This window comes from Ambystoma mexicanum, unplaced genomic scaffold, assembly GCF_040938575.1.
Source record: "Ambystoma mexicanum isolate Mex_15411 unplaced genomic scaffold, UKY_AmexF1_1 Mex_scaf16, whole genome shotgun sequence".
In the NCBI taxonomy this organism is placed as follows: domain Eukaryota; kingdom Metazoa; phylum Chordata; class Amphibia; order Caudata; family Ambystomatidae; genus Ambystoma; species Ambystoma mexicanum.
The window spans coordinates 1390852-2422414 of record NW_027182391.1 but is presented as its reverse complement, the minus strand read 5'-3'; the positions used below and the strand labels follow the sequence as shown (position 1 = coordinate 2422414).

The window sequence follows — 1031563 nt, the reverse complement described above, 5'->3', positions numbered from 1 at the left end:
TAAATGAGATATGACATTAAAGAAAAAATGGAGGAAATTAAGATAAAAGTGTTCACAAATCAATGGATTGATACAAAACTGAGTAATCAATCCAGTGACGTAAACCCACACTCTACATTTCCTGTCTTTCTATAAACATTTGCTAGCATGACCTGCCACTTTTCTTACCACAAAAGCGATGGATGAACTTTCTTTTCCATAGGATTGTGATAACTGAGGAGGATCTGTCGGTATCAGAATGTCCAATCAAAGCCATCCTGTGTCCAAAGTACTATTCTGACCCTCACACTCTAAACAAATGAATTCTAAGGTGAAAAGGATGTGTTTGTCCTTGAGTGTTTTATAAATGTTAAAAAGAAAGGAAAAATGTATGACTCCCACAAAAAAGTAGTGTTTCAAGTATGGGCATTCTTGCTCCAGAGGGTTCTTCCCTTCCCCTGGATTCTTAATCACTTATTTTGGGTTACATATATAGCTTTCACCCCCCGCCGTGGCAGACATGGCGTTTAACTGCCCACCAGCCTGAGCTTTGTAGGCCCGAGCTGTGGGCCATTAAACCGGGGCATTGATAGCTTTTTTGTTTATGTTTTTGCCTGATGGGAGATGCACTTTGTGTGAGCGCATCTCCTGAAGGAGAAAAGAAATGACATACAAAATGTCAGCCGCCCTTAAAATGGAAGATGGACTAGGTCCCTTTTCTGATGACGGCGGCCATTGAAAATATGTCCGCCATCATCCGAAAGGGACATGGGCCCTTTTTTTAAAAAAAAAACAGCAAGCAGTGAAGGCAGAATCTCCACTGGCTTTTGGCGTTCTCGCTGTGTCATCTCTTTCTAGCAGCCTTCTCCCTATAGGTTCCTGGGCCAGAAGTCACTTTGCACGGAGACAAGCAACTTTCTCCTGCCAGCAGCCTGCTTGCGTTTCTTACTTCGGTGATTTAAATGTCCCGCTAGTCCCCGACTATCTGTCATCCAGGTCTCTCTAGGATGTATGTCATCGACTAGAGGTATGAGATTCACCCAGGAGTGGATTAAATCCTCCTGTCCCTTAGTCTAGGGGGGGCGAGTGTTAGGGAGAATTCTCTGTTTAGGCTGAATTTCCTAACCTAGTGAGTCCCCCAGCAGCTTTGGTGGATTTCTGGAGTTTGTTTTTTCCATCCTGCCAAGAGTGAGACTCTTTTCTCCCACTCTTGGACATGTGTGTGTGTAATTCCTTTGAAATGTCAATGTGTTCGATGGGCTATGGGGTCTTTTACTCCATAGGGTCTCATATGTTTTTCTATGTGTGTTACACCGCACCCTACGTGTCGTAGCACGGGGGCGCCCTAGCGGGTCCCCCACCATAGACTCCATACCGGGGACTGACTACTGTCTCCCCGGGCATGTAAAGTCACCATTGGCTTTACTAGACCTAAATTTACTAACAGAACTAGTCCCAACCATCTTATTGTGGACGTACTAGTAGGGGTAATTCGATTACTCCTGGATCTGTTACTCGAGGGGGCACTGTCCCGTCCCCCCTCGTCGAGTTTTGGCTGGTGGCAGTGGAAACTACTTGTTATGTTCGATCCCGAACATAACCCTATGGGATTCGTCCCATTGTTGGAGATTGATACTTTTTCTCATTAATCTCTGACGTACCACCGATCTACTTATCTTAAATAAGTTTATCGAGTGGTATTTTCTGCCAGAACTCGGTTTTAAAATGGCGTCTGTGTTCGTCTCTGTGACTCCTAAACCAAAGGTTGAGCCCTTTGTTCCACTTTTGGCGGGCCTCTGTACAGAGACCCTCCAAAGTGGTGCCATTCTGTCTGGGTTACCTCAGGGGTGTGGGAGGGGGTTTAGGCACCCTGGACCGAGTTGCCTTGCCAACTCAGGTCGCACTCTGGAGTGATTGGCCCAGGTGGTGAGCCTTCCCGCTCACCACTTAGCATGTGTTGATTGACAGCTAGGCTGAATGAATGGGGGTCTTCTGCATAAAAGCAGGGCTTTTGGGACTGGATCTTCAGAAGTCGCCACAGGACCTAAGAATCCGACGAGGGTAACGCTGAGCCGACCTGCACGACGACACCTCCGGTGGAGCCCTGCGGAACCGACTCACCACTTCCCGACGACAGAGGAGATCTCCCTACCGGAGAGTCTCTTCCCCTGACTGGTGGGAACAACCAGTCCCCTTTGCTTTTTATTCGCCTCAGGACGCAGTGGTCGAATTGCCCGTGCAGAGCACCTCGGCAACCGGATAGCAACTACCCCTGTACCGCGACCAAAAGTTGGTGCCTTGTGACGGAGCACTCCGCGGCTGGTCTCTTTCCTGGTGGTGCACCGGACTTCACTTTCCTTCGACGACGAGATCATCTCTACTCTTAGCCAAGACCCGACGTGCATCCACCACCAGGAACAACTGCCCCCGCCGGAGCTGCCCTCCACAACAAGGTACCGTGTCCCCCTGGCTTCCCTTTCGATCGGTTCGAGTGAGGTGTCTTAATCCTCTCCGTTCCGCTGGGTCGCCTCCAAGCTTTGCTCATTCTTTGTTCTGAACTGGTTCAATCTGCCGATAACATTTGCTACAAAGACTTGAATGCATCTCCACTAGAGACTTTTTGGGACATCGCGCCTTGCCTCTCTCCGAGAAGACCTGGCCTCTGAACTTTATGACCTATTGTGATTCTTGCCTTCCCGCCTTGCCTTTTATCTGCGTAGGATTTAACTGTGTTGATTTCATGACCTGCCTATCTTTTTTTCTCCCTTCCTAACCAATATTTGAGTGTCATCTAGGTTGAGGTATACACCTCTGTCTGAAAATAAGTGGTACCGGTAGAACCTAGAGTTGTCGATATTTTGCTAGGGGGATTGATCGTTTTCTACTTCGTAGATTGATTGTGTTTGATTTGTTTGCCGTGATTTGCTTTAGTGTTTTTCATAGATATTATGTTATAAATAAATACCTTACTATCTTTACACTAAGCCTCGTTACGTGTTTGCTTGTCTTGCTGTGAAGAATTGCCCTATTTTGTATACTCCACATACTGACCAACTTTTCTTGAGAGAGGTCTGACTGCTCAGCCACAGCTACCAAGTGAATCTGTGTGGTACAGACTGCTACCAAGTGGGTTCACCGCCAACGCCTGTAGTCCTAAATCTTTTGCAGTGGTCCCAGAGGGAACTGCACAGGTTTCCGCCTAACACTGGTGGCAGCGGTGGGATTAGTATCGAGTATACAGTTTAGAGTGCTTTTCGACACTGTAGGATAACTAACCACAAAACTTAGCATTAAAAAGCAACTTTCACAAACATGTCTACTATGGAAAATTACAGTCAAGAGTCCTTGTCAGGTGAAAATACTGAGAGTTTGCGAGCTCACTGTAGGCAAGAGAATCTTTCTGTAAGAGGCAAGAAGTTAGAACTAATAGAGAGATTGCTGGCGAACCAAAGTCTGGGTACTGGTTCAGAGGAACCAATCTCTCCAGCAACTGTAGATAACAGTAATGGTGTTGATCTGAATCGTAATTCTGATGATCGCGATGAAGAGGCTGACGAGGACGGAGAGGCTAGCGAAACTGTCTCCCCCGCTCCTCTACCTGCCTTACCAGCTGTGCCTACGGGGCCCATACAAGGTCCCACAAGTAACCCTGCTTATTTTGAACTTGAAAAAATGAAGCTCGAATTAGAATATAAACGGTTCTTGGCTCAATCTGAACGAAACCAAGAGCTCGAGTTCAGATGGATGAATGTCCAGGCTGAGCAGAAGCAAGCTGAGTTGAGACTCAGAGAAATAGAACTTAATCACGAGTTAGAAATAAAAATGTTGTCTATGGAAAATGCTTCTCTCTCCTCTGGTTCCTCTAGAAGCTCCAGTCCCAAAAGACCCCGGATGCCGAAGGAATTAGTGGGTATGTATGAACTGAGATTGGATGTGTTGGATTGGTTGAAACTGTTTGAATACAATCATGGGCTCCAGGACATCACCGGGAATGCGTTGCTTCCCTGGTTGTTCTCTAGGCTCCCTCCTGTTGCGACTGATGTGGTAATGGAGTTGGGGGAGGCAGATAAGATGGATTACGAAAGTGTGAAACTAGCTTTGATAGCTAGATTCGGGAAGACCCCCTCCCAGTATCTTAAGAGGTTTAGAACCCTCAAAAAGCATGATGGTACCCCTTGGGCTACCAGGGTGAGTGAAGGGTTGAAAAACTTAGAGGGATGGATTAAGGGTTACAAAGTGAACACTTATGAGGGTATGAGAAATCTTTTTATGTCGGAGTCTATTTATGATGCCTGTTCTCCTGAGCTCCGACAGCACTTGGCTGATTCGAAGGAATTGGATTCCAGGGCACTAGCTAAGGCTGCTGACTTGTGGGTTGCCAACAGGGCTACTCATAAGGATTCTGGGGCAACTCAGAAAAGGGATGAGGGAAAACAGCCTAAAAAAGACTCAAAAGAGAATTTGAATAACTCGCATTCCAAAGAGGGCCCCAAACAAAACCAGAAGGGTAAGCCACCGGGAAAACCACAGCAGAATAGTGTGTCTTCTGGTGCCAAACCGGAAGGAGGTCAGAACAAGCCACCATTCCAGAAAGCATTCGGTAAATGCTTTGTTTGTGGCTCGACTGACCACGTTAAAGGAGATCCCAGATGTAAGGGTAAACCTTCAGGGGTCCAGCTTGTCTCCTTAGCCTTCGCTCCAGAGGAGGAAGTCCAAATGGAAAGTGGAAACTTTCTACTGCTAGCTGACGAACCCATTGGAGTCTCAGCCAGCGTTTCTTTAGTATCTCTGGGGTTGTGGGAACAACAGAATTTAGATGTCTATAATTCTATCCCCGATAATACTAAAGAGTATTATAAGGACAGTGTCCAGGTGAATGGTCAGGAGACTCCTGCCATCAGGGACACTGGGGCCAGCATAACTGTGGTGGATAAATCGTTTTTTCAGGCTGAGGATGTTGCTAAGGCACCCAAACGCCTCACCAAGTTAGCTGGAGGGCCTGTGCAGATGCTTCCCCAATTACCAGTTCTCATCCAGTGTAACGACATGACTGTGAAGATACCTGTCAGCATACAGAGTGAGGTACCAGGACGCGTACTGTTGGGTAACGATTTGAAAACTCTCAGAGTTGTATCGCATACTCCCAGACCTCCTAGTAAACGGTTACAGGAGCTAACCAGACCCGCAAGAGAGAGGACCATGCGCGGTACTCTCGGGGAGATGATGAAGAAAGAAATCACTCCTGATCCACTGGAATTGTCGGCCGCTGTCTCCAAGAAATCAGAAGCGAAAGGGAAACCTAAGACTTCTATCCCGAAATCAGCAGCCCGCATTCCAGTGCAGCCGACACGGACTTCCCCGCAGTTGTCCAATGTCACACCCGTAACTCCACCTCCAGCCGAGACTGAGAGGGAGGTACAACCCTGCGTGGTAGAATTAGACTCTGAGGAAGAGCTAATGGAAGGCCAGGAACTCATTGGAGATCTGGATCCTGTTGACCATCCTGAGCTGCAGTCTTTACTGGCAGAAGGTGGACCCAGCAGGGCAGGCTTCAGTAAGGGACAGAGAGAATGTCCAACTCTGGAAGGTCTTCGCCATCAGGCAGAAGCTCAGGCTGAAGGGAAAGAGCCTGGGAAATACAGGTTGCACTGGGAAGATGGCCTCTTCTACAGTGAACCGACCGAGTCTGCACCTGGAGACTACAAACGACTTGTAGTACCCCAAGAGAACAGACCACAGTTCTTGCAGTTAACCCACGAGATTCCTTTGGCTGGTCACTTGAGTTTCAAGAAGACTAAGGAAAGGCTCTCGCTCTACTTCTATTCACCAAAGATGGGGGCCGAAGTAGAAAAACACTGCAGAAGCTGCCACACCTGCCAGATCTCTGGTAAGGTTGGATCCAAGAACGTGGCACCGTTAGTGCCTCTCCCAGTTGTGGGAGTCCCGTTTGAGAGAGTAGGGATTGACATCGTTGGTCCCCTTGATCCTCCAACCTCCTCAGGCAACAGGTTTATACTTGCTGTAGTAGACCATGCTACTAGGTATCCTGAGGCAATTCCTATCAGGACTGTTACAGCTCCGGCTGTGGCTAAGGCCCTCCTTGGTATTTTTACCAGGGTCGGGTTTCCTAAGGAAGTAATCTCTGACAGGGGGTCAAACTTTATGTCCCACTACATGAAAGCCGTGTGGAAAACCTGCGGAGTAACTTACAAGTTCTCAACGGCTTACCACCCGCAAACCAATGGGTTGGTAGAACGGTTCAACTGAACCATGAAGAGCATGATAGGTGCTCTAGAGGAACCCCTTAAGCGTAAGTGGGACCTTCTATTGCCATGCCTTCTTTTTGCATATAGAGAAGTCCCTCAGGAGGGAGTAGGTTACTCTCCCTTCAAACTACTCTATGGTCATCCCGTCAGAGGTCCATTGGCCCTGATTAAGGAGGGGTTGGAGAGTGCTCCTTCCCCCAAGCCAGTCAGAGTGACTGACTACGTGATAGGTCTCCGGAGGAGAATGTCGCACATGATGACGGAAGCAAGCAATAACTTGAAAGCTGGACAAGCATTGGTCAAGCACTGGCACGCTCAAAAGGCTAACATGGTTGAGTTCGCTCAAGTCCAGCTCGTTCTCGTTATGAATCTAACAAGGCAGAGGGCCTTGCAAGATAAATGGATGGGACCTTACCGAGTAGTGGGTAAACTCGGAGAGGTTAACTATCTGGTGGACTTGGGCAATCCCAAGGAGGCTCCGACAGTCTTTCACACCAACCGACTTAAAGCGTATGTCTCACGACCTGATGTAGGAGCATTGCTTCTAGCATCATCCGAGGGAGGAGAAGAGAGTGAAGCTCTTCCGGATCTCCTCAGAGGCTTACCTTTAGATGAAAAAATTGAAGGGGTGAATCTCTCCTCCAATCTGACACCCGAGCAACAAGCAGAGTGCAAATCTATGTTGAATCAGTTTGCCTCTCTGTTCTCGCTTTCACCAGGCTTGACCCCTTGGGGCCAGCACGACATACTGACTGGTGACTGTCTGCCAGTCAAAAGCAGAGGATACCGCATGTCAGAAAACGTACCAACCCACATCAAAGGTGAGGTCAGCAAGATGCTTGATCTCGGGGTAATAGAGCCCTCTACTAGTCCATGGTCTAGCCCAGTTGTGTTAGTGCCAAAGGCCGGATCTAAAGAAATTAGATTCTGCATGGATTATAGAGCTCTTAATGCAGTCACCAAGACTGATGCCCACCCTTTGCCAAGAACAGATGAGTTGGTGGATAAACTTGGCGCCGCCAAGTTCCTCAGCACATTTGACTTGACGTCAGGCTATTGGCAAATAGCCCTGACAGACCATGCCAGGGAGAAAACTGCATTTTCTACCCCCGTTGGCTTATACCAGTTTAAGGTAATGCCATTCGGATTGAAAAATGCACCTGCTACGTTTCAACGGATGGTAAACCAGGTTCTGAATGGGATGGAGGACTTCTGCATGGCATACTTGGATGACATCGCAGTGTTCAGCAATTCCTGGGAAGAACATGTAACCCACCTGAGAGATGTTTTGCAGGCTCTTGGACGAGCCAATCTGACCATAAAGGCGAGTAAATGCCAAATTGGACAGAGTAAGGTAGTCTATCTTGGGCATGAGGTAGGCGGTGGAGAAATAAGGCCTTTGCTCAGTAAGATTGAAGCTGTACAAAATTGGACAACACCAACTACTCAAACCCAGGTGAGAGCCTTCCTAGGCCTCACCGGGTATTACAGGAATTTCATAGAGAACTATGGGACCATAGCTTCTCCACTGAATGTCATCTCCTCGCCCAAATTCCCTAAAAAGGTTAAATGGAACGAGGAGTGCAATCAGGCTTTTGAAAACCTGAAAAAGGCTCTTTGCCAAGCCCCAGTACTCAGAGCTCCTGATAACCGCCAACACTTCATTGTGCAGACAGATGCTTCCAATGTAGGGATAGGTGCCGTACTCAGTCAACTGGATGGGAAAGGTAGGGAGCACCCCGTTTGCTTCATCAGCCGCAAGCTGAAGGATCCTGAAACAAGGTGGGCAACAATCGAAAGAGAGTGCTTTGCTATCGTGTGGGCTCTGAAGAAGTTTAGGCCGTACGTGTATGGTTCTACTTTCGTCATTCAGACTGACCACCAACCCTTGAGATGGTTAATGCAAATGAAAGGGGAAAACCCAAAACTATTGAGATGGTCGATCTGCCTGCAAGGGTTTGATTTCACCATTGAGCACAGGTCAGGGTGTCACCACCAAAATGCTGATGGTCTCTCTAGGATGTATGTCATCGACTAGAGGTATGAGATTCATCCAGGAGTGGATTAAATCCTCCTGTCCCTTAGTCTGGGGGGGGCGAGTGTTAGGGAGAATTCTCTGTTTAGGCTGAATTTCCTAACCTAGTGAGTCCCCCAGCAGCTTTGCTGGATTTCTGGAGTTTGTTTTTTCCATCCTGCCAAGAGTGAGACTCTTTTCTCCTACTCTTGGACATGTTTGTGTGTGTAATTCCTTTGAAGTGTCAATGTGTTCGATGGGCTATGGGGTCTTTTACTCCATAGGGTCTCATATGTTTTTCTATGTGTGTTACACCGCACCCTACGTGCCGTAACACTGGGGCGTCCTAGCGGGCCCCCACCATAGACTCCATACCCGGGGACTGACTACTGTCTCCCCGGGCATGTAAAGTCACCATTGGCTTTACTAGACCTAAATTTACTAACAGGACTAGTACAAACCATCTTATTGTGGACGTACTCGTAGGGGTAATTCGATTACTCCTAGACATGTTACTCGAGGGGGCACTATCCCGTCCCCCCTCATCGAGTTTTGGCTGGTGGCAGTGGAAACTACTTGTTATGTTCGACCCCGAGCATAACCCTATGGGATTCGTCCCATTGTTGGATATTAATACTTTTTCTCGTTAATCTCTAACGTACCACCGATCTACTTATCGTAAATAAGTTTAGCGGATGGTATTTTCTGCCAGAACTCGGTTTGTAAAATGGCGTCTGTGTTCATCTCTGTGACTCCTAAACCAAAAGTTGAGCCCTTTGTTCCACTTTTGGCGGGCCTCTGTACAGAGACGCTCCAAAGTGGTGCCATTCTGTCTGGGTTACCTCAGGGGTTTGGGAGGGGGTTTAGGCACCCTGGACCGAGTTGCCTTGTCAACTCAGGTCGCACTCTGGAGTTATTGGCCCAAGTGGTGAGCGTTCCCGCTCACCACTTAGCATGTGTTGATTGACAGCTAGGCTAAATGAATGGGGGTTTTCGGCATAAAAGCAGGGCTTTTGGGACTGGATCTTCAGAAGTCGCCACAGGACCTAAGAATCCGACGAGGGTAACGCTGAGCCGACCTGCACGACGACACCTCCGGTGGAGCCCTGCGGAACCGACTCACCACTTCCCGACGACAGAGGAGATCTCCCTGCCGGAGAGTCTCTTCCCCTGGCTGGTGGGAACAACCAGTCTCCTTTGCTTTTTATTCGCCTCAGGACGCAGTGGTCAAATTGCCCGTGCAGAGCACCCCAGCAACCGGATAGCCACTACCCCAGAACCACGACCAAAAGGTGGTGCCTTGTGACGGAGCACTCCGCGGCTGGTCTCTTCCCTGGTGGTGCACCGGACTTCATTTTCTTCGATGACGAGATCATCTCTACTCTTGGCAAAGACCCGCTGTGCATCCACCACCAGGAACAACTGCCCCCGCCGGAACTGCCCTCCACAACAAGCTACCGTGTCCGCCTGGCTTCCCTTTCGATCGGTTTGAGTGAGGTGTCTTAATCCTCTCCGTTCCGTTGGTTCGCCTCCAAGCTTTTCTCATCCTTTGTTCTGAACTGGTTCAACCTTCCAATAACAATTTGCTATACAGACTTAAATGCATCTCCACTAGAGACTTTTTGGGACATCGCGCCTTGCCTCTCTCCGAGTGGGCCTGGCCTCTGAACTTTACGATCTATTGTGATTCTTGCCTTCTTGCCTTGCATTTTATCCGCGTAGGATTGAACTGTGTTGATTTCATGACCTGCCGATCTTTTTCTCTCCCGTCCTAACTAATATTCGAGTGTCATCTGGGTTGAGGTATACACCTCTGTCTGAAAATAAGTGATACCGGTAGAACCTAGAGTTGTCGAAATATTGCTAGGGGGATTGATCGTTTTTGACTTCGTAGAGTAATTATGTTTGATTTGTTTGCCGTGATTTGCCTTAGTGTTTTTCATAGATGTTCTGTTATAAATAAATGCCTTAATATCTTTACACTAAGCCTCGTTGCGTGTTTGCTTGTCTTGCTGTGAAGAATTGTCCTATTTTGTATACTCCACATACTGCTCAACTTTTCTTGAGAGAAGTCTGACTGCTCAGCCACAGCTACCACGTGAATCTGTGTGGTGCAGACTGCTACCAAGTGGGTTCACCGCCAACGCCTGTAGTCCTAAATCTTTTGCAGTGGTCCCAGAGGGAACTGCACAGGTTTCCGCCTAACAGCCTGTCCCTGTCGGACGCCAACATGTCCTCCCTGAGTGACTGGCAGATGGAGTCTGTTGCCTGCTGTAGTCGCTCCATCAGCCTTTCGGGGGGGACAATGGAAGTGGCCACCCTATCCATGGCCTGAGCCATCATCTCTGATGATGCTGCCTGTTGGGTTGCCATACCGTATATGGATTGCTCCCATGCGGTATTGCCAGGTGGCGGACGGCCACCACGTCGGCAGGCACCACACCTGTCTGGGGCAAGGCAAACTGCGCCTTGCTCTGCCGGCACTGCCTGAGGCTGCAGGACTGCATTCTCCCTCTGATCTGCTGGCCCAGGACCAGGATCAGATGTCGCAGAGTGTGACCCTGCATCCGTAACCACCAAAGGCATACCTGCCAATACTGACATCCCCATTGAGGGTTCTAACCCTGGTGCAGGTGGGTCGGACAGAACAGAATCCCTCCCAGGAACACTCACCTGCGACGGCACATAGGTCTCATCATCCGAATCGAAACCTGAATACAGCTCAGGGGAGGTGCAGCCAGAGACACCCCTTGAGAGCACGACCTGCAGCAGTTGTGGGTTCTCACCCACCACCACACCACGTCCCTCACTGGTGGTCGGTCGGGCCTCAGACCCCTCCTGGGTCTGCACCATCTCCACAACCCCAGCAGTATCAAGTGCGTCATCCCCTGCAAAGACATAAAAGAAAACAAATGGAAACAGGCATTAGCACTATGGCACACAATTAGGGCTGAGAGGCTACAGAAACAGTACTTCATTGACACATGTCCCACATGACTAAAACCCTCCCATGCATGCACCGTCACTTCATGTGAAGGGTAGGCAGATGGCACACATTGATGACACCAAGATGGAAGATGAACACATTTGCTGCATGCTGCCTAGCAGTGGCATCACACATTGGCCAGTGATTGGCAGGTCAAATACACATGCCATCACACAGATGGCATGTACCCTAGCCATAAAGTGAAGAAGGAGAGGAGGGCACCAATTGTTCATTCAGTCCAGTTTGCTCATGAAATTGATTTTTTCATTGAAATGGTTCAAATGTTTAACCTGGAGCTGCCAGTCCAAAATGGTCCTATAGCACAGGGACATGTCCAAACAAATCATGTCCAGGAAACAAAGCCAGTCCACTGTACCATAGCCATGTCAGACATGTGACTATAGGGCTGAGAAATCCCGAGTAAAAGTGGTGGTATGCAAACAATCTGCCTGAATAAACAGAGGAAAATAAGCAACAATGTTGTGGCAAGATGACACTTCAAGGGCAACTGGCGTGGTGTTGGGCTGGATGTCTAATGTTGGCACAAGCGATGCTGCTATACCCAAATGCTGGTGCGCAGAATGTATTGGATGAGGCACATGGGTGACCCAAACCACTCAGGCACACACACCCTCACCTGGCACCCAAACAGAAGCCCTCCCACACACACCATGCACATGGATGACACACACATGCATGTGCACTCACCGGACAATGCCTCGTAATCTGCCAGTTCTCCCACGCCTTGGATCTGTTCCTCCGTGACGTAGGTCCCAGCAACCTGCTCCTGTGGAGTGAGTTCTATGTCCTCTGCTGGAGACCCACCTCCAGTCACTAGAGTTGCGGCATGACTTGAGGCCAGCTTATTCTTTGCCCTGCGCTTCAGGTCATTCCAGCGCTTGTAGCATTCAGTAGCTGTGCGCCTCACGATTCCAAGGGCACTTATGATGTCCGCAATGGTCTGCCAGTGTGCCTGACGTTGTGCAGGTGTGGTCTTGGATCCTGCAACAATCACCATTTTGCGGTCATGTGCGGACACATACTCTACAAGTACATTCAGTTCGGCCTCATTGAAGCTGGGCTTCCTTGACGGGCTGGACTGTGTAGCCGTGTCTGGGGCATCAGCCTCTACTGGACGAGCACTCTTCCTCTTCCGTTTGGAAGGTGGTGGGGATCCTGAGTGTCCTACGCCGCTCTGGACACTAGGGGCAGGAGCCCCGGTGGACTCTGTACTAGGAGTGTGGGATTGCACACTCAGCATGGGAGTTGGTGCAGGCATTAGCTCAAGTGTGATGGTGTCAGGGGGAATGTCAGCATGATGGACTTGGACCGACACTGTCCTGGCTGGGTGTGTGAGAGGTGGGGTGGATGGAGCCGCAGCTGCCCCTGCAGCCTCCCCAGCCTGCCTACGCAGGGCAGCAGATGACCTAGCTGCCCCTGATCCACGTGGCCTGATGACACCAACGTGCACCGGCGCACGTGGCCTAGACCTGCTGACCTGGAAGTCAGCCATGGAGTCACCCTGTGCCAGGTCTGTTTCCACAGTGGGCTGGTCCAACAAGGGCTGAGCATGGATGGTGTCAGCCACGTTAACCTCAACCGGGGGGGGGCATGGGTGTCCCTGACTGCTCCTCCACACATGGGGGGCTAGGGGCACCCTGCAAGTCATGGCCACGTCCCCTACCGGATCCACCACGGCCACCACTTGGGGCTCAGCCACCTTTGCTACCCTTACGGCTTGTTCGCCTCCCAGCCATGGCACTGATGTTATTGTGCGTATGGGAGTCGATGTGAACTATTGTCCTGGGCAATTGGGGGTCAAAGGGGTTGGGTACCAGATGGTAATCGTACCCTAGTGCTCTAGCAAGGCTGTATGTCACCCCTGGGGAAGGATGACGGGTCACGCAACGCACAGGCACCCCAAAAAAGGGAAGTAAGGTGCACGCAACCACTCCTAGACCACGTGCGTGGAAAAATAAACCTGCACTACGCTGTGGCACCCAGAAACACAAGCAGGAACGTATGCGTGTCACACACAGCCTAGAATGACCTCTGAAGGGGTACGTGACACACGGGGCAAGCACAGATGTTAAATACGTGCGCGACTCACCGTCTGCCAGGAACAAAAGCGTGAAAAATATGCACGTGTGCGCGTTGGCAACACCCCCGCCAAAAGAAGAATTGTACGTTGACTGAGGAGACAAGACAACAGTAGAAGGGAACGCTGTTTGAGGAAACAGGCCCAGGAAAAAGAGGAAAAGAGAAAAAGCTGTCAGATGTAACAGGGAGTATGAACTTTAAACGCCGTGAAGTAAATTGCGTGTGAACCGACAAGAAGTACAGATTTCACCCACTCTCCACGAAAAGCACGTACAAGGAAATGGCGTTCTACACGTACCTTTTATACACACGTCACAGACGCGCATACGCGATGAGGCCATTTCCACCAATTACACGCTTTGACACTCGGACGTGTATTTTTTACACCCGCCATTCTCTACGGCCATGCGCGTGATGTCATAGCTGCGCATGGGGGCCTTTGGGCCAATGAAATCGCGTATGCGTGCAGACGCGTTTACGCGCTAAGGGCCTTTCCTCGAATTACGCGCAGACGTGCAGGACTTTTCACGTGCCAAATCACTCCGTATCAAGCTGGCCACGCGTAAGCACACGGAAGACCACGCTCCTGCCCAGAAAGCCGATATACTGCCCCCCCAGAGCCCCAAGCACGCTCCCACCTGCCATCTGCTGCTGCCTGCTGCCCACGTGCCCTGCCATTTGCTGCCTGCACATCAGCCAGGGGTGCTGTTGCTGTGACCACCCCTGCTGGAACCGAAGACTCCCGACTGGGATTCCATCACTCCACAGCCCAGCCCCTTGGACCCAGTTGCCCACCCACTCCTGCCTCTGGGGTTGTCATGTTGGGCACTGCAACATCTGGCACCACTGACTACCCCCGGCCAGAGAGGCAGAGGGGCACCAGCTTCAGTGCCAGGGAAGTTGGTGTCCTGGTGGAGCAAGTCCTGGGGCAGTATGATGCCCTCTACGGAAGTGTGCGCGCCGACAAGGAAGGACGGACTCGGATCTGGACGGACATCGTGACTGCCATCAACGCGGATAGGGTGGCAGTCCGCGACTTCCAACATGTCAAGAAGCGCTGGGAGGACTTCAGGTCCAAGACCCTGAACAAGGCCCGGCGCCTCTTGAAGGCAGCGGATGCTAAGGGGCCACTTGTCGGAAGAGCAGATGAGGGTCCTGGAACTCATATCCCCAGCGCTCCACGTCCAGATCCTTGAGAGGCAGACCCGTCTGGAGTCGAGCGGTAAGTGTACATGCATCATGATTGTAAGCTGTGCGTGTGGTGATGTGCCAGTAGTGTGCCGGTTGCACATCTGTTTGTATGGGGCCGAGTATGGGTGGGGGTGTACAGGACCATGAGGCTAACACATGCGAGGGCTGTCATGTGTGAGACATGGATGGTGCTTGTGTGTGTAGGCTTGCATGCCAAATGCAGTTGTGTGGGCACACATGTTTGGATGAATGTGTATGTAAGTAGGCATGTTCATGATGTCACGCATGTATGTTGTTTTCAGCTGCATGTATCAGCACTGTGTACATGTTCATGTGTCTGTATTTGACAAGGGTGCAACAGTGATGCAACATGGATGCATGTGACAGCGGGATGTGGAAACCTGATTGGCAGATGTGACATGGATGCCGATCGGAACACTGCAACAGTTGGCTGAGGTGTACACATGCATGCAAGTGTGGTGGTGTGCGTGCATGTGTAGTGCACTCCCTGTGTTGCATGTGATGTCTGGCTCACCTTTGCCTGCTCATGCTGTTGTATGTGTATGGATGGTGCTGGCAGTTGGGATGTGGCTGTGGTATGACTCATGTGTGCAAGTTGAAATGACATGTGTGTTGCCAATTGTGATGCCATGTCTGAGGTTTGCCAATGGCACTCATGTGCAACTGTCATGTGTGTATGTGTCCATTGTACAGTGCCCTGATGCCTGTGTTTTATTTCTCCCTGTCTGCAGCGTCAACTGATGAAGAGGGCGGAGAAGGTGCTGTAGAGCACAGCGGCGGGGATCGCACCGCCAGCCAGAGATGCAAGGCCCGGCTCCCCTCCCAGGTTGTGATCTCGTCGGGGAGTGAGGAGTCCGGTGCCGTGTCCTAGGCCGCAGCTGCCGGGGGGAGGTCAAAGAGGCAGAGGTCAGAGTTGGACTCCTCGGCAGCAGAAGGGGCAGCTGGGACCCCACAGGGCCCAACGGGGGAAGATAGCACGGAATCATCAAGGTTGGTGGGGGTTTGGTGGAGGAGGAGGCCGTGCAAGTAACAGAGACGGGGTCTGGAGGTGGGGATTCCACTGGTGCTAGTGGTGCAGTGCAGGACCAGGGACAGGAGGCAGCACAGGTCGCCGCAGAGGTGCCTGTGTGCAATCCTGTCCCTGATCCTGTCACTGCATCATCTTGCACCAGCAGGGATGCCTACGTCCAGACCCGTTTTCAGGCAGGGGATGAGCTCACGACAACTGGCCTTCCTCTGCCTGCGGACGTGGCTATCCGAGTCCAGGTTGAGCCTGTCCTGACTGGTGTGGCATTGCGTCAACGGGCCATGCGAGGTGACCTGCAGTCTTTTCATGAGGAGACTGCACGTCATCTCGAATGGCTCGTTGACCACGTCGGCCTACTGGGACAGGTCACCCAGGCCGGATTCCTCCGTTTGATGGGGCTTGCTCAGACCCCCTCCTCAACTGAACCCCCTATGCGCCAGTCGTCCTCCGTGCCATCTTCCCACCCATCAGTCACCTGGGTGCCCTGTGGAGCTGCCTCTGACGGTGCGGCCAGGCTGGTGGAGGAGGCATCCCTGCCACAGTCGGGAGTCGGACGTCCAGCAGGGGCGGCCACATCAACGACTGCACCCCAGCCAGCGGAGGATGTGCAGGCAGCAGGAGGCAGTGCACGGGCAGAGGCGCAACAGCAGCAGCAACGTGGTGGGAGCCATGATGGCTCAGGGCCTTCGACATCGGAGGGGCAGGCATCAGCCGGAGGGCAGGAGGACCCAGGACAGAGAGTGTCTTCCGTGTGGCAGCTGTTGGGCCACGCCATAGATGCGGAGCGGCAGCGGGCGGAAAAGGCACGGCTCTCGATGGTCAGGGCGGAGAACTCCATGCAGAGGGCCCTGAGGCGGGCCGAGTGCCTCGAGGCAATTCGCAGGGAGTTTGGGGTGAACATGTGGACGGCCCTGCGGACCCTCTGGGCCATGGAGGAGGACCGCCTCTGAGGCATTGAGCAGGAGTTCGATGATGCACTGGCCCGGAACATCCCGAAGTGAGCCGTCGGACTAGCCCGCTGCCCTTGTAAATAGTTCTGTAGTTAGTGTTAGGTTTCCTTTGGTTTTGCATTTTTTTTGGACCTTTTGGACAATGGGCCACATTTTTGTATATATTTTCTTTTTTTTAGGTAGTGTTATTAGATAGGTTTCATTTCTGCGGTTGGGATCATGGACCCTGGATTGTTTATCTGTATATAGTTGACTTTTGGATTTTCATTTTTTTTTTTTTTTTAAACATATTTTTATTATTTTCAAATATTAACAACAACACATTACCCCAGTTCCTGTCAAATCCCCCCTCCCTCCCCGCCCATCCCTCCCACCCCTCTGGAAGTGAGTGTCCATTTCGGTTTCCGTTTCTGGGGGATACTTATGAACCACAAATGTCTGAGATTCTAATATTGTGTGGGCACCATTGTTCCATGTAGTCCGACTTTAGATACTCCAGCACCGGCCCCCACTCTTTCATGAAAAGGATCTTCTGATCCTGAAGCTGATGCGTTATTTTTTCCATGGTCATTTGCGACCAGACCTTGTGCAGCCAGGAGAATACTAGAGGCGTGTCTTGTTTTTTCCAGTTTTGGGCTATAGTCGCCCAAGCTGCGATGATAAGGCCCATGAGACTTCTCCATTGGTATTTGTGGAGTTTTGTGGATTGGGGGTCCATGAGGCCGCACAGCCACACCCGTTCGTCCATGTGGGTCGCCTCTGGGAAGATTTTGGCTACTTCCAACTGTACTTCGTTCCAGAAGGGCTTCACCCCTTTACAGTCCCACCAGATATGTCTCCAATTGCCAGGGTCCCGACACCCTCTCCAACATTTATCCGATTGTTGAGGGTACATGGCTTTGAGTCTCTCGGGGGTGTAGTGCCATTGCATGACTATTTTGAGCCACATTTCCCTTGTTTGGATCGCTCTGGTAGTTTTCGGGATTCTCCCCCACAGCTCCTCCCAGTGCTTTCTATTTATATTTTTCCCCAGTGTAGCTTCCCATCTCTTCATGTATGCCCATTTGATTTCTTCTTCTGTCGTGTTAATAAAGCGGTATAGAGAGGACACCAGTTTTTTGTCTCCTGGATTGGTTATTATATAGTTTTCGAAGGGTGTTAGGTCTCTCGTTGCCGCCTGGTGTACCTCTGTGGTGGACAGCCAATGTTTCAGTTGCTCATATTTATACCTGTCGACGTCCTTTAGGTTCCACATTCTTTTACATTCCGCGAAAGACCTTATTGTATTGTCCTGGAACATCTCCCCGATCTTCCTGCACCCTGCTGTTTCCCAGTTCTCATATGCCCCGGGCTCTGATGCGGGAGGGAACTGAGGGTTCTGACATATGGGCGTAAAAGGGGCTAGTGGGGTGGTCATGAGTCCTTTCTTAGTTTGGGCATCCCAGGCGCTAAGAGTTGTTCTCATGATTTCGCTGATTCTGAGATTGGGGTGTCTGTGTTGTTTGTGTTTCCACAGGAGGTCCTCCAGGGAGGTCCTGGCTACCGCCCTGTCTTGTCGTGCCCAAATTGTCTTCTGGTCGTCACCCAGCCATTCCTTCAGAACCCACAGCTGGGCCGCATAGTAGTATTTCTTAAAGTGTGGTAGTGCTAGACCCCCTTCTTTGATCGGGGCAGTGAGGATAGCTCTGGCTACTCTAGGGGGCTTTTTGTTCCACACAAATCTCAATATGGTTTTGGACAATACTTTGAAAAATGAGTCTGGAATTGTTACTGGGAGGGCGTGAAAGAGGTAGAGAACCTTGGGGAGTATGTTCATTTTAACTGACTGGATTCGTCCCCACCATGAGACCCTGAGGGGGCACCATCTGTCTAGGTCCTTCTTCACCTTTGCCAGTATGTGTGGGTAGTTGTTTTTATATAGGAGGTCAGTCTTATGTGTGAGGGTCACCCCTAGGTATTTAATTCCCTCCTCCGCTATTTTTAGCCCATGAGCGTCTGCCAATTCTGCGAGTGAACTCTTATCCCCTTCTAGGAGCAGGATCTCCGATTTCTCCCGGTTGATTTTTAGGCCTGAAATTACCCCGAATTCCTCCAATTCTCTTAGGGCGTGGGGAATCGAACTCCCGGGATCAGTCATGGCCACTAACATGTCATCTGCATAAGCAACTACTTTATGTTGGTTACCCGCCATCTCTATCCCCTTAACCCCTGCCGAGTCCCTGATCCTAGCTAGAAGTGGCTCTAGGAAAATGGCATACAGGAGTGGGGAGAGAGGGCAACCCTGTTTCGTGCCCCTTGAGATGTGTACCCTCTCCGTAACTTCCCCATTGAGTGCTATCCTCATCGAAGGGGAGTTATAGTTTGCCTTGACCATGTTTATGTATTGATCTCCGAACCCCATATGCTTCAGTGTCTTAAACAATATAGACCATTCTACTCGGTCGAAAGCCTTTTCGGCATCGAGGGAAAGTAGAACTGCTGGTGTGTGGGTTAATTCTGTTTTTTCGACCAGATGGATTATTCTTCTTAGGTTGTCGTGCGTTTGCCTACCGGGGATGAAGCCTGACTGATCTGGATTTATGAGGGTCGGAAGGAGGGGGGAGAGCCTGGCCGCCAGTATCCTGGTGTAGATCTTTGCATCTAAGTTAATCAAAGCAATGGGGCGGTACGAACCCGGGAGAGTGGGGTCTTTGCCTGCTTTATGGAATAGCAATACTTTGGCCTCATTCATTAATGGGGTTATGTTACCCTGGTCTTTAAAAGTGTTTAGTAACCTTGTCAGAAAGGGTGCGAGTGTATCCGCATATTTTTTGTAGAAGGGGGCCGTGAACCCATCCGGGCCCGGTGCCTTTGCGGACGGGAGGTCCGCTATTGCCTTGCGGACTTCTTGTTCCGTGATGCAAGAGTCCAGAGCTTGTTTGTCTACTTCGGTGATGGTTTGTAGATTTAGAGATTGTAGGAACTTGTCTTGTTGGTGCTCGTCTGGGTGTTCTGTCGCATACACATCTTGGTAGAAAGTCTTGAATACCTCCCCTATGTTTTTGTTGCAGGTTTGTGTGTTTCCGTGAGTGTCTTTGACGTTTAGGATAGTCCTTGATTTTTGGTTTTCTCTAAGCTGTCTTGCTAGGAATTTGTCTGCCTTGTTGGCCTTGATGTAGTATCGTTGTTTGAGATATAGCAGGGACCTTTCCGCCTTTTTGTTGCGCAGCATGTCTAGCTGGCCTTGTACATGTTTTAAAGCCTTTTTGAGGGTTCTCGTGGGTTGGGCTGCTAGCTCCTCATGGATGGCTGTGATTTCTTTTTCCAGCGTCCTTTCCATTTCATATTGCTGTCTATCCTTGGCTGCCTTTAGTGCTATACTGTGACCCCGTGTAACTGCTTTAAAGGCTTCCCACACTGTTCCTAGGGGAGTTTCACCATTGTCGTTTTGCTCAAAGTATTCTTTAATTTTATCCCCTAGCGCCTCTCCCATCAACTGGTCCTTTAATATGTCAGGTGGTAATTTCCATTTCCAGAGGCCTCTGCCCCTTCCAGGCAGCTGGATCTCCATCCGGAGCGGGGCATGATCAGAGAGTGCTATGGCTCCCTTATCTATTTCCAGGATCATCCCCACTAGACCTACCGACGCCCAGAAGTAATCTATTCTCGACATCGTGTTATGGACGTGCGAATAATACGTATAGCCTTTTGTTTCCCCTCTCTTCACCCTCCAGACATCTTGCAGTGCCATCTGCTCTATCTTTAGTTTAAGATGTTTGGAAGGGGGCCCCTGGCCGTGTGTGCCCCCAGCACTTCTATCTAAGTTCGGTTGCCAGGCCAGATTAAGATCTCCCCCCAGAACAATCTCTCCCCTCGCGAATCCCTCTAGTTTCCCCAGTGTGTCTCGGAGAAATCCGTCTTGCCCAGAATTTGGAGAGTATATTGTCGCCAGGGTGAGTTTGAGGCCCCCAATTACACAGTTAGCAAATGCATACCTCCCCTCCCTGTCAGCCAACGAGTCTAGGAGGGTCGCCTCCAACCCGCCCTTAACTGCAATCATCACCCCCGCTCTTTTATTACCTGCATTCGCTTGTGCCCATATCGAGTACTCTCTCAGGCGGACCTTTTGCCTGTCTTGGGCCTTAATATGAGTCTCCTGAAGGAGCAGAACATGCGCCTGTTCCCTTTTTACCAAGGTCTCTAACTTCTTCCTCTTCACGGGGGAGTTCAGACCCCTAACGTTTAATGAGAATATCGTGAGTTTTCCCATCGCACTAGTTTACTGTATTTGCTTGGGTTCCCTTGATTGCTGTGTTCCTTCCTCTCTTCCAGAGTTTCCCCTCCCTCCTCCCCCCCAACTTTCCCCAACATCCCCCAACATTTAACCGAATTACAACTTTGACCCCGAGGAGGGCCCAGGCACCTAAGGTTGCTAGGGCGTTGCGCCTATCGCTCCTTGCCCTCTCTGGACTCGGGGTAAACCTTTCGGGGAGTCCTAAACCCCGCATTAGTTCTCCGGGCTGGGATACTTTCCCGCCGGGCCGCCTGCTTCTTGCTATCCGACTGTCCAATATTTGCCTTTCTCCCGCCCGCTCATATCAGGTAGTGGTCCAGCTTTGAAGCGCGAACATTAAGTTCTATTTCTTCTGTGGGTGTCTCCCCTCCCCCCACCGATATGCTTTTTTCTTTTCTCGACAACCTCCCACCCCCTCGGTCTCTTGTTTGCTTCACCCCGTGGCTTGGCCCCATCGGCGTGCTCCTCGTCTGGTTGCAGGCCCATTATATGGAGGCCTTCCTCACTGGTGGTCACTCGCCTCTGTTTGCCTTCCCATTCGAACAGTAGTCCAAATGGGAACGTCCATTTGTATCTTATTTCTTTGGTCGCCAGTTCTTTCAGCAGGGGGGCCATCTGCCTTCTTTTTAATAATGTCACTGAGGCCAGGTCTTGATATAATTGGATTTCTACCCCGTTCATCCTTATATGTTCTAGTTGTCTCGCCTTTCTGAGGATCAACTCCTTTTGTGGATATGCCGAGAGGGCCGCCAGTACATCTCTCGGTCTTTTCCCCGGTGCTCCGGTCCTTTTCGGGCCCACCCGGTGGACTCGATCAATTCCGATGCTCTCCGCTTCTTGTTCCTCTAGTATGTCTCTAAAGACTTCCTGCACCGCTCTCCTTAGGTCTTTATCTGTCACCGATTCAGGCATGTGTTTAATGCGGATATTTGATCTACGGGAGCGATTTTCCAGGTCTTCACACTGGATTTCGAGGTTATGGGTTAGTCGAACCAGCTGCTCCTGTGTTTCGCTATTCTGGAGTTGTTCCTCTTCTGCGTTTTGCACTATTCTTTCGAGTGTATCTGTCCGTTCCTCGAGTTTTGCCACATCTATACGGAGTTCCTGTACGGCCTGCTTCATTTCGTTCCTCATTGTGTTAAATTGCTCCTGAACCGTGGACATAAACTTGTCTTGCAACTCCACGAACCACTCCTTCATGTCATCTTTGGTTAGTAGCGGGGCGGTCTGGGGTTGGGGGGTGTTGTGGTTTGCTTGATCATCTCCCACCCTGTCTTTCGCTGTTGTCGGCGTGTCTGCTGACCACATTTTGAGCAAGTTGGTGTCTTGGGAGGGAGGTTGCTGGATTGACTGTGTGGCACCCCCTTTTCCCTTCGCCCTCGACATTTTTCTTCTATATGGGGTCCTGTCTTGTTGTTGGGTGTCACCCGGAGGTTGGCGTAGTGGGGGGCCCAGGTCGAACCCCGCTGAATCCGGAGGGGCCCCACCGGTGGGTTCTTATCTTCTCTGGGTGTACCGTATGAGCGGGTAGGTCTGTCCCCCCCGGGAGCGGCGATGGATAGGGGGGGGACGCCGCTGGACAGCCCACACCTGGGACGGTGCCTTGCTCCCGGGGACTCCCACCACGGCGCGCGGCCGAGGGGTGACTCACATGCGCCCTCACCTCTTCTCCTGGTCTCCTCTCCTCTTCTCGGTGTCGAAGTTCTTAATTGCTGGGTACGCCGAACGTGGGAGCGGGTCTCAGCGTTGGTATCGTCGGGTATATCCGTCTCCTGTTGGAGGGAGATCTCTTCAGCTCGCCGGCTCGGGGGGAAGGGCCACACCCCCCACCGCACCCCGGCGTCGGGACACCCACCGCTCCGTCCGGGCGCCCACTGCTGGTCCTCGCCCCGGTGCGTCGTCGTCTGCTATGTGTGCTCGGAGGGAGCGGGCGGAGGCCCTATCCTCGTCCCGGCGCCCTCGGCCCTTGTTCCGCGGCCTGCCGCGTCGGAGCAGCGGAGTCCTCCTCGGTGGGGGGATGGGCAGACGCTCCCCTCCGCTCGCTCTCTTCCGTTGGGGATTTGACTGACCGGGGTCGGTTGCTAGGGCCCCCGCCCCCGCTTGTGTGTGGCGGGAGAGAATCTCGTTCAAATTCTGTCGGATTTCTGCATAAAATGGTGCTTTATGTTGGCGGGCCGGCGGGAGCGCTGCTCAGACGCGACTTCCCCTGCCGGCGGCCATCTTGGAATGCGATTTTCATTTTTTTTAATGATTTCCCCATGGAGAAATGGTTTTTGATTTAAATTTTCCATTGGATTTACTTTTGTGGACTGTGACTTTGGACACCTTTCCTTTGCATTATGATTTGTGGTTTTGCATTATTTCACGTACCTTCTGTTTTTTTTTTTTTTTTTTTAATTTCCATTATTGTTTGTTTATTTTTGATTCAATTTATATTGCTTTTAATACATATTTTTTCTTCAAACTTCAATGTGTAGTATCATCTCATTGGTTTCATGCATATCATGATATGGGTTTTGACATTCACTGACACCCATCGGGTGTATGTGAGGGACATCTGTTAATTTCCAAACCTGCAATTGGGGTTCTATCATGTTTTTGCCATTTCTAAGTGGGTGGATGCAATACTCAGGTGGGTGTTTGGCATTTGGAGGCTGACCATAAGGGCCAGGGATCTAGATTGTGGTGACATGTTGGCTGGGGGACATGAGTAGGGGCCTGGTGGAGGGTGCCCCTGGATGCTGGGGGGTGGGGGTGATGGTAGACATGAGTGGGGGCCTGGTGGAGGGTGCCCCTGGATGCTGGGGGGTGGGGGTGGTGGGAGACATGTGTGGGGGCCTTGTGGAGGGTGCCCCTGCACTGCTGGGGGGTGGGGGTGGTGGGAGACATGAGTGGGGGCCTGGTGGAGGGTGCCCCTGGTGGCTGGGGGGTGGGGGTGGTGGTAGACATGAGTGGGGGCCTGGTGGAGGCTGCTCCTGCACTGCTGGGGGGTGGGGGTGATGGGAGACATGAGTGGGGGCCTGGTGGAGGCTGCCCCTGCACTGCTGGGGGGTGGGGTGATGGTAGACATGAGTGGGGGCATGGTGGAGGGTGCCCCTGGATGCTGGGGGGTGGGGGTGGTGGGAGACATGAGTGGGGGCCTGGTGGAGGGTGCCCCTGGATGCTGGGGGGTGGGGGTGGTGGGAGACATGAGTGGGGGCCTGGTGGAGGCTGCCCCTGCACTGCTGGGGGGTGGGGGTGCAGGGGAACATTGTTAGGCGGAAACCTGAGCAGTTCCCTCTGGGACCACTGCAAAAGATTTAGGACTACAGGCGTTGGCGGTGAACCCACTTGGTAGCAGTCTGTACCACACAGATTCACTTGGTAGCTGTTGCTGAGCAGTCAGACCTCTCTCAAGAAAAGTTGGTCAGTATGTGGAGTATACAAAATAGGGCAATCCTTCACAGCAAGACAAGCAAACACGCAACGAGGCTTAGTGTAAAGATAGTAAGTTATTTAAATTTGTAAATTAGTAAATTTGGGCGAGGAGATGACATTCATTGGAGAAGCTATGGTCCCATAGTTCTCTATGAAATTCCTGTAATACCCAGTGAGGCCTAGGAAGGCTCTCACCTGGGTTTGAGTAGTCGGTGTTGTCCAATTTTGCCCAGCTTCAATCTTACTGAGCAAAGGCCTTATTTCTCCACCGCCTACCTCATGCCCAAGATAGACTACCTTACTCTGTCCAATTTGGCATTTACTCGCCTTTATGGTCAGATTGGCTCGTCCAAGAGCCTGCAAAACATCTCTCAGGTGGATTACATGTTCTTCCCAGGAATTGCTGAACACTGCGATGTCATCCAAGTATGCCATACAGAAGTCCTCCATCCCATTCAGAACCTGGTTTACCATCCGCTGAAACGTAGCAGGTGCATTCTTTAGTCCGAAAGGCATTACCTTAAACTGGTATAAGCCAACGGGGGTAGAAAATGCAGTTTTCTCTTTGGCATGGTTGGTCAGGGCTATTTGCCAATAGCCTGACGTCAAGTCAAATGTGCTGAGGAACTTGGCGGCGCCAAGTTTATCCACCAACTCATCTGTTCTTGGCAAAGGGTGGGCATCAGTCGTGGTGACTGCGTTAAGAGCTCTATAATCCATTCTTCAAATAAACCTTTTAATTTGCAAAACAAACCTACTTCTCGGCTCAGTGAGGTCGGGGAGATCCAAAGAGAGGGGCATTATATAAGGGTTCATCATCCAGATTTAAGAACGTTGACATAAAAATGTATAACTAAGGGCTTCCATTGGGCATCCCAGACTAGGCATGGACTTAGTTGGAGTTCTGGATTGAAGTCACATACAGGGAGCACAGCGCTCTAGCATATGTTGAAGAGACTGACATTCAATTATTAGGAATACTTCTCTATCTTGTCAAGTAAAGGAACTATCTACTTGAAAGCGCTTTCAGTTCGTAATTAAATTTAGGTGTTTAGTTAGGTATTTAGGTTTTTTTCGCTTACAACAATCCATCTTAGCATTTCCTCAGTTTTCAAGAATTCAAACCTATTCAAATTAAGACTGTGAGTTCAAATGGTTATTTAATGAGAAACTCTGAGCAGCGACTGTTTTTACCTGATAAAACTGTTCAAGTTGGGTTTTTATCTTAATGTGCGCTCCGTGGCAGCAAACAGAGCTCTTTTACTTTAACGCTACTCGCTCGCGCATGCTCAATGAAAAGATGTAGTTTGGAGTATGCGCGACGCAGTAGTGTTCAATTCGCATTAAATACGCATGTGGAGTTATTTAGTTTTCAAGCTATTCGTTTGCGCCTGCTCAGTGAAAGAATGTTATTTGATGTATGCGCGACGGAATAGTGTGTTGTACGCATAAAGAACACATGCAGTTCTTTTGTTTTCAAGATAATCCCTCATGCAAGCTCAGAGAAGGATCGTTATTCAGAGTATGTGCTGCGCTAAAGTGAAACAAACAATGTATATTGTGCTATTACAAAAGAAATAACTTAATCGGCGTCAAGTGATTACAGGTCACTCACCGTTAGTTAATGCAATTAGTCTCAAAATACTTTCACGCATGCGCAGTAACGTTGAAGAAAAAGAAACAGAGACTGTTTACACATGAGCATAAGTGTTTTAACTCTTTTCTTTCATTTATTAAAACAATGAACAGTTATTTTAAAATATGTGAATTCAATCCAAACTGGGACAGTGAACAATGAAGTAATTGGATTAATAATTATTTTAATACTTTCCTGGTTAAAGAAGTTCAGTCTTTTGTTGAAACATTTGAGAAAATCTCATCAGCCAAGAGACTTGCAACCTGAATTCAGTTCAAGTTAATTTAATGAACTTAATTACAAGAGTCTTGGATACTTACCTAACTAAAATATAATTGAATTCAGAAGTTTTCTTTATCAAGTTTGAAGTTTCTTCAATACTAGTCTTCCAGCTCACCAGGGAGACTAAACAGGTATTTTATTTTCTAGGGGAATTCAGTGGGAAAACGGTAATCAGTTAGAAAGGTACTAACATCATTTGTTTTTATCCTCTGCAGGTTTAAATCCACAAGAAGAGTAACCTGTGTCGTTTATTGTTTTATCCACTTTCCCCTTTCCCCTGGGGTTGTTAAGACTTCTGCTGTTAAATTCAGTAGTTGACTGCACAGCTCTGGAGGATTGTGGGGCTCAGCAGCTTCTGTGGACAAAGATGCAGGACCGGACTGTCACAGATTTCAGCCTTACCTGTGATGTCCAAGTCACTTCCCACTTCTGTCTCCTCCCCCTCCTCCTCACCTGATGAAATATACTTGGGAAGCTTCTTCCTTCTTTCTTTAATGGAGGATTTCTTTTTCAGAAGATACGGTCTACCGCGGAACGATGCCACAATGGTTACGGAAGTCTCCGGAAACCAGTGGCCCCGGATCCGTGATAGACGACGGGGAAAAAAGCCAAGCAGGCAAAAAAAACGGAACTTCTTGCCAAAGAGAGGAAATCCAGAAGTCACGGGAGATCGGTGAGTATTCGCGAAGCTCCAGTAAATAGGTAAGTGCCAGTGTCAATAGATGGAAATTGACTAAAGGAGAGCACTACGGAGCAAAGCTCAGTGGCACAGGAGAAGGATGCAAAGGTAGCGCCGTTGAGACGGAGAAGCCAAATGCAGACGGGGAGCTGAGGGAACCACGGCAGAAGGGAAGGAAAGCGGAACGAGGAGAGAGAGAGAGAGAGAGAGAGAGAGAGAGAGAGAGAGAGAGAGGGAGAGGGAGCAAGGCAGGGAGGACACACTGAGGGGGCGGCCGGAAAACCGAACAAGAGAAGAGAAAAAGAGAAGGAACAATAGCGGGGGGCGAAGCGTGCCCAGAACAGAAAAGGAGGGGCTCAGCAGAGCCAAGGGAAATGATAAGGAGTGCAACAACAGCAGGATAGTGACAACCCAGTTGCAACGTGGAGAGCCGGCTAAATCTGACGGCTAATATTGCTGGTGGCGGCCATCTTGAAAAAGACTAGACCACTGCCTGGAATGACGGTCCCAACATGGTGGGACTATCTATGGTGGCCGAGTTTCCATCGGTCCCAATGTTTGACAAAAAAGGGGTGCATGACAGTATACCCCCCACCAGAGCGGGAGAAACCCGGCTTGCCAGGGTGAGCCCGATAGAACTTCCTCACCAGTCGGGAGGCATGTACATTGGAGCTGGGCTCTCATGAATCCTCTGTCGATGGGTAGCCCTTCCAAGAAAGTAAAAATTCCAATCGTCCTCGGTGATAACGAGAATCCCTAATATCAGCCACCTCATATTCTTCTTTCTCAGGCCCCTGCTCCTCTGCCGGGTGACCCAGAGGTGTGGCAGGAATGCCAGTCAAGGCCGGACATAACTGGGATGCGTGGAACATAGGATGGATCCTCTTCATGCAATTTGGCAGCCGAAGTCGAAAAGCAACAGGATTTATTTGGGAAATCACAGTATAGGGACCCACGAACCTGGGTGACAACTTAGACGGGTGGATCCACCTGGGCAAATATTTGGTAGACAACCATACCCGCGAGCCCGTCTCAATGATGGGTGCATCAGTGCATTTTCGATCTGCCAGACGCTTGTATCGGTTGCAAGCTTGGGCCAGGGCTACCTTGGCAGTTCTGTGTGCCTCCGTAATCTGCTGCAGTCGGTCGTCGATAGTGAGACATACCGAGGCGGAGGCCGACACCGGTAAGATACTCCTCGGATGTCTACCAAAGGTACTGTAAAAAGGGCTGAGTCCTGTGGCAGAATGTATACAGTTATTATATGCAAACTCTACGGTGGGCAACAGATCATACCAGTTGTCTTGCATGTGATTAGTGTAACACCGAAGGTATTGCTCCAAGGTCCCATTCAATCTTTCTGTCTGCCTGTTAGTTTGTGGGTGGAACCCAGAGGACAACGCTCGTTCGATGCCCAGCTTCTGGACAAGAGCAGTCCAACATTTTGAAGTAAATTGGCTTCCCCGATCAGAAATTATCTTAGTGGGTAATCTGTGCAAGCGAAATACGTCCCGCATGAATACCTCTGCCATCTGTGAGGCAGATGGCAAACCCGGGAAGGGGGAAAAATGAGCCAACTTCGTAAGTGAATCCACGGTGACCATGATACACGTGTGGCCACGAGAAACTGGAAGATCCACCACAAAGTCAGTGGAAATTTGTTCCCATGGTGCTCTGGGCAAGGGAATCTGTTCCAGTAATCCAATGGGTTTTTTAAACAATGTTTACTTCGGGTACATTGAGCGCACAACTGGACGTATTTCTTAATGTCTGAGGACATTCCAGGCCAAAAGAAATTCTTCGAACTAGTTCTTCTGTGTTCTTCCTTCCCTGATGTCTTGCAGTGAGGTGATCATGACACCAAGGCCCTCATTACAAGTCAGGCGGTGGACCATGGTGCTATTAGTAGCATGGTCCATGCCGGATTCCGCCATGGTGGATGGCGGAATTACCGCCCCATTCCAAGGTGAGTGAGGCGGTAATTCCCCATTCACCATTTGCCCTTCCCCATTCCCATTTTTGCCCCATAGGGCATAATGGGGATGGGGAAGGCGCTAATTACGGCACCGTAAATTACGGTGCCGTAATTAGCACCAAGGTCGCTTAGCGCCTTGCACTTTAACGCCTGCAAAAAGCAGGCGTTAAAGTGTGAATCAGGCGTTAAGGGTTAACGGCGCTGACGGCGCCGTTAAACCCTTAACGCCTGACTTGTAATGAGGGCCCAAGACATAACCTTCGGCTGTAAATCAGACTGAGGCACAAACAATTTCTTGTCCACGAAGCACAAACCTCTCTCATTTCTACTTGGATACAGGGTGAAGAAGGAGCCGGAAATGGTACTCGAGCGGTGGCTGTCCTGACTTGAGAAAGAAAGGACGAGGCAGAGGCAATAAACACTCTGTTGGGAAAAAGTCTCTCCTTAAGGCACGGAGAAGGATCTTCTGAGATATACCGACGAGAGAGTGCATCAGCGATCACATTCTGGCTGCCTGGTATGTAAGTGATTTCAAAGTCGTACTGGGCAAAGAAGTGTGCCCATCTAGCCTGACGAGAGTTGGCACATTACATGTTCTGCAAGGTTTTAAGATTCTTGTGATCTGTTCTGATGAGAAAGGGATTTCCTCCTCCTTGTAAAAGATGCCTCTACTCCTCGCAGGCAAGCTTGATAGCCAACAGCTCTCGCTCAATTACGGAATAATTCCTTTGACTGATCGTGAGGGTCTTCGAGAGGTATGCAATGGGATGTTCCACTCCTTCCTCTTCTTGCAGGAGACTGCTCCCACTGCATTGGCAAAGGCGTCAGCTTCGACGATAAATCTTTTAGCTTGGTTGGGCTGGACCAGAATGGGAGCAGAGCTGAATCTTTGTTTCAGGGATAGGAACGCCGTCTGCGCTGCTGGAGACCAAACAAAGGGTTGGTTTTCTTTCTTTAAAAGAGAGGTGATGGGAGCTACCATAGCAGAAAAATTCTGAATGAACCTCCGGTAGAAGTTAGTGAAACCTTGGAATCTCTGCACCTCTTTTATGGTCTCTGGGGATGGCCATTCCAAAATGGCAGAGACCTTCTTCGGATCCATCTTTATTCCCTCTTGGGAGAGGATGAACCCTAGATAATGAACTGAAGAGGCCAGAAATTCGCACTTACTGGGTTTCACTAGGAGATGGTTTTCTTGCAGACGATGAAAAACTTCATGGAGATGAGTGGAGTGTTCTTGTGGGGTCTTAGAAAATACCAGGATGTCATCTAGGTAAATGATCACTGAACGGAACAGCAAATCAGAAAAAGTGCGGTCCATAAATCGTTGGAACATCGCTGGGGCATTCACCAGACCAAAAGACATTACCTTATACTCATACAGGCCATCGGGTGTTCTGAATGCTGTTTTCCATTCATCTCCCACCCTGATGCGCAGGAGATGATAAGCATTTCTTAAGTCTAGCTTAAAGAAAACCGTAGCACCTCTCACTGCTTCAAGACTGTCGGAAATCAGTGGTGTCCGGTATCGGTCCAGAATGGTAACCTTGTTGAGCCCTCAGTAGTCGATGCATGGTCGAAGTTCTGTGGAGTCCCTCTTGGCGATGAAAAACAGAGGGGTACCCGCTGGGGATTTCGATGGTTGAATCAGACCGTTCTTTAAGTCGGTGTCCAAATATCCTCAGAGTACCTCCTTCTCTCTTACAGATAGGGAGAACATCCTGCCGAAAGGGACCAAGGCGTCTGGTACTAGATCTATAGCACAGTCCTCGGGGCGGTGTGGGAGAAGATCATGTTCTGCCTTCTCCAAGAAGACCTGATGGTACATCACAATTTGAGGGGGAATCAAATGGATTTTCCGTGGTTGTGCTTCTACAGCCTGTAAGATTGCCGGCTGATAACCAGGTGACTGCAAGCAGAAGTGTTGACAATGGGATGAGAGGAAACTGAGTGTATTCTTAGACCAATCTATGGGAGGATTGTGTTGGCGGAGCCAGGCTATACCCAAGATGATGTGGAAATGGGCTGCTTGCATGATCTTGAAAGATATGTCCTCCTTGTGATGTTGTATGGTAACCCAGATTTGTTCCGTGGAATGGGTAATAGGACCTGAACAAAGAGGAGTTCCATCGACTCCTTCCACCTTCATGTTTTCCTGGTTCTGGACTCGACGGATACCCATCTTCTCCACCCATAAGGTGTCCACGAAGTTGCCAGCAGCTGTCATGATGCCTATGCCCGGGCATCCGGACCAAGCCCATCAGTCCGGGGAGCAGGCATCCAGGTACTTAGTAAAATCCCAGCAGCCCCGGCTAGGGGCTATCTGGGTACAGTCCTGGCGCCTTAGTCACCAGGCTCATAGAGGAGATCAGTCCTGGCGCCATAGGCGCAAGGCTTATATTCTTAAACTTACCTCATGCAGACCATGCTGCAAAGATTCCAAGCCAACGTGAGGCCTGAATGGGACTACTTTACTTCAGGGACTATTTTTTACTCGGGTGTGGTTTTGGGGGAACTTCTTACCTGGGACTACTTTGAAGGCTATTTAAACCACGCCCGAAGAGCAGCACACGCTTCGCGTTATTCTGCATCCTGCAGCGTAACGCTCACCGTGCTTGCAAGTCAGCATCCAGCCTTCTACCACGCCCACCTCGAATCCGGAGCTCCTAGAAAAATAGGAAATAGTAGGAAAGGTTAGAATACGAACATTACTTTAATTCCTCACCTGATTCCGGATCCAGCGCGTCTTCGAACTTGGAAAAGGACATTATTTCTATACGTGCCGAATCGCCAGCTGCAGCGCCGCGCTATACTCACCAGTCTTCACAGCATCTCTACGATCCGGCGCAGTCTCCATCACTTCTTCGCCGAACTACGGCACCTAGGGGACAAAGAAATAACACGGTGAGCTGAGAGAGCCGACAAAGACAATGGGCCTCATTACGAGTCTGGCGGTAACCAAGGCGGTAAAACCGCCTGGTTACCTCCGGACTCGTATTACCATTCTGCCTCCGTGATTCCCGGAAACACCAGGGCATTACAACCCCGGTGTCCCAGGAATTCCGGAGGCGGAATGGTGTAAATCCCCATTCCCATTAAGTCCGATGGGACTCAATGGTCCTATGGGACTCAATGGGAGTGGGGATCATGGAAACACCGGCAGCATCTCGTGATGCAGCCGGTGTTTCCTCGTCCGCCTGCAGGCGGGCGGTGTTAAACCCGCCAGGTCAGACCTGGCGGGAACATCACCTCCTACCTGCAGGAGTCGGGATCAGGCGGTCCGGAAAAAACGGTGTCAGTGGGTTTACCGCCACCATTATTTCCGGACCGCCTGATTTGTAATGAGGCCCAATCTCTTTTACCACCATCGACTTACCTGATTTTACCGACGGAGGCATCATTCTTTAACACGCCACATCTTCTTACGCCGCACCTGTAAGAAGAGAGAAAGCAACAGGTCAAACACATGCATCTTTTTACCGGACAGTGGGCCTCATTACGACCCAGGCGTTAAGGGTTAACGCCGTCGTTAACCCTTAACGCCTATTCTGATTTTAACGGCTGCTTTTAGCAGCCGTTAAAATCCATGGCGCTAACCTGCCATGATGCTAATTACGCCACCGTAATTTACGGTGGCGTAATTAGCGCCTTCCCCACTCCCATTTATGCCCTATGGGGCAAAAATGGGAATGGGGAAAGGAAAATGGGAAATGGGGATTTACCGCCCCACTCACCTTGGAATGGGGCGGTAAATCCGCCATCCACCATGGTGTAAACGTAGTTTACACCATGGTGGTAAAGTTGGCGCAATTAGCGCCTGGGTTGTAATGACCCCCAGTGTTGGGTAATACAGGCTCTTACCTGAAAGCTATCAGCTGCCACAAGACAATCTTCTCTTAGATCAAGCTGCAAGACAAGAAGGGAATTGGACAAGAGTGAATATCGGACATATTGAACTCTTTTGAACTTTATACTTACGGGTCCTTGTCAGGAACCTCAGAGTCAATATTCATCTGAAACTCTCCCAATTCCTTAGTACCAGTGAAGTAACTGGTATCTACGCGCCCCTGCATTCCACGCAGGATGGAGAGCTCATCATTTCAAACCATAAGGTGAGATCAATCAAAGGGAATATCGGAGGTGATTAGTGGGGAGAACAGTGAGGTGTTATCACTTAAATCCACTGGTGGCTAATTCCCTTTCTCCACTTTCAGGAGAATACTTCTACGGGTCAGGCAGACGAAATTAGGCGGGCCAGTCCAGTCTGTCATCTCTGCACTACGCGTCACATTGGTGGAGACCACAGCGGTCCGGTTCCGATCGACGCCCCTGTGGGAGCCAGGTGAGCGTAACAGCAGCTCCACAATCGATTAGGGCTAAAGTTTCCAACGATTGGTCCCTCCAGGACAATTCTAGGGTAACAACCATCAAGCGTGTGTCTTCCAACTGAGTTGAAGGTGCGATAGACAGAGATACATAGGGACTTTCAGTAACTCCTCAAACCGTGGTCCCCCCTAGGTTCGAGGTGATCTGTTTCCCGACCACCTTGGTGGGACCTCTGGGCAGTTCCGGAGCAGATGCGAAGACAATCCGCAGTACATGTAGAGACCCGATTCTCTGCGTCTCTTCCATTCTTCAGGAGTGAGTGGAGACCTCATGGATCCAATCTGCATTGGTTCTTCCTTGTTGAGGGTTGCTGACCAAGGTGAGGGAGGCGGTGAGGGGGCAGGAAAAACAATAGTTCCTCTTCCTCTCTTCTTCTCTTGCCTACGTTCATTGATCCGATGTTCAATCTGTAGGACGACTGACAACTCCGAGAAAGAGGACGCGTCGAGGAACTCTGGCCAATTCATCTTTAAGTTCCTCCCTGAGGCCTCTACGAAAAATAGTGACTTGTGCTTGTTCCGACCAGGTAGGTTCAGTGGCTAGTCGCTTAAACTTTGTAATATAAGACAAAAGGTCCATCTGACCTTGGTGAACCCCCACCAGTTCTTCACAAGCCATGAATGTAATTTCCGGCCTTTCAAAGGTCTGTCTTAGTTTAGCAAGGAAAGCTTCACAGTCTCCAAAACTGTATCATTAGAGGTGACTAAAGGGTTGGCCCAGGCCAATGTGCTTCCGGTCATTTTGGAAATTACAAAGCCTACCTTGCTCAGATCTGTGGAGTATGTAGTGGGCCGGAAAGCAAAATACACATTGCAAGCTTCAATGAATTCTTTGAGCAAAGTTGGCATGCCGTCAAATTTACCAACCGACAGAGGCATTGGAGGGAGATCTGAACTACGTGTTTCCTGGTTGGCCACCAATTGACAGAGTACATTGTTCTCCACCTTGAGATTCTGTACTTCTTGGTTTAAATTACGAACCTCCAAATTAAGAGATTGTACTGCTGTAACCAATTCCTGGACTTGTTCGGGGGTAGCCATTTCGGAATGTTTTGGGCGTTGCAAATTGTCACAGATTTCAGCCTTATCTGTGATGTCCAAGTCACTTCCCACTTCTGTCTCCTCCCCCTCCTCCTCACCTGATGAAATATCCTTGGGAAGCTTCTTCCTTCTTTCTTTAATGGAGGATTTCTTTTTCAGAAGATATGGCCTACCGCGGAACGATGCCACAATGGTTACGGAAGTCTCCGGAAACCAGTGGCCCCGGATCCGTGATAGCCAACGGGGAAAAAGCCAAGCAGGCAAAAAAATACAGAACGTCTTGCCGAAGAGAGGAAATCCAGAAGTCACGGGAGATCAGTGAGTATTCGTGAAGTTCCAGTAAACAGGTAAGTGCCAGTGTCAATAGATGGAAATGGACTGAAGGAGAGCGCTACAAAGCAAATCTCGGTGACACAGGAGAAGGATGCGAAGGTAGCGCCGTTGAGAGGGAGAAGCCAAATGCAGGCGGGGAGCCGAGGGAACCACGGCAGAAGGGAAGGAAAGCGAAACGAGGAGAGATAGAGAGAGGGAGAGAGAGTAAGGCAGGGAGGACACACCGAGCAAGCGCCCGGAAAACCAAACAAGAGAAGAGAAAAAGAGAAGGAACATTAGCGGGGGGCGAAGCGTGCCCAGAACAGAAAAGCAGGGGCTCAGCAGAGCCAAGGGAAATGATAAGGAGCGCAACAACAGCAGGATAACGAGAACCCAGTTGCAACGCGGAGAGCCGGCTGCATCTGAACGCTAATATTGCTGGTGGCCGCCATCTTGAAAAGACTAGACCGCTGCCTGGAATGACGGTCCCAACGTGGTGGGACTATCTATGGCGGCCGAGTCTCCATCGGTACCAATGTTTGACAAAAAAGGGGCGCATGACACGGACAGAATGAAAGGCCAAATAAATTGAGTCTGTCTGAGCTGCTGAGTCCACAGGGAATAATGCCTGAGATAGGAGATTTGATTAAGGAGTTGAGGGATGAACTTCACATCTCTCATCAGGAGAATGCTAAAATCAGTAAGAAAGTTGAAGAGTTGGGGGAGGTAGTATCTCAGATCCAAGGATCTCTCAGACAATTGAGGGCAGAGACAGAGGACCTTAGGGGTCAACCTCCGATTTTGATTAGAGAAGATTCTGGAAGTAATCAGAGTGTTACAGGTGGGATGGAGACCTTAGGGGTTTCTGTGCCTTTGGCTCCTCCAGAGCGTTTTGGCGGAGATCCTAAAAAATGTCAAACCTTTTCAACACAATGTGAACTCTATTTTCTCTGTAGGCCCGGTAGTTTTCCTACTGAAGAAGCAAGAGTCACTTTTGGGTTGTCTTATCTTACTGGGGAGGCAGCAGCGTGGTCTGTTTTGTTAGTTAGTCAGAGAAATCCTATTTTGAAAAGATTTGCTCAGTTTCATGAAGAGTTCAAAAAGATGTTTGGAAGAAGACAGCTTTCCATGGAGGTAGAAGGAGAGTTGTTGGAGTTAAGACAAGGGAATAAAGATTTAACTAGTTATATCACCCATTTCAAATCTGTGGTGTTGGAAAGTACATGGCCTGAAGAAAAGAGAGCTACACTTTTCTATCGAGGACTCAGGGATGATTTAAAGGATGCACTAGCCACTATAGTTGACAGACCTACCTCATGTGAGGCTCTAATTGATTTAGTCATGTAGGTGGATTTTAGATTAAGTGAAAGAAGGAGTGAGAGAAGGAAGGCAGTAGGAGATGTTAAGATAGTTCAACGGGTGGAAAAGGTTAATGAATTGACTTGTAGGGAGGAGAGAGAAAAGTCAGTTGTTTCAGGAGTTAGTAAGAGGGGTCCATTGACTAAAGAGGAAAAGGAAAGAAGGAGACAAAATAACTTATGTTTATATTGTGGAAGAAGTGTTTTAAGTAATTGTCCTTACACTCCCAAGAAATCTAGACCATCTGGTATTAGTTCTCAAGTTGCTGCCAATACTCTACAAGCTGCCGTGCCTCACATCACTATCAATGGGCCTCATTACACGGAATGCGGTAATGGTTAACGGCCACCGTTAATGGTAACGGTGGCCATTAACCATTACTGCCTTACTACGAGGTCCCTTAGCGGGTTGGTGTTTTAACGCCTGCTTTTTGCAGGCGTTAAAAACCAACCCGCTAAGGGATCTCGGAGCTAATTACGGCACCACAAAATTGCGGTGCCGTAATTAGCGCCTTCCCCATTCCCATAGAGCCCTATGGGGCAGAAATGGGAATGGGGAAGGGCAATGGCGGAAGGGGGATTTACCGCCCCACCAACCTTGGAATGGGGCGGTAAATCCCCTTTCCGCCAAGGCGGTGCCGGTAATTTACCGGCATGGTCCAGGGTGCTAATAGCACCCTGGACCACCGCCTTCCGTGTAATGAGGCCCAATGTATCCTTGTTTATTGAGGGGATTTTAAAGGGTACTGGTCCAGCCATGATAGATTCAGGGGCAACAGGTAACTTTATGGACAAGGGTTTGGTCATTAAAGATTCCTTTGGTGGGGAAAGAGATATTGGAACAGGTCAGGCGGTTGATGGTTCATATTTGACATCAGGTCCAATTACACATGATACTGTTCCCTTACATATGGTCATTATGGAAAATCATGGGGAGGAGATTATTTTTGAATTTATTGATGCCCCTCAATTAAAAATAATTTTAGGAATGCCATGGTTGACTTCACACAATCCATTAATTGATTGGGGTTGGAGAGTTGTAGTTTAGTTCTGTATTTTGTTAGGAGTATTGTCCAAAATTTGTAAGAACTGATTTTGAAGAAAGTGCAGATGGGTTGAAAACTTTGTATTTAGCTAATAGTGGTGGAGTGAGTCACTCAATTGGAGCAGTTATGGGTACACTATCTGAGTGTTATTCTGATTTTGAAGATGTTTTTGATGAGAAAGAAGCTGGTGAGCTGCCACCACACAGGTCTTATGACTGTAAGATTGAGTTGAAGATGGAGCATTGTTATCAAGCAGCAGAGTGTATGCTTTAACTGAGAAAGAAAATTAGTTTTTGAAAGAGTATTTGCAAGAAAATCTTGCTAAGGGTTTCATCAGGAATTCTCAATCTCCGGCTGCATCTCCTCTATTTTTTGTTCCCAAAAAAGATGGGAAGTTGAGAACATGTATAGATTATCGCTCCTTAAATCGAGTCACTGTTAAAAATAAATATCCCTTACCTCTAATTTTGGAAATGTTAGATCGTATTCAAGGAGCTAACGTTTTTTCTAAATTGGATCTTAGAGGAGCTTACCATCTAGTCAGAGTGAGACAGGCCTCATTACAAGGTGGGCGTTAAGGGATTACCGGTACCAGTAAGGGCACTGGTGCCGGGAATCCCTTACCGCTCTATTCCGAGGTCCCTTTGCGGGTTTTACCAGGCGTTAAGGACGGGATCCGCAAAATGACTTTGGAGGTAATAACGGTACTGCAATTTGTGGTACCATTATTACCACCTTCCCCATTCCCATTGAGCCCTATGGGGGCTCAAATGGGAATGGGTAAGGGCCCTGGTGAATGGGGAATTACCACCCCCACCAACCTTGGAATGGGGCGGTAATACCTCCATTCACCAGGGTGGAGTCGGTAAGGATTTGGAGGCAGCCATGGCGCTAATAGCGCCATGGTTACCTCCAAACTCCTAATGAGGCCCAGGGAGATGAATGGAAAACAGCCTTCAAGACACAATTTGGGTTATATGAGTACCTAGTCATGCATTTTGGGTTGTGTAACGCCCCTGCTGCTTTCCAATTTTTTATTAATGATATTCTCAAAGAATTTTTAGATATTTTTGTGATTGTTTGCATAGATGATATTTTGATATTTTCCCCCGACTTAGAACAACACCGAAGATATGTAAGATTGGTTTCAGACAAGCTGAGAGAGAATCATCTTTTTGCTAAACTAGAGAAAAGTCAATTTCATACTGAGGTGATAGAGTTTCTCGGGTTTATAATCTCTCCTTCAGGTCTAGAAATGGATGACAAAAAGGTGCAGGCAATTAAAAATTGGCCAAATCCAACTTGAGTGAAAGAGGTTCAAAGTTTTTTAGGTTTTGCCAATTTTTATAGAAGATTCATCGAGGGTTTCTCACAGATAATTCCGCCAATCACTAATCTTCTCAAGAAAGAAGTTCAATTTAATTGGAGCGATGAAGCTGAGAAGGCATTTCAGGAGTTGAAAAAACGTTTTATCTCAGGTCCTATATTGTTGCATCCGGACCCGTCCAAGCCATTCTTTGTGGAAGCAGACGCCTCTAATTTGTCCATGGGAGCAATTTTATCTCAGAGACATGAAAACACTGGGCAATTACATCCTGTGGCCTTCTTTTCAAGAACATTTTCTGAAGCAGAAAATAATTATACTATATTGGATCCAGAGTTATTGGGGGTCATTACGAGTTTGGGGGTAACCATGGCGCTATTAGCACCATGGCTGCCTCCAAATCCATACCAGCTCCTCCCTGGTGAATGGAGGTATTACCACCCCATTCCAAGGTTGGAGGGGGCGGTAATTCCCCATTCATCAGGGCCCTTCCCCATTCCAATTTGAGCCCCGATAGGGCTCAATGGGAATGGGGAAGGTGGTATTAACGGTACCGCAAATTGCGGTACCGTTATTACCTCCAAAGTCCCTTTGCGGGTCCCGTCCTTAACGCCTGGTAAAACCAGGCATTAAGGGAGGACCCACAAAGGGACCTCGGAATACAGAGGTAAGGGATTACCAGCATCAGCACCCTTACTGGTGCCAGTAATCCCTTACCTCCAACCTCGTAATAAGTCCCATTGTCTATTAAGGCTGCTTTTGTTGAGTGGAGACACTACTTAATGGGTGCTAGACATGCGGTTACAGTTCTTACTGATCATAGGAACCTTCTTTTCTTGAAGTCTGAAAAAACGTTGACACCAAAACAGTTGCGCTGGTCATTGTTTTTTGCGGATTTTGATTTTATTGTAACATTCAGAGCAGGAAAGTTGAATGGTAAGGCGGATCGCCTTGTCCAGGCAATTGCCTGGTAGTGAGCAAGAGGTGGAAAATACTGTTAGATCAGTAATTTCAGAGGATCATTTCATTTCTGCAAGTTTTTCTATTTGTAATGAATTTAAACAGGAAATTCTAAATGTTTTGGATGAGCAAAAGATGAGGAATTGGGCTCGTCAATACTTGGCAAGATCAATTCATGAAGGTTTGCCTTTTGTTGGTGATAGGTTGTATCTTCCAAGTGAAGAACTGGGAGAAAAGATTTTACATGAATGTCATGATCTAAATATGGTGGGACACCCGGGATTTCGAAAGACTTTAGATTTAGTCCAGAGACAATTCTGGTGGAAAACTATGAGAGTGGACACATAAAATTTTGTCAAAACATGTGAAGTCTGTGCTAAAGCAAAAGCATCCTGCAGTAAACCGGCTGGTTTGCTAGAACCTTTACCTATTCCTCCTCATCCCTGGCATACTGTTTCAGTAGATTTTATTGTTGATTTGCCAGTGGACCAAGGTTGTAAAGTTATTTTGGTTGTTGTTGATTGTTTGACTAAGGAACCTCATTTTATTCCTGTTAAGGGTCAAGCTATAGCACAAGTTCTTGCTCAGAAATTTCTTCAGGAGATTGTTCGCTTGCATGGTCTACCCAGTAGTGTCATTTCTGATTGAGGTGCACAGTTTGTTCCCAAGTTTTGGAGCACTTTTTGTAAAGAGTTAGGGATGAAAATTAATTTAACTTCAGGATATCATCCTGAATCCAATGGTCAGGTTGAGCGCGTGAATCAAGAATTGGAAAAGTACCTGAGATGTTACTGGCATGAAAATCAAAGTTGGGTGGATCTTCTTTGGATGGCAGAGTTTGCTTACAACAATACCACAAAAGATGCAACTTCAATGTCTCCTTTTTTCTGTAACAGAGGTTTCCATCCACGATTCTTATGAGAATTGACAAGAGTAGAGTCGTCTAATCCGGAGGTGGAGGAGAGATTGCAAACCATGCGAGAAGGATTGGAAAGAGCAACTAAATCTTTATTATCTAGTCACGAGAGTTACAAAAAGTTTGCTGATAGAAAGCGTAATCCTAGTCCTGACTATAAGGTTGGGGATTTGGTTTGGCTCTCTACAAGGAACTTGAGGTTGAAAGGACGAAATAAATTCAGTTAACGATTCGTAGGGCCTTTTGAAATTGAAAAAATCATTAACCAGTGACAGTTAAGTTACATTTATCTGCTAGTCTAAAGGTTCATCCAACATTTCACGTTAGTTTACTTAAACGAGTGGTGAAAGGAACTAGATTAAGGCCTTCCCCTCAAGGAATTGTTTTGGAGAGTGATTCTAAGGAGTTTGAAGTTAAAGCAATTTTGGACTCCAGGAGAAGTAGAGGGAGGTTGCAATATTTGATCGACTGGGAAGGTTTTGGTCCAAAGGAAAGGTCCTGGGAGATGGCAGAACATGTTCATGCACCTGATCTAGTTAAGAGGTTTCATTGTAAATTCCCAACTAAGGCAGGCCCTGGGGTCAGGGCTTGAGAAGGGGGCACTGTCAGGTTTTCCTAGGTTTCCTTTTCTTTGTCTTACCTGTTTTCCTTTTCTTTGTCTTACCTCTTTTAAGTTTTAATTTGTTATTTGATGTTTATGTTTACTCCTTAACTATCATTTTACCAGAGGGAGATTGTCCCAATCCAGCATGGAGGGAAGGAAGGAGGGAATCAAGCTGGGATCTGATTGGTTAACAAGATGTTGCAAGGTGATTGGAAGACAAGGTGACATGGGAGCAGTTTCAAGATTCTAAACTGCCTTTCATTGTTCAACCTTGAACAGGAAGTTCCTGTATAATTAAGTTCTGATTTTAGGTCTAAGTTTTCTCTAATTAAATTAATTTGGAGCTGATGATGAAGCAGGTCAGGTGTCAGATCTTCGTGGGACAAGACATGCAGAAGTTTGGTGGGAGCGCAGCACTCTAGCATATGTTGAAGAGACTGACATTCAATTATTAGGAATACTTCTCTATCTTGTCAGGGAAAGGAACTATCTACTTGAAATCGCTTTCAGTTCGTAATTAAATTTAGGTGTTTAGTTAGGTATTTAGGTTTTTTTGCTTACAACAATCCATCTTAGCATTTCCTCAGTTTTCAAGAATTCAAACCTATTCAAATTAAGACTGTGAGTTCAAATGGTTATTTAATAAGAAACTCTGAGCAGCGACTGATTTTACCTCATAAAACTGTTCAAGTTGGGTTTTATCTTGATGTGCGCTCTGCGGCGGCAAACAGAGCTCTTTTACTTTAACGCTACTCGCTCGCGCATGCTCAATGAAAAGATGTAGTTTGGGGTATGCGCGACGCAGTAGTGTTCAATACACATTAAATACGCATGTGGATTTATTTAGTTTTCAAGCTATTCGTTTGCGCCTGCTCAGTGAAGGAATGTTATTTGATGTATGCGCGATGCAATAGTGTGTTGTACGCATAAAGAACACATGCAGTTATTTTGTTTTCAAGATAATCCCTCATGCAAGCTCAGAGAAGGATCGTTATTCAGAGTATGTGCTGCGCTAAAGTAAAACGAACAATGTATATTGTGCTATTATAAAAGAAATAACTTAATCAGCGTCAAGTGATTCCAGGTCACTCACTGTTAGTTAATGCAATTAGTCAATATACTTTCACGCATGCGCAGTAACGTTGAAAAAAAAGAAACAGAGACTGTTTACACATGAACAGTAGTGTTTTAAAGACTCTTTTCTTTCATTTATTAACACAATGAACAGTTATTTTAAAATATGTGAATTCAATCCAAACTGGGATAGTGAACAATGAAGTAATTGGATTAATAATTATTTTAATACTTTCCTGGTTAAAGAAGTTCAGTCTTTTGTTGAAACATTTGAGAAAATCTCATCAGCCAAGAGACTTGCAACCTGAATTCAGTTCAAGTTAATTTGATGAACTTAATTACAAGAGTCTTGGATACTTACCTAACTAAAATATAATTGAATTCAGAAGTTTTCTTTATCAAGTTTGAAGTTTCTTCAATACTAGTCTTCCAGCTCACCAGGGAGACTAAACAGGTACTTTTATGTTCTTGGGGAATTTAGTGGGAAAACGGTAATCAGTTAGAAAGGTACTAACATCATTTGTTTTTTTCCTCTGCAGGTTTAAATCGACAAGAAGAGTAACCTGTGTCGTTTATTGTTTTATCCACTTTCCCCTTTCCCCTGGGGTTGTTAAGACTTCTGCTGTTAAATTCCGTAGTTGACTGCACAGCTCTGGAGGACTGTGGAGGACTGTGGGGCTTAGCAGCTTCTGCGGACAAAGATGCAGGACCGGCGGAAAGCTCTTGTCCCCTTCAGGGGAATGTATTTGGATGCTAACCACACTTTTTCTCCAATCAGGCGGGAGCTTCCTTCCGATGTCGATCAGCAAACAGTTTCTGTCTTTCCTTAGCCTTGGTCAGATGCTCTGTCGCCTCCTTAAGAACCTGAGTGATGGTTTTATGCAAAAAATGTTATGGCTGGTATTTCCAGAATATCGGGTGGATCAAATACTGATGTCCTCGGCTGTCTTCCATGCACAGTGTAGAATGGAGCTTGCCCTGTGCTTCTGTGAACTGAGTTGTTGTATGCATACTCAGCTATCCAGAGTACATTTTTCCAAGAATACTTTGACTGTTGCAACATACACCTGAGATATTGGATTAAAGTTTGGTTGGTTTGTTCAGTTTGCCCATCAGTTGGAGGGTGATGGCTTGTGGACAGCCAGAGATCGATTTTTGCAATCGTACAACACTTTCTCCAAAAGCAGAAACAAATTGCATTCCGCGATCAGACGCTAATACTGATGGAAATCCATGCAATTGAACAATTTGCACTAGGAACACAGAAGCGAGAGTTGACGCAGTTGGGAGTCCCTTCAGAGGGATGAAATGGGCCATTTTGGAGAATAAATCCACAACGACTAACATGGTGTTGTATCCATTGCAGGGTGGAAGATCTGTGATGAAGTCCATCGACAGGGTATGCCAAGGTGCTGGCAGTACTGTTAGGGGATGTAGTAAGCCAGCGGGGTTCTGTTTATGAGACTTGTGTTGTGCACAGACACTGCAGGTTTCAATAAATTGGGCGATGTCTTTTCGCCAGGTTGGCCACCAGTAGTTTTGTTTTACCTTAGCCTGAGTTTTGCCTATTCCTGGGTGTCCTTCCACTAATGAATCATGGTAATTTGTGAAGATTTGCTTTTGCAGTTCTTGGTCTTGGACATATAATCGGCCTTGGAAATATGGTAGATTGTCTTCAATGGTGTACTGGGCACCTTTTAACAGCCATTCCTGTTGTGTTTATTTGTCATGCCCCCATACACTTCCACATCCACAAGCCCTCCTGTTACACCTCGTAATTCCGTCAATATAAGGCAGAATCATAGAACACAACGAATCTCCACACGCACCATTGCTCATCATCACCTTCAGGTTAGCCGACAAGGGGCTGGCCGGACTCCGCGGCGCTGGTTTGTGCCTCGCTCTCCATTCCTGCATTGGCAGTTGCCGTGGAGACGCGCCCGGAGCATTCCGCGTCTCCACTGCCGGCGCCGGGACGTTCGTCCTCCACGCGTCCAATCGCGTGTGCGTCAATCACGTGTATGAGCCACGTGATCACTGGAACTAGCGTTCAAAAGCGACGCGCGAACTTCCATCCGCGCTTCACAGCTGATCTTGGTTGGACTACGGATGCTGCTATCCTTGATCTTGGAATTTTGCCTTTGGACTCCGACCCGCTTTTTCTCCTGTACCTCACCTGGATCTGTTTCTGGTTTTGACCTCGGCTACTCCCACGGACTGCTTCTTGGACTTCCCTTGTTTGGTACCTTGTCTTGAATCGCTCCTCCTGGACACGACCTTGGCTTTTCTCCTGGACTACATTTGGATTGCCCTTTGGTTTGAACTCTGCTCTCTACATCACATGCCACCCAGTTTGGCTCACAGTATCAAGTCTCGCATCAGGTGGTGATTCCTCCTTCAAGTGCTTTGCCAGGCTACTACCTTGTCGTCAACCCGGCTGGCCCTCAGACAGACACCCTACATCACATTTTAGACAACATTCAGGGTAAGCTCCTTATAGATATACATTTAGGATTGTATACAGGGTGTATTTGTTATCTAACCCGCGTATTTGCCTTACAGTGGCCAAGGGAAAAAACATCTACCGGCATTCCTGTTCCGGCTGACGACATTCACCACCTGTGGCCTCAAGGGCTGCTCGGGCAGTATATTGATTGTTTGCTCAAGTGGAACTTGGGGACAGAGGTATCATCGCCTACACGACCATCAAGTCTTGACAGACTGTGAAGCCCTTCTGGTCGTTCAGGCGATGGAACCCGCTGCCGGGGATCCCGTGGCCGCTCTAATGCAAGCGGTTGCATCCCTTAGAACGGAAGTGGCGGCTGCCACAACCGCGATTCATCACCGCTTAGATAGCATCCAGAGCAACCGCAACCCTTTACCACCAGATGCCGATTTTGGGGATCCGACACCACCAACACCGGGCCCCTCTGCACCCCTCACGCCACCTGCTCCCGTGGTATTACCCTCCCAGTTTCCTTTGGCACCCCCTGAGAAGTTCCAGGGGGACCCCAGAAAATACCGTACCTTTATCAATCAGTGTAAGCTTCATTTCCTGTGTCGGCCCTTAATCTTTCATGATTCCACCACAAAAGCCGCTTTTCTGCTTTCCCATCTGTCCGGGGTGGCTGCTACTTGGGCTAATCCTTTCCTTGAAAACGATCACCCGGCCCTTTATGACTTCGACCTCCTGGTGAGTGAGTTGGCCAAAATATTTGACACCAGATATAAAGCCCAGTCCTGGGACCTGGAGCTGCTAGAGCTATCCCAAGGCAGACAATCCTGATAGAATACATCACACATTTCAACCAGTTGTCAGCTGAAACCTCATGGCCAGAAAACAAGAAAGCCGTGGTGTTCTACAAAGGTTTATGTAACGCTATGAAGGATGCCCTTTCTGTTGTACCCTCCCTTCCTGACACCTATTCTGATCTGGTAGCCCTCGCCCTCCAGGTAGACGCTCGGAAGTCTGAACGTCGGATGGAGTCAGGCCTTTCTGTAAAAACCTTGCCCTCTACCCCAGATGGTGCTGGTGAACCCATGCAAATAGGAGGTCTACGAAGCCCTATTACCCAAATTGAAAGAGAGCGTCGAAGAACCACCAACGCTTGCTTCTATTGTGGCCTCAGTGGACATTTTGTCAAGGTGTGCCCTCGACGTCCAAAAAACAAGGCTCCGGGTTTTCAGAAAGCTCGCCCTTGAGTACGGGGGACAAGGCGAGCTCGGTTCATAACCCCGGGGTTCCTTCATTTGGTCCAATAAGGCTGTTAGTTGTTCAAGCGGTTCTTCAACCGTCCAGGGAGTGTTCACATGAAGTCCACATCGTCATTGATTCGGGAGCTACTGGTTGCTTTATCGACATATCACTGGCCAAGTCACTGAATCTTCCACTCATAACCAAGATACATCCTGAACCAGTTCAGACAGTGGATGGGTCCTCCCTCGTATCTGGTCCGATCAAGCAACAAACCGTCCAAATGGACGTGACCATCCAAGGCAACCATAAGGAACAATTGTCCTTTGATCTGATATCAACACCACAATTCGGGGTGATCTTGGGTCTTCCTTGGTTGAAAAAACATAACCCTCTCATCGATTGGGGTACTGGTCAGGTTTCATTTGAATCTGAGGTATGTCAGCATTTTTGCCTAATGGACGACGATGTTTTAGTCAGTCCCGCAAGGGCACTCGGGGGGTTACGCATAGTGGATGAGAGTCCTGAAAGGGCACACACAGTGGGAGCCATGGTGTCAGGGGTACCCCCGGAATACAGCGATTTCCATTCAGTTTTTGATAAAGCCTCTGCCGAAGTACTACCACCCCACAGACCGTATGATTGTCCTATTGATTTGATTGAAGGGGCAACGCTTCCTAAGGGGCGCATATATTCGCTATCACCATCAGAGGAAATGGCCCTGAAGGAATACATACATCATGCTCTTCAATTAGGTCACATCAGGCCTTCCTCTTCCCCTGTGGCTAGTCCCATATTTTTTGTTCCGAAGAAGGAAGGTGATCTACGCCCATGTGTAGATTACAGACGTCTGAATGCGGTCACCATAAAAAACCGCTACCCTCTTCCACTCATATCGACCTTACTAGACAAGCTGACCAATGCTTCTGTATATACCAAGTTGGATCTCCAGGGAGCATACAATCTGGTCCGTATGCGCTCTGGTGATGAGTGGAAAACGGCCTTCTGCTCCCGTCAGGGGTTGTATGAGTATTTGGTGATGCCTTTTGGCCTTTGCAATGCCCCCGCCACTTTCCAACGGTTTGTAAACGATATATTCAATGACATTCTGGACATTTATGTCGTAGTATATTTAGACGACATACTAGTCTTTTCCCAAACTATGGCCGAGCATGTCCTTCATGTTAGGGAAGTACTCACATGACTCAGAAAACATTCTTTATATGCCAAACCCGAAAAGTGCCTATTCCACACGGCCGAAGTAGAATTTCTGGGGTTTCATATCTCCCCTGGGGGATTGACTATGAATCAGTCCAAGGTCCAAGCTATCATAGACTGGCCGATCCCTGTCACTGTGAAACAACTACAATCTTTCTTGGGCTTCGCCAACTTTTATCGGAGATTCATTGCGAATTTCTCTTCCATTGTGGCACCTCTAACTGCATTGACCAGTCCCACGGTGTTGTTTGAATGGGCCACTACACATCAGACAGCTTTTGATACCCTCAAAACCTCGTTCACCACTGCTCCTGTCTTGCAACACCCGGATCCAGAACTCCCGTTTGTTGTGGAAGCAGATGCCTCTTCATTTGCTTTGGGGGCCATCTTGTCCCAACCATGTCCCTCCACCGGAGCACTACACCCAGTGGCCTACCATTCTAGGAAATTCACACCGGCCGAGACACACTATACGGTCACCGAAAAAGAGCTCCTAGCGATCAGGGATGCTTTCCTGGTCTGGAGACATCATCTCCTGGGAGCAAAGCACCAGACTACAGTCTATACTGACCACAAAAACCTGCAAGACCTAGCGTCATTGAAATGTGTCAACAGTAGACAAGTTCGTTGGCATCTCTTCTTTTCTGCCTATGACTTCATTGTCAAGCATAGATTTGGGGCGATCCATGGTAAAGCAGATGCATTGTCTCGCTCACCAGGGGGGATACCTCTTCCTTCGTATCCTGAAATGATTCTAGGCGATGGTCATATAGTTTGTGCTTGCACTCCACCCCCACCTATGTTGACTGCTATTCGACAATGGGTTGCACAACATCCCCAGATACTAGCTGACTGGGATCCTGACATACAAGATGGCTTGCCTTTTGTTCAAGGGAAGTTATTCCTACCCACCAATGATATACGTAATCAAGCTCTGGAATGGTCCCATAATGCTCTCATCAATGTTCACCCAGGTCAACGACGAACCCTGGAATTATTGAAACGTTGGTGCTGGTGGCCATCTATGCGACGAGATGTGGAGACTTATGTTAACACCTGTTCTATATGCGCACAGTGCAAAACACAGAGAGGCCGTCCATTGGGATTGCTACAGCCCCTGCCCATACCCCCAAAGCCTTGGCATACGGTGTCTATGGATTTGATAACAGATTTACCACGCATTCGGGGTTATGACACAATTTGGGTCGTAGTGGACTCGTACACAAAAATGGCCCGCTTTGTACCATGTAAAGGCATCCCCACCGCTCCTTCCTTGACCCAAATGTTCTTCAGGTCTGTTTTCTGTCTGTTCGGTCTGCCATGTGTCATTATGTCAGATCGTGGAACACAGTTCACGTCACGTTTCTGGGTGGCCCTTACCAAATTACTAGGTATTGACGCACGCTTCTTATCGGCATACAATCCCGAAAGCGATGGCCAGACCGAAAGAGTAAATCAGGCACTGGAACAGTACCTACGTTGTTTAGCCTTGCAATTCCAATACACCTGGATAGATTCATTACATTATGCAGAATTTGCCTACAACAACACCATGCATTCATCCACTGGTTTCTCTCCTTTTTACTCACTTTATGGCCAGCATCCCCGTACTCTCCCTTTTTCTGACTCTGACTTTTCCAATACCCCCACACTACGGACCAGGACTCCGGCGGCAAATGATTGCGCCCGGGATCTCGCGTCCATCCATGCCCAAACCCTTGTCCATCTCCGGGAAGCACAGGAGTCGATGCAGACATCCGCTAATAAAAGGAGAAAGGAGGCCCCTTCATATTCACTGGGCGATCGTGTGTGGTTGTCTACGCGTCACCTGCGCATACCAGGTTCACGTAAACTACTACCCCGTTTCGTCGGCCCATATAGGGTCTCTAAGGTCCTGAATCCGGTGGCTTACCGTCTTGCTGTCCCCACGTCATGGAGACTGCATCCTGTTTTTCACACGTCCCTTCTCAAACCCTGCCTCGATACCACTCGCTTAACGGCCACTCCCGGTCCTGTTCCACTGGCCTCCCAGGAGGATTACGAGGTTAGTGCTGTTTTGGGGTCCCGGTTTGTTAGAGGGCAGTTGCAGTATCTGGTGGACTGGTTGGGCTATGGTCCTGAGGAACGGTCCTGGGTTCCGTCTTCTGACGTCCATGCTCCGTTGCTGGTGGCTAGGTTCCACAGGGAGTACCCTTCAAGCCCACGAGGTCGTGGGCCTTTGAGGGGGGGCTCTGTCACGCCCCCATACACTTCCACATCCACAAGCCCTCCTGTTACACCTCGTAATTCCGTCAATATAAGGCAGAATCATAGAACACAACGAATCTCCACACGCACCATTGCTCATCATCACCTTCAGGTTAGCCGACAAGGGGCTGGCCGGACTCCGCGGCGCTGTTTTGTGCCTCGCTCTCCATTCCTGCATTGGCGGTTGCCGTGGAGATGCGCCCGGAGCATTCCACGTCTCCACTGCCGGCGCCGGGACATTCCTCCTCCACGCGTCCAATCGCGTGTGCGTCAATCACGTGTATGAGCCACGTGATCACTGGAACTAGCGTTCAAAAGCGACGCACGAACTTCCGTCCGCGCTTCACAGCTGATCTTGGTTGGACTACGGATGCTGCTATCCTTGATCTTGGAATTTTGCCTTTGGACTCCGACCGCTTTTTCTCCTGTACCTCACCTGGATCTGTTTCTGGTTTTGACCTCGGCTACTCCCACGGACTGCTTCTTGGACTTCCCTTGTTTGGTACCTTGTCTTGAATCGCTCCTCCTGGACACGACCTTGGCTTTCCTCCTGGACTACATTTGGATTGCCCTTTGGTTTGAACTCTGCTCTCTACATCACGTGCCACCCAGTTTGGCTCACAGTATCAAGTCTCGCATCAGGTGGTGATTCCTCCTTCAAGTGCTTTGCCAGGCTACTACCTTGTCGTCAACCCGGCTGGCCCTCAGACAGACACCCTACATCACATTTTAGACAACATTCAGGGTAAGCTCCTTATAGATATACATTTAGGATTGTATACAGGGTGTATTTGTTATCTAACCCACGTATTTGCCTTACAGTGGCCAAGGGAAAAAACATCTACCGGCATTCCTGGTTCCGGCTGACGACATTCACCACCTGTGGCCTCAAGGGCTGCTCGGCCAGTATATTGATTGTTTGCTCGAGTGGAACTTGGGGACAGAGGTATCATCGCCTACACGACCATCAAGTCTTGACATTATTGATCCATCAGGGATTGCAAACTGGTTCTTTGGTCATCCACACACGTGGTGGCAGCAATTCTGGTTTGAATTATGGCCACAAGGTCGGATGCTGTAAAAGCCTCTTTTTCTTCACTCATGCATGATAGAGCGTCTGCTTTCCCTTTACGTACTCCAGGTCCATAAGTGATAATAAAATCGTATTCTGCGAAAAAGAGAGCCCAACGAAGTTGACACGAGGATTGTGCTTTGGCGGTTTTCAAGTATTATAAGTTATGGTTGTCCGTGATGACAGTGACTGTATGTCTCACCCCAAGAAGGTAATGTCTCCATGCCTTGAATGCTGCTTTAATCGCCAGTAATTCCTTATCTGTGATTGCGTAGTTCAAATCGGGGGCTGCAAATTTGCAGGACCAGAATGCAACGGGGTGTAGTTGTCCTTTTTCAGGGTCTCGTTGTGACAATATTGCTCCATTGGCTATTTTTGAAACATCTGTCTCAACTATGTAAGGTAGGTCTGGTCGTGGGTGTCGAAGGACTGGTCCTGTAGTGAATGCTAGTTTCAACTTCTGAAAGGCTTCTTCAGCTTCTGTCGACCAAAGGAACTTTTGATTTTTCTTTAACAAGGAGGTAATTGGGTGTACAATTTGTGAAAACCCAGGAATAAACCGACGGTAAAAGTTGGCGAATCCGAGCACGCTTTGTACTCCTTTCGTGGATGTTGGTGAGGGCCATTGGAGGATTGCATGCACCTTTCGTGTATCCATATGTACACCTTGTGGTGTGTGCATGAAACCGAGAAACTCAACCTCGGTTACATGGAAAAAACTTTTTTCCAACTTGGCATACAATTGGTGTTGTCGAAGCTTCTCTAAGACTGCCCGGACATGGCCTACATGTTCTTCCATGGAATGTGAGTAGATAACAATGTCGTCAATGTAAACAAAAACGCAAACGTCCAGTAGTTCATGGATTACATCATTCATAAAGAATTGGAACGCCTCGGGGGCATTGCATAGGCCAAAGGGCATGACCTGGTATTCAAAGAGGGCGTACTTCGTGTGGAAGGTCGTTTTCCACTCATCTCCCTCTTTTACCCTTACAAGATGGTATGCTCCTCTTAAATCCAGTTTTGTGTAGATTTGAGCATGTTTCACTTGGTCCAGGAGCTCTGATATAAGTGGTAAAGGATATCAATTTTTTACTGTGATCTGATTGATGGCTCTATAGTCTATGCAAGTTCTTAAGTCCCCCTCCTTTTTAGGCATAAAGAATAAGGGCGAGGAGGCAGGTGACTTGGACGGGCAAGGGAAACCATTCGCCAGGTTCTGATCCAGGTAAGTTCTAAGATGCTGATTTTCCTGTTCTGTCAGACCATAAATTCGGCTGCAAGGGATCTGGGCTCCGGGTACAAGATCTATTTGACAATCGTAGGGTCTATGCGGGGGCAGAATGTTGGCTTGCTTTTTTTTGAAGACATCTTGGTATTCAAGTGGTAACGAGCTGATTAGGCTCAACACGATTCCTTTCTTCGGTTTCAGATTGGTGTCATCTTTTTTGTAACATGTGTCGGCACAATCATGAGGAAATGTCAGAACTCGTTTTGCCAGTCAATCCTAGGATTGTGGGTCTCCAGCTAGTGCATTCTCAATATCATCTGAAACTGAGGAGCACCAATGAGATTGAAAGTAATGTCCTCTTGATGCACGTCCTGACACAGAAGCTTGACTTTCTCTGTGTATTGTGTCACCGGGCCGGATGATAGCTGAGAACCATCCACAGCAGTGACGTTTTCCGATTTCTGCTTCTGTCGTAGAGGAAGGCCTATTCGGAGAGCCAAATCTTGGTCAATGTAGTTAGCCACAGCTCCACAATCAATATATGCCTCCAAGGCATGTATTTTTGATGGTTGCTTGTGATTCACCAAAAGAACTGGAAGGAATAGATGTGAGGTCTTTACGGATTCCTTTTTCATGCTCGACAAGTGGACCCCTACACTTGTCGGGCATTGGCGTTTCCCGAGTTCTGTTCTTCTTCTTCATCAGTTTTGTCTGTTGCCCCAACCGTTTTCTTGGGTGATTTTACCGGGCAGTCCCGGAGGAAGTGACCTGCTTGTCCACAATGTAAGCAAAGCTGTTGTTGTCTTCTATTATCCCTTTCTGCTGTGGTAAGGGGACTTCGTAATCCACCAATTTGCATTGACTCAGACTATTCATGTGGTTTAGTCTGATTCTCACAAGGTCATACGTAAACTGACCGTCCCTCTGATCTAGCTCGATACATTTTCCGATTGTGCCACCTATGATTGAGTTGCACTGTGAGGTCTATGTAGTCCACACACGTCTCAGGGGGATTCACCACTTGCGCCAACACATCCTTAAGTTCTCCATGTAACCCTCGGTAAAAGAGTGTAGTCCTCTTCTCTTCTGGCCAGTTGGTCTGGGCTATGAGACGACTGAAGGTTGCAATATAGGTTAATAGATCTTGACTCCCTTGTCTGAGTGACAACAACTCATTGTCCAGAGCTTGTCCTTGAGTATGATGGGCAAACAATTTCTCCATCTCATGTTGGAAATTCCCAAAGTTCCGGAGTAAAGGGGCATCTTGATTTAGCAAAGGTATAGACCAGTCCACCGCACTACCTCCTAAATACGAGAGTACAAACGCCACTTTGGCTTGGTCATTAGGAAAGGCTCCTGGTCTGCACAAGAAATGAAGGCGACATTGGTTCATAAATACAGCAAACTTGTTTGGGTCACCGATGAAGCATTCTGGAGGGGCTACAGGCACTGCTCCTGGAAGAACCACCTGAACTGGTGTTGTTTGTTGTGGTGTGGAAGAATGAGAAGAATGGGTCACTCCAGGCAGTGGAACCTGTCCTGCTTCTAGCATTTGTCTTGCCAATTCGTCAGTTCTTTCTCGAGTTACAATAAGATCCCTCTGTAATGCATTGGTTTCCTGTCTTGAAGCATGTACTTCAGCCCGTAATTCCCTTGGTAAGAAGGCTAACTGATCTGTTTCTGAGGTTTCCATAACGGCCAGGCAGAGAGTATTGGAGGCCTCGTGTTCTGTTACGCTCACCTGATCTCTGCGGAGGAGTTGGGGCATGGTTGCAGCCTTCCCTGAACTTGAATCACCCCCTTCAGGCCTCTCCCTCAGTAGAAAAGCTGTGAGCGATGGTACGTGGTGATACTGCTCCTCAATGGAGATAAGAGTGTGTGAGTGCGCCAATCTGTGATTGTTGTACCTCTCGAACCCTTCACCCCAAAGTACGGTTTCTGTGAGCATAAGCCGACCCATAAAGCTCACCTGGAATTATGGAGCTCTCCGTCCTGCTACTTCTGGCAGGGGCGCGTCGAATGGGATCTAGTTCCTTCACTGATCCCTGATAAGGATTAGTCCAGTCCAGCTGCGACTATGCTTCTCCATATGAATGGTAAGTCTTTCTTGAGCTCTTGTGATGTTGTTTGTTCTGTTTAATGTCTTTTTATGTTGGTCCTATTTATGCCCGCAATAATGTCTCTCTTCTGTTTTCTTCCCTTAGATGGAAATGCGGCCTCAATGCAGCTGTGAGACGCGGCCGGATGGAAGATGGATGCTACAGCAATGTTCGACAGCAGGTGAGTGATGGTTAAAGGAAAAGTGCAAAGTATGGCGGAGCGCAACCTTAAACTGACTTTTTTTTCGAAGTCTAACCTTGTCTTCTGTTTTTCCTTTTAGGCGCTGCTGTCGACGATGGAGCGTGTCGTGCTGCGGTGCCAAGACGAAGATTTCGGCATTCCATAAAGTGTAAAGATGAAGGGCCTCATTCCAAGTATGGCGGTAAGGGATACCGGTCACCGTTAACAAGACCAGTGCCGGTAATCCCTTACCGCCACATTCCGAGTTCCCTTTGCACCCTCGTCCTTAACGCCTGCGTTAGGGACGAGGGCGCAAAGGGGCTTTTTAGCCAATAACAGTGACCGTAAAGTATGGTCACCGTTATTTGCAATTTCCCCATTCCCATTGAGTCCTATGGGGGCTCATTTGGAAATGGGGAAGAGCCCTGGGGAATGGGAAATTACCGCCCTGGTCAACTCAGAATAGGGTGGTAATTTCCCATTCCACCAGGGCGGTGCCGGTACGGATCCGGTGCCGACCAAGGCGCTACTACCGCCATTGGTTAGCGCCGGACTCGGAATGAGGCCCGAATACTTGAATACTTGGTTCGCCGAAAAGATGTCCAGGTAAGAACACCTTCTTCCAGTTGGTAAGTATGCTGGCAGGAAGCAGGATGTCCAGGAAGCAGGATCTGCAAAGGTAAGTCTGACCTCAGGTGACGGTGAGCGTTACGCTGCTTGCAAGTGCAGAATAACGCAAAGAGTCTGTCTTGAGGATCGGGGCAGCTTATATAGCTGAGATCGTGGGCACGCCCATTAGGGCCGGCTTACCAGCCACACCCTGCCACTCCTAGAGAGTGAGCATGTGCAAAGGCAATCCATTAGCAGCCACACCCAAGAATACAATTGGGGCTGCTTAATGGATGGAATGTTTAAGTTTAATGCATCCTGCTTAATGGATGGAATGTTCAATGTTAATGCATCTGAATTGCTATGTCCATGATAAAAGCCTTTTGGTGTTTCATGGATGTTCTTGTTTACTTATGTTCACGAGCCTGGCGCCATAGGCGCCAGGACAGTGTCCACCCAGGTCTCCTGTGAATGCGAACCCTGCATGCCTGTGCCCCTGACTTCATGACCATGACACTTTTCCTGAACTCTCCTCTGGTCTCTCATTCATAATTGTCAACTGTCTCTCTGCCATTACAAATTGGATGGCTTTGCACTTTTTGATGTTAAACTCTACCAAAATAGAGGTGCTCTACCCTGATAAATCTCTCTCATATCTCTTCCTCTGTCCATCCAGTACCCACCTGACACTCTTTCCTACTCTTCTTCAGCTAGAAACATCGGCGTCATCTATGACCCTTCTCACAACTTCTCTTCTTTCATCTTCAAAACTGGAACAGCAGCACGCGTCAACTTACTAAAAATTAGGGGAATTGGGCACCTCCATCCTTTCAACACCGTCAAGCATCTCTTAACTGCTCTTGCCTTTTACTAAAGTGGACAACTGGGCTAGCATCCTCTTTTGTCTCCCTAACTATGCGTTTTGTCAATTTGACAAGATCATTAACTTTGCTACCAGGACTCTCTTTGAACTACTTCACACCTACTTCCTCATACCGCCACCAGGCTGTATGGCTGCTGATGAAAAATGGGACCAGATTTAAATTTCTTCTCCTGGTTCACAAATCTATCCAGAGTAAAGATACACTTTATCTATCCAACACTACAAGCATTCTTTCAATCTCTGTTCTGCATCCTTGACTACCCTTGTGGCTCCACGCCCACCCTTTGCTTCCCCTCTCCTTTCTTGCTGCACCTGCATGGAATTCTCTTCCCCAGGACATCTGAGAAATAGTCTACACGGATGTGTTCAAAACTACTACCTCCTCATGTGATGAACCCTGCAGAGTCCTCACAAAACCCTACCTTAAATATCCTCCCAGGAGGCCAGGTAAAAAAAGATGCTTCCTGACCCTGGGGGCGGTATTATCCCAGAGGATCATTGGGAGGAGAAGGGCCCCAGGGGAACAGGAGGATTTCACAGGATTAGTATTAGCCTGGAGGATCACTGGGAGGAGAAGGGCCCCAGGGGTATAGGAGGATTTCACGGGATTAGTATTAACCCGAAGAATCACTGCGAGGTGAAGGGCCCCAGGGGAACAGGAGGATTGCGCAGGATTAGTTTTCCTCACGGAAGAGAATATCCGTGACAGCAAAATATGTAATGTCTTGCTGTCAGAGAGAGCTTTAATTTTCTCAGACTGACTGTCAGAATGGAGGTGAAGACAATCATAATCCGTCATGTATTGGGAGGAAGAAAAACCATTTTAATGTTACTGACATTCATAGAACTGAAAAGCTGTATCAGTCCCAGAGAAATAAGGAAGGGGAGTCTTTAAATGTTGCCAATTTATACCCTGAGAAACCCCATTTTTCTGTAAAGCCAAATACTTAATGGGATCCTTATGGTACTTCTTCGGGGAGTATATATATCTAAAGAGAGTAATTCATAATAGGATCCTCATGGTACTTCTTTGGGGAGTATACATATATAAGAAGAGCAATGAGCCTGGTGATAAATTCATTGAAAAAGCTGAATTTGACGTTGTGGGCTTTAAGGCTTATAATCCCCAAAATACTGGGCCGAACAAGAGGACTGCAGAAGCATACGACTGCAAGTTGCAGTCAATTAGGAAAAATTACCCAGACCTGATGGAGACTGGGAGGCATAAAAGCCCCCTCAAGTGCAGACCATAAGGAAGAAGGTGGAGAAGAGCACTAGCAGAGGTGGGGTAGTTTTCCCACCTACATTAAGCAGCAGTTGTATGTGAGACGAGATGCCAGGACCACCATGATGTGTAATTTGAAAGCGGGTCTCCTATACTCGAGTTTTCAACTACAGAGATCGCGCAGATGAGCACTGTTGACAGACTGGGCCGGTAAGCAGTGGGAGCCAGGAGAGCTCTGAGTTTAGCAGAAGCGGGCCGCACAAAGCTGCAAAGGAGAGATTGCTGGGCCACACAGGGAAACCAAAGCAGAAGACCTAGAGTCAGCAAGGCGAACGGATGTGCACGCAAGACCCGGTGCGTTAACTGTTATATTGTAAACCCAGAGCACTATGTAACTGCACGCTGGCCAAGTGCAGCGATTTGAACCACAGAAACGAGATAAAAACTGTTTAGTTTCTTTAGAAAGTCTCTTGCCTTCTGGCTTGAAGTGTTCAAACAATAAAACAAAAGTTCCTTTACCCAAATGAAAGTTCTGCAGGGTGATATTGATTCACCATTCGGGTCCCCCTCCTCGGGGCTGAACCTTCTCAATGGTAATCCACAGTTCAGAGAGATTGATGACTTCACCCGTGGGGTCCAACTCTTCTGGGCTGACCCTTCACGTATCGTTTTGCTCTATTTTATATATTTCAGTTTCTTTCTCACGTGAAGTTTGGATGCTAGCTTCAACCCTCTTGGACCTTCCTCATTCGGGCTTGGACCCATCTTGACAGCTAATAGAGGACTATTACGACTTTGCGGGCACAAGCTTTACGCCATGCCGGTAAGGTCATTACCGCCATGCCGTTAAAGGCACCTTAAATGCCTGTAGCGGCATCAATCACAGAGCAGATAGCACTACTGACAATGTTCAATGGGGCATTAGCGGTGACCGTAATTAACGATGACCGTTAATAACGGTCACAACTAATAACGGTCACCGCTATTGAGCGGAACCAGAAGTAGCGTCATTGCACAGGAACGGGAAGGAGCACGGCGGCCATTTTTAAAAACACAATCCATTGCTATCCTCACTACACAGGACCCGTTCACTCTGCTGTTGTGAAAACATCCACCTATTACACCACAAGGCCCAAGGCCCTGAAGAAGGGAGCTGCCCGCCAGCGGAAAGAAAGATTTAATGAGGATGAGCTGCAGATGCTGGTTGACACACTGCAGGATCATGCTGGCATAGTATTCTCCAATAAAATGAAGAGGGATGCAGTACTGAAGAAAAAGGAGATCTGGGCACTTGTTGCTCAGAAGGTCAGTGCTGTTGGGAACACCCCACACACAATCAAAGACTGCTGCAAGCGCTGGGAAGACCTGAGACTGAGGTTTCGAAATATTCTGTCAGTGAACCGGAGACAGGCAATGGGAAGAGGAGGAGGTCTCAGCTCACCAATCAAGCTCACTCCATGGGAGGACATCTGCGCCAGCATGATAGGAATGGAGGGGATTGAAGGTGTTGGCGAGATGGAGTGTGGCGCCACAACATCGGGCGATGGAGGTGAGTGCCCTAAGAAAACATTGTAATGCCAAGTCTGATGAAAGTCAACCAATATGTCAGTCCAAATAGTCAAGCCATGGTCCAACACACACACACGCCCAGCAAAGTAGGCGGACACATCACAGACACATGCAGATGCCTGCTGCAAAACAATGCCGTACTGACACATACCACACAAAGATGTCAATGCCATGAGTCACACAGCGTGCATGCCCAAAATACTATGCATGTCAGAGAGCATTGCTCTTGGCCAATATTAGTGACGCTGACGTATGCCTACATAACCCACCCATGTTTCAAACAACAATACCCATTACCCCCAATTGTGTGGATGATCAATTGTCCAAATGTATGCATGATGCCTATCAATACATCACTCATGCCGTCCCTCTCTTCGCCCCTACAGGCTCCGACCATGACAGCGATGGGCAGGACGCAACCCCTGCACAGACCACACCCCAAAAGAGGTCCTGGGATGACACCAACCGCCCTTCGACCTCGAGGGGACAACCCAGGGGCCGCCGTGCACCAACAGGCAAGACACCCCAGGTAGCCATTACACCGGTGCCGCCAAGGCCCATAGAGGGCGAAGCACCACCACCACCACCCATTGACGTTCCTGAGGAATCAGGTGAGGCACCACAATCAGAGGACTCCAGTTTGGCTGGGGAGGTGGCAGCCACAGCACCCCTGGCTCTGGAGGACCCACAGGAAGAAATTGTGGGTGCCCGTTGAGGACGATGTATCGGAAGCGGTCCGTACACCAAGTGCACTGGCATCCCCATGAATATCGTCCCTCGATACAGAGCACGCTACCACCCCGGAGCACTCTAGGCAGGTCCATCACGGACAACACTGCCTCCATGGCCAAATCATTTGCAGACAAAACCAGCTGCCTCTGCGAGGAGGTCTCGGCCCTCTGCCAGGTCTTAGGCCGCATAGGGGATGCCATGGAGACAGGGCATCCCACTACCCAATCCCAGCAGGCAGCCATACCGTCATCCTCCAGTTCAACGCAGACGAGCCTGCTCTGCAGGTTGGCACATACCCTGCGCCGCCAAGACATGCTGCCACCTGGACCAGGGAGTACCAATTGATAGACAGGGCAGCCTCATGTAGGCATTGGACACCTGATGGGACATGTGTGGGGGAGTTGTGGGGGCAGGGGGAGGGAGGTGAGGGTGTGTGGGGGAGTTGTGGGGGAGTCGGAGGGGGGTGAGGTTGTGTGGGGGAGTCGTGGGGGGAGGGGGAAGGGGGTGAGGGTGTGTGGGGGAGTTGTGGGGGAAGGGGGTGAGGGTGGTGGAGGTGGAGGGCTTTTGCACTTTCGTTAACATTGTCATATTTAATACACCCGTTGTGTGAAAAGCAAGACCTGAGTGGACATTCATCATTGCGCATGTGTCATTTATTCATATACAGAGCATAGTGTACATGTACCCCCACACCCAGTGCCCTCTGTCCAACTATCATGTCACCCTCTGCTGCCATGTGTGTCAGAAATATTGTGCAATCACTGACTGGCGCACAGCACGTCCCTCCTGTGCATCGGCACTGCGATGATGTCCGTCCACATCTTGTTCATCCCCTTCATCATCACCAGGTGGTAGCAGCTCAATGTCAGAGGGCAGGGGCAGGTTCCGGCAGATACACATATTGTGCAGCATGACACATGCTATGATGATCTTGGCCACTTTCTCATGCCTGTAGAGGAGTGCCCCACCCGACAGGCTGAGGCAGCGAAATCGTGCTTTCAACAGGCCAAAGGTCTGCTCGATGACCACACGGGTACGGGCATGGGAACGAGTGTAGTCCTCCTCGTGCCTGTTCTGTGGTTTTCGGACAGGGGTGAGGAGCCACGGCTTCAAAGGATAGCCACTATCACCTGCATGAGAGGCAATAAAAGTTAAATGTTAGTCAATTCATGATGGACAGTTGTACTAGTCACACATGCCTGCAGATAATGGTTGCCCACATGCACATGTCCCTCGATGTATTTACACCATTTTCAGTCCCTCAATGTGTCCTGTGCCATGGACTAATGGTGTGGGTTGCATCTTCAAGATGATACATGGTGTGCACTGACGTCTTGTTGCACATGCATCGTGTACGCATACAGCTGTGTTAGTGTCAAATTTGTGAGGTGTTGTGTTCTGTGAGATTTACTCAGAGGGAGCGTTGGCAGTAGTCTGCAATATTGGACAATCAGCGCTGATCATTCCCATGGTGACATGCAGCACTCCTGTGGGTGTGGCGGTCCTGTGACAGATAGTGGATTCCCTAGTTGGTTCAGTTTGTTGCACTCCCAGAGATGCTTGTCCTGTGTGGTGATATGCTGGAGACAGCAACATAGTGCATATGCACTGCAAGGTGCTGGATGGCGTTACGGAGGGTGACAGCCGCTAATGAGTGGTGCACGTGTTGTGGGATGTGGGGTGGTTTCCTGTTAGTCATGTAGTGATAGGTGTCGACCTTACTTCATTCATATGGGATTTGGGTGTCATGTACCGTTTGTGATGCTTTGGGGCACAGTGTTCGGTGATGTGCACATCGTGCAGTCACATCAACATTGACAGCATGGTGGTGTGTGCAATTCTCCCCCCATTTCAATGCCATGTGCCAGTCCTGCAACTTACCAAGCAGCCAGGAACGTCGTCCAGCATGTCGCTCCATGAAGCGTGGTAGCGTGGAGTTCTGCAGGACCATAGAGTCATGAGTTGATCCGGGATATCGGGCACAACAATGTATGATGATCTTGCTGGAGTCGCATACCATCTGCACATTGATGGAGTGGTATTGCTTGCAGTTGCGGTACACCACCTCCATGGCATGCGGGACCAACAACTCCACGTGGGTGCAGTCGAGTCGAGGGCACCTACACAATTTGGCATGCCTGCCAGTGCATGGAAGCCAACTTTTGTATAAAATATCTCCTGCGGAGTCCGTGGTAGGGATATGTAGTCCCTTGTGTGCTTGAGGAGGGCATCCAGCACTTGGTTCAGAATCCGAGAAAATAAGGGTTGTGATATGTCATGCATGTGCCCCACTGTGTGCTGGTAGGTGCCTGTGGCAAGGAAGTGGAGCACAGACACTACCTTCAATAGAGGGGGGATGGTGGTGCGAATTTCAATGAGGCTCACTATGTCGTTGTGTATCAGGTCCACAATGGTGGTGATGGTGTCCCGGTCCAGACGGTACAGGGTGTGGATCTGCTCAGGGCTTAGGTTAAAAGGACTGGGTCTGATGCGAGGGTTTAGGGGCTGCCTGCGTGGTAACGGTGGCTGCACTGGTGGGGCATGCCCGGCCTGTCTCACCCTCCTTCTCCTCCTGCGTCTCCTCTGTGGTGGCGGCTGTTGTTGTTGTTGATGTTTTGGCAATGCAAGCATGTCCTCCAGCTCCAGTAATGCTACTACTATTGGAATCATCTTGGTGTGGGAGGGGGTGTGGTGTGTGGGTGTGCTCCTTTTGTACTGGGCCAGACTCCATTGCCTCCACCTGTGCTGATTGTGTGCACCTGTGGCAGTTGGGAACACTGCTCAAGGCATTTTACGGTTGCTTTGTGATGCTGGTATTTACGGTATGCTGATAACCACTTTTTCCACCTTCATGATGCGGTTATTTGCATGTCCGCTTCACTTGTGATCTACTCCCGTTTACGGCATGCCGCTATTGCCGGCATGATGGGTTGCGTGCCTGCGCCCAGACTGCTATTGACGGCACCGTACTTTACGATGCCGCCAATAGCGGTCAGACAGGTCAGAATAGCCCGTAGCGGTAATCGATGCCGGTATTCCTTTACCGGCGTCGTTGTTCCCTTTGCACCAACCTCGGAATGATCCCCTAAGATATTTTTGTTGAACATTTGTGAATTGTCGGCTGAATACAAGTTGGAACTTTGTTATCAAGTTGGAACCAAAAGGAGAACTTAAGTGGAACTTTGTTACGAGACAGGATTTTCTTTACCTTTTTTGGAACTGTTTGTCAAACTCCTGCTTGAATCTGGGGAAGGGGAATTCACCCAGATTAGGAGGAGAAACATGTGTTATGATGTGAATTTAACTGTTAAATTTGTTGCTGTTGAACTGCCATATATTGCCTGGTTATGTTACCTATGTTCAAGTGTGAGGGATAGAATCCTTTTGTTTCCATTAGTTTATTTTAGGCAGGGAAATCCTCATCAGGTTAGAGATAGTGAGGCGTTTATCAAACCATTTGAGTTAATAAAAGGGCATATTTTGAAAAACTTCACAAAGTTGTCCGCCTCACATTTCTGACCCCTCACACTCGCCTCAGAGTTATCTTCTGTCCCAGGAGGATAGCTCAGTGGCAGCGTGCTCGACTTGGAAACAAGATGACACGAAGCAACACAGGTTCGATCCCTGGGTCCGCGCTTAGAAACCTCTGGGTATTAAGCGTGTTATAAATAACCCATCATATATCATCACATAACCTACCTCTCACCTGCTTCAAGCTAACGTTTTAACCTCACCTCTAACCTGCCTCTGTCCCTCTTCTCTTCCTCCACTCTAGCACTTCACCCATCATGGTTGCATCCCGAGCACAGCTGGCCGTACCACCTACCTCCACTTCAATGGCTGAAAACTGCCCTTGGGTTGTAGCGGTGTGTGGTATAGATCAACATAACTTAAAAATGTCCAATGTTGGTTGACCTTAATCTATGTAAGTTTACACATGTTTTGTCCCCGTTGACTGATCCATTTACTCCCCTCCACAACCTGGTCAGAAAGCCCCTAAAACACACCCCATCTATTGTATGTTCTTTTGTGATCAAAAGAGCATTGATCCTCCTGTATATAAATACGTAAATGAAATGAATTAAAAAATCTGACCTCGACACCTCCCATCCCCCAACCCACAGAAGTGTCTATAATATCCCCACAGCATTGCTGCAAGCCAACACACCCAGAAAATATGAGGATTTTAGCTCTTTCTTTTTGATGTTAAAACAACAGACAATGGCCACATTAGCTACTGTATCCTTGTAACCCATGATTGGGGGCAGTAGTTGGCCTGAAACCAGTTCTGGTTGGCTAAGATATCCCAGTTTTTGAATGTATACTTGGTGTGTGATGGGTGCTGTGTTTTCTCATTGCTTCCCGAGGGAGGATAAAAGCTGTCCTCATTACCTAGCACCGTGTCTATAGCAGGAGCTATTCCTGCACTCTGGGAGTCCTACTGCTCGAAGAAGGATCAAAGCTCTGCACCTGCATTGTTTTGCAGCTCTACTTCGGAAGACCAGGAGACACCCACACCCAGCAGAGCTACTTTCCTTAGATCCATGGGTGGCATCCTGCTCAAAGCCGTTGCCTCATTATAAATGTGGCGGTCACGGTTTGAACGGTGCCAGGAGGGGGGAAGACAAACCTACTATGCCTTGTGAGTGTTCAGAACGTGCAAGTGCAGAGGGGAGAGGGGTATGGGATAGGTGCTGTGGTGCTCATGGAGAGCAGCAGGTGAAGTGCTATGAAGAAAGGCAAGTGCAACCTCCAGTGGTGGAGGGTTGAGCTGAGGCAAGTGCAGAGGGGAGAGGGGTATGGGATAGGTGCTGTGGTGCTGTTAGGGAGAATTCTCTGTTTAGGCTGAATTTCCTAACCTAGTGAGTCCCCCAGCAGCTTTGCTGGATTTCTGGAGTTTGTTTTTTTCCATCTTGGACATGTATGTGTGTAATTCCTTTGAAATGTCAATGTGTTCGATGGGCTATGGGGTCTTTTACTCCATAGGGTCTCATATGTTTTTCTATGTGTGTTACACCGGACCCTACGTGTCGTAACACGGGGGCGCCCTAGCGGGTCCCCCACCATAGACTCCATACCCGGGGACTGACTACTGTCTCCCCAGGCATGTAAAGTCACCTGGCTTTACTAGACCTAAATTTACTAACAGAACTAGTACCAACCATCTTATTGTGGACGTACTAGTAGGGGTAATTCGATTACTCCTGGATCTGTTGCTCGAGGGGGCACTGTCCCGTCCCCCCTCGTCGAGTTTTGGCTGGTGGCAGTGGAAACTACTTGTTATGTCCGACCCCGAACATAACCCTATGGGATTCGTCCCATTGTCGGAGGTTGATACTTTTTCTCATTAATCTCCGATGTACTACCGATCTACTTATCTTAAATAAGTTTATCGAGTAGTATTTTCTGCCAGAACTCGGTTTTAAAATGGCGTCTGTGTTCGTCTCTGTGACTCCTAAACCAAAGGTTGAGCCCTTTGTTCCACTTTTGGCGGGCCTCTGTACAGAGACCCTCCAAGGTGGTGCCATTCTGTCTGGGTTACCTCAGGGGTGTGGGAGGGAGTTTAGGCACCCTGGACCGAGTTGCCTTGCCAACTCAGGTAGCACTCTGGAGTGATTGGCCCAGGTGGTGAGCGTTCCCGCTCACCACTTAGCATGTGTTGATTGACAGCTAGGCTGAATGAATGGGGGTTTTCTGCATAAAAGCAGGGCTTTTGGGATTGGATCTTCAGAAGTCGCCACAGGACCTAAGAATCCGACAAGGGTAACACTGAGCCGACCTGCACGACGACACCTCTGGTGGAGCCCTGCGGAACCGACTCACCACTCCCGACGACAGAGGAGATCTCCCTGCCGGAGAGTCTCTTCCCCTGGCTGGTTGGAACAACCAGTCACCTTTGCTTTTTATTCGCCCAGGATGCAGTGGTCGAATTGCCGTGCAGAGCACATAGGCAACCGGATAGCCACTACCCCTGTACCGCGACCAAAAGGTGGTGCCTTGTGACGGAGCACTCCGCGGCTGGTTTCTTCCCTGGTGGTGCACCGGACTTCCTTTCCTTCGACGACAAGATCATCTCTACTCTTAGCCAAGACCCTTCGTGCATCCACCACCAGGAACAACTGCCCCCGCCGGAGCTGCCCTCCACAACAAGGTACTGTGTCCGCCTGGCTTCCCTTTCGATCGGTTCGAGTGAGGTGTCTTAATCCTCTCCGTCCCGTTGGGTCGCCTCCAAGCTTTGCTCATTCTTTGTTCTGAACTGGTTCAATCTGCCGATAACAATTTGCTACAAAGACTTGAATGCATCTCCACTAGAGACTTTTTGGGACATCGCGCCTTGCCTCTCTCCGAGTGGGCCTGGCCTCTGAACTTTATGACCTATTGTGAATCTTGCCTTCCTGCCTTACATTTTATCCGCAGAGGATTGAACTGTGTTGATTTCGTAACCTGCCTATCTTTTCTCTCCCGTCCTATCTAATATTCGAGTGTCATCCAGGTTGAGGTATACACCTCTGTCTGAAAATAAGTGGTACCGGTAGAACCTAGAGTTGTCGATAATTTGCTAGGGGGATTGATCGTTTTCTACTCCGTAGAGTAATTGTGTTTGATTTGTTTGCCGTGATTTGCTTTAGTGTTTTCCATAGACGTTCTGTTATAAATAAATAACTTACTATCTTTACACTAAGCCTCGTGGCGTGTTTGCTTGTCTTGCTGTGAAGGATTGCCCTATTTTGTATACTCCACATACTGACCAACTTTTCTTGAGAGAAGTCTGACTGCTCAGCCACAGCTACCAAGTGAATCTGTGTGGTACAGACTGCTACCAAGTGGGTTCACCGCCAACGCCTGTAGTCCTAAATCTTTTGCAGTGGTCCCAGAGGGAACTGCACAGGTTTCCGCCTAACACTGGTGTGCAGCGGTGGGATTTGTATCGAGTATACAGTTTAGAGTGCTTTTCGACACTGTAGGATAACTAACCACAAAACTTTGCACAAAAAGCAACTTTCAAAAAACATGTCTACGATGGAAACTTACAATCAAGAGTCTTTGTCAGGTGAAAATACTGAGAGTTTGTGAGCTCTCTGTAGGCAAGAGAATCTTTCTGTAAGAGGCAAGAAGTTAGAACTGATAGAGAGATTGCTGGCGAACCAAAGTCTGGGTACTGGTTCAGAGGAGCCAAACTCTCCAGCAACTGTAGATAACAGTAATGGTGTTGATCTGAATCGTAATTCTGATGATAGCGATGAAGAGGCTGACGAGGACGGAGAGGCTAACGAAACTGTCTCCCCCGCTCCTCTACCTGCCTTACCAGCTGTGCCTACGGGGCCCATACCAGGTCCCACAAGTAACCCTGCTTATTTTGAACTTGAAAAAATGAAGCTCGAATTAGAATATAAACGGTTCTTGGCTCAATCTGAACGAAACCAAGAGCTTGAGTTCAGACGGATGAATGCCCAGGCTGAGCAGAAGCAAGCTGAGTTGAGACTCAGAGAAATAGAACTTAATCACGAGTTAGAAATGAAAAAGTTGACTGTGGAAATGCTTCTCTCTCCTCTGGTTCCTTTAGGAGCTCCAGTCCCAAAAGACCCCGGATGCCGAAGGAATTAGTGGGTATGTATGAACCGAGATTGGATGTGTTGGATTGGTTGAAACTGTTTGAATACAATCATGGGCTCCAGGACATCACCGGGAATGCGTTGCTTCCCTGGTTGTTCTCTAGGCTCCCTCCTGTTGCGACTGATGTGGTAATGGAGTTGGGGGAGGCGGATAAGACGGATTACGAAAGTGTGAAACTAGCTTTGATAGCTAGTTTCGGGAAGACCCCTTCCCAGTATCTTAAGAGGCTTAGAACCCTCAAAAAGCATGATGGTACCCCTTGGGCTACCTGGGTGAGTGAAGGGTTGAAAAACTTAGAGGGATGGATTAAGGGTTACAAAGTGAACACTTATGAGGGAATGCGAAATCTTTTTATGTTGGAGTCTATTTATGATGCCTGTTCTCCTGAGCTCAGACAGCACTTGGCTGATTCGAAGGAATTGGATTCCAGGGCTCTAGCTAAGGCTGCTGACTTGTGGGTTGCCAACAGGGCTACTCACAAGGATTCTGGGGCAACTCAGAAAAAGGATGAGGTAAAACAGCCTAAAAAAGACTCAAAGGAGAATTCGAATAACTCACATTCCAAAGAGGGCCCCAAACAAAACCAGAAGGGTAAGCCACCGGGAAAACCACAGCAGAATAGTGTTTCTTCTGGTGCCAAACCGGAAGGAGGTCAGAACAAGCCTCCATTCCAGAAAGCATTCGGTAAATGCTTTGTTTGTGGCTCGACTGACCACGTGAAAGGAGATCCCAGATGTAAGGGTAAACCTTCAGGGGTCCAGCTTGTCTCCTTAGCCTTCGCTCCAGAGGAGGAAGTCCAAATGGCAAGTGGAAACTTTCTACTGCTAGCTGACGAACCCATTGGAGTCTCAGCCAGCGTTTCTTTAGTATCTCTGGGGTTGTGGGAACAACAGAATTTAGATGTCTATAATTCTATCCCCGATAATACTAAAGAGTATTATAAGGACAGTGTCCAGGTGAATGGTCAGGAGACTCCTGCCATTAGGGACACTGGGGCCAGCATAACTGTGGTGGATAAATCGTTTTTCAGGCTAAGGATGTTGCTAAGGCACCCAAACGCCTCACCAAGTTAGCTGGAGGGCCTGTGCAGATGCTTCCCCAATTACCAGTTCTCATCCAGTGTAACGACATGACTGTGAAGATACCTGTCAGCATACAGAGTGAGGTACCAGGACGCGTACTGTTGGGTAACGATTTGAAAACTCTCGGAGTTGTATCGCATACCCCCAGACCTCCTAGTAAACGGTTACAGGAGCTCACCAGACCTTCAAGAGAGAGGACCATGCGCTGTACTCTCGGGGAGATGATGAAGAAAGAAATCACTCCTGCTCCATTGGAATTGGCGGCCGCTGTCTCCAAGAAATCAGAAGCAAAGGGGAAACCTAAGACTTCTATCCCGAAACCGGCAGCCAGCATTCCAGTGCAGCCGACACGGACTTCCCCGCGGTTGTCCAACGTCACACCCGTAACTCCATCTCCAGCTGAGGCTGAGAGGGAGATACAACCCTGTGTGGTGGAATTAGACTCTGAGGAAGAGCTAATGGAAGGCCAAGAACTCATTGGAGATCTGGATCCTGTTGACCATCCTGAGCTGCAGTCTTTACTGGCAGAAGGTGGACCCAGCAGGGCAGGCTTCAGTAAGGGACAGAGAGAATGTCCAACTCTGGAAGGTCTTCGCCATCAGGCAGAAGCTCAGGCTGAAGGGCAAGAGCCTGGGAAATACAGGTTACACTGGGAAGATGGCCTCTTCTACAGTGAACCGACCGAGTCTGTACCTGGAGACTACAAACGCCTTGTAGTACCCCAAGAGAACAGACCACAGTTCTTGCAGTTAGCCCACGAGATTCCTTTGGCTGGTCACTTGAGTTTCAAGAAGACTAAGGAAAGGCTCTCACTTTACTTCTATTGGCCAAAGATGGGGGCCGAAGTAGAAAAACACTGTAGGAGCTGCCACACCTGCCAGATCTCTGGTAAGGTTGGATCCAAGAGCGTGGCACCGTTAGTGCCTCTCCCGGTTGTGGGAGTCCCATTTGAGAGAGTAGGGATTGACATCGTTGGTCCCCTTGATCCTCCAACCTCCTCAGGCAACAGGTTTATACTTGTTGTAGTAGACCATGCTACTAGGTATCCTGAGGCAATTCCTATGAGGACTGTTACAGCTCCGGCTGTGGCTAAGGCCCTCCTTGGTATTTTTACTAGGGTCGGGTTTCCTAAGGAAGTAATCTCTGACAGGGGGTCAAACTTTATGTCCCACTACATGAAAGCCATGTGGAAAACCTGCGGGGTAACTTACAAGTTCTCAAAGGCTTACCACCCACAAACCAATGGGTTGGTAGAACGGTTCAACCGAACCATGAAGAGCATGATAGGTGCTCTAGAGGAACCCCTTAAACGTAAGTGGGACCTTCTATTGCCATGCCTTCTCTTTGCTTATAGAGAAGTCCCTCAGGAGGGAGTAGGTTACTCTCCCTTCGAACTACTCTATGGTCATCCCGTCAGAGGTCCATTGGCCCTGATTAAGGAGGGGTTGGAGAGTGCTCCTTCCCCCAAGCCAGTCAGAGTGACTGACTACGTGATAGCTCTCCGAAGGAGAATGTCGCACATGATGACGGAAGCAAGCGATAACTTGAAAGCTGGACAAGCATTGGTCAAGCACTGGCACGATCAAAAGGCTAACATGGTTGAGTTCGCTCAAGACCAGCTCGTTCTCGTTATGATCCCAACAAGGCAGAGGGCCTTACAAGATAAATGGATGGGACCCTACCGAGTAGTGGGTAAACTCGGAGAGGTTAACTATCTGGTGGACTTGGGCAATCCCAAGGAGGCTCCGACAGTCTTTCACACCAAACGACTTAAAGCGTATGTCTCGCGACCAGATGTAGGAGCGTTGCTTCTAGCATCATCCGAGGAAGAAGAAGAGAGTGAAGCTCTTCCGGACCTCTTCAGAGGCTTACCTTTAGATGAAAAAATTGAAGGAGTGAATCTCTCCTCCAATCTGACACCCGAGCAACAAGAAGAGTGCAAATCTATGTTGAATCAGTTTGCCTCTCTGTTCTCGCTTTCACCAGGCTTGACCCTTTGGGGCCAGCACAACATACTCACTGGTGACTGTCTGCCGGTCAAAAGCAGAGGATACCGCATGTCAGAAAATGTACGAACCCACATCAAAGGTGAGGTCAGCAAGATGCTTGATCTCGGGGTAATAGAGCCCTCTACTAGTTCATGGTCTAGCCCAGTTGTGTTAGTACCAAAAGCCGGATCTAAATAGCTTAGATTCTGCGTGGATTATAGAGCTCTTAACGCAGTCACCACGACTGATGCCCACCCTTTGCCAAGAACAGATGAGTTGGTGGATAAACTTGGCGCCGCCAAGTTCCTCAGCACATTTGACTTGACGTCAGGCTATTGGCAAATAGCCCTGACCAACCATGCCAAAGAGAAAACTGCATTTTCTACCCCCGTTGGCTTATACCAGTTTAAGGTAATGCCCTTCGGATTAAAGAATGCACCTGCTACGTTTCAGCGGATGGTAAACCAGGTTCTGAATGGGATGGAGGACTTCTGTATGGCATACTTGGATGACATCGCAGTGTTCAGCAATTCCTGGGAAGAACATGTAATCCACCTGAGAGATGTTTTGCAGGCTCTTGGACGAGCCAATCTGACCATAAAGGCGAGTAAATGCCAAATTGGACAGAGTAAGGTAGTCTATCTTGGGCATGAGGTAGGCGGTGGAGAAATAAGGCCTTTGCTCAGTGAGATTGAAGCTGGGCAAAATTGGACAACACCGACTACTCAAACCCAGGTGAGAGCCTTCCTAGGCCTCACTGGGTATTACAGGAATTTCATAGAGAACTATGGGACCATAGCTTCTCCACTGAATGTCATCTCCTCGCCCAAATTTCCTAAAAAGGTCAAATGGAACGAGGAGTGCAATCAGGCTTTTGAAAACCTGAAACAGGCTCTTTGCCAAGCCCCAGTACTCGGAGCTCCTGATTACCGCCAACACTTCATTGTGCAGACAGACGCTTCCAATGTAGGGATAGGTGCCGTACTCAGTCAACTGGATGGGAAAGGTAGGGAGCACCCCATTTGCTTCATCAGCCGCAAGCTGAAAGATCCTGAAACAAGGTGGGCAACAATCGAAAGAGAGTGCTTTGCTATCGTGTGGGCTCTGAAGAAGTTTAGGCCGTACTTGTATGGTTCTCCTTTTGTTATTCAGACTGACCACCAACCCTTGAGATGGTTAATGCAAATAAAAGGGGAAAACCCAAAACTATTGAGATGGTCGATCTGCCTGCAAGGGTTTGATTTCACCATTGAGCACAGGTCAGGGTGTCACCACCAAAATGCTGATGGTCTCTCTAGGATGTATGTCATCGACTAGAGGTATGAGATTCATCCAGGAGTGGATTAAATCCTCCTGTCCCTTAGTCTGGGGGGGGAGAGTGTTAGGGAGAATTCTCTGTTTAGGCTGAATTTCCTAACCTAGTGAGTCCCCCAGCAGCTTTGCTGGATTTCTGGAGTTTGTTTTTTTCCATCCTGCCAAGAGTGAGACTCTTTTCTCCCACTCTTGGACATGTATGTGTGTAATTCCTTCGATATGTCAATGTGTTCGATGGGCTATGGGGTCTTTTACTCCATAGGGTCTCATATGTTTTTCTATGTGTGTTACACCGCACCCTACGTGTCGTAACACGGGGGCGCCCTAGCGGGTCCCCCACCATAGACTCCATACCCGGGGACTGACTACTGTCTCCCCAGGCATGTAAAGTCACCATTGGCTTTACTAGACCTAAATTTACTAACAGAACTAGTACCAACCATCTTATTGTGGACGTACTAGTAGGGGTAATTCGATTACTCCTGGATCTGTTACTCGAGGGGGCACTGTCCCGTCCCCCCTCGTCGAGTTTTGGCTGGTGGCAGTGGAAACTACTTGTTATGTCCGACCCCGAACATAACCCTATGGGATTCGTCCCATTGTCGGAGGTTGATACTTTTTCTCATTAATCTCCGACGTACTACCGATCTACTTATCTTAAATAAGTTTATCGAGTAGTATTTTCTGCCAGAACTCGGTTTTAAAATGGCGTCTGTGTTCGTCTCTGTGACTCCTAAACCAAAGGTTGAGCCCTTTGTTCCACTTTTGGCGGGCCTCTGTACAGAGACCCTCCAAGGTGGTGCCATTCTGTCTGGGTTACCTCAGGGGTGTCGGAGGGGGTTTAGGCACCTTGGACCGAGTTGCCTTGCCAACTCAGGTCGCACTCTGGAGTGATTTGCCCAGGTGGTGAGCGTTCCCGCTCACCACTTAGCATGTGTTGATTGACAGCTAGGCTGAATGAATGGGGGTTTTCTGCATAAAAGCAGGGCTTTTGGGATTGGATCTTCAGAAGTCGCCACAGGACCTAAGAATCCGACGAGGGTAACGCTGAGCCGACCTGCACGACACACCTCGGTGGAGCCCTGCGGAACCGACTCACCACTCCCGACGACAGAGGAGATCTCCCTGCCGGAGAGTCTCTTCCCCTGGCTGGTGGGAACAACCAGTCACCTTTGCTTTTTATTCGCCCAGGACGCAGTGGTCGAATTGCCGTGCAGAGCACATAGGCAACCGGATAGCCACTACCCCTGTACCGCGACCAAAAGGTGGTGCCTTGTGACGGAGCACTCCGCGGCTGGTTTCTTCCCTGGTGGTGCACCGGACTTCCTTTCCTTCGACCACGAGATCATCTCTACTCTTAGCCAAGACCATTCGTGCATCCACCACCAGGAACAACTGCCCCCGCCGGAGCTGCCCTCCACAACAAGGTACTGTGTCCGCCTGGCTTCCCTTTCGATCGGTTCGAGTGAGGTGTCTTAATCCTCTCCGTCCCGTTGGGTCGCCTCCAAGCTTTGCTCATTCTTTGTTCTGAACTGGTTCAATCTGCCGATAACAATTTGCTACAAAGACTTGAATGCATCTCCACTAGAGACTTTTTGGGACATCGCGCCTTGCCTCTCTCCGAGTGGGCCTGGCCTCTGAACTTTATGACCTATTGTGAATCTTGCCTTCCTGCCTTACATTTTATCCGCAGAGGATTGAACTGTGTTGATTTCGTAACCTGCCTATCTTTTCTCTCCCGTCCTATCTAATATTCGAGTGTCATCTAGGTTGAGGTATACACTTCTGTCTGAAAAAAAGTGCTACCGGTAGAACCTAGAGTTGTCGATAATTTGCTAGGGGGATTGATCGTTTTCTACTCCGTAGAGTAATTGTGTTTGATTTGTTTGCCGTGATTTGCTTTAGTGTTTTCCATAGATGTTCTGTTATAAATAAATAACTTACTATCTTTACACTAAGCCTCATTGCGTGTTTGCTTGTCTTGCTGTGAAGGATTGCCCTATTTTGTATACTCCACATACTGACCAACTTTTCTTGAGAGAAGTCTGACTGCTCAGCCACAGCTACCAAGTGAATCTGTGTGGTACAGACTGCTACCAAGTGGGTTCACCGCCAACGAATGTAGTCCTAAATCTTTTGCAGTGGTCCCAGAGGGAACTGCACAGGTTTCCGCCTAACAGGTGCTCATGGAGATCAGCAGGTGAAGTGCTATGAAGAAAGGCAAGTGCAACCTCCAGTGGTGGAGGGCTGAGGTGAGGCAAGTGCAGAGGAGAGAGGGGTATGGGATAGGTTATTTGGTGCTCATGGAGATCAGCAGGTAAAGTGCTATGAAGAAAGGCAAGTGCAACCTCCAGTGGTGGAGGGTTGAGCTGAAGCAAGTGCAGAGGAGAGAGGGGTATGGGATAGGTGATGTGGTGCTCATGGAGATCAGCAGGTGAAGTGCTATGAAGAAAGGCAAGTGCGTCCTCCAGTGGAGGAGGGTGAGCCGAGGCAAGTGCAGATGACAGACAGCAGCTCGGATAAGATGTGGGAGGTCAGGGCCCCGAGCATGCGTAAGGGTCCTGTACATTGATCAAACTACTGTCCGATTAGCAAGGGAGAGAGGGACGGAGGGAAGGAAGAGCTCAAAAGGAAGGTCTTGAGGCTTTTCTGGAACTTAAGGAGGACCTGCTCCAGACAAAGAGGGATGGTGAGGGGGGTGGGGAGGTGGAGGGGTAGGGGGAAGCTGTTCCAAAGAAGGGAGTCCACAGAAGAAAGGGACCGACCACCCACCCTCTGTTTAGTAAACTGCTTTACACACAAGGAGTTGGTGACAGGGGAACGCAGGTGTCTGGTGGGGGAATGTTTAGTCAGAAACAGTTGCAGGTAGAGTGATCCCCAATCCCCAAACAGCTTTGTGGATGATGCAGAGGGATTTGAATTTATTCTGTGCTGCGATTGGGAGCCAGTAAAGACTTTGAAGGGCAGGAGAGAGGCAGTCCCTGGGCTTGAGGCCAAGGATATGTCTCATTGCCCTATTCTGGATTAGTTGGAGGGGTTGCAGAATGGACAAAGGTAGATTAAGGAGGAGGCTATTGCAATAGTCAAGCCTAGAGAGAACGTTGAGCCCGGGTAACGTTTAGTTTCTGGGAGAAGGTGAGGAGAGGTAGAATTCCTTTCAGAAGGAAAAGCTGAAAGTGGGACTTCTTGTCAATGTCCTGAGTATGATGGAGGGAGGAAGGAGAGAGAGGAGTCAAAGATTACTCCAAGGTTTCTAGCTTCTGAAGAGGGAGCCGGGTGAGAGCCCAATGAAGAAGGCCAGAGTGAAGGGAAGAAGTCAGTTGCGGGGGTCACAATAGGGAGCATCTCTCTGTTGCTGGCATTGAGGCAAAAATCATTGGAGGTACACCAGGCCTAGATGGCTGAGAGGCAGTCGGTGATGATGGAGGGTGCATGGGCATCTGTAGGAAGTTTGAAAAAGAGTTGTGTGTAATCCGCATTGCACTGGACGTTGGGGGAGAAGGAGGAAATGAGGCGTGCTAACAGAGTGTCATGCCGGACGCTCGCTCGCGTGTGCCACTTACCTGTGAGGATCCGGGTTCTAGGATTCGGCAGTCTTCTCTTTCTTGGAGACTCTATCCGCGGTGGCGTCTTTTCCCACGCCGTTCCGCGGTCCGTGGGCGCAGCCATCTTGCGTGTTCTGCGCAGGTGCGGATCGTCAACGTTCGGCGTTCGCGCATGCGCAGTAGCGCTGACTTGCGTTTCAGACCTCGCTTTGGCCCCGGACTTTAAAAGGGCTTCGCTTACATGAAGACAGCACGTCTCAACGTGGTTGTTCCCGTGTACGCGCTGCTGGAGTTTGTTTTCCTTGCTTCAGTTTCTCCAGTTATTCTTGCCAGTTTAGTCCTGCTTAGTCCTGCTCTATACCTCTCCTTCGGCCTCTTGGTTTCTTCAGTTCCTGGTTTTCCTGTCTTGCCCTGTCCTTTCCTAATTTCTGGTTAGAGGTTGGAGGGGTATTCCTTGGGTTACCTGTACTGCCAGTTCTTTTCCTTGGTTCCTGTCCCGTGAGTTACTTGGTCAGTTCTTCCTGTCCTAACTGCCTTGCCTTTCCCTTCGGTTTCTTGTGCCCTGCCGGTACCCGCTGCCTTCCTAGAAGTTCCGAAGAACAGCTCATCTATCTACTGGTGATAAGGACTCAACTGCCTTCTCTGTCAGTGGAAACACTGTCCCGACGTCACGTTAATACAGAGAAGTGCCACCCGTGGCGTTGGGAGTTGGTTCAGCGCAATCCTGCCATTTATTGTCAGGAGGGTGTTGGGTTAACTTCCCGCATTACAGATTCATCGGCATCGTCGCTTCGACAGACTTGCTGCCTCGACTCCCCGAATCCCTGGAAGAAAAGGTAACCAGCGATCCCGTGAAATCACATTTAACAGATTGAGACGCCTTTCCTCCAGTCATGGATGAAATGCAGGAATTACGCGAAGAAATGCGTGCCATGCGCCTCGAGATGACTACACTTCGTCAGGAGAACGACACCCTTCGACAAGCAATGGGTCGGGGTGTGGGCGGACCATCACAACCAGTTCCACCGCCTGAGAACACCATGGCTTACACGAACCCCATGAAGTTTGATGGAGATCGGCGTCGAGTGGCAGAGTTCTGTACCCACTGTAGGATCCATTTTCAGTTTAGGTCCACTCATTTCGCTCAAGACAAGGCCAAGATCGGGTACATTCTCGGAAACCTGACCGGTAGTGCGCTTGCTTGGGCCGCACCTCTGGTCTCTACTAACAGCCCCTTGCTGGGTGATTTCACCGTATTTGAGAAGGCCTTTTTGGATGTCTTTCAACCACCTAACTTGGCAGCCATGGCCCAGAACCAACTAATGGAGATCAAACAGGGATCGGGTGATATCATCCAGTATATCAGTCGTTTTTGACAACTGGCAACTGATTCCCAATGGCCCGAAATCACTCAGAAGACTTTATTCTGTCGAGGTCTACGAGAAGAATACAAGGACGAATTGTTGCACATTCCGGAGCCGGAAACTTTGAATGCATTGGTGGAACAAGTCTTACGCATTGACCACAGGTTAGCGGAAAGACGGAGTGAACGTCGCAGAATCGATAAGTACCGACCAGTCCTTCCTGTACAATCTCCCGGGCCAGCTACCTCAACCGATGTGGGCCCAGAACCCATGCAATTGGGTGCCATCCGAGGTCCGTTATCTGAGGCCGAAAAGAAAAGAAGACGGCAGCAAAACTTGTGTTTGTATTGCGGTGGTTCTGGCCATTTTCTAGGCACTTGCCCCCTACGTCCTTTGAGGAAGCAGGAAAACTAATAGGCCCGTTGTGTGGTGTGAAGGCAACGACGGGCCGTCTTCCTGAATCAGACCTTCATCCCATGAACCCGGTACCTTTGTTAGTCTTGGAAGTAGGTTTGGCTTGGCTAGGAAAGTGTACCAAGACTAAGGCCCTTCTGGATTGCGGTGCGTCAGGAAATTACATCGATGCCTCGTTCGCAAATTCCAAGGGGATCCGTCTACACAACAAAGAACGGCTTACAGTGGTAGAAGTAATTGATGGCTCTCCATTGTCTTCGGGTCCGGTGTGCCAACAGTCCGATCCCTTGTGGCTCTCGGTGGAAGGACATCTCGAACAAATCTCGTTGGATGTCATCAAGTCTCCATCTTTTCTGGTAGTGTTGGGCTTGCCTTGGTTGCTTTATCATAATCCTCAGGTCAATTGGACTGCTCGATCCTTGGTTTTTACTTCGGCACGCTGTCCTCAGGAGTGTGGTCTTCACGATTCTTTTCCAGCGAAGTTGGAGCCTTTTAATCCTGTCAATGTATCTGATCGTCTATGTGCCACTCAGTCGGTACCTCAGGAGTATGCCGGATGCCTCAAGGTGTTTTCCAAGCCAGAGGACATTCCTTTACCACCTCATCGACACTTTGATTGCTCCATCGATATCCTGCCTGATGCTGTCATTCCCCACGGCAAGATCTACTCACTAACACAACATGAAAAGGGAGTTTTACAGGAGTACATCAAGGATTGCCTCAACAAGGGCTACATTGTGCCGTCCAAGTCTCCTGCAGGATTTCTGCTATTCTTTGTCAAGAAGAAAGAGGGCACTTTGCGCCCTTGTATCGACTATCGCCAACTAAACGAGATCACAAGGAAAGACAGATATCCACTGCCACTCATCCGGGACATCATCGAATCCTTGAAATCCGCGCAGGTCTTCACCAAGTTGGATCTTATAGGGGCTTATCACCTGGTGCGGATTAAGAAAGGGGATGAGTGGAAGACGGCCTTCAAGACACCTTTTGGCCACTATGAGTACAGAGTAATGCCGTTTGGGCTCTGCAATGCCCCGGCCGTCTTCCAGCGGTTCATGGATGATATCTTTTCCGATCTTATTGGTATATCAGTATGGGTATACCTGGATGACATCCTTGTCTTCTCTGAAACTCACACTGCGCACGTTGCGCACGTTCTGGAGGTACTTCGTAGGTTAACTGCCAATCACCTGTATGCCAAGGCTGAGAAGTGTCGATTTCATCAGGAGAGTATGGAATTCCTGGGCTATGTAGTCAGCAGCACAGGAGTGCGGATGGACCCCGGGAAACTGCAAGCAATACAGGAATGGAAACAGCCACACGGGGTTAAGTCCTTACAAAGGTTCTTGGGCTTCGTTAACTTTTATCGACGCTTCATACCACGTTTTTCTCACCTTGCCAACGAGTTAACCCGCCTGACCAGCACCAAAGTACCATTTCTCTGGAACTCTCAGGCTGAGATAGCATTCCGGGAATTGAAGAAGTCTTTCATGTCGGCTCCTGTTTTGGTACATCCAGATGATGAAAAGCCATTTGTAGTTGAAACCGACGCCTCGGACTATGCCATTGGTGCGGTGTTACTACAGCAAAATCTTGATACGAAAATTGAACACCCGGTGGCCTACTATTCTCGGAAATTGTCAGTGAGTGAAAGAAACTATGCTGTGATCGAAAAAGAATTACTGGCCATAAAAGCAGCATTCGAGGAATGGCGTCATCACTTGCTGGGTGGAAGGCATCCGGTGGAAGTACGCACGGATCACCGTAATCTTCAATTTTTACGGTCTTTGCAATGCAGAACATCCCGGCATGCTCGTTGGGCCTTCTTCTTTTCGCAATTTGACTTCACAATCACGTACATCCCGAGTTCCCAGAATGTGAAGGCTGACGCCCTGTCTCGGTCCCTGGAAAACAATGTCGATGGGATCAAGGACCCAGAACCTTTGATTACTTCAAAGCATTTCCTGTCGATGGTGACTCCCCAGCTTCAACAGTTGCTAGAAGCCACCAGGAAGGATCCATCCAGGTCACAGATACTACTACGCTCTGACATCAAGGAACGTGACGGCTTGTTGTTCTTAGGGGATCGTCTGTACGTTCCCACCTTAGAACTACAGAAGATCGTTTTGCCAAATTGTCACGATTCAGTTGTTTGTGGTCACCGAGGAGTTCGCACTACTCAAGAACTGGTCGCACGGCAATTCTGGTGGCCTGGATGGGCTACACTGGTGAAGCACTACGTGGATACCTGTCCAGTGTGTGCCCAGACCAAGACTCCTCGCAAGAAACCCATTGGTCTTCTGAAACCCACGCCTACGCCCCCGTACCCTTGGCATACCATTGCTACGGACTTCATCGTGGACTTGCCGCCTTCTGGTGGTTACACATGTATCATGATGGTAGTAGACTGCTTCACCAAAATGGCTCACTTCCTGCCTTTTCCTAAACTGCCCACCGCTTCCCAGATGGCTCGACGTTTCCTTCACGAGGTGTATCGTCTCCACGGTCTTCCTGAGAAGATTCTGTCGGATCGAGGGTCCCAATTCATCTCTTCCTTTTGGGACCAACTGTGTCGGCATTTGGACATTCAGCGTGCTTTGAGTTCTGGTTACCATCCTCAGACCAATGGGCAGACAGAACGTACCAACCAAACTCTTGAGCAGTATCTACGTTGTTACGCCAATGCCACTCAAGACAACTGGTCAGAGTGGTTGGACACTGCGGAGGTGGCTTACAACAATGCTGTTCATTCTTCTACTGGACTCAGTCCCTTTTTCTGTTCTGCCAGATTACATCCCAAGCTACTACCTGCTCATCCCATTTCTACCAGTACTGTTCCATCCGCAGATGCTTTGGTGACTCTGATTCGCGAGCAACATCGTCTGGCGGCCGGTACCTTGGCAGTGGCACAGGCACGAATGAAGGAACAGGCTGACAGGAAACGGAGTGTTGAGCCTATCCTACAAGTTGGTGACAGAGTATGGTTGTCCTCTAAGAATCTGCCGATACGCAATTTGCCTGTGAAACTAGCTCCCCGCTTTTTTGGTCCCTTCCGTATTATTGGGCGGGTTTCCTCTGTGGCCTTTCGGTTGTCCCTGCCCCGTTCTTGGAGGATCCATCCCGTTTTTCATGTTTCTCTTTTGAAGCCCTATGTACCTGATGTTTTGGGACGTTCCTGTTCCCGTCCTGCCCCGATCTTGGTTCAGGGGGTTCCTGAGTTTGAAGTACAGGAGATTTGCGATTCACGGATTAGGCATGGTGCGCTGCAGTTTTTGGTCAGTTGGAAGGGTTATCCGGCTTGTGACCGCACTTGGGAACCATGCTCCTTCGTGCATGCGGCGCGCCTGATTTGGGATTTCTATCTCCACTATCCCTGGAGGCCTGATGCCCCGGGTTGTCTGGGAGGGGGTATGGTGTCACGCCGCACGCTCGCTCACGTGTGCCACTTACCTGTGAGGATCCGGGTTCTAGGACTCGGCAGTCTTCTCTTTCTTGGAGACTCTATCCGCGGTGGCGTCTTTTCCGACTCCGTTCCATGGGCGCAGCCATCTTGCGTGTTCTGCGCAGGTGCAGATCGTCAACGTTCGGCGTTCGCGCATGCGCAGTAGCGCTGACTTGCGTTTCGGACCTCGCTTTGGCCCCGGACTTTAAAAGGGCTTTGCTCACACGAAGACAGCGCGTCTCAACGCGGTTGTTCCCGTGTACGCGCTGCTGGAGTTTGTTTTCCTTGCTTCAGTTTCTCCAGTTATTCTTGCCAGTTTAGTCCTGCTTAGTCCTGCTCTATACCTCTCCTTCGGCCTCTTGGTTTCTTCAGTTCCTGGTTTTCCTGTCTTGCCCTGTCCTTTCCTAATTTCTGGTTAGAGGTTGGAGGGGTATTCCTTGGGTTACCTGTACTGCCAGTTCTTTTCCTTCGTTCCTGTCCCGTGAGTTACTTGGTCAGTTCTTCCTGTCCTAACTGCCTTGCCTTTCCCTTCGTCTTCTTGTGCCCTGCCGGTACCCGCTGCCTTCCTAGAAGTTCCGAAGAACAGCTCATCTATCTACTGGTGATAAGGACTCAACTGCCTTCTCTGTCAGTGGAAACACTGTCCCGACGTCAGGTTAATACAGAGAAGTGCCATCCGTGGCGTTGGGAGTTGGTTCAGCGCAATCCTGCCATTTATTGTCAGGAGGGTGTTGGGTTAACTTCCGTGTTACAGATTCATCGGCATCGTCGCTTCGACAGACTGGCTGCCTCGACTCCCCGAATCCCTGGAAGAAAAGGTAACCAGCGATCCCGTGAAATCACATTTAACACAGAGTAAGATAAATGTTACAGTGCCATGGTGAAAGAATGGGGCCCTGGGTGACGCCACAGGTGGGGATGGCAGTACGGGAGGAGAAGGTTCCCAGTATGACTTTGGAAGAGCGGTCAGTTAGGAAGGAAGTCAGCCAGACCTGTGCCCGCAACGAGATACCAAGGCCATGGAGCCTTTTTATGAGTGGTTCACTGTGTCAAATGCAGAAGAGAGATCAAGGAGGATGAGTACAGCACGGGAGTTGGAATCGAAGGATGCAAGGAGTTCTTCATGCGTGTTCTGAAGAGCAGTTTCTGTGCCTCTGGCTGCTCGGAACCCAGATTGAAGGTTGTGGAGACCGCCAACAAATTCAGTGTGGAGGTTAAGTTGGGGCCAGGGCCATCTTCTCAAGCAGTTTCCCCAGGAAAGGGGTGATGGTGATGGAGATGGAGCGGTAGTTGGCTGGGCAGGAAGGGTCTGCTGACGTTTTTTTAAGGTGGGTGCTCACAAGGGAGTGGTTGAGGTGAAGGGGCCCCTAGGGGACCCTCGCGTATGGAAACAAGGCACAATCACCACACACGAACTGATACGACAGACACGAGGTTGTATTCCCAAAGCTAGGGTTTATTGCAAAGCAAATAGTCTCAGTTGGCTAACTGGGCCTCACGCCCCGCGACGTGTGTTTCCAGACCCTGGGGGACGCAAGAGAGTGAGAATCGTACAACATTTACATATATACAAAGCAAGCATCTTACAATCAGTGGTGACACATTCAATACCGCCCATAATATATTTCCTTTGAATTGGGTTTGATGATTGATAATTGTGACGAGTATGACACCTTCAGACATTTATTTAGCAACAGTTTGCAATTTCATGAGCCTGCAGACACAATTCTTTGTTTTAAGAACACACTGCTTCTGTTCTCTGCAAGCAAGCTGCGTGCAGGGGAGAGACACATTCCAGGCCTCGCTATCTCCTAGTTTCTATTTGTGTACTGGGGATTAACTCGCTCTCCAGGGCTCTACAGGGCTCAGGGAAGGGGGGCCATAAAGGAGAGCATAATTCAAGCCATTAAATGTTTGTTTCTAACATTTCTACTGTATTAGCGAGACTAGCTGGCACCTGTGTAATGATTAAATGCCTTCTTGCTTACTTCCAAGGATTTGTGAGGGAGGAGACAGGGCATTTCTGTCTGGGTCACTGCATTACATTTCAACAAGTCTCTCGCTGCCTTGCTCTATGCATGAACAATAATGTACTAGTGGAGCAGAATAGGTTTTCAGAAAAGCAGTTTTAACAGAAAGCAAGAGGCAAACGTTAGAAAACAAAATGCCGATTTCAATCACATCAAAATGGCTGCACTTTAGTCAAGCTTATGGCTATGTATTCCTAATACTAAACACATGAGGCGGTTGGTCTTCGGCCAACAGAATACATTGCCGCCATCATTGAGGGGTGTCTACTTTTTCTGGACTGACAGAGGGAGGATGGAAAGGAACCAGTAGCAGAGGAGTGGATGGCAAAAATCAGCGAGAGAGGACATTTTGTCCTTGATGGTTCTGGATGAGCAAGGGGCAACCTGATTGGAAGAGACCTTCATGGAATTGACAACTCTGGTGACTTCTTCCGGAGAGACAGAGAGGAAGGAGGAAAAGGAGGAGGGTGAGTGGTTGGGGAGACAGACGGGGAGGGATGGGTTAGAAGAGTGTGCGACAAGGCTGTTCAGTATGTCCCGGGTTTTGGAGGTTAGGTGAGTGGCGAGTACATTGCAGAGGTCCTGGGAAGGAGTAGGGCCAGAGGATACTGTGGACAGGTTGGCAAGTTCCCTTCAGATTTTAAAGACTTCATCTGTGTTGTTGGATGCTCCAGATACTCTTGCCAGAATGTGTCCCATTTTCTTGGCACTGTTAGAGAGTCTGTAATGCCTTTGGAGCAGGGGGTAGGCCAGTTTATCAGAAGGTGAACCCGAAGTGTGCCACTTCCGTTCTGCAGCCCTGCACTTACTTTTCATGTCTGCACGTTCGGAGTCATGCCAGGTGTTACGCTTGGCAGCAGGTTTCGAGCGGATCCTTATGACTGGGGCAAGGATGTCAAGAGTGTTGATGATGGAAAGATAGAGGTTGCTGAGAGAAGAGCAAGAGGTAGAGTCTGAGTTGGGTGGGCAAGTGGGAATGGAAGTGGAAGTGGAGGCAGCAGCTGACACTCATTTCATTGGACAGATTTCTGTGAACGAGGTTGGCAGTGCTTTTGGTGGAGTTTTCACAAGGCCATAGGGACCCAGGTGGGAGGAGAGAAGAGAGTGGTCAGACCAAGATAGAGGGGTGACCAGAGGAAATGAGAGAGGGAGGTCAGAATGGATGATGGTGTCCAATGTGTTTCCGGCAGAGTGGGTTGGACCAGAAGGAAGAATGGAGAGAGATAGGGGGGGGGGCAGGGGTCAATGAAGAGAGTGGATGCTGTGCAAGGGGAGTCTAATCGGATGTTAAAGTCACCCAGGAGTAGCAGGTTGGAGATGATTGACAGGAGGGAGGAACAGAAATCAGCCCACTCAGAGAGAAACAGAGAGGAAGCACCTGGAGGCCGGTAAATAGTGGCAATGGTCAGGGCGGATGAGGGAGAGATGATGAATTTGCATACAAGGCTCTCGAAGGACGAATAGGGCTGTGTGGGAAGGATTGAAGAAGGAATCCACTCAGGGAAGATTAAGGCAATCTCACTGCCAGCCCGCGAGGTCAAGGCTTAGAGGTGATCTTAAAGCCATTGGGTAAGAAAGAATCAAAGGAAGGGACAAAGCTGGCATTGAACCAAGTCTCAGTGAGTGCAAGAATGTCAATGTCAGTGTCCAAGTAGAAGGCAGTTGTCAGCAGAGTGTTTGATGGCTGAGCGTGTGTGGAGGGTTGCCAGGTGGAGACCATCGCTGCCTTTGAACGTTTTTTGAGGTGGAGTACAGGGGCGTGGTATTAAAGTAAGAGATGGCAGAGCTGGGGGGAGAAGCAGGAAAAGGAAGGAAGTTGATGAGGGACTGTGAAAAACAGTCAAAGAGAAGGCTGGCCTGGGGGCCTTGAACCAGGAAGGTGCCTGTGAAGTAGACATTATTGCAGCAGCGACATGAGAAGAAGCCCTCCAAGAGAACTTCCCACTTGGTGCCGACATTAATGCAAGAGGAAAAGTAAGGGGAGGGAGTAGAGATGAGATTGGAAGTCCATAGTTCTGGGGATGGGACAGAGAGAAGGATGTCAGTGAAGATTTCTCTGGAGGATGCACTGACATTGGTGTCTGCATTTGGGAGACCAGGATTTGCAGCAAGGATGTCTTCGTGCTTTTTCCGTCCAGATTTTGTGAGCGAGGGAGTATAGGTGATAGTGTAGCAGTTGGAGTATATTGGAGAGATGGAGAGTGCCTTCTCGGAGCAAGAGGAAGGAAGCGAGAGGCGGAGAAATAAAGAGGGAGGGCGGTGCCACAGTGTACAGTTCTGAAGTTAACACACAGGCGGCAAGTGGATGGTAAGAGTAACAGCCACTGAACGGTGCAGGATGTGAGCACACCTAAATTCGATTTTTAACTATCCAACAAAAAAACTATGTAGAATGTGAGCCACCTAAATTTGATTTTTAAACTATTAGACACAAACAATGAAGGATGTGAGCACACCTAAATTTAATTTTGCAGGTCAGCAGTGGGAGTGAGAGATCAGGAAGTAGGGGGTTTTCACCATGAAGTAAAGAGAAGTGCCAGCTGTGACAGACCAGTGATAAGAATGTCAGTGGTGGCACAGGAACAGAGTCAAGGGGGAAAAGGCAGGCAATGGAGCAAACAGTCAGTATTTGCATAATAGCAGAAGGGGGGTGCCATAGTCCAAGGGTGGGTGGATTTGGTATGCAGCATCATTGAGCATTCTTAGCCTGTAGTATGATACGGGGGCCCGCAGAGCCTATCCAGCCTCAGACAGGGGTCTTGGCAAGGGGGCTGGCGTTCACCTGCTGGCAATGCTGATTGGCCCTGATGGGTTAGGCCACGGCCAATCACAGGCCCTCAAGGAACAATACTCCAAAGCACTCCAGTGCTCAAGTAGTGGCAGCCATGTTGGTGCAATAACAACCAGCAAATGCGACTACTGATAAGGTTTCAACATGCCCAAAATGTAGAAATTGGCACTCAGTTTGCAGTTCTATTTAATTCACTCACATTGCTCATTAAAGTCAATTCAGCTGGTGTCAAATTTCGGCATGTGTGCTGCACAAAACAAATTACTGCCTCAGTGGCATCACTTGAACCAGAAGGCAGTGCTAGGTATCAGACTTGCTGAACCAACCTGAGAATGTTCATCGCAGGACGCAAGCACCCTGGTTCATTCTCACCTGTGTGGGATGCTGCAATGTCTTGTGCTGCCTTCGATCCTGCCCGACACCGGTGAGCACTCCGCCTGGTCTTTCTTCTGTGTCTGGTATATCTCTCCTGTGACTCTGCAAGCAATCTTTCTTCCCACGGTCTCCTCGCCACAACCCCAGCATTAGAAGCCCCCATCCTGTGCTTTTTTCTTAACTCTTGGCCTCTTATTTCTCATCAATGGGTTCCTAGGTGATAGGGAGAATTCTCTGTTTAGGCTGAATTTCCTAACCTAGTGAGTCCCCCAGCAGCTTTGCTGGATTTTTGGGGTTTATTTTTTTCTCCTGCCAAGAGTGAGACTCTTTTACCCTCACTCTTGGACATGATTTGAGAGTGTTTCTGTGACTTGCTATGTGCTTATGGGCTATGGGGTATTTTTTCCCCATAGGCTATCATTGGTTTTTGAATGTGTGTTACACAGCTCCCTCAGTGCAGTAACACAGGGGTGTCATAGAGACCCCCAAACATAGACTCCACACCCTGGGACTGACTACTGTCTCCCTGGGTCTGTAAAGTCACCATTGACTTTACTAGTCTTAACTTAGGAACTTAACCAGTACAAACCACCCTACTGTGGAAGTACTGGTAGGGGCAATTAGATTGCCCCTGGTTCCATTGTCGAGGGGGTACTGTCCCATCCCCCCTCGCCGAGTTTCTGGCTGGTGGCAGTGGATACCACGGAAATATTCCACCGGAATATTTCCCAATGAGATTTCCCATTGATTTTAATGCACCACTTTTTGGTGCAATGTTAAAGATACCGCCGGTTTATTTATTTAATATAAATTCACCGGTTGGGATTTTTTGCCAGAACTCGCTGCCAAAATGGCGTCTAGGTTCACTTCAGTAACCCTGAACCCGAGTCGAGCCTTTGTTCCACTTTTGGCGGGCTTCTGCACAGAAGCCCTCCAAAGTGGTGCCATTCTGTCTGGGTACCACAGGGGGTGTGGGAGGGGGTTTAGGCACCCTGGACTGAGTTGCCTTGCCAACTCATGTCGCACTCTGGTGTGATTGGCCCAAGTGGTGAGCCACCCGCTCACCACTTAGCATGTTTGAGTGACAGCTAGGCTGTATGAATGGGGGTTTGCTGCATAAAAGCAGGGTTTTTGGGACTGGTTCTTCAGAAGTCGCCACAGGACCTAAGAAGCCGAAGAGGGAGAAGCGAGCCGACCTGCCAAGACGACACCACCGGTGGAGCCCTGCGGAACCGTCTCACCACTTTCCCAACGACAGAGAAGATCTCCAGTCCGGAGAGTCTTCTTCCCTTAACTGGTGGGGACAACCAGTTGCTGCCTTCTTTTCGCCGTCCCGAAGTATCTCGTGGCCGCCTTGCCTGTGCCAAGCACCCCGGCAACCGGGATACCACTTTTTACCTCAACCGCGAAAGAGGGGTAACATCCTTTTAACCGGAAAACTCCACGGCTGGCCACTTCCCTGGTAGTGCAACGACCTTCAGCTTTCCTCCACTTCGAGATCATCTCTTCCCCTGGACGACGCCGCGACTTGCATCCACTACCAGGAACAACTGCCACCGCTGGAGGATCCTTTCCACTTTTAAAGGTACTGTGTTCCGCCCGGCTTCCCTTGCCACCGATTGTACGGGGTAGATTTAGCCCTCGGCTCTCGAACCTGGGTTAGCCTGGGACACCCTAACTAAACTTTTCTAAACTTAGTAGAACCTTTTCTACTTACCTGCAAAGACTTGTGACATTGTGTGATCTTGGGCATATTTTCGCCTGGTTCTCCCTAAAGTGGGCCTAGCAACCAAATCTCCTTGCTCCACAATAGACTGCCTTTCTAACCTTAATGTGAAAAGTGTTTTACCTTGCTGTTTTCATTCCTTCTGCCTTTTTCCCTCCCTTTTTAACTAACTTGTTGGAGTGCCATCTAACGTTAAGCGCTCACCTCTGTTTGGAAATAAGTGGTGTTAACTTAGACTTGTCCAACAACTAACTAGGGATGTACATATAAGTAATAGTGACTGTGTTTTTGACTTACTTACCTTTTTCTGTGCTAGTGTAATTTATGAGTGTGTCTTTAAAATAAATATTATATACTTTTACACCTAGCTCTGGTCAGTGTTTGCTTGTACTACTGTGTCTCTGTACCTATTGTGTATCCTCTATATACTGCCTAACTCTTCTTGAGGGAAGTCTGACTGCTCAGCCACAGCTACCAGGTAAATCTGGGTGGTACAGACTGCTACCAAGTGGGTTTACTGCCAAACACCTGTAGACTTAAATCTTTTGCAGTGGTCCCAGGGGGAACTGCACAGGTTTCTGCCTAACACTGGTGTACAGCGGTGGTATTTGTATTGAGTATACACTTTAGAGTACTTTTGAGATACCTTAGTGCAACTAACCACAAAGCTTAAGCACAAGAAGAAAAAGTCATTTTCTGACCTGTCTACTATGGAAGTTTATAGTCAAGAATCCCTTGCTACAAAAACTGCTGATTGTTTAAGAGTTCTCTGTAAGCATAAGAATCTCATGACTAAAGGCAAGAAAATGGTGCTAATAGAAAGGTTGTTAGAAAACCAAAGTCTGGATGATGGTTCAGAGGAACCTATCACTCCAGCAAATGTAGAGACCAGCAATGATATTGATATTGAACAAACGATTGATGATCTTGGGTCAGAACCAGAAGAGGAAGATGAAACTGTTGTAGATGTTCCCTCTAGACCTCTGTCTGCTCTACCAGCTGTACCTACTGGACCTTTGCCAGGTCCCACCTTTAGTCCTCAATACTATGAACTAGAGAAAATGAAACTGGAATTAGAGTACAAGAAACTTAATACTCAAACCGACAAGGAACTAAGGCTAAGAGAAATGGAGCTCAAGTATGAGCTAGAAATGAAGAAATTGTCTGTTGAGAATGCTTCTCTCTCTGGCTCCTCTAGAAGTTCCAGTCCTAAAAGACCCCGGATGCCTAAAGAATTGATTGGTATGTATGAGCCTAAGTTGGATGTGTTGGATTGGTTGTCTATGTTTGAGTATAATCATGGGCTCCAGAACATCACAGGTAATGAGTTACTCACATGGTTGTTCTCTAGGCTTCCCACTGTTGCAACTGATGCGGTAATGGTGTTGGGGGAGGAGGATAGGAAAGAGTATGAATGTGTGAAACTAGCTTTGATAGCTAGGTTTGGGAAGACCCCTTCCCAGTATTTTAGGAGGTTTAGAAGCCTCAAAAAGCATGATGGTACCCCTTGGGCTACCTGGGTGTGTGAAGGGTTGAAAAACTTAGAGGGATGGATTAAGGGTTACAAAGTGAACTCTTATGAAGGAATGAGAAATCTTGTAATGATGGAGTCAATTTATAATGCCTGCTCTCCTGAGCTCAGACAGCACTTGGCTGATTCACAGGAATTAGATCCTAGGAAGCTAGCTAAGGCTGCTGACTTGTGGGTTGCCAACAGGGCTACTCACAAGGATTCTGGGGTAACTCAGAAGAAGGATGAGGGGAGACAGCCTAAGACAGACTCCAAAGAGAATTCTAATAATTCCTATCCCAAGGAGGGCCCCAAACCACAAAATAACCAGGGTAAGTCACATGGGAAACCCAGTCAGGCTAATGTACCTTCTGGCCACAAACCAGAAGGAGGTCAGACCAAGCCACCCTTTCAGAGAGCATTTGGACAATGCTACATTTGTCAGGCTACTGACCATATCAAAGGGGATCCCAGATGCAAGCATAAACTTGCAGGGTTCAGCACAGTCTCCTTAGCCTTCACTCCTGAGGATGAAGTACAGATGTCTAGTGCTCACTTTGAACTCTTTGCTGAAGATCCCTTGGGACTGCAAGCAACTGTATCTATAGAGTCCATGGATCTGGTTAGCTCCCAGAATAGGGTAGTGTATAACTCCCTACCTGCAAACTCTAAAGTGTACTATGTGGACAGTGTTCTTGTCAATGGCCAGGATACCCCTGCCAGGAGAGACACTGGGGCAAGCAGAACAGTAGTGGATGAAAGCTTCTTTCGACCTGAGGATGTGGCCAAAGCACCCAAAGGTCCCACTAAGATGTCTGGAGGCCCTGTCCAAATGGTTCCTATTCTACCAGCCCTCATTCAGTGTAATAACATGACAGTGAGGATCCCTGTCAGTGTTCAGACTGAGGTACCTGGGAAAGTCCTGTTGGGGAATGACCTAAGAACTCTAGGAGTAGTGTCACATACCCCCAGGCCTCCCAGTATGGAGAAGCAGAACTTAACCAAATTGGCTAGAGAGGCTACCTTGAAGGACCCTTCTAAGCCTGTGGGACCCTCTACTGAGAACCCCACTACAAGCCCTGGTGTTAGTAAGTTGACCTCTAAACCAGGCACATTTCAGGATAGTGTGCTAGGAACATGAGAGCCCCATCCCACCTCCATCATTGTTCCCCTAGTTTCAGAGTCTCTGACTCCCCTGCTTCTGAGGAAGAGGTGGATAGACCAACTAGGCCCCTGTCTGAACCTGAGAGAACTGGTAATTCTCAGTGCTGGTGGAAAACCAGAAAAGAAAAGTCTAAGGCCAAAAACCTTCAGACTGTTGGACCTTCTATAGAAGACCCCAACCAAAATCCTGATGCTAGGAGGGAATCTCCTAAAGTAGGTAAGGTCAGATCTAAGAGGAAGGAGAAGCATGTACCTTGCTTATCTCCAACCCCTCCACCCAAGAGGCCTAAGACCCAACCTGCTCCCCACAGAGAGGTGGTGAGGAACCTTGGAGGGCCCTCTAGATCTAAGGGTATCCTTTATAAGGACCCCTTGAAAAAGCCTAAAGCAGGTTCAGAAGTTGTACCAACTTCTGAGGGACTGGTCAACCAGATCCCCTATAGTTTTAAAAGGACTGATGTTCCTCAAAGGGTTTGTAGGACTTATAGCTTACAAAGGAAAGCCTTTGGGTTACCCATTGAGCACAGGTCAGGGTGTCACCATCAAAATGCTGATGGACTCTCTAGGATGTATGTCATCGACTAGAGGTATGAGGTTCATCCAGGAGTGGATTAAATCCTCCTGTCCCTTAGTCTGGGGGGGCGAGTGTTAGGGAGAATTCTCTGTTTAGGCTGAATTTCCTAACCTAGTGAGTCCCCCAGCAGCTTTGCTGGATTTTTGGGGTTTATTTTTTTCTCCTGCCAAGAGTGAGACTCTTTTACCCTCACTCTTGGACATGATTTGAGAGTGTTTCTGTGACTTGCTATGTGCTTATGGGCTATGGGGTATTTTTTCCCCATAGGCTATCATTGGTTTTTGAATGTGTGTTACACAGCACCCTCAGTGCAGTAACACAGGGGTGTCATAGAGACCCCCAAACATAGACTCCACACCCTGGGACTGACTACTGTCTCCCTGGGTCTGTAAAGTCACCATTGACTTTACTAGTCTTAACTTAGGAACTTAACCAGTACTAACCACCCTACTGTGGAAGTACTGGTAGGGGCAATTAGATTGCCCCTGGTTCCGTTGTCGAGGGGGTACTGTCCCATCCCCCCTCGCCGAGTTTCTGGCTGGTGGCAGTGGATACCACGGAAAATTCCACCGGAATATTTCCCAATGGGATTTCCCATTGATTTTAATGCACCACTTTTTGGTGCAATGTTAAAGATACCACCGGTTTATTTATTTAATATAAATTCACCGGTTGGGATTTTTTGCCAGAACTCGCCGCCAAAATGGCGTCTAGGTTCACTTCAGTAACCCTGAACCCGAGTCGAGCCTTTGTTCCACTTTTGGCGGGCTTCTGCACAGAAGCCCTCCAAAGTGGTGCCATTCTGTCTGGGTACCACAGGGGGTGTGGGAGGGTGTTTAGGCACCCTGGACTGAGTTGCCGTGCCAACTCATGTCGCACTCTGGTGTGATTGGCCCAAGTGGTGAGCCACCCCGCTCACCACTTAGCATGTTTGAGTGACAGCTAGGCTGTATGAATGGGGGTTTGCTGCATAAAAGCAGGGTTTTTGGGACTGGTTCTTCAGAAGTCGCCACAGGACCTAAGAAGCCGAAGAGGGAGAAGCGAGCCGACCTGCCAAGATGACACCACCGGTGGAGCCCTGCGGAACCGTCTCACCACTTTCCCAACGACAGAGAAGATCTCCAGTCCGGAGAGTCTTCTTCCCTTAACTGGTGGGGACAACCAGTTGCTGCCTTCTTTTCGCCGTCCAGAAGCATCTCGTGGCTGCCTTGCCTGTGCCAAGCACCCCGGCAACCGGGATACCACTTTTTACCTCAACCACGAAAGAGGGGTAACATCCTTTTAACCGGAAAACTCCACGGCTGGCCTCTTCCCTGGTAGTGCAACGACCTTCAGCTTTCCTCCACGTCGAGATCATCTCTTCCCCTGGACGACGCCGCAACTTGCACCCACTACCAGGAACAACTGCCACCGCTGGAGGATCCTTTCCACTTTTAAAGGTACTGTGTTCCGCCCGGCTTCCCTTGCCACCGATTGTACGGGGTAGATTTAGCCCTCGGCCCTTGGAACTGGGTAAGCCTGGGACACCCTAACTAAACTTTTCGAAACTTAGTAGAACCTTTTCTACTTACCTGCAAAGACTTGTGACATTGTGTGATCTTGGGCATATTTTCGCCTGGTTCTCCCTAAAGTGGGCCTAGCAACCAAATCTCCTTGCTCCACAATAGACTGCCTTTCTAACCTTAATGTGAAAAGTGTTTTACCTTGCTGCTTTCATTCCTTCTGCCTTTTTCCCTCCCTTTTTAACTAACTTGTTGGAGTGCCATCTAACGTTAAGCGCTCACCTCTGTTTGGAAATAAGTGGTGTTAACTTAGACTTGTCCAACAACTAACTAGGGATGTACATATAAGTAATAGTGACTGTGTTTTTGACTTACTTACCTTTTTCTGTGCTAGTGTAATTTATGAGTGTGTCTTTAAAATAAATATTATATACTTTTACACCTAGCTCTGGTCAGTGTTTGCTTGTACTACTGCGCCTCTGTACCTATCCTGTATCCTCTATATACTGCCTAACTCTTCTTGAGGGAAGTCTGACTGCTCAGCCACAGCTACCAGGTAAATCTGGGTGGTACAGACTGCTACCAAGTGGGTTTACTGCCAAACACCTGTAGACTTAAATCTTTTGCAGTGGTCCCGGAGGGAACTGCACAGGTTTCTGCCTAACACTAGGTATTGACTGGTCAAAACATCTCCCCCACCACTGCTCACTGGCACTCCAGAAATGCTCTTTTGAAACACTTTTGCTAAACGTAGCCCTGTCCTGCAAAAGGATGTCCCTATTTGCACAAGTGACCTCCCTTGTCCTCCCTTAGAAATGCTGACATAGGAAGGCCCTTTGTTTTACATATTACCAAATTGTTCCTTTCACGAAAGAGACTTTTCTCAAACTGAATCGCTCTCCTTGAATGTATCTATGCGCCGGATACATGGTGGCACTTTCTTTTTCGAAGTTACCTGTAAATATGCAGGGTAATTCATAGAATTTCGCAGAAAAGTGTCGCAAGCGGCTGGCGCAGAGTGTCCGCGTGCGATTGACTGCGCCAGGCACGTGCGCTAAAACCGATTTCCGCGCACAGCGTATTCATGGATTTCATGCTCCCAAACCAGCCGTGGCGCAGAGTATCGCAGCGACCCTGCAGCAGCGCCAGTAACGCCCCCAAGAACGCCCTCGCGCAAGGAAAAGCCAGCAAAATCGCTAAATCATCGCAAAGGGCTGCGCTAACCCTGGACCAGTTTACAGGGCAGCCAAACAAGGAACGCAAAGCGGGTAACGTGCATATCAGGGGTACACGTGAAGTCATACACGCGATTAGCCAGGGTAAGTGTATTACAGGGGTACACGTGAAGTCATACACGCGATTAGCCAGGGTACGTGTATTACAGGGGTACGCGGGAAGTTTAACACGCGATTGGCCAGGGTACGTGTATTACAGGGGTACGCGGGAAGTTTAACACGCGATTGGCCAGGGTACGTGTATTACAGGGGTACGCGGGAAGTTTAACACGCGATTAGCCAGGGTAAGTGTATTACAGGGGTACACGTGAAGTAATACACGCGATTAGCCAGGGTACGTGTATTACAGGGGTACGCGGGAAGTTTAACACGCGATTGGCCAGGGTACGTGTATTACAGGGGTACGCGGGAAGTTTAACACGCGATTGGCCAGGGTACGTGTATCAAAGGGGTACGCGGGAAGTTTAACACGCGATTAGCCAGTGTAAGTGTATTACAGGGGTACACGTGAAGTCATACACGCGATTAGCCAGGGTACGTGTATTACAGGGGTACGCGGGAAGTTTAACACGCGATTGGCCAGGGTACGTGTATTACAGGGGTACGCGGGAAGTTTAACACGCGATTAGCCAGGGTAAGTGTATTACAGGGGTACGCGGGAAGTTTAACACGCGATTAGCCAGGGTACGTGTATTACAGGGGTACGCGGGAAGTTTAACACGCGATTGGCCAGGGTACGTGTATTACAGGGGTACGCAGGAAGTTTAACACGCGATTGGCCAGGGTACGTGTATTACAGGGGTACGCGTGAAGTTATACACGCGATTAGCCAGGGTACGTATATTACAGGGGTACGCGGGAAGTTTAACACGCGATTGGCCAGGGTACGTGTATTACAGGGGTACGCGGGAAGTTCAACACGCGATTGGCCAGGGTACGTGTATTACAGGGGTATGCGGGAAGTTTCACATGCGATTTGGCCAGGTACGTGTATTACAGGGGTGCGTGGGAATTATCACACGCGATTTGGCTTGGTACGTGTATTACAGGGGTGTGCGGGAATTATCACACGCAATTAGGCTGGGTGGGTCCTCACAGGTGTTCCCTGTACACCCTCCACAGCCCCTGCAGGCAGCCCACAAAACAGGGGACTACCCTGCACACCTGCTCATGTCCCCCTGCACCCCCACCCCCCAGCAGTGCAGGGGCACCCTCCACCAGGCCCCCACTCATGTCTCCCACCACCCCCACCCCCCAGCCACCAGGGGCACCCTCCACCAGGCCCCCACTCATGTCCCCTATCACCCCCACCCCCCTGCCACCAGGGGCACCCTCCACCAGGCCCCCACATATGTCTCCCACCACCCACACCCCCCAGCAGTGCAGGGGCACCCTCCACCAGGCCCCCACTCATGTCTCCCACCACCCCCACCCCCCAGCCACCAGGGGCACCCTCCACCAGGCCCCCACTCATGTCTCCCACCACCCCCACCCCCCAGCCACCAGGGGCACCCTCCACCAGGCCCCCACTCATGTCTCCCACCACCCCCACCCCCCAGCAGTGCTGGGGCACCCTCCACCAGGCCCCCACTCATGTCTCCCACCACCCCCACCCCCCAGCCACCAGGGGCACCCTCCACCAGGCCCCCACTCATGTCTCCCACCACCCCCACCCCCCAGCCACCAGGGTCACCCTCCACCAGGCCCCCACTCATGTCTCCCACCACCCCCACCCCCCAGCAGTGCAGGGGCACCCTCCACCAGGCCCCCACTCATGTCTCCCACCACCCCCACCCCCCAGCAGTGCAGGGTCACCCTCCACCAGGCCCCCACTCATGTCTCCCACCACCCCCACCCCCCAGCAGTGCAGGGTCACCCTCCACCAGGGCCCCACTCATGTCTCCCACCACCCCCACCCCCCAGCACTGTGGGGCACCTGCCAGCAGGCCCCCACCCATGTCCAACTCATGTCTCCCACCACCCCCACACCCCAGCACTGTGGGGCACCTGCCAGCAGGCCCCCACCCATGTCCAACTCATGTCTCCCACCACCCCCACCCCCCAGCCACCAGGGTCACCCTCCACCAGGGCCCCACTCATGTCTCCAACCACCCCCACCCCCCAGCACTGTGGGGCACCTGCCAGCAGGCCCCCACCCATGTCCAACTCATGTCTCCCACCACCCCCACCCCCCAGCACTGTGGGGCACCTGCCAGTAGGCCCCCACCCATGTCCAACTCATGTCTCCCACCACCCCCACCCCCCAGCCACCAGGGTCACCCTCCACCAGGCCCCCACTCATGTCTCCCACCACCCCCACCCCCCAGCAGTGCAGGGGCACCCTCCACCAGGCCCCCACTCATGTCTCCCACCACCCCCACCCCCCAGCAGTGCAGGGTCACCCTCCACCAGGCCCCCACTCATGTCTCCCACCACCCCCACCCCCCAGCAGTGCAGGGTCACCCTCCACCAGGGCCCCACTCATGTCTCCCACCACCCCCACCCCCCAGCACTGTGGGGCACCTGCCAGCAGGCCCCCACCCATGTCCAACTCATGTCTCCCACCACCCCCACACCCCAGCACTGTGGGGCACCTGCCAGCAGGCCCCCACCCATGTCCAACTCATGTCTCCCACCACCCCCACCCCCCAGCCACCAGGGTCACCCTCCACCAGGCCCCCACTCATGTCTCCCACCACCCCCACCCCCCAGCAGTGCAGGGGCACCCTCCACCAGGCGCCCACTCATGTCTCCCACCACCCCCACCCCCCTGCCACCATGTGCAGCCCCCACCAGGTCCTCACAATGTGCGTATTGGTCAGCCTCCACAGCCAAAAAGCCCTACCAAGTAACCCATTCACCCACATGGAAATGGAAATCACATGTTACACCCCCAATGTTCATGAAGCAAATGAACCCATGTCCGTCACACACATATTTTCCAATTGAATGGGAAAACACACAACATGACATGCATGAAACCAATGAGATGAAACCACACAGTGAACAATGTAAAAAAAAAATGTATTAGAAAAAAATACAAATGCTAAAGAAAGAAAACTAACTACAATGTAAATGTGAAAAAAGAAGCTGCATGTCCGCATAAAAACACAAAACTAGAAAATCTAATCCAAAAAATGTTGTCCAAAGTGAAATGTCAAAACTCTCCGTGCAACAAAGAACTATGTACAAAAATAACAAGGGTCCATCATCACAACAGAACTAAGGAAACCTCCTAAAAAACCTACCTAAATATCAACTATATACAAAAAGTGGAGCAGTGTCCGTCGACTCCAAATCATAAGAAAAAACAAAGGAAACCTAAAACTAAAGAACTATATACAAAGGCGGCGGGCAAGTCCAGCGGCTCACTCTGTGGTGTTCCGGGCCAGGGCATCATCGAACTCCTGTTCGATGTCCCGGAGGCGGTCCAGTTCCATGGCCCCGAGGGTCCGCAGGGACGACGCCGTGTCCTCCTCCAACCCCCTGCGGATTGCCTCGAGGCACTCGGCCCGCCTCAGGGCCCTCCGCATGGAGTTCTCCGCCCTGACCATTGTGAGCCGCGCCTCTTCCGCCCGCCGCCGCTCCGCACCTATGGCGTGGCCCAACCGCTGCCACACGGAAGACACTCTCTGTCCTGGGTCCTCCTGCCCTCCGGCCGATGCCTGCCCCTCCGATGTCGAAGGCCCCGAGCCTTCATGGCTCCCACCATCTTGCTGCTGCTGCTGCTCTGCCTCTGCCCGTGCACTGCCTCCTGCTGCCTGCACATCCTCCGCCGGCTGGGGTGCAGTTGTTGATGTGGACACCCCTGCTGGACGTCCGACTCCCGACTGTGGCAGAGATGCCTCCTCCACCAGCCTGGCCGCACTGTCAGAGGCAGCTCCACAGGGCACCCAGGTGACTGATGGGTGGGAAGATGGCACAGAGGACGACTGGCGCGTAGGGGGTCCAGTTGAGGAGGGGGTCGGAACAAGCCCCATCAGACGGAGGAATCCGGTCTGGGTGACCTGTCCCAGCAGGCTGACGTGGTCAACGAGCCATTCGAGATGACGTGCAGTCTCTCCATGAAAAGACTGCAGGTCACCTCGCATGGCCCGTTGACGCAACGCCACACCAGCCAGGACAGGCTCAACCCGGACCTGGATAGCCACGTCCGCAGGCAGAGGAAGGCCAGTTGACGTCAGCTCATCCCCTGCCTGAAAACGGGTCTGGACGTAGGCATCCCTGCTGGTGCAAGATGATGCAGGGACAGGATCGGGGACAGGATTGCACACAGGCACCTCCGCGGCCGCCTGTGCTGCCTCCTGTCCCTGGTCCTGGACTGCACCACTAGCACCAGTGGGATCCCCACCTCCAGACCCCGTCTCTGGTGCTTGCACGGCCTCCTCCTCCACCAGACCCCCCACCAACCTGGATGACTCTGTGCCATCTTCCCCTGTTGGGCCCTGTGGGGTCCCAGCTGCCCCTTCTGCTGCCGAGGAGTCCAACTGCAACCTCCGCCTCTTGGACCTCCCCCCGGCAGCTGCGGCCTGGGACGCGGCACCGGACTCCTCACTCCCCGACGAGATGACAACACGGGAGGGGAGCCGGGCCTTGCGTCTCCGGCTGGCGGTCGGATCCCCGCCGCTGTGCTCCACAGCACCTTCTCCGCCCTCTTCATCAGTTGACGCTGCAGACAGGGAGAAACAAAACACAGGCATCAGGGCACTGTACAATGGACACATACACGCATGACAGTTGCACATGAGTGGCATTGGCAAACCTCAGACATGTCATCACAATCCCCAACACACATGTCATTGCAACTGGCACACATGAGCCATACCACAGCCATATCGCAACTGCCACCACCATCCCCACACATACAACAGCATCAGCAGCCAAAGGGGAGCCATACATCACATGCAACACAGGAAGTGCACCACACATGTACACACACCACCACACTTGCATGCATGTCTACACCTCTGCCAAGTGTCGCACTGTTCAGACGGGCATCCATGTCACATCTGCCAATCAGGCTTCCACATACCGCTGTCACATGCATCCATGTAGCATCACTGTTGCACCTTTGACAAATACACACACATGCACATGTACACAGTGCTCATACATGCAGCCGAAAACAACATACATGCCTGACATCACGGACATGTCTACTTACATACACATTCATCCAAACATGTGTGCACGCACAACTGCATTTGCCATGCAAGCCCACACACACAAGCACCATCCATGTCTCACACATTACAGCCCTCGCATGTGTCAGCCCCACGGCCCTGTACACCCCCACCCATACTCCACCCCATACAAACAGATGTGCAACTGGCACAATGGGGAATGATCACCACACGCCCTGCTCACAACCAGGATGCATGTACACTCACCGCTCGACTCCAGACGGCTCTGCTTCTCTAGGACCTGGACGTGGAGCGCTGGGGATATGCGTTCCAGGACCCCCATCTGTTCTTCCGACAAGTGGCCCCGGCGCCCCTTGGCATCCGCTGCCTTCAAGAGGCGCCGGGCCTTGTTCAGGGTCCTGGACCTGAAGTCCTCCCAGCGCTTCCTAACATGTTGTAAGTCCCGGACTGCCACCCCCTCCGCGTTGATGGCAGTCACGATGTCTGTCCAGATCCGAGTCCGTCCTTCCTTGTCGGCGCGGGAACTTCCAAAGAGGGCATCATACTGCCCCAGGACTTGCTCCACCAGGACACCAACTTCGGTGGCACTGAAGCTGGTGCCCCTCTGCCTCTCTGGCTGGGGGTTGTCAGTGGTCACAGATGGTGTTAGCCCCGACATGACAACCCCAGAGGCAGGAGTGGGTGGGCAACTGGGTCCTGGGGCTGGGCTGTGGAGCGATGGAATTCCAGTCGGGAGTCTTCTGTTCCAGCAGGGGTGGTCACAGCAACAGCACCCCTGGCTGATGTGCAGGCAGCAAATGGCAGTGCACGTGGGCAGCAGGCAGTCAGGCAGCAGCAGATAGCAGGTGGGAGCGTGCTCGGGGCTCTGGGGGGCAGTAATTCGGCCTTCTGGGCAGGAGCGTGGTCTCCCGTGTGCTCACGCGTGGCCAGCTTGGTACGGAGTGAATTGGCACGTGAAAATCCTGCACGTCAGCGTGAAAACCGAGGAAAGGCCCTTAGCGCGTAAGCGCGTCAGCACGCATACGCGATTCCATTGGACCAAAGGCCCTCAGCGCGTAAGCGCGTCTGTGACGTGACCCGCACGGGTGTTTCCCACACAGCACGTGGTGACAGAGCACACGTGGAAAGACTGCACGTCAGAGTCTCATTGCGTGTGATTGGTGGAAATGGCCGTACACCGGGATACAGGTGCGCTGACGTACTTGCGTGTGTAAGTGTCCGCGCACACCTCATATACACGTACATAGGCCAATCGCGTGTACACGCACTTTTGTCCAATTACACGCGATGAGACTCTGACGTGCAGTCTTTCCACGTGTGCTCTGTCATCACGTGCTGTGTGGGAAACACCCGTGCGGGTCACGTCACAGACGCGCTTACGCGCTGAGGGCCTTTGGTCCAATGGAATCGCGTATGCGTGCTGACGCGCTTACGCGCTAAGGGCCTTTCCTCGGTTTTCACGCTGACGTGCAGGATTTTCACGTGCCAATTCACTCCGTACCAAGCTGGCCACGCGTGAGCACACGGGAGACCACGCTCCTGCCCAGAAGGCCGAATTACTGCCCCCCAGAGCCCCGAGCACGCTCCCACCTGCTATCTGCTGCTGCCTGACTGCCTGCTGCCCACGTGCACTGCCATTTGCTGCCTGCACATCAGCCAGGGGTGCTGTTGCTGTGACCACCCCTGCTGGAACAGAAGACTCCCGACTGGAATTCCATCGCTCCACAGCCCAGCCCCAGGACCCAGTTGCCCACCCACTCCTGCCTCTGGGGTTGTCATGTCGGGGCTAACACCATCTGTGACCACTGACAACCCCCGGCCAGAGAGGCAGAGGGGCACCAGCTTCAGTGCCACCGAAGTTGGTGTCCTGGTGGAGCAAGTCCTGGGGCAGTATGATGCCCTCTTTGGAAGTTCCCGCGCCGACAAGGAAGGACGGACTCGGATCTGGACAGACATCGTGACTGCCATCAACGCGGAGGGGGTGGCAGTCCGGGACTTACAACATGTCAGGAAGCGCTGGGAGGACTTCAGGTCCAGGACCCTGAACAAGGCCCGGCGCCTCTTGAAGGCAGCGGATGCCAAGGGGCGCCGGGGCCACTTGTCGGAAGAACAGATGGGGGTCCTGGAACGCATATCCCCAGCGCTCCACGTCCAGGTCCTAGAGAAGCAGAGCCGTCTGGAGTCGAGCGGTGAGTGTACATGCATCCTGGTTGTGAGCAGGGCGTGTGGTGATCATTCCCCATTGTGCCAGTTGCACATCTGTTTGTATGGGGTGGAGTATGGGTGGGGGTGTACAGGGCCGTGGGGCTGACACATGCGAGGGCTGTAATGTGTGAGACATGGATGGTGCTTGTGTGTGTGGGCTTGCATGGCAAATGCAGTTGTGCGTGCACACATGTTTGGATGAATGTGTATGTAAGTAGACATGTCCGTGATGTCAGGCATGTATGTTGTTTTCGGCTGCATGTATGAGCACTGTGTACATGTGCATGTGTGTGTATTTGTCAAAGGTGCAACAGTGATGCTACATGGATGCATGTGACAGCGGTATGTGGAAGCCTGATTGGCAGATGTGACATGGATGCCCGTCTGAACAGTGCGATACTTGGCAGAGGTGTAGACATGCATGCAAGTGTGGTGGTGTGTGTACATGTGTGGTGCACTTCCTGTGTTGCATGTGATGTATGGCTCCCCTTTGGCTGCTGATGCTGTTGTATGTGTGGGGATGGTGGTGGCAGTTGCGATATGGCTGTGGTATGGCTCATGTGTGCCAGTTGCAATGACATGTGTGTTGGGGATTGTGATGACATGTCTGAGGTTTGCCAATGCCACTCATGTGCAACTGTCATGCGTGTATGTGTCCATTGTACAGTGCCCTGATGCCTGTGTTTTGTTTCTCCCTGTCTGCAGCGTCAACTGATGAAGAGGGCGGAGAAGGTGCTGTGGAGCACAGCGGCGGGGATCCGACCGCCAGCCGGAGACGCAAGGCCCGGCTCCCCTCCCGTGTTGTCATCTCGTCGGGGAGTGAGGAGTCCGGTGCCGCGTCCCAGGCTGCAGCTGCCGGGGGGAGGTCCAAGAGGCGGAGGTTGCAGTTGGACTCCTCGGCAGCAGAAGGGGCAGCTGGGACCCCACAGGGCCCAACAGGGGAAGATGGCACAGAGTCATCCAGGTTGGTGGGGGGTTTGGTGGAGGAGGGGGCCGCGCAAGCACCAGAGACAGGGTCTGGAGGTGGGGATCCCACTGGTGCTAGTGGTGCAGTGCAGGACCAGGGACAGGAGGCAGCACAGGCGGCCGCGGAGGTGCCTGTGTGCAATCCTGTCCCCGATCCTGTCCCTGCATCATCTTGCACCAGCAGGGATGCCTACGTCCAGACCCGTTTTCAGGCAGGGGATGAGCTGACGTCAACTGGCCTTCCTCTGCCTGCGGACGTGGCCATCCAGGACCGGGTTGAGCCTGTCCTGGCTGGTGTGGCGTTGCGTCAACGGGCCATGCGAGGTGACCTGCAGTCTTTTCATGGAGAGACTGCACGTCATCTCGAATGGCTCGTTGACCACGTCAGCCTGCTGGGACAGGTCACCCAGGCCGGATTCCGCTGTCTGATGGGGCTTGCTCCGACCCCCTCCTCAACTGGACCCCCTACGCGCCAGTCGTCCTCTGTGCCATCTTCCCACCCATCAGTCACCTGGGTGCCCTGTGGAGCTGCCTCTGACAGTGCGGCCAGGCTGGTGGAGGAGGCATCCCTGCCACAGTCGGGAGTCGGACGTCCAGCAGGGGTGGCCACATCAACAGGTGCACCCCAGCCGGCGGAGGATGTGCAGGCAGCAGGAGGCAGTGCACGGGCAGAGGCAGAGCAGCAGCAGCAGCAAGATGGTGGGAGCCATGAAGGCTCGGGCCTTCGACATCGGAGGGGCAGGCATCGGCCGGAGGGCAGGAGGACCCAGGACAGAGAGTGTCTTCCGTGTGGCAGCGGTTGGGCCACGCCATAGGTGCGGAGCGGCGGCGGGCGGAAGAGGCGCGGCTCACAATGGTCAGGGCGGAGAACTCCATGCGGAGGGCCCTGAGGCGGGCCGAGTGCCTCGAGGCAATCCGCAGGGGGTTGGAGGAGGACACAGCGTCGTCCCTGCGGACCCTCGGGGCCATGGAACTGGACCGCCTCCGGGACATCGAACAGGAGTTCGATGATGCCCTGGCCCGGAACACCACAGAGTGAGCCGCTGGACTTGCCCGCCGCCTTTGTATATAGTTCTTTAGTTTTAGGTTTCCTTTCGTTCTTATTATTATTTGGAGTCGACGGACACTGCTCCACTTTTTGTATATAGTTGATATTTAGGTAGGTTTTTTAGGAGGTTTCCTTAGTTCAGTTGTGATGATGGACCCTTGTTATTTTTGTACATAGTTCTTTGTTGCATGGAGAGTTTTTACATTTCACTTTGGACATAATTTTTTTGATTTGATTTTCTAGTTTTGTGTTTTTATGCGGACATGCAGCTTATTTTTTCACATTTACATTGTAGTTAGTTTTCTTTCTTTGGCATTTGTATTTTTTTCAATACATTTTTTTTTACATTGTTCACTGTGTGGTTTCATGTCATTGGTTTCATGCATGTCATGTTGTGTGTTTTCCCATTCAATTTGAAAATATGTGTGTGACGGACATGGGTTCATTTGCTTCATGTACATTGGGGGTGTAACATGTGATTTCCATTTCCATGTGGGTGAATGGGTTACTTGGTAGGTCTTTTTGGCTGTGGAGGCTGACCATTACGCACATGATTGGGGATTGTGAGGACCTGGTGGGGGCTGCACATGGTGGCAGGGGGGTGGGGGTGCAGGGGGACATGAGTGGGGGCCTGGTGGAGGTTGAGCCTGCACTGCTGGGGGGTGGGGGTGGTGGGAGACATGAGTGGGGGCCTGGTGGAGGGTGACCCTGCACTGCTGGGGTGTGGGGGTGGTGGGAGACATGAGTGGGGCCCTGGTGGAGGGTGACCCTGCACTGCTGGGGGGTGGGGGTGGTGGGAGACATGAGTGGGGCCCTGGTGGAGGGTGACCCTGGTGGCTGGGGGGTGGGGGTGGTGGGAGACATGAGTTGACATGGGTGGGGGCCTGCTGGCAGGTGCCCCACAGTGCTGGGGGGTGGGGGTGGTGGGAGACATGAGTGGGGGCCTGGTGGAGGGTGCCCCTGCACTGCTGGGGGGTGGGGGTGGTGGGAGACATGAGTGGGGGCCTGGTGGAGGGTGACCCTGGTGGCTGGGGGGTGGGGGTGGTGGGAGACATGAGTTGGACATAGGTGGGGGCCTGCTGGCAGGTGCCCCACAGTGCTGGGGTGTGGGGGTGGTGGGAGACATGAGTTGGACATGGGTGGGGGCCTGCTGGCAGGTGCCCCACAGTGCTGGGGGGTGGGGGTGGTGGGAGACATGAGTGGGGCCCTGGTGGAGGGTGACCCTGCACTGCTGGGGGGTGGGGGTGGTGGGAGACATGAGTGGGGCCCTGGTGGAGGGTGACCCTGGTGGCTGGGGGGTGGGGGTGGTGGGAGACATGAGTTGGACATGGGTGGGGGCCTGCTGGCAGGTGCCCCACAGTGCTGGGGTGTGGGGGTGGTGGGAGACATGAGTTGGACATGGGTGGGGGACTGCTGGCAGGTGCCCTACAGTGCTGGGGGGTGGGGGTGGTCGGAGACATGAGTGGGGCCCTGGTGGAGGGTGACCCTGGTGGCTGGGGGGTGGGGGTGGTGGGAGACATGAGTTGGACATGGGTGGGGGCCTACTGGCAGGTGCCCCACAGTGCTGGGGGGTGGGGGTGGTGGGGGACATGAGTTGGACATGGGTGGGGGACTGCTGGCATGTGCCCCACAGTGCTGGGGGGTGGGGGTGCAAGGGGACATGTGTTGGTGTTCATTAGTTCAAGGAGACATGTGCCTTTGCTGGGGGGCATGCCCATGTTGGGTGGGCTGCCTGCGGGACATGACCAGGGATGCAGGGTAGTCCCCTGTGGTGTGGGCTGCCTGCAGGGGCCGTGGAGGGTGTACAGGGTACACCTGGGAGGACCCACACTGTCAAATCACATGTGGGACTCCCCGGCACCCCTGAAATACACGTACCGTGCATAAATCGCGTGTAAAACTTCCCGCGCACCCCTGAAATACACGCGCCCAGGCTATTCGCGTGTAAAACTTCCCGCGCACCCCTGAAATACACGCGCCCAGGCTATTCGCGTGTAAAACTTCCCGCGCACCCCTGAAATACACGCGCCCAGGCTATTCGCGTGTAAAACTTCCCGCGCACCCCTGATATACACGCGCCCAGGCTATTCGCGTGTGGAACTTCCCGCGCACCCCTGAAATACACGGGCCCAGGCTATTCGCGTGTGGAACTCCCCGCGCACCCCTGAAATACACGCGCCCAGGCTATTCGCGTGTGGAACTTCCCGCGCACCCCTCAAATTCACGCGCCCAGGCTATTCGCGTGTGGAACTTCCCGCGAACCCCTGAAATACACGCGCCCAGGCTATTCGCGTGTGGAACTTCCCGCGAACCCCTGTAATACACGTAGCCCGCTCCCCCAGGCCCGATCGCGTGAGGAACTTCCCGCGCACCCCTCAAATTCACGCGCCCAGGCTATTCGCGTGTGGAACTTCCCGCGCACCCCTGAAATACACGCGCCCAGCCTATTCGCGTGTGGAACTTCCCGCGCACCCCTGAAATACACGCGCCCAGGCTATTCGCGTGTGGAACTTCCCGCGAACCCCTGAAATACACGCGCCCAGGCTATTCGCGTGTGGAACTTCCCGCGAACCCCTGTAATACACGTAGCCCGCTCCCCCAGGCCCGATCGCGTGAGGAACTTCCCGCGCACCCCTCAAATTCACGCGCCCAGGCTATTCGCGTGTGGAACTTCCCGCGCACCCCTGAAATACACGCGCCCAGCCTATTCGCGTGTGGAACTTCCCGCGCACCCCTGAAATACACGCGCCCAGGCTATTCGCGTGTGGAACTTCCCGCGAACCCCTGAAATACACGCGCCCAGGCTATTCGCGTGTGGAACTTCCCGCGAACCCCTGTAATACACGTAGCCCGCTCCCCCAGGCCCGATCGCGTGAGGAACTTCCCGCGCACCCCTCAAATTCACGCGCCCAGGCTATTCGCGTGTGGAACTTCCCGCGCACCCCTGAAATACACGCGCCCAGCCTATTCGCGTGTGGAACTTCCCGCGCACCCCTGAAATACACGCGCCCAGGCTATTCGCGTGTGGAACTTCCCGCGAACCCCTGAAATACACGCGCCCAGGCTATTCGCGTGTGGAACTTCCCGCGAACCCCTGTAATACACGTAGCCCGCTCCCCCAGGCCCGATCGCGTGAGGAACTTCCCGCGCACCCCTCAAATTCACGCGCCCAGGCTATTCGCGTGTGAAACTTCACGCGAACCCCTGAAATACACGTACCGTGCAGAAATCGCGTGTAAAACTTCCCGCGCACCCCTGAAATACACGCGCCCAGTCTATTCGCGTGTGAAACTTCACGCGAACCCCTGAAATACACGTACCGTGCAGAAATCGCGTGTAAAACTTCCCGCGCACCCCTGAAATACACGCGCCCAGGCTATTCGTGTGTGAAACTTCACGCGAACCCCTGAAATACACGTAGCACGCTCCCCCGGGCCCGATCGCGTGAGGAACTTCACGCGAACCCCTGTAATACACGTAGCCCGCTCCCCCAGGCCCGATCGCGTGTGGAACTTCACGCGAACCCCTGTAATACACGTAGCCCGCTCCCACAGGCCCGATCGCGTGTGGAACTTCACGCGAACCCCTGAAATACACGTAGCCCGCTCCCCCAGGCCCGATCGCGTGAGGAACTTCACGCGAACCCCTGTAATACACGTAGCCCGCTCCCCCAGGCCCGATCGCGTGAGGAACTTCACGCGAACCCCTGTAATACACGTAGCCCGCTCCCCCAGGCCCGATCGCGTGAGGAACTTCACGCGAACCCCTGTAATACACGTAGCCCGCTCCCCCAGGCCCGATCGTGTGAATAACTTCACGCGAACCCCTGTGATGCACGTACCCTGCAAATCGCGTGTGACACTTCCCGCGCACCCCGGTATACATGCACACGTATTTTTTGTCAGCGGGTGTCCGTGTTTGTGGGTACCCCTTTGCACGTCATTTTTCCTGGAGGGCCACAGTATGGGACATTCATCATGGCAGTATATAGGTGCTATTTGTTGGCGCACCTTTTGGCGCACATTTCTTACAGCCGCAGAGACGCTACCGCCTCCTTTCTTGTGGCGGTCGTGTTTGTGCCTGTGCGCTGGTTTGAGCGTGCGCTTTTTTCCCCTATTCTATTCCATGAATACGTGTTGTAGGCGAGCGTGTGGGCGTTCCGCGCACTTGTGCCCTGTACTTCCCCCGTGACGCCCACGTTTTGGCAAGTTGTTCCCCATTCCGAGTGTTACGCCCGTGTTCCGCCTACTTTTATTGCGTGCGCCGCGCTATGTGCGAATTTCGCTGTGGCCTGTGCGATTTTCGCTGTGACCTGGCGCACGCTGTTAGATGGCCTGTGCGCCAACGTGCGCCAACGTGCGCCGCGCACTTTTTTTTCGCACATCCGCTGGTTTTCTCGCGCACGGCCTTCCATGAATCGACGTGCGCTGCTTTTCGTGCGATTTTCGCACGTTCACTGCGATTTTCGCTATTCCACTGCGATTCGCACGTTTTTGCCCACTTGCGCCGCGCTAATTATTCCATGAATCGGCCTCATGATGTGTTTTTAGATACAGGTCATATTTTTAATAATAGTGTGTGGACGCTCTCTCTCATGGTGGTAATTTTGAAGAGTGTGCACTGTGCTTGTGAACCACCCACTCCCCTCCTGAGACCAATCCTGGGCTTCTCTGTCGCCACTCCCACTTAGAGAGCTTGGTGAGCTTGAGGGAGTCGCCAGTAGGACCCAAGTCAGAAAGATGCCTCTAAACACCCTGCCCCCATGGGCTGCAAGGGAAATCTCTCGCACACAAGGTTCTTATGGATGGTTTTGATTGTGTCGATATTTTATAAGGAAATGCATGTTTTTGATCACCTCCAGAAAAGACTAAGGAAGGCTTTTTTCAGCATTAAGGATTATGGAGCAGCGTTTTTCCTAGCAGATTGGACCTATGTGCAAAATGTCAAGTTGCTGGTGGTGTGCACCTGATGAATGCTATTAGAGGTTTAAGGCAGTTCTCTCAACCGTGATAAAGCAGTAGGCTGACAATTTGTTTTCATTTTATTTTAAGAAAACAACAATCTTCCCTCAATATTAATTAAGATCAGCCTTAATTGATGATCTCACTTTCAGTACTATTGGTGCAAATTCTTTGGGACACTTTTTATAAAACTGAAGACAGCAGAAGCTTCCTTAATGGTCGCTGCCTTCCTGCCTCAGTGATTTCTTGAGTAGTGTCCAGGTGTGTGCTCCAAGAGGCCTTTAGATATTGGTTTACATTTCCAAGCAATGCTGTAATTATTATAAAACACAGGAGCATGTGACACACCTGTTGGACGCTCCATATCCCATTTATTTCACTGCTGAGCCTAGAATGGATGAGGGTTTCAGCAATTGGCATACTCGTGCCTCATCTATTACTAGACCAGCAGAGTGGAACACCAGTGATGCTGAGGGGAGAACTCTGGAGCAATCAGTACCTGGCCTTCCTGAGTCCTCCCACCAACCAGTTGCTCAGGCTCCCTGCCAGGTCCTACTTACCATGGTGGGTCGGTCTGGCGCTGTTGAGGGAAGCATCAAAGGTGACAGGCTGGCATTCATGTATGGAGAGATGGACAGTGGGGGGAGCGGGAAGGGTTGCAGGAAGGGCGTGTCCTGGTGAAACACACCCTAAAATACATGCCCTAGAATGTCTTCACATAATTTATCAACTTAACCATCCAATCTAAAGAGCAACTGTGTAGATCAAGTGCTCTTTAGAGATCTTACTGTTCTCACTGTTAATTTGGAAACTATGGCCCTCATTTCAACTTTCCTGCAATAATGCTGGTAATTCCGGCATTCTGGTATTACCGTTTCCGGCAGGATGACAGCTGGAATTACCTGTACATTATAGGCCCTTAGGTGTGTGCACACCCCCGTGACACAAACTGTAATACCGGCAACACAGAATTACTGGTGACGACAGCAACACGCAAGTGTTTACCACAGAAATGTGCCTGAAAAGGCAATACTGGCACCCAAACTACCGGAATCACTGGAGCTGGTATTTCCAGCACCGGAAATGGCATCACCACAGGAACAAAAAGCTCGCTGGTGGCCATTTTGAAAACTCAATCGGAATTACCAGCATTATTGCAGGAAAGTTGAAATGAGGGCCATAGTTTCCACTTTAAATACCCCACTTCCTGCTGCCATCCAACAGAACCGGAAGTGCAGATACGCTTGGGAGTGGCAAATCGCGGGTCGCTGAGGTCTGGCTAAGGAAGAAGTTCGCTGAGCCAGAGCTGGCTGAACTCACGGACAGATCCGTGATGCATGCCGAGGCCCTCTTTGGGGCTTGCAACTGGAGGATCAGCCAGAGGCGCAAGACTAACATCTGGCAGGCGCTGGCAGACAAGGTCACAGCTGTGGGAACTGTCCCACGCACACCACAGGACTGCCATAAGCAGTAAGACAATTTGTGGCAGAGGGTCCAAAACCTCCTGGCTACCCACAGGAGGAAAACTTCTGCAACAGGAGGAGGGCCGGTGGCACCCCTGACCCACATTCCCTGGGAAGAGACGTGCAGCTCAATCATGCACATGGAGGGCATGGAGGGAGTTGGGACGACTGAGGTAGGAGCTGGGACCCAAGGCGATGGTGGCAAGCACAACAAACACTGTGTAAATGCAAATTTTCCAAATACATGCATCTGCAAGCAGAGAAACACCAAATGGGCAAGGGAACAGGTCCAACATGTGTGAGTCACAGCAAATAGCCCATTCTCACACACACATGCATATATAGCCATGCACAAGCAACGTAGCCAAAATGTACAGCCTCACATTTGGACACATGACAAGCGCCCATATGTGTGCCAAGGGAGAACAGAACGGGAATCATAGGCCCACCGCACACGCAACAACAAGCTATCGTGGCAGACCGCCAATGTGCATTCCCGCCACCCACATGTAAAAGCACAAATCGGAGCAAACGGACCTAAGACACAGCATGACAAGAGCAGGACACGCACAATGTAGCGCAAGTGTAATGCAAGGCCACATATGTGACTAACAACACATTCCTCTCACCCCAACAGGCACATCCTCGGACAGCGGTGCGCCTGGCAGTCAAAGTTAGGCTCAGCATGAGCAGGCAGGCCTGGGACGGCCCCACTGCCAGCTGTGCCAGCACCACTGCCAGCTGCCACCAGCATACCACCCATGGTCAGTGGCTCCACTGTACCTCCTATGCCCTCCTAACCACCATGGGCACACCAGCCACCAGGCTATTGTGGCAGGTACAGCATGGGGGATGACCACCACACCGCCTACCCAACCCTGTCTTTCAGCCCGGCAACACTGCACAGCACCCTTCTCTACCCATGCCCAGCATCTAGTACATGGATACGCGACTAAGTGCAATGGATGACAGGCATGGGGCAATGACCACTCTCGCCCAGCAGCAGCTCACTGAGGTGATCGAGGCTGTTGCTAGAGTGAAACCAGGACATCAGCCGCAGGAGTGCACAGGCACAAGGCCGTAGCACCACTGCCTTAATCATCCTGCCCCAAAGGGTCCATGAGGGAAACAAGGGGATTTCAGCTATGTGTGAGTCCCTTGTGCACTCCCTGCAAGTTACTCATGCGCACTTGCAGGCCCCTTGATTTGATCCGCCATTGACCACCACTCCCCCCGGTAGCTTGTAGCAGGGCATCCCAAGGCGCCATTCCCACCTGCTTTCATTGATACCTGTGCCAGCCAAGAGCCACGTGCCGAAGAGGCAGCACAAATGACACTTGGCCGAACACTCAAAGTCACATTGTGCCTATGGGGTGTTTGGGGAGGGTATGTGGGTGGACCTCCGATCTCCTTCCTCAAAATATACCCACCTTGTAAGAAGCAAGTGCGCGTTTGTCCGTAAAGCACATTTATTGTACAAACGGCTGGGATTGGCTAGATGATGCTGTAGTCAAACTAACCCGATTCTCTCCGAACCACACAACGGTTGCACATTATATACATTATACAACATTTAACACGCTCCCACAAATTTTATCACGTCATTCCTCCAAACATGATTGTTCAAACCTATACAAAGAAATCTAATCCCCCCCAAGTTCCCATATCCTCATTTGATTCTTTCAACTCCTTTCAACACATACTGGCATGGACTCATATTAATGGCACACCCCTTTTTGAGATCTTTCCGTAGTCAGCAGGGACATCATTACATAGTTCATACATATTCACGCACAACAAACCTAATTTATTACAAGTTCCATCTGGTTGGGGACCTCTAACCCTGGTCATAATGCACATGGCTTGACAAGGATACTTCCTCAATATGAGGAGTGAAGAGACAAACAAGTTCCCTTTGAACTGATGGTAGACATCTTATCCGCTCAGTCTTGCTGGCGTCCCGGGGATCTCCTATTTCATGCTAATATATTATGACTACCATTTCAGCACGCATGGCCTCTGGCCACATGCTAGTCATTTCTGAGAACCTGATTAACACCCATAAATCATTGACTAACTCTGCCCTTAAGCACCCCTTGCACCGGGTTTATTACCTAGCATAAAGACGACCCTAGCAGGTGGCCAGACTTCCATGCTCACTGAATGAAAATCTCAGGACGATTACGTATCCTCTCCACAATAGCACCAAATCGTTAACCCTTGCCTGCCCACAATTGACCATTTGATGTTATCGCAAATGCCTGAATGCAGTTTGCTGCCTTCTCCCAGCCTTAGTACTCGATCAACCAGCATTGCAGGTCACACATAGTTTATCTCACTACTCCAGGTTTCTTTGGCCTACACCAAACCCAATTATGAGGTGGTATACCGATTCATGCATTCACTATATACCCCTTGTTCCCCAACTGTCCCAAACTGTTTGCATATGAAGCTCCTCACTTCCTATCTTCTAGGTTATGCGTTGCACGCCACACAATTACATTATGTTGACATTGTATCAGCAGACTTGTCAATATGTTGCTACGTGCATGTGAATCTAAAATGTATAAACGATACACAAGATAACAGTAATAGTAGCACTCCTTTCATTCCAATTAAATACACTAGATACATGCTGCGAACAATGGGCCTCATTACACGGTAGGCGGTAAGGGTTTACCGGTACCGGTATTTTACCGGTACCGGTAAAACCTTACTGCCTTACTACGAGGTCCAGTTTACAAAGGTAGCGGGCGCCCCTCTCTCGACAGAACAAGGCCTGATAACCTGTTCAGTGGTTATTAACCACTTGAGAGTTCGCAGCCACTGCTTTTACTCACTGTGCCTTTCACAGATGGGAAATATCCATTTGCATATCAGTCTTTGTCCTGCCCAGGGGCAGTCCAGCACCGAAATGCAATGGCAATTCCAACCTGACCAAGAGTACCACCAGCAACCCCATACACGTGTTTCACCCTTGTTGGGGATCATCAGTGAGGTGAAGCTGATGCCTCTCTAAGGCCAGTGAGAGGGAGACCACGTCTGGTTGCCCCCAGGAGACCTAGGGTTACCAATCCCAGGTTCCTTGAAATTTAGTTTACAAAGGTAGCGGGCGCCCCTCTCTCGACAGAACAAGGCCTGATACTACGAGGTCCCTTTGCGGGTTGGGGAATTTAACGCCTGCTTTTTGCAGGCGTTAAAAACCAACCCGCAAAGGGACCCAGGGAGCTAATTACGGTACCGCAATTTGCAGTTCCGTAATTAGCACCTTCCCCATTCCCATTATGCCCTATGGGGCAAAAATGGGAATGGGGAAGGGCAATGGTGGAAGGGGGAATTACCGCCCCGCCAACCTTGGAATGGGGCGGTAATTCCCCTTTCCACCAAGGCAGTGCCGGTATTTTACCGGCATGAACCATGGCGCTAATAGCGCAATGGTTCTCCGCCTACCGTGTAATGAGGCCCATTGTGTCTGCCCCAGTCACCTATATGGCATGTGCAATGCAAACCCTTCTTCCCTATTGAAACCTTTATTGACCACCCCAACATTTCCCCCTTTAGTTAATTCATTAACTAACACACCAATTGCTTGTTCTTGTAAAACATCTTGGGGAAACAAGACCCTACGAACATCTCTCATACTATTCCCCCTATGGACATACTCCTCCACTGAACAAACCCAGCTCACACACACACACCGCCAGTTCCGCAATCTACACACTGCTCATGCCAATTTGGTCGAGGACATAGGGCTGCACCTGGAGTCCCAACCATCCCTGGATCCATCTCTGACTCTGTGATATGAAATGGCAGTGGTCCTAGCCTTGCTCTTAGCCTTAGACAGTGGCCCTCATTACGACCCTGGCGGTAAGGGGTTTACGCCAGCGTTAGCTGCGCCGACCCCTTACCGCCAACTACGAGTTCCCAGAGCGCCATGGTCACTTTTCCGCCCGCTTTTTGCGGGCGTAAAAATCCATGGCGCTATGGGACCTCGGTGTTAATTACGCCACCGTAGTGTACGGTGGCGTAATTAACACCTTCCCCACTCCCATTGAGCCCTATGGGGCCGAAATGGGAATGGGGAAGGGTAAATGGGTCAATGGGGACTTACCGCCCCGCCGACCTCGGAATGGGGCGGTAAGTCCGCCATCCGCCATGGCGTAAAGGGACTTTGCGCCATGGCGGAAAAGTCCGCCGATGGCGGAAAAAATCCGCCAGGGTCGTAATGAGGGCCAGTGTTGCAGTCATCATGGCAGCTGTTGTTGGTATCTTAGCAGAACAGCATCGTAAGAGCTCCTGACAGGTACAAAAGAAGATCAATAAAAAGACAAATTGGCTTGAGGATCTTCACAGCTTTGCTTATCCACAATGCCACTGAACAGAAAAGAGAGTCCAACCAAGGGTCATTTGTGATGTATGCTTCCTTCTGCTTGACCGCCCTTAGATTATGTAATGCAACAACTGTCTATGTCAGAGTCCTATTTTCTGAATCGTTAGGAGGTTAGATGGTACAGCACATGCTCCCAAACTTTTGGCACACTCTCCCCTCCATAGCTGTGAGGAGGTCGAGGGTGTACCTGTTTCAAAGAGCCATGAGCCTCAGGGGCCGCAGTTCTTCTTTTATTGCACTGAAAGTTGACTCCGAAAAATGTACAAACACTAAAAGCTTGTAGCGGGTGACCTGAAGCCACTTTGTATTTGCAATTTCTTGTACCACCAGGGCCAAAAGAGAAGCAAAGAACATCTCAGTTCTACAGAATAATCGATGCTGCTCAAGAATGTTCATCAAAGCTCCTGTAGATACTAGGGATATGTAATTTGATCTCTTAGTTCTAGTCAACAATTTCACTCCTCCACGTTCAGGTAAAGTTAACAAGGTGTCCATGTCTGGTGACTCAAGGGGCACAGGGGACAAAACGGCACAAATGTAGCTTTAGGTGTCAGGCCAGTAAGTGTCAGATGTTTGGAGGGAACAATAAGGACAGGCATGTATAATGTAGTGAGACTGGACACCCCTCGCCAGGCTGGAGATAATTGTTGATATGCGAACTGTACACAAGACCAAAACACATCAAGGAGTGCTGATGTACCTCAAGCCAGATCAGCGATGCGAAGTGTGTGGCTGCTGTTCCCATTCGTGCCAGCGCCTTTAAAACACAGAGAAAAAACATGCAAGTAACTGGATCTTAACAGGTTTCTCTGGCTCCCTGAGCCACGTCAGACATTTTAGATATTTCTTCCAAACATTTCCACAATCTTTGTTGGTCTGTGCCACCCCTTGTTCCGAGAATCCCCTCATTCTCTTCAAGGTTTACGTGGGGCCAACTTGTCTCAGTCCTAGATCCACTTAAGTCTGGTATGTTCTTTTTCATCCCAGTACTTTCAAGATAAACAATGTCTTGAGTATTAGAATAGCACATCTCTTTACTAGATACTGAGTTCTCAGGATATAGAAAAGGAGAGTAAGGGTGTGTGGTTTTGGTGTGTTGCCCCAGGCCATACCCAAGATAGTCGGCTCAGTTCTAAGAGGGAGAGTCCATCCCCATGAGATCCTCCCGTTTTATCCCACCCCCAGTGGGGACTATCAGGTAGCGGCCTCACCACCCTGGCCTTGGGGAGAAGTGACATCCTCTAGGGATTCGTTGCATACCCTTACCCTGATGCTGCTGGCGTCCCTTGATATTCTTCCTTTCTATGTTCCACACTAAAGCAAAAGAGCTGCAGATCTAAAAAAACAGTGCTTTATCTGCGGTTTGGTGTCCTTTCTAAGACTGAGCCAAGTAAGGAGCCAATGGTCTGTGATTAATTTAAACATCCTACCAGTCAGATAGTACATCAAGTAATCTACTGCCCATTTTATCACTAGTGTCTCTAATTCGATGGTGGCATAATTCTGTTCCTGAGGGAATAGTTCCCAGCTGATCTATAGCATGGGATGTTCCACGTCCTTGTACTCTTGTGAGAGAACGGCCCATATCCCCACCTTGGAGGCCTCTGTCTGGAGTATGATGTCCTTATTAAAGTTGGAAACCTTCAACACGGGCACACTACAAAGGATTGAATTTAAAGTGTCAAAACTAGCTTGGTCTTCTCTTTTCCATTGTATTTTTTGTTGTTCTACGTTCTTTAACTTATCGGTCAAACAGGAGGTGATGGCTGAATATGTTGGAATTAACTTCCTCTAATATTCAGTAAGCCATAAGAAGTTCTCTCAGATCCTGCTTAGTCTTTGGTGTTTCTTGGACGGAACAGACCTTTTCTAGTTGGGGTTGGACTAATCCATTACCCACCCAAAAAAACAAATATTTCACTGCCGACAGTGCCAAGTGGCATTTCTTGGGGTTGGCGTTTAGGCCTGCTTGTAACAGGGCTCTGGTTATTTAATACAGGTGGAACATATGCTCTTCCCAGGATTGGCTATGAATGAATATATCATCCAGATATGCACTGCAAAAGCTGGAGTAGGGCCGCAAAATCTCTGGAAAGTAGCAGGAGCGCTAAAAAGCCCAAATGGAAGGACTTTAAAGTGGAATAGTTGGAGAATGCAGTCTTTTGTCTGCTGGATTTAAGGGACCTGCCAATAGCCTATGGTCAGATCAATAGTGGAGAGTTAGACAGGTGATTGCAGTTGATCAATAAGGTCTTCTATCCGAGGTATCGAGTAGTTATCAAACTGGGATATGGCATTGAGCTTCCCTAAAATCTATGCAAAACCTCCACGATTAATCGGGTTTGGCTACCAGGACTACTGGCGAGGAGCAGGGACTTTGTGATGTTTCTATAATATTGGTGGACATTTTCTCCATTTCTTGGAGGACTCATTCTTTTCGGATCTCTGGGATCCTGTATGGTTTCAAATGCATAAATTAACCAGAGGGTGTGTGAATATGGTGGAAGATTCCTTAGAATCTCCCGGGTTCACCATAGAAGACGTTGGGAAATAGTTCTAAGAGGTCTTGGATGTCTACTTGTTGGTGCAAGGGAAGGTCTGAGGGTACCAAGCTATTTCTGTCTTTCTCTTCTGACAACAAGCCAGCCATGACCACAGAGAAAGACTCAAGAGGGTCTTCTTTCCATTCCTTCAAGAGGTTAATGTGGTATATTGGGTCATAAGCCTTCTATCGAGTCGTGGAATCCGATAGTTGCACGGGCCACTTCTTTCTAATACCTCAAAGGGACTATGCCAGAGAGCCAGCATTTTATGTTCTGAAGTGGGTAGTAGTTGTGGAGGAGAAGACATATACATCATCAGGAGACCCCACCCACTCACCTCTGATGTACTGGAGACACAAGACTGTACTGTGCCCGACACCTGCTTCAATGCCATTACCGCAGAAAGCTTTTGGGAGGCAGTTCCCAATGAGACAACCATATTTAATGTATCCCCGAGTTGATGAAAGCCTGCAAGAACTAATGCCTGAAGGAATATAAGAAGGAACCAAGCAAAAGGCCCAGTGATGTCATGAGAGGATGTGATACAAGCAAGCACAGATGCCTCTGATGGTGAAGCAAGATGATACACTGAAGACGATGTATAAATATTGACGAATTGACAATGAAAACAATGAAACCAAGTAAATACAGATGTAAAGTGAAAGAAGTATATGCAAATAGAAGACACACGACAAGAAGAAGAATTGATGCACATACGCTGAAATGCAAGGTGGATAAAGTCATTTTAGAGGCTTGCTAAATTAGTAAATAGAACACAGGCGAAGCCACCATTATAAGGAAGATGGACGTCGGTATCGTGAAAATAGTAAGCAAGAAATCATGAAGTGAAAAGCTGAGGATGCAGCAGTGGAATAACAGATCCATGGAAAAGACCAGGGGAGGCGGTCTGGCTCAAAGTCAAGACGGGCGCACCAGGCATGCTACCTACGCACCAGAAGACATGTGCGTAAAACACATTGGGTCTCATTACGAATGTGGCGGTAAGGCAACAACGGCGCCGGTAGTGCTGCCGGCGCCGTTGTTACCATACCGCCACATTACGTGTTCTGCTTGGGGTGCCGCTCTGCGCGCCTGGTCAGACCAGGCGTGCAGAGCAGCACCCGCAAGCAGAACTTGTGATTGCACCAGCACTGTTATTAAATGTGCCGGTGCAACCATGCTCCCCACCCCCATTCTGCCTTATGGCAGAATGGGGATCGGGAGCCCGGCCATACCGGCACCTGCAAATGGCAAATTACCGGCCCATTCAACTCGTAATAGGCCGGTAATGGCCCATTTGCCGGTGCCGGTAGCGAGTTTGGCAGCAGCCGTGCCCTTATTAAGGGCATGGCTACTGCCAAACTCGTAATGAGGCACAATCTCTTGGATTAGGTGCAAGAATGAACTGTTAGTGCCAGGTCCTGAGCAATTAAAGACATGGAAAAGGCTTGCAAAATGGACAGAATCATGGTCTCTTACCATGCGACTAAAAGGCTGAAAATAGGATCTATTCCTAAACTCCAGAAAAGATAGCGAGTACCTTCACTCCCACTAAATTCTGAAGAAGGAAACATTCTAGAATGCCGAACTACAAAGAGAAACTCTTAGCTTAAGGCATGGGAAATGAGAGAGGTTGGGTTAATTGGGTGGCAAGACGTGTTCTGTCTACACCTGGTTCCTTGGTTTACGTGCTGCTGACTAACCAAATGTCCTAGGTTGGGTACAAGCGTGCCAAGCTAATTATAAGAGTCCATATAATGATGGACTATATAGTATTGAAGGGCCAATCAGCTACTGAATAACTGATATTCCTTGTGCTTTGCATGTTGAGAGGTAGTCTCAGGCTGCCCACGTGATAGGAGGCAGCCACTTGCAAGACTAAGGGCCTCATTACACGGAAGGCGGTAATGGTTAACGGTCACCGTTAATGGTAACGGTAACCGTTAACCATTACCGCCTTACTACGAGGTCCCTTAGCGGGTTCGTGCTTTAACGCCTGCTTTTTGCAGGCGTTAAAAACCAACCCGCTAAGGAACCTTGGTGCTAATTACGGCACCGCAAAATTGCGATGCCGTAATTAGCACCTTCCCCATTCCCATTATGCCCTATGGGGCGAAAATGGGAATGGGGAAGGGCAGTGGTGGAAGGGGGAATTACCGCCCTGCCAACCTTGGAATGGGGCGGTAATTCCCCTTTCCACCAAGGCGGTGCCGGTATTTTACCGGCATGGAGCAAGCTGCTAATGCCACTTTGGTCCTCCGCCTTCCGTGTAATGAGGCCCTAACACTTATATGATTGTATACCTAGATGTATCCCATAACCAATCCGAAAGAATGATAGGTTTTGGTATTTACAACCTAGGATGACATCACAATGATGGATAAAGGATGTTCCGTAAATAAAGATCATTGAGAATGAGCGAACATCCATCGTTGTCCGTTATATCTCCCTGTTTCAGATAATTGTTAATAAAATAGTATTTTGCCACCTTCTTGAGTCTGTCCGGTTATTTAGACTCAGAGTGATTCTATGGTAATCCACCCACCACAGAAGTGCGCTTCCGAGGGCTACTGATCGTTAAAAGATCCAAACCAGTTTAGCTTTAGAGTTTTGAACAATCGAGTATCCTTTACCATCCACAAGCAGACCGCAGGGTTTCCTGTGGAGAGCAGCTGATGCAGCACGTGCAAGAATTCGAGATGCTGGGCAGGTCCCTCTTTGAAGAAATCCCTGCCCGGTTTCCATGGGCGCTATAGTGCCAGGGAGAAATGTTAGAGTCCTCCGGCACACCGCAAGTGGAGATAGAGGTGAGGTGGAGAAAGAGCTCAGAATAACCTGGGTCAGACGGTCATTGAGGAGGGAGGTCAGCCAGTCCAGTGCCCGCTCCGAGATACCTAGGGTATCGTGGTGCCATTTTATGAGGGTGGGGTGGTTGTCCAAATCAAATGCAGAGGAGAGATCAAGTAGAATGTGAACAGCAGGAGAGTTGAATCAAGAGAGGCAAGCAGTTCCTTGATTCTAACAAATCTAAATACTGTGCCTTCTACTGTGTCTGACCCTAGGAATGCCAGGAAAAAAAGCAAGAGGCTTGTCTGCCCCCTTACGTATGCCGCTGGGAAATCCAACCTTTCAGAAATATGCCAAAAACATTTAAACACTCCAGAGTCAGCTGGCCTTGATAACCCTAGTAACCTTCCATCAGCATCGGGACTTCTGGGTCTGTCATGTGATGGTGTATGCAGACCCACCTTTACCGTCACTAACACTCTGGCTGACGGTACAACCCGCCAGGCTAATCTACGTAGCCCACTTGAAAGATAGCTGCAAGACAGCCAAAATAACAAGCAGTCCACTAATATCTACGCCTGTACTTCGCATCTAGCGAATCATCATTCCATACTGATTTCAAACTTTGAACCAACAACTGAGCAAGTCCCTTGTCTGACTTATCAGCAAGATTCTGAACCTGCCCTGGATATGATGCAAACCTGGTGCAGGCCTCCTTTATCAGCTGCTCATAGTGGCCTTTGTAGAGAAACATCCAATTTTGGTCCTGTTGGGTCCAATGTGGGTCCTGTTGGAAAGACTTGATAATGGGGAAGGGGATACAATTTGAGGAATGTCTACCTTTATCAACCAGTCCTTACTTGAATAGAACCCAATTGATGTATTTATTTTAACGCATTCCTGCACAAATATTTGTAGACATGACATCATAAGACTCATTCTGCTTGAGGCACACGGAGTGTCTAATTGGGTTATTGTTGAATTTGTCTCGCCAGCTATCACGTCTCTGTTGTGTTCTTATCAATCAGAGCTTAAGAAGATGGGTTTTTTTCTTTGACTGTTTGCATGAAGAATCCAAATCTTGTGGCACATTCTAACTCCGATATTTGCCGGAATACTATACATTTCCTTGCCTCATCGTCATCCGATGTGCTTGGCCTTGACACAGAAACATTCCCTTTCAGTACTGAGCATAGATCTCAAAATCGATGGGTACTGGATCCACCTATCTAGCTTAGATCACCTATATGAATCCCTAAAGCTCAATCACAAATCATCCGGGTCTCCTGGAATATGCAGGGTTTCAATTAATTCTTGAAGAACCTGTTATGTCAGCGTCCCTTGATGTGCTATGACATTTGTTTGTTACAGGAGTCCTGTCTGACTGAGGATTTCTTATTCGATGGATACAGGATCATCTGCTTCAGAGCTAAGCAGAATGGTAGAGGACGCCCTTCCGGTGTTCTTGCTATAGGATCCAGGACATACATCTCAATGACAAGTCTGTCAATTGGCCCTCCCTCTCTCTGCGTACTAGCAGTAATTTTGTAGGACAACACTTTTTTTCATCTCTCCTGTTCTGGTTATTAACATATATAATCCCCTGATGGGGAAATGTATTATTATGAGAATATTACTGTGGTATTAACTTACTGGTACAACTGATTGCCTTTGGGACAGCTGATAATTGGGGGGATTTCAATGATAACATCTTTTAGGAAATGAAGCATCACACACTTTTCATATGGACGTTCCTGTGGGCTCATTATACGATCTCACAGGCCCCATTTTGAGATATAACTGTTGGAGACATTGCGCCTCATCACGAGTCTGGCGGTAACCCTTAAATGCGGTGGTACCGCTTTAACCGCCACATTTAAGGGTCCGCCAGATCATGGTCTTGGCAGATTTGGGGAAATCTGCGGCAAATTTGCTGATTTTTGTCGCTATTACCGCCGGCGGGAAATCCGCCGGTGATAATAGCGCACATTTTCCCCATTGGACCCAATGGGGAATGAGGAATTCCCGAATGGGCCCAATGGGGAATGGGCACTAACAGTTCCGCCAAACCTGTGTACCGCCCAACTCGTGATGAGGCCCATTGTATGGAAACATACTATTTGGTTTGCCTCAATGCTAAGAGAAAAGGCTCTTCACCATGGGGGAAAACCTGGACTAATGGAAGGTATTCCTCCTGTATTGATTATGTTTTGTCAGATACGAACTTTGGTCCCACCTGAGCTTCATTTATCTTGTCCAACATAATCTTTGCGATCGTCTGTTATTGACTTGGACAATCGTGTTGGAGGACGGTGGGAACATTCTCTAGAGGAAACTTCATGTGAGGGTCTCAGTTAACCAGCAGGGAAACCGTATTTTTTGGTCGGGACTCAACATTGAAAAACTTAATTTATTTCTTTCCAAAAACCCTGTATGCTTTGAACATAAACTCATCCTTGGGGGTGGGGGCATTAATGTAGCGTTCACACAATTATTGGATAAATTAAAATTGCATAGAATGAAGGATGCATGACCTAGAACGATATGTAACCCCTTTGATGTTGCCATACAACAGAGAAAGAAAGCCTACTTAAGAGCTTGAGCGATCACTAGGAATCGTATTGACTTGTCGGCAACTTTGATTTCCTTAACTACCAAATATAAAAGCTGGGTGGTCAACATTGTCATTCACTGCCCAGTGCCAAGTGGATACATATTTTTGAATTACTGCATACAAATGACAATAGAAAATGTTGGTCCTTTTTCAGATCTTATTTGGCAGGTGTTTCTACTCATGAGCTGAACCCTACTTCCGAAGTAGCTTGATCCACTTATATAACGTCTCTGTATAATAATAATGATATAAGGTATACTCCAACACCCACTGGTATAAATGTGTCAAGAAGATTGGAGGGTTTCGAAGCTGACGATATAGAGATGGTAATAAGGAGACAAAGAATCTCAAGGGCCCCCAGACCTGACACTATACCCAACATAGTATACAAAGCCAATCCGGCTGTTTGGGAAAATATATTGGTGGATTGGTTTGATAGAATATTTACCACAGGTCTGATGCCGGATAGCTGGAGGGACTCTGTACTGGTCCCCATCTACAAAAAGGGTGGACCAGGGGATCCCTCCAACTATAGATTATTGGCCATGCAAGTCACCAGTGGTAAAATCATTGTGTCACTCCTTTTAAAAAAGCTTAATAAATGGGCCGAGGAAACTACACATCTAAACAAAAAATCCAAATTGGTTTTTCGCAGTGGACACAGTACTATCCATAACAACTGGGCACCACAGTACCTGTTTTCGGACACCATTTTGTGGAAAAGCAAACTGTACCTATGTCTGATTGACTATTCTAAGGCATTTGATTCAGTTTGCCAGCAGAATCTTTGGAATAAATTGGCAAATTGGGGTATCAACCCTGATTTACTATATTATATTAAGGCCCTTTATAGTGACACAACAGTGTCTATAAATCTGGCACAAGAGGGATCGCTGTCTAACTCAATCAAAACTAATGTGGGATTAAAGCAGTGATGCACACTCTTCGCTATACTATGGGAGCTCGAATCCCTAGCCCCATCTCCTGACCACTGTATCAAGGATCTACCCTGGTGTCTGAATATTCGAAATGCCCTCATCTGCAAAATCGCCCGACTCCAACAAAAAAATAAATACTAAAAAAAACTAAACTCATCCAGTCCCAAGACCCACCCCCTACGCCACCAAACGCCATTCCTAGATTCAAATTCACCCCTGTTACCATCACCGAAACCACCAAAATCATCAAGGGACTTAAGCCCTCAAGATGTCAATGAGATATCTGCCCAGCCTCACTCATTAAACACTGCACTGAAGAGCTTGCTCTGTTAATCACAGCCTTGATCAACAACTCATTCTCCTCCAGAAATGTTCCGGAAAACTTGAAAGAAGCCTGGGTACTCCCACTGATTAAAAAAAACACATTGGACACAAATGTTCCCACCAATTACCGACTCATCACAACGGTACCCTTCCTCCTGAAAATATTCGACAGAGCCGCATATGTACAAATTCAAAAGTATCTGGAAACCCACAACCTCCTAGGCCTCGGTCACGGAACGGAAACCGCCCTCTTGGACCTCAAAATCCAAAAGGACCAGATTAAAGACAAGGGGGATTTGGCCATTCTCCTCCTACTTGTCCTCTCTGCAGTCTTCGACTGAGTGAACCATAATATACTAAAATGGATTGAATCTTTCCTTTCCAAACACACCACAGTCTTCTCCACCTCTGCGCATAGCTCTCAACTCACCCGCTTTTGGCGGGTATCACCCGCCTTGCAAAGGGCTGACCCACCCGCCAAGCCTCCTGCACGCCCATTCATTCCAATGCGCGTCTCACCCGCCAGAAACAAAATCGGGTGATTTCACCCACCTTAGCAAGACAAATGGTTGAGAGCTATGCTCTGCGTCAGCCACCCCAGCCCACAGTCACCTGTGGAGTCCCCCAAGGCTCCTGTGTCTTGCCAACACTGTATAATGTGTTCACTAAGCCACTATTCGACCTCCTAGACAAACTGGGAGTCATGTATACCAATTATGCGAATGACAACCAAATACTTCTACCGATCATGGGAATCCACGACATTGGGCCTCATTACGAATTTGGCGGTAGCCGTGCCCTTAAAAAAGGACACGGCTACCGCCAAACTCGCTAGCGGCACCAGCGAATGGGCCATTACCGGCCCATTACGAGTTGATTGGGCCGGTAATTGCCCATTCACAGGTGCCGGTATGGCTGGGCTCCCGATCCCCATTCTGTCCCATAGGGCAGAATGGGGGTGGGGAGAATGGTTGCACCGGCACTGTTAATAACGGTGCCGGTGCAATCACGAGTTCTGCTCGTGGGTGCCGCTCTGAACGCCTGGTCTGACCAGCAGAACTCGTAATGTGGCGGTATGGAAATAACAGCGCCGGTAGCACTGCAGCCCACTGACTGACTCCAATTCACTGAACAAAATGTACCTTGCCATTCAAGCCTGGATGGCACACCATGAGCTCTGTCTTAATGACGAGAAAACTGAACTACTCATCATTGGCAGTCAATCTACGCTAAATAATCTACCTTAATCCTACAAATCCTTCACTTTTGACGGCAATATATTCACGGTAGTAAAAGAGGTAAAAACATTAGGAGTTTACTTGGACTCATCGCGCACCCTAACAAGGCAAGTCAACGCCATTGCCACAGCAGCAGCTTACACTGCCAAACTGATCATTGCCAGCAGACCTTTCCTGACCACTGACAACTGATTCACCCTCGCCAGAGCCCTCATTCTGTCAAGGATTGATTACTGAAACTCCCTCTTTGCAGAATCTAATGCCCAAAACTTCGACAAACTGCAAATAGTCCAGAACAATGCAGTAATAGCCACCCTCAACATCCCTAAAAAAAGAACATATCTCCTCAGCGAGCGGTAATATCCACTGGCTGCCGGTTCGGGACCACATCAAATTGAAAACCTTACCCTTAACCCACAAATGCCTGTCTAACAGAACCCCGATCCATCTAGCTAGACACATCTCCAAAGCCCAGTCCAACAGACGCACCCATTCTGCCTACTCCTGCCACCTTGCCATCCCTAGATTTAGACAGCAAAAAGCTGGAGGCTGCAGCTTCCCCGTGTTTGCGGCCAAACAATGGAATTCCATGCCCCTGGCCCTGAGATAAGACCCCTCCCTTTGGTCCTTCCGAAAGGCCTCAAAACCTGGCTCTTCTCCCAAGAACCCATTCCGCCCTATTACGAGGTTCCCTTGCGGGACCCGCTCTGAACGTCTGGCCAAGAGAATGGGATAATGGAGTGGTCTGACTAGGGGATAGGGTGTGCAGAGAAAACATTAACATCAGATTTAGAAGCAAATAAAAGATCTAGTGTGGTTCCCAATCGATGAGAAGGGCCGCTAACCAGCTATGAAAAGGCCAGTTCATTCATGGCAGAAATAAATCTGACAGACTTAATGTCAACAGGATCATTAAAGTTAAGATTAAAATCGCCAGCATACAAGAGGTGGGCATGCCAAAGTAGTAAATCACCGCTAATTCTCGAAAAGGTCACACAAAGTAAAGTCTGGCCCTGTAGGACGATAAAACAATACAATAAATGAATGGTCAGGGTGGAGAAAATAGTAAAGCGGGCAAACAGTGCCTCCATTTCAATATTATGATTAACAGTCAACAAAGTCCCAGTGAAATGAGAATGAAAAAGAATAGCTATTCTGCCACCAGGGCGGGGTGAACTACGGTCCACATAGAGAATGCTAACGTTGGTAGGCAAAAGCTGATCAATGGCAGGACCAGAAGACTCACAGAACCACGTTTCAGTGACACAAATAAAATCAGAACAATGGTCACTGTAAGGAAGGCATGGTATCAAGAATAGACAGACACAAGTGATCACAGTTCAAGGGTGTTTATTAAACTTTATAGGTTGGGTGGAAAAACGCCTAATCTAAACCTAAATCTAAGATAGGAGCAAGCATTGACCATCAAATGAAAATAAAGCAATCCTATTGGCGTCGAGTCAAAATAAAAGGGCCTATGCTACAAAACCCATTGCCAAACCTTACAACTAAATACGAAAAAACAGTGTGGAATAGGATTCACAAGAAAGAAAGAAGTGTTCATAAATAATATGTCAGGATGTGGTAGCCGGGGCTCCCTTCCCAACTTTTAGAGTGCGGGACACGGTGTGACTCCTGAGCATAGCACACACTCGAGCTTTCCCAGCACAAGATGACAGTTCCGATTCAGGTATCAGGGCTGTCGATGGTTAAGTCTCTTTTCTTCTAAAAGGCTCTTGCCTCTGAGGACCTGATAGGCTCCAAAATAATCAACAAAAAGTTAATTTCAAATGTACACTGGGTGATGCCTTGGGTCCCCCTCTTCCCGGGCGCAGACCTCCCTCGACTGTTTGCTTCCTTCTGTCGGGTTCACTCTGGCTTTTGCAAAGATATTTTCTCCTTGGCATGCACAAATCTTAATGGGCCTCATTACGACCCAGGCGTTAAGGGTTAACGCCGTCGTTAACCCTTAACGCCTGATTCTGATTTTAACGGCTGCTTTTAGCAGCCGTTAAAATCCATGGCGCTAACCTGCCATGATGCTAATTACACCACCGTAATTTACGGTGGCGTAATTAGCGCCTTCCCCACTCCCATTATGCCCTATGGGGCAAAAATGGGAATGGGGAAGGGAAAATGGGAAATGGGGATTTACCGCCCCACTCACCTTGGAATGGGCGGTAAATCCGCCATCCACCATGGTGTAAACATAGTTTACACCATGGTGGTAAAGTTGGCGCAATTAGCGCCTGGGTTGTAATGACCCCCAATTTCTTTTTAAACAGTTCTCCGTGGACATCCCTCTGCCGGGTTCACTTTTGTCAACACACTGGGCCTCATTACGAATGTGGCGGAAAGGCAACAATGGCGCTGGTAGTGCTCCCGGCGCCGTTGTTACCTCTCCGCCACATTTCAAGTTCTGCTTGCCGTTGCCGGACTACACGCGTGTTCTGACCAGGCTTACAGACCGGAACCCGCGAGCAGAACTCGTGATTGCACCGGCACCGTTATTAACAGTGCCGGTGCAACCATGCTCCCGACCTCCATTCTGCCCTATAGGGCAGAATGGGGACCGGGAGGCCGGCCATACTGGCACCCACGAATGGGCATTTACCGGCCCATTCATCTCGTAATGGCCCCTTCGCGGGTGCCGGGGCAGGTAGCGAGTATGGCGGTAGCTGTGCCCTTAATAAGGGCACGGCTACCGCCAAACTTATAATGAGGCCCACTGTTTCATGGGACTTTAGACTTCGCCCCTCTTTATTGGTATCCCTCCTTTGGGTTCACTCTTGCCACATCTCAATTCATTTTGCTTTCTCTTACTGTGGGATTCACTTCCCTTGCGTTTTCAATGGTTTTTCGGTCAAAGACTTTTGACTGTACAGGGATTTTGCTTGACCCCTGTATGACCACTTTGACCTGTCTTGGCGGCTCTCCTATGGCCTTCTGGTATTAGCCGTTTCAATCAACATGGGATCAACCAGAGTCTTTTGAGTGAGCACCCACGTGGTACCTAACCCCTCTGCAGCTGATCTTCCCTTAACAATGTACAGTTCTTTGAACTTTTCTCAATGTGCTACTTTGTGACTTTCATTCATCAGAGTTCGATTTCTTTATCGGTCCTCCCCTCGATTCACCGGCTGTGATGAACCGCTTTGCTTTCTGCGTATATGGAGTGAAGGCCAGTACCATGGGAGCAGAAGTCTCCCTCGGTCCTGCTTATCAGTGTAGGCATGCTTCGTGTACCGGTGACATCTGCTGCAACACACTGGAGCTATTGTTCGCAGTCTCACGATTCCTTCTGTGGAGGTCTCATGGCCCAGGCTCGGAAAGGACAAGGTCGCTTCTCTCCTTGTCACCCTCTCGGTTCCCTAACCATAGAAAATCAAGACTTTGTCTGGACTCCTGAATTTGAGGCCGCCATCGCAGAAATTCATACATGCATTGCCTCAACCACTGACATGGCGTACTTCAGCTCTACCAAAGACACAGAAGTGACAGTGGATGCAAGCCCATTGGGACTAGGCACGATACTCGCACAATATGACCCCAGGACCCCACACATCAAGAAAGTGGTGTTGTATGCAAGCCGCAGCCTGGCCATCAACGAGCAGTAATACTTGCAGGCTGAAAAGGAAAGCCTAGCGGACACCTGGGCTTGCAAACATTTCCACTGGTTCCTGTTTGTGAAAGCCTTTACAGTGGTCACTGACCACCAGGCCCTTTTCACCATTTATGGTAACCCACAAGCCCGGATGTCACTGTGAATTGAAAGATGGGGACTTCATCTTCAAGACTACAAATTTACCATCTGACATAGGCCGTGCAAGGACAAAAACCAACCGACTATCTCTTGCGCCACTCTACAGGACCCCCACAACTTGAGCACTCAATCGCAGATGCATATCTACAGTACATCATCCATCAAATGAAGCTGTTCCCCATAGCGTGGAAGATGCTTCAACAGAAATCAGCAGCTGACCCAGTACTGGCGATTGTCGCGCAATGCATCAGCCAAGGAAAAGTGAAACATTGTAATTGTTTATTTGAAAAGTGCTTATACAGTATGCAGTAATAAAATCGCAGAAAAATGTCACCTTTACAAAAAATTGCTGCAAAAATGCTGTGGTTTGACCCGGTAAAGGTGTACCCCATTATACCATTTAAAGGGAGCAGGGGTTGCGGGGGTGCCTCCCCGCTTCCCTTAAATGGTAAATGGGTCTGGGGGTTGCGGGGTATCCCCCGCATCCTTTACATGTATTGCGGCGGCAAAACCACTGCCTTTTAGCAGTAATTGTTTGTGTAAACGGCCATTTTTGCCGCAACTTTACCTCATGGAACCGCTTATACACAAGTGAAGTGCTTCAAAGCGCTTCAAGGCGGGAGGGGAAAAAGGGAATACACAGTCATTCTTAGGCCTTGAAGTTTCCAAATGATCTAACAAAAAATTACTAGCATACTGGCCTGACGGTATTACTACTAGTGAAGTACATGACAGGAAGGAAGGAGAAAGGGGGGAGGAGAGGGAGAGGACATACAATCCATAGGCTACCATACTATGCAAGTGACGTTTCAGATAGTGCAAGTTCATGACAAAGAGTGAGGTGATAGGGGAGGGGGAGAAGGAGAAGAATATACAGAAACAAAAACTACCGTATAGGCCAGGCGAACTAGGCAGAGTGCATTCTAGGTAATTTAAGTGCGCAGACATGACATGTAAGGGGGGAGCGGAACAAGTGCGCACAGTCAGGCAGTGACCTGGGTTTAGTGCAGAGAGGTTTCCCTTCTCATGGAGCGAGTTCCAGAAGTGCAATAGTGGTGAACAGAGTGCAGAGGCCCTGGAGCAAGTGCAAAGACTGGCGGGGAGGATGGGACCTGTGAGGTTCTGTAGGTGCACCAGTCATAGCCATGCAAAAGAAATGGCCAGGCATCGTGACGAGACGATGCAGGGTGACATTAAAGCTTTGTCACTAGTTAAGGACAAGCTCACCACCACTGAGGATCAAATAGTCATGAAAGGCTACAGAATTGTTGTGCCCATGTCACTACGCTAGCAAGTGATCGATCTGGCTCATGAGGGACACAGAGGGGTGTCCTCTGCGACAGTATATCTGGTTCCCAGGTTTGTGCAAACAGGTAGAGGACACTCTAAAAAAGTGTGCCATTTGCAGCATGATAGCCACGTCCCCTCGCCCAAGCCCGCTGATGATGTCTCCACTTCCATGTGGGGTATAGGCAGAACTGGGATTTACTTTTTTAGGCCCCTTCGGGGCAGCATCTATGCATTAGTTGTAATCAGTGAATATTCAAGATACCCGGAGATACAAATGGTGTCGTCCACAGCGGCAACGGCAGTCATCCCGATCCTGAACCAAATACTTATGGCCTATGGTGTCCCCCAAGTAATCAATTCCAACAACCGGCCGCCTTTCACCAGCGTGGACTTTGCAAACTTTGCCCAATACATGGAGTTCAAACATCGGCCCTAGGGGAACGGCATGGTTGAGCGCTTCATGGGAAACCTCAAGAGGGTGCTACAAGTGGCTCAGCTGGCCAACAAACCTTTCAAACAGCAACGTCGTCAGCTCCTACACGATTACCGCCACATTCCCCACAGCACTACTGGCAAGTGCCCTGCTGACCTCTTGTCCGGTCGCAAGTTGTGGACTTGACTTACCTGCTGCAGGGACACCCGGGAGAACACCATACCGGAGGACGGGGAGGTCCGAATCAGAGCTGCAGAAGAAAAGTGGAAAATGAAGATTACAGCGGACGAGCGGAGAGAGGGGCTTGAGTGGACAACTTTGAGGAAAATTACACAGTAATAGTATGCCTGAATCAGAGAAGGAAAGAGAATTCCTGATTTGCACCCGGTCCTCTCACCATCACGAGAGAAAAAGGCACAATGATCACTGCAGCAGATGGCAATGGTCGAGAAATCACAAGAAATGTGTTGCACTTCAAGGAATGCCTTGGTGATGTGACATCTTGGGAAATCGTGTGGGAAGACCCTGAGGACACCTGGGTCAGGGAAGATTCCGATGACTCATATTGGGGCAACGAGGAAGTCTTGAGAGAGGAAACCTCAGGTGACGACAACGGAGCAGCGTCAGACAGATCCCCTGACTGCAGTCCTGAGCCCACAAGGTAAGACGCCCAGTTAGAGCAAAGATTAAACCCAGAAGACTCATTGACGAGATGGACTAGCTTGTGACTAAGTATTTAAAAAGGGGGAAGGTTGTCATGTTTATGTTCAAGTTCAGTCCACATCGTTATGTGGAAGGCGGGGTTAGGGTGGGAGATGGGAGAAAGCGATGTGACATGAGACGGGGGAGTTAGTAAAGAATGAAGACAACGGGCCTCCCTTTATTCCAGAGCACACATCGCTCTGGGGCTACTGTGTCTGCATCACAGAGGAGTGCATTTACTCCATAACAGTATTGCAAATATGTGAAAGAAATAATTCCCTTCAAGTTTGCAAATACTTTCTTTAAGGTCATGCCACCAAAGCGTTGTATTATAAGTGTGCGAGAAACTTCCCTCGCGAGATCTCGGCCAGCGAAATCACAATGCAAAAAAGTTCCCTGCGACGGATGCTGAGGGCAGACCAGGAGCCAAGAGGACGCTCCCCTGCGATGCTCCTGTAGTTAGGCCTGTACGTCTGACTGGACTTGGGCTCTTGCAACAGACCCCTGCTGCAGGCATAAACCCGCAGCTGCCAACACCACAGCAGTGGTTGCCACCTTCCATGCAACATGTCACACCTAGGTACACATAAGTCCATAGCCATAGCTCTCAACCATTTGTGTCGCAAAGGCGGGTGAAAAAACACGATTTTATTTTTGGCGGGTGAGAGGCTCATTGAAATGAATGGGCGTGCAGGAGGCTTGGCGAGTTAGTCAGCTGTTTACAAGGTCGGGTGACACCCGCCAAAAGCATGTGAGTTGAGAGCTATGCCATAGCAGTGAAGTAACTGCCATGTTTGTCTCTGTGACTCTCTGTGCACTAGTGTACCGCCTGTAAATAAATCTTTAATCTATCAGCAAGTAAATCTGATACCTCTCCACCTGGCGTCCTGTGCTTCTTTAAAGCCACCACAGAGTGTCTCTTGTTGGAGCATGCTGTGCCCTTCGCGATTCGTATTCTATGCTGGTGATTTCCCAAAGCATGCCTCTCGTCGTTTGCTGCGCATGCTCTAGTGATTAGTGTCTTGATGCGTGTTTATTGCCTCTGTGTAAAACTTGAATACTGAGCATCCTTTTACTGCGTATTCTCTGGTAATACATATTACCTCTACGTCCACTCTTCCTCGTCCCAGTACTTACCTCATGAGGCCTCTGCCTCCGACACAGGACCTTCTTTTATTTCTTTTTATCCCTATAACTCCTCCCCCATAGCCATATCACTCAGTTCAATTTTTTCCTACTTCTGGCAGGTTGGGCTTTTTTTTCCCATCTCCCATCTCAGGGTGCTGCGGAGCGATGATTGCTGGCCCCCTGATGGGGCTGTGTGGTGGGGCCTTTGGCTTCCTCAGGTGTGGCGATACTCCCGGGTTGCCTGCAGGGCTTAGGACCTGGTGGAGTTGGATGCCTCGCCTGGCTTCAGCGGGGCTATGGCCAGCGCAGGGTTTTCCGGCCAGGGTCCTGGAGAAGCGGGCCCGTGTGCAGTTTAGTAGTTTTGGGGAGGGGACTCTGGCGGCTGAAGTGGGAGTCAGCCGGCTCCTCTCTTTGTTAGTGATGTTTTCCTCCTAAATGCAGCTCGTGTTGGTCTCTCTCTCCATGTTGCTCCAGAGGGGGTGGGCTCCGCCTCTAGTGCTATGAGTGGGGTTGCCATTGGGAGTGATGTGTTCCTATCGGTTGGCTGGCCTCTATTTAGGGGGTAGGCATCTCTAACGGCTGGTTGGCGATTAGTTTTGCATCATTATTGAGAGGCCTGGGCATCCGTTGGTCACCTGTTTCTGTGAATATACGATGGGTAACCATTGCACGAAGAGCAGGCATCTGGTCCTGTCCTCTTCCTTGTCATCTTCCTCTTCTCCTGTGGTCTGCAGATAGAGAAAGAAGAAGGCTAAGCGTTTTTCCCTATCCAGGCAGAAGATGAAGAGGCTGCTTAAACATCATGGGATGAGGCATGCACATGCACATGGACACAAGCGCTGGCACCTGTCTTCCTCTTCATCTTCTGGCAGTAGGTGTACGGCAGGCATTGGAGCCTTTTCCGGGACTGGTATGGGTGGTCTGGGATCCCTCCCCTATGTTCTGGCCTCCCAGCTATCCTTCAGTTCCTCCAGGAGGGGTTTGACAAGGGCCTGCCGGTTTCCACGCTTCGCTCTCAGTAGGCCTCCATTAAATTCCTTTTGGGGGACTCTGGTAGTCACTTGGATGGGGAGGTCTTGGTGAGGAAGTTGCTCCGGGGTTTTTTTCTTCTTCCCGTCCTTGTACTTATAAAGGGCTTTCCCCCTGGGTTCTCCCTCTTGTTTTATGGTTCCTTCAAGGGCCTCCCTTTGAGGTCATTTCCGAGATTGATATAAAACATTGGACACTAAAGACTGCCTTTCTTGTTGCTATCACTTCTGCCCGTAGTCTTGGGGGGATTGGGGCACTGTTATGTCTCCCCCCTTTCCTGAGGGTGCTGCCTGACTCGGTGGTGCTGAGTTGTGATCCGAGGTTTTCTCCCTATGGTTGTTTCTCGGTTTCACACCTCTCAGGATCTGGTTCTTCCTGCCTTTTTTCAGTATCCACAAACGCCAGAGGAGGTGACTTGGCATAACATTGATGTTCGGAGGGCGGTGTTGGAGTATTTGGCTAAGGTTGCCCCTGCCACTCCGATGGTCTTCTGATTACTTTGGCCAGACTGGTGCTGGGTGTGAGGCATCAGTTGTGTCCGTTAGCCGATGTATCCGTGTTGTGGTCTCCATGGCCTATGTGGCTTCTGGTCTGCCTGTGCCTGCGCACATTCAGGGGCGGTCCACCAGGGGGTTGGCAGCCTCCTGGGCCGATACACAGGGGGGTTTCTCTGCAAGAGATTTGTAGAGCTGCCACCTGGGCTGATCAAAACCTTTTCATGAACCACTATAGGTTGAATGTCTCCCACTCAGGGGTTGGTTCCTTCGGGGTTGGAGTTTTTGTCTGTGGGGATGTAAAATTGGAGTTCTTAAAGGGGTGTGGTTTTTCTGCACTGTTTTTGTCTCTGTGTTTGTTTATTTATTTCTAATGCGCACCAAACCCAGAGGTAAAAGTGCACAGCAGTAAGAAAATGCACTCATTGGGACCTTTTTCCCCGTTGCTGCTTTGGTATACCTCATGAGGTAAGTACTGGTACAAGGAAGAGTGGATGTGGAGGTAATACTCTGATTACTTACCGGTAATCTTCATTACTACTAGTCCTGACGACCCTCCTCACCCTCATTGCAGGAAAGGTCCCATGCTCCGGCTTGGTAATATGATACTGAGTGACATGGCTATCGGGGAGGAGTTATAGGGATAAAAAGAAATAAAAGAAGGTCCTGTGTCGGAGGCAGTTGCCTAATGAGGTAAGTACTGTGACGAGGAAGAGTAGGACTAGGAGTAATGAAGATTACCAGTAAGTAATCAGTGCATTACCTCCACGTCCACTCTTCCTCGTCCCAGTACTTACCTCATGAGACACCCGCCTCCGACACAGGAGCTTCTTCGATTCTTATTTCTATAACTCCTCCCCCACATCCACGTCACTTAGTTTAATTTTTCCTGCCTCCGGCAGGTTGGGCTTGTTTTCTTCCCGGCGCGGGGCGCTGGGGAGCTCCGAATGCTGGCCCCCTGGTGGGGCTGTGTGGCGGGGCCTTCGGCTCCCTCAGGTGTGGCAAGAACCTGGGTTCCCTGCGGGGCTTGGGACCCGGTCGAGTCAGACTGCCTTGCCTGGTTTCTGCTGGGCTTTGGCCAGTGCAGGGCATCGTGGCCCGGGTTCTTGGAGAACGGCTGTGCACGGATTGGCGGCTCCTTTTTCGTGTGATCCACGTGCTCCAAGGTGGGTGGGCTCCTCCTCTGGTGCTGCAAGCAGTGTTGCCATAGGAATTAATTGATGTTATTCCTATTGGTTGTTGTTCTTTCTGGCCTCTATTTGAATGTGGGAGAGGCACGTTGGCAATTGTTTGTATGTGGAGCCTTGGTTCAGTGTGCAGGGGTCTTTGGTGAAGCAGGCTTCCTTGGTCACTGTTTTTGGGCTTACTCAACATGGGAAAACATTCTGCAAAGAGCAGGCATCTGGTCCTGTCTTCTTCTTCTTCGTCTTCCTCTTCTCCTGAGTTACACAGAACGAGAAAGAAGAAGGCTAAGCGTATTTCGCTGACCAGAAAGGAGTTGAAGAAGCTGCTTAAGCATCGTAGAGGGAGTTGCACACATGCTCATGGACACAAGCGCAGGCGTCTTTCTTCCTCATCCTCCTCTTCTTCTGGCGCTGAGTCATCAGCCTCTTCTTGTTCCACTTCGGCTGATGTTGAAGGGAAGTATCTGGACAGAGAGGGAGTGGAGGAGGTGCTGGCTCAAGTTGGGGATTGCATGGGATTTTCAGAGCCCCTGGTGCCGGTGGAGGGGGCTGACCCTTCTATTCGCCAGTATAGGCATACACCTAGGAAGCGGTTGCCATTGGTTTCCGATATCCGGGATAAAATCCTACGGGAATGGCATGAACCGGAGAAGATTGGAATGCCCCGCTTCATGTCCAAACTTTACCCGTTGAAGGGCGAGACTTTGCTGTCTGATCCAGTTGAGGTTGACGATATCCTCGCCAGCCTGGTGGGTCGATCCTCTATGTCGGCCGAGGAGGCGGTCGTCCGGGATCCAGTGGACCACCGAGTTAATTCCGGCCTTAAGAAGGTTCATGCAGGGGCGCATCTGGCCCTTCGAGCAAATATCTATGGTTCCTACACAGCTGAAACGGTGTTGAATGGTTTCAGGAGTTGAAAAAGGCTGTCAATGAAGGCTCTGATTGTGCCCCTTTGCTTACAGACATGCAGAGACAGGTTGAGCTTTTGGCCGATCTGGATTTTGATGGGGTGCGTGGCTCAGCCATGGCCATGGGGGCTGGTGTATCTGCCCGGAGGCATTTGCACCTAAGGGACTGGAAGACTGATGGGTCTCGGAAGGCGGCTGCCCTGAAACTTCCTTTCACTGGGTCCAGGCTTTTTGGTGATTGCCTTGAGGATAAGGTGCACAAAGTTTTTAGGACGGACAAACATGCTGACAAACTTCGACGCAAGCCTCCTTCAATGGCCAAGAAGTCTTCCTCTGAGGCTGGTCCAGTGATCAGCAGGTCTTTTCCTGGCTCCTCATCACATTCTTTTCGGAGAGCTAGGGGGGGTCGGGGTCCTCCACGGTCTCGGCTCAAGAGGATGGCCATGGACGCCGCGCTCCCTCCGAATTAGTGTTGAAGGCGGCCATCATGCCCGTTCCTCTCCCTGTTCAGGGTCAGGGGTTCAACTCATGGGTGTTCCTGGGCCCCAAACCTTCGGGGAAGTACCGTCTAATTCTGGACATCAAAGCCCTGAACGGCTTCGTCCAAAAGGAACACTTCAAGATGGAGACTTTACAGAACATTCTTCCGATGTTATTAAAGGGGGATTGGATGACATCTCTGGATCTCCAGGACGCTTATTACCATGTGGCTCTCCATCCCTGGCACATGCAGTTCTTCCGCTTTGCAGTGGGATCCCGACATTTTCAGTTCAGGGTGCTCCCGTTCGGACTACGATCTGCCCCCAGAGTTTTCATCAAGCTGGTGGCTCCCCTGGTGTCGCACTTACATCTGCGGGGCATTCAGATATTTCCCTACCTGGACGATTGGTTGATCAAAGCGTCCTGCCGGCAGACTGTCATTTCTCATCTCTGATTGGTTGGCCAGGCATTGCAGGACTGGGGTTTGCTGGTGAAGTGGCAGAAGTCTCAACTGGAGGCTTCTCAGGATCTAGTTTTCATTGGTGCACAGGTTTGCACCAGGATGGGGAGGGTGTTCCTGTCCCTGAAGAGGGTCCGTCGCTTGCTGACTGTTCTTGGCAGGGTTCTCAGCAGCCAGTATGTCCCGGCCCACCTATTGCTTAAATTGAAGGGGCACATGGCTTCTTGCGTGTTTCTAGTTCCCTGGGCCCGTCTTCATCTACGCCCCCTGGTGTCCTACCTTCTCACCCACTGGCTCCCTTCATCTCAAGCTTTTGAGGCCTTGATTCCGGTGTCCCCAGCGCTGCGGGTCTTGCTGCAGTGGTGGTTGGGGGTTCCGAAACTACGGGCTGGGGTGTCCCTGATTATTCCTCCTGTGACCACACTTACTAACGACACCAGTGGAAGGGGCTGGGGAGCTACGTTGGGGGTCCTCTCTGCTCAGGGGTTGTGGGATCCGGAAGAGGGCCATCGAACATCCAATTGGCGAGAGTTGTGTGCCATTCTCCGGGCTCTGGTTTGCTTCAGGAGGTTGCTGGTGGGCCGGGCAGTTTTGGTCCGGACAGACAATACGACACCTTTGGCTTAAGTCAACCGCCAAGGGGGTTCCGGCCACTCCTTGAATGTCCTGGCAGCTCAGATAGGGGCATGGGGAGAATCACATCTGGTGTCCCTGGTGGCTTCGCATATCAGGGGGGTGGACAATGTTCGGGCGGATCTTCTCAGCTGCCGGTTTCCCTCCTCGGTGGAACTGGTCCTGTCGATGGTTTTTGCAGAGATCTGTGTCAGGTTCGGGACCCCTGTTCTGTACCTGTTTGCATCTCCAGCCTCAGCAAAAAGTTCCCCTCTTCTGCTCTCGTTTTCAGGCAGAGGGTGCGTGGGGGATGGACGCCCTCTCTGTGCAGTGGCCTCAGGGTCTCCTTTATGCCTTTCCACCTATTCCTCTTCTGCCCCGGGCGGTTCAGCGTATCAGAGTGTCCAGGGTGACTGTATTGTTGTTAGCTCCGTTCTGGCCCCGCCGGAGTTGGTTCACCTCTCTGTTGGAGGTTCGGTGCCGGGAGCCTTGGCTGGTTCCGAAGTGGCCTTGTCCCCTTCTGGGGGAGCTGCGATTGGGGGTCCGCCAGATACAATGGGCAGTGTGGCTATTGCGCGGGCTAGACTGATATCTCAGGGGTTTTCTGGTCCTGTGGTAGAGTCCATAATGAATGCTCTTAGACCCTCCACTCTGAAGGCTTACGGCAAACATTGGAGCCATTTCCGGGACTGGTGTGGGCGGTCTGGGATACCTCCCCTGCGTTCTGGCCTCCCTGCTATCCTTCAATTCCTCCGGGATGGGTTTGACAAGGGCCTGGCGGTTTCCACGCTTCGCTCTCAGAGGGCCTCCATAAAATTCCTTTTGGGGGACTCTGATGGGCACTTGGATGGGGAGGTGTTGGTTGGGAAGTTGCTCAGGGGTTTTTCTTCTTCCCGTCCTTGTACTTATAAGGGGCTTCCTCCTTGGGATCTCCCTCTTGTTTCTTCAAGGGCCTCCCTTTGAGCCCATTTCCGAGATTGATATGAAACATCTGACGCTGAAGACTGCCTTTCTGATTGCCATAACTTCTGCCCGTAGGCTTGGGGAGATTGGGGCTCTGTTATGTCACCCCCCTTTCCTGAGGGTTCTGCCGGACTCGGTGGTGCTGAGGTGTGATCCGAAGTTTCTCCCTAAAGTTGTTTCTCGTTTTCACACCTCTCAGGATCTGGTCCTCCCTGCCTTTTTTCAAAATCCGCAAACGCCAGAGGAAGTGGCTTGGCATAACATTGATGTGCGGTGGGCGGTGTTGGAGTACTTGGCTAGAACTGCCCCTTTCCGCCACTCTGACAGTCTTTTGATTACTTTCGGCCTGGCTGGGGCTGGGCGCAAGGCATCTGTAGTGTCCATTAGCCGATGGATCCGTGTTGTGGTCTCCATGGCCTATGTGGCTTCTGGCATGCCTGTGCCTGCGCACGTTCAGGCATAGCTCTCAACCATTTGTGTTGCAAAGGCGGGTGAAATCACCCGATTTTGTTTTTGGCGGGTGAGACGCCCATTGAAATGAATGGAAGTGCTGGAGGCTTGGCGGGTGCGTCAGCCTTTTACAAGGCGGGTGACACCCGCCAAAAGTGTGTGAGTTGAGAGCTATGCGTTCAGGGGCGGTCCACCAGAGGTTTGGCGGCCTCATGGGCCGATGCAAGGGGGTTTCTCTACAGGAGATATGTAGAGCTGCCACTTGGGCTGATCAGAGCACCACTATAGGTTGAATGTCTCCCACTCAGGGTTTGGTTCCTTCGGGTTTGGAGTTTTGTCTGTGGGGATGTAAATTTGGAGTTATTAAAGGTGTGTGTTTCTGCACTGTTTTGACTCTGTGTCTCATTGGGACCTTTTTCCCTGTTTGTTGCTTTGGTATACCTCATGAGGTAAGTACTGGGACGAGGAAGAGTGGACGTGGAGCTAATGTTCTGATTACTTACTGGTAATCTTCATTACTCCTGGTCCTACTCTTCCTCGTCACAGTACAGACGACCCTCCTCACCCTCCCTGCGGGGACGGTCCCATGCTACGGCTTGGTAATATGAAACTAAGTGACGTGGATGTGGGGGAGGAGTTATAGAAATAAGAAGAAATAGAAGAAGGTCCTGTGTCAGAGGCGGGTGCGGGAAGAAGAGTAGGACTAGGAGTAATGAAGATTACCGGTAAGTAATCAGAACATTTCTGTCTATACTGGGGCTATGCCGCTCGTCCTTTCCTGCACATGCTCTATTGATTGGTATACGGCGCTCTGTGTGTTTATCGCCTCTGTGTAAGACATGAATCCTGACATCCTTTTACTGCCATGTTCCGCTGATTCGTATTTTCGTCTTTAGTGGTTGTTCTACCGGAGCATGCCTCTCCTTTCCTATGCATGCTCTACTGACTAGTGTCTCGGAGCTCTGCGTGTTTATCACCTATGCTTAAGACATGAATACTTTACACAATTCTAATATGATTATTGACTTTGATTTAAATAACGCTTATTGACTCTCTGTTTTGCTCGGTTCTGACATATTCTTTGAATATTTTATGTACTTTTCTCAGTTCACCGATTTGTTGTACATTATTGGGATCTTATTTAAAATTAATAAAAAATTATAATAATAAAAAAAAGGCCATGAATACTGAGCATCCTTTTACTGCCCAGCACCTTGTGATATCCCTAAGAATGCCTCGCCTCCGTTCGTGCGCATGCTCTGCTGATTAGTGTCTCGTTGCTCTGCGTGCGTATCTCCTTTGCTTAAGACTTGAGTACCGAGTATCCTTTTACTGCGCATGTTCCAGTGATTGGTTTTCCGGTCTACGATTGTGCAATCCCTGAGACGGCCTCTCGTCCTTTACTGCGCATGCTTTACTGATAAGTGTCTCGGAGCCTTGCGTCTTTATCACCTCAGCGTAAGACCTGAATTCTGATCATTTTTTTACTGCGCATGCTCCAGCGAATCGTATTCCTGTCGACGCTGGTGAAAGCTCGGCGCATGCCTCACGACCTACTGCGCATGCTCTAGTGATAAGTGTCTCGGTGCTCTGCGATCACACTTCTGCGCAGGACGCCATCATGGACCATGCGGTTTGTTAAAGGAGGGGGAGGCTGGCTCTCCATGGCGCAGTGACCAGTGCCTGCCTCTCTGGTGCCAGCCCCTCGCGGTGAACTCTTGGCATTTTTGCTACTGATTGCCAAGGTGGTGTCGTTCAGAGGGCCTGCATATCAATGGGAACATAGAAAGTGCCAGAAGGAAGGAGACGTGCATCGCCACAGCTGGACACAGATTGCATCGCTGGTTTAGCAGTTGCAGACGTCTTGAGGATTTTATATTTGTGTTTTGTCTGTTCTAGTTTGCTTGCCAGGTGGATGCATCTGCGCGTGCGCAGTTTGTTGTGTGCTGCAGCGCTCTACTGGGTATTTTCTGATAAGCAGTGTCTCAGCTGCGCATTGTCAGGCAAGCGGTATCTCAGCTCTGCGCGTGCGCAATTTGTTGTGCGACAAACACTCGCTCGCTCTACCGTGCATTGTCTACTAAGCAGTGTCTTAGCTGTGCGCATGTCTGTTCTTTGGGTTTGCGACCCGGGCGCGGGCGGGCAATCCGGAGTCACTCGCTGAGGTCGCGAGCGGTGGGTGCTGCCTCTTAAGTACGTTACGCAGTGCACGTGCAGCCCGGGCGGGACCCCATTGTCTCGCGCTGCTGCGTGGGGGCAAAGGGCGCCTCCGAGTGCTGATCTTGATCTGACTTCAAGGCGTGGACAGAAGCACATAGCTCTCAACTCACACGCTTTGCAACACAAATGGTTGAGAGCTATGGAAGCAGGTAAGAACACCTGTCCACATTTGCAAATAAAAACCATCAATACTTGGATAGTGGAGCAACATATTATTCCCTACCAGAAAACTGGCTTTAGATCAGGACTAAATGATCTCATCTCTGACACCCAAGTGATCCAGAAAAGAATCTCTACCTATGCTTCATTGAGTGGAGCATTTATTACGTGAATAGGGGAAAACCTTGGTTGAAGTTGCAGCACCACCGGACAAATGCCCCATCTCTGCATTTCATCAGAGCACTGTATTCTGCAATTTTTGTTACAATTTGTGTTGATGGAAGTGAACTCTCACTCCCCCTGTCCACACAAATAGAGGGCTGTGTTATCGCCCCTGTATTGTATAATGTGTACGTTGCAGACATGAATACAAGTCTGTCCTTGGTTAATTTCCTCCCAAAATAGGTGAAGTGGGAATAAGGTTGTTATCCTATGCGGGTGACACCGTTGTCTTGGATAAGACCCCTATTGGCCTACACAAATTATTGGACACTGTGTATATGCCTCTAACAATGATCTTATTATTAACACCCAAAAGACTAGAGTCATGATGGTAGGTGTGCAATCCAGGAAAAAGAACATTTATGGAAGATAAATAATACATGTCTGGAACTTGTGGATACCTACCCATATTTGGGCATGCCTATCGTTAGCCATCCGTCTCTGTTAATGTACAACAAAATATCCAGTAGGATGGTTAACCATTGGAATGTTATCAGAAGATATCTACAGCAAGTTATTCCATTGAGGGCTTTATTGAAATATATAGATATAGTATTATTCCTGGAGTACTGTATACAGTGGAGGTTTTAAATGACATATGCAATGGCTCGATAAACTTGAAGGGGAAATTCTGTAAACCATAAACACCCTAGAGCTGCCCCGATAGAAGCAATTAGATGTGAACTAGGAATTGTTTCACTGTCCACATTGAGGAAAATACACAGTGTCAAAAACTTTATAACAGTGTTATGCGTCCATCTAAATAGGTGAGCCTTTTTGGCATTATAGCAAATGCTATTTGCACTGGTCACACAAATAACCATCTGAGCGCTTTGCAGAAGACAGAATTCCTTTTTATTCAATATTAACTTAAACAATATTGAGTTTAATAACGAGGTCTTTCGTTTTAATAATATAATGAAAAGGAAGGCTACCGAATGGGATATGATTAATTGCCTGGAGTACTTAAATACCCAAAAAATATATGCCTCCTATATTAAAGAAGGATTTGGGAATGGTGAGCCATGGGATTATCTGTTAAGACATGGACAAGCTTATTTTAAGAGATTTATGATGTTCTTACGTTTTAATATTCTTCCTTGTAAAGAGTACAAGAGTACACTGAGGGTTGGAGATCAGTTCCGTATGAATTGAGGAAATATCGATACCGAGGCTAGAAACGGTGAGACATCTGCTCAACGGGTGCTATAAACGTGGTGGGCTATCTATCCAGGGATATTCTCACCTGGTATGCAATTTGGAAATGGGAACTACGGATCAATTCTGGGCTATTATTTATGCTGCACATTCTCAGGTGTATATTGGTGTAGCATATTACATTTGGAAGAAGATTTTATGTCATTATATGTAATTCCTTTTATTTTATTTTGACATTAGTGAAATGCTCAGTCTCTTACAGCTCATAGAAAGTTTCAGGATAACCCGGGGGTCATCTGGGAGCTGGTTACATAGAAAGCTTAGTTGCAGATTGTTACAATCAGGAAATACAACATTAGTTAATAATAACCAGGCTACTCACCGTTGTGACCACCTTACTCCTAGTCCATAGTCCCCTTTCCTCCATACTTATGGGACATCTCTATGTGCTGTGGGACGGGACCAGAGCACTTTGTAAAAAGCATCCACATTTTTCCAAAAATGTGACCTTCCTCTCTTTCTTGCGCGGGGCCCGGCACGCGGCCGTAACCCCGCCCACCTTGGCTCCGCCCCGCGCATCTCCCATCAGTCCTTTTCTATCGCCAGGTCAGAGACCTATTAGCAATAACAGAGGAACCTTATTAGAGGGGACGGCGGGCGGGCGTATGGAGGAAAGGGGACTATGGACTAGGAGTAAGGTGGTCACTACGGTGAGTAACCTATACTCCTACGTCCATCCCCTTTCCTCCATATTTATGGGAGATTCCCAAGTATTCCTTATAGGAACTACAGGTGGATGGAAATACCCCTTACCGAAACAGGTTCTTCAGCACAGCCTGACCAAACTGAGCATCGGCTCTTGAGCTCATGTCGAGACAATAATGCTTACAAAAAACAGATGCGGAGGCCCAAGTAGCTGCCCTAGCGATGGACTCCCAGGGGACATATTTCTGAAAAGCAACCGCGGCTGCCTTGCCCCGCACCAGGTGTGCATGAATACCCTTAGGAGGTTTCAGCCCTTGGACGGTGAAAGACTCTGTGATGCAGGCGGCAATCCACCGAGAAATAGTCGCCTTAGACGCTTGCTTACCCTGAGGGTTACCGAAGGTCATAAAAGTTGAGAAGAACCCCTAAGCCCGGAAGTCCTGTCAAGGTAGAACTTAAGAGCTCTTCTGACATCAAGACAGTGCAGAACCCTTTCAGCCTCGGAGGCAGGGGTCGGAAAAAAGACCGGTAGGGAGATCGACTGATTCAGATGGAATTCAGTTACCACCTTCGGTAAAAAGGCTGGGTTTGTCCGTAGGACTACCCTGTCCTTGTGAAAGACCAAGAAAGGATGCTCCACTGACAAGGCCTTGAGCTCACTCACTCTCCTTGCTGACGTAACAGTACCCAGAAAGGACATTTTCCAGGATAAGTACTTGATGTCCACCGTAGCCATTGGTTCAAAAGGTTTATGGCACAGCGCCGTCAGGACTACATTTAGGTACCACGGCGGGTGCGGATTACGAACCGGAGGGTAGAGGCGTGTCAAGCCTGAAAATGCCTCTTAACCACTGGGTTACTCAGAGAATACGAACATTGTTCTGTAGAAAGATAAGCGGAAACCGCTGAAAAGTAAGTTCTGCATGACAGAACGTGAACACCCGACTCTGCTAGGGAGGACACAAAGGACAGCACCATGTCAATCGTAGCCACCCTTGGATCCAACTGCTTTTCCAAACTCCAATGACAGAACCTGAGCCATTTTACTCCTGTATTGGCATCTGGTCGAGGGTTTCCCGGCTGCCTGGATAATACGCATGTTATCCGTAGACAAGTTAAGATGCTCTAAAGACTTGAACTCGGCACCATGCTGCCAAGCTGAGCGATTGTGGGGAGGGGTGCCCCATCTGCTGTTCCCCTTGATGAAGAAGATCGGGAGTTACTGGTAACCTGATCGGCGGATACACCGACAGGTGTTGAAGTTCTGAGAACCACATCCTGGCCGGCCACCACAGGGCTATGAGTAGAAGGGAACAGTTCACATAGTTCTTCAGCTTCCAGATTGCCAATGGCAGAGGCGGGAAGACGTAAGCTATCATGTTGTGCCATGGAATCTCGAGCGTATCCCCCAGAGAGGAGGCTCCCAGCCCCCCTCTGGAGGCATACTGAGGAAGCTTCTTGTTTACCGCCGTAGCGAAGAGGTCCACCTCCGGTGTGCCCCAGCCCGAGAAAATCTATGAGAGGACCTCTGCCTTCAACTCCCACTCGTAGCTGACCACTGTCCGCCGGCTGAGGGCATCCGCTGTGACATTCAGCTGGCCTGGGATGTGCACTGCAAGCAGCCAGACACCATGAAGCACGGCCCACTCTCATATCTGGATGGACAGGTCCACGAGGGGGCGGAGACTTTGTTCCCCCTTGCTTGTTGATGTAATCCATTGACACCACATTGTCCGTGCGTATGCGGACCACCTTGTTGGCAATGAGCGGTCTGAACGCCCTGAGCGCTAGGAAGATCGCCAGAAGCTCCAAATGATTTATGTGCAGGAGCTTGTCTTGAGGCGACCAGAGGTCCGAGACCTGAAGAAGATCTAACATCGCACCCCACCCCAGAAGGTCCTGAAACCCTGCGCCCCCCGACAGGTTGCTGAGAGATGACCACCAATCCAGGTCCACTCTCATGGAATCTGGAATCATTATCCGCTTGGAATCCGGGTCCCCAGCCTGATGCCAGGAACTCCGAAGAGCCACCTGGGTCCGTCTCATCTTTAGACGAGTAAGAGGAAGAGCCAGCACACACGAGGCCATGAGGCCTAGAAGCCTCTGGAATCACCAGGCCGACATGCTCTCTGACTGCGCAAACATCTGACACGTGGCTAACAGATCCGCCATTCTGTCCCTGGTCAGGTACACTCTGCAGTCGATCGTGTTCCAACGAAAACCCAGGAAAATCACGTCCTGCAAGACCGTCATGGAAGATTTCTGCCAGTTCACCGACACCCCAAGATGGAACAGGAGCTGAAGGAGAGACTGGAGATTGCCCGCTGCTGCCAGCGGACAAGGGCTGCGTAAGAGCCAGTCGTCCAAATACAGATACACATGGATACCCTGGAAACGAAGATAGGCCGCAATCACCGACATCATCATCGTGAAGACACGCAGCGCCGAGCTGAGGCCAAAAGGAAGCACTCGAAACTGGAAGTGCTCCTCTCCCAAAGAGACGCAGAGGTATCTCCTGTGTGGGTTCCAAATCGGGATATTCATGTACGCATCCTGAAGATACACGATGCTGAGCCAATCGTCCATCTGCAATGAGGAGCGTATCTGGCTGGGCGTGATCATCTTGAATTTCTCTTGGGGTAGGAAATGATTGAACTGGGAAAGGTCTAGGATGGTGCGCAGGCCAGCCTGGTTTGGTTTGGGCACCGTAAACAGCCAGGAGTAGAAGCCCTCCCCTCGCTCCCCAAGGGGAACGGGTTCCACAGCTCTGAGGTCCAGAAGTTTCTGAACTTCGGCTTTGAGGGATGGCGAGCCTGACAGCTGAAAAGGACGGTTGAGGGGTGGGGTAGGGGGTAGAGGTAAGCGGAAGCCCGCTCGAGCGACTGACAAGACCCATCTGTCTTCTGTGATGGTCTGCCACGCGTCCCAATGGGACGCAATGCGTCCTCCCACTGGGGTCTCGTGCAAGTGCAGAAAACCCTCATTTAATAGGTTTATCGGTGGCGGTGCCACCTGAACCTGAGGAGGAGGCTCAAGTGCAGGAGAAAAACTGCATCCGTTGTTGCCTACGGCGGTTATTCCCCACAGGGGTATCCACTCTCTGCGAGATTTGCGGTCGAGGAAGCCCCTAAAGCCAGAGGAAGGTCGACCTTGCGACAACGGTCTCTGGGTTTTGAAAGGAGCCTTAACCAGGACAGACAATGACTTAGTTGTCTGAGTGCTATCCTTCGTCTTGGTGAGCTCTACATCTGTTGTAGAATGAAAGAGCTCCTTACCATAGAACGGAAGTCCAACACCTTGTCCTGCACTTCTTTAGAAAATTTAGTGGCATGCAGCCACGCCTGCCGTGAGGTATCAACCCCCAGCATAAGGCCCCGAGCCAAGGTGTCTACGTGATGAGCCGCAGCCTCCAGGAGATCCTGGGCCAAGACCCTGACGTCGGATAGGCCTCCTTTTGAAGTCTTCCAGCTTCTCGACCGGGATAAACTCCTCAAACTCCGACAGACCTTTCCATATCTGCATGTTAGCTCCCGCTAATATCAATTCAGCGTTGGCTTGCCTGAGCTGCAAGGCTGAAGATTTTCCAAGGGAGTCTAGGAGCTTGTCCTCCTTTCCCAGAACCCGAGTAGCCGTCATGGAAGAGGATGCTGCAGGCCTGGACTGCAAAGTGGCCGCAGCCACCACTGTGGAGGAGGCAGGCGAACAAGTCGACAGGGCCACCTCTTCCGAAGAATGCAGCCTGTATCTCGCGTCAATTTTCTTATTGACAAAAAGTCCAGAGTGTTGCTTTTCCCAGACTCTGCGGACCTCGGCCAGAACGTCCTTCTGCAAGAAAAGGCCGGTACGCTCCAAGGGAGACAGGGTGAATGCCCCAGAAAGCACGCCCTCCTGCGGAGCGTGTGCCACGGGCACCGGAACATCTAAGAAACTCATCATGTCCAGTACCCGGTCATGAAAAGCTCCGATAGAGCGGGGAAGATACTCGTTGTCCTGATTGCCTTGGGCGTCATCTGACAGGTCAGGATCCTGCTGAGCCATGTCAGGCGCTGCCTTGTCCACCGGGGACAATGGAGGCAAAGGCGGAAGAGTCAGGGGAGGCACAGTAGACAAGGGAGGCGCCGGTGGAACCACCGGAGGTACTGGTGGAGCCGGAGGCGCAGGTGGATATATCTCCCTGAAAAGCCCTTTGAAGTATTCCCTTGTGGGGTCGGTACGCATAAGTGGTTGAAATTTACTGAAAAAGGCGTCCTCCAGGGACTGTTTCGGAACCTGAGGCGGCCTCTCATGAGGTGGACAAATCCAGGGACGTAACGGGGAAGGGTGCCACACAGGCCCCTCCACCGACGTATCCACATAAATCAAAGGTGCCGACCCCACAGGCAACAAAACATTGTGCGGAAGAGGCATCCGGGCGTTCCAATCATAAACTGGCCGAAAAGGATGCGCACAAGGGACTCTATGTTCACCCAAGGGACCAAGCCCTATACCAGAGGCCGATGGCGTAGTTGTAGGGGTAGCACCTAAAATGGCCACCGCGGTCATGGCGGGAATGGGCGCCATTTTGTCCTCATCTGAGGGGAACTGCGACACGTGAGGAAGTGAGGCAGGGGTCCCTGTCGATGGATCAGGGGTCTTAACTTTAGCCTTAACATAAGGAACCTCGGCAGAGCCAGTACTGCGAGGCCTGGAATGTTTTTGTGACATACTAACTGCCAACTTAGCCTTCAAAGGAAGGACCTCGGCACTGCCGGTAAAAGAAGAACTTTGCTTCTTTGCCCACTCAACAGGTCTGGTGTCGCCGCAAGAGCGGGAACGGTGAGAAACAGCTTTCACCGACAAGGCCTTCTCAGGCCTCTCAGAACCGTTGGTAGCTTTAGCCTCTGAACGAGGGACCTCGGACCCAGGCCTGGTAACAGCCTTATCTGCGGGGGCCACGAACATCCGTTCGGTAACAGCAAGCCCATCCAAGGCCTCGGGGCGCACCCCGGTCTTATTTTTGAGGGAAGCCGACAGAGATACCTCAGAGCAAGCTCCGGTATCCCACGACTCAGTAGAACTGAGTCTACAAACAACCCCCACAGGAGGGGCCTCGGAGCATACTTCGCTATGCACAGGCCCCTTACGGAGACCCTCGGAGAAAACTCTGGTAGAATTATTAGGCCCAACGGGCACCTCAGAGCGATCAACGCCCCTCCCGGTCCGAGAGGAATTGGAAAGGTATCCCCCGGCCGGGGTGCTCTGAAAAGTAAAGAACTTACCAGGCGTTTCTTCTTCTCGTCGATGAACGCCTGAAAATGCGAAGGAGGAGTTCGTCGGAACACCTCCTCCCACCGCTCCAACCGACGTTGAAGTGCCCGGACCAAAAGAGAGTCGCAGTAAAAACAGGAGTCCCAACGGTGATCCGGACCCAAGCACTCTAAACAAAGAGGATGGGTATCCGCCCCCTCGCAAAACGACGGTGACACGATGAACAATCTGGAAAGTCTAGTTTGAAAGACATAGACAGACTAGTACATGATCGCTAGCGAGAGCCAGAGAGGAAAAAAGGGAAGAAAATCTTCTGAGGATGCAAGTGCCGAACGAGCAGAGAAAAGGACTGATGGGCGATGCGCGGGGCGGAGCCAAGGTGGGCGGGGTTACGGCCGCATGCCGTGCTCCGCGCAAGAAAGAGAGGAAGGACACATTTTTGGAAACATTTGGATGCTTTTTACAAAGTGCTCCAGTCCCGTCCCACAGGACGGAGAGATGTCCCATAAGTATGGAGGAAAGGGGATGGGACGTAGGAGTACATATTTTTTTATGCAACCTATGTAATGTTTTTATATGCTGTGTATCATTGATATGGTTTTAATAATGTTCTTAAACTGTGTGTATAAGGTTTTTAATTAACCAATTTGCAGAATAAAGATTTTTTTTTTTTAAACCGAGCTGCATAGTGAAGTAACTCAACAAAGTGCCACCCCTTGGCCAGAAAAGTGGCCCGTTAGAAATGAGAAAATGGGCCTACACTAGCATTTAGCATTTTTGCAAAGTTCTTGAATCACAATGTAATAAAATATGTAAAGCTGTGAATTATTGACATTGAGTAGGAGTTACTTAACCGTGGAGTGTAGTTTGGGAGTGGCACGCATGACTAGCACGGGGGGTGCATTGAGTGTGTTGCCCTAGGCACCAAATGGACTAGAAACTGCCCTGGGTGGATGGGCTCCTTTTTGTCTCCATGGGACCTCAAATGCTATCTTTTAAGGAATAATTGGGGAATCATTTGCTGTAGGTGAGTGACCAGTGACTATTCACTCCCACTGATCATCTGTTTTGGCCAAGTATTAGTTCTGTTGTCTCTGCTTGCTCTTCATAAACCTCCAGTTAATCCTGTCTTCTGTGTATAAGATGGAGGATGCATTACTGGGCGGGGAGAGGGGAAGGCAGCTCCACTTTGGATGCTTCGATTATGTATTGTTTTAGGATGTCTTGCATTTGTAGTATTTAATTAATAACATAAATATCTTCCATTTCCAGATCTAAACACAATATTGTGTCATCCTACTCTGCAAAACCTAAGAAGCCCAGGCACCAAAAGGTAGATAACCGCTGTAGTTTGTTTGTCTGCACCGGTTGTTCAATGCTTCTGAGATAGCCTGTCTCCCACCCTGCGTTCATGGACCCTTCATGTCCCCCTTTCTCCTGTCTTTTCTCCATTCCTCCCTCCTGCCTCTTCCTGAAAGTGGTGTCCAGATCCAGGTTTAGCATCCAGGTCTGTGGCTCAGTGGACTAGTGCATTCTCTAGAAGGATCCTTGTGTGTGTGTGTGTGACCTCAACGTCACTAGTTTGAATCCCTGCAAGTCCACCCAGACCTTCAACCATGCAAGATTAACAGGATGAGGCGCTGAGTTGTGTAACAATGAACATCTGTTACCTTCTGTCTATAACACAAAAATACACCAGTGCGTGTGGGGGAGAGGGTGCACTCTACATATAGAGACATTATGTTATGTTAATCCTCTCCTCAGCGCTGTCCTAGTAAACTTAATTGGTAATTCGCTAGTGGTCCTGTATGGTGGATCACAGCACTTTGCTACTTTGCTATGAGGGTGGAGGAGCAGAGTTTACAAGTGAATTAAATGGGCACATTGGTAATTACAAGTAGTGTTGGTTGTTCTCTTTCCAGATCACCTGGGGAAGCAAGGGATTGATGTAAAGCCTTCATCGAGAGCCGCTGAATAAAACAGAACACAAGATCTGCACTTTGGTGGGTGTTGTTTTGTGTCTAGGCACGAAAGAGTGAGCATTCTGGAGGGGAATTGAGAGCATGCGGTAGTCGATGGAAATGATGGTATAGTGTGCAGAAGTATAACAGAACCACACTCCCCTTGCCTGCCCACCCACTAGAGGGGTCACAACATGAGGTGATAGAAAAGGAAGCCCCCGCGCTTGTGAAGGAAGATGAGTCAAGGACAGTGACATGCCCACTTGCACCCGTTCATGAGCATTTAGCAAGTCAGGTGATCTAAGTATTGCAGCCTCCTGACATCATCTGCATCCCTTATTTATTAACTTATTGTCCCCAGTTATAGGAAATAATGACCCACTGGCATTGTTAGGTGCTGGGATCCCCTATTGGCTAGCATCATGTGTGCATTCCTGATGAAGACCCACTTTGAAGCACTCTCCCACACATTGCCCTGGGAGGGAAGCTCCAAGATGTGGCTCCATCAACTGGGTCTAGATCTTCATCAAGTCCTCACAGCTCACACCCTGCAGATATTGTTGCTAACAACAGCATGATTCAGTCATAAACGTAACGAACTCTGCATGACCTGCTATGTGTGGGATCTAAATTCCAGATCTTGGCCCATCCTGGCAGGAGGGGTGAGGGATGGACCATATCCATTAATGCCTCAATCACTGATGTGATGCAACCTTTATGTGAAATATAGCATTAAGAGTCTTGGTTTTAGGCCAGAGTAACCTGCCCTTGGTGTTATGGTACCACCTGCTGCGTAGGAACGTAGATATTTTAGAACCAATATATTTTGTTTTCAGGGATATCTCACTTGCTCATACCCACACTCACCTGACTGTAAAATCATGATGTCATCTATTGCATGTGAAAGTGGGCAGCAAAAATAGGTAAACCTACTTGTTCCAAGGAGGCGGAATCCAGATTTTTCTTTTGGAAAATGTGTTGCTATCTTGGGAGCTTTGCTTAAACTCGATGCTGGTTATTGTCCTCATTGTTCCTCAGCCGCCCTGTGCTTCTCGATGCCGTTCTTTTCCTCTTCTTGCACCTATACATTGGAACACTCTTCCACATCTCTCCGTGCAGCCTCTACCTAACTGAATTTTCTTTTCCAATTAAAAGCTCCTTCTTTCTCTTTCCTATAGTCAGCTTTGATCACTAATTTGGTTATTGTGCTTCATTTTTATTGTACCATTGCATTTTAAATGTTTGTAAAGCTCTTGGTGAACGCTCTCAATAAATGAATTACGAATACAAAATACAACTGCCTTAAAAACAGATATAAACAATTGTACCCTTCTTATGAAATAATTATTTATTAATGTGATGAGTTCATATTACACTTTGCACATTTAAACATGTATCACAAAACATATAACACAATTTATCGTAAAACTACAAATCAATAATATATACATTAATTTCCATTGAATCTAAATAGCAATTCATCACTAATAATGTAGCATAACTTTCTGCAATATTCATGACGGCTCCTACTTGAGCTCCTAAAATAACATTTGGACCTTAACATTTTTTGTTTTATTGATTCAGGCTCATTCTGAGCAAGACAATGTCATTCTGTTCTCTTACTAAATCATCATCTTCCATACACAGTGTAAAGCAATGTGCAGTGCCTTATTCTTGGTTTTCAAGCAGTGCTGCCAGAAACTGTCATCTCTTATCCTGTCCTAACGATTAACCAAGCCTCCCAGGACAGACCTGTATTCTGATCCCTTTTCCCTACATCCTCCCAGGACAGACCTATATAATCCCTTTTCCCTACATTCTGCCTGTACAGACCCGTATAATTATCCCTTTTTTCCTACATCCTCCCAGGACAGACCTGTATAATGATCCTTTTCCCTACATCCTCCCAGGACAGACCTGTATAATGATCACTTTTCCCTACATCCTCCCAGGACAGACCTGTATAATGATACCTTTTCCCTACATCCTCCCAGTACAGTCCTGTATAAGGATCCCTTTTCCTTACATTCTGCCAGTACATGCTAAGCTGTTTCCCCCATAATCGATAGTTTACACAATCCACATGTTCTTTTTGATTTTGGGCTACCTCTTTCAGGTCCTATTACTGTCAGCATTGATAAACTGTTTGTGCCAAGAAGCATAGAAGAATGTATGCAACGTGGGGGTGGGAGGGTCAGAGGGGGACACATGACTTTGGGCAAGGTGATGGTTGTAGCGTTGCCGTGTTCACTGTAGCACACCTAAGGAAGGATAATGAGGCTTGAACTGAAGGCTTTGCATAAGGTCGTTGATGATCTGATGAAGTGTTGAGTTTCTAAAGGGGTCAAGCACAGTTGCCCCGCATGCAGTCAGTCCACCAAATGTTCATGTGTGTGGGGGGGAGCCGCACTGAGGGGAAACATGCATGGTGTTGTTGATAGACTGGTGGACCACAGAGGTCGGAGGAGGTAATCCAGGGGCTGACCCACAGTGTCCTGACGATTGGGGGTTCTGATATGGCTAGCTGAAATGGTATGTCTATGACTTGAAACCATCTTGGAACTGCATTTTCCTGGTGAATGTGCCCAAGCTGCTGACAGTGACATGAACCTAAAGATGACCCAGTGAATAAAGTAATCCACTGGGTAAGGGCCAAAAGGGATGCCTTACCATAATTGGGAGCGACATAGTGGTATGCGAATGGTTGCCAGGCAGGGAGGGATTTGATGTCCAACTAGCTGACCCCAGGATGGTGCGAGACGTTTTATTGATGGAGCAGAGAGCCCTACAACCGCATGATCTTGAAATGTCAATTAAATTCTCACCGCCGAATGAGCAACTGGGTGAGGGAGACAGAAGGGTAGGAGTTCCATTGGGTGGGACACACTGTGATATGCCCATTGTGATATGTCCAATCTAGAGGTTCCACCCAACTTCAACGAGGTGAGGCCACAAGACTGACCCCGCTTTGACAGGTGCTCCTTGTTCCTTGCGAGCTGCTGGCATGCACCAGAGAGGGATGGAGGGATGGATGGTCGGTACACTGGGGCTCATAATGGAGGTACTATCGTTACCAGCTGAGGGACTCTCTGGTGACGTGGGGAAGGGTGTCTCCCAGGACCGTGCAGACTGAGGGGGCGGGCACCCCATCGTTGTGTTGTCAAATGCTGATGTTTTGGTTAAACAGGATATCCTGGGTCAGAAGGATGATGCAGTTGAGTCACCCATTGGGACCATTGTACAACACGGGCATCAGATGTGCACCACATCTTGGAATATTGCTGGTGTTAACAAATATTTGGTGGACAACAAATGGCTTGGTTTATTCACACCTTTTGAGGTGATTAGCTTACAAAACCTGTGGGCTGCTGAAGCCCCCACTTCCAGGGGTATGCCATGCATGGGATTCCCACCAACCAGGGCCAACATGACCGCCCTAGTGGTGGTTTGCTGACATGGTAAATGTGTCCATGTGCGAGTTAATTAGAGCTACGGATTCAGGCTCTATAGACCTTCTGGAACAACGTCTTAAATCCCTTGATGGGTCTAATATCCTTCTTCTAAACCTATATGTTAGGTAGTCGCAGGGACTAGGTATTGATCTTCTCCGCAGTGATATGGAGAGAATTGATGCCTGAAGGTCTAATCCAGCTAATTCCTTGCAAAGTATCTTAATGGGGATTTTCATCTGCAATACGAGCCTTTAGACAGTATGGTGGAGATAATGGAGGAGGAGGATCACCATTGGGTTATGAATGTTTTAAATTCAATCAAGTCCAAGATGCAGTATAGGCTGGTGGAGGAGGCTGCAATGTTGCTGATGGGGGGTTAAACCTAGGGCCTGTAATGGCCGTTTTCCTAGGGATGTGCTGGCCATTGACACATTCGATAATGTCCACTTGCGCAGTAAAATAGACCATCTTGGCAAATCTAGAGGCTTGGCAATCTGTAGCTAATTTCTCCATACACCAGAGAAGCGAGAGTGATCATCATCTGTTTTGGGCATTGAAAGTGACTGATTCTACTGAGTGTTCCGCTGGCTTTAGTGGGCCATGCCCAGCGCAATATCAAGTGGACTAATGTTCATCTACCAATGGTCCTGCCATTGGATTATGGGGACATGCTTCCTCTTTTACAACATTTCACCACTTTAGAGAGTACTGCACATCTAACGGGACAGAAGGTCACTGCAGACCTGCTGAGGAACCCTGACTCGTTTTTCTCTAAATCACAAAGCCGTTACTTTCCTTATGATTGCCTGAACCCCTTGGTATGGTGCCGACTGTAGAGCAGCAAAACTAGCTTTAATTCTACAAGCAAGGCTCCAACGTGCTGTGGGTATCTCGATTATCCAAGAGACCAGGAAAGCCTACCATTTGCTCCTGAAAGAGAAAGACCAAGCATGGACTGAAGATACTTGGAGCCAACTGCTGACAGCTATTAGCAGCGGTGGGGGGTTCACAGGGTTTCTGAGGAATCATGGGATTATGCCACGAGAATACCAGTAGTAATCAGCAAGGCTGTGTTCCTGAATCTGTGTGGGTCGTTCAGTTTTCAGAACTATACAAGGAGAATAGATCTTTTGTTCGGAATACACAAGGCCCCCTGACCGGCACTACATGTGTGATTGACCTCACTGATGCATCCTTTGTCATCTCTTGTGAGGAGGTTGGAGAATAGGTCTCTTGTGTGGGATACACAAGGCCCCCTGCCCGGCACTCCATGTGTGATTGACCTCACTGATGCATCCTTTGTCATCTACTGTGAGGAAGTTAGCAGACCTCTACAGAAGCAGAAATTGGGCATGTCCACAGGGCCGGATAGGGTCCCTATTCATTTTCACATGTCAGAACCTGGCATATGGGTTCCATATTTCACTAGGCTGTTTAACTCTGTTGTACAAACTAATTTTGTTTCTGTCTCTTGGACGCAGGCAGAGATTGTGCAGATTTTTTTTTATTTAAAAAAAAAAAGGCTTGAGGGATCTACTGAGGATCTGCCATCCTCGACTCGGGGGCAAAATATATGCCAAGTAGTATTGAGCCACCTGGAAGCCTGAATTAGTAATAATTGTATTGGTCACCGTCAGGCAGGTTTCTGCAGTGCCCTAAGCACTGTGGATCAAAACTTGAGGTTGCGCTTAATATGTGACAAGTACGCTGTATTAAGGACAATTAAAGTGCATGCCATCTTTGTAATCCTTCGTACGGCTTCTAATACTGTGCCAAGGAGCCGCCTGTGGGAAGGTTTACGTAGTTTAGACATCCCATCGCATTTGCTGCAGCCATTCAGATACTTTATCAGACAACACGGCTGAGGGGCGCTGGGGCACTGATGGGAGCACAACGCAACCCATTAGCATTGAGAAGGGAGTCCGCCAGGGTTGTCTGCTGGCTCCCAAACTCTTTTGTATTTTCCTCAATGGGATTATTGCTGATTGGGTGTCTGCGTGTACTGATGCCCCAAAACTGGCCGGTGATGAAATCCCAGTCTTAATGTTTGCAGATGATGCGGTCCTTCTTTCTTACACTGATAAGCACCAAGAAACAATTTCAGCTCTTCGAGGATTTCTGTGGTCGGAAATGGCCTAGCCATCAATGATGCAAAAACTAAGAGCGTGGTCTTCAGTGTGGGGGTAACGAAGAAACCGAAACCCCCAAGGTTGGAACTGGAAGACGGTTGCATAATCAGGTCGACCACTAGGATTATCTAGGCTTGAAGGTGGCGTCATCCTGCCATTGGGATCTGCACATGGCCAAGGAGCAGGTCTCATTGGCTACATACAGTGGGGCCCTCTAGAGGTTCTCGTGCGACTTTGGCAATGGTGCTGTCTGGGTATCTTTGGAAGCCTACAAAGCCCAAGCAAGGCAGGCTACTATCGACCGAGCAGAGCTGTGGGGATATGCAAACTGCTCACTACTATTGAAAATAAATATCCGAAAAACTTGCTTCGTCTCCCTTTGACTGTTATGTTATGTTATGTTATTGTGCTTGTAACGCGCCAAAGCCCATAGGCATCCAGGCGCCGAGAGAACAAAATACAGTGAGCAAAAGATTACCGCAGAAGTTTACACTAACACTAATTGAAAAGATACATTTTTAGTTGTTTTCGGAAGGCAAGAAGGTCTTTTGTCTTACGCAGGGATGCAGGCAGTGCATTCCATGCTTTGGCTCCCTGAGTGTGGAAAGCCCTTCCAGAACCTCGGGAGCGTTTCACCCGGTGCTGTACCAGTAAAAAGCCTTCAGCCGACCTAAGATTCCTTTTATGCTGGTAGATACCAATGACATCCTTTAGGTAAGCAGGAGCATTTCCAAAGATGCATTTATGACATATTATTATCAGTTTAAATTGAATTCTGCTTTCCGCAGGAAGCCAGTGCAATTTATTTCTGCCTGCAGTAGTGGGTTCAGAACGCTTCATTTGAAAAATGATGCGGATAGCCTTGTTTTGGTTTTTTTGTAGATCCTGAATTTGGGCTTTACCTGCACCGCCTAGAAGTGCATTACAGTACTCTACCCGTTGCAAGATGACACCTCTCACAAGTTTAATACGGTTTTCGACCGAGATTAGAGGTGCGACCTGCCTGAGCACTTTAAGATGATCGTTAGTGCTAGTGCCAATTGCTGCAACATGGCCTTCACAGTCTAAACTAGATTCCATGAAGGTGCCCAAGGTTTTAACTTTCTGCACGACGTTAATAAAACTACCATCAACTGCATCAAAGTGAAATCACTCTGGTTCAAAGCCAAACAATCCTGCGCAGAAGCTGGCATGGTAAGATACGACTGGACGCCCGGAGAGTGCCTACTAGGTATATATCCTAGACCGGGCAAATTTAAACATTTGGTGAAACTAATGGACATCTCATGCATTTTGGTCAAGAGAACAATAGCGATGGCCTGGAAGACTCCAGCGGGCCCCAGCCATGCTCGGTGGCTGAGCGAACTGGCGAGATGGACGACTGCTGAAACCAGGGCCTGGCAAGACGGGATCACAACCAGCGGAGAAGCCACAAGTGGAACCCTGGACTCCTGGAAAGCCCTCCTGAGCGACATGCGCTTCAAGGCAGACTATAAGCCTCCCTGAAGGACTGTAGCGTCCTACAACACCCGATTTTTCATACTGATACAGAGATGGAATTAACCAAATCTGTTCCCCTCGCTTCCTGTAACATCGGAACTATAATTTTTACTTGCCTCCAAACATCTCATAATTAACGCTACATGTAGACTGCTGTTGTTTTGGTTGTTCTCACGTTACTTTTTTTTGTTGTGTCGTTTCTTTATTACCACACTTGTAAGTTTGTAATGTTTCTCACTTTCTTGAAAAAACCAATAAAATACTTTACAAAAAAATAAAATAAAACTACCATCAATCCTGAAGCCGGTATACTCCTGGCCCAACTTGATTTGTGCCCGACGTGGGGCACAAACCATGAGCTCGGTCTTTGTGGCATTCAGGCACAGCCAATTGGTGGACATCCACTGTTTTATCAGTTGATATACTGTGATTTGATCCTTATCATAATCGCCGGTGATGTTGAGGACAAACTGGAAGTCGTCAGCATAGTTACAAAAGAAGGTCTGAAAAAGATCTAATTCGTAGCAGAGTGGATAAATGTAGATATTGAATAACAATGGGGAAAGGCATCCCTCCTGGGGCACTCCACACGTTATAATTTGTGACCCAGAGGCACTGTCCCCCCAATGCACCTGTGACCGACGGCCCTCCAAAAATGCTCTCAACCAGACTATAGCATGATCGAAGAGGCCCCCAACAGTCTGCATTCTTTCAAGTAGGATTTTATGATCTAGCAAGTCAAAGGCTGCTGATAAATCCAACAACATCAACAGCCCTGACTTGCTATCTTCCAGCCTAGAGAGCATATAAGTCTGTAGGTCCAGAAGAGCAATCTCTGAGCCATGATAACTTCTGAACCCTGACTGCTTGGCATGCAAAATGCCTGCCATCTGGACATGGACCTGAAGCTGGATAGTTGCTGTCTTATCTATGAGCTTGAGGAAGAACAAGGTGTTGGTGATTGGTCTAAGGTTTGCTGCATTAGTGGGATCAAGGCCCACTTTTTTTAGTAGCGGTGAAACTGCTACATTCTTTATTGATTGAGGAATGACACCTGTTCGAAAGGAAGCAGTGGCAAATCTACAAAGAAAAGGCGCAAAGAGTTCCTTATGTTCCAAAATAAGTTTGGAGGGAAGCAGTTCACCCGGACAATTGGTAGGATGCATAGACTTCAGAATTTTAAAAATGTCAGCAGTAGTAGATGCTCGTAAAGTAAAACCTGCTACAGAACCTGGAAGAGTATCACTACTTGATATGGAAGCTGGCTGGGTTTGTGACGTCCTTGTACAAGTATGATGTGTCTCAAAGGGTAATGGAGTAGGTGTTAGTATGGGCGACGGGGCTGCTAGTGCTTCTAATTTGATTTTATCTTGGGCTTTTGATAGTTCATCTGCAAAAGCCCTCTGTATCCGATCGCAATAATCATCTGTCGGTTTTATAGGAGGACAACAAGCGTTAGGTTTCTCCCAAGATCTAAAAAGGCAGAAAAGTTCCCTGGTCTTATCTCCAGCTGAACTAATTTGATTGTTGTAAAAGGTTTTCTTAGCCTCAACAATTTCTGCTTTATACTGTTTCTCTTTGCATTTCCAAACTGACAAATTAGCAATAGATCTATCCTTCTGCCAGGGATGTTCGGCCTGCCTTTTGCTAGCTCTAAGTTCTGCCAGGGAAGAGGAGAACCATTTGTGGCCATTTGGTAGATCTCTAACTAGTTTATCTTTCATGGGTGCACATTTATCGAGCATTTCAGTAGTCTCCTGATTATAATTATTTATGAGCATCTCCGGATCATCGGAGTCAGTTGTTTTAGTCATCAAGGTTTGCATATACTTAACCAGGATGGACGAGGTAACATTTTTAAAATTACAGGCTTTGACTGTGTGTTTGGGTACATGCACTATACGTGCTACAGCGGGAAGCTGCAAAGTACACGAAATAAAAAAGTGATCAGACCAAATACATGGTTGACTACACCGAATATACCGGTTTGGTTGGAAACGGGATCCAAAGTCTGGAATCTACATGCTGACTGGCCAATTTATTACTGGGTTTGCTTGTGGTTAAATGAACTTTTAGTTAAGAATAGGGAGGCCGTGAAAGATGTTATGGCGCAGGCTGGGGGTGCGTGCCGGCCGTGGTTCATATATATTGAGGTAGAAATGAGAGTACCTGGCTTGAGTGAGCTTTGGTGCATTCCCTCAGCTATGATTAGTGCAGTCGAGGTAGAGGTGAAATTGGTGGCGTTGATGAATTTTGAAAGCAACATTGTTGCTAAAGCCGAAGCTTTAGCTGCCTTTCTGCGTTACTGGAATATGAAGCAGAATATGGGTTATGAGGTGCATCTAGGTTTTGTAAACCCCAAATATGAAAGATCATTGTATGCTAAATTTCTAATAGGGACTCTACCAATCACTAGCCTCTGTAATAAGTTGAACCATTCTGTTTCTGAGACTTGCCCCCTGTATATCTGCATTTGTGAAACTTTGACTAATTTTATGTTAATTTGCCCAGCTACCGTACGGGCTAGGAAGCGTTATTTGAAGTTGTTGTTTCTGGCTAGTAGAATACAAACCGCCATTGGCATTGTTGCTCTGCTCCGATTCTAGCGATGTGCCATTGGTTTTCTCAACGTGTAAATATCTTGTGTGGGCATGGAGACTGAGAAGGAAAAGACCATGTTGATTATATCTGGGGACAATTTACTGTACTAATGTTCACCATTGCAGAGGTGTTATCCTTTGTGTGTGGTTTTTGATCTGCACTATTGGAGGTTTCATGACTTGGTATGAGTGCGTATGCATACATCTAAAGAGTACTTATTGAATTGTTGACATGATTCACTGTATATTCACTTTATGTCAGCCAACAAACACTCTACTGACATCTGCCTCCTTCTTGAAGACATTGGGCCTCATTACACGGATGGCGGAGAACCATGGCGCTATTAGTGCCATGGTTCATGCCGGTAAAATACCGGCACTGCCTTGGCGGAAAGGGGAATTACCTTCCCATTCCAAGATTGGCGGGGCGGTAATTCCCCCTTCCACCATTGCCCTTCCCCATTCCCATTTTTGCCTCATAGGGCATAATGGGAATGGGGAAGGCGCTAATTACGGTACCGCAGATTGCGGTACCGTAATTAGCTCCCTGGGTCCCTTTGCGGGTTGGTTTTTAACGCCTGCAAAAAGCAGGTGTTAAATTCCCCAACCCGCAAAGGGACCTCGTAGTAAGGCGGTAAGGATTTACCGGTACCGATATAATACTGGTACCGGTAAACCGTTACCGCCATCCGTGTAATGAGGCCCATTGACTTTGACATTCTCGCACTTACCGAAACATGGTTCAATGCCAGCTCAGTCAATGCTTTTGACTCTCTTCTCCCTGATGGCTACAAGAGCATTTCCAAGCCATGACCTAACCGGGCTGGCGGTGGGGATGCCTTAATGTTCCCTGAGTGGGTTCCTTCCTCCTTCCTACCCACTCAGCTCTACTCTTCCTTTGAGAGCCTGGTTTGCAAGTTGGTCATCTCTCCCTTCTCCTCCTCCCTGACCATTGCCCCGATCTACATGCCCCTGGCCCTACCACCCTCTTCCTCTCTGAATGGGCTGTTTTCTGCTCCTCTCTCCTCAATCTCCTCTATTCTACTTCTCTTGGGTGACTTCAACATCCACTTGGACACCGCTATCACAGCATTCACTCTCTTTCTTGACCTCTGCACCTCGCTCTCCCTCTCCATTCTCCCTTCTGGACCAACCCACAGTGCAGGACACTCTTGCCGCCCTCATCCACTTTGATCTCCCCCCCGCCCGACTCCCAACTTGCAGCCCTGAAACGTAAGTGCAGAGCTGCAGAACTGAAGTGTCAAATCTTAGGCTCACCCTCTGACAAAATGGCCTGGTGCATGCTCCATAGACAATACAGATTCTCCATCTGTGCCAAGAAAAGGGCCCACATCCAGGCACAGGTATCTGGTGCATCCAACAACATGGCTGAACTCTTTAAAATCTGCATGAAACTAACCAAGCCTTCAGCAGTCTCCTCCTTCCCTCTTCCGTCTCAGGCCCTCTGCAACACACTGGCCACACGCGTGACCACTACAACTCTGGACATCCTGAGCACCCTTGCAACCCTCTCCTCCAACCCCTCCCACCCTCCTCCTTCCTCTCTCCATCTCCCCTGTCACACCTGATGAAATCACCAGAGTGGTCCGCTCTAGGAAGGTCTAATCCAAACCGGTTTCTCCTTGCTCCTCCAGAACCATCAAGGACAACATTGGCTCCCTTGCCCGCACTCTCACAGATTTCTGCAACCACTCTTTTGCTACTGGTACTTTTCCCTCCACACTCAAGCACTCACTTGTGTGCCCTCTCCTGAAAAAATCTTCAGCAGACCCTACCTGTCCAGCCAAGTACTGCCCTATTTCTGTCACCCCATTCCTTGGGCAAACTCCTGGAGAAGCCGGCCTTCCCCTAACTTACCTCACACACTGAACTTGTTGGCGGTTTCCACAACATCAATCTGGATTCTAAGCATCCAGAGGCACGGAAACTGCTCTTCTGAACACCCTTGAAGAATTGCTCGCATCTCTTGACTCTAACTCTCGAGCTGTCCTCATTCTACTCAATCTCTCCTCTGCTTTCGACACAGTCATCCACTCCATCCTCCTAAAACTGCTCCATGATACTGGATATCTCTGAGCGGGCACTGGACTGGCTGATTTCTTTCATAACTGATCAGTCATCCACGGTTATTATGGGCACCTTCTCTTCACCTATCTTTCTCCACCGGTGGTGTCCCCCAGGGCTCCAACCTCTTCCCCTCTGGCTCTTTAACACTTACCTTGCTCAGCTGGCTCTCCTCATTTCCTCCTTCTCCAACTTCCAGTGATGCGCAGATGACGCACAACTCTTTTTCCAACGTCCTGCTGACCCTCTTTCATCTTCCCTCATCCGCCATCCAGTCCTGGAGCACTTCCAACGATCTCCGCCTCAATGCCAGCAAGACTGAGATCCTTCCTATTGGGACCCATGCTCACTCTTTCTTCCCCTCACTCTGGCCATCCTCTATGGGCTCTCCCCCTTCTACTTCATCTGAAGCCAGAAACCTTGGAGTTATCCTTGACTCCTCTTTCCTTCCTCCCTCACATTCAGGACATTGCCAAGAAGTCCAACTTCCAAGTTCCAAATCCCCAGTGAGCTGGAGCTCTTCGCAATACTGCTAGAGCAGTATCCGCTCTTGTCGGAGGAGAGCAGTGCTTCCAGGTAAGCCCGTAGACCCTGGGCACACTCAAAGGTGAAATCATTTCACCTCCGAAATTATGCAATGCTAAATTGCTTCTTTTAGAAACATTTGTCCATATTATCTTCCGACCCATTTGCCTGCCACAACAGCTCTAGAATAGGCTGATTTGCCTGATTACTGCAATCCTGGCACTTGCCGCCATTGAGAACCACGAGGATTTACACATTCGAAGATGGCCGCCCCTACAGTTGCCTGAGGCCTTCTGCACCTAATCTTGGCCTGCATCCCGCCCCCGACATCAGATTTGTGCCTTGCTTCTTTTGCACCAACCAGGACGCCGAGAGGCGAGCCAGCTCATCTCACGAAGGCGATGCACAAAGGCGCCTGTCGTGAGCCTGTCTGGAGTCAGTCTGGACCTAGATGGAAGTACAACAGTTCCACTCCATTGAAATAACATTCCAGGTTTCATGTAAACGCTAACTTTTAAACCTCTGCTCAGCCGAGCGTCACACTCGCCTGTATCATCATCTCAATTGAGCATCTCCTATCCGCTGAAACGCCACTTGTCTGTTACCGATACTACGCCAAATGAACATATTACCCTACGCCCTACCATGCGACGTGTATACTTACAACACTAGCCTGATCGCCTTAAACCTTTACATCCAGTCCACCCCTCCAGTACTCTTTGGCTAGCCCACTACTGACTTTACCTTTGCTAACCTGCAAACAGCCCATCGCTAATGTGCAATCACCCCACTGTTGCAGAATTAGCTTCCTTGTTTTAACTGCATCTTTGCTAATAGTGAGACTAGCCTATTTGTTTGATCCTACTTTGCAAATGTGTGACCAGTCTATCACTGATCTGTGCTACTGCCTCATTGCCACTGAACTAGCCTAATTGAATTGTTACTGCCCCACCATTATTGAACTAGCCTGCTTTGAACTGCCTTTGCCCCAATGCGATTGAGCTAGGCTATTTTGACTTGCTATTACCCCACTGAACTAGCCTATGTCTTGAATTGTTACTGCCCCACTGCTAGTGAACTAGCCTATTTTGAATTGTTACTGCCCCACTGCTATTGAATTAGCCTATTTTGATTTGCTATTGCCCCACTGCTATTGAACTAGCCTATTTTGAATTGTTACTGCCCCACTGCTATTGAACTAGCCTAATTCTGATTTGCTATTGCCCCACTGCTAGTGAACTAGCCTATTTCTTGAATTGTTACTGCCCCACTGCTAGTGAACCAGCCTATTTTGAATTGTTACTGCCTCACTGCTAATGAACTAGCCTATTATGAACTGTTACTGCCCCACTGCTATTGAACTAGCCTATTTTGAATTGTTACTGCCCCACTGCTATTGAATTAGCCTATTTTGATTTGCTATTGCCCCACTGCTATTGAACTAGCCTATTTTGAATTGTTACTGCCCCACTGCTATTGAATTAGCCTATTGTTTTTATTTTTTTTATTTATATAGTGCTAAAGCCCGCAGGCATCGAGCGCTTACAAAGAGACGGGACATATAGTGGCAGAGGACAGGACAAAGTGTAGTTACATGTAGTGAAAACTTCGCAGGTGCTGAAAATGTATTAAATCAAGGTCTATTTAAATAGTGTTTTTAGATTCTTTCTGAATTGGATATAGTTTGTTTCTAGCTTCAAAGATGGAGGTAGTTCATTCCATTTTTGGATGCTTCTGGTCGGGAAGTCTCTGCCAAGGCCGTTTGCCTTTTTTGTTGGAATGATTTGTAGAAGGCCTTTGTTAGATGATCTTAAGCATCTGGTGGGTGTGTGCCACTTAAACTGTTTCTTTAGGTATTCTGGGCCTTTCGATATAGGCATCGATGGACCATGGTGAGGGATTTAAATGTGATTCTCTCTTCCATGGCCAGCCAATGTAGCTCTTTTCTATCACCAGTGATATGGTCTCTTCTTGACCTGCCTGTGATTGTTCTAATAGCGTTATTTTGAATAACCTGGCATTGCTTCAGACATTTACTGCTTGCTCCAAGCAGCAGGGAATTGCCATAGTCAAGTATTGATAGTATAGTTGCCCTGGCTATAGTAGTGCTGTTCTTCTGGTTGAGCAGGGGTCTGATTTTTTTCAAGAGCCTCTGGTGGTACTGACCATTTCTTTTTAAATAGGCTGTGTGAGCCTCGGCACCTAATGAGGCTTGCAAGTAAACTCCTAGTGTCTTTACTTTCTCAGATTATTGAGATGGGAGTGTTTTTGATGTTGAATGAGGAGTAAGAGGAGTTTAGTTGTTTTCTGGCGTGTGGTGAACCAAAAATCATTAGCTCGGTCTTTGTGCCGTTGAGGCACATCCAATTGTCCTTCATCCAGCTTTTGATGAAGTTGTATATAGTTGATAATTTCTCGCTGTCTTGTTTGTAATCTCCGCAGAGCTCGAAGACCAGCTGGGTATCGTCAGCAAAGTTAGTAAAGAATATTCCCATTTGGGACAACATGGTGCAAAGGCATTGAATGTACAAGTTAAACAATAGTTTGATTTGCTATTTCCCACTGCTATTGAATTAGCCTATTTTGAATTGTTTTGCCTAATTTTGATTTGCTATTGCCCCACTGCTAGTGTACTAGCCTATTTTGAATTGTTACTGCCCCACTGCTATTGAATTAGCCTATATTGATTAGCTATTGCCCCTCTGCTATTGAATTAGCCTATGTGAAATTACCAATGCCACACTGCCATTGAACCTGCCCACTGTGAACTGCTACTGCCTTATTGCTGTCGAACTAGCATATATATCACTATGACTACTAAATCAGACTAACAAGCTCCATACTAGCACTTAACTCTACTTTGTCACTATATTGCACAAATATATCCACCTACATCCTGCCACACAGCATCATCAGCCACCTCCCCTCACCCACTTCGCCCGCTCACTTATCACTCTCGCCCTCTGGTCCATCTGCAGTATGCCCTCTTCGCTCACAGATTTAACTCTTCCACCACACCACAATCACTGCATTCTGCACCCACCACAGCATACCCAGCCCAGCTCGCACACTCTCAAGCTCCATTGCCAACCCCTCCTTACCCCTAGCCTTTGCAGACTTAAAGCCCGCACCAAGTTACATGTCACTCTCCGAAGGACACCACCCACTCTAGACATCAGAAACTACAGACTTAGCTCTCGCACCCCTACACAGTCCACACGAACATACACCCCATACCACCAGATGCCCAACACCCACTCCCAATGCTCTGAGCTTAACCCCAGCCCGTCTCATCCCGACAATCACCCACTCAATACACCCCCAGGCCCAAACCCCAGCACCTACTGCCTTAAGCCACCCACATCATATTACCCAGAACTGAAATGCGTGCTCATCAACGCCAGATTCCTCCCTGCACATGCATTGGAGATTAATGACCTCATCACCGCCCTTAATCTCGACCTACTAGCCATCTATGAAACCTGGCTACATGAAGCATCAGGCCTCTCCCTTTCCCTCGCCCTCCTCCAAGGTAACACTATCCTAAAACAGGACCGTAAAAACTCCTCTAAAGGCGGAGGCGTAGCCCTCTTTTTCAAAGATGCCTACTCCATTAGACTGCAACCAACAACGGGAAAACAATTCGGAATTCCTCTTTGCCAAACTATCTTTCTCCCCCAACTGCACCATAAGCATCCTAATCACCTACAGGCCACCTGGCTCACCATTAGACTACCAAAAACCCCTCCTCCAAATCATAGGGAACCACCTAAAAAGCTCGACCTATTAGGTGACCTCAACCTAGGCCTACACGATCCCAAGGACAAAGAAGCCGCATCCCTAGCTAAAGAACTCTCCAACATGGGTTTTGAACTTAAAATCAATGTTCCCACCCACTGCAAAGGCCGAAACATCGACTGGATCGCAGATCACAAATGCTCATCTTCCATCACTAACATCTCAGCCCTCCCGTGGACAGACCACCACCTCATCCAATTTGCTATTCCCACCCTGCCCACACGCAAGATACTCTGGCATGCCCCTCCCACCAAAGTCAGAAGCTCTAAAAAACAAACTAAAAGCAACCTAGCACCGCTCCTAGACCTCCCCGAATTAAAACCTCAGTTTACCAAAACCCCCATCTCACTGGCCAACACCTATACTCAGATGCTCACCCAAGCAAGCCATTGAGTCCATAGCTCCCCTAGAAGATAAAAAAGCAATAGAATCTATGCACTCTAATTCCTGGTTCATAGAAGAGCTATCTACTCTACGAACCAACAAGCGCCGAGTGCTAGCCAACTGACAATCCTCGCCCAACCAGTCTTCCCTCAATGAGATTAAAGAGATCTCATCCGTATCTAAAAAGGCCGTCTTCCTAGCCAAATCTGAATCATTCAACCATAGAATCACTAATGCTAAATCTTCACCAAGATATCACCACCCCCGTTACTGCCCCTTATGAAATAACCAAAGACAAAGATTGCTGCTCCAGCATCCAGGGCGCTCTCATCAACAACGTCAAAATGCTCCAAGACAAAATATTAACTCAGCGCAAAGGCTTTCCAACCAGGACATGCCACACCTGCCCTCTCCACCTAAACCTTTTCCTCAAATACCTCTTTTGTCTTTAGAGACGTCACAGAATTGGAAGTCACCAACCTCCTCAAAAATATCAAACCTTCCACTTGTAAGGGTGACATTTGTCCCCCGACTATCATCGAAGAATGTGCAGACTCACTCACCCCCATCATCACTGCATTTATCAATGCATCCTTCTCCACTGGCATCGTACCTCAAAGCCTAAAAGAAGCATGTGTTCGTCCACTCATAAAAAAAAAACCACCATAGACCCCACTTGCCCCAACAACTACTGCCCCATTACTACTGTTCCCTTCCTCCTCAAAATTCTGGATAAAGCCGCCCACAACCAAATCCAACAATATCTGGAATCCAATGCCATCCTTGGTAGAAGACAATCAGGTTTCCGCAAAGGCCATGGCACAGAAACCGCCCTCCTAGATCTGAAGAACCAAATCACCAAAATAATGGATAACGGTAAACCTGCTATCTTGCTTCTCCTCGATCTCTCCACTGCGTTTGATCTTGTAGACCACGATATCCTCCCCGCCCCCACTTTTCCAATGCAGCCCACTTGTACAGCTCCCACACACTACAACCTGATGACCAAACCATTCTTTGACTTGCTGGATGCGCTCGGCATGGCATAAGTCAGCTGAAGATACCCAAGTCCTCCTCCCTCTCACCAGAGATTACGACCATGACGCGGCAGCACTCCTCCAGATCTATGCCGCCATCCACACCTGGATGTCAATCAATGGTCTCTGCTTAAACCGGGATAAAACCAACATCATCATCCTTGGTCCCAAGGAAACTCTCTCTAAACTTAACACTAAATACTCTCAATTCACCATTGACCATACTAACATAACAGTCTCATCTTTGGTAAAGACCCTTGGTGTGGACCTAGACTCCACACTCTCAATGACATGACAAGTCAGCGCCTTCTCCTCCGCCACCGCTGACACCACCAAACTTATAACTGCCATAAAACCCTTTCTAACCACTCAAAACTGCCTATTCATAGCCAGAGTCACAATAGGAGCTAGACTCGACTACTGCAACGCCCTCCTGGCAGGCACTTCCACAAAAAACACAAACGGGCTCCAAATAATACCAAACAACGTGCTCCGCGTAGCCCTACACATTCCTAAAAGGGACCACACATACCAGATCAGAGGCGATGCCCACTGGCATCCAGAAAGGAAAGGGTCAACTTCGAAAATCCTCACCCTGACGCATAAATGCATTAACCTCTATGCCCCATCCTACCTATCGGAAACCATATCCAAAAACACCTCTGCCCACCCCACCAGAAGGCACCTTGCTAACCAACTCCGTGTACCACTCATAAAAAGAGCTAATGCCGGCTGCATAGGCTTCCCTCACATAGCACCTAAACTCTGGAATGCCCTCACAAATACACTCAGAGCAGAACACTCCCTGTTCGCCTATCACAAATCGCTCAAAACCACACTATTCATATAATCCTCACCTCCCCATCGCTATGACTATCCGATAACACTCTGTACCTCCCACAGTCCTGGCACTATGTCCCCCAAATAATCTGTAAAGTTAAACAAATGTAACCCTAAATTGAATCTGTTACTGTTTCATGTAACCACCATGTATTTTCTTGTATTCCTTGTAACCAGCAATGTATATCCTGTAACAGCGCCACAATGCCCTTGGGCTGATGTGCGCTTAAAAAATATGAATAAATTAATAAATACATTTTCAACTCTTCCTTCTCAAAGGAATTCTCCCTTTTCTCACTTTCCCACAGAAGCTCAATGTTACAAGAGCTCTGGTTCTCTGTAGGCTAGACTACTGCAACAGCCCTCTCTTGAATCTACCCTCTTCCTCTCTACGACCCCTCCAGCTAATCCAGAATAGGGCAGTGAGACTTATCTTGGGCCTCAAGCCCAGGAACTGCATCTCTCCTGCCCTAAAACTCTTCACGGACTGCTGGTTGCTGCAAGGATCAAGTTCAAATCACTGCATCACCTGGGGCTGGTGACCACGCTATCTGCAACTTGCTCTTAGTAAAATACTCACCCTCTAGACCTCTACATTCCTCAGGTACCAACCCTGTGTATCAAGTGTTTCGTTAAACAGAGGGCCAGAGGCCGATCTCTTTTCTCAGCTGGGTCCTGTTAAGGAGAATTTTCATTTCTGTGCCAATTCCCTTTAACCTTGGCGAACCCCAGCTCTTTTGCTAGACCCTGGGCTTTTTAACTTTAACTCCTGAGTGAGTGGGACCTTTTCCTCCCTCGCTCATGTATTTTTCTGACTAGGATTTTTGTGTTTCTTACTGTTTAATGGGGTTTGGTAAACTCTATAGGCATCTGCTTTTTGCATTGAGGCACAGCGCCTTTTGTGCAGTGGCACTGGGAAGTCCCTTGGACTTCTCTTAATGTGTAAATACATTTACGTGGGTGAACTACTGCTCCCAAGAATAGTAAAATGACTCCTCTCTTACTTACCTTTTCTCTTGTGGGTCCAGCACACACCACCCTATGTGGAGTGCTGGGGGTTTACATAGTAATTCCTTTATCCCACTTCTCATGTAACATTCTGTTACACTAACTAACTTGACTGTCTGGTGGCAGTGGTTTCCTTTTTTCCTACCTTGTTCCATGTATCTGCAGGCTGATTCCTCAGCTGCAGTACAGCACCCAAGGGTGACCATTTTCCCCAAATGGCCCATCTTATTTTTTTCTGTCATTTATTGTCAGTTAATTTCTTCCAGGCTTTTTACTCTGTTGCTTGAATCGCGTTTGAGTGATTTGTGCATTTTGCCTTTAGCGGGCTTCAGCCCTGAAGCCCGCCCAGTCTCCAGTCTGTCTGGAGAAGCAGTAAGTGAGGGAGGGTCCCAAAACGTCCCAGTCCTTTCGTCCTTTTGTCCTTTTATCTCTAGGCGTGCCTGAGTGAAACCAGTTCTGATTGGCCGGCTGGCTGTTCGGGAGGACGCCACCCTGCTGGGTGATTGACAGCCTAGGGCTGTGAATGAATGGGAACTTGCTTAAAAGGCAAGGTTTTTGGGACTAGAGGCAGAGCCGATCACTGGAGGACAACATCTGAAGACGTGAAGAGATGCCAGCAGCACCGTGTGGGATGTTTTTACCCACGCATCCAAGCCCTACAACAGAACTGTGCATTACTGGCATTGAGACAGAAGACAGGAGGTTCTCCGTGTTCGGCCCCAAGCTGTGGAATCAGCTGCCTTTTGGCATTCGTTCATGCACTACACTGGCAACGTTCAGAAAGGAATTAAACACAATCCTATTCAAATAAACTTAAGTAACCATGGTGACCCTAAGCCTCCACAGCTAAACATATAACATATAGTTAACATCTGCGCCCGAATGCAATTGCTTGCTTGGTGCGCGTAAGAAATGAATCAAAATCAAAAATCATTGAAAACACCAGAAAATGCACAGGGAAAACATGCAAAATAGGTTGCCATCCATTTTTGCCTCTGTCAATATTAATACAAGAGACCATTGCCAGGCCCTATCCTTTGGCTACACACAGAGCAAAACCAGTGCTAAGGAATATGGTGCTGTTCAAAATCCGTTTTAATTAATGTCAAAAATTGCTAAAATCATGGGCACAAAATTACTCTATTGCAGAATCCACATCAATACCATGTTAGCAAGGATCATATGCTATCAAGTGTAATCCTTTTTTTGAAATGTATTAATTCAAGACAACTCCCAAAAATGGTGCAGTACCGGCACTTGACACTAACCGGCACTAGTGATCTAAACTCTGTCAGGAAACCGGTATTTCAGGAGCTGAAAAGGAACCTAAGCCAGCTGGGACTTCAAAGCCTTGCTGGTTAATGAGAATTCTTAACACCTACTGTTCCCGGGCCCTATACTAGAAGGCAATCTGAGTTAATTAAAAGTTCAAGAGGCCTCTGTCTATGGGAAGCTGTCATACCTCAGAACTCCACACCAGAAGGCAGGAAATCACAAGATTCTGTTAATCAAATGGAGAGTGGCACCCTGGACTGATGCCCTGCTACCAGGAAAAAACAGACAAAGGATGCCTTCAGCTGAATGGGATATGCTGATTTGAGGTGTAATTGTCAACAGTTGCTCTGGGGAAGGCAAGACACATGATCTCTGAGTCAAGCCAAGTTCCCGGGGGCGGGGGCAAACAAAGGGGTGTACTGAATTGAGAGCAAATGTATGTTTTATTAAATTGCTTATAGAATATTGTATTAAGCTGACAGAAATGTACAGTTTGGGGATTCTTAATATGAGAAATGTCCCCACAATTTGAGACTAAGCTCAACTCTGTGTGATGTTCTGAGACCGAACCCCACGATTATAAATACTACAGACACTGTGCTTACACTAGATAATTGAAAACTTATTGTAATGTGCTCAGGTAAGGATTGCAGGTCTGCGTTATATTTGATGCCGAACCGACCATGGCAAAACCCACTAAAAGCGCAAAATGTTGTCGTTTCTGAACCCAAGCTCTTAGAAAGATCAGGCTTGAAATGAGACCTGTCTTAATTCATCTGTGATGTGTATCTGGGAAACCTGTTTGTTATGAAAAATTAATTGTCTAAGTAAAAGCAAAGGGGTGTTTCTTCAGTAGATTGTAAAAGGGTAGCATCACTCTGACTCACAACTCAGTTAAAGGACAGAAAATCCTCTAGCCTATCAGGATCCTTAGTGGGTTGGGCATAGAAAGTTAGCCTTCCCACCCATTTTCAAAAGACATAAAAAGAGCCACTGAGACCTAGGTGGGGACTGCTCTTTCCACTTTCTTGCGAAGCACTTTGACGGATGACTTCAAATTCAGGCAATATTCAGAGACCAGAACTTAGAAAACCAGACTCCAGATTCCAGAACTTTGAAGCAGAAGGCCTACTGCAAGCTAAAAGTATTCTCAGCTGGCCTTACAATTTTGCAAACTGATTTACCCCAGACTTCCAAGGGGCACATCAGAATAAAACAGCCGGGCTGTGCTGTTTGATTCTTTGGCCAAGAACTTTCGCCAGAACCAGACCCAGAGAGCAGTGCTGTATCCAGAACCGCAGACCAGACCAGACCGCTGTGCAGTGCCAAGAACTTTTGCCAGAACCAGAGTTCCAGACCAGCAGAGCAGAGAGAACCACAGCTAAACCTCTTGACCAGATCTGTGACGAGGCCCATTCCTTCCAAAATTAGGAGTGAGTATCCAGCCAGAGTTGTGAAAAATCAATCTCTTAGTTTAAAATAATCTAATTCAAACCATTTCCACCTATTTAGAACTGCATAGAAATCGTGTGTCCATTCTGTGATTTCAAACCTGTGAAAGTGTCATTTGTCATTTTAATCTTACTTTATTTCTGAGAATCTACCTCCACTAAATTGTCCGTATCTTTTGAACTGCATGTCCTAGGAGCGAGATTTAACTTTCATTTTAAAGCTAAGTACATAAGCTTTCCAACAAGCCCAGACTTTCTACTCCTTTATAGTTTTTCCGTAATCGCGATCAACGCACTCGGAAAAAGTGCTGTAAATTGCAATTTGACTCAATTTCTCCACCTGTCAAAAATAGCTGTCTTTTGCTTGCAACTGCTGAAATTCGTTTTCAATCTGATAATCATTCCTGAATAATTGATAGTGTTGACCTGAGCCAATCTTAAGTAGCTATCACCTACCCTGAATCTTCTATAGGGAATTAAAATCATGTTTAGCATAATTTTCACTTCATTGCAAATCACATTTAAAAGTATTTCTGCCTGTTTTAAAGCATACCGGTTGCTCTGAGCTTGCTAGGGGGGAACTGGAATTTGTATTGCATTTTGTTTGCATTCCTGAAAACTGTGTGCTCTCTTTTCCATCTCTTTATATTGCATAGGGGGGGAGTGAATTGTCACGTGGAAAAGTGATCATATTATCTCTTGTTGAAACCACATCAGTTTATTTCTGTGCTGCATTCTTTCCATCATTGCTTTTCCTTGAAACCATAAAAGTATTCTCTTCTCCCTTATCCTTTCTATACTAACTCCTCACTGATTAAAAAGAGTGTGCAATTGTAACATTACCCTTATATTCATAAGTGTGCTATCAAATATTGATTTATTCATAAAAGGTGTGATGTATATATATTGTTTAATTTTTCAAATAAATCTTTTAATTTGTAATGTAATGTAATTTGCAAAACAAACCTACTTCTTGGCTCAGTGAGGTCAGGGGGATTCAAAGAGAAGGGCGTTATACAAGGGTTTATCATCCAGATCTATGAACTTGTCATAAAAATATATAAATAAGGGCTTCCCTTGGGCATCCCAGACTAGGCATTGACTTAGTTGGAGTGCCAAATTGAAGTCACTTAACAGAGTGGGGGCTCGTCCGGGATGTCGGGATTAGATCTACGACTTGTGCAGCTTAATATACAGTGTGCTAACTGACAGGATACATAAATCCTGTTGGATCACCACGCTGTGTTACACTGTAAAAGCACCCCTCAAAAGAAGGACGCTCTAAGGAGACGGTCTGTTTTGCAAAAGAAAATACTAACTTCTGTAAGTCAGGAAGGAAATCAATTTCCAGAATGATGACCTTGGTAGATATCAAAATAGCCAGAGAGCACCTCTTACATAAGCTATTTGTGAGAGGCGAATGGACGGAACAGGACCAGACGGTGTGGTTGCAGGCAATCGCACCCCAGATCACTCCAACAGGGTCAGACATATGAAGAGATCATGGTCCATTACATGTGGCCCTGAGTGAACTATATATGGCCCCTAAAGCCAAAGATGAGCACAACAAGATTGTCAGGATAGCGGCATATTTATATTTATATATGGGAGCCATACAGGACAAATGTGATGAAGGCCAAGATCTGGCAAATAGGCAACAGATGGCATTAGAGAAGGCCCAATCTGACCTGGTCTCTTCTGAGCAGAGGCTGCACAGGAGCCAGGAGTCAGAAAATGAGAGTAGACAGTATCTCATTAAAATAAAAGAGGATATGGGGATACTGCAACAGGAAAAGACAGACCAGGATACCAGATTTCTGGCCTTGCAGAAGGAGTACCAAGAAGGTTTGGGCTCCCTACTGCCGAGCCAGAAAAAGCGGGAGCAACAACTGGACTTCAATAGGGCATGCACAGAGCAGGTAGTCACCCTACAAAGCCACCTAGATAGGGAGAAGGCAGAGAGCAACAAACTGATTCTGAAAGACCTTGATACCCAGACAGAATTTGAGGAAGAGCGCCAGAAAGCTGGTGCCCTTCAAAGGCAGAGGTACGACCTGGCGGCACAGAGGCAGGCTCTTAGTCAGGAAAGGGACACCTTAGGCCAGGAAGTCTGCCACTTAAAAAGAAAAATGGAAGTAAATCACCTGGCCCTCCAGGGACTGGGTGACCTCCAAAAAGAGCATTCAAACTTGTTGGAGCACACCAGGAGGGTGGAAGATGCTCTGGCAAGAAAGGAGCAGGCCAGTAGCGATGGCACTCAGGAGGCAACCCTCTTGCAGCAAAGACTGGCCCAGTATTCCAGGACAAACCAGGAAGCACAGAGAGAGAATGAGGCTCTCTGTCGGCACAATGATAGGCTTCAGCAACTGGTAGCCATGCAGGAGAGACTGATCGAGTCTAGTAAGGCCGTGGTTGAGGAACTGAAAGCACAGGCTCTTGCATCGCAACAGGGAGCAGGGACTGATAGGGGTGAGGTTCACTGGAAAGGGAAACACCTGAGCATAACCTCAGGAGCCCTAGTACCAGAGGCCTTCACCTCTCCCAGTCCCTGGACTCTGCCACCCCCATGTCCCCTGGCGCACATGAGCACAGGGATGGCAGATTACTATCCAGCCAAAAGTATGGGGCTCATTGGCCAGTACCACCCAGGAATGGATGGGCGGGCATCCGGGTATGGGCACCCAAGTACAGCGCAATTTTGTGGGGAACTCTGGGAAAGTAGGCCCTCTAAGGGCATTCTGTAAACCTCTGCCCAGTTAGGTCAGTGGGGGGTACCTATCAAATCCGGGCAGCAAGGAGGAATCTGAAGACTCCTCCGAGTGTCCCAGGACACAAGAGACTAGGTCCCCACATTCTGCCGGCCATTCCCAGGCTCGCAGAATTTGGGAAAACCTGGAAGATCAGACGGGCACCTCTGGGAGCAGTGCTTCTGAGTCAGAGGATGAATAGACCATGGTTACCCGAACCAAGAAGGCCAATAAGGCAAAAAAGGGCCTTGCTTAAGGACCCCTTAAAACAAATTAAGGCAATAAGGAGTGTCATCACGCCTTATCACAAGAACGCAAAGTATTCTGTGTGGGAACACTTGAAGCTCTTTGAGCAAATGATGGAGACTTTCCATTTGAAAGACAGCAGTAGCTGCATGCAGTACATCAAATGGACATTCTCCCCAGAATACTCCAGTTTCTTTGCGGGGCTGGAGGCCCAAAACCATTCAAGATGGTCCACATATAGGGCGGCCATCTTGAAACATTTTTCTGTTCACCAGAACCCCCAAGAGGCTCGCAAGGCAGCCTATAATTTGCAATGTGGGGAGGATCGGGCCCCACAAGAATTTGTGCAGGAGTTGAGGCATGCCTTTGCGCAGACTACCAGAAGGGTGCGCATGGATAGTAAAGAGTTTGTAAATATGTTTTCCCATGCCTTACCCAAATACATAATGACCCAGCTAGTGAGAGATTTTCACGGGAAAAGGTCACTAGACTGGTTCATTGAACAGGCTACCCAGATCTATGAGGTGCAGAAGCCCATAGAAAATAAAAATTACGCCCAGAAAAGCCCCAAATTAACCAGCACCCCTGCTGCTGCTAAGGTGGCAGAGGTAAAGGTTGCCCCATTTTAGATTTGGAGATAGGGGGGCCTAAAAACTTGCCTGCGCAGAATAACTAAGCCCAGGAGGCCCTCGGGCCAGTCACAAAAAGGGAGTCAAGGAGTTAGTCCCACAAATGGGATCCCTCATTCCCCTGATTCTGTAATTTCCTGTTACAAGGGAAACCGACCCATCCTGGGTTATGTGTGGACTCCTCCGGCCCAAGGGGGGGGATCCAGCCAAGCACCTAACCCAGGGAACTCCCCTTCTAACTTCCCATAGGAGGGCAGAAATTCCCCAAATACTGGGCAGAACTTTTTTCCCAGGTATCCACCCAATTTCCAACCCCAAAATCATCCATCCTTCTTTCCCCAATTCCCTGAGCCCAGACAACCGAATCCGGGAGAGGGGAGGCCAAGGGTGGAGGGGTATCCAAATCTTCCCAACCAGGGGTACTACCAAAGAAGGGATAGCTACCCTTCCCGGGATCAGCCCAGGGGAGGAAACAGGGCCCCGTATCAGCCTGAGCGGGTTTCCCAGTTAGAGCGCCAGGTTCAAAACATGGCGCGGGATCTGGGTCACATGCTGAGGGCTCAACAGAACCCTCAGATGAGCATGCCGGCGCAGAATGCCCCAAACACTGGGCCTGGTGCTCCAGAACAATAACGGGGGCAGCACCCTGATAACCCACCGGTTCCCAGGGAGGAGGCACAAGTGGAAGGGGGGTGTAAAGCCTTGGAGGAAGCTTCCTTCCCCACTTGTAAACAGCCCCTGGTAACCCAGGAACCGGAAGCAAAATCTCCTACCCCTGAAAGTCTGCCACCCAAGGAGCAGAGAGGAGGTAGGAGAAATAAAGGACCCAAACAGACCCAGTTTGTGGATGAGGTACGGATCTTCCAATTTGAGGGAGAGGGATCCTCAGAGGATCCTGAGAAAAGGATCTTCTCCTTCAGAGATGGGGGAACTCCTTCCAAAGAAAAATGGGTCCCAAGGGATCCAAATCCAGACTGGGTAGATGTGGGGCCTGAGCTAGAGCCGCCCATCATCTCACCCCAGAACCAACATCAAAATCCCCTGGTTCAAACCCATTCTGGTGACTGCCTCCAAAAGGGGGGGGGCCAGAACCGGAACCAGGGGAACCCACAACGGCTCTGATTTCAAGTTGCCAACTTTTTCTTGCAGATTCTCATGACTCTCCACAGAATTCTGCCCAGATCTCTTCTCTCGCAATGTCCAAAACGAAAAAAATTAGCCCACCAGTTGTCCAAAAAATGTCCATTATCTGTGCCCCCTTGAGGAGAAGGAGGGAAGATACTATGCCCCGGTACAAGTACAGGGGCAGGGTACAATTTTGGCACTGGTGGACACTGGATCCCAAGCTACCCTTTTGTCCAAAAGGGCATTTGATGAACTAAATGCAGGAAGGGGGAAGAATTACCGTACTCCTCTCACCTCTCTTCCTGGACAACTTCAGAACTTTGACAGGAAGGAAATTCCCGTCGAGGGCACTGCAGATCTGGACATTAAAATTGGGCGACAGAAGGTGAAACAACCGGTCATAGTAGTGACTCCAGAGGGCACCCCTTGTTTACTAGGGAATGACCTCCTGAGAAGGTTGTCACCCCTAATATATTGCGTAAACAAGGTCCTCTGGACCCAGACTAGCCGACCAATAAAATTAAAACAGAGTGTCAACCATGTTAGTTTAAACGGCACATATCACATGGTTGAACAAAAATCTGACTAGAATTTCACTTCGAGAACAACCAAATTCCAGACGTGACAGTAATAGGAGTAGGACAACAGACCGGTGATGGGGGGTCCTCTCTATTTCTGAAAATCAACCTTCCTTCCAGTTTAAGGTGGTATTCCACACTGGAAGGAAACACAATCAGACATTCCCACTCCAATAGTTCCTAAAGATGTGAAATCAGCTCCGAGCCTGGCTGATATTCAGCAAATTGGAGAGCAGTTGTTCATCCCTGTTCAGTTAAATGATGGGAAAGACTCTGTTCTCGCCCGAGTGTGTGTGAACAATGGTAAGAGCTTCATCAGTGAAGCCATGTTCCGCCAACTCCCAAAAGATCCAGCCATTCCCACATTTAAACTGATAGACAAATGGGAAATGGATCTGGAAACACCCAATTCCAAACATCTCCTGCCAAGCAGGTGTATGCTCAAAATCTCCATTGGCAACAAGAGCATAGTCCATAATTGTTGGGTCGTGCGAGACGTCACTGCCGCCTTTTACTTAGGCAGTGACATTCTCAATCGCTTTGCCATTAGTTTGGACCTAATAAACCTCAAAGCGTGGTCCCGATTAGCGGATAATCCCATGGGCTTTGATGATCAAGAAAAAGCATTTAGGTCAGCTCAATTGCTACCTTATGCAGTTGAAATTCAAATTAAAGAGGAAGTCACCATCCCAGAAAGGACCCGACAATTCTCCCTGGAAGTGAAAGTTAAAAGAGGACAAAAATTTAAAAACCCTGATACTTCTATTCATCTAAATGCTTCTCTCCAACAGCAAGGGTTGGGGGTAAACCCAACACCATTAGTCAACATAAACATGACACCATTCCAAAAGAGGTGGATAACAGCGACTTAAAGAGTATTACTCTAGCCGCAGGCACCATTATTGGAATTGCAGTTGATGACCGACATTTTTCCATTGATTTAGGAAATTAACTGTTAGGACCAATCCCCAAGGACTGTTTTGACAGTGACAGTGATGACGACACAACACCAGACAGGATTTTTAACTGGGATGGGGGGAACTTCATGGTGTACACTTCCTGCCCTTATGGAAAGGAAGACGTGACTTGTGACTTCAGAAGGGATGAGGTGATTTTCCAGGTCCAGGAGGGCTGCCTTTCCCACCGGAAGCCTCCAGTCCAAATCAGCACCCTGACCAGGGAATTCTCCACCCAGCTGGAGGAGGCCGCCGAGATAGCAAAACTAGAAGTCTTTCCAGGCTTCAGGCATATGGTGGAAGAGAGAGTCAACCTAGCTGATACCTGTGTGACTCTGGAACAGAAGCAAAAGTTGAAACAAGTTTTCTTGGATTTCCAAGATCTCTTTGCGGTAGACTCATATGACTGTGGTTACACCGACATCCACACAACAATTATTCCCACGGACCCTGGCATGACCCCAGTGTTTGTGAAGCAATATCGCTTGCCTCTCGCATCCATGGAGTCCCTTACTGAAATAATTAAGAACCTTGAGTCCTGGGAATAATCCGTCCAGTTCACAGCACCTTCGGTAATCCGGTGCTGGGAATATTGAAGCTAAACGGGCAGTGGAGAGACTGTGCCGACCTTAGGGAGCTCAACAAACGGGTCCATACTTCCCGATGGCCTCTTCCCTACATTGACCAAGGGCTGGCCCAGATCCAGGGGTCACAGGTATTCACTGCAATAGACCTGACCAATGGATACTGGACTGTGCCTGTCAGTAGGGAGGACCAATACAAGCTGGCTTTTACCTTTGGGGGGCCAGCAGTACACATGGACCCAGACTCCCTTCAGATACCTCAACTCCGGCAATGAATTTAACATTTTCCTACACAAGGCCATGCCCGACCTGGGTGCAAGGGGTAACCTGGCTTATGTAGATGATGTCCTCATCAAAAGTTCATCCGTGGAGGAACACATAGCGGAGATCCGTTATGTACTGACACAGTTGAGGGCCGTCGGAGCAAAACTTCCCTTTCAGAAAGCACAGTGGTGTAGAACCTGTGTTCATTTCTTGGGGAATGAGATTACTCCTTAGGGTCTCTGTCCCCAGGAAAAGAAAGTGGAAGCACTTCAGAAACTGAAAGACCCCACAACTCTGCGGGAACTAAGGAGCCTCCTTAGACTGACTAATTACAGCAGAAAGTTCATTGAGGGCTACGCAGAGATCACCAGACCCCTGATTCATCTCTTGAAGGGGGGGGGGTCAAGTGGGAATGGGGTCCAGAACAATCCGAGGCAGTAAGACTGCTCAAAAGAAGCCTCTCACAAGTACCCTGCTAGCTTACCCTGTCAGAAACAAGGAGTTTTTCTTGGAGACAGGGTTCTCTAATACATGCTTGACTACAGTATTATATCAAAAGCATGACAAGGTCAATAAAGTAATCTCCTATGCGAGCAAAACTTTATCCTCTGTGGAGGAAAAATTCAACGATTGTGAGAAGGCACTCCTGGCAACGGTGTGGGCATTGAAGAATTACCGCCCGTTTATCCAGGGGGAACACATCATAGTGGAGACTCCACACCAGCCTCTGCAATATCTCCAAAGTGACAGAATCCGGGCCGGAAATGGGAGTAATTCCCGAATTATTTCCTGGATTCTGTCAATGCAAGGCTTTCCTGTGGAGGTCAGATATGGCCAAAACAAGACGAGTCCCCTCGCGCAAGGGCTGGCTGACTTGCATGATTGTGCCAGAGAAAACTGTCTCGAGGACGAAAGTCTAAAGATCAAGGACAACATGGAGGCATACCTTAATTCCCCACACAAAGTCTTTGAAGAAGACAAGTGTGAGTGAATGCCCACTGTCTATGTGGATGGATGCTCTTACCATGTTGACAACAAAGGGGCGAAAGAACTGGTGGCCAGCTTAGGGAATGCATGGGTGAATGAGTCCCCAGAACCCTCCGCTGGATACAAGATTGGTCCCCGAAGTAGTCAGGTGGCAGAGTTGATGGCTGTGTATCAAGCCATCCTCACCGCTGTCCAACATCAACTCCACAAACTGGTCATAATCACAGATTCAGATTATGTCCGTAACGGGTCCGTGGAGCACCTGGTTAATTGGAAAACCAGAGGCGTGTTATGTGCTAATAACAAACCCTTGAAACATGGGAAGTTAATCCAAAACATTGATGATCTGGTCACCTCGAACAGGATGACCATCTACTTGAAAAAGATCAAGGGTCATTCCAAAGTAGAGGGACCAGACAAAACTGGACATTATTTCGCTGATCAGCTGGCCAAAACCGGGGCGATCCAAGGGAATCTAATAGAGATTGAGTCCCTGTTGGGGGAAATCCAGGTCACTGCTATCACTAGGTCCCAGACAAATGCTCACAATGATCTTTCAACTGCACAATGGAGTAAGGAGACCCCAGATGCTGATTTGATGACAGCTCAGAAGGGGGAATCCAATAATTGGTAAGTTTTACCAACATGTTGAGGACCCTGAGAACTTTCCCCTGACGGATACCGAATACATTGGGAAAGAGGACCTTAGAGTGTTGATGAAATGTCCAAAAATGTCCCGGATCCAAGACGGTTTGTTGGTAAGGAAATCCCAAGCTGGCCATTATCAGTGGGTGGTTCCTACCTCATTCCGTAGCCTGATGTCAAGTCACGCCCATGATGCGGCCACCACCGGTCATAGGGGGTTTCATACAACACTTGAGATCTTAAGAGAGGTTGCATACTGGCCACACATGGGGCAGGACCTCGACCAATACTTGAAGGGGTGTCTTGTGTGTGCACAATTTCAGCCAACATCCCTCACGCACTGTGCGCCTCTCTAAAAGAGGGGGATGACACTACCATGGTCAGATTTTCAAGTCGACTTTATAGGCCCCGTGATTCACACCTCTCTAGGGGAAATAAGTGCATGTTGACGGTGACATGCTTATTTACTAAATGGGTGGAATGTCTCCCGGCCCCAAACTGCAAGGCAGAAACAACAGCTGCCCTGTTGATCAACCACATCTTTTCGCGTTTTGGTCTACCCCAAAGGATTGAGTCAGACAGAGGTAGCCATTTTACCAGTGAAGTAATCACTAAGATGTGGGAGATACTGGTGGTTAAAAGGAAGCTACACATTGCTTACCGGCCAGCCTCTTCTGGTGCAGTAGAACGTTACAACCGAACCATTGTGAGCATCTTAAAAAAGTTTGTGGCAGATTCTGGGCCAAGTTGGGATATCCGATTACCTCTGGTCCTAATGGCCATCAGATCTACCCCTTCATCTGCAACTAAAATGTCACGGTTTGAGCTGATGACTGGATGCAGGATGGTGCTTCCCCCAGCATTTGCTTTACAGGACCCAAGAGCAAACATTGATCAATGCCTCCACAACTCATGAGTATGTTGAAAATTTAAGGAAACACCTTCAACATGCTTTTGCCTATGCTCAGCGAAACCTAGAAAGATCAGCCGATAGCATGAAGACTCATTATGATTTAAAGACTACTAGGAAAGAATACAATGTGGGAGACCGGGTCTATCTATACAATTTCCAAAGGAACCAGGCCAAACAGCGGAAATTTCTGCCTACATAGAAGGAACCTTTTAAAATTGTAGACAAGATCTCACCAGTCGCCTACAAGATCCGCATCCCCAAAGGCAGTTTGGCGGAAGGGGAAGACAAGTGGGTCCATATAAATCAGCTAAAGTGTTGCCATCCCAGGCACACACTGCAGCAACTGGAGGAGTCCTCTGCAATCCCAGAGGGGGCCGCTCCAGAGTAATACAAGTCCAACCCTAAAATATTCCATATATAGCCTATAAAATTCTATGATTCTTGAATGCAAATTTCTCCTGATTTAAAACATGTATATGTTCGCCCCACCATTAATAGTGGTGGGGAAATGTCTACGAATATGTTTCTGCCGCTTTGCTTTGTCATCCTAGGAGAAATAAACCATGGAGACTGACCAAGGAGGATGACCCGGGGACCGGGAGCAAAGATCCGAGGGGCCCGAGGTACCGCCCGAAACTTCCATCAGGACCGGCGAGGAGAACTGACCTATCCACCCTGAGGGAGGAAAAGATGCTGAACTTTGCCATCGGCGGAATCAGAAGAAGATGAGGCGAACATCCCAGATCTTGCGAGTTCCATCGGTGAAAGATCAGAATGGCCATCGCAAGAGGGGGTGGCTTGTGGGATGTTTTTACCCACGCATCCAAGCCCTACAACAGAACTGTGTATTACTGGCATTGAAAACATCATGATGGCTAGAAATCACCAGGAAATGCACAGGGAAAACATGAAAAATAGGTTGCCATCCATTTTTGCCTCTGTCAATGTTAATACAAGAGACCATTGTCAGGCCCTATCCTTTGGCTACACACAGAGCAAAACCAGCACTAAGGAATATGGTGCTGTTCAAAATCCGTTTTAATTAATGTCAAAAATTGCTAAAATTATGAGCACAAAATTACTCTACTGCAGAATCCACATCAATACCATGTTAGCAAGGATCATATGCTATCAAGTAAAATCCTTTTTTTGAAATGTATTAATTCAAGACAACTCCCAAAAATGGTGCAGTACCGGCGCTTGACACTAACCAGCGCTAGCGATCTAAACTCTGACAGGAGACCAGTATTTCAGGAGCTAAAAAGGAACCTAAGCTGGGACTTCAAAGCCTTGCTGGTAAATGAGAATTCTTAACACCTACTGTTCCCGGGCCCTATACTAGAAGGCAGTCTGAGTTAATTAAAATTTCAAGAGCCTCTGTCTATGGGAATCTGTCACACCTCGGAACTCCACACCAGAAGGCAGGAAATCACAAGTTTCTGTTAATCAAATGTAGAGTGGCACCCTGGACTGATGCCCTGCTAGCAGGGAAAACCAGACAAAGGTGCCTTCAGCTGAATGGGATATGCTGATTTGAGGTGTAATTGTCAACAGTTGCTCTGGGGAAGGCAAGACACATGATCCCTGAGTCAAGGCAAGTTCCCGGGGGCAGGGGCAAACAAAGAGGTGTACTGAATTGAGAGCAAATGTATGTTTTATTAAATTGCTTATAGAATATTGTATTAAGCTGACACAAATGTACAATTTGGGGATTCTTAATATGAGAAATGTACCCACAATTTGAGACTAAGCTCAACTCTGTGTGATGTTCTGAGACCGAACCCTGCGATTATAAATACTACAGACACTGTGCTTACACTAGAGAATTGAAAACATATTGTAATGTGCTCAGGGAGGGGTTGCAGGTCTGCGTTAAATTTGATGCTGAACCGACCATGGCAAAACCCACTAAAAGTGCAAAATGTTGTTGTTTCTGAACCCACGCTCTTAGAAAGACCAGGCTTGAACAGAGACCTGTCTTAATTCATCTGTGATGTGTATATGTATTATGAAACACGTGTGTATCTGGGAAACCTGTTTGTTATGAAAAATTCATTTTCTAAGTAAAAGCAAAGGGGTGTTTCTTCAATGGATTGTAAAAGGGTAGCATCACTCTGACTCACAACTCAGTTATCCAGTCAAAGGACAGAAAATCCTCTAGCCTATCAGGATCCTTAGCGGGTTGGGCATAGAAAGTTAGCCTTCCCATCCATTTTCAAAAGACATAAAAAGAACCACTGAGACCTAGGTGGGGACTGCTCTTTCCACTTTTTTGCAAAGCACTTTGACGGACGACTTCAAATTCAGGCAATATTCAGAGACCAGAACTTAGAAAACCAGACTCCAGATTCCAGAACTTTGAAGCAGAAGGCCTACTGCAAGCTAAAAGTATTCTCAGCTGGCCTTACGATTTTGCAAACTGATTTACCCCAGACTTCCAAGGGGCACATCAGAATAAAACAACCGGGCTGTGCTGTTTGATTCTTTGGCCAAGAACTTTTGCCAGAACCAGACCCAGAGAGCAGTGCTGTATCCAGAACCGCAGACCAGACCGCTGTGCAGTGCCAAGAACTTTTGCCAGAACCAGAGATCCAGACCAGCAGAGCAGAGAGAACCGCAGCTAATCCTGTTGACCAGATCTGTGACGAGGCCCATTCCTTCCAAAATTAGGAGTGAGTATCCAGCCAGAGCTGTGCAAAACCAATCTCTTAGTTTAAAATAATCTAATTCAAACCATTTCCACCTATTTAGAACTGCATAGAAATCGTGTGTCCATTATGTGATTTCAAACTTGTGAAAGTGTCATTTGTCATTTGAATCTTACTTCATTTCTGAGAATCTACCTCCACTAAATTGTCCGTATCATTTGAACCGCATGTCCTAGGAGCGAGATTTAACTTTCATTTTAAAGCTAAGAACCTACTCCTTATAGTTTTTCTGTAATCGTGATCGACGCACTCGGAAAAAATGCCACGAATTGCAATTTGACTCAATTTCTCCACCTGTCAAAAATAGCTGTCTTTTGTTGCAATTGCTGAAATTCGTTTTCAATCTGATAATCATTCCTGAATAATTGATAGTGTTGACCTGAACCAATCTTAAGTAGCTATCACCTACCCTGAATCTCCTATAGGGAATTAAAATCATTTTTAGCATAATTGTCACTTCATTGCAAATCACAGGGAGGGGGGAGGACTGGAATTTGTATTGCATTTTGTTTGAATTCATGAAAACTGTGTGCTCTCTTTTCCATCTCTTATATTGCAATGGGGGGGGGGGTGAATTTTCACAAGGAAAAGTGATCATATTATGTATTGTTGAAACCATATCAGTTTATTTCTGTGCTGCATTCTTTCCATCATTGCTTTTCCTTGAAACCATAAAAGTATTCTCTGCTCCCTTATCCTTTCTATACTAACTCCTCACTGATTGAAAAGAGTGTGCAATTGTAACATTACCCATTGTTGATCAACATTATATTCATAAGTGTGCTATCAAATATTAATTTATTCATAAAAGGTGTGAGATATATATATATATATATATATATATATATATATATATATATATATATATATATATATATATATATAGTTTAATTTTTCAAATAAATCTTTTAATTTGCAAAACAAACCTACTTCTTGGCTCAGTGAGGTCAGGGGGATTCAAAGAGAGGGGCGTTATACAAGGGTTTATCATCCAGATCTATGAACTTTTTCATAAAAATATATAAATAAGGGCTTACCTTGGGTATCCCAGACTAGGCATTGACTTAGTTGGAGTGCTGAATTGAAGTCACTTAACAACCGTCCTGGACCGCAAATTGCCTGGTGAAGCCCTGCAGCTGTGCTGACACCATTTTTGTTTCAATTTGGAAGACCCAAAATGGATGACTTCCTCCCTTGTGCTGGTGGGACCAACTATTTTCCAAACAAGCTTCATTTTGGCACAACGCCCAACTTGCTGTGACTTTTCAAAGCTGCAGAATCCCAATGCTCGGGACCCCTGACCATTATCGAATGCATTGTCTTCGGAAGTCCGAATCTGGCCAGATCTTTGTGGGCATCCAGAGGACCCTACAGAATCAGGAAATCTTCATCCAGAGTCTTCTCACCAGAATCCAGGACTGATGGATCAAGTACCTTCCAACCGGAGCTGTTCGTCGTTCTTCGGTGCAGAGAAAAAGGCAGCAAACCCCCAAAAGGCCGCTGAATCAAAGAGAATCCATTGCTGCCAGGCGTCCTCCCTTTCGCCATCATGACCAAGGACCAGGAACAGGGGTCTGCTGCACTGCAACAGGAAGGCACCCAGCTGGAGCAAATTCTTCAGTTCACAGGTACTGTGGGGTTTGGGTTACATCTACCTTTTGCCAATTATCATGCTTCCTAGCTTGGGGAGTGCCATCTTATACCTATTTTTGGGTTGACCACAACTCACCTGCGCTGGCCTCCCAGCATGTGCTTCTTCAAGGTGGCTCCTCTTGAGCTTCTGTGGTTTTCTACTGAACTACTGACTATTTCTAAAACATAGTTTACAAAGGTAGCGGGCGCCCCTCTCTCGACAGAACAAGGCCTGATAACCTGTTCAGTGGTTATTAACCACTTGAGAGTTCGCAGCCACTGCTTTTACTCACTGTGCCTTTCACAGATGGGAAATATCCATTTGCATATCAGTCTTTGTCCTGCCCAGGGGCAGTCCAGCACCGAAATGCAATGGCAATTCCAACCTGAACGAGAGTACCACCAGCAACCCCATACACGTGTTTCACCCTTGTTGGGGATCATCAGTGAGGTGAAGCTGATGCCTCTCTAAGCACAGTGAGAGGGAGACCACGTCTGGTTGCCCCCAGGAGACCTAGGGTTACCAATCCCAGGTTCCTTGAAATTTAGTTTACAATGGTAGCGGGCACCCCTCTCTCGACAGAACAAGGCCTGATAACCTGTTCAGTGGTTATTAACCACTTGAGAGTTCGCAGCCACTGCTTTTACTCACTGTGCCAGACGTGGACTCCCTGCTCACTGTGCTTAGAGAGGCTCAGCTTCACCTCACTGATGATGCCCAACAAGGCTGAAACACGTGTATGGGGTTGCTGATGGTTCTCTTGTTCGGAGAGGAATTGCCATAGCATTTCGGTGCTGGACTGCCCTTGTGGGCGGGACAAAGACTGACATGCAAATGGATATTTCCCATCTGTGAAGGTACAGTGAGCAAAAAGCAATGGCTGCGAACTCTCAATGTGGTTAATAACCACTGAACAGGTTATCATGCCTTGTTCTTTCGAGAGAGGGGCGCCTGCTACCTTTTTTTGTATTTTTGAAAGGAACTTGGGGTTGGTCACCCTAGGTTACCTGGGGGCAACCAGACGTGGACTCCCTGCTCACTGTGCTTAGAGAGGCTCAGCTTCACCTCACTGATGATGCCCAACAAGGCTGAAACACGTGTATGGGGTTGCTGATGGTACTCTTGTTCGGAGAGGAATTGCCATAGCATTTCGGTGCTGGACTGCCCTTGTGGGCGGGACAAAGACTGATATGCAAATGGATATTTCCCATCTGTGAAGGTACAGTGAGCAAAAAGCAATGGCTGCGAACTCTCAATGTGGTTAATAACCACTGAACAGGTTATCATGCCTTGTTCTTTCGAGAGAGGGGCGCCTGCTACCTTTTTTTGTATTTCTAAAACATGTTCTAAGAAGAGAGCATCAGAACTTTGAACTGGCCCATTGACTTTGGCTATACTGGCTCCCTACAGGCCCCTCTGAACATATTGGCTTTGGCAGTGCTTGTCCCTTACATCCCTCTGGGACAATCTATCTGTTTTACTATTTACAAAGTATGTTCTGACCTGACTTTAACTCCCCCCTCCCCCAGCTCCCTTTTTTAAAACTCAATATTGCAATGGTGATCACAAATAAGTGTTATTACTGACATCAAATGACCTCACTCAATGTGCTGGAATATGTATGACATAAGAAATGTTTACTCACCTACTTTATTGCGCTTGTTGAATTGAATCCTAACTTTGGGATTAATGTTATTATTGGTTGCTGCATTTTTAAGATTGTCTAATTACCTTGTGTATGTATACATAAATGGTATGGTAATGTTTATTTATAAAGCGCATATACACAGGCAAGTGTTTTAAAGCGCTCAAGGAAGGTGAGAACATGGGGGGGGGGGAACAATGGTCGCACAGAGCCCTTGAATTTCTGAGACGATAACGGTCTGCACAGGCAGCGTAAGTGAATATGATACGTTTAAAAGTTTAGATACAGCAAATTGGCCTTTTTTCTCAAGTGCACATTAAGGGGTGAAGACAAGGGAGAACAGACAGAACGATCTTCAGGTGAAGCTGTATACAGATCATGCAAGTGAAGGCCGGGCCAGGGAGGGGTAGGGGTCCAAGTGCAAATAAAGGTTTATACTGTAACTTTAAGTGTGTAAGTGTTTGCTTGCTTGGATATCTGTTTTTACTGATTTCATTGTACATTTCTCCAGTACAGCTCACATTACCCCTCTTAGTACCCAGCGAGAGTCAAGCAGAATACAACACGCATTCTGATTGGCTCTCTCTGGGTCGTTACCCAGCCGAGAATTGAGGGATTCTCGGCCAGGATTCCAGCCTCCTTGTCCATGGCCGGGGACGTGGCAGCCCCTCAGCCAATGAGTAAGCTCGAAGCGGGGCCATCTCCGCACCTCCACATGGCTGGAGGATTCCATCGTCCCCCGCCCGGGACGCAGGTAGTTTTTTAAAAACATTTTGTTAATTTTATTTTTTTTCCTCCCTCCCTTCCGCCGTCCCAACCCCACTTACCTTCTTCTTTTTTTTTTTTTTTAGGGAGCGGACGCGCTGGAACCACTTCTGTTCCCAGCACGTCCGCTCCCGATGGCTGCCATGGAAAGGGAAATCGGACTCCGTTTTCTCTTTCCCAGTGGCCATTTTCTTGGTGGTTTTATTTATTATTTCTTTTTTTTCTGTCCTGAAACGCTGCAGCAATTCGGGACAGAAAAAAATGCTTTTAGTGCCCCGGTCACCTAGATCTTGCAGGCCGGGATACTAAAAACAATATGACCCTCGTGGCGGGGGCATTACACGACTCGGGTAATGCCCCGGGGCCTTCGTATAACTATGGGCCCCGGGGCATTACCTGAGTCGGTAATGCTCCCGCTGCTTCGCTGCTTGGGTCATATTGCTTAATTAAGATAAGCCTGGCTTCTCGGTCACTCTAACAACTTGTGTAGTACAGGCCTATATTAAAAGGTGGGTTACCTTATATCAAGAGATAAGTCTTGTAAAGTCCCACACCAGTTGGACTCTACAAATTCTTACCTAACTGCACCCTCTTATCGAATAGCGTCCCCCTTCCTCTTCGTCTTGAGCTGGACCTCCTCAAATTCCGGAAGCTGCTCAAGACTTTCCTTTTCACCTCGTCCATCCCTTCTTCCCTCCTCTGCTAATCTCAGTCGCTGTGATTGGTGTTCGGGGCCCTGGCCTTCCACACCCATTCGCCTCCGCCACTGCCTGCACGCTGCACTTGCCTTGACACTTACCAGCCTTTGCCACTGTGGGCCTGCACTTTTACACCTGCAGCTCACTCACGAGCACTTCAGCACTTACCCCCACCCCACTCTTCCCCTCTCCTCTCTGCACTTGCACGCTCTGAATGCTCACAAGGCCTAGTAGGTTTGTCTTTATCCTCCAGTGTATTGTTTTCTATCCCATGTTCCCTCCCTGGTGCCGTGTGGGCGCTTTGAAACACAATTTACTTGTTGTACAAGTGCCTAACAAATGCTCAATAAATACAAAATAAACAAATCCTTTTTAATAGGGTGTAATATGTATGAATTTTAAGATTTATTGTATTTTGTTTTTATTCTTTTTACATTTTATATTGTTTGTATGTCAAAATAAAGCTTTTATGGTCATGATTGATTAAATCTCCTGTATTTGCTTTTATTCAACCTGATCACCTTGATCTCTGTGTACTTTATAGGAGTATTGCGCTTAAGTACTTTATAGGAGTATTGCGCTTAAGTACTTTATAAGAGTATTGCGCTTAAGTACTTTATAGGAGTATTGCGCTTAAGTACTTTATAGGAGTATTGCGCTTAAGTACTTTATAAGAGTATTGCGCTTAAGTACTTTATAGGAGTATTGCGCTTAAGTACTTTATAGGAGTATTGCGCTTAATGCCCCGATTGGCCTTTCGCATCTCCCTCTTCGCGTCTCTGACTTCCTTATGGAAGTAGTACTGAGTAGGGACTGTGGATGATATTATAAAGCTACCCTTCTGTATTGCTGCCACTGTTTCTCTTAACCGATCTTCCGTCACGTCCACCGATAGGCTGCCAAACTGATCCCCAGTCAGTGGTGCTAAGATTGCTGACAAGATTGTGTACTTTCTGCAAGTTTCTGTGCGACCGGCTAATCCTATTTCCACCACAATGTATGTCGAGGCCACTGTTAGGAGTGATTTTCTATACTCTGGCCTGGTGGGCGGATGTATAGAATGCCAACCTATATTGTGACAGACAACTCTGGGGAGCTCTAGCCAAACCAGTTCAGGTAGCATTGACAGGATAAGTTATTCCAAGGTGGTGAGCTTGTAAACGGTCCACAAGGAGTTCACACAATGGGAATCACAAATACACTTAGGCAGGATGTATAAAAATACAATTATTTATTGGCCAAAACACACTATAGAAAAATGACTACTAGCAAAATAGATGCATATATACATTGACTTATCAGAGGGCATAATATGCATAACCCCTGCAAAGGAAAGGTAAGGTTATATTTATGCACTCAAGGTCCACAGAGAATGTTCCTTAACTAAAAATGTCCAGCCCTAAATTGTCTGGGGTCTTTTGCCCAATAGTTCAGGTCAAGTTCCACAGCATCTTTGAGGCAGGAGAAAATGCAGATAGGGTCTCTGGGGTCCAGTGAAGGTTTCTAATTGTCAGAGTACAAGTTAAACTAGCTAACAGAAGTAGCCCCAACTTTCAGAAGTCTTGCGCAAGCAATGGCAACGCCAATAGTGTTAGAAAAAAGGTTTATTATTAGTTCATAGTCTTATAAAGGGAGTATAGGGGTAGGTAAGAAGCTCTGTAACTTACCCTCGTACTCCCGATTCTTCCCCAGACTTGGCAGGACAAAGGAAGAGGGCCTGAGGTTGCTTTTCCCACCGAAGTCGCAGTCCTCGATTCGCAGGGGTTGCAGGTTCTAGCTGATCTCTGGTTGGTGTCTTTCACTGTTGCAAGGACTCTTGAATGAAGAATGTATTTAAACACAATGTGGGACCCCTCTCAGGACTGTACTCGAGTCAGGTAAGTGATTTTGGACGGTGGTCAGCACAGCGACACAAAGGGACTCCCCTTGATGCTAGGACGCCAAGATTACGCAAAGGCGGTTTTTGTAGGGCCAGCTGATGATCCCCAAAGTTCCAAGTCGAAACACAGAACAGTGACAGCGGGAGCACAGTAGCCCAAACTCTGAGCTGGTCAGCTACATGATGGTTCAGGGGCACCTCCGGAGACTTTTCTTTGCAGGGCACTGAGCAGACATCATGAATGGATGTTCCCTCCACTCCCAGGATCGCAGCTCCTTCACAGGACTGCTGAAGATCTTCAGCATGACAGCGCTCCTCCGGGACAGCAGCATAAGTTGGTAGACAGGCCTCCTTCCGACGGGTCTCTGGTTTCTTCGCAGGTCTCAGTTGGATAGAAGTCTTGCCTCCTTCAGGTTTCTCCAGGATCTCTGTAGAGTTGATGCAGGAGTTTCATTCTTATCCTAAAAGCCAGGTAAGAGCAGCTGCCCTCACTAGCCAAAGACGGAAGTAGCCCACACACCCTTCCAGTGGTCCAATCAGGACCACTGGCTGCAACACTCATGCATATGACTCGGACACAGTGAAACCAGTTTGTGGATTGGGGCCATACAGTCATACAGTCCCAGCCCACGTCCTGCCAGCAAACCAGTAGCCCGCCAAAAGTTTCTGCTTCCCGGGCACTGGGAGTGCTTAGGATTTCCCTGGCCTCACAGACCAGGAAGAAGGCTAAAGAACTAGATGGCCGAAGGACAAGCGAAAAACCATGTGGCACGGCCATGTTTGTACACTAGCCACAGTTAGTAGCCAAACGTGGTAAGGCTAAAACGAAAAGTCCAACAAAGTGGGGAAAAAGTCACTGCTGCCACCATTCCTTTTAGCACACCTAGAGTAACCAAAAATCCTCTGAGTGTTAGTTTAGGGCAAAACCAAAAAGTGTACCCCATTGCACTGCAGTGTAATCTGAATTGTACAAAAGTTAACCACAAGTGATAAAGTAACCAAAAGTAGTAACACTGTAACACGACTATGGGAAACAATGGGCCTCAATACGAGGAAGGAGGTAACCACGCCGCTTTTTGCGGCATCGTCTACCTCCATTCCGGGTACCGGGTCCAGGTTCCCTGAATGGGGAAGTACTGGGCCATTCCACCCTTGGAGGGCCTGGTATTTCCCCAGTCAGGGAACTCGGACCTGGTACATTCCCCCCCCGCCCCCCCCCATTCCCAATTGAGCCCCCAAAGGGCTCAATGGGAATGGGGATCATGCTAACAACGGGGCCGTTAATGACAGGCCCATTGTTAGCATGCTGGGCGGCGTCCTTAGCGGGTTCCGTGAGCAGTCCTCGTAATAGGGCGGTAAGGGGTTAACGGCTCCGGCACCTACACCGGCGCCGCTAACCCCTTACCGCCCTCCTCCTAATGAGGCACAACGTTTTCCAGTACCAACAGCCTGAAGGACATGCCTGTTTCCCAATGACATATGAGCGAAAGCCAGTGCAGTAAAGCTTAAGGCTTCACTGCACTGCAAAAAGAGTAAGTGAGCATCAAAAATAAAGCAAAAGGTTTGGGGGTTCCATAAAGATGTAAGGAAAGGTACAGTACAGAGAAATATTTCCCAACAGTCTCCAACCATCTCCTGTCTGCTAACCTCTCCCCAATCCCTCAATAATTAGATTGAGGATACAGTGATCACTATGCTCGCTCTTGGTGATTGTTAAACCTTATACAAGAGGCAATACATTGTGGCTAACAAAGACCTAGTGGAGTGTCACAGTTTTTCCGGGCAGACTCTGTGGTCTCAGCCATTCATGGTAAACCCTCCAATCATACACATAAGCCCTCTAGCGTGGAGCCTTTCCCTGTTAAGGTACATAGACCAGTGGCCTTTAAACCCTCTAGCACGGAGCCTTTGCCTGTTAAGGTACGTAGACCAGTGGCCTTTAATTTGAAGAATATGTTTGTAGTGAGTCAAGAGTCTTTAAAGCCAACAGATGAGTATATTGTTCCAGTGAAGCGTGGGAGATTAAGCGTCCTTTCCCAATCTGATCACACTAGTGCAGTGGTCTTCAAACTTTTTCAGACTTACCCCCTTCCCACCCCCACTTTCAGTAAACCTATTGTTTCTGGCACCCCACCTACAAGTCCCCCCCCCTCCTTTGGTGGGGCCTAAAGGATGTCCAGGGGGGCCCATGCTCTTTACAATGTAAGCAGATGTTTTACTGCTTATATTTTCCATTAAAAGCAATCACCTTAATCCTTTAAAAAAAAAAGCATCTGGGGCCTTGGCTAGAACTACACCAATCATGATAGGGCAAGGAAGAGGTAGGGTGACTTCCTTCCGCCCCTGAATCCCTGTTATGGGTGTGTGCGCAGTATAATTAATATGCAAGCTTGTCCCCCTTATTCCAATTAAGCTAAGAACCACCACTAGGGTTTATAAATTCACTGGGATCCCTTAATTCGGTTGCAGAGGGTCCAGGTGTCGTGGATGCAGTGGTCACTTTCAGTCCCTGGATTGTGTCCCGCTAAGTGGCGGTTCCTAGGACTGATTAACAACACGAATGGGAGGGGATTGTCGGACAAGGGGATGGTACACGTCCGCTTTCTCTCTGCCTCACCTTTGCTGATGTCCCAACTGCTGCGCATACTGGCTACCTGGCCACCCACTGATATTACGGGTTCAGGCTCCTGCATGATCAGTGGCTCCTGCATGATCAGTTGCCTGTGCACTACCTCCGGGCTACCCAGCCACTTAAGGGACTGTATCTGCAACCCTACAGTCTCTTGACCACCTGCACATATGGGCCACTTTCTGGCAGCACTTACTAGTTACTTGCACTCTTCTTCCCTCGTCCCCCGCCCCCTTCGCACTTCTCCTGCTCCCTTCCCCCTGCACTTGCACGTTCTGAATGACACTAGGCCTAGTAAGATTGTTGTTTTGTCCTCTCTGCCTTGGCTTTTCGTGCCTAGAAACCCTTGTGTACAGGTGCGTTATAAATGACTTAGCATATTAGAAAAGGCTGCTCTGCTAATCAATTATTTAAAACTAATTTATACTTTGCTGTTAGGAAAGAGGGTTATTATCAGATGAGAGAATCTTGTCCCAGTCCTGAGGACAAAATAGTAAAAAGAAGCCAGTAAACAAGAGAAGTGAAAAGAATATATAAAAGGGCATTGCCCAAACCAGTTGGGGGAACACACAGAGAATGGAAGCGAGTCCCCCTAGGAGGAACAGGATGAAAGAGGAGGGAGTTTTAGACCGTCAATTCATAACTAGGAAAGCCTGATAAGGGGTCAAGATACCCCTCTTAGGCAGAAACCTGTGCAGTTCCCTTGGGGACCACTGCAAAAGATTTAAGACTACAGGTGGTTGGCAGTAAACCCAATTGGTAGCAGTCTGTACTACCCAGATTTACCTGGTAGCTGTGGCTGAGCAGCCAGACTTCTCTCAAGATGAGTTAGGCAGTATACACAGCATACACAATAGGGCGAATGAACACAATAGTACAAGCAAACACTGACCAGAGCTTGGTGTAAAAGAGAGATAATTATTTATTTAAGTCACATCTAGTAAAACACACTGGCACTAATATCAAGCAGTTCAAAAACAAAGTCACTAAAGAATATACACTCCCTTAAACGGGTATTAGACAAGTCTTAAGAAAAGCACCACTTATTTTCAGACAGCGGTGAGCGCTTAACGCAGATGGCACCCTAATACTTCAGTTTTAAAAGGGAGAGAAAGGCAAAGCATAGAATGAAACAAGTCCCAACACTTTCAAGCGAACACAGTACGAGGAAAAGGCAGGATTAAACCGTGAAGTTAAAGTTCAAAAGCAGGACCCACTTTAGGAGGGTCAGTGCGAAATGTGTCCAAGATCATACGGTTAATAAGTGCACAAAAGTCTCGAGAAAGGTTCAGAAAGGAGTTGGACCAAAGAAAAGGGACCAGTTAGATGGTCAAGCGGCCAGCACAGTCCAGAAGGTTAAGGATTTACTGACACCTTGTAGCAATCTATAGAAAGGGCGGCCTGGCTGACACGGTACCTTAAAATGGTGAGAATGCTCCAGCGGTGGCAGTTGTTCCTGGCAGTGGATGCAAGTCGGGGCTTCGTCCGGGGGGAGAGAGGATCTCGACGTGGAGGAGAGCCGGAGTCTGTTGCACTGCCAGTGAAGAAACCAGCCGCGGAGTTCCCAAGCAAAAAGGACCGGTCCTGCAATTTGCGGGTCAGAAGTAAGTGGCTATCCAGTTGCCGGGGTGCAGAGCACAGGCAATTCGACCACTCGACGTCCTGTGTTGCGAAAAAGGAGTGGAAACTGGTTGTGCCCACCAGTCAAGGGAAGAAGACTCTCCAGCAGGGAGATCTCCTCTGTCGTTGGGAAGTGGTGAGTCTGTTCAGCAGGGCTCCACCGGTGGTGTCGTCGTTGCAGGTCGGCTCAGCTTCTCCCTCTTCGGATTTTCAGGTCCCGTGGCGGCTTCTGAAGTTCCAGTCCCCAAAGCCCTGGTTTTATGCAGCATACCCCCATTCACGCAGCCTAGCTGTCAATCAAACATGCTAAGTGGTGAGCCGGGCGGCTCACCACTTGGGCCAATCACACAAGAGTGCGACTTGAGTTGCTGAGGCTACTCAGTCCAGGGTGCCTAAACCCCTTCCCACACCCCCTGTGGTACCCAGATAGAGTGGCACCACTTTGGAGGGCTTCTGTGGAGAAGCCCGCCAAAAGTGGAACACAGAGCTCAACCTTGGTTTCAGGATTACAGCGGCGAACACTATCGCCATTTTAGAATAGAGTTCTGGCAAAAAATACCAACCGGTGAATTAATATTAATTAAATAAACCAGCGGTATGTTCGAGGCTGTATTAATTATATATTAAAAAGTGGTAGCCTCGAACAATGGGAAAATCCCATAGGAATATATTTGCGGTCGAATATAAAAAGTAGTATCCACTGCCACCAGCCAAAACTCTCTCAGGGGGACGGGACAGTACCCCCTCGAACAACAGATGCAGGGGCAATCAAATTGCCCCTACCAGTACGTCCACTATAAGATGGTTTGTACTGGTTATGTTAATAATTTGGGTCTAGTAAAGCCAATGGTGACTTTACATGCCGGGAGACAGTAGTCAGTCCCAGGGTATGGAGTCTGTTTGGGGGTCGCTACGACACCCCTGTGTTACTGCACGGAAGGTGCTGTGTAACACATATCACAAAAACACATGAGACCCTATGGAGTAAAAGACCCCATAGCCCATAAAACACATACAAAGTCAAAGGAATACCTCAAATCATGTCCAAGAGTGGGAAGAAAAGAGTCTCACTCTTGGCAGGAGAAAAAAAAAACTCCAGAAATCCAGCAAAGCTGCTGGGGGACTTACTAGGTTAGGAAATTCAGCCTAAACAGAGAATTCTCCCTAACAACCTCAACTCGCAAAAGCCTGATATTAGAGACTGGGAAGTGTCTACAAGGGACGACAAGAATGTGAGGAACCACTGCCAGAGAAAACATTCTAAATATAGGACCACAGAAAGCACAAAAACTAAGAACTGATCTCAGAGACGATTCAAGGAGACTATGTCAAGAAATATCTGTACCACAGAGAAAAGGTATAAATAAAGAGACCATCTGAAGAGAAGACCAGGCAAATATAAGAAACTCTCCTGGCCTATTTAAATTCATTGGATATAGTGGTAGGGGCAGATAGTTTGGAAGGAGGACACGTTTACATTGGACTTCCTGACAACTGACTAGCACATTCCTTTAGATGAGTAGAGTGTTCCCTCTTGCAATAGGGAAAGATGGGCCTTTTATTTATAATTTCATTAAAGATATTGAATAATGTCCTCAGTGTGTCCGACTCCTTCCGACCCACCACACAACTCGGTAGTTCTGGTTATGCTGGGTACCATATTTCACTATGTAGTGCCAAGTAACCTTAAGTATAGCGCTGTAACATAACGAGTGTATTTATAAATCGCACGTTCACCCCCGAAGGGCCATCTTGGCGCTAATAGCAGTTGTTTATCCTTACCCAACTTAATGGTACTCCTATCGATCTCGGAAGGAAGAAGGGCTGAGGGAACCTGCCAGGATTCGAACCTGTGACCATGAGGTCAAACAAAGGCCCCTGTAGTGGATGCATTAGTCCACTGAGCCACAGGCCTGGCTGTTCTGGTTATGTCGGGGTATCATATTTCCCTGTGTAGTTTCATGTAACTGTAAGTATAGCGGCAGCAAATCAGTAGCTCTAGATATTGTTTATTTGTAATGCGCCTATACACAAGTGTCTCGAGGTGCAACAAGGCTGGGGGGTGGGGTGGAAACAGGGGAGACGAAAAGTGATCTTACTAGGCCATGTGACATTGAGATCATGCAAGTGCAGTAACCAGAAGTGCAGGAGGAGGGGCAAAGTGCTGGAACAGGGCAGTTGGGCCCGTGACGAGGACAGGGGAAGAGAAGGGGAACAAAGCTAAGTGCAAGGGAGAGGGAAGGAATGGCCATCCAGTCATGTGCAGATGCAGGCGGACGCGGGGGGGGACCAGGGAGGGAGGGTGTGGTGGGTCCGGGGAGAACAAGGGCATGGGTGGACTGGACAAGGGGAAGGGGGGTGCTAGTGCCCTGTAAGACTCTGAAGTAACCAGGGCAGAGGGGTAAAATTGGCTGGGGAGAGGAGAAATGGGAAGGACTTGAGTCACTGTGGTAGGGGAGTAGGAGAGGGAGGGAAGAAAAGGAGGGTCTTGAGAAGCTTCCGGAACTTAAGGAGATCCAGCTCATGAGGCCATTCCAGCCTAAGCCACCTGTGGAGGAGAGCTCTTTCCCCTTACTCTCTGCTTGGAGAAACATCTGATCTGCGGATAGTTGGAGCTCAGTCACCAAAGGGCTCTAGCAGGTAGGTATTTCGAGAGAGAGTGTTGGATGTAGTGGGGTCACAGGCCCCAGAAAGCCTCGTGGAACATGCAGGGTTCCATGTGATATTTTCGCGGCAAAAATATCGCAATGCTAAAATATCGCCGCATTTTTGCCGTGAAAATAACACATGGACCCTGCGGGGGGCACCCCCGGAACCCCCGCTGGCGATATTTTCGCCACCAAAAATATCGCCTATGGCCTTTCCCGACGACCATATGTACGGCAATATTTTTGGTGGCGAAAATGTTACCTGATACCACATGCAGAGGGTCTTGAATTTAATCCTTGCAGCAACTGGGAGCCAGTGGAAGTGCTTCGGTTCGCGCAAGAAAAAATGGCTTATTCCTGACCCCTCAAGGCCATCCCTTTTCTCGCATCGTCCCCCGCCTCTCAGCAATGGCGACCATGACTAGTTAAGGGTGAGAGGCGTCCAAACGTGGGAAGGAGTGTCAAGGCTCCAGCAAGGAAAACTCGTGCCAAATTGTGCAATACCTGATAATGATTTGAGTGCCTTCCATTTGAATTGACCGCCTGTTGTCTTTAACTTTCCATTGGATACCAATACCTGTAAACAGAATTGTACTACCCAAAAGCTGTTTGCTTTTCTGTACTTCTCCCGATGCGGTTGGAACACCAAGAAGGTCACCTTGCCCTTTTATAGCACGCCCTCCGTCTCGTCTCGTGCAACGATCATCTTTGACTATTCAATAGTTGTACAACTGAAGACAACCTTAAAGGTTTAGCACCTCATTAGCAAACTATGCATACCACTTTAATTATTGACTAGCTCTCTCCTCTAAGAAAAAAAACTTCTCTTTCTTTACCTATATTGAACAATCATTTTGTGAAAACCGACCATCTTATTTCCCTTTCATTACTAAAGGAGGGTGACAAGATGATTGCATGTTATCTGTACACCCCTTCTTAGTTTTGGGTATTAGCTGGTGCTAGAAGCCAAATGTTTTGCCTTAGAAGATCGATAAGAGGGAGATCAGATAGGAGTGAAGGACACACAGCTTGTCTGTGTTTGGCATTTTAATGACTCAATTGACTGCCTATTGCCAGGCCAATCTCTATGGCCATTCCCACTCACTACCCACCCTTCCCCACCCAAAACACATCCTTCTGAAACCTATTTGAATTAGCTCTGTCTAGCAGCAACATCAAACGTTATGCTGTGAATGTAGGGCCTGCCATTGTTATTTTGTATCTGAGAATGGTTCAATTGCAGCTGTAAAGGAACCTTTGGTGTAATAAAGATACCATCACTGTGTGTGCCTTCAGCTGCTCGATTTTATAAGCAGTATGTCTCCTCACATCTGTTCCTTGCATTGAAGTTTTATTAAAAAAGCACTGGCAAAGCCAACACTTTTGGCTTGTGTATAGGATAGACATTTGGCGCGCACACACTGACATCATATGGCCAGGTACTCGCGCCATTTTCTAGCCATTATCATCTTATTCCCAGCTACTGGTAAATGCTGAGCCCTTGTCCATACAAAAGCCATAACGAATGGTTTTGCCAATGCTTGTTTTTGTCCTGATGAAGGTCCCCTACTACAGTCCATTGATTTGCAGTGAAGTCTATTATTTGTATTTATAAGGTTTATATAGCGCTTTAATCCAAAGTGCTTTACATTATTACAACAGGATTACAAAAAAGAATGAAATAGAAGCATATTTACAAACGTGAAACAAACCAAGGAAACAATATGTAGAGCAATTTACCTAGGTAGTAGAAAGGTGAAGGGAGGGGTGAGGAGTAAGGGAAGAGAAGAGGGAGTCAACATGGGGAATATAGATGAAGTTTGAAGGGGGATAGGAGGAGACATAAGAGGGAAAGGAGAGGGTGGGAAAGGTGGGTAGGAGGGAGAATAGGGATCCAAGAGAGAAGTGAAGGAGGTCAGGGCGGGGGATGGAGAAGAGATTTCGGGCAGGCATGGATTTAATCGTGCCAAGAGATTTCCAACTGTTTATGCTAAACAGTTGGCACAATGATGCACACATGGGTTCCTGTGGTATTTGAATGATATGAAGTGTTGAGATTTTGTTAACATCGTTTTGTTGTAAAATAAAATATGTAATTTTGTAATAGAGGTTTGCTGACATATTGGGCATTATTTGATTAACCTTAAGTTTGTGTGTTTTTGAGAAAGTTAGGGTTGATCCAGCTCATCCTAGAATGATGGATTAAATGAGGCTTTCGGGCCCTCTCTGTTAAAGAAAGATCATTGAATCATTCAGGATAAATGCAGGTGTCTTGACTTTGTGTTTTACAAGTGGTTGGTGGACCTGTGGCGTCGAGGTACGTCGATCTTTGTTCTGAGTTTACCTTTTGTAGTGCGTATCAATTAAAATGGATGATTTTAACAAAAAACTGAGGTATTGTGGGGTTTTAGGTTATAGTAAATGTGTATTATCTTGCGTATTTCTAACATAAACACACAACAGTAATAGATTGTGTAATAACCAGACAATTTGGGCTTAGCTAACAATTGGCCAACGGAGTAAGATTTGCTTATAACAAATTTATGGAGTCCATTTGCATAGAATACATTAATTTGAGACCAACATTAATGTGATTTGCTTTACAGATGTCACCCCAGTTTGTTTTTTAGTTTTTCAAGTAACGTTGGTGCTCGCCACTTATTGTATACTATGATAGCTTTGCATATACACTGTCTTAGACTATATGCTTGCCAAAATGGCATCTCATGTGAGCCTACACAGACTCCTAAACCTTCCAACACTACCCGGCAGTGGAATGCCAGAAAGGCAAGTGGACCTGGATCAGCTGGTCTGGAGAGGAGTGTGCCTCGTTCCTCATGCATGCAGAGTAGAAGGGCTGTGGAAGGCAACAGCACAATACAACACCTGTGAGGCCAAGGAGAGAACAAATGAGCAATCCATATCTAGGCTTTCCAGAGATCTCCCACCAACCCGTTGCTCAGGCTTCCTGCAGGTTTCCCCCTACCATGGTGGGATGGTCCAATGGGCAGACGTCCTGGGAAAAGGAAGCATTGACGATCAGGCACTAGAGTACAGAGAGATGGGCATCGCTGAAGGCAGCAGCAAGGTGCTGTTTAATAGACCAAGCACAGGCGGGCAAAGTTATCCACGGTATCACAGCAGGCTGGTGCGATATTAATGATGCAGGGAGGCAGAGGACCTTTACTCCTGCTAGAATTACATTGCCAACTTGTGGTAGTGTTCAGCTGTAGGTTCCTGACAGCCCAGCTGAGAGCAGTTCACCAACTTGTGAAACAATGCAAGGATCTGGGAAAACCTGTGCATTACATTTCTGGTAGAGGAAGATGATAAAGATATGTCTCATGAATGGATCAATGGACTTTGCTATGTTGGGAGGGGGACTGGGTCAAGGGCAGGACTCTGGCTCATTCTGCTTCTTAGTAAAGAACCTGAATTATGGAGTTTTTTTTATTAGTTTCCACTAAGCGAGTTCAGAAGCATGCATGTAGAGACTAGGTTGGAGGTTGTTGAGGTACAGCAGGGCATTCTACTTTTTATTGCAATCGCTTATTATAGTACATTGTGGCCAGATAAATGGATCAACATTCGGGGAGCCCAGAAATTGGATTTTAAGGGTACTCAAGATTGATATGCGCCACACAAGGATATGGTTAGGCCAAGATTGTTAAATATTGTCGGCCTTGACAGCCTAAAAAAAGGGTGTTGCTTCTGGAGGGTGGGTAAACTCGCACAGCCTAAGGTGGTGGCTACACAGATGACGCACCTGAGAACAGATTAGGGAGAGCTTGTCGTCTAAGGATTATCCACTCAAAACATGGAGCATTTTAATCGTGTCATCTCAAACTGGTGTTTGTCTCCCATACTGGAACGCTCAAAGGTTCTCGCATATACTGTGGTGGTAGTGTTAATGACTCCAATCAAGCAGTCCCACTAAGTCAGTGCCTTGTCTGGGATTGCTCAAGGGAAGCCCTTAATTATATATTTTTATAGCAAGTTATACCCTGGATGATAAACCCTTGTATAACACCCCTCTCTTAGAATCCCCCTGACCCCACTGAGCCAAGAAGTAGGTTTGTTTTGCAGTTTAAAAGATTTATTGGAAAATTAAATATCTATATATCACACTTTTCGAAATTAATATTTGATAGCACACTTGTGAATATGATGTTGATCAACAATGGGTAATGTTACAATTAGACACTCTTTCCAATCAGTGAGGAGTCAGTATAGGAAGGATAAGATGGCGGAAAAATACTTTTATGGTTCCAAGGAAAACAATGAGGGAAAAATGCAGTACATAAATAAACTGATATGGTTTCCCAAGAGATAATATGTTCACTTTTCCCCTTGTGGCGATTCACTACCTACCCCCCTCCCCCCCCCCCTCCCCTATGCAAAGTAAGGAGATGGAAGTAACACACACAGTCTTCAGGAATACAATCACAGTACAATACGAATTCAGCCCCCCCCCTCCCTCCCCCCCCCTAGCAAGCTTTATAGCACCAGGGATGATTTTGAAACACAGGCAAAATACTTTCAGGTGATTTGCAAGGAAGTGAAATATGCTAAAAATGATTTTAATTCGCTGTAGAGGTTCAGGGTGAGTGAGAGATGCTTTGAAGGAGTTCAGGTCCACACTACAATGATTAATGAGGGATTATCAGGTTGGAAACGGATTTCAGGGAAGGAAGCAAAAAGACGGCTGTTTTGACAGGAGCTAATTTTTCAATTCGCAGCAAAATGTCAAATCGCGGCAAATTTAGTTGCGTGCGTCAAGCGTAATTACGGAGAAAGTATAAGGAGTAGAAAGAGGTTCTAGGCTCGTTGGAAAGCTTAGAATCTTAGCTTTACGATGAAAGTTTAATCACGCTCCTACGATGAACGGATCAAAAGTTATAGAGATTTTTGTGGAGGTAGTTTCTCGAAATGAAAGTAAGATTCAAATGACAAATGACACTTTTGCAGGTTTGAGATCACAGAAGGGAACACAAGATTTCTATGCAGTTTGGACAGGTTAAAATAGTTTGAATTAGATTATTTTAACTAAGAGATGGGTTCTACACAGTTCTGGCTGAGTACTCGCACTATAATTTAAAATAGGAATGGGCCTCGTCACGGATCTGGTCAACAGGTTTTTTCACTCGCCACGGACGGTCTCTGCCTGGTTTTGCTCACAGCTCTCTGGGTCAGCTCTGCTCTGCACTCTGGTCTGGGTCTCTGGTTCTGATCAGGTCTGTGGGTCCGGATACAGCTCTGCTTCCAGGTTCAGATATGATTCTGGCCCAGGGTTCTGGCCAGAATCAAACAGCTCGCCCGGCTGCTTGAATAATTTGCAAAAGATTTTGAGGCCTGCTGAAAATGGATTCAACTGATGGTTGAGGCCTCAATGCTACAAGTTCTGAAGTCTGGATTCTAAGTTCTAGATATGGTCCTTTTGGATATTGTCTGGTCCGGCAGAGCGCTTCATAAGGAAGTTGAGAGTGAGTCCCTTGCCTGTCCAAAGCAGTCTCTTTTTATGTGTTTTGAAAATGGGTGTGTGCGTGGCATAACTAAGCCGGCCCTTTGCAACTTATCATTGGCCAGTTCTCCTCTCTCCCTTGATTGGGGGAACTGAGTTGTGAGTCATAGTGATGAGGTAGGTTTATGGTCAGAGGATCCTCCCCTTGTCAAATTGCACACAAATCTATTTTTGATCCAAATACACATTTATCTATGTACCATTTTTCTAATATTATATGTCCAGTTAACATATTTTCTGTAGCACCAAACCATCCAATCCCTGTCTTTGTAAGATGTTGTGTCCACTTTTGACAGAATTCTGCCCTTTTCATCCAGATAACGACCTCTAAACTTTTCCAGATTTTACACAAATGTGCACAAGGGATATGGGTTTCAGATGCTAAAGTGTCAGATTTTTAACATTCATACATTTGGAGTAACAACCTTATTTCTGCTACTACTCGCTAGAACATACCACAGGGTCCCAACACCTTTTAAAATGTGCACAGAAAAATCACAAGAATAATGGTATTAATTATATAATTTTGACAAGTCCGTAATATGAATTATCCATCTTTTTAAAATTATGCCCTGGCCCAGAGGGGTGTGGTTTGGTTCTCAAAGCACATGGGAAGCTTCTGTCTGTCCCCGCCTCCAGCTCAGGTGGCTCCCAGAGGCACTGCCCCTCCCATTTCCTTCCAGGAGGAAGCCGTTTACGACCCCCCTAATATAACATTTGCCTGAGCCCAGGACAGTGCATTGTTTAGTTTCCTGCAGTCCCCAAGTGCCACTTCCCTAATTCAATCAGAGAGGTGTCATCTCCTTTTGGCAGGGGCAGCAGAAAGCAGCCAGGCCTGGGAACACAGCTGCTGATCAAGTTTCGGGGGTAGTTGTCAGGCAGAATTCAATCTCTTTGAACTTTAAGACTCTTTTTAATCAAGGCACAGTTCTGCAAGACAGCTCTCCTGTCGTAGTTTAGACCACTAGCGCTGGCTTGTGGAAATTGTCGGTACTGCAACTATTTTTTTAGGAGTTGTCTTGAATTTGACAGGAGAATTTTGCTATTGTTTTGATGGGCATCCTGACAGTAGAATGGTGACGTGGAACACCCCACAAGAGGTTGAATCTTGAGAGTGGTCTTGTGCCCATGATTTTAGCAACTTTTTGACATCAATAAAAACGGATTTTTGAACAAAAGTCTCCTGTATTAGCTATCTTGCAATGTTCGAAATGGACATTTTGAGCTTGCACTTCAGAAAAACAGAGGTGATTTCAAGGCGCTTTTGATCTAACAGGCCCTGCTAGTCTTTTGATTTAGTTTTGTTTTGGGATAGAATGATGGGCGGCGACAGCTCATCCCCACATCTATCCAGTCCAATAATTCGACATTGGTCAAAACCCTTGACAATAGCTACCTACACATGACACACACTACCTGCACCAGACACACACTACCTGCAGGTCTGACAAACGGGTGGACAGTTGGGGTGACTATGCATACTATTCACACGTACATACATCTTATTCCAGGGTTGCTGCCACATGGGTTGCAAGAGATGCAGGCTTTGGAATTATCATCCTTTTTAGGTCATGGATCTGTGGAATTATGTTGAGCAGATTCCCCTGGAGTAGGTAGAGTAGAATTTCCACAGTAGATCAACGGGAATAATGTGTGTAATCCCTAAATGGTGGCATCAATTTGTGGATATCAATGGTGATGGGGCAACATCCCCATTAGTTACCAGGGATGTGATGGAAGCAGTTTTTGGTCACAGCACAGAGGGTACAAGGGCATGCTGAGATTGGACCTAAGGTGACAAAAAGGGGTCTGGGTCAGGTTAGGGGAGCCTGGTAAGTAACGGACCGATTTACACCCACTCCTTAACAGTAAAACAGAGTGTGTACGACCTCCTGAAAATGGCACTGTTGTATTTTGAACAGGGAAACGGAAGTGGGATCCCTCTGGCCAATTAAATTTAGTACTTGGCAAGGGGGCATTTATATTAAATAAATTAGGAAGGCAAATGGGGTGATATTGTGGAGTTCAGAGTCTTTTTCATACACTTTTTATTCTTTTGGTCTCGGACACAAACTCCAAATCCATCCCTCATCTCCAGTTTATCTAGGTTTCAAGTCAATGTTTTGAATGTAGTTGCAGCATGGCCTGTGCCATTCTCACCATGGGAAGAGATTGGCGCTTTCCCTTTTAAATGACGATTCTGTCATTGTTTCCTCGATTGTGCTGTTGGGTTATATTATTCATGTTTGGGCCAATACACAAGTCATCAGTGATTACGTAATGGACTGGTCAAGCAGACGTCCGATTGGTGGCAAACGCCTGCTTTTTATCATTTGTGTATGGAAAATGGGAGCTTCCATGTATTAATTTAGTCATTTCTGAATAAATATATAAAATATGCATTTAAAATGTTTGTTCACCAAGCCTGTTTTTCCCTAGTGTTTTGGATGCAACACATTTCTAAATAAAAATGAATTTTATTTTCCTGCTGCATGTTACCTCTGTTCCACTAAATGTTCCCATTGGAGCACCACTTCTCTGCCACCTATTAGGGTGCCTTTCCCCAATAGATTGCACTTGAAAGTCCAATAAGTTACTACGTGAGGTGTTCACATGACTACTACTGAGTAGAGTCTTATTAAATATGCTCCCTGCGATTGTGAAAGTATTGAAACTAATAATGTGCTTCTCCTTTTATGTTAATAGGTGACTGCCCCAGAAAAGCAAAAACAGTGATTGTTCGATTCTCTGGACTATCGCAGTGAAAAGCCTCATTCTTGGAATATGCAATTTCCAAGCATCTTTAGAAGTGCGCAAATTTGGGGTCCAGTTGCCTTTTCAGAGTATTTAGGAACTGGGCTGCGAAGCCTGTTGATACATGATGGCTTCCATCCATGCAACCCCTTCGTGGTAACATCCAGTGACCAAGCGTGTTCATTCTGTAAATCCTGGGGAGAGGGATATCTAGCATGAAACCGACTGTGTGATGTGCAGTAAGAAAAGTATTTTTCATTTGAGCTCTGAATTTGGAAAAGGTTAATTGAAAAGGCTTCTCTTAAGGAGAAGGCACCTGACAAAATAAACTGGCAAGACATGTTACACGTGCACAAAATGTGGGAACAATTGCCATCTCAAGAGCATACTTTCTGCCCACATGAGGACATAGGTATAAAACCTTATCAGTGCACTGAATTTGATAACTGTATCATGCAAATGGACGTCATTATCAGCCACCAGAAAATGAATAAAGGTGAGAAACCTTATGAGTGCATTCAATGTCAGAAAGGGTTTGCTACAAAGGGGGAGCTTACTATCCACCAGAGAACACATACAGGTGAGAAACCTTATGAGTGCATTGAATGTGGGAAAGGGTTTGCTACAAAGGGAGAGCTTACTATCCACCAGAGAACACATACAGGTGAGAAGCCTTATGAGTGCACTGAATGTGGAAAAGGGTTTGCTACAAAGGGAGAGCTTACTGTCCACCAGAGAACACATACAGGTGAGAAGCCTTATGGGTGCACTGAATGTGGAAAAGGGTTTGCTCAGAAAGGAAAACTTATTTGCCACCAGAGAACACATACAGGTGAGAAGCCTTATGGGTGCACTGAATGTGGAAAAGGGTTTGCTCAGAAAGGAAAACTTATTTGCCACCAGAGAACACATACAGGTGAGAAGCCTTATGAGTGCACTGAATGTGGAAAAAGGTTTGCTACAAAGGGAGAGCTTACTGTCCACCAGAGAACACATACAGGTGAGAAGCCTTATGAGTGCACTGAATGTGGAAAAGGGTTTGCTCAGAAAGGAAAACTTATTTGCCACCAGAGAACACATACAGGTGAGAAGCCTTATGAGTGCATTGAATGTGGGAAAGGGTTTGCTTGGAAGGCATATCTTATTAGCCACCAGAGAACACATACAGGTGAGAATCCTTATGAGTGCACTGAATGTGGACATGGGTTTGCTCGGAAAGAAAATCTTATTAATCACCAGATAAAACATACAGGTGAGAATCCTTATGAGTGCACTGAATGTGGAAAAGGGTTTGCTGAGAAACGACATCTTATTGGGCACCAGAGAACACATACAGGTGAGAAGCCTTATGAGTGCACTGAATGTGGGAAAGGGTTTGCTACAAAGGGATATCTTACTCGCCACCAGAGAACACATACAGGTGAGAAGCCTTATGGGTGCACTGAATGTGGGAAAGGGTTTGTTACAAAGCAAGACTTTACTGTCCACCAGAGAACGCATACAGGTGAGAAGCCTTATGGGTGCACTGAATGTGGAAAAGGGTTTGCTAAGAAAGGAAAACTTATTAGGCACCATAGAACACATACAGGTGAGAAACCTTATGAGTGCATTGAATGTGGGAAAGGGTTTGCTACAAAGGGAGAGCTTACTATCCACCAGAGAACACATACAGGTGAGAAGCCTTATGAGTGCACTGAATGTGGAAAAGGGTTTGCTACAAAGGGAGAGCTTACTGTCCACCAGAGAACACATACAGGTGAGAAGCCTTATGAGTGCACTGAATGTGGAAAAGGGTTTGCTCAGAAAGGAAAACTTATTTGCCACCAGAGAACACATACAGGTGAGAAGCCTTATGAGTGCATTGAATGTGGGAAAGGGTTTGCTTGGAAGGCACATCTTATTAGCCACCAGAGAACACATACAGGTGAGAATCCTTATGAGTGCACTGAATGTGGACATGGGTTTGCTCGGAAAGAAAATCTTATTAATCACCAGATAAAACATACAGGTGAGAATCCTTATGAGTGCACTGAATGTGGAAAAGGGTTTGCTGAGAAACGACATCTTATTGGGCACCAGAGAACACATACAGGTGAGAAGCCTTATGAGTGCACTGAATGTGGGAAAGGGTTTGCTACAAAGGGATATCTTACTCGCCACCAGAGAACACATACAGGTGAGAAGCCTTATGGGTGCACTGAATGTGGGAAAGGGTTTGCTACAAAGCAAGATTTTACTGTCCACCAGAGAACACATACAGGTGAGAAGCCTTATGGGTGCACTGAATGTGGAAAAGGGTTTGCTCAGAAAGGAAAACTTATTTGCCACCAGAGAACACATACAGGTGAGAAGCCTTATGGGTGCACTGAATGTGGAAAAGGGTTTGCTCAGAAAGGAAAACTTATTTGCCACCAGAGAACACATACAGGTGAGAAGCCTTATGAGTGCATTGAATGTGGGAAAGGGTTTGCTTGGAAGGCACATCTTATTAGCCACCAGAGAACACATGCAGGTAAAAAAAATGCATAACTGCGTTGAGTGTGGGAACTGGTTTAGTCCTAAGGTACGTCTTATTTACCAGCACTGAATCAAAAATTGTCAAATTTGTATACTCTCTTTTTGCAGCGATTTCTTAATGGCCCCTCTTCAACTTTTCTCTTTCATGCAAATGCTTGGTAACTCTGCTGTGTAGTAGAATAGGGCCTCATTACGAGGTTGGTGGTAGCCGTGCCTGTATGGCAGCCGGCACCGCCACCCGCGAATAGGCTATTACCGGCCCATTACGAGTTGAATGGGCCGGTAATTGCCATTCGTGGGTGGCAGTGTTACTGCACTCCCCATTCCCATTCTGCCCCAAAGGGCAGAATGGAGATGGAGATGGGGATCATGGATGCACCGGCACCGTTAATAACAGGGCCGGTGCAGCTGCAGGTTTTGCTCGTGGGTGCCGCACAGGCCGCCAGGTCAGACCTGGTGGGGTGTCGGGCACCCGCGAGTAAAACTCATACTTTGGTGGTACGGTGTGAACGGTGCCGGTGCCATACCGGCACTGTTCACACTGTACCGCCAAAGTTATAATGAGGCCCATAGTCTTGGGTGTGTCTCTAATTTATAACATTGTTCTTGTGCTTACCAATACATACTAATGACTATGAATGGAGCTGGATATCTGGTCTCTGGTGTGCTCACGTTTAATCATGAATGAGGAAAAAGGAACAGAGGTCATGGGGGTGTGGTGTGGCTCCACTACTTACACTGGCCTCAATGTATTTTCTGGTGCAAAATGCATAGAGGCACAGAGCCGTGCCAAGCTCCCTGATGGCAGAAATGTTTCTAGAGAACAGCTGCACTGGGATATGGATATCATAAATGAGTAAACTGTGGCAGGAAGGAATCCATTAGAAATGCCTCTACTGGGAATTTACTGGGAATTACATATGTACACCCCCATAAAGTAATTTTACTAGCAACATCAACACATAGGGATTAAAATACTGCAAATTTCAATTATTTGGAGCCCTCCTGACTAATAAAAATGGAGAAGGCTATATTCTCACATGGCAATTAGACTAAGCTTGGCACAACACATGTGCGCAAAGACTGTTTTGCAAAGGGAAAACATGGATAATGGCATTCATAAAACTGGACTCTACAATATTACTCAAACCCATTTCCAAGAAATGCATGCTTCACCAGGAGTGCCATCCTTGCTGAATGCTGCAGTGTTTCCACTGTTTGTAGCATGGTCTACAGTTTTCTATTCTCCTCAGGATCCCCTGTACTGTATTACACTTTTGCCTATCTCTGTTGGAGCATTTAGGATTAGTAGATGATTCCCTGGCCTGGGATCGACATGTGGGGGTGTGATTGCACAAGGGAGGGTGCATGCCCACTATTAAAGCACTAACTTAAAATAAATTGGTTTGATGAGCAGGGCACAGAGAAGATGTCAAATTATGTGGACATGTATTTTAGAAAAGTGTCATTTTGTGAATAGAGTAGAAAGGGCAAATGTAATAGAAATATGCACTGTGTTGTGAGACAATAAAAGTCATGCAAATTTGGAAATGAAATGGTGCCTTTCTGTCTGAAATGAGAGTTTTGGGTTTAATGATATCACAGCTGTTCTCTAAATTCCAAGCAGAAATAGTGTTTATAAAATAAAGCTGGTCTTGGATAAACTGACATGTCTAATGTAAAAGTCTCCCTCCCAGTCTCACGGAGTGAAATGCTGATGAAATGAATATTGAGCTTCAGCCAATATGTCACTGTGTTCATATTAAAAATAAATTGTTAGGAACTCAATTGGTGTTAAATCTTTTTCCCTGACTTTTTGTGTAAACTGCCTCCTGAAACAGAGGCGATTCATTTGTTTTAATTAGTGGGACCACCTCTATTCCAGATTTATGCTGAAATGTATTTTTTATTTTTGGATTTGTAGAGCGTGCTACATCCCACAGGCAGTGAGGCGCTATAAGGACATGTAAGAGAGCTTGCTTGAGGCTTACAGGAGTGCAGCCCATGGAGAAATGAGTAATACATTTTGCTTGGCTACAGGCTAATACTTTACAGAACAAACCGTAAATGAGCGACAGGAAGAACACAGATAAAAGAATGCATAGCATGATGGGATGGGCCATTCAGGCAAATAGCCTGGTTTTGAAGCTGCATGAAAATCAATCATCCTGATTGGGGCTGGGAGGGTGTTCCAAAATGTTGCGGCCATGGTTGGGAAACTGGATCCCCCAGCACATGCTCTACGTGTGGGAGGTGCAGTGATACGATTGGCATAGGCAGAACTAGATGCTCTGGAGGAGGTCTGTTTGGTGATCCTGTGTGCTAAGTACGGGGGCGCCAGGCCATGAAGTCATTTATGTGTGAGGGCCAGTGTTTTGAAGACCATCCTTTCCTTGACAGGTAGCCAGTGTACCTGCCTCCTGACCTCAGAAATGTGATCCCTGCTTGAGATGCCTGTTGCGGCCCTTAAGGCATTGTTCTGAGCTATTTGGAGTTTAGCCAGATTCTTCTGGGATGTCCCAACAAAGAGGGCATTGCAATAGTCCAGCCTTGAACCAATGATGGCCCTTGCGATGGTCATGCAGTTCTGTTGGGAGAAGAAGGGCCTAATTGCATTGATCAGTTTAGAGTGCTAGGCTGCGGAGGATGCAATGGCATTGACCTGCCTATCCATGGGCAGGCTAGGTTCGAGATACATGCCCAGAGTCTTGATTACTTGAGACACTGTGATGGGAATGTTTGTCTTAAACTTTCTTGTTATTACCATGGAGGGAGTGGGTAGTGACAGATGAGGTGGGGTAAGGGGGTGGGAAAGAGGTGATCAAGTAGGGAGCTGCTCGTGACTGAGGGGGTGGGGTAACATGAAGGAGGTGGTAATGGTTTCAGTGGATGGGTGGGAAAGAGGTGAACGTGGTGGGAGGTGGTAGTGATGGAGGATGTGGGGTAGGGAGGAGGTGGTGCTTGTGTTCAAATCTGCAGGGTGTGCCCTTCCACACCTTACCCTTTATCGGCATTAAAGAAAACATGGAGGAAATTAAGATAAGTGTTTACAAATCAATGGATTGATACAAAATTGTGAATTAAACCCACATTCAACATTTGCTGTTTTTGTATAAACATTTGCTAGCATGACCTGCCACTTTTCTTACAACAAATGCGATGGATGAACTTTCTTTTGCATAGAATTGTGATAACTGCGGAGTATACTGCGACACAAGTTAGCATAGCTCTCAACCATTTGTGTTGCAAAGGCGGGTGAACATCACCCGATTTTGTTTTTTGGTGGGTGAGACGCCCATTGGAATTAATGGGCGTACAAGAGGCTTGGCGGGTGAGTCAGCCCTTTTCAAGGCGGGTGACACCTGCCAAAAGTGTGAGAGTTGAGAGCTGAGTTGGACAGGATTTTGGCTGAAGACTTTTTGTGTTGGGGAAAGGCCTCGCTGTCCCTGCACTAGTAGAGTTTCCCTACCTAAACTCAAAAATAAGGATCTGTCGGTGCCAGAAGTCCAAAACAAAACCATCCTGTGTGGAAGTACTATTCTGACCCTCGCACTCTAAACAAATGAATTCTAAGGTGAAAAGGATGAATTCTGAGGTGAAAAAGATAATGTGCCTCAATATGACTCTGGCGGTAGCCGGCTGGCGCCGAATTTTTTTCTGCCCGGAAAAAAAATATTCCCCATTACCATCGGGTCCCATAGGACTCAATGGGAATGGGGAGGACGGTAGCACCAGCACCATTAATAACGGAGGGACAGCCAGGGCTGTAATGCCCCAGTGATTCCCCATTGCCAGGTGCCGGAAAAAAAATATGGCCTAGGGGAGGCCAACGTGAAGTTTCAAAGTGGTCATACGAGGGTCAAGCTAAATCCCTTGTACAGTCGAAAGTCTTTGACACGTTGTGAAAGCTAAGTGAACAGTGATAATTGGCAAACGTGAACCTGACTGAGGGATGCCTGCGCATTGGGGTAAATAGTAATATACCCGAGAACATTGTGATGACAAGTATGATCCCGACTGAGGGATGCCCACAGTGAGTTAATGGTCTGAGCCTGATCGAGGGGGTGGCTAATGTTGATTAAAGGATCAGAGCCCGGCTGAGGGGGATCCAAGGTGAAGAATAGTCACACGATGTGAACATTAACAGAAGGAACTTTTGTTTTGTGTCTATAACTATCAGGCCCTCTAAAGCAAGAGACTTTGCATGAACGAGACTTTGGTACAGAAGGCCCTTATATTGTGGAAAGGAATTGTAAGCTTGTGCCGGAGAACCCCTAAAGTGTGCTGTGCTCAAGGGTCCCGCCTTGTCCCATGCTAAAAACGTGGGGAAGGGAGACCCCAGCTTTAGCATCCTGACTTATAATTTTGTGAACACTTTTTTTTCTTGTGAACATTATCCAACACTATTTTGTAGCATAGCGGTAAGGATGGGCAATATTTTAATTTAGTATAGGCCCTTTTTATGTGACTAGGCTCCACTAGGACTGTATTGTTAATGTTTGATGGTTGTAGTTTGCTCCCAACTTAGATTTAGGTTTAGTTTAGGGGTTTATTTCACCCATTTTTGCAGTTTAATAAACACCCTTGAACTGTGATCACTTGTGTCTGTCTTACTTTGAACCCATTCCTTCCTTACAGGACACAGGTGTGCGCTTGCTGCCACTAGAGCGCTGCCTGTGCTCATGGATACCTGTGCTCCGCATTACTCCTCTCCTCTTCGTCATCCCAGTGTTATGGGAATAGTGGTGCTTTCCTGAATGCACTGTATGAATGTTTGCAATGGGTTTTAAAGGAAACTAGGTTTGGAAGAAGAGTAGGTGGAGTTGGAAAAAGTGTTTTGTAATTTTACAAGGCCATTTAGAGTTGGCCTTCTGGGTGTGACAAGATTTGTACTACTCTCCATGGCGCAAAGAGGGAAGGTGTTACAATAGGCTATGGGGAATTGGAGATGTATCTTCAGAAAGGAAATGGGGATACCATGTCTCACCCGATGACACCATAACCATCTCCTGGAGGCTATCTCCGCCATGTGTTCCTCCCTCATATAACCGCCCCCAGGGTCAGGTTCAGGTAGTGACAGCTGTCCCCTGGCCACATGGGAGGAGGTCACAGCCGGTAGAGGAGCTCATTTTCAGGCTACCCTCGGCCTCCTCTTCCCCTCCCCCATCTCTGTCTTTCTGCTATCCATGAATGGTGTGCCGCCAACGACATCTGCCTTAATGCCAGTAAGTCTGAGATTCTACTCATCAGCACACCCACTCACTCCTTCCCTGCAGCTCTCTGGCCGGCCTCTCTTGGCCCTCTTCCTGCTCCTACCTGCAAGGCAAAAAAAACTCTGGGTCATCTTCGACTCCACACTCTTTCTCTCCTCACATATCTGACGTCTCTAAGAAGTCACACTACCAGCTACACCTCCTCAGAGGTATCCTTCCTTTCCTCTCCTTCCCCCAGAAGCTCACTGTCTCTAGAGCCCTGGTTCTCGTGAAGCTGGACTACTGTAACAGCCTCTATCTAAATCTGCCTGCCTCTACTCTCCGCCCTCTGCAACTCATCCAGAACAGGACTGCGAGACTTGTCCTTGGCCTCAAGCCCAGGGACCGTATCTCTCCAGGACTGAAATCACTACACTGGCTCCCAGTGGCTGTGAGGATTAAGTTCAAAACCCTCTGCATTGTCCACAAGGCCTTCTGGGCATTGGGCCAAAATACCTCCAACTCTCTCTTCCTAAATATCTTTCTTCTCGAGCTCTTCGCTCATCCGCCTCCAACTCCCTCAGGGTCAGCCGCTTCTCCAAGCAACGAGTTGGGGGTAGATCTCTCTACAGCAGGGGCCTCCCTCTGGAACAGCCTTCCTGCCTCCCTGAAACTTGAGGAGAACCATCTCCGGTTCCGGAAGCACCTCAAAACCTTCCTCTTTGCCTCCACTTTCTCTCCCCTGCTAACATCACTAAATCTGCACCAAATCTGTGACTGGGCCACTCACCGATCTCGGTCCTTGGCCCAGCCACTCTTCCCTGCACTGCCTCCCTGGCAACCCCTGCACTGCGGGACTGTCTCTGTATCCCTTCAGCCCCTCCTCCTGGCACTTACCTTGCACTTGCCATCAGCTGACCCTTATTATTCATCTTGTATTCTACTAACCCTGTACTGCACTTTCCCCTCTCCCTTTCCCCTTGCACTTTTTCCCTTCCCCTCTACCCTTGCACGATCTGAATGACACCTGGCCTAGTAGGATTGTTGTCTGTCTCCCCTTGTTACCCCCACCCCCCTGCCTCGTCGCGCCTTGAAACACTTGTGTATAGGCCCGTTACAAATGCCATATCATATCATGATACCATCAGATAATCACAATCCCATGCTTTTTTGCATGGCATTGTGATTCCATTGCTTTTTTTGCACGGGATTGTGATTCCTCTGGTGTTTTTTGCACAGGAGTCTGCATTACCTCCATATAGACACCCACGAGCATGTACACCCCAGCACCTACTCCACTGCCCTCTTCCTTCCTGCACTTGCACGGTCTGAATATTCACAAGGCATCGTAGGTTCGACCATTCCTTCCCCACTATATTTATATTTGTGTTTATAATGTACTTCAATCCCATGTCCCCCACCCCTCTTGCCGCGTTTAATACACAGACTTAATTTTCTGTATAAGCGCCTAACAAGCAAACAATAAATAAAATGAAATAGCAGTTCCTTGTCCCAGTGCTTTCTTATGAAAGGTGCTCCACATGCTGACAGAACTCATACCAAGAAAATGTTTCAACCTCCTGCCTCATTCAGGGCATAGAAACATTGTGCCCAGCCAGAATCCACCTGTTTTCCTATTGGAGTCAGAAAGGTCATTATGGGTTCCTAGTCATGGGGAATGTGAACCTGTTATGGTGGAGGGAAAGAGGCGAGAATTTGAGGAAATGTGCTGGTGGTGATGACATGAGTTTTGGAGAAATTGAGTATCGGGTGGTAAATTGTCGCACACTTGGGAATTTTAGACAGATAATCAGTGCTGTGGGAAGAACGCTCTGGTTAAAGGAGGGAAAGAGAAAAGTATTTGGATAAGAGCTGCTAAGGGATCCCACAGCAGGAGATGTGCTTGCTTAGGAGCTGGATGTAAAGAGGAAATTGTAGAGGTCAAAGAACACACACAACTGAGGAACTCCTCTGATAGAGGGGGTCAAGAGGATGTTGTGGCATGCAAGGAGGAGAAAAACGGGCATTTCAGTAAGTAGGTAGCAATACAGGCTTGGACACTGCCCTGCAAGATGTGGTGCAACAGTCAAAAAGGACGAAGTTGGCAACAGTACAGAAGGCATCAGAAATCCGAGAGAGTGGTGAGGAGGTTTGAAGCATGGGCGAGTGCTGTTTCACTGTGGAATTCAAATGGGATTTGGGTGTTAATGTGTTAAGGTGAGGGTGCTGCTGAGTCCATGCATCCCAATTTATGACGATGCAGCTGAGCACCATGTGCTCATGAAATCTTAAATAGTTCAGAAGTGAGACATGACGTGTTAAGCAGGGTTTATGGCATCAACTGTTCTGTATTTACTCTTATCCCCTGCCGCCCCCCAACTAAACCCCCCATCAGAAGTAGTGACGGAGTAGAACAGCAGGCAACCTATTGTAGGTTAGGAAGATTGCAGTGAACCGGAAGATGTTGAACATGTGAGAGCAGTATGTGCAAGGCAGGGGTGTCAGCACCTTAACTGATCCTGGGTGACAATGGATAGAAAGAAGCACGGGAAGTGTCAGCAGACCAAAGGACGAGTGCTGTTCCTGCTACAGTAGTGGGGGTAAAAAAGAGACAGGCGAAAATTGGAAGGGTGTGTGTAAGTGTGATGGGAAGAGTGTCATGAGGGGATGGGAGTAAAGCACAGCCAATTGGGGTGGCAAGAATGGGCTGGGGGACCTTGATAACTTACAAGTCTGGGAGCAAAGGGAGTAATGTTACTTCATAATATGTGGCAGTACCTAACCACATACAAGCTGCATTTATCATACCGACTGTACCATGGCTCTTCATAGCTGTGAACAAATTACTCGTGATCTGCATGAGTACCGGCTAAACTGTCTAACCGGACCGACATTGCTACTAAACCAGCAGTGATCCAAATCCTAAAGGTGAAACGGGTAGAGCCTTATAGGTCCTGCACCTTCACCTCGTTTGCTGATGTGGCCTGAGAATGGGCTTTATCTACAGGAGTGGTGTGAGCTGATAAAGTTGCAACACAAACAATAGTACGATGGTGTCAAAATAAAAGAATGTCAATCAAGGCTCTGAAAATAGGAACTTTAGTAACAATGATCAATGGACACAACAAATTAAACCAGTTAGACCGGGGAGTGCTGCAAGTGTGTTTACTGTTACTGGAGCTCTACACTGACAGTCCAAACCAGAGTCTTTCTACAGTCTCCATCTGTGTGAAGGCGGAGCATCCACGCTAAAACCTGCAGCTACAGTGAAGCGGATTAGTGCAAGTGTGTTTACTGTGTTTCCTGCTGGTTGCTTGATGTTCCCAGCCCTGCTCTATGGAAAAGTTACATCACCCCAGGGGACATTTGAGCCAGTGTTTTCAAAGAGGCAATGGACGGAAGCCTGGGGAGGGGAGTGCTTGCTGGTGAGTAAAGTGAGTCACACAGGTATGCTGTGCCTGCTAAACGGTTCTTGTACTCTTAGCATAGCGAGCGCTCCTTGCATTGATATGAAGGTTGTAAACCAGAAGGGGCATCTACTTCTATTTTCTCCCTCTATACAGACTTGCTCAATCCGCCCAGCCTGTCACAAATGAGTATTTACTCCTTAAGGAGTGGTGCAAAGATCTTCCACACCGAAAACATGGCGGCACACATTGGGATAACCGATCAGGATATGATATGATAGTTTATTTATATAGCGCCTATACACCATGTGTTCCAAAGCGCTTCAAGGCAAGGGAGGGAACAAGGGAAAATACAATGACATTCTTACAGGCCATGAACAGTAAGGATGTGAAATTAACTATCGTACTCGGCCTGACGACATTTCAGATAGTGCAAGAGCTAAGACATAGATAAGGAAGGGAGAGGGAGAGTGGGAAGGAAATGGAAACAGACAGGCGACTACCGTACTAGGCCTGATGACATTTCCGGTAGAGCCGGAGAAAAACAAAAGGTGAGGGAGAGGGGTGCAGAAAGGGAGGGGAGGAACACAACAAGCGACTATCGTACTAGGCCTGACAACATTTCAGATAGTGCTGGAGGGGGGGGGTGGGGAGGAAAAAAACAGTAATGGGAGTGTGGAGGAAACAGACGAGGTTGCTATCATATTAGGTCCAGGGACAATTCTGATAGAGTAAGTGCATAGACGAAAGTAAGGGGAGGAGATAGGAAAAGGGAGAAGGGAAAGGAGGAGAGAACAGAGAGTAAGCAGTCAAAAAGAGTGGAGAAGCAAGAGTGGAGAGCGAATACAATTGCAGAAGTCAGTAGTAACACATAATGTTGCAAGCCAGGATACAAGATGAACAGCATGATTCAGGGCCACCATGAGTACAAGATGCAAAGGAAGTCCAGCATGAAAGTTGAGAAAGAGTGACGCACTGTGAATGAATGAAGGCCATAAAAGTCAAATCCAGCATTGGCCACAAGACGGTGATGGTGAAACCAGAATGTATCAGGACAGACTCCTGCAGAAGTAGGCTGGAGGAGGTTGAGGGGGAGCAGGGTAGAAGAATCAAGCAAAACAGGTAACACCTGTGTGCGAGAAGGGGGGGCACAAGGGAACATCACAGGGGGACCAGAGGGGGCGGGGAAGGCCTGTGGGGACAGAGGGGGTTACACATGTTGGTGCATGCTTACCTTCTGTCTGAGCAGGGGGTCGGGGCCCTGGGTCCTCCTAGTTCGACAGCTGCAAACAGGAATTGCCCTTTTCTTCGTCTGCCCTTCACTGCAGACGCCCGGGCCGAGACAGAAACAAAGCCCCCCCCTGCGTCTCCAGTGCTTCCACCTTGAACAGACACTGCGTTACTACAACTATCTTGTATTATTACGAACAAAACAATTATAGAGATCCCCGCCGAGCCAGTGCAAGAAGTGATCATCCGAATAAAAAATGCTTTGCCACAACAGATTGAGACAATCTTGGAAACACAGTATGTTTCTTTTTCTACACGGCCTCACATTGTGACATATGAAAACTTGTCCCAATCCCCACTGTTTTTTTGCCTAAGAGTCCTTGGACCCTAAGCAAATGCCTTCACCTCTGGACCTTCCACTGCAGGATTCCTCTCAAAATGAAGAGGGATCCATCCACATGCATACTACCATACACAACGTACCCAACAAATCGGGCTCTATCCTTCATGCTCTGATCTTTACCCTTTTCCGGATGGTGAATCCATACGACTCAATCTCTGAGGAATTTTGCAAACAGCACGCCCTCCTAACTACAATGTCCTCCCGATTGGCATTTCTGGAGGGTTTCATCCATGGAAGGGTTCAATGCTAAGATGAATGTTCCGGCAAAGTAGGGGTACCACAGTCAGGAGGGAGGGGGGGTCAAGAAGCCAGTACTAGTTCTGCCCTTGAGCCCCTCTCTCCAAAAAAGAAAGTAACCAAGCAGTGAAAACGGAGAACATTAAACACAGTGGGGAAGGAAACAAAATGGGTCAGTTTAAAATCAAAGAAACCCAAAAATCAGACTATTCTCCCAAAACGAGGGTGAAGAGGATCACAGAGTTTCATGAGGAGCCTATGGCGTAGTCAGTCCCCCCCCCCCCTACAATCGAGGAGGTTGCAACTACCAACAACCACCAAATCTAATCTAACCCCTGCAAAACACACAAGCAAAAAGCCAGCATGTGCCCCCTAGGAAGGCAAAGAAGTAGTCAAATAAGCAAACAAAGGGCTCCGCGGAAGGGCTGAAGGGCCTAATTGACAAGTTTGTAAAACCCACCGGAAAATCTGTAAAAAGTTCGGATCACAGCGTCCTGGAAATGTATTCGGACATAGAGAGTGTGGGTGAACCAGCTGACCTAAGCTTGGCTCATATGGAAGATTCACGCCAACCTCTGCATTGGTAAAGGCATTGACCACGGCGGAGCAGCAGCAATTGGAACACCCAGTGGAAAGCCAGAACAGACTACAGGAGAGGGCTCTGCAACTGGTGCCATTTTCCAAATACAGGCCCTGGGGCCCAAATATCCACTAGAACCAAGCCCTGGTAAGTTGAGACAGCCTACAAACGACTGTCAGTCTCCTAAACCCAAGTGCTCTGATGTGCAAAGAGCGGAATCGCGATGCCCAGGAAATCAATTGAGCACAGCAGCCTACTTGGGAAAGTGAAGTGAGGGATAGACCACGATCGCTAAGCATCCGCTTTGAACGACGACTAACCCATATCTGGGAGAGACAAGACCATATTCCTACCATATGAGGCACCTCCTGGGGCAACAACCCACACCCCCAATCTTTTTTCTTCAATTATTCTTGCCTTGATAAGGACCCCTTTGGGTCGAAACACATGTCAGCTGACCACCATTTAGACCAAGTGTCTACACCATAATAAATAAATAATCTCACTGAGAAATACTACATCCTAGCATGAGAATCAGTGTATGCATAAGATTCACTCAAACCAAAAACTGCAAGGTAACCACGACTGTCTATAATTTCCTTACTAGAGGCGTGGGTTCGCTTCTACCAACCTGGGACCTTGCATAGATATATCCGGAGCATTAGACTAAATGACAAGCTCAGCTCAGGAGTGTTCATATCTCTCAGGAGTGTTCATATCTAGAGCCCCGCCTTCTCTCTACCCTAGCATTGTACTACCTGGGCCCTTGCCTAGATATATCCGGAGCATTAGACTAAATGACTAGCTCAGCACAGGAGTGTTCATATCTAGAGCCAGCCTTCTCTCTACCCTAGCATTGTACTACCTGGGACCTTGCCTAGATATATCTGGAGCATTGGACTAAATGACTAGCTCAGCACAGGAGTGTTCATATCTAGAGCCCAGCCTTCTCTCTACCCTAGCATTGTACTACCTGGGACCTTACCTAGATATATCCGGAGCATTGGACTAAATGACTAGCTCAGCACAGGAGTGTTCATATCTAGAGCCCAGCCTTCTCTCTACCCTAGCATTGTACTACCTGGGACCTTACCTAGATATATCCGGAGCATTGGACTAAATGACTAGCTCAGCACAGGAGTGTTCATATCTAGAGCCCCGCCTTCTCTCTACCCTAGCATTGTACTACCTGGGACCTTGCATAGATATATCCGGAGCATTAGACTAAATGACTAGCTCAGCACAGGAGTGTTCATATCTAGAGCGCCGCCTTCTCTCTACCCTAGCATTGTACTACCTGGGACCTTGCATAGATACATCCGGAGCATTAGACTAAATGACTAGCTCAGCACAGGAGTGTTCATATCTAGAGCCCAGCCTTCTCTCTACCCTAGCATTGTACTACCTGGGACCTTGCCTAGATATATCCGGAGCATTAGACTAAATGACCAGCTCAGCACAGGAGTGTTCTTATCTAGAGCCCAGCCTTCTCTCTACCCTAGCATTGTACTACCTGGGACCTTGCATAGATATATCCGGAGCATTAGACTAAATGACTAGCTCAGCACAGGAGTGTTCATATCTAGAGCCCAGCCTTCTCTCTACCCTAGCATTGTACTACATGGGACCTTGCATAGATATATCCGGAGCATTAGACTAAATGACTAGCTCAGCACAGGAGTGTTCATATCTAGAGCCCCGCCTTCTCCCTGCCCTAGCATTTTACTACCTGGGACCTTGCCTAGATATATCCAGAGCATTAGACTAAATGACTAGCTCAGCACAGGAGTGTTCATATCTAGAGCCCCGCCTTCTCTCTGCCCTAGCATTGTACTACCTGGGACCTTGCCTAGATACATCCGGAGCATTAGACTAAATGACTAGCTCAGCACAGGAGTGTTCATATCTAGAGCCCCGCCTTCTCTCTGCCCTAGCATTGTACTACCTGGGACCTTGCATAGATATATCCGGAGCATTAGACTAAATGACTAGCTCAGCACAGGAGTGTTCATATCTAGAGCCCCGCCTTCTCTCTACCCTAGCATTGTACTACCTGTGACCTTGCCTAGATATATCCGGAGCATTAGACTAAATGACTAGCTCAGCACAGGAGTGTTCATATCTAGAGCCAGCCTTCTCTCTACCCTAGCATTGTACTACCTATGACCTTGCATAGATATATCCAGAGCATTAGACTAAATGACTAGCTCAGCACAGGAGTGTTCATATCTAGAGCCCAGCCTTCTCTCTACCCTAGCATTGTACTACCTGGGACCTTGCATAGATATATCCGGAGCATTAGACTAAATGACTAGCTCAGCACAGGAGTGTTCATATCTAGAGCCCCGCCTTCTCTCTACCCTAGCATTGTACTACCTGGGACCTTGCATAGATATATCCGGAGCATTAGACTAAATGACTAGCTCAGCACAGGAGTGTTCATATCTAGAGCCCCGCCTTCTCTCTGCCCTAGCATTGTACTACCTGGGACCTTGCCTAGATACATCCGGAGCATTAGACTAAATGACTAGCTCAGCACAGGAGTGTTCATATCTAGAGCCCCGCCTTCTCTCTGCCCTAGCATTGTACTACCTGGGACCTTGCATAGATATATCCGGAGCATTAGACTAAATGACTAGCTCAGCACAGGAGTGTTCATATCTAGAGCCCCGCCTTCTCTCTGCCCTAGCATTGTACTACCTGTGACCTTGCCTAGATATATCCGGAGCATTAGACTAAATGACTAGCTCAGCACAGGAGTGTTCATATCTAGAGCCCCGCCTTCTCTCTACCCTAGCATTGTACTACCTGTGACCTTGCCTAGATATATCCGGAGCATTACACTAAATGACTAGCTCAGCACAGGAGTGTTCATATCTAGAGCCAGCCTTCTCTCTACCCTAGCATTGTACTACCTATGACCTTGCATAGATATATCCAGAGCATTAGACTAAATGACTAGCTCAGCACAGGAGTGTTCATATCTAGAGCCCAGCCTTCTCTCTACCCTAGCATTGTACTACCTGGGACCTTGCATAGATATATCCGGAGCATTAGACAAAATGACTAGCTCAGCACAGGAGTGTTCATATCTAGAGCCCCGCCTTCTCTCTACCCTAGCATTGTACTACCTGGGACCTTGCCTAGATACATCCGGAGCATTAGACTAAATGACTAGCTCAGCACAGGAGTGTTCATATCTAGAGCCCAGCCTTCTCTCTACCCTAGCATTGTACTACCTGGGACCTTGCCTAGATACATCCGGAGCATTAGACTAAATTACTAGCTCAGCACAGGAGTGTTCATATCTAGAGCCCCGCCTTCTCTCTACCCTAGCATTGTACTACCTGGGACCTTGCCTAGATACATCCGGAGCATTAGACTAAATTACTAGCTCAGCACAGGAGTGTTCATATCTAGAGCCCCGCCTTCTCTCTACCCTAGCATTGTACTACCTGGGACCTTGCATAGATATATCCGGAGCATTAGACTAAATGACTAGCTCATCACAGAACTGTTCATATCTAGAGCCCAGCCTTCTCTCTACCCTAGCATTGTACTACCTGGGCCCTTGCCTAGATATAACCGGAGCATTAGACTAAATGACTAGCTCAGCACAGGAGTGTTCATATCTAGAGCCCCGCCTTCTCTCTACCCTAGCATTGTACTACCTGGGCCCTTGCCTAGATATAACCGGAGCATTAGACTAAATGACTAGCTCAGCACAGGAGTGTTCATATCTAGAGCCCCACCTTCTCTCTATCCTAGCATTGTACTACCTGTGACCTTGCATAGATATATCCGGAGCATTAGACTAAATGACTAGCTCAGCACAGGCGTGTTCATATCTAGAGCCCAGCCTTCTCTCTACCCTAGCATTGCACTACCTGGGACCTTGCATAGATATATCCGGAGCATTAGACTAAATGACTAGCTCAGCACAGGAGTGTTCATATCTAGAGCCCAGCCTTCTCTCTACCCTAGCATTGCACTACCTGGGACCTTGCATAGATATATCCGGAGCATTAGACTAAATGACTAGCTCAGCACAGGAGTGTTCATATCTAGAGCCCCGCCTTCTCTCTACCCTAGCATTGCACTACCTGGGACCTTGCATAGATATATCCGGAGCATTAGACTAAATGACTAGCTCAGCACAGGAGTGTTCATATCTAGAACCCCGCCTTCTCTCTACCCTAGCATTGTACTACCTGGGACCTTGCCTAGATATATCCGGAGCATTAGACTAAATGACTAGCTCAGCACAGGAGTGTTCATATCTAGAGCCCCGCCTTCTCTCTACCCTAGCATTGCACTACCTGGGACCTTGCATAGATATATCCGGAGCATTAGACTAAATGACTAGCTCAGCACAGGAGTGTTCATATCTAGAACCCCGCCTTCTCTCTACCCTAGCATTGTACTACCTGGGACCTTGCCTAGATATATCCGGAGCATTAGACTAAATGACTAGCTCAGCACAGGAGTGTTCATATCTAGAGCCCCGCCTTCTCTCTACCCTAGCATTGTACTACCTGGGACCTTGCCTAGATATATCCGGAGCATTAGACTAAATGACTAGCTCAGCACAGGAGTCTTCATATCTAGAGCCCCGCCTTCTCTCTACCCTAGCATTGTACTACCTGGGACCTTGCCTAGATATATCCGGAGCATTAGACTAAATGACTAGCTCAGCACAGGAGTCTTCATATCTAGAGCCCCGCCTTCTCTCTACCCTAGCATTGTACTACCTGGGACCTTGCATAGATATATCCGGAGCATTAGACTAAATGACTAGCTCAGCACAGGAGTGTTCATATCTAGAGCCCCGCCTTCTCTCTACCCTAGCATTGTACTACCTGGGACCTTGCCTAGATATATCCGGAGCATTAGACTAAATGACTAGCTCAGCACAGGAGTGTTCATATCTAGAGCCCCGCCTTCTCTCTACCCTAGCATTGTACTACCTGGGACCTTGCCTAGATATATCCGGAGCATTAGACTAAATGACTAGCTCAGCACAGGAGTGTTCATATCTAGAGCCCCGCCTTCTCTCTACCCTAGCATTGTACTACCTGGGACCTTGCCTAGATATATCCGGAGCATTAGACTAAATGACTAGCTCAGCACAGGAGTGTTCATATCTAGAGCCCCGCCTTCTCTCTACCCTAGCATTGTACTACCTGGGACCTTGCCTAGATATATCCGGAGCATTAGACTAAATGACTAGCTCAGCACAGGAGTGTTCATATCTAGAGCCCCGCCTTCTCTCTACCCTAGCATTGTACTACCTGGGACCTTGCCTAGATATATCCGGAGCATTAGACTAAATGACTAGCTCAGCACAGGAGTGTTCATATCTAGAGCCCCGCCTTCTCTCTACCCTAGCATTGTACTACCTGGGACCTTGCCTAGATACATCCGGAGCATTAGACTAAATGACTAGCTCAGCACAGGAGTGTTCATATCTAGAGCCCCGCCTTCTCTCTACCCTAGCATTGTACTACCTGGGACCTTGCATAGATATATCCGGAGCATTAGACTAAATGACTAGCTCATCACAGGACTGTTCATATCTAGAGCCCAGCCTTCTCTCTACCCTAGCATTGTACTACCTGGGACCTTGCATAGATATATCCGGAGCATTAGACTAAATGACTAGCTCAGCACAGGAGTGTTCATATCTAGAGCCCCGCCTTCTCTCTACCCTAGCATTGTACTACCTGGGCCCTTGCCTAGATATAACCGGAGCATTAGACTAAATGACTAGCTCAGCACAGGAGTGTTCATATCTAGAGCCCCGCCTTCTCTCTATCCTAGCATTGTACTACCTGTGACCTTGCATAGATATATCCGGAGCATTAGACTAAATGACTAGCTCAGCACAGGAGTGTTCATATCTAGAGCCCAGCCTTCTCTCTACCCTAGCATTGCACTACCTGGGACCCTGCCTAGATATATCCGGAGCATTAGACTAAATGACTAGCCCAGCACAGGAGTGTTCATATCTAGAGCCCAGCCTTCTCTCTACCCTAGCATTGCACTACCTGGGACCTTGCCTAGATATATCCGGAGCATTAGACTAAATGACTAGCTCAGCACAGAACTGTTCATATCTAGAGCCCAGCCTTCTCTCTGCCCTATCATTGTACTACCTGGGACCTTGCCTACATATATCCGGAGCATTAGACTAAATGACAAGCTCAGCACAGGAGTGTTCATATCTAGAGCCCCGCCTTCTCTCTACCCTAGCATTGTACTACCTGGGACCTTGCCTAGATATATCCGGAGCATTAGACTAAATGACTAGCTCAGCACAGGAGTGTTCATATCTAGAGCCCAGCCTTCTCTCTACCCTAGCATTGTACTACCTGGGACCTTGCCTAGATATATCCGGAGCATTAGACTAAATGACTAGCTCAGCACAGGAGTGTTCATATCTAGAGCCCCGCCTTCTCTCTACCCTAGCATTGTACTACCTGGGACCTTGCCTAGATACATCCGGAGCATTAGACTAAATGACTAGCTCAGCACAGGAGTGTTCATATCTAGAGCCCCGCCTTCTCTCTACCCTAGCATTGTACTACCTGGGACCTTGCATAGATATATCCGGAGCATTAGACTAAATGACTAGCTCATCACAGGACTGTTCATATCTAGAGCCCAGCCTTCTCTCTACCCTAGCATTGTACTACCTGGGACCTTGCATAGATATATCCGGAGCATTAGACTAAATGACTAGCTCAGCACAGGAGTGTTCATATCTAGAGCCCCGCCTTCTCTCTACCCTAGCATTGTACTACCTGGGCCCTTGCCTAGATATAACCGGAGCATTAGACTAAATGACTAGCTCAGCACAGGAGTGTTCATATCTAGAGCCCCGCCTTCTCTCTATCCTAGCATTGTACTACCTGTGACCTTGCATAGATATATCCGGAGCATTAGACTAAATGACTAGCTCAGCACAGGAGTGTTCATATCTAGAGCCCCGCCTTCTCTCTACCCTAGCATTGCACTACCTGGGACCCTGCCTAGATATATCCGGAGCATTAGACTAAATGACTAGCCCAGCACAGGAGTGTTCATATCTAGAGCCCAGCCTTCTCTCTACCCTAGCATTGCACTACCTGGGACCTTGCCTAGATATATCCGGAGCATTACACTAAATGACTTGCTCAGCACAGGAGTGTTCATATCTAGAGCCCAGCCTTCCCTCTGCCCTAGCATTGTACTACCTGGGACCTTGCCTAGATATATCCGGAGCATTAGACTAAATGACAAGCTCAGCACAGGAGTGTTCATATCTAGAGCCCAGCCTTCTCTCTGCCCTAGCATTGTACTACCTGGGACATTGCCTAGTTATATCCGGAGCATTAGACTAAATGACTAGCTCAGCACAGGAGTGTTCATATCTCGAACCCCGCCTTCTCTCTGCCCTAGCATTGTACTACCTGGGACCTTGCCTAGATATATCCGGAGCATTAGACTAAATGACTTGCTCAGCACAGGAGTGTTCATATCTAGAGCCCCGCCTTCTCTCTACCCTAGCATTGTACTACCTGGGACCTTGCCTAGATATATCCGGAGCATTAGACTAAATGACTAGCTCAGCACAGGAGTCTTCATATCTAGAGCCCCGCCTTCTCTCGACCCTAGCATTGTACTACCTGGGACCTTGCATAGATATATCCGGAGCATTAGACTAAATGACTAGCTCAGCACAGGAGTGTTCATATCTAGAGCCCCGCCTTCTCTCTACCCTAGCATTGTACTACCTGGGCCCTTGCCTAGATATAACAGGAGCATTAGACTAAATGACTAGCTCAGCACAGGAGTGTTCATATCTAGAGCCCCGCCTTCTCTCTGCCCTAGCATTGTACTACCTGTGACCTTGCCTAGATATATCCGGAGCATTAGCCTAAATGACTAGCTCAGCACAGCAGTGTTCATATCTAGAACCCCGCCTTCTCTCTGCCCTAGCATTGTACTACCTGGGACCTTGCCTAGATATATCCGGAGCATTAGCCTAAATGACTAGCTCAGCACAGGAGTGTTCATATCTAGAGCCCCGCCTTCTCTCTACCCTAGCATTGTACTACCTGGGACCTTGCATAGATATATCCGGAGCATTAGACTAAATGACTAGCTCAGCACAGGAGTGTTCATATCTAGAACCCCGCCTTCTCTCTACCCTAGCATTGTACTACCTGGGACCTTGCCTAGATATATCCGGAGCATTAGACTAAATGACTAGCTCAGCACAGGAGTGTTCATATCTAGAACCCAGCCTTCTCTCTACCCTAGCATTGTACTACCTGGGACCTTGCCTAGATATATCCGGAGCATTAGACTAAATGACTAGCTCAGCACAGGAGTGTTCATATCTAGAGCCCCGCCTTCTCTCTACCCTAGCATTGTACTACCTGGGACCTTGCATAGATATATCCGGAGCATTAGACTAAATGACTAGCTCAGCACAGGAGTGTTCATATCTAGAGCCCCGCCTTCTCTCTACCCTAGCATTGTACTACCTGGGACCTTGCCTAGATATATCCGGAGCATTAGACTAAATGACAAGCTCAGCACAGGAGTGTTCATATCTAGAGCCCCGCCTTCTCTCTACCCTAGCATTGTACTGCCTGGGACCTTGCCTAGATATATCCGGAGCATTAGACTAAATGACTAGCTCAGCACAGGAGTGTTCATATCTAGAGCCCCGCCTTCTCTCTACCCTAGCATTGTACTACCTGGGACCTTGCCTAGATATATCCGGAGCATTAGACTAAATGACTAGCTCAGCACAGGAGTGTTCATATCTAGAGCCCCGCCTTCTCTCTACCCTAGCATTGTACTACCTGGGACCTTGCCTAGATATATCCGGAGCATTAGACTAAATGACTAGCTCAGCACAGGAGTGTTCATATCTAGAGCCCCGCCTTCTCTCTACCCTAGCATTGTACTACCTGGGACCTTGCCTAGATATATCCGGAGCATTAGACTAAATGACTAGCTCAGCACAGGAGTGTTCATATCTAGAGCCCCGCCTTCTCTCTACCCTAGCATTGTACTACCTGGGACCTTGCCTAGATATATCCGGAGCATTAGACTAAATGACTAGCTCAGCACAGGAGTGTTCATATCTAGAGCCCCGCCTTCTCTCTACCCTAGCATTGTACTACCTGGGACCTTGCCTAGATATATCCGGAGCATTAGACTAAATGACTAGCTCAGCACAGGAGTGTTCATATCTAGAGCCCCGCCTTCTCTCTACCCTAGCATTGTACTACCTGGGACCTTGCCTAGATATATCCGGAGCATTAGACTAAATGACTAGCTCAGCACAGGAGTGTTCATATCTAGAGCCCCGCCTTCTCTCTACCCTAGCATTGTACTACCTGGGACCTTGCCTAGATATATCCGGAGCATTAGACTAAATGACTAGCTCAGCACAGGAGTGTTCATATCTAGAGCCCCGCCTTCTCTCTACCCTAGCATTGTACTACCTGGGACCTTGCCTAGATATATCCGGAGCATTAGACTAAATGACTAGCTCAGCACAGGAGTGTTCATATCTAGAGCCCCGCCTTCTCTCTACCCTAGCATTGTACTACCTGGGACCTTGCCTAGATATATCCGGAACATTAGACTAAATGACTAGCTCAGCACAGGAGTGTTCATATCTAGAGCCCCGCCTTCTCTCTACCCCAGCATTGTACTTCCTGGGACCTTGCCTAGATATATCCGGAACATTAGACTAAATGACTAGCTCAGCACAGGAGTGTTCATATCTAGAGCCCCGCCTTCTCTCTACCCCAGCATTGTACTTCCTGGGACCTTGCCTAGATATATCCGGAGCATTAGACTAAATGACTAGCTCAGCACAGGAGTGTTCATATCTAGAGCCCCGCCTTCTCTCTACCCTAGCATTGTACTACCTGGGACCTTGCCTAGATATATCCGGAGCATTAGACTAAATGACTAGCTCAGCACAGGAGTGTTCATATCTAGAGCCCCGCCTTCTCTCTACCCTAGCATTGTACTACCTGGGACCTTGCCTAGATATATCCGGAGCATTAGACTAAATGACTAGCTCAGCACAGGAGTGTTCATATCTAGAGCCCCGCCTTCTCTCTACCCTAGCATTGTACTACCTGGGACCTTGCCTAGATATATCCGGAGCATTAGACTAAATGACTAGCTCAGCACAGGAGTGTTCATATCTAGAGCCCCGCCTTCTCTCTACCCTAGAATTGTACTACCTGGGACCTTGCATAGATATATCCGGAGCATTAGACTAAATGACTAGCTCAGCACAGGAGTGTTCATATCTAGAGCCCAGCCTTCTCTCTACCCTAGCATTGCACTACCTGGGACCTTGCCTAGATATATCCGGAGCATTAGACTAAATGACTAGCTCTGCACAGGAGTGTTCATATCTAGAGCCCAGCCTTCTCTCTACCCTAGCATTGTACTACCTGGGACCTTGCATAGATATATCCGGAGCATTAGACTAAATGACTCGCTCAGCACAGGAGTGTTCATATCCAGAGCCCTGCCTTCTCTCTACCCTAGCATTGTACTACCTGGGACCTTGCCTAGATATATCCGGAGCATTAGACTAAATGACCAGCTCAGCACAGGAGTGTTCATATCTAGAACCCAGCCTTCTCTCTTCCCTAGCATTGTACTACCTGGGACCTTGCATAGATATATCCGGAGCATTAGACTAAATGACTAGCTCAGCACAGGAGTGTTCATATCTAGAGCCCCGCCTTCTCTCTACCCTAGCATTGTACTGCCTGGGACCTTGCCTAGATATATCCGGAGCATTAGACTAAATGACTAGCTCAGCACAGGAGTGTTCATATCTAGAGCCCCGCCTTCTCTCTACCCTAGCATTGTACTACCTGGGACCTTGCCTAGATATATCCGGAGCATTAGACTAAATGACTAGCTCAGCACAGGAGTGTTCATATCTAGAGCCCCGCCTTCTCTCTACCCTAGCATTGTACTACCTGGGACCTTGCCTAGATATATCCGGAGCATTAGACTAAATGACTAGCTCAGCACAGGAGTGTTCATATCTAGAGCCCCGCCTTCTCTCTACCCTAGCATTGTACTACCTGGGACCTTGCCTAGATATATCCGGAGCATTAGACTAAATGACTAGCTCAGCACAGGAGTCTTCATATCTAGAGCCCCGCCTTCTCTCTACCCTAGCATTGTACTACCTGGGACCTTGCATAGATATATCCGGAGCATTAGACTAAATGACTAGCTCAGCACAGGAGTGTTCATATCTAGAGCCCCGCCTTCTCTCTACCCTAGCATTGTACTACCTGGGACCTTGCCTAGATATATCCGGAGCATTAGACTAAATGACTAGCTCAGCACAGGAGTGTTCATATCTAGAGCCCCGCCTTCTCTCTACCCTAGCATTGTACTACCTGGGACCTTGCCTAGATATATCCGGAGCATTAGACTAAATGACTAGCTCAGCACAGGAGTGTTCATATCTAGAGCCCAGCCTTCTCTCTACCCTAGCATTGCACTACCTGGGACCCTGCCTAGATATATCCGGAGCATTAGACTAAATGACTAGCCCAGCACAGGAGTGTTCATATCTAGAGCCCAGCCTTCTCTCTAACCTAGCATTGCACTACCTGGGACCTTGCCTAGATATATCCGGAGCATTAGACTAAATGACTAGCTCAGCACAGGAGTGTTCATATCTCGAACCCCGCCTTCTCTCTGCCCTAGCATTGTACTACCTGGGACCTTGCCTAGATATATCCGGAGCATTAGACTAAATGACTTGCTCAGCACAGGAGTGTTCATATCTAGAGCCCCGCCTTCTCTCTACCCTAGCATTGTACTACCTGGGACCTTGCCTAGATATATCCGGAGCATTAGACTAAATGACTAGCTCAGCACAGGAGTCTTCATATCTAGAGCCCCGCCTTCTCTCGACCCTAGCATTGTACTACCTGGGACCTTGCATAGATATATCCGGAGCATTAGACTAAATGACTAGCTCAGCACAGGAGTGTTCATATCTAGAGCCCCGCCTTCTCTCTGCCCTAGCATTGTACTACCTGTGACCTTGCCTAGATATATCCGGAGCATTAGCCTAAATGACTAGCTCAGCACAGCAGTGTTCATATCTAGAACCCCGCCTTCTCTCTGCCCTAGCATTGTACTACCTGGGACCTTGCCTAGATATATCCGGAGCATTAGCCTAAATGACTAGCTCAGCACAGGAGTGTTCATATCTAGAGCCCCGCCTTCTCTCTACCCTAGCATTGTACTACCTGGGACCTTGCATAGATATATCCGGAGCATTAGACTAAATGACTAGCTCAGCACAGGAGTGTTCATATCTAGAACCCCGCCTTCTCTCTACCCTAGCATTGTACTACCTGGGACCTTGCCTAGATATATCCGGAGCATTAGACTAAATGACTAGCCCAGCACAGGAGTGTTCATATCTAGAGCCCAGCCTTCTCTCTACCCTAGCATTGCACTACCTGGGACCTTGCCTAGATATATCCGGAGCATTAGACTAAATGACTAGCTCAGCACAGGAGTGTTCATATCTAGAGCCCAGCCTTCTCTCTGCCCTAGCATTGTACTACCTGGGACCTTGCCTAGATATATCCGGAGCATTAGACTAAATGACAAGCTCAGCACAGGAGTATTCATATCTAGAGCCCAGCCTTCTCTCTGCCCTAGCATTGTACTACCTGGGACATTGCCTAGTTATATCCGGAGCATTAGACTAAATGACTAGCTCAGCACAGGAGTGTTCATATCTCGAACCCCGCCTTCTCTCTGCCCTAGCATTGTACTACCTGGGACCTTGCCTAGATATATCCGGAGCATTAGACTAAATGACTTGCTCAGCACAGGAGTGTTCATATCTAGAGCCCCGCCTTCTCTCTACCCTAGCATTGTACTACCTGGGACCTTGCCTAGATATATCCGGAGCATTAGACTAAATGACTAGCTCAGCACAGGAGTCTTCATATCTAGAGCCCCGCCTTCTCTCGACCCTAGCATTGTACTACCTGGGACCTTGCATAGATATATCCGGAGCATTAGACTAAATGACTAGCTCAGCACAGGAGTGTTCATATCTAGAGCCCCGCCTTCTCTCTACCCTAGCATTGTACTACCTGGGACCTTGCCTAGATATATCCGGAGCATTAGACTAAATGACTAGCTCAGCACAGGAGTGTTCATATCTAGAGCCCCGCCTTCTCTCTACCCCAGCATTGTACTTCCTGGGACCTTGCCTAGATATATCCGGAGCATTAGACTAAATGACTAGCTCAGCACAGGAGTCTTCATATCTAGAGCCCCGCCTTCTCTCTACCCTAGCATTGTACTACCTGGGACCTTGCCTAGATATATCCGGAGCATTAGACTAAATGACTAGCTCAGCACAGGAGTGTTCATATCTAGAGCCCCGCCTTCTCTCTACCCTAGCATTGTACTACCTGGGACCTTGCCTAGATATATCCGGAGCATTAGACTAAATGACTAGCTCTGCACAGGAGTGTTCATATCTAGAGCCCAGCCTTCTCTCTACCCTAGCATTGTACTACCTGGGACCTTGCATAGATATATCCGGAGCATTAGACTAAATGACTAGCTCAGCACAGGAGTGTTCATATCCAGAGCCCTGCCTTCTCTCTACCCTAGCATTGTACTACCTGGGACCTTGCATAGATATATCCGGAGCATTAGACTAAATGACTAGCTCAGAACAGGAGTGTTCATATCCAGAGCCCAGCCTTCTCTCTACCCTAGCATTGTACTACCTGGGACCTTGCATAGATATATCCGGAGCATTAGGCTAAATGACTAGCTCAGCACAGGAGTGTTCATATCCAGAGCCCAGCCTTCTCTCTACCCTAGCATTATACTACCTGGGACCTTGCCTATATCTATCCGGAGCATTAGACTAAATGACCAGCTCAGCACAGGAGTGTTCATATCTAGAGCCCAGCCTTCTCTCTACCCTAGCATTGTACTACCTGGGACCTTGCCTAGATATATCCGGAGCATTAGACTAAATGACCAGCTCAGCGCAGGAGTGTTCATATCTAGAGCCCCGCCTTCTCTCTACCCTAGCATTGTACTACATGGGACCTTGCCTAGATATATCCGGAGCATTAGACTAAATGACCAGCTCAGCGCAGGAGTGTTCATATCTAGAGCCAGCCTTCTCTGTACCCTAGCATTTTACTACCTGGGACCTTGCATAGATATATCCGGAGCATTAGACTAAATGACTAGCTCAGCGCAGGAGTGTTCATATCTAGAGCCCCGCCTTCTCTGTACCCTAGCATTGTACTACATGGGACCTTGCCTAGATATATCTGGAGCATTAGACTAAATGACTAGCTCAGCGCAGGAGTGTTCATATCTAGAGCCCCGCCTTCTCTCTACCCTAGCATTGTACTACCTGGGACCTTGCCTAGATATATCCGGAGCATTAGACTAAATGACTAGCTCAGCACAGGAGTGTTCATATCTAGAGCCCCGCCTTCTCTCTACCCTAGCATTGTACTACCTGGGACCTTGCCTTGATATATCCGGAGCATTAGACTAAATGACTAGCTCAGCACAGGAGTGTTCATATCTAGAGCCCCGCCTTCTCTCTACCCTAGCATTGTACTACCTGGGACCTTGCCTAGATATATCCGGAACATTAGACTAAATGACTAGCTCAGCACAGGAGTGTTCATATCTAGAGCCCCGCCTTCTCTCTACCCCAGCATTGTACTTCCTGGGACCTTGCCTAGATATATCCGGAGCATTAGACTAAATGACTAGCTCAGCACAGGAGTCTTCATATCTAGAGCCCCGCCTTCTCTCTACCCTAGCATTGTACTACCTGGGACCTTGCCTAGATATATCCGGAGCATTAGACTAAATGACTAGCTCAGCACAGGAGTGTTCATATCTAGAGCCCCGCCTTCTCTCTACCCTAGCATTGTACTACCTGGGACCTTGCCTAGATATATCCGGAGCATTAGACTAAATGACTAGCTCTGCACAGGAGTGTTCATATCTAGAGCCCAGCCTTCTCTCTACCCTAGCATTGTACTACCTGGGACCTTGCATAGATATATCCGGAGCATTAGACTAAATGACTAGCTCAGCACAGGAGTGTTCATATCCAGAGCCCTGCCTTCTCTCTACCCTAGCATTGTACTACCTGGGACCTTGCATAGATATATCCGGAGCATTAGACTAAATGACTAGCTCAGAACAGGAGTGTTCATATCCAGAGCCCAGCCTTCTCTCTACCCTAGCATTGTACTACCTGGGACCTTGCATAGATATATCCGGAGCATTAGACTAAATGACTAGCTCAGCACAGGAGTGTTCATATCTAGAGCCCAGCCTTCTCTCTACCCTAGCATTGTACTACCTGGGACCTTGCCTATATCTATCCGGAGCATTAGACTAAATGACCAGCTCAGCACAGGAGTGTTCATATCTAGAGCCCAGCCTTCTCTCTACCCTAGCATTGTACTACCTGGGACCTTGCCTAGATATATCCGGAGCATTAGACTAAATGACCAGCTCAGCACAGGAGTGTTCATATCTAGAGCCCCGCCTTCTCTCTACCCTAGCATTGTACTACATGGGACCTTGCCTAGATATATCCGGAGCATTAGACTAAATGACTAGCTCAGCGCAGGAGTGTTCATATCTAGAGCCAGCCTTCTCTATACCCTAGCATTTTACTACCTGGGACCTTGCATAGATATATCCGGAGCATTAGACTAAATGACTAGCTCAGCGCAGGAGTGTTCATATCTAGAGCCCCGCCTTCTCTGTACCCTAGCATTGTACTACCTGGGACCTTGCATAGATATATCCGGAGCATTAGACTAAATGACTAGCTCAGCGCAGGAGTGTTCATATCTAGAGCCCCGCCTTCTCTCTGCCCTAGCATTGTACTACCTGGGACCTTGCCTAGATATATCCGGAGCATTAGATTAAATGACCAGCTCAGCACATGAGTGTTCATATCTAGAGCCCCGCCTTCTCTCTGCCCTAGCATTGTACTACCTGGGACCTTGCCTAGATATATCCGGAGCATTAGACTAAATGACCAGCTCAGCACAGGAGTGTTCATATCTAGAACCCAGCCTTCTCTCTGCCCTAGCATTGTACTACCTGGGACCTTGCATAGATATATCCGGAGCATTAGACTAAATGACTAGCTCAGCACAGGAGTGTTCATATCTAGAGCCCCGCCTTCTCTCTACCCTAGCATTGTACTACCTGGGACCTTGCCTAGATATATCCGGAGCATTAGACTAAATGACTAGCTCAGCACAGGAGTGTTCATATCTAGAGCCCCGCCTTCTCTCTACCCTAGCATTGTACTACCTGGGACCTTGCCTAGATATATCCGGAGCATTAGACTAAATGACTAGCTCAGCACAGGAGTGTTCATATCTAGAGCCCCGCCTTCTCTCTACCCTAGCATTGTACTACCTGGGACCTTGCCTAGATATATCCGGAGCATTAGACTAAATGACTAGCTCAGCACAGGAGTGTTCATATCTAGAGCCCCGCCTTCTCTCTACCCTAGCATTGTACTACCTGGGACCTTGCCTAGATATATCCGGAGCATTAGACTAAATGACTAGCTCAGCACAGGAGTGTTCATATCTAGAGCCCCGCCTTCTCTCTACCCTAGCATTGTACTACCTGGGACCTTGCCTAGATATATCCGGAGCATTAGACTAAATGACTAGCTCAGCACAGGAGTGTTCATATCTAGAGCCCCGCCTTCTCTCTACCCTAGCATTGTACTACCTGGGACCTTGCCTAGATATATCCGGAGCATTAGACTAAATGACTAGCTCAGCACAGGAGTGTTCATATCTAGAGCCCCGCCTTCTCTCTACCCTAGCATTGTACTACCTGGGACCTTGCCTAGATATATCCGGAGCATTAGACTAAATGACTAGCTCAGCACAGGAGTGTTCATATCTAGAGCCCCGCCTTCTCTCTACCCTAGCATTGTACTACCTGGGACCTTGCCTAGATATATCCGGAGCATTAGACTAAATGACTAGCTCAGCACAGGAGTGTTCATATCTAGAGCCCCGCCTTCTCTCTACCCTAGCATTGTACTACCTGGGACCTTGCCTAGATATATCCGGAACATTAGACTAAATGACTAGCTCAGCACAGGAGTGTTCATGTCTAGAGCCCCGCCTTCTCTCTACCCCAGCATTGTACTTCCTGGGACCTTGCCTAGATATATCCGGAACATTAGACTAAATGACTAGCTCAGCACAGGAGTGTTCATGTCTAGAGCCCCGCCTTCTCTCTACCCTAGCATTGTACTAACTGTGACCTTGCATAGATATATCCGGAGCATTACACTAAATGACTAGCTCAGCACAGGACTGTTCATGTCTAGAGCCCTGCCTTCTCTCTACCCTAGCATTGTACTACCTGGGACCTTGCATAGATATATCCGGAGCATTAGACTAAATGACTAGCTCAGAACAGGAGTGTTCAAATCCAGAGCCCTGCCTTCTCTCTACCCTAGCATTGTACTACCTGGGACCTTGCATAGATATATCCGGAGCATTAGACTAAATGACTAGCTCAGAACAGGAGTGTTCATATCCAGAGCCCAGCCTTCTCTCTACCCTAGCATTGTACTACCTGGGACCTTGCATAGATATATCCGGAGCATTAGACTAAATGACTAGCTCAGCACAGGAGTGTTCATATCTAGAGCCCAGCCTTCTCTCTACCCTAGCATTGTACTACCTGGGACTTTGCCTATATATATCCGGAGCATTAGACTAAATGACCAGCTCAGCACAGGAGTGTTCATATCTAGAGCCCAGCCTTCTCTCTACCCTAGCATTGTACTACCTGGGACCTTGCCTAGATATATCCGGAGCATTAGACTAAATGACCAGCTCAGCGCAGGAGTGTTCATATCTAGAGCCCCGCCTTCTCTCTACCCTAGCATTGTACTACCTGGGACCTTGCCTAGATATATCCGGAGCATTAGACTAAATGACTAGCTCAGCGCAGGAGTGTTCATATCTAGAGCCAGCCTTCTCTGTACCCTAGCATTTTACTACCTGGGACCTTGCATAGATATATCCGGAGCATTAGACTAAATGACTAGCTCAGCGCAGGAGTGTTCATATCTAGAGCCCCGCCTTCTCTGTACCCTAGCATTGTACTACCTGGGACCTTGCATAGATATATCCGGAGCATTAGACTAAATGACTAGCTCAGCGCAGGAGTGTTCATATCTAGAGCCCCGCCTTCTCTCTGCCCTAGCATTGTACTACCTGGGACCTTGCCTAGATATATCCGGAGCATTAGATTAAATGACCAGCTCAGCACATGAGTGTTCATATCTAGAGCCCCGCCTTCTCTCTGCCCTAGCATTGTACTACCTGGGACCTTGCCTAGATATATCCGGAGCATTAGACTAAATGACCAGCTCAGCACAGGAGTGTTCATATCTAGAACCCAGCCTTCTCTCTGCCCTAGCATTGTACTACCTGGGACCTTGCATAGATATATCCGGAGCATTAGACTAAATGACTAGCTCAGCACAGGAGTGTTCATATCTAGAGCCCCGCCTTCTCTCTACCCTAGCATTGTACTACCTGGGACCTTGCATAGATATATCCGGAGCATTAGACTAAATGACTAGCTCAGCACAGGAGTGTTCATGTCTAGAGCCCCGCCTTCTCTCTACTCTAGCATTGTACTACCTGGGACCTTGCCTAGATATAACCGGAGCATTAGACTAAATGACTAGCTCAGCACAGGAGTGTTCATGTCTAGAGCCCCGCCTTCTCTCTACCCTAGCATTGTACTAACTGTGACCTTGCATAGATATATCCGGAGCATTACACTAAATGACTAGCTCAGCACAGGACTGTTCATGTCTAGAGCCCAGCTTTCTCTCTGCCCTAGCATTGTACTACCTGGGACCTTGCATAGATATATCCGGAGCATTAGACTAAATGACTAGCTCAGCACAGGAGTGTTCATATCTAGAACCCAGCCTTCTCTCTGCCCTAGCATTGTACTACCTGGGACCTTGCATAGATATATCCGGAGCATTAGACTGACAGGCCGATTCATGGAATAATTAGCGCGGCGCAAGTGGGCAAAAACGTGCGAATCGCAGTGGAATAGCGAAAATCGCAGTGCAAGTGCGAAAATCACACGAAAAGCAGCACACATCGATTCATGGAAGGCCGTGCACGAGAAAACCAGCGGATGTGCGATAAAAAAGTGCGCGGCGCACATTGGCGCACAGGCCATCTAACAGCGTGCGCCAGGTCACAGCGAAAATCGCACAGGCCACAGCGAAAATCGCACATAGCGCGGCGCACGCAACAAAAGTAGGCGGAACACGGGCGTAACACTCGGAATGGGGAACAACTTGCCAAAATGTGGGCGTCACGGGGGAAGTACAGGGCACAAGTGCGCGGAACGCCCACACGCTCGCCTACAACACGTATTCATGGAATAGAATAGGGCAAAAAAGCGCACCGTCAAACCAGCGCACAGGCACAAACACGACCGCTACAAGAAAGCAGGCGGTAGCATCTCTGCAGCTGTAAGAAATGTGCGCCAAAAGGTGCGCCAACAAATAGCACCTATATACTGCCATGATGAATGTCCTATACTGTGGCCCTCCAGGACAAATGACATGCAAAGGGGTACCCACAAACACGGACACCCGCTGACAAAAAATACGTGTGCGTGTATACCGGGGTGCGCGGGAAGTCTCACATGCGATTTGGCCGGGTACGTGTATTTCAGGGGTGCGCGGGAAGTTCCACACGCGATTTCATCAGGGTACGTGTATTTCAGGGGTGCGCGGGAAGTTCCACACGCAATTTCATCAGGGTATGTGTATTTCAGGGGTGTGCGGGAAGTTCCACACGCGATTGGCCCAGTGCGAGCAGGGTACGTGTATTTCAGGGGTGCACGGGAATTTCCACACGCGATTTCAGCAAGGTATGTGTATTTCAGGGGTGCGCGGGAAGTTCCACACACGATTACAGCAGGGTATGTGTATTTCAGGGGTTCTAGGGAGTACCACACGTGAATTGGCCATGTGGGCCCTCCCAGGTGTACGCTCCACAACCTCCACGGACCCTGCAGGCAGCCAACACCACGGGGGACTATCCTGCACCCATGCTCATGTCCCGCAGGCAGCCCATCCACCATGGGCATGCCCCCCAACCAACCCACATGTCACCTTGCACTACTGATCAACAATGCATGTCTCCCACCACCCCCACCCCCCAGCCACCAGGGGCAGCCCCCACCAGGCCCCCACCCATGTCTCCCACCACCCCCATCCCCCTGCCACCATGGGCAGCCTCCACCAGGCCCCCACTCATGTCTCCCACCACCCCCACCCCCCTGCCACCAGGGGCAGCCCCCACCAGGCCCGCACCCATGTCTCCCACCACCCCCACCCCCCTGCCACCATGGGCAGCCTCCACCAGGCCCCCACTCATGTCTCCCACCACCCCCAACCCCCAGCCACCAGGGGCAGCCTCCACCAGGCCCCCACTCATGTCTCCCACCACCCCCACCCCCCTGCCACCATGGGCAGCCCCCACCAGGCCCCCACCCATGTCTCCCACCACCCCCACCCCCCTGCCACCATGGGCAGCCTCCACCAGGCCCCCACTCATGTCTCCCACCACCCCCACCCCCCTGCCACCATGGGCAGCCCCCACCAGGCCCCCACTCATGTCCCCCTGCACCCCCACCCCCCAGCATCCAGGGTCACCCTCCACCAGGCCCCCACTCATGTCTCCCACCACCCCCACCCCCCTGCCACCATGGGCAGCCTCCACCAGGCCCCCACTCATGTCTCCCACCACCCCCACCCCCCTGCCACCATGGGCAGCCCCCACCAGGCCCCCACCCATATCTCCCACCACCCCCACCCCCCTGCCACCATGGGCAGCCTCCACCAGGCCCCCACTCATGTCTCCCACCACCCCCACCCCCCTGCCACCATGGGCAGTCCCACCATACCCCCACCCATGTCGACCACCACCCCCACCCCCCAGCCACCAGGGGCAGCCTCCACCAGGTTCCCACTCATGTCTCCCACCACCCCCACCCCCTGCCACCATGGGCAGCCCCCACCAGGCCCCCACCCATGTCTCCCACCACCCCCACCCCCCTGCCACCATGGGCAGCCTCCACCAGGCCCCCACTCATGTCTCCCACCACCCCCACCCCCCAGCCACCAGGGGCAGCCTCCACCAGGCCCCCACTCATGTCTCTCACCACCCCCACCCCCCTGCCACCATGGGCAGCCCCCACCAGGCCCCCACCCATGTCTCCCACCACCCTCACCCCCCTGCCACCATGGGCAGCCTCCACCAGGCCCCCACTCATGTCTCCCACCACCCCCACCCCCCAGCCACCAGGGTCACCCTCCACCAGGCCCCCACTCATGTCTCCCACCACCCCCACCCCCCTGCCACCATGGGCAGCCCCCACCAGGCCCCCACCCATGTCTCCCACCACCCCCACCCCCCAGCAGTGCAGGGGCAGCCTCCACCAGGCCCCCACTCATGTCTCCCACCACCCCCACCCCCCAGCAGTGCAGGGGCAGCCTCCACCAGGCCCCCACTCATGTCTCCCACCACCCCCACCCCCCAGCAGTGCAGGGGCAGCCACCACCAGGCCCCCACTCATGTCTACCACCACCCCCACCCCCCTGCCACCATGGCCACCCTCCACCATGCCCCCACTCATGTCCCCCTGCACCCCCACCCCCCCTGCCACCATGGGCAGCCACCACCAGGCCCCCACTCATGTCCCCCTGCACCCCCACCCCCCAGCCACCAGGGGCAGCCTCCACCAGGCCCCCACTCATGTCTCCCTCCACCCCCAACCCCCTGCCACCATGGGCAGCCCCCACCAGGTCCCCACCCATGTCTCCCACCACCCCCACCACCCTGATACCATGGGCAGCCTCCACCAGGCCCCCACTCATGTCTACCACCACCCCCACCCCCCTGCCACCATGGCCACCCTCCACCAGGCCCACACTCATGTCCCCCTGCACCCCCACCCCCCTGCCACCATGGGCAGCCACCACCAGGCCCCCACTCATGTCCCCCTGCACCCCCACCCCCCAGCCACCAGGGGCAGCCTCCACCAGGCCCCCACTCATGTCTCCCACCACCCCCAACCCCCTGCCACCATGGGCAGCCCCCACCAGGTCCCCACCCATGTCTCCCACCACCCCCACCCCCCTGCCACCATGGGCAGCCCCCACCAGGCCCCCACCCATGTCTCCCACCACCCCCACCCCCCTGCCACCATGGGCAGCCCCCACCAGGCCCCCACCCATGTCTCCCACCACCCCCACCCCCCTGCCACCATGGGCAGCCCCCACCAGGCCCACACTCATGTCCCCCTGCACCCCCACCCCCCAGCATCCAGGGTCACCCTCCACCAGGCCCCCACTCATGTCTCCCACCACTCCCACCCCCCTGCCACCATGGGCAGCCTCCACCAGGCCCCCACTCATGTCTACCACCACCCCCACCCCCAGCCACCAGGGGCAGCCTCCACCAGGCCCCCACTCATGTCTCCGACCACCCCCACCCCCCTGCCACCATGGGCAGCCCCCACCAGGCCCCCACTCATGTCTCCCACCACCCCCACCCCCCAGCCACCAGGGGCAGCCTCCACCAGGCCCCCACTCATGTCTCCCACCACCCCCACCCCCCTGCCACCATGGGCAGCCTCCACCAGGCCCCCACTCATGTCTACCACCACCCCCACCCCCCTGCCACCATGGCCACCCTCCACCAGGCCCCCACTCATGTCCCCCTGCACCCCCACCCCCCTGCCACCATGGGCAGCCCCCACCAGGCCCCCACTCATGTCCCCCTGCACCCCCACCCCCCAGCCACCAGGGGCAGCCTCCACCAGGCCCCCACTCATGTCTTCCACCACCACCAACCCCCAGCAGTGCAGGGGCAGCCTCCACCAGGCCCCCACTCATGTCTCCCACCACCCCCAACCCCCAGCAGTGCAGGGGCAGCCTCCACCAGGCCCCCACTCGTGTCTCCCACCACCCCCAACCCCCTGCCACCATGGGCAGCCTCCACCAGGCCCCCACTCATGTCTCCCACCACCCCCACCCCCACCCCCCTGCCACCATGGGCAGCCCCCACCAGGCCCCCACTCATGTCCCCCTGCACTCCCACCCCCCAGCATCCAGGGTCACCCTCCACCAGGCCCCCACTCATGTCTCCCACCACCCCCATCCCCCTGCCACCATGGGCAGCCCCCACCAGGCCCCCACCCATGTCTCCCACCACCCCACCCCCCAGCCACCAGGGACAGCCTCCACCAGGCCCCCACTCATGTCTCCCACCACTCCCACCCCCCTGCCACCATGGGCAGCCTCCACCAGGCCCCCACTCATGTGTACCACCACCCCCACCCCCCAGCAGTGCAGGGGCAGCCTCCACCAGGGCCCCACTCATGTCTCCCACCACCCCCACCCCCCTGCCACCATGGGCAGCCCCCACCAGGCCCCCACTCATGTCTCCCACCACCCCCACCCCCCAGCCACCAGGGGAAGCCTCCACCAGGCCCTCACTCATGTCTCCCACAACCCCCACCACCCTGCCACCATGGGCAGCCTCCACCAGGCCCCCACTCATGTCTACCACCACCCCCACCCCCCTGCCACCATGGCCACCCTCCACCAGGCCCCCACTCATGTCCCCCTGCACCCCCACCCCCCTGCCACCATGGGCAGCCCCCACCAGGCCCCCACTCATGTCCCCCTGTACCCCCAGCCACCAGGAGCAGCCTCCAACAGGCCCCCACTCATGTCTCCCACCACCCCCACCCCCCAGCAGTGCAGGTGCAGCCTCCACCAGGCCCCCACTCATGTCTCCCTCCACCCCACCCCCCAGCAGTGCAGTGGCAGCCTCCACCAGGCCCCCACTCATGTCTCCCACCACCCCCACCCCCCTGCCACCATGGGCAGCCTCCACCAGACCCCCACTCATGTCTCCCACCACCCCCACCCCCCTGCCACCATGGGCAGCCCCCACCAGGCCCCCACCCATGTCCCCCTGCACACCCACCCCCCAGCATCCAGGGTCACCCTCCACCAGGCCCCCACTCATGTCTCCCACCACCCCCACCCCCCTGCCACCATGGGCAGCCCCCACCAGGCCCCCACCCATGTCTCCCACCACCCCCACATCCCAGCCACCAGGGGCAGCCTCCACCAGGCCCCCACTCATGTCTCCCACCACCCCCACCCCCCTGCCACGATGGGCATCCCCCACCAGGCCCCCACCCATGTCTCCCACCACCCCCACCCCCCTGCCACCATGGGCAGCCTCCACCAGGCCCCCACTCATGTCTCCCACCACCCCCACCCCCCTGCCACCATGGGCAGCCCCAACCAGGCCCCCACTCATGTCCCCCTGCACCCCCACCCCCCAGCATCCACGGTCACCCTCCACCAGGCCCCCACTCATGTCCCCCTGCACCCCCACCCTCCTGCCACCATGGGCAGCCCCCACCAGGCCCCCACTCATGTCCCGCTGCACCCCCACCCCCCAGCCACCAGGGGCAGCCTCCACCAGGCCCGCACTCATGTCTCCCACCACCCCAACCCCCTGCCACCATGGGCAGCCCCCACCAGGTCCCCACCCATGTCTCCCACCACCCCCACCCCCCTGCCACCATGGGCAGCCCCCACCAGGCCCCCACCCATGTCTCCCACCACCCCCACCCCCCTGCCACCATGGGCAGCCCCCACCAGGCCCCCACCCATGTCTCCCACCACCCCCACCCCCCTGCCACCATGGACAGCCCCCACCAGGCCCCCACTCATGTCTCCCACCACCCCCACCCCCCTGCCACGATGGGCATCCCCCACCAGGCCCCCACCCATGTCTCCCACCACCCCCACCCCCCTGCCACCATGGGCAGCCTCCACCAGGCCCCCACTCATGTCTCCCACCACCCCCACCCCCCTGCCACCATGGGCAGCCCCCACCAGGCCCCCACTCATGTCCCCCTGCACCCCCACCCCCCAGCATCCACGGTCACCCTCCACCAGGCCCCCACTCATGTCCCCCTGCACCCCCACCCCCCTGCCACCATGGGCAGCCCCCACCAGGCCCCCACTCATGTCTCCCACCACCCCCACCTCCCTGCCACCATGGGCAGCCCCCACCAGGCCCCCACTCATGTCCCCCTGCACCCCCACCCCCCAGCCACCAGGGGCAGCCTCCACCAGGCCCCCACTCATGTCTCCCACCACCCCAACCCCCTGCCACCATGGGCAGCCCCCACCAGGTCCCCACCCATGTCTCCCACCACCCCCACCCCCCTGCCATCATGGGCAGCCCCCACCAGGCCCCCACCCATGTCTCCCACCACCCCCACCCCCCTGCCACCATGGGCAGCCCCCACCAGGCCCCCACCCATGTCTCCCACCACCCCCACCCCCCTGCCACCATGGGCAGCCCCCACCAGGCCCCCACTCATGTCCCCCTGCACCCCCACCCCCCAGCATCCAGGGTCACCCTCCACCAGGCCCCCACTTATGTCTCCCACCACCCCCACCCCCCTGCCACCATGGGCAGCCCCCACCAGGCCCCCACCCATGTCTCCCACCACCCCCACCCCCCTGCCACCATGGGCAGCCTCCACCAGGCCCCCACTCATGTCTCCCACCACCCCCACCCCCAAGCCACCAGGGGCAGCCTCCACCAGGCCCCCACTCATGTCTCCCACCACCCCCACCCCCCTGCCACCATGGGCAGCCCCCACCAGGCCCCCACCCATGTCTCCCACCACCCCCGCCCACCTGCCACCATGGGCAGCCTCCACCAGGCCCCCACTCATGTCTCCCACCACCCCCACCCCCCTGCCACCATGGGCAGCCCCCACCAGGCCCCCACTCATGTCCCCCTGCACCCCCACCCCACAGCATCCAGGGTCACCCTCCACCAGGCCCCCACTCATGTCGACCACCACCCCCACCCCCCTGCCACCATGGGCAGCCCCCATCAGGCCCCCACCCATGTCTCCCACCAACCCCACCCCCCAGCCACCAGGGGCAGCCTCCACCAGGCCCCCACTCATGTCTCCCACCACCCCCACCCCCCTGCCACCATGGGCAGCCCCCACCAGGCCCACACCCATGTCTCCCACCACCCCCACCCCCCTGCCACCATGGGCAGCCTCCACCAGGCCCCCAATCATGTCTCCCACCACCCCCACCCCCCTGCCACCATGGGCAGCCCTCACCAGGCCCCCACTCATGTCCCCCTGCACCCCCACCCCCAAGCATCCAGGGTCACCCTCCACCAGGCCATCACTCATGTCTCCCACCACCCCCCTGCCACCATGGGCAACCCCCACCAGGCCCCCACCCATGTCTCCCACCACCCCCACCCCCCAGCCACCAGGGGCAGCCTCCACCAGGCCCCCACTCATGTCTCCCACCACCCCCACCCCCCTGCCACCATGGGTAGCCCCCACCAGGCCCCCACCCATGTCTCCCACCACCCCCACCCCCCTGCCACCATGGGCAGCCTCCACCAGGCCCCCACTCATGTCTCCCACCACCCCCACCCCCCAGCATCCAGGGTCACCCTCCACCAGGCCCCCACTCATGTCTCCCACCACCCCCACCCCCCTGCCACCATGGGCATCCTCCACCAGGCCCCCACTCATGTCTCCCACCACCCCCACCCCCCAGCCACCAGGGGCAGCCTCCACCAGGCCCCCACTCATGTCTCTCACCACCCCCACACCCCAGCAGTGCAGGGGCAGCCTCCACCAGGCCCCCACTCATGTCTACCACCACCCCCACCCCCCTGCCACCATGGCCACCCTCCACCAGGCCCCCACTCATGTCCCCTTGCACCCCACCCCCCTGCCACCATGGGCAGCCCCCACCAGGCCCCCACTCATGTCCCCCTGCACCCCCACCCCCCAGCCACCAGAGGCAGCCTCCACCAGTCCCCCACTCATGTCTCCCACCACCCCAACCCCCTGCCACCATGGGCAGCCCCCACCAGGTCCCCACCCATGTCTCCCACCACCCCCACCCCCCTGCCACCATGGGCAGCCCCCACCAGGCCCCCACCCATGTCTCCCACCACCCCCACCCCCCTGCCACCATGGGCAGCCCCCACCAGGCCCCCACTCATGTCTCCCACCACCCCACCCCCTTGCCACCATGGGCAGCCCCCACCAGGCCCCCACTCATGTCCGACTGCACCCCCACCCCCCAGCATCCAGGGTCACCCTCCACCAGGCCCCCACTCATGTCTCCCACCACCCCCACCCCCCTGCCACCATGGGCAGCCCCCACCAGGCCCCCACCCATGTCTCCCACCACCCCCACCCCCCTGCCACCATGGGCAGCCTCCACCAGTCCCCCACTCATGTCTCCCACCACCCCCACCCCCAAACCACCAGGGGCAGCCTCCACCAGGCCCCCACTCATGTCTCCCACCACCCCCACCCCCCTGCCACCATGGGCAGCCCCCACCAGGCCCCCACCCATCTCTCCCACCACCCCCACCCCCCTGCCACCATGGGCAGCCTCCACCAGGCCCCCACTCATGTCTCCCACCACCCCCACCCCCCTGCCACCATGGGCAGCCCCCACCAGGCCCCCACTCATGTCCCCCTGCACCCCCACGCCACAGCATCCAGGGTCACCCTCCACCAGGCCCCCACTCATGTCTCCCACCACCCCCACCCCCCTGCCACCATGGGCAGCCCCCACCAGGCCCCCACCCATGTCTCCCACCACCCCACCCCCCAGCCACCAGGGGCAGCCTCCACCAGGCCCCCACTCATGTCTCCCACCACCCCCACCCCCCTGCCACCATGGGCAGCCCCCACCAGGCCCACACCCATGTCTCCCACCACCCCCAACGCCCTGCCACCATGGGCAGCCTCCACCAGGCCCCCAATCATGTCTCCCACCACCCCCACCCCCCTGCCACCATGGGCAGCCCTCACCAGGCCCCCACTCATGTCCCCCTGCACCCCCACCCCCAAGCATCCAGGGTCACCCTCCACCAGGCCATCACTCATGTCTCCCACCACCCCCCTGCCACCATGGGCAGCCCCCACCAGGCCCCCACCCATGTCTCCCACCACCCCCACCCCCCAGCCACCAGGGGCAGCCTCCACCAGGCCCCCACTCATGTCTCCCACCACCCCCACCCCCCTGTCACCATGGGTAGCCCCCACCATGCCCCCACCCATGTCTCCCACCACCCCCACCCCCCTGCCACAATGGGCAGCCTCCACCAGGCCCCCACTCATGTCTCCCACCACCCCCACCCCCCTGCCACCATGGGCAGCCCCCACCAGGCCCCCACTCATGTCTCCCACCACCCCCACCCCCCAGCCAACAGGGGCAGCCTCCACCAGGCCCCCACTCATGTCTCCCACCACCCCCACCCCCCTGCCACCATGGGCAGCCCCCACCAGGCCCCCACCCATGTCTCCCACCACCCCCACCCCCCTGCCACCATGGGCAGCCTCCACCAGGCCCCCACTCATGTCTCCCACCACCCCCACCTCCCTGCCACCATGGGCAGCCCCCACCAGGCCCCCACTCATGTCCCCCTGCACCCCCACCCCCCAGCATCCAGGGTCACCCTCCACCAGGCCCCCACTCATGTATCCTACCACCCCCACCCCCTGCCACCATGGGCAGCCCCCACCAGGCCCCCACCCATGTCTCCCACCACCCCCACCCCCCAGCCACCAGGGGCAGCCTCCACCAGGCCTCCACTCATGTCTCCCACCACCCCCACCCCCCTGCCACCATGGGCAGCCCCCACCAGGCCCCCACCCATGTCTCCCACCACCCCCACCCCCCTGCCACCATGGGCAGCCTCCACCAGGCCCCCAATCATGTCACCCACCACCCCCACCCCCCTGCCACCATGGGCAGCCCTCACCAGGCCCCCACTCATGTCCCCCTGCACCCCCACCCCCAAGCATCCAGGGTCACCCTCCACCAGGCCCCCACTCATGTCTCCCACCACCCCCCTGCCACCATGGGCAGCCCCCACCAGGCCCCCACCCATGTCTCCCACCACCCCCACCCCCCAGCCACCAGGGGCAGCCTCCACCAGGCCCCCACTCAGGTCTCCCACCACCCCCACCCCCCTGCCACCATGGGTAGCCCCCACCAGGCCCCCACCCATGTCTCCCACCACCCCCACCCCCCTGCCACCATGGGCAGCCTCCACCAGGCCCCCACTTATGTCTCCCACCACCCCCACCCCCCTGCCACCATGGGCAGCCCCCACCAGGCCCCCACTCATGTCCCCCTGCACCCCCACCCCCCAGCATCCAGGGTCACCCTCCACCAGGCCCCCACTCATGTCTCCCACCACCCCCACCCCCCTGCCACCATGGGCATCCTCCACCAGGCCCCCACTCATGTCTCCCACCACCCCCACCCCCAGCCACCAGGGGCAGCCTCCACCAGGCCCCCACTCATGTCTCTCACCACCCCCACCCCCCTGCCACCATGGGCAGCCCCCACCAGGCCCCCACCCATGTCTCCCACCACCCCCACCCCCCTGCCACCATGGGCAGCCTCCAGCAGGCCCCCACTCATGTCTCCCACCACCCCCACACCCCAGCCACCAGGGTCACCCTCCACCAGGCCCCCACTCATGTCTCCCACCACCCCCACCCCCCTGCCTCCATGGGCAGCCCCCACCAGGCCCCCACCCATGTCTCCAACCACCCCCACCCCCCAGCAGTGCAGGCGTAGCCTCCACCAGGCCCCCGCTCATGTCTCCCACCACCCCCACCTCCCAGCAGTGAAGGGGCAGCCTCCACCAGGCCCCCACTCATGTCTCCCACCACCCCCACCCCCCAGCAGTGCAGGGGCAGCCTCCACCAGGCCCCCACTCATGTCTACCACCACCCCCACCCCCCTGCCACCATGGCCACCCTCCACCAGGCCCCCACTCATGTCCCCCTGCACCCCCACCCCCCAGCCACCAGGGGCAGCCTCCACCAGGCCCCCACTCATGTCTCCCACCACCCCAACCCCCTGCCACCATGGGCAGCCCCCACCAGGTCCCCACCCATGTCTCCCACCACCCCCACCCCCTGCCACCATGGGCAGCCCCCACCAGGCCCCCACCCATGTCTCCCACCACCCCCACCTCCCTGCCACCATGGGCAGCCCCCACCAGGCCCCCACCCATGTCTCCCACCACCCCCACCCCCCTGCCACCATGGGCAGCCCCCACCAGGCCCCCACTCATGTCCCCCTGCACCCCCACCCCCCAGCATCCAGGGTCACCCTCCACCAGGCCACCACTCATGTCTCCCACCACTCCCACCCCCCTGCCACCATGGGCAGCCTCCACCAGGCCCCCACTCATGTCTACCACCACCCCACCCCCCAGCCACCAGGGGCAGCCTCCACCAGGCCCCCACTCAAGTCTCCCACCACCCCCACCCCCCTGCCACCATGGGCAGCCCCCACCAGGCCCCCACTCATGTCTCCCACCACCCCCACCACCCAGCCACCAGGGCAGCCTCCACCAGCCCCCCACTCATGTCTCCCACCACCCCCACCCCCCTGCCACCATGGGCAGCCTCTACCAGGCCCCCACTCATGTCTACCAACACCCCCACACCCCTGCCACTATGGCCACCCTCCACCAGGCCCCCACTCATGTCCCCCTGCACCCCCACCCCCTGCCACCATGGGCAGCCCCCACCAGGCCCCCACTCATGTCCCCCTGCACCCCCACCCCCCAGCCACCAGGGGCAGCCTCCACCAGGCCCCCACTCATGTCTCCCACCACCCCCACCCCCCAGCAGTGCAGGGGCAGCCTCCACCAGGCCCCCACTCATGTCTCCCACCACCCCCACCCCCCAGCAGTGCAGGGGCAGACTCCACCAGGCCCCCACTCATGTCTCCCACCACCCCCACCCCCCTGCCACCATGGGCAGCCTCCACCAGGCCCCCACTCATGTCTCCCACCACCCCCACCCCCCAGCAGTGCAGGGGCAGCCTCCACCAGGCCCCAACTCATGTCTACCACCACCCCCACCCCCCTGCCACCATGGCCACCCTCCACCAGGCCCCCACTCATGTCCCCCTGCACCCCCACCCCCCTTCCACCATGGGCAGCCCCCACCAGGCCCCCACTCATGTCCCCCTGCACCCCCACCCCCCAGCCACCAGGGGCAGCCCCCACCAGGCACCCACCCCTGTCTCCCACCACCCCCACCCCCCTGCCACCATGGGCAGCCCCCACCAGGCCCCCACCCATGTCTGCCAGCACCCCTACCCCCCTGCCACCATGGGCAGCCCCCACCAGGTCCCCACCCATGTCTCCCACCACCCCCACCCCCCTGCCACCATGGGCAGCCCCCACCAGGGCCCCACTCATGTCCCCCTGCACCCCCACCCCCCAGCATCCAGCGTCACCCTCCACCAGGCCCCCACTCATGTCTCCCACCACCCCCACACCCCTGCCACCATGGGCAGCCTCCACCAGGCCCCCACTCATGTCTACCACCACCCCCACCCCCCAGCCACCAGGGGCAGCCTCCACCAGGCCCCCACTCATGTCTCCCACCACCCCCACCCCCCTGCCACCATGGGCAGCCCCCACCAGGCCCCCACTCATTTCTCCCACCACCCCCACCCCCCAGCCACCAGGGGCAGCCTCCACCAGGCCCCCACTCATGTCTCCCAACACCCCCACCCCCCTGCCACCATGGGCAGCCTCCACCAGGCCCCGACTCATGTCTACCACCACCCCCACCCCCCTGCCACCATGGCCACCCTCCACCAGGCCCCCACTCATGTCCCCCTGCACCCCCACCCCCCTGCCACCATGGGCAGCCCCCACCAGGACCCCACTCATGTCTCCCACCACCCCCACCCCCCAGCAGTGCAGGGGCAGCCTCCACCAGGCCCCCACTCATATCTCCCACCACCCCCACCCCCCAGCCACCAGGAGCAGCCTCCACCAGGCCCCCACTCATGTCTCCCACCACCCCCACCCCCCAGCAGTGCAGGGGCAGCCTCCACCAGGCCCCCACTCATATCTCCCACCACCCCCACCCCCCTGCCACCATGGGCAGCCCCCACCAGGCCCTCACCCATGTCTCCCACCACCCCCACCGCCCAGCAGTGCAGGGGCAGCCTCCACCAGGCCCCCACTCATGTCTCCCACCCCCCCCACCCCCCAGCAGTGCAGGGGCAGCCTCCACAAGGCCCCCACTCATGTCTACCACCACCCCCACCCCCCTGCCACCATGGCCACCCTCCACCAGGCCCCCACTCATGTCCCCCTGCACCCCCACCCCCCTGCCACCATGGGCAGCCCCCACCAGGCCCCCACTCATGTCCCCCTGCACCCCCACCCCCCAGCCACCAGGGGCAGCTTCCACCAGGCCCCCACTCATGTCTCCCACCACCCCCACCCCCCTGCCACCATGGGCAGCCCCCACCAGGCCCCCACCCATGTCTCCCACCACACCCACCCCCCTGCCACCATGGGCAGCCCCCACCAGGCCCCCACCCATGTCTCCCACCACCCCCACCCCCCTGCCACCATGGGCAGCCCCCACCAGGCCCCCACCCATGTCTCCCACCACCCCCACCCCCCTGCCACCATGGGCAGCCCCCACCAGGCCCCCACTCATGTCTCCCGCCACCCCCACCCCCCTGCCACCATGGGCAGCCTCCACCAGGCCCCCACTCATGTCTACCACCACCCCCACCCCCCAGCCACCAGGGGCAGCCTCCACCAGGCCCCCACTCATGTCTCCCACCACCCCCACCCCCTGCCACCATAAGCAGCCCCCACCAGGCCCCCACTCATTTCTCCCACCACCCCCACCCCCCAGCCACCAGGGGCAGCCTCCACCATGCCCCCACTCATGTCTCCCACCACCCCCACCCGCCTGCCACCATGGGCAGCCTCCACCAGGCCCCCACTCATGTCTACCACCACCCCCACCCCCCAGCCACCAGGGGCAGCCTCCACCAGGCCCCCACTCATGTCTCCCACCACCCCCACCCACCTGCCACCATGGGCAGCCCCCACCAGGCCCCCACCCATGTCTCCCACCACCCCCACCCCCCTGCCACCATGGGCAGCCTCCAGCAGGCCCCCACTCATGTCTCCCACCACCCCCACACCCCAGCCACCAGGGTCACCCTTCACCAGGCCCCCACTCATGTCTCCCACCACCCCCACCCCCCTGCCTCCATGGGCAGCCCCCACCAGGCCCCCACCCATGTCTCCCACCACCCCCACCCCCCAGCAGTGCAGGCGCAGCCTCCACCAGGCCCCCACTCATGTCTCCCACGACCCCCACCCCCCAGCAGTGAAGGGGCAGCCTCCACCAGGCCCCCACTCATGTCTCCCACCACCCCCACCCCCCAGCAGTGCAGGGGCAGCCTCCACCAGGCCCCCACTCATGTCTACCACCACCCCCACCCCCCTGCCACAATGGCCACCCTCCACCAGGCCCCCACTCATGTCCCCCTGCACCCCCACCCCCCAGCCACCAGGGGCAGCCTCCACCAGGCCCCCACTCATGTCTCCCACCACCCCAACCCCCTGCCACCATGGGCAGCCCCCACCAGGTCCCCACCCATGTCTCCCACCACCCCCACCCCCCTGCCACCATGGGCAGCCCCCACCAGGCCCCCACCCATGTCTCCCACCACCCCCACCTCCCTGCCACCATGGGCAGCCCCCACCAGGCCCCCACCCATGTCTCCCACCACCCCCACCCCCCTGCCACCATGGGCAGCCCCCACCAGGCCCCCACTTATGTCCCCCTGCACCCCCACCCCCCAGCATCCAGGGTCACCCTCCACCAGGCCCCCACTCATGTCTCCCACCACTCCCACCCCCCTGCCACCATGGGCAGCCTCCACCAGGCCCCCACTCATGTCTACCACCACCCCCACCCCCCAGCCACCAGGGGCAGCCTCCACCAGGCCCCCACTCATGTCTCCCACCACCCCCACCCCCCTGCCACCATGGGCAGCCCCCACCAGGCCCCCACTCATGTCTCCCACCACCCCCACCCCCCAGCCACCAGGGCAGCCTCCACCAGCCCCCCACTCATGTCTCCCACCACCCCCACCCCCCTGCCACCATGGGCAGCCTCCACCAGGCCCCCACTCATGTCTACCACCACCCCCACACCCCTGCCACCATGGCCACCCTCCACCAGGCCCCCACTCATGTCCCCCTGCACCCCCACCCCCTGCCACCATGGGCAGCCCCCACCAGGCCCCCACTCATGTCCCCCTGCACCCCCACCCCCCAGCCACCAGGGGCAGCCTCCACCAGGCCCCCACTCATGTCTCCCACCACCCCCACCCCCCAGCAGTGCAGGGGCAGCCTCCACCAGGCCCCCACTCATGTCTCCCACCACCCCCACCCCCCCGCAGTGCAGGGGCAGACTCCACCAGGCCCCCACTCATGTCTCCCACCACCCCCACCCCCCTGCCACCATGGGCAGCCTCCACCAGGCCCCCACTCATGTCTCCCAACACCCCCACCCCCCTGCCACCATGGGCAGCCCCCACCAGGCCCCCACTCATTTCTCCCACCACCCCCACTCCTCAGCAGTGCAGGGGCAGCCTCCACCAGGCCCCCACTCATGTCTCCCACCACCCCCACTCCTCAGCAGTGCAGGGGCAGCCTCCACCAGGCCCCCACTCATGTCTCCCACCACCCCCACCCCCCAGCAGTGCAGGGGCAGCCTCCACCAGGCCCCAACTCATGTCTACCACCACCCCCACCCCCCTGCCACCATGGCCACCCTCCACCAGGCCCCCACTCATGTCCCCCTGCACCCCCACCCCCCTTCCACCATGGGCAGCCCCCACCAGGCCCCCACTCATGTCCCCCTGCACCCCCACCCCCCAGCCACCAGGGGCAGCCCCCACCAGGCACCCACCCCTGTCTCCCACCACCCCCACCCCCCTGCCACCATGGGCAGCCCCCACCAGGCCCCCACCCATGTCTCCCAGCACCCCTACCCCCCTGCCACCATGGGCAGCCCCCACCAGGGCCCCACTCATGTCTACCACCACCCCCACCCCCCAGCCACCAGGGGCAGCCTCCACCAGGCCCCCACTCATGTCTCCCACCACCCCCACCCCCCTGCCACCATGGGCAGCCCCCACCAGGCCCCCACTCATGTCTCCCACCACCCCCACCCCCCAGACACCAGGGCAGCCTCCACCAGCCCCCCCACTCATGTCTCCCACCACCCCCACCCCCCTGCCACCATGGGCAGCCTCCACCAGGCCCCCACTCATGTCTACCACCACCCCCACACCCCTGCCACCATGGCCACCCTCCACCAGGCCCCCACTCATGTCCCCCTGCACCCCCACCCCCTGCCACCATGGGCAGCCCCCACCAGGCCCCCACTCATGTCCCCCTGCACCCCCACCCCCCAGCCACCAGGGGCAGCCTCCACCAGGCCCCCACTCATGTCTCCCACCACCCCCACCCCCCAGCAGTGCAGGGGCAGCCTCCACCAGGCCCCCACTCATGTCTCCCACCACCCCCACCCCCCAGCAGTGCAGGGGCAGACTCCACCAGGCCCCCACTCATGTCTCCCACCACCCCACCCCCCTGCCACCATGGGCAGCCTCCACCAGGCCCCCACTCATGTCTCCCACCACCCCCACCCCCCTGCCACCATGGGCAGCCCCCACCAGGCCCCCACTCATTTCTCCCACCACCCCCACTCCTCAGCAGTGCAGGGGCAGCCTCCACCAGGCCCCCACTCATGTCTCCCACCACCCCACTCCTCAGCAGTGCAGGGGCAGCCTCCACCAGGCCCCCACTCATGTCTCCCACCACCCCCACCCCCCAGCAGTGCAGGGGCAGCCTCCACCAGGCCCCAACTCATGTCTACTACCACCCCCACCCCCCTGCCACCATGGCCACCCTCCACCAGGCCCCCACTCATGTCCCCCTGCACCCCCACCCCCCTTCCACCATGGGCAGCCCCCACCAGGCCCCCACTCATGTCCCCCTGCACCCCCACCCCCCAGCCACCAGGGGCAGCCCCCACCAGGCACCCACCCCTGTCTCCCACCACCCCCACCCCCCTGCCACCATGGACAGCCCCCACCAGGCCCCCACCCATGTCTCCCAGCACCCCTACCCCCCTGCCACCATGGGCAGCCCCCACCAGCTCCCCACCCATGTCTCCCACCACCCCCACCCCCCTGCCATCATGGGCAGCCCCCACCAGGGCCCCACTCATGTCCCCCTGCACCCCCACCCCCCAGCATCCAGGGTCACCCTCCACCAGGCCCCCACTCATGTCTCCCACCACCCCCACACCCCTGCCACCATGGGCAGCCTCCACCAGGCCCCCACTCATGTCTACCACCACCCCCACCCCCCAGCCACCAGGGGCAGCCTCCACCAGGCCCCCACTCATGTCTCCCACCAGGCCCCCACTCATGTCTCCCACCACCCCCACCCCCCTGCCACCATGGGCAGCCCCCACCAGGCCCCCACTCATTTCTCCCACCACCCCCACCCCCCAGCCACCAGGGGCAGCCTCCACCAGGCCCCCACTCATGTCTCCCAACACCCCCACCCCCCTGCCACCATGGGCAGCCTCCACCAGGCCCCGACTCATGTCTACCACCACCCCCACCCCCCTGCCACCATGGCCACCCTCCACCAGGCCCCCACTCATGTCCCCCTGCACCCCCACCCCCCTGCCACCATGGGCAGCCCCCACCAGGACCCCACTCATGTCCCCCTGCACCCCCACCCCCCAGCCACCAGGAGCAGCCTCCACCAGGCCCCCACTCATGTCTCCCACCACCCCCACCCTCCAGCAGTGCAGGGGCAGCCTCCACCAGGCCCCCACTCATATCTGCCACCACCCCCACCCCCCTGCCACCATGGGCAGCCCCCACCAGGCCCTCACCCATGTCTCCCACCACCCCCACCGCCCAGCAGTGCAGGGGCAGCCTCCACCAGGCCCCCACTCATGTCTCCCACCACCCCCACCCCCCAGCAGTGCAGGGGCAGCCTCCACCAGGCCCCCACTCATGTCTACCACCACCCCCACCCCCCTGCCACCATGGCCACCCTCCACCAGGCCCCCACTCATGTCCCCCTGCACCCCCACCCCCCTGCCACCATGGGCAGCCCCCACCAGGCCCCCACTCATGTCCCCCAGCACCCCCACCCCCCAGCCACCAGGGGCAGCTTCCACCAGGCCCCCACTCATGTCTCCCACCACCCCCACCCCCCTGCCACCACGGGCAGCCCCCACCATGCCCCCACCCATGTCTCCCACCACACCCACCCCCCTGCCACCATGGGCAGCCCCCACCAGGCCCCCACCCATGTCTCCCAACACCCCCACCCTCCTGCCACCATGGGCAGCCTCCACCAGGCCCCGACTCATGTCTACCACCACCCCCACCCCCCTGCCACCATGGCCACCCTCCACCAGGCCCCCACTCATGTCCCCCTGCACCCCCACCCCCCTGCCACCATGGGCAGCCCCCACCAGGACCCCACTCATGTCCCCCTGCACCCCCACCCCCCAGCCACCAGGAACAGCCTCCACCAGGACCCCACTCATGTCTCCCACCACCCCCACCCCCCTGCCACCATGGGCAGCCCCCACCAGGCCCCCACCCATGTCTCCCACCACCCCCACCCCCCTGCCACCATGGGCAGCCCCCACCAGGCCCCCACTCATGTCTCCCGCCACCCCCACCCCCCTGCCACCATGGGCAGCCTCCACCAGGCCCCCACTCATGTCTACCACCACCCCCACACCCCAGCCACCAGGGGCAGCCTCCACCAGGCCCCCACTCATGTCTCCCACCACCCCCACCCCCCTGCCACCATGGGCAGCCTCCACCAGGCCCCCACTCATGTCTACCACCACCCCCACCCCCCAGCCACCAGGGGCAGCCTCCACCAGGCCCCCACTCATGTCTCCCACCACCCCCACCCCCCTGCCACCATGGGCAGCCCCCACCAGGTCCTCACAATCCCCAATCATGTGCATAATGGTCAGCCTCCACAGTCAAAAAGCCCTACCAAGTAACCCATTCACCCACATGGAAAAGGAAATCACATGTTACACCCCCAATGTTAATGAAGCTAATGAACCCATGTCCGTCACACACAATGGTTGCAATTGAATGGGAAAACACCCAACATGACATGCATGAAACCAATGAGATGATACCACACAGTGAAGTATGGAAACCAAAATTGTATTTAAACAAATAAAGAATGCTAAAGAAAGGAAACAAACTACAATTGGGATGAGAAAAAAAAAGCTGCATGTCCGTATAAAAAAAAAAAAGAATGCAAATCAGAATCCAAAAAAATGTCGTCCAAAGTCAAATGTAAAAAAATCTCCATGCAACAAAGAACTATGTAAGAAACTACCAAGTGTCCATGAGCCCAACTGAACAAAGGAAACCTACTAAAAAACCTACCTAAAAATCAACTATATACAAAAAGTGGAGCAGTGTCCGTCGACTCCAAATCATAATAAGAAAGAAAGGAAACCTAAAACTAAAGAACTATATACAAAGGCGGCGGGCAAGTCCAGCGGCTCACTCCGTGGCGTCCCGGGCCAGGGCATCATCGAACTCCTGTTCGATGTCCCGGAGGCGGTCCAGTTCCATGGCCCCGAGTGTCCGCAGGGACGACGCCGTGTCTTCCTCCAACCACCTGCGGATTGCCTCGAGGCACTCGGCCCGCCTCAGGGCCCTCCGCATGGAGTTCTCCGCCCTGACCATTGTGAGCCGCGCCTCTTCCGCCCGCCGCCGCTCCGCACCTATGGCGTGGCCCAACCGCTGCCACACGGAAGACACTCTCTGTCCTGGGTCCCCCTGCCCTCCGGCCGATGCCTGCCCCTCCGATGTCGAAAGCCCTGAGCTTTCATGTCTCCCACCATGTTGCTGCTGCTGCTGCTCTGCCTCTGCCCATGCACTGCCTCCTGCTGCCTGCACATCCTCTGCCGGCTGGGGTGCAGTTGTTGATGTGGCCACCCCTGCTGGACGTCCGACTCCCGACTGTGGCAGGGATGCCTCCTCCACCAGCCTGGCCGCACCGTCAGAGGCAGCTCCACAGGGCACCCAGGTGACTGATGGGTGGGAAGATGGCACAGAGGACGACTGGCGCGTAGGGGGTCCAGTTGAGGAGGGGGTCGGAGCAAGCCCCATCAGACGGAGGAATCCAGCCTGGGTGACCTGTCCCAGCAGGCTGACGTGGTCAACAAGCCATTCGAGATGACGTGCAGTCTCTCCATGAAAAGACTGCAGGTCACCTCGCATGGCCCGTTGACGCAACGCCACACCAGCCAGGACAGGCTCAACCCGGACCTGGATGGCCACGTCCGCAGGCAGAGGAAGGCCAGTTGACGTCAGCTCATCCCCTGCCTGAAAACGGGTCTGGACGTAGGCATCCCTGCTGGTGCAAGATGATGCAGGGACAGGATCGGGGACAGGATTGCACACAGGCACCTCCGCGGTGGCCTGTGCTGCCTCCTGTCCCTGGTCCTGCACTGCACCACTAGCACCAGTGGGACCCCCACCTCCAGACCCCGTCTCTGGTGCTTGCACGGCCTCCTCCTCCACCAAACCCCCCACCAACCTGGATGACTCCGTGCCATCTTCCCCTGTTGGGCCCTGTGGGGTCCCAGCTGCCCCTTCTGCTGCCGAGGAGTCCAACTGCAACCTTCGCCTCTTGGACCTCCTCCCGGCAGCTGCGGCCTGGGACGCGGCACCGGACTCCTCACTCCCCGACGAGATGACAACACGGGAGGGGAGCCGGGCCTTGCGTCTCCGGCTGGCAGTCGGATCCCCACCGCTGTGCGCCACAGCACCTTCTCCGCCCTCTTCATCAGTTGACGCTGCAGACAGGGAGAAACAAAACACAGGCATCAGGGCACTGTACAATGGACACATACACACATGACAGTTGCACATGAGTGGCATTGGCAAACCTCAGACATGGCATCACAATCCCCAACACACATGTCATTGCAACTCGCACACATGAGCCATACCACAGCCATATCGCAACTGCCACCACCATCCCTACACATACAACAGCATCAGCAGCCAAAGGGGAGCCAGACATCACATGCAACACAGGAAGTGCACCACACATGTACACACACCACCACACTTGCATGCATGTCTACACCTCTGCCAAGTGTCGCACTGTTCAGACGGGCATCCATGTCACATCTGCCAATCAGGCTTCCACATACCGCTGTCACATGCATCCATGTTGCATCACTGTTGCACCCTTGTCAAATACAAACACATGCACATGTACACAGTGCTCATACATGCAGCCGAAAAAAACATACATGCCTGACATCACGGACATGTCTACTTACATACACATTCATCCAAACATGTGTGCACGCACAACTGCATTTGCCATGCAAGCCCACACACACAAGCACCATCCATGTCTCACACATTACAGCCCTCGCATGTGTCGGCCCCACGGCCCTGTACACCCCCACCCATACTCGACCCCATACAAACAGATCTGCAACCTGCACAATACCGAATAATCACCACACGCACTGCTCACAATCAGGATGCATGTACACTCACCGCTCGACTCCAGACGGGTCTGCTTCTCTAGGACCTGGACGTGGAGCACTGGGGATATGCGTTCCAGGACCCCCATCTGTTCTTCCGACAAGTGGCCCCGGCGCCCCTTGGCGTCCGCTGCCTTCAAGAGGCGCCGGGCCTTGTTCAGGGTCCTGGACCTGAAGTCCTCCCAGCGCTTCCTGACATGTTGTAAGTCTCAGACTGCCACCCCCTCCGCGTTGATGGCAGTCACGATGTCAGTCCAGATCCGAGTCCGTCCTTCCTTGTCAGCGCGGGAACTTCCGAAGAGGGCAGCATACTGTCCCAGGACTTGCTCCACCAGGACACCAACTTCGGTGGCACTGAAGCTGGTGCCCCTCTGCCTCTCTGGCCGGGGGTTGTCAGTGGTCACAGATGGTGTTTGCCCCGACATGACAACCCCAGAGGCAGGAGTGGGTGGGCAACTGGGTCGTGGGGCTGGGCTGTGGAGCGATGGAATTCCAGTCGGGAGTCTTCGGTTCCAGCAGGGGTGGTCACAGCAACAGCACCCCTGGCTGATGTGCAGGCAGCAAATGGCAGTGCACGTGGGCAGCAGGCAGTCAGGCAGCAGCAGATGGCAGGTGGGAGCGTGCTCGGGGCTCTGGGGGGCAGTAGTTCGGCCTTCTGGGCAGGAGCGTGGTCTTCCGTGTGCTTACGCGTGGCCAGCTTGGTACGGAGTGATTTGGCACGTGAAAATCCTGCACGTCAGCGTGAAAATCGAGGAAAGGCCCTTAGCGCGTAAGCGCGTCAGCACGCATACGCAAATCTATTTGACCAAAGGCCCTCAGTGCGTAAGCGCGTCTGTGACGTGACCCTCACGGGTGTTTCCCACACAGCACGTGATGACAGAGCACACGTGGAAAGACTGCACGTCAGAGTGTCATCGCGTGTAATTGGACAGCACGTCAGAGTCTAATCGCGTGTAATTGGACAGTACGTCAGAGTCTCATCGCGTGTCATTGGACAGCACGTCAGAGTCTAATCGCGTGTAATTGGACAGCACGTCAGAGTCTCATCGCGTGTCATTGGACAGCACGTCAGGGTGTCATCGCGTGTAATAGGACAAAAGTGTGCGTACACGCGATTGGCCTATGTACGTGTATATCAGGGGTGCGCGGACACTTACACACGCAAGTACGTCAGCGCACCTGTATCCCGGGGTGCGCGGAAATTTCCACACGCTATTGGACTGGGTACTGGATTTCAGGGGTGCGCAGGTCACACGCTCGCCTACAACACGCGCAACGCATTAATTTGCGCGCTAACAAAAGAACAAGCTCAGACCCAGGATGAACATACCGTTCCTAGCAGCAGTGGACGTGGCCTACCAAAGGAGGAGGAGGAGGATAGTCAGGGCCAGAATATTCACACCCAGAACCAGCCTTTTCGGGATGCCTGATGACCAGGTGCATGGGAGGTACAGGTTTCCACCACACATCATACTGGACCTGGTGAGTGAGTGGGAGGATGACCTCACATCACCCACCCTGTGCTCCCAAGCACTCAGCCCCCTGGAGAAGGTCCTCAATGTACTGCACTTCTTAGCCACTGGATCATTTCAGCGGACAAGTGCCATTGTGGGTGGTGTATCACAGGCCACCCAGTCACGCTGCCTACACCAGGTCTTGAACATCATCACTGCACGCCCATCAGTCCGCAGGCACATATACCTGCCCAGAACCCCTGCAGAAAGGCATGCTGCCGCCCTGGATTTTTACGCTGTGGCACGATTCCCCAAAGTGCTAGGTGCCATCGACTGCACCCATGTGGCTCTACGTCCCCCCAGGGCATCTGAGCACATCTATAGGAACCGCAAGCACTGGCATTCCATCAACGTGCAGGTAGTATGTAATGCCAAGGGAATCATCACCTCAGTATATGCCAACTATCCCGGGTCAACCCACGACAGCTTCATTTACTGAATGTCCACCCTAAGCCGGGACCTAGAAGCTGGGCGGCATGGCGATACATGCCTGCTTGGTGAGTATGAATGCCACTGCACATGCATGCATGTCAGATACTGAGCAAGGTCACAACCCCACCAATGATACCAATCACCACCTCCACAGGGGACAGTGCCTACCCTCTCAGCCCCCACATGATGACGCCAATTCGGAACCCCACCACGCCACCCCAGGTAAGATATAACGCAGCCCACATTACAACCCGGGGCATAGTGGAGCGCACATTCGGAGTGCTGAAGTCACGCTTTCGCTCCCTTGACCGTTCTGGCGGGCAGCTGTTGTACGCTCCCCCAGTAGTGTGCAGGATCATAGTGGCAGCATGTGTCCTGCACAACGTTGCAACACGCCGGGGCCTGGCCGTGGACATGGTGGTGGCACCACATCCCCAACCACATGCACAGCCGCTGCGCATGGGAGGGGAAAGGGCACGGGGGGAGGCAGCCCGTACACAGCTAGTGGCTAATTACTTCACATAGAAATCACACCCCTGTGGAGTGCACACTGCCCTGGCACATTCCATATGACAATCAATGATGACTCAACCTGACACTGATCCTGAATGTCTGGAGAATGAACCGTCAAAACCATATCAGCCTGAGATTGTTCACCTGGAAGTGTCACAATGTGTGCATCCCTACCCACACAGACACCACCAATGCAGTTTTGTGAAGTTACACATTCAAGCAGCTAAAATGAATACCCACTTGCAAAATGCAACAAGACGACAGTGCCATGTCAGCCAACCCAACCCCAGCACCGCCACATGACACACCGTGCCATGTCATGCTATTTGCAGGTAAACAAAGTAATCCCCACAACATGACACTAGTGTCACAATGTACAGTGTCCCTATTAGAATCTTGCAACACCTGAAATGCTCACAGTAATGCTGGACCAACAACAAACTTGAGCACGTACTACCATTAACATGACATCACAAATGTTAAATATTAGTAGTCTCACCACCTGGAAATGCCTGCACTCCCACCACTACCAACTGTGCAGTGTTGGCGCCATGTAGAGTTGTAGGTGCACTGCTGCCAACATCTACCCCATCTCCAGACTAGAGGTCCTTGTGTAGACATGAGGAAGGGACCTGCAAATTGGGAGGTAGACACAGAAGATGAGTTACACATCAATGCAACATGCAGTGTACAACACAACAGCAATATGCACTAGGAATGTATACACAGTATTGACTACAGACTGCACACACAGCTCATGGGAGTCCAACGTCACTGTGTAATTCACTGTCACTTGGGCACACCCTTTGCAAGCCCATGGAAACGGGAAGCAGAAGGGGTGTGTGTGACTCAAACCCAAGCATCTGAACCAAATACATTACAAGCCTGCATGTGCCCAGCCACAATGCAGCGTATGCAAACACAGGAACCACGGAAGCCAACAAATCGTCCCAAAAAGATTGGGAATAAAATAAATAAAAATAAAAATAAAAATAAAAATAAAAAAAAAATAAAAAATGGCCATTGATGGGCCCGGGGGGGTTGGGGAGGCCACCCAGGAGGTCCGAGGACAGGATGCACACCATAACCCACCTGCGTGGATCCTGGGAAAAAAAAACACCTCCATGGGCTCATGGCCCACACGGCTACCCTATTGTGGGAGTATCACTGCTGTCGCTATTATCACCCTGTGCAGCTGCATCCGGAGGTGGTTGCACTATGGGAGGCAGCCCACGCAAGGCCCTAGTCTGCTCCTCCATGGCTGCAAGCATGCGGGTGTGGTAGGTCTGGTTCTGGAGGATGAGTGTGCGGAGGTCCCCATGCAACAACTCACGGGATGCCCGGACCTCCGCCCTCGTTGCCTGCATCTCAGCTGAGAGCGTACGGGTGAGACGCTCCAGCTGCTGTTCTGTCCTTTGGTCTGTTGAAGCCTCAAGCTCAACAAGAGTCGTCCTGAGGTGAAGGAGCTCCTGCCTCAGGGCTTCCCTGTGGCCCTGGGACTCAATGGAGATGGCCTCCTGCAGAGTCGCCAGTGCCGCCCGCCTGTCCCTGTTGGACCCCAACATGTCCTCCCTGTGTGACTGGCAGATGGAGTCGGTTGCCTGCTCTAGTCGCTCCATCAGCCTTTCAGGGGGGACAATGGAAGTGGCCACCCTATCCATGGCCTGAGCCATCATCTCGGATGATGCTGCCTGTTGGGTTGCCATACCGTAAATGGATTGCTCCCATGCGGTATTGCCAGGTGGCGTACGGCCACCACGTCGGTGGGCACCACACCTGTCTGGGGCAAGGCGAACTGCGCCTTGCTGTGCCGGCACTGCCTGAGGCTGCAGGACTGCATTCCCCCTCTGATCTGCTGGCCCAGGAACAGGATCAGATGTCGCGGAGTGTGACCCTGCATCCGTAACCACCAAAGGCGTAGCTGCCAACACTGACATCCCTATTGAGGGTTCTGACCCTGGTGCAGGTGGGTGGGACAGAACAGAATCCCTCCCTGGAACACTCACCTGCGACGGCACGTAGGTCTCATCCGAATCAACACCTGAGTACAGCTCGGGGGAGGTGCAGCCAGAGACACCCCTTGAGAGCACGACCTGCAGCACTTGTGGGTTCTCACCCACCACCACACCACGTCCCTCACTGGTGGTTGGTCGGCCCTCGGACCCCTCCTGGGTCTGCACCATCTCCACAACCCCAGCAGTATCAGGTGCGTCTTCCCTTGCAAAGACATAAAAACAAAGAAATGGAAACAGGCATTAGCACCATGGCACACAATGAGGGCTGAGAAGCAAGAGAACCAGTACTTGTTTGACACATGTCCCACATGACTAAAACCCTCCCATGCATGCACCCTCACTCCGTATGAAGGGCAGGCAAATGGCACACACTGATGACACCAAGATGGAAGATGAACACATTTTCTGCATGCTGCCTGGCAGTGGCATCACACATTGGCCTGTGATTGCCAGGTGAAACACACATGCCATCACACAGATGGCATGTACCATTGCTATTGAGTGAAGATGTAGAGGAGGGCAGCACCTATTCATTCAGTCCAGTTCCCGCATGTAATAGCTTTTCTAATTCAAACAGGTCAGATTCTTCACCTGGAGCTGCCAGTCCGAAATGGTCCAATTGCACAGGGACATGTTTGAACAAATGATATCCAGGTAACAAAGTCACTCCACTTTACCATAGACATGTGACTAGAGGACTGCGACATGCCTAGTAAAAGTGGTGGAATGCAAACAATCTGACTAAATGAACAGTGAAAAATTAAGCAACAATGTTGTGGCAAGGTGACACTTCAAGGGCAACTGGCGTGCAGTTGGGCTAGATGTCTACTGTTGGCAGAAGGGATACTGCTATGGCCAAATGCAGCTGCGCAGGATGTATTTCATGAAGCACATGGCTGACCCATACGACTCAGGCGCACACACTCTCACCTGGCACACAAACAGAAGCCCTCACACACACCATGCACATGGATGACACACACATGCATGTGCACTCACCGGACAATGCCTCGTAATCAGCCAAATCTCCCACGCCTTGGATCTGTTCCTCCGTGACGTAGGTCCCAGTGACTGACTCATGTGGAGTGAGTTCCATGTCTACTACTGGAGACCCACCTCCAGTCACTAGAGTTGCGGCATGACTTGAGGCCAGCTTACTCTTTGCCCTGCGCTGTAGGTCATTCCAGCGCTTATAGCAATCATTGGCTGTGCGCCTCACGATTCCAAGGGCACTTACGATGTCCGCAATGGTCTGCCAGTGTGCCTGGCGTTGTGCAGGTGTGGTCTTGGATCCTGCAACAATGACCATCTCGTTGTCATGTGCGGACACATACTCGACAAGTGCATTCAGTTCGTCATCCGTGAAGCTGGGCTTCCTGGACGGGCCGGACTGTGTAGCCGTGTCTGGTGCATCAGCCTGTGCCGGACGAGCACGCTTCCTCTTCCGCTTGGAAGGTGGTGGTGATCCTGAGTGTCCTGCGCCGCTCTGGACACTAGGGGCAGGAGCCCTGGTGGACTCTGTATCAGGAGTGTGGGATTGCACACTCAGCATGGGAGTTGGTGCAGGCATTGGCTCTAGTGTGATGGTGTCAGGGGGAATGTCAGCAGCATGGACTAGGACCGACACTGTCCGGGCTGGGTGTGTGAGGGCTGGGGTGGATGGAGCCGCAGCTGCCCCTGCAGCCTCTCCGCCCTGCCTACTTGGTGCAGCAGATGACCTTGCTGCCCCAGATGCACGTGGCATGGTGACATCAACGTGCACCAGCGCACGTGTCATAGGCCTGCTGACTTGGAAGTCAGCCATGGAGTCAGCCAGGTCTGGTGCCACAATGGGCTGGTCCAACAAGGGCTGAGCATGGATGGTGTCAGCCACATCAGCCTCAACGGGAGGGGGGGGGGATTATGGGTGCCCTTGACTGGTCCTCCACACATGGGGGGACAGGCTCACCCTGCAAGTAACAACCACGTCCCCTACCGGATCCACCACGGCCACCACTTGTGGCTCTTCCACCTTTGCCACCCTTACGGAATCCTCGCCTCCCAGCCATGGCACTGATGTTAATGTGCGTATGGGAGTGGCTGTAAAATATTGTCCTGGGCAATTGGGGGTCAAAGGTGTTGGGTACCAGATGGTAATTGTACCCTAGTGCTCTTGCAAGGCTGATTGTAACCCCTGGGGAAAGATGACGGGTCACGCTACGCACAGGAGCCCCAAAAAAGGGAGATGACGTGCACGCAACCCCTCCTAGACCACGTGTGCAGAAAGAAAAACCTGCACTACGCTGTGGCACCCAGCAACACAAGAATGAACGTATGCGTGTCACACGCAGCCTAGAATGACCTCTGAAGGGGTAGGCCACACACGGGGCAAGCACAGATGTTCGATACGTGTGTGACTCACCGTCTGCCAGGTCAAAGAGCGTGAAAAAGGAGCGCGTTTGGTTGGCAACACCCCCGCCAAAAGAAGATTTGTACGCTGTCTGAGGAGACAGGACAACAGTAGAAGGGAACACTGTTTGAGGGAACAGGCCCAGGTAAACCAGTAAAAGAGAAAAAAGAGAAAAAACTGTCAGAGGTAACAGGGAATACGAACTTGAAACGCTGTGAAGTAAAGCGCGTGTGAAACGACAAGAAGAACAGAATTCACCCACTCGCTCTCCACGAAAAGCACGTACAAGGAAATGGTGTTCTACGCGTACCTTTTATACAGGCCCACACGTCCAGCGTCACTTACGCGGCGTGTACGCGCTAGGGCCATTTCCACCAATTACACGCTTTGTCACTTATGCGTGTAGGGCCATTTCCACCAATTACACGCTTTGTCACTTATGCGTGTAGGGCCATTTCCACCAATTACACGCTTTGTCACTTATGCGTGTAGGGCCATTTCCACCAATTACACGCTTTGTCACTTCTGCGTGTATGGCCATTTCCACCAATCACACGCGATGACACTCTGACGTGCAGTCTTTCCACGTGTGCTCTGTCATCACGTGCTGTGTGGGAAACACCCGTGCGGGTCACGTCACAGACGCGCTTACGCGCTGAGGGCCTTTGGTCCAATAGATTCGCGTATGCGTGCTGACGCTCTTACGCGCTAAGGGCCTTTCCTCGATTTTCACGCTGACGTGCAGGATTTTCACGTGCCAAATCACTCCGTACCAAGCTGGCCACGCGTAAGCACACGGAAGACCACGCTCCTGCCCAGAAGGCTGAACTACTGCCCCCCAGAGCCCCGAGCATGCTCCCACCTGCCATCTGCTGCTGCCTGACTGCCTGCTGCCCACGTGCACTGCCATTTGCTGCCTGCACATCAGCCAGGGGTGCTGTTGCTGTGACCACCCCTGCTGGAACCGAAGACTCCCGACTGGAATTCCATCGCTCCACAGCCCAGCCCCAGGACCCAGATGCCCACCCACTCCTGCCTCTGGGGTTGTCATGTCGGGGCAAACACCATCTGTGACCACTGACAACCCCCGGCCAGAGAGGCAGAGGGGCACCAGCTTCAGTGCCACCGAAGTTGGTGTCCTGGTGGAGCAAGTCCTGGGGCAGTATGATGCCCTCTTCGGAAGTTCCCGCGCCGACAAGGAAGGACGGACTCGGATCTGGACTGACATCGTGACTGCAATCAACGCGGAGGGGGTGGCAGTCCGGGACTTACAACATGTCAGGAAGCGCTGGGAGGACTTCAGGTCCAGGACCCTGAACAAGGCCCGGCGCCTCTTGAAGGCAGCGGATGCCAAGGGGCGCCGGGGCCACTTGTCGGAAGAACAGATGGGGGTCCTAGAACGCATATCCCCAGCGCTCCACGTCCAGGTCCTAGAGAAGCAGACCCGTCTGGAGTCGAGCGGTGAGTGTACATGCATCCTGATTGTGAGCAGTGCGTGTGGTGATTATTCAGTAGTGTGCAGGTTGCACATCTGTTTGTATGGGGTCGAGTATGGGTGGGGGTGTACAGGGCCGTGGGGCTGACACATGCGAGGGCTGTAATGTGTGAGACATGGATGGTGCCTGTGTGTGTGGGCTTGCATGGCAAATGCAGTTGTGCGTGCACACATGTTTGGATGAATGTGTATGTAAGTAGACATGTCCGTGATGTCAGGCATGTATGTTTTTTTCGGCTGCATGTATGAGCACTGTGTACATGTGCATGTGTGTGTATTTGACAAGGGTGTAACAGTGATGCAACATGGATGCATGTGACAGCGGTATGTGGAAGCCTGATTGGCAGATGTGACATGGATGCCCGTCTGAACAGTGCAACACTTGGCAGAGGTGTAGACATGCATGCAAGTGTGGTGGTGTGTGTACATGTGTGGTGCACTTCCTGTGTTGCATGTGATGTCTGGCTCCCCTTTGGCTGCTGATGCTGTTGTATGTGTAGGGATGGTGGTGGCAGTTGCGATATGGCTGTGGTATGGCTCATGTGTGCGAGTTGCAATGACATGTGTGTTGGGGATTGTGATGCCATGTCTGAGGTTTGCCAATGCCACTCATGTGCAACTGTCATGTGTGTATGTGTCCATTGTACAGTGCCCTGATGCCTGTGTTTTGTTTCTCCCTGCCTGCAGCGTCAACTGATGAAGAGGGCGGAGAAGGTGCTGTGGAGCACAGCGGCGGGGATCCGACCGCCAGCCGGAGACGTAAAGCCTGGCTCCCCTCCCGTGTTGTCATCTCGTCGGGGAGTGAGGAGTCCGGTGCCACGTCCCAGGCCGCAGCTGCCGGGAGGAGGTCCAAGAGGCGGAGGTTGCAGTTAGACTCCTCGGCAGCAGAAGGGGCAGCTGGGACCCCACAGGGCCCAACAGGGGAAGATGGCACGGAGTCATCCAGGTTGGTGGGGGGTTTGGTGGAGGAGGAGGCCGTGCAAGCACCAGAGACGGGGTCTGGAGGTGGGGATCCCACTGGTGCTAGTGGTGCAGTGCAGGACCAGGGACAGGAGGCAGCACAGGCCGCCGCGGAGGTGCCTGTGTGTAATCCTGTCCCCGATCCTGTCCCTGCATCATCTTGCACCAGCAGGGATGCCTACGTCCAGACCCGTTTTCAGGCAGGGGATGAGCTGACGTCAACTGGCCTTCCTCTGCCTGCGGACGTGGCCATCCAGGTCCGGGTTGAGCCTGTCCTGGCTGGTGTGGCGTTGCGTCAACGGGCCATGCGAGGTGACCTGCAGTCTTTTCATGGAGAGACTGCACATCATTTCGAATGGCTCGTTGACCATGTCAGCCTGCTGGGACAGGTCACCCAGGCTGGATTCCGCTTTCTGATGGGGCTTGCTCCGACCCCCTCCTCAACTGGACCCCCTACGCGCCAGTTGTCCTCTGTGCCATCTTCCCACCCATCAGTCACCTGGGTGCCCTGTGGAGCTGCCTCTGACGGTGCGGCCAGGCTGGTGGAGGAGGCATCCCTGCCACAGTCGGGAGTCGGAGGTCCAGCAGGGGTGGCCACATCAACAACTGCACCCCAGCCGGCGGAGGATGTGCAGGCAGCAGGAGGCAGTGCACGGGCAGAGGCAGAGCAGCAGCAGCAGCAACATGGTGGGAGACATGAAGGCTCGGGGCTTTCGACATCGGAGGGGCAGGCATCGGCCGGAGGGCAGGGGGACCCAGGACAGAGAGTGTCTTCCGTGTGGCAGCGGTTGGGCCACGCCATAAGTGCGGAGCGGCGGCGGGTGGAAGAGGCGCGGCTCACAATGGTCAGGGCAGAGAACTCCATGCGGAGGGCCCTGAGGCGGGTCGAGTGCCTCGAGGCAATCCGCAGGGGGTTGGAGGAGGACACGGCGTCGTCCCTGCGGACCCTCGGGGCCATGGAACTGGACCGCCTCCGGGACATCGAACAGGAGTTCGATGATGCCCTGGCCCGGGACACTGCGGAGTGAGCCGCTGGACTTGCCCGCCGCCTTTGTATATAGTTCTTTAGTTTTAGGTTTCCTTTCTTTCTTATTATGATTTGGAGTCGACGGACACTGCTCCACTTTTTGTATATAGTTGATTTTTAGGTAGGTTTTTTAGTAGGTTTCCTTTGTTCAGTTGGGCTCATGGACCCTTGGTAGTTTTTTACATAGTTATTTATTGCATGGAGATTTTTTTACATTTGACTTTGGACAAAATTTTTTTGGATTCTGAGTTGCAATTTTGTGTTTTTATACGGACATGCAGCTTTTTTTTCCTCATTCACATTGTAGTTTGTTTTCTTTCTTTAGCATTCTTTATTTTTTTCAATACAATTTTGTTTCCATACTTCACTGTGTGGTATCATCTCATTGGTTTCATGCATGTCAGGTTGGGTGTTTTCCCATTCAATTGCAACCATTGTGTGTGACGGACATGGGTTCATTAGCTTCATGAACATTGGGGGTGTAACATGTGATTTCCATTTCCATGTGGGTGAATGGGTTACTTGGTAGGGCTTTTTGGCTGTGGAGGCTGACCATTACGCACATGATTGGGGATTGTGAGGACCTGGTGGGGGCTGCCCATGGTGGCAGGGGGGTGGGGGTGGTGGGAGACATGAGTGGGGGCCTGGTGGAGGGTGGCCATGGTGGCTGGGGGTGGGGGTGGTGGGAGACATGAGTGGGGGCCTGGTGGAGGCTGCCCCTGCACTGCTGGGGGGTGGGTGTGGTGGGAGACATGGGTGGGGGCCTGGTGGAGGCTGCCCCTGGTGGCTGGGGGTGGTGGGAGACATGAGTGGGGGCCTGGTGGAGGGTGACCCTAGATGCTGGGGGGTTGGGGTGCATTGGGACATGAGTGGGGGCCTGGTGGAGGGTGGCCATGGTGGCAGGGGGGTGGGGGTGATGGGAGACATGAGTGGGGGCCTGGTGGAGGCTGCCCCTGCACTGCTGGGGGGTGGGGGTGGTGGGAGACATGAGTGGGGGCCTGGTGGAGGCTGCCCCTGCACTGCTGGGGAGTGGGGGTGGTGGGAGACATGGGTGGGGGCCAGGTGGAGGCTGCCCCTGGTGGCTGGGGGGTGGGGGTGGTGGGAGACATGAGTGGGGGCCTGGTGGAGGCTGCCCATGGTGGCAGGGGGGTAGGGGTGGTGGGAGACATGAGTGGGGGCCTGGTGGAGGCTGCCCCTGCACTGCTGGGGGGTGGGGGTGGTGGGAGACATGGGTGGGGGCCTGGTGAAGGCTGCCCCTGGTGGCTGGGGGGTGGGGGTGGTGGGAGACATGAGTGGGGGCCTGGTGGAGGCTGCCCCTGGATGCTGGGGTGTGGGGGTGCAGGGGGACATGAGTGGGGGCCTGCTGGAGGCTGCCCCTGGTGGCTGGGGGGTGGGGGTGGTGGGAGACATGAGTGGGGGCCTGGTGGAGGGTGGCCATGGTGGCTGGGGGGTGGGGGTGGTGGGAGACATGAGTGGGGGCCTGGTGGAGGCTGCCCCTGGTGGCTGGGGGGTGGGGGTGGTGGGAGACATGAGTGGGGGCCTGGTGGAGGGTGGCCATGGTGGCTGGGGGGTGGGGGAGGTTGGAGACATGAGTGGGGGCCTGCTGGAGGCTGCCCCTGGTGGCTGGGGGGTGGGGGTGGTGGGAGACATGAGTGGGGGCCTGGTGGAGGGTGGCCATGGTGGCTGGGGGGTGGGGGTGGTGGGAGACATGAGTGGGGGCCTGGTGGAGGGTGGCCATGGTGGCTGGGGGGTGGGGGTGGTGGGAGACATGAGTGGGGGCCTGGTGGAGGCTGCCCCTGCACTGCTGGGGGGTGGGTGTGGTGGGAGACATGGGTGGGGGCCTGGTGGAGGCTGCCCCTGGTGGCTGGGGGTGGTGGGAGACATGAGTGGGGGCCTGGTGGAGGGTGACCCTAGATGCTGGGGGGTTGGGGTGCAGGGGGACATGAGTGGGGGCCTGGTGGAGGGTGGCCATGGTGGCAGGGGGGTGGGGGTGATGGGAGACATGAGTGGGGGCCTGGTGGAGGCTGCCCCTGCACTGCTGGGGGGTGGGGGTGGTGGGAGACATGAGTGGGGGCCTGGTGGAGGCTGCCCCTGCACTGCTGGGGGGTGGGGGTGGTGGGAGACATGGGTGGGGGCCTGGTGGAGGCTGCCCCTGGTGGCCGGGGGGTGGGGGTGGTGGGAGACATGAGTGGGGGCCTGGTGGAGGCTGCCCATGGTGGCAGGGGGGTAGGGGTGGTGGGAGACATGAGTGGGGGCCTGGTGGAGGCTGCCCATGGTGGCAGTGGGGTGGGGGTGGTGGGAGACATGAGTGGGGGCCTGGTGGAGGCTGCCCCTGCACTGCTGGGGGGTGGGGGTGGTGGGAGACATGGGTGGGGGCCTGGTGGAGGCTGCCCCTGGTGGCTGGGGGGTGGGGGTGGTGGGAGACATGAGTGGGGGCCTGGTGGAGGCTGCCCCTGGATGCTGGGGTGTGGGGGTGCAGGGGGACATGAGTGGGGGCCTGCTGGAGGCTGCCCCTGGTGGCTGGGGGGTGGGGGTGGTGGGAGACATGAGTGGGGGCCTGGTGGAGGGTGGCCATGGTGGCTGGGGGGTGGGGGTGGTGGGAGACATGAGTGGGGGCCTGGTGGAGGCTGCCCCTGGTGGCTGGGGGGTGGGGGTGGTGGGAGACATGAGTGGGGGCCTGGTGGAGGGTGGCCATGGTGGCTGGGGGGTGGGGGAGGTTGGAGACATGAGTGGGGGCCTGCTGGAGGCTGCCCCTGGTGGCTGGGGGGTGGGGGTGGTGGGAGACATGAGTGGGGGCCTGGTGGAGGCTGCCCCTGCACTGCTGGGGGGTGGGGGTGGTGGGAGACATGAGTGGGGGCCTGGTGGGGGCTGCCCATGGTGGCAGGGGGGTGGGGGTGGTGGGAGACATGAGTGGGGGCCTGGTGGAGGGTGACCCTGGATGCTGGGGGGTGGGGGTGCAGGGGGACATGAGTGGGGGCCTGTTGGAGGGTGGCCATGGTGGCAGGGGGTGGTGGGAGACATGAGTGGGGGCCTGGTGGAGGCTGCCCCTGGATGCTGGGGGGTGGGGGTGCAGGGGGACATGAGTGGGGGCCTGCTGGAGGCTGCCCCTGGTGGCTGGGGGTGGGGGTGGTGGGAGACATGAGTGGGGGCCTGGTGGAGGCTGCCCCTGCACTGCTGGGGGTGGGGGTGGTGGGAGACATGAGTGGGGGCCTGGTGGAGGCTGCCCCTGGATGCTGGGGGGTGGGGGTGCAGGGGGACATGAGTGGGGGCCTGCTGGAGGCTGCCCCTGGTGGCTGGGGGGTGGGGGTGGTGGGAGACATGAGTGGGGGCCTGGTGGAGGCTGCCCTGCACTGCTGGGGGGTGGGGGTGGTGGGAGACATGAGTGGGGGTCTGGTGGAGGCTGCCCCTGCACTGCTGGGGGGTGGGGGTGGTGGGAGACATGGATGGGGGCCTGGTGGAGGCTGCCCCTGGTGGCTGGGGGGTGGGGGTGGTGGGAGACATGAGTGGGGGCCTGGTGGAGGGTGACCCTGGATGCTGGGGGGTGGGGGTGCAGGGGGACATGAGTGGGGGCCTGGTGGAGGGTTGCCATGGTGGCAGGGGGGTGGGAGACATGAGTGGGGGCCTGGTGGAGGCTGCCCCTGCACTGCTGGGGGGTGGGGGTGGTGGGAAACATGAGTGGGGGCCTGGTGGAGGCTGCCCCTGCACTGCTGGGGGGTGGGGGTGGTGGGAGACATGGGTGGGGTCCTGGTGGAGGCTGCCCCTGGTGGCTGGGGGGTGGGGGTGGTGGGAGACATGAGTGGGGGCCTGGTGGAGGCTGCCCATGGTGGCAGGGGGGTGGGGGTGGTGGGAGACATGAGTGGGGGCCTGGTGGAGGCTGCCCCTGGATGCTGGGGGGTGGGGGTGCAGGGGGACATGAGTGGGGGCCTGCTGGAGGCTTCCCCTGGTGGCTGGGGGGTGGGGGTGGTGGGAGACATGAGTGGGGGCCTGGTGGAGGGTGGCCATGGTGGCTGGGGGGTGGGGGTGGTGGGAGACATGAGTGGGGGCCTGGTGGAGGCTGCCCATGGTGGCAGGGGGGTGGGGGTGGTGGGAGACATGAGTGGGGGCCTGGTGGAGGCTTCCCCTGCACTGCTGGGGGGTGGGGGTGGTGGGAGACATGAGTGGGGGCCTGGTGGAGGCTGCCCCTGGATGCTGGGGGGTGGGGTGCAGGGGGACATGAGTGGGGGCCTGCTGGAGGCTGCCCCTGGTGGCTGGGGGGTGGGGGTGGTGGGAGACATGAGTGGGGACCTGGTGGAGGGTGGCCATGGTGGCTGGGGGGTGGGGGTGGTGGGAGACATGGGTGGGGGCCTGGTGGAGGCTGCCCCTGGTGGCTGGGGGGTGGAGGAGGTGGGAGACATGAGTGGGGGCCTGGTGGAGGGTGGCCATGGTGGCTGGGGGGTGGGGGTGGTGGGAGACATGAGTGGGGGCCTGCTGGAGGCTGCCCCTGGTGGCTGGGGGGTGGGGGTGGTGGGAGACATGAGTGGGGGCCTGGTGGAGGCTGCCCCTGCACTGCTGGGGGGCGGGGGTGGTGGGAGACATGAGTGGGGGCCTGGTGGGGGCTGCCCATGGTGTCAGGGGGGTGGGGGTGGTGGGAGACATGAGTGGGGGCCTGGTGGAGGGTGACCCTGGATGCTGGGGGGTGGGGGTGCAGGGGGACATGAGTGGGGGCCTGATGGAGGGTGGCCATGGTGGCAGGGGGGTGGGGGTGGTGGGAGACATGAGTGGGGGCCTGGTGGAGATTGCCCCTGGATGCTGGGGGGTGGGGGTGCAGGGGGACATGAGTGGGGGCCTGCTGGAGAATGCCCCTGGTGGCTGGGGGGTGGGGGTGGTGGGAGACATGGGTGGGGGGCTGGTGGAGGCTGCCCCTGGTGGCTGGGGGGTGGTGGGAGACATGAGTGGGGGCCTGGTGGAGGGTGACCCTGGATGCTGGGGGGTGGGGGTGCAGGGGGACATGAGTGGGGGCCTGGTGGAGGGTGGCCATGGTGGTAGGGGGGTGGGGGTGGTGGGAGACATGAGTGGGGGCCTGGTGGAGGCTGCCCCTGCACTGCTGGGGGGTGGGGGTGGTGGGAAACATGAGTGGGGGCCTGGTGGAGGCTGCCCCTGCACTGCTGGGGGGTGGGGGTGGTGGGAGACATGGGTGGGGGCCTGGTGGAGGCTGCCCCTGGTGGCTGGGGGGTGGGGGTGGTGGGAGACATGAGTGGGGGCCTGGTGGAGGCTGCCCATGGTGGCAGGGGGGTGGGGGTGGTGGGAGACATGAGTGGGGGCCTGGTGGAGGCTGCCCCTGGATGCTGGGGGGTGGGGGTGCAGGGGGACATGAGTGGGGGCCTGCTGGAGGAAGCCCCTGGTGGCTGGGGGTGGTGGGAGACATGAGTGGGGGCCTGGTGGAGGGTGGCCATGGTGGCTGGGGGGTGGGGGTGGTGGGAGACATGAGTGGGGGCCTGGTGGAGGCTGCCCATGGTGGCAGGGGGGTGGGGGTGGTGGGAGACATGAGTGGGGGCCTGGTGGAGGCTGCCCCTGCACTGCTGGGGGGTGGGGGTGGTGGGAGACATGGGTGGGGGCCTGGTGGAGGCTGCCCCTGGTGGCTGGGGGGTGGGGGTGGTGGGAGACATGAGTGGGGGCCTGGTGGAGGCTGCCCATGGTGGCAGGGGGGTGGGGGTGGTGGGAGACATGAGTGGGGGCCTGGTGGAGGCTGCCCCTGGATACTGGGGGGTGGGGGTGCAGGGGGACATGAGTGGGGGCCTGCTGGAGGCTGCCCCTGGTTGCTGGGGGGTGGGGGTGGTGGGAGACATGAGTGGGGGCCTGGTGGAGGCTGCCCCTGCACTGCTGGGGGGTGGGGGTGGTGGGAGACATGAGTGGGGGCCTGGTGGAGGCTGCCCCTGCACTGCTGGGGGGTGGGGGTGGTGGGAGACATGAGTGGGGGCCTGGTGGAGGCTGCCCCTGCACTGCTGGGGGGTGGGGGTGGTGGGAGACATGGGTGGGGGCCTGGTGGAGGCTGCCCCTGGTGGCTGGGGGGTGGGGGTGGTGGGAGACATGAGTGGGGGCCTGGTGGAGGCTGCCCATGGTGGCAGGGGGGTGGGGTGGTGGGAGACATGAGTGGGGGCCTGGTGGAGGCTGCCCCTGGATGCTGGGGAGTGGGGGTGCAGGGGGACATGAATGGGGGCCTGCTGGAGGCTGCCCCTGGTGGCTGGGGGGTGGGGGTGGTGGGAGACATGAGTGGGGGCCTGGTGGAGGGTGTCCATAGTGGCTGGGGTTGGGGGTGGTGGGAGACATGAGTGGGGGCCTGGTGGAGGCTGCCCCTGGTGGCTGGGGGGTGGGGGTGGTGGGAGACATGAGTGGGGGCCTGGTGGAGGGTGGCCATGGTGGCTTGGGGGTGGGGGTGGTGGGAGACATGAGTGGGGGCCTGCTGGAGGCTGCCCCTGGTGGCTGGGGGATGGGGGTGGTGGGAGACATGAGTGGGGGCCTGGTGGAGGCTGCCCCTGCACTGCTGGGGGGTGGGGGTGGTGGGAGACATGAGTGGGGGCCTGGTGGGGGCTGCCCATGGTGGCAGGGGGGTGGGGGTGGTGGGAGACATGAGTGGGGGCCTGGTGGAGGGTGACCCTGGATGCTGGGGGGTGGGGGTGCAGGGGGACATGAGTGGGGGCCTGGTGGAGGGTGGCCATGGTGGCAGGGGGGTGGGGGTGGTGGGAGACATGAGTGGGGGCCTGGTGGAGGCTGCCCCTGGATGCTGGGTGGTGGGGGTGCAGGGGGACATGAGTGGGGGCCTGCTGGAGGATGCCCCTGGTGGCTGGGGGGTGGGGGTGGTGGGAGACATGAGTGGGGGCCTGGTGGAGGCTGCCCCTGCACTGCTGGGGGGTGGGGGTGGTGGGAGACATGAGTGGGGGCCTGGTGGAGGCTGCCCCTGGATACTTGGGGGTGGGGGTGCAGGGGGACATGAGTGGGGGCCTGCTGGAGGCTGCCCCTGGTGGCAGGGGGGTGGGGGTGGTGGGGGACATGAGTGGGGGCCTGGTGGAGGCTGCCCCTGCACTGATGGGGGGTGGGGGTGGTGGGAGACATGAGTGGGGGCCTGGTGGAGGCTGCCCCTGCACTGCTGGGGGGTGGGGGCGGTGGGAGACATGGGTGGGGGCCTGGTGGAGGCTGCCCCTGGTGGCTGGGGGGTGGGGGTGGTGGGAGACATGAGTGGGGGCCTTGTGGAGGGTGACCCTGGATGCTGGGGGGTGGGGGTGCAGGGGGACATGAGTGGCGGCCTGGTGGAGGGTGGCCATGGTGGCAGGGGGGTGGGGGTGGTGGGAGACATGAGTGGGGGCCTGGTGGAGGCTGCCCCTGCACTGCTAGGGGGTGGGGGTGGTGGGAGACATGAGTGGGGGCCTGGTGGAGGCTGCCCCTGCACTGCTGGGGGGTGGGGGTGGTGGGAGACATGGGTGGGGGCCTGGTGGAGGCTGCCCCTGGTGGCTGGGGGGTGGGGGTGGTGGGAGACATGAGTGGGGGCCTGGTGGAGGCTGCACATGGTGGCAGGGGGGTGGGGGTGGTGGGAGACATGAGTGGGGGCCTGGTGGAGGCTGCTCCTGGATGCTGGGGGGTGGGGGTACAGGGGGACATGAGTGGGGGCCTGCTGGAGGCTGCCCCTGGTGGCTGGGGGGTGGGGGTGGTGGGAGACATGAGTGGGGGCCTGGTGGAGGGTGGCCATGGTGGCAGGGGGGTGGGGGTGGTGGGAGACATGAGTGGGGGCCTGGTGGAGGCTGCCCATGGTGGCAGGGGGGTGGGGGTGGTGGGAGACATGAGTGGGGGCCTGGTGGAGGCGTCCCCTGCACTGCTGGGGGGTGGGGGTGGTGGGAGACATGGTTGGGGGCCTGGTGGAGGCTGCGCCTGGTGGCTGGGGGGTGGGGGTGGTGGGAGACATGAGTGGCGGCCTAGTGGAGGCTGCTCATGGTGGCAGGGGGGTGGGGGTGGTGGGAGACATGAGTGGGGGCCTGGTGGAGGCTGCCCCTGGATGCTGGGGGTGGGGGTACAGGGGGACATGAGTGGGGGCCTGCTGGAGGCTGCCCCTGGTGGCTGGGGGGTGGGGGTGGTGGGAGACATGAGTGGGGGCCTGGTAGAGGGTGGCCATGGTGGCTGGGGGGTGGGGGTGGTGGGAGACATGAGTGGGGGCCTGGTGGAGGCTGCCCATGGTGGCAGGGGGTGGGGGTGGTGGGAGACATGAGTGGGGGCCTGGTGGAGGCTGCCCCTGCACTGCTGGGGGGTGGGGTGGTGGGAGACATGGGTGGGGGCCTGGTGGAAGCTGCCCCTGGTGGCTGGGGGGTGGGGGTGGTGGGAGACATGAGTGGGGGCCTGGTGGAGGCTGCCCCTGGATGCTGGGGGGTGGGGGTGCAGGGGGACATGAGTGGGGGCCTGCTGGAGGCTGCCCCTGGTGGCTGGGGGGTGGGGGTGGTGGGAGACATGAGTGGGGGCCTGGTGGAGGGTGGCCATGGTGGCTGGGGGGTGGGGGTGGTGGGAGACATGAGTGGGGGCCTGGTGGAGGCTGCCCCTGGTGGCTGGAGGGTGGGGGTGGTGGGAGACATGAGTGGGGGCCTGGTGGAGGGTGGCCATGGTGGCTGGGGGGTGGGGGTGGTGGGAGACATGAGTGGGGGCCTGCTGGACGCTGCCCCTGGTGGCTGGGGGGTGGGGGTGGTGGGAGACATGAGTGGGGGCCTGGTGGAGGCTGCCCCTGCACTGCTGGGGGGTGGGGGTGGTGGGAGACATGAGTGGGGGCGTGGTGGGGGCTGCCCATGGTGGCAGGGGGGTGGGGGTGGTGGGAGACATGAGTGGGGGCCTGGTGGAGGCTGCCCATGGTGGCAGGGGGGTGGGGGTGGTGGGAGACATGAGTGGGGGCCTGCTGGAGGCTTCCCCTGGTGGCTGGGGGGTGGGGGTGGTGGGAGACATGAGTGGGGGCCTGGTGGAGGCTGCCCCTGCACTGCTGGGGGGTGGGGGTGGTGGGAGACATGAGTGGGGGCCTGGTGGGGGCTGCCCATGGTGGCAGGGGGGTGGGGGTGGTGGGAGACATGAGTGGGGGCCTGGTGGAGGCTGCCCATGGTGGCAGGGGGGTGGGGGTGGTGGGAGACATGAGTGGGGGCCTGCTGGAGGCTACCCCTGCACTGCTGGGGGGTGGTCGTGGTGGGAGACATGGGTGGGGGCCTGGTGGAGGCTGCCCCTGGTGGCAGGGGGGTGGGGGTGGTGGGAGACATGAGTGGGGGCCTGGTGGAGGCTGCCCATGGTGGCAGGGGGGTGGGGGTGGTGGGAGACATGAGTGGGGGCCTGCTGGAGGCTGCCCCTGGTGGCTGGGGGGTGGGGGTGGTGGGAGACATGAGTGGGGGCCTGGTGGAGGCTGCCCCTGCACTGCTGGGGGGTGGGGGTGGTGGGAGACATGAGTGGGGGCCTGGTGGGGGCTGCCCATGGTGGAAGGGGGGTGGGGGTGGTGGGAGACATGAGTGGGGGCCTGGTGGAGGCTGCCCATGGTGGCAGGGGGGTGGGGGTGGTGGGAGACATGAGTGGGGGCCTGGTGGAGGCTACCCCTGCACTGCTGGGGGGTGGTCGTGGTGGGAGACATGGGTGGGGGCCTGGTGGAGGCTGCCCCTGGTGGCTGGGGGGTGGGGTGGTGGGAGACATGAGTGGGGGCCTGGTGGAGGCTGCCCATGGTGGCAGGGGGGTGGGGGTGGTGGGAGACATGAGTGGGGGCCTGGTGGAGGCTGCCCCTGGTGGCTGGGGGGTGGGGGTGGTGGGAGACATGAGTGGGGGCCTGGTGGAGGGTGGCCATGGTGGCTGGGGGGTGGGGGTGGGGGTGGTGGGAGACATGAGTGGGGGCCTGGTGGAGGCTGCCCATGGTGGCAGGGGGTGGGGGTGGTGGGAGACATGAGTGGGGGCCTGGTGGAGGCTGCCCCTGCACTGCTGGGGGGTGGGGGTGGTGGGAGACATGGGTGGGGGCCTGGTGGAGGCTGCCCCTGGTGGCTGGGGGGTGGGGGTGGTGGGAGACATGAGTGGGGGCCTGGTGGAGGCTGCCCATGGTGGCTGGGGGGTGGGGGTGGTGGGAGACATGAGTGGGGGCCTGGTGGAGGGTGGCCATGGTGGCTGGGGGGTGGGGGTGGTGGGAGACATGAGTGGGGGCCTGGTGGAGGCTGCCCCTGGTGGTTGGGGGTGGGGGTGGTGGGATACATGAGTGGGGGCCTGGTGGAGGGTGGCCATGGTGGCTGGGGGGTGGGGGTGGTGGGAGACATGAGTGGGGGCCTGCTGGAGGCTGCCCCTGGTGGCTGGGGGGTGGGGGTGGTGGGAGACATGAGTGGGGGCCTGGTGGAGGCTGCCCCTGCACTGCTGGGGGGTGGGGGTGGTGGGAGACATGAGTGGGGGCCTGGTGGGGGCTGCCCATGGTGGCAGGGGGGTGGTGGTGGTGGGAGACATGAGTGGGGGCCTGGTGGAGGGTGACCCTGGATGCTGGGGGGTGGGGGTGCAGGGGGACATGAGTGGGGGCCTGGTGGAGGGTGGCCATGGTGGCAGGGGGGTGGGGGTGGTGGGAGACATGAGTGGGGGCCTGGTGGAGGCTGCCCCTGGATGCTGGGGGGTGGGGGTGCAGGGGGACATGAGTGGGGGCCTGCTGGAGGCTGCCCCTGGTGGCTGGGGGGTGGGGGTGGTGGGAGACATGAGTGGGGGCCTGGTGGAGGCTGCCCCTGCACTGCTGGGGGGTGGGGGTGGTGGGAGACATGAATGGGGGCCTGGTGGAGGCTGCCCCTGGATGCTGGGGGGTGGGGGAGCAGGGGGACATGAGTGGGGGCCTGGTGGAGGCTGCCCCTGGTGGCTGGGGGGTGGGGGTGGTGGGAGACATGAGTGGGGGCCTGGTGGAGGGTGACCCTGGATGCTGGGGGGTGGGGGTGCAGGGGGACATGAGTGGGGGCCTGGTGGAGGGTGGCCATGGTGGCAGGGGGGTGGGGGTGGTGGGAGACATGAGTGGGGGCCTGGTGTAGGCTGCCCCTGGATGCTGGGGGGTGGGGGTGCAGGGGGACATGAGTGGGGGCCTGCTGGAGGCTGCCCCTGGTGGCTGGGGGGTGGGGGTGGTGGGAGACATGAGTGGGGGCCTGGTGGAGGCTGCCCCTGCACTGCTGGGGGGTGGGGTTGGTGGGAGACATGAGTGGGGGCCTGGTGGAGGCTGCCCCTGCACTGCTGGGGGGTGGGGGTGGTGGGAGACATGGGTGGGGGCCTGGTGGAGGCTGCCCCTGGTGGCTGGGGGGTGGGGGTGGTGGGAGACATGAGTGGGGGCCTGGTGGAGGGTGACCCTGGATGCTGGGGGGTGGGGGTGCAGGGGGACATGAGTGGGGGCCTGGTGGAGGGTGGCCATGGTGGCAGGGGGGTGGGGGTGGTGGGAGACATGAGTGGGGGCCTGGTGGAGGCTGCCCCTGCACTGCTGGGGGGTGGGGGTGGTGGGAGACATGAGTGGGGGCCTGGTGGAGGCTGCCCCTGCACTGCTGGGGGGTGGGGGTGGTGGGCGACATGAGTGGGGGCCTGGTGGAGGCTGCCCCTGGTGGCTGGGGGGTGGGGGTGGTGGGAGACATGAGTGGGGGCCTGGTGGAGGCTGCCCCTGGTGGCTGGGGGTGGGGGTGGTGGGAGACATGAGTGGGGGCCTGGTGGAGGCTGCCCCTGGTGGCTGGGGGGTGGGGGTGGTGGGAGACATGAGTGGGGGCCTGGTGGAGGCTGCCCCTGGTGGCTGGGGGGTGGGGGTGGTGGGAGACATGAGTGGGGGCCTGCTGGAGGCTGCCCCTGGTGGCAGGGGGATGGGGGTGGTGGGAGACATGACTGGGGGCCTGGTGGAGGCTGCCCCTGGATGCTGGGGGGTGGGGGTGCAGGGGGACATGAGTGAGGGCCTGCTGGAGGCTGCCCCTGGTGGCTGGGGGTGGGGGTGGTGGGAGACATGAGTGGGGGCCTGGTGGAGGCTGCCCCTGGATGCTGGGGGGTGGGGGTGGTGGGAGACATGAGTGGGGGCCTGGTGGAGGCTGCCCATGGTGGCAGGGGGATGGGGGTGGTGGGAGACATGAGTGGGGGCCTGGTGGAGGCTGCCCCTGGATGCTGGGGGGTGGGGGTGCAGGGGGACATGAGTGAGGGCCTGCTGGAGGCTGCCCCTGGTGGCTGGGGGTGGGGGTGGTGGGAGACATGAGTGGGGGCCTGGTGGAGGGTGGCCATGGTGGCTGGGGGTGGTGGGAGACATGAGTTGGGGCCTGGTGGAGGGTGGCCATGGTGGCTGGGGGGTGGGGGTGGTGGGAGACATGAGTGGGAGCCTGGTGGAGGCTGCCCCTGGTGGCTGGGGGGTGGGGGTGGTGGGAGACATGAGTGGGGGCCTGGTGGAGGCTGCCCCTGCACTGCTGGGGGGTGGGGGTGGTGGGAGACATGAGTGGGGGCCTGGTGGAGGCTGCCCCTGCACTGCTGGGGGGTGGGGGTGGTGGGAGACATGGGTGGGGGCCTGGTGGAGGCTGCCCCTGGTGGCTGGGGGGTGGGGGTGGTGGGAGACATGAGTGGGGGCCTGGTGGAGGGTGACCCTGGATGCTGGGGGGTGGGGGTGCAGGGGGACATGAGTGGGGGCCTGGTGGAGGGTGGCCATGGTGGCAGGGGGGTGGGGGTGGTGGGAGACATGAGTGGGGGCCTGGTGGAGGCTGCCCCTGCACTGCTGGGGGTGGGGGTGGTGGGAGACATGAGTGGGGGCCTGGTGGAGGCTGCCCCTGCACTGCTGGGGGTGGGGGTGGTGGGAGACATGAGTGGGGGCCTGGTGGAGGCTGCCCCTGCACTGCTGGGGGGTGGGGGTGGTGGGAGACATGGGTGGGGCCTGGTGGAGGCTGCCCCTGGTGGCTGTGGGGTGGGGGTGGTGGTAGACATGAGTGGGGGCCTGGTGGAGGCTGCCCATGGTGGCAGGGGGGTGGGGGTGGTGGGAGACATGAGTGGGGGCCTGGTGGAGGCTGCCCCTGGATGCTGGGGGGTGGGGGTGCAGGGGGACATGAGTGGGGGCCTGCTGGAGGCTGCCCCTGGTGGCTGGGGGGGTGGGGGTGGTGGGAGACATGAGTGGGGGCCTGGTGGAGGGTGGCCATGGTGGCTGGGGGGTGGGGGTGGTGGGAGACATGAGTGGGGGCCTGGTGGAGGGTGACCCTGGATGCTGGGGGGTGGGGGTGCAGGGGGACATGAGTGGGGGCCTGGTGGAGGGTGGCCATGGTGGCAGGGGGGTGGGGGTGGTGGGAGACATGAGTGGGGGCCTGGTGTAGGCTGCCCCTGGATGCTGGGGGGTGGGGGTGCAGGGGGACATGAGTGGGGGCCTGCTGGAGGCTGCCCCTGGTGGCTGGGGGGTGGGGGTGGTGGGAGACATGAGTGGGGGCCTGGTGGAGGCTGCCCCTGCACTGCTGGGGGGTGGGGGTGGTGGGAGACATGAGTGGGGGCCTGGTGGAGGCTGCCCCTGCACTGCTGGGGGGTGGGGGTGGTGGGAGACATGGGTGGGGGCCTGGTGGAGGCTGCCCCTGGTGGCTGGGGGGTGGGGGTGGTGGGGGTGGTGGGAGACATGAGTGGGGGCCTGGTGGAGGGTGACCCTGGATGCTGGGGGGTGGGGGTGCAGGGGGACATGAGTGGGGGCCTGGTGGAGGGTGGCCATGGTGGCAGGGGGGTGGGGGTGGTGGGAGACATGAGTGGGGGCCTGGTGGAGGCTGCCCCTGCACTGCTGGGGGGTGGGGGTGGTGGGAGACATGAGTGGGGGCCTGGTGGAGGCTGCCCCTGCACTGCTGGGGGGTGGGGGTGGTGGGAGACATGAGTGGGGGCCTGGTGGAGGCTGCCCCTGGTGGCCGGGGGGTGGGGGTGGTGGGAGACATGAGTGGGGGCCTGGTGGAGGCTGCCCCTGGTGGCTGGGGGTGGGGGTGGTGGGAGACATGAGTGGGGGCCTGGTGGAGGCTGCCCCTGGTGGCTGGGGGGTGGGGGTGGTGGGAGACATGAGTGGGGGCCTGGTGGAGGCTGCCCCTGGTGGCTGGGGGGTGGGGGTGGTGGGAGACATGAGTGGGGGCCTGCTGGAGGCTGCCCCTGGTGGCAGGGGGATGGGGGTGGTGGGAGACATGACTGGGGGCCTGGTGGAGGCTGCCCCTGGATGCTGGGGGGTGGGGGTGCAGGGGGACATGAGTGAGGGCCTGCTGGAGGCTGCCCCTGGTGGCTGGGGGTGGGGGTGGTGGGAGACATGAGTGGGGGCCTGGTGGAGGCTGCCCCTGGATGCTGGGGGGTGGGGGTGGTGGGAGACATGAGTGGGGGCCTGGTGGAGGGTGGCCATGGTGGCTGGGGGTGGGGGTGGTGGGAGACATGGGTGGGGGCCTGGTGGAGGGTGACCCTGGATGCTGGGGGGTGGGGGTGCAGGGGGACATGAGTGGGGGCCTGGTGGAGGGTGGCCATGGTGGCAGGGGGGTGGGGGTGGTGGGAGACATGAGTGGGGGCCTGGTCGAGGCTGCCCCTGCACTGCTGGGGGGTGGGGGTGGTGGGAGACATGAGTGGGGGCCTGGTGGAGGCTGCCCCTGCACTGCTGGGGGGTGGGGGTGGTGGGAGACATGAGTGGGGGCCTGGTGGAGGCTGCCCCTGGTGGCTGGGGGGTGGGGGTGGTGGGAGACATGAGTGGGGGCCTGGTGGAGGCTGCCCATGGTGACAGGGGGGTGGGGGTGGTGGGAGACATGGGTGGGTGCCTGGTGGAGGCTGCCCCTGGTGGCTGGGGGGTGGGGGTGCAGGGGGACATGAGTGGGGGCCTGGTGGAGGCTGCCCCTGGTGGCTGGGGGGTGGGGGTGGTGGGAGACATGAGTGGGGGCCTGGTGGAGGCTGCCCCTGGTGGCTGGGGGGTGGGGGTGGTGGGAGACATGAGTGGGGGCCTGGTGGAGGCTGCCCCTGCACTGCTGGGGGGTGGGGGTGGTGGGAGACATGGGTGGGGGCCTGGTGGAGGCTGCCCCTGGTGGCTGGGGGGTGGGGGTGGTGGGAGACATGAGTGGGGGCCTGGTGGAGGCTGCCCATGGTGGCAGGGGGATGGGGGTGGTGGGAGACATGAGTGGGGGCCTGGTGGAGGCTGCCCCTGGATGCTGGGGGGTGGGGGTGCAGGGGGACATGAGTGAGGGCCTGCTGGAGGCTGCCCCTGGTGGCTGGGGGTGGGGGTGGTGGGAGACATGAGTGGGGGCCTGGTGGAGGGTGGCCATGGTGGCTGGGGGTGGTGGGAGACATGAGTTGGGGCCTGGTGGAGGGTGGCCATGGTGGCTGGGGGGTGGGGGTGGTGGGAGACATGAGTGGGAGCCTGGTGGAGGCTGCCCCTGGTGGCTGTGGGGTGGGGGTGGTGGTAGACATGAGTGGGGGCCTGGTGGAGGCTGCCCATGGTGGCAGGGGGGTGGGGGTGGTGGGAGACATGAGTGGGGGCCTGGTGGAGGCTGCCCCTGGATGCTGGGGGGTGGGGGTGCAGGGGGACATGAGTGGGGGCCTGCTGGAGGCTGCCCCTGGTGGCTGGGGGGGTGGGGGTGGTGGGAGACATGAGTGGGGGCCTGGTGGAGGGTGGCCATGGTGGCTGGGGGGTGGGGGTGGTGGGAGACATGAGTGGGGGCCTGGTGGAGGGTGACCCTGGATGCTGGGGGGTGGGGGTGCAGGGGGACATGAGTGGGGGCCTGGTGGAGGGTGGCCATGGTGGCAGGGGGGTGGGGGTGGTGGGAGACATGAGTGGGGGCCTGGTGTAGGCTGCCCCTGGATGCTGGGGGGTGGGGGTGCAGGGGGACATGAGTGGGGGCCTGCTGGAGGCTGCCCCTGGTGGCTGGGGGGTGGGGGTGGTGGGAGACATAAGTGGGGGCCTGGTGGAGGCTGCCCCTGCACTGCTGGGGGGTGGGGGTGGTGGGAGACATGAGTGGGGGCCTGGTGGAGGCTGCCCCTGCACTGCTGGGGGGTGGGGGTGGTGGGAGACATGGGTGGGGGCCTGGTGGAGGCTGCCCCTGGTGGCTGGGGGGTGGGGGTGGTGGGAGACATGAGTGGGGGCCTGGTGGAGGGTGACCCTGGATGCTGGGGGTGGGGGTGCAGGGGGACATGAGTGGGGGCCTGGTGGAGGGTGGCCATGGTGGCAGGGGGGTGGGGGTGGTGGGAGACATGAGTGGGGGCCTGGTGGAGGCTGCCCCTGCACTGCTGGGGGGTGGGGGTGGTGGGAGACATGAGTGGGGGCCTGGTGGAGGCTGCCCCTGCACTGCTGGGGGGTGGGGGTGGTGGGAGACATGAGTGGGGGCCTGGTGGAGGCTGCCCCTGGTGGCTGGGGGGTGGGGGTGGTGGGAGACATGAGTGGGGGCCTGGTGGAGGCTGCCCCTGGTGGCTGGGGGTGGGGGTGGTGGGAGACATGAGTGGGGGCCTGGTGGAGGCTGCCCCTGGTGGCTGGGGGGTGGGGGTGGTGGGAGACATGAGTGGGGGCCTGGTGGAGGCTGCCCCTGGTGGCTGGGGGGTGGGGGTGGTGGGAGACATGAGTGGGGGCCTGCTGGAGGCTGCCCCTGGTGGCAGGGGGATGGGGGTGGTGGGAGACATGACTGGGGGCCTGGTGGAGGCTGCCCCTGGATGCTGGGGGGTGGGGGTGCAGGGGGACATGAGTGAGGGCCTGCTGGAGGCTGCCCCTGGTGGCTGGGGGTGGGGGTGGTGGGAGACATGAGTGGGGGCCTGGTGGAGGCTGCCCCTGGATGCTGGGGGGTGGGGGTGGTGGGAGAAATGAGTGGGGGCCTGGTGGAGGCTGCCCATGGTGGCAGGGGGATGGGGGTGGTGGGAGACATGAGTGGGGGCCTGGTGGAGGCTGCCCCTGGATGCTGGGGGGTGGGGGTGCAGGGGGACATGAGTGAGGGCCTGCTGGAGGCTGCCCCTGGTGGCTGGGGGTGGGGGTGGTGGGAGACATGAGTGGGGGCCTGGTGGAGGGTGGCCATGGTGGCTGGGGGTGGTGGGAGACATGAGTTGGGGCCTGGTGGAGGGTGGCCATGGTGGCTGGGGGGTGGGGGTGGTGGGAGACATGAGTGGGAGCCTGGTGGAGGCTGCCCCTGGTGGCTGGGGGGTGGGGGTGGTGGGAGACATGAGTGGGGGCCTGGTGGAGGCTGCCCCTGCACTGCTGGGGGGTGGGGGTGGTGGGAGACATGAGTGGGGGCCTGGTGGAGGCTGCCCCTGCACTGCGGGGGGGGTGGGGGTGGTGGGAGACATGGGTGGGGGCCTGGTGGAGGCTGCCCATGGTGACAGGGGGGTGGGGGTGGTGGGAGACATGGGTGGGTGCCTGGTGGAGGCTGCCCCTGGTGGCTGGGGGGTGGGGGTGCAGGGGGACATGAGTGGGGGCCTGGTGGAGGCTGCCCCTGGTGGCTGGGGGGTGGGGGTGGTGGGAGACATGAGTGGGGGCCTGGTGGAGGCTGCCCCTGGTGGCTGGGGGGTGGGGGTGGTGGGAGACATGAGTGGGGGCCTGGTGGAGGCTGCCCCTGCACTGCTGGGGGGTGGGGGTGGTGGGAGACATGGGTGGGGGCCTGGTGGAGGCTGCCCCTGGTGGCTGGGGGGTGGGGGTGGTGGGAGACATGAGTGGGGGCCTGGTGGAGGCTGCCCATGGTGGCAGGGGGATGGGGGTGGTGGGAGACATGAGTGGGGGCCTGGTGGAGGCTGCCCCTGGATGCTGGGGGGTGGGGGTGCAGGGGGACATGAGTGAGGGCCTGCTGGAGGCTGCCCCTGGTGGCTGGGGGTGGGGGTGGTGGGAGACATGAGTGGGGGCCTGGTGGAGGGTGGCCATGGTGGCTGGGGGTGGTGGGAGACATGAGTTGGGGCCTGGTGGAGGGTGGCCATGGTGGCTGGGGGGTGGGGGTGGTGGGAGACATGAGTGGGAGCCTGGTGGAGGCTGCCCCTGGTGGCTGGGGGGTGGGGGTGGTGGGAGACATGAGTGGGGGCCTGGTGGAGGCTGCCCCTGCACTGCTGGGGGGTGGGGGTGGTGGGAGACATGAGTGGGGGCCTGGTGGAGGCTGCCCCTGCACTGCTGGGGGGTGGGGGTGGTGGGAGACATGGGTGGGAGCCTGGTGGAGGCTGCCCCTGGTGGCTGGGGGGTGGGGGTGGTGGGAGACATGAGTGGGGGCCTGGTGGAGGGTGACCCTGGATGCTGGGGGGTGGGGGTGCAGGGGGACATGAGTGGGGAACTGGTGGAGGGTGGCCATGGTGGCAGGGGCGTGGGGGTGGTGGGAGACATGAGTGGGGGCCTGGTGGAGGCTGCCCCTGCACTGCTGGGGGTGGGGGTGGTGGGAGACATGAGTGGGGGCCTGGTGGAGGCTGCCCCTGCACTGCTGGGGGGTGGGGGTGGTGGGAGACATGGGTGGGGCCTGGTGGAGGCTGCCCCTGGTGGCTGTGGGGTGGGGGTGGTGGGAGACATGAGTGGGGGCCTGGTGGAGGCTACCCATGGTGGCAGGGGGGTGGGGGTAGTGGGAGACATGAGTGGGGGCCTGGTGGAGGCTGCCCCTGGATGCTGGGGGGTGGGGGTGCAGGGGGACATGAGTGGGGGCCTGCTGGAGGCTGCCCCTGGTGGCTGGGGGGGTGGGGGTGGTGGGAGACATGAGTGGGGGCCTGGTGGAGGGTGGCCATGGTGGCTGGGGGGTGGGGGTGGTGGGAGACATGAGTGGGGGCCTGGTGGAGGCTGCCCATGGTGGCAGGGGGGTGGGGGTGGTGGGAGACATGAGTGGGGGCCTGGTGGAGGCTGCCCCTGCACTGCTGGGGGGTGGGGGTGGTGGGAGACATGGGTGGGGGCCTGGTGGAGGCTGCCCCTGGTGGCTGGGGGGTGGGAGACATGAGTGGGGTCCTGGTGGAGGCTGCCCATGGTGGCAGGGGGATGGGGTGGTGGGAGACATGAGTGGGGGCCTGGTGGAGGCTGCCCCTGGATGCTGGGGGGTGGGGGTGCAGGGGGACATGAGTGGGGGCCTGCTGGAGGCTGCCCCTGGTGGCTGGGGGGTGGGGGTGGTGGGAGACATGAGTGGGGGCCTGGTGGAGGGTGGCCATGGTGGCTGGGGGGTGGGGGTGGTGGGAGACATGAGTGGGGGCCTGGTGGAGGCTGCCCCTGGTGGCTGGGGGGTGGGGGTGGTGGGAGACATGAGTGGGGGCCTGGTGGAGGCTGCCCCTGCACTGCTGGGGGGTGGGGGTGGTGGGAGACATGAGTGGGGGCCTGGTGGAGGCTGCCCCTGCACTGCTGGGGGGTGGGGGTGGTGGGAGACATGAGGGGGGGCCTGGTGGAGGCTGCCCCTTCACTGCTGGGGGGTGGGGGTGGTGGGAGACATGGGTGGGGGCCTGGTGGAGGCTGCCCCTGGTGGCTGGGGGTGGGGGTGGTGGGAGACATGAGTGGGGGCCTGGTGGAGGGTGACCCTGCACTGCTGGGGGGTGGGGGTGGTGGGAGACATGGGTGGGGGCCTGGTGGAGGCTGCCCCTGGTGGCTGGGGGGTGGGGGTGGTAGGAGACATGAGTGGGGGCCTGGTGGAGGCTGCCCATGGTGGCAGGGGGTGGGGGTGGTCGGAGACATGAGTGGGGGCCTGGTGGAGGCTGCCCCTGGATGCTGTGGGCTGGGGGTGCAGGGGGACATGAGTGGGGGCCTGCTGGAGGCTGCCCCTGGTGGCTGTGGGGTGGGGGTGGTGGGAGACATGAGTGGGGGCCTGGTGGAGGGTGGCCATGGTGGCTGGGGGGTGGGGGTGGTGGGAGACATGAGTGGGGGCCTGGTGGAGGCTGCCCATGGTGGCAGGGGGGTGGGGGTGGTGGGAGACATGAGTGGGGGCCTGGTGGAGGCTGCCCCTGCACTGCTGGGGGGTGGGGGTGGTGGGAGACATGGGTGGGGGCCTGGTGGAGGCTGCCCCTGGTGGCTGAGGGGTGGGGGTGGTGGGAGACATGAGTGGGGGCCTGGTGGAGGCTGCCCATGGTGGCAGGGGGGTGGGGGTTGTGGGAGACATGAGTGGGGGCCTGGTGGAGGCTGCCCCTGGATGCTGGGGGGTGGGGGTGCAGGGGGACATGAGTGAGGGCCTGCTGGAGGCTGCCCCTGGTGGCTGGGGGGTGGGGGTGGTGGGAGACATGAGTGGGGGCCTGGTGGAGGGTGGCCATGGCGGCTGGGGGGGTGGGGGTGGTGGGAGACATGAGTGGGGGCCTGGTGGAGGCTGCCCCTGGTGGCTGGAGGGTGGGGGTGGTGGGAGACATGAGTGGGGGCCTGGTGGAGGGTGGCCATGGTGGCTGGGGGGTGGGGGTGGTGGGAGACATGAGTGGGGGCCTGCTGGAGGCTGCCCCTGGTGGCTGGGGGGTGGGGGTGGTGGGAGACACGAGTGGGGGCCTGGTGAAGGCTGCCCCTGCACTGCTGGGGGGTGGGGGTGGTGGGAGACATGCGTGGGGGCCTGGTGGAGGCTGCCCATGGTGGCAGGGGGGTGGGGGTTGTGGGAGACATGAGTGGGGGCCTGGTGGAGGCTGCCCCTGGATGCTGGGGGGTGGGGGTGCAGGGGGACATGAGTGGGGGCCTGCTGGAGGCTGCCCCTGGTGGCTGGGGGGTGGGGGTGGTGGGAGACATGAGTGGGGGCCTGGTGGAGGGTGGCCATGGTGGCTGGGGGGGTGGGGGTGGTGGGAGACATGAGTGGGGGCCTGGTGGAGGCTGCCCCTGGTGGCTGGAGGGTGGGGGTGGTGGGAGACATGAGTGGGGGCCTGGTGGAGGGTGGCCATGGTGGCTGGGGGGTGGGGGTGGTGGGAGACATGAGTGGGGGCCTGCTGGAGGCTGCCCCTGGTGGCTGGGGGGTGGGGGTGGTGGGAGACACGAGTGGGGGCCTGGTGAAGGCTGCCCCTGCACTGCTGGGGGGTGGGGGTGGTGGGAGACATAGGTGGGGGCCTGGTGGGGGCTGCCCATGGTGGCAGGGGGGTGGGGGTGGTGGGAGACATGAGTGGGGGCCTGGTGGAGGGTGACCCTGGATGCTGGGGGGTGGGGGTGCAGGGGACATGAGTGGGGGCCTGCTGGAGGCTGCCCCTGGTGGCTGGGGGGTGTGGGTGGTGGGAGACATGAGTGGGGGCCTGGTGGAGGGTGGCCATGGTGGCTGGGGGGCGGGGGTGGTGGGAGACATGAGTGGGGGCCTGGTGGAGGCTGCCCCTGGTGGCTGGAGGGTGGGGGTGGTGGGAGACATGAGTGGGGGCCTGGTGGAGGGTGGCCATGGTGGCTGGGGGGTGGGGGTGGTGGGAGACATGAGTTGGGGCCTGCTGGAGGATGCCCCTGGTGGCTGGGGGGTGGGGGTGGTGGGAGACACGAGTGGGGGCCTGGTGGAGGCTGCCCCTGCACTGCTGGGGGGTGGGGGTGGTGGGAGACATGAGTGGGGGCCTGGTGGGGGCTGCCCATGGTGGCAGGGGGGTGGGGGTGGTGGGAGACATGAGTGGGGGCCTGGTGGAGGGTGACCCTGGATGCTGGGGGGTGGGGGTGCAGGGGGACATGAGTGGGGGCCTGGTGGAGGCTGCCCATGGTGGCAGGGGGGTGGGGGTGGTGGGAGACATGAGTGGGGGCCTGGTGGAGGGTGACCCTGGATGCTGGGGGGTGGGGGTGGTGGGAGACATGAGTGGGGGCCTGGTGGGGGCTGCCCATGGTGGCAGGGGGGTGGGGGTGGTGGGAGACATGAGTGGGGGCCTGGTGGAGGGTGACCCTGGATGCTGGGGGGTGGGGGTGCAGGGGGACATGAGTGGGGGCCTGGTGGAGGCTGCCCCTGCACTGCTGGGGGATGGGGGTGGTGGGAGACATGAGTGGGGGCCTGGTGGAGGCTGCCCCTGCACTGCTGGGGGGTGGGGGTGGTGGGAGACATGGGTGGGGGCCTGGTGGAGGCTGCCCCTGGTGGCTGAGGGGTGGGGGTGGTGGGAGACATGAGTGGGGGCCTGGTGGAGGCTGCCCATGGTGGCAGGGGGGTGGGGGTGGTGGGAGACATGAGTGGGGGCCTGGTGGAGGCTGTCCCTGGATGCTGGGGGGTGGGGGTGCAGGGGGACATGAGTGGGGGCCTGCTGGAGGCTGCCCCTGGTGGCTGGGGGGTGGGGGTGGTGGGAGACATGAGTGGGGGCCTGGTGGAGGCTGCCCCTGGATGCTGGGGGGTGGGGGTGGTGGGAGACATGAGTGGGGGCCTGGTGGAGGCTGCCCCTGCACTGCTGGGGGGTGGGGGTGGTGGGAGACATGAGTGGGGGCCTGGTGGAGGCTGCCCCTTCACTGCTGGGGGGTGGGGGTGGTGGGAGACATGGGTGGGGGCCTGGTGGAGGCTGCCCCTGGTGGCTGGGGGTGGGGGGGGTGGGAGACATGAGTGGGGGCCTGGTGGAGGGTGACCCTGCACTGCTGGGGGGTGGGGGTGGTGGGAGACATGGGTGGGGGCCTGGTGGAGGCTGCCCCTGGTGGCTGGGGGGTGGGGGTGGTAGGAGACATGAGTGGGGGCCTGGTGGAGGCTGCCCATGGTGGCAGGGGGTGGGGGTGGTGGGAGACATGAGTGGGGGCCTGGTGGAGGCTGCCCCTGGATGCTGTGGGCTGGGGGTGCAGGGGGACATGAGTGGGGGCCTGCTGGAGGCTGCCCCTGGTGGCTGTGGGGTGGGGGTGTTGGGAGACATGAGTGGGGGCCTGGTGGAGGGTGGCCATGGTGGCTGGGGGGTGGGGGTGGTGGGAGACATGAGTGGGGGCCTGGTGGAGGCTGCCCATGGTGGCAGGGGGGTGGGGGTGGTGGGAGACATGAGTGGGGGCCTGGTGGAGGCTGCCCCTGCACTGCTGGGGGGTGGGGGTGGTGGGAGACATGGGTGGGGGCCTGGTGGAGGCTGCCCCTGCACTGCTGGGGGGTGGGGGTGGTGGGAGACATGGGTGGGGGCCTGGTGGAGGCTGCCCCTGGTGGCTGAGGGGTGGGGGTGGTGGGAGACATGAGTGGGGGCCTGGTGGAGGCTGCCCATGGTGGCAGGGGGGTGGGGGTGGTGGGAGACATGAGTGGGGGCCTGGTGGAGGCTGCCCCTGGTGGCAGGGGGGTGGGGGTGGTGGGAGACATGAGTGGGGGCCTGGTGGAGGCTGCCCCTGGATGCTGGGGGGTGGGGGTGCAGGGGGACATGAGTGGGGGCCTGCTGGAGGCTGCCCCTGGTGGCTGGGGGGTGGGGGTGGTGGGAGACATGAGTGGGGGCCTGGTGGAGGGTGGCCATGGTGGCTGGGGGGTGGGGGTGGTGGGAGACATGAGTGGGGGCCTGGTGGAGGCTGCCCCTGGTGGCTGGAGGGTGGGGGTTGTGGGAGACATGAGTGGGGGCCTGGTGGAGGGTGGCCATGGTGGCTGGGGGGTGGGGGTGGTGGGAGACATGAGTGGGGGCCTGCTGGAGGCTGCCCCTGGTGTCTGGGGGGTGGGGGTGGTGGGAGACATGAGTGGGGGCCTGGTGGAGCGTGGCCATGGTGGCTGGGGGGTGGGGGTGGTGGGAGACATGAGTGGGGGCCTGGTGGAGGCTGCCCCTGGATGCTGGGGGGTGGGGGTGGGGTGGGAGACATGAGTGGGGGCCTGGTGGAGGCTGCCCCTGCACTGCTGGGGGGTGGGGGTGGTGGGAGACATGAGTGGGGGCCTGGTGGAGGGTGGCCATGGTGGCTGGGGGGTGGGGGTGGTGGGAGACATGAGTGGGGGCCTGGTGGAGGCTGCCCATGGTGGCAGGGGGGTGGGGGTGGTGGGAGACATGAGTGGGGGCCTGGTGGAGGCTGCCCCTGCACTGCTGGGCGGTGGGGGTGGTGGGAGACATGGGTGGGGGCCTGGTGGAGGCTGCCCCTGGTGGCTGAGGGGTGGGGGTGGTGGGAGACATGAGTGGGGGCCTGGTGGAGGCTGCTCATGGTGGCAGGGGGGTGGGGGTGGTGGGAGACATGAGTGGGGGCCTGGTGGAGGCTGCCCCTGGTGGCTGGGGGGTGGGGGTGGTGGGAGACATGAGTGGGGGCCTGGTGGAGGCTGCCCCTGCACTGCTGGGGGGTGGGGGTGGTGGGAGACATGAGTGGGGGCCTGGTGGAGGCTGCCCCTGGATGCTGGGGGGTGGGGGTGGTGGGAGACATGAGTGGGGGCCTGGTGGAGGCTGCCCCTGCACTGCTGGGGGGTGGGGGTGGTGGGAAACATGAGTGGGGGCCTGGTGGAGGCTGCCCCTTCACTGCTGGGGGATGGGGGTGGTGGGAGACATGGGTGGGGGCCTGGTGGAGGCTGCCCCTGGTGGCTGGGGGGTGGGGGTGGTGGGAGACATGAGTGGGGGCCTGGTGGAGGGTGACCCTGGATGCTGTGGGCTGGGGGTGCAGGGGGACATGAGTGGGGGCCTGCTGGAGGCTGCCCCTGGTGGCTGTGGGGTGGGGGTGGTGGGAGACATGAGTGGGGGCCTGGTGGAGGGTGGCCATGGTGGCTGGGGGGTGGGGGTGGTGGGAGACATGAGTGGGGGCCTGGTGGAGGCTGCCCATGGTGGCAGGGGGGTGGGGGTGGTGGGAGACATGAGTGGGGGCCTGGTGGAGGCTGCCCCTGCACTGCTGGGGGGTGGGGGTGGTGGGAGACATGGGTGGGGGCCTGGTGGAGGCTGCCCCTGCACTGCTGGGGGGTGGGGGTGGTGGGAGACATGGGTGGGGGCCTGGTGGAGGCTGCCCCTGGTGGCTGAGGGGTGGGGGTGGTGGGAGACATGAGTGGGGGCCTGGTGGAGGCTGCCCATGGTGGCGGGGGGGTGGGGGTGGTGGGAGACATGAGTGGGGGCCTGGTGGAGGCTGCCCCTGGTGGCAGGGGGGTGGGGGTGGTGGGAGACATGAGTGGGGGCCTGGTGGAGGCTGCCCCTGGATGCTGGGGGGTGGGGGTGCAGGGGGACATGAGTGGGGGCCTGCTGGAGGCTGCCCCTGGTGGCTGGGGGGTGGGGGTGGTGGGAGACATGAGTGGGGGCCTGGTGGAGGGTGGCCATGGTGGCTGGGGGGTGGGGGTGGTGGGAGACATGAGTGGGGGCCTGGTGGAGGCTGCCCCTGGTGGCTGGAGGGTGGGGGTTGTGGGAGACATGAGTGGGGGCCTGGTGGAGGGTGGCCATGGTGGCTGGGGGGTGGGGGTGGTGGGAGACATGAGTGGGGGCCTGCTGGAGGCTGCCCCTGGTGTCTGGGGGGTGGGGGTGGTGGGAGACATGAGTGGGGGCCTGGTGGAGCGTGGCCATGGTGGCTGGGGGGTGGGGGTGGTGGGAGACATGAGTGGGGGCCTGGTGGAGGCTGCCCCTGGATGCTGGGGGGTGGGGGGGTGGGAGACATGAGTGGGGGCCTGGTGGAGGCTGCCCCTGCACTGCTGGGGGGTGGGGGTGGTGGGAGACATGAGTGGGGGCCTGGTGGAGGGTGGCCATGGTGGCTGGGGGGTGGGGGTGGTGGGAGACATGAGTGGGGGCCTGGTGGAGGCTGCCCATGGTGGCAGGGGGGTGGGGGTGGTGGGAGACATGAGTGGGGGCCTGGTGGAGGCTGCCCCTGCACTGCTGGGGGGTGGGGTGGTGGGAGACATGGGTGGGGGCCTGGTGGAGGCTGCCCCTGGTGGCTGAGGGGTGGGGGTGGTGGGAGACATGAGTGGGGGCCTGGTGGAGGCTGCCCATGGTGGCAGGGGGGTGGGGGTGGTGGGAGACATGAGTGGGGGCCTGGTGGAGGCTGCCCCTGGTGGCTGGGGGGTGGGGGTGGTGGGAGACATGAGTGGGGGCCTGGTGGAGGCTGCCCCTGCACTGCTGGGGGGTGGGGGTGGTGGGAGACATGAGTGGGGGCCTGGTGGAGGCTGCCCCTGGATGCTGGGGGGTGGGGGTGGTGGGAGACATGAGTGGGGGCCTGGTGGAGGCTGCCCCTGCACTGCTGGGGGGTGGGGGTGGTGGGAAACATGAGTGGGGGCCTGGTGGAGGCTGCCCCTTCACTGCTGGGGGGTGGGGGTGGTGGGAGACATGGGTGGGGGCCTGGTGGAGGCTGCCCCTGGTGGCTGGGGGGTGGGGGTGGTGGGAGACATGAGTGGGGGCCTGGTGGAGGGTGACCCTGCACTGCTGGGGGGTGGGGGTGGTGGGAGACATGGGTGGGGGCCTGGTGGAGGCTGCCCCTGGTGGCTGGGGTGTGGGGGTGGTAGGAGACATGAGTGGGGGCCTGGTGGAGGCTGCCCATGGTGGCAGGGGGTGGGGGTGGTGGGAGACATGAGTGGGGGCCTGGTGGAGGCTGCCCCTGGATGCTGTGGGCTGGGGGTGCAGGGGGACATGAGTGGGGGCCTGCTGGAGGCTGCCCCTGGTGGCTGTGGGGTGGGGGTGGTGGGAGACATGAGTGGGGGCCTGGTGGGGGCTGCCCATGGTGGCAGGGGGGGTGGGGGTGGCGGGAGACATGAGTGGGGGCCTGGTGGAGGGTGACCCTGGATGCTGGGGGGTGGGGGTGCAGGGGACATGAGTGGGGGCCTGCTGGAGGCTGCCCCTGGTGGCTGGGGGGTGGGGGTGGTGGGAGACATGAGTGGGGGCCTGGTGGAGGGTGGCCATGGTGGCTGGGGGGTGGGGGTGGTGGGAGACATGAGTGGGGGCCTGGTGGAGGCTGCCCCTGGTGGCTGGAGGGTAGGGGTGGTGGGAGACATGAGTGGGGGCCTGGTGGAGGGTGGCCATGGTGGCAGGGGGGTGGGGGTGGTGGGAGACATGAGTGGGGGCCTGCTGGAGGCTGCCCCTGGTGGCTGGGGGGTGGGGGTGGTGGGAGACACGAGTGGGGGCCTGGTGGAGGCTGCCCCTGCACTGCTGGGGGGTGGGGGTGGTGGGAGACATGAGTGGGGGCCTGGTGGGGGCTGCCCATGGTGGCAGGGGGGTGGGGGTGGTGGGAGACATGAGTGGGGGCCTGGTGGAGGGTGACCCTGGATGCTGGGGGGTGGGGGTGCAGGGGGACATGAGTGGGGGCCTGGTGGAGGCTGCCCATGGTGGCAGGGGGGTGGGGGTGGTGGGAGACATGAGTGGGGGCCTGGTGGAGGGTGACCCTGGATGCTGGGGGGTGGGGGTGGTGGGAGACATGAGTGGGGGCCTGGTGGGGGCTGCCCATGGTGGCAGGGGGGTGGGGGTGGTGGGAGACATGAGTGGGGGCCTGGTGGAGGGTGACCCTGGATGCTGGGTGGTGGGGGTGCAGGGTGACATGAGTGGGGGCCTGGTGGAGGCTGCCCCTGCACTGCTGGGGGGTGGGGGTGGTGGGAGACATGGGTGGGGGCCTGGTGGAGGCTGCCCCTGGTGGCTGAGGGGTGGGGGTGGTGGGAGACATGAGTGGGGGCCTGGTGGAGGCTGCCCATGGTGGCAGGGGGGTGGGGGTGGTGGGAGACATGAGTGGGGGCCTGGTGGAGGCTGCCCCTGGATGCTGGGGGGTGGGGGTGCAGGGGGACATGAGTGGGGGCCTGCTGGAGGCTGCCCCTGGTGGCTGGGGGTGGGGGTGGTGGGAGACATGAGTGGGGGCCTGGTGGAGGGTGGCCATGGTGGCTGGGGGGTGGGGGTGGTGGGAGACATGAGTGGGGGCCTGGTGGAGGCTGCCCCTGGTGGCTGGAGGGTGGGGGTGGTGGGAGACATGAGTGGGGGCCTGGTGGAGGGTGGCCATGGTGGCTGGGGGGTGGGGGTGGTGGGAGACATGAGTGGGGGCCTGGTGGAGGCTGCCCCTGGTGGCTGGGGGGTGGGAGTGGTGGGAGACATGAGTGGGGGCCTGGTGGAGGCTGCCCCTGCACTGCTGGGGGGTGGGGGTGGTGGGAGACATGAGTGGGGGCCTGGTGGAGGCTGCCCCTGGATGCTGGGGGGTGGGGGTGGTGGGAGACATGAGTGGGGGCCTGGTGGAGGCTGCCCCTGCACTGCTGGGGGGTGGGGGTGGTGGGAAACATGAGTGGGGGCCTGGTGGAGGCTGCCCCTTCACTGCTGATGGGTGGGGGTGGTGGGAGACATGGGTGGGGGCCTGGTGGAGGCTGCCCCTGGTGGCTGGGGGGTGGGGGTGGTGGGAGACATGAGTGGGGGCCTGGTGGAGGGTGACCCTGCACTGCTGGGGGGTGGGGGTGGTGGGAGACATGGGTGGGGGCCTGGTGGAGGCTGCCCCTGGTGGCTGGGGTGTGGGGGTGGTAGGAGACATGAGTGGGGGCCTGGTGGAGGCTGCCCATGGTGGCAGGGGGTGGGGGTGGTGGGAGACATGAGTGGGGGCCTGGTGGAGGCTGCCCCTGGATGCTGTGGGCTGGGGGTGCAGGGGGACATGAGTGGGGGCCTGCTGGAGGCTGCCCCTGGTAGCTGTGGGGTGGGGGTGGTGGGAGACATGAGTGGGGGCCTGGTGGAGGGTGGCCATGGTGGCTGGGGGGTGGGGGTGGTGGGAGACATGAGTGGGGGCCTGGTGGAGGCTGCCCATGGTGGCAGGGGGGTGGGGGTGGTGGGAGACATGAGTGGGGGCCTGGTGGAGGCTGCCCCTGCACTGCTGGGGGGTGGGGGTGGTGGGAGACATGGGTGGGGGCCTGGTGGAGGCTGCCCCTGGTGGCTGAGGGGTGGGGGTGGTGGGAGACATGAGTGGGGGCCTGGTGGAGGCTGCCCATGGTGGCAGGGGGGTGGGGGTGGTGGGAGACATGAGTGGGGGCCTGGTGGAGGCTGCCCCTGGATGCTGGGGGGTGGGGGTGCAGGGTGACATGAGTGGGGGCCTGCTGGAGGCTGCCCCTGGTGGCTGGGGGGTGGGGGTGGTGGGAGACATGAGTGGGGGCCTGGTGGAGGGTGGCCATGGTGGCTGGGGGGTGGGGGTGGTGGGAGACATGAGTGGGGGCCTGGTGGAGGCTGCCCCTGGTGGCTGGAGGGTGGGGGTGGTGGGAGACATGAGTGGGGGCCTGGTGTAGGGTGGCCATGGTGGCTGGGGGGTGGGGGTGGTGGGAGACATGAGTGGGGGCCTGCTGGAGGCTGCCCCTGGTGGCTGGGGGGTGGGGGTGGTGGGAGACACGAGTGGGGGCCTGGTGGAGGCTGCCCCTGCACTGCTGGGGGGTGGGGGTGGTGGGAGACATGAGTGGGGGCCTGGTGGGGGCTGCCCATGGTGGCAGGGGGGTGGGGGTGGTGGGAGACATGAGTGGGGGCCTGGTGGAGGGTGACCCTGGATGCTGGGGGTGGAGGTGCAGGGGGACATGAGTGGGGGCCTGGTGGATGGTGGCCATGGTGGCAGGGGGGTGGGGGTGGTGGGAGACATGAGTGGGGGCCTGGTGGATGCTGCCCCTGGATGCTGGGGGGTGGGGGTACAGGGGGACATGAGTGGGGGCCTGCTGGAGGCTGCCCCTGGTGGCTGGGGGGTGGGGGTGGTGGGAGACATGAGTGGGGGCCTGGTGGAGGCTGCCCCTGCACTGCTGGGGGGTGGGGGTGGTGGGAGACATGCATTGTTGATCAGTAGTGCAAGGTGACATGTGGGTTGGCTGGGGGGCATGCCCATGGTGGATGGGCTGCCTGCGGGACATGAGCAGGGGTGCAGGGTAGTCCCCCGTGGTGTGGGCTGCCTGCAGGGGCCGTGGAGGTTGTGGAGCGTACACCTGGGAGGACCCACACGGCCAATTCACGTGTAGTACTCCCCAGAACCCCTGAAATACACATTCCCTGCTGAAATCGCATGTGCAACTTCCCGCGCACCCCTGAAATACACGTACCCTGCTCGCACTGGGACAATCGCGTGTGGAACTTCCTGCGCACCCTTGAAATACACGTACCCTGCTCGCACTGGGACTATCGCGTGTGGAACTACCCGCGCACCCTGAAATACACGTACCCTGCTCGCACTGGGCCAATCGCGTGTGGAACTTCCCGCGCATCCCTGAAATACACGTACCCTGATGAAATCGCGTGTGGAACTTCCCACGCACCCATGGAATACACGTACCCTGATGGAATCGCGTGTGGAACTTCCCGCACACCCATGTAATACACGTACCCTGCTCGCACGGGGCCAGTCGCGTGTGGAACTTCCCGCGCACCCCTGCAATACACGTTCCCCGCTTGGCATTTGCTGTTTGCCAGCCCGGTGAACTGGTCCAGGGTTAGCGCAGCCCTTTGCGATGATTTAGCGATTTTGATGGCTTTTCCTTGCGCGAGGGCGTTCTTGGGGGCGTTACTGGCGCTGCTGCAGGGTCGCTGCGATTCTCTGCGCCATGGCTGGTTTGGAAGCCTAAAATCCATGAATACGCTGTGTGCGGAAATCGGTTTTAGCGCACCTGCCTGGCGCAGTCAATCGCACGCGTACACTCTGCGCCAGCCGCTTGCGACACTTTTCTGCGAGATTCTATGAATTACCCTCTAAATGACTAGCTCAGCACAGGAGTGTTCATATCTAGAGCCCCGCCTTCTCTCTACCCTAGCATTGTACTACCTGGGTGGGAGCTTGCATAGATATAACCGGAGCATTAGACTAAATGACTAGCTCAGCACAGGAGTGTTCATATCTAGAGCCCCGCCTTCTCTCTGCCCTAGCATTGTACTACCTGGGACCTTGCATAGATATATCCGGAGCATTAGACTAAATGACTAGCTCAGCACAGGAGTGTTCATATCTAGAACCCCGCCTTCTCTCTGCCCTAGCATTGTACTACCTGGGACCTTGCCTAGATATATCCGGAGCATTAGACTAAATGACTAGCTCAGCACAGGAGTGTTCATATCTAGAGCCCAGCCTTCTCTCTACCCTAGCATTGTACTACCTGGGACCTTGTCTAGATATATCCGGAGCATTAGACTAAATGACTAGCTCAGCACAGGAGTGTTCATATCTAGAGCCCAGCCTTCTCTAAACCCTAGCATTGTACTACCTGGGACCTTGCCTAGATATATCCGGAGCATTAGACTAAATGACTAGCTCAGCACAGGAGTGTTCATATCTAGAGCCCAGCCTTCTCTCTACCCTAGCATTGTACTACCTGGGACCTTGCCTAGATATATCCGGAGCATTAGACTAAATGACTAGCTCAGCACAGGAGTGTTCATATCTAGAGCCCAGCCTTCTCTCTACCCTAGCATTGTACTACCTGGGACCTTGCCTAGATATATCCGGAGCATTAGACTAAATGACTAGCTCAGCACAGGAGTGTTCATATCTAGAGCCCAGCCTTCTCTCTACCCTAGCATTGTACTACCTGGGACCTTGCCTAGATATATCCGGAGCATTAGACTAAACGACTAGCTCAGCACAGGAGTGTTCACATCTAGAGCCCAGCCTTCTCTCTACCCTAGCATTGTACTACCTGGGACTTTGCATAGATATATCCGGAGCATTAGACTAAACGACTAGCTCAGCATAGGAGTGTTCACATCTAGAGCCCAGCCTTCTCTCTACCCTAGCATTGTACTACCTGGGACCTTGCCTAGATATATCCGGAGCATTAGACTAAACGACTAGCTCAGCACAGAAGTGTTCACATCTAGAGCCCAGCCTTCTCTCTACCCTAGCATTGTACTACCTGGGACCTTGCCTAGATATATCCGGAGCATTAGACTAAACGACTAGCTCAGCACAGGAGTGTTCACATCTAGAGCCCAGCCTTCTCTCTAGCCTAGCATTGTACTACCTGAGACCTTGCCTAGATATATCCGGAGCATTAGACTAAACGACTAGCTCAGCACAGGAGTGTTCACATCTAGAGCCCAGCCTTCTCTCTACCCTAGCATTGTACTACCTGGGACCTTGCCTAGATATATCCGGAGCATTAGACTAAACGACTAGCTCAGCACAGGAGTGTTCATATCTAGAGCCCCGCCTTCTCTCTACCCTAGCATTGTACTACCTGGGACCTTGCCTAGATATATCCTGAGCATTAGACTAAACGACTAGCTCAGCACAGGAGTGTTCATATCTAGAGCCCAGCCTTCTCTCTGCCCTAGCATTGTACTACCTGGGACCTTGCATAGATATATCCGGAGCATTAGACTAAACGACTAGCTCAGCACAGGAGTGTTCATATCTAGAACCCAGCCTTCTCTCTGCCCTAGCATTGTACTACCTGGGACCTTGCCTAGATATATCCGGAGCATTAGACTAAACGACTAGCTCAGCACAGGATTGTTCATATCTAGAGCCCAGCCTTCTCTCTACCCTAGCATTGTACTACCTGGGACCTTGCCTAGATATATCCGGAGCATTAGACTAAACGACTAGCTCAGCACAGGAGTGTTCATATCTAGAGCCCAGCCTTCTCTCTACCCTAGCATTGTACTACCTGGGACCTTGCCTAGATATATCCGGAGCATTAGACTAAACGACTAGCTCAGCACAGGAGTGTTCATATCTAGAGCCCAGCCTTCTCTCTACCCTAGCATTGTACTACCTGGGACCTTGCCTAGATATATCCGGAGCATTAGACTAAACGACTAGCTCAGCACAGGAGTGTTCATATCTAGAGCCCAGCCTTCTCTCTACCCTAGCATTGTACTACCTGGGACCTTGCCTAGATATATCCGGAGCATTAGACTAAACGACTAGCTCAGAACAGGAGTGTTCATATCGAGAGCCCAGCCTTCTCTCTACCCTAGCATTGTACTACCTGGGACCTTGCCTAGATATATCCGGAGCATTAGACTAAACGACTAGCTCAGCACAGGAGTGTTCATATCTAGAGCCCAGCCTTCTCTCTACCCTAGCATTGTACTACCTGGGACCTTGCCTAGATATATCCAGAGCATTAGACTAAACGACTAGCTCAGCACAGTTCAACCAGTATCTGGCACTCCTTGCCCACCGCATCGCAGCTCTCTGCCCTAATTTCCAGTGCTATGCGGACGATACCCAGCTCATTTTCAGGCTACCCTCAGCCTCCCCCTCTCCTTCCCTCATCTCTGACTGTCTGTCTGCTATCCAAGAATGGTGTGCCGCCAATGACCTCTGCCTTAATGCTAGTAAGACTGAGATTCTACTCATCGGTACTCCCACTCCCTCCTTCCCTGTAGCTCTCTGGCCTGCCTCCCTTGGCCCCCTCCCTGCTCCTACCTGCAAGGCAAAAAACCTTGGGGTCATCTTCGACTCCACACTCTCCTTCTCTCCTCATATTTCTGACGTCGCCAAGAGGTCACACTACCAGCTGCACCTCCTCAGAGGTATTCTTCCCTTCCTCTCCTTCCCCCAGAAGCTCACTGTCTCCCGAGCCCTGGTTCTCTCGAAGCTGGACTACTGTAACAGCCTCTATCTTAATCTGCCTGCCTCCACTCTCCGCCCTCTGCAACTCATCCAGAACAGAACTGCGAGACTTGTCCTTGGCCTCAAGCCCAGGGACCGTATCTCTCCAGGACTGAAATCTCTACACTGGCTCCCAGTGGCTGCGAGGATAAAGTTCAAAACCCTCTGCATTGTCCACAAGGCCTTCTGGGGCCTGGGTCCTAAATACCTTCAACTCTCTCTTCCCAAATATCTTCCTTCCCGAGCCCTTCGCTCATCCGCCTCCAACTCCCTCAGGGTGAGCCGCTTCTCGAAGCAACGAGCTGGGAGTAGATCTCTCTCCGCGGCAGGGGCCTCCCTCTGGAACAGCCTTCCTGCCTCCCTGAAACTTGAGGAGAACCATCTCCGGTTCCGGAAGCACCTCAAAACCTTCCTCTTTGCTTCTGCTTTCCCTCTCCCTCTCCCCTGCTAAACAGCTAATTAATTTTCACTGAAACTGCACTGATCCTGCAACTGGACCACTCTAAACGGCCTCGGTCCTGGGCCCTGCCACTCTCCACTTGCACTGATGCCCTGGAACCCCTTTGCACTGCGGGTCTGTCTCTGTATCCCTACAGCCCCCCCCCCCTCCCCCAGCACTTGTTCTGCACTTACCTCACACTTGCCACCAGCTGGCCCTATTTATTTATTTATTACGTACGCCACTTACCTTGTACTGCACTTCCCCCCCTCCCCTTCCCCTTGCACTTTTTCCCTCCCCTACCCCTGCACTTGCGCGATCTGAATGACACCTGGCCTAGTAGGATCGTTGTCTGTCTCCCCTTGTCCCCCCCTCCCTGCCTCGTCGCGCCTTGAAACACTTGTGTATAGGCGCGTTACAAATACCATATCATATCATATCATATCACAGGAGTGTTCATATCTAGAGCCCAGCCTTCTCTCTACCCTAGCATTGTACTACCTGGGACCTTGCCTAGATATATCCGGAGCATTAGACTAAATGACTAGCTCAGCACAGGAGTGTTCATATCTAGAGCCCAGCCTTCTCTCTACCCTAGCATTGTACTACCTGGGACCTTGCCTAGATATATCCAGAGCATTAGACTAAACTACTAGCTCAGCACAGGAGTGTTCATATCTAGAGCCCAGCCTTCTCTCTACCCTAGCATTGTACTACCTGGGACCTTGCCTAGATATATCCGGAGCATTAGACTAAACGACTAGCTCAGCACAGGAGTGTTCATATCTAGAGCCCAGCCTTCTCTCTACCCTAGCATTGTACTACCTGGGACCTTGCCTAGATATATCCGGAGCATTAGACTAAACGACTAGCTCAGCACAGGAGTGTTCATATCTAGAGCCCAGCCTTCTCTCTACCCTAGCATTGTACTACCTGGGACCTTGCCTAGATATATCCGGAGCATTAGACTAAACGACTAGCTCAGCACAGGAGTGTTCATATCTAGAGCCCAGCCTTCTCTCTACCCTAGCATTGTACTACCTGGGACCTTGCCTAGATATATCCGGAGCATTAGACTAAACGACTAGCTCAGCACAGGAGTGTTCATATCTAGAGCCCCGCCTTCTCTCTACCCTAGCATTGTACTACCTGGGACCTTGCCTAGATATATCCTTAGCATTAGACTAAACAAATAGCTCAGCACAGGAGTGTTCATATCTAGAGCCCAGCCTTCTCTCTACCCTAGCATTGTACTACCTGGGACCTTGCCTAGATACATCCGGAGCATTAGACTAAACGACTAGCTCAGCACAGGAGTGTTCATATCGAGAGCCCAGCCTTCTCTCTACCCTAGCATTGTACTACCTGGGACCTTGCCTAGATACATCCGGAGCATTAGACTAAACGACTAGCTCAGCACAGGAGTGTTCATATCGAGAGCCCAGCCTTCTCTCTACCCTAGCATTGTACTACCTGGGACCTTGCCTAGATATATCCGGAGCATTAGACTAAATGACTAGCTCAGCACAGGAGTGTTCATATCGAGAGCCCAGCCTTCTCTCTACCCTAGCATTGTACTACCTGGGACCTTGCCTAGATATATCCGGAGCATTAGACTAAATGACTAGCTCAGCACAGGAGTGTTCATATCTAGAGCCCAGCCTTCTCTCTACCCTAGCATTGTACTACCTGGGACCTTGCCTAGATATATCCGGAGCATTAGACTAAATGACTAGCTCAGCACAGGAGTGTTCATATCGAGAGCCCAGCCTTCTCTCTACCCTAGCATTGTACTACCTGGGACCTTGCCTAGATATATCCGGAGCATTAGACTAAATGACTAGCTCAGCACAGGAGTGTTCATATCGAGAGCCCAGCCTTCCCTCTACCCTAGCATTGTACTACCTGGGACCTTGCCTAGATATATCCGGAGCATTAGACTAAATGACTAGCTCAGCACAGGAGTGTTCATATCGAGAGCCCAGCCTTCTCTCTACCCTAGCATTGTACTACCTGGGACCTTGCCTAGATATATCCGGAGCATTAGACTAAACGACTAGCTCAGCACAGGAGTGTTCATATCTAGAGCCCCGCCTTCTCTCTACCCTAGCATTGTACTACCTGGGACCTTGCCTAGATATATCCTTAGCATTAGACTAAACGAGTAGCTCAGCACAGGAGTGTTCATAGCTAGAGCCCAGCCTTCTCTCTACCCTAGCATTGTACTACCTGGGACCTTGCCTAGATACATCCGGAGCATTAGACTAAACGACTAGCTCAGCACAGGAGTGTTCATATCTAGAGCCCTGACTTCTCTCTGCCCTAGCATTGTACTACCTGGGACCTTGCATAGATACATCCGGAGCATTAGACTAAACGACTAGCTCAGCACAGGAGTGTTCATATCTAGAGCCCCGCCTTCTCTCTGCCCTAGCATTGTACTACCTGGGACCTTGCCTAGATATATCCGGAGCATTAGACTAAACGACTAGCTCAGCACAGGAGTGTTCATATCTAGAGCCCAGCCTTCTCTCTACCCTAGCATTGTACTACCTGGGACCTTGCCTAGATATATCCGGAGCATTAGACTAAACGACTAGCTCAGCACAGGAGTGTTCATATCTAGAGCCCAGCCTTCTCTCTACCCTAGCATTGTACTACCTGGGACCTTGCCTAGAAATATCCGGAGCATTAGACTAAACGACTAGCTCAGCACAGGAGTGTTCATATCTAGAGCCCAGCCTTCTCTCTACCCTAGCATTGTACTACCTGGGACCTTGCCTAGATATATCCGGAGCATTAGACTAAACGACTAGCTCAGCACAGGAGTGTTCATATCTAGAGCCCAGCCTTCTCTCTACCCTAGCATTGTACTACCTGGGACCTTGCCTAGATATATCCGGAGCATTAGACTAAACGACTAGCTCAGCACAGGAGTGTTCATATCTAGAGCCCAGCCTTCTCTCTACCCTAGCATTGTACTACCTGGGACCTTGCCTAGATATGTCCGGAGCATTAGACTAAACGACTAGCTCAGCACAGGAGTGTTCATATCTAGAGCCCAGCCTTCTCTCTACCCTAGCATTGTACTACCTGGGACCTTGCCTAGATATGACCGGAGCATTAGACTAAACGACTAGCTCAACACAGGAGTGTTCATATCTAGAGCCCAGCCTTCTCTCTACCCTAGCATTGTACTACCTGGGACCTTGCCTAGATATGTCCGGAGCATTAGACTAAACGACTAGCTCAGCACAGGAGTGTTCATATCTAGAGCCCAGCCTTCTCTCTACCCTAACATTGTACTACCTGGGACCTTGCCTAGATATATCCGGAGCATTAGACTAAACGACTAGCTCAGCACAGGAGTGTTACTATCTAGAGTCCCGCCTTCTCTCTACCCTAGCATTGTACTACCTGGGACTTTGCCTAGATATATCCTTAGCATTAGACTAAACGACTAGCTCAGCACAGGAGTGTTCATATCTAGAGCCCAGCCTTCTCTCTACCCTAGCATTGTACTACCTGGGACCTTGCCTAGATACATCCGGAGCATTAGACTAAATGACCAACTCAGCACAGGAGTGTTCATATCTAGAACCCCGCCTTCTCTCTACCCTAGCATTGTACTACCTGGGACCTTGCCTAGATACATCCGGAGCATTAGACTAAACGACCAACTCAGCACAGGAGTGTTCATATCTAGAACCCCGCCTTCTCTCTACCCTAGCATTGTACTACCTGGGACCTTGCATAGATACATCCGGGGCATTAGACTAAACGACCAGCTCAGCACAGGAGTGTTCATATCTAGAGCCCAGCCTTCTCTCTACCCTAGCATTGTACTACCTGGGACCTTGCCTAGATATATCCGGGGCATTAGACTAAACGACCAGCTCAGCACAGGAGTGTTCATATCTAGGGCCCCGCCTTCTCTCTACCCTAGCATTGTACTACCTGGGACCTTGCCTAGATATATCCGGAGCATTAGACTAAACGACTAGCTCAGCACAGGAGTGTTCATATCTAGGGCCCCGCCTTCTCTCTACCCTAGCATTGTACTACCTGGGACCTTGCCTAGATATATCCGGGGCATTAGACTAAACGACTAGCTCAGCACAGGAGTGTTCATATCTAGGGCCCCGCCTTCTCTCTACCCTAGCATTGCACTACCTGGGACGTTGCCTAGATATATCCGGGGCATTAGACTAAACGACTAGCTCAGCACAGGAGTGTTCACATCTAGAGACCCGCCTTCTCTCTACCCTAGCATTGCACTACCTGGGACCTTGCCTAGATATATCCGGGGCATTAGACTAAACGACTAGCTCAGCACAGGAGTGTTCATATCTAGAGCCCCGCCTTCTCTCTACCCTAGCATTGTACTACCTGGGACCTTGCCTAGATATATCCGGAGCATTAGACTAATTGACTAGCTCAGCACAGGAGTGTTCATATCTAGAGCCCCGCCTTCTCTCTACCCTAGCATTGTACTACCTGTGACCTTGCCTAGATATATCCGGAGCATTAGACTAAATGACTAGCTCAGCACAGGAGTGTTCATATCTAGAGCCCAGCCTTCTCTCTACCCTAGCATTGTACTACCTGTGACCTTGCCTAGATATATCCGGAGCATTAGACTAAATGACTAGCTCAGCACAGGAGTGTTCATATCTAGAGCCCAGCCTTCTCTCTACCCTAGCATTGTACTACCTGGGACCTTGCCTAGATATATCCGGAGCATTAGACTAAATGACTAGCTCAGCACAGGAGTGTTCATATCTAGAGCCCAGCCTTCTCTCTACCCTAGCATTGTACTACCTGGGACCTTGCCTAGATATATCCAGAGCATTAGACTAAATGACTAGCTCAGCACAGGAGTGTTCATATCGAGAGCCCAGCCTTCTCTCTACCCTAGCATTGTACTACCTGGGACCTTGCCTAGATACATCCGGAGCATTAGACTAAATGACTAGCTCAGCACAGGAGTGTTCATATCTAGAGCCCCGCCTTCTCTCTACCCTAGCATTGTACTACCTGGGACCTTGCCTAGATACATCCGGAGCATTAGACTAAATGACTAGCTCAGCACAGGAGTGTTCATATCTAGAGCCCCGCCTTCTCTCTACCCTAGCATTGTACTACCTGGGACCTTGCCTAGATACATCCGGAGCATTAGACTAAATGACTAGCTCAGCACAGGAGTGTTCATATCTAGAGCCCAGCCTTCTCTCTACCCTAGCATTGTACTACCTGGGACCTTGCATAGATATATCCGGAGCATTAGACTAAATGACTAGCTCAGCACAGGAGTGTTCATATCTAGAGCCCCGCCTTCTCTCTACGCTAGCATTGTACTACCTGGGACCTTGCATAGATATATCCGGAGCATTAGACTAAATGACTAGCTCAGCACAGGAGTGTTCCTATCTAGAGCCCCGACTTCTCTCTACCCTAGCATTGTACTACCTGGGACCTTGCATAGATATATCCGGAGCATTAGACTAAATGACTAGCTCAGCACAGGAGTGTTCATATCTAGAGCCAGCCTTCTCTCTACCCTAGCATTGTACCACCTGGGACCTTGCCTAGATATATCTGGAGCATTAGACTAAATGACTAGCTCAGCACAGGAGTGTTCATATCTAGAGCCCAGCCTTCTCTCTAAACTAGCATTGTACTACCTGGGACCTTCCTAGATACATCCGGAGCATTAGACTAAATGACTAGCTCAGCACAGGAGTGTTCATATCTAGAGCCCCGCCTTCTCTCTACCCTAGCATTGTACTACCTGGGACCTTGCCTAGATACATCCGGAGCATTAGACTAAATGACTAGCTCAGCACAGGAGTGTTCATATCTAGAGCCCCGCCTTCTCTCTACCCTAGCATTGTACTACCTGGGACCTTGCCTAGATACATCCGGAGCATTAGACTAAATGACTAGCTCAGCACAGGAGTGTTCATATCTGGAGCCCCGCCTTCTCTCTACCCTAGCATTGTACTACCTGGGACCTTGCCTAGATATATCAGGAGCATTAGACTAAATGACTAGCTCAGCACAGGAGTGTTCATATCTAGAACCCCGCCTTCTCTCTACCCTAGCATTGTACTACCTGGGACCTTGCCTAGATATATCCTTAGCATTAGACTAAACGAGTAGCTCAGCACAGGAGTGTTCATAGCTAGAGCCCCGCCTTCTCTCTACCCTAGCATTGTACTACCTGGGACCTTGCCTAGATATATCCGGAGCATTAGACTAAACGACGAGCTCAGCACAGGAGTGTTCATATCTAGAGCCCCGCCTTCTCTCTACCCTAGCATTGTACTACCTGGGACCTTGCATAGATATATCCGGAGCATTAGACTAAATGACTAGCTCAGCACAGGAGTGTTCATATCTAGTGCCCCGCCTTCTCTCTACCCTAGCATTGTACTATCTGGGACCTTGCCTAGATATATCCGGAGCATTAGACTAAATGACTAGCTCAGCACAAGAGTGTTCATATCTAGAGCCCAGCCTTCTCTCTACCCTAGCATTGTACTACCTGGGACCTTGCCTAGATACATCCGGAGCATTAGACTAAATGACTAGCTCAGCACAGGAGTGTTCATATCTAGAGCCCAGCCTTCTCTCTACCCTAGCATTGTACTACCTGGGACCTTGCCTAGATACATCCGGAGCATTAGACTAAATGACTAGCTCAGCACAGGAGTGTTCATATCTAGAGCCCCGCCTTCTCTCTACCCTAGCATTGTACTACCTGGGACCTTGCCTAGATACATCCTTAGCATCAGACTAAACGACGAGCTCAGCACAGGAGTGTTCATATCTAGAGCCCAGCCTTCTCTCTACCCTAGCATTGTACTACCTGGGACCTTGCCTAGATACATCCGGAGCATTAGACTAAACGACTAGCTCAGCACAGGAGTGTTCATATCTAGAGCCCCACCTTCTCTCTACCCTAGCAATGTACTACCTGTGACCTTGCATAGATACATCCGGAGCATTAGACTAAATGACTAGCTCAGCACAGGAGTGTTCATATCTAGAGCCCCGCCTTCTCTCTACCCTAGCATTGCACTACCTGGGACCCTGCCTAGATATATCCGGAGCATTAGACTAAATGACTAGCCCAGCACAGGAGTGTTCATATCTAGAGCCCAGCCTTCTCTCTACCCTAGCATTGTACTACCAGGGACCTTGCATAGATATATCCGGAGCATTAGACTAAACGACTAGCTCAGCACAGGAGTGTTCATATCTAGAGCCCAGCCTTCTCTCTACCCTAGCATTGTACTACCTGGGACCTTGCCTAGATATATCCGGAGCATTAGACTAAATGACTAGCTCAGCACAGGAGTGTTCATATCTAGAGCCCCGCCTTCTCTCTACCCTAGCATTGTACTACCTGGGACCTTGCCTAGATACATCCGGAGCATTAGACTAAACGACCAGCTCAGCACAGGAGTGTTCATATCTAGAACCCCGCCTTCTCTCTACCCTAGCATTGTACTACCGGGAGCTTGCCTAGATACATCCGGAGCATTAGACTAAACGACCAGCTCAGCACAGGAGTGTTCATATCTAGAACCCCGCCTTCTCTCTACCCTAGCATTGTACTACCGGGACCTTGCCTAGATACATCCGGAGCATTAGACTAAATGACCAGCTCAGCACAGGAGTGTTCATATCTAGAACCCCGCCTTCTCTCTACCCTAGCATTGTACTACCGGGACCTTGCCTAGATACATCCGGAGCATTAGACTAAACGACCAGCTCAGCACAGGAGTGTTCATATCTAGAACCCCGCCTTCTCTCTACCCTAGCATTGTACTACCTGGGACCTTGCATAGATACATCCGGAGCATTAGATTAAACGACCAGCTCAGCACAGGAGTGTTCATATCTAGAGCCCAGCCTTCTCTCTACCCTAGCATTGTACTACCTGGGACCTTGCCTACATATATCCGGGGCATTAGACTAAACGACCAGCTCAGCACAGGAGTGTTCATATCTAGAGCCCAGCCTTCTCTCTACCCTAGCATTGTACTACCTGGGACCTTGCCTAGATATATCCGGAGCATTAGACTAAACGACCAGCTCAGCACAGGAGTCTTCATATCTAGAGCCCAGCCTTCTCTCTACCCTAGCATTGTACTACCTGGGACCTTGCCTAGATATATCCGGAGCATGAGACTAAACGACTAGCTCAGCACAGGAGTCTTCATATCTAGAGCCCAGCCTTCTCTCTACCCTAGCATTGTACTACCTGGGACCTTGCCTAGATATATCCGGAGCATGAGACTAAACGACTAGCTCAGCACAGGAGTCTTCATATCTAGAGCCCAGCCTTCTCTCTACCCTAGCATTGTACTACCTGGGACCTTGCCTAGATATATCCGGAGCATGAGACTAAACGACTAGCTCAGCACAGGAGTCTTCATATCTAGAGCCCAGCCTTCTCTCTACCCTAGCATTGTACTACCTGGGACCTTGCCTAGATATATCCGGAGCATGAGACTAAACGACTAGCTCAGCACAGGAGTGTTCATATCTAGAGCCCAGCCTTCTCTCTACCCTAGCATTGTACTACCTGGGACCTTGCATAGATATATCCGGATCATTAGACTAAACGAACAGCTCGGCACAGGAGTGTTCATATCTAGAGCCCCGCCTTCTCTCTACCCTAGCATTGTACTACCTGGGACCTTGCCTAGATATATCCGGAGCATTAGACTAAACGACCAGCTCGGCACAGGAGTGTTCATATCTAGAGCCCAGCCTTCTCTCTACCCTAGCATTGTACTACCTGGGACCTTGAAGATACATCCGGAGCATTAGACTAAACGACTAGCTCAGCACAGGAGTGTTCATATCTAGAGCCCCGCCTTCTCTCTACCCTAGCATTGTACTACCTGGGACCTTGCATAGATACATTCGGAGCATTAGACTAAACGACTAGCTCAGCACAGGAGTGTTCATATCTAGAGCCCCGCCTTCTCTCTACCCTAGCATTGTACTACCTGGGACCTTGCATAGATATATCCGGAGCATTAGACTAAATGACTAGCTCAGCACAGGAGTGTTCATATCTAGAGCCCAGCCTTCTCTCTACCCTAGCATTGTACTACCTGTGACCTTGCCTAGATACATCCGGAGCATTAGACTAAATGATTAGCTCAGCACAGGAGTGTTCATATCTAGAGCCCAGCCTTCTCTCTACCCTAGCATTGTACTACCTGGGACCTTGCCTAGATATGACCGGAGCATTAGACTAAACGACTAGCTCAACACAGGAGTGTTCATATCTAGAGCCCAGCCTTCTCTCTACCCTAGCATTGTACTACCTGGGACCTTGCCTAGATATGTCCGGAGCATTAGACTAAACGACTAGCTCAGCACAGGAGTGTTCATATCTAGAGCCCAGCCTTCTCTCTACCCTAACATTGTACTACCTGGGACCTTGCCTAGATATATCCGGAGCATTAGACTAAACGACTAGCTCAGCACAGGAGTGTTACTATCTAGAGTCCCGCCTTCTCTCTACCCTAGCATTGTACTACCTGGGACTTTGCCTAGATATATCCTTAGCATTAGACTAAACGACTAGCTCAGCACAGGAGTGTTCATATCTAGAGCCCAGCCTTCTCTCTACCCTAGCATTGTACTACCTGGGACCTTGCCTAGATACATCCGGAGCATTAGACTAAATGACCAACTCAGCACAGGAGTGTTCATATCTAGAACCCCGCCTTCTCTCTACCCTAGCATTGTACTACCTGGGACCTTGCCTAGATACATCCGGAGCATTAGACTAAACGACCAACTCAGCACAGGAGTGTTCATATCTAGAACCCCGCCTTCTCTCTACCCTAGCATTGTACTACCTGGGACCTTGCCTAGATACATCCGGAGCATTAGACTAAACGACCAGCTCAGCAAAGGAGTGTTCATATCTAGAACCCCGCCTTCTCTCTACCCTAGCATTGTACTACCTGGGACCTTGCATAGATACATCCGGGGCATTAGACTAAACGACCAGCTCAGCACAGGAGTGTTCATATCTAGAGCCCAGCCTTCTCTCTACCCTAGCATTGTACTACCTGGGACCTTGCCTAGATATATCCGGGGCATTAGACTAAACGACCAGCTCAGCACAGGAGTGTTCATATCTAGGGCCCCGCCTTCTCTCTACCCTAGCATTGTACTACCTGGGACCTTGCCTAGATATATCCGGAGCATTAGACTAAACGACTAGCTCAGCACAGGAGTGTTCATATCTAGGGCCCCGCCTTCTCTCTACCCTAGCATTGTACTACCTGGGACCTTGCCTAGATATATCCGGGGCATTAGACTAAACGACTAGCTCAGCACAGGAGTGTTCATATCTAGGGCCCCGCCTTCTCTCTACCCTAGCATTGCACTACCTGGGACCTTGCCTAGATATATCCGGGGCATTAGACTAAACGACTAGCTCAGCACAGGAGTGTTCATATCTAGAGCCCCGCCTTCTCTCTACCCTAGCATTGCACTACCTGGGACCTTGCCTAGATATATCCGGGGCATTAGACTAAACGACTAGCTCAGCACAGGAGTGTTCATATCTAGAGCCCCGCCTTCTCTCTACCCTAGCATTGTACTACCTGGGACCTTGCCTAGATATATCCGGAGCATTAGACTAATTGACTAGCTCAGCACAGGAGTGTTCATATCTAGAGCCCCGCCTTCTCTCTACCCTAGCATTGTACTACCTGTGACCTTGCCTAGATATATCCGGAGCATTAGACTAAATGACTAGCTCAGCACAGGAGTGTTCATATCTAGAGCCCAGCCTTCTCTCTACCCTAGCATTGTACTACCTGTGACCTTGCCTAGATATATCCGGAGCATTAGACTAAATGACTAGCTCAGCACAGGAGTGTTCATATCTAGAGCCCAGCCTTCTCTCTACCCTAGCATTGTACTACCTGGGACCTTGCCTAGATATATCCGGAGCATTAGACTAAATGACTAGCTCAGCACAGGAGTGTTCATATCTAGAGCCCAGCCTTCTCTCTACCCTAGCATTGTACTACCTGGGACCTTGCCTAGATATATCCGGAGCATTAGACTAAACGACTAGCTCAGCACAGGAGTGTTCATATCTAGAGCCCAGCCTTCTCTCTACCCTAGCATTGTACTACCTGGGACCTTGCCTAGATATATCCGGAGCATTAGACTAAACGACTAGCTCAGCACAGGAGTGTTCATATCTAGAGCCCAGCCTTCTCTCTACCCTAGCATTGTACTACCTGGGACCTTGCCTAGAAATATCCGGAGCATTAGACTAAACGACTAGCTCAGCACAGGAGTGTTCATATCTAGAGCCCAGCCTTCTCTCTACCCTAGCATTGTACTACCTGGGACCTTGCCTAGATATATCCGGAGCATTAGACTAAACGACTAGCTCAGCACAGGAGTGTTCATATCTAGAGCCCAGCCTTCTCTCTACCCTAGCATTGTACTACCTGGGACCTTGCCTAGATATATCCGGAGCATTAGACTAAACGACTAGCTCAGCACAGGAGTGTTCATATCTAGAGCCCAGCCTTCTCTCTACCCTAGCATTGTACTACCTGGGACCTTGCCTAGATATGTCCGGAGCATTAGACTAAACGACTAGCTCAGCACAGGAGTGTTCATATCTAGAGCCCAGCCTTCTCTCTACCCTAGCATTGTACTACCTGGGACCTTGCCTAGATATGACCGGAGCATTAGACTAAACGACTAGCTCAACACAGGAGTGTTCATATCTAGGGCCCAGCCTTCTCTCTACCCTAGCATTGTACTACCTGGGACCTTGCCTAGATATGTCCGGAGCATTAGACTAAACGACTAGCTCAGCACAGGAGTGTTCATATCTAGAGCCCAGCCTTCTCTCTACCCTAACATTGTACTACCTGGGACCTTGCCTAGATATATCCGGAGCATTAGACTAAACGACTAGCTCAGCACAGGAGTGTTACTATCTAGAGTCCCGCCTTCTCTCTACCCTAGCATTGTACTACCTGGGACTTTGCCTAGATATATCCTTAGCATTAGACTAAACGACTAGCTCAGCACAGGAGTGTTCATATCTAGAGCCCAGCCTTCTCTCTACCCTAGCATTGTACTACCTGGGACCTTGCCTAGATACATCCGGAGCATTAGACTAAATGACCAACTCAGCACAGGAGTGTTCATATCTAGAACCCCGCCTTCTCTCTACCCTAGCATTGTACTACCTGGGACCTTGCCTAGATACATCCGGAGCATTAGACTAAACGACCAACTCAGCACAGGAGTGTTCATATCTAGAACCCCGCCTTCTCTCTACCCTAGCATTGTACTACCTGGGACCTTGCCTAGATACATCCGGAGCATTAGACTAAATGACCAGCTCAGCAAAGGAGTGTTCATATCTAGAACCCTGCCTTCTCTCTACCCTAGCATTGTACTACCTGGGACCTTGCATAGATACATCCGGGGCATTAGACTAAACGACCAGCTCAGCACAGGAGTGTTCATATCTAGAGCCCAGCCTTCTCTCTACCCTAGCATTGTACTACCTGGGACCTTGCCTAGATATATCCGGGGCATTAGACTAAACGACCAGCTCAGCACAGGAGTGTTCATATCTAGGGCCCCGCCTTCTCTCTACCCTAGCATTGTACTACCTGGGACCTTGCCTAGATATATCCGGAGCATTAGACTAAACGACTAGCTCAGCACAGGAGTGTTCATATCTAGGGCCCCGCCTTCTCTCTACCCTAGCATTGTACTACCTGGGACCTTGCCTAGATATATCCGGGGCATTAGACTAAACGACTAGCTCAGCACAGGAGTGTTCATATCTAGGGCCCCGCCTTCTCTCTACCCTAGCATTGCACTACCTGGGACCTTGCCTAGATATATCCGGGGCATTAGACTAAACGACTAGCTCAGCACAGGAGTGTTCATATCTAGAGCCCCGCCTTCTCTCTACCCTAGCATTGCACTACCTGGGACCTTGCCTAGATATATCCGGGGCATTAGACTAAACGACTAGCTCAGCACAGGAGTGTTCATATCTAGAGCCCCGCCTTCTCTCTACCCTAGCATTGTACTACCTGGGACCTTGCCTAGATATATCCGGAGCATTAGACTAATTGACTAGCTCAGCACAGGAGTGTTCATATCTAGAGCCCCGCCTTCTCTCTACCCTAGCATTGTACTACCTGTGACCTTGCCTAGATATATCCGGAGCATTAGACTAAATGACTAGCTCAGCACAGGAGTGTTCATATCTAGAGCCCAGCCTTCTCTCTACCCTAGCATTGTACTACCTGTGACCTTGCCTAGATATATCCGGAGCATTAGACTAAATGACTAGCTCAGCACAGGAGTGTTCATATCTAGAGCCCAGCCTTCTCTCTACCCTAACATTGTACTACCTGGGACCTTGCCTAGATATATCCGGAGCATTAGACTAAACGACTAGCTCAGCACAGGAGTGTTACTATCTAGAGTCCCGCCTTCTCTCTACCCTAGCATTGTACTACCTGGGACTTTGCCTAGATATATCCTTAGCATTAGACTAAACGACTAGCTCAGCACAGGAGTGTTCATATCTAGAGCCCAGCCTTCTCTCTACCCTAGCATTGTACTACCTGGGACCTTGCCTAGATACATCCGGAGCATTAGACTAAATGACCAACTCAGCACAGGAGTGTTCATATCTAGAACCCCGCCTTCTCTCTACCCTAGCATTGTACTACCTGGGACCTTGCCTAGATACATCCGGAGCATTAGACTAAACGACCAACTCAGCACAGGAGTGTTCATATCTAGAACCCCGCCTTCTCTCTACCCTAGCATTGTACTACCTGGGACCTTGCCTAGATACATCCGGAGCATTAGACTAAACGACCAGCTCAGCAAAGGAGTGTTCATATCTAGAACCCCGCCTTCTCTCTACCCTAGCATTGTACTACCTGGGACCTTGCATAGATACATCCGGGGCATTAGACTAAACGACCAGCTCAGCACAGGAGTGTTCATATCTAGAGCCCAGCCTTCTCTCTACCCTAGCATTGTACTACCTGGGACCTTGCCTAGATATATCCGGGGCATTAGACTAAACGACCAGCTCAGCACAGGAGTGTTCATATCTAGGGCCCCGCCTTCTCTCTACCCTAGCATTGTACTACCTGGGACCTTGCCTAGATATATCCGGAGCATTAGACTAAACGACTAGCTCAGCACAGGAGTGTTCATATCTAGGGCCCCGCCTTCTCTCTACCCTAGCATTGTACTACCTGGGACCTTGCCTAGATATATCCGGGGCATTAGACTAAACGACTAGCTCAGCACAGGAGTGTTCATATCTAGGGCCCCGCCTTCTCTCTACCCTAGCATTGCACTACCTGGGACCTTGCCTAGATATATCCGGGGCATTAGACTAAACGACTAGCTCAGCACAGGAGTGTTCATATCTAGAGCCCCGCCTTCTCTCTACCCTAGCATTGCACTACCTGGGACCTTGCCTAGATATATCCGGGGCATTAGACTAAACGACTAGCTCAGCACAGGAGTGTTCATATCTAGAGCCCCGCCTTCTCTCTACCCTAGCATTGTACTACCTGGGACCTTGCCTAGATATATCCGGAGCATTAGACTAATTGACTAGCTCAGCACAGGAGTGTTCATATCTAGAGCCCCGCCTTCTCTCTACCCTAGCATTGTACTACCTGTGACCTTGCCTAGATATATCCGGAGCATTAGACTAAATGACTAGCTCAGCACAGGAGTGTTCATATCTAGAGCCCAGCCTTCTCTCTACCCTAGCATTGTACTACCTGTGACCTTGCCTAGATATATCCGGAGCATTAGACTAAATGACTAGCTCAGCACAGGAGTGTTCATATCTAGAGCCCAGCCTTCTCTCTACCCTAGCATTGTACTACCTGGGACCTTGCCTAGATATATCCGGAGCATTAGACTAAATGACTAGCTCAGCACAGGAGTGTTCATATCTAGAGCCCAGCCTTCTCTCTACCCTAGCATTGTACTACCTGGGACCTTGCCTAGATATATCCAGAGCATTAGACTAAATGACTAGCTCAGCACAGGAGTGTTCATATCGAGAGCCCAGCCTTCTCTCTACCCTAGCATTGTACTACCTGGGACCTTGCCTAGATACATCCGGAGCATTAGACTAAATGACTAGCTCAGCACAGGAGTGTTCATATCTAGAGCCCCGCCTTCTCTCTGCCCTAGCATTGTACTACCTGGGACCTTGCCTAGATATATCCGGAGCATTAGACTAAACGACTAGCTCAGCACAGGAGTGTTCATATCTAGAGCCCAGCCTTCTCTCTACCCTAGCATTGTACTACCTGGGACCTTGCCTAGATATATCCGGAGCATTAGACTAAACGACTAGCTCAGCACAGGAGTGTTCATATCTAGAGCCCAGCCTTCTCTCTACCCTAGCATTGTACTACCTGGGACCTTGCCTAGAAATATCCGGAGCATTAGACTAAACGACTAGCTCAGCACAGGAGTGTTCATATCTAGAGCCCAGCCTTCTCTCTACCCTAGCATTGTACTACCTGGGACCTTGCCTAGATATATCCGGAGCATTAGACTAAACGACTAGCTCAGCACAGGAGTGTTCATATCTAGAGCCCAGCCTTCTCTCTACCCTAGCATTGTACTACCTGGGACCTTGCCTAGATATATCCGGAGCATTAGACTAAACGACTAGCTCAGCACAGGAGTGTTCATATCTAGAGCCCAGCCTTCTCTCTACCCTAGCATTGTACTACCTGGGACCTTGCCTAGATATGTCCGGAGCATTAGACTAAACGACTAGCTCAGCACAGGAGTGTTCATATCTAGAGCCCAGCCTTCTCTCTACCCTAGCATTGTACTACCTGGGACCTTGCCTAGATATGACCGGAGCATTAGACTAAACGACTAGCTCAACACAGGAGTGTTCATATCTAGGGCCCAGCCTTCTCTCTACCCTAGCATTGTACTACCTGGGACCTTGCCTAGATATGTCCGGAGCATTAGACTAAACGACTAGCTCAGCACAGGAGTGTTCATATCTAGAGCCCAGCCTTCTCTCTACCCTAACATTGTACTACCTGGGACCTTGCCTAGATATATCCGGAGCATTAGACTAAACGACTAGCTCAGCACAGGAGTGTTACTATCTAGAGTCCCGCCTTCTCTCTACCCTAGCATTGTACTACCTGGGACTTTGCCTAGATATATCCTTAGCATTAGACTAAACGACTAGCTCAGCACAGGAGTGTTCATATCTAGAGCCCAGCCTTCTCTCTACCCTAGCATTGTACTACCTGGGACCTTGCCTAGATACATCCGGAGCATTAGACTAAACGACCAACTCAGCACAGGAGTGTTCATATCTAGAACCCCGCCTTCTCTCTACCCTAGCATTGTACTACCTGGGACCTTGCCTAGATACATCCGGAGCATTAGACTAAACGACCAGCTCAGCAAAGGAGTGTTCATATCTAGAACCCTGCCTTCTCTCTACCCTAGCATTGTACTACCTGGGACCTTGCATAGATACATCCGGGGCATTAGACTAAACGACCAGCTCAGCACAGGAGTGTTCATATCTAGAGCCCAGCCTTCTCTCTACCCTAGCATTGTACTACCTGGGACCTTGCCTAGATATATCCGGGGCATTAGACTAAACGACCAGCTCAGCACAGGAGTGTTCATATCTAGGGCCCCGCCTTCTCTCTACCCTAGCATTGTACTACCTGGGACCTTGCCTAGATATATCCGGAGCATTAGACTAAACGACTAGCTCAGCACAGGAGTGTTCATATCTAGGGCCCCGCCTTCTCTCTACCCTAGCATTGTACTACCTGGGACCTTGCCTAGATATATCCGGGGCATTAGACTAAACGACTAGCTCAGCACAGGAGTGTTCATATCTAGGGCCCCGCCTTCTCTCTACCCTAGCATTGCACTACCTGGGACCTTGCCTAGATATATCCGGGGCATTAGACTAAACGACTAGCTCAGCACAGGAGTGTTCATATCTAGAGCCCCGCCTTCTCTCTACCCTAGCATTGCACTACCTGGGACCTTGCCTAGATATATCCGGGGCATTAGACTAAACGACTAGCTCAGCACAGGAGTGTTCATATCTAGAGCCCCGCCTTCTCTCTACCCTAGCATTGTACTACCTGGGACCTTGCCTAGATATATCCGGAGCATTAGACTAATTGACTAGCTCAGCACAGGAGTGTTCATATCTAGAGCCCCGCCTTCTCTCTACCCTAGCATTGTACTACCTGTGACCTTGCCTAGATATATCCGGAGCATTAGACTAAATGACTAGCTCAGCACAGGAGTGTTCATATCTAGAGCCCAGCCTTCTCTCTACCCTAGCATTGTACTACCTGTGACCTTGCCTAGATATATCCGGAGCATTAGACTAAATGACTAGCTCAGCACAGGAGTGTTCATATCTAGAGCCCAGCCTTCTCTCTACCCTAGCATTGTACTACCTGGGACCTTGCCTAGATATATCCGGAGCATTAGACTAAATGACTAGCTCAGCACAGGAGTGTTCATATCTAGAGCCCAGCCTTCTCTCTACCCTAGCATTGTACTACCTGGGACCTTGCCTAGATATATCCAGAGCATTAGACTAAATGACTAGCTCAGCACAGGAGTGTTCATATCGAGAGCCCAGCCTTCTCTCTACCCTAGCATTGTACTACCTGGGACCTTGCCTAGATACATCCGGAGCATTAGACTAAATGACTAGCTCAGCACAGGAGTGTTCATATCTAGAGCCCCGCCTTCTCTCTACCCTAGCATTGTACTACCTGGGACCTTGCCTAGATACATCCGGAGCATTAGACTAAATGACTAGCTCAGCACAGGAGTGTTCATATCTAGAGCCCCGCCTTCTCTCTACCCTAGCATTGTACTACCTGGGACCTTGCCTAGATACATCCGGAGCATTAGACTAAATGACTAGCTCAGCACAGGAGTGTTCATATCTAGAGCCCAGCCTTCTCTCTACCCTAGCATTGTACTACCTGGGACCTTGCCTAGATACATCCGGAGCATTAGACTAAATGACTAGCTCAGCACAGGAGTGTTCATATCTAGAGCCCCGCCTTCTCTCTACCCTAGCATTGTACTACCTGGGACCTTGCCTAGATACATCCGGAGCATTAGACTAAATGACTAGCTCAGCACAGGAGTGTTCATATCTAGAGCCCCGCCTTCTCTCTACCCTAGCATTGTACTACCTGGGACCTTGCCTAGATACATCCTTAGCATCAGACTAAACGACGAGCTCAGCACAGGAGTGTTCATATCTAGAGCCCAGCCTTCTCTCTACCCTAGCATTGTACTACCTGGGACCTTGCCTAGATACATCCGGAGCATTAGACTAAACGACTAGCTCAGCACAGGAGTGTTCATATCTAGAGCCCCACCTTCTCTCTACCCTAGCAATGTACTACCTGTGACCTTGCCTAGATACATCCGGAGCATTAGACTAAACGACCAGCTCAGCACAGGAGTGTTCATATCTAGAACCCCGCCTTCTCTCTACCCTAGCATTGTACTACCTGGGACCTTGCATAGATATATCCGGAGCATTAGACTAAATGACTAGCTCAGCACAGGAGTGTTCATATCTAGAGCCCAGCCTTCTCTCTACCCTAGCATTGTACTACCGGGACCTTGCCTAGATACATCCGGAGCATTAGACTAAATGACCAGCTCAGCACAGGAGTGTTCATATCTAGAACCCCGCCTTCTCTCTACCCTAGCATTGTACTACCGGGACCTTGCCTAGATACATCCGGAGCATTAGACTAAACGACCAGCTCAGCACAGGAGTGTTCATATCTAGAACCCCGCCTTCTCTCTACCCTAGCATTGTACTACCTGGGACCTTGCATAGATACATCCGGAGCATTAGATTAAACGACCAGCTCAGCACAGGAGTGTTCATATCTAGAGCCCAGCCTTCTCTCTACCCTAGCATTGTACTACCTGGGACCTTGCCTACATATATCCGGGGCATTAGACTAAACGACCAGCTCAGCACAGGAGTGTTCATATCTAGAGCCCAGCCTTCTCTCTACCCTAGCATTGTACTACCTGGGACCTTGCCTAGATATATCCGGAGCATTAGACTAAACGACCAGCTCAGCACAGGAGTCTTCATATCTAGAGCCCAGCCTTCTCTCTACCCTAGCATTGTACTACCTGGGACCTTGCCTAGATATATCCGGAGCATGAGACTAAACGACTAGCTCAGCACAGGAGTCTTCATATCTAGAGCCCAGCCTTCTCTCTACCCTAGCATTGTACTACCTGGGACCTTGCCTAGATATATCCGGAGCATGAGACTAAACGACTAGCTCAGCACAGGAGTCTTCATATCTAGAGCCCAGCCTTCTCTCTACCCTAGCATTGTACTACCTGGGACCTTGCCTAGATATATCCGGAGCATGAGACTAAACGACTAGCTCAGCACAGGAGTCTTCATATCTAGAGCCCAGCCTTCTCTCTACCCTAGCATTGTACTACCTGGGACCTTGCCTAGATATATCCGGAGCATGAGACTAAACGACTAGCTCAGCACAGGAGTGTTCATATCTAGAGCCCAGCCTTCTCTCTACCCTAGCATTGTACTACCTGGGACCTTGCATAGATATATCCGGATCATTAGACTAAACGAACAGCTCGGCACAGGAGTGTTCATATCTAGAGCCCCGCCTTCTCTCTACCCTAGCATTGTACTACCTGGGACCTTGCCTAGATATATCCGGAGCATTAGACTAAACGACCAGCTCGGCACAGGAGTGTTCATATCTAGAGCCCAGCCTTCTCTCTACCCTAGCATTGTACTACCTGGGACCTTGAAGATACATCCGGAGCATTAGACTAAACGACTAGCTCAGCACAGGAGTGTTCATATCTAGAGCCCCGCCTTCTCTCTACCCTAGCATTGTACTACCTGGGACCTTGCATAGATACATTCGGAGCATTAGACTAAACGACTAGCTCAGCACAGGAGTGTTCATATCTAGAGCCCCGCCTTCTCTCTACCCTAGCATTGTACTACCTGGGACCTTGCATAGATACATCCGGAGCATTAGACTAAACGACTAGCTCAGCACAGGAGTGTTCATATCTAGAGCCCCGCCTTCTCTCTACCCTAGCATTGTACTACCTGGGACCTTGCCTAGATACATCCGGAGCATTAGACTAAATGATTAGCTCAGCACAGGAGTGTTCATATCTAGAGCCCCGCCTTCTCTCTACCCTAGCATTGTACTACCTGGGACCTTGCCTAGATATATCCGGAGCATTAGACTAAATGACTAGCTCTGCACAGAAGTGTTCATATCTAGAGCCCCGCCTTCTCTCTACCCTAGCATTGTACTACCTGGGACCTTGCCTAGATATATCCGGAGCATTAGACTAAATGACTAGCTCAGCACAGGAGTGTTCATATCTAGAGCCCCGCCTTCTCTCTACCCTAACATTGTACTGCCTGGGACCTTGCCTAGATATATCCGGAGCATTAGACTAAATGACTAGCTCAGCACAGGAGTGTTCATATCCAGAGCCCCGCCTTCTCTCTACCCTAGCATTGTACTACCTGGGACCTTGCCTAGATATATCCGGAGCATTAGACTAAATGACAAGCTCAGCACAGGAGTGTTCATATCCAGAGCCCCGCCTTCTCTCTACCCTAGCATTGTACTACCTGGGACCTTGCCTAGTTATATCCGGAGCATTAGACTAAATCACTAGCTCAGCACAGGAGTGTTCATATCCAGAGCCCCGCCTTCTCTCTACCCTAGCATTGTACTACCTGGGACCTTGCCTAGATATATCCGGAGCATTAAACTAAATCACTAGCTCAGCACAGGAGTGTTCATATACAAAGCCCCGCCTTCTCTCTACCCTAGCATTGTACTACCTGGGACCTTGCCTAGATATATCCGGAGCATTAGACTAAATCACTAGCTCAGCACAGGAGTGTTCATATCCAGAGCCCAGCCTTCTCTCTACCCTAGCATTGTACTACCTGGAACCTTGCATAGATATATCCGGAGCATTAGACTAAATCACTAGCTCAGCACAGGAGTGTTCATATCCAGAGCCCAGCCTTCTCTCTACCCTAGCATTGTACTACCTGGGACCTTGCATAGATTTATCCGGAGCATTAGACTAAATGACTAGCTCAGCACAGGAGTGTTCATATCCAGAGCCCAGCCTTCTCTCTACCCTAGCATTGTACTACCTGGGACCTTGCATAGATATATCCGGAGCATTAGACTAAATGACCAGCTCAGCACAGGAGTGTTCATATCCAGAGCCCCGCCTTCTCTCTACCCTAGCATTGTACTACCTGGGATCTTGCCTAGATATATCCGGAGCATTAGACTAAATGACCAGCTCAGCACAGGAGTGTTCATATCCAGAGCCCAGTCTTCTCTCTACCCTAGCATTGTACTACCTGGGACCTTGCATAGATATATCCGGAGCATTAGATTAAATGACCAGCTCAGCACAGGAGTGTTCATATCCAGAGCCCCGCCTTCTCTCTACCCTAGCATTGTACTACCTGGGACCTTGCCTAGATATATCCGGAGCATTAGACTAAATGACCAGCTCAGCACAGGAGTGTTCATATCTAGAGCCCAGCCTTCTCTCTACCCTAGCATTGTACTACCTGGGACCTTGCCTAGATATAACCGGAGCATTAGACTAAATGACCAGCTCAGCACAGGAGTGTTCATATCTAGAGCCCAGCCTTCTCTCTACCCTAGCATTGTACTACCTGGGACCTTGCCTAGATATAACCGGAGCATTAGACTAAATGACTAGCTCAGCACAGGAGTGTTCATATCTAGAGCCCCGCCTTCTCTCTACCCTAGCATTGTACTACCTGGGCCCTTGCATAGATATATCCGGAGCATTAGACTAAATGACTAGCTCAGCACAGGAGTGTTCATATCTAGAGCCCCGCCTTCTCTCTACCCTAGCATTGTACTACCTGGGACCTTGCATAGATATATCCGGAGCATTAGACTAAATGACTAGCTCAGCACAGGACTGTTCACATCTAGAGCCCCGCCTTCTCTCTACCGTAGCATTGTACTACCTGGGACCTTGCCTAGATATATCCGGAGCATTAGACTAAATGACTAGCTCAGCATAGGACTGTTCATATCTAAAGCCCCGCCTTCTCTCTACCCTAGCATTGCACTACCTGGGACCTTGCCTAGATATATCCGGAGCATTAGACTAAATGACTAGCTCAGCACAGGACTGTTCATATCTAGAGCCCCGCCTTCTCTCTACCCTAGCATTGCACTACCTGGGACCTTGCCTAGATATATCCGGATCATTAGACTAAATGACTAGCTCAGCACAGGAGTGTTCATATCTAGAGCCCAGCCTTCTCTCTACCCTAGCATTGCACTACCTGGGACCTTGCCTAGATATATCCGGAGCATTAGACTAAATGACTAGCTCAGCACAGGAGTGTTCATATCTAGAGCCCAGCCTTCTCTCTACCCTAGCATTGTACTACCTGGGACCTTGCCTAGATATAACCGGAGCATTAGACTAAATGACTAGCTCAGCACAGGAGTGTTCATATCTAGAGCCCAGCCTTCTCTCTACCCTAGCATTGTACTACCTGGGACCTTGCCTAGATATATCCGGAGCATTAGACTAAATAACCAGCTCAGCACAGGAATCTTCATATCTAGAGCCCCGCCTTCTCTCTACCCTAGCATTGTACTACCTGGGACCTTGCATAGATATATCCGGAGCATTAGACTAAATGACCAGCTCAGCACAGGAGTGTTCATATCTAGAGCCCCGCCTTCTCTCTACCCTAGCATTGTACTACCTGGGACCTTGCATAGATATATCCGGAGCATTAGACTAAATGACCAGCTCAGCACAGGAGTGTTCATATCTAGAGCCCCGCCTACTCTCTACCCTAGCATTGTACTACCTGGGACCTTGCATAGATATATCCGGAGCATTAGACTAAATGACCAGATCAGCACAGGAGTGTTCATATCTAGAGCCCCGCCTTCTCTCTACCCTAGCATTGTACTACCTGGGACCTTGCATAGATATATCCGGAGCATTAGACTAAATGACCAGATCAGCACAGGAGTGTTCATATCTAGAGCCCCGCCTTCTCTCTACCCTAGCATTGTACTACCTGGGACCTTGCATAGATATATCCGGAGCATTAGACTAAATGACCAGATCAGCACAGGAGTGTTCATATCTAGAGCCCCGCCTTCTCTCTACCCTAGCATCGTACTACCTGGGACCTTGCATAGATATATCCGGAGCATTAGACTTAATGACCAGCTCAGCACAGGAGTGTTCATATCTAGAGCCCCACCTTCTCTCTACCCTAGCATTGTACTACCTGGGACCTTGCCTAGATATATCCGGGGCATTAGACTAAATGACCAGCTCAGCACAGGAGTGTTCATATCTAGAACCCAGCCTTCTCTCTACCCTAGCATTGTACTACCTGGGACCTTGCATAGATATATCCGGGGCATTAGACTAAATGACCAGCTCAGCACAGGAGTGTTCATATCTAGAGCCCAGCCTTCTCTCTATCCTAGAATTGTACTACCTGGGACCTTGCATAGATATATCCGGGGCATTAGACTAAATGACCAGCTCAGCACAGGAGTGTTCATATCTAGAGCCCAGCCTTCTCTCTATCCTAGCATTGTACTACCTGGGACCTTGCATAGATATATCCGGGGCATTAGACTAAATGACCAGCTCAGCACAGGAGTGTTCATATCTAGAGCCCAGCCTTCTCTCTATCCTAGCATTGTACTACCTGGGACCTTGCCTAGATATATCCGGGGCATTAGACTAAATGACCAGCTCAGCACAGGAGTGTTCATATCTAGAACCCAGCCTTCTCTCTACCCTAGCATTGTACTACCTGGGACCTTGCATAGATATACCCGGGGCATTAGACTAAATGACCAGCTCAGCACAGGAGTGTTCATATCTAGAGCCCAGCCTTCTCTCTACCCTAGCATTGTACTACCTGGGACCTTGCCTAGATATATCCGGGGCATTAGACTAAATGACCAGCTCAGCACAGGAGTGTTCATATCTAGAGCCCAGCCTTCTCTCTACCCTAGCATTGTACTACCTGGGACCTTGCATAGATATGTCCGGGGCATTAGACTAAATGACCAGCTCAGCACAGGAGTGTTCATATCTAGAGCCCAGCCTTCTCTCTACCCTAGCATTGTACTACCTGGGACCTTGCCTAGATATGTCCGGGGCATTAGACTAAATGACTAGCTCAGCACAGGAGTGTTCATATCTAGAGCCCCGCCTTCTCTCTACCCTAGCATTGTACTACCTGTGACCTTGCCTAGATATATCCGGAGCATTAGACTAAATGACCAGCTCAGCACAGGAGTGTTCATATCTAGAGCCCAGCCTTCTCTCTACCCTAGCATTGTACTACCTGGGACCTTGCCTAGATACATCCGGAGCATTAGACTAAATGACTAGCTCAGCACAGGAGTGTTCATATCTAGAGCCCCGCCTTCTCTCTACCCTAGCATTGTACTACCTGGGACCTTGCATAGATACATCCGGAGCATTAGACTAAATGACTAGCTCAGCACAGGAGTGTTCATATCTAGAGCCCCGCCTTCTCTCTACCCTAGCATTGTACTACCTGGGACCTTGCATAGATACATCCGGAGCATTAGACTAAATGACTAGCTCAGCACAGGAGTGTTCATATCGAGAGCCCAGCCTTCTCTCTACCCTAGCATTGTACTACCTGGGACCTTGCCTAGATACATCCGGAGCATTAGACTAAATGACTAGCTCAGCACAGGAGTGTTCATATCTAGAGCCCCGCCTTCTCTCTACCCTAGCATTGTACTACCTGTGACCTTGCCTAGATATATCTGGAGCATTAGACTAAATGACTAGCTCAGCACAGGAGTGTTCATATCTAGAGCCCAGCCTTCTCTCTAAACTAGCATTGTACTACCTGGGACCTTGCCTAGATACATCCGGAGCATTAGACTAAATGACTAGCTCAGCACAGGAGTGTTCATATCTAGAGCCCCGCCCCTAGCATTGTACTACCTGGGACCTTGCATAGATACATCCGGAGCATTAGACTAAATGACTAGCTCAGCACAGGAGTGTTCATATCTAGAGCCCCGCCTTCTCTCTACCCTAGCATTGTACTACCTGGGACCTTGCATAGATACATCCGGAGCATTAGACTAAATGACTAGCTCAGCACAGGAGTGTTCATATCTAGAGCCCCGCCTTCTCTCTACCCTAGCATTGTACTACCTGGGACCTTGCCTAGATACATCCGGAGCATTAGACTAAATGACTAGCTCAGCACAGGAGTGTTCATATCTAGAGCCCAGCCTTCTCTCTACCCTAGCATTGTACTACCTGGGACCTTGCCTAGATATATCCGGAGCATTAGACTAAATGACTAGCTCAGCACAGGAGTGTTCATATCTAGAGCCCCGCCTTCTCTCTACCCTAGCATTGTACTACCTGGGACCTTGCATAGATATATCCGGAGCATTAGACTAAATGACTAGCTCAGCACAGGAGTGTTCATATCTAGAGCCCAGCCTTCTCTCTACCCTAGCATTGTACTACCTGGGACCTTGCATAGATATATCCGGAGCATTAGACTAAATGACTAGCTCAGCACAGGAGTGTTCCTATCTAGAGCCCCGCCTTCTCTCTACCCTAGCATTGTACTACCTGGGACCTTGCCTAGATACATCTGGAGCATTAGAATAAATGACTAGCTCAGCACAGGAGTGTTCATATCTAGAGCCCCGCCTTCTCTCTACCCTAGCATTGTACTACCTGGGACCTTGCCTAGATGCATCCGGAGCATTAGACTAAATGACTAGCTCAGCACAGGAGTGTTCATATCTAGAGCCCAGCCTTCTCTCTACCCTAGCATTGTACTACCTGGGACCTTGCCTAGATACATCCGGAGCATTAGACTAAATGACTAGCTCAGCACAGGAGTGTTCATATCTAGAGCCCCGCCTTCTCTCTGCCCTAGCATTGTACTACCTGGGACCTTGCCTAGATATATCCGGAGCATTAGACTAAACGACTAGCTCAGCACAGGAGTGTTCATATCTAGAGCCCAGCCTTCTCTCTACCCTAGCATTGTACTACCTGGGACCTTGCCTAGATATATCCGGAGCATTAGACTAAACGACTAGCTCAGCACAGGAGTGTTCATATCTAGAGCCCAGCCTTCTCTCTACCCTAGCATTGTACTACCTGGGACCTTGCCTAGAAATATCCGGAGCATTAGACTAAACGACTAGCTCAGCACAGGAGTGTTCATATCTAGAGCCCAGCCTTCTCTCTACCCTAGCATTGTACTACCTGGGACCTTGCCTAGATATATCCGGAGCATTAGACTAAACGACTAGCTCAGCACAGGAGTGTTCATATCTAGAGCCCAGCCTTCTCTCTACCCTAGCATTGTACTACCTGGGACCTTGCCTAGATATATCCGGAGCATTAGACTAAACGACTAGCTCAGCACAGGAGTGTTCATATCTAGAGCCCAGCCTTCTCTCTACCCTAGCATTGTACTACCTGGGACCTTGCCTAGATATGTCCGGAGCATTAGACTAAACGACTAGCTCAGCACAGGAGTGTTCATATCTAGAGCCCAGCCTTCTCTCTACCCTAGCATTGTACTACCTGGGACCTTGCCTAGATATGACCGGAGCATTAGACTAAACGACTAGCTCAACACAGGAGTGTTCATATCTAGGGCCCAGCCTTCTCTCTACCCTAGCATTGTACTACCTGGGACCTTGCCTAGATATGTCCGGAGCATTAGACTAAACGACTAGCTCAGCACAGGAGTGTTCATATCTAGAGCCCAGCCTTCTCTCTACCCTAACATTGTACTACCTGGGACCTTGCCTAGATATATCCGGAGCATTAGACTAAACGACTAGCTCAGCACAGGAGTGTTACTATCTAGAGTCCCGCCTTCTCTCTACCCTAGCATTGTACTACCTGGGACTTTGCCTAGATATATCCTTAGCATTAGACTAAACGACTAGCTCAGCACAGGAGTGTTCATATCTAGAGCCCAGCCTTCTCTCTACCCTAGCATTGTACTACCTGGGACCTTGCCTAGATACATCCGGAGCATTAGACTAAATGACCAACTCAGCACAGGAGTGTTCATATCTAGAACCCCACCTTCTCTCTACCCTAGCATTGTACTACCTGGGACCTTGCCTAGATACATCCGGAGCATTAGACTAAACGACCAGCTCAGCACAGGAGTGTTCATATCTAGAACCCTGCCTTCTCTCTACCCTAGCATTGTACTACCTGGGACCTTGCATAGATACATCCGGGGCATTAGACTAAACGACCAGCTCAGCACAGGAGTGTTCATATCTAGAGCCCAGCCTTCTCTCTACCCTAGCATTGTACTACCTGGGACCTTGCCTAGATATATCCGGGGCATTAGACTAAACGACCAGCTCAGCACAGGAGTGTTCATATCTAGGGCCCCGCCTTCTCTCTACCCTAGCATTGTACTACCTGGGACCTTGCCTAGATATATCCGGAGCATTAGACTAAACGACTAGCTCAGCACAGGAGTGTTCATATCTAGGGCCCCGCCTTCTCTCTACCCTAGCATTGTACTACCTGGGACCTTGCCTAGATATATCCGGGGCATTAGACTAAACGACTAGCTCAGCACAGGAGTGTTCATATCTAGGGCCCCGCCTTCTCTCTACCCTAGCATTGCACTACCTGGGACCTTGCCTAGATATATCCGGGGCATTAGACTAAACGACTAGCTCAGCACAGGAGTGTTCATATCTAGAGCCCCGCCTTCTCTCTACCCTAGCATTGCACTACCTGGGACCTTGCCTAGATATATCCGGGGCATTAGACTAAACGACTAGCTCAGCACAGGAGTGTTCATATCTAGAGCCCCGCCTTCTCTCTACCCTAGCATTGTACTACCTGGGACCTTGCCTAGATATATCCGGAGCATTAGACTAATTGACTAGCTCAGCACAGGAGTGTTCATATCTAGAGCCCCGCCTTCTCTCTACCCTAGCATTGTACTACCTGTGACCTTGCCTAGATATATCCGGAGCATTAGACTAAATGACTAGCTCAGCACAGGAGTGTTCATATCTAGAGCCCAGCCTTCTCTCTACCCTAGCATTGTACTACCTGTGACCTTGCCTAGATATATCCGGAGCATTAGACTAAATGACTAGCTCAGCACAGGAGTGTTCATATCTAGAGCCCAGCCTTCTCTCTACCCTAGCATTGTACTACCTGGGACCTTGCCTAGATATATCCGGAGCATTAGACTAAATGACTAGCTCAGCACAGGAGTGTTCATATCTAGAGCCCAGCCTTCTCTCTACCCTAGCATTGTACTACCTGGGACCTTGCCTAGATATATCCAGAGCATTAGACTAAATGACTAGCTCAGCACAGGAGTGTTCATATCGAGAGCCCAGCCTTCTCTCTACCCTAGCATTGTACTACCTGGGACCTTGCCTAGATACATCCGGAGCATTAGACTAAATGACTAGCTCAGCACAGGAGTGTTCATATCTAGAGCCCCGCCTTCTCTCTACCCTAGCATTGTACTACCTGGGACCTTGCCTAGATACATCCGGAGCATTAGACTAAATGACTAGCTCAGCACAGGAGTGTTCATATCTAGAGCCCCGCCTTCTCTCTACCCTAGCATTGTACTACCTGGGACCTTGCCTAGATACATCCGGAGCATTAGACTAAATGACTAGCTCAGCACAGGAGTGTTCATATCTAGAGCCCAGCCTTCTCTCTACCCTAGCATTGTACTACCTGGGACCTTGCCTAGATACATCCGGAGCATTAGACTAAATGACTAGCTCAGCACAGGAGTGTTCATATCTAGAGCCCCGCCTTCTCTCTACCCTAGCATTGTACTACCTGGGACCTTGCCTAGATACATCCGGAGCATTAGACTAAATGACTAGCTCAGCACAGGAGTGTTCATATCTAGAGCCCCGCCTTCTCTCTACCCTAGCATTGTACTACCTGGGACCTTGCCTAGATACATCCGGAGCATTAGACTAAATGACTAGCTCAGCACAGGAGTGTTCATATCTAGAGCCCAGCCTTCTCTCTACCCTAGCATTGTACTACCTGGGACCTTGCCTAGATACATCCGGAGCATTAGACTAAATGACTAGCTCAGCACAGGAGTGTTCATATCTAGAGCCCCGCCTTCTCTCTACCCTAGCATTGTACTACCTGGGACCTTGCCTAGATACATCCTTAGCATCAGACTAAACGACGAGCTCAGCACAGGAGTGTTCATATCTAGAGCCCAGCCTTCTCTCTACCCTAGCATTGTACTACCTGGGACCTTGCCTAGATACATCCGGAGCATTAGACTAAACGACTAGCTCAGCACAGGAGTGTTCATATCTAGAGCCCCACCTTCTCTCTACCCTAGCAATGTACTACCTGTGACCTTGCCTAGATACATCCGGAGCATTAGACTAAACGACCAGCTCAGCACAGGAGTGTTCATATCTAGAACCCCGCCTTCTCTCTACCCTAGCATTGTACTACCGGGAGCTTGCCTAGATACATCCGGAGCATTAGACTAAACGACCAGCTCAGCACAGGAGTGTTCATATCTAGAACCCCGCCTTCTCTCTACCCTAGCATTGTACTACCGGGACCTTGCCTAGATACATCCGGAGCATTAGACTAAATGACCAGCTCAGCACAGGAGTGTTCATATCTAGAACCCCGCCTTCTCTCTACCCTAGCATTGTACTACCGGGACCTTGCCTAGATACATCCGGAGCATTAGACTAAACGACCAGCTCAGCACAGGAGTGTTCATATCTAGAACCCCGCCTTCTCTCTACCCTAGCATTGTACTACCTGGGACCTTGCATAGATACATCCGGAGCATTAGATTAAACGACCAGCTCAGCACAGGAGTGTTCATATCTAGAGCCCAGCCTTCTCTCTACCCTAGCATTGTACTACCTGGGACCTTGCCTACATATATCCGGGGCATTAGACTAAACGACCAGCTCAGCACAGGAGTGTTCATATCTAGAGCCCAGCCTTCTCTCTACCCTAGCATTGTACTACCTGGGACCTTGCCTAGATATATCCGGAGCATTAGACTAAACGACCAGCTCAGCACAGGAGTCTTCATATCTAGAGCCCAGCCTTCTCTCTACCCTAGCATTGTACTACCTGGGACCTTGCCTAGATATATCCGGAGCATGAGACTAAACGACTAGCTCAGCACAGGAGTCTTCATATCTAGAGCCCAGCCTTCTCTCTACCCTAGCATTGTACTACCTGGGACCTTGCCTAGATATATCCGGAGCATGAGACTAAACGACTAGCTCAGCACAGGAGTCTTCATATCTAGAGCCCAGCCTTCTCTCTACCCTAGCATTGTACTACCTGGGACCTTGCCTAGATATATCCGGAGCATGAGACTAAACGACTAGCTCAGCACAGGAGTCTTCATATCTAGAGCCCAGCCTTCTCTCTACCCTAGCATTGTACTACCTGGGACCTTGCCTAGATATATCCGGAGCATGAGACTAAACGACTAGCTCAGCACAGGAGTGTTCATATCTAGAGCCCAGCCTTCTCTCTACCCTAGCATTGTACTACCTGGGACCTTGCATAGATATATCCGGATCATTAGACTAAACGAACAGCTCGGCACAGGAGTGTTCATATCTAGAGCCCCGCCTTCTCTCTACCCTAGCATTGTACTACCTGGGACCTTGCCTAGATATATCCGGAGCATTAGACTAAACGACCAGCTCGGCACAGGAGTGTTCATATCTAGAGCCCAGCCTTCTCTCTACCCTAGCATTGTACTACCTGGGACCTTGAAGATACATCCGGAGCATTAGACTAAACGACTAGCTCAGCACAGGAGTGTTCATATCTAGAGCCCCGCCTTCTCTCTACCCTAGCATTGTACTACCTGGGACCTTGCATAGATACATTCGGAGCATTAGACTAAACGACTAGCTCAGCACAGGAGTGTTCATATCTAGAGCCCCGCCTTCTCTCTACCCTAGCATTGTACTACCTGGGACCTTGCATAGATACATCCGGAGCATTAGACTAAACGACTAGCTCAGCACAGGAGTGTTCATATCTAGAGCCCCGCCTTCTCTCTACCCTAGCATTGTACTACCTGGGACCTTGCCTAGATACATCCGGAGCATTAGACTAAATGATTAGCTCAGCACAGGAGTGTTCATATCTAGAGCCCCGCCTTCTCTCTACCCTAGCATTGTACTACCTGGGACCTTGCCTAGATATATCCGGAGCATTAGACTAAATGACTAGCTCTGCACAGAAGTGTTCATATCTAGAGCCCCGCCTTCTCTCTACCCTAGCATTGTACTACCTGGGACCTTGCCTAGATATATCCGGAGCATTAGACTAAATGACTAGCTCAGCACAGGAGTGTTCATATCTAGAGCCCCGCCTTCTCTCTACCCTAACATTGTACTGCCTGGGACCTTGCCTAGATATATCCGGAGCATTAGACTAAATGACTAGCTCAGCACAGGAGTGTTCATATCCAGAGCCCCGCCTTCTCTCTACCCTAGCATTGTACTACCTGGGACCTTGCCTAGATATATCCGGAGCATTAGACTAAATGACAAGCTCAGCACAGGAGTGTTCATATCCAGAGCCCCGCCTTCTCTCTACCCTAGCATTGTACTACCTGGGACCTTGCCTAGTTATATCCGGAGCATTAGACTAAATCACTAGCTCAGCACAGGAGTGTTCATATCCAGAGCCCCGCCTTCTCTCTACCCTAGCATTGTACTACCTGGGACCTTGCCTAGATATATCCGGAGCATTAAACTAAATCACTAGCTCAGCACAGGAGTGTTCATATACAAAGCCCCGCCTTCTCTCTACCCTAGCATTGTACTACCTGGGACCTTGCCTAGATATATCCGGAGCATTAGACTAAATCACTAGCTCAGCACAGGAGTGTTCATATCCAGAGCCCAGCCTTCTCTCTACCCTAGCATTGTACTACCTGGAACCTTGCATAGATATATCCGGAGCATTAGACTAAATCACTAGCTCAGCACAGGAGTGTTCATATCCAGAGCCCAGCCTTCTCTCTACCCTAGCATTGTACTACCTGGGACCTTGCATAGATTTATCCGGAGCATTAGACTAAATGACTAGCTCAGCACAGGAGTGTTCATATCCAGAGCCCAGCCTTCTCTCTACCCTAGCATTGTACTACCTGGGACCTTGCATAGATATATCCGGAGCATTAGACTAAATGACCAGCTCAGCACAGGAGTGTTCATATCCAGAGCCCCGCCTTCTCTCTACCCTAGCATTATACTACCTGGGATCTTGCCTAGATATATCCGGAGCATTAGACTAAATGACCAGCTCAGCACAGGAGTGTTCATATCCAGAGCCCAGTCTTCTCTCTACCCTAGCATTGTACTACCTGGGACCTTGCATAGATATATCCGGAGCATTAGATTAAATGACCAGCTCAGCACAGGAGTGTTCATATCCAGAGCCCCGCCTTCTCTCTACCCTAGCATTGTACTACCTGGGACCTTGCCTAGATATATCCGGAGCATTAGACTAAATGACCAGCTCAGCACAGGAGTGTTCATATCTAGAGCCCAGCCTTCTCTCTACCCTAGCATTGTACTACCTGGGACCTTGCCTAGATATAACCGGAGCATTAGACTAAATGACCAGCTCAGCACAGGAGTGTTCATATCTAGAGCCCAGCCTTCTCTCTACCCTAGCATTGTACTACCTGGGACCTTGCCTAGATATAACCGGAGCATTAGACTAAATGACTAGCTCAGCACAGGAGTGTTCATATCTAGAGCCCCGCCTTCTCTCTACCCTAGCATTGTACTACCTGGGCCCTTGCATAGATATATCCGGAGCATTAGACTAAATGACTAGCTCAGCACAGGAGTGTTCATATCTAGAGCCCCGCCTTCTCTCTACCCTAGCATTGTACTACCTGGGACCTTGCATAGATATATCCGGAGCATTAGACTAAATGACTAGCTCAGCACAGGACTGTTCACATCTAGAGCCCCGCCTTCTCTCTACCGTAGCATTGTACTACCTGGGACCTTGCCTAGATATATCCGGAGCATTAGACTAAATGACTAGCTCAGCATAGGACTGTTCATATCTAAAGCCCCGCCTTCTCTCTACCCTAGCATTGCACTACCTGGGACCTTGCCTAGATATATCCGGAGCATTAGACTAAATGACTAGCTCAGCACAGGACTGTTCATATCTAGAGCCCCGCCTTCTCTCTACCCTAGCATTGCACTACCTGGGACCTTGCCTAGATATATCCGGATCATTAGACTAAATGACTAGCTCAGCACAGGAGTGTTCATATCTAGAGCCCAGCCTTCTCTCTACCCTAGCATTGCACTACCTGGGACCTTGCCTAGATATATCCGGAGCATTAGACTAAATGACTAGCTCAGCACAGGAGTGTTCATATCTAGAGCCCAGCCTTCTCTCTACCCTAGCATTGTACTACCTGGGACCTTGCCTAGATATAACCGGAGCATTAGACTAAATGACTAGCTCAGCACAGGAGTGTTCATATCTAGAGCCCAGCCTTCTCTCTACCCTAGCATTGTACTACCTGGGACCTTGCCTAGATATATCCGGAGCATTAGACTAAATAACCAGCTCAGCACAGGAATCTTCATATCTAGAGCCCCGCCTTCTCTCTACCCTAGCATTGTACTACCTGGGACCTTGCATAGATATATCCGGAGCATTAGACTAAATGACCAGCTCAGCACAGGAGTGTTCATATCTAGAGCCCCGCCTTCTCTCTACCCTAGCATTGTACTACCTGGGACCTTGCATAGATATATCCGGAGCATTAGACTAAATGACCAGCTCAGCACAGGAGTGTTCATATCTAGAGCCCCGCCTACTCTCTACCCTAGCATTGTACTACCTGGGACCTTGCATAGATATATCCGGAGCATTAGACTAAATGACCAGATCAGCACAGGAGTGTTCATATCTAGAGCCCCGCCTTCTCTCTACCCTAGCATTGTACTACCTGGGACCTTGCATAGATATATCCGGAGCATTAGACTAAATGACCAGATCAGCACAGGAGTGTTCATATCTAGAGCCCCGCCTTCTCTCTACCCTAGCATTGTACTACCTGGGACCTTGCATAGATATATCCGGAGCATTAGACTAAATGACCAGATCAGCACAGGAGTGTTCATATCTAGAGCCCCGCCTTCTCTCTACCCTAGCATCGTACTACCTGGGACCTTGCATAGATATATCCGGAGCATTAGACTTAATGACCAGCTCAGCACAGGAGTGTTCATATCTAGAGCCCCACCTTCTCTCTACCCTAGCATTGTACTACCTGGGACCTTGCCTAGATATATCCGGGGCATTAGACTAAATGACCAGCTCAGCACAGGAGTGTTCATATCTAGAACCCAGCCTTCTCTCTACCCTAGCATTGTACTACCTGGGACCTTGCATAGATATATCCGGGGCATTAGACTAAATGACCAGCTCAGCACAGGAGTGTTCATATCTAGAGCCCAGCCTTCTCTCTATCCTAGAATTGTACTACCTGGGACCTTGCATAGATATATCCGGGGCATTAGACTAAATGACCAGCTCAGCACAGGAGTGTTCATATCTAGAGCCCAGCCTTCTCTCTATCCTAGCATTGTACTACCTGGGACCTTGCATAGATATATCCGGGGCATTAGACTAAATGACCAGCTCAGCACAGGAGTGTTCATATCTAGAGCCCAGCCTTCTCTCTATCCTAGCATTGTACTACCTGGGACCTTGCCTAGATATATCCGGGGCATTAGACTAAATGACCAGCTCAGCACAGGAGTGTTCATATCTAGAACCCAGCCTTCTCTCTACCCTAGCATTGTACTACCTGGGACCTTGCATAGATATACCCGGGGCATTAGACTAAATGACCAGCTCAGCACAGGAGTGTTCATATCTAGAGCCCAGCCTTCTCTCTACCCTAGCATTGTACTACCTGGGACCTTGCCTAGATATATCCGGGGCATTAGACTAAATGACCAGCTCAGCACAGGAGTGTTCATATCTAGAGCCCAGCCTTCTCTCTACCCTAGCATTGTACTACCTGGGACCTTGCATAGATATGTCCGGGGCATTAGACTAAATGACCAGCTCAGCACAGGAGTGTTCATATCTAGAGCCCAGCCTTCTCTCTACCCTAGCATTGTACTACCTGGGACCTTGCCTAGATATGTCCGGGGCATTAGACTAAATGACTAGCTCAGCACAGGAGTGTTCATATCTAGAGCCCCGCCTTCTCTCTACCCTAGCATTGTACTACCTGTGACCTTGCCTAGATATATCCGGAGCATTAGACTAAATGACCAGCTCAGCACAGGAGTGTTCATATCTAGAGCCCAGCCTTCTCTCTACCCTAGCATTGTACTACCTGGGACCTTGCCTAGATACATCCGGAGCATTAGACTAAATGACTAGCTCAGCACAGGAGTGTTCATATCTAGAGCCCCGCCTTCTCTCTACCCTAGCATTGTACTACCTGGGACCTTGCATAGATACATCCGGAGCATTAGACTAAATGACTAGCTCAGCACAGGAGTGTTCATATCTAGAGCCCCGCCTTCTCTCTACCCTAGCATTGTACTACCTGGGACCTTGCATAGATACATCCGGAGCATTAGACTAAATGACTAGCTCAGCACAGGAGTGTTCATATCGAGAGCCCAGCCTTCTCTCTACCCTAGCATTGTACTACCTGGGACCTTGCCTAGATACATCCGGAGCATTAGACTAAATGACTAGCTCAGCACAGGAGTGTTCATATCTAGAGCCCCGCCTTCTCTCTACCCTAGCATTGTACTACCTGGGACCTTGCCTAGATACATCCGGAGCATTAGACTAAATGACTAGCTCAGCACAGGAGTGTTCATATCTAGAGCCCCGCCTTCTCTCTACCCTAGCATTGTACTACCTGTGACCTTGCCTAGATATATCTGGAGCATTAGACTAAATGACTAGCTCAGCACAGGAGTGTTCATATCTAGAGCCCCGCCCCTAGCATTGTACTACCTGGGACCTTGCATAGATACATCCGGAGCATTAGACTAAATGACTAGCTCAGCACAGGAGTGTTCATATCTAGAGCCCCGCCTTCTCTCTACCCTAGCATTGTACTACCTGGGACCTTGCATAGATACATCCGGAGCATTAGACTAAATGACTAGCTCAGCACAGGAGTGTTCATATCTAGAGCCCCGCCTTCTCTCTACCCTAGCATTGTACTACCTGGGACCTTGCCTAGATACATCCGGAGCATTAGACTAAATGACTAGCTCAGCACAGGAGTGTTCATATCTAGAGCCCAGCCTTCTCTCTACCCTAGCATTGTACTACCTGGGACCTTGCCTAGATATATCCGGAGCATTAGACTAAATGACTAGCTCAGCACAGGAGTGTTCATATCTAGAGCCCCGCCTTCTCTCTACCCTAGCATTGTACTACCTGGGACCTTGCATAGATGTATCCGGGGCATTAGACTAAACGACCAGCTCAGCACAGGAGTGTTCATATCTAGAGCCCAGCCTTCTCTCTACCCTAGCATTGTACTACCTGGGACCTTGCCTACATATATCCGGGGCATTAGACTAAACGACCAGCTCAGCACAGGAGTGTTCATATCTAGAGCCCCGCCTTCTCTCTACCCTAGCATTGTACTACCTGGGACCTTGCATAGATATATCCGGGGCATTAGACTAAATGACTAGCTCAGCACAGGAGTGTTCATATCTAGAGCCCCGCCTTCTCTCTACCCTAGCATTGTACTACCTGGGACCTTGCATAGATATATCCGGAGCATTAGACTAAATGACTAGCTCAGAACAGGAGTGTTCATATCTAGAACCCAGCCTTCTCTCTGCCCTAGCATTGTGCTACCTGGGACCTTGCATAGATATATCCGCAGCATTAGACTAAATGACTAGCTCAGCACAGGAGTGTTCATATCTAGAGCCCCGCCTTCTCTCTACCCTAGCATTGTACTACCTGGGACCTTGCCTAGATATATCCGGAACATTAGACTAAATGACTAGCTCAGCACAGGAGTGTTCATATCTAGAGCCCAGCCTTCTCTCTACCCTAGCATTGTACTACCTGGGACCTTGCATAGATATATCCGGAGCATTAGACTAAATGACTAGCTCAGCACAGGAGTGTTCATATCTAGAGCCCAGCCTTCTCTCTACCCTAGCATTGTACTACCTGGGACCTTGCATAGATATATCCGGAGCATTAGACTAAATGACTAGCTCAGCACAGGAGTGTTCCTATCTAGAGCCCCGCCTTCTCTCTACCCTAGCATTGTACTACCTGGGACCTTGCATAGATATATCCGGAGCATGAGACTAAACGACCAGCTCAGCACAGGAGTGTTCATATCTAGAGCCCCGCCTTCTCTCTACCCTAGCATTGTACTACCTGGGACCTTGCCTAGATACATCTGGAGCATTAGAATAAATGACTAGCTCAGCACAGGAGTGTTCATATCTAGAGCCCCGCCTTCTCTCTACCCTAGCATTGTACTACCTGGGACCTTGCCTAGATACATCCGGAGCATTAGACTAAATGACTAGCTCAGCACAGGAGTGTTCATATCTAGAGCCCCGCCTTCTCTCTACCCTAGCATTGTACTACCTGGGACCTTGCATAGATATATCCGGAGCATTAGACTAAATGACTAGCTCAGCACAGGAGTGTTCATATCTAGATCCCAGCCTTCTCTCTACCCTAGCATTGTACTACCTGGGACCTTGCCTAGATACATCCGGAGCATTAGACTAAATGACTAGCTCAGCACAGGAGTGTTCATATCTAGAGCCAGCCTTCTCTCTACCCTAGCATTGTACTACCTGGGACCTTGCATAGATATATCCGGAGCATTAGACTAAATGACTAGCTCAGCACAGGAGTGTTCCTATCTAGAGCCCCGCCTTCTCTCTACCCTAGCATTGTACTACCTGGGACCTTGCCTAGATACATCTGGAGCATTAGAATAAATGACTAGCTCAGCACAGGAGTGTTCATATCTAGAGCCCCGCCTTCTCTCTACCCTAGCATTGTACTACCTGGGACCTTGCCTAGATATATCCGGAGCATTAGACTAAATGACTAGCTCAGCACAGGAGTGTTCATATCTAGAGCCCCGCCTTCTCTCTACCCTAGCATTGTACTACCTGGGACCTTGCATAGATATATCCGGAGCATTAGACTAAATGACTAGCTCAGCACAGGAGTGTTCAAATATAGAGCCCCGCCTTCTCTCTACCCTAGCATTGTACTACCTGGGACCTTGCCTAGATATATCCGGAGCATTAGACTAAATGGGCTCTAGATATGAACACTCCTGTGCTGAGCTAGTCATTTAGTCTAATGCTCCGGATATATCTAGGCAAGGTCCCAGGTAGTACAATGCTAGGGTAGAGAGAAGGCGGGGCTCTAGATATGAACACTCCTGTGCTGAGCTAGTCATTTAGTCTAATGCTCCGGATATATCTAGGCAAGGTCCCAGGTAGTACAATGCTAGGGTAGAGAGAAGGCGGGGCTCTAGATATGAACAGTCCTGTGCTGAGCTAGTCATTTAGTCTAATGCTCCGGATATATCTAGGCAAGGTCCCAGGTAGTGCAATGCTAGGGTAGAGAGAAGGCGGGGCTCTAGATATGAACAGTCCTCAGCACAGGAGTGTTCATATCTAGAGCCGAGCCTTCTCTCTGCCCTAGCATTGTACTACCTGGGACCTTGCATAGATATATCCGGAGCATTAGACTAAATGACTAGCTCAGCACAGGAGTGTTCATATCTAGAGCCCCGCCTTCTCTCTGCCCTAGCATTGTACTACCTGGGACCTTGCATAGATGTATCCGGAGAATTAGACTAAATGACTAGCTCAGCACAGGAGTGTTCATATCTAGAGCCCCGCCTTCTCTCTGCCCTAGCATTGTACTACCTGGGACCTTGCATAGATATATCCGGAGCATTAGACTAAATGACTAGCTCAGCACAGGAGTGTTCATATCTAGAGCCCAGCCTTCTCTCTGCCCTAGCATTGTACTACCTGGGACCTTGCATAGATATATCCGGAGCATTAGACTAAATGACTAGCTCAGCACAGGAGTGTTCATATCTAGAGCCCCGCCTTCTCTCTACCCTAGCATTGTAGTACCTGGGACCTTGCCTAGATATATCCGGAGCATTAGACTAAATGACTAGCTCAGCACAGGAGTGTTCATATCTAGAGCCCCGCCTTCTCTCTACCCTAGCATTGTACTACCTGGGACCTTGCCTAGATATATCCGGAGCATTAGACTAAATGACCAGCTCAGCACAGGAGTGTTCATATCTAGAGCCCCGCCTTCTCTCTACCCTAGCATTGTACTACCTGGGACCTTGCATAGATATATCCGGAGCATTAGACTAAATGACTAGCTCAGCACAGGAGTGTTCATATCTAGAGCCCCGCCTTCTCTCTACCCTAGCATTGTACTACCTGGGACCTTGCATAGATATATCCGGAGCATTAGACTAAATGACCAGCTCAGCACAGGAGTGTTCATATCTAGAGCCAGCCTTCTCTCTACCCTAGCATTGTACTACCTGGGACCTTGCATAGATATATCCGGAGCATTAGACTAAATGACTAGCTCAGCACAGGAGTGTTCATATCTAGAGCCCAGCCTTCTCTCTGCCCTAGCATTGTACTACCCGGGACCTTGCATAGATATATCCGGAGCATTAGACTAAATGACTAGCTCAGCACAAAAGTGTTCATATCTAGAGCCCAGCCTTCTCTCTACCCTAGCATTGTACTACCTGGGACCTTGCATAGATATATCCGGAGCATTAAACTAAATGACTAGCTCAGCACAGGAGTGTTCATATCTAGAGCCCCGCCTTCTCTCTACCCTAGCATTGTAGTACCCGGGACCTTGCATAGATATATCCTGAGCATTAGACTAAATGACTAGCTCAGCACAGGAGTGTTCATATCTAGAGCCCAGCCTTCTCTCTACCCTAGCTTTGTACTAATATGGATATGTTATGTAATTATAAGTGTGATACCCATTGGCATATTCTGTGTATTGTAGGCATAAAGATTTGTCAGTGTAGTTTACTGAGAACATTTGGGTGGAAGGAAAGTTAAGTAGGCATTTGTTACATTTGCTGGTAACCTATGTTTTTGAGTAACCGAAGTGTCGTTACATTTAAACCAACCACTTCTTTTTTCACAAATGCAGTATAGTGGCCTGAAGTGGTTGTGGCACCAGAGTGGTAAATTATGCCAACTGCTGTGAAGGTTTTCTTGCCAAGAGATACTTGGCCATGTCTAAAGCTGGTGAGCTTACTGTTATTTTTGGTATCATCTGCATTGTACCTTAAAAGCATTAGTCTGACATATTGGCACGTGAGTTTATTTCTGTGGTGGAACGATTGTCTGAATTGATTGCAAAAAGAGCATAATATGCCATGCCTTGCATTTTGCAGAAGCTGTTGAAATTGAATAGTTTCAGAACTTGGTATAGATACATACCCAAATCGTTCATTATGGACGTGCTCTTGTGAAACATTGTTGCACAGAGTGCATCTATGTTTTCATGTGCATGAAATCTGCAAGATTTCATTTATATGGCTGTTCTTTGTTTCTAGTACTTGTAGTAAGTACATTAGGAATTCTTGTGGATCTTCCTGTGTGTTTATGGTGAATTTAATCATTCCTGTTTTGAGGGGTCAGAAATGAGAGACGGACACAAAGGTAACGTTTTCTCAAGAATTGTCATTTTTTTCAAGTAAAAAAAGGTTTGATAAATGCCTATCTTTCCCTATCCTGACCGCGAGGGCCCTGCCTCACAAACTAAAGAAAAAGACCTAGGGCCTCATTCCTGGCGGTAGCCGGTAAAACCGGCACGGCTGCCGCCAGAGTTGCATCTGGGCCTGGCACCCGCGAATGGGCAATTACCAGGTCATGCCGAGTTCAGCGGACCCGTTAATTGCCTTTTCGTGGGTGCCGGTACCAATAGATCCCCATTCCCATTGAGCCCCATAGGGATCAATGGGAATGGGGAGCTCGGATGCACCGGCACCGTCAATCACAGTGCCGATGCATCCGACGAGCTGTGCCTGCGGGGGCCACTCTGCCCACAGTCACCCGCGAGCACAGCTCATAGTATGGCGGTACGGTAGCAACGGTGCCGGTAGCTCACCAGCACCGTTGTTACCGTACCGCCATACTTATAACGAGGCCCCCAGTGTTCAAAACAGCTCTGACCCTTACACTAATACACACAACAGAATGATACAAGGAAAGTATGGCACATTTTTAGTTCAACAAAGCAATATCTTAAATTGAACTCACGAGATCTTGAAAGCACTCCTTGTGACAAGGGTTCGACTCACTTCCTCTAGATCAATACAGAAATACCTTGATTACAGCTCTGATTCAACAAAGTTCTGTTCAAGGCAACACAAGTATTTTTCAACCACTGTGACCTTCTCTGGGATACAACAAATGCCTCTGCCACAAAGTTTGGTTGATAATTCAAACAACTTGATGCTTTCCACAATATCTCTCCTGAAAAGATAATTGTCTTTCTTTTCCAAACACAAGTTCAAACCAATGTAATTATTCTGTTATCATGTCACACCTTCTTTAGAGGAACTACTTTTTTCTTGATGGCACTTGAACTTTTCTTAGTACATCTTCTTGAAGTAAAACAATTTGATCAGGCTAGTAAATCAGCTTGGCTTAGTGATGCCAATGATTGTTAAACAAATGATAAACTAAATGGATTTTCTTCAACAAAGGTTCTTTCAATACACCTTTATGCCACAAAGGTATTTTATCAAAAAAAGTTATTTCCAGGTTCACAACTCCTACAACTACTTTCAAACAAAACTTTGATGGCAATATTGTTTCCAGGGTTCTCAACACCAATATCTCTTGGAAGGAGGGTTGCAAAATAACTGCCTTTTCTTATGGTCTCTTGACAACCTTTGTTCCAGTTTTCCCAAAACTGAGAATGGAATATAAAGGAATTGTTCTAAACGTGTCTCTTAATAACTTCTAGAGAGCCTTTTGACTGATATCATTTTGGATTACAAGCTTCCGCCAGTTGAGATCCCAACAAGGAAGAGTTGCGCACTTGCTGACTCTGTATGATTTCACATTCTCTTGGCTGTTGGTAATGTGAGATATAAGCTTTTCCAAAAGTATATCTCTTATAAGAGGATTTTTGCTTTGGTTGCTTTTATGAGGTTCTCTCATAACGTCTTGCCTGGTGGTAAGGCTGGTTCTCAGTTTTCGCCAGTGGTAGTCTTAGTATGTTTTTCTCATAGCCTCTTGCCTGGTGGCAAGGCTGGTTATGGGTTTTCCCCAGTGGTAGTCTTAGTATGTTTTTCTCATAGCCTCTTGGCTGTTGGTAAGGCTGGTTCTCAGTTTTCCCCAGTGGTAGTCTTAGTATGTTTTTCTCATAGCCTCTTGCCTGGTGGCAAGGCTGGTTATGGGTTTTCCCCAGTTGTAGTCTTAGTATGTTTTTCTCATAGCCTCTTGGCTGTTGGTAAGGCTGGTTATGAGTTTTCCCCAGTGGTAGTCTTAGTCTATTTTTCTTACAGCCTCTTCACTGTTGGTAATACTGGTTAGAGACATTCCCCACGGTAGTTCTAGTAAAGTCTTTTGACAGCCTATTGGCAGTTTATAATGTCGGTCATACACTTTCCCCACTGTTAGTCCCTTATAAGGGAACTTTTTCTTTGCCAATTATGTTCGGTCTCCATACTTGTTCGATATTCAGAAAATTGATTCTGCTTTAATTCATTAATTGTTCGCTATTCAAAATTGTTATATTGTAAAAATGTTCTTGTGTGGAGCACCCCAGGGTCAGCATTTCCATTCAGCCAACTTACCAGTTCTCTGCAGCGGCTGCTTGCTGTCAGGCTTTGCGTCAGACATCCAGCGTTTAGTTTGCTTTCTCTCCCGCCTCTGCAAACCTCCAGTAAGCTGCATGTCGGTCTTCTGGAGCGCTAACAGCTCCGTTGATGTTCCGCGGCTCTGCGAGCACGCGTATCCTCTAGCTGAGCTTCTTCTTAGTTTGCTGCTCCCGCTGCATGTACTCTGCAATTCAGTTAGTTTCACCCTGTGTGGTGACTTCTGCTAGCGTGCTTCTCGCTGTGGTTGCTCCTGCACCTCGGCTAGCTTCAGCTTCCTCAGCTATGCCTCCTGCATGGCCTTCAGTAACTCCGTGGCTTTCTTCCTCTGCACCATCTGCATTCCAGACCTGTGCCTCATCTTGGGATTTAAATATTGCACTCAGATGCTCCAGTCAGCAGTAACTAGACCTCACCTTTGTTTTCCGAGTCCTCTTTACCTCTGAGCCCTTCTAACTCATCCCAGTATTTTTAGCATTATGGGAACTATAGTCCACAGAGGATTGTATGGCTTTAGTTTGTAATTAAACATTAGGTTGAGGACTTCTAATTAAGGCAGAATTATGACAATTCAAGATTCTCATTTTTAATTCCTGAACCCTTGAGGCACCAACCTTATTCTGTTTAGAAGATTTCTAATGACAGATTCTTTGGGTAGTTACGTGGGAGAGACTTGTAGACTGCAAACATACCATTAGGTATCTGGGAATGATTTCACTTTTATCCTCAGAAAAAGATAATAGCCGTCTCCTCCCATGTGATCCTTCCCCCCTGATACCACCTTCATGGTTAGGATCAGGTAGCGGCTGCCTTAACCTGGCCACATGGGAGGAGACCTTCGGGAGGGGTCTTGTGAGGACTCTGCTAGATTCATCACACCCTGCACCAGAAGTGTTTCCCTACCTAAAACCAAAAATAAGGATCTGTCAATGGTCAGAATGTCCAAAACAAAAACTGTCCAGTGTTCAAAGTCCTATTCTGGCCCTCACATGCTAATAATATAAACTCTAAGGTGAAAAAGGTTATGTCTTTGGCCTTGAGTGGTTTATAAATGTTCATAAAGGGAAAGGTATAACTCGAACACAAAAGTTCCGAAAGGATAGAGTTCCTTATTCCAGCGAGTGGTACAGTTTTCCCTGGATTTCTCTTCCTTCTGTTTTAGATTCAAAGATATCAATTCCTTGAGTTTCTCTTATTCCACTACACAACAAGCAATTTTGTTCTTTGTCTTTGTGTTTCTCTTGTTCCACAACACAATTGATATACGAAAGAACTTGGCTCTTTGCCCTTTTCTTGTCAGAATACCTGGTGCACTTTAGTGCCAGATTTTCACTCATCTCTTTTTGTTTTCACAAAGCCTTTTCCTAGTCCTAATTTATCCTTCTTATGAGTCGTTTTTCATAATGTGTTTCCTATACACTTCAGTTTGTCCATGCCTGGTGTGAATTCCTGACAGGGCTTTCCCAATTGCACTCACTTGCAACTGCCTGGTATACTCTCCTGCCAGAGCTTTCTCAAATGCACTCTCGTGCAACTGTCTGGTATAATCTCCTGCAAGGGTTTTCTCAAATGTACTCCCTTGCAACTGCCTGGTATACTCTCCTGTCCGGGCTTTCTCAAATGCACTCTCTTGCAACTGCTTGGTATATTCCTCTGCCAGGGCCTTCTCAAATGTACTCTCTTGCACCTGCCTGCTATACACTCCTGCCAGGGCTTTCTCAAATTCACTCACTTGCAGCTGCCCGGTATACTTCTCCTGACAGGGCTTTTCTCATATATGTATTTCATAGATTCATCACTCTGTAAGTGCTTTGCTTTAGATCTGTTTCCCCCATTAAAGAAATGCTCACGGCTTCTTTCTCTTTCATACTGCATTTGATTCCTTTGCGGCCATTCACGTTTGGCAGGGTTCCCAATACACCCTGGGTTTTGCTGCTTCCTTTTCTTGGACTCACCAGCTCTTGCTGGCATGCTTTTCTCTTGCGGCAAGCCAGTAGCAGATACTTGATGATTCTTCCCGCCTCACCTCCTTGGTTCGGCTTCTCTGCCTCTAGTGGTTCCTGCTTCTTGCCGAGTGTGTGTCAGGCAAACGCTGTCTCATAACACCGGCAAACAATGAGGAGTCCTGTGTTGGCTTCAGGCATTATGATATGATATGGCATTCATAACGGGCCTATACACAAGTTTTTCACGGCGCGATGAGGCCATGGAGGGGGAACAAAGGGAGGACAAGCAATGAACCTACTAGGCCAGGTGTCATTCAGATTGTGCAAGTGAATGGGAGTGGGAAGGGGAAAAGTGCGGGGGAAGGGGCAATGCAGTACATGGCGTAGAATAATAACAATAAGTAAAAAGTAATGGGCAACAGGTGGCAAGTGCAAAGTTAAGTGCAGACATCAGGTGTCAAGAGCTGGTAGTGGGACTGTAGGAATAATGAACAGTCCCCAAGTGCGGGGGTTGCCAGGCAGGCAGTGCTGGTGTGCGTGAACTGGCGAGGGAGGGACCTACGCCCTAAAATGGAGGGAGACCAGGTAACCAGTGCTGATTCAGTTTCAGCCAGGAGGTCAGCAGAGGGAGAGTAGGAGAAAAAGCCGAAGCAAAGAGAAAGGTTTTGAGGTGCTTCCGGAACTGGTGATGGTTCTCCTCAAGTTTCAGGGAGGCAGGGAGGCTGTTCCACCGGGAGGCCCTAGCCGAAGAAAGAGATCTACCACCTACTCGTTGCTTGGAGAAGCGACTGACCCTAAGGAAGTTGGAGGCAGATGAGCGAAGAGCTCGAGAGGGAAGAGAGAGTTGAAGGTATTGAAGCCCCAGGCCCCAGAAGGCCTTGTGGACAATGCAGAGGGTTTTGAATTTGATCCTCGCAGCCACTGAGAGCCAGTACACAGATTTCAGTCCTGGAGAGATACGATCCCTGGGCTTGAGGCCAAGGACAACTCTCGCAGTCCTGTTCTGGATGATGAGTTGCAGAGGGCGGAGAGTAGAAGCAGGCAGAGTTAGAAAGAGGCTGTTGCAATAGTCCAGCCTAGAGAGGACCAGAGCTCTGGAGACAGTGAGCTTCTGGCGGAAGGAGAGGAAAGGAAGAATACCTCTGAGGAAGTGCAACTGGTAGTGTGACTTCTTAGAGACGTCAGAGATGTGAGGAGAGAAGGAGAGTGTGGAGTCGAAGATGACCCCAAGGTTTTTAGCCTCGCATGTGGGAGCAGGAAGAGGGCCAAGAGAGGCTGGCCAGAGAGCTGCAGGGAAGGAGGGAGCGGGTGTGCCGATGAGGAGAATCTCAGTCTTACTAGCATTAAAGCAGAGGTCATTGGCGGCACACCACTCCTGGATAGCAGTCCGACAGTCTGAGATGAGGGAAGTAAAGGAGGAGGCCGAGGGTAGCCTGAGAATGAGCTGGGTGTCATCCGCATAGCATTGAAAGTTGGGGCAGAGAGCGGCAGTGCGGTGGGCAAGAAGTGGCAGGTATAGGTTGAACAGCCAGGGGGAGAGGTTAGACCCCTGGGGGACACCACAGGTAGAGAAAAAGATAGCGGAGAGGAAGGACCCAAGTTGGACCTTGGAGGATCGGTCAGAGAGGAAATAAGTCAGCCACGCCAGGGCCTGACCGGTGATACCCAGGTTATCACGGAGACATTTGAGCAGGATGGCATAGTTGACCGTCTCAAAGCCAGAAGACAGATCAAGCAAGATAAGGACACAGGGGATGTTAGAATCAAAATTGGAGAGCAGGTCTTCGCAGATGTTCAGGAGAGCAGTTTCTGTGCTTCTGGCAGCTCTGCAGCCAGACTGATGGTCATGAAGACAACCAACAGATTCAGTGTGGAGATTAAGCTGGGAGATGGCCAGTTTTTCTAGTAGTTTGCCCAGGAAGGGCGTGATGCAGATTGGGAGATAGTTAGCCGGGCAGGAGGGGTCGGCAGAGGGTTTCGTAAGAATAGGGTGCACAAGGGAGTGTTTCAGGGGGGATGGGAAGACTCCAGTGGTGAAGTAGTGGTTGCAGAAGTCGTCCAGGGCAGGAGCCAGGGAGTCAATGTGGTCCTTGATGGTTTTGGAGGAACAGGGGTGAACCTGTTTTGACAAGACTTTCATAGATCAGACTTGTCTAGAAACCTTGTCTGCGGAGAACAGAGGAAAGGCAGAGAAGGAGGGAGGAGAGGTGGCTGCAGAAGGACCAGAGGAAGAGCAGGGAGTAGAGGGAGGGAGGAGAGAGGAGGAGAGTGGAGGAGAGTGAGGACAGGATGTCTTGAGTTTTAGAGATGAAGTGAGAAGCTAGTTCCGTGCAGAGGGCCTGGGAAGGGACAATAGAGGTAGAGACTGAGGAAGGATTGGCCAGTTCCTTGCAGATTTTAATGAGTTCAGCCAAGTTGTTGGATGCCGCAGAGACGCAGGCTTGGATAAGAGATCTCTTCTTGGTGAGGGCACAGAGACGCAGGCTTGGATAAGAGATCTCTTCTTGGTGAGGACACAGAGGTGGCATTGCCTTTGGACCAGGCGGCAGGCCAGTTTGTCAGAGGATATACATGACGCACGCCATTTCCTCTCTGCCACCCTGCACTTGCATTGAAGGGTGACAAGGTCTGAGTCATACCAGGAGTTGTACCAGGAGTTGCACTTAGCTTTGGGCTTCAGGCGGATTCTCATGACAGGGGCAAGAATATCAAGAGTATCAGATATAGAAGGGTGCAGTAGGGAAAGGGCTGTGTCAGGGTCAGAGTCAGCCAAAGGGGGAGAGGGATGTGAAAGTGGCGGCGAAAGCCTCAACTGACACACGCTTCATGGGTCGGATAACCGAGAAGGTAGGTAGCAGTGCTGGAGTTGGCTTGGCCTGAGGGGTAGAGAGTATGAGGTGGGAGGAAAGGAGAAAGTGAACACTAAAGGAGAGAGTTGTGGTGAGCGGGGCAGAAAGGGGAAGGTCTGAGGAAATAGGAAAACATCCAGAGTGTGCCCTGCAGAGTGTGTCGGGCCAGAGGGGAGAGAGAGAGAGAGAGAGTTGCAGAGGTCGCGAAAGAGTCCAGAGGGAGGACAGGAGGCATCCAGGTGGATGTTGAAGTCTCCAAGAAGGAGGAGTTGAGTGGTTGAGACCAGGAGTGAAGAGAAGAGGTTCCTGTAGCTTGTTTTCCATTTCAGTCACCCCTCCTTTTCTTCCTCCATGAGCCGGTTGGCTTCACAACACTTTCAGCAGGCCCACGGTCTCTCCGTCCTTTCTGACAGTAGCAGCTTCCTCTCTCCAGCAGCAAGCACAAGTCAGCATGCGTGTCTGTGGTTTAAATCTTCCGGTTTCAAGTACGTGCTCACAATAACTAGAGCGCAGCCTATTCTTTTGGTCTTTTCTGCTCTGCATTACTTGGCTCATATTTCTCGTCCCAGTATTCCCATGGTTATGGGAATGTTAGTTGATGTATAAGTGTTCTCAGAAGTCTTTAAGGGCAAGTTGGTTCTGAATAACCTGTAGAAAGAAGATACTTTCATGAATCATGAGGGGGCAAGATAGATCTTGATGGTTCACACACAGATCTTATTCAAAGTTATTCAGTACCTTTCCTAATGGAGTGAGGAGAGGTGTAACTATATGCCATGAGGGCATTGGGTATGAATGGGGTAGCCTCGAGAGGAAGAGAAATACCATGCATTGTCTGATGGTGCCCTGCCGCTCCCGCAGAGGTCGCCTCCCCCATGTGATCCTCCCTCATACAGTCGCCCCCAGGGTCAGGATCATGTAGCGGCTGCTGTTGCCTGGCCACATGAGGAGAGGTCACCTCCCCCATGTGATCCTCCCTCATATAGTCGCTCCCAGGGTCAGGATCAGGTAGCGGCTGCTGTCGCCTGGCCACATGAGGAGAGGTCGCCTCCCCCATGTGATCCTCCCTCATATAGTCGCCCCCAGGGTCAGGATCAGGTAGCGGCTGCTGTCGCCTGGCCACATGAGGAGAGGTCACCTCCCCCATGTGATCCTCCCTCATATAGTTGCCCCCAGGGTCAGGATCAGGTAGCGGCTGCTGTCACCTGGCCACATGAGGAGAGGTTGCCTCCTCCATGTGATCCTCCCTCATATAGTCGCCCCCAGGGTCAGGATCAGGTAGCGGCTGCTGTCGCCTGGCCACATGAGGAGAGGTCGCCTCCCCCATGTGATCCTTCCTCATATAGTCGCCCCCAGGGTCAGGATCAGGATCAGGTAGCGGCTGCTGTCGCCTGGCCACATAAGGAGAGGTCGCCTCCCCCATGTGATCCTCCCTCATATAGTCGCCCCCAGGGTCAGGATCAGGTAGCGTCTGCTGTCGCCGGGCCACATGAGGAGAGGTCACCTCCCCCATGTGATCCTCCCTCATATAGTCGCCCCCAGGGTCAGGATCAGGATCAGGTAGCGGCTGCTGTTGCCGGGCCACATGAGGAGAGGTCACCTCCCCGATGTGATCCTTCCTCATATAGTCGCCCCCAGGATCAGGATCAGGTAGCGGCTGCTCTCGCCTGGCCACATGAGGAGAGGTCGCCTCCCTCATATAGCCGCCCCCAGGGTCAGGATCAGGTAGCGGCTGCTGTCGCCTGGCCACATGAGGAGAGGTCACCTCCCCCATGTGATCCTCCCTCATATAGTCACCCCCAGGGTCAGGATCAGGTAGCGGCTGCTGTCGCCTGGCCACATGAGGAGAGGTCGACTCCCTCATATAGCCGCCCCAGGGTCAGGATCAGGTAGCGGCTGTTGTCGCCTGGCCACATGAGGAGAGGTCGCCTCCCCCATGTGATCCTCCCTCATATAGTCGCCCCCAGGGTCAGGATCAGGTAGCGGCTGCTGTCGCCTGGCCACATGAGGAGAGGTCGCCTCCCCCATGTGAGCCTCCCTCATATAGTCGCCCCCAGGGTCAGGATCAGGTAGCGGCTGCTGTCGCCTGGCCACATGAGGAGAGGTCGCCTCCCCCATGTGATCCTCCCTCATATAGTCGCCCCCAGGGTCAGGATCAGGTAGCGGCTGCTGTCGCCTGGCCACATGAGGAGAGGTCGCCTCCCCCATGTGATCCTCCCTCATATAGTCGCCCCCAGGGTCAGGATCAGGTAGCGGCTGCTGTCGCCTGGCCACATGAGGAGAGGTCGCCTCCCCCATGTGATCCTCCCTCATATAGTCGCCCCCAGGGTCAGGATCATGTAGCGGCTGCTGTCGCCTGGCCACATGAGTAGAGGTCACCTCCACCATGTGATCCTCCCTCATATAGTCGCCCCCAGGGTCAGGATCAGGTAGCGGCTGCTGTCGCCTGGCCACATGAGGAGAGGTCACAGCTGTGAAAGAAGTTATGACACCATCAGATTCATCACATACCCTTCCCCTTAGGACGTGGCCTCCTGCCCAAGGGCTACCCTTTAAGCTTTGGCCTGGGGTTTCCCCTAAGGAAGGAATTTCCTCTTGGACATGGGCATTCCTCCTCCACACAGGACTTTCAGGTATAAACCCATCTTCTTCCCAGCAATTAAGAGGGGAGTAAGGAAGGGATTCTTATTTGTTCTTTTTGTATGGTTTGAAAACTTGGAAAGTCTGGGCCAATTATGGTCTCTTCCAGGATCCGATAATGACAGCAGCATTCATTTGGGGTGATTCTCCCTGGACTCAGATGGTAACTGGGGTTTTGTGATATATCTCTTCATCCCCATGGACGCAAGTCATTTGTACAAGACGTCCCCTTCCAAACTCTCTGGTTAAGCTCTTACCGCTGTCTGTTTGTCTGCCTGAATCAATTAAGGCCTTACCTGGCACCCCGGACTCAGTTGCTGAATCATGAGTTTTAAATGGCATCGCCCCCAGAGATGTTGCTTGCTGTTTCAATAAATTAGCACCTTGATTAACAATAATTGCAGGTGGGGACATAACCTCTCTTCCTGTAAAAGAGGGAGGTCAAACTCTGCTATAATCATATCATTGTCACTCCAATCACAGGGGATCACTTTAACTTGTTTGCACATAAAGAAATAAACCATCATCAACAAACATGTAGTTCAGAATGGACTGTTTGTCATCCTGAGCCCAGGTAGTGTGACTCGGAAGATCACCCTCAATGGAACCATTCAACCGCTGCAGCCCAGGGGACTCCAGGCATTCTAGCCATCTCTTGCCAAACTTCCTTTTTACCATAGATGGGATCCTCCCTGTCAGCTCACATAGTGTTATCAGAGAAACAGAATGAATTCAAATCCCCCGCCAAAAGTATTACAACATCAATCCACTTTGATGACCAGCTCGCTAACCATTCTGTCACCTCATTAAGCATGCTCTCAAGATTAAACAATAGGCAACGGCAATAGATATTCACTAATAGGAACTTCTTTTTAACTCCTCTAATCATACCTATTTGCACCACAAGCATATGTTTATTTGCTATTATTTGGTGCTCTAGAAAGATCCCAGCCCCTTCTTGTATTAACATTACCAGGCCTCCAGGGGGCCTTCCCCTAGGGCCTTTTTCTGCTGCACTAAACAATGTCACATACCCGTCTACCACTGTTGCTTCCGTCAACCACGTTTCCTGGATAGAAACAATAACATACTGTCGTAGAATCTTACCCAGGCTCAGATTTGCAAATAAATGGGTGTGTCCCCAACTGTTCCAAGATAAGAGTGATCATTTAAACGCTTCTTCCCCACTGCCTCGCTTGAGAATGATCATTAATGCCCCGACACCCAGGCCCAGTCATTCCTCTCACTCTGCCGTCTTAATCCTTCCGACCTTTGCCCTTGACCATTTCGGAAACCATTATTCTTGCACCTGAGTGTGTCTCTCAAGTAATTCCTGGCTCCTTCATTCCATGTGCCCAGCCTCCCCCTATTATCCTGTCCCAATCGGGAATAGATCTGACAAGGATCAAAGCCCAGCTGGTGCAAGGTTATCATTTCACTCAATATACGATCATATTCATTTTTGGAAAAACAAACCACGGTTACCACATCTGCTCTGTCAGTATCTCTCATGGCAATTGCTCTTAGAGAAGGAATTTCCATTCATAACCTCAGAATACCAGATCTGTTCGGAACCATACATCTGTTTTCAAATGAAGCACATTCAATGTTCAGGTTCCAGACCCCCTGCTTACTATTTTTTTTTTTCTTTCCTTTCTACCTTCTTGCCATTTATGCTGCGCGACAAAAGGCAAATTATCATACGCCTTGTATTCCCACCCGCCCGTGCCTTTGGCACCATGCAGGATGCAAGAGGAAGCATTTCCCTTGCTTCTTCCTGCATCCCTGGGCAGTTCTCTTGCAGCCAAAAAATGATTAGGTGTCTCGGAAGAACATTTGCACTGGCCCAGTGGCTCCAAATGCATGTATCTTTCTTGTGATGGAACCTCTTGGACCAAGTTGGGTCTCTCTTTCCCCTACTCCACATTTACTGAATTAGTATCTCTACCCCAAAACAAAATTCTGTAGGAGAGAACACAAATTCACTGTTTTCTCTACACTAACCAGGGCCATTCGTGCTCAGATTATTTTCACCAAAAACTCTCATCAATTTACCTACTAGGAGCTACAGAATCTGTATTCCGATACGATGTGGGATCTTTATACCTGTGTCCTAGAACGGTGTTGCAGCAACATGTGGCTGAATGGCATGCAAGATACCTCTGCTTTGAAGGTTGTATTTTACAAGCCTCTGAACTATCTGAACTGTTAACTGCTACAAGTATCTGGTGTCTGCAGTGTTTTAGACAGGGGGACCAAGTGGGCGTGTATAGCATGTTTTATAATGCGTCCAATAAAATATCAGCGGTGGTAACTCTGCGTCACACCCTACAGGTATAAGACCTGTTATGAAAAATAAAACCTTATACAACAGCTTAGTGTCTGGTTATTTTTTTTGTAGTGCTTCAATGGATAACAACACGCATTCAAGATTGCATATATGCTATTATGATAAAAGTGGTGTTGGGAGTTATGGTGGTATTGAAGTGCTTTATTGAAAATTACAGCGTGATAAACACACCATCACACGTGGAGATGTTAAGGCTTGGCTATCTGGGCAGGAGACATATACCCTTCATACAAATGCTAGAAAACATTTTAAAAGAAGAATGACCATTGTATCCTCCAAAGATCATCAGTGGCAGGCGGATCTCGTAGATGTTTGTCCTTCTGAAAAGCAGAACAACGGTGCACAGTACATCTTGACGGTGATAGATGTTTTATCAAAATACACCTTTGCAGAGATCTTGAGGGATAAGACCGGTGCAAGAATGGCCGCGACTTACAAGCATATCTTCAGCAAGGGATGAGTACCGGTAAAATTACAAACTGATGCCAGCAAGGAATTTCTGAATAGGACCCTCCAAAACCTTATAAAACAACACGGCGTGCATCATTTTATAACACACATGGAGGTTAAAGCAGCGGTTGTTGAACATTTTAATAGAACCCTGAAATCTAAACTATGGAGATATTTCACAGCCTATAATACACAGCGCTATGTGGATATATTACAGCCTTTTATAGATGTGTATAATGACAGCGATCACCAGTCTATTAGAATGACTCAAAAATCTGTGACGTCTGAAAACTCATGAGACGTGTGAAGAAACCTGTATGCTAGAAGGTTAACAGAGAAGATCAAGAAAACAACCTTACGCATAGGGGACCACGTCCAAGTATCCAAGTTAAAAGGTGTCTTTACAAAAGGTTACCATCAATCCTTTACCAATTACATTTTCATTGTGACAAAAGCAACCGTGAAAGAGGGGGTGTACATATACCATCTGATGGATTATGCTGGTGTAGTTGTAAGCAGTAATTTCTATACAGAGGAGTTACAAAAAGTGGTTGACGATCCAGAACGTCTTTATAGGGTTGAGAAAATGATTCAGAGTAAAGGTAAGGGGTCTAAGAAACAGCACCTGGTAAAATGGGTGGGTTGGCCTGAGAAATTCAACAGTTGGGTCAACTCGGCTTCTCTAGAGGATGTAAAAAGCCGAGGAGCTCCCTGAGAAGAAGAAGAACATGGAAAACACCAGCTTTTATATCACCTTAACCAGCAACGCCTCTTTAGATACATTCCCCACCAACGAAATAGCGGATTATTCTGTTAAACTGGCTAAGCCCGTTAATTTACAAGGTCAGTGGGAAGCGAGTCTGATGGAGATTCAGTACCCCCATACGTGGGACACCCTGGACAAAAAAGAATCCTGGTATACCATCAAACGTGGAGAACCTGCTGAATTGTTAAACATGGGTTTTCCTCGTGGCTTCTACCCCACAATACAAGTGCTGCTCGATACTATCAACAAATCGATCGCAAGCATTGAGCGCTATGCAGATATACAGCTGTTTCTAAATAACTCACGGGGGAAAGTATTTGTAAGATCATCCGATCTTACCGTGGAGTTTATATGTAGCGGGAAACTTGCTATGGTGTTGAGGAACATTCAACATATAAAAACATAATAATAAAAATACGGAATAGGACGAAATTACTGAAGTGGAAAAGTCTGACCATGATTTATTCACATATGTATATGTGGGGGGGTAAAGGTAATAAAAATGTATAGGTGTAAGGCGGGGGGAGTGGGGGGTCTCCCCCCACATATATATATATATGCGAATAAATGAAGAAAAGAAAAAAATATTTGGTGGTCGGACTTTTCAACTCAGTAATTTCACGCCAATCCTAAAAATACAGACAGAACACATGCTGATATTGATGGTGGATTTTACAGCCTCATGATCTACGGTGATATAGAAGAATACCAACGGGTTGGCGACTCATATGCCCCCCTGATGGGAATCGCACAAGTCAAGGGTGAAAATAACAGCATTGTTAATATACAATACATGAAACCTGATTATATTCCTGTTTCTAAGTGTCATTTTGACACCATCCCCATACAATAAGGGACTATCAGGGTGAGCTTGTCTCATTTAAATACGGGGAGGTCCTAGTGAAACTACATGTGCGCCCTAGACTAGAGAAAGACAGTTAGACCATGGTAATCATGAAGAATTACGGGGAGCCGCATGCTTATAGCAATTATTACCGCAGACAGGCCGTTATGGAGATCAACCATACTTTCAAGGAGCGCTGGTTATGTATGCTGAGGGTCTAGGAAGTATTTTCAGAAGTCTTTTTCAGAGAGCCATGCCCTTCCTGTGCAAAGGGTTTGAATTAGCCAAGCTGCATATGAAAACAGCTGCTACAAACATTGATAAGGATGTGGTGTCTACGGCAACAACCTCCATTGCAAATCGTTTCAACCAACCAGCACAAGAGGGTTCAGGCCTGGTTTATGTGGGTAAAAGCACATCAAAATGAAAAAGGTGAGCTTCGCACAGACGGGGGCCTCCAAAGCCGCATAAAAAACGAAGATCAACAACTAGAGCCCCTCAGAAGAGAAAACGCACTTCAAAGAACAGACGGGACAAGCGAAATAAAAGCAGACCCAGCATCAATATTTTCTAAAAGATGGACTTTATCCAGTGTGCTTCGCTTCGGGGGAGTGTGTGAAATCTGAACTAGGCCTGTTAGTCATACCCCTGAGACAGACGAGCATTGAAAACAGTTATTTCATGGAAGTTACGCTCCTAGCAGCACTATCTCCTTTAGTGCCCATAGAGTTTTACAGATCGGGCTCAACAGAAACGTACCTGAATCTGAATGACACCTTACTCTACCTATCCTGTAGAATAACAAAAGCGGATTGGACAGCTATCGGAGCTGCTGCTAAGGTCACTACGATTGCCTATCCCGTGGCAACCCTTTTCAACCATGTGGATATTATTCCAGGCGATCGACTGATTACACAGAGTGACAATATGTACGCCTATAGAGCGTACATAGAAAGCATTCTGAACTACAGCAATGACACTTTGGACACACAGCTCACTGCAAGGTTTTTTTTATAAGGACACTGCGGGGCATATGGAGTCTTATGCTCTAGATGGAAACAACAAGGGGTTTATAAAGAGCGCATCGTATGCGCGCAGTAGCAGAACTTTTGATTTACAAGGGCATCTACACGTGGATCTGTTTTTCCAGGAGAAACTTATGGTGAATGGTGTTGACCTGAAAATTAAACTCGCTTGAAATAAAGACGCCTTCTGTCTTAACAATGATGATGCAGAAGCATACAAGCTGGTAATAGTATCAGCTAGTGTATTTATTAAAAGGGTCAACATGCCACCTACGGTCAGACTCGCTCATGCTGACACTCTACAAGTATCTAACTTGAAATACCCAGTGGAGAGGACATCCTTGAAAATCTTCAGTGTACCAGCGGGCAGTTGGGTCGCCAGTCAAGATAGCTTTTTCCTGGGACAGCTACCTAAAATAATCATTATCGGTTTTGTGAATGACACCGCTTTTTCAGGGGATTACGAGAGTAATCCTTTTAATTTGAAACATTACAGCATTAACAATGCTGCTCTTTTTAAGGATGGGGTTGTCATACCTGCCAAAGCCAACAGCCCCAGTTTTGAACACAAAAATACGATTAGGGAGTATCTGGGACTAGTCGTCAAAGCATTTACATAAACACATATTTTATTACAAACAGCACCTTTGTTTAATCAGTCTGGCTGGTTATACTTATAAAAAACATTTACATAAACACATATATATATATATATATATATATATATATATATATATATATATTCACTGACAAAAAGCGTTGTTAAAGGGACGTTATTGTTAAGTTGTACTAGTAAAAACCTATGCAATTCACTCACAAAAAACATTTTTAAAAGGGCGTTTTGGGTAAGTTGCACTAGTACAAAGCTATTTAATTCACAGACAAAAAACGTTGTTATAGGGACAATATGTTTCAGTTCCCCTAAGAAAAACCTATCAAATTCAGTGCAACAAGTACATGAAAGGAACATTACACTTACTTTGCACTAATAACAACCTATCCATCTTATGGTTACAAGTAAAACCAAAAAACGCTACAAATTCGCCAGTTGTTGTAACCCAAGCAACCATAACCCACGCCAACACTTTGCACTGCTAAGACTAACACCCAGGGCATCAAAGATGACATCACATTACAGTAACATTTTAAAAGAGAGTAAACTTAGTTACATAAAATAAGACAAACACACATAAAAAGAAACAAGAAGGCCAGGCCAGGGCTAGAAATGATAACTAATCAAAAAGAATTAAGATAAAGGTCATAGGTCAAAGGACATAAGATACAATGAGCACAGCAAAGTTACATAGCAGGTTCCTTAGGCACACAAGAGATATCGAAACACGTGGTATATATAATAACAGAGGGCATAATGCCCAATTGTCAGACATACAATAACCAACCTCCCAGCCAGGTCAAATAAGAAAACATAGTGACCATTAGCATCTTTACTTCTAGGCTAGGTATCTAGATCCGTCAACAATTTGGCCTCCTCTTCAAATTTTCGAAGGCGTTCATTAACCACCTTCCAAATCTGGGAAATAGCAATGACCAAACTTTTATTCATCCCAGAGAGGCACCTCAGCCAGAAGATTTCACTTTCAATATATACCTGATCTTATTCAAATTTGGCAAAATATTTGTCATAGGTCGATCTCATCATCGGACAGCAGGTGAGTACATCCCTAGCAGTTTCCACCACTGTATCATCAAGACAGAGGGCCTCATCACGAGTCTGGCGGTAACCCTTAAATGCGGCGGTAGCGCTATTACCGCCACATTTAAGGGTCCGCCAGATCATGGCTTTGGCGGATTTCCCCCCATCTCTGAGCTGGGGGGAAATCCGCAGAAATTTCGCGCTCTTACCGCCGGCGGGAAATCCGCCGGAAGTAAAAGCGCAAAAATTCCCCATTGAGCCCAATGGGGAATGGGGTATTCCCGAATGGGCTCACTGGGGAATGGGCAATACCCGTTCCGCCGAATCCGTAATCCAGAACTATTAGCGCCGGGGGTTCGGCAGTAGGGCTATTAACGGCGGTAGGGCTTTTAACGCCGGTGCTAATAGCGCCGGCGTTACCGCCCAACTCGTGATGAGGCCCAGAGTCTGCAATTCCTTCTCTCAACTGGAACACCAGACCAGGCTCCCCGTACCACTAATACATTCAAGCAGTTAAGTCTAATATCCAGAAATATTCTACGATTGGCCTGAGACGGCATCAATTTCAGATAGTTTTGAGGCTTTTTATATGAGAAAGGCATTTTGGCAAACATAGACAGAGAACTCATAGTAGCTACCTTATTGTGGCTGGCAACCCAGTCTCACTTCTCCATCGAATCCTTGAGAGATTTTAACACAGCCCCTTCCCCATATTCCCATTTGGGAGACCATCCAATTCTATCAAAGAGTTGATCATTTAACTCCTGTAATGTGTTCAGGGCAGCCGTTTTACCCCCCCCTCCAAGCCTTCCCGAAGGATATACAACAGGGTTTCAAGACGGGCATATTTGATTTTTACATATAACTTAGCTCTATTATGCTCTATCTGTGCAGAAAGGGAGATAAGTCCTGCTGCAATGACTTACAATACTAACCCTATTGGTACTCACAGAATTGTGAAACGTACATTGTGTAATATATATTGCTTCATGTACACCTAACACATTTTCTTTTCCGTAACAAAACATATTGGAAAGGAAAGCAAGGCAGCACAAGCGACACCCTTTCCACAACAGAATATGGGCATAGGAAAGGAACGAAACTCTGTAAATAGCAAAATGGACAGCCTGGAAGCCAAAATGGAAGAATTGGTGTACAATTGTGCCGCCTTAAAAGATTGCGTACAAGGGTATATTATGGACTAAATAAAACAGCACTACCAGACCTGCACGTGTACCCCTTACCCATGTCACAGCCCGCCCTCCCCACAAAATCTGTGGGATGAGAGATGGTACGGTGATACCTCAATCTCTTTGTCCCCTCCCCTCACAACCAACTTGTGGAAATCCCCAAAGCCCCACAATAAGTATCCACTACTGCTCACCCTTCCCTTTCCTAATGGTGTGTATGAATGTGTGGAAGTAAACATTGATATTTAAATTGTTGCTGAGTGTAAATGTGGTATTGTTTGTTTTTTGAAGTGCTGTGATGACTCTGCGGCTCACAGTCCTCATAGGAATGACCGCAATTTATGAAAGGTTGGGTGTCCTACGGACACTGCACCTGCCCGGCCTATCTGCAATTACAATTGAGGCATCCGTACCACGCCAGCACAATCCTCAAGTCTGCATGTTGTGCACCACCTATAATTACATGTGGAAGCGGACGTTTGTTTGTTGTGCTAGTAGACGCATGTGTATGTGTTCCTGTGTGTCCTAGTAACACCGCCACTGTGCAGCATATGCAAACAAACTTTATTTAGCTTGAGGCGCCCACCCACGTCCTACAGGTAGCTATACAGATAAACATCCCACCTGCTATACCCTGTAAACAACCAGCATCTTCCAAAATGGTCGGCACATGTGTGTCGCACTATTATTCAGTAGACAAGTGGCAACTGTGTGCATTGGACACTTATGCTCATGCGCACAATGTATTCCGCCCAAAACAGCCGTCCCAAGGGAGAACAGTGGCAATGTCACAAGGCGACCGCACCCCCGCTACGCCTGGGCCCTTATTTCGGGGGCACGATTCAGACCCTCGAGCAGCGGAAAAGTACAGTGTTGTGCAATGTACAGAGTGTGTTTCAGAAAGTACACACTTGCAAACACACCAGAATGTGCCGTTGCACATGTATGTATGTTTTTGAACAATGTAAGCCTGTTTTCCAGGTGAAAGTTCCCCAGAGCAGCGCTACAAAAGACTGCACCCCAGAGCTGCTTCCGCAATGTATTTGTAGCTTTTCAGAGCACAGTAGCAGGCCACATTGGTTTTCCCTATAATTGATGACAGACCGAATGTGCTGAGCTACACTGCCTTTGCAAGCAATGGCAACCATGTTAGCCCGGCTCGCTACGCACAGTAATGGAGACAAGTATTAACGGCCCTTCCGATGAACCACACCCTCTTTTCCGATAATCCCTACTGTCCCATTCCCATGGGTAGCATACTGAAAACAGTAGTATGTGGCACGTGCCTTTCCCTAAGTACGGCGAGGGCCGTGCCCCAATGAACCAGAAACATTCCTTCTTTCCTTTCCTCTTCCTTCTTTCCAGCATGCCGTCATTGGTTGTTGTTAGAAGGTTCCACACGCATCCACCAATTACACTGAAGAGCTCTCCATGTAACAGTATCAGTTCTGTACACCAGTGCTCTATGTACACACCACACCCAGAAACTGTATTGCGCAATTCCTCAGCCTGCAGAGTCCCATTTCCATGACCATTCTCCAAATAACTTGATGTGGATTTCGTGCTGCGTGTGGTCGTGGAGGAAAAAATTCCAACCTGGGTAGGGGAGTTTGTTTGTAAGGGCGGCTCTAAAAAGAGCCTTTTTTTATTTTGTATTGCAGGTGCTTCTAGTGAAACACCTTTTTTCGGGTTTTATTTGCTTTTGTTTTTTCTTGTGCTCACATCGTTACAGTAAAGTCTTCACCGCATCCTGTAGACGGGCAAACAAAACAGCATTACAAATGGACGACAACGAAATGCCATTTGCTTGGAAAAACTCTGCATTTCCACAACTCATGAGTTCATTGTTGCAGAAGAACATCCCACCAGCGGACAAAAAAGTATACATGCTTCTGTTCAAGAGACACTTTCCAACCTCTTGCTCGGAACAACTTCCATGACCATTGGCTCCTACTCTTCTTAAGGTTATGGACGAGCAAAGCACCTTGGCAGTGCAAAAAAGCCGCTTCACGACATTGAGCAACCTCTTCAGTCAACAGAGGAAACCTAAACAAGTCAGGTAAACCATATGCATACCACCGTAGTGCATGATGATAACATCGACAGTACGAAATGTGGCCACGTCACTGCAAAGTGTATGCACATCGGCGAAACTGAGGTCATACACAGCACACCACAAAGCGTCCACTCCTTCCAAACCGAAATTGCCATCAAAGTGTCTTTCCAGGGCATACTTGTGCAGATCTATCACAAAGGCATCACCCAAAGCCAGCTCAATGCGTTTCACCATGTCAGACAGCCTCACTATGCAGCGTAATATACAATAGTATGACCGCCCCTTTCTGTGACCCACACCCACAGTACCTGATTGATAATCCCCACAGTCCCATTTCCATTGGCCAGCATGGTGAGAAGCGCAGAATGTGGCACGTGTGCTTCCCAAAGAACTGCGAGGGCCGCGCCTCACTAAAGCAGGAACAATTATTCTTCCCTTAACACTTCCTTCTTTCCAGCACGCCGTCATTATGTACTGTTAGAATGTTCCACACGCATCCACCAATCACATAGAAGAGCTCTCCATGTAACAGTATCAGTTCTGTAAACCAGTCCTCTGCGTCCTTACCACACCCAGAAACGGCATTGCGCAATACTTCAGCCTGCACAGTCCCATTTCCATGGCCATTATCAAAATCCCTGGATGTGGATTTTGTGCTGCGTGCGGGCGTGGGCGAATACATTGCAACCAGGATAGGGGAGTTTGTTTTTAAGGGCAGCTCTGAAAAGAGCTTTTTTTAAATTATTTTTTGTTTTAGGTGTGTCTAGTGAAACAGCTTTTTCTGGTTTTTATTTCATTTTGTGTGTTTTTGTGGTCACATTGCTACAGTAAACTCTTCAACAAATGCTGTAGATTGGAAAACAAAACAGCATTGCCAATGGGTGAAAACGAAATTTCATTTGTATGGAAAAACTCTGCATTTCCACAACTAATAAGGTAATTATTGCAGAAAAACATCCCCGAGCGGACAAACAATCAGAGAGGCTTCTGTTGATGAGACACCTCCCAGTGTCTGGCTCAGAACAACATACATTAGTAGTGTCCCATACTCTTCTTGGTGTTATTAATGAGAAAAGCACCTGGGCAGTGGGAAAAAGGTGCCACACTGCATTCAGCTACTTCCTGAGTCGACAAAGCAAACCTAAACAAGCCACGTAACCCATATGCATACTGCCGTATTGCACGACGACAACATCGACAGTCACAAACGTGGCCAGGTCTCTGCAAAGCGCATGCATATTGGCGAAACTTCGGTCATAGACAGCGTGCCACAAAGCATCCACTCCTTCCAAACCGAAATTGCCATCCAAGTGTCTTTCCATGGCATACTTGTGTAGATCTATCACAAAAACATCACCCAAAATCAACACAATGGGCCTCATTACGAGGTGGGTGGTAAGGGGTTAACGGCACCGGTAAGGGTGCCAGTGCCGTTAACCCCTTACCGCGCTGTTACGAGGTTCCCTAGCGGGACCCGCTCAGAACGTCTGGTCAGACAAGACGTCCTTTGCGGGTCCCACTAGAGGACCACGGAGCTAATAACGGGCCCGTTATTAACAGGTTATTAACAGGCCCGTTATTAACAGGCCCATAATTAGCTCCATCCCCATTCCCATTGAGCCCTATGGGGGCTCAAATGGGAATGGGGATGGGATGGGTTCCTCCAATGAGGAAATACTGGGTCCTCCAAGGTTGGAATGACCCGGTAATTCCTCCTTGAAGGAACCCGGACCCGACATGCGGTATGGGGGTAGCCATGGCGCTAATAGCACCATGGCTACCTCCATACTCGTAATGAGACCCAATGTGTTTCGCTTTGTCAGCCACCCTCACTATGCAGAGTAATGTAACACTGTATGACCGCCCCTTTCAGTGAACTACACCCTCAGTACCTGATTGGATAATACCCACAATCCCATTTCCATTGGGCCGCATGGTGCGGAGCGCACAATGTGGCACGTGCGCTTCCCAAAGTACTGCGAGGGCCGTACAACAGGAAACAGGAGCACTCCTACTTCCCTTTCTACTATTTTCTGTCCACCCCTACCTCATTGGGTAGTGGTAAACAGTCACACAGGTATCCACCAATGCCATTCTAGACGTTAGCATCTAACACCGTCAGTTCTGCACAACACTTCATAAGTACCGTTACAAAATCAGCCTGCAAGTGTCCTGTCATTAGAAAGCACGTCCAGTAGAAAGTTCAGTAAAAGATTGCAAGATTTTAGCATCCACATTCATCCACATGAACACCCATCACCACAAAATTGAGGTATGCAAACTTTTCCCGCAATATGTTTACAACTCTGTTATAAGTGCCTCTGTTCACGGTATGTGGCACTGAGATTCCTTTACATTCTTAAAAAGCATACTGTTTTTTCCCCATCCACTACCATTAAGTGGCACTTCAATTGTATGTGCTTGCAATGTTTTCATATACCCATGTCATAAATTGTAATATGAAAACAGGAATTCTGCTTTCCTTCCGACAATGCTACGATTTGTTTTCCCCACTAACCCATCTCCTACAAAAATCGTAAAAATATGCCACCAAAAGCAGTAGTGAATGTATTTTACCAACCTAAAGCAAGTTCTCAAAAGGTCACTGTGTGCACAGCTGTGCTTCTCTCTGGGCTGGACTATTGCAACAGGCTCTTTTTAAATGTGCCCGCTTCTTCTCTCCGCCCTCTGCAACTCATCCACAAGAGTTCTGCATCCCCAACAATTCCACCACCACCTGATGTCTGCACTTATCCTTCCACTTGGCACAATTGGGCCACATTTTTACTTATTGTCATTTGTTCTTCTTCCCATGTACTTCACTTTCCCCTCCCCCTATCCATGCATTTGGGCGTTACGAGTGACCCCAGGCCAGGTAGGTTTGTTATCTCTGTCTCCCCTCTGTTCCCCCTCCCTTGCCTTGTTGCGCCTTGCAAAACTTGTGTATAGGCGCATTATGAATTCCATATCATATGATATCATACACACATTGCATTCATGACAACAGGATGTCTGCCACTTACCTTGTACACTTCACAGGTTTTTTCCCCACATACTCCACTTACTACAAATTTTCAAACATTATTGCCCAAAAGCAGCAGTGAATGCATGCTACCAACTTCAAACAAGTACATACAGTTCTTGTGGGTCATTAAAAGGTTGGCGGTAACGGCTTAACGGCGCGGGTAAAGGTGCCGTTGCCGTTAACCCTTTACCGCTTCATTATGAGGTCCTTTAGCAGGTCCCGCTAAGGGCGGCTGGTTTTACCAGGTGCCCTTAGTGGGAGCCGCTAAAGGACCAGCATGCTAACAACGGGCCTGTTTTAACGGGCCCGTTAGCATGGTCCTCATTCCCATTGAGCCCTATGGGGGCTCGAATGGGATTGGGGATGGGTTCCCTGAATGGGGAAATACTGGGTCCTCCAAGGTTGGAATGGCCTGGTAATTCCCCATTCCGGGAACCCGGACCTGGTATGCGCTAAGGGGGTAGCCATGGCACTAATAGCGCCATGGCTACCTCCAGCCTCGTCATGAGCCCCATGTATACAAACAGGATGCCTGCCCCCTTACCTTTCACAGTTCCACCATAGCCATCTGCACTTCTAAGAACAAAGAGACTTCTGCCACAGTATTTGCATACACACCACAACCACAAACCTTATTGAGCAATGTCTTTTGCTCCACAGTTCCATTTCCATGGCTCCCATCCTGAAAATGATGTGGCACGTGTAATCCTGAAACTACCACGGAATCCGCAGAGTTTTCGTGCTATGAAGGAAGGGGGGTGCATCGGGGAAAGTGTAAAGAGGGTAGCGGAATGGGTCTTTAGTGGTCCCTCTGAAAATAATTTTTTTACATGTTTTTTTTTTTTGTTATGTGTTTGCCAACAACCTTTTTTGTTTTTTTCTTTGCATAACTTTCTGTTTGCTTCTCCTCCTTCCATTTTTACCGAATTATAGTCAACGCTTCTTGCACAGTGTAAAAGAAAATAGTATTTCCAATGGTGTTCAAAGAAATGCCATTTGCCTTGCAGCATTGTATATTTTGCAACTTCATTCTCTCATAGTGCGTGGAGAACATCCCATCAGTGGACATAAATGCAGACATGCTTCTGTTTATAAGACACCTTCCGAGCTCTGGCTGGGGACAAATTACACCAGCATGGTCCCATGCTCCTGTTGGTGAAATGGTTGAGAAAACAACCTTGGCAGTGGTAAAAATCCACATCACTGCATTCATCAACTTCTTCAGGTGACGGAGCAAACGTCCACATGACATGTAACCCAAATGTAAACTTTCATAATGCACCACCACAACTTCAACAGTAACAATAGAGGCCACATATCTGCAAAGGCAAACCATCCCGCCGAAACTGCACGCATAGAGACTGGCTCACAAAGCGGCCACTCCTTCCAACTCGAAATTAGCAGCAACGCATCTTTGCATGGCATACCTGTGCAGATCTTGCACAAATGTATCACCTACGATCAGCACTGTGCGTCTGTCCGTCTCTACCAACCTCATTACACAGAGAGTATAGGAAAAAGTAGTACCGCCCCTTCCTGTGAACCACACCCTTCACACGTGATTCCATAATCCCCACAATTCCATTTGCATGCCCACCATGGAAAGAATGGCTGGATGTGGCGCATGCGCATACCCAGCTACAGTGAGGGCTACACCCCAGTAAAGCAGACACAGCCCTTCTCCCCTCTGCACTGTCATTCTTCCAGCAGTCCCTCATTGAGTACTGTGAAATATTCACGCATGCATGCAGCAATCAAAGGCAAGAATTCTGCATTCATCACTATCATTTCTGTACAGCACTGCATATTTACCGTTCAACAATCTGAGTACACGTCGCGTGTTCTCCCAAAACGCATTCGGTACAAAGGTCTGCAAAATAATCCATGATTTCAGCATCCAAAATCATCCAGAGCGGCACCCGTCATGCCTATGACAATGAACACAAGAGTCTACTGCTTGTCCACACCCAGCACAACATAATGTAGACATGCATGTGAACATGTGGCCAGAAGCCACAATCCACAAACATAACTTAGGCAGCAGCACTTGTACCCACATTCCACAAACATACAACTGCCTCCATCACCCCTACCCACTTCCATTCACAAAGTATTATGTCACTGGCAATCAAAACACAAAATCTTCACAACATTGGGCCTTCTCCCAGGAAGCTACACAAACCAGAATATCTGAGCACATACAAGATTCACTTAATCCCTACCCTCTTCTATATAGACAGTTCCAACACTGCACCCAGTGGGCACACTGCAGGACCTTTCACTGCACAATCTCCAGCCATACACCAAATACCGTAGGATGTTCACACAATGACCACACCCATAGAACCAACAATATGTGCATGTCAGCGCACTTCTGGTGCTCTATCAAGAGTAAAATGTGCTCCTCGACCATTCTGTAAAGGTGACCAGCCTCTGAGAGATGCAGTCAAAACTGCATTGCTGCAGTGGGTGTGGTGAAGGCCTTGGCTTTTGGGTGCATTCCGTACGGCCTACGGCCTTTGGCTATGCACCCAATAGTCTAGGCCTTGGCCACGCCCACCATAACATAATCCAGCCATGCATGGCAACATGACTCCAACTACCACAATCCACACATGTACCACAGCCACTGGCACGCCTACCCAACCTTCACACTGTTATACAGCTATGCATAGAAAGATGCACTGTTTCACAGAATCAACAAACTTAACACAGCCTCTGGCACCCCTACCCACTTTCATTTACATAGAATGGTGTTACTGCCAACTGAACCAACCAACACTATATGCATGTCAGCTGACTTCTGGTGCTATAGCAAGTCTAACATGTGCTCGACAACCATTGTGTAAAGGTGAGCACCCTTTCACAGATGCAGTCTAAACAGCATTGCTCCGGTGGGTGTTGGCAAGGCCTAGACTAATGGGTGCATGGCCTACGGCCTACAGCCTTTGGCCAGGCACCCAAGAGTCTAGGCCCTGCGCACACCCACCACAATGTAGTGCAGCCATACACGACAACATGTGCCCAAGCACCACACTCCACACGCATCCCACAGCCACCACCACTGCTACCCAACCGCCGCACCATAATACAACTATGCATGGAAACATGCAACAGTTAGCAGAATCTACAAACATACCACAGCCTCCGGCACCGATACCCACTTTCATTCACATAGTATGGTGTTACTGCCAACCAAACCAAAACATTTTTTGCAACACTGTCCCTGCTCCCAGCACTCTATTCAGTACACAAAAGCAATAGCTCATAGTGCAGTACAGTAGTCAGCACTCAGCGCAATGGACACTACGCAATCCTCTGTGCTATGCAGTTTGCCCTTATCCACTTCTATGCACACACTACTTAAATATTGCACCCACTTCACACACTGCAGTATACATGCACAACTTCAACCATACCCTCTTCTGTACTGAGAGTATTCCAACACTGTACTCAGTGCACACACTGCAGAACTGTTCACTCCATTAGCTGCAGCCATTAGGTAAGTATTGTATGATGTGCTAATAAAATAGCTTTTACCGCAGATGTAAGACCCCGCTAACACGCATGAAAAAGTGTGTTGAAACCGGGTGTCCATCTTACGCGATGTTTCCTTTTCTGTAGCCGTAGGGCAATATTTTGTAGTCGTTTGTGAGCACCCGTTTATCAACCACCACCCTCAAAGTCTTCTACAGTCTCTGGGTAATAATTTCTAAGTGCTTTTTACACGCACTATGGATGGCTGCTGCACCACAATAGCCTTGGTAGTGTTTTTTAACGTGTACCCATGCACTAACTCTTTCAAACTGTCAAAATTGATCTTCATGCTGTTGCTGACATTGAAAGTGGTGCTTTTCACTTTCATACAGACCCCCCCTGTGGATGTCCGATACAAATTTGTTTTGGGCCCTGCAGAGACAAACTCTATAATGTGCTCACATAGACCTAATTCGCTTGTTAGATTACCCAAATAATCACCCAGTGTGGGGTACTCCTGCCCAGAGGAGGACACTAACAAAAATTACTGAATCGGTGTTGTGGTACAAACGCCGCTCCTGGAGAGCATCCATGATGATATTCAGTTCCAGGCGGCCATGAGCTGTTGTGAAACGTGCAATCAATATATTTATATTGTTGAAACACGTTGGGTACTCCTCAGTGTACTTCCAAGGGAAGCCGTTTCCTCGTCTATAAACTGCAGGCTTGAATTGTCATAGCCGGCGTCAAAAAGATAGGCTGTCAGTGTGTCAGGATCAGTTATAATGGTTGTTTTTGGTAAATTTGTTCTCTGAGCAAACTTACCCCATAAGGAATTTAAACACAGTTTAGCTAGTTGCCTTCTGGAGGGGTTATTCTCAATGAATTCTGGTCTTAAACGGATACCTGATGTGAGTAATACTCATCTATGTACTTCTGTCGGGAAGCTGGGTCGTCGCAACCCTTGGGGTATCCTAAAATTTCCTGTTTAATTTGCAGGAACATACAAATGTATTCACAGAAGAGCTGTTGATGTTATCAAAGTGCCATATTTCATGAATCTTGCCCACATGATACCCTTTTGAAAGGCCACTTCTGACTCAATGGTTTATCAGGTACCCGTAATCGAGCGTTCCTCGTCGCTGTGTGTGCATTTTGAAGTCTGTCTTCACTCTGCACACTCCATACATAAAGCAAACATGAGCTTACCAGAAATCCTCTGAGGGAGCACCAGGAAATAAAGCTTCTTAGGGATTTTTTTAATGGTTGACAAAGGGGTAGAGACTGGTAAAGTCGTAGTAGTGTATCTTCTCACCAGGGGCTGTTTCGTGATGGAGCTTGATGGCATTAGTCCTACCTCCAAAAAGAGTGTGACGCAGTGCTAGGGTTTCTGGTAAATTCTTCTGTTTAAGAAAAATCTTTAAGTCAGTATTGTTTTTCAACATTTCTGACCATTCATGCTCCCAAAGCTTAATACCGTGCAGGCCCCGGGTCTCAAGAAAACTCTTTTTTTAAAGCTTTCTTCTGAATAGATGATCATAAGTACACACGGTCAAAGTGTTATAGTCATCTTTCTTATAGCACTGTGGGCAACCGCAATAAAAACACCTGTTAAATTCACAGGCGTGCTGCTCGCCGTTTAAAGAAACATAGCCGGTTAGAAAATATGGGCCGATCTTTTTCTTGCCGCCCCTCAGGGCATGCTGTATAGGGCTCTTGACCTGCCCAGACATATACATTAACCACTGGATGGAGGGTTTGGAGAAACGTTTTTGTTTACCGTAGTACATGTCTGGGGGTATGAGGGCTAGTGTTTCAGACTTTAGGAACCGCTGTTTGTATATATGCATACACATGCTAGCCAGGGTGATAAATGTAAAGAGATCGACGTAGGTAACACATTTTATCATCATCCCAGGGTTGTCAAGGTCCTCCATAGTGTGCACCTTTCGGGTTTGGTCAATAATACCGTCTCAAAAACTGTAACACGTGGTTCTCAAAATAATGACATCTTCACAACAATAGGTTTTTAGCTCTCCCTTAAAATAAAAAACCTGTGTTCGGGCCTCAGTATACCATTTAAGAACTGCTTCCTTGTCGGCAATCATCATGAATTCTGAACAATGACACTCAACCGGGGGGATGGATCCCACATAATTTTGTTTCTGTACCGTGTTAAAGAAATGTGGGAAATAACCTTTGGACCCCGGTAAACCAAAAGCCTTAGGCAGCTTGATTAACTTCATGGGTAGAAAATTCAAACTGTCGATAAAGCAAATTTTAAGGTCTGGTACCGCAAGGAGCTTCAGCTTTGCACCCTGAGTTATCAGTTTGACGGTGACTCTCTCTTTAATCAGTTGCTGTATTATGAAGAAGCCATCATAGCCCTGACTGTTGTGAGCCAAAAAGCTATACTCCCGAAATGTATTGTTGTGATAAATCGGCTGATGCAGTCAGCACCATCAAACTCCTAACTGTCTTCACGAGTGAGATGTTTGGAAGAGATATAGTTGAGGATGTGTATAGCTGTCTCCTGTATTCACTCCATGTAAAAGATTATGGGCCTCATCACGAGTTGGGCGGTAACGCCGGCGCTATTACCGCCGTCACTATTAGCCCTACCGCCAAACCCCCGGCACTATTAGCGCCGGATCACGGGTTTGACGGAACGGTTAGTGCCCATTCCACATTGGGCCCATTCAGGAATTCTTCATTCCATATTGGGCCCAATGGGGAAAATTTACGCTATTACCGCCGGCAGATTTCCCCCAGCTGAGAGCTGGGGAAATCTGCCAAGGCCATGATCTGGCAGACCCTTAAATGCGGCGGTAATGGTCTTACCGTCGCATTTAAGGGTTACCGCCAGACTCGTGATGAGGCCCTATGTATTTCTCAATCTTGGCTACATCTTTTGGGTGTGTCATATTAAACTGGTATTCATCCAAGGAGACCACTTCCACATCACATCGGAGACAGATCCTCCACTTACAGTTATGTTTGAACTTTATAAAGCGGCCACAGGACCTGCAGTCTGTTTTAAGATGGCATTCGGCTATACCTTGAGATGCTTTTTCAATGTGTTTTTGAAAACATTCTTTGGACTGTGCAAATGTTTTACACTTGGGACATTTAATTTAAAGGCTGATTCACTGATCACCACACATCCATCTCTCTGACACATACTGCAGTGTAAGTGGCATCTGTGAGCCGCCTTATTGCTGTATATGTGATAACAATGAGGGCATACACTTTGAACCCCTAGGAAACCCTGAAGATTTAAGATCCTCTAATTGTGCTGATCGTGGTGTAAAATATATATAGTGTTCTTATTAACGTTGTCACCGGTCGGGAAGTATTTCTAAATCCTGTCCTCATTATACAGAATTTTAATAGGTATGCCGAAGTGGTCTTCAAATAAACACAGCTCATTAAAGTCAACCACGATATCAGGGGGTATACCCAGAACGTTGTGAACCTCCATAGCCCTGGTCTGTATGTATCAGTCAGTAACTGTTCTAGGCTCAAGTAGCCCTATGATGCTTGCAGCCATACATATGTCCAAGGACCCATAGTTAAAATCCAAGAGCCCGCGTTTCTTCTTGGACACAACCATGCTGTAAAGGGTTTTCTTCAGGAGTCTGTACACACCACCCTCTCTACACCGGACAACCACAGACACTAGTCTCAACGGTTCTGTTACGGTGAGTTCTGCCTTACTTTGTATCAGTTTTCATATGTTTTCTAGAAACTGCAAAAGATCAAAGGTCTGCCAAAACCAGTGCCTGGTGAAAAGAGGCCTGTTTAAAACCACACTGTCTAAGCGTATCTGGACGAAATCGTTAGGCCCAACCGTTTCAAGAATCTGGGAGACGAGCCTTTCAATCTCCTTGTTTATCATTAATAACCCTTGACTTGTTGATCTTAAAGGATGTAAATTTACAAAGCGGAACACTACATAGTATTCAACACTTCGAAACTTTGGCAGATCTCTCTGGTATGTGCCCATACTCTGCAGAAAAACGGTGTCCATTTCGGCCTGCAGTGGTGTGTTTTGGGGTTGGGCCTCTAAATCTTTAAGTGAGCGCTACATGATAATATTTTTGCTTTTCTCAAGCGTTTCTGAAACATTTTCCACTGCCTGCGGGTTCGAAACCATTTTAAACATTGTGCTGATAAATATTTTACAGGTATGAATGGTTTTTTAATAGGGTGTGAGGGTGTTCGTGCATCTTTCAAAACTACCAGTGGTGTCTTAGGCTCTGCCCTTAAGTAGGAATCGTCTGTACCCAGCCGGGGTCCACCCTGATCTTAAAGGCTCTGGGGGGTCTGCAAAATCAGGACTGGGCTGTATATGCTTTTTTATCAGCTGTTTCTTTTTTTCTTTTTTTTAAGAATTAGGTTTTTTTATTTTTTATAATTTTTTTAGCTGGGTTTTTAGGTTCTTAGTGAAAAGGAGATGCTTGGCCTTAGACACACGCTTACGCATAGCTGCAAGAGATTTTTTACCAAGCCGGTGTCTCAAGCTACAATCCTGGCGTCATCTATAGTTGTTACGCAGCCCTAATAAATGCTTTTCCTTTCTCCATTTTTTCAAACCTGGGGATCAAAATAACTGTTTAACAACAATATCCCTTTTAAATTCTTGAATATTTACACAACCGTTCGAGGTATTGAGATTCATAGGCTTTGGGAAATTTAAGGGCTGTGCATAATGCTTTGTACAATAAATGGCGGTTGTACAGCGCTGTTTGTTTACAGCGTTGGGACCCCGGTAAGAAAGATCAATGGGTTTCGGGACATAGCCTGATCCACAGATAACAGAGGCGTATACAAAATCCTGAGACTCTATTTTTAAGGGTGAGTCTGAAATAACTATTACCTCCTCTTTTATGGGTGAATAAGTAATGATTATACTTAACGGCTTCCCGAGACTCCGGCTAAAAGGGTTTCAGAGCTCACTACCGGGAGCCCCGGGCCCTGGGTGATGACACCCCCTGAGCTGTGTCTCCTGGGTAGGTTTAACATTCACAGGGGCTACATAACGGGCGTGGTGTGCACGGGTATGCATGGTTCAACAGGCTGGGGTATATGGTTGTTGGGAACAATTAGACATTGCTGGTTGGAGGCACACGTCCGTTGTTAAGCGATAAGCGCCACCTTTTATTTAAAGGGTCTGTACAGCCCTGTTTAACACACAATCAAGGGTTTTGGCTTTGTACAATGGTTGTGTATGCAGCTGACCTGCAGATGTCGGGGTGGGCGAGGGTGGGATCACCGAGGTTGTTTGCTCTAGAACTTCTTCCGACGACGCAACACAAAACCCTAAAATTAAACAAAAGAAAAAGAAGTTTGAGCATGGTATTACAGAAAAAACAGGCCAGGCAATACTTTACAATGAAATGCTGGGGTAAACCTAGGGGTTTACAAAATCACATCAAAATATTAAAGAACCTAGTTGGTAAAAATAGTCCAAGCAATACTCTATAATGACATGAGCAGACCAGTATAGGGTTTTAAAAAGACGCACTGAAATATTAACAGACAGCGCTGTGGAAAAAGGGCTTTTTCGTTGTTTCCGCTTTAACAACGGGACATCCGATGAGGTTGGTCCTCCAGCGTGTGCATCTGACGGGGCATCCGATGAGGTTGGTGCTCCAGCGTGTGCATCTGACGGGGCATCCGATGAGGTTGGTCCTCCAGCGTGTGCATCTGACGGGGCATCCGATGAGGTTGGTCCTCCAGCGTGTGCATCTGACGGGGCATCCGATGAGGCTGGTCCTCCAGCGTGTGCATCTGACGGGGCATCCGATGAGGTTGGTCCTCCAGCGTGTGCATCTGACGGGGCATCCGATGAGGCTGGTCCTCCAGCGTGTGCATCTGACGGGGCATCCGATGAGGCTGGTCCTCCAGCGTGTGCATCTGACGGGGCATCCGATGAGGTTGGTCCTCCAGCGTGTGCATCTGACGGGGCATCCGAGGACATTGATCCTCAACGTGTGGATCTGAAATAAAGTCACAGAAAACTTTTACCAACATGCTCTACATCGAGCGTCCACACGGCCCCCATATGCTTCAAATGCTTAACACTATTTTACACAAAAGACTCAAATCTTGGAAAACAACTGTTACCAAATAAAAAACATACAGGCTTTACAGAGATCGACCTTTAACTAACATAGCTAGAGTGACAGCAGTCATTACCTGCTACAATGATTGATGCCTCTCTCCCAGCCTCAGAAGACACCGCATCAAGCGGTTGAGTATCAGTGTCATCGGGACTGTCACTGCAAAAAAAAGAAACAGCACACATTATTGAAAAAGTAAATCTAATTACACATATTAATACACACCAAAAGTCTCAACATGAATCCCGTTTTCGTTCAAGACGTCAGTCAGGGTCTCGTAATCTAGACAGACTGCCTCCAAACGGCCGATCCATGTAGCATTATCCCCGGCTAGAAACATATAAACAAGCACAAGCCTCTGGCCTCACATACTGCAAATGACCAAACCCAGTGGCACCAGACACATGAGCGCACAAGAGACACAACATGCCATGCTTGGGGCCCTTATTCATTGGGGACCATTGGGGGCAGATTGTGGGGTTACTGCACTATGAGGCTAGTAGTTTTGACCGGCGTTGCTAAATAAAATTTGATAGTGTACATTTTAAAGAATGTTTATCAAAAACAACCCCCTGGGGGCCTGTTCAAAGAGTGTCACAAAAGGCATGGATTACACTATGGATCTGGCGCCCCTGGGGGCCTTTTGATCAGTTACTTCACTATGAGGCTTATAGTTTTGACCAGTGTTGCTGAATATTCATTAAAATGGACACTAACACATTTTATCAAAAGCATCCAATTTGGGGTGCGGTTCAAGCAGTGTCACAAGAGGCTTGCATAGATAATTGCTGCTGGGGCCCCCTTATGTGCAGGGGCCCTACCCACGGGTGGTGCGACATCACCCTGCAGAGCCCCTTATTTGGTGGGGTGGCCCCACACCCTGTGGTGCGGCACCCCCTCGTTGATTGGGCCAGCAGGGGTGAAACGTGAAGACCCAGCCCTGTCACGGTTCAACCTCCAACCCCAGCCATGAAAATAAACAGGGCTGGCTCAGCCCGCCTATAGGCGCACCATCTATGCACATCAAAGCAAACACAGTGCTTCCGCCTTTGCTTAAATGCGCCTGCAAGGATTTTTTTGTAACACGAATATGGGGAGCTGGTAATTAGATGGCTCAGCCCCCCGCATCCGTTTTACGAGGCTTGCAGTCGCATTAAAACAAACGCGGCGCGGTATTACCGCATTTGCTTTAATGCGGCTGCAAGCTTTCTTTTTTTGGGTTAAAACGAATGCAGGGAGCTGGGTCGTCTAATTACCAGCTCCCTGCGCCAGTCACACTGGGGACAATAAGAGCCTTAAGCAGGCTGCATATGGAAAGGGCGGGGAGGCCGTTCATGCCCTGGACATCTCCGCCCTTTCAATGGCAGGTCGTTAACGGTTCTTATTGCCCGCTACATGCCGCGGCGCACAGCAGGCTGTAAGAGCCCTTAAGAACATGTCATTGGAAAGGGCGTGGAGGCCGTTCATGCACTGGACATCTCCGCCCTTTCAATGGCAGGTCGTTAACGGTTCTTATTGCCCGCTACATGCTGGCGGCGCACAGCGGGCTGTAAGAGCCCTTAAGAACATGTCATTGGAAAGAGCGGGGATGCCCCGCGTTTCCTTTTTATTGAGAGACCACATTTAGTTTATTGTTCAGGGCCATTATGTGATTAGAATTATTGGCCCCTGTGATCACCACACCAAGGTAAGTATATTGGGGAACAACTTCCAACACCACTGAACGGATAGGCCATTTCCATGAGTGTTTGGTCTGTCCATTCTTGTTTCGTTTTAGTGGGTTACACACCATCACCTTTGTTGTATTCAAATTAATTGTTAAAAGATTTCTTTCAACATATGAGGAGAGGGCATCTAAAAGGTTCTGTAACCCTCTCTAACCCTCTCTGTGTTTTTGAAATCAGCACATGGTCGTCTGCATATAGCAGAGTTGGTACAACCTTCCCTGCTAGTTTCGGCGCATCTGTAACAACACCCTTAAACTCTTCACCAATATCTGAAATAAAAAATGTAAAAAGTGAGGCTGCTAGTATGCACCCTTGCCTCAATCCAGGGAAGGTTTTAATGACTGAGGACAGTGTTCCTTTGGTATCAAGTCGCACTTGCAAATTAGTATTCGTGTGCAAGGCCTCAATGTGGTTGATTAAGTAAGGGGGACAACCTTCTTTCAGAAGTCATGAAATCAACAAGGCTCGGGAAACTAAATCAAAAGCTGCCTTGAAGTCAATAAAAGCAAAAAATAAAGTTTGCTTCAAGATCCGATGATGACCTATTATAGATGTTAATGTGAATAAATTGACAGCAGTCCCCATCCCAGGGATGAACCCGGTCTGATATGGATCTTGCTTCCGGGCAACTTCAGTCCATTTATTAAAATCCCTCAAGATGAACCTGGCAAAAAACTTTCCCGGAATATCCAAGAGGGCGATCGGTCTGTAGTTAGACGGACAGGCACGATCGCCCTTCTTGAATATCGGGACAATTATTGATGATTGCCATGATAGAGGGATAGTATTAGATTTCACGACCTGCACAAAAATATTATACACTATCCGAGCCCAGGATTCAGGGTGTTGCTTCATGATTACATTTGTAAGGTCATCCGGCCCAGGAGCCCTCAAATTTGATGACTTCACTATATAATGCAGAATGTCACTCTCCTGAATATCCAAATATTGATCGTTTACCTCAGTAATTATCGGTCTACGTGCCCACCCATCACAAGCACTGTACAGGTCCGAGAAGTAAAGTATCCATGAGGCCTCCAATACTCCATTGATCTGCATAGTGGTTTGCTTTGTGTTGGTAGATGCATGTTGAGGTGAGACCATATTTCCGCAGTGTTTTTGCACACAATCGATTTCAGCATTGCCTCCCCATCAGCTTGATACAGCATACTTCTTTGTGATTTTATCCAGTTCCTGTAATTATGCTGTATCACCTGCAGGGTGGATTTTCTGATGACCAGGGGTAGACCCATCGCAGCCTTCCTTTCTCGGCGCATAAGACTTCTCCGATTTTGAATTGTGATGTTAAAGTTATGTTTTGGAATGGGTGCCTGATAGAACCCTGGACTCGCGATTACCTTAAAGATCTGCAGAGCAGTGTTATAAGGCACTGCTCGACCCGGAGGAAGTTGGTAGTTCTGCAGAATAGTGTCATTTATACTAGCTAAGGATTTTTCTGACCAGTGAAAACGTGATCTAGCATTATTCACCGTCAAGTCAAACATATATTTTTTAGATCTTAATTTAGTAGATGATATATCGTAACTCCACTCAGCTGATAACAGATCATGGTCACTGAATGGTTGTTTTAGAATGCAAAATTGCATAATTGCTTGAAACGTAACCTTATCTGTATAGATGTAATCTATAATTGATCGAGTTGTCTCGCGGGGGGAACATCTCCAGCTAAAGTTCCATTAAGCATATACATGTTACAATGTCTCATCAACAGTTCCCAATTCCCACAAACAGGATTTTTAGCAACCTTTTTTGGGTCTAAACATTGTAAATTCAGATCGCCCACCACAATGGTGTTGGTTATCTCTGGCGTCAGGGAAATTAAGTTAAATAATTGATTCATTTCATGAAAGAACACCTGATCTGTTATTACTAATGGGTTGCGATAGATGTTAACTAATGCAACAACTCCTGCGGGGAATTTAATTTTGACCATTTGAAGTGCGATATTCGGAGCTTGCCACGGAAAAATGGACATTCCTCGACCCAGTTTTACCGCTACAAGTAAACCTGCTGATGGTCGACCTCTCATTAGCTAAGGCAGCTTGGAATGCAATATCATATCCATCCTACACCGGTCTGTCCACCAATCTTGTTTCCTGAAGGGCCGCCACGTCAAACTTATTCAAGGTTGTGGGACTCGGACCAGTTAAGTGGGTATATCCACAAGTATTCCAGCAGGCCAAGGTTATGGTTCCTTGCTGGATCTTCTCGAATTGTTATGATGGGATATTTAATTCGTTAACATCATTAAATTCTTGATCTCAAAGCCAATTAGATTGGGATCTCACATTCTGCGTAGTGTAGATTTTAGGGGTTCTTATTTTGGCCCTATCATCCTGAAAGTGCACCCTCCTATTATCATCTTTAGGGGTGTGTATTGTAGGGTCGACTGCAAGAAGGAAACCCATAGTAAAGAGTTCCATTCTTGCTTGCCAGATGATATTACGAACAAGATTGGAGGCTATCCATAATCTAACTACACTGAGGTTTTCTTCATTTAGAAATTCAACCTGGTGAATATCCGTCGATGAAATTTCTCTCAGGGATTCTATGTCCTCAAAAATCGCCATAACACTTGACCTATTAAGGTCGTAGTTTGAATGTGGGCCATCACGACATTTCAAGATGAAGCGATGGTAGTTATTATAGGGTAGAGCGTGTTTGGATTTCAACAGTAATGAGGCTTGATGGCCTTGAAAGGGCGGTATTGACGTCTTTCCATTTCTTTCATTGGAACCTATTTGATAATCTGGTTTAACTTGGGTTCCGATGTTAAGGGTCGGACATCTCTTAACTGCCATGAATTGTTCAGGTTGTGACATCATAGGAGGACACGATTGCTTAAATTTTAGGTAATCGTCCACTGATCTCTGAATCTCTGCCCTGATGTCCATAAGTATATTATTAGCAGAATTAACATCAGGGAATGACGTAGGGTTAAAATTAGAAATTGGGTTACACTTCGCTGGCGGTAGTGATACACCGTCAGATGTAAATTTCTGATTAATAGTGTCTCTAAGTACAGGGTTTTGAGGTTTTGTGGTTGCGGACCCTAAAGAGGGCAGCACAGGGAGAGACGAAGGGTTCTCTGTTGTATCTCCAATTAATGATACCAGTTCATTTAATGGTACATAATCCATAGGGTTGTTATTTGGGCAATCCACCAGGGGTTGAGCAGGTTTCCTCCGTCTGATGTTGGTATATTTCAGGCGCAAAGTTTCACGCTTTTGCGATAATGCTGAGCGTTTGGATAGGCGCCTGGCATTTGAGCCAGTAATATTCTGGTTCTGTCTTTGATTTTTAACTTCCTTATTGGGTATGGTAGGAAGGCCTTGATTCACTGTTTTTGGCTTAGAGTCAAATATATTATACATCTCTTGGCCTCTGCCCCTGGACAAATTAAGTGGGGCTACCAAAGGGTCACTCTGGTGTACTTTGTCCAATGTTAGGCCAGTTCCACTTGTTATATTTCCATTAGGGCCGATAATAGCCGGAATGGCAGGTAAGACAGAATGGAAATCACCTTCATTTTTCCTCACCCTTTGATTTAAATCAGCAGGACTTAAATGAATTACCTCAATCAGGTCGCGCTCAGCTCTCAGCACGTTTGATTGGGGTATAGTTTTATTGAGTTTTTTATTCAGCCCTATTAGCTGATTGGATATTTGGTCTATTTGTGCTGCCTGACGTGTCAATTTGAGGTCCAAGGACTCAAATAATTTAAATAAGGTGTTAATAGAGTTATTCATCGCCGTTAGCGTGATTTCCAATAAGGGGGTATGGTTCTTTATAGGATTGGGCGAACCAGGTGGTGCAGCCAAAGTCAAAGGTCTTTGAGGTGTTGGGTTTACAAAAGAGGAAGACCCGATGGCGGAGGCTGAAGCATTGTTTTCAAACAAACTCGGAGACCCATAGAGTTCACTGTTATGGGGAGTTGTTTTATCAACAGTTATGGGGGGCGGACAATATGACCCATACACACCATCAAACCCACTTAGCTCGTTAGGAATGGAAATACAATCCGGAACCACATTGGGCAATTGTAGATCAAGAGTGACACCTCTGGATTTATCAGAAGGAATTGAAGAAGCCACTCTACCCTCGTGAACATTAGTGGCCGGAACATTCCCAAGAATATTAGGGTCAATAGGTAATATATTAGCCTCCTGTTGCTTTGAACACACTTCAGTTATATAATCGTGTCAGAAATAGATATATTTTTATCATTGTTGCCAGAATTTGGAGTGCAATCATTAGGTAGCGGTATATTTTGTGCAGGGTTCACTACCGGTAATATATTGGATTCACTTCTGGGAAGGCAAATCCCACGAATGTCGCCCGTTAGATTTCTTATCTCGGGTGTCATAAGCGGATGACCGCTTAGTTTCTTTTTCAAGGCAATAGTAGGGGAAGGCTTTTGACCTGCAGCTTTCAGTAAAACTGACGCACGTGAAACTACCAAATTAGTCGGCATTCCCGTTTTCAAGGTATACATATGAACCCTAATGTGCCACAATGAAAAGGGGCACTAAAATTGGTTTGTCTAGTTTATACAATCATATCACAATACCAATATTTACAAATAAAGTACAAGGCTGTAATTTGTGAACAAATATAAATTACCCACATGTGTTTGAGAGCTCAACTCTCCGTGCGAAAAACAGCTTGAAGTCATCCAGAGAGAAAAGCCCATATCTCATTGGGCTTAATTCAAGTCGTCTCTGTTTGCAGAGCTCGGCCGCTACCCCCCCGCCGCTGCCCCACTGTCACAGCTTAACAGCCGTAACAGCAGACTTCAAAGCGGACTTGAAAAGCGCGCGCGCAAAGCACGTGCTTCTTAGAATTATAGTGTTCTGGGTAAGTGGGCGGGGAGCGGCACCTAGAAACAACAAACAGTGTAAAAACCACTTCAAGTCCACTTCAAAGTGTCGCCAAGTTAAGCCCAAAGTCCGTACTGCATACCGAGATTGCTTGCAGCTGTGAAAATAAACGTCCAAAGGCGAGCAGCAGAGCATCAGCAGCACAGTCCAACCCAGCCGTAACAGCAGACTTCAAAGCGGACTTGAAAAGCGCGCGCGCAAAAGCACGTGCTTCTTAGAATTATTGTGTTCTGGGTGAGTGGGGGAGGGGGGGGCGGCATCGAGATTGCTTGCAGCTGTGAAAATAAACGTCCAAAGGCGAGCAGCAGAGCATCAGCAGCACAGTCCAACCCAGCCGTAACAGCAGACTTCAAAGCGGACTTGAAAAGCGCGCGCGCAAAAGCACGTGCTTCTTAGAATTATTGTGTTCTGGGTGAGTGGGCGGGGGGGGCGGCATCGAGATTGCTTGCAGCTGTGAAAATAAACGTCCAAAGGCGAGCAGCAGAGCATCAGCAGCACAGTCCAACCCAGCCGTAACAGCAGACTTCAAAGCGGACTTGAAAAGCGCGCGCGCAAAAGCACGTGCTTCTTAGAATTATAGTGTTCTGGGTGAGTGGGCGGGGGGGCGGCATCGAGATTGCTTGCAGCTGTGAAAATAAACGTCCAAAGGCGAGCAGCAGAGCATCAGCAGCACAGTCCAACCCAGCCGTAACAGCAGACTTCAAAGCGGACTTGAAAAGCGCGCGCGCAAAAGCACGTGCTTCTTAGAATTATTGTATTCTGGGTGAGTGGGCGGGGGGCGGCATCAAGATTGCTTGCAGCTGTGAAAATAAACGTCCAAAGGCGAGCAGCAGAGCATCAGCAGCACAGTCCAACCCAGCCGTAACAGCAGACTTCAAAGCGGACTTGAAAAGCGCGCGCGCAAAAGCACGTGCTCATTAGAATTATAGTGTTCTGGGTGAGTGGGGGGGGGGCGGCATCGAGATTGCTAGCAGCTGTGAAAATAAACGTCCAAAGGCGAGCAGCAGAGCATCAGCAGCACAGTCCAACCCAGCCGTAACATCAGACTTCAAAGCAGACTTGAAAAGCGCGCGTGCAAAAGCTGGTGCTTCTTAGAATTATTGTGTTCTGGGTGAGTGGGCGCGGGGGCGGCATCGAGATTGCTTGCAGCTGTGAAAATAAACGTCCAAAGGCGAGCCGCAGAGCATCAGCAGCACAGTCCAACCCAGCCGTAACAGCAGACTTCAAAGCGGACTTGAAAAGCGCGCGCGCAAAAGCACGTGCTTCTTGGAATTATAGTGTTCTGGGTGAGTGGGCGGCATCGAGATTGCTTGCAGCTGTGAAAATAAACGTCCAAAGGCGAGCCGCAGAGCATCAGCAGCACAGTCCAACCCAGCCGTAACAGCAGACTTCAAAGCGGACTTGAAAAATATTTTAACAATATACAACAAGATATTGGAGAAAAATCAAGGCACAATCCAAAGTACCAGATATCGATATGCAAGGAAATGATCAGTTGGCAAAAGAAAGAGCTCTAAAAGGAGAATATATGGAATTTGAATATCTAGTAGGAGAGATACAAATACAGGAAGGGAGTTGTCAGCAGAGGTGGTAGCAGTCTGCTGCAGTCTGTTTTTTTGCTTCCTGGAGACCCTGGTAGTCTGTCTGCTACCTTTACTGGCTGAGAAGGAGGAGTTTCCATCAAAAACCCCTTCACGCTGTGGAGCGGCCGCGTTGTTGGCAGCAGAGGTGGTAGCAGTCTGTTTTTTTGCTTCCTGGAGACCCTGGTAGTCTGTCTGCTACCTTTACTGGCTGAGAAGGATGGGTTTCCATCAAAAATCCCTTCTCGCCGCGAAGCGGCCGCAGAGTTGGCAGCAGAGGTAGTAGCAGTCTGCTGCAATCTGTTGTTTTGCTTCCTGGAGACCCTGTGAGTCTGTCTGCTACCTTTACTGGCTGAGAAGGAGGAGTTTCCATCAAAAATCCATTCTTGCCGCGAAGCGGCCGGAGAGTTGGCAGCAGAGGTAGTAGCAGTCTGCAGCAGTCTGTTGTTTTGCTTCCTGGGGACCCTGGTAGTCTGCTACCTTTACTGGCTGAGAAGGAGGAGTTTCCATAAAAAACCCCTTTGCACCACAGTGCGGATGCAGAGTTGGCAGCAGAGGTGGTAGCAGTCTGCTGCCGCCCGCGGCATCAGAGGCAGGCAGTAATGGAAGAGTGTAAAGACTAGAGGGGGGTGTCTGTACTTCCGTTCTCTATATGGTAGAGGAGAGGCACAGAGGACCCCAGCCAAGATTCTCTATTATTGGTAACATAGTCAAGCAATCAAGGCCTAGCTTCTCAGGAGGTGATGCAGGCTGGTATGTATTACTGAAAACACAGTATTTATATAATTAATATTCAAAGGTATGTACACGATCACAATAACGCACTTTGTACTCGGAAATCAACAATGATAAATATATACAATTCTAAAGTGGTACCACCAATGTTATCGAATCTCATTAAAGTGCATCAACTGTACGGTTAAAATGTCACACAGATCAATAATGAGGAAACCAGCAATAGAGATAGGGAGGAAAGCAAGATGGTTGAAACAATAGGCAGAATACTGGCCCCCACCTGGGCAACCTGTAAAATAAAGATATATAGCACAAGCCCAGTCCATATATTGTTCACTAGTCTATATTAAGGTTTTACCACCCCAATGTACCTGGTGGAGTAAAGTTCTTCGAAGACACGTCGAAGCATCCTTCTTGAGTGACTCCCTTTAAAGCAGGAGCCACGGATCGTCGAGAGACGTCGAAGATGGTGAACTTGTCGTCGACGGCGGCAATGAAAAGTTCAAGGGTGCCGAGACCACGACGTCGATCCAGGCAGTGCTCGTCAGCGATGTCCTGCGAGGATGAGGTGTGCGGGGCACCTCGGCGATGGATTGTTCAGGACTGCAAAGAGGTTCAGAAGAACTGTGGCCCGAAAAGGGCGTCGAGTCGTCGAAGTCTTTGTGGCCTTCAGGTGGCGGGAAACCCACCGGCGGATTCTCCTCGGCGCGTTGGTCGTCCTCGACTTTCTCCGGCGGGACAAAGCGGTCGACGTTGCGGACAAGGGAGTCCTTGGATTCAAATGTTCTTAGGCAAAGAAGCGGGCGGCTCCGGTCGTCGGCGGCACGGCGTCAAGTGGTCCCCACGGCTGGGCAACACAACTTCGACGGGCCTCCTGCGGTTCCACAAACCTGCGAACCCTGGTCGACGGCAAGAGACTTCGACAGCGGCGAAGTCCAGGTGCTTTGCTTCGTTCTCCTCAGCGGTCCCGATTCGGTTTGGCAGCCTTTCGAGGGTCTGACTTCCAGGGAGCTTCGGCGAAGGTTAGCGGTGCTCGATGGTCCCTCAGAGCATGGGAAGAGGGCGCCTTACCTGGTCCTCTCTCGGATCAGTCTTCGATGAATTCGGCAGCTTTCAGGTCAGGTTGAAGCAAATGAAACAGCAAGTCTTCTTCTTCCAGCTGGACGTCGAGGATCAGCAGTTCCAGTTACTCTTCAAGTGTAGACACAGCTTCTGAACAATTTCCAGTGGTAAGAGGTCCCCAGATATACTATCTTGTCTCTCATCCACACTGCTGGGTCACTCTCAGCAGCCAATCATACAGAAGGGCATTCATGCAGTCAGTCAGCCAATCAGGTACAAAGTGCATTCAGGCCATCCTCCTCCCTCTCAGACACTCACAACAAGCAATGTGGATTGGGACAAGTACCCAGCCATTCAACACTACACACTGCATTCAGCCCAGTTTCGGGCAGGGCTGTCTCAGTCTTTGTCTCTCCTACCAGAAACCAGACAGCCACAACAAGAAGTGCATATTGGTCACACACTCCATTCACCCAGGTCCCACCCACAGGGCGTACCCACAAAATACAGTTACTGGGAAGGCTCCAGTCAGTCTGGACTGGACTTCACAACAACACCATATATAGAACTTCCACCCAACAGCCAGTCAGGGGGAAGGGACAGAGTCAGGGCTTCCCAGGACTTTTGGAAAACAAGGTAACAGGCAATAGAAAGCAAGAGGCCACAGGGGCCATCTTGTTTACCATCAGGAATCAACTGATTGCAATGGCAGGGCCTGGGTATCCCAAAATGGAGGATACTCAGCGCACCTGTCAAATTCAGCGTGGAGCTGCCACCAGCCCATACCCGGCTCTGCGGGCCACCCACAGGAGCCCAAAAACATACACTAGGGGCACAGGGTTGTACCCCCACCCATGGGTGCCACAAGGGTATCCCATGGGTCTGTTAACCAAACCTAAAGACAGAGAGCTGTACCGCCAGGAGTCCCTCATGAACTCCTGCGCGGAAAACACGACAGAACACAAGATAAAAAGTCAGTAAAGGACAAGGATACAGAGGCCCTGTCCCTCCAATGCATTTCCAGCATCACAAAGAAGAAGGGCGGTGACTCCGAGACGAGATGGGCATGGAGCTGCGGAGTCCTCTGAAAACACTGATGCGTCTGAAGAGAACAAGCTTACTGACGCTGGACCTACCAAGCCTCCAAGGGTTAGGTGGGAACCCCTACAACCTCTTCAATAAACACACCCCTTCAGTGCCCTGAGCCCCCCCTCCTCCATGTGTAGCCCCCATCAATCAGTATGTGGACATCCGACACGATGACGAACGATACAAACCCCACCCTAGTCCACGCCTCCCATCAACTTATTGGATCTAAAGACTCAACTAATGTCAGCACCGATGGCATAGGCCACAAGGATGGCAGTGGAGAGGGGGGCACTTGGGGTAAACCACTAGTAGAGAGCGCTGAGCCATTAGATCAGCCGCCTCTGACAAGTCGAGCGCAGGTTGAAGAGGAAGCAGCGGAGGAGTCCGCTTCATCCAGCACCTCTCCCAGTCTCCAGAGGGAGGAGGAGGGCAGGGGAACTCCTGAGAATAAGCAACAGGACAAAGACAAAGACATTTGTGTGCAAGAGCTCATTGCGCCAACTTCAACTCCAACCGGGGGTGAATGAGCCACGCACAACTCTCATGAAGCATTGTTTAACTGCATGGAGAAAGTGGGAATAACTTTTAAGAGCCATCCAGAACTAATGTCTGGTAAAGGGAATAATACCTTTGCAGACCTGAGGAATAACCCTCCCGAAGCGACTTCAACATCTATGGTAAATGGACCGGACAAGTCATATCAGGGCAGAGGCAACAACTTAGTCCCCCTTTCCTTGAAGGTACATATAGAAATCCATACAGTTCCAGCTGGGGAGGACTTGACGAGCCCTATAGCGAATAAGCCCATACGAGACTCATTCCATTCAGATGACATAACTCTGCCTTTGCAACTTGTCGACTCCATCGTAAAAGAATCTCAGGTCGACATCAAAGGCACATTAGAAGATAGTGAGTGTCTCATTACCTACTCAGAAATTTCAAATGACCCCTTGAATGCAACGGATTTGGAGGATACCGGAACAAAAGGAGGCCCAAAAAGATCCTCACAGAGGACTACTTCGTCAAAATTGAGGGCAAAATGTAGATCTGGCAAGTGCTTGGGAAACATACAACAACTCTGAAAACAAAAACGACTCCAAAATTAACAAAGTAGATTAAAGGACATATAGGACACAAGGACACAAGGACGTCAACTCTCGAAAACAATAGAGAACAGACCTTAAAATTACTCAAAAAGGGACCTTCACAGCCTACAAATGTGGGATCAGTAGCCTGTTTCCTCTTTCAGAAAAGCGTGAGTGCTGTACCCCCTGAACTTAGGCGAATTATCAAACGCTGAGATTTTGGAGGGAGCCTCTTTGCCCATGAACCAAACACAGCAAGACAATAACAGTTCAACTGGGCTGGGTATGCAATGGTCAACGACGACGGGCATAAACCTAAAGAAAACCTTTTTCCCAACAGAATCCCTGGTAATTAACTGTCAGAATTATTTCAGATTTGGGATTACTTCACAGATAACACAGACAACAAACCCTACAGGCTTGACATTTCCTACAGAAGCCATCAGGGAAACATTTCAATATGAGAGATTTACGGTTCCATGTAATAATGTCCCCTCAGAAATATCACCATGCAAAAATGTCGCCGAAAAATTGACGTTTTTTGTGGGGACATTATTGCATGGAACATGCAGGGGACACCCCTGCAAGCCTCAAACCCTTTTTATTTTCTTTTTTCTTTTTTTTGCTGCCCCTGTCACCACAACCTTTTCCCGGCGATATTATATACGGCGACCATATATATGGGGATAATATTACCTGATACCAGATTCACTGACCCACAGAAATCTTTAGACCAGACTACAGGACTAGAGAGGACCCCCAAACCTATTTGTGGAGATAAGGGGCGAACATGCCGTCTGGAGGACAGAGGCTACTCCGATATTTGAAGATTCATTGCCTCCTCTCCTAACGGAAGACAGCAGATCCCTAGAAATTGATGTACAAATTTGTCAAGACCCAGAAGCACGAACTTGGGAAGCAATTTCAAACTACTCTAACCCAAGTTCAAAAGAATCCCCAATCAATAGAGACTTCCTCTCATTGCAATCGCCACATCAAACCAGACAATGGATACCATTCTCTTCACAGAGTGGCAAGGGAACACCCTAAATAGAAACAGATCTTTTTGCCATAATGTCGGCCGTAACTATTGCATTAGCACCCTTCAGAAAATTATACAAATCCTTAAACGATACACTTAAGGATCATACAACACTTGCTGCAATGCTACACATAAAAATGATATACCTAGAAGGTTATGTCACAGCGCTGGAATCACGGAAAGGGTGGTTAACGAACGTAGGAACTCTTCAACAATCCCCGGTAACTGAAAAATCAATGTTCAGGCAGCAGACTACAAGCCTAGAGGAGTCACTTAATGTCTCGGCAAGAACCCAGACTGATCAGGAAGTAAAGAAGGTAGTAAGGTCTGTACACACAACCACTGTAGCACTACCTAACTCGCCAAAAGCCAGGTGTGACTCCAAAACCCACTCTAACACAACTAGTTCTACGGGCATTGAAGCCTGCTTGAAAACAACGGCAAGTACTCTGTGCAATGGATCCGATCCAATGGAGTCTCCAAGAGTAAAAAAACTAGACAACGGCTGTGTGGTCCTGAAACTGAATGAAAACCTATCAAGGTAGGACTCAGCCAGTACAGGACGGCAGAGCAGAAAACAACTCGACCCAAAGGACAAAATAAACAACCAACCATCGCCCTCTAAACCAGAAGGAACCATCCACCATAAAGACTCTAAACTATCCCTTGTTTTCTCAAGGGACAGATAATAAAAGAATATGAGGTAGACGAATAGTCATGATTAACGAGGTGGACGGGGACAGTTCAGAAATGCAAAAGGTCAAGGAGTCTAAAACCCCTAAAGCTACCTCGGTACCCACTACTAGGAACCTGGTAGTAGCAGGCCCTGGTATCATCTTGGCTTCTCAAACAAAAGGACAGGAGATTGAAAGCATTGTCGCCTCAAAAACTATTATTAATATTTCGGAGGTCAGTGAGGATCTGATGGAGTTATCCACTTATTCGGTGGAGGAATCGGAGACCGAACTGCAGAACTTGTCAGCCAGAAACGACCTGCCAAGGGTAAACTCAACTTTGCCTCATCTCAAACCTACAGCAGATGAGCTGTGCTCCAAGAATTTCATGACTTTGGCCAACAGATGTGCTAATCTAGCAAGAGTCCAAGAACCCTCCGAAGAGAGAGTTAACGTGCGTCTGACTAGGGAGCAGGATTTAAACAAATCTATTAGACACAAATCGATAAGAAATGGGGATAAAACTCATACCCGACCAGGGCAGAGTCAGAGCGGTTAAAGAAGCAAGCTAGGGGAGCATCCAAAAAAGTCAAACCAAATGACATATAACCGAAGAACCTCGCCATCAAACCAGCATGACAGAGAAAAAATGGGGGACCCAAGACACAAAAAAGACAAGTGAGAAGAACAGAAAAAGGATCACTACGTTCCTTACAGCCAAAGGATAAAAACCAAACGTTCCTTCCTACTAGAGAAGATGGGAACTAAGCGTGACAAGACTTTTCTCAACAGGAAAAACGTCATGATCTTGTTTAACTGCATCCCTAACTTAAGGCAGTTTCGATCGGATGACGTAAAGATAGTAGAATTTAGCACTAAACGAAGATGGAATAGTGTGTATTTACACATACCTTCCTCAGTAATTTGTGCTATGCTAATTGCTGCCACAGAAAGTTTCCAAATGTTGGGTTTTGACCTAACGGACTGCTCAAGCAGAAAACATAACTTTAGAGAACAAAAGAAGATCGACCGCCCTTGGGAAAATGGGATAGTTACGGAACAAGATGATCACCGAAGGAACAAGGTCGCTGTTACAAGCGAGGAAATAACCAAAAAAGAGTAGCAAAGAGAAGAGAAACATTAAATTATGGTAGCGGACATTGGCTAACTCAAGAAGACTCCTGTAACAAGCATGGAACGAGCGCCTCAAGACATAAAGAACCTGCCCCGGGAAAAGAAAAAGGCCTGACGGGGAGGCCTTCCAGGACCCACTCAACATCAGCCGAGTACCAAGAGGTCCTTTTTCTAAGCTGACAGTGACATTTGAGCCTGACGAAATCTCATTGGAACGGACTGTTGAAAGAACGGACCAGAATGAAAGAGTACAACCAAAGGAGCAACAAAAATGGTTCTGGATTTCAAAAGCTTTGATAAGAGAACCCAGAAGTTAGCCACCCAAGGCAGTCACTTCCAACCGAGGTTACAGCAGGGAGGATGGAACACAGATGGAGCTTTACTAACTATGGCATGCTGGAATACTAGAGGCTTTGGCCATCTCCTCGAGCCGAGTGACGTCAACGTGGGTACGTTTGACGTTTTGTGTCTCCAGGAGACATGGCTTACTAGAAAGCCTTACTTAGATGGCTTTGAAACCTACTTGTCTCCTGCATCGAAGGGCCCAATGGGGCACCCATCTTCAGGCCTTTTGACAGCTATACACTCGGGAAGTGAATTTCATCATGTACAGTCCTTAACAGCAAATTCATTTTTTCAAGTGCTACATCTCAGGTGGAGACAACACGAACACCAAGGCATGTCCGACCAGGGAGACGATTTGATTCCAATCAATGCATACTGGAATTCCCGGGCCATGACAAATGTGGAATTTATTAAAATGGCTGAGAATATCTTTGAAGACATCTACATGATATGCCAACCAAAATTTACGATACTATGTGGTGACCTGAATGCATCCTGTGTGAAAACAAACGGCACAATGGTAACTCTTAATAAACCACCACTAACTATGATACAAGGTGTGTTGTGGTCCTCTTTGATGGCTTCCCAAGACTTACACAATCTCCATACATTAACGCATAAAGACACATCACAAATTCCAACATGGGAGAGAGCGGGTCAAAGTGCCAACATAGATCATATATTCATATCAAGAGAACTTCTTTCTCGAATTAGTGAGAACAAAATAATCAGAAGCACTAATAGCCACCACAATCTTCTGAGCGTCATTTGGACCACAAGACGGGAGGCTCGATGGAAGATGTTGGCAGAACTTGAAACTTGTGCTGGAGGAACTCGCCTGAGGCTATCTGCCAAGGCAATTACAGAGTTAACTGCAATTTATAATCAAATTAGAGTCTCTGGGTTACACGAAACACCAGCAGGCACTATCGATTACCAACCACTCTAATTGGCCTATCAAATAAAGAAAAATAATCGGAGCACCAGGATGCTAACATCGCACCACCACGAATACAACAAATTGCTGGTAGAAGAAAGGAAGAAGCTGAGAAAGGCCAAATGATTGGCACAGAAAACAAACTCCCTAGAACATCACGCATTGGCAACTATAGAAGCCAAACATTATAAGAACTGGGTGAGGTCTCAACAAGCCATTCTCTAACAGGCAGATGCAGCTTGATATGTTGAAAATATTCTGTGGCAGGAAGTCGAGAGAGTTATGGACGTTAATAAAATCAACTACAAATGCTGGAAGTAACCTGATGAATAATAATGTAGATGAAAAAGTTTGGATTAACCATTTTGAAACTTTATTTCAAAAGCCAGACAATACAATAAAAACCTGCATATAAAAAGAGTGTTTCGGCTTGGAAGGTCCCCTGTGACATGGAAGAGATTAAGAAAAAAATCTCAAGATTGAATAACTATAGGGCTCCGGGCCCTGATGATATTACTAACGCAGGTTTAAAAGAACATTCAGAAGAATGGGCCCTTCTCATTCCTAAAATCATCAGAAACTGCATGAAAACTAGGTCAATTCCATTAAGCTGGACAACGTCAACCATAGTCCCTATCTCTAAGAGTGGACCTACAGAAATAGCAACAAACTACCACCCAATAGCTTTATTGGACGTGATTGGCGAGGTTTTTGGGTCCTTGATGTTGGACAGCTTTCAAGCCTGGGTCATAGTATCCGGTAATGAAGATACCTTACAAACGGGTATTGTAAAGGACCGGGGAACCTCACCGAACATCCACCTCCTAAACACGCTGAAAGGAAGAATCCTGTGGGCAGACATAGGATTTTCCTTGCGTTTGTTGACCTGGTCCAAGCCTTAGACCAGATCAACCGAGAACACCTCTAGGGAAAACTATCAGAAAGAAACTGCCCGGACTATATTTTAGAACCAATCAAATCTCTCCACTGCAGCACATCATAGAGAGTTTGTTTGAACAAGGGTGGATCTCTATCAAAAGAAATCCAAACAGCAAGAGGGGTTAAACATGGGTGTCCCCTATCACCTACCCTCTTTAACGCATACTTATGGGACTTTAAAGACTGTGAATCCAACGTTAGATTCTTCCCCCTGACAATAGGGGGTGTGAAAGTGGAAGGGCAGAAGATAGAACAAGTTAAAGAGTTCAAATACCTAAGAGTGATCCTGAGCAATAGCAAACGTGAAGCTCCAATGCAAGCTAACTTCATTGAAAGGGCTAACAAGCTAACTTCCAAGCTAAAGCGATTGATAGAAAATATGGGCGATTTTCAATGATCCCGGTGATTCAATTCTATAAAGGAAAAGTCATTCCATCACTGACCTACGGATCGGACGCACTATCAATGATTCCGGAGGCCCTCTGGGTACGACTAGAAGGTCTTTTTTGGCGAGGAGTCTTGAACCTGCCTCGCTCAAAAAAATTGAACGAGCTGCAGACTTACATGGAAACATTTCCAAGTAAGCTATTAAGAATCACCGTTCTACGGATACGGTTGAACAGCCTAATGACTAATGAGATCAGATTCATAAGAGGCATTTACAGTAATCACTGTACCATCACTGACCTACGGATTGGACGGACTATCAATGATTCCGGAGGCCCTCTGGGTATGACTAGAAGCTCTTTTTTGGCGAGGAGTCTTGAACCTGCCTCGCTCAACATCAATGGTATCATTATGTGGTGAATTATCTTTGCAATCATTAAGATAAATTATAAAGAGAAACTCACAGATGCCATACAGGAAAGCACTACTAAGTACTGGAAGAAACGTCCTCGGAATTATAAAATCGGAAATTGAAGGAAAGGAGAGTACTACACTGACCAAATGGGCTCAGGGAAACCAGGGGAGCCTTGAGGGAATAAACTGCACAGAAGATGATCTAATCCAAAATCCCAACAAGATACAAAGGAAATTGGAAGAATGTGATTGGATTCAGACAATCACTGTGGCCTCCAGAAATAAATTGACAGCTCATTTGCCACCGGATCCAAGAAAATTGAACGAGCTGCAGACTTACATGGAAACATTTCCAAGTAAGCTATTAAGAATCACCGTTCTACGGATACGGTTGAACAGCCTAATGACTAATGAGATCAGATTCATAAGAGGCATTTACAGTAATGATAAATGCAGATTTTGTAAGATCGCTGAGCACCAGGAAACAATTAGGCATCTTTTGCTATCCTGTGTAGGACTAACCACATTAATGAATTCCCAAATGAGTCATCTGTTCAAAGATCTTAGAATCTGGAATGAAGAGGACGGGTGGAGTCGCCTTATGGCAGGAGACAAACCAGCTTATGTAATAGCAGCCGCAGTGTTTTCAGAAACTAGAGATCCAAAATAAGGAACCCACAAAAAACATATGACCACATGGACACAAAGACCTGCACATACTCTTTTTTAGACTGGAATGGAAGGATGCTTCCTTGTAAAAATTGCATGTCAATTAAATCAACTAAAATTCTCAGTGTCTGAATGGAGTTGAATACTCCAGTCAAAGATGTAATAATGGCCCACTAGAGGATCCAATACTGCAGCTATGCTAGGATTATATCGAAGGACCCAAGAAGAAGAGCTGCGAGAATTACTAAAAACCAAGAATTATTTGTATTTATTTTTATTCATAAAGCGCTTTTGCCAAAGCGCTTTCACAGTATAATATCAAGATCAGTACAAATTAAAGCAGGGGTAGGCAGGAGACATAACAGCAGTGATTAAGCATTAGTCAAGGATTGAAGCAAATGGGTCTTTAGCTGAGTCTTGAAAATATTATACTAGGAAGAAAAATGAATGTGTAGAGGAAGGGAGTTACTGTGTTTGGGAGTCAGGAGTGTGAAAGAGCGAAAATGAAAATGATAAGAGGCTTGGGAACAGAATGAAGAAAGAGGGACTGCAGGTGTAGAGGAAGTGCGTGGTTATTGTGAATAACCGAAGGGTCTTCGGTTAAATAGCAACCATCAGGAGGAGCGCCGGAAAAACAACCTCCTCCGATTCATCTTCAAAAAACTACGACAAAGAATGTCTTGACGATGGGCTCATGGAAAACGAGAGGTCACCACCATCTAACTAACCCAGATAACCAAGACCTTGGAGAATTCAACATACTTTGTCTCCAAGAAACATGGTTAATGGCAAAACCAGCACTGGACGGTTTTGAGATAGCTTTCGCCCCGGCAACAAAAGGCATGTTCGTTCGACCATCGGCAGGGCTACTGATAGCTATTCGAATGGGATTTGGAATTGAAATCACCAAAAAAATAACGGAATTATACGGTATTCTGGCAATCTTAACAATGAGGAAGCAAAAACAGAGTATACAAAGGCAAATGAAACCGCCAAAGATCGCAATAATAACTGTATACTTAAATCCACAGAGAACTTTGAGCACGGAATTCTGTAAAAAAATAGAAAAAGTGATTGACTGCATCGCACTGGAAGACCAGCAAACACACATAATTTTATGGGGAGACAAACTCAAACTGCAACGTCGACCTAGACAACACGGGGGCGAAGAAAGCATGTTCACAAGCCGAAGAGAGAGGAGTAGTATGGATGGCTTTGATGAATTCTAGAAATCTACGTAACATTGCAACAGTGAGATCATGGTCAGGAACGAAACCCACATGGGAGAGAGGAAGATCGAAAGCTATCCCCCATGTACTTTGTTACCTCTGAGAGTATGCTACATTACGTAGAAGACTACTCGGTAGTCAAAACTACGGAGAGCGATCACAATTTGGTCGCAATTGCAGGGGCATCAACATCCCTCCTAACTCAAAGCTATAAACACCAGATAGAGGTAAATAACCAATGTACGCGGCTGCGATTAACTGCAACTAACATTGCACATATTACGAACGCCTATAAAAATCAAACCAACGAATTGGAAATCAACTCAGCACGACCAGATTATTTGCACTTCCTCCTACAGCACAGAAAGAAAATGAAAGACGGAAATCACGCCACAGCTATAAACATACATGCGTACGATAAAGAAGTGGTGGAAAAAAGAAGAGCCTTAAGAAAAGCAAAAAGACAAGCCAAGTAAGCGAACACCTTGCTGGCGTGGAGTAAGCTGCAAAGCGAGAGAAAGTCATACAAATCCTGGATCCTAGGGCACAGGAACATTCAGTACCAGAAGGAGGCCAAGCAAATGCTTAGGGCACTTAGCACCAAGAAAACCAGTGATTTCTGGGCGCTTATCAAAAGGCCAAATAAAGAAACAGACATTAAAACAATCAATGCAGTGAGTGAAGAATCATGGGCCACATTCTTTGAGGATCTCTACAAAGCCCCAGCACCTAGCGAGGTGCTGCCACAAAGAAACACAGGGCCTCAATGGATTGACCTATCTGACAGACAAGATATAAGAGCCGTAATAACAAGACTCAAAAAATCAAGGGCACCGGGTCCAGATGGACTCAGCAACATAGACATCAAACAAAACGTGGAGGAATGGTCAGAGTTCATCAGTACCATCTTTGAACACTGTAGAGAAACAAAAGCCATTTCTGCATCCTGGACTGAAGCAGTGATTGTCACGATACACAAGCAAGGAGACAGAGAAGAACCCGGCAACTACCGCCCGATAGCACTCCTTGATATAATAGGGAAAATATTTGCAACCCTACTTCTAGCCCACTTTCACACCTGGGCAAAAACATCACCTGCACATGATCCCTTCCAAATGGGATTCCTCAAAAATGGAAGTACTTCAGTGAACATTTGTTTGTTAAATCTGATAAAAGCAAAGGTAAAACAAGGAACATCGCCAGTGTATATGGCTTTCATAGACCTGTCACAAGCGTTCGACAGAGTAGACAGGCGAAGACTATGGACTTAACTGGAAAACTGGAATTGTCCAAAAAAGCTACTCGACCCTGTGATGGCCCTACACGAAAACACCAAACTAAGAGTGTGATTTAACACCCAACGGACGCTATTGTGCGAAATTCCATCAAGGCGCGGTGTGAAACAGGGCTGCCCCTTAGCCCCAGCCATATTCATCGCCTAATTAGGTGATCTCAAGGAAGCCAAACCTTCTGTAAGGTCTTTTCCTCCAAATTTGGGGAAGGTGAACATCTCAAGAATATTATATGCAGACGACATTATTCTGCTAGATCAGACACAGATTGGCCTTCAGCGCCAACTAAACAACTTGGCGGCATACATGGATGAAAACAATCTGCAAATAAAAAAAAAACAAAGGTTCTGATATTCGGGAAAAGCTCTACGAAAAAGAATACAATTTTACAAAGGAAAGGTAGTCCCGACCCTCACTTATGGGATGGGTGCAACTTTGAACATGCCAAACACCATATGGAGAAAACTGGAAGGGTTTCTTTGGAAATCCCTACTAGGTCTACCAAATTCAGTTTCAGTGGAACTCATCAGGCGAGAACTAGGCTTGCTCTCTCTAAACAATCGGTAACTCTTGGTGCAATGCAACTCTTTCGTAACACCTCACTACCTGAGTCACCGCTGCCCTACAAGATCATTGGAACTGAAATAACAAACCGCAAGCTGACCACCTGGAATAGGTGGGTGGATAAACTAAGGAACACATTGGAGGAAGTGGCGTGTACAGAAGAAGACTTGCAAAGGAACCACACAAGAGTAAAATCCAAATTAGAAGCTCAAGACTGGATCAATACTCTGGAAAAGGCACAATCCAACAAACTCACGAAACATCTGCCACCTACCTTTAACAGTCTGAATGGGCCAATGCCGTACTGTATAAAGTAACCCGACAAACTACTCAGGATCACCTTTATGAGAGCACGTTTAAACCTCCTCCCTACCCGTGAAATTCAAGCGATTAGACTAAAAACGGCCACTAAAGAATGTAGATTATGTGGCGACGTAAATAACTGGAAACAGTACGCCATCTTTTGATGCAATGTTCGGAGCTAAGAGAAATACGTGCTACATATCTAAACAACCTGTGCACCGACTTTGTGGGACTTCAAGAAGACGAAGAAACGACATGGTGGAACAGGCTGATGTCAGGTGAAAAAACATCATGGGCATTAGCAACAGTAAAATTTTTGGAAGCTGCATTCCGCAAAATAAATGCACAGTCTGGTAACGAGGGCAAGAAAACAAGTTGAACCTTTGTTTGTATGACTGTAGGCGGCATCAGATCTCAAACCAACTATAGGAGGATGGTGAACTGAATCAGACGCTAATGAACATCTGTCACAGGTGTTCGATTATTCAAACCCCGACCTTTTGAACATCGAACCACTAAGTCCAGACATGGTATGCCGTTCTCTCTGTAATAACAGCTTCTTCTAGCGTATCTACGTCCTGTCGGCCATTTTTACCTTTTCAGTGAATCTCTTAGCTCTGGAGGAACAGTAAAGATTCTTGTAAAAATTGCTAATTGTAATTACAAACAAGTAAATAAAAAAAATAAAAAAAAATAAAGGAACTGTATAAAAAGCTAAAAGTGAAAAAAGTCAAGAGGAGCCATTGAATATGGGACGGGAAACCCCAGTGAATTAAGTTGAACTGTTGTGGTTTTGCAAACTGAAATTTGTGCTAACATGTTGAACTGTGTTATTTGAAAACAAACTTTGTGAGGCCAAAAAGTTGTCTAAGATTGAGCAAGGGAAGTCTGAGAGACCCATTGAAGAATCTGAATCAAAGGGCTTTGAGTTCAGGCAAGAGAACCTGGAGAAGCCCAAAGAATTTAGGAGAAATAAGGTACTGTGAACGTTTGTCAAGTGCATCCTGAAAAGCCTGTGGAACTTTGTGAACCTCAGTGTCTTAAACTTGGGGAAGGTAGCTATAGAAGAGCTCCAGTGCCACACTATTTTTACTTTGAACACTATTGAGTTCATCAAGTCTTCTACACATTGTTATTCTATAGAAGTGAGAGCAAGTATAGGTTTCGACACAGACATCATTTTATTTTGGACTGATGGAAAGTTCCTGCCTTAGAGATAGGGCAAGTTAGGCATTTCACCATCCTGAGCAGTAAAATAAAGGTTTTTGAACTACAATTCAGTCGTCTGTGTCAGCTCTTGATAGAATGCCTGTCTCACATATGGTGTCAGAGGTGGGGTGCAACTGAACCGAAACAGGTTGGGGACCCCTTGAAATCAACAAAACTACTAGAGCCTCTAATCCACCACTTGCCAAAATAAGCCCCATTAACAACTGGGAGAAATTAACATACTCAGGCGAATTAAATGTGGGGGGGGGGATCTCTAACCCTGAGAAATGCAAGATGGCTGGACCAGATTTAGTCCAAGGATAGAAATAACATTCCACCCAGTAGGGGCCAATGCCATTCTCCCAATAAGGAAAACAGTAGAGGGGAATAGTTATAATATATTTTGTCCCTGGGAAGAAATGGTCCCAGCCGCAGAGAACCATATCATCTCCTTAGCCCTCTGGGTAGATCTTCCTGCCAACATAGTTGTGCAAATCATCAGTGAGAGCAATCTGAAATGTGTGGTATTACATTTCATGTCTAACTCAATTAAGATTAAAAGGGGTGACTTGATGGGAAGTCTGGTTTATGAAATTCTAGGGGAAAGCCCTCCCAAGACTAACCCAGAAAATATTCATAATACTGTGAAAATAAAAAGAGTAAATTAACAAGAACCCTCTTCCCAAGAAATCTTTCTCAATGACTCACAAGAAATAGAAACCTTTAATACTTGTGAAGGCAATGAGCCAGAATCAAACACCAGAAAAATAGAAAGTGAATATCACTGACCCTGTCCATTTGAGGCAGAATAACAGACCTTTCCCTTGTAGTATCTGATAAAGAATAGCTCTGTCATTCAGGGGAACCATTTGGCCATCTCAATAATCCCCATTCTTTAGACCCACAAACTCCTTATTATCAATAGTTGAAGAGCTCAGATGCAAAGATCTATGGCAGAGAAAGTATCAATGTTTATGAACGGCCATCTCTTTTGGATCCTGACCCTGGAAGTGGAGGATGCCTGGAGAGTGGGAGTGGGCTACCCATGGGCGAAACATGGTATCCTCCTTTCCCTAATGATAACCATCCTAACCCTCCCCAACCTTTATGGGATACTGGAAAACCTATCCCTTCATTTCCCCACATCCATCCATTGAAAGTTCTGGGACGAAGAAGAGGAGACTGAGAGTAATGAACACTCCACCTATATTTTGCCACTCTGCTACTGGGACGAGGAAGATGCCTGCAGAGTATTGTAAGAGTCAGACATGTGCCCTTCATCATAGTTAGGCAAGCCCAATTGAGAAAGCACACCTGCAACCTGTTAAGTGTCTGCAGGTGTATAAAATAAGAGGTAGAGTACACCACAGGAAGAAGCAGGGAGACTGGTGGTGGAGAAGCCAGAAGGGGACCCTTTCCAGGAGGGGGCAGCCATGGTGGGACCTGTGGAGGAGCCAGGATGCCAGTCAGCAGCCCAGCGAAGGAGTCTCTGTATTGTGGAACTTTGAAGGAGAAAGAAGGATGCCATCCGCATCCACACAGAGGTAACAGAGCAACTAGCATGTGTCCCAATGTATGAACGAGGCTTGCAGGAGCTGTCCTGCCGACCTGCGAAGAGGCAAGAAGCAGCAGGAGCAGTGGAGGAACAATTCTGAGGACCAATGAGTGTCGGGGAGAGACCAGAAACTTGAATGAATGCATATTAATTACCTAATTGAACGGACACTTGAAATTCATAAACATATCGAGTACATATTGAATACCGAATTGAAGGAAATCCTGAAATCAAACATAACAAACGCACATTGAATACCGAACGGAATGGAATATTTATTGAATGCCAAACTAAATGAAACCTATCAATTAAGCTTATTGAATGTGGAACTGAGTAAAACGTTTATGGACCAAGCAAAGGACAGCCAAATAGAAAGTGCTCATATGAAACCAACATATAGGAAAGAGCGCAAGTGTGAAAGAGTGCCATAGAAAGGTGGGAGAGAAGCAGAACCACCACAAAGTGAACTTCATGAGTAAACGTAGTGTGGCAAAGCCCAAAGGCTGGCAAGAGGTGTGTGAGACGTTGTGGCAGAGCCAAGAGGCTAACTAGGAGAAGCCAGAAAAGTGTAAAAATGCATATAAAGCTAAGAGGCCAAGAAGGAGGAGCCACGTGGACACAGGGACAGATGTGGAAGAACCTGTGTGGGATGAGGAGTCTAGGGATCCTGGTTGCGCAACAAGTGATGGGTGGACTGTGTGGCTGACAACTGCGCTTAGACCCAGTGAGTCATGAACTGTGAGAACAACTAAAGACATTGTGAAATGTACCAAGGAGAAACACTGCAAGAGAACTGGTGGAGCAATGTAAGAGAACTGGTGAAGCAATCCAGAAAGAGGGGCAGCCATGAAATATACCAAGGAGAAGCACTGCAAGAGAACTGGCGAAGCAAACCAGAAAGATGGGCAGCCATGAACTATACCAAGGAAAAGCACTGCAAGAGAACTGGCGAAGCAATCCAGAATGAGGGGCAGCCATGAAATATACCAAGGAAAAGCACTGCCAGAGAACTGGCGAAGCAATGCAGAATGAGGGGCAGCCATGAAATATACCAAGGAAAAGCACTGCCAGAGAACTAGCGAAGCAATCCAGAAAGAGGGGCAGCCATGAAATATACCAAGGAGAAGCACTGCAAGAGAACTGGTGAAGCAATCCAGAAAGATGGGCAGCCATGAACTATACCAACGAAAAGCACTGCCAGAGAACTGGCGAAGCAATCCAGAATGAGGGGCAGCCATGAAATATACCAAGGAGAAGCACTGCAAGAGAACTGGCGAAGCAATCCAGAAAGAGGGTCAGCCATGAAGTATATCAAGGAGAAGCACTGCAAGAGAACTGGTGAAGCAATCCAGAAAGAGGGGCAGCCATGAACTATACCAACGAAAAGCGCTGCCAGAGAACTGGCGAAGCAATCCAGAATGAGGGGCAGCCATGAAATATACCAAGGAGAAGCACTGCAAGAGAACTGGCGAAGCAATCCAGAAAGAGGGTCAGCCATGAAGTATATCAAGGAGAAGCACTGCAAGAGAACTGGTAAAGCAATCCAGAAAGAGGGGCAGCCATGAAGTATACCAAGGAGAAGCACTGCGAGAGAACTGGTGAAGCAATCCAGAAAGAGGGGCAGCCATGAAGTATACCAAGGAGAGGCACTGCGAGAGAACTGGTGAAGCAATCCAGAAAGAGGGGCAGCCGTGAAGTATACCAAGGAGAGGCACTGCGAGGGAATTGGCGAAGCAATCCAGAAAGATGGGCAGCCATGAACTATACCAAGGAGAAGCACTGCCAGAGAACTGGTGAAGCAATCCAGAATGAGGGGCAGCCATGAAATATATCAAGGAGAAGCACTGCGAGAGAACTGGCAAAGCAATCTAGAAAGAGGGGCGGCCATGAAGTATAGCAAGGAGAAGCACTGCGAGAGAACTGGCGAAGCAATCCAGAAAGAGGGGCGGCCATGAAGTATAGCAAGGAGAAGCACTGCGAGAGAACTGGTGAAGCAATCCAGAAAGAGGGGCAGCCGTGAAATATACCAAGGAGAAGCACTGCAAGATAACTGGTGAAGCAATCCAGAAAGAGGGGCAGGCATGTACTATACCAAGGAGAAGCACTGCCAGGGAACTGGTGAAGCAATCCAGAAAGATGGGCAGCCATGAACAATACCAAGGAGAAGCACTGCCAGAGAACTGGTGAAGCAATCCAGAATGAGGGGCAGCCATGAAATATACCAAGGAGAAGCACTGCAAGTGAACTGGTGAAGCAATCCAGAAAGAGGGGCAGCCATGAAATATACCAAGGAGAAGCACTGCGAGAGAACTGGTGAAGCAATCCAGAAAGAGGGGCAGCCATGAAATATACCAAGAAGAAGCACTGCGAGAGAACTGGTGAAGCAATCCAGAAAGAGGGGCAGCCATGAAATATACCAAGGAGAAGCACTGCAAGAGAACATGTGAAGTAATCCAGAAAGAGGGGCAGCCATGAAATATACCAAGTAGAAGCACTGCGAGAGAACAGGTGGTGAATCAATCCAGAAAGAGGGGCAGCCATGAAATATACCAAGGAGAAGCACTGCAAGAGAACTGGTGAAGCAATCCAGAAAGAGGGGCAGCCATGAAATATACCAAGGAGAAGCACTGCAAGAGAACAGATGAAGCAATCCAGAAAGAGGAGCAGCCATGAAATATACCAAGGAGAAGCACTGCGAGAGAACTAGTGAAGCAATTCAGAAAGAGGGGCAGCCATGAAGTATACCATGGAGAAGCACTGCGAGAGAACTGGTGAAGCAATCCAGAAAGAGGGGCAGCCATGAAGTATACCAAGGAGAAGCACTGCGAGAGAACTGGTGAAGCAATCCAGAAAGAGTGGCAGCCGTGAAGTATACCAAGGAGAGGCACTGCGAAAGCACTGGTGAAGCAATCCAGAAAGAGGGGCAGGCATGAACTATACCAAGGAGAAGCACTGTGAGAGAACTGGTGAAGCAATTCAGAAAGAGGGGCAGGCATGAACTATACCAAGGAGAATCACTCTGAGAGAACTGGTGAAGCAATCCAGAAAGAGGGGCAGCCATGAAATATACCAAGGAGAAGCACTGCAAGAGAACTGGTGAAGCAATCCAGAATGATGGGCAGCCATGAAATATACCAAGTAGAATCACTGCAAGAGAACTGGTGAAGCAATCCCGAAAAAGAAGGGCAGCCATGAAATATACCAAGGAGAAGCACTGCAAGAGAACTGGTGAAGCAATCCAGAAAGAGGGGCGGCCATGAAGTATAGCAAGGAGAAGCACTGCGAGAGAACTGGTGAAGCAATCCAGAAAGAGGGGCAGCCGTGAAATATACCAAGGAGAAGCACTGCAAGATAACTGGTGAAGCAATCCAGAAAGAGGGGTTGGCATGTACTATACCAAGGAGAAGCACTGCCAGGGAACTGGTGAAGCAATCCAGAAAGATGGGCAGCCATGAACAATACCAAGGAGAAGCACTGCCAGAGAACTGGTGAAGCAATCCAGAATGAGGGGCAGCCATGAAATATACCAAGGAGAAGCACTGCAAGTGAACTGGTGAAGCAATCCAGAAAGAGGGGCAGCCATGAAATATACCAAGGAGAAGCACTGCGAGAGAACTGGTGAAGCAATCCAGAAAGAGGGGCAGCCATGAAATATACCAAGAAGAAGCACTGCGAGAGAACTGGTGAAGCAATCCAGAAAGAGGGGCAGCCATGAAATATACCAAGGAGAAGCACTGCAAGAGAACATGTGAAGTAATCCAGAAAGAGGGGCAGCCATGAAATATACCAAGTAGAAGCACTGCGAGAGAACAGGTGGTGAATCAATCCAGAAAGAGGGGCAGCCATGAAATATACCAAGGAGAAGCACTGCAAGAGAACTGGTGAAGCAATCCAGAAAGAGGGGCAGCCATGAAATATACCAAGGAGAAGCACTGCAAGAGAACAGATGAAGCAATCCAGAAAGAGGAGCAGCCATGAAATATACCAAGGAGAAGCACTGCGAGAGAACTAGTGAAGCAATTCAGAAAGAGGGGCAGCCATGAAGTATACCATGGAGAAGCACTGCGAGAGAACTGGTGAAGCAATCCAGAAAGAGGGGCAGCCATGAAGTATACCAAGGAGAAGCACTGCGAGAGAACTGGTGAAGCAATCCAGAAAGAGTGGCAGCCGTGAAGTATACCAAGGAGAGGCACTGCGAAAGCACTGGTGAAGCAATCCAGAAAGAGGGGCAGGCATGAACTATACCAAGGAGAAGCACTGTGAGAGAACTGGTGAAGCAATTCAGAAAGAGGGGCAGGCATGAACTATACCAAGGAGAATCACTCTGAGAGAACTGGTGAAGCAATCCAGAAAGAGGGGCAGCCATGAAATATACCAAGGAGAAGCACTGCAAGAGAACTGGTGAAGCAATCCAGAATGATGGGCAGCCATGAAATATACCAAGTAGAATCACTGCAAGAGAACTGGTGAAGCAATCCCGAAAAAGAAGGGCAGCCATGAAATATACCAAGGAGAAGCACTGCAAGAGAACTGGTGAAGCAATCCAGAAAGAGGGGCAGTCATGTAGTATACCAAGGAGAAGCACTGCGAGAGAACTGGTGAAGCAATCCAGAAAAAGCGGCAGCCAGACCTTTAGTTGTGTTAACCTTTTTGAAGGACTGGAGCAAATGCAAGTGATTGAAGTAAAGTCTTGGAGAAGGGAACCCTGAGACTTGAGGAACTTCAAGCATTGTCTTGAGAACAAAGTCTCAAGACCGTTTTCTTTTGAACTGTGTTGTTTGGAACTTGGGGAAGAGAACCCCGAGGTTCATGTGGAACTGTATTACTTTGAACGTGAGGAATGTAATTCTAACACTTTTGTGGGTCTTTTTTGAACTTGAGGAAGGGGAGCTGAAAAGGAAGATAGAGCTAGAAGAAGCGCAGCACTTTGTGTTGATCACCATTTCTTTATTTATTGATATCCCTACACAAGGTTTAGCTTTAGTTGTGAGGACAAGCATAGGTTTGGGACACAGACAGACTTTTAAGTTGAACTCTGGGTCTGACTTTCCTTAGTTGCGTTCAGGTATGGACATCCCATCTTAGTTTAGGGCAAGTTAGGCCTTTCACCATCCTGACAGTTAAGTTAATAAATATATTTTGTTTGAACTTTAAGTCTGTTGTCTGTGTCTTGCTTCATGATGCCGTCCCATATCATTGAATATTAATGCAGTTTTCTATAAAACGCAAGTGTATCCGGCTAAGTGCTTGGGACCCTGTTGTATGATGGTAATGAAATCCCGGACTTCATTTGTGTTATGTTCTCATTTCAATGTTCTGCAACCTGCTGAGTTCTTTTGGTGGTCAATGTTACTCCTTCTGCTCCGAGCTTTGCAAATTATCCATTCTTGCCACCTAAATTGTCTGTGCTCTACTCTTCTCCTCTTGATGACTGTCTGTTTCACCAAAGATCAGTGGCACTCTCCCCAACACCCTTACACCCCCCCCTTCTCATTTCCTCCAATATCTTCTTTCCCTCACTACTTTAGCAGGAACAGCACTCGTCCTTTGGTCTGCTGACACTTCCCGTGCTTCCTTCTATCCATTTTCACCCAAGATCGCTTAAGGTGTAGACACCCCTTCCTTGCACCTACTGGTCTCATGTGTTCAACCTCTTCCGGTTCACTGAAATCTTCCTAACCTACAATAGGTTGCCCGCTGTTCTACTCAGTCACTACTTCTGATGGAGTGAGGGGGGAGGGAAAACATAACTGCTGATGCCATCAACGCTGCTTAACACGTCATGTCTCACTTCTCAACTATTTCAGATTTCATGAGCACATGGTGCCCAGCAGCATCGTCATGAATCAGGATGCATGGACTCAGCAGCACCCAAACACATTAACAGAGGCCGAAATCCCATTTGAATTCCACAGTGAAACAGCACTCGCCAATGCTTCAAACCTCCTCAACACACTCACCCTTCTGGTTTTCTGATGCCTTCTGCACTGTTGCCAACTTCTTCTTCTTTTTGGACTGTAGCACCTCGGCTTGCAGGGTAGTGCCCAATCCTGTATTGCTACCTACTTACTGAAATGCCTGTTTTTCTCCTCCTTGCGTTCCACAGCATCCTCTTGATCCCCACTATAAGAGGAGTTGCGCAAGTGTCTGTTCTTTCACCTCTACAAGTTACTCTTTACTTCCAGCTCCTAAGCAAGCACTTCTCCTGCTGTGGGTTCCCGTACCAGTTCTTATCCAAATACTTTTCTCTTTCCCTCCTTTAACCAGAGCGTTCTTCCCACAGCACTGATCATCTGTCTAAAATTCCCCCAGTGTGCAACAATTTACCACCCGATACTCAATTTCTCCAAAACTCATGTCATCACCACCAGCACCCTTCCTCAAATTCTCGCCTCTTTCCCTCCACCATGACAGGTTCACATTCCCCATGACTCGGAACCCAGAGTGACCTTTCTGACTCCAATAGGAAAACAGGTGGATTCTGGCTGGGCGCAATGTTTTCATGCCCTGAATGAGGCAGGAGAATAAAAATGTTTTTGGTATGGGTTCTGTCGGTAGGTGGAGCACCTTCACGAGAAAGCAGTGGGATAAGGAACTGCCATATGGAGGTAATGCAGACTCCCATGCAAACACCACCAGAGGAATCACTATCACATGCAACAAAAAAGACCAGAAGAATTACAATCCTGTGCAAAAAGCACCAGAGGAATCACAATCCTGAGCAAAAAACACCAGAGGAATCACTATCACATGCAACAAAAAAACACCAGAAGAATTACAATCCTGTGCAAAAAGCACCAGAGGAATCACAATCCTGTGCAAAAAACACCAGAGGAATCAAAATTCCATGCAAAAAAACGACACCAGAGGATTTCCAATCCTGTGCAAAAAACACCAGAGGAATCACTATCACATGCAACAAAAAAACACCAGAAAAATTACAATCCTGTGAAAAAAAACAGAGGAATCATAATCCTGAGCAAAAAACACCAAAGGAATCACAATCGCATGCAAATAACGACACCAGCAGAATCACAATCCTGTGCAAAAAACACCAGAGGAATCACAATTCCATTAAAAAGACACCAGAGGAATCACAATTCCATGCAAACAAAAAACACCAGAGGGATCACAATCCTGTGCAAAAAAATACCAGAGGAATCACAATCCCGCAGAAAAGTTCATCCATCGCTTTTGCTCAACGTGTAAGAAAAGAAGCAGGTCATGCTATCAAATGTTTATATGAAAGACAGGAAATATAGAATGTGTGTTTAATTCACTGGATTGATTACTCAGGTTGTATCAATTAATTGATTTGTGAGCACTTATCTTAATGTCCTCCATATACATTATTTTTTCTTTAATGCCATATCTTTGTTAGCTGAGGGTTAAGGAATGGAAGGGCACACCCTGCAGATGTGAACACCAGAGCTTCCTTCTCTTTACCCCACCCCTGCTCTGTCACTACCAGCTTCCTCCAGGTTCACCTCTGTCCCACTTCTCCACTGAACCTATTAACACCTCCTTCTCTTTACCCCACCCCCTCTGTCACTACCAGCTCCCGCCAGGTTCACCTCTGTTCCGCTTCTCCACTGAACCTATTAACACCTCCTTCTCTTTACCCCACCTCCTCTGTCACTACCAGCTCCCGCCAGGTTCACCTCTGTCCCACTTCTCCACTGAACCTATTAACACATCCTTCTCTTTACTCCACCTCCTCTGTCCCTACCAGCTCCCTCCAGGTTCACCTCTGTCCCACTTCTCCACTGAACCTATTAACACCTCCTTCTCTTTACCCCACCTCCTCCGTCACTACCAGCTCTCTTCAGGTTCACCTCTGTCCCACTTCTCCACTGAACCTATTAACACCACCTTCTCTTTACCCTTCCTCCTCTGTCACTACCAGCTCCCTCCAGATTCACCTCGGTCCCACTTCTCCACTGAATCTATTAACACCTCCTTCTCTTTACCCCACCTCCTCTGTCACTACCAGCTCCCTTCAGGTTCGCCTCTGTCCCACTTCCCCACTGAACCTATTAACACCTCCTTCTCTTCACCCCTCCTCCTCTGTCACTACCAGCTCCCTCCAGGTTCACCTCTGTCCCACTTCTCCACTGAACCTATTAACACCTCCTTCTCTTTACCCCTCCTCCTCTGTCACTACCAGCTCCCTTCAGGTTCACCTCTATCCCACTTCTCCACTGAACCTATTAACACCTCCTCTTCACCCCACCTCCTCTGTCACTACCAGCTCCCTCCAGGTTCACCTCTGTCCCACTTCTCCACTGAACCCATTACCACCTCCTTCTCTTTACCCCACCTCCCCTGTCACTACCAGCTCCCTCCAGGTTCACCTCTGTCCCACTTCTCCACTCAACCTATTAACACCTCCTTCTCTTTACCCCACCTCCTCTGTCACTACCAGCTCCCGCCAGGTTCACCTCTGTCCCGCTTCTCCACTGAACCTATTAACACCTCCTTCTCTTTACCCCACCTCCTCTGTCACTACCAGCTCCCTCCAGGTTCACCTCTATCCCACTTCTCCACTGAACCTATTAACACCTCCTTCTCTTTACCCCACCTCCTCTGTCACTATCTGCTCCCTCCAGGTTCACCTCTGTCCCACTTCTCCACTGAACCCAATAGCACCTCCTTCTCTTTACCTCACCTCCTCTGTCACTACCAGCTCCCTCCAGGTTCACCTATGTCCCACTTCTCCACTGAACCTATTAACATTGCCTTCTCTTTACCCCACCTCCTCTGTCACTACCAGCTCCCTCCAGGTTCACCTCTGTCCCACTTCTCCACTGAACCTATTAACACCTCCTTCTCTTTACCCCTCCTCCCCTGTCACTACCAGCTCCCTCCAGGTTCACCTCGGTCCCACTTCTCCACTGAATCTATTAACACCTCCTTCTCTTTACCCGACCTCCTCTGTCACTACCAGCTCCCTTTAGGTTCGCCTCTGTCCCACTTCTCCACTGAACCTATTAACACCTCCTTCTCTTCACCCCTCCTCCTCTGTCACTACCAGCTCCTTCCAGGGTCACCTATGTCCCACTTCTCCACTGAACCCATTACCACCTCCTTCTCTTTACCCCACCTGCTCTGTCACTACCAGCTCCCTTCAGGTTCACCTCTGTCCCATTTCTCCACTGAACCTAACACCTCCTTCTCTTTACCCCACCTCCTCTGTCACTACCAGCTCCCTTCAGGTTCACCTCTGTCCCACTTCTCCACTGAACCTATTAACACCCCCTTCTCTTTACCCCACCTGCTCTGTCACTACCAGCTCCCTCCAGGTTCACCTCTGTCCCACTTCTCCACTGAACCTAACACCTCCTTCTCTTTACCCCACCTCCTCTGTCACTTACTGCTCCCTCCAGGTTCACCTCTGTCCCACTTCTCCACTGAACCTATTAACACCTCCTTCTCATAATCCCACCTCCCCTGTCACTACCAGCTCCCTCCAGTTTCACCCCTTCCCTACCAATCCACTGAACCTATTAACACCTCCTTCTCTTTACCCCACCTCCTCTGTCACTACCAGCTCCCTCCAGGTTCACCCCTTTGCCACCCATCCACTGATTGGTTTTTGCAGCACAACTGATTGGGCTCCAAGGTTTGATTGATTCAGTTGACGGCATGAAAGGTGTATTTTGCTATTATTAGGATTAGGTGTGCCACTCCAGCAAGATAGGATTAAGAGGAGGAAAGTACCCACTACCACTGTGGCTTGAGCACTGGCTAGATTTAGGTAAGATGGGTTTTGAGATCACTTACACTTTTGTTGATGGCTGTAGATTAGTATTATCCAGTGCGTTACAGTATTATTGCTTAATTTCACATGTTTTCTTTAGTGACTGGAAGTGGGCTCTACTCAGGAGAAATATTTGGCTGCAGTTACTACTGTACGGATTTGGGCTTTAACCCATACACCGCTGACCACTCACTTGATACTACACATTAAGGGAAAGGATTTGGGCTTTAACCCATACACCGCTGACCACTCACTTGATACTACACATTAAGGGTAAGGATTTGGGCTTTAACCCATACACCGCTGACCACTCACTTGATACTACACATTAAGGGTAAGGATTTGGGCTTTAACCCATACACCGCTGACCACTCACTTGATACTACACATTAAGGGTAAGGATTTGGGCTTTAACCCATACACCGCTGACCACTCACTTGATACTACACATTAAGGGAAAGGATTTGGGCTTTAACCCATACACCGCTGACCACTCACTTGATACTACACATTAAGGGTAAGGATTTGGGCTTTAACCCATACACCGCTGACCACTCAGTTGATACTACACATTAAGGGTAAGGATTTGGGCTTTAACCCATACACCGCTGACCACTCACTTGATACTACACATTAAGAGAAAGCCTGAATTGCCTCTTCAAGCACCTAGCGAATGAGTGAAGCATGATAATTAAGAGATAAAACAGTTATTCATAATATTGCTTCTGCCCTCTCCTCATATGTCTCTTTCTGCAGAATTTCTATACTCCCCAACCTCGGTGAGTATTCCCTATCTGAGATAGACTAACACTTTTGCATGTCACCCAACACAGGGTTTAACTAGGGGTTTCACTAATGAAATCACGTCAAGCCAGTGATCATGTGCTATCACACTTCCAACAGGACAGCTTTAGGGAGCTCACAACAGGCTGAGGATTTCATACATTAGATGGAACTGGCATCACATGCGTGGTAGACCAGGCATCACTCTTTATGATGCAAGGAATGAAGTATGGTCACTATATCATCTGATAGGGGAATCCATCCGTGGTTATTTATTTATTTGCATAGTATAGCACACTTGCAGACCGGAGGCCTCAGGCAATGCTACTGCATGAAGTCCAACATGTCAATGTACAACTGTAATTGAGAAGGGACTCATGTATGGGGTTGAAATTCAAGACTCCTTGTATGTAATATTCAATTTTGTGTATATATGTTTTCCTCCCTATACCTTCCCATCTCTCCTGACCTTGACCAACCTATGGTATGTAATAACCAATGTGGTATTCATATGCGTATTCTTTTGTTCTTGTTATGTTATTCAGTGTTGATTTGTATGTGGAATATGGCAATATTTGACACACACTGTATTGTCATATTAACAACAGCCTTGAGGACGACCAACTGGTCGAAACACGTGTCGGCTGTGGATTTATTGGGGATTACCAATAAACCCAATTTTGGATAGTAACACTTGGATTTTCCATTAAGACTTTGGCCCTCATTAGGACCCAGGTGTTAAGGGGTTTATGGCGCCGACCCTTAACGCCTGATTCCAAGGTCCCTTTGCGGGATGGTGATTTTAATGCCTGCTTTTTGCCATTAAAGCACCTTTACCCATTCCCATTATGGGAATGGGGAGGGTAAAATGGGAAATGGGGATTTACCGCCCCACTCACCTTGGAATGGGGCGGTAAATCCGCCATCCACCATGGTGTAAACGTAGTTTACACCATGGTGGTAAGGGTACGACCCAGGCGGTAACTTACCGCCTGGGTCGTAATGAGGGCCTTTGTGTTTGGAATTGGATTTAGCTTCATCAATATATGGTCCTTGTGCAGACTAACAACTTATTACTCTGTAGTTTCTAATTCCTGACTCTGGGTGACTCCTGCTGTGTGTACCAAGCCCAGAGAAGTCCTCGCCAAAATCTTGAATTCCAAGCACTTCTCGCACATGGGCAGGAAAGAAAAAGCTCAATGTTTTGCAGGTGGGGGGTATATCTAGCTGTCATCTCGCTCAAATGTTTCTCCATGAGGCCTAGCACAAATTTGCCTTTGCTTTGGTATGCATTACAGTTGTTTGTTTTGTCTTCTGCGCACAGAAAATACTACCAATCACCTGCAGACGTCCCATATAAATGAAGCAATGAGCACTGCTTGTGTCTTCATCTGTCAAAGAGCCACTGGAACCTATGCCACATGTGACAAGCTCTTACTCCTTTTCCCTGGGGGCTGTGGGGGTCAAAATACTTCCCACACAACCAACAAGCCCTGCCTCATGGAGCGGGTGGTGGCACCTGACCACACCATGGTCATCCCTTATACACCCCAATGGTCAAGCAGGAGACATCGGGGGTCATTACGACCTTGGAGGTAACCATGCTGCAATTTGCGACATGGTTACCCCCTTACCGGGTACCGGGTCCGGGTTCCTTGACTGAGGAATTACTGGGCCATTCCAACCTTGGAGGACCCGGTAATTCCTCATTCAAAGAACCGGACCCGGTACATCCCCATTCCCATTCGAGCCCCCAGATTTTAAAGAGTTTGTCCAAGTTGTTAGATGCCGCATAGACGCAGACTTGGATGTGGGCTCTCTTCTTGGTGCGGACAGAGAGCCGGTATTGCCTTTGGAGAAGGCAGCAGGCCAGTTTGTCAGAGGATGAACTGGAAGCACACCATTTCTTCTCAGCCACCCTGCACGTGCATTTAAGGGTGGTGAGGTCTGATCCGTACCAGGAATTTCACTTGGCTTTGAACTTCAAGTGGATCCTCATGACAGGGGCAAGAACATCGAGAGTATCAGATATAGCAGAGTGGAGCATGGATAGGACTGTGTAGGGTGTGAGTAAGCTAAATTGGGAGTGCGAAGAAAGTGGCAGCAAAAGCCTCAACTGACACACGCTTCATGGGTAGGATAACCGAGAAGTAGGTGGCAGTGCTGGAGTTGGCTTGGCCTGAGGGGTGGAGAGAGTGTGCTGAGAGGAAGGGAGAAAGTGATCACTTCAGGAGAGGAGTGGTGAGATGGATAGAGAGCGGAAGGTTTGTAGAGATAAGAACATCAAGAGTGGGCCCAGCAGAGTGATTCGGGCCAGAGGGGAGGATAGAGAGTGAGAGTCACAGAGGTTGCAAAGGAGTCCAGAGGAAGGACAGGAAGCTTCCAGGTGGATGTTAAAGTCTCTAAGAAGGAGGATTTGAGTGGTCGATACCAGGAGTGAAGAGGAGAGGTCTGCCCACTCAGAGGAAGGAGGAGATCTGACCAGGTGGCCTATAGATGGTAGCCACAGTAAGGGAATGGCTAGGAGAGAGAGCCTGCAGACGAGGCAATTGAAAGCGTAGTAGGACTCAGTTAGGAATGACAGAGCTAGGAATCTACTTGGGGAAGATCAGGGCTACACCCACTCTGGAACGGTTGGACCTGGGCGCGGAGAGGATCTTGTAGCTGTCAGGGAGGAGATTGTCAAAGCTTGTGACAGAGCTGGCCGTGAACCATGTCTAGGTGAGACCGAGGACATCGAGGTCAAATTCTTTCAGGAGGCAGCAGATGTCAGAGGAGTGTTTGACAGCTGAGCGAGAGTTAAGAGTGGCAATATGGAGAAGATTGCCATCCTTGAAAGAGGTCCGGGGAGGGGTACAAATCAGAGGTAGGCCCTGCGGAGGTGTAGAAGATGCCTGAAGGGGAGGGGCATAAGAGGAAGGAGGAGAGGGCAAGGTAGCCAAGGAGGAGACAACAGGGGAAGGCAAGGAATCTGTGGAGGGAAAAGAGGGGACCACAGGAGAAGGGAGGAAATTGATGAGGCGTGGGAAGCATCTATCAAAGAGGAGATTGGCCTGAGGGCATGGACCACGACAGTACCATTCATGTAAACATTTATGATGACCTTGGAGGAGTCGAAGGAGGCCAAGAGGGCCTCCCACCTGGTGCCACCATTATTGGGAGAAGAGAGAGGAGAAAGCACAGAGACGATATGAAGAGTCCATAGGTCTGGCAAGGGAACGACAAAGATGATGTTGGTGAGGGTTTGCCTATAGGAGGCACTGGTATAGGTGTCAGTGATAGGGAGGCCTGGGTTGAAGTCTGGGATGTCCTTTTTAAACTTCTTCCTACCACATTTAGTGAGAAGAGCAGTATACCCGATAGAGAAGCAGTTAGAAAAGATAGGAGAGAGAGAGAGAGCACCATAGAGTAGGTGGTGAGAAGAGAGAAGAGGAAGGGGGGAATGGAGGGGGAGTAGGGGCGGGGAGAACACTAGAGAAGGACACAGGGAGGGGCACAAGCAGACGAGACAGAGAAAGATGAGACAATAGTAGGCAATTGGACAAGATCACAGACACTCAGACTATGGAAGAAAGTTTACTAGGTGAATGCTTTGCTAAGAAGTCAAAACAACAGAATGGCACAACTTTCACAATATCATTTAGATACTGGAGAAAAAACACACCTAAGTCTGAGAATCCTGTGTAAGGGGGAAAAAGGCCTAGGTTTCACAATGCAATTTTTAAATACCGGAGAAAACACACCTAAGTCTGAAAGTCCTGTATAAGGGGAAAAAAGGCACATGTTTCACAATGCAATTGTCAGTGTAGAGTTCAGGCTCTATTGCAAAACCGGGCCACTCCTACCTTGCTTAGTCGCTGCTGGTTGATGGCAGGCCACTGGATTCCCCTGCTGACATCTGCAGATACTATCAGGAGCCGCCTCAATGGGGGCCGCCCTTTGCCTTGGGGCCATTAGCCGCAGGGGCTGCACGGGCAGATGGCTGTTCTGGGGGAGGGTCAGTGATGACCAACAGCCACCTAATCAGGGGATGTGGGCAGGCTGGGAGGAGGGAGGGAGGGAAACAGGGACCAGGAAATGGATGCCGGGGAGGGAGGTGGAACAACAGCGCTGAGAGCAGCAGATGGAAAACAAAAAATAAGGCCCAGGAAGGGCTTGAGGCTCACCTTAAGATCACCGCCAAAGTGGCGAGAAAGGAGCTTAACAGGCCGGTAGGCTCGATGCACTGCAGGCAATCACACCAATCAGGGGAGGTGGGCGGGCTGGGAGGAAGGAGGGAAACAGGGACCAGTAAATGGATGCCGGGGAGGGAGGGGGAACAACGGTGCTGAGAGCGCTGCGAGCAGCAGATGGAAAATACAAAATAAAGCCTAGGAGGGTCTCTTGGCTCACCTGAAGATCACTGCAAAGTCAAGAGACTTGGTTGACCAAGAGTGAGCAATGAAAACATTTGGTGAATTAGCCATTCCCTGAAGTTCATGATACATTGAAATATATGTTGGTGTAAATGAGGTCTTCTACTTTGTGTGTTTATACATTTTAAACCTTAATGATTAGATTCAAAGATATTCAGGAATAAGGCACTGTTTTACTATTAAGTTCACATCTGCTATGTACAGCCTTAAAATGTGATATGATTTGTACTTTTTTCTACCTGCCTTGCAGCTTTTGTTTGGCCACTCTTTCCAGCAGTGCTAATGAGTCGGGTGGTTAAGTTTAGTTTGATGTTTACATCAGCAGCTTTCTACATCCCGTCTGCCAATCAGATTGCAGAGAACAATGGGTAAATCTGCCACAGGTAGCCTCTGAACCCTGCTCTGGTATGTTCCAGCATGTGCTGATGTCTCTCACCAGTCACTTCCACCTCACCTATTACCCTTTCTGTCATTCCATGAAGGAGTGGTGTGATTTTATAGGTGGGCAGAGGGTGCACCGACACCTGGCAGTTCTTACAGCGTCATCTTCTTCTGTATTTTCTAAGCACCCACTGTTCATACGTGCCTGAATCATCACAAGTCATACTCTAACCGTGTTACAGCCCAGTTTCCTTTCTGAGATTGATATGGGCTGATATGTTGCATGAAACATAAGTTGACTGAATTCAATAAAATAGGAGTCTATGCATATCATATGGCATTACTCGTGCTGTGGTCAGAATTGTGTATCCTCAAGGAAAATACACAGAAATACAGACATGTTGACAAGAAAGTTTAAAAGTGGACAATAACATTCATTCCAGCATAAAACTGGAATAGAGGTCGTCACCCCACTAATTAAAACAAATGGATCACCTCTGTTCCAGGAAGCAGTTTACACAAATGTGAAGCCAGAAAAAAGAAATTTAACACACAAATGGCGTTATTATTAACAATGTTTTTTTAATGTTAAAACAGTGACATATTGGCTGAAGCTCAATATTCAATTCATCAGCATTTCACTCAGTGTATGAATCCCGGTGGGAGACCTTTACATTAGACATGTCAGTTTATCCAAGATCAGCTTTATTTTCTAAACATTTATATCCACTGTTCCTTCTTGGAATTTAGAGATCAGCTGTGATATCATTAAACCCACAACTCTTTCATTTAAAAAAGAAAGGCACCATTTCATTTCCAAATGGCCATGAATTTTATTGTCTCACAACACAGCTAATATTTCTAGTCAATTTGCCCTTTCGTCTCTATTCACAAAAAGTCACTTTTCTAAAATACAGATCAACATAATTTATTGGAACACTTGACATCTTCTCTGGGCTCTTCACATCAAACCAATTTCTTATAAGATAGTGCTTTAATAGTGGGCATGCACCCTCCCTTGTGCAATTGCACCTCCACATCCCGATCCCAGGCTAGGGAACCATCTACTAATCCTAAATGCTGCAATAGAGAAAGGCAATAGTGTAATACAGTAGATGTGAATCCTGTGGAGAAAAGGAAACTGTAGTGCTGTAGAACATGCTACAAAATTGAAACCTGCAGCATTCAGCGAGGATGGCACTTCTGGTGAGGCATGCATTTCTGGGAAACTGACTTCTGGAGTAATATTGGAGATTTCAGTTTTATGGATTCCATTCTCCAGGTCTTTGCACATGTCTTGTGCCAAGTTTAGTCTAATCAGCCATGTGAGGATACAGCTTTCTCCAATTGTATTATTAAGGAGGGCTTCAGATAATTAAAATGTCGGGTATTTTAATCCCCATGTGTTGATGTTGAAAGTAACAGTACTTTATGGATGTGTACAAATGTAATTCCCAGTAGAGGCATTTCTAATGGATTCCTTCCTGCCACGGATTCCTCGTCTATGATATCCACATCCTAGCAGAGCTGTTCTCCAGAAACATTTCCGCTGCCAGGTGGCGCCGCACAGGTGTGTCGGGTCCGTCCAAAGCCTCTATGCGCCTGCACTGGAAATGACATCGAGGCCAGTATAAGTAGGGAGGGAGGTTCTTCACAGTATTAGTCAACAGACATGCTAAACTCAGTAGCATTGTAGAAGCATCTCCTTCTCTCTGAAGCACGTGCAATTGCAGAAGAGATTTCACCACCTACATGTCCTCTCTCATGGCAGATAAGAACATCCTGTTCACTGAAGTATTTCCCACATTCAATACACTGAAATAGACCCTGGCTGCATGTTTTTTCTGGTGCCTAATAAGGGAACTGTTTTGACTGAAACAGTTCCCACATTCAGTGCATGTATGAGGTTACCCCTGTATGTGTTCTCTGGTGGCAAATAAGATGTCTCTCCTGAGCAAACCCTTTCCCACATTCACTACACTTATGTGGTTTCTCATCTTTATGTGTTCTCTGGTGGATAGTAAGCTCACCCTTTGTAACAAACCCTTTCCCACATTCAATGCACCCATGAGGCTCCTTACCTTTATGTGTTGCCTGGTGGATAATAAGGCATTGCTTCTGAGCAAAACCTTTCCTACATTCAGTGCACTCATAAGGTTTCATACCTGTATGTGTTCTCTGGTGGTTAATAAGCCATTGCTTTCAAGCAAAACCTTTCCCACATTCAGTGCACTCATAAGGTTTCAAACCTGTATGTGTTCTCTGGTGGCGAATAAGCTGTTCCTTCCGAGCAAACCCTTTCCCACATTCAATGCACCCATAAGGTTTCACAGTTCTCTGGTGGTTAATAAGGTGTAGCTTCAGAGCAAAACCTTTCCCACATTCAATGCACCCATGAGGTTTCACACCTGTATGTGTTCTCTGGTGGATAATAAGGCGTTGCTTCAGAGCAAAACCTTTCCCACATTCACTGCACTCATAAGGTTTCACACCTGTATGTGTTCTCTGGTGGATAGTAAGTTCTCTTTTTGTAACAAATCCTTTCCCACATTCACTGCACTCATAAGGTTTCATACCTGTATGTGTTGCCTGGTGGATAATAAGGTTTTGCTTCAGAGCAAAACCTTTCCCACATTCACTGCACTCATAAGGTTTCTCACCTGTATGTGTTCTCTGGTGGCGAATAAGCTGTTCCTTCTGAGCAAACCCTTTCCCACATTCAGTGCACTCATAAGGTTTCAAACCTGTATGTGTTCTCTGGTGGCGAATAAGCTGTTCCTTCCGAGCAAACCCTTTCCCACATTCAATGCACCCATAAGGTTTCACACCTGTATGTGTTCTCTGGTGGATAATAAGGTGTTGCTTCAGAGCAAAACCTTTCCCACATTCAATGCACCCATAAGGTTTCACACCTGTATGTGTTCTCTGGTGGATAATAAGGGTTTGCTTCAGAGCAAAACCTTTCCCACATTCACTGCACACATATGGTTTCACACCTGTATGTGTTCTCTCGTGGATAATAAGGCGTTGCTTCAGAGCAAAACCTTTCCCACATTCACTGCACTCATAAGGTTTCACACCTGTATGTGTTTGCTGGTGGATAGTAAGCTCTCTTTTTGTAACAAATCCTTTCCCACATTCACTGCACCCATAGGGTTTCTCACCTGTATGTGTTCTCTGATGGATAATAAGGTCTTGCTTCAGAGCAAAACCTTTCCCACATTCACTGCACTCATAAGGTTTCACACCTGTATGTGTTCTCTGGTGGATAGTAAGGTGTCTCTTTGTAACCCACCCTTTCCCACATTCAGTGCACCCATAGGGTTTCTCACCTGTATGTGTTCTCTGGTGGATAATAAGGCGTTGCTTCAGAGCAAAACCTTTCCCACATTCAGTGCACTCATAAGGTTTCTCACCTGTATGTGTTCTCTGGTGGATTGTAAGCTGTTCCTTCTGAGCAAACCCTTTCACACATTCAGTGCACTCATAAGGTTTCAAGCCTGTATGTGTTCTCTGGTGCATAATACGGTTTCTCTTTGTACCAAACCCTTTCCCACATTCAGTGCACTCATAAGGTTTCTCATCTGTATGTGTTCTCTGGTGGATAGCAAGTGCTTCCTTCTGAGCAAAACCTTTCCCGCATCCACTGCAGACATGTGGTTTCTCACCGTTATGCATTTGGTGGTGGCAGATAAGTGTATCATGCAAATGGTCACAAGTCTCAAATTCAGTGCACTGATAAGGTTTTTCACTCATGTCTTCCTGAGGGCAATAAGTATGTTCTTGAGATGGCAATTGCTCTGACATTCTGTGCATGTGTAAAGTTTATTGCCAATTTGTTTTGTCAGGTGCGGACCCTTTTCACTGAACCGTTTCCCTAATTCAGAGCACATATGAGAAGTGATTTTCTAACTGCACATACCACATCGTCACGTTCGTGCTAGATATCCCACTCCCCAGGATTAACAGACTGAACAAGCTTCGTTACTGGATGTTACCGGGAAGGAGTTGCATGGACGGAAGTCATAATGTTCATGTATCCAACAGGCTTCTCAATCTGAGTTCCTCAATACTCTGAAAAGACACGTGGAACCCAAACTTGCACTCTTCTAAGATGCTTGGAAATTGCATATTTTAACAATGAAGCTTTTCACTGTGTTAGTCCAGAGAATCTAACAATCACTGCTGGTGCATTTCTGGGGCATCAGTCACCTATTAACATAAAAGGAGAAGCACATTATTAGTTTCAACACATTCACAATAACAGGTATCACATGTAATAAGACTACTCTACTCGGTAGCAGTGATGTGAGCTCACAGAGTAACTTATACGACTTTGAAGTGCCATCTATGGGGAAAGGCACCTAATAGGTGTTAGAGTAGTGGTGCTCTAATGAGAGCATTTAATGGGACAGAAGTAACATGCAGCAGGAAAAGTGTGATTCATTTTTATTTAGAACATTTTAGCATCCAAAACATTAGAAAACAAAATACAGCTTGATGAATAAACCTTTTAAATGGATAGTTTAATCATCAGGAACATGTATATACGTTCTATCATTTTATTTGTTTGTTCAGAAATGAGTACATGGAATCTCCCAATTCCATATACAAATGATAAAGGCAGGCGTTTGACACTAAGGGCCTCATCACGAGTTGGGCTGTATTCCCGGCTGTAATACCTCCGACTGTAATAGCCCTAGCACCGACCGGTCCGGTGGTATTACCATCGGATCACAGGTTGGGCCTTAACGGTAAATCCCCATTCCCGATTGGGTCCATTGGAGTGGAATGGGAATTTTTTGGTGCTAATACTGCGGGCTAATACAGCCGGCTGTAATACAGCCGAAAACAGGGATTTTCACCTCCAGAAAAAAGCGGGAGGTAAAACAGCTGCTTTAGCGCCCAACTCACGATAGGGCCAGCCCTTAAATCCGGCAGTAATACCGTTACAGCCGCATTTAAGGGCTACAGCCCAACTCGTGATGAGGCCAAGTCAGAAGCAGCTTGTCTCCAATCGGCCATATGTCCGACCAGTCATTACTGATGACTCCATTACATTTGAGAAAATGTGTATTGGCCCAAACATGAATAATATAACCAACAGCACCATTAAGGAAATAAGGACTGCATTGTGAATTAAAGGAAAAGTGCCAATCTCTTCCCACAGTGAGAATGGCACAGGCCACGCTGGCACTACATTCAAACATGGACTTTAAACCTAGATAAACTCCAAACCCATCCCTCTAACCCAGGAGTGACAGAAAGAACAAGCTTGTGTCATAGACCAAAAGAATGACATTTCTGGCAATGAGGTAAAGTGTATGAGAGACTCCCTGAACTCCCCAAAACACCCCATTTGCCTTCCTAATTATTTATACAAATGCCCCATTGCCAGGTACAAAATGTAATCTGCCAGATGGGTCCCCCTTCTGTTTCCCTGTTCAAAATACCACTGCATAGTTTTCAGGAGGGGTTACATACTCTGTTTTATTGTTAAGGAGTGGGTGTAAATGGGTCGGTTACTGATCAGACTCCCATAACCCGAGCTAGACCCTTTTTTGTGGATTCTGGTAATTGCACCCTAGGTTGAATGCCCCTGTACCCTCTCTGCTGTGACGAAGAACTGTTTTCATCGCATCCCTAGTAACCAATGGGGATGTTGCCCCATCACTGTCAATATCCAAGAATTGCTTGCCATCATTTAGTGATTGCACACATTATTCCCGTTGATGTACAGTGGAGATTCTACTCACCCTACTCCAGGGGAATCTGTGCAACATAATCCAACAGATTCATTATCTGTAAGAGCGAGAATCTCATTGCCATCATTTGTTGTAACCCATATGGCATCGGTCCTGGAATAAGATGTAGGTACGTGTGAATAGTATGCATAATTATTCACCCCAGGATGCGTGAGACACCAACCGTCCACCTGTCTGTCAGCCCTACCTTACTACATGTATTATGTGTCTAGTGTAGGTAGCGTTACTGCCAGGAACCTATGGCTGAACACTCTCACACAAGTTGGCAATGTAATTCTAGCAGGAGTAAAGGCTGTTGATGGCTCAGGCCTTTTGCCTCCCTGCATCATTAATATCCCATCAACCAGTCCTGATACTGTGGATGACTTTGCCTGCCAGTGCTTGGTCTATCAAACCAACCCTTCGTGCTAACTTCAGCCAGGCCCATCTCTCTATACTCTAGTGCCAGGCTGTCATCATCAATGCTTCCCTTTCCCAGGAGGGCTGCCCAACGGACCAACCTACCATGGCAGGCCTAAACCTTTCAGGAAGCCTGAGCAACTGGTTGGTGGGAGGACTCTGGGAAGCCTAGATATGGATTGCTCCTTAGTTCTCTCCTCGGCCTTGCAGGTGTTGCATTGTGCTGTTGCCTTCCACACGCACTCCTCCTCTGCATGGGGTATGAGTCAGGAACAAGGCAAATTCCTCTACAGTCCCGATGATCCACGTCCACTTGCCTTTCTGACATTCATCTCCTGGGTAGTGTTGGAAGGTGTGGGAGTCTGTGCAGGATCACGCGAGGTGCCATTTTGGCATACAGTCTAAGACTGTGTATATGCAGAACCTATCATAGTATACCAATAAGTGGCGAGCACTAACATTACGTGAGAAACTAAAAACCAAACTGGGGTGACATCTGGGAAGTAAATCTCATTAATGTTGGTCTCAAATTCATGTATTCTCATGCAAATAACATGGACCTCATATACACGTTAAAAGCAAAACGTTATCCGTTGGCCAATTGTTGGCTCAGTTAGGTACGTTATTGCATACAATCTATTACTGTTGGGTATTTTTTAATAAGTATGCAAGATAATTAATGCAAACATTTCTTATAACCTAAAAACCCACATTACCTCCGGTTTTTGTTTAAATCATCAGTTTTAACAGATATACACTATAGAAAGTAAACTCAGAACAAAGATAGATGAGGTACCTTGTAACCTGTCTCGACTCCACAGGTCTAACCACTTGAAAAACACAAAATCAAGACACCTACATTTTTTATCGAAATGATTCAATTACCTTTTAATAGAACGGGTCCGAAAGCCTCCATCAATCCATCATTCTGAAATGAACAAGATCAACCATAACTTTCACCCAAAAAATAATACACTACACACTAAGGCTAAACAAATAACACCTAACAAACGCTTACAACAGGGAGAGTACCGCGAGCCTTGAACTCTGCATACATCAAACCACTCCGAGGATACTACGGGCAATGTGGAAGACCTCTCTAACTACAGGCTGATATAAAACATTCAATTTCAAGAAAAACTGCTAGAGACCTATGCCTACGAACAAACACTGGAACAAGTAGAAAACCACCAACTATTGGACCAAGAACAGGTCTGCTTCAGACCCATGAGAGGGCCAGAGACAGCACCTCTCTCTGTCTGGGATGACCTAAATTCCACGTGTCTGAAACACACAAGGATGTTTTCTATAGCCCAAGATGTCTATATACATATTTCTATACGCCTCAAATTGATCTGTGAATTTAATACACACCTCCTCTTGATGCAAGGGAAATTGTGCAGCAACTAAGCACCGCCGTCTACAAACACGGTGTTCGGCATCAGCATCTGCTTAGGCTACACACCATATTTGATGCTTATATTGCAGCAATTAGACCCGTAAACTAGGGTATTGTGTGGCCATATACAAAGTAAAAGTGTCCGACCACCTGAGACAAGTGTATTGCGGTGGCCATCTTTTTTTTTTATTATTGATATAGCTGATGTAAATCACCTTTACAATGTTTTAAGTTAAGAAATTGATCACAAAATATGAAAGAAATAAGTAGAGTAAACATAAAATATATACATGTGACTTAAATTCAAACAAATTCATACATTGATTAAAACTCGTTGATGGGCTAAATTATCCTGAAAACATATCAGCAGGTAAATTAAAAAGTCCCTCTAAAAGAGGAATACAATTATTGCCTTCTACATTTTTGCAAGTTTTTTGCAAAAAGAAAGCCTGCTCTTAAAGTTCAAATAGCCATTGCATCAAAATGAATTGAGCTTACTGGTGAGTATGCTACTGTATATCCGTTATCATCCTGGCATTGCTCTCATTCAGTTTTAAATTGTGCAAGAAGGCAATTGCTCTTATTCTAACTATTGTAGAGAATCCTGAATGAAGTATAGTCCATAATATGTCAGATGTCATGGCTCTGTAGGGCTCTGTGAATTGTATGAAGGCCTTCTGACGCTGTTCCATCAGTAGAGCACACTCTGTCAAAAGATGCTTTAGTGTTTCCTCTTGATCCACTCGCTGACAGAAGCAACAAACATTGGGCCTCATTACGACCCAGGCGGTAAGTTACCGCCTGGGCCGTGACTTTACCACCATGGCGTAAACTACGTTTACGCCATGGTGGTTGGCGGACTTACCGCCCCATTCCGGGTTTGGCGGGGCGGTAAGTCCCCAATCCCCATTTACCCTTCCCCATTCGGCATAATGGGAGTGGGGAAGGCGTTAATTACGGTGGCGTAATTAACTCCATGGTCCCTTAGCGCCATGGATTTTAACACCTGCTAAAAGCAGGTGTTAAATCCGCCATGGCGCTAAGGGACCTCGTACTCAGGCGGTAAGGGTCGGCGCTGTTTACGGCGCCGTAAACCCCTTACCGCCTGAGTTGTAATGAGGCCCATTGTCTGAGATATTTATTATTTTGCGTCGGGCTAACAACTTTTTAGTAGGCCACAGATTGAATCTCAGATGAAGAAAATCATTTCTATGCTCTATTGATGGTGCTTATAACTCTGGGCTACTGTGTTTTTTGATTGCAAACAGCTCCACATCAAAATCACAGTACTTGTTACATTTTCCCCTGGTGTTGATCCAGTCTCTGAAAAATAGTTTTGTTTTGACCTGCACTGGATTCTGTAGAAGAACCACTAAAGTGACATCTGCTAGTGCTCGGGCCTGAATTACCAGATTACGCCATTTTATTTATACATTTGTCGGTGGCTGAAATCACATAATCTGACAAAATGCCCAGTATAGTAGATCAATTGTGTGCTAAAAGGCACTTCCTAAAAAGAGCAACAAGCTGCCACATATACCTCGCATACATGAAATGAGACCCATTTCACTGCGAATCATAGGAAGTGGCGTAGATGTAGGTAGATGGAGAATGCTTCGCCAGTATTTACCCTCTAGGTTACTCCAAAACCTCTCCTGCAAGATAGGTTTTGATTCCGAAGCATAGAGAAGGATCGGTGTAACCTTTTGACAATAATAGGTTATTGCAGGGGCAATGGTGAATTTGCCATATTTGGCTTGAATAATCTGTGCTTGCTGTATCAAGGTCCTTCCTTTGGCTTGTAATGTTTGCCTATATGGCTGCATAACACCTCGCATGACTATGATGGTGCCCAAATAAGTGTAATATTGTACATTCTGAAGTCTAGTGCGCCTCAAATTCCAGAAAAAATACCTTTTCCTGTTTTTGTTAGCTGGATTGCAAAGCATAATCTTAGTCTTTTCCAAGTTTATTGTCAAGAGATTGTGTTCTGTATATAGTGCTTCTGTCTCTAAGGTTCTCTGGAGACCTTTTAGAGTCTTCAATATTATGACTAGGTCATCTGCATACATCAGAAAAGGCACTGGTTTATTTGCCAGTTTAGGGGGATCTGTGAGAATGTTCGCAAAAGCTTGACCCACATTTGAGATGAAAAAATTAAAGAGGGCGGAAGCAAGGGTGCACCCTTACTTCAGCCCTCTATGAGTCATTATAGGATCAGACAACTTCCCATCAGCTGTTCATCTCACTTGTATAATGTTGCTAGTGTGGAGATCTTTGACGAGAGACGCAATGTGGGAAGGAGATACCTGTGCAACCATTTTCTGAAGTAATAATTCCCTAGAGACCGAGTCAAAAGCAGCTCACAGATCGATAAAGGTCATATATAACGGTTGCTTTATTAGGTGATGATGTTCGGATATAAATCCTGTTTGGAGAGGATTTCTCCGACAGGAATCTAGGGTCCACTTATTAAAGTCTCTCAAGATGAACGTGGAAAATAGCTTGCAAGGCGCGTCAAGAAGTGTGATCGGTCTGTAGTTTCCTGGAACAGAGCGATCGCCCTTCTTGAATATTGGAACAATCGCCGACGATCGCCATGATGTTGGTATGGTGCGAGTTATGATGATTTGTTGAAAGATATTGTACATCATTTTGGACCAATAAGTAGGGTTCTGCTTAAACATAAAATTGCTCAAGCCATCGGGGCCAGGTGCCCGAGAGTTGTTGAGTTTATTTATGTAAAAAAGAACATCTTCTTCCAAAATGAACAATCCCTCATAGTTGTGAGGCTCAGGACTGATGTACTCATTATAGCACATTGGTCACATGTACACAGAAGTAAAGTGTGACACCCAATCATTTTCGTTCACACCATTCAACTGAACCGGCTTTTGAGCACTGTTGTTTGCAATGTTGTTTAAAGACCAAATTTGGGCTGTATTTTTCGGAAGGATGTTGCTTAGCATGGACTCTCCCACTGTTGCAATTGGATCTGATATGAACAAAGCCAGTTTCTCTATTGGCAGTTGAGTGATTTTATTATTCTATATTTGTCATGGCAGTTTGAAGGGACAATAAGCTTCTTGTCTTTATGGAACAGGGACCTTTTCTTCTGAACCAGATAACCAAATTCATGTCTAGGTTTGTAATGCATGGAAGTTTCAGTTTGTAATTGGGTCTGATAAATATGCAAAAATGATGTGTAGTCGCTTCGCGTCTCTGTCCCACCTTGATAACTGCTCTCTACATTATTATGAAATGAAGTTAAAGACCGATAGTTCCACATGAGCCGTGTTCGAGCATTGTTAACTATCACGGGGTGATGGAAATTTCTAAGAGTAGAAGCGAAAGGCCCTCGCTTTGTACTCCAAATAAGGTTTACGATTTCATGGTCACTACTTGGGACAGGACTTGGAAGCTTGTTGCCACCTCGAACGTGCAGGAATCAACAAAAGCATAGTCAATTATGGAAGTGCTGAGCCCTCTTCGCTAAGTAACTTCCGCCGTGGTCTGACCTCGTAGGGACCCATTGCACATTAAAAAGCCTCTTTCTTTTGTCAACAAACTCCACCTCAGACAAGACAAATTGTATTTGGGATTATAAAGAGGCAAAATTTGTAAATTTAGATCACCAATCAGAATCGTATTGGTTATGTCAGGTATCTACAATGGTGTTCATGAGAATGTCCAGATCAAGAAACAAATCATCCGATATCCCCTTCGGGTTGCAGTACATATTTACTATTGCAATGACGCCACCAGGATGAGTTATCTTGCCCATGAGTAAGTACAGATTATGCGCTGCCCAGAATGTAAGGTGCCAATTCTTATGATTCTTTCTGGCAACTACCATACCAGAGGAGGGTCGACCACGGGTCGACCACGGGCAGAAGACTTGGCCGCATGTAAAATGATGGTATGATCTTCCCATATTGGAGCTTGAACTAGCCACCTCTCTTGTAAGACTATTATGTCATGAACAGCTAAAAAATCAGCACTAGCCCCTAATAAGGGGGAAAACCCACACGTGTTAGTAACTAATCAGGGATATGTCCCCCCTCCCCAGTTATAACTGTTGGCTATAAATTGGGATCTTGGTTTCTACCATACCTGAGTGTGGGTTTTCTGTGGCTATTGTTAATATAACCACCTGAATTGACAGCATTTTTTCCTGTTCAAATGCCAAAAAAGCTCTTCTTATTTTCTAAGATGTGTTTGCCTTCAGAATTGATGATGATAGGATCTCGTGCTAAAACAAACCCAAGGGCAAAAATGTCTATTCGGGGTGCCAGAGAGCATTTCTGACTAACCATACTCTCGCAATTGAAGAGTTATTCTCAGTAACAAATTCCATTTGTTCGATGTCAACAGTTGTAATGTCTTGTAGACTGCTCACCTCCTCACATATAGCCAATATGCTTGACCTATTCATTACATAGGTTGTGAAGGGAGCCGGATGGCATTTTATAATAAGCCGATGGTATTTATCCCATTCGTTTTTACTTAGTTAGATTCAGTAGAGCACACTGTCCGCCCAGTAGTATGTACAGTACCACCATTGTTTGCGTCACTCACTTTGTTGTTAAGTGAGTCTACTGGTAGATATGGCAAGTTCTGATCATGATTACATGGATGAGAATGAGTAGTATTCATCAGGAATTGTTTGATTGCAGCATTACGGCTTAGATAATTCTCCAACGCTTTGGCAATTTGGTCATCTATGGAGTTGCCTGCAGGTTGTTGTATTACCTTACTTGTAGAGTGTGTAATCACTTCATCTAATTTAGAACCATTTCTCCGCTGTTTTGGGGTACTACACTGAGAAGTTTTAGGGGTATCTATGATGTTAATAGATTGGCTACCTCGTATCATCAAGGAATCTTTAGAAGTTTGGCCCAAGTGTCCCATGGCATGCCCTAGCATCATACTACTTGATTCAGTGATGTTAGCGACTTCTAAATTATGTGACATTAATTGAGAGGTTATTTTGTCATGTCCATCTACTTCTTGGCAGCCCACCCGACTCGGATGAGACTCTCGTATATGGTGAGAGGGAAATCACTTGTGGAATTTCTTGTATCACCACTGTGGGATGAGCACTTGTGTGTTGTAGAAGGGCATATTGCTGGATTGATCTGTTAATTTGTGCTTGAATGTCCGCTAGTACAGATAATTCACTTTGTTTTTGTGGAATGAGAACAGAACTTGCTTGCTCAACTGGAACAGTAGGCAAGCAAGGTTCGAGTGATCTTGTAGATGAAGCAGTTCTATTTTCTCTTTTAGCAAGAGAATCTCGGCTATCAGGTCGTTTAACGGTGGATAATCTACGACCTTTGAGGGCTGAGAGATTCCTTCATTATTAGGTTTTTCTGTGGATTTTTGAGTTTTGGCTTTTGCAACTCGCTTTTTGGGAGCAGATCTAATTTGAGGGGCCAGACATTTAATCAACTGTTTGATGTTAGGTCTGGCTCGCAGCGGCAATGCTTTTTGATTTTTTGATTTTTTTGCTGGGCAAGAGAGCACTAAACCTTGTTGTTTCGGTACTTTGGGAGTTACAAGTTGTATGAGGTCTTCTGACCCACGTAAAGTGCAGTTGGAATAAAAATGTGATTTGTTTTAGAGACGTTAGACACATCATGTCCTATGTTCACCATGTGTGTTTCAGTGCTAAATGATGGTGAATCGAGACAAAATGTGGGTGTTGCTATGTTGATCATTGACCCAATTGGTTACAACCAATTGGGTCAACTCACTTTCCCGATCAGGAACTGTTTGTTCCTTGATAATTCTCCTAATTTCAGTTACAGTTGTTATAGCTGCTGCCAAATGTTTCAGGCCTTTGATTCGGTCCTGTGGGTGAGATATAAACACTGAGTCAAAGTCCTTGTTCTGTACATTCGGGACTTCTCCGCTTGAGGAGAAATGTGTTTTTTGTATCATGTCTCGCATCCATATCACTAGTTGATTTATCTGCTTGGATTGCTCATTTAGTTTCGAATCTAGTGTTTCAAATAATTTAGTTAGCATGACTATAGTCTTATTCATTGCTTTCAATGTTATTTTCAGCAAGGCATTCTGTGAGCAAACTGGAAAAGAGTTGTTTGATCTTTGAGGATCACTGTGTCTCTCTGACTCCGATACATCTATAGTTGGACTATATATATATATATAGTGATCGTGTGTATCGAATGCAGAGTTGGCGATCAAGCTTGGTGATCAATAAAGGCCGTTGTCTTCTGAAAGTAGTAAAGACGATGACGCTATTAAAAAAAGGTTTTCTACAGTGTTATTACTAACCTCATTTTCGTGCTCATAAGATACTGATGATGTATGAGAAGGTGGAACTTCAGATGTTGCACTGTGTATTTCTTCTAAACACAGACTGGGTGTAGACGCTGACTTTGATGCGCCATCAGACCTTAATGACACATTTTTCTCAGGGAGCAAGGCTGTTGCAGAAGCCGGCAATTGCTGCCCTTCAACTGACATTAACTGAGTGTCATTAATGGACAGATTACCAGGGTCTATGTTTGGTACGGTTTCTATAAACACACCATAATATTAATAGAACTATTTACTGATGGTTTGCAAAAGTCACGGATGTCACCCGCACATGTCCTCTTTTCGTGATTAGCAAGAGGACGATTCAGCATTTTACGTTTCAAGATATTCGCCGAAATTGGGCAAGCAGGAGTTGACCTCAAGACTAAGGCAGTACTTGAGGTTTTTAAAGTATTTGGCATGTTTATCTTAAGAGAATACCCTGAGGAGGGCATGAAAACAAAACACTTAGGAAAAACTATTGGTTGAAAGAGTGTTGCTAGCATGCTGTTATCTAATGAAATCACGTTAGGTCACTTGGCATTCACTGTCAGAAGTAATCAATGACACTGTTAAATGATAACCTTCTATCATAACAATGCCGTGTATGTTGGATTTACGTGAATTGTGTCTAATCAATAGCTTTGTCCTCAGTTGACTATTCCTGAGAGGGTAAGGTCACACAATGTGGAAGCCAACTGTTCAATGGGTCAAGCCCTACAGTCACAGTTGCTCTACGTAAGTCCTCCGGTGATTTTATAGATCCATTAAGCAGACCTCATCTGTTGTTCGCACGCAGTACAATAAGACTGTCAAGGAGTAATTGCGCACGTTGTAACCGCGATATATAGGGTCATAAAATGTTTTACTTTACAAAGTGCAAACAAACCAAGAAGTTCTGTATCGATGATTGATAGTGAGATGCAGTGCCCTGTTCAAGGAAGGGTCAATTAGCCGTCTCAAGTTAAGTTAATGGCTCAGAGCTTACCACAATGATGAGGACTGGCCCACTCCCCTCTCGCCGTTCACCAGACACACTGTGAGTGCTCCGCGCATGTGTAGTGTTTTTGAAGAGAAAGTTGACTTTAGCAGTGCTATAGAAAGAGGACTGATGTAGGCTGATGACAGCTCCAAAGGCTGTAATAGAAATTCAATTCTCCAATGAGGTAAAACAGGCAGCACCTTATCCCAACACTAACAACAGACACACTGCGAGCACACCGTGCAGCACTCCGGGAGAACCAAGGTTGATGGACCCACATTGGGGCCACCAGAATCATCCTGACTGGTTCCTGGTGCATCCTGTGCACTATCCTGTTGAGTAGGTGAGTGAGGGGGGAAAAGCATAGTCAAATTTCCCTGACCATGTTATCAAGAGCCGTTCCCCTTGGAGCGGTTCTGCGGGTACCTGGAGGCGTAATCTGGGCGCTTTGCATTCTCCAGAGTTGAAAACAAGTCGATCTCTGGGAAGTCCGGGACAATGTCTTCGTGCAATCGCCACTCGTACTCTACGGGTAGTGGGAAGTCTCTGCTGAGTATGTCCACTAGAAGATTGAGTTCCCCTGGAACGTGTTGTGACTTGAGGAACATTTTGTGTTGAGAGCCATTTCCATATGTTCTGTGACAGTTTGGATAGCCCTCGAGAGAGAGAGTGCCCCCTTGTTTGGTTAGGTAATACATGGCCGTAATACGGTCCGTGAGGACTAGGACGGTCTTCCCCTGGAGGTCTGTCTGGAATGCCTTCAGAGCCTTGAACACTGCTCGCAGTTCCAATAGGTTTATGTGGTTAGTTGCTACCGCTGGGGACCACACGCTGTGCGCAGAAGGAGGTGGTCTCCCCACCCTGGCAAAGATGCGTCTGGTTTTCCCCTGCAGAAGGTTTCCCCTTGACCACCACTGCAGAGACTGAACGAGGGCTGCCGAGACAACCACTAGATAGCCCTATTGTCGGCTGACCTGACACCATTGGCTTGACAGCCACTCTTGCATGGGGCGCATGCGCAGACGTGAGTGTGGAACTAGATAAATACAGGAGGCCATCATCCATAACAGTCAGATGGCTTTGCGTACGATCACCTCAAGACTGGCTACATAGTGAGGGAACTGGAACAGCATGTTTTGAACCCTCTCGTAGGAGGGAAAGACAAGGCCGTCTTTGGTCTGAATTAGAGCCCCCAGAAACTGTTTGACTTTGCTGGGGTCCAGGCTGGACTTTTTCTCATTGATCAAGAACCCCAGACTGTAGAGGAGATCTATCGTCTTCAGGGTATTTGTTAGCCATGTTTCGTACGAATCCCCTATTAGCCAGTTGTTGAGGTAAGGGTATACTGGGGTGGACTGCCTGCGCAGGTGAGCAGCTACTACCGCCAGTACCTTTCTGAAAACCCAGGGTGCTGAGGCAATGCCGAAGGGAAGAACCTTGAACTGTTAGTGCGCATCCTCTGTCATGTACCGCAGGTACTTTCTGTGCGCTGGCAACATTGTTTGTTTGTTTGTTTGTTTTATTTCTTGTATTGGGCACCAGAAATGCATGCAAAATAGACCAATGGAAGCCAAAGGGTTGAATTGTCTATCCAAATATCTGGAAATGTTCCCATGCAAGCGCCTGTGGAAATTCTATATGAAATTTAGATTGAATTTATTTTCAACTAAGGAGATCCAAAAGATAAGACACATAGGCCCTCATTACGACTCTGGCGCTAAACCATGGCGCTATTAGCACCATGATCGGTGCCGGAGTCCGCCATGGTGAAATAGGGAATTACCACCCCATTCCAAGGTTGTCGGGCGGTAATTCCCAATTTCCCATTGGCCCTTTCCCATTCCCATTTTTGCCCCATAGGGCTCAATGGGAATGGGGAGGGCGGTAATTACGGTACCGCAAATTGCGGTACCGTAATTACCTTCAAGGTCCCTTTGCGGGTCCTACTTTAACGACTGTTAAGGTCGGGAGCCACAAGGGGACCTCGTAGTAAGGCGTTAAGGGGTTAACGGCGCCGCAACCTTTTACGGCGCCGTTAACCCCTTAACGCCAGGGTCCTAATGAGGGCCAGGCGAGACTCTGAAACATTGGGTCGACAGACCTAAGAACATGCTATCTAGAAGCTTAACTGGAGAAAATAACGACCAACAGTCGTGAAGACTGGTGGACTAAATTGCATAGTGGTGACTCTCAACGCTTAACTGTAGCGCTAGCACTCTATCTTGAACAATTGAATGAGAAGTTGTTCAGAGATGATGCAACAATCACTCTGGCCCACAGTAATGAATGAAAAGGATTCAATGTGAAAGAGAAGCTATTGGAACTCTAAAAGGATAGGAAATGCAATTGAAACTGAAAGGGCACGATATAGCTAACATTTTAGAATGTAGAATGAGAGTGTAGCAATTTATTTTCTGTGTTTGTATATTTCTGGTGATTTTTTTGAAAGTTTGTAATAAACTATAATAAAATAAAATAAAAAAATAAAACATTTTGCTTATCCTCTGTTTAGAATACACGTGTCTGGGGTTGCTTTTGGTACTATTGTTCATAAGAGAATTGCCCTAGCACTTCGGTGCTGGACTGCCCATTTGGGTGGGAGAAAGACTGATATGCAAATGCATATTTCCTATCTGTGAAATGTACACCGAGGCTTGGTGTCTGTCAAACCCTCTGCTAGACCCAAACCACATGCACACATGCAATCTATGGCACTTGAGGTGATGGCCTCCGTTAGGTAAGATTTTCATACTAATGATAAATCTTCCTGACCTGTGTCAAGCCCAGAACTATTAGATTTACTGGTGGATTATTTTTTCTTATACCTCTGCGAGTGGGAACCTTTTTCCACACTCACAGAATATTTTACTATTTTTATGGGTGCGATTTTCTGGGCTCTCCATATTGTCTTTTAAAATGTATCCTCTTTGACATTTTTTTGACAATAAGTGCCTGTTGTTGCTGGGTTGCCCTAGGGCTGCACTTTTAACTTTCTCTGGCTAACCTTGTGAGAACTACTTCCCAAGGGTAGAAAGGATCTTGGGATCCCTTTTACAGTTTTACTGAATTAAAAACAACGCCTTCCAGAAAGGAAGGAGTCGGTACCTACCCCTCTCTCAACCCATACAACGGAGTGAAACCCTGTTAGATTAAGATGACAGGGCAGTGGATATAGCAAAGAAAACTGCAAGTTAAAATGCTACATTAGAGTAGGGATTTGTTCTGTTTATTCAACTCTCCCAAGTGTGTGTAACTAAATTTCAAACAAAGCGAAGCACTAAATGCTCTATTCTCGCATATATTCTTATTCTACCAGGTATCTCAAAATGTAAAGAATATCTTTAGGATCTGTGGTCGACCGGTTTCAGTGACTATTCCTTATTCAGGTCACCTTCGTCAGGACCGTATAATTACTGTCTTCATTCTTGGGTCTTATTAGCAAAAAGCTCTCAAGGTATAGGAATTGACATTTTCTTCAGACCTGTAGAGGGGACATAAATAGAAAACCACACCATGGCCCTCATTACTTCCCAGGCGGTAAGTTACCGCCTGGGTCGTACCCTTACCACCATGGTGTAAACTATGTTTACACCATGGTGGATGGTGGATTTACTGCCCCATTCCAAGGTGAGTGGGGCGGTAAATCCCCATTTCCCATTTTACCCTTCCCCATTCCCATTTTTGCCCCATAGGGCATAATGGGAATGGGGAAAGGCGCTAATTACGCCACCGTAAATTACGGTGGCGTAATTAGCACCAAGGTCCCTTTGCGGCATGGGTTTTAACGCCTGCAAAAATCAGGCGTTAAAATCACCATCCCGCAAAGGGACCTTGGAATCAGGCGTTAAGGGTCGGCGCCGTTTATGGCACCGTAAACCCCTTAACGCCTGGGTCCTAATGAGGGCCCATTTCTTACATGCCTGATTGTCATCAGTGCTTTCTGGGCCTTCTCATAAATCTACCTTCGTCTCCTCCAGCTAATCCAGAATAGGGTAGCAAGACTTATCCTTGGCCTTAAGCCCAGGGACCGCATCTTTCCTGCCCTAAAATCTCTTCACTGACTCCCGGTTGTTGAACTGATTAAATTGAAATCCCTCTGCATCATCCACAAGGATGTCTGGGGTCGGGTAACACGCCATCTGCAACTTTCTCTTACTAAATACTCTCCCTCTAGACCTCTACGTTCCTCTGGCACTAACTCTCTGTGTGTAAAACCTTTCACTAAACAGAGGGCCAGAGGCCAATCTCTTTCTTCAGCTGTATCGCTCTTATGGAACAGCCTCCCCCCTCCCCTTCGTCTTGAACAGCACTTCCTCAAATTCCAGAAAATCCTCAAGACATTCCTCTTCACTTCCTCCTTCCCTTTTCTGTTAATCTTGCAGTCGCTGTGATTGGTGACCAGGGCCCTTATGTGTCCTTCGTGGTCCTGGCCTTCCACACCCAATCGCCCCAGTCTCTGTCTACCTCGTAGCACTTGCCTCTGAACCCACCGGCCTTCATCCTGTAGGCTTGCACTCATCTACCCAATGCAGCTCCAGGCCGAATAGCACTTACCTCACCATGCACTTCAACTACTGCTCACCAACAAGCATGGACATTCCAGCACCTACCCCCACTCCCATTTCCCTGCTTCTCGCTGCACGTGCACGTTTTGAAAACTCACAGGGCATTGCAAGTTTGTCTTTATCCTCCACTGTGCTTATTGTTTTCAATCCCATGTTTCCTCCCTGTTGCTCTGTGTGTGCTTTGAAACAGAATTGACTTGCTGTATAAGCGCTTAATAAATGCACAATAAATAAAATTCAGGAAATACAGAACTAGGTTTATTCAAAAATGCATACTTGCATCACCACGGGAATATGTCACCGGTATGTTGTGGATGTCTTGTGTGTCCAAGACTATCAATTACAGGTGGTGGGGGGGATTACCTGCAATATCCCAAACTCATTTCTGTATTTAAAAAAAGTAAAGAACCACAAGTACGTTTATTACTGCGGTTATGTCAGGTGTAGAGCAGATAGTTAAAGGCTTTGCTATATCTCTTTGCTCAACAGTTCATTAAATGCAACCGAAATAACATCATCAGTACATCATTGCGGTCTTCCTACTGTGTGCATCTCCTTGCATGTCCGGAGTTAGGAAGATGCTCTCTCCTGTGTTTTTTATAGTCTGTTGTTCTCTGGTTGATGTACGGATCACGTGGCGGATGTCACACGGCCATATTGCGTAACACTTACGTGTCTCTCAAAGGTGCTAGAAAAGCTTCCACAAAGGTTATTTGTTTGAACTTATCAAATTCATGATAGATTATAGGGGGCTATGTCGTAAACACCTGGTTCCTGGATAGAAATCATGAAAACATAGGATAAAGTCCAGATGTAATGTCCTAGTCTCGGATAGGTATGTTCTAAGTGGGTGGGATCGCCAAGTCATGCCACTGAATTACTTCATTTAGACCCTGCCTGTCAGTATACAGTCTAAAAATCCACTTCTGCTCCTTCTAAAGAAGAAGGGCTCCAAAGTTACTGTCCCTCTTTAGTATCTGGATCTTTTCCAGAAAAGTCAATTTTAACAGGTCTTTTTGTCCTTTTTTCTACATAATGTTCTACCAGTGGTGCTGAGAGTTTCTTTGTTCTGATACAAGTTTTGGCATAGACGATTCTTTACTTAACTGATCTCTGTGTCATCCTTATGTATCTTAGGATGCATGGACATGTTATGGTGTATATAACATATGCAAATTGACAAGGGGGGTCCTTGGAGTCTCTCTGCCAGACATTAGTCCTGGTTACGAGAGACTTACCCAGAGTCTTTAGCTCACTATCTTTCACAGAGAAGAAATATCCCAAACATATCAGTCTTTGTCCTGCCCTGGGGCAGTCCAGCACCGAAATGCTAGGCAATTCTCCTCTGAACTGGAGTACCAACAGCATCCCCAGACACGTGTTTAGGTCTGGTTGGACCTCATCAGTAGGGAGGAGCTGTGCCTCTCTAAGAATAGTGAGCAAGGGGTCCACGTCTGGATTCCCCTAGTAACTTAGGGTGGGACCCAAAGTTACTTGAATATGCAAATTGACAAGGGGGGTCCTGGGAGTCGCTCTGCCAGACATTAGTCCTGGTTACGGGAGACTTACCCAGAGTCTTTAGCTCACTATCTTTCACAGAGAAGAAATATCCCAAACATATCAGTCTTTGTCCTGCCCTGGGGCAGTCCAGCACCGAAATGCTAGGCAATTCTCCTCTGAACAAGAGTACCAACAGCATCCCCAGACACGTGTTTCGGTCTGGTTGGACCTCATCAGTAGGGAGGAGCTGTGCCTCTCTAAGAATAGTGAGCAAGGGGCCCACGTCTGGATTCCCCTAGTAACTTAGGGTGAGACATATAACATATGCATACATATAATATACATTTCTGCAAGACTATGCGCCTGATTTGATGTGTGTAACAGAAACATGGTTTACTGCCGCATCTGGCCCTAATATGGTCCATATTTTACCTGAGGGCTACTCTATTTACACATTGATCGCAACGCCAACCATCCTGGTGATGGAGTCACTTTAATTTTAAATAACGTCCTAATTTGATCGATTTTACCTTGACCTCAGGATATAGAAATGGAATCTATGTTTGTGAGAATTTCGGGTACTTCCTCTTTTAGACTTCATGTTTTGATTGTATAATCGCCCACCTTCGTTTAGATGGACGAACTTTGAAAAGGCGTTTTTCAAACTTATCAGCTCTGGCTCTTTCACATAACAATCTGTGTATTTTAGGGGATTTAGATTTCTGGGCTGACTCTCTTCATTGAGCCACGACACCCTCCTTTTTATTGGCACAACTGCGAAAGAGACGCTGGGATCCAATGAACGGCAAAATGCCCAAACACAAAGCAAAAAATCCAAGTACCCCTGAGGCAAGCCCTGAGCTGACATCTGCACAGGGGAAAAACAACTACTCACTATTTCAGCCTGGCAAAGCAAGAAATCAGTGCATAGAGAGGTTAAAACTGTTGAAGTCAAGAAATCTAAATGCCAACCAAAAGGGAAAATGCTGAAATCCAACAATTCCCGAAATTTCTTTCATAACATCAAATCTTTCTGTGCAGAAAGAGAAGCTAGTAAAGGGCCCTAGAAGCACACAATATTAAGGAACTTACACAAAAACCTTCAAGAACAAATGAACCAATAAAAAGGCGAGTCAATGCATTTCCCGCTAAACTCAACATTGGACAACAGCTCCAAGCTGATAAATCTAACAACTCATGATACGTAATGCGAAGAGACAAACCTTGAAACCCAAACTGACTCTTTAAAAATTGCACATGATGTTAACTTAGAAATAGACGAACTTACAGAGATTGATATATCAATTGTGACAAAAGTGGAACGCTCTAAAATCACGTTGGTTCGAAAACAACATGTTGAACGAAAGCGTCACGTAAAGTTCAATAACCATGCTAAAGAACAAAAACAAAGATCCCCCAACTTCTATACATTAGAAGAAAAGAGGGCGAAAATAGCAGCTCAGAATTCTGAAAAAACCTCACTGATGCCAAATGGACCATATGAGCTGAAAACTAATGATAAGGTGCCTAGAGCCATACGATCATGTGACACAAGCGCCTTGAATCAAGGTCAAGATCCATCTCAGAAACCTCATCTGTCAACCAACAACAGTGCTTACTGTGATGCGACTTGGGAGGATAACATAAGGCACAAGAACTTGACCACCAAAAACTTGGCAAGGCAAAAGCTGCTAGCTAATTATCATCTATCTTTGGAACAAATGTTTACATAATTCTGTGGGGCTTGACAAAGAATTTTACAGCAGAAAACAAAAACACCAGAAACATAAGCAAAAACAGTTCGACCATCATATGGATTGAAGAACTGGACGCAAGAGGCATTTCTGCAATCAATGGTAAAGTACTAGATGACAAGCCACCTCGTCCCACGTGGAAAAGCAGCAATAAGGAAGCTATCCTAGCCTACTACTGTGTTTCAGAAAGATTGGAGAAAAGAGTTTCCTCATTGCACGTAACACTGATGCATCAGAGCAATTGGTAGAATTGACGTACCATTGCTTAGCAGACCAAATGCAAAAAAACAGTGGAATCCCTCTGTAATAGTGGCGCCTGGCAGAAATAGACTTCAGCTAAATGCCAGCAAGATCAGCAAAATCACGGAGAAGCTCAAAACTTGTTAAAGCAATGGTAAGAGTTCTATAGTTTATTATAGCGCTCTGTTAGCCCAATATGTGGAAACACAACAAGGAGTGAATAAAAAAAAACATGTATTTGACCAAGAAATAGCAACAAGGAAAGGGGAATTGCGAGAAAAAAATTCAAAGCAATCGAAGGGACTCAAAACGTAGACAAAAACTTGACAAAGAAAAAACACAAACAAAAGTACAAAACCATCATAGAACAATGGGATACGGAAGTTATAGAGAGTGTTGAGTAATAAAAACTCAAGAGATTTCTGGAAATTGATAAATGACACAAGCGCCTACAACAAGTCATTTTGAGCAACATGGTGTGTGAGAAGCTGTGGGTGAGCCATTACAGCGAATTATTCGAGAGCCCCCACCCTGATGGCATCACCAATCAAATGCTGAAGACCAACCCTGATGTGTGGGCTGAGTTCTGCATGTCACTCTTTATTCGAATAACAGCAGAGAAAGAAATTCCGATATTGTGGAGAACTGCTATTGTGGGTCCGATATTTACAAAAGGCATAAGATCTGACCCCAAGAACTATCACCCAATTGCACTTCTTGATGCCGTGGGCAAACATTTTGCATCACAGATTCAGTCAAAAAGGACAACCTGGATCAAGTCCATGAAAATGTACGACCCACGACAAACAGGATTCGTAAAAGGAGTGGGATGTGGACTAAACTTGCTCTTAATCAACCTGTTAAAGATGAGAGCATTCTGTCAAGGAACACACACATATCTAGCATTTATAGATCTAGCACATGCTTTCAACAGTGTTGATGGGGAACTTCTATGGTTAAAGTTAATCAAATGCAAGTGACCAATAGGTCTTACCATGGCAATTAAAGAACTCCACTCCAAAACTGAAATCAAAATACGGCTTGATCAAGATGGCACACCATCAGCGCTGATGAAAACATAGAGAGGGGTTAAACAAGGATGTCCACTATCATCCTTGTTATTTAACGTCTTTATAGCCAACATCAGTGAAACCCTAGAAAGCACAAATGCATTCCCACCAAAAATCAACGGTGAACATCTGGGATGGATAATGTATGCAGATGATCTTGTGCTGCTAGACGTGACGCCGGCCAGTTTACAACGCAAATTATACCTGCTTGAAAAATACATGGATACCAATGGCCTGAACATCAACGATGCAAAATTAGAAATCCTAATATTACAAAACCTAAAGGGAAAGACCAGAAACTGCAAGAACAGGTTTCAATGGTGTTTGGGAAAAGAAATACTGAGGAGTGTTCAATCAACAAGATACTTAGGAATGAAAATAAACTCCAGTATCAATGATGCACCCTGGGTCGAAAGCATCAAAGCAAAAAATAAACAATTATCAGCTCAAGGAAAGATCATTTACAAAAAATATTGTAAATGTTCACTGAGAGCTCTCACAAGATTTACAAACAAAAGGTGGTGATTGCTCCAATTCATGGAGCAGACTGTGCCGTGGGATGCGATTGGACAGTATGGGACTCTCAGGAGTAAACCTTTTGTAGAGCAATCCTGCGCCTACCAAGAGGGGTTCGGAAAATCAGTATAAGATACGAACTGGGGCTGATTTCAATCAACGCCAGAGTGACATGGAACATGCTCTCTTTATATAGAGAAATAGTGGTAGCTGACATAATCCCGACATTCACCATCCTTTCACAACACAATAGTAAAGAAGAAACAATGGCTCAAAGATTGGGCAGCCACTTCAGATCAAAGATCCAAACACAAACTGGAACAACACATATGCAATGAAGAAAAAGCAATGAATACATTACCGAAATATTTGGAGAAGTAGCCAAATAAACATCATTGAATGTTATACATAAAATTTCACTTTGATCTACTACCAACAAATTAGATCCTGGAAATAGGAAAATGCAATCCCTTCAAGTACAGTGAATGCAGATTTTGCAACAAGGGAGAGGAATCACCAAAACACATAACATTGCTCTGCACCGCCCTAGGATCACTGAGAACGAGACACCCGGGTCGCATCATTAAAAAAAACTGTCACTAAATGGAGCAGAATGGTGGGAACTATGTTGCAATGGATCAGACGCCAAGTTATCAATTGCACTAACCTTGTACCAAGCGCCTAGTGAGCACCATGATCAATTAATAAAAGAAATGAAGCGGTCAGTAGAAAGGCGGGAATGCAATAAGGAAATATGTCTGAGTTAAATGGGATCGAGGAAATTTCATGCAAAATGGTAAATCTAATTTTAACAGTTTGTAACCAACTAATAACATGTAATTAAAAACAAAAACAATACATTAATAGGGACAGCTAAGGTCAGGATATTGAAACTAAGCAGGCACACCTGCAGTCCATTAAAACCCCCGAGTATAAAACTCCCAAAGGCAGAAGAGAAGTTGAGCGATCTGCATGGCGTATTGGAAGTGCAGCTGAGCCAGGGATGCCTAGAACCAGGCCAAGGAGAACAGGATGCTGAGACCCTACATGGCTGCAAGTTGAGGCAGAGGAAAGTGTGGCGAGGGAACCGTGTCTCCAGGGAGCCACAGGAGTCTACAGAAAGGAGCAGAGGGGCGTGCTGATCCCTTAGCTTGTGTGGCCAGAAAGATGCTTGTTCCCCTGGGTAGAGCATGAAGTTGAGGTGGGTCTGAGGGGCATGTGGCCTCAGACGCGAGAACCGTTAACAAGGAAAGCTGAATCCATGACCAGAGAGTTTCTAAATGCGAGAAACCCAGTAGCAAGAGAGAAAGACTGCATACATTGTATCGGAGTGGTCTCAAGCGAAAGAACACTCGTTGTCGAAACGATCCGGTATCGGTTTAATGATAGAACAATGCTAAAGGAATACCATTAACAAGAAAACAATGCTAAAGAGATTATTGAAGGATACAATGTCAGAGTGGTCCCGTATAAAGTTATACACATTTGAAAGTCTGAAGTGAAAGAAGCACTCCAAGGGCAAGGGAGCTGTGCACAACTGAAGTGCAAGAGAAATAGATATCATTGAAGGGGCTCCATGATGGCAGGAGAGCTGTGTGAAAACAAAGTGGGTGCAAAACAGACACTAGCAAAGAGAGGCCATACAAAGGTGGAACGTGAGTAAGAGCCTCAAGAAAGTGTGTTGAAGTGATTATTGAACTAACCACAGGATAAAGGAATTGATAAAGGAAGCCCTCCTTCGTCTCATCTGGCGTGAGCTGGAAGAGTTCCAATGCGCGGGTGACCATGGAGTGGAAAAAGCCCACTTTGTCTGGGGGTGAAGCCCTTGGAGGCGGAGAGATGCCGCTGTTGTTGTCGGTTAAATTAACGCAATATGATTTGGCATTTGATGGTTATTCATATGAGGCTGAGGAAGTCAGTAGATCCAGACTCTAGTTAAGCAGGTATGCATATTGTTAATGACTGGTTGAAATACGGAATTGTTGGATTTTTGTTTTTGGATGTACATTAGGAGTCACAATAACATTATGTCTGTTGATATGTTTTAGAGCTTGCCCTGAGGATGGACTGAATGTCCGAAAATGTCCGAAATGCATCGGCTTGTGCTTCTGCCACCTTAAAGAATGAAGCTATTGGGCTTCATTACACGGTAGGTGGTAGCCATGGTTCTATTAGCGCCATGGCTACCCCCTTACCGCATTCCGGGTCCGAGTCCGGGTTCCCGAAATAGGGACTTACCGGGTCATTCCAACCTTAGAGGACCCGGAAAGTCCCCATTCCAGGAACCATTTCCCATTCGATCCCCCATAGGGCTCAATGGGAATGGGGATTGAGCTAATAACCGTACCGCAATTTGCAGTACCGTTATTAGCTCTGAAGTCCCTTAGCGGGTCCCTTACTTAACGCCTGGTAAAACCAGGCATTAAGGAAGGCACCAGCTAAGGGACCTCAGAATAGGGCGGTAAGGGATTACTGACACCGGTGCCCTTACCGGTGCCGGTATCCCTTACCGCCTACCGCGTAATGAGGCCCATTGTGTTCCAGCACAACTGCATAAAAAATCAAGAAATACGGAAATATTTTACAGCCTTCACCGGCTGAACTCTCAAAAAATTTTGAGAATTTAAAACAATGTTCTTCTAACATTGCAGTAGTATTGACTACACTAAGGGCGTCTCCAAAGCTCAGTGGGAGTCCCAGTGAGCATTTTTTGTTTTTGCTTTTGTAGTCGGTGTATGTTGTCGCTGTGTCTGTCCCTGTATCTCTAGGGTGGGGGGGCACTGGTGGCTGGAGCGTAGGCTAGGATGCCTCTTCCTTTTCTTCGGCGGATGTGGCCCCAATGACAACAGGGTCATTGCCGGTGGAGGTGCCGTCAGCATCCTTGTCTGTATCTCCGATACCAGTGTGTGAAGGGTCGAGAGAATGTCCTGCAACAGATCTCTGGGAGGTGCCTGGGGGGTAGGGTAGCTGGGCCCAGCGCCTATGTCGTCGCCCCTGCCATCGTCGTCGGCCTCTCCGGGGTGGACTACCTCCTCAACATTCCAGTCGTCATCCCCAACGTCTTACGGGATGGTATGGATGGAACCCTTGTCCTCCTCGTCGGAAAAATAAATATCAGGCTCGATTCAACAAAAATAGGATTTTCCTAGCAAAAAAACTAGAAAAATGCAAAAAGCTGTAAGAGCGAAACACGAGGACTCCCAACACTCAGATGTGCGCTAAAAATCTTCTGACAATGAATGTCCCCGAAATACAGGTCAAGTTTCCCGATCCTAGTTGATTAGTAAAGAAAGTGAACCTAAGGGAGGGGGAAGAGAAGAAAAATCTGTTAGTGCCGTGATGTTGGGATATAGAGAGTCCTGGTATTTGGCAATCACACGGGACCCTGGGGTGGTTCGAACCGATTCCCCGACATATTTAGTGCGTGTCGCACTGCATTTATGGGTACAGCATCTAAAATCTTGTGCTTACCCGGCTGTTTATTTGTACGTCGGTTCTGGCCTCACACGCCCGAGCTCGCTATCTCGATGCGAGTTGTCCGTATGCAGAACTCTTTGGAAATGGATAGCGGGTCATGTGATCGCTATCTAATGCATTTGTGAATGACGTGCGTACGTGTAACCCGAAAATTCAACACCTCGCTTTTCAGGATGGTAAGCTTACAGCTCGTATTTAGATTGTTCTTTGAAATGCGAACCCAAGGTGATTAAAGAATGAGTTAATTTTCTTTGGAAATTTCGGTCATTATCCATATGTGGTTGTGAGTGTGATCACGTGACCCGGAAGTGGAATAACTTCCATGGAGATTAACGTTAACATGGTATGTGGGACAAATAAATACCACCCTGTTGGAAATCTATCCTAATTATCTGCATATAATTTACTCCATCAGACAGATTCGACTATTAGTATTTCAATGGGTGATTTACTAGATCTACCTTCTGTTGAAAACACCGAAAGACTGTCCTGAAGAAAGCGGCCACAACAAACACGTTGCCGCTGAAACCGGTAGACAGTAATTGCTACAATTTAGAGATACCAATCTAATTTTCAATCTATGAGCAATTTTTTACTTTACCCCACTAGTTGCAGTAACAACAAGACCCAGGAAAAACGGATAGTGGAGTATGTTTTGTCTTTATGTTGGTTTATAACACAGTTTCCAAGTTTTCACTTTCTTTCTTTTAAACTTTGGTGCACGGGGTCTACCCACAATCCCTGGGTCATTAAAGTTATGTATAACCCAGTGGATGTTTGTATACTCAACCACTGAAGCACCGACTTTTTACTTTCTTACTTGGCTATTTGTCTCTTCCAATACAGACACATTGTGGAAGAGAGTGGTTGAAGAGCATTATTAAAACAAGGCTGAATGCTTTACAAACAACTACAAGTAAATCGTTTTTCTTCTTATTCTGTCCCCTGTTTGTAGACGATACACCAGTGCTACATAGGGACAGATTAGTATAGGAAAAAGGGATATTCAGAATTCAACTCTATCTTTTTCTGTCCTCCTCCACAGCCTTGTTTATTGCTGGCGGTGAAATATGCAGCTGTTGTTAATTCTCTTGAAAAATAACCCTGCCCTCGACCACAGTCGTTTTTCCAAAAAAAAGGTTGTTGCCTGGTTTTGGATAACAGACTTTGTTTTGGTTTTTCACTAAATAACATCACAGTTGGTACTTGCCCCATTTTTTGTGCAGTGAGTGGGTACCACATCCACCAACTACCACAACAGCCATGAAAGTCTGAGAAGTGGGGAGGGGAGCGAAGGGACCCATCAAAGTGCCATGCAGTACATACCCCCTGAGCAAGCCAACCCCCTGACTCCCAATTCCAGTGGCACCTGTGAAGGGGGCCTGAGTGAATGTAGACCAGAAGCATGCATGCCAGACAACAGCTGCCCAGCACAGACCCCCTTGCCATTCCCACACAAAGGCCAACAGCCAATTGCCCATGTGACAAACACCCATATCCGCATCCGTCCCAATCATTGTGAACACCCCTGACCAACCATGCCCACCAGCCCAATTGTCTGGGGTACTACTCAGCACCATGTAATAAATGTCCAAGAGAAATCGGGGATGCGGTCGTGTTGGACATCTACCTGACCCACCCTAAGATCAGATCACTTTTTCAATTACAGTGGTCATCTACATTAATTGCACTTTAAAAATTCAAAAACAAAAAACTACTAGCCATGACTTATTACAGGTTTTATCATATATATATATTCTTGTTTGGTATTTGTCTATGAATGTATGACGGTTGTGTGTGGACGAATGAGTATATGATTGATTGCCATTTGGATGAATTGTATTGAAGGGCATATTCTTAATTTTCCTGCTATGTAAACAATGCCTGTAGTGCGGATTAAATCATGATTAATTCATATTTTGATATAATGTATCAGGTAGATTAAACTCCTTTTGATACCTAGTTTAAAAAATAGTATCCTCTGGACTTCTTTTCTGAGCTAATTAGTAATACTAATACCCTAGCCCAGAGTGGATGGTCCCCTGTGTCTTTCAGAGATATATAAATGTCTTGCATGCCAAAACACGTGGGGAATGAAATCTGACGACATCTCCTATGTTCCCGACAGGCACTCAAGCAATGCCAGAGGCATTTTAGGATGATGAGTTGGCAGGCCCATCTGGGAGTGGGACGTCTCGGCACTCGGGAACCGCCAATACTACCACCACCACCACCCCACAAAGAGGCAGACAGGCCACGCAAAGGTGCATGTCCCGCCATGACACAATGAATCACAGCAGCACCCGGCCCACCTCCCACCCACAGTCCACCAGTAGAACAGTAAACCCAGCTGCACCCAATCCTGCAGCTATGGGCTCCACCACCGAGGCCACGTAACCTACCGGAATAACCGTGGAAACACAGGGAGACAGCATCCTGGTCACAACACATGTAAAGTGCCACCAAACCCTGGCTGCAGTCTCTGGCGGCCGCCTCTCACTACACCCGAGAGCTCACCCCGCAGGCAACAGCGTGGACAGACCGCATAAGAGCCCACCATGCCGGCAACAGCGTGGACAGACTCCTGAGAGCCCACCACACAATCGGTGCATGCATACACCCAAGCCAGACACTGACACACCATCATATGGCTCCCCTGGCAACTGCCCACGCCCAGAGCGCACCCCATCTCTAGCACAGCCTTCACCTACACTCAGCATGTTGCTGCAGAGGTTGGGGGACATGAAGCAGAAACAGAGGGAGATGGAGGTCATTGAGCATACTCACTCAGGACACCTGCAGGCCATACATAACAGTATCCACGGGGACACATGCAGGATTGCGCGGGACAACGCAAGGAACTGGAAAGTGCTAACTGCCAGTATGGCCACACTCACGGCATTTGGCCAGAGGGTCAGGGAGCTGACGTAAGCCGTATCAGCACTTCCATAGGCCATCCGCCTAAGCAATGAGTTGGTGCGCCAACATCTCCCGGGCCTAGCTTGATCCCTTCAAGTTCCACTACCCCAAAAGGGGACTCGAAGCAGAGCACACTGAGGCATCAGTCCCTGTGCCACCTTTGCTCCAGATTACCCGGGGGTAGAGTGTTACGCTCACCTTGTTTCCGCGGGTGCGCTGGTACATCAGGAGGGCTACTTCTGTTGAGGTGTCTGGGATTTACGGCTACTATGGTTCCCCTAACAGAGGAAGGTATACCTGCAATGAGAGGGTTCCTGGTAAGTTCAAGCCACTGTTGTAACCTTGCACCCGCCTCCCTTGTGCCCTCGTAGGTGATTCCGTTGCTCGGGATACTTCTTACCTTCTTTATAGTATTGGCAAGCTCTCCATCCTGCTTAACTCAGCAGGGGCGCTGTTTGTCCAGTTACTTCACTGGATCTTCATGCACTGCGACTCCTCTCAGTTATTAGTTATTGTTCTTATAAGTCTTTATTATATTGTCTTTGTTCCTTCCACGTTGCTTTCACGTGTTGTGTTTTAAGAGTATTTTCTCTGCCAGTCTTCATTTCACTAATGTCTTTCTCCTTTTCCTTTGACAGCTGTTGCTGCTGTACCAACACGTGTGCCAACTGTTGAGGCGGTACCAGCATGTGCGACAACTGTTGTTGCGGTACCAACACGTGTGAATCCAATATGTGGTAAGTATGTCTTTTCGTTACGAGCATTAGCGAGTAGTTTCCATGTCAACTAACCTTGTTCTTTTGTCATTTTGTCATTCAGGCACCAGATGCAGAGTCATGTTCCGGATCGGACCGCAGCTGAGCGAGGATGCGGTGCGCCTTCCCAGTGTGAACTGGCTCAGGTAAGCGTGTGCAAGATGGAGCGGCCGCTGTATCGGGCGTTGCTGACACAGGTAAGCTGATCCGGGTTCTAAAGATGTTGTGGTCGTAGCAGCGGGCGTTCCTGATCAAGGTAAGCTGGTCCAGGTAGATGAAGGGATATCGGTCGTAGCAGTGGGCATTGCAGGAAAGCTGGCCCGGAGCAGATAGGTCTTGGATGGAGAGCATCGGTGAGCGCGTGCTGCTGCTTGGAAGCAGAAGAACGCGAAGCACGGATTGCTGGAAGGGTGTGGCTTATACAGACGGCCCCGCCCAAGGATGCAGCCACACCCTGAACAATGGAACACATGCAGGTGTTTCTTCAGCTCTCTACCAGCCATGTTGGATCACTGTAGTGTAGTGCTGAAATACCTGAGTATTTCCTATGAGCCTGGCACCAAAGGCACCAGGACTGGATCCAGGTGGGCCCTTTCCCATTCTTGAAGGAACTTATACCCTGGCCATATTCCTCATGTCATGTCATGACCCCTAGTGTCGTTTTGGGGCAACAGTGAGTCGTGACAGAGGCCACGGACATAGTCAATGACGTGACACCAATTGCCCGAGTGGCCATGCCATGGAGTTGGTGGTGGGAGGGGGGAAAGAGTGATTGAGTGCTGGGGAGTTGGTGGTGGGAGGTGGGATATTTAGTGCACAAAAAATCATTAAAACTGTTCAACTTCATAAATGAGAGGACTGTAGGAGTGTTTAGCGTGGTTTGGGAGCACAGAGTACAGCACCACTCCACAGGATCAATGTATAGCATGTTTTTTTTTTCTTTTTTTGAAGTGCAGCGCCACTGCATGGGTGGTGCATTGCTATGATGCAGTTGTTTCAAGCTATGTGTTGCCAGTGTAACATGGACATATAAGTAAGGGCAGGTTATTCAGTCAAAGACGATTTTTACATATAAAATGCAAATACATTTTTCACAGTTAAAAGCACACATCTGTACCTTCAAAAGGCACACCATTTCTCACCTGAAATGCCCATGTTGCAGGAGACACATTTGGTAATTAACAAACTAATATCACTAACAAGACTAATAATTATAACTCATTAATAAAAGAATGTGTCTTCACTGCAAAAAGAGGCAGACTATGAAAATCAGTTTTAAACACACATTCAAGTTTTTTTTTTTCTTTGCCTTCCTGTGCTCTGTCCACAGTAACTTCAGGAAGCAAAGACTTTGAATAAGCAGGGAATCAGCTTGTTACAGTTGCAACTGTACAAGAAGAACCATTGTTAAAAGGAGGAGGATAGAATATGATTGATTCTGATTGGAGCACGTCACATCAAGCATCATGTAGGAGGGTGTGACTAGTGCTTTGCTGCAGAATCTGGGGAAGAAAGGCAGAGACATCTTGACACAGCTCGAAGAAGGACGGGGTTGACAGCTGGGGAGGCCTGATTCCTAAAGCAGATTCAACTTGGTTGCAGAGACTGGCTTTTCCAGTCAACAAGTCCCAGTTCGAGTGATGGCAGATGCTTGTCCTTGCTGGGTGAACCCCTCCAGAAGGCGAAAAGCCAAAGAAGGTACATGCTGAATAAGCCTGGTAATTATCTCGCTGAGGTGTGGGGGCTGAGTGTGTACGAGAATATTCAGTCAGTGTAGGAAAGGAGATTCCTGTGCTTTACTCACGTGTTTAATGTTGCAAATTGAGTTCTTGTATCCGCCACTCTCTTTTCAGTGTATCACAGATAATGCTGTTACTGTGCTATTTCATTTATTTCTGTAAAGAGTGAGATCGTGTTTAAATGCAACTTTTATAATACACAAAAATATTTGAAAGCAGACGGGTGGTGTGTTTTATATTTACCAATACAGTGCTGATGATGTGGGGAGATGTTTAGACAGTGCAATTGTCATTTTCAAGGTAGCTAAACGTAAGATTTGGCTGCAGCCGTGTGCACAATGTAATTCAGTATGAGCAATTATAACTAACTGTGTGTGTTGTAGTCTGCCGGAGGTCTATGAGTCGGCAAAAAGGGAGGCCCTGGACATAGTTCACTACCGTTTAGAAGATAGTGAAAATACCACATGATAGCTCGCTGCCATAGATAAGACAGAGAGAAATTGCCCATGGTGGCAAACTAAAAATGTAAATGTGGTGTTCCTGAAATGCAAGCCTGAGGTCTCTCTAGTGATTACACAAAACATCTAAACATATTTGGGCCACAAATAAAACAAGGGAATTATGCTCACCAAAATACCACCAACCACGCATACCAACCACGCATGTCTGTGTGCTGAAATAATGCATGTTCACTGTATTATTGTTGTACATGGCCCAATCTGAATACAAGGAGTGAATGTTGCTAAATTATTTTTCGGCGGTAAGAAAATACCGTCAGGCCCCAAATCTCCACAAAAATACCCAACAGGACATTCCTGATTGTGTTCATGTGCAATGTATTCACAGTGTTGGAAGTGGCTTGAGTCAGGGTAGTGCTCTAGAAGAAATTGTCTATTAGTGCCTGCCGTGCAAGTCTGCCATCCCTCTCGTCTTCCCTTTGAGTGGCTGGTCTGGCTCCTGCCTCCTGCCTCATGCAGTTCATCTGAATCTTCCTCTGGGTGTGGCATGTCCGCGTCTGGGGTAGTGGCACATTCCTCCTCAGTCAAATGTTATGCAGCATTGCGCAAACTAGCAGTTTTTCCAACCTTGTCCGGGGCGTACATTAGGGCTCCGCCGTGCCTTGAGGAGTCTGAAGGTGCGCTCAATGCACACATGGTCCGGCTGTGGGCATGGTTGTAGGCGGTCTCGTATGGTGTGCGTGGGTCATGCACAGGGGGCATCAGTCACACCAGCTGGGGACATCTGCAGTCACCTGAAAGAGGTGATTCACTGACAATAGTCACAATGTCATACTTGGGGGAAGCCTCACGCAGTATTGGGGCAATGGTCATCATGTGCATGCATGTGTTCATACCACCCATGCCATGTGTATGTGTGATGTCTGTACAGCCTTTATCAATGGTGTCATGCATTCCTTTGCCTGCACATGCACCCTGTGTCATTGTGGAGGTTGTTCAGTGGTGTGTCCCTGGTGGCTGTGTGCTGCTCTCATGCATGGGACATGCTGGGTTGGTTTGTGTCCTACCCTACTATTCTAGGGGCAGCGTGTCAACATACCCAGGTGGATGCATATGGGCACATGGCTGTGGCACTGGCTAGCCTGCTATTGGGTGCTGTAGTGTGGTTGTGGTACATGGGGTCATGTGTGTTTTAATTGCTGCAGTATGTGTACGTCAGCGTGTGTGTCCACGTGTGTCCAACATGTGAATGCGCCCTTTGCTATCCCCTGTTGTTGGTGTGGGTGCTTGTTGGGTGCTGCTAGTGCATTCACTTGCCATGCCATGCGTCAGTGTTAACTCCCCCCCCCCCCCAATCTTTTGTCAGGTGCTTCACTGTGCATATGTGGAGCTGATTGTACTCACCCAATATCCATGTCCGTTGTCCTCTGTGCCTCTCCATGTATCCCAGCAGTGTGCTGTAGTGTAGGACCATGGAACCAGCTTGACCAGTGGGGGCACAGCTGTGCGGATGTTGATACTGCTCCCAATGTCCTCCTGGATTGTGGCCAGCAGTTTGGTGATGGTCTCCCTGTTTAGGCGGTACTGTTTACTGTGGAAGTCTGGGTTTCGTGCCAGGCTAATCAGTAGTTTTGGAACAACCAGTACACTATGGCTAGTCTAGCTTCTGGGCAGCAACCCAATGGTCTGGGATGTGTTCCAATAGTTCAATAGTTCTTTTTGTTTTCGTTAATAGTATCCAATGTTCTGATAACAATAATTAAGTCCTGAAAGACTACAATGGACTACCAGGCTTCTGGGCTAGGGCTCCTATGAAGGAGATTGTTGACTGATGTCAGGATTGAGCAGCAAAAGAGGGACAGGTTCTCCGTAACACTAACCCCCAGCCAACATAAAACACCAGGAAGGGGAGGCACAGTACACTCCTTACTCACAAAGGAAGCCATATTGTGTATGTATTAAGCCATACCACTCCTGGAGGCAAAGGGGCTCTGTGTGCTAGTTTGTCTTGGAATGCTGCGGTCTGAGCACAGAGATGAAACTACCCTTTTTTTCAGAATGCCGAGCCGCCCATCATCTTGGGAAACAAAGCCTATAAAAGACCATTCCACTCTGCAATCCGTTGTTAGGCAGAATCATGTGCAGCACCCTTTGAGAACACTACACACAATTAAGACTACAAGTGTAAGCACAATTTCACCTTTGGTACAAGCCTGTACTACTCAGTAATGTGGTAGCAGTGGCTGAGCAGCCAGATTATCTCAAGAGTTTAGTGAGCAGTAGAACAAGTTACACAAAGGACCAACTAATACAGTGATTCAAACAAACACTTACTCAAGGTTTCTTGGTAAAAGAATATACATGTATTTACTCAGTCAGTTTGAAAACATTACACTAGCAAGAGCAGCTCAATATCACACACTAATAAACCACAAATATACAACCGGTACGTAAATGAACAAGTTTAGCTCCCCTGAAGTGGGAGCAAAATGGCACTTCAGATACTTTCAAAAGGGGTAAACAGACAAGGTTATAAGAATAGACAGCCCAAATACATTCATAGGCAGGGCAAAGGGTTTCAATTAACTACAACCAGCAATTCATCTCATAGGCCTGGGCCAAAGTCAATGGTTAAGTGTCTTTGGGCCTCATTACGACCCTGGTGTTAAGGGGTAACCCTTAACGCCTAATTACGAGATCCCTTTGCGGGTCCCTACCTGAACGGCTGGTTTTACCAGCCGTTAAGTACGGGACCCGCAAAGCGACCTTGGTCGTAATTACGGTACCGCAATTTGCGGTACCGTAATTACCGCCTTCCCCATTTCCATTGAGCCCTATGGAGGAAAAAATGGGAATGGGGAAGAGCCCATGGTGAATGGGGAATTACCGCCCCGCCAACCTTGGAAAGGGGCGGTAATTCCGCCATCCACCATGGCGCAGTTGGTAAAATACCGGCGTTAACCATGGCGCTATTAGCGCCATGGTTAACGCCTGGGTCGTAATGAGGCCCTTTGTATTGGATAGCACAGTTCTGGTAGTAAACGGTTAAGTCTTTTCCACAGAGCTTAGAAGATTTGGCTAGGCAAAAAGTTTGACGAATATTTAGGGAAGGACAAGCCTTCAAAGTTGAGAAAGTTTCAAACAACTTTCGCAATGGGTGAAAAGATTTCCGAGGCGCGTTTGCACAGTACCTTGTTAGTGAAGAAAAGCTATAGCTTTCCACGTCCCAGGGACCTGCTTTTCCGGACAGTCACCTGGCCAATCACGCCAGAGTGCATTCAGGTCTCCTAGGAGACTAAGCACAGGGAGTTTTGGGCACCTCCCTCACATCCTGTCCACCCAAGACACTCAGGCGCCAGAGAAGGGCTTCAGCACTGAAGCCCGCCAAAGGCCAACGAACAAAGGGAGCAAACCTGGTTTGGTGCGCAGAAAAAAACACAAGAAGGACTTTTCTTAAAAGAAATGGCGAAAAAAGATGACCAGAGTCTGTCTTTTTTACAGACAGGTCTGGGGCGCCGTATTGAAAAACATGGCTGACCCGATTTTTAGCTACCGGTGTTAGCGGTCGGGAAAAATCACGGTAGCTGATCTAAACCACTGCCACCAGCCATTTAAAATAGGAAAAGGTAACATTTGACTGTTACATTAATGTTTTGACTAAGGGGAAGCTAGGCAACCCCTCCAGCATTCTATTGGTAGATAGTGTGTGCTGGGTATGTACATTTAAAGAGACTAGTTAAGACAATTTAACTTTACATGCTCTGGGAGACAGTAGTCAGTCCCAGAGAAGATATTTAAACCTGGGGAAGTATGAAAGACATCCCTGTGTCACTGCACTGAAGATGCTGTGTGACACACAGAAAAAGATGATGCCTATGGAGTTGTTTTAAAACTCCATAACCAAAGAACATAAAAGTAAAACACACATCAAAATGCATGGAAGAGTGGGAAAAAAGGCTCACACTCTTCCCAGGTAAAAAAATCAAATCCTAGAAATCCAGTAAAGTTGCTGGGAGTCTCACAAGGTAAGGGAAATTAGCACATTTTGAGAATTCGCCATAACATCCGTGCTCGATGTTCGCAGTTCAAGTGAGTAATGCTTACCTGTTAGCAACCCGGTCTAGGTGGCGTGCTTTCTTCCTACGTCATTGCCCCCTTGTTTTTTCCTGGATGTTTTTCATTAGTCGGACTACCGTCTGGCTTCAGGATGAACCCCTTCCCTCTGCACAGTTTCTGGACCTGAAAGAAGAAAAAAAGCAGATAAGTGCTATGGAGCAGCATGTGCATGCAAGTTGAATCCATTGTAATATCTGAAAGACCTGTTGTGTGCTGGAGTGCTTTGGACACTTGGGCACTACCTTCTTATCTGTAAAACTTTGCTGGAGACCTGTTGACTGCCAGAAGTGCATTCGACATTTACGCTAATACTTTGGGCCTCATTACACGGATGGCGGTAAGGATTTACCGGTACCAGTAAAATACCGGTACCGGTAAATCCTTACCGCCTTACTACGAGGTCCCTTTGCTGGTTGTGGGATTTAATGCCTGCTTTTTGCAGGCGTTAAAAACCAACCCGCAAAGGGGCCCAGGGAGCTAATTACGGTACCGCAATTTGCGGTACCGCAATTAGCGCCTTCCCCATTCCCATTATGCCCTATGGGGCAAAAATGGGAATGGGGAAGGGCAATGGTGGAAGGGGGAATTACCGCCCCGCCAACCTTGGAATAGGGCGGTAATTCCCCTTTCCGCCAAGGCGGTGGCAGTATTTTACCAGCATGAACCATGGCGCTAATAGCGCCATGGTTCTCCGCCATCCGTGTAATGAGGCCCTTTGTCTGTTAACAAATGCTTGGTGTGAAGTAACAGTGTTCTTATGGAAGGGTGTCGATATAGCAAAGCTAATGAAGAGTGGCAGTAACATTGCGGCAGGCCCGCTTGTACGCAACCAGAAAACTTTTCATCAATTACCTATCAAACCACGCTGTAAGCCCCTTGCAAAACCACCAGGTAAAGATCAGTGATGGAAGGGGAAAGAAACCAGGGAAAGGAGGGGACGACAAGGGTTGGAGCCTAGGTTACACGCTCATTGCTTTTACCTCTCTCTCTCCTCCATGCAGGCAGAGCAATTCGCAACCAGGTATTACAGACTACATGACGGGTTGCTTCTGCCACAAGAAGGTTCAGCACATAGAAACCCATTTCTTTTGGGGGACCTGGGTGGAGGGGCTGTTTCATTCCAGTTCTGCTATCCAGTCCCACTTTGGAGTCTGTGTGCTATCATCACTTGTGCCTCTGCTTTTCCCTGGGAAATCGCGCCGACCCCGCAGGACCTCAGGTAAGGTGTTACAACTGATGGGTATGGAGAAAAAAAGAGCATCAGGCTTTTAGACATAGACATATAAAAGCTTTAAGCTTTTATAGACAAAAAAACTTTAGGCTTTAGGTAAACAAGTGTGCTAAAACTATAAAAAGCCAGTTTCTAGGAAGAGGCAGGCAGTGCTGTTTGTGAATGCTGAAGAAATGCCTTCGGACTGTAGAACAGAGCTGGAGGACGAGCATCGAGCTGGGACAACTTCCTCCATTATGGCCACAGGGGAGGGGTTAATATTCACATCTTTAGTCTGCATGGATTTTGAAGCTTTTGGAATTTAATGTTTGGGCTCTAGAGACTCAACATTTTCTTTTTGCCTGAACTACTTTTGTTTAATTAAAAGTTGTTTTTAGTTTATACAAAATATCAAAAAAATAAATTGTCAAACTTACAACATAAATTCACACATTTTTACCAATTAACACAATTTTTTAAAGCCATAAATAGAAAAATTCCCCCTTCATTTTGTTCAAAAATACCATCACATAAATGTCACACAATTTAACATGTATTCATTAAAACCCATGAACTACAAATAATATCATACATCTTTCCATATTAAACCTCATTTGAATATTGTCCAAGATTATAAAGCATATAAAAGGAATTTATGGTACATTGATGTTTTCACCACCTTCCCTATCTCTTTTTCATATAACTTAAAATCAAACTTCATCTCATAGTTCTTCATAGACAGTAGCCAAGGACTTTTCTATCCTTTTGACTCTTTCTTAAATCCTTCGATGTTCATTGGGATTTTTTTGGGTACGTTTTTGTTCAATGCAAGATAGAAAACGTGATAAAGCCACAATAAAAGATATAATCTGGGACTTCAAAGAGTTTGCCACCAAGTTATGCTCCCTTGCATATTCAATAAATGCATTTGACTTGTTTTGTAACCCATAAGGGGTAGTATCAAACAGGACAATATCGTCTGCAAAGCATAGCCCATGTATTTTCAAGCCAGCCAATTTTGCAGGGTACATTTTGTAATCGTCCCATATTCGCTCCATATCACAAAGATAAAGATTGAATAAGGTTGCAGTAAGATTGCACCTTGCTTCACTCCTGTTGCAGTAGCAATTGGAGAAGTAAGAGCCTCAGCTTTGGTGACTCTGAAAAGTGGTGTCAAGATGCAGCATCGCAAGCAATTGCACAATTCGTGGAGGAACCTCCAAATTAAGCATTTTCGTCCATAACAGTTCTCTGATTATGGAGTCAAACGCACTAGTTAAATCTAGCGCTGCTACATATATAGGTCCGCTGGTATACATTCTACCACATACAACACTAATTTCTGCTGCTGCTGAGGACTATCGTTCACAAGAACGACCATCTATAACAGACTATTCTCTCTACTTTCCTATCTCAACAGTGTATTGGGACTATTTTATATACTGTTCTTCACAGGAACAAGTCATCTTTAACAGACTATTTTCTCTACCTTCCTACCTCAACAGTGCATTGGGACTATTTTATATACTATTTTTCACAAGGGCAAACGAGTAGGGTTACCTATCTTTGCTGCCCACTTTCACATGTAATTGACGGCATATGATTTACAGTGAGGCGAGTGTGGGTATGTGTAAGAGAGAGAGATTATTCCTGAAAACAAAATATATTGGTTCCAAAATATCCAAGTTCCCCGCAGCAGCTGGTACCATAACAACAAGGTCAGGTTACTCTGGCCTAAAACCAAGACCCTTAATGCTATATTTCACATAAAGCCTTTTTTTCTTTTTTATTTGTTTGTGGTTAATATAAACCTTTACAAAATTACTTACATATAAAAATGTAAAGTTCATTAAGATAAATTAAAAAAACATACAAACTTCACAATACAATGTTCACAATATGGAGAATAACAGATGTGAAATGAGATAATTTGATTGAATACATCCTATATCACAACGTTACAAGGAACATTAACAGATAATAAAACGTATCAATAGCATTTCCAGATTTAAAGTGCACAAAGATACCAATGATTACAAAATTGATATTTCATTTTCAATCAGCTTTAAGAATTCAACTAATGCAATTAAGGCTCTCCCTTGACCAAGCATCATCTGATTCCACAGGGAATCCATACAATCAACATAGTCAATATCGACAAATCGCTTCAACTGGGTGGTTCTTGATTCTCTAAAGTAAGGACATTCCAATATGAGACGTTTTAGTGTTTCCTCTGGTTCAACACAATTTGGAAATCTGCAAGTCATAGTTTTACTCCTGTCCTTAGGTTCACCCCAGTGTAATGTCCTTTCCCACGTATGCAGTTGATTCATTTTAAAGCGCATAAAATGCATGTGTGAGATGTTACATGGAAAAATTGCTAAATAAGAACAACAGCCATCCCTTTTTCGGGTAAGCTTAGCGTATTCTTTATAAGTGCTAAACTTGGTGAGTTAATCCAAAGTCCTGGACCAATCGCGTTCAAAAAGTTTTTTTTTTAACCTAACCAGGACGCAACTGTACATCGGACGTGTTGACCCCAATATCATCCAATGTTAGTAGCATCCTTGCATTAATGGCCATAAAAGAATGTGAACTACAGCACTTTGACATTTGGTGTAAGTCGTGATAAATGGAATTGCCAGGTGGAACAAGAATTCTACTGTAATTAGAAAGTGCTCTTCAATCTCATCTGCATGAGAGTGATATTATTCCCAGCTCATGATGAAAAATAACAGTTGGGGATGGAAGCAGAAAGATGAAGAGCAGATTTTAGTAGTCGTCCTTGTAAGGTATTAAGCTGTTGATCTAAATTAAGCAAACATATGTCCAAAAAGTATAAAAGAACTGTTTCTACCTTTAAGGCCATGAATTCCAATAACGGGATCAGGAAGAATTGACAATATTTTGAAAAAATGATTTTCATCTGACTTAGTAGAGGTCTTGCCTTGAATTGTAAGTAATAAACCAAAGATTTTATAGAGGAAGTATTACTTGATCTACATCCAAGATATGTAATTTTAAGAGGGTGAGATATTACTTCCCTCTCAGTTTTCCAATACACATTTTTTGAGTTGTTTGCCCGCATCAAACACCATAATGTTGGTCTCTGTAGAGTTTGGCTTTAAATTATGCTGTAATGCAAATTCACCAAAAAGCTGCAACTTCTTTTGCAAACCTGACGGAGTCAGATTGAACAAGACAATGTCATCGGCAAATACTATCCAATGTAGCCTTAAGGAACATAATGGAGCAGCAAACATGTTACAGGTCTTCCAAATAGCATCCATATCACACAGATATAAATTGAACAACGTTGCTGCCAGATTGCATCCTTGCTTAAATCTGGCAACGTTGCTGCCAGATTGCATCCTTGCTTAAATCCTAGATATGACATTACAGGGCCCGTAACTGCTTCCCCCTGGGTAATTCGGTGTCTTATAAGAAGTTTTAGAGTGGAATTTTGCAATCCAATGAATCAGGTGCTCGGGGAATGCCTAAATTGGACATCTTTGACCATAGTAAATTGCGCACTACAGTATCAAATGCAGCAGACATGAATAGCAAGGCTAAGTATATTGGACTGAGTTCTTTCGATTTAGTCCCTGCAAACAAATGAGCCATTATTGTGGCAAAGTTGTGTTCATAGACCATATGAGGCCTATTTGATATTTCAAGTATATGTTATGTAGTGCGAGATGTTTTTCAAGGTCAGCTAAAATAAGAATCTAAAATATTTTGGCTGCAGCATCAGTTGAGATTGGCCGAGCATTTTCTGGGTTGGCTTTTTTAAAAATTGGAATTAGAATGGAAGTGACCCATGACTCTGGAAGTGTTGCTGAACTAATCATTTTATCAAACTTAATTTTCAAAATCTTGGCCCAAAAGGCCTGGTCAGCCTTGTAGACACATGATGGTATGCAATCTGGAGCCCGCAGCACGAGAGTTGGACAATCTGTTAGTAGCCCATTCAATATCCTAGACAGACCACTTTAGTAGTTTCAACAATGAATTGGATGGCATTACATAATTAAAATTTTCAAAACGAGCAGGTAGTTGGTACTTGAGCCTTTGTCACATCAGTGATTGAGGCCTTAGCGGGTGAGGTCCATCCCTCCCCCTTCCTGCCAGGATGGTTCAATATCAGGATTTTAGATCCCTCACATAGCACGTCATGCAGAGCTCATTACGTTTATGACTGAATCATGTTGTTGTTAGCAACAGTACCTGCAGGGTGTGAGCTGCGAGGACTTGATGAAGACTTAGGCACAGTTTAGGGAGCCACATCTTGGAGCTTGCCTCCCAGGGCAATGTGTGGGAAAGTGCTTCAAAGTGGGTCTTCATCAGGAATGCACATGGGATGCTAGCCAATAGGGGGCCCTACCACCTAACAATGCCAGTGGGTCATTATTTCCAATAACTGGTGACAATAAGTTAATAAATAAGGGATACAGATGATTTCAGGAGCCTGTAATACTCTGATCACCTGAATGTCTAACCGTTCACGAATGCCTGTAAGCGAGCAAGTCACTGTCCTTGACTCACCTCCCTTCACAAACGTGAAAATCGGGCTTCCTTTTCAATCACCTCATGCTGTGACCCCTCTAGCGGGTGGGCAGGCAAGGGGAGTGTGGGTCGGTCATACTTCTGCACTCCATACCATCCTTTCCATCGACTCTACCTCATGCTCTCAATTCCACTCCAGAATGCTCCCTCATTCATGCCTAGACACGAAACAACACCTAGATAGATGTCCAAGTGCATATCCGGCGTTCCGTTGCTCCCCAGGTGATCTGGAAGGAGAACAACCAACATTACTTGTAGCTACCAATGTGCCTATTTAATTCACTTGTAGAACTCCACTCCTCCACCCCTATAGCAAAGTGCTGTGATCCACCATACAGGTCCAATAGCAAATTATTAATTAATAGGAAGGCACAGGGGAATGTATTAACATAAAATAATAGGTGTATTTGTAGAGTGCAGCTCCCCCTCCCCCCCAATGGTGCATTTTGGTGTTATAGACAGAAGCTAACAGATGTTCATTGTTACACAACTCAGCGGTACTCATTCTGTTAATCTTGGATGGATGCAGGGCTGGGTGGACCAGTGACTATAGGACACACACATGGATCTTTCTAGAGAATGCATTAGTCCACTGGGCCACACATATGGACCCTAAACCTGGATCTGGACACCACCTCCAGGATGAGGCAGCAGAGAGAAATGGAGACAAGACAGGAGAGAAGGGGACATGAATGGTCCAGGAACGCTGGGCGGGAGACAGGCTATCTCAGAAGCATAGAGCAACCTGTGCAGAGAAACAAACTACAGCAGTTATTTACCTTTCAGTGCCTCTGCTTCTTACGTTGTGCAGAGTAGGATGACACAATAGTGTGTGTAGATCTAGAAATGGAAGACATTCTTACGTTATTAATTAAATACTACGAACACAAGACATCTCCTCTCCCTGCCCAGTAATGCATCCTCCATCACGTACACAGACAGGATTAACTGGAGGTTTATGAAGGACAAGCAGAGACAAGTTAACACAAAAAAGAGGATTGCTTTCTCACCAAGAGGATTATGTTCCCTCACCCTGCCCCCATTTCTGCCCACTCCCCCATACTCATGGGTCCTTCCTGTCCTCCACTGCGCCCTGCAACATTGTGTTTTACAACAGTTCTAGTAAAAGTGAAGAAAACGAAAGAAAATGGATTTAAATGACCGCCATTAGTGTGTCATTGTCCCATTCAGCCTGCACCTTCATGCAGCCTCCCCTTCACTGGTCACACCTCTTAAAGAGCATGCCTAGCCACATGCATGCACACCCCCTCAACCCCCGCCCCCAATTGCCTGCAAACAGGATCCTACAAGCATTCATAGGCAGACCCAGATCACTGTCAAACCGGGCTTTATATCGCAGTCTATTGAAATAAATGATCCCTTTCAAACACGTGAGAGATTATAAAGCAGTGCAAGGCTACACTGGCTTGATATCGGGAAGGCCCAAGTTCGAGTCGCCAGTAGGGATGCATTTAAAAAGAAAGTACTCTTTAAAAAAAAAGGAACGTCGTACTCTTTGGTTCCAGCACACTTCCACTGCTGGATGTATTTCACATTAAAAACGTGGTATTTGATGTCCCAGGAAGACGAAATGAAGCCCATCCCCCGCTCGGGACCACCTCGGAGAGCGACTGCTGATTGGCCGAGATAAAGATCTGCATCGGCAAAGCTGAAGAACAAACATGCGCACTGCTCAGATACTGATTCCCGGAGCATGCGCAGTGCTGAGATACAATCCCCAAAGCAAGCTCAGTAAAAGCACGATGAGCCGGGCACACGTGACTCGTGGATCAAACTGCGCATGCTCAAGGATCAAAGTCTTACGCAGAGGTGTCAACATGCCGGGCTCTGAGACAGCAAAACCACGTGCTGAGCGCTGAGAGAGAAGCACCAGAGTATGCGCATGAAAAGGAACACACTGCGCATGCTCAATGATCTTCCATGGCACATGCTGGGACTGAGAGAGAATCCCCAAAGTATAGGCAGGAAAGGGAACAAACTGCTCATACTTAATGATCATCCATGGCACATGCTTGTTAACCAGTAGGAGCACCTTGGGCTGTCTCGCAATCACACACACGCCTACCAATAAGGAGACTCAGAGACACGTCTGGGGTTTGCAAGGTCCCGGCAGCAACTGTCGTTCCGGACGCTTTTATTATAAATGCGCATGCGTGAGCCGAAACGAGGCTCGCGCATGCGCACATGCTCATTACTCCGTAACATCCCTCCTTTTCTTTAAACAGAAACCAAACAATACAGACGCAACATGAGTCGCCTAACTCTGGCTGGGGCCCGCTCAGTCCCCTGAGTCCATGATGTAGTCTTTGAATGGAGCTGGAGGTTGTCGACCATGTCTGGCCGGCTACCGACTGCTACTCCGAAGGTCGGCAGCGGCGGTGGTCCTCACTGGGTCCAGGTTCCTCGGCTCTTCCCTTGCTCCCGGCTCAGGTGCCTCTTCCGGCGGCCTTTCCTCCTGACCAGAGTCCACCTGTTTGAAGAACGACTTGTTCCTGGTTACCGTCCCTCTCCCATTGGCAGCGGTTACCATTGAACCTCTCACGTGTGTCACTCTCCATGGTTGCGGCTCGTATGTGAGTGACAGTTTCTCCTCGGGATGGCAGTTCTTCACCAGCACGGTATCGCCCACCGACACTTCCTTCTTCTGTAGGTGTCTCCTCTCGCTCCTCATTCCTGGCCATTCTTTCTTGTCTGACCCTTGTGTCATCGATCACTCCTGGTGCTCTCCCCTCAAGTTCAGGGAGGAGACCTCTTGGGCATCGCCTGAACAGGGCCTCCGCTGGGGAAACCCCAGTGGACTGATGGGGGGTTGTTCTGTACTCCCGCAAGAACTCAATCAAGTTTCTCCTTAGTTCCCCCCTCCATTTGCAGAGATTCAAAATGTCTTGTTTAAAGTCCTCATGAATCTCTCCAATTCTCCATTCGCCCTGGGCCATAAGGGTGTCACCTTTCTGTGTTGTATTGCCCTCTCCTCCATATACTTTGCAAACTGACTCCCCATAAATGGTGGCCCATTGTCTGAACATAGGACGGTCGGAAACCTGTGGGTCGCAAACATTTTCTCTAGGGCTAAGATTGTGTTGTCACACGCAGTGGATTCTACCAGCTTTACTTCGGGATACCTTGACCACTGGTCTATGACAGCCAAGAAGTACATTCCTCTGCCTGTTGAGCCAAAATCTGCGTGTACTGTCCCCCACGGGTGTTCGCTCCAGTCCATGGAATTTATGGGGGGTGCCCTTTCTGCTGGACTTGCGGCCTGACACGGCAGGCTTCTCTGCACATGTTCATCCACTCTCTCTTCTAGGTCTGGAAACCACACTTTCGGCCTCAGCCTTGCTTTGGTTTTGGTGGACCCCTGGTGGCCTGTATGCACAATTTCAAGCACCTTAGGCACGAGTGCACATGGGATCACTATCTGTCGGCCGCGCAGGAGCAGGCCTTCCTCTGAAATCGACAGTTTGTGCCTCACCTTCCACAGCGCTTGCAAATCCCGTTGCGCTCTCACCTCTCGCCTTGCTTTGTTGTTCAGGATCTCCTTCCACTCCCCGCTCCTGATGGCTGACTGGATGACCTTGAATATTTTGTCTTCGTCTGACGCTCTGGCGCCACTTTCTCTCGACAGTGCAGCTGGCATGGCCACCTCCACGACATTGTAAATTAATTCCTGCCATGCCACGACCTCTCCCTGGCCTTGCTCCTGTCTGCTGTTAGGATGGCGGGACAGGTAGTCAGCAGGGTTGTTTGTCCCTGGCCTTTACTGAAGTTTCACCCCATATTCTATGAGTGACAGCATCCAGCGTTCAATGCGTAGGGGAGGTTTCGAGGATGCCCCGGCCATGATGGGGATCAGGAGTTTGTGGTCTGTGACCACGACCACAGGCTTCCCAAGGATCTAGAGGCAAAAGTGTCGGCAGCCCCATAAAATTGCCAGCGCTTCTCTCTCAATTTGTGAGTATCTTTTCTCTGTCTCAGATAGCGCCTTGCTCGCGTATGCGATTGGACACATGTTCCCTTGTGCGCCTGCCTGCAGCAGTACAGCCCCCAAGCCTACGGGGTTGGCATCCACCACAATTTCCGATTCAATCGCTGGATCAAAGTATGCCATGGTGTCCCGGTCTGACAGTGCAGTTTGATGTCCTGGAACGCTTTTTGTTCCCTTTTGTCCCATGTCCATGGCACGTCAATATTTGTCAGGGCTCGGAGGGGTTCCGAGAGCGACGCTAGTCCCTTGATGAATCGGCCGCAATAATTCACCATTCCAAGGAAGCTGCAGACTTCTTCTGGTGATTCTGGTGCTGCGGCCTCGCGAATGCCGCAAACCTTTTCCGGGTCGGGCGATATTCCCCCTGCGTGAAAGACAAATCCGAAAAATTCTATGTGGTCTCTGAAGAATTTGCATTTACTTCGGTGTAACGTCAGACCAAGTTTGCTCAATCTCTGCAGGGTCAGTTCTGGCCTCTTCATGTGTTCCGTTTCCGATGACGCAAACACTAAAATATCGTCGCTCATGTTGAGGAGCCCACGCAAGCCGGCCAGTGCTCCCCTAATGGTGTTTTGAAACACTTTGGCGGCGGAGGATACGCCAAAGCTGAGTCTCTTAAATTGATATAACCCCTCATGGGTCGTGAAGGTCGTGATGTACTGTGATTCCGGGTGAAGTTCAAGCTGATGGTACCCAAAACGTAGGTCCAACTTTGAAAACACTTTGGCCCCTTGCAGCTCACTGACAATATCATCCAATGTTGGGGTAATGTGGTGCTCCCTTTTTATGGCCACATTTGGCAGCCTCATGTCCACGCAGATGCGGATAGCACCTGGTTGCTTGGGTTTGGGCGCTACTACAATTGGCGATACCCACGGCGTGGGCCCTTCAACTTTCTCGATAATGTCCATCTCAATTAGAGTCTGCAGCTCTTTCTCCACTTGCGTTCTCAAATGGAAGGGTATCCTCCTGTGCTTGAGGGCAGTGGGCCTTACAGTCTCGTCAATTTGCAAGCAAATCGGCTTTGCTTTTAATTTGCCCAGCCCATGGAAGATGCTTCCAAACTTGCTTAGGAGCTGTTCAATGTCTGACTGGTACACTGCTAGCGTGAAATGAACAATGTTCAGGGCCTTGAACGCTGCGCAGTTTAGGAGCAAATGTGGTCTGACATCCGTCACATAAAACCTGGCTTTGATCGCATTAGGGCCATGGGTAACTGTGCGACAAAGACCTTTGGATTAGCAGCGGTGTGTCGCTCCCGAATTTGTAAATTCGAGTTTTCCAGCTGTGGTGGGCCAGGGAGGACCTTCTAGTGTTCAGTGGCCAGAACGCACACGGATGCACCTGTGTCTATGCGGACCGGTGTGGGGATGCCCTTAATGTCTATTATGCAGGTCGGTTGCCTTCTTTTCTTGCCTCCCATAGCTATATTGGATATGAAAAATATTTCTTCGTCCTCTTCTTCCTCTTCAGCTATGTTGAGTCTCTGCGTGTCTTGTTCCAGCGTGGCTATGCTCCGTGGCCTCCTGAAATGTCCACTGCTCGGTCTCGCAGGGCCCCTGTGGGTCATCACTGGCGCTGCAGCTCTGCACATCCTTGCGTAGTGGCCTGGTGTGTTTCACCTGCCACATAATCTTGACTTTGCAGGGCAGTCCTCTGTGTGTGGTAGATCGTAACTGCAGTACTGACACACTGCTGGGATGCTCTGGGCGGGGGATGTGTCCTGACGTTTTTGGCTCCACCGAGACTTCGATGGAGTGGCCTTTCCTAGGGCAAAAGCCTCTTCCCCTTTGCTTGGCCATACGGCTGCGTCCATTCTTGCCCTTCTGCTTTCCACTAGTTCATATACCCTGCCATTGTCTAGGATTTGAGCCAACGTCATCCCAGGCTCCTGCAAGATCTGCCTTTGCAGCTTACTCAAATTGCACCCTTGTATTAGCTGGTTTCTTATCATCGCTTCATCATTGTCCCATCTGCATGTGCCTGACAGTTGGCGGTTGGCGCAGTCACGCACAGAATTGGTCCAGGGACTCATCGTCCAGGGACTCATCGTCATGTTGCTTTTCACTACACATCACGAATCGGTCAAAGTCCACATTCAAAAGCGGTATGAAATGATTCTGAAGAGCAATCTTAATGGCGTCATATGTTACCACCTGAATGTTCAATGACTCATAGATGCGGAGCACCTCGGTCCCCGCTGAGTACAGCAGCGTCGCCACTTTGGCGTCGTCGTCGTCTTCCCCAGTCGTTCTGAAGAACATGTCCAGTTTCTTGATCCATATGAGCCATTTGGGCCCCATCTTGGGAGGGAGGACCGGATGTGTAGAATTCCAGCATCAGTGCCAGAGTGCCATGCTGTCGACGTGACACTTGCGCAGGTGCCGCTGCTTCACCGTCTTGGTCACTCATTCTTGGACATGTCTGGGGTTTGCGAGTTCTCGGCGGCAACTACCGTTCCAGACGCATTTATTATAAACGTGCATGCGTGAGCCCAAACGAGGCTCACGCATGCGCACATGCTCATTACTCTGTAACAATGCTGAGACTGAGAAAGAATCCCCAAAGTATGCGCAGGAAAAGGACCATGAGACGTGCATGAAGACATCTCAGAACGTGTTCCATGATCTGCGTCCTGCGGAGAGGTGTTAAACATGCAAAGCGCTGACACACTACTCACTGGAGCATTTGCAGAGAAAAAGGGTAACAAGGGCGAGTGCGGGCACTATCTTCCTCTTGTCAGCTTGCTTTTCTAGTCACTAAACATGCGCTGCATGCCGACATTACAAGGTAGTCATTTATCAGCTATTCAGCTCAGTTCCTTCATATTGCTGCTGTGCGTGCATGCATGTCCTATTTGAGCACAACACATAATGGGTCACAGTAGAATGCATTTCTCTCTTCATATGCGCAGAGGTACAGAAACAGTGGTGACTTGCTGTCACTCACCTACAGCAAATTATTCCCCAATTATTCCTTAAAAGATTGTGAGGGATTCAGTGGTCAAAATGTTTATAAACAATGTGTGGAAGTATGTTCCCGCACCCTGCCTCCATTTCTGCCCACTCCCCCATACTCATGGGTCCTTCCTGTCCTCCACTGCACCCTGCAACATTGTGCTTTACAACATACCCAGATTCAAATTACAAAAATCTGATGGGGCCAGTTTCCCGGTGCTCAATTCCAAACTATGCAACTCTATACCTACCTCACTTAGATTAGAACCCTCGTTCTCAGTCTTCAAGAACAAAGGCAAATATTGGCTTATGGCCCAAGACCCAAGCACTCCCTTAATGTAACCCGAATACGAGGACCAGTTCATTCACCGTAACTGCCTTAACTTGATCGCAACACTCTCGCAGCGAACGTCTACCTTTAGAACTCCAAGCACAGTTGTCCGGCTGTTATCGCGCTGGTTTCCGCTCCGTGATTACGTGTGTGCTACATTCCCAAACACTAGACCGTCATGTCCTTTATTTTTTCCACCTGCATATATGCAACATTAATATATTTGATCTCCAACTAGGATATAAATATCACGGGATGATAACACTGTCCATGAGAGAGAATTGTCAAAATGCATGTCTGCTGCAAAGTATAGTCAGTGCAATGTCCGCTTATACGTTGAAGCACCAAAACATGGCAAACTTTGCAAAAAAAGTATATGGCCCACTCTGAATTTATTTGCAAAGTTTGGTGAGGTTTGGTCCAGGGGGGAAAAGTTATAGAGGGGGTCCCAAAACGTATTTCTTTCCCATTGACTGAATGGGGCAAAAACTTTGCGCATGCCTACAGCCCAAACCGCTGGACGGATTGTCACCAAATTTGCGGCAGGAGCAGCAGCTTGGTCCCGAAAGCATGCTTTTGTAAATTTGTCGAAAATCCGTCCAGTAGTTTCACTTAAAACCACCAAAATGTATGTCTCAAAAAATTTGTGATATCTATGTCTGCACCACGGTCACACTTCCCTGTTCGCTCCGCGGACAAGATAACGATTGGCTAAGGGGCTCGCGTCATGACCGCAGACACGTGACGTGTCCTTCGATTGGCTACAGTGAGGAGTGATGTGCGTCAGATTGTTTGGATGCGCCCGACATCTTGGATCCGCCGACAGCGTGGCGTCGACCAGAGGTGAAATGCTGTTTTGGAGAGTGTCTTGGTGTGTCAGAGTGCTTGGGGAGGTTTAGAGAGTAAGAGATGGGTGAAATACTGTATTTGTTTAGGCGGCAGGTGCTAATGATGTATTCGCCATGCCCGCACTGTCCGGGATGTTTGTGATTACTGTAAATGAGGGGTCTCGAAAGGATAATATTTCCATCCGTGCTGTGCGCAGGCACATTGAAACTGTTCTAAGGACTCGCGTGGTGTTAGGGAATATTGATATTGAGTACATGCTGCAGTTACATTTTTTTGTTTCTATGGGTGTGGTACTGACTTATAAGCCGCCATGGGTGTGATATGCTGAAGTGGTTGTGGCCAGGGCCTAAAGTCTTGGGTGCATGGCCGTAGGCCATACGCCCAAGACTCTAGGCCCTGGCCACAACCACTGCAGCATATCACAGCAATAGATATACTCATAGTATCGAATATCGATCAGGTGGCTGTGGGGAGGGCCCAGAGTCTTGGGTGCATGGCCAAAGGCCATGCACCCAAGACCAAAATTATATGTAGTGAAGTTATAAGCCACTATGGGTTTTATATACTGCACGGCCTTAGATTCAAATATCTATGGCCATACACTCAAGACTCTAGGCCCTGGCCACAACCACCGCAGCATATCATAGCAATACATACACCCGTAGTATCGAACATCAATCAGGTGGTTGTGGGGAGGACCATGCACCCAAGAACAAAGTTATAAGCACTGAAGTTATATGCCATCATGGTTTTTATATAGTGCAGTGGTTGTAGGCAGGACGTAGAGTCTTGGGTGCATGGCCGTAGGCCGTAGGCTATACACCCAAGACTCTAGGCCCTGCCAACATCCACCACAGCATATCACACCCAAACAATCGAATATGTATCTGGTAGGTGTGGGCAGGGCCTAGAGTCCTGGGTGCAAAATCAGTATATGCTGCAGTTAAAATGTTTCATTGTATGGGTGTGCTAATGACTTATAAGCCACCATGGGTGTTTGTTTGTTTGTTTGTTTGTTTGTTTGTTTGTTTGTTTGTTTGTTTGTTTGTTTGTTTGTTTGTATGGCGCACCATACCCAGGGGCAGCAGGGCGCAGGCAGAAGAATATTCAAAGCTTACAATGTTACAGAAATATACAGTTGAGGTAAAAGTTGTAGATATATGAAATTAAGGATTACAGGAATAAGAAATATGCAAAATCTTCACACATAATAAATATCAATATCTATACAAAGGAGTGAAATATACATGTATGTACATGCTGTTTGCAGAAAAGTAAGAAAGCAAGCAGAGAGTATCAGTATCTGTACAGAGGTTTAAGATGTACAGTTAAATACAAGAGTTGTTGGAGTTCAAGTGACTGATGAGATTCTTTCTAAAAAGCAAGTAAGGTTGATCGGCTCTCAAGTTGTGTGGCAAAGAATTCCAAAATGTAGCAGCTTTCACAGGAAAGCTGTTACCTCCGATGGTGGAGAGTTTGAATCTGGGGATTATCAGACAGTTGGAATTGATGGTTCTTGTTTCTCTGATGGATGACTTTCTTTTTACTTTATCCATCAGATAGCTCGGGGCAGCATTGTTGAGGGCTTTATGGGTTAGGGAGGCCACCTTTAGTTTGATTTTACTGTCAGTGGAGAGCCATTTGTGTTGGCGTCTGGTACTGGAGATGTGTTCTCTTTTGTTGATGCCGAGGGCAGCTCTCAAGGCGTTATTTTGTAGGATTTGTAGCCTATGGGTTATAGCTTTGTTAGCACCACTGTATAGGGCATTACAATAATCGAGCCTGGAGAGTATGAGTGCTCTTGCCAAGATCATGCAGCTATCATTGGATAGGAAAGGTCTGCCTGCTCTTATTAATTTGCAGGTATACGCGGAGCTAGATGCTAGTGAGTTGACCTGTTTAGTGAATGACATAGTGGCATCCAGGTAAAAGCCGAGGGTTTTTACATCCTTGGATACTTTGATGATATTGCCGTCTATGTTGAATTCGGCATATTCAAGGCCCAGTTTGTTGATATTGGCGGGGGTACCAAGGATAATAAGCTCTGTCTTGTCATCATTCAGGCATAGGCCATGAGATGCCATCCATGCCTGAATGATGAGATACACCCTATTCACCAACTCTCTGTCCTTACTGTGATCCCCTGAAAGTGGGAGGAGAATCTGAGTGTCATCTGCATAGTTAGTGTAGGTGACACTCAGAAGATCCAAATCGTCGAACAGAGGTTTGGTGAAGATGTTGTATAATGTGGGGGAGACGCATGAGCCCTGCGGGATTCCGCACGTAATAGGAGAGGGGTCTGCTGCTGCTGATGGGGAGAAGACTCTCATTGTTCTCTCACTCAGAAAGGAGCTTATTCCAGGTGTTTGCAGAGGACCTTGTGGTCGACAAGATCGAATGCCGCTGAGAGATCAAGTAGGAGGAGGAGTGCTGTCTTACCCTTGTCCCTCAGATCATCAATTTGGGTCTTCAAGTCAATGAGGGCTGTTTCCGTACCGTGTAAAGGGCGGAAACCTGATTGTCTGGAGCCTAGTAGTTTGTGTAGTTCTAAGTATTTTTGGATTTGGACGTAGGCCACTTTGTCCAGGATTTTCAGTAGAAAGGGTACCGTGGTGATAGGGCGGTAATTGGTGTGGATGAGAGGATCAAGTGTCGGCTTGTTGAGAAGGGGGAGCACCCAGGATTGTTTTAGGTTGGAGGGGATGCTGCCTGAAGAAAAGGAGGTGTTTATGAGTTTGGAGATGAATGGCGACAGGTCTCTGGCTGCATCCTTGATTATGTGTGCAGGGCAGATGTCGCCTTTGCAATTTGAGGGTTTGAGAGAAAGTATGATTTTCTCGACCTCCAAGGTGGTAGTTTTAGAAAAGGAGAATGAGTTAGTGTGTGTGCTTGGTGAAGCGTTAGGCAGAGGTGTAGGAGGGTTAGTGAGGTTTAAGGAGTCTTTTTTTAGTTGAAATTTGTTTTGTAGGGTATTTATTTTATTTGCTAGTGCCTGTTGGATGTCTGTGCACCAAGTCTGGTCCTTAGTGCAGGTGTCGGGTGTGGTAATGGGTGATTCAAGTTCCTTCAGTATGGAGAAGAGTTCCTTCATACTTGAGTTGGAATTGGCAATGCGAATGTTATAAGAGTTCTGTTTAGCTAGGCAGATTTCAGCTTTGTATTGACGAGAAATCGTATTGAGAAGGGCTTTCTTTTCACTAGAGCGGCATAGTTTCCAAGCAGATTCACATTTTCTCTTCGGCGAAGGGCTTTGAGTTCAGGTGTGTACCATTTATTTAAATGAGTTTTGGGTTTGCTGGTGCGAAGTTTAAGTGGGGCAATTTTGTCCATGGTAGTTAACATAATTTTATTATATTCATGAACTAGTGAGTTGGGATCTAGGTTGTCTGGCAGTGCGTTTAGCATTGGAAGGATGGCTGGGATGATTCTTTCAACTGTTAAATTTTTCTTATTTCTTGTTAGGCAGGACGGTGCCAGTGACTCAGTTGTGGTGGGTGGTCTGGAGGTCAGTAGGTTGAATGAGACCAGAGAGTGGTCTGTCCAAGAGTGTGGTGTGGTAGAGGAGATGACCGCTGAGCAATTAGCATCAGCAACCCAGTCTAGGGTTCTTCCCTTCGGGTGAGTGGGTAGGTTGACTTTTTGTGAAAGTCCGAGTGATAAGAGCATTGGCTATGGTGGAGGCATGTATGTCTGTTGGGTCGTTGAATCCTAGGTTAAAGTCAACTAGTACTAGTATTTGTGAGGTGGATTTTGCATTGTTGGATATTAGGCTATGCAAATCTTCCTCGAAGGTCCCGAGCGGACCAGGTGGTCTGTAGACCAGGTGGATGGTGAGGGATTGGGTGTTGTTTATAGGGAGTTTGGCAGTGAGGGATTTGCACGATTGCAGGGTTTGGGTCGGGGCTAGTCTGAGAGCTAAACTTTCTTTGGATATGATGGCAATGTCACCGTCGCGGTTGCCCACCCGGTCCTGCCTGCATATGGTATAGCCATCTGGGATAGCCAGCATTAGAGACGGGCCTGCTGCATTGTGGAGCCAAGTTTCAGTTAGAGCAATGAAATCTAGTTTATCTTTAATGATTAGGTCTGCTATATCAAGGGCATGAGCGACCAATGATCTTGTATTTAGGAGAGCTCCTTTATAGGAATGTTCATCCGTTTTTACCGAGATGTTTGTATAGAGCTAAGTTTGGGCTTGGTTATGGGAATGGTAGGGCCTTTGGTGGTGGGGGAGGCAAGCTGGTGGTTTAGGGCAATAGGTTTTCTAGTATGGTGGCTTTTGGATTCGCATTTGGAGTCAGAAAGGAGTCTTCGGGGCGGCTCATATAGTTTGGAGAGTCTAGTGCGAAGTTTGTTATTTCTTTCGGTGGTAGGGCAAGGGCAGGTGGCAAGGGTTATTAGTCCTGGCCTGCGATAATACCTTGGGCAAGAAGGGTCAGAATAGTAGTTTGCTATGTAGGAGTCGTTGGGAGGACTGGTGCCTAACTGAAGGGGGGGGGGGTGGCTCCTGAGTCGGTATCCTGAGTGGGAATGTCTGGGGATGCGAGCGTGGCCATTGCACAGAAGGTGAGTAATGCAGTTAGCATTTTCTACAAATCAACGCTAACGTTAAGTGAGCAGAGTAGCAATGTGGATACTATCTAGGAGATAAGGTCTAGGAGGGCCTTGGGGCACTTCCCTAACAGTCTCAAATTGTGCAATTCAATCCAGGGCAGTACAAATGCAGTATACAGATAGGCAGTGGTGGCTAGGTTCTAGGTTCAGAATCAGGCATATGGCACAGATACAGTAGTAAGATAGGTAGTAGCACTTAGATTCAAAATTAGGCATGTGGTACAAATGCAGTAGGCAGTGGTACCTAGATTCAAAATAGGCATATGTCTCAAATACAGTAGTCAGATAGGAATGGAGGTGAGAGCTAAGGATTTGAAGGCATCTAATGTGTATACATCAGCAACTTAGTGCAGGTTCACTAATGGTAGGCAGAGGTCAATAGTGGAGATGCATCGCACAGTGCAGTCATAAAGTGGTCTACTAGTGACCATAGGGCACAGCGCAATCAAGAAGTGGTCTATTGGTGACCATAAAGCACAATACAATCAAGATATGCCTAGGTTCAAGAGTTCCAATGGTAGTCTGACATACATTCAAATACTGGTGGCTAAGAGAACATGCATACAGTAATGTCCCCGATGCCTCTTGGTGAGCAATGTAAATTGAATGCTTATATATGCAGACTAAGGGGAGTCGTATTGCGGCAGCGTCAGTACTTTAAATAAATACGATTAGCTTACAGGACGGTGGCAAAGTGCTTACAATAAGTTCTCCTGTTGTAAGGTTACTTGGTTCGAGTTACTTGCCTCAGTCATTACAAAAGGCGGTCGGTGAATGGTGAAATGAACAGGGGGGGTGGCCGTGCCGCGCTCTCATGCGCGAAACAGGCGCAGGAACAGGCCTTTGTATGGCCTTCATTGCAGCCGGCGTTTCCGCCTGCCGGCGGATGCCAGAATTCAAATGGAGAGTGCAGCCTCAGCCTCGTTGTGGCGCCGCGATGTGCCCGGCATTGGCGGGTCAGGCACTCCGTGCGGACAAGGTCAGGCAGGCCTTGCTCCGTGTGCCCGCGCTTGCAAGATGCTGGGGCTAGATTCTGGCTTCTAGGGGGGGGAGAGGGCTCCTGCCGTAGGAAGGTGGAGTGTGAAATGCTGCGGTGGTTGTGGCCAGGGCCTAGAGTCTTGGGTGCATGGCCTCAGGCCGTAGGCAGTAGGCTCTAGGCCCTGGCAACAACCACCGCAGCATATCACACCCATACATTACACCCATATAATCAAATATCTATGAGGTGGTTGTGGGCAGGGGCTAAAGTCTTGGGTGCAAATTGAGTATATGCCGCATTTAAAATGGTTCATTGTATGGGTGTGACAATGAGTTATAAGCCACCATGGTTCTGATATGCTGCAGTGGTTGTGGCCAGGGCCTAGAGTCTTGGGTGCATGGCCGTAGGCCGTAGGCCGTAGGCCATATAGCCAAGACTCTAGGCCCTGGCCACAACCACCACAGCATACCACACCCATAGATACAGCCATAGAATTGAATATCTATCAGGTGGTTGTGGGCAGGGCCTAGAGTGTAGGGTGCATGGCCGAAGGCCATGCACACAAGACACAAAATTCTAAGTACCAAAGTTGTAAGCCATAATGGGTGTGATATCTTGTGGTGGGTTTGGCCAGGACCTACAGTCTTCGATGTATAGCCCAATGGCATGCATACAAGACCAAAGCTATAAGCCCTGAAGTTATAAGCTACAATGGATTTCATATACTGCACTGGTTGTGTCCGGGACCTAGAGTCTTCGGTGCATGGCCAGAGGCCATGCACCCAAGTCTGAAGTTATAAGCACTGAAGTTATAAGTCAGCATGGGTGTGATGTGGTGCGGTGGTTGTGTGCACGACCTAGAGTTTTAGGTGCATGGCCGCATGCCATGCACCCAAGACCAAAGTTATAAGCTGTGAAGTTACAAGCAAGCGTGGGTTTCATATAATGTGATGGTTGTGGGCAGGATGTAGAGTCTTGGGTGCATGGCCATAGGCATCGCCCAAGACCAAAGTTGTAAGTACTGAAGTTATAAGCCACAATGGGTGTGATATGCTGCGGTGGTTGTGGGTAGGACCTACAGTCTTGGGTTCATGGCCGCAGGCCGTAGGCCGTAGGTTATACATCCAAGACTCTAGGCCCTGCCCACAGCCACTGCACCATATTACAGCCATAGATCACACGTATTGATTCGAATAAGTATGAAATGTGTGAAATTATACTTACTGTTTCATTTGTTGAGATTCAATATATTTCTTACGTGACTTTAGTACTTGGTGAAAATATTCTTTTTCAATTTCTGTGATAAAAGAAAAGAGCATGTTAGTGTTTGTATTTTATAAAGACTTATTACATTGTGTAATAGACATTTGAGCTTTTTTTTACCCTCAGATTTACTTTACAAACCAGTGTACTGTGCCTTTTGCTCAGTTTCTGTGTTTGTTTTTCAAATCATTGGGTCTGGGGGAAAAAAAAATCCTTGTCGGATAAAAAAAAAAAAACTTTCTTTGCTATGCTACAAACTATTTCTTTGTTTCCTTTGAGTGTTCACTTTTTGTTTCTGGTTAATGTTCTATTTTTGAAACAGTTAGATACCTGTTGGCATATTCTAACTCTGTATTTTTTGTTACAATTCAGTGGTATTCATTTGTCTGTGTGGTTGTTGTACAATCTTGGGCAGTTAGATACCTGTTGGCGTATTCTAACTGTTTATAGTATTTTAATTACATTTTTGTTAATGTTGAAGTACAGATTAGTTATTAAGTTTTGGCTTTAAGAAGATTAAATAAGCGTTTGTAAGATTTGCTGGTAATCTCTGCTTTAGAGTAATGCTACTATCATTACATTCGAACCATCCACATTTTTTTAATATATATGCAGTGTAGTGACCTGCATTGGTTGTGGCTCCTGCGTGGTAGATTATACCTATTGTTGTGAAGGTTTTCTTACCAAGTGACACTTGACCGTTTGTGAATCCAGTCAGCTTGCAGTTATTTTTGATACCATCTGCATTGTAACGTAGAAGCATTAGTATTATGTAGTTACTATGTGTATGTATCAGTAAGGTGGAGCGATTATCTGAATTGCAGATAGTACATAATCTGCCATGGTTTGGATTTTGTACAAGTTGCTGAAATGGCATGGATTCACAATAAGGTATGGATACATACAAAAATCACTATTTAGGGATTTGTTCCTTTGTCACATTGTTGCATAGAGTGCATGTATGTTTCCACATGTATGAAATCTGGAACATTTCATTTATAGGTATGTTTTTGTTTTCGAGTACTTGTAGTAAGTACATTAGAAATTCTTGTGGATCTACTTGTGAGTTTATAGTGAACGTCACCATTCCAGCAGAGTCATCCAATTCTTGTCTTATTCCGTAAACACTATGAGGCCGATTCATGGAATAATTAGCGCGGCACAAGTGGCCAAAAACGTGCGAATCGCAGTGGAGTAGCGAAAATCGCAGTGCAAGTGCGAAAATCGCACGAAAAGCAGCGCACATCGATTCATGGAAGGCCGTGCGCGAGAAGACCATCGGATGTGCGATAAGAAAGTGCGCGGCGCACGTTGGCGCACAGGCCATCTAACGGCGTGCGCCAGGTCACAGCGAAAATCGCACAGGCCACAGCGAAAATCGCACATAGCGCGGCGCACGCAACAAAAGTAGGCGTAACACGGGTCGTAACACTCGGAATGGGGAACAACTAGCCAAAATGTGGGCGTCACGGGGGAAGCACAGGGTACAAGTGCGCGGAACGCCCACACGCTCGCCTACAACACGTATTCATGGAATACAATAGGGCAAAAAAGCGCACGCTCAAAACAGCGCACAGGCACAAACACGACCGCCACAAGAAAGCAGGCGGTAGCGTCTCTGCGCCTGGAAGAAATGTGCGCCAAAAGGTGCGCCAACATATATCACCTATATACAGCCATGATGAATGGCGAATAATGTGGCCCTCCAGGACAAATGACCTGCAAAGGGGTACCCACAAACACAGACACGCGGTGAAAGAAAAAAAAAACGTGTGCGTGTATACCGGGGTGCGCAGGAAGTCTCACACGCGATTAGTCAGGGTACGTGGATTTCAGGGGTGCGCGGGAAGTCCCACACGCGATTAGGCAGGGTACGTGGATTTCAGGGGTGCGCGGGAAGTTCCACACGCGATTTGGCCGGGTACGTGGATTTCAGGGGTGCGCGGGAAGTCCCACATGCGATTAGGCAGGGTACGTGGATTTCAGGGGTGCGCGGGAAGTTCCACACGCGATTTGGCCGGGTACGTGGATTGCAGGGGTGCGCGGGAAGTTCCACACGCGATATGGCCGGGTACGTGGATTTCAGGGGTGCGCAGGAAGTTCCACACGCGATATGGCCGGGTACGTGGATTGCAGGGGTGCGCGGGAAGTTCCACACGCGATATGGCCGGGTACGTGGATTGCAGGGGTGCGCGGGAAGTACCACACGCGATTAGTCAGGGTACGTGGATTTCAGGGGTGCGCGGGAAGTTCCACACGCGATTTGGCCGGGTACGTGGATTGCAGGGGTGCGCGGGAAGTTCCACACGCGACATGGCCGGGTACGTGGATTGCGGGGGTGCGCGGGAAGTACCACACGCGATTAGTCAGGGTACGTGGATTTCAGGGGTGCGCGGGAAGTTCCACACGCGATTTGGCCGGGTACGTGGATTTCAGGGGTGCACGGGAAGTTCCACACGCGATTTGGCTGTGTGCTCCCAGGCATTACCTGTACACCCTCCACGGCCCCTGCAGGCAGCACACACCACAGGGGACTACCCTGCACACCTGCTCATGTCTCCCACCACCCCCACCCCCCAGCAGTGCAGGGGCACCCTCCACCAGGCCCCCACCCATGTCTCCCACCACCCCCAACCCCCAGCACTGTGGGGAACCTGCCAGCAGGCCCCCACCCATGTCCAACCCATGTCTCCCACCACCCCCACCCCCCAGCAGTGCAGGGGCACCCACCACCAGGCCCCCACTCATGTCTCCCACCACCCCCACCCCCCAGCAGTGCAGGGGCACCCACCACCAGGCCCCCACCCATGTCTCCCACCACCCCCACCCCCCAGCAGTGCAGGGGCACCCACCACCAGGCCCCCACCCATGTCTCCCACCACCCCCACCCCCCAGCCACCAGGGGCACCTGCCAGCAGGCCCCCACCCATGTCTCCCACCACCCCCCAGCCACCAGGGGCAGCTGCCAGCAGGCCCCCACCCATGTCCAACCCATGTCTCCCACCACCCCCACCCCCCAGCCACCAGGGGCACCCACCACCAGGCCCCCACTCATGTCTACCACCCCCCCAACCCACGGCAGTGCAGGGGCACCCTCCAACAGGCCCCCACCCATGTCTCCCACCACCCCAAACCCCCAGCACTGTGGGGAACCTGCCAGCAGGCCCCCACCCATGTCCAACCCATGTCTCCCACCACCCCCACCCCCCAGCAGTGCAGGGGCACCCACCACCAGGCCCCCACCCATGTCTCCCACCACCCCCACCCCCCAGCACTGTGGGGAACCTGCCAGCAGGCCCCCACCCATGTCCAACCCATGTCTCCCACCACCCCCACCCCCCAGCAGTGCAGGGGCACCCACCACCAGGCCCCCACTCATGTCTCCCACCACCCCCACCCCCCAGCAGTGCAGGGGCAGCCTCCACCAGGCACCCACCCATGTCACCCACCACCCCCACCCCCCAGCAGTGCAGGGGCATCCTCCACCAGGCCCCCACCCATGTCTCCCACCACCCCCAACCCCCAGCACTGTGGGGAACCTGCCAGCAGGCCCCCACCCATGTCCGACCCATGTCTCCCACCACCCCCACCCCCCAGCAGTGCAGGGGCACCCTCCACCAGGCCCCCACCCATGTCTCCCACCACCCCCACCCCCCAGCAGTGCAGGGGCAGCCTCCACCAGGCACCCACCCATGTCTCCCACCACCCCCAACCCCCAGCACTGTGGGGAACCTGCCAGCAGGCCCCCACCCATGTCCAACCCATGTCTCCCACCACCCCCACCCCCCAGCAGTGCAGGGGCACCCTCCACCAGCCCCCCACCCATGTCTCCCACCACCCCCACCCCCCAGCAGTGCAGGGGCAGCCTCCACCAGGCACCCACCCATGTCACCCACCACCCCCACCCCCCAGCAGTGCAGGGGCATCCTCCACCAGGCCCCCACCCATGTCCCCCACCACCCCCACCCCCCAGCAGTGCAGGGGCACCTGCCAGCAGGCCCCCACCCATGTCCAACCCCTGTCTCCCACCACCCCCACCCCCCAGCACTGTGGGGCACCTGCCAGCAGGCCCCCACCCATGTCTCCCACCACCCCCACCCCCCAGCCACCAGGGGCACCCTCCACCAGGCCCCCACCCATGTCTCCCACCACCCCCACCCCCCAGCACTGTGGGGAACCTGCCAGCAGGCCCCCACCCATGTCCAACCCATGTCTCCCACCACCCCCACCCCCCAGCCACCAGGGGCACCTGCCAGCAGGCCCCCACCCATGTCCAACCCATGTCTCCCACCACCCCCACCCCCAGCAGTGCAGGGGCACCCACCACCAGGCCCCCACTCATGTCTCCCACCACCCCCACCCCCCAGCAGTGCAGGGGCACCCACCATCAGGCCCCCACCCATGTCTCCCACCACCCCCACCCCCCAGCCACCAGGGGCACCTGCCAGCAGGCCCCCACCCATGTCAACCCATGTCTCCCACCACCCCCACCCCCCAGCAGTGCAGGGGCACCCACCACCAGGCCCCCACCCATGTCACCCACCACCCCACCCCCAGCCACCAGGGGCACCCACCACCAGGCCCCCACTCATGTCTACCACCCCCCACCCCCCAGCAGTGCAGGGGCACCCTCCACCAGGCCCCCACCCATGTCTCCCACCACCCCCAACCCCCAGCACTGTGGGGAACCTGCCAGCAGGCCCCCACCCATGTCTCCCACCACCCCCACCCCCCAGCAGTGCAGGGGCACCCACCACCAGGCCCCCACCCATGTCTCCCACCACCCCCACCCCCAGCCACCAGGGGCACCTGCCAGCAGGCCCCCACCCATGTCCAACCCATGTCTCCCACCACCCCCACCCCCCAGCAGTGCAGGGGCACCCTCCACCAGGCCCCCACCCATGTCTCCCACCACCCCCACCCCCCAGCAGTGCAGGGGCAGCCTCCACCAGGCACCCACCCATGTCTCCCACCACCCCAACCCCCAGCACTGTGGGGAACCTGCCAGCAGGCCCCCACCCATGTCCAACCCATGTCTCCCACCACCCCCACCCCCCAGCAGTGCAGGGGCACCCTCCACCAGGCACCCACCCATGTCTCCCACCACCCCCACCCCCCAGCAGTGCAGGGGCAGCCTCCACCAGGCCCCCACCCATGTCCCCCACCACCCCCACCCCCCAGCAGTGCAGGGGCACCTGCCAGCAGGCCCCCACCCATGTCTCCCACCACCCCCACCCCCCAGCCACCAGGGGCACCTGCCAGCAGGCCCCCACCCATGTCCAACCCATGTCTCCCACCACCCCTATCCCCCAGCAGTGCAGGGGCACCCACCACCAGGCCCCCACCCATGTCTCCCACCACCCCCACCCCCCAGCAGTGCAGGGGCACCCTCCACCAGGCCCCCACCCATGTCTCCCACCACCCCCACCCCCCAGCAGTGGAGGGGCACCTGCCAGCAGGCCCCCACCCATGTCCAACCCATGTCTCCCACCACCCCCACCCCCCAGCAGTGCAGGGGCACCCTCCACCAGGCCCCCACCCATGTCTCCCACCACCCCCACCCCCCAGCAGTGCAGGGGCAGCCTCCACCAGGCACCCACCCATGTCACCCACCACCCCCACCCCCCAGCAGTGCAGGGGCATCCTCCACCAGGCCCCCACCCATGTCCCCCACCACCCCCACCCCCCAGCAGTGCAGGGGCACCTGCCAGCATGCCCCCACCCATGTCTCCCACCACCCCCACCCCCCAGCCACCAGGGGCACCTGCCAGCAGGCCCCCACCCATGTCCAACCCATGTCTCCCACCACCCCCACCCCCCAGCAGTGCATGGGCACCCACCACCAGGCCCCCACCCATGTCTCCCACCACCCCCACCCCCCAGCAGTGCAGGGGCACCCTCCACCAGGCCCCCACCCATGTCTCCCACCACCCCCACCCCCAGCAGTGCAGGGGCACCCTCCACCAGGCACCCGCACATGTCCCCCTGGCCCCAGGTTCTGACGATACACAATCATGGCAGTAATGGGCAGCATACCCAGCACAAACACCCAGGCAAGGATTGCATCCACCCACATAGTGAATGCAATTACATGATACAACCCCAATGGCAAGTATGTAAATGAACACATGTCCGTCACACACACATACACAATGGGTGAAAGTGAATGTCAAAACCCATATCATGACATGTATGAAACCAATGAGAAAATAACACAAGTGAAAGTAAAAATCAAAAATGTATTAAAGATTAAAAATAAGTAAACAAATCAAACATACAACTATGTGGATAAGTAAATTATTGGTCCATGTCCGAGAACAAAAGTGAAAATCAAAAAAACAAAGGAATAAAAAAAAAATGTTGTCCAAAGCAAAATCATGTAGTAGTAAAATAATGAAAAACCATTTCCTCATGGTGAACACAAAAAGAAATAAAAAAAATGTATCTCCAAAAAGCAAACTATATACAGGAATGTTCCAGGGTCCATGAGCCCAACACCATAAATGAAACCTACTACTAACTAATGAAAAAAATATATACAAAAAAGTGGCCATTGTCCAAGCGGTCCAAAATAATAAAAATAAATAAAGGAAACCTAACACTAACTAACTAAATAACTATATACAAAGGCAGCGGGCAAGTCCTGCGGCTCACTTGGTGATGTTGCTGGCCAGGGCATCATCGAACTCCATGTCGATGTCCTGGAGGCGGGACTCTGTCCTGGCCCCGAGGTCTCGCAGGGATAACCCCATGTCCATCTCAAACTCCCTGCGAGCTTCCTCGAGGCACTCAGCCCGCCTCAATGCCCGACGCATGGATAACTCCACCCTGACCATGGCGAGCCGCTCCTCTTCCGCCCGCTGCCACTCCGCACCTATCCGCTGGACCAACTCCTCCCACATGGAAGACACCATCATCCCAGGGTTGCCCTGCCCTCCGGCCGATGCCTGCCCCTCTGATCTTGATGGCCCCGAGCCATGATGCCTCCCACGTCGAGCCCGCTGCTGCCTCCGACGCCACTGCCTCTGCCAGCACGACGGCATCCAGGCTGATGGAAACCAGCGACGCCGTCGTGCACGTGCCCTGCCCGATGATGCCGTCACATCTTCCATCTGCTGGGGTCCACTTGCTGTGTTGTCCACCCCTGCTGGACCTCCGACTCCCAACTGTGGCAGGGATGGGATCCCCACCGAGCTGGCTGCATTGGTCGGGGCAGGTCCACAGGGGGCCCTGGTGGCATCTGGGCCGGAAGACGGCAAGGAGAACGACCGGTGGATAGCCTGCACAGAGGAGGAGAGGGCCGTCAGATTGGCCAACACATGCAGGAAACCCCCGAACATGGCCGATCCCAATTGGGCCACGTCGGCACGGTGCACTTCGTGATGACGTGCGTGCTCCTCCCGGGAAGCACGCACGGCATCACAAATCACAGCCGTGCGCATCGCGACCCCAATCAGGACCTTCTCCACACGGCCAGGGGTTCCCACGTCCGCAGGTGGAGGGGAGTCAGGTGACATGGACATCCCCTCTACCTGCGGACGGGCCTGGGACGGGGCATCCCTGCTGGTGCATGGTGGTGCACTCACAGGGTCAGGGACAGCGACATGCACAGGCCCCTCCACGGTGACCTGTGCTACCTCCTGCCCCTGGCCCTGGACTGCACCACTTGCACCAGCAGGGATGCTCCCACCAGGCCCCATGTGTGCCCCAGTGGCGGCCTCCTCCTCCTCTGTGCAAACCACCAACCTGGATGGCTCCTCACCGTCTCCCACCGTAGCAGGCCCCTGTGGGGGCTCACCCACCCCTTCCGCTGCAGCCGTCGGGGCATCCCCGCCGCCTTGCTCCACAGCGCCGTCTCCGCCCTCTTCTTCACTAGCCGCTGCGTAGAGGGAGACAAAGAACACAAGCATCAGGGTACTGTACAATGGTCCCCTAGACAGGAAGCAATAGCAGATGAGCACCACTGTCAAAGTACACTTCCATCATGTCCCTCCACAACACATGGGTCAGTCCAGGCAAAACACACACAGTAACAGGCATGGTGCATGCCATGGACATTTCCATGCATGTCCAATGGACTCTACAAACATTCAATGATATGTAACTCACATGCATCATGGCTCATGCATATCACATGCACACACTTCACCTCAGTCACATCCATCTGGCCCCAAACACACAAAACACAGCAGAAACAAGGGTAATTTGGCTGCTTCACTGAATCTGTGCATTGTCACACACGTGTCATGCATCCATGGCATGCCCAAGTCACAGACACGCAGGTCAGGCACACAGACATGGCTAACATATATGTACCTGGCATCAGCACCCATCCCTCACCCCCACCCATGTCCAGGTACAGAGACTGGCATGCTCTCATGTTCAAAATCTGCATAGGGCTCCCCATGCGGCATTTGAACACATGCAACAACCATGTGGGTCACACATCACTGGTCGCACATGCATTACCATGATGTCCCTGCACACATACATGCATACATGTCCTATGGCACACATACAGGCAAGTATCATAGAACCAGCACACCGCAACATGCCCTGTCTCACACAGTAATGCTTGGACACTTACCGCTCAACTCCAGACGGGCCTCCCTCTCAAGGATCTGGGCGTGGAGCGCTGGGCGTACGCGTTCCAGGACCCTCTTCTGGATGGAACTCATGCGGCCCCGGCCACCCTCCACGAGGCACCGGGCCTTCACAAGGGTCCTGGACCTCAAGTCCTCCCAGCGCTTCTTGATCTTCTGGACGTTGCGGGTTGCCACCCCCTCCGCGTTGATGGCAACCACACAGTCGGCCCAGATCCTCTCCCGTCCTTCCTTGCTGGCGCGGGACGATCCAAAGAGGGCATCATACTGCCCCAGGACATGTTCCACCAGGACACCAACTTCGGTGGCAGTGAAGCTGGTGCCCCTCTGCCCCTCTGGCCTGGGGTTGCCACTGGTGCCAGATGTGGAAGTGCCCGACATGGCAACCCCAGAGGCAGGTGTGGGTGGGCAACTGGGTCCTGGGGCTGGGCTGTGGAGCGATGTAATCCCAGTCGGGAGTCTTCAGTTACAGCAGGGGTGGACACAGCAACTGGACCCCTGCAGATGGCTGATGTGCAGGCACCAAATGGCAGGGCACGGTGGCAGCAGGCAGGCAGCAGCAGATGGTACGTGGGAGGCTGCTCGGGGCACTGGGGGGCAGTAACTCGGCCTTCTGGGCAGGAGCGTGGTCTTCCGTGTGTTTTCGCGTGGCCAGCTTGATACGGAGTGATTTGGCACGTGAAAATCCTGCACGTCAGCGTGAAATCCGAGGAAAGGCCCTTAGCGCGTAAGCGCGTCAGCACGCATACGCGATTCTATTGGACCAGAGTCCCTCAGCGCGTAAGCGTGTCTGTGACGTGACCCGCACGGGTGTTCCCCACTCAGCACGTGATGACGGAACACACGTGGAAATACTGCACGTCAGAGTGTCATCGCGTGTAATTGGACAAAAGTGCGCTTACACGCGATTGGCCCATGTACGTGTATTTCAGGGGTGCGCGGGCACTTACACACGCAAGTACCTCAGCGCACCTGTATCCCGTGGTGCGTGTGAATTTCCACACGCTATTGGACTGGGAACTGGATTCCAGGGGTGCGCGGGTCACACGCTCGCCTAGAACACGCGCAAAGCATGAATTTGCGCACTTTAACAATAACAAGCCAGACGCCAGGATGAACATACCGTTCCTAGCAGCAGTGGCAGTGGGCTACCAAAGGAGGAGGAGGAGGAGGATAGTCAGGGCCAGAATATTCACACCCAGAACCAGCCTTTTCGGGATGCCTGATGACCAGGTGTATGGAAGGTACAGGTTTCCACCACACATAATACTGGACCTGGTGAGTGAGTGGGAGGATGACCTCACATCACCCACCCTGTGCTCCCAAGCACTCAGCCCCCTGGAGAAGGTCCTCAATGTACTGCACTTCTTAGCCACTGGATCATTTCAGCGGACAAGTGCCATAGTGGGTGGGGTGTCACAGGCCACCCAGTCACGCTGCCTACACCAGGTCTTGAACATCATCACTGCACGCCCTTCAGTCCGCAGGCACATATACCTGCCCAGGACACCTGCAGAAAGGCATGCTGCCGCCCTGGATTTTTACGGTGTGGCACGATTCCCCAAAGTGCTAGGTGCCATCGACTGCACCCATGTGGCTCTACGTCCCCCCAGGGCATCTGAGCACATCTATAGGAACCGCAAGCACTGGCATTCCATCAACGTGCAGGTAGTATGTAATGCCAAGGGAATCATCACCTCAGTATATGCCAACTATCCTGGGTCCACCCACGACAGCTTCATTTACCGAATGTCCACCCTATGCCGGGACATAGATGCTGGCCGGCATGGCGATACATGGCTGCTTGGTGAGTATGTATGCCACTGCACATGCATGCATGTTGGATACTGAGCAAGGTCACAACCCCACCAATGATACCAATCACCACCTCCACAGGGGACAGTGCCTACCCTCTCAGCCCCCACATGATGACGCCAATTCGGAACCCCACCACGCCACCCGAGGTAAGATATAACACAGCCCACATTACAACCCGGGGCATAGTAGAGCGCACATTCGGAGTGCTGAAGTCACGCTTTCGCTCCCTTGACCGTTCTGGCGGGCAGCTGTTATACGCTCCCCCAGTAGTGTGCAGGATCATAGTGGCAGCATGTGTCCTGCACAACGTTGCAACACGCCGGGGCCTGCCCGTGGACATGGTGGTGGCCCCACATCCCCAACCACATGCACAGCCGCTGCGCATGGGAGGGGAAAGGGCACGGGGGGAGGCAGCCCGTACACAGCTAGTGGCTAATTACTTCACATAGTATTCACTCCCCTGTGGACTGCACACTGGCCTGGCACATTCCATCTGACAGTCAATGATGACTCAACCTGACACTTATCCTGAATGTCTTGAGATTCAACCGTGAAAAGCATATCAGGCTGAGATTGTTCACCTGGAAGTGTTACAATGTGTGCATCCCTACCCACACACACCACCAATGCAGTTTTGTGAAGGAACACATTCAAGCAGCTAAAATGAATACTCACTTGCTAAATGCAACAAGAGGACAGTGCCATGTCACCCAACCCATCCCCAGCACCGCCACACAACACACCGTGCCATGTCATGCTATGTGCAGGTAAACAAAATAATCCCCACAACATGACAGGTGTTGTGATGTACAGTGTCACCAATTGAAACTTGCTACACCTGAAATGCTCACTGTAATGCAGGACCAACAACAAACTTGAGCAGGTACTACCATTAACATGACTTCACTAATGTAATAAATCGGTTGTCTCACCACCTGGAAATGCCTGCACTCCCACCACTTCCAACTGAACAGTGTTGGCGCCATGTAGAGTTGTAGGTGCACTGCTGCCAACAAGGACCCCATCTCCAGACTAGAGGGCCTTGTGTAGACATGAGGAAGGGACCTGCAAATTGGGAGGCAGACACAGATGATGAGTTACACATCAATGCAACATGCAGTGTACAACACAACAGCAATATGCACTAGGAATGTATACACAGTATTGACTAGACTACCCACACATGTAGTGGGAGTCCAATGTCACCATGTACTTCAATGTCACTTGGGCACACCCTTTGCAAGCCCATGGAAACGGGAAGCAGGAGGGGTGTGTGTGACTCAAACCCAGGCATCTGAACCTAATACATGACAAGCCTGCATGTGCCCAGCCACAATGCAGCGTATGCCCACAGGAACCACGGAAGCCAACAAATTGTCCCAAAAAAATTGGGAAAAATAAAAAAATAAAAATAAAAATAAAAATAAAAAAAAATCAAAAATGGCCATAAAAGGGCCCGGGGGGGTTGGGGAGGCCACCCAGGAGGTCCGAGGTCAGGGTGCACACCAAAACCCACCTGTGTGGATCCTGTGAAAAAAAACACCTCCATGGGCTCATGGCCCACACGGCTACCCTATTGTGGGAGTATCACTGCTGTCACTATTATCACCCTGTGCAGCTGCATCCGGAGGTGGTTGCACTATGGGAGGCAGCCCACGCAAGGCCCTACTCTGTTCCTCCATGGCTGCAAGCATGCGGGTGTGGTAGGTCTCGTTCTGGAGGATGAGGGTGCGGAGGTCCCCATGCAACAACTCACGGGATGCCCGGACCTCCGCCCTCGTTGCTTGCATCTCAGCTGAGAGCGTACGGGTGAGACGCTCCAGCTGCTGTTCTGTCCTTTGGTGTGTTGAAGCCTCAAGCTCAACAAGAGTCGTCCTGAGTTGATGTAGCTCCTGCCTCAGGGCTTCCCTGTGGCCCGGGGACTCTATGGAGATGGCCTCCTGCAGAGTCGCCAGTGCCGCCCGCCTGTCCCTGTTGGACGCCAACATGTCCTCCCTGTGTGACTGGCAGATGGAGTTGGTTGCCTGCTCTAGTCGCTCCATCAGCCTTTCAGGGGGGACAATGGAAGTGGCCACCCTATCCATGGCCTGAGCCATCATCTCGAATGATGCTGCCTGTTGGGTAGCCATACCGTAAATGGATTGCTCCCATGCGGTATTGCCAGGTGGCGTACGGCCACCACGTCGGCGGGCACCACACCTGTCTGGGGCAAGGCGGACTGCGCCTTGCTGTGCCGGCACTGCCTGAGGCTGCAGGACTGCATTCCCCCTCTGATCTGCTGGCCCAGGAACAGGATCAGATGTCGCGGAGTGTGACCCTGCATCCGTAAACACCAAAGGCCTAGCTGCCAACACTGACATCCCCATTGAGGGTTCTGACCCTGGTGCAGGTGGGTGGGACAGAACAGAATCCCTCCCTGGAACACTCACCTGCGACGGCACGTAGGTCTCATCATCCGAGTCAACAGCTGAGTACAGCTCGGGGGAGGTGCAGCCAGAGACACCCCTTGAGAGCACGACCTGCAGCACTTGTGGGTTCTCACCCACCAGCACACCACGTCCCTCACTGGTGGTTGGTCGGCCCTCGGACCCCTCCTGGCTCTGCACCATCTCCACAACCCCAGCAGTATCAGGTGCGTCTTCCCCTGCAATGACATAATAACAAAGAAATGGAAACCCGCATTAGCACCATGGCACACAATGAGGGCTGAGAAGCAAGAGAACCAGTACTTGATTGACACATGTCCCACATGACTAAGACCCTCCCATGCATGCACCCTCACTGCGTATGAAGGGCAGGCAAATGGCACACACTCATGACACAAAGATGGAAGATGAACACATTTTCTGCATGCTGCCTGGCAGTGGCATCACACATTGCCCTGTGATTGCCAGGTGACACACACATGCCATCACACAGATGGCATGTACCATTGCTATTGAGTGTAGATGGAGAGGAGGGCAGCACTTATTCATTCAGTCCAGTTCCCACATGCAATAGCTTTTCTAATTCAAACAGGTCTAATTTTTCACCTGGAGCTGCCAGTCCAATATGGTCCAATTGCACAGGGACATGTGTGTACATATGATATCCAGGTAACAAAGTCACTCCACTTTACCATAGCCATGCCAGACATGTGACTAGAGGACTGAGGAATGCCTAGTATAAGTGGTGGAATGCATACAATCTGTCTGATTGAACATAGGAAAATAAGCTACAATGTTGTGGCAAGGTGACACTTCAAGGGCAACTGGGGTGCTGTTGGGCTAGATGTCTACTGTTGGCAGAAGGGATACTGCAATGGCCAAATGCAGCTGCGCAGGATGTATTGCATGAAGCACATGGCTGACCCATTCGACTCAGGCGCACACACTCTCACCTGGCACACAAACAGATGCCCTCACACACACACCATGCACATGGATTACACACACATGCATGTGCACTCACCGGACAATGCCTCATAATCAGGCAGATCTCCCACGCCTTGGATCTCTTCCTCCGTGACGTAGGTCCCAGCGACTGACTCATGTGGAGTGAGTTCCATGTCTTCTACTGGAGACCCACCTCCAGTCACTAGAGTTGCGGCATGACTTGAGGCCAGCTTCTTCTTTGCCCTGCGCTTTAGGTCATTCCAGCGCTTATAGCAATCATTGGCTGTGCGCCTCACGATTCCAAGGGCACTTAAGATGTCCGCAACGGTCTGCCAGTGTGCCTGGCGTTGTGCAGGTGTGGTCTTGGATCCTGCAACAATGACCATCTCGTTATCATGTCCGGACACATAGTGGACAAGTGCATTCAGTTCCTCATCCGTGAAGCTGGGCTTCCTCGACGGACCGGACTGTGTAGCTGTGTCTGGGGCATCAGCCTGTGCCGGACGAGCACTCTTCCTCTTCCGCTTGGAAGGTGGTGGTGATCCTGAGTGTCCTGCGCCACTCTGGACACTAGGGGCAGGAGCCCTGGTGGGCTCTGTATCAGGTGTGTGGGATTGCACACTCAGCATGGGAGTTGGTGCAGGCATTGGCTCAAGTGTAATGGTGTCATGGGGAATGTCAGCAGAATGGACTAGGACGGACACTGTCCTGGCTGGGTGTGTGAGAGCTGGGGCGGATGGAGCCGCAGCTGCCCCTGCAGCCTCTCCGCCCTGCCTACTTGGGGCAGCAGATGACCTTGCTGCCCCAGATCCACGTGGCATGATGGCATCAACATGCACCAGCGCACGTGTCGTAGCCCTGCTGACCTGGAAGTCAGCCATGGAGTCAGCCAGGTCTGGTGCCACAATGGGCTGGTCCAACAAGGGCTGAGCATGGATGGTGTCAGCCACATCAGCCTCAACGGGAGGGGGGCAGGGGGGGAGGGGGGGATAATGGGAGCCCTTGACTGGTCCTCCACACATGGGGGGACAGGCTCACCCTGCAAGTTACGACCACGTCCCCTAACGGATCCACCACGGCCACCACTTGTGGCTCTTCCACCTTTGCCACCCTTACGGAATCCTCGCCTCCCAGCCATGGCACTGATATTAATGTGCGTATGGGAGTGGCTGTAGACTATTGTCCTGGGCAATTGGGGGTCAAAGGGGTTGGGTACCAGATGGTAATTGTACCCTAGTGCTCTAGCAAGGCTGAATGTAACCCCTGGGGAAAGATGACGGGTCACGCAACGCACAGGAGGCCCAAAAAAGGGAGATGACGTGCAGGCAACCCCTCCTAGACCACGTGTGCAGAAAGAAAAACCTGCACTACGCTGTGGCACCCAGTAACACAAGAATGAACGTATGCGTGTCACACACAGCCTAGAATGACCTCTGAAGGGGTAGGCTACACACGGGGCAAGCACAGATGTTAGATACGTGCGTGACTCACCGTCTGCCAGGTAAAAGAGCGTGAAAAATGAGCGCGTTTGGTTGGCAACACCCCCGCTAAAAGAAGATATGTACGCTGTCTGAGGAGACATGACAACAGTAGAAGGGGACACTGTTTGAGGGAACAGGCCCAGGTAAACCAGTACAAGAGAAAAAAGAGAAAAAGCTGTCAGAGGTAACAGGGAGTACGAACTGGAAACGCCGTGAAGTAAATCGCGTGTGAAACGACAAGAAGTACAGTATTCACCCACTCGCTCTCCACGAAAAGCACGTACAGGGAAATGGTGTTCTACACGTACCTTATATACAGGCCCACACGTACTGCGTCACTTACGCGGCGTGTACGTGCTAGGCCCATTTTCACCAATCACACGCTTTGTCACTTCTGCGTGTAGGTCCATTTTCACCAATCACACGCTTTGTCACTTCTGCGTGTAGTCCATTTTCACCAATCACACGCTTTGTCACTTCTGCGTGTAGGTCCATTTTCACCAATCACACGCTTTGTCACTTCTGCGTGTAGGTCCATTTTCACCAATCACACGCTTTGTCACTTCTGCATGTGGGTCCATTTTCACCAATCACACGCTTTGTGACTTCTGCGTGTAGGTCCATTTTCACCAATCACACGCTTTGTGACTTCTGCGTGTAGGTCCATTTTCACCAATCACACGCTTTGACACGCAACTTTTTCCTACGCGTGCACGTGACTTCATAGACGCGCATACGCTCGTGATGCGTTTAGGCGCTAGGGGCCTTTCCTCGATTTACACGCAGACGTGTTTGATTTTCGCGTGCCAAATCACTGTATCAGGCTGGCCACGCGTTCACACACGGAAGACCACGCTCCTGGCCAGGAGGCCAAATTACTGCCCCCCAGAGCCCTGAGCACGCTCCCACCTGCCATCTGCTGCTGCCTGACTGCCTGCTGGCCACGTGCCCAGCCGTTTGCTGACTGCACATCAGCCAGGGGTGCTGTTGCTGTGACCACCCCTGCTGGAACCAAAGGCTCCCGACTGCTTTTCCGTCGCCCCACAGCCCTGCCCCAGGACCCAGTTGCCCACCCACTCCTGCCTCTGGGGTTGCCATGTCGGCCACTACAACAGCTGGCACCAGTGCCAACCCCCGGCCAAGGAGGCAGAGGGGCACCAGCTTCAGTGCCAGGGAAGTTGGTGTCCTGGTGGAGCATGTCCTGGGGCAGTATGATGCCCTCTTTGGAAGATTGCGCGCTGACAAGGAAGGATGGACTCGGATCTGGATGGACATCGTAGTCCGCGACTACATACGTGTCAGGAAGCGCTGGGAGGACTACAGGTCCAGGACCCTCAACAAGGCCCGGCGCCTCATGATGGCAGCGGATGGTAAGGGGCGGCGGGGCCACTTGTCGGTAGATCAGATGAGGGTCCTGGAACACATATCCCCAGCGCTCCACATCCAGGTCCTTGAGAAGCAGACCCGTCTGGAGTCCAGCGGTAAGTGTACATGCATACTGATTGTACGCTGTGCCTGTGGTGGTGTGCCAGGAGTGTGCAGGTTGAACATGTATTTTTATGTGGCCAAGTAGGGGGGGTGTACAGGGCTGTGAGGGTGAGACATGCGAGGGGTCTCCTGTGTGACACATGGATGGTGCTTGTGTGTGTGGGCTTGCATGGCACAGGATGTGGAGGAATGATTGTCAGGTGTGACATGGATGTCGATCGGGACACTGCGACAGTTGGCGGAGGTGTACACATGCATGCAGGTTTGGTGTTGTGTGTGCATGTGTAGTGTACTCCCTATGTTGCATGTGATGTGTGGATGACCTTTGGCTGCTCATGCTGTTGTATGTGAATGGATGGTGCTGGCTGTTGCATTATGGCTGTGGTATGGCTCATGTGTGCAAGTTGAAATGACATGTTTGTTGGGGATTGTGATGCCATGTGTGAGGTTTACCAATGCCACTCATGTATGACTGTCATGTGTGTATTAGTCCATTTTACAGTGCCCTGATGCCTGTGTTTTCTTTCTCCCTGTCTGCAGCGTCAACTGATGAAGAGGGCGGAGGAGGTGCTGTGGAGCACAGCGGCAGGGGTCACACCACCAGCCAGAGACGCAAGGCCCGGATCCCCTCCCAAGTAGTGATCTCGTTGGGGAGTGAGGAGTCTGGTGCAGCGTCCCAGCCCGCAGCTGCCGAGGGGAGGTCCAAGAGGCGAAGGTCGGAGTTGGACTCCTCGGCAGCAGAAGGGGCAGCTGGGACCCCACAGGGCCCAACGGGGGAAGATGGCACGGAGTTATCCAGGTTGGTGGGGGGTTTGGTGGAGGGTGCCCCTGCACTACTGGGGGGTGGGGGTGGTGGGAGACATGGGTGGGGGCCTGGTGGTGGGTGCCCCTGGTGGCTGGGGGGTGGGGGTGGTGGGAGACATGGGTGGGGGCCTGGCGGACGCTGCCCCTGCACTGCTGGGGGGTGGGGGTGGTGGGAGACATGGGTGGGGGCCTGCTGGCAGGTGCCCCACAGTGCTGGGGGGTGGGGGTGGTGGGAGACATGGGTGGGGGCCTGGTGGAGGGTGCCCCTGGTGGCTGGGGGGTGGGGGTGGTGGGAGACATGGGTGGGGGCCTGGTGGAGGGGGCCCCTGCACTGCTGGGGGGTGGGGTGGTGGGAGACATGGGTGGGGGCCTGGTGGTGGGTGCCCCTGGTGGCTGGGGGGTGGGGGTGGTGGGAGACATGGGTGGGGGCCTGGTGGTGGTTGCCCCTGCACTGCTGGGGGGTGGGGGTGGTGAGAGACATGGGTTGGACATGGGTGGGGGCCTGCTGGCAGGTGCCCCTGCACTGCTGGGGGCTGGGGGTGGTGGGAGACATGGGTGGGGGCCTGGTGGAGGATGCCCCTGCACTGCTGGGGGGTGGGGGTGGTGGGAGACATGGGTGGGGGCCTGGTGGAGGGTGCCCCTGGTGGCTGGGGGGTGGGGGTGGTGGGAGACATGGGTGGGGGCCTGGTGGAGGCTGCCCCTGCACTGCTGGGGGGTGGGGGTGGTGGGAGACATGGGTGGGGGCCTGGTGGAGGGTGCCCCTGCACTGCTGGGGGGTGGTGGTGGTGGGAGACATGGGTGGGGGCCTGGTGGAGGATGTCCCTGCACTGCTGGGGGGTGGGGGTGGTGGGTGACATGGGTGGGTGCCTGGTGGAGGGTGCCCCTGGTGGCTGGGGGGTGGGGGTGGTGGGAGACATGGGTGGGGGCCTGGTGGAGGCTGCCCCTGCACTGCTGGGGGGTGGGGGTGGTGGGAGACATGGGTGGGGGCCTGCTGGCAGGTGCCCCTGCACTGCTGGGGGGTGGGGGTGGTGGGAGACATGGGTGGGGGCCTGGTGGAGGATGCCCCTGCACTGCTGGGGGGTGGGGGTGGTGGGAGACATGGGTGGGGGCCTGGTGGAGGCTGCCCCTGGTGGCTGGGGGTGCAGGGGGACATGAGCAGGTGTGCAGGGTAGTCCCCTGTTTTGTGGGCTGCCTGCAGGGGCCGTGGAGGGTGTACAGGGAACACCTGTGAGGACCCACCCAGCCTAATCGCGTGTGATAATTCCCACGCACCCTTATTATACACGTACCCAGCCAAATCGCGTGTGATAATTCCCACGCACCCCTGTAATACACATACCCTGCCAAATCGCGTGTGATAATTCCCGCGTACCCCTGTAATACACGTGCCCTGGCTAATCGCATGTAAGACTTCACGCATACCCCTGTAATACACGTACCCTGGCCAATCGCGTGTTGAACTTCCCGCGTACCCCTGTAATACACATGCCCTGGCTAATCGCATGTAAGACTTCACGCGTACCCCTGTAATACACGTACCCTGGCCAATCGCGTGTTGAACTTCCCGCGTACCCCTGTAATACACGTACCCTGGCCAATCGCGTGTTGAACTTCACGCGTAGCCCTGTAATACACGTTCCCTGGCCAATCGCGTGTTGAACTTCCCGCGTACCCCTGTAATACACGTACCCTGGCTAATCGCGTGTCTAACTTCCCGCGTACTCCTGATATGAAGGTTGCCCGCTTTGCGTTCCTTGTTTGGCAGCCCTGTAAAGTGGTCCAGGGTTAGCACAGCCCTTTGCGATGATTTAGCGATTTTGATGGCTTTTCCTTGCGCGAGGGCGTTCTTGGGGGCGTTACTGGCGCTGCTGCAGGTTCGCTGCGATACTCTGCGCCACGGCTGGTTTGGGAGCATGAAATCCATGAATACGCTGTGTGCGGAAATCGGTTTTATCGCACGTGCCTGGCGCAGACAATCGCACGCGGACACTCTGCGCCAGCCGCTTGCGACACTTTTCTGCGAAATTCTATGAATTACCCTGTATACGTGCTGTCAGGATTGTTTGTTGCGTTTCTATGAAGGACTAACATTTGCAAACACAATTGGTCTGTACTGTGTAAGTAAAGGTTGTTAACAATTGGTGGCAATTGAAATAGAATATTTATTGCTACATTTGCGTAGCAACTTACACCAATTTCATTTGAAAATTTGAGTGGACCAGATAGTTCTGTGTCCGAGTGATTTTTTTGAAGTTTACCTGATTTACTTTCACTAATAGGTTTTTCTTTGGTTGTGGTAATTGATGAAGTATTAGCTTATTTTACTCTCTTTGAAGGATTTGCAGTCAGATCCTGTTGCATTTCTGTTTGAATTAGTTTTCTTTTACAACGTTTTCCGTTTTCTGGAACAGGATATGATTTCAGATGGGGGTGTACAGTGAACGTTGTCTATTGTATTCCAAAATGCAAGGAATATTAGCGTTCACTTTACTTGCATCAAAGTTGATTAGAAAAAGACTGTCAAGTGTACATAAGCGTGATAGTGCTACGTAGCTCATGCCTTCTTTAAAGACTGTGTTTCCTATATCTATCAATGCTTTGTCTAGGGTAAGATCTTGGGATTTATGAATAGTGACTGCATATGCAAGAGTTAGAGAAAATTGTTCTCTATGTACATACATGTCTTTGAAGAGAACGAATCGAGCTGTTGAGCGTCCTATCCTTTTCACTTCTGAAAGTTTGTCAAAGAGAATATTGACAAACTGAATGTTGTTGTCACGTGGGTATGTTTGAAAGCCAACAATTGTACCCAGTGCCCCATTAACCTTATAAGTGCCCCGGGCCGTTTCTATCCGCCCAGGCATGCTAATCTAAGTGCTGGGCCAATAGCGTCAGCCGAATGATTCATCTCCAAATGGGAGGAGATTTCTGTTTTCCCCATCTCTCCTATCCAATGCAGAGCAGTTCAGCATACTTTATAACCCCACCCTCTACCACAATTTCACATAATATGTAATTGGGGGAGGGAAATGCAGGTGCAAAGGGCGCCTCATTCGAGCTGCTTCTGCCGTGATTAGAGAGAAGCACCACCCTTCAGTGGGAGTTGTATTTTACAGTTTCCTCGTCTCCTAAACCAATGTGTGCCCCTCAAATACAAATACACGCCCCTTTGATTAATATTCTGTATTTGGGAGTTTGAGATACTATTGTTCCAGCACTCCTCCAGGTCCCTGTGGACGCTACCATTTGTGTCAATTTTTAATGTGTCCCTGCAGATCAGGGCTATTGCAGCTCCACAACTGCAAAACCACAGACTCACTCAGAAATAAAATGTACATGTTCTGTGAAACTAATGACAACAACGAAAACCCTTGTTGGGTTCGCAGTCCTCTTTTTTTTTTTTTTGCTTCCCCCGAAACGAGCCAGAGATAGTTTTGCCCTTTCACAGCCGCACCCCAGCCCCTCCGTTTCAGGCCTGCTTTCCTGCACATGCACAGACTAAGACTGGAGCCGCTCTTGTTTTTGCTGCGTGTGTACTGCCATCTCGTTATTTTACATGTTTAGGTAAGTGAGATTACTTATTCATTTATAATGTCATCAACGGCAAGTGATTTCACGCTTTCATCGATTCTGCAAATGCCGTCTGAGAATTGATATCTGAGTTATTTTCTCGCCGATTTCACTTCCCAGGCTGTAGCCTTTGCAGCTTTTTCATGTGACCCATGTGAACTTTGCTTTTCAATCTGAAAGGCAGGAACTGACCACTGCATCGCTCAAAGCTTCTGCTAATAACGTGTGCAGGCTGCAGCAGGACATTTAGGCACAACCCAGACAGCCTCCTGAGCAGGGGTGCAATACAAGTGCACTTGAGAGGTCAGTAGTATTTGGAAGGGACATGTATTTTGCAGTTTAAAAAAATAAATGTCGGAAACACATGTCGAGGTCCTCTCTGTTCTCGCTTCTATGTTGTGTGGGTGTCTCCCTGTTTATGGGGGTTTCTTATCCATTGCCCGGTGTGTGTCACTACCCTTTTTTTTTTATAGCACCCCACATTTAAATTCAGGGATGTCCGTTTGAAGTGCACAGTACACGTGTGCCAGAGAAGATCTGTGCATTTTACGTTGGAAGTTGTTAGTTTCACCTGCCCGGGGATGAGCTTGCTTGTGCACGTGTTCCACGTGTTCCCTTTTCTCCTTCGAGCAAACTGTGATGCTGCCAGTTAACAACACATTGCGATATTTTATGGCGGAAAGTGCTGCTGATGTTTGTGTCACACTTAGGATTTGATTTTGTATTCTTCAAAACGGGTCTAATTTGCTGCAAGGGCTATTTGGGAGCAGCCGCTAATTTCAGTATTGGACCGCTGCGCCAAAATAGCCGTCGCGCCAAATGAGCTGGGGCAAGATTTTTGTTGCTCCACTGTTGCCGCGCCGAAGGGGGCTCTGGGGACACAGCGGTGTGTCAAAATGGCCCGTGCCTAAAGGTGGTGCACTGTGAGCAGGCCCATGGAAAGAAAGCAACACAAGGCGCACTACAGATAAAGACTGCACTGATATGCTGCTGGTTTGTCTGGATGCTGCACATCTGTGCAACGACTGGCGAAGCATGATTTCTTTTCGTTTATTTTCACGTGCACACTACTTGGTATCACTTAATATCTCACTGCAATGCAGGCTGCTTTCTAGAACCACCGTGCCCCTGCTACCATGATTTCTAAGAACACATATGGGCCGGATTCACAGAGCATTTGTCAATGGGATTGCACCACTATAGAACACTTCTGTGAATAAGGCCCAAACCTGTCTGAGTTTCTAATACCCCAATGCCCTTTTCTCTTGTCTTCTGCAGTCAATGCTCTGCCCGTCTACCTACCCCTGCACCTCGCTATAAGCCTCTTACCGCCCTCCCCATGCCCTAACGCTTTTCTATTAGCCCTTCACTGCCCACACCTGCAGCACAGCTTTCCATCAGGCCTTTGCTGTCTCCACCAGCCCCAGCATTACACCATCAGTCTCTCACTGTCCCTCAGTGCCCCAATCTTCTCCATCAACATTTTCTCAGCCCCTCACTGGCCCCACATCTATCGCCCAGCTGCTTCCCATCAGGTCCTCTCTGCACCCACCTGTCGTAGCTCCTCTCTACAGTCAGAAGCTGCCCCACACCTCTCCATCAGCCCCTGACTTCCCTCATTTGCCCCAGCACCTCTGCATCAGCCTCTGACTACCACCATTTGCCCCAGCACCTCCCCTACAGTCCCAAGCTGCCCCCATCAGCCCCTGACTGCCCCCATTTCCCCAGCACCTCTTTTTCAGTCCCTCGTTGCCCACACCTCTCCATCAGCCCCTGACTTCCCTAATTTGTCCTAGCACCTGTCCATCAGTCCCAAGCTGCCCCACACTTCTCCATCAGTCCCTCAAAGCCCCCATTTGGCGCCGCTCCTCTCTGTCCACCCCTCACCGCCCTTATACCGCTCCATCAGCCCCTCGCTGCTCATCACAATGTCATCTACCCATCCCCCCTTGTCACCAGACCCTCCTTCTCCAGGTCACCCTCCCCCTATTCCCTGTATCCCTTTTTCCCTGTACCCCTTCTTCCTGTCACCTGCCCCTACCCTCTTGTCTCCCTCTGTATCATCTGCCTCTTCTCCCATGTGTCAGCCTTCACTCACACCCATGTCATCAGCTCCTTATTCCCCTGTCACCTGCCACTTCTTCTCCATTTTCCTGTCACCTCTTTTTTCTTCGCTGTGTCTCAGCTTCTCCCCCACCCATGATACCTATCCCTTCTCCCCATGACTCCAGCCTCTTCTTTCCCAGTCTCTTCTCTCTCATGCCAGCATCCTTTCTCTCACCTGTGTCAGCTCTCCTATTGATATGTGCCCATTCCCTTCTCCCATACACCTCTGCTCCTTCGTCCTCTGTCACCTGTCCCTTCTCCTCCCTGTCACCTTCCCCTTCTCCCTCTTATAACCTACCTTCCTTCCCCCATGCCATCTGCTCCATCACACCCGTTATAACCAGCCTTTCACCCTACCCATGGCCTAAGCCCATGTCCCCATGTTATTTGCCAGCCCCTTCCTCACCATGTCACAAGCACACTGTTTTCCCATGCCTCTTCTGCCCATGTCACCAGCCCCTTCTGCCCCTGTCACCTGCCACATATTCAGCTTCTTGTCCCCTGTTCCTTGTCCCTTATGCCACAGCCTCTCATCCTGCCCATGTTACCTGTCCCTTTCCTCCCCATGTTCAACCTCTTTTTCACTTTCCCTTCTCCTCAGTGTCATCTCCCTTCTCTCTGTGTTATTTGCGCCTCCTCTCCATGTCACCATCATTCCACCATCTGTGTCACCTGTCCCTTCTACCCCTGGTCCACCTCCCTTAAACTTGTCCTTCATTGAAGTTCTGTTAAAAACAAGCATTGTCAAAGTCAACATGTTGGCTTGTGTATAAGTATTATGCATTTGCCAGGCACTGCCATTAGATGCCCTGGTACTTGCACCATTTTGCACCTGCTACCATCAATGGTCAGTTAATTCCACTACTGCAGTGCCTTGCAAGTGCCATTCCCATTCCTACACAACAGCCCAAACTGTTGGCATTGCCAATGCTTGTTTGTTTCATTTTTGTTTGTAATACCCTTTAGGCTAGCATACGAGAGTGGTTTATACCCAGGTGGTCTTTGAAGATTGTAAAACAGTTATGACAATGGGTTATTGCTTGAAGAACACTTTGGGCCTCATTACATGGATGGCGGTAGGGATTTACCGGTACCGGTAAAATACCAGTACCGGTAAATGCCTACCGCCTTACTACGAGGTCCCTTTGCGGGTTGGGGGATTTAACGCCTGCTTTTTGCAGGCGTTAAAATCCAACCCGCTAAGGGACCTCGGAGCTAATTACGGCACCGCAAAATTGCGGTGCCGTAATTAGCGCCTTCCCCATTCCCATAAGGCCTATGGGGCAGAAATGGGAATGGGGAAGGGCAATGGCGGAAGGGGGATTTACTGCCCGTCCAACCTTGGAATGGGGCAGTAAATCCCCTTTCCGCCAAGGCGGTGCCGGTATTTTACCGGCATGAGCCATGGCGCTAATAGCGCCATGGCTCATCGCCTACCGGGTAATGAGGCCCTTAGTGTAGTAGTACAATGCGGTGGGAAAGGGACTAATGTATTGTTTCTTTTTTCAGCATTGCCAATTATATGATTTCTGATTCTCTCCGATGGTCCCTTTTGCTGCCTAGGAGTTCAACTGCATCACACCAGCGACCCATCCAAGTAACTGTATGGAAGCGGCTGGGATCCTGCCACTGACATCAATGTGAGGTAGGTTTGTTAATGATTTGCCGATTTTTAAGCACTTGTATCATGGCACCTTTCTGTGAGTTATCCCCTGCCACGACCACATCAAATCCAAAACATGTGGCAAGGCAGTTTTTAATCAAGTACTACTTGTTCTGCAAAACATTTCAGGAGGGGAGATGGAGGTAACCCCTTCAAATGTTGGGAGCAGGGCTAACCTCAGAGACTGTGGGAGGAGGGGCAAACCTACTTGTGCAGGGGCATCTAACTTCTTGAAACATTCTAATGAGGCTATTCTGGTGAAGCTTTAATGTTAAAAGCAGTTAACTCTCTCAGTCATGACTGAATCCGGATGGCTGCAGGAGTTAGCTGTGTTCTGACTTGTAGCCCCTACACCTACCCCTCTAATCACTCTCATGCAATCTTGACTGGGGGGCATGCATGCATGAGTTCAGAGGCATGCAACAGAGCGAGGGTTAGATAAACCTGCAAGGGTGGGTGACCAAAGCATGTGGCAGTGTGCAGGGGGGTCTTTTAGAGGCTTCACCCAATCCTCTAAACCACTTACCTTTGTCTTGTCTCTCTTCCCACAGTGAACAAGGATTCCCCCTATCTAAGTCCAAAGCCGGATGAGTGGAACACCCTGCGCAGGAGCCACTTGCAGCACCTCCATGGCCTCGAGAAGACTCCCTGGACCAGGAGTCCAAGTACAGCCAAGTAAGAGATTCCCTGAAAGACCAGTGTGGTGACTGCAGTGTGCCATGGAGAGTGGGGTGGAAGGTGGCAGCAGAGACCTGCTGTGGGTGGGGGGTATGCACCAGGTAGGCCGGTGCATGCATTAGGGTGATTGGGGGTGGGACGAACTGTGCTTTTGGATGTCATTCCCTGATCCACCTTCATTCGGGTGTGTCCTTGAGCAAGTGACATGTGTTAGGGAATTTTACGGACGTGTAGCCTTCACAGGTGACCCTGGTGTAGGGGGCATGTGTGAGGTAATGCTAGTATTTGATCCCACTCTGAGGACTTCAACCTCAGCAGTTACGAGGCTTTGAATGGTGGCACCCACCCATGTTTTCATTTGGGGAGCAGGCACCCCCAAAGGTTTGTTTGGGATTTTTATTTTAACAGAGTCATGTGCCACCCTACATGAAGTGTTTCACTTCCAAGAACTGGGCCTTGTCAGGGTCGGTTTGGATTGCAGCATGCAGGGTTTGTTTCCTCATGTTCCTCACTATATCATAAGCACAACGTCATCTCTTCATGAGAACAGTGTCACATCATGTGCACGATATTGGATCATTAGCGTACCATTGTGACACCATGAGTGCACCACCCCATGTGCACAAAAAAAATAATGCCCAGTGCTTCTAAAAGCACGTAGTGCGAGGCCGTAGCGTGGTCTTTGCCGGGCCTCCCCACTTCCTGGACTCACTTTTCCCCGCCTCCCAAGCGCCCTGATTGGCTCTCAGCACCCTCATCAAGGACACCCCAGAGCAGCCCTCTGCCCGGCAGCCCTTGCGGCTAAGGACCCCAAGGCAAAGGGCGGCAGTGACAGAGGTGGCTCCAAGAAGTGTCTGCAGGGGAAGCCAAGGAAGCCGGCAGCTAACAGACACCAACAAAAACTGTAAGTGTGGCATGGTGGGGGTGTAGAGCAATTACTCTACACCAGAAAGCCCCCGCCACTCTACCTTATCTTTCCCATAACATAGACTGCCATAGACTTAGCCCATGCATACTTAGAACGTTGTGTGACCACCAGCCGTATATCAACCATGACAGTGTTTGAAATGTTGCCTTGCACTGCATCCTAACATACTAGTCAATATTAACAAGTGTCACACCTGGAGGGAATTGTGGACGCTGGCCTGCGTCGCATCTGGATAGGTTTGTGTATGTCGGCATCTGCCTACTTGGATGGAATTAGGAAGGCTTAGCATACACCACACTTGATAGAACTCCAATTGAAATGTTAGAAATGTGAATGTCGGCATGCGCCGCACTTAGTTAGAATTCCTAGCTCTGCCTCACATCTAGCTGGGATTATGAGTATTAGTAAGCAACATACTTGGATGAAACTGTAAATGTTAGCATGTGCAACACTTAAACGTAATCCCTAACTTGGGCCTGCGTCGCATCTAGACAGGTTTGCGAATGTTAGCATATGCCACACCTAGATGGAAGTCGAATGCTAGCATGTGCCACACTTAGAATTGAGAACATTAGCCTGCGTCGCATCTAGACAGGATTGTGAATGTTAGCATGTGCCACACTTAGAATTGAGAACATTAGCCTGCGTCGTATCTAGATAGGATTGTGAATGTTAGCATATGCCACACCTAGATGGAACTTGAATGTTAACATGTGCCACACTTAGAATTGAGAACATTAGCCTGCGTCGCATCTAGACAGGATTGTGAATGTTAGATGCCGCACCTAGATGGAACTTGAATCTTAGCATGTGCCACACTTAGAATTGAGAACATTAGCCTGCGTCGCATCTAGACAGGATTGTGAATGTTAGATGCTGCACCTAGATGGAACTTGAATCTTAGCATGTGCCACACTTAGAATTGAGAACATTGGCCAGCGCCGTATCTGGACAGGATTGTTGACTGTTAGCATGCGCCACACTTAGACGTAATTCCTAACTTGGGCCTGCGTCGCATCTAGACAGGATTGTGAATGTTAGCATGTGCCACACCTAGATGGAACCTGAATGTTAGCATGTGCCACACTTAGAATTGAGAACATTAGCCTAGACGGATTTCCTAACTTCGCCCTGCGCCGCATCTAGATAATATTGTGAAGGTTGGCGAGTGCCACACCTAGACGGAATAATGAAGATTACCAAGCACAACACTTAAATGGAAATGAGAATGTTAGCATGTCCCACACTTGGATAGAGTTGTGAACATTGGCCTGTGCGGTACCTGAATAATATTGTGAAGATTGGTGAGTGCCACACTCAGACTGAATTGTGTAGGTCAGCGGGTGCTACACTTAGGGCCTCATTAGGACCCAGGCGGTAAGGGGTTTACGGCGGCGTAAACAGCGCCGACCCTTACCGCCTGATTCCGAGGTCCCTTAGCGCCATGGAGGTTTTAAAATCCATGGCGCTAAGGGACCTTGTTGTTAATTACGCCACCGTAATTTACGATGGCGTAATTAACGCCTTCCCCACTCCCATTATGCCCTATGGGGCAAAAATGGGAATGGGGAAGGGTAAATGGGTAAATGGGGACTTACCGCCCCACTCACCTCGGAATGGGGCGGTAAGTCCGCCAACCACCATGGCGTAAACATAGTTTACGCCATGGTGGTAAAGGTACGACCCAAGCGGTAACTTACCGCCTGGGTCGTAATGAGGCCCTTAGACAGAACTGTGAATGCTTGCAGGTTAAATGTCAAATAACCCACTAACCAATATAAACTCAAACTCTCTGCATACTTAAAAAAAAACTCACACAACCATCTCTCGCACAACACGCTGCACGCACTTCACCACACTGCAACAACACATAAGTCGCACCAACAGCACACGTGGACTGATACCGATCCAATACTTGCACCAAAGCTCAGCACCCGGTGTCTACCGAGTTGAAGCTGCCAACAGTACACCACTCTTCTCACTATCCTACTCCCTCTTCACCTTACTAACCCATCCCACCTTCTCATTTACAGATCCTCCAAAGCGCCTGGGGACCAATTCCGTTGGTGACGGTGCGCTATATAAGTACCGTTAATATAACATAACATGTTTTAGGCAGAGCTGAGTGTAACCAGTGCATGAATGTAGCGCTGCGGGCATTCTTTGTGGAGTTTGTAAGAATGACTTGACCTTCAACCTTGCAGGTTTGAAACCTGAGATCGAGTGTTCGATTCCTCATGTTTTTCAAGTTGAGTGTTACAACTGTATTTATGGGTGCAGCATTTGGTTGCCTGTGGCACAGTGTGCAGTCAACTCATGTTTGGGTATACCATCCCTTTTAGGAAGGCAGACTAAAAACGTAAAGCAAAGGATTGCCTTTGCTCAACCTCTCCCAATATTGGACGTTGTCAACCACTCAAACTTTACATGTTTGGGGTTCACAGATCGTCCTCACTGGGTTTGCCTCCGTCCCGTTGGGCAGTCATCAACTCTTCCAGATAAGGAACATCTGTACACTGCACCAGCCAGTTGTGTCGTGGAGACATTGCGAGTGACCCTGGAGTAGGGGTCATGTGTGAGGGGATGCTAATATTTGAGCCAACTCACAGGACTTCAACCTCAGCAGTAACAGGGCTTAGAATGGTGGCACCCACCCATGTTTTCATTTGGCGGGTGGGTTATGTACCTAAAGGTTAGCTGCATCAAGGACATTGCATGGGTAAAACACTGATTGTGCTCATGCAAATTAGGCTTCCGAGCACTTACTGTAACGGTGTTGATGAAGGAAGCAATTTAACTTTTTATGCTGGCTAGCAGCTTGCAACCTAAATGCTGGCATCCTGTTACTAAATTAAACGGGTGGACCAGCGGATCTTCTGGGAATACCCATGCTTTATTTGATCAATACATGGCATGCTACGGATCGTGGGATATTTCTATTTTTGTTGCATTTATGTTGCGGTTCTAAGAAGGACGAATGTGCCTACGTCTTAAAAATACTTAGAGGTGGTCCTGGCTTATTACCTGTGCCAAGGCTGCTCCTCTCACTCCATCCACAACAATTCTCATTACTGGATTGGTCTTAAAGTGTCAGCTTATTAGACTGCGAATATCTTTCAGGGTAGAGTTGTTTTGATGTCTGAGGGCAATCGGTGTATATACACTTTGCACACTTTCACGCCTTTAACCACTTATGTATAGGCGTGTTATAAATGCCATATGATATCATACAATAACACATATGGTGCTACTTTCAGGCTACCAGCCCCAGAAAGTGTATGTTGTTTTTTTTCACTTGATCATGAAAGCTATAGGTACCCAAGGGAACCTTTTGCACGCCCCATTTCCACTGTCTTCCATCAAGTGTATACTTGACACTTTGCAATATGGTTGTGCCTCCACCATCTATCCTTCTCCAAGTTAAGTCTGCCAAGTTTAATCGTGTACTGGAAGGTATAAAATTACCAAGTGATAGGTGGCCTCTAGCTGTGTGTAGTGTAAGGTAATTGTTTGGGGTGAAGTGAGGGTTTGGGAATAGTGAGGACTCCTTGTTGGTGTATATGCAATTGGTTGAACTGTTAGCCTGCTGAGTATGGAGAACTGAAATCAGCTGAAGTGGGTGGGGGGAGGGATTGTGCCACTCTTGTAAGACTGACTTTTCTCCTCTCTATGTTTATGGAATTACTTCACCGAGAATGGTGGCTGCGGATGTCTACGCACACTACCAGATCAATTTGCAGGCAAGAGTTGAAGATCATTGAACTCAACTCCCAGGTAAGTCGGTGACTAGATGGGTATACCTACGTTGTGGGCACCATGTGGTGACTTTTGATGCAGCATGGTATACTTACTGGGAATCCGAGTTTATTACCTGCACTCTTCTTGCTCTATGAATGTGATGAATGTTCTCCGGTTTGTCTGCTCGTTGTAAAATTATCATTTACATGAGGGCTTGCCACTAGTGTAGGACCATGCCGTTTGCATCTATCCAGCCTGCCCATTGGAGCGCCTGATGGCACAGTGACTTCTCCCCACCTGCATTCCCCTGGGCAGCTGGTTGATGGCAAAATCTCTGCATCCGTCTTTTATTTGCAGGTGGACTCGGGCATCGTCTTCTCTACACCCAACACAGTAGACCAGGGATTGCCACTATATTAGGGCATGCAGTTTGCGTCTATCCAACCTGCCCATCGGAGTGCCTGATGGGCAGAGAGTTCTCCCTCTTTGTGCTCCCCTGGGCAGCTGGTTGACGGCAAAATCTCTGCATCCGTCTTTTATTTGCAGGTGGACTCGGGCATCGTCTTCTCTGCACCCAACACAGTAGACCAGGGATTGCCACTAGATTAGGCCCATGGAGTTTGCGTCTATCCAACCTGCCCATCGGAGCAGCTGACGGGCAGTGAGTTCTCCCACCTTGCGCTCCCCTGGGCAGCTGGTTGACGGCAAAATCTCTGCATCCGTCTTTTTTTTTGCAGGTGGACTCGGGCATCGTCTTCTCTACACCCAACACAGTAGACCAGGGATTGCCACTATATTAGGCCCATGCAGTTTGCATCTATCCAACCTGCCCATCGGAGTGCCTGATGGGCAGAGAGTTCTCCCACCTTGCGCTCCACTGGGCAGCTGGTTGACGGCAAAATCTCTGCATCCGTCTTTTTTTTTGCAGGTGGACTCGGGCATCGTCTTCTCTACACCCAACACAGTAGACCAGGGATTGCCACTATATTAGGCCCATGCAGTTTGCATCTATCCAACCTGCCCATCGGAGTGCCTGATGGGCAGAGAGTTCTCCCACTTTGCGCTCCACTGGGCAGCTGGTTGACCGCAAAATCTCTGCATCCGTCTTTTTTTTTTGCAGGTGGACTCGGGCATTGTTTTCTCTACACCCAACACAGTAGACCAGGGATTGCCACTAGATTAGGCCCATGCAGTTTGCATCTATCCAACCATCCCATCAGAGCGCCTAATGGGGCAGTACATTTGCTGCTTGCACTCCCCTGGACAGCTGGTCCTCAGAAAAATATTTGCAGCTGTTTTTCCCCTTGCAGGTAGAACCGGGCATCGTCTCCTCTACATCCAACACCACAGACCAGGGCTCACCACTACACTAGGCCTCAGCAGTATTTTAATTAATGCATTTCTAAATATATCTGTAATCTACTGGTTGCTCGCAGTAATGTTAGTTTGATTTTCAGAATCTATGTTTCAATTTGTAATTTCTTAAAATAGTTTGGTGTTGGTTTGAGGGAGGTGGGAGGGCATGCGTGAAGTGGGATGGCATGGGTGTGGGGAGTTGAGGGAGGTGGGTGGGAATGGGTGTGGGGGATTGATGGGTGTCTGAGGGCTAATTACTCAGTTTCTCGCTTGTTTTACCATGCACAATTACTTAACGTGTGCATACTCCTCTAGAGACTAGAACAACATATACAGTCACCCACTGGTCTTCCAATGTGCTGTGGTTAAGCTTCACAAAAGGATCTTTCCCTACTTTCACCCCCATTTGATGAGTGTGATGGAAAGGCAGGGTGGTCTTCTGTAGAGAGTGTGTTTTTATTTCATATAAACTGGGGTTGTTGGGTATGATGTGTACAACACGTTCGCGGTCACCAAGCAGTCAATAGAGCACTATGAATTTGTGTACCATTTTAAACCACAGGTAAATATTGCGCTAAAATACCTCATTGCTTCCCTACTCACCTTCATTCCGAGACCAGCTCTTGAATCTAGCGTTCTGGCTTTTTCAAGCCTTTTTGTTTCTCTTGCTTCATGACCTGGTTTCCATCTAGGACCTGCTTCTGAATAATCCTTCCTGGCACTGGCGTACTCCCCTGAAGTCCTGTTTCTTTGTGACTTAGTTTCGCTTGTCTTCTGCTTTCAGATTGACTTCCCGACTAGTAACTTGGTATTGTATTTTGTTGTTTTCTCATGGATTGTGTGAACATCGCGATCTTCTATGGATAAGTTTGTGTGGTAGTAATTTAGTCTTATTGTGGGTGACGACCAATTCTTTGTGTGTTTTCCTTGCAGCATAGGAGTGAGCACTGCACCAACCAGCTCCTCCCCCTTTCCGACCTGAGACGCTGTGCTCTCAAGAGGAAAGTCATCCTGTTTTAGGAGACTTTACACTGTACTAGTTTGAGCGGCCTGACATGTTGCCCACACTATTGGTCTTGGTTCTCTATTGCTCTGTTTTTGTTGTTGTAGGTACATTAATATATATATATATAGCATCAAAGGAGCAAGTGCATACCTTTTTATTCTCGTTTATATTTTCTGTGGGCAAAATGTGCATAATGATCTTCCCAACATGTTTGTTCAATAAGATGCTTTAACTGTTGAAGTTAGAGAAGTGTAAATTACCTCCTTAGGGGGTTTTGCCTGCATCCGTGATCCCAGCTGTGTCTAAGATTGGCCAGCCACTCTCACAATGATTGTTTGTGGTGCTTATGACAGAAATGGAATGCATTTAAAAGTATGAAATGTGTTTAAAATTAGGCGGTAACTAAGCCCAGAGCAGGGATCTGCAACATATTGCCTTGCAGATCTTACTTATCTTACTACAACTCCCATGATTCCTCACTGTAATCAATGCGTGTCATGGTGGAATTATGGTGGAAGGATTTTGCAGCCCACAAGATCTGCAGTTTAAAAATGTGTACTCCCCTGGAACCCTTTGTAAAGACTGGTAGGGGGGGTCTGTACTTATGCTCTCTATATGGTAGAGGAGAGGTACAGAGGACCCCAGCCAAGATTCTCTATTATTGGTAAACGTGGTCGAGCAATCAAGGCCTAGCTTCTCAGGAGGTGATGCAGGCTGGTTCTTAAGTACAGTGTAGTCCCCAAGCATCCACAAAGGAATGTCCACACACTGTTTTGGTTAGAACACAGTCTTTATATAATCTATATTCAAGGTTATGTACACTATCACAATAACTCACTTTGTACTCAGGAAAATCAACAATGGCACATATATACAATTCTAAAGTGGTACCACCCTTTGTATTAGATCTCATTAAAGTGCATCAACAATACTGTAACAATGTCACACAGATCAATAAAAGTGAAACCAGCAATAGAGTGGAAGGAAAGCAAGATGGTTGATACAATAGGCAGAATACTGGCCCCTAACACTAGACACAGTTCTGTGTGGAGATCCCCCCACCTGGGCAACCTGTAAAATAAAGATATAACACAAGCCCAGTCCATATATTGTTCTATAAGTCTTATTTCCTTCTATAATGTTTTTACCCCCCCAATGTACCTGGTGGAGAAGAGTTCTTCGAAGAGGCGTCAACAGATCCTGCTTGAGTGACTCCCTTTAAAGCAGGAGCCACGGATCGTTGAGAGGCGTCGAGAGGCGTAGAGGAACTCGGCGTTCGGCGTCGGGGAATCGACAGTCCGACAGTGAACGGGGTAGAACAGCGTAGATGAGGCGGCAGCTTCCATCCGAGCGGTGCTCGTCGACAACGGAGCGTTGGCGTACTGCAAGGAAGAGGCGTGCGGGGCACCTCGGTGACAATAGTTTTGGATCGCAAAGAGTGTGAAGAACTGTGGCCCAGCAAGGGCGTCGAGTCGTTCGAGTCTTTGTGGTCTTCGGGTGGCGGGAAACCCACCGGCGGATTTCTCCTCGGCGCGTTGGTCGTCCTCGACTTTCTCCGGCAGGATGAAGCGGTCGACGATGCGGACGAGGGAGTCCTTCGATTAAAATGTTCTTAGGCAAGGAGCGGGCGGCTTCGGTCGTCGGCGGCACAGCGTCAAGTGGTCCCCACGGCTGGGCTCTCCACCCAGAAGCTACGACCACCAAGGATGCCATTGTTATTGCTGCTGCGGTGGCTGAAGCAGTTAGAGTAACTATGTAGCGACAATCACTGTTGCCCTTGATAAATGAACATGGAGCATACACCCGGTTGCGCCCCTTTTCAGGCAAAAAACTGGTGCCCAAAGGAGAAGAGGGGTATGAAGTGTTGGTTGACCTCACTCAACTTACGCTACATGATTGTACAGTGTCAGATCAAGAAAAAAGGAGGCGTGTGATAGAGGTGTTGCGAGGACCTGCACTACAGACGGTTCAGTCCCTGCGCACACTCATCCGACTTCCCTGCAAGTAATGGATGCACTGGAAGGAGCGTTCAGCACTACTGAACCCAGGGAAGATATGATGATGAAGTACCATGCCACCTCACTGAAGCAGGGAGAGAAATTATCTGAATTCCTGGTGAGGATTGAACATATTTTGCACCTGGCACACCATAGAGGAGGAATAGAGACTTCCCAATTGAATCAGTGTCATTTGAAGCATATACTAAAAGGGGCCAAAGACGCTAACACACCCATCCTCCAACTAAGACTGCGTGTAAAACTGGACACACCTCCATCTTATGAAGATCTACTTAGGTCATTAAGAGCTTTGGAAGAAGAAACTGGCAATGTCAATGCCCAGAGTCATCCTGTCCAAATCAAGATCCCAGCTCCCAACTATGCCCTCTCTCAGCAGAAACAGATTGAGGAGCTGCAACAACTGGTGAGGTAAATACAGACCCAGTTACTACCCAGGGAAAACTGAATGTAACTCAACAGCGAGGCAGAGACCTTTTTCACTCATCACGTGAAAGAGAACACCAAGTATTTAGACAAGATGAAGAGCCTCGAGAATATGTTACACAATCATCAGCCACTTTACCACCATGGAGATTTTGCTATCGATGTGGGGATGACAGCAACTCAACTCGTCTGTGCGACGAAGACTATGCCCGAGTAACTGCTCGCTTTACTGCATTTAAACCAACTCCAGCACGAGCATTGCCCGGGAAACGCTCAGGTGGTTGTAGCCGAGGAGCAGCTAGAACCTCGAGTACAGGAGTAAGCCCCACTGGCAATAACTCCCATACATCAATACAGGCACAAAATTCTGATGTACTACAAAGCACCAAATTACGGCTCAGGAGGGTCCGACACCTCACCATCTTCATTTAATCCATGAGCTCTGCAACTCCAAGAAAATGTCACCAGCGACATGCAACAGACTACGAACTCAGGCCAATTTATCCAGAACCATTCCTGAGGGCTTGATTGGGCCACCCATGACAATCCCAGTTGAGATTGAAGGGCGAAGGACTACAGCACTACTGGACAGTGGCTCCCAGATCAATATTGTTTATGAGCCCTATCATCGCAAACATATGTCAGAACCGCTGTAGGGGTTAAATCTGATGGGAGTCGGCGATGCCGCTTGCTGATATCTATGGTTAATCTGCGTAAAGATCCATCTAAATTAAGAGGTGGCTGGAGTAAGCACCACGTTGACCGCCCCAGCATTAGTATGCACCACCAAGAACCAGTATCCAGAGGTAAACCTGGTCATGGGGACCAACTCCGCCCTGTTTGGTACCTTAGCCAGAAAGTGTATGGAGATGGCAGGTCCGCAGTTCGCACATTCTCTGATAATGCACCCAGCATGCCAAGAAAAGCATGGAGAACGTGGTGCACCCTGACAGTCCTGTGGGAGCAGTGAACACCACTAACCACAGTAAGCTTTACATACCGCCTGGTCAGACAATCATGGTGCCTTGCCGTGTACGTCTCCAAAGTCAACACTGCTCCAGGAGATTGGTGATGGATGCTCCTGAAGGTGAAGAACTGCCTGGAGGCCTGATGGAGAACCAAGATGTGCAGCTGTGCATCGACTACCGGCGGCTACACAGCAGAAATGTGCCAGATCAATATATCACCCCCCGAGTGGATGAGGCCCTGGACTGTCTGGTTGGGAGCAATTGGTTTTCTGTCTTAGATCTCCAGAGTGGGTATTACCAGATTCCCATGTTACCAAAAGGAGAAGACAGTCTTCATCTGCCCGTTAGGATTTTACCAGTTTACCCGAATTCCACAGGGGATATCGGGAGCGCCAGCCACATTTTCAACGCTTGATGGAACGAACAGTGGGGAGACATGAACTTACTTGAGGTGCTGGTTTATCTAAACATTGTGATCGTGTTTGGGAGGACCCTGGAAAAACATCACCAAATGTTGCTGAAGGTTTTGGATCATCTTCAACAGCAAGGGCTAAAAGTATCCCTAGAAAAATGCCAGTTTTGCCACACCAGTGTGAAGTATATTAGCCTTGTGGTGTCCGCTGAGGGAGTGAGTGTGGACCCCACCAAGATGGAAGCCATCAAGACTTGGCCCCGCCCACAGAACCGGGCGAGAGATGAGAAGTTTCCTGGGATTCTGCAATTATTACCGAAGGTTCGTGCCTGGCTTCAACAACATAGCCCGACTGCTCACGGAATTGACTAAGGGTTATCCAGCCCCACAGAAGAAGACGGCTATCCGGGGGAAGCAGTCCATGTCCCTGTATCATCCTAAAGAGGAATTTGTTCTGCCCTGGAGTGAGAAGTGTGAACAAGCCTTTGCCCAGTTAAAAAAAGAAAACTCTCACTGAAGCACCGGTACTGGCAAACACTGATCTGCACCTGCCCTATATCGTACATGTGAAGCCAGTTCTGATGGCTTGGGTGCCATACTCTATCAAGAGCAACAGGGAACTGTCAGGCACGTGGCATTCGCCAGCCGCCGGCTGAACCCCTCTGAATTGAATTACCCCACCCATAGGCTGGAGTTTTTGTCCCTGAAGTGGGCTGTGTCTGAGAAACTGTATGACTACCTGTATGGGGCTACTTTCACAGTAAGAACAGACAACAACCCACTCACATACATCCTCAAGTACGCCAAATTGGATGAGTAAATGAAGAAAAAGAGGTATGATAATAAGGTCTGGTTCCCCAACCTGCAACCCGGGGATCGGGTGCTCATCAGGAATTTAGGGAAGAGAGGGCAAAACAAACTGGGCAATCGCTGGGACTCGCAGCCTTATCTGATTGGGCAACAGCTGACATGGTTGCCTGTGTTCAGACTGAGAATGGAAGGGCCCCCGAGGGATGTGAAGACCCTCCACAGAAATCATCTCCTGCCCATATGGGGATGGTGTGGAAATGGATCCGACTGTTGCTGAAGTTCCTTTTTTCCCAAGTGAGAGGAGCACCAGAAGTCTTCAACAGGAGCCACTGCATGGAGAAATCCTACAACCCGCAGGCCCATGTATTGTACCGTCTGTAGCCTCCAAGTCAAGAGAGAAGAGAGATGCCGAAGATATAGAGCTTACAACCACTGAAGTAGCCCCAAGGCCCTCAGACATTTCGGCCAGTACCGAGGAGAAGGAAGGGGATGAAAGTGCTGAAGGTTTAGCCTTGGGCTACTGGTATGGAAGCAAGGATACAAATACTGGTCCCGCCGAACAATCTGGGATATGGAGAGAAATATCAGGGTTTGGGGATGCCGATACGGGGCTCCCAAACCCAAGAGGAAAACCTGCTAAGGCCAGACTCGGTGACTAGGGATGGACCACCCGCATCCATAGACCCTCAAGAAACAGGACCTGAGGATCATTCAGAGGTTGTTAACGAGCTCCGGTGTTCTCAACGTGAGGTTTGGTGTCATAAGGTTGTATGCCCCTGAGCTAGGTAAACAGCTACCAGTATCGAGGGGACGCTAGTCTGACAGAATCAATTACTTATTTACCAAAAGTGAATGCATTTGTTTCCAGGTGGGCCCAATGATAGAATTGATTATTTACTGAATGTGAATGTGTTTGTTCTCAGGTGACCCCACTGACAGAATGGATTATTTATTTACCAACTGTGAAGGCGCTTGTTCTCAGGTGATCCCACTGATCTAATTGAGTATTTATTTACCACATGTGTAAGCACTTGTTCTCAGGCGACCCCACTGACACAATTGAGTATTTATCTACCACATGTGTAAGTACTTGTTCTCAGGCGACCCCACTGACACAATTGAGTATTTATTTACCACATGTGTAAGCACTTGTTCTCAGGCGACCCCACTGACACAATTGAGTATTTATCTACCACATGTGTAAGCACTTGTTGTCAGGCGACCCCACTGACACAATTGAGTATTTATCTACCACATGTGTAAGCACTTGTTCTCAGGCGACCCCACTGACACAATTGAGTATTTATCTACCACATGTGTAAGCACTTGTTCTCAGGCGACCCCACTGACACAATTGAGTATTTATCTACCACATGTGTAAGCACTTGTTCTCAGGCGACCCCACTGACACAATTGAGTATTTATCTACCACATGTGTAAGCACTTGTTCTCAGGCGACCCCACTGACACAATTGAGTATTTATCTACCACATGTGTAAGCACTTGTTCTCAGGCAACCCCACTGACACAATTAACAGGGTAATTCATAGAATTTCGCAGAAAAGTGTCGCAAGCGGCTGGCGCAGAGTGTCCGCGTGCGATTGACTGCGCCAGGCACGTGCGCTAAAACTGATTTCCGCGCACAGCGTATTCATGGATTTTAGGCTCCCAAACCAGCCGTGGCGCAGAGTATCGCAGCGACCCTGCAGCAGCGCCAGTAACGCCCCCAAGAACGCCCTCGCGCAAGGAAAAGCCATCAAAATCGCAAAATCATCGCAAAGGGCTGCGCTAACCCTGGACCAGTTTACAGGGCTGCCAAACAAGGAACGCAAAGCGGGTAACGTGCATATCAGGGGTACGGTGAAGTTATACACGCGATTAGCCAGGGTACGTGTATTACAGGGGTACGCGGGAAGTTTAACACGCGATTGGCCAGGGTACGTGTATTACAGGGGTATGCGGGAAGTTTAACATGCGATTAGCCAGGGTACGTGTATTACAGGGGTACGCGGGAAGTTTAACACGCGATTAGCCAGGGGAAGTGTATTACAGGGGTACGCGGGAAGTTTAACACGCGATTGGCCAGGGTACGTGTATTACAGGGGTACGCGGGAAGTTTAACACGCGATTGGCCAGGGTACGTGTATTACAGGGGTATGCGGGAAGTTTTACATGCGATTAGCCAGGGTACGTGTATTACAGGGGTACGCGGGAAGTTTAACACGCGATTGGCCAGGGTACGTGTATTACAGGGGTACACGGGAAGTTTTACACGCGATTCGGCTGGGTACGTGTATTACAGGGATGCGATTTGGCCAGGTACGTGTATTACAGGGGTGCGCAGGAATTATCACACGCGATTTGGCTGGGTACGTGTATTACAGGGGTGCGTGGGAATCATCACACGCGATTTGGCTGGGTACGTGTATTACAGGGGTGCGTGGGAAGTCACACGCGATTAGGCTGGGTGGGTCCTCACAGGTGTTCCCTGTACACCCTCCACGGCCCCTGCAGGCAGCCTACAAAACAGGGGACTACCCTGCACACCTGCTCATGTCCCCCTGCACCCCTACCCCCCAGCAGTGCAGGGGCAGCCTCCACCAGGCCCCCACCCATGTCTCCCACCACCCCCACCCCCCGCCACCAGGGGCAGCCTCCACCAGGCCCCCACCCATGCCTCCCACCACCCCCACCCTCCCGCCACCAGGGGCAGCCTCCACCAGGCCCCCACCCATGCCTCCCACCACCCCCAACCCCCAGCAGTGCAGGGGCAGCCTCCACCAGGCCCCCACCCATGTCTCCCACCACCCCCACCCCCCCGCCACCAGGGGCAGCCTCCACCAGGCCCCCACCCATGTCTCCCACCACCCCCACCCTCCCGCCACCAGGGGCAGCCTCCACCAGGCCCCCACCCATGCCTCCCACCACCCCCAAACCCCAGCAGTGCAGGGGCAGCCTCCACCAGGCCCCCACCCATGCCTCCCACCACCCCCAACCCCCAGCAGTGCAGGGGCAGCCTCCACCAGGCCCCCACCCATGTCTCCCACCACCCCCACCCCCCTGCCACCAGGGGCAGCCTCCACCAGGCCCCCACCCATGCCTCCCACCACCCCCAACCCCCAGCAGTGCAGGGGCAGCCTCCACCAGGCCCCCACCCATGCCTCCCAACACCCCCACCCACCAGCACTGTGGGGCACGTGGCCAGCAGGCAGTCAGGCAGCAGCAGATGGCAGGTGGGAGCGTGCTCAGGGCTCTGGGGGGCAGTAATTTGGCCTCCTGGCCAGGAGCGTGGTCTCTCGTGTGTGAACGCGTGGACAGCCTAATAGGGAGTGAAATCCCACACGTCAGCAAAGGCCCTTAGCGCGTAAACCCGTCAACAGCATATGCGCGCCTATAGTCACCTGCACGTGCAGGAAATTGTTGCGTGACACGTCCCAGTGTCAAAGCGTGTGATTGGTGAAAATGGATCTACACGCAGAAGTGACAAAGCGTGTGATTGGTGAAAATGGATCTACACGCAGAAGTGACAAAGCGTGTGATTGGTGAAAATGGATCTACACGCAGGAGTGACAAAGCGTGTGATTGGTGAACGTACACGCCGCGTAAGTGACGCTGTACGTGTGGGCCAGTATATAAGGTACATGTAGAACACCATTTCCTTGTACGTGCTTTTCGTGGAGAGCGAGTGGGTGAATTCTGTACTTCTTGTCGTTTCACACGCGATTTACTTCACGGCGTTTCCAGTTCGTATTCCCTGTTACCTCTGACAGCTTTTTCTCTTTTTTCTCTTTTACTGGTTTACCTGGGCCTGTTCCCTCAAACAGTGTCCCCTTCTACTGTTGTCCTGTCTTCTCAGACAGCGTACACATCTTCTTTTGGCGGGGGTTTAGCCAGCCAAACGCGCTCATTTTTCACGCTCTTTTACCTGGCAGACGGTGAGTCACGCACGTATCCAACTTCTGTGCTTGCCCCGTGTGTAGCCTACCCCTTCAGAGGTCATTCTAGGCTGCGTGTGACACGCATACGTTCATTCTTGTGTTACTGGGTGCCACAGCGTAGTGCAGGTTTTTCTTTCTGCACACGTGGTCTAGGAGGGGTTGCGTGCACGTCATCTCCCTTTTTTGGGCCTCCTGTGCGTTGCGTGACCCGTCATCTTTCCCCAGGGGTTACAATCAGCCGTGCTAGAGCACTAGGGTACAATTACCATCTGGTACCCAACCCCTTTGACCCCCAATTGCCCAGGACAATTGTCTACAGCCACTCCCATACGCACATCAATATCAGTGCCATGGCTGGGAGGCGAGGATTCCGTAAGGGTGGCAAAGGTGGAAGAGCCACAAGTGGTGGCCGTGGTGGATCCGGTAGGGGACGTGGTCGTAACTTGCAGGGTGAGCCTGTCCCCCCATGTGTGGAGGACCAGTCAAGGGCACCCATCACCCCCCCCTCCCCCCCTCCCGTTGAGGCTGAAGTGGCTGACACCATCCATGCTCAGCCCTTGTTGGACCAGCCCATTGTGGCACCAGACCTGGCTGACTCCATGGCTGACTTCCAGGTCAGCAGGGCTACGACACGTGCGCTGGTGCACGTTGATGCCATCATGGCACGTGGATCTGGGGCAGCAAGGTCATCTGCTGCACCAAGGAGGCAGGGCGGAGAGGCTGCAGGGGCAGCTGCGGCTCCATCCACCCCAGCCCTCACACACCCAGCCAGGACAGTGTCGGTCCTAGTCCATGCTGCTGACATTCCCCCTGACACCATCACACTAGAGCCAATGCCTGCACCAACTCCCATGCTGAGTGTGCAGTCCCACACTGCTGATACAGAGTCCACCAGGGCTCCTGCCCCTAGTGTCCAGAGCGGCGCAGGACACTCAGGATCACCACCACCTTCCAAGCGGAAGAGGAAAAGTGCTCGTCCGGCACAGGCTGATGCCCCAGACACGGCTACACAGTCCGGCCCGTCCAGGAAGCCCAGCTTCACGGATGACGAACTGAATGCACTTGTCGAGTATGTGTCCGGACATGACAACGAGATGGTCATTGTTGCAGGATCCAAGACCACACCTGCACAACGCCAGGCACACTGGCAGACCGTTGCGGACATCGTAAGTGCCCTTGGAATCGTGAGGCGCACAGCCAATGATTGCTATAAGCGCTGGAATGACCTAAAGCGCAGGGCAAAGAGTAAGCTGGCCTCAAGTCATGCCGCAACTCTAGTGACTGGAGGTGGGTCTCCAGTAGTAGACATGGAACTCACTCCACATGAGTCAGTCGCTGGGACCTACGTCACGGAGGAACAGATCCAAGGCGTGGGAGATCTGGCTGATTACGAGGCATTGTCCGGTGAGTGCACATGCATGTGTGTGTCATCCATGTGCATGGTGTGTGTGTGAGGGCTTCTGTTCGGGTGCCAGGTGAGAGTGTGTGTGCCTGAGTCGTATGGGTCAGCCATGTGCTTCATGCAATCCTTCCTGCGCAGCTGCATTTGGCCATAGCAGTATCCCTTCTGCCAACAGTAGACATCTAGCACAACTGCACGCCAGTTGCCCTTGAAGTGTCACCTTGACACAACATATTTGCTTCTTTTTCACTGTTCATTCAGTCAGTTTGTTTGCATTCCACCACTTTCACTAGGCATGTCGCTGTCCACTAGTCACATGTCTGACATGGGTATGGTAAAGTGGAGTGACTTTGTTACCTGGATATTATTTGTACACACATGTCCCTGTGCAATTTGACCATTTCAGACTGGCAGCTCCAGGTGAAAAATCTGACCTGTTAGAATTAGAAAAGCTATTACATGCGGGAACTGGACTGAATGAATAGGTGCTGCCCTCCTCTCCATCTTCACTCAATAGCAATGGTACATGCCATCTGTGTGATGGCATGTGTGTTTCACCTGCCAATCACAGGCCAATGTGTGATGCCACTGCCAGGCAGCATGCAGAAAATGTGTTCATCTTCCATCTTGGTGTCATCAGTGTGTGCCATTTGCCTGCACTTCATACGCAGTGAGGGTGCATGCATGGGAGGGTTTTAGTCATGTGGGACATGTGTCAATCAAGTACTGGTTCTCTTGCTTCTCAGCCCTCAATGTGTGCCATGGTGCTAATGCCTGTTTCCATTTCTTTGTTTTCATGTCTTTGCAGGGGAAGACGCACCTGATACTGCTGGGGTTGTGGAGATGGTGCAGACCCAGGAGGTGTCCCAGGGCCGACCAACCACCAGTGAGGGACGTGGTGTGGTGGTGGGGGAGAACCCACAAGTGCTGCAGGTCGTGCTCTCAAGGGGTGTCTCTGGCTGCACCTCCCCCGAGCTGTACTCAGGTGTTGATTCGGATGAGACCTACGTGCCGTCGCAGGTGAGTGTTCCAGGGAGGGATTCTGTTCTGTCTCACCCACCTGCACCAGGGTCAGTACCCTCCATGGGGATGTCAGTGTTGGCAGCTACGCCTTCGGTGGTTACGGATGCAGGGTCACACTCCGCGACATCTGATCCTGTTCCTGGGCCAGCAGATCAGAGGGGAATGCAGTCCTGCAGCCTCAGGCAGTGCCGGCACAGCAAGGCGCAGTTCGCCTTGCCCCAGACAGGTGTGGTGCCCGCCGACGTGGTGGCCGTACGCCACCCGGAAATACCGCATGGGAGCAATCCATTTACGTTATGGCTACCCAACAGGCTGCATCATCCGAGATGATGGCTCAGGCCATGGATAGGGTGGCCACTTCCATTGTCCCCCCAGAAAGGCTGATGGAGCGACTAGAGCAGGCAACCGACTCCATCTGCCAGTCACACAGGGAGGACATGTTGGGGTCCAACAGGGACAGGCGGGCGGCACTGGCGACTCTGCAGGAGGCCATCTCCATTGAGTCCCAGGGCCACAGGGAAGCCCTGAGGCAGGAGCTCCTTCACCTCAGGACGACTCTTGTTGAGCTTGAGGCTTCAACACACCAAAGGACAGAACAGCAGCTGGAGCGTCTCACCCGTACGCTCTCAGCTGAGATGCAGGCAACGAGGGCGGAGGTCCGGGCATCCCGTGAGTTGTTGCATGGGGACCTCCGCACACTCATCCTCCAGAACCAGACCTACCACACCCGCATGCTTGCAGCCATGGAGGAGCAGACTAGGGCCTTGCGTGGGCTGCCTCCCATAGTGCAACCACCTCCGGATGCAGCTGCACAGGGTGATAATAGCGACAGCAGTGATACTCCCACAATAGGGTAGCCGTGTGGGCCATGAGCCCATGGAGGTGTTTTATCTTCCCAGGATCCACGCAGGTGGGTTCTGGTGTGCATCCTGTCCTCGGACCTCCTGGGTGGCCTCCCCAACCCCCCCGGGCCCATCAATGGCCATTTTTGATTGTTTCTTATTTTTATTTTGATTTTGATTTCTTTTATTCCCAATTTTTTTGGGACGATCTGTTGGCTTCGATCTGTTGGCTTCGATCTGTTGGCTTCGATCTGTTGGCTTCCGTGGTTCCTGTGGGAATACGCTGCATTGTGGCTGGGCACATGCAGGCTTGTAATGTATTTGGTTCAGATGCTTGGGTTTGAGTCACACACACCCCTCCTGCTTCCCGTTTCCATGGGCTTGCAAAGGGTGTGCCCAAGTGACAGTGAATTACACAGTGACGTTGGACTCCCATGAGCTGTGTGGCCAGTCTGTAGTCAATACTGTGTATACATTCATAGTGCATATTGCTGTTGTGTTGTACACTGCATGTTGCATTGATGTGTAACTCTTCTTCTGTGTCTACCTCCCAATTTGCAGGTCCCTTCCTCATGTCCACACAAGGACCTCTAGTCTGGAGATGGGGACCATGTTGGCAGCAGTGCACCTACAACTCTACATGGCGACAACACTGCACAGTTGGTAGTGGTGGGAGTGCAGGCATTTCCAGGTGGTGAGACTACTAATATGTAACATTTGTGATGTCATGTTAATGGTACTACGTGCTCAAGTATGTTGTTGGTCTGGCATTGCTGTGAGCATTTCAGGTGTTGCAGGTTTCTAATAGTGCCACTGTACATAGTGAGACTGATGTCATGTTGTGGGGATTACTTTGTTTACCTGCAATTAGCATGACATGGCACGGTGTGTCGTGTGGCGGTGCTGGGGTTGGGTTGGCTGACATGGCACTGTCCTCTTGTTGCATTTTGCAAGTGGGTATTCATTTTAGCTGCTTCAATGTGTAACTTCACAAAACTGCATTGGTGGTGTCTGTGTGGGTAGGGATGCACACATTGTGACACTTCCAGGTGAACAATCTCAGGCTGACATGGTATTCCCGGTTCATTCTCCAGACATTCAGGATCAGTGTCAGGTTGAGTCATCATTGATTGTCAGATGGAATGTGCCAGGGCAGTGTGCACTCCACAGGGGTGTGATTTCTATGTGAAGTAATTAGCCACTAGCTGTGTACGGGCTGCCTCCCCCTGTGCCCTTTCCCCTCCCATGCGCAGCGGCTGTGCATGTGGTTGGGGATGTGGGGCCACCACCATGTCCACGGCCAGGCCCCGGCGTGTTGCAACGTTGTGCAGGACACATGCTGCCACTATGAATCTGCACACTACTGGGGGAGCGTATAACAGCTGCCCGCCAGAACGGTCAAGGGAGCGAAAGCGTGACTTTAGCACTCCGAATGTGCGCTCCACTATGCCCCTGGTTGTAATGTGGGCTGTGTTATATCTTACCTGGGGTGGCGTGGTGGGGTTCCGAATTGGCGTCATCATGTGGGGGCTGAGAGGGTAGGCACTGTCCCCTGTGGAGGTGGTGATTGGTATCATTGGTGGGGTTGTGACCTTGCTCAGTATCCAACATGCATGCATGTGCAGTGGCATACATACTCACCAAGCAGCCATGTATCGCCATGCCGCCCAGCATCTATGTCCCGGCATAGGGTGGACATTCGGTAAATGAAGCTGTCGTGGGTGGACCCGGGATAGTTGGCATATACTGAGGTGATGATTCCCTTGGCATTACATACTACCTGCACGTTGATGGAATGCCAGTGCTTGCGGTTCCTATAGATGTGCTCTGATGCCCTGGGGGGACGTAGAGCCACATGGGTGCAGTCGATGGCACCTAGCACTTTGGGGAATCGTGCCACTCCGTAAAAATCCAGGGCGGCAGCATGCCTTTCTGCAGGTGTTCTGGGCAGGTATATGTGCCTGCGGACTGATGGGCGTGCAGTCATGATGTTCAAGACCTGGTGTAGGCAGCGTGACTGGGTGGCCTGTGACACCCCACCCACTATGGCACTTGTCCGCTGAAATGATCCAGTGGCTAAGAAGTGCAGTACATTGAGGACCTTCTCCAGGGGGCTGAGTGCTTGGGAGCACAGGGTGGGTGATGTGAGGTCATCCTCCCACTCACTCACCAGGTCCAGTATGATGTGTGGTGGAAACCTGTACCTCCCATACACCTGGTCATCAGGCATCCCGAAAAGGCTGGTTCTGGGTGTGAATATTCTGGCCCTGACTATCCTCCTCCTCCTCCTTTGGTAGCCCACTGCCACTGCTGCTAGGAACGGTATGTTCATCCTGGCGTCTGAGCTTGTTATTGTTAAAGTCCGCAATTTTATGCTTTGCGCGTGTTCTAGGCGAGCGTGTGACCCGCGCACCCCTGGAATCCAGTTCCCAGTCCAATAGCGTGTGGAAATTCACACGCACCACGGGATACAGCGTGTGACCCGCGCACCCCTGGAATCCAGTTCCCAGTCCAATAGCGTGTGGAAATTCACACGCACCACGGGATACAGGTTCGCTGACGTACTTGCGTGTGTAAGTGGCCGCGCACCCATTAAATACACGTACATAGGCCAATCGCGTGTACGCGCACTTTTGTCCAATTACACGCAATGAAATACACGTACATAGGCCAATCACGCGATGACACTCTGACGTGCAGTATTTCCACGTGTGTTCCGTCATCGCGTGCTGAGTGGGGAACGCCCGTGCGGGTCACGTCAGAAGCGCTTACGCGCTGAGGGACTCTGGTCCAATAGAATCGCGTATGCGTGCTGACGCGCTTACGCGCTAAGGGCCTTTCCTCGGATTTCACGCTGACGTGCAGGATTTTCACGTGCCAAATCACTCCGTATCAAGCTGGCCACCCGAAAACACACGGAACACCACGCTCCTGCCCAGAAGGCCGAGTTACTGCCCCCCAGTGCCCCGAGCAGCCTCCCACGTGCTATCTGCTGCTGCCTGCCTGCCTGCCTGCTGCCACCGTGCCCTGCCATTTGGTGCCTGCACATCAGCCATCTGCAGGGGTCCAGTTGCTGTGTCCACCCCTGCTGGAACTGAAGACTCCCAACTGGGATTACATCGCTCCACAGCCCAGCCCCAGGACCCAGTTGCCCACCCACACCTGCCTCTGGGGTTGCCATGTCGGGCACTTCCACATCTGGCACCAGTGGCAACCCCAGGCCAGAGGGGCAGAGGGGCACCAGCTTCACTGCCACCGAAGTTGGTGTCCTGGTGGAGCATGTCCTGGGGCAGTATGATGCCCTCTTTGGATCGTCCCGCGCCAGCAAGGAAGGACAGGAGAGGATCTGGGCCGACTGTGTGGTTGCCATCAACGCGGAGGGGGTGGCAACCCGCAACGTCCAGAAGATCAAGAAGCGCTGGGAGGACTTGAGGTCCAGGACCCTTGTGAAGGCCCGGCGCCTCGTGGAGGGGGGCCGGGGCCGCATGAGTTCCATCCAGAAGAGGGTCCTGGAACGCGTACGCCCAGCGCTCCATGCCCAGGTCCTTGAGAGGGAGGCCCGTCTCGAGTTGAGCGGTATGTGTCCAAGCATTACTGTGTGAGACAGGGCATGTTGCGGTGTGCTGGTTCTATGATACTTGCCTGTATGTGTGCCATGGGCCATGTATGCATGTATGTGTGCAGGGACATCATGGTAATGCATGTGCGACCAGTGATGTGTGACCCACATGGTTGTTGCATGTGTTGAAATGCGGCATGGGGAGCCCTATGCAGATTTTGGACATGAGAGCATGCCAGTCTCTGTACCTGGACATGGATGGGGGTGAAGGATGGGTGCTGATGCCAGGTACATATATGGTAGCCATGTCTGTGTGCCTGACCTGCGTGTCTGTGACTTGTGCATGCCATGGATGCATGACACATGTGTGTGACAATGCACAGATTCAGTGACGCACCCAACTTACCCTTGTTTCGCCTGTGTTCGGTGTGTTTGGGGCCAGATGGATGTGACTGAGGTGAAGTGTGTGCATGTGATATGCATGAGCCATGATGCATGTGAGTTACATATCATTGAATGTTTCTAGAGTCCATTGGACATGCATGGAAATGTCCATGGCATGCACCATGCCTGTTACTGTGTGTGTTTTGCCTGGACTGACCCATGTGTTGTGGAGGGACATGATGGAAGTGTACTTTGACAGTGGTGCTCATCTGCTATTGCTTCCTGTCTAGGGGACCATTGTACAGTAGCCTGATGCTTGTGTCCTTTGTCTCCTTCTACGCAGCGGCTAGTGAAGAAGAGGGCGGAGACGGCGCTGTGGAGCAAGGCGGCGGGGATGCCCCCACGGCTGCAACGGAAGGGGTGGGTGAGCCCCCACAGGGGCCTGCTACGGCGGGAGACGGTGAGGAGCCATCCAGGTTGGTGGTTTGCACAGAGGAGGAGGAGGCCGACACTGGTGCACACATGGGGCCTGGTGGGAGCATCCCTGCTGGTGCAAGTGGTGCAGTCCAGGGCCAGGGGCAGGAGGCAGCACAGGTCACCGTGGAGGGGCCTGTGCATGTCACTGTCCCTGACCCTGTGAGTGCACCACCATGCACCAGCAGGGATGCCCCGTCCCAGGCCCGTCCGCAGGTAGAGGGGATGTCCATGTCACCTGACTCCCCTCCACCTGCGGACGTGGTGACCCCTGGCCGCGTGGAGAAGGTCCTGATTGGGGTCGCGATGTGCACGGCTGTGATTCGTGATGACGTGCGTGCATCCCGGGAGGAGCACGCACGTCATCACGAAGTGCACCGTGCCGACGTGGCCCAATTGGGATCGGCCATGTTCGGGGGTTTCCTGCATGTGTTGGCCAATCTGACGGCCCTCTCCTCCTCTGTGCAGGCTATCCACCGGTCGTTCTCCTTGCCGTCTTCCGGCCAAGATGCCACCAGGGCCCCCTGTGGACCTGCCCCGACCAATGCAGCCAGCTCGGTGGGGATCCCATCCCTGCCACAGTTGGGAGTCGGAGGTCCAGCAGGGGTGGACAACACAGCAAGTGGACCCCAGCAGATGGAAGATGTGACGGCATCATCGGGCAGGGCACGTGCACGACGGCGTCGGTGGTTTCCATCAGCCTGGATGCCGTCGTGCTGGCAGAGGCAGTGGCGTCGGAGGCAGCAGCGGCCTCGACATGGGAGGCATCATGGCTCGGGGCCATCAAGATCAGAGGGGCAGGCATCGGCCGGAAGGCAGGGCAACCCTGGGATGGTGGTGTGTTCCGTGTGGGAGGAGTTTGGCCAGCGGATAGGTGCGGAGCGGCAGCGGGCGGAAGAGGAGCGGCTCGCCATGGTCAGGGCGGAGTTCTCCATGCGTCGGGCATTGAGGCGGGCTGAGTGCCTCGAGGAAGCTCGCAGGGAGTTTGAGGTGGACATGGGGTTGTCCCTGCGAGACCTCGGGGCCAGGACAGAGTCCCGCCTCCAGGACATCGAAATGGAGTTCGATGATGCCCTGGCCAGCAACATCACCAAGTGAGCCGCAGGACTTGCCCGCTGCCTTTGTATATAGTTATTTAGTTAGTTAGTGCTAGGTTTCCTTTATTTATTTTTATTATTTTGGACCGCTCGGACAATGGCCACTTTTTTGTACATATATTTTTCATTAGTTAGTGGTAGGTTTCATTTTTGGTGTTGGGCTCATGGACCCTGGAACATTCCTGTATATAGTTTGTTTTTTTGGGAGATACATTTTTTAAATTTCTTATTGTTTTCACCATGACGTAATGGTTTTTCATTAATTTCCTATGACATGATATTGCTTTGGACAAATTCTTTTTAATTTTTTATTCCTTTGTTTTTTTGTTTATCACTTTTGTTCTCGGACATGGACCATTTATTTACTTAGCCACATCGTTGTATGTTTGAAAAGTTCACTTATTTTTGGTATTTAATACATTTTTTATATTTTCTTACACTTGTGTTATTTTCTCATTGGTTTGTTACATGTCATGATATGGGTTTTGACATGCACTTGCACCCATTGTGTATGTGTGTGTGACGGACATGTGTTCATTTACATACTTGCCATTGGGGTTGTGTCATGTGATTGCATTCACTATGTGGGTGGATGCAATCCTTGCCTGGGGGTTTGTGCTGGGTATGCTGGCCATTACTGCCATGATTGTGTATCGTCAGGACCTGGGCCCAGGGGGACATGTGTGGGGGCCTGCTGGCAGGTTCCCCACAGTGCTGGGGGGTGGGGGTGGTGGGAGACATGGGTGGGGGCCTGGTGGAGGCTGCCCCTGCACTGCTGGGGGGTGGGGGTGATAGGGGACATGAGTGGGGGCCTGGTGGAGGCTGCCCCTGCACTGCTGGGGGGTGGGGGTGGTGGGAGACATGGGTGGGGGCCTGGTGGAGGCTGCCCCTGGTGACTGGGGGGGTGGGGGTGGTGGGAGACATGAGTGGGGGCCTGGTGGAGGGTGCCCCTGGATGGTGGGGGCTGGGGGTGGTGGGTGACATGAGTGGGGTCCTGGTGGAGGCTGCCCCTGGTGGCGGGGGGGTGGGGGTGGTGGGAGGCATGGGTGGGGGCCTGGTGGTGGCTGCCCCTGCACTGCTGGGGGGTGGGGGTGGTGGGAGACATGAGAGGGGGCCTGGTGGAGGGTGCCCCTGGATGGTGGGGGCTTGGGGTGGTGGGAGACATGGGTGGGGGCCTGGTGGAGGCTGCCCCTGCACTGCTGGGGGGTGGGGGTGGTGGGAGACATGAGTGGGGGCCTGGTGGAGGGTGCCCCTGGATGGTGGGGGCTGGGGGTGGTGGGAGACATGAGTGGGGGCCTGGTGGAGGCTGCCCCTGGATGGTGGGGGCTGGGGGTGGTGGGAGACATGAGTGGGGGCCTGGTGGAGGGTGCCCCTGGATTGTGGGGGCTGGGGGTGGTGGGAGACATGAGTGGGGGCCTGGTGGAGGCTGCCCCTGCACTGCTGGGGGGTGGGGGTGGTGGGAGACATGAGTGGGGGCTTGGTGGAGGGTACCCCTGGTGACTGGGGGGGTGGGGGTGGTGGGAGACATGAGCAGGTGTGCAGGGTAGTCCCCTGTTTTGTGGGCTGCCTGCAGGGGCCGTCGAGGGTGACAGGACCCACCCAGCCTAATCGCGTGTGTAACTTCGCACGCACCCCTGTAATACACGTACCAAGCCAAATCGCGTGTGATGATTCCCACGCACCCCTGAAATACACGTGCCCAGGCTATTCGCGTGTGGAAATTCCCACGCACCCCTGAAATATATGTACCCTGCTGTAATCGCGTGTGGGACTTCCCGCGCACCCCTGTAATACACGCGCCCAGCCTATTCGCGTGTGGAAATTCCCGCGCACCCCTGAAATACACGCGCCCAGGCTATTCGCGTGTGGGACTTCCCGCGCACCCCTGAAATACACGCGCCCAGCCTATTCGCGTGTGGAACTTCCCGCGCACCCCTGAAATACACGTACCCTTCTGTAATCGCGTGTGGGACTTCCCGCGCACCCCTGAAATACACGCGCCCAGCCTATTCGCGTGTGGAACTTCCCGCGCACCCCTGAAATACACGCGGCCAGGCTATTCGCGTGTGGAACTTCCCGCGCACCCCTGAAATACACGTACCCTGCTGTAATCGCGTGTGGGACTTCCCGCGCACCCCTGAAATACACGCGGCCAGGCTATTCGCGTGTGGAACTTCCCGCGCACCCCTGAAATACACGTACCCTGCTGTAATCGCGTGTGGGACTTCCCGCGCACCCCTGTAATACACGCGCCCAGCCTATTCGCGTGTGGAAATTCCCGCGCACCCCTGAAATACACGTGCCCAGGCTATTCGCGTGTGGGACTTCCCGTGCACCCCTGAAATACACGCGGCCAGCCTATTCGCGTGTGGAACTTCCCGCGCACCCCTGAAATACACGCACCCTGCTGTAATCGCGTGTGGGACTTCCCGCGCACCCCTGAAATACACGCGCCCAGCCTATTCGCGTGTGGAACTTCCCGCGCACCCCTGAAATACACGCGGCCAGGCTATTCGCGTGTGGAACTTCCCGCACACCCCTGAAATACACGTACCCTGCTGTAATCGCGTGTGGGACTTCCCGCGCACCCCTGAAATACACGCGGCCAGGCTATTCGCGTGTGGAACTTCCCGCGCACCCCTGAAATACACGCGGCCAGGCTATTCGCGTGTGGAAATTCCCGCGCACACCTGAAATGCACGTACCCTGCTGTAATCGCGTGTGGACCTTCCCGCGCACCCCTGAAATCCACGTACCCGGCCAAATCGCGTGTGAGACTTCCCGCGCACACGTATTTTTTGTCAGCGTGTCCGTGTTTGTGGGTACCCCTTTGCACCTCATTTGTCCTGGAGGGCCACAGTATAGGACATTCATCATGGCAGTATATGGGTGCTATTTGTTGGCGCACCTTTTGGCGCACATTTCTTACAGCCGCTGAGACGCTACCGCCTGCTTTCTTGTGGCGGTCGTGTTTGTGCCTGTGCGCTGGTTTGAGCGTGCGCTTTTTTGACCTATTCTATTCCATGAATACGTGTTGTAGGCGAGCGTGTGGGCGTTCTGCGCACTTTTACCCTGTGCTTCCCCCGTGACGCCCACATTTTGGCAAGTTGTTCCCCATTCCGAGTGTTACGCCCCGTGTTCCGCCTACTTTTGTTGCGTGCGCCGCGCTATGTGCGATTTTCGCTGTGGACTGTGCGATTTTCGCTGTGACCTGGCGCATGCCGTTAGATGGCCTGTGCGCCAACGTGTGCCGCGCACTTTCTTATCGCACGTCCGATGGTTTTCTCGCGCACGGCCTTCCATGAATCGATGTGCGCTGCTTTTCGTGCGATTTTCGCTATTCCACTGCGATTTTCGCTATTCCACTGCGAATCGCACGTTTTTGGCCACTTGCGCCGCGCTAATTATTCCATGAATCGGCCTCTAAGTATTTATCTACCACATGTGTAAGCACTTGTTCTCAGGCGACCCCACTGACACAATTGAGTATTTATCTACCACATGTGCAAGCACTTGTTCTCAGGCGACCCCACTGACACAATTGAGTATTTATCTACCACATGTGCAAGCACTTGTTTTCAGGTGATCCCAAAGATATAATTGATTATTTATTTACCAAATGTGAATGTTTGTTCTCAGGTGATCCTACTGATCTAATTGAAATAGCAAATAACATTGCAAGGAAACAAATGCTAATTTTAAGGTCAAAGGTCATATTTCCTACCACCGCATGCCCTACTTGACGCATAGAAGACGAAGTACATGACCATTCTAACAACACCTCATGTGTAAACGTTCTACATCGTAGCCAAACAAAAACGTTTAGTTGAATGATTTAGAGGTCAAAGGTCAAATCCCAAAGCATCTCAAACTTCTGTACCTTTTTATACGAAAGAATGTACCATGGGTTTGAGATGACACCACATTTGTCTCTATCGAACCCAGTTCCAAAGCAATAGCAAAACGCGCATTGAGAATAATTGTTCTAGGGGTCAAAGGTCAATGATAATTTCCACTTGACTTATGTATCCAATAGATGTGATAGTACATAAAAATACGTTATTGTTGGCTTCACCCTTTTCTAAAACTGTTCAAAAATTGTCAAAACATAACAAATACATCATATTTACAATCCTTTTTTCTGAAGTCAAAGGTCAAACAAAAAGGCCACTTTGACTATCTGCCCCATTGATGAGTAGCACATACCATGTCCATTACAGTGATACCCGACACATCTAAATGAAATGAATGGTTGCTGAGAAATTAAAAACACTTTGGAAGTGCTCGTTCTAAGGTCAAAGGTCAATTGTCATACCGCCTACAATCCACTTGATGCCTCCAAGACATGACTGTTCCAATAACACCTCTTTTATATAAATGTGCTAAATGGTAGCAGAGCAACAACAAAAACACTTTTGGGTGGGAGATTCTAAGGTCAAAGGTCAAATAACAAAACCAGAGTCCCTTTCTGATCCATAAATTAAAAAGCACAAATCAGGACTTTCGAAAAGACACCTCATTTGTCAAAATTGGTACCACGGTTGTATAACAATTAACAAAAAAAGCACTTTGCACTTGATTATTCAAAGGTAAAATGTTATAACCTCTACATATTAGACAATGGATTATGGAGAACATGTCATTAACTTTCAAAAGACACCGCAATTAAGACAAACAGATCTAGGGTTACAAAGATATGATGACAAAAACATTGAATGTAGTGCATTTTAATGTCAAAGGTCAGATACAAAGACTCTGTGAGCCATTGGCTCACATACAGATATAACACGTTCGAAAATTGTCTGCTGACTAAACATACATAGCAGAACAAACCATTTACTAGACTTTATTGAGTTCCAGTTCTGAAATAGAGATTCTTGCAGGGAAAACAGCAAGGGAAATAAACAATGTCGGCCATTTTGAAATGTATGTAAGACTACCCAGAACCTCTGAGAATATTTATTTTCCTTTGCATCATATTGCTACTAAGTAAACCTGATTTCCCTAATGATGCTTCTAAATTATTGGTCTTTTCCTTTCACTTTTTTCATTATATTTGTGGATTGGAAAAAAAGTTCACATTTGACACTCATGGGATGCACTTACGCTAAGCCCCCAAAAATAAATAAATAAAATAAAACATGAAACTTCAGTTTTTTGTCTGAGCAGCAAACATAATATACTTGAAATTTGCCCATCTACCTACTGAAAAAAATAGTTTTCTGAAACTGCTACCTTTGTCGTCAGTGATATATACTCTTTACAGTGATATGTGTCCACCATATTGAATCATGTCATGTGACCTCAGGGTGTGACACAAACGTGTGCTTTTTGGCTCATTTTATAGAGAAAAATATACTGAAACAAAAAATGTATGGTTATCCTATAGTATTATAATCGATTTCTAGTGAGCTACAGCAATTTGAGATGAAACAGCTAAGAATCAGAGAAAATAGCATGGCACTGAGTGTTTTCCAATGGGCACTAATAGGGTTAACTAGTCCTTGCTCCACGTCAAGGTTACGTTTAAGCATTACTCTACAATTAATTTTAATATTTTTTCTAACCCAGCTGTGTTGGAGATTGAATTTTCTAAGGTATTTAGTCTTGTTGTGGCTTGCTCACACATGGGCAGTGTCATACCATGTACGTCCAATTTGTCTGTGGAGCAAATTTCAATTATTGGTTGCATTTCTTTTTTTAACATTGTTTCATTGAATTTGGAACAGCTTGCAAGAGTTGGCATTAAGGCCATACACTTGACATTTTTGTGCACTAATTGTTCCATAACATCAGTAGCACATGAGTTATCACCATAAAGTGCATGGATGTGCCGGTTTTTCAATATTGCTTGTGCTTCTTCAGATAGTACACCAATTCTAATACTTTTTAAAATGTTGCCGTAAGTGAGGTCTGCAGATTGACACATGTTTTCTGTTAATTCTCTGTATTGGAAATGTTGCCAAAGGTTGACATTTCCTATGCTGCCAACAGTTTTATGGCAGAGTTTGTGTCCTATGGTTTTAAAAATAGGTTCAGCTTTCACTGGTGTCAATTGTAGAAGATCTCTGAAAACGATAATGTGTTTTCCTGCAAAGAGTTCTTCGTAGTTTGCTTTAAGTACTTCTTGCAATCTGAGGTGAATCAAAGCCAACATTAGGTTGGAGACCATGCTCACTTCATCTATTAGTAGCATTTTCATTTGTTTTAATACTCTGCGTAGTTCCATTGCAGCTTCTGTAGAAAGTTTGTAATAGTCTAATTTGTTTTGGTGTTTTACTGGAAGGAGTCGTATTCGGTGTAAAGTGACACCGCCTATGTTGTAGGCAGCTAAATCTGTGGGGGAAGTTACAACAGCTGACAGTTTGTTGTTTGTCAATTTTTGAAGGAACTTGCTGATGCTTTTGATTAAGAATGTTTTGCCTGAACCAGCTTCACCACTGATGTACAGCACTATAGGTTTGTAATTTTGGCAGGTACATTCTTTATTTTCGTGTTCTACACCATGTGCAATTTCTTTTGTTACTCCTTCAAAAATGGTGCGCTGGTCTTTGTTAAGTTTTGATTGTAGTACAGTAAAGTCTTCTGTATCTTCTTTCTAGTGACACATGGTGTTTTCCACTTCCGTCATAGCTAATTCTGCCTCATTTGCTATTAGTAATCTGCCAATATCCTTTTGTTAAATCCAGGGTGCTCAGGAATGCGGCTGACCCCAGATTTTCTATCAGTTCATCAATTCTGGGCATGGGGTAAGCTTCACATTGGGATATGGCGTTCAACTGCCTAAAATCCATACAGAACCTGGTAGTACCATCAGGTTCAGGTATAGGACCACGGGCGAACACCATGCGCTTTTAGATGGCACAATGGTCCCCAATTCAAGCATGTTATCTATTTCTTTGGCTATTTCCCCTCGTTTGGACTCCGGAATCCTGTAAGGTCTGAGACGTACAATTTTCCCTTCTTCCGTGGGTATTGAATGGGTAGCCATATGTGTTCGTCCTGGTATTCCTGCAAAAATTTCGGCCCACGGTTTCAAGGTATCCAATAATTCGGTCTTTTGGGTCTCACTCAACTGTTCCCCCATTTCCACATATTGCAGACTACTACGGCTATAAGGGACCATTTGCTCTGATACTGACATATTTGAGAGTTTTGCACATGATCCCAGTATGGATTTCGGCTGTCGTCCGAATAACAATTCAAAAGGGGAGTATTCGGTTGAGGATTGCGGGGTATCTCTTAGTACCATCAACACCCATGGTAGAACCTGATCCCATCCCAACCCTGTGGGACTGGTGGCTCTTCTTATCATCTGTTTAATAGTTTTATTATATCGTTCCACCAGCCCATCCATTTGGGGATGGTACACTGAGGTTTTCAAGTGTTGTATTCCTAAGATTTTGCACACCTCCTTCATAACCACTGACATGAAGTTGCTCCCCTGGTCTGTCACTATTTCCATGGGGATTCCCATGCGAGCAAAGAATGGCATAAGCACATTGCATACCTGTCGTGCTGAGATTCCTCTTAAAGGGAAAGCTTTGAGATACCGAGTGGCATAGTCCACAATCACCAAGTAGAACCGTAACCCTCTACTGGTGGGCTCCAATGGCCCTACAATGTACATTCCTATTCTCTGGAAGGGCTCATTAATCAGGGGCATTCTTTGAAGAGGGGCTCGAGCCGGTGTATAAGGGCTCGTTTTTTGACATATGGCACACTCCTGGCAATATCTGACTATTTCCGCATACACTGCAGGCCAGTAAAAATTCTGCAAAACCCTTTTCAGTGTCATGTTTTATGCTAAATGGCCCCCTGTTCTGTGATCACATGCTAGTTGAATCAGAGTTTTCCGGTAGGACTGGGGAACCAGCAATTGCTCCCTCTCTTGGTTGTCCGGACCCCGGGTCACCCTATATATTAGCCATTGATTTTCCTTGAAGTATGGAGTGGTAACTGGGGTCCAACCCATGGCTTGGGCTTGCTCCCTGGCCCTTTTTAGGGTTTCATCCAGTCCGGTTTTGGTCCGGAACGAAGGAAGATGGTCCTCCACTCTCCAGTCTATGAGGGCAATATCCCTTCCTTTTCCCCTTTTCTTCTCCATATTCCTTCTCTGGCTCTTTGTGGTTTTCACCGTTCTTGCCGGTACCCCGATCTATGTTGTGGCGAATGGAGCTTCCTTTAACCATTTGTCGAATTCTGGAATATCTGTCCCTATTAGTACCGGGGCTGGGATGGTGGGAATAATGGCTACTTTAACTGGTATCTCGTGTCCCTGTAGCCCCAATACAATTTTGTAGGGTACCCGTTTACATCCCCATGTACACATTTTATGTCAATGGTTCTCACCTTTCCTGAGTCTAGCTCACTCACGTGAGGTTGTATGGCCGTCTGTCTGCTACCGCTGTCCATCATGGCTGGTTGTGGATGTCCATCCACCGTTACCTCTATCACATAGGGCAGTTTCTTCCGATATCCTGGTGCTTGTAACGTTCCAACATCCATTGGTTCTACCTTGGTTTTTCTGGCACAGAACCGGGCTATATGGCCCCATTCCCCACATTCAAAGCATTGGGGTGCCTGTCCTTTTAAGATGCTGGTTCCGTTTGTGGGTTTAGGATCTGGTCTATTCCGTGGTTCCTGGGTAGCTCCCCGGTAATTGCTGTGCATGATAGGAGTTTCATTGTGGGGCCTCGCTGGGAGTGCCGTGAAGGTGCGGGGTGTCCCAGCTTTTTGAAAGGCGGTGGCCACATCTATGGCTTCAGACAGAGTAAGGTGGTGGTGGTGTCTTTCCCACCGTTGGATGGGACTAGGCAGGGCGTCAATGAATTGTTCCAACATCACCTTTTCCTTAATCTGTCCAATCGTGGCTATGTTGGGTTGTAGCCATTTTTTCGCTAAATCTTGGACGTGGTAGGACAAATGCCTGGGGCTCTCGCCGGGTTTTAGTCTGGTTTCTCGTAACTGGAGCCTATAGGACTCCTCATCCATCCCCAGTCTCTCCAACACTGATTTCTTGATGTCCGCATATGGGGTGTCCCCTGTGGGATTGGCCGCCTGATAAGCGCCCTGCATTACTCCAGTAAGCAGGGGCGCCAAAAAGAAGGCGCATGAGTCCTGTGGCCATGGGGCTGCTCGGGCTATTCTTTCAAAGTTTATAAAGAAATAACTGGGGTCATCCCCTGCCTGGTATTTTTGAAGTACGGTAGGGGGAATGGCCGGATGTGCCCGTTGGGTCGCCACTGATTCACCCAGAATTCTTAATGCTTCTCTGCCCTGTTCCTGTGCTGCTGTTTGCACTTGCAGAGCCTGTTGTAGGGCCTGCCGATCCGCTTGTGCTTAATGCCCTTGTACTTGCAGTAACTGTTGCAGCTGCTGTTGTCCTTCCGCCAGGGCTTTTAACACGGTGTCACAAGTCTCTCCCCTTCTCACCTGTCTTTCCTGTTTGCTTGCGACCTTCTTTTGTGACTTCTTCTGCACGGTCCGGCATTCATATAAGCCTGCGTGTGGGTCTTTGGATTCCAGCGTGCTTCGTTCAGATTGTCCAGGACGGAACCAGAAGGAACAATGTCCGCGTGTGTAGGCACGGAAACCTTGGCTCGAGCGCAGGCGAAAATCCAGGAAAGTTTGGTAAGTTTGAGGGATGAAACGAAAGGAGGAGGAATCAAGGAACCGGGAATAGAGAGATCAGGAAAATAGCCCAGAGCGAACTCCGACAGCACACATCCAGCTACGGCAAACAGTAGCTTTGAGACGCGCATTCAGTGCTCTATGGGTCAGGGACCACAAGTTCCAAAAGGGACGTAGGCGACGGTTCAGGACAGCATGCCTCCTCTGAAGCCCAGCTCCTCCGGGTTTGCCTGGATGGATAAGGTGGTATCTTCGAATCAGCCTGGGGCATTCATGTTTGATATGGGTTCCCAGGTGCGCTCACTAGGTGGATATCCTTTCCATTGGACCAATTGCAGCTGACCACGTCGGTACCTAGAATCACAATTTATGGAGACCTCGTATTCGAGTTGGTCATTGACAATCACTGGAGTAGATCTTGGAGCAGTTCGAGAGGGTTGAACATATGGCTTCAACAGAGAAGTCTGGAAGACGGGGTGGATCCTTTTCCATGATTCTGGTAGTCGGAGTCGAAAAGCCACTGGATTGATGATTTCTTTTATAGTAAAGGGACCGTAATACCTGGGAGCCAATTTATTTGGTTGTAGGTGAGGTGGGAGGAGTTTTGAGGATAACCAGAACTTCTCGCCTATTGAATAGGAAGGCCCTGGTCTTCTTTTGAAGTCAGCATAATGTTTCACGTCTCTTCGGATCTTTTGTAGGTTTTCTTTATGTCACGCTCACCTGATTCCCATGGGGGCGCTGGCCTGGTTTCGAGTGCTGATGCCTCTTCAATGGTGAAGCGCAGGGCTCTGAAGATGGATAGGACGGGCCCCTCTACTCTGGCTAAACTGGCTCGCAGGAATATCCTCCTGTACGTGAAAAGGGAGTATTACAATCTGGCGGAATAATGCTCGAGCCTCCCACTTCCTTCCAACCCTCCTCGATCCCCTCCACGATCCCCCGTGAAGTCTCACCTTAGGGTCTGAAAGGACGAGCTCTCCATCCTGCTTCTGACGCAGGGGCGCGTTGAACCCAGTTACTTCACTGGATTGAGGTTGGATGGGAGTTCAGGTAAGCTTGATTATACCGGTAAGGCGCTGTAAAAGTTCTGTTGCAAGTTCAAAAGTTCAAGCTTTAAATAATATTGTTCATTGTCTTTTTCAGGTGATGAATGAAGATTCCTTTGGAGACTTCTTGCAACAAAGCGCTAATGTTGATGTCTTTTCCCCATAGGGGCCGGGGTTCAGAAAATGCCTGGAAACAGCAAGACCCGAAATGAAATGGGAATGACCCAACAGGTAAGTCTTAGAAGGAAACTGAGCTTTTCCTATTCCCTTCCTTCTCTCACCTTGTGTTCTTGTCTTTTTCTCTCTAGGCTCTGGGAAGTGGCTGCGGATCTGGTTGATCGCTGCTGAAGATGGAGGCGCCCAAGAAAGGTGAGTGAAATGCAGTGCTGCAGCGATCAGAGCGAAATGCTTTTAAACATGATGTCTTCCTTTTCAGGATCGTCGGTGAAATGTCTCTGTGATGCAGGTTTAGCAGGTAAGGCCTTCTTCCTCTCGAATTTTCTTCTTATCACTCTTTGCAGGTGTCCCAGGATGCTGATAGGCGTGGCTGAAGTCCAGAAGCAGGAGCAGACACGGTGAGCGTCCAGCTGCTAGGTGCAGAACAACGCGAAGCACTTGTGGCTGTTCGGGTGGGGTTTAAATAGCTTTTTCAAGGTATTTATCCTTCCACCGATCAGGTATGTATCCTTCCCCGACCACACCCAGGTGGAAAGTAGTCCCACAGGTAAAGTAGTCCCATTCAGGCATCAAGAGGTCCTGGATGTAGCAGCATGGTCTGCATCAGGTAAGTGCACATAAAAACACTTGAACACATGTCCAGCTTTATGAGCCTGGCGCCTAAGGCGCCAGGACTGGGGTCCAACATGAGCCTGGCGCCTAAGGCGCCAGGACTGCGTCCAAAGGGCCCGCTGGAACTTCCCTGGGGGGAATGATGCCTGCCTCTGGGGTTGCTGGGTCGGACCTGGCTCCTTGGAGGTAGGCATCATGACACTTTAGCTTTAGCTTCTTTATGTACATTGATTAGTGTTTCAATCCAGGAATCAACCGTAGGAACTGGGGTTGGATGTGGAAGAATGGACGGTAGGACTGAAGGATGAAATCCTTGACTACAGAAAAAGGGGCTGGTTTTGATAGCTGAATGATCCGAATTGTTGTATGCAAATTCGGCCACAGGTATTAAGGGTGACCAATCGTCCTGGAACTTGGTGGCAAAGCAACAAGATATTGTTCCAGAGTTTAGTTTACTCGCTCAGTAGCTCCATTGGTCTGTGGATGATAACCCGAAGACAAGGCACGCTGGATACCCAGTATACAACATAACTGTTTCCAGAACTAGGATATGTACTGGGGCCCTCTATCCGAAATGATCTTGGAAGGCAGCCCATGAAGCAGGAATATTGTTACGCTCACCTGGCTCCCACAGGGGCGTCAGTCGGGCCCGGGCGGCTGCGGTCTCCGCCAACGTGATGCGTAGTGCAGAGATGACTGACTGGACTGGCTGCTTGACTTGTAGAAGTATTCTCCTGCAAGTGGAAAGATGTATTTAGCCACCCGTGGATTCAAGTGAAGGCACCCCACAGTCCTCCTCACTAATCACCTCCGAAGTGCCCTCTCAGCAATCTCACCTTATACTCTTGAAGGACGAGCTCTCCATCCTGCATGGATTGCAGGGGCGTGTTGATGCCAGTTACTTCACTGGTTTGAAGGCATGGGAGAGTTCTGGAGAGTATTGACTCTGAGGTTCCTGGCGAGGACCAGTAAGTATCAAGTTCATAGATTTCAATATGTCCGATGTTCACTCTTGTCCCCCCTTCCTTCCTTGTCTTGCAGCTGAGTTTGTGAGAAGCTGCTCTTGTGGCAGCTGGTTGCGCTCAGGTAAGAGTCTGTATTACCCGACGCTGTCCGGTAAATGTTGCGCAAGTCTAACGTGTTGTTTTCCCTTTCTTTACAGGTGTGGCACATGAAGATGTGGAAAGTTATAGAATAATGCCGCCGGTGGTAAATCAGGTAAGTCTATGGTGGTAAGAGTTATATTTGTTGGTTTTCTCGGCTAACCTTGTTGTTTTCTTTTGTCCCCCAGGTACCTGAGTTCGGCGAAGAAATGATGGAGGCAGCGCTGAATCGAAAGATGCTGTGAGGACTTGTGAGTATGGCGCGGCGCTGCAGCTGGAGATGCGACGCGTACAGAAATGATGTTCCTTCCAGGTCCGGAGACGAGATGGATCCAAAATCAGGTGAGGAATTCGAAACAAGTTTGTTTTCTAACCTTGTTCTTTTCCTTCTTCTTTGTTTTAGGAGCTATGTATTCGAGGTGGGCGTGGCAGAAGACTGGATGCTGAATGCAGGCACGGTGAGCGTTACGCTGCTGGATGCAGAATAACGCGAAGCGTGTGCTGCTGTTCGGGCGTGGTTTAAATAGCCTTCAAAGTAGTTCCAGGTAAGAAGTTCCCCAGAACCACGCCCGAGTAAAAAATAGTCCCTGTAACAAAATAGTCCCATCCAGGCCACACGTTGGCTTGGACTTGTTTGCAGCATGGCCTGCATCAGGTAAGTAAAGTCTATGAGCCTGGCGCCTATGGTGCCAGAATTGATTTCTATGATGAGCCTGGCGCCTAAGGCGCCAGGACTGAACCCGAACAGCCCCCAGCCGGGGCTCTTGGGGTTTTAATAGGTATCTGGATGCCTGCTCCCAGAGCTGATGGGCTTGGTCCTGATGCCCGGGGCTAGGCATCATGACAGCACTCCCCCCAAGGCCCCTCCTAAAGTTGTTCTTCCCCTTGGCCCTGGTTTGTCTGGGAAGTTCCGATGGAATCTTTTCACCAATCGAGGTGCATGAACGTGGTCACTAGGCTCCCATGACCTTTCTTGTGGTCCGTAGCCCTTCCAATCGATTGAATAGATTTTTTTTGATTTAACCATCTTGGAGTCCAGGATATTTTATGACCTCAAATTCAGGTTCTCCATCTATCAATATGGGGTCGGGTGGTTTGGTTAATCTTGTCCCTGGTTGAACTGGTTTTAAAAGTGAAACATGAAAGACAGGATGAATTTGCATATTAGAAGGTAATTCCAATTTGACGGCCACCGGGTTGATAATGGCCTTAATGGTGTAAGGTCCCAAATATCTTGGATTAAAAGTCTGAGTTCCCTTCAGAGGTATGTGTTTTGTAGCCAGCCAAACTTGATCCCCAATCTGGTATTGTGGAGTTTCACTTCTATTTTGATCAGCATTTTTCTTGTATTTTTCTTTTGCTTGTTTCAAATGTTCTGTTGCCTCCTTAAAGGCTTGTGTAATAGTGGAGTGCAAATGACTAACTGCGGGCATTTCTAAGTGCTGAGGCGAATCGAGCTCTGAGGTTCGAGGGTGATGTCCATATATGGTATAAAAGGTGCTTTGTCCAGTTCCTGAATGTACGGAGTTATTGTATGCATACTCGGAAATCCATAAAATATCTTTCCAATTACTTTCGGTCTGGTGTAGCATGCAACGTAGATACTGTTCAATCGTCTGGTTGGTCCTCTCCGTCTGACCATCGGTCTGGGGATGGTGACTGGTTGATAACCTCACGTCGATTTGCGCCAATTGACAACACTTCTTCCAAAAATGTGAAATGAATTGACTACCTCGGTTAGAGAACAATACGGAAGGAAATCCGTGTATCCGAACAATGTTTTCGAGGAACTCCTTGGCCAGAATTGAAGCAGAAGGTAATCCCTTTAAAGGAATAAAGTGGGCCATCTTGGAAAACAGATCCACAATAACTAGAATGGTGTTCAATCCATAACATGGAGGTAGATCTGTAATAAAGTCTAAAGATAAGGTGTGCCATGGTGTAGGTGGAATATCCAGAGGTTGTAAAAGGCCAGCTGGGTTTTTCTTCTGACTTTTGTTTTGGGTGCAAATGCCACAGGACATCACAAATTACTTTACGTCTTTTTGCCAGGTGGGCCACCAGTATTGTCTTTAGTTTTTGCAATACCTGGGTGCCCTTCCATCAGGGTGTCATGATAATTGGAGATAACTAATTCTTGTAGTTCCTTGTGTGGTAGAAATAGTCGTCCTTGATAGTGAGGTAGGTCATTGATGACTGAGTAATCCGGGCCTTTCTTTACCCAGTCCTGCAGGGCTGCTGGATCGAAGAGTTGTTGGATTTTTAAATGAATATCTTCTAGCGTCTGTAGAGTAGTTATGTCAAGAATTCTTTGTTCCGAAATTATAGGCACCGGTTCCGGGTTCGCATATGCTTCTCCCATCCCTTTTCGGGATAAGGCATCTGCCTTGCCATTTTTACAGCCTGGTCGATAAGTGATCACAAAATCGAATTCGGCAAAGAACAATGCCCATCGAAGTTGGCGCGATGATTGGGCCTTGGCTGTTTTTAAATACTGCAAGTTCCGGTGATCAGTGATTACAGTAATGGAATGCCTGGCACTGAGAACATATTGCCGCCAAGCCTTGAAGGCAGATTTGATGGCTAACAACTCTTTATCAGTAACTGCATAGTTTAACTCGGGTGCCGAGAACTTTCTGGTCCAAAATGCTACTGGGTGAAGTTGACCGGTTTCAGGATCCTTCTGGGACAGGACAGCTCCCATGGCTAAACTGGAGGCATCGGTTTCAATTATGTATGGGAGCTCAGGGTGTGGGTGCTTTAAGACAGGCGCAGACGTGAATTTCAATTTCAGCTCTTGGAAGGCGCTTTCAGCCTCTTCAGTCCACAAGAAGCGTTTGTTTTTTTGCAAAAGTGCTATGATGGGGTGTACCACATGCGAGAATTCAGGAATAAATCTGCGGTAGAAATTAGCAAATCCAAGCATGCTTTGTACCCCTTTAACTGAACTGGGTGATGGCCACTTGAGAATTGCTTCCACCTTTCGAGAGTCCATTCAGACTCCTTTTGGAGTCAGGATAAATCCAAGGAATTCAACTTCTGTAGCATGAAAAGACATTTTTCCAATTTCGCATATAACTGGTGCTGGCGTAGTTTCTCAAGGACTGCACGAACGTGCTTAACATGGTCGGATTCTGAGGAAGAGTACACTAGAATATTGTCTATGTATACGACAACACAGACGTCAATAAGTTCACGAAGGACATTGTTCAAAAAATACTGGAAGGCTGCTGGTGTATTGCACAACCCGAAGGGCATCACTTGATACTCGAATAATCCGTACTTGGTGCGAAAGGCAGTCTTCCATTCATCGCCTTTCTTAAACCGCACCAGATGATATGCCCCTTGAAGATCTAACTTAGTGTAGATGCAAGCATCCTTTACTTGGTCTAGTAATTCTGAGGCAATGGGTATCGGTTATTTACCGTAATCTGATTTAATGTGCGGTAATCTATGCACGTTCTAAGGTCACCTTCCTTTTTAGGCACGAAGAATAAAGCGGAGGATGCAGGAGACTCGGATGGCCAAATGAAGCCATTAGCAAGGTATTGGTCAAAGTATTGTCGTAGGTGAAGGTTTTCGGGTTCCGTAAGGGCGTAGATCCTACTGCATGGGGGTTGCACACCCTGTATGAGGTCGAGCTGACAATCGTATGATCTGTGAGGCGGTAATGTGTTGGCCTGTTCTTTTTGAAAAACATCCTGAAATTCTTGGTATTCCTGAGGTAACTGCCCAATTGAATTAGTGACTGTGGCCAGGCCTTTGTTCAAGGTTTCTTTCCGGGTAACAGGTGTGTGCAGAATCCGGGAAGGTTATTCTTGTCATGATCTCTGCTTCCAAAAGGTCAGGGTTTTCCCAACTCCCTTGGAAGCAGATCCATAACCCAGGTTCCGAGTGCCATCCAGTCCCAATTGGGACCTTTTGGACCCAGTCCTGGCACCAGTGGCACCAGGCTCATAAATATGCCCAGTCCCAGCGCTGGAAGCGCCGGGCTCATAATGCTTGGGTGGACTTACCTGCAGCAGACCATGCTGCTTACTTGCCTGCCAGTTGAGCCTCTGATCCTCTTCTGTTTGGAACTACTTTTCCTGTTTGGTGGGGCAGGAGCCACTCCCTAGGTTCAGAACACTGGAACTCTTCTGGAAAGCAGGAACTCTTTTCTTACCTAGGCGTGGCTATGGAAGGAGACACCTAAGCACTACAGGAGACTATTTAAACCACACCCGATGGATGAATCTTGCTTTGCGTTATTCTGCATCTTCTGCAGCAGAACGCTCATCGTGTCTTCTGCATCTGATCCTGGGCCTTAGGAAAAAGGCTTACCATCCTGAATCCAGTCTTCAGCAACACCTATAAAGACAAGAAAGAACAGGTTAGCATTACGGTCTTCAGTGACAGCGCTTCACTTACCTGACCCATCGGCTGTCACCAATGCCTCGCGCTGCATTCCGGCATCTGAAAGACAAAAGCTTACCAACTCTTTGCATGCTCCGGAGGCCTTCGGTGCTGCATCCCGCATCTGAAAGACAAAACAAGGTGCGTTTAAAGACATTGGGGAACTTTAATACTCACGTGCCATTACTCCTTTCCACATCTAACCCAGTGGGTATTTCGGCACCCTGCAGCCGCTCCGAACTTGTACCTGCAAGAGAAAAAGACAGTTAGAGCGCATCGTGAAGCAGGCAACAAGCGCTTACTTACGTGCTTCCAGGCGCTTCTATTCATCACACGGGCTCCATCTTCAACTCACTTCAGCCCATCATCCGCCATCGCCGGAACCCTGCAAAACAAGAGACATCATTACTAAAGACTTTTAAAGACATTAGAATTACTCGAAACTTACCGTTTGTGAAGTAAACGACGGACAGCAGTCTTCTGAAGTCAAGAGGCCTGCTCCCCTTATCCAGTGAAGAAACTGGTTACAGCACCCTGCCCCGAAGAAGATGGAGAGCACGGCGTTCACTTACCTAAGGTGAGCGCGTTAACCTTTGGGGTTCTACTGGAGAAGAGAAAGGGAAGAAGAGAGAGACATTCAATAACCCAGTTCATTAATCCCATATTTTCTATCTGCAGACACCTTACCCTTCGAGTCAGACATACAGTGCACAGGGGTCCAGCCCAAAGAGCCAGCCGTGTGTTACACATCACCTTTGAAGATACGGTATACGCCCAGTCAAGACCGGCGCCTCTACGGGAATCAGGTGAGCGTTACAGAACGCAAAGCCTACCGCAAAACTCCCGTCCAGGCGCTATGGAAACCTCGGATACCGACCAGCTCGCCCAGTTACTTGGGGAACTAAGGGCAGAAGTGCATGCAGCCCGTCAGGAAACGAACGCTCTAAGAAGGGAACTGATTATTTCCAAGGAGCGAACAGATGATCTCGCTAGACAATTACTACAGTCACAAGCCGGACAGACCCCGTTACCCGCATCTGGGGGAAATCTTCCTTCTACATCCTCTATGAATCCAGTGCAGATCAACCTACCTGGGAATGTACCTCTGGCTCCGCCCGAACGATTTTCTGGTGACCCAAAGAGGTTTGCAGTATTTATCAATCAGTGCCGGTTGCATTTCTTATGCCGGCCAGCAGCATTTCCAACTGATCAAGCTAAAGTAGCTTTCGTACTTTCATACCTTAGTGGTAATGCGGCAGACTGGTCTATCCCCCTAGTAAATCAAGATGATCCGGTCCTCCATGATTTTCAAGCTTTTCAGCTCAGTATGGAAAAACTTTTCGCAAGACATTCACAGGGGCAGGCCTTGGACAATGAGCTTCTTTCGTTGCGACAAGGTAATCAAGACCTTTTGGCTTATATTGCATCTTTCAACAGACTGATAGTGGAAACTCAATGGCCTGAGGACAAAAGGATTACGCTGTTTTATAGAGGTCTACGTGGAGAGCTCAAAGATATGTTAGCCCAAGTAGTGATTCCCCCACAAGATTGTTTGGACTATATAGACTTAGTCGTTCAAATAGATCACAGACTGCAGAACAGAAAGGCCGATCGTTCCAAGTTTGATGCTCGAGTATTTTCCAAACCGCCAACTCCTTCCAAAGAGTAAACTCCGGGGAACCCATGCAAATAGGGGGCCTGAAAGGTCCTCTAACACAAAAGGAGCGGGAAAGGAGAAAACAGTTGCAATTATGCCTCTATTGCGGAAACTCAGGGCACTTTCTTCGAGACTGTCCGGTGAAACCTGCCAAGAAGGCAGTAGGAGCTGCAGTTACCAAAGTTACAAACTCTGAGCAGGGAAACGACCTCGCCCGACAAGAATAGAGGTCCTCTTGCCGAGCGTGAAAACCAGTTCCGTGACCTCGCATTTCGTCATACCTATGGTCCTCATTAGCCCTGATAATCCGGATCGATTACATGCAATTGAAGCTTACGTCGACAGCAGTGCCATCGGCAATTATGTGGATCATGAAATGGTTTTGAGGATGAATCTAACTCTTTGTCCCAAGGCTGTAAAGGACGTCATTACTACGGTGGATGGGACGGAGATAGCCTCCGGACCAGTAACGCATACCACTCAAGAAGTGACGCTCGTAAGTCAAGATGGACACCATCAGAAGATCGTGTTCGATGTGATCAAGGCCCCTCAGTTTCAGATTATTCTAGGCATACCTTGGTTAGAGAAACACAATCCTCTGATCGATTGGCGAGCAAGAACGGTCCAGTTTCCAGAATGTGTCTCTACTTGTCGTCCTCCACCTGGTGTTGCACTGGCAGCAATTTCTTCAGAGACTCCCCAGTTACCTCCCGAATACCTAGAATACCAAGATGTTTTCCGGAAGGATCAGGCTAACTCTCTACCTCCTCATAGGTCTTATGACTGCCAGATAGACCTGATACCTGGATCTACTCCTCCTTGTAGTAGAATTTATGCCCTCACCGAGCCTGAGAATCTTCACCTTCGCCAATACCTGGATCAATACCTGGCAAATGGGTTTATTCGTCCTTCCAAGTCCCCTGCTTCTTCAGCTTTGTTCTTCGTTCTAAAAAAGGAAGGAGACCTTAGAACTTGTATAGATTATCGCTCCCTGAATCAGATCACCGTCAAGAATAGATATCCGTTACCTTTGATCCCTGAACTCCTGGACCAGGTCAGAAAAGCATGCATATATACAAAGTTGGATCTTAGAGGAGCCTACCACTTGGTTCGAATAAAAGAGGGTGATGAATGGAAGACGGCCTTCCGCACCAAATATGGGCTATTTGAATATCAGGTCATGCCCTTCGGACTTTGCAATGCCCCGGCCGCCTTTCAATATTTTATGAATGATGTCCTCAGAGAGCTCATAGATGTGTGTGTTGTTGTTTACATTGACGACATCCTCGTTTATTCTTCATCGGAATCTGAACATCGGAAACACGTGAAAATGGTCCTCGAAAGATTGCGTCAACACAAACTTTTCGCTAAATTGGAAAAATGTGTTTTCAACGTGACTGAAGTTGAATTCTTGGGATTCATATTATCACCTAGCGGAGTGCGTATGGATTCAAAGAAGGTCGATGCAGTTCTCAAATGGCCATCACCATCCTCCGTAAAAGGTGTGCAAAGCATGTTAGGCTTCGCTAACTTTTACCGCAGGTTTATCCCCGAATTTTCTCGAATAGTCCAGCCCATCACTGCCTTGTTAAAGAAAAACAAATGTTTTGAATGGACTACCGAGGCGGAACAAGCTTTCCAGGATTTGAAGACTAAATTTATCTCTGCACCAATCTTAAAACATCCTCGCCCCGAACTCCCCTACATCGTGGAAACTGATGCTTCAAGCCTTGCCATGGGGGCAGTTCTATCACAAAAGGACCCGGTAACCAATCATTTGCATCCCGTGGCATTCTGGTCCCGCAAATTCTCGCCTCCTGAAATCAATTACACGATTACTGACAAGGAACTTCTGGCTATCAAGTCTGCTTTTAAGGCTTGGCGGCATTATCTGCTGGGGGCCCGACACACCGTTACTGTGATTACGGATCACCGAAACCTGCAATATTTGAAAACTGCAAAAGCCCAATCCTCTAGACAACTCCGTTGGGCATTATTCTTTGCCGAGTTTGACTTCATAATTACCTATCGACCTGGTACAAAAAACGGTAAAGCCGATGCCCTTTCTCGGATGGGAGTGGAAGAACACTTGATCAACCCTAAACCTGTACCAATCATTCCCGAACAAAGAATTCTGGGTGTAATCGCCACACAATCCATAGAGGAAGTTAAGGATAAAGCCAGGCAACTTGTAACTCCAGCAGACATACAGAATTGGCCTTTGCAGGGAAAGGACTTTGCAGTAAAGGACAACTTGTTGTATTTCCAAGAACGATTATACCTGCCCAGCACAGATTTACAGAAAAAAGTAATCTCTTGTTATCACGATTCTTTAATGGAAGGACATCCCGGTATGGCCAGGACCTCAGAAAAGATCAAGCGCTACTTCTGGTGGCCGTCTTGGAAAAAAGATATCAGAGACTTTATAATGTCCTGTGGAGTATGCGCCCAAAACAAGAGTCAAAAGGAAAGACCAGCAGGTCTCTTACGCCCTATTGACATCCCACCTCGTCCTTGGCATACGCTTTCTATGGACTTCATCACCGATCTACCTCCATGCTCCGGATACAATACGATTCTAGTAATCGTGGACTTATTCTCCAAGATGGCGCATTTCATTCCGCTCAAAGGCTTGCCAACAGCAGCAACTCTGGCCCGAGAATTTCTTGAAAACATCGTCCGACTGCACGGTTTTCCTTCGGTTCTAATATCGGATCGAGGTAGTCAATTTATTTCTCATTTTTGGCGAAGTTGCTGTCGGTCGGCTCAAATTGATGTGAGACTATCGACCAGTCACCACCCTCAGACCGACGGACAAACCGAGAGGACCAATCAAACTCTGGAACAGTATTTACGCTGCATGCTGCAACAAACTGAAAAAACTTGGAAAGACATCCTTTGGATAGCCGAATATGCCTACAATAACTCTGTCCATTCGGGAACTGGGAAAACCCCATTTTTTCTTTTATACGGCAGTCACCCTCGAACCTCGGAGTTGGATCCCCTCCAAGATCTTGAAACACCAGCAGTAGACTACCTGCATTCTACAATCACCCAAGCCTTTAAAGAAGCTGTTTCTCACCTTCAAAGGGCTAAAGAACAATACAAGAAAGGGGCAGATCAACATCAGAAGGAAGCCCCTCAATATCAAGTAGGGGATCAAGTCTGGTTATCCACCAAATATCTACCTCTAAAAGGGCCACGTACATTCAACCCAAGATACCTTGGTCCCTATTCCATCACTACCATAGTAAACCCAGTAGCGGTCAAGTTGGACTTGCCCCCGCACATGAAGATACATCCGGTCTTCCACGTCTCTCTATTAAAACCCGTGCAACCTCAAACCCGACTAACTAAATCTCCAAAACCTATCCTAGTTGATGGAGAACTCGAGTTTGAAGTCAAAAGCATTCTGGACTCCAAGATCTCCAAATCTAAACTATTTTACCTAATTGACTGGAAAGGCTACGGCCCCCAAGAGAGATCCTGGGAACCTGCTGAATATGTCCACGCTCCTCGCCTAATCAAAAGATTTCACCGAACATTTCCTGACAAGCCAAAACCCCCGGAGAAGCCCGGTTTGGGAGGGGCCTTGAGGGGGGGTACTGTCATGATCTCTGCTTCCAAAAGGTCAGGGTTTTCCCAACTCCCTTGGAAGCAGATCCATAACCCAGGTTCTGAGTGCCATCCAGTCCCAATTGGGACCTTTTGGACCCAGTCCTGGCGCCAGTGGCACCAGGCTCATAAATATGCCCAGTCCCAGCGCTGGAAGCGCCGGGCTCATAATGCTTGGGTGGACTTACCTGCAGCAGACCATGCTGCTTACTTGCCTGCCAGTTGAGCCTCTGATCCTCTTCTGTTTGGAACTACTTTTCCTGTTGGGTGGGGCAGGAGTAACTCCCTAGGTTCAGAACACTGGAACTCTTCTGGAAAGCAGGAACTCTTTTCTTACCTAGGCGTGTCTGTGGAAGGAGACTTCTAAGCACTACAGGAGACTATTTAAACCACACCCGATGGATGAATCTTGCTTTGCGTTATTCTGCATCCTCTGCAGCAGAACGCTCATCGTGTCTTCTGCATCTGATCCTGGGCCTAAGGAAAAAGGCTTACCATCCTGAATCCAGTCTTCAGCAACACCTATAAAGACAAGAAAGAACAGGTTAGCATTACGGTCTTCAGTGACAGCGCTTCACTTACCTGACCCATCGGCTGTCACCAACGCCTCGCGCTGCATTCCGGCATCTGAAAGACAAAAGCTTACCAACTCTTCGCATGCTCCGGAGGCCTTCGGTGCTGCATCCCGCATCTGAAAGACAAAACAAGGTGCGTTTAAAGACATTGGGGAACTTTAATACTCACGTGCCATTACTCCTTTCCACATCTAACCCAGTGGGTATTTCGGCACCCTGCAGCCGCTCCGAACTTGTACCTGCAAAAGAAAAAGACAGTTAGAGCGCATCGTGAAGCAGGCAACAAGCGCTTACTTACGTGCTTCCAGGCGCTTCTATTCATCACACGGGCTCCATCTTCAACTCACTTCAGCCCGTCATCCGCCATCGCCGGAACCCTGCAAAACAAGAGACATCATTACTAAAGACTTTTAAAGACATTAGAATTACTGGAAACTTACCGTTTGTGAAGTAAACGACGGACAGCAGTCTTCTGAAGTCAAGAGGCCTGCTCCCCTTATCCAGTGAAGAAACTGGTTACAGCACCCTGCCCCGAAGAAGATGGAGAGCACGGCGTTCACTTATCTAAGGTGAGCGCATTAACCTTTGGGGTTCTACTGGAGAAGAGAAAGGGAAGAAGAGAGAGACATTCAATAACCCAGTTCATTAATCCCATATTTTCTATCTGCAGACACCTTACCCTTCGAGTCAGACATACAGTGCACAGGGGTCCAGCCCAAAAAGCCAGCCGTGTGTTACACATCACCTTTGAAGATACGGTATACGCCCAGTCAAGACCGGCGCCTCTACGGGAATCAGGTGAGCGTTACAATTCTCTTCTCTCGCCATTCAATACAAGGATTATGTGTTTCCAACCTTGGCATCCCCGTATTATTTGGAACTGCGGGGCATTGATTAAATCAAACACAATAGTCTCTCGATGCCCATCTTGACCCAACAGTGTCATCTCTGTAGTGGAATGAGTTACAGGCCCAGAGGCAATTTCAGTTCCATCGACTGTGGTGATGACATCCGAAGTGGTCTTTTTGCAAAGAGGTAGATTCATCCTTGAAGCCAATTCGTGGTCCATATAGTTTCTTATGGCCCCATTATCGATGTATGCCCTTACTGCGTGCATATGTGATGGCTGCCTTGGATCAATTAGGACCATTGGTATGATTAGATGCAAGGTTTGAGTGTCCTTCTTTAAGCTCGGCAAGCGGACCTCTACGCTTGTCGGGCATGGTCGTTTCCCGAATCAGACTCTTTTTGGCTTTTGTCAGCGACTCCGACCACCTTCTTGGGTGGTTTTATAGGGCAATCCCGCAGAAAATGTCCCGAGGTTCCACAATACAAACACAATTGCATCTGCTGTCTCTTTTCTCTTCCCTTTTGAGTTAAAGGTCCTTTAACCCCCCCGATCTGCATAGGTTCTGCTGCATCTGTTCCTTTGGGGGTGACGTTGGGTTTAACAAACACCCGATTCTCGAACTTAGCTCGGTCAGCCTTTCTATTCTGAAGTCAGTGGTCTAACTGGACCACTAAGTCTATATATTCTGCGCAATCCTGAGGTGGGTTCACAACTTGGGCCAAAACATCTTTAAGTTCTCCCCGAAGTCCACGATGAAATAGTGTAATTCGTTTTACCTCAGGCCATCCGGTTTCCACCCCCAACCTATTGAAGGTTGCGATATAGGTTAACAGGTCCTGGTTACCTTGTCGTAGGGATAAAAGTTTGTTATCCAGGGCCTGTCACTGGGAATGTCTGGCGAATAGTCTTTCCATGCTCATTTGAAAACCCTGAAAGTCCCGAAGAAGAGGATCATCCTGATTGACTAGTGGAATCGACCAATCAGCTGCACTGCCACTCAAATATGATAATACAAAGGCTACTTTGGCTTGATCATTTGGAAAAGCTCCAAGTCTGCATAAAAAGTGCAAGCGGCATTGGTTCATAAACACGGCAAACCTTTTTGGGTCCCCAGCAAAGCGTTCAGGTGGAGCCAAAGGAATATTCCCTGGTAAAACCACTTGCACAGGATTGCTCGGTGAAACAGGAGTTGGATTACCCCCGAGTCCAGGCAGAGATGTTTGCCCAGCTTGGTTTTGCAGCAGTTGCCTAGCCAGATCATCAGTTCTTTCCTTTGAGACAATCAGTTCTCTTCTGAGGGCATTAGTCTCTTGCCGAGCGGCGTGCACCTCCGCCCTAAATTCCCCCAACAATTGGGCCAATTGGTCGGTTTCTGAGGTTTCCATAATGCCCGGGTGGGGATTTGTATAAAGGCTTCGCGTTCTGTTACGCTCACCTGGATCCCACAGGGGCGTCGGTTGGGCCCGGATGGCTGCGGTCTCTGCCAACGTGAGGCGTAGTGCAGAGATGACTGACTGGACTGGCCCTCCTAATCTTGTCTGCTTGACTCGTAGAAGTATTCTCCTGCAAGTGGAGAGATGTATTTAGTCACCCGTGGATTCAAGTGATGGCACCCCCACAGTCCTCCCCACTAATCACCTCCGAAGTGCCCTCTCAGCAATCTCACCTTATACTCTTGAAGGACGAGCTCTCCATCCTGCGTGGATTGCAGGGGCGCGTTGATGCCAGTTACTTCACTGGTTTGAAGGCTTGGGAGAGTTCCGGAGAGTATTGACTCTGAGGTTCCTGGCGAGGACCAGTAAGTATCAAGTTCATAGAGTTCAATATGTCCGATGTTCACTCTTGTCCCCCCTTCCTTCCTTGTCTTGCAGCTGAGTTTGTGAGAAGCTGCTCTCGTGGCAGCTGGTGGCGCTCAGGTAAGAGTCTGTATTACCCGACGCTGTCCGGTAAATGTTGTGCAAGTCTAACGTGTTGTTTTCACTTTCTTTACAGGTGCGGCCCATGAAGATGTGGAAAGTTATAGATTAATGCCGCCGGTGGTAAATCAGGTAAGTCTATGGTGGTAAGAGTTATATTTGTTGGTTTTCTCGGCTCACCTTGTTGTTTTCTTTTGTCCTCCAGGTACCGGAGTTCGACGAAGAAATGATGGAGGCAGCGCCGAATCAAAAGATGCTGTGAGGACTGGTGATTTTGGAGCAGTGCTGCAGCTGGAGATGCGATGCGTACAGACATGATGTTCCTTCCAAGTCTGGAGACGAGATGGATCCAAAATCAGGTGAGGAATTCGAAAAAAGTTTGTTTTCTAACATTGTCCTTTTCTTTACTCTTTGTTTTAGGAGCTCTGGATTCAAGGCGGGCGTGGCAGAAGACTGGATGCTGACTGCAGGCACGCTGAGCGTTACGCTGCTGGATGCAGAATAACGTGAATCGTGTGCTGCTGTTCGGGCGTGGTTTAAATAGCCTTCAAAGTAGTTCCAGGTAAGAAGTTCCCCAGAACCACGCCCGAGTAAAAAATAGTCCCTGTAACAAAATAGTCCCATCCAGGCCTCATGTTGGCTTGGACTTGTTTGCAGCAAGGTCTGCATCAGGTGAGTAAAGTCTATGAGCCTGGCGCCTATGGTGCCAGGACTGCTTTCTATGATGAGCCTGGCGCCTAAGGTGCCAGGACTGAACCCAAACAGCCCCCAGCCGGGGCTCTTGGGGTTTTAATAGGTATCTGGATGCCTGCTCCCGGAGCTGATGGGCTTGGTCCTGATGCCCGGGGCTAGGCATCATGACAAATATGTGTTCCAGGAAAATTCCAGCAAGTTCGTATGAGGATGGCAGTTTGCATAAAGGCGTAAAATGAGCCATATGAGTGAACAAATCAATGGTAACCATTATAGTTGTGTAGCCCCTGGAAGAGGATAGTTCCACGATGAAATTTGTGGCAATGATTTCCCAGGGTCTTGTTGGGATCGCCGGTTGGAGCAGGAGACCTGCTGGTCTTTTGTTATCATGTTTGTTCTGATTGCAGACTGCACATGTCTGGATATGAATCTTGATATCATCCTTCATCTTTGTCCACCAAAACTGTCTTTGTATTAGATGGAGAGTGTTGGTGATGCCATGGTGTCCTGAATGGAAAGTAGCATGACATAGACTTGTGATCTTTTGTCTCATTCCAGGAGTGGGAATGACCAAGCGATTGTCCTTGAACAGGTATCCATCCTTTGTTTTAAGATTCCATCGATTGTTTCTCTTAAAATCCTTCCAAGGTTCAGAGGACTGGGTTTGAATTTTAATATCCTCCAGGATAGTAATTGCTTGGGCAACAAATATTCTATGGGGAAACATCTTAGGAAAGGTCCGATTCTCAAGGGGTTCCTAGTCGGGACGCCTGGATAAAGCATCGGCTATAACGTTATGTGTTCCAGGGAAGTGATGGATTTGGAATTGGTATTGGGCAAAAAAGAAAGCCCATCGGGCTTGGCGACTGTTTCTACATTCTAGGGATTGTAGGACTTGGAGATTCCGATGGTCTGTGCGAACTTGAACCGGGTGTTTAGCTCCCAGAAGGAGATGACGCCAATCCGTGAAGGCCTGACGGATGGGCAACAATTCCTTCTCCAGGACGGAATAATGGGTTTCACTGGGAGTCAAGGTGCGGGAGAGATAGGCGATGGGGTGTTCCAGTTTGTCTCCAAGTTCCTTTTTCAAGACTGCCTCAATGGTGTAGTTGGAAGCATCAGTTGCGACAATGAAGGGTCTGTCTGTGTCAGGTTGAGCAAGGATGGGAGCTTGTGTAAACTCCGACTTTAATCGTTGAAACGCTGAATCTTGGACTGAGGTCCACTGAAAGGGGGTGACCTTTGTTAACAATGTAACAATAGGATGAACAATTTCCTAAAATGCTGTAATAAACTTTCTGTAGAAGTTAGCAAGCCCCAGGAAGGATTAAATTTGCTTTACGCTAGTGGGAACAGGCCAAGATAGAATGGAGTAAACCTTCGAAGAGTCCATTCCAATCCCCTTTTGGCTAAGAACAAATCCGAGACAGTGAACAGTAGATACGTGCAAAAGGCATTTCTCAGGTTTGGCCAGGAGTTTATGTTCCCGTAGACGTTGTAAGACTGCCCTTACGTGTTCTTCATGTTTTTGATGGCCCTTGGAGTAGATCAGTATGTCGTCTAGATATACAATGACGAAGAGGAAAAGCATATCAGAAAATGCCCGATCCATAAAGCGTTGGAAGACTGCTGGGGCATTAGCAAGTCCAAAGGGCATAACTAGATATTCAAAATGGCGGAAGGGTGTTCTAAAGGCTGTATTCCTTCCTTTATACGAATAAGATGGTAGGCGCCCCTGAGGTCTCGTTTTTTTAAGATGACAGCACCTCTGACAGCTTCCAGGATGTTTGATATGAGAGGCAATAGATAACGGTCCTTAAGAGTGCATTGATTAAGACACAGTAATTGAGACATGGCCTAAGCTCCTTGGAATCCTTCTTGGGAACAAAAAATAGGGAGGCGCCCGCCGGGGACTTTGATGGTCGAATAGTTCCGTTTTCCAGATTGGTACCCAGGTATTCCTGGAGGGCCCTCTTTTCAGGTTCTGACAAGATAAACATTCTTCCAAAAGGAATTACTGCTGAAGGTTTGGTATCAATGGCATAATCTTCAAGTCTGTGGGGTGGTAGAGCTTGAACTATGGCTGTTGAGAACACATCTGTGTACGCCTGATAGGCCCTGGGAATCTGGACGACGTTTGAGACGGTGACTGGTATTTGTTGATTTTTTTGGAAGTCTTCAGAGGCTCTTGGTAAGGTGTTCAGGGACAAACAGTGGGACATACAATGTTCCGAACCAAGAAATAGAGAGCCTGCTGCCCAATTGATATAAGGATTGTGCTTCTGTAACCAGGGCGTGCCTAAAACCATTGGATAGTGGACAGATCTTATAATATCAAATCCTCTCTTGATGGTGGTTTATGGAGAGAAGAAGCTCCTTGGTTTGAAGGGTTATGGGTGCTGAAGACAGGGGTCTTCCATCGATAGCTTCAACAGGTTGCATAGTCTCTCGTGTTTCGCATGGAATGTGATGAATTTTGACCCAAAAATGATCTATGCCCATGGCTCCGCAATCCACTAATGCCAGGATGGGGAAGATTTCTTTCTTGGAAGGCGATAGAAAGGCCTGTAGAATCACAAGGTTATTTTGTCCAGGAGAGTTCAAGGAAGGAATTGATGCGGAGCAGACATCATTCTCCCGAAACTGTGCCCATCTAGGATCGGGAGCTGGCGTTTCTGGAACGCCGTGGAGGAGCAAGCGGGCACTCTCTGACAAGATGTTTATCAGAGGCGCAATCCATGCAGAGACCAGTGTGAATATGGCGCATCCTTTCTTGTGGGGTAATGGGTTCACAGAATGCCACCAGTTGCAAGGGTTCTGGATCTGAGGTCAGAGAAACTGCGGGTTCTGGACTAGAAGGTTGGTCTATGTCAGCCTGTGGGAATGATGATTTTGACTTCTTTTTCTCCGCCTTTCTTTCCTGGATTCAAAAATCAATTTGCAAGGAAAGATCCAAGAGGGTCTGGAAGGAATTAGGGCGAGCTACCCTGGCTAGCTCGTCCTTTATTTCTTCATTCAACCCTCTGCGAAAGAGAGTGAAACTAGCCTCTTGGGACCAATCAGCTTCCTTCATAAGTTGTTTGAAACGGGTGACGTAGAAAAGCATATCCTGGGATGCTTGTCGAAAATCAAGTAGACGTCCTTGAGTGCTGTAAACCTGCTCAGAAAGATCAAAAATGGCCTTTAGGGCTTCAGGGCTTCCACAAATCCATTGTAATCAGGAGGGCGTCACTCGAATTGACTAGGGGAGTTGCCCAGGTTAATGCCTTGCCGGTGAGGTGTGATATCATAAACCATACTTATGCTCTAGGGGTGGAAAAGTAGCAGGGCGTGAAGGTGAAATGCACCAAGCATGAATCTAGGAAGGCACAACGGGTCTTTGGAGAGCCATCATATTTGTCCACCACTCCTCCCAATAATACACTTTCCTTGGTAGCAGAATCATGAGAAAATACCAGCTGCTTTAAGGCAGCGTTCTCAGCTTTAATGTTTTGAACTTCTGTGGTGAGTTCCTGCATGCCTCACATGAGGTCTTGAACCGCAGCTTCCATCCCTGTATCCGTATCGATTTTTGGGCATCTCAATCTGTCACAAGTCTCTCCCCTTGTCACCTGTCTTTCCTGTTTGCTTGCGACCTTCTTTTGTGACTTCTTCCTCACGGTCCGGGATTTATATAGGCCTGCACGCGGGTCTTTGGATCCCAGCGTCCTTCGTTCAGATTGTCCAGGATGGAACCAGGAAGGAACAATGTCCGCGTGCGGAGGCACGGAAACCGTGGCTCGAGCACGGGCGAAAATCCAGGAAAATTCAGTAAGTTTGAGGGATGAAAGAAAAGGAGGAGGAATCAAGGAACCGGGATAGAGAGATCAGGAAAATAGCCCAGAGCGAACTCCGACAGCACACGTCCAGCTACGGCGAACAGTAGCACTGAGACGCACAGAGCAGCAGGGGTGTGTCTGTTTAGTAGTGCTCCGAGCGTGGAACGTAAAGGCTGGCAAGCTGCGTTTCGAATTTGACGGCCATGTTGAGAGGGTTACTGCATTCAGTACTCTATGGGTCAGGGATCACAAGGTCAAAAAAGGGACGTAGGTGAAGATTCATGAAACATGGCTTCCATGCTGATGGGGGTTTGCGTTCCTCTTGTATCCCACCGCTGCCACCACTGTTAAGTAGTCAGCCGGAGACAAGGAACAAGTTACTTACCTGTAACTGTTGTTCTCCAGCATGGGTCTGGCATGGATTCACATGCTCATGAATATTCCCCGTCGTCAGGCTGGGAATCCTCGGTAAGGAAAAAATCAGTATCAGTTACGTTTCTGATCTGTCTTTCGTAGTAGTAACCAATCACTGATCTCTGCGTCATACTGACCACAGCCAATGACTGCCCTCTACCTAAGCCCCACCTCTGGCAGCCATCTTCAGATTTGGTAGCACGTGAAGTGGCAGTATGACCAAGTGAAGAGCCGCAGAGGGGTAGGCGGGAGGGTTCGCATGTGAATCCATGCCAGACCCATGCTGGAGAACAGTTACAGGTAAGTAACTTGTTCCTTCTCCAGCATGGGGTCTGGCATGGATTCACATGCTCATGAATAAAGAATACATAGCAGTAACACATGCGCAACCACGGGAGGTGGCAAAGGCTCAACATTAAGCATTACATCAAACTCAACATTAAGCAATTCTTACCTCCTCACCAGGCTCACCTTAGGCGAACAGATTGCACAGTACTGCTTGGCCGACCCTGGACTTCTCCCTGGAATCCCGATCGACGCAGCAGATTCTCGTGAAGGTGTGCGTCGACCTCCACGTAGCAGCCCTGCAGATGTCCAGCAAGGGCACACCAGATAGGAACGCCGTGGTAGCTGCGATCGCTCTGGTGGAATGGGCTCTCGGACGGCCAGGCAGCGGTCGGTTTGCCAACCGATGACAGTACATGATACAGCCGGAGAGCCATCTGGAAATGGAGTCCTTTGAGAGAGCCTTCCCCTGATTGACAGGTCCAAAGTTCACAAAAAGTTGTGACGTCTTCCGAAAACACTTTGTGCGGTCCACGTAAAACTTCAGCGCTCTAGCCACATCCAGCGAGTGCAAAGTCCTTTCGGCCGACGACGAAGGCGACGGGAAGAAAACAGGCAACACCAAGGGTTCGTTGAGGTGGAAGTCCGACGGCACCTTGGGCATGAAGGAGGGGTGCGTCCTGAGCACTACCCTCGTGTCGTGAAAAGTCAAGTACGGGGGCTTGCAGGAAAGGGCCTGGATCTCTCCCACTCTTCGTGCGGAGGTGATGGCCACAAGAAACGCTGTTTTCCACAACAAGAACTTCAACGGAGCCGAGTGCAGAGGCTCGAACGGAGGTCCCATGAGCTTGGTCAGCACCACGTTGAGCTCCCACGCCGGGGCCGGAGCCTTCACCGGCGGGAACGATCTGAACAGTCCCTTCATGAATTCTTTCACCAGACGATGAGACCACAAAGACGTCCGCCCCGTGGTTCTGGTGTATCGGGAGATCGCAGCAAGATGAATCTTGATGGACGCGTGCGCCAGTCCAGCCTTGGCCAGCGTCAGAAGGTACGGCAGTATCTGGGGAGCCGTAATCCGTAGAGGGTTAATCTTCTGTGCGTGGCACCAGACAGAGAACCTCTTCCATTTGTGTCCATAGCATTTAAGAGTTGAGGACGCCCTGGCCTTTGCAAGAACCTCTCTGCAGTCGGCCGATATGTCGTATCCTCCAAACTCTAACGCTGCAGGAGCCAGGCCTGCAAGTTCAGCGACTTCGGGTCATGATGGAGGATGGCACCTCCTTCCCTGGAGAGAAGATCCTCGTCCACTGGCAGCTTGATTGACGGGGACGCTGACAAGTCCAGAAGGTCCGGGAACCATATCTGCCTCGGCCACGCAGGTGTGACGAGGATCATCCTGCACCGTGACCTCTTGAGCTGGTTGATGAGCCGGATCAGCAATGGCAATGGAGGGAACGCGTATAGAAACAGGCCCTCCCAGGGGAACGAGAAAGCATCGCCCATGCTCCTCGGCTGGGGAAACCTGCTGGCGAACCTCCGGCACTTGGAGTTCGTCACCGTCGCGAACAGATCGATCTGGGGTGTGCCCCACCGTCGGAAGAGGCGGTCCACTAGATCCTGTCATAGTTCCCACTCGTGGCACGAGCGCAGCTCTCTGCTGAGCGAGTCGGCGATGGTGTTTTTTATCCCTGCCAGATGAAACGGCACCAGAAAAATCCCTTGGGCGACGGCCCAATGCCACAGATCCTGCGTCTCCTTGGACAGGGCTGGGGATCTGGTACCGCCCTGCTTCCTGATGTAGAACATGGTGGTGGTGTTGTCGGTGAAGATCCTCACCACCTTGCCCTTGAGGGACGGAAGAAAGGACCTGAGGGCCCAAAACATTGCACGGAGCTCCAGGACATTGATATGGAGGGACTTCTCCATCGGAAGCCAAAGGCCTCTCGCGTGCAGATTTTCGGTGTGCGCTCCCCACCCTTCCAGGGAGGCATCCGTGGTCACTGTATCCTGGTGGCCGGGGGTCTGGAAGTCCATGCCCGCCGTGATGCACGCGGGTGCCCCACCACTGGATCGCTCGTCGGAAACTCTCGTCGAGTGTGCTCCTCTCCTCGAAGCTGCCCGTCATCTGGATCCAGCGCACGTCCAGGAACTCCTGCAACGGGCGCATCCGGAGCCTGCACAGGCGGATGAGATAAATGCAAGAAGACATCATTCTGAGGAGGGACTTGATGGACCTCACCCTGGCCGCGTCCGCAACCAGCATCCGCTGCACCTTGCCCAAGATGGCCCTCGTCCTTTCCTCCGACGGAGAGGCCAGAAGCGACACTGTGTCGAGCTTCGCTCCCAGAAACAGTGCGGGCACCAGGTGGGATTTGGCATAGTTTATGGAGAATTCCAGGTCCGTGAGCAGTTGGACGGTCCTTGCCGTGGGCTCCATGGCGAGATCCCTCGTCTTTGCTCGGATGAGCCAGTCGTCCAGGTAGGGGTAGACGTGGATCCCCTCTCGGCGCAGCTGCGCCGCCACTGGTGCGAGGCACTTGGTGAACACCCTGGGTGCCGACCTCAATCCGAAGGGAAGGGCTCTGAACTGGTAGTGACGCCCTTGGACCACGAACCTGAGAAACTTTCGGTGTCCCTTTAGGATGGGAATATGGAAGTAGGCATCCTCCAAATCCAACGACGACAGGAAATCGCCCTCCTCCAGTTGACCCAGGACGTGTTGGAGGGTGACCATCCGGAACTTCTGTGCCTTGATGAATTTGTTCAGTCGTCGTAGGTCCAGGATGGGACGTAGTATCTTGAGTAGACTCCGGAGCACCGAAGCCTCTTTGGGACGAGCTCGATGGCGCCCTTCTTGAGCATCGCCTTTACCTCCAAGAGAAGTTGAGGGACGTGATGTTCTTTCCTGGCCACAGGGGGGACGCGCGGGCACCTCTTTAGAAACTCGAGCGCGTGACCCTGAGCTAGGGCGTCCAGCACCCAACGGTCGGTGGAGATGGACTCCCACACGCTGACGAAGCTCGCCAGCCGGCCTCCCACCGGGGTGCTTCGGTGGGGGCCCGACCCCACGGCCGGTTCAGTCCTGCTTCGACGAGGCTTTGCCGCCTTGTCCTCCTTGGCGAAGACGGCGGGGTCCGCCTGACTTGCCTCATCCCCTGTAAGCTTCCTGTGACGACGAACGGGCTGCTTGACGGTAGGTGGAAAATCCGCCGCTGGAACCTTTGGAGGCACCCTGTTTGCCCCCGCCGCTCCGAAAGGGCGGCCGCCGTTGCTGGAGAACCCCAAGAGCCCAGGCCGTCTCCGTGTCCGCCTTGATGGCTTGAAGGGAATCGTCCACTGTTTTCCCAAACAGGTTGTTTCCGTCGAACGTCTTGACGGAAGTCAGTAGCCTTGAGCCATCCACACCGCCTAAGGCACACGCCGTTGCCCAACTGGCGAAATCCAGTGTCAGCGATGTCCGTCGCAATCGTAATGCCGTGGTCCGACGCCACCTCTCCTTCCTGCAAGATCTCTAGGGCTTCCGCCCTCTTGTCGTCTGGTAGGAAGTGCAGCAGGGGGGCCAGTTTGTACCACAACTCCCTGTCGTAGCGGGCTACGATAGCCAAGGCGTTGGCCTCCTTAATCGTCGTCACTGCCGACGAGATGACTCTGCGTCCCATCGTGTCTAATTTCTTTCCCTCGCCATCCGGCGGGGAGGTTGACGTAGAGGCTGCGCCCCCCCCTACTTTCTTCCTGGCCGCCGCGGAGACGACCGAGTCCGGGGTCGGCTGTGCCCGGAGGCACAAGGGGGCCGCGTCCGGGACCCGGTACTTCTTCTCGTACCGATCCCTTCTAGCCGGCGTCGTGGATGGGTTCTTGAGGAGGGAGAGACCCTCAACCCAGATATCGTCCAGCAGTGGTACAGCAAGGACCGTCTTCCTCTTGGTCTCGCGCCGTTGATAAAGGAAACCTTCTTTCTTCTTCTCTTCCGGGCAGAGCTGGAAAAGCTCGGATGCCCTGGCGATCATGGAGTGAAACGATCCAATCTCGTCGGGCGGGGAAGCCCGGGTGGGAGGTGACGACGGGAGATCCTCGTCGTAAACCTCGTCGTCTGTACCCGTCGCGGCCGTGTCAGTTCCCGTATCCCCACGTGTCGTGGACGGGGAGGAGGGTTGAACAGGGCGCGATGGCTGAAAAGGAGGTGGAGGATGAATCCTCCTTCTCTTAGGGGTAGGGCTCCCAGAAGGGCCAGGCTCCGGGTCCCCCGTCGGGAGCGGTTCCTCCGTTGGTGGTAACGGCAGTCTCGTCCTTATCTCCGAGCATAAGGACTGTATAGCCAACAAAATGTCCGCCAAGTTGTCTTGCGGCACTGGTTGAGGGAGATCCGACGGGAGGTCAGGAGCCCCGTCGGCATCCTCGACGCCCTCGTCGTCTTCCACGTCGGGGTCCCTCCCGACCGGATGGCCTTCTTCCACTCAGAGCCGTGGCCTAAGACTTCGATCAGCTCCTCCTCAGAGGTTGAGGCCGAGTCCACGACGACCTCCTGCCCCCCTTTTTCTTCTCCGTCGGAGGTTTCACGGGGGTCCTGTCGATGGGCATGAAAGAGGACTCCCTCCGCGGTGGCAGGGAGATCCTGGGCCCCGGGGTGTAGCCTCCACAGGCTGAGCCAGGGCCGCCGCGACTGTCTCGATAGAGGCCTTGGCCGGATGGATCAAGGCTTTCACCACCTTAGGTGCGCTCACCGCCTTCTCCTTGGGGGGAGGGTCACCACCTTGCTCCCCCTCCAATGGGGCCTTAGGGCACGACCGGGGTCTCTCCAGGAGTTTTGCCGGGTGCTCGGCCTTCCTCTTACCCGAGCCAGAGCGTTGGCTCGTGGTTGACGGCGCCCGGGAGGATGCGCCCTGCCTGGCGCCCGTAGTGCCCGACCGTTCGGCGCTCCCGGTGCCAGCGGACTCGCGGGGCTTGGCCTTCTGTTGGACCCCCGTCGCCGGGGCGCCCTCAAAGGTTTTAGAAGACCGCTTGGACATCTTCTTCTTCTTCTCGCCTGACGGGCTCTTTCCTTCCAGCCAGTTGGCGAGACGTTGATGGTGGTCCTTCATGGTCAGCTCCGACATATTGCCGCAAAACGCACAGTCCTTCTCCACGTGCGTCTTGTCCTCATGTAGGCAGTAAAGGCAAAGGGAGTGTTCGTCCTCCTTGAAGACATTCTGAAGCTGGCATCCAGGGCAGACCCTGAACAGCTTTCCGGGCGTCAAGCTTCCCTTCTCCTGGGCCATGTCCGAGATGGGCCTGAGAAACTTCTGGAGTCCTCCAAAAGCGTGGCTCAACGAAATCTTCACCCTTGAGGGGCGTAGACGAATCCGACACGGGTCCCCGTTGATCGGATGAAGAGACGGTGGAGCTTGAGGCTCTTTTGACCAAAAAAAGAGAAATTTTTCTGAGAAAAAACATGAAAAAAAAGCACTAACGCTCGAGAGCAATAGCACGAGGATCCCAACACTTGAACGTGCCGTAAAAATCTGAAGATGGGTGCCAGAGGCGGGGCTTAGGTAGAGGGCAGTCATTGGCTGTGGTCAGTATGACGCAGAGATCAGTGATTGGTTACTACTACGAAAGACAGATCAGAAACGAAACTGATACTGATTTTTTCCTTACCGAGGATTCCCAGCCTGACGACGGGGAATATTCATGAGCATGTGAATCCATGCCAGACCCCATGCTGGAGAAACAAGGTTTTCTTTCAAAATTGTTTATTCACAACTAACACTTCAAACAACTGATGACGGTTCCTTTCACCTCGCCGATCCGGGTGTAACAACTGGTTTTACTCGCACCTTCAGCGGTTATGCTTTTACAAGTCCCAATTAGTCTCTTACATCACCCCGGCGTGTACAGGTTTTCAGCCCTCAACCTGCTCGCCGGCCGGCAAACGAAATAAGAACAAAAGAATAGCAATTGTCCACAATTCACCCCTCGCAATGCTTTTCCTCCAGTGGCCGTTTTTCTTCTCTGGAATGCTGTCTTGAGCTTCGGACAAAGTACGGCGTCAATCTGTGGGTTTTCCGCTTCTTCCTAGTAAGCCCACTTGTACTCTCTGCTGGTCTCACTCTAATCGGGTGCGGCGCCCATTGCTACGCGCTGTTCCTGCAAGAGAAGAAGACCCTGTCTGAGTCCTTTGGAGTTGCTTTTAACCCATGCTCCGCTCCTCCCCCGTAATCAGCCCCTGGTATTCCCAGCAACGGTTTTGTCACACCTGTCCCTGATTTCCCACCTCCTCCCTGCTCCGCCCGCTGTGGGTTAACCTTGTATGTCGTGTCTGTTCTGGTGGGTCTTAGATGATAAGGAAACCCGGTTTTCCCTTTCCTTATTTTCCTTTCTTTTCCCATCGGCGTGCCTCCTCCCTAATGCGGCATGCCGTGGGGCAGCCTGGGCCCTGTATTCATTTTCCTGTTTTCCTTTCCCTTAAAGGCCAGCATTGGCACCCGGCTGATCCCTTCCGCCACCTCCTCCTTTCTCTCGTGATCTAGGGTAGCTGCCACTGCTTCCATATCACATACATGGAGGCAGAGGATCGTGGGAGAGTAGGCACACTAATACTGACAAAGTACTCTCTACTAATGTAGGCTAACCCTTCTTGTGTCTCATCAGACCCTCTTGCTCCTCAGCTAGTCAAGCCTACTGCCCCTCCAGTGACCTCTCACCTCCCTGAAATCTGGCCTTCGACTCTGCTTGCTTTCCCTGTGTTTTCAAAACGGCCACGGTCAACCCTCTCCTAAAAAGCAAGGGGCCAACCTGAACCTACTGGCTAACTTTCTCCCTGTGTCTACTCTCCCGCATTACTCTAAAGTGCTTGTAAGTGTTATCATCAACCGTCTTACCAATTCCTCAGACATACAACCTTTGATACCCCCTACAATCAGGTTTCCACTCCTGTCTCTCCACAGAAACTGCTTTTGTGTATGTGTCCAATTTCTTCGTCTCTGCTAGGCATACCAACCTATCATCTATCCTAATTCTCCATGACCTGTCTGCTGCCTTTCACATCGCCGATCAGTTGGATCTCCTTAATTCTCTTTCTTGGGATTTGCAATCGAGTGCTTGCCTTTGATTGAACCCAACCTTGCACCTCAACAATTCTGTGTCCTGGAGCAACAACACCTCTCAAGTCACTCCTCTAACTGTTGGTGTTCCACAAGGCTTTTTCTTGGGTCCTCTCCTCTTTACACTCTACACCTCGTCTCTTCGGGCACTTATATGCCCCTTTGGGTTCTCGTACCAACTCTTTGCAGACGACACCCAAATCTTCTTCTCTTTTCCTGAACTCTCCTCTGGTCTCTCTACCAACATTTCATGTCTCTCTGCCATAAAATATTGGATGGCTTTGCACTATTTGATATTAAACTCTGCCAAAACAGAGGCGCTCTTCTTCCCTGCTAAAAGCTCTCTCATATCTCTTTTTCCCACCCTACACTTCTTGAGCTAGAAACCTCTGCGTCATATATGACCCTTCTCACAACTTCTCTTCTTTCATCTCTAAAACTGGAACAGCAGTGTGCCTCAACTTCCTAAAAAGTTGGAAAATCAGGCACCTCCTACCTTTCAACCCTGCCAAGCATCCCTTAACCACTCTTGCGATCTCTAAAGTGGACAACTGTGCCAGCATCCTCTTGGGTCTCCCCAACTAAGCTTTCCGTCCACTCGACAAGATCATTAATTTTGCTACCAGGACTCTCTTTCAACTCCTTTACTTCACACCTACATCCTCATACCAACACCAGGCTGTATGATGATGCAAAACAGGACCAGATTTACATTTCTTCTCCTGGTTCACAAATCTATCCACAGTAAGGCACCACTGTATCTATCCAACTCTACAAGCCTTCTTATGATTTCTGTTCTGCATCCTTCAATACCCTTGTGGCTCCATGCCCACCCTTTTGCTTCCGCTCTCTTTTCTTCCTCCAATTGCATGACATTCTCTTCCCCAGGACATCTGAGAAGCTGTCCACGTGGGTTTGTTCAAAAGCAAACTAAAAGCCGACCTCCTCATGTGATGAATCCTGCAGAGTCCTCACAAAACCCCACCTAAAATCTCCTCCCGGGTGGGCAGGGAAAGGCAGATGCTTCCTGACTCTAGGGGCAGTATTAGCCAACGGATCACTGGGAGAAGAAGGGATCCAGGGAAACAGGAGGATTTTGCGGGATTAGTCTTCCTCAAGGAAGATAATTTCCCTGATGGCAAAATATGTGATGGCTTGCTGTCGGAGAGCTTTTATTTTCTCAAATGGACTATCAGATTGGGAATGGAGACAGTTATAATCCATCATGTGTTATGAGGAAGAACAACCCTTTTAAAGTTACTGGCATTCATTGAAATGAAAAGCCCTATGAGTCCCAGAGAAATAAGGAAGAGGACTCTTTACATTTTAGAAATGCATACTCTGAGAAACCCAATTTTTCTGTAAAGCCAAATACTTCACGCAATCCTCATGGTACTCCTTTGGGGAGTATACATAAGGAGAGTAATGAACCTGTTGATCATGAATTCATTGAAAAAGCTGAATTTGACATTCTCGACTTCAAGTCTCATAATTCACAAAATACTGGTACGAAGAAGAGGACTGCAGAAGCAAGATTGCAAGTTGCAGTCAATTAGGAAAAATGGCCCAGACACCTGAGTGAGAGAGACTGGGAGGCATAAAAACCCCCCTCAGGTGCAGGCCATAAGGAAGAAGGTGAGAAGTGCAGTAGCAGAAGGTGGGATAGTTCTCCCACCTCCATGTAGCTGCCGTTGTATGTGAGTCGAGATGCCAGGGCCACCGTGGTGTGTAATTTGAATGCTGGTCCTGAGAGGGTCTCCTATGCTCAAGTTTTCAACTGCAGAGATTGTGCAGTTGAAAGTGCACCATTTGGCAGTTTTTCCCTCTGTCAGATGAGCACCGGTGGCAGACGAGCGCTGGTATGTTGTGGGAGCCAGGAGAACTTTGAGGATGGCAGATGCGGGCTGCAGGATGCCACAAAGGGGAGATTGCTGGGCCGCGCAGGGAAACCAAAGCAGAAGACCTGGAGGTAGTGAGGAGAACAGATGTGCACACCAGACCCAGTGAGTTCACTGTTACATTGTGACCCCAGAGCACTCTGTAACAGGCTGCTGGCCAAGTCCAGGGATTTGAACCCCAGAAATGAGATAAACACAGTAGCATTAAAGAGGAAGAATAATTTTGAATACTGCAATAATGTAAAGCATCCTTCTGTTGTGAACCAACCAATTCACTCAGATTAGAGGGAGAAACATTTGTTATGATGTGAATTTAACAGTTTTATTTTTTGCTGTTGAACGGCCATTTATTGCCTTGTTAAGTTACGCACGCTCAAGTGTGAGGGACAGAATCCTTTTGTTAGAGGGTTTCCTTTAGTTTCTTTTGACAGGGAAATCCTCGCCAGGTTAGGGATAGTGAGGCGTTTATCGAACATAACTTATAAATGTCCAATGTTGGTTGACCTTAATCTATGTAAGTATAGACATGCATTGGCCCCAGTGACTGCTCCATTTACTCCCCTCCCCAACTTAGTCGGAATGCCCCTAAAACTCACCCCATTGGAAGAAGCTCACTGCTTCCAGTCAAATCTGATTTCTCATCTATTGTATGTTGTTTTGTGATCAAAAGAGCATTGCTCCTCCTGTACATAAATAAGTAAATAAAATGAATGTAAAGAAAAAAATCTGACCTCATCCCTAAACCCACAGACATGTCCATAACATCGCCACAACATTGCTCCAAGTCACCAAACCCAGAAAATGTGGGTTATAGCTTTTTCCTTTTTGATTTGTTTTAAAACAACAAACAATAGCCCCTTTGGCTACTGGATCCTTTTATTCCATGATTGGGGGCTGTAGTTGGCCTGAAACGAGTTCTGGTTGTTATTTGCAGAACTCTGTCTGGGGAAAGTGTGGATTTTGTCCTGCCCTAATTACTTGGGTAATCCAGACGTGGACCCTTTGCTCACTGCACTTAGAGAGGCACAGCTCCACCCTACTAATGAGGCCCAACGAGTCCGATACACATGTCTGGGGTTGCTCTCAGTACTCTTGTTCAGAGGCCAATTTCCTGGTATTTTGGTGCTGGATTGCCCCAGTGCAGGACAAAGACTGATATGTTTAGGATAGTTCTCCTCTGTGAAAGAGATAGTGAGCTAAAGAATCTGGGAAAGACTCTCAAAACTTGGACTTAGTGGCCTGCAGAGGGACTCCCAGAACCCCCCTTGTTTTTGTGGAAAAATACCTAAGACATCCAGTTTTTGAATGTATGCTTGGTGTGTGACGGGGTGCTGTGCTTTCTCATTGCCTCCCGTGGGAGGATAAAAGCTGTCCTCATTACCTATCACCTTGTCTATAGCCAGAGCTCTACCTGCACTCTGGGAGGCCTGCTGCTCGAAGAAGGACCAAAGCTCTGCACCTGCATTCTATTGCAGCTCTACTTCGGACGACCAGAAGAAACCCACATTAGAGCTCCTTTCCTTAAGATCGAGTGATATATGATATGATATAATAGTTTATTTATTTAGCGCCTATACACAATGTGTTTCAAAGCGCTTCAAGGTAAGGGAGGGAACAAGGGAAAATACAATGACATTCTTGCAGGCCATGAACAGTAAGTATGTGAAATTAACTATTGTACTCGGCCTGATGACATTTCAGATATTGCAAGAGCTAAGACATAGATAAGGAAGAGAGGGGGAGAGTGGGAAGAAAATTGAAACAGACAGGCGACTACCATACTAGGCCTGATGACATTTCTGGCAGAGATGGAGAAAAACAAAAGGTGAGGGAGAGGGGTGCAGAAAGGGAGGGGAGGAACACAACAAGCGACTATCATACTAGGCAATTATGCTAGAGTAAGTGCGTAGAAGAAAGTAAGGGGAGGAGAGATAGGAAAAGGGAGAAGGGAAAGGAGGAGAGAACAGAGAGTAAGCAGTAAAAAAGAGTGGAGAAGCAAGAGTGGAGAGCGAATACAATTGCAGAAGTCAGTAGTAACACATAATATTGCAAGCCAGGACACAAGATGAAGATGGGAACAGAATGATTCACGGCCACCATGAGTACAAGATGCAAAGGAAGTCCAGCATGAGAGTTGAGAAAGTGGGACGCACCGTGAATGAATAAAGTCCATAAAAGTCAAACCCAGCATTGGCCACAAGATGGTTATGGTGAAACCAAAATGTATCAGGACAGATTTCTGCAGAAGTAGGCTGGAGGAGGTTGAGTGGGAGCATGGTAGAAGAATCAAGCAAAACATGCACCACCTGTTTGTGAGAAGTGGGGGAGCACAAGGGAACAGCACAGGGGGACCAGAGGGGGTGGGAATGGCCTGTGGGGACAGAGGGAGTAACACATGTTGGTGCATGCTTACCTGCTGTCTGAGCAGGGAGTCGAGCCCTGGATCCTCCTGGTCTGAACCAGGTGACATCCTGCTCAAAGCCATTGTCTCCCTGGATCTCTTCACCATGCATGCATCGCTTGAACCTGATGGGGGTGCCAGGTATCTGTTGACTTGCTGAAATGACCTGAGAATCTTCATCCCAGGACGTAAGCACCCTGGTTCCATCTGACCTGTGTGGGAAGCTGCAATGTCCTGTGCTACCTTTGACTCTGTGTGTCTTCTGTGAGCTCTCCTCTCGGTCTTTCTTCTGTGGCTTGCATTTCTCTCCTGTGACTCTATCAGCAAGATTTCAATATTCTTTCTTCCCGGGGTCTCTTCTCCACAACCCCCAGCATTAGAAGCCACCTTCTGTGCCAGAGGATGACCGCAGCTGTTCTGCATTTCCACTCCTGTGGCCGGGACCCTGGACCTGGGTATCACAGTATTCAGTAATCCCTCTTCTTAGTGCCTGGGATCCACCCTGGACCAGTGTTTCTTCGCTGGAGCCTAAGGACGTCACCAAACAACGTGCACAGCTACAGCCCCCAGGAAACACCATCCACAGAACTGCTTTTTAGTACCAGTCTACTGCTCTACTGACTCTGGCTTTACTGGCACACACTTACTGTGCTTTCTTTCTTAAATCTTAGCCTCGTATCTTAGCCTCTTGCTCTCCTGCAGCCGCCCCTCCGCCCTCCTTCTCTGCTTTTCCACCTTTTTCTGCTGATGAGGTTTCCAGACAAGTCCGATCTATGAAAACCTCGTCTAAACAGGTTCACCCCTGTTCCTCCAAAACCATCAAGGACCACATCGACTCCCTGGCTCCTGCCCTGGCTGACTTTTGCAACCACTCATTCGCCTCTGGAGTCTTCCCATCCCCCCTCAAGCACTCCCTTGTGCACCCCCTCCTCAAGAAACCCTCTTCTGACCCCTCCTGCCCGGCCAACTATCGCCCAATCTCCATTACTCCCTTCCTGGGCAAGCTCCTGGAGAAATTGGCCATCTCCCAGCTTAACCTCCATGCTGAATATGTTGGTAATCTTCACGACCATCAATCCGGCTTCAGAGCGGCCAGAAGCACGGAAACTGCTCTCCTGAACATCCGTGAGGACCTGCTCCTGAACCTCGATTCCAACACTCCCTGTGTTCTCATTCTGCTCGATCTCTCCTCTGCCTTTGACACTGTCAACCATGCCATCCTGCTCAACCGTCTCCGTGATAACCTGGGTATCACTGGTCAGGCTCTGGCATGGCTGACCTCTTTCCTTTCTGGTCGACCCTCCCAGGTCCAAATGGGCTCCTTCCTCTCTGACATCTTTTTCTCCACCTGTGGTGTCCCCCAGGGATCCAACCTCTCTCCCTGGCTTTTCAATCAGTATCTGGCACTCCTTGCCCACCGCATCGCCGCTCTCTGCCCCCACTTTCAGTGCTATACGGACGATACCCAGCTCATTTTCAGGCTACCCTCGGCCTCCTCCTCTCCTTCCCTCATCTCCGACTGTCTGTCTGCTATCCAGGAATGGTGTGCCGCCAATGACCTCTGCCTTAACGCCAGTAAGACTGAGATTCTACTCATCGGCACACCCACTCCCTCCTTTCCTGCAGCTCTCTGGCCGGCCTCCCTTGGCCCCCTTCCTGCCACTACCTGCAAAGCTAAAAACCTTGGGGTCATCTTCGACTCCACACTCTCCTTCTCTCCTCATATTTCCGACGTCTCTAAGAAGTCACATTACCAACTGCACCTCCTCAGAGGTATTCTTCCCTTCCTCTCCTTCCCCCAGAAGCTCACTGTCTCCCGAGCCCTGGTTCTCTCAAGGCTGGACTACTGTAATAGCCTCTATCTTAATCTGCCTGCCTCCACTCTCCACCCTCTGCAACTTATCCAGAACAGAACTGCGAGACTTGTCCTTGGCCTCAAGCCCAGGGACCGTATCTCTCCAGGACTGAAATCTCTTCACTGGCTCCCAGTGGCTGCGAGGATTAAGTTCAAAACCCTCTGCATTGTCCACAAGGCCTTCTGGGGCCTGGGGCCACAATACCCTCAACTCTCTCTTCCTAAATATCTGCCTTCACGAGCCCTTCGCTCATCCGTCTCCAACTCCCTCATGGTCAGCCGCTTCTCGAAGCAACGAGCTGGGGGCAGATCTCTCTCCGCAGCAGGGGCCTCCCTCTGGAACAGCCTTCCTGCTTCCCTGAAACTTGAGGAGAACCATCTCCGGTTCCGGAAGCCCCTCAAAACCTTCCTCTTCGCTTCTGCCTTCTCTCTCCCTCTCCCCTGCTAAACCTGCTTAACTCCCCTCCGAAGTCTGCACTTAACCTGCATCTGGGCCACTCTGTGACCTCGGCCCAGGGCCCAGCCACTCTCCACTTGCACTGCCTCCCTGGCTCCCCCTGCACTGCGGGACTGTCACTGCATCCCTACAGCCCCCTTCCCAGCACTTGCTCTGCACTTACCTCGCACTTGCCACCAGCTGGCCCTTTTATTTATTATTTATTATTTTATTACGCTACTTACCTTGTATTGCACTTTCCCCCCCACCTCCTCCCCCTGCACTTCTCCTTTTCCCCTTACCTCTGCACTTGCGCGATCTGAATGACACCTGGCCTAGTAGGATCGTTTGTCTGTCTTCACCTTGTTTCCCCCCCTCCCTGCCTCGTCGCGCCTTGAAACACTCGTGTATAGGCGCGTTACAAATACCATATCATATCATATCATATCATAATCAATGGGTTCCTATGTCTTGCCTGGTCAAAACACCTCCCTCACGCCTGCTCACTAGCATTCCAGAAATGCTCTATTGAAAGAATTTTGCTAAAGGTAGCCCTGTCTTGCCAAAGACTGTCCCTATTCACGCAAGTGACCTCCCGCCCCCCCTTGTCCTCCCTTAAAAATGCTGACCTGTGTAGGCCTTTGTTTTATGTATTACCACATTTTTCCTTCCAGGAAATAGATTTTTCTCTAACTGAATCACTCTTCTTGAATTTATCTATGTGCCTGACACATTGTAGCACTTTTATGTCATGGTTTACTTACCTGCAAGTGTGGTGTGTTTTTAGATAAAGATCATATTTTTAATAATAGTGTGTGGAAACTCTCTCTCATGGTGGTCATTTTGAAGAGTGTGCACTGTGCTTGTGAACCACCCACTCACCTCCTGAGAGCCAATCCTGGGCTTCTCTGTCACCACTCCCACTTAGAGAGCTTGAGGGAGTCGGCAGTAGTCCCCAAGTCAGAAAGATGCCCCTAGAAACCCTGGCCCCATGGGCTGCAAGGGAAGTCTCTCTAACACAAGGTTCTTGGGGATATGATATTATATGATATGGCATTTATAACGCGCCTATACACAAGTGTTTGAAGGCGCGACGAGGCAAGGGAGGGGGAACAAAGGGAGGACGGACAACGATCCTACTAGGCCAGGTGTCATTCAAATTGCGCAAGTGCATGGGAAGGGGGAAGGAGGAAGGGAGAAAGTGCGGGGGAAGGTGGGTGGGACAGTGTAGAACATGAGTATAGAATAAAACAAAAGTAAAGGTAACAGCCAGCAGGTGGCAAGTGCAGAGGTAAGTGCGTTATTCAGGGGTAAGTGCTGGTAGTGGGAGTGTAGGGATACAGAAACAGTCCCCAAGAGTGGGGTTTGCCAGGCAGGCAGTGCAGGTGTGTGTGACAGGAGGTGGAGGGACCTGGGCCGAGAACTCAGGGTGGCTAGGTAACCAGTACAGATTCAGTTTCAGCCATGTCAGCAGGGGAGGGAAAAGGCAGAAGCAAAGAGAAAGGTTTTGAGATGCTTCCGGAACCGGAGGTGGTTCTCCTCAGGGAGGCAGGGAGGCTGTTCCAGAGGGAGGCCCCAGCCGAAAAAAGAGATCTACCACCAACTTGTTGCTTGGAGAAGCGACTGACCCTTAGGGAGTTGGAGGTGGATGAGTGAAGAGCTCAAGAGGGAAGATATTTAGGAAGAGAGAGTTGAAGGTATAGGGGCCTCAGGCACCAGAAGGCCTTGTGGACAATGTAGATGGTTTTTATCTTGATCCTTGCAGCCACTGGGAGTCAGTGCAGAGATTTCAGTCCTGGAGAGATACGATCCCTGGGATTGAGGCCAATGACAAGTCTCGCAGTCCTGTTCTGGATGAGTTGCAGAGGGCGGAGAGTGGAGGCAGGCAGATTTAGAAAGAGGCTGTTGCAGTAGTCCAGTCTAGAGAGAACCAGAGCTCTGGAGACAGTGACCTTCTGGGGGAAGGAGAGGAAAGGTAGAATTCCTCTGAGGAGGTGCAACTGGTAGTGTGACTTCTTAGAGATGTCTGAGATGTGTGGAGAGAAGGAGAGTGTGGAGTCGAAGATGCCCCCGAGGTTTTTAGCCTTGCAGTTAGGAGCAGGAGGAGGGCTAAGAGAGGCCTGCCAGAGAGTGGCCGGAAAGGAGGGAAGAAAGGCATGTTTTTGATCATTACCTCCAGAAAAGACTAAGGAAGGCTTTTTCAGCATCAAGGATTATGGAGCAGTGTTTTTCCTAGCAGATTGGACCTATGTGCAAAATGTCAAGTTGCTGGTGGTGTGCACGTGATGAATGCTATTAGAGGTTTAAGGCAGTTCTCTCAACCGAGATAAAGCAGTAGGCTGCCAATTTCATTTTATTTTAAGAAAACAATCTTCCCTCAAGATTAATTAAGATCTCCCTTAATTGATGATCTCACTTTGAGTACTATTGGTGCAATTTCTTTGGTACACATTTTACGAAACGGAAGACAGCAGAAGCTTTATTAATGGGTGCTGCCTTCCTACCTCAGTGCTTTCCGGAAGTGTCCAGGTGTGTTGTGTAAGGAGCCTTTAGATATTGGTTTACATTTCCAAACAATTATTACAAAGCACATAAGCACATGTGACACCCCGTTGGATGCTCTATATCCCATTTATTTCACAGCTGAGCCTGGAATGGCTGAGGGTTCAGCAATTGGCATACATGTGCCTCCTCTATTACTAGACCAGCGCAGTGGAAGGCCAGTGATGCTGATGGGAGAACTCGGGAGCAATCAGTACCAGGCCTTGCTGATTCCTCCCACCAACCAGTTGCTCAGGTTCCCTGCCTGGTCATGCTGGTATTAGCCTAATTGTTTGTTTTTAATTGATCAAATGATACATTTGACTGAATTCGGCCAGTACCATTTGATCGATTTAAAACACACAATTAGGCTAATGCATACTGAACATGTGGAGCAGTAGTTGTGGGGGTTTCCCCCGCTCCTCATTTTCGTTATGTATAAACCTTGGGAGGAGTTGCAGGGGTGTCCCCCGCATCTTCAACATGGGAGGCGGGCGACTGAAAAAAAGAAGAAAAACGGACCCTGCGGCGTTGGATCCGACCCACGTTAGAGGGACAGATCTGATGCGACATGGGTGAAGAGGACGCGGTGGCAAGCAAACGGGTAAGTAGGGGAGGGGAGGTCGGGGTTGGGGTGGGCACATTTTGGTAACAGTTTGTTCCTCTGATAATTGTTTGCATGTGAGCAGTTTTCTTGCCGACAGTTCACCGCAAACCATTAGGTGAACAAACAACCTCAAACCGTCAGACTTACCATGGTGGGACGGTCTGGCACTGCGGTAGAGAAGCATTCATGGTAACAGGCCAGTTTTCGTCTATGGATAGATGGACAGTGGGGGGACGGGGTGCCGGAAATGTGTGCCCTGGTGAAAGATAACCTAAAATATGTGCCCTAGAATGTCTTAATAGTTTATCAATTTAACCATCACATCTAAAGAGCAACTGTTTAGATCATGTGCTCTTTAGAGATCTTACTATTCTTATTATTAATTTGGAAACTATGGTCCTCGTTTCAACTTTCCTTCTAGCACATTCCAGGTCCTTGGGCATGCACACACACATCCCTGCTGGAAGCTAATACCTGCACGCTGGAAACACCACAGTCAACAGCAACATGCTGGTGTTTCCAGCAGAAATGTGCCAGAAAAAGCGATACTGGCACCCAAATTGCCAGAATCACTGGTGCTGGTATTTCCAGCACTGGAAATAGCACCAGTGCATGAACAGGAACCTCGCCGGTGGTCATTTTGAAAACTCAATCCACTTTAAATCCCCCACTTCGTGCTGCCATCCACCAGAACTGGAAGTACAGACATGCCAGGGAGTGGCAAATTGTGAGTCCCTGAGGTCCGGATAAGGAAGCCAAAGTATGCTGAGCTGGAGCTGACTGATCTCACAGACACATCTGGGATGCATGCAAAGGCCCTCTGTGGGGCTTGCATCCAGAGGATCAGCCACAGGAGGAAGATGGACATCTGGCAGGCACTGGCAGATAAGGTCACGGCCGTGGGGACTGACCCGCACACACCATGGGACTGCCATAAGCGGTGGGACAACTTGCGGTAGAGGTTCAAAAACCTCCTGGCCACCCACAGGAGGAAATCTACTGGCACAGGAGGAGGAAAAGTGGCACCCCTGATCCACATGCCTTGGGAGGAGACATGTAGCTCCATCATGGACCTAAGGCGATGGTGGCAAGTACAACAAACACCATGTAAATGCAAATGTTGAGTCCAAATACATGCATCCCCAGGCACAGAAACACCAAATGGGCAAGGGAACAGGTCCAACATGTGTCAGTCACAGCAAAGGGCGCAATCTCACACACATGCCATGGGATGCCGGCAGATTTAGCCATGCACAAGCACCATAGCCAAAATGTACAGCCCCACACATGGACACATGACAAGCGCCCATGTGTGCCAAGGCAGAACAGGATGGGAATCATAGGCCCATTACGCACACAACAAGAAGCCATTTTGGAAGACCGTCAATGTGTTCTCCTGCCACCCACATGTAGAAGCACACATCGGAGCAAAAGGACTGAAGAAACAGCACGACAAGGACAGGACACAAACAGCATAAGTGCAATGCAAACCTACAGATGTGACTCCCAGAAGACTAACAGCATACTCATCTCACCCCAACAGGCACATCCCCTGACAGCAGTGCACCTGACAGTCGATGTTAGACTTGGCATGTGCAGGCAGACCTGGAAAGGCTGCACTACCACCTTCTGTTGTGCCAGCAGCACAGCCAGCTGCCACCAGCAGAACACCTGTGGTCAGTGGCTCCAACGTACCTCATGTGCCCTCCACACCACCATGGGCACACCAGCCACCAGGTTATCGTGGCAAGTACAGCATGGAGGAGGATGATGACGAACACACCCCCTACCTGACCCAGTCTTTCAGCCCGGGAAACACTGCACAGCACCCTCCTCTGCCCATGCCCAGCATCTGGGACATGAATGTGCTATGTGCAATGGAAGACAGGCATGGGGAATTGACCACTCTTGCCCAGCAGCAGCTAACTGATTTGAGGCTGCTGCATGAATGTATGCAGGCCAGCAGCCACAGGAATGCACAGTCACAAGGCCTTACCACCTCTGCCATAATCATCCTGCCCCAAAGGGTCTGTGAGGGAAATTGGGGGATGTCAACTATGTCCCTCATGCACTCTCTGCAAGTTACACTTGCGGGCCCAGGGGTTTGACCAGGAATTGACCACCACTCTCCCGGGAGCTCGCAGCAGGGCAGCCCAAGGTGCTGCTCCCAATGGCTTTCATTGACACCTTGGCCAGCCAAGAGCCACGTGCTGAAGAGGCAGCGCAAACTACACTTAGCCGAACCCTCAAATTTGCATTGTGCTTGTGGGTTGTTTGGGTGGACCTCAGATCTCCTTGCTGAAAATAGACCTGCCTCATAAGAAGCAAGTGCATGTTTGTCCGTAAAGCAAGTTTATTGCACAAACTGCTAGGAGGGGCTAGATTACGCTGTAGTCGAACTAACATGATTCTCTATGAACCACACAAAGGTTGCACATTATATACATTTTGCAACATTTAACACACTCCCACATATTTTATTACAAAGTCATACCCCCAAATATGCTTGGTCAAACCTATACTAAGAAATTAAGAAATCTAATCCCCCAAGCTCTCATTTGATACATTCAACTCCTTTCAACACATATTTCCATGAACTCATGTTAACAGCACACCTCTTTCGGGATTGTTCCTTAGTCTGCAGTGACATCATTAGATAGTTACATATCCATGTACAGGAAACCTAATTTATTAAAGTTACATCTGGTCTGGGACCTCTAACCCTGTTCTTGATGCACATGGCTTGGGAGAGACGAACACGTTCCCTTTGAACTGATGATAGCCATCGTTTCAGCCCAGACTTGCAGGCTTCCCTGGGATCTCCCATCTCATGCTAATCTATTATGACTACCATCTCAGCACACATGTCCTCTGGCCACATCCTGGTCATTTCTGAGAACCTGATTGCCACCCACAAACCATTGACCAGCTCTGCCCTTAATCACCCCTTGAACCAGGTTTATTAGCTGGCCTCGAGTTGACCCTATCAGGTGGCCACGCTTCCATGGTCACTGAATAACAAACTCCAATGTACTGTGGTAGATTACACCTCCTTTCCGCAATAGCACTAAGTCAGAAACCCTTGCCTGGCCGCAAATGACCATTTAATGTTATCGCAGATGCCTGAATGCAGTTTGCTGCCTTCCCCCATCCTTTTTACTCAATCATCCAGCATCCCAGGTTCACACAGAGTTTACCTTGCCACTCCAGGTTTCTGCAGCCTACACCAAACCCAGTTATGAGGGACCTGCAGTATATAGATTAATGTATGCACTATGTACCTGCTAGTTAAAGGGGTTGTTTGCGGGCTAAAATGGCCAAGGACTCCATTTCCCATGAGGACATGGGTTTTCATGGACCAGCGCATGCGCACGCTCGTGCATACTACTTAAACCCCTTCCCGACCTGTGCTGATTGTTGGCGTGGTGGGCACAGGCCGGAGGGGAGCGGGTGATGGATATCAGGAACCCGGGCCCCGGTGTTGAGGAGGTGGCAGGACATGGCTGGCGAGTTGATGGGCTCTCCGGGGAGCCTCATCCCTCACGGATGAATGAAGCAGACTGATGTCAGTGTGACTGCTCAATGCTGGATTAGCATTGCCTGGGGAGGTGCCGTCGGCCACCCAGGCCTCAGTTAAGTGCATGTGGGGAACCAGGTATGGTGTGAAAGGCTCAGGAAAGATTGTCAGTAACTCTTGTGTGCATAAGAACCATGCTGGTGGGTTACAAGTGCTAATTACCGGCATGCATATGATGTCACTGAACCCTAAGGAAAGCAGTGTAATAACATATGAGAACGGTAAGGTGTACAAATGTAGTACCTTCTCACTTTGCAATTTCTCACTGGTAGTGAAGAAAATCACCTAGTGTACATATCTCAGTAAACTAAAAAAGAGGGAGCCAGACTTGTGATGTCATCAGTGATGTCATCAATGACATTTGTGATGTCATCTTTGATGTCATGGATGTTAGTCCTTGCAGTGCACAGTGGTAGCGCAAGTTATGGTTGCATATCATACCATAACTTGCACATTTCTGGGGGTTTTAGGTTTTACCTGTAACCATAACGTCCCTGTAGCAACGTTTTTCCATTGAATTAATTTCATAGGTTTTGTAGTGGTGCAATTTAACCATAACGTCCCTTTAACATCGTTTTTTGTTAGTGAATTGCATAGGTGTTTAATAGTGCACTGTAACCATAATGATGCTTTAGGCTAATTTTTTCAATAAAGCGGAAATGGTTGTAGTAGCGCAACTTAACCATAACGTCCCTTTAAAAATGTTTTTGTTAGTTAATTTCATAGGTTTTTAGTAGGGCACTTTAACCATAATCTTGGTATGTTATAGTTTTTGCAGGAAAGATGATAGGGTTTAAGGTGCACAAGTGAACCATAGTGTCCCTGTAATAATGTGTCTTTTACTGAATTGCATTAGATGTGTACAGGATATGCTTAGTTTGTAGAGATGTACTGTGCAAAATACTGAAGCCGGAGGCTGTATAGTAATAGGCAAAAAGGTTGGGAACACCGCGTCCTTTTGCGGAGTTTGGGTTGAGTCCAACGTGCCCAGAAAGGGAGGGGATATCATAAAAAGTTGTAACATTCAGCAAAGACAAAAAACATATACAAACAGCTTCAAGTGTGTCAATTAGAAGGGAAAATGTCGTACCTATAAAAAATCTGTACTTTCGCAACAAAGTGCACAAAGGCATAATGTATGCAGCATAAAGGAAAGCACCACTAAGATAAGTGACGTCTGCCTTCAGCACTCTTACCGCACACCTGCTGCACAATCAAACAAGGAAGGAAGAGGCAGATGAGCAAACGGCTACTATCGAGAACAGAATGTCAGAGCAACGTGGTAAGTACACAAAAGTTTTTGTTGTAATGGCACAGGTCCGTTAGTGTACAATAGTAGGAAAGCATGATGTGTTCTGCATGTGCGCAGCAATGGCTTCCACTCTAGAGTGGGTGGAGGAGAATTTTCTGATTTCTCATTTTCTATGAGCGATGACGAAAGGCCCATTGTTACCCGGCGCTGTTACCCGGCGCACTGTGAAAAGGGAAAGAGTTACTGGAAGGGCAAGCACCCTGGAATGGCTGGAGGAGAATTTTCTGCATGAAGAAATGAGTGATGACGAAAGGCCCATTGTTACCCGGCGCTGTTACTCGGCGCACGGTGAAAAGTGAAAGAGTTACTGGAAGGGCAAGCACCCTGGAATGGCTGGAGGAGAATTTTCTGCATGAAGAAATGAGTGATGACGAAAGGCCCATTGTTACCCGACGCTGTTACCTGGCGCACTGTGAAAAGGGAAAGAGTTACTGGAAGGGCAAGCACCCTGGAATGGCTGGAGGAGAATTTTCTGCATGAAGAAATGAGTGATGACGAAAGGCCCATTGTTACCCGGCGCTGTTACCCGGCGCTGTTACCCGGCGCTCTGTGAAAAGGGAAAGAGTTACTGGAAGGGCAAGCACCCTGGAATGGCTGGAGGAGAATTTTCTGCATGAAGAAATGAGTGATGACGAAAGGCCCATTGTTACCCGGTGCTGTTACCCGGCACACTGTGAAAAGGGAAAGAGTTACTGGAAGGGCAAGCACCCTGGAATGGTTGGAGGAGAATTTTCTGCATGAAGAAATGAGTGATGACGAAAGGCCCATTATTACCCGGTGCTGTTACCCGGCGCACTGTGAAAAGGGAAAGAGTTACTGGAAGGGCAAGCACCCTGGAATGGCTGGAGGAGAATTTTCCGAATGACCAAATGAGGGAGCATAGTAACCCCATAGGTAGGGAACGAGGAGGCAAAAAGAACACAATCGCAATGAAAACTTAATTTCAATGAACCACATTTGTTGTCTTTTAACAGAACATACCGGAATGCAAAGCTGTACACCAGAAGCGGGACCTTTTCCACAGGAACATACTGCCACCGAAACTGAGCTGAATGCTGGGCATATGAAAGTTGACCGCCTGGATGCCAAAATCGAGCAGTTGCTGCCTTGAGAACGTTTGCAGAAGAACATATAAGGGGCCAAATAAGATATCACTGCCCAACTTGCACATGTCCGCCTTCCCCTATGCCTAGCCCCCTTCCCTGCAAAATCAGTGTCATGAAAGACACTTCAACGAGAGCTCAATCCCTTCTTCCCCTAAGCAGCAACTTGTTGAAATGGAAACATCCCCAATATATGTATCTGTTTCCTGTCCACCTTCCCTTTCTGAATAGTCGCTATAAATATGCGCTAATAAAGATTGCAATGTTAATTTGTACAGATTGTGCATGTCCCTTTTCTTTTTCGTTTGAGAAGGGCACAGCAGTAGTGGGGATCATTGCAAGTGAGAAAAATGGAGGAGGCGGATGACCGCCGCACCTGGCTGCCCTATGCACAATCACAATACAATCATCCATAGGACGCCACTACGGGCCACATATTTGCATGCACACATCCGTCTGGAAATAGTAACAGGAGCGTCCGTTTATCTGTGGCACAACTGTACACATATGTATATAGTTCTGTGACACATGGTAACACTTTCCCTGGTGGACATAACTGAATAAACGTGTGGTATAGTTGTACTAGCTGGAAGCGTGCACCCACGTTCTGCAAGTATTTTTCCATGTAAACATTCCACCTACTTTATAGGGCTCACAGCAAGCATAGGTAGAAATATGCAATGTACGTGAACCATATGTTTTAGTAGGCCGGGGGTGGCGCAAATGTATCAGTAGTAGAACTATGCACGTGTCGCAAAGTGTAACGTGCAATATACGTCCGGCCGACAAGCTTGCAAATGGAGAACAATGGCAACATCACCATGGTAACGTATCAACGGTGTGTGTTGTCCCTTATTTGGCGAACACGAGCCAGATCCGTACATATCAGAAAAGGACATTTCTCCGCAATGTATGGAGTGTTACAGTGATAGTGCACCATTAAAGCGATCCTCCACTCTTCCTTTCACATGTACATGATATGATATGATATGATATGATATGATATGATATGGTATTTATAATGCGCCTATACGCAAGTGTTTCAAGGCGTGATGAGGCAAGGGAGGGGAAGAACAGTGGGAGACAGGCAACGATCCTACTAGGCCAGGTGTCATTCAGATTGCGCAAGTGCGAGGGTAGGGAGAAAGGGAAGAGTGCCAGGGGGAAGGTAAAGGGGACAGTGCAGTACATGGGAAAGAAGAATAAATACGATAAATAAAACGGCCTGATGGTGGCAAGTGCAAGGTAAGAGCAGACATAAGTGCTGGTAAAGGGACTGTAGGGATACAGAACCAGTCCCTAAGTGCAGGGGGTTGCCAGGGAGGCTGGGCAGGTGTGCAAAAGGCGGGACCTGGCCCCAGGATCAGAAAGGGTGGCCAGGTAACCATTGCTTCAGATTCAAGATTCGGCAGGGAATTTCAGCAGGGGATAGAGGCAGAGAAAGCAGAAGCAAAGAGGAGGGTTTTGAGGTGTTTCCGGAACCTGAGATGGTTCTCCTCAAGTTTCAGGGAGGCAGGAAGGCTGTTCCAGAGGGAGGCCCCTGCCGAGGAGAGAGATCGACCACCAACTCGTTGCTTGGAGAAGCGGCTTACCTTGAGGGAGTTGGAGACAGATGAGCGAAGAGCCTGAGAAGAAAGGTATTTAGGAAGAGAGAGTTGAAGGTAATGCGGCCCAAGGCCCCAGAAGGCCTTGTGGATAATGCAGAGGGTTTTGAACTTAATCCTTGCAGCCACTGGGAGCCAGTGCAGAGATTTCAGTCCTGGAGAGATACGATCCATGGGCTTGAGGCCAAGGACAAGTCTCGCAGTCCTGTTTTGGATAAGTTGCAGAGGGCGGAGAGTAGAGGCAGGCAGATTTAGATAGAGGTTGTTGCAAGGGGATATTGTAGGGAATGAGTTAATGCCACTTTGCAATGTCACGTGCTCCACACCAGCCCTATAAAAGAGCACATCCTACAATTCCTCTGTTTGGCTTTCTATAGAAGAATAGAAGAGCACCAGTGCACATTGCTTGCGGCAGAATTTGCTTTCTCACCAATTCTGTGCCTGAAAACTACTTCTCCAAGTAATGGCCACCAGAGCTTCTGCTACTACCTCTGACTCAGAAGCACCCACACCCTCAACACCAACACCTCCTTCTAAAAGTCCTGAGCAGGTGGACAGGCATCATAATGGGGAGGGACATCGAAAAGGAAACAAGAGTAAAGTCGAAGGAATTCCCATTGCCTACAGCCAGCAGCAATCCTGGGTGTGGAAACTATTTAGACCATTGGAAATGTGCCAAAATCTCATGCTAACTAGGTTCAGTGCACTGACGCGGGAAACCTGGCTTGTACAGCTATGGCACCACTTCCATATGGTGACACCTTTAAACGAACCACCAGGCAGCTATTTGGAGGGTTGTCCCCTTCAAAGCAGGCAGTAGGTTATTGTCCACTACAGCATCCTCTGAATCTGCTCCTACCACCACTATGGACACTCTAGTGGGCCAACACGTCCCACAAGCAACCTTGGAGGACATACGCAATACAACAGACCCCTACCTTTCAAAGGTCACTGTATTGTGCATATACTGCGATGCGGTACTGTCTAGGGGAGAACATTTGCAAAGTGCTTTTGAGACTGCGGTCTGGGACCATGGCAAACACTGCCCCCTACCCAAGTATGGTGCACCTTACATCTTCTGCTCTCCACGTACAATTTCTTATCCCTGTGGTTGGTACGCTTTGTCAAATCTCCCTTCCACTGCTGTCTTTTCTGGTGTCTCTTATAACAACAGGAAACATGCTACACAGCCAGAAAGTGGGCGGAACAAAAAGGCTTTTTTCAGAGCCACTTTGCACTGTTTAAAAATAGAACGTCAATTGAAGCATGCAGGCAGTGACGCTGCCTACAAGCGCTCCATACAGAAATGGCAACAATTAGCACCGGAAGGCCATCAAAAGCATTGTACGCATTTCCAAAAAAAGTGTAGTGGCTCTCAAAAGAGCCTTTTTGGTACTATTTGTATTTTAAACATTACACTTGGTGAACGAGCACTGGGAAAATGCATCCTACACTTGCAAGAAGCGATGTACGGCATTTTGGATATTACGCAGAAAGATCTCATTGCCAGCATCAGTCAGATGAACTCCATCTGAACGAAAAATGTTCCTACTATGAAGGGTAATGTTTTCATTGTGGAAGGAGAACACGCCAATGTCGCGCAGCAAAGCGCACACAGCCTTGTTCACATTGTGTCGCGCTTTCTCCATTTGTGGGCCACAGAAGGAAGAATGCAGCCACATCTGCCTCTGGGCAATGTGAGAAAAGATTATATGTGAATTTGGAAACATTCCCATTAGTTGCCAAAATGTCTCCTTCATTGCAATCTGCAGTGAAATGCTGGTAGCATGCCCTAAACTGTTCCATCCACAGTGAACAATAATAATGTCTGGATGAGGAAGCGTCACCAATCTAGCACAAAAAGGACCCACATGGACCCGCGGCATTCCACGTATTCCTGCCCATTGCACAGCAACATTATTGAAAGCAAGGTGTGCTGCTAGTGCACAACGCTCCACATAAAGTTGTACCCAATGTATCCACGAGTCGCCCAACAGCCATATAGTCTGCCTACTTAACGGTGCACCCGTCGCCGTAGCCATGTCCACTCCTATTGGCAAACAAACGTTCTGGCACAATCTGTTCCTACACACCACACCCACAAATTCATATTGACCAATCCCAACTCCTGCATAGTCACATTTCCATTGCAGCCTCCCTCACAATACCCAGATGTAGCACGTGCACTCCCCCAAAAGGCGCGGCTTTTCCCATCATATTGCCCTGTTTACGCGGCTACACAAACACATTTTAAGCATAATAAAAGATCGGCGTCTTCGTAGAAGTTATGGAAAGTGTTTATTTCTAATTTTACTAAAGGGACGTGTCAAGAAACACCTTCTTCTGTGCTCCTTGTTATGGGTTGCTCTCGGCTTGTGCTCCGTATATTACTACATGTGTGTCTGCAGCGTACATAGTATATACGGCAACAGATTACTAATTGCAATAGAGGAAACAAAAATTCACTGCCAATAACAAAAGTCACACTACAAGCACTAACATTATCATGGCCACAAAACAACATCCTACCATGGAACACAAAAACATACATACACGTGAATCGCTCAACCGTAGTCCCATTTCCATACCAAGCACATTACGAAGATCAGCATTTAGCACATGCGATTTCCCCTACTACTGCAAGGGCCACGGCCCAGTAGACCAGGGCCAGTCCTTCTTCCCGTTCAAGTAGTCTTTCAGCAGCACTCCCTGACTGGCTACTTGTAAAGTATTACATACGCATAAACCAATTACAACCAATAACTGTGCATTTAATTCTATCACATCTAATGAACTGTGCATAACAGCCGTTACTCACGCAGAGGTGACATATCTTATAAATCAAAAGCACCTCCACGAGAAAGTACGGGTCAAGGATCTACACGTTCTGCACCCACAAACATCAACATCACTACTCATCAGCACACCCAGTAGGTATTAATATTTTTTCTACAGTACAGTGCCAACTGTGTTATACATCTGCAAATCACACGCTTCTGGCGGGTATCACCCACCACTTATGCAGCTGTCTCACTCACCAAGCTCCCCAAATGCCCATAACACTCAATGTGCTTTCACACACCAATTACAAAATCTGTTTTTTTCACCTGCCTAAGGGCCATGAAAGGTTGGAAACTATGCATGATGCGTAGCAACAGAGTACCTAGGTGTAAATCTCCATAACGTACTCATAATTTGTACTGTTGTGCCTCCCAGCACATACCATTAAATTGCTCCTACAGTGGTAGGTGGTGGCAAAGGTTCCATTTGGCCACAACACGCATTGGTAGACGAGAAAGGATACTGTGTTCTTTTGTTCCGTCTTTTTTACAATTGTTTCCCATTACACCACCTTCTAGCAAATTTTTACAAATCGCAAACACAACTATCAGGCAGCCTTTCCGACCAAACGAGGCAAAGTGCATACATTTCACGCAAAACAACAGTTTCCACCCGTACGTCATACATAACAACAGCAGTTAAGCAATAAAAAAAGTTATTGCCACGTTCAAAACAGTAACATACGTAAATGTGCATAATGAAATGAAAACCCCTAAGCAATGCCTGCACTCAGGTACTAAGCATACATATGCACAGAACTGCATGCAAATGGACGCCCAAAAACATTGTACTTTCCACTCTGTACATCTTTCCGCACCTTTGTCTCATCCTCCCACACTGCACAATACTGCATTTGTCAAGTAACTAGGCCTACACTAGTATAAACACGTTTTTCATAACCTGTGATACACTAAACTCCCAAGTAACCCACCTACTCCCTTAACAAACATACTTATACTCCCAACCGCCCTTCATATTGTACACCTTTTATTTATACAAACACACTTTCTCTTCCTGCCAAGACATTCCCCTACAGTTCTCAAGAATGTAATTTACAAATGTAAGCGCTATGTCATTAGCCAACCTATTTTCTTACCTTCTTCTTATACAGGAGCAGTACCCACCTTTCTCTGGGAAGCTACAGGAGTGTACACTTCAGAATACAGCCTAGAAGACACCTACTCTCTGCAATCAACAAAGTAAGTCCAATACCAGCATACTCTTGTATGTCTTACTAAACCAGTGCACTAATGTTGTACTGTAGCTTGTACATGTGTGCCCATCCAGCAGTACGTACTTCATTGTTACTTATCACATCTCTACAGGTGCTAAGTGTTTCTTATGTCGCCACCATTACAATAATACCCACATACTAACATAGTGTCCCCAACCTATCCTTACACACCATTGCACAGCCACTGACTTGCACTTAAATAGCTGCCTACCCTCCCATTCACCCACTGACGCATATTGCACACATATGCATGGCAAAATGTGCGCATCCACACTTTCCTTTCTTCACCAACAGCTACTACGCAATGCCTACCAAATGGCAATTCGGTAGAAAGCAACGCAGAAAGAGAGCCACGCAACCTACAAACACAGAAAGTAGCCATCCACTGCGATTTCACCCTAAACAGAAAGGTGCAGGAGAAGAGTTAATTCAGTCATTATGGAAAACAAATCCATCTACCAGTAAAGACAGTGTAGGTGATCTGGCAAAATGTGAGAATGTACAGGAAACCACAAAATACAGTCTAACGCAGACTACTCCTAAAAGAGCACGTACAAATGGTAGTGTAATCACAAGCAAGCAGTCAAAAAAACTTAATTTTACATAAAATGTTCCACCACACAGTCCTTCAAAACCTTAAAAGTAGAGGACAGAAATCATGCTCAACCCTCAAAATCTACCGCAGAAAAGTCTTCCTAGAAGCTCTTTTAGACAGTGCTATAAGTGTGAAGCAGACATTGTTTATAGTAACTTTGAAGAGAATGAAACCACTGAAAGATTAATTGGTAAATTGCAAGCACTACTTCGAAACAAATGCAATGTCACCATAGATACCTTTGGTCACATATGTACAGGTGAATGGAGTCACACCACCAACACAGAGCCATACTTCAATTAAAAATCCTACAAACAACTAACCATTCAAATCGCCTCACATCAGAGTGGACGAGGATACGAAAAGATAGCCAATACCATAATGGAAGAAGAAACACTTCTTTCACAAATATCCCCATCAAACTTAGATGGCAGTGTCCAATCCACCAAACCAACACGCCTCACCTACAAATGGCCTTGCACATCAATGTGCAACATTCGCCCATGCCTAATCAAAAATGTGCAGCAGTTCCTCAATCAGTATGTCAAAGGCACCAACAAAAGAAAAAGAAAAATACTACAAAGAATGGACTCCTGTCCAGTGCGCAAGTACACTGGAATACGAGGACATTCCTGAGCCTGCACTTCTGGAGCAGCTTGAAAAAACACCTTGCACCGTATTAAAATGTTAGCAACCCACCATTCAACAATCAGAAATCTAGTGTACAAACTGTACTATGCAAAAACTCCGGCTTTAGCACTCCAACATTTAAATTATATTCTCCTACACGGTACAGCCAAACAAGTGCACGATGAAATTTAGCACATCGTAAGGAAGTACTGTGAAACTGAAGAGCACTTACCCACTCCAACATTGTCAGCCAACAATACTGACAACAGTGCAGCTATCAACTTTTTACATCACTCATACACAAAAGAAACACAAAAGTTCAAAAGCACCGCTGCTGAAATGCCAAACCAAGTATGTGTGTGTTGTCGTAGAACTTTCTATAAGAAGAGCACCAAAACTGTTGATATAATTCAGAAAATAGAAGGCAATGAAGAATCCCAATGCTTTTAATTAGCTCTGTACCTTCGAGCAGAAAACAAGTACGACATTGCCAACACCTCCACACTGTACACAACTGCACTGCAAAACTTGACAATAACCAAAGGCCTTCACAGGCAATTAATAATAATTTGGAACAGTTTCCACTGCCAAACGCACTGCAGCAGATTCATTTGTATGAGAGCATTATAGTACAAACAGTGCACCCATTACAAGCAATAATACGTCTTCAACCAGAAACTTCAATATTACCTCCCACCAAATTACTGAAAGGCATTTGTGGTAAAGTAGTTTATTTACCATTAGATCTGAAAGAAAATGTAGACACTCTACGAGTGCAAAGGCCAATACACAAATCTTTGATTATCCTGGTAAATGGTGTGCCTAAAAAAGACAAAATAATATGGCAAGACCTAGTGGACGTAACTACAGTTAGAGAGACGTTGCAGTTCCTTAAAGAAAATAATTAATATTACAAGGAAATAAACATTCAAGAAAACCTGAGAGAAACAACCAAAATAATTCAGGACTCATCAACAAGTGGCCAATTTGAACGCCTAGATCCTAGTGCAGCCTCCAGTATTTTAGACCACTATACAATTCACCCTCTGCATTCCAGAGACACCATAGACGATGCACTAGAAATATATCAAATGCGGCAAGCCAAAGGAGCCCCAATAAGTATATGGGAAAAAAAGTGTGGAAGCACCAGCCATTCCTCTACTCTTCCCCACTGGAAAAGGGGGAAGATATGATGTAAGAAGCACACAATTAACAGCATCCGAATACCGCTATTTACAAATGTATTCTGAAGACCCAAGATTTAGACAGAACATGGAGTACATATTCCACCTGCTCTTTGAAAGTGAACTAGCAACCCTATGTTATGGAGTTGCTCACACATTAAAAACAAGTTCCCATTTCCAAAACATGTCTGCTACACAGCTACTTCAAAAGGTGCAAGAAAAGGACAAAGTATTACAAACTAGTGTTACAAATATCTTGGCAAAAATGCGTGGCACGAAAGAGTACTGGTTCCAACGGCACGCAGCTGTACGGTGTATTCTATGCAACTTTGGCCCACCCACATGGTTTGTCAATTTAAGTTGTGCTGAGTATGCATGGGAAGACTTGCACACTTTCCTACGCATAGCAAACAAAAAAACAAAACAGGTATAGACAGGAAAACACCAGAAGAGCTGTGCTCTTTTGATCCAGTAAATGTTTCACGCTACTTTTATCATTGCTTCCTTGCGATGCGGCACTTCATTTGCAATAAAAGACTTCCTCCCCTCGGAGAAGTAGAACACTTATTTTGGAGAAAAGAACATCAAGCCAGAGGAGCACCACACATTCACATACTTTTGTGGATTAAAAATGCTGATAAATTTGGCGGGGAGAGTGATGAAACAGTTTTGCAGTTCATTCACAAATATGTCACTTGAGAAATCCCTCCGGAAAGTATGTGTGGCAAGTATTGTCGATGCAAATACAAGAACAGAGGCAAATACTACACCAAATGCTGCTTTGGTTTCCCTAGACCAGTTTCAACAACAGGCCAATTAAACAGCTTCATGTCTTCGGTTTGTCACAGTGTCAAAGGAAAATCTCCTACAAACACATACTACATAAAAAGGAGTGAATCATCCAAGTACATCAATGATTACCATGCAATTATTGCCCTCGTATGGCATGCCAATGTTGATGTACAGTACATTGCAGACAATTCCACTACTGTTGCCTGATATGTCACTGCCTACTTAACCAAAGCAGAGAAAGCAGAGCTCAAAGAGCTCTGGGATGACATATCCTCTGACAAAACACTATCACATGAATTGTACAGCTTAGGAAAAAAATGCTCTCCCATAGAGAATGTTGAAGCTACGAAGCAGCTGACGGTTTAACCGGCACAGCCTTATATGGGAAATAAGACAAAATAGTGTGGCTAAGCCTTGGGCCTGCTGCATTCAGAAATAGAGTACTTAAATCGTACGAAGGAATACAAACAATAGCCAAAAGCGATCCCAACAGCCAGGACATTTTAAAGAACAACTTATTGGACAGATACTACCCAAACATGAGTAGTACTTTAGAAGCATTGTGCTTGTAGCAGGTAGCCCAAAAACTCTCATGCAAAAACAACATTAAACCAAATCAGGAAAAAGGTAGATACGGAGTGGACAGTTGTGAAGGCAGCCTTGTGAGACTAACCAAATACAGCCTTATTAATCATATCAAGTTGTCCTTAAAAACTCCTCAACACAGAGAAGCGTACTACATGGCTCTACTGCAACTTTTTAAACCATGGAGAAAAGAAGAAGATTTATTAGCCAACTACACGTGCTATGACGATGCTTTCAAAGCCACTGAAAGTACCATTACTGATGAAAACTTTACACTGTACAAAACCATATTGGACAGTGAACGCCAACAAGAAGAAGAACTTCAAGTACAACTAAATGTAGACACTTCTGAAAGCAGTGAACCTTCGCAAACAGACAGCCAAGAACTACTTGGAGAGCCACTCATAGCAAATGAGGCAGACTTAGCCATGACGGAGGTAACCACCACTATGCTTCAGTATGAGCACTCTGCAGATGAGTTTGCAATACTGAAATCCCCACTAAACAATGAACAGCGTACCATTTTTGAAGAAGTAAGTAAAACCATTGAGCATGGTATACAGCACGAAAGTACAACTTGCAACTGTGAGAACTACAAACCTATACTACTGTATGTAAGGGGTGAAGCTGTATCAGGTAAAACATTCTTATTAAAAATTATCAGTAAATATCTCCAACAAATAACAAACAACAACATTTCTGCGGTTATAACTGCCCCTACAGGTTTGGCTGGGTACAACATAGGTGGAGTCACTCTATATTGATTGCTACTCCTTCCAGTGGAACATCAAAACAAATTAGAGTTCTATAACCTTTCAGCACAATCTGCTATTGAGCTACACAGAGTTTTGAAACAAATGAAAATGCACCTAATAGATGAGGTCATCATGGTCTCCAACCTAATGTTGGCTTTGATTCACCTCAGATTGCAAGAGGTCCTCAAAACAGACTACGAAGAACTCTTTGGAGGAAAACATGTAATTGTTTTTGGAGATCTCCTTCAATTGACATCAGTCAAAGGTGAACCTATCTTCAAAACTTTAGGGCACAAACATTGCCGTAAAAGGAAGCATCAGCAATGTAAATCTATGGCAACATTTCCAATACCGAGAACTAACTCAAAACATGCGTCAGTCCGCAGACCTCACATATGCCAACATTTTAAAACACATACGTATTGGTGTACTTTCAAAGGAGGCACAGTCTACCCTCAATACTAGATGCATCCATGAGCTGTACGGGCGTAACACATGTGCTACTGATGTCATGGAACAATTAGCTCTGAAAAATGTCAGCTGTATGGCCTTAATGCCAACTTTAGCAAGCTGTGCACAATTGAATGCAACAATGCTGCAAAAATAGAAACAAGCACTAGTAGAAATTCATAGCACAGACAAACTGGACATACATGGTATGACAATACTTATGTGTCAGCAAGGCATAGCATGACTACAAGCCTTAGAGAACTCCATCTCCAACACAGCTGGTTTGGAGATAATTTTAACATTATGTGTCAACTGTAGAGTTATGCTAAAGCGTAACATTGAGGTAGAGCAAGGTTTATTTAATGGAGCACTTGGTACAGTTTTTGCCTTCCAGACATGCCCATGGGACAGCAGCATTCAGTTTGCAAACATCAAGTTTGACAAACTTTCAGAAGTCAAAAATATAGGACGCACAATGGCACAATTCCTCCTTTTCAAAGACATGTATCTACGCAGAGAACAGTTTTCTCTGTGGCTAACTTATGCAGTAACTATTCATAAATCGCAAGGTCTCACCTTAGATCAAGCATTGATTGATATTGGCAACACAGTCTTCAAAGAAGGCATGAGTTACGTAGCACTGTCACGGCTACGTACACTGGAAGGACTGTTGGAAGGACTGTATTAGTTCATTTTGATGCAACTGCAGTCAGTGTAGACATTCCTTGCATCATAGAGTACAATAGACTAGGTGCACTGTACACACCCCATCTAAAAATGTACCCTATTCCTCAAAAACCAAAAGCTTTGAAAATAATGCTCATTCCATTAGAAGTACTAATTGATTGGGCCACAGTACCGTAAAAGAAATTCAAAGAAAGTCATACTACTGCAACTACCAAAAGCACATACAAAAGGAGTAAAATAGACAAACCAAACCCAACTCCACCCACAAAAAAAAAGCCTCTACTAAGAAACCACATACCCTTTCATCAAAGGGCTCAGACACAGAAGGACCTGGCCCATTCAAATTTTCCAATACAACAGGTGTTAATTGCTATGCAAATGTAACAATAAATGTTCTATTCCAAATACCAGAAGTTGTTGAAAATATTTATTTAAATGGCGCAGACCAGTTGTTTTTGCAAATGCTCATCCATCACAGAAATGCAGTAAGTAATCCTGACACCATTTACAGTGTCTCTGGAATAAGGCAAGAATTAGAATGCAGTGCTGGAATGGTGAAATTCAGCTAAAACCGACAAGAAGATCCACAGGAATTTCTAATATTCTTACTACAAATACTGGAAAGAAAAAACATACTTATAATAGACATCTTTCACATTTCCTGCATGTGGAGACATACATGCACTCTTTGCAACCATGTCATTCAGGAGCAAGTACCTAATGAATCCTTTTTTTTATGTACCAATACCCATCTGTGACTCCATTCCATTTCAGCAACTGGTGCAAAATGCAAACCATAGGAGGTTCTGTACGTCGTGCAATTCTGATAATCGTTTGACGCTACATATACACTCACATGGTCAATATGTGATATTAATGCTCTTAAGATACAATGCCGACGGTACCAAAAACAACTGCAAACGTACTGCCTTCACACACGGACAGATATCACTTGGCAGGAAAACCTTTACAACTGTACCCATAATCTACCACACAGGGGACTCCACCAATGGAGGCCACTATACTGAATACATTAGAAAGCAATTGTCATGGTGGGAATGCAATGATGCTTCCATCAGTCCAAAGCACAGACTACCTGTACATCTTGAAAATGCCTTCTTAATATTCTTGAAGCCAATATTTACTCATTGATGTACAAACCTACTATACCTTACTCCCCAGCACCAACCAGTACCTTTGTAAGTGCACAAAACAAATTTCCTTCCACACATGAAGCATTGTGAAATGCACTACAGTGTGTGTTTGACAATTTAATCCCCAATGATTCCAAGGAGTACAGTCACACAAACAGTACGTGTACACAAAACACAGTACCAATATTTTCCACTGGATACGTGGAACGGAAAGTGCTAAGTGTGAGGGTTCAACGTTATCCTCTGTTACCTCTAAAATCACCACCAATGTAAATCAGTCAATAGCTCTTCGAGAATGATCTTACAACTCCAACACATATCGATGTATCACCACGTAAATCCGCAAATGGACAGTACCACTTCCAAATGTACACCGATGTCCAAGTAACCAAAGGAATGCACTGTAAACAGTTAGAATACGCCACCTCGTATCTAACTGCAACCTGAATACGGCAATGTTATTTGCAGCATCACAACTACCCAACTATACCTTCAACAACTACTTTGCTACAAACATAGCATCAAACACTTCCAAAGTATCAGCAGTTAAAGTACACCAACAGGTATGTAACTACATCCAAATTCTGCACTAGCAGGGACTCCACCAATGGAGTCCACGATACTGCATACATTTACAAAATAGTGGTCACAGTGGGAATGCAATGAAACTTTCTTCAGTCCAAAGCACATACTACCTGCAAATCTTGGAAATGCCTACTTAATATTCTGAAAGCCCAACTTTACTCATTGATGTACAAACCTACTATACCTTATTCCCCAGCACAAACCACACTATTGATCTAAAGCAATGTACCATACTGGAAGCATTGACAAAATGCACTACAGTGTGTGATGGACAATTTTATCCCCAATAAACCCAAGGAGTACAGTCACGCAAACAGTAGGTCTACACAGTACATCTTGGCCATATCAGAGACATGGCTACATGCAGCCTCTGGACCACTACTTTCCCTCGGCATACCTACAGGCTACTCTATCATTAGATGCGACCGCAACACCAATCAATCAAAAGGCGGGGGTGTCGCCTTTATCCACAAATGTTCACTCGGCCTCAGAGCTATTCTTAATCCTCAGTTTCCATCTGCAGAGTTACTCTCAGTCAATCTCCCCATTTCTCCCACCCAAACTGCCACCCTACACCTCATCTACAAGCCGCCAGGACCTGTCACCACCTTTGCTGGCGACATTATGACCTTACTAGTAGATAAATCTAAGACTAAATCTCAAATTATCCTACTCTGTGATCTTAACCTGGGCTTCCAAGACCCTAACGACCCTAATGCTGTGGACATCTAGCACATCAAGGGGAGAACTCTTGACTGGCTAGTTGACTCGAACTGCAGTATCAATTTACAGTCCAACTCGCCTTGCGCTTGGTCAGACCATCACATAATTACCTTCAATATCAAAGCTAATATTCAAGGCCCTAAACACGATATTGCCCCTGCTTTGTGCTCCAGAAACAAAAAGGATATTACAACTGATAAACTACTCCCACTTATCATTCCTACTTTAAACATAGCTTCTTCATCCTGCTCTGACTCAACAGTACTAATTGATACCTACAAGCATGCTAAGCTCAAAGCTTTGAACTCCATCGCCCCAATCAAACTTAGGAAACCAAAACCATGCGCACATCTCAACTCCTACTCTGTGATCTTAACCTGGGCTTCCAAGACCCTAACGACCCTAATGCTGTGGACATCTAGCACATCAAGGGGAGAACTCTTGACTGGCTAGTTGACTCGAACTGCAGTATCAATTTACAGTCCAACTCGCCTTGCGCTTGGTCAGACCATCACATAATTACCTTCAATATCAAAGCTAATATTCAAGGCCCTAAACACGATATTGGCCCTGCTTTGTGCTCCAGAAACAAAAAGGATATTACAACTGATAAACTACTCCCACTTATCATTCCTACTTTAAACATAGCTTCTTCATCCTGCTCTGACTCAACAGTACTAATTGATACCTACAAGCATGCTAAGCTCAAAGCTTTGAACTCCATCGCCCCAATCAAACTTAGGAAACCAAAACCATGCGCACATCTCAACTCCTGGGTGACGCCACACTTGAGAACGCTAAGAAAAGAAAAACAAAATGATGAAGCTTGCTGGAAAAGCCATTTGACTGATGCTAACAAGGACAGCCTTTTCATAGCATCCCTGCACTACAAAGAGGCTATTTTCCAAGCAAAAAAAGACACATACAACAAGCGTATTATGCAAGCGGACTCTAACACCAAAGAGTTGTTCAAGATTCTGAAAGAACTTGAAACCCCTGTAACTCCCCCTAACTCCTGCACCAAATATAGCACATGGTGTGCGAACATACAAAAAGAACTCCTAGACAAAATGCCACTCTTCAATGCAAAATCAACACTAAACAAAACTGCCTTCAGACAAACCAGCAGATCAACCTCCCCAATAGCACAAACACCCCTACCGTACCGACCTATAAACCCTTCAGCTTCTTCCCTCTTACCATTGCTGAGGTTGAATGTATCATGAATAAGCTCAAACCGTCCAACTGCCAGGGCGATAGCTGCCCAGCTCCCATTATCAAGGAGGCCACACATGATCTATCCCCTTTTATCACTGCCTTCATAAATTCGTCCTTCAAACCCAACATCGTCCCAGACAATTTGAAAGACGCGTGGGTCATTCCCTTGCTAAAAAAATCTACCCTCCCCACAAATTACCATTACCACGGTCCCATTCATGCTCAAAGTACTAGACCGAGCTGCCTATCTGCAGATCCAGGATTAGCTGGAAACTAACAAACTCCTTGGCCTCCGGCAATCTGGCTTCCGGTCAAGGCACGGCACCGAAACTGCCCTCATTGAATTAAAAAATCAGATTGAGAAGTTGAAAGATAACGGGAAACTGGCTTTGTTACTACTACTAGATCTGTCTGCAGCATTTGATTTGGTTAACCACCAAATCCTCTGTCGGCATCTTAAATCATCTGCGCACTTCTCTGATTCTGCCACCTCATGGATTAGATCTTTCCTTGATAACAGATCTATGCGGGTATTCTCCCCAGCAGCATCAGCTGAGCCTTCACCCGTTCACTGTGTTGTCCCTCAGGGATCTTGTGTGTCTCCCACTCTCTACAACATGTTCATCAAAACACTTTTTGTTATTCTTGACTATCTGGGTGTCACCTACACTAATTACGCCGATGACACCCAGATACTCATCCCTACCACAGGTGATCACGTTGCTGACAGTAAATCCCTGAACGACGTATATCTGGTCGTTCAAGCGTGGATGGCACAACACGAACTCTGTCTCAATGATGATAAGACAAACTCCTCATCTTGGGATCTCAGCAATGTGTTAATAAATTAGATCCCTCTTTCAAGTCCTTCACATTTGACGGCAATATCATGAAGGTGTCCAATGACACCAAAACTCTGGGCATCTACCTTAACTCCACACTATCGCTGTCCAGACAAACTAACGCTGTTAGTTCAGATTCTGCCTATAAGTGCAAACGTATCACAGCTTGTAGACCCTTCTTGACTACTGCTAATTGCACCACTCTTGCTAGAAGACTTATCATGTCAAAGATTGACTACTGTAACGCCCTCTACCTAGGGACTAGTCAACGCAACCTAAATAAACTTCAAATCACACAGAATAATGCTATCAGGGCCGCACTTAACATTCCTAGAAATCACCATATCTCTGACCGTAGAAGTAATCTTCACTGGCTCTCGGCAGCACAGAGAATCTCATTGAAAACCCTTGCCATCAACCACAAATGTCTAGCCAACCAGGACCCATATACCTTGCCAACCGACTCACACCCCACATCACTACCCGACCGCAGAGAGCTGCCCATGCCCATTGCCTCTCCATCCCCAGGTTCAAACTTCAAAAAGCTGGAGGGATGAGTTTCCCGGTCCTAGCTACCAAATTGTGGAATACCTTGCCCAACCTTCTTAGAGCTGAACCCTCCTTTCAAGCCTTCAAGAGCATAGTCAAACTGTGCCTTGCTGCTCAAGACAATCATGCTTCCTAAGACTGAACACCCTGATACTATCTTTACCACACACTTACTGTATGTTACCTGCTTTTAATTCTGCAACCTTCATTGTACTTACTCCATTGTTTCAGCTAGTGTATTTCATGCTAAGTATTTCACTCCTCAGTGTTATTGCACCTTGTATTCCTCTGTAAATGTGTAACCCTGACTGTACATTGACCGCTTACTTGGCTTTTCATCCTTTTGCACTTTCACTGTTATCCTACACCCTGCCCACTATTGCCGCTACACTGCAAAACTATACATGCAAACATCTATCCACGTACGACTAACCACACACATAACACAGCCACCTACTCCTTAGCCACTGCAGTTTACATTGCCTACTATTTCTTCCACAAAATACTAACCTGTTTCCTATGTACACTGGTCACCTAACCCTATCATAAGTGCACACACTGAATAACAACTCTACAGTAACCTACCCTACAATCTGCACAATTACAACAATACCACTTCATGCATGCATCAACACATCTTCTGTAAATCTCCTAACTTCTGCAACATGTGCCTCCTTGCTTTACACTGCCACCATGTAGGCCATTAGGTCATTGTTATGTATTTCACTACAGCGCATACATCATAGCTCCCCAGCCACATTGCAACCACTGCCTTCCTTCTTGACTTTTTAAACTTCTGTTACCCTTTTTTCTTGTGTAAAGAAAACACCATTTACAGCCCATAACAGCCTTACAATGTTAGACAAACGTTCACACTAACTGCTTTCCTTTCCTAAACAGTAGCCCCAAAAAAGGTCATGCAGTACGACACCAAACTGTGTACTATTGACAACCCACCCACGTGTTCTCAAACAGCAAACACAGTCTCACATTACCCACCGTTGCCTCATAACACAGTGCACATCTAACTAGTCCTTACCCAACGTAAAAGCACATTTTATGTATTTTGCCATCTGTGCATTCATTTGACCATTTGTACAGCACCATCACATCTATTTGTACGTTGCACTACCTTCACCGTAATGACACTACCAACATTCGTAAATACATGCTACACTCGAAACACGTTCCCGGCTAATACCTTCCTTTTTTTTTCTCCTGCATCATCTCCGGAAATCGAAACCTAACATACCTCTCCTTAAACAGGACACATGTCCTTTGTAAAACAGCCTGGAGGGGGAAGCATGTTTAGCTTCAAGGTCAGATATTGTATAGAAGTCTAGCAAAAGAAATGTCATAACTTGCACTGCAGTTCCTCTGTGCCCAAAGGTACTCTGCAATGATCTCATACGCCGTACACTGCAATTTCACACCCTCCCAATAGAAGCATGGAATTTGCCGAAATTATGTACCTTTACATCACAAGTGTATTACGATTAACAGTTATTTACGTGCTCCTCAGTATGCATATTTATAAACTTGCTCTACCGCTCACTTTCTCTCCGTACATTGCACGGACCTTTGTGATGGCAGTAAAAAAACACTGTTACACTGCCATGTCTCCACCATTCCCAGTAAATTGCAGCAGTCATTGTACTTACCTTTGCTTCCATTCTTCCCCACCCCCTCCAAATGCAGACATACAAGGCTCGATGAACATGGAACGCTAGTCGTACACTAAAGCACCTCACCTTCTACGCACTTGTACAATGCTACATTCCCTGTTCTCCCTTTTGTATGCCCTTTCACACAATTACTACATCTAAGAACCCTCAGTGTACTATACGTTACAACGGACACAGGTGCATGCACCGGTCAACCTGCACACAGATGTGTACAGCTCACATTTCATTCACGCGCTTCTTACCAAAGTAGCTCCTCCATTCCCAAGCAATCTGAGGTGACCCCCATTACGTTTCTTATTGCATTACTTACTTTGTACACTCACTGACATATTGTGCCGTGTGTCCAACTAGACTTGCTACCACTGTCAACTTTTGTAAAAACGCAATACATTAAAACATCATCTTGTCCCAACGGTTCCAACACATTTTCTTCTGTGAACCCGTACAATCACTGTATTACTAAATAAAGCACTTCCAACCACTCACTGTATTGTTAGTAAAGTATGGAATGATCTGGAACCGTGAACTCTGTCTGCGCCTGTCCGCTTTTGCTTTTATTTATGTTGTTCCTTTCCAGAGCTAAGTGCTCACATGACAGAGTGTGCTACGCTTGGCACGCACATAAAATAAATACCTGGAGTGCACGCCGTGAGGAACGACTATACACAAGTGAAGTCACCAACGCCAGTGACTGCTGCAATGGTGTAGGCGGCACACATAAATATCTAACGTAAGCGATGCACACATTACAACTGCATACACTTAAAGCTCCAACGGCTTCCTTTCGCCACCTGAACAAATATGCCAAACAAAGGTAACAGTCAGAAGGCCTGCCATCCTGTATATAGCTCCACTTAACAGCGTTCATAATGTTGCCGGCTGCAAATGTGTGTGTGTGTCATGATCTCTGCTTCCAAAAGGTCAGGACTTACCCAACTCCCTTGGAAGCAGACCCATAACCCAGGTTCTGAGTGCCAGCCAGTCCCAATTGGGACCTTTTGGACCCTGTCCTGGCGCCAGTGGCACCAGGCTCATAAATATGCCCAGTCCCAGCGCTGGAAGCGCCGGGCTCATAATGCTTGGGTGGACTTACCTGCAGCAGACCATGCTGCTTACTTACCTGCCAGTTGAGTCCCTGATCCTCTTCTGTTTGGGACTACTTTTCCTGTTGGGTGGGGCAGGAGCCACTCCCTAGGTTCAGAACACTGGAACTCTTCTGGAAAGCAGGAACTCTTTTCTTACCTAGGCGAGGCTGTGGAAGGAGACACCTAAGGACTACAGGAGGCTATTTAAACCACACCCGATGGATGAATCTTGCTTTGCGTTATTCTGCATCCTCTGCAGCAGAACGCTCATTGTGTCTTCTGCATCTGATCCTGGGCCTAAGTGAACAAAGGCTTACCATCCTGGAATCCAGTCTTCAGCAACACCTATAAAGACAAGAAAGAACAGGTTAGCACTACGGTCTTCAGTGGCAGCGCATCTCTTACCTGGTCCATCGGCTGTCACCAACGCCTCGCGCTGCATTCCGGCATCTGAAAGACAAAGGCTTACCTACTCTTCGCATGCTCCGGAGGTCTTCGTACTGCATTCCGGCATCTGAAAGAGAAAAGCTTACCAACTCTTTGCACGCTCCGGAGGTCTTTGGCGCTGCATCCCGCATCTGAAAGACAAAAGAAGGTGCGTTTAAAGACATTGGGCAACTTTATTACTCACGTGCCATTACTCTTTCCCACGCCAAATCCAGTGGGTATTCCAGCACCCTTCAGCAGCTCCGAACTTGTACCTGCAAGATAAAGGGACAGTTAGTGCGCATCGTGAAGCAGGCAACTAGCGCTTACTTACGTGCTTCCAGGCGCTTCTATTCCTCACGCGGGTTCGATCCTCAACTCTCTTCAGCCCGCCATCCTCCATCGCCGGAACCCTGCAAAACAAGAGATATCATTACAAAAGACTTTTAAAGACATTTGAAGTGCCCAGAACTTTCCGTTCGTGCAGTAAACGACGGACAGCAGTCCTCTGAGGTCAAGAGGCCTGCACCCTTATCCAGTGAAGAAACTGGTTACGGCACCCTGCCCCGAGGCAGATGGAGAGCTCGGCGTTCACTTACCTAAGGTGAGAGCGTTAACCTTTGGGGTTCTACAGGAGAAGAGAAAGGGAAGAGGAGAGAGGCACCCAATAACCCCAGTTCATTAATCCCATATTTTCTATCTGCAGACATCTTACTCTTCGAGTCAGACATACAGTGCACAGAGGTCCAGCCCAAAGAGCCAACCGTGTGTTACACATCACCTTTGAAGACACGGTATTCACCCAGTCAAGACCGGCGCCTCTGCGGGAATCAGGTGAGCGTTACAGTGTGTGTTGGACTGTACATTCTCCATAGTTTTCATGTGTAATACTTATTAACTCGTGTCATGTCGCACTGCCTTCCTTCTCTTTGAACGTACAAGGTATTATGAGAGGTGTAACATACTGTACATTAATTGTGTCATCTCAGTATGTGAATGGCAACAAGGCCAATAACGGTCACCATATTCACGTGCTGTCACTTCAGACCACCTCTACTAGAATGGCACCTGCAAAATTTCCTCCACAACCATGCTGTGACAGTGAGCACCCACAGGATACATACTTATTTCCAGCCGTGTACACTGGACTTACATATCATTGTAATAACTTACCCAAAGAAGTGAACATTCTTCAACCTACTTCCGAACAATGTCCACATTGTTACGTCAAACGCCCGTAGCCATCCATACATGGCAGTACGCGCTTGCCACTGCCAAAACAACATGGTACACTGATTACAACAATCCCCATACCATTTGCAATACACTCCCCATCCCCACCATGGTGTATGTGTTAGTATCTGCGTACATGTGCCACGTGTCACAAACGTTATGCAGTAAAACAATCCTTGCATTTCCCACTTTCTTACTGCACTCCCTAAACCGAAGCTCTGTTCACGTCCACACCCCTCCTAACACAAATGATGTCTTATCTCACCAATTCCCCTTTACGGCCTGAACCATGTCCTCCACATTGATTCTGCAAAGGTGCAATCTTACGGCACTTAAATATTTACAAATGTATTGTATGGCACAAGGTAAGCGTATAATAACGTATGCAAATGACCTAAGGCAAAGTGAAAGTACATATGTCTTCAATCCACATACCAGTATCACAGTACTCCCATACATAGCAGCATTGCGTTGCAGGTTTCTTAGCAAAAGCCAACTCCTTTGCCACACCCACTTCAAAGCAATACACCCATTCATGGAAACTTGTCAGCACTTACCCTTTCTGTCCATAGGTACATATCGGTTCAGTAATACACCCAATCAAGTCAACGCTCTGTTACCTACTTCCAACCACAGCCCTCCTTCTTATGTCCAAGGGCCCCGCCCATGCACACAAGGCAGTATAGATTTTGCAAGCACAATACAACATACCACTAAGACTGCAAATATCCTCATATTCTCTCCAATGCACCCCCCCATCCCCAATGGAGTCTGCCTGCACTCACCAAAAAATTATAGTCGCCTCCACAACTACCCACCAATTAACTATCTGTGAGTACCTGCATACAAATTCCTTCTATCTGCCAATGTCTACCTTACCTCCCTAAAGCAAGGCTGTGCCCAAGCCCTAGGCTCTTGGGTAACCTAACCACCAATCCAGTGTATGTCACAAGGCAGTAGGCAGTCCATGTGAGGGAGGGGAGAGTTTCTTCAATTCACTGAAGGCGATGCTATGGGATATGGGAGGTGAATTGGTCATTTTAGGTGGTGATGTTAATTGTGTGATAGACCCCAAAATGGATAGGTGCTCAACTTGTCATTTTACAGGGCAGAAAGCAAGTAGAGAATTCAAAGCATGTATGGAAGTATATGATTTAGTTGATGTATGGAGGAATCTTCACTGGGGAGAAAAGTTGTTTTCATTCTACTCACCAGTACACAATTCGTATTCTAGACTTGACTATATATTAATGTCAGATAAACTGATTGAGAAAGTACTGGCTGTGAGTATAGGGGAACGGCACATTTCAGACCATTCAATGGTACAGACTAAATTGGCTGTATTCTCAGAGAGGCGAGGAGCTTATAGATGGCGGCTGAAATCATTTGTGCTGGAAAATAGGGATGCCTCTAAGGCTTTAACAAAATGTATACCTGATTACTTTAAGGTGAATGGTAGAACGGCAGACAGCATGATGGTGTGGGACTCCTTTAAGGCTTCTGTTAGAGGGGAACTTATGAATTGGACTGCCAGGGTACGGAAAGAAGGAGAGGCTAGATTAGGGCCACTTGAAAAAGAACTAGGGGACCTTCAAAAAGAATATGTGTTGACTAAAGATGAGAGTGTAAAGGTTAAGATAGTAAGTACTAAGGAAACCTTGAAAAGGGAGGTGAATTTGCGTGTTGAGAGAGGAATGCATTACGCGATGCAAAGATATTGGGAAGGAGGGGACCATGCAGGTAAACTGTTGGCAAATAGGCTGAAGAATTATTCAGAAAGAATGTATGTTCAAAAGGTTGAGGATGAACATGGAAATATGGTGGTTAAGTAGGATATAATAGGTGAATGTTTCCGTTCATTCTATGCTGACTTGTATGCTGAGGATCTTACTCCACAAATGGATGAACTGGATAGCTTCTTCGAGAAAATTACCCTCCCCACAATTTCGGAAGAAGGTAGAAATTTCATGGAAGCACCAATCACCATTTTGGAGGTTATGTCGGAAATTGAGGGACTAAAAAAAGGAAAGTCACCAGGGATGGATGGTTTAACAGTAGAGTTTTATCAAGAGTATGATGAAGTGTTAGCACCAGTATTGTGTAGATTATATAATCATATTCTAGAAGAGGGGAGGTTATGCAATTCAATGAAGGAGGCAATCATTACAGTATTTCCGACACCTGGAAGGGATACAACTAAGTTCTGTAATTACCGACCTATTTCCTTGCTCAATGTAGACATAAAGATATTTACCAAATTTCTTACTATAAGATTGGAAAAATATATGGGAGGGTTGGTGGAGCGATCCCAGATAGGATTTATGAAACGGCGATATGGATATGATAATATAAGAACGCTATTAGATATAATGAGTTTACCAGATTCGGAGATTAAGGATATTTTATTGATTTTTTTAGACACCGAAAAGGCATTTTATAGGGTCAATTGGAGATTCTTAAACTACACATTGTCAAAATTGGGATTTGGTCCCTTTTTCATTAAAGCCATTCAAGCACTACAAACAGACATAACGGCAAAGGTATGGGTGAATGAGGGGTTTTCAGCTGTGTTCTCTTTAAATAGAGGTACACGGCAAGGCTGTCCTTTGTCACCCTTGTTGGTTAATTTGGTATTAGAACCGCTGTTAGCATATATATGACAACATGGGGGTGTTTGAGGCTTAAGTGTAGGAGATGGAGAAGTCAAGGTATTGGCATATGTGGATGATGTGGTGGTTATCTTGAATAACCCTGTAGACGGGGGATGTATTTTGAGAAGTGTTTTTGAAGAGGTAGGAAGGTTATCGGGTTACATGATCAATAGGGAAAAAACGGTAGTATTCCCGACGAAGATCTCACCGGGATGCAAACAATTGTTAGGATGGAGATGTACGTGGGAGAATGAGTGTGTCAAGTACTTGGGTATTTATATTGGGGTCATTCCGAGTATGGAGGTAAGCATGCCGCTATTAGCAGCATGGCTACTCCCATACCGGATACCTCGTCCGGGTTCCTTGAATGAGGAATTACCGGGCCATTCTGACCTTGGAGGGCCCGGTAATTCCTCATTCAAGGAACCCATCCCCATTCTCATTCAAGCCCACATAGGGCTCAATGGGAATGGGGAGGGTGCTAACAACAGGCCCGTTAATAAGTTAATAAGGGGCCCGTTGTTAGCACCCTGGTCTGCTCACGGGACCCGCTAAAGACGCCTGGCTTTACCAGGCAGCCTTAGCGGGTCCCGCGAGCAGAACTCGTAATGTGGCGGTAAGAGGTTGACAGCTCCGGCACCTGTACTGGCACCGTTAACCGCCACACTCGGAATGACCCCATTGTCTGAGATGTTAAAAGGATAGTGACTTATAATGTGGATAAGATCATTGAGGTCCTTTGAAGGGATATTGTGAAATGGGGGCGTCTAAATTTGACCATTTGGGGTAAAATCAATGCAATAGAAATGCTTCTGCTGAAAGATTTTGTATATTATTCAATCGTTGCCCCTACTCTTTACAAAAGGTGCACTTGGGCTGTTTCAAGACTTTTTATGTGGATTAGGGAAGAGGGCCAGAATACCACGATATATTATGATCAGGAATGTTAAAAATTGAGGTTTTGGGTATCCGATACTACAGAATTATAATAACGGGTTCTTGTTTAAAAAGTTGTCTAGCTACTCCAGTGGGGATCGGAATCAGGTGCCATGGTGGGTGCAAATTGAGATGCAGCCATTTTCACCATATGACATTAAGTGCCTGTTTTCTTTTGGGAAGTTACCTGGGAATGTGCATGGTTTAAAAACAGTCTTGGCAACGAGAAACGCATTGACTTCGTTGATTGTATGAAATGGGGAAGGATTATTCATTTATAAAGAAGCTTCTCTTTGGCATAATCCTGGTCTACTGATGTATAATAAAGTACTACATTGGAGGAGTTGGATAAGGAGAGGCATTTTGACAATTGGGGATGTCTGGAGAGATGAAGGGGAGATAGCCTTTGAGAGTCTAGTAGAGAAGTTTGGGTTGAAACGTAGAGAGTTAAGAAGATATAGGGCCTCATTACATGTTGTGCGGTAACCATGGCGCTATTAGCGCCATGGCTGCCGCCGGTATTTTAACGTGTCTGCCTTGGTGGATGGCGGAATTAACGGCCTACTCCAAGGTGAGCGGGGCCGGCAATTCTCCATTCACCAAGGCCCTTCCCCATTCCCAATTTTGCCCCCATAGGGCATAATGCGAATGGGGAAGGTGGTAATTACGGTACCGCAAATTGCGGTACCGTAATTAGCACTGAGGTCCCTTTGCGGCACCCTACTTTAACAGCTGGTAAATCCTTACCGGTAAAAAACCTTACCGGTACCGATAAACCCTACCGCCTTCCGTCTAATGAGTCCCATAGTCAATTGATTGATTTAATCACTGGAAGGAGGGAGATGATGGATGCAGCACTTTTACAGAAACCGGATGTTTTCAAGGTACTGACCAGTGGATCTCAGAAAGTGTCAAATATCTTGAAAGTTATGCAATATGATGCTAAATGGTTGGATTCATGGGAAAAGTTGCGGCTGTCATGGTCGGAAGAGTTAGGTAGAGATCTTGCACTAGAAGAGTGGGAAAGGGTGTGGAAAGTCTCAATAAATGCTAAGGCGGATCTACAACTGCGTTATATTCATTGAAGAATATTGGGTAAAATATATTGGAGCCCTGCACGTATGTGTGCTCTGGGGATGATCAATAATGACATGTGTTGTGGTTGTGGGAAGGAGAGGGTTAGTCTGCTGCATATGTTGTGGAGTTGTGAAAGAGTGCTGAGTTTTTGGAAAGATGTTGTTGATAGGATTTACCACATCTGGAACATTACTTATCCGCGTAATCCCTTGGCAATCATCCTGCAACTATCAAGAAGTGGTCATAATATTGGTTGGGTAACATCTTGTTTGATTTAGCAAAACTTTGTTGGTGGCGACTAAGCAGATATTAAAGGTTTGGAAGACCAGGAAGAAGCCCACAGTGGAAGAGTGGATTTTAGATGTGCAAGTTTTATCAAGATATGAAAAGACTATGGGGTCATTACGAGGTTGGAAGTAGCCATGGTGGTATTAGCACCATGGCTACCCCCTTACTGCATGCCGGGTCTGGGTTCCCTGAATGGGGAATTATCGGGCCATTCCAACCTTGGGGGATTCAGTATTTCCCCATTCAGGGAACCCATCCCCATTCCCATTCAAGCCCCCATAGGGTTCAATGGAAATGGGGACCATGCTAACAACGGGCCTGTTGATAGCATGCTGGTCCTTTAGCGGCTCCCACTAAGGGCGCCTGGTAAAACCAGCCACCCTTTGCGGGACCCGCTAAAGGACCTTGTAATGCGATGGTAAGGTTTACCGGCACCATTAACCCCTTACCGCCAACCTCGGAATGAGGCCCAATGTATTATAAACAACATAAGGAAGAATTTTATGATGAACTGTGGGGAAGTTTCACTGAACTTTATGGATGACCAAAGATTGAATTGTGTAGTGGAGTTGTTTTGTTCTCAAATACTAATGAGGGTGGGTGGGTGCTGGTGTCTGTCATGTTCTTTGTTTTGTCACGTCCTCATTGTTTGTTGATGTCAAATTAGTGCCCAGGTTCATGTTTGGAATTAGGTCTAGGTCATTTTGTAGATTGTATAGCAACAGTTGTTATTTGCTCGGAATTTTGTTCTAATGTTGGTGTTATGTATAGTTCAATTGTTTTTGTTAATCTATGTTGAAAATTATAAATAAAGAGTTTTTTTTAAAAAAAACCCATAATCTGAATCTACGCTAAAGTAAATACCAGACTAACAATGCATACTAGTCTGTGCCATGTCTGCTTGGTTGACTTGACAACAATGTTTTTGCCCTTTACCCTCTCTGCAATTATGAGCCACCTGCTGGCTGCACTTGTGCGTTATCTGCACTTCTCCCCTTCCCCTGGCACTTCTCCCCTTCCTTTGGCACTTCTCCCCTTCGCTTTTCCCTGCACTTGCGCGATCTGAATGACACAAGGGCTAGTACGATCGTTATTTTGTCCTCCCTTTCCACCTCCTTGTCTTGTCGTGCCTAGAAACACTTGTGTACAGGTGTGTTATAAATGCCACATCATATCATATGAGGCATTGCACATTTTATTTACGTCCGCATAACAATATGCATGCCAGTGTGAAATGACTGAACTGCATTCTGGGACTCGTAGTCTTGTAGTTATAACGGAGAAACCAGGGGTATATTCCCAGAATCAACTTAAAGAGGCTGGAAGCCCGTCTCCGAATGGAATGGTGTGTGGGTGTGCATGATGTTTGGAGGTCCTCTTGCCTGCAGCTGAGAAGACCTGTCTAAACATGTTACCAAAAATGCCTTTATCTCGATTGGTGTAATGCTTCCAAATGCAAAAGGGCCCTGTAAATAATGGTAAATGCGTTTTTTGAGGTCACAGGTACATTTGATGCAGTTTTGTGCACTGCCGTCTGTGCCAGTGTTATCCCGGAGCATTCCTCTCACCCTTTTCTACGCATGCTATAGTGACTAGTGTTTTGGCACTGCTCTGATTACTTACGGGTAATCTTCATTACTCCTAATCCTACTCTTCCCCGTCACCGTACTTACCTCATGAGGCCCCTGCCTCCGACACAGGACCTTCTTCTATTTCTTTAAATCCGTATAACTCCTTCCACACATCCACGTCACTCAGTTTCATATTACCAAGCCAGAGCATGGGACCTTCCCCGCAGGGAGGGTGACGAGGGTCATCAGTACTGTGACGGGGAAGAGTATGACTAGGAGTAATGAAGATTACCAGTAAGTAGTCAGCGCATTACCTCCACGTCCACTCTTCCTTGTCCCAGTACTTACCTCATGAGGTATACCAAAGCCGCAACGGGGAAAAGGTCCCAATGAGACACAGAACCAAAAACTGCAGCAAAACACACACCCACAATAACTCTTAATTCACATCCCCATAGACAAAACTCCAACCCCAAAGGAACCAAACCCCGAGTGGGAGAAACTCAACCCATAGCGGTTCATGAAAGTGCTGAGAATAGCCCAGGCGGCAGCCATACAAATCTCTTACTGAGAAAGCCTCCTTGCATCGGCCCAGGAAGCTGCCAAACCCATGGTGGACCGCCCCTGATCGTGCGCAGGCACAGGCAGGCCAGAAGCCACACAGATAGAGATGAGGAGCCAGGGAAAACTGCCAGTCACTGCACTTGCACCAGAGGAAAATCACAGGATGTTGAATATAACAGAATGCTTGTCAGCCCACAAAAAGATCTGATCTATCAAAAGGAAGATACAGGACAGCCCAGTAGTCCAGCAGACCATGACCCCCTCAGCCGACAGAGGAGCCACCAGGCTGGCATCAATGGGCAGAATACTGTCACAAAGTAGGACAATGCAATCCATCCCGGATAGCAGACACCAAAGACAACCCCATTCCTGGGGTATGCCTATACCGGAAAACTCACTGAAGGGACAGCTCCCTCCACCGGCACCAGGGGCTCTGAGAACCCCTTTAAGCACAGACATGTGCCACCATCTGCCATATTACTTCCACGCGACTGAGAGGAGGCGTGAAAGAAACACGTCAGCACCGGAGGACCTAGGCCCAAAAGAAGAGACACTGGGAACCCGCTGCATGGCTGTTACTTCCATGATGCATTAGCAGTTTCTATAACTCCATGCCGGACAAGGGAAAAGAAATTCATCTCCTTCGTCCGTCCGTCCCCCGTGCAGTTCAGAGGAAGAGGATAGGACAAGGAGCCTGCGTCCATGGCTAGCACAGACCCAATCACACCACTAACTCGCCACCTGTATACGAGCCCTGCATCAAGTAGCTGGTAGCCCCATTCTCTAAATGGTTCTTGCTTGCAGACGTGTCAAAATCTGCGCCGTTTTCACAGGGTGCACGCAGAGAATGCAGCCAACATCCGGTGCATCCTTGTCATGTGTGTGTCTGAGGAGTGGGCGGCATGTGACATGCCTGCGACAGAACAGAGCCCCCGCCCTTTCAAAGACTCTCTGCCACTGTCTCCCCATGACAAGAAGCAGCGAGGCCTCACAACAAAGGGAAGGCTAGCCCATACTGCCAAGTGTTTGCCATCATTTCTTAACGTCCCCACTTCTCAGTCAGAGCGTCTTCAAAGATGCACCCAGAAAAGATGTGTCCACAGAGCACGAGGAAACGGCCTGTCGAGCTAATGGGCACCCCTCCAGAAGGCACCAACCAAGAGGGGAAAAAAAAAAAACAATCCCTAGGCAACGCTGCATCAAACAGGAGGCATGTCGTTGCACAGCCGCAACGGCAGGAGAATCAGGGCACAAACATTCACAAAGCCCCCAACTCCTTACCGCATCCCAGGCCTTGCAAGACCCTGGCCGTGATGTCCTCGTGCCAGCCTACAACCTTGCAAAACACAACCGGGCGAGGCACCAGCCTCTGTAAGGCACACCAAGGAGCCGGCATGAATAGGACGCCAAGATGGCCATACCAGCAGGAGAGGGGGAAAAAGAGCAAGCACAGAGCCCTCTCCTTACCTTCCCCCGGGCCGAGCAGGACCCAGGACACAATGCCCACGCTGCGGTCCGGAGCCCAGCAAAGAACTGAGCGAGGCAATCCCGCTCAACTGGGACCCAAAGCCCTGCAGGGGACCCAGGAGCAGCGCCGCACCCGAGGGAGCTGAAGGCCGCACCACACTGCCCCGCATGGGGCCAGCAATCAGTGCTCCCCAGTGCCCCGCACCAGTAAGAAAAAGTCAAACCTCCCGGAGGCAGGAGAAATTAAACTGAGGGACGTGGTTGTGGGGGAGGAGTTATAGGGATTTGAAGAAATAGAAGAAGGTCCTGTGCCGGAGGCAGGAGCCTCATGAGTTAAGTACTGGGCCGAGGAAGAGTGGACGTGGAGGTAATGCGTGTTTATTGCATCTGCGTAAAACATGAATATTGAGTATACTTTTACTGCGCATGCTTCGCTGATTTGTTGTGCCCTCTGTGCTGGTGCTGTTATCCCAGAGCATGCCTCTCGCCCTATGCTGCGCACATACCTGCCTACATTTGAAAATCTAAAATCCTGAGGTTTATGCCCCGCCCACAGCCACACAAGACTCCGCCCATTTGCACACAGCTCCGCCCACCTGTCAAAAATGTAAACTCGGTTGTTGTAGCTGTCATTAGAAACATTTTTCTAGTTTTCCCTTTACAGTGGAATGCAATAAATACAATTAATGATGTACCACATTATTACTGCATTCTTTTTTCTGAAATGGTTACTTAATCCTGGGTTTCTGAGGTACAGACGTGTTGCATATTTTATTATTCTATGCTATGTACTGCACTGTCCTCTCCCCCCGCAGTTTCCACTTTCCCCCCTCCCCTGCACTATCTCATTGTCACTTGGCCTTAGAGCCGGCCCTGGGGCGGGCGCGCCGGGCAACCGCCCGGGGCGCCACGGCCCCCAGGGCGCCTTTTGCCCCCGCCACACCAGCTCGGGGGAGTATTTCAAGGGGTACCCTGAGCTGGCGTTGTGGGAGAAGGCGTGGCAGGTGGCCTATTACTGTAAAATGTACCCGCGGCGGTGGGTGCATTGAAATGCGCGTCTCCGCCGCGGGCACTTTTTATAAGAAAAGGCACCATTAGCCCCACACCACGCCAGCTCGGGGGAGTTTTTGAAGGGCTCCCCCGGGCTGGCGTGGTGGCAGAAGGTGTGGCAGGCGCCTCATTGTCATTGAATGAACCCGTGGCAGTGGGCTCATTCAATGACAATGGGGTGCTAACGGCACCTATTTAAAGTCCTCGCCGAGCGAGGAAGTTAAAAAAAAGTTGCCCATCCTGACCCCGCCCCCTGTTAACCAGGAGGGCGCGGTGGGCGCTAATTCTCCCAGGGCGCTGCTGCCCTTAAGGCCGGCCCTGCTTGGCCTATTAGGATCGTTGTCTGTCTTCCCTCCGTTTCTCCTCCCTGCCTCGTCGCGCATTGAAACACTTGTGTATAGGCGCGTTTTAAATGCCATATCATATCCCACTCAACCCCTCCGTGGCCTTTGATATTGCTAGCTGCACGATCCCACGTGATACATGGACATCAGTGGCTCTGGTCTCAGAAGGAGCCAAGAAGTGGCTACACTACTTGCGAGGCGATAGTGAGCTTGACACCTTCTGGGCCTCAGCATCATCAGTAATCATCAGCACGTTCATCAAATACGAAATTCAAATGGCCATTGAGCTAAATCCTGAACAGTTCATTAACTATTACTTGCACGGCCTTTCCCTGCGCGTACTTTTGTGATACCTGTCCCGGTGCTCTGCATGAGTTAAGGGTGTCTTGGCTGTCGGCCTTTGACCATGCGTAGTGTGTTCCCTAGTGGATGCGTGCGCTACTGCGCATGCTCTGGTGAGCCCAGTCTCAATCTGTTCTTTGGTTTTGGGGCCGGGCTCTGGGCAATCTGCAGCCATTCCCCGTTTTACCGGAGCTCATATTGCCCTGAGGTGCTGCCTCTTACACACGTGCAGCCCGGGCGGGACCCTGTAACCTTACATAGGGTTCTACAGCGCCTTTGAGCGCCACGGGTGTGTCGCAGCGCTATACATCATGCAGGTATAATTAATAACGGGTCATTCTCTAGCAACGCACCGATCTGTGGGTTCCCCTCCCACTCCCCGATGCAAGCATCAGATCCCACTCACTGGGTGTTAAAAAGGCCAGTGCTTTAAGTGGGGTAAGAAATTGAGGGGGGGGGATCTCGTTTGGGGGCGTGGCTTCCATTGTGGGCGTGGCCTAAAACGTGCACACATCATTGTAAGGTGCGCAAACAAATATATAAATGTATGTGAGCATTTATATATTTGTATGCGTACTACTATGGGTGTGTACCTTTCAAGCCTTATAAACATACCAATGTTACGTATTTCTATGTTTATAAAAAGGTGGCTTGAAAAGTGCACAAACCATAGTAATTTATGCACACTTGTGTGCTTACCTTACTATGGTTTGTGCACTTTTCAAGCCACGTTTTATAAACGTAGTAATATTTCTATGTTTATAAAAGACGGCTTGAAACGTAAACAATTCAAGGCATCTTTTATAAAGCTTTGCCGACGGAGAAAGGCGCTTCGGGCTCTGTGATCTCTGCTCAGAGCAGATAGATCACTGAGCCCGAGGCGCCTTTCACCCTCTGCAAACCCGCGGGCTCCGTGATCTAATCTGCATATTAGATCATGGAGCCCGCAGGTTCGCTGAGGGTCAGTGACGTGGCGAGAGCATACAAAGGAACTGTAACTCCCCTGATGACCCCTCAGATGAGGGGTCATCAGGGAAGTTACAGAGACTGACAGAAGTGCCAGCCAGCCTCAGCGACGCTGTGCCTGGCTGGCACTTCTGTCAGCTCGCCTGAAATTAAACTGGCGGGCGCATCCCGCCAATGTTGTGTGGGATGGGGGGCCCCGGCAGGTCCCCGGCTCAGTCCCACTTTTTGGAGACTGCCGGGGCCTGGCCCCGGCAGGCCCCGGCCCACTTTAAGCACTGAGAAAGGCCATCTGCACGGGGTGAGGGTGTAATGGCCATCTGCACGGGGTGGGGGTTTAATGGGCATCTGCATTGGGTGGAAGTGTAATGGGCATCTTCAGGGGTGGGGGTGTAATGGCCATCTGCATGGGGTGGGGGTGTAATGGGCATCTGCACGGGGTGGGGTTGTAATGGGCATCTGCATGGGGTCGGGGTGTAATGGGCATATGCACAAGGGCCGTGTAGTGGGCATCTGCACGGGGCGGGGTGTAAAGGGCATCTGCACGGGGTGGGGGTGTAATGGGCATCTACACAAGGGCCGTGTAGTGGGCATCTGCACAGGGTGAGGGTGCAATGGGTATCTGCACAAGGGCCGTGTAGTGGGCATCTGCATGGGGTGGGGGTGCAATGGGCATCTGCACGGGGTGGGGGTGTAATGGGCATCTACACATGGGCCGTGTAGTGGGCATCTGCACAGGGTGAGGGTGCAATGGGTATCTGCACAAGGGATGTGTAGTGGGCATCTGCACAGGGTGAGGGTGTAATGGGCATCTGCACAAGGGCCGTGTAGTGGGCATCTGCACAGGGTGGGGTGTAAAGGGCATCTGCACGGGGTGGGGGTGTAATGGGCATCTACACAAGGGCCGTGTAGTGGGAATCTGCACAGGGTGAGGGTGCAATGGGTATCTGCACAAGGGCTGTGTAGTGGGCATCTGCATGGGGTGGGGGTGCAATGGGCATCTGCACGGGGTGGGGGTGTAATGGGCATCTACACATGGGCCGTGTAGTGGGCATCTGCACGGGTGGGGGTGTAATGGGCATCTACACAAGGACCGTGTAGTGGGCATCGGTGCAGGGTGCTGTGCAATGGAACCAAATGTGGCCCCGGAAATGTGTTTCCAAGTGGCCCTATGTTAACATATATTGGAAGTTTTATAACTTGACTTCATCCCACTCAAAAGTGGCCCATGGTACAGAGGCCCACCGGGAAATCGCAGAGTTTCCCGTAAGCCTCTCCACCACTGGTGCTTTGAAATGGGCATTCACACAACGGGCTGTGCTGTGGGTGCCTGTACAGGGGTCTGTGTAGTGGGCACCTGTGCAGAGGACTGTGGTGTTGGCCTCTGCAAAGGGGGGATCTGTGCAGTGGGCATCTGTACAGGGGTCTGCACAGTGGGCGTCTGCAAGGGGGGCTATGCAGTGGGCATCTGTATGGGCAGCTCTGCAGTGTGCATCTGTACAGGTTCTGTGCAGTGGATGTCTACAAAGGGTTTATGAAGTGGACATCTGCAAGGAGGCAATATGCAGTGGGCATCTCCACGGGTGCTGTGCACTGGGCATCTGTATAGGGGCTCTGCAGTGTGTGTTTCTTCAGTTGCTGTGCAGTGGGTGTCTGTAAATGGGGGTTAGGCAGTGGGCAGCTCTACATGGGGCTGTGCAGTGTGCATCTGTACGAGGGGCTGAGAGATGGGCATTTGCAGCACCCACCTGTGAGGTCCCCGGGACGGCTGAATGGTGCCTGGGCCCGGCCAGGCTACTGCTCCGGCCTCTCCTTCCCCCAATCCTTTTTCTATGATGACTTTTTTGCACCTGGTGCTTCCCATCACCCGGACATGCCCTGGGAATACAACCTCAATGGCTCACTTTTGACAGCCACCAGGGTCGGACTGGGGCATAAAATTGGTTCGGGCACCAATAAAAACGTGGCCCATAGTTGCAAATGACTCGGTGTGATTTAATATTTATTCAGCAACAATGGTCAAAACTACTACTGTTGCATAGTGAAGTAACTCACGAAAGTGACCCACTTTGGGCAAAAAAACGGCCCCACACTAGCATTCAGCGTTTTTGCAAAGTTCTTTACTCACAATGTAATAAAACCTGTTTCATTTGTATAGCAGTGATTTATTGACATTTGGTGCGAGTTACTTAACTGTGGGGTGTAGTTTGGGAGTGGCACGTATGCCAAGCGTGGGGGCACATTGTAGTGTTTCGCCCTGGGCACCACATGGACTAGAAACTGCCCTGGGTGGATGGGCTCCCTTTTGTCTCCCTGGGACCTCAAATGCTACGTTTTAAAATGTGAAATATGTCTTTTGGGGAATAATTGGCTGCAGGTGAGTGACAGGCGACCTCCTCTTTTGGTGAGAAAGTGATCATCTGTTTTGGCCAAATGTTACGTTGTCTCTGCTTGTTCTTCATAAACCTCCAGTTAATCCTGTCTTGTGTATGGGGTGGAGGATGCATTACTGGGCGGAGAGAGTGGAACAGCAGCTCCTCTTTGGACGTTTAGTTTATATATCATTATATTATGTCTTGGGTTTGTAGTATTTAATAACATAATGTCTTCCATTTCTAGATCTAAACACATTATTGTGTCACCCTACTCTGCAAAGCGTAAGAAGCACAGGCGCCAAAAGGTAAATAACTGCTGTAGTTTGTTTCTCTGCAGAGGTTGTTCTATGCTTCTGAGATAACCTGTCTCCCACCCTTTGTTCCTGGACCCTTTATATCTCCTTCTCTCCTGTCTTGTCTCCATTCCTCCTTCCTGCCTCTTCCTGGAAGTGGTGTCCAGATCCATGTTTAGGGACCAGGTCTGTGGCCCAGTGCACTAGTGCATTCTCTAGAAGGGTCCATGCGGGTGACCTCATAGTCACTGGTTTGAATCCCTGCAGGTCCACCCAGCACTTCATCCACCCAAGATTAATTGAATGAGTACCACTGAGTTGTGTAACAATGAACATCTGTTACCTTCTGTCTATAACACCAAAATACATCCGTGTGAGTGTGTGGGTGCACTCTACAACTACACCTATTATGTGATGTCAATCCCTTCCCCTGTGCCTTCTTATTAAACTCAATTGGTAAGTCACTATTGGACCTGTATGGTGGATCACAACCCTTTGCTATAGGGGGTGGTTGGGTGGAGTTCTACACGTGAATTAAATAGACACCTTGTTAGTTACACCTAGTGTTGGTTGTTCTCTTTCCATATCACCTGGGGAGCAAGGTAATTGATGGTAAAGCCTTAATCAGGAGGGGATGAATGAACGGACCACCAGATCTGGAAAGGATGGAATAGAGTGCAGAAGTATGACACCCACACTCTCCTTGCATGCCCACCCACTAGAGTGGCCACAACATGAGGTGATTGAAAAGGAAGCCCTCACCCTTCTGAAGGAAGGTGAGTCAAGGACCGTCACATGCCCGCTTTTACCCGTTTGTGAACGGTTCGCAAGTCAGGTGATACGAGTATTGCAACCTAAGCACTCGTCTTACTCCACAGTTTGTCTATGGTGTGAAATGCTGCTCAAATCTACCAGAGTTGCCTACACACCAGGACTGCCTTTCTTTGTTGCTTGCACTGATAGCTTGTCCATGAGTCTTATGTTCTGGACCTCCCCAGAACCAGGTCTAAATCCTGCATGGAATGTATCTAACAGCTATGTAGATAGTCTGCCCATTTCTGTGTTTCGTTGAGTAAAAAGGAAGTAAACATTTTGCTTGTTATGTCGAGCATTGATAGCAGCCTGTACTTTGAGGGTTCTGTAAATTTACGTATTTTGAAGACCGGCTTGAATGCCGGTTTCCTCCAAGATGCAGGTTCTACACCCTCCTGACATACCTTGATATGATATGATATGGCATTTATAACGCTAACACAAGGAAGAGTGTCACCCTAAGTTTGTTGAGCAACCTTACTACAAGTTAGTGGATACACAAATATATCTGATTAATGACGTTGCTGAGAGACAAAGGTCAAATTAGAACTAAACAATAGAGTCATCAGCCGGAGTGCTTTGTCCAAAAGTTTATAAAGAAACACTGAAACAGAAATGCTGACACGTGTTTCGACCCTTTCCAACGGGTCTTTTTCAAGACAAAGCTGTTGATAATATTATTCCAAAATCACATAGTATAATGAACACAAAATGCGTATAAAACAGAAATTAAAAGAAAATAGAGAAGTATTTTAAAGCATGTTTGAAGAGAGGAAAAGGGGGATGGGGCCAGGACCCATCAGAAAAAAACACACAGAAATGCATATTGGTATTGAATATTGAGAACACATGGTGATACCAATTAGTCAAAAATAAAATGTTACCATGGTAAATGGGGTGCTCACCAACCAAAGTCCAACGATGTAGCATCCAATGTTTCATGTATAAGAAAAGAACAGAAAAGTTCGGAGCAGAAAATATGCTATGTATTCTGCTAATACACAAAGTACAAAATAATTGCATGGCGCTAACCACTAGTCAGTGAAATTACATTAGAGTTCACTTAGGTCAACAGCATTGAGGAAAAAGTGATATTTTCCTAGTACAAAAGGCTAACCCAAAAGATATATCCTTTTCATGTCTTGTCTCGCCTATACACAATTGTTTCAAGACGCGACGAGGCAAGGGAGGGGGAGCAGAGGGAAGACAGACAGCGATCCTACTAGGCCAAGTGTCATTCAGATCGCGCAAGTGCATGGGAAGGGGAAAGGGGGAAAGTGCAGGGGAGAGTAGGAGGGAAAAGTGCAGTACATGGGATAATAGAATAAGTAAGTATGGCCAGCTGGTGGCAAGTGCAAGGGTAAGTGCAGACATCTGGTGTCAAGTGCTGGTAGTGGGACAGTAGGGATACAGAGACCGTGCCGAGTGCGGGGTTGCCAGGAAGGCAGTGCAGGTGTGCGACTGGCGGTGGAGGGGACCTGGGCCCGAGATCAGAGGGTGGCCAGGTAACCAGTGCAGTTAAGCCAGGGATTCACCAGGGGAGAGGGGGAGAAAAAGCAGAAGCAAAGAAAAAGGTTTTGAGGTGCTTCCGGAAACTGGAGTTGGTTCTCCTCAAGTTTCAGAGAGGCAGGGAGGCACACAGCACCCTCCGTACAGTATCACAGGGGTGTCATAGTGACCCCCAAACATAGACTCCATACCCTGGGACTGACTACTGTCTCTCAGGGCATGTAAAGTAACCATTGGCTTTTCTAGTCCTAAATTGTGAACAGAACCAGTACAAACCATGTATTGTGGACGTACTGGTAGGGGCAATTTGATTGCCCCTGGGTCTGTCGTTCGAGGGGGCACTGTCCAGTCCCCCCTGATCGAGTTTTGGCTGGTGGCAGTGGATACTACTTTTTATATTCGACCGCAAATATATTCCTATGGGATTTTCCTATTGTTCGAGGCTACCAATATTTAAAATAGCCTCGAACATACCGCCGGTTTATTTATTTAATATGAATTCACCGGCCGGTATTTTTTGCCAGAACTCGGTTCCAAAATGGCCTTTGTGTTCACTTCTGTGACTCCAACCCAAGTCGAGCCCTTTGTTCCACTTTTTGGCGGGCTTCTGCACAGAAGCCCTCCGAAGTGGTGCCACTCTGTCTGGGTCTACAGGATGTGTGGGAGGGGGGTTTAGGCACCCTGGACTGTGTTGCTTCGACAACTCAAGTCGCACTCTTGTGTGATTGGCCCAGTGGTGAGCCGCCCGGCTCACCACTTAGCATGTTTGATTGACAGCTAGGCTGAATGAATGGGGGTTTTCTGCATAAAAGCAGGGCTTTGGGGACTGGAACTTCAGAAGTCGCCACAGGATCTAAAGAATCCGAAGAGGGAGAAGCTTAGCCGACCTGCAACGACGACACCACCGGTGGAGCCCTGCTGAACCGCCTCACCACTTCCCGACGACAGAGGAGATCTTCATTCCGGAGAGTCTTCTTCCTTTGAACTTGTGGGGATAACCAGTTTACCCTCTTTTTGCCTTCCCGGATCATCTCGTGGTCGACTCGCCTGTGCCAAGCACCCCGGCAGCCGGATAACCACGTTTTACCACTACCGAGAATAAAAGGGTTTTACCTTTTAATCGAGAAACTCCGCGGCTGGTTTCTTCCCTGGTAGTGCAACGACCTCCAGCTTTCCTCTACGTCGAGACCTTCTCCTCCTCTGGACGAAACACCGACTTGCACCCGCTGCCAGGAACAACTGCCCCCGCTGGAGCCTTCTCACCATTTTAGGTACTGTGTCCCGCCTGGCTTCCCTTGCAACAGACTGTTCGAGGTGACCGGTAAATTGTGGCCTTTCTAACATGGGTTGGCCTGGGGCCTGTTAACTAACTATTTCTGAACTATCTACAAAGTCTTTTAAAGCATTACTCAACTGTGTGATCTTGGGCGCATTTCGTCTTGCTCTCTCTAAGAGTGGGCCGGGCATATGAACTTTCTTGCTCTCCAGTAGACTCTGCCTTTCCTGACTTACTGTGGTTCTGTTAAAAGTGTTGATAGTGTGTGCTTTCATAATTCTGCCTTTTTCCCTCCCTTTTTAAATAACTTGTTGGAGTGCCATCTTGAGTTAAGCGCTCACCTCTGTCTGAAAATAAGTGGTGTTTTAACTAAGACTTGTTCAACAAGTAATTAGGGATGTATATATACTAATAGTGACTGTGTTTTGAACTTGCTTGCCATATTAGTGCCAGTGTATTCTACAAGTGTGTTTTTAAATACATAATTATATACTTTTATATCAAAGCTCTGGTCAGTGTTTGCTTGTGCTACTGTATCTCTGTACCTATTGTGTATGCTCTATATACTGCCTAACTCATCTTGAGAGAAGTCTGACTGCTCAGCCACAGCTAACAGGTAAATCTGGGTGGTGCGGACTGCTACCAATTGGGTTTACTGCCAACACCTGTAGTCTTAATCTTTTTGCAGTGCTCCCTAAGGGAACTGCACAGGATTCTGCCTAACAGCAGTCTAAGTCCCTACGATGAGTGGGGTCTTTCACTCAAAAGCACATTCAGTGCTGGAGCACTCAATCGTGCGGTTAAGTTCAAAACGGGTCTCTTCAAGGGGCTGTAGTGACTCAGGAAGATAGGTGAGGTGATGAAAAAGAAAGTCCCACTATTTGAAGAGGGTTTCCACAAGAGGGCAGAGCGATTTCCAAGAATCAGGAATAGTTTAGTAGTACAGGCTACCTACACAAAGGAGAGTGGCCCTTGGGGGACATCTTGCAGTATGCATGCGCCAGGGGCCACCGGTAGGGTTGCAAGTACTTACTGATCCTCGGCGCACTCTGGGCCAAACTTCACAAGTCAAATCAATGTTCGTTCACAGGCACGAAACCTGCAGTTGAACATCTCTGTGGCTTTCAGGGGCTGCGTTCCGGGACCTCAGACCGCGGCGGGTAGAGTGGTGATTTCTCCGTTTCTGGTGAAGGGATCGGGCCAGTTCCACTGGCAACTCGTCTTGGGGCACAGAAGCAAGGCACCCACAAAGATCGTTACCACAGCAGGGAGACATGGGAACTGCGTATGCTTGGGTTCAGGCGGACTCTCCTAATTCCAGGCCTAGGAAGGCTAGGTGTATGAAACTCTGCAGGAGAGTGCCTTCTACCATTATTTTACGGTCCCCAAAGACTCGAGTGGAAAATTGAGACAGCAGCGGTTCCAGGGAAAAGGTCTCATACGAGCTGGTCAGTTCACTGGCCGGTCCATGAACACTTCCGAAAAGGCTTGCTTATAGGTTAAGCAGGAGGTGCCAAGAGTAGTTAGTCCCACTACTGTCATGATGCCTACCTCTAAGGAGCCAGGCCGGGCCCAGCAACCCCAGAGGCAGACATCATTTTCCCCAGGGAAGTCTCAGCGGGCCCAAGTCGGGGCCCTTTGGACTCAGGCCTTAGGCGCCAGGCTCATAGCGGGCCCCAGTCCTGGCACCTTAGGCGCCAGGCTCATAGAAGAGGATATGTGTTTAAGTGCTTGGGTGCACACCTACCTGATGCAGACCTTGCTGCTTCATCCAGGCCCTCTTGAGGCCTGAATGGGACTACTTAACCTGTAGGACTACTTCACCACCCGGGTGTGGTCGGGGAAGGATACATACCTGATTGGTTGAAGGATACATACCAGGAACTTCTTCCAAGGCTATTTAAACCCCACCCGAACAGCCACACATGCTTCGCGTTGTTCTGCACCTAGCAGCTGGACGCTCACCGTGTCAGCTCCTGCATCCTGACTTCAGCCACGCCTGCCAGCACCCTGGAACACCTGCAAGGGGAGAAAGGAAGAGAATAGGAGAAGAAAAGCCCTTACCTGCTAAATCTGCATCCCGGAGTCATTTCTCCAACGGCCCTGAAAAGGAAGACATCATTTTAAAGGCATTTCGTTTCGATCGCTGCAGCGCTGCATTTTACTCACCTTTGCAAGGCGCTTCCATCTTCAGCAGCGATCTTCCGGATTCAGCTACGCCCCGGCGCCTAGAGGGAAAAAGACAAGAACAAAGGTGAGAGGGAGAAAAGGAATAAGGAAAGCTCAGTTTCCTTTTAAGTCTTACCTGTTGGATTATTCCCACTGCATTTCGGGTCCTGCCGCTTCCTGGCATCTCCGGACCCCGGCCCCTATGGGGAAAAAAGACAAAGACATTGAATGAGCGAATGCAAAGACATTACCTGAGCGCTCATCCAGAACTGTTTCACTTCGGGTCGGCGCCATATCTCCGGCACTCCGAACCCCGGCCCCTAAGGGGAAAAAGACATAAGCATTAGCGCTTGCTGCAATTAGACAACGAACATTATTATTAAGCTTGAACTTTTGAACAGAACTTTTACAGCGCCTTACCTGAACAGTCAAGCTTACCTGAACTCCCATCAATCCTCAATCCAGTGAAGTAACTGGGTTTCAACGCGCCCCTGCATCAGAAGCAGGATGGAGAGCTCATCCTTCCAAACCCTAAGGTGAGGCTTCACGGGGAATCGTGGAGGAGGTATCGTGGAGGGTTGGAAGGGAGTGGGAGGCTTGAGCATTGTTCCACAGTTGGTAATACTCCCTTTTCACGCACAGGAGGGTATCCAACGAGCCAGGGAAGCCAGAATAGAGGGGCCCTTCCTGTCCATCTTCAGAGTTCTGCGCCTTCGACGCCGCGCCTCCGTGGGAACCAGGTGAGCGTTACAGAACGCGAAGCCTTACCACAATTTCCCACCTGGGTGCTATGGAGACTTCCGAGACAGATCAGCTGGCCCATCTTTTAGGGGAATTACGGGCAGAAGTGCACTCAGCCCGCCAGGAGACTAATGCTCTCAGAAGGGAACTAATCCTATCCAACGAAAGAACTGATGATCTGGCCAAAAGGTTATTGCAGGGCCAGGCAGAGCACACTCCTTTACCTGTTTCCGGAGATATTTCTACAACAATGGGTTCGAATAACCCGGTACAAATCAATCTACCTGGACACATGCCTTTGGCCCCGCCGGAACGTTTTGCGGGGGATCCCAAGAAATATGCCGTTTTTATGAATCAATGCCGTTTACACTTTTTATGCAGGCCCGGGGCCTTCCCCAACGACCAGACCAAAGTAGCCTTTGTACTATCTTACCTCAGTGGCTGTGCTGCCGATTGGTCTATTCCATTGGTAAATCAGGATGATCCCATTCTCCGGGATTTCCAGGGCTTCCAGGCCAGCATGGAAAGATTGTTCGCTCGACACTCGCAGGGACAGGCCCTTGACAACGAACTGCTATCCTTACGACAAGGTAATCAGGATCTTTTGTCCTATATCGCCACCTTTAATAGACTAGTTGTGGAAACCGGATGGCCTGAAAATAAAAGGATCACATTGTTTCATCGAGGCCTGCGCGGAGAGCTTAAAGATGTTATAGCTCAGATAGTAGATCCACCCCAGGCCTGCGCAGACTACATAGACTTAGTGGTTCAACTTGATCACAGACTTCAAAATAGAAAAGCAGATCGGCTCAAGTATGAAACCAGAGTACCTATCAAGACCCACGTTAACTCCAAGAGTACTGACGTTTCCGAACCTATGCAAATTGGCAGTGTTAAAGGACCATTAACGCAGAAGGAACGAGAGAGAAGGCGACAAATGCAACTTTGTCTGTATTGCGGAACTTCCGGTCACTTTCTTCAAAGTTGTCCAGTTAAACCACCCAAGAAGGTGGTTGGAGCCACTGATAACGAGTTATTGACACCTGGTTCGGGAAACGACCTAGCCCGACAAGCGTAGGGGTCCGCTTGCCGAGCTTGAAAACAAACTCTTTGACCTCGCATTTTGTCATGCCAATGGTTCTTGTGAACCCAAAACAGCCTCAGCAGTTGCATGCTATAAAAGCATACATAGACAGTGGAGCTATTGGAAATTACATAGACCGTGAATTGGCTTCCAGGATTAAGCTTCCTCTCCGCCCGAAAGTAACCCAAGATGTAATTACTACAGTTGATGGAACCGAAATAGCCTCAGGGCCTGTAACGCATTCCACAGTTGAAATCACTCTGGTGGGTCAGGACGGACATCGGGAAGCAATCGTGTTTGATGTGATCAAGGCCCTACAATTTCAAGTACTTCTTAGAATCCCTTGGTTAGAAACACATAATCCGAGAATAGACTGGCGAGCAAAGAAGATAACTTTTCCTGATTGTGAACCAACCTGTTACCCAAGGAATCCAGCTATGGGTCTAGCTTCTGTAACTTCCACCCCTGTACAGCTACCATCTGAATACCAAGAATTCCAAGACGTTTTTCAGAAAGAGCAGGCTATCACCTTACCTCCCCATCGATCTTACGATTGCCAAATCGACTTGGTACCCAATGCACAACTACCTTGTAGTAGGATTTATGCTCTTACTGAACCTGAGAACCTGCATTGCGCCAGTATTTGGATCAATACCTGGCCAATGGTTTCATTCGCCCATCAAAGTCACCAGTCTCTTCCGCTTTGTTCTTCATACCTAAAAAGGAAGGAGACCTTAGGGCCTGTATTGACTACCGCGCCCTAAATCAGATAACGATTAAGAATCGTTACCCTTTGCCCCTGATACCTGAGCTTATCGACCAAGTAAAAGATGCTCGTGTGTACACCAAGCTAGATCTCCGAGGAGCTTACCAGCTGGTACGTATAAAAGAGGGCGACGAGTGGAAGACTGCATTCCGCACCAAATTTGGGCTCTTCGAATATCAAGTAATGCCCTTCGGTTTGTGCAACGCACCTGCCGCCTTTCAGTACTTCATGAATGATGTTCTTCGGGAACTTATCGATGTTTGTGTCATCGTTTATATTGACGACATCCTGGTGTATTCCTCCTCAGAATCTGATCACAGAAACCATGTTAGGGCAGTTCTTGAGAAATTGCGCCAGCACAAATTATTTGCCAAGCTCGAAAAATGCGTTTTTCATACCACAGAAGTGGAGTTTCTCGGATTCATCCTGACACCTCAAGGAATCCGAATGGACTCGCGGAAAGTGGACGCCATTCTCAAATGGCCATCTCCTAGCTCTGTGAAGGGAGTACACAGCATGCTTGGCTTTGCCAATTTATATCGAAGGTTCATCCCGGAATTTTCTCGAACTGTTCAACCCATCACAGCTCTCCTAAAGAAAAACAAACGCTTTGAATGGACTCTTGAGGCTGAACAAGCCTTTCAGGACCTGAAAACCAAATTCACCTCTGCACCTGTATTGAAGCACCCGCGCCCAGATCTCCCTTACATCGTGGAAACCGATGCATCCAGTTCGGCCATGGGAGCTGTCCTGTCGCAAAGAGACCCAGAAACTAACCAACTACACCCTGTAGCCTTTTGGTCCAGAAAATTCTCTCCACCTGAACTCAATTACGCAATTACCGACAAAGAACTACTGGCTATTAAATCAGCTTTCAAGGCTTGGCGTCACTATCTTCTCGGTGCAAGACACACCATCACCGTAATTACGGACCACAGAAATTTGCAGTATTTAAAGACGGCCAAAGCTCAATCTTCGCGACAACTCCGATGGGCTTTATTCTTTGCGGAATTTGATTTTGTAATTACCTATCGCCCTGGCTGCAAGAATGGTAAGGCAGATGCCTTATCCCGGATAGGCATGGAAGAACCCAATTCGAGTTTAGAACCTTTGCCAATCATACCGGAACAAAGAATTCTGGGCTTGACTTCATTGCAAACCATTGAGGACATCCAAGCTCAAGTAAAACAGCTTTTTGACTCTTCTGCCTTACTGGAATGGAGTCAAAAGGGTCCTCACTACACCGTTAAGGATGATTTACCCTACTTCCAAGAGCGGTTATTTCTGCCAAGTAAAGAATTGCAGGAACTTGTCATTACCCGTCATCATGAATCATTAATGGAAGGACACCCCGGTATTGCGAAAACAGAAGAAAAGATCAAACGCCACTTCTGGTGGCCTTCTTGGAGAAAAGACATAAAGTCATTTGTGTTGTCTTGCGGAATCTGTGCCCAAAATAAGAGTCAAAAGAAAAGGCCAGCCGGCCTACTTCAACCTTTGGGCATTCCACCAGCACCTTGGCACACCTTGTCAATGGACTTTATAACTGACCTGCCTCCTTGTGGTGGTTACAACACGATTCTCGTAATAGTGGATCTATTCTCCAAAATGGCCCATTTTATCCCTTTAAAAGGATTGCCGTCAGCTTCCACCTTGGCCAAGGAATTTATGGAAAATATAGTGCGGTTACATGGTTTCCCTTCCATATTAGTCTCAGACCGTGGAAGTCAATTTATCTCCCACTTTTGGAAGAAATGTTGCCACCTAGCACAAATAGACGTGCGGTTATCCACCAGCCACCACCCCCAGACCGACGGACAAACCGAGAGAACCAATCAGACTCTCGAGCAATATCTGCGGTGCATGTTACACCAATCCGAGTTGAATTGGAAGGACATCCTTTGGATTGCAGAATATGCATACAACAATTCAGTGCATTCTGGAACCGGACAGACTCCTTTTTATACCCTGTATGGTCATCATCCTCGGACCTCTGACCTAGATCCACCTCTGACCCTGGAGATGCCTGCAGTAAATCACCTACATTCCACAATAACCCAAGCCTTCAAAGAAGCTACAACCCACTTACAGCAAGCCAAGAAAAAGTATAAAGAAAACGCTGATTTGCACCGAAGTAAAACTCCTCCTTACCAAGTAGGAGATCAGGTATGGCTAGCAACTAAACATCTACCCCTCAAGGGTCAGCAAACTTTTAATCCCAGATTCATTGGGCCTTACCCCATCAAAGCTATTATCAACCCAGTGGCCTTTAAACTCGATTTACCATCCAACATGCGGATTCATCCCGTTTTTCACGCATCTCTTCTAAAACCAGTACAACCTGGAACCAGACTGTCTGAGCCCCCAGGCCCTGTCCAAATTGATGGAGAATTAGAATTCGAAGTGAAAGACATTTTAGATTCCAAGATAGTTAAGTCGAAACTCTTCTATCTTGTTGATTGGAAAGGATATGGACCTCAGGAAAGATCTTGGGAACCCAGTAACTATGTTCACGCACCACGATTAATTCAAAGATTCCATCGAACATTCCCGCACAAACCAAAACCCCCGGAGGAAAAGATCTTGGGAGGGGCCTTGAGGGGGGGTACTGTCATGATGCCTACCTCTAAGGAGCCAGGCCGGGCCCAGCAACCCCAGAGGCAGACATCATTTTCCCCAGGGAAGTCTCAGCGGGCCCAAGTCGGGGCCCTTTGGACTCAGTCCTGGCGCCTTAGGCGCCAGGCTCATAGCGGGCCCCAGTCCTGGCACCTTAGGCGCCAGGCTCATAGAAGAGGATATGTGTTTAAGTGCTTGGGTGCACACCTACCTGATGCAGACCTTGCTGCTTCATCCAGGCCCTCTTGAGGCCTGAATGGGACTACTTAACCTGTAGGACTACTTCACCACCCGGGTGTGGTCGGGGAAGGATACATACCTGATTGGTTGAAGGATACATACCAGGAACTTCTTCCAAGGCTATTTAAACCCCACCCGAACAGCCACACATGCTTCGCGTTGTTCTGCACCTAGCAGCTGGACGCTCACCGTGTCAGCTCCTGCATCCTGACTTCAGCCACGCCTGCCAGCACCCTGGAACACCTGCAAGGGGAGAAAGGAAGAGAATAGGAGAAGAAAAGCCCTTACCTGCTAAATCTGCATCCCGGAGTCATTTCTCCAACGGCCCTGAAAAGGAAGACATCATTTTAAAGGCATTTCGTTTCGATCGCTGCAGCGCTGCATTTTACTCACCTTTGCAAGGCGCTTCCATCTTCAGCAGCGATCTTCCGGATTCAGCTACGCCCCGGCGCCTAGAGGGAAAAAGACAAGAACAAAGGTGAGAGGGAGAAAAGGAATAAGGAAAGCTCAGTTTCCTTTTAAGTCTTACCTGTTGGATTATTCCCACTGCATTTCGGGTCCTGCCGCTTCCTGGCATCTCCGGACCCCGGCCCCTATGGGGAAAAAAGACAAAGACATTGAATGAGCGAATGCAAAGACATTACCTGAGCGCTCATCCAGAACTATTTCACTTCGGGTCGGCGCCATATCTCCGGCACTCCGAACCCCGGCCCCTAAGGGGAAAAAGACATAAGCATTAGCGCTTGCTGCAATTAGACAACAAACATTATTATTAAGCTTGAACTTTTGAACAGAACTTTTACAGCGCCTTACCTGAACAGTCAAGCTTACCTGAACTCCCATCAATCCTCAATCCAGTGAAGTAACTGGGTTTCAACGCGCCCCTGCATCAGAAGCAGGATGGAGAGCTCATCCTTCCAAACCCTAAGGTGAGGCTTCACGGGGAATCGTGGAGGAGGTATCGTGGAGGGTTGGAAGGGAGTGGGAGGCTTGAGCATTGTTCCACAGTTGGTAATACTCCCTTTTCACGCACAGGAGGGTATCCAACGAGCCAGGGAAGCCAGAATAGAGGGGCCCTTCCTGTCCATCTTCAGAGTTCTGCGCCTTCGACGCCGCGCCTCCGTGGGAACCAGGTGAGCGTTACAACTACTCCAAAGGGTCGAAGCACCCTTGCAGCCCTTCTATGATTGATGAGAAACAGGGGCTCTGATGGAACAACAGCAGGGTCAGGGTGCCAAACCTTCCAGGGGGGTCACCAGCGGTTCCCTGGATCTGCTTCTTCGGTTCATGATACTTGGCTCCTTTACTAAGTTTGGTGTAAACTCAGAAGATTGACCTGGAATGGGTGTAGAGTGCCTTGTCTTATCCACAGTCTCCTTCATGCCAAAACGAAGAGAAACCAATAAGAGATCTGCTCACATTGAGCCATCCCAGACATGGACCAATCACAGACCACGGTGGTCCCAGTCATATCAGACATCCTGGCACACAGGATGTGTGTTGGAACTAGACAGCTCCAGCCCACATCCTGGTCACACACACACAAGTCATACCGAAGCCCGCAAAGGTTCGGTTTGCGTGGGGGTCTGCGTGACCAAATAAGGAATTTCCCCGTCGGGTTGACCTGGGGAAGGCAAAGGGACAAGATGGCCGGCCAAAGGACAGAACAAAGGACCTTGTGGCATGGCCAATTTGGCCACTGTCATGGGCCAAACGCAGTTTGGACCATAGAAAAGAGTCAAAAATGCTTTAAAAGTAACTGCTGCCACCAGTTCTATCCTGGGCATACTTGTAAATTCACCAAAAATCCTTTGAGGGCGTCTAGGGCTTATCCAGAAAAAGACGGCAAGACTTGTCCTTGCCTCAAGCCCAGGGATCATATCTCTCCAGCCCTGAAATCTCTCCACTGTCTCTCTATGGCTGGAAGCATCAAGTTCAAGACTCTCGACATCATCCACAAGGCTTTCTGGGGCCAGGGACCACACTACATCCAACGTTCTCTTCCTAAACATCTTCCTCTTGAGCCCTATGCTCATCCACCTCCAACTCTGAGGGTCAGACGCTTCTCCAAGCAGAGAGTTGGGGGTAGATCTCTGTCCTCGGCAGGGCCTCCCTCTGGTACAGCCTGCCTGCCTCTCTCAAACTTAAGCATGACTACCTAAGGTTCCGTCAGCAAGTCAAGACTTTCCTTTTCACTTACACTTCCTCTCTACCTCTCCCTTGCTGATGTCCCTGACTGCTGCGCATACTGGCTACCTGGTCACCCTCTGAAATTACAGGTCCAGGCTCCTGCATGACCAGTTGCCCCTGCACTGCCCCCGGCTTCCTGGCCACTTAAGGGACTTTATCTGCAACCCTACATTCCCCTGACTCCTGCACATATGAGCAACTTCCAGGCAGCACTTACTAGTTACTTGCACTCTCCCCCCCCTTACTCCCCCAAACCCCCTTGGTATTTCTCCCACTCCCTTCCCCCTGCACTTGGGTATTCTGAATGGCACAAGGCCTAGTAAGATTGTTGTTTTGTCCTCCCTTCCTTGTCTTTTTTTCTACCTAGAAACACTTATGTACTGGCGCGTCATAAATGAATTATCATATTAGAAAAGCCTGCTCTGCTCATCAATTATTTTAAAACTAGAGGGTTGTTATCATAAGAGAGAAACGTGTCCCAGTTCTGAGGACAAAATACTAAAAAGAAGCCAGTTAACAAGAGAAGCGAAAAAGAATATATAAAAGGGCATTACCCAAACCAGGTAAGGAACACGCAGAGAGTAGAAACAAGTCCCCTTGGAGGTAGGGAAGATCCTGTATGAACGGGATAAAAGAGGAGGGAGTTTTAGACAGTCAATTCATAACTAGGAAAGTCTGAAAAGCAGTCAAGATACCCCAACTCGTGAAAGCCTGAAATTAAAGACTGGTAAGTGTCTACAAGGGACGACGAGAATGTGAGGAACCACTGCCAGAGAAAACATTCTAAATATAGGACCACAGAAAGCATGAAAACCAAGAGGGTCTTTGAAGAACCAAAAGAACTGGCCTCAGAGACTATTCAAGGAGACTATGGGCCTCATTCCGAGGTTGGCAGTAAGGGGTTAGCGGCGCCGGTAAAGGTGACGGAGCTGCCAACCCCTTACCGCCACATTACGAGTCTGCTCGTGGGACCCGCAAAGGGTGCCTGGTAAAACCAGGCGCCCTTAGCGGGTCCCGCTAGCAGACCAGAGTGCTAATAATGGGCCTGTTATTAACGGGTCCGTTGTTAGCACCCTCCCTATTCCTATGGGGGCTCGAATGGGGATGGGGATGGGGCCCCAAGGTCGAATGGCCCGGTAATTCCTCATTCAAGGAACCCAGACCCGGTAGCCGGTAAGGGGGTAGCCATGCCGCAAATAGCGGCATGGTTACCTCCTACCTTCGGAAGGTGGCCCCATGTAAAGAAATATCTGTACCACAGAGAAAAGTTATAAATAAAGAGACTATCCGAAGAGAAGACCAGGCAAATAGAAGAAACTCTCCTGGACTATTTAATTTCTTTGGCTATAGTGGTAGGGTCAGATAGTTAGTTTGGAAGGAGGACGCATTTACTTTGGACTTCCTGACAACTGACTAGCACATTCCTTTAGATGGGTAGAGTATTCCCTCTAGCAATAGGGAAGATAGACCTTTTATTTATAATTTCATTAAAAATGTCCTCAGCAGGTCCGACTCCTTCTTCCTACCCGCCACACAACTCAGTAGTTATGGTTATGCTGGGTACCGTACTTCGCTATGTAGTGCCGAGTAACCTTAAGTATAGCGCTAGCAACTCTGTAACATAACCAGTGTATTTATAAAGCGCACCTTCACCCCCATCTTGGCGCTAATAGCAGTTGTTTATTGTTACCCAACTTAATGGTACTCCTATCGACCTCGGAAGGAAGAAGGGCTGAGTGAACCTGCAGGGATTTGAACCTGTGACCATGAGGTTAAACGAAGGCCCCTGTAGTGGATGCATTAGTCCACTGAGCCACAGACCTGGCTGTTCTGGTGACGTCGGGGAACCATATCTCCCTGTGTAGTTTCATGTAACTGTAAGTATAGCGGCAGCAAATCAGTAGCTCTGGATATTGCTTATTTGTAATGCACCTATACACAAGTGTCTTGAGGTGCGACAAGGCTGGGGGGAAGACGGGGAGAAACAGGAGAGACAAAAAGGGATCTTACTAGGCCTTGTGACATTGAGATCTTGCAAGTGCAGTAACCGGAAGTGCAGCAGGAGGAGGCGAAGTGCTAGAACAGGGCAGTTGGGCCTGTGAGGAGGCCAGGAGGACAGGGCCGGGGAAGAGAAGGGGAAGGGGCAACAAGGATAAGTGCAATCGAGAGGGCTGGAATGGCTCAAGGCCATCCAGTCATGAGCAGGCAGGGGGGGCCGTGAGTGCAAGTGCAGATGAGGGGTGGATCAGTGGAAACCAAGTGTAGGGGTAGACTAGACAAGGGGGGAGGGGTGACTGCTGCCCTGTATGACTCTGAAAGAACCAGGCTGCCAGTCCAGGGCAGAGGGGTAAAATAGGCTGGGCAGAGGGATGGAAGAGGAGAAAATTGAAGGTCTTGAGTCACTGTGGCAGGGGATTGGGAGCGGGAGGGAAGAAGAAAAGGAGGGTCTTGAGAAGCTTCCGGAACTTAAGGAGATCCGGCTCACACCTGAGGGGCAAGGAGCATTCCAGAGTAAGGCACCTGCGGAGGAGAGCTCTACCCCTTGTACTCTTGGCTTGGAGAAACGTATGATCTGCCGAGAGTTGGAGCTCAGTGACCAAAGGGCTCTTGCGGGGAGTTATTTCGGGGGAGGATGTTAGATTTGCGTGGTCCCACGCCCCAGAAAGCCTTGTGGTTGATGCAGAAGGTCTTGAATTTAATCCTTGCAGCAACCGGGAGCCTGTGGAGAAAGTTTAGGGCTGGAGAGATGCGGTCCATCGACTTGAACCCATGGATAAGTCGTGCAGTCCTATTCTGGATTAGTTGAATGGGGCGGAGGGCGGAGTTAGGCAGACTGAGAAAGAGGCTGTTACAGTAGTCAAGTCTGGAAAGAACCAGAGGTCTGGAGACATTGAGTTTCTGTGGGAAGGTGAGGAAAGGGAGAATGCCTCTGAAAAGGCACTGTTGAAAGTGAGCCTTCTTGGCAAAGTCGGAGATGGAGATGGAAAGGGAGGAGTTGAAGATGACACCAAGGTTTTAAGCTTCACAGGAGGGTGATGTGAGGGGGCCCATGGATGGTGGCCAGAGTCTAGGATAAAGAGGGTTTAGGGCTCCCAATGAGCAGGATCTCTGTCTTACTGGCACTAAGGCAGAGATCATTGGTAGTGCACCAAGCCTGAATAGCAGAGAGGTATTCAGGAATGAGTGAGGGAAGGGGGCAGGTGAGGGTTGTTTGAAGGAGAGCTGTGTGTCATCTGCAGAACACTGCATGTCAGGAGAGAAGGTGCAGATCAAATGGGCTAGAGAAGCCATGAGAGAGGATAGAGCCCCGTGGGACACCACAGGTGGAGACTTAGAGGGAGGAGAAAAAGGGGCCCAGGTGACCTTGGGAAGGTCGATCAGAGAGGAATGAGGTCAACAGCCCAGAACCAAGTCTGTGATGCCAAGTGTGTCATGGAGTCTATTTATCAGGGTGGCATGATTGACCATCTTCAAGGGAGAGGAAAGATCAAGAAGGATGAGAACGGAAGGAGAGCTGTAACTGAGATATGAGAGAGAGTGAGAAAGAGTGAGAGAGAGCGCAAGAGAGAAAAGCTCTGCCGAGATGTGAGGCAGCGGAGATGCAGGCTTGGGTAAAGGTTCTCTTCTTAGAGCAACTGGAGAGTCGGTATTGCCTTTGGAGCAGGCGGCAGGCCAGTTGGTCAGAGGATGTGCTAGAAGCCTGCCATTTCTGCTCAACCGCTCTGCACTTGCATTTCAGAGCAGCCAGGCAGGAGTCGTACGTGAAGTTGCACTTAGAGGCTGGCTTCATGCAGATCCTCATGGCATGGACAAGGATGTCCAGAGTGTTGGAAATGGAGAGATGAAGGTGAGGGCTGTGTCAGGGTGAGAGTCAGAGGCATGAGTAGGAGGGGAGTGAAGGTGGCAGCAAGCGCAGCGACTGACACTCGCTTTGAAATAAAGGCAAAGAAGGCTGGCAGTGCAGGTAGTGGTGGGGGCGGGGGGCCTTACCCATGTCTAGTACCATATGTCCCTATGTAGTTAAATGTAACGTTAGTATAGTCATAACACTCGTTAAGCTCAAGTCTGATATGACATAGGAAAACAACTTTGCATGATTTATGACTTTGGTGTCATTCATCAAATCTTCACACAACGTTCCATCAGACATGTAGCCCAAAATCTTAATTGGTTTTCAAACGTTTGTATGCCTTCATGAAAAGGCCAGAGGTATAAGACTGTCCAAAAGAGGTTTACTCATTAATTGCTGCCTGAACCACTGAATTTGTGCATCAATTTGTGAATATTGGCAGTGATGGGGCAACATCCCCATTGGTTACTAGGGTTGTGAGGGCACAGGGGCATGCTGAGATTCAACCTAAAAAAGGGGTCTGGTTCGGATTATGGGATCCTGGTAACAGACCCATTTACACCCACTCCTTAACAGTAAAACGGAGTCTGTACCACCTCCTGAAAACTGCACTGTGGTATTTTGAACAGGGAAACGGAAGTGGGATCCCTCTGGCCAATTACATTTAGTACCTGGCAATGAGGCATTTATATAAAGAATTAGGAAGGCAAATGGGGTGATATTGTGGAGTTTATGTAGTCTCTCATACACTTTATTTTGGTCTCTGCCACAAACTCCAAACCCATCTCTCATCTCCAGATTTGACAGAAATACAAGATTATCTAGAATTAAAGTCCATGTTTGAATGTAGTGCCAGCGTGGCCTGTGACATTCTCACCATGGGAAGAGATTGGTGCTTTACCTTTAAATCAGAGCTCTGTCCTTGTCTCCTCGATGGTGCTGTTGGTTATATTATTCATGTTTGGACCAATACACAAGTCATCAGTGATTACATCATGGACTGGACAAGCAGGCATCCGATTGATGGCAAACACCTGCCTTTATCATTTGTGTGTGGAAATTGGGAGCTTCCATGTGTGAATTTAGTCATTTCAGAATAGATATATTGGTAGAACATATATAAATAAGTTACTATGTGAGGAGTTACTACTGAGTAGTCTTATTACGTGTGCTGCCTGTGATTGTGAACGTGTTGCAACTAATAATGTGCGTCTCCTTTTATCTTAATAGGTGACTGATGCCCCAGAAATGCAACAGTGATTTGGATTCTCTGGACCATCGCAGTGAAAAGCTTCATTGTTAGAATATGCAATTTCCAAGCATCTTAGAAGAGTGCAAGTTTGAGGTCCAGTTGCCTTTTCAGAATATTCAGGAACTGAGATTGAGAAGAGTGTTGGATACATGATGGCTTCCGCCCATGCACCACCTTTGTGGTAACATCCAGTAACCAAGCTTGATCATACTTCAATCCTGGGGGAGAGGTATATCTAGCACTAAAATGACAATGTGTTATGTGCAGTAAGAAAAGCATTTCTCATTTGTGCTCTGAATTTGCAAACATTTTAATTGAAAAGGCTCCTCTTAAGTCAAGGCACCTGACAAAATAAACTGGCAAGACGCTTTACACGTGGACAAAATGTGGGAACAATTGCCATCTCAAGAACATACTTATTGCCCACATGAGGACATGGGTGAAAACTCTGATCAGTGCACTGAATTTGATAATGGTGTCCATTTGAATGATACAGTTATCAGCCTCCAGGAAATGCATACAGGTGAGAAACCTTATGAGTGCATTCAATGTGGGAAAGGGTTTGCTACAAAGGGAGTTCTTAGTATTCACCAGAGAACACATACGGGAGTGAAACCTTATGAGTGTACTGAATGTGGGAAAGGGTTTGCTGAGAAAGGACATCTTATTAACCACCAGAGAACACATACGGGAGAGAAACCTTATGAGTGCACTGAATGTGGGAAAGGGTTTACTGAGAAGGGTCTTCTTATTCGCCACCAGAGAACACATACAGGTGAGAAACCATACAAGTGCATTGAATGTGGGAAAGGGTTTGCTCAGAAAGGAAATCTTATTGACCACCAGAGAACACATACAGGAGAGAGACCTTATGAGTGCATTGAATGTGGGAAAGGGTTTGCTCTGAAAGGAAATCTTATTAACCACCAGAGAACACATACAGGTGAGAAACCTTATGAGTGCACTGAATGTGGGAAAGGGTTTGCTACAAAGGGAGAGCTTACTGTCCACCAGAGAACACATACAGGTGATAAACCTTATGAGTGCACTGAATGTGGGAAAGGGTTTGCTACAAAGGTAGTGCTTACTATCCACAGGAGAACACATACAGGTGAGAAACCTTACGAGTGCACTGAATGTGGGAAAGGGTTTGCTACAAAGGGAGAGCTTACTGTCCACCAGAGAACACATACAGGTGATAAACCTTATGAGTGCACTGAATGTGGGAACAGGTTTGTTACAAATGGAGAGCTTACTAGCCACCAGAGAACACATACAGGTGAGAAACCTTATGAGTGCACTGAATGTGGGAAAGGGTTTGCTTGGAGGGGAAAGCTTACTATACACCAAAGAACAAATACAGGTAAACCTTATGAGTGCACTGAATGTGGGAAAGGGTTTGCTACAAAGGGAGAGCTTAATCTCCACCAGAGAACACATACAGGTGTGAAACCTTATGGGTGCATTGAATGTGGGAAAGGTTTTGCCCGGAAGCAACATCTTATTAGTCACCACAGAACACATACAGGTGAGAAACCTTATGAGTGCACTGAATGTGGGAAAGGGTTTGCTTGGAAGGGAAACCTTACAATCCACCAGAAAACACATACAGGTGAGAAGCCTTAGGAGTGCACTGAATGTGGGAAAGGGTTTTCTCGGAAAGGGTATATTATTATCCACCAGAGAACACATACAGGTGAAAAAGCGCATAACTGCCTTGAGTGTGGGAACTGGTTTTGTAATAAGGTAGGTATTATTTACCCTCAGTCCTTACATACAGGTGAGCAACCTCGTAATTGTAATGAATGTAGGAAGAGCTTGTTTTGGGAGAGTGATCGTATTTGCCTTTGCCACCGGAGGATACATACAGGTGAGAAACCTTATTGGTGCACTGAATGTGTAAAATGCTTCAGTCTGAACAGTCAGCCTATTAGGCACCAGACAAAATGTGCATGCCTGGGTCTATTTCAGTACACAGGATGTTCTTATCTGCCATGAGACAGGACATGTAGGTGGTGAAATCTGCAACTGAAGGTGCTTCTTAGAGAAGGAGGTGCTTCTAAAATGCTACTGAGTTTGGCATGGCTGTTGACTAATACTGTGAATAACCTGCCTCCATAGCTGTTTTCAGTTACGAATGATGGCTGAATATGATTGTTGAATCACTGCTGTTTGGAATGTATCCCTTCTGGAATATTCAGAAGGGAGACTGTACCATCTGTATTACGGTAACCATCCTATGGAACACTTGGCCTGCATTTCCCTTCCCAACTCCATTGCACAGCTCTCTCAATGTACAACCCTTTCAACCTACTCCCAGGTTCTGTAACGCATCCACGGAAGTTCCTGTTGCATCTAATGCACATATATAGGGATATAGAAGGTTTTCACAAAACAGAAAGGCTTGCGGGAGAGAGGCATAATATGCATTACTTAACTGTTATCAATTAGCATTTCACTGTACCAACGTTTTAGAGCCAAGAATGACTAACTTTGTAAAAAGGAAGTATTTATTTAAACATATACAAATCCCTCATACTTTCTCTCTAGAATAACACAATATTCCAACTCTCCACGTTCACATAGAATTCAAACACATTTGTCTGATAAGCATCAAGTCTCATCGGCTGTAATCAAATCAATCTACATTGCTTCTTTAGTCAAGGACATTCAAATACATGTCAAGCATATAAACCCCTGTCCAACTCCACCTGGGTTTTAAATCGCCTTTCCATTGACAAAGTCACAAAAGTCCTGTCCAGCCTTATCCCTTCTGCTTCAGGAAAATCAAAGTCCAAATAGAATGTCCAACTCCAGACCGCTTCCCCCAGACAGGTCAGCTGCCAGGTTCAGCATATCGCCATTCCAATAGAACTTCTCAGGGAAGTCGCTCCTCTCTAGAACCCATGGGATCTCGTTGCCTTCCTCGTTGTAAATGTCATACTTTTGCAAAATAAAAGTGTCAATGGGAAGTGCAACATATTCCTGCAGAGTCCATGGTGTGGTGCCGTTGAAGCGCGAGGAAAAAAGGAACAGAGATCCTGGGGCGTGGCTCCACTGCTTATATTATATATCAATGTTGTTTCTGGTGTAAAGCGCATAGAGGCTTTGGACAGACCCGACAAAGCTGTGCCGAGCTCCCTGACGGCAGAAATGTTTCTAGAGAACAGCTGTGCTAGGATATGGATATCATAGATGAGGAATCCGTGGCAGGAAGGAATCCATTAGAAATGCCTCTACTGGGAATTACATTTGTACACCCCCATACATTTGTTTTACTTTTAACTTCAACTGATTAAAATACCCAAAATTTAAATCATCTGGAGCTTCCTGAATAATAAAAATGGAGAAGGCTATATTCTCACATGGGAATTAGACTAAGCTTGGCACAACTCGTGCAAAGACTGTTTTGCAAAGGGAAAACATGGATAATGGCATCCATAAAACTGGAATCGTCAATATTACTCCAGAAGTCAGTTTCCAAGAAATGCATGCCTTACCAGGAGTGCCATCCTTGCTGAATGCTGCAGTGTTTCCACTTTGTGTAGCTAATTCTACAGCACTAGTTTCCTTTTCTCCTCAGGATTCCCTGTACTGTATTACACTATTGTCTATCTCTATTGGAGCATTTAGGATTAGTAGATGGTTCCCTAGCCTGGGATCGACATGTGGAGGTGCAATTACACAAAGGAGGGTACATGCCCACTATTAAAGCACTATCTTATAAGAAATTGGTTTGATGTGAAGGGCCCAGAGAAGATGTCAAGTGTTCTGTTAAATTATGTGGACATGTATTGTAGAAAACGGACATTTTGTGAATAGAATCGAAAGAGCAATTGTAGAAATATCCGCTGTGTTGTGAGACAATAAAAGTCATGCAAATTTGGAAATGAAATGGTGCCTTTCTGTCTGAAATGAGAGTTGTGGGTTTAATGATATCACTGCTGTTCTCTAAATTCCAAGAAGAAACAGTGGACATACATGTCTACAGAATAAAGCTGGTCTTTGATAAACTGACATGTCTAATGTAAAGGTCTCCCACCGGGATTCATACACTAAGTGAAATGCTGATGAAATTAATATTGAGCTTCAGCCAATATGTCACTGTGTTCACTGTAAAAATAAATTTTTAGTAACTCCAAATGTGTTAAATCTTTTTCCCTGACTTTTTGTGTAAACTGCGTCCTGGAACAGAGGTGATTAATTAGTGGGGTGAACACCTCTATTCCAGTTTTATGCTGGAATTAATGTTATTGTCCACTTTTTAAATGTTCTTGTCATGACCATTGCGGGAGTGGGTAGTGACAGAGGAGGTGAGGTAAGAGGGGTGGGAAAGAGGTGAACATGGAGGGAGCTGGTCGAGACCGAGGAGGTGGGGTAAAGAGAAGGTGTGGTAATGGGCTCTGTGGAGGGGTGTGAAAGAGCTGAACATGGAAGGAGCTTGTTGTGACAGAGGAGGTGGGGTAAAGAGAAGGATGTGGTGGTGGTAAAGTCTGCAGGGTGTGCCCTTCCATACCTTAACCCTCAGCTAAAGAAGATATGGCATTAAAGAAAAAATGGAGGAAATTATGATAAATGTGTTTACAAATCAACGGATTGATACAATATTGAGTAATCAATCCAGTGAATTAAGCCCACATTCTACATTTCCTGTCTTTGTATAAACATTTGATAGCATGACCTGTCGCTTTTCTTATGACAAAAGTGATAGATGAACTTTCTTTTCCATAGGATTGTGATAACTGAGGAGTCAGGAATGATACTGGAACACAAGTTAGACAGGAGTTTGGTTGAAGACTTTTGTTATAATACCAACTAAGTTTGGAAAAGGCCTTGCTGTCCCTGCACTAGCAGAGTTTCCTTACCTAAACTCAAAACTAAGTGTCTGTCAGTGTCAGAAGTTCAACAAAAAAAAACATCCTTTGTCCAAAGTATTATTCTGACCCTCACACTCTACCTCATACTCACAAATGAATTCTAAGGTGAAAAGGATGTCTTTGGCATTGAGTGATTTATAAATGTTCAAAAAAAGGAAAAATGTATAACTCCCTCAAAAAGTAGTCTTTCAAGTATGGGCATCCTTGCTCGAGAGCGTTCTTCCCTTCCCCTGTATTCTTCATCACTTTTCTTTGGGTTACGCATATATTTTTGACACTGTGCCGCCGGGGCGGACGTGGTGTTTAACAGCCCACCAGCCTGAGCTTTGTAGACCCGAGCTGTAGCCTGTTAAACCAGCGTACGGATAGCTTTTTTTGTGTTATTTTGTGCCTGATTGGGGATGCACTCTGCGTGAGCGCATCTCCTGACCAAGAAAACAAATTACATAAAAAATGGCGGCCACCCTTAAAATGGAAGATGGACTAGGTGGGATGACGGCGCCATTAAATGATATGGGACCGAATCTGCGGGCGGTGAAGGCAGAATCTCGCCCAGGAAAGGTGGATTCTGATCGGTCAGACCGTCTTTCCCAGGTGCGAAGAACAGTTCTTGGCGTTCCTTTGGGTCAACAACAAAAGTTCTCTTCAAACTGGTTGTCTTCCTTCTTATGTGTGATTCGGATACCTGGTATATTCTCCTGCCAGGGCATTTCATATGTGAACTCCTGCCCACTCTTCCACCTTTTGATGGTTCCGCTTTTTAGCCTCCTTGGCTAACATAATTGGTTTCTTATATATGGTCTCTTTGTCTCTTATATGCTTGCAGTATCCATTGACGAACTTGAAAGTATCTCTTAGAAAACTGCTCCTTCAGTCTTTCTCTGGTTTTAGAAACCGTTCCTTTTCTCTCTTTCTTGGTTTCGCTATAAGTAATTTAAGTTTGGTGCAGCCGCCAATACACCCTGGTTTTCTCTGTCCCTTTATGGATGCGCCGGTTCTTGATGGCATCTCGTTTCTTCTACGGTCTGTTGTTGATGGTCTCCTGCTGCTTTCTGCTTGTGACATGCTTCCTGAAGCTTCTGCTGGGCTTGTCTGCTTCGCTTGGGATTCCAGTGAGCTGTGCTCCAACCCCAGCAAGTGTCCAGGAGCCCTCCACTGGCTTTTGGCATTCTGGCTGTTTCATCTGCTTTCAGAAACCTTCTGCCATCAGGTTCCTGAATAGGTTTGCTTCACCAACTTCCTTCCAGATCTCACTTTGCACTGAGACAAGCAACTCCCTCCTGCCTGCAGCCTGCTTGTGTTTCTTGCTTCAGTGATTTAAATGTCCAGGACTGTGAGAAACCTAAAGGTGTCTCGCCTGCTAGGCCCCAAGTATCTGTCTTCCATGTGGCCAGGACACGGCCATCGCTATTGGATCCAGTTCCTGGGGGTGGACCATTGCGGGAGGATCACTTGGATGGGGTTGGGGAGGGGTTTCGGGGTGTGAAAGTGAGACACTGAAGGGTGAGATGCGGGATCACCTTCCTTATGACACCTTTTCCCCATCCTACCCCATAGGATACATAGAAACTCTACCCTGCCCCCTTTTCCAACCCGAACAATTTCTCACACTGCGAAAGACAATGGACTAACACCTGAGCTGTTTACCTGACCTGTCCCAACACAAGGGTCAGGCAGAGTCAGGCAATATACACACCTGACTGCCCTTTCCCTTCCCCACTGGGATAAATGGCGGAGCATGAGAGCACACTTGAGGAAGGCCGAATGCACGAGGAAGCAGACATTCCAGGACGGCATTTAAAACAGAGGGGAAAGGCTTAGAGATCTGAAAGGATGACCAAGAGGGAATTATCCTTGCCCTTTTCAACCCAGACCTGCAATGCCTCCGTGAAAGGAGACATGAGACTGGGAATCACAGCTGGCAAGTAGTGTCGGATGTCAGCGGTACATGGAAACCTTTCGCACTAATTGCCAGGGTGGGGAGAAGTGGTTGCCATCGTGGTACCGTCCTTGACTCCAGCACCGAAGGAAAAGCCAACTGTTATAGCACAGCCAGTGAGACGTAGACCAGACTCTGTTCGACTCAAGGTTGCATTGGTAACATTGTACGTGAAGATAATAGACAGAGGTCTTTTGTGAGTGAAATCGGTACCAGCAATAGAGTGATCCGGCGCCACGTGGGTGCTCGTTCAAAAGACTCTAGCTGGTACCCCTCTCCTGAAAGAAAGAGAACGTATTGAACTAAGAACCTTTTGGTTAGTGAAACTACAGAGACCAAGAGGCCAGGGTGAAGTGTCAAAGTGGTGATACAAGGGTCAAGCCAAATCCCTCGTACAGTCGAAAGTCTTTGACACGTTGTGAAAATGAAGTGAACTGTTATAATTGGAAAACATGAACCCGACTGTGGGATGCCCGCAAATTGGGGTAAGTAGTAAGATACCCGTGAACATTGTGATGACAAGCATGAACCCGATTGAGGGATGCCACAGTGATTTGATGGTCTGAGCCTGATCAAGGGAGGCTAACGTTGAGAAAAGGATCAGTTCCCGGCTGAGGGAGATCCAAGGGTGAAGAATAATCGCCTGACGTGAAGATTAACAGAAGGAACTTTTATTTTGTGATTAACTATCAAGCCCTTTGAAGCAAGAGACTTTGCCTGTGCTAGACTTGGGTACAGAAAGCCCTGATATTGTGGAAAGGAATTGTAAGCTCCTACTGGAAAGCCCCTAAAGTGTGCTGTGCTCAAGAGTCCCACCTTGTCCTGTGCTAAAAACGTGGGGAAGGGAGAACCCGGCTTTGGCATGCTAACTTATCATTTTGTGAACACTCTTACTTTTCTTGTGAACATTATCCCATACTATTTTGTAGCATAGCGGTAATGATTGGCAATAGTTTTTTATAATTTTAGTATAGGCCCTTTTTATTTGACTAGACTCCACTAGGACTGTATTATTATTGTTTGATGGTTGTAGCTTGCTCCCATCTTTGATTTAGGTTTAGATTAAGCATTTATCTCACACATTTTGTACAGTTTAATAAACAAACTTGAACTGTGATCACTTGTGTCTGTCTTACTTTGAAGCCATGCCTTCCTTACAGGACTCAGGTGTGCGCTTGCTGCCACTAGAGCGCTGCCTGTGCACGTGAATACCTGTGCTCTGCATTACTCTGCTCCTCTTCCTCATCCCAGTGTTGTGGGAATAGTGGTGCCTTCCTGAATGCACTGTAGGAATGTTTGCAATGAGCTTTAAAGGCAAACTACGTTTGGAAGAAGAGTAGGTGGAGTTGGAAAAAGTGTTTTGTAATTTTACAAGGCCCTTTAGATTGTGAGAGTTGGCCTTTGGGGTGTAACATGATTTGTACTACTCTCCATGGGGCAAAGAGGGAAGGTGTTACAATAGGCTATGGGGAATTGGAGATGTAGCTTTAGAATGGAAAGGGGATACCATGTCTCACTCGATGATACTATAACCCTCTCCTGGAGGCTATCTCCCCCCATGTGATCCTCCCTCATATAACCACCCCCGGGGTCAGGTTCAGGTAGCGACAGCCGTCTCCTGGCCACATGGGAGGAGGTCACCGCCGGTAAAGGAGTGATGGTACCATCAGATGAATCACATAACTTGTGCTTTTTGCACGGGATAGTGATTCCTCTGGTGTTGTTTTTTGCACAGGGTAATGTTTCCTCTGCTGCTGTTATGCACGGGAGTCTGCATTACCTCCATATAGACACCCACGAGCACGCACACCCCAGCACCTACTCCGCTGCCCTCTTCCTGCACTTGCACGGTCTGAATATTCACAAGGCATCGTAGGTTCGACCGTTCCTTCCCCACTATATTTATATTTGTGTTTTTAATGTACTTCAATCCCATATCCCCCACCCCCTCTGTTGCCCTGTGAGTGCTTTTAAACAGACATAATTTGCTGTATAAGCGCCTAACAAGCAAACAATAAAATAAAATAAAGTAGCAGTTCCTTGTCCCAGTGCTTTCTCATCAAGGTGCTCCACCTGCTGACAGAACTCGTACCTAAACATGTTTCAACCTCCTGCCTCATTCAGGGCATAAAACAGTGTGCCCAGCCAGAATCCACCTGTTTTCCTATTGGAGTCAGAAAGGTCACTCTGGGTTCCGAGTCATGGGGAATGTGAACCTGTCATGGTGGAGGGAAAGAGATGAGAATTTGAGCAAAGGCGCTGGTGGGGATGACCTGAGTTTTGGAGAAATTGAGTATCGGGTGGAATGGTGAATTTTACACAGGTAATCAGTGCTGTGGGAAGTTCTGGGTAAAGGAGGGAACAAGAAAAGTATTTGGAGAAGAGCTGGTAAGGAAACCCACAGCAGGAGATATGCTTGCTTAGGAGCTGGATGTAAAGAGGAACTTGTAGAGCTCAAAGAATAGAGACTTGAGGAGCTCATCTGATAGAGGGGATCAAGGGGATGTTGTGGCATGCTAGGAAAGAGAAGAACGGGCATTTCAGTAAGTAGGTAGCAATACACTCTTGGGCACTGCCCTGCAAGCCGAGGTGCTAAAGTAAAAAAGGAAGACGTTGGCAACAGTGCAGAAGGCATCAGAAATCCGAGAGACACGGTGGGAGTGGTGAGGAGGTTTGAAGCATGGGCTAGTGCTGTTTCACTGTGGAATTCAAATGGGATTCGGGTGTTAATGTGTTAGGGTGAGGGTGCTGCTGAGTCCATGCATCCCAATTTATGACGATGAAGCTGAGCACCTTGTGCTCATGAAATCTGAAATAGGGAGAAGTGAGACATGATGTGTTAAGCAGAGTTTATACATCAGCTGTTATGTATTTACCCTTATACCACCCCCCACATCAGAAGTATTGACAGAGTAGAACAGCAGGCAACCTATTGTAGGTTAGGAAGATTGCAGTGAACCGGAAGATGTTGAACATGTGAGAGCAGTAGATGCAAGGCAGGGGTGTCGGCACCTTAAGCGATCCTGGGTGACAATGGGTCGAAAGAAGCCTGGGAATTGTCAGCCGACCAAAGGACGAGTGCTGTTCCTACTACGGTATTGGGGGTCAAGAAGAGATTGACGAAAATAAGAAGGGGGTGTGTAAGTGTGTTGGGGAGAGTGCCACTGATCTTTAGTAGAGCAGTAGAAGACTGGAAATTGGGGTGGCAAGAATGGTCTGGGGGACCTTGATAACTTGAAAGGCTGAGAGTTGAGGGAGTTATTCATAGAAACACTTGTGTACAGGTGTGTTACAAATGACCTATATATATATCATTTCATGGTATGTGGCAGTAACTAACATACAAGCTGCATTTATGATACCGACTGTGCCATGGCTCATCATGGCTGTGAAGAAATTACTCCTGCTCTGCATGAGTACAGGTATGAGTACCAGCTAAACTGTCTACTTGGCCCGACATTGCTACTAAACCAGCAGTGATCCAAATCCTAAAGGTGAAACGGGCACAGCCTTATAGGTCCTGCACCTTCACCTCGTTTGCTGATGTGGCCTGAGAATGGGCTTTATCTTCAGGAGGGGTGTGAGCTGAAAAAGATACAACGCAGACAATAGTACAGTGGTGTCAAAGTAAAAGAATGTCAATCAAGGTTCTGAAAATAGGAACTTAAGTAACAAAATGATCAATGGAGACAACAATTTAAAACAGTTAGACCAGGGAGTGCTTCGACTGTGTTTACTGTTACTGGAGCGCTACACTGACAGTCCAAAACTGAGTATTTCTACAACTTCCATCTGTGTGAAGGCAGAGCAACCATGCTAAAACCTGGAGCCACAGCAAAGCAGATTGCTGCAAGTGTGTTTACTGTGTTTCCTGCTGGTTCCCAGCACTGCTCTATGAAACAAAAGTTACATCACCCCGGGGACAGCTTGAGCTGGTGTTGTCAAAGAGGCAATGTACGGCAGCCAGGGGAGAGAAGGGAGCACTTGCTGGTGAGTAAAGTGAGTCACACGGGTACGCTGTGCCTGCTAAACGGTTCTTGTACTCTTAGCGTAGCTAGCGCTCCTTGCATCGATATGAAGGTTGTAAACAGAAGTGAGCGTTTATTTGTATTTTCTTCCGCCGTACTGACTTGCTCAATCCGCCCAGCCTGTCACAAATGAGTATATACCCTTTAAGGAGTGGTGCAAAGATCTCCCACAGCGGAGGCTGGGGGGATAATGGTAAATACATAACAGCTGATGCCATAAACTCTGCTTAACACATCATGCCCCACTTCTCAGCTATTTCAGATTTCATGAGCACATGGTGCTCCTCTGCATCATCATAAATTGGGATGCATGGACTCAGCAGCACCCTCACCTTAACACATTAACACCCAAATCCCATTTGAATTCCACAGTGAAACAGCACTCGCCCATGCTTCAAACCTCCTCACCACTCCCACCAGTCTCTCGGATTTCTGATGCCTTCTGCACTGTTGCCAACTTCTTCCTTTTTGACTGGTGGACCACGGCTTGCAGGGCAGTGCCCAAGCGTGTATTGCTACCTACTTACTGAAATGTCAGTTTTTCTCCTCCTGGCATGCCACAACATCCTCTTGAACCCCTCTATCAGATGAGTTCCTCAAGTGTCTGTTCTTTGATCTCTACAAGTTACTCTTCACATCCAGCTCCTAAGTAAGAAAACCTGGTGGCACACATTGGAATAACTGATCAGGAGGCAGACTTTCAGAAACAAAGCCCTCCTGCGTTTCTAGTGCTCCCCCCTTTGACAGACACTGCGTTCCTAGAACTATCCTGTATTATTACGAACAAAAATATGATAGAGACCCCCGCAGAGTCAGTGCAAGAAGTGATCATCCAGAAAATAATGCTTTGCCACAACAAATTGAGCCAATCTTGGAAACACAGCATATTTCTTTTTCTCCAGGGCCTCAATTTGTGATGGATAAAAACGTGTCCCCAACGTGTCCCCAATCCCCAATGTTGTTTACCTTACAGTCCTTGGACCCTAAGCAAATGCCTTCACCTCTGGACCTTGCACTGTAGGATTCCTCTAAAAATGAAGAGGGATCCATCCACATGCATACTACCATACACGACGTACCCAGCAAGTCGGGCTCTGTCCTTCATGCTCTGAACTTTACCCTTTCCCGGATGGGGAATTCATAAGATTCAATCTCTGAGGTATACCACAAACAACGTGCCCTCCTAACTAAAATGTCCTCCAAATTGGCATTTCTGGAGGGTTTCATCCATGGAAGGGTTCAATGCCAAGATGAACATTCTGGCAAAGTAGGGGTCCCAAAGTCAGGAGGAGTGAGGATCAAGAAGCCTGTACTAGTTCTGGCCTTGAGCCCCTCTCCCAAAAAAGAAGGAAACCGACAGAACCGAGCAACGGAAAACAGAGAACAAGGCAGTAAATACAGCAGGGATGGAAACAAAATGGGTCAGTTTAAAATCAAAGCATCTAAAAAATCAGACGATTCTCCCAAAACGAGGGTGAAACGGCTCGCAAAGTTTCATGAGGAACCAATGGTGTAGTCAGTCTCCCCCATACAATAGAGGAGGATGTTTGCAGACAAAACCAAAGCCAGTCCCTTACAATTGAGGAGGTTGTAACTACCAACCCGCCAAATCTAACCCCTGCTAAACACGCAAACAAAAAGCCAGCAAAGAAGGCAAAGAAGAAGTCAAATAAGCAAACACAGGGCTCAGCAGAAGGGCTAAAGGGCCTAATTGACAAGTTTGTAAAACCCACCTGAAAATCTGTGAAAAAAGTTTGGATCACAGCATCGTGGAAGTGTATTCGGACATGGAGAGTGTGTGAGTGAACCAGCTGACTTAAGCTTGGCTTATATGGAAGATTTTCCGCCAACCTCTTCATTGGTAAACGTCTGGACCAAGGCAGAGTAGCAGCAATTGGAACTGCCAGTGAAAAGCCAGAACAGATTACATAAGAGGGCTCAGCAACTGGTGCCAATTTTCCAAATACAGCAACTGCGGACACATTTCCCACTGGAACCAAGCCTACAAACGACTGTCAGTCTCCTCAACCCAGGCACTCAGATATGCAAAGAGCGGAATCGCGATGCCCTGGAAATCAAATGAGCACACTGGCCTACTTGGGGAAACGAATGGGCTCTCAAATAAATCAAAAACAGAGCCCCTTCTTGACATTAGAATAGAGGTACCTCAAATCGTGCCATAATAACAAGGACTAAATGTGTCCTATATCCCTGGATACGGGGCAGACTATGCCGGAGTCAGCTCCGAAGGGGAATTTGGCTTCTGTAGCTTCTCTGCATTGCCCCCTTGAGCTCCTGAGCTGTTTGGGTTCTGTAAACCCCAAACAAAAAGGAGCAAAAAAGAAAGGCAAAAACGAATACCAACAGATACGATCAGGGTTGGCACCTTAACTAGATCTCTTAGAAAAAGGCAAAAAAAGAGACTCAAAGGCCGATTCATGGAATAAATGTGCGCCGAAAATTCCGGCGCAGAGGGGCCTATACGTGCGCCGAAAAATAGCGAAAAGCGCAGGGAAACCAGCGCACGTCGATTCATGGAAGTCCGTGCGTAAGAAAAGCATAGGACGTGCGCTGAAAAAGTGCGCGGCGCACGCCGGCGCACAGGTCAACCAACGGCGTGCGCCACGGCCACTGCGCTATCACTCCGAGCGCAGCGCACAGCTCTAAAGTAGGCGGAACACAGGGCGGGACACTCGGAATGGGGAATAAAATGGGGCACAACACTCGGAATGGGGAAGAATGTGGGCGGCACGGGGAAGTACAGGAGGCAAGTGCGCGGAACGCCCACACGCTCTCCGGCAACACGTATTCATGGATTCGAACAGGGCAAAACAGCGCTCGATCAAAGCAGCGCACAGGCCCAAAAACGTACGCCACAAGTAAGCAGGCGGTAGCGTCCCGACGCACTTAACGAAAGTGCGCCAAAACCTGCGCCAACAAATACCACCCACATACAGCAATGGGCCATACCGTGACCCCAAAGGACAAATGAGGTGCAAAGGTGTACGCCATTAACACGGACACCCACTGTTCAAAAATGTGCGCGTGTGTGTACAACGGGTTGCGCGAGAAGTCACTCGCGCGATTGCCCTGGGTACATGTATCCCGGGGTGCGGGGAAGTCCCACACGCGATTGCCCTGGCCACGTCGATTTCAGGGGTGCGTGTGAAGTTCCACACGCGAAAAGCCAGGGTACGTCAATTACAGGGGTGCGCGGGAAGTTTCACACGCGAAAAGCTAGGCTACAGGAATTCCAGGGGTGCGCGTGAAATCCTACACGCGAAAAACTAGGGTACGTCATTTACAGGGGTGCGCGGGAAGTTTCACACGCGGCTCTGCTGGGTGGGTCCTCACAGGTGTTCCATTCACACCCTCCACGTCCCCTGCATGCAACCCACACCACAGGGGACTACCCTGCACACCTGCTCATGCCTCCCACCACCCCCAGCAGTCAGGGGCACCTTCCAGCAGGCCCCCACCCATGTCTACCACCACCCCCACCCCCCCAGCAGTCAGGGGCACCTTCCAGCAGGCCCCCACCCATGTCTACCACCACCACCACCCCCCCAGCAGTCAGGGGCACCTTCCAGCAGGCCCCCACCCATGTCTACCACCACCCCCACCCCCCAGCAGTCAGGGGCACCTTCCAGCAGGCCCCCACCCATGTCTACCACCACCCCCACCCCCCCAGCAGTCAGGGGCACCTTCCAGCAGGCCCCCACCCATGTCTACCACCACCCCCACCCCCCCAGCAGTCAGGGGCACCTTCCAGCAGGCCCCCACCCATGTCTACCACCACCCCCACCCCCCAGCAGTCAGGGGCACCTGCCAGAAGGCCCCCACCCATGTCTACCACCACCCCCACCCCCCAGCAGTCAGGGGCACCTTCCAGCAGGCCCCCACCCATGTCTACCACCACCCCCACCCCCCAGCAGTCAGGGGCACCTGCCAGAAGGCCCCCACCCATGTCTACCACCACCCCCACCCCCCAGCAGTCAGGGGCACCTTCCACCAGGCCCCCACCCATGTCTACCACCACCCCCACCCCCCAGCAGTCAGGGGCACCTTCCAGCAGGCCCCCACCCATGTCTACCACCACCCCCACCCCCCCCCGCAGTCAGGGGCACCTGCCAGAAGGCCCCCACCCATGTCTACCACCACCCCCACCCCCCAGCAGTCAGGGGCACCTTCCAGCAGGCCCCCACCCATGTCTACCACCACCCCCACCCCCCAGCAGTCAGGGGCACCTGCCAGAAGGCCCCCACCCATGTCTACCACCACCCCCACCCCCCAGCAGTCAGGGGCACCTTCCAGCAGGCCCCCACCCATGTCTACCACCACCCCCACCCCCCAGCAGTCAGGGGCACCTGCCAGAAGGCCCCCACCCATGTCTACCAACACCCCCACCCCCCAGCAGTCAGGGGCACCTTCCAGCAGGCCCCCACCCATGTCTACCACCACCCCCACCCCCCCAGCAGTCAGGGGCACCTTCCAGCAGGCCCCCACCCATGTCTACCACCACCCCCACCCCCCCCGCAGTCAGGGGCACCTGCCAGAAGGCCCCCACCCATGTCTACCACCACCCCCACCCCCCAGCAGTCAGGGGCACCTTCCAGCAGGCCCCCACCCATGTCTACCACCACCCCCACCCCCCAGCAGTCAGGGGCACCTGCCAGAAGGCCCCCACCCATGTCTACCACCACCCCCACCCCCCAGCAGTCAGGGGCACCTTCCAGCAGGCCCCCACCCATGTCTACCACCACCCCCACCCCCCAGCAGTCAGGGGCACCTTCCAGCAGGCCCCCACCCATGTCTACCACCACCCCCACCCCCCCGCAGTCAGGGGCACCTGCCAGAAAGCCCCCACCCATGTCTACCACCACCCCCACCCCCCAGCAGTCAGGGGCACCTTCCAGCAGGCCCCCACCCATGTCTACCACCACCCCCACCCCCCAGCATTCAGGGGCACCTTCCAGCAGGCCCCCACCCATGTCTACCACCACCCCCACCCCCCCCAGCAGTCAGGGGCACCTTCCAGCAGGCCCCCACCCATGTCTACCACCACCCCCACCCCCCAGCAGTCAGGGGCACCTACCAGAAGGCCCCCACCCATGTACCATCCATGTCCACCTTCACCTGGGTCACAACCCCACACAATCATGACCGTAATGGACAGTCTGCCCTGCAAGAATTCCCAAACAACTATCCCATCCACCCACATATCAAACACAATGACATGTGACACACCCAATGTAAATCATATGAATGAACACATGTCTGTCACACACAGATGTTGCAAGTGAATGTCCAAACACCCCACATGTCATGCATGAAAGCAATGAGATGATACAACACATTGAAGGATCAAATGAAAATGTATTAAAAATAAACAAGGATGGTAAAAATAAAAAATAACAATAAACATGCAATGCAAACTAAATAATAAAAAAGTACAACCAAAAAAATCAGGAACACTAATTAACAAAAAAAAAGTAAAATAGGGGTCCAAAGTCAAAGTCCAAAATTAAATCCAAGTACAAATGAAAGAAGAAACACATTGGCCCTCATTACGACCCTGGCGGAAAGCGACTGACCGGAGCGCCACAGCGTAAATAGCGTTTCCGCCATTGCACGAAGGAGCAAAGTGCGGCCCATTCCGACCCATCGGGCACGAGCACCACGGCATGGCGGAAGTGCAAAGTCCGCGATGGCGGAAATGACCCCAAAACGGCCCACACCGCCGCCGTACGGCGCCCCAGGTGCAATACCGCCACCCCTCTTAGCGGTCACCGCAGTGTGCGCCTACCGGAAAGTACGGTGGCCGGAAATATACGGAAACGGAAGTTAAAACATGGGCCCGGAACGGGAAACAACCCGGCGTACACCTATAAATACACTAAAACCACACAACCACTAAAATCACTACCCTGAAACACACCCCAACCCGTCAACCACCCTAGCGAAACCAAGAATAATGGGAAAAGCAGCGAAGAAAGCGTGCGACCGCAAGCGGCAGGTCCACTTCTCCCGTGAGGAACTCACCGTGCTAACAGAGACCCTCCAGGAGAATGCTGCCGTCGTCTTCTGCACGCAAATGACCAGGACGGCACTTGCAAACAAGAAGGCCATATGGGCTCTGGTGGCACAGCGGGTAAGTGCGGTGGGGACCGCACCCCGCACCCCACAGCAATGCCGCAAGCGATGGGACGACCTGCGGATACGCGTCCGCAGCATACTCTCTGCCAACCGCAACATTGCCACAGCCACCGGGGGAGGTCCTGAATCACCCATCAAGTTGACCCCCTGGGAAGAAATCTGTGCCTCCACCATCGGAATGGAGAGCATAGAGGGAGTCGGAGGGATGGAGAAAGGAGTGCAGACATCCGAAGATTCAGGTAGGTGGGCCAGATAAAACAATGCCAAATCCACACAGTCCATCCATGTGAAGTACCATGCGTCCACATAGTGCAACAGAAACACATGTCCAGGAGAACGCCCACACACATCGGCCTGATAGCGCACGTTAAAACCCACAATAAATACATAAATAATTAAAAACCCCTAATACACGCACTACACGTGCAGCAGGCACACCCTAACTGCAGGCTGCCAAACAACTGCACCCTCACTCCACACACAAATCAAAGCACCTCCAAGGCCCCGACCCAAATCACCCTCAGGTACCACCCCAATGCATGTGATACAATGCCATTCCAATTCCCACAGACCCATCAATAACCCTCGCCCTCCTCTACTCCACCACAGGGTCCGATCCAAACGACGAGCTACAGGACACCCCTACCAGCACACCTGCAAAGAGGGCCAAGACCAACGGCCAGAGACCCTCCACCTCAGCTGCACGCATCAAGACACGGCAGCAGCACAAATCAGGTGGCAGCACAGAGGAGGGAACATCAACAGGCACCCCAGCAGCCAGCATGCCCACAACACCACCACCACAGGTCCCCCCAATGGATGCCACAGAAGGCACTGCCTCCGGTGGCAGCAGCACCATAGGTGACACCCCATTGATGGCAGCATGCTCCGACACAGAAAACGGGGATGCCGAAGTCAGATCCATCCATGACCTGTCCCAATCCCCCTGTCTGTCCCATCCCGTACAACATGAGGATACCACGCAGGGGCACCCACAAGACGACGACTGGCCATCCCCCACAAGCCCTGTGGCAATGCAACATGAGGACAACAGCCCCTCTGTGACACCCCCGCAAATGGCCTTGGCCCAGCAGAGGCAACAGTCCCTCGACCAGTTGATCGAACAACAGCAGCAACTGGCCACGCTCCTCAAGGACCATGCTGATGAATGTGGGGGCACTAAGGCAGACATAGAAACATCAACTGAGACACTTAGGGCACAAATCGAGAGTAGCACCGAGAGCCTGAGAGTCCAAATGGAGAGTAGCACCGAGAGCCTGAGAGTCCAAATGGAGAGAAGCACCGAGAGCCTCAGGGGGGAACTGCATGCGACGGCCAAGGACGTATGTGCCGAACTTGCCGCAGTGCGCCGTGTGCTCACTGAGCTCTCGCAAACCCTTAGGGACATGCATGGACGTGAGCAGGCAGACACATCATCCGTTGCAAGCTCCGTCCAGGGCAGCCCCCAACGTAGATCTGGAAGGAACCTGCGCTCCACAGGCAGGGGTGCCCCTGATACCCGCAGAGGGGGCTTGCAATAGCGACAGCCCACTGACAATGAGCATCTTTGGACACTGGTGTTCGGGGGGGAGGTAGGGGGGTGGAGGGGATGTGTTGGGCTCACTTGGGTGGCGGGTCGATAGGGTGTTCAACATGACATCACATATGCCATAAAAAGTGCACGATCAACCAATGAGATGTGTGGACATTGATCTTTGTGTACTAGGCCATCATAGGCGTACAGTCCATATTGTGCATGTCCCAGACACACGCAGTGCCACGAGTCCCGTGTCCATGTATCAGCCACCAGGCGTGAGTGCTAGAAGCATACATCAATGAGATGCTGACGAATGTCACGGGCCTCCGGTGCCTCGCAGACTCCATGAGGTGCTGCCACATCCCCACCCTCATCATGACCATCATCAGGTGCTTGCAGTTCTGCGTCAGGGGGCATGGGCACATTTCTACGTACGCACATGTTGTGGAGCATGACACATGCCATCACCATCTTTGCAACCTTCTCATGGCGGTACAGGAGTGCCCCGCCAGACCTGCTGAGGCAGCGGAAACGGCCCTTCAGTAGGCCGAATGCCTGTTCTATGACTACACGGGTACGTGAGTGGGCATGGTTGTAGTCCTCCTCATGCTGGTCCCGTGGGTTCCGGACTGGTGTGAGGAGCCATCTCTTCAGTGGATATCCAGCATCACCTGTATGTGGACGAGAAACGTATGATGTGGAATGCCATTGATACGTACGCACACCCCCCCCCTTCCTGCCAGGTCATTGCCAATTCACATACCCCACATCATCATGCATATAATGAGACTCACCGAGTAGCCAGGATCTGTTCCCTGCGTGTCGCTCCATGTAGCGTGGTATTGTAGAGTTCCTCAAGACCATAGAATCATGGGTTGATCCAGGGAATCGGGCACAACAATGTGTAATGATCCTGTTGGAGTCACACACCATTTGTACATTCAGGGAATGGAATTGTTTTCGGTTGCGGTACTGGGCCTCCATGGCATGTGGGACGACCAATTCCACATGGGTGCAGTCGATGGCACCAATGCAACCCGGTATGCCGGCAAGTGCATGGAATCCCACTTTCGTGTTTGTAATTTCCTGCTCCGAGCGTGGTAGGGAGATGTAGTCGTCTGCGTGCTGCAGGAGGGCATCGAGCACTTGCAATAGTGTCCGTGAGAACAGTGGCTGAGAAATGCCATGCAACTGTCCGACTGTGTGCTGGTAGGTGCCTGTGGCCAGGAAGTGTAGTACAGACACCACCTTCAGTAGGGGTGGGATGGCGGTTGGGCTATCTATCATGCTGACAAGGTCAGCATGTGTCATGTCCACAATGGCGGCTATGGTGTCCCGGTCCAAACGGTAGAGGGTGTGGATCTGCTCATCAGTGAGGTTGAACGGATGTGCTCGGAGGCGTGGGATTGCGGGCTGCCTGCGTGGTGGTAGTGGCTGTGCTGGTGGGCCTTGCTGGCCCTGCCTTGCCCTCCTCCTCCTCCTGCGTCTCCTCCGTGCGGCCGGTTGTAGTTGGTGTTCGTCTTCCTCTTGGAGTTGGAGCACTTGCAGTGCTATCAGGTCCCCCAGGGCCAACATCGTGAGTCCTGCCGGTAGCATTTCGGTGTGGTTGTGGGAGGAGACTGGCTGTGCAATTCATGTGTTTTCAGGCTGTATGGCCTCCACCTGTGGTGATTCATTCCACCTGTGCAAACTGCTCTCCCCTTTGGCCGAGCACGTCACGCGCACAACGCTGCAATCCGGGGAATGGTATCTTGCTATTGCTATCATGTATTTGTACCCGATGGGCGTTTTGGATTGGTTGTTATGTTCATTCGGCTATGGTCCCATTGTTTCCCATTCTATCTGTGCAGTCGCGAACAGACTTGTGAAGGGTCAGTGGAACGTAGTACTCGAGTAACGGTGGGCCCTCATGCATCACTGTACCGAGTTGCAACGACGGGCGGGGCGTCCCATTCGTGGGTGAAGGCAGTTGCCATTTTCACACACAGCCGCACTCGATGGAATAATTAGTGATTTCAAACGGCCACAGATGCCTTCTCGACGTGATGTTGCAAATGAGGAATTCGAAGGGCGGCGCTTTCGGTTATCAGCTGGCGGCGAGGAGATGCCCACAGGTCTGACTGCAAATATAACGTTCTATTGTTCAATGTCCTTGAGACAGGGCCCATGGCGAGGGAGCAATGACTGATATGAATAGTTTGGGATGCGCATTAGCTACGTGGCCGATGAGGCCGGCCGTTCCCAAATACATGTTACTTCACAACACTTGAATTACGGGCTGGGGCACTGTGGATTTTGCAGGCTGCATAACGCACAGACTCAATGGATGTTTCTAATGTCATGTGAGTAAATATTCAGGCGTTTTGATCCCGGGATGAGGGAATGATGAATGGATGCATGGGCAGGTGATTTGATACAGACAATGTACAGGGCTTCTTGGGATCTATCCGCCTCCCCTACGCTATGTGATGCAGGCCTGCCATAGTGGGACCATCGTCTATCTGGCCTTGTTGAGCCCTCCCTGTCTCGAGGCGCCCTCAGACACTTGTGTCCATGCACGTTGACATTCCCATCTGATGGATTCTGTTTTGACAGACGCATGCACAGGTACACTCGTTTGTGATGGTGTTTGCACCTCGATATAGATGGTTATGAGTCGCAAGTGGTTTTGGGGTGGTGATGATCCTTTTGAGTGGGCTAGCATGCATATGGCTGTGGATTTCGTGTGATCATTGAAGTGAGTTGTTCGAATGTAGTTCTGATGGCCATTCTGTTCTTTTTCTTTTCTTTTGGTTGACAGGTATCTCCTCCCCTTTTGCCACTGCCATCTGTATGCCACTCCTGCAGATGGATTTTACTCCCGACACCTGCTGCTTCGTGTTAATCGGTGGAGCAGCATTACGATCTTATGGGACGATCGCCAATGGCCCACATGCCCTTACGCAGTACTGGTGTCTCGGAGCAACATTTCGGCCTTTCAGCTGGACTAGTGCCTCCCCATTGGGACAGCCCTGCGGTTCTGTGCGCTTCCATGTTGCCTTTTCGTACGTGAATGTGGCTCTGTGTACCATGGGGGTACAGGGCGACACACAAGTAGTGGCTGGTCATTTCTTGCGGATGCAGCCCACAATGGTGATTAGTGTTTTGGAGTTCATGGCCTGATGGCTGTATGGGCTTGGTGTCTTTGATGTGCATAAATTGCTATTCTGATTTGGCCCGTGTAGCGTTTTTCTTTGCAAGTGATGTGGCATATGCCTATTTGGGGGGCGATGTATTGTGAGGAGATCTGCATTGGGTTCCAGCTTCGGGGTTTAGTTGCGTGGTACTGTACTGGGCGCGTTTGCCTACTAAGCCCGTGAGGTCAGGGATGGGGGCTGCCTATATGACAGTTTGAATGTTGTCATGCTCAGGGGCGGGGGATTGGGTTTTGTGTAACAGATGCCGGTCAGCCAGGTGGACTGGTGGAATGATGTGATTTTCGGAATGTTGCTGGGCACAGGTGCCTGTGTTTGCGTGCGTTTCTTGGTGGGGGACTGTGGTCATGTCCATTGGGATGGCTTCTGTATTCGTGCCATCTGTGACCTGCAGCTCCCATTGGCCCCTCTTGTGTTGCTTTTGTTCGTTGGCATGCATGGGTGCTTTGTACATTTCAATGGTTGCATTGTGACTTCATTGCACCTACCGGGAGTTGTACTTTGTGGGCAGGGAGCGGTGTACAGGCACTCAGTGGGGCCGTTTACGGTTGATTCGCGATGCCGTACTTCTCGCCATGGCGGAATGGTACATTCCGCCATGCCTGATGGCGTTAGGTACATGTCCGCTAGGGTCGGAATTGGCGTACCGTTGCACCATGGTGGTGTTTGCGGTTTGGCATGGCGCGCGCGCGCGTGCTTGGTGCAGTTAGCGTTGGCGTTCACTACGGTGTCGCTAATGGCTTCGTACTTTGCGGTGACGGGTCATAGTCGCACCGAGCGCTATTCGATGGCGGTATTGCATTTCCGCCATCGTTTTTCGATTTCCGCCAGGGTCGTAATGAGGGCCATTGCCTCATGTGAAAAATTAAAACAAATATTAACATCCCTCAAACTATCAACATGATGATCCGGGTCCATGAGCCCTAATAAATGAAACCTAACTATTTACACTAACTAAGAAAATGTCTATATACAAAAATGTGGTGCATTGTCCTTTGGCAACCAAATAATAACATTAAAACAAAGGAAACCTAACTACAACTAAACTACAGAACTATATACAAAGGCGGCGGGCAAGTCCTGCGGCTCACTGATTGTTGTTCCGGGCCAGGGCATCATCGAACTCCCGCTCGATGTCCCGGAGGCGGCCCCGTTCCACAGCCCCGAGGGTCCGCAGGGACGCCGATGTACCCACCTCCAACTCCCTGCGGATGGCCTCGAGGCACTCGGCCCGCCTCAGGGCCCTCGGCATGGAGTTCTCCGCCCTGACCATAGCGAGTCGCGCCTCTTCCGCCCGCCGCCGCTCCGCATCTATGGCATGGCCCAACCGCTGCCACACGGAAGCCACTTGACGTCCAGGGTCCTCCTGCCCTCCGGCCGATGCCTGCCCCTCTGATGGTGATGGCCCCGAGCCATCAAGGCTCCCACCTTCTTCCTCCTGCTGCTGACGTGCTGGTGCCGGTGCCCTGACACCTGCTGCCTGCACATCCTCCATTGTTTGGGGTGCTGTTGTTGCGGTGGCCACCCCTGCTGGACTCACGACTCCCGACTGGGGCAGGGATGTGTCCTCCACCAGCCTGGCCCCATCGTCAGAGGCAGCTCCACAGGGCACCCAGGTGACAGGTGGGTAGGAAGATGGCACGGAGGACGACTGGCGCATAGGGGGTTCAGGTGAGGAGGGGGTCGGAACAAGGCCCAGTGTATGGAGGAACACAGCCTGGTCTCCCTGAGAATGGGTCCGGACGTGGGCAACCCTGCTGGTGCAAGATGATGCAGACACAGGACCGGGGACAGGATTACACACAGGCACCTCCGCGGCGGCCTGTGCTGCCTCCTGTCCCTGCCCCTGTGCTGCACCACTAGCACCAGTGGAATGCCCACCTCCAGACCCCATCTCAGTCCCTTGCACGGCCTCCTCCTCCACCAAACCCACCACCAACCTGGATGACTCCCTGCCATCTTCCGCCGCGGAACCCTGTGGGGTCTCAGCTGCCCCTTCTGCTGCTGAGGAGTCCAACTTCCTCCTGCGCCTCCTGGACCTCCCCTCGGCAGCTGCGACCTGGGACACAGCACCGGACTCCTCACTCCCCGACGAGATGACAAATGGGGAGGGGAGCCGGGCCTTGCGTCTCCGGCTGGCGGTGGCATCCCTGCCGCTGTGCTCCACAGCACCTTCTCCGCCCTCCACATCAGATGACGCTGCAGGCAGGGAGAGACAGGAGACAGGCATCAGGACACTGTACAATTGACTCACACACATAACAGTTGTACAAGAGTGGCATTGTCATACTTGTCTCCTCAACGCACACACATGAGTCATTCAACAGCCATATTGCTACAGCCCGCTACATACATTCACATACAGCAGCATGAGCAGACAAAGGTGAGCCACACATCACATGATACACACGGACTCAAATACACATGCACACATGCAAAGCAAACATCCAAGCATGTGTACCACTCCGCAAACTGTCAGTCATGAGATGAACATCCATGTCACATTTGCAATTCACTCTCCAACATGACAGTGTCACCTGCATCCATGTTGCAACACTGTTGCACCCTTCACAACTACACACACGCACACGCTGCAGACTAATGCACCTGGAATCAACATCCATGTGTCACACCACAAGCATGCCAACTCACATGCACAGTCAAACACATGTGCCCACACACAAGCATTTGCACTGCAAGCACACACACACACACATGCACCATCCTTGTCTCACACATCACGGGCACACATGTGCTTGTCTCACAGCCCTGCACACACACATTTATACATGGCCACACAAAGACATGTGCAACATGCACACTCCTGGCACACCACCACACACACAGCTTACAATCAGTATGCATGTACACTCACCGCTCGACTCCAGACGGGTCTGCCTCCCAAGGACCTGGACATGGAGCGCTGGGGATATGCGTTCCAGGACCCGAAGTTGATCTTGAGACAAGTGGCCCCGCCGCCCCTTGGCATCCACTGCCTTCACGAGGCGCCGGGCCTTGTTCAGGGTCCTGGACCTGTAGTCCTCCCAGCGCTTCTTGACTTGATGGAATTCTCGGACTGCCACCCCCTCCGCGTTGATGGCAGTCACAATGTCCTTCCAGATCCTGGTCCGTCCTTCCTTGTCGAGGCGCATCCGTCCGTAGAGGGCATCATACTGCCCCAGGACTCGCTCCACCAGGACACCAACTTCGGTGGCACTGAAGCTGGTGCCCCTCTGCCTCCCTGGCCGGGGGTTGCCAGTCGTGCCAGATGTTGTGCTCCCTGACATGGCAACCCCAGAGGCAGGAGTGGGTGGGCAACTGGGTCCTGGGGCTGGGCTGTGGAGCGATGGTACGGCTGTCGGGAGTCTTTGGTTCCAGCAGGGGTGGTCACAGCAACTGCACCCCTGGCTGATGTGCAGGCAGCAAACAGCAGGGCACGTGGGCAGCAGGCAGTCAGGCAGCAGCAGATGGCAGGTGGGAGCGTGCTCGGGGCTCTGGGGGGCAGGATTCCGGCCTTCGGGGCAGGAGCGTGGTCTTCCGTGTGTGAACGCGTGGCCAGCTTGATACGGAGTGAATTGGCACGTGAAAATCATGCACGTCTGCGTGGAATCCGAGGAAAGGCCGCGTAAGCACGTCAGCACGCGTACGCGATTTCATTGGTCCAAAGGGCCAGGCGCGTAAGCGCGTCTATAACGCACGGCCGTTTCCCAACCCGCGTGATTGGTCCAAAGGGCCAGGCGCGTAAGCGCGTCTATAACGCACGGCCGTTTCCCAACCCGTGTGGAAAAATAAACCTCCCGCGCGAGCGCGTCAGCACGCGTACGCGATCTCATTGGTCCAAAGGGCCAGACGCGTAAGCGCGTCTACAACGCACGGCCGTTTCCCAACCCGCGTGAAAAAATAAACCTCCCGCGCGAGCGCGTCAGCATGCGTACGCGATCTCATTGGTCCAAAGGGCCAGACGCATAAGCGCATCTACAACGCACGGCCGTTTCCCAACCCGCGTGAAAAAATAAACCTCCCGCGCGAGCGCGTCAGCACGCGTACGCGATCTCATTGGTCCAAAGGGCCAGACGCGTAAGCGCATCCATGACACGGCCGTTTCCCATCCCGCGTGAAAGAAACACAAGCCAGTGTCAATGCGTGTGATTGGAGGCTGGCCCTTCAGCGCCTACACGCGGAAGTGACGCAGGACCTGTGGGCCTGCATAAAAGGTACATGTAGAACGCCATTTCCTTGTACGTGCTTTTCGTGGAGAGCGAGTTGGTGTATTCTGTACTTCTTGTCAGTTGACACGCGATTTACTTCACGGCGTTCAAAGGTCGTACTCCCTGTTACCTCTGACAGCTTTTTCTCTTTTGCTCTTTTTCCTGGGCCTGTTTCCTCACACAGCGTTCCCTTCTACTGTTGTCCTGTCTCCTCAGACAGCGTACCATTCTTCTTTTGGCGGGGGTGTTGCCAACGCGCACACGCCCGTCTTTTTGACGCATTTCTCCCTGGCAGACGGTGAGTTGCGCACGCATCTATCATCTGTGCTTGCCCCGTGTGTCACGTACCTCTTCAGAGGTCAATCTAGGCTGCGTGTGACACGCATACGTTCATTCTTGTGTTACTGGATGCCACAGCGTAGTGCAGGGATTTTTATACGCACACGTGGTCTAGGAGGGGTATCGTGCACGTTCCTTAACTTTTTTGGGGTGCCTGTGCGTTGCGTGACCCGTCATCTTTCCCCAGGGGTGTCATATAGCCTTGCCACTGCACTAGGGTACGAATACCATCTGGTACCCAACCCCTTTGACACCCAATTGCCCAGGACAATTGTGCACACCGACTCCCATACGCACAATAACATCAGTGCCATGGTTGGGAGGCGTGCAAGCCGTAAGGGTGGCAAAGGTGGCCGAGCCACACGTGGTGGCCGTGGAGGATCCACTAGGGGACGTGGTTGTGACTTGCAGGGTGCCCATGTCCCCCCCAGTCTGGAGGACCAGTCAGGGACACCCATGCCCCCCCCTCCCCCCCCCAGGTTGAGGGTCATGTGGCTGATACCAACCCTGATCAGCCCTTGTTGGACCAGCCCATTGTGGCACCAGACCTGTCCGAGGGTGACTCCATCGCTGACATCCAGGTCAGCAGGTCCACTGCACGTGCACCGGTGCACATTGGTGTCATCAGGACACGCGCATCTATGCCAGATAGGTCATCTGCTGCCCCCCGTGGGCAGGGTGTGGCTCCATCCACCCCACCTCTCATACACCCTGCCAAGACTGTGTCGGTCCTAGTTCATGCACCTCAGATCAGGCCTGACCCTATCCCTCTACCCCCAATGCCTGCACCTACTCCCATGCTGAGTGTGCAATCCCACACACCCAGTACTGAGTCCACCACGGCTCCTGCCCCTAGTGTCCACAGCGGCGTAGGACACTCTGGATCCCCACCCCCTTCCAAGCGGAAGAGGAAGAGTGCACGTCCGGCACAGGCTGATGCCCCAGGCACGGCTGCACAGTCCGGCCCATCAAGGAAGCCCAGCTTCACAGACGCCGAACTGAATGCACTTGTTCAGTATGTGTCAGACCATGATAGGGAAATGGTCATCGTTGCAGGGTCCAAGACCACACATGCCAGACGCCAGGCACACTGGCAGACCATTGCTGACAAAATAAGTGCCCTTGGAGTAGTGAGGCGCACAGCTAGTGATTGCCAGAAGCACTGGAATGACCTTAAGCGCAGGGCAAAGGATAAGCTGGCCTCAAGTCATGCCGCAACCTTGGTGACTGGAGGTGGGTCCCCAGCACAGGAAATAGAACTCACACCACACGAGTCCGTAGCTGGATCCTACGTCACCGAGGGACAACTCCAAGGTGTGGGAGATCTCCCTGATTACGAGGCATCATCCGGCGAGTGCACATGCATGTGTGTTATATCCATGTGCATGGTGTGTGTGCGAAGCCTTCATGTTGGGTGCCTGTCAAGGGGGTGTGTGGCAGAGTTGATAGTGTCACCCATGTGCCTCATCCAGTATGTTCAGTGCAACACCATGTGCCCACAGCACTATCCCTACTGCCAACAGTGCACATATGGCCCTACACCATGGAAGTTCCCCTTGAATTGTCATTTTGTCACGACATTGTTGCTCATTCTCCCCTGTCTATTCATCTTATGTCTTACATACCATTCCTACACTTTCCCCCAGCCATTCAAGTTCCATCGTCACATGCCTGACATGCAATGATACCACATGCTAATGCGTCCTCTGTATATACATGGCACTCAACATGCTGTCATACTGTGGAATTTGCCTTGACACCCACCTCCTACCTGTGTGCTCTTGTTCCGTCTGGTTTCAAGCCCCATTCCCTCACACTCCATGCTGCTCTTCATGGTCTATCTTCCCTGACTTCTACTGTTCAGACCATCGTGCCCTACTCACGACACCTGCTTGCAAACAGTCAAATGAGGGCACCCTGCCCTCCAATGCGACCCACCCTATTGCTGACAAGTACATCTGAGCCTACTCAAGGTTAACTCTCTCTGACATCTGCTCATACATGCCTTTGCCTGTCCCATGGACCCTTCACATGGTCCCAGTCCTCTCTCCTTGCTCCTCTTCCACCATCAATGGTGTGACCCGTTGGGGTGTACTCTTGGCCTCCTTCCAATCCTCAGAGGCCACAATTGATGTGTATGGTAATGGGAGCATCTCAGTCCAAGGCCCTCAGGCCAACCTTATTCTCCTTGACAAATGCTACCCACATCTCATCAACTTCCTTTCCTCTCCTGCTGTCCCCCCTCCTCTCTCCTCATCTATCCTGCACTGCCTCCCTGCACCCTCCCATGATCCTTCTCCGCCTCCCACTCCAACTCCTACACATGCTGCACCTCTGATCTGTAGCACTCCCCGTAAGTCCTACAAGGCTGTCAACCTCCTCCACATTTACACTCCTTACTCTGCCGCTGCATCAGGCATTCCTCCAATATATGTCACTTACATGAGGTAATGCACCTTGACATCCTTGGTCTCATGGAAACATGTCTGACGGCCAGCTCTGTCTGCATCTTTGACACACTCCTACCTGACGTTCAGGAGATCCTCTCCTTGGCCCGGCACTACTGTGCAGGGGGGGGTGTGCCCTTGCCTTCCCTGAGGGTATTCCTGCCACTGTCACTCCTACGTAGACCTACTCCCCTCTGGAATGGCTTGTGTGACGTCTCTCTCCATCTCACCTCGACATTCACAAACTGTGCGTACTGTGTATCGGAAAACTGGTCAAATGTACTACTTCCTTTCTGAGTGGCCTCACCTCTCCTCCTCACTCATGTTCCCAGACACTGAAATCCTCTTCCTTGGTGATGTACGCATCCACCTGCATGCTTGTTGTCCCCCCCACGTGACTTTTCCGTGACCTCAGCAACTCCCTATCACCCTCTAAACTCCCGTCTGTCCCTACTCATTCTGCAGGGCACACTCTTGATGCTCTGATCTCATCTGACCTTCCCCTCTCCATCCCTCTCTGCACTCCTCTCTCCTGGAGTGATCACTTTCTCCTCTCCTCCCACCTCACCCTCACCACCCCACAGGCAAAGCCACCCTCACCACTGTCACACACCTTCTTGGTATTCCAACCCATGAAGTGTGTGTCAGTCGAGGCTTATGCTGCCAAAATCTCCCCCCCATCCAGCTCCCCCTTAGGCTCACTCCCATCCTGACAGGGCCCACTCCATGCTCCACTCTATGTCAGGTACACTGGATGTCTTTGCCACGGTCATGACAATCCGCCTGAAGCCCCATGCCAATGCTGACTCCTGGCATGACTCGGATCTTGTGAACCCAAAACACAGGTGCCGGGTGGCAGAGAGGAAATGGCCTGCATCATGCTCATCCTCTGGCAAACTGGCCTGCCGCCTGCTCCAAAGGCAATAGCGTCTCACCCTTCTCACCAAGATGAGAGCCCCAATCCAAGGGCACATATCTGCGGCATCTGACAACTCTGCAGGACACATTGAAATCTGCAAGGACCTTGCCGAGCCAGATGCAGTGTGTACCTCCCCTGTCCCCTCCGAGCCCACAGCACTGCATGACTGTCTCTGTACCCCTATAGGCCACCCCCCCAGCACTTGTCTGCGCCTACCACCATCTTCCCTCGACGTTAAGTCCTACTTACCTTGTACAGCACTTCCAGCCGCCACTTCCCCTTGCACTTCATTGTGCCACCCACCTCTGCACTTGCGTTACATGAATGACACCAGCACCAGTAGGATTGTTGAATGGCATCCCCTTCTGCCCCACCACCCCTCAGTGCTCCGCTGTACCTTCATACATTTCTGTACAGGTGCTTCACGAATGCTATATGAATCCATTACAGGTGATGGGGAGGTGGAATCTCATTGTTTACTGCATTTTGTTAATGTTGACAAGGCACTGTGCATCGTGGCCAATTGGGACTAGCAGATCCATGTCCAACATGTTAACTTCTTGATGTGATGAAGCAATGTCAGGACCAGAGTGGCCAAAATCCAAATTAGTTGCCCTCCTCTCCCTCTTCACTTGGTGGCTATGTCACATGCCATGTGTGTGATGGCATGTGCATTTGACATGGCAATCACCGGCCAATGTGTGATGCCAGTGCTAGGCAGCATGGGGAGCAGGCGTTGCTCTCCATTCTCTGTGTCATCATTGTGTGCCCTGAGCCTCCCCTCCAGACCCAGTGATGGTGAATGCATAGGAGGTTTCCCAGTCATGTGGGACATGTGTCATTGAACTACTGCCTCTGTTGTTCATCAGCCCTTGTTGTATGCCATGGTGCTAATGCATGTTTCCATTTCTCTCTTTCATGTCTTTGCAGGGGACGAAGCCCTTGTTGATGCTGGGGATGTGGTGGTGAAGCCGTCCCAGGAGGGCAACCCGGGCCGACCTTCCACAAGTGAGGGACGTGGTGTGTTTGTGGGTGAAAACCCACAAGTGCTGCAGGTCGTGCTGTCGAGGGGTGTCTCTGGGGGTTCCTCCCCCGAGCAGTATTCAGGTGTGGACTCAGAGGATGACACCTATGTGCAGTCGCAGGTGAGTGTTCTTGGGAGAGAATCTCCTCTGTCCGACCCACCTGCAGCCGGGTTATTGCCCTCAATGGGGATGTCAGTGTCGGCAGCTCAGCCTCCGGTGGTTACGGATGCAGGGCCACACCACACAATCTCTGATCCTGTTCCTGGGGCTGCAGATCAGAGAGGGAATGCAGTCCTGCAGCCTGAGGCTTTGCCGGCACAGCAAGGCGCAGTCCGCCTTGCCCCAGGCAGGTGTGGTGCCCGCCAACGTGGTGGCCGTATGCCACCTGGCAATACCGCTTGGGAGCAATCCATCTACGGTATGGCCACCCAACAGGCAGCATCATCCGAGATGATTGCACAGGCCATGGATAGGGTGGCCACTTCCATTGTCCCCCCAGAAAGGCTGATGGAGCGACTGGAGCAGGCTACAGAGTCCATCTGCCAGGCACACAGGGAGGACATGTTGGCGTCCAACATGGACAGGCGGGCGGCACTGGCGACTCTGCGGGAATCACTTTCCATGGAGTCCCAGCGCCACAGGGAAGGCCTGAGGGAAGAATTCCATCACCTCAGGTCGACCCTGTTAGAGCTTGAGGCTTCATCCCATAGAAGGACAGAGGAGCAGCTGGAGCGTCTGACACGGACGCTCTCGGCCGAGATGCAGGCAACTCGTGCGGAGGTCAGGTCATCCCGGAAGTTACTGCATGGGGACCTCCGCATGATTATAATCCAGAACCAGACCTTCCAGACCCGCCTGCTTGCAGCCATGGATGAGCAAACTCGGGCTTTGCGTGGGCTGCCTCCCATTGTCACACCATCTTCTGAGGCAGCCCCCCCACATCCTGAGTCAGCTGCAGGGTCTGGCCAGAGCGATAGCGACTCATCTCCCACAACAGAGTAGCCGTGTGGGCCACGAGCCTATGGGGTGTTTTTTTTTCCCATGATCCACACAGGTGGATTGTGGCGTGCATCCTGTCCTCGGACCTCATAGGTGGCCCCCCCTCCCCGCCGGCCATTTTTTCTTATCATATTTTTCTTTTTCAAGCGTGTTGCCTTGTGTGGGTACCTGGGCATACACTGTATTGTGGCTGGGCACATGCAGGCTTGTCCTGAGTTTGGTTTCGATGCTTGGGTACCTGACATCCACACCCCTCCTGCTTCCGTTTCCATGGGCATGCAAAGGGTGTGCCCAAGTGACAGCAAATTACACGGTGACATTGGACTCCCATGAGCTGTTGGGCAGTCCATAGTCAATACTGTGTAGACATTCATAGTGTACATTGTTGTTGCACCTAACTATGCATGATGGTTTGATATGTGCCTCAACTTACATATGTTACTCATGTTTTGCAGGTATTTCACACAGTTCTTCACACGGGCATACTCTCTGGAGTCAGACTACATGTCGGTAGATGTGCAGTGACACTTTTGCGTGGCGCCATCACTGTACATCTGGACGGTGAGGACATACCAGCACAATCAGGTATTGAGACTACCATTGATTACATGCATTGTGTCTTGTTTGGGTGGGCTTCAGGGTGGGTTGGTGTGTAATTTGATTGAAATGACTCTTACACAGGAGTGTAGTAGTGCCTCCATCACGGTTAGCTGTTCAAGTGCGGCTATGTTCCATTTGGGGCACTGCAATTTGTGACACCGGTGTCATGTTGTGAGGGTCAGTTTGTTTGCTCTCACATACCATGACATGGTGTCCTCTGTGGCGGGACTGTGAAGGGATTGGGTGACATGGCAATGTTGTCATGTAGCAATTCGCCTGTGCCAATGCATATTTGATGAATGGAGTTGTGTCTTTTCGTAGTTATGCATTGCTGGTGTATGTGTAGGTAGGGGTGCACACATAGTGACACTTCCATGTTAACAATCTCAGGCTGATGTGTTTCTGACAGTTTATTGTCAAGAAATTTTGTGACATTGTCAGGTAGTGTCATCATTGATCGTCAGATGGTATGTGCCAGAGCAGTGTGCACTAGCCAGCACTGTGATTCCTAGGTGAAGAAGTTGGCCACCAGTTGCGTACGGGCTGCCTCCCCCCGTGCCCTTTCCCCTCCCATGCGCAGCGGGCGTGCATGTGGTTGTGGATGTGGGGGCACCACCATGTCCACGGGCAGGCCCCGGCGTGTTGCAACGTTGTGCAGGACACATGCTGCCACTATGATCCTGCACACTAGTGGGGGAGCATATAACAGCTGCCCGCCAGAACGGTCAAGGGAGCGAAAGCGTGACTTCAGCACTCCGAATGTGCGCTCCACTATGCCCCGTGTTGCAATGTGAGCTGTGTTGTACCTTACCTCGGGTGGCGTGGTGGGGTTCCGGATTGGGGTCATCATGTGGGGGCTGATAGGGTAGGCACTGTCCCCTGCGGAGGTGGTGATGGGTATCATTAGTGGTGTTGTGACATGACCCTGTATCTGACATGCATGCAAGTGCAGTGGCATTCATGCTCACCAAGCAGCCATGTATCTCCATGCCGGCAAGCCTCTAGGTCCCGGCTTAGGGTAGACATTCTGTAGATGAAGCTGTCGTGGGTGGACCCGGGATAGTTGGCATATACTGATGTGATGATTCCCTTGGCATTGCATACAACTTGCACGTTGATGGAATGCCAGTGCTTGCGGTTTCTATAGATGTGCTCTGTTGCCCTGGGGGGACGTAGAGCCACATGGGTGCAGTCAATTGCACCAAGCACTTTGGGGAATTGAGCCACACCATAGAATTCCTGGATGCACGCCCGCCTTTCTGCAGGAGTCCTGGGGAGATATATGTGCCTGCGGACTGATGGCCGTGCAGTGATGATGTTCAAGACCTGGTGTAGACAGCGTGACTGCGTGGCCTGTGACACACCACCCACTATGGCACTTGTCTGCTGAAAAGATCCAGTGCCCAAGAAGTGCAGTACATTCAGGACCTTCTGCAGGGGGCTGAGTGCTTGGGAGCACAGGGTGGGTGATGTGAGGTCATCCTCCCACTCACTGACCAGGTCCAGTATGATGTGTGCTGGAAACCTGTACCTCCCATACACCTGGTCATCAGGCATCCCGAATAGGCTGGTTCTGGGTGAGAAAATTCTGGCCCTGACTCTCCTCCTCCTCCTCCTTTGGTAACCCACAGCCACTGCTGCTAGGAACGGTATGTTCATCTTTGCACTGAGCTTGTAGGATGTTTTCACGTGAATATTTAGACGTGCCGGGTCACGTACGCCTGCTTCCTGCAGGCGTACGTCTTTCCGTATTGCCTGTTGTAATTTTGCACGTGTCGTGGCCGAGCGTGTGTGACTACATGCTCGAGGTTTATCAGGTTAAATGTACGTTATTAATATTGTAATTGTATTCAGATGTAAATGGTAACCGGGCGTTTTTCACGCGCGCTGTTGAATATGCGATTACTTGCTGTGTGCCTTTGGACCAATGAAATCGGGTACGCGTGCTGACGCGCTCGCGCGGGACGTGTATTTTTTTCACGTGGGTTGGGAAACACCCGTGCGTCATAGGCGCGCTTACGTGCCTGGCCCTTTGGACCAATGAAATCGGGTACGCGTGCTGACGCGCTCGCGCGGCACGTGTATTTTTTTCACGTGGGTTGGGAAACACCCGTGCGTCATAGGCGCGCTTACGCGCCTGGCCCTTTGGACCAATGAAATCGGGTACGCGTGCTGACGCGCTCGCGCGGCACGTGTATTTTTTTCACGTGGGTTGGGAAACACCCGTGCGTCATAGGCGCACTTACGCGCCTGGCCCTTTGGACCAATGAAATCGCGTACGCGTGCTGACGTGCTTACGCGCTGAGGGCCTTTCCTCGGATTCCACGTAGACGTGCATGATTTTCACGTGCCAATTCACTCCGTATCAAGCTGGCCACGCGTTCACACACGGAAGACCACGCTCCTGCCCAGAAGGCCGAGTTACTGCCCCCCAGTGCCCCGAGCAGCCTCCCACGTGCCATCTGCTGCTGCCTGCCTGCTGCCACCGTGCCCTGCCATTTGGTGCCTGCACATCAGCCATCTGCAGGCGTACAGTTGCTGTGTCCACCCCTGCTGGAACTGAAGACTCCCGACTGGAAGAACACCACTCCACAGCCCAGCCCCAGGACCAAGTTGCCCACCCACTCCTGCCTCTGGGGTTGCCATGTCGGGCACTGAAACATCTGGCACCACTGGCAACCCCCAGCCAGAGAGGCAGAGGGGCCCCAGCTTCAGTGTCACCGAGGTTGGGGTCCTGGTGGAGCGAGTCCTGGGGCAGTATGATGCCCTCTTCGGAAGTAGCCGCGCCAACTATGAAGGACGGACTCGGATCTGGGACGACATCGTGACTGCCATCAACGCGGAGGGGGTGGCAGTCCGCGACAACCGACATGTCAGGAAGCGTTGGGAGGACTGCAGGTCCAGGACCCTCTCAAAGGCCCGGCGCCTCGTGGAGGGGGGCCGGGGCCACATGAGTTCGATCCAAATGAGGGTCCTGGCACGCATACACCCAGCGCTCCACTCCCAGGTCCTTGAGAGGGAGACCCGTCTGGAGTTGAGCGGTAAGTGTGCAGGCATTGCTGTGTGAGACAGTGCATGTTGCAGTGTGCTGGTTGTGTGATGCTGTATGTGTGGAATGGGCCTTGTAGGCATGTATGTGTGCAGTGTTGTCATGGCGATGCATGTGCGACCAGTAATTTGTGGATCACATGGTTGTTGTATGTGTTGCTATGCAACCTGAGGAGGCCTATGCAGATTGGACACATGTGAGCATGCAAGTGTATGTTCGTGGACATGGGTGTGGGTGAGGGATGGATGCTGATGCCAGGTACATGTATGGTGTCGAGGTCGGTGTGCTTGACCTGCATGTCTGTGACTTTTGAATGGCATGGATGCATGACACATGTCTGTGACACTGTACAGATTCACTGATGCTGCCTAATCATCCTTGTATCCACTGTGTTTGTGATGTACGAGGCCACATGGATGTGACAGAGGTGAAGTGTGTGCGTGTGATTTGCATGACCAATGATGCATGTGAGTTCCATGACATCGTACTTTAGAAGAGTGCAGTGGACATGTATGTTGATGTGCATGCCATGGACCATGGGTGTTGCGTGTGTGTATTGCCTGACCCATGTGTTGTGGAGGGACATGATAGAAGTGTACTTTACCATTGCCAGTCATCTGATATTGCTTCCTGTGTAGGGGACCATTGTACAGTGCCCTGATGCTTGTGTTCTATGTCTCCCTCTATGCAGCGGCTAGTGATGGAGAGGGCGGAGACGGCGCTGTGGAGGTAGACGGCGGGGATGCCCCCACGGCTGTGGCGGAAGGGGTGGGTGAGCCCCCACAGGGGCCAGCTACAGCGGAAGAGGGCAAGTAGCCATCCAGGTTGGTGGTTTCTACAGAGGAGGAGGCGGCCGAGACTGAGGCGCACCTGAGGCCTGGTGGGGGCATCCCTGCTGGTGCAAGTGGTGCAGTCCAGGGCCAGGGGCAGGAGGCAGCACAGGTCGCCGTGGAGGTGCCTGTGCATGTCGCTGTCCCTGACCCTGTGAGTGCACCACCATGCACTAGCATGGATGCCCCGTCCCAGGCCCGTCCGCAGGTGGAGGGGGTGTCTATGTCATCTGACTCCCCTCCACCTGCGGACGAGGGGACCCGTGGGCGCATGGAAAAGGTCCTGATTGGGGTCGCGTTGCGCACGGGGGTCATTCGTGATGACGTGCGTGCTTCCCGGGAGGAGCACGCACATCATCACGAAGAGCACCGTGCCGACGTGGCCCAGTTGGGATCTGCCATTGCCGCGGGTTTTCTGCAGGTGATGGCCAATGTGTCGGGCATCTCCTCCTCTGTGGAAAGTATGCGCCGGTCGTTCTCCTTGCCGTCTTCCGGCCCAGTTGACACCAGGGCCCCCTGTGGACCTGCCCCGACCAATGCAGCCGGCTCAGTGGGGATCCCATCCCTGCCACAGTGGGGAGTCGGTGGTCCAGCAGGTGTGGACACCATGGCAACTGGACCCCTGCAGGTGGAGGATGTGCCGGCATCATCAGGCAGGGCACGTGCACGACGGCGTCGGTGGATACCATCAGCCTGGATGCCGTCGTGCTGGCAGAGGCAGTGGCTGCAGAGGCAGCGGCAGCGACGTGGGAGGCGTCATGGCTCGGGGCCATCAACATCGGAGGGGCAGCCATCGGCTGGAGGGCAGGAGGACCCTGGACAGAATGTGTCTTCCGTGTGGCAGCGGTTAGGCCACGCAATAGATGCGGAGAGGCGGCGGGCAGAAGAGGGGCGGCTCGCTATGGTCAGGGCGGTGGACTCCATGCAGAGGGCCCTGAGGCGTGCCGAGTGCCTCGAGGAGATCCGCAGGGGCTTGGAGGTGGACACTGCGTCAGCCCTGCGGGCCCTCGGGGCCATTGAGGATGAACGCCTCGGGGAGATAGAAAGGGAGTTCGATGATGCCCTGGCCCATAACATCTCTCAGTGAGCCGCAGGACTGGCCCGCCGCCTTTGTATATAGTTATGTAGATAGTAGGTTTCCTTTATTTTAATTTATTATTTGGGTTGATTGGACAATGGCCCACGTTTTTTGTATATAGTTAGCATTAGTTAGGTTTTGGGTAGGTTTCATTTTATGGTTTTTAGGGATATTGGACCCGGACAATCATCTTTGTACATAGTTTTTGGATATTTTAGATTTTATTATTTGGACCATGGGGCAATGTGTTTGATTTTGATTTCCATTTTGATTGACTTTGCACCCGTTCTTTTGGATTTCACCTTTCATTTGATTTTTTTTGTTTTTTACCTGTTACTTTGTGTATTCATTTAGGTGTTTCTTTTTTTTTCCTTCTTACATTTTAATACATTGTTCTTTTGATTCTATTGTGTGGACTTCTCTCATTGGTTTGTTGACTGTCACAATCTGGGTTTTCACAGTCATGTGTTGCCATTGTGTGAGTCTGACGGACTTGGACTCATGCGCATACTGCTCATTGGTTATGTATCATGTAATGGGTATTTGATTTTTGAATGGATGTGTACCTTGGATGTGTGTATGGACTGGGGTGACATGGGGTGGGATGTGGTTGCCCATGGGATCCTGGGATCTGTATTGTGATTTCCTATTGGCAGGGGAACATCTGTGTGGGCCTGGTGGAGGGTGCCCCATGACTGCTGGGGGGTGGGGTTGGTGGGAGACATGAGTGGGACATAAGTGGGGGCCTGCTGGCAGGTGCCCCACAGTGCTGGGGGGTGGGGGTGGTGGGAGGCATGAGTGGGACATTAGTGGGGGCCTTCTGGCAGGTGCCCCTGACTGCTGGGGGGTGGGGGTGGTGGTAGACATGGGTGGGGGCCTTCTTGCAGGTGCCCCTGACTGCTGGGGGGGTGGGGGTGGTGGTAGACATGGGTGGGGGCCTGCTGGAAGGTGCCCCTGACTGCTGGGGGGTGGGGGTGGTGGTAGACATGGGTGGGGGACTTCTTGCAGGTGCCCCTGACTGCTGGGGAGTGGGGGTGGTGGTAGACATGGGTGGGGGCCTGCTGGAAGGTGCCCCTGACTGCTGGGGGGTGGGGTTGGTGGGAGACATGAGTGGGACATAAGTGGGGGCCTGCTGGCAGGTGCCCCACAGTGCTGGGGGTGGGGGTGGTGGGAGGCATGCGTGGGACATTAGTGGGGGCCTGCTGGCAGGTGCCCCTGACTGCTGGGGGGGTGGGGGCGGTGGTAGACATGGGTGGGGGCCTTCTTGCAGGTGCCCCTGACTGCTGGGGGGTGGGGGTGGTGGTAGACATGGGTGGGGGCCTTCTTGCAGGTGCCCCTGACTGCTGGGGGGGTGGGGGTGGTGGTAGACATGGGTGGGGGCCTTCTTGCAGGTGCCCCTGACTGCTGGGGGGGTGGGGTGGTGGTAGACATGGGTGGGGGCCTGCTGGAAGGTGCCCCTGACTGCTGGGGGGTGGGGTTGGTGGGAGACATGAGTGGGACATAAGTGGGGGCCTGCTGGCAGGTGCCCCACAGTGCTGGGGGGTGGGGGTGGTGGGAGGCATGAGTGGGACATAAGTGGGGGCCTGCTGGCAGGTGCCCCACAGTGCTGGGGGGTGGGGGTGGTGGGAGGCATGAGTGGGACATAAGTGGGGGCCTGCTGGCAGGTGCCCCACAGTGCTGGGGGGTGGGGGTGGTGGGAGGCATGAGTGGGACATGGGTGGGGGCCTGGTGGAGGGTGCCCCATGACTGCTGGGGGGTGGGGTTGGTGGGAGACATGAGTGGGACATAAGTGGGGGCCTGCTGGCAGGTGCCCCACAGTGCTGGGGGGTGGGTGTGGTGGGAGACATGAGTGGGACATAAGTGGGGGCCTGCTGGCAGGTGCCCCACAGTGCTGGGGGGTGGGGGTGGTGGGAGGCATGAGTGGGACATGGGTGGGGGCCTGGTGGAGGGTGCCCCATGACTGCTGGGGGGTGGGGGTGGTGGGAGACATGGGTGGGGGCCTGGTGGAGGGTGCCCCATGACTGCTGGGGGGTGGGAGTCATGAGCAGGTGTGCAGGGTAATCCCCTGTGGTGTGGACTGCATGCAGGGGACGTGGAGGCTGTACAGGGAAGACCTGTGAAGACCCAACGATCGGAGTAGCGTGTTGAACTATCCACGCCCCCCTGAAATGGACGTAGGTTGGGATTTCGCGTGTGAAACGTTCCCGCGCACCCCTGAAATGGACGTAACCTGGCTTTTCGCGTGTGGGACTTCCCGCGCACCCCTGGAATTCCCGTAGCCTAGCTTTTCGCGTGTGAAACTTCCCGCGCACCCCTGTAATGGACGTACCCTGGCTTTTCGCGTGTGGGACTTCCCGCGCACCCCTGGTATTCCCGTAGCCTAGCTTTTCGCGTGTGAAACTTCCCGCGCACCCCTGTAATGGACGTACCCTGGCTTTTCGCGTGTGGGACTTCCCGCGCACCCCTGCAATTCCCGTAGCCTAGCTTTTCGCGTGTGAAACTTCCCGCGGACCCCTGTAATGGACGTACCCTGGCTTTTCGCGTGTGGGACTTCCCGCGCACCCCTGGTATTCCCGTAGCCTAGCTTTTCGCGTGTGAAACTTCCCGCGCACCCCTGTAATGGACGTACCCTGGCTTTTCGCGTGTGGGACTTCCCGCGCACCCCTGGAATTCCCGTAGCCTAGCTTTTCGCGTGTGAAACTTCCCGCGCACCCCTGAAATGGACGTAGCCTGGGATTTGACGTGTGAAACTTCCCGCGCACCCTTGAAAATCGCATGGGCCGCTTGCCGTGATGGTCCAGGGTTAGCGCAGCCCCTTGCGCTGGTTTGGGATTTTTATGAGATTTCCCAGCGCAAGGGGCGTTCCTGGGGGCGTAACTGGCGCTGCAGCGAGTCGCTGCGCCACTGTGCGCCACGGCTGCCTGGGGAAGCTAAAATCCATGAATACGCTGTGCGCCGGATTCGGTTTTGGCGCACGCGGCTGGCGCAGACTATCGCACGCGCACGCTGTGCGCCAGCCGCGTGCGCTACTTGTGCGCTGAATTCTATGAATTACCCTGTAAGTGCCTAGGGAAAATCTGCGGGAAGAGCACACATTAATCCTCTCCGAGGTGTTCCCTAATGGAGACTTAGCTGCCTTAAATCAACCTTAAATCAACCTCAAATCCTGGCCTTGTTTCAGGAGATTCCTAGCCTGAGACGGATCGCCCCCTGCAACATAGCACAGGTCCAATTTCAAGTAAGAGGCAGTTTAAATTTGGCTAAACTCCACTTGTCATCAGAAATGACCAGGGCACTAGTTTTGTCAGAACTAGAATTGTTTTTATCCTTGGGATATGATGTGGGGCAGTCCTTGATGGACCCAAAACCAGCCCCCAATGAACTTGTGCTATCTCAACCCTCTGACCCTCAATGTTCATTCAAGAATTGACTGCCTTAAATCCACTCTCAGTAGTCATAACCATGCACACACATGAGAAGAGAAGAACAATTGAGGAACATCCAGGCAGACCATCGCCTGAGTATGATTGTACCACGGTCTTATCTGTGTTACATGGAGGTGAAAATCCCCAGCCCTTCTGTAGATGATGGGTGGTCCTCAGTTTAGACTTGTGGAACTGTAGAGGCCATATTTTTCCTCACTACTAGAATGTGCCTTGTTATGTCTACAGGAGTCATGGTCGACTGTATGCCCCTTAATAGATGACTATGTTGTTTTAACAGTAGACGCTCTCAGGGAGCACAGGGTCGCCCAGCAGGGGGCCTCTTGTGTGCTGTGAAAATGGCATAGGTCTAAAAATTGTTAATATAGAGACACATAGAAGGGACATAAACATATTAAAAGTGTCAAACCGACGCTGCTATGTTTGTAACGTATATTTCAAACCAAAATCTCTATCGAATGAATCGTTTTTGGAAGCGCTTTCAGCCCTTGTTGCAAATGCCCTGGAAAAAAGAGGATACCAAAATAATTGTATTAGGCGACTTCAATAGTGAATGTCTGGACCCAAGGTGGTATTCTGATGTGTCCAGGTGGGGGGCTTCCCAAATGGTGAGGAGAAGAGGGAGGTTAATAAGATCTGAACTTAAATCTTGGGACTTTACTATAATTAATGGAAGTAGTTCAAGCTTTCAAATATCTAGGGGTGGAAATTGTAATGGTTTTATAACATGGCACACTCCAGCCAGGGGCTCCTTTCCCTGACAATGAATGTGGCGCAAAATACAACTCTTTCTATCTTTAATCAACCACAGGTTCTTTTATTTGAGTAGGCCCCCAACCCCTCTCACACCCAACCTTCACAAACACCCCGTGTCACAGTCGACGAGGCAACAGACCGGTGTGTATCAATATGATATTTATTAATGTTATGGTTCAATGAAAGTAAAAGCAAAATCAAACAACTGGACAGCAACCACCAATCTTGTGGCAATACAGATGCAAAGATTCCTACAACACAGTTAGTTCAAAATCCCCACAATGTACAAGAATCTTTAATGGCAAAACCGGAAAAAATTATTTCACAGCATGTGATGGTACTTAAGGTTAAGCACTCCCTCTGCAACACTCACCCCCAAACATCTAACTTAATTCTTGTTGCATGGAAGGCAGTGACAAGGAGTCAGGAAAAAGAGGGAAATATTTTATAATTCAGCCCACCACCCCAAGATAGAAATCCAGAAAGGAAAATGAAAACCCGATTTATGAGCAAAATGGTATAATCAGATTTCACTTGTTACTCTCACAGCAGCGTACAACTGCATTGGGACAGCTAGAAAAGAAACTTGCGTTGCTACACTTGAGAGATATGAAAGCTTACAGACTACTAAGCAGGGCACCAAGGCAACATGAACACAAGGTAAGAACATCGATTTCGGGACAGAAAACAATGCAAAAGGAAAACACACGCGCAGAATGGAAATTCATTTTCACACGAGATGGGTGATGACAGGCAGCCAAGAAAAGGGCTTAGCTGTTAAAAATCAGAAATCGGTTTCAAAGAGAATGACAAAGGCACATAATGCATAGGAATCTGACAGAAAGATATTCTCAATGGGACTATGATTTGGGGTTTTCTATGGGACAGATGAAAATTAGGAATTTGTGGGCAGGCACACAATACATGGGCAAATTTGTTTTTTGTTACATAAAGACTGTGGCCCTCATTCCGATATTGGAGGCAGCCATGCGCCTCCAATATCGGGTCCGGGTCCGGTGTGGTTGAATGGGGACTTACCGGGTCATTCTGACCCTGGAGGACCCGATAAGTCCCCATTCAACCAACCATTCCCCATTCCCATTTGAGCCCCCATAGGGCTCAATGGGAATGGGGAAGGTGCTAATAACAGGCCCGTGAATTAGCGCCCTGGTCGCTTAGCAGGAACCATAAAGGACGTGTGGTCTGACCACACGTCCTTTACGGTTCCCGCTAAGGGACCTCGGAATTGGGTGGTAAGGGTTTACCATCACCGGTGCCTGGTATCCCTTACCGCCCAACTCGGAATGACCCCCTAATTCTGTTGAGGCTATACTTTAATGGTTATAATTATTAATGAAAGGAACTTAACACGAGGTGATTAATTTCAAATTTCAACCAACTCACGCCGTCAATTTCTTTATAGGGGAATTTAATGATTTACTTCAAAATGATACTACGGACTTATACAGACAACTGAATGACTTATAAAAGGAATACACTAACATACACAGGCAAATACAAATGAGTCTATAGAAAGGTGAATGTATTATACTGGCAATTTGGGGCTTTGAATGGGATTTTCAATGGGATACAATAGTCAAAAGAGTAGTATATGAGTTTGGGACTGGGGTCATTTGCTACTTACAATGTAAACTATAGTTTGGATTCTGGAAAGCCAGTGAGGTCTCTGGTCACTCTGGACAGTTAGGCCAAGAGATCTGGTCACTCTGGATAGCTAGGCCAAGGGATCCGGTCACTGTACTCTCCTGGATGGGATTCTGGACAGCTAGGCTAAGGTCTGGTCACTTCTGGACAGCTTGGTGGGGTCAGCTAGGCAAGTTCTAGTCTCTGCACTCTCTTGGATGGGATTAGCTGCCTGCATCTGGAATCTGTGTATCTTGCTGTAGATGGATGGATGGCAGGATGGATTGATCGATCCCTTGTGTCTCTCTGTGTCCCCCTTATATAGCCAAAATGGCATAACCTATTTTACAATCATGGGGAGGAAGTACTCTGAAATTACCCCTATCCTGTGATAGGACAGTCTACCACTCCTCTCCCCTCCCCCTGGGCCTCTTGGTTCAGGTGAAAAGGGCATAATTTGTCTGTTTGTATTTATGACCTTTCTTTGTCTCCCAGTCTACTTTTTAACAACAATGAGTTATGGATCAAAACTTCAAACTTATACTAGCCACCGCCATAAGAAGTAGATATGCGGATTCAATGGGTCACAGGGAGTTGGACAATCCGATCGCCGGCTCTGTGCGAGGTAGCATCACCCTTTGGCACGTTTTGGCCCTTTCCATGAAATGTATAATCATAACATTTCTGCCAATGATTGCACATGTTCAAAATTACATTTTGCATCTTTCCCCCAAGTTCACTATTTGTCCCATGTATAATTCAGCCAGAAATGCATCTTTCCTGGCCATTTCAGTCACCAAGTGCTAGAAACGTGCACTTGGTCTCTATACATTTGTCTATAATTCACATGGAAAACTAGCATAATACAAAATTACTACTTATTCAGGGTGGTGGGAAAAATATCTTAAAATGAAGAAGTCCTTTAATGTCATTGAGGAGTGTAAAGACTGCAGGGGTGTCTGTACTTATGCTCTCTATATGGTAGAGGAGAGGCACAAAGCACCCCAGCCAATATTCTCTATTGTTGGTAGCAATGGACGAACAATCAAGGCCTAGCTTCTCAGGAGGTGGTGTGGGCTGGTTCTTAAGTACAGTGTAGTCCCCAAGCACCCACAAAGGAATGTCTGCACACTGTATTGGTTAAAACATAGTCTTTATATAATTAAGATTCAGGGTTACATACACAATCACAATAAATCATGTTGTGCTCAGTAAATCTACAATGACAAATATATACAGTTCTAAGTGGTACCACAATTATTATCAGATTTCATTAAAGTGCATCAACTGTACTCTGGTTAAATGTCACACAAATCAATTAATAAAGGTGACCAACAATAGATATAGGAGGAAAGCAGTTGGTTAGAACAATTGGCAGAATACTGGGCCCCTACCGCTAGACACAGTTCTGTGTAGAGATTCCCACTCCTAGGCAACCTGTAAAATAAAGATATACCACAAGCCCAGTCCATATATTGTTCAGTTAGTATTATTTCCTTATAAAGTGTTTCTACCACCCCAATGTACTTGGAATAGCAGATTTCCTCGAGGAGGCATCGATGGATCCTTCTTGAGTGACTCCCTTTAAAGCATGAGCCACGGATTGTCGACGGGCCTTGAAGAAAGGGAACTTTGCGTCGATGGAAAGTTTGGTGGTGTCGAGGCAGCAGCTTCGATCCTGACAGTGCTCGTCGACGACAAGTCGAAGACGTCCTGCAACGATGAGGCGTGCGGGCACCTTGATGTCAAAGGTTCAGGACCGCAAATAGTTTGTGAAGAACTGTGGCCCAGCAAGGGCGTTGAGTCGTCCAGCGTCTCTACAGTCTTTAGGTGGTGGGAAACCCACCGGCGAATGCTCCTCGGCATCTCGGCGGCCTGGCCTTCTCCGGCGGGATAAGGCAGTCGGCGGTGCGGACGAGCACGTCCGTGAATCAAATGTCTTAGGCAAAGGAGCGCTGCAGCTCCAGTAGTCAACGGCACAGCGTCAAGCAGTCCCCGCTTCTGGGCAACTAACTTTGCCAGGCCTTCAGAAGTTATAGCAAACCTGTGACCTCTGGTCGACGACAGTGGACGGCTGTCCGGTGCTTCTCTTCGTTTCCCTTCACTGGTCACCGTCTCCGTCTAACAGTCTTTCGTAGGCTGACTTCCAGGGCACTTCAGCGAAGGTTAGTGGTGCACGATAGTCCCTCGTAGCTCGGGAAGACACCGCCAAACCATGTCCTCTCTGGATCACTTCTTGAAGACACAGCAGCTTTCATATCGACGAAGTAGAGCAACAGCAACACTTATCTTCCAGCAGGACTTCAAGGTTAAGCTTCAGTTTCAATGTCAGTTTAAACTCCAGCTTCTGAACGAATTCTAGCAGTGAGAGGCCCCCCAGATATACTGTTGATCTCCCATTCACTCTCCTGGGTCACACTCAGGCAATCAATCACTCAGAAGGGCATTCAGGCTGTCAGTCAGCCAATCTGGCACACAGTGCATTCAGGCCATTCTTCTCCATCCAGGCACTCACAACACAGAATGTGGATTTAGACAAGTACCACGCCATTCAACACTACACACTGCATTCATACCAGTTTCGGGAAGGGCTGTCTCAGTCATTGTGTCAAACACCAGATACTAGACATCCACAACATAGAATGCGTATTCGTCACACACTCCATTCACCTAGGTCCCACCCACAGACGTACCTGCAACATACAGTCGTTGGGTTGGCTCTAGTCAGTCTGGTCAGCACTTCCCCACACTACTATATATGGAACTTCCACCAAACAGCCAGTCAGGGGGAAGGGACAGAGTCAGGGCTTCCCAGGACTTCAGGAAAACCAAGGTAATAGGCAATAGAAGGCAAGAGGCCACGGGGGCCATCTTGTTTCCACCTGGAATCTACTGATTCCAATGACAGGGCCTGGGCATCCCAAAATGGAGGATACTCAGAGCACCCTGTCAAATTCAGCATGGAGCTGCCACCAGCCCGTACCCTGCTCTGTGGGCCACACATAGGTGTCCAAAAACATACACTAGGGGCACAGGGTTGTACCCCCACCCATGGGTGCCATAAGGGTATCACAGGGGTCTGTACACCAAACCAAAAGAGAGAGCTGCACTGCCAGGAGTCCCACATGAACTCCTACGCGGAAAACACGACAGAACACACAATACAAAACAGTCACGGACAAGGATACGGAAGTACTGTCCCTTCGATGCATTTCCAGCATCACAGTCACCCTCCCAGACTGAGGTTAGGGTGTCTAATCTCCCACGAGATAGACACCTTCATCCAGACGGTCAACATACCTTCTGGAAAGGCCATCTGCATTATCGTGACTCTTCCCTGGTCTATGCTCTATGGTGAAGTCTAGCCCTTGCAGGCTAATGGACCACCTGAGCAATTTCGGGTTCTCACCCTTCATCTGCATAAGCCACTTCAGGGGCTTATGATTGGTTTGGACCTTGAAGATAGACCCCGTAAGGTAGGGCATAAAATACCCAAGGCTCCAAACTATGCTAAAACATTCCTTTTCAACAGTAGCCCACTGTCACGTTCACCTGGTCACAACGGGGGTGTCGCACAAAGCTGCACGAATGATGTCTGCACTGGCGTTAAACGGGCTGAGTGATGAGGCTTGCACGCGACTTCTCCTTCACTGTCACTTCCGAGGAAGCGTTTGCCTAAAATGTCGAAATAGCATATTAGCCAGCCGTGAGGAGCAGGCTTGGTTCCCACCTCCTGTAACCTCATAATGCCCACTCTCTGCTTCAGCCTCACCTTTGGTTTTTTAATGGTGGACCCTCTGTCCTGTGATCTCTAGCAGGAGCGCAATATGTTCAGTCTTTCCCTGGATCCAGTTCCTTCACTTATCGTGCGGGGCTGTAGCGGAATCTTGAATAGCTTGACTCAGCAGGTAAGTCTCTATGCCAATAGATGCTTGGTATAGTTGCTTGATGTCTTTATTGCCCAGGTTTTGACTTTTGTTTCTCTTTTCTTTCAGGCGCGGCCTTGCACGGTTTTCAGATGAAGATTTGCCTCTTCCTACAACGCTGAGCGATTTCCTGCGGGTGAGTATAGCGTGAGTGCGTGGCGCTGAATGTCTTTAATGGTTTCTTTCCCGTGCGCGACTAACCTGCTGTTTTCATTTCTTTTTTGCAATGTAGGTGCAGACCGCTTCAAAGAAATCCCAGAAGGTAGCAGTCTCCGGGTGTGTATCGACTATTCTTGCAGATGCTTTCTTTTCTGCAAGACGAGCCGGAGAGCAGCTGAAGGCGCGGCCGCTCGGATGGAATGCTTCAGGTAAGGCCTCAACTGCTGTACTAATTTCTGTTCATTTCTTTCTCTTCTTGCCGATGGATCGTGATTCCAGGACAGTCGTGGCTGTTGAAGTTCGGTACTGTGCTAAGCAGTCACGGTGAGCGTTATGCTGCAGGAGTGCAGAATAACGCGAAGCGTGTTCTGTCTGTAGGGTGTGGTTTAAATAGCCTTGTAAGTAGTTCCAGCTAAAATAGTCCCTCCAGCCTCATCCTGCAATCTCAGGTAAAGTAGTCCCCCAGCCACACCCAGGGTAGGCTGGATGGCTCAGCCCATTAGGCTGGGCTGTATGTGGTCCCATGTAGTTTACCACCAGATGGAATATTATGAGCCTGGCGCCAACGGCACCAGAACTGAGTCCAGGAAGTCCTAGGACAACCCTTTGGGGCTTTATAAGCCCTTATGGGTGCCAGTGACTGGGTTAGGCCCACCAGCTCCAGATGTTTGGGAGCCTGCACCATGACACCCACCTAAGTTCTCTACCCTTGATTTGTCTACTGATGAATATGATCGGATGTTCCCTCCCTGTGTCATCTAACTGGGACAAGACAGCTCCAATTCCGGAGTCGCAGGCATCCGTCTGCATGATAAAGGGTCTGCTGTAGTCAGGCGCACACAACACAGGTGCCCTACACAGACTTTATTTCAAGCCATCAAAGGCCTCTGACAGTCTTCAGTGCAATTAACCTTCCTAGGTTGTTTGGGTGAAGTCAGAGCTGTCAGAGGTGCAGCTATGGTTCCATAGTCCGCCATGAAATTGCAATATTATCCAATGAGGCCCAAAAAGGCTCTGACCTGTGCTTGAGTAGTGTGAGTCTCCCAGTCATGTACATCCTGTACTTTACTGGGGAGAGGTTGGATTTTACCCCCTCCTACCTCATGACCAAGATACGTGACTTTCCCCTGGGCTATCTGGCACTTGGTGACCTTGATAGCGAGGTTAGCCCCTTTCAAGGCCTGCAACACCTTATCCAGATGTGTCAAATGCTCTTCCCAGGTGGAACTGTAGACAGCAATGTCATCTAAGTAGGACACACAAAAGGCCTCCAGCCCACTGAGCGCATGATTGACCAATCTCTGGAAGGTGGAAGGGGCATTCTTCAACCCAAAAGGCATGACCCTAAACTGGTACAGTCCCTCAGGTGTTGAGAATGCCGTCTTTTCCTTGGCATAGTCCGTCAGAGCTATTTGCCAATAGCCTGAGGTAAGGTCAAAGGTCCCCACAAACTTGGCAGAAACTATGGTGTCCATGAGTTCATCAGCCCTGGGCAATGGGTGCGCGTCAGTTTTGGTGACGGCATTGACTCCTCGGTAGTCCACACAGAACCTCCAATTCTTGGTACCTGGCTGGGAACTTGCCTTGGGGCCAAGAACCACGGGACTGAACTATGGACTGGTTGAGGGTTCTATAAGACCCAGATCCAATGTCTTGGTGACCTCAGCCTGGATGTGGTTCTTAACTGTATCTGTCATATGGTAGCACCTGCTTTTGACAGGCACACTGTCACCAGTGTCAATTTCGTGCCTACACCACGGTGTAAGGCCTGGTGTCAGTGAGAACAGAGAGGCATACTGCCAGAGCAAAGCCCTGCAGGCCCTCTGCTGCTCTGTCGTCAGATCTGGAGAGAGATGTACTCCCTCCACTGAGCCATCCTGAGGGTTGCTATGCAGCAAATCAGGAAGGGGCTAACTCTCATCCTCTTCTTGCTCTGAAGCTAGCAAGAGACATGAGACCTCCACTCGTCTGTGGAAAGGCTTGAGCCTGTTGACGTGGAATACTTGAGGGCCTACCCCAGAGACTCCCATGTCAACCAAACTTCACTCATCTTGGAGATTATCCTGAAGGGTCCAGTCCATTTGTCTGCCAAAGCTCGAGGCTTAGTAGGCTCCATCACAAGGATCTCCTGGCCTGGAGTCCAATCCACTTGCAAGGCTTTAAGGTCATGCCAGTACTTATTCAATTCCTGGATGGCCTTGAGATTCGCTGTCGCCTGATCCATCATCTGTGTCATCCTCCATCTGAAGCCTAACACATAGTGCCCCACTTGCTTGGTAGGGCCTGGAGGTGTGGCTTCCAAACCTTTTCTGATCAAGGCAAGGGGCCCCCTGACAGGATGTCCAAAGAGTAACTCAAAGGGGCTGAAACCAACACCCTCTTGAGGCACCTCTCTGTAAGCAAACAGCAGGCATGGCAGGAGGAGGTCCCATTTCCTCCTTAGGCACTCTTCCAAAGCACCCAGCATGCCCTTGATAGTTTTATTAAATCTCTTGACCAGACCATTGCTCTGGGGATGGTAAGAGGTGGAGAACATGTAGGTAACCCCGCACTCTTTCCACATGGTTTTCATGTAACTCGACATTAAGTTGGATCCTCTGTCAGAGACAACCTTCTTAGGGAATCCAACATGGGTGAAAATGCCTAGGAGAGCCCTGGAAACCACCTTGGCAGTAACATTCCGAAGGGGTATAGCCTCAGGGTACCTGGTAGCATGATCAACCAAGACCAGGATGAACCAATGTCCACCTGCAGTGGGAGGGTCAAGGGGACTGACAATGTCGATGCCCACCCTCTCAAATGGTGTGCCAACCACTGGCAACGGCTGCAGTGGGGCAATGACAATGCCTCCAGTCTTGCCAGACAACTGACAAGTTGAGCAGGTCCTGCAGTGGGGCTCCACTTCTACTTCCATCCAGGGCCAGTAGAAAAGGGCAAAGAGCCTCTGCTTAGTCTTCTTGGTACCAAGATGACCAGCTAAGGGCACCTCATGTTCCAACTGCAGCAGGAAGGTCCTGTAAACCTGGGGTACCACCAACCTCTTGAGGGCACCAGGTTGAGGCTTAGTGGGCTCACTAACAAGGAGCTTACCCTCCCAATAGATCCGGAATGTCCTCGACACTTGTCCTTTTGCCTGGGACAGGGCCAGTTTTCTCAGATCCTCGAGAGAGTGGCACTCTCTCTGTCCCTTACAGAAGTCCGCCCTGGAGGGTCCCCCTTCAGTCAACAGGCATTGAAGGTCAGGGTGGTCCTCCGGGTTGAGCACTTCTCCCGCAGGAGGGTCTTCTGCCTCTTCTCCCTCAGGAGTTGAGTTTGGGTTTTACACTGGATCCAGCCCGTCCGGAGCATGGATCCCAATGGGTGCTGTAGGAACAGCAGGAAGAGAAGGAGCCCCCTTCACAGAGGTTGCCTTCATGTACTTCCGTCTTCTTGCCTCAGGCCTCGCCTTTGGCTCAGGTACCTGACTCACAGCCAGACCCTGTGTCACTTGTGACCTAGTGACTGCAGCAGCAGTCATGGGTAGACCATCAGAGATCAACCCCAACTCTACTAGATAATTTTCTAACAGAATGTTAGCAGGGACATTGTCCTGAACCAGGACAGGAAGCTTTGCTGTCTTGTCTCCAATCATGAGTGTGACTAAGGCTACAGGCAATAATTTGGGAGGCCCACCAGCTAACCTGGTGGTTCTCAGAGGAGCACCTACATAGCCCTCTGGCTTGAGCAGGGTCCTGTCCACCACTGACATACTTGCCCCAGTGTCTCTCAAACCAGTAGAAGGCTGGCCATTCAAGAGGACACTTCTCAAAAACCTACGAGTGTTCGGTGGGATTGTCATCAGTACTTCTGCGTACTGGTCCCAGGCCCCAAGGGACACTAGGGAAATCTCTATGGGAGCACCAAATGTGATCCCTGAAGAGGATAGGAGGACCATGGCCTCCACCTCAGGCATGGGGTAAGGGTAGCTCAGGCTGACAGCCTGGACTCCAAGTGCCTTACCTTTACACTTGGAGTCACCCTTCTTGTGATCCAGAGCCCCACATTCCCAACAAGTGCCAGGAGTGTGGGCTACGGTACTGGAACCACTGGGAGCCTGCTTTGCAGCAGGTGGACCACTACTCATATTACCACCCACAGATGACTTATCCCCACTAGATTGTTGGGTCTTAGGAGAGGAAGGTTTTGGTTTACCCGACTATGATTGCTTTTGGGACTCCTCAGCTTTCTGAGAGGATCCCTTTTCTTTGTCATTGTCCTTCACACTGGAGTCCTTAAGGGACACCGGGTGGGAGACCCACTTGTCAGCTAGCCTGGCCAGCTTAAAGGGATCCAAAAGGTTCTGGTCAGCAACATACTGACGCAGCTCTGGTGAACGGGCTTCAGAAAAATGCTCAAAAACCAAAAGGTCGGACAATTCAACACAAATTTTCACTTTGTATCCATCAATCCACCCCATCATGTTCATATGTGCAGCAGTTACCCAGTCAACCCAAGATACATTCTCTCTTTTCTTAAAATCCCTGAACCTTTTAAGGTATTGGGTGGGTGTCTTGCCAAACTTGGCAATCAAAGCAGACTTCATACACTCATACTGACCCCTTTCTTCCACAGTCAGTTTCAGAATACAGTCATACCCAGTCTGAGGCACTCTGCTTAACAAACACGTAGCCCAATCTTTCTTATCAACATCATGAATTGCACAAGCCATTTCAAACCCTTCAATCGACTGGAGGATATCAGAACCCATGTCCCAGGAAGCCAAAAGCACAGCCGTTTCGGTGGCACTGTTTGAATGCAGTTTTAGGTGAAGGGGATTTCTGCTTAGGGCCTTAAATGCACCCCACAAATTCCCACCTCCTCCCCACTCTTCTGTGACTTTTTGTTGGGGAAGAGTAGAGCAGGGTGGGGTACATTCGGTGGAATTCTCCTTCATCGGGGAGCAGCACTCCAGGATCCCCTTCCGTCTTTAAATTGGAGGGTATGGTGCAGCACCCTCTTTCCTTCCTTCCTTCCCTTCCAGGTCCCCACGGTGATCTTCGCCAGGCTAGAAGGTAAGGATGTTTATTGTCTAATAGAAGATAGAAAAAACTCGTTTTAGTACTTTTTACTGACATTATTCCCGGAAGATTTACAACAGTGGAACAATGATTACAGTTTACAATTTTAAGGATATTGGTCTTTTCTCATTTTTACAATCACACCAAGTAAATTACTCAACAGAACAAGGACACAACTTGACATTTATAACATCTTTATTCTCATTGTTCCAATAACACCAAGTAAAATACTCCCTGTTATATAGATATACCTATGCATCTAAATACATCCCTCTGCTTTATTTTCCTCCTTTTTTCTCATTCTTCAGATGGTTCCCCTGCTTGACTTTCTGTTGGCTCATCAATCAGCTGCCAAGCGTGTCTGGGGTGACATCTTTTCAACTGTGGACCCATTTTTCTTCTGACAATTTTCCTTTGGGGATGCAGATTTTATAGGCGACAGATGAAATGTTGTCTACAATTGCAAAGGGACCACACCAGGAGGGGAGGAATTTCCGCTCCTTGGTCTGGTTCCTCTGAAATTTGTACAAGTAGACCCTGTCTCCTACTTGATATTCTCCTTTTGTTGTCTTCAAATCGTAGTGGGTTTTCATCCCCTCTGCCTATTTCTCTGGATTCTGCTGAGCATACGCAAAAGCATGCTGAAGGTGTTTTCTCAGATTCTCAATATATTCATGTGTTGTGGATGCATTATTTAGTGTCTGCCCTTGCATTCTATAGAGCAGATGCTGGGGCCGCACCTTTTCATCTTTTTTCATCCAGTCATTAGCTGAAATTGAGACATTTTGGTCGCAGAAGATGGTGTAGACCTGATGGCCATCAGGATAGGCGGTAGTTGGATGTCCCAACTATGCCCAAAATCTGCCACAACATTCTTAAGAATGCTCACAATATTTTTATTGTACCTCTCAACTCCCCCACTAGAGGCTTGCCGATATGCAATATGGAGTTTTCTCTTTACCCCAAGTATCTCCGACATCTTTTTCATCACCTCGCTAGTGAAATGACTTCCTCGGTCCGACTCAATCCTTTGGGCAATGCCGAAACGCGAGAAGATGTGGTTGATCATCATGGCAGATGCTGTTTCTGCCTTGCAATTTGGGTCCGGGAGACATTCCACCCGTTACTGTTAACATGTACTTGTTCCCCCTAGAGGAGCGAATCACAGGCCCGATGAAATCTACTTGTAAATCTGACCAAGGCAGTGTCATCCCCCTCATTTGGAGGGGAGCTTGGTGTGTGAGTGAACTTGGCTGAAATTGTGCACACACAAGACACCATTTCAAATATTCGTGAAGGTACTGGCCCATGTGTGGCCAGTATGCAACCTCTTGCAAGATTTCTAAAGTAGTATGAAACCCCTGATGGCTGGCTGTGGCCGCGGCATGGGCATGACTTAGCATCAGGCTTTGGAATGAGGTAGGTACCACCCACTGGTCACATCCAGATATGATCTCCTTACCAACAAACTTTCTTGAGTTTGGAACATTTTGAGAAACTTCATCAACACCCGGGGATCCTCTTTCCCGATGTAATCGGTTTCCGTCAGAGGAAAGTTCACGGGGTCCTCAATGTGTTGGTAAAATTTCCCAATAATCGGATCCCCTTTTTGTGCCGTGATCAAATCAGCATCTGGTGTCTCCTTACTCCACTGTGCAATTGAGAGTTCATTTTGGGCAAGTGTTTGGGACCTGGTGATGGCAGCGACCTGGATTTCCCCCAATAGGGACTCAATCTCAAGGCGATCCCCCTGGATGGCTCGGGTTTTGGCCAACTGATCAGCCAAGTCAATTCCGGTTTTGTCTGGTCCCTCTATTCTGGAATGACCCTTAATCTTTTTCCAATTGATGGTCATCCCATTAGAGGTGACCAGATTATCAGTGTTTTGTATTAGTTTGCCATGCTTGTGTGGTTTATTGTTTGCACACAGCATGGCTCTGGTTTTCCTATTAATCAGGTGCTCCACAAACCCGTTCCAGACATAGGGCCTCATCACGAGTTGGGCGGTAACGCCGGCACTCTCCGTCACTTTTAGCGCTGGCGTTAATAGCCCTACCGCCAAACCCCCCCGGTGCTAATAGCACCGGATCACGGGTTTGGCCTAACGGGTATTGCCCATTCCCCACTGAGCCCATTCGGGAATTCCCCATTCCCCATTGGGCTCAATGGGAAATTTTCATACTCTTACCGCTGGCGGATTTCCCGCCGGCGGTAAGAGCGCAAACTTTCCAGCTAATAGCTGGGGGGAAATCTGCCAAACCTGTGATTTGGCGGGCCCTTAAATCTGGCGGTAATAGCGCTACCGCCGCATTTAAGGGTTACCGCCAGACTTGTGATGAGGCCCATAATCTGAATCAGTGATTATGACCAGTTTGTGGAGTCGGTGTTGCATGGCAGTGAGAATGGGCTGGTGAACTGCCATCAACTCCGCCACCTGACTACTGCGGGGAGCGATCTTGTACCCAGCGGAGGGCTCCGGGGCATCATTCACCCAGGAATCCCCAACGCTGGCCACCAGTTCCTTTTCCCCGTTTTTATCAACATGGTAGGAGCACCCGTCCACAAAAACTGTGTGCATCCCCTTGCACATGTCTTCTTCATAGACTTTGGGTGGGGAATTGAGGTATGCCTCCATGTTGTCTTGGGTTTTGAGACTTTCGTTCTCGAGACGGTTTTCTCTGGCACAATCATGCAAGTCAGCCAAACCTTGTGCAGTGGCACTGTTCTTGTTTTGGCCATATCTGACCTCCACAGGAAAGCCTTGCATGGACAGAATACAGGAAGTAATTCTGGAATTACTTACATTCGCTGCCCGGATTCTGTCACTTTGTAGATATTGTAAAGGCTTTGAGGAGTCTCGACTATGATTTGCTCCCCTGGATGAACGGGCAGTAATTTTTCAATGCCTACACCGTTGCCAGGACTGCCTTTTCACAATTGTTGAATTTTTCCTCCACAGAGGATAAAGTCTTACTCGCATAGGAGATGACTTTATTGACCTTGTCATGCTTTTGGTATAATACTGCTGTTAAGCACGTATTCGAGAACCCCGTCTCCAAGAAGAACTTTTTTTTGATGGGGTAAGCTAGACAAGGCGCTTGTGAGAGGCTTCTCTTTAGCCTCGGCCTGTTCTGGACCTCACTCCCACTTGACCTTTCCCTTTAACAAATGGACCAGGGGTCGCGTGACCTCTGCATAATCCTCAATGAACTTCCTACTGTAATTAGTCAGTCCAAGAAGGCTCCTTAGTTCACGCAGAGTTGTGGGGTCTTTCAGTTTTAGTAGCGCTTCCACTTTTTTCAGCTGGGGACAGAGATCCTCAGGGGTGATTTCATGCCCTAAGAAGTTCATACGGGTCCTAAGCCAATGTGCCTTCTGAAAGGACAGTTTTGCTCTGGCAACCTTTAGCTGGGTCAGAACATAGCGGCTCTCCGCTATGTGTTCCTCCAGAGTTGAGCTTTTAATTAGAACATCATCCACATTGCCCAGGTTACCCCTTTCACCCAAGTCGGGCATGGCCTTATGCAGAAAGATGTTAAATTAATTGCCAGAGTTTATATGTCCGAAGGGGGTTCGGGTCCATGTGTACTGCTGCCCCCCCGAAGGTGAAGGCCAGCTTGCACTGGTCTTCCTTACTTACGGGTACTGTCCAGTATCCATTGGTCAGGTCAATGGTGGTGTACACCTTTGACCCCTGGATCTGGGCCAGTCCCTGGTCAATGTAGGGAAGAGGCCATCGGGACATATGGACCCATTTGTTCAGCTCCCTAAGGTCTGTGCAGATCAGCGAGGTTGACCCGTTCCTCAACCATCTGTCTGAAGCCTAGAAAGACCTCGGGTTTTGCAATCGCAGCGGCAACCTCCAGCTGCGTGGAGAGATCCCTGGTGAGGGTGTTGACCAGGACAGGAGGTTTCAGGTAGGAGAGTCAGTCATTGTGGACGTGAAATATCACCTCATCCTTCCTGATGTCACAGGCCACCTCTTCCCCCCCATAAGGGCCGGATGAGTATACCAAGAAATGTTCCCCTTGCTGGGTGAAGATCCTTTCTGGCGGAATGTCATCGTCACAGTCCTAGCATTCTTTGGGGATTGGTCCTATGATTTAATTCCCTAAGTCCATGGAGAAATGCTGGCCTCTGAGAAGGAGCCAAACCGTGCACAGAAGAGAGTGAAGCGACAGAGCGAACTACACTAAACAGTTCCTTTGAAGAGTTTGTAGCGGCATTGACCTTGCTGGTAAAGAACACGCATTTTGCTTGCGCAATCGCCACCTGGCAAGCAGCAGTTGCCTGGCGAAGGGCAAGATGAGATTGAACACAGTAAGACACACAATGTTACTCAATGTGCACTCCTATCTTTAGTGGTGATATTTAAAGAGGAAATTCGATGTAGTCTGTGGCAAGTATGCTTTGTAGGAATTTAAGGTGCATGGGAGATAACAGTCAACCCTGGCATATGGGTTGTAAAACATATGAAAACAAATGAAATGCGTTGGGCCCCATGAATATTAAAGCACAATGAAAAATCTTAAGGAATCATCTCTATTTTTGTTGTATAATTTGAAATAACAGAATCTTTTTTATTGATTATTGAAAAATTGAATAATTGGAGAAGGTAAACCATACTCCAAACTGTTTGGCTCCGTTTTTGAGCTAGTGAAAGTGTGCAGGGGACGGGAGTTCCTCTATTAGGAACTTATTTTTGTTTTCACAGTATGACACACGCCATTTGCACTCCGTTTGTATACGGGCCAGGCAGTAGTAGAGAACCAGGGTTCAGAAGGGCGAGTACAAGGTCTACAGCCCTTAAGAGGTGCCAAGGAGTCAGCAACGTCAGTTAGCATTGAGATCGAAGTCTTAAAGTTGCAGCAGTCATCAGCTGAATGAAGAAGAGCAATAGCTTAGGCAACATCAGCATGTTTAACTTTACCCCAGAACCTCTTGGGAGGGCGGGGCAGTACGAAACGGCAGAAGACGGAAGGAGAGTCTATAGTGAAAGGAAGAATCATATGGTCAGACCACAAAACTGGCAAGTGAGCAGATAATACGACAGTTGACGCAGGAGCAAAGATGAGATCAAGAGTGTTCCCGGAGCGATGAGTAGGGCCCACCACCAGCTGAGCAAGACCCAGATCCGATAGGCCGGAAATGAGGCAGGCTGTCTGTACATCGGCAGGGTTTTTGGGGTGAAAGTTAAAATCCCCTAACACAAGCAAAACTCTAAATTGGAGCTTAAGGTAGCCACCAGCTGGGTCACAGCATTGCAATAGAGTGGGTTGGGTCAGGTGGCCGGTAAACCAATAAAAAGTGGAGAGTGCTAGAAGGGGAGATAATGACGATGAGCAGCTGAGCTTCCATAATGGCCTGCTGATCAAAGGGCAGGATCTGGCACTGAATTCTGGAGTGATAAATCATGGCAATCACCACTCCAGCTTTTGGGGGAGGGGCTGTACAGATAAAGATCCGGTAGTCAGAGGGCAAGGTATAAACCAAGGAAGGATTGGATGATTCTTTGAGCCAGGTCTCAGTAATAAAAACAAGATCAGGATAATGATCCTGTAGAAAGGTAAAACAGTCAGCCACATGCGCGGTAAGTGACCAGCGTTAAAAAGGCACTTCAACATACCCCAAGCTGAGATAGTGTAACTCTCCTCATTGGATGAGGCAGTGTCGTACCCCAGGGGAAACCTAGTATTCCAAGGAGCCAGACTAATCAGCCGAGAGCGTGTGTAGCAGTGCACGTTGTTTCCAACAGCCACCCACAGCCTGTCTGCTGCATGGATGGGCACAGATGGGGCTGACTTGGGCCGGACTTCAGCCAGGCGGAGGCACTTCCGCTGCGCCCGTCCACTGCGCTTCTGGGTAATATGCAGATTAAAAGTGCACATTCTAATTGGCAGGAACCAATCCGCTTTCCAAGCCAAGTGGGAAGGAGGGGAGCTGCCAGCCAATGCGTGCGTGAGGGAAAGAAATGAAAGATAGACTCACCACAGGAACAAGCCCTGTGTGAGTGGAGAGGCTAGGTAGCCTCACGCTGACTGCAGTTAACAAGATACTGCTTTTTTTTGTGATAACTGTTATATTGAACTTGGGGAAAGGAACCCTGAGACTTGCTACAATGAAACTGTATTGATCTTGGGGAAGGGAATTCCAAGAGAGGTGTGTAACTGTATTGCCTTATGTTCAAGAGAAGGTAACTTGAACATTGTGGTGAACTTGTTTATACTTGAGGTGAAAGAGCTGGAGAATAGGCCAGAGCTGGAAATGGCTCAGAACTCTACTTTTGGAACACTGTTTAGTTTATGGTTGACATCCCTACAGATTGTTTTGTTTTAGTTACGAGGGAAAGCATAGGTTTTGGACACAGACAGACTTTTAAGTTGCACTTTCTGACATGGACTATCCTTAGTTTCTTTAGGTAGAGAAACCCCCACCTTACCATTTATTAATTTGCATTTTTAAAGCGCTCACACAGCCCGCGGGCATCGAGGCGCTGTTACAGGAATTGTTTGTTAGTTGCCTAATTGTTTTATTTTTTTTGTCTTAGTTGCGTATTTATAACACGCTTAAATACCCACAGGTTTCTAAGCACGGACCCGGGGATCGAACCTGTGTTGCTTCATGTCGTCTTGCTTCCAAGGCGAACACGTTGATGCTGAGCTATCCTCCCAGGACAGATAGGCCTTACACCATCCTTATGGGCAACACAATTTGACTGGCTTCTAGCGGTCTCAGAAATCTTCCGAACCCGGTCGATGGCAATGGACTTCAATGGCCTTGATGTCCAGATGCTCTCTTCAAGATTCTCGGTGGACCCCTTGTCTGGACCTCACACTCACAGAACTGGCTTCCATGGTTCCTAAATGAAGAACAGCAGCTTTTGCATGATGGTCTCTCATAGCTCAGGAAGAGGTCTCTTAGCCAGGTCCTCTCTCGGATCAGTCCTCGCAAGACTCAACAGATTTTAGATTACTTCAAAGGAAATGCAGCAGCAAGATTTTTCTTCCAGCTGGGCTTGAAGCATGCGCTTCAAGTTTCAACTTCAGCTTCTGAACAAATTGGTAAGTGAGAGGTCCCCAGATATACACATCTGTCCCTCATTCACTCTGGCTGAGCCAGCTCAGTCAGCCAATCACACAGAAGGGCATTCATGCGGGTAGGCAGCCAATCAGGCTCACAGGAATTCAGGCCATTCACTTCCACCCAGATACCCATAACAAGGAATGTGGATTGGGGCAAGCACCCAGCCTTTCAGCACACTACACTGCATTCATGTCAGTTTCAGTCAGGGCTGTCTCATTCATTGTGTCACACAAATAGAAACCAGAAACCCATAACATATAATGCATACTGGTACACACTCTATTCACACAGGTCCCACCCAAGGGTATACCCACAACATACAATCACTGGGTAGGCTCCAGCCAGCTTGGCCTGGACTTCGCCACAATACCATATATGGGTCTTCCACTCAACAGCCAGTCAGGGTAAGGGACACAGTCAGGGCTTCCCAGGACTTTGGGAAAACAAGCTAACATGCAATAGCAACCAAGAGGCCACAGGGGCCATCTTGCCTTCTATCAGGAATCCACTGATACCAATGGCAGGGCCTGGGTATCCAAAAATGGCAGATACTCAGAGCTCCTGTCACATCAGCATAAAGCTGCCACCAGCCCATAACCTGCTCCACAATATGGTTTTGCAGAATTTGGTGTAAGAGAAACAGAAATTCTATTTTATTTTTATTTTTTTATTTATTAAGCATATAGTGTAAATTAATACATTTTGCTTTGCTCATGCATTTGTTTGCGCTCCCGCCTAGCAGAACCTTTGAAGGAGAATAGTATTGTCCATTAGTCCTTTCACCTTCAGTGTCCACCTAGCTTAGGTTTTTGTATGACATTGCTTCGGCTGGGTACTAAGGGTTTCCAAGTTCCACAGAGACTTTTGTCTGCTAAGCATGTAAGCTTTGTTACATTTTTTCCCCAAACAATACCTAGTCCTCTTGCTGTTCTCTTGTTAAGTTTGACATATAGGGCTTCCCACCATAAATCAGAATCCTGTCCACACGTCACAGCCAGAGTGTTCTGTAAGTGTTTTTCTCTTTCTTCGTTTAAATCTCCACAGAACATTAGCAGGTGTTGTAGGGATTCTTCTTTTTCCTTGCATACTCTGCATGTGTCATTTCTTTCCAGTCCATATTTCTTTAGGTTTTGTTTTGTTCGTAGAACGTTTAACCTGAATCGTGAGATCAGGTCCTTATGTTTAGGGTTCACACTCAAGTAGTTAGGCAGGAGATTGGGGAAGTTAACCAAGGTTCTTGACAGTGTGTGTGACTTGGAACCTGAGCGAGTTGCCTCAGTTTGAGCCAAATCTACTGATAGGAGCAATGTTTTGACTCTCTTGGGGTGGTTACAAAGCGTTTCAACATTGATACAAGGTTTTCCATGATTTCAGTACACTTCTCTCTCCACAGCTTTAAGGGCCAGTAGTCAAGGGCGTCATTTTCATGCTTCATAATTTTGTATTGAAGAGGGCACTCCATTAGTTCCACTTTTCTATAGGTTGTTAGAACTTTCCAAGTGACATGTACATGGATTGAATGTAAACTCAGTTTGTGACGAATCACGCCTATTGGCACTGAATTGGCTAGATTTAGGATTCTTCTCCAATATCTAGCTTCTAGTTTGTCCCATATTCCACAAGGCATTCTCAGACATGTATCACCAGCATAGGTTATTACGTAGGTTATCACTGGGATTACTTTATGTTTATAGAAATCTACCGCTGGTTGCAGCAAGAATTTGCCAAATCTCTTTTTCAGTAGTAGGGCTTGTGCTATTAGTTGCTCCATTTTGAGTTCCAGATTTAGAATCCAAGGTTTCTCCCCCCAATCTGTGCTTATCGTGGCGCCCAGGTGTTTAAACAGAAATGTTATTGTACCTTTTCTTCTTATTGTGTATGTTAGTGTGAGGGTCAGATGTATTTTGGGACACAAGGTCACTTTGCTTTAGTTTTGGTTTCATAGGTAGGGACATTCTCGTTTGGTTAGGGCAAGATAGGCCTTTTTCCAAACCCATTTTCCTTTAATAAATATGGCTAATGTTGATAAAATTACAACTTTGTGTGTGCCTCTCATTGCTGTCCCCCCACAGCATGCATCATGTCTTTTTCTACAGTTCACTGTGGTCATCCCTCTGCCAGGTCCACTCTTGTCAACACACTGTATTTCAGGACTCAGACTTCGCCCTCCTTTGTCGGCATCCCTCGATCAGGTCCACTGACTGCTTCATCCAACTTGGTTTCCCTTCACGTGTCGGTTTACTATGGCTTCCTCACATTCATAGTTCTTAATGTCGTTTTAAAAATTCCCTGTGAACCTCTCTTTCATGGGTTCACTCTTGTTAACACAAAATGTTCCTTGAGGCATTAGACTTCGCCCCTTTTCTTCGGCATCCCTCTTCCGCGTTCACTATTTGCCAATCTTTTATTTCACCATGTGGGATTCGTTACCCTTAGCTTTCCTTTACTTGTCGGTCACAGACTTTCAACTGTACAGAGGATTTTACTAGGTCCGGTATGACCACTTTGAGCCTCTTTTGCCTTTCCCAAGTTCATCTGGTTCTGATAGTTTCAATAATTGGGTAATCGCCCAGAGTTACTCGAGTGAACACCCACGTGGTGCCTGGCTCATCTGCAGCTAGCTTCCCTTAACAATGTACAGTTCTTTGAACTTTCCTCAATGTGCCACTTTGCGACTTTCATTCAACAAAGTTTGGTTTCTTTATCAGTTCCCTCCTCGACTCACTGGCTTTGATGAACCGCTTGGCTTTCTTCGTTTCTGGAGTCAAGGCCGGTACCACGGTAGCAGGTGTCTTCCTGCATCCTGCTTATCAGCATAGGTACGCTCCGCGTACCGTTGACATCTGCTGCAACACACTTGAGCTATTGTCTGTGGTCTTACGATTCCTTCTGCAGAGGTCTTGCAGGTCTGGGTCAGACAGGGTAAGGTTGCTTCTCTCCTTGTCAGCCTTTCGATATTTGCCACCTTTCTTCTCCTCTTAAACTGCTGTGCCTGGATAGCTGTCTCGTCATGCGATCTGCCTTGCTCATACTGCACTCTCGTGCTCCACCTTTTATCCCTGAGGGGAAGGGAAATGGTTGTCAGTTGCCTGACTCTGCCTGACACTTGTATCGGGACATGTTTGGTAAACAGTTTTAACATTAACCCATTGTCGTTCACTGGGAAAGCAAGTGTTTGTATTGGAAAAAGAGGGTGGTAGGATTTTTGAGTATCCTACAGGGTAGGATGGAGAAAAGTTGTTGTACAGGAGTATATTCCTCATGCTAGGGGTTTGGGTAAGTTCGGAAGAGTGAGATTGGTAGGGGTTGTGGAATGAATAAAAATGACCAGATTTGTATCACAATCTGAACAGGGGGGATTGTGGGAATGGTAGTGTGGTGTCAATGTGGTATACTGGGATTTCGGGAGCGAACAATTAGAGGGACGTGAAAAAGAATGGCTGTGAGTATTCGGGTGGAAAACAGGAAAACAAGGATTCTGGGAGTTGTGGTTTTTTAGGGTAACAGGGTTCGTGTTCCTAGTTGGTTTATCATAGAGGGATGGTTTGTTGGCTTTGGCTAAGGGAGATTCATTGGGAGGAAGGGGGTAGATCTGGAGCAGCCTACAAAAGCTTCATGGACTTCACCCTCCTCACCTTCTTCCCCGGATAATACTGCGTCTCCCCTTGGTTATTTCCCCAAGCACAACCCTGTGCTCCCATACCCAGGTGATCTTTCCCTGCTCGTCTGCCTTTAGGGTTTGAATAAGAGGGCCAGTTCTTCCCTGGCCACCTGACTAAGGGATTTCTGGCATCTACTTGGGAGAATACCCTCAGTTTTCTCACAGAAGACAGACTCACACCCAGCCATTCTGTTTTCCATGTCCCAAAATCAGAGTCATGCAGAACCAGGCACTTGCCTGTAACAACTCATACCTGAATCCCGTACCCTTCCCCACTGGGATACAAGGCGGAGCAGGAGAGTATACAGAGAGCAAGGCAAATGGCATGAAGGAGTCTGACTTCCGGTGTGGCAGCTGAATCCCGAAGGAGAGATGGCAGATCAGAATGGGGCCGTGAGTCGAGGAAACCCCTTGACCCCGTTATATGACGATCAATTAACTATTGTTGGTGGGCGAACAGCACAGGCAAGAAGGAAGGCTAAATCAAGCTTCGAAGGTCGTGCACGATAGCTGGAGCTGGAGCCCCCTGCACGTCTGCTCGAGGCAGAGAGGGGCTGCTGTCGCCGTAGTATCATCCTTGGCTTGAAAACCAAAGCTGCCCATAAAGAAACTTCAGCAAATTGGTAAATCAGAGGCAGATGTATGATACCGGTTTGCAATTGAAGTGAAGGCTATGAAAGGCAAGATTTTTGCAAGTTGAACGACTTGATGAATCGTCAAAATTGAAAGACGTGAGTGAAGGGAAAACAGAGAGAGGGAGTTGCTGTTTGAAGTAGAGCTAAAAGTCTCGAAGATGAGCTATGTTAGAGTGGTCCGGCACCTCAGTATGCCCAGTCAAAGGTCTCTGACAGCTGCCTTTTTGAGAAGAAGTGAAAGTAAAAACACGAAACGAGATTTAAGTGGTCATGTAACGGTAAGAGCCAAATCCATTACACAGTCAAAAGTCTTCAGTGATCCAAGACGTTCAGAGAGTGCATGCAGGCCCATGTCCGACTGGGAGAAGCCTGTATTTGTGAAATGTTCAAAGGAATAAACGTGGACTTGCGCTCGACTGAGGCGAGTCCACCTGAGTGAAAAACAGAAGGTCTCAGCCCTGCTGTGGGGTACCTAAAGTGTTTAACTTAATGGAACTGAACTGTATGAAAAGGGGCATAGCAGGATACTTTGCAACCAAGAGACTGTTGGTGCTACAGCATAGCTCTCAACTTACACGCTTTTGGCGGGTGTCACCCGCCTTGTAAAGGGCTGAATCACCCGCCAAGCCTCATGCACGCCCATTCATTCCAATGGGCCTCTCACCCGCCAAAAACAAAAACGGGTGATTTCACCGGCCTTTGCAGCACAAATGGTTGAGAGCTATGGCTACAGTTAATTCTATTCTGCAAGATTCACACCTGCCTAACAGACTCCTTCCGTGTGCCAGAAACCTTTGAGTGTACTCCAAGCTCATGTCTTGTTCTGCCTTGTCATACCAAAACCCTTGGACCCTTTTTGTTGTTATACACTATTTCTTTATGTACTTCATGATCCCACACACTTTTGTTTTATAGTGTGAGGTTTGGCAATAGGTTTTCTAGTACCAGGCATTCTAATTGACTCCTTCTATGAATGCTTCTTTCTAGGCAACACAGTTTACTTCAATGATAGCATTGTCACTTTATAGCTAAATGCATTTATTGATATAAAGCAATTTCAAAAACGCTTCAGAATACTTGTTCTCCTCCAATATCAAGACAAGTATGGTATCGGAGAAAGTTTACTTGAACAAATACCATTTAAAATATAATACATTCATTCAGCTTAGCACCCCTGTATAAGAGTGGGCTTGCAGATGTGTTTGCTATGTGCAGGTCATTGAAATACAGGCAATGGCCAGCTTGCATAGGACTCCTACAAGTTTTGATTCAGAGAATAATGTTCTCAGAATAGTACTCTCTTCTCTGAACATTTGCACAGCTTTCACTGGACATGTATAGATAACGTTAAATTAATGTGTGTGTGCTGCTTTAATCTACATGTGTATGTACTGCTTTAATCTACATGTGTATGTGCTGCTTCAATCTACATGTCTATGTGCTGCTTTAATCTACATGTGTATGTGCTGCTTTAATCTACATGTGTATGTGCTGCTTCAATCTAAATGTGTGTGTGCCACTTTAAATACAGATGAGTGTGCAGCTTTAAATACACGTGTGTATGTGCACAGCTTTCAATCTACTCCTATTCATTTGCCTGCAGCGCTATAAATGTTGGTTTAGGGATGTAATATTCTCCAGTAAATGTACAATTGTAGCATAATCTTGCCCTGTCACATTTCACATAGATCTGCTTGTGAATTTCAACACAAGGGACTGAGGTGGTTTAACACAGTGCACGATTATCTATGAACAGAATGACCTCTCTGTGATAATTTTGGTTGTGCAAATATCTAATTTAAGACTCACAATGGTTGCTTTTCGCATGATATCACATTATACAATAGTGTGTCATGACTTACACTATGGACATGTGTGATTCTACACTGACCGGCGCAAAGGATTCTATTTAATGGTGCTTAGTTCTACAAAAACAGTCTGAATTCCAATGCACACAATACTGTCATTTGTGAACTTTGCACCTGAATACGAAAACAAATTCATTGGATGTTAAGAAAATTACATTTCACTTTATACTCAGTATTAATGTGAGACACAGAGCATTATATTAAACACTACACCTGCATCTTTGTCAAATCAGGATTTCCCTTTAATTCCCTGCCCTTTTTATTCCTGGGAATTGTCTCTGGATAATACAGGGACATTTTGTTATATCACAGCTCTACTTACTTTTGAAATACAGCTTTTTATTTTTGAAAAATCAACAAGCACTTAGTCAGTCTAGCATTACTCCATCAGCAAGCTTTCTTTTCAACTGGCTGCCTGGAAACCAATTCCTAACCTGGCTTATCCCTCTATCAATGGCTTCTGTCTGCAGCCTGCATGAGGTTCAGACATCCAGATGGGCTCAGTTCTGCTCTCCCTGGCCACCTCTCTCCAGTTGTATCCAGAAAGTCTTGAATGTTTATCTCCCCATATTAGTTCATCATCCTTCTATTCTGTATGAATGTTATTAAATATCTTTGACTCGTCTCTTGAGCTTCTGACTGGGATGCGGCTAACACCAGTTTCATGACTGTGAGGAGGGGTAAACTCATTATTAATGTAAAATGGCAATTAGGTTTAAGCCACATAACTCTGGATGTGAACGTGCAATATTAATCAAATCAGATTCTGTGGGACAGTGTGTACAATAGCATGTGCTGCCTTTCCCTATGCAATGCAAATTGCCATTAATTTGTCTATTTAACTCCAGATGTTTCCATTACATAGTGTGATGAATCTGATGATGGAATCACTCCTTTCCATGAGATACCCTTTCCTCATGTGGCCAGGGGGCGGCAGCCGCTACCTGATCCTGATACTGCAAGCAGCTTTTTGAAGGAGGACCACATGGGGAGAGGCGACCCTCGGGAGGGTGACATGACATCATCTGGTGAGACATGGTATCCCCCTTTTCCCTTATAGGGATATTCCCTCCATTCCTCATGCCTGGATAGCATACTACCATAAACTCCTTTGACAACTTGTCAAGTCTACTGACAGTACTCTTCAATATCAGCTAACGAACAAAGTGACAAAAACTGAGATGATGAAGAGGCAAGGAGCAATGATGATTACTCCCAATGAGAACCAACACCAGCAGTCTAGTAGCTGGAAGAATATGATTGGCCCGACACAGTTTAAAACCACACCGGGAAGAGAAGTATGGAATTTGTCTTCTTCTTCATCCTAGTGCAGATTGAGGACATTGCGAGAACGGGAGATCCAACTGGCTAGGTGCTGCTGGGAAACCTAAGCTGTCACGTTGACAGGCGAGCAGGGAAACCGGGAGTGCGACAACCGGTGGCGGTACAGAAGATGGGGCGGCAAGACAGAGCAAGAAGGCAGCACAGTGAGTGACGTGCTCAGGGAAGCTCCACGGAGGCTATCGCAAAGCAGGAGGAAGCATGCCATGCTTCCTGACAGCCGAGGGAGCTGGGATGCCGACTGAGGACCAAACACCTGCTGGAGGTGCCTGCAGGATCATGGAGAGCTGCGAGAGGTGGAGAAGCTTCTGATTCAGAGTCAGAACACAAAGAAACTGCAGGAAAGGAACGAGTGAGCCCAAGGAAAGGGTTGGGACACTGAAGCACTGTCGGGCAAGGTATCAGAAGCCCTAGACAATGAGACTGGGGTCTGAGACCCACGGTACAAACTCAGGGTAGACCAAGAAGGGAAACACAGAGGGACATTATGCATTGAGAAAATTCTTGCAGACCAGAATACCAGGCAAAGCCAAGTGTGCAAAGTGAACTGCATAAGAAAGTCGTGGCAGGAGAGTATACCAGGCAAACCCAAGTGTGTGAAGTTAATTGCATAAGGAAATCCCAAGGAAGAGTCCTAACCTGAGGATTTTAAAATACATTGAATGTGGAAGAGAACCTGGCAGTGGAGTATACCATGTGTTCTGCAAGGCTGGGACCTGCACCCAAGTTGTGGTACAGTGAAGAGAAAATCACAAGGAAGATACATGCCTTTAGGATTGTGAATTACATTTAAGGTGGAAGGAATCCTGAGGAAGTGAGTGGTTTCCCTGGGAGTGGATTGTGACACCTTTTGGTCTACAAAGAACTTGATTATTTTTTGAACTGTTGTTTTGGTGGAGCCAAACCTGGGGAAGGGATTTATTCACTGGAACTGTGAATATTAACCAATTGAGAGTTTTGTTGGATTTATACCTTTTTGTTGGATTTAAACATTTTGTGCAATTTCAAAGCCAAAGACAATGGGCCTCATTATAAGTTTGCCGGTCCGGTAGTAATAGTGCTGGTAAGCTACCGGCACCATTGCTATCGGACCGGCAAACTACGAGTTGTGCTCACGGGGTGCCTTTATGTCCAGCAGGTCTAACCTGGCAGGCAGAACGGAACCCGCGAGCACAACTCGTCCGATGCACCAGCACCATTCATGAATTGTGCCGGTGCATCCGACCTCCTCATTCCATTTGAGCCCTGTTGGGCTCAAATGGGAATGGGGAGTAATGAGTACCGGCACCCAGCAATGGGTAATTAACGGGTCCGGCAGGGCCGGAATACCCCAGTAATTGCCCATTGCCAGGTGCCAGTATTTTCACGGTTTTACCGGCACAGCTACCACCAAACTCGTAATGAGGCCCATATCCTTTACACCTTAGAGTTAATTTTAGGATGTGAGGTCTAGGATGGATTTCGGACACAGGAAATTTTTACTTTGGACATCTTGACATAGGATTGACCCTTAGTTTTGGTTGAGGTTGGGAAATGCCTCTTAGATTAGGGATAGTGAGGCATTGTCCAACCCCAAGTCTATATCCAGAAACATGTGTCCTCTGTGTCCGTGTCTCATTCCTGGCTCCTCACAATAGCAGGTGAAGGTCATATGGGTTGGGTGCTAAAATGTGCAGCTATGCTCAGTGGTTTATTTTGAATTGATAGAAGATTCCTATAAAAAAATGACATTTCAAACTATTACATTTCTAATTTTAAAAAAAATCCATTAGCTTTCTTATTAGGTTTGTACATTAAGAAATGCCGACTACAGACTGGGCACAGAATATCAGATAACAGTCCTGTGACATTTCGCTAATGCATTTTATGAGGAGTCTGGAATGTTAAATGTGGCAGGCCACTTTGAAGTTCACAGGTCCAGGACCATCTTGTAATGTGAATTCCTGAAGTGGGGATTGGGCTTTTATGAAGGTGAATTTTCAGACAGTTCAAATCAACAAGACACATCCAAATTGGTTTGGGGATGTTTTATTTCAAATGAGTTAAATCACAGCCTTATTCAAAGTGAAGTGAAAACATGGAAAAAGACACTGGAAACTTTGTTGTACCTTACATTTCACATTATTTTGGTTAACCTGAAACAAACCATCACTGCAGAATATCCCAAGAAGCAGCCAACAACCCACCCCAAAATCCATGGAAGGACCCTGAAAATGGGCCTCCAATTCCAACCACAGAGCATCTCAGAAAGGACTGCCCATCCAAAATGAATGATCATACCCTCACCGGCCAGGAACCATCCACCGATAAACACAGACAGTCATTCATACCATTATGCTCACTCTCCTCTTTACATCAACAAATAATAGAATGCAGCTATACCCCTTGATCAATTCAGCCTAGCTGCACACATAACCCACATCGCTCATAAAACACCTCAACAGCCTGGTAAAACACAGCTACACCGCATGAGAAAATTGCCTTAGCAGCACTCATATTCTGCCACACATGCCTCATGGCAGTGAGAATGCAGACTCGGAAACAATGCTCCTTGCTGCACACATACACTGATCTCTCACATCCACTGCACCACACTTAGCATTAGAATGCAGCCATCCTGCGAAAACCACTCTGGTTGCTCACATACCAAGTGCACCCAAGCACTATATGCTACACTACTCTTTCAACTGAAATGGACTGTGATCTCTGAGGGCGTTCAACCAACAGTGCTTTGAGATCATACAAATGATACATAAAGCACTATACAAATGCACTATAACATAAGATAACATAACATTAAACAAAATAAATAGCAAGTACAGTCATTAAAAATGAATACCCTATTCCATCATACACACGTGCATCCTGCTAATTGCTTTGGATCCTGTGACAAAACTGTAAAGAAATCCCAGACTCCATTTTTGCTATGTTCTCCAATCAATGTTCTGAAACCTGCTGGGTTCATTTGGTGGAAGACACTCCAGTGGTCAAGGCAGTGCCTTTTCCACGGGGCAGAGTTCCAACTTCCATGGATTTGTGTGCATGTCCTTAGCATCGATGAGGCAATAGTTGAGGGAATACTTGATTTACATGCATGTCTTTAAAGTATGAAATAAGGCCTTTTGCAGTGTCAGGTGGAGAATTCCCAAGTAATTATAGACCTGGAAGAGCCAGGGAATTCAGGGTAGCGCTGAGCCAAGGCTGAGCCTGGGCATCTGGCCTGGCTCTTAGGGCCAAGCACAAGCTGAGCCGGGAAAAGGCCACTCAAAATGGGAGAGGGACCTGTGTCAGGGGCTGAGGGGATGAAAAGGGACTGCGACAACAAAAAGGTCTAAAAGGATCATGAAAAGAGGCTAAAAGGGACTAGGTGGGGATAAAGGGGCTAAAAGGGGCTAGTGTAAGAAAAGGGGCAACAAAAGGGACTGGAGCAATAAAGGGACTTAACAGGACTGGACGCAAGAAAGGGAGTAAAACCCGGCTGGGGAAGCAAGAAAGGGTGCTAAAAGGTGCTGGGGCAGGAAACAATTGTGGGAAATGGGGTGAAGGGGGCAATACTGGTGTTTTATGGAGGGCATCGGGTCTGGGGCAGGAAAAAGGGAATAGTGGCATTTTGCTGGGTGGAAAGCGCTTGTGTTTTTGGGATGGGAGCTGGGACTGGGTAAAAAAGATGGTGACGGCAGAGCCAGTGTTTTTGGAACATTGGGGGGAGGGTAGAACATGGGAAATGGCAGTGGGGCAGAGTGCCGGAGGAACATAAAGAGTTGGTAAGCACCGCCTCCCAATTCTTTGTGCCCACTTACCTTTAAATTCACCACCAGCTGCTGAACCGTTGTGCCGTGAAGCACTCCTGCCCTGTCCTAGCCAATCAATGAGTGGCTGGGGCAGGACAGGTAGTTAGGCACCCGCGACAAGGAGCATGTTTATTTAAAAGAAAACATGTTTCTTCTGGTGTGGGGTGCAGCCGACTGGCACTGATGCTAGAGGAGGGTCAGGCCAGAGTCCAGGCTTTGAACCTAGCCGGCCCGAGCCCTGGCGGTCTCGCCCAGCTCTATGTAATTGCAATTCTCAGCATTTGTAAGCTAGTCTCTAAATTCAATTAACAGGCCTTAGGAATGGTGCAGTCTTTTGAAATTCACTTTTTAAAAAAGTTCTTGGGCGTGTGCACCGTTACTTGCACCTTGCATCTTACAGGGGCATGACTTTTCATCAAGGCATCTAGTTAGATGTGCCATCCAACAGGAGACATGAATTGTGACTGGCTCTTCTCCATTCATTTAATGTTTGGACATTGCCCTTTTCTCCAGAGATTCTTACAATGTACTGGACCTATCCTGAAAGGAAATGTGTGGTAACATCCTGCAAACACATGCACATGTCGAGCACAATGAATATGTTTATAGATGACCTGCCCCTATCCTGAAAGGGAAATGATGGTCACAGCCTGAATACACACATAAACCTGAACAAATCTCACCTAAGTGAAAGCAAATGCAACACAATATGGGTCAATCGCTAGAGTGATTATTTCACACACCATGCAGTCTTATGATCTCCTTCCATTCATTCAACAACCATTCACATCTGTTAACCATACATCTCACCTCACGCGCTTTTGGCGGTTGTCACGTGCTTCGTAAGCAGCTCTCTCTCCCACCAAGCCCTCTCTCACCTATATAAGTCAATGGGTTTTCACGCGCCCAAAATAAAATTGTGTGTTTTCACCCGCCTGGGGGCCACAAAATGTTGAGAGCAATGCGTTAACCCTTCCTCATCAATCTGTAGTTGATCTTATTGTAATGTTCTGCCAACACAGAGCCAGACATGTCAACATTCTGGAGCCACTGAAACAGAGATGTCACCACAGAAATCATGAGAATGTAATTATAGGCAGGAGAAACTAAAAAATAGCACTTTATACCAGCCTAAATCGGGTGGGTTGGCATGCATGCATAAAGCGATGTCGCAGATGAAGCGCTGTGCTTCAAACAATCACACGAAACATGTGAACTCTGAGCAAGGAAGGCTTTGCACTGCTGATAAGGCGCAGAGACGCAAGGTTGAGACTTTTTACTGTCCCACACAGATGGAGTGCAGGAAGCGGGACACACCCCAATACATCAGGACAGTCTCACAAAATACGGGACGGTGGTCAATCCTACGCAAGTCTCGTACCTGTCCATAGATTTCAATGGGCTGTCTTCCTCCAAATCTGATTTCACACACCAGGGCTCTGAAATGGTGGAGTATGCAGATGGTAAGACTCTATGGCCACAGACTGAATCAGACCCTATCCTTACTTCATACATGATAACTAGGGGTGTACCGAACTTCGGCTTCGAGTAAACATTCGGCCGAATTCCGGCTGAAATTAGCTATTCGGCCGAATAGCTAATGTAATATTTACTCGAAGCCGAAGTTCAATACACATCTGCTTGCCATTTTTATTTGGTTCTAGTAGGGTGCAGTATTGCACTCGAGCCACCGGAGGGCAGCATTGCCATATGCATATGTCGTGTAGACACTGCCACACAAGGGAGTGTTTCTGGCTGACTCCGTCCTGCCCTGCAGTTCTTCGTTTACATGTACAAGTAAAGCCAATGCATGCCCGAGACTTCTTATTTGTTTCATTTTCTACAATACATGGATGATGGAACCCACCCACTGCTGCGCCACCGCTCAGATAGCACAACTTTCAGCAAAAGCAGAAGCACCCTCTCGCTCCTCGTGTGCTCATGTATTACTTACTTTTTTAAATGAACGCGTGATAGAGTTAAAATAAACTTTACGCACATTTTTTTACACTTTCTAGAGTGTTACAGTTGCAATACAAATTGCCACCAAAGACACAGAGAAAAGGACAAGAACTGCATTTTTCTGAGAATCGAGTAAAAGCAGTAATGGCTATTAATGACTGCAGCAATGTTTCAAGGGAAACCTCTGCAAGACCCGCCGCTGGGAGATGGTGATCAGTGCAAAATGTTTGACAACCAAAAGACATTTCTACGTGAGTTTTAAATGATCTATGGTGGCTTTGAGATATCTCGTGTGGAAAGTGTCACCCTCCTTGTATAGTCCATCATTTAAACAAGCCAAATTCATCGGATAGACTTCCATTGGATTGCGCTATCAATTTCATTCATCTTAAAAAAACGTTCATCCATGCGACTACAGTGGTATGAGCCAAAACTTCCTCTGACATCACCTCGCTCTGAGACTCAGCTAACAGAGAGCTGCGCCAATATTATTATTAAACGTATGTTTAGAATGTACTAGCATTCACACAAGAAAACCACGGGCATATTTGAAATCAACAATGGCCGGGTATAAATGACTATTCAGTGTTCACGAAAAAACTGGGGGCAGTGGCTATGAACCTTGGAGCGAGTGCGGTATTTGCACGCACCAGCACGCACGAGAGCATTGGCCGGATCACCTCCTGTTGCTCGGCTGTCCTTGACATTCCCGGGATTAGTTCTTGTCTGACTTTGTCTTAAAAGAGAAATTCCCTGAGCACGGTTGTTCCGTGATTACCTCACGGGCCTTTGTGGTATGACTCTGCAACTGTGGAACTGCCATAGTACATACAGTCCGTCTGGTCTTCTAATCTCGTAGTACATTTTCTTACCCCCACCCCCTTTCTCAAGGGAAGTCCACGCACCCTATTAAAGTTAGACAAAGCCAACGCAACAGCTTTATTGATTGGCATGAGCATTTCAAAGCCGTCTCCTCCACACAGCTCCAGATTTGCATGTAAATGGCCACAGCCATCAGCATATTAGAGGCTCAGTGCAGTCTGGAAACACCCTGGCTTGAGAAAACCCCCATGGCGGACCACAGCCTGCCCACTGAAACACCACAGCAGTCCAAACAAATTGAGCATTTCAAAGCTGCCTTCTCGGCAGGGCTAGGCATTTGCATGCAAATGGCCAAGGCCACTACTGCCCATTGTTCGCCAAGGCAGACAATCCCAGGTGGTGGCATTGTTGACCCTCCGCCCTGTCATTGGGCAGTCCCAAGAGGAGATTGAGGCTGTGGAGGGTGGGGGCTGCATGGCCTTACAGTCACATCTGGAGCCTGGTAGTTCCTATAGCAGGTCGCAAATTCCACAGAAACACCCCAGAGGCATTAGCTGTTCAGACACGAACAATAGATTGTAAAAATAGATTTCAGGCAGCCAGGACAGCAGGGAGTAGCCATTGACGGGACACAGTGCCAGAAAGACTCACTGTATATTGTGCTCTCTTCCTTGGCAACATGCAATAAAATAAAGCCCCTCCCTGAGGTAGACAAGTGTTTTTAAAGACCAATACTACACCGTTCTCCAAAGCGAAAACCCAGCTGCATTTGCTAGAAGCTACTTTCCATTGCAAATAAGTCCCTATATAATTAATTTCCCCACACTGCGACTTGTGTGCATTTTCCGTGGAAAGGAGTGTAACATCAGTACCCGGATCTTTGTATACCACCCTGACAAACATGCTATCAGGCTGTCATGTTGCATATGTTTCTCTAAGGACAAACATGCCAACTTAACCTTTGTGTGGGAAACGTTAAAAGTTCTTGACTTCCGCTAGTCTTTCTCCAATTTAAAATATCCAGCGCTCCCTCCATCTACTATTCGGTTCACTATTCGGTTCCGGCCGAATAGTTCTGCAACTATTCGGTATTCGGCCAAATAGTAAATGTACTATTCGGTACACCCCTAATGCCAACATTCTGAAGCATGGGAGGGACAATGTTGCCATGGAGAGTTGCAGAAATGCGTTTCCCCATAGACTTGCATTAGGGTTAAGAATTATATTAGGCAGGAGAAAGGGAAGTAGAGCAATATATATATAGATATTTTTTACTCTGTAGTCTCATTAAAAGAGACCCTATATCAGGAGGGTTGGCACGTACGTCACTTAGCTAAACTATATCTTCACCAAATAAAAAACAAGCCAACCCTCCCGATTTAATTCATACCCCAATACAAAACAATTGGAACAATTCTGCTGATTTTTTGGAGAAAATATCCCTGCCAGGTGCCTCAAAATGTTGGTATGTATTTCAGATGTGTGAAAGAAATGATTCCCTTCAGGTTTGCAATACTTTCTTTCCATTCATGCCACTCAAGAGTTGCATTATGAGTGTCTCTTGTTAGAGCATTACCTCCACGTCCCTCTTCCTCGTCTCAGTACTTACCTTTGAGTATGTCCATGTTCACTGGAAATCATTTTTACAAGCTGGCCTCTTCTGGACCTCCCACCCCAGGAGGTATAGCCTCCCACTTACCCAATCCAAGGCAGTTCTTTTATTCCTGCCGGAACTGGTGTATCCTCTCCTTGTGGGGTTCGTGGGTGCAATAGCTCACGACTCTAGTTCAGTTGCTCTTTTGCAGGGCTTGGGGGGTCATTCCGACTAGGGCGGTAAGGGTTAACGGTCACCGGTAACGAGACCGGTACCGTTAAACCCTTACCGCCCTACTACGAGTTCCCTTTGCGGGTTCTTCCTTAACGCCTGCTTTTAGCAGGCGTTAAGGACGGGATAAGCAAAGGGACTCCGGGGTCAATAACGGTACCGTCATTTACGGTACCGTTATTGCCGCCTTCCCCTTTCCCTTTGAGCCCTATGGGGGCTCAAATGGGAATGGGGAATGGCCCTGATGAATGGGGAATTACCGGTCCCGCCGACCTCGGAATGGACAGGTAATTACTCCATTCACCAGGCCGGAGTTTGGAGGAGTTCGGAGGCAACCATGCTGCAAATAGTGGCGTGGTTACCTCCAAACTCGGAATGAGGCCCTTGGAGTGTTACTGGGTGCATGGATGCCCATTGCATCCACTGCAGCGCTGCGGGGTCCTGCAGAGGTCTCCAGTGGCCTACGCCTGCCAGGGTGTGGTGGTTGGCCTCCCAGTGTGTTGTCGCTTCTGGGCCTGGGACGGGGGGGTTACATACCCCGCCTCGGGTCAATAGTGAGTGTCGGCGGAGGGGCAGTTGTGGGGCTTCTGGCCCCTCCCTAGTTTGATGCCTGGGTCATTGTGCAACTTCTGGCCGTGCCACCCCCTGGGATTCGGTGTGGCGGCCCTGCCATGGTTGTGCCCAGTGCCTCCAGCCGGGGGCGGCTCTTCCTCCTAGCTGCTCCTAGGGGTGTAGGCTCGGCTTTGTGGGCCTGCCTCTTCCTGTTGCTGCGGCGGCTCCCAGATGTGGCTTGGCCTCACTAAGATTGGTCTCCTTTGCCACCCAGGCAACGCGTCTCTCTGGGTGCTCTCATTTCCCAGGCTTTTTTCTTCAAATGGATTGCTTGCCTCGGGAGGTGTTTCCTTCTTTCCACGGCTGCATTCTAAGATGGGGAAGCACACTTCTAAGCCGCACCATTCTGAGGAGGCTTCTTCTTCTGCGTCCAGGACTTTTAAGAGGAGAAAGGTGGATGCCCCTGGTGTTTCCAATGCAGGTCTGGACGGGTCTAAGCTTGCCCCGGATGCTTCATCTTCCTGTTCTTCTATCTCTACTGCCTACCCTTCCTCTGAGGACGAGGAGACCACTGGGAAATACTTGGACCGGGACTAGGTCCAACTGGTAATGGACCAGATCTAAGTCTACATGGGTTCTCAGGCGCCATCTGTGGTGGAACGGGCTGCAGAGGCCTTCTGTCGTCAGTACAAACATTCTCCTAAACTGGGCCTTCCCTTAATTTCAGACATTAGGGACAAGATCCTGTGTGAGTGGGCCCGCCTGGAACAAATATCCATGCCCCGGTGTCAGGACCAGTCCTCACCTCTTTGCTTCTGGAATCCTTCACTGTGAAGAGGTAAGGCCTATCCTTACAGGTAGCCACTGTGCAACCCGGTTAGTAGAATACAGGTAAGCACGGCGGCTGCCCCGAGAGCCAGGTCCCAAGGAAAAAAGAAAAACAGAAGGGGGAGAAAAAAAAACAAGTTGCAAAGTAGAGAGTCCGAGTGGCACAATCCCAGGAAGAGTCTTCGAGGATGTGAAAGAAGGCCAAGTAACAGAACTAGCAGAAGGAATCTGCTGCGCAAGTATGAGGAGGGAAGAATGAATCTCCAATGGCGGTGAGAGAATAGGTCCTACGAGGCTCTGAAGCACAGAGCAAGAGGACCAGCTACCAGGAACTGGAAGGAAGCAGCAAAAGCAAGCGGTAGAGGCTGCGGGAGGTGGGAAGCGAAAGGGAAAACAGTAGGGAGTCCGGGAATAAAGGAGAAAGAGTGGCAGCCGGGCCGCAAGATGAGCCAAGCGCAAACAGGATTAAATGCAAGGCACTGGGAAACCAGGACAAAATGAGTACAAGGAAAGGCAGAAGCAAAGAAGATAAGAGCTCAACACAGTGTAGAGCAATGTAGGGCAACTGTAACGCGCGGCTCTTACCGTCCGTTACTGTTTTATTTCCGGATGACGGGCAGTCACAGCACGCACACGTGATGACATAAGAGAGTGTCTGAGGCATCCAGACGCCATCTTGGAGCAGGGCAAGAAATGGAAGCACCATGATAAGGAACCCATGTCACACAAGCGCCAGCTGATCGGCCGCATGACATCATGCCTCCTTCTGTACCTGGCTTCTCCTGGTTTTCAGAGGTTTTGCTGATGGAACCGGTGACCCAATCGCGAGGCATGTACATTCTTTGAAGATTCCCAAGACCGTTCAGATCTGGGATAATCTTGCCAGTGAAAAACATAATGTAAAGTTCCATGATAGCACCTGGAGTCACAGATCTTGTTCACTTCAAATTCCTTGGTTTTGTCTTCGTAAGGAGGAATTATGTCCTTGTGGAGTCTCCCCTGGAATTTCTTTAGAAACGAAATGTGTAATACAGGGTGTATTCGACTCCACGTAGGGGACAACCTTAGTTTGTAGGCCATGTGATTAATGCATCTAAGAATCTTGAAGGGACTAACATATCTTGGAAAGAACTTCCGGGTTTCAGTCTTCTGGGAAGATGATTGGAAGAAAGCTGTTCCAGTTCCCCTGCTTGATAACTGCCTATGTCTCTTCTTTTACAGTTGGCAAATTTTGTCACGCTGCTTTGGGCATAGTGTAGGGCCTGAAGGGTCCCTTGTTGAACCTTATGGAGGTGGTCCAAATGCTGTTCCACGGAGGGAATGGGGGTGAACCCTGGAACGATCCTAGGAAACCAACAGGCCGATTCATGGAATAATTAGCGCGGCGCAAGTGGGCAAAAACGTGCGATTCGCAGTGGAATAGCGAAAATCGCAGTGCAAGTGCGAAAATCGCACGAAAAGCAGCGCACGTCGATTCATGGAAGGCCGTGCGCGAGAAAACCAGCGGATGTGCGATAAAAAAGTGCGCGGCGCACGTTGGCGCATGTTGGCGCACAGGCCATCTAACAGCGTGCGCCAGGTCACAGCGAAAATCGCACAGGCCACAGCGAAATTCGCACATAGCGCGGCGCACGCAACAAAAGTAGGCGGAACACGGGCGTAACACTCGGAATGGGGAACAACTTGCCAAAACGTGGGCGTCACAGGGGAAGTACAGGGCACAAGTGCGCGGAACGCCCACACGCTCGCCTACAACACGTATTCATGGAATAGAATAGGGGGAAAAAGCGCACGCTCAAACCAGTGCACAGGCACAAACACGACCGCCACAAGAAAGGAGGCGGTAGCGTCTCTGCGGCTGTAAGAAATGTGCGCCAAAAGGTGCGCCAACAAATAGCACCTATATACTGCCATGATGAATGTCCCATACTGTGGCCCTCCAGGAAAAATGACGTGCAAAGGGGTACCCACAAACACGGACACCCGCTGACAAAAAATACGTGTGCATGTATACCGTGGTGCGCGGGAAGTGTCACACGCGATTTGCAGGGTACGTGCATCACAGGGGTTCGCGTGAAGTTATTCACGCGATCGGGCCTGGGGGAGCGGGCTACGTGTATTTCAGGGGTTCGCGTGAAGTTCCTCACGCGATCGGGCCTGGGGGAGCGGGCTACGTGTATTACAGGGGTTCGCGTGAAGTTCCTCACGCGATCGGGCCTGGGGGAGCGTGCTACGTGTATTTCAGGGGTTCGCGTGAAGTTCCTCACGCGATCGGGCCTGGGGGAGCGGGCTACGTGTATTACAGGGGTTCGCGTGAAGTTCCTCACGCGATCGGGCCTAGGGGAGTGTGCTACGTGTATTTAAGGGGTTCGCGTAAAGTTTCACACGCGATCTGGCCTGGGGGAGAGGGCTATGTGTATTACAGGGGTTCGCGTGAAGTTCCTCACGCGATCGGGCCTGGGGGAGCGGGCTACGTGTATTACAGGGGTGCGCGGGAAGTTACACACGCGAATAGCCTAAGCGCGTGAATTTGAGGGGTGCGCGGGAAGTTCCACACGCGAATAGCCTGGGCGCGTGTATTTCAGGGGTGCGCGGGGAGTTCCACACGCGAATAGCCTGGGCGCGTGTATTTCAGGGGTGCGCGGGCGCGGGAAGTTCCACACGCGAATAGCCTGGGCGCGTGTATTTCAGGGGTGCGCGGGAAGTTCCACACGCGAATAGCCTGGCCGCGTGTATTTCAGGGGTGCGCGGGGAGTTCCACACGCGAATAGCCTGGGTGCGTGTATTTCAGGGGTGCGCGGGAAGTTCCACACGTGAATAGCCTGGGCGCGTGTATTTCAGGGGTGCGCGGGAAGTTCCACACGCGAATAGCCTGGGCGCGTGTATTTCAGGGGTGCGCGGGAAGTTCCACACGCGAATATCCTGGGCGCGTGTATTTCAGGGGTGCGCGGGAAGTTTTACACGCGAATAGCCTGGGCACGTGTATTTCAGGGGTGCGCGGGAAGTTTTACACGCGATTTCTGCACGGTACATGTATTTCAGGGGTGCCGGGGAGTCCCACATGTGATTTGACAGTGTGGGTCCTCCCAGGTGTACCCTGTACACCCTCCACGGCCCCTGCAGGCAGCCCACACCACAGGGGACTACCCTGCATCCCTGGTCATGTCCCGCAGGCAGCCCACCCAACATGGGCATGCCCCCCAGCAAAGGCACATGTCTCCTTGAACTAATGAACACCAACTCATGTCCCCTTGCACCCCCACCCCCCAGCACTGTGGGGCACCTGCCAGCAGGCCCCCACCCATGTCCAACTCATGTCCCCCACCACCCCCACCCCCCAGCACTGTGGGGCACCTGCCAGCAGGCCCCCACCCATGTCCAACTCATGTCTCCCACCACCCCCACCCCCCAGCCACCAGGGTCACCCTCCACCAGGCCCCCACCCATGTCCCCTATCACCCCCACCCCCCAGCCACCAGGGGCACCCTCCACCAGGCCCCCACTCATGTCACCCACCACCCCCACCCCCCAGCCACCAGGGTCACCCTCCACCAGGCCCCCACTCATGTCTCCCACCACCCCCACACCCCAGCAGTGCAGGGGCACCCTCCACCAGGCCCCACTCATGTCTACCACCACCCCCACACCCCCAGCCACCAGGGGCACCCTCCACCAGGCCCCCACTCATGTCACCCACCGTCCCCACCCCCCAGCCACCAGGGTCACCCTCCACCAGGCCCCCACTCATGTCTCCCACCACCCCCACACCCCAGCAGTGCAGGGGCACCCTCCACCAGGCCCCCACTCATGTCTCCCACCACCCCCACACCCCAGCAGTGCAGGGGCACCCTCCACCAGGCCCCCACTCATGTCTCCCACCACCCCCACACCCCAGCAGTGCAGGGGCACCCTCCACCAGGCCCCACTCATGTCTACCACCACCCCCACACCCCCAGCCACCAGGGGCACCCTCCACCAGGCCCCCACTCATGTCACCCACCACCCCCACCCCCCAGCCACCAGGGTCACCCTCCACCAGGCCCCCACTCATGTCTCCCAACACCCCCACACCCCAGCAGTGCAGGGGCACCCTCCACCAGGCCCCCACTCATGTCTCCCACCACCCCCACACCCCAGCAGTGCAGGGGCACCCTCCACCAGGCCCCCACTCATGTCTCCCACCACCCCCACCCCCCAGCCACCAGGGTCACCCTCCACCAGGCCCCCACTCATGTCACCCACCACCCCCACACCCCAGCAGTGCAGGGGCACCCTCCACCAGGCCCCACTCATGTCTACCACCACCCTCACACCCCCAGCCACCAGGGGCACCCTCCACCAGGCCCCCACTCATGTCACCCACCACCCCCACCCCACAGCCACCAGGGACACCTTCCAACAGGCCCCCACTCATGTCTCCCACCACCCCCACACCCCAGCAGTGCAGGGGCACCCTCCACCTGGCCCCCACTCATGTCTCCCACCACCCCCACCCCCCAGCCACCAGGGGCACCCTCCACCAGGCCCCCACTCATGTCACCCACCACCCCCACCCCCCAGCCACCAGGGTCACCCTCCACCAGGCCCCCACTCATGTCTCCCACCACCCCCACACCCCAGCAGTGCAGGGGCACCCTCCACCAGGCCCCACTCATGTCTACCACCACCCCCACACCCCCAGCCACCAGGGGCACCCTCCACCAGGCCCCCACTCATGTCACCCACCACCCCCACCCCCCAGCCACCAGGGTCACCCTCCACCAGGCCCCCACTCATGTCTCCCACCACCCCCACACCCCAGCAGTGCAGGGGCACCCTCCACCAGGCCCCCACTCATGTCTCCCACCACCCCCACACCCCAGCAGTGCAGGGGCACCCTCCACCAGGCCCCCACTCATGTCTCCCACCACCCCAACACCCCAGCAGTGCAGGGGCAGCCTCCACCAGGCCCCCACTCATGTCTCCCACCACCCCCACACCCCAGCAGTGCAGGGGCACCCTCCACCAGGCCCCCACTCATGTCTCCCACCACCCCCACCCCCCAGCCACCAGGGTCACCCTCCACCAGGCCCCCACTCATGTCACCCACCACCCCCACACCCCAGCAGTGCAGGGGCACCCTCCACCAGGCCCCACTCATGTCTACCACCACCCCCACACCCCCAGCCACCAGGGGCACCCTCCACCAGGCCCCCACTCATGTCACCCACCACCCCCACCCCACAGCCACCAGGGACACCCTCCACCAGGCCCCCACTCATGTCTCCCACCACCCCCACACCCCAGCAGTGCAGGGGCACCCTCCACCTGGCCCCCACTCATGTCTCCCACCACCCCCACCCCCCAGCCACCAGGGGCACCCTCCACCAGGCCCCCACTCATGTCACCCACCACCCCCACCCCCCAGCCACCAGGGTCACCCTCCACCAGGCCCCCACTCATGTCTCCCACCACCCCCACACCCCAGCAGTGCAGGGGCACCCTCCACCAGGCCCCACTCATGTCTACCACCACCCCCACACCCCCAGCCACCAGGGGCACCCTCCACCAGGCCCCCACTCATGTCACCCACCACCCCCACCCCCCAGCCACCAGGGTCACCCTCCACCAGGCCCCCACTCATGTCTCCCACCACCCCCACACCCCAGCAGTGCAGGGGCACCCTCCACCAGGCCCCCACTCATGTCTCCCACCACCCCCACACCCCAGCAGTGCAGGGGCACCCTCCACCAGGCCCCCACTCATGTCTCCCACCACCCCCACACCCCAGCAGTGCAGGGGCAGCCTCCACCAGGCCCCCACTCATGTCTCCCACCACCCCCACACCCCAGCAGTGCAGGGTCACCCTCCACCAGGCCCCCACTCATGTCTCCCACCACCCCCACACCCCAGCAGTGCAGGGGCACCCTCCACCAGGCCCCACTCATGTCTACCACCACCCCCACACCCCCAGCCACCAGGGGCACCCTCCACCAGGCCCCCACTCATGTCACCCACCACCCCCACCCCACAGCCACCAGGGACACCCTCCACCAGGCCCCCACTCATGTCTCCCACCACCCCCACACCCCAGCAGTGCAGGGGCACCCTCCACCTGGCCCCCACTCATGTCTCCCACCACCCCCACCCCCCAGCCACCAGGGGCACCCTCCACCAGGCCCCCACTCATGTCACCCACCACCCCCACCCCCCAGCCACCAGGGTCACCCTCCACCAGGCCCCCACTCATGTCTCCCACCACCCCCACACCCCAGCAGTGCAGGGGCACCCTCCACCAGGCCCCACTCATGTCTACCACCACCCCCACACCCCCAGCCACCAGGGGCACCCTCCACCAGGCCCCCACTCATGTCACCCACCACCCCCACCCCCCCAGCCACCAGGGTCACCCTCCACCAGGCCCCCACTCATGTCTCCCACCACCCCCACACCCCAGCAGTGCAGGGGCACCCTCCACCAGGCCCCCACTCATGTCTCCCACCACCCCCACACCCCAGCAGTGCAGGGGCACCCTCCACCAGGCCCCCACTCATGTCTCCCACCACCCCCACACCCCAGCAGTGCAGGGGCAGCCTCCACCAGGCCCCCACTCATGTCTCCCACCACCCCCACACCCCAGCAGTGCAGGGTCACCCTCCACCAGGCCCCCACTCATGTCTCCCACCACCCCCACACCCCAGCAGTGCAGGGGCAGCCTTCACCAGGCACCCACACATGTCCCCCTGCCCCCAGGTCCTGACGATACTCAATCATGGCAGTAATGGGCAGCATACCCAGCACAAACACCCAGGCAAGGATTGCATCCACCCACATAGTGAATGCAATGACATGACACAACCCCAAAGGCAAGTATGCAAAAGAACACATGTCCGTCACACACACATACACAATGGGTGCAAGTCAATGTCAAAACCCATATCATGACATGTATGAAACCAATGAGAAAATACCACAAGTGAAAGTTAAAAAGAACATGTATTAAAGATGAAAAATAAGTAAAAAAATCAAACATACAAAAATGGCGATAACAAAATAAATGGTCCATGTCCGAGAACAAATGTAAAAATTAAATAAACAAAGTAATCCAAAAACAAATGTTGTCCAAAGCAAAATCATGTGGAAGTAAAATAATGAAAAACCATTTCCTCATGGTGAACACAATAATTAATAAAAAAACATTTTCTTCAAAAAGCAAACTATATACACGAAAATTCCAGGGTCCATGAGCCCAACACCATAAATGAAACCTACTATTACCTAATGAAAATAATATATACAAAAAAGTGGCCATTGTCCGAGCGGTCCAAAAAAAAAAAATTAATAAAGGAAACCTAACACTAAATAACTAAATAACTATATACAAAGGCAGCGGGAAAGTCCTGCGGCTCACTCGGTGATGTTGCTGGCCAGGGCATCATCGAACTCCATGTCGATGTCCTGGAGGCGGGACTCTGTCCTGGCCCCGAGGTCTCGCAGGGATAACCCCATGTCCAGCTCAAACTCCCTGCGAGCTTCCTCGAGGCACTCAGCCCGCCTCAACGCCCGACGCATGGAGAACTCCGCCCTGACCATGGTGAGCCGCTCCTCTTCCGCCCGCTGCCGCTCCGCACCTATCCGCTGGACCAACTGCTCCCACACGGAAGACACCAACATCCCAGGGTTGCCCTGCCCTCCGGCCGATGCCTGCCCCTCTGATCTTGAAGGCCCCGAGCCATGATGCCTCCCACGTCGAGCCTGCTGCTGCCTCCGACGCCACTGCCTCTGCCAGCACGACGGCATCCAGGCTGATGGAAACCACCGACGCCGTCGTGCACGTGCCCTGCCTGATGATGCTGTCACATCTTCCACCTGCTGGGGTCCAGTTGCTGTGTTGTCCACCCCTGCTGGACCTCCGACTCCCAACTGTGGCAGGGATGGGATCCTCACCGAGCTGGCTGCATTGGTCGGGGCAGGTCCACAGGGGGCCCTGGTGGCATCTGGGCCGGAAGACGGCAAGGAGAACGACTGGTGTATAGCCTGCACAGAGGAGGAGAGGGCCGCCAGATTGGACAACACATGCAGAAAACCCCCGAACATGGCCGATCCCAATTGGGCCACATCGGCACGGTGCACTTCGTGATGACGTGCGTCGTCCTCCCGGGAAGCACGCACGGCATCACGAATCACAGCCGTGCGCATCGCGACCCCAATCAGGACCTTCTCCACACGGCCAGGGGTTCCCACGTCCGCAGGTGGAGGGGAGTCAGGTGACATGGACATCCCCTCTACCTGCGGACGGGCCTGGGACGGGGCATCCCTGCTGGTGCATGGTGGTGCACTCACAGGGTCAGGGACAGCGACATGCACAGGCCCCTCCATGGTGACCTGTGCTGCCTCCTGCCCCTGCCCCTGGACTGCACCACTTGCACCAGCAGGGATGCCCCCACCAGGCCCCATGTGTGCCCCAGTGGCGGCCTCCTCCTCCTCTGTGCAAACCACCAACCTGGATAGCTCCTCACCGTCTCCCACCGTAGCAGGCCCCTGTGGGGGCTCACCCACCCCTTCCGCTGCAGCCGTGGGGGCATCCCCGCCGCCTTGCTCCACAGCACCGTCTCCGCCCTCTTCTTCACTAGCCGCTGCGTAGAGGGAGACAAAGAACACAAGCATCAGGGCACTGTACAATGGTCCCCTAGACAGGAAGCAATAGCAGATGAGCACCACTGTCAAAGTACACTTCCATCATGTCCCTCCACAACACATGGGTCAGTCCAGGCAAAACACACACAGTAACAGGCATGGTGCATGCCATGGACATTTCCATGCATGTCCAATGGACTCTTGAAACATTCAATGATATGTAACTCACATGCATCATGGCTCATGCCTATCACATGCACACACTTCACCTCAGTCACATCCATCTGGCCCCAAACACACCAAACACAGCGGATACAAGGGTAATTTGGCTGCTTCACTGAATCTGTGCATTGTCACACACATGTGTCATGCATCCATGGCATGCACAAGTCACAGACACGCAGGTCAGGCACACAGACATGGCTACCATATATGTACCTGGCATCAGCACCCATCCCTCACCCCCACCCATGTCCAGGTACAGAGACTGGCATGCTCTCATGTTCAAAATCTGCATAGGGCTCCCCATGCGGCATTTGAACACATGCAACAACCATGTGGGTCACACATCACTGGTCGCACATGCATTACCATGATGTCCCTGCACACATACATGCATACATGGCCTATGGCACACATACAGGCAAGTATCATAGAACCAGCACACCGCAACATGCCCTGTCTCACACAGTAATGCTTGGATACTTACCGCTCAAATCCAGATGGGCCTCCCTCTCAAGGATCTGGGCGTGGAGCGCTGGGCGTACGCGTTCCAGGACCCTCATCTGGATGGAACTCATGCGGCCCCGGCCCCCCTCCACGAGGCGCCGGGCCTTCACAAGGGTCCTGGACCTCAAGCCCTCCCAGAACTTCTTGATCTTCAGGACGTCGCGGGTTGCCACCCCCTCCGCGTTGATGGCAACCACACAGTCAGCCCAGATCCTCTGCCGTCCTTCCTTGCTGGCGCGGGACGATCCAAAGAGGGCATCATACTGCCCCAGGACATGCTCCACCAGGACACCAACTTCGGTGTCAGTGAAGCTGGTGCCCCTCTGCCCCTCTGGCCTGGGGTTGCCACTGGTGCCAGATGTGGAAGTGCCCGACATGGCAACCCCAGAGGCAGGTGTGGGTGGGCAACTGGGTCCTGGGGCTGGGCTGTGGAGCGATGTAATCCCAGTCGGGAGTCTTCAGTTCCAGCAGGGGTGGACACAGCAACTGGACCCCTGCAGATGGCTGATGTGCAGGCACAAAATGGCAGGGCACGGTGGCAGCAGGCAGGCAGGCAGGCAGGCAGCAGCAGATGGCACGTGGGAGGCTGCTCGGGGCACTCGGGGGCAGTAACTCGGCCTTCTGGGCAGAAGCGTGGTCTTCCGTGTGTTTTCGCGTGGCCAGCTTGATACGGAGTGATTTGGCACGTGAAAATCCTGCACGTCAGCGTGAAATCCGAGGAAAGGCCCTTAGTGCGTAAGCGCGTCAGCACGCATACGCGATTCTATTGGACCAGAGTCCCTCAGCGCGTAAGCGCATCTGTGACGTTCCCCGCACGGGTGTTCCCCACTCAGCACGTGATGACGGGGCACACGTGGAAATACTGCACGTCAGAGTGTCATCGCGTGTAATTGGACAAAAGTGCGCGTACACGCGATTGGCCTATGTACGTGTATTTAATGGGTGCGTGGGCACTTACACACGCAAGTACGTCAGCGAACCTGTATCCCGTGGTGCGTGTGAATTTCCACACGCTATTGGACTGGGAACTGGATTCCAGGGGTGCGCGGGTCACACGCTGTATCCCGTGGTGCGTGTGAATTTCCACACGCTATTGGACTGGGAACTGGATTCCAGGGGTGCGCGGGTCACACGCTGTATCCTGTGGTGCGTGTGAATTTCCACACGCTATTGGACTGGGAACTGGATTCCAGGGGTGCGCGGGTCACACGCTGTATTCCATGGTGCGTGTGAATTTCCACACGCTATTGGACTGGGAACTGGATTCCAGGGGTGCGCGGGTCACACGCTGTATCCCGTGGTGCGTGTGAATTTCCACACGCTATTGGACTGGGAACTGGATTCCAGGGGTGCGCGGGTCACACGCTCGCCTAGAACACGCGCAAAGCATAAATTTGCGCACTCTAACAATAACAAGCTCAGACGCCAGGATGAACATACCGTTCCTAGCAGCAGTGGCAGTGGGCTACCAAAGGAGGAGGAGGAGGATAGTCAGGGCCAGAATGTTCACACCCAAAACCAGCCTTTTCGGGATGCCTGATGACCAGGTGCATGGGAGGTACAGGTTTCCACCACACATTATACTGGACCTGGTGAGTGAGTGGGAGGATGACCTCACATCACCCACCCTGTGCTCCCAAGCACTCAGCCCCCTGGAGAAGGTCCTCAATGTACTGCACTTCTTAGCCACTGGATCATTTCAGCGGACAAGTGCCATAGTGGGTGGGGTGTCACAGGCCACCCAGTCACGCTGCCTACACCAGGTCTTGAACATCATGACTGCACGCCCATCAGTCCGCAGGCACATATACCTGCCCAGAACACCTGCAGAAAGGCATGCTGCCGCACTGGATTTTTACGGTGTGGCACGATTCCCCAAAGTGCTAGGTGCCATGGACTGCACCCATGTGGAGTGAGTTCCATGTCTACTACTGGAGACCCACCTCCAGTCACTAGAGTTGCGGCATGACTTGAGGCCAGCTTACTCTTTGCCCTGCGCTTTAGGTCATTCCAGCGCTTATAGCAATCATTGGCTGTGCGCCTCACGATTCCAAGGGCACTTACGATGTCCGCAACGGTCTGCCAGTGTGCCTGGCGTTGTGCAGGTGTGGTCTTGGATCCTGCTACAATGACCATCTCATTGTCATGTCCGGACACATACTCGACAAGTGCATTCAGTTCGTCATCCGTGAAGCTGGGCTTCCTGGATGGGCCGGACTCTGTAGCCGTGTCTGGGGCATCAGCCTGTGCCGGACGAGCACTCTTCCTCTTCCGCTTGGAAGGTGGTGGTGATCCTGAGTGTCCTGCGCCGCTTTGGACACTAGGGGCAGGAGCCCTGGTGGACTCTGTATCAGGAGTGTGGGATTGCACACTCAGCATGGGAGTTGGTGCAGGCATTGGCTCTAGTGTGATGGTGTCAGGGGGAATGTCAGCAGCATGGACTAGGACCGACACTGTCCTGGCTGGGTGTGTGAGGGCTGGGGTGGATGGAGCCGCAGCTGCCCCTGCAGCCTCTCCGCCCTGCCTCCTTGGTGCAGCAGATGACCTTGCTGGCCCAGATGCACATGGCATGGTGACATCAACGTGCACCAGCGCACGTGTCATAGGCCTGCTGACCTGGAAGTCAGCCATGGAGTCAGCCAGATCTGGTGTCACAATGGGCTGGTCCAACAAGGGCTGAGCATGGATGGTGTCAGCCACATCAGCCTCAACGGGAGGGGGGGGGATTATGGGTGCCCTTGACTGGTCCTCCACACATGGGGGGACAGGCTCACCCTGCAAGTAACGACCACGTCCCCTACCGGATCCACCACGGCCACCACTTGTGGCTCTTCCACCTTTGCCACCCTTACGGAATCCTCGCCTCCCAGCCATGGCACTGATGTAAATGTGCGTATGGGAGTGGCTGGAAACTATTGTCCTGGGCAATAGGGGTTCAAAGGGGTTGGGTACCAGATGGTAATTGTACCCTAGTGCTCTTGCAAGGCTGATTGTAACCCCTGGGGAAAGATGACGGGTCACGCTACGCACAGGAGCCACAAAAAAGGGAGATGACGTGCACGCAACCCCTCCTAGACCACGTGTGCAGAAAGTGAAACCTGCACTACGCTGTGGCACCCAGTAACACAAGAATGAACGTATGCGTGTCACACGCAGCCTAGAATGACCTCTGAAGGGGTAGGCTACACACGGGGCAAGCACAGATGTTAGATACGTGCGTGACTCACCGTCTGCCTGGTAAACGAGCGTGTAAAAGGAGCACGTTTGGTTGGCAACACCCCCGCCAAAAGAAGATTTGTACGCTGTCTGAGGAGACAGGACAACAGTAGAAGGGAACACTGTTTGAGGGAACAGGCCCAGGTAAACCAGTAAAAGCAAAAAAAGAGAAAAAGCTGTCAGAGGTAACAGGGAATACGAACTTGAAACGCTGTGAAGTAAATCGCGTGTGAAACGACAAGAAGTACAGAATTCACCCACTCGCTCTCCACGAAAAGCATGTACAAGGAAAACGTGTTTGACACATACCTTTTATACAGGGCCACACGTCCAGCGTCACTTACGCGGCGTGTACGCGCTAGGGCCATTTCCACCAATTACACGCTTTGTCACTTCTGCGTGTAGGGCCATTTCCACCAATTACACGCTTTGTCACTTCTGCGTGTAGGGCCATTTCCACCAATTACACGCTTTGTCACTTCTGCGTGTAGGGCCATTTCCACCAATCACACGCGATGAGACTCTGACGTGCAGTCTTTCCACGTGTGCTCTGTCATCACGTGCTGTGTGGGAAACACCCGTGCGGGTCACGTCACAGACGCGCTTACGCACTGAGGGCCTTTGGTCCAATAGAATCGCGTATGCGTGCTGACGCGCTTACGCGCTAATGGCCTTTCCTCGATTTTCACGCTGACGTGCAGGATTTTCACGTGCCAAATCACTCCGTACCAAGCTGGCCACGCGTAAGCACACGGAAGACCACGCTCCTGCCCAGAAGGCCGAACTACTGCCCCCCAGAGCCCCGAGCACGCTCCCACCTACCATCTGCTGCTGCCTGACTGCCTGCTGCCCACGTGCACTGCCATTTGCTGCCTGCACATCAGCCAGGGGTGCTGTTGCTGTGACCACCCCTGCTGGAACCGAAGACTCCCGACTGGGATTCCATCGCTCCACAGCCCAGCCCCAGGACCCAGTTGCCCACCCACTCCTGCCTCTGGGGTTGTCATGTCGGGGCAAACACCATCTGGGACCACAGACAAACCCCGGCCAGAGAGGCAGAGGGGCACCAGCTTCAGTGCCACCGAAGTTGGTGTCCTGGTGGAGCAAGTCCTGGGGCAGTATGATGCCCTCTTCGGAAGTTCCCGCGCCGACAAGGAAGGACGGACTCGGATCTGGACTGACATTGTGACTGCCATCAACTTGGAGGGGGTGGCAGTCCGGGACTTACAACATGTCAGGAAGCGCTGGGAGGACTTCAGGTACAGGACCCTGAACAAGGCCCGGCGCCTCTTGAAGGCAGCGGATGCCAAGGGGCGCCGGGGCCACTTGTCGGAAGAACAGATGGGGGTCCAGGAACGCATATCCCCAGCGCTCCACGTCCAGGTCCTGGAGAAGCAGACCCGTCTGGAGTCGAGCGGTGAGTGTACATGCATCCTGATTGTGAGCAGTGCGTGTGGTGATTATTCGGTATTGTGCAGGTTGCACATCTGTTTGTATGGGGTCGAGTATGGGTGGGGGTGTACATGGCCGTGGGGCTGACACATGCGAGGGCTGTAATGTGTGAGACATGGATGGTGCTGTGTGTGTAGGCTTGCATGGCAAATGCAGTTGTGCGTGCACACATGTTTGTATGTATGTATATGTAAGTAGACATGTCCGTGATGTCACGCATGTATGTTGTTTTGGGCTGCATGTATGAGCACTGTGTACATGTGCATGTGTGTGTATTTGACAAGGGTGCAACAGTGATGCAACATGGATGCATGTGACTGCCGTATGTGTAAGCCTGATTGGCAGATGTGACATGGATGCCCGTCTGAACAGTGCGACACTTGGCAGAGGTGTACACATGCATGCAAGTGTGGTGGTGTGTGTACATGTGTGGTGCACTTCCTGTGTTGCATGTGATGTCTGGGTCACCTTTGGCTGCTCATGCTGTTGTATGTGTATGGATGGTGGTGGCAGTTGCGATATGGCTGTGGTATGGCTCAAGTGTGCGAGTTGCAATGACATGTGTGTTGGGGATTGTGATGACATGTCTGAGGTTTGCCAATGCCACTCATGTGCAACTGTCATGTGTGTATGTGTCCATTGTACAGTGCCCTGATGCCTGTGTTTTGTTTCTCCCTGTCTGCAGCGTCAACTGATGAAGAGGGCGGAGAAGGTGCTGTGGAGCACAGCGGCGGGGATCCGACCGCCAGCCGGAGACGCAAGGCCCGGCTCCCCTCCCGTGTTGTCATCTCGTCGGGGAGTGAGGAGTCCGGTGCCGCGTCCCAGGCCGCAGCTGCCGGGGTGAGGTCCAAGAGGTGGAGGTTGGAGTTGGACTCCTCGGCAGCAGAAGGGGCAGCTGGGACCCCACAGGGCCCAACAGGGGAAGATGGCACGGAGTCATCCAGGTTGGTGGGGGGTCTGGTGGAGGAGGAGGCCGTGCAAGCACCAGAGACGGGGTCTGGAGGTGGGGATCCCACTGGTGCTAGTGGTGCAGTCCAGGACCAGGGACAGGAGGCAGCACAGGCCGCCGCGGAGGTGCCTGTGTGCAATCCTGTCCCCGATCCTGTCCCTGCATCATCTTGCACCAGCAGGGATGCCTACGTCCAGACCCGTTTCCAGGCAGGGGATGAGCTGACGTCAACTGGCCTTCCTCTGCCTGCGGACGTGGCTATCCAGGTCCGGGTTGAGCCTGTCCTGGCTGATGTGGCGTTGCGTCAACGGGCCATGCGAGGTGACCTGCAGTCTTTTCATGGAGAGACTGCACGTCATCTCGAATGGCTCGTTGACCACGTCAGCCTGCTGGGACAGGTCACCCAGACCGGATTCCTCCGTCTGATGGGGCTTGTTCCGACCCCCTCCTCAACTGGACCCCCTACGCGCCAGTCGTCCTCTGTGCCATCTTCCCACCCATCAGTCACCTGGGTGCCCTGTGGAGCTGCCTCTGACAGTGCGGCCAGGCTGGTGGAGGAGGCATCCCTGCCACAGTCGGGAGTCGGACGTCCAGCAGGGGTGGCCACATCAACAACTGCACCCCAGCCGGCGGAGGATGTGCAGGCAGCAGGAGGCAGTGCATGGGCAGAGGCAGAGCAGCAGCAGCAACATGGTGGGAGCCATGAAGGCTCGGGGCCTTCGACATCGGAGGGGCAGGCATCGGCCGGAGGGCAGGAGGACCCAGGACAGAGAGTGTCTTCCGTGTGGCAGCGGTTGGGCCACGCCATAGGTGCAGAGCGGCGGCGGGCGGAAGAGGCGCGGATCACAATGGTCAGGGTGGAGAACTCCATGCGGAGGGCCCTGAGGCGGGCCAAGTGCCTCGAGGCAATCCGTAGGGGGTTGGAGGAGGACACGGCGTCGTCCCTGCGGACCCTCGGGGCCATGGAACTGGACCGCCTCCGGGACATCGAACAGGAGTTCGATGATGCCCTGGCCCGGAACACCACGGAGTGAGCCGCTGGACTTGCCCGCCGCCTTTGTATATAGTTCTTTAGTTTTAGGTTTCCTTTGTTTTTTCTTATTATTTGGAGTCGACGGACACTGCTCCACTTTTTGTATATAGTTGATATTTAGGTAGGTTTTTTAGGAGGTTTCCTTAGTTCAGTTGTGATGATGGACCCTTGTTATTTTTGTACATAGTTCTTTGTTGCATGGAGAGTTTTTACATTTCACTTTGGACAAAATTTTTTGGATTTGATTTTCTACTTTTGTGTTTTTATGCGGACATGCAGCTTATTTTTTCACATTTACATTGTAGTTAGTTTTCTTTCTTTAGCATTCGTATTTTTGTCCAATACATTTTTTTTCCATTGTTCACTGTGTGGTTTCATCTCATTGCTTTCATGCATGTCATGTTGTGTGTTTTCCCATTCAATTGGAAAATATGTGTGTGACGGACATGGGTTCATTTGCTTCATGAACATTGGGGGTGTAACATGTGTTTTCATTTCCATGGGGGTGAATGGGTGACTTGGTAGGGCTTTTTGGCTGTGGAGGCTGACCATTACGCACATGATTGGGGATTGTGAGGACCTGGTGGAGGCTGCCCCTGCACTGCTGGGGGGTGGGGGTGGTGGGAGACATGGATGGGGGCCTGGTGGAGGGTGCCCCTGGTGGCGGGGGGGTGGGGGTGATAGGGGACATGAGTGGGGGCCTGGTGGAGGGTGCCACTGCACTGCTGGGGGGTGGGGGTGGTGGGAGACATGAGTGGGGGCCTGGTGGAGGGTGCCCCTGCACTGCTGGGGTGTGGGGGTGGTGGGAGACATGAGTGGGGGCCTGGTGGAGGGTGCCCCTGCACTGCTGGGGGGTGGGGGTGGTGAGAGACATGAGTGGGGGCCTGGTGGAGGCTGCCCCTGCACTGCTGGGGGGTGGGGGTGGTGGGAGACATGGATGGGGGCCTGGTGGAGGGTGCCCCTGGTGGCGGGGGGGTGGGGGTGATAGGGGACATGAGTGGGGGCCTGGTGGAGGGTGCCCCTGCACTGCTGGGGGGTGGGGGTGGTGGGAGACATGAGTGGGGACCTGGTGGAGGCTTCCCCTGCACCTCTGGGGGGTGGGGGTGGTGGGGGACATGGATGGGGGCCTGGTGGAGGGTGCCCCTGGTGGCGGGGGGGTGGGGGTGATAGGGGACATGAGTGGGGGCCTGGTGGAGGGTGCCCCTGCACTGCTGGGGGGTGGGGGTGGTGGGAGACATGAGTGGGGGCCTGGTGGAGGGTGCCCCTGCACTGCTGGGGGGTGGGGGTGGTGGGAGACATGAGTGGGTGCCTGGTGGGGGCTGCCCATGGTGGCATGGGGGTGGGGGTGGTGGGAGACATGAGTGGGGGCCTGGTGGAGGGTGCCCCTGCACTGCTGGGGGGTGGGGGTGGTGGGAGACATGAGTGGGGGCCTGGTGGGGGCTGCCCCTGCACTGCTGGGGGGTGGGGTGGTGGGAGACATGAGTGGGGGCCTGGTGGAGGGTGCCCCTGCACTGCTGGGGGGTGGGGGTGGTGGGAGACATGAGTGGGGACCTGGTGGAGGCTGCCCCTGCACTGCTGGGGGGTGGGGGTGGTGGGAGACATGGATGGGGGCCTGGTGGAGGGTGCCCCTGGTGGCGGGGGGTGGGGGTGATAGGGGACATGAGTGGGGGCCTGGTGGAGGGTGCCCCTGCACTGCTGGGGGTGGGGGTGGTGGGAGACATGAGTGGGGGCCTGGTGGAGGCTGCCCCTGCACTGCTGGGGGGTGGGGGTGGTGGGAGACATGGATGGGGGCCTGGTGGAGGGTGCCCCTGGTGGCGGGGGGGTGGGGGTGATAGGGGACATGAGTGGGGGCCTGGTGGAGGCTGCCCCTGCACTGCTGGGGGGTGGGGGTGGTGGGAGACATGAGTGGGGGCCTGGTGGAGGCTGCCCCTGCACTGCTGGGGGGTGGGGGTGGTGGGAGACATGAGTGGGGGCCTGGTGGAGGGTGCCCCTGCACTGCTGGGGGGTGGGGGTGGTGGGAGACATGAGTGGGGGCCTGGTGGGGGCTGCCCATGGTGGCATGGGGGTGGGGGTGGTGGGAGACATGAGTGGGGGCCTGATGGAGGGTGCCCCTGCACTGCTGGGGGGTGGGGGTGGTGGGAGACATGAGTGGGGGCCTGGTGGAGGGTGCCCCTGCACTGCTGGGGGGTGGGGGTGGTGGGAGACATGAGTGGGGGCCTGGTGGAGGGTGCCCCTGCACTGCTGGGGGGTGGGGGTGGTGGGAGACATGAGTGGGGGCCTGGTGGAGGCTGCCCATGCCCTGCTGGGGGGTGGGGGTTGCCCCTGCCCTGCTGGGGGGTGGGGGTGGTGGGAGACATGAGTGGGGGCCTGGTGGAGGGTGCCCCTGCACTGCTGGGGGGTGGGGGTGGTGGGAGACATGAGTGGGGGCCTGGTGGGGGCTGCCCATGGTGGCATGGGGGTGGGGGTGGTGGGAGACATGAGTGGGGGCCTGGTGGAGGGTGCCCCTGCACTGCTGGGGGTGGGGTGGTGGGAGACATGAGTGGGGGCCTGGTGGAGGGTGCCCCTGCACTGCTGGGGGGTGGGGGTGGTGGGAGACATGAGTTGGGGCCTGGTGGAGGGTGCCCCTGCACTGCTGGGGGGTGGGGGTGGTGGGAGACATGAGTGTGGGCCTGGTGGGGGCGGCCCCTGCACTGCTGGGGGGTGGGGGTGGTGGGAGACATGAGTGGGGGCCTGGTGGAGGGTGCCCCTGCACTGCTGGGGGGTGGGGGTGGGGGGATACATGAGAGGGGGCCTGGTGGAGGGTGCCCCTGCACTGCTGGGGTGTGGGGGTGGTGGGAGACATGAGTGGGGGCCTGGTGGAGGGTGCCCCTGCACTGCTGGGGGGTGGGGGTGGTGGGAGACATGAGTGGGGGCCTGGTGGAGGGTGCCCCTGCACTGCTGGGGGGTGGGGGTGGTGGGAGACATGAGTGGGGGCCTGGTGGGGGCTGCCCCTGCACTGCTGGGGGGTGGGGGTGGTGGGAGACATGAGTGGGGGCCTGGTGGAGGGTGCCCCTGCACTGCTGGGGGGTGGGGGTGGTGGGAGACATGAGTGGGGACCTGGTGGAGGCTGCCCCTGCACTGCTGGGGGGTGGGGGTGGTGGGAGACATGGATGGCGGCCTGGTGGAGGGTGCCCCTGGTGGCGGGGGGGTGGGGGTGATAGGGGACATGAGTGGGGGCCTGGTGGAGGGTGCCCCTGCACTGCTGGGGGGTGGGGGTGGTGGGAGACATGAGTGGGGGCCTGGTGGAGGCTGCCCCTGCACTGCTGGGGGTTGGGGGTGGTGGGAGACATGAGTGGGGTCCTGGTGGGGGCTGCCCATGGTGGCAGGGGGGTGGGGGTGGTGGGGGACACGAGTGGGGGCCTGGTGGGGGCTGCCCCTGCACTGCTGGGGTGTGGGGGTGGTGGGAGACATGAGTGGGGGCCTGGTGGAGGGTGCCCCTGCACTGCTGGGGGGTGGGGGTGGTGGGAGACATGGGTGGGTGCCTGGTGGAGGCTGCCCCTGCACTGCTGGGGGGTGGGGGTGGTGGGAGACATGAGTGGGGGCCTGGTGGAGGGTGCCCCTGCACTGCTGGGGGGTGGGGGTGGTGGGAGACATGAGTGGGGGCCTGGTGGAGGCTGCCCATGGTGGCAGGGGGGTGGGGGTGGTGGGAGACATGAGTGGGGGCCTGGTGGAGGCTGCCCCTGCCCTGCTGGGGGTGTGGGGGTGGTGGGAGACATGAGTGGGGGCCAGGTGGAGGGTGCCCCTGCACTGCTGGGGGGTGGGGGTGGTGGGAGACATGGGTGGGTGCCTGGTGGAGGGTGCCCCTGCACTGCTGGGGGGTGGGGGTGGTGGCAGACATGAGTGTGGGCCTGGTGGAGGGTGACCCTGGTGGCTGGGGGGTGGGGGTGGTGGGAGACATGAGTGGGGGCCTGGTGGAGGCTGCCCCTGCACTGCTGGGGGGTGGGGGTGGTGGGAGACATGGAAGGGGGCTTGGTGGAGGGTGCCCCTGGTGGCAGGGGGGGGGTGGGGGTGATAGGGGACATGAGTGGGGGCCTGGTGGAGGGTGCCCCTGCACTGCTGGGGGGTGGGGGTGGTGGGAGACATGAGTGGGGGCCTGGTGGAGGCTGCCCCTGCACTGCTGGGGGGTGGGGGTGGTGGGAGACATGAGTGGGGGCCTGGTGGGGGCTGCCCATGGTGGCTGGGGGGTGGGGGTGGTGGGAGACATGAGTGGGGGCCTGGTGGAGGCTGCCCCTGCACTGCTGGGGGGTGGGGGTGGTGGGAGACATGGATGGGGGCCTGGTGGAGGGTGCCCCTGGTGGCGGTGGGGTGGGGGTTATAGGGGACATGAGTGGGGGCCTGGTGGAGGGTGCCCCTGCACTGCTGGGGGGTGGGGGTGTTGGGAGACATGAGTGGGGGCCTGGTGGAGGCTGCCCCTGCACTGCTGGGTGGTGGGGGTGGTGGGAGACATGAGTGGGGGCCTGGTGGGGGCTGCCCATGGTGGCATGGGGGTGGGGGTGGTGGGAGACATGAGTGGGGGCCTGGTGGGGGCTGCCCATGGTGGCAGGGGGGTGGGGGTGGTGGGAGACATGAGTGGGGGCCTGGTGGGGGCTGCCCCTGCACTGCTGGGGGGTGGGGGTGGTGGGAGACATGAGTGGGGGCCTGGTGGAGGCTGCCCCTGCACTGCTGGGGGGTGGGGCTGGTGGGAGACATGAGTGGGGGCCTGGTGGAGGGTGCCCCTGCACTGCTGGGGGGTGGGGGTGGTGGGAGACATGAGTGGGGGCCTGGTGGGGGATGCCCCTGCACTGCTGGAGGGTGGGGGTGGTGGGAGACATGAGTGGGGGCCTGGTGGAGGGTGCCCCTGCACTGCTGGGGGGTGGGGGTGGTGGGAGACATGAGTGGGGGCCTGGTGGAGGGTGCCCCTGCACTGCTGGGGTGTGGGGGTGGTGGGAGACATGAGTGGGGGCCTGGTGGAGGGTGCCCCTGCACTGCTGGGGGGTGGGGGTGGTGGGAGACATGAGTGGGGGCCTGGTGGAGGGTGCCCCTGCACTGCTGGGGGTGGGGGTGGTGGGAGACATGAGTGGGGGCCTGGTGGGGGCTGCCCCTGCACTGCTGGGGGGTGGGGGTGGTGGGAGACATGAGTGGGGGCCTGGTGGAGGGTGCCCCTGCACTGCTGGTGGGTGGGGGTGGTGGGAGACATGAGTGGGGACCTGGTGGAGGCTGCCCGTGCACTGCTGGGGGGTGGGGGTGGTGGGAGACATGGATGGGGGCGTGGTGGAGGGTGCCCCTGGTGGCGGGGGGGTGGGGGTGATAGGGGACATGAGTGGGGGCCTGGTGGAGGGTGCCCCTGCACTGCTGGGGGGTGGGGGTGGTGGGAGACATGAGTGGGGGCCTGGTGGAGGCTGCCCCTGCACTGCTGGGGGGTGGGGGTGGTGGGAGACATGAGTGGGGGCCTGGTGGGGGCTGCCCATGGTGGCATGGGGGTGGGGGTGGTGGGAGACATGAGTGGTGGCCTGGTGGGGGCTGCCCATGGTGGCAGAGGGGTGGGGGTGGTGGGAGACATGAGTGGGGGCCTGGTGGAGGCTGCCCCTGCACTGCTGGGGGTGTGGGGGTGGTGGGAGACATGAGTGGGGGCCTGGTGGAGGGTGCCCCTTCACTGCTGGGGTGTGGGGGTGGTGGGAGACATGAGTGGGGGCCTGGTGGAGGGTGACCCTGGTGGCTGGGGGGTGGGGGTGGTGGGAGACATGGGTGGGGGCCTGGTGGAGGCTGCCCCTGCACTGCTGGGGGGTGGGGGTGGTGGGAGACATGGATGGGGGCCTAGTGGAGGGTGCCCCTGGTGGCGGGGGGGTGGGGGTGATAGGGGACATGAGTGGGGGCCTGGTGGAGGCTGCCCCTGCACTGCTGGGGGGTGGGGGTGGTGGGAGACATGAGTGGGGGCCTGGTGGAGGCTGCCCCTGCACTGCTGGGGGGTGGGGGTGGTGGGAGACACGAGTGGGGGCCTGGTGGAGGGTGCCCCTGCACTGCTGGGGGGTGGGGGTGGTGGGAGACATGAGTGGGGGCCTGGTGGGGGCTGCCCATGGTGGCATGGGGGTGGGGGTGGTGGGAGACATGAGTGGGGGCCTGGTGGAGGGTGCCCCTGCACTGCTGGGGGGTGGGGGTGGTGGGAGACATGAGTGGGGGCCTGGTGGAGGGTGCCCCTGCACTGCTGGGGGGTGGGGGTGGTGGGAGACATGAGTGGGGGCCTGGTGGAGGCTGCCCGTGCACTGCTGGGGGGTGGGGGTGGTGGGAGACATGGATGGGGGCGTGGTGGAGGGTGCCCCTGGTGGCGGGGGGGTGGGGGTGATAGGGGACATGAGTGGGGGCCTGGTGGAGGGTGCCCCTGCACTGCTGGGGGGTGGGGGTGGTGGGAGACATGAGTGGGGGCCTGGTGGAGGCTGCCCCTGCACTGCTGGGGGGTGGGGGTGGTGGGAGACATGAGTGGGGGCCTGGTGGGGGCTGCCCATGGTGGCATGGGGGTGGGGGTGGTGGGAGACATGAGTGGTGGCCTGGTGGGGGCTGCCCATGGTGGCAGAGGGGTGGGGGTGGTGGGAGACATGAGTGGGGGCCTGGTGGAGGCTGCCCCTGCACTGCTGGGGGTGTGGGGGTGGTGGGAGACATGAGTGGGGGCCTGGTGGAGGGTGCCCCTTCACTGCTGGGGTGTGGGGGTGGTGGGAGACATGAGTGGGGGCCTGGTGGAGGGTGACCCTGGTGGCTGGGGGGTGGGGGTGGTGGGAGACATGGGTGGGGGCCTGGTGGAGGCTGCCCCTGCACTGCTGGGGGGTGGGGGTGGTGGGAGACATGGATGGGGGCCTAGTGGAGGGTGCCCCTGGTGGCGGGGGGGGTGGGGGTGATAGGGGACATGAGTGGGGGCCTGGTGGAGGCTGCCCCTGCACTGCTGGGGGGTGGGGGTGGTGGGAGACATGAGTGGGGGCCTGGTGGAGGCTGCCCCTGCACTGCTGGGGGGTGGGGGTGGTGGGAGACACGAGTGGGGGCCTGGTGGAGGGTGCCCCTGCACTGCTGGGGGGTGGGGGTGGTGGGAGACATGAGTGGGGGCCTGGTGGGGGCTGCCCATGGTGGCATGGGGGTGGGGGTGGTGGGAGACATGAGTGGGGGCCTGGTGGAGGGTGCCCCTGCACTGCTGGGGGGTGGGGGTGGTGGGAGACATGAGTGGGGGCCTGGTGGAGGGTGCCCCTGCACTGCTGGGGGGTGGGGGTGGTGGGAGACATGAGTGGGGGCCTGGTGGAGGCTGCCCCTGCCCTGCTGGGGGGTGGGGGTGGTGGGAGACATGAGTGGGGGCCTGGTGGAGGGTGCCCCTGCACTGCTGGGGGGTGGGGGTAGTGGGAGACATGAGTGGGGGCCTGGTGGGGGCTGCCCATGGTGGCATGGGGGTGGGGGTGGTGGGAGACATGAGTGGGGGCCTGGTGGAGGGTGCCCCTGCACTGCTGGGGGGTGGGGTGGTGGGAGACATGAGTGGGGGCCTGGTGGAGGGTGCCCCTGCACTGCTGGGGGGTGGGGGTGGTGGGAGACATGAGTGGGGGCCTGGTGGAGGGTGCCCCTGCACTGCTGGGGGGTGGGGTGGTGGGAGACATGAGTGGGGGCCTGGTGGAGGCTGCCCCTGCACTGCTGGGGGGTGGGGGTGGTGGGAGACATGAGTGGGGGCCTGGTGGAGGCTGCCCCTGCACTGCTGGGGGGTGGGGGTGGTGGGAGACATGAGCGGGGGCCTGGTGGAGGGTGCCCCTGCACTGCTGGGGGGTGGGGGTGGTGGGAGACATGAGTGGGGGCCTGGTGGGGGCTGCCCATGGTGGCATGGGGGTGGGGGTGGTGGGAGACATGAGTGGGGGCCTGGTGGAGGGTGCCCCTGCACTGCTGGGGGGTGGGGGTGGTGGGAGACATGAGTGGGGGCCTGGTGGAGGGTGCCCTTGCACTGCTGGGGGGTGGGGGTGGTGGGAGACATGAGTGGGGGCCTGGTGGAGGGTGCCCCTGCACTGCTGGGGGGTGGGGGTGGTGGGAGACATGAGTGGGGGCCTGGTGGAGGCTGCCCCTGCACTGCTGGGGGGTGGGGGTGGTGGGAGACATGAGTGGGGGCCTGGTGGAGGGTGCCCCTGCACTGCTGGGGGGTGGGGGTGGTGGGAGACATGAGTGGGGGCCTGGTGGGGGCTGCCCATGGTGGCATGGGGGTGGGGGTGGTGGGAGACATGAGTGGGGGCCTGGTGGAGGGTGCCCCTGCACTGCTGGGGGGTGGGGTGGTGGGAGACATGAGTGGGGGCCTGGTGGAGGGTGCCCCTGCACTGCTGGGGGGTGGGGGTGGTGGGAGACATGAGTGGGGGCCTGGTGGAGGGTGCCCCTGCACTGCTGGGGGGTGGGGGTGGTGGGAGACATGAGTGGGGGCCTGGTGGAGGGTGCCCCTGCACTGCTGGGGTGTGGGGGTGGTGGGAGACATGAGTGGGGGCCTGGTGGAGGGTGCCCCTGCACTGCTGGGGGGTGGGGGTGGTGGGAGACATGAGTGGGGGCCTGGTGGAGGGTGCCCCTGCACTGCTGGGGTGTGGGGGTGGTGGGAGACATGAGTGGGGGCCTGGTGGAGGGTGCCCCTGCACTGCTGGGGGGTGGGGGTGGTGGGAGACATGAGTGGGGCCCTGGTGGAGGGTGCCCCTGCACTGCTGGGAGGTGGGGGTGGTGGGAGACATGAGTCGGTGCCTGGTGGGGGCTGCCCCTGCACTGCTGGGGGGTGGGGGTGGTGGGAGACATGAGTGGGGGCCTGGTGGAGGGTGCCCCTGCACTGCTGGGGTGTGGGGGTGGTGGGAGACATGAGTGGGGGCCTGGTGGAGGGTGCCCCTGCACTGCTGGGGGGTGGGGGTGGTGGGAGACATGAGTGGGGGCCTGGTGGGGGGTGCCCCTGCACTGCTGGGGGGTGGGGGTGGTGGGAGACATGAGTGGGGGCCTGGTGGAGGGTGCCCCTGCACTGCTGGGGGGTGGGGGTGGTGGGAGACATGAGTGGGGACCTGGTGGAAGCTGCCCCTGCACTGCTGGGGGGTGGGGGTGGTGGGAGACATGGATGGCGGCCTGGTGGAGGGTGCCCCTGCACTGCTGGGGGGTGGGGGTGGTGGGAGACATGAGTGGGGGCCTGGTGGAGGCTGCCCCTGCACTGCTGGGGGGTGGGGGTGGTGGGAGACATGGATGGGGGCCTGGTGGAGGGTGCCCCTGGTGGCGGTGGGGTGGGGGTGATAGGGGACATGAGTGGGGGCCTGGTGGAGGGTGCCCCTGCACTGCTGGGGGGTGGGGGTGTTGGGAGACATGAGTGGGGGCCTGGTGGAGGCTGCCCCTGCACTGCTGGGTGGTGGGGGTGGTGGGAGACATGAGTGGGGGCCTGGTGGGGGCTGCCCATGGTGGCATGGGGGTGGGGGTGGTGGGAGACATGAGTGGGGGCCTGGTGGGGGCTGCCCATGGTGGCAGGGGGGTGGGGGTGGTGGGAGACATGAGTGGGGGCCTGGTGGGGGCTGCCCCTGCACTGCTGTGGGGGTGGGGGTGGTGGGAGACATGAGTGGGGGCCTGGTGGAGGCTGCCCCTGCACTGCTGGGGGGTGGGGGTGGTGGGAGACATGAGTGGGGGCCTGGTGGGGGCTGCCCCTGCACTGCTGGGGGGTGGGGGTGGTGGGAGACATGAGTGGGGGCCTGGTGGGGGGTGCCCCTGCACTGCTGGGGGGTGGGGGTGGTGGGAGACATGAGTGGGGGCCTGGTGGAGGGTGCCCCTGCACTGCTGGGGGGTGGGGGTGGTGGGAGACATGAGTGGGGACCTGGTGGAAGCTGCCCCTGCACTGCTGGGGGGTGGGGGTGGTGGGAGACATGGATGGCGGCCTGGTGGAGGGTGCCCCTGCACTGCTGGGGGGTGGGGGTGGTGGGAGACATGAGTGGGGGCCTGGTGGAGGCTGCCCCTGCACTGCTGGGGGGTGGGGGTGGTGGGAGACATGGATGGGGGCCTGGTGGAGGGTGCCCCTGGTGGCGGTGGGGTGGGGGTGATAGGGGACATGAGTGGGGGCCTGGTGGAGGGTGCCCCTGCACTGCTGGGGGGTGGGGGTGTTGGGAGACATGAGTGGGGGCCTGGTGGAGGCTGCCCCTGCACTGCTGGGTGGTGGGGGTGGTGGGAGACATGAGTGGGGGCCTGGTGGGGGCTGCCCATGGTGGCATGGGGGTGGGGGTGGTGGGAGACATGAGTGGGGGCCTGGTGGGGGCTGTCCATGGTGGCAGGGGGGTGGGGGTGGTGGGAGACATGAGTGGGGGCCTGGTGGGGGCTGCCCCTGCACTGCTGGGGGGGTGGGGGTGGTGGGAGACATGAGTGGGGGCCTGGTGGAGGCTGCCCCTGCACTGCTGGGGGGTGGGGGTGGTGGGAGACATGAGTGGGGGCCTGGTGGGGGCTGCCCCTGCACTGCTGGAGGGTGGGGGTGGTGGGAGACATGAGTGGGGGCCTGGTGGAGGGTGCCCCTGCACTGCTGGGGGGTGGGGGTGGTGGGAGACATGAGTGGGGGCCTGGTGGAGGGTGCCCCTGCACTGCTGGGGTGCGGGGGTGGTGGGAGACATGAGTGGGGGCCTGGTGGAGGGTGCCCCTGCACTGCTGGGGGGCGGGGGTGGTGGGAGACATGAGTGGGGGCCTGGTGGAGGGTGCCCCTGCACTGCTGGGGGGCGGGGGTGGTGGGAGACATGAGTGGGGGCCTGGTGGGGGCTGCCCCTGCACTGCTGGGGGGTGGGGGTGGTGGGAGACATGAGTGGGGGCCTGGTGGAGGGTGCCCCTGCACTGCTGGGGGGTGGGGGTGGTGGGAGACATGAGTGGGGACCTGGTGGAGGCTGCCCCTGCACTGCTGGGGGGTGGGGGTGGTGGGAGACATGGATGGGGGCCTGGTGGAGGGTGCCCCTGGTGGCGGGGGGGTGGGGGTGATAGGGGACATGAGTGGGGGCCTGGTGGAGGGTGCCCCTGCACTGCTGGGGGGTGGGGGTGGTGGGAGACATGAGTGGGGGCCTGGTGGAGGCTGCCCCTGCACTTCTGGGGGGTGGGGGTGGTGGGAGACATGAGTGGGGGCCTGGTGGGGGCTGCCCATGGTGGCATGGGGGTGGGGGTGGTGGGAGACATGAGTGGTGGCCTGGTGGGGGCTGCCCATGGTGGCAGAGGGGTGGGGGTGGTGGGAGACATGAGTGGGGGCCTGGTGGAGGCTGCCCCTGCACTGCTGGGGGTGTGGGGGTGGTGGGAGACATGAGTGGGGGCCTGGTGGAGGGTGCCCCTGCACTGCTGGGGTGTGGGGGTGGTGGGAGACATGAGTGGGGTCCTGGTGGAGGGTGACCCTGGTGGCTGGGGGGTGGGGGTGGTGGGAGACATGAGTGGGGGCCTGGTGGAGGCTGCCCCTGCACTGCTGGGGGGTGGGGGTGGTGGGAGACATGGATGGGGGCCTAGTGGAGGGTGCCCCTGGTGGCGGGGGGGTGGGGGTGATAGGGGACATGAGTGGGGGCCTGGTGGAGGGTGCCCCTGCACTGCTGGGGGGTGGGGGTGGTGGGAGACATGAGTGGGGGCCTGGTGGAGGCTGCCCCTGCACTGCTGGGGGGTGGGGGTGGTGGGAGACATGAGTTGGGGCCTGGTGGGGGCTGCCCATGGTGGCTGGGGGGTGGGGGTGGTGGGAGACATGAGTGGGGGCCTGGTGGAGGCTGCCCCTGCACTGCTGGGGGGTGGGGGTGGTGGGAGACATGGATGGGGGCCTGGTGGAGGGTGCCCCTGGTGGCGGGGGGTGGGGGTGATAGGGGACATGAGTGGGGGCCTGGTGGAGGGTGCCCCTGCACTGCTGGGGGGTGGGGGTGTTGGGAGACATGAGTGGGGGCCTGGTGGAGGCTGCCCCTGCACTGCTGGGTGGTGGGGGTGGTGGGAGACATGAGTGGGGGCCTGGTGGGGGCTGCCCATGGTGGCATGGGGGTGGGGGTGGTGGGAGACATGAGTGGGGGCCTGGTGGGGGCTGCCCATGGTGGCAGGGGGGTGGGGGTGGTGGGAGACATGAGTGGGGGCCTGGTGGGGGCTGCCCCTGCACTGCTGGGGGGTGGGGGTGGTGGGAGACATGAGTGGGGGCCTGGTGGAGGGTGCCCCTGCACTGCTGGGGTGCGGGGGTGGTGGGAGACATGAGTGGGGGCCTGGTGGAGGGTGCCCCTGCACTGCTGGGGGGTGGGGGTGGTGGGAGACATGAGTGGGGGCCTGGTGGAGGGTGCCCCTGCACTGCTGGGGGGTGGGGGTGGTGGGAGACATGAGTGGGGGCCTGGTGGGGGCTGCCCCTGCACTGCTGGGGGGTGGGGGTGGTGGGAGACATGAGTGGGGGCCTGGTGGAGGGTGCCCCTGCACTGCTGGGGGGTGGGGGTGGTGGGAGACATGAGTGGGGACCTGGTGGAGGCTGCCCCTGCACTGCTGGGGGGTGGGGGTGGTGGGAGACATGGATGGGGGCCTGGTGGAGGGTGCCCCTGGTGGCAGGGGGGTGGGGGTGATAGGGGACATGAGTGGGGGCCTGGTGGAGGGTGCCCCTGCACTGCTGGGGGGTGGGGGTGGTGGGAGACATGAGTGGGGGCCTGGTGGAGGCTGCCCCTGCACTGCTGGGGGGTGGGGGTGGTGGGAGACATGAGTGGGGGCCTGGTGGGGGCTGCCCATGGTGGCATGGGGGTGGGGTTGGTGGGAGACATGAGTGGTGGCCTGGTGGGGGCTGCCCATGGTGGCAGAGGGGTGGGGGTGGTGGGAGACATGAGTGGGGGCCTGGTGGAGGCTGCCCCTGCACTGCTGGGGGGTGGGGGTGGTGGGAGACATGGATGGGGGCCTGGTGGAGGGTGCCCCTGCACTGCTGGGGTGTGGGGGTGGTGGGAGACATGAGTGGGGGCCTGGTGGAGGGTGACCCTGGTGGCTGGGGGGTGGGGGTGGTGGGAGTCATGAGTGGGGGCCTGGTGGAGGGTGCCCCTGCACTGCTGGGGGGTGGGGGTGGTGGGAGACATGGATGGGGGCCTAGTGGAGGGTGCCCCTGGTGGCGGGGGGGTGGGGGTGATAGGGGACATGAGTGGGGGCCTGGTGGAGGGTGCCCCTGCACTGCTGGGGGGTGGGGGTGGTGGGAGACATGAGTGGGGGCCTGGTGGAGGCTGCCCCTGCACTGCTGGGGGGTGGGGGTGGTGGGAGACATGAGTGGGGGCCTGGTGGGGGCTGCCCATGGTGGCTGGGGGGTGGGGGTGGTGGGAGACATGAGTGGGGGCCTGGTGGAGGCTGCCCCTGCACTGCTGGGGGGTGGGGGTGGTGGGAGACATGGATGGGGGCCTGGTGGAGGGTGCCCCTGGTGGCGGGGGGTGGGGGTGATAGGGGACATGAGTGGGGGCCTGGTGGAGGGTGCCCCTGCACTGCTGGGGGGTGGGGGTGTTGGGAGACATGAGTGGGGGCCTGGTGGAGGCTGCCCCTGCACTGCTGGGTGGTGGGGGTGGTGGGAGACATGAGTGGGGGCCTGGTGGGGGCTGCCCATGGTGGCATGGGGGTGGGGGTGGTGGGAGACATGAGTGGGGGCCTGGTGGGGGCTGCCCATGGTGGCAGGGGGGTGGGGGTGGTGGGAGACATGAGTGGGGGCCTGGTGGGGGCTGCCCCTGCACTGCTGGGGGGTGGGGGTGGTGGGAGACATGAGTGGGGGCCTGGTGGAGGCTGCCCCTGCACTGCTGGGGGGTGGGGGTGGTGGGAGACATGGGTGGGTGCCTGGTGGAGGCTGCCCCTGCACTGCTGGGGGGTGGGGGTGGTGGGAGACATGAGTGGGGGCCTGGTGGAGGGTGCCCCTGCACTGCTGGGGGTGGGGGTGGTGGGAGACATGAGTGGGGGCCTGGTGGGGGCTGCCCATGGTGGCAGGGGGGTGGGGGTGGTGGGAGACATGAGTGGGGGCCTGGTGGAGGCTGCCCCTGCACTGCTGGGGGTGTGGGGGTGGTGGGAGACATGAGTGGGGGCCTGGTGGAGGGTGCCCCTGCACTGCTGGGGTGTGCGGGTGGTGGGAGACATGAGTGGGGGCCTGGTGGAGGGTGACACTGGTGGCTGGGGGGTGGGGGTGGTGGGAGACATGAGTGGGGGCCTGGTGGAGGCTGCCCCTGCACTGCTGGGGGGTGGGGGTGGTGGGAGACATGAGTGGGGGCCTGGTGGAGGCTGCCCCTGCACTGCTGGGGGGTGGGGGTGGTGGGAGACATGAGTGGGGGCCTGGTGGGGGCTGCCCATGGTGGCAGGGGGGTGGGGGTGGTGGGAGACATGAGTGGGGGCCTGGTGGAGGATGCCCCTGCACTGCTGGGGGGTGGGGGTGGTGGGAGACATGAGTGGGGACCTGGTGGAGGGTGCCCCTGGTGGCGGGGGGGTGGGGGTGATAAGGGACATGAGTGGGGGCCTGGTGGAGGGTGCCCCTGCACTGCTGGGGGGTGGGGGTGGTGGGAGACATGGGTGGGGGCCTGGTGGAGGCTGCCCCTGCACTGCTGGGGGGTGGGGGTGGTGGGAGACATGGATGGGGGCCTGGTGGAGGGTGCCCCTGGTGGCGGGGGGTGGGGGTGATAGGGGACATGAGTGGGGGCCTGGTGGAGGGTGCCCCTGCACTGCTGGGGGGTGGGGGTGGTGGGAGACATGGGTGGGGGCCTGGTGGAGGCTGCCCCTGCACTGCTGAGGGGTGGGGGTGCAGGGGGACATGAGCAGGTGTGCAGGGTAGTCCCCTGTTTTGTGGGCTGCCTGCAGGGGCCATGGAGGGTGTACAGGGAACACCTGTGAGGACCCACCCAGCCTAATTGCGTGTGATAATTCCCGCACACCCCTGTAATACACGTACCTGGCAAATCGCGTGTGATAATTCCCACATACCCCTGTAATACACGTACCCTGGCCAATCGCGTGTACAACTTCCCACGCACCCCTGTAATACACGTACCAATCCAAATCGCATCTGATAATTCCCGCGCACCCCTGTAATACACGTACCTGGCCAAATCGCATGTGAGAATTCCCGCGCACCCCTGTAATACACGTACCCAGCCGAATCACGTGTAGAACTTCCCGTGTACCCCTGTAATACACCTACCCAGCCAAATCGCGTGTGATAATTCCCGCACACCCCTGTAATACACGTACCCAGCCAAATCGCGTGTGATAATTCCTGCGTACCCCTGTGATACACGCGCCCTGGCTAATCGCATGTAAAACTTCACGCGTACCCCTGTAATACACGTACCCTGGCTAATCGCGTGTATAACTTCACGCGTACCCCTGATATGCACGTTACCCGCTTTGCGTTCCTTGTTTGGCAGCCCTGTGGACTGGTCCAGGGTTAGCGCTGCCCTTTGCGATGATTTAGCGATTTTGATGGCTTTTCCTTGCGCGAGGGCGTTCTTGGGGGCGTTACTGGCGCTGCTGCAGGTTCGCTGCGATACTCTGCGCCACGGCTGGTTTGGGAGCCTAAAATCCATGAATACGCTGTGCGCGGAAATCGGTTTTAGCGCACGAACCTGGCGCAGACAATCGCACGCGGACACTCTGCGCCAGCGCTTGCGACACTTTTCTGCGAAATTCTATGAATTACCCTGCAAGTGGGATGGTATCCATGGGAGCAAAAGAAAGGTGATTTGCCAAGAGCATATGAACCGCTTTGTATGAGAATTCTGCAAGGGGCAGCAACGAACACCAGCTATCTCGGGAGAGGTTGGTGAAACACCTCAAATACTGCTCCAGGGTTTGGTTCAAGTGCTCAGTTTGGCCGTTGGTTTAGGGATGATAACGTGATGACATAGCCCTAGAAATACCTCATTTTTTTGTACACATGGCAGCCCAGAACTTTGAGGTGTATTGAAAACAGCGGTCGGAAATTATCACCTCTGGGAGACAGTGCACACAAAATATGTCTTTTAGAAAAACAGCACTCATGCCTTCTGCCGTGGGAATCTATTGTAAACCAGTAAATTTGCCAACTTGGTGTATGTATCCACAGTAACCATGGTCACGGTGCAACCTTGGGACTCTGGGAGATCCACAATAAAGTCTGTAGATATCTTCTGCCAGGTACGAGCAGGTGAACAAGGAGAACAAAGTCGTCAATGGGCAACTGGTGGGGTGTCTTGTTCTGGGCACAGGTCACACAGGTTCTGACATATTCCTTAACATCTTTGAACAAAGCAGGGCACCATAAATAACGTCCTATCAGTTGTAAGGTGGCCTTGTGGCTTCGATGACCGGCTACCAAAGAATTGTGACCTAATTCCAGGATTTTGAGATGAAATGCACAAGATGGCACAAAGACAGCAGATTGGTGGTAGAACAAGCCATTTTGGAGGTTAAGTATCTTCCTGAGTTCTGCCGCTGGAGGCTCCCCAGCGGTCTCTCTTTTTAATTGTTGTAACCAAGTCTCAATTGAACATACAAAGGTTCTAATTGGAAACATCTTCCCATGAGGGTCCCTTTCAGTATTGTTGTAGCCATTCTGGGATAGGAGATCTGCAATGACATTTCTGGTTCCAGGGATGTAAGTCATCACCGGGAGATAATGTGAGAAGGAATGCGCCCACCGTGCCTGCCTGCTATTCTGGCATGCAGAGTTCTGTAATGTCCTTAGGTTCTGATTATCAGTCCATACTTCGGCGGGTGTCTGGGCACCAAGGAGGAGGTGTCTCCATTCAGAACAAGCTAATTTAATAGCGAGTAGCTCTTTCTCCATTACTGAGTAGTTGCACTCAGCCCCTGAGAGGGTCTTGGAAAAAAAGGCAACTGGGTGTTCTTTGTGGTTCTTGAATTCATGTTTGAGGACGGCTCCAACAGCCAAGTCAGAAGCATCAGACTCAAGTATGAAAGAGCGCTGGTAATCAGGCTGTTTCAACAAGGGCACTGATGTGAATAAATAATTAAGTTCCTCAAAGGACTTTTGGGCTGAAGACGACCAAATTAATCTGACATTCTTCTTGAGTAGAGATGTCAAGGGGGGCACAGTACTTGAGAAGTTCTGAATAAACTTCCTATAGAAATTTTCCATGCCAAGAAATCTCGGAAGCTCCTTGATTGAACTAGGGGAAGGCATCTGCAAGATTGCCAGTACTTTCCGTTGATCCACGGAAAGGATGTACCCCAAGTAAAGTACAAAAGGTACGTCAAATTGGCATTTCTCAAGTTTCTCCTTCAGTCGCTGGGCCTGTAGTCTCTCCAGGACCTGACAGACATGATTTTCGTATTCTTCTGGGGATTTAGAAAACACAAGGATATCATCTAACTAAACCACGACTGAATGCATCAGTAAATCGGCCAAGATGTGGTCCATGTATCTCTGGAAGACTGCCCGAGCAATGGCCAGGCCGATTGGCACCACGTGATACTGGAAATGGCCATAAGGTGTTCAGAAAGTGGTCTTCCACTCCTCTCCGCTCTTATTCCAGATTGGATGATAGGTGCCACAAAGGTCCAGCTTGGTGATTATCTTGGCACCACAGACGGCCTCCAGGATGTCTGGGATGAGGGGCAGGAGGTACTTGTCTTTCTTTGTGATTTTATTCAAACCACAGTAATCAAGACACAGTCTTAGTTCAGCTGACTCCTTTTTAGGCACAAAAAACAAAGATGCCCCTCATGGGGATTTGGAAGGTATAATGAGTCCGTTCTGTAAATGCTCATCGAGATACTGCCACGAGGCTTCTTTTTGGTTTGGCGCTTATTTCACCTTTACAAACAATAAAATAAAACTTTACAAATGTGTACAAGCCTTGCCATATTTACATGAAAATATGAAGTATAAAAATCATAATAACTAAATAAACATGTCTAATATCCTGTGATCAACTAAAAGTGCATCTCTAATAAGTCCATTGTATACATTATTCTAACAATGTTTCTTAAAATACAGCTCTTTTCTCCATACGACTATCTTAAAATAGAACAGAGTTAGTGTCCTTTTCATATTGTAATCAATTCCAACTCATATTGTCAAAGGAACAAATGACAATATACAGAGGTTGTTCTTCATATACAAGATAAAGCCCCATTCAAATTTCACAACTCATGGTTATACGTCCAACATATCCATCAATCTGACAATATTTCTTAAGGATCATCATTTTCCGCTTCGCATATATCCCAATTGGATCAAAGTATATATCTTCATCATATATTTTACATTTCCAATTCATATTGACAAGGGCCAAATAACGATATGCATACTTAATTTTTCACATATCGACAAAGGTCCAGTTCATATATCGGATCTCGTAATTAAAGTTGGCCTATATAACATGAGAATTGCTTAACATTTGTCTAATCCGGATTACCTGAATGTCTAATAGAGATGGTAGTCCTGGCCTACTGGTAGCAATGACGTACAATTTTCAAGGTCACTCCAAATAATTCATCACTCTAAAGCACTATAACCATTCCGCTCGGTTCAACATGTCAAATTCATTGAGTTTGGACTGGATATGAGCCAATTATTTGAGTTAGGGCAAGCGTGAAACTATTACTCCTTCACCACATACATTTCAACCATAACATTTCAGAAGAACATAATGTTCTATCTCCCAATTGCTTTCCCAAGGTTACATTTCTTTGATCTTTGAAAAATGGACAAACCAGAATCAGATGTTTCAAGGTCTCAGACTCAATATTATTATGGCAAAATCAACATGAACCATCATTAATGATCTACTTGGAATTCTTCCAGAGTTTAATTCGGGCATACGTATGATATAAATTCAATCTATATCTCAGGTAGAGATTCCTAGCCTGATACATGGTAAACAAATAATATACGGTAATCTAGGCCGTGTTTATGTCTAAATTTTGCGTATTCAGTGAAAGCACTGCATGTCCCAATCTGATCTGATATTCATGCCCAATAATACTGATACATTTTCTTTTTTACCACATTAGGACGCCAAATTAAATCATCCGGTTCCATGGCTATGAGTTTTAACAAGTCCAGCATTTGATTCTTAAATGCTAGAATAGATGGAGGTGAAGATTTTTCTATCATTAAAGTTAGATCTTCATAAAGACAGTTTGGTGGTGGATTTTACATTTTGCCAAAGTTACTGAGCCTTCTCCATTGCATCTTAGATCCCAGTGAGTTTAGACCCAGCTCATGCAGAATGATGACATTAGGCAAACGTTTAGGTAGACTAAGAACAGTCTTCCAGATATTACCTTGGATCTTATTAAGAATTGCCACAATTTCAGCCAGACAGAGATCCAGGCCATATAAAATGGTTGCTCCCACTTTTAGCAAGTAGAAGTCAAATATTGGCATTAAGGAGAATTTACAATATTTGTTTTAAATAATCTTTGTTTGTGCCAATAATTGAGCCGTTTTAATGGTTATGGTATTTTTCCACATAGTTAACAAGTTTGTATTTATAAGATTGTATCCCAAATACGTCACTCCCATTGTGTAGTGGATTGGAATATTCTCTATACTCCATTGAAAATGAGTCTGCTTTTTCCTATTGGAAAATACAAGGAGGTTCAATTTAGTTGTATTCGTAGACAAATTATGTAATTTTTAAAATTCAGAGAATAGCTGGAGTTTCATTTGCAAACCAAATGGTGTGCAATCTAATAAAATCACATCATCTGCAAAGGCGATCCAGTTTATTCGCAGATCACCTAATCTGACCAGAAAACTGTCAAAATGTAACCATAGTTCATCAATATCCGCAAGGTATAAATTAAAGAGCACGGCTGCAAGATTGCAGCCCTGTTTTACCCCTACTTCTGTCGGAATTCTGTCAGATAGGAGGCCAGATTCATCAATTCGTACTCGATAATTTGTTTTGTCATGAAATAGAGCAATAGTTACTATGATGTTTTGAGGAATGTTGAACCGTTGCATTTTTTGCCATAATAACCCTCTAATCACACTATCAAACACTGATGAAAGATCTATACAAGCCATATAAATGGTACTGTTTTTATAGTTTTTTTACAGATGCCAGTAGGTGCGCCAAAATAGTGGCATTAGGGGTGTGCCCATACATTTTCTAAAGCCTGTTTGATACCGTGATAGAGTATGGTGTGTCGCTAAGAAGGTGTTTAAATCTTTGAGTACTAATTTAGCAAACAATTTGGCGGCAACATCGATCAGAGCGATTAGACGGAAGTACTCAGGTCTTTCAATTGATCCCTTCAATTGATCCCTTCTTATGCAGAGGGATAATTATGGATGTTAACCATGAGGGCGGGATTACTTTGGATTGAAAGATAATATCATAGTGCATTTTTAGGATTCTAGCCCAAATATGGGGATCATCCTTTATTACACACAGGGGAATCCCGTCCGGCCCCGATGCCTTAGAATAGTTACGTTTATTCAGTTCCCATATTATATCCATGAAATCCTATGGACATGCTGCTGAAATTGCATCCGTTATCTTCTCCACAGGATATAAATCAAAACCACATGGTAGCTGATATATTTCTTTGTAATAAGAGAACCACATATCACCTGAAATAGCAGAGTACAGTATTAGTTTATCTCTACCAAGGGGATGTTCCAAACTTCCCTTTGATTTAAATTGAGTAAATTAATCATTCTTTGATTTTTCTTTAAATAATTCTCAAATTGAATTGCTTTCAGCCTTGATTCATAGCTATACATAGGGCCTCATTACACGGTAGGCGGTAGGGGATTACCGGCACTGGTAAGGGCACCAGTGCCGGTAATCCCCTACCGCCCAACTACGAGGTCGATCAGCATGTCCCGTCCTTAACGTGTGGTCTGCCCAGGCGTTATGGACGGTTCCCGCTGAGGGACGTCAGAGCTAATAACAGTACCCTATGGGGACTCAAATGGGAATGGGGAATGGTTCCCGGAATGGGGAATTACCGGTCCTGGAAAGGTCAGAATAGACCGGTAAGTCCCTATTCCGGGAAACCGGACTCCGACGGCGGTACGGGGTAGCCATGGCGCTCATAGCACCATGGCTGCCGCCTACTGTGTAATGAGGCCCATAATCTTTTTTTTACAAGAAAGTAATTAATATATTTTTTTGTCGTTTAAGCATTTTAATTTCACTTACAAATATGTTTGGATATACACCTTCATTGAATTTATTTGGTTCCCTTGCCAGGGCAAGCAGCTGATCCTGGATAATTGCTATGTTCCAGGCATCTACTTCCTCATAGCAAGAGTTAGCTCCTTGTTGGTCTTTTACAATCCATAGTTCCCGATTGATCCTTGCTGTCAGAAGCCTGCATAGCCTGGGGTTCCACCGTATAGAGAGATTATATCTGTCATTTTCTATAAGAGCTAGAACAGGGTTGGCTTGATAGAGTTTGACTGCGATCGATATATTACACCTCAGAATCATATGGTCACTTAGTTTAGAGTCAATCAAAATGATCGGGCCACATCTCCCAGACAACTCTCGAGATGTTGCTATATATTCAATACAGGAGCTACAATTCCCTCTATGTCAGGTTGAATGGGCTCCATTAAATTTCTGTGATATAATATAAATATCGCAATCATTTAATAATTGAGACCATAAGAGACCTCTTTCCCTCAATACCTCAATACTCTGTGGGGGTCCTAAGATTTATATCAGGTGATCCACCCATCTGATACCTCAAAACTGAATTAAAATCTCCACCGATGATAATTTCATATGCGGGTTCAAGCATAACAGCTTCACATAATGCTAGATTGAGATTTTGAAGCACAGTCTCAATCTGAGACGTATAAGGATTCCAATAAATGGATACCATTTAAAACTTAGTGATGCTTGCTTCTTCATAAATCACTTCCACCATAATAAATTAATTGGATGAATGTATCAGTTTTGAAGTGAATCTCGATTAGTTCGAAATTAGGACAGCAAGACCACCTGAGGGGCGTCCAAATTCTTCTTTTTTTGCACAATGACAGTATGATGTGTATCCATCTAAGTGAATATCCATCACAGCCATTGTCTCTTGCAACATTATTATCATGGGTATCTGCTGGATCTTTACTTGCTTGAGACATGAAAAGAAATTTGAAAAACCACGACAATTCCAGGAAAATATGGAAATTGTAGTGGTTTATGAATTTGGTACTGGAGTGGGAACCAGTGTGTGTGATTTAATGAGTGGTTCCAAACATGCAAGTCCTTTTAGTATGTTTGAAAAAGATTATCTTGGCCCCTATGTGAAGTATTTTTGCTTTGCGTGAAGAGAAATGCATTTTTTGTTGAGTTTCGACCTGTTCTGTGCCCTCATCAATGTTACTAATTTCTTGAGCCATCAATTTACCATTTTGGTCAATAATATCAGTCAATGTCGATGGGCTGTCAGGTGTGGCATAGCTAGTTTGGTTATACTCCGTGGTAGCATTCAGAGTAGGTAGGGGTCCCATTACATCTTGAGAAACCAAATTTGCTTTAAACAGGATATCCTCAATTGCCAGAATTTTTTCATGTTGCAGTTTGGCCATATCAATAATGTCAATGTATGTGGCTGTATCAAAACCTGTTCTCTCAGAAGGCTGATGCTGGACCACTTGCGCATACAGTTTTGACTGTATTAAAGTATGGTCTATCATCCCTTCCCTTTGAGTGCATTGTGTTGATACATTTTTATTGTTAAGTATGGAATTGGTTTTAATTAGTGCAGAATCTATGCTTGCACGTGATGCCCGAAATGCATGACAATTCTCTTGTGCCAGCATAAAACCCTCCAATTTATTTAATTTTGCTAGTAAATCGGCTGTTGAGGTTTTTATCTCATTTATTGCAAAATGTGTGTGCTCGTGACCCTTGTCCAGCAGATGTAATATTCTTGAAAGCACCTGGAAATTTTGCAACTCTTGCTCATTGAGATCAATCAGGGAACAGTGGGAAAGCAGATTGATTCATTCCCAATTTTTCTCCCTGTCGAGATGATGAATTGTTACCCTGGGCAAGTAGTGAAGATTGTGAATGGGGAAAATCCCCATTTAAGGATGCCTCCTCTGCCGGTGGCGAACGGACCTGTCATTTTATCTTTTCTTGCAAATTGAATGCTTCAGCACTCAAGTGAGACTCTCAAAACTAAAGGCAATGGTTCCTTTCAATAACACACTGCACCATAGCTTTCAGAGAAACACTGTCAGAATATTAAGTGCGATAATTCCCTGTACTATCACACTACCCTGAAAATTCCAGAGGAGCACTCTCAGAATAATAACAACGGTATTTCACTGCAATACCGTAATTCGCTGTATGGTTCGGAGGAACACATTCAAGGCCCGCTGTCCTATGCCCTAAAGCAGCACTAGCCGGGAAAAGTGTAAAGGCAAATCAATCATCGCTTAAACAGCAGTAGCATACATACGTAGCAAATGTAGACCCGCTAGCTAACACAAACATCAAAATACGCACATGGAAAGCAAAGACGCACTTCACAGGAGTTGGCTGCTATTCATTATTAGCAGGCAGCCTACCTTCTCTGGAAGTATAATGTGCACCTTAAATTAATTTGAAGCCACGAGCCAACCGAGCTCTAACAGGCTCCAACTGGCACTTTCTGGGCACTTCCAAAACGAAAGATTAAAGGTCCAAATACCTCCGGCAGGCTTCTTTTTCCACCGGCGAGAGTAGAAACATCCTACTAAAAGGTAAACTGGAGCCAGAGATGAGATCTATGGCGCAATTATCTTCCTTATGTGGTGGCAAGACCTTCTGTTCCTCTTCACTGAACAACTCCTGGTACTGCTTGTGTTTGGCAGGTAATGCCGTGGAAATGGAAGGCACGGGTGTAGCAGACATGCCATCCCTCCCGATTTAGGCGTGAGACTCACGATTTTGAAAATATAAATATTGCAAAATATTGCTGTTTTTCCCGTTCTCCCAACTAAAATAATGCTGAGGACACACAGGATCGCATACTTTGTTCCGACCCTAGAAAGAGGGATTTAGCTGTCCAATTTATGTACGGATTGTGCTTCGACAACCACAGTATGCCCAGGATTACTGGTTAATGAGCAGTATGGATAAAATCAAAACGGAGCACTTCCTTATGTTGTTGTATGGCCATGGGGAGGGGAACGGTGTGGTGCAAAATAGGTCTGCTGGACAAGGGAAAGCCATCAACTCCTTCGACAGGTACAGCAGAGTCTTTGATCTCCACAGGGATCTTCACCCAATTAGCCCAATCCTGCTCCATAAAAAGACCTGTGGCTCCCGAGTCCACCATGGTCAAGGTGGAAATTACGCCTTGCCCGGGTAAGGACAAGCTGATTTACATGATCAAAAGTTCTGTTTCAGGTGTCTGTTCAGAGGTTACACTCCTGGGACTCGGTAAAGCCTCCCGAACGTAGGTCCCAACTACGAGCGGGAGCTGTCGTTTCCAGAACTGCCAGGAGGAGCCAATGGGCATACTCTGACCAAATGTTCATCCGAGGCGCAATACATGCATATGTGCTTTTTTCTCCTCCTTTGTCTTTCTTCATTGGTTAGGGGTCCTGGTGCTAACCCTATTTGGATGGGTTCTTCCTTGGCCTTAGATGTCGGGGGAGACGTTTCCGGAAGAACACGAGCGGGAAAGCTCATGGTCTGCCATCTCTCCAACTTGCGTTCCTGAAAACTATAGTCAATCTGGAGAACAAGTTTCACAAGTTCCTCAAACGAAGCAGGGCACGGTATCCAAGCAAGCTCATCCTTTAGTTCATCGGAGAGACCTCTCCTGAACAGGGTCACACATGCCTCTTCCGGCCAGGCCGTTTGCTGAGCAAGTTGGTTAAAGCAGGTAACATATGTTAAGACATCCAATGTGCCTTGAGTAAAGTCTAACAAGGAATCTTGTTTGTTGTAGGTGAGTTTCCGGGTGATCAAAAACACCTGAAAAGACTTCAATAAAGCCTTTGAAGTCGTCCAGGAGTGGGTTACCGGAAACCACGAGAGGCGTAGCCCAGGACAAGGCACTACCATCCAAACAGGTGATCACACGAGAGCGGTCAGAGGGAAAGGCTGCCTGCCTGAAGGTAAAAGCAAAAGTGCAGGCGTCCATAAACTCCCTGTATTTCCTAGGTTCTCCATTGTCCTTCTCTATGGTCGGACCATAATACTGAGATTGACCCACAGCAGGGTTGCCTTGTGTCAGGGCCTGACGTAACACAACATTTTACATCTTTAGATTCTGTACCTCCATGAAAAGACCCTGGACGGCGGCCATGAGCTCTTGTACCTGCTCCATTGGTCTTCATCTTCTCTTTCCTTTTCTTTGGGCATTGCAAGTTGTCAGGATCAGTCCTTACCTCTTTGCTTCTGGAATCCTTTGGTGTGAAGAGGTAAGGCCTGTCCTTCCAGGTAGCCACTGTGCCACCCGGTATGTAGAATACAGGTAAGCACTGTGGCTGCTGTGAGAGCCAGGACCCAAGGAAAAAAAAACAGAAGGGGCGTGGGAAACCAATTTACCAATTTACAGAGTTGAGAGTCCAAGTGGCACAATCCCAGGAAGAGTCTTTGAGGATGTGAAAGAAGGCCAAGTAATAGAACTAGCAGAAGGAATCTGCTGCACAAGTATGAGGAGGGAAGAATGAATCTCCAATGGCTGAGACTGAATAGGTCCTACGAGGCTCTGAAGCGCAGAGCAAGAGGACTAGCTACCAGGAACTGGAAGGAAGCAGCAAAAGCTAGCAGGAGAGACCACGGGAGGAGGGAAGTGAAAGGGAAAAAAGTAGGGAGTCCGGGAATAAAGGAGAAAGAGTGGCAGCCGGGCCACTGTAGGAGACAAGCTCAACCAGGAGTAAACACGAGGTGCCGGCAAACCAGGACAAAATGAGTAAAAGGAAAGGCAAAAGACCAGAGGATAAGAGCACAATACAGCGTACAGCAATGTAGGGCAATTGCAACGCGCGGCTCTTACTGTCCGATATTGTTATATTTCTGGATGACGGGCAGTCACAGCACGCACTCATTATGACATAAGAGCGTGTCTGAGGCATCCGGACGCCATCTTGGATCGGGGCAAGAAACGGAAGCACTGTGATACAGAAACCTTGTCAGACAAGTGCCAGCTGATTGGCCGCATGACACCCGGTTTATGGCAAAATTGTACCCTGTCAGGGGTTAGGAGGCCCAGCTGCCTGCCACTTTGGAGGTGGATGAAATTATGGCCAGCCTGGTGGGCCGTTCCTTCATTTCGGCTAATGAAGTGGCTGGCAGGGACCCGGTGAGCCAGAAAGTGGATTCTGTGCTCAAAACATCTTACGTAAGGTCCCATCTGGCTTTGCGCTACAACACCTATGACTCCTATGCTGCAGACACTGTTTTGGCTCGGTTCCAGTGGCTGCGTCAGACTCTGGATGATGGCACTGACTGTTCCCAGCTCCTTTCGGACTTGCAGAGTCAGTCCGAGTTCATTTTGGACCTGTTTTATGATTGTGTTCGGGATACTGCTATGGCTATGGGCGTTACCATCTCTGGCAGGCAGCATTTGTGTCTTTGGGATTGGAAGGCGGAGGGGTGCCAGAAGCCTGCTGCCTTAAAGCTTCCCTTTGAGGGTTGAAATTTGTTTGGCGATACACTGGAGTCAAAGGTTCACCAGGTCTTTAAGGCAGATAAACAAGCAGACAAATTGAGGAAGAAGGTGGCTCCTGCCTCTTCTAGTGCTTTCCAACATCCTCGCAAGTCTTATGTCCCTCGTCCCCAGACAGATCGTTAGAGGCAGGGTTTCCGGAGTCCTTTCTGTCATCCCATGCCCCCCCCCCACCAAACCTCAGAAGTCCTGACGCCCAATCTTGGCTGTTTCTCCTCTCCGTTCTCAGTGGGCGGCCATTCTGGTCTTTTGCGTTTCATGGTCACCTCCAACTCTGGTTTTGAGACATTTGAAGGGGGTGGGTGAACTCTTGTTCTTTGGGCCCTGTTAGGGATCCTCGTTGGGACCCGCCCTTAAGGTCCTGGCTATGTTACAGAAGCCTCCCTTTGAACTGCTGGAGGATGTCGAGCTGAAGTGGTTGACTCTCAATACTACCTTTTGGTGGCTGTCACTTCGGCTCACCATCTGGGGGAGATCAGGGCTCTCATATGTCATCCTCCGATTTTGGTGGTCCGGGAGGAGGCCTTGTTACTGCAATGTGATCCTTCCTTTGTATCTAAGGTCTCCTTTTGGTTCCATTGGTGTCAGGAGGGTGTCCTTCCTGCCTTTTTCCCTGATCCGTCCTCCCCTGAGGAGGCTTGGCATTGCCTGGATGTCAAGATGGTCGCTCTGCACTGTCTTTCCTGGACCAAGTCCTTTCATCTCTCTGACCATATCTCGGTTACCTTTGGGGCGGGGGAATGTGGCTGCAGGGCTTCCAATCCTACTATCAGCCAGTGGATTAAGTCGTTGATTCTCCTTGCCTATGATTCTTCTGAAATCTCCCCGACGGGCCAGGGCCGGTACACAAGGGGGGTGGGCCTCCTGGGATAATTTGCAGGGGGTGCCCTGACTGGACATTTATTACCAGCTCAACGTTGATGGGGCACTGATGCACTTCCTTTGGCGTGGGGGTTCTGGGGGCAGTGTCTGGTTTAGGAGATGGCAGGGGACTTTGTCGTCCTGTTGTTTTTTCTTCCTTGAATAAATAGGTGTTGGGTTGCTTTTGCATTACCCTTGGTGTTTGTGTCTTTTGTGGTGTGCATGGGCATCATTCCTGTTTTGCTTTGGTACGACTCAAAGGTAAGTACTGAACAAGGAAGAGGGACACAGGGGTAAAGTCGGATTACTTTCTTTATTACTCCTAGTCCTACTCTTCCCGCCCGCCCATTGGAGGAAGTTGCCCATTTATTGCTTTGGATTTACTGTCTTGGATTAAGTGGGAGGTGTAATGTCCTATGTTTATGTCTATGGGGACAAGCGTTTAGCTTGCCTCATTTCACTATCTAGATCGGTTGTCAGCCGATCACGTGGTGTGGGCGGAGTTACCGCCAAGTTGGCAGTTACAAGCCGGTGAATAAAGAAGCTACACCTTTAGCTCTGCGCATTACTTAGAATTCAACATGATTGTGCGCCAGCAGAGCCCTTTTTATTCAGTGAGCGTCATGACACAGTCATGACGCTCACGTCAAACTAAACACTAGACCACCGCACAACATCCCTCCTTTATTATAAACAAACAAAATCAAAACAACCCACTGCAAACATTGGGTGCATTTCAGTCTGCGCACCACCTAAAGGCTACTAAAAACTAAAACATTTTTTTTTAGAATTGCAAAACAAACAGATGTGTTCCAGTCTGCACACCACGGGGCCCAACAAAGGGCTCCTCCTACTCAGAAGATCCCGGGATCAAACTAACCACTGGCGCTGCTGCAGGACAAAAAGAATATATTCTCTTCATATTCTTTCTCCTCAATGTCATACGGTGCTTCTGGGGGACCCCCCGCCACCTGGACCGCCGCCACCTTGGGGATCCTTCTCCCCTTTGACTCACTCCCCCCCGATGTCCCCATGATGCAGGCTGGGGCTTGGGCTAAGCACGCCCGTGCAAAGTGATCTCCTTTCCCACACCTTACACAGATTTGTCCTATCGCCGGGCAGTCCTGCGGGTAGGGAAGATGCCACCCACACTGATGACATATTGTGGCATTGGGTCTCTCCTCGGCCAGTCTCCCCTTCTCATCACTCTTCCTCCTGGCCACTTGCCGACAGCGGCCACCTCCTCAGTCTTCACTCGCTGCATGGGGACCTCCATCTTGAGGGTATGTCTAGAGGAGTCCATGACCGAGACACGCACCTCTGCCAGTTCCTGGGCCTGGCGAAGCTCCAATATTCGATCGAGGTTGGGCGTCGGGTCCCTCAGGAGCTGCTTGCGTAGCTTCGAGGAGCTGTATCCGTAAATGATCTGCGCTCGGACCTCATCCCCCTCGAAATTTCCCAAGTCGCAAGATAGTGCAATGCCACGCAGCTTCCCATTGAAAGCATCAAGGCTCTCCCCTTCCTCCTCCCTTGCACACCTAATCCGGAATCTTTCGTAGTCCCTGTTGACCACGGGACGAAAATACTCGTTCAGGGCTGTAGTGACTGCACCGTATGATTGATCTCTGGGTACTAACGTCTTGAACAGCCTCTGAACGGCCATTCCGGCAGAGTACAGGAGTGCCGGGCGTTTGGCTGTGTCCTTAATTTCCACTGCAGCGAAGTACAACTCAAGGTTCTCGACCCAAGCCACCCACCTGGCCCCCAGACTTGCAGGGGCACCAATAACATCTAAATGGGGTTTTGGTGCCAGCTGACCCCGAAATGTCCCCTCGTCGTCTGACATACTGAAGGCCACTGGGGATGCCGAATGCAGTGGGTGCCCGCCGTTCTTCCTGCCCAGGGGCGCACAAGCACTCTAGGTGGAGCCGCAACCTCCAAGGCCCGAGCAGTCACATCTCGCGGGGTTAATATGACACCCCTCTTTCAGGCAGTCTTTATATATATATTTTTTTTCAGGCCCGGATGTTGATGGGCCCACATGCAGTGTGGACCAGCCCAGGCTCCTCACCACCACGGCCCGGTTCTCCCCTTTCGCTTTGTCAGGGACACTGCGGGGCGCGTGTCCATATAGGCCACACCCCTCACTCTGTCCCTGGGGCAGTAATGTGGGTGCACGCCACCCTCTTTTTTTTTCAGTTCTTAACTTTCACCCAGATGCAGCCCGGGTGAGAGGCTTCCTCCTAACACCCGCCCCGAGCGGACGTTCTCGCTGACTCTGTCGGCGAGCTCCACAATTGGGCTCTGCCCCTTTTCTTTGTCCTGGGGCTAGGCCAGCGCTGGGGCCACGCCCTTTTTTTTTTATAAACAAAATGTTTTCACCCTTCGGCAGCCCGGGCTCAATGAGTGGCGCTGCGAGGTCCGATGGAGAACGCCACTGCGGGCCGGAGCTCCAGGCCCCGCACCATTCCTTTGTTGTAGGGCCTGGGTCCTCACGCGGCACACGCCGCAGTCCAAACCTCTCTCCGGCTCGGCTGACAAAGGAGGACGGTTGCTCCACTTCAGCGCCGCCGTGGGCACCAGGTGACCCGTGAGGCAACATCCCCGTCGGTCCCTGGGCCCCCGCAATGCTGCCGCCACCACATATTTTTCCCACACGGCCGCCGACTGCGGCCGCGTGCGTAGGTACTTCAGTCCGCACGCCGCTATTGTCAGCCGGCGGGTGCGACAATCCTCATCGCCAATGTTGTGGGCTGCCTCCGGTCTCCGGGGCAGCCCACAGAGGCTGTCGGGATCACCCGACGTAGTAGACACGCCAGTGGGAAACCGGCGTATCACGGATAGGTAGACACCCTACGTCGTCCGGTGTCACCAAGCGCAGGCTCCAGAGTGTGGGGGTGTCACCCCCAGTCTTTAGCGGTCGCCGCTCCGAGGGCACTCGGTCCGCGCCGCGCACCAGGCCACGGCCACGTGACAGGCCCACAACCCGTAAAGACACAAACACAGAGACGAGTTGCCACTTCCTGGGGCTCTGCTGCACTGCCCTCGCAGGGCCAGCAGAGCCCTTTTTATTCAGTGAGCGTCATGACACAGTCACGTCAAACTAAACACCAGACCACCGCACAACAATACCTATACTTATACCTCAGAGTCACGATGCCCCAGGGCTGACGTGCGCTTTAAATAGGAGCGGCCAGAAAAAGCAAGCTTGTAAAAAAGAGTTCCAGTGAGCATGGACATACTCAAAGGTAAGTACTCGGACGAGGAAGAGTACAACTAGAAGTAATGACGATTACCGTTAAGTAATCCGGGCATGCCTTTTCTTCTAGCATGTCCTGCCCTTCCTGATTCGTAATTTCTATCTTTGCGCGTGCTACCCATGAGCATGCCTTCTTTCTTTCTTCTTTCTTTAAATTATCGAAAGCGTGGGCGGACCCACGTATGCCTGCCCCGCCGTTGCTTCTCATTCTGTTCTGCATTCTACGCCGGGTCATTGAGCATGCGTACTACGTTCCAAAATGCATGCAGCTCATCATTCTGATTGTACGCATGCTCGGGTGATCAGTGTCTCAGTGCCATGACAGTTCATCACCGCTGCACCGTAGGATAATCACTGAGCATGCGCTGTGTGTGACTCCGTCTACTCGGCATCCTCTTACTGCGCATGCTCTTGGTATAGGTGTCTCAGCAGTACGCATGTCTGTTCCTAAGTTTGGCGAATCGGCTTTGCTGATGGAGATGTTCATTCCGGCCAATCTGCAGTCACTCGAGGTCCCGAGCGGGGGATGCGCTGTGTTTTCATTGTCTGGGACCTCAAATGCTGCCATTTAAAATGTGGAATGCATCACAATATTCTAAGGAATCTTTGGGGAATCATTTGCTGTAGGTGAGTGACTGGCGAGAAAGTGATCATCCTGTTCTTCATAAACTTCCAGTTAATCCTGTCTCTTGTGTGTGTGATGGGGGGTGAGAGGGGAACGGCAGCTCCTCTTTAGATGTTTTGATTATATATCGTTATAGGATGTCTTGTGTTTGTAGTAATTAATAACGTAATAATGTCTTCTGTTTCTAGATCTAAACACACTATTGTGTCATCCTACTCTGCAAAGCGTAAGAAGCACAGGCACCAAAAGGTAAATAACTGCTGTAGTTTTTGTCTGCACAGGTTGTCCTATGCTTCTGAGATAGCCAGTCTCGCTCCCTGCGTTCCTGTACCCTTCATGTCTCCTTCTCTCCTGTCTCCATTCCTGCCTCTTCCTGGAAATGGTGTCCAGGTCCAGGTTTGGGGTTCAGGTCTGTGCATTCTCTGGAAGGGTCCATGCGGGTGACCTCATAGTCACTGGTTTGAATCCCTGCAGGTCCCCCCAGCACTTCATCCACCCAAGGTTAACTGAATGAGTACCACTGAGTTGTGTAACAATGAACATCTGTTACCTTCTGTCTATAAAAACCAAAATACACCGGGTTGGGTGGGTGCACTCCCCAAATACACCTGTTATGTTACTATCTTCCACTGTGCCGTCCTATTAAACACAATTGGTAATTCGCTATTGGACCTCTATGGTGGATCACAGTACTCTGCTATAGGGGGTGGAGGACTGGAGTTCTACAAGTGAATTAAATATGCACATTGGTAGCTACAAGTAGTATTGGTTGTTCTCCTTCCAGATCACCTGGGGAGCAAGGGATTGAGGAGGGGCTGAATGAAACAGAACACCTAATCTCCACTTTGGTGGGTGATTACAGCATCTGGTCCATCTTGGTGTTATGTATGTAGACATTACCTCCACGTCCACTCTTCCTCGTCCCAGTACTTACCTGATGAGGCCCCTGCCTCCGACACAGGACCTTCTTCTATTTCTTTAAATCCCTATAATTCCTCCCCTACATCCACGTCACTCAGTTTAATTTTTCCTGCCTCCGGCACGTTGGACTTTTTCTTCCCGGTGCGGGGCACCAGGGAGCACCGATTGCTGGCCCCCTGGGGGGGCTGTGTGGCGGGGTCCTCGGCTCCCTCAGGTGGGGTGCTGCTCCTGGGCCCCCTGAGGGGCTTGGGGTCACAGTTGAGCAGGATTGCCTCGCTCGGTTCTTTGCTGGGCTCCGGACCGCAGCGTGAGCATTGTGTCCTGGGTCCTGCACGGCCTGGGGGAAGGTAAGGAGAGGGGAGGACTGGGCTTGATGTTTTGGCCATCTTGATTCAACAGGCCGTTTCCTCGTGCTTTGTGTACACATCTTTATTTGAAATGCTGGCAAGCACTTGGCAGTATGGGCTAAGCCTTCCCTTTTGTTGTGAGGCCTCTCTGCTTCTTGTCGTGGGGTGACTGTGGCAGAGAGTATTTGAAAGTGCGGGGGCTCTGTTCTGTCGCAGGAATGTCACATACCACCCGCTCCTCAGAAAACACACGGCCCAGAATGCACTGGATGTTAGCTGCATTATCTGGGGGAAGGTAAGGAAGAGGGGAGGACTGTGCTTGATGTTTTCCCCTCTCTTGCTGGTATGGCCATCTTGACTCCTTCGACGGGCCGTTTGCTCGTGCTCTGTACATATCTTTATTGGAAATGATGGCAAGCACTTGGCAGTATGGGCTAGCCTCGCCTTTTTGTTGTGAGGCCTCTCTGCTTCTTGTCGTGGGGTGACAGTGGCATAGAGTCTTTGAAAGTGCGGGGGCTCAGTACTGTCACAGGCATATCACATACCACCCGCTCCTCAGGCACACACAGCCCAGGATGCACCGGATGTTGGCTGCATTCTTGGCGTCCAGCCTGTGAAAGCGGGGCAGATTTGGACACGTCTGCAAGCGGCCGGAAGGGTACTGGCCTGGCATAGTCTTCACTTCGGGTTCGAGTCTCAGCGATGCTGACTCGGCACTTCATCCTTCCTAGACCGATGCATTGGAACCATTTAGAGCATGGGGCTACCATTTAGAGCATGGGGCTACCAGCTACTGGATACAGGGCTCAAGCCACCTCTCACTCATGTGGCAAGTTAGTGGTGTGCTTGGGTCTGTGCTAGCTATGGATGCAGACTCCTTGTCCTCTTCCTCTGAACTGCACATGGGAAGGTCAAAGGAAATTATTTTCTTTTCCCTTGTCCGGCATGAAATTATAGAAAATGCATCATGGAAGTAACGGCCATGCAGGGGGTTCCCAGTGTCTCTTCTTTTAGGGCCTAGGTCCTCCGGTGCCGCGGTGTTGCTTTCACGCCTCTTCTCAGACTTGTGGGAAGTGATAGGGCACATGGTGGCACATGTCTGTGCTTAGAGCGGTTCTCAGAGCCCCTGGTGCCGGTGGAGGGGGATGTCACTTCAGTGGGTTTTTCCAGTATAAGCATACCCCAGGTAGGGGGTTGCCTTTGATGTCTGCTATCCGGGATGGATTGCTTTTCCCTGCTTTGTGACAGTACTCTGCCCTTTTGACACCAGCCTGGTGGCTCCTCTGTCGCCTGAGGGGGCCCTGGTCTGCTGGACTTCTGGGATGTCCTGTATCTTCCTTTTGATAGGTCGGATCTTTTTGTGGGCTGACAAGCATGCTGTTATATTGTGGCGCAGGCCTGCTTCAACGTCCTGTGATTTTCCTCTGGTGCAAGTGCAGTGACTGGCGGTTTTCCCTTGCTCCTCGTTTCTATCTTCTCGGAGGTGTATGGGACCGGTGGGGTTCGGCTTCCTGGGTAATGGGCTCCTTCCGGAGGGGGGTATCAGTTGCCGTTCCTGTCTCCTCCTGTCCAGGTTTGCATGGTTAGGACTTTGGTACCCAGCTCACGGTCCAAGTAGTTGGCCATGGGATCCGTTCTCTCCAAATGGTTGTTGTGGTTTACCTTCTTGCCCGTTCCTCTCCCTGCTCAGGGTCAAGTTTTCTACTTGCGGGTGTTCTTGGTCCCTATGCCTTCTAGGATGTGTCACCTGCTTATGGGTCTCAAAGCCCTGCACTGCTTGTCTGGATGGAACGCTTCAACGTGGGAGCTTTGCGGAACATACTGTGGATGTTCTGCAGGGGGGCGGGGGGCGCTTGCTGGCTGTTCTGGCTGGGCTGGGTTCTCAGAAGCCAGTATGTCTTGGCTCGCCTGTTGCTGAAGTTATGGGGCATGTGGCATCTTGCGTGTTTTCCAGTTCCTTGATCCCGTCTTCAGTTACGTCCCCTGGTGTTTTATACTCTCTCTCACTGGCTCCCGACAAGGAAGAGTGGACGTGGAGGTAATGCTCTTATTACTTACTGGTAATCTTCATTACTCCTAGCCCTACTCTTCCTCGTCACAGTACTGACGCCCCTCCTCACCCTCCCTGTGGGGAAGGTCCCATGCTCCGGCTTGGTAATATGAAACTGAGTGACGTGGATGTGGGGGAGGAGTTATAGGGATTTAAAGAAAAAGAAGAAGGTCCTGTGTCGGAGGCAGGGTCCTCATGTGGTAAGTACTGTGATGAGGAAGAGTAGGACTAGGAGTAATGAATATTACCGGTAAGTAATCAGAGCATGAACGCGCTAGTGGTCTGGAGGGGAATTGAGAGCATGAGGTGGGATGGGGTGTTGACATTTATGAGAATTATTTAGGTTTATTATTGGTTGAAAAACTATTCACCCAATTGCACCAACAACAATACATAAAATAGTGGGGAAAAAGAGGAAGCATTTCATTACATTACTATGAATAAACATGATTCCTAAAAGCACTGAGTTAAAAAAGAAACGCTAATTTCTTAAAACATTATATCAATAGCTTACATTTCTTTGAAATAATAAAAGAAAAAGGTAAAAATATGTTTAATCTTCCTTTCATTCCATTATTATTAAAACAAATCCAGTAAATTGTAATCAAATCTTATAAAAACATACTTTCCCCTAACTATCGGATGTGGAGTGCAGAAGTATGACAGACCCACACTCCCCTTTCCTGACCACCCGCTAGAGGGGCACAACATGAGGTGATTTAAAAGGAAGCCCCTTTCTCATGCTTGTGAAGGAATGTGAGCCAAGGACAGTGACGTGCCCGCTTGCACCCGTTCGTGAACGGTTAGCAATTCAGTTGATCAGAGTATTACAGGCTCCGGAAATCATCAGTATCCCTTGTTTATTAACTGCTTGTCTCCAGTTATGGGAAATAAAGACCAATTGGCATTGTTAGGTGGTAGGGCCCCCTATTGGCTAGCACCCCGTGAGCATTCCTGATGAAGACCCACTTTGAAGCACTCTCCCACACATTGCCCTGGGAGGGAAGCTCCAAGATGTGGCTCCATCAACTCAGCCTAGGTGCTCATCATGTCCTCACAGCTCACACCCTGCAGATACTGTTGCTAACAGCAGCATGATTCAGTCATAACACCTCTCCAACTCTGCAAGATGTGCTATGTGTGGGATCTGCCCACCCTCACTTCCTCCTCTTCCTCCTCCTCTACCACTCCTGGCCTGTCTGAGGCAGTCTCTACTCCTCCTGTCTCCTGTTCACCCCTGATGATGTTTCTAGACATGTCCGATCTAGGAAAGTTTAATCAAAGCAGGTTCTCCCCTGCTCATCTAGAACTATCAAGGACCACATCGACACCCTTGCTCCAGCCTTGGCCTATTTCTGCAATCACTCCATTGCCACTGGCACTTTTCCCCTGCCCTCTAAAGCACTCTCTTGTTCACACCCCTCTAAAGAAGCCCTCGCTCGATCCTTCCTCTCCGGCTAACCATCGCCCGATCTCCATCACTCTGGGCAAACTCTTGGAAAAGCTAGCTATCTCCCAGCTTAACATACATGCTGAATCTGTTGGTTGCCTCCATGCCCACCAGTCTGGCTTCAGAGCTGCCAGAAGCACAGAAACTGTTCTCCTGAACACCTGTGAAGACTTGCTCTCCAATCTTAACTCTAATCTCCCTTCTGTCCTCATTCTCTTTGATCTATCCTCTGCTTTTGACACAGTCAACCATGCCATCCTGCTCAATCGTCTCTGGGACAACCTTGATATTACTGATCAGGCCCTGCCCTGGTTGACCTCCTATCTCACCGACCGACCCTCTGGGGTCCAACTGGGGTGTTTCCCCTCTTCTCTCTCTCTCTAATTGTGGTGTTCCTCAGGGGTCTAACCTCTCTCCCTGGCTCTTCACCCACTACCTGGCACCTCTTGCCCACTGCATCACTACTTTCTGCTCCAATTTTCAATGTTATGCAGATGACACTCCACTATCTTTCAGGCTCCCCTCAGCCACCTCTGTTTCTTCTCTCATACCAGACTGTCTGGCCGCAATTCAGGAATGTTGTGCCGCCAATGAACTCTGCCTTAATGCCAGTAAGACTGAGATCCTCTTCATTGGGACACCCGCTCCCTCCTTTCCTCTCTCTCTGGCCGCCCTCTCTGGCCGACCACTCTGGGCCTTCTTCCTGCTCCTTCCTGTGAAGTTAAGAACGTTGGTGTCATCTTCGACTCCACTCTCTGCTGCTCTCTTCACATCTCTGACATCTATAAGAAGTCAAACTATCAGATGCACCTCCTCAGAGGTTTTCTTTCTCACTTTCCCCCAGATGCTCACTGTCTCCAGAGCTCTGGTCCCCTCTTTCTAAATCTTCCTGCCTCTACTCTTCGACCTTTACAACGTATCCAGAACAGGACTACGAGACTTGTCCTTGGGCTCAAGCCCAGGGATTGTATCTCTCCAGCTTTAAAATCTCTTCGCTTTCTCCCTGTGGCTGCAAGGATCAACTTCAAGACCCTCTGCATTGTCCACAAGGCGGTTGTAGGTCAAAGGATCGACAGTGAAAGGGTCGACAGGTCAAAGGATCGACACCAAAGGTTCCCCCCCAACCACCTTTTTTTTTTGTTGCTAAAAACAACTTTTTTTCCTTAAATGAAAACCTAAAAAAATATATAATAAAAAAAAAGTGATCCTTTGACCTGTCGACCCTTTGGTGTCGATCCTTTGACCTGTCGACCCTTTAGATTCGATCCTTTGACTAGACACCACACAAGGCTTTCTGGGGCCTGGGACCGCTCTACCTCCAAATATTTCTTCCAAAACAACTTCCTTCTCAAGCTCTCTGCTCATCCACCTCCAACTCTCTGAGTGGCAGACACTTCTCCAAGCAGAGAGTTGGGGGCAGATCTATCTCCTCGGCTGCGGCCTCCCTCTGGAACAGCCTTCCTGCTTCTCTCAAACTTGAGCGGAACCACCTCCGGTTCCGGAACCAACTCCAGACCTTCCTTTTCGCTTCTGCTTTCTCTTCCTCTCCCCTGCTGGTGCACCTGACTGTTCTGTACACTGATCACCTGGTCACCCCCTGAACTCTGCTACAGGCTCCTCCATGTCCAGTTGCCCTTGCACTGCCTCAGGACTCCCCAGCACTTAAGGGTCTGTATCTGCAACTCTACAGTCCCTTCTGTCTACACTTATGAGCCACCCGCTGACTGCACTTGTAAGTTTACTGCACTTCCCAATTCCCAGGCACTTCTCCCCTTCCCCGCACTTGAGCAATCTGAATGACACAAGGCCTAGTAAGATCGTTATTTTGTCCTCCCTTGTTCCCTCTCCTTGTCTTATCGCGCTTATTTATTTATTTATTTATTTATTTATTGTATTTGTAAAGCGCCTGCAGCCCAGAGGCATCGAGGCACTGTTTCAAGGAGATGTCTTAGTTGCGTGAACAAGCAGCATTGCAAATGTTACAGGGAGCAAGTGCATTGGGGAATACAGTCATATTCATATGATACATACAAGGGATGTCTTAGTTATGTGAAGAGCCTCTGTCTTAAGGAGTACAGTTCTACATATATTATACATATAAGACCGCAGGTGTTTAGGAGCCTACACAAACAAGTGTTTTGTTTGCTTTCCTGAACGCAGTGTGAAACTCGATGCTCCTTAGTGAAGGGGGTAGAAGGTTTTAGTTGGTGGCCATGATGACTGGGAAACTTGATCCCCCTGCCCATGCCCTGATCCTTTTGGGGATGGCCAAACTGTTAGTGTAGGCTGTTCTTGTTGGTCTGTTGGTGTATGTAGGGGTAAATCTCTGAGCGAGGTAGAGGGGTGCACCGTCATGGAGACATTTGTGGGTGAGTGCCAGTCTTAAAAATGATACGCTCCTTGACGGGGAGCCAGTAAAGAGATTTTCTAGTGGGCGAGTTGTGGTCTCTTCTTGAGATGCCAGTGGACGCTCTGAGGGCATTGTTTTGTACCGTTTGGAGTTTCCTGATGTTTCTCGCAGAGGTACCTAGCAGCAGTGCTTTGCAATAGTCCAGTCGGGACCCAATTATTGCTCTGGAGATGGTGAGGCAGTTTTGTTGCATCAGGAATGGTCTGGCTGCAGTGATTAGTTTTGTGAGATAGGCCGATGCTGAAGAGATGGCGTTAACCTGCCTGACCATAGTGAGGTTCGAGTCTAAGTAGACTTCCAGAGTTTTTACGGCCTGCGATACAAGGATGTGGGGGTGTTGTTGATCCGGAAGGAGTTGTATTTTGCATCCAGTTTCTTGAGTGTTTCCGGTGAGCCAATGAGTAAGAGTTCTGTTTTTTCACTGTTGAGGCACAGCCAATTTTCGGCCATCCAGGTTTGGATAGTGACGTGGATGGAGTCGAGGGATTTCTGGTCAGCCTCATAGTCTCCTGTCAGGGGTATGAGGACCTGAGTATCATCTGCATAATTAGTATATGTGATGCCTAGGGAGTCCAGATAATTAAATAGCGATCTCATGAAGGTTGCAAAGAGTGGACGAGATACAAGATCCTTGTGGTACTCCGCATTTGATTAGTTTGGGCCTTGCACTGGCTTGGTCTGAGAAGACCTTCATTGCTCTTTCCTTGAGGAAGGATGAAATCCAGGCAGTGGCATTTGGCGAAAAGTTGGCGGCTGTGGAGAGGTGATGGCAAAGAGTATCATGGTCGACAAGGTCAAAGGCCGTTGATAAGTCAAGGAGTAGCAGGAGGGCGGGTTTGCCTATATCTCTGAGGTCGTCAATCTATTTTTGTTTTTTAAGTCCAATAATGCCGTTTCCGTTCCGTGTTTTGGACGGAAGCCTAGTAGGTGATGAGTCTCCAAGTATTTGTGGACCTGTAGGTAGGCTGCCTTATCCAGAATCTTCAGCAGGAAAGGGACCGTTGTAATAGGTCTGTAGTTTCCCGGGAGTTTAGGGTCCAGTGTAGGTTTTCTCGGCAGTGGATGCACCCAGGCTTCTTTGAGGCATGATGAGTCACAGTTGGTTTTAAAGGAGGCGTTAATAAACGCTCTGATAAAAGGTGCCAGGGTAGGTGCACTGGCTTTAATGAGCTGTGCTGGCCAGGATTCACCCTTACAGTTTGATGGCTTCATAGAGTTGAGGATTGCCAGTACATCCTGTTCCTTCATCTCTTCGAATGAGAAGGCTGGGATTTCGCAAGCGGGATCCAGGTGTATGTTGGATAGTTGTTGTTTCAGTGCATTTTGGTGACTGGTGATTTTGTCTTGTAGGGTGTTCAGTTTGTCGAGCATGGCATCCTGAATCTTCTTACACCAGTCCTCGTCTTTGGTTAGGGAGGGCGGGATGGGCGCGGGAGATTCCAGTTCCCTGAAGATAGTAAACATTTCTCTGGATCTTGATTTAGCGGTGACTATCCTGGTGTTGAAGGAATTAGTTTTGGCTGAGATAATGGGGGGCTTTATGTTCTTTAGCAATGTTTTTGAAGGCAAGCTTGGTGGTGTCACTTGGTTTAGCCATCCATGTTGCAAGGGCTGACCTTTTCTTGGAGCATCGCTCAAGCAGTTCGGGAGGAAACACTTACCCGTACAGGCATGTTATAAATGCCATATATCATATCTAAAATCCTGCTATTGGACCACCCTGGCAGGAGGGGTGAGGGATGGGCCTTTTCCATTAACATCTCAATCACTTATGTGATAAAGCCTTTATATGAAAGTATAGCATTAGGAGTCTTGGTGTTAGGCCAGAGTAACCTGACCTTGGTGTTATGGTACCACCTGCTGGGGAGGAACGTGGATATTTTAGAACCAATATATTTTGTTTTTAGGAATAATCTCTCGTACACATACCCACACTCTCCTCACTGTAAATGATGATGATGTAGTCAATTACATGTGAAAGTAAGCAGCAAAGATGGGTAAACCTACTTGTTCCAACGAGGGGAAATCCAGATTTTTATTTTGGAAAATGTGTTGCTATCTTGTGTGCTTTGCTTACAATGACCTGCCAGATTTCTGTCCTCTCATTGTCCCTCTTGGCCGCCCTGTGCTTCTCGATTCAGTTCTTTTCCTCTTCTTGCACCTAAGCATTGGAATGCTCTTCCACCTTCTACCTCTGCATCCTCTACCTATCATATTTTCTGTTCCCATTTAACAACTCGTATTGGTTCTCTTTCCTCTAATCAGCTATGATCATTGATTTGGTTTTCATGCTTAGTTTATATTGTACCATTGTATTTTGAATTTTTGTAAATAACTTTGGCGAAAGTGCTCAATAAATTAAATACAAATGCCTTTAAAAAAAAATCTACAATTTTTCCCTACTAAAGAAATAAGCCCTCTAGCATAAGTAGACCCAGTGCCCTTAAGTTCCAAGAATATGTTTTTTAGTGAGTCAAGAGTCTTTAAAGTAGTTGAAAAGCCAACAGATGAGTAAACTGTTCCAGTGATGAAAGAACAAGTTAAGTGTGGAAGATTAGGGGTCCTTTCCCAATCCCATCACTCTAGTACAGTGGTCTTCAAATGTTTTCATACTGAATCCCCCAACCCCTTTGAGTCAAAATATTGGTTTGGGGCTCCTCACATAGGGGTTGACCCCCCTCTCCCAGGCGGCGGGGCAAAGGATGTCTATGGGGCATCAGGCTCTTGAAAAATATAAACAGATTTTCTACTGTTTATAGTTTCAATTAAAAGCAGTCATCTTAATCCCTTTTTAAAAGAGTGTGGCTTCCCACCCCCCCCCCCTGCCCCCCCAGATTGAAGACCACTGCTCTAAAGCCCAGTGGAGTATTCTTGGCCAGAACTACACCAACCATGATCAGGCAAGGAAGAGGTAGAGTGATTACCATCCACCCCTTAAGCCATGTTGTGGGGTGTGTGCAGTAAAATTCCTATGCAAGCTTGTCCCGCTTGTTCCAAGTAAGCTAAGCACCACCACTAGGGTTCCTAAATTCACTGGGATTGCTTAATTCAGTTGCAGAGGGCCCCAGGGTCACAGATGCTGTGGTCACTTTCAGTCTCTGGATTGGGTCTGACTAAGTGTCGGTACCCCGGACTGGTTAACAGCAACGCTTGGGCGGGGTGTATGTCAGACAAGTTGGTGTTAAGCGTGGACAGAGAATTAGTTGGACCTGCCTCCACACAATCCTTTCTCACGGCTCCAATAAGCGGTCAAGGCGCTGATACAAAAACAAGCAATAGAGCCAGTGCCAACCACTTGGCGAATAGGCGTTATTTTTCTTACGGTTTCCTTTTACCCAATATAGACAAACCAAAAGGCCAGTATTGAACCAACAGCCAGCAAGAAAATGTGTAAAATCCCAGAAATTCAGGATGGTTACCCTCAAAGATATCCCTCTGCAAAAGAAGGGCATTGTCATGGCAACATGATGCAAACTTTCCTGTTTTAATGTTTCCAGGTTACTGCAAATATCTGCAGCTCAATGTAGCAAACCATCATTTTCAGTTCAATGTGCTTCCTTTTGGGATTCTATCGGCGCCTTGTCTTCACCAAGTAAATCTCAGTGGTGGGTGCTCATGTGTGCCCCAAACATAACATTATACCCATATCTGGACAACTGGCTAATAACAGGAGAGAATCCATCAATATGCCACAAACGCAGGAAACCAACTGGGCTTTCGCATCAACAAAGAAAAATCAAGCCTTGTTCCAAGTAAAACCAAGCATTTTAGAGGGGCCTTATTAAAACACCTCCCTGTACCCATCCCCGGATGACTTTCAAAGGTGGCAACCAGCTTCACTTAGCTACCCTCAACTCTTGCTCTGCTGTTAAACACTCCTCGGACCTCTGTCAACTCTTTGAAGACTTTGACCTTGACTTCCCTGCTCTCACTGAGATGTGGTTCAATACCAGCTCTGTCACTGCTTTTGACACTCTCCTTCCTGAGGGCTACAAGATCGTCTCCAAGCACAGGCCTAACTGGTCGGACGGCAGAGTTTTCCCTGATTGGGTCCCTGCTTCTGTCATACCCACTCAATCCTACTCTTCCTTTGAATGCCTTGTCTGCAAGCTTTGTGACTCTTCTACTCTCTGTCACGCCACCATGTACAGGACCACAGGACTGGTATCGCGCTTGACTCACTCTGCCAGGCACACCCTGGATATGCTCATCCCTACAGACGTCCCTTTCTCTAACCCTCTCGCTACACCTCTCTTGGTCTGACCATGCTCTCCTCTCATCTTGAGCTCCTGGACTCCCTGGCTAAGCCTCTGCCAGTCTCCATGACCGTCAATCAACAGATGAAGCAAGTTTCAGTAGCTGCTATTAACTCTCCCACTGACTCTGCCCTTGCTAACCTTCACCTCTCACCTCTCCATTGCCAACACTCTTGACACCCTTGCCCTTGCCATTAGGATCCGCATGAAGCCTGTTTCCAAGTGCAATAGTTGGTATGATTCTGTCCTTGCCTTGTTGAAAAGCAAGTGCAGAGTTGCGGAAGTGGTTGGCTTCTTATACATCCTCTGACGAACTGGCCTGTTGCCTGATCCAAAGGCAATTCAGATTCTGCATCCGCTCCAAGAAGTGGGCCCATATCCAAGCCTGTGTCTCTGGTGCCCCCAACAACATGGCAGAACTTTTCAATCTATAAGGAACTCGCCAATCATACTGCAGTCTCCACTTCTGCTTCTCCTTCCCAGGCCCTCTGCATGGCTTTAGCCTCCCATTTCACATTTAGCCTCAGGGCATTCTGTCCTCCCTCTCCTCTTCCTCCCTTCCTCCATCCTTCCCTCCCCCCACCTGCTCTCAGGCCTCCCTTGGGGCCCCCCTCCCTCCCTCCTTCCTTCCCTCCTATTCTCGTCCTTACCCATAACACCGGAACAGTTCTCGACAACAGTCTGCTCTATGAAAGTCTCCTCCAAACAGGCGTTTCCCTGCTCCTCCAGAACTATCAAGGACAACATTGCCTCCTTCGCTCCCTCCTTGGCTGAGTTCTGCAACCTCTTCTTTGCCACTGGCTCCTTCCCACTACCTCTCAAGCACTCCCTTGTGCATCCCCTCCTAAAAAAACTTTATGCGGACCCTTCCTGCCTGGCTAACTGCTGCCCTATCTCCACTAACCCCTTCTTGGGCAAACGCCTGGAGAAGTTGGTCATCTCCCAACTAATCAATCACAATGAATCTGTTGGCTGTCTCCACAACCACCAGTCTGGCTTTAGAGCATCCAGAGGCACAAACTGCTCTTCTGAACACCCGTGAAGATTTGCTCTCAAACCTCATCTACAACTCTCCTTCTGTTCTCATCCTCCTCAAACTGTCCTCTGCCTTTGACACTGTCGATCATGCCACTCTCATAAATCTGCTCTGTGACACCCTTGGCATCACGAACCAGGCATTGGGCTGGTTGACCTAGTTCCTTTCTGACCAGCCCTCCCAGGTTCAGCTCGGCCCTTTTGACTCCTCCACCTCACTCTCCATTTGCAGCATGCTTCTAGGCTCTATCCTGTCACCATGGCTTCAACATTTACCTTGCCCCTCTCGCCCATTTGATCTCCACTTCTCTCCTTGTTTCCAGTGTTATGCTCTCCTTTTAAGCTTCCCTCCTCTCCTTCCTCTCTCATTCCCGACTGTCTGACTTCTTGTCAGGCATGGTGTGCTGCTAATCATCTCTGCCTTAATGCTAGTAAGACTGAAATCTTCCTCATTGGGAATCCTGCCCCTTCCTTCCCTCCTCCTCCTCTCTGGCTGCCCTCCTAGGGGTGGGGGGGCTCACCTTGCCCTTGTGTGAGGCAAAAAACCTGGGTGTCGTCTTCGACTCCTCTCTCTCCTTCTCACCTCATATTGCTGACTTTGCCAAGAAGGCCCACTTTCAGCTTCACCTCTTGGGAGGCGTTCTCCCTTGCCCCAGAAACTCAATGTCTCCAGAGCTCTGGTTCTCTCCAGGCTGGACTACTGCAACAGCCTCTTCCTCAATCTACCTTCTTCCTCCCTTAGCCCTCTTCAATTAGTCCAGTATAAGACTGTGAGACTTATCCTTGGCCTCAAGCCCAGGGACCACATCTCTCCAGTCCTAATTTCTCTCCATTGGCTGCACGGATCGAATTCAAGACCCTCTGCATCATCCACAAGGCTTTCTGGGGCATGGGACCTCACTACATCCAACTATTTCCCTAAACACCTCCCTTCTAGAGTCCTTTGGTCCTCTAGCTCCAACTCTCTGCAGACCAGATGTTTCTTCAAGCAGAGAGTGGGAGGTAGATCTTTCTTCAGCAGGAGTCTCTCTCTGGAATGGCCTCCCTGCCCTTCAGACTTAAGTCGGATCCTCTTAAGTTTTCGGAAACTTCTCATTACTTTCCTTTTCTCTGTCTCCTGCCCTCTCACCCTTCCTTGCTAATTCCCCCAGGTGCCTGTGACTGGTTCCTGATCTCCCTTATGAGTCTTACAGGGGCCTTGGCCCCCCTCGACCAGTGATTTAATCACTTTCTCTTTTGACAGTTCACTGTCTTTCAAACAGCAACAGCAGCAACTGTTAGTTAATCCACTGAAATCAGGAAGGCCACTCCCGACTTGATCTTCTCCACCCATCTCAGGGGATCAGGGGGTCTTTAGCCTTGGGCTTTTGTTGTTTTTCGCAATCGTTCTGAGGGAGATGACTCCTGCTCTACTTCTCACAGTCGGCAGCTTTGATAGAGCTACTGTGACGAGGGAGACTACTCCAAATGTACTCTTCAATCCTTTAATACCAGTAGCATGGATGGGGATACAGTAACGAGGGAGACTACTCCCAATGTACTCTTCAATCCTTTAATGCCAGAAGCGTGGATAGAGCTACTGTGACGAGGGAGACTACTCCCAATGTACTCTTCAATCCTTTAATGCCAGTAGCGTGGATGGGGATACTGTGACGTACTCCCAATGTGCTCTTCAATCCTTTAATACCAGTAGCATGGATGGGGATTCTGTGACGAGGGAGACTACTCCCAATGTACTCTTCAATCCTTTAATGCCAGAAACGTGGATGGAGCTACTGTGACGAGGGAGACTACTCCCAATGTACTCTTCAATCCTTGCCAGTAGCGTGGATGGGGATACTGGGATGAGAGAGAATACTCACGGCACGCTCCTCAATGTCTTTAATGCCTGTAGTTTTGAGGAGGCAACTGGGACGAGGGAGATTACTCCCTAAGCTCCCCATGGTCGGTGTTTTTGGGATGCAGGATATCCTCTGCTACCATAACATTGGAAGCGGGGGGACCTAATAAATTACCATCTCTGGTTCCGGAAACACCTCAAAGCCTTCCTCTTTGCTTTCTCTCCTCCCCTTCCTTGCTGAATTCCTGACTGAAATTGCACTGGTTACATGGCCACCCTTCTGATCTCTGGACCAGGCCCTTTCAATTACCCACCTGCACTGCCTCCCTGGCAACCACTGCACTTGGGGACTGCTTTTCTGTATCCCTTCAGTCCCCCTACCAGCACTTACGTCTGCACTTCCTTGCACTGGCCACTAGCTGGCTGATTAATGTGTCTTATTATTCCACCCCCCATGTACTGCACTTTCCCTCCCTCCCCCCCCCTTCCCATGCACCTTTCCTTTCTCCCCCTGTTAGGGAGAATGCTCTGTAAAGGCTAATTTCCCCAACCTAGTGAGTCCCCCAGCAGCTTTGCTGGATTTGTTGGGGTTTATTTTTTTCTCCTGCTAAGAGTGAGACTCTTTTACTCCCCCTCTTAGACATTATTTGAGGTGTTCATTTGACTTGTGTTTAATGGGCTATGGGGTCTTTTACTCCTTAGGGCTTCATGTGTTTTTGTGATGTGTGTTACACAGCACCCTCAGTGCAGTAACACAGGGGTGTCATAGTGACCCCCAAACATAGACTCCATACCCTGGGACTGACTACTGTCTCCCAGGGCATGTAAAGTCACCATTGACTTTACTAGTCTTAAATTGTGAACAGAACCATTACAAAACATCATATTGTGGAAGTATTGGTAGGGGCAATTAGATTGCCCCTGGGTCTGTTTGTCGAGGGGGCACTGTCCCATCCCCCATTGTCAAGTTTCTGGCTGGTGGCAGTGGATACCACGGAAATATTCCACAGGAATATTTCCCAATGGGATTTTCCCATTGATTTTAAACGCACCACTTTTTGGTGCAATGTTAAAGATACTGCCGGTTTATTTATTTAATATTAATTCACCGGTCGGGATTTTTTGCCAGAACTCGGTGCCAAAATGGCGTCTGTGTTCGCTTCAGTAACCCTGAACCTGAGTCGAGCCTTTGTTCCACTTTTGGCGGGCTTCTGCACAGAAGCCCTCCAAAGTGATGCCACTATGTCTGGGTCTACAGGATGTGTGGGAGGGGGTTTAGGCACCCTGGACTGAGTTGCCTTGGCAACTCAAGTCACACTCTTTTATGATTGGCCCAGTGGTGAGCCCCCCTGCTCACCACTTAGCATGTTTGAGTGACAGCTAGGGCTGATGAATGGGGGTTTTCTGCATAAAAGCAGGGCTTTGGGGACTGGAACTTTAGAAGTCGCCACAGGACCTAAGAAGCCGAAGAGGAACAAGCTGAGCCGACCTGCCAAGACGACACTACCGGTGGAGCCCTACGGAACCGTCTCACCACTTCCCATCGACAGAGGAGATCTCCAGTCCGCAGAGTCTTCTTCCTTCGACTGGTGGGGATAACCAGTCTGCCTTCCTTTATTCACCTTCTCGGATCATCTCGTGGTCGCCTTGCCTGTGCCAAGCACCCCGGCAACCGGAACACCACGGTTTACCACAACCGCAAATTAAAGGGTCGTACCTTTTAACCGGAGAACTCCGCGGCTGGTTTCTTCCCTGGCAGTGCAATGACCTTCATCTTTCCTCCACGTCGAGACCTCCTCTTTCTCTGGACGAAACACTGGCTTGCACCCGCTGCCAGGAACAACTGCCCCCGCTGGAGCGTTCTCTCCATTTCAGGTACCGTGTCCCTCCTGTCTTCCCTTGCCACAGAGTGCTCGGGATGACAGTAAAACCTTGACTCTCTAACCTGGGATAGCCTGGGACCTGTTCTCTAACTTTTCTGAACTTATCCTAAAACCTTTTGAACTATCTCCAAAGACTTTGAAGACTTTTGTGCAACTGTGTGATCTTGGGCATCTCCCGCCTGTTGCTCTCTAAGAGTGGGCCTGGCAACTGAACTTCCTTGCTCCCCAGTAGACTTTGCCTTCCTAATACTTGTCGTGGTTCCGTCAAAAGTGTTCTGTGTTGTGTGTTTCATAATTCTGCCTTTTCCCTCCCTTTTTAAGTAACTTGTTGGAGTGCCATCTAACGTTAAGCGCTCACCTCTGTCTGGAAATAAGAGGTGTTAACTAAGACTTGTCCAACAAGTAATCAGGGATGTACATATAGTAATAGTGATTGTGTTTTGAATATTACTTACCAATTTAGTGCTAGTGTGTTTTACAAGTGTGTTTTTAAATAAATAATTCTATATCTTTTACACCAAAGCTCTGGTCAGTGTTTGCTTGTATTACTGTGTCTCGGTACCTATTGTGTTTGCTCTGTATACTGCCTACCTCTTCTTGAGGGAAGTCTGACTGCTCAGCCACAGCTACCAAGTGAATCTGTGTGGTACAGACTGCTACCAAGTGGGTTTACTGCCAACACCTGTAGTCTTAAGCCTTTTGCAGTGGTCCCAAAGGGAACTGCACAGGTTTCTGCCTAACACCCCCTTCCCATGGACTTGCACGATCTGAATGACACCTGGCCTAGTAAGATCGTTGTCTGTCCTCCCTTTGTTCCCCCCATTTTCCTCGTCGCGCCTTGAAACACTTTGCATAGGCACGTTATAAATGCCATATCATATCATATCATAAAGGGATGGGGGGGGTGCAGGGGAAGCGGAGGCCAGCATGCAGGTAAGCAGGGGAGGCCGGATCCAGGTGGTGTACTCTATTTATCAGGTGCATTTTATCTAATATAAAGTGACTTTATCATTGTAGGATTTGCATCGATAGTTCGTGTTATTCCCTTCTTTAATATGTAAGTTTCAAATGTTGGCCCGAGCAATTATATTGCGGTCAGTTTACCACAAACAATCAACCAAATCCCTGCAGAGTACATGGTCTGTCAGTCTCCACGTTGTTGCTGGACCTTCGGTCCACCTCGCTGAGGTCACTCCCTGATAACCATCTTCAAACTCAGCTCTCCTCCCTTCCACTGAGTCTTCTGCCAACTGGCCTACAAAGTCCTCTCCAACGAGGACTTGCTGCTGCAGATCACTTCCCTGCATCCAGGTTTGAACTTCCCAGGGTTTCCAGCGTTCACGCTGGTCTCTCCCTGATTCTAGTCCTTTGTCTCTTTTTATACTGTGTAGCTGGGTCCTACCAGGCGGACTGTCAGTGTTTTCTTGCTTTTCATGGTGTGATCTTTACACCTCCTCAGGCCCTCCTCATCTCAGTACTTTGGAAAAGTGCTTGAGAGCGACCCTGGATGTTTGTCACCTTGGCTTTGTCAAAGTTTACAGGAGTACAAATAGGACCATTGAAATACATGATGGTAGATATAGGTTGTAGAGATGTTAGGGTCTCAAAGGGTAAGGGGCTTCCACTACGGAACGGGAGTCCCTCTCCCCAAGAGGGGAGTCTCTCCCTGTGTGGTCCTCCCGCATTTTACCACCCCTAGGGGGAATATTTGTTAGCAGCCTGACCTCCCTAGCCCCAGAGGGATGTCTCTTCCCTGTGAGGTCCTCCCACATTTTCCCACCCCTAGGGGGAATACCTGTTAGCAGCCTCACCTCCCTAGCCCCAGAGGGTTGTCTCTTCCCTGTGAGGTCCTCCCGCATTTTACCACCCCTAGGGGGAATATCTGTTAGCAGCCTGACCTCCCTAGCCCCAGAGGGATGTCTCTTCCCTGTGAGGTCCTCCCACATTTAACCACCCCTAGGGGGATTACCTGTTAGTAGCCTCACCTCCCTAGCCCCAGAGGGATGTCTCTTCCCTGTGAGGTCCTCCCAGATTTTACCACCCCTAGGGGGAATACCTGTTAGCAGCCTCACCTCCCTAGCCCCAGAGGGAAGTGCTCCCCTCTGGGGAGAAGTGACATCATCCCATGATTCGTGCCACCCTGCACAATTCATGGAGGCAGAAGAGGGCATAATATCAGACATCAGGGAGCACCAATAATAAAGGTCACAGAGATCTGAGGGAACAATAGCAAAGCTGTGAGGATATGTGTGGCAGTTCCATGAAAGGTCAAGAGCACAGATGACCACATGATAGGATTCCTTTGAGAAGGTAGAGCTGAAAGTGGGACTTCTTGGCAATGTCCGGAGTGAGCGTGAGAGCTCATGGAGGAAGGCCAGAGTGAAGGGAAGAAGTCGGGAGCAGGGGTCCTAATGGGAAGGATCTCCATTTTGCTGCCATTGAGGAAAAGATCATTGGAAGGGCACCAGGCTTGGATGGCAGATGGGCAGTCAGGGATGATGGAAGGTGCAAGGGTGTCAGCAGGAAGTTGAAGAAGAGTTGTGTGTCTACATAACACTGGAAGTTGAGGGAGAAGGAGGACATAAGGTGTGCCAGCTGAGTAAGGTAGATGTTAAAGAGCGAAGGCAAGAGGATAGAGCCCTGGGAGGTACCACAGATCGAGAAGGAAGTAGGAGAGGAGAAGGTGCCCAAGATGACTTGGTAGGAGCCAATAGTTGGGAGGGTGGTCAGCCAGTCCAGTGCCGATCTGAGATACCAAGGGTGTCGTGGAGCCTTTGTACGAGGATGCCGTGGTTGACAGTGTCAAAGGCAGAGATCAAGAAGGATGAGGACAGCTGGGGAGTTGGAATCCCGGGATGCGAGCAGTCCTTCACGGGTGTTCAGAGAGCAGTTTCTGTGCCTCTGAATGCTCCGAATCCAGATTGATGGCCGTGGAGAGTTGAGTCGGGGCAGGGCAGGGCTAACTTCTCCAGTAGTTTCCCCAGGAAGGTGGTGATGGTGATAGGGTGGTAGTTGACTGGACAGGACGGTTCTGCTGATGGTTTTTTATGGAGGGGGCGCACAAGGGAGTGTTTGAGTGAGGAGAGGAAAGAACTAGTAGCAGAGGAGTGGTATCAGAGATCAGCGAGTGCAGGGGAAAGAGAGCTAATGTTGTCCTTTGGCTCTGGATGAGCAAGGGGAAACATGTTTGGAAGAGACCTTCATGGAGTGGCCAACTCTGGTGACTACTTAGGGTGTGACAAGGGTAAAAGAGGAAAGGGGGGGTGGAGTGTTAGGGAGAATGTTCATTTCTGTGCTAATTCCTTTTCACCTCAGAGACCCCTTGCTCTTTTGCTGGACTCGGGGCTTGCATTGTGATGCTCAGCACCTCTTGTTCAGTGCCACTGGGAAGTCCTTTGGACTTCTCTTAATGTTTAAATACATTTTGTTGGGTGAAGTGATCCCAAGAATAGTACGATGACTCCTGCCTGACTTATCTTTTCTTTTGTGGGTCCAGCACACACCACCCTATGTAGAGTGTTGTGGGGGTTACCTAGTAACTCTTTATCCCCCTTCTCATGTAGCATTTTGTTAACTAACTAACTTGAATGGCTGGTGGCAGTGCTTTCTTTTTTTACATTTCTCAGCTGCAGTACAGCACCCAAGGATGACCATTTTCCCAAAGTAGCCTGTCTTATTTTTTCAGAATTTCTTGTCAGTTAGTTCCTTCTGGGCTTTTACTCTGTTTGAATCAGGTTTGAGTTCTTTTTGCCTTTTGCCTTTGGCGGGCTTAAGCCCTGAAGCTTGCCCAGGCTCCAGTGTGTCTGGAAAGCAGGAAGTGAGTGTGTCCTGAAACTTCCCTGTCCTTTGTCTCTAGGTGTGCCTGATTGAAACCAGGTATGATTGGCTGGCCGGCAGGCTGGGTGTCCTGCTGGGTGATTGACAGCCCAGGTCCGTGAATGAATGGGAACTTGCTTAAAATGCAAGGTTTTTTGGAACTAGACGCAGAGTCGACGACTGGAGGGCAACATCCGATGAAGAATACGTGAAGAGAAGCTAACAGCAGCACTGTCTTGGACCGCAAAGTGCCCAGTGAAGCCCTGGAGCTGTGCTGACCCGCTGTCTGAGATGCTTTATATCAGGGGCCAGCGTAAGCCTGATTCCCTCTTGGTCACAACCACCTGTTAAAGGGCAGGGACACCACTAGCCTCCTCAGAGGCACCCCCAGACAAAGAGAGCAAAAAGCTCTATACCATGGGAAGGAAGGTAGCGACTTTGACAGCGTTCCAGGCGATAATTGCTAATAATTCTACACTGTTGGCAAGTTCTGATTGCCATAAGTGGGATGAAATGGCTACCTTAATAGCTTCAGCTCCCGAACCATTAGCAAAGCTACTGCCAGTCTCGTCCTCAAGAATAACCTTGACGCTGTAGATAATGCAGGCCGAATAATCGAAGTAGGGACCATAATCAAGCGCCACTCAAGGCTTTGCCAGTCTGGCTTTAAGCTAGAGACCCAGGCGCTGTTACTTAACATGTCAGTGGAACCAACAGTCTTATTTGGCAAAGCGGTGGAGGACGCCCTAAAGTCCGCAAAGGAAGAATACGATCCCCTCAAGTTCCTCGGGTAACTAACTGATAAACCTTCTGGCCACAGCGGCAGGAACAATCTTCACCACTTTCGTGGCCAAAGTTCCAATAAAGGCTCCAGGTACGGACAAAATCAAAATTCTTCCTGGAATTACAACCAAGAACAGGTGTTACAGGGTTACCAGAGAGGCCGGGCAAGTTCCCGCAGCCAGGAGATCCTCCACAACTAGAGAAGGAGGAACACCACCTAAGCAATGACAGCCCGCTACAGGTCCCCTCCCATGCCTCCCCAGTAGGTGGGCGGATTTCACCCTTCACCCATGCATGGGAGGGAATAACCACAGACAAGCTGGTGATATCTACAGTAGCGATAGGTTGTGTGGAGCTTCTTCAAAAACCATCAAACCATCCCCTGCACCAAAGGAAGACAACAATGGAAGAGCAGCTCATCCTTCCCGAAGAAGTCAAGGACGCAGTAGAGATCGTGACGTCCAACGAGGTAAACAAGGGTATTTATTCAACCTACTTCCTTGTTCCAAAAAAAGATCTATGCGCCCAGTGTTAGACTTATGCCCTACAAACACTTATGCTGTACATATGCATATTTGTACAACTGCATACATACCATAAACAGACCACAACGCACACGAATATGAGAACACATTGGAAAGTGAAGGCAGGAAAAAAGCAGCACTATTACTAGGAAGTGGTCATAGCCTAACTGATTATCTTCATGCACACAAATAATTGCTGTGTTTCAGCCTTGCTCCTTCCACTGAGTACCACACACTGTGGGTAATAATGAGCAGCGCTCAGATACCTGAGGGTTCGTAGCGCCATATAAATGCCAAATTATTATTATTATTATACATATGACATGATGTCACTGAACCATCAGGAAAGTAGTGCAAGCTCATATGAGAAGAGTAGCCTTTACAAATAGAGTACCTTCTCACTGTGTAGTTGCTGAGTGTCAGTGCGGAAAACCACCTGGCCTGCATATGTCAGTGCACACAAAAGAGGTAGCCACACATGTGATGTCATCGCCCTAATTGAGACCCTAATTCTCTGGATTGTAACAGAGATAGAAACTATCACAAATGTCAATGATTTGATAAGTGTATGCAATGACATAATGCTTTGATGCACATATTTTCTTCTGTAACAAGAATCATTTATTGATTTTGACGTACTCCTATGAGAATTGTTTTTAGATATGTGTTTTTTGTTATTAGCACTTGTGCAATTAAATATTTAGTGATTTAATAATTTTTTTGCATTGTTTACATTTAATAAAATACTGTTGATTTTTTTTTTTTGTAAATTTGATTTTATTAAGTTTTACAAGTGTGAGTCATGGTACAACAATAAGAAAACCAGTACATATCTTATAACAGTAGAACTAAGCTATAAAACTCCATGTGTTCCGTGTTTGTCCGGCAGACACAATCTCCATACATAATGTTCGAGTATAAACATGACTTCCCCCTCCCCTGTTTCCCACCCCCTCCCTCCCCGTGGTCAGGCAGTGTTTAGTACAATTCTTGCAGCATTCATCGTGTGGTAATCAGAGTTAGTATATGTTGTCGGGAACTTTCGCAGTCCTGAGAGGACACTTTAGTGTGGGCGGACTCAGTATTATTTAGGTCTCGTTTCGCTCTTCTGTTCTTGGGGTGGTCATTTTATGGCTGAGGAGTCCGTTGGGTAGGTGTATGTTCTTGTATTCGATCCAGAGGGCTTCGATCTGCGACGATCTTCCGTGTAGTGACGCTGTGATATGTTCCATTATGCAAATGTTGTTGGCAACGTTGATCCATTCGCTTTTCGTAGGGGTTATGGGGGCTTTCCATTTCATTACCAGCGTTGCTCTTGCTGCTAATAGCAGTTGCGGAGCTATATCCTTTATTTTGATCCAGTCATCCTCATCCTTCTCAAGGCCGAAGAGCATGAGGTAGGGATTAGCTGTTCTGGTAATGCCGTCAGCCTCCTTGATCCAGCCCAACACTTCAGACCAGAAGACTTTTATTCGGGGGCACCCCCACCACATGTGCCAATAGTCTGCCTTTTCCCCACATCCCCTCCAGCATTCTGGCTTGATTGTTTGGAACATTTTGGATAACCTGACTGGGTCGTATTGCCATCTATGCAGTAACTTGATTGCGTGGAGCTTGTATTGGTTTCAGATGGATATTTGTGTGGCCGCTTGGCATATGGTGTCCCATAGGTCCGGTGTGATCTGTTCAGCAAAGTCTTTTTCCCATCTGACTTTCAGTGCGTCCGTGTTCACTCCCTCCCCTCCTATCAGTGCCCTGTACATGTTGGATATTAGGCCTTTCATCTCAGTTCTTGAATCAAGTATTTTTTCAAAGGGAGTGAGATCTCTCATAAATTTAGGCTTCCACAGAGGTCTCGTCAAAACGCCTTTAATTTGTATATGTTGGAAAGTGGATAGTGGACCTATTCCGATGGCTTCCGTTAGTTCTAGGAGAGGGATGAAGGAGTCTTCTTTGTAGTTGCCCAACTCTTTCTAATCCTGCCTCATACCATGCTTGGAATCGTCCTACATTTGGAATGTGGTCGTTGATTCCGGGAGACCATAAGTGGCTGAAAGGGGCTGGCCAGGTGGTAATGTTTTGCATGTTCTTTCCTTGTGTCCAGATGTCCCAAATGGTGCTCAGTATGGGGTGACCTTTGAGTTTTCTTCGAATTCTGTCCTTCGGAGCCCAGAGCCATTCCGAGACCGTGGCTGGTGAGAAATAGTGATTGTCCATATTGACCCAATGGATGTCTGTTTGATTACGCAGATGTGGGATTAGAACTCTTAGTTGGGATGCTTTGTAGTATTTGTGTAGGTTAGGGAGTCCGACCCCTCCCTTGTCTTTGGGGAGTGTTGATCTTATACGGGATCCTCGCTTTCTTCCCGTGCCATAAGAATTGGAGCATGGCCCTTTTGGTTTCAGTAAAGAAACCAATCGGGATCGTGATGGGTAACATTTGGAAGGGGTATAGGAATCGCGGGAGGGATACCATCTTTATTGCATTAAGTCGACCGAGCCAAGATATTGTGAGCTTATCCCATCTTGCCAGGTCGGACCGGAACTGGTTTAGTAGGGTAGGGAAGTTGGCCTCGTATAGGTCACTCAGCTTTTTTGTATCCCCAGATACTGTAGTTTTGTGTGTTCAATTTTAAGGCCCAGGGGAGAGAATTTGGTGATATTTTCATCTTCTGAGCCTTGAAGGGGGAAGAGTGTCGACTTAGTTTTATTTACTTTGAACCCTGAAAGTCTACCATATTCTTCCAGCAGACAGAGGGCTCGAGGGATGGGAGAAAGGGGGTTAGTAATGTGGAGGAGGATGTCATCTGCATAGAGGGCAATTTTGTATTCCGACGACCCCATTCGAATACCCTCTAGGATGGGGTCGGCCCTCATCGTTATTGCCAGGGGCTCTAGTGAGAGTGCAAAGAGAATTGCTGAGAGGGGACATCCCTGTCTAGTCCCACTTTGCAAGTTAAACCATCTAGAATATTCACCGTTCACGAATATTGAGGCTTTAGGGTCTGAGTATACTGCTTGTATTGCTGTCCTAAATCTCGTGCCCATTCCCACTTTACATAATACCGCTTTTAGGAATCCCCATTCCACCCTGTCAAAAGCCTTTTCTGCGTCGATAGAGAGAAGGACCGGGTCATTATCCAGGGTCTGGGATGTATGAATGAGATGGAGGGTTTTGCGCATCGTGTCAGCCCCCTGTCTCCCGAGTATAAATCCAACCTGGTCTGGATGTATGAGTTGCGGGATTAGCGTTTCCAACCTTGCAGCCAGGATTCTAGTATAGATTTTCGCGTCAAGGTTAAGCAGGGATATGGGGCGGTACGAGGCACATTTCGTGGAATCCCTCCCTGCCTTGGGGATCACTGTGATCAGTGCCCTGGTAAATGAGTCCGGGGGCTTCCCCGTGTCCATTATCTCATTGAAAAGGGTCGTCAGGAAGGGAGACAGTATTGCAATGAAGGTTTTATAGAATCCGGCAGTGTAGCCATCTTCTCGGACTTCCGATTCTGTGATAGGGGATTCCAACAGTTCAGCATCTTGTTGTGATATGTGGGGGACAATTATTGAGGACAGGTACGTTTCAGTATCTATTTGTTCAGGGTTAACTTCAGAGGAATAGAGTGCCTCGTAAAAGTTGGCGAAGGATTCTGGAATAGTAGTGTGAGCGTATGACGTTTGGGAGTTATCCTCAGAGATTTCTAGTACTCTTCGTTCAGCTCTCTGCTCTCGAAGCCTGGCAGCGAGAAGCGCATCTGACTTGTCCCACTTTTCATAGAATTTTTGTTTCAGAAACCTCAATTTGCGCACCACTTGCTTGTGTTCTAATAGTTTCAGTTTGTTTCTTTTATCTCTGGCTCTACTCATTTTTATGGGATCTAATTCTGCGTCTGGGTCGGGTTTGCTCTCCAGTTGGTGAATTTCTGTTCGTAGCTTCTGTTCGATAAGATTACGTTCCCTCTTTTTTGAGGAGCCTTCTCTTATCAGAATTCCCCTCCAGGTAGCCTTTCCTGCCTCCCAGACGGTCTGTTTGGATGCCTCCCCATTATCATTTGTTTCGAAGAATTGGGAGATTTCCATCTCCATTTCGGCTCTGAAGACAGCGTCTTTCCAGAGGCTCTCATTGCAGCGCCATTTGCCACTCCTGGTCGGTAGATTCGCCCACTGAATGTCTGTGAGGACCATGTCGTGGTCCGACCAAGTGATCGGGGTTATGCCTGCTTTAGCTGGAGCCTCAGCGAGGTCTCTGGATAGGTATATGTAGTCAATTCGGGTATACGTATTGTGTGGAGCGGAATAGAAGGTGTAACCTTGTTCTTCGGGATGATGTGCCCTCCACGCGTCTATCATATTATACATTTCCATCCTTTGCGCAAGCTCAGTTGGCTCAAGTCTGTTCTGGTGGCTCGTGTTGGGGTTCCCAGGTTTTCAATCTTTGACCGGGTCCGCCCATTGGTTAAAGTCTCCGCCTAAAATAATGTGCCCGGTGGCTTCTAGTAATATCTTGGGAATCGTTCTGGAGAGGAATCGCGATTGTCCCGTGTTCGGGGAATGCAGGGTCGCAATCGTTACGTTCACCTTACCTATTTGCCCATTTACGAGCAGAGCTCGTCCTTCCACATCAGACCATGTCCTGGTAGGGGTGAATGCTATGCCTTTTCTAATGAGGATTCCCACTCGTCCTTTTCTAAGCGGGCCAGAGCCCCAGTATTCGTTCCCAACTCGTTTCCCAAGGATCGGTCTTTCTTCTCCTTTTTATATATTTCGTTTCCTGCAGGAGGAGGATATCTATTTCAGCCCTACGGAATTCTCTGGCGACGAGGGACCGTTTCGTCGGTGAATTGAGTCCCTTTACATTGAGTGTCCCAACTCTCAAGGAGACATTTTTCCTTGTGTTAGTGTCAGTTGTCATTGCTCTTTCTCATGCGAAACAGTCTCTTCGTGTGTAATTGGTACTGCTTTTTACTCGTGGAGTGCTTGCTGCTGCGCTTGTTTTGGTTTACTATGTACGCTGCTTTGACCCGCCTCGGCCCTGTGGCCTTTCCCTCCCTCCCCCTCCCTCCATCCCCTCCCCATTCCTAATTGAAGGCGTCCGATCGAACCCGGCATGTTGCTCCAGGTCGGCATCGGACCACTTGGGGGGGCTGTTACTTCACGCCCCTTAACCAAATAAGTTATCTTTGTCCAGAGTGAGCCCCTCCTTGATTCCCCCCTAATTTTTGTCATTAGAGTCAGGAAAACGTGCATGTGTTCGTATCGCCTCATTACATCGTTCACTTATTTAATTGGAACTGTTTTACCAGTGTCGCTTGGGTTCAGTGATCTGCTTCTGGGGAGATATTCCCTCTCCGGAATTTTCGTGAAACCTTTACTTTCTTTCTCCTGGGGCCTTGGATTCGCCACTCTCGTCCTTCTCCATGCGTCTCTCCTAGGCTGGCCACCTCTCCCCGAGTGCCAAGAAGGTCAGATATGCACGTTTGTATTTCTTTCTCGGATCTCAGCCTGAATCTGGTTCCCTCGTATTCGAATGAAAGTGAGAAGGGGTAGCCCCACCTGTATCGAACGTTCTTTTCTTTGAGCATCTTTGTGAGCGGACCACATGTTTTCCTGAGAGCCAGGGTAAGGGAGGAAAGGTCTTGGTACATTGAGATTGGTGCTCCCCCTAGCGTGATCTCGTCGCTCCTTCTGGCTTTTTCGAGAATTCTAGCTTTGTCTCTGAAGCGATGGAATCGGGCAAGAACCGATCGTGGACCACCCGTGGGGCCACCTGCTCTATGTATTCGTTCCGTTATTGGTTCATCCACTTCATCGTCTGCTGTGAGGAGACTGATAATGTTGTGAAGTGTTTCCTTGAGGTCCGCCTCCGTTTCCCCCTCTTTCTCAGGAATTCCAATGATGCGTATATTGTTCCTTCTTTCTCTATTTTCCAAATCGTCCAGTTTGAGTCTGAACTCATCTTCTTTGCGTTCCAGGTCCTTCAATCTCTGTTCATGTTGTATCTCTAACGTGTCGATTGAGGTCTGGTTATTTTCCACCCCTTCAAGCCTGTCCTCCATGCTGTCGAGTCTTTGGGTGATCCTGTCTATTTTGCCTCCTTTGTTAGTGCCCAAGTTCTTTATTTCGCCCAGAAGGGCAGCAATGTCTCCTTTCGTTGCCGCCGCCAGTTCATTTCCCATAGTGATGTTGTTTGCCATTGCTGGTTCAGTCAGGGCGGGAGAAGTGGGGGCGTAGGCGAAGTGCAAGAGCTTGTGCTTGAAGTTCATGCGGGGTTTTGATGGTAATGTCGTGGTTCCTTCAAAGCGACAGGCAGAGGAGGCACACGCCCCTGTTTTGGGGGCCTTACCCTCTGTACTGATCCGTTACAAGGCACATGGGGTAGTACCCTCTTGGCAGTGGTGGATTGGTTGCAGCTTTAGGTTTGGGTATTGACAGTATACTGCTGTGATGATGGCGGGGAGTGTGTACTCGGTTCCTTTTGAATGGAGGAGGCACACGCCCTGTGTCCAGGGGCCTTACCCTCCGTTTGGTATGTTTTCTGTTTCGCCGGCGAGGTGTACTCCGGGGGGGCCTCAGGATTGGAGATGCCTCGCGCGTGTTCTCAGGTGAATCGCAGCACCTTTTGGTACACGTGCCAAGATTTGGGGTCTCACCCATGGTTTACCTCTAGTGTCGCTTTCTCCGTTCGACACTACGGCGTTCTGTGCCGGGGTTTGTGGTTCGGAGGGTTGTCCCGCGCACCTCCACTACTAGTGGGGCCAAGGCAGATTGTAATTCTGGTGGGTTTCTCGTCTCACTTTCAGGAGTGTGTGTGGTTTACCGGTGGGGCCCCTTTAAAGGGTGCAGGAGGCCATCAATTACCTTCTGGAGGGCCAGTCCGTGGTGGGGTGGTTGTTTCCACGTACCCGTTTGCCGTGGGTGCACCTCGCTTCTGGAGTGGAGCCGAGCGTGTTGTGTAGACTCTCCCCGTTTTGGCTCCTGGGTGGTCCGTTAGGTGGTCCGTGGGTCGCTTGGGGCAGAGGCCTCTTCTCTGGTAAGCGCAGAGTGCTTCAGCGCCGTTATGTCCCCCACTGGAGCGTCGGGATCCACCGGAGAGTTTGGGGGGGGGGCCAAGATGAAGCGTCGAGTCCCAAAACCACTCACGAAGAGTGGGTCCGCAGCCGGGGGCGGTGGAGTGCAGATGTCCGGTGGCCCTGAGCTCTCAATGTTCGGCTGCTCGAAGGGGGGCGGGCAGTGAACAGGCCTCGCCAGACGTTATGGGTCCTTCGTGGATGCCAGGCAGGGGAGGTATCTTCAACGGGGGTTCGGGTGGGTTCAGGGCTAGGGCACCCACCTGTTCATGTCAGGGATCTGCTCAGGGCCGTGGTCATCCGCGCTCGTGTAGGCTCCGTTTGCGGGTTCGTGTTGTGGGCTTTTCCCGAGAGTGCCCTGCAGCGCACGTGTGCTGGGTTAGTTTCGCTTTCTCCCCGGTCCGGACGGATTTCGTCGGGATCCCAGGCCCGTTTTCGCTCGGGGTTTTTCCCAGTGCTGGGGGGAGATATTCGCACAGCAGCTTCACGCTTTTTCTCCGGTGGGGGGGGGTCAAAAAAGTGGGGGCTCAGTCCATCTTTTAGGGCGGCTGCAGCGGAGCTCACGCAGAGTTCATGCATGTCTCTGCGCCCCCTGGTGGGTGGCCACACCATACTGTTGATTTTTATGAAAGTTTGCTACTTATTGCCACTTCCGTGTTACTTATAGCTCTCTTATTTATAATTATTGCTTATCCATCCCGGACCTAGATAGAGTATACACTCCAAACATATGTTTGTATAGTGTTACTGGGTTTCCTTTGATATTGAGAGTATGTCATCACTGATGTCATCAATGGCACTTGTGATGTCATCTTTGATGCCATGAGCGTGAGTCATAGCAGTGCACAGTGGTGGCGCGAGTTATGGTTGCTTAGCTTACCATAACTGGCGAATTGCAGGGGTTTTTCGGTTTTACCTGTAACCATAACGTCCCTGTAACAACGCTTGTCCATTGAATTGCATAGGTTTTTACTAGTGCAACTTAACCATAACGTTCCTTTAGCAACGTTTTTGCCAGTGAATTTCATTGGTTTGTAGCAGGATACCCTTAGTTTGTGAAGAAGAACTGTGCAACATAGTGAAACTGCTGGCAGCATGTTAATGCACATAGCAGTCGCAGACTATCCGTCTCTTTGCGTACATCGGCTGGCATCCATCTTGCTGAGGAAGGCAGCTGCTTTCTTACATGGTGGTACCTATCACCAAACGCAAAAAATATATACAAAGAGCACCATGTCGAAGAATGGGAAGGGAAAATAGAGTAGGTTTGCAAATTGTGTTCTTAAAAAGCAAACAGGAGAAAGTCATAGGGAGGACACCATAAGGGAATGCATGAACAACAGAAGTAACGTCTGCCTTCACCAATCATACTGCACTGCTACTGTACATGGGAACAAAGAACTAACAGCCAGAGTAACGACTGGCAAGTGCTAAGAGCAGAACGTCACTACAATGTACTAAGGAAGCAACTTTCTGTAATGATTGCACAGGTGCTGCAGTATGCAATAGTACATAAGTATAACGTGTCATTTTGAAACACAGCAATGCCAAGCACCTTAGCATGGCAGGAATTAAATGTCCCTCATGACGGAATGACTTTGTATAGTAACCCAATTGGTACGCACAGTAGTGTGTACCGTAAATTATGTACAATAAATTCCTGCATGTACCTCAAACACATTCTGTTTTCGGTAAGAAAACATATTGGAAAGGAAAGCAAGGCAGTGCAAGCCGCAACCCTTCCACAACAGCATGTGCGCATAACAAAGGAAAGAAACTCTGTAAATACCAAAATGGACAGGCTGGAAGTCAAAGTGAAGAAATTGGGGAACACTTTTGCCGCCTTAAAGGTTGCATACAAGGATATGTTTTGGACAAAATGGCACACGTGCACGTGTAGTCCTTTCCCATGCCGGAGGCCGCCATCCCCTCAAAGATCGTATCATGGGAGATGTTACGGTGACACAGCAATCTCTTGCTTTCCTAACAACCAAGTTCTGCAAATCTGCATTGCCCCACAGTAAGTATCCACTTGTGCTACCCTTTTCCTTGCCTAATGGCTTGTAGGAATGTGCACAAGTGAACGTTAATAATGAAAATGTTGCTAAGTGTTTGGGAGGTGTGCTTTTTTTTCCTGAAATGGCGTTCTCACTCAGCGGCACACAATCCTCGTTGCACCAGCAGGCTCTGCATGTCCGCATGTTGTCCACCACCTATCAATGCATGTGGGAGCAGACGTTTGTGTGTGCTGCAAGTCCACTCATGTGTATCTGTTCCTCTGTGTCCTGGTGATATCACCACTGCACAGCATATGCGAAGGAACGTTAATTTGCTCGTGGCGTCCACCCACGTCCTGCAGATAGCTATGCAGATAAACATCCCACCTGCTGTATCCTATAAATAGGCAGTGTCTTCCAAAATGGTCAGCGCACATGTGGCACACTAGTAGTCTGTAGAAAGTTGGCAATGGTGTGCATAGTATACCCATACGCACAACACAGTCTGCCCAAAACGCGTCCAGCAGAGTCGTCCCAAAGCATACATGCGAACATTCTGTGACCAACAATCTATAGGAATCTTAACGTTTCAAAAATAGTAATTAGCATAATGATGACGTCATGGAAAATGATGCCACATCAACTTGACCGTATGAAATGACAGTCCATGACATCACAGGACATTAAGTCACATGAACTTTGATTCAAATGAGTAACCTGTGCATAATGTGACCAGTTTCTGCCTCACCAACATACATTTTCTTCTTCAAACATACCAATAACAACAATGTAAATCACCATTCACTTTGGATTTTTAGAACTGCATAACACCTGGTTAACAATTTATTAGATCACGAAACTTGTACTTCTTTAGGAATAATTTAATAGTTCTTAAAACAAACATGTCTGTAGGTGAAGACGAGCAAATAAATAAAGTGATAATACTGTACTCGGTAGGTAAATGCAATAACTGTTTTAAATTTTAGAGGCCTAACACAACCTACATTTTTAACAAAAGACAAGTGTAAGTGGTGTTAGAAAACCTAATGTTATATTTAAATAAATAAGCATCAGAAAATTGGGCCAAAATATGATGAAACATATAATACAGGGCGGGAAATTCAGGGGAGCTGGGAGCTATTTAGTTCCTGCTTGTAGCATAGACGAGTCTAGCTAGCTTGACACCCAACAGTCACCAGGAGCTACATTTGACTCCCAGACCAAGTAGTGCCACACAAGCACACCTATGTGAATTTGGGACAATCTATAAATAAACATTATGACATGTATATGCCATTTAAGGCATAAGGGGTCATAAATAATAGATAAACCGATATGTTTCCATCTTTTGTGGAAGCTACATTTGCAGAACGATCTTCACTAGCTCCTTGTTGCCCAGTGGTAGCTCATGGTCACTGGTCAATGCTGGATACCCAGGAGTTGCTTTTCTCTCCTGATTCTCCAGTGATAGCTCCTGGTCACTGGTCAATGCTGGATACCCAGGAGCTGCTTTTAGCTCCCGCTTCTCCAGTGATAGCTCCCGGTCCCTGGTGAATGCTGGATACCCGAAGCTGCTTTTAGCCTTTGCTTCTCCAGTGATAGCTCCTGCTTCTCCAGTGATAGCTCCTGCTTCTCCAGTGACAGCTCCTGGTCACTGGTGAATGCTGGATACCCAGGAGCTGCTTTTAGCTCCTGCTTCTCCAGTGATAGCTCCTGGTCACCTGTCAATGCTGGATACCCAGGAACTGCTTTTAGCTCCTGCTTCTCCAGTGATAGCTCCTGGTCACTGGTCAATGCTGGATACCCAGGAGCTGCTTTTAGCTCCTGCTTCTCCAGTGTTTGCTCCTGGTCACTGGTGAATGCTGGATACCCAGGAGCTGCTTTTAGCTCCTGCTTCTCCAGTGATAGCTCCTGGTCACTGGTCAATGCTGGATACCCGGGAGCTGCTTTTAGCTCCTGCTTCTCCAGTGTTTGCTCCTGGTCACTGGTCAATGCTGGATACCCAGGAGCTGCTTTTAGCTCCTGCTTCTCCAGTGTTTGCTCCTGGTCACTGGTGAATGCTGGATACCCAGGAGCTGCTTTTAGCTCCTGCTTCTCCAATGCTAATTCTGAGGCCTGTAATACTAATTGAGTATTAGAGTAGAGCCCATAGTGTCCGTACTAAGTGGAAACATGTTGGAATCTCTGAATGAGAGGAGAGGGTAGGAACAAGAACATAAAGCAGAGGCATCAAACAGTGACAATTGAGTACAGGGTACACCCTTTGAAAGGTGCAGTAGAGGTCAACATAATATAGCACTCCGTTTCCTACACAGTCAGTCAGACCTCACAAGAAATATATACGCTGTTGGGGGTCTGTGAAAGGTGCATTAGCGACTTCAATACCATATCACTCAGTTTCCTACACAGTCTGTCAGACCAGACACGATACAGAAACACTGCGGGGGCCCTGTGAATGGTCTTCACCAGTGTGTCACAAAGGCATGTGACAGGCCTCGGGTAGGCTGGGGTAAAAGAGAATCTCTTGAAACCATTTATGGCAGAAATTGGGTATATTTCACTTTTGGCAATGTTCAAATGCCAACATACACAGTGGTTTGGCCAGAAGTCATTTGTAAGGTCTAGCCCCCGGGTCTTTTATTGCAATTCTTACACTTATACTCTGATTACTTAGTGTCAGTCATCATTACTCATAGTCCAACTCTTCCTTGTCACACTACTTATTTAAAGCGATCTGCCTTCCCATAAGACCCTTACCCTTATTTGTTTTTCAGAGCTGTAGCCCCTTGCAGTCCGGGATAAAAAGCACCTGACATGTCCAAGAATCTGCCTGTCTATACCAAAGTAAAACAGGCAGTAAAATATAAAATGCATCCAAGGTTCACAATGCTGCCTGATGGAGCCATGCATGTCACTGAGTCTGTAAACAGCACGGTATATAGTGCATATGCAGATAGCAGCAATCAGAGATGAAATGCAAGAATGCATAGCAAACAATTATGAACAGTAAAGTGCTAATGCTTGCAGCTATGTCGCTGACTGAGCCAGATCCGACCAATATACACCCCTACTCAGCCACTGGTGTTTGCCTCCCCGAGCACTGAGATTGGTAGGAGGAGGTCTTTGCTTGCAGCTCACAGCCAGTGCTGGTGTTGTCATTTAGTGAGGATCCTGCTGCAAGGACCTCTGGGAGCTGTAGTCATCAGGTTTGCAGTGAACCCACTCACACCCAGACCCACAGTGTGGGGGTGTATCCCACAGCGTGGTACTCAAATGCAGGGCATGTCGCCCTGGTGTAGCACCCTATTGGACTCTGAAGCTTTCACCCTTGTCCTTAGAGGTGCTGCCCCAGGTCAGGTCTCTGCTGAGTGCACCCCCTACCCTTGTTACCACTAACCTGCACACCTCCTAATCCACATCCAGTCCTATAAATATTTATTTCTAATTGGGGACATGTCTAATATCTTTTAAGTGTAGTATGAATTGCACAAAGCCTGGCTCCTGTTAAATAAAAAAGTATCAGCATTCCCATTCTAATGCCAAACATGGAGGGGGAGCAGGGGTTATGGCGATGTCCCCCCGCTTTCATGACATATGAAGCAGGGTACATTAAAGAAAGAAATGAAAGCACCCTGCGGCACCAGCTCCGACCCACGTTAGTGGGAGGGAACTGATGCTGCAGGGGTCCAGGAGAGTCAGCGGCACACTTCTGTGTGCCTCGCTCAAAAAGGTAACTGATGGGGAAAGCTGAATGGTAAAAAGTGATCTGTATGATCTCGCAATTTCCTGATGTGCAGTAATCATGTAGATCCCCTTCCAACACTACCCAGAAGATGAATGTCGGAAGGGTAAGTGGACGTGGATCACCTGGACTGTAGAAGAGTATGCCTTGTTCCTCACGCATATAGCGCAGGAAGAGGGCGTGTGGAAGGCAACTGCACAATACAACACCTGCGAAGCTGAGGAGGAGCAATCCATATCTAGGCTTCCCAGAGTCCTCCTCCCACCAATCAGTTGCTCAGGCCTCCTGCAGGTTCAGGCCTACCATGGTGGCATGGTGGTATGGTCCGCTGGGCATCCCTCCAAGGAAAGGGCCGTATTGACAATGGTAGCCAGGCACTAGAGTACAGAGAGGTGGGCATGGATAAAGGCAGCAAGGTGTGGTTTATTAGACCAAGCACTGGCAGGCAAAGTCATTCACAGTATCACAGCAGGCTGATGCGAGCTAATGATGCAGGGCGGCAAAGGGCCTGGCCCATCCACAGCTTTTACTCGGGCTAGAATTACATTGCCAACTTGTGGGAGAATATTCAGCCGTAGGTTCCTGACAGCCCAGCTGAAAGCAGTTCACAAAACTGTGGAACAATGCAAGGATCTGGGAAAACATGTGCATTACATTTTTGGTAGAGGAAGATAATGGCAAAGATATAAGTGCCTCTTGAATGAACCAATGGACCTGGCTCTGTTGGGAGGGGTACTGGGTCAAGGACCAGAATCTGGCTCATTCTGCTTCCTAGTGAAGAACCTCGATGATGGCATTTTTAATTCATTTTCACTCAGCGAGTTCAGAAGCGCACATGTAGAGACAAGGATGGAGGGTGTTGCGGTACAGCAGGGCTTTTTTATTGCAATCGCTCATTATTGTACATTGTGGCCAGATAAATCACCAAAATTGGATTCAAAGGGGACTTGAGTTTGATACGTGCCACACAGGGATATGGTAAGGCCAAGATTGTTAAATATTGTGGGCCTTGACATCCTATAAAAGTTCTGTTATGTTAACAATATTTATAACGCGCACGGTCACCAGAAGGCATCATGGTGCAAAGTGGAACAGACTGGAGCCACAGGAAGGCCTAGAATAGCCACATTTTAAGAAGATGGCAAAAGTGGAGGCTGCTTTAGCACACACAGCCTAAGGTTGTGGCTGCACAGTAGACACACCTGAGAACAGATGGGGGCCTTCCAGGGTTTATCCACTCCGAACATGGAGCACTCACAATGATTGTATTGGCTCACATCAACCTAGTGTTTGTCCTCCATACTGGAACACTCAAAGGTTCTTGCATATACTGTTGTGATAGCTACCTACACTAGATGCACAATAAATTTACTAAGGTAGGACTGGCAGGTGGGCGGTTGGTGTCTCGTGCATCCTGGTGTGACGAACTATGCATACTTTTCACACGTACATAAGTCTTATTCCATGGTTGATGCCATATGGGTTGCAACAGATGCTGGCAATGGGATTCTCACCTGTTCAGATAACGAATCTGGGGGATTATGTTGCATAGGTTCCCCTGGAGTAGGGTGAGTAGAATCTCCACCGTAAATCAACAGGAATCATGTGTGCAATCACTAAATGGTTTAAATCAATTTGTGGATATTGGCAGTGATCGGGCAACATCCCCATTGGTTGCTAGGGATGTGATGAAAGCAGTTCTTGGTCGCAGCACAGAGGGTACAGGGGCATGCTGAGATTCAACCTAGGGGGCAATTACCAGAATCCACAAAAAAGGGTCTAGCTCGGGTTAGGGGAGTCTGATAAGTAACCGACCCATTCACACCCACTCCCTAACAATAAAACAGACTATGTACCCCCTCGTGAAATCTACACAGTGGTATTTTGAACAGGGAAACAGAAGTGGAACCCATCTAGCAGATTACATTCAGTACCTAGCAATGAGGCATTTGTATAAATAATTAGGAGGGCAACTGGGGTGTTTTGGGGAGTTCGGGGAGTCTCTCATACACTTTACCTCATTGCCAGAAATGTCATTCTATTGGTCTCTGACACAAGCTTGTTCTTTCTGTCACTCCTGGGTTAGAGGGATGGGTTTGGAGTTTATCTAGGTTTAAAGTCCATGTTTGAATGTAGTGCCAGCGTGGCCTGTGCCATTCTCACTGTGGGAAGAGATTGGCCCTTTTCCTTTAATTCACAATGCATTATTTATTTCCTCAATGGTGCTGTTGGTTATATTATTCAAGTTTGGGCCAATACACATTTGCCCAAATGTAATGGAGTCATCAGTGATTACATAATAGACTGGTCGGACATATGGCCGATTGGTGACAAGCTGCTACTTACTTAGTGTCAAACGCCTGCCTTTATCATTTGTATATGGAAATTGGGAGATTCCATGCAATAATTGCTGAACAAATAGAATGATAGAACATATATACATGTTCCTGATGATTAAACTATCCATTTAAAAGGTTTATTCATCGAGCTGTATTTTGTTTTCTAATGGTTTGGATGCTAAAATGTTCTAAATAAAAATTAATCACACTATACCTGCTGCATGTTACCTCAGTCCCATTAAATGTTCTCAATGGAGCACCACTTCTCTGCCACCCAGTAGGGCTCCTTTCCCCAGATAGATGGCACTTCAAAGTCGTATAAGTTACTCTGTGAGCTCACATCACTGCTACCGAGTAGAGTTGCCTTATTACATGTGATGCCTGCGATTGTGATAGTGTTGAAACTAATAATGTGCATCTCCTTTTATGTTAATAGGTGACTGATGCCCCCAGAAATGCAACAACAGTGATTTTTAGATTCTCTGGACTAACGCAGTGAAAATCTTCATTGTTAGAATATGCAATTTCCAAGCATCTTAGAAGAGTGCACGTTTGGGGTCCAGTTGTCTTTTCAAAGTATTCAGGTGCTCAGATTGAGAAGCTTGTTGGATACATGAACATGATGGCTTCCGTCCATGCAACCCCTTCCTGGTAACATCCAGTAACGAAGCTTGTTCAGTCTGTTAATCCTGGGGAGTGGGATATCTAGCATGAAAATGACAATGTGTTATGTGCTGTAAGAAAATCACTTCTCATTTGTGCTCTGAATTAGGGAAACGGTTCAGTGAAAAAGGTCCTCTTATTGGCACCTGACAAAACAAATTGGCAATAAACTTTGCACATGCACAGAATGTTGGAGCAATTGCCATATTAAGAACATACTTATTGCCCTCATGAAGACATGGGTGAAAAACCTTATCAGTGCACTGAATTTGAGACTAGCCTCCATTTGCATGATACACTTATCTGCCACCATCAAATGCATAACAGTGAGAAACAACATGTCTGCAGTGAATGTGGGAAAGGGTTTGCTCAGAAGGGACATCTGATTAGCCACCAGAGAACACATACGGGCGAGAAACCTCATCAGTGCAGTGAATGTGGAAAAGGTTTTGCGTGGAAGCAAGAACTTATTAACCACCACAGAACACATACAGGTGAGAAACCTTATGGGTGCATTGCATGTGGGAAAGGGTTTGCTCAGAAGGGATCTCTTATTCGCCATCAGAGAACACATACAGGTGAGAAAGCTTTCGAGTGCAGTGAATGTGGGAAAGGGTTTGCTCAGAAGGATTATCTGATTAGCCACCAGAGAACACATACAGGGGGGAAACCTCATGAGTGCATTGAATGTGGAAAAGGGTTGCTAGAAAGCGAGAGCTTACTTTCCACCATAGAACACACACAGGTGAAAAACATTATGAGTGCAGTGAATGTGGGAAAGGGTTTGCTCAGAAGGAACAGCTGACACTCCACCAGAGAACACATACAGGTAAGAAACCTCATGAGTGCACTGAATGTGGGAAAGGTTTTGCTCTGAAGCAACGCCTTATTATCCACCAGAGAACACATACAGGTGAGCAACCTTATGGGTGCATTGAATGTGGGAAAGGATTTGTTACAAAGAGAGAGCTTACTATCCACCAGAGAACACATACAGGTGAGAAACCACATGAGTGCAGTGAATGTGGGACAGGATTTGCTCGGAAGCAATGCCTTATTAATCACCAGAGAACACATACAGGTGAGAAACCTTATGAGTGCACTGAATGTGGGAAAGGTTTTGCTCGGAAGCAATGCCTTATTATCCATCAGGGAACACATACAGGTAAGAGGCCTTATGGGTGCATTGAATGTGGGAAAGGGTTTGTTACAAAGGGTGAGCTTATTAGCCACCAGAGAACACAAACAGATGGAAAACCAAATGAGTGCAGTGAATGTGGGAAAGGGTTTGCTCAGAAGAGATATCTTATTCGCCACCAGAGAACACATACAAGTGAAAACCCTCATAAATGCACTGAATGTGGGAAATGTTTCAGTCAGAACAGTTCCCTTATTAGGTACCAGACAAAACATGCAGGATGTTGTTATCTGCCATGAGGGAGGACATGTAGGTGGTGAAATCTCTTCTGCAATTGAAGGTGCTTCTGATAGAACAAGGTGCTTCTACAATGCTACTGAGTGTGGCATGGCTGTTGCCTAATACTGTGAAGAACCTGCCTCCACTGTGGTTCTTGGTTTCCTTTGGCACACAAATGATGGCTGATTATGATTGTTGAATCACTGCTGTTTGAAATGCATCCCTTCTGGAATGTTCAGAAGGGAGACTGTACCTTCTGTGTTAAGGTAACCATCCTATGGAACACTTTGCCTAAGGACCTCATGCTAATGAATGGACACCAACATTTTGGAAAAAGACCCAGTGGTTGAATCAATAACTATAGACCCTCATTGGATATATTAGATGTCCCCCCCCCCTCCCTTCCTATTTTACAGGGAAGCTCCCAACTACTGAAATGGAACCCAGAGGGCATCTTGTCTTTTTCTGTACTGATATTATGCTCTTGCTACATAGATTCTAAAAAAGGATTCAGGCTCAGAGTGCATTTCCCTTCTCCACTCCATTGCACAGCTCTATCAATGTACAACCCTTACAACATACTAAAATCAAAGGTTCTGCAACACATCCACGACAGTTCCTGTCACAACTAATGCAAATGTATAGGGATAGAGAAGGTTTTCACAGGAGAGGGGTATAATATGCATTACATAACAGTGTTATTAATTACCATTTCACTGTACCAACGTCTAAAAGACCAGAATGACTAACATTTTTAAAAAAGCATGTATTTATTGACACACATAAAAATCCCTCATACATTCTTTCTAGAATAACACAATATTCCAACTCTCCAAGTTCACATAGAATTCAAACACATTTGCTTGGCTGTTAAGCATCAACTCTCGTCTTCTAATATCAATTCAATCTACTTGATGTCTTTAGTCAAGGACATTCCAAAACATGTCAAGCATATAAAGCCCTGTCCAACTCCACCTGGGGTTTAAATCGCCTTATCCCTTCTGTTTAAGGAACATCTAAGTCCAAATAGACCTGCTCTATCATTGAAGCAATATATATGAAACGGCATCACATTTCTAAAGGCAAATCACAATGGTTTAACCTTTAAAGTAATAACTTGTAAAGGCTCATCGAAACCATCCTATGGCAAATCACAATATATTCAGCAGTACATTTCAATGGGCCTCATTAGGGGTTGGGCGGTCCGGAATTAACAGTGGCAGTAAACCCGCCGCCACTGTTAATTCGGGACCACCCGATCCCGAGTCCTGCAGGCGGGAGGTGATCTTCCCGCCAGGTCTGACCTGGCGGGTTTAACACCTTCCGCCTGCAGGCTGACGAGGAAACACCGGCAGCATCACGAGATGCTGCCGGTGTTTCCATGATCCCCATTCCCATTGAGTAATGGGATTGGGGATTAACACCATTCCGCCTCCTTGACTCCCGGGACACCGGGGTCGTAATGCCCTGGTATTTCCGAGACTCACGGAGGCGGAATGGTAATACGAGTTCGGCGGTAACCAGGTGGTTTTACCGCCGCGGTTACCGCCAGACTCGTAATGAGGCCCAATGTATATCATAATGTTCAATGCATAGCAAAATGGGAGTACATTATTCCATCAAGCAAACCCCATTGCACTACTATGCAAATCATGACTCAAAGGGACAGCTTAAGGCATACGCCCCTTGCTCCCTCTGACAGGATCTCAGCATGGCATTGCCTCAGCAAGTCAGCCAGCCCGCCCCTGTATAGATGCTTCTCAACCTTTAACATTCTGATGTCAGGTGCTATAAACCTAATTATTTCCAGATTTGACTATGGCAATGACATTTATTCTGTGCTCCTTGGCATGTGTGACTAACTTCAGATGGCACAGAAAGTGCTAACCTGCTTCTTTCAGGCATTGACAAATGTGGCCATTTCACTCTTTCATTACGAGCCACACGGGCTACCTGTGACCTCTCGCATTGGGTTTAAGGTGCTTTGTCTAGCTCATTGCGCCATTCATGGCAAATGCCCCACCCCATTCTGCATTGGATCCTTTCACCGTTGTCCTCCTTGTGCCTTTAAATCTATTATTCTAGAGGAGGAGGTGATGTACTTCTTCGTTTTTTTTCTTCTTTCTTTTGCTCCCTATATCTGGAATGCCCTCTGTCTAAGATTGCATGCCACCACCGACCATATGACCTTCAGAAGCTTGCTGAAGACCGATCTGTTCTGGTTTGTCTTTTCTTCATTTTGCTGGATTCTCATATGTTTTAATGTCCACCTGCTGTTAGAACCCATACACCTTTGGCTGAATAAGTTCCATAGAGAATTATTTTTGTAATTTTAAAAAAAGGCAGCTTTTAATACCATCCCTACAATAAGCGGTGTATTAACCATTTACTCCCCAAGAATTTGCAAGTACTCCCTTCAAATATGCTTTCTGCCTCTCAGGTTCATGAATATATTGAGGCCAGTGATGCCAGCCAGGCAGTACCAGTGGATGGTGGTCTACAGAGATTTCTCCCTGATGTATGGAAACTATAAAGTAAACAATTTATATTTTATTGTATATGAATTGCTAGTTGTAAAGAAGTGTGCATTTCAAAAAATTCACATTTTTTCTACTTAAATTATGAGAAAACGTGCCTCTTGGTAATGTTTTTTCTGATGGATGTTCCTGCCACGGATTCCTCATCTATGATATCATGAGGCTATTGCCATATCCTAACGCAGCTGTTCCCTGGAAACATTTCCACCGCTAGGGGGTGCTGCACCACTCTGCATCTGTCCGCACCTCTACAAGTCCCCTGCCAAAATGTTGTCTGGCCAGTATAAGTAGTGGTGCCATGACCTCAGTTTCACCCTCTTTCGCTAAAATTCTGGGGCAGGTAGGGAGTGCGATGAGGAATCTATGGCAGGAATATCCATCAGAAGCAACATTACTGAGAGGTAAGTAATTTGTTCTACTAATGGATACCGTCCTGCCACAGATTCCACATCTGTGATGGACTCCCTAAGCAGTATGAAATCTGGAGGAGGGAGGAAAGCAAGGACACCACCTAAACCAGAAAACTCAGAAGGACTGCCCTATCAATAATGGTGATACTGGCCCACAAGGGAATCCAAGCAGTAATGCATAGCGAACGTGTGCAGAGACGCTCACATTGCTGCCAGGAAAATGGCCAGGACAAGGGACCCCCATTGCCAGGCAGAAGTGACAGCCCATACTCTGGTAGACTGAGCCCTGAGACCCTCATGCACATCCTTCACACCCAGATCATAGCATTATGTGATGCAGAGAATGATCAACCTAGACAGGGTCTGTTTGGTCACAGCCCTGCGAGCACCAGTGTAACCAACAAAAAGCTGGTCATCCTTCCTAGCGTCTCGAGTATGAGTGATGTAGAACTTTAGGACCGATACTGGCTCCAATCGATGAAATCCTTCCTCTGCCTTAGAAGGCTGAGATGGAGGGAAGAACACAGGAAGATGGATATGAGAGAGATGGAAATTTGACATGACCCACAATCCTGGGTGCCGTGGTCTTCGCCCAGACAGTACTAGAAATCGTGATACAGATTGAAGGCAGACATCTGCCTATCGCAGTCTGCTCATGGCTTAAAATCGAAGGCCTTTGATGAAGTCTGCATGGCGAATCACTTTTAGAAAAGCTTGACGAGCATGTTCCCGATAAGCGAGCATAGTGCGTGGAAAAAAGGAACTATGGGCCCTGCACTTGAAATGACATCGAGGCCAGTATAAGTAGCAGGGACCATAGTTCCTTTTTTTCCATAGAGGCTTTGGACGGACCTGACGCAGCCATTCCCTTACTGTGGCTACCATCTATCGGCTAACTGGTCAGATCTCCTCCTTCCTCTCCGAGTGGGCGGACCTCTCCTCTTCCCTTCTGGTATCGACCACTCAACTCCTCCTTCTTGGAGACTTTAACTTCCACCTGGATGCTTCATGTCCGTCCTCTGGACTCTTTCATGACCTCTGCGACTCTCTCTCACTCTCTATCCTCCCCTATGGCCCGACTCACTCTGAAGGGAATACTCTTGATGTTCTTATCTCTACAAACCTTCCCCTCTCTATCCCTCTCACCACTCCTCTCTTCTGGAGTGATCACTTTCTCCTTTCCTTCCAGCTCTCTCTCTCCACCCCTCAGGCCAAGCCAACTCCAGCACTGCCACCTACCTTCTCGGTTACCTGACCCATGAAGCGTGTGTCAGTTTCTGCCACTTTCTCACTCACCCCCAGTCCCCATTTGGCTGAATCACACCCTGACACAGCCCTCTCCATGCTCCACTCTGCTATATCTGATACTCTCAATGTTCTTGCCCCTGTCATGAGGATCCACTTGAAGCCCAAAGCCAAGTGCAACTCCTAGTATGACTCAGACCTCACCACCCTTAAATGCAAGTGCAGGGTGGCTGAGAGGAAATGGTGTGCTTCTGGTACATCCTCTGACAAACTGGCATGCTGCCTGCTCCAAAGGCAATACCGGCTCTTTGTCCGCACCAAGAAGCGAGCCCACATCCAAGTCTTCATCTCTGGAGTATCTAACAACTCAGCCAAACTCTTTAAAATCTGCAAGGAGCTGGCCAATCCTACTGCAGTCTCTACCTCTCCTGTCCCCTCCCAGGCCCTCTGCAGGGACCTGGCCTCTAATTTCATTTCATTTCTAAAACTCAGGACATCCTGTCCTCTCTCTCTTCCTCTCCTCCTCCCTCTATCCCATCTCTTCCTCTAGCCCTTCTTCAGCCATCTCTCCTCCCTCCTTCTCTGCCTTTCCCCTGTTCTCCCCAGACAAGGTTTCTACACAAGTTCGATCTATTAAAGTATCGCCAAAACAGGTTCACCCGTGTTCCTCTAAAACCATCAAGGACCACATTGACACCTTGGCCCCTGCTCTAGCTGACTTCTGCAACCACTCTTGCCAATTTAAAAGATCTTGGGCCTCATTCCGAGGTTGGTGGTAAGGGATTAACGGCGCCGGGAAGGGTGCGGGAGCCGTCAACCCCTTACAGCTGCATTACGAGGTCCCTTAGCGGGACCCGCTAAAGGACCAGCATGCTAACAACCGGCCCGTTATTAACATGGTCCCCATTCCCATTGAGGCCTATGCCAGTTGTTGCTGCTTCATCTGTAAAAACAGATTCTGTGTAGTATTGTGTCTCGAGGTCCGTGGCTTCTGCCCCTCCCACTTGAGCTTTGTTTTATTATAGTTGGGCGATTTTGAGTTTGGCTTCTCTCTTTTGTTTGTAGTGCAAGTGCTGTTATTCTTGCGCCTTGTGTTGGCATACTCGAGTCGTAATGCTGTTTTCAGCCTACACTTGTCTAACACTTTCCATTTCTTCTAACCTAGGATTTATACTGTCCTCCTCACTGCTCATGCCATCTGAGCTTTCAGACACATCGGCCGGGCTAAGTAGATTTACTTTTCCTGCCTTCGAATGTGGCTTGATATTGTTGTTTATATTTTGTTCCTGGCATATGTCTGACTCCTTTTGCTCCCCTCTCTCCAATACTGCTGTACCCTGTCTTCCTTCTCGGTGTGGACTTATCGCATTTGTTAATTCTTCACCTGATGACCCTTGGTGATCGTCCCTCTCCATGGACCATCTATTTATCGTCTGGTCATAGTTTTCTTTCTCTTGTTGTTGTGAGGTTGCCATAATGGCTTGTACTAGAAGAGAGATATTTGAGGGTGGTGTGTCATCGTTAATCATTTCAGTGATATCTTTATCACTATCAACGTTTTCTCGCTGTTGTTCATCATCAGGGGTGACTGATTTTCTCCCCCTTCACATATCAATCTCTAGCTTTGGGTTCCAAACTGTGTTATTACCCACTTCGCGGGGCTCTTGTTTGTGCTCCAACTCCTTCTGTGTTCGCATTTGTAATTTGCTCTCTCCTACGGTTAACTGCTCCCATTGAACCCTGTCGGGATTTTTCTTTGCAGTAAATTCCTTATCCCTTGATTCCCTTGTTTCCTCCTTATTCAGATTCTTCCATTTTCCTCTTTTTGTTTCTATCGCCGGGAGAGCACACAGCGTTTGGGCACTTGTACTTTTTTCCAAATTTCTTTCTTGTTCCGTCTTGTCGCTTTTCCGACTGGGGGTTAATGTCTGATGTTGTTCACTTCTCATTGTTTTCACCCGGCGCTTTTCGTTTTACTATGCCTCTTGTATGGGACTTGTGTGTTGTTTCAATCTGCTCCGCTGAGCTGCCGGGTACCTTCCTTTGCCGAGGGGAGGGCTTTAACAGGCTTCTGCGCTCCAGGCCTGTGTCTTTGCTTCTCGTCCTTTGACTGCGCAGTCTTCTCCCCTCGTCCTCCTGGAAGCGTTTTGTTGCCAAAGCGTCCCAGCGGTCACGGACGGCAGCAGACTGCTGCAACCTCTGCTACCAGCTCTGCGGCCGCTCCGCCGTGCCTCAGGGATTATGTAGATTGCCCCGCCTTCGACTCCAGTGAAGGTAGGAGAAAGACTGCAGACAAAAAGAACGTGGTGACTGCAGCAGATTGCTACAACCTCTGCTACCAGCTCCGTGGCCACTCTGCGGCGCCTCTGGGATTATGTACATTGCTCCGCCTTCGACTCCAGTGAAGGTAAGAGAAAGACTGCAGACAAAAAGAATGTGGTGACTGCAGCAGACTGCTACAATCTCTGCTACCAGATATTATGTGCACTGGACTTGTGCCAAACAAGGAGCTGTTTAGCTGTCTTTACATCGGAATGTACAAAGGGAATGAGGTATTGGACTGTATGTGCACAAGACTATGCACGGGGAGAGAGCTTAGGGACTGTATGCACAACAGAATGTACACAGGGAGGTAGCCATGTAGTGCTAGTAGTATGTGCACCATGCTACTAAATAATAGGTTTGACAGGAGAAGGTCCCACCTCCTTCTCTGGGGCTCACATAAGGCTCAACTCAAACCTAGGAGAGAACTGACAGCTCTCTCTCTCTCTCAGACCATCCTCATGTGGATGTCATTGACACTTGACAGATCTCTTCACCATCCTTCCACTGGGTCTGACCACTACTGAGTACAGCAGAGGAGCTACCTTGGGAACGGTCATACAGTATGGTGTCAATGACTGACTTGGCAGTCATTCTATGTGGGGTGGCAAAGGCCATATGGGATTGTGATCGGCAATCAATGTTAGTAAGATTTTCACAGAACTGGTAAATCTTCCTGACCTGGATCAACCCCAGAACATTTTGCTTTAATAGTGGAATATTTTTCCTTAATACCTCAGTGAGTGGGAACCTTTTTCCACACTCAGAGAATCTTTAACTCTTTTTATGGGTGTCATTTATTTGACTCTCCACAGTGTATTTTTAAAGGTATCCTCTACAACAACTTATTGGCAATATGTGCCTGTTTTTGCTGGGTTGTCATAGGGGCTCCCCTTTTAATTTTCCTTTGATAACCTTGAAAGAACTACAGTTCCCAAGGGTAGAAAGGATCTTTGGACCCCTTTTACATTTAATTCTGTGAAGCCACCACACCCCACCTTATGTGGAGTGCTGGGGAGATACAATGTATTCCCTTTCACATTAAATCTGTAACAATTCTGTTACAGGGACAAGCTTACCTGCAATGGCTGGTGGCAGTGATACCTTGTATTAATTTGGTGCACATTTACCACAGGCTGTGTTCACAGCTGCAGTATCGGCACCTAAGGGTGCTCATTTTACGAACATGGCACCTGTCTTCTTTGTTTGCCATTTTAGTGTTTATTGTTCTTTCTTGTTCCTTCCTCTGACATCCAGGGTGGGAAATTCCATTGTGTGATTTTTATCTTCGGCGGGAGTCCCCTGGACTCCCTGCCCAGGCTTGAGTCTGTCTTTGAGAGCAGGAAGTGAGGAAGGAGTCTAAAACTCCACAGACCTTTGTCTTCCTCCTTGCCTGAATGGGGACAAATCCCAGTGGGGTGCTGGCTGTCCTGATTGGACAACCAGACCGTCCCTTCTTGTAAAAAGCATGGAGAGAATGCAGAAAATGTACTGTAGTTCCTTATAAATACTGGAACCTGGAAGCTGAAGACAAGTCAACCACTGGAACCAAAACCAAAGAGGATGATGAAGGGATGAAGGAAAAGTGGTTGAAATGATTTCCAGCGACCGGAGAGCCTGCTGTGTAACCGGAGCCTGCTGTAGCCCTTCCTTCCAATCGTTCTGGGGACTCCGAAGATGACGACCCCAATGCAGAGCCTGGTGTGACCCACTAGACTCAGGAAGACCTGCATTTTGAGCCATTCCACGCATTGCTGCAATACCCCAATACTCTGGGCTGTCGAGCCACTGTGCGGTGCACGATCTTCCGAATTCTGAATCTTGCTGAAACTTCGTGGGCATCCTGGTGGATTTCCAGAGACATGAATTGAGTCCGAAAAGTCCCCTCAACAGAATGCTGGACCTTTGTAATGATGACAATTCAATGCGATTTTCTGTCTTCTTCTGTGCTCCTTGAAAAGGGACCAAATCCGCAGTACCGCATTCAGCTGCGAGAAACACCTTGCCTACAGCCTTCATCGAACCCTGCTGCAAAGTCCCCTCCAAGGTCCTGTTTTCAGTCACCACGACAAGGAATCCACTAACCGGGTTTTTGGCTGCAGATCCTGAAGTCCTCCAGCTGCAGAATCTTCTTCAATGCTGAGGTACTATGTTGGCTTGGGTATGTACTTACCTTAAGAGTCTTAGGATTTCTGTGTAGCAGTGGGGTGTTGTCTGTGATGGGAGGCTGAGGATGGAACCCTGATGATAGAGCTCTTTCTACACCTACTCGGGAACAAAGAGCCTTCAAGAATTTGGAAACGTGTTGGCTGCCTCGGTCTGAGATAATCTTATCAGGAAGACTGTGTAACCGGAAAATGTCCTGAGCAAAACACCTCTGCCATCTCCATAGCGGCTGGTAAAGGAGAAAAATGTGCTAACTTGGTGAGAGTATCTATCATTACCATGATACAGGTACAGGAGTTTGACACGGAAGGTCAACTATAAAGTCTGTGGAAATGAGCCCCCAAGGACGCGTATGCATTTCCGATTGAGTCAAAAGGCAGAGGGGTTTGCCAGATGGGTATTTGGCTATGGCACAGACCGGGCATGCTTGAAGATAATCCTTGACGTCTCTCTTAAGATCCCGCCAGAAAAAAGATCTTGCAACGAGTTCAGTGGTGTTGGACTGTCCTCTGTCCGGCTGTGAGTGAATCGTGACACCAGCTAATTATCCTCTTATGCAAAGGACCTGAAGGAATGTACAGACGATTTCCAAAATATATCAATCCGTCTTATTCCATATAAGGAGTCTTTCTCTGATGCAGAAGTCTGGGCATTTCTGAGATCAAATCTGTTTTGACCTCCTGAAGAAAGGTATTGACTAGTCCGAGAATCTTATTTCTCTGGAACATGCGCTCTCTAGGATGCATAACGCCGTCTATAACGGACTCTTTCCAAGATAAGGCATCAGCTACCTTGTTGTTGGTACCGGATAGATAGGTGATTTGGAAATCATACTGGGCGAAGAAATAAGCCCATCAGGCTTGCCTTGAGTTAGCGCACTCCAAAGTTTTTGTTGTCTGTTCTGATGATAAATCCATGTAGGGATGCCATAAGTAGGTGCCGCCATTCCTCACAAGCCTGCTTCATGGCTAACAGTTCCTTTTCTAAGACCGAATAATTAAGTTGACTGGAAGACAGTGTTTTAGAAAGATAAGCTATGGGGTGTTCAAGACCTTCATAGGATTGCAGAAGGACAGCCCCTATAGCCATGTCTGATGCATCTGTCTCGACAATAAACTGCCTGGTCTGATTGGGGTGACGAAGAATGGGAGCAGAACAGAAGAGTCTTTTCAAGCAACCAAACCTCTGCTCTGCCTCTGCAGACCACTTGAAGGGACCAACGTTCTTTTTAAGCAATCTGGTGATGGGAAGATTAATCTTCGGTAAAAATTTGATAGACTGAGGAATCTTTGCAATTCCTGGACGGTAGTAGGAGAGGCCCAATCAAGTATGGCTGACACTTTGCCTTGGTCCATTGAAATACCTTCTTCTGACAGAATGTACCCTAGATAGGATACAAAGGAAACCGCAAAGACACACTTCTCAGGTTTGACTAGGAGTTGGTTCTTGGGTAGTCGTTCTAATACCTGCTTGACGTGAAGAATATGTTCTTCTAGATTCGAGGGAAAAAATCAAAATATCATCCAGGTATATGATTACCGATACCAACAGTAAGTTTGAAAACATCCAGTCCATAAACCACTGAAATGCTGCTGACGCATTCACCAGTCCGAAAGGCATCACCTTATATTCAAACAAACCAAACGGGGTATGGAAGGCTGTCTTCCACTCATCCCCCTTGGCAATGCGAAGCAAATGGTAGGCATTCCTGAGGTCGCATTTGGTTAAAATGTGTGCTCCTTGCACTGCCTCGATAATATCTATTATCAACAGCATGGGGTAGCGGTCACAGACAGTTACCTTATTGAGGCCCCTATAGTCTATACAGGGCCGGAGTTCAGTTGAGTCTCTCTTTTTGATGAAAAACAAAGAAGCTCCTGCCAGAAACCGTTCTGCAAATTGGCATCCAAATAGTCTTGCAGTACTTGTTTCTCAGTTTGGGTTAAAGAAAACATTTGACCAAACGGAACTAGAGCATTAGGTTCCAGATCTATGGTACAATCCTCAGGCCTGTGTGGAGGTAATGTAGCTGGTTTCCTTTTCGTGGAAACTCCCTGGTAAGGAGAACAATACTGTGATAGGGCGTGCACTCCAACATGATCATCTGCTAACACAGTCATGGTTTGAACATCACTTCTGTTGGGAAAGCAGTGAGGTCTAAAGAATGTGGAACAAAAACTCAATTGATTGTCTATCCAGTTAATCTGAGGATTATGCCTTCTCAGCCATGTAATTCCTAGTATAATAGGAAAATGAGCGGCTCGTATAATGTCAAATTTGAGAACTTCTGAGTGTTGGAAGATGGTAACGGGCAAATCCTCAGTGGTATGTGTTATGGGTCCCGAAAAGAGGGGAGAACCATCCACTCCTTCCACCTTTTGATCTTCTTTGCGGGCTACCCTTCAGAGGCCGACCATAGAGTGTCAACAAAATTCCCTGCAGCACCACAATCCAAGAGGGCTAGGGATTCCACTGACTTCTTGTTGATGTCGATGAGTCAGGAATCACCATTAGCCTGGAATCCTCAAACGAAACGTAGGGACTGAGGGATTTTGCAGGATGCCCCTCGGACCCTAGTCCCTACTGGCGCCAAGGAAGATCGTTTCCCTGTTGTTTGATTGGAACTTTAGAGCAGTCTTTGAGGAGGTGTTGGTCAGAACCGCAATAGTCACAAAGTCCCTTCTCCTTTCTTCGTCTTCTGTCCGCTGTTGAAAGAGGGCCTCTAGTAGCCTCAATCTGCATGGGTTCTTCATGAGAGTGGGAGGACGAGTGTGAAGGTGATGAAGAAGCCATGGGGTCAGAGAGATGGACTGCGGCCCGGTGTCTATGTCGTTCCGAGCGCCGTTTCTGGAGACGATACTCAATCTGCAATATGGATGACAGCAAGTCTGAAAAGGTCGGCGGTCGAGAAGATCTAGCGAGCTCGTCCTTTACCTCTTCTTTTAAGCCTCTTCAAAAGATGGCATATTGAGCTTGTTCCAGCCATCCAGCCCCAGCTGCCAAGGTTTTGAAGGTAGAGATATATGATAAGACGTCGGAAGACTCCTGTGGAACATCCAATAAGTCTTCACAAGCCGTGAACATCAATTCTGGTGTTTCGAAGTTCTGTTTGAGTAACGTCTGGAACCCGGCAAAGTCCTGCAAAATCGGATTTGCACTTGTTACCAACGGGGTGGCCCATTCCAGCGCATTACCAGTCATGTTGGAAATCAAGAAACCGACCTGTGACTGGTCCATAGCAAAGGAACGAGGCCTGAAGGTAAAGTATACTATTCAAGCCTCCAAAAACTCCTTTACCTTCTTGGGGGCTCCATCAAACTTCCCCGAGGGAAGCGACATAGAAGGCAATTCTACAGGTGGAGGTTCACGTGCCATAACTAATTGCTTAAGTACAGCATTCTCTGCTTTCATTGTCTGTAATTCTTAATAGAGCACCACCGTATAAGAGGCCGTGGGAATTAGCTGTCTCTATCTAACCTTGATAATCATTGAATAGAGCGCCACCCTATAAGAGGCCGGGGGAAGGAGCGGTCTCTATCTAACCTTGATAATCAGTTAATAGAGCACCACCCTATAAGAAGCTGGGGAAATGAGCAGTCTCGAACTAACCTTTATAATCAGTGAATAGAGTGCCACCCTATAAGAGGCCGGTGTAATGAGCGCTTTCCATCTAACCTTCATAATCAGTTAATAGAGCACCACCCTATAGGAGGCCAGGGGACATATGACTGGGGGTTGGATTATACAATAGAAACCCCTTTAAATGGAATGAACAGACTCTATTTAACCTTGATAATCAGTTAATAGAGCACCACCCTATAAGAGGCCGGGGGAATGACCAGTCTCTATCTAACCTTGATATTCCGTTAATAGAGCGCCACCCTATAAGAGGCCAGGGGAATGAGCGGTCTCCATCTAACCTTGATAATCAGTTAATAAAGCACTACCCTATAAGAGGCCCGGAGACATATGACTGGGGGTTAGATTATACAATAGAAACCGCTTTAAATGGAATGAGTGGTCTCTATCTAACCTTGATAATCATTGAATAGAACACCACCCTATAAGAGGCCGGAGGAATGAGCGGGTTCCATCTAACCTTCATAATCAGTTAATAGAGCACCACCGTATAAGAGGCCTGGGACATATGACTGGGTTGGATTATACAATAGAAACCGCTTTAAATGGAATGGGTGGTCTCCATCTAATCTTGATAATCAGTTAATAGAGCACCACCTTATAAGAGGCCGGGGAAATAAGCGGTATCTATCTAACCTTGATAATAAGTTAATTGAGCACCACCCTATAAGAGGCTGGGGGAATGAGCAGTCTCCATCTAACCTTGATAATCAGTTAATAGAGCACCACCTTATAAGAGGCCAGGGGAATGAGCAGTCTCCATCTAACCTTGATAATCAGTTAATAGAGCACCACGTTATAAGAGGCCGGGGAAATAAGCGGTATCTATCTAACCTTGATAATAAGTTAATTGAGCGCCACCCTATAAGAGGCCGGAGGAATGAGCGGTTTCCATCTAACCTTGATAATCAGTTAATAGAGCACCACGTTATAAGAGGCCGGGGAAATAAGCGGTATCTATCTAACCTTGATAATAAGTTAATTGAGCGCCACCCTATAAGAGGCCGGGGGAATGAGCAGTCTCCATCTAACCTTGATAATCAGTTAATAGAGCACCACGTTATAAGAGGCCGGGGAAATAAGCGGTATCTATCTAACCTTGATAATAAGTTAATTGAGCGCCACCCTATAAGAGGCCGGAGGAATGAGCGGTTTCCATCTAACCTTCATAATCAGTTTATAGAGCACCACCCTATAGGAGGCAGGGGACATATGACTGGGGGTTGGATTATACAATAGAAACCCCTTTAAATGGAATGAACAGACTCTATTTAACCTTGATAATCAGTTAATAGAGCACCACCCTATAAGAGGCCAGGGGAATGAGCCGTCTCTAACCGTGATAATCAGTTAATAGAGCACCACCCTATAAGAGGCCGGTGGAATGAGCGGTTTCCATCTAACCTTCATAATTAGTTATTAGAGCACCACCTTATAGGAGGCCGGGGGAATGACCAGTCTCTATCTAACCTTGATATTCAGTTAATAGAGCACCACCCTATAGGAGGCCAGGGGAATGAGCGGTCTCCATCTAACCTTGATAATCAGTTAATAGAGCACCACCATATAAGAGGCTGGGGGAATGACCAGTCTCTATCTAACCTTGATAATCAGTGAATAGAGTGCCACCCTATAAGAGGCCGGTGGAATGAGCGGTTTCCATCTAACCTTCATAATTAGTTAATAGAGCAACACCTTATAGTAGGCCGGGGGAATGACCAGTCTCTATCTAACCTTGATATTCAGTTAATAGAGCACCACCCTATAAGAGGCCAGGGGAATGAGCGGTCTCCATCTAGCCTTCATAAACAGTTAATAGAGCACCACCCTATAGGAGGCCAGGGGACATATGACTGGGGGTTGGATTATACAATAGAAAGCCCTTTAAATGGAATGAACAGACTCTATTTAACCTTGATAATCAGTTAATAGAGCACCACCCTATAGGAGGCCAGGGGACATATGACTGGGGGTTGGATTATACAATAGAAAGCCCTTTAAATGGAATGAACAGACTCTATTTAACCTTGATATTCAGTTAATAGAGCACCACCCTATAGGAGGCCAGGGGAATGAGCGGTCTCCATCTAACCTTGATAATCAGTTAATAGAGCACCACCATATAAGAGGCTGGGGGAATGACCAGTCTCTATCTAACCTTGATAATCAGTGAATAGAGTGCCACCCTATAAGAGGCCGGTGGAATGAGCAGTTTCCATCTAACCTTCATAATTAGTTAATAGAGCACCACCTTATAGTAGGCCGGGGGAATGACCAGTCTCTATCTAATCTTGATATTCAGTTAATAGAGCACCACCCTATAAGAGGCCAGGGGAATGAGCGGTCTCCATCTAACCTTGATATTCAGTTAATAGAGCACCACCCTATAAGAGGCCCGGGGACATATGACTGGGGGTTGGATTATACAATAGAAGCCACTTTAAATGGAATGGGTGGTCTCCACCTAACCTTGATAATCAGTTAATAGAGCACCACCCTATAAGAGGTCAGGGGAATGAGTAGTCTCCATCTAACCTTGATAATCAGTTAATAGAGCACCACCCTATAAGAGGACGGGGGAATGAGCGGTCTCTAGCTAACCTTGATAATCAGTTAATAGAGCACCACCCTATAAGAGGCTCTGGGGCATATGACTGGGGTTGGATTATACAATGGAAACCGCTTTAAATGGAATGGGTGGTCTCTATATAACCTTGATGATCAGTTAATAGAGCACCACCCTATACATAAGAGGCCGGGGGACACATGACTGGGGGTTGGATTATACAACAGACCTCCATTTATTTGTGGTGAAGAGTGTATCCCCCAAAGGAGTAGCTTTTGCACACAAACACGTTTTTGACCCAGAGATACAGACCAGAAAATGGGCTCTAGGAGCAGAAATCAGATTGTTATGTATTTCAGACGGGGTCACGAGATGTACAAAGGTAAAGCTCCTAAAATAGAACATAGGCATTGGCTGAGAGACCATAGGAGTGATTTGGCTCAGAGAGACGCAGAACAAATGTTGGCTGCACTAACCACTAAAAATAGTGTAGAGTTTTGGTCTATTTAAAAAAATCTATAATAGCTACCAACAAATGGCACGGCAGGTTAATACCATTTCTGGGGAGGAATGGGTGATTTACTTTTCTGAGTTATTCTCTTTACCCTCGAAACTCAGCAGACAACTGGGGCTACAGAGCGGTGTGAAAGGATATTGACTTTCAATTTGGATGACATCATGAGGTTTATTGCTAAGTCAAGTAACTCTTGGGCCCGGATGGGCTTTCAAATTGGATGTTTAAGTCTTATCTGGTTGCCTGGGTCAAGTTCCTGGAGACTTTGTTTAATCGGGTCTTGGACACTAAATGTATCCCAAGATGCGGGAAGAAATTGGTGGTCATGCCGATTTTTAAGAAAGGCTATCGGGTAGTTCCCTAGAATTTCCGCTCCATAGCCCTTCTGGATGCTCCGGGAAAGATATTCTTGTATTGAGGCATTGGTTGGGATGGGTTAAGGAACCCAAATGTCTTGATTCCTTCCAATCAGGCTTTGTAGCAGGACTAGACACCTCGGTCAACTTGATGGCTCTGAGCCTGGTAAAATAAAAGTCATGTTAAAGGGTCAGCCAGTATATATGGCGTTAATTGATTGTAAACTAGCCTTTGAAAGAGAAAGATAGTACCCCCCTCGCCCTTTTCCTGCGTATACTTTGGGGATTCTCTCTCAGCGCTCATCACATGGATGTCTGGTCATTGAGCATGCGCAGTTTGTTCTTTTTCCTGAGTATACTTTGGTGATTCTCTCAGAGCTCAGCACGTGCCATTGATGTCTCAAAATTGCGGTGCCGTAATTAGCGCCTTCCCCATTCCCATAGAGCCCTATGGGGCAGAAATGGGAATGGGGAAGGGCAATGGCGGAAGGGGGATTTCCCGCCCCACCAACCTTGGAATGGGGCGGTAAATCCCCTTTCCGCCAAGGCGGTGCCGGTAATTTACCGGCATGGTCCAGGGTGCTAATAGCACCCTGAATCACCGCCTTCCGTGTAATGAGGCCCAATGTCCAGCTTGCATATGACTCCTACAGGTTTTGATTCAGAGAATAATGTTCTCAGAACAGTAAGCTCTTGTCTGAACATTTGCACAGCATTCTCTGAACATGTATAGATAACGTTAAATGAATGTGTGTGTGCAGTTTAATCTACATGTTTATTTGCAGCTTTAATATAAATGTATGTGTACCACTTTAAATACACATGTGTGCAGCTTTGAGCACAGCTTTCAATCTACTCCTATCAATTTGCCTACATCGCTAAAAAAAATTGTTTAGAGATGTAATATTGTCCAGTAAAATAACTATTTTACAACAATCATACCCGGTCACATTTCACATAGATCTGCTTGTGTAGTTCAACACAAGTGACTGCAGCAGTTTAACAATTTGCATGATTATCTATGAACAAAATTAATTCTCTGTGATAATTGTTGTTGCAGAAATATCTAATTTAAGACTCACACTGGCTGCTTTTGCATGATATCACATTATACATTAGTGTGTCATGACTTACACTGTGGACTTTGCGATACCACACCAACAGGAACAAAGGATTCTATTTAATTGTGCTTTATTTTACAAACACAGTCTACATTCCAGTGCAAAAAATACTGTCAGTTTTGAACTGTGCCTCTCAATGCGAAACAAAATGCATTGAGTGTTAGGGAAATTACATTTCACTTTATAATCAATATTAATGTGAGACACAGGGCATTTATGTTTAACGCTTCACCTGCATCTTTGTCAAATTAGGATTTCCCGTTGATTCCCTGCCCTTTTTATTCCTCGGATTTTACTATGGATAATATATTTCACAGTTCTTCTTACTTTTGAAATGCATCTTTTTATTTTGGGAAAATCAACAAGGGCCTAGTCAGTCTAGAATTACTCCATCAGCAAGCTTTCTTTTCAGCTGGCTGCCTGGAAACCAATTCCCAACCTAGGCTGGTTATCCCTCTATCAATGGCTTGTGTCTCCAGTCTGCATGGGGATCAGCCATCTAGACAGCTCAGTTCTGCTCCCCCCTGGCCACCTCTCTCCAGTTGTATCTAGAAAGTCTTGAATGTTCATCTCCCCATATTAGTTCATCATCCTTCTATTCTGCGTTCATGTTATTAAATATCTTTGTTTTGTCTCTTGAGCTTCTGACTGGGATGCGGCTAACACCAGCTCATGACTGCGAAGGAGGGGTAATCTCATTACTAAAGCAAAATTGCAATTAGGTTTATGCCACATAACTCTGGATGTGAACATGAAAGAGTAATCAAATCAGATTCTGTGGGACAGTGTGCGAAATTGCATGTGCTGCCTTTCCCTATGCGATACAGATTACCATCCATGTTTCTATTTATTTCCAGATGTTTCCATTACATAGTGTGATGAATCTGATGATGTCACCCCTCCTTACCCTGAGATAGCCCCTCCTCCTATTGTCAGGGGATGGCAGACGCTACCTGGTCCTGGGGAGGCTATTTGAGGGAGGACCACATGGGGAGAGGGGACCCTCGGGGGATTACATGGCATCATCTAGTGAGAAATGGTATTCCCCCTTTCCCTTTTAGGGATATCCCTTCCATTCCCCATGCCTGTATTGCATACTGCCATAATACCCTTCGACAACTTGCCAAGTCTACTGACAGTACTCTTCAATATCAGATAACAAAAAGGGTGACAAAAGCTGAGATGAGTAAGAGGCCAGGAGCAATGATGAATGAGAACCAACACCAGACATCTAGCAGCTGGAAGAAACTGATTGGCCCGACATGGTTTAAAACCATGCTGGGAAAAGAAGAATGGAATTTGTCTTCATCCTCCTGGTGCAGATCGAATGACGCTGCAAGAACGGGAGATCCAACTGGCTAGGTGCTTCCAGGAAACCCAAGCTGTCATCTTGGCAAGTGAGGAGAGAAACCCGGGAGAGCGGCAACTGCCGGTGGTACAAAAGACAGGGCGGGAAAGCAGAACAAGAAGGCAGCTCGGTGAGGAACATGCTCAGTGAAGCTCTGCGGAGGTTGTGGCAAAGCAAGAGGAGGCAAGCCATGGTTCCTGACAGCCGAAGTGCCTGCCGGTTCAGAGAGAGCTGCAAGAGCTGGAAAAGGACCCGGTTCGGAGTCGGAACACAAAGAAACTGCAGGAAAAGGACCAGTGAGCCCAGGGAAAGGGTTGGGACACCAAAGCACAGTTGGGCAAGTGGGACTGGGGTCTGGGATCCACAGTACGAACTAAGGGAAGACCTAGAAGGGAACATCAGAGGGACATTGTGGATTAAGAAAGTCCTGGAAGGCGAGTATACAAGGACTCGTTTCAAGGCACTCAAAATTGTACATAAGTGCCACTATGGAAACGCCCAGTCTATCTTCAAACCTGCATAACAGCTCACACTCTCAAGAGAACTAACAGATCTAGCGAGGGCATCTGTATGACAGCTCCTAGAAGTAACCAGTCTAGAGGACTGGGAAGATCCTTCCCTGCTCTGGCTACCCGAGCATGGAACAACCTGCCTATAGATCTACGTGCAGATCCAGACCTTCTTAGCTTCAGAAAACACCTGAAAACCATTCTATTTGAATAACGAGATGTTTTCTGAACAAGACCCTCCTCTTTCCACTCTTCTTCCCTTACATTCTGTGCCCTGTGCCTGCAGGCTCCTGTGCTATACAAACAAACAAATACAAATACATTAGGCTCTGACCATGGAGTGCTTTATGTTTGTCCGCCCTCGTCATTCCGGGAGGGGTGGGGGGGCCACTTCAGCTCTGACATCTGTCTGGTCTGAATTGGTGCAGCACTAGTTCTTATAGCATTTGGGTTGCCCAGCTGTGTAGATGCTTTCATTTCTGTTAGGTTCACTACAACGGGTCATGGTCTGGGGGTCATAGGCTGAATGGAGGGGGAAACTAGACATGCTCCTGCATGCTGCACTCACTTTCTCTATTGGGGGAAACTAGACATGCTCCTGAATGCTGCGCTCACTTTCTCTGTTGGAGTCCAGCATAATTCACCGCTGGGTGGCCCGGGTTCGTTGGAGGGCCATATACAGATGGTTTCATTGTGCCAGCATGGAGCGCTGCAAATTTCACACAACTCGCCGCCGATGGGTCCGGGATCTGCAGAGGGCCATTATCAATTTACTGGCATTTCACCAACATGGAGCACTTCTTGTTATTTCACTGCCGATCGCGCCTGGGATCTTTCTTTCTTTGCTCTGACCCAGAGCACTGCATTTATTTTCTTCTCGTGTGCTCTCTTCCTATTAGAATCACCGCCAGAGGCCCAGGGACTCGCAGGGAGCAGCAGGGGCTTCTCCTTCCTTTACCGCAGCTCTGATGATTGAGCACTCTCATATTCACTGCAATCGGGCCCAGGATCTTTTATTCTGTGGCCTGCTGGCACAGCGAGGCGCCGGCTGGATACTCTCGGCAAGAATAGCAGCGGATGCCGTGCTGTGGCTCTCCTTAGTGAGGAAAGGTCAATCCTTTGATGCAGCGATCTCTGCCACGCTGTTACCTCCCCATTCGGGAGCTTTTCAACAGTTGATGCAGCAGCGGAGCCAGTGGGGGTGCGAGCCTCATTGTTGCGGCAGCAGGCCACTTCTTCACCGTAGCAGAGTCGCTGTGCTTTGGTTTTGAGGGGGCAGCAGTTCTGTCACCTGCTGCGGCAAGGGCCTCACACAGGGGGTGATGTGTGCTGCAGCTTTCCCCTCTATAACCTTATGGTTACGGTGATGGAAGCCGATCTTCTTCCTTGCAGCGGGAGACTTGTATGGGAGGCGGATCATGTTGCACTGGTGGCTACAGAGTCTGCTCCTACTCACCCCTCGCGTTATTCCTCACTGGCACCAGACCGGCTGGCAGGGATGTTGCTCATAATCACTCTCTGGTGGGATACTGACTTATATACTGTGGCGGCGTGCCGCGTCCCTCAATGTAGCAGCAGTGCACGCCGTGCCTCTCCCCCAGGGACGGGACACATCGCAGAGTTCTTCCACTCGTCACCATCGATGTGGGACATGACGTGCTCACAGGAGCCGGCTCCATCAGTGCAGAATCATCACTGTCGCGCCACAGCCAGCAGTGAAGAGGAAGATTCAACAGTATGTAACAGGGAAGTTCACCCCTATATTAGTCATGTTCTATGAGTTAACTTCCCCATGGAGTACTGTTCAAGGCTCCCAGATAGATATGTTATCAAGGCTACGAAGACAAAAATACTTCTGCCTCATATATATAAATGATCAAAGCTGTACTCTGAAAAATTAATAGTTGTGAATGAGAAGTTTTTCATCTTCATTGAGGCTAACGGGGCGATGTGTAAATTCAGGGAGAAAACCCTTCAGAGGAATTCACGCTGTAAAAGTGATAGACGGCTGCATGCTCAAAAGAGCGCATCTAACCTTACAGCTAGTAGAATTGTGTTATATCTTGCTAGCAATCAGCACTACAGGGTTCCTCACTTCACTGCTGCTGCTAACTATATATGCCTGCTATATAATGCCTTATAAATCTAATACACATTTAAAAAAAAAATACTGCATGCATTTTCCATTGCACACAGCGCACTGGGACCACTGCTGTGTATTCTGGACACATAGGAGTTTTGTTTTTTGAGATGACATTGTAGTAAAGCAGATTCCAGGCTTCTTATGGTTACATGTGAGAGGTTTATTACAGGTCCTTAAGTTACAGTTACATAAGGATATAAGGACAAATAAACACTGGCACCCATCACCCAGGCAGGGGAGATCTAACTGCCTGAGTGTGGAACCTTCAGGCCAACATTCTCACATTCACACAACAACATTCCACATGACATCACCAGCTTACAGGAAACACAGACACACTATAGAACACATCTCCTTCTGTTATTAACACACACACACACGCGCGCACGCACGCACGCACATATCATACCACCACCACCCACGCTGCACACATTCACCATTAATGATGTCAGACACACGCTGGGTGCTCCAAGAACTAGTGAAGGGCATGGGACAGTTCCAACCTCCATGCAGGATGGCAAAAACAAGTGGCAGCCATATGTCTTCATCCTTGTACACAGCACGGTTGTACCTACCACCATCTAGCACTCCTCCCTGGGACCACCACAGCACATATAGCCAGACATCAAGGTACTTGAAATCCACAAATGCAAACACATATCACACCCTCACGACAACATTGAAAACAACGAGAAAAGTCACAGCGCACCTTTTTATGGAGAGATACAACTCACGTACTGCACTACCATCCAGAAACCATGCGGCACACTTAACTACACTCATACTCATATATTGGAGGCACTACCTCCCAGAGACCCTTGTGGCACACTCACCACACTCATACTAAATACCGGATGTGCTACCATCCGGACCTCTGTGGCACATACTACCACACTCATACTACATACTGGAGGCGCTACCATCCAGAACAATGTGACACTACCCCATTCCTTGCACCATGCGGCCTCGCACCCCCCAACCCCCTCGACCTGCTCCAATCCCGTTCCCCGTGGCATCCCCTCCCTCCGCCCGCTTCCCGGACCTCTCTACCTTGTGATTGCCCATTCTGGCTTGCTCCGTTCCTGGGCCTGCAGCTTCACCTGGGAGAACGCCATTACCAGCACAGCGACCCCAGGTGAGCTGCAGGGACCCACTACCCCATTCCTTGCACCATGCGGCCTCAGCCCCCCCCCCGAACCTCCTCGACTTGCTCCGATCCCCATTCCCAGTGGCTTCCCCTCCCTCCACCCACCTCCCGGACCTCCCTTCCCTGTGATTGGCCATTCGGGCCTTGCTGTGTGCCTGCAGCTTCACCTGGGAGAACGCCATTACCAGCATGGCGACCCAGGTAAGCTGCAGAGACCCACTACCTCATTCCTTGCACCATGCGGCCTCGGACCCCCCCTGACCCTCTCGACCTGATCCGATCCCGTTCCCCATGGCTTCCCCTTCCCCTCCCTCCGCCCGCCTCCTGGACCTCCCTCCCCTGTGATTGGCTGACTGTCTGGTCTTATTTGACCCAATGAAGGCAGCCCTCTGCCTGGCAGCCCTGCGGCTATGGGCCCTAAGGCAAAGGCAAAGAGAACCGTGTTTGACATCCAGTAAATCTTCGCAGGCAGTAAAGGACAGTTCTGGTCGTTCAAAAGTCTGTTTCAGCAAATTCTGAAACCCTGGAAAATCCTGCAAAATGGCGTTTCCACTAGTCACCAATGGTGTAGCCCAAGACAGGGCGTTTCCTGTCATATTTGAAATTAAGAAACCCACCCGGCTTGATCTGTAGCGAAGGTACGAGGCCTTAAAGTGAAATAAACCATGCAGGCTTCCAGAAACTCCTTCACCTTTTTGGGAGATCCATCGAATTTCCCAGAGGACAGTGCCATGGGTGGTAATTCCGGGGGGGCAGGTTCTCTAGCTGATACCATCTGTTTAAGCAGAGCATTCTCGGTCTTCACTCCTTGTAGCTCTTGAGACATTGCTTGAAAAGCCTTCCATAGTTCTTGAACCTGATCCTCAGCGGACATCTTTGAAGCGTTGGGGCGTTGCAATCTGTGATGAGTGGTGCAATTCAAACTCTTTTCCTCCACAAGCACACTCTCCTCACCTGAGCTGTCTGAGTTGACGGTTTCTTGTAGACGTCGTCGTGCAAGATAGTCTCTTTCCTTCTTGTGATGAATGTGCTTGTCACGGAGTGAAGCCACATTGACCGCTGGATAAACAGCTGTCTCGTGACTCCCTTTCCGGAACCAAGCCGGAATCAGGGAAAAACCCAAAAGGGAAAAAACCCTGCAAAGCAGTGTAGACTCTTCAATCCCAGAATAGTCTCTGAAGAGAGCAATGGAGCGAGGCGGATTGTTGAGTAGAAGAAGTCCAATCGTCGAGTCAGGAGAGACGGAGGCTCCTTGTGGCAGTTAGAATAAATGCAATGGTTCCAGAAAGAGGAAAAATAGGTGTGCAGCAAGCCAGCTCGGAGGAGCCAACAGGAAGAGAGAAATGGGAAGGATTCCCGGAATCAGAAGAGAGAGAGAAATTGAAAATAGGCACACCGGAGTACCTCCCGGAGTAGCGGAAGGAAATAGTGGCTTTCCGAGGAAGGAAACAGGAAATACAGGAAAAACAGGAAACCCTCTGGCAGATCCGGCAGAGGATCGGAGCGAGGAAACCCGGAAACAGGAAGTGTCCAAAGTGGGTTGCAACGCAGCGACTACCCAGAGGCGGGGAGTTTAAATACTTCCAGCGGCGCTGCGTCACGTAACTGGAACTGGGAGCAAGAACACAGAGAAAGGACTAAAATACTCTACCTCTGTGTCTCCAGCTCCAATGCGGATACAACTGCCAATTACAGCAATGGCCGTGACGGCGGATGACATTAGGATTTCCCTGGCCTCACAGACCAGGAAGATGGCTAAAGAACTAGATGGCCACAGGACAAGTGAAAAACCATGTGGCACGGCCATGTTTGGACACTAGCCACAGTTAGTAGCTAAACGCGGTAAGGCTAAAACGAAAAGTCCCCAAAAAGTGGGAAAAAGTCACTGCTGCCACCATTCCTTTTAGCACACCTACAGTAACTCAAAAATCCTCTGAGTGTTAGTTAGGGCAAAACCAAAAAGTGTACCCCATTGTACTGCAGTGTCAGCTGAATTGTACAAAAATTAACCACAAGTGATAAAAAAGTAACCAAAAGCAGTAACACTGTAACACGACTAAAAAGTTTGGGGGTTCCATAAAAATGTAAGGAAAGGTACAGTACAGAGAAATCTTTCCCAACAGTCTCCAACCATTTCTGTCTGCTAACCTCTCCCCAATCCCTCAATAATTAGATTGAGGATAGAGTGGTCACTATGCTCGCTCTTGGTGATTGTCAAACCTTATACAAGTAGCAGTACATTGTGACTAACAAAGACCTAGTGATGTGTCAGAGTTTTTCTGATGAACCATGTGTCACCAGGGCAGACTCTGCGCTCAGCCATTCATCATGGTAAATCCTTCAATCATACACATAAGCCCTCTAGCGTGGAGCCTTTCCCTGTTAAGGTACGTAGACCCAGTAGCCTTTAAGCCCTCTAGCCTGGAGCCTTTCCCTCTTAAGGTATGTAGACCCAGTGGCCTTTAAGCCCTCTAGATCGAGCCTTTCCCTGTTAAGGTACGTAGACCAGTGGTCTTTAATTTGAAGAATATGTTTTGTAGTGAGTCAAGAGTCTTTAAAGCCAACAGATGAGTATATTGTTCCAGTGAAGTGTGGGAGATTAGGCGTCCTTTCCCAATCTGATCACACTAGTGCAGTGGTCTCCAAACCTTTTCATACTTGCCCCCCCCACCCCTGCTTTAAGTAAACATATTGTTTCTGGCCCCCCACCTACAAGTTGGTCCCCCCTCCCCTTTGGTGGAGCCTAAAGGATGTCCAGGGGGACCCATGCTCTTTACAATGTTAGCAAATGTTCTACTGCTTATATTTTCCATTAAAAGCAGTCACCTTAATCCTTAAAAAAAAGCATCTGGGGCCTTGGCTAGAACTACACCAATCCTGATAGGGCAAGGAAGAGGTAGGGTGACTACCTTCCTCCCCTTAATCCCTGTTATGGGTGTGTGCGCGGTATAATTACTATGAAAGCCTGTCCCCCTTATTCCAGTTAAGCTACGAACCACCACTAGGGTTCCTAAATTCACTGGGATCCCTTAATTCGGTTGCAGAGGGTCCAGGTGTCGTGGACGCAGTGGTCACTTTCAGTCCCTGGATTGGGTCCCGCTAAGTGGCAGTTCCTAGGACTGATTAACAGCGTTCACCCATGAATGGGAGGGGATTGTCAGACAAGTGGATGTTAAGCGCGGTCAGAGAATTACTTGAGCTGCCTGCACACAATCATTTCTCACATCTCCGCAACGAGGTCAAGGCACTGCCACAAAAAGGAGCAATAGAACCAGTACCAGCCATTGGGTAAGTAGTGGGTATTTTCTCACGATTTCCGTGTACCCAAAAAGATAAACCAAAAGGCCAGTGTTGGACCTAACCGCCAGTAAGAAAATGTGTAGAATCCCAGAAATTCAGGATGGTTACCCTCCAAGATATCCCTCTGCAAAAGAAGGGCGATGTCATGGCAACATGATGCAGACTTTTCCAGGCTACTGCCAACATCTGCAGCTCAATGTATCCAACCATCATTTTCAATTCAATGTGCTTCCTCTTGGGATATGTTAAGGGACTCCTGGCACTTCCCTGACTCGTCCAGGTAGACAAGTTTATATGTAACACAGAAGGGATCAGGGCGAACCCGAAATATAAATCTGTTTTAAATTTTAATTTACCATATTGGAAACCGTAAACGTGAAGTTTCAACCAACACATGTGGTACAATACAACCAAAGTTTAGTACAGGAAAATATATGCCATACATTATATGTGAAATCTCTCTACTGGCTCTCTGTGGCTGCTGCGAGGGTCAAGTTCAAGACCCTCTGCATCGTCCACATGGCTTTCTGGGGCCAGGAACCACACTACATCAAACGTTATCTTGCTAAACATCTTCCCTCTTGAGTCCTCCGCTCATCCACCTCCAACTCTCTGAGGGTCAGACGCTTCTCCAAGCAGAGAGTTGGTGATAGATCTCTGTCCTCGGCTGGGGCCTCCCTCTGGAACAGCCTCCCTGCCTCTCAAATTTGAGCAGGACCACCTAAGGTTCTGTAAGCAACTCAAGATCTTCCTTGTCACTTCCTCTCCTCCTCTCCCTTGCTGATGTCCCCGACTGCTGTGCATACTGGCTATCTGGCCACCCACTGATATTACGGGTCCAGGCTCCTGCATGATCAGTTGCCCCTGCACTGCCTCCGGACTACACAGCCACTTAAGGGACTGTATCTGCAACCCTGCAATCCCCTGACCCCCTGCACATATGAGCCATTTCCTGGCAGCACTTACTAGTTACTTGCACTCTCCTTTCCCCCAACCCCCGCTAGCAACTCTGTAACATAACCAGTGTATTTATAAAGCGCACCTTCACCCCCATCTTGGCGCTAATAGCAGTTGTTTGTTACCCAACTTAATGGTACTCCTATCGACCTCGGAAGGAAGAAGGGCTGAGGGAACCTGCCAGGATTCGAACTTGTGACCATGAGGTCAAACAAAGGCCCCTGTAGTGGATGCATTAGTCCACTGAGCCACAGACCTGGCTGTTCTGGTGACGTCGGTGCCCCATATTTCCCTATGTAGTTTCATCTAACTGTAAGTATAGCGGTATCAAATCAGTAGCTCTGGATATTGTTTATTTGTAATGCGCCTATACACAAGTGTTTCGAGGTGCAACAAGGCTGGGGGGTGGGGTGGAAACAGGGGAGACGAAAAGTGATCTTACTAGGTCATGAGATCATGCAAGTGCAGTAACCAGAAGTGCAGGAACAGGGCAGTTGGGCCAGTGATGAGGACAGGGCCGGGTAAGAGAAGGGGAATAAAGCTAAGTGCAATGGAGAGGGAGGGAATTGCCATCCAGTCATGTGCAGGCGCGGGGGACCAGGGAGGGAGGGCGTGGTGGGTCAGGGGAGAACAAGTGCATGGGTGGACTGGACAAGGGGGAGGGGGGGCTAGTGCCCTGTAAGACTCTGAAGGAACCAGGGCAGAGGGGTACAATTGGCAGGGGGAGAGGGAAGGAAGAAGAGAAAAGGGAAGGTCTTGAGTCACTGTGGCAGGGGAGTAGGAGAGGTAGGGAAGAAGAAAAGGAGGATCTCGAGAAGCTTCCGGAACTTAAGGAGACCCAGCTCACGAGGCCATTCCAGCGTAAGCCTCCTGTGGAGGAGAGTTCTATCCCCTTACTCTCTGCTTGGAGAAACATCTGATCTAAAGAAAGTTGGAGCTCAGTGACCTAAGGGCTATAGCGGTTAGGTATTTCAGGACAGAGAGTTGGATGTAGTAGGGTCACAGGCCCCAGAAAGCCTTGTGGAACATGCAGAGGGTCTTGAATTTAATCCTTGCAGCAACCGGGAGCCAGTGAAAGTGCTTTGGTTGGCGCGAGAAAAAATGTATTATTCCTGACCCCTCAAGGCCATCCCTTTCCCGCCTCTCAGCACTGGCGACCATGACTAGTTAAGAGTGAGAGGCGTCCAAACGTGGGAAGGAGTGTCAAGGCACCAGCGAGGAAAACTGGCAAATTGGGCAAGTACCTTGCACATAATAGCAATACATGATAATGCTGAGTGCCTTCCATTTGAATTGACCGCCTGTTGTCTTTAACTTTCCATTTGATACCAATACCTGTAAAAAGAATTGTACTACCCAAAAGCAAAAGCTGTTGGCTTTTCTGCACTTCTCCCTATGCGGTTGGAACGCCAAGAATGTCACCCTGACCTTTTATAGCACACTCTGTCGCGTCTCGTGCAACTATCATCTTTGACTATTCAATAGTTGTACAACTGACCAAAACCTTAAAGGTGTAGCACCTCGTTAGCAAATTATGGATACCACTTTAATTATTGACTAGCTCTCTCCTCTAAGAAAAATAATTTATCTTTCTTTACCTATATTGAACAATCATTTTGTGAAAACCGACCATCATATTTCCCTTTATTACTAAAGGAGGGTGAACAGATGATTGCATGTTATCTGTACACCCCTTCTTAGTTGTGGGTATTATCTGGTGCTAGAAGCCAAATGTTTTGCCTTAGAATATCGATAAGAGGGAGATCAGATAGGAGTGAGGGACACACAGCTTGTCTGTGTTTGGCATTTTACTGACTCAATTGACTGCCTATTGCCAGGCCAATCTCTTTGGCCTTTCCCAATCACTACCTACCCTTCCCCACTCAAAACACACCCTTCTGAAACCTATTTGAGATAGCTCTGTCTAGCAGCAACATCAAACGTTATGCTGTGTATATAGGGCCTGCCTATTTTTGACTGAGAATGGCTCAATTGCACCTGTAAAGGAACATTTGGTGTAATAAAGATACCAACACTGAGTGTGCCTTCAGCTACTTGCTTTATAAGCAATACTTCTCTTCACATCTGTTCCTTGCATTGAAGTTTTGTTAAAAAAAGCACTGGCAAAGCCAAGACTTTTGGCTTGTGTATAGGATAGACATTTGGCACACACTGACATCATATGGCCAGGTACTTGCATCATTTTCCAGCTGTTATCATCTTATTACCAGGTACCAGTCTTATGGAAGGGCCTGGTAAATGCTGAGCCCCTGTCCATACAAAAGCCAAAACAAATGGTTTTGCCAATGCTTGTTTTTGTCCTGATGAAGGTCCCCTACTAGCCATAGCCATAAGACACTAAGCTCGAAGTGGACGGAAACACAGCATGTCAACAGACAACCGATTAGATATATGGCCCGCCTGCGGAAACATGAGGAGAGACCTTCGATAGCATTATGGTGGTCCAAATGTTGGGACATTGAGGTGGCGGAAAAGGTAACTGCGATCCGAAATAATTCCTTCACCAAAACCATGAATATCTGGGATCACTTCATGGACTATGCTACAAGATTCCCGGCTCTGACCAGAAGGCCACCACTTACCAGATGGCTACAAAGCAGCCCCCTCTACTGATCAGCCCATAACCTTCAATTAGAATCACCTAGGCCATAACTGCTGATATATCCACCAAGATCAACAAGCCGATTCATGGAATAAATGTGCGCCGAAAATCCCGGCGCAGAGGGGCCAATGCGTGCGCTGCGCCGAAAATCAGCGCAAAGCGCAGGGAAACCAGCGCACGTCGATTCATGGAAGTCCCTGCGCAAGAAAAGCAGAGGACGTGCGCGGAAAAAACGCGCGGCGCAGGCCGGCGCACAGGTCAACCAACGTCGTGCGCCACGGCCACTGCGCCATCACTCCGAGCGCAGCGCACAGCTCTAAAGTAGGCGGAACACAGGGCGGGACACAGGGCGGGACACTCGGAATGGGGAATAAAATGGGGCACAACACTCGGAATGGGGAAGAATGTGGGCGGCACGGGGAAAGTTCAGGAGGCAAGTGCGCGGAACGCCCACACGCTCGCATACAACACGTATTCATGGAATAGAATAGGGCAAAAAAGCGCACGCTCAAAGCAGCGCACAGGCACAAACAGGCACAAACACGACCGCCACAAGAAAGCAGGCGGTAGCGTGTCTGCGCCTGCAAGAAATGTGCGCTAAAAGGCGCGCCAACAAATAGCACCTATATACAGACATGACCAATGTACAATACTGTTGCCCTCCTGGACAAATGACGTACAAAGGGGTACCCACAAACACAGACACGCGCAGAGAGAAAAAATAAACGTGTGCGTGCATACCGGGGTGCGCGGTAAGTTCCACACGCGATATGGGCGGGTACGTGGATTGCAGGGGTGCGCGGGAAGTTCCACACGCGATATGGCAGGGAACGTGGATTCGAGGGGTGCGCGGGAAGTTGCACACGCGAAATCGCCGGGTACGTGGATTTCAGGGGCGCGCGGGAAGTCCCACACGCGATATGGCAGGGAACGTGGATTCGAGGGGTGCGCGGGAAGTTGCACACGCGAAATGGCCGGGTACGTGGATTTCAGGGGCGCGCGGGAAGTCCCACACGCGATATGGCAGGGAACGTGGATTCGAGGGGTGCGCGGGAAGTTGCACACGCGAAATGGCCGGGTACGTGGATTGCAGGAGTGCGCGGGAAGTTGCACACGCGAAATGGCCGGGTACGTGGATTGCAGGAGTGCGCGGGAAGTTGCACACGCGAAATGGCCGGGTACGTGGATTGCAGGAGTGCGCGGGAAGTTGCACACGCGAAATGGCCGGGTACGTGGATTGCAGGAGTGCGCTGGAAGTTGCACACGCGAAATGGCCGGGTACGTGGATTGCAGGAGTGCGCTGGAAGTTGCACACGCGAAATGGCCGGGTACGTGGATTGCAGCAGTGCGCGGGAAGTTGCACACGCGAAATGGCCGGGTACGTGGATTGCAGGAGTGCGCGGGAAGTTGCACACGCGAAATGGCCGGGTACGTGGATTGCAGGAGTGCGCTGGAAGTTGCACACGCGAAATGGCCGGGTACGTGGATTGCAGGAGTGCGCTGGAAGTTGCACACGCGAAATGGCCGGGTACGTGGATTGCAGGAGTGCGCTGGAAGTTGCACACGCGAAATGGCCGGGTACGTGGATTGCAGGAGTGCGCTGGAAGTTGCACACGCGAAATGGCCGGGTACGTGGATTGCAGGAGTGCGCGGGAAGTTGCACACGCGAAATGGCCGGGTACGTGGTTTTCAGGGGCGCGCGGGAAGTTCCACACGCGATATGGCCGGGTACGTGGATTTCTGGGGCGTGCGGGAAGTTCCACACGCGATATGGCAGGGAACGTGGATTCGAGGGGTGCGCGGGAAGTTGCACACGCGAAATCGCCGGGTACGTGGATTTCAGGGGCGCGCGGGAAGTTCCACACGCGAAATGGCTGGGTACGTGGATTGCAGGAGTGCGCGGGAAGTTGCACACGCGAAATGGCCGGGTACGTGGATTGCAGGAGTGCGCGGGAAGTTGCACACGCGAAATGGCCGGGTACGTGGATTGCAGGAGTGCGCGGGAAGTTGCACACGCGAAATGGCCGGGTACGTGGATTGCAGGAGTGCGCTGGAAGTTGCACACGCGAAATGGCCGGGTACGTGGATTGCAGGAGTGCGCGGGAAGTTGCACACGCGAAATGGCCGGGTACGTGGATTGCAGGAGTGCGCGGGAAGTTGCACACGCGAAATGGCCGGGTACGTGGATTGCAGGAGTGCGCTGGAAGTTGCACACGCGAAATGGCCGGGTACGTGGATTGCAGGAGTGCGCTGGAAGTTGCACACGCGAAATGGCCGGGTACGTGGATTGCAGGAGTGCGCTGGAAGTTGCACACGCGAAATGGCCGGGTACGTGGATTGCAGGAGTGCGCGGGAAGTTGCACACGCGAAATGGCCGGGTACGTGGTTTTCAGGGGCGCGCGGGAAGTTCCACACGCGATATGGCCGGGTACGTGGATTTCTGGGGCGCGCGGGAAGTTCCACACGCGATATGGCAGGGAACGTGGATTCGAGGGGTGCGCGGGAAGTTGCACACGCGAAATCGCCGGGTACGTGGATTTCAGGGGCGCGCGGGAAGTTCCACACGCGATATGGCAGGGAACGTGGATTCGAGGGGTGCGCGGGAAGTTGCACACGCGAAATCGCTGGGTACGTGGATTTCAGGGGCGCGCGGGAAGTCCCACACGCGATATGGCAGGGAACGTGGATTCGAGGGGTGCGCGGGAAGTTGCACACGCGATATGGCCGGGTACGTGGATTTCTGGGGCGCGCGGGAAGTCCCACATGCGATATGGCAGGGAACGTGGATTCGAGGGGTGCGCGGGAAGTTGCACACGCGAAATGGCCGGGTACGTGGATTGCAGGAGTGCGCGGGAAGTTGCACACGCGATATGGCCGGGTACGTGGATTTCTGGGGCGCGCGGGAAGTTCCACACGCGATATGGCAGGGAACGTGGATTTGAGGGGTGAGCGGGAAGTTGCACACGCGAAATGGCCGGGTACGTGGATTGCAGGAGTGCGCGGGAAGTTGCACACGCGATATGGCCGGGTACGTGGATTTCTGGGGCGCGCGGGAAGTTCCACACGCGATATGGCAGGGAACGTGGATTTGAGGGGTGAGCGGGAAGTTGCACACGCGATTTGGCTGTGTGCTCCCAGGCATTACCTGTACACCCTCCACGGCCCCTGCAGGCAGCACACACCACAGGGAACTACCCTGCACACCTGCTCATGTCTCCCACCACCCCCACCCCCAGCACTGTGGGCAACCTGCCAGCAGGCCCCCACCCATGGCCAACCCATGTCTCCCACCACCCCCACCCCCAGCACTGTGGGCAACCTGCCAGCAGGCCCCCACCCATGGCCAACCCATGTCTCCCACCACCCCCAACCCCCCATCCACCTGGGGCACCCTCCACCAGGCCCCCACCCATGTCCCCCTGGCCCCTGGTCCTGACGATACACAATAATGGCAGTAATGACCAGCATACCCAGCACAAACACCCAGGCAAGGATTGCATGCACCCACATAGTGAATGCAATCACATGACACAACCCCAAAGGCAAGTAAGCAAAAGAACACATGTCCGCCACACACACATACACAATGGGTGCAAGTCAATGTCAAAACCCATATCATGGCATGTAAGAAACCAAAGAAAAAATGACACAAGTGTAAGATAATATTAAAATGTATTAAAAAATAAAAATAAAGTAAACTCTGACAACTATCTGGTAAAGCAAATAAAAGGTCCATGTCCGGGAACAAAAATGAGAAACCAAAAAACAAAGGATAGAAAAATGAATAGATTTTGTCCAAAGTAAACACATGTAGAATGAAATGAAAGATAAACCATTACGACATGGTGTGACCAATATGAAAGTAAAAAAATTTATCTCACAAAAAATAACTATATTTACAGGATTGTTCAAGGGTCCATTAGCCCAACACCACAAATTAAACCTAATACTAACTATTTAAAAAAATATGTACAAAGAAGTGGCCATTGTCCAAGCGGTCCAAAAAAAAAAAATTAAATAAAGGAAACCTAGCACTAACTAACTAAAAAACTATATACAAAGGCAGCGGGCTAGTCCTGCGGCTCACTTGGTGATGCTGGCCAGGGCATCCTCGAACTCCATGTCAATGTCCTGGAGGCGGGACTCAGTCCTGGCCCCGAGGTCTCGCAGGGACAACCCCATGTGCTCTCCAAATTCCCTGCGAGCCTCCTCGAGGCACTCAGCCCGCCTCAATGCCTGATGCATGGAGATCTCCGCCCTGGCCATGGCGAGCCGCTCCTCTTCCGCCCGCTGCCGCTCCGCACCTATCCGCTGGCCAAACTCCTCCCACACGGAACACACCGCCATGCCAGGGTTGCCCTGCCCTCCGGCCGATGCCTGCCCCTCCGATCTTGATGGCCCTGAGCCATGATGCCTCCCACGTCGAGCCCGCTGCTGCCTGCGACGCCACTGCCTCTGCCAGCACGACGGCATCCAGGCTGATGGTAACCACCGACGCCGTCGTGCACGTGCCCTGCCCGATGATGCCGGCACATCTTCCATCTGCTGGGGTCCACTTGCTGTGTCGTCCACCCCTGCTGGACCTCCGACTCCCAACTGCGGCAGGGATGGGATCCCCACCGAGCTGGCTGCATTGGTCGGGGCAGGTCCACAGGGGGCCATGGTGGCATCTGGGCCGGAAGACGGCAAGGAGAACGACTGGTGGATAGCCTGCACAGAGGAGGAGAGGGCCGTCAGATTGGCCAACACATGCAGGAACCCCCCGAACATGGCCGATCCCAATTGGGCCACGTCGGCACGGTGCACTTCGTGATGACGTGCGTGCTCCTCCCGGGAAGCACGCACGGCATCACGAATCACAGCCGTGCGCATCGCGACCCCAATCAGGACCTGCTCCACGCGGCCAGGGGTTCCCACGGCCGCAGGTGGAGGGGAGTCAGTTGACATGGACATCCCCTCTACCTGCGGACGGGCCTGGGACGGGGCATCCCTGCTGGTGCATGGTGGTGCACTCACAGGGTCAGGGACAGCGACATGCACAGGCCCCTCCACGGTGACCTGTGCTGCCTCCTGCCCCTGGCCCTGGACTGCACCACTTGCACCAGCAGGGATGCTCCCACCAGGGCCCATGTGTGCACCAGTGTCGGCCTCCTCCTCCTCTGTGCAAACCACCAACCTGGATGGCTCCTCACCGTCTCCTGCCGTAGCAGGCCCCTGTGGGGGCTCACCCACCCCTTCCGCTGCAGCCGTGGGGGCATCCCCGCCGCCTTGCTCCACAGCGCCGTCTCCGCCCTCTTCTTCACTAGCCGCTGCGTAGAGGGAGACAAAGAACACAAGCTACTGTACAATGGTCCCCTAGACAGGAAGCAATAGCAGATGAGCACCCCTGTCAAAGTACACTTCCATCATGTCCCTCCACAACACATGGGTCAGTCCAGGCAAAACACACACAGTAACAGGCATGGTGCATGCCATGCACATTTCCATGCATGTCCAATTGACTCTTGAAACATTCAATGAAATGTAACTCACATGCATCATGGCTCATGCATATCACATGCACACACTACACCTCAGTCACATCCATCTGGCCACAATCACACCAAACACAGGCAAAACAAGGGTAAGGTGGGTGCGTCACTGAATCTGTGCATTGTCACACACATGAGTCATGCATCCATGGCATGCACAAGTCACAGACATGCAGGTCAGGCACACAGACATGGCTACCATATATGTACCTGGCATCAGCACCCATCCTCACCCCCATCCATGTCCAGGTACAGAGACTGGCATGCTCTCATGTCCCAAATCTGCATAGTGCTCCCCATGCCGCATTTCTACACATGCAACAACCATGTGGGTCACACATCACTGGTCGCACATGCATTACCATGATGTCCCAGCACACATACATGCATACATGGCACATGGCACACATACAGGCAAGTATCATAGAACCAGCACACCGCAACATGCCCTGTCTCACACAGTGATGCTTGGACACTTACCGCTCAACTCCAGACGGGTCTCCCTCTCAAGGATCTGGGCGTGGAGCGCTGGGCGTACGCGTTCCAGGACCCTCTTCTGGATGGAACTCATGTGGCCCCGGCCCCCCTCCACGAGGCGCCGGGCCTTCACAAGGGTCCTGGACCTCAAGTCCTCCCAGCGCTTCTTGATCTTCAAGACGTTGCGGGTTGCCACCCCCTCCGCGTTGATGGCAACCACACAGTCGGCCCAGATCCTCTCCCGTCCTTCCTTGCTGGCGCGGGACGATCCAAAGAGGGCATCATACTGCCCCAGGACATGCTCCACCAGGACACCAACTTCGGTGGCAGTGAAGCTGGTGCCCCTCTGCCCCTCTGGCCTGGGGTTGCCACTGGTGCCAGATGTAGAAGTGCCCGACATGGCAACCCCAGAGGCAGGTGTGGGTGGGCAACTGGGTCCTGGGGCTGGGCTGTGGAGCGATGTAATCCCAGTTGGGAGTCTTCAGTTCCAGCAGGGGTGGACACAGCAACTGGACCCCTGCAGATGGCTGATGTGCAGGCACCAAATGGCAGGGCACGGTGGCAGCAGGCAGGCAGGCAGGCAGGCAGCAGCAGATAGCACGTGGGAGGCTGCTCAGGGCACTTGGGGGGCGGTAACTCGGCCTTCGGGGCAGGAGCGTGGTGTTCCGTGTGTTTTCGGGTGGCCAGCTTGATACGGAGTGATTTGGCACGTGAAATTCCTGCACGTCAGCGTGAAATCCGAGGAAAGGCCCTTAGCGCGTAAGTGCGTCAGCACGCATACGCGATTCTATTGGACCAGAGTCCCTCATCGCGTAAGCGCGTCTGACGTGATCCGCACGGGCGTTCCCCACTCAGCACGTGAAGACGGAGCACACGTGGAAATCCTGCACGTCAGAGTGTCATCGCGTGTAATTGGCCAAAAGTGCGCGTACACGCCATTGGCCTATGTACGTGTATTTCATCGCGTGTAATTGGCCAAAAGTGCGCGTACACGCCATTGGCCTATGTACGTGTATTTCATCGCGTGTAATTGGCCAAAAGTGCGCGTACACGCCATTGGCCTATGTACGTGTATTTCAGGGGCGCGCGGCCACTTACACAGGCAAGTACGTCAGCGCACCTGTATGCCTGCAGCGTGGGAATTTCCACACGCGATTGGAGTGGGAACTCGATTCCAGGGGTGCGAGGCTCACACGCTGCCTACTACACGCGCAAGGCATTAATTTGCGCACTTTTCAATAAACAAGCCAGATGCCAGGATGAACATACCGTTCCTAGCAGCAGTGGCAGTGGGCTACCAAAGGAGGATGAGGAGGAGAGTCAGGGCCAGAATATTCACACCCAGAACCAGCCTATTCGGGATGCCTGATGACCAGGTGTATGGGAGGTACAGGTTTCCAGCACACATCATACTGGACCTGGTCAGTGAGTGGGAGGATGACCTCACATCACCCACCCTGTGCTCCCAAGCACTCAGCCCCCTGCAGAAGGTCCTGAATGTACTGCACTTCTTGGCCACTGGATCCTTTCAGCGGACAAGTGCCATAGTGGGTGGTGTGTCACAGGCCACGCAGTCACGCTGCCTACACCAGGTCTTGAACATCATCACTGCACGGCCTTCAGTCCGCAGGCACATATATCTCCCCAGGACTCATGCAGAAAGGCGGACGTGCATCCAGGAATTCTATGGTGTGGCTCAATTCCCCAAAGTGCTTGGTGCAATTGACTGCACACATGTGGCTCTACGTCCACCCAGGGCAACAGAGCACATCTATAGAAACCGCAAGCACTGGCATTCCATCAACGTCCAAGTTGTATGCAATGCCAAGGGAATCATCACATCAGTATATGCCAACTATCCAGGGTCCACCCACGACAGCTTCATCTACAGAATGTCTACCCTATGCCGGGACCTAGAGGCTGGCCAGCATGGAGATACATGGCTGCTTGGTGAGCATGAATGCCACTCCACATGCATGCATGTCAGATACTGGGTCATGACACAACACCACTAATGATACCCATCACCACCTCCGCAGGGGACAGTGCCTACCCTATCAGCCCCCACATGATGACCCCAATCCGGAACCCCACCACGCCACCCCAGGTAAGGTACAACACAGCCCACATTGCTACACGGGGCATAGTGGAGCGCACATTCGGAGTGCTCAAGTCACGCTTTCGCTCCCTTGACCGTTCTGGCGGGCAGCTGTTATATGCTCCCCGAATAGTGTGCAGGATCATAGTGGCAGCATGTGTCCTGCACAACGTTGCAACACGCCGGGGCCTGCCCGTGGACATGGTGGTGCCCCCACATCCACAACCACATGCACGCCCGCTGCGCATGGGAGGGGAAAGGGCACGGGGGGAGGCAGCCCGTACGCAACTGGTGGCCAACTTCTTCACCTAGGAATCACAGTGCTGGCTAGTGCACACTGCTCTGGCACATACCATCTGACAATCAATGATGACTCTACCTGACAATGTCTGAAAATTACTTGACAATGAACTGTCAGATACACATCAGCCTGAGATTGTTAACATGGAAGTGTCAATATGTGTGCACCCCTAGCTACACATACACCAGCTATGCATCACAACGCAAAGACACAACTCCATCAATCTAAAATGCATTGCCACAGGCGATTCACTACATGACAACATTGCCATGTCACCCACTCCCTTCACAGTCCCGCCACTGAGGACACCATGTCATGGTATGTGACAGCAAACAAACTGGCCATCACAACATGACACCAGTGTCACAAATAGCAGTGCCCCAAATGGAACATAGCCGCACTTGAGCAGCTAACCGCCCTGGAGCCACTACTACACACCTGTGTAAGAGTAATTTCTATCAAATTACACACCAACCCACCCTGAAGCCCACCCAAACAAGACACATTGCATGTAATCAATGGTAGTCTCATTACCTGATTCAGCTGGTATGTCCTCACCGTCCAGATGTACAGTGATGGCGCCATGCAAAAGTGTCAGTGCACATCTACCGACATGTAGTGTGACTCCAGAGAGTATGCCCTTGTGAAGATCTGTGTGAAATACCTGCAAAACATGAGCAACATATGTAAGTAGAGGCACATATCATACCATCATGCATAGTTAGGTGCAACAACAATGAACACTATGAATGTCTACACAGTATTGACTATGGACTGGCCAACAGCTCATGGGAGTCCAATGTCACCGTGTAATTTGCTGTCACTTGGGCACACCCTTTGCAAGCCCATGGAAACGGAAGCAGGAGGGGTGTGGATGTCTGCTACCCAAGCATCGAAACCAAACTCAGGACAAGCCTGCATGTGCCCAGCCACAATACAGTGTATGCCCAGGTACCCACACAAGGCAACACTCTTGCAAAATAAAAATGAAAAAGAGAAAAAATGGCCATGAAAGGGCCGGCGGGGGGGGGGGGGGCACCTATGAGGTCCGAGGACAGGATGCACGCCACAATCCACCTGTGTGGATCATGGGAAAGGAAAACACCCCATAGGCTCGTGGCCCACACGGCTACTCTGTTGTGGGAGATGAGTCGCTATGGCTCTGCCCAGACCCTGCAGCTGACTCTGGAGGTGGGGGAGCTGCCTCAGAAGATGGTGTGACAATGGGAGGCAGCCCACGCAAAGCACGAGTTTGCTCCTCCATGGCTGCAAGCAGGCGGGTCTGGTAGTTCTGGTTCTGGGTTATAATCATGCGGAGGTCCCCATGCAGTAACTCCCGGGATGACCTGACCTCCGCACGAGTTGCCTGCATCTCGGCCGAGAGCGTCCGTGTCAGACGCTCCAGCTGCTCCTCTGTCCTTCTATGGGATGAAGCCTCAAGCTCTAACAGGGTCGACCTGAGGTGACGGAGTTCTTCCCTCAGGGCTTCCCTGTGGCGCTGGGACTCCATGGAAAGTGATTCCCGCAGAGTCGCCAGTGCCGCCCGCCTGTCCATGTTGGACGCCAACATATCCTCCCTGTGTGCCTGGCAGATGGACTCTGTAGCCTGCTCCAGTCGCTCCATCAGCCTTTCTGGGGGGACAATGGAAGTGGCCACCCTATCCATGGCCTGTGCAATCATCTCGGATGATGCTGCCTGTTGGGTGGCCATACCGTAGATGGATTGCTCCCATACGGTATTGCCAGGTGGCATACGGCCACCACGTTGACGGGCACCACACCTGCCTGGGGCAAGGCGGACTGCGCCTTGCTGTGCCGGCAAGGCCTCAGGCTGCAGGACTGCATTCCCTCTCTGATCTGCAGCCCCAGGAACAGGATCAGAGATTGGGTGGTGTGGCCCTGCATCCGTAACCACCGGAGGCTGATCTGCCGACACTGACATCCCCATTGAGGCCAATGGCCTGGCTGCAGGTGGGTCGGACAGAGGAGATTCTCTCCCAAGAACACTCACCTGCGACTGCACATAGGTGTCATCCTCCGAGTCTACACCTGAATACTGCTCGGGGGAGGAACCCCCAGAGACACCCCTCGACAGCACGGCCTGCAGCACTTGTGGGTTTTCACCCACAAACACACCACGTCCCTCACTTGTGGTAGGTCGGCCCGGGTTGCCCTCCTGGGACGGCTCCACCACCACATCCCCAGCATCAACAAGTGCTTCGTCCCCTGCAAAGACATGAAAGAGAAAAATGGAAACAGGCATTAGCACCATGGCATGCAACAAGGGCTGATGAACAACATAGGCAGTAGTCCTACGACACATGTCCTACATGACTGGGAGTCCTCCTATGCATTCACCATCACTGGGTCTGTAGGGGAGGCTCAGGGCATACTATGTACTGATTGGAGAGCAACGCCTGCTCACCTTGATGCCTAGCACTGCCATCACACATTGGGCGGTGATTGCCATGTCAAAGGCACATGCCATCACACACATGGCATGTGACATAGCCACCAAGTGAAGAGGGAGAGGAGGGCTACTTTTTTGGATTTCAACCACTCTGGTCCTGACATTGCATCGTCACATCAATTAGTATACATGTTGTACATGGATCTGCTAGTCCAAATTGGCAACGATGCACAGTGCCTTGTCTACATCAACATAATGCAGTAAACATTGTGATTCCACCTCCCCAACACCTGTAACGGAATAATTTTGCATTCGTGAAGCACCGGTCAAGTAATGTTTGTAGGTGCAGCGGAGCACTGAGGGGTGGTGGGGCAGAAGGGGATGCCAGTCAACAATACTACTGGTGCTGGTGTCATTCATGTCACGCAAGTGCAGGGGTGGGTGGCACAATGAAGTGCAAGGGGGAGTGGCGGCTGGAAGTGCTGTACAAGGTAAGTAGGACTTGACGTCAAGGGCAGATGGTGTTAGGCGCAGACAAGTGCTGGGGGGGTGGCCTATAGGGGTACAGAGACAATCATGCTGTGCTGTGGGCTCGGAGGGGACAGGGGAGGTACACACTGCTTCTGGCTCGGCAAGGTCCTTTCAGATTTCTATGTGTCCTGCAGAGTTGTCACATGCCGCAGATATGTGCCCTTGGATTGGGGATCTCATCTTGGTGAGAAGGGTGAGGCGCTATTGCCTTTGGAGCATGTGGCAGGCCAGTTTGCCAGAGGATGGCCATGATGCAGGACATTCCCTCTCTGCCACCCGGCACCTGTGGTTTGGGTTCCCAAGATCCGAGTCATGCCAGGACTCTGCATTGGCATGGGGCTTCAGACAGGTGGTCATGACCGTGGCAAAGACATCCAGTGTACCTGACATGGAGTGGAGCATGGAGTGGGCCCTGTCAGGATGGGAGTGAGCCTAAGGGGGAGCTGGATGGGGGGGAGATTTTGGCAGCATGAGCCTCGACTGACACACACTTCATGGGTCGGAATACCAAGAAGGTGTGTGACAGTGGTGAGGGTGGCTTTGCCTGTGGGGTGTTGAGGGTGAGCTGGGAGGAGAGGAGAATGTGATCACTCCAGGAGAGAGGAGTGCAGAGATGGACGGAGAGGGGAAAGTCAGATGAGATCAGAGCATCAAGAGTGTGCCCTGCAGAATGAGTAGGGACAGACGGGAGTCTAGAGGGTGAGAGGGAGTTGCTGAGGTCACAGAAAGGTCACGTGGGGGCGTCAACAGGCATGCAGGTGGATGCGTACCGCACCAAGGATGAGGAATTCTGTGTCTGGGGACATGAGTGAGGAGGAGAGGTGAGGACACTCAGAAAGGAAGTAGTACATTTGACCAGTTTTCCCAGACACAGTACGCACTGTTTGAGAATGTCAAGGTGTGGTGGACAGAAACCTCACACAAGCCATTCCAGAGTGGAGTAGGTCTAAGTAGGTGTGACAGTGGCAGGAATACCCTCAGGGAAGCCAAGGGCACACCCCCCCTGCACAGTAGTGGCGGGCCAAGGAGAGGGTCAAGGATGCAGACAGAGCTGGCCGTCAGACATGTTTCCATGAGACCAAGGATGTCAAGGTGCATAACCTCATGTAAGTGACAGTTATCGGAGGAATGCCTGATGCAGCCGCAGTGAAAGGAGTGTAATTGTGGAGGAGGTTGACAGCCTTGTAGGACTTACGGGGAGTGCTAGAGATCAGAGGTGCCGCATGTGTAGGAGTTGGAGTGGGAGGCGGAGAAGGTTCATGGGAGGGTGCAGGGAGGCAGTGCAGGATTGATGAGGAGAGAGGAGGGGGGACAGCAGGAGAGGTAAGGAAGTTGATGAGATGTGGGTAGCATTTCTCAAGGAGATTGAGGTTGGCCTAAGGGCCTTGGACTGAGACGCTCCCATTACCATGCACATCAATAGTGGTATCTGAGGATTGGAAGGAGGCCAGGAGTACACCCCAACGGGTCCCACCTATGATGGTGGAAGAGGAGCAAGGAGAGAGGACAGGGACCATGTGAAGGGTCTATGGGACAGGCAAAGGCATGTATGAGCAGATGTCAGTGAGAGTTAGCTTAGAGTAGGCTCAGATGCACTGGTCAGCAATAGGGTGGGTCGCATTGGAGGGCAGGCTGCCCTCATTTGACTTTTGGCAAGCAGGTGTGGTGCGTAGGGCACGATGGTCTGAACTGTAGAAGTCATGGAAGATAGACCATGAAGAGCAGCATGGAGTGTGAGGGAATGGGGCTCGAAACCAGACGGTACCAAAGGACCCAGGAAGGAGGTGGATGTCAAGGCTACATCCACAGTATGACTGCATGTTGGTAGGCATTTATATACAGAGGACGCATTAGCATGTGGTATCATTGCATGTCAGGCATGTGAAGATGAAACTTGAATGGCTGGGGGAAAGGAGAGGAATGGTATGTAAGACATCAGATGAATAGACAGGGGAGTATGAGCAACAATGTAGTGACAAAATTACTAATCAAGGGCAACTTCCATGGTGTTGGCCCATATGTGCACTGTTGCCAGTAGGGATAGTGCTGTGGCCAGATGGTGTTGCACTGAACATACTGGATGAGGCACATGGGTGCCACTATCAACTCTGCCACACACCCCCTTGACAGGCACCCAACATGAATGCTTCACACACACACCATGCACATGGATAATACACACATGCATGTGCACTCACCGGATGATGCCTCGTAATCAGGGAGGTCTCCCACACCTTGGAGTTGTCCCTCGGTGACGTAGGATCCAGCTACGGACTCGTGTGGTGTGAGTTCTATTTCCTGTGCTGGGGACCCACCTCCAGTCACCAAGGTTGCGGCATGACTTGAGGCCAGCTTATCCTTTGCCCTGCGCTTAAGGTCATTCCAGCGCTTCTGGCAATCACTAGCTGTGCGCCTCACTACTCCAAGGGCACTTATTCTGTCAGCAATGGTCTGCCAGTGTGCCTGGCGTCTGGCATGTGTGGTCTTGGACCCTGCAACGATGACCATTTCCCTATCATGATCTGACACATACTGAACAAGTGCATTAAGTTCGGCGTCTGTGAAGCTTGGCTTCCTTGATGGGCCGGACTGTGCAGCCGTGTCTGGGGCATCAGCCTGTGCCGGACGTGCACTCTTCCTCTTGCGCTTGGAAGGGGGTGGGGATCCAGAGTGTCCTACGCCGCTGTGGACACTAGGGGCAGGAGCCGTGGTGGACTCTGTACTGGGTGTGTGTGATTGCCCACTCAGCATGGGAGTAGGTGCAGGCATTGGGGGTAGTGGGATGGGGTCAGGCCTGATCTGAGGTGCATGAACTAGGACCGACACAGTCTTGGCAGGGTGTATGAGAGGTGGGGTGGATTGAGCCACACCCTGGCTACGGGGGCCAGCAGATGACCTATCTGGCATAGATGCGCGTGCCCTGATGACACCAATGTGCACCGGTGCACGTGCAGTGGACCTGCTGACCTGGATGTCAGCGATGGAATCACCCTCGGACAGGTCTGGTGCCACAATGGCCTGGTCCGACATGGGCTGATCAGGGTTGGTATCAGCCACATGACTCTCAACTGGGGGGGAACAGGGGCGCCCTGCAAGTCACAACCACGTCCCCTGTTGGATCCTCCACGGCCACCACGTGTGGCTCGGCCACCTTTGCCACCCTTACGGCTTGCACGCCTCCCAACCATGGCACTGATGGTATTGTGCGTATGGGAGTGGGTGTGCACAATTGTCCTGGGCAATTGGGTGTCAAAGGCGTTGGGTACCAGATGGTATTCGTACCCTAGTGCAGTGGCAAGGCTATATGACACCCCTGGGGAAAGATGACGGGTCACGCAACGCACAGGCACCCCAAAAAAGTTAAGGAACGTGCACAATACCCCTCCTAGACCACGTGTGCTGATGGAAAACCCTGCACTACGCTGTGGCATCCAGTAACACAATGAACGTATGCGTGTCACACGCGGCCTAGATTGACCTCTGAAGGGGTAGGCTACACACGGGGCAAGCACAGATGTTAGATACGTGCGTGACTCACCGTCTGCCAGGTAAAAGAGCGTGAAAAAATAGCACTTTTGGTTGGCAACACCCCCGCCAAAAGAAGAGGTGTACGCTGTCTGAGGAGACAGGACAACTGTAGAAGGGGACACTGTTTGAGGGAACAGGCCCAGGAAAACCAGTACAAGAGGAAAAAGAGAAAAGAGCTGTCAGAGGTAACAGGGAGTACGAACTGGAAACGCTGTGAAGTAAATCGCGTGTGAAACGACAAGAAGTACCGAATTCACCCACTCGCTCTCCACGAAAAGCACGTACAAGGAAATTGTGTTCAACACTACCTTTTATACAGGCCCACACGTACATCGTCACTTACGGCGTGTACGTGCTTGGCCCATTTTCACCAATCACACGCTTTGGCACTCCTGCGTGTAGCTCTCTTTTCACCAATCACACGCTTTGTCACTCCTGCATGTGGATCCTTTTTCACCAATCACGCGCTTCGACACTCCTGCGTGTCGCTCACTTTTCACCAATCACACGCTTTGTCACTCCTGCATGTGGATCCTTTTTCACCAATCACGCGCTTCGACACTCCTGCGTGTCGCTCACTTTTCACCAATCACACGCTTTGACACTGCACGTGCAGGTAACTATTGACGCACATATGCTGGTGACGGGTTTTCGCGCGATGAGTGTGGGGTTTTCAGGTGCAAAATCACTCCCTATCAGGCTGTCCACGCGTTCTAACACGAAAGACCACGCTCCTGGCCAGGAGGCCAAATTTAAGTCCCCAAGAAGCCTGAGCACGCTCCCACCTGCCATCGGCTGCTGCCTGACTGCCTGCTGGCCACGTGCCCCACAGTGCTGGTGGGTGGGGGTGGTGGGAGACATGGGTGGGGGCCTGGTGGAGGGTGCCCCTGGTGGATGGGGGTTGGGGGTGGTGGGAGACATGGATGGGGGCCTGATGGCAGGTGCCCCTGCACTGCTGGGGGGTGGGGGTGGTGGGAGACATGGGTGGGGGCCTGGTGGAGGGTGCCCCTGGTGGATGGGGGTGCAGGGGGACATGATCAGGTGTGCAGGGTAGTCCACTGTTTTGTGGGCTGCCTGCAGGGGCCGGGGAGGGTGTACAGGGTACACCTGTGGGGGCCCACCCAGCCTATTCGCATGTGATAATTCCCACGCACCCCTGTGATACACGTACCCTGGCCAATCGCGTGTTGAACTTCCCGCTACCCCTGTAATACACGCACCCTGCCTGTTCGCGTGTGATGATTCCCGCGTACCCCTGTAATACACGTTCCCTGGCCTATCGCGTGTTCTACTTCACGCGTCCCCCTGTAATACACGTTCCCTGGCCCATCGCGTGTTGAACTTCCCGCTACCCCTGTAATACACGCACCCTGGCTGTTCGCGTGTGATAATTCCCGCGTACCCCTGTGATGCACGTTCCCTGGCCTATCGCGTGTTCTACTTCACGCGTCCCCCTGTAATACACGTTCCCTGGCCCATCGCGTGTTGAACTTCCCGCTACCCCTGTAATACACGCACCCTGGCTGTTCGCGTGTGATGATTCCCGCGTACCCCTGTAATACACGTTCCCTGGCCTATCGCGTGTTCTACTTCACGCGTCCCCCTGTAATTCACGTTCCCTGGCCAATCGCGTGTTGAACTTCCCGCTACCCCTGTAATACACGCACCCTGGCTGTTCGCGTGTGATGATTCCCGCGTACCCCTGTGATTCACGTTCCCTGCCTAGTCGCGTGTAGTACTTCCCGCGTACTCCTGATTTGGAGATTGCCCGCTTTGCTTTCCTTGTTTGCCTGCCCTGTGAAGTGGTCCGGGGTTAGCGCAGCCCTTAGCGATGATTTAGCGCTTTTGATGGCTTTTCCGTGCGCGAGGGCGTTCTTGGGGGCGTTACTGGCGCTGCTGCAGGCTCGCTGCGATTCTCTGCGCCACGGCTGTTTTGGGAGCTTGAAATCCATGAATACGCTGTGCGCGGAAATCTGTTTTAGCGCACGTGCCTGGCGCAGACTATCGCAGGCGCACGCTGTGCGCCAGCCGCGTGCGCTACTTGTGCGCTGGATTCTATGAATTACCCTGCAAATATAGTATTGGACAATGGAGTTCTACCTAACGCCGACTAATAACCTATCTTCCACACAAATGTATATTGCTGAACGTTGAGATTATCAATCACAATGTTGTTGTTGATGTATTGCTGAATTGTACAACCTAGTAAAATGTTATGAAAAAAATATAACAATCTCATTAGTGTTCTCAAATGTTTCCATTGATTTGCAGTGAAGTCTATTATTTGTATTTATTAGGTTTATATAGCGCTTTAATCCAAAGCACTTTACATTATAACAGGATTGCAAAGAATAATGAAATAGATGCATATTTACAAACATGAAACAAACCAATGAAACAATTTACCTAGGTAGTAGAAAGGTGAAGGGAGGGTAGAGGAGTAAGGGAAGAGAATAGGGAGTCAACATGGGGAATATAGATGAAGTTTCAAGGGGATATGAGGAGGCATAAGAGGGAAACGGAGGGGGTAGGAAAGGTGCGCAGGAGGGAGAATAGGGACGTAAGAGAGAAGTGAAGGTAGTGAAGGAGGTCAGGGCGGGGGATGGAGAAGAGGAGATTTCAGGGAGGCGCGGATTTCAGCGTGCCAAGAGATTTCATCGTGCCAACTGTTTAGGCTAAACAGTTGGCACGATGATGCACACATAGGTTCCCGTGGTATTTGAATGATATGAATTGTTGAGATTTTGTTTGTTTACATTGTTTTGTTGTAAAATAAAATGTCATTTTGTAATAGAGGTTTGCTGGCATATTATTTGATTAGCCTTAAGTTTGTGTGGTTTTGAGAAAGTTAGGGTTGATCTAGCTCATCTCAGAATGATGGATTAATTAAGGCTTTCGGGCCGCTCTATTAAAGAAAGATCATTGAATCATTCAGTAAAAATGCAGGTCTCTTGACTTTGTGTTTTACAAGTGGTTGGTGGACCTGTGGCGTCGAGGTACTTAGAGCTTTGTTCTGAGTTTACTTTTTCTAGAGTGTATCAATTAAAATGGATGATTTTAATAAAAGACTGATGTAATGTGGGTTTTTAGGTTATAGGAAATATGTGTATTAATTATCTTGTGTACTTCTAACGTAAACACACAACAGTAATGGATTGTAAGTAATGACAAGACAATTTGGGCTTAGCCAACAATTAGCCAACGGAGAAAGATTTGCTTATAACAAATTTATGGAGTCCATTTGCATAGAATACATTAATTTGTGACCAACATTAATGTGATTTTCTTCACAGATGTCACCCCAGTTTGTTTTTTAGTTTCTCAAGTAACGTTGGTGCTCGCCACTTATTGTATACTATGATAGCTTTGCATATACACCGTCTTAGACTATATGCTTGCCAAAATGGCATCTCATGTGAGCCTACATAGACTCCCAAACCTTCCAACACTACCCAGCAGGGGAATGCTAGAAAGGCAAGTGGACATGGATCATCTGGTCTGGAGAGGAGTATGCCTTGTTCCTCATGCATACCCAATGCAGAGGACGAGGGCTGTGGAAGGCAACAGCACAATACCTGTGAGGCTGAGGCTGAGGAGAGAATGAATGAGCAATCCATATCTAGGCTTTCCAGAGATCTCCCACCAACCCGTTGCTCAGGCTTCCTGCAGGATAGCCCCTACCCTGGTGGGATGCTCCATTGGGCAGACGTCCTGGGAAAAGGAAGCATTGATGGTGATAGCCAGGCACTAGAGTACAGAGAGATGGGCATGGCTGAAGGCAGCAGCAAGGTGTGGTTTAATAGACCAAGCCCTGGCAGGCAAAGTCATCCACAGTATCACGGCAGGCTGATACTATATTAATGATGCAGGGAAGCAAATGGCCTGGGCTTTGCACAGCCTCTACTCCTGCTAGAATTACCTTGCCAACTTGTGGTAGTGTTCAGCTGTAGATTCCTGACAGTCCAGCTGAGAGCAGTTCACCAACTTGTGAAACAATGCAAGGATCTGGAAAAACCTGTGCATTACATTTGTTAATGTTAAATGTTAAAGGGATTTGTAACGCGCACCGTCACCAAAGGAATTGGTCCCCAGGCGGATCTGTAAACGATAAAGGTGGGATGGGTTAGTAAGGTGAAGAAGGGAGTAGGATAGTGAGAGGAGTGGTGTTCTGTTGGCAGCTTCAACTCGGTATACACCGGGTGCTGAGCTTTGGTGCGGGTTTCGGATTGGAGTCAGTCCGCATGTGCTGTGGATCCGGTTTATGTGTTGTTGCAGTGTTGTGAAGTATGTGTGGCTTGTGCGAGAGATGGTTGTGTGAGTTTTTTGAGTGAGATAAGTATGCAGAGTTTGAGCTTATATTAGTTAGTGGGTTACCTGACCTTTACCATGCTAACATTCACAGTTCTGTCTGAGTGTGGCACTTGTTGGCCCTCACATTCCCATCTAGATGCGGCGCAGGCCAACGCTTAGGACTCCATCCAGGTGTAGTCATGCCAACATTCACACTCCCTCCCAGATGCGGCGCAGGCTAGTGTCTAGAGACCCGTCCAGGTGTGGGCATGCTAACATTCACAACTCCATCTGAGCGCCACGCAAGCTGGTGTTCACAACTCTAGGTGTGGCACATGTTAGCATTCATGTTTTTTCTAGGTGCGGGCATGTTATCCTTCAATCGATCCTATCCAGATGCGACGCAAGCCAACGTCTATCTAGATGCGTCTGCCGGTATGGATATGTTCGTCCGGTACGTACGAGTGGGAGAGTCAATTGGGCTTTCGTGTGGGTCTAGGTATGTGGTCAGTCTCTGCAGCCTTCCTCTGTGGCTATTTTCCATGATGTCTTATGCTCTGTCGAGTGGTTGGTTCTTTGGTTTGAGTGTTTGTCCAATTTGAAAGTGGTCGAGGTTGGAGTTATTTTCGTCATTGTTTTAATGTCTGGGCATTCTAGTGCGTCTCCGTTGTGGTTACGCTTTGAAGAACCATGATTTGAGGAGTTTCCTGAATGCTAGGTGGTTTGTTGTATTCCGTATATTCTTAGGTAGGTCATTCCAGGTTTTGGGTGCCTGGTGAGAGAAAGACGATCCTCCAAGTTTTTTTCTGTTGTAGGGTTTTGGTACCAGGCGCATGTCGGTGCTTGATCTTAGTGTTTTTGTCGGTTGGTGTAGGCGTAGTTTGTCACTTAGGAACTCTGCGCCTTGTTTGTGTATTGCTCTGTACGTGATGCACATGGCCTTGAACTTTATTCGCTGTTTGAGTGGTAGCCAGTGTAGTATTTTTAGCGCGGGTGTGATGTGTTCTCTTCTGGGTAGCTTGAGGAGGAGTCTGGTTGCAGCATTTTGTATGCGTTGCAGTTTTTTTTAGAAGTCGTTGGGGCATGCCCAGGTATAGGCTATTGGCATAGTCCACTCTGGACATGATCAGAGCGATGATGGTAAGTGTTTTGTTGGCGCACGACAGGAACGGTAGGATCCTTTTTGCTGCTCGCAGGAGGAAGAAACATTTCTTGATTACCGAGTTTACTTGTGGCTCCAGAGTGAGATTGTTATCCATCAGGAACCCTAGGTTTTTTACAGTTGATGATGGTTCTGGTGTGGTGCCGAGCTCTCTTGGCCAGGGGATGTAGTTGATGTCTCCTCCCTTTTTTGAAACAATCATTATCTCCGTTTTGCCTGGGTTGATTTTGAGATGGTTGAGGTTCATCCAGTTGAATATGTCACGAAGGCAATTCTCTAGTGTGGTGTTTACTTCTCGGGTGTCTTGTATGTTGAAGATTATGAGTATCGTCGGCATAGTTGTAGCATGTGAGGCTGTGTTTTTTGATGAGTTTGATTAGTAGGTACATGTAGATGTTGAATAGAAGCGGGGAGAAGGATGATCCTTGTGGTACTCCGCACGTGGAGTCTCTAGGTTTGGATTTAAAAGGTTTCATCCATATGGTTTTGGTTCTGTTTGTTAGGAAGGATTTGATCCATAGTAGGGCAGTGTCTGTTATCCCTAGTCCTTCTAATCTCTTTATGAGGAGGGCGTGGTTGACAGTGTCGAAGGCTGCAGACAGATCAAGGAGAATCAGGGCGGTGCTGTTGTCTGTGTTTGTTTTTAGGTCGTCCCATATTGAGAGGAGAGCCGATTCTGTTCCTCTCATAGGTCTGAAGCCAACTTGTGCCTGGTCTAGTAGGCAATGCTCTTCTATGAATTCTTGGGTTATTTGGTAGACATACGTTTCTAGCAGTTTGGCTATGTAGGGTATGTTGGAGATGGGTCTGTAGTTAGATAAGTCCTCTACGTTTCCTGTTGTGTCTTTGAGTAGTGGCTTGATGTAAGCCGATTTGAAGGCCTGCGGTACTTTACCTGTTGAGATTGAGAGGTTGAGGAGGTTCCTGTGGTATTCCATGGGGGTTCCTTGTTTGAGAATTGTTTTGTATATGTCCGGTGGGCAAGGGTCTTCAGGAGAGCACAATTTGTTGCTTTGGTTTACCAGTTTGACGAAAGCCTCAACTGATATTTCTGGGAAGTTTCGTAGCTTGTTTGCGTGTTCATCTGTGTTGGTGGGGTTTGAGCTGTGAACGCTTGGTCTGTTTTGTATGGTGTGTTGGATGGAGGTTATTTTGTTTTTGAAGTGGTCTCCGAGGTCCTCGCAAAGTTTTGTCGATGGGATTGGCGTGTTGTTGCAGGCCGGTGGGTTTTTTATTTCGTTTATGATTTTGAATAGTTCTTTTTGAGCGTTTGGTGCTCTGAAGATTCGGTTGTCGTAATGTTTCCTCTTCACTTTTTGTATTTCCTTTTTATATGCACGTATCTGTTGTAGGTATTTCAATTTGTTTGCGGTGTTGTTGTTCCTCCATTCAGATTCTAGTTTTCGGTTTTTCCTTTAATGGCTTTGAGTAGTGGGGTGAACCATTTTGCTGTAGTTTTCTTGCGTGATGGGGTGAAGGACTTTTCTTTGGCGATGTCGTCAAGGGTTGTTGCGATCCAGGTATGAAGTAGGGCAACTTTTTGACTAGACTAGTCAACTTTGTGGTAGAGGCAGATGATAAATAACCAGAGGTGTTGCTTCTGGAGGGTGGGTAAGCTCGCACAGCCTAAGGTGGTGGCTGCACAGATGACACACCTGAGAACAGATGAGGGGGAGCTTGTCGTCTAAGGATTATACACTCCGAGCATAGAGCACTCCCAAAACATGATTTCATCGTGTCACCTCAAACTGGTGTTTGTCCCCCCATACTCGAACGCTCAAAGGTTCTCGCATATACTGTTGTGATAGCTACCTACACTAGACACACAATACCTACACTAGACACACAATACCTACACTAGACCCACAATAAATGTAGGTCTGGCAGACCAACAGGTGGACAGTTGGGGTTATGCATACTATTCACACGTACATACATCTTATTCCAGGGTCACTGACATATGGGTTGCAAGAGATGCTGGCTTTGGAATTCTAGCCCTTTTATGTCATGGATCTGTGGGATTATGTTGAGCGGATTCCCCTGGAGTAGGTTGAGTAGAATTTCCACAGTAGATCAACTGGAATAATGTGTGTAACCACTAAATGGTGGCATCAATTTGTGGATATCAATGGTGATGGGCAACATCCCCATTAGTTACTAGGGATGTGATGAAAGCAGTTTTTGGTCACAGCACAGAGGGTACAAGGTCATGCTGAGATTGAACCTAAGGTGCAAGGATCAGAATCCTCAAAAAGTGGTCTGGTTTGGGTTAGTGGAGCCTGGTAACATACCCATTTACACCCACTCCTTAACAGTAAACCAGAGTGTGTACCACCTCCTGAAAACAATACTGTGGTATTTTGAACAGGGAAACGGAAGTGGGATCCCTCTGGCCAATTAAATGTAGTTCTTGGCAAGGGGGCATTTATATAAAAAATTATGAATGCAAATGGGGTGATATTGTGGAGTTCACAGAGTCTTTCATACATGTTATTCTTTTGGTCTCTGACACAAACTCCAAATCCATCCCTCATCTCCAGGATTGACAGAAAAAATAAGCTTATCTAGGTTTAAAGTCAATGGGCCTCATTACACGGACGGGGGTAACCATGGCGCTAATAGTGCCATGGTTGCCGCCGGTATTTTACCGATTCCGCCTTTGTGAAATGGGGAATTACCGCCCCATTCCAAGGATGGCAGGGCGGTAATTCCCCATTCACCAAGACCCTTCCCCATTTCCAATTGAGCCCCCATAGGGCTCAATGGGAATGGGGAAGGCGGCAATTATGGTACCACAAATTGCGGTACCGTAATTGCCCCCAAAGTCCCTTCGCAGGCCCGTTCCTTACCGCCTTCCGTGTAATGAGGCATAATGTTTTGAATGTAGTGGCAGCATGGCCTGTGCCATTCTCACCATGGGAAGAGATTGGTGCTTTCCCACTTTAAATCACAATTCTGTCCTTGTTTCCTCGATTGTGCTGTTGGGTTATATTATTCATGTTTGGGCCAATACACAAGTCATCAGTGATTACATAATGGACTGGTCAAGTCAAACAAGCGCCCGATTGGTGGCAAACGCCTGCCTTTTATCGTTTGTGTATGGAAATTGGGAGCTTCCATGTGCTAATTTAGTAATTTCTGAATAAATATATAAAATATGCATTTAAAATGTTTGTTCACCAAGCCTGTGTTTTTCCCTAGTGTTTTGGATGCAAAACATTTCTAAATAAAAATTATTTGTATTATTCACTGCTGCATGTTACCTCTGTTCCACTAAATGTTCCCATTGGAGCACGACTTCTCTGCCACCTATTAGGGTGCCTTTCCCCAAAAGATGGCACTTCAAAGTCATATAAGTTACTACGTGAGGAGTTCACATCACTACTACTGAGTAGAGTCTTATTACATATGCTGCCTGCGATTGTGAACATATTCAAACTAATAATGTGCTTCTCCTTTTTTGTTAATAGGTGACTGCCCCAGAAATGCAACAACAGTGATTGTTCGATTCTCTGGACTATTGCAGTGAAAAGCTTCATTGTTGGAATATGCAATTTCCAAGCATCTTAGAAGTGCACAAATGTGGGGTCAAGTTGCCCTTTCAGAGTAAATAGGAACTGGGATTGCGAAGTCTGTTGATACATGATGGCTTCCATCCATGCAACCCCTTTGTGGTAACATCCAGTAACCAAGCCTGTTCATTCTGTAAATCCTGGGGGAGCGGTATATCTAGCATGAAAATGACAACGTGCAGTAAGAAAAGCATTTTTCATTTGTGCTCTGAATTTGGAAACGGTTAATTGAATAGGCTCCGCTTAAGAGAACCTGACAAAATAAACTGGCAAGACACGTTACACATGCACAAAATGTGGGAACAATTGCCATCTCAAGAACATACTTACTGCCCACATGAGGACATAGGTGAAAAACCTTATCAGTGCCCTGAATTTGATAATGACGTCCATTTGCATGATACAGTTATCAGCCACCAGCAAATGAATAAAGGTGAGAAACATTATGAGTGCATTCAATGTGGGAAAGGGTTTTCTACAAAGGGGGAGCTTGCTATCCACCAGAGAACACATACAGGAGAGAAGCCTTATGAGTGCACTGAATGTGGGAAAGGGTTTGCTACAAATTAGATCTTTTTCAGACCTTCTTTTGTAACTATGCTGACGACTTCCAGTTTGTCCTCAACATCACCGGCGATTATGATACGGATCAAATCACAGTAAATGCGGTTTATCAACTGATAAAACAGTGGATGTCCACCAATTGGCTGTGCCTGAATGCCACAAAGACCGAGCTCATGGTTTTTGGCCCATGGTGGGCACAAATCAAGTTGGGCCATCAGGATTGATGGTAGTTTTATTAACGTTGTGCAGAAAGTTAAAACCTTGGGCACCTTCATGGAATCCAGTTTAGACTGTGAAGGCCATGTTGCAGCAATTAGCACTAGCACTAACTATCATCTTAAAGTGCTCAGGCAGGTCGCACCATTAGTCACGGTCGAAAACCGTATTAAACTCGTGAGAGGTGTCATCTTGCCACGGGTAGACTACTGTAATGCACTTCTAGGCGGTGCAGGTAAAGCCCAAATTCAGGATCTACAAAAAATCCAAAACAAGGCTATCCGCATCATTTTTCAAATGAAGCGTTCTGAACCCACTACTGCAGCCAGAAAAAAATTGCACTGGCTTCCTGCGGAAAGCAGAACTCAATTTAAACTGATAATAATATGTCATAAATGCATCTTTGGAAATGCTCCTGCTTACCTAAAGGATGTCATTGGCATCTACCAGCATAAAAGGAACCTTAGGTCGGCTGAAGGCTATTTACTGGTACAGCACCGGGTGAAACGCTCCCGAGGTTCTGGAAGGGCTTTCCACACTCAGGCAGCCAAAGCATGGAATGCACTGCCTGCATCCCTGCGTAAGACAGAAGACCTTCTTGCCTTCCGAAAACAACTAAAAATGTATCTTTTCAATTAGTGTTAGTGTAAACTTCTGCGGTAATCTTTTGCTCATTGTATTTTGTTCTCTCGGCGCCTGGATGCCTATGGGCTTTGGCGCGGTACAAGCACAATAACATAACATAACATAACAGTCAAAGGGAGACAAAGCAAGTTTTTCGGATATTTATTTTCAATAGTAGTGAGCAGTTTGCATATCCCCACAGCTCTGCTCGGTCGATAGTAGCCTGCCTTGCTTGGGCTTTGTAGGCTTCCAAAGATACCCAGACAGCACCATTGTCAAAGTCGCACGAGAACCTCTAGAGGGCCCTACTGTATGTAGCCAATGAGACCTGCTCCTTGGCCATGTGCAGATCCCAATGGCAGGATGACGCCACCTTCAAGCCTAGATAATCCTAGTGGTCGACCCGATTATGCAACCGTCTTCCAGTTCCAACCTTGGGGGTTTCGGTTTCTTCGTTACCCCCACACTGAAGACCACGCTCTTAGTTTTTGCATCATTGATGGCTAGGCCATTTCCGACCACAGAAATCCTTGAAGAGCTGAAATTGTTTCTTGGTGCCTATCAGTGTAAGAAAGAAGGACCGCATCATCTGCAAACATTAAGACTGGGATTTCATCACCGGCCAGTTTTGGGGCATCAGTACAAGCAGACACCCAATCAGCAATAATCCCATTGAGGAAAATGCAAAAGAGTTTGGGAGCCAGCAGACAACCCTGGCAGACTCCCTTCTCAATGCTAATGGGTTGCGTTGTGCTCCCATCAGTGCCCCAGCGCCCCTCAGCCGTGTTGCCTGAATAAAGTATCTGAATGGCTGCAGAAAATGCGATGGGATGTCTAAACTATGTAAAATTTCCCACAGGCGGCTCCTTGGCACAGTATTAAAAGCCGTACGAAGGATTACAAAGATGGCATGCACTTTAATTGTCCTTAATACAGCATACTTGTCAATATTAAGCGCAACCTCAAGTTTTGATCCACAGTGCTTCGGGCACTGCAGAAACCTGCCTGACGGTGACCAATACGATTATTACTAATCCAGGCTTCCAGGTGGCTCAATACTACTTGGCATATATTTTGCCCCCTGAGTCGAGGATGGCAGATCCTCAGTAGATCCCTCAAGCCTTTTTTTTAAATAAAAAAAAATCAGCACAATCTCTGCCTGTGTCCAAGAGACAGAAACAACATTAGTTTGTACAACAGAGTTAAACAGCCTAGTCAAATATGGAACCCATATGCCAGGTTCTGACATGTGAAAATGAATAGGGACCCTATCCGGCCCTGTGGACATGCCCAATTTCTGCTTCTGTAGAGCTCTGCTAACTTCCTCACAGTTGATGACAAAGGATGCATCAGTGAGGTCAATCACACATGGAGTGTGGGTCAGGGGGCCTTGTGTATTCCGAACAAAAGATCTATTCTCCTTGTATAGTTCTGAAAACTGAACGACCCACACAGATTCAGGAACACAGCCTTGCTGATTACTACTGGTATTCTCGTGGCATAATCCCATGATTCCTCAGAAACCCTGTGAACCCCCCACCGCTGCTAATAGCTGTCAGCAGTTGGCTCCAAGTATCTTCAGTCCATGCTTGGTCTTTCTCTTTCAGGAGCAAATGGTAGGCTTTCCTGGTCTCTTGGATAATCGAGCTACCCACAGCACGTTGGAGCCTTGCTTGTAGAATTAAAGCTAGATTTGCTGCTCTACAGTCGGCACCATACCAAGGGGTTCAGGTAATCATAAGGAAAGTAACGGCTTTGTGATTTAGAGAAAAACGAGTCAGGGTTCCTCAGCAGGTCTGCAGTGACCTTCTGTCCCGTTAGATGTGCAGTACTCTCTAAAGTGGTGAAATGTTGTAAAAGAGGAAAAATGCCCCCATAATCCAATGGCGGGGCCATTGGTAGATGAACATTAGTCCACTTGATATTACGCTGGGCATGGCCCACTAAAGCCAGCGGAACACTCAGTAGAATCAGTCACTTTCAATGCCCAGAACGGATGATGATCACTCTCGCTTCTCTGGTGTATGGAGAAATTAGCTACAGATGGCCAAGCCTCTAGATTTGCCAAGATGTTCTATTTTACTGCGCAAGTGGACATTATCGAATGTGTCAATGGCCAGCACATACCTAGGAAAACGGCCATTACAGGCCCTAGGGTTAACCCCCCATCAGCAACATTGCAGCCTCCTCCACCAGCCTATACTGCATCTTGGACTTGATTGAATTTAAAACATTTATAACCCAATGGTGATCATCCTCCTCCATTATCTCCACCATACTGTCTAAAGGCTCGTATTGCAGATGAAAATCCCCATTAAGATAGTTTGCAAGGAATTAGCTGGATTAGACCTTCAGGCATCAATTCTCTCCGTAGCACTGCAGAGAAGATCAATACCTAGTCCTTGCGACTACCTAACATATAGGTTTAGAAGAAGGATATTAGACCCATCAAGGGATTTAAGACGTTGTTCCAGAAAGTCTGTAGAGCCTGAATCCGTAACTCTAATTGACTCGCACATGGACACATTTACCATGTCAGCAAACCACCACTAGGGCGGTCATGTTGGCCCTGGTTGGTGGGAATCCCATGCATGGCATACCCCTGGAAGTGGGGGCTTCAGCAGCCCACAGGTTTTGTAAGCTAATCACCTCAAATGTGTGAATAAACCAAGCCATTTGTTGTCCACCAAATATTTGTTAACACCAGCAATATTCCAAGATGTGGTGCACATCTGATGCCCGTGTTGTACGATGGTTCCAATGGGTGACTCAACTGCATCATCCTTCTGACCCAGGATATCCTGTTTAACCAAAACATCAGCATTTGACAACACAACGATGGGGTGCCCGCCCCCTCAGTCTGCACGGTCCTGGGAGACACCCTTCCCCACGTCACCAGAGAGTCCCTCAGCTGGTAACGATAGTACCTCCATTATGAGCCCCAGTGTACCGACCATCCATCCCTCCATCCCTCTCTGGTGCATGCCAGCAGCTCGCAAGGCACAAGGAGCACCTGTCAAAGCGGGGTCAGTCTTGTGGCCTCACCTCGTTGAAGTTGGGTGGAACCTCTAGATTGGACATATCACAATGGGCATATCACAGTGTGTCCCACCCAATGGAACTCCTACCCTTCCGTCTCCCTCACCCAGTTGCTCATTCGGCGGTGAGAATTTAATTGACATTTCAAGATCATGCGTTTGTAGGGCTCTCTGCTCCATCAATAAAACATCTCGCACCATCCTGGGGTCAGCTAGTTGGACATCAAATCCCTCCCTGCCTGGCAACCATTCGCATACCACTATGTCGCTCCCAATTATGGAAAAAGGCATCCCTTTTGGCCCTTACCCAGTGGATTACTTTATTCACTAGGTCATCTTTAGGTTCATGTCACTGTCAGCAGCTTGGGCACGTTCACCAGGAAAATGCAGTTCCAAGATGGTTTCAAGTCATAGACATACCATTTCAGCTAGCCATATCAGAACCCCCAATCGTCAGGACACTGTGGGTCAGCCCCTGGATTACCTCCTCCGACCTCTGTGGTCCACCAGTCTATCAACAACACCATGCATGTTTCCCCTCAGTGCAGCTCCCCCCCACACACATGAACATTTGGTGGACTGACTACATGCGGGGCAACTGTGCTTGCCCCCTTTAGAAGCTCAACACTTCATCAGATCATCAACCACCTTATGCAAAGCCTTCAGTTCAAGCCTCATTATCCTTCCTTAAGTGTGCTACAGTGAACACGGCACTGCTACAACCATCACCTTGCCCAGAGCCATGTGTCCCCCTCTGACCCTCCCACCCCCACATTGCATACATTCTTCTATGCTTCTTGGCACAAACAGTTTATCAATGCTGACAGTAATAGGACCTGAAAGAGGTAGCCCAAAATCAAAAAACATGTGGATTGTGTAAACTATCGATTATGGGGGAAACAGCTTAGCATGTACTGGCAGAATGTAAGGAAAAGGGATCATTATACAGGACTGTACTGGGAGGATGTAGGGAAAAGGTATCATTATACAGGTCTGTCCTGGGCGGATGTAGGGAAAAGTGATCATTATACAGGTCTGTCCTAGGAGGATGTAGGGAAAAGGATCATTATACAGGCCTGTCCTGGGAGGATGTAGGAAAGAGGGATAATTATACGGGTCTGTACAGGCAGAATGTAGGGAAAAGGGATTATATAGGTCTGTCCTGGGAGGATGTAGGGAAAAGGGATCATAATACAGGTCTGTCCTGGGAGGATGCAGGGAAAAGGGATCATTATACAGGTCTGTCCTGGGAGGCTTTGTTAATCGTTAGGACGGGATAAGAGATGACAGTTTCTGGCAGCACTGCTTGAAAACCGAGAATAAGGCACTGCACATTGCTTTACACTGTGTATGGAAGATGATGATTTCGTAAGAGAACAGAATGACTTATCGTCTTGCTCAGAATGAGCCTGAATCAATAAAACAAAAAATGTTAAGGTCCAAATGTTATTTTAGGAGCTCAAGTAGGAGCCGTCATGAATATTGCAGAAAGTTATGCTACATTATTAGTGATGAACTGCTCTTTAGATTCAATGGAAATTAATGCATATATTATTGATTTGTAGTTTTACGATAAATTGTGTTATATGTTTTGTAATACATGTTTAAATGTGCAAAGTGTAATATGAACTCATCACATTAATAAATAATTATTTCATAAGAAGGGTACAATTGTTTATATCTGTTTTTAAGGCAGTTGTATTTTGTATTTGTAATACATTTATTGAGAGTGTTCACCAAAGAGCTTTACAAACATTTAAAATGCAATGGTACAATAAAAATGAAGCACAATAACCAAATTAGTGATCAAAGCTGACTATAGGAAAGAGAAAGAAGGAGCTTTTAATTGGAAAAGAAAATTCAGTTAGGTAGAGGATGCACGGAGAGATGTGGAAGAGTGTTCCAATGTATAGGGGCAAGAAGAGGAAAAGAACGGCATCGAGAAGCACAGGGCGGCTGAGGAACAATGAGGACAATAACCAGCATCGAGTTTAAGCAAAGCTCCCAAGATAGCAACACATTTTCCAAAAGAAAAATCTGGATTCCGCCTCCTTGGAACAAGTAGGTTTACCTATCTTTGCTGCCCACTTTCACATGTAATAGATGACATCATGATTTTACAGTCAGGTGAGTGTGGGTATGAGCAAGAGAGATATCCCTGAAAACAAAATATATTGGTTCTAAAATATCTACGTTCCTACGCAGCAGGTGGTACCCTAACACCAAGGACAGGTTACCCTGGCCTAAAACCAAGACTATTAATGCTATATTTCACATAAAGGTTGCGTCACATCAGTGATTGAGGCATTAATGGATATGGTCCATCCCTCACCCCTCCTGCCAGGATGGGCCAAGATCTGGAATTTAGATCCCACACATAGCACGTCATGCAGAGTTTGTTACGTTTATGACTGAATCGTGCTGCTGTTAGCAAGAATATCTGCAGGGTGTGAGCTGTGAGGACTTGATGAAGATCTAGACCCAGTTGATGGAGCCACATCTTGGAGCTTCCCTCCCAGGGCAATGTGTGGGAGAGTGCTTCAAAGTGGGTCTTCATCAGGAATGCACACAGGATGCTAGCCAATAGGGGATCCCAGCACCTAACAATGCCAGTGGGACATTATTTCCTATAACTGGGGACAATAAGTTAATAAATAAGGGATGCAGATGATGTCAGGAGGCTGCAATACTTAGATCACCTGAGAGGGCATGTCCCTGTCCTTGACCCATCTTCCTTCACAAGCGCGGGGGCTTCCTTTTCTATCACCTCATGTTGTGACCCCTCTAGTGGGTGGGCAGGCAAGGGGAGTGTGGTTCTGTTATACTTCTGCACACTATACCATCATTTCCATCGACTACCGCATGCTCTCAATTCCCCTCCAGAATGCTCACTCTTTCGTGCGTAGACACAAAACAACACCCACCAAAGTGCAGATCTTGTGTTCTGTTTTATTCAGCGGCTCCCGATGAAGGCTTTACATCAATCCCTTGCTTCCCCAGGTGATCTGGGAAGAGAACAACCAACACTACTTGTAATTACCAATGTGCCCATTTAATTCACTTGTAAACTCTGCTCCTCCACCCTCATAGCAAAGTAGCAAAGTGCTGTGATCCACCATACAGGTCCACTAGCAAATTACCAATTAAGTTTACTAGGACAGCGCTGAGAAGAGGATTAACATAACATAATGTCTCTATATGTAGAGTGCACCCTCTCCCCCACATGCACTGGTGTATTTTTGTGTTATAGACAGAAGGTAACAGATGTTCATTGTTACACAACTCAGCGCCTCATTCTGTTAATCTTGCATGGTTGAAGGTCTGGGTGGACTTGCAGGGATTCAAACTAGTGACGTTGAGGTCACACACACACACACAAGGATCCTTCTAGAGAATGCACTAGTCCACTGAGCCACAGACCTGGATGCTAAACCTGGATCTGGACACCACTTTCAGGAAGAGGCAGGAGGGAGGAATGGAGAAAAGACAGGAGAAAGGGGGACATGAAGGGTCCAAGAACGCAGGGTGGGAGACAGGCTATCTCAGAAGCATTGAACAACCGGTGCAGACAAACAAACTACAGCGGTTATCTACCTTTTGGTGCCTGGGCTTCTTAGGTTTTGCAGAGTAGGATGACACAATAGTGTGTTTAGATCTGGAAATGGAAGATATTTATGTTATTAATTAAATACTACAAATGCAAGACATCCTAAAACAATACATAATCGAAGCATCCAAAGTGGAGCTGCCTTCCCCACTCCCCGCCCTGTAATGCATCCTCCATTTTATACACAGAAGACAGGATTAACTGGAGGTTTATGAAGAGCAAGCAGAGACAACAGAACTAATACTTGGCCAAAACAGATGATCAGTGGGAGTGAATAGTCACTGGTCACTCACCTACAGCAAATGATTCCCCAATTATTCCTTAAAAGATAGCATTTGAGGTCCCATGGAGACAAAAAGGAGCCCATCCACCCAGGGCAGTTTCTAGTCCATTTGGTGCCTAGGGCAACACACTCAATGCACCCCCCGTGCTAGTCATGCGTGCCACTCCCAAACTACACTCCACGGTTAAGTAACTCCTACTCAATGTCAATAATTCACAGCTTTACATATTTTATTACATTGTGATTCAAGAACTTTGCAAAAATGCTAAATGCTAGTGTAGGCCCATTTTCTCATTTCTAACGGGCCACTTTTCTGGCCAAGGGGTGCCACTTTGTTGAGTTACTTCACTATGCAGCTCGGTTTTAAAAAAAAAAATCTTTATTCTGCAAATTGGTTAATTAAAAACCTTATACACACAGTTTAAGAACATTATTAAAACCATATCAATGATACACAGCATATAAAAACATTACATAGGTTGCATAAAAAATATGTACTCCTACGTCCCATCCCCTTTCCTCCATACTTATCGGACATCTCTCCGTCCTGTGGGACGGGACTGGAGCACTTTGTAAAAAGCATCCAGATGTTTCCAAAAATGTGTCCTTCCTCTCTTTCTTGCGCAGAGCCCGGCATGCGGCCGTAACCCCGCCCACATTGGCTCCGCCCCGCGCATCGCCCATCAGTCCTTTTCTCCGCTCGTTCGGCACTTGCATCCTCAGAAGATTTTCTTCCCTTTTTTCCTCTCTGGCTCTCGCTAGCGATCATGTACTAGTCTGTCTATGTCTTTCAAACTAGACTTTCCAGATTGTTCATCGTGTCACCGTCGTTTCGTGAGGGGGCGGATACCCATCCTCTTTGTTTAGAGTGCTTGGGTCCGGATCACCGTTGGGACTCCTGTTTTTACTGCGACTCTCTTTTGGTCCGGGCACTTCAACGTCGGTTGGAGCGGTGGGAGGAGGTGTTCCGACGAACTCCTCCTTCGCATTTTCAGGCGTTCATCGACGAGAAGAAGAAACGCCTGGCAAGTTCTTTACTTTTCAGAGCACCCCGGCCGGGGGCTACCTTTCCAATTCCTCTCGGACCGGGAGGGGCGTTGATCGCTCTGAGGTGCCCGTTGGGCCTAATAATTCTACCAGAGTTTTCTCCGAGGGTCTCCGTAAGGGGCCTGTGCATAGCGAAGTATGCTCCGAGGACCCTCCTGTGGGGGTTGTTTGTAGACTCAGTTCTACCGAGTCGTGGGATACCGGAGCTTGCTCTGAGGTATCTCTGTCGGCTTCCCTCAAAAATAAGACCGGGGTGTGCCCCGAGGCCTTGGGTGGGCTTGCTGTTACCGAACGGATGTTCGAGGCCCCCGCAGATAAGGCTGTTACCAGGCCTGGGTCCGAGGTCCCTCGTTCAGAGGCTAAAGCTACCAACGGTTCTGAGAGGCCTGAGAAGGCCTTGTCGGTGAAAGCTGTTTCTCACCGTTCCCGCTCTTGCGGCAACACCAGACCTGTTGAGTGGGCAAAGAAGCAAAGTTCTTCTTTTACCGGCAGTGCCGAGGTCCTTCCTTTGAAGGCTAAGTTGGCGGTTAGTATGTCACAAAAACATTCCAGGCCTCGCAGTACCGGCTCTGCAACGGCTCCTTATGTTAAGGCTCAAGTTAAGACCCCTGATCCATCGACAGGGACCCCTGCCTCACTTCCTCACGCGTCGCAGATCCCCTCAGATGAGGACAAAATGGCACCCATTCCCGCCATGACCGCGGTGGCCATTTTAGGTGCTACCCCTACAACTACGCCATCGGCCTCTGGTATAGGGCTTGGTCCCTTGGGTGAACATAGAGTCCCTTGTGCGCATCCTTTTCGGCCAGTTTATGATTGGAACGCCCTGATGCCTCTTCCGCACAATGTTTTGTTGCCTGTGGGGTCGGCACCTTTGATTTATGTGAATACGTCGGTGGAGGGGCCTGTGTGGCACCCTTCCCCGTTACGTCCCTGGATTTGTCCACCTCATGAGAGGCCGCCTCAGGTTCCGAAACAGTCCCTGGAGGATGCCTTTTTCAGTAAATTTCAACCACTTATGCGTACCGACCCCACGAGGGAATACTTCAAAGGGCTTTTCAGGGAGATATATCCACCTGCGCCTCCGGCTCCACCAGTTCCTCCGGTGGTTCCACCGGCGCCTCCCTTGTCTACGGTGCCTCCCCTGACTCTTCCGCCTTTGCCTCCATTGTCCCCGGTGACAAGGCAGTGCCTGACAAGGCTCAGCAGGATCCTGACCTGTCAGATGACGCCCAAGGCGATCAGGGCAACGAGTATCTTCCCCGCTCTATCAGAGCTTTTCATGACCGGGTACTGGACATGATGAGTTTCTTAGATGTTCTGGTGCCCGAGGCACACGCTCCGCAGGAGGGCGTGCTTTCTGGGGCATTCACCCGGTCTCCCTTGGAGCGTACTGGCCTGTTCTTGCAGAAGGACGTTCTGGCCGAGGTCCGCAGAGTCTGGGAAAAGCCACACTCTGGACTTTTTGTCAATAAGAAAATTGACGCGAGATACAGGCTGCATTCTTCGGAAGAGGTGGCCCTGTCGACTTGTTCGCCTGCCTCCTCCACAGTGGTGGCTGCGGCCACTTTGCAGTCCAGGCCTGCAGCATCCTCTTCCATGATGGCTACTCAGGTTCTGGGAAAGAAGGACAAGCTCCTAGACTCCCTCGGAAAATCTTCAGCCTTGCAGCTCAGGCAAGCCAACGCTGAATTGATATTAGCGGGAGCTAACATGCGGATATGGAAAGGTCTGTCGGAGTTTGAGGAGTTTATCCCGGTCGAGAAGCTGGAAGACTTCAAAAGGAGGCCTATCCGACGCCAGGGTCTTGGCCCAGGATCTCCTGGAGGCTGCGGCTCACCACGTAGACACCTTGGCTCGGGGCCTTATGCTGGGGGTTGATACCTCACGGCAGGCGTGGCTGCATGCCACTAAATTTTCAAAAGAAATGCAGGACAAGGTATTGGACCTTCCGTTCGATGATAAGGAGCTCTTTCATTCTACAACAGATGTAGAGCTCACCAAGACGAAGGATCGCACTCAGACAACTAAGTCATTGTCTGTCCTGGTTAAGGCTCCTTTCAAAACCCAGAGACCGTTGTCGCAAGGTCGACCTTCCTCTGGCTTTAGGGGCTTCCTCGACCGCAAATCTCGCAGAGAGTGGATACCCCTGTGGGGAATAACCGCCGTAGGCAACAACGGATGCAGTTTTTCTCCCGCACTTGAGCCTCCTCCTCAGGATCAGGTGGCACCGCCACCGATAAACCTATTAAATGAGGGTTTTCTGCACTTGCACGAGACCCCAGTGGGAGGACGCATTGCGTCTCATTGGGACGCGTGGCAGACCATCACAGAAGACAGATGGGTCTTGTCAGTCGCTCGAGCGGGCTTCCGCTTACCTCTACCCCCTACCCCACACCTCAACCCTCCTTTTCAGCTGTCAGGCTCGCCCTCCCTCAAAGCCGAAGTTCAGAAACTTCTGGACCTCAGAGCTGTGGAACCCGTTCCCCTTGGGGAGCGAGGGGAGGGCTTCTACTCCTGTCTGTTTACGGTGCCCAAACCAAACCAGGCTGGCCTGCGCACCATCCTAGACCTTTCCCAGTTCAATCTTTTCCTACCCCAAGAGAAATTCAAGATGATCACGCCCAGCCAGATACGCTCCTCATTGCAGATGGGCGATTGGCTCAGCATCGTGTATCTTCAGGATGCGTACATGAATATCCCGATTTGGAACCCACACAGGAGATACCTGTCATGCATGCTGGACGTTGTCCTACCTCCTACGCTCCTAGAACAGCTAGACCGTTGTATTCCAAATGGCGGTTGTTCGATACGTTGCCGGGAAAACGACGTTTGCACTTTTCACGTCGCTAACTTCACGTGTATTCTGCTTCGTCACGTGAACTACGGCATTACGTATTTAAGCAGCGTGGAAACTTCACTCGCTGCTTCTGATCGAATCATTTGGCGTTGTGTAGCTGACCCTCCGGTCTGCATCCTTGCAGGTTACTACAGCTACTTTTTGGGCCTTCTATAGCGTGTTTTCCGTCACACGCTGATTCCTGGAGCTGTTTGGTTGCGTGTAACCCCACACGCGCACGCTATCTTCAAGCGCTTCTGGCCTGGACTGCGTGAATCCTGCTCGCGTGTAAATCCACACGCACACGCTATCTTCAAGCGCTGCTGGTCTGGACTGCGTGAATCCTGCTCGCGTGTAAATCCACACGCGCACGCTATCTTCAAGCGCTGCTGGACTGGACTGCGTGAATCCTGCTCGCGTGTAAATCCACACGCGCAAGCTATCTTCAAGCGCTGCTGGTCTGGACTGCGTGAATCCTGCTCGCGTGTAAATCCACACGCGCACGCTATCTTCAAGCGCTGCTGGCCTGGACTGCGTGAATCCTGCTCGCGTGTAAAATCCACACGCATATATTGCTCGCGTGTAAATCCACACGCGCACGCTATCTTCAAGCGCTGCTGGCCTGGACTGCGTGAATCCTGCTCGCGTGTAAAATCCACACGCATATATTGTCTTCGAGCGCTGCTGGCCTGGACTGCGTGAATCCTAATCGCGTGTAAATCCACACGCACACGCTCTTTTCTTCGCGGCTGTACAGAACCGCGTGAACTTTGTTTTTACCTCAAAAGGAGCGCTATTTCCAACTCCTGCACCTGTGATATTAACAGGGGGATTGATTCATTTCTATACTTTACTCTACGTGGGAAGGAAGCTTTTCAAGGATAATTGGAAGGTGACAGTGAACAGTACTTTGGACGCTATCCTGTGGTGCATCAACCCGGTATCTAGCGTGAGCCTCGTTCCATTCGGGATAAGTCTCCCTTACTAATCTTCCCTTCCTTGTCGTTTGTTCTACCTTGGATTCCTCAAGAGACTCTGCTGGATTCGTCTGCCCTAGACTCAAGGTCAGTGTGTGCATTCATGACATTTTCTATTCCATCATACCCATGTTGGGGCAGTTATTCATGATACTTTATTTTGTTCTAGGCTGACTTCCTATACCTTACCCACGCCCTTTCCAGTGATCCATCGCTCTGCCTGTTTTACCGGTCAGAGAGTTGTATCATTTGGAAGGTCTTAACTTGACTTCACAACTATCAAAACGCGCGAACAGGGATCCGGAAGACCCTACCACCTGTATCCTTTTGAGTACCGTATCCTTTTCAGTTAATACTTTGGTGCTTTCTGACAGAATCAGAAGCCATGGAGGGTACGGATCCTTTAGCTGTTTTGACTCAGTTGATCAGCGATTTGAGAAATGAAATGGTTACGGCACAGGACATGTTACGGCACCGTATGGACGTTATGCAAGACGCCATGCACGGTAGTCCTCAGGGAGCACAGGTTCCAATGGCCACTGCATCTGGATCGGGGACTATGACACCCCCACAGGAAACTATTAATGTGGTTATGCCCACTCAGTTTCCCTTGGCCCCTCCGGAACGGTTCACTGGTGATCCCAAAACCTATAGAACCTTCGTTAATCAGTGCCGACTCCATTTTCTTTGCCGTCCTACATCTTTTCCTGACCTAACCACAAAAGCAGCATTCGTGCTTTCCCATTTAGGGGGCACAGCTGCTGCTTGGGCTAACCCTTTGTTGGAAACAAATAGCCCTTTGTTGTACGACTGTGACGATCTCTTGGCTGCTATGAGTAAAGTCTTTGACATGCGTTATGCTACTCAAGCCATGGATCTGGAGTTACTTAATCTACAACAAGGCAATCAGCCTCTTTTGCCTTACATTGCCCGGTTCAATCAACTAACAGCCGAAACTCAATGGCCTGACGGCAAGAAAACGGCTGTTTTCTACAAGGGTCTTTCAGAAGAACTGAAAGATGCCTTATCTACAGTTCCGGTGGTTCCTACGGGATTCACAGAGTTGCTCGATTTGGTTTTACAAATCGATGCCCGAAGGAATGCTCGGAAAGGAGAGAAAAAGCCTTTCATGCAAGCCTCGGGGCGTTCAGAGACACCGTCAGTCCTCTCTAACGACCCCGAACCCATGCAGATTGGCGTCGTGAGAGGCCGGTTGTCCAATACAGAACGAGAAAACCGAAGAAAGAACCATTTATGTATGTATTGCGGTTCATCTGAGCATTTATTGGCGACATGTCCTAAAAAACCCATCAAGCGTTCGGGAAACGCCAAAACTCGACAATAGCAGGAGTCCCTATGTCGAGTGTTTCATCGGACTCCAGTACCATTCCTACACACGCACCCGTAATTGTTGAGGTGACGTTACGTTGTGGTGAACGAGAATTGGTTTCCAAGGCCATGGTTGATTCCGGAGCCACCAACAATTACATAGACATCACATATGCCAAGAATTGTTCCATACCCCTTGTAAACAAGAACAAACCTGAAACGGTTAATACCGGGGACGGATCTGTTTTGACTTCTGGTATGGTAACCCAGGAGACGGTATCTGTTCAGATGACATTATCGAATAACCATTCGGAAGAAATCATCTTCGATGTCATAGCTGCTCCGCAGTACGAGATCATACTTGGTCTTGCATGGTTAACCCTTCATAATCCCGCCGTTGACTGGGTTTCGGGATTGCTCCAGTATCCTTCGATTCATTGCAATGAACATTGCTTTACCAGTCAGGAGGTGTCAAACAAGCAACACATATTAGCCTCTATGGTGGGAGCTTCAACTATCAGCGTGGTTCATCAAAGCGACACTACCATACCATGCGAATACTCTGAGTATGCTGATGTCTTTGACAAGGGCCAGGCAGAACGATTGCCTCCCCATCGACAGTACGACTGTCCTATTGAATTGATTCCTGGTGCCAAAATCCCTACAAGTCGTTTATATTCACTGACCCCAAAAGAAGACGTTGTGTTGAAAGAATACATTGACAAAGCTTTAGCGATGGGTTTCATACGGCCATCACAATCGCCTGCTGCGTCTCCTCTATTCTTTGTTCCGAAGAAAGAGGGAGACCTAAGGCCTTGTATTGATTACAGGGCACTTAACGACATCACCATAAAAAACCAATATCCTTTACCACTGATAAACGTTCTATTAGATCAATTAGGTACTTCCAGTTACTTCACCAAATTGGACTTGCGAGGAGCATACAATTTGGTTCGCATTCGTGAAGGCGACGAATGGAAGACCGCTTTCAAGACACGGTATGGTCTTTACGAGTATTTGGTGATGCCTTTTGGTCTGTGCAACGCTCCCGCCACATTTCAATTCTTCATGAATGATATATTCAGGGACATAATGGACCGGTTTGTGGTGATTTATCTGGATGACATTCTGATCTATTCATCATCTTTTTCAGAACACGTCAAACACGTTTCTACAGTCCTACAAAGACTCGGGGAGAACCTTCTTTATGTGAAAGCCGAGAAATGCGTCTTTCATTCACAGGAAGTGGAATTCCTGGGCTATGACATTACCAATCTAGGTGCTCGAATGAGCCGTTCCAAGGTGAAGGCCATATTGAATTGGCCGATTCCGCACAATGTCAAGTCATTGCAGTCTTTCTTAGGCTTTGCAAATTTTTATCGCAGATTTATTCATTCCTTCTCCAAAACAGTAGCTCCTTTGACAGCCTTAACTAGTTCTAAAGTTCCTTTCTGTTGGAACCCAAATGCCCAAGCATCATTCGAAAAGTTGAAAGAAGCATTTACCACTGCACCCGTGCTTCAACATCCAGATCCAGATCGCCAGTTTATCGTTGAAGCGGATGCATCCAGTGTCGCTACTGGAGCGGTACTCTCACAAGTTTGCACAGAAACCAAGGAGGAGCACCCAGTGGCTTTCTTCTCTCGCAAACTTACCCCATATGAACGTAACTACACCGTCACTGAACGGGAACTGCTGGCTATCAAGGATGCCTTCCGAGAATGGCGTCATCATCTCCTTGGGGCCAAACATCAGGTGTTAGTGTACTCTGACCATAGAAATCTTCAAGCATTCAAATCCATGAAATGTCTTACGGCCCGACAGGCCAGATGGCATGTCTTTTTTGCCCAATACGATTTCCGGGTCACATACCGTCCTGCCCGAGAACACGTTAAGTCGGACGCGTTGTCCCGTATGGGTGAAGAGGCGAAGGAAGAAGCACAAGTACAGAATCAGCTGTTGGCAGATCATGTAATATGTAGTTGTTCTGTTCAACCATCCTTAAAAACCGAAGTACAAGAGTGGGTGAAAAATCATCCACAAGCTATCCAGGATATGAATCTGGACGTACATAACGGTTTACCATTCACACAAGGAGTGCTCTACCTACCGACGTCTTCAACTCAGAATAAAGCCCTCAAGTGGAATCACGATTCCTTGATCGCAGCCCATCCTGGACGGAAGAAAACACTAGAACTACTCAAAAGATGGTGCTGGTGGCCGTCTATGTCAAAAGATGTCATAGATCATGTATCAACTTGTTCTGTATGCATCCAGTGTAAAAACACCCCTGGTAAACCAGCGGGCTTACTCCAGTCCCTACCTGTCCCTAACAAACCATGGGACATGATATCTATGGACTTTGTGGTAGAACTCCCACCAAACCAGGAGTACGATACCATATGGGTTGTAGTGGATTATTTCACTAAATTGGCTCTTTATATTCCCTGTATCGGTTTACCAACCGCTGCTGTTCTGGCCGACCTATTCATCCACCATGTATTTCGTTTCTTTGGTCTACCGTCAGTAATCATTACAGACAGGGGCTCACAGTTTGCGTCACGCTTTTGGAGAGCACTAACCTCTGCATTACTGATTGATGATAGAATGTCCAGTGCTTACCACCCTCAAACTGATGGACAGACCGAAAGAGTCAACTGTACTATGGAACAATATCTGCGGTGTCTGTGTCTGCAGTACCAATCGGATTGGCTCACGGTCCTGCCGGCAGCTGAATTCGCCTATAACAACTCCTATCATAGTGCCATAGGCACTTCACCGTTCTATGCGCTTTATGGACAGCACCCCCGGTCTATACCTTTGGATTCCAGCTTGTCTTTGGATACTCCTGCCGCAGGCCGTACCTTTCGTGATCTGAAGAATTTACAGAGGAAAGTGAAGCAGCAATTAGAGCAGGCCAAAAGACGCGACAAGTTCTACGCTGATGTTCATAGAACACCCGCACCCGTCTACAAGGCTGGTATGAAAGTATGGCTGTCCACTAAGAACTTAAGAATTCCAGGCAAAAAGAAATTATTGCCTAAATACATTGGTCCGTATGTAGTGCTCCAAGTAATCAATCCGGCTGCTGACCGTCTGGCTTTGCCACAACGATGGCGAGTGCATCCTGTATTCCACGTGTCACTCATTAAGCCATGCTCTGAAGCTACAAGATGCCTGTACGGCCTGTTGCTATTTCTGTGCGGGGTTCAGATGAATACGAGGTACAGGACATACTGGACATGAGACTACGTTCTGGTAGGCCGTTTTATCTGGTGGACTGGAAGGGTTATGGGCCCGAAGATAGGTCCTGGGAACCTCTTTCTAATATTCATGCTCCTGCTTTATTGAAACGTTTTCACACGAGAAGGGGAGAGGTTGCCCCTTTGGGGGATGGCACTGTCATGCATGCTGGACGTGGTCCTACCTCCTACGCTCGTAGAACAGCTAGACCGTTCTATTCCAAATGGCGGTTGTTCGATACGTTGCCGGGAAAACGACGTTTGCACTTTTCACGTCGCTAAACTCACGTGTATTCTGCTTCGTCACGTGAACTACGGCATTACGTATTTAAGCAGCGTGGAAACTTCACTCGCTGCTTCTGATCGAATCATTTGGCGTTGTGTAGCTGAACCTCCGGTCTGCTTCCTTGCAGGTTACTACAGCTACTTTTTGGGCCTTCTATAGCGTGTTTTCCGTCACACGCTGATTCCTGGAGCTGTTTGGTTGCGTGTAAATCCACACACGCACGCTATCTTCAAGCGCTGCTGGTCTGGACTGCGTGAATCCTGCTCGCGTGTAAATCCACACGCGCACGCTATCTTCAAGCGCTGCTGGCCTGGACTGCGTGAATCCTGTCCGCGTGTAAATCCACACGCGCACGCTATCTTCAAGCGCTGCTGGTCTGGACTGCGTGAATCCTGCTCGCGTGTAAATCCACACGCGCACGCTATCTTCAAGCGCTGCTGGCCTGGACTGCGTGAATCCTGTTCGCGTGTAAATCCACACGCGCACGCTATCTTCAAGCGCTGCTGGCCTGGACTGCGTGAATCCTGCTCGCGTGTAAATCCACACGCGCACGCTATCTTCAAGCGCTGCTGGTCTGGACTGCGTGAATCCTAATCGCGTGTAAATCCACACGCGCACGCTATCTTCAAGCGCTGCTGGCCTGGACTGTGCGAATCCTGCTCGCGTGTAAATCCACACGCATATCTTGTCTTCGAACGCTGCTGGCCTGGACTGCGTGAATCCTAATCGCGTGTAAATCCACACGCACACGCTCTTTTCTTTGCGGCTGTACAGAACCGCGTGAATTTTGTTTATACCTAAAAGGAGCGTTATTTCCAACTCCTGCACCTGTGCTATTAACAGGGGGATTGATTCATTTCTATACTTTACTCTACGTGGGAAGGAAGCTTTTCAAGGATAATTGGAAGGTGACAGTGAACAGTACTTTGGATGCTATCCTGTGGTGCATCAACCCGGTATCTAGCGTGAGCCTCGTTCCGTTCGGGATAAGTCTCCCTTACTAATCTTCCCTTCCTTGTCGTTTGTTCTACCTTGGATTCCTCAAGAGACTCTGCTGGATTCGTCTGCCCTAGACTCAAGGTCAGTGTGTGCATTCATGACATTTTCTATTCCATTATATCCAGGTTGGGGCAGTTATTCATGATACTTTATGTTGTTCTAGGCTGACTTCCTATACCTTACCCACGCCCTTTCCAGTGATCTATCGCTCTGCCTGTTTTATCGGTCAGAGAGTTGTATCATTTGGAAGGTCTTAACTTGACTTCACAACTATCAAAACGCTTGAACAGGGATCCGGAAGACCCTACCACCTGTATCCTTTTGAGTACCGTATCCTTTTCGGTTAATACTGTGGTGCTTTCTGACACTATGTGATAGGTCTCCGACGGAGAATGTCACACATGATGGCAGAAGCTAGTGATAACTTGAAAGCTGGACAAGCTTTGGTCAAGCATTGGCATGATCAAAAGGCTAACATGGTTGAGTTCACTCAAGACCAGCTAGTTCTCGTTATGCTCCCAACAAGGCAGAGGGCCTTGCAAGACAAATGGATGGGACCCTTCAAAGTTGTGGGAAAACTTGGAGAGGTCAACTATCTGGTGGATCTGGGCAGACCCAGGGAATCTCCTAGAGTCTTCCATACCAACCGACTGAAAGCGTACATCTCAAGACCTGAAGTAGGAGCCTTGCTTCTAGCTTCAGCAGCAGAGGAAGAATAGAGCGAGTCTCTCCCTGATCTCCTCAGAGGTGTATCTTTAGATGAAAAAATTGAAGGAGTCAATCTCTCTTCAGATCTGACACCTGAGCAACAAGAGGAGTGCAAATCTATGTTAAATCAGTTTGCCTCCCTGTTCTCACTCTCACCAGGCTTGACCCCTTGGGGACAGCACGAGATACTCACTGGTGACTGTCTGCCAGTCAAAAGCAGAGGATACCGAATGTCAGAAAATGTGAGAACCCATATCAAGGGGGAGGTCAAGAAGATGCTTGATCTCGGGGTAATAGAACCCTCTACTAGTCCATGGTCTACCCCAGTTGTGTTAGTACCAAAGGCAGGGTCCAAAGACTTGAGATTCTGTGTGGACTATAGAGCTCTTAATGCAGTCACCAAGACTGATGCCCACCCTTTACCAAGGACAGATGAGTTGGTGGATAAACTTGGTGCAGCCAAGTACCTCAGCACATTTGACCTTACGTCAGGCTATTGGCAAATAGCCTTGACAGACCATGCCAAGGAGAAAACTGCATTTTCCACCCAGTTGGCTTGTACCAGTTTAAGGTCATGCCTTTTGGATTAAAAAAATCACCTGCTACATTCCAAAGGATGGTAAACCAAGTTCTAGCTGGGATGGAGGACTTCTGCATGGCATACTTGGATGACATTGCAGTCTTCAGCCACTCCTGGGAGAATCATGTGAACCACCTAGGACATGTTTTGCAGGCTCTTGGACAGGCCAATTTGACTATCAAGGCAAGTAAATGCCAGATAGGTCAAAGTAATGTGGTCTACCTTGGGCATGATGTAGGAGGTGGAGAAATAAGGCCTTTGCTCAGCAAGATTGAAGCTGTGCGAAATTGGACAACACATACTACTCAAACCCAAGTGAGAGCCTTCCTAGGCCTCACTGGGTACTACAGGAATTTCATTGAGAACTATGGGACCATAGCTTCTCCACTGAATGTAATCTCCTCTCCAAAATTCCCTAAAAAGGTCAAATGGAATGAGGAGTGCAATCAGGCCTTTGAAAAACTTAAGACAGCTCTTTGCCAAGCTCCAGTATTGAGAGCTCCTGACTACCACCAAACTTTCATTGTACAAACTGATGCTTCCAATGTAGGTGTAGGTGCAGTTCTAAGCCAATGAGAAGGGTAGGGAGCACCCCATTTGCTTCATCAGCCGTAAGCTGAAGGATCCTGAGACAAGGTGGGCAACAATAGAAAGAGAATGCTTTGCTATTGTGTGGGCACTGAATAAGTTTAGCCCATACTTGTATGGTTCTACTTTTGTCATTCAGACTGACCACCAACCCTTGAGATGGTTAATGCAAATGAAGGGAGAAAATCCAAAACTATTGAGATGGTCAATCTGCCTGCAAGGGTTTGATTTCACCATTGAGCACAGGTCAGGGTGTCACCATCAAAATGCTGATTGACTCTCTAGGATGTATGTCATTGTCATGCCCCCCGGATTCCTACGGCACTCTTATGCCCATGGGAGAAGCCCGTGGCGCCTGTCCTGGCGATTACATCAACGCCGGCATCATCGCCGTTAATTTTTACATCTCCCGATAGATCTGGCGCTTGGCAGGAATCCTTGGAACGCTTTTTCCTCTGCATGCGTTCCACGCCTTTTTTTTTCCCTTACTTCCTATATCTAGCCACGCCCCCAGAAAGCCGGTGCTCCTAAACCGTTGTGTTACGCGAGCAGCGCTTCTCGGAAGAAGTTTTCCTACCTGTTGTTTACCTGGTTGCTGACTTCTGCTTACCCTTTTTTGACCTCGTTACCTGGTTTTTGATTCTGTATTGGTGACTATCTGATCCGTCCTCCCCTGCTCGACCACGGAACTCGTACCGGACTCTCTTGGGATTCCGCTTCTCATGTCTGGCTCACGGCTCCTTCTCTGATCCATAACCCTATATCCCTTACCCACTCCTGGTTACCCGCTCTTCGAACGAACTAGAAAATACCCTGCATTGCGGTGTTTGAGAAAGGAAACACCATGTCTTTTTCTTCCTGAACCCTGTTTTTCTGCACTGGAAAGAACAGTGCGGACCGCTTACACCTGGTGACATTCTAGCTTGGTTTTGTTTTGGGATTTTGGGACGCTCTACTGGTTGCATCACTTTCCTCTGGATTTTGGGACGCTCTGCTGTTTGCATCACTTTCCTCTGGATTTTTGGGACGCTCTACTGTTTGCATCACTTTCCTTTGGATTATTTGGACGCTCTGCAGTTTACATCATTCCCCTTTGAATTTTGGGACGCTCTGCTGTTTGCATCACTTTCTTTTGGACTTTGGGACATCAGCGACACTAACCTTGGCACTCTCTGTAAATCGCCGTCTGATCCTCGCCCACATCTGGTCTTGTGTGTTATCACAAGTAGGTATTCCGCAGGAAAAAAGGAATACACAGGTAAGCTTGTGGGTCTCGGAGGGTGTAGAGGGGTTGGTTTTAGCCATCAACGAACGGTATGTAATATTTACCTTGTTTGTTTCTTCCCTCTAGCTCCGCTGTGCATTCTGCCTTTTTGCCTGAGCCCTTGGCCTGACAGGTTTTATTACCCCGCAAGCTGTGCTCTCAGGAAGGAAGTCTGAATTACTTCAGTGGCATCTGGTCCAAGTGGTTTTCCAGACTTACGGTGGAACATAAGGAGTATGACAGATTTAGGAGCCTAATATTGGTGCCTGTCTGTTTGTGATGGATCCTAATGCGGATCCCATGGCTGCTATGATGCAGGCCTTTACCACGCTCCGCACAGACATGGTAGCAGCACATGCTTCCCTGCATCAACAAATGGATGTCATGCAAAGTTTTGTGCAGCCCTTGCCTGCGGATGAGGAGTTTGGGGATGTTCCCGCTCCTGTACCACCAACCATTCCTCCGACGCCCCAAGCCGGTTTAGCTCCAGTGGTACTACCTGGTCCTTATCTATTGGCCCCACCAGAACGCTTCACGGGAGACCCCAAAACGTATAGGACATTCATTAATCAATCTCGTCTACATTTTCTATGCCGTCCCTTGGCTTTTCCCAATTCCACAACAAAGGCAGCCTTTGTGCTCTCTCATTTAGGGGGTATGGCTACGGCCTGGGCGAATCCGTTATTGGAGTCTGATGACCCTGTTTTGTACGATTTTGATGCCCTACTAGTAGCAATGAACCTGGTTTTTGATGCCAGATATAAAGCTCAGGCTTCAGACCTAGAGTTTCTGGCGCTGTCTCAGGGTAAACAACCCCTTTTGGCGTACCTAGCCCGGTTCAATCAGCTGGCTGCAGAAACTTCTTGGCCTGAACAGAAAAAGGCAGCAGTCTTCTATAGGGGCTTGTCAGACGAACTTAAGGACGCATTATCTGTTGTTCCCTCTGTTCCTTCAGTATTTACTAATTTGCTTGATTTAGTGTTGCAGGTAGATGCTTGTCTGCAACAGAGGCGTGGAGAACGCTGATGTCCTGAACTACGCCCTGGTAAACCTGAATTGGTACCCTCTCAAGTCCCTAGGGATGTAGAACCCATGCAGATTGGGGCAGTAAAAGGTCCTCTCTCGAAGGCAGTGAGAGAGAGAAGACTACAACACAATCTATGTCTGTATTGTGGACAGACGGGACATTCAATTCGCGTATGTCCTAAACGCCCTGTGAAACGGGGGGGAAACGCCACGACCCGTCCTTAAATCGAGCCGATGTGACGGGTCAGCCTTGCAATGGCTCACTTCTCTGTCCAGCTGCCACACACATATACTTGGATATGTCCTTTCTATTGCCCAACTCTCAAACCTTTTCTAGTCCAGTCATGATAGACTCCGGGGCTACCGGTAATTATATGGACGAACAAGTGGCAGTAACCCATGGCATCCCGGTAGACCCTAAAGATAAACCTGAAGCTATCTATGCAGTAGATGGCTCCTGTCTGGTTTTGGGCCATGTCACAAAACAAACACAACCTTTGCAAATGAGTACGGCGGAAGGGCATACTGAACACCTGTCTTTCGATCTCATCTCTGCACCTCAGTTTAAGATTATTCTGGGCCTCCCTTGGTTGCAAAAACATAACCCCATCATCGATTGGGTGAAACAAACAGTGCTTTTTTCCTCTCCTTCACGTAAGGTGGATTGCTTTCCTGGTCAGGGGATGCCTCTCCCCTCTCCATGCCTGGCTCTAATATCAAGCACACGCACTATTAATGCAACTAATAAGATGGCACCTGAAATACCTTTCGTATATCAGGACTTGGTTGAGGTGTTTGACAAGGGTTTGCCGGAACAACTCCCGCCTCACCGGGAATATGATTGTCCGATTGATTTGGTACCCAATGCCATTCTCCCTCACGGGCGGATATATTCCTTGGCACGACCCGAGGAGGAGCACTTAAAGGGTTACATTGAAAAGTCTTTAAGACTTGGTCACATAAGACCTTCCCGTTCTCCGGCTGCGTCCCCAATCTTTTTCGTTCCAAAGAAGGAGGGGGATCTCCGCCCTTGTGTGGATTACCGTGCACTCAACGCAGTGACTATAAAAAACCAATATCCATTACCCCTCATTTCGGAATTACTGCATCGCCTCACTACCGCCAAAATCTTTACGAAATTGGATTTGAGGGGGGCCTACAATCTGGTGAGGGTGCGCGCAGGCGACGAGTGGAAGACGGCCTTTAAGTGCAAATGCGGCCTATTTGAATACCTGGTGATGCCGTTCGGCCTATGTAATTTCCCCGCAATATTCCAACACTTCGTCAACGACATCTTCCGAGACCTGTTGGATGTTTTTGTTGTGATATACCTGGACGACATATTAATATTCTCCGAAACATTATTGCAGCATAAGGAGCACGTACGGACAGTATTAATCCGTCTTCGTGAACACGGTTTATATGCGAAAGCCGAAAAGTGTCTTTCACGTTTCCTCTGTGGATTTTCTGGGTTTCGTGATATCATCTCAGGGGGTTCACATGCATGATGCAAAGATTTGAGCAGTCCTTGAATGGCCTACTCCTACCTCGCTTAAGAGTTTGCAATCCTTCTTAGGATTTGCTAACTTTTATAGACTCTTTATTGCATCATTTTCGTCTATTGTAGCCCCGTTGACACGTTTTACCAGCCCTTCAGTTCCCTTTTGTTGGGATACTCAGGCCCAGGTCACCTTCCAGACCCTGAAAGAGGCTTTCACTACGGCCCCAGTCCTGCTACACCCAGATCCCCTATTGCCTTTCATCATTGAGGCTGACGCCTCTGCCATTGCCCTTGGGGCTATCTTGTCTCAGAAATGTCCCACAACTCGGCAGCTACACCCCATAGCCTTCATTTCCAGAAAACTGACTACCCCGGAAAAACACTATACCATAATGGAGCGGGAGCTATTGGCTCTACAAGCTGCTTTTAAGGAGTGGCAACACCATCTACTGGGGGGACGGCATCCTGTTACTGTTTATACGGACCACCGTAACCTTCAAGCCCTGTCTACGGTGAAGTGCACCCACTCGAGACAAATCAGGTGGCATTTGTTTTTTGCACAATTCAATTTCATTGTCACTTATCGGCCAGGCCCTTTGCATGGCAAAGCCGATGCACTTTCTCGCATCAGAGTTGATGCACCCCGCGAAGAGACAGTCCTTCCTGTTTTGCCAAAAAACACTGTCATGTGTGTTTGTGCTGCGACCAGTTCCTTATTAGAACTGATCCGCCATTGGACAGCAGACCATGGAACGGTTCTTCAAGGGTTGCAAGCACGTTTGATATCAGGACTGCCATATGTACAGGAACGCCTGTATATCCCTGATGTCCGGACTCGGTTGCAGGCCCTAAGTTGGTCTCATGATACTCGTTTAGCCGCCCACCCAGGACAAACCAAAACACTCGACCTACTCCTCCGTTGGTGTTGGTGGCCCAATATGAAACGGGATGTGGCAGATTTTGTATCAAAATGTGCCGTTTGCACACAATGCAAATCGGTCCCTGGGAAACCTGTAGGGCTTCTCCAAAGAATGCCCATCCCGCCACGCCCCTGGCACACTGTGTCACTCGACTTCGTGGTAGAGCTTCCACCGGTCCATGGCTTGACCACAATTTTGGTGGTCGTGGACACTTTCACCAGAATGGCTCCGTTTGTCCCTTGTAAAGGCGTCCCCTCCGCTCCTGCATTGGCCAAGTTATTCTTCGAACAGGTGGTCCGTCTGTTCGGTCTTCCATTGATTCTTGTCTCAGACCGTGGATCCCAATTCACCTCACGCTTTTGGTTGGCCCTCACCCGATTCCTTGGCATCGACGTTCGTCTGTCATCATCATACCATCCGCAGACAGAACGGCTTAATGCCACCATGGAGCAGTACCTTCGATGATTGTGTCTACAGTAACAGTCGGACTGGCTGTCCGTATTGGGGGTTGCGGAATTTGCTTACAACAATGCTTGTCACGCATCAGTTGGCTGTTCTCCCTTCTACGCCATGTATGGCCAACATCCGCGGGTCTTACCGTCCGCCCTTCCTTCCGTGGCACAGGTACCCGCAGCTCAAGCTACGGCCCAATCTTTGCTGTCTATCCGCACTGCCGTGCTTCAACATCTACATCAAGCGCAGGACCGCATGAAAACACATGCTGATAGGCACCGCCGATCAGCCCCGGAATATCGCCCGGGGGATAAGGTCTGGCTATCCACTATGCATTTTCATATACCGGGCAAACGTAAACTAAACCCTCGTTACGTGGGTCCCTATCCCATCACGCAGTGCATTAACGCAGTCGCCTATCGCTTGGGCATACCTCCCAATTGGAAAATTCACAAGTAGGTATTCCGCAGGAAAAAAGGAATACACAGGTAAGCTTGTGGGTCTCGGAGGGTGTAGAGGGGTTGGTTTTTGCCATCAACGAACGGTATGTAATATTTACCTTGTTTGTTTCTTCCCTCTAGCTCCGCTGTGCGTTCCGCCTTTTTGCCTGAGCCCCTGGCCTGACAGGTTTTATTACCCTGCAAGCTGTGCTCTCAGGAAGGAAGTCTGAATTACTTCAGTGGCATTTGGTCAAAGTGGTTTTCCAGACTTACGGTGGAACATACAGAGTATGACAGTCATCGACTAGAGGTATGAGGTTCATCCAGGAGTCGATTAAATCCTCCTGTCCCTTAGTCTGGGGGGGGGGGCGAGTGTTAGGGAGAATTCTCTGTTTAGGCTGAATTTCCTAACCTAGTGAGTCCCCCAGCAGCTTTGCTGGATTTTTGGGGTTTATTTTTTTTCTCCTGCCAAGAGTGAGACTCTTTTACCCTCACTCTTGGGCATGATTTGAGTGTGTTTCTTTGAATCTAGATGTGTTTAATGGGCTATTTAATGGGGTCTTTTACTCCCTAGGGCTTCATGTGTTTTTGTGATGTGTGTTACACAGCACCCTCAGTGCAGTGACACAGGGGTGTCATAGTGACCCCCCAGTATAGACTCCATACCCTGGGACTGACTACTGTCTCCCAGGGCATGTAAAGTCACCATTGACTTTACTAGTCTTAAATTCTGAACAGAACCAGTACAAACCATCATATTGTGGACGTACTGGCTGGGGCAATTCAATTGCCCCGGGGTCTGTTAGTCGAGGGGCACGTCTCCGTCCCCCCTGATCGAGTTTTGGCTGGTGGCAGTGGATACTACTTTTTATATTCAACCATTCAACCGCGAATATTTTCCTATGGGATTTCCCATTGTTTTAGGCTACTATCTTTATTTAATTATTTACGGTAGCCTCGAAAATACCGCTGGTTTATTTAATTAATATTAATTCTCCGGTTGGTATTTTTTGCCAAAACTTGATTCTAAAATGGCGTTTGTTTTCTCTTCTGTGACTCCAACCCAAGTCGAGCCCTTTGTTCCACTTTTTGGCTGGCTTCTCCACAGAAGCCCTCCAAAGTGGTGCCACTCTGTCTGGGGTACTTAGGAGGGGTGGAGGGAAATTTAGGCACCCTGGACTGAGTTGCCTAGGCAACTCAAGTCGCACTCCATCCTGATTGGCCCAAGTGGTGAGCCGACCGGCTCACCACTTAGCATGTTTGAGTGACAGCTAGGCTGAGTGAATGGGGGTTTGCTGCATAAAAGCAGGGCTTTGGGGACTGGAACTTCAGAAGTTGCCACAGGACCTAAGAATCCGACGAGGGAGAAGCTGAGCCGACCTGCCACGACACCACGACCGGTGGAGCCCTGCTGGACCGTCTCACCACTTTTTCCCAACGACAGAGGAGATCTCCCGCCGGAGAGTCTTCTTCCTTTAACTGGTGGGGATAACCAGTTTCACCGTCTTTTCGCTTTCTCGACGTATCTCGTGGCCGCCTTGCCTGTGCCAAGCACCCCGGCAACCGGGATACCACATTTTACCATGAACGCGAAACCAAGGTACCACCTTTAACCGGAAAACTCTGCGGCTGGTTTCTGCCCTGGTAGTGCAACGACCTTCATCTTTCCTCCAAGTCGAGATCTTCTCTTCCCCTGGACAACGACACGACAAAATTGCACCCACTACCAGGAACAACTGCCACCGCTGGAGGATCCTTCCCACTTAAGGTACCGTGTCCCGCCTGGCTTCCCTTGCTACCGACTGTACGGGGTAGATTTAGCCCCCGGCTTTCAAACCTGGGTTAGCCTGGGACACCTTGGCTAAACTTTTCTAAGCCTCTCTAAACGCTTTTCTGAACCCTCTGCAAGACTTTCTAAGCCTAGCGTAACTGTGTGATCTTGGGCACATTTGTGCTCTGCTCTCTCTAAGAGGGGGCCCAGCCTTTGGACTTTGGCTCACCAGTGACTTTTTGCTCTCTGCCTTGGTAATAGTGTTCTGGAATCGTAGAGTGGTGTACCTCTTCTTATTCTGTCTTTTTCCCTCCCTTTTTCACAAACTTATTAGAGTGCAATCTAGTTAAGCGCTCACCGCTGTATGAAAATAAGTGGTGTTTTACTGTGATTTTCTAATAGGGAAAAAGGGGTGTATATATCATAATAGTAACTTTGTTTAGAATATTTTACAATAAGAGTGCTGGAGTGTTTCAACTGTGTGTTTTTAAATAAATAATTATATACTTTGATACCAAAGCTCTGGTCAGTGTTTGCTTGTATTATTGTATCTGAGTGCCTATTGAGTATACTTTGCATACTGCCTAACTCTTCTTGAGGGAAGTCTGACTGCTCAGCCACAGCTACCAGGTAAATCTGGGTGGTGCAGACTGCTACCAAGTGGGTTTACTGCCAACACCTGTAGTCTTAAATCTTTTGCAGTGGTCCCTAAGGGAACTGCACAGGTTTCTGCCTAACAGGCTGTAAGGTAGAGAGCCTAGAGGGAAAGGGCTTAGGGCAGCGGAGTAAAGCAGGCTGCACGGCACCCAGAAGGGCCGGGCAGCAAGGTGTGAGCCCTGAGGGGCAGGGCCTCTGACCGTAGAAGGTTGCAGAGGACTGTAGAGGGCTGCTAGGCTGAGAACCCAGCGGAAAAAAGGTAGGTAGTAAGCAGCGGAGCGTGATCAGCTGCAAGGTAGGAAGCCCAGAGGACAAGGGCTGTAGGCAGCCGGAGTGAGGCAGGCTGCAGAGCAGGGAGCCCAGAGGACAAGGGCTGTAGGCAGCCAGAGTGAGGCAGGCTGCAGCGCAGGGAGCCCAGAGGACAAGGGCTGTAGGCAGCCGGAATGAGGCAGGCTGCAGAGCAGGGAGCCTAGAAGACCAGGGCTGAGGCTCAAAAGCAGCAGAGCATGATCAGCTGCAATGTAGAGACCCGGAAGGGCACAGGCGGAGGCTGGAAGGCAGCAGAGCGAGATCGGCTGCAATGTAGAGAGCCCGGCAGGGCAAGGGCGGAGCTGGAAAGCAGCAGAGCGTGATCAGCTGCAATGTAGAGAGCCCGGCAGGGCAAGGGCGTAGGCTAGAAGGCAGCAGAGCGAGATCGGCTGCAATGTAGAGAGCTCGGCAGGGCAAGAGCGGAGGCTGGAAGGCAGCAGAGCGTGATCAGCTGCAATGTAGAGAGCCCGGCAGGGCACTGAATCCAAAGCCGGAGTAAGGAGGAACCGCATACAAGATCCGTAGCTCAAAGCAACAAGGTGTCGGAAAGACTCCTAATGCAAGAGACTGAGGTCCTGCAGGCAGCAGCTTTTATACCGCCCAGCCCAGCACAGAGGAAGGCTAATTGGTCGCACCTGGCTAAGCACACCTGCAGACAATCGGCCACCTCCCTCTCTGTTCCTGAGCTGGTGGAAGCAGAGGAGATCCCTAGGGCTTCTGGGGATTGTAGTTCCGAAGATGGCAAATAGGAATGGCCAGGAAAAGATGGTTATAGCCAAGTGCATTGTGGTAAGTGTAGTTTGTTGGGAAAAATAGAAAAGCACCAAAGTCTCGCAAATGGGAAATAAGGTCCATATTGATCGTAAATGTATGCGCCCATGGCGCAGGCATGGCAAACACCTCCACAGCAGTTCCTGTTGCATCTCATGCACATATATAGGGATAGAGAAGGTTTTCACAAAACAGAAAGGCTTCCGGGAGTGAAGCATAATATGCATTACATAACCGTGTTATCAGTCAGCATTTCACTGAACCAACGTCTTAGAGCCAAGAATGTAAAAAGGAAGTATTTATTTCCACATATACAAATCCCCTCATACTTTCCCTCTAGAATAACACAATATTCCAACTTTCCACGTTCACATAGAATTCAAACACACTTGTTTGTCTGATAGGAAGTCTCATCTTCTGTAATCAAATTAATTTATATCACTTCTTTAGTCAAGGACATTCAAATACATGTCAAGCATATAAACCCCTGTCCAACTCCACCTGGGTTTTAAATCGTCTTTCCACTGACAAAGACACAAAAGTCCTGTCCATCCTCATCCCTTCTGCTTCAGGAAAATCATAGTCCCAATAGTCCCAATATACCTGCTATATCACTGGATCAATATGTATAAAATGCCATTGCATTTCTAAAGGCAAATCACAAAATTTAAACCTAAAGTAATAGCTTGTATAGGCTTGTCAAACCTATGCAATGGCAAATCACCATATATCAAGTAATACATTTCAATCTATATCATAATGTTCTATTCATAGAGACATTGGAGTACATTATTCAGCAAACCACACTGCAATACTATCCCTATCATGACTCAGAGGGGTAGCCTAAGGCATGCACCCCCTGCTCCCTCTGACAGATCTCAGCGTAGCATCGCCTCAGCAAGTCAGCCAGCCCTTGCATAGATGCTTCTCAACCGTCATACTCTGTCAGTTGTTATAACCCTAATTATTTCCACTTTTGACTATGGCAGTGCTGTTTTTTTTCCTGCGCTCCTTGGCATGTGTGACTAACTTCAGGTAGCACAAAGTGCCAAACTGCTTCTTTCAGGGATTGAGACATGTGGCCATATCACTGTTTCATTACAGTCTGCACTGGCTTCCTGTGACCCCCTCAGATTGGGTTTAAGGTGCTCTGTCTAACTCATTGGGCCTTTTTATGGCAAAGTCTCCCCTTTCTGCATTGGATCCTTCCACCCTTGTCCTCCCTGTACATTTAAATCCATCCCTCTAGATGAGGAGCTTGTGCGGGTGTACTTTTCTTTTTTTTGGCTTTTGCTCCCTATTTCTGGAATGGCCACCTGCTGTTAGAACCCATTAACCTTTATGTGAATAAGTGCCATAGAGAAATATTAAGGCAACTCTTAATGCCAACCCTACAGATAAGCGGTTTATTAACCATTTACTCCCCAAGAATTGGCAAACACTCCCTTAAAAAAAGTAGCCAAATTCACTATTGTAAATTTGGAAGCAATGGACAAATTGGTGCCAACCTTCCTGCTTTCTCCACTCGGGTTCATGAATATGTTCATCCCAGTGATGCCAGCCAGGCAGTACCAGTGGATGGTGGTTTACAGGGATTGATATGTAGAGAAACTATAAAGTAATGTATATTTTATTTTACATGAATTGCTAGTCATAAAGAAGTGTGAATTAAAAAATTGCTATTTCTTTCTACTTAAGTAAAAAGAACAAATGACTTACCTCTCTGTAATGTTTTTTTTCTGATGGATATACCTGATGGATATGCCTGCCATAGATTCCTCATCTGTGATATCCATATCCTCGTGCAGCTGTTCTCCAGAAACGTTTCTGACACTAGGGGGTGCTGCACAGCTCCGTGTCGGTCAACTCCTCTTTGCACCAAAATGATATCTGGCCCAATATTAGTAGCGGTGTGGTGCCCCATGACCTCAGTTCTGCCCTTCTTTCCTGATGCTGAGGGACTGTAGAACTGATGGTGTACTAGCTTCCCAGAAGAGGGGCAGGTAGGAAGTGCAATGACGAATCAGTGGCAGGAACATCCATCAGAAGGAACAATACTGAGTTGAAAGTAATTTGTTCTTCTAATGGATTCCTTCCTGCCACAGATTTCTCATCTCTGATGGACTCCCAAAGCAGTACGTAATCTGGAGGAGGGAGGAAAGCCAGCACACCACCTAAACCACGAAACTCGGAAGGACTACCCTATCAAAACGGGCATCCTGACCCGCAAGGGAATCCAAGCAGTAATGCTTAGCGAGCGTGTGCAGAGATGCCCATGTTGCTGCCTGGCAAATGTCCAGGACAGCACACCCACCTGGTAGAATGAGCCCAGAGACCCTCAGCCACATCTTTCACACCCAGATCATAGCATTCTTAGATGCACAGAATGATCCACCTGGACAGGGTCTGTTTGGTCACAGCCCTGCCAGCACTTCCCGCACCAGCGCAGCCAACAGAAATCTGGTCATCCTTCCTATCCCCTTGAGTTTGAGAGACATAGAAATTAAGGACCTGTATTGGGTCCAATCAATGAAATCTTTAATCTGCATTGGAAGGGTGAGGTGTAGGGAAGAACACAGGAGGATGGATCTGAGAGATGGAAATCATAGACCACCTTTGGCAGAAAGGAGGGTCTCGCTCTCAAAGTCACCTTCTCTTTGGAAAAAAAAACAAATGGAGAGGTAAAACGAATCCTGGAGCTCACTCACCCATCTTGCGGATGTGATGACAACCAGTCAAATCACCTTAAGTGTGAGCAATCTAATGGAACTGGATTCTTAAAACTAAATTCAAATCCCACACCTGAACTACAAACTGGCAGGGAGGAAACTGGTTACACCAATCCCCACAAGAACTGTATAACAGTGTTGATTGTGAAAAACAAGCCCCTTTCTAGGGACCTCTTGAACACAGAAATAGTGGCAAGGTAACCCTTCAAAGTGTCAATCTGCAGGCTCGCTTGGGCCAAGGAAAGCAGAAAATCCAGCACATGGGGCAGAGGACAGGATAAAGGATTCAGGGCCCTCTGCAGGCACCAAATTGAAAATGTATGCCACCTGCGGGCATACATGGATTTTATAGCTGGCCTCATAGCTGAAAGGACCACTCCTTGTATCTTAGCACCTCAGTAGTCCAGCATGAAGGTTAAGGATGCTGAGGTTCAGGTGGCGAACACGCCCCTCTCAAGTCTACTCATTGGCGCAAGGAAGGGCAGATGGATCTGTACAACTCCGGATACCACGTTCTCTGGCCCAGCCTAGGGCGATCAGGATCAGTGTGGTTTTTAACAGACGGAATCTCCTGAGTGCCAGTGGGATGACTGGGATTGGTGGGCACTCATAAAGGAGGTCAAAAGTCCATTCAATGGTTAATGTGGCCCCCAAAGCTCCCTAATGAAGCATTCCCTGCAGCGGAACTAACGCTTCCAGTTGACACTGGAAGCGAAGGGGTCCACTTGATGAGTCACCCCCCTAAAGAGAGATTTCCTCCAGAACCTCTTGACGGAGCTCCCATTTGTGGTAGGCCGAGGTCTGTCTGCTCAATGCAGCTGATGTGATGTTCTCCCATGTGGCCAGATGAGCCGCCGTCTGGGAGACACAGATCTCCAGAACCACAGTCTCCTTGCTTCTCTGCCCTCTGGAACATGCTCTGCCGCACTGACTACAGCCGACCTGAGGCCAAAGGAGAACTTCACCATGGCACAAGATTCATTCATGGCTCGTACCACCGCTGCCTGACGCAAACATTTTCTTGCCCCATACATCCAGCCTTTTGCTTTCCCTGTCCGGGGTAAGCGAGGGAATGGTAGAGGTATTCAGACTTGCTGTAGTGGCCTATACCACCAGGCTTTCAGGTGATGCGTGGGCAGAGAGGAAAGCTGGGTCAGAATATGCAGGACAGTGCTTCCATGCTAGATCCCTGTCCATTGGGGGCAACAAAGACAGGTTTCTCACACGCTTCCAACACTGGTGCCTCTACCACCACGTTGCAGGGCAGCAGTGCCTCTTTGGTGCATCGTCCAGAATGTTGCAGAGTTCGTATTGCACTCTGGAAGTGGGCGGCACAGAGGGACCCGGGGTATCGCCCACCTTTGCCATCAGGCACTAAAAAGCAGCATGAGGTTTATCTGGTGTTGGTGCTGGTAAAATGCCCAACTCCAGACCTCTTGGTCCTGGCAGGTCAGATGCCAGGTTCAGCATGTTGCCACTCCCATATAACTCATCAGGGAAGTCTCTCCTCTCTAGAACCCATGGGCTCCAAACCCGTCGGATCTTGTTGCATTCCTCGTTGTAAATGTCATACTTTTTCGATATAAAAGTTTTGATGGGAAGTGGGACATATTCCTGCGGAGTCCCCGGTGCTGCGTTGTTGAAGCGTAAATGCGTGGAAAAAAGGAACTGAGGCCATGGGGCCTGGCTACACTACTTATATGTACCTCAATGTCGTTTCTGGTGAAAAGTGCATAGAGGCCTTGGACGGACCCGACACAGAGCTGCGCCAAGCACACTGATGGCTGAAATGTTTCTGGAGAACAGCTGCCATGGGATATGGATACCATAGATGAGGAATCCGTGGCAGGAAGGAATCCATTAGAAAAGCCTCTACTGGGAATTACATGTGTACACCCCCATAAAGAATTTTACTTTCAACATCAACACAAAGGGATTAAAATACCCTAAATCTAAATTATTTGGAGCCCTCCTGAATAATAAAAATGGAAATGGAAAAGGCTATATTCTCATATGGCAGTTAGACTAAGCTTGGCACAACACATGTGCAAAGACTGTTTTGCAAAGGGAAAGCATGGAGAATGGCATCCGTAAAACTGGAATCTCCAATATTACTGCAGAAGTCTGTTTCCAAGAAATGCATGCCTCACCAGGAGTTCCATCCTCCCTGAATGCTGCAGTGTTTCCACTTTTTGTAGCATGTTCTACAGCACTACAGTTTCCTTTTCCCTCCAGGATCCCCTCTAGTGTATTACACTATTGCCTATCTCTATTGGTGCATTTAGGATTAGTAGATGGTTCCCTAGCCTGGGATCAACAGGTGGAGGTGCAATTACTCAAGGGCACTATCTTATAAGAAATTGGTTTGATGTGAGGGGCCCAGAGAAGATGTCAAGTGTTCTGTTAAATTATGTGGACATGTATTTTAGAAAAGTGACGTTTTGTGAATAGAGTCGAAAGAGCAAGTGGAATAGAAATACCCTCTGTGGTGTGAGACGATAAAAGTCGTGCACATCTGGAAATGAAATGGTGCCTTTCTGTCTGAAATGAGAGTTGTGGGTTTAATGATATCACAGCTGTTCTCTAAATTCCAAGAAGGAATAGTGGACATAAATGTTTACAAAATAAAGCTGGTCTTGGATAAACTGACATGTCTGATGTAAAAGCCTCCAGCGGGATTCATACGCTGAGTGAAATGCTGATGAAATGAATATTGAGCTTCAGCCAATATGTCACTGTGTAAACATTAAAAATGAAGTGTTAGTAACTCCATTTGTGTTAAATCTTTTACCCTGTCTTTTTGTGTAAACTGCGGTTAGAGTATGATTTGTGATGATTCAGACACGTATGAACAGTGGGCGCTCTGAAAATATAGAAGAGGATGATGCTGTAATAACTCCCAGGTGTCGGTGCACCCTCTGCCCACCTGTAAAATCACACCACTCCTGAAGGAATGACAGGAAGGGTAATAGGTGAGGTGGAAGTGACTGGTGAGAGACATCGGCACATGCTGGAACATACCAGAGCAGGGTTCAGCGGCTACCTGTGGCAGATTTACCCATTGTTCTCTGCAATCTGATTGGCAGACAGGATGTAGAAAGCTGCTGATGTAAACGTCAAACTAAACTGAACCACCCCGACTCTCATTAGCACTGCTGGAAAGAGTGACCAAACAACAGCTGCAAGTAAGGTAGAAAGAAAAACAAATCATATCACATGTTAAGGCTGTACAGAGCAGAAGTGAACTTAATAGTTAAATAATGCCTTATTCCTGAATATCTTTGAAGCTAATCATTAAGGTTTAAAATGTATAAACACACACAGTAGCATACCTCAGTTACACCAACAGGTATTTCAATTCATCATGTGCTTCAGAGAATGACTAATTCACCAAAGGTTATCCTTGTTCAATCTTGGTCAACCAAGTTTCTTGACATGGTGGTGATCTTCAGGTGAGCCAAGAGACCCTCCTGGGCTTTTTTTTTGTATTTTCCATCTGCTGCTCGCAGCGCTCTCAGTGCTGTTGTTCCCCCTCCCTCCCCGGCATCCATTTCCTGGTCCCTGTTTCCCTCCTCCCTCCCAGCCTGCCCACCTCCCCTGATTGGTGTGATTGCCTGCAGTGCATCGAGCCTACCGGGTTGTTAAGCTCCTTTCTCACCACTTTGACAGTGATCTTCAGGTGAGCCTCGATCCAAGAGACCTTCTTAGGCCTTATTTTGTATTTTCCATCTGCTGCTCGCAGCGCTCTCAGCACCATTGTTCCACCTCCCTCCTCGGCATCCATTTCCTGGTCCCCATTTCCCTCCCTCCTCCCAGCCTGCCCACCTCCCCTGATTGGGTGGCTGCTGGTCATCACTGACCCTCCCTGGTCAGCCATCTGCCCATGCAGCCCTTGCGGCTAAGGGCCCCAAGGCAAAGGGTGGCCTGAACTGAGGCGGTTCCTTCCTGTTAGTGTCTGCCGGTGTCAGCAGGGGAAGCCAGTGGCCAGCCATCAACCAGCAGCGACTAAGCAAGGTAGGAGCGGCCCGGGTTAGTAATAGAGCCTGCACTCTACCCTGACAACTCTGCCACATAGCAGATTCTCAGACTTAAGTATGTTTGTTCTCCGGTATTTAAACATTGTATAAGTATTTGAAATTGCATTGTGAAACCTAGGCACTTTTCCCCTTATACAGGACTCTCCGACACATGTGTGTTTTCTCTGGTATTTAAAAATTGCATTGTGTAATTATTTAAAATTGCTTTGTGAAACCTAGGTCCTTTTTCCCATTATACAGGACTCTCCGACATAGGTGCGTTTTCTCCAGTATTTAAAAATTGCATTGTGTACTTATTTAAAATTTCATTGTGAAACCTAGGCCCCTTTTCCCCTTATACGTGACTCTATGCCTTAGGTGTGTTTTCTCCGGTATTTAAACGACTTTGTGAAAGTTGTGCCATTCTGTGGTTTTGACTTCTTAGCAAAGCATTCACCTAGCAAACTTTCTTCCATTGTCTGAGTGCCTGTCGTCTTGTCCAATTGCCTACTATTGTCTTGTCTTTCTCTGTCTCATCTGCTTGCGCCCCTCCCCGCGTCCTTCTTTAGTGTTGTCCGCGCCGCCCCTATCCCCTCCTCCATTCCCCCCTTCCTCTTCTCTCTTCTCACCACCCACACTATGATGCTATCTGTCTCTCCTATCTTTTCTAACTGTTTCTCTATCAGCTATCCTGCTCTTCTCACTAAATCAGGTAGGAAGACGTTTAGAAATGACATCCTGGTCTCCAAACCAGGCCTCCCTATCATTGACACCTATATCAGGACCTCCTCTAGGCAAACCCTCACCGACATCCTCTTTGTCGTTCCCTCGCTAGACCTATGGACTCTTCATATCGTCTCTGTGCTTTCTCCTCTCTCTTATTCTCCCATTAATGGTGGCACCTGGTGGGAGGCCCTCTTGGCCTCCTTCGACTCCTCCAAGGTCATCATAAATGTTTACATGAATGGTACCGTCTTGGTCCATGCCCTTAGGCCAATCTTCTCCTCTTTGATAGATGCTTCCCGTACCTCATCAATTTCCTTCCTTCTCCTGCTGTCCCCTCTCTTCCCTCCATGTCTTCCTTGCCTCCCCCTGCTTCCTCCTCCTTGGCTACCTTGCCCTCTCCTCCTTCCTCTTCTACCCCCGTCGGGCTTCTTCTTCTACACCTCTGCAGGGCATACCTCTGATTTGTACCACTCCCTGGAAGTCTTTCAAGGACGGCAACCTTCTCCATATTGCCACTATTAACTCTCGCTCAGCTGTCAAACACTCCTCTGACATCTGCCGCCTCCTGAAAGAACGTGACCTCTATGTCCTTGGTCTTAACGAGACATGGATCACGGCCAGCTCTGTCCCAATCTTTGACACTCTCCTCCCCGATTGCTACAAGATCCTCTCTGCGCCCGGGTCAAACCGTTCCAGAGGGGATGTAGCCCTGATCTTCCCAGAGTGGATTCCTGCCTCTGTCATTCCTACGCAGGCCTACTCCTCTTTCGAATGCCTCGTATGCAGGATCTCTCTCCTAGCCATTCCCTTAATGTGGCTACCATCTATCGGCCACCTGGTCAGATCTCCTCCTTCCTCTCTGAGTGGGCGGACCTCTCCTCTTCACTCCTGGTATCGACCACTCAACTCCTCCTCCTTGGAGACTTTCACATCCACCTAGATGCTTCCTGTCCTTCCTCTGGACTCTTTCGCAACCTCTGCGACTCTCTCTCTCTCTGTCCTCCCTTCTGGCCCGACTCACTCTGCAGGGCACACTCTTGATGTTCTTATCTCTGCAAACCTTCCCCTCTCTATCCCTCTCAGCACTCCTCTCTCCTGGAGTGATCACTTTCTCCTTTCCTCTCAGTTCACTCTCTCCACCCCTCAGGCCAAGCCAACTCCAGCACTGCCACATACCTTCTCGGTTATCCGATCCATGAAGCGTGTGTCAGTTGAGGCTTTTGCTGCCACTTTCTCACCCCCCTCCACCTTTGGCTGACTCACACCCTAACACAGCCCTTTCCATGCTCCACTCTGCTATATCTGATACTCTCGATGTTTGTACCCCGGTCATGAGGATCCACTTGAAGCCCAAAGCCAAGTGCAGCTCCTGTTACGACTCAGAACTCACCACCCTTAAATGCAAGTGCAGGGTGGCTAAGAGGAAATGGTGTGCTTCTGGTACATCCTCTGACAAACTGGCCTGCTGCCTGCTCCAAAGGCTCTATCCGCACCATGAAGACAGCCCATATCCAAGTCTGCATCTCTGCAGCATCCAACAACTCGGCCAAACTCTTTAAAATCTGCAAGGAGATGGCCAATCCTACTGGAGCCTCTTCCTCTCCTGTCTCCTCCCAGGCTCTCTGCATGGCCCTGGCCTCTCATTTCATCTCTAAAACTCAGAACATCCTGTCCTCGCTCTCTTCCTCTCCTCCTCCTCCATCTACTCCCCTCTCTTTCTCTGGCCCTTCTTCTTCCACCTCTCCGACCTCCTTATCTGCCTTTCCCCTGTTCTCCCCAGACAAGGTTTCTACACAAGTCCGATCCATGAAAGTATTGCCAGAACAGATTCACCCCTGTTCCTCCCAAACCATCAAGGACCACATTGACGCCTGGTCCCCTGCTCTAGCTGACTTCTGCAACCACCCCTTTGCCACAGCTGTCTTCCCTTCTCCCCTCTTCTTAAGAAACCCACATCTGACCCCTCTTGGCCAGCTAACTATCGTCCAATCTCCATCACACCTTTCCTGGGAAAACTCCTGGAAAAGCTGACCATCTCCCAACTTAATCTTCATGCTGAATCTGTTGGTTGTCTCCATGACCATCAGTCTGGCTTCAGAGTTGCCAGAAGCACGGAAACTTCTCTCCTGAACATCCGTGAAGACCTGCTTTCCAACCACGATTCCAACACCCACTGTGTCCTTATCTTACTTGATCTCTCTTCTGCCTTTGACACGGTCAACCATGCCATCCTGCTTAACCGTCTCCGTGATAACCTGGGCATCACTGGTCAGGCCCTGGCTTGGCTGACCTATTTTCTCTCTGATCGACCCTCGCAGGTCCAACTTGGGTCCTTCCTCTATCTCTATCTCTCCCTGTGGTGTTCCCAGGGGTCTAACCTCTCTCCCTGGCTGTTCAACCAATACCTGGCACTTCTCACCCACCGCATTGCCACTCTCTGCCCCAACTTTCAGTGCTATGCAGATGACAGCTCATTTTCAGGCTCCCTTCGGCCACCCCTTCTCCTACTCTCATCTCTGACTGTCTGTCTGCTATCGAGGAGTGGTGTGCCAACAATGGTCTCTGTCTGAATGCCAGTAAGATAGAGATTCTCCTCATCGGCACACCCACTCCCTTCTTGCCTGTCGCTCTCTGGCCAGCCTCTCTTCGCCCTCTTCATGCTCCCATCTATAAGGCTAAAAACCTCATGGTCATCTTCGACTCCACACTTTCCTTCTCTACTCACATCTCTGACATCTCTAAGAAGTCACACTACCAGCTGCACCTCCTCAGAGGTATTCTTCCTTTCCTCTCCTTCCCCAGAAGCTCACGGTCTCTAGAGCTCTGGTTCTCTCTAGGCTGGACTACTGCAACAGCCTCTTTATAAATCTGCCTGCCTCTACTCTCTGCCCTCTGCAACTCATCCAAAACAGGAATGCGAGACTTGTCCTTGGCCTCTAGCCCAGATATCTCATCTCTCCAGGACTGAAATCTCTGCACTGGCTCCCAGTGGCTGCAGGCATTAAGTTCAAAACCCACTGCATTTTCCACAAGTCCTTCTGGGGACTGGGGCCTCGATACCTTCAACTCTCTCTTCCTAAATATCTTCCTTCTCGAGCTCTTCGCTCACCCGCCTCCAACTCACTGAAGGTCAGTGGCTTCTGCAAGCAATAAGTTGGTGGTAGATCTCTTTCTTCGGCTGGGACCTCCCTCTGGAATAGCCTCCCTGCTTCCCTGAAACGTGAGGAGAACCATCTTCTGTTCTGGAAGCACCTCAAGACCTTCCTCTGTGCTTCTGCTTTCTCTCCTCCTCTCCCCGGCTGAACTCCTAGCTGAAACTGTACTAGTCATCTGGCTACCCTCCGATCTCGGTCCCAGGTCTCCTCCCGTGACAGTCGCACACCTGCACTGCCTCCCTGGCAACCCGTGCCCTGTGGGGGCTGTATCTGTATCCCTACAGTTCCCTACCAGCACTTGACACTTGATGTCTGCACTTACCCTTGCACTTGCCACCAGCAGGCCGAATTGTTTTACTTATTGTTTTATTTATTTGTTACTGTTGATCCCATGTACTGCATTGCCCCCTCCCCATCTCCCCTGCACTTGCGCAATCTCAATGCCACCTGGCATAGTAGGATTGATGCCTCTGTCTTCCCTCTGTTCCCCATCGCTTGCCTCGTTGCGCCTTGAAACACTTGTCTATAGGCGCGTTATAAATGCCATATCATATCATAACCTTTAAAAAATTATCCTGTTTTACATAACAGAGCAGGCAGTGAACGAATATTTCCTTGATCGTATCAGGTCAGTGATTAGCAGATAAGATGGTCAGAGATGTGCTGTACAAGTTACAACTCGCCTCAATTGGACCAAATCCTAATTGTAGTTGTTGGTTTATGTTACCTGTGATGAGCACACTGTAGTGCATACCCACCTATTGATCACACGACAGAAACATTTGAAGCAAGTTGGCATTGGTCATATGGACCCCATCTATTGATCTCACACACAAACATTTGAAGCAAGGTGGCATTGGTCATATAGACCCCATCTATTGATCACAAAACAGAAACATTTGAAGCCAGGTGGCATTGGTCATATAGACCCCATCTATTGATCACAAAACAGAAACATTTGGAGCAAGGTGGTATTGGTCATATGGGCCATTTTGTGTGAAAAGATCACACCACATCGTTTTCATCTAATGCAACTTATTTCATCCACATTTTCTTCTGTCCTAAATGTATTCCACACACATTCTAGTTCACTCTTGTAATCCTTGACACCCATTTAGAACTTGATGTTGTACAATGTGTTTGCCTATTTACATATTGTTCTAGCGGGAGTATATTTATGTGAAGATGTCTCCTGCTTGAACATTGGGGTGCAAGAGGGATGACCATGGTGTGGTCAGGTGCCACCACCCGCTTCAGGAGGCAGGGCTTGTTGGTTGTGTGGGAAGTATTTTCACCCCCACAACCCCCAGGGAAAAGGAGTAAGAGCTTGTCACACGTGGCATATGTTCCAGTGAAGACACCAGCAGTGCTCGTTGCTTCATTTATATGGGACGTCTGCAGGTGATTGGTAGTATTTTCTGTGCACAGAAGACAACGCAAACAACTGTAATGCATACCAAAGCACAGGTAAATTGGTGCAAGGCCTCGTGGGGAAACATTTGAGCGAGCAGACAGCTAGATATATCCGCTACCCGCAAAACATTGAGCTTGTGCTTTCCTGCCCACGTGCGAGAAGTGCTTGGAATTCAAGATTTTGGCGAGGACTTCCCTGGGCATGGTCCACACAGCAGGAATCACCCAGAGTCAGGAATTAGAAACATACAGAGTAATAAATTGTTAGTCAGCGCAAGGACCATATATTGATGAAGCTAAATCCAACACAAAGGGCCTCATTACACAGTAGGTGGTAAGGGTTTACCGGTACCGGTATTTTAGCGGTACCGGTAAACCCTTACCGCCTTACTACGAGGTCCCTTTGCGGACCCGACATTAACGGCTGGTGCAGACCAGCCGTTAAAGTTGGGACCCGCAAAGGGACCTTGGTGCTAATTACGGTACCGCTATTTGAGGTACCGTAATTAGCACCTTCCCCATTCCCATTATGGGAATGGGGAAGGGAATTACCGCCTTCCCAAACTTGGAATAGGGCGGTAATTCCCCTTTCCTCCAAGGCGGTACCAGTAAATTACCGGCATGAACCATGGCGCTAATAGCGCCATGGTTTACCGCCTACCGTGTAATGAGGCCCAAAGTCTTAATGGAAAATCTAAGTGTTATTATCCAAAGTTGGGTTTATTGGTAATCCCCAATAAATCCACAGCCGACACGTGTTTCGACCAGTTGGTCGTCCTCAAGGCTGTTGTTAATATCACAATACAGTGTGTGTCAAATAGTGCCATATTCCACATACAAATCAACATTGAATAATATAACAAGAACAAAAGAATACGCATATGAATACCACATTGGTTATTACATACCATAGGTTGGTCAAGGTCAGGAGAGATGTGAAGGTATAGGGAGGAAAACATATATACACAAGATTGAATATTACATATTCCTCATGAATTTCGACCCCATACACGAGTCCCTTCTCAATTACAGTTGTATATTCCCATGTTGGACTTCATGCAGTAGCATTGCCTGATGCCTCCGGGCTGCAAGTGCGCTCTACTATGCAAATAAATAAATAAATAAATAACCACAGAGGGATTCCCCTATCAGATAATATAGTGACCATGCATCATTCCTTGCATCATAAAGATTGATGCGTGGTCTACCATGCATGTGATGCCAGTTCCATCTAATGTATGAAATCCTCAGCCTGTTGTGAGCTCCCTAAAGCTGTCCTGTCGGAAGTGTGATAGCACATGATCACTGGCTTGACGTGATTTAATTAGTGAAACCCCTAGTGAAACCCTGTGTGGGTGACATGCAAAAGTGTTAGTCTATCTCAGATAGGTGATACTCACCGAGTTTGGGGAGTATAGAAATTCTGCAGAAAGAGACATCTGAGGAGAGGGCAGAAGCAACATTATGAATAACTGTTTTATCTCTTAATTACCATGCTCCACTCATTCACTAGGCGCTTGAAGAGGCAATTCAGGCTTTCTCTTAATGTGTAGTATCAAGTGAGTGGTCAGCGGTGTATGGGTTAAAGCCCAAATCCTTACCCTTAATGTGTAGTATCAACTGAGTGGTCAGTGGTGTATGGGTTAAAACCCAAATCCTTACCCTTAATGTGTAGTATCAAGTGAGTGGTCAGCGGTGTATGGGTTAAAGCCCAAATCCTTACCCTTAATGTGTAGTATCAACTGAGTGGTCAGCGGTGTATGGGTTAAAACCCAAATCCGTACAGTAGTAACTGCAGCCAAATATTTCTCCTGAGTAAATCCCACTTCCAGTCACTAAAGAAAAAATGTGAAATTAAGCAATAATACTGTAACACACTGGATAATACTAATCTACAGTCATCAACAAAAGTGTAAGTGATCTCAAAACCCATCTTACCTAAATCTAGCCAGTGCTCAAGCCACAGTGGGAGTGGATAATTTCCTCCTCTTAATCCTATCTTGCTGGATATGGCACACCTAATCCTAATAATAGCAAAATACACCTTTCATGCCGTCAACTGAATCAATCAAACCTTGGAGCCCAATCAGTTGTGCTGCAAAAACCAATCAGTGGATGGGTGGGGAAGGGCTGAACCTGGAGAGAGCTGGTAGTGACAGGGGAGGTGGGTTTATGAGAAGGAGGTGTTAATAGGTTCAGTGGAGAAGTGGGACAGAGGTGAACCTGGAGGGAGCAGTAAGTGACAGAGGAGGTGGGGAAACGAGAAGGAGGTGTTATGTTCAGTGGAGAAGTGGGATAGAGGTGAACCTGGAGGGAGCTGGTAGTGACAGAGGAGGTGGAGTAAAGAGAATGAGGTGGTAATGGGTTCAGTGGAGAAATGGGACAGAGGTGAACCTGGAGGGAGCTGGTAGTAACAGAGGAGGTGGGGTAAAGAGAAGGAGGTGTAAATAGGTTCAGTGGAGAAGTGGGACAGAGGTGAACCTGGAGGGAGCTGGTAGTGACAGAGGAGGTGGGGTAAAGAGAAGGAGGTGTAATGGGTTCAGTGGAGAAGCGGGACAGAGGTGGGCCTGGAGGGAGCTGGTAGTGACAGAGGAGGTGGGGTAAAGAGATGGAGGTGTTTATAGGTTCAGTGGAGAAGTGGGACAGAGGTGAACCTGGAGGGAGCTGGTAGTGACAGAGGAGGTGGGGTAAAGAGAAGGAGGTGTAAATAGGTTCAGTGGAGAAGTGGGACAGAGGTGAACCTGGAGGGAGCTGGTAGTGACAGAGGAGGTGGGGTAAAGAGAAGGAGGTGTAATGGGTTCAGTGGAGAAGCGGGACAGAGGTGGGCCTGGAGGGAGCTGGTAGTGACAGAGGAGGTGGGGTAAAGAGAAGGAGATGTTAATAGGTTGTCAAATTTGCAAGGTGTGCCCTTCGATACCTTAACCCTCAGCTAACAAAGATATGGCATTAAAGAAAAAATAATGTACATGGAGGATATTAAGATAAAAGTGCTCAAAAATCAATGATTTGATACACACTGAGTAATCAATCCAGTGAATTAAACCCACATTCTACATTTCCTGTCTTTCGTATAAACATTTGCTAGCATGACCTGCTTCTTTTCTTACACTTTGAACAAAAGCAATGGATAAACTTTTCTGCAGGATTGCGATTCCTCTGCTGATTTTTGCACGGGATTGTGATTCCTCTGCTGATTTTTGCACGGGATTGTGATTCCTCTGCTGATTTTTGCACGGGATTGTGATTCTTCTGGTGTTTTTTTGCATGGGATGGTTTTTTGCACAGGATTGCGATTCCTCTGGTGTCTTTTGTTTGCATGGAATAGTGATTCCTCTGGTGTTTTTTGCATGGGATTATGAGTCCTCTGGTGTTTTTTTCATAGGATTGTGATTCGCATTTGCATTTTGCATTTTTATTTTATATACTGTTACGAACCCTTAGTTATCTGAGCGCTGCTTATTATTACCCACGGTGTGTGGTGCTCATTTATCAACCTCGGAAGGATGACAGGCTGAGTTTGGCCCTGCCGGGATTCGAACCTGCATTTGCAAGCTCTGCACGGATTCAAAGCGAGCACTCTACTCGCCGTGCCACATGACCGGCTGATGTTTTGTCACCAGATTCCTCTGGTGTTTGTTGTGCGTGGGATGGTGAGTCCTCTGGTGTTTTTCTTTTCATGGGATTGTGATTCCTCTGGTGTTTTTTTTGCATTGAATTGCAATTCCTCTGGTGTTTTTTGCACAGGATTGTGATTCCTCTGGTGTTTTTTGCTCAGGATTGTGATTCCTCTGGTGTTTTTTGCACAGGATTGTAATTCTGTTTTTTGCATGTGAGTCTGCATTACCTCCATATGGCAGTTCCTTATCCCAGTGCTTTCTCGTGAAGGTGCGCCACCTACCGACAGAACCCATACCTAAAATGTTTTAACCTCCTGCCTCATTCAGGGCTTAAAAACAGGAATCTAAAATCAGCTTGGTCAAAGTCCCGGCATCCCTTGTCTTCACCCACATCTGCTTGGATTGACAACACTGTGCTCTGTTTCTGCAACCACTCCAGATACAGCTCCATCTAATGGCCTGCACCTGAGGGGGCCTTTTAAGCCTCTCTGCTTGCCTCAGGTTAGGGTCATTTTGCTTAATTAGCTGGCTACTCCAGCAACATTGCACTTGAGCCCGCTACCCCAGTACCTCAGGGATTATGGGACATGTAGTCCCTAACAACAAAATGAGGTTATCTCATTTCTTCTACTTGGTAATATGCCTTTAAAAGGGTGCAGTTGCGGTGAAAGTTAAGCTGGGGTTTTTCCCAGTCTTCCTGACCTGTTCCCCCCACCATGTGATCCTCCTGCAGAACAGCACCTCCAGGTTTGGGATCAGGAAGCATCTGCCCTCCCCTGGCCAAATGAGACGGGTCTCAGGACTGGTTTATGTGGTGAATCATTGCTGATTCATGACATATCATGGTCAGAGAATTGAGCACACAACGTTGCTCCAGGGATACTGCGAATCTCTGAGTGTCTTTAACAGGGTGGTTCAGATGGATTTGGAGAATTTACATGTATGCAGTTGCGTAATTCAGTACATTGATGATGTATTAGTCTGTAGATCTTCAGAGGAGCAATGTCCAGGACGCTCAATAATGCCCTTCACCCTGCTCATGGGTAAAGGGTACAAAGTGGGCAAAGAAAAATTGCAGTACTGATAGACAAAGGTAGTATATTTGGGGCAAGTAATATCGCCGGCAGGAAGGAAGGCAATGCCAGAGAAGGCCACTGCAGTTCAGAAAACAACTCAGCCAGTCACAGTGAAACAGATGCAGCAGTTTATGTGGCTCTGTAACTATTGTCGGTCATGGATCTTCAATTACCCTTGTAATCTGAGGCCCTTACTGCAAGTACTCAAGGAAGCGCAGAAGGTGAAAGGCGCTAAATGGAGCAGTCTGGCAGTGGCTGTTTGAGAGTCTGTCTATTCTTTCTAATCCTTTGGAGGAAGAGCAAGTGTTCAAAACAGCATTCCCCTCGCGGAGTGAGCCGTGGAGTGGTGCTGAGTGGAGCAGTCTGGCAGTGGCTGTTTGAGAATCTTCCATTCAGGGCGGGATTTGGACGATATACATCCCAGGACACTAAAAACTATCTGTGTTAAGGCCAGTACTCTCTGTGGGCCATGGTGAGCTGTCTAACCAGGTTGCAAAACCCAATGGAGCCGAAGCCCATTTGTGTGAATGGGAAGCTCATTGGTTCCATCTGTGTCTCTGTTGCCCTGGGTACGACCTGGATACGATCTCCCTTTATCTATATTCCACTACCATAGATATTTGAAACTTAAATGTCACGAAAGGTCTGTGCACTCGCAGGCAGGGAAGAAAACGTGAGGAAGCGCCATCTACTACCTCAAAGCTTTAAACCCTACTCCCCAGACTTCACCCATCCCCCGCCCTCAGCAGTCCTAGCCGGCTGATTTGACTGTTCTTGAGGGCGCAGGGAATATGCCCAGTGACTCGATAGTCGGTCACTAACAATGCCACAGAACCCTATGCCCCCCCCATGAGGCGCCCGACACAATGAGTGCCACAGATACAACACTACATCCTGATTTGAACTCTCCCAGTGACAGGAGACTCGAACTTGAGACAAATTAACCTGAGGTATGTGGGAGGATAAGGGTTTGCTATACCTCAACGGCTTTTGGAGAAACTCCCATGGGAATGACAAGGGATCCTCAGTCATTTCCGCCTACCTCAGAGCAGACGAAGAAACACACTGATAACGAGGGCACCAATGAGGGCTCTAAAGAACGTGAAGATGAAGAAAACAATGAAGACAACGAACAAGCCTTCCCACTGTGTCAGGAGGTTTCTGGTTATGAGGACGATTATACATTTCTGGAGAAGGTGTTTACACATCCTGCCTCCCCAGATTATGCATGAATGTACTCTCCTGCAAATCCAGTAACGCAAGGAGTAGGGTTGTCTATAAGTGCAAGTCGAAGTAGCCTGGAGAGGCAACACTCTGCTATCGCTGCCAGACTTTCACGTGATAATTCAGATATCCAAACCACAATGGAAGTGCAGAGAAGACTTAGTGAGGTCAACAACAAGTTCTCTCTGGTGCCAATACCAAATAATAAAAATATGGAAGATGGAAGCCAAATTGAAAGAAGGTTGGTAGCACCTTGTTTCCAAGACAAGTCGCTCTCTATACGAGTAGAACCTAATACTACACTACGATTTAGATTCAACATTTTACCAACAAGAGAAGTTCTTGGCGCTGGAAGGTTGCGGGGGACCTGGGGCCAGAATGTAGATTATGTGACCAGGTGACCATGATTAAATCTCTAGAGCATTTGGTCATAGAATGTAATTCTCTAAAAATGATGAGGATGAAATATGTGTGCGATATTACCAAGGGCTGCAAGTCATTGGGCCTCATTCCGAGGTGGGCGCAAAGGGATTACCGGTACCGGTAAGGAGACCGGTAATCCCTTTGTGCCCTTTTCCAAGGTCCCTGTGCGGGTCCCGTCCTTAACGCCTGGTCTGACCAGGCATTAAGTACGGGTCGCGCAAAGAGACTTCAGAGCTAATAACGGTACCGTAATTTACGGTACCGTTATTAGCGCCTTCCCCATTCCCATTGAGCCCTATGGGGGCTCAAATGGGAATGGGGAATGGCTTTTTCAATGGGGACTTACTGGTCCCGCAAAGGTCGGACTACACCGGTAAGTCCGCATCGAACCACGTCAGAGTCAGTAGCGGTATTGGAGGCAGCCATGGCTCTAATAGCGCCATGGCTGCCTCCAATCTCGGAATGACCCCCATTGTCACCTAAGGAATGGTGGATTATGTTTTTAATAGGGGAGAATAAATCAACTAAATCTGGGTAATGAAATTTGTGGAAGAGGTGCTGCAGATCCTCCATTGAAAGGGACTGGCTGAATGAACTGCGACATCTGCTTTAGGATATCCGTAGGCTGGTTTTGTTATCACCCCTGTGTCCGTGTTTTTGCCTCTTCTTTTTTTTTTAATGGATTGTTTGTTTGAAAAAGGATGTATCATTATTTTGGTGGCTGTTAAAGAATAGTAACTTTGAAATTCTTGGTTGTGAAGATGATGAAAATAGTTTTAAAGTGTGTGGATAATGTATGAAAGGTTTGAAATGAACCATACATTATACAAAAAAAAGGAATGGTCCGATCGAGTGGTCTGAAGGAACGGGGACTTCTTTGTGGGAACTCAAGGCTGCAATCAGCAATGCTCTGGTTTTAGTGACCCTGAATTACAAGAAGCCATTTCATCTTTTTTTCAATTTGAACAGGCAGGTGATGACAGTGATCCTGGCCCAGCAAACATTGCTAAGCCACAAACCTTTAGCATACTACAGTGGACTACTAGACAGTGGTCGAAGTGGGCGGGAGCAGTCAGGAGCGGTGCTCCTCTACTTCTTTTAATTAAGTTTTACCGTTCCTATACTTTTATTTTAAAAGGAAACAATTCCGGAATGGTTTCGTTTTAAAATAAAAGTGTAGGAAGAAGTTGAAACTTGCACTTTCAGTGCACTGCACAGGACGTTTCCTTAAAGAGCAGGCACAGGTGTTGGCTTTATTTTATTGTGCATGAGAGGGGGCACGGCGATGGGATCTGTGTGAAGCGATGCAGGCCAGTAGGGAACATAGTTCCACTACTTCTTTTCGTACACTTCGACAACTGCTCCTAGATCCAGTAATGCAGGGACAGTTTGCTTGTGAGCAAGCTCGAAGCAGCGGCGGGTTTTGCAATTCAATGTCTTCAACCATAACTATAGTTGCTGGTGACATTGTACGTGGAACATGCAGTTTTTGTGATTTTTGAAAAGTCTAAGTCCACGTTAACGTCTTTAACGTGTTTCAGGATATGAGGTCATTTGTCAAATGCAGCCATTCATCCTGAATCCTGCAACATTTGTAGCTGAGCCACTGCAGCCTGAAGACATTGTTCATGGTTGTGCCATGTATGAGGGAGAAGAGGAAGAGAGGGTGAATGTGAAAGAGGATTCCCTGGAGGGGATTGAGTTGATTTTTGTTGCTGGGTCTTCACCCATCAATCAGGAGATGGGTGAGAGGCTTACGGGTGCAGCTGTCATGGGTCTTGTGGATGGGGAACACATGGCCAGATTGAAGAGATGGTTGCCTTCTCATACTCTATGCAAGCGGCGGAATTAGTGGCAATCATAGAAGCACTAGGAATTAGTAAGGGGAAGGCAGTCACAGTTTATCCTGACTCTGAGTATGTCACATCCACTGTCCATTCTCGGTTATGAAGATTGCAGAGAAGAGGATTTAGGAGGCGTGACACCTTCTCTGTCCAGCATGCTGCGCTGCTATCCCGATTAATTGAAGCAAGAACTTTGCCAGTAGAGATAGGTTTAGTTAAATACACTGCCCATACTAACTGCACTACTTCAATAGCTCTTGGGAATGATGCCGCAGACAAGGCCGCGAAGGAAGCAGCATATTTACCTTTGCCAGTTCATGGAACCTGTGTCCCAACACATTCGGTTATCAGCCCCATATACTGCAGTCCGGTGCTTTAGATTATAGAAATGTAAGAGAAAGCACCTATATAAGAACAGGAGCTCTGGAAAAAGGAAAGATGTGTTCTCTCACCCACGGATTTGCTGTGGAAACAGGAGGTGACAGGGAAGGTAGTAATGCCTGTAGAGCTGCCTCTTTTGGCTCTGCACTACCCATTGCATACTTCTCTACAACACATCACAGTAGCGATCCAGGAGGACTGGTTTATCCCTAACTTACAAGAACTGGTAATTAGATTCATAAGGAATTGTGTAGTGTGGAAGGAATTCAATCCCAGAAATACCATGGGGTCAAAGACGGGGGGCCTTGCCCAGGCCCTCCGGTCCATTCAAAGAGCTCCACATCAATATCGTGGACATGATAATGAGGTGCAGTCATTTCAGATATTTAATCATGGTAGCTTGTCCATTCTCCTGGAGGCTGGAGGTGGGTCCCTGTGTACATGCTGATGCTAAATCGGCAGTGAGATTTCTGGTCAGAGAGGTGTTTCCGTAGTGGGGAATTTGTGAGGTCTTCAAATCCAACAATGGAACCCACTTTTTTAATGTTTTGTTCGTAGAAATGACTTTGCTCAAAGGAATCAAGCAAAGGTTGTGCTCGATTTACCACCCACAGCCCAACGGGATCATGTTTTAAGGGTGATACCACAGTGCCTGTTGGCACAAATGAGAACTGCAGCTGCTTGCTGTTCATTGCAGATATGTCTGGAAATGTGGCTGCTCTTCCAAATAACTTCTAGACCTGTGGACAAAACGCATACAGGCAGTTGCCTCCAGCCTGGCGAGGTGTGCGCAGTTCCTCTACCCTTTATGTGCCCTTTCTCATATCCCCTGAGGAACATCTAATGTTGGTCAGTTTTTAGGCAGATAGGGGCACTTGGGGCCACATCTAGGGTCTCTTGTGGCCAGAGCCACCAAGCGCAGGCTAACAAGCCCTGAATGTGTCTTGAGTTGGGGCCCAGAATGTTCTGGTGGCGAGAAACTACAATTCCCTTAATGCTGTGAGAAGAACATGCGCATGCAGCATGTGCGCATACCGGGTTTCGGTTTCATAAGGGAGCCATCCTGCCGTGTCAGGTGCTGGTAATTATTGCTATGAGGCCCGGGCAGGACCGGGTCTTGCATGAAGACATTTTGTGCATTTCTAGGCAGCAGCAGTGATTCCTCTTAGAACTGATAATCCCGAGCAGCGGCTGTAACTGGTACTGCATTACAATGTACTACACTTGCGGTCAGTGTGAAGGAAGTCCCCAGTTCCCTGAAGGAAGGGGGAGTTCGGATGAAGACTCACAGCTGAATTTCTTCTGCTTGGGGGTTGACGGAGGAAGAATAAGTAATCCATTAGAAGGTCAACCATCAAGCAGGACGTAATGGTTTATGGCTTAACAGTTCCGCAAGTAAAAGATGCAATCTTGCCCATTGCATTGAGTCATGCAGAGGAGTTTGAACATATGTTTGGGCCAGCAATAAATATAGAGCCTGAGGCCCGGGTGTCTGGTGTTCAATTGTTTTCTCAGGGTGAGACTAGCGGGTGTACATGTTGGAGTATTAGTTGCATAAATTAGAATGTCTAAAGAGGAACAGGGATGATGGGGCAGATGAGATCGCAATCAGTAGTTCAAAGAGAACCCATTTGTTGAGCCCTTCCTCGTATTGCTAAGATATCCGAGTGGACCATGTGCAACCACACTTAAGGTTAAAGGGCTCTAGGCCTGTTCTTACCAAATAATGAATAATGTTGTATGTGAATGTTTCATTGTGCCATGATGTCACAACCTACCACGGACTAATCCCCAGTAAAGGCAGACTTTGAACACGATCAGAAGATGGAAGTAATGATTGTCAATGATCGATGAGAAAGAATTAATTGGGCAAAAGATGGTAATTCTTTGTAAATGTCTTGTCCAATCATGTTTGTGGGGTGGGTGGTCATAAATTATCTTGGAGTGTTTCAACTGTTGCTAAAATCTATACAAATGCATCAATTGATGTAGTTTGTTCACACTTGGGTTAGTTTGGTCCTACAGTACCATCTAAGTGCGCCCTGGATATTTGTACAATAAACCTTGCTTTACGCACAAAACGTGCACTTGTTTCTCAGATGGTGAACCCAGTTTTGACTGTGGCAATTAGGGGTCTGCCCCAACAGGAGTGCGAATAAACCTTCACTCAGAGCTCTTGTCTGTCCAGGACTCATATGTTGCACACAGGGGGAGGGAGAACCACACCAGTGCACAGTGTGTGAGAACAATTTCACTCGGAGCTCAAATCTGTTATTACATCAGAGGATCCATACTGGGGCGAGGCAATACCACTACACAAAGTGCAGGAAAAGCTTCAATTGCAGCTCTAATCTTTCCAGGATTCAAAAGCTGCATACTGGAGACTGACTGTCACAGTGTACGAAGGGTGAGGGAAGCTGAACTCCGAGCTCTCGGCTGTTATCACATCAGATGCTGTATACATGGGTGAAACCATACCAGTGCAAGAAAGGCTTCAGTCCCTGTTCTCATCTGTACAGGCACAACATACTGCATACTGATGCGAACCAGCATACAACATGCATGCAAAGCTTCACTCTGGGCTCTGACCTGTACAAACATCAAATGGTGGTCCACATTGGCGAGCAACTGAACCAGAGCACAAAGTGCAAGAAAAACTCTGCTCAGAGGTCTGCTCTATGCCGCTGTCAGACAATCACTCCTAGTCAGACATTGTTATAGCGTATGAAATGGAAGACAAGTTCCTCTCCAAGCTGTGACTTGTATGAACATTAGAAAAGTCTCTGAGGTGGGATTTTGGGCGTCATCAGAAGATCCATTCAAGAGGGGAAACAGACCCCACTTGTAAACATTCCCAGGTGGCTCATGGAGTAAGCAGTGAGGAGAACATGTACAGATAACCTGAAAATTAGAATGCAAATAAAACCAGGGCTGGATGAGCGGCCCACCCCTGACATGGAGCACGAGTGCTGCAGTGTATTAAACAGTGTCTATGTATGTAATTTGACAAATTACATTTTCATTTTGTGTTCCTTTAAAAGGATTTAAAAATAATGCAAAAATGAGATAAATGTAACCCCTGGCCCAAATGGGGCCCTTACAGATAGGGGGTTATGGAAAAATACATAAATAAATATATAAGAAAAGACAAGCCACAAGAAGGAGTTTTAAAGCTTTTATTAAACGTGTATGTGCGTAACATGAATTTACCTGACTGTACCACATTCCCCACCAGGGGAGACACATGGAACCTTGAAGCTGAGGGACAATGGGCAGGCCTCCCGTGCCAACAGACAGAGACATGGACTAGAATTTCTTGAAGAGGGAAGAACCGTTTGAAGGTGACAGTTGAAAGGCAGAGAAACCAAAGGCGAATGTAAAAAGGACAGAAAGAAAGCAAAGAGCTGTACTCCCTGGGGGATCAAAGCCTTGAGCACCCTTACCCCTGGGCCTCCTGAAGGGGTAGAGCTGGACTGCTGGCCAGGCCAGCGCACAGAAGGGGAAAGCCCTGGGCCGCGTGTGCGGTGCGGCCTGGGTGAAGATAATGCCCCAGTCTGGCGCCTCGGGTCCCTGTGAACTGACCCGCAGCGTGGCCTGAGGGGAATGGTCTACACGGTGGCCAATCCAGGCACACCAGAGAAGGTGAAAGCCCTGGGCCACGTGTGCTGTGTGGCCCGAGTGAAAAAATGGCAACATGGTTTCCTCCCGACGGCTCGTGCTTGGGTGCCAGGAGCCTGAAAGCAACGTCCCTGCCAGCATTAAGTGGCAGGGTGCCACCACAGGAAGGAAGGGGCACCTCAAGCCCCTTCAGTTTTAAAACCACCACCACAGAGGGACGCAGAATGAGGGGCTTTCAAACCCCTGGAAACAACAGTTTGAAACCACCACCATGGAGGAAAGTAGAATGAGGGGCTTTCAAAGCCCTAGAAGAAACACCACCACCACCACCACGGAGGGGAGAAGAATGAGGGGCTTTCAAAGCCCTGGAACAAACACCACCACCACGGTGGAAGGCAGAATGAGGGGCTTTCATAGCCCTGGAAGCAACAGTCTAAAGCCACCAACACAGAGGGAAGCAGACTGAGGGGCTTTCAAAGCCATTGAAGCAACACAACCACCACTATGGAGGAAATCAGGGCTCCAGAGGCCTATTTGGGACTCAGGGCTCCCAAAGTACTATGTGGGCACAGGGGTCCCAAAGCCCAGGAAGTGCAGACAAGTGCCCCGTGATAGTCCCACAGCGGGGGTTGGAGATAAACCTCAGAGGCACCGCAGCACGGATGCTGCCGCAAGAAGGTACTGCGCACTATTGAGCTGTTACGTTATGTGACTGACTGATATAGACTGGGATTTAAATGTAAGTGATGGTAGTCTGCAGCTGCCAGGTTTGAGGGGAAATGCATGAAATGTTGGCAAGGGGCTAATGGAAGGGTTGGCATGGACGTGTGAGGACCAGGGTATGTATAAATAGGAACCTGGTCAAAATTCATATGTTGGAGGGCTGATTCACATGCTATCTTCTAGCGAGTTGAATGGTTAAATGAAACTGTGGGATGTTTTTATCCATGCATCCAAGCCCTACCTCAAAACTGTGCAGTACTGACATGGAAAACATCATGATGGCCAGAGCTTCCCAGAAAATGCACAGGGAAATGCATGAAGAATAGGCTGCCACTCATTTTTGCCGATGTTATGGGCACAGAAGGGCACTGCCTAAAACCACCATTGGACTACCCACACAGTAGTCTGAAACCATTGGGAATGGCAATGCTGATTGCCAAAAGCAACCTAGAATTGTGGGGAATTCATTTTCTTAAATCCCAAAAAGGGGTGCAGTACCAGTACTCACCACTATCAGAAATCTGGCGTTTTAAAACCACCAGATTTTGTTTAAAACTGAATAAATTAACCCAAGGCAAGCCAAAGAAAGACTTACTGAGAGGTGGATACAATCTAAAGTTATATTCTGAAGTGACTTGAAGGTTTATAACAAGACTGGCTGAGCTGTGGATTTCAGCAGTTTAAGTAAATTTGGACTGAAAGACACTAAAAACCTAAATGTTTAAAAGGAATGAGTGACCTACTTTTGAGTGTCACATAGGTTGCAATTGTTTAAATGTCATAGTTTTAAACTTAGAATCTGCATCCTAGCTGCATATGTAAAAAATTGTCTTGACTTAAACTGGGGAACAAAAGTGACATTAGCTGGGGCCTGGCTTAAGGAACTGAATTCTGCCCACCAGCTACCCCCGACAGGAGTTGAGACTTGCACAACAGCTGTGTTCCCAGGCCTATCTGCCTTTTGCTGCTCCCACCAAAAGGGATATGACACTTCTCTGATTGAATTACCTGGGCTCTGCAGGAAATTGAACAAAGCCCTGTCCTGACTCAGGCAAATGTTTTATTATGGGGACCGTAAAAAGTGGCTTCCTCCTGGAAGTAAAGGGGAGGAGCACTGCCTGTGAGAGCAAGCTGGCTTGGCAGAACTGGAAAAACCAGAAATGCAACTTTGTGCTGGGGGGAAACCACACCCTTGTAGCCAGAATATGGTTTTAGAAAAAGATGAATAACTCATAGTACGGACTTGTCTTAATTATTTAAATGATACCAGAATTCTTGTGATTTTTATGCCCACATTTTAAGAGGTTTTTAGAACCGGTGGCATGATCTGGGGGCAAACTAGCAGTTAAGAGGGTATTACTTAAAATGTATGCATGTTAAAAATCTGACACTTCATCAATTAATGTCCATACTCCTTGCGCACATGTGTGTAAATTTGGGGTAATGTCCGATATTGCGAAACCAGTTAAAAAGTGCAAATGTCGCCATTTCTGAATGCAAGCTCCCAGGAAGAGCAGATTTGGACATGGTATACCTCCTGTAATGCATGATGGGTGCATGTAATTTTAAACAAATGTGTACCTGTGCAAATATGTCTTTTGGGTCAAAATATAGATTGTGTGTAAGTTGACAGGGGTGGGTTCTCTGTATCATAAACAGACCTCATCATGATGACACTTCATTTCATTCCCCAATCAAGTGGAAGAGGATGAAGTGGCCAATGACAAGTGGAGAGGGGTAGAGCTTAGTGATGCTGCACACACACCCACTTTCAAAATACATAAAAGCAGACAGACAAGACAGATAGGGACATTCAAATCCATTTGCTGCGGGACACTCTGCCGGGAAAATCCATACTTTACCTCCATCAACCTTCAGAGAGCCAACATAGAGACTTCAATCTATCCACATCCAGAGATCCAGACTTCAAATCTATCAATATCCAGAACCAGAGGCGGAGCAGAGCTGACCCAGACCACTGTTAGCAGAACCAGAGGGGTGACCCAGATCACTGTGAAGTGCAGAGACCAGACCAGAGTCCAGTCTAAAACCTGACCAGATCCGTGGCGAGGCCCATTTAATTCAAGAATATAGTGTGAGTACCTAGCAGACTGTGCAGAACCAATCTCTTAGTTAAAATAATATAATTCAAGCTATTTTAATCTAAGTAGAACTGCCTCCTAACTGTCACCTGTCATTTGTAAAGCTGTCACCTGTCATTTTCTAGTTGCAAGCTGCACTTGTCACTTTGAATTTTAACATTCCAAATCCGAAAAACTACCTTTATTTAATCGCTCATATCTCTGTAACCGTTTGTCCTAGAGACTTGCAGTAACTTTCATCTGGAAGCTGAGATCCTAGGCTGTCCTAGGACCCCAAAACGATAGTGCTAGTCCTTGTAGTTCCTCTGTAATCGCGAAAAACGCACTCGCGAATTTGCCGCGATTTGAACATTTCTCAACGTGTGAAAACAGCAGTTTTCTTGCTTTCAGTTGCCAAAAATTCGTTTAACCTGCTAGTTACTCCTAGATCCTTGCTAAAGTGAGCCTGGACTAATATTAACTTGATACCACTCACCCTGAACCTCTAGAGGGAATTAAAAGCATTTTAGCATATTTTTCACTTCATTGCCAGCACATATAAAAGCATTTGGGGCCTGTGTTTCCAACTTCTGTAGTCTAAGCTTGCTCGGGTGAACGGGATTACATTTGATTGCATTTCTGAGAACTGTGTGCCTTCCTTCCATTTCCTTGCATTGCATAAAGGGGGGAGGGGATTGCCAGAGAAAAGTGATTACATTGTTTTGTTGAAATCATAATGAGTATTTTCTGTATTGCATTTTTCATTCAACATTACATCCATCTGAACTTATATAAAGCATTCCCTACCACCTTATTCTTCTGTTCCTATTCACAAGTGTGCTAGTGCCAGACTATCCATTATTGATTACTGCTCATATTGAGTGTGATATCCAATTATTAATTTATTATAAAGTGTGATATATATCTATATTGTTTAAATTCTCAAATAAACCTTTTAACTTGCAAAACAGAACTACTTCTTGGCTCAGTGGGGTCAGGGGGATTCCCAGGGAGGGGTGTTATATAGGGGTAGTCATCCAGAACGCATGAACTGGACATAAAGAAATATCAATAAGGGTTTCCATTCAGTATCCCAGACTAGGCATTGACTTAGCTGTAGTGTTGAATTGAATCCTCTTACAAAACGGACATACTCACATGGGGAAGGAAAGATGGGAAGTGGCGTGTTTTATATGAAAGCCCGTAAGGGCACCAGAACTCCCCTCCAGTGTACGTTGCCTTATTTGAGATCGTGACCCATCCCCTGAATTAAGATCCTTGTTATTTGCAGGTTGATCTGTGCCTCACCAGGACAGGTGGACTGGGATGGTTCCAGTGGGTCCATCAGTGCCTCACCAGAACAGGCTGACTGGGATGGTTCCAGTGGGTCCATCAGTGCCTCACCAGACAGGTGGACTGGGATGGTTCCAGTGGGTCCATCTCTGCCTCACCAGAACAGGTGGATTGGGATGGTTCCAGTGGGTCCATCAGTGCTTCACAAGAACAGGTGGACTGGGATGGTTCCAGTGGGTCCATCAGTGCCTCAGCAGAACAGGTGGACTGGGATGGTTCCAGTGGGGTCCATCTCTGCCTCACCAGAACAGGCGGACTGGGATGGTTCCAGTGGGTCCATCTCTGCCTCACCAGAACAGGCGGACTGGGATGGTTCCAGTGGGTCCATCTCTGCCTCACCAGAACAGGCGGACTGGGATGGTTCCAGTGGGTCCATCAGTGCCTCACCAGAACAGGCGGACTGGGATGGTTCCAGTGGGTCCATCAGTGCCTCACCAGAACAGGCGGACTGGGATGGTTCCAGTGGGTCCATCTCTGCCTCACCAGAACAGGCGGACTGGGATGGGTCCAGTGGGTCCATCTCTGCCTCACCAGAACAGGCGGACTGGGTTGGTTCCAGTGGGTCCATCTCTGCCTCACCAGAACAGGCGGACTGGGATGGTTCCAGTGGGTCCATCTCTGCCTCACCAGAACAGGCGGACTGGGATGGGTCCAGTGGGTCCATCTCTGCCTCACCAGAACAGGCGGACTGGGATGGGTCCAGTGGGTCCATCTCTGCCTCACCAGAACAAGTGGACTGGGATGGTTCCAGTGGGTCCTTCTCTGCCTCACCAGAACAGGTGGACTGGGATGGTTCCAGTGGGTCCATCTCTGCCTCACCTCTGCCTCACCAGAACAGTTGGACTGGGATGGTTCCAGTGGGTCCATCAGTGCCTCATCAGAACAAGTGGACTGGGATGGTTCCAGTGGGTCCTTCTCTGCCTCACCAGAACAGGTGGACTGGGATGGTTCCAGTGGGTCCATCTCTGCCTCACCAGAACCCTCACCAGAACAGGTGGACTGGGATGGTTCCAGTGGGGTCCATCTCTGGCCCAGAGAATTTTTAAATACTGTGCGCTCCTGGGATAGGAAACACATTCATTATTTTCCCTGAAAATGCCTTTCATCTTTAAGAGAAACAGAGAATGCCAAGGAATTGACCAGTCAATATGTGATCAATTATTTCAGTTACTTTACTTCTCCGTCAAGAACTTCCACAATTGCTGAATACGTGACGTGCTGAAGATTTCAAGAAGGGCCGGCATTTTCCACTTGTGGAGGACACAAAAAATACTTTTGGATGGAAAATAGGTGCCATTGGTAGGCCAAGGCTTGCCTTGGTAGGGTTGGGCATGCCTTAATTTGTCTTAGCTTGCATTAACTGGCCTAAACTTCCCTTAATAGGGCTGCCCTTGACTTAATAGGACTGGTTGTGCCTTGTTAGGGCTGGACTTGCCTTATAGGGCTGAGCTTGCCTTAATAGGGCTAAGCTTGCCTTGGTAAGGCTGAACATGCCTTGATAAGGCTGGGATTTCATTGATAGGGCTGAGCATGACTTAATAGAACCAAGCTTGACTTAATAGGACTCAGCTTGACTTACTGGGGCTGGGCTTGCATTGTTAGGGATGGAGGGATGGGCTTGCCCTGATTGGGCTGTGCTTCTATTGAAAGGGATGAGCTTGGATTGCATAAATAAGATCGGGCTTGCTTTCATAGGTCTGAGCTGCCATTTATAGGGCTGGGCTTCCCTTGATAGGGCTGTGCTTTTGTGGAAGGGATGTACGGATTGGCTTGACTTAATAGGGGACGACTCACCTAGATAGGGCTTGGCTGAGATTGATAGGGTTGGCCTTGCCTTGATATGACTTGACATGCCATAATAGAGCAGACCTTGCCTTAATAGGGATGGGCTCAACTTTATATGGCTAGGCTTGCCTTGATATGGCTGGGCCTACCTTGACAGGGCTGGGCTCGCCTTTATATGGCTAGGCTTGCCTTGATATGGCTGGGCTTACCTTAGTAATGCTAGGCTCACCTGGATAATGCTGGGCTTGGCTTAATAGCAGTGGACACACCTTGAATGAGCTTGGCTCACCTTGATTGGGCTGGGACTGCCTTGATAGGGATAGACTGCCATAATATGGTTGGGCTTGTCTTGATAGGGCTAAGGTTGCCTTGATAGGGCTGAGCTTGCCTTGTGTGGTAGGTCAGAAGAAGGAGGCAGACTAGTATGCTTGATCCATACCAAGGGTTTATTCAAAACCTATCCCTAATCTATGGGTTTCCCTAACTAACCAAATCTATGGGTTTCCCGAACTAACCAAAATTCACTAGTGTGCTTGTCGTCTAGTGAAAGACCAAATAAATAGTCTGTCCTCCATCCAAGAAAACTAATCTATCCTGACCCTACCACTAAGATAGAATAAAATAAAGTGCTGGAGAATGACTCGCTTCTCCTGGACAGGCTTCCCCAGGCTCAGTTTAGAATCTTGAGATCATTTTCTGCTATCATTAGAGCCAGTCGGTTTAGTTCCTTTAGGGGATTTCCCCACAACGTTGGCTCCCTTCTAAGTCTGTTGATGAACCTCTTCTCCTCCAGGTTTTAGTATTTGTAATCCTTCTTGCAATCTTTTCACTGTGTCTCTGAAAACCTCTCTGTATCCAATGTCCTTACAGATATTGAATCGTTCTTCTCTTTATTCTTTTGGTTCTTGAGTTCACAACAGAAGACCCGATTTCATTTAGATTTTCTTTTCTCCACTTTTTTTCTGCTTGGGACTATTACGGTAGATAAAAGGGGTTCTCTTTTTCTCTCCTTCTCTTCTTATTTTAATTCCCAACACCTATGTCTTTCTTGGCTTTCTTTCTTATTAGTGTGATGAATAGACTGATTCCCCAACCATTTATCACTCTCTCAGTTATCAGACTTTCTACTGGGACGAGTAGGGTGAGTCGCAGAGTCTTTATGGCTTTCTGAATTTCAACCCTTTCACTGGAACGAGTATGCAGAGTCCCAGAGCTCTGACCACTCTCTTGGAAGTTGTTCTTTCTACTGGGACGAGTAGGCTGAGTCCCAGAGTGTTGCCCACCCATTGACCACTCTGATCTTTCCACTAGGACATGTGGGCTGAGTCCCAGAGCGCTGACCACTCTCTTGGAACTTGTTCTTTCCATTGGGACGAGTAGGCTGAATCCCAGAGTGTTGACCACCCAGATCTCTCCACTAGGATGAGTAGGCTGAGTGCCAGAGTGTTGACCACTCTGATATTTCCACTAGGATGAGTGGCCTGAGGTTTGAAATGCTGACCACTCTCTTGGATTGTGTTCTTTCCACTGGGATGAGTAGGTTGAGAGTCAGAGTGCTCACACCCCTTCTTTATCACTGCCCCAACCATGGGACTGGTAGGCTGATAGTATTTTTTATTCTCTGGCTTCATTTGATGAAATGATCCATATGAAAAAAGGTTGGAAAAGAATCTGTGTGACCTAAAAATTGCACAGCATGATAAAATTATTGTACTTTTCTGAGCAGTCTAAGTGTTCTAACTACTACAAACATTGGTCACGTGGCCACAGAATATTACGTAATATCAAAGATGGGCAACATATGTTAACTTCTCTTTTGCCCATGCATGCAAGACATTTCTGGGCTCTGATTAATACTAAAAATGAGCCCCAACGTTCATGCCAAACAACAATAATTTCTTCATATACGTGGAAGACGTATTTCACGTATCACACAAACAGATTCCTCCTCTGAAATCACCCATGTGCATAAAACACTGTGGTCCTTAAAGATTGTAGAAGAAGACATAAGGAGCATAATTATTCATTCATCTGAATCCCGCACTGCGCGTCCCAATGGACTCACAAATGTCATCTTTCGAGCCATCCAACCATTTGGGCAGTCATACTTAGTCATCTTTTTAGACAGATAGTTGAGACCCAGCAATTCCTGACTTCTTGGAAACAAGCTATAATTATCCCTATCTATAAGAAGGCCTTAGAACAGTTCCTGCAAACTAGCGACCAATTGCCTGAATATTGTCTAAACACCAAGTCGGTTTTCTCAAAGGCCTCTCCACACTGCTTAATGGTGCAATAACTAATACCTTAAAGGCTCAGTGCCAAAAGAAAAATGCACAACCAACATACATCGCACTGATTTATTGAAAGCCTTTGATCTGGTCAATAGGTCAAAATTTGGGCAAAAATCACGATCTTGGGACATTCCTAAGGACCTATTGCAAATCATAAGCGCCCTTCATGAGAACACCACAATTAAGATCTGACTAAATCAAAATGGGTCGATTTATCTTCCTCTATCCCCATAGCAATAGGGGTAAGGCAAGGCTGTCTTTTGGCTGCTCTTCTTTTCAATCTATACCTATCTGATCTGGCTTCTTTTCTACAAAACTTCACCTTTGTGTTCCCAATCATAGTCAAATGGAAAATCCATTTCTTGGCATATGCCGATGATATTGCCCTCATTGATAATGCTCCTGTATGGCTGCAACATCTTCTTAATGCACTCGAGGAGTAAGCAACTAAAAACGAGCTTGGTGTTAATCCAAACAAATCTGCCATACTTGTGTTTGACAAAGCTCGGAAGAAGACACCCAAGTTACCCTGGTCATCAATTAACCAGACAATATCGATGGAGAAGCACATTAAGTATTTGGGATTTAAGATTTGAGCTAATCATTCTGTGCTGGACCTCACTATCGAACCTGAGAGTAAGGTTTTCCAATTCACTTGTCAGATGAAGACATTATTTCATTCTTTCTGTAGATTTTCTTTAATGCCTCTTATTAGATTCTACAATGGCAAGATGCTCCCCACGATGTTAAACGGCATGGAATGTAATCCCTGTGCCAATCAAATCAATTGGGATCGGCTAGAAGGCCGTATATGGAAGAACTCTTTATTGCTACCGATGTCTTTACCAATTGCAAAATTAAGATATGAGTTGGGTCTTCATTCGCTGCAATCATATTACCATTGGAAGGTTCTCGCTCTTTATAGACTCATCTTAATTCGCAGAGACTGCTCTCTGTATGCAGATATTCATGGGGAACTTTTCACACATCAGAATTCTTATTGGATAACCTTACGCAATGATGCCAAAATGATTCTTCACAACTGCGATTGTAACCATGACACTGTCAGAAAATCCGGATAAGGTGAGGCACGCCTTGCTGCGTGCTGATTGGATTCATAATAGAGCACTAATCAACATTCTGAAGTTCACTAAAAAATACACACCCTGTGAAAAACCTAGTAAATATGTCCTCCCGTACATCAGACGCTTTCCAAATCCAGTTTAGCGAGTCGAATTATTACGTTTTCAACTCAATCCGATTAAGACCAACAAAATGCAATGTATTTGGCAAAAAATAGATCCTTCTGCTGCAGAATGCACTCGCTGCTCTGAGGGATTGTTACAGGATTCTCGACATTTGTCAATATCCTGCTCTGCCGCCTACCCCCTGAGAGTAAAATACTTTGCATTATTTGTCCATGACCCAACATGGCTTATTACCCAAGCTTTTTGGTACAGGATATCATCTGGGAAAAAATTCCATTATCTATTGCTTTACTCAAATTCCTTAATGAACAGAATTTGATCAAAATATCTGGGTGATTGAAAGTTGGAACTTGAACTTCTTTGTGTACCTATTTAGTTGGATTTGATTTCATTTGCTATACAGGACAATTGTCTAGGTTTTATCTTTTGTTTTATGCTTGGTTTTGTTTTAAGAATGTGTAAAAAGTCCTTGCATGTGACTAATGCACAATAAAAACATCTTTTTTAAAAATGGGAATTGCAGCCACACGCTTTGCATCACTGATCTAGCTCGAGGTACATCAGCACTCCTTGATGTGTTTTGGCCTTGTGTACAGTTTGCATATCAACAATTACCTCCAGCCTGGTAAGGGGTGAGCAGTCTCGCTACATTACACGTGCATGTCCTTATTGTTCCCTCCGAACATCTGTCACTTGCCCACCCAACCACTAATGCTACGTCTGTGCCTGTTTTGTCCCCTGTGCTTCTTGCATCACCAGACATGGACACTTTGTTGACTTTACCTGAATGTGGAGGAGTGAAATTCTTGACTAAAACAAGAGATCAAATTACATATCCCCCAGCATCTACAGAAGCTCTGATGGACATTCCAGAGCAGTATCATCTAAGAGGCGACTATTCAGCAGAACTGAGCTGTTCTTTTCTTGGTGTTCAAGCAATTGCAAATATAAAGTGGCTTTAGGTGACCCGCTACAAGCTTTTACGGTTTGTAAATTCTTTGGAATAAGCTTCAGTGCAATAAAAGAAGAACTGTGTGCCCTGAGGCTCATGGCTCTTGGCTCTTTTAAACAGGTACACCTACGACCTCCTCACAGCTATGGAGGGGGGGGGGTGTGCCAGATATTGGTAGCACATGCTGCACCTTCATGTCTCCCAACGATTCAGAAAATAGGACTGACATAGACAATCGCTGCATTACAGCATCTAAGGGGGGGTCATGCAGAAGGAAGCGGAAATCACACATTGCCCTTCGTTGGACTCTCTTTTCGCTTGGATGCCTTTATGGATGAGCATAGCTGTAAAGATCCTCATGCCAGTTTTTGAAATTTTATTGATTATCTTTTATACCTGTTAGATGCTCTTACAATGCTGTTCTGTAAAATGCCAACAGCAGCTGCCTGTCCAAGGATAGGAGGAAGGCTAGGACCACTGCCAATTCATATCACATGGGTACTCAGAGTCAGAGATGGATCCAGGGTTGGTTGGGACTCCAGGAGCAGCCTTATGTCCTCCACCAAATTGGCATGAGCAGCGTGTAGATTATGGAACTGGTAGAGTGGAGGGGATGTTCTGGGTTTGGTCAGTGGAGAAGTATGTCCATAGGGGGACTAGTATGAGAGATGTTTGTAGGGTCTTGTTTCCCCCAAGAAGATGTTTTAGAAGTGCAAGCGATTGGTGTGTTGTGTTGGTTAATGAATTAACTAAAGGGGAAAATGTTGGGGTGGTTGATAAAGGTTTCAATAGGGAAGAAGGGTTTGCGATGTGCATGCCATATTGACGACTGGGGTAGACACGATGTTAGCGGCACATATCTAGTGTATTAAATGGGAATTAAAGGAGTGCTACTATTAGTGTTATTTTGTGTATACTTGATACATTTTAGAATCACCCGCACATAGCAACATAATGACAAGTCTACTGAGACAATGTCAACATAATGTAATTGTGTGGCGTGCAATGCAAAACCTAAAAGATCAGAAGCACGGAACTTCATATGCGAAGAGTTTGGGACCGTTGGGGGAAAAAGGGCACATAGGGAATGCATGAATCTGTATACTGCCCCATAATTGGATTTGGTGTAGGCCACAGAAACCTGTAGTGGCGAGATAAACTCTGTGTGACCTGGGATGCTAGTTGATAGAGTACGAAGGTTGGGGAGAGGGGGCAAACTGCATTCAGGCATTTGTGAGAACAATGGTCACTTGCAGCGATGCAAGGGTTAATGACTTGGTGCTATTGTGGAGAGGAGATGTAATCTTCCTGAGTACATTGGAGTTTGTTATACTCTTCAGGACTGAAATCCCTGCACTGGCTCCCAGTGGCGGCGAGGATAAAGTTCAAGATCCTCTGGATTGTCCACGAGGCTTTCTGGGGCCTGAGGCCTCAATACCGTCAACTCGATCTTCCTAAATATCTTCCATCTCGAGCTCTTCGCTCATCCGCCTTCAACTCCCTCATGGTCAGTCGCTTCTCGAAGCAGCAAGTTGGTGGTCGATCTCTTTCTTTTGTTGGGGCCTCCATCTGGAATAGCCTCTTTGAAACTTGAGGAGAACCATCTCTGGATCTGGAAGCACCTCAAGACCTTCCTCTGTGCTTCTGCTTTCTCTCCTCCTCTCCCCTGTTGATCTCCCGGCTGATTCTGAAATTGCACTGGTTACCTGGCTACCCTCTGAACTCGGGCCCATGTCCCCTCGCTGACAGTTGCACACCTGCACTGCCCCCCCAGGCAACTCTTGCTCTCTGGGACTGTTTCTGTATCCTTACAGCCCCACACTTGCCCCTGATGTCTGCACTTGCACTTGTCACCAGCTGGCCGCACTTTTATTTATTGTATTTATTTTTTACTGTTATCCTATGCACTGCACTGCCCCCTACCCTTCCCACCCACACTTTTCCCTTTCCCCCTCCCCTGCACTTGCATAATCTCAATGTCACCTAGCCTAGTAGGATTGTTGTCTCTTTCTTCCCTTTGTTCCCCTCCCTTGCCTCATCGCGCCTTGACACACTTGTGTATAGGCGCATTATTAATGCCATATCATATCTTATCGTTCAGTGACATTGGAAGTCAGGCCACCTAGTAGGGTCGTCTTGAGGCCAGGTAATAAACCCGGTGCAAGTGGTGCTTGAGGGCAGAGTTGGTCAATGGTTTATGGGTGGCAATCAGGTTCTCAGAAATTACTAGGATGTGGCCAGAGGCCATGCGTACTGAAACGGTAGTCATAATAGATTAGTGTGAAATAGGAGATCCTAGGGAAGCCAGCAAGTCTGGGCAGATAAGATGGCTACCAACAGTTCAAAGGGAACAGGTTTTTCTCTGCCCGTCTCATATTTTAGAAGTGTCCATGTCAAGCCGTGTGCTTTACGACCGAAGTTAGAGGGCCCCAACCAGATGAAACTTGTAATAAATTAGATTTGCTGTGCGTGAATATGTAAATATGTAATGATGTCCCTGCTGACTACAGAAAGATCCCAAAAAGGGGTGTGCTTTTAACAGGAGTTCATGCAAATATGTATTGAAAAGAGTTGAATGTATCATATGGGAATACGGGAACTTGCCGGGGGATTAGATTTCTTTGTATAGGTTTGAACAGTCAGGTTTGGAGGGATGACTTTGTAATAAAATATGTGAGAGTGTGTTAATGTTGCAAAATGTATATAATGTGCAACCTTTGTGTGGTTCACAGAGAATCGGGTTAGTTTGACTACAGCGTCATCTAGCCCCTCCCAGCCATTTTTACGATAAGCTTGCTTTACGGACAAATGTGCACTTGCTTCTTATGAGGTGGGTCAATTTTGAGCAAGGAAATCGGAGGTTCACCCACACACCCGCCCCAAACACCCCATAGGCACAATATGAATTTGAGTGTTCGGCCAAGTGTCATTTGCGCTGCCTCTTGGGCACATGGTTCTTGGCTGGCCCAGATGTCGATGAAAGCCGATGTGAGTGGTTGTCAATGGAGGGTCAAACTTGTGGGCCTGCAAGTGTGCAAGAGTAACTTCCAGGGAGGGACTCAGACAAAGCTGAAATCCCCTCATTTGCCTCATGGATCCTTTGGGGCAGGATGATTAGGGCAGTGGTGGTACAGCCTTGTGCCTGTGCACTCCTGCGGCTGTTGACCTGGATGCACTCACGCAACTCAGTGAGCTGCTGCTGGGCAGGAGTAATCATTGCCCCATGCCTGTCTTCCATTGCACATAGTCGTGCATCCATGTCGTGGATGCTGGGCATGGGTGGAGGAGGGGGCTGTGCAGTGTTGCCAGGCTGAAAGACTGGATTGGGTAGGTGGTGTGGTGGTCATCCTCCATGCTGTATCTTCCACAATGGCCTGGTGGCTAGTGTACCCGTGGTGGTGTGGAGGGCACAGGCGGCACGGTGGTGCCACTGACCACATGTGGTATGCTGGTGGCATCCGGCAGTGGTGCTGGCAGTGAGGCCTTCCTCTAGCACATGCTGAGATGCACATTGATTGCCAGGCGCACCGCTGTCAGAGGCTGTGCCTGCTGGGGTGAGAGGAGTATGCTGTTAGTCTTCTGGGAGTATCATCTGTGGCATTGCATTACACTTGCGCTACATCTTGTGTGTTTTGCTCTTGTCATGCTGTTTCTTCTTTACTTTTACTTTAAGAGATTTATTATGCGCCTCCATGGACCCTGGGGCTTGAGGGCGCGACAAGACATATACAACATAAAAACAAGTAGGCCCTGGGGAATCCTATATTCAGCTGGCGAAAAAGGCTGCCTATGTGAACAGATGAGTTTTCAGTTTCTTTATAAACGTTTCAGTGCATTCCAGGGATCTCAGCTCTGGAGGAAGATTATTCCATACTTTTGGAGCAATTGCAGAGAAGGCTGTGTTAACAGTACAGCATTTGGGAGTGGTGAGAAGATTCTGATTATTAGATCTTAAAAAGCTGTCATAGGATCTTGTGACCAGTCGTTGTAGATATCCATGCATCTTACCCGATCTACACCTCTGAACAATGGTTAGGATTCGGAAACGGATCCTTGCTTCAATCGGTAGCCAGTGTTGAGAGCATCTGGCCGATGTGAGATGGTCCCTGCGTTTGAGCCCCGTCACTACTCTGACAGCTCCATTCTGACATACCTAGAGTTTATCCTGGCTAGTTTTATCAATACCTACGAGTGAACTGGAGCAGTAATCTATTTTTCCTTTAATCTATTAAAGGAACAGCACTCGTCCTTTAGTCTACTGACACTTCCCATGCTTCCTTCAATCCATTGTCAACCAGGATCGGTTAAGGTGCCGACACCCCTGCCATGCACCTATTGCTATCACATGTTCAACATCTTCCGGTTCAGTGCAATCTTCCTAACCTAAAATAGGTTGCCTGCTGTTCTACTCTGTCAATACTTCTTATGGGGGTCTAGTTTGGGGGGTCGGGGTGTGTGGAAGGGTAAATAACAGCTGATGCCATAAACTCTGCTCAACACGTCATGTCTCACTTCTCAACTATTTCAGATTTCATGAGCACAAGGTGCTCAGCTGCATCGTCATAAATTGTGATGCATGGACTTACAGCACCTTAACACATTAACACCCGAATCCCATTTGAATTCCACAGTGAAACAGCACTCAGCCATGCTTCAAAGCTCCTCACCACTCCCACCATCCCTCGGCTTTCTGATGCCTTTTGCACTGTTGCCACCTTCCTTTTTGACTGTTGCACCACAGCTTGCAGGGCAGTGCCCAAGCCTATATTGGTACCTACTTACTGAAATGCCAGTTTTTCTCCGCCTTTAGGGTTTCTCCGGCACAAGCTTACAATTCATTTCCATAATATCAGGGCCTTCTGTACCCAAGTCTCGCTCATGCAAAGTCTCTTGCTTCAGATGGTCTGATAGTTAGACACAAAAGTTCCTTCTGCTAATCTTCATGTGGGACGATTATTTTTCACCCTTTGATGCCTCTCACACAAGCTTCAAAACCTGTCCTCAACATTAGCCTCCCTATATAGGGCTCAGACCATCAACTCACTGTGCACATCTCTCAGTCGGGTTGATGCTTGTCATCACAATGTTCACAGGTATATTACTATTTACCCCAATTTGCATGCATCCCTAAGTCGGGTTCACGTTTGCCAATTATAACAGATCACTTAGTTTTCAAAACGCGTCAAAGACTTTTGACTGTACGAGGGATTTGGCTTGTCCCTCGTATGACCACTTTGACACTTCATGCTGGCCTCCCCTAGGCCACCTGGTCGCTGTAGTTTCAATAAGCAAAAAGTTCTTAGTTCAATACGTTCTCTTTCTTTTAGGAGAGGGGTACCAGCTTGAGTATTTCGATTGAGCACCCACGTGGCACCGGACCACCGTATTGCTGGTACCAATTGGACCCACAAAAGACATGTCTATTATCTTCAGAACACAGTCTGTCTACTATCAGCTTCTTCTGATTCACCGGCTGTGCTGAACTCGTTGGCAGTTCCTTACCCGCTGGAGTCAAGGACGGTACCACGATGGCAACCACTTCTCCCCGCTGTGGCAATCAGTGCAGGAGGTTTCCACCTAGGACTGACATCAGACACCACTCACCAGCTGTGATTCCCAGTCTTAAATTTCCTTTCGCGGAGGCTTCGCCGATCTGTGTTGAAAAGTGCAAGGGTAATTCCCTCCTGCTTGTCAGATCTGTAAGCCTTTCTCCTCAGTTCTAACTGCTGTCCCGGAATGGCTGCGTTCGACCTTGCTCAAGTATGCTCTGCCTTTTATCCCAGTGGGGAAGGGAAAGGGGAATCAGGTGTGTGTTGTTATTAGCAATTGTCTGACCCTAGTGTTGGGACAAGTCAGGTAAACGGCTCTGGTGTTAGTCCGTTTTCTTTCACAGGGTTTGAAAGTGTTAGTGTTGGATGAGGGGGCAGGGTAGAGCTTCTACATATCCTACGGGGTAGGATGGGGAAAAGGTGTCATAATAAGGGGATACTGCATCTCACCCTCAGTGACCCACTTCCACTCCCTGAAGACCCCCCACCCATACAGGTGATCCTCCCTCACTGGTCCACCCCCAGGAACTGGTTCCAATAGCAATGGCTGTGGAAGACAGATACTCAGGGACTAGCAGGTGAGACACCTTCAGGATTTTCTTAGTCCGGGACATTTAAATCACTGAAGCAAGAAATGCAAGCAGGCTGCTGGCAGGAGAGAGTTGCTCATCTCCGTGCAAAGTGAGGTCTGGAAGGAAGTTGGTGAAGCTAACCTGCTCAGAGGAACCTGAAGGGAGAAGGCTGCTGGAAGTGGATGAAACACAGCAAAAAATGCCAAAAGCCAGGGGAGGGCTACTGGGCACTTGCTGGCGTCGGAGCACATCGCTTTGCTCTACAGAATCCCATGCGAAGCAGACAAGCCCAGCAGAAGCCCCAGGAAGCATGAGAACAGTCGAGAAACGGTTGCGGTTGCAAGCAGAAAGCAGCAGACCACCATCAACAGCGGACCTTAGAAGAAATGAGATGGCATCAAGTACTGGTGCGTCCATAAAGGGACAGATAAAAATGGGGTGTATTGGCAGCCGCTCCAAGCTTTACTGATAGCAAAAACAAGAAAGAGAGAAAAGGAACAGTTTCTAAAACCTGAGAAAGATTGAAGAGGCAGTTTTCTAAGAGAAGAGACTTTCAAGTTTGTCAATGCATGCTGCAAGCATATCAGAGACAAGGAGACCATAAATAAGAAACCAATGATATTAGCCAAGGAGGCTAAAAAGCGGAACCATCAAAAGGTGGGAGAGTGGGCAGGAGTTCACATATGAAAAGCCCTGGCAGGAGAGTACACCAGGTATCCGAATCCCACATAAAAAGGAAGACAACCAGTTTGAAGAGAACCTCTGTTGTTGACCCAAGGAAATGCCAAGAACTGTTCTTCGCACCTGGGAAAGACTGTCTGACCAATCAGAATCCACCTTTCCCGGGCGAGATTATGCCCTCATTGCCATTTTGAACATATTTTCAATGGCCGCCGTCATCCAAAAATGTACCTAATCTATCTTCGATTTTAAGGCCGGCTGACATTTTTTATTTTCTCTTTCAGGAGATGCGCTCACGCAGAGTGCATCTCGCGTCAGGCAAAAACAAAAACAAAAAAATGGTATCCGTACCCTGGTTTAATGGCCCATTGTTTGGGCCTAAAAAGCTCGGGTTGGTGGGCCATAAGTGCCACGTCCGCACCAGCGGCAGGGCGTAAAAGCTATATCTATAACCCAAAAAAGTGATGAAGAATCCAGGGAAGGGAAGAACCTTCTGGAGCAAGGATGTCCATACTTGAAATACTTCTTTTGTGTGGGAGTTAAACATTTTCCTTTCTTTTGAACATTTATAAAACACTCAAGGCCAAACACATTTTCATTTTCACCTTAGAATTCATTTGTTTTGAGTGCAAGGGTCAGAATAGTACTTTGGACACAGGATGGTTTGGTTTTGGACTTCTGACACAGACAGATCATTAGTTCTGAGTTTAGGAGGGAAAACTCCACTAGTGCAGGGACAGCGAGGCCTTTTCCCAACTTAGTTGGTGTTAAAACAAAAGTCTTCAGCCAAATCCTATCTAACATTTGTCCCAGTATAATTTCTGAACCTCAGTTATTACAATCCTATGGAAAAGAAAGTTCATCCATCGCTTTTGTCATAAGGAAAGTGACAGGTTCATGCTAGCCAATATTTATACAAAGACAGGAAATGTAGAAGGTGGGTTTAATTCACTGGATCGATTACTCAATTTTGTATCAATCCATTGATTTGTGAACACATCTTAATTTCCTCCATTTTTTCTTTAATGCCATATCTCATTTAGCTGAGAGTTAAAGTATGGGAGGGAACTCTTTGCAGATTAGAACACCAGAACCTCCTTCTCTTTACCCCACCTCCTCTGTCACTAATACCTCCCACCATGTTCACCCCTTTCCCACCCATCTACTGAACTCATTACTACTTCTTTCTCTTTACCCAAACCTCCTCGGTCATGACAAGCTCCCTCCAGGTTCACCTCTTTCCCATCCCTCCTGCCCCACCTCCTCTGTCTCTACCCACACCTCCTCCATGGACAAGGAAGTTTAAAAAGTGGACAATAACATTAATTCCAGCATAAAACTGGAATAGAGGTGCTCACCCCACTAATTAAAACAAATTAATTGTTCCAGGACACAGTTTACACTAAATGTCAGGGGAAAAGATTTAACACAAATGGAGTTACTAACAATGTATTTTTAATGTTAACAAAGTGACATAATGGCTGAAGCTCAATATTCATTTCATCAGCATTTCACTCAGTGTATGAATCCCGGTGAGAGACTTTTACATTAGACATGTCAGTTTATCCAAGACCAGCTTTATTTTATAAACATTGATTCCACTATTCCTTCTTGGAATTTACAGAACAGCTGTGATATCATTACACCCACAACTCTCATTTCAGACAGAAAGGCGCCTTTTCATTTCCAGATGTGCATGACGTTTATCGTCTCACACCACAGAGGATATTTCTATTTCACTTGCTCGTTCGACTATTCACAAAACGTCACTTTTCTAAAGTCTGTATAATTTAACAAACACTTGACATCTTCTCTGGGCCCTTCACATCAAACTAATTTCTTATAATATAGTGCTTTAATAGTGGGCATGCACCCTCCCTTGTGCAATTGCACCTCCACCTGTCGATCCCAGGCTAGGGAACCATCTACTAATCCTAAATGCTCCAATAGAGATAGGAAATAGTGTAATACATTAGAGGGGATCCTGAGGAGAAAAGGAAACGGTAGTGCTGTAGAACATGCAACATAAAGTGGAAACACTGCAGCATTCAGCGAGGATGGCACTCCTGGTGAGGCATGCATTTCTTGGAAACTGACTTCTGGAGTAATATTGTAGATTGCAGTTTTATGACTACCACTCTCCATGTTTTCACTGTTGCAAAACAGTCTTTGCACATGTGTTGTGCCAAGTTTATATATACTTCTCCATTTTTATTATACATGAGGTCTCCAGAATCTCTATGAGTTGATGTTGAAAGTAAAATTACTGTATGGGGGTGTAGAAATATAATTCCCAGTAGAGGCATTTCTAATGGATTCCTTCCTTCCACAGATTCTTAATCTATGATATCCATATCCTAGCACAGCAGTTCTCTAGAAAAATGTATGCAGTCAGGGGGTTCGGCCAGCTCTGTGTCGGGTCCGTCCAAAGCCTCAATGCGTTTTGCACCAGTAACAACATTGAGGCCAGTATAAGTAGTGGAGCCACGCCCCATGACCTCAGTTCCTTTTTTCAGAGCATTGATGCCTCAATGACACTGCACCATGGTCTCTGTAGGAATATGTCCCACTTCCCATCGACACTTTCATGTCGAAAAAGTATGACATTTACAACGAGATCCCATGGGTTTGGAGCCCATGGATTCTAGAGAGCAGACACTTCCCGAGGAGTTTTATGAGAGTGGCGACATGCTGGACCTGGCAGTTAACCTGCCAGGGGCAAGCGGTCTGGACAATTCCCTGTAGTTGGACATTCTACCGGCACCAACACCAGGTAAAACTCAAGCTGCTTTTTAGTGCCTGATGGCAAAGGTGGGCGATACCCTGGGTTCCTCTGTGCCGCCCAGGTCCAGAGTGCAATACAAACTCTGCGAAATTCTGGACGATGCACCAAAGAGGCACTGCTGCCCTTCAACGTGGTGGTAGAGGAACCAGTGTTGAAAGCGTGGGAGAAACCTGCCTCCGTCGACCCCAATGGACACAGATCTAGGATGGAAGCACTGTCCTGCACTTTCTGACCCGCCAACATCTTACCTGAAAGCATGGTGGTACTGGCCACTACAGTGAGCCTGAAAACCTCTACCTTTTCCCTCCCTTACACCGGACAGGTAAAGCAAAAGGCTGGACTAATGGGGCAAGGAAGTGTTCGTGTCAGGCAGCCTAGTGGTGAAAGCCAAGAATGCATCTTGTGCCATGGTGAAGTTCTCCTTTGGCCTATGGTCGGCTGTAGTCGGTGCGGCAGAGCATGCTCCAGAGGGCAGAGAAGCAAAGAGAATGTAGTTCTGGAGAACTAGGTGTCCCCGACAGCGGGTCATCAGGCCACACGGGAGAACATCACAGCAGATGCATTGAGCAGCCAGACCTCGGCCTACCACAAATGGGAGCTCTGTCAAGAAGTTCTGGTGGAGATCTCTCTTTACGGGGGTGACTCATGAAGTGGACCTCTTTGCGTCCAGTTTCAACCAGAAGGCAGTTCCACTGCAGGGAATTTTCTCAGTAGGGAGCTATCGGGGGGCGCATTGACCATCGAGTGGACTTTTGACCCCCTTTATGGAGTGCCCACCGATCCCAGTCATCCCGCTGGCCCTCAGGAGATCCAGTCTGTTCAAAACCACACTGATCCTGATCGCCCTGGACTGGCTAAAAATCTATTTATGCCTGCAGGCAGCATACATTTTCACTTTGATGCCATAGAGGGTCCTGGATCCTTTATCCTGTCCTCTGCCTCATGTGTTGGATTTTATACTTTCCTTGGCCCAAGCAAGCCTGCAGATTGACACTTGGAAGGTTACCTTCCCACTATTTCTGAGTTCAAGAGGTCCCTAGAAAAGGGCTTGTTTTTTACAATCAACATTGTTATGCAGTTTTTGTGGGGTTGGTGTAACCAGTTACCTCCCTGCCAGTCTATAGTTGCAGTGTGGGATTTGCATTTATTTTCAACTTTTCTTATGTGAGCTCCATTTAGGACCTTTAATTCTTGTTAGATTGGTCACCCTTATGGGTGGTTTTTCAGGTTGCCATCACATCTGCGAGAGGAGTGAGTGAGCTCCATGTGTCGTTTCACTTCTGCATTTGTTACTTCCCAAGGAGAAGGTGACTGGGAGCGAGACCCTCTTTTCTGCCAAAAAGGAACTCGGATTTCCATCTCTCAGATCCATCTTCCTGTGTTCTTCCCTCCACCTCACCCTTCCAATGCAGATTAAAGATTTCATTGATTGGACCCAATACAGGTCCTTAATTTCTATGTCTCTCAAACTCGAGAGGCTAGGAAGGATGACCAGATTTCTGTTAGGTACGCTGGTGCTCGTGCTGGCAGGGCTGTGACCAAACAGACCCTGTCCAGGTGGATCATTCTCTGCATCTCAGAATGCTATGATCTGGGTGTGAAGGATGTGGGGTAAGGGTATCTGGGCACATTCTACCAGGAGGGGCTGCCACCTCTGCCCTGCAGAGAGGGGGTTCGCCTGTCCTGGACATTTGCCAGGCAGCAACATGGGCATCTCTGCACACGCTCGCTAAGCATTACTGCTTGGATTCCCTTGCGGGTCAGGATGCCCGTTTTGATAGGGCAGTAATTCTGGGTTTTGTGGTTTAGGGGGTGTGCTTGCTTTTCTCCCTCCTCCAGATTACGTACTGCTTTGGGAGTCCATCATAGATGAGGAATCCATGGCAGGAAGGAATCCATTAGTAGAAAAAATGACTTTCCTTTCAGTAATGCTCCTTCTGATGGATGTTCCTGCCACGGATTCCTCATTGCACTTCCTACCTGCCCCTCTTCTGGGAAGCTAGTACACCATCAGTTCTACAGTCCCTCAGCATCAAGAGTGCTAGGGAAGGAGGGTGGAACTGAGGTCTGGGGCACAGCAACGCTACTTATACTGGCCCAGACATCATTTTGGTGCGAGGTGTGAAAAGGGTTGGACCGATATAGAGCTTGTGCAGCACCCCCTATCGGCAGAAGAGTTTCTGGAAAACACCTGCATGAGGTTATGGATATCATAGATGAGGAATCTATGGCAGGTATATCCATCAGAAAAAACATTACAGATAGGCAAGTCATTTGTTCTTTTTAAGTAGAAAGAAATTGCAACTTTTTAATTCACACTTCTTTATGACTAGCAATTCATGTAAAATAAAATAAACATTACTTTATAGCTTCTCTACATATCAAGCAGAAATCCCTGTAAACCACCATCCACTGGTACTGCCTGGCTGGCATCACTGGGATGAACATATTCATGAACCCGAGTGGGAGAAAGCAGGAAGGTTGGCACCAATTTGTCCATTGTTTCCAAAGTTACAGTAGGGAATTTGGCTACTTTGTTTAAGGGAGTGTTTGCCAATTCTTGGGGAGTAAATGGTTAATACATCGCTTATCTGTAGGGTTGGCATTAAGAGTTGCCTTAATATTTCTCTATGGCACTTACTCACCTAAAGGTTAATGGGTTCTAACAGCAGGTGGGCATTCCATAAATAGGGAGCATGAGGGAGTTTGAATATGTGTAAATAAATACTTCCTTTTTACATTCTTGACTCTAAGACGTTGGTACAGTGAAATGCTTATTGAGAACACTGTTATGTAATGCATATAATGCCTCTCTCCCGGAAGCCTTTCTGTTTTGTGAAAACCTTCTCTATCCCTATATATGTGCATGAGATGCAACAGGAACTGCAGCGGTTGTGTTACAGAACCTGGGAGTAAGTTGTAAGAGATGTACGTTGATAGAGCTGTGCGATGCAGTTGGGAAGGGAAATGCACTCTGAGTCCCTCCAAATCCACTTTTAGAATCTATGTAGCAAGAGCATACTATCAGTACTGAAAAAGACAAGATGCCCTCTGGGTTCCATTTCAGTAGATGGGAGCCTCCCTGTTGCATGTGGAGGGCGCTAGACCTTAGCTGAACCAAGAGATAGGGGGAGACCTCCACTTAAGATCAGAGCCCTTCCTAGCTGCCGGGGTCCCAAAGGCCACCTCATATATCCTATGAGAGTCTATAGTTATTGATTCAACCACTGACTCTTTAAGCTTTTCCAAAACGTTGGTGCCCATCAATTTGCATGAGGTCCTTAGGCAAAGTGTTCCATAGGATGGTTACCTTAATACAGAAGGTACAGTCTCCCTTCTGAATATTCTAGAAGGGATGCATTTCAAACAGCAGTGATTCAACAATCATAATCAGTCATCATTTGTGTGCCAAAGGAAACCGAGAACCACTGTGGAGGCAGGTTCTTCGCAGTATTAGACAGCTATACCAAACTCAGTAGCATTGTAGAAGCATCTCCTTCTATCAGAAGCAGCTTCAGTTGCAGAAGAGATGTCTCCACCTCCATGTCCTGTCTCATGGCAGATAAGAACATCCTGTGTACTGAAGTATTCGCCACATTCACTAAACTGAAATGGACCAAGGCATGCATGTTTTGTCTGGTGCCTAATAAGGTGACTGTTCCGACTGAAGCATTTTCCACATTCAGTGCACCAATAAGGTTTCTCTCCCGTATGTGTTTTCTGGTGGTCAACAAGATTTACCTTATACGAAAACTTTTTCCCACATTCAATGCACTCATAAGGTTTCTCACCTGTATGTGTTCTCTGGTGGATAGTAAGAACTTCCTTTCTAGCAAACCCTTTCCCACATTCAATGCACTCATAAGGTTTCTCACCTGTATGTGTACTCTGGTGGGTATTAAGAACTTCCTTTGTTGCAAACCGATTCCCACATTCAGGGCACTCATAAGGTTTCTCACCTGTATGTGTTCTATGGTGTTTAATAAGATGTCCCTTCCGAGCAAACCCTTTCCCACATTCAATACACTCATAAGGTTTCTCACCTGTATGTGTTCTCTGGTGGCTAGTAAGATCTCCCTTCTGAGCAAACCAATTCCCACATTCAGTGCACTCATAAGGTTTCACACCCGTATGTGTTCTCTTGTGGATAGTAAGACGTCCCTTCTGAGCAAACCCTTTTCCACATTCAATGCACTTGTAAGGTTTTTCACCTGTATGTGTTCTCTTGTGGATAGTAAGACGTCCCTTTGAAGCAAACCCATTCCCACATACGGTGCACTCATAAGGTTTCTCCGATGTATGTGTTCTCTGGTGGATAGTAAGATGTTCCTTCTGAGCAAACCCTTTCCCACATTCAGGGCACTCATAAGGTTTCTCACCCGTATGTGTTCTCTTGTGGATAGTAAGACGTCCTTTCTGAGCAAACCCTTTCCCACATTCAGTGCACTCATAAGGTTTCTCACCTGTATGTGTTCTCTGGTGGATAATAAGCTCTCTCTTTGTAGCAAACCCTTTCCCACATTCAGTGCACTCATAAGGTATATCACCTGTATGTATTCTCTGGTGGATAGTAAGCTTTGCCTTCCAAGCAAACCCTTTCCCACATTCAGTGCACTCATAAGGTTTCTCACCTGTATGTGTTCTGTGGTGGCTAGTAAGCCCTCTCTTTGTAGCAAACCCATTCCCACATTCAGTGCACTCATAAGGTTTCTCACCTGTATGTGTTCTCTGGTGGTTAGTAAGCTCTCCCTTTGTAGCAAACCCTTTCCCACATTCAGTGCACTCATAAGGTTTCTCACCTGTATGTGTTCTCTGGTGGACAGTAATCTCTCCCTTTGAGGCAAACCTTTTCCCACATTCAGCGCACCTATAAGCTTTCTCACCCGTATGTGTTCTCTGGTGACTAATAAGCTGTTGCTTCTGAACAAACCCTTTCCCACATTCAGTGCACACATACGGTTTCCCACCTGTATGTGTCCTCAGGTGGCTAGTAAGCTCTCCCGTTGTAGCAAACCCATTCCCACACTCAGTGCACTCATGTGGTTTCTCACCTGTATGTTTTCTCTGGTGGAGAGTAAGTCCTCCTTTTGTAGCAAACCCTTTCCTACATTCACTGCACTCATAAGGCTTCTCACCTGTATGTGTTCTCTGGTGGATAGTAAGCTTTCCCTTCCAAGCAAACCCTTTCCCACATTCACTGCACTCATAAGGCTTCTCACCTGTATGTGTTCTCTGGTGGACAGTAAACACTCGCTTTGTAGCAAACCCTTTCCCACACTCAGTGCACTCATAAGGTTTGTCACCTTTATTCATTTGGTGGTGGCTGATAAGTGTATCATGCAAATGGACACTATTCTCATAGTCAGTGCGCTGATAAGGTTTTTCGCCTATGTCCTCATGTGGGCAATATGTATGTTCTTGAAATGGCAATTGTTCCCACATTTTGTGCACGTGTAAAGTGTCTTGCCAGTTTATTTTTTCAGGTGCCTTGACTTAAGTGGAGCCTTTTCAATTAACCTTTTCCCAAATTCAGAGCACAAATGAGAAATGCTTTTCTTAATGCACATAACACATTGTCATGGTCGTGCTAGATATCCCTCACTCCCCCAGGATATACAGAATCAACACACTTGGTTACTGGATGCTACCACAAAGTGGTTGCATGGATTGAAGCCATCGTGTATCAACAGACTTTGCAATCCCAGTTCCTGAATACTCTGAAAAGGCAACTGGACCCCAAACGTTCACTCTTCTAACATGCTTGGAAAGTGCATATTCTAACAATGAAGCTTTTCCCTGCGATAGTCCAGAGAATCAAAATCACTGGTGCATTTCTGGGGCATTTCACCTATTAAGATAAAAGGAGACACACATTATTAGTTTCAACATGTTCACAATCACAGGCAGCACACATAAAACTACTCAGTAGTAACTCCTCACATAGTAATTTATTTGACTTTGAAGTGCCATCTATTGGGGAAAGGCGCTCCAACAGGTGGCAAAGAAGTTGTGCTTCAATGGGAACATTTAGTGGAACATGTAACATGCAGCAGGAATAATGTGTTTTTATTTAGAAATGTTTTGCATCCAAAACACTAGGGGGAAAAAACCAGCCTGGGTGAACAAACATTTTAAATGCATATTATCAAGAACATGTATATGTTCTAACAATATATTTATTCAGAAATGACTACATTATCACACGGAAACTCCCAATTTCTACACACAAATGATAAAGGCAGGAGTTTGCCACCAATCGGACGCCAGCTTCACCAGTCCACTGTGTAATAACTGATGACTTGTGTATTGGCCAAAACATGAATAATGTAACCAACAGCACCATCGAGGAGACTGGGATTGTGATTTAAAGGGAAAGCAACAATCTCTTCCCATGGTGAGAACAGCACAGGCCGGGCTGCCACTACATTCAACCATTGAATTTAAACCTAGATAAGCTTGTTTTTCTGGAGATGAGGGATGGTTTGGAGTTTGTGTCAGAGACCAAAAGAATAACGTGTATGAAAGACTCCACAATATCATCCCATTTGCCTTCTTAATTGTTCACATAAATGTCCCATTGCCAGGTACTAAATTGAATTGGCCAGAAGGATCCACTTCTCTTTCCCTGTTCAAAATACCACAGTGTCGTTTTCATGAGGTGGTACACACTCGGTTTTACTGTTAGGGAGTGGGTGTAAATAGGTCTGTTACCAAGCTACCATAACAAGACCCCTTTTTGTGGTTTCTGATCTATGCACCTTAGGTTGAATCTCAGTGCGCACCTGTGTGCTGTTACCATCACATCCCTAGGAACCAATGGAGATGTTGCCCAATCACTGCCAATATCCACAAATTGATGCCATTTAGTGATTACACACATGATTGCCGTTGATCTACTGTGGAGATTCTACTCGCCCTACTCCAGGGGAATCCGCTCAGCATAATCCTGCGGATCCATGATAGGGTGAGAATTTCATTACCAGCATCTCTTGCAACCCATATGGCAGCGACCCTGGAATAAGATGTATTTACACGTGAATAGTATGCATACTCCCCCTCCAACCCCCCCCCACAATGGGCAAGTGTCCACCTGTCTGTCAGTCCTACATTTATTGTGTGGGTAGCTAGCACAACAATATATGCGAGAACCTTTGAGCTGTCCAGTATGGGGGACAAACACCAGTTTTAGGTGACACAATGAGCACATTTGTTTTGGCGTGCTCCTTGTTCCCAGTGGATAATCCTTAGAAGACAACCTCCCCCTCATCTGTTCTCAGGTGCGTCGTCTGTGCAGCCACCACCTTAGGCTGTGTGAGTTTAACCATCCTCCAGAAGCAACTACTCTTTTTTAGGATGTCACGGTCCACAATATTTAACAATCTTGGTCTAACCATATCCTTGTGTGGCGCATATCAATCTAGAGTCCCCTTTGAACCCAATTTCCGTGCTCCCCGAAAGTTTATCCATTTATTTTGCTACAATAAGCGATTGCAATAAAAAGTAGAATGCCTCGCCGTACTTCAACACCCGCAATCCTAGTCTCTACATCCGTGCTTCTGAACTCGCTGTGTCAAAACTAATAAAACATTCCATCATTGAGGTTCTTTACTAAGACACAGAATGAGCCAGAGTCCTGCCCTTGACCAGTACCCCTCCCGACATAGCAAAGTCCATCGATTCATTCACGAGACATATCTTTATCATCTTCATGTACCAAAAATGTAATGCACATGTTTTCCCAGATCCTTGCAGGAACCTACAGCTGAACACTACCACAAGTTGGCAATGTAATTCTAGCAGTAGTAAAGGCTGTGCATGGCCCTGGCCCTCTGCCTCCCTGCATCATTAATATCACATCAGCCTGCCATGATCCTGTGAATGACTTTGCCTGCCAGTGCTTGATCTATTAAACCACACCTTGCTGCTGCCTTCAGCCATGCCCATCTCTCTGTACTCTAGTACCTGGCTATCATCCTCAATGCTTCCCTTTCCCAGGAGGTCTGCCCAACTGACCATCGAACATTGGTAGGGCTGAACCTGCAGGAGACCCAAGCAACTGGTTGGTGGGATGACTCTGGGAAGCCTAGATATGGATTGCTTCTTGGTTCTCTCCTCTGCCTTGAAGGTGTTGTATTTTGCTGTTGCCTTCCACCCACCCTCCTCCTCTGCATGGGGTATGTGTGAGGAACGAGGCATACTCCTCTCGAGTCCAGATGATCCATGTCCACTTCCCTTTCTGACATTCATCTGCAGGGTAGTGTTCGAAGATGTGGGAGTCTGCGCAGGCTCACACGAGATGCCATTTTGGCAAGCATATAGTCTAAGAGACAGTGTATATGCAGAACCTATCATAGTATATAAGAAGTGGCAAGCACTAACGTTAACTAAAAACCAATAAGCAAATCTTATTAATGTTGGTCTCAAATGTATGTAAACACAGTTTACACCATGGTGGTAAAGTCACGGCCCAGGCGGTAACTTACCGCCTGGGTCGTAATGAGGCCCTATGGGTTGTTTGTGAAGAGATTTCACAAGTGACATATTTTTGGATGAACTGCAAAACAGTGGCATCACTGTCCTGACCAAATTTAGGAGAAGTGTTGAACTTCTCCGAGGGGAGGAACCGTCGTATTACAAATAAAGTGTAGCATAGCAATGAAGCGATGATGGAAATATCTTGATACATTTACAGAATCTAGAGAGCAGAGTTCTCCTGGTGTTTTTATATCTATGTTTTTTTTTGTTTGCTAGGCGTAGGAAATCATGTAAATCTTCCCATGCATATTCTGCACAACTTAATGTAACAAACCAAGTGGGTGGGCTAAGGTTTCTTATCATACAGCGTACATCTCTGTGACGTCGGAACCAGTATTCTTTTGTACCACGCATGTTTGCTAAAAGATTTGTAATACTTGACTGTAAAACCTCATCTTTTTCTTGCACTTTTTGTAATAATTGCATAGCTGACATATTTTGAAAATGGGTACTTGATTTTAATGTGTGTGCAACTCCGTAGCATAGAGTTGCTAGTTCACTTTCAGAGAGAAGGTGGAATATGTATATCACGTTTTGTCTGAATCTGGGGTCATCTGAATACATTCGTAAAGAGCGATATTCTGATGCTGTTATCTGTGTGGGTCTATCATCGTACCGTCCTCCTTTTCCAGTAGGAAAGAGTAGAGGAAAGGTCTGTGCTTCTATACTTTTTTCCCATATGCTGATTGGAGATCCTTTGGCTTGTCGCATTTAGTACGTTTCCAGGGCATCATCTATATTGTCTTTAAAGTGTAAAGGATGATTTGTATAATGGTCTAAAATATGACGTGGATTGCCGGATATGGCCCAGGCGTAAGGCATTCTGTATATATTCCTTGAGAGCCAGGTCTTCTGAGGGAGACAAGGAATACATCCTCCCGGAAGGTATGCTAACATTAGGTAAGAGGTCAATGGGACAATCATAAAGCCTGTGTGGACGAAGGGATTCTGCACAACCCTTATCAAACACTTCCTGGAAGTCCTGATATTCCGGAGGAATGCCTGAAGCTATGGAACCCACTATGTGCCGGGGTGGATCAAGCTCCATGGGGAGGGTGTCATTCGGTGTGAGTTGAGCGACGGCCCCTAATAACTGCGACGGAGAGTCAGGTACAGCAGACTGGGCAAGGCAAGAGGATTGTCAATACGTGGACTCGAAGTACAAGCGACCGGAGGCCCAGTCCACGACAGGATTGTGAACCCGTAAACATGGAATACCAAGGATGAGTCCGAATTGGGTGTTGTGATCAAATCGAAGGATATAGTCTCTTTGTGTGTGTCCTGAAGTAACAGTGTCAAAGGGGCCGTTTGTTGTTTTATGGGACCAGAAATTAACAATGTTCCATCAACTACCTGAACTGGTTCGGGCCGGCTCTTGTTCTGTAAGGACAGGTTCAAGGAGGCTGTGAGGGAGATGTATATGTAATTTCCTGTGGCACCAGAATCAATGACTGGGTGTATGATGTGACTAATATCAGAAGAAAAGAGCAAGGTGGCCTGAATTGAAATGGGTTTCATTCCTCCGTAGGTGGGTGTGGTCAACACATAAAGGCAACTTACACTGGTTCAAGTGTGATGTCTGTGCAGCCTTTGTCAATTGTGTCATGCATTCCTTTGCCTGTACATGCACCCTGTATCGTTGTGGCGATTGTTTAGTGGTGTGTCCCTGGTGGCTGTGTGCCTTGTCTGGTGTTTCACAAAGACGAGAAAAGGCCCCATCTCAGTGTTGTGGATTTGGTGCACACAATTCCTTTTTTGAGTTACTATGAATTAATCTAACCTGTTCTGCTGTGTTCCATGCACTCTGCTATGCACAATGAGGGTTAATGTCTGCTTTGTGTGATGGGGTCGTGCATGGGACATGCTGGGATGGATAGCCTGCTATTGGGTGCTGTAGTGTGGTTGTGGTACATGTGGTCATGTGTGTTGTAATTGCTGCAGTATGTGTACGTCAGCTTGTGCGCCCAGGTGTGTCCAACATGTGCATGCACCCTTTGCTCTCCCCTGTTGTTGGTGTGGGTGCTTGTCGGGTGCTGCTAGTGCATTCACTTGCCATGCCATGCTTTGTTTCAGTGTTAACCCACCCCCAGTTTTTTGTCAGGGGCTTCACTGTGCATATGTGGAGCCGATTGGACTCACCCAATATCCAAGTCTGCTGTCCTCTGTACCTCTCCATGTATCCCAGCAGTGTGCTGTAGTGTAGGACCATGGAACCAGCTTGACCAGTGGGGGCACAGCTGTGCAGATGTTAATACTGCTCCCAATGTCCTCCTGGATTGAGGCCAGCAGTTTGGTGATGATCTCCCTGTCATGCGGTACAGGGTGACCAACTGGGTGTCAGTGAGGGCCCAGGGTAATGGCTTACCCCTAGGGATGGGTGCTCGCCTAGCTTGAAAAATTCTCCTCCACCTATGCCACCCTGCACTCACTGTGCCCTAGCCTGGTTGTCAAACTTCTCAAGATTCAGACGCAGCACCAAGCAGCTGGCTGTTCCAGCTTGCAGAAAATAATGGAAGCATGGTGTTGGAAACAAAGTTTGGGGTAGGGGTGTGCCTTATGTAGCCCTCTGGAGTACATTGGATGCACCTGTGGTTTTATTTCTAGCACCTGTGTTCATTTACCTCCAGCTCGAGGCTGGAAATAAATCTAGGCTGTTTCCGGCGCTAATACCGCCATACATGGACTTGATATGGCTGTAATTGCGATTTGTGTTGTCAGGGCTATTAGCACTAGTGACAATAGCACCAATTTGTTTTGTGGCTGAAAGAATTACCTCTGACTTGTGATCCAGCGGAGTGGTATTGCCTGTGCTAATTCCGTTACCACTCCATTTAAGGGCTACTGCCCAACTCGTGATGAGACCCATTATTATTTACTGTGGAAGTCTGGGTTGTGTGCCAGGCTAATCAGTAGTTTTGGAACAACCAGGAACACTATGGCTAGTGTAGCTTCTGGGCTGCAACGCAATGGTCTGGGATGTGTTCCAATAGTTCAATAGTTCTTTTTGTTTTGGTTAATAGTATCCAATGTTCTGATAACAATAATTAAGTCCTGAAAGACTACAATGGACTACCAGGCTTCTGGGCTAGGCCGGATATGAGGGAGATTGTTGACTGATGTCAGGATTGAGCAGCAAAAGAGGGGCAGGTTCTCAGTAACACTGACCCCAAGCCAACATAAAAACACCAGGAAGGGGAAGCACAGTACACTCCTTACCCACAAAGGAAGCCCTATTGTATATGTATTTAGCAATATCACACCTGGGCTCTGTGTGCTTGGTTTGTCCTGGAAGGCTGCGTTCTGTGCAGACAAAAAACTACCTTTTCCAGAATGTCCAGCCGTGCCATCATCTTGGGAAACAAAGCCTATAAAAGGTCATGCCACTCTGCAATCCATGCTCAGCGTTCGCAGTTCAAGTGAGTAATGTTTACCTGTTAGCAACACGGTCGGGGTGGCGTGTTTTCTTCCTACGTCATTGCCTCCTTGTTTCTTCCTGGATGTTTTTCATTTGTTGGGCTACCATCTGGCTTCAGGATGAACCCCTGCCCTCTGCACAGGTGCTGGACCTGAAAGAAGAAAAGTAGCAGCTAGGTGTTACGGAGCAGCATGTGCATGCAAGTTGAATCCATTGTAATATCTGAAAGACCTGTTGAATGCAGTAGTATGTCGGGCACTTGGGCAGTACCTTCTTATCTGTAAAACTATGCTGGAGACCTGTTGACTGCCAGAAGTGCATTTGATCATTGCGCTAATACTTTGTCTGTTAAAAAATGCTCGGTGTGAAGTAACAGTGTGCTTATGGAAGGGTGCCGATATAGCAAAGCTAATGAAGAGTGGCACTAACATCGCGGCAGCCCCGTTTGTACGCAACCAGAGAACTTTTCATCAATAACCTATCCAACCACGCTGTAAGCCCCTTGCAAAAACACCAGGTAAAGATCAGTGATGGGAGGGGAAAGAAACCAGGGAAAGGAGGGGAAGACAAGGGTTGGAGCCTAAGTTACATGCTCATTGCTTTTACCGCTCTCTCTCCACCATGCATGCAGTGCAATTCACAACCAGGGATTACAGACTACATGACGGGTTGATTCCGCCACAAGAAGGTTCAGCACATAGAAACCCATTTCTTTTGGGGGACCTGGGTGGAGGGGCTGTTTCATTCCAGTGCTGCTATCCAGTCCCGCTTTGGAGTCTGTGTGCTATCATCACTTGTGCCTCTGCTTTCCCTGGGAAATCCATGACAACCCCGCAGGACCTCAGGTAAGGTGTTACAACTGACGGGCATGGAGAGAAAAAGAGCATCAGGCTTTTAGACATATAAAACCTTCGGCTTTTATAGATAAAAATCTTCAGGCTTTTGATAAACAACTGTGCTAAAGCTATAAAAAGCCTGTTTCTAGGAGGAGTCACACAGTGCTGTTTGTGAATCCTGAAGGAATGCCATTTGACTGGAGAGCAGAGCTGGAGGACGAGCATTGAGCAGGGACAACTTCCTCCATTATGGCCATAGGGGAGGGATTAATTGGCACACCTTTATTCTGCTTGGATGTTGAAGCTTTTGGAACTGGATGTTTGGGCTCTAGAGACTCAACACTTTTCTTTTTGCAAGAACTACTATATTTGACTTAGCTGCATAGGGAAGTAATCCTACCTATGGTAATCAGCTCACTACCCATGGAACCATTTTATTCATATTTGGCTTATGTTTGCATCATGGTCTATTCCAATTGACACTACATTTTTTAAGGCACCTTTTTGATGCATTTTGCAAAGCGACCATGATGTTTGGATAGGCGGTTTATCCAACTGGATTTAATATTTTGGAATGTTTGTATGTACAAACCACATGCCTTTGAAAGGATGGCAGACAGAAAACGTAGAATAAAACCAATCCAAATGACCAATACAATCACTACACCTCTTTGCAAGTGACAACAAGGTCTATTATATGCAAAAGGGTCTCAGACAGTTCCATATAACGAACATGACGGTGTCCAGTCAAAATATCGAGAAAATAAATGTCGAAAGACAAACCGAAAACATAACGACAAAAAAAAGGTTGAATAATTTATTTTTTATTTATTTTTTTTTTTTGGCTCTCGCATGTAAAAAAAAACGTAAAAATAATAATAAAAGGGAGGTTGGGGGGAACCTCCCCATTTCGAATAAAAAATGTAATAAAAAAGAAATGTGACTTTTTTTCCACTTTTTTTTGATATTTTGACTTTCAACCTTTTTGTTTTCGATTTTTTGACTATAAACCGAACATGACACAGGTCTCATCTCAAGACGTTACACCTTATATAGAAGAAAAAGCGCAAATTAACAATACTATGCTTAATGAGTACAACATAATCCCACCACCCTCATTGGCTACCATCTATAGAACATGCTAATCGCCCACCCTGTAGTCCCATGACCGATTGGCCACATCTACGCTGCCCCCATTTCCATAGACACCTGGTCCCCTACATAGTCACTGACGAACCCAAATGTGTGATTGGTGTGTCCTTATCGATAAGCTCGTAAATTTGGGTCCATCACGTGATGTTCACTCTCCTGTTCCAGGCACAAAGAAACTTTGCAAGGCCAAACTCTGCTTTTGATGAGACAGTAGGCTTTCTCATGAAACCAGATGCATTGGCGCATGTGAGCTGCGCCCCCAATCTGAACAAAATGTATTGGCATCAACTCTGCGACCCCTGTCCCGAATCACAAGACTTTCTAGACACAGCTCCCTGCACTTATCTCACAACCCCAGGTGCCCATGGATGATATGACAAGGGCACCATTCTCCACCAGTCTGAATTTCAAGGATTTGTTTGCTTAAGTTGTGCGTCTAGGTGCAATTCATATGGGGTGTCCATCCCAGGGTGAGGGCAGTAGTGTTCTAAATCATCGGCTGGCTCGTTGGCATTACACAGCCACGTGCACTAGTCTCATTAATTTGTCCTTCAAAGGGCACATCCCGGACTGCTCTTTTACCAACTAACATTCCGTTCCCATGACATCCAGGCTCCGCAGCTGGATACAAATAGTGTTTATCTGCGTACAATGAATGCCTCTGACCTCGGCTTCTCTGCTGGGGGAATGGAAAAAGGGCTTTGTTTTTGGAGCTGGACTTACCGAGCAGCAGATCCACACTAAATCCAGCATTCTCATCTGTTCATCGTGTGCTGGGCATTAACATCCAAAATGGCGTTACTCCTGTCACTTTTACCACACTGACCTCGTTTCTACCACACTACCCTACTGACTCCATCTTCCACCTACGTCTGCTTCTTCCCCCATATTGCACATCAATACATACTAATAATACAACAACTAAACACCGGCCTATAAAGGTGCCCTATCTATAACCTCTGCAACTGCAACATTAATACATTTGTTGCTCTTACTGTGTTGCTATATGTCGGCATCTAAATGTATCGGACCGAACTAAGACAATGTATACTCTGTCCATGGCACACCCTTCACTCTGCTCCCACAAGGTGGATCACTGATATATTTTTCTCAACCGGAACCTTTTTGCCTGCTTGGGATTCTGTACGTGCATTCAACACCATCCCAACACCTTCAACAAGGACCCAGGCTCCAGGCCTCCCGCTCACTTCTCCCTACTATCAGTGGACTGTAATGAGTATTAGAGATAGTTTTACCCATTTTCAATATCACTCTGTGTTAGGCAGAATCATATGCAGTGCCCTTTGGGAACACCACACACAATTAAGACTACTACGTGACAGTACAAATTCACCTTTGGTACAAGCCTGTACTACACAGTAAAGTGGTAGCGATGGCTGATCAGCCAGACTTATCTCAAGAGTAAAGTGAGCAGTACTAGTAGTTACACAAAGGACAGCAATTACTATGGTTCAAACAAACACTGAATCAAGGTACCTTTAGAGCAGAAGAATGCTGTAGCTGAGGCAGACGTTCCTGGCAGATCCTGCAGGCTCATGGTTCCTGAAGCGACTGTCTGACTAACATGAAGGAGGAAGACTGGAGAGTCCTGCACTGCCCAGGGAAGAAACCAGCAGCAGAGCAAAGCGACAAATAAAATGTGTTCTCCTTAAAATGCAAGCAGGTTCCAGTCCTGCTGGCTATCTGGTTCACTGTAGCTGTGCACAGCAAATTCGACCAGAAGAGGGAGGCCTGGCTTGGAGTTTGGTGAACTGGTTGGTCCCACCAGCTAAAGGGGAGAAGATTCCTTGCAGATCTTCCCTGTGGTCGAAGGTTGGAGATTCGGACCGCAGCAGGGCTTCACCGGGAGGTTCATTCGTAGCAGTGGTCCACTTCTTTCAGCTTCTCTTCGGTTCTCACGATCCAGTGGCGACTCTGCCTTCCAAGCCCCAGAGACCTGCTTTTTATGTAGTTTTCCCCCATTCACATAGCCTGGCTGTCAATCACACAGCATGGTGGTTGTCCTGGCGGGACAGTCACCTCAGCCAATCATACAGAGTGCGACATGGGTCTGCAAGGAGAACATGTGCAGGGAGTCTCAAACCCCTCCCTCACATCCTGTCCCCCTCAGACATTCAGGCGCCTAAGGAGGGCTTCTGTGCAGAAGCCTGCCAAAGGACGGTGAACAAAGGAACCAAATCTGGTTTGGCGCACAGAGTAAAACACAGGAAAGACCTTTACAAAAAGAAATGGCGAATAAACCCAGCCGGAACCAAAATAAAATAAAAGGGGTCCAGCGGGTTTATGTTTGAGGCTACTAACTTAGCCTAAAACAGTACCAAGGCTATTCAAATAGACAGCAGTAGGAAAAATAGGGTAGATACCACTGCCACCAGCCAAATCTTAAAGAGAGGGGAACAAAATAATGTTCCTTGAGAGACAGACAAAAAGGTATAACTATTAACCCTTTCCAGTACTCTATGTAAGATAGTTTGTACTGGGTCTGTGAATTTAAAAAGTCAATGGCAACTTTACATGTTCTGGGAGATAATAGTCAGTCCCAGAAAATGGAGTCTGAGTTCGGAAGTCTAAAAAAGACAACCATGTGTCACTGCACAGTCCATGAACACATACAAATTTACAACACATAGCCAAAAACACATGTAAGAGTGGGAAAAAAGGCTCACACTCTTAGCAGGTGAAAAAAATAAATCCTAGAAATCCAGCAAAGCTGCTGAGGGTCTCAGTAGGTAAGGGAAATAAGCCATTCTGGAGAATTCTCCCTAACACTCCCCCCCCCAGACTAAGGGATAGGATGATTTAATCCACTCCTGGATGAATCTCTTCACTCTAGTCGGTTATAAACATCCTAGAGAGACCATCAGCATTTTGGTGGTGACATCATGACCTGTGCTCAATGGTGAAATCAAACCCTTGCAGGCAGATTGACCATCTTAGGAGTTGTGGGTTCTCCCCTTTCATTTACATTAACCTTCTCAAGGGTTGGTGGTCAGTCTGAATCACAAAAGTAGATCCATGCAAGTATGGTCTAAACTTCTTCAGAGACCACACAATGGCAAAACATTCCCGCTCTATGGTTGCCCACCTTGTTTCTGGTTCCTTCAGTTTCCCGCTGATGAAGCAAATGGGGTGCTCCCTACCTTTCTCATCCAGTTGACTAAGGACTGCACCTATACCTGTATTGGATGCATCTGTCGGCACAATGAAGGGTTGGTGATTATTAGGAGCTCTTAGGACTGGAGCTTGACAAAGGGCTTTATTCAGGTTTTCAAAGGCTTGAGTGCACTCCTCCTTCCATCTAACCTTTTTAGGGAATTTTGGAGAGGAGACTATATTCAAAGGAGAAGTTATGGTCCCATAGTTCTCGATGAAATTCCTTTAGTACCCAGTGAGCCTAGGAAGGCTCTCACTTGGGTTTGAGTAGTAGGGGTGGCTCAGCTTTGTACAGCTTGTACTTTGCTAGGCAATTATTTCACCTCCTTCTACCTCATGACCAAGGTAGACCACTTTACTCTGATCGATTTGACATTTGCTTGCCTTTATGGTCAGATGGGCCTGCTCAAGAGCCTGCAAAACATATCCTAAGTGATCAACATGTTATTTCCAAGTAGGGCTGAACACTGCAATGTCATCCAAGTATGCCATGCAGAAGTCCTCCATCCCATTCAGAACTTGATTAACCATCCTTTGGAATGTACTAGGTGCATTCTTTAATCCAAAAGGCATAACCTTAAACTGGTAGAGGCTTGCTGGGGTTGAAACTGCAGTTTTCTCCTTGACATGGTCTGTCAGGGCTATTTGCCAATAGCCTGATGTCAGATCAAATGTACTTAGGTACTTGGCTACACCAAGTTTATCCAAAAGTTGTTAGGGAGAATTCTCAAAATTGGCTAATTTCCCTTACCTACTGAGTCCCTCAGCAGCTTTGCTGGATTTCTAGGGTTTATTTGTTTCACCCGGTAAGAGTGTGAGCCTTTTTCCCATTCTTACATGCATTTTGCTGTGCGTATTTCTACTTCATGGGTGATCTTGGGCACTGGAGCCTCACCTACTCTATGGCACCATTTTTCTTTTAGACTTCCCCGTGACTCCATTTTCTGGGGCTGACTACTGTCCCCCAGAAAAGATAAAGTTGCCATTAACTTTATTTAGTCACTTTAACCACAGACCCAGTACACCCCAGCTTACATGGAGTATTGGAAAGGGTTAATTCTTATCCCTTTTTGTCAGTGTCTCTTGGAGCATTGTTTCGCTCCCTTTACACTAAGACTTGGCTGATGGCAGTCGTATCTACCCTATTTTATATACCGCGGTTATCTTAAATAACCATGGTATTGTTGTAGGCTATTATATTAGCCTCAAACATAAACCTGCTTAGCCGTATATGTTTTATTACGGTTCCAGCTGGGTTTCTTCGCCATTTCTTTTTGTAAATGTCTTTCTCGTGTTTTACTCTGCACGCCAAACCAGGTTTGATCCCTTTGTTCGCCGTCTTTTCGCGGGCTTGTGCACAGAAGCCCTCCTTAAGGCACCTGAAAGTCTAGGCAGGAAGTGAGGGAGGGATCTTCGGACCCCTGCCATGGGTTCCCTTGGTAACCCAAGTCGCACTCCTGTTTGATTGGGTGAGGGGCCTGTCCTTGCCAGGACAGCCACCCTGCTGTGTGGCTGTATGAATGGGGGAAAACTGCATAAACAGCAGGTCTCTGGGACTGGAAAGGCAGAGTCGTCAATGGAACGAAAGAACCTACGAGGAACTGATGGAAGAGGACCCCTACAAAGCCCTGCTGCAGGTCCGAATCTTCAGAATCCTACGACAGAGAAGATCCTCCAGGAAACGTCTTCCCTTGAGCTGGTGGGACCAACCAGTTTGCCCAAACTGCAAGCCAGTACTCCTCCTCTGGTCGAATTCGCTGTACTGAGCTACAGTGGGCCGGATAGCCAGTTAGGTCGAACCCTGCTTGTGTTTTACAGAGCGCACCTTTTATTCGTTGCTTTGCTCTGCTGCTGGTTTCTTCCCTGGGTAGTGCAGGACCCTCCACTCTTCCTACTTCTGATCAGTCCGACAGTCGCTTCAGGAACCGTGAGCCTGCAGGAACTACCAGGATCGTCTGCCTCTACTACAGCTCCCTCGCCGTTTTAAGGTACTGTGCAAATCCGGTTGTTTGTTTTGTTCAGCCGCGGTGAAAGTGTTTGAAATCTTTTTCCAATCCGAGGGCTTGTCCTTCTCTTCTCTTTGAACTAACTTTTCTACCAACCAACCTTGTCCGGAATCTGTGGCACGAACTTTACCGCAAACTACACTGAACTGTATTATCTTGAGCAAAAGACTTTTGACCTATTGACTTTGGCCCTAAGCCTTTTCTCTCTGATTTTATCATTGCAGTCTCTCTTGTTCAATTGCCCCGAGTACTTACTGTTGGTGTGATTCAATTTCTGTTAACTTCTGTCTTTCCCTCCCTTTTAAATTGCTGGAGTGCCATTTTGCTCCCACTTCATTTTGTGAGCTTAACTTGTCTGGAATTTAAGGGAAGTGGTGTGGTGTATTAAGAGTGTGATTTTTAGACTGCTTATAATAGTGTAATGTTATACAACTGAAGAGTGAAATAAATGTATATTCTTTTGCTTGAAAACCTTGAGTCAGCGTTTGCCTGAATCATAGTAATTGCTGTCCTTTGTGTAACTATTTGATACTGCTCACTTACTCTTGAGAGAAGTCTGTCCGCTCTGCTACTGCTACCACTCTAACTGTGTAGTACAGGCTTGTACCAAAGGTGAAATTGTACTGTCACTTGTAGTCTTAATTGTGTGTGGTGTTCCCAAAGAGTACTGCATATAATTCTTCCTAACACCAGTTCATCTGTCCTTGGTAAAGGAACGTCTTAGTGACTGCATTTAGTGCTCTATAGTCCACACAGAATCTCAACTCTTTGGATCCTGCCTTTGGTACTAGAACAACTGGACTAGATCATGGACTTGTAGATGGCTCTATAACCCCGAGATCAAGCATCTTGTTGACCTCTTCCTTTATTTGGGATCTTACATGTTCTGAAATTCTGTAACCTCTGCTTTTCACAGGTAAACAGTCACCAGTGAGAATAGCATGATGGCCCCAAGGGGTCAAGCCTGGTGAAAGTGAAAACAGGGAGGCAAACTGATTTAACAAAAACTTGAACTCATCCTGGTGTTCAGATGTCAAGTTAGAAAATAGATTAACTCCTTCTATGTTCTCATCTAAAGGTTGGCCTCTGAGAAGGTCAGGTAGAGGTTCACTCTCCTCCTCCTCTTGAGCTGAAGCTAGAAGCAAAGCTCTAACTTCTGGTCTCGGGATAAGGCCCTGTTTTGCGCCCCCACTGCAGTCATGCTAGATGCCTGGAGAGGGCAGGAGCCCTACTCCCCAGCTGCAGAGACATCCACACCAGCTGATCCACTTCAGCAGCAGTCTCTGATTGCCATTCCGCTGCAATCACTTCGAAGGTGAGCACTTGCCTCACATCTACACCCACCGTGTGCCTCCAACACGATCGTGGCACAGCACCCCTGCCATCCGCCTTTGCTGCTGCCTGCTAGCCCTGTATCATTGCCATTTTGTTTCCTTTTCACGCAGCCCGCATGGCCTGATCTCAAAATTGCGGCCCCTATGGTGTACAACCACGTTGCCTAGCAACCAATCTCTACTTTGCCACGCCTACACGCCGGCAGGCGGAAGTCGCCGGCTGCGGCCCATCCGGGGAAGGTCCACGGAAAAGGCCCTGTTTTGCACCTGTTGTGCGATGGTGTGCACACCAAAAGACATTCGCTAATGAGCTCATGAAAACTGACTTTGCCACCAGCCAGCTATTAAGGTACGAACTGCCTCTCAAACTTACTTGCTACCAACCGCCATGTACTACCTCAGGCTTTTCACCATATGATTCCTACTGAGCAATCATTGAAGTTATTTACTTTGGCTTCTTTCCATTTTCTGTAATTACACTGACCATGCTAGCTCACCTCCCAAGTTTTTTGCAGTGACTGAAAGCTTATGTTTATATTTGTAAACCGCTAATACTTGTTAGTACTGCTGAGCACTAACACTGCCATTGCAACTCGTGCCGTACGTTCACAGTACTCAGTCCTGCGCATCTGCCCATGATTACTTGGCACACCCATATTTACGTCAATTAATTGCAACTGTCTGCATGGTATCGTGCTCCTTCCTTTCATGTGTAGATTTTCCTATGTGATTACAACTATCATCTCGGGACTACTGCATTTATTGTTGCATTGTCTATGCCCTTCTTTGATCACACATTACTGCTAACTGTTGCCACTGTCTAGCGCACAATAGGCACATCATCTAACGCCCACCCCTTTGCCTTTGCTCATCACGTTAGCCTAGCCTATGCTTAACAAGCACCTTGTAAGAACACTAAGCCAACTCTCGCAAAACAAACACAACGTGATCTTCGTTGTGTATTAATGCCACTCTCTACCCACTACTCAGATCAAAGTAGGCATCGGTTGCACACTACAAGAATTGGCAGTCACCTTATCATACCAGCGCCTTCGCTGTAACCTGCATTTAGCCAAATACTAAATATGTATTGCTACTTAAGACATTCTGCAGCATATTTCTCCCACTGGCCACATCCAATAGCCATAAGCATGTGACACTAGTTTACTCAGACATCACACAATATACCACGTTACGCCACCGTAACACTACGAATGTGACTGCCAACTACAGCCACACCCCAGTTCTTACCATACTTGCCTCCACACAGCACCCACTTCTTCAAAAGCATTGCACATTGCCCCTTACCAGCCCTTACTTGAACTCACCTGCCTTCTGGTTGAAACACTTCACCACCAAGCCAACACCTAACCAACCATGTTCTCTCACGCTTAGGAATAGCAGATTAGGCTCAAGATTCTGCCACAAATATCTGCTCTCACATCACCACATCTCTACTAAACACAATCTACCCCAGGGACACACCACACTCACACCTAACCCCTCTCCTCCCTTTATATCACACCATTTAACAGATCAAACACACCTGCCATCACTCCCTGAACATACACGGCCCGAGTGTCCGTCCTAGACTGATCTGCTTTTCGATCCTGCAATCGGTGATCTAGTTGCACAACCAAATTGATAAATTCGGTACAGTCTCTGGGTGGGTCAACCACCTGGGCTAGAACGTCCTTCAATTCACCTCGTAGGCCCCGGTGAAATAACGTGGTTCTTTTGTTTTCAGGCCACCTAGCTTCAGCAACCAGTCTATTGAAGGTGGTAATGTACGTTAACAAGTCTTGATTCCCCTGTTCGAGTGACAAGAGTTTGTTGTCTACTGCTTGTTCTTGGGTATGGCGAGCAAAATGTTTTTCCATTTCCCTCTGGAACCCCCCAAAGTCATGTAACAAAGGATCATCATGGATTACCAGTGGCACCGACCAGTCCGCTGCGCTACCACTCAGGTATGACAAAACAAAAGCTACCCAAGCTTGGTCGTTTGGAAATGCCCCATGCCTACAAAGAAAGTGAAGGCGACACTGATTCATGAATGCCACATACTTCCTTGGGTCGCCTGAGAACCGTTCTGGTGGTGCTAGGGGAACTGTTCCGTGTAGCGTAGTTTGTACTGGAGTGGGAGTGGATGATAAGGTGGGATCTTGTGCCAATGGGTTGTTTCCGGGCAGAGGAGTCTGCCCTGCCTGTGATTGCAAGAACTGCCTACCGATCTCTTCAGTGCGATCCTTGGTTACTACTAGGTCCCTCCGGAGAGCATTAGTCTCTTGCCTGGCAGAATGAACTTCGGCACGTAGTTGTCCTAACAATTGAGCCAAGTGGTCGATTTCGGATGTCTTTATGGCACCCAGGTGGATTAGTTATGGCAGGCTTTGTGTTCTGTTACGCTCACCTGGTATCCACGGGGACGCCACTCAGCCCGGGTTGGTTGCTGGAACCTTCTCCCCAGTTTCCCTGGATGTTGTCTACGGAGGATGTTCAGCCTGAAGATACAGGAGGGCTGTGTTCAAGACTGGCCAACTGAGGTAAGTATCCTCCCACCACCCCTTGTGGCTTCAGCCCTTCTGGGCCCTCTCCTCACTTTGTTGTGGAATTAGGCATGCTCTCCATCCTGCCTTCTTGGCAGGGGCACGTTATTTATTTTATTTATTTATTTATTTGGATTTGTAGAGCGCACATCTGCCCGGGGGCATCGTGGCGCTAAAGAAGTCTTACTTGTTACAGGCATACATAGTGAACACACAAATAGACAGATTTGCATAGAAGAATATTTTCATACATTTGCTGTTATTTCCAAATATACAGTGGTGAGAATACAGGTGAGGCAGGGTTAGTTGAACAGCGTGGTTTTGAGTAGTCTACGGAAGGCATGGTATGATTTTTCGTTCCTTAAGGCGGTGGGGAGTGCGTTCCAGTTTTTGGGTGCTGGATGTTGAAAGCTGGACCCTCCGGCTTTGCTTCTTTTAAAGGTGGGTACATAGGTCTGGTTGGTCATGTGTGACCTGGTGGGTCTAGTGGAAGTATGGGGGGTGATCCTTTCAGAAAGATAGGGTGGGGCATTGGCAGAGAGGCATCTGTGGGTGATGGCCATGGATTTGAATAGTATGCGCTCTTTTATAGGTAACCAGTGTGCTTCTTTTCTGGCTTGGGAGATGTGCTCCCTTTTTGGAATGCTTAGGGCTGCTCTTAGGGCATTGTTTTGTGTGACTTGCATTTTTTTAATGTTTTGTGCAGACGTGCCCAGGAAGAGGGCGTTGCAGTAGTCCAGTTTGGTACCTACTGTGGCTCTGGCTACATTCAAGCAGTTTTTCGAGGATAGGAAGGGTTTAACGGCGTTGATTATCTTAGTGGTGAGTGCAGCAGAGGAGGCTACGGCATTGACTTGCCGTGTCATAGAGAGAGTGGAGTCAAGATATACTCCTAGTGTTTTTACTGCAGTGGAGACTGTGATGGTGGAGTTATCAACGTTAAAGGATTTGTATAGAGGCGGGAGTTTGTTTAGTGTTTCTTTGGTGCCAACTAGTAGGATCTCTGTTTTGTCCCCGTTAAGGCAAAGTCCATTGGCTGCCATCCAGGTTTGAATGGCTGTGTATATTTTTGTTAGTGCTGCGGCGTCTTGTTCATATACCCCAGTAAGGGGGAGCAGGACTTGTGTGTCGTCAGCATAGTTGGTGTAGGCTATGTGGCGATGGTCGAGGTCATTGAACAGTGGGAGGGTGAAAATGTTGTATAAGGTGGGTGCAGTGCAGGATCCCTGTGGGACGCCACAATGGACAGTGGTTGGGGTAGCGTTTGCCGAATCAGAAAAGACTTTCATAAGTCGACCCTCGAGGAAGGATTTGACCCAGGAGACGGCTTCAGGCGAGAAGTGAGCTTCATTTTTGAGTTGCGTGCCTAGGATGTCATGGTTGACCAGGTCGAAGGCAGCAGATAGGTCTAATAGAAGGAGGAGAGCCGGTTTGCCTTTGTCCATGATGTCGTTAAGTTGGATTTTAAGGTCTAATAGGGCCGATTCGGTCCCATGCCCCGGGCGGAAGCCCGATTGCCTTTTGCCTAAGATGCGATTTTTTTTGAGGTAGTGCTGAATTTGTGAGTAGGCGACTTTGTCGAGGATCTTGAGCAGGAAGGGAACTGTTGTGATGGGTCTATAGTTGTTGGCGTTTTCTGGATCTAGAGTAGGTTTCTTTAGAAGAGGGCGCACCCAGGCTTCTTTTAGGCTGGTAGAGACTGAGTTTGAGTTGAAGGAAGCATTGATGAAGGATTTGAGGAATGGTGCTAGTGTTTCAACGCAGTCTTTGACTAGTTTGGCGGGGCAGGCGTCGCCTTTGCAATTTGAGGGTTTGTTTCTGTTGACGATATCGATTACCTCTTTATCTGAGACTTCTCTAAATTTGAAGGGTGTAATGTGACTTATCTTTTTGTTCTCAATCACTGTTTCCTTTAGGGATGCAGCTAAGATTTCCTGAGTGAGATTTTTGTGATGGTTTAAGATTTTAGCTTGGAGGAGTTTGATTTGTTTTAGAAGGGCTGATTGTATGGTGTTACACCAGGCTTGGTCTTTGATAATCTCTTGGGACTTGGTGGCCGGTGTGGAGAGTTCCTTGAATATAGCAAAGAGCTCTTTGGATTCTGAGGTGGCGTTGGAGATTCTATCATTATATGATGCAGATTTGGCTGCTATAATGCTTTTTTTGTATTGGGTGGCCAGTGATTTTTAGGACGATAGTGAGGAGGCATTGGGCGCTTTTTGCCATAAGTTTAGGGCTTTGCGTTTTTTGGTTCGTAGTTCTTTTAGTTCTGCTGAGAACCAGGTATTGGAGTGTTTGGAGTTTTTGGATTTTTTCTTTTGTAGGGGGGGCGATGATGTCTATGGCAGTGCTAATGGTAGTTTTGTAGATATATGCCAGTGCAGCTGGGTCAGATGAGGCAGGGAGGTTGTTCGTGAGAGGGACTAGATAGGGTGAGATGCTTTCTTTGGTGAGGTTCTTGGCGCTCCTGGCCATGGCTGGGGGTGCGGGCGTAAGTTTTCTTTCCGAGTTGTTAGGTAAGGGGATGAAGAAGTGAATGAGAAAGTGGTCGGACCATGGGGTAGGCGTGGTGGAGCTGATGTCAATGCCGCAGTTGTGGTCAGCTACCCAGTCAAGAGTGCGCCCTTTACTGTGGGTAGGATGGAGAACTTTTTGTACAAAGCCCATTTCTTGGAGAGCTTGTGCTAGCTTGGTGGATGGTTTATCTTTCTGGTCGTGGAGCCCCAGGTTAAGGTCTCCTAGGAGAATGGTTTTGGTGGTGGTTTTAAGGTTTTCACCTAGCAGGTGTGTGAGGTTGTCCTGGAAGTCCAGTAACGGGCCTGGTGGGCGATATACTAGATTAAGAGTGATAGTGGTGTTGGGAGATAGTGCGATCTTGGCTGATAGCGATTCAATGTTGTCCCCTAGTTTGGCGGGACTTTGTCTTAATTCAAGGTGGTCTTTCACTATGACTGCCACTCCTCCACCTGTGGATGATGTTCTGTCCTGTCTGAGGATGGAGTATCCAGGTGGGATGGCTAGTGAGATTGCTGGGCCGGCGGCGATGTGTAGCCAGGTTTCGGTGATGGCGAGAATGTCGAGGTCAAGGTTGGTGAGAAGGTCATGGATTTCGGTGGCGTGGGCGGGGAGGGATCTGGCATTAATTAATGCACACTGTAAGTCTGGGCAGGGCGTGGGTGTGGTATTGGGCCTTTTGGCTACTTTCTTGGGAGTGGACAGTTTCTTGTGTTCAGGTGTAGCTTTGTTTTCAAATCTGCTTTGAGGGGTTTCCTGTGAATGTCTGGAGCGGAGGCCTAATCTTAGATTTCTAGAGTTCGTGGTTCTGGGGCGTGTTGAGAGATGGTTGGGTTTGTGTTCTGTGGGTTTGGTGAAAAATGATGGGAGGAAAGGCGTAGGGGGGATGAGTGCGGATGGTGCGGGTGTGATGTTGGCCATGATGGGTGAGCACAGGGTAGCAGTCATCCGTGGGAGCAGTCAGTTAGGGCACAGTGTGGCAATCCGGTAACAGAGGTTTGGGCACAATGCTGCGGTTCACTAGCAGTGTAGGGCACAGACACAATGCAGCAGTTTACTAGCAGTGTGGGGCACAGGGGTGTGCCTTACAGTAGTGGCAATGCAATACAGCAAATCACTAACATTTCTGGGCAGCGTCTAGGAGTTACGCCAGCGCTGAGTCAATCGGGAGAGCAGATACGAATGTCAATCTAAGGAGCAGCGTACATTTGAATGCGCATATGGATGCTCTGTAATGCATCGTAGAATGGCATAATGGTACTCACAGCGGTGTTTGTCCATGATGATGCAAAGTTCGTTTGTGGGCATCCTAGACAACTCGCCACGCGCCGAACGCAGCGAACAGGGGCAAACAGGGCCTTAGAATGGCCTTTGATGCTGGCCGGCTCTTCCGCCTGCCGGCGTTGTCTTCAGCGGGCGTGGGCGACCAAGTTACTTCACTGGCGCGTGCCCGTTCAAGTGTCTCTCAGGTTGGTCTTATTGCAGCAGTTCGGTATAGCGTTGTTATACTTGCATGCCTTTCTTTTGATTAATAATGTTTTTCTTTCTCCCTAGGTGTGCTGAGCTTCAGCGTGACAAACTGGTCCAGTTGGGCCTCGCTGATAAATGATGGCGTGTGATGAGCACTGTAATGAGGTAAGTAAGTGCAATGCGCAGCACTGCTTTGTCTTGCCTTTGCTAACCTGTTTTCTTTCTTCCCTACAGGTCGCGGTGCTTCTCCAGCGTGTGTGGAACTCCTGAGCGGTGCGGCCAGGAGGCGACCAGCCAGGTAAGTTTCTTGTACTGTTCGTAGCTTAGCAATGCCAGAGTATGCCTTTTCTAATATTGTCTTCTCCTTTTCTCTTTCAGGTTTTTCAGAAGTTATGCGGTGTCCAGAAGAAGCTGTTCACTGGAGCTGGGAGGGGTTGACAGGATGGAGATTGCAGGTAAGATGCTGCTAACGATGTCCCTTTTGTCTCCTCTGCAGGTTTGCCACACCCAAAAAAATATACCGCATAGCTTAGTTCCTAGGAACCAAGCTATGTTGGTCCCTCCATGTTAGCTGCAGGCCCAAATGAAAAAAGTAGTCCCCTTTTACACAGGTTCTTCAAAGAGTATGAGCCTGGCCCCTGAGGAGCCAGGACTGGCTCCAAGAGAGTCTTGGGAGTGGGTGCCAGGCCTTCAAGGCCTTAATGGAGCCCAGAGCCCTGATCCTACCTGGCAAGTGGACTTGCCAGTGGTGGGTTTGCGGTAAGGGTTGTGACAATCTCCAACTAAGCCAAAGTCTTCTTCCCGATCTGACTCTTTAGAAACTGGATCAACCACACAGGGTTGTACCTCACACTCTGCCTCAGCAGGTGGAGGAGTCACAGGTGTGACTTTGGACAATCTTGGGGATGTGCTTGTTGGAAGCACAGGGATGCCATCTGTCTTCTTCTTGGAGGTCTTTGGTTTCCCCTTTTCCTCTTTCTTTCCAGAGATAGCAGTGAGCAACTCCTGTGGAGTGGGGGTGATAGCTTCCTCTATCTCTTCCCCTCGAGAGCCTCTCAAGGTCCTCTCCCTAGCAGGCCTAGTGAGCTCATGTTACCTTTTATTGGGAGGCCTGGGGGTACTGACACAACTCCAAGAGTTTTCAGGTCACTACCCACCAGGACTCTCCCAGGCACTTCACTCTGCACACTAACAGGTATTTTGACAGTCATATCATCACACTGTATGAGAGCTGGTAACTGGGGAAGCATTTGCACAGGGCCTCCAGCTAACTTGGTTAGGCATGTGGGTGTCTTAGCAACATCCTCCACCTTGAAAAATGTTTCATCAACCACAGTTATGCTGGCTCCACTGTCTCTGATGGCAGGAGTCTCCTGGCCATTCACAAGAACACTATCTTTATAATACTCTTTAGTATTATCTGGGATGGAATTATAGACATCTAAATTCTGTTGTTCCCACAAACCCAGGGACACTAAAGAAACACTAGCTGAGACTCTCATGGGTTCATCAGCCAGTAGGTGAAAGTTTCCACTTGCCATAGGTACTTCTTCCTCTGGGGAGAAGGCTAAGGAGACAGTGTGGAACCCTGAAGGTTTATCCTTACATCTGGGATCCCCTTTCACATGGTCTGTTGAACCACAAACATAACATTTCCCAAATGTTTTGATGAATGGGGGTTTGTTCTGACCTCCATCTGGTTTGGGTCCAGATGGTGTACTAGCCTGATTCAGTTGCCCTTGTTGTTTACCCTTATGTTGCTGTTTGTGGCGCTCTTTTGGATTGGAGGTATTAGAATTCTCCTTGCTATCTTTCTTTGGCTGCTTTCCCTCATCCTTTTTCTGAGTTGCCCCAGAATCCTTGTGAGTGGCCCTGTTGGCAAACCACAAGTCAGCAGCCTTAGCTAACTTTTTTGGATCTATCTCCTTAGAATCAGCCAAGTGCAGTCTGAGCTCAGGAGAGCAGGCATCATACATTGACTCCAGCATAAGATTTCTCATACATACCTTCATAGGTGTTTACTCTGTAACCCTTAACCCAACCATCTATGTTTTTCAAACATTCACATACCCAGGTATCCCAAGGGGTACTGTCATGCTTTTTGAGGGTCCTAAACCTCTTAAGGTACTGGGTTAGGTATTTCAGACCCACTCTCCAGACTTTGTTTCTCTAACAACCTTTCAATTAACTCTGACTTTTTGCCTTTAGCAGAGAGATTCCTATCTCTACACAGATTTTTCAATAATCCACAGTGTAACTAAGGAGGGTCTCCTGACTGTAGCTTTCCATATCAGACATGATTAAAATTGCTTTTTAGTGATGTTTAGCGTTGTGGTTAGTTGATCCAAGGTAATAGCAGCACTCTAAGTGTAATCACTATACTTGATCCTCACTGCTGTACACCAGTGTTAGGCAGAATCACATGCAGTACCCTTTGGAAACACCACACACAATTAAGATTACAAGTGACATTACAAATCCACCTTTGGTACAAGCCTGTATTACCCAGTAAAGTGGTAGCGATGGCTGAGCAGCCAGACTTATCTCAAGAGTAAAGTGAGCAGTACCAGTAGTTACAAAAAGGACAGCAATTACTATGGTTCAAACAAACACTGACTCAATGTTTCTGAGTAAAAGAAAATACATTTATTTACACAACATTTATAAAACAATTCACTAAAGTAAAGCAGTTGAGAAATCACACTCTTAATATAATACACACCACCCGATAGATTCTGGACAAGTTAAGCTCAAAATGAAGTGAGAGCAAAATGGCACTCCAGCAATTTAAAAGGGGGGGAAAGAGAAGGTTAGACAAAAGGTAAGCAGCACCAACAAGTAAGTAAGCAGGGCAATCTAGAAAAGGCAACTACGGTGAGGAAATACAAACAAGAGGCCTGAGCCAAAGTCAATGGGCCAGAGTCTTTGCAGAGGATCACACAGTTCAGAGTAGTTTGCGGTTAAGTCTTTGCCAAGAGTTTGAAATGAAGTTGATTGGAAGAAAAGTTACTTTAAAGAGTAGAGAAGGACAAGCCCTCGGATTGGTGAAAGATTTCAAACACTTTCACCGTGGTTGGACGCAACGAACAACCGGCTAGCACAGTACCTTTAGAGCAGAAGAATGCTGTAGCTGAGGTAGACGTTCCTGGCAGATCCTGCAGGTTCACGGTTCCTGAAGCGACTGCCAGACTGACACGAAGGAGGAAGACTGGAGGGTCCTACACTGCCCAGGGAAGAAACCAGCAGCGGAGCAAAGCGACAAATAAAAGGTGCGCTCCTCAAAACCCAAGCAGGGTCCGGTCCCCCTGGCTATCCGGTTCACTGTAGCTGTGCACAGCAAATTCGACCAGAAGAGGGAGGCCTGGCTTGGAGTTTGGTGAACTGGTTGGTCCCACCAGCTCAAGGGGAGAAGATTCCTTGCAGATCTTCCCTGTTGTCGAAGTTTGGAGATTCGGACCCGCAGCAGGGCTTCACCGTGAGGTTCAGTCGTGGTAGTGGTTCTCTTCTTTCAGCTTCTCTTCGGTTCTCTCGATCCAGTGGTGACTCTGCCTTTCAAGCCACTGAGACCTGCTTTTTATGCAGTTTTCCCCCATTCACACAGCCTGGCTGTCAATCACACAGCAGGGTGGCTGTCCTGGTGGTACAGTCACCTAAGCCAATCATACAGAGTGCGACATGGGTCTCCAAGGAGACCCTGTGCAGGGAGTCTCAAACCCCTTCCTCACATCCTGTCCCTCTCAGACATTCAGGCACCTAAGGAGGGATTCTGTGCAGAAGCCCGCCAAAGGACGGCAAACAAATGAACCAAACCTGGAGTAAAACACGAGAAAGACCTTTACAAAAAGAAATTGCAAATAAAGCCAGCCGGAACTGAAATAAAATAAAAGGGGTTGGAAATTGTAAAATGTTGTGTATATGTGTGTGGTGTTTTATATGTGTGGGGGGTGACCTCAGTATCCTACAGAATTGTTATTGTGAGATTCTCCTTTCTTACGATATTTGGGAATTTGAGGATGCAAGATTTAAATTCCAATGATTCATTAATTGGATTGCATTCAATGGGCTTTATTTTATTTTACTCTTTTATTATTTTTTATGGATTGGTTCTTTGAAGTTTATTACGTGGAATGTAAACGGGCTAAATTGCCCTAAGAAAGGTTGAAATGTAATGGCTAGATTACGCCGTGAGAAAGCAGATGTAATTCTTTTGAAAGAAACTCATTTGACAGATAATCCAGATACATTTTATGAGGCATCCATGAAGGTTCTGTTAAATTGTTATTCAGGAAGTTCGAGAGGAGTGGGTTTATTTATTGGGAAAAGACTATGGGCCTCATTACGAGTTCGGCGGTAGCCATGCCGCTATTGGCGGCATGGCTGCCGCCGAAATCGCGTCTGTGTCCAGGTCCTCAGAATGAGGACTTACCGGGCCATTCAGAGTTCGGAAGGCCCTGTAATTCCTCCCTCCAAGGACCCGGACACGGTCCTTCCCCATTCCCATTTCAGCCCCCATAGGGCTGAATGGGAATGGGAGAGGGAGCAAACAACGGGCCATTACGAGAGGGCCCGTTGTTTGCTACCTCTTTCCCCCGCGGGACCCGCTCTGCACGTCTGGTAAAACCAGACGTGCAGAACGGGTCCCGCGAGGGGAACTCGTAATCGGGCGGTACAGGTTGACCCGTACCGCCCGACTCGTAATGCGGGCCTATGTATGGATGTTGAGAATGTGATTATGGATGCGGATGGTCGTTTTTTATTATCAGACGTTAAACATGAAGGGAAAGTATTGACGTTGGGGTCGATATATAGTTCATGCTCTAATGGCATTAGTTTTTTTGAGGAGCTGAAGGATTCTCTGAAAAACATGAGTGGTGAACACAATGGTCTTGGAGGTGATTTTAATTGTATTCTAGAAGCCACTTTAGATAGGCTATCTTTGTGCAGGTTTACAGGTTATGGGTTAAGTCGTGCTTTTCGTGAATTTATTGATACTTTTGCCTTGGTAGACAGTTGGAGATTGTTGCACCCAGCCGAGAAAGGATTCTCCTTTTTATCTTCGGTTCATAACTCCCATTCTAGGTTGGATTACTTATTGATTTCGGAAAGATTGGTTGATGTGGTAACTGATGTGGTAATAGGGGAACGGTGCATCTCTGATCATTCATCGGTGAAATTGATCATGAATCGGAGTATGTTCAGACCTACTAATATTAAATGGAGGCTTAAAACGTTTATATTACAAGAGGAGAAAATATGTGATGCAATCAATGCTTCCATTGTCCATTTCTTTGAGGATAATGTGGACTATGCTGATTGTTTGGTGGTGTGGGATGCCTTTAAAGCAACTATACGTGGAGAATTGATTAACTGGACAGCCAGAGCGAGGAGGGAGGGTGAGATGAAAGTTAAAGATCTGGAACTTGACCTAAAGAAATTGCAGCCGTTGTATGCCTTATCTGGTAAAGGTGCGGATAGGTTAAAGATGGAGTGCGTTAGGGATAGATTAAAGAAAACCTTGGATGAACAAACTGAGAAAGGGTTATATTTTATGCGGCAGATGTTTTGGGAGGAGGGGGATAGGGGAGGACGACTATTGGCTAGAAAGCTGAAGAGTTTGTCAGAGAAATCGTTCATACAAAAGATTGAGGATGAAACGGGAAGGTTGGAGATTAAAAGCGTTGATATTTGTGAATGCTTCAGACTTTTCTATGTTTCTCTTTACTCGGATGCGTCACAGGTTCAGGAAGACACATTGACAGAGTTTTTTGCTAAAATTGACATTCCTTGTTTGTCTGAGGAAGGTAGGGAGGCACTTGATGCTCAGATTTCAGAAATGGAAGTAGGGGATGCTATTTGTCAACTCAATTTGGGTAGGTCTCCGGGTTCAGACAGATCGCCCGTGGAGTTTTATAAGTCCTTTGATTCAGTTCTAGCGCCCAAGTTGTGTGTTTTATTTAATCGGTTTCTCTCGGATGGGGTGTTATGTACCTCGATGCAGGAGGCGATTATTACATTAATTCCAAAACAGGGGAAAGATTCTTCAAAATGTGCTAATTATCGTCCTATTTCTTTGTTAAACATAGATGTAAATGTTTTAGCAAAAGTCATGGCTAAGAGGTTACAAAAATATACAGGAGACTTAATTGGTGGTTCATAAGTGGGGTTTATGGACAACAGACATGGATATGATAACATTATGACATTGTTGAATATGATAGCGTGTAAGTTTGCATTTCACTGTCCTTGACACACCTCCCTTCACAAGTGTGAAAGTGTGAAAAACGGCTTCCTTTTCAATCACCTCAAGCTGTACAGGCAAGGGGAGTGTGGGTTGGTCATACTTCCGCACTCCATACCATCCTTTCCATCGACTCTACCTCATGCTCTCAATTCCACTCCAGAATGCTCCCTCATTCATGTCTAGACACGAAACAACACCCAAATAGATGTCCAAGTGCAGATCCGGCGTTCCGTTGCTCCCCAGGTGATCTGGCAGGAGAACAACCAACACTACTTGTAGCTACCAATGTGCCTATTTAATTCACTTATAGAGCTCCACTCCTCCACATCTATAGCAAAGTGCTGTGATCCACCATACAGGTTCAATAGCGAATTACTAATTAACAGGAAAGCATAGGAATGTATTAACATAAAATAATAGGTGCATTTGTAGAGTGCAACCCCCTGCCCCTCCCCACTGGTGCATTTTGGTGTTATAGACAGATGCTAACCGATGTTCATTGTTACACAACTCAGCGGTACTCGTTCTGTTAATCTTGGATGGATGAAGGGCTGAGTGGACCAGTGACTATGAGGACACACACATGGATCCTTCTAGAGAATGCCTTAGTCCACTGAGCCACATATATGGACCCTAAACCTGGACCTGGACACCACTTCCAGGATGAGGCAGGAAAGAGAAATAGAGACAAGACAGGAGAGAAGGGCACATGAAGGGTCCAGGAACGCAGGGTGGGAGACAGGCTATCACAGAAGCATAGAACAACCTGTGCAGAGAAACAAACTACAGGAGTTATTTACCTTTTCAGTGCCTGTGCTTCTTACGTTGTGCAGAGTAGGATGACACAATAGTGTGTTTAGATCTAGAAATGGAAGACATTCTTACGTTAGTAATTAAATACTACAAACACAAGACATCTCCACTCCCCACAAGTAATGCATCCTCCAACACATACACAGAAGACAGGATTAACTGGAGGTTTATGAAGAACAAGTAGAGACAACTTAACACAGCCAAAAAAGATGATTGCTTTCTCACCAAGAGAAGTGAATAGTCGCTGGTCACTGACCTACAGCAAATTATTCCCCAATTATTCCTTAAAAGATTGTGAGGGATTCAGTGGTCAACATGTTTTAAAAATATGTGTGGAACTATGTTCCCTCACCCTGCCCCCATTTCTGCCAACTCCTCCATACTCATGGGTCCTTCCTGTCCTCCACTGAACCCTGCAACATTGTGTTTTACAACAGTTCTATTAAAAGTGAGGAAAATGAAAGAAAATGGATTTAAATGACCACCATTAGTGTGTCATTATCCCATTCAGCCTGCACCTTCATGCAGCATCCCCTTCACCGGTCACACCTCTTAAGAAAACACACACACACGCACACCCTTCCCATTGCCTGCAAACAGGATCCCACAATCATTCATAGGCAGATCCAGATCACTGTCAAACTGGGCTTCTTAGCTGTTTGGCAATGGGTTTACATCCCAGTCTATCGAAATAAATTATCCCTTTTAAACACGTGAGAGATGAGATAGAGCAGTGTAATGCAACACTGGCTTGATACCGGGAAGGCCCAGGTTCGAGTCTCCAGTAGGGATGCATTTATAAACAAAGTATCCTTTAAAAAAGGTAACGGCGTACCCTTTAGTTCCCGCCCACTTTGACTGCTGGATATATTTCACATTTGAAACTAGTGTTTGATGTCCCAGGAAGACGAAAAGGAGCCCATCCCCCCGCTCGGGACCTCGAGGAGTGACTGCTGATTGGCCGAGATAAAGATCGGCCAAGCCGAGCCGCAAACCCGAAGAACAGACATGCGCACTGGTCAGATACTGATCCTCAGAGCGTGCGTTGAGCCGAGATACTGATCTTTTGTGCATGCGCAGTAAACGCACGCAGAGCCGTGCCTGCGTACATCGCGGAACAAATTGCGCATGATCAGGATCACGCAGAGGAGTAAACGTGCCGCGCGCTGAGCCAGCAATAGCAATAGCAGGTGCTGAGTGCTGAGAGAATCCCCAAAGTATGCTCGGGAAAAGGCACATACTGCGCATGCTCAAAGATCAGTCATAAACGTGCTGAGCGCTGAGAGCGTTGTATGCTCGGGAAAAGGAACCTAGCTCCCAAATCACAAGCTACTCACCCGCCAAGCCTCCAGCACGCCCATTCGTTGCAATTGGCCTCTCACCCGCCAAAAATAAAACCGTGTGTTTTCACCCGCCTTTGTGACACAAACGGTTGAGAGCTATACAGCACTAGCACATGTGTGGTGACCTTGAAGGACAACAGGATGCCTGGAGAGGTTGTAACTGTATTTATTGAAGGAATACAAAAGGTGGATAATTGTTGTCCATGTATAGGGCAGGAGCAGTAATCACAGTTGCAGTCAGGGGCCTCCCAGTTACTTCACTGGCGGCAGGGTGTGTACATGGATAGCATGCTGTAGGCTTCCAGGGCACTCATGAGGCCTCCTATGGCATTGGACTTACGCTCCTGGAAGCCAGGCTCCATAGCCTTTGTGATCTGTTATTTAGACGTCTCCTTATCAGGAGCAGCGCTGGAGCGGACCGCTTCCCTGGTGCTCCGCCAATGTTCTACTCGGAGCGCGGGTCCTCGCGATCTCGTTGGCCCCAAGATCTCGCAAGACCACGCTCCTGAGATCTCGCGACGTCTCCACACACCTCCTTTGATGAGAAAACGATGGATGGTCATTCCATGACAAAGTCTGCAAATTTGCTGGGGTTTCTTTTCTCTCTCTTTGCTCTGCCTTGATCTAGGAGCACAGCAGGGTTGTGAGAGCACTCTTGGGGAGATGTTATGTTATGTTAGCGGTACTTGTATAGCGCACCGTCACCAATGGAATTGGTCCCCAGGCGCTCTGGCGGATCTGTAAACAGAAAGGGTGGGTAGGGTTAGTCAGGAAGAGGGGAGAAGGAGAGTGGGATAAGTTTAGTTTAGTTTAGTTTAGTTTATTATTTATAATGCGCTGTTATACCCAGGGGTATCAGGGCGCAGCATGTACAAGAATATGCGAAACTTGGTTACAAGGTGTAAAAAGTACAAATTGGCGTAGGGAGAATGTACAGAACAGCAGAGAAAACAATCAATATATACAATATATACACAATAGGAGTGGCAAGCATACAAGTGCGGATCACATGGGGAGTAACCTTGGCATTTAGTTGTCTGGGAGGTCCTTCATTTTCAGCCATGAGATGACCTTAGAGCGGAAGTTCAGGTAGGGCATGTCTGCTCTAAAGTTAGGGGGCAAAGAGTTCCAAAGTTTGGCTGCTTTTACCGGGAAGCTGTTACCTCCTATGGTGGCAAGTTTATAATTTGGGATAGAGAGGCAGTCTTTGTAAGCCGTTCTGAGGGGTCTCGCGGAAATTTGTCTCTGGAACCTGTTGATCAGGTAGATCGGGGCGGCATTGTTAAGGGATTTGTAGGTGAGTGAAGCCGTTTTTAGGAGAATTTTATCTCTGGTGGAGAGCCAATTGTTCTGTTGACTGAGTCCTGATATATGCTCTCTTCTGGGGATACCTAGAGCTGCTCTCAGGGCATTATTCTGGAGAGTTTGTATCTTGCTAGTGGTAGCCATGGAGGATCCCAGGTAAAGGGCATTACAGTAGTCAAGGCGGGATAGTATAAGGGCTCTAGCGATTGTAAGACAGCTGGTATCTGACAGAAATGGTTTAGCTGAGCGGATAAGTTTGCACGTGTATGCAGATGAGGATGCCAGTGAACTCAATTGTCTTTTGAAGGAGAGGGTAGAGTCTAAGTAGAAGCCCAAAGTTTTAACCTCCTGTCCAACTTTAATGTTGTTCCCATCTATCTTGAAAGAGTTGTAGGCCGGGCTGAGTTTCCTTAGACTGTGTGTTGTGCCCATGATGATAAGCTCTGTTTTCTCATCATTCAGGCATAGTCATTCAGGCATAGTCTGTTGGCAGCATCAGCTCGGTATACACCGAGTGCTGGGCTTTGGTGCTAGTATCGGATCGGGCGAATGCTGTTGGTGAAGTTTATGTGTTGTTGGTGCTGTGTGGTAAAGTGCGTGCGGATTGCTGGCAAAGAGATGGTTGTGTTGTTTTGTGTGGGTTTAAGTATGCAGAAGATTGAGGGTTGGGTTAGTGGGATCAGTATCCTGATTTAGGTACTTATGGTTCCGTTAGAGTTGTATACCTGTTGGTTGGGATGTTGCTGGTTCCTCGTGGGCCGACTCGCTATGGTGGAGTTGCGCTGATCCAACTGTATCCTATTGAGTGTAGTTTGGATTGGTGGGTGCGTCTGAACCTGATCTTCAGGTGTGGGACCGGGTGGGTGATATCTATTCTCAGGTGATCTAGTGTGACCTTGGTCGGTTGAGGCTTTGAATGGTTCAGGGTCGGGGTTGTGTTGATGTGTTGTCCTAGTGGATCCGTCTTGGTGAGCTTGTGTATTCAGACATTCGTATCCTTCTGTCCTGACTGGTTCTTTGGTTTCCGTGGGGTGAACATCCTCGGGACTATTTTTTATTTGTAGTTTGCGTGGTGGGGCATTGTTTCCTGCTTTGTATTGGTGGACCGTGTGTAGTGATGAAACATTCTGTTTCTCACCCATTGCATTGGGGCCCATGATGCAGTGTTTCCTTTCCCTCTCTATGTTTTGTCCTTAGGGCTGTTGGGGTAGGTAATAGTTAAGGTCATGGTCCTCTTGATGATTCGTTCTAGTCTTTGTCTTAGTTTGCTGTGTTTGCTATCCTTGGTCGTATTGCGACTGTCTCCCGTTTGGTTCTTTGGTATGTCCTGGTATATTTACCTTGGCTTTTCCCATTGATTGATTGGTGTGTATCGCAGTCGCTCTAAACTCATTGATGTTTTTCGTTATCTCGGTGCCCCTGTGGCCAGTCTTTCTAGTTATGACATGAAGAACCATGTTTTGAGTAATTTCCTGAATAATAGGTGGTTTCTTGTGTTACGTATGTACTTTGGAAGGTCATTCCATGTTTTCGGGGCTAGGTGAGAGAAGGAGGATCCTCCTAGTTTTCTTTTGTTGTAGGGCTTTGGTTCCAGGCGGATGTACATGCTTGATCTGAGCGTTCTTGTTGGTTGATGTAGGTGCAATTTGTCTCTTAGGAACTCAGCGCCTTCATTGTGTACTGCTCTGTGTGTAATGCACATTGTTTGGAATTTTATTCGTTGTTTTATTGGTAGCCAATGTAGTGTTTTCAGTGCTGGTGTGGTGTGTTCTCTTCGGGGTAGTTTCAGAAGTAGTCTGGCTGCCACGTTTTGAATGCGTTGTAGTTTTTTTAGGAGTCGTTCAGGCATGCCTAGGTATAGGCTATTGGCATAGTCTACTTTGGACATGACGAGGGCGATGATGGTGGTTGTTTTGTTGGTGAACGATAGAAACGGTAAGATTCTCTTAGCCGCTCACAGGAGGAAGAAGCATTTCTTGAGGAGAGCGTTTACTTGTGGCTCTAGCGTGAGATTACTGTCCATCAGAACCCCCAGGTTTTTTACAATCGGTGAGGGTGCTGGGGTTGTCCCGAGTTCCCTTGGCCAAGGGATTAATTGGTTTTCTCCTCCATTTTTTGTGACAATCATTATTTCAGTTTTGCCTGGGTTGATTTTGAGGGAGTTAGAGTTCATCCAGAAGAATACATTGTGGAGGCAGTTTTCTAGCGTTGAGTTTCTTTCCGGGTTGTCTTGTATTTTGAAGATTATTTGTCTATCATCAGCATAGTTGTAGCAGGTGAGGCCGTGGCTTTTGATGATTCTGATCAGTAGATACAGGTATATGTTGAATAGTAGCGGGGAGAAGGCGGATCCTTGTGGTACTCCACAGGTGGAATCTCTCGGGCTGGATTTGAAGGGTTTCATCCATATGGTTTCTGTTCTGTTTGTTAGGAAAGATTTGATCCATAGTAGGGCGGTGTCGGTTATTCCAAGTCCTTCTAATCTCGTTATCAGTGCTCCAGATAAGATTTTTAGGTGGGAGTATTGTACTCCCTATTTTTAAACTTTGAGAGTAAATGTGATTTCAAGAGAGTAAAAATTACTTTTCTCCTTTGCAAGAGCGTAAAATGTATGTGACCTACAGCCGACGTGTGCAAAAACTGTATGGAAATCATTACCATGCAGCAGCTTTCTGCATTGTGAAAGAATAGACCTTTAATTATTTCTCTAAGGTCTGGCCATTTGATCTCTCCTGTATATATTTAAATGTTGAAAACACCGAAACCTGGCCAATTACATAGTAAAGCAAGCATGAATTATATTTGGCGTTTTGAGGTTCGATAACAGAATTGTCTTTTGATGGTTAATTAGTCCTTGTTTCCTGGAGCTATTACCACCTAATGGTATCCCAATGTTATGATACAACAAACAGTGCAGAGAGGCAAGGGCTCAATGCTAAATTCTATATTTATTGTCTCTGGAGGATAGCTCAGGGTCTTGGAAGCAAGACGACATGGACCAACACAGGTTCGATCCCCGGGTCCGTGCTTAGAAACCTCTGGGTATTAAGTGTATTATAAATAACATACATCATATATCTAATCTCATGGTCAAATGGTTATTTATATAGCACTTTCTGCAAAGCGCTGTACGTAGAACATATTTATCACAATTATCATCAAACTTAAGTTGGTACTCCTTTATCGACCATGAAAGGCTGAGTTGGCCTAGCCAGGATTCGAACCTGCAATCTATAGATCACGCACAGATCGCAGCAACGAGTGCTCAACCAGCTGAGCTAACTTATTGGCTAACATCCTTCAGAAGTCGGGTAACTGAATATCGAATGAGGTATAATAATCACAGTGCCTAGATGTTGGACGAACCATGTATGAAGCGCTGTATAAAGTTAAATACCGATCTGGATTATCACAGGGACAGGTTTTGCTGAGTTTCTATTTTAATTACAAATGTAATTTTCATTTGTTATTTTTTTTTAACAGCGCTTCCACTTCCTGGAGAGTCAGGCTTTGGATGTTTTAATTGTAGTCATGAAGATTTGCAAGGTTAGAACACATGTGATTGGTGTAATGACAATCACTCACCCTTGAACAATGACTCTGCTGCCACTGACCATTTATAGTAATGTACCCGATTGACTACAATGTTGAATGGATGTAAACTAGACATGCATAGACATCATTTTACACACTGTTTTTATAATTAGAGTGTTCATTAAATTATAAGAGTAAAAATGATCTGCCTCCGCATGATTATGCACACAGCACCGGAACTCAGAAAAATACAAGTGTGCAATACTGGTTTGCTTTCACTGGAAAAAGCATAATTTGTTAAAAAATATTAACTCTCAATTGCAAGTTTTCCATTTGATTAATTTTACAATACTAAAATGCTAGGAAAATAAATATGCACAGTGCTTCCATTTGCAACAAACAACACAGCAGAAGCAGAATGGAAAGAAACCATTCCTTTTGTCACAGTGTGCAGTTTCTTTTTTTGAAAGGCTTCGGATAAATACTTTCTGTTTCAGAGACTTTTATACATGGCTTGCAATTACCTCCATGCAGATAAAAATCAAAAGAAGCGATCTGGTTTCTGTCAAGTAACCTGACCTTTGCACTGCCCTCTGCTCTAATCTTGTGTGTAAAAGTACACAAGAAAATAATAAAGCTGTCGTATTTACAAGATTTTCATATGTAAAACTGCCTGGTACACACCTTATCTGGAGGCCTGCTCGTTATGAGAGTGTCATGGTTGACTGTGTCAAATGCTGCCGATAGGTCTAGGAGTATCAAGGCAGCGCTGTTGACCGAGTCTGCATTGATTTTTAGATCATCCCATATTGAAAGTAGAGCTGATTCCGTTCCTCTCAATGGTCTGAAGCCAACTTGTACCTGGTCTAGTAGGCCGTGCTCTTGGGTTGCTTTGTATATGTACGTTTCGAGCAGCTTGCCTGTATATGGGATATTGGAGATGGGTCTGTAGTTAGAGAGGTCCTCTACGTTTCCCGCTGTATCTTTGAGTAGTGGCCTGATGTATGCAGTTTTGAAGGCTTGTGGCACTTTGCCCGTTGCGATGGAATGGTTGCGGACATTCCTGTGGTATTCCATGGGCCTTCCTTGTTTGAGGATCAATTTGTATATGTCTGGTGGGCAGGGGTCTTTGGGGGACCCTGAGTTATTACTTTCATTCACCAGTTTGACAAATGTCTCCACTGATATTTCTGGAAAGCTTTGTAGTTTGTTTGGGTGCTCCTCCCGGGTGTAGGTTGGGGTCGTGGTCAGATCAGACGGTCTGCTTTGTATGGTTTGTTAGATGTCGGTGATTTTGTTTTTGAAGTGGTATGCAAGGTCGTTGCAGAGTTTTGTGGACAGAGTTGGTGTGTTGTTGCATCCCGGAGGGTTTTTGATTTCGTTTATGATTTTGAAGTGCTCTTTTTGGGTGTTTGGTGCTTCGAAGATTCGGTTGTCATTGTGTTTCCTCTTTGCTTTTTGTATTTCCTTTTTGTAAGCCCGGTAGTCTTGTAGGAATTTCAGTTTGTTCGCCGCGTCGTTTTGTTTTCTCCAATCAAGTTCTAGTCTTCGGTTTTTTCTTTTCATGGTGCTAAGTAGTGGGGTGAACCATTTTGCCATTGACCGTTTATTAGAAGAAGCAAAGGGTTTTTTCTTTGGCGATGTTGTCTATGGTACAGTCCGCGGCCATGCGTGAACACAGCACCCCTCCCTGTATATACAGTACACAGCAGTACTTCACATAGGTCACTCACTCACTGTGTTCAGTCCGGGAACCATGCGTGAACACAGCACCCCTCCCTGTGTATACAGTACACAGCACCACTTCGCATCTGTGTGCACACGGGTCAGTCACTCCCTGTGTACAGTCCGCGGCCATGCGTGAACACAGCACCCCTCCCTGTATATACAGCACACAGCAGTACTTCACATCTGTGTGCACACATTTCACTCACTCCCTGTGTACAGTCCGGGAACCATGCGTGAACACAGCACCCCTCCCCGTATATACAGTACACAGCACCACTTCTCATCTGTGTGCACACAAGTCACTCACTCCCTGTGTACAGTCCGGGTACCATGTGTGAACACAGCACCCCTCCCTGTATATACAGTACACAGCACCACTTCGCATCTGTGCGCACACAGGACACTCACAGTCCGGGGACCATGCGTGAACACAGCACCCCTCCCTGTATATACAGTACACAGCAGCACTTTGCATCTGTGTGCACACAGGTCACTCACTCCCTGTGTACAGTCCGGGTACCATGTGTGAACACAGCACCCCTCCCTGTATATACAGTACACAGCAGCACTTTGCATCTGTGTGCACACAGGTCAGTCACTCCCTGTGTACAGTCCGGGGCCATGCGTGAACACAGCACCCCTCCCTGTATATACAGTACACAGCAGCACTTCACATCTGTGTGGACACAGGTCACTCACTCATTGTGTACAGTCTGGGAACCATGCGTGAACACAGCACCCCTCCCTGTATATACAGTACACAGCACCACTTCACATCTATGCGCACACAGGTCACTCACTCACTGTGTACAGTCCGGGGACCATGCGTGAACACGTCACCCCTCCCTGTATATACAGTACACAGCACCACTTCGCATCTGTGCACTATGGGTCACTCACTCCCTGTGTACAGTCCGGGGACCATGCGTGAACACAGCACCCCTCCATGTATATACAGTACACAGCACCACTTTGCATCTGTGTGCACACAGGTCACTGTGCACAGTCCGGGGACCATGCGTGAACACGGCACCCCTCCCTGTATATACAGTACAGAGCAGCACTTCACATCTGTGCGCACACAGGTCACTCACTCCCTGTGTAGAGTCCGGGGACCATGCGTGAACACAGCACCTCTCTCTGTATATACAGTACACAGCAGCACTTTGCATCTGTGTGCACACAGGTCACTCACTCCCTGTGTACAGTCCGGGGCCATGCGTAAACACAGCACCCCTCCCTGTATATACAGTAAACAGCACCACTTCGCGTCTGTGTGCACACGGGCCACTCACTCCCTGTGTACAGTCCGGCGACCATGCGTGAACACGGCACCCCTCCCTGTATATACAGTACACAGCACCACTTTGCATCTGTGTGCACACAGGTCAGTCACTCCCTGTGTACAGTCCGGGGCCATGCGTGAACACAGCACCTCTCCCTGTATATACAGTACACAGCAGCACTTCGCATCTGTGTGCACACAGGTCACTCACTCCCTGTGTACAGTCCAGGGCCATGCGTGAACACAGCACCCCTCCCTATATATACAGTACAGAGCAGCACTTCACATCTGTGCGCACACAGGTCACTCACTCCCTGTGTAGAGTCCGGGGACCATGCGTGAACACAGCACCCCTCCCTGTATATACAGTACACAGCACCACTTCACATCTGTGCGCACACGGGTCACTAACTCCCTGTGTACAGTCCGGGGCCATGCGTGAACACAGCACCCCTCCCTGTATATACAGCACACAGCAGTACTTCACATCTGTGTGCACACATTTCACTCACTCCCTGTGTACAGTCCGAGGACCATGCGTGAACACAGCACCCCTCCCTGTAAATACAGTACACAGCACCACTTTGCATCTGTGCGCACACGGGTCACTCACTCCCTGTGTACAGTCCGGGGACCATGCGTGAACACAGCACCCCTCTCTGTAAATACAGTACACAGCACCACTTCGCATCTGTGATCACACGGGTCACTCACTCCCTGTGTACAGTCCGGGGCATGCGTGAACACAGCACCCCTCCCTGTATATACAATACACAGCAGCACTTCACGGCTGAGCACACACCGACATACGCATTGTAACCCTACAGATTACTAGCCAGGCTCTCTGTGGAGATAGAATCCTCTGCACATGCACAGAGTGTCTTCAGCAACTAACCAGGCCGGATGCAGAGAAACGACTTATCTGCACATGCACGGTGCAACCCACATCATACTAGCCAGGTTCATTTTCTGCATTCATTCATGATCTTCCGAGAAGGTAATGTGCATTGTGTACCTTCAGCCAGCCTTCCTGCAGTAAACTGCTTCTCTGCACATGCATACTGTAACCCTACAGATTATAAACACACTCACTGCAGATACACGATCATAACAATCTACTTGCCAGGCTCACTTCTAAAACACTGCTTCTCTGCACATGCGCACTGTGCCTCTATAGCTCCTTGCCAGGCTCATTTCTAAACTACTGCTTTTGTGCTCATGCTAATACACAGATTCTCTCAACATGCGCACTGTGCTTCTGTGGCTCTTGCCAGGCTCACTTTTAAAACACTTCTTTTATGCGCATGCGCACTGTGCTTCCACGGCTACTTGTCAAGCTCACTTCTAAAACACTGCTTCTGTGCGCATGCGCACTGTGTTTCTTCACCTACTTGCCAGTCTCTTTTGTTTGCCTCGAGACCTCTTCTTCGGTTTTGGAATTTTTCCCGCCTGTGGACCTCGTGGTGACATGAGAGAGGTGAGAGGTTTATCCCTGACTGTAGCTTGGGTCCTTTAAAACGGAGGACGTGGCAAATGATCCTCCACCAGCTCGGCATTTGGTATTTGTCATGGCATTTGTACTAGCAGTGGGCTCGCAGGCAGTACTGGGAACTGGTGCAGGAGCCTTGCAATCATTAGGCACAGGAGCATTACAATCATTGGGTATGGCATTTGGCATGGCAATTGTGCTAGCAGTGGGCTCGCAGGCAGTACTGAGAACTGGTGGAGGAACATTATAATCATTAGGTATGGCATTTGGCATGGCAATTGTACTAGCAGTGGGTTCGGAGGCAGTATTGAGAACTGGTGCAGGAGCTTTGCAATCATTAGGTATGGCATTTGGCATGGCAATCGTGTTAGCAGTGGGCTTGTAGGCACTACTGAGAATTGGTGCAGTAGCATTGCAATCATTAGGCACAGGAGCATTACAATCATTAGGTATGGCATTTGGCATGGCAATTGTGCTAGCAGTGGGCTCAGAGGCAGTACTGAGAACTGGTGCAGGAGCCTTGCAATCATTAGGCACCAGAAGCATTACAATCATTAGGCACCAGAAGCATTACAATCATTAGGTAGGCATTTGGCATGGCAATTGTGCTAGCAGTAGGCGCAGAGGCAGTACTGAGAACTGGTGCAGGAGCCTTGCAGTCATTGGGTAGGCATTTGGCATGGCAATTGTACTAGCAGTGGGCTCGCAGGAAGTACTGAGAACTGGTGCAGTAGCCTTACAATCATTAGGCACCAGAAGCATTACAGTCATTAGGTAGGCATTTGTCATGGCATTTGTGCTAGCAGTGGGCTCGCAGGCAGTACTGAGAACTGGTACAGGAGCATGGCAATCATTGGGTAGGCATTTGGCATGGCAATTGTACTAGCAGTGGGCTCGCAGGCAGTACTGAGAACTGGTGCAGGAGCTTTGCAATCTTTAGGTAGGCATTTGGCATGGCAATTGTACTTGCAGTGGGCTCGCAGGCAGTACTGATAACTGGTGCAGGAGCCTTGCAATCATTAGGCACAGGAGCATTACAATCGTTAGGTATGGCATTTGGCATGGCAATTGTGCTAGCAGTGGGCCCGCAGGCAGTACTGGGAACTGGTGCAGGAGCTTTGCAATCATTAGGAAGGCATTTGGCATGGCAATTGTACTAGCAGTGGACTCGCAGGCAGCACTGAGAACTGGTGCGGGAGCAGTACAATCATTAGGCACAGCATTTGGCATGGCAATTGTGCAAGCAGTGGGCTCAGAGGCAGTACTGAGAACTGGTGCAGGAGCCTTGCAATCATTAGGCACAGGAGCATTACAATCATTAGGTATGGCATTTGTCATGGCAATTGTGCTAGCAGTAGGCTTGCAGGCAGTACTGAGAACTGGTGCAGGAGCATTGCAATCATTAGGCACAGCATTTGGCATGGCAATTGTGCAAGCAGTGGGCTCAGAGGCAGTACTGAGAACTAGTGCAGGAGCTTTGCAATCATTAGGTAGGCCTTTGGCCTGGCAATTGTACTAGCAGTGGGTTCGGAGGCAGTACTGACCAGGTGCAGGGGCCTTGCAATCATTAGGTATGGCTTTTGGCATGGCATGGCATTTGTACTAGCAGTGGGCTCGCAGGCAGTACTGAGAACTGGTGCAGAAGCCTTGCAATCATTAGGCACACAAGCATTCCAATCGTTAGGTATGGCATTTGGCATGGCAATTGTACTAGCAGTGGGCTCGCAGGCAGTACTGAGAACTGGTGCAGAAGCCTTGCAATCATTAGGTATGCCATTTGGCATGGCAGTTGTACTAGCAGTGGGCACGCAGGCAGTAATGAGAACTGGTGCAGAAGCCTCGCAATCATTAGGCACAGGAGCATTACACTCATTGGGTAGGCATTTGGCGTGGCAATTGTGCTAGCAGTGGGCTCACAGGCAGTACTGAGAACTGGTGCAGGAACATTACAATAATTAGGTACGCCATTTGGCATGGCAATTGTGCTAGCATTGGGCTCGCAGGCAGTACTGAGAACTGGTGCAGGAACATTATAATCATTAGTTATGGCATTTGGCATGGCAGTTGTACTAGCAGTGGGTTCAGAGGCAGTATTGAGAACTGATGCAGGAGTTTTGCAATCATTAGGTATGGCATTTGGCATGGCAATCGTGTTATCAGTGGGCTTGTAGGCACTACTGAGAATTGGTGCAGTAGCATTGCAATCATTAGGCACAGGAGCATTACAATCATTAGGTATGGCATTTGGCATGGCAATTGTACTAGCAGTGGGCTTGCAGGCTGTACTGAGAACTGTCGTAGGAGCCTTGGAATCATTAGGCACAGGAGCATTACAATCTTTGGGTAGGCATTTGGCATTGCAGTTGTATTAGCAGTGGGCTCGCAGGCAGTACTGAGAACTGTTTCAGGAGCATTGCAATCATTAGGTATGCCATTTGGCATGGCAGTTGTACTAGCAGTGGGCACGCAGGCAGTACTGAGAACTGGTGCAGGAGCATTGCAATCATTAGGAGCAGGAACATTACAATTATTGGGTCGGCATTTGACATGGCAATTGTATTAGGAGTCGGCTCGCAGGCAGTTCTGCTCACATTTAGAAATAGGGCCAGTTAAAAAGTCTAAACTCCTCAAGTTAATAAAGTTTTTTTTTTAAAAAAAACTTTGGTTCTATTGGCATTTTTATCAAACAACAACATTTCCCCCACCCCCGTTCCCCTCACCCTAACCCAACACCCCCACTAGATTTTCCTCAAACTGAAACCCCGAATGAGTGCTCTACAAACATGAACTGGTGTTAAGATATTCACGGAAAGTTCTTCATCTGCGGATGAGGACTTGGCCGTAAATAGGTCTTTTCATGGTCTGTAAATCAATCACTGTATGCCAGACAGTGGACCCCTCATGTGCTGTACTTTCAGCCCAGACTCTGCATTCCAATCCATTCTCTGAGGCTCTCCTCCTCATTTCTCGTGACCTGGTCGTCCCTCATGCTTCAGTGTACTTCCCATCCCCACGCTTGCCTCACTCCCTCCCAGTTCAGTTGAAACGTGCTGGAGGCATCATTAACCATAGCAGTAAGTTTATCCATGAGAAACATGTTCTTTAATTTCCTCTGCCAGTCCTCCTTGGAGGGGGGTACCGGGCTCTTCCACTTTTGCACCAGGGCAACCCTCCCCACCCTCAGAATCTTTTCCCATATTCTGGGGTATCTGTATACTTCCGAGTCTCTTGGGGGAAGGCCCAGGAGGATCGTCAGTGGGTCTTGCGGTAGAGGTTCCCCGGTGACTTCAGTAATCCATCCTCTCATGCTCTCCAAATATGTCTGAACCTGCGGGCACTGCCATCACAGGTGTGCCCTCATACCCACCAAACCGCAACCTCTTGGACATTTGGGAGAGACCCCCGTGAACATTTTTGATAACTTCAGCGGGTCCCTATGCCAACCCTGTATGATCTTTAAGTTGTGCTCCATGTCTGATGTAAAAAGGTTGCTGTGGAAGGCTATTTTGAAAATCTTACTACATGCTTCTTCCGATAGCTCCTCCCCTGCCAATTTATTCCAGTAGTTACAAAACCCTCTCCTTTCCGTTAGGTTAATGGTGTTCAATAATTTGTATATCTTAAATACCATCCCTCGTCTCGAGTCTGCTGAATCCAGCATTTTCTCAAAGGGGGTCAGGGATCTCTTGAACTTTTGCCCCCAGGTTTGTGTGCCCAAAATGCCTTTCAGCCTAATATTTTCAAATATGGAGATTGTACCCTGTCTCAGAGTCTCCCTCATTTCCTCCTATGTTAGAAATACTCCCTCTATAAACAATTGGCCCGCCCATTCCATGCCCATATCCGACCAAACCTGAGCATTTTTGAATCCCTTGTTGCCCAATCCAAGTGGAGGACCCCAAAGTGAAGTGGAGAAGGCCATGTTGTCAAATGGTTGGTTTGGGTCCCCTCTTTCCAAATGGACCACAGCACCCCCAATTTCGGATGATTCCATAGCTTAAAGGTTTTTAATCTTGATTCTTTGTGTCTTTTGATACCATGCTGCCTCACAACAGGTAGATGAGAGCTGGAGGAGCTTGAAGCCTGAAATGGTTTACACAATCCAAGCAATATGCCTAACATATCAATCATCAATACAAATCACTAGCCACTTCATCAAAAAAGCATAACAGAGATAAAATGATTCAAAAGGAGTTGATGCCAATTTGAGTTTGAGCATAGTGCCAGCATGTAGTCAATTAAAATTGAGGGTGTGAGCTCTCGTGCCTTGGGTGTAAAAGTACAACATATTCCCCATACTGCTCAATCAAAATCAATAGTTCTGCTCAAAAGTCAATAGACAGTCCTCTGGGGACTCCAATGTCTCAGAAAAGCCAAAAGTCCAGTTTAGTGGCATTAAAATCCAGCCAGGAATTAGGAGGGACTTTGACCCCTCCCACCTGATCCAGTGCTTTCTCTTCCAGCCTTCTGTTTTCTTGCCAGCCTACAGCAACATCTCTTCTGGCTCCCAAACTCGACTCTTTTTTTATAGACTCTAGTCTCCTAAAGTTAACAACCACTATTAGCACAGCTATGAGACAGAAGCCAAAAGCTGCTCTGAACTCAAAAGCAGTTGATCACCAAATCTGTGTGTAGCATTTTCCAGTTTTTGCAAAGTTCTTGATTCGCAATGTAATAAAACCTGTTTCATTTGAATAGCAGTGATTTATTGATATTGGGTAGGAGTCACTTATCTGTGGGGTGTAGTTTGGGAGTGGCGCACATACCGAGTGCAGGGGGTGCATGGTAGTGTTTCGCCCTGGGCACCAACTGGACTAGTAACTGTCTTGGGTGGATGGGCTCCTTTTAATCTCCCTGGGACCTCAAATGCTATGTTTTTAAATGTGAAATATGTCTTAAGGAATCATTGGGCAATCATTTGCTGTGGGTGAGACCAGCGACTATTCACTCCTCTTTTAGTGAGAAAGTGATCTTCTGTTTTGGCCAAGTGTTATTTACGTTTGACCTGCTTGTTCTTCATAAACCTCCAGTTAATCCTGTCTTCTGTGTATGTGATCGAGCGTGCATTTCTGGGCGGGGAGAGAACGGAAAGCTCCTCTTTGGATGTTTCGATTATTTATCGTTATGGGATGTCTTGCGTTTATAATATTTAATAACGTAATAATGTCTTCAATTAATAGATCTAAACTCAATATTGCATCCTCCTACTCTGCAAAACGTAAGAAGCACAGGCACCAAAAGGTAAATAACTGCTGTAGATTTTGTCTGCACAGGTTGTTCTATGCTTCTGAGATAGCCAGTCTCCCACCCTGCGTTCCTGTACCCTTCATGTCTCCTTCTCTCCTGTCTTGTATCCATTCCTGCCTCTTCCTAAAACTGGTGTCCAGATCCAAGTTTAGCATCCAGGTCTGTGGCTCAGTGGACTAGGGCATTCGCTGGTAGGATCCATGGTTGTGCGATCTCATAGTCACTAGTTTGAATCCTGCAGGTCCACCCAGCCCTTCATCCATCCAAGATTGACAGAATGAGCCTCTGAGTTTTGTAACAATGAAAATGTATTGCCTTTTGTCTAGGACACCAAAATGCATCAGTGTGTGTGTGGGGGGGGAGCGAGGTGCACTCTACAAATACACATAGCATGTCATGTTAATCCTTTCCTCTATGCTGTTCTATTAAACTCAATTGGTAATTCGCTTTTGGACCTGTATGGTGTATCTCAGCACTTTTCTATAGGGGGCGGAGGAGTGGAATTGTAAAAGTGAGTTAAATAAGCACATTGGTAGCTACACCTAGTGTTGGTTGTCCTCTTTGCTGATCACCTGGGGAGCAAGGGATTGATGGTAAAACCTTTATCGGGAAGGGCTGAATGAAGCGGAACACCAGATCTACACTTTGGTGGGTGTTTTTATGTTGCTATTCATGAATGAGTGAGCGTTCTGGAGGGGAATTGAGGGCATGCGGTAGAGTCAATGGAAAGGATAATATGGAGTGCGGAAGTATCCCAGACACACACACACTCCCCTTGCCTGCCCACCCGCTAGAGCAGTCACAACATGAGGTGATTGAAACCTTCGCCCTCATGATAATGAAGGAAGCTGAGTAAAGGACAGTGACATGCCCACTTGCACACGCTTGTTAACTGTTAGCAAGTCAGGTGACCCAAGTATTGCAGGCTCCTGAAATCATCTGTATCCCTTATTTATTAACTTATTTTCACCAGTTGTTGGATAAAATGACCAACTGGCATTGTTAGGTGTTGGGATCCCCTATTGGCTAGCAGCCCGTGTGCATTCCTGATGACCCACTTTGAAGCACTCTTCCCACAAATTGACCTGGGAGGGAAGCTCCAAGATGTGGCTCCATCAACTGTGTCTAGGTCTTCATCAAGTCCTCGCATCTCACACCCTGCAGATACTGTTCCAAACAGCAGCATGATTCAGTCACGACGCGTGCCGAGCTCTGCATGACGTGCTATGTGAGGGATCTAAAATCCTGATATTGGACCATCCTGGCAGGAGGGGTGAGGGATGGAGCTCATCCGTTAATACCTCAATCACTGATGTGACAAAGCCTTTATGTGAAATATAGCATTAAGAGTCGTAGTTTTAGGCCAGAGTAGCCTGACGTTTTATTTTCTTTTTTGAAATTTTATTTACACAACATCCATAGCAAATCCCAATACAATCAGCGTATTTCAAATAACACATGAAAAAAAGCACAACATTTTACACAGTACTATGTACACAGCGAGATATACAATACCCTAAATCCCCAACATCTCAAATACATCTCTCAATTACCCCCCCAACCAACAACTATAATGTCAATTTAAAACAACTGCAAAAATCTACCCCATATTTTCTCAAACAAAGCCAATTTACCAAGTCTCCTATACATCACTCTCTCCATATTTGCCAATTCATGCATCTCAGACAACCACGTCTCCACATTCAATGTCAAAGCATTTTTCCAGTTCCTCAATATAATTCTTTTACCAGTCATTGCCCCTCTGAACAACCACTTCTTCTCACTTTGAGTGAGATCATCCAAAGACTCATCACTCCCAAATATGATCACACTAAAATCCAAGACCGGGAGACCAACAATCACTTCATCACAGACACGTCCAATCTCACCCCAAAACAGTCTCACCAGCCTACAATCCCATAGCAGATGTTCCGTCGTACCAATCTCACATGAACATCTCCAACAATCTGCACTCTCCAACAACCCTCTTTTACACATTCTCTCAGGCGTCCAATAAATTTGATTAAGAATTTTAATCTGTCTCGATCTTTCCGTGAGTCCCAGCGAGCTCAACTTCACATTCATACACATGTTTTGCCGTAAGCCCTCTGTGATATCCAATCCGATTCTCCTGCCCCATTCCTCTCTTAGAGAATCATTCCCCTGATAACACGACACAAATGCTTTATACAGGCAACTGGCCAGTCCCCACCCGATCCCACCAAATTCCTTGCAAACAGATCCAATGCAATTTTCCTCTCCAAATCCACAACTCCAATCACACGTTTAAGCTTCACAAAATCAGAGGGTCTAAAGTTTTCAATACCATATTGTTGCTGCAATACCTTGCATTCATCCAACGACCATTTGTAAACAGATCAGCAACCCACCTCACCCCACCCAGAAACCAATCTGCCCAAAAGACCACCTTGCCATCTATTTTGATAGCAGGATTTAGCCACACCGAGGCATCAGGCTCCCTCAAAGCGTCCACCTTCAAATAACGACACAAGCCCTTCCAGGCGCTCCTCACGTTATCCATCAGCAAATCATGTCCACAACTCTGTCTAGAGACCGAAGTCAACACAGCTCTTGGAGTAAGAGGCCCATGGAAACTGGTTTCAGCCTCTACCCAGACATCCTGCAAGTCCTCCACAAATGGAACCAAAAATTCTGAAAAGAAAGCCAGGTGGTATGAAATTTGGCACCCCAAGACCACCCCTATGCAATGGCAATTGTAACTTCCACAACTTCAACCTCGGGGGCTTCCTATCCCACAGGAACTCCTGCAGCATCCTGTCCAACTCTCTCCAAAAAGTCTCAGGGAACATCAAAGGGACCACACTCAAAACATAAGTAATTCTCGGGGTAGATATCATCTTTAAGGCATTCACCTTACCCCACAAAGAAAGATTCAAAAGACTCCATCTCTCAAGGTCCGTCCGCAAACCACTACACATGACCCGCGCATTTTCCTTAACCATGTCCCCTATCTCCTGAGTAAACCAAACCCCCAAGTACAGCAATTTATCTGGACACAACCTGAAGCCCAAGTCCACCACAAACCTCCTATCAACAGAATGTGTCAAAGGCATAATATCTGATTTCATCCAAATAATTTGGTATCCAGAACAATCATGAAACTCTGCCATAACATCCATCAACTCCACATACATATCTAGCAACAATCGTAAAGCCGAATCCGGCAGCATCTTATAAAACTCTGCCGGGAACCCATCCGGTCCTGGGGCCTTCCCAGCATTCAACTTACCAATCGCCATCCTAACCTCATCCAACAAAAAATCCTCCTCCAACAACTCTGAATCATCCACTCATCCAACAAAAAATCCTCCTCCAACAACTCTGAATCATCCACATTAATCCTAGATAGGCCCACCTTATCCAGAAATTCTGTACCCTCACCTGATACCTCCAGCTCATTCTTGTAAAGTTCTTCATAAAAGTCTCTGAAAATGTTGTTTATCTCACCCGGATGATAAATTATACTGACGTCATGCGTACAAATCGACGGAATAGACCGCTCCGCCTCCCGCTTCCTCAGCCTATAAGCCAACCACCTGTTGCATTTTTCACCCTTCTTATAATACGCACATTTCAAATAGAAGTTACTCCGATCATTACGTTCATCAATGAGTGAGTTCAATTCTCTCCTTACCCTTTTAAGTTCACCCACCGCCTCTCCACAAACGGGATCCACCATCACCCTCCTTGACAATTCGGTAAGTTTAGTCTCCAACAATGCCTCCCTTTCAACGCTCTTTTTCCTCAGCCCAATCGATACACCAATTAAATGGCCCTGTATCGTACATTTCAATGACTCCCAGACAACACTGGGACGCATCACTCCTGACGTTTGTGTTATGGTACCACCTGCAGGGGTTTTCAGAAATAATCTCTCTTGCTCATACCCACACTCGCCTCACTGTAAAATCATGATGTGTTAAATTACATGAAAGTGGGCAGCAAATATAGGTAAACCTACTCCTTCCAAGGACCCATTTTTTTATTTTGGAAAATATGTTGCTATCTTGAGATCTTTGCTTCAAATGGACGCTGGTTTTCTGTCATCTCATTGTCCTGTCGTTCCTCGGCCGCCCTGTGCTTCTCGATGCTGTTCTTTTCTTCTTCTTGCACCTGACCATTGGAATGCGCTTCCACATTCTATCCGTGCATCCTGTACCTCATTCTATCCGTGCATTTCAGGTCACCTATCATATTTTTCGTTCCTAATTAAAAACTTCTCTTCTTTCTCTTTCCTCTAATCAGCTTTGATCATTAGATTTATTGTGCTTCATGTTTATTGTGCAATTGTATTTAGAATTTTTGTAAACAATTGTACCCTTCTTATGAAATAATGTATTCATGTGATCAGTTCATATTACACTTTACACATACACATATGAACACGGTTACAAAACATATGTAATACAATTCATCATAAAACTACAAATCACTAATGTATACAGTAATTTCCATCAAAACTAAATAGCAATTCATCACTAAAGATGTAGCATAACTTTCCGCAATATTCACAATCGCTCCTACCTGAGCTCATAAAACATCATTATGACCATAACATTTGTTTTTCCATTGATTCAGGATAATTCTGAGCAAGACGATAAGTCATTATGTTCTCTTACTAAATCATCAACTTCCATACACAGTGTAAAGCAACGTGTAGTGCCTTCTTCTCGGTTTTCAAGCAGTGCTGCCAGAAACTCATCTCTGATACTGTCCTAACGATTAATGAAACCGATCTATGAAAACCTCTAAAACCACTAAGGACCACATCGATGCCCTCGCTCCGGCATCTGAATCTCCCACCGGCCCCTCCGAAGTACTCCCTTGTGCATCCTCTCCTCAAGAAACCCACAGCTGATCCCTCCTGTCTGGCTAACTACAGCCCTATTTCCATTACTCCCTTTTTGGAGAAGCTCCTGGAAAAGCTGGCCATCTCCCAGCTTAACCTTCGTTCTGACGCTGTTGGCTCTCTCCATGACCACCAATCTGGATTCAGAGCTGCCAGAAGCACAGAAACTGCTCTCCTGAACATCTGTGAAGACCTGCTTTCTAATCTTGACTCTAACATTCCCTCCATCCTCATCCTACTTGATCTCTCCTCTTGACAACCATACCATCCTGCGCAATCGTCTCTGTGACAACCTGGGTTTCACAGATCAGGCTCTGGCCTGGCTGACCTCTTTCCTTTCTGATCGACCTTCCCAGGTAACACTTGGGTCCTTCCTATCCTCTATCTCTCTCTCTCTACCTGTGGTGTTCCCCAGGGGTCTAACCTCAAGCCCTGGCTTTTCAACCAATGCTTGGCAACTCTCGCCTACTGCATTTCCATTTTCTGTTCCAACTTCCAATGCTATGCTGATGACACCCAACTCATTTTCAGGCTTCCCTCAGGCACCTCCACTGCCAACCCCTTATCTAAGACTGCCTAATCGTCATTCAAAATTGTGGTGCTGCCAATGATCTTTGTCTAAATGCCAATAAGACTGAGATCCTCCTCGTTGGTACACCTTCACCATCCTTTCCCCTCACTCTCTGGCTGGCCTCCCTTGGCCCTCCTCCTACTCCTACCAGCGAGGCTAAGAATCTCAGGGTCATCTTTGACTCCACACTTTACTTCTCTGCTCACATCTCTGACGTCTCTAAAAAGTCAAACTTCCTACTGCACCTCCTTAGAGGTACTCTGCCTTTCCTCTCCTTCCCTCAGAAGCTCACTTTCTACTAAGATCTGGTTCCCTCTAGGGTGGGCTACTGTAACAGCCTCTTCCTAAATCTACCTGCCTCCACTCTCCAACCTCTACATCTAATCCAGAACAAAACTGCAAGGCCTGTCCTTGGCCTCAAGCCCTGGTCACCTCACCGACCTTTGCAGCTTTGAAATCCCTTTGTTGCCTCCCAGTGGATGCAGGTATTACATTTAAAACTCTCTGCATTGTCCACAAGGCTCTCTGGGGCCTGGGTCCAAAATACCTTCAACTATCCCTCTGTAAATACCTCCCCTCTCGAGCCCTTCGCTCCTCTACTTCTAACTGCCTCAGGGTCGGTCCTTTTTCAAAGAAACGAGCAGGGGGCACATATCTGTTGTTGGCTGGGGCCTCCCTTTGGAACAGCCTCCCGACCATCTTCAAACTTGAGGTGCACCATCTCTGGTTCCGGGAGCCCCTCAAGACCTTCTTCTTCGCTTCTGCCTTTGCCCCTCTTCTCCCCTGTTGTTCTGCTTATCTCTCGTGGCACCGTGCACCTTGCCACCCTCTGTCCTTCGGGCACAGATACCGCTCACCCTGCCTCCCTTCTGAACTGCTGCTGATCAACCCCTGGCACTGGGATCTGTATCTGTACCCATACAGCCCCCCACTCTTCTTCTGCACTTATCAGATATACCCTGACTAATCATGCACTTGCTGGCTGCACTACCTTTTTCACTGAAATTTATTTCACTTATTATTCTTTTCTCGCCTCTGTTCCGCACTTTCCCTCACTCCCTTTTCCATGGACGTGTGCGCTCTTAATGTCACTGGGCATAGTAAGATTGCTATTTTCGTTCTCCCCTGTTGCCCTCCCTTTGCTTGGTCGCGCTCTGAAACACTTGTGTATTGAGTGCCATATAAATACAATATCATATCATATTTGGCGGAGGGTTTGGTGGGAGCCGGTGTTCATGTCCTCCCCTGTGGATCGGAGGGTGGATGGCGGTGGGGGTTCTGGTGGTGGACAGCAGTGTGTGAGTTTGGGGTTGCACCCATGGAGGCAGAGTTGGGTTGGCAGGTGGTTATCAAGTTGACAAAGCCCGATCAGCATCTCAGTGGGGTTAGCCCTTTTGTGGTGTCCGAGTGGGTCCGGAAAGGGGCGGGTGCTGTGCAGTCTTTCAAGGTTATCAGTGGGGGGCGTTTGTTGGTTAAAGGTGTGGGTGAGGTGACCAGGAACAAGGCATTAGATTTGGGTTGTCTTGGGAGACATCCTGTTTCTGTGTTGGAACAGGGCAGTGCAGTGTCTAAGGGGGTGATTTTTGGGGTACCTCTGTGTGCATGACAAGGATATTGTGAGTTCCTTGCAGGAGTTGGAGGTGTGACGGTTGGGTAGGAAAAGTCCCGATGGGGGCTTAATTTCTACAATGATGGCTATTCGGTTTAGGCGGAGTGAAGTGCCGGAGCACGTGTTTTTGCTGTTTCATCATTTTAGGCTGAAGCCTTATGTTCCAGCCCCTTTTCGATGCTATAAGTGTCAGGAGTCTGGTCACGTGGCGCAATCTTGTATGAAGGAGAGAAGGTGTGGTAAGTGTGGTGGTCCCCATGATATTAAGGATTGTGTCTCTGTATGTATACCGAAGTTTTGTAATTGTGGTGGGGATCATGTTGCTTCCTTTGGGGGATGTGTTGTGCAGGTGCAGGCCTGTACGTTTGTGAGTACGAAGGCGGCCCATAACATCAGTTATGCTGCAGCAGTTCAGAAGGTGCGGGCGGATCAGGTGGTTGTATTGGATAGTCCTGCTGGAATGGTGAAGCAGGTGGAGGTTCAGTCTTTGGGGGTTGAGGGGGTGATTGGCACGGGTGTCACTATCAGAATGCTGGATTTGTTGTGTTTTATTATCGCAACTATTAATATGATGGCCGAGTGTCAGTCAAAATCGGACAGGTTGCAGGCGGTGGTGAAGGCAGCAAAGATGTATTTAAGGATTGGAAATATCGCAGATACGGATGTTCATAGGTTGGTGAGTGGTGGTGACGTTCCCTGTGAGGGTTCAGGGGTCTGAGGTTGTGGCAATGGAATGCGAGGAGTTTGTTGGCGAATGGGCAAGGGTTGAAGAAGGAGTTGTTGAGGGTGGGTGATGTTGATGCTGTGTGTGTGTATGTGTGCAGGAGACATGGTTTTTGTGCTGCGAGAAAGGTTTTAAGGGGAAGATGTTTTCTTGGATTAAAGCTTTTCTGATGAACAGGGTGTTTCGGGTGCATGTTGGGGATTTGTCGTCCCGAGTTTTTGATGGAAAATGTGACACCCCAGGGTAGTGTTGTCATCTCTATTTTGTTTCTTGTAGCGGTGGATGGCCTTATAGAGAACGTTCGGCAGTGTGGTTATCGGGTGGGATTCTGTGCAGATGATGGAGTGATTTGGGTTGTGGGTAAGGTGGGTGGAGTGATTCAAGGAAGGTTGCAGGAGGCTTTGGAGGTAATGGAACGGTGTTGTCAGGCTGGGGGGTTTTAAGGTATCCTCCAAAACGGTGTGTATGCTGTTTAACAGGCGAGTGGTGTCAGTTTGGATCTCAAGTACATTCCGGTGATCAAGAAGGGTGGTGGTCGGAGATTGGCGGTGCAGTATGTGGAGGGGGAAGTTGGCGCTCAGGTATATACGGATGGTTCCAGGGATCCGGAGAGGAACAGGTTTGGTATGGCCTGCTATTTTTATGCGGGTGAGGGGTTTTGGGTGGCTAGGTTGTCAGATGATGTATCCATCTGCACGGCGCAGTTGATGGCTGTTAATATGGCAGTGCTTCGGATTATGGAGAAACAGTTGGCTATGGTGGTTTTGTTTGTGGATTCGATGAGTGCGTTGTTGGCTATTAAGGAGCGGAATTGTGATGGGAGGGATATAGTTGTGCTCATTAGACAGTGATTAGAGGAGTGTGTTGCAGGGGGTACGGTGGTGGAGTTGGCTTGGGCCCTTAGTCATTGTGGGGTCCTAGGTAATGAGTTGGTGGATCAGGCTGCGTATGGGGCCACATTGAGTTTTCTGGGTAATCATGCGCTTATGCTGTGAGAATACCGGTAGTAATCAGCAGGGCTGTGTTCCTGAATCTGTGTGGGTCGATCATTTTATGGAACTATACAAGAATAGATCCTTTGTCCAGGATACACAAGGACCCCTGACCGGCACTCCATGCTTTGATAAACTAGGCTGTTTATCTCAGTTGTACAAACACATGTTGTTCCCGTCTCTTGAGCGCAGGCAGAGATCAGGTCTTCCATGTCGCCTTCAGCATTGGTATGATCTATCCACGTCTGAGTTGGGGTTGAAGGACCTCCTCTGTGTCGCATTGTTCGGGAGGGCCTTTATCTGGACCTTTAGCTTGCATCAGCAGATCACTTGTATTTGGAACCATGATGTTTCTAATTGCCCGTTTTTGAATACCTGCACTTTTAATCTGTCCTCTTTTACAGGGCGGTTTAGCTGTTTTGTGTTACTCAGAGTGCTCCGTCAAAGTCTTGTTTGGGGTGAATGTCCCTTGTTTGCCTCCGGGCCTAATTTAGAGAAAATGTCATATTTCTTCAAGGGGTCACGTGAACACATAACCTTATTACTCACAGCCATCACCAATTAATTGTTATTAGAGACAGATAATGGAAGGACCGGTGTATCCTTATGTGCGCAGTGCCCCACCTAGACAGTAGTACAGTGGCAGTGTAGCTTCTCCCCCTGTTTGTGCATCTGTGGACAATTGCCCTTTCTTTTCTTGGGCGTTTTGGATCCTTGCTCCTTTAGTACTTGATAGCTCCTTCGCCGGTATAGTGGGATCAGCGAGGCGACCAGTTACCACATCTGCCGCCTTTAGTCGGCCTGTCTCTTCATCTTGGATAATCGGGTCTATGATGCTATGAAGAATCTCTGTGATGTTTTCTGTGTTTTATCTAAATTGGATTGTATTGCAGTTACAAAGCCTTCTAAAATCACCATCTTGGAATTGATCATTGCTAGAATCATTGAATGGTCCCTGATTTGATTGTTAGGGACACGTGCAATTTCATATATGGCAGAAGTGTTAGAGTAAGAGTCGCTGTTAAGTTAGTATCTACCTGCACCTTAGTCAATGCCTGGTCCTCCATTTGTGCCGCTGCCATATCTATTAGAAGATCTTCAGCGGTTAAGGGTTTTTCCTCGCTGATCGACTAGAGACGGAAACGTTGGATTTCGCAGATTTCTGTTTCTTTGGGCAAATCGAGCTCGCTGGTTGCTCTTGTTTTGGGCTCTTATCATATGATCCTCTGTCTACAATTATCATTGCCCTCCCGACATGAGAGAAGTTCCATTTTATCTCCTTACTGGGGTTGTTAGTAACGGTATCCAAACCTCTTTCGGTGGTCTTCCCGTTGACCTAGCAGTTGCCTCTCGTCTCTCAATCATGTCTTCTGAAGGACTCTATAGTATAATCGGGCCTCCAGTAAAACCTTTGTTTGGAGACCAAGGAGGCTTGAGTGAGGCATGGGAGCTTCCAGATTGATTTCATGGGGGGGTTGATTCGCCTTTTTTAGTAGACCAGTCATTGTGTGGTTTACCAAACCTATAGATAGTGTGAGGTTTAGTGTGGGAGGGCTGCGTGCCTCCCCCTAATGATTGAAAGGTTTTCTGCCCCCAAACCCCTTCCCTCCACGTCTTCTCCGCACCTGGACTTGCCCCTGCACCCATTTCAGGGTTACAGAGGCAGTTGGCTCCTCGTTCCTCAAGAGGAGACGAGCAGCGGGCGAGTTGAGATTGCTTTCCAACTGCATTATATTGTCGGCGGAGGTCGTAGAACAACATATTTCCACAACTATAGGTAAATTAGGAATCGCTGCCTCCATTACGTGCAACGACCATCCAATCGACAGTGTTCCCTCAATTGTGCAGTCCGAGCCTATAAGCTTCTGATTTGTATCAGGACAGTGCTCCCTCAATTGTGCAGTCCGAGCCTATAAGCTTCTGATTTGTATCAGCCTCCCCGTCACCGAATGATGTAATATGTATGTCCGCCGCTCCCTCTGCTGATAGGATTTCCCCAATGCTTACATCAGTTTTTGCCATAGTTGTAGCCAAGGCTTCTCAGCGTCCTCGGTTCACATAGCACAAATGAAGGTTGCAGACAGAGGCAACAATTGAAACCCCTTCCTAACGGTAAAATTATGCCAGGTTGTTTAGATATCCTGTGTAAGTATACGCTTCTGTCCCGACCCCAGCGTCGGATTCAAATGCAGCTAGCATCAAACGAACAACTCCAACAGTCTTCCAGCTGCGTGACTTTCCCCAACTCCGTGTGTAACAATAGACCAGAAACCAGCTTCCTAGATGGCTCCTCACGCCAACGCCTGTTAGTGGTGACCTGAAGGCAACCTGGGGCTTGCGAACACATTCGCCAGCAAGGACTGATACAGACCTTGTACAAGGCGGGGGCCGGAAGAGTAACTTCTCTCTTTCTGTAGTGTTCTTTAATTTTACTGATTTAACTGCAGTAACTGCTCCCACTTAGCCAGCCAATTCTCGGCCGCTTTGAGGAGCGGCTGAAGATAAGTATGGGAGGTGGGGGGTGGAGCACGTCTGGTCAACACAGCGTCCCTTTGCTTCTTTCCCCTCTTAAAGCGATACCATTCTTTTTGCCAGGTCTCGCTGTAGTAAACAGAATACAATGGACACAGTCAGTTTCACCAAATGAAGCAAAGTGTTATCCTGCAGTAACTTCTCCCACTTAGCCAGCCACTTCCTCTTTAAAACTCAATATTGTAATGGTGATCCAAATTACTGTTATTACTGACCTCGAATGACTCTATGTGCTGGAATATGAATAACCTTCGTACCAGGTGTTGCACTTGGCAATAATGTCATGGGTGTTGGTGATGGACAGGAGAAAGTTGCTGAGAGCAGTGTCAGTGGCAGAGGTTTGAGTTGGGGGTGGGCAAGCAGAGGATAAACATGAAAGTGAAGGCAGCAGCTGACACTCGTTTCATCGAGCGGATGTTGGGGCTTTTGGAAGTGTGGAAACAGGGCCACAGGTACCCAGGTGGGAGGAGAGAAGAGTGGTTTGAACAAGAAACAGGGGTTACCAGAGGAGATGTGAGTGGTCGGTCAGAGTGGGTGAGGACATCCAGAGTGTGTCCAGCAGAGTGGGTTAGACCAGAAGGGAGAATGGAGAGGGATCGAGAGGTGCAGAGGTCAATTAAGAGTGGATGCTGTGCCAGGGGAGTCCAATTGGATGTTAGTCACCTTATAGAAGCAGATTGAAAGTAGGGAGGAACAGAAATCAGCCCATACAGGGAGGTAGTGACTGAGGCCGGTAAATGGTAGCAATGGTCAGGTTAGAGGAGGGAGAGATTACCAACTTGCATACCAGGCTCTCAAGAGTAGAGCTGAATGGGTAAGATGGAAAAAGGATCCCCCTCAGGGAAGATTATGGCAACCCCACCGCGGCTTGGAAATCGCGTAGGAGGGAGTCAAATGCAGTGAATGAGCTGGCATTGAACCATGTCTCAGTAAGAGCGAGAATGTCCAAGTCATTGTCTTCTAGGATTACATGTCAGCAGAGTATTTGTTGGCTGAGCGGACAGGTCACCAGTTGGAGACAGTCTCTGCCTTTGAAGGTTTTCTGAATTGGATCACATGTGTGTGGTAATTCAGACAGGTGGAACCCGGCAGAGAGAGTGGTAGGGGGAGAGGCAGGAAAAGGAAGAAGTTAATGAGGGATAGCAGGATCCGGTCAAAGATAAGGAGATTGGCCTGAGGACCCTGAACCAGGATAGTGCCAGTTTGGTATACATTTGCGATGCAGCGTGATGAGAAGAAGCCCGCCAAGAAGGCTTCCCACTTGGTGTTGGTGCCACAATTAATGGGAAAGGATGTGCAAGTGGGGAGAGTAGAGATGAGAAGTCCATAGGTCTGGAGAGGGGACGGAGAAGAGGATTTCAGTGAAGATCTCTCTGGAAGATGCACCAACGTAGGTGTCTGCGATTGGAAGGCCAGGATTTTCACCCAACGTGTCTTTTTGTGTGTCCACTTAACATCCAGATTTCATGAGCGAGGGAGGATAGGTGATAGTGTAGCAGTTAGAGTAGATTAGAGAGATGGTGAGTGGCATCTCAGTGGCATAGGATAGATGAGAGAAGAGGGGGGAGTTAGGTTTGGGGCACTGCACTCCTGGCTCATGCTATTAGGCGGCCTAGTAGCAAAGAGGGGGCGTAAATACAAATGCAGAGCAATAGGTGGGGTGCAGGATTCAATTTTAAAAAGGATTGCAATGCACAAAATGAATGCAATATGTTAAGCACAATCACAATGCAGTGCACAGACTGGATGCACACCCACCTAGATTTGATTTTAAAAAAAGATTGCAATGCACAAAATGGATGCAAGATGTTAAGCACAATCACAGTGCAGTGCACACAGGTACGCGAGAGGAAAGGCAGAATCGCAACTAGAATGAATTTGCCACTTGTAGAACACAGAGTGCAGTGAAAAAAAGAGGTGTTCAAGGGAGAAAGGCAGAATAGGCTTGGCACATTTATGATTCAAGGAAATAGCTGGATGAGGCAATAGGACTGGTCAGCCATCACTCACTTTGCGCAGGAGGAGGGGTGGGGCAAATAGTTGTTTGCCAGGGGGACACTCCCCTTCCCTTATCCTCTGCTTGTGTGTTTAATTTGCACTGCAAGTTCCACAATTCCTTTCTTCTTGTACAACGTAATTGTGCCTTTAAATCACTTCCCTTCATCAGCAAACATCCTCTGGCTACTTTTGTTTCCACCCGCGATCTTTCTATGCATCTGAGTAAGAGAATGCCGGAACCCTGGTCACATTGTATCCATTGTGCTCTGCTTTCCAAAATGTCGGTTTCATTTTCAAACGTACGGAGCTCCACTAGCAGGCATTCTCCTTTTACCTCCACCGCACTTGATGCATTGTGTTTAGTCTTCTGTTTGAAAGCTTTTCAGATTTCTGGACTCACCGGCTCTTATCTGAAGCTTTCTTAACACAGCGTGTTGCTGTAACAACGCTGCAGGGGCTGCCCGGCTGCTCTGAGACACTTCTCTCAGTGCCTCGCAGACCGGTATGGTTATTGTGCTGTGTGCTGCTGTAAATCGTCCCTTTGTTGTACTGCAGCGCCTCGCCTCAGATCTCACAGCGTACTGGTGGCCTCTGCGTGGTCGCTGGCCTGTGCTGAGCAAAGGCCCACATCTCTGTCAACAGGGCTCCTCGTGCATCCAATGATTCCCCACCGCGTTGATCTGCCATATAGCTCTTCAGATGGGCAGACCGTACATTGTGAAGAAAAGACTGAGGATGATCTGAAGGATGCTGTCTTGTGCTGATTTGGTTGACCTGACTTTAAGGTTTATGGAAAGAAAAGGGGAACAGAGGAAGGAGGTGACTGCTTGCATAAGGTTAGATAAGGTATGTAAAAACCGAACGAGTGAGGGAGAACCTATCCAGATTGGAAGTATTCCTGGACCTCCTAGTCCAGAGGAAAAGGATTAAAGGAGAAGGAATAAGCAATGCTTCACTGTCCTAAGGCGGGGGGCGATGCCATGTCCTTCAGGAAAAGTTTGGAGTCCGTGTAGTGTAGGGATGGGGAGTGTCGGGAGTAAGCGAACTCGCCCCTACATATATCCCTAATGTGCCTCTTTGAGTAGAGTACATATCTCTGTATCAGTCACTTTTAGTCTTTGAGAACATCATCGTCACTGCTTCAGCAATGATTGATTCTGGGGTTACAGGTAATTTTACTGCTGTAGAATATGTGCAAGCTTTGGTACCATTACAACCCAAGAAGCTCATTCAACCTGTGCAATCCACGGACTAATAAGTGAGCATGATTCCCTAATCGTGAAGAAAGCATATTGCTTGGTTTAATTGCAGCACCCCAGTTTACGATAATACTAGGAATGTCCTGGTTAGTGGAGTGAAATCCCACTATAGAGTTCTTGTTGGGTCCATCAGCGGTCTGCTCTCCCCCCAACCCCCTTATATTTAATATTTATGTTGAACCTCTATTTCATCAGCTTGACAAAGCCTCTATTGGCTTCTGGTCGGGCCCGGATTAAATTTAAATTGTGTATTATTTATTAAGCACTTCAGGGCAGAGGGTGCCTGGCTTTACAGGTGACAATTACTCCGTATTGGCCAAATTGCCCGTTATCTTCGGCCTCCCAATATCTTTTGAAAATTCCATCCTATCGGCTGGAAAGAGTTCTTTTTTCTGTAGCTGGACCAAAACTTTGGAACTCTCTCCCTCTATATCTGCCAAAGATCCGGGACTTTGGTATTTTCAATAATAAAACACCCAACAATGTTAGTGCGCTCAGTTTAATAAAAATTCAAAGTTTGACATGAAAACCTAATGGATTTTATTTGTTCATCTGAATCTCAACAACCCATTCATTCAAACTATTTAAAGGTGGGTGACCACGCATAGCTTGCACAATAGAATGCCTGATTACTAAGAGGGAATATACACAACATGGTAGTATTGTAGGTTCCTTTCTTGCCAATAAGCACAAATACAATTTGCCACAGATGATGTTGCATCATTCGATAGATTCACTATACACAGGTGGACTTTGAACAATTAAATGGTGTTTCTTCAAATGTACAACATGTGTGGATGCCTAGAGATAGCCCGAATTGGGCGAAACATTGGCATGTGCACCAATGACTTAATGTTGGGCCTAGGTGGTTTGGTTGAAATATCAGAACTCTGTGTTAGAGGGTGTAGAAATTCAGATGTTCAGGGTTGCCGGATTACGGGATATGTTGACCGCTAGGTATCTAGTATGATCCATGTGCCATTGGAACCCGCCACTCATTTGCAAATTGAACTACACCTTCCGTCATTGGGAAGAGGATGGATTGTCCGATTTATTTTAAGCCCCGACACCTCCCCGAATGTAAGAAAATCCCGCCTTATTGGATTAAGGTTGTGCTCCGGGATGCAAATATCCCCATGTCGATATTCAAGGATTTCACCACCCTGTGTTTGCATAGTTGGATTACCCTGTGTAGGTGACTTTCCCTGATCGCCTCTGCCAACGGTTCTTTCGCCAATGCGAACAGCAGTGGTGACGGATTGTCCGATTTATTTTAAGCCCCGACACCTCCCCGAATGTAAGTAAATCCCGCCTTATTGGATTAAGGTTGTGCTCCGGGATGCAAATATCCATGTCGATATTCAAGGATTTCACCACCCTGTGTTTGCATAGTTGGATTCCCCTGTGTAGGTGACTTTCCCTGATCGCCTCTGCCAACGGTTCTTTCGCCAATGCGAACAGCAGTGGTGACAGGGGGGGGGGCAACCCTGTTGGGTGCCTCTCTAGCCTGATATCAGGGGTTAGTTGACCATTCACTCTGACCTTAGGTAATTAGTACAATAGCGACACCATTCAGGTGAATTGCTCCCCCCGCCCATCTTCCGGAGCACAGTGAATAGTAAGGGCCATGTCAAATGCCTTTGTGGTATTATAGGTTCAAACTGTTGTACCGCAGCCAGTAGACCGAATATTCTACAGAGACCATGAAATGTGCAGCGACTGGGTATGAACACTGACTGATCTGCTTTCACCATCCTCTACATCAATGGTGCCAGTCTGGATGCCAGCACCTTGGCTAGGATTTTTTGGTCTAAGTTAATGAGGTATATGGGTCAATCGGTCTTTCAAGGCCTTGTCCGGTTTAAGTAGCACCACTACCACTGCATCTCGCAGGGATGCTGGCAGTTGACCGTCCTTTAGGCTTTGGTTAAACATTTGTAACAGGTAGGGCCCCAGTTTCCCGGCATACTGCTTATAAATCTCTGCTGTAAACCCATCCTGCCCGGGGAATTTCCCGGATGGCTGAAATCTAATAGCCCCTAGCACTTCCTTTAATAACCGTGGACGACCAGCCACTCCCGCTCCTCATCTGGACACCAGTACAAGGCCACTCGCTGCAGATAGTCCTCCATCACCCTTTGGGAGGCCTGTGTCTGGAAGGAGTATAGCCACCTGTAAAATGGACAACATTCTTGAACTATCTCCAGGTCAGCGAACCTCTCCATCCCTTGTGCATCCTTAATGGTTAACACTTGGTTCGTGGCATTGTCTATTCTTGCAGCTCTGTCCAATAGCCTCCCATGTCTCTGTCCTTCCTCCATATTGCCACACTGCGGTTTTCCCTAATAGAAATATGACCTCTCTATGTGCTAGTTCGTTAAACAGGTGCATTTGTTTATTGATCTCAGCATGCTCTGGCGGCGTTGGTGTGGGTGTTCCCGTTTGTAATTGCTGAATGTGATCTTCAGCATCGGTTATTTCCCTTCTGATCTGTTTCATTACCCCATATTCTCACGAGATGCATTCACCTCTAACCACACATTTAAATCTCTCCCAGAGGATCGCGGCTGATTCCACTGATCCTTCATTTATTTCAAAGAATGTATCTATTACCCCGCGTCCAGACCCTCCCAGAACACCATGTCCATCAGCCCCTCACTTTTGAAGCCCCAGGGGGCCCTTCCCATTCCTCGATCCGATTGTTCTATAGACAATAGCATTGGGGCATGGTCTGACGGTGTACGTGCCAGGATAGATGCCTCAGTTACTGATCCTCTAAGTGTTTGAGAGATCAGGCAGTAGTCCAGCTGGGAGGCCGAGTTGTGTACAGAGGAGTGGAATGTGCACTGTTGTATGTCCTGGTGCCTAATCCTCCAAACGCTGTGATTTCCCACCCAGAGCACGTCCTGGAGTTTGCTGGTCATCTTAAGCGATGGGTGATGAGCGCCCACTGTGCAGTCCCGGCTCTGCTCCATGACTGCCCAGATCACCTACCCGGGTATCATCAGCTGCCCTATTTGACGGTCAATCCATTCTAATGTTTCCGTTGTCTCTTGGTTAGGACCATAATAGTATATAGTCTGCCCTGGCAGATCAAACCCCCCTTATTGGCCTCAGAAGACTACTTGGTGAGCTCGAGTCCTAAGCATTGGCGAACAGTCTAAGGATTAACACAGCTAAATCTAACCTCTTAAAAATCCAGAATACCAAAGTGAAAAATAGACATTCAAGCTTTACATGGTCTATCAGTACAATCTCACGTGCGATCATACATGAATACAAATATTTAGGATTGAACATCAATGATAATAAATCTGAGCACCCAACAAAGCTGAGATGAAATACACATTTCGATGCCTATGCTTCATCATACATATGGTACATTTTCCTGTCTCCATCTGCTGACCTGTTAGAAGCAAAACATAATTCCTGCATAAACACATGGCGCCCAATCCAAATCCACCGAACTGGGTTGACCTAGAAGGTTTGTTCTAGAAAACCATACTACCATTGCCTAAAAGCTTTCCAATCCTTGTCATTCGCTATGAGTTAGGACGGATCTCACTAAGGGTGGTTGTATGCTGGAATCCATTACTACTTGATAGGAAGGGCTTGCACTGTTGTACATTTCATTGCATACACCATTGTCAAAAATCTGTTAATACCTGGAAGGAAGATTGCGTCGTAAATTTGGAGAAAGCTGATATTGATAAAACCACAATATCGAACCCTGAACGTGGAAAGCGAGTTCTGGTTAACACAGAGGAAAAATGTAATCAATACAACATTTTTAATCTGGTATCTTCACTCCAAAAATGTTCAATCAAACCCCTAAATACCTAAAAAGATTTCTTGACCAAACATATTGCATGGAAATAATGAGACTTCGATTTAATCTATGGCCCACAAGAGTGCTAATAGCAACAAGATCTAAAGGGCGTGAGCGTGCAACTACTTGTAGATTTTGCAACCTAGAGACCCAACCTGAAACTGGTGCACTGCAACGCGCTATCCATAGTAAAGAAAGAAGCTTTCTATGAATTTCTTTGCGACTATCGCACCCTAGTGCACTGTGGTCCATGATTGTGAATGCACAACGTATCTCTTTAAGCATTGCCACAATTAACGTCCCTCAACGACTAAGCTTGTGACACTGATGCACAGTATGATGTACAGATGTCCAGCATGAACTAAAGAACAAATGATTTTGTCACACTATGTATATAGCAAAACCTAACTTTAATTTTTAAATTCATAATGAATATGTTGCTAATCATCTTGGGGTAATAAATTGTACTATATGAACAAGCATGCTCTTCCATAACAAGAAAACAATGAAAATGCACTCGAGAAATGTTTTTTTAACAATGTTCAATATGATCTGTATTTATATCCGTTTTATTATTTGAAAAGTTATAATTACAACAAATAAGATTGTCTGCCCTGTATGGTGACCTCTACCACCAGGCACCTTACCTCCTGGTTCTTAATCACTCTGGTCAGACAGAACCCAACAGAATTATGCATTAGGATACATACCCCCCCGTGAATAAGATGAGTACAAGGAGAAATGGTGGTGGCATGCCCAGCCGTTCCCAAATCCCGCTTCTTTGTTTGGTGTCAAATGTGTCTCTTGCAGAAACGCTACCACCACTTGATGTCTTTGCATATAAAGTAGCACCCTACGGCATTTAGATGGGCAGTTCAAACCCCTCAAGATCCATGTAATGTTTCTAAGTGCCCCAGGTATTGCATGTCCATATCAATATTTCAACCATGAATTGTACAGTTTGCATTGCATAGCACAACTTAATACTCCTTGAGTTTATAGGATACAATATTAACTGACATCTTTGTTTCCCTAACCCCATAAGTTTTGGGATGAACCCTTACCCAAGCAGTCTATTCTCTCCGACTCTCCTAGTCTTCCCCTCTTCTTGAGTCCAGGATTGTCTGGTTGGGCTGTAGCCCGACTGCCCTGTGTCATTTACAGAGGCTGTCCAGAATGTGAACCCAATGCAAGAAACGCTGAACTCCACCTCTCCTCCTCCCCCGCCCCCACTGACAACCCCAACATGTCAGTACTCTGATCTCCACCCCCAGCTGACAACCCCAACTAATCGGCATCACCATTTCTCCCCTCAACAGGTGCTTCCGCTTGAGGGGCAGCTAGAACTTTAGTTTTCACCTATTATCAGAGTTCTGTCCTCTACCCCGTGCCAACCGGTCGCGAGTAAGGACAGGTTATACTGGATGCAGTGTCACCCATTGTTCCCCTCTCCCGCCCCCCCGTGCCTGGGGGTTCCATTGTAGTTTTTCAAGGCACATGTTGGCTTCTTCCCGGGTATGGAAAAAATAATGTGCGCTCTTCATGGGCTATTAATTTGGCCAGAAACATCATAGCAGAGCGTATGCCTCTCTCCCGCAGTCTTTTTTTTTTTTTATTTATTTATTTTCTTTCTTTCTTCACATCCATGTAGATTCTTCAAGATGCTTGCACCTTATCAGAAAAGTCTGTGAAGAATTTGATGGTGTCCCCTTGGTATGTCACAATTCCCTTCTCCCTTGCTTTGCGAGGAGCTAAATCTCTATCCTGGTAGTGCATCATCTGGGCTATGATTGGGTGTGGAGGGTCCCCAGGTATTGGTTTCTTCCCACTTGGAATCTGGTGGGCTCTTTCCACTATAAATGCCGCTAAGAATCCGTCTCCTCCCAATGCTTTTCTCAGGATCTCTTCGACTAGTGGTTCTATGAATCTTGGCTCCACCGTTTCAGGTTCTCCTATTATTCGTAGATTGTTCCTCCTGGTTCTGGATTCGAGAGCCTCCAGTTTTTTGGCAAGTTCTTGAGTTGCCCGTCTCACCCGTGTCGTTTCTCTAGATGTCAGTGCTGATTCATCCTCTACTGTAGAGATTCACCCTTCAGCTTTGTCCAATCTCGCTCGCTCTTTCACTCTCTTCATGCTTGTCAAGATGGACTTGCATGTTAGTTTCCATCTTACCATCAAGCGGTTGTATGCTGTTTTGCAGCTGATTGAACATCTCCTTGATGTCACGGAACGAAGTATCGCGGGTCATAGGTTGAGTACTCCCATCCTGTAAGTCTTCCATGGTGTTATGGTTTTTCGCTAGGGAGGGGGTGTTGATTTGAAGCTTTGATTGTTGTAGTTTTCCGCCCTTTGTTAGCTTTTTACATCTTGCCGGGCGTCCGGGATCTGGCCGTTTCCCACTCTGTAGTCATTTTGGTTCAGCCTCTGGGACAATTTCCAAATATGGATGCAGCTGTCCAGCCCAATGTTTCCTATTACATGCCTGCCCCCCCACCCCAGCCCCCTGCTGAAGTGTCGGTATTACTGGTTTCAACTGCTCAGTCTGCTACCCTCCCTCCAGCGGTTTTGAGTACCACAGTTTGGTGTGTCCTTTTCTCGCCTTCCCACCCCCGATCACTATGACGTCGTACTGCTCAGACACTTGGTGCATTGGGCCACAGAGAGGTGACCAGTGCATTGTCGCATGTGGGATGTGTCAATACAGCTCCGATTTATCACCTTTTTGGGGGCAAGGATTAATATTCATGATCAGTTTCTCATCCTTCACTCCCTATTGGGATTGGCAGGTTGTGCATTCTCGAAGCACACCAGGGGTCGGTGGCCCTCCACTTCACCCCTTGCTTGGATATTTTACAGGGTAGAGGTGCTCTGCCTCCCAAGCAGGTTCCGGTTGGTTCCTCTTGTAGCCAGTGCCTAGTCTCGCAGGTCAATACTGCTCCAATGCATTGCCTTGGGGGGTGTGGGGGGGTGGAGTTAGCATCCATGATCTGCATCCCCTTCTCCTGTCCCCATTTTAATCGGTGGGGCACACGTTCTCAATGCACACCAGGGTCAGTGGCTCTCCATCTTGAATGGGCTAGAGGTGCTGCACCTCCCGATCATTTGCAGCCTGTTGCTGTGGTTGTGCTCCTAGGTTCGCTGGCAGATCTCGCTTGCGCCCCTCCCTCACCAAATCTAATAAGCCCCTGGCCAGGCTGCACAGCTTGGCCCACTGTCTCCGTTGCGTTCGTGCTTTGATTATCCCTGCAGGGTCAAGTGACTTACCTTGCTCTTCTGGCGCTTCTCGCACGGACAGGTTGGTAGCTGCTCATGGCGCACAATCTCTCCTTGGCCACACCTATCAATCCCTGTCTGGATCGGCACCACTCCGGGTGGTTGTATCCTCCGCCCTGGGGAATGCGGCATGCCCCCACACAGTGGTCGCTTGCTTCCTCAGGGGTCACTTTGCGGCTCGCACCCCGTGGTGAGCCAACGCCCCGCTCATTCTTCCCGCTATTTGCACTCTGCCGTTTGCCGGCTTTTGTCCCTATGAGTCTCCATCCACTTCAGGAGAGTCACGCGACTCAGCGCCGAGGTCGCGAAGTGGGGGAAAGGGGAGTTGGTAGTTGCTCCTTTTCCCGGGGTCCATTGGTCACCAAATTTTACTCGATTGTCGGGAAGACCTTTGATTTGCCTGATACCGCCTTAGAATGGGTCACTTTGCCAGTAGGTCAACCGGATCTTGTCCGGATTATAAGAGGTACCGGGAGCTCATCTTGGCTGAGCTCTCTAGCGCCCCCTCACTCTCTCCAATTTCTAATCCTACTCCCGGCTGGGACCTCAGTGTCGTACTCGCAAGGCTCATGGTGAAGGGGGCGGGGGCGGGCCTTTGAGCCTATGCACAAAGCCAGCCTTAAGCACCTTAAATACAAGACAGCCTGCCTCATAGCTGTTACTCTATCAGAAGGGTTAGCAAACTACGAGCTCTGCCAGAACAATGTCCTTTCCTAGTCCTACACAAAGACAAGGTAATGCTACGCACAAACCCTAGCTTCTCACCTATATCAAAATTGCATGTCCATCAAACGATGGAGCTTCCTGCATTTTTCAAATACCCAACAAACACAGCAGAAAGAAGTCTATGTACACTGGATGTACGCAGAGCTGTCATGTTCTACCTTCAAAAGACAAGGTTGATCAGGAAGAAAGATCGTTTGTTTGTATCAGTAGCCACTGGAAGAGAAGCAGACCCCATCTCTGAAGCAGCAATTTCTAAATGGATTGTCAACTTCATCCAACTCTGTTACACTCTTGCCAAGAGAACATTGCCCTTTAAGCCGAGACCACACTCCAATCGAGGCACCGGGGCAACTTTAGCCTTCATAGCAGACGTGCCTCTAGATGCCATTTGCAAGGCTGCCACTTGGAGTTCAATACACACCTTCACCCAACACTACTGTCTGGACACAGTCTAGTGGTGACACACAGGTGGGACAAGCGGTGCTGAAACATCCTCCTTTTAGTAGTGCTTGCTAATCTACGCAAAGCATGTGATTCTAAGCAGATCTACAAGCCTCAGAAGGGATACAGAGTAATCATATTTCTGATGCTTGGATTCACATGCACCCACCCTTCCTCCCCACTTGGAGTAGAAGGCGCCTGGGTATTAGAACCATGGATCCTTCACACCTCATGGCTCTTGCACTTCCCTCTTGTCGGGAACAATCTGAGGGACTTTCGCGTGGGGGAATCATGGGTACTAGGGATGGTATTAGTCATGCCCTGCCGATGACCCTTTTCGAACTTTGAAAAACTTCATGTGCATTACCCCACAGCTTCCACTAGATGTCGGCCTATGGAAAGCATGTGCATCTAAGCAGATCCAAGCATCAGAAATACAATTATGGCGAGTAATGTATCATATATATATATATATATATATATATATCAGTGAAAAAACTTTGTTAAAGGCATTATGGTTAAGTTGCGCTACTAAAAACCTATGAAATTCAGTGAAAAAACTTTGTCAAAGGGACATTATGGTTCCAAGTAAAACCGAAAAACCTTGACATTCGCCAGTTATGGTAAGCTAAGCAACCATAACTCGCGCCACCACCGTGCACTGCTTAGACTAACGCCCAGGACATCAATGTGTGGAGGAGGCTGCCTGCAGGGTGGTGTCAAGGGTAATGGGGGGGGGGGCTGGGTTCTCCCATGTGGAGGGGGGCTGCCTGCAGGGTGAGGGTCAGGGGTGATGGGGCAGGGTTCTGCCATGTGTAGAGGGCTGTCTGTAGGGTAGGGTGTGGGGGGGTGAGGAGGGCTGGGCTCTCCCATGTTGATGGGGCTGCCTGCAGGGTGGGGGTCACGGTTGATGGGTTCTCCCATGTTGAGGGGCTGCCTGCAGGGTGGTGTCATGGGTAATGGGGGGGGCTGGGTTCTCCCATGTGGAGGGTGTGGCTGCCTGCAGGGTGGGGGTCAGGGGTGATGAGGGCAGGGTTCTGCCATGTGTAGAGGGCTGTCTGTAGGGTAGGGTGTGGGGGGGTGAGGAGGGCTGGGCTCTCCCATGTGGATGGGGCTGCCTGCAGGGTGGGGGTCATGGTTGATGGGTTCTCCCATGTTGAGGGGGCTGCCTGCAGGGTGGTGTCATGGGTAATAGGGGGGGCTAGGTTCTACCATGTGGAGGGGGGCTACCTGCAGGGTGGGGGTCAGGGGTAATGGGGGCAGGGTTCTGCCATGTGTAGGGGGCTGCCTGCAGGGTGGTGTCACTCCAATCTGTCGTGTTTGGTGCGGATGTGTTGCACCATGCGACTGGCCAGATCGCCCAAGCTTGAACCCAGGTCTGCTTGAAAACACATTGGATAGTGGTTCCTTTGGGAGCATTGCCATGTGGTGACAGCTTTACCTGTCATCAGGCCCATCTATGCCTAGAGCCACATGCTTGTTTTGGTCATTTGGCCAGTGCGGTGGGGGAAAGGGTTGGGGCGGGGGAATGCATTCAAACTCATCAGATTTAACTTGGCTGCTGGCTCTAGGGTTCAGCACTCCCTTGATCCACTCCAGGTTGATGATGGAGCTGGCCTTCTCCCACAAGGGTCAGGTCAAGGGGGGTCCACAGTGCCGCCTCTGGTGTCTAATGATTACTGCTGGTGTTTGGACAGGAGGCTGCAGACGCTGCCCTTTAGGTCATTCTACCACTTCCTACAATCCTCGGGGCCCAGTGGGACGTGCCCTCAGCTGTGACATTGTTTCAGATAACTGACCAGATGGCGGCATTCCATTGCACTGATGTTTTAAGGTGCCGGGAGCCATATAGCTCGTCGGCATGGGCCTTCACCTCGCCATCATGGACCTGTAGCTCCCACCTCACAAAATATTTGCTTCCTCAGCCTCTGACCAGGCACCTTCCCCTTGGACATGGTTTCTCTCTCTTGTGTGTGTCTAGATGGCTACAGGAAGTGTTGGATTTGGAGCGGATTGAGTTTTTCAAAATGGCCACCGCCGTGCTTCCCGTTTTGGCAGTAACAGTAATTCCACCAAATATCGGCAGCATTACTGCCATGGACTCGGTTTCGGCGGTAATTCCGGCGGGCGGAATTACCGTTGCTGCCAATGGTGAGTGGGCGCTCCCACCAAGATTTAATGCAGCAGTGATCTGTTATGTTGTGATGCAACAGACACACCTTGTTAACATGGTATGGTACTGTGCTGTTCTATTATTTATGGTGATGTTCTGTGAATGTATAGAGCAGTGCTGTAAGGCAGTATCTTGTAGCACTGTCAGTCGCTTACCTGCACACACACTGTAGTTATGTCCCCACGGAAGGCTGCCCACCAGGGGGGTGGGGGGGGCTGAGGGAGGGGGGTGGTGGGGGCCCGAGGGAGGGGGGTGGTGGGGGCCCTCTGCCTTTGTGCACTTTGGCCCTGGTATACCCTCATGCCAACTTGTGGCATGTGGGTACCAGCACTCTCCAGCCTGTTGTTGCCATCTTCACGCGCGTTTTATGAGTTCTTGCGAGAAACAAAATATTGCTTATTCCTGACACCTCAGGGCCATCCCATTCTCGCATCGTGCCCCGCTGCTCAGCACTGGTGAACATGACTAGGTAAAGGGTGAGGAAGGAGGTTCAAGGCACCAGCGAGCGAAACGCATTCCTCACACATACTAGCAATACCTGATAATGATTTCAGTGCCTTCCATTTGAATTGACCGCCTGATGTCTTTAACTTTCCATTTGATAACAATAGCTGGAAAAAGAATTGTACTACGCAAAAGCTGTTGGCTTTTCCGTACGTCTCCCTATGCGGTTGGCACACCAATAATGTCACCCTGTCCTTTTATAGCCCGCCTCCGTCACATCTCGTGCAACGATCATCTTTGACTATTCGATAGTTGTACAACTGAACCAAACATTAAAGGTTTAGCATCTCATTAGCAAACTATGGATACCGCTTTAATTATTGACTAGCTCTCTCCTCTTAAGAACAATATCTAATTTCTCTTTCTTTACCTATATTGAACAATCATGTTGTGATAACCGACCATCTAATTTCCCTTTTACTAAAGGAGGGTGACCAGATTATTGCATATTATCTGCACACCCCTTCTTAGATTTGGGGATTAGCTGGTGCTAGAAGTCCAATGTTTTGCCTTAGAATATCGATAAGAGGGAGATCAGATAGGAGAGAGGGGACAGGCAGCTTGTCTGTGTTTAGCATTTTACCGACCCAATTGACTGCCTATTTCCAGGTCAATCTCTATGGCCATTATCATTTACTAACTACCCTTCCCCCCCAAAAACACATCCTTCTGAAACCTATTTGAGATGGCCCTGTCTAGCAGCTGTATAGAGCCTGCTAGTGTTATTTTGTCTCAGAATGTCTCAGGTGCAGCTGTAAAGGAAACGTTGGTGTAATAAAGATATTATGACAGAGTGTGCCTTCAGCTGTTTGATTTATAAACAATATGTCTCCTCACATCTGTTCCCTGCATTGGAGTCCTGTTAAAAAATAAAAAGAAAAAGCTCTGGCAAAAAGAAAGAGCTCTGGCAAAGCCAACACTTGTGTATAGGATAGACATTTGGCACACACTGACATGATATGGCCATGTACTCGCACCATTTTCCAGCTGTAACATTTTATGGCCAGGTTCTAGTCTTATGGAAGGGCCTCGTAAATGCTGATCCCTAGTCCACACAAAAGCCAAACCTATTGGCTTTGCCCATGCTTGTTATTGTCCTGATGAAGGTTCCCCTACTAGCCAGAGCCATAAAACACTAAGCTCGAAGTGGACCGAAACACATCATGTCGACAGGTAGCCGATTATGTATCATTGTCACATTAAATATAACAATCTGATTAGTGTCCTCAAATGTGTCCATTGATTTGAACTGAAGTCCATAATCAAGTATACAAAGGGCACCTGGTTGATGCCTTGCTCTACCCAAATAAGTAGACTATATAACAACACAATTCAGCAAGGTCATAGATATCCAACTAATAATTAGAATTTCCCACTTCTGAATGTCAAAAAGATCTGAATTGACACAATTCTTGGAGCAAAAACTGCAGTTCTTATTTAATTTGTGTGCAGTAGGTCTAAAAATACATATACATATTAAGCCATAGGATATTCAACATAAAAAGTATACATGATATAGTACATGGGTCGAAAAATTCAAATAGACAATATTTGAAGTTCAAATTTTGACAATTACATCCTCTAAATCTCCTAAATTATGGGACATGAGACATCAGTGTTTGTAATTGTCTAGTAGACAGTACAAAAATGTGAAACAAACGTTGAAAGACAACATAACAAACAGGTCAACACAACAGTATTTTGGCCATTTTAGCTAAACTTGTGAAGCAGTGGTTTAGTAGGCCTTCATCCGTACAGATAAATTCTTGTGTGTGAGGAATCCTATGTGATCGTAATCAAAGAGGCACATTGGCATTCATCAGCTAAGTGTCAGCGTACACTGATGGTAATGGGTACGGTGTGGTTCTGTACAGGGTTCAATCCAGTCAAAATGTCTGTGTGAGCACAGGTTCTCAGCACAGGATGCGCGTTACTGCGTATAGGTCCGGGTGTTCAAAAATGGATACAATTGGCCACTGCGGCGGTGAATGACACGCTTGGATACGCTGATGTTCAGCGTGTGACGATCGGACCTTGCAGCGACTGAAATCCATTATGCCAAAGTGTTGGCACGATGATGCACACATAGATTCCCATGGTATTTAAATGATATTGTTGGGATTTTGTATTTTTACAAAATATGTATTTTTGTAATAGAGGTGTGCTGACATATTGGGCATTATTTGATTAGCCTGAAGTGTGTGTGTGTTTTTGGGAAAGTTAGGGTTGATCTAGCTCATTCCAGAATTATGGATTAAGGGAGGCTTTTGGGCCTGCTCTATTAAAGAAAGATCATTGAATCATTCAGTAAAAAAATGCAGGTGTCTTGACTTTGTGTTTTACGAGTGGTTGGACCTGTGGCTTCGAGGTACTTCATCGAGCTTTGTTCTGAGTTTACCTTTTCTAGTGTATATCAATTAACATTGATGATTTAGACAAAACACTGAGGTAATGTGGGTTTTCAGGTTATAGGAAATATATGTATTTGTTGATTTACATACTTCGAATGTAAACACACAACAGTAATAGATTGTATGCAATCACCCGACAATTTGGTCTTAACAGAGCCAACAGTTAGCCAACGGAGATGATAAAGATGTGTCTCATGAATGAATCAATGGTCTTTGCTATGTTGGGTGGGGACTGGGTCAAGGGCAGGAATCTGGCTCATTCTGCGTCTTAGTAAAGAACCTCAATGATGGAGTTTTTAGATTCCACTTGGCGAGTTCAGAAGCACGGATGTAGAGACTAGGATGGCGGGTGTTGAGGTACGGCGGGGCATTCTACTTTTCATTGCAATCACTTATTGTAGTACATTGTGGCAAAATAAATGGATCAACTTTTGGGGAGCATGGACATTGGATTCAAGGGGGACTCAAGATCGATATGCATCGCACAACGATATGGTTAGACCAAGATTGTTAAATATTGTGGGCCTTGAAATCCTAAAGAGTTGTTGCTTCTGGAGGGTGGTAAAGCTCACACAGCCTAAGGTGGTGGCTGCACAGACGACCCACCTGATATGAGGGGAGCTTGTCTTCTAAGGATTATCCCCTCAGAACATGGAGTACTCCCAAAAAATGTGTTAATTGTGTCACCTCAAACTGGTGTTTGTCCCCCATACTGGACTGATCAAAGGTACTTGCATATACTGTTGCGATAGCTACCTACACTAGACACACAATAAATGTAGGACTGACAAACAGGTGGACAGTTGCGCATTGTGGTGGGTCTATGCATACTATTCACGCGTAAATGCATCTTATTCCAGGGTTGCTGCCATAGGTGTTGCAAGAGATGCTGGCAATGAAATTCTCACCCTTTCAGATCGTGGATATGCAGAATTATGATGAGCGGATTCCCCTAGTGTAGGGTGAGTAGAATCTCCACAGTAGATCAACAGGAATAATGTGTGTAATCACTAAATGGTGGCATCAAATTTTGGATATCAACAGTGATGGGGCAACCTCCCCATTGGTTACTAGGGATGTGATGAAAGTAGTTCTTGGTCACAGCACAGAGGGTACAAGGGCATGCTGAGATTGAACCTAAGGTGCAAGGATCAGAATCCTCTAAAAGGTGTCATGTTATGGGAGTTTAGTAAGTAACAGACCCATTTACACCCACTCCTTAACAGTAAAACATAGGGTGTGCCACCTCCTGAAAATTGCACTGTGGTATTTTGAACAGGGAAACCGAAGTGAAGTGGGATCCCTCTGGCCAATTAAATTTAGTAACTGGAGATGAGGCAATTATATAAAAAAAAAATTAGGAAGGCAAATGGGGTGATGTCGGGTTTGTGGAGTCTCTCTTACACTTTATTCTTTTGGTCTCTGACACAAATTCCAAACTCATCCTTCATCTCCAGTATTAACAGAAAAACAAGCTGATCTAGGTTTAAAGTCGATGTTTGAATGTAGTGGCAGCATGGCCTGTGCCGTTCTCACCATGGGAAGAGATTGGTGCTTTACCTTTAAATCACAGTTCTGTCCCGGTTTCCTCGATGGTGCTGTTGATTATATTATTCATGTTTTGGCCAATACACAAGTCATCAGTGATTACACAATGGACTGGTCAAGCAGGCATCCGATTGGTGGCAAACTCCTGCCTTTATCAGTTGTGTATGGAAATTGGGAGCATCCATGTGCTAATTTAGTCTTTTCTTAATAAATATGTTGGTAGAACATATACATGTTCCTTATGATTAAAATATGCATTTAAAATGTTTGTTCCTAGTGTTTTGGATGCAAAACATTTCTAAATAAAAATGGAACTCATTATTCCTGCTGCATGTTACCTCTGTTCCACTAAATGTTCCCATTGGAGCACCACTTCTCTGCCACCTATTAGGGTGCCTTTTCCCAATAGATGGCACTTCAAAGTCAAATAAGTTACTACGTGAGGAGTTACTACTGAGTAGTCTTATTACGTGTGCTGCCTGTGATTGTGAACACGTTGAAACTAATAATGTGCGTCCCCTTTTATCTTAATAGGTGACTGATGCCCCAGAAATGCAACAGTGATTTAGATTCCCTGGACTATCGCAGGGAAAAGCTTCATTGTTAGAATGTGCAATTTCCAAGCATCCTAGAAGAGTGCAAGTTTGGTGTCCAGTTGCCTTTTCAGAGATTCAGGAACTGGGATTGTGAAGCCTGTTGATACACGATGCCTTCCGTCCATGCAACCTCTTTGTGGTAGCATCCAGTAACCAAGCATGTTGATGCTGTAAATCCTGGGTCAGGGGGATATCTAGCACGACATGACAATGTTTTATGTGGAGTAAGAAGAGCATTTCTCGTTTGTGCTCTGAATTTGGGAAAAGGTTAATTGAAAAGGCTTCTCTTCAGTCAAGGCACCAACAATAAACTGGCAAGAGACTTTACACGTGCACAAAATGTGGGAACAATTGCCATCTCACGATTATACTTCTTGCCCACATGCGGACATGGGTGACAACCCATATCAGTGCACTGAATTTGATGTCATCCATTTGCATGATAAAGTTATCAGCCACCAGCAAATGAATAAAGGTGAGAAACCTTATGAGTGCACTGAATGTGGGAAAGGGTTTGCTCGGAAGGGACTTCTTATTCGCCACCAGAGAACACATTCAGGTGAGAAACCTTATGAGTGTACTGAGTGTGGCAAAGGGTTTGCTACAAAGCAAGAGCTTACTATCCACCACCAGAGGACACATACAAGTGAGACGCCTTATGAGTGCACTGAATGTGGGAAGGGGTTTGTTCAGAAGGGAGCTCTTATTATCCACCAGCGCACACATACAGGTGAAAAACCTTATGAGTGCACTGAATGTGGGAAAGGGTTTGCTACAAAGGGAGAGCTTACTAGCCACCAGAGAACACATACAGGTGAGAAACCGTATGAGTGCACTGAATGTGGAAATGGGTTTGCTACAAAGCGCGAGCTTACTATCCACAGGAGAAGACATACAGGTGAGAAGCCTTATGAGTGTACTGAGTGTGGCAAAGGGTTTGCTACAAAGAAAGAGCGTACTATCCACCACCAGAGAACACATACAGGTGAGACGCCTTATGAGTGCACTGAATGTGGGAAAGGGTTTGTTCAGAAGGGAGCTCTTATTATCCACCAGCGCACACATACAGGTGAAAAACCTTATGAGTGCACTGAATGTGGGAAAGGGTTTGCTACAAAGGGAGAGCTTACTAGCCACCAGAGAACACATACAGGTGAGAAACCTTATGAGTGCATTGAATGTGGGAATGGGTTTGCTACAAAGAGAGGGCTTACTATCCACAGGAGAAGACATACCGGTGAGAAGCCTTATGAGTGCATTGAATGTGGGAAAGGGTTTGTTAGAAAGGGAGTTCTTATTATCCACCAAAGAACACATACAGGTGAGAAACCTTATGAGTGCACTGAGTGTGGGAAAGGGTTTGTTCAGAAGGGACATCTTACACACCACCAGAGAAAACATACAGGTGAGAAACCTTATGAGTGCACTGAATGTGGGAGAGGGTTTGTTCAGAAGGGACCTCTTATTATCCACCAGAGCACACATACAGGTGAGAAACCTTATGAGTGCACTGAGTGCGGGAAAGGGTTTGCTCTGAAGGGACGACTTATTCGCCACCAGAGAAAACATACAGGTGAGAAACCTTATGAGTGCACTGAGTGTGGGAAAGGGTTGTCTACAAAGCAAAAGCTTACTAGCCACCAGAGAACACATACAGGCGAGAAACCTTATGAGTGCACTGAATGTGGGAAAGGGTTTGTTCAGAAGGGACATCTTACACGCCACCAGAGAACACATACAGGTGAGAAACCTTATGCGTGTACTGAATGTGGGAAAGGGTTTGCTACAAAGGGGGAGCTTGCTATCCACCAGAGAAAACATACAGGTGAGAAACCGTATGAGTGCATGGAGTGTGGGAAAGGGTTTGCTAGAAGGGGAGGTCTTATTATCCACCAGAGAACACATACAGGTGAGAAACCGTATGAGTGCACGGAGTGTGGGAAAGGGTTTGCTAGAAGGCGAGGTCTTATTATCCACCAGAGAACACATACAGGTGAGAAACCTTATGAGTGCACGGAGTGTGGGAAAGGCTTTTCTACAAAGCAAGATCTTACTAGCCACCGGAGCACACATACATGCTTTCCGTAAAGCTATGACAACCATCCTCTTCTCATAAGGTTCCTCGCAGCACCATGAATACTAATGAAACGTCCCACTGCATAAGCTGCATTGTAATGATCAAATGCTTAAGCTGTAATGACAACTATGTTTGTAGCAATCATAATGTGCCAACGACTGCTACCATTCCTGTACCCATGTAACTAAGTTCCTGCAAGTAACAGCGCCTCAATGCCCCTGGGCTGTTTGCGTGCTATATAAATAAAATACATACCTGGAACACCCTCTGCCTAAGCTCACTGGTTTGTCTTTCCTTCATTTTTCTAGATTCTTATGTTTCAATGCCCACTTGCTGTTAGAACCCATAAACCTTTAGGTGAATAGGTGCCATAGGGAAATATTCTTAATAAAAAAAATAAAAGGCAACTTTTAATGCAACCCTACAGATAAGCAGTGTATTAACCATTTACTCCCCAAGAATTAGCAAACACTCCCTTCAAAAAAGTAGCCAAACTCCCAACTGTAAAATTGGAAGCAATGGACAAATTGGTGCCAACCTCCCTGCTTTCTTCCACTCAGGTTCATGAATATGTTCATCCCAGTGATACCAGCCAGGCAGTACCAGTGGATGGTGGTTTACAGGGATTTCTGCTTGCTATGTAGAGAAACTATAAAGTCATGTATATTTTGCCCCAACAAAAAAACAACAAAGAAACAACCCATTATGATGAAAAGAAATTGGAGAACCATAAAAAACTCCAACCTAACCAAACTCCTAGAACTCAGCAAACCACAAGCATCAACCATGGAAGAAGCAGACCTAGACACAAAAGTTGCCCTACTTCATACCTGGATCGCAACAACTCTTGACGACATCGCCAAAGAAAAGCCCTCCACCCCATCACGCAAGAAAACTACAGCAAAATGGTTCACCCCACTACTCAACGCCATGAAAAGGAAAAACGGAAAACTAGAATCTGAATGGAGGACCAACAACACCACAGCAAACAAACTGAAATTCCTACAACAGATCCGCGCATATAAAAAGGAAATACAAAAAGCGAAGAAGAAACCTTACGACAACCGAGAAACATTACGTATACCGAATCTTCAGAGCACCAAACGTTCAAAAAGAACTATTCAAAATCATAAACGAAATTAAAAAACCCACCGGCCTGCAATAACACACCAATCCCATCGACAAAACTTTGCGAGGACATCGGAGACCACTTTAAAAACAAAATAACCTCCATCCAACACACCATACAAAACAGACCAAGGGTTCACAGCTCAAACCCCACCAACACAGACGAGGAACACGCAAACAAGCTACGAAACTTCCCAGAAATATCAGTTGAGGCTTTCGTCAAACTGGTAAACCAAACCAACAAATCGGGCTCTCCTGAAGACCCTTGCCCCCCTCCTGGGTTTTACCTCTCCTCAAGAAACCCACTCTAGACCCTAACATACCTACCAACTACAGACCCATTACTACCGTCCCCTTCTTGTTAGAAATCCTTGATAGAGCTGCCTACCTGCAGATCCAGGACCACCTTGAGAAAAACAACTTACTAGGACTAAGACAATCGGGCTTCCGACCCAAACACGGTACAGAGACAGCCCTTATCGGCCTCAAGACACAAATGGACAACCTCAAAGGCAAACTAGCCCTTCTCCTACTCCTCGACCTCTCTGCCGCCTTTGACCTGGTAAATCACGATATTCTATGCCAACACCTAACCTCAGCAGCCAATTTCTCCGACGAGGCAAACGCATGGATCCAGTCCTTCCTGAACAACCGATTCATGAGGGTCTTCGCTCCCACGGCAGCCGCTGATCCGGCCCCTGTCACCTGTGGCGTCCCCCAGGCCTCCGGTGTTTCCCCCACACTTTACAATGTGTTTTCAAAACCTCTTTTTGACATACTGGACCATTTGGGTGTCATCTACATGAATTATGCAGACGACACCCAAATACTCATCCCACTAACTGGTGATTATTCCGCTGACAATTCTGTACTCAACAACATTTATTCCATTATACAGGAATGGATGGCCAAACACAGACTATGCCTCAACGATGACAAGACTTAACTTCTTCTCCTAGGCTCCCAAGCTAGACTCAACAACCTTAACAATCTATACCAGACATTCACAATTGACGGTAATAACATCCCGGTCTCCAACAGCGTCAAAACTTTGGGGATTTAGCTTGATTCCTCCCTCACTCAGACCAGACAAATCAACGCCATATACTCCGCCACTGCTTACACATGTAAACTCATCAACGCAAGCAGACCTTACTTCTCGACCCCTAATTGTAATATGCTAGCTAGAGCACGAGCACTCTCAAAAGTCGACTACTGTAACAGGCTATACCTGGGCACTAGCCAAAAGAACATCAACAAACTTCAAGTAATTCAAAACAACGCACTTAGATCGATCAGCTCTGAACCTACCCAAACACGAGCACATCTCTAACGCTAGACGTTCCACCCAATGGCTGTCCATACCTCAAAGAATCGAATACAAAACACTCTCTCTCACACACAAGTGTCTACACAACCAAGCACCCATACCTCTCAGACAACTTCTCAATCCACACCCCATCCCGCCTAACCAGATCAGCCCAAGCACAGACCCTAAACATCCCCAGATTTAAGCTCCAAAAAGAAGGTGGTACAAGCTTCACCGTACTTGCATCCAAACTCTGGAACTCCCTCCCCACCAACCTCAAAGCTGAACCCTCCTTTCACCGCTTCAGACACAGAGCCAAAGCTTGGATTCTTGCCAAAGAAAGCTAAATCCATGTTCAAAAAAGTAATTCCTGAGTAACCATGCTCTACTTTCTGTATATATATCTTTGTTGTCTATTCAAATATGCCTATCTGTAAAACCAACTGTACTTGTATCGATTACTGCATTGACTACTTCTACCTTACTGTCCAACTATGTAACCTTGTCAAGTGCCTGGATGCTCCAGGGCCAGATGGCGCTATACAAATAATAAACTAAACCATGATCCCATTTAGGTGACCAGCCAATTTTGTCAAAAAGATGGTAATTGTTCTCCTTAAATTTATTCAGGGCCTCCATTTTCCCTCCCTCCAGACCTTCATGAAGTATGTACATCAGAGTACCTGGGCGGGCAAATTTGATTTTCTCATATATCTTAGCTCTATTATGATCAATTTGGGTAGACCAAGAGATAAGCCCCATTTCAAGACGTATCGCCTGGACCGGAGTGTAATTAGTCAGGCCAAGCAGTCTGCGCCATATTATTCCTTCCGTCACATCCGCCCAGTCGGAAAAAGATGTCTCCAGGGCATATAGGAACATAGACGTCAACTACTGCTAATATATATTGGTTATTCCCAACAGGCTAAAGCCTGCCGTCTTTTTAGAGAAGGACAGGACTGCTGTGAGGGTGGCCATAACTTTAGATCTTTTACTCTCTTGCACCATTGGATTCATGTCTCCTCTCTCCCCACCATATACCTCATGGCCCAGATACTTATAGCAGTTTACTCTTTTTATCAGGCCTAATGAGCATATAATATTTCGTTTTTTAAAACAATTTCGACCCACCGCCATGAATTGAGTTTTATTAAGATTGATTTCTAGGCCATTATTCTTGGCATAATCACAAATGGCACTAGCGCTATTACAGATACCACTATAGGTATTATCAAAGATAATATCTGCATAGTAGAACCACCCAATTTTGTGTGAGCCTATTCTAGGGAAGCATTATTTTTTTTTCTTCAAAGATACCACCAAAATCAGCCATAAATAAATTATATAAGGTAGGTGCCAGGGCACATCCCTGTCTTACATCTTTTGCTATAGAAACAGGTATTTATTTATTGTTATTTATCTGTTTCTCCTCTGCCTCGCACTTTCCGCTTCTCCCCCAGTCTATGCACTTTTCCCCCTCCCCCTCTCCCAGGCACTTGCACGTTCTCAGTGTCACTGGGCCTAGTAAGATCGCTGTTTTGTTCTCCCCTGTTTCCCTCCCTTGCCTTGTCGCGCTCTGAATCACTTGTGTACGAGCGCGATAGAAATAAAATATCAATATTATCACATTGTTCCTTCTGGTAAAGGGACTTTTCTGGAACTGAATCGCTCTTGAATTTATCTGTATGCCTGATACATTGTGGCACCTTATTTTTCAAAGTTTACTTACCTGTAAGTGTGGTGTGTTTTTAGATAAAGATTATTGTTAATAATAGTGTGTGGGTGCTCTCTCATATGGTGGTCATTTTGAAAAGTGTGCACTGCACATGTGAACCACCCACTCGCCCCCTGATAGCCAATCCTGGGCTTGTCTGTCGCCACTCCCACCTTGAGAGCTTGGTGAGCTTGAGGGAGTCGCCAGTAGTACCCAAGCGAAAAAGATGCCCCTAAACGCCCTGGCCCCATGGGCTGCAAGGGAAATCTCGCATACACAAGGTTCTTATGGATGGTTTTGATTGTGTCAATGGGCCTCATTACGACCCAGGCGGTAAGTTACCGCTTGGGTCGTACCTTTACCACCATGGCGTAAACTACGTTTACGCCATGGTGGTTGGCGGACTTACCGCCCCATTCCGAGTTTGGCGGGGCGGTAAGTCCCCAATCCCCATTTACCCTTCCCCATTCCCATTTTTGCCCCATAGGGCATAATGGGAGTGGGGAAGGCGTTAATTACGCCACCGTAAATTACGGTGGCGTAATTAACTCCATGGTCCCTTAGCGCCATGGATCTTAACGGCTGCAAAAAGCAGCCGTTAAGATCTCCATGGCGCTAAGGGACCTCGTACTCAGGCGGTAAGGGTCGGCGCTGTTTACGGCGCCGTAAACCCCTTACCGCCTGAGTTGTAATGAGGCCCAATATGTTATAACGAAGGCATCTTTTTGATCACCACTTCCAGAAAAGACTAAGGAAGGCTTTTTCAGCATTAAGGATTATGGAGCAGCGTTTTTCCTAGCAGATTGGACCTATGTGTAAAATGTCAAGTTGCTGGTGGTGTGCACCTGATGAATGCTATTAGAGGTTTAAAGCAGTTTTCTCAACTGTGATAAAGCAGTAGGCTGCCAATTTTGTTCATTTTATTTAAAAAAAAAAAACAATCTCCCCTCAAGCTTAATTAAGGTCTGCCTTAATTCATGATTCACTTTGAGTGCTATTGGTGACATTTCTTTAGTACACATTTTATTAAACTGAAGACTGCAGAAGCTTTATTAATGGCCGCTGCCTTCCTGCCTCAGTGCTTTCTGGAAGTGTCCAGGTGTGTGTTCTCAGGGGCCTTTAGATATTGGTTTACATTTCCAAGCAATGCTGCAATTATTACAAAACACATGAGCACATATGACGCACCTGTTGGACTCTCCATATCCCATTTATTTCTCTGCTGAGCCTAGAATGGTTGAGGGTTTCAATAATCCGCATACTCGGGCTTGCAACCGAGGGATCAGCCAGAGGAGCAAGACTGACATCTGGCAGGCCCTGGCAGACAAGGACACAGCTGTGGGGAATGTCCCACGCAGACCACAGGACAGCATACTCGGGCTTGCAACCGAGGGATCAGCCAGAGGAGCAAGACTGACATCTAGCAGGCCCTGGCAGACAAGGTCACAGCTGTGGGGACTGTCCCACGCAGACCACAGGACAGCATACTCAGGCTTGCAACCGAAGGATCAGCCAGAGGAGCAAGACTGACATCTGGCAGGCCCTGGCAGACAAGGTCACAGCTGTGGGGAATGTCCCACGCAGACCACAGGACAGCATACTCGGGCTTGCAACCGAGGGATCAGCCAGAGGAGCAAGACTGACATCTAGCAGGCCCTGGCAGACAAGGTCACAGCTGTGGGGAATGTCCCACGCAGACCACAGGACAGCATACTCGGGCTTGCAACCGAGGGATCAGCCAGAGGAGCAAGACTGACATCTGGCAGGCCCTGGCAGACAAGGTCACAGCTGTGGGGAATGTCCCACGCAGACCACAGGACAGCATACTCGGGCTTGCAACCGAAGGATCAGCCAGAGGAGCAAGACTGACATCTGGCAGGCCCTGGCAGACAAGGTCACAGCTGTGGGGACTGTCCCACGCACACCACAGGACAGCATACTCAGGCTTGCAACCGAAGGATCAGCCAGAGGAGCAAGACTGACATCGAGCAGGCCCTGGCAGACAAGGTAACAGCTGTGGGGACTGTCCCACGCAGACCACAGGACAGCATACTCAGGCTTGCAACCGAAGGATCAGCCAGAGGAGCAAGACTGACATCGAGCAGGCCCTGGCAGACAAGGTCACAGCTGTGGGGACTGTCCCACGCAGACCACAGGACAGCATACTCAGGCTTGCAACCGAAGGATCAGCCAGAGGAGCAAGACTGACATCTGGCAGGCCCTGGCAGACAAGGTCACAGCTGTGGGGACTGTCCCACGCAGACCACAGGACAGCATACTCAGGCTTGCAACCGAAGGATCAGCCAGAGGAGCAAGACTGACATCTGGCAGGCCCTGGCAGACAAGGTCACAGCTGTGGGGAATGTCCCACGCACACCACAGGACAGCATACTCAGGCTTGCAACCGAAGGATCAGCCAGAGGAGCAAGACTGACATCTGGCAGGCCCTGGCAGACAAGGTCACAGCTGTGGGGAATGTCCCACGCACACCACAGGACAGCATACTCAGGCTTGCAACCGAAGGATCAGCCAGAGGAGCAAGACTGACATCTTGCAGGCCCTGGCAGACAAGACACAGCTGTGGGGACTGTCCCACGCAGACCACAGGACAGCATACTCAGGCTTGCAACCAAAGGATCGGCCAGAGGAGCAAGACTGATCATCAATATCGCTGATACCATAGCACCATTCAAGAAAAAGACACCGAAGGCAGAGCGCAAGTGGAATGCACGGTTCTCACCAGCATTACAATGCATGAAAGCCCTTAGTCTGAAGTATTTCCATACTTGGAAAATCCACAGAACGATGGATTCCCTTGGAACTTAAAAATTACAAACTGGCAATTCTGGAAGCAAAGAAAACTTTCTTTAATACCAGGATTAGAAATGCCCAGTCAGATACTAAAGCGCTTTTTAGCATCCTTAAGGAGCAGGCACTAACTAACCACACCCTCCTGAAAAATGTATAAAAAATAACACTGTCTGGTGTGACTTGATGCAACAAGCGTTGCAGGATAAACTGAAGAAAATCATAAACACAATTACTGAGAAAAACAATATCTCGAGTCAAGAAAATGCAACACCAAAGTGGATTTATGAGAAATCCTCTTCCATTCCTGTTTTTAACTTTACGACAATCTCACTAATGGAACTGGATACTATCATTAAACAGCTCAAACCCACCAAATGCAAAAATTAGATGTTTGTTTGTTTATTGATAGTGCGCGCCACACCCTAAGGTATCTGGGCGGATTACAAGAATATGCATAATCATGGTTACAGAGTAGGCAGTACATAGAGTTATATATACAAAAAGACATGGTACATACATAGTGATACACAACTTGAACTGAGGCAAGATATGTACATACGAAATACAACATTACTGACGATGGATATATACAATTAAATACAAGTGTAAAGGCGGGCATGGGGTATAGGAAAAGAGGGTGTAAGCTTCCCTCGTTATATAGCGCACAGGTGAGTGCACAGTCGGTCCGTGCAGGCAGGGGTGGGAGTTACCAGGTATAGTGTGACTATACATGGACAGAGCTAGGGGCCTGTTGCGGGGTGTCTTTGGGGATCAGCCATTGTATGGTGTCTTTTCTGAATTTCTAAAAGGATTTGTCTGTTTGTAGTGGGTGGAGGAGGGAGTTCCATAGTTGGGCAGCCATAACTGGGAGCTGCTACCCCCCGCTCTTTTAGATTTGTACCTCGGCACCCTTAGCTAGACAGAATTGGACATCATTGTGGGTCTAATGGGGTTGTTTTTGGAGAATGTATCTGCCAGGTATTGAGGGGTAGCAAAGTTAAGGCAATTTTAAGTCAGCGACGCTGTTTTGAGCTGGATTCTTTCTTGGATGGAAAGCCAATTGTTATTGCGTTTAGTGGTTGAGATATGTTGCCGTGTGGAGATACCCAGGGCTGTGTTAAGGGCATTATTCTGCAGGATCTGTAGTTTGTTGGTGATGTACTTGCTGACACCTAGGTAAAGTGCATTGCAGTAATCAATTTTTGATCAGACAAGCGCTCGAGCTAGGGTGATGCAACTTTTCGAGGAGAGAAAGCCTTTGCAAGAATGAATAAGCTTGCAAGTGTATGATATTATCGAGGCTGTTGCACTAACCTGTTTACGCAGACTCAGGGAGGAGTCTAGGTAAAAACCCAAGGTTTTAACTGCATTAGCCACCTTTATGCCATTACCATCAATGTTAAAAGATAGGTACTGGTTACTCACTTTCTCCATGTTGGCAGGAGAGGCTAAAAGGGGTAATTCAGTCTTCTCATAATTCAGGCACAGGCCGTGAGTGGCCATCCAGGCCTGAATGATGAGGTAGATGTTATTGACCAGAGCAAGGTCCTTGTCCTAATCTCCTGTTAGGGGAAGGAGGATCTGGCTGTCATCTGCATAGTTCGTGTAGGTGACACAATGGTCCAGATCATCAAATAATGGTTTGGTGAACACGTTATACACAGTCGGTGAAACACATGAACCTTGTGGGACACCTCATGAGATGGGGATAGGATCCGCTGCTGCTGAGGCTGAGAAGACTCTCATGGATCTATAGTTTAGGAAGGATTGGATCCACGCTGTTGTCTCTGTTGAAAAGTGGGCCGCAGTGGATAAGTGTCTACAAAGCACCTTGTGATCTTCCAGATCAAAGGCGGCCGACAGATCCAACAGAAGCTAGAGAGCAGGTTTCCCTTTGACCTTCAGGTCATTGATTTGGATCTTCAAATCGATCAGGGCCGTTTCTGTCCCATGTTGGGGTCTGAATCCAGATTGTCTTAGTCCGAGTAGCTTATGGGTCTCTAGGTACATTTGAGTCTGGTTGTAGGCAGCCTTATCAATGATTTTAGGAAAAAAGGGGACAGTGGTAATGGGTCTAAAATTAGTGAGGATGCTAGGGTCTAATGTGTTTTTTTTTTTTTTTTAAGAGTGGGAGTACTCATGAGTTCTTCATGTTAGTTGGAATGGTGCCTGTGCGAAAGGAGGCATTCATGAGAGTGGTGATAAATGGGGCGAGTTCTTTGGCCGCATCTTTGATGATGGATGCTGGGCAGGAATCTCCTTGGCAGTTGGAGGGTTTAAGTGAGGCAATAATGTTAATTACTTCCTGGGTGGACACTGATTGAAGCGTTGCTGTGGTTTCGGAAGGATATGGGTAGGTTTAGGTGTAGCAGGCTGAGGTATCAGGTTCTGCTTTTTGGCTACTATTTTCTTTTGAAGCAGAGTGATTTTATTGGTTAGAGCTTCTTAAATTTTGGTGCACCAGGTCTTGTCCTTGATGCAGTACTCAATGGTAGGGATGGGGGATTCAAATTCTCTTAGAATACTAAATAGTTCTTTAGAACTTGAACTTACCTTTTCAATCCTATTGTTGTAAGTATCCCTTTTTGCTAGCAGAATTTCTTCTTTGTAGCTGGCTGCGATTTTGAGCAGGATGTCTTTATTGGCTATGGAGGGGTTGTTTCTCCAGGATGTCTTGCAGTTCCTTTTTTCATTTCTTAAAGCTTTGAGTTTGGGGGTGAACCACGAGTTCAGGTGTGCTTTAGGTTTGCTTTTGCGCATTTTTAAAGGGGCAATGCTATCAAGCGCTGTAGTCAAGGTTTTGAAGTACGAGGCCTCCTTCGCTGCACCGTCGGCTGCCGCGTTCCCCAATGAGATAGCATCTGTGTTGTTGGTATGGGCTTGGCATTTAACCACTGCCACTACCGATGGCTCTGCTAAAGCTTCTATTAGTTCGTTTAGTAATGTGGCATGTTGTACGGGGGACCCATCTGCTCTCCTGAACCCCCTTCTCCGCCATCGTGATAGCCCTGAATGAACTGTGGTGGTGGCGTAAGCTGAGTCTGAATATATGGTTACTGCACAGCCTTTGGCTGTGTGTAATGCGTCAATTAGTGCAGTCAGTTCAGCTGCTTGTGCAGAGTAATGTGAGGGGAGCCGCTTTTGAACAATTATTTCATAAGTATCTTCTTTCATGCGCACCACCACCATCCCCACGTGTTTTCCTGTCTCTGGGTTTATTGAGGCTGACCCATCTATGAAGTAGATTTCTCCTTCTGTAAGGGCATTTTCACTTGCTTTGGGAATGTCATCGCCCTCTCCCTCATATGTGCTGCAATCGTGTTCCTGTATGTCTTCTGTTGTGCATGGCTCTGTAATGAACGTGGCTGGGTTCACTGTTTTGCATCTGACCACGTGCACGTTTGGGCTAGATGTTATTATTTCATAAGCAGATGCTCTCTCTGTTGGGAGGGTCGATTTTGATCGTTCAAGGATTGCAAATAATGAATGTTCTGCATATAGTGTCACCGAACATCCCATCACAATTGTAGCGCTTTTTTCAATAGCGAAGGCCGCTGCAGCGAGGGCCTGTTCGCAAGCGAAGTGTCCCTGCATTACTGGATCTAGAGTTCCACTGTAGTACGCTAATGGCTTGTGGCCTAGTGATGTTTTTTGTGTCAGTACTGCTGTCATCAGCGTTCCATTGCTGTGTGAAAATAAGAAGAATTCTCGTTCATAATCTGGATTTGATAGGACTGGAGTGTCTGCAATGAGCTCTTTTAATCTGGAAAATTGGGCAATCATGTCCTGCGTCTATTTTATTGGGGCCCTGCTTTTTTGTGCCTCCTTCAGTGCTTGGAGCATTAGTCGTGTATATGCTGCGTAATCAAGGATCCATGCTCGGCAATAGTTACATATGCCAAGAAATTTCTGCATGTCCTTCACTGTTTTGGTATGATAAGGTGTCGAATGGCAGCTGCTCTGTCTGGTAGTATTCTTTTTCCATCTTTAGATATTTGCTGGCCGAGGTATACAACATCTGCGAGGCAGTATTGTACCTTTCCTTTGTCTACTTTGTATCCCTTGGCAGGCAATACGTTAAGCAGTGTTACCGAGTCTTCTCTGCACTCCTCTTCTGTCTTGCTGCAGACGAGTAAATCGTCTACGTATTGTATAATGGTGCTCTCTACATCTATGTTTCCGATGTCTTCTCGTAGTACTCTATTGAAAATACTTGGGCTTTCACAGTACCCTTGTGGGAGTCTGCGGTGTTCATATCTGTTGTTCCCTAATGTGAAGGCTGTAAGGTACTGCGACTCTGGGGCAAGTGGCACAGAGAAGAAGGCATTTTTCAAATCAATTACAGTAAAGCAGGTTGTGTCTTTGGGTATACTGTACAAGATTGATGCCGGGTTAGGCACTAACAGGAACTCTTTTTGGATGACGTCATTGAGTGGGCGAAGATCTTGAATCATTCTCCACGCCCCTCCTTTTGCTTTTTTGATCGGAAAAATCGCTGTGTTACATGGGGAAGTTGATGGTTCTATGATACCTTGACTCGGAAGTGCATTTATTGTTTCTCTGATACCTTCCTCTGCTTCTTTGGATATGGGGTACTGCTTCTCTCTGGGTGGGAGGGTACCTGGTTTTAATTTTATTTTTATGGGAGTCACCTCATGTAACAGTCCCACATCGTGTGGCCCTGTAGTCCAAATTTCAGGTGCTACCTTGGCCATGTCTTCCTCAAATATTGTCAGCGGGGCCTTTATGTTAGCCATGAGTGAGTTGTGTATTTCTCTGTACTGGATCATAATGTCACATGGTATGCTTATTTCCATTATTATCTCTCCATCCCCCTCGTTATCAGTGAACAATTCTTCATCAGTTAACTCTTTTAGCATTATGTTGGGTTCTATGCATAGCACAATTCTTCACTCGCGTCCTTGCGTGTCCAGACCTATGACCACAATGCGTTTGTTTGATACTTGAACTGCCTCAATGTCTATAGATATAATTGTGCCTGGCACTACATCTGTGGGTGTGATTGGGCGGAATATGAAATCTGATGGTAGTCTCCACTCCTTTTGTGTTATTTCAGGTACCACTCGGGCTAGCACCTGGATTCCATAGACAAACATGTCCATGTCAATGGGGATCCCTCACACTGCAACTTCGTTCATGGTCGTGCTTATCATCAGGAGTGCTCGTACTGGGCATACCCCTGGCGTCGAGCATACTATCCCTCGTTCGGTAAAGGCTATGGTCCTGTTTAATCTGCTGAGCAAGTCTCGTCCCAGCAGGTTGATTGGCGTGTCTTCGTAGTACAGTAAGGGTGCGCGCACTGTTTTTCCCCCCACTGTTATATCAAGATCTTTTGTGTAAGGAACTTTTAAAATAGCCCCAGAGAACCCCTGCGTTTCCAAATTCCTGCCCGAGAGCTGAAATTGCCCTTCAGTAAGGCATGATTTTTCTGCTCCAGAGTCTACCATAAAGATAAACTGTTTGTTTCCTATCTCTGCCGCCACTAGTGGTTCCTCTTCTGCACATAGGGTGGTGGATAGGACTGGACACGCAAGTGCTCCCTGTGGGCTGTCCTAATCTTGGTATTTTTGCTGCCCCGGTGCTAAGAAAACGTTATCACCCACCACTCTTACACCTTGAAACGGCGCGAGTGCACCGTTTGCGGCTGCTGCAAAAGGGTTATAGTTTACATTCCCTACCGAGTTCTGTCTTGCCATGGGCTGTGGTGCATTGTGCTGTTGTGGCTGCTGCTATTGTGGGGCTGCTGTCTCTGTTGCATTGGGGGTTCATAGCAATACTGATCCTGCGGTCCCCCTCTCCCCATTGGAGCTCCATGAGGGCTGCCTGGGTGTGGGCAGCCCCACCTCTGCTCATTGTTCATGGGTTGCTGCCCCTGAAAATACCCTGACAGTCGAATTGTACAATCTCGTGAGTAATGTCCCCACCTCCCGCAATTCCAACATGACCCCTGTTGTCCTCCTCTCGGTCCTTGCCCACCATACCCTCTGTTTCCCATTCCTTTGAATCCTCCACTCTGACCACGGTACCCACCTCTTCCTCGGGCCGGTCTGTCCGGCCACTGTGATCCTTGGCATGGCTGCTCCTCTCCGTTCCACTGTCCTTGTTCCTCTCCTGCCCACAGCGCTGCTATCCCAACCGTCCTTTCTCCTACATTTTCCTCCTCCTCGTTCTCTCTATCTGCTGTTCCACTGGCATTAATGGCGGCGACCTTCACTAACTTTTTCTGCACCAGTTTCGCTTCATCGGCCAACCTCTTTTGTGTAATCTCCTTTTCCTTCTCCTTGATCCTCCTCCAATGATGTACAATTATGCTCTGAATTTTAGGCCACCCCTTGGCTTCTATCCCAGCTATTTTGTCCAAGGCCTTCTGCACCTCTTTCGGCAGCCCCTTTTTGATGATAAAATAGAACAAGGCTGTGGATTGATTCCACGCCGTTCCCGTTTCGCTTCTCCACAAGTCTTGCACCCGCAATATGAATTGCGCAGGATCCTCGCTATCCTCCATCATGCACTGCATCACTGAATGTAAATCTGGAATGTCCGGAAATGCACGCCGCAATGCGTCCCATACTTGTGCTCGAACATTGTTGAATGGTGATCCATCGTGACGATCACAGCTCATTGTTACCCCGGGGAACCCTGCTCTTTCCCATATTGTGTCTGTTTGGTCCCCGATTGCTGATACTAACAAGCTTTTTACATCACCTATCGCTAACGGCACTCCTGCCGTGTTTTTCTCAAATGCATGTATCCATTTACCCGCCCCTCCCGTAAGCGGGGGGAGGAGTTGCAATAGGTTGTTTTTGTCCATTTGGGCCCACGGGATATAGTTTGGCCTACCTGCCCCTTTTTGTATCAATGGCATCTTCTGTTTCTTTCCTGTTTTACTGGCTGTCCGTCTCTTGGTTTTACTTACCAGGATGTTCCCTGTTCGCTGTCTTAATCTACCCTGCCATAATGGTGGTGCCGGTGTGTCTGGGTAATGGCAGTTTGGCAATGGGGATCCTCTCGCAGCAGCTGCCTCTTCATATTCATCTAAATCATCCTATACTTCCTCTATTTCTGATTATTGCTCATTGTTATCTTCCCAGTTTTCTTCGTGCTCACTTCCTTGTCCGCCACCCTGGCCTTCACTTTGTTGGCTACCTGGGGAAGCCGGGCGTATAATTCTCACTGGTTTGTCATTCAACTGGAACAGGAACTGCCCCGACCGCCACTCTTGTTCCCGTCTTTGCTGTGCTGACGTTCCTTGTGACGCTATAGATTGTCCTGATTCTGAGGCTGCTGGGGTTGTGTTGTTTGTTGTCCTTACCGGAGGTGTGTGATCTGCCATTGTCAGTGGGGGTGTCTCCCCTCCCCCTGGCAGCATTTGTCCTCTGTCGCATATTTCTCTTAACCGGGTTATTTTCATTTGTGCGTATGCTAGCTGGCGGTCTAAATCGCCTGTTAATTGTGCTAAGTTCACAGGAGGTGCGCTTGTCGGGCCGTACAGGCAGGCCCCTTTGTCGTATGGTGGGGGTGCAGGGGCTGTTGCCCCGCACTGAGGAGTGGGGGGTGGGCTGTATATATAGGGGTTTGCTAAACCCTACTGCTGGCCTTGTCATTAAGGGATAGATTTTTGTTACCTCATTCTCAGCTGTAGTTGTTGAGCACTCGTCTTTTGGTGTTCCACTTACTCTTCCGGCATTCTTTGTTTTTCTATCAATCGGCTTGTACCTACCTCTGCCGTGGGGGTAATTTCTTCAAACATTCGCCACAGGTCTAATACTTCCCTTCGGTTCTGCAACTGTTTCCCTTTGTATCGCGCTAGCAAATGTGTTGATACTAGATCCAATACTCTTTTATCGAATGACCCTCCCTCTGGCCAAATCGGTATAACACTGTCTCCTTTGATCTCAGTAATCCACTGTTCATGATACTTCTGTATCCTGTCGCTATATAGTGGAAGGTGCTGGCAGATGTGTGCCAATGGTGTCACTCTCCCCATGGCGATTTGTTCTTCCTTTCTTTTATGTTCTAGTACCCTTGAGTCTCCTCCCACCCTTCAGTTGGTATGCCAGTTACAATATGTAAAATACGCTTTTATCAATACTAGCAGTTATTGAATATCATATCCACTGGACTTTCTGAGAGGTGTTACCTGGTCACCTTTTACAATTTATTTATTTGCATATAATTCATTAATCAACAAATTGTTGCACTGAAATACTTTGGCGTGTTCAACAAGACATATACACAAAGCAGACCGACAAAACATATAATCATGCAACATGCACATGTACTGCCTGCGCGCGTTTGTTCTCCCCCTGTTCCCGTTACCACCCCCTTTTATTGTTCTTCCCTACTCTGCTTGCTATTTCTCATTCACTCACTCCCCACCTCTTTCACCTTTATTCTACCTCAAGATTTCTTACTTCCACAGAAAAAGAATGTTGTAAAAAACTACTATGAGTCTACTCAATATACGAGACCCCTACTATTTTCTCTTTATCTCTATTCTGCACTTGGTCGGGACAAATGCTACGCGGCGCCGCATTCTACCCCGTTCGGGCTAGGATACCACTTCTCTTGTTCTTCTCACTTCTCACAAAAACCTAATGGCCATATAAAGGATAGATCAGAAAAGCCTCGCCGTCACTCACACAGACCCTATTCTTATCTACCTTCCCTTTGTTGCTAATTCCCTCCTTCCCGTATTTCCCCCTTACCTTCCCTTGAGGTCTTCGCAACTGGCACTTCACGTGTTCAGTCAGGTACTCTGAGGGTCACCACTCACGGCCGGACCCCGCTCAGGTCTGTCCCCCAACCAAGCCGTGGCCCACCTCAGTGAGCAGCTTTTTTCGATCGGGTATTCGTCAACCGGGAACCCTTGACCCTTCTTCGTGGTGTGCACAGTCTGGTCAACCGTGGAGGTGATGGTTTTGCTGGGGGCATCCTGGATCTCGCTGCCGTGTGGTGCAGGCCTCGAGGCACCTCTCTAAATCACGTCGCGGGGGTCACCAAAATGTTAGTGCCTACACTGACTTGCACGTGTAATAAAAATAAATAACCAACAAAACCCCTGTCGGGGAATGAGGCACAGAGAACCGGCTGCGAGAGTTCAAGGTAGGATTTATTTCTAGGCTCAGAAATATCCCAAAAACACACTGCATCATAAACATTAGTACATGCTTTTATATTATTCAAAATAAATCTAACAAGAAATGCTAAGTAGACGCGATTGGCCAGGCGGTATGGTGCTGTAGGTGTGGGTGGCATCTCTTTCTCCTGGTTGGCTGATCGGCTGATGAGATGATGGACGTCAGGCATCTTGTACTTCACAGGGGTGAAGGTTGTGTTGCTGTGGTCACTACCTAAGCTAATATGTTGCATTTTCTAAATAACAAAATATATGAACATTTTATGCTACTATTACATTTCTTACATAAATCACTCATAGAACCTTATTGTCGGTACACTTGGGTCATTCATGGCTTTAATTGGAGGCCTTGACCTTTATTATGCATTTATTAAAAAGGGTTAGGCTGTGTTGCACACAAGTCTCAAGCTTTGGACTTTTGTTAAGTAAAAACATACTGTGGTAAAATTCTACGGTTAGTTGTGTGTGTGCTGGGTGGGTTTCGCAGCGCAGGCAACAGTCTGGCACATGAAAGGGATACCTCGCGGGGACACAGGGTCAGGATGGCAGTAAGTTACTCTAGGTGGGGGTGGGTGACTGTACGTTTAAGGAGATGGACGAGCAAAGTGCTTAGCTCATGCTGGTTCACACGCGCCGATTCTCATGCAGGGCCATGATCTCAGAGGAAGGTGACTTGTATCGTATTTGTTAGTTGTTGCAAATGTCTTCAGTTTCGGCGTGAGAATGGGATCACAAAGCTTTCCTTTGCAGAGGGGGAGCAAGGGTGGGGGCCTGCCAGCTGCCTGCGCGCCATGTGTGTCTGTGTCCTTGGCTGCAGAGATCGAAGGGGAGCTGAGCCTTGCTGTACTATCGCAGTGAGGCCTGTTTACCAAGATGGAGTCAAAAGGGGGCACAAAAGATGGATGCCCCGCGTCCTGCTCAGTGTTCCCATCTATGCAGCTGTCAACCGTGGTTAACATTACATAAGGGCAGGGGGCGAACCCACTACTGGAGGTACGTGGTCCAAGCCTTGTACTGAGGAGTGTACGGTGTGAGGGGCCTGGGGGCCCCTCGCTCCCATACAAGGTCCAATAATTCTGATGGGTCAGAGGAGGCTAAGGAGGACTTAAGTAGGGGATGGAGGAAAGGCAAACGTTTATCCACTGTAATAATCTTTTTATTCCTGGTTGACATGGAAGGGGCAATAAGATTTTCTCTATTCGGTAGGGTACAATCTTGAAGGTTAAAGGCCAGTAGGGAGTGGTCGGCCCAGGGTTGTGGTTCAATAGAAGTTATGGTTGTGATACAGTTACGGTCTGCTATCCAATCAAGGATTCTTCCTTTGTTGTGGGTAGGTAGTAAGACTCTTTGAGTGAGCCCAAGTCAGCTAAGGAATTGGCTACCGACACTGCAAGTTGGTCTGAGGGGTCATTGAGGCCTAAGTTAAAATCGCCTTGTGTCAGGATTTGTGATTAGGGTTTTGTGTTTGTAGAAAGAAGCGTATTGATTTCTTCTTCGAAAGGAGCCCAAGGGTCCAGGGGGTCTGTAATTTAGATGCATTTTTATGGTTCAAGAGTTCATGAGGAGGAGTTTCAACAATGATTATTAAATCATGCCCAACCACATTGTTAGGAGCAATAGGAAAATGTATTAATACCTCTTTGATAAGTGGTATGGCTCCCCAGGATCTAAAAAAGGCATGGGTGATGCCAATTCTGAAAAAAACTGGATTGTCAACCGATTTGCCTAGTAGTTATTGGCCTATTACTAATACTGCCTTTCTACTGAAAATCCTAGATCATGTGGGGTACAAACAAATCTCAGCCCATCTTAAAACCCATCCCTTCCTTAATGACCACCAATCGGGCTCTCGAGTGGGGTTTGGTATTGAGACTGCACTCCTTGAGCTGAAATCTAAGCTACTTACTCGTATGGACAGGAATGAAGCCTCATTACTAATGTTGCTGGACCTATCGGCCGTTTTTTACCTGGTGGACTATTCAATCATGTCCACCAGGTTAAAGGAAGTTGCAAACTTTTCACCACTTGCTACTCAATGGGTGTCCTCTTTTATTGGCAATCGCGAAAGTAGGGTTTACCTTGGAGAAACAGAATCAGTACCATTTAATGTTGGTTGTGGGGTCTCTCAAGTTGCATGTACCTCACTGTGTTTTTATATTTTCACTCTCCCACTTTTCACTAGGCTGGTGCATGAGTGCATAGTATTTACGAATTGCGCTGATGACACGCAATGTGTCGTACTCCTTACCGGGAATCATGAATTGGATGAAATGGAAATAAACTATTTGACCTCATTGAGTCATGAATGATTCACAATAAATTAGCACCCAATAAGGACAAAACCGAGCTGATGGTAATTGGGTCTACTCGTATTCTACAGAAACTAGGCATGGCATATGAAGTTTTCACATAGGGACAGAAATGATTGCTCCACTGAAGAAAGTGAAAACTCTTGGAGTAGTACTTGATCAGCATCCTACCATAAGACCATATGTAAGCAGCATGGTGTCATCATGCGCATATTATATAAAGTTGCTGGCTCACTTAAGACCCTTGATCTCCCAAGAGAATGCAGACACGATTGCTAGAGCAATCATCGGGGCAAAAATTGATTACTGCTCCAGTTTACTCGTAGGTATTGATAAAACTAGCCAGAACTCCAGGTTTGTCAGAATGGAGCTGTCAGAGTAGTGACCGGGCTCAAACGCAGGGACCATGTCACATCGGCCAGACGCTCTCTACACTGGCTACCGATTGAAGCGAGGATCCGTTTCCGAATCCTAACCATTGTTCAGAGGTGTAGATCGGGTAAAATGCCAGAATATCTACAACAGCTACTGGTCACAAGATCCTATGACAGATTTTTAAGATCTAATAATCAGAATCTTCTCACCACTCCCAAATACTGTACTGTTAACACAGCCTTCTCTGCAATTGCCCCAAAAGTATGGAATAATCTTCCTCCAGAGATGAGATCCCTGGAATGCACTGAAACATTTAAAAAGAAACTAAAAGCTCATCTGTTCACGTAGGCAGCCTTTTTCACCAGCTGAATATAGTATTCCCCAGGGCCTACTTGTTTTTATGTTGTATGTCTCGTCGCGCCCTCAAGCCCCAGGGTCCATGGAGGCACATAATAAATCTATTAATGTAAAGTAAAGAAGAAACAGCATGACAACACACACGATGTAGCGCAAGTGTAATGCGATGCCACAGAAGTGACTCCCAGAAGACTAACGGCATATTCCTCTCACCCCAGCAAGCACAGCCTCTGACAGTGGTGCACCTGGCAGTCAATGTTAGGCTCAGCATGTGCATGCGGGCCTGGGAAGGCCTCCCTGCCAGCACCACTGCCAGATGCCACCAGCATACCAGCTGTGGTCAGTGGCTCCACCGTACCTCCTGTGACCTCCACACCACCATGGGCACACCAGCCACCAGGCCATTGTGGAAGGTACAGCATGGAGGATTACCACCACACCCCCTACCCAACCCAGTCTTTCAGCCATGCAACACTGCACAACAGCCCCCTCCTCCACCCATGCCCAGCATCCACGACATGGATGCATGACTATGTGCAATGGAGGACAGGCATGGGGCAATGACTACTCTCTCCCAGCAGCAGCTCACTGAGTTGAGGCTGCTGCGTGAGTGCACCCAGGCCAGCAGCCGCATGGGTGCACAGGCACAAGGCCGTACCACCTCTGCCCTAATCATCCTTCCACAAAGGGTCCATGAGGGAAATGAGGGGCTTTCAGCTATGTCTGAGTCCCTCGTGCACTCCCTGCAAGTTACTCTTGCACACTTGCGGGCCCAGGAGTTTGACCCACCATTGACCACCACTCCCCTGGGAGCTCGGAGCATGGAAGCCTAGGGCACCGCTCCCATCGGCTTTCATCAACATCTGGGTCAGCCAAGAACCATGTGCCAAAGAGACAGCGCAAATGACACTTGGCCGAACACTCAAATTCACATTGTGCCTATGGGGTGTTTGGGCAGGTTGTGGGGGTGAACCTCCGATCTTCTTGCTCAAAATAGACCCACCTCATAAGAAGCAAGTGCAAATTTTTCCGTAAAGCAAGTTTATTGTAAAAACGGCTGGGAGGGGCTAAATGACGCTGTAGTCAAACTAACCCGATTCTCTCTGAGCCACACAAATGTTGCACATTATATACATTTTGCAACATTTAACACACTCTCACATATTTCTCACAAACTTAGAATTCTGAACTTTAGCTTGCGTCACAACTAGATAGAAATGTGATTGTTAGCATGTGCCACACTCAGGATTCTTAACTTTAGCTTGCGTCGCATCTAGATAGAAATGTGATTGTTAGCATGTGCCACACTCAGGATTCTTAACTTTAGCTTGCGTCGCATCTAGATAGAAATGTGATTGTTAGCATGTGCCACACTCAGGATTCTTAACTTTAGCTTGCGTCGCATCTAGATAGAAATGTGATTGTTAGCATGTGCCACACTCAGGATCCTTAACGTTAGCTTGCGTCGCATCTAGATACAAATGTGATGGTTAGCATGCACCACACTTGTATGGAATTCTTAACTTTAGTTTGCACCGCATCTAGATAGAAATGTGAATGTCAGCATGTACCGCACCTAGATGTAATCCCATAATTGCAAGGACAGCAATGCCAACTAACCAACCAACAATTTCATCCTTCTGCATACACCTCTGACTCTAACCAAACACAAACCTAAAACGCAGCAATCTGCACAAACTTCACAACACTGCAACAACAAAACAAACCACACATAGACTTGCACAACAGCACACAATGACTACCGACCGTAAAACACCCCAAGCCCAGCCAACATACCCACTGGGCTGAGGCTGCCAACAGCACACCACTGCTCTCTTGCACTTTTCCAGCTTATTCCCCACTAATCCACCCCCTCCTGCTCCCCTTTTTCAGAGCCGCCAGAGCGCCAGGGGACCACTCCGGTGGTGATAGTGTGCGGTAAAAATATCCTTTAACATTAACATATTTTATGACAAAGTCATCCCTCCAAACATGATCACAGCGCTACTTCCATATGTTCAGGAGGAGTGCGATTTCGTGGCAGCCGATACACGACTCCACACACCAGCACTGCCGAACCCGGCCAAGGTAAGCACCAACGCGGGATAATCACAGCGCCACTACGGACGCGTAACTCTCGCCGTCCTGTCTATAACCTTAGCCCCCCCTGTACATTCGTGTTCGCACTGACTGTTGCCATGCTGCAACGTGAATACAATCACTTAAATTATCTTAGCTGCCGCCAGCACTGAGGAGTCGATCACAGCCCTAGAAAAACTTTTTAGTCCTTGACTAACCCAATGCGCTTAACATAAGCACGTATTTCCAACGCACCGTGCCGATAATACGACAAACACCCCAATCGGGCACACCGGTTTCCCCTTAACTATAGCTCCCTCCTTACTAACCAGGCACTCACATATAGTTGAATTATCTTGTGGAGGAGGCCATAAAACCACATGGCAGCTCCTTCTAGTTCATTGTTCATGGATATGATTTCCATTGAGCCTGGTAAACGGCAATAGCTTCAACAAAAACAAACTGTCTCAGCAGCCGCAGAGGCCTCGCATGACCATACTAACTTAACTAATGATGTCCGGACGTGGGCACAGTCACACTATCAGACTTGGTAAACCTTCTACCACATAACAGGCCTTAGCACCCCTATACCACCAATGTTCAGGACAATACGCCACCACCACACCAATGCCCAATGTATAAGACTCCAGGGTATCAACACTCACTCCAAATATTTTGCATTTCAGCACGGCTAACCAGCCCTCTGGCACCCACACTTGGGAGGACCAGCCCATTCCACCTGGAAGCTCAACCCTCAAACCCAATTGGGTAAGATTCTAACTCTTCCAATTCTGTGAGGCTATTTGGGAAGTCTATTCAGCTCCCTACTTACCCAACCCTAATGTATTATCCTCTTTTGTTCCTTTTTCTCCCTTGGTACACTGTTCTCTCTTCATGTTACTAACCAAACCGCAATTTGGCACCTGATTTTCCTAAACTGTGAATTTGTTCTGTCCAACCAAACAAAAAAAATTCTCTGTCACTATCACCTGCAATCACTCGACATGGTAAATCACCTCTCCTGGGTGTCACATTGTACCTTTTTGTTCTAATTGCAATTGGCTTTTCTATATTTCATGATACTGCCTATTAATGTATGCATAATGAATGTGAATGAAATATCCTTCATACTAATTGGCTTGGAATGTCACCACACTGGGTACACCGCTTCACTATCTCACCAAAAACACAGCCTTGAAAAAGACTTAGGTTGAAACGCGCGTCGGCTGTGTAACATATCATCATGTTTTAATTATCACCTGTACATCCAATGATGTCTCTCATTGGTGCTGATTACAATAAGAAATAAACCTTATTAAACCTCATGTGTGACACACCAACAACCTGGACCATCTAAAAAATGTTCTTTTGAAAACTGCCTACGAACAAGTATTGGATTATAAAATCCAACCAGCGCCTTCCAGTCCAAAAAGTTTGTCACTCCCCACAAAACTACGATGTAAATAACCCCGTCTTTGCTGTGAAATTTGACCATTTGTATATTGTTTATTGTTATATCTATTGTGAAATCTTGACTATCTGTATATTGTACTTGATACACTATGTAACCTTGTAAGCTGTACATAACCCTGCCGCGCCCTGTTACTCCTGGGTCTGGTGCGCTTTATAAATTCAATAAACAAACAAAACAAACATACAGCTCTTTTCTTTCTTTCTGTCCTTTTTACATTCATCTTTGGTTTCTCTGCCTTTCAACTGTCACCTTCTAATGGTTCTTCCCTCTTCAGGAAATTCTAGTCCCCGTCTCTGTCTGTTGGCAGGGGAGGCCTGCCGATTATCCCTCAGCCTCAAGGTTCCATGTGTCTCCCATGGTGGGGAACATGGTACAGTCAGGTAAATTCATGTTACAAACATACACATTTAATAAAAGCTTTAAAACTCCTTCTTGTGGCTTGTCTTTTCTTATATATGTATTTATATATTTTTCCATAACCCCCTATATCTAAGGGCCCCATTTGGGCCAAGGGATACAATCATCTAATTTTTGCATTATTTTGAAATCCTTTTAAAGAAGCACAAAATGAAAATGTAATTTGTCAAAGTTGGCATTTCTGTACTGGAGAGAGTATTGCGCACTTGCTATTTCTCTGCAGAATGGCACTGAAATACCAGCTGTAACTGGCATATCAATTTAATGACACGATAGAAGGCTTTGCATGACAGAATGAAGCAATTGATGGATGCATTATGTGAACATACATTGACACTGTTTAATACACTGCAGCACTCGTGATCCATGTCAGGGGTGGGCCGCTCATCCAGTCCTGGTTTTATTTGCATTCTAATTTTCAGGTTATCTGTACATGTCTCCTCACTGCTTACTCCATGAGCCACATGGGAATGGTGGGGTATGTTTCCCCTTTTGAATGGATCTTCTGATGACGCCCAAAATCCCACCTCAGAGGCTTTTCTAATGTTCATAAAAGTCACAGCTTGGAGAGGAACTTGTCTTCCATTTCATACGCTATACACATTTCTCACTAGGAGTGATTGTCTGACAGTGGCACGAAGCAGACCTCTAGGCAAAGTTTTACTTGCACTGTGTGCTCTGGTTCAGTTGCTGGCCAGTGTGGACCATTTGATGTTTGTACAGGTCAGAGCCCAGAGTGAAGCTTTGCATGCATGTTGTATGCTGTTAGTTTCTCTTCAGTATGCAGTATGTGATGCCTGTACAGATGAGAACTGGGACTGAGGTCTTTCTTGCACTCGTATGGTTTCACCCTTGTATACAGCATCTGATGTGATGACAGCGGAGAGCTCCGAGTGCAGCTTCTCTCACCCATGCACTGGGATGGTCACTCTCCGGTCTGCAGCTTTTGATGCCTGCATAGATTACAGCTGTAATTGAAGTTTTCCCTGCACTTTGTGCATTGGTATGGCCTCTCCCCAGTATGCATCCTCTGATGTAATGACAGATTTGAGCTCCAAGTGAAATTGTTCTCACACACTGTGCACTGGTGTGAACTCCCTCCCCCCGTATGCAACATACGAGTCCTGGACAGAGAAGAGCTCTGAGTGAAGGTTTTTTCGCACTCGTGTTGGGGCAGACCCCTAATTGCCTCAGTCAAAACTGAGTTCACCACCTGAGGTACAAGTGCACGTTTTGTACGTAAAGTAAGGTTTATTGTACAAATATCCAGAGAACACTTAGATGGTACTGTAGGACCAAACTAACCCAAATCTCAAAAAATTACATCAATTGATACATTTGTATACATTTTAGCAACAGTTGAATCACTTCAAGATAATTTATGACCACCCACCCCTCAAACATGATTGGAAAAAACATTTATAAAGAAGTACCATCTTTTGCTCAAATCATTCTTTCTCATTGATCATTGACAATCTTTACTACCATCTTCTGATCGTGTTCGAAGTCTGCCTTTACTGGGATTGGTCTGTGATAGGTCGTGACCTCATGCATGGCACAATGAAACATTCACATACAACATTATTCATTACTTGGTAACAACTGGCCTAAAGCCCTTTAACCTTAAGTGTGATTGCACATGGTCCACTCGGATATCTTAGCAATACGAAGAAGGGCTCAACAAACAGGTTCTCTTTGAACTACTGAATGCGATCCCATCTGCCCCCGCATCCCTGTTCCTCTTTAGACATTCTAATTTATGTGACTAATACTCCAACATGTACACCCGCTAGTTTTACCCTGAGAAAACAATTGAACACCGGACACCCTGGCATCAGGCCCTATCTTTGTTGCTGGCACAAACTCCTCTGCACAACTTCAATGCAATGGGCAAGATTGCATCTGTTACTTGCTAAACCATTACATCCTGCTTGATGGTTGACCTTCTACTGGATTACTTATTCTTGCTCCGTCAACCCCCAAGCAGAAGAAATTCATCCCAACTCCCCAGTCCTTCAGGGAACTGGGGACTTCCTCCACACTGACCGCAAGTGTAGCACATTCTAATGCAGTACCAGTTACAGCCGCTGCCCGGGATTATCCGTTCTAAGAGGAATCACTGCTGCTGCCTGGGAATGCATGAAACGTCTTCTTGAAAACACGCGGTCCCGCCCATGCCTCATAGCAATAATTACCAGCACCTGACACGGCACGACTTCTCCCTTATGAAAGCCGGTATGTACACAAGCTGCGTACGCACGTTCTTCCCACAGCATTAGGGGATTGTAGTTTCTCGCCACCAGAGCAGTCTGGACCCCAGCGCAAGACACCTCCAGGGCTTGTTAGCCTGTGCTTGGTGGCTCTGGCCACAGGAGACCCTAGATGTGGCCCAAGTGCCCCCATCTGCCTAAACTGTTGATTGTCGGAGAATGAGAAGTCTGAAAAGTAGCACTCACGTATAAATGAATTTCATCCCTTTCACTTGTGTAACAGTTAAATGCTGTGAACCAAGGCCATCAGGCAAAGCTTCTCCTCTTTGACAGATGCTTCCCGCGCCTCATCAATTTCCTTTCCTCTCCTGCTGTTGTCTCCCCCACACGGCCTCCTTGGCTACCCCGCTGTCTCCTCCTTAGCTACCTTGCCCTCTCCTCCTTCCTCTTCTGACACCCTCAGGCTTCTTCTACACCTCCGCAGGGCGTACCTTTGATTTGTACCCCTCCATGGAAGTCTTTCAAATACGGCAACCTTCTCCATATTGCCACTCTCAACTCTCGCTCTGCTGCCAAACACTCCTCTGACATCTGCCTCCTCCTGGAAGAACTTGACCTTGATGCTCTTGGTCTCACGAGACATGGTTTACGGCCAGTTCTTAGTACCACAACACAGACAGGCACTCTTAATTTAACTACTCAATCTAAAGTCACCTATGACTAGCTAAATATCCCTAATAGCAGAGTATAGATATCCCTCCAGATGGTGCTCTTCACCTAGTAAGCACTGATGTATCGCCTATCTAGGTGAGGGGATAGATAAGAGACTCGCCCTATCCTCTCTCGCTAACCTCTAAAATTAGTGGCACACTCTAAAGTCAATCAATTCCTCTTTATTCGTATTGCTTCCTAGTCGTGTGACTTATCAATTATCATTAATAGTTTTCATTAAAGACCATGCACAATCTAATTTGCAGATTGATAGGATAGTGTGTATATCTATTCACACTTCTAGTCTTACACAATCACACTGTGCTTTTAAAATGATATCATTCACCCAAGCATGCTCTTTGATTAGCCTGTCTTGGGGGTCAGGTCATCACCTTAAATTTGTTTTGTGTCAACCGGTTTCCGCGGGATCTATATTACTATCCGCTTTCTTCAGGACTTGATAATTAATGTCAGAGTTTAAGTTTCTGTCTAAAAAAGACAACATTTTGCTTTGTGTCTTGTTCTTGATTTTCTTTTTCGGGCGAGCGTCTCTTATTTCTTTTTACAGGCGTCTCATTTTCCAGGTTCCCTACAAGGGAAATAAATAAAACAAGAAGCCATCATTTAACATCTCTGAGTACATCTACTCCAGGCATGTTGGGTTGAGCTGGTGTTCAGCCCAGGCTATGATACCGCTCTTAATTGCCTTTTGGTCTTGCTTTCCTTTTTCTGATCTTCAATTAAGTGGATTGCTCCGTAAGGTGACCTTGCAAGATGGTAATCAGGTTCTTAGTGTCTCTAATATAGTTGTGGGTATTGCAACATCAATCGCAATTACCCTCTCTTACCTGCTGAGCCAAAAGGAAGTCCCGCAACCTATGTGAGTTCAGCAAAGTGATGACAAGGTGAAGAAGGAAGGAAGTCTCAGTTGAAGGAAGTCTGTGCAATAATCCACCTAACCCGAACGGCACGAGGGCGCAACTAGAGTCCAAAAATAATCCCCAAGGAATTCAGCAAAGCGTCCCCAAAGTGGAAATATCCAATCCAAGTAGTGACCACCAAATCAGGAGAGCGTTCAATCGGTCACTTCGATGTGTAGAGAACTGTTTGGTGATGAGAGCAGCGTTGATGGTAGATCCAGAAAAAGAGTGTTTTTGTGGGCTTGTGACACACGTGAGGTTGAAGGGTTCAGAAAGCCAGTGGGGTTAGCAGCCAGAAGAGGGAAAAGAAACTTGAAAAGAGGGTTTGTTCAGATTTTCCTAGTGTTCTGTATCGCGTTAAACTTGAGGTTAACAGGTTCCAAGGCGTCGCAACAATCAAGGGCAAGAGGGAAGCAGTCCGTTAAGAAAAGCCGTGAGTTTGTTTACCAATGGAAAACAGCCGAGGGAAATGGCGCCAGAAATCGTAGGGACAAAACGTTCAAGAGAAATCCTTAAAGCATAAGCCGGGTCCAGGAAACACAGGAATCAGAAAGTCAATAATTCGGGCACTCGAACTAATTACTTAGTTTAGGAGCACTTGTTGCAGGGATACGCCGTACTAAA

At 49.5% G+C, this 1031563-nt stretch overlaps 2 protein-coding genes and 2 pseudogenes across 3 annotated transcripts; 2 read left to right on the top strand and 2 right to left on the bottom strand.

Annotated features, from left to right (window-relative positions):
• Window positions 1-138754: 138754 nt before the first annotated feature.
• On the top strand, window positions 138755-636514 carry LOC138554396 (zinc finger protein 585A-like; annotated as a pseudogene).
• LOC138554394 (zinc finger protein 268-like) lies at window positions 417325-462173 on the bottom strand. Of its 2 annotated transcripts, XM_069642592.1 has the most exons (5): window positions 462035-462173; window positions 461301-461361; window positions 455726-455978; window positions 454734-454868; window positions 417325-420979 (listed from the first exon to the last, which is right to left on the bottom strand). In XM_069642592.1, exon 5 carries the CDS (start codon window positions 420581-420583, stop codon window positions 418970-418972), a length of 1614 nt encoding a protein of 537 aa, XP_069498693.1. In that variant the 5' UTR covers window positions 420584-420979; window positions 454734-454868; window positions 455726-455978; window positions 461301-461361; window positions 462035-462173; the 3' UTR covers window positions 417325-418969. The 2 variants fall into 2 exon arrangements, with proteins under 2 accessions (XP_069498693.1, XP_069498692.1); XM_069642591.1 differs by lacking the exon at window positions 455726-455978.
• A 119517-nt stretch (window positions 636515-756031) lies between the features above and the next one.
• On the top strand, window positions 756032-853673 carry LOC138554395 (zinc finger protein 615-like; annotated as a pseudogene).
• A 66846-nt stretch (window positions 853674-920519) lies between these two features.
• On the bottom strand, window positions 920520-956843 carry LOC138554392 (zinc finger protein 268-like). The gene is made up of 4 exons (XM_069642585.1): window positions 956716-956843; window positions 955868-955929; window positions 933811-933945; window positions 920520-927692 (listed from the first exon to the last, which is right to left on the bottom strand). Exon 4 carries the CDS (start codon window positions 927284-927286, stop codon window positions 925298-925300), a length of 1989 nt encoding a protein of 662 aa, XP_069498686.1. The 5' UTR covers window positions 927287-927692; window positions 933811-933945; window positions 955868-955929; window positions 956716-956843; the 3' UTR covers window positions 920520-925297.
• Between the last annotated feature and the right edge of the window lie 74720 nt (window positions 956844-1031563).

What these genes read in the sequence shown, in the direction of transcription:
- LOC138554394 (XM_069642592.1), bottom strand. Translation starts at nt 420,583, where the DNA reads ATGCACAGAATGTCAGAGCAATTGCCATCTCAAGAACATACTTATTGC.
- LOC138554392 (XM_069642585.1), bottom strand. Translation starts at nt 927,286, where the DNA reads ATGTGGGAACAATTGCCATTTCAAGAACATACATATTGCCCACATGAG.